The sequence below is a fragment of the Oryctolagus cuniculus genome, chromosome 17 (assembly GCF_964237555.1).
Source record: "Oryctolagus cuniculus chromosome 17, mOryCun1.1, whole genome shotgun sequence".
NCBI classification, from domain to species: domain Eukaryota; kingdom Metazoa; phylum Chordata; class Mammalia; order Lagomorpha; family Leporidae; genus Oryctolagus; species Oryctolagus cuniculus.
The window spans coordinates 15,912,663-17,066,095 of NC_091448.1; the positions used below are offsets into that span (position 1 = coordinate 15,912,663).

General features: G+C 43.1%; 8 protein-coding genes, 1 long non-coding RNA gene and 4 pseudogenes across 80 annotated transcripts in view; 5 read left to right on the forward strand and 8 right to left on the reverse strand.

Moving 5' to 3' along the window:
* Window positions 1–3,335: 3,335 nt before the first annotated feature.
* MRC2 (mannose receptor C-type 2) lies at window positions 3,336–52,165 on the reverse strand. Of its 2 annotated transcripts, none has more exons than XM_051825102.2 (30): window positions 51,902–52,165; window positions 24,174–24,575; window positions 23,334–23,507; window positions 23,061–23,225; window positions 22,796–22,909; window positions 22,227–22,370; window positions 19,665–19,853; window positions 19,412–19,566; window positions 18,210–18,317; window positions 17,444–17,559; window positions 16,558–16,706; window positions 15,989–16,206; window positions 14,664–14,806; window positions 13,306–13,408; window positions 13,048–13,186; window positions 12,902–12,937; window positions 12,514–12,674; window positions 12,341–12,408; window positions 11,660–11,760; window positions 11,100–11,242; window positions 7,308–7,422; window positions 7,031–7,194; window positions 6,749–6,857; window positions 6,210–6,448; window positions 5,940–6,108; window positions 5,680–5,829; window positions 5,433–5,552; window positions 5,105–5,284; window positions 4,763–4,789; window positions 3,336–4,639 (listed from the first exon to the last, which is right to left on the reverse strand). In XM_051825102.2, exons 1-30 carry the CDS (start codon window positions 52,014–52,016, stop codon window positions 4,419–4,421), a joined length of 4,437 nt encoding a protein of 1,478 aa, XP_051681062.2. In that variant the 5' UTR covers window positions 52,017–52,165; the 3' UTR covers window positions 3,336–4,418. The 2 variants fall into 2 exon arrangements, with proteins under 2 accessions (XP_051681062.2, XP_051681061.2); XM_051825101.2 differs by having other exon boundaries at window positions 3,336–4,642; window positions 51,902–52,155.
* Window positions 52,166–61,853: 9,688 nt separating this feature from the next.
* On the reverse strand, window positions 61,854–192,533 carry TLK2 (tousled like kinase 2). Of its 18 annotated transcripts, none has more exons than XM_008271669.4 (22): window positions 192,234–192,528; window positions 189,206–189,291; window positions 145,229–145,300; window positions 144,495–144,564; window positions 143,470–143,513; window positions 142,676–142,771; window positions 128,837–129,004; window positions 119,267–119,362; window positions 117,472–117,564; window positions 111,260–111,370; window positions 108,329–108,465; window positions 97,510–97,662; window positions 94,919–94,985; window positions 93,155–93,252; window positions 91,544–91,625; window positions 83,636–83,727; window positions 78,633–78,722; window positions 75,362–75,531; window positions 74,146–74,284; window positions 70,167–70,278; window positions 68,429–68,536; window positions 61,854–62,951 (listed from the first exon to the last, which is right to left on the reverse strand). In XM_008271669.4, the coding sequence occupies exons 1-22, from the start codon at window positions 192,370–192,372 to the stop codon at window positions 62,778–62,780; spliced, it is 2,397 nt and encodes a 798-aa protein (XP_008269891.2). In that variant the 5' UTR covers window positions 192,373–192,528; the 3' UTR covers window positions 61,854–62,777. The 18 variants fall into 18 exon arrangements, with proteins under 18 accessions (XP_008269891.2, XP_008269892.2, XP_051681064.1 ...); XM_008271670.4 differs by having other exon boundaries at window positions 189,206–189,288; window positions 192,234–192,514; XM_051825104.2 differs by lacking the exon at window positions 192,234–192,528 and adding an exon at window positions 191,039–191,171 and having other exon boundaries at window positions 189,206–189,288.
* Window positions 192,534–201,603: 9,070 nt separating this feature from the next.
* On the reverse strand, window positions 201,604–236,056 carry METTL2A (methyltransferase 2A, tRNA N3-cytidine). 7 transcript variants are annotated; one of them, XR_007911353.2, is made up of 12 exons: window positions 235,878–236,056; window positions 235,604–235,695; window positions 233,597–233,928; window positions 231,899–231,948; window positions 228,852–228,912; window positions 227,085–227,224; window positions 225,347–225,453; window positions 223,787–223,852; window positions 222,858–222,928; window positions 209,768–209,871; window positions 209,444–209,575; window positions 208,947–209,187 (listed from the first exon to the last, which is right to left on the reverse strand). XR_007911353.2 is itself a non-coding variant. In XM_051825112.2 (11 exons), the coding sequence occupies exons 1-11, from the start codon at window positions 235,985–235,987 to the stop codon at window positions 201,678–201,680; spliced, it is 1,326 nt and encodes a 441-aa protein (XP_051681072.1). In that variant the 5' UTR covers window positions 235,988–236,056; the 3' UTR covers window positions 201,604–201,677. The 7 variants fall into 7 exon arrangements, 6 of the variants coding, with proteins under 6 accessions (XP_051681072.1, XP_008269887.1, XP_008269889.1 ...); XM_051825112.2 differs by lacking the exons at window positions 208,947–209,187; window positions 209,444–209,575 and adding an exon at window positions 201,604–201,870; XM_008271665.4 differs by having other exon boundaries at window positions 208,947–209,575.
* A 5,759-nt stretch (window positions 236,057–241,815) lies between these two features.
* Window positions 241,816–890,999, reverse strand: EFCAB3 (EF-hand calcium binding domain 3). Of its 42 annotated transcripts, none has more exons than XM_070060541.1 (167): window positions 890,845–890,999; window positions 888,098–888,211; window positions 871,923–872,080; window positions 866,925–867,039; window positions 856,788–856,918; window positions 856,000–856,082; window positions 852,835–852,978; window positions 837,149–837,223; window positions 830,374–830,517; window positions 822,695–822,766; window positions 814,708–815,205; window positions 811,858–811,995; window positions 808,075–808,146; window positions 800,033–800,176; window positions 798,609–798,683; window positions 792,441–792,584; window positions 789,910–789,981; window positions 786,214–786,357; window positions 785,277–785,348; window positions 782,327–782,473; window positions 768,314–768,457; window positions 766,422–766,493; window positions 741,407–741,550; window positions 738,282–738,353; window positions 714,112–714,255; window positions 708,802–708,873; window positions 697,988–698,089; window positions 696,297–696,401; window positions 684,065–684,169; window positions 669,024–669,080; window positions 668,336–668,440; window positions 658,405–658,509; window positions 652,280–652,381; window positions 649,837–649,890; window positions 649,153–649,257; window positions 648,242–648,295; window positions 647,407–647,511; window positions 643,748–643,801; window positions 643,080–643,184; window positions 641,703–641,756; window positions 627,648–627,752; window positions 624,486–624,539; window positions 623,743–623,847; window positions 623,148–623,201; window positions 621,144–621,248; window positions 618,288–618,341; window positions 612,597–612,701; window positions 610,694–610,747; window positions 603,785–603,889; window positions 601,753–601,806; window positions 601,058–601,162; window positions 599,651–599,704; window positions 597,657–597,767; window positions 594,762–594,815; window positions 593,048–593,143; window positions 591,861–591,914; window positions 591,249–591,353; window positions 586,584–586,637; window positions 585,856–585,960; window positions 584,782–584,835; window positions 583,343–583,447; window positions 582,131–582,184; window positions 581,073–581,177; window positions 578,752–578,805; window positions 578,022–578,126; window positions 572,926–572,979; window positions 572,226–572,330; window positions 570,918–571,022; window positions 559,099–559,152; window positions 558,359–558,463; window positions 557,106–557,159; window positions 555,020–555,124; window positions 544,174–544,227; window positions 543,874–543,978; window positions 542,634–542,687; window positions 542,016–542,120; window positions 535,250–535,303; window positions 534,213–534,317; window positions 533,060–533,113; window positions 530,655–530,759; window positions 526,205–526,258; window positions 525,547–525,651; window positions 522,380–522,433; window positions 521,596–521,700; window positions 515,154–515,207; window positions 514,056–514,160; window positions 513,587–513,640; window positions 511,173–511,277; window positions 510,567–510,620; window positions 509,843–509,947; window positions 509,243–509,296; window positions 500,033–500,137; window positions 499,165–499,218; window positions 495,920–496,024; window positions 495,352–495,405; window positions 494,489–494,593; window positions 481,707–481,760; window positions 480,969–481,073; window positions 472,260–472,313; window positions 470,575–470,679; window positions 467,288–467,341; window positions 462,057–462,158; window positions 461,555–461,608; window positions 460,775–460,879; window positions 459,395–459,448; window positions 458,668–458,769; window positions 448,267–448,320; window positions 446,243–446,347; window positions 445,327–445,377; window positions 444,307–444,411; window positions 431,037–431,090; window positions 430,097–430,201; window positions 429,197–429,250; window positions 428,415–428,519; window positions 417,846–417,899; window positions 407,107–407,211; window positions 406,513–406,566; window positions 406,036–406,140; window positions 402,258–402,311; window positions 400,964–401,068; window positions 397,378–397,431; window positions 396,080–396,184; window positions 395,256–395,309; window positions 383,084–383,137; window positions 382,294–382,398; window positions 381,699–381,752; window positions 380,525–380,629; window positions 350,203–350,256; window positions 349,263–349,367; window positions 348,332–348,385; window positions 347,167–347,271; window positions 346,420–346,473; window positions 345,528–345,632; window positions 344,727–344,780; window positions 343,815–343,919; window positions 341,572–341,625; window positions 339,021–339,125; window positions 336,719–336,772; window positions 336,159–336,263; window positions 331,372–331,425; window positions 324,469–324,573; window positions 322,864–322,917; window positions 321,441–321,545; window positions 315,833–315,886; window positions 308,425–308,529; window positions 307,360–307,413; window positions 305,694–305,798; window positions 302,262–302,315; window positions 300,407–300,511; window positions 298,687–298,740; window positions 297,761–297,865; window positions 295,136–295,189; window positions 294,086–294,190; window positions 293,958–294,011; window positions 293,152–293,256; window positions 289,532–289,585; window positions 286,825–286,929; window positions 281,952–282,005; window positions 275,839–275,929; window positions 272,967–273,043; window positions 268,499–268,642; window positions 266,288–266,359; window positions 264,062–264,182; window positions 251,922–252,115; window positions 250,841–251,025; window positions 246,552–246,674; window positions 241,816–242,294 (listed from the first exon to the last, which is right to left on the reverse strand). In XM_070060541.1, the coding sequence occupies exons 2-167, from the start codon at window positions 888,125–888,127 to the stop codon at window positions 241,968–241,970; spliced, it is 15,021 nt and encodes a 5,006-aa protein (XP_069916642.1). In that variant the 5' UTR covers window positions 888,128–888,211; window positions 890,845–890,999; the 3' UTR covers window positions 241,816–241,967. The 42 variants fall into 42 exon arrangements, 40 of the variants coding, with proteins under 40 accessions (XP_069916642.1, XP_069916625.1, XP_069916624.1 ...); XM_070060524.1 differs by having other exon boundaries at window positions 811,858–811,989; window positions 890,845–890,976; XM_070060523.1 differs by having other exon boundaries at window positions 789,910–789,978; window positions 890,845–890,976.
* On the forward strand, window positions 391,454–392,373 carry LOC138846051 (thioredoxin-dependent peroxide reductase, mitochondrial pseudogene; annotated as a pseudogene).
* Window positions 409,005–413,572, reverse strand: LOC127484407 (L-lactate dehydrogenase A chain pseudogene; annotated as a pseudogene).
* On the reverse strand, window positions 474,850–480,959 carry LOC127484408 (ubiquitin carboxyl-terminal hydrolase 12 pseudogene; annotated as a pseudogene).
* A 13,220-nt stretch (window positions 891,000–904,219) lies between the features above and the next one.
* Window positions 904,220–964,537, reverse strand: ITGB3 (integrin subunit beta 3). The gene is given in 15 exon segments (NM_001082066.1): window positions 904,220–905,731; window positions 908,290–908,456; window positions 914,417–914,536; window positions 918,022–918,122; window positions 919,030–919,252; window positions 927,357–927,786; window positions 928,510–928,644; window positions 929,260–929,349; window positions 929,644–929,739; window positions 932,048–932,209; window positions 932,763–932,925; window positions 934,799–935,051; window positions 935,599–935,794; window positions 946,154–946,239; window positions 964,459–964,537. Coding segments are annotated over 15 exon segments (2,367 nt in total). The 3' UTR covers window positions 904,220–905,665.
* A 932-nt stretch (window positions 964,538–965,469) lies between these two features.
* LOC127484410 (large ribosomal subunit protein uL6-like) lies at window positions 965,470–966,395 on the forward strand (annotated as a pseudogene).
* Window positions 966,396–991,977: 25,582 nt separating this feature from the next.
* MYL4 (myosin light chain 4) lies at window positions 991,978–1,021,245 on the reverse strand. Of its 4 annotated transcripts, XM_002719462.5 has the most exons (9): window positions 1,021,210–1,021,245; window positions 1,019,262–1,019,570; window positions 1,004,461–1,004,620; window positions 1,001,919–1,001,946; window positions 995,371–995,520; window positions 994,048–994,221; window positions 993,067–993,144; window positions 992,524–992,567; window positions 991,978–992,137 (listed from the first exon to the last, which is right to left on the reverse strand). In XM_002719462.5, the coding sequence occupies exons 3-8, from the start codon at window positions 1,004,587–1,004,589 to the stop codon at window positions 992,539–992,541; spliced, it is 588 nt and encodes a 195-aa protein (XP_002719508.1). In that variant the 5' UTR covers window positions 1,004,590–1,004,620; window positions 1,019,262–1,019,570; window positions 1,021,210–1,021,245; the 3' UTR covers window positions 991,978–992,137; window positions 992,524–992,538. The 4 variants fall into 4 exon arrangements, with proteins under 4 accessions (XP_002719508.1, XP_051681038.1, XP_069916657.1 ...); XM_051825078.2 differs by lacking the exon at window positions 1,019,262–1,019,570 and having other exon boundaries at window positions 1,021,210–1,021,228; XM_070060556.1 differs by lacking the exons at window positions 1,019,262–1,019,570; window positions 1,021,210–1,021,245 and adding an exon at window positions 1,018,317–1,018,483.
* A 254-nt stretch (window positions 1,021,246–1,021,499) lies between these two features.
* On the forward strand, window positions 1,021,500–1,108,735 carry CDC27 (cell division cycle 27). 3 transcript variants are annotated; one of them, XR_007911351.2, is made up of 19 exons: window positions 1,021,500–1,021,738; window positions 1,039,631–1,039,706; window positions 1,048,083–1,048,230; window positions 1,049,731–1,049,856; window positions 1,056,567–1,056,664; window positions 1,057,499–1,057,653; window positions 1,057,758–1,057,969; window positions 1,058,868–1,058,982; window positions 1,066,084–1,066,199; window positions 1,073,252–1,073,351; window positions 1,082,210–1,082,417; window positions 1,082,624–1,082,796; window positions 1,086,853–1,087,005; window positions 1,090,699–1,090,907; window positions 1,093,931–1,094,048; window positions 1,096,272–1,096,400; window positions 1,102,633–1,102,707; window positions 1,103,786–1,103,961; window positions 1,105,993–1,106,133. XR_007911351.2 is itself a non-coding variant. In XM_002719460.5 (19 exons), the coding sequence occupies exons 1-19, from the start codon at window positions 1,021,712–1,021,714 to the stop codon at window positions 1,106,073–1,106,075; spliced, it is 2,475 nt and encodes an 824-aa protein (XP_002719506.2). In that variant the 5' UTR covers window positions 1,021,500–1,021,711; the 3' UTR covers window positions 1,106,076–1,108,735. The 3 variants fall into 3 exon arrangements, 2 of the variants coding, with proteins under 2 accessions (XP_002719506.2, XP_008269880.2); XM_002719460.5 differs by having other exon boundaries at window positions 1,082,627–1,082,796; window positions 1,103,805–1,103,961; window positions 1,105,993–1,108,735; XM_008271658.4 differs by having other exon boundaries at window positions 1,103,805–1,103,961; window positions 1,105,993–1,106,215.
* On the forward strand, window positions 1,050,886–1,051,427 carry LOC138846052 (uncharacterized). Its single transcript, XR_011383439.1, has 2 exons — window positions 1,050,886–1,051,023; window positions 1,051,386–1,051,427. It is a non-coding gene; the product is annotated as an uncharacterized lncRNA (long non-coding RNA).
* A 21,917-nt stretch (window positions 1,108,736–1,130,652) lies between the features above and the next one.
* Window positions 1,130,653–1,153,433, forward strand: part of KANSL1 (KAT8 regulatory NSL complex subunit 1) — a 182,143-nt gene continuing 159,362 nt past the window's right edge. For both annotated transcript variants that reach the window (XM_017349250.3, XM_070060558.1), the window contains exons 1-2: window positions 1,130,653–1,130,748; window positions 1,132,303–1,132,439. The gene's annotated coding sequence lies outside the window, so the exon portion shown is untranslated. The remainder of the gene's footprint in view (window positions 1,130,749–1,132,302; window positions 1,132,440–1,153,433) is intronic.

A 1,153,433-nucleotide genomic window follows, 5' to 3' on the forward strand; every position in this document is an offset into this window, starting at 1 on the left:
AGAGCATGAGAATGAGTGTGCCTGTGTGTGTAAGAGGTGGAAAAAAGAGACAAAGAGAGGTCAAAAAATAATAAAACGCAGAGGAGACAAATTGAGACGTGGAAAAATGTTCCACTCTGTGACAGTGGCCTGGTCCCAGAGCCGCCACATCATATGGGCCCAGTTAGAGTGACGAGTCAGTGACAAACCTGCAGGTGCAACCAGGTGGCCTGGACCCGCGAGCAGGCGAGCCTGGGGTCGCCTGGCAAAGGAAAATATCTCCCTGATGTAAAAAAAAATCTCCAAAGCCCCAAGTTCTTCCCCAGCTCGGGGGTGGGGGAGTGGGGGAGTGGGGGAGGGGATGGGCCTTTATTTTTTAACTGAGCTGTAAGGCTGACTAAAGATTTGGCCAGGAGCCAGCGCTGAGAAACGTGTGAGAAGGGACGGTGCATATTTTAAAAGGAGCTGAGGCAGGCTGCCAGCTCCGGTGCACGGCGGGGGCGTGACCGCCGGCTTACATCAGAAGAGCGGCGGGTTCTTTGCAGCTGTGCCCTTTCTATGGGAAACTATTTCAGGATGTGCCCACACAGCCAGGAATGCCTGCCCTAAGACGCAATCAGGTCTGGGATGGGACAGACGGCGCAGCCTCCCGAGCACCCCGAGGACCGGGGCTGGCCCTTGGAAGGCAGCAATGGAGTCGGCCATCCTCCTCTCGGCGCTGGGCAATTACTTGAGAATCTTCCAGGGGTTGAGGCCAGCAGGTGGAACCTTCGCTGCCGGGCCCCAGGGAGTTCAGTCTGGCAGGGACAATGGGGTCCCTGTCACCCAAGGCCATGCCCCCAACCCCGCGTTTTGCAGAGTGAGCAGAGATGGTAGAGGCCTGCAGGGGGCGCGCCAGGGAGGGGCACGCTGTCGGGGAGCCCCGTGGGAGTGTTCCTGTGAGGGCTCCAAGTTGAGTTCTGCCAGCAGCCGGCTAAGAAGGTAGCCCGTCTTTGCACCCGGCAGCGCCTGCAGCCAGAACGCCTCCAGCCGCTGCCCTCCGCCCGCTCTTCCTCCAGGCTGGCGTCCTGCCTGCTTCCTGGACAAGGAAGGCCCGAAGTCTGCCCCTCAGATGGTGCTGCTGCCGGTGGGAGCGAAGATGGAAGGTGGCTTTTTCCTCCCATCCCGTGGGTCAAAGGCCTGGCCGGAACACCTGGGCGCTTCCAGCCCTGGCTGGCCTGGCTCCTCTCCCCTTTCCTCCCTCTGTCTCCCTCAGCTCTCTGCCCTATGCCTACACAGACTCAAGCCTGGTGCCCAAGGCAGGCTGGCTGGGCACCAGGAGAGCCATGTGCTGTGGCTGGCTGGCTCCTGGCCCCTGCGGCCTAAAGGCGCCGCCTGCTGGGCCCTGCCAGCTCTGCCAGGACACCTGGGAGGAGGCTGGGCGAACGCCCCGCCCCGTTCATTCATGGATTCTGGAGCCGTCGCTGCCCGGCCAGGTGGCCAAGGCTGGGCTGGGGTAGGCCTGCCAGTGCAGGTCGGGCACAGCGCCTGGCAGACGGTGCCCTGTGCCCAGGCCCACCGCCGCCCAGCAGGGAGCCAGCACACAGAGGAGGTGTTTCATGCTTACGAATGAAATGCACAGGGAGTGGAGAGCCTGTGCCGTGTGCCCCAGCAGAGCCAGGGCATGCTGCATCCAGAGGGCTGGTGGCAGGGCCCAGAGCCACCCTCCTGCTCCCCCGAGAACTGCAGGAGTGTCCCTGTAGCCGCCACCCGGACAGCCGGAGCTCCCCTGCCCCACCGCACAGAGGCTAGAAGGAGGTCTCTGTAATGTCTGCAGGTGGGGGTGGGGCTCTGGTGAGACACTGGTCCCCCAAGGAAAGCAGAGTAAGGTCAGGCAAGGTCGTGAGCCCAAGCCCTAAGCGGGCTCTGCCCTCCCCTCTCCCGAGCAAGGGCCAGTAGGCACTTGAGGGCCGCTCCCCAGCAGGACTCCCAGCTGCCGGCCAAGTGGTCCTGGAGTCCCGGCCCCGGCCCGGGCACTTGGCTCACAAAGGGAGCTGAGCTGCGGGTTTGGAGAGAGAATGAAGTGGGTTAATCATTAAGGACCTCTCATAGGCCCGGAGCTCCCTGCCCGGAGTTGCCAGGCCCTCCACAGGGTCCTGTTACTACACAGGGGGCAGGGCTGGGGGAAGGTCCACCAGGCTGGCCAGGTCTCCCCACTTGGGACCCGGGCGCCCATCCACCTGAGCCCAAGAGTCAAGCACAGCCAGGCTCCCAGGCCCTCCGAGCCGGCCTGTGCCCAGCACGTGTCTACCATGCCCCCAGGCAAACACAGGGTCCGCAAAGCAACAGCAGAGAGGCTGTGGCCTGCTCGGGCTGCCCTGCCTGCTCCTGGCCTTTGGTTATGAACCACGTGGCTGCAGCTGGCTGCTCAGAAAGGGGGAACTATATGGAAATCAAGAGCGGGCAGCAGCCCCAGCGGCTCCTTGAACCCGGCCACTGCTGCTGGCCCGACGCAAACCAACCTGGCGCTCCGGGCAGGCAGAGCGTCCTTGTCAGCCTCCCTGCTTTCCCTCCCGCTCCCCGCCCGCGGTGACGCCCACACCCCCGGCCAGGCCGCTTTGCCACTCCCACTGCACATAAAACGTCCAAACCCAGCCGGGCCATCTGGGCCTTGGGCACCCTGCCACCAGCCCTCCCTCCACCTCGCCCCTCCATGTCCCCCTTCGTCCTGCTCCTGGCCTCCGGGGTGGGGGCTCCTCTACCACGAAGCAGAAACCAGGACGGCTGCACCCATGCCCTGGGCTGGTCCTCCTCTGGGCATTTAGCACAATGATGACAGTCAGCCTTGTGTCCCGCACCTTCTGAATGAACAGCCAATGAGCTAAGGTGCTTCCCCCAAGGACAAAGACGAACTGCATAGCAGTCGGAGGCAGGTACAGCGGCTGCCCTGGAAGGACAATGCTGTGGACGCCCAGGGAGGGCACAGGCACCCCAAATGCTGGCCAGGGAGCCGCAGGCTGGAAATCCCAGTAACAGCTGACGGCACGGAGCGCCTGCTGCCCAGGCTCCAAAGGCACTGTACTGTGTGTTTTGCACCATCATCTCGCTTAACCCCCAAAGACCCTTCCAGCCGCCGTGCAGGCGGGCCGGCCTCTCCCACTCCCAGGAGAGCATGGCCGCCTGGGCCCACGGGGCTGCCCGTGCAGCGGGCAGCCTGGCTCCCACCTTGTCACCCACCTTCCCCAGGAACAAAGAGGAAGAAGAGCAGGCCTAAAAGGGTACAGAAGCGAGAGTGCCCCCAGGGGGCCCAGAGGGAGAAGCAAATGGCAGGGAGGTGAGGAAACTGGCTCACAACAGGACAAGCAGAACCCTCTCTCTCAAGCCTCTTACAGGTGTTTTATTTGTTTGCTTTTCTTTTTTCCTTTTTTTCCAAAATAATGGCACATTTAAAAAAAATCAAGAACTACACAAAAGGGACCATGTCTTGGAGTCCGTGTTCACATTGTCCCATTCTGGGGCCCCAGGACTGGCTGCACACTCCCTCCCACCCCCCACCAAGATCCCCACCTCCAAGGGGGGCGCTCAGAGCGCAGGCGCAGTCCTCTGAGCCTCACCCAAGCGTGACACCTGCAGCCGGCCCTGGGCACCTGCTTCTCCCAGGCCCCCGGTTGCAGGCAAGCCCCTCCCCTCTCTCCAAACCAGAGCCAGGAGCTGGACGTGATAGGGAACTTACTTCTGTCCCCACAGGGGACTCTTTCAGGGACGCGGCCCTCCCCTGCCCGGCAGGAGGTGACACCCCAGCCCTCTCTCCTTTGGGAGGTTGGGGTGTCTCTCCCCAGTCCTGCACCCAGCCCAGCAGACCCCACACTGGGGCCCTGGTTCTCAGGCCTGACCTACCCAGGGCCCTCCTGCTGTGCCCCACAGCCTCCCCAGCAGGCACAGGAGTGGGGTGCCCAGCCCCCTGAACTGACCCCCATCAAGAGCAGGAGGGCTGCCCCAAACCCTAGGACCCAGGCTCAGAGGGCAGGCTGGGTGAGTCGGGGGCAAAGGGGCAGGGGGAGGGGTGCAGAGCTGAGCCCGCCGGGTGGGACGAGAGAAGCGACAGAGGGAGCTACCCAGGGGACAGGGAACCTCTGCGGGCTCTGCACCTAAGGGGGTCCTGGTGGGCGTGAGGGTCGACAGGCCTGGGCGAGGGGCTCTGGTGGGAGCAGCAGCAGTCCCTCTTCCCCCTTCCACCCTGCCTCTGGTTACCCTGGGGCACAGGCCAGGCGACAGGACTGGCGGCCCCCACCCCAGGGGAACACAGTGCACTCTGCCCTCACGGAGGGCAGAACCCCCAGCCCCGGCTCCCAGCAGTCACTCCCAAGGGCCCCCTCCACAGCCCGAGCAGACCTGGTGCTGGCGGGGGGCCTGGCTCCCCAGCCTTCCTCCTGCCCCCCGCCCTGCCCATGCCCTTGGCTCTAGTCTTGCTGCTCGTTCATTTCCATGTCGGACACCAGGATGTTCTTCTCAGTGGCCTCGCCTGGGCCGGTGCTGCTGCGGCTGTAGCGGGCACCCTCGAAGGCCCCCCGCTCGATGCTCTGTCGCCGGCGGTAGAGGATGAGGGCGGCGGTCAGCAGGGCCAGGAGCAGCAGCACGGCCATCAGCACCACCACCAGGGCTGCGGGGTTCTCCGGCAGGGCTGCTGTGGAGTGGGCAGGGGACATCACGCTGGCGACCCCGCCCGCCCTGCCTCGGGGGGGGGGGCGGGGGGAGGGCAGGGCTCCGGCTCCAAGGCTGGGGGTGGGGGGGGAGCTCTACTCACCTGATGGGGAAAAGCTGCTCTCCCCCACTGTGGGCAAGAGGGAGGGGCTGGTTAGTGACAGGCGCAGCACCCATGATGAACTGAGCATCGGCGCTTCAGCTTCTCATGGCGTCGGCGCCAGCACTCTATGAGCTATGCACCATCAGTATTCCCATTCTACATATCAGGAAACCGAGGCCGCAGAGTTTAAGTGACATTCTGGGCCATGGAGCTGCAGAGTGACGTGGCCAGGGCTTGCCCCCGGCGGTACCTCCTCACCGCCACAAAGCCACAAGGGTGGGGCGGGGCCACGGGCGCTCCCTTCTTCCCATTGCCTGGTCGGGGGCGGGGCGGGGGGCTCACCGCGCGGCAGCTTGCAGACGACGCCCATGGTGACGTTGGCGCAGGCGCCGGGGCGCCACAGCCCGCTGCTGCTCTGGATCCAGTAGCAGCTGTTGTGGCTCAGCATGCTGGGGCCCAGGCCGGGGGGCCCCCAGTTCGAGTAGTTCACCACCGTGTTGTCCTGCCAGACCAGGGTGCCCCCTACCGGAAAGAAGGCACTGAGGGGCGTGGGGGAGGGGAGACAGGTGGGGCGGGAGCAGGTGGGCGAGGGCAGCACCCCCACCTCCACCTCCCTCGCCAGGGCCCGGGGCCAGGCTCGGGGCACAGAGCCCCAGCGCGGGGCACCCACCTTTGGGGTTGAAGTTCATGCCCAGCCAGGCGCCGCGACTCTGGCCCTCGGAGCTCTGCAGGTGCTCCCAGACAAACACATTCTCCATCTCATCCAGGATGGACAGCACTGCGCCACCCGCTGCGGGCAGGGAGACCCGCGTCAGGCCATGTGCGCGCGTCCTTGCGCGCGTCGGTTGCCAAGGCCCACGAGGGACTGCGGGGCCGCGCGCGGCGTTGGGCCTGGGTGTTTCCCCACCCTCACCCACCTCTCTGGCAGCGCTGCAGCGCCTCCTTGTGGCCCAGCAGAAGCTCCATGTGGAAGGAATAGCAGTGCTCCCGGAACGGAATCCAGGCTGAGTCGGCCAGCCCCTGGGGACAGCTGCCCTGGTAGCTGACTCTTCGGAAGGGAGGGGGCCCTGTGGGGGCGCAGGATGGAGCAGGTGGCCCAGCATCCCGCCCCCCCCCCCCCACCCAACACCGCCTCCGCCCTGCCCATGCCTCCTCGGCCCCAGCGGGCGGCACTCACCCCTGCTGACCCCACACACAGCCCCCTGCAGCTTGGTGTCACAGCTGGTGGTGCGCCAGGCCCCGTCCAGGTCCACGTAGGCACAGCCCCCTGGCTGCTGGGGCTCCCCGTCTTGCCAGCTCACGTAGCTCAACGGCTCCTCTGAGACCCAGGAATAGCGCTGGGAGCCCTGGGCACGCGAGGGCACGGGGCGGGAGGGAAGGGAAAAGTCAGGGCGCACGCCGGGGTGGAGGGGACGTGGCAGGGCTGGGGGCAGTGGCAGAAGCCCACCTCCTCACTGGCCAGCCCGATCCAGAGTGGCGTGCGCAGCCCCCGGGCAGCCTGCGTGAGGAAGGCCTGCGTGTAGGGGTCGGGCACGTGGGCCAGGCTGGCGTTGTGGCTCTCACACAGCAGGAGGGCGTCTTGCCAGCGCAGCGGCTTATGCAGCAGCCGGAAGGTGCCGTTGAGGTAGGAGAGCTCCGTGCCCGGCGCCGGGGGCGTGGCTGCCGGGGATGGGCTCAGGGAGGGGTCTATGGGGAAGGGGACTGGCGTGAGGCCAGGCTCTGCCTCCCTCTCCCTGTTCCCAGGCATGAGGCTGGGGGACACCGGTATCTGGCAAACATCAGCTAGGGAAACTCAGGGCCTGCCAACCCTTCACACAGCCCAGCACCCAAGTCCCCAAGCCTCTGGGGATCCCCTGGGTGCTCGCTGATGGGCGCCTTGTCTTTCTGCCCGTCTGCTTCCAAGCGGGTCCAGCATGCTGGGGATGGCCCTGGGTCCCCCTGGGGTCCAAACCCAGGGCAGCAGCCCAATGCCCTGGGGACCCGCACCTGTGCCCTTCTGGCAGATGAAGCCATGCGTCTCCTCCGTGCAGCTCCGATCGTCCCAGCGGCCAGTGAAGTGGGCTGAGGGGCTGTGCAGGACCACCGCACAGCTGGTCTGGGGGGAAGGAGCTGTCAGGGGAGCCCCAGCAGCTGTCCCCCCACCCCCTTAGGCCACTGCCCTGAGAAGGCTGCTGGGTGAGCAAAGACGCCAGAAGAGGGGAGACCCAGGGGCCCAAGGCAGTGCCACAGGCCGGGGCAGCGGGCTGTGGAGGGGAGGGGTGTCCTCACCGGCTTGTTGCCACTGGGAGCAGGGCTAGGGCCAGAGGGCTCTCCGGGAGCCCAGTTGGAATACAGCAGTGGCTCCTGCTCCACCCACTGGAAGTCCCTCTGCGAGGCATGGAGGCCAATCCAAAGGTCAAAGGTCACATTGGGCAGGCTGGCAGTGATGAATGCTGTAGTCCCCAGGAAGACACTGGTGAGTGACACACAGGGCAGCCCCCCTCTCGCTCTGCTCCAGCCACCCAGCATCTGAGACTACCAGGTCCTCCCCTTGGGCGGGCCCTACCTTGCTCTAAGGGGTTCGCAATGGTGACCAGCTGGGCCTCCTGCTGCTCACAGGAGAACTGTGCCTCCGACCACTTCACCCGGTCCTGGGGGTCCTGGCCCTGGATCCGGAAACACTGAGGGGGCAGGGGGAGGTGTGATGTCCAGCCCAACCCTACCCCCCACCCCATGAACCCGGAAACCACGTGGCGCATCCCTCAGCAGCGGGTCCTGGGGAGGCTTCGGGGACCATGAGGACAGCAGCTGGGACCAGGGCATCTGGGTGTCCAGGGAAAAGCCTCCCCCCCACCTTACACAGCAGATTCACATACACCTGCCCACCCTCAGGTCACCGGGAGGGTTCTTTGGGCCACCAAGGTTCTACGGCCTATGCCAACGGCATATGGGCTGGGCAGGGAATGAGTATTGGCTGAGATCTGTGACTGTGGACGCATTTCCCTTTATGTCTGCAGGGCCCTGGAGGCAGCAGCTTCTGCGCTGTCACTTTGTATTTCTCTTTGCTCAACTTCTGTTTGGTTAAAAAGAACCCTGTGTGGGAAGCCTTTGATCCCGTGCAGACTTGGTTAGCAACTCTGCTCAGAGGGGAGGTGATGGGTGAGGCAGGGTGGGAGGAAGCTTTGGAGCCAGAGACGGGGGTGGGGGTGGGGGGTGAGATCCCAGCTCTCACTTGAACTTGATGAACTCAACGGATTCTTCTGTGAACTGGGAATAAAAAGGCCTATCGTTTGGGGTCATTTTAAGGATTAATGGTGCAGGACAGACAGCAGGTTCAACCAGTGACAGCTTTCACTATTTTTTTTTTTTTTTTTTTTTAGACAGGCAGAGTAGACAGTGAGAGAGAGAGAGACAGAGAGAAAGGTTTTCCTTTGCCGTTGGTTCACCCTCCAATGGCCGCCACGGCCAGCGCACTGCGCTGATACGATGGCAGGAGCCAGGTACTTCTCCTGGTCTCCCATGGGGTGCAGGGCCCAAGTACTTGGGCCATCCTCCACTGCACTCCCTGGCCACAGCAGAGAGCTGGCCTGGAAGAGGGGCAACCGGGACAGAATCCGGCACCCCGACCGGGACTAGAACCTGGTGTGCCGGCGCCGCAAGGCGGAGGATTAGCCTAGTGAGCCGCGGTGCCGGCTGTTCCAGTGCACATGGCAGGCTTAGGGCAGAAAATTGGAAACCCAGAAAAAATACAAGTGTTTTTTTTTTGGGGGGGGGGGTTGTCATCAAGTTCATAGATTTGATTTCACAGACGTTCAGAGCCATGCTAAGTAGCAGAATGAATCATAAAATGAAAAGCAACAAGGTCCCACCAGGATCAGAAAGAAGTAACAGCGAGGGGCTGTGGGGTAGCGGGTTAAGCCGCTGCCAATGGTGCCAGCATCCCATATGGGCCCTGGCTGCACCACTTCTGATCCAGCTCTCTGCTCATGCGCCTGGGAAAGCAGCGGAGGATGACCCAAGTGCTTGGGTACCTGCACCCACGTGGAGACCCAGAAGCTCCTGGCTCCTGGCTTCAGCTTGGCCCAGCTCTGGCTGTTGCAGCCATCTGGGGAGTGAACTAGCAGATGGAAGACCTCTCTCTCTATCTCTGTTGACTCTGACTTTCAACTAAACAAATAAGTCTTTAAAAAAAAAAAAGAAGAAGAAGAAGGAAGGAGAAGGAGAAGGAGGAGGAGGAGGAGAAGTAACAGGTGAAGGGAGTGAGTGTTCAGTGCAGGCCACAGTCACTCTGGCCTCCGTGCCAAGTGCACCAGGCAGGAGCCTAAAGCTGTGGGAGAGGCAGACCCCCAGGTACCTTTGCCTCCATCCGAATGGAATGGGGATGTAACTGAGGGCCCAGAACTGAAGGGCAGGTGCCAGGGGCCCTGGAGGGAAGGGGCAAGCAGCCCCACATACACCAGTACCCCCGACCCATGGGCTGTGAGTTCCAAGCTCCCCTGTGTACACTGTGAATTCTTCCTACAACTGTGTCGAAGGTTAATTTACCAGTTGGACATAATGAGAGACCAACCACGACTAATAATAAAGGAGAACGCCTGTAACGACAGACTGCAACAGAACTGCCGGCATCACCAGTCCCGCACACTGGGACCGTTAGGAAGTAAAGGCAGGGCTACCTGAATAGAAGTCCCTCTGATAACCCAGACAGCTACTAAGGGGCTGCAGGGGAATAGCGGGGACACCCTGGACCAAAGGATGATTCTCGTCCAGGGTGGACAGGGCGGGAAGGTTGCTATTTTGCGACTGAGGACGGCCGGCAGTGTAAAATGTGTAAAGTGATTTTCGGTGTTTTCAAGATCATGGCTGACTGCAGGAAACTGAAAGCGTGGGAAGCAGCTCAGGGGAGGATCCTGCGCTTTTCCACGGGGCAGGAGCCACTGGTGTCGCGACCGTGGCCTTTACTGTGATCTCCAGTGCACGGGTAAGATGGGCAGCGGAGTGAGAGCACCAACAGCGGTGATGTGGGGGGTGCAGGCAAGTGTTGTGTTCTTCCTGTCTGTATTTCCAAAGTTCTGTCTGTCTGTTCACTGGAAAAGGTGCCGATACTGTCTTGAATGCTCTGAGGAGGGCGGTGGGGGGCCATGACACGGGGGGCTGGTGGCGTTCCCAGGATGACCAGGACTTACGGGTTCCTGTTCTCTAGCGGGAGCTAACCCACCCCCATGACAGGGCTGTGTGGTCTTAGAATGTCCTGCCAAGAATCCGTGGCACACAGGGAAAAATGTCCACCTTCTCTTTTTGGTATAAGCTCTTTGTCAACTTCTGGGTGAAAGCAATCAGGGCTCCGACATGAGCCCCTGGATGTAAAAGGAGCCACTTTGGGAAGAAGGGCTACGCAAGGAGCACTTTGAAAACAAGGTTAGACATGCATCTGTCCTGGGTGATTTTACCCCAAACTTTCCTATCTGCACAAACACTGGGGAAGAGGATTTACTAAATGTTATTTTTTTGAAATCTTCTAAAGACCTTAAGAAGAAAAAAAAACCCTCTTGACCAGGTCTTCTGATTAATTTAGAAGGCAGATGGGAAGACAGAAATTTACTTGCCAATTTTGAAACAAAAAATCTTTGTCTGATCGATGGAAGGGCTGGGAACCAGGAAGAGGGGTTTAGAAAGCTCAGCCAGTGACAGACACACTCGCTTCACTTTGATGGGTGTGGGTTTGCAAAAGATCTTTCCCGTGTGCATGCTATGCACATTTTGGAACCATTTGAAGTTGTAAGATCTATGACTCACAAATCACAAGTGTCAGACCAAGATTTTTTAAAATAATGGAGAATGTGCGATCCCATTGCTCTTATTAAAATGGATCATTTTTGGTTGAGCACAAAAATACATTTTCATACCAGTGAGAAAGAAATTTTTTAATTAAAAAATTATTTTAAATCTTTGGCTCGTGCTTTATATAGTTTTGCTCTTGTGCATATTTTACTATGCATGACATTAGTCGCATTCGTATGGAAATAAATGTTTTATTCACATACATATAAATAAAATGTACACACACACACGGTTTGGGTATGCCTGCTCAAGGTTCTGTCTTACTAACTGGAATTTCAAACTGGAAACTCACCAAGGTAATGGGACAACCTTGCTTCCCGGGCATTAGAAGGAGCTACCACATTGAGTCATTTTCTACAAAGTCCAGCCCTGGCACTGGGGCCGTGTCAAAGACTGGCGGGTTCCGGCAAGACACCATGATTTGGCGCTGCCAGACGGCCAGGACTCCCCAGCTTCAGCCCTCCCCGGACACATTTTCTCCTCTCACTCCCCTGGGTGCCCCTGCCCCACCTCCTACCTTGTTGAGGAACTGGTTCCAGCCAGAGGGGCAGCCCCCCACAGCCGCGGGAGGCAGGTCTGGGAGCTGCGTCTCTCTGGTGCTGTTACTGCGCTTGCAGACGTAGGGCAAGGCTGTCAGGCACCTCTGGTCCCCCCAGTCTTCTGTGGAAAGGAGAGAGGAAGGCCCGGTGTTTGGGCTGGAGGGGAGGGTGCAGTTAGGCCGCCCCGCCCCCGCCAGAGTACCTGAGTTCAATACCCACCTCCAGCTCCTGATTCCAGCTTTCTGCTAATGCAGATCCTGGCAGGCATGGTGACGAAGGGGAGGGGAGGCGGTCACCCCGGAGCAGGGCAGGCCAGGCCAGGCCAGGCCAGGGCTGGCAATACTCAGCCTCAAGGAGGCCGTGCTGGGCTCAGGGCCCATGGGGCCAAGCCCACCCCTCTCCGGGTCTGGCCCTTCTTGGGTTGTGGAAACCAAGAGAATGAGAAGAGACTGGTGGTCCTGCCCAGGGTCACCTAACTGCCACCCAAATCAGCCCTCTCCATGTGCCTGTGCCTCCTCCGCCCCGAAAGGGCCCTCACCTCGGCTGGCTGTCATGTACACGCACTTCTTGTCTTTGCCGACGGGCCGAGGTTTGCCAGGAGCCCAGGAGATGAAGTTTATAACGGAACCATCCGTCCATCTGCAACGGCACCGAGCCCTGGCTCGACTCCTCTGTGTGTAGCAGGCAAAGGGGCAGGGAGGGGCCCAAAGGCAGGGGCTCGGGGGCTGAGGAGCTGCTGAGCTCACAGAGGAGGGGTCCCCAAGGGCCCAGAGCCTTCAGTTAAGCCCCGCCTGTCCCCAGGCCCTCATTTCTCTATGCCCGAGAAGCCTTAAGCAGGCGTTGAGAGCAAAGATGTGCTCAGATCTCCCTGAGCTCCTGGTCCTTCCTGCCCAAGACCCCCATGCAGCGGGCACTGCTGGGGGCTGCCCTGGGGGCCCACACGCAGGGCCCACCTTACTGGCCACACTGAACACGGACACACAGGAGCCACCGTTACACCACACCTGCCGTGTGCTGGGGGCTGCACCCAGGACTGCACTGCTAACCCTCACCCCAGTCCTAGCAGACAGCCTCCTCCCTCCCACCTTCAGGTGAGAAAATCCAGGCCCGGAAAGGTCAATCACTTGTTCCAGTGCACAAGCCAGCAAGGGGCAGAGCGGGATTCAGACGCAGCCTCTGAGCCCGGGCTGGCCTGCTCCCACACCCACAGGGCTCCTACCTGAAGCGCCCATCACTCTCCGAGGTGTGCAGGCCTATCCACCAATGCTGCTCCTGGCCCCGGGAGAACTGGGGGAAGCCGGGCGGGCAGGTGAGGTTGCGCAGTCCCCTGGCCGCCCATTCCGCACCTGCCCTCTCCCAGCCTGCGGCCCCCTGCACCCTCGAGGTTCCCACCTTCTGCAGGTTGTGCCCCAGGAAGTCCAGCTCGGCCTGGCTGTGCACGGAGGCCAGCTCGGCCTGGAACCACGTGCAGATGCGCTGCGCCTGCGCCCACGCCGAGTGATGCTCGAAGAACTTGTACTCGGCCTCCTGGAAGCGCAGCCATTCCCGCCGGCCTGGGGAGCAGCGCGGCGTGTGGGAGCCCCGGCCGGACCCCGGCGGCGGAGGCACAGGCCCGGGCGGGCAGGGCCCCTGTCGGGCTCCTGTTGTGGGTGCCCTGAGCCAAGCCCACCCAGTCCCCTTTCTCTCAGCGGGCACCTTCGGCTCATTCGACCCTGCTCCTGAGCTGTCGCCCCTTCCCGGCCCGGGCCTCCGGGGTCGCGGGGTGAGCTGGGGGCCTCACCTTGCGGGCTGACGTCGGGCTCCCGCACGTCGACGCCTGCGGGGACAACGTGGACGGAGCCGCTGCAGGGGGAGGAGACGCTCCGCGGACCCGGGCCCCGCCGCCCGCCGCCTGCCACGCCGCCCGCCACGCCGCCCCCGCCTGACCTCTGGGGATCTTGCAGATCCAGTCCAGCTGCGTCTCGCACTGCATGGCCACCCACTGCAGCGAGGCCAGGTCCAGCACCGCGCAGCCCCGGATGTCGTCGTTGTCGTGCCGGCTCCGGTCGAAGTTGTGGTAAGAGAACTGGAGGGAGGCAGGGTCTGAGGCACCGGACCTGGACCGCTCTCCTCCGTCCGCCTCGAAGGGCCTGCCCCGGCGAAGCCCCGCCCCCGGCCCCACCCACCTCCTCCGGACCCCCTCACCCCGAGGCCGTCGCTCCAGCGCCAGCTCTGACCCGCAGCGGGGTCACGACGGTTCAGGCCCATCCAGAACAGGTGCTGCTCGTGGATCTCGGGCTCTGATTCACTTCACCACCCGGGGGCGGGGACAGAAGAGAGGGCAGGCGTGAGCGGCAGGGTCCCCAACGCGCCCCCTGCCCCTCCGCTGAGACCTGGGCAGGCCCCAGGGCCCGAGGCCTCTCCGCGTGTCGCGCTGAGCGGCCCACACACTGTGGGGCCACTTTTCTAAGTTCTGCCCCCAGAGAGCCCTGGGGGCTGCTGGCTAGGGGTCCAGCTCCAGGAGCGGTGGCTTGGCCCCGCTTCCCTTGGCTGCCCCTGGGGGCTGATGTCCCCCCCGGGGAGTTAGGAAGGGCAAATCCTGTGACCTTGGTCTGATAACCTGACCTCTGTCCACTCTCAAGAGTCCATGGCCACTTCTCCCAGTGTGGGCCGGATGTGGGGAGAAGGGAGGCCCCTGAGCTGAGCTGCAGGAACTCTGATCAAACAGTGGGATCTTGAGCTTGCTGGGAGGAGATTTCCCTGGAACTAAGATCTCAGGGAGCCTGCAGCCACCCGGATTTCCCCAAGGCTAAGGGATTCTGCGTGCCACGGACGGCCATGGCGTGGGCAAAGGCAGTTGCAGCCTTTCTCCTCTGCCGCTCAGGAGCGGGGGTTTATGGGAGGGTGTGGGTGAGGGAGACCCAGGGTGGTCTTGGAGCAGCCAGTGGAAGGTTTGCAGTGGAGGAGGAGGCAGTCACTTCTCTAAAGGGCTGTGGGGGTGGGGGTGGGGTGCTGGTGAACCGTACAGTCTTGCTGTGGGGGTGGGGAGTGCTGGTGAGCCACACGGTCTCGTTGTGGGGGTGGGGGTGGGGCATGCTGGTGAGCCACATGGCTTCACTGTGGGGGTGGGGGTGGGGTGCTGGTGAGCCACAAAGTCTCACTGTGGGGGTGGGGGGGACATGCTGGTGAGCCACACAGTCTCGCTGTGGAGGTGTGGGGGTGCTGGCTCACCACACAGTCTCGCTGTGGGGGTGGGGGTGGGGCATGCTGGTGAGCCACATGGTCTCGCTGTGGGGGTGGGGGGCAGTGCTGGTGAGCCACACGGTCTCCTGCACCTGCGTGCATCATTCCAGTGCGTTCTCCCCAGGCTCCGGACCACCGTAGCTACAGAAGGGGACAGGATGGTCCTGGCACCAGGCCACCCCAAGCCCTCAGACAGGCCTCTCTGAAGTCACCTTCACTCCGCCCGCCCCCTGTCCCATGTTCAGCAGAACCAAGCACCCGCCGGCCGCCCCACGCGTGCTCGCACACATGTGCAGACAGCCCCATCCCAGGCTCAGTACCCGAAGATCTTGTTAAGCATGTTGGCCACAAAGTGCTCCTCCTCATAGCTGGCCAGGCTTAGCAGCTGGGCTCCCAACTCCTGGCAGGCCCTCTGGGCCTGGATCCAGCTCTTCTTGTCCTGCAGCCGCTCTGAGCTGAACACCTGCAGCAGCACAGTCCAGCTGTCTAGGCTGTCCCCTCTGGCCACCTCCCCAGCAGGGCCCCTGCTGCGCTCCCTTGACAGTGACGGGGAGACCTGGGCTGTAACCCCAGCAGAGCCGCAGCAGAAGGCACCCCCCCCCCACCGCTGAACTTCCACCTCTGCACATAATAATGGCCCTGGACTCCCTTGGGAACTCCCAAACCTCGCAGGACGCAAGTCTCCCCAGTGCTGGTCTAAATGAGTTTATTTTAGCTATGCAATTTTTTTTTAATGCTTAGTGATTTCTTTATTGATGATTAATTAATTTCTTCATTAAGAGGCAGAGCGACACACAGAGAGAAAGCTTCCATCTGCTGGTTCATTCCCCAAATGACCACGACAGCCAGGGCTGGGCCAGGCCAAAGCCAGGAGCCAGAAACTCTATTCTGGTTTCCCACATGGGTGGCCGGGGCCCAAGTACTTGGGTCATCTTCTGCTGCCTTCCCAGGTGCATTAGCAGAGAGCTGGGTTGGAAGTGGAGCAGCTGGGACTCACAAAGCATTTTGATATGGGACGTCAACGTCAGTGGCCCCAGGCTGAGCCTGACGAACAGCCAGGCCGGGACGGGCACTGTGGTGAAGCGGGTTAAGCCACAGCATGAAACGGTCTCATCCCGTGTGGGAGGGCCCAATTCGAGGCCCAGCTACCCCATGCTTCCAATCCAGCTCCCTGCTTCAGTGCCCGGGCAGCAGCAAACGACGGCCCAAGTCCTTGGGTTCCTGCCACCCATGTGGGAGACCTGGATGGATTTCTGGGCTCCTGGCTTCAGCCTGGCCCAGACCGAGCTCTGGCAGGCATTTGGGGGAGAGAACCAGTAGGTGTGGCTGATGGCGTTCTTTCCTCTTGTCCTTTCTCCTGCTCTCTCACTCTGCCTTTCAAACACATAAATCAAACTTAAAAACAAACAAACAGAAGAGCCAGGCTGGCCCCAACATCTGGGAACCTCTGGAACCAGAGATCTCTGTTTCCTTGAATTCCTGAGATGTTTATTGAACAGCTACTATGTGCCGGGCCTCCGATCCCACCCGAACCCAGCCCTGTGTGCAGTCTGGGTGCTGTCTGGATGGTGGCTGTCCCCTGAGGTCCCCGGCAGCCTGTCCTTGTCCGCCCCAGGCTCCCTCCCATGCCAGCAGGCTGCCCTACCTTATAGCAGTGCCGGAGTTTGGGGTCTGAGGCCCAGCTCTGGGGGCAGGAAGCGGTGAGGCTGGGCGTGGGGTCTGGCCCCGGCAGCTCTGGCGTCACTGGTGTGCCCAGACTCTGCCGGCAGATGTAGCGAGCTCGGAACGAAGTACAGTTCTTCACCTCCCACAGTCCCATGGCGCTGCCTGTGGCCAGGGCCACGCAGCCCCCACGGCTGAAACCTGAAGGAGACAGAGGGTCACCCTCAGGCCGAGGGGGGCTCACATCCCTGCAGCCCCAACAGGAACCAGCTCCCCGTCTCTGCAGGATGCCCTTCGTGGGGTCCAGCCCACGGGGCAGAAGGGATCGGAGGCACAGCCCCAGCTCTGTGTTTACACACTGTGGGATCTCAGGCAAGTTACTCCCTGTTGTCTGCACCTGCAGAGGCCGCTCAGCTGGTAAACAGCAGCTCCCAGGCACCGGGCCTCGCTGTGCACACGGGCAGCGGACAGGGGAGCCGCCGTGGCCGCCCAGCTGCACCAAGGCCAGTGGAGGCGGGGGGGGGGCATCCATGGGCCGTGGGAGGGGCTCACCGGGCTGGTCGCGGTTCCAGTGGGTGTACATGACCTCGTCCCCGCTGAGCCAGCAGAAGGAGCCAGTCCCATTGAGGTCCTGCAGGGCCGTCCAGAAGTACTCGCCCTCCCAGTTGTAGATGAGGCTACTGACGAAGGCCTGCTCGAACCTTCGAGAGACGGGAGACGGCTGGTCAGGGCCGGGAGCGCATCCCTCACCCAGCATGCCCTGGCCACACACCAAATGCCATGCCCGGGAGCAGTAACTCGCTCAGGAAAGTGGGGACCCCCGAGGGCCCTGCTGCTGACTCACGGAGCAACCCAGCTCCCCCATCTACTGTCCATACCGCAGCCTTGCTGGGAGGAAGTCAGAGAAAATCTGACCCAGCCAAGGTTTGTCTTTCCCAAAGCCTGCACTAAACCTACCCTGGCCCCGCCCCACACCGGGGCACTACAGAAATGAGAGTCATTTGGCAATAAGATCTTTTAAAAGCCCTCGAGGGGCTGGTGCTGTGGTGCAGTGGGCTAAGCCTCTGCCTACAGTGCCTGCATCCCATATGGGCACCGGTTCAAATCCCGCTGCTCTTCTTCCAATCCAGCTCTCTGCTGTGGCCTGGGAAAGCAGTAGAAGATGGCCCAAGTCCTTGGGCCCCTGCACCTGCGTGGGAGACCTGGAAGAAGCTCCTGGCTCCTGGCTTCATATTGGTGCAGCTCCAGCCCTTGCGGACATTTGGGGAGTAAATCAGCAGATGCAAGACCATTCTCTCTGTTTCTCCCTCTGTCTGTAACTCTACCTCTCAAATAAGTGATATAATAATAATAGTTATAATAATAATAATAAAAGTCCTGGAGCCTGTTGAGGCTCAGAGGACCCCAGCCCCTGGGCAGGGGCACTCAGGGCAGTTACCTGTTGGTGATGGTGACCAGCTGGGAGCCGTGGTCGGTGCATAGGCGCCGGGCCTCGCTGTAGGTCACTTGGTCCTCTCCCAGCCAGTAGCAGGAGGGGCTGTGCCATGTCCAACCCTGGCTCGGAGAGTGGGCGGAACAACATCAGTGAGGAGGACCACTCTGGCCCGAGCTCCTGAGTCGTGGGGCAACGGGCGGGACGCGGGAGGGACAGAGGGCTGTACTCCCTGTCACTCCCCCTCCCCTACTACAGTGGTCACACTGGGGTGTGGGCATGGCTCACAGGGTGGCTCCTGCGCCCGCCAAGTGAGCCTGCCAGTCCCGGTCAGCCGGAACCCAGAGCGGAAGAGCTGGGGTGAGATGCCAGAGGGCAGAGGGGTCGGGCTGGTCCTCAGCACCGTGGAAAAGTGGGAGCACGAGGGGATGGGTCAGCCTGCCGAGACACTCAGGCACCGTGTACCAGACCCCAGCCTGGTGTGAGCCAGCCAAGGAGGGGCAGACAGGGCTGGGGGCCGGAGCCACACCTCCCACGGCAGCCTCTGCTCTGCTGCTCCGGGCCACCCCACCTCCTGTCTCTCTGCTGCCTCTGGGAAGTGGCTTCCCCACCACGGGGCCTCAGGGTGTGAGGGCTGCTTCCTCTGGTGGCACCATTCCTTCCAGAGCCCAGCACAGCAGGGGAGGGCAAGGCTGCAGGATTCCATCCACACCCATCCCACACCCCCAGCCCTCTGGCCGGCCCACCCAGGCGGCTCCCTGAGAGGCCTCACCTGGCGGCAGCCGTGGTCCTCGTCAGCAGCCCCCTGGCTCAGCTGGCCTGCCTTCTTGCAGATGGATGGCAAGGACTGGTTACAGGGACTGTCATTCCAGCGGCCTTCCTAGGGACACAGGGCCAGGGAACATCTCAGCCTCCCTCCCTCTCAATCGCCCAAACCTGCCTCTGAGTCTGCTTCTGTGTCCCTGACAGCCTACCAGGCACTGTCTAATGGGAAAATAAGTTCCTTTAAACTAGATATATATATATATATACACACACACACACACACACATATAATCATTATATGATTTTATATTTTTTGTTATTTATAAAGCATTTTATAAACATCAAAACCAAACTGGCTAAGATTATTATAGCAACTGATGGCAAGATAGGTGGGTGGGATTCCCAAGGGATCCAACGGGCACCTGTGGAGCCAGGGTGGGCAGAGGCTGGTGTACGCAGCCCCGAATCTCAGCTGAAGAGGCCCCTAACAGCCTAGCCCAGGCGGCAGCATGTTTGTCCTTAAGCTCCATCTCAAGGGCAAAGCATGTGTGTAACCAGCACCCAGGGAAATGCCTGCCATGTAGCAGACACTCAGTATATAACTGGCTTAGCATTTTTAAATAGCATCCCCTAAGGCATACGGCTCTGCCCCTCCAGTCCCTGGCAGGTGTGCAGCATCTGACAGCAGGGATGGGCGGTCTGGTCCTATGGCTTTGTCCCTTTCCATAGGGCCTCTTATTTCTGCTTGAAACCTGCATCCAATCCTTCGCCTGCCCACCCTGAGTCTACACCGACACCACGGCGCAGTCACAACCACATAACTTGTTAAGACTGGAGCCTGGCCTGGTAGGGTCCCAGAGCGGGAGCTGGAAGATGCTGGAGGAGCATCTCCCGTGATGTGGGCTCGGGTGCCACCTGCTGGCCGGGAAGGGCAGCTGGCGAGAGGCCAAGGGCGGGCCAGGCAGGAGGCCTGGGCATTAACTCCTTTAATCCTTTAATCCTCCCCACCCTCATCTAGGAACTGCCAAGGTGACTCAGCTTGGGGGGGGGGGGGTCCTGATGGGATTCAAATCCTGGCATTCCCCCCTCGTGGAGGGGAAGGGTTGGTCCGTGGGGAGCGGGGTACTGCTGAGAGGACAATGCGGCGGGGGGGGGGGGGGGGGGAATACAGGCAACAGACTGCAGGATACAGGGAGAGGGGATTCTCACCGGCCCCCAGATGGTGACACAGTCCTCCAGACTGTCACGGAAGTTGTTGGGCTCGAAAGGGTGCCAGTGGGTGAAGCTCACAAGGCTCCCATCCGACCACTCAAAATTCATCTGCAGCTTCAGGTCATTGAGGCCGATCCACAGCTCCTCCACCTCTGGGGTGCAGCAGGAGGGGAGACAAGACGATGAGGAGGAGGAAGGGCGGGGCGGGAGGGCCGGGGCGGCGGGGAGGTGAGGATGGGCAGTGCCTCGCCTTGCTTGATCTGCTTGGTGATGAACTCCAGCTCGGCCATGCTGTGGATGCTGAGCAGGTCGCCCCCGCTCCGCAGGCACGCCTTCTTGGACTCCTGCCAGCTGCGCTTCTCGGCCTGCAGGCGATAGCAGTGGCCCTGGAAGGGCTGCCAGCTGGGCTCGCACTCCACCTTCACGTTGGCCCACCTCTCTGCGGAGACCCAGGGATGCTGCTCAGACTCCGCCCACCCGGGGTCCGCGCAGGCGGGGCTCCCACGCCTGCCCCGCATCTGCCCGCCCACCAGACGCTGAAAAGGCAGAACTCGGCTTCCTCCCAGGACCCAGGACCAGTCAGCCTGGGGCGCTCAGAACAGGCGGGCAGGGAGCTGGGCCCAGCCTGCTCCGGGGTCTCCTCTGCCACAGGGCTTCCAGCTGAGATTCAGATTCCGCCCCCAGCCACCGTTATTCTCTCAGAGTGCTCGCTCTGTCCTGGCCTGCACAGTCCTGGGTGAGGGGAGTGGGGAAACAGGCCCCCGGGAGTCTGAGGTCGTGGTGGGTGGGCTACAGGAGTCATGGGGAACCCAGAGACTCTGCAGATGGCCTGCACCCGCTGCCTGGGATTCCTCCTCTGGCTCCTGCCCCCACCCCAAGTTCCTCTCCCTGCAGCCCAGGGCCAAGCCCACCCGCGCCAGGCCCTCCCTCCTTGCATTTCAGGTCGGGGTCCGAGGGCAGCTGAGATGAGCAAGCCCTCGCTCGGGTCTTGGCAAGAGAAAACAAGACTCCCCGAAACCACCCACCGCGTCAGGCTCGGGCAGGACGCGGCGGGGCCGGGCGGGCAAGCGTGAGCCCGCTCACAGCATCGCCCCACGCTGGGATCTGGGATCCGCTCCACGCCGGCCGCTGCCTCTCCCGGAGACACGGCAAGGCGGGCGGGCGGAGAGCCCGAGTGGCCTCGCTCCTAGGCTCGGGAGCTGCCAGTCCCCGCTAAGACCCGAGGCTGCCGCCCGGAACCGAGCAAATTCAAGCGACTGTAGAGGCGCGAGGCCGCGCGCTCGGGAGATGTGGAGGCTTGCGGCCCCGACGGCGCCTGCTGTGGACAGGACTTGCCCTCCGTGATGGGCCCCGGCAGGCAGACCCCGCCCTGCTCCCAGGGCCACGCAGGGATACTGCCGTGGTGGGAGGGGCAGGGAGCCTGCAAGGCCCGCAGTCCACGCGGGGCCGCACCGGGAAGACCTGCGGACTGCGGGCCAGCGTTGCTGCCTGCCCCGGGCTCCCTCTCACTGCAGGTGGAGGCCCTGGATGGCGGCCGCAGTGGCCCCAGGACTGCGGGGCAGGGGGCGGGCGAGGAGCAGCGGCCTCCCGCGAGGTTTTTTTTTTTTTTTTTTTTTGACAGGCAGAGTGGACAGTGAGAGGGAGAGACAGAGAGAAAAGTGTTCCTTTGCCGTTGTTGGTTCACTCTCCAATGGCCGCTGCGGCCGGCGCACTGCGCTGATCCGATGGCAGGAGCCAGGAGCCAGGTGCTTTTCCTGGTCTCCCATGGGGTGCAGGGCCCAAGCACCTGGGCCATCCTCCACTGCACTCCCTGGCCACAGCAGAGGGCTGGCCTGGAAGAGGGGCAACCGGGACAGAATCCGGCGCCCCAACCGGGACTAGAACCCGGTGTACCGGCGCCGCTAGGCGGAGGATTAGCCTAGTGAGCCGCGGCGCCGGCCTCCCGCAAGGTTTTAGTCGTCGGGAGCTGAAGTGTTGCTCATACTGGCTGTGGGCTTGTGGAGTCTCCTGGATTTGTCGTGTTTCCTTGTGAAAATCCCTCTTTCTCACCCCCATGGCTACCTGGATACTGTGTAGCTCCTCCAGCACACGGGTGAGCCCGCTCACACTTGGTCCAACAGCCAAGACCCTCCAGGGACTGGCTGTAACCTGCCTTTCTGAACTCTTCCCACCACCGTGGCCATAAGCCAGGGCCTCTCAAACTGTGCCTGGCATGAATCATCTGGGAATCTTAAAATGCAAGCTTTGACTCAATTAATCTGGGGCGGGGCCTGGCAGTCTGCATGTTTCATATTACTATTAGTTCGAAGGCAGAGAGACAGTGAGAGAAAGAGAGAGGGCACGCTCCTGTTCACTAGCTCACCCCTCAGATGGTCTCAGAGGTCAAGGCTGAGTCCGGGTCCAAGCCAGGAGCTGGGATTTCAATCCGGGTCTCCCACAGGGGCAGCAGGAACCCAGTTACTTGGGACATAACCGCTGCCCCCCAGTCGGACTCAGGCAGTGGTTATCTGCCCTGGCAGGGGGCTGGAGCCAGCAGCCAGAGCTGGGAATGGAACCCAGGCTGGGAATGATGTGGGACGAGGGCATCTCCACCCCATGGTGCCCCCGGGACGCTGTGCTGCTGGTCTGGGGACCAACACGGCCGGGACTCGGTGTCCCAGGGGGATCTGCTGCAGGAGCTCCTTTGAATATCAACATCTGTGTGTGCTCAAGCCCTGTATATAAACTAGTGTAGCAGTGGGGCTGGCACTGTGGCAGACGGGGTAAAGCTGCCCCTGCGGCCCAGGCCCCAGCTCCCCCAGCGGGGGCTCACCTGGCAGGCTGGGCTCGGCTGTGGCGTTCGGCTTCTTCTTGCACACGTAGGGCAGCGCGATGCTGCAGTCGCGGTTCTGCCAGCCGCCCGAGGACTCGGTGCGGATCACGCCACAGTTCTCCTCACTCGGGTTGTCGGGCTGATCTGGGGACGGGCAGAGAAGCGCTCACCATGGCCCCCGGAGCCTCCGCAGACCCCCTGGGTACTCTCTGCTCCCGCGGAAGCCCTGCCTCCCTCGGCCTCCACCGCGGGGTCCTCACTGCCTCCTGACCTGGGCCCACAGAGCCCTGACCCTCCTCCAGTACTGGCCCTGGCCTTCCTGGCTCCACCTCTAGGTCTGCTGGGCACTGCTCAAAGGAAAGAGCGGAGGCTGAGATCCAGCCCAGACCCTGAGCCCTGGGTCCGGGGTCCGAGCCCCTCTGTGAGTTCCCAGTTCACAGCAAGGCACTGCAGGGACTGGGGGCCCAGGCCAGCTGGGGTGAAAATCCGTGCCTCCCACCTGCTCTCCTGCAGTAGCCTGAGTGCTTGGGGGTCCCCCAGGCCACCCTGCGCCCCAGACGGCGCCTCACCGCTCTCCCAGTTGAGGTACTTGAGAGGTGAGTTGTCTGACCACTGCCAGCCGCCACTGGTGTCCAAGTCGTTCAGGCCAATCCACAGCGTGGAGCTGTACCCGGTGAGGAGCCCTGAGAGCAGGAGCGGGGAGGAGAAGGGAGAGGCCCCAGCCTTAGCCTCCAGAGCCCCACCCCCATTCCAGCATCCTTAACCCCAGGCGGGCGCGGGCCTCAGGGTCCCGACGGCCACCCAGCCCGACCCCGGGGCAGCTGCCCAGCTCACCATTGATGTAGGTCTGCTCGTGGATCTCCGTGATGCTCAGCAGGTCCGCCCCCTGCTGCTCGCAACTGGCCCAGGCCTCCCGCCATGACAGCGTGGACTGGAAGTTAAACTGGTAGCAGCTGTCGGTCAGCTGGTCCTTGTCCCAGAAGGTCTCGCAATCGTTACCTGTCACCAGGGCAGCGGGACACTTGTCCTCGGCCAGCTTGCTCCTTCAGGGCCCACCCGCCAGGAAGTCCCCAGCCCGGCCCCAGCCCCGCTCCGGCCGGTGCTCACTCTTGATGGGGCAGAAGCCCCAGCGCTCATCCTTGCCATAGTCCTGGGTGGTGGCGCACCACAGGTGCCCGTCCTCGCGGCCCGTGCTGGTGCAGCCGTGGAACCACTGGCTGTCGTACTTGAAGGGGATGGTGCATGGCTTCCCGTGGGAGTTTCCCTGGATGGTGTAGACTTCTGCAGGGGAGGGGCCAGGCCCTGGTACTTCGGACCCCAGGCACTGCCCACCCCTCAGCCACCGGGGGGGGGACCCCTCTAGCAGGGACAGTTGGGGTGGCAGAGGTCAGCTGAGAATGGTTTTAAGGCTCCCTCCCCTGTGAGGTCAGCCCAGGAGCCTGGGACAGGTCCCCAGCACATCCCACAGGGCTGGGAAGGGCCCCCCAGTGCCTGCCCAAAGTCTGGCTGCGGGAGGAGGTTGAGCCCCATGAATCCCAGCGCAGTCACTCGGCCCAGGGCGCCATGCCCCGCTCCCCCACCCCACCCCACAGCTCCATCTCAGAGAAGCCACCCAGGGATGGTGCTGTCCCTCACTGGGGGCTCCAGTAAAAAGGGGACCACGGAGCCTCCCTGGAGAGTTGAGGGGAGGACCGTTCATTTAACGTTGCATTATGCATTTCTATACTATTTGAAGTCTCTCCACATGTGTATTAATTTTGCAGTTTTTTAAAACAATAAATTGAATGTTTTGATTTTCCTAATGATTCGAAAATGCTTCCTATTGCAGTGAAGAGGGGACTGCCAAGAGTCCACAGAGGTTAAAGGTCACCCTGCAATCCAGCCCTCCAGGGTTCCAGAGCCCTGGACACCAGGGGCCCCGCCCCTCGCCCGCAAGCAGCGGCTCACCATAGTAGGGCCGGGCGCACAGATCCTCATCGCTGCCATAGATGTGCCACTGGCCACTGCGCGTCTGGTCGCCACGCTCAAGGGTGCCGGGCTTGGACACGTTGCTGGCACGGCCCCCCAGGAGCAAGGACAGCTGGTCGCCCAGCGTGCGACAGTGCCAGCGAAGATTCAGCGCCTCCCGGTCACACTCGTACATGCCCAGGGAGGCTGTGGTATTGGTGCCCGGCCAGCCGGTACCCAGGCACTGCGTGGTCCCCAGGTTGAAGAGCCGGTTTCGGGAGACCCACTTCCAGCGCTGGGCAGGCAGACTGGCATTGCAGGCTGGGGTGACACGGACTTGCCCACCCAGGGCTTCCAGGCAGCCCTGCAGGCCCTGGCTGAAGATGAGGAAGACATCGGGGTCTGGAAGGGAAGGCGGGACAGGAAGTCACCACAGGGCCTCTCCTGGCTGGCCCCACATGACTATGGGGGCCTCCAGACCCTGACCATGCGCCGGGTGCTGGCTTGTGAGCCTTCCCCATGCTGTAACACGCCATCTTCACTATGGACTCCTTGAGGCGGGTGTGAGAGCAGAGGAGCCCATGGCCAGTCTCTGTCCTAGCCCAGGTCTCCGGGAGGCAGGACGGGGAGGACTCAGTCCTCTGTCCCATTCCCAGGGGCAAAACCAAGTCCACAGGGCGCGCTGAGGACCACACCCAACAGTCCTCTCGTATTTGTGGTTGTGGTTACCCCAGGTCAATCTCTCAAAATGTTGGATGGAAAATTCCAGGAATAACCCATCCGTCACTTATACATAATTCCTGTCCCAGTTCTTGATGGTTAAGACGGTTCTATTTTGTCATGAGTGCACATCTCTGTGCATAATGTGTAAGCTGAGCTTTCTAAGTCCATGAGACGCCCTCACAAAGTTCGTGGATGGTGAAGACACTGCTTGGCACCCCGCCCTCTACCAGAGAGCCTGGGTCAAGTCTTGGCTCCACTCCCATTCCAGCTTCCTGCTAACGTGCACCCTGGGAGGCAGCAGAGGATGACCCAAGCAGTTGGGTTCCTGCTACTCACATGGGAGACTGGGATTAACCAGGATTCTGGGTTCCTGGTTTCAGCTTGGCCCAGCCTTGGCTGTTGTGGGCATTTGGTGAGTGAACGAGTAGAGGGAAGCGTTCTCTCTCAAGTGAAAATAAGTAAAATATTTTAAGAAGCTCATGGAGAGGTGGGCGTTGTGGTGCAGCAGGCTACGCCACCACGTGGATGCCTGCATGCCAGCTGGAGTCCTGACTGTTCTGCTTCCAACCCAACTTCCTGCCAGTGTGCCTGGGAAGCAGCAGACGGTGGCCCAAGTGCCTGATCTCTACCACCCATGTGCCTCTGTCACTCTTCCTTTCAAATAAATAAGTAAATCTCAAACACACACACACACACACACACACACAACTAAAAGATATGATTGCTTCTCATCCCAATCTGTTAACAGATAAAATCCATGGCACTTAATGTTCAACTTCCTACAAGGACCAATCTAAAGAAACAACTCACTGAAAATGTGCTTTATGATAAAACTATATATGGATTGAAATATTTTTTTTGCATCAAAGTAAACTTTTTTATTTGAAAGGCAAAGTGGCAGAGAGAGGAGAGACAGAGACAGATCATCCATTCCATGTTTAACTCCCCAGATGGCAGCAACAGCCATGAACGGACCAGGCTGAAGCCGGGAGCCAGAAACCCCATCCAGGTCCCCCATGTGCGTGGCAGGAACCCAAGTCCTTGAGCCATTATCTGCTGTCTCCCAAGCACATTAGCAGGAAGCTGGATTGGAAGAGTAGGCGGGACTTGGTCCTAGGAACTCCCATAAGGGCCGTAGGCATCCCAAGCAGTAACTTAACCAGCAGTGCCACAATGCCTGCCTCTGAACCTCTGAACTTTTTAATCCCAGTGTCCCTGAACTTTCTGAAGCATCCTTGTGTGTGTGTGTGTGTGTGTGTGTGTGGGTGTGTAGAAAAACAAAGTAAGTGTAGGGTTTGGTACTATTCATAGTTTCAGGTATCCTGGGGGGGTCGTCTTGGAAAGTATCCCCCCAAGAATTAGGGGATCTACTGCACTTTACTGAAAATTTTGCAAAGACCAGTGAAGGCGTCCATGTCACACACCAGGCTGCAGTCCTGTTCTTGGTCTCCGGTAGGTAGCATGGTTTCCTGCCACAGTCCTCCAGCCTGGAGGCAACACCGCCTCAACCACCCTTGTCTCTCAGCTTCACAGGTTCCTTACTTTCTTCTTTCAAGAATGTTACCCCAAAACATCACCCACCCCCCAATCCCAACCACTCACTCCTCCTCCCACACCAGTTCCATGTTTGTTTCCAGACAGTGCAGTTTAACCCCCTGGCTTCCTCAACCCTGCATCTTCACGCCCACTTCCTTGCTGAGCAGAAAGGAAATCCACCCCATCCCCAAATCATACCCACTTCACAGATTAAGAAACGAGGCTGGTTGGCGCCGCGGCTCACTAGGCTAATCCTCCACCCTGCGGCGCCGGCACACCGGGTTCTAGTCCCGGTCGGGGTGCCGGATTCTGTCCCAGTTACCCCTCTTCCAGGCCAGCTCTCTGCTGTGGCCAGGGAGTGCAGTGGAGGATGGCCCAAGTGCTTGGGCCCTGCACCCCATGGGAGACCAGGATAAGTACCTGGCTCCTGCCATCGGATCAGCGTGGTGTGCCGGCCGCAGTGCGCCAGCCGTGGCGGCCATTGGAGGGTGAATCAACGGCAAAAGGAAGACCTTTCTCTCTGTCTCTCTCTCTCACTGTCCACTCTGCCTGTCAAAAAAAAAAAAAAAAAAAAAAAAGAAATGAGGCTTGGGGCAGACGATTGGTACAGCAGTTCAGACTTTGCTTGGGATGTCCACACCCTAGGTAGGAGTGTCTGGGTTCGAATCTCAGTTTTTATTTGAAAGATAGAGTTAAGCAGTGAGAGAGAGAGAGAGAGACAGAGAAAGGTCTTCCCTCCGTTGATTCACCCCCCAAATGGCCACTACGGCCGGAGCTGTGCTGATCCAAGGCCAGGAGCCAGGTACTTCCTCCTGGTCTCTCATGCGGATGCAGGGACCCAAGCACCTGGCCCAACCTCCACTGCCCTCTTGGGCCACAGCAGAGAGCTGGACTGGAAGAGGAGCAACCGGGACTAGAACCCGGCGCCCATATGGGATGCCGGCACCACAGGCGGAGGATTAACCAAGTGAGCCACAGCGCCGGCCCCATTGGGCCATCTTCTACTGCTTTTCCAGGCCATAGCAGAGAGCTGGATCAGAAGTGGAGCAGCCAGGACTTGTCCATATGGGATGCTGGCACTTCAGGTGGCAGCTTTACCCACTGGGCCACAGTGCCAACCCCACCCCCTTTGCTTCTGATCCAGCTCCCTGCTCATGTGCCTAAGAGACAGCAGATGACGGCCCAAGTCCCTGACAACCTCATGGGAGACCTGGATGGAGCTCCTGGCTCTTGGTTTGTTTTGGCCCACTGATGGTGGGTACCTGGGGAGTGAATCAGTGGATGGAAGCTCTCTCTGTCTCTGTCTCTCTCTGTTTCTCTTTCTGTTCCCCTGCTTTTCAAATAAATAAAGATGAATAAATAAAACATTTTTCAAAACTCAAATTGAAAAATATGACAGTACTTCAAGAAGGTTTTGGAAAAATGGAATGAAAAGATAAGTTCCTTCAGGTGGAAAAACACTTTGATATCCATGTTTAGGGTTTTTTTACAGGCAGAGTGGACAGTGAGAGAGACAGAGAGAAAGGTCTTCCTTTGCCGTTGGTTCACTCTCCAATGACTGCCGCGGCCAGCACGCTGTGGCTGGCGCACCGTGCCGATCCGAAGCCAGGAGCCAGGTGCTTCTCCTGGTCTCCCATGGGGTGCAGGGCCCAAGCACTTGGGCCATTCTCCACTGCACTCCTGGGCCACAGCAGAGAACTGGCCTGGAAGGGGGGCAACCGGGACAGAATCCGGCACCCCAACCGGGACTAGAACCTGGTGTGCCGGCGCCGCAAGGTGGAGGATTAGCCTAGTGAGCCGGGGCGCCGGCCCTAGTTTTTTTATAATACCAAAGTTCCATGAACTTTTTGGGGACTCCTCATATTTGCTACTTACTAGAAGCAAACAGTTAATCTCCTAATATAAAAAGAACTTGTAGCACATATGCAAATAATGCAGAAATACTAACAACGCAATAGAAAGCTAGTAAGAGATGTGCATAGAGGGCTACACACATGAAATGCAATTGGCTCTTCGATATTTGGCCCGACAGCCTCACTCAAAACCAAAGCAAAATAAACAGCATTAGCCAGGTAAGTCTCCTTCCTGCTCAGCGACCCATCGCGCTTCAGCTAAAACACAACCTCTCTACCGCGAGGACCTGGTTGGGCAGGACCTGGTCCTGCCAGTCCATCCCAGCTCCGGTGATTCCCCCTTGCTCAAGCCACACTGACCTCGTGTTCCTCCTTGAACAGGCCTGGTCCTTTCCTGCCCCCTCAGCAGCAGCTGAAGCCTCTGCCCCCCAGCTGCTGGGTCCGGCTGGGCTGCTCAGAGCTCCACCCTGCGGGTGCACAGTCCAGCAATCACGGAGGACTGCAGGAGAATTGCAGGCGGAATTGCATTGGCTCCTTCCTTTCTAGAATCTTCCTTCTCGACTTTTATCCTTTTGGGTGGCCCCAAACTCTGGTCTCTGCAGACAGTAAAATGGCCACTTTCTGTTTGCTCCTGAAGGGGCCGTGTGCTTGGCGGAGGAGCTGGTTAAGTGTGCCACTCAGTTTGCCTTTCGCTCTCCAGGATTTTCTCTCCCCGCGTCCACACTAGTTAGTTTGCTTATTTTTACTATAAGGGGACGCAGTAAGGGCAGCGGTCACTTTATAAATAACGCGGGTTTACTTAGCTCACGGTTTCGAAGGCTGGAAGTCCAAACACCAGGGCACAGGCTCCTGTGAGAGCCCGTCTTGGCTGTGTCACCTCGGGGCACACAGCGCTCTGGGAGCTCTGAGAAATGAGGCCAGAGAGCCTGCGCCCAGCACCCCGGTGGTCTAGGGACACCCCACTCAGCCCTGCCTCTTGGAGGCCCCACATCACATCCACACCAGGCCCAGGAACCTTGGGGGACGAACGCCCCCCCCCAAAGCTGCGAACACCGTCTGTTGGTTTTGGCTGCCTTCCAGCGCCTTCAGTGCCTGCAGTGTGTCCCTAACCTGCAGGTGCCCTCGGCCAGAACTCGGGAAGTGACGCGCTCTTCCTTCGTGTCTGGGTCTCCCCTCTCGTTCACAAGCTTCCCACACCTCGGCCTTCATCATAGCACCCTGGTGCCGAGAACTCTGCCTGACATGCAGCGCCGCTTAGCAGGTGCTGAGGAGCAGGCGAATACGCGACCAAACAACCCTGTGCACCCTGAGCCTAGGTGTGGAGCTCAGCCGGCCAGCTCAGTGCCCGCCGCACAGTGCCCCAGCTCCACCACTGCGCGCTCAGAGCGCCACGGTGGGGGGGCTGCTGTGGCTGTGCCACCGGCCCTGGCAGCACCAGGCTCAGGGTCCCCCTTGGGCAGCTTCCTGAAGGGCCGTGAGGGCGACCCCCCGTGGCAACTCCTCCTCTAACCTGCTCCCTGCCCCCTGCAATGCACTCAAGGTTTCTGGGGGAAATCCTAGTCCCCAAGTTTAGGGGTGGGACCTCCGGGGGGTGAGGTGGTCACCAGGGCAGAGCCTCCTCCCCTGGGATTAGTGCCCTGTGGAAGAGGGGGTGGAGACGCGGCCCCTGGGGGACTCGAGCCCTCATCAGGCAGGGAATCTGCTAGCACCTTGATCTTGAACATCAGTTAGAAATAAACCTGTGTTTGTAAGCCCTGCCTGTGGTCTTTGTTCTAGCAGCCAGACAGACGACCACGCCCTCCCCAGAAGCCACCAACTTGCCCCAGGCCTTGCCCCAGGCCTGTCCACGCTTCCGGAAGGAAGGACTGGGTGATGCAGGCAGGCCGACAGGACAAAGGTGATCAGATTTGTGAGCAGGAAGACCACGTCTTCCCCACGCATCTCATGCCCCTACCTGACCACACCTGAATGGCCAACCGCCCATCAGGCTACGTAACCACGCCCCTCTGGAAGTGGATAAAAGGCCTGGAACATGGCGGGCCCTCCCCTGTTACCCCCGTCCCTCTCTGCCCTGGATCCCCTGTTGCCCCGCCTCCGGGCCGCCCACGCTCTCTGCCTTCGCTTTGCTCCTCCTGCTAAGCTGCTTGTAGCTGCTCATAACCAATCGCTCACCGCACGTGGCTCCTGCCTGCTCTCCGCTCGGTGTGGCCCCAACTTCATTTCTAGACGTTTCTTTCTCCTTTAGACAGAGCCCACACTCTCCTATGCATTTCCCTCACTAAATAAAAAAGCTTAAAAAACTCACTATGCTGCCTGGTCCATCTGAGCCAGTATTCAGAATTCTCTGAATTCGTGGCAGGGACCCACACAGCTTATTAAATTCGGAAGATACTGATAAGCAGATCGGTTTCATGGGTTTGTGAGCCTCAGAAATCTCGCAGGGGTTACCAGTGGGTAGGGAAGGGGCCTGGGACAGGAGCAGGGAGAACGCAGGGCTTGTCCTAGCTTCTCCTGGCTGGGACTGGACGAGGAGGCTCCGAGCCTCCCAGGAAGCCACATCAGCCGCGGGGCACAGAGCCTCCCCCTCCTCTCCAGCCTGCACCCACAGTTCCAGGCCGGCTGCGCCAGCCGGGACCGCTCTCCCTCAAGCCAAACTGCTGTCCCCGTGGCCCTGCGGCCTGGGCTGTCACAGTAAGCATGGTGGCGAGCCCACGCCTCCCTCCGACAGCCCAAGTTCTGGGTCCAAGTCCACCTCTCCCCTTGGAGCCCCTGCTTGCTACCTGGTTCGTTCCAGGCAAGGCCAGGGCCACCGGGAAATCCCGGCAGCCGCCTGGCTGTCCCGGGATGCGGCCTTCACTCAGCGCAGCGGGGGCTGGGGTGCCGGGGGAGGCCGGGGCGGCCTCAGAGGAGGGGGTGAAGAGAAGGGGACAGCACGTGGAGCGGGAGAGGCCTGCGGGAGAGCCACAAAGTGACGGAACCGCTGAGCGCAAGCCTTGAGGGTGTCGGGGCTTCAGGACCGCCAAGGCCTTGCAGCCCACATGCTTCTTATCGGGCCCCTTCCCTCCATGTCCGTTTGCCTCAATCGGAAAACTTGGCTGTGGTTTAGAGAGCACCTTTCTTCGGTCTCCAATAATGACTCTGCCCTTTGTTCTAGACCCTGTCTAGCCCACTCCCACCCTCGTTCCTTTGTAACCACAGCCTCTACTCTTACAGCAACGGCCCCACTCCCCACCCGTGTGTATTGATGGCCCTCTCCCCCACTGAATGTATGACTGCCCAGACTTGTTCACAGACAAACCCCTCTCCCCACGAGACGGCGGCCTTTCTCCCGCCCTGGCTGGGATCAGCTTCGCAGCCTCCCTCTCCCTGGTAGTGACCTCAGGAGCAGCTTTGGGCCACGACGTGATCTCGACCAACCGACTCCAAACAACTCCAGCAGCTACAAGAGGAAGTCCCCAGGTCCACTGAGACCCCCACTGGCACCATCCGAGGTCCCCAAAGCCGAATCACCTCCCTAGCAGTGTTTACAGGAGGTGATGATGGGACCAGCCAGGCTGCTGCAGGGATCCACTCGGCTCCCCACCCAGGACATCTCCACTGCCGACATCGCCCATGCCAGCGGCGAGCAACGCATGCCCACGTCAGCAGGAAGGAGCTCCAGAAGACAGATCATCGTCCCTCCGCCCCTCCTGGACGTTTGGGCTGATGTAATCCCATACAAGACCTGCTTTCTAAAACAACGAGAGGGGGGAGTGTTAGTAAAGTGGCACGGTCCGATCTGTGGCGCCATCGCAGGCTCCAGCCCCGTCGCCATTTTGCACAATAAGCTTCATTCTGAGCCCGGCCTGGCTCACTGGAAGTCAGGTGACCAAATGGCCCGAGCACACGCGCCAGCTCCACCCCACCCTAACGGGATGTGCTGCCCCCACTTCCTTATCTCCGCAAAGCTGTGGAAGACCTGTTCCCCAGGACAGTACGCGGAGGCAGCCTGGGGTGTGCCCACCTGACAAAAAAAGCTCCCTTGCTCCGGCGTGTGGTGTGTTTTGTGGTGGCCTCTCCTCTCAAGGAAGAGCACGGCTGAGGGGAGCGAGACGGGAACGGAGGTGGGTTGGGAACTGCCTTGCGGTTTTGAACTCAAGTTCTTAGCACAGATGAAGGGGCAGAGGGGGCACAAAATCAGAGGCATGCTGCCCCCAGGCTAAGAGGGCGCCCCCACCCCCTCCCCTGAGCCTTGTTCCACGCACCTGGGAGGACGGGTGTAAGTGCAGGTGCCCACCCTGCAGACACAGGGTCCCGCAGAGGAAATCCTGTGTTGTGTTGGCAACCGTCCCACACCTCACGGTGCCATGCACCAAGTGGTGGCTCAACACACACTCGCTGGGCGAACAAATGAATGAAGGCAGGCAGGGAACCGCGCACTGAGAACTGGCCGGACAGGACGCAGTCACTCATTCATTCAACCAGTGCTCACTGAGGGTGCATGTTCGCCCTCATAGTTCAGGCAAGCGCACCCCGGATCAGTTTCCTGAGTCTTGCTTCTTGCTAGTGTGCGCTCCGGGAAGCACTGCTGATGGTGCGTTCCTGACACACACGTGGGTTCCTGGCTCCTGGTCTCAGCCGCTGGCCTGGCCTGGAGCTACTCTAGACATCGAGGGAGGAAATCAGCACACGGGTTTGCTTTGCCTTCTTAAACATTTTAAGTTATTTATTTATTTGAAAGGCAGAAAGACAGAGAGAAACAGAAAGAAAACTCCCCCAAGTGCCTTCAATAGCCAGGCCTGGGTGTCCCAGGGAGTGGTAGGGTCCCAGTGACCTGAGCCTCCCAGGGTAGAGGTCAGCAGGAGGCTAGAGGGGGGAGCAGAGCCGCGACTCAAATCCAGGCGCTCTGATACAAGAGATCAGTGTCCAAAGTGACATCTTTGTAACCGCCGTGCCCAATGTGCCCGCTGGAGTTCACATAAACACAAACAGGAAATCAAAACACCGCCCATGCTTGCTGAGCACCCCCCCAACCCCCCCCCACCCCGCCGCCGCCATGCCTGAGGCTCAGCACCGAGGGCGGCGTGAGCAACACAGCCATGATGCCAGTCCTCCCGCATGTGGCCCGGCACGGGGCCGGCTCCGTGCTGAAGATGAGGAAAAGCTGTGCTTGCCCTCCCGGTCTCTGTCTGCCCAGCGCACTCCCCACCCCTTTCTCCTTCTTACATGTCCACATATATCCTGTGCCTGCGGTTTTGTGGGCGGACACGGCACTGAAAAGGTAGAAGAGCCAACGGCCCTGGAACCGCGAGCTCTCTTTACATACAGAGATGAGACGGCGGACGGGGGCGCCATGGCCGTGTTTCCTACGCTGAGCTGACAGGAGACAGAGAGAGGCAGAGCTGAGCACTGCGGACACAGGAGAGGCAGCAGGTCCCAGGGCTGCCGCATGCCTGAGTTCTGCCATCCTGGGCTCCTACATTCCCACGCGGCCCTTTTTCCCTTGGCTCCTGTCCCTTGCTACCAAGAGTCTTGAAGGATATACAGCCTGGGACCTGGGACCAGAGCCTTTGTCACAGTGTCAAACACCAGCCCGTTCTCCTGGGCCCAGGGGACAGGTGCTCCAGGGCCGCCTTGCCCGCCAGTCCAGCCTCGGGGCCATCTCAGAGGAGGAGCGCAGGGGACTCCCAGCCCCCTCTGGGTTCCACTCCTGACTGCTCCCTGGGGCTTCCTCACCCCATGCTGATGACCCACACCAGGTAGCAGAGGGAAACCAGCAGTGAACAGGATGACAGGGCCTCTGCCCTCGTGCCGTTCACAGGGACGCCGGGGAGGCAGAGTGCAGGAAGCAGTTAGGACGGCGTGCGGTGGCCAGACCCCACGTGTGCCCGTGGCCGGGGGAGAAGGTGCTGGGTGGAATGGACTCCGTGGTGCAGTGCACCCTGCCTGCCTCTGAGCACCCAGGGCGTCACCTGGGACACCCACTCCCGTGCGCAGAGGCAGCTGAAGGATTTTAAAGCAATTTGCCCTACATGGAGTGGCCCCTGGCCCCGAGTCTCCTCCCGCCCGGTCCAGGGCCCCTGAGGCCTCTCCGCGCGGGGGAGTCCTGGGGTGTGCAAAGGCTTGGTGACATTTTTCTCTCTGGACGAAGTCCCAGCTGTCTGTGCAGCTTCCCCGGACTCGGCCCAGAGCTCTGACCTCGCATAAGCGGGCTGCCTCCATTCCAAAGCTGAAGACATCCCCGCTGGAGGAGGCGGATGAGAAGTTAATTCTAGCCAGGGCTCGGCATGCTGAATGAGAGCCGTGTCACCGACAAGCCGGCAAACAGCCAGCAGGGGCAAGCACACACAAGGGTGTACCACACTGGGAAAACGGGGGCCGGGGCGGGGGGGAGGCAAGAAGCCGGCACGCGGGCCCCAGCCACCACCTGGCTCAGCCTCGGGGGAGCTGGGTCTGGGGCCGGCTGACAGCACTTGGCCCGGTGGCCTCCCCAGGCAGAGGCGAGGGGTCATCCCAGGGAGAGCCAGGGGCCGCATGCAGGGCCGCCAGCCAAGAGCAGCAGCTGTTTTCAATGAGGCGGTTGGCCTCAGGGCCAGGCCTGCAAATGTCCCTGAGTCAGCAGAAACTGCCTGCCCCGCCCTGCTGAGGGGCCAGCCCCAGGGACCCAGCACCCCACCCTGCATCGCTCCTCTGCTACAGACCTATAGACAGCGTCCCTGCACCCCAGGGACACTCACCCTGGGCTGGGCCCCTGGGAGCACCCTGACACCCACAGCCAGGCAGTCACAGGACATGGAGGCTCCATGCCCCGCCCACCGGCTCCCCTCCACCCCGCAGCGCGGGTCACCCACTCTGTCAAGTGCAGGGCCCGGGTGCGGCCGCCTCTGGCCCGATGCGCCTCCGGCTCCAGCAGCAGCGGGCTCCCTCGGCGAGCATTTCTAGACCCGCTCTTCTCTTTGCCTAAAACCTGCGTGGTGCAGAAAGTGGCGTCCCGTGTACCAGAAGATGCTAAAGGGAACTCGGGCAGCGCACGTGTGACGGGGCGGGGGAGGGGGGGGACGTCACTCCCACGTAGGAATGCAGGGGGAGCAGGAGCGCAGGACTGGTGCGTGGTGGGCATCCGCAGGCTCTCAGCGCGGCCACTTGCCCCTTCCCACACTTCTGCTGGCCCCGGCCCCGCCAGGTGGTGCGGGCTGCGCGGGGACGGCCCTGCGGTTCTCTGGGAACACAAGTCCCCGCCGGCCTCCCCCTGGCGACCGCTCTCCCCTGCTGGCTTTTGTCCTCTCACACCAAAGCACCGCAGCCCTGCCGCCTGTCCTTTCCCAGGCCCCCTCGGGCAGGATGAAGGGGGAGCCGCCGAGCCGCCAGTCTCCCGCGGCGCCGCTCCCGGTCCTTCCCGGGGGCCGCCCGGTCCTAGCCCCCTGCTCCAGTACCCCCGCGCCAGGGGGGGAGTCCTCCGCCGGCCCCGCCCCGCGCCCTCTCCTGCCGGACCCCGCACGCGCCGCCCCCGCCCCGCAGCGCAGCGCCCCACTCCGCGAGCGCCGGGTCCCCGTGGCCGCGGCCGTGGCCCCCGGCGCCGTCTGCGAGCCCGCGGCCAAAATAAACCGCCCGAGAGCCACTTCCTTCCCCGTGGGGGAGACTTTCACAACGCCGGCCGGCTGGGTCAAGGCAGCATGTGGCTTTCAGACCAGCACCAGCCAAGAGAATTCGGGAAGGGGCCCGCGCGGCGGAGGAGCACGGCGACCCGGAGGCGTCTGGGGCGGGATGTGTCAGCCGCAGGGTGGGTGCGCCCACACTTGCCTGGTGGAGCGCGGACGGACGCAGGAGCCTGGGCGGGGGGGGGGGGGGGGGGGGGCCACAAGCCTGTGCGGACGGAGCGGGCAGGGGGGCGAGTGTACGCGCGGTGGGAGTGGTGGGGTGGGGGTAGCATAGGCTGCAATCTGAGAAGCCCCTCCCCGCAAGCTGCAGGCCTCAGAAGGCAAGGTTTGGGGGCCTTTGTGGAATTTCCAGTTTTCACATTGAAAATGAATGATACTTTTCTAAGAAAAAAAATACCCATACGCACAAAAAGAAATATGTAGGGAATTCACTGAAATGTAATCACTTGGGAGAAATTAAGGTTTGAAATATCAAATTCAATTACAACTGCTCTGTAATAATCTTTCTAATAACAGAAGAAAAAAAAGGCAGGACTTTTCCACGAATCAGCAGGAAAGATCCTCACTGGCCAGCAGCCTGCAGAGAGAGGGCAGGCTCGGTCCCTGGCAAAGCCCAGCACGGCCGGTGGGCGGCGCCATGCGTGCTGAGTGACAGCATGAATGTGAACCCAGGGATCCTAGAAGTCATCTTGCCATCCTGGCCGGGTGGAACGTGCGACCCGCGAAGGCGTGCAAGCAGGACCTGAAATCCAGTAACCCTACGGCAGACTGCTGTTTAAGTTGATCATTGTGTACAGCCTGAGAATGTGTTTTATATATGTGTATCTACATATAGCCAATGGCCCTTGGCAGACAGACCCTTCCCCTCTCTTGCCAGAATGTGCAAACTGAAAACATATAGATCGGTCCAAGGACAAGCAAACAGCCAGAACCTTGCCTCTTTGTTAGGTCTAAAGCTGCTCATGGCCGGCACCGCGGCTCACTAGGCTAATCCTCCGCCTTGTGGCGCCGGCACACTGGGTTCTAGTCCCGGTTGCCCCTCTTCCAGGCCAGCTCTCTGCTGTGACCAGGGAAGGCAGTGGAGTACTTGGGCCCTGCACCCCATGGGAGACCAGGATAAGTACCTGGCTCCTGCCTTCGGATCAGCGCCGTGCGCCGGCCGCAGCACGCTGGCCGCGGCGGCCATTGGAGGGTGAACCAACGGCAAAGGAAGACCTTTCTCTGTCTCTCTCTCCCTGTCCATTCTGCCTGTCAAAAAAAAAAAAAAAAAAAAAGCTGCTTATGTTCTGAACAGCACCATGCCAGGATCTGCTCATGTAGGCTGAACACACATTGTCCAGTACTGAGGATGAAATGGGAGACTGCTGACAAGTACAGCAGTGCAGCCGACATGGACCGGAACTGGCCCAGACAAGGGCGCTCACCCCGCATTGATGGAAGGAGGCAGTGCCATGAACTGGGCACCGAGCACTGGGTCCCGGAGCTGCCTAGACCGTGGAGGTGAGCTGGGCACCGAGCACTGGGTCCCGGGGCTGCCTGGACCACGGAGGTGAGCTGGGCACCGAGCACTGGGTCCCGGGGCTGCCTGGACCACGGAGGTGAGCTGGGCACCGAGCACTGGGTCCCGGGGCTGCCTGGACCACGGAGGTGAGCTGGGCACCGAGCACTGGGTCCCGGGGCTGCCTGGACCATGGAGGTGAGCTGGGCACCGAGCACTGGGTCCTGGGGCTGCCTGGACCACGGAGGTGAGCTGGGCACCGAGCACTGGGTCCCGGGGCTGCCTGGACGTGGGAGCAGACAGAATTCTCTTCTCCATGTGACAGATGAGGAAACCAAGGCTTGAAGAACTGTGAGGTTAAGAGACCTTGAAGGCCGGCGCTGCGGCTCACTAGGCTAATCCTCCACCTTGCGGCGCCGGCACACCGGGTTCTAGTCCCGGTTGGGGCGCCAGATTCTGTCCCGGTTGCCCCTCTTCCAGGCCAGCTCTCTGCTGTGGCCCGGGAGTGCAGTGGAGGATGGCCCAAGTGCTTGGGCCCTGCACCCCATGGGAGACCAGGATAAGCACCTGGCTCCTGCCACCGGATCAGCGTGGTGCGCCGGCCATTGGAGGGTGGACCAACGGCAAAAGAAGACCTTTCTGTCTCTCTCTCTCACTGTCCACTCTGCCTGTCAAAAAAAAAAAAAAAAGGGAGAGAGACCTTGATACCTTAATGACACGAGTAACAAGGGTAAGAGATGGGCAAGGCAGCCAGGCGCACTGACTCCAGGTATTTAAAACTGATAGCGCACAGTCAAGCTGTGTTTGGCCTCCATGTGTGTGAAAGTGAACCAACACTTGAAACTCTGGAGAGATTTCCAGCTGCTCTTGGCTACACGGGGAAGCCTGACAACCCAGAGCCAATACGCCAATCAGGGGGTGGGGGGTGGGGACGTCTGCCCGCCTGGTAGGGCCGCAGGCTCACCAACCTGCCGGTCTCTGCCCAGCCCTTTTGCATCCTCCCAAACACACACACACACCGAGGTGGAATGGGGGCGGCCACATATGTGTATCATTATGCTTGCACCACTGCTTTGGTCAGGGTGTTGAACTACTCGTGTGTACCCTGGTCTCTGTGGAGAACGGCCAAGGTCGGGTGTGTGGCACAGCGGTTAAGATGTCTGCATTCGTGCTGGATCGCCTAGGAAGTCCTGGCTCTGCTTCTGATCCCAGCTTCCTGCTAAGGCGCACCCTTGTAGGCAGCAGAGACTCGCTCAGTGCTTGGGTCCCTGCCACCACGTGGGAAACCCAGGTTGAGTTCTCTGGTCCTGGCTTTGGCCCGGCCCAGCCCCAGCTGCTGCTGGGGAGTGAACCAGCAGGTGAGAGATCTGTCTGCCTTTCAGACAAATACAAGGGGTTGGCACTATGGCACAGCAGGTTAAGCATCCCATCCTGGAGCGCCTGTTCGAGTCCTGGCTGCTGTGCTAATGCTCCTGGGAAAGCAGCGAGTGATAGCCTACGTGCTTGGGCCCCTGCACCCACGTGGGAGACCCAGATGGAGGTCCAGGCTCCTGGCCTAGCTCTGGCTGTTGCAGCCATCTGGAGAGTGAACTGGGGAGTGGATGCAAGATTCTCTCTCTCCCTCTCCTTGTATCCCTCTGTCTTTTTCAAACAATCAATAAAATATAATTAAAAAGAATGACCAGAGGGCTATGCCTATTTGAAATCCTAGAAAAGAAATGGGGCGGAGTGGGGGGAGTGGCTGTGTGTGTGCAACCTCTCAGGAGACATTTCTGAAACACGCGGCCAAGTGACCCAGGAGTCACGGTGCGTTTCCTGCTGAGCTGCTGCTCTACTCACTGGCCAGTCCCTGACCTTCTGACAGTAACACGAAGGCTGACTGTCTTGCTTCTAGAAGCAAATGTGGCACTCTGTAATGACAAGTAGAGAGCCAGCCTTGTGGGCAGCACGTTAAGCTGCCGCCCGTGATGCCAACATCCCATGTGAGTCCCTGCTGCTCCACTTCCCATCCAGCTCCCTGCTAATGCGCCTGGAGAAGCAGAGGGAGATGCCCAAGTGCTTGGGTCCCTGCCACCCATGCGGGAGACCCAGATGGAGTTCCAGGTTCCTGGCTTCAGCCTGGCCCAGCCCCCACTGTTGCTGCCATTTGGGGGAGTGACCCTGTGGATGAAAGATTGTTCTCTCTCTCTCTAACTCTGCCTTTCAAATAAATAAATCTTTTAATTAAAAAAAAAAGTAAAAAGTTTCCTCTGTATCTTCTCATGGCTTGATATCTCGTGTCTTTTTAATGCCTAGCTCCACCACCAGTGGTTTTTTTTTTTTTTTTTTTTTTTTTTTTTTTTGACAGGCAGAGTGGACAGTGAGAGAGAGAGACAGAGAGAAAGGTCTTCCTTTGCCGTTGGTTCACCCTCCAGTGGCTGCCGTTGCCAGCGCACTGCGCTGATCCGATGGCAGGAGCCAGGTACTTCTCCTGGTCTCCCGTGGGGTACAGGGCCCAAGCACTTGGGCCATCCTCCACTGCCTTCCCAGGCCACAGCAGAGAGCTGGCCTGGAAGAGGGGCAAACGGGACAGAATCTGGTGCCCGGACCGGGACTAGAACCCGGTGTGCTGGCGCCGCTAGGTGGAGGATTAGCCTAGTGAGCCGCAGCGCCGGCCCCACCAGTGGTTTTATCTGTCCACCTGCTGCAGGCTATGCTGGTGGCTTCCGAGTGTGGCTGCTGTTGGCACCCAGGCGCAGGTGGGTAGACCCACGTCTTCAACACTGTGGGGACACCTGGTCAGGGTGCAGTTAGCTTGATCAGGAACCAGGCAAACGTCTCCCACAGTGACTCTCTGTTCTCCATTCCTCCCTGCAATGCAGAGAATCCACAGCAATTAGTGAAAAGAAGGCTAACTGGCGGCTGAGCGAGGAGGAAAGTGGAATCACAGGTGCTCAGCTGAAAGTGCAACGCCGGCAACACATTTTGTGTGTTGGGCATTCTGGAGTCTGGACCCACCCAGTGCAAATCCGTGCTCAGAGCCTGGGTCCCAGGGCTGCCGTCTCACTTCTGCAAGCCTGGACTGGGGAGACACGAATGCTGAATCTCGCGGTTTCTCAGAGAAGGCTGAACGGTGCCCTGCGCCTGGGACAAGCTCAGTAAGGGAAGGTCGCGGGTGCACAGAGCCATCTAAGAGGTCAAGGGGAGTGCATATCATCCTTTTTTGTACTTAGCAAATTAATTTTATTTGAAAAGCAGAAAGAAAAAGAGACGGAGGGAGAGAGAATATCTTCCATCTGCTAGTTCACTCCTCAAATGCCCACCAAGAGCCAGGGCTGAGCCGGGCTGAAGCCAGGAGCCTGGAATTCCATCCGGTCTCCCACGTTGATGGCAAGGACCCAACCACTGCAGCCACCTCTGCTACCTCTCGGGGTTGACATTAGTAGGATGCTGAAACCACAGCGGAGCTGGGACTCGAACCCTGGTACTCTGATATGGACACAGGAGTCCCAAGACTCTGCCACACACTGCCCCCTGTATTATCTTAATTCCATTTGGCTGCACATTTTTTTGAAGAATCCTTGTGCTGTTCTCCAGGATTGGGGCAGTGAGCCTGGGAACCGGGCTCCGCAGATGCTGCGATTCGGGTAAGAGCAAACAAGGCCAAGGCCTTGAGTGTGTAAGCTGCTCTTCAGAAGAATTAAAACAAAAATAAACCCACAGTGCAGATGCAGAGCCCTCGCCCACCCCCACACCCCGTTCCGCCGGAGGCCAGCATTTGTTTCTGTCTTTGAACCCGCAGAGTCCTCCACCGTGCAAGGAGAGGAGGGTGTGTCAGGGCAAGGTGGGGGATTTCTGGGAGGTCAGGGCAGATCTCCCCACCACATTCTGGCTCTGCAGAAGCAAACATCAAAGGCAGCCCTAAAGGGAACATAAGGTCACACACTGAGCGGCCGGGAGGGAGCAGTGGACGCGGGCCTGGCAGGAGGTCCTGGCTTCTGGGCGGTCACGGCTGGAAGTCCAGGTCCCAGCAATCTGTACAGCCTGTGGTCTGGGCTGTTTTCTTACCTGTAAACTGAATTACAAAATCCACTCATCTCCCAAGTGCCCAGCCTACAGCAGACACTCAACCCATGTGTGTTACCTGTGCTGGACTAGGGATGGTGACCTGTGCTGTGGGCAAGGGTCCGGTGTCCTCCGATGACAAAGCTCTTAGAAACAGACTCCTGCAGGGACAGTGACTAAGAAACAGCTGTCGTGCTGGGGGCAGGGTCACCGGTAACCTTTACCGCGTAGATTATTGTTAGGTTTCCAAGAAAGTAAGATGGAGGGAAGGGAGACACAGGGGATCTTAAGATCTTCAAAGGAGCCACATCTCACCATCTTTCCCCCAGAACCCCGCCTTGCTTTGCCTGAGACAGCCACAAAGATCACTCACACAACAGCCGCCACCGCCACCACGGCCGGACTGACAGAGCAGCGTCTGCCTGGGCCCCCGAGTTACTTCCTGTGCGCCGGCCTTTCGGCCGCTTCTCCTGATTTCTCAACACCTTTTTAGGACCCAACAAGGAAGGTCCTGTTCACGGTTGCCATCACTGTTCCTCTCTCACGAATGTTAACTTAAAATAGAATGTCTCTTCCCCTCTCTCTATAACTCTGCCTTTCACGTATAGAAATCTTTTTTTTTTTTTTTTTTGAAAAAAGATTGTGTGATATTCCTTGGTGTGATTACAGCTCTGGGTTCAAAGCTGCACACGGATTCCCGCTCTTTACCAAGTCTACTGCCTTTTTTTACTGCTAGAGATTTTAACCATTCTGCGTGTGTTTGTTAGACAATGGTATTCCCGTCTTTGTACTCTGTCCATTGTCATTGTCTTACCTATTCCAATCTTAAGTGCCTTAAAAATATTACAGGTTCCTGTGTTTTCCCCATTGGCTTACGTGAACCTCGTGCCACAGTCATTAAGTATCTCTTCCCTGTTAGTTCTTTTTGCTTTTTACTTGGGATCCCGCCCACAGAGGTCCCTTTCCCACTCAGGGGGATCATTCTGACTACAAATGGCACTGGACAATTTTGCCTGTTCCTTCGAATTCTACATGGATGAGGTCATAGGTACCACTTCAGTGCGTCCAGCGCAGTGTATATAAGTTCACGCAGTCTGTTGCAGGTGGGTGTAGACTGTGCAACCCTCCGTTGTGTGAAGAGACCACAGTGCACCTGGTGTTTACCTACTGTTGGTGCACATGTGGCTGTCTTCCGGCTGTTGCTTTTCAAGAACAGCTTACATTGTTTAGATTATTTAGACGGCCCACTGGACACAGAAGGGACAGGCAGCTCTCGGTGCGGTGATGTAGCAGGCACCAGCTGAACCACGCGACCACGGTCGGCATCAGGAATGAGGGGACCCTCACAGGACCCGACACGGGGGGAGGACACACCACGCGGTCCTCTTCCCAAACACGTCTGCCTTGAGTCCAGGAGTGCGAAAGAATGAGACAAACTCATTTCGTGTCCTCAAACTGTAACGCGTGAAACCAGAAAAAGCCAAGCAACTCTTTCAGATGAAAGGAGATGGAAGACGTGACACTTAATTGAACGCCGGACTTAAAGATGGCAATAAAAGACATAATTTGGGACAGTGAAGAAATCCAAACACGGACTGCGTGTCAGAAAAAACGAGTGTGGGCTGGCGCTGTGGCTGAGCCCCGCTGTGACGGCGCCATCCCAGCTCTGCTTCCCAGCCAGCTCCCTGCTAACACCCTGGGAAGACAGTGGAAGGTGGTCCCTGCCACATACACAGGGAACCCAGGCGGAGTTCCTGGTTCCCAGCTTTGCCTTAGCCCAGTCTGGCTCTTGTGGCCATTTGGAGAGCAACCAGCAGATGAAATATTGCTGTCTCTCCCTCTCTCTCTGTAACTCTGCTTTTCAAATATATAAATCTTTAAAAAAAAAAAAAAAGATTCTGGGGAGCCGGCGCTGTGGCACAATGGGTTAACGCTCTGGCCTGAAGCGCCAGCACCCCATATGGGCGCTGGTTTGAGCCCTGGCTGCTCCACTTCCAATCCAGCTCTCTGGTATGGCCTGGGAAAGCAGCAGAAGATGGCTCAAGTCCTTGGGTTCCTGCACCTGTGTGGAAACCCAGAAGCAGCTCCTGGCTCCTGGCTTCGGATCACTGCAGCTCCGTTGGTTGCGGCCATCTGGGGAGTGAACCAGCAGATGGAAGACCTCTCTCTCTCTCTCTCTCTACCTCTCTCTGTAACTCTGTCTTTCAAATAAATCTTAAAAAAGATTGTGTGATATTCCTTGGGTGTGATTATAGCATTATTGTTGTCAACAAATGTCTTTTAGTTGATACAAGGTGAGGCATTTAGGAATGAAATGTCCTGTCTGCAACTGACTTTCAAAGCTTCACCACACACACACACACACACACACACACACACACAGCGAGGTCAAAGCAAACAGCAGCTGTTGGTGGCTCTAGGTGAGCAATGCTGCAGGTGCTCACTCTGTTACCTCGCACCTTCTGTGCTGGCCTGCACAGCTCGTCCTGCGTAGCCCTCTGGAGCTGCTTTCCCCACTCGGCAGTGTGTCTCTGAGGGTCTCACGCCACTGCACCTGGCCGAAGCTTGTTCACTCCCTACAGCTGTATACTTCAGCGTCTTCGTGGTTTACCCATCGTGTTTTTCAAGGCTCATGCTCTATGTGTTTTTTTTTTTTTTTTTTTGACAGGCAGAGTGGACAGTGAGAGAGAGAGAGACAGAGAGAAAGGTCTTCCTTCCGTTGGTTCACCCCCCAAATGGCCGCCACGGCCCTCGTGCTGCGCCAATCCGAAGCCAGGAGCCGGGTGCTTCCTCCTGGTCTCCCATGTGGGTGCAGGGTCCAAGCACCTGGGTCATCCTCCACTGCCTTCCTGGGCCACAGCAGAGAGCTGGACAGGAAGAGGAGCGACTGGGACAGAATCTGGCGCCCCGGCTGGGACTAGAACCCGGGGTGCCGGCGGCGGAGGATTAGCCTAGTGAACCGCAGCGCCGGCCTCTATGTTGTTTTGTTCCTGCTCTCAGAAGCAGTGCTTCCAAGCGCTTTCCAAACCACCAAGCTCTTACAGCCTCGGATCCATCAGAAACGAGGTTGGGCATCTCGGGCAGTTCCAGGAGCTCCTTCCTGTGGGGAGTGGCGATCGAGCCCGGCCGTGAGCCGTCTCCTGGGGGTCCTTCCTCCGTGCCAGGCTGCTCGGATGCCACCATCCTCTGCTCTCAGACAAGGTCCTGCTCCTGGGGCTGAGACTGTAGTGCTTCCATCTTCTTTTAGTAGACTTAAAAATGGCACTGAAAAATACATCAATGTACATTCAAGTCTATTTACGTTGTATATATTGGGGGGGCTTGCCTTCCAAATACAAGGCTCAGGAAGGCAGGCACCACACTCAGTGTGCTCACCACGGTGGCCCCCTCACCAGACAGCAAGCCTGGCACACCGCTGGTGCTCCGGAAAGCCAGCAACTCCAAGACGGCAGGTACCGAACGGCTACGCGTCGGACAGCGGACGTGTGCATCTGAACGGTCACCGGGGTGTGCGACCCGGGCAGGAACCACCTTGTGGTCACGAGACCCTCCTCTTCCGATACATTTCCCTGCACCGGCACTGGCCCCAGTTGCCACTGGAAACTACGAAACTGTCCCTGTGTAGTTTCCAATTCATTTTGCTGCTAGGAGCAGTGCCGGCGTTTAGTTTTCCTCTTCAGGATTTGAATGCCTTACAAACTCCAAGTGGAAGCGCAAGGTTAGAGGATATGAAGCCTTGTGGATGTGCAAGAGAATGAATTCCGACAAGTGATTTCCTCGCAGTCCCGTCACGACTAGGCTTTCTGTTTGCACTCGTTTACTCAGGCATGTCCAGAAAGTGCACTCTGCTTTACGGGGATCTCTGCACTTCCCGTGTGATGACCTGTCACCGGACCTGCCTCACGCGTGCTCAGCTGTGAACACACTGTCTGGCATCCTGTTGTCCCAGGAACATGAAGCAGACTCCCTTCTCCCAGGGCCCTGTTTCTGGTGCGTCTCACAGGACATTCTTAGAACACTTTACCTCTGCCTGTGCGATGCACCCGAGGCCAATGGGGCCTTTTCTGTTTAATTCGCTGTCATCGGCCTTCATGACTGGGACATCATCTAAAACTCCCTGCACTGTCCTTCCGTACTCATCTGCCTTCTATTTTTTCTTCCCTTTTTATGTATTTATTTGAAAGGCGGAGTTACAGAGCTGCGAAGGCAAAGAGAAAGAGAGAGAAAGAGAAACAGAGAGAGAGAGAGAGAGCGAGCATAGTCTTCCATCCGCTGATTCGCTCTCCAAATGGCAATGGCCAGAGCTGAGCTGATCCGAAGCCAGGAGCCAGGCGCTTCCTCCAGGTCTCCCCCGTGGTTACAAGGACCCAAGCACTTGGGCCATCTTCTACTGCTTTCCCAGGCCATAGCAGAGAGCTGGATCGGAAGTGGAGCCGGGACTTGAACAGGCGCCCATATGGCAGTGGCTTTCCCCGATATGCCACAGCACCAGCCCCTATTTTTTTTCTTTTCAGTCAATACTTGCCGAATGCCACAGTGTCCACAATCCCATGTTGCAACCTGTGCAGGGACAAAATGGCCTGCCTGGGAGGTGCTTCTAGGCTGGGGGAGAGGAAGTGCACCCCCCCCCCGGGGTGGGTGGCAGTGATCAATCGCCAGTGTGGGGCTCTGGAGAGAAAGGCTCCTTTCAGCTGAGGGCAGCTCAGGCAGGTAAGGCCGCGGGCATGAGCCAGGTGAGGCCGCGGTGCGAGCAGGTGCTGAGACGCGTGGCCAAGGGAGCCTGGCAGCAGGGCAAGCAGCAGCCCGGGGATCTGTGAGGGGCTCACGGGAAGGAGCGCAGTGTGACTTGTGCAAGGACTTGCAGAGAACGGGAGGCCTCGAAGTCTACACTGCAAATGTTCAGAACTCACTGAAGCTGTCCTGCAGGATCCCGAATCTGACAGGCACGCCGGCTCTGGCCGAGGCCAGGGACGAAGAGGGCATCCCAGGGGCCAAGGCAGGAGCCCCGGGGCCACGAGCGCGTCCCTCGGCAAGCAGCCCGCTCGGCTGGGAACGCAGCCGCTCCTTGCGGCACAGTGCGGAACGCCGTTGAGAGGGGCAGCTCCGCAGTTGGCGGGGACGGACTCCAGGAACAGCAGAAATAGAAACTCCTTTGCCAAATGGCTGAAAATAAATTAGCTATTTGGGTAACGGAAGTGTTGGGTGTGCGTGCAGACGGGAGACGAGCCCAGGGCCCACCGACGGCGCGGCTGCGTGGCTGTGGGCAGGAGGCGCTCGGGCTCTGAACACTGACTTCTGTGCGGCCCGAGCGTTTCCCACGGAGCATGGGTGGCACCCAGGCCTCAAAGCGAGGCCCCGGGACAGTCGCCGCGCTCAGCAATGGCAGCCCCGCTCCCTCGGCCCTGAGACCCCAGGCGAAGGGCGTCTGGGTGCTGGAGGAGTGGCCGGCATGCCCGAGCGCCCCGCGGGGCCTCCGATGCTCGGGTGAGCACTGCCACGTGCAGAGTCCCAGCAAGTCCCAGCTGCACCCGAGTGAAGGCGAAATGGGGGGGTTTACCGACAGAGAGGGCAAGCGAGGGTCAAGGGAGTGGGGCGCTTGAGGATGGAGTTTTCCCTTCAGGATGTAAGTTTGCTTCTATAAGAAGCGTGATTACTTTGAGCCTTGTAGGCGTCTCCAAGAAGTGATGGGTTTCCACCTGCTTCCGTTGAAAACGGGGCAGTCTAGCTAGGACTCTGAGGGCTGTATTTACGGTCTCTGGGCCCCTGACATTCAAGCTGTCTCAATAATGAAGACGGAAATGGTTGCCCACTGTTTGCCCCGGGGTGCACCAGGCACGCAGCCCTGGTTCTCACAGCACCCCTACATGGGTGCTCCTATCCAGGAAGACACCTGAGCCTCTGCCTGAGGCCACACAGGCTGTGAGCGACATGAGTCCTGGTCCAAGGGTCCTGTCCCCTCTCCAGAGGCCAGAGAGGAGGAACATTTGGGGCCACACCCGCGCTCCCGCCCCGCAGTCAGGGCAGGGGCCGCACCCCGGCTCCTTCCGAACACAGACTGCCAGTGAAGCCTGGACTGAGCTGCACCCTTTCCCGGGGACACCGAGCCCACCAAGTGTCCTCTTCACAAAAGCCCCAGCGGCTCTGAGACCACCACATCTTGTTCACCACGGCCCCGGGGGGGGGGACGAGCCCACGATGTCTGTTCACCAGGGCCCGGGGCTCTGAGCCACCACTTCCTGTTCACCACTGCCCCAGGGCACCGAGCCCACCACTTCCTGTTCACCACAGCCCTGGGGGCCGAGCCCACCACTTCCTGTTCACCACAGCCCTGGGGGCCGAGCCCACCATGTCCTCTTCACCACGGCCCCAGGGCACCGAGCCCACCACTTCCTGTTCACCACAGCCCTGGGGGCCGAGCCCACCATGTCCTCTTCACCACGGCCCCAGGGCACCGAGCCCACCACTTCCTGTTCACCACAGCCCTGGGGGCCGAGCCCACCATGTCCTCTTCACCACGGCTCCAGGGACCCCGAGCCACCACGTCCTGTTCACCACGGCCCAGAGGCCCTGAGCCCACCACGTCCTCTTCACCACAGCCCAGGGACCCCAAGCCCCCCACATCCTCTTCACCATGGCTCCGGGGGGGGCTCGAGCCACCACGTCCTGTTCACCACGGCCCCGGGGGCCTGGCGGTGGCGGCTGACGCTCCACAGTTGCCCTCCAGCAACACCTGAGCAGCGGGCAGGGGCAGGGCGGAGGTGAGCACCGGGCTTGGGTCCAGCCTAGCGGCTGGGAGGGGTGTGCGTCGTGCGCATTCCCGAGCCACAGCGCAGCCTCCGCCGGCCTGCGGCTTCCCCACACAGGGCCGAGCTGAGGAGTAATAGCATTTGCAGTGCCCAGGGTGAGAGCCAAGAGCTGCGTCACCACCCCAACGGTCCACCCCACCCGGATTTATAGGACCCCGTCATGGGAAAGCGGCCCCTCCCCCGTCCTGAAGGCAGACTTCCGGTCTGCAAGACCCAGGCCAGACGGGCCCAGGGACCCCCGCTGGAGAAGGCGCGGAGCGAGGTGGGCGGTGGAGAGGCACAGGCCACGGTCACCCCGGCTCTCAGCACTGCACAGGCCCAGGAAACCCCACTAAGCGACCAATGAAGGCAGCAGCACGCGAACTGACCCCGGGAAGCAGGGGTGCCGGCCTGGGCACCTCTGCTCACTCAGCGCTGGCTCACCCACGCCTCCCTGCGGGGGTGGGGGGGCACCTCACAGCCCAAGGACCTGATGGGGCTCAGGCCCTGCCTGCTGAACCCACTGGGACGTGGGAGAGCCAAGTGCCCAGACAGCCGTCATTGACCGGGACGGGGACACATAGCTGGGTGCGCTCCACCCTTTTGCTCAGGGTCCTCTCCGGGGGACACGGGAGAGGTTGGAGAAGGCCTGGTGTTCTGGGGGACCCCCACACTGCAGCATCTTCCTCTCCCCCTGTAGTGCTTCCTTGGTGCCTGAGGGGTCTGCTCTGTCCCTCACCTGGGTGTACTGTCACTTCACCACTCGCTGGCATCTCCCACTGGTGACTCCCGTGTGCCCAGCATGGGGCACACACAGGGCGTGGCGTATGGCGGCGCTGCCTGTGGAGCTGGGCACAGCGCCCAGCACATCATTGGCCGTGTCATCGCTGTCAGCGCCTCACACCCCCAGAGGGCATCACGGGGCTCCTTTCAAACGCTTAAATTAGGGGGAATTTAAAGGAACAGTCTCCAGAAGGCTTCTGCCCGTGACACCAGACCACGCGGGCATCCGGAAGTCTCCCCCTCAGGCCTGGCAGCTCTGGAGTGCTCATGGGGTGCAGCAAGGAAGCAGGTTTGGGGAGCAGGCAGGAGTAAGATGGTCCCCGCGTCCGTGACCTGCCAGGAGTTGGGCCGGGGGCGCACGCGATGTGACTGGCAGTCTGGCCGTCGTAGCAGCAGCAGCTTCTACAGCCTCCCTCCCTGTCCAGGAAGATTTCCCAAAGCCTCCTCACTCCGTACCCCTGGGGCTCCCAGCAACCCCATTCATCTGCTCAAACTCCCCCCCCCGGGGGGGGGGACTCTCCACCGCCCCAGCCAGCCCGCAAGCCACCTCCTTGTTTTGGCCTCCCGGGCACCTGGCCAGTTTCCTTGTCCACTCAGCCTCCTCCCGACCAGGGCCCAGCAAACTCCCAGATCATCCCCGGCAGAGCCCTCGCTGCTGCTGCCTCCCTGGGCCTGCAGGCTCCCTGCCTCCACCACACCAGCCCTTCAGTTATGGGCTATCCAACCACACAGAAATGACCAAACTCCACCTTCGCCTGCCTTTCCTCACCTGCAAAATGGGCCCAACAGTACCCATCTCGTTGCGTTGTTGGCAGAGTTAAGCGTAAAACGGCACACACAGCTCTTCCCGGCTCTGGGCCATGGCAGGCACCCCATCTCCCCTCCCCGTCCAGGGGTTGCGTTTCACCCCCTTGAGGACGTGGCTTTCACTCTTCTCTATCCCCCCCGCCCCTCCAAGTACTGGGCTCAGCGCCGGGCTGAGTGTTCCAAACACGCAGCAGCACAGCGGTGAACAAGGACACCTCCAGTGACCATCTTCGGGGCGTGCACAGCGGAGGCACAGGGAGATGGGTCAGCCACCACACAGCAAGAGGGTGCTGCCCACCTCGCTACAGTGCCCCTGCCTCTCAGCCCACAGGGCTCCCCTGCCGGGGGCCAGGAAGCTGCCACATACCATGCCGTCCCCTCTCCCCGGGGTAAGTTCGCCCCAGCAGCACCAGATCCTGCTTCCAACATGTGTTTCTGGGGCCCGCTGGTGAATTCATCCCAGTGCCACCTTATGCATCAGTACAAGGTATGGGAGCTCTTCCAGTGGGGAACTTGGCCAGAGGGAGGCCCGGAAGGTGGCAGGGGGAGCAGACTGGCAGAGGGGGCAGCTGTGTGCTGGGAGATGCCAGGGGCATTGTGCTACAACTCGGTCCTCCTCTTGCTCAAGTGCTGCTGTGGAGAACAGCCCGTTGCCCCACAGTCTCCTGGCCCAGACCTAAGCTTGCTCAGAGGGTGATCAAGGCAGTGCCTCCTCCTCCAGGGTGGGGAGGGCCAGGTGCAGAGGCCTGGGGCCTCTCCAGGCTTCCACTCCCTCATCAAGAGGGCGGAAGGGGAAGAGGCGAGGCAGCGTTTTGGCCATGACTCTCTTCCAGGGCCTGACTCTCCAATGTGCTGAGCCCCCTGCAGGGGCCACGCTCCCCACCCCTCGCACCCTGCCAGACTCCAGCTTCCCCAGGCAGATGTGCAGTGGTGCAGTGGGCAAGAGACAGCCCCCGGCCTGTCCTGCAGTGGTGAGGGGGCTCTGCAGGGCTTCTGTTTGTCCAACACTCAGTTCCAGCAGGTCGGAATTCAGGAGGGCAGGAGGGGCTCAAAGTGCACAGAATGTGGACCCGGAGCCCCCACCGCTCCCCTCAGGCAGATGCCTGACCACCCTGGAGGCCCCAGTCCCTCCAGGGGGCTGTCTGGTCCTCGCACAAAACAGCAAGCACTGCCCACTGTCCCCTTTCGCGCAATCCATCCCCAAAGCCCACACAAAGCAGGACAAGCTGGGCGCAGCGCTGGCGCTGGGGTGATGCCCTCCTTGCACACGGCAGCTTTTGCTCTCGATGTCCCCACCCCCAGGGACTCTGCTTCTTGGGGAGGGGGCCTGGGATCCCCCCCTCCGCTGTCACCCTTTGAGAAAGCAACACCAGGTACAGTTTCAGGGTCGGCTGGCTGGATTTCTGCATCTTCAGCTGCTCTTTGCCCTTCAAGATCTGTCCACCCTGGAGGGCGCCAGCGGGGCCAGAGCTGCCCACAAAAAACTGCCCCCCCAAAACTCCCCGCTTACGCGGTGCGGACGCCGCGTGCCACAAGCTGTCCCTGAAGACCCAGTGTGGAAAAGAAAATATAAACACCATCGAGAAGCCGGGAAGGGAAAGTGAACCTTCGAACGGACAGAACGAACGCGGTAATAACGCATCCGTCCTGGCGGCGCACGGTGGGGCGGCCATAGACTCACGCTGAGCCCCCGATTTCCCTGGACGCGCCCCGCGGGTGCCCGCCGAGGGCAGGGTTGGCGCCGGGTGGTCCTTGAGGGCCGGGCGGGGGTCCTCCGAGCGCGCGCTTCCTCCGAGGCCGCGCGCGTCCCGGCTCCCCTCCCCCGCCGCCCGCCACCCGCCACATCTGTTTCCACTCAGGTCCTCCCCCTCCAGGCGCGCGCCTCCCCCTCCCCCGCTCGCGGAGGAGCGAAGACGATTTTTTAAAAACCCGGTCACACACACGCACACGCACACGCACACGCACACCGCTGCTAGGGAGGAGGGGAAGGAGGGAAAAGTGGAAAGGCCCGCGCGCGCTGCCCCGCCCGGCCCCGAAGTTGGCCAAGTTGGCAGCGTCTTACCCGGGGGGACGGCGGCGGCGGCCCCGGGGCGGCCGAGGTGCAGGCCCCCGAGGAGAAGGACGCAGCGCAGCAGGTGACGAGGCCAGGGTGTGGGGGCCGGCCGGCCAGGCCCCATCGCCGCGGCGCGGCACTCAGCGGGCGCGGGGGCCAAGGGCGCAGGGGTGCGGCGCGCGGGAGCAGCCCCGGTGCTAGCTGTGATGACCGCCCGCGAGGGGCTCGCGTCCTCCTCTGGGTCGGGACGAAGTGATGCCTCCAGGGGAGGAGGGGGAGGGAGGAGGCAGGCCGGGCGGAGGGAGGGCGGAGGGAGGAGCGCCGAACCCGGGAGGAGGGTTTGAGGGGCAGAGGGGAAGGGAAGCGGGCAGCGTGGGAGGGGAAGGGGAGGAGGCGCGGGCGGCCTGGGGCTGGGGCCCGGGCTGGAGGGGGAGAAGGGGATGGCGGGAGAGGAGGACCCCCGCGCACGCCCTTGCTCTCCCCGCCTCGCCTTCCCTCTCTGCTCTGAACCGTCCTGGAGCCCCAGACGCTGCGTCACAACTCCCCGGCTGGCGCGGGCGGGGAAGCAACTGCAAAACTTTCCGCAGACTTCACCGCGTGGCGGGACCTGGGCTGCGAGGCCCGGAGGCCGGGGGCGGGGACAGGGGCAAGCGGCTGACCCAGGCGGTCAGACCCGAGCCGCCAGCACTCCCTCCTCCCCCATCTCTCTTCCCTCTGCCAGCGTTTCTGGCCTCCACGCATCCACTACTTCTACTAGGAGGACCCCTCCCCCGATCTGGTAGGGAAGGGGCGGAGCCCAAGGCTTGGCCACCCGGGCGAAGATGGGGGGAGGGGGAGGCAGGGCTCGGGTGCGGAGCGCAAACAAATCCTGCACGTCTTGTTTTAGCATTTGTGTGACCCCTGTGTCAGTGTCCCTGGCACGACAGTGGTGTAGCACTTTGGCTAGCTGGGGCCGCATCCAGAAACCTGGGGAAGAACTGTCCACGGGAAGTCCCGGAAGACCAACATCACTCCCACCAACTGGCCTGCTGGCCAGCAGCACAGGACCAAATGGAAATTTCATAAAAGGGAAGACAATCCAGTTATTCAGTATTATGCAACAGGTCAAGGCGGCGCAGAGCACTGGACTGGGAGTCAGGATGCTGGAGTCAGCCCCACCTCCACCTCAGATTGCCTGAGCAATTTCTGAAAAGCAGTTCTGGGCTCCGAGCAGGACTGAGGCACAGAGTCCTGCACCACAAGGAATCAAGTCAGATACTGAGACTGATACAAAGTTTATTGTTTCCTGTGCAGTCCAGATAGGTACATTTTGGGGAACCAAGTTCCAATGTCTTCCTCCCTACTCCGCCTTGGGTGCCTTGAGTGCATCGTTGTCTGTCTCCGCAGAGGGCGTAGGGGCACAGATGCTCACTCAGCTCTCCCATCTCTGCCAGGCTGAGTCACTGCAATGACCAGGCCCAGGGCTACACCCACTGAAACCCCAAGGGTCCTCCAAAAGGCTGCCCCTCACCACACCCTCGCCCCGAACCCTGGGGAACAGCCAGGCCAACAAAGGCCTGAGGGTCCGGCTCCTCCCGCTGGCTGCAGTCTCATGGCCCCTTCTTGGAGTTCTGCACGGTGGCCTCCCCTCTCCGAATTCTGTTATCGCCAAGGGACCTGGGGCCTCGCCAGCTCCAGCCGAGCTGCTCTGGGTACTCCTTTCTGGGATGGGCTGGAACCCACTTCCCCTGGCTGGACACTGCCAGCGCACGGTAGGGATCCTGGGTCTGCTGCGAGCACACACAGAACGTGAGCTGTTGTTCCTTCACCCACACACTGGGCAAGCACTGACCGCCACCCCGTGCCCGCTGCTGCGGACGCAGAGGTGAGGGAGCACAGCAGCAGCCCAGCACAGTCTGGTTTGGTGGGGAGGAGGCACTTTTTTTTGGGGGGGGGCACTATATTCCAGGCAGGAGACTGGTTAAGGTCTGAGGAGCCAGCTGGGACAGGCGTTTGTTCGTACTTGGAGACTCTGCCATAGTCCCTGCCCAGGGTGAGACTTCCTGCTCCAACACGCCAAGCTTCCCGATTGCATTCTGCAGGTTGTCTGGGCCCTGTCCCCAGCCACCATCTGGCTTAGATCTTGAGCTTGCAGGGCACGAGTAGGGCCCAGGCTGGGCAACTGTCCCATGCAGAGTGCAGCCCAGTCCTCCAGGGCCTGACGGCCCTGCTCAGGCCCAGCTGCCTGCAGAATGCGGTCAGAGTCTGCAGGAGGGCCGGGGGCTGAGGACTGGGCTTTCCAGGAACCCAGCACTTCCCAGGAAGGCCCAGCAGCCCTGCGGCCCTGCCTCCCTACTACTCCTGAAGCTCAGTCCAGCACCTTCTCAGGAGGAGCTACTATGTGTCAGCGACAAGGCTGCAGGCTGGGGACTTCATGAGGTCTCTGCCCTGGCCCAAGGGATTTTTGCCAACAGGGTTTTTGCTACAGTGAAATCAATGCTGAGAAATGGCTCTCCTTCAGACATCAAAACCCATTTAATAAGCCGGTGCCGCGGCTCACTAGGCTAATCCTCCGCCTGCAGCGCCGGCACCCCGGGTTCTAGTCCCGGTTGGGGTGCCGGATTCTGTCCCGGTTGCTCCTCTTCCAGGCCAGCTCTCTGCTGTGGCCCAGGAGTGCAGTGGAGGATGGCCCAAGTGTTTGGGCCCTGCACCCGCATGGGAGACCAGGAGGAGGCACCTGGCTCCTGGCTTCGGATCAGCACATCGCAATGGCCGCAACGTGCCGGCCGTAGCGGCCACTTTGGGGGTGAACCAATGGAAAAAGGAAGACCTTTCTCTCTGTCTGTCTCTGTCTAACTCTATCAAAAAACAAACTTCCTTTCTCTCTCTCTAACTCTATCAAAAAACAAACAAACAAACAAACAAAAAAAACCAACCCATTTAGTGAAAAGAACACAAGCTTGCAGTGAGAGAGGCCTGAGTTAGAATCCTGGTTTCCTCAGTAACCAGCTTTATGGCCTTCAGCAGATTACTTGCACTCTCCCTAAGCTTACAATACTACTTAAAATTTATCTGAAAGGCAGGGCTAGCTAGCTAGCTAACTAGCTACATAGGTAGAGAGTGATACCAATCTCCCATCTGCTGGGTTATTCCCCAAATACCTGGACTGGGCCAGGCCAAAGCCAGGAGCCTGGAACCAGATCCCCAGGGACCCACGCACTTGAGCTGCCACCTGCTGCCTCGAGTGCACATCTGCAGGAAGCTGGAATGGAGAGCAGAGGTGGGACTTGAACCCAGACACTCTGATGTGGGATGTGAGTGTCCCGGGGTGTCTCAACTCCTGCACCAAATGCCTGTCCCTCACAATTCTTATTTGCAATTGGGGCAACAATTCCCCCTTGTCCTGAAAATTAAACGCAACTGCAAAGCGCTGGGGCAGTCCTTGATCAGCAGTTGTTCAGGGGATGGAGTTCCCTCCGTGGCCACCAAGACCATCAAGATGTCTCCCTTATCCCTGACCCTGCGCCATGCCTGCCTCTCCCTCCACGCCCCCCACCAACTGCCTGTGAGATCAGCACGGGTCCATCTCATCAGGATCGCAACACTGGTGTTTCGAGTTGCCGGAGCGAACACAACTTCCCCTCATTGTCTGAACAACTCTAAGTGTTCTCTCTGTACAACCTGAAAAGAAAACTAATCCAGGTAGAAACATCTTGATGCTCACTTTGGCTAAGAATCGCAGATCCAACAGCTGCCCGGCACGGGGCTGTGGGATGGTTCTGGCCTGGGGTTCCAAGGTGAGCGGAGTTGGACTGCCATTCCTTAGCCACAGTTCCCTTGTCGGAGTCTCAGGTCCTGCGAGCTACGAGTTGTGGGGTCCTTATTCACGGAGCTCAGCGTTCCTCTCGCACTGGCTGCTTCTTCCCTGGCTCTGGGGCCCAGCAGCCTCTCAGCCAGGCGGCGCCCAGGGGAGCAGAGCAGCCCCAGCAGGCCAGACCTATAACACAAGCTCAGTGAAGGGGAACACAGACGGGAGGCTGGGCGGCAGCAGGCGCCGAGTCCCGGGCGCATTCAGGATGCCGTCTCCCCCACTCAGGGAGGACGGGCAGGGCGGCTTCTCTGGTCCCAGCACTTGAACCTCCGAAGCCAGCACAGGCCAGGTCCTTGCCAGCAGCTTCCTGCGGCGCCCACTGAGCCTGGCCGAGAGGGAGGGCACGTGGAGGGTCTTTGCGGATGCAGAACTACTACTCCATTCTTGGTACCTTAGGCTCCCAGCCCCGCCCCAACAGGCTGGCCAGACCCTCTACAGCCCCCAGCAAGGGGCGGATAGGGAAGACACTGATGTTTGCCAGCTGTTTCTTGAGTGTTGACCGGCATTTTAAAACTGAGGGAAACCAGTAACCGCCACAGTGCCCATGGCAAGCCGGGTTCCCAGGTTAAGTGGGGCTGCTGCCAGGCTCCCGCCTCTCCACCCCCCACCCCCTCCTCAGCTCTCACGGGCAGTCTCTCTCGTGCAGCCCCCCCCCTTCATGGGTGCCGCCCTGATGGAGGCCCAACTGCTTGTCACATGGTGGGTGAAGGAAGGGGGAGGGGAGTGACACTTGAGCTGAGAGTCTCGTGGCCAAGACAGTGTTTGCAAAGGCCTGGAGGAGTGCTGGGGGCATATTTTGCTTCTCTGACACCTTTTGCTTCCCCTCTCCTTCTGTTTAATCCTGCCCGTCCTCCAGGGCGCTCTCTGAAATTCTTAGGGGCATCATCTCACTTTCATGAACTTGCTACTTCCCCACTTCCATGCAGCCACTATGAGCTTCCTTTAGGCAGAGGTCAAGTCAGCATGCTTTTGTGTCTCCCAGATTCTGAACACCTGGGTGATGCCTGAAGACGGGCCAGCCGTGGCTCTGAGTGTGCCTGCTCGCGGGGCAAGCTGTGGACTGTGACCTGAAGGCAGGCCTCACTGAGATCCTGTGCTACTAATCCAGCGCTGCACAGCTCTGGCCAGCATGGCATGGGCAGGGTTCTGAGAGGCAGCAGTGGCTCCTGAAATTCATTTCTAGGGAGAGGCCTTGGTCCCACTTCCCAGCAGCATGCCTGTCTCTTCAGGCATGGGGCCAGGCTAGGGGACCGTCTGCATCCCTTCAGTCTCCCCAGGGGCCACTGTGACGTGGAGGTGGCAGGGAGCCCCACCCTGTTGTATCCCATCCCCTTCAAGCCTTAGCAGCCACTTCCAGGAAGCCAGGGCACAGCACCCCATTCTTGTTTATCCAACAGGGACTTCACAGCAAGAAGAGGGCCCTAGGCAGGGCAGGGCAGGGTTGTGGCTTCCTGGTCTCTAAGTGAGATGACAGGACCAAATGGTGACGGGAACCTGCATCACTAATAGTCTGTGAGGCCACTCCCCCACTCTCTCACCGACACTCACTTCTGGCCAGGGCTGCTGCCCGTCTGGCTGGGCCTACAAATAGATTCCTTCTTTATTTATTTTATTTATTTATTTATTTATTTTGACAGGCAGAGTGGACAGTGAGAGACAGAGAGAAAGGTCTTCCTTTGCCGTTGGTTCACCCTCCAATGGCCGCCGCGGCCAGCGTGCTGCAGCCGGCGCACCGCGCTGATCCGATGGCAGGAGCCAGGAGCCAGGTGCTTTTCCTGGTCTCCCATGGGGTGCAGGGCCCAAGCACCTGGGCCATCCTCCACTGCACTCCCTGGCCACAGCAGAGAGCTGGCCTGGAAGAGGGGCAACCGGGACAGAATCTGGCGCCCGGACCGGGACTAGAACCCGGTGTGCAGGCGCCGCTAGGCGGAGGATTAGCCTAGTGAGCCGCGGCGCCAGCTCCTTTATTTATTTTCATCTACTTCAAAGGTACACAGACAGACAGGTCTTCCATCTGTTGGTTCACTCCCCAAATGCCCACAACCACCAGGGCAGGCCAGGCCAGGCGGGGCCAAAACCAGAGTCTAGAAGTACAGGAACCCAGGAACCATGGCCTGCTGGCTCCCTGGGTGCATCAGCACAAAGCTGGGTAAGAAGCGGAGCAGCCGGCACTCGACATGGGATGCAGGTGTCCCAAGTGGAGGCTTAACCTCCTGTGCCCCAATGCTCACCCTTCCAACATATCTAAGGGTTGCCAACCATGGAGGGGAGGGGCAGGGGACCTGGCTTAGAGCAGACCTGCCTCTAGCTGGGAGCCCGAGTGCTCCATTCACCTCCGGCAGCCTTTGCCCAGATGGGACTCAGAGAGGCGACCTCCCACACGTTTCAGTCGCTGCTGCTCCACCCACTGCCAGTCACCAAGCCTCTCTGGGCCTCAGTTTCCTCATCTGTACACAGCCGGCTGCTCCCACCTTGCCCAAGCCTAGGCTGTCAAGGAGCACAGCTGAGGAGCTTCTTTGCAAAGCAGAGGTGCTGGAGTCCCTGGCCTGCGTTGCTCTGCAGCTCCCAAGTTGCAGGCGGCTCCCTGAGGCAACAAGGCTGAGGCCTGCCCAGGACCAGCCAGCCAGCTGCTCCCGGACCCTCACCAGGGTCTGGGCCCAGCTCCTCGCACATACACACCCTCTGGCCGACTCCGGCCCGCCTTGGGTCCCTGCTGGCTGCCAGCACCATGGTGCTCTTGTGTTCCTGCCCCGACCAGGTCCCGGACCTGCTCCTTCCTGTTTTCTCAGCCTCTGGAGGTTCCCCCAACCCCAACCCACCCACAGAGCTCAATGCGGCTTCTTCCTCCATAGCCCTCCTCTTCTCGTGCAAGCTCTCTATCCCTCCTGACTCCCCACCAAAGAGCTACAGCCCTGCCCATCCCTCCGCCCCTGATCCAGGCTGCCTCGCCAGCTCCTGCAGCCTGGACCCCTCAAGGACCAGGAAAATGATATAAAATAATTCACAGCAAGAGCACCGAGAAGACCAAGGGTGAGTAGCTCTGCCCAAAGGATGAATGACTCCTGAGTGTTCTGTTAGGTGGCTGATAAAGGACATGTTGACAGGGCCCCAGAACTTGTGCAACCAGTCCTAGGAGAGCCCAGAGTGCCAGGTTTTTATTCTAACCACAGGAATAGAGCAGGAGTCCTCTCCGTCTTCTGGCTGGGAGAGTTCAGAAAAGGCCTGGCAGCCACCCTCTCTGACAACCCCACCCCGACCACAGGAGCAGACAGGAAGTCAGTGGGACTGGCAACCTTCAGCGTTCATCCCGCCTGGGTGTCAGAGCCTACAGCTGTGCTCTCCAACGTGAGCCTGGATCAGCAGCCCCTCGAGGGTAAATGCCCCCTTGATTTCAGATCAGTGAGTATGCAGGGGGCCCAAGACCCAGCATTTCGTGCAAGTGCCTCGGGGATACCGATGCTGCTGGCTCCAGAAGCAGCCTTGGAGCCAGAGGCCCGCCTACAGCACCGGCATCCCATATAGGTGCCAGTTCAAGTCCCAGCTGTTTCACTTCCAATCCAGCTCCCTGCTAGCACGCCTGGGAAAGCAGTGGAGGATGGCCAAAGTGTTTAGGCCCCTGCACCCAGATGGGAGACCTGGAAGATGATCCTGGCTCCTGGCTTCAGATCGTCTCAGCTCTGGCCACTGTGGCCATTTGAGGAGTGAACCAGTATATGGAAGACCCCTCTCTCTCTCTATCTCTAACTCTTTCAAATATATAAAATAAAGCTTAAAAAAAAAAAAAAAAAAAAAAAAAGAAAGAAAGAAAGAAAGAAAAGAAAAGAAAAGAAAAAAAGAAGAGACCCGCTGTTTCCAAGAAAGGAACTGGTACTGAACTCCAGCTAGAGGGGCAGTCTCTAGAAATGACTGCATCTTGTAATCACTTTTAAACCACCTTTTCTGATTACCCTTGTGTGCCAGGTCTTTATACCTCCTCTCTACCTGAGGCCTGCAGAGATGTAGGATTTGAACCCAGACCTAACGTTAAAGCCTAAGCTTGACCTCCATGTGAGTCTGCCTTACGAAAGCCGAGGCATGGGGGATGGAGTAAGGGGCGAAGGAAGGATGCTCAAGAAGGCAGGGATCAAGTCAGCTGTGTTTCAAGAGAGCAGTTTCTAGATTAAGAAACACAAGAGTTCTTTGACTGCTCATCTGCTCAGCTGGAAGGAAAGACGCAGCCCCTCTAATGAGAGCTGTCGTGCCAGGTCAGCTAGCCTGAGGCACACAGCTCTGCCAGATGACTGTCCCTTTACGGTTGCCCATCTCACAGGGAACGAGCCCGATCCCTTTCCCTCAGACCGCAGCACTCACAACCCCACCTGGAGTCCTGTGGCCTCACTTCCAGTTGTGAGGTGACAGCTGGGCCTTCCCCACCTGCTCACTGCTGTATCCCCACCCACAAGCACAGTTCTAGCCACACTCTGCTAGGACCCTGGCTGAAGCTGGAGGACTAGAGTAAAATCAAGAGGCTGGGAAGTTCACTTCTTAGAACTTATTTTAATACCCTTCCTCCCGCCCCCCTCTCCACGAGGAAAGGTCAAAACAATCTGGCTGGGTTTAATTACAAATTAATCCTTTTTTTTTTTTTTTTTGACCAATGTGTAAAGTAAACCAACATTGTGGTAACAAGCGACTATGCTTGGAAAAAGTGAAACCCGTGTTAGCAAAATACGTCCTGGAAGAACCCCACGTAGTGATTTCACTGGCTTCTTCAAAGAACGGAAAAGGTCAACACTCTGTGCTTTCTGGGACGTGTTCATGAGGTGAAAGGGGTCTTGCCTGGACTCAGCCACACCCACCCAGCCCCAAACAACGCATAGGCAGGATGAGCAGAAAAGGTAATGACAAGATCCTGCCCCCTCACTTACAAGCCCATGGGGAAAAGGAGGCAGGAAGCCAGGGAGCAGGCTTAAAGATGCAGTAGTCTTTCAACATTAAAAAAAAGTTAAAAAAAAAATAGCAACTGCAAGATCACTGGAGATGAAGAAAAAAAGAACAGAATTCAATTATCTTGACTAAGTTTGTACGTGGGTTACGCTTTGGCCAAGTCTTCACAAATGTAGACACAATTCCTTCTGCACTTTGCACGGCCTGAGACCCTGCTGACCGCTCTGCTTAGCAGCCGGAGAGCAGGCTAAAAAAAGCAGCAGACCCATATTTACACACGCACATCTGATGCGAATGTGTGTACACGCATGTCTGCGGACGTATGTGTTTGAGTGAAAGTGCTGTGAGGAAGCTGGGGGCGCCAAGGCCTCTGAGGCTCACTCCCTTCCGTTCAGAGCTCCACATCACAGTCCCCACGCCCACGAGCTTCTGTCCATTTGGGAACACTCCAAAGATCTCCTCGGTAGGTTCACAAAACAGACAAAGCTCCTAGAAAACATGTGAGCAGTGACATTTTTCACAGTAGAGCCAAGAATTGTGATTTCTCCGTCCTTCCTGACTCCCTCCCCTACCCAGAGGAGTCACAGGCTCAAGCACTACATCTTTAAATATTTCTGGCCAAGCCCTCTTGCCACATATGTCAGTAACATTCCAAGCTGGCTACCACATGTGCAGGCTCTGGCCTCCTTCCCTTTCTACTGTCGAATGCTCTGCTGTTTCAAGGGCATGGCGGGGCCATGCAGCTCCCATTTCAGCTCCATCTTTGCTCATACATCTCAGAAACAGCCAAATTTAAAAAAAGAAAAGTTAATTCCAAAAGAAGGTCCACAGCTGAAATACCTATTTCCCTTGACATTATTTTTTTAAAATCCACTTAATGAATCTATTAATGTGGGTTAGACAAAGTGTGTGTGTATACATATACACCCACACCCACACGAGCACACACCCACAAAACTGAGAGGACTGAGGGAAGGTTGCTTTCTGCCAAAGGAGCTAACAAGAGGAAAGCTTATGTGCTGATCAAGTTTTAATAATGTGGTTAACAAGAAATGGACACCATTTAGCAAGCACGCAAAGACGGGGAAGGAGCTACTGATTCCTGGAGCAGCTGGCTCCGGGCCCATTCTCTGCCTACCTTTGAACAGCTTTGACAGTTACTACATTCAGAGAATCCAAGAGGACTGCATGGACAGATGAACCTTTATTTAAAAAAATAGCACTTCAAATAAATTAAAGGGACAACCGTCAAGTGTTCAAATTGTGAAGAAATAGTTGAAAACCTAGAGAGACTCCAAGCTGCAGTCTTCTAACCTCATTCTTTGTCCAATGGCAAAAACCCACGCATCTCAGTCCTCCCACTCAATTCTTTCCCTACGGAGATGAGGGAAGCAACTGCAAACGGAGACCAGACGGAGGAAAAGCTGCATCTGATTGGAATGAACGTTGCCACGAACTGGCGAATACGGGGTTCACTTTATGACCAAATGTATTCTTTCAAAAATAAAAATGGGGGGAGGGGAAGGAAGCTGCATGTTTTTAAAAATTGAAATTATTTAGGGATAAAACACTAACTCTAGTGCCTTTAACGGGCAATAGCAACTTTTTTCCTCCAAAGTCAAACACCATCCCCAGCTGAGCCTTTGTGCTACCAGCTTTTCAGGAGATGTCACCTAAACTTTATTAAAGAAAAGAACAAGTTTAAATATAGACACTGGACTAGCCCAGTCTGTATTTTCAAGTCCACATTCTTCATCTGAAGCATTGCATCAGGGACCCCCCTGAGTCTGTATGTTTTCAAGTTCACAGTACGTGGAACCAGTTTTTCTTTTTAATTTTTTCCTCACTCAGAGCAGCCACACACAGTGGCCGTTGACGCCGGAACCTTGGGCGGGGCCTTTTCCTACGAGGCCTGGCCAGAGCTGCCCAAGGTTTCTCCTCAATGAGAATCGATGCTGTCATGCTCTATGGATGGGAAAAAAGCAAGAAAGTAAAAGCACCTGGTACAGGTTTCATGAGATCCATTCGGATTCGCTATGTTCCAAACCCGCTGCTGAATGCCGCTTGTCCACTTTGTGTGTTGAACAGTTTATGGCCTTGGAGTCGGTCTCAATTTGAAGAACTATTATTGGATGCCCCAGAGGTTGACGCAATAGCAGCTCCAGCAGGGCTACTTGTGGAGACCGACTTCCGGATGTGAGGCAGCAAGTAGGGGTCACAGGCCAGCTGCTGGACATCGATACGGTCCTCTTTTCGGTAGGCCAAGCATCGTCGAATAAATGCCTGCGAAGAAAGTTTCTTTAAGAAGGTTGGAGCAGACAATCCCGGCAATGGAGTAGGAACCCCAGTGCTCCGGGTCAGCTGCCAGCGCCCAGAGCAAACGCTTCCTGAAAGGAGGCACTTGAGGTCCTTCCTGCAAACACCAGGCAGACCCAAAGGTCAGGGAAGAGAAGCCACTCGAGCCTCACACAGCACCCGAGGGAGCCCGCCGTGCTGCAAACGGCTCCTACCCCTGTTCCTGGTAAAAGGGGTGCAGCCATTCCTCAGAGGGCATGGCCTCTGAATGTTCCTGCCCCACAACCACAAACCCAACAGCAAATCCTCCTGGCCTTGGGAGGCCTGGGTGGAACAGCCTAACTCCCTCACTCTGCACTGACAAGCCACATGCCCAGGTGAACTTGCCGAGGACGTGGCCAGTCTACACGCAGTGGAAGGAGAGCACAGTGATCAACACTGCCACATGCCACAGGCAGTGGTCTGCTTTCCGCGCGGACTTCATTCTTCCCTGAGAGGTCAGGAAGGGAATGGTCAGGCACACAGCCTAGCAGAAGGCAGACCTGTACTGGACTTGCATCCCCAAGAGGGACGCAGCCTTGAAAAGACTTCGGGTGGGGTTTGATACGGAGTTCAACTGCATGACTGCCTCAGAGGTTTCGTTTGCACCGGATATGAAAAACTAGACAGTTTTAGTTTCCACAGCCCTTAAGATAAAGGTCCTCACACAGATTCATTCTCTTTTCCTGCTTGTCTCCTTGCTTTTAAATTACATAGGTCTATGTATCCAAGTTTTGAGATGTAATTGTTTTTTTTTTTTTTTTTTTTTGACAGGCAGAGTGGACACTGAGAGAGAGAGACAGAGAGAAAGGTCTTCCTTTGCCGTTGGTTCACCCTCCAATGGCTGCCATGCACCACGCTGATCTGATGGCAGGAGCCAGGTGCTTCTGGTCTCCCATGGGGTGCAGGGCCCAAGCACTTGGGCCATCCTCCACTGCACTCCCTGGCCACAGCAGAGAGCTGGCCTGGAAGAGGGGCAACCGGGACAGAATCTGGCGCCCCGACCGGGACTAGAACCCGGTGTGCCGGCGCCGCTAGGCGGAGGATTAGCCTAGTGAGCCGCGGCGCCGGCTGAGATGTAATTGTTTTAAACAAATGAAACCATTAAAAAAAATCTAAACATTATCACCACCAAAAGCCCACATTTTACATGAGGATGACTCTGGGGTGCCCATGCACGTTCACTGATGATTCTAGCAAATCTAGACTCTGCTCTGAGATATGGATGAGGGACACTGTGCATGGGACAGGGTGGATGGTGTATGAGAACTCTGAACTTCCCACTCAGGTTTGCCATGGATCTAAAAGTGCCCAGAAAGTATAGTTGAATTAAAATAAAATTTAGAACATAAAACAAGTTATCGATTTTCTCTTTTTTGTCTATTTAGTTAAAAAAAAACCATGAATGTATAATACTAATCCTGGTTTTTTCAAAATCAAAGACAATTAGGTACTTGCTGGATTAAACCATTTGGAGGGGCTGGCACTGTGGCATAGCAGGTAAAGCCGCTGCCTAAAGTGCTGGCATCCCATATGGGTGCCAGTTCGAGACCTGGCTGCTCCACCTCTGATCCAGCTCTCTGCTATAGCCTGGACAAGCAGTAGAAGATGGCCCAAGTCCTTGGGCCCCTGCACCCATGTAGGAGACCCAGAGGAAGCTCCTGGCTCCTGGCTTCGAATTGGCGCAGCTCTGGCTTTTGTGGCCAATTTGGGTGTGAACCAACAGAGGGAAGACCTCTCTCTCTGTAACTCTGACTTTCAAATAAATAAATCTCTTAAAAAAAAACAACAAAAAAAAAACATTTGGAAGATAAAAAACAGGTTCACAGAAATGAGTGTAATGACGCTTTGCCTTTTAAATTGGAGTTAAACAGGTTATCTAGTGTTGGATACTGGTCAAATAAACTTCTTTTACCTTGAGTTTTCTGTCTACATAGCTGTAAGTACAGGTTCTTAAAACAGTAGTCAATCAAATCACACAGTTAACTGTGTTGATTAAAACCTTCAACTACTTTCCATTCCATTCACAACTGCTTCTCCTACCATTCTGCCCCTGCTCTGGCTACTTGGCTCATTGTCACACCTGACCTATGATCACTTCTCTCTGCTCAGAACATTTTTCTCCCAAATCTACACAACACTCAAAACATCTGCTCAAAATGCCATCTCATCAGGGCTTCCCCTACACACATGATCAGAAGAAAATGGTTTCCGGGGCAGATGCTATGTCATAGCAGATAAAGCTGCCACCTGCAGTGCCAGCATCCCATATGGGCGCTGGTTTGAGTCCCGGATGCTCCACTTCTGATCCAGCTCTCTGCTATGGCCTGGGGAAGCAGTAGAAGATGGCCCAAGTCCTTGGGCCCTTGCACCCGTGTGGGAGACCCAGATGAATCTCCTGGCTCCTGGATTCAGATCAGATCAGCTCAGCTCTGGCCATTGCAACCATTTGGGAAGCGAACCAGTAGATGGAGGACACCTCCCCGCCCCCGCTTCTCCTTCTCTCTCTTTAACTCTTTCAAATAAATAAATAAATCTTTTTAAAAAGAAAAAAAAGGGGGGTTTCCGTATCCCAAACCTGATTCATATTTACTTTCTTCATAATATTTATCACCATCTGAAATATGTCCATTTTTAAATTTTTTTTATTTTTATTTTATTTATTCTTTTTTTGACAGGCAGAGTGGACACTGAGAGAGAGAGACAGAGAGAAAGGTCTTCCTTTGCCGTTGGTTCACCCTCCAATGGCCGCCGTGGCCAGCGTGCTGCGGCCAGCGCACCGCACTGATCCGATGGCAGGAGCCAGGAGCCAGGTGCTTTTCCTGGTCTCCCATGGGGTGCAGGGCCCAAGCACCTGGGCCATCCTCCACTGCACTCCCTGGCCACAGCAGAGAGCTGGCCTGAGAGGGGCAACCGGGACAGAATCCGGCGCCCCGACCGGGACTAGAACCCAGTGTGCCGGCGCCGCTAGGCAGAGGATTAGCCTAGTGAGCCGCAGCGCCGGCCTCATTTTTAAATTTTAATGTTTGTTCTCACCTAGTGGAATGTAATCTGCTTAAAGGCAGGAGCCTTGTCTGTGGAGTTTATTGCTACATATTCGGTTCCATCTCCACTACTCTGAACGGTGTGTAGTGATTAACAGACACTCAATAAATGCCTGCTGTGGGAGTGGGAGGAGAGGCAGAAGATGGTATAGTGGTGGTAGAAATACATACTTATGAGGAGGAAGATGAGGGAAGTTAGGGACAATGAGTGGAAGTATTTGGCAGTATTTCTGTATCTTCAGTATCTACCATTTCACTAGTTAATGACTGAACACCACAATTTTACCAAAGTGCTGTGAAGAAAACAGTCTTGAAAGATCTGACAGATGTGGAGAATTAAACATCAGGCAACCTGCGCATGCCCTTCCTGTCAACTCTGACTGGCTGCTATAGCATCAGGACTACAGGACCTGCAGCAGGTGACACCGACCACTGAATCTCACAGCCACCGTTTAAGGAAGGTTTTTGTCTGTTTTGTGGATAAGGAAAAGCAAGCCAGAAGATTTCAGTAAACTTGCCCAAAGCTACACAGCTACTGCTTGTGGAGCTGACACCAAAATTAGGCCTATCAGGTTTCAAAGCTGAGTCTCTCTCCAGCCTTCTCCCAGAAGTCAGGAAACCTACATTTATTTACCCTAGGAATGTATTACAGGACTTCTCTCCTGCAGATGGAATGTCTCAGGGGATGGGGGCAGTGAGCTAGCAGTCAGCAATTATAAACACCTACATGTTCATTCTCAACATGTCACAGGCCAACTAACTCACTTTGAAAAGAGACTGTTTCTGAATCCATTGCACATAGGTGCACTGTGAGGGAGGAGCAGAGACCTGGCACTAATGCAGTGGATCACACTTGCAGCTGCTCACTGTGACATGAAAAATGCGCAATGCCCACAGCACCCAGGGGAACTGGCCAGCACCCCCAAGCAGAACTAGTTGATACATAAGGAGAGATAAGCGACAGGAAATACAGACTATAAAAGTTACTGTAACCTTGCTTTGCACATGCACCTAAAGTGACTGTTTACAGCTTCCTTTCTCTGCCTCTTGTTCTGGGTTTGCGCTGTGGAGTACAAGGGAATTTCAAAAAGTTTATGGAAGATGGAAATAAAAGATAAATTTTGATGCCCCCAAATTTTGAAATCCACACATACAGCATCTTCAAAAAAGTTCTTGTAAAGTGTGTATTTTTTTAAAAAGATTTATTTATTTATTTGAAAGGCAGAATTACAGAGATGCAGAAACAGAGAGGTCTTCCGTTCACTGGTTCATTCCCTAGATGGCCACAACAGCCACAGCTGTGCCAATCTGAAGCCAGGAGCTTCTTCCCAGTTTCCCATGCAGGTGCAGGGGCCCAAGTGCTTGAATCATCTTCTACTGCTTTCCCAGGCCACAGCAGAGAGCTGGATGGGAACTGAAGCAGTTGGGACCCGAACCGGCGCCCATATGGGATGCCAGCACTGCAGGCTGTGGCTTTACTCACTACGCCACAGCACCAGCTCTATAAAGATTTTTTTTGGAAAAAAAAAATTTTTTTATGGAAAAATTTATGAAGAAACTACATGCATGAATTTCAGGATTTTTGGTATCAAAATAAACACCTTTTAATTCCATTTTCCAGGTATTTCAGTATTGGCTTCACTAACTGCCACAAAATTTACTGTTTACAGGGACTGCCCCTGTGGTATAGAGCAGGCAAAGCTGCTGCCTGTGGTGTTGGCACCCCATATGGGTGCCATTTGAGATCTGGCTGCTCCACTTCCAATCCAGCTCTCTGTTATGGCCTGGGAAAGCAGAAGAAGATGGTCCAAGTCCTTGGGTCCCTGCACCTGCGCGAGAGACCTGGAAGAAGCTCCTAGCCCTGGCTGTTGCAGCCATTTCGGGAGTGAACCAGTGGATGGAAGACCTCTCTCTCTCAATGCCTCTGCCTCTGTAACTCTGCCTTTCAAATAAATAACTAAATCTTAAAAAAAAAAAAAAAAACAAAAAAAAAACAAACAAAAAAACAACACAACAACAACAACACACAACTGTTTCCAGCTCTCCAAACTGACCACAACCCCAAACAGGGATGATCCCGGATATCCTCCATACTGCCCACAACACCTGGTAGATCTGCTGAAGATGCTCTTCCCTTCCCCGCCCTGACTAGGGGGAGCCTTTGTGGATTAAAACAACCAACTGTCAACATTCTCTTCATTTGGAATCAAAGATGAGGTAGGCAGTGTGTCAGCAATAGTCTTCTGTTTGTGTTCTTAAGGATAATAATTTCTGCTTAATGTTTTTACTCTGAATTTCATATCAAATAATCCATCCACTATTATCCAAAGTAATACGGAAAGTCAAGTAGTCGTTTCTGCTAGCCACTGGGTCAAAGCTTACCTTTGCTTCAGGTGTTACTACTGGCTTTGGCGGGAACTGCACTTCAGTAGCTTTAAGAATAGTATTCTCTTGTAGAATGTCTTGTTGGGACTGGTTATGGCCAAAAGGCTGTCATGTAAACACAAAACAAACAAATGAACAAAGGTGGGTTTCTGGTTAAAATTAGAGAGAACACAATTTAATATCATAGGGAAAGAAAAGAAGACCTCTCCTACTAAGAATTGCTCAAAGTCCAACTTCAAGGTCAAGGCAGAGATGAGAGCAGAAGCAGCACCTCCTATATGTTAACACCCCTGAGAGCTTTGCTTACAGCTAAGGAAAGAGAGACTCAGAGTAGGAACTCACAACTACTTTTACTCTGAGTGGCACCTGTAGACTTAAGCACTACAGACATGTGCCATTGGCCACTCAAGATCCAGACAAAAAAGACAGAAAAGGAAGCAACAGTGAGAAGGGTTAACGTGAAAGTGGTAACCAAGACAAAAACTGGGATCACTTAGTGACTTCACCTGTGCCCCAGGTTGTCATTCTGTACTATGAGGGTATTTCAAAGAGTTTACAGAACAATGGAATTAAAAGATACATTTATTTTGGTGCCACAGATTTCTGAAATTCACGCACACACAAGGTTTTCACAAAGTTCACAGAAAATGAGCAGTATGAAGAATCTATGCATGGTTTTCAAAATCTTTTGGCAACAAAATAAACTCATCTTTTAATCTCATTTCCCCATAACTTTCTAAAGTACATTTGTAAACTCTTAAAAATTAAGCTCAAGCTTACTGTCACCTCTAACATTGTTTCTACTAAGAGACTGCAAACAATCCTTTTTAGATATCTTCTACCACTATTATCAGCTGCAATTCAACATTATCAGACAGCATAAACAATAATTAAGCACCACTAGTTCTGAATGGTTTCCCTGTTTTGGAGAGGTAGGCTAAAGACAGACATACCAAAGAGAACTTGAAGAGGAAGCTGTAATCTGAATTAAGAGCTTGGTCTGAGGAGTGTAATCAAAATATTAAGAGCTGAGAGGAGCTGCAGAACTCCCATCTGGGTTATACCCACAGCCTAATGGGAATGTCCAAATATACATACTAAAGGCACATACAGGGATATAAACAAACAGCTGGATTAGAATAAACACATTTATAATACACCCTCACAAGAAAAACAAAAGGGACATCCATTAGGCATAGTTTACCACCTAGGTTATTTATTACGTATCCAAATGATAAGTCACCTCAATCAGAGGTAACAGACAATGGCTATTTTCTGACTCTACCTCTGCAGTATGGAATTATAAAGCATGCTGTTCTTAGCATTGGCTTTGGCCACTGGGGTGGTTGGATATAGAGTCTGAGATATTTCAATTTTCAGTTCTTGAACTCTTCAGAAAGGCTCTCAGAAAGACTGTACAAGTGTATAAACTATTTCATGTAAGTCTCTACATCTATTATCAAAATTAAAACATGTCCTAGATCTAATAGAGATAAGCAAAAATGCAAGTTTGCAACAGCCCAGCAGAATTCATTAGGTCCTAGCCCTAAGGCCAACAATTTCTGTTTATACATAAAGCTTTTACTATTAAGTCTATATTTTCCTTAGACCACTACTTTCCAGACTGCATTTTGTAACACTCAATGACTGACTCAAAGAGACAAATCCATGTGGAGGCACCTCGTCCACGTGCCGCCCAAACAGCAGCCCAGCCACTGCAAGGCTTTCTCCTCACCTTCCTTCCATAGAGACACTGGTAGAAGATCACACCCACTGACCAGACGTCAACTTTATTTGAGATCTTTGGTGGTTCTTTCCCAACCACAAAACACTCTGGTGGTAAATACCTGGGCCAAAAGAGAAACAGAACTTCTTAAAAAATACTGATATCAACTTAAGTCATATACAAAGAGGCAGAGATCTTGTTGAAAACAGAAATACCTAAATTTGAACAGTCAACTTAGACCTCCATGGAGAGTCAATGAAAAGATAGTGTCACGTGGAGAGGTGGTAATTCACTCCTGAATACACGAAGGGGGCTGAGCATCATCCCCAGCCCCGCCTGACTCACCCCCAGCCTCCCTGCCCAGGGCTGTGCCTAATGAAAGTGCTATTCAATACATTCTCTGTAAGGGGTGGGGGGCACTAAAAAAGGGTATTCCCTTCCACAACAGCTTTATCAAACATTATGACATGCCTGGGTTTAAAAAGTAACATAATTAAAAAACATCTATCTATCTGACTAGATGTGAATTTTCTTTCATTCCTTTACATTGCCCAAAAGACATATCATTAAAATAATAACATGAAATATTATAAACTATTCATTATAAAATGAAATATATAGAATTCACCGAGAAAAAAAAGGCAAAAAAGTAAAAATTAAGGAAAAAGAAAAGAATTTATAAAAAGAGTAGCTCTTTCAAGCATCACTAAAATTCCCATGGACCCTAGTTTTTACAGCTCTTGATACTTTTTTTTAATGGAAATTGATTTATTTGAAAAGCAGCATTATGGGGGTGAAGGGGAGATCTCCCATTGCGTTGGTTCACTCTCCAAATTCCCCAAATGGCTGCAACAGCTGGGGCTGGGCCTGGTGGAAGCCAGGAACCTGGAACTCCATCCATTTCCCACATGGGTGGCAGGGGCCCAAGCACGTGTGCCATCTTCCATTGCTTTCCCAGCCACATTAGCAGGGAGCTGGATTGGAAACGGGAGCTTTCCCAGCCACATTAGCAGGGAGCTGGATTGGAAACGGGAGCTTTCCCAGCCACATTAGCAGGGAGCTGGATTGGAAACGGAGCAGCCAGGACTCAGACCAGCACTCATGTGGGATGCTGGTGTCAGATGGCAAACTTAACCGACTGAACCATGACACCAGGTTGAGTTCTGATACTTCGATTTATGTAACTTAAACATAATCTTGGATAAGCAACAAGCATAACCTTGATTCTAAAACAACCATTTTAATGTATTTATGACATTTTTGTGGAGGTGGTGGAGGAAGATTAGGGGTCACTGAACTCACCCAAATGCAGAGTACTATTTTAGTACAATTTTTAGAATATGAAAGACATTGATGTCAACTTGATAGTGCAAGTCAGGCAGATCAATTTCTAAGTCTTAGTTTCTCCATTTGCAAATAAAAAAAGTAAACTATTTCCCTGTCCAAATAATACTAAAAAATAATAAGCATTCTAATTTCATGTTAAGGACTCTGGGAAAGAAAAGGACAGTTCTAGTACACTAAATTGTGTTAAAAAAAAGTTGCACATGCTATCACAATAAATGGCCTCATATGGAACAGTGATTCTCAAGGCATAGTTTATGGCTCGTTTAATTCTGAACAACCAAACACTGCAAACAGTCAATTCAGAATGTTACATCTTCCTACTCTATTTGTGTCTCTCTAGGTCATAAGTGAATGACACAGAGGGTGGTGATTATGACAATGTTTTTACCAAAATGGAGATCTTCAAACCACCATAGAAATCCATAAAACTTAATTTTCTCAGATGTCCCCCTCTATCTTATTTTTCATTACGAAAAAAAAATTCAAATATAATCTAAAGTAGAACAGAGTCGATGAACCACAGAAATATCATCCAGCTTCAGTAACTATCAACATGTGTCCAATCTTTATTCATATATACCCTTCTCCACCTTCCCCAACAGATAACTTTGAAATAAAACTTCATAATTTGGGGCCGGCACTGTGGTGTAGTGGGTAAAACTGCCTGCAGTGTGGCATCCCATATGGGCTTTGGTTCATGTCTCGGCTACTCCACTTCTGATCCAGCTCTCTGCTATGGCCTGGGAAAGCAGCAGAGGATGGGCCAAGTCCTTGGGCCCCTGCACCCACATGGGAGACCCGTTAGAAACTTCTGGCTTCAGATGGGCCCAGCTCCAACTGTTGCGGCCAATTAAAGAGTGAACCAGTGCATGGAAGACACCTCTCTCTCTCTCTCTGCCTTTCTCTTTGTGTAACTCTTTCAAATAAATAAATAAATCTTTTAAAAAAGCTTCATAATTTTTATTTAAATTCCAATTGCTGAATTTTTACAGCTAAGCAAATATAGCACTAAACAGCAGTGAGATAACTATTTTAAACGTGAAAAAAACTGCATCTAAAAAAGAAGGAGCAAACACAAAGCTCAAATCCAAGTCCCAGCTAACTTATGTAGCAGAGTTCTAGACCTGTTTCCAGAGTTCCCAACAGCAGCTATTTTTTGCCTCATTTAGTGACAGGAACACTAACCCACAAGAACCACCACAGTGAACAAACACTGTAAAATGTAGCTTCTATTTTAAGCCTAGGATTTCAAAGTTTTAATTTAGGGACTGACTTTTTACTATAGGTGCCATCTCTATAACATGGAGGGACAGCAGGCAGAGTGTGGCACACATGGTGTTAGGGTGGAACATGGCTGACCCTGTGTAATGTGAATGGCACCCCCTCTTCCTTTTCTACTTCCTTGGCAACCCTCTCATTCTCAGTCAATCCTCTTGCTAAGGCCTATGGCCCTGTGGCCACAAAGATAAGTGGTTTGACCACTTCACTCCAGGATACAACAGCATGTGCTATGGAATCTTAGTCCTATACAGCCTTCTCCAAGTTCAGAAACACATAAGACAATTTGTGACTTGGAGTAACCAACTTGGCTTGGAAGAGAAAAGGAAACTTTGGTAACAACACTGTACAATCACAGAGCTAACCACCCAAGCTGCAGTATCTTTTATGGTTCTCATTGCCGTAAGTAACAGGAGAAATAGGAGAGGTCATAGAGCTGGCAGGCAGAGCCAGCTGGGGTAGAGCTGCTGGGAGAAAGGGTGACAACACATGGGAAGACATGTGCCTCAAAACTTTTTATTTTTGTAAGATTTATTTTATTTATCTGAAAGGCATAGCGACAGAGAAAAAGATCTTCCATCCACTGGTTTCACTCTCCCAAATGGCTGTAATGGTGGGGGCTGGGCCAGGCCAAAACCAGGAGTCAGGAACTCCTTCCAAGTCTCCCACATGGGTGCCAAGGTCCCAAATACTTGAAGCATCTTACTCTGCTTTCTTAGGTGCATCATCAGGAAGCTGGATCGGAAGTGGAGAAGCCGGGACTTGAACCAGCGTTCCTAATATGGGATGTTGGTGCTGCAGGCAGCAGCTTAATCCTCTGTGCCATGCTGAACCCAGAACTTTTTAGAACATGGCTAACAGACATGGACAAACTTCACGTTTTTCTGTATAGATTTCATGTGATGCCATGGCTATTTTTCATCCTGGTCTTCACAGCTCCTTAATTCTTGATAGTCCATCATCCTCAGGCAACTCTAGAAACAAATCCTTCCTCTCATTAATCCATGAAAAAAAGAAACCTACATTTGCTCTGAAAAGAATCTGGGGCCATCCTTCATGCCCACAACATGGGCAACCTTGCTCTCTGTTCACTCCTCAGGCCAGTCCTGTGGAAGGGACACACTTCTCAAAACACCTGGTTAAATACAAGCTCTCTTTCCAGAAAGAGAGAGAAATCACAAAACCAGGACGAACTAATGTAAACACAGAAACAGCTGAACAGGGGGAAGCGATCTGAGGAAGGAAAGTCTGGGGGCCCTTTTTGCCTTACAGACAGCACAGAAATCCCTTGTTAGTTACTACGGCTTCAGCAGAGGAAAGCCGTATTTTACCGGCCATCCCAGCAGACCCCCTGGGTACGTACCAGTAAGTACCAGCACCTTGTGATGTCAGCTCCATGCCATCCACCGAATTGTAGCTATCATCATCCATGATCTTGGAAAGACCAAAATCTGTTATTTTTATCTCTCCACATGCTGTACCATTTACTAAAAGAATATTACCTAAAAAGATAAAAAGCTTCATGAATAAACAGAAGCTTCCTGGTTAAGAGAAAAACTCAAAATAGTAACAGAAGAGATGAACTGAACTCAAACTCCTGCATGCAAACATCTGCATCTTTGGGATACAATAATCTGACTCTAGATGCTGAGGGAGGGTACTCTGCGTCTGCTGGAAACGTTTCCTCTCCTAGAACCACCTGCTGAATGTGCCAAAACCACCATGATGAGCATTGGAAGTAAAAATAAGTCACCAAATAAAAATTATTTGAATAAGTGGTCAAAAGTGATGGGAAATTTTCATCTAAACTTTCTGTGAAGAAAGTTATTTAGAACAGTAATTTCTGAAGGAAAAAAAAAAATCAAACCACCCAAAGGTATCCAAGCTGGTGTCACAGCGCCACCTACAGCTCCTACAGCAGAAAAGTGTGCTGGATTCAGTGATGGGAAAACCCAATCACAGCAATCATCTTCTAGCACATCGCTCCTAGTCCTCTGCATTGTATTAGAACACTGAACACTGGCGACATTTCACATGTAGCTAACAAAGGAGTGAAGCACACAACCGCTTTGCAACTCCAGGAGGAAAGCAGGAACCATTTCCTAAAGCCCAAGCTGAGCGGGTTAGTTTGTACACAGTGTGCTTGCAGGCTTCTAAACATCAGCTGAAAAAAGGAGGTACGAAGTCTAACTGGCCCGTGCTGTTTTCTGCTATCAAAGTTAGATGACAACCTTGCAAAAAGAGAAGTCATTAATTTTGGGGCACTCATCAGAGACATGGTGTGGAAGATCTGCTCTTCAGTCTGAGTAATGCGATCAAGCAAAACTGCACTTGCCAGAAAGTTCTTTCTTCATGGGACTGACACCAGGAGCTGCGCCAGCTGCACACACACAGAGGCAGTTTCCTGGAGTATCTGATCTGACCCACCCTCCCGAGCCCAGTGCGGGGTCCTTTGCCCACACCTACCAGGAAAGCTGAAGGCAGATGTTATTAGGGTTTCTCTACTGCTGCCAAATACTCTACGTCACGTATAAAGCCACAGAAAAGCCACCAGCGTCGTCTCCTAGAGTTAGACTTACCTGGCTTGAGGTCATAGTGTATGATGGGAGGTTTTATTTCATTTAAGTATTTTAAAGCATTCACAATCTGCATGATGATGGACCGGGCCTCCTTCTCCGACATTAACTTGTGCTGTTTCAGGTAGAAGTCCAGATCATTTCCCTCACAGTACTCTAATACTGTACAAAACCTAAAGACACACAAACCAGCACGTGAGCCACAGAGTAAGAACAAGCAGATTACGACTCGCTAAACCAGTGCCAGTAAACCTGGACATTCACAAAAACTGTACGTCAGCTCAAGCTCTTTATGGAAGGTCTCCTTTACAAACTGACATCATATATCCATTTCTAAACAATCATATTGTGATCAAGTCCACAATTCTCACTGTAAATGCTATATAATCCTGGGTGTTAACAGTGAGGGAGAAACCAGGTTTTGCCTAGGTCTCAAGATTGGGCTCTATACTATGTCTCCTGGCAGTCTGGCACAACACTGCACTATAGTTTCTCTTTGCTAAACACACAGGTATAAAACAGCTCCTAAACATGCAACAACATATTATTAACCAGCACAGGTTCTTTTTACTTCACTTACCAGAATACATCATACAGATCCAAATTTAAAACTACCTACCAAATGGGTCATGTGTCTATCTTCCAAGGCATTATAAACTGATATAAGGCATCCTAAACTGCTGGAATATCCCTAAGAGGTGAATAATTTTTGAGCTACTGACCCTACCAGCTAGGCTGGGAAATAAAAACCACTACAGGGTATAGTGCTGTGGCACAGTAGATTAATCCTCCACCTGCAGCGCCGGCATCCCCAGCTGCTCTTCTTCCGATCCAGCTCTCTGCTGTGGCCTGGGAAAGCAGTAGAAGATGGTCCAGGTCCTTGGGCCCCTGCACTCACGTGGGAGACCCAGAAGAGGCTCTTGGCTCCTGGCTTCAGATAGGCCTAGCTCCAGCTATTGTGGCCATTTGGGGAGTGAACTAGAAGATGGAAGACTTCTTTTTCTTGTCTGCCTCTGACTCTCTAAAACTCTGACTTTCAAATAAATAAATAAATCTTAAAAAAAAAAAAAAAACACTTGAGTATTTAAAACAGAGATTTTAATTTAGGGAACTGATCACACAGGTGAAGGAAGAGCTAAGAAGAAAAACTGGCCAGTGAGGCACCCCTGAGGTCATCACCAGCAGGAAGCATCGGCACCCTAAGGCCAGAGAGCGGAGATGGTGCAGCCAGAACACAGGGTCATCAGGGAGGGTGCGGAGAGGGTGGAGAAACATCTTCTCCATCTTCGCCTCCTCACTGGCTGGGACCAGCTGGCCACCAACTCAAACATTAGCCTGAAAAGCCTAGCCTACAGGGGTCCACCTACCGAAGACGCAGAGCAGGGAAGATAAGGAACAGAACTGAGGTGAAGAGGCTCAGGGCCAGCACCGAGTCTGTGCAACCTGAGGCCTTCCAAAAGCACAGCTGCTGAACGTGGGCACATATTCTTGAGGAATCCCAAAACTGAACGACAGCTCATGCTTCCAAAACCAGGGCAAGGAAGGCCGGTGCCCTATTCAAGAATAAACCTCTGGAATCAACAGATTCTATGATCCAAGATGCTAAAATCTGGGACAGACTCTCATGCTCAGGGAACTGATTCTTTAATCCAAATGCAAGCTGGAAATAAAATGTTACTTTTAGTACCCAACCATTCTCAGAATTTTCTACACTAATGGTTGACTTGTTCTGGGTGAAAAGTTATCATACATACAATAGGAAGATCAAAGTAAACAACTCAAGAATACAGAATCAACTCAATGATTTGTATTAGATAAAATTGTATACATAATTCCAAGTGATAATCCAAATTTTTAAACTAGTTTTTGTATTTATATCTCAGGGGGGAGTCTACCTAATATTTAAGGAATTTGCTCAAATCAAAGCAAGTGGCATCATACTACAGAGACCTGCCCTTAACCAGATTATTTTTCTGAATCCTGGTCTGTGGCAATACAAACGGCTGTACTTGGTGTGAGGGCCACCTTAATGACAAGGAAATACCCTGAATGGCTGCAAGAGGAAACAGGTTGGCGGTCTGTCTGCATTGCTACCTCTGAGGTAGCTACTGATCAATACTAGAATCAAGAACAAGGGTAGGTTCTCCTGACTCAGTCCAGACGCCTATAGAGGAACAGTTCCAAGTGCCGAAATACTTCTCAGATCTTGTATAAACCCGGAGGCTCTCGGGATAAGGTATATCAGTTAACAACACATAGTAATGCCCAAGACTGTCAAAGATCTCAGACAAGTCATTTAACTTCTCTGGTCCTTGAAATCCAATGAGAAGCTAGACTCTTGAGTTCCATCCCAACTGTAGCATCTTACGAACCTATCTGTCAGTGTGCAGCACTGGGCTCTGCCTTCATCTGTGCCACGTTCATTCAGGGTGAAGTCACATTGCTGGTTTTGTTGAAAAGGCCCGTCGGAGCCCATCAGTCTCACAGGTGGGGCAGAGACCCCCTTGAACAGTCTACGCGGTGGGCACATCAGAGGCATGCTAGCAACAATTTGTGCCGGTTCTGAAGAGCTGACTTACATTTTCAGAAGTGTTTTTGAGCTTGTTATTTGGCCATAAAAAGAAGCGATGCATTGATACGTGCTAGCCACAGATGAATCTTGGAAATGCTATGCTAAGTGAAAGACTCCAGTCACAAAAGGAGCACAAACAAATGCTGATGTTTCTGTGACAATCAAGAAAAGGAATTCTATAGAGACAGTTGTTGCTTAGGGCTGAGGAAGAGGCACAATGGTGGTAAAAAGAGGGATGGCACACAGTAAAAGGTATGGGGTTTTCCTGAAGTGGTAAATATTACAAATTTGGCTTTATTGGTGGTTGCATAAATCTGTGAATATCCTAAAAACTGTTGAATTGTATATTTTAAATGTAGGAGTCATATGGTATATGAGTTAAATTCAACTAAGCTTTTTTTTTAAGTTGTTAGCTCAAAATTGGACATGGCAGGAATATTTATGCCATGAAAAATGAAAAATACTTTTCTTCTCTCCAAGCTGGTTGTTAAGTGTTTACCAGACACAAGGGTGCATGCCTTTTGGCCTAGAGATATCTTGCCAACCCAATTCTGAATTTATGTATGATCATTTCCTTATAAATTAACATATTTGGTTCTCTCAGAGAATACTCCCTGAATCCAGATTTAACTTCTATTTTATGACTAGTCAACATGACAAGAAAATAACACTATCTGTGAAGTAAAATGGCAGAGCACTTACGAGTCAGTGTCCAGTGAAAAGTAATCATACAGCTTAACTATCCTGGGATGATCCAGTTCTTTGTGAATCCGGTATTCCCTACACGCATGCCTGTAAACAAAGCAGGGAATTAACAAGAAGGTATTCTGGTCTTTCTCGGAGAACTCTTCAACGATATTCCTAAATATTCTTTCATCTCTCCACCATTTCCACATGTTCATTCTATTTGTATCAATCTGATCCCCTCATCTGATATTATTCATCCTATTTTCTCTATAGGAGATGCTCAAATATTTGTCAAATGAATGTATGTCAATCTTTTGCACCTTTCAAGTTCATGCTATGGCATTCATATCTCTTTCATATTTACACTCAAATATCAGATTTTAAAATTTACAAGAGAACTTTCGCCCTCTCTCTCTTCAGAAGCTGATACTTCATATCTCTACATGTTTTCATTCTGGGGTACAGCAAAGGGGTCACTTTTAGCTTGTAAACCATTTGTGTTAAGAGATTACCTGTTATCTGTCAATTAGCATTGCTTTAATTTTTCTTTTTAAATATTATTCTTCACAAGGAACATTTAAGTTGCCATCAGCCTTATTTTGTTCTAAGAAAACATGAAGTTGGGGCCAGCGCTGTGGCGTAATGAGTCAAGCTGCAGCCTGCAATGCCAGCATCCCATGTGGGCAATGGTTTGAGCCCGACTGCTCCATTTCTGATCCAGCTCTCTGCTGTGGCCTGGGAAAGCAGTGGAAGATGGCCCAAGTCGTTGGGCCCCTGCACCCACATGGGAGACCTGGAAGAAGCTCCTGGCTCCTGGCTTTGGATCAGCGCAGCTCTGGCCGCTGTGGCCATTTGGTGAGTGAACCAACGAATGGAAGACATTTCTCTCTGTCTCTACCTCTCTTGGTAACTCTGTCTTTCAAATAAATAAAATAAATCTTTGAAAAAAAAAAAAGGCAAAAGTCAGAAAAGAGGAACTTTTCACAGCATAGTAAAATAAAATAAAAAAAAAAAGTGGGGGCCTGGGTATTTACTGAAACTGGTATATTCCAAGATATCAAAAATACACAGAAAGTACTCAACTGAAGAAAAGCTGAAGTAAAAATTGGGCAAAGAGAAGGGACTAGGAATCTAAAAGAAATTAAGGTTTTTCCCTCAATGGAAACTTTGGTCTTATTTTTCAGGCTGCCACTTTTGCTTTTTCTGATTCTTTATCACGGACTTGCCGGCTTTGAGACAGATGGTGTCGGAGCACACATTCTCTCCTTGTGGGGGGCTTGGTGACTCCAGCTCCCTGAGCTGCACTTCCCCCCTCACTGGAATGCAAGGACAGAAATGCATCCTCTGCAAACACTGAGAAAATTTAGCTGTGGCCCAAGCCCAAGCCCATGCCATCAAAGTAGACTGACACTTTGTAATGTATCAGGATCCAATGTAGTATCACATTTGGTAAGATAATTGTGACTGCTGTCTACAGAACAAGTTTAAAAACCTGTGGACTAAACAGATCACTGTTTAAGTAATTTCTTTCTTTTACATATTTTCACTATAATTTTCTACTCATTTTTTTCAACATCTTCATTTTATGCATTTCAAAGTAGAGACTAACTTCTCTGCCATCTTACAGAAAACAGGAAACTAAAGGAGACAACAATTAAGAAACAAAGGAAGTGTCATTCAAAGTCCTCGCCAACTCAGGAAATCTGCCAAGTGTCACCAGTGCATCCCATGCTCAGATCTGCTTCTCTTACTTCCTTAGCAAGGCAGTAGCTGAGTCCTGCCCCTCACATGCTCAACTTCCAATTTAGCATCCGAGGGATTCACGCACTATCAAGACATACTTTAATAAGGAGGTAGTAAAACTTAGCCTCTAAAGTTTCTTTTTCCTAAGTAGATATATATTTAGGGGTCAGTGCCATGGCTCACTTGGTTAATCCCCCGCCTATGGCGCCCGCATCCCATATGGGTGCCTGGTTTTAGACCAGGTTGCTCCTCTTCCAGTCCAGCTCTATGCTAATGGCCAGGGAAAACAGTGGAGGATGGCCCAAGTGCTTGGGCCCCTGCACCTACATGGGAAACCAAGAAGAGGCACCTGGCTTCTGGCTTCGGCTCGGCGGAGCTCCGGCCATAGTGGCCATTTGGGGAGTGAACCAACGGAAGGAAGACCTTTCTCTCTGTCTCTCTCTCTCACTAACTCTATCTGTCAAATATTAAAAAAAAAATAAAAAAGTGGATTTATTTAGATTTATAAAAATGTTGCTTTTATCTTAGAAATAAAAGAGTATTGTATAAGAACATATCCATTCATATATAAATTATATGTAGATAGAAATTATGTAGATAACTTTACATGAAATTTTTCCTACTACAGAATTTTTTTTTTTTTTTTTTTTGACAGGCAGAGTTAGACAGTGAGAGAGAGAGAGACAGAGAGAAAGGTCTTCCTTCCGTTGGTTCACCCCCCAAATGGCTGCCACGGCCAGCGTGCTGCACTGATCAGAAGCCAGAAGCCAGAAGCCAGAAGCCAGAAGCCAGAAGCCAGGTGCTTCCTCCTGGTCTCCCATGCGGGTACAGGGTCCAAGCACTTGGGCCATCCTCCACTGCCTTCCCGGGCCACAGCAGAGAGTTGAACTGGAAGAAGAGCAACTGGGACAGAATCTGGTGCCCCAACCGGGACTAGAACCCAGGGTGCCGGCGCCGCAGGCGGAGGATTAGCCTGGTGAGCCGCAGCGTCGGCCCTTACTACAGAATTTTTAAGATGCTATTTTAGGGATTTAAATCTAGCAATACTTATAAAGCGTTTCATATGAAAATTAATACAATTGGTTTACTTTCTATTTTGAGGGGGAAGGAAGAAAGACGATCCAGAACAGAGCTCGAAACTCAACAAAACAAGACCCTTTCTTTGAGTTTTTCCTCCTTTTTATTTTTTAAACTAAAACGGGACTAGGAATTATCTCCATGAATGGAAAAGCAACTAAAGATCTTACTATGCGGAGTAACCTTACAATGTTAGCACAGCACTGAAGTGTACCACTTTTTAGTTTAATACTGAATTTTAAAGCACTCTTCAAAATCTGTTCTGTACTTGACATAAACCTCCTCCAAGTTCAAAAGAGTAAAATGACATTTTGCCAATTCACCATTATCTGTAGGCTGAAATTCTCAGTATGGTTTCATGTCACTTAGAAAGCAAAGATCTTTCAAAGAAAGGGGGAATATGGAAGAGTCTTCTTCCAAGGAAGAATGCGATCACGAGAACTTTGCACGCAGCCCAGAGTGTCTCTCAAGCAGAAGCGGCCCTGCCGAGGCTCTGACCCCTGCAAGAAAGGCTGCGCTGGAGCTGCAGCTGGACAGCAAGCACTCTGCCCAGGGGACCCCTCCCTTTGCTTGTTCTCTGCATCTGGTAGAGAAATGTGAGAGACTCCCAATTCATACCACTGGGGACTCAAATTGCCTGCCAAGTGTGTTAAGGAGGGACATGAACCTGGTTCCAACCCCTTATCATTTCACAAGGCTGCATGAACAGAATGCCTATCTATAGTTTTCAACATTAGGATTCTCTTTAAGGTCAGCCTATAAAGCCGGATGCTGAAACTAGGGAAAGTACGGAAAATTCTCAGCACAGGAACTCTGTTCTCAAGGTTAACCAGGGCTGATCCCTAGTGGAAGTAACTGTTTTCAAGTGGTCAAGGCACGGGTAAGATGTAGAACATGCCCAGAGATAACTGAAGGCATTTTAAAAAGCGCTGGTCCAATACCCCTAAGCACTCTTAGAGGCTCAACACAAAAGACACTCTTCTTCCTTGTAACTGGTTGGAATAGCATGTGGTTTCCTTCTCTGACGTGCTCCTGTCATTCATGCTGCAGGCTGCTCATCCCTGCTTGTCAAGTGCCTGGAATGCAGCTGCCTGCCTGTCACACACGCAGGGGGGTGGGGTGGAAACCACACAGCACTCCTTTTCCTACCCATGCCTATTTCTCTTAACACCCCCACAGAACTTTTTCTCCAGCACTGAGCGCCACCGCCAACCTGTCCACAGAGGAAAAGTTCTCGGGTCCCTGATGAACAACAGGTATAATGCAAGAATGGCTTTTGTCTAGGTCTCAAGAACTGGCTGATGACACAGAGACATCTGGTTTTCCTCTGGAGATTTAGAGGCCACTAAAAGGCTATGTCAAAGTCTTCTATCCTCCACTCCCCTCCAAAGTATTATTTACAAGAAAACAAGACTGCTTTTCTAAGACCGGTGAGTCTGTTTCTATCAAAAGGCGCTTTATCTCCTCCTTTGAGGAGCAGGGTCTGTCTCAGTCAATGCTAGCACCTACAAAAAGGAAACAAAACTAAGCCCAGGGGGGAATGGCAAATTAAGTCTATGTGGCTTCCAAAGCAAATGAGCCACCAATGTGCCAGTGCACTGAGGCTTGGGTAACATAGGTGAAACCTGACATTGGCTGAACAAAGAAATCCCCAGCTATACATGTACTGGCTATTCATGCTAAAGACACCACCCTCCTAACCCCTCACCTTCAGGACAGAGGAGGGCTGCCACTAGCAGCACACTTAAGGGAGAGGCAAAGAAAGAAGAACCCTGAAATGAGAACTGGAGATAGGAAACTGTGAGGAACGCCGAGGGGTCAACTCCTCACCTAGGCACGCCCTGTCTCCTGCAGAAGAAATTACTGCAACAGCAAAGAACCCACCCCCAGCCCCCCAGAGTCCCCAGACCACTAAAGGACACCTTTACATTGTCCCTATTTTTTAAATACAGTGGAAGAGGTTAAGAGCATGGGCTCTGGAATTGGGATTTAAATACCAGCTCTTTCATTTCCTGTTACTGAAACTCTGTAAGTTAAGAGTTTCCTCATAAGTAAGACACACAATGAAGATATTCACTCTTTTAGGCCAGTTATGAGGATTAAATGAAACAAAATGCAACAATACTGAATACAAAGATCTTAGCATAACACTTAAACACCAGCTATTAGTATTAAATTTTGAAAAAAATCACGCTTACTTGTGGTAATTCTCCTTTTTCTCATCTCTCCAGTTTTTATTTAACTGGTGAATTTTCACAGCTACATATCTTTGCTCTGTTAGATCAAATGCCTATAAAGGAAAAGAATAAGTCATATTCTGGACAAATGCTAACAGGAATTATAGGCAACTAACTTAAAGCTTCTATTTACAGATCAACACAATCAACACACAAAATACATTATTAAATAAAAACACCAGCAAATGATAGCACATCACATACTTGTTTCAGTGTTGCACCATCTTCTTGAAACTTGTGATTAGATAATTTAGATGTCTCCAGACGCACTGGCACCAAGGGGTTTAGAACATAAAACCAAGCACACACCACAAACAGAAAGACAGCCCATGTCTTAACAGCCGCTTCCCAGCAATTCTTTCTGGACGTTGTCTATCTCATTTGGGACCGCTCTCCCTTGGGTTTTCCCTCACCACCTCAGCTGACACTGGTACTTCACATGCTTCAACAACAACTGTTGCCACTTTTGAGATCCTGGAGACCCACAAGGCCTATCCCCAGGAGAAAACAACCCCTCAGGATATACCTCCTTGGTATGATGATTTAGAAAATAAACTGTAATTTGGTATGTTATGTTTATGAAATAAAAACAGAAACAAAAGAGGAAAAACAATCAGCCTTGTCTTCAGTTCTACCCCTACCAGCTGGTAAATGAAAAGCAGTTTTAATGCCAACCGTGGTTGAAGTTAGTCAGACCCAGTCACCTCGCCAGCACTGCTCAAAGGAACAGGCCTTCCCCAGCAGAGACATCACTGCTGGAGAATCGCACTTCAGCCAGGCAGTCTAGGTCCTGGGTGATGAGGGGAACACAGAGGAAGCTGGGTATAAATCACAGTATAATAATATTTTAACACAATAAGAGAGTCCCTCATATAAAAAGATTTATTGACAAACCCTCAGAATGAAGGCTTTCTTAGCTTTTCAAAATCAGATAAGAAGCTTACTGCTTCAGTTTTAACACTCTTCCCACGCATTTGCCAGTTTCCAGGTATGCACGAATAGATAAGAATGACAGGTTCAGGATACACTGTCCAGAAACAGTGATGGTCACTGATCTACAGATCTCTTCCAGGGTCAGCTCCTCTAGGACACCATGACATGTCAGAGTCGGCTGCTTCTAAAACAGACCCTTTTCATTTACGCTCTCTTGAAACAAGTATGTTTCAAAATACAAACCCACTCAATTTATATATAATATCTTATTTCACAGAAACAGAAACTTCTGAGCTTTATTTTTCTTACACTCTAAAATCTACCCACATGCAAGTACACCATCAGAGCTTCACTGCAGAAAACCATGTCAAGCCATTAAAACCTCATTTGTAAGAGCTCTAATACTATAGCCAGTGATGTTTCTCTACTACCATACCACGCTTCTGAATCCAAGACACTGGGATTCAGCACTGAGTTAAGGCAGGCTTTGGAGCGTAGAGAATAGTGAAAGAGTAACTACATTAAATGTACACATCATTCTAGGCAGCATCCAGATTTCAGAAACATTAAAATGTTTGAAGAAATATATTAGGAAAAACTCGGATGATAACATCATGGCAAGTCTTTGGGAAATGCTAAAAAGAAATTTTGATCATTTATTTACTACAGATTTATTTATTTACTTATTCAAAAGGTAGAGTGACAGAGAGGAAGGAAGGGGGTGGGAGAGAGAGAGAGAGAGGAAGTGAGATCTTCCATCTCCTGGTTCACTCCCCAAATGGTTGTAACAGCCAGAAATTCCATCTGGTTCTCTCACATGTGGCAGAGCCCCAAGTATGTGGGTCATCCTCTGCAACATTCTCAGGAACGTTGTTAGCAGGTGGCACTCAAATCAGTATTCCAATATAGGATACTGGAGTTGCAAGCAGTAGCTGAACCTGATGCACCACAACGCTGGTCACTTTTAAGGAATTTTTAAAAAGAGCAGTGCTTTCTATTTGAGAAAAGCGATCTTGGAATCATTGTTTACACCGACCATGTTTCTCTAAGACACATTTGCAGTATCAAACTTGCATGATGATGGGCTCATTGTTTCTAAAACACCTGAACTTTCTCTGGAAGGTATCAAATAGGCATAAAGATTATGCCGAGTTCCATCAGCCTATGTGAATTTCCACTTTCACTTGAAGTCTGTCAAAAATATTTAACTGACTTTTACTAGAATCATTTTAAAAGTTAATTTTCCTGCAGTGTTAACACCAGAGATTTATTTCAATTCTAGTTAACAGTGTCTTTTGATTGCTTGATGTGGATTTTGGTTGATTTTTAAAAATTGTCACTTTTAGTCCCATCCTGGTCTGGTCATCCTTGCAATATTGTATAATAATCCCAAGCACTTTTTCCTTTATGATAATTGAGCCTGTATGAACAATAATCCTAATAAATATTAATAAATGTGAATACTGTTTCTTAAAAAAAAATCCCTCTGTGTGTCTACATCCCAAAGAATGTAAAGCTGAGAGCTGAAGAGATTTCTGCACAACCAATATTAAGGCAGCACTATTCACAATAGCTAAGACAGCAGAAACCCAGAGGTCCACAGAGGGAGAAATACACAAAATGTAGAATATAGGACAGTACTTCAGAAAATTTGTGGAAAATGAAAATAAAAAATGTTTATTTTGGTGTAAAAAGTTTTTGAAACTCATGTATAATTTCTATATGCATTTTTCACAAACTTCTTAAAGATCCTAACGTGTGGGTTACAAAATTTTTTCTGCATCAAAATAAAATAGTGAGGATTCCAAGAAGGCAAAACAGGGAAAGAATATACTGCTTTAGGGTAAAGGAAAATAGTAGCAAAAAAGTGGAGGAAGTGAATTCTCAGCGGAGAGCTGGAGCGCGATCTGCAATGGAAATTCTACAGAAGCAATAGATGTGCTGGATCAGCACAGAAGGTGTGAGCACAGACACAACACGTGATCCTCACAACTGAGAGCCAGAAGAAGCCCTGGCTTCAAGACCAAGGAGAGCAGAGTGCAGCAGCCCATTAATGTGGCAGCGCAGGCGAGTGCTGAACCTACTGTGGGCTAACCCAGGGCATTGATCACCTCGGAAGAAAGGAGGTGAGGGTGGGATTACACCAACAGAGGTGATCATACCCTCTCCCCTGGTGACAATGGAGAAGATCCACCACATCCACTTGGGTGTCACCCTGGATACTCACCCCACCCTGGAGCATTGACCAGAGCACCCTGGACACACCCAGGACAGCCTCTCAGTATTCACTGAAACAGTAGATATTCCACTAAGCCACAGAGATACAGTTCAAACAGAAGCCATCAAAGGAGAAAACCAACAAGAATTTCCACAAATGCCTAATAATAAATGCATACGTTCATGAAACAAGAATAAGGAAGACAACATGATTCCCCCAAAAAGAACATAATAAAGAACATAATAACACTTTAATATTAGAATGTGATGATGAGGGCCAGTGCTGCGGTGCAGAGGGCTAATGCTCTGGCCTAAAGCACTGGCATCTCAGTTGGGTGCCGATGTGAGACCCAATTGCTCCACTTCCAATCTAGCTCTCTGCTATGGCCTGGGAAAGCAGTGGAGGATGGCACAAGTCCTTGGGCCCCTGCACCCACGTGGGAGACCTAGAAGAAGCTCCTGGCTCTTGGCTTCAGATAGGCACAGCTCTGGCCATTGCGGCCAATTGGGGAGTGAACCATTGGATGGACGACCTCTCTCTCTCTCTCTCTCTGCCTCTCCTCTCTCTGTGTAACTCTGACTTTCAAATAAATAAATAAATCTTAAAAAAAAAAAAAAGAATGTAAAGATGAAGAGATTAATAAAATGCCTGAAAAAATTTCAAAAATTAATCATAGGATTACTCAGAAGCAATGAAACAGCAAATTCACAAGTTAACAAAATCCATATATGACATGGAAGAAAAATTTTCCCATGTGATTGCAATTTTGAAGAAAAATCAAACTGAAATATTAGAAATGAAGAATTCAAATGTCAAATAAAAAACACAGAGGAAAGCCTTAACAACAGACTTGGTGAAGCAGAAGAAAGAATATCTGAGCTGGAAGGCAAATCTTTGCAAATTTCTCAGACCAACAGAAAAACCGAATGAAATTAGAAAAATTAAAAACCATGTTGGAGATTTATGGGATACTATCAAACTATCCAACATATGGTTCTTAGGAGTTCCTAAATGTGTGGAAAGAGAGAATGGATCAGAAGGACAGTTCAGTGACATAATTACAGAAAACTTCCCTAAATTGGAAAAAGAAAACGATGTCCGAGTACATGAGGCACATAGAACTCCTAATAGACATGACCAAGAAAGATCTTTACCACGACACACTAGAGTCAAACTTTCAACAGTAACACATAAAGAAAATATTTTAAAGTGTGCATGAGAGAAACACCAAATTACTTTTGGAGGATCTCCAATTAGACTTAAAGCTGATTTCTTATCAGAAACACTACAGGCTAGGAGAGAAAGTCTTAGAAGAAAAAAACAAGAATATTGAACTCTGAAAAGCTCTTAATCATGAATGAAGGTAAAATAAAGACCTTCCAAAACAAAGAGATATTGAAAGAATGTCACCACTTGCCCAGCCTTACAAAACATGCTTAAGGATGTACTATATATAGAGACACAGAAAGATAGTCATCAGTATGAAAGAATGTGAAGGCAGAAAATCTTCCAGTGAAAGTACAAATGAAATCCAAAGAATACAAATATTAACAGGAAAATGGCACAACCAAAAAGTTACTTATCAATAGAAACCCTGAATGTAAATGGCCTAAATTCTCCAGTTAAAAGATATAAACTGGTTGAATGGATTAAAAAACAAAATCCATCTATTTGCTGCTTACAGGAAACATACTTCACCAAAAAAGATACACACAGGCTGAAAGTGAAAGGATGGAAAAAAAGATATTCTACGGTGATAGAAAGCAAAAATGAGCAGTTGTAGCCATCCTAATATCAGACAAAATAGACTTTAACACAAAAACTGTTAAAAGAGACAAAGAAGAGCTCTATGTAATGATTAAGGGATCAGCTCAACAGGAAGATGTGACTGTTGTAAATGCATATGCACTCAATGCCAGGGCACCTGGATATTTAAAACAAATGTTAATGGTCTAAAGGGAGACATAGACTCCAATACCAAAGTAATGGGGGACTTCAACACTCCACTGTCAACAACAGACAGATCAACTAGACAGAAAATCAACAAAGAAACAACAGAGCTCACTGACACTATGGACCAAACTAACCTAACTAATATCTACAGAACCTTTCATCCCACAGTTGCAGAATACATTCTTTTCATCAGTGCATGGAACTTTCTCTAGGACAGACCATACGCTAGGCCATAAAGCAAGTCTCACCAAATTCAAAAAATTGAAATCATACTATGCATCTTTTCTGACCACAATGGAATGAAGCTGGAAATTAACAACTCAAGAATCTCTAGAACATATTCAAATACATGGACACTAAAAAACATGCTCCAGAATGGAAAACAGTGGCTCATAGAAAAAAATGAAAAGGGGAATCAAAAAATTTCTGGAAACATGATGATAACAATACAGCATATGGGATACAGCAAAAGGAGTGCTAAGAGGGAATTTTATAGCAATTGGTGCCTACATCAAGAAATTGGAAAGGCACCAAATAAATGAGTTATCAATGCATGTCAAGGACCTAGAAAATCAACAAAAAAACCAAACCCAAAATTAGTAGGAGGAAAGAATTAAAATCAAAGAAAAAAACAAAATTGAAACCAAACAAATACAAAAGATCAGTGAAATAAAGAGATGGTTTCTTGAAAAATAAACAAAATTGATACAGCAATAGCCCAACTAACTTAAAAAAAAAAGGGGGGGGCGGGGGGAAGACCCAAATTATAAATCAGAGATGAAAAAGGACATGATACAACAGATACCGGGGCCAGCGCCATGCTCTATGCCTGCAGGGCCGGCATCCCATATGGGTGCTGGTTCAATCCTACTCTCTGCTGTGGCCTAGGAAAGCAGTACAAGACGGCCCAAGATCTTGGGCCCCTGTACCCACATGGGAGACCAAGAAGAAGCTCCTGGTTACTGATCGGCGCAGTTTCAGCCGTTGCGGCCATTTGGAGATGGAAGACCTTTGTCTCTCCCTCTCAAATAAATAAACAAAATCTTTAAAAATAAAGAAAAGGATGTTGTCTTTAAAAAAAAAAAAACCAGATACCACAGAAATAAAAATCATAATCAGGGATTACTACAAAGAGCTATATGCCAACAAATTGGAAAATCTAGAAGAAATGGATGGATTTCTGGATATACACAATCTACCAAAATTGATTCATGAAGACACAGAAACCTAAACAGACCAATAATCAAGATGGAAACCAAATCAGTAATAAAGAGCTTCCCGCCGGCGCCGTGGCTCAATAGGCTAATCCTCTGCCTTGTGGCGCCGGCACCCGGGGTTCTAGTCCCGGTCGGGGCACCAGATTCTGTCCCGGTTGCTCCTGTTCCAGGCCAGCCCTCTGCTATGGCCCGGGAGTGCAGTGGAGGATGGCCCAAGTGCTTGGGCCCTGCACCCGCATGGGAGACCAGGAGAAGCACCTGGCTCCTGGCTTTGGATCAGCGCAATGCGCTGGCCGCAGCACGCCGGCTGCAGTGGCCATTGGAGGGTGAACCAATGGCGAAAAGGAGGACCTTTCTCTCTGTCTCTCTCTCACTGTCCACTCTGTCAAAAATTAAAAAAAAAAAAAAAATGTTAAAACTATGGACAAAATACTAGAAAATAAAATCAGCAGTGCATTAAAAATCATACTATACTCTAGAAATGGAGAACAACTGTACAGCATTGTGAATGTACTTAATACCATTGAACCGTACACTTAAAAATGGTTAAAAAGGGGGCTGGCACAGTGCCATAGTAGGTTAAGCCACCACCTGCAGTGCTGGTATCCCATATGGGCACCAGTCCCAGCTGCTCCACTTTTGATCCAGCTTCCTGCTAATGAGTTTGAGAAAGCAATGGAAGGTGGCCCAAGTGCTTGAGCCCCTTTTCCCACGCAGTAGACCCAGAGGAAGCTCCTGGCTTCTGGCTCCTGGCTTTGGTCTGGCCCAGCTTGAGCCATTGTGGCCATTTGGGGAGTGAAAGTGAACCAGTCAATGAAGATCTCTCTCTCTCTCTCCTCTCTCTCTCTGTGCCTCTGTCTCTTTCCCTTTCTGTAAATGCCTTTTAAACAAATAAGTAAATCTTTAAAAAAAAATTGGTTAAAGATATATATATATATATTATATATATGTATGTAAATATATATAAATCACAATAGGTAACTGACAAACAGTTGAACTAGTTTTACCTGGAATAAAAACCATTTATTTTACTCGAAAGATTTCTAACAGTGAAGACTGCACTTCTGGAAACGGGGACCTCCCAGAGCTGTGCAGTGAAGAGTATTTACTAAATTGATTCTGCATTTTATAGCCAGCTGCCAGAAACACGTAGAGAAATTAAACCAGGTTATGGCTAAACATGATATGGATCTGTAACTATATTTAAAACTGCCTAAATCTCTCATTCAGTAACACTCAATCTGGAAGCACGATGGTCTGTACTCTGCTGTCCCAAATTGAAGCTCTCTAAGCCAGGATACCCTTTTGAATGCCAATGCTAGCAAACAACCTTAAATGACACTCTTAAAAAATCACTCTCATCCTCTACTATCTCGATGCCCCATCACTTAAGTTTATGGGAAACAGTTTTCCCAAAGACAGAGATTTATTTAAAATTTTAAATTTCAGCCAACAGATGACTCAGCTTTCACTATGCAGGATGCTCTCCAAGTTGATAGTAGGCAACAGTTTAACCCCCAATCTGGGTTCCCAGGTCCTCACACTTACCTTGTAAACTTCACTGAAACCTCCTCTCCCCAAAAGGTGTAACAACAAGTATCTGTCATTTAGCGTTGGGTGATCTTTAAATCTGTGGAAACAGGAAATATGTAACATACACCTTGAAATCAAGGGCTATAGTCTTCCATAGTTATAGAATCCAAAGAACTACACACATGATTCTACCATGATTATAGCTGCTGCTGCTGGTTTAAAAATCAATACCAACACAGGGAATCCTGAGCATGAAGCTCCCTAGCTCAAGGAGGCAGCACCACTACAATGACAGCAATGGCTGTGGAGCCACGAGACACAGGCACTGTCCCAGCACAGCCAGAGTTAGACCCATATCCTTTCTTGTCCTCCCCATTTCCGCCCTGCTATGAAGTGATGGGGGGTTTGGGGAAGGGGATTTGATTAGATAACATTTTCAAACTGCTATTTGGCTCCTCCAAATAATCAAAGAGGCACATGCTCTCACCATTTCAAAACTACACACAATAAAATTCCAAGATATTTTACATTGCCTTAAAAAGGGTCTGACTATTAGCAAGTGGCACGATTTACGTGCATTCACTTCTCTCTCTTTAAGGCAGAAGTCTGCTACAAGTGCATTGCCCATTTAAGACTCTTCCTTGCTTCCTTTTCTAAAAAAAAAATGAAAAATAAATGACCGTTCCTTGCAAAGAAATTTCAAAATATCTTTACCTAGTTGCTGACTTTAAACAGCCTCACAAATAATCCTGAAATCACTTTAAGAAAGCAGCGTGCCTGTGGGGAGAGATGCCATTACTTGGACCTCCAAGATCCAGTGTGACACTGTTGGCCACACTAGTCTGGGTCTCTGATCAAGTTAACTTAATTTCTCCAGGCTCATTTCGTGATTGATGTATTGAAGATGACTGAGTTTTCATGAGGATTAAATGAGAGAATGTAAGGGCACTAGGTCCCATGCTTGATACACAGAGTTCTCAGTAAATGGTAAACTGTTGCTGCCTGCTCCTTTACAAAAGGAAACGTCCACGGCTCACCTTGGCCCAACAAAATACAAGCTGTGACTAAGTGAAAAAAAATGTGCGTCAGGTAAACGTGGGAAAGAATAGATTACTTATAAAAGCTTTTTTCCCATTGGTAACATATTATCCCCAGTTTCAATTACTTAAGTGAATTATCAACAAAGGTGGGTGTTAACATAAAATAAGTGTGCTGAATTTAAGAGTCATACTTAAAATCTCCACACCCAAATAGTTCTTAAAGGTCATTCTAAAATGGAGTGTCCTATTCTTTCCACAACACCACACTGTGGGCCCATGTTCCCCTTTCTCAAGGTTTAGTAGGGAAATCTGAATAGGCAGATACATCAACCATTTAGGACTGCAAAGCTATATTGTTTTAGAAACCTCTACTCCTTAAAAATAATATATGCATACATAAATTCTTACATATTTAAGTCAAAGCAAATCACAATTTTGTTCATAAAAACTGTATTACACTCTACAAAATACACTGTTGCATCATTTACCAAATTTCTATTAAGCAAAAACATCATTCTAGACCTTTCAAACTAATGTCAGAGAGGGCTCAGCAACCTCCGACCCAATATAGCCCCAAGTTGCTTACTGTGAGTTATCTTCATTATGTATCCTTTTTAGTTCCCTGATATGTAGATTTCTAACCCTTTCTAGCCTTTCCAGCTCTGCCTGGATTTCTGCTTCCTCCTAAAATGAAAAGAAAAAAATAGAATTTTTACGTTTTCAGTCTAATTTCAAAAACAACACTAGACATTTTTCAATGGAAGATGCTTTGAAGAAAGATTTTTTTGGGAAAAAAAAAACAACTAGAATGTTATCATTAAAAAAGCCCACAGAAAATAATAAAATTCAAACCATATACAGGAGTGCAGGGAAAAGTGAAAGTCCACCACCGTCCCCCTCCTTCCTCTTGGTGCCCACCAACACTATTAAGTCTCCTGTGTTTGTGGAAATGTTTTGTGTATATACACAGAGGCATGCAACACCGCTCACAAAACTCAGGTTCTCTTCACTAACTATAGATTATATGTGGTGTCTTAAGTCCAACTGATTAACAAGATTGGAGAACCCAGTGGGAAAAAAAGAAAACCAGAGTGTGAAACACACACACACACACACAACAGTAGTTTATTATATGCTTTTTTGCCATTATCAGCATGAATACTGTCCACCAATAATGTATGGGTTGATGAATTTTAAGAGCTGAGCAATCTATATCGAAGACATCTCAGTGAATACCTTCAATAATACATTCTGTTAAGTGCCACTGTGTTATAGTATGGTTTATGCAAGACCACTTTTTAGTTAGTTTTAGGCAAGAATTAAGAGCTGCTATGTGACTTACCACACCACAAGAGTCTTAAAATCAATTTTAGACCACCTGGAGGCTGCCACTGGGAGTAAAGCCGTTACTTACAGTGCCGGCATCCCATATGGGCGCCAGTTTGAGTTCCAGTTGCTCTACTTCCGATACAGCTCTCTGCTGTATTGGAAAAGCAGTATAAGATGGCCCAAGTCCTTGGGCCCCTGCACCCACGTGGGAGACCCAGAAGAAGCTCCTGGCTTCTGGCTTCAGATCGGTGCAGCTCCAGCCATTGCAGCCATTTGGGGAGCGAACCAGTGGATGGAAAACCTCTCTTTCTCTCTCTGCCTCTCTGTAAATCTGCCTTTCAGATAAACTAATTAAAAAAATCACCTGTTCTGGTTGTATGTTTAATTTTCACTCTAAGGATAACCACTTGGGAAGCCTTATGACATTACACTTTTGGAGAAAAGCTTTTTTTTTTTTTTTAAGTTTATTTATTTATTTGAAAGAGTTACAGAGAAAGAAAGAGGGAGAGACACACAAATGAGAGATCTTCCATCCACTGGTTCATGAGAGACACACAGAGATATCTTCTATCCACTGGTTCACCCTCCAGATGGCTACAATGGCCAGGGCTGGGCCAGTCTGAAGCCAGAAGTCAGGATCTCCCATATCTCCCATATGGATAACAGGGGCCTAAGCCCTTAGGCTATCTTCTGCTGCTTTTCCCAGGCCATTAGCAGGGAGTTGGATTGGAATGAGAACCAGTGCCTATATGGGATGCTGATGTTGCAGAGGGCAGCTTTACTTACTATGACACAACACCAGATCCTGCAAAGTAATCTTAACGGGTGGTTGGAATTGATTTGAAAATAAAAAGAAACGAGGTCTGCCATTAGACAACAAGATGTGACAGTGAGAGCAGCATACTCAAGATTTCTGTAGCTACGTGAAACTATTACATTTGCCCCAATGACCAAATAGCTTTCACACCAAATATAAACTAGAAATCATTTTTCCCCAAATGTATTTTCTTATTACACTTACCTTTTTAAGATGACCTAATCTGAGTTTGAAGATTTCTTCTTGTTCATGGTACTCTGCTAATGTTAACCTGGAAAATAATGGTGGAAATTTCAGTAGTCATTTGAAATCATAATGTGCCTATTTAATAAGAACTGTCCAAGATGCTATATAGTATATTTAGTCTCACAGTTAAAAATTACTAAAAGACAAATTATCTTGCAGAATTGATGAGAATATCAGATACAATGTGAAGGATGTACTCCAAAGCCAAAGTCTAATTTGTAAAATATGAAAACAAAGGGACTTATTTTTACATTATTTATGAAATCAGTTTTGTCTCAGACATTACACAGATGAAAACCAATTAGGAGCAATAACCCCAATTTTTTTTTCTAGAAATATTTTCAGGGGCAAGACAACAGGACAATGGATTTGATTATTCTTAATGACCCTCAGACTTTGACACTGCAGTATCAAGGAGAAAGACACAGTAGAAAATCAGTCTAAGCTTTGGAGCCCAAGGAGTAGTAAGGTTCAAGGCAAAACTGGGTTGCTAGTCAGGTGGCCCTGAATAAGTAACTTTAATCTCTTAAGTAAATTTCCTGAAAATGCAACAAGTAGTAATACCTAACAAAGTGTTCTGACTATTAAATGAGAATGCAAAAAGAATACTGAAAATGGTACTTAAACCAATTCTCAAAGCACTGACTCTATTGGTAATCACCCGTTTCACGTTCCCCTTATTTCCCCTGTATCCCCGTATCTCCAGAACGTACAAGTGATAACTGATATCTTACTCCTTTCTCCCCAACTTCTCCACATGACAGAAGTACACATACATATTTCAAAGTTTTAGAACTCATGGTTTAGATGTATTCTAAATACCAGGAAAATGAATTGCTATCTTAGCAAACAAGAAGAGTTACAAAATAGAGCATCTGAGTTCCAACTCAAAGGAACTAGGAAGAGTATAAATAAGACATCCACTAGGGTTATTACTTCAGCCTTTATAGTTGTAGAAACACCTGTATCTATCACTGCATTTCACACCAGTAAAAAAGGGACTAGAACTAGGAATTCTCTGCTTGAAATAGGTTCAGTACCAGGAAAGGCTTGTTTTTGGCTTCTAGTCAAAGGAAAGCGCCACGTCACAAATATTCTAACTAAAAACTGGACTAAAGGCTTCTAGTTTGCATTTTACACAGAACTCTAGGCGGCAATTTCTCACAGACACACGCCTTGCCTAGAACAAAATCTGTTGTTCTGTGGCAAAGAAACAACCTACACTTTATTTACCACTCTTAAGCCAATGGTTTTGTGCACTAGCATTAAATGATTTTTAAGTAATAGAGGGAAAACCCCTGTGAAAAATAACCAGAGTTACAAAGAAAACAATGATAATCTTTCAAATCTGGGCTCCCACTTGAACTTTTTTATTACCTAAAATAAGCACTTAACATACTCTAAACAACTGTCAAGGAAAATATTTACCCATAAGACATCAGCTAATCGCTATGTATGGGGAAAGTAAAGATTGGCACTAAGCCATGTTTATCACTGGAACAGAGAAAGATGCATTTCTGGGATACCATGGACTTTAATAATGGTATACTATTACTATTATTATATTTGAAGTGATTATGGGTTAATATGTTTTTGTGAACTGATGTACAAAACATAAAGACAAAAGACGTATTGGTCAATAAGTTAATGTTATCCCTTTTCAATAAAGTAATGTTATCCCTTTTATTTGTGGCTACCTTTGGATATGAAACTTACTTGCATTGAAAGAGAAAGGAAGGAATGAAGAAGGGAGGCATTTGTGCTGAGGATTTTCAACCCCACTATACATGGCAGCTCTGTAACAGTTGTTTACTGACAGAAAAAGATGACCACACTGCAATTTACAATTCTGATGTTTTCCTTAGGTCCCAGAATAGGAAAAAATTCTGGTGAGGTCAAGATTTGGCTTATTGGGAAAACGTCCTTTTCCTAAAATAACAGCTTTTTTTTCCCTGGCTTACTCTGTTAAGTTTCTGATTCTTAACAATGTGTTCTTTGACCAATAAAGAGCATTCTTCAGTCTGAAATAGTAGCCAGAGAAGCCCCATGAGATGATACCAATATTCCATAACGTAGAATAACATACCAGAGTACTTCAAAAAATCCATGGAAAATGCAATTTAAAAATGTTATTGTTTGTGCCCAAAATTCTGAAATCCATAATCTTTCCATAAACAGATTTTTCATGAGTTTTCATAAGATTCCTTGTTTACAAGGACTTCAAATTTTTTTGTACACGTATTTGTCTTAAATCAATTTTCCATCAATGTTTGAAGTACAGTACCCCGCATAAGCAATATCATTTGAATATACTGACATCCGATCTGTTCTGAGTGGCCAAAAACCACATCAAATGAAGTGATATTACTTCTTAGCATTCAAAACTCCGTAAAGAGCAGAACTAAGGTTAAACAAATCTATTAATTTAACTGAAAAACAGCTTAAACCCTGTGAAACCTCTCGAATTCCTGTTTCCAGTGGAATTCACTAGAACACCTGCATTTTGGGAGAGGATGTGATGTCTCAGTTCTTATCAATAAAGAACATACGTTTCATTTTCAGCTCCGTTGGTCTTGCTTTTCCTCTGCTTCTGCTCAGTGGTTGCTGGAGGGGCCTGACCCATGGCAGGAGGTTTCCGCTTTGCTAACATTTTCCGCTGTCTTTCTATCTCTTCCCTCTGTGAATTTATCCTTTCTTGTTGCCTAGAGATATAAAGGTGTTGCAGAGAGAAAGGTCAAAAACAATTCTAACAGCAATAGAGCAAACAAAAATAACTCACTGCTTGCATATTTGCTGAACTTCTGATTCCAGTTCCTGCCAATGCACACCCTGTGAGCTAGCAAGTGATGGTTCATTCAAGTACTGGTCCCTATAACCCAGTCCTGGCTGTTGCTGGTGCTGGGGAGTGAACCAGTGAATGGAAGATCTCTCAATATCTCTTTCCCTATCTTTCAAATACAAAAATAAATAATTATATTTTTAAAAAGTTTTAGATTTTGGAGATTTTGCATTTCAGATATGGGATACCCAACCAGTAGAGTCCATGCAAATATTCTAAAATCCAAGTAACTCCAAAATCTGAAATACTTCTGATTTCAGATAAGGAATATACTCAACCTGTAGTATTCAAAGTAGGAATCCATAAAAATCCCATTATAAGAAAAACCATCTCTCATGTACCCTACAACCCAACAGCTATTAAATTTTATAGACTTAGTATAGAAAAATAAACTAAGATTTCAGACGAACCACTTAATAGACTTCATTCTGTCTCTCTGCCCCTACATTCTACTATGCTCCCCTCACCCTCGCTCTTTTCTTGAACCAACCATCACCTTTGCAGAATGACAAAATCTAACTTTTTAAAAATCTATTTCCTTTTTTTTTTAAAAGATTTATTTATTTTATTTGAAAGGCAGAGTTACAGAGAGAGAGAGACAGAAAGAGAGAGAGAGAGAGAAAGAGAGAGAGAGAAAGATCTTCCATCCGCTGGTTCACTCCCCAGATGGCCACAACAGCATGAGTTGTGCCAATCCAAAACTAGGAGCCAGGAGCTTCATTTGGGTCTCCCACGTGGGTGCAGGGGCCCAAGGATTGGGTCATCTTCCACTGCTTTCCCAGGCCACAGTAGAAAACTGGATTGGAAGTGCACAAGCCGGGACTTGAACACGCGCCCATATGAGATGCTGGCATTGCAGGAGGCAGCTTTACCTGCTACACCACAGTGCCGGCCCCTTTTAAAACCTATTTTCAAATGAAACCTCTTCTACCCCCCTTGTTGAACTCTGTAGTTGTCAGACCTTTTCCACAATAAATACATCTTTCCTAAAAAAAATGGCAACAGAAAACCCAGAATACTCTAGGAAAGATACTCATAATAAAGTTATACTCCCATACCTGGAAGGACAATACTGAAAGCAGGATTAACATATACAGAGTATCACAAATAGGTAACTGTTCAATTGATAATGCAATCCTGGAGGCTCTAAGATTAGCCAGGTTGGTACTGGTGTTGTAGCACAGTAGGTAGTTACCACCTGTGACACCAGCATCCTATTCAGGTGCTGGTTCAAGTCCTGGTTGCTCTACTTCCAATCCAGCCCCCTGCTAATGGTCTGGGAAAAACAGCAGAAAACTGTCAAAGTACTTGGACCCTTGCCTCCCATGTGGGAGACAAGGATGAATCTCCTGGCGCTTGACTTCAGCCTGGCCCAGCCCTGGCCACTGAAGTCATCTGAGTGAACCAGTGGATGGAAGATCTCTCTGTCTTTCCCTCTCTCTCTGTAACTCTGATTTTCAAATAAATAAGTATATCTTAGGGGGAAAAAAAAGCCAGATTACTGATCACATATTGATTTAATGGAATAAAAATTTTAATTCAAGAACATTCTAAGAAAAAAACTAATTACTATTGAATATGCCTTTCCCCACCAACAAGTTTTCCTCCCAAAATATTTTATCAATTCATGCGGTGAAAGAATATTGCATTAAGATACATAATCCTGGGCCAGCGCTGTGGCACAGTGGGTTAAAGCCCCAGCATGCAGTGCCAGAATACCATAAGGGGACTGGTTCGAATCTCGGCTGCTCCTCTTATGATCCAGCTCTCTGCTATGGTCTGGGAAAGCAGAAGATGAGCCCCTGCACCCATGTGGGAGACCTGGAAGAAGTTCCTGGCTCCTGGCTTTGGATCAGCTCAGCTCTGGCCGTTGTGGTCATTTGGGAAGTGAACCAGCAGAATGGAAGACCTCTCTCTCCCTCTGTCTTTACCTCTCTCTGTAACTCTTTCAAATAATAATAATAATAAACTGATACAAAATCCTGGGGCCAGCACTGTGGTGTAGTGGGTAAAGCCACCACCTGTAGCCCCAGCAACCCATATTTTGCTGGTACACATCTAGACTGCTCTACTTCCAATCCAGCTGCCTGCTAATGAGCCTGGGTAAGCAATACATGGCCCAAATGCTAGGGCCTCTGCACTCATGTGGGAGACTAGGAAGAAGCTCCTGGCTCCTGGCTTCAGATCAGTCCAGCTCTGGCTGTTGCGGCCATTTGCGGAGTGAACAGATCTCGCTCTGTCTAACTCCGCCTTTCAAATAAATAAATAAATCTTAAAACAGTAAACAAAAAGACATAGAATCCTTAGGTAAAATCACATTCTTCCTTTTAGGGATTCAATGAATGTCCTTGAGGAAGACATTTACCTTATCTGAACACAAATTTCTCAACTAAAAATAAAGTTGATGAAATATCTTAGTTTGGGGCCGGTGCCATGGCTCACATGGTTAATCCTCCAACCTGTGGTGCCCGGCATCCCATGTGGGCACTGGGTTCTAATCCTGGCTGCTCCTCTTCCAGTCCAGCTCCCTACTGTGGCCTGGGAAGGCAGTGGAGGATGGCCCAAGTGCTTGGGCTCCTGCACCCACATGGGAGACCAGGAGGAAGCACCTGGCTCCTGGTTTTGGATAGGTGTAGTTCTAGCCGTGGCGGCCACTTGGGGGGTGAACCAACAGAAGGAAGACCTTTCTCTATCTCTCTCTCTCACTGTCTAACTCTATCTGTCAAATAAAAAAAAAAAAAAGAAAAGAAAAAAAGAAATATCTTAGCTCATCTCTAACCTTTCAGGGACTATGACAGCAAGGCACCCTAAACTCTCTGGAGATAACCATACAATCTAAACTTTAAACTATGAACCACAGTGGTCAAGCAGAACTCCACAATATTTTACCTTTGAAAATTCTGCTTTGCGAGATTGAGACTTTAGCAACCACCTTCATCATTTTCAAGGAGAATTCATACACTTTTTCTCTTCAGATTCACCGAGAGAGGAGCCCTATGTCATCCATATAAATAGCCATCGCATATATAAACCATGAACACAGGGTACACAGACTACAAAACACCCTTGGGAAAATCTTAAAATATATATTTGGGAGGTCGGCGCTGTGGCGCCTTGGGTAAAGCCACCACCTGCAGGGCTGGCATCCCATAGGGGTCCTGGTTCAAGTCCCGGCTGCTCTGGCCATTGCAGCCATGGAGGGAGTGAACCAACAGATGGAAGACCCCTCTCTCTCTCTCAGCCTCTTTGTAATTCTACCTTTCCAATAAATAAATAAATCTTTAAAAAAAAATACATACATATATATGTATGTTCAGATAATAACAGAGTTTGCTTTAACATGAAAGCTTATGTACTCAAAGGTCAGTGTTACATATTAATTATAAGGACACCCATATCAATGCTAGATATTCTAAGACTGTTCAGCTATTCATACTGAAGAGTAAGAGTCTGATAGTGGCAATTGCTTTAGGTTTATTTTTTGAGTACAGTGTAAAGATCTGGATTGTATCAATAAGCTAAACGAGGAATCCTGTCTTAGTAGCCTTTATATCCACCAGCACATATAACAATGCCTTTCATAGAGTGGATCCTCAAACATTTCTTATGCAGCATCATAAGAAAGAGACTATTTCATCATCTTCTACGGAAGTACTGATGACTCAATAAACCCTTCTCAGATTTAACTAACTCTGCTTAAAAAGCCAAGAGAAAACAAGACCATGAGTCCTTGTGTGTGTTTTTTTTTTTTAAAGATTTATTTATTGGGGCTGGCACTGTAGCACAGTAGGTTAACCCTCTGCCTGCAGAGCCAGCAACCCCTATGGGCGCCGGTTCTAGTCCCAGCTGCTCCTCTTCTTATCTAGCTCTCTGCTATGGCCTGGGAAAGCAGTAGAAGATGGCCCAAGTGCTTGGGCCCCGGCACCCAAATGGGAGACCTGGAAGAAGCACTGGCTCCTGGCTTTGGATTGATGCAGCTCCGACCATTGGGGAGTGAACCAAGAGACGAAGACCTTTTTCTCTGGTTCTCCCTCTCATTATCTGTAACTCTAGCTCTCAAATAAATAGATAAAATCTTAAAAAAAAAAAAAAAAGATTTATTTATTTATTTGAAAGAGTTACATAGAGAGAGGAGAGGCAGATAGAGGAATTCCATCTGATGGTTTACTCCCCAAATGGCTGCAATGGCTGCAGCTGCGCCGACCCAGAGACAGGAGCCAGAAGCTTCTTCTGGGTCTCCATGTGGGTGCAGGGGCCCAAAGACTCGGGCCATCTTCTTCTGCTTTCCCAGGCCATAGCAGAGAGCTGGACCGGAAGTGGAGCAGCCAGGACTCAAACCGGTGCCCTAAGGGATGCTAGCACAGTAGGCCAGGGCATTAACCCGCTGCACCACAGCACCGGCCCCAATCATGAGTCTTAGGTGCCACTGTGCACTGAACTGTGTCCTTTTTAAGACATGTTAAAGTCTTAATCCACAATACTTCAGAATATGACCCTATTTGGAAATGGACTCATTGAAGTATTAGCTAACATCAGATCATACTGGAATAGAACAGGCCCTTAATCCAATATGGCTCTGTCATTAACAAGAGAGGAGGCACAGAGACACATGGGGAGAACACCATGTGAAGACAGGCAGACTGAAGTGCTGCTGCCACTAGCCAAGAAACATGCAGATTTACCAGAACCCTGGAACAGGCAAAGGATCCTACCCGGATCCAAAGGATTCTCCAGAAGGAGGATCCCGTGCCTTGAATTTAAACATTTGGCTTCCTAAACTGTGACAGAATAAGTTTCTATTGCTTTAAACCATGTAATTCATGCTATTTTGTTACAGCAACTTTAGAAATGAAAACAGATTCAACAGTAAAGCAGTATTATAGACCCCAACCATACTATAAGTAACTAGTAGGAGAGGTGTTAAAAAATAAATGCACACATTTTCAGACATTAACAGCAGCAGGAAAAGTTAGTAAGTGATGTACAAATGGCACATGAGTATCTCAGATGAGAACTTCTTAAAGTCCATTTACTCTGTACTAGCAATTGTAAAATAGAATAGATTAGAGGCTGGCGCTGCCGTGCAGTAGGTTAAACATCTGCCCGTGGCACTGGCATCCCATATGGGTGCCAATCAAGCCCCAGCTGCTCCACTTCCAATCCAGCTTCCTGTTTATGCCCTGGGAAAGCAGCAGAGGATGGCCCAGATGCTTGGGCTCCTGTATCCATGTGGAAGACTCAGAAGAAGCTCCTGGCTCCTGGCTTTGGTTGGGCCCTGCTCCACCTATTGCAGCCACTTTGGGAGTGAGCCAGCAAGTGGAAGACATTTCTCTCTGTCTCTCCCTCTCTCTGTGTGTAACTCTGTCTCTCAAGTAAATAAATAAATCTTTTTTAAAAAAAAGGATGGGGCGGGCACCGTGGCACAGTGGGTTAAAGCCCTGGCCTATAGTGCCAGCATTCCATATGGGTGCTGGTTCCAATCCCAACTGCTCTACTTCTGATCCAGGTCTCTGCTATGGCCTGAGAAAGCAGTAGAAGATGGCACAGGTCCTTGGGCCCCTGTACCCATGTGGAAGACCCAGAAGAAACTCCTGGCTCCAGATCAGCTCAGCTCTGGCCGTGGTGATCATTTAAGTGAACCAGAACATGGAAGACCTCTCTCTCTCTCTCTGGCTCTACCTCACTCTGTAACTCTTTCAAATAAATAAAATAAATCTTTAAAAAAAAAAAAAGGTTACACGATTTTGGATCAGATGACTGAAAATCAGAGGGTTCATCAGAAATTGCTTTGTAATGAGTACTGGAACTCCCTACATTAAAACAAATACTTGAACTAGCATTACAAGACTCTGAAGTGTAATTTACTTCCTCTCATAACCCACATAGCAAACAACCACTATTCTGAACATGGGTCAAATCTCATTAATGTACTTTATTCAAATATGAAAGAAATCTTAGTAAAGAATTTTAATTATCTTGCCACTGAGTCTTATTTAAATAAAAAAGTGTACACTAGTTTTTAACATTACTTTCTTGGAGCTATCAAGCTACTTTTTCAACAGGTTCAAATATACTACAGAAAGTAAAACTCACTAATCCGGCCCAAAAATGTTACAAATCTGATATGATTTTCTTATTATACAGTAAACTTTCTGTTTTAGGAAATCAAAGATCACTCTAAGGGAGCCAGAAAACAAAGTTAGAAGAAAAGAGGCCGGTGCTGTGATGTGGTGCGTAGGGCCGCCACCTGCAGTTCCAGCCTCCCATATGGGCACCAAGCGGGTCCTGGCTGCTCCACTTCTGATCCAGCTCTCTGCTATGCCCTAGGAAAGCAGTGGAAGATGACCCAAGTCCTTGGGCCCCTGCACCACATGGGAGGCCTGGAAGAAGCTCCTGGCTCCTGGCTTCAGACTGGAGCAGCTCCGGCCGTTGTGGCCATCTGGGGAGTGAACTAGCAGATGGAAGACCTCTCTCTCTCTCTCTCTCTCTCTCTCTCTCTCTCTCTCTCTCTTTCTCTGCCTCTCCTTCTCCCTCTGTGTAACTATGACTTTCAAGTAAATAAGTGAACCTTTAAAAAAAAAAAAGTAAAAAAAAGTTAGAAAAAAAAGAACTGTGTGGAGACTCCTGTTGGCTACACTTGATTATCTGAATTGAATTTTAAATGTCTTTTTTCTTTCTTTTTTTTTTTTAAAGATTTATTTATTTATTTGAAAGTCAGAGTTACACAGAGAGAGAAGGAAAGGCAGAGCAAGCAAGTGAGAATGAGAGAGAGAAGGAAGGAGAGAGGGAGGGAGGGAGGGAAGGAGGGAGAGAGAGAGAGAGAGGTCTTCCATCCGCTGATTCACTCTCCAATTGGCCACAACAGCCGGAGCTGCACTGATCCAAAGCCAGGGGCCAAGAGCCTCTTCCAAGTCTCCCATGTGTGAGCAGGGGCCCAAGGATTTGGGCCAATTTCTACTGCTTTTCCCAGTCCATAGCAGAGAGCTGGATTGGAAGTGGAGCAGCTAGAGCTTAAACAGGCGCCCATATGAGATGCCAGCACTGCAGGCCGCGGCTTTACCCACTATGCCACAGCACTAGTCCCAATTTTAAATGTCTTGAGGTTTGTCTCTTCCCCTAAGACCTAGTACTGCTATCTGATAGAAATCTTTCTTTTTTTTTTTTTTGGTATTTATTTATGTGAAAGGTGGAGCTACAGAGAGGCGGAGGCAGAGAGGCAGAGAGGCAGAGAGGCAGAGAGAGAGAGAGAGAGACAGAGAGAGAGAGAGAGAGAGGTCTTCCACCTGCTAGTTCACTCCCCAAATGGCTGCAACAGGCAGAGCTGGGCTGATCCAAAGCCAGAAGCCAGGAGCTTCTTCCAAGACTCCCACATGGGTGCAGGCGACCAAGGACCTGGGCCATCTTCTGTTGCTTTCCCAGGCCATAGCAAAGAGCTGGATCAGAAGTGGAGCAGCTGGGTCTCAAACCGGCGCCCACATGGGATGTCAGTGCTGCAGACGCCGGCTTTACCTGCTAAGCCACAGCAATGGCTCCTTGTCTGATACTATTTAACCCATCAACTTATTTTGCATGTTGTAGAGTTTCTTCTGCATAGAAATGTCATGTGTGAACTTATCAGATACAGCCTTTTAGAACTAAAGAATTTCAATTCCAAATTATGCATTCAAAGTAAGAAAGATAATCTATTACTGTACAATGTTAGGCAATAAAATAACTTTAGTTAATAGACATCAGCCAGAAACAGTCTCCAATGAAGAGACAGATATTCTAACATTTTTATAACTTAAAATCTTGAGAAAAGTGCTATCTCCCTACAAGGAACAATCTTTGTCAGAGATTTCATTGACATAATCCCGATTTTTCTGATATGATGGCTCTATAGCAGTCATTACTTCATATTCTGCAGCTGTGTAAGAATTCCAGAACCTTTTAAACATCAGATTGCTTATAGAGTAAAAACAGCCGGCACCACGGCTCCAGAGGCTAATCCTCTGCCTGCGGTGACGGCACCCCAGGTTCTAGTCCCGGTCGGGGTGCCGGATGCTGTCCTGGTTGTTCCTCTTCCAGGCCAGCTCTCTGCTGTGGCCTGGGAGTGCAGTGGAGGATGGCCCAAGTGCTCGGGCCCTTTCACCCACATGGGAGACCAGGAGGAAGCACTGGCTCCTGGCTTCGGATCGGCACAGTGCGCCGGCCGCAATGCACTGGCCGTGGCAGCCACTTTGGGGGTGAACCAACGGAAAAAAGGAAGACCTTTCTCTCTGTCTCTCTCTCTCTTACTGTCTAACTCTGCCTGTCAAAAAATAATAATAATAAAAAAATAGAGTAAAAACACAAAAAACTTTAATCACTTTATATCTCTGTACAAACCCATGACCTTTTTGAGTCAAAGTCTCAAGAGACCACCGTCTAATGAGCAATCCTCATCAAGAGCTGGCAGGAATTAGCACATCTGAAACTCAGTCTAAGCAGTTGACTGCTTTCACCATTAACGAAGATGAAAGTTTTATCTTCTTCTGACCCCAGTCTACCAAATCTGGATACTGGATGGTGTGTCACTTTTAAGGCAATTTGTATGTCAGAGTCAGACGTGATGGGATGGGTGCCATATCTCCGTGCCACTCACTTACACGGCCCTGGTGTGCTTCTGCTATCATCACTCAACTACACCTACAGCCTAGAGTGAACGCTGCTCTGAACCTCTGGTACCTAGCCTAACTCGAAAGTCTCTGTTTTGTATATAAGATGTGGGGTTTTTTTTTTGTTTGTTTTCACTTTTTGTTTTTTTTACTTAATAGTTGCTGCTTCTTTTTTAAAAAAATTCTACTTACTGATTTTCACTTTATTTGAAAGGCAGAAAAAGAGAGACACAGAAAGACAGAAATTTTCCATCTATTGGTTCACTCCCCAAATGCCCACAACAACTGAGGCTGGGCTAAGCCAAAGCCAGGAACCAGGAACTCTATCTACACCTCCGAAGTGGGTAGCAGGGACTCAAGTAGTTGAGCCATCATTGCTGCCTCTCTGGGTGTGCATTATCAGGAAACAGGATGGGGAACAGAACCAGGACTTGAACCTAGGCACTTCAATACGGAATGTGGGGGATCCAAGCAGCATCTTAGCTGTTGAGCTAAATGCCTGACCCAATAGCCTCTTCTTACATCAGAATATACACATCTGAGATACACTTGTGAAGCAAAACACATTTCAACTAAGTTACACATAGAATACAGTGATTACTGAGGTGTAATCCAGAGCTTAGTTTTAACAAAGTTATAAACATTATCATTATCTATACTTTTTTTCAGGCATATTTTATATATGTTTCATTATTACTCAAAAGTAGCCCCGGGGCTGGTGCTGTGGCACAGTGGGTGAATCTTCCACCTGTGGCACTGGCATCCCATATGGCGGCAGTTCTAGTCCCAGCTGCTCCACTTCCAGTTTAGCTCTTTGTTATGGCCTGGTAAAGCAGTAGGAGAAGGCACATGTCCTTGGGCCCCCGCGTGCACGTGGGAGACCTGAGGCAGCTCCTGGCTCCTGATCGGCCCAGCTCCGACTGTTGCGGCCAATTGGGGAGTGAACCAGCGGAAGGAAGATCCCACTGTGTCTCTCCTCTCACTGTCTGTAACTCTACCTCTCAAATAAATAAATAAAATCTCTAAAATCGTAATAATTAAAAAAAAGTAGCCCACACCCATCAAGTCATACTCAGCAGGCTACTTCAGCATGGAAAAACACATGAGAAAGGTGGTCTAGGGAACCTTCACCTCACCATGATCTAGAGATGAAGTTTTAGAGCCCATGATCAAAACTACAATGTCTCCAACTCCAGTCTCAGATAGAAATGTTTTAACAAATAAAAATAAGATACAACAAAAGGTATTTTTTTTTAAAGTCCTGAGCTATTAGTAGCTATTCACACAGTTGGAAACAGGATTCTAAATGTTGATTTCCTTCTTGGAGTAAATATTTGAGTGTTTCAAATTAAAAGTTATGACAAAAGAGAAGGAGTACTTGGGATTCCAAGTCGGTGTCAGACACCCACGGTAGGGCTGGTTCGGCCCCTGCCTTCAAAAGAACTCTCTCTGTTGATCGACACTGTCTTAAAAGCCTCAGGGACATGTTCTGTAAGGTTCTTCTATGGTTTTGTACCTAAATCAAGAAATTCTTCCTTATGCTCTTGCTTACTTAATTTATCCCCAGACCCAGAAAAATGTAACAGACTCCTCATCAAAAGCTATAACACAATTTAAAAGACCTCAAGTTAAGATTTCCTTCCGTGGCTTCAGCAATTATGATTCCTTTTTAGCTTTACTGTAGAACTTACTTCTTATCTCTCTGATTATTTAGTTCATTTTTCCCAGGACTTTATCTTATTCTCTATATTTCTCTAAACATATAGTGACTTAAAAATAATAAAAAGATGACTACCACTTCTAGGATTACTAATGACTGCAATTATAGAAAACAAAAAAAAAAAATCCAAACCAACTTTTCAATTCTCCATTTAATGATGACAATTCACTTACTTGATAAGGTTCTGGAAAGCATAGCCATCTGTCCACTGTTCAGTAAAAGAAGCCCCGTGTCGGACAGTGGTAAAGTGGCCCAGTCTCAAGCGGTCTTGCATGCTCTTATCTCTACATGCCATCTTCTCTTGTTTGGACTTGTGTGGAAAGGATTTAAAAAAAAAAAAAAAAAAAAAAAGGAATTCAACACCAATGGAAGTGAGAAAGACACTTCTTAGAAATACAAAACTTTTAGATCATCAGAGAAAATTCTCTTGAAATTCTACACATTTCAGAATAGTCAGCAGAGACTCCTGGATGACATATCACACCTATTCAAACAAAGTGGACAAAAGAGGATAATGAGAACACCAGGTTCTTCCTTGGTAAAGTATCTCTGGTTTGCCTATCATTTTTATCTTAGAGTTCAGCATCTCAAATGTAGACAATCCCAATGCCTAATTCCTAAGTTGTTTCCCTATTTTATGTTTCTTCTCCATTCAATCTTCCCAAAGAACTGGTATCAATTCATCTTCTCAAAACACTACTTTGCACTCTTCCAGTTCAATGCTCCAAATCTTCTATGGTTTTTTGCTGTCAAACACTGGATACTAACATGAAAAAGTCCTTCATGAGCTGAAAATTATGTTTACCTGCCCACAGATTATTTACTCCAGACATCCTAACTTACTCTGGAGAACATCAGTTGTTCAACAAATATGAAAAAAATTTACATGACAGGGATGTAAAAGTGTTAAGTTATAGAACATGCCGAGAAACTTGTATTTATAGGTCCATCTTGAATTGAATGCATTAAACTGTAATTTTAAGTACAAAGTGTAATGCAGAATCTGAAGGAAAGGACTAAGTACAGTGAGATAACACCGGGGATACACTTACTTAAGACGTCAGAAGTCGTTTGTTTCTCACTAAGGGTATTCATACCTGTGGTTTTCCTTGCCTAGAATACATTTTTCCTCTTTCTTGAAGTTTTCTTCCTCTGGCACGCTGCCCTTGATTTCCCAATATTCCTAATATGCACTCTTTATCTTGTTTCCTTGTATGTATGAATGTGTCTCATTCCCCTTTTCCCTCACGTAGACCGTTAGCCCCCTAAGAGCAGGAGCTATGAATTAGGTTCCTTATATCCAAGCATAACACTGTATGCATGAAGAGGACACTCCTTTTCACAGCTGGGCAGTCGTTCACCACGTGAACATACTACAGTCGGTACATTTACCCATCGACGGATGGGTCAAAGCACTCGAAATGTTTCTGGTTTTTTGGCTCCTGTGAATAAGACTCCTATGATACTCTAGTACAAGACTTCTTGTGGGTATTTGCTTTCATTTCTCTTGGGTAAATACTTAGAACAGAATTGAGTCACAGGATGAGTGTATATATACCTTAATAAGATTGTCCAAAAGTTTCTATTCTAACCATTAGTCTGAGAAATTAGGCTGCCCTGAACCTTCAACAACACCTGGCACTGCCAGTCTTTCCACTTTCAGTCATTCTACTGGGGAAGTAATGCTATCTCACTGTGGTTATAGTGATGCCTAGTGATGTCTTTTCATATTTAGGTCTTTTTTAAAAGATTTATTTATTTATTTGAAAGGCAGAGTTTCAGAGAGAGGGAGGGTTGGAGAGAAAGAGAAGAGGAGAGGAGAGAGGAGAGACAGACATTTTCCATCTGCTGGTCTACTCCCCAAATGGCCACAACAGCCAGGGATAGGACGGGCCAAAGCCCGGAGCCAGGAGCTTCTTCCAGATCTCCCTGGTGGGTGGCAGGGGCCCAAGTACTTGGGTCATCTTCCACTGCTTTCCCAGGTGTGTTAGCAAGGAGCTGAATCGGAAGTGGAGCAGTCAGGAAACAAACTGGCATCCATTTGGGATGTCATTATCGCAGGCAGAGTCTTAACCTGCTGAGCCACAAAGCCAGCACTTTATGTTAGTCTTTTGCATATCTTTATATATTCTTTTTTGGTAAAGTGTTCACATATTTTACTCATTTTTAATGGGTTTCCTTTTCATTAATTTGTAGGCCTCTATATATTTTGAATACAAGTCCTTTAATAGATAATATTTTGAATATTTCCTGAGGTTGCATTTTCCTTTCTGTTTCTTTCTATTCCAGCAGGGTGTATCAGATATTTAATCCCCAAGAACTCAGAGATAGCATTATATTGGTTTCTTTTTTATATCATGCTTTTAGAGTATAGTACAACTGGTTAATGAGTCAAAGAATGAAACAAACTTCTTTCCAATATCTCCAATCTCAATAAAACAATCTACCTAAGAGTGTTCCCTGTTTTTTCAACAGCATTTCAAAGATTGAAGGAAAAGTAAACATTGGTATGTCTCAAACCTCTAGCTTGTAAAATGTTGTAATAATGTCATTAGAAAGTACCGTCATTTTAAAAGTTTCAAGAAATAGTTATTAGTGACTTTTAAAGGAAAGCTGTAACAAATCAATTACTATAAGAAAGGAGAAATCAGCCAAGTGGAAGTAATTATATGACAACTTGGTGTTTTTAAAGCACAAAGCATTTAATTATCACATTCTTATATACTTAAGTTACTCCAAATACTTGCTCTGAAATGGAAATATTTAACTGATGATAAATGTTTGTAATAGGATACCCATTTCAAGTGATAGGATAAATAAAAACTTAGTAGACGACACCCCAGATAAACTCAACGAGGATAAGCTGTTCCTGCTCCATCAACATCACACTCCAAGCAACGCACAGCAAGAAAGTGTGTCCCAAATTATCACTTTGGATGACTGGTCCAATGTCTATGTAAAGAAATCCTGACAAATCAGGAGAAATCTATTCCTGAAAAACCCTACTTTTAAATACTATCATCTCAGGGAAAGAATAAGGAGCCATAGGATGACACACATTGAGCTTTTATAAAACAGAGCTGGGGCCATCAATTTTCACTGACCTTTTCTATAAGGAGTTTCTTGCTCATTGTCACACATCTATTTAATCGTTCCTTGTATTTCTCTAGCATCTTTTGTTGTTCATCAATCTGCCGTCTCAAATCACAGTTGGCCTTCAATGAAAAACAATTTTAAGTTAGCTCCAAGAAAGACTGATTAATAGAAAAAACAGATCTAGGGAGACAGAGAAAACATTTCTAGCTGTTGTTAAAAGGAAAAAGACTAAGAGTGACTTAAAAAGGTAAATAATTCCTTTCTTTTTAATCAACTTATCATCTACTTATTAATGATGGAATCTGCTAACAAAGTGGGCCTGTTTAACTACTGATCATATTTTTTCTTCCCAATAACCAGGCAGGGTTACTTTTGTACATCACAGATGCCTAAGCAATCACAAAATAAAAAATCTTTAAAAACCAACAATGAGAGTTTAAAATACATACATAGGGTGATTAAGCACTTACAAAAAACTATATAACTTTAAAACCATATAATGTTCTTTGTTAAATTTGTTTTTTGAATCTCATTTCTAACAAAAAAGAATCATGAATTTACATAAATGTCCCAGAAAAGCCAGGCACACCCATGCCCACACAAGACAGAACTAACAAACAAGGTCCTGGTTCACAATGCCAGAATGTAAATGCATGGTTAATTCAGCTGTGGTCAGAAGCCTACAGGATGGGTTAAACACTTTGAAAAACACAAGCCTCCCACAATAACAGAGAAGGAAAGAACAACTAACCCAGGTCAAATTTGATTTGCAACTCCTGAATTTATTCTTATGTTAAGCAAAAAGATCTCTTCTTTTGGGCAAATAATACCACTTTATAATAACTTGCTTGAATTAGGGAAAAAATCTGTTGTTTCCCAATCAAATAACAATGGAAGATATTACAGAACATTCAATTTTTGAGACTTTTAGCTTCATTTTTCTTTTTTTTTAATTTACGGTATACAAACTTCATGTTTCATTTTTCAAGTAGTCTATAAAATAGCTTCTATTTTCAAATGTTTCTATTCTATTCATAAGTAGAATTTCCTTTTATTGGTTTTTGTGTTTATACTTCGAAGGACCACATTATCGGGGCAAAGTCTAACTATGTTTGGGTAAATGTGACAATGGAATATTAGACTAAAAATTTATAAGCCAAATAACATGCAATGTTTATGTGAAAGTCAGTCTACTTTGAAAGTGGGTATTCCCTTGAAATTTGTAATAAAATGTATGGAAATCAACCAACCTCAGGCCACTCATTTAATATTTTTTAAATTTTTATTTATTTATTTATTTGAAAGTCAGAGTTACACAGAGAGGAGACGCAGGGAGGGAGAGAGAGAGGGAGGGAGGGAGGGAGGGAGAGAGAGAGAGAGAGAGAGAGAGGGAGAGAGGGAAGGAGGGAGGGAGGGAGAGGTCTTCCATCCAATGGTTCACTCTCCAACTGGCTGCAACGGCGGAAGCTGTGCTGATCCGGAGCCAGGAGCCAGGAGCCTCTTCCAGGTCTCCCATGCGGGGGCAGGGGCTCAAGGACTTGGGCCATCTTCTACTATTTTCCCAGGCCAAAGCAGAGAGCTGCATTGGAAGTAGAGCAGCCAGGAATCGAACAGGCACCCATATGGGATGATTTATTTAATATTTTTTAAATGCTACATTTCCATGGGTTCTTAACACTCATGTTACTCATGTGTCAAGTAGCAGCTAGCTAGGAGCTCTCAATGCAGCCATACCCAGTATCGCACTAAAATGGAAAACTCAATGACTGACTCCTGTCTGCTAAGCCAAGCCCTGTTTATACTCCAGATCAGAAGCGTCAGTTCTCATCAACCTGGAAATGTGGCAGCTCCCCTTTGGGATCTGCCCTTCTGACGCACCCTCCTTTAGTGCTGCTCTGCATCCAAGTAAGGACTGAACGATCTAAGACACTTGAGTAAAAAGGAGTGATGGGGGCCAGCGCCGCGGCTCACTAGGCTAATCCTCCACCTTGCGGCGCCGGCACACCGGGTTCTAGTCCCGGTCGGGGCGCCGGATTCTGTCCCGGTTGCCCCTCTTCCAGGCCAGCTCTCTGCTGTGGCCAGGGAGTGCAGTGGAGGATGGCCCAAGTGCTTGGGCCCTGCACCCCATGGGAGACCAGGAGAAGCAAATGGCTCCTGCCATCGGATCAGCGTGGTGCGCCGGCTGCAGTGCGCCGGCTGCAGTGCGCCGGCTGCAGCGCGCCAGCCACGAAGGCCATTGGAGGGTGAACCAACGGCAAAGGAAGACCTTTCTCTCTGTTTCTCTCTCTCACTGTCCACTCTGCCTGTCAAAAAATAAAAATTAAAAAAAAAAAATAAATAAATAAAAAATTAAAAAAAGGAGTAATGGGACCTAAAGAAAGCATACTGCTTCCGGGAAAATGGAAGCAAAGATGTTTCAAAATTGAAAAAGCAATGGTGGGTGTTTGGCTTAGCAGTTGAGATGCTACTTGATTCAGTCACATCCCACACAGGAAAGACTGGGTTTAGATCCCTGCTCTACCCCTGATCCTACCTTCCTGCTGGTATGTATCCTAGAAGGCAATGAGTAATGGCTCAGGTAGCTGGGCCTCTGCCTCCCATGCTTGGACAGAGTTTCTGAATTCTGCCTTTTGGACCTGGCCCAGTCCCAACTGTTGCCAGCATCTGGAGAATGAGCCAGTGAATGGGAGGAGGTTTGTGTAAATATCAAATAAATCAAAAATAAAACAAAACCCGAAGAGCAGTACCAAGTTAGGATTCAAGTTTTTCACATACTTCATCTTCTCAATCTTAAGACAGTCAGGTAATGAAAGATAATGATGGGGCCGTGATCCTTTTTCAGTCCAGCACAGCTACTTCAGACAAAAATTTTCCAGATACTAGAATAAGTCTGCAAGCATTTATACCCACAAACTATCTCACTGTAAATCTTAAATGATTATCAACCAGCACCCACCAAAGGGATAAAAGTAAGAGTAAGAGCAATTTCAAGTGAGTACACATATATGCTAACAATCAAAGACGTGCAACAGGTACTGAACCTATACACAGCACTCCTCAAAGATAGAGAAAACTAATTAAACAAGCAAGGAAAAATATAGGCCTAAGGAATGTATTTCTGAATAAGAAAAAAGAAGTATAAAACCTGAAAACAATGAAAATGATCACCTACAGAAATCAAAGGAACACCTTGTCATACTCCATTAAATGCAAAAAAACTTTTTTTTTTTTTTTGGACAGGCAGAGTTAGCCAGTGAGAGAAAGAAAGAGAGAAAGGTCTTCCTTCCATTGGTTCATCCCCACAAATGGCCGCCATGGCCAGCGCACTGCGCAGATCCGAAGCCATGAGCCAGGTGCCTCCTCCTGGTCTCCCACGTCGGTGCGGGGCCCAAGCACTTGGGCCATCCTCCACTGCACTCCTGGGCCACAGCAGAGAGCTGGACTGGAAGAAGAGCAACCAGGACAGAATCCGGTGCCCCAACCGGGACTAGAACCCGGGATGCTGGTGCCACAGGCGGAGGATCAGCCTAGTGAGCCACGATGCCAGCCAAAACATGATATTTATGAAATAGGAGCCAAACCATAAAGAATATACAGAATAGGTAAGAACTTGTATTAGGTTAGGAAACGAGTAGGCAATATAAAAATGAAAATAATCAAATCAAAATTCACATAAGATGCAGTAAATAGCAGAAAGTGTATGGAATACAATGTTTATTGAGATTGAGAAGAAAGGAACAGGGCTGGGCATTTGGCCTAGCACTTCTGATGTGTGCATCCTACACTGGAGTGCCAAGGTCCGATAACTATCACCAGCTCCTGACTCCAACTGACACAGACAAAATAAGCACAGTTGATGGTTCAAGTAATTGGGTTCTGCTACCCATGTGGGATACCTGGATTGAATTCCTCACTCCCAGTTTCAGCCTCAGCACAGCTATGGCTGTGGCAGGCATTTGGGAAGTAACCAACATATGGGAGATTACTATGTCTGTCTACTTTTTCTCTCTCTGCCTCACAAATAAGTAAATAAATAAATTTAGAAAGAACTTTTTTTTTAAGATTTATTTATTTGAGAGGCAGAGTTAGAGAGCGAGAGAGGTCTTCTATCTGCTGGTTCACTCCCCAAATGGCTGCCACAGCTGGAGCTGAGTGATCTGAAGCCAGGAGCCAGGAGCTTCCTCTAGGTCTCAAGTGGGTGCAGGGGCCCAAGTCCTTGGGCTATCTTCCTTGCTTTCCCCGGCCATTATCAGAGAGCTAGATTGGAAGAGGAGCAGCTAGGAAATGAACCAGGGCTCATATGGGATGCCAGCGCCACAGGTGTAGGCTTAACTCACTATGCCACAGCACCAGCCCCAAGGAGAACTATTAAAATGAGAAATAGGGGGCCGGTGATGTGGCTCACTTGGTTAATCCTCCGCCTGCGGCACCGGCATCCCATATGGGCACTGATTCTAGTCCCAACTGCTCCTCTTCCAATCCAGCTCTCTGCTATGGCCTGGGAAAGTAGTAGAAGATGGCCCATGTCCTTGGGCCAGGAAGACGCACCTGGCTCCTGGCTTCGCAATGGCGCAGCTCTGGCCATTGCAGCCATTTGGGGAGTGAACCTACAGATGGAAGACCTTTCTCTCTCTCTTTCCCTCACATTGTCTGCAACTCTACCTCTCAAATAAATAAATAAAATCTTAAAAAAAATTATTCCAGTCAATTAAAGAGATGAAACAAAAGTACCGAAACTGTGAATTAAAAAATACTTCCAATGAGCTTTGATATCAGTTTAACAAACAATAACCAAGTACAGAATATTTTGTCATAAACCTGACTGTAAGCCTCCACCTGCAGTGCTGGCATCCCATATGGGCGCTGGTTTGTGTCCTGCCTGCTCCTATTCGGATCCAGCTCTCTGCTTATGGCCTGGGAAAGTGGTGGAAGATGGCCCAAGTGCTTAGGCCTCTTCACTCTCATGAGAGACCCGGAGGAAGCTCTTGGCTCCAGGCTCCAGGCTCCTGGCTCCTGGTTCCTGGCTCCTGGCTCCTGGCTCCTGGCTCCTGGCTCCTGGCTCCTGGCTCCTGGCTCCTGGCTCCTGGCTCCTGGCTCCTGGCTTCAGATCGGCTCAGCTCCAGCTGTTGTGGCCATTTCAGGAATGAACCAGCAGATGGAAGACTTTTCTCTCTGTCTCTCTCTCTCTGTCTGTAACTCTAACTCTCAAACAAGTAAAAAATCTTTTTTTTTTTAATAAATTAGTCTCAGAGGAAATATGAAAAATAGTAATTTAATAATACAAATACATTAGACTTTACCAGTATAGGTAAGTAAAAAAAAATCCAGGTCTTGTATAAGAAGCAGTAAAAATATGTTATTTTATATTATATTTTGATTAATGATAGAAATATGTTAAACATTTTTAGAGGCCAGATAATCACAAATACAGTGGCTTTTTAAGCTTATTATTAAACAGATCCCTTTATTCAAACAAAATCATACCCCGAAGCCCAGTAAGAAAAACTGACAATAAAAGCAAGGCCACCAGCCTTCACCTTGCTATGTCATGACAGCCCTGGAGAAGACAGGGTCCCCTGAGCCAGGTTGAAACAACTTCATTTGTACAAAGAAAAGTTGAACATATATACCTTCTATATCAGTGGAAAAGCTAAAATTGCTAGTCACTCTTATTTATGAAGCAGTAGTACTTATATATGTATATAGGCATGTGTGTAATACTATAAAATGGCTCAAAAATTTACTGAAGAAAAATGTACCAAATGTTTTATCCTGTTAATGAAATTATGGATGATATATTTTGCTGTATTCCTTAAATTTATTACAAAGAGTATGCATAACTTTTATAACAGGAAAATAGTACACTCATTTTATTTTTTGGAAAGACATCCAAAACTGCATTTTAAAAACAGATTTTTAAAATAATATGGTATATATTCTAGAGTTATATTTTTCATTTCAGATTTAAGTTTATTCTGTAAACATAAGACACTTCTATATACTTTAATGTTTATTTTTATCTACTTGAAAAAGAGATAGAGAGGTATCTTCCATCTGCTAGTTCATTGGTCCCTAGCTCAGATTCCTTCAGATTAAAGGAAAATATCCAGAAGTTTATTATGTGGTTACAGAAACTGTTTCTATAACGTACAAACATAATCCAAACATACATAACAATTGATGCTTGCTATAAAATCTCTTACCACATTTTAATACTTACTCTTAATAAATCATCTATTCTTCCCTCCTTCTTCTCTAAGTCAGAATTCTTACTGTTTTCTAGTGCAGATATTTTTTCTATTGTGAGGTCAGACTACAGAAACAAAGTCAAAACAAATTTAGGATTAGTCTCAAAACATTACATGTCATCACATCTTTCTCATTACTTTTCTGAGAAATGTACTTGCTAACTCAAATAGCCTGGAATTACATACTCGATAAATTTAATCTGCTTTCTTCATTCCAGTCTTTAAACCTTAGTTATACCTGTACTTCAAAAACATGTTAATTTTGGAACCAAATAGAAGAAATCTCAATCTATTGGGCATTGAACACAGAAATGCATTACTCTAGAAATGAAGTGACTTTGAAAAGAAGTTAAGGAGACATGACCCAAATCTCCAAAGAACAAACATGCCACCTAGTGGAAACAGCAATCAGAGGCAAGAGGTAAAGTTCTGAGTGTGCACCTGTCTGAGTCTGTCCAATTGTTCATAAGCTGTCGATGATCAAATAAAATTAAAAATCTGCACCAGGAACTTAGGAAATTCCAGGTTGCCAAGTATCATGTCATGAAAACAAACCAGACAGTGCTAAAATACAGTGCAAGAAACGAAACTTGATGCTACAAAATGGAGGCTAGAGTCTCCATCCTTTTCAGATACAATCTTTGAATACTCACCGCATTCCTAAATTCCGAAGTTTCTGAAGGCTATTTAAGGAGGAAATTATGTTGGCATACCACTTCTTAAAGAAGTTCAGCTAGGTCTTGCCAAATAATAAATAGGCACGAGGAATAAATTAACTACTTTCATAAAGTAGGGAAGTAACATTTATGGAATGCCTACTGTAAGCACTGTCCTAATAGGCATTTTGTAAGTATTGTCTGAAATAATCAGTGTCAACCTAATTTTTTTATGATAATTTCTAAAATAGCAAGCTGAGGTCCAGACTAGAAACTCTTTTAAGGTTTTTTTTTTTTTTTTTTTAATTATTTATTTATTTGAGTGGGTAGGGAGGAGGAAAGAGAGGGCGGGAGGGAGAGAGAGAGCAGGAGAGAGAGAAGGATAGAGGAGAGAGTGTGCTTCCCATTTATTTTCCAAATGGTTCCAAGTGCTGGTTTGGGCCAAAGCTGGGAACTGAGTAGTAGGGACCGAATTACTTGAGCCATCACCTACTACCTTCCAGTGTCTGTAGGAAACTGGCTAGAGTCAGGAGCCAGAGGCAGGTATTGAACGCAGGCACTCTGATACATGATAAGGGTGACTTAATCAGTGTGGGTTTTTTTTTTTTTTTAAACCTTTTAATTTCATGCATTTCATCAATGTAAATTTAGGAACACAGTGATTCCTTCCATTTGCACTCCCACATTTCTTCCTCCTCCCTCTCTTATTCTCCTTCTTATTTTTGACTAAGATCTATTTTCAATTAACTTTATACTCATAAGATCAACCCTATACTAAGTGAAGAGTTCAACAAATAGTATGAAAAAAAAAAAATGTTCCACAACAACAGCAGACTAGAAACTTTTAAAGTGTGTCCTCTTTCATCAACACCACCCTGCGATGTAAGCATTCTGCTACACTCTAACAGGCAAGGTAAAGAAAACCCTCAAGAAGTTAAGGCACCTTCCAAAGGAATTTAAATTGCACAGGTAAGTTCTAGATGTAACACACAAATAATAAGGTACGGTCAAGGTGACAGAGGGAAACAAGGAGAGGAATCACAGATTCTGTATGTGGTTAGCACGTGCTCCCAAGCAGATCTTCTCTTCCGTTTAGGGATCACCAACCTACCTGGGTCTGTCTGTGCTGGATGGAGATCTGTTTTTGGGAGCTGCAGGAATGCTCTGTGTTGCCAGATCCCGTAGAAGAGGGACTGTTTTGCTGAGCCTATAATAAAGGTACATCACCAGTCACAGGAAGGTTTTGCATCTTTCTCCACAAACATTTATATAAATTCAAATGATTATAAAAAACAAACTCCTTCTGATGAAAGTCAGAAGACAGGGCCATGTGGTCAAGATGAAAGTAAAATAAGTCAAATATGAAACACAAAGGCTAGACATGGCAGCTTAGACTGTGTTTCAGTAAATAGGCTTAAAATATCAGCTGCATAAAAATCACTTTTTAAATATGCAAATTATAGAAAAAGAAGAACTATTCCTGCAATAACTTGCCTTCTCTACTGTGTTTCCATATTCTTTCATCAGAAAAGGCCAGGGGAGCACCCAGTACCTAGGGGACACAAAGGCCTGCACACCACTATTCCAAATAAGCTCCAAAATCTAGGTGCATTTCCAATATTGTCACTTGCCAACTGGATATTCTAAAGCATTTTAAAATTTATTAGTTTTAATATAATTCAACTATTAAGCAATACAGAATCCTTACATTTCTAATAATGTTTTTAAAAACAAGGCACAATCACATCTAATACAGTATAAACTATCATGGTCATAACTAGGAATAAATAGGAAATATTAGATATCCTGAGTTATGGGGTAATAGAAATACAGAACTACCTCATCAAAGAATATATTATATCTACATAAGTGAAAATTTTCTGGTAGTTTCTACATAATCCATATTAATAATGGTATCAGCACATTCATGGAGCAATTATTATAAGCAAAAGGCTTCATTGTGACATGTGATAACATGTGATCCTTAAAAATCCCTGTAAGGGGGCCAGCATTGTGGGCAGCCAGTAAAGCTGCTGCCTGCGGTGCTGGCATTCCATATAGGTGCTGGTTTAAGTCCCAGCTGCTCTTCTTCTGATCCAGCTCTCTGCTACAGCTTGGGAAAGCAGTGAAGACGGTCCAAGTGCTGGGTTCTTATACCCCTGTGGGAGAGCTGGAAGAAGCTCCTGGCTTTGGATCGGCTCAGCTCCAGCCATTGTGGACACTTGGGGAGTGAATCAGCAGATGGAAGACTTTCTTTCTTTCCTCCTCTCTCTCTGTAACAGCTCTCAGTGACCACAGCAGACTGGCATGGCCAGGCTGTGAGCAAACTCAGCACTTCATATATGTGATTTCACTGAAGGTGCACAACATAAGGTAGGCAGTATCATTAACTCAATTTTTAGGTATTCATTCATTGCCTACTTAGTGAATATTCCCTATGTCTAGGTTCAGAGGGAAGTGCTTAAGTATTAAGGACACATTTCCAGGGCAAAAGAAATCATAGATACAGCCCTTCCTCTGCCTTAATGAAATTTACAATCTAAGAGAAGATGTATTAAACATTCAACAAATATTTGTTGAAACAAACTATTGAGGGGCCGGTATTATGACGTAACAGGTAAAGCTGCAGCCTGTGGTGCTGGCATCCCATGTGGGTGCTGGTTCATGTCCTGGCTGCTCCTCTTCCGATCCAGCTCTCTGCTATGGCCTGGGCAAGCAGTGGAAGATGGTCCAAGTGCTTGGGCTCCTGCACCCACGTGGGAGACCTGGAAGAAGCACCTGGCTCCTGGCTTCAGATTGGCGCAGCTCCAGCGGTTGTGGCCATCTGGGGAGTGAATCATTGGATGGAAGATCTCTCTCTCTCTGCCTCTCCTCTGTCTATATAACTCTTTCAAATAAATAAATAAATCGTTTAAAAATGATTGTTTGATCGTACAATAAGAAATGAAAAGAATCAAATGACTGACTAAAAGACTCTTCTATAAAATTCCAGATTTTGGCATATAGGTTTGGATAAAATGCATTCTACATGGGCTCATTTCTATGTCTTCTTCCAGTAAATTGATGGTGTCGGAAGATGATTCAGTGGGATGTTTCTAGATTAGAGCTGTCTGTAAAGATAAATATAAAATATCACGGTGATAAGTAAAAATGAAAAAGTTAACTGAAGAAGAGGCTAGTTAGGAAGCAGCATAGTCTCAAGAAAATAAAGACGATGCTTTCTTTCAAAAGGCAAAGGTTCTACACAAACATAAGGACTACAGTGACAACAAGTGAGTCCACAGTAGGAGGAAAAAAGGCTCTAATTCTATTCATTCATTCAGTATTAACTGTGAACCTTTGTGCCTGGTCCTGTGCTAAACACGAGAATCACAAAATTGGAAAATAGAGATTCTAGTCTCCTAAAAGTCAGTGAGTACAGAGTAATGTCCCAGGTCAATGAGAACACAAAGTAAGATCTCCATTCTACTAAGAGACAGAGCTTCTTAAAATGAAACCGTAAGGATAAAAAAATTTTAAAAACTACATTAAAAATCTGTACTGTCAGGGCCAGTGCTGTGTCAGAATAGGTTAAGCCTCTGCCTGCAGAGCTGGCATCCCATATGGGTGCTGGTTTGTGTCCTGGCTGCTCCACTTCAAATCCAGCTCTCTGCTTATGGCCTGGGAAAGCAGTGGAGGATGGCCCAAGTGCTTGGGCCCCTGAACCCCTGTGGGAGACCCAAAAGAGGCTCCTGGCTTTAGTCTTGCCTAGCCCCAGCCACTGCAGCCAACTGGGGGATGAACCAGTGGATGGAAGACCTCTATCTGTCTCTCCCTCTTTCTGTCTGTAACTCTGCCTCTAAAATAAATTAATACATCTCAGAAAAAAAAGAAAAAGAAAAAAAGACATTGTGGGGCTAGTGTGAAGACAGGAATATGGATCAATTGAATAACAGAGCTTACAGTTTAGAAATAACCCCTACATTTATGGTCAATTGACCTTTGACAAAGGTGCCGAGACAATTCAACAGAGGAAAGCAAAGTCTTTGCAATAATCTTGTTAAACAACTGGAAATCCACAGCTGTTCTCCTTACACCCCACAACAATTACTACAAAATGGGATTACAGAGTTAAATATTTAAATGCTAACAGTGGAAAACACTTAGAAAAAAATAAAGGAGTAAATGTTCATGACTTTAGGTTAATAAAACTTCTTAGTTAAAACAGTAAAAGCACAAGCTACAAAAGAAAAAAAAAGGGGGGGGGTGTTTGGCTTATTGGTTAAGACGCCCACATACCACTGAAGCGCCTGGGTTTGACAGGCAGATGGCAGCTGATGGCTCAAATAGTCAGGTCCCTGCCACCCACGTGGGAGACCTACATTGAGTTTCTGGCACTTTGTTTCTGCCACAGCTGGGGGCCCCTGCAAACATCTGGGGAGTGAACTAGTAGATAGCAGGGGTACCTCTCTGTATCTGTCTCCCTCTCTCTTTGTAGCTCTCAAATACAAATAAACTGGAATTTTTCAAACTTAAAAAATTTGGGCTTTAAACGACACCATCAAGAAAGTAAAATGTCGACCAACAGAATAAAAGAGAACTTGCAAATCATATACATATTTATTTAAGATTTATTTATTTAAAAGGCAGAGCGACAGAGAGAAGGGGAGTCGAGAGATTTCCCATCTGCTGGTTAACTCCCCAAATGGTTGGGTAAACCTGAAGCCAGGAGCCCACAATTCTATCCATGTCTCTCATGGGGTGGCAGAAACCCAAGTAGCTGAGTAGCAAGGAGCTGGATTGTGGGGAGCAACTCGGACTAGACTAAGTTACTGGAATTAAGACTTATTCTATGCATCTGCTCTCCCACAATATATGGCGCTGGGAGAGGAGTAAACAACTTCTACACAGCTGCCTCCAGTTTGACCAATAACCTGCAGGAGCTGATCCTGCTCCTGATTGGAGGAGAGCAGCGTACTCGGCGTGTGGGTAGCAGAGTTGGGATTGGTGGAAGAGGACTATAAAGGAGGAGAGAGACAACATGCACCAGGAACATCCGGATAACATCTGAGCAGCCCCAGAGAGAGCCGGCAGGCGGTGTGCCGCTCCCCCACGGAAGTGGGGAAAGTGGCAGGGGGAGCCGCCCTTCCACGGAGGTGGAAGGATCGGCAGCCAACCCGGGAAGGACCAGCAGCAAACCCAGGAAGGGCTGAGCAGACAAAAGAACAGCGCAGGGTCCTGTGTCGTTCCTCCATGAAGAGGGCGAGCGACACTGGATCATAAGTGGAACAGCCAGGACTCAAACTAGTACTCTGATATGGGAGGTTGGTGTTGCAGGCATCGGCTCATTAACCCGCTGGCCGTAACACTGGCCACCACGTATATTTTTAAGCCTTAAATCTGTTTAAAAACTCATTTTTTCTTTTTTACTCACTTGAAAGGCAGGGACAAACAGACAGATGGAGAGATCTTCCATTGACTGCTTAACTTCCCAAACACTCATAACAGCTAGGGCTGTACCAGTCCAAAGCCAGGAGCCCAGAACTCAACTGAGATCTCCCTTTAGGGAAATAGCAATCCAAGATCTGAGCCATCATTTATTGGTACTCAGGGTGTGCATTAGTAGGAAATTAGAGCAGAAGTAGAGGACCTAGGACTCAAATCAAGTACTCCAATGGGATGCAAACATCTCAAGTGACGACTTTAACTACTATGCCAAACACCTGCCCTCGCATACTTCATAAGGATCTAGTATCCAGAATATATATATATATAAAAAAAAACCTTCCAACTCAACAATAAAGACAACCCAACTTAAAACTGGGCAAAGGATTTCAGTAGGTATTTCTCTAAAATAGCCAACTAAACAAATGAAAAAACTCAAAATAAAAAATTCTCAGTATCATTAGTCATTAGAGAAACGCAAATCAGTATCACTTTTCAACCACTAGGATGGTTACAATTTTAAAAAGGCAGACAATAAAAAGTATTGGCAAGGATGTGGAAAAACTGGCACACACTGGAATGCAAACTGGTGCAGCTGCTATGCTAGCAGTTCACAAGGCCCTTAAAACTAGTCACCATCCAGCCCTGCAACTTTACTCCTTAGTATATACCCCTAAAAGGAAAACATGCATCTATACAAACACATGTATATGAATGTTCATCACAGCATTATTCATAAAGTTGCAGGGGTAGGGGTGGGGAAGGGACCATTTCAAACGTTCATCAACTGACAAACGGGAAAGTAAAGCTGATATCAAAAACCATAATAGTCGAAGTCTCAGCCTGTGAACCAGCATCCAATATGGGCGTCAGTTTGTGTTCTGTCTGCTCCTCTTCCAATCCAGCTCTCTGCTATGGCTTGGGAAAGCAGTGGAATGTGGCCCAAGTGCTTGGGGCCTGCACCTGCCTGGGAGACCCAGAAGCACCTCCTGGCCACTGGCCTTGGATCAGCCCAGATCCAGCCATTGTGGCCATTTGGGGAGTAAACCAGGGGAAGGAAGACCTTTCTCTCTGTCTCTCCCTTTCTGTCTGTAACTCTACCTCTCAGATAAATAAATAAAATATTTTATTTATCTCTTCAAGATTTGTTTATTTGAGAGGCAGATTTATTCACAGAGAGGCAGAGAGAATAAGAGGTCTTCCATCCGCTGGTTCACTGCCCAAATGGCCACAATGGCCAGAGCTGGGCCGACCCGAAGCCAGGAGCTTCTTCCAGGTCTCTCGTGTGGGTACAGGGGCCCAAGGACTTGGGCCATCTTCTACTGCCTTCTCAAGCCATAGCAGAAAGCTGGATCAGAAGTGGAGCAACTAGGCCTCCAACTCGTACACATATAGGATGTTGGCACTGCAGGCAGCAGCTTTACCCACTATACCCAGCACTGGCCCAAATACATAATTTTTTTTTTTTTTTTTTTTTTTTTTGGACAGGCAGAGTTAGACAGTGAGAGAGAGACACACACACAGAGAAAGGTTTTCCTTTTTTCTGTTGGTTCACTCCCCAAATGGCTGCTATGGCTGGCGTGCTGTGGCTGATCCGAAGCCAGGAGCCAGGTGCTTCCTCCTGGTCTCCCATGCGGGTGCAGGGCCCAAGCACTTGGGCCATCCTCCACTGCCTTTCCGGGCCACAACAGAGAGCTGGACTGGAAGAGGAGCAACTGGGACAGAATCCAGCGCCCCAACCGGGACTAGAACCCAGGGTGCTGGCGTCGCAGGCAGAGGATTAGCCAAGCGAGCCGCGGCGCCAGCCAATAAATAAAATCTTAAGAGAGAGAGAGAGAGAGAATATATAACTCTAGGGGCTGGCCCTACAGGGTAGGTAAAGCTGCCGCCTGTGGGCAATGCTGGTATCTCATATGGGCTCCAGTTTGAGGCCTGGCTACTCCACTTCCAATCCAGCTCCCCGCTAATGCACCTGGGAAAGCAGCAGAAAATGGCCCAAGTGGGAGACTCGGAAGAAACTCCTGGCTCCTGACTTTGGATGGGTCCAACTCCGCCTGTTGTGGCCAACTGCAGAGTGAACCAGAGGATGGAAGACATCTCTCTCTCTCTCTCTCTGCCTCTCCTCTCTCTGTGTAACTATGACTTTCAAATAATAAATCTTAAAAAAAAAAAAAAAAAAGAAATTCAAGCTTAAGAAATTCAAGCTGTATAATGTTAAAAGACACACAGTTTTTAAGGAATTATAGAAATGACATTTTAAAAAAATCCAGTAGACTTTGAAAACTAGAACTTTCATTCAATCAGAACTGTTTGTTTTCTTCTAATGAGTCCAATAAAATCATTTGGTTTTACAATGCCCAACAATGAAACAATCATAATATTACAAAGGCTCCTTAGCTGTTTTCAAGTCTTAGACTACTTTACAAAATAGAAAGGACTCAATTATAATTTAAATAACTAAATATCACACATTTATAATGTACTGACATCTAACAATCTGGCAATTTAAGGAGTGAACCAGCTAATGGAAGACTTCTTTACCTATCTCTCCCTCTTTCTCTGTTATGCTTACAAATAAGTAAATGTGATTGTAAAACTGATTATGACTATAGACATATAGAGGAAAAATCGAGATGGAAAGCCAAGTGAAGAATGCTACTTGAAGAAGAGAGGAGAGATCAGCTATAGATAATGAAGCATGTCATATGTGTTCTGAGAACTAATTACTGGAATAACAATGTGGAGTCACATTCCTTTGGAAACTGATAGAGTAAAATTACTTCCAATGTTGAAATAAACATCTTTGCATAGTTTTATGGAGTTCGAACTTCTGAATAGAAGGATATGTTAATTTATCACTGAGATATATTGCCAACTTGTTCAAATGACTGTACCAACTTGTAGCCAATATAAAACTGGATCTGTCCCCAAACTATCTGTATAGTAATAATTATCAGGTTTACTAACCATTGCCAATCTGACAGATCAAAGCTACTTTTGTTTTATTTTGCATTTCAATATGGTCAAAATTGAGTTTTTCATGTTATGAGCCATTTTTCCCCCCTATAAAGCTGTCTTTGCTTATTTTGCTAGGACACTGTCTTTATCAATTTACATTTATTTTTTGTTGATACTTTTACTTTTTTTTTTTCTTATATGACTAAGATCATATCCTGTCTGGAACTGCTGAGAAACAAAGAAAACTGCACTAAAGCCTTTAGTTTGTACACTTGTCTCCAAGTTCCTTCTTCATACATGACTATCTTGTTGCTACTCTCTGCCAGGTGAGGTCAATCCAGCTGTAGCACCTGCAAGTTCTCTGATGACAGCCTGAATGTGTCACTGATGAGACTGGGTAGGTGCACATTCATAGCCACCCACTCAAGTCCACATGCCCATACTTGTCAGGAAAGGTTTATAGAGGGGACTAAGTTCTTGCTGATCAAAATCTTGGGTATTTATGTGCCCTTAACTAAAACAGACATTCAGTCAGTACTTCTTTGTAGAAAAATGAATGGAACTCACCTCAAGTGAAAAGGATACAGTTTTATTAGAAAATTATTATTATCATTATTATTATTGAGAGGCAGAGAAATAAAAAGAGAAAGAGTTCCAATCTACTGAGTCACTCCTCAAATGCACACAACAGTTGAGATTAAGCTGGGCCAAGACCCAGAGATTTTGTCTGGAAACAGCCGACCTAAGATGATAGTTTAACAAAAGCCAGTGAATAGTAAACACATAATGACACACAGACACACATTCTACAATGATACAATACAGGGCTACTACACTGTCATAGAATCTATGCCAGAGCTGGCGCTGTGGTATAGCAGGTTAAGCCACCGCCTGCAGTGCTGGCATCCCATGTGGGCACCAATTCGAGTCCCAGCTGCTCCACTTTGAGCCAGCTTTCTGCTATCGCCTGGGAAAGCAGTAGAAGATGGCCCAAGTCCTTGGGCCCCTGCATCCGCATAGGAAACCCGGAGGAGGCTCCTGGCTCCAGCCGTTGCGGCCATTTGGGGAGTAAACCAGTGGATGGAAGACTCTGACTCTCTCCCTCTCCCTCTCTCTCCTTCTCCCTCTCTCTCTCTCTTCCTCTCCTTCTCTCTGTATGTAACTCTGGCTTTCAAATAAATAAATAACTCTTTAAAGGAAAAAAGAATCTGCCACAGCACTGGATCAGAAGCAGAGGAGGAGGAAGGACTCAATCCCGGGCACTCAGATATGGGATGTGGGCAATGCAACTGGCAGCTCAGCGTGCGGCACCACAACTTCCTCCCCATTTCTAGAATTCCATGTTTCCTTTGTCACCCAGAGACAGAACTACACTACCTTTATTTAAGAAGTTTCTCTATTGTTCATTAAAATATTAAAGTCGTGCTATGCCTTTCTTGAGACAAGGCTACAGTAACTCTAAGTATGCCTAATAATGCACAATGCTTTCCTATCTAGCTAATCGTTTTCTTTCATTAAGATGCCCACCACTATTTTTACTGCCTTTTTGAATGTACTTGCATGTGGGTTGATGACTTGTAAAATCCAGAGTAAATAAAGAGGGAACCTAAGTTAGAACTGGAGAAAATGAATTAAGTCAGAGGCAAAAATGTGGATCAGTATTAGTCTTACTTCTGAAAGATGACCCTAAAAATAGAAGAACAGGGCAGTGGGGTGTTCCCTTTGTACCATTCCTGGCAGAAACAGGTACCTGGTAGGTGACAGAAACCAAGAAAAGGAACAACGTTTGATTCAAATTGCATTATAATTTGGCAAATTAAAATGGAATCAAACTTTTATAAAATTCAAATTCTCATTCTTCAAAGAGCGAGAAAAAGAGGTTGAAAGAAGCAAACTTTCCTGGAAAAGGTAATGATACCCTCAGTCCACATGGGGAGAAGGCCAGCAGGCAGGCCAGCAGAGCACCACACCGCGGCTGCAGGGCACGCGCTTCCCCGCCAAAACTGTTGCCTTGAATATTCATTTAGACAAGTGATGGCTGGAGTTTGGAAGTTATTTTTAATTATGTGAGTATTTAAATTGAAATGGAATTTGCATTTCCTTTACTACTTTGTCAAACCAAAATTATGCTTTGCTTCTGACAACACAGTCCCTTTCAGGAGACTGAGTAAAAGCCTGTTGTCTTCTCAAGTGACAGACAATTGGAAACATCACGGTCTCAGGCTGCAGCAGTGACTCCACTCCAACAAGGAGCTCCAGGGCAATGAAAGATCTGAACGGACTTCGCCTCAGTACTTACGGACACAAAAGTGAAGCAGAGGCCAGCTCCCCTTTGTGCCAGCTGCTCTGTGTCAAGCCGCGGCTTCGCTAACATCACTGACATGAGGGTTGGCAAAGCCGACTGCTCCTCCGTTGCCTCCTTTGCAACGCTGCCATCTAAACCATAGAGGGGCTGCTCTACTCGCCGCTGGAAGACATTAAAAGAAACAAACAAATTATATGAGGAAGATAATCTGCAACTGCCCAAACACGCAGCCAGTTAAAGCATGGTTATCATATATAAGATGAATGAAAGAAAATCTCTCTGGAAACAATTACACATCAGAGCAACATGACCATCGGATTACAATATCTATAAACCTCAGTTAATACAATACTCAGATTTCACAAAATTTCACATTGATACTGACATAACTCTGAACTTACATATTACTTTGCATAAATGTCTTCAATCCTAGACAAAAAATGTTACTTCTGCCTGTAGGTAAATGAAAATTAGGACATTTGTCCCATGACTTTATAGGTAAAATTTAATTCACTCTCAATTCTAGTCTCAGTATACCTACATACAAAAATCTAAAATAAATGCAAGTTAAACAGTTTTCACAGTATACTAATTATGTATACAATTATGTATGCTTTATTCCAGTGCTGTAATGGTTCAGTATTAATAAGTCTACTAATATAATTCAATACATTAATCACGATGGGGGGGGGGGGGTCAGAGATAGGAGTAGAATATAGAATTCTGCCCTTTGGATGCCAAAATAGATTTTCACATTATTGGGCAAATTGAAGTACCCACCTTTAATACAAAAAGGGTATGTTTTTCAATAACCAACATAAAATATCATAATGAACAGTGCCATCCTAGAGATCCTTTCATTAAAGCTAGGAACCAGACAGGAATAACACATTAATACATTCAACATTACTATTCAAATTTCAGTCAATGTAGTAAGGGAAAAATACAAGAGGTATAAACACTGGGAACTATTAAAAATTAAAGTGTCATTTTGATGATATAACTATTCACAAAGGAAACCAGCAATCAATCGAAAAGTACTATAATACAAGAGTTCAATAAGGTGGCCAAACAGGAAATAATCAGAAAAATCAATAGCTTCCCTATTTACTAGCAATTGATTACAATCAGAGCATATAATGGAAAAAAAAGCAGATTCATAACAGCAAAAAAAAATTCCTTAATACTTAGAAGTAAAATTAAGAAATTTATAAGAACACAGGAAAAATTATATTCATTGTGAAGCTATATAGAAGAAATTAAATGAGGGTACTATATTCCTGGAATCAAATTGCAGATATCAAATTTCTCTAAAGACTAATGTTTAACTTTTTTATTTATTTTGTTTCCGACCTTTTCCCTGCCAGATAAAGTGGTCATCTAGGTACTCTCTCACTCTCTGCTGGGGTGTTGTTTTTGTGGAACGTCACAAATTAATTCTGACAGTTACTCAGGAAAATAATCAAAATTGGTAACATAATTTTCAATGAAGAATATCAGGGAGGTTTAGCCAGGCTGATTCAAAACATACTAGAAAGTTACACTAACTAAAACAGTATCATACAGTCTCACTAGTGGCACAAAACAGAGAACACAAGATCAGGTCCATACAATGTGATCAGAGAATCTGTGACTGAAGCATATTTCAAATAAGTAAGAATTGTAAAAGATGGTAAGATTTGTGTCAGTATAGGAGGAAGAAAAAAGGAAAAGGATATGCCTACTTTAGATACAAATTATAAGAAAATATAAACAAAGGCTTCTTAAAAACTTTGTAACAGTGAATGATTTTTTTAAATATAACATTAAAAATATGAGTATAAATCATGGGAAAACTAGTAACAATACAAAGCCCATTAAGTCATAAGGGAAAAATACTGACAAATTCAAGTTTTTTACTTCTGAATGGTAAAAGTCAACATAAAATTAAAAGACAAGATTACCAACAGGTAAAACTGTTACCACTAGTGAAGAAAAATGAGTTAAAGAAAGATTTTTTTCATTAATAAAGATTCTAACGATAAAACTCAACATTTGCAAAGTGTGCAGAAATTGAGACTCTCAAACTGCTAATGATCTGACAATCTGTGATAAACAGCAAACTCCTGGGAATTAAAATTTGGCAATCTATCTAAAGAAAAATGCATAATTACAGAAGTATAAATAAGGTATTTCATACAGCATTATTCCAAGAATACAAAGGTTTACAGGATTTGGGTTAAGTAAATCAACACATGAAAAGGAGGAAATTCCGTAAGCACACATGCATACATCCAGAAAAGGTCTGGAAATGGTCATCCGCTGTAATAACAGCTCTTCTGGAGGGGACTTCCGAACTGGCAACCTTTCGTGATCAATGTTAAGTCTATTTTACCAGGAAAAACTAACATTTTCATTTAACATTTTTAAAACTACTACTTATTTATTTATTTGAAAGGCAGAGTTTCAGAGAGGGAGGGAGAAACAGACAAACAGAGCAAGAGACTGAGATCTTCCATCCGTAGTTCTCTCCCAAATGGCTGTCACGTTTGAGGCTGGGCCAGGCCAAAGATGGGGCCTGGAACACCGTCCAGGTCTCCCACGTGAGTGGCAGAGGCCCAAACACTTCAGTCTCTCCCTGCTGCCCTCCCAGGCCATTAGCAAAGAGCTGGATCAGAAGGGGGGCAACCAGGATTCAAACTGGCACCCACATGGGATGCTGGCATTGCAGGCGGCAGCTTAACCCACTATACCACAACGCCAGCCCCTCATTTAAGATTTTAACACAAATGATACCTACAAAGAAATTCAGTGTTGAATCTGTGAATAGAGTCCTCAAGATCAACACTCTTACCCGACCAAATGCAACAGCTTAAGAAAATTCAGCCTCCAGAACACTGATGCCCAGCACAATGCTCTCATTTCATGAGGGGATCTATCTCTGAAGGTGCAATACTAAAACAATCCACCACACATTCAGTAAGTATCTGCCATTCTCAGAAATACAGCAGGCTAGGATGTTTGCACCAACCTTCCTATGGGAAACAGCCATAAAGACAAGATAAAATATATTCAAAAATATATTATGCATCTAAGGCAGGTGAAAGACGCACCAGAGCCACATATAGCCTAAGAATGAGCACCTACAGACCTTGCGTTTCCCTTTCCTGGGCACCGTGGTCTCAGGCAGATAGACAGCCACAGGCCAAGGCCCACCTAGCGCAGAGGGTTCAATAGGAAACCTTCCTCACTTCAAGCTGGGCCTCCTAAGGCCCAGGGAGAGCCTAAATCTGAAATGAAGAACAACAACTCCCCTATTCTCGGGGGCTGCAAGAAGCTGCCTTGGCTGCACAGGGGTTAGAGGTACCCCTTAGAAATGCTAAGAAAATCCAAATCAATATTTCCTGGTAGTTAAAATGAACAAAATACAAGCTATAAATTCAGTATTTTAAAGTAGTAGCATCACAGAGAGAAAAATCTCTAGGTACTTGAAAGACACAGGTAAAAATTCTCCCTGGAAGAATATATTCATCCTAGATCAGAAAGAAACTTCACAAGTAAGTTTTTAAGAACAATGAGTACACAGTTTAAAAACCAAGCATAGCAGAAATAGTCATGAGCAACAACTAAGAAAAATAACAGAAAACAGAATCAGATTCAAAAGAACTTCTCAGGGCGGGTGCTGTGGCTCACTTGGCTTATCCTCGACCTGTGGTGCTGGCATCCCATGTGGGCACCAGGTTCTAGTCCCAGTTGCTCCTCTTCCAGTCCAGCTCTCTGCTGTGGCCTGGGAATGCAGTGGAGGATGGCCCAAGAGCTTGCATCCCAACACCCGCATGGGAGACCAGGAAGAAGCACCTGGCTCCTGGCTTTGGATCGGCACAGTGCTGGCCGTAGCAGCCATTTGGGGAGTGAACCAACAGAAGGAAGACCTTTCTCTCTGTCTCTCTCTTACTGTCTATAACTCTGTCAAATCAAAAAAAAAAAAAAAAAAAAAAGAATTTCTCATACCAGAATTATCAAACACAGATTAAAAGCACCCATGTCAGGAACAGGCATTAGCCTAGCTGGTGAGATGCCTGTATCTCACACTGGAATGCCTGGATTCAATTCTCAGTTTTTGCTCCTGACTAGTTTCCTGCTAATACCATTTAAGACATCTATGGGGACTGGCACTGTGGCATAGTGGGTAAAGCCACCATGAGCAGTGCCGGCATCCCATATGGGCACTTGTTCGAGTCCTGGCTGTTCCACTTCTGATCCAGCTCTCTGCTATGGCCTGGGAAAGCAGTAGAAGATGGCCCAAGTCCTTGGGCCCCTGCACCCAGGTGGGAAGGCTCAGAGGAAGCTCCAGGCTCCTGGCTCTGGATCTACGTACCTCTGGCTATTGGGGCCATTTGGGGAGTGAACCAGTGGATGGAAGACCTCTCTCTGTCTCTCTCTCTCTCTCGCTCTCTCTGCTTTTCAAATAAAAAATAAATAAATAAATCTTTAAAAAAAAAAAAAAAAAGACATCTATGTACCACATCACAATGCTCAGGTTCCAATACCCTGCTCTGGCTCCTGACTTCATCTCCCTACTAATGTGGATTTGGGAGGCAGTGGTGATGGCTCATGCCAACAACATGGGAGACTCGGACTGACTTCTTGGCTCCCAGCTCCAGCCACTGTGGGAATCTGGGGACTGAATCAGCAAATGGGAACACTTTCTCTCCCTAACTGTCTGCATATCTGTCTGTTTTTCAAATAAATAAAAAATTTTAAAAATAGTCTTACAATTAATTAGAATTTCATAAAAGGAATAGAAGAACAAAGGCAAAGATTATGTTCAAAGAGACAACAGCTAATAATTAATGAGAACTGGTGAAAGAACCCCAACCCAAAGATTCCAAAAGTACAATGAACCATAAGAGGAGAAATAAAAAGATATATCACAGTGAAATTGCAAGGCTGAACCTCTGCCTGTGGCACCAGCATCAATAAGGGTGCTGGTTCGAGTCTCAGCTGCTCCACTTCAGATCCACCTCCCTGCTACTGGCCTGGGAAAGCAGTGGAAGATGGCCCAAGTGCTCGGGCTGCTGCATCCACATGGGAGACCCAAAAGAATCTCCTGGCTCTTGGCTTTGGATCAGCTAAGGTTCTGACTGTTGCAGCCATTTGGGGAGCGAACCAGCAGACAGAAGACGTCTCTCTCGGTCTCTCACTTTCTCTGTAACTGTGCCTCTCAAATAAGTAAATAAATCTTAAAAAAAAAAAGAAAAAAAAGGAAAGGGGGGGGAAGCAAATACCTTTGAAGAAAAAAGAAGCAAACAAAAGCTGGTCTTTTTTTAAAAAAAATTATTTATTTATTTTAAAGGTAGAATTACAGAGAGGCAGAGGCAGAGAGAAAGAGAGAGAATACTTCCATCCGCTGGTTTACTCCCCAAATGACTGCAACAGCTGGAGCTGTGCAGATCTGAAGCCAGGAGCCAGGAGCTTCCTCTGGGTTTCCCATATGGGTACAGAAGCCCAAGGACTTGTGCCATCTTTTTATTTATTTTTTTTTTTAAGATTTATTTACTTATTTGAAAGTCAGAGTTACACAGAGAGAGAAGGAGAGGCAGAGAATGAGAAAGAGAGAGAGATCTTCCATCTGCTGGTTCACTCCCCAATTGGCCACAACAGCAGGAGCTACACCGATCTGAAGCCAGGAGGCAGGGGCTTCATCTGGGTCTCCCACACGGGTGCAGGGGCCCAAGGACTTGGGCCATCTTCTACTGCTTTCCCAGGCCATAGCAGAGAGCTGGATCGGAAGTGGAGCAGCCAGGACTTGAAACGACGCTCCTATGGGATGCTGGCACTGCAGGCAACAGCTTTACCCACTACGCCACAGCACCGGCCCCAAAAGCTGGTTTCTTAATGATAACAATGGGAGGCAGAAGACAGTAATTACATAATATTCAATTGTGTAAAGATAAAAAATTGGGGCCAATATTTTGGCATAGTAGGTTAAGCCGTCACCTGTAACATCGGCCTCTCATATGGGCACCTACATTTCTGATCCAGCTCTCTGCTGTGGTCTGGGAAAGCAGTGGAAGATGGCCAAGTCCCTGGGCCCCTGCACCCACGTGGCAGACCTGAAGAAGCTCTGGCTCCTGGCTTCTGCCTGGCCTGGCCCCAGCTGTGGCAGCCATTTTGAGAGTGAAACAGCAAACTGAGGATCTCTCTCTCCTCTCTCTAACTCTGCCTTTCAGATAAATAAAATAAATCTTTAAAAGAGAGAGAGAGAGAGAGAGAGAGAGAGAGAAACACCAGTGAGGGCCTACCTACTAGCAGAGGAGGCAAAGATGGAACCATTAAAAAAAATCAATTTAAATGAGAACAAGAAATAAAAGGAAAAGGAACACAGAAGAGGCCAAACAGAAAACACATTAGAAGATGATATATCCAAACCAAAGATAATGATAATTATAATAAATCTAAATAAGATAGATGTTAAAGTTAAAAGAAAGATGGTAGATTCATTAAAGGAAAAAAAAAAAACCCTCATGTCTATGATATTTGCCAGAGGTACAGAGAAAACATAACAATGAAAAGTTGACAGTATCAGCCAAGAGCTTTAAAGAGATGAATAGGCATTTAATGATACATAAAGCAAAAATTAACATAAATGTGTGAAGAAGAAACAGGCTACTTTTCACAATCATAGAGGGAAACATGAATACACTTATCTTAGGAATTTATAGAACAAAGAGCAAAAAATTAAAATACAGATTTAAACAGTGTGATTAACAAAGCCAAAATAGTGACTGTTTAGGGATGAATACATGGATGGTTAAACTATAAGGAAAAGCAAATTATTACCACATAAACTAGAAGAGTGGGACAGGCATTTCACATTGCTGTTAAGACACCATCTGCATCACCTACATCCCACGTTGGAATAATGCCCCATTTCCACGTCTAGCTTTCTGATAAGGCACACCATGGGAGGCAGTGAGTGAATACTTGGTTCCTGGCTTTGGCCTGGCTGTTGTAGCAGATAGAGGACAGATCTCTTTCAGATAAATAAACAAACATTAAAAAAAAAAAAAAAAAAAGAAAGAAAGAAAAGAAAAGAAAACACCTTAAAAGAGTGACTACTTCCAGGGTAACCAGGAGAGCCGTGATCAGTGAAGTGCACGTAAGTTTCAAGGGTACTGAAAATAATCCACTTTATACATGGAGTTATTACCTTGATAATGATTTTCTTGAAGTTCTTTAGTGAGGGCAAGATAGAAATATTGTAGGTTTTTAGGTCAAATCCATCTCTGTCACATATTCTGTTTCTATAACTCTTTAAAAATCTAAAAATCACTCTTAGCTTTGCCAGCTGTGCACTGCAGCTGGCAACTCCTAGCTAAAGCAATCTTGTACAACAAAAACAAAGCCGGAGGCATCACAATACCAGATTTCAGGACATACTACAGGGCAGTTGTAATCAAAACAGCATGGTACTGGTACAGAAACAGATGGATAGACCAATGGAACAGAATAGAAACACCAGAAATCAAACCAAACATCTACAGCCAAATTATATTTGATCAAGGATCTAAAACCAATTCCTGGAGCAAGGACAGTCTATTCAATAAATGGTGCTGGGAAAACTGGATTTCCACGTGCAGAAGCATGAAGCAAGACCCCTACCTTTCACCTTACACAAAAATCCACTCAACATGGATTAAAGACCTAAATTTACAACCTGACACCATCAAATTATTAGAGAACATCGGAGAAACCCTGCAAGATATACGCATAGGCAAAGACTTCTTGGAAAAGATTCCGGAAGCACAGGCGGTCAAAGCCAAAATTAACATTTGGGATTGCATCAAATTGAGAAGTTTCTGTACTTCAAAAGAAACAATCAGGAAAGTGAAGAAGCAACCAACAGAATGGGAAAAAATATTTGCAAACCATGCAATTGATAAAGGATTAATAACCAGAATCTACAAAGAGATCAAGAAACTCCACAACAACAAAACAACCCACCTAAGACATGGGCCAAGGATCTCAATAGACATTTTTCAAAAGAGGAAATCCAAATGGCCAACAGACACATGAAAAATGTTCAGGATCACTAGCAATCAAGGAAATGCAAATCAAAACCACAATGAAGTTTCACCTCACCCCGGTTAAAATGGTTCACATTCAGAAATCTACCAACAACAGATGCTGGCGAGGATGTGGGGAAAAAGGGACACTAACGCACTGCTGGTGGGAATGCAAACTGGTCAAGCCACTGTGGAAGTCAGTCTGGAGATTCCTCAGAAACCTGAATATAACCCTACCATACAACCCAGCCATCCCACTCCTTGGAATTTACCCAAAGGAAATTAAATTGGCAAACAAAAAAGCTGTCTGCACCTTAATTTTTATTGCAGCTCAATTCACAATAGCTAAGACCTGGAATCAACCTAAATGCCCATCAATAGTAGACTGGATAAAGAAATTATGGGACATGTACTCTATAGAATACTATACAGCAGTAAAAAAAAAAATGAAATCCGGTCATTTGCATCAAATGGAGGAATCTGGAAAACATCATGCTGAGTGAAATAAGCCAGTCCAAAAGGGACAAATATCATATGTTCTCCCTGATCGGTGACAACTAACCGAGCACCAAAAAGGAAACCTGGTGAAGTGAAATGGACAGTATGAGAAACGGTGACTTGATCAGCCCTTGTCCTGACTGTTGATGTACAACTTAATACTTTATCCCTTTTAGTATTTTTTTTTGTTCTAATTAATACTATTGGTTGAACTCTGTAATTAACACACAATTATTCTGACTTGCCCCAAATGGTAGAGTTAGAAATGTGCCTGGGGATTCCAATTCAATACCATCAAGGTGGCATGTACCAATGCCATCTCAATAGTCCAAGTGATCAATTTCAGTTCACAATTGATCATGATAGGTCTAAGAGTCAAAGGGATCACATAAACAAGACTAGTGTCTGCTAATACTAACTGATAGAACAAAAAAGGAAGAGAACGATCCAACATGGGAAGCGGGATACACAGCAGATTCATAGAAGGGCAGATGTCTTAAACAGCATTCTGGCCTCAAAATCAACCCTTAAGGCATTCAGATCTGGCTGAAGAGCCCATGAGAGTATTTTAGGCATGGAAAGCCAAGACACTCTGGCAAAAACAAACAAACAAAACAAAACAAAACAAACCCTAACTGAAAGATCTCTGCGAGTGGGATCCCAGTGGTAAGAACAGGCCATCAAAGGAGGTACCTTTCTCTGAAGGGAGGAGAGAACTTCCACTTTGACTATGACCTTGTCTAAATAAGATCAGAGTCGGCGAACTCAAAAGGCCTTCATAGCCTTGGCAACTCATGACAAGGGCCTAGGGTGATTACTGACCCCAGAAACAAGAGTGTCAATTTGTTAAGTCAACAACAGGAGTCACTGTGCACTTACTCCCCATGTAGGATCTCTGTCCTTAATGTGTTGTCCAATGTGAATTAATGCTATAACTAGTACTCAAACAGTATTTTACACTTTATGTTTCTGTGTGGGTGCAAACTGTTGAAATCTTTACTTAATATACACTAAATTGAAAATGTAGTAAATAGAATTGAAAATGAATCTTGATGTGAATGGAATGGGAGAGGGAGCAGGAGATGGGAGGATTGCGGGTGGGAGGGAAGTTATGGAGGGGGAAAAAGCCATTGTAATCCATAAGCTGTACTTTGGAAATTATATTTATTAAATATAAGTGAAAAAAAGAAAAAAATTAAAATATATAAAATGTTTAAAAAAAAGTTGACAATGACTTACAACAAACACAACAATATGACTAAATCTCACAAAAGCAATATTCAGCAAAATGAGTCAAACACAAGAATACATACTGCATGATTCCTTTTACATAACGTTCAAAAAATCCAGGTCAGAGTCACCTATGCTGTAGAAATCAGAGCAGTGGTTACTGGCCATCCACGTGACAGAGACAGAGGTGAATGACTGGACTTCAGTGGGGCTGGTAATATTTCTTTTCTGTGCTGGCACAGTTGGTGAGAATTCATTACACTGTAGAATTGTATACTGTGTGTGTGTGTGTCTTTCAATATTTATTAAATATAAATTAATTAAAAATTCAAATACAGGGACTGCTGTTGTGGCGCGGCAGGTAAAGCTGCTGCCTGTGATGCTGGCATCCTATGCAGCTGCTGGTTCAATGCCCAGCTGCTGCTCCACTTCCAATCCAGCTACCTGATAGTGACCTGAGAAAAGCATGGAAGATGCTACAAGTGCCTGGGCCCTTGCCACTCATGTGGGAGACCCAGATGAAGCTCCCAGCTTCTGGCTTTAGCCTGGCTCCCGACAAGGGATACTAATGGATACTTGGGGAAATGAACAAACAGATGGAAGATCTCTTTTTTTTTTTTTTTCTGTATTTCTGACTTTCAAATAAATACATAAAATGTTTTGAAAAATTTAAATATAAGGGGCTGGTGCTGTGGTATAGCAGGTGAGGCCACCACCTGCGGTGCTGACATCCTATATGCGCACCAGTTCGAGTCCTGGCTGCTCCACTTTCAATCCAGCTCTCTACTATGGCCTGGGAAAGCACACAGGAGACCTGGAAGAAGCTCCTGCCTCCTGGCTTCAGATCAGCGCAACTCCAGCCATCATGGTCATTTGGGCAGTGAACCAACAGATGGAAGATCTCCCTGCCTCCCCACCCCCTGTGTAGCTCAGGCTTTTAGGTAAATAAATAAATCTAAGAGGTCGGCGTGGCGTAGTGGGTAAAGCCACTGTCTGCAGTGCCAGCATCCCATACAGGCACCGGTTCGTTTCCCGGTTGCTCCACTTCTGATCCAGCTCTCTGCTATGGCCTGGGAAAGCAATAGAAGATGACCCAAGTCCTTGGGCCCCTGCACCCACGGGGGAGACCCGGAGGAAGCTCCTGGCTCCTGGCTCCTGGCTCCGGATCGGCACAGCTCAGGCCATTGCAGCCAGCTGGAGAGTGAACCAGTGATGGAAGATCTCTCGATCTCTCTCTCTCCACCTCTCTCCCTCTCCTTCTCTCTCTGCGTAATTCTTTCAAATAAATAAATAAATCTTTAAAAAAATAAATAAATCTCAAAAAATTTTAATGTAAATCAAAATTTGTGTGTGTGTGTGTGAGAGAGAGAGAGAGAAACAGACAGAGCGTGAGAGTGAGCGTGCGAAGTGGTGATAACCAAGAATTAAAATAAGGTAAATTAGAGACAGAGAAGTTGGCTCAAAAATGACCACTTTTCCAAGGTCATTTTTGAGCAACAACCTGATGAAAAAACTGCTGATGTCTTGGCAAAGAATGTTCCTAGAAGAGGGAATAGCAAGACAGTGGCTCACAGTGCTCAAGGGACTTCCAGAACGCCAGCATGGCTGCCACGGGTAAGACCAAAGGAGAACAGCTGCAGGTGTAGTCAGGCCCATGGAGGAGTACAGACCACGCAGGAGTTTTAGACTTTTTAAGGACTTCAACAGAGAAGCCACTGGGTAATCTGGAACAGACAGGAGTGGCAGGATGTTTACCTAATTCTATAAAGTCGCTCTGGCTACTACTTTCAAATTAGGAGAGACAAAGGCAAAAACAGACTACCTTGAAGGCTAAGGCAGAGAATCAGAAGGATACTGCGTGTAAGATATGTAAACAAAAATCCAAGTAGCGAGTTGGAAATAAAATTTTCAGGAAAACCAGAACTCAGGAGAAGGGGTGGCAAGTTCATTTATACCAAAAGGCAGATACAGGAACTCATGCAAGCAACTTGGCAGATCTGGCACAGGAGCCATGTGGAAGTTCTCTTCTGATTGCTTCTATTTTCTCAGTAAAATTAAAAAGCAAGGTTATAAACTGAATTAGTAGAAGAAGTACTGCTGGAGGATTGAGGGGGTTGACAAAAATATGAGCTATTTATCAAAGAAAAGGAATTAACTAGAGATGTAGTAGGACTGGCAGGGAACGAAAGGTGCACCTAACATTAGAGGTCATGAACATAAAGCGAGATCAACCAGCTTGTGTGGGTATGTTTTCCTCGAATCATGTTGGACTGCTTAGAGGCAAGGAAAAAGTGAAGAATTTAACTTAATCAAGGCTGAGTCACTCCAGGCAAGTAGAATGGAGAAAAGCATATTGAGGATATACAAATCAGTGAATATAACAGAACCCAAGTTGGAAGGATAAAGAGCTTTTCATGACAATGGAAAAGGCAAATTAAAGTTTGGTTCTCATTTCAAGACCTAATATATACTTACTTATATAATGTTGATGAGGCCCAGTCACATTCATATAACTAACAGAAATATCCCCAGATCATTGAATACATCTCTTTTGCCATGAAATAAGAAGATTCAACCTAAACTAACACACAATAGATGGGTAATCACATCACTAAAAACCAAATGAGAGAAAAAAAAAAAAAAGGATTTCAAGAAGAAAGAGTGATGGACAACATCACAAAATTCCACATATTTGTCCTAACTATATATTCTGCAATCTCATTTAAAAAAAAAAAAAAAAGAAAGTTTAAAACTTAAGGAAAACAGAGACACAGGCCCAAACAGTTATCTAACAAACCTCAACCAAGCCAAACAGATGTGTGCATTAAACACTTTTTACATTTTAAAATATGGCAAGGTTGATAAAACACCAAAAAATTCATGTTATTTTCCTAAGTTTAAGTTATGTTTTCCTAAGTGCTTTACTGATTACAGTCATCTAATAAATGCATGTTTTTACGAGAAAGTAGGGAGAAGAAGTATATTTTAAAACATTTTAACATTACAAAAGTTTAAATCACTTAGGAAAAGAACAAAATTACACAAGGAAAACAACTGTCCTAAACAAAGATCTAGGATGAAAACTCCTGATCTTAGAGACCCTGTTCAACAAAACCCCACTGAAGGCATAATTGACCAGTATCTCTTAAGTTGGGGATCGTAAATGATATCAACAAATCATCCAAAGGCCCTGAATCAAATTAACAAAATTCTATGTTGGCAAACTACAAAATTCTCCAAGTTAGCATTACTAACATTTTGGTTCAATTCTTGGTTGTAGGGGAGCTGTCTGAACATTATAGGATATTTACCAGCTTCTCTGGCCTCCACCCTGCAGGTGCCCACGGTACCATCCCACAGCCCCTAGCTGTGCCAACCAAAAATGGCTCCATGTATACTGGGGCAAATGTCCCATATGGAACAAAACTGTATCTGACTGAGAACCACTAACTTAGGTATAATGTATTAAGACCTTCAGATCTCACTTACTGGCTAAAAACAAACCTATCTCTAATCTATATAGCTTTTCTATATGACTGAGTAACCCCCAAAGATAATTCAAACACAAGGGACAGATCAAATTTTAAAAAGGAAAAAAATAGTTATAGGAACATTACCATTTTGCAGAGATAAAAACCTAATGTTTGGATTGGAATCATTTCCTTGACAGCCCACTAAGCCATAGGCTTGGAGGCAATTTATTATGCTAGTAAGGTCAGCTTTTGTAAATAGTTAACTTACTTGCACATCAGCCTTCTCCTATCTAATTCATAAAACTTTCCCCATTCCTCTGATCAAAGAGGCAAATGTGAATCATAACCTTTCACCTCCTTCCTGGATGGTAAATAAGGCTTTTCTCTTCTCAAAAATAAATAAATAAATAAGAAGTTAATTTACTGACACATACGTGAATGTAAGTGATTCACTGATAATATTATGCACCATTGTCCCTAACGCCTTATCTCCCATGGATAATTAATGGAAGAGAAACTTTGCTTGAGTGTTCCTGAATTTGTCTCCTACAACAGGTGTCAAATGTCTCCAGGTGATTGCTTACCGGTAAGGGATTGGATAAGGAATGTTGCGGTGAGGATCGTGCAACTGGTGGAACACTTCTGCCAGGGCTGGTTCCTGGCCCGCTTCCCCCAGCAAACTGGCCAACAGGGAAAAATGCATATGAATAATTCAAAACAGTACTATGCTTCAGATAAGGAGAGTAAAAGTTTAATGCACAAAACAGGTATTATATATGGCCCCATTAAGTTAATACATGTTACTCTAGAGAGAAAACACCACATAAACCAAATTCTGGTTATCTTTTCAACGAGATTTTTAAGAAGGAACTCTAGGAGAAATACACGAAACCCAGCTAAAAAGCTGAAGATACACATGGTTTTAGAAGGACATGAGAGAAGAATGTTTTTGCTTCTGGTCTCAAACACACACAGCAGAAACATAGTGGTACAGTGGATGTTAGTGTCTCTAGTTACCCCTAATGATGGGTCAGTGAGCTCACTACATGTTCCACCAGGCCAAAGAGAAAGGGACAAAAAAGAGTTCAAGTCATTCCACCTCAATCTTTGTAAGACTCAAAACCTGGTATGGCCAACAAAAAAAATCAGCTCATTTGTGAATCTTATATCATCACAGACAAGACACAAAATAAAAAATTCAAATTTAGGAAATCAGCAGGAGTTTCCTCTTACTGACAGAGGGAGCAGCATTAGACTGATGAAGACGGGGAGGAAGGGGATAAAAGCACAGGAAAAGCAACACTGCTTCCTAAACAAACACGATTTAGGTTTTTAAAAAATCATTACAGATTTTTCTTTCCCCAAAAATGTAACTTACCTCAAAGTAATCACTAATTTTATGTCCCCTAGGAGTGCCTTTCCCTGAAAATGAAACCAAAGTAAATACAGTTTTCCAATGGAGACGTACAGCGCTCATTCACTTAAGTATACTGTATACTCCCTGTAACTATAAACACTGCTACAAATTCAGCGTCGGCTTTCCTATTAACAAATGAGATAAAGCATCAGCACCCTAAGAAAGACTATTTCCTCCATGTATGACAAAATCAGCAGCGAAAACACTCACTTGCCAGTAAGATTATCTTTCTTCTATAAATATACTAACAAAATTTGTGCCATAATTATCAATCAAAATAAAACTTATCTACGATTCACATCTCAATCTAAGAGAACAAAGAATCCAAACAATCCCACAATGACTAAGGCGTTGACTCTATTTCAAGCAAAACTTCATATGGCCTTGTCACTTGGGTGAATTTTCTTCCTTCCCAAAAGACAAATATGAATTATATGTAGTTTAAAAAAAAGTATAATGAAAAGAGACTTGGATTTCCATTCCATCAAGTCAAACCATTTATTCTTTCTGTGATTACATAAAAATATTTGGCATCACAGCCATCATATTTACAGACTTTTTCTAGTGGCTCCAATGTGCAACTAAGTGACCGCCACGGAAGAAGAGCAGGTAGAAAGGACAGCAATGGAAAACAAAACCACTTCTGGCTCCCTATTCTAACAAGTCACTGATCTAATGCAAGATGCAGTAAAAACTGCAAAGTTTAACCTCTTTTCATATATTACGTACTCAATCTGAAGAGAAACCTGTGGTGAGACGATTGTTCACGTACAGCAGGGAAAACAAGAGTCCCCAAAGAACTGACTGTTTTGTCAGGTGTATATCAAATGGCAAGTTTATAATAAACAGCCTGATATTCCCTTAAGATTCACAAGCCTCCTTTGTTAGGAATCCCCATACATAAGCCAATTATTTAGAGTAGGTTAGAAAACTCTATCTAAATACATAAAAATTTGGCATTTTTATTGGTGTGAAATCATGACTACCTTGGCTAGTTTCATATGGTTCAGCTTTTCTTTTCCGATTTCGCTGGTCATTCTGCTTTTTCTCAGGAGTCTGTTAAACATCATACATGTCACAATTAGCATTCTGGCAAATTTTTCACATTAGGAAAAAGAACATGTACAAAATACCAGATACCTAAAGAGATATAACTGGTACAGACAAGAACAGAGTAAAAGAACAGAGGGTCTAGAACCAAACCCTCCAAGCAATTTTTGGCAAACACCTTAAATATGTTTCAATTTATTCATCTTAAACCAAAGTTGCTCCAAAGCAAAAAAGGGTATTTTTAGATTTAGAACCATATTCATGCATCTAGGTTATCTGCCTATTTAAAAAAATTTGATCTCTCATTTAAGCGGGAAAAACAAAACAAACCTTTTCAAATTCTACTACTAAAGTCAGTGTCTCATTCTGTTGAAGTATTAAAAGGTATTAAAATTTAAGGGCACCTAAGGTAATTCAGCCAGAACTGCAAATTTCTGCAGGCACCTAAACCAAATTTCTGAGGGTACCTAAACAGAGAGGAGACCCATACACAATTATAATAAAAACATATCAGGGTAACATCACATCTGTACAAATGCAGACAGCACACATCTCAAAGAGAAGCCATGCATACGGACTCCAGAAGCACCCCTAGAGTCACAGTGCTGTCTTTTTAATCCCGACAAAGTTTGGGCATGTGAAAAGTCTTCCCATACATGTAGCTTCTCACCTCTACTTCTTTATCGCTCAAGGACCCGACGCTGCACAAGCTCTGGTTGGAAGACTCACTATTCAGTGGCCCCTGGGGGAGAAGAAAAAAATCAAAAGAAATTTTAATTTAAGATGAAAACAAAACTGAGAAAGAAGTTTGTTGATTTTGATGTCTAAGTAATAAGGCCAGAAGCCAAGAGTTAACTGCATCTCCTCCAAGGCAACTTAAAAGAACTACTGCACTGCGCCCTTCGTGTTAGAATCCTCTACTACAAACACTCTACTCATTTCCTGCACAAACTCTGTCCTCCTGTGCAGATTCTCCCTCCTAGAGTACCTCCACATGTTCCGAGTTCCTTCTCATCCCCCATTCTCTTTGCTGAGACTAAGGCCCAGGCAAGTACCACTGAAGACATGGAGGGTGCTGCCTTCTTTTGCCCAACCCGTGTGTGTGGCAGAGAGGCTCTCCAATAGGCACAGCCCCCTAGGAACACTGAGGACCCAACACCCCCTTTGCTCATCTCACGGTACAGTGGTTGCACAACAGAGACAAGCCAAGAGGCCCTCAGGCTGCTGACCTCTCTCCTCCCCTCCCAGCACTCAGCGATCCCCCACAACAGCTTGCCTCTGTGCCACCTCCACTCCCAACACCACCCCCAGAACCCTGGTGCAGATATTTTGCCTAACGGAAGAAGCAGGAAAACACCGTATCCCAATGGACCTGACCTCATTTGCCATAGTGTATGGACAAATTTAACTCTAATGGAATCTTCAAGAACTGTGGAAGCTGTGGTGAATGGCAATTGGAAGACGATGTGTGGATGTAATGAAGACACAGCCTAGTCTGTAAGCTAGTTTGCAGGAGGGCACCGGGTCACAATAGAGAAAAGGCTGTCCTCTCCTCTCTCCCTGCCCCAAAGGTCAGACAGAACACAAATCTAAGACCTCAGAAACTCTTCCTTCTGAGGAGTCACAATTTTGATTGGATTAGTTACAGAGAAACTTACAGTCCAGGGCATTGTTGAAAACAATGGAACAGCTGGGCAACAGAATTTAACAGCTGAGAATGCTTAGAAAATGAAGAAGTCAGACCAGTACCATCGTCATCAGTCATCCAGGTTGACTGCAGGCGTAGCTGAAAGTGTGCGGGTGTCATGGTGCAGCGGGTTAGGTTCCTGAATCCCACATCATAATGCCTGGAATCAAGTACTGACCATGGAATTCGCTTCTGACCATTTCCTGCTAATGCACGCAGGGGCAGCAAAGGATGGCCCAAGTACTTGGGTTCTTGCACACACGTGGAAACCCAGGAGTTCCTGATTTCTGGGCTCAGCTTAGCCCAGCCCCAAGCTGTTGCAAGTATTTGGAAAGTGAACCAAAGGATGGAAGAACTATCTTTTGTTTCTCTCACTCTCTCTTTCCCTGTCACTCTTTCAAATAGATAAGTAAATCTTGAAAAAAAAAAAGTTGCCTCACTGAGGAACGACATCAGGGGGTGAGGATGAGGAAGTGGGGGTAGAACAGGTTTCACAAAAGTAATCCAGTTAGTCTCTAAACAAACAGATAAGTAAATAACATTAACAAGCCCAAGTGGTTAAGACTCAAGACCCAGTATTGATGCAATATACCATTTGGTTTCTGGAGTGAGCATTTAGCCTAACATGCCTAGATTGGATTCCTGTTCTGGCTCCTGACTCCAGCTTTGTGCCAATACAGACACTGGGAGGTAGCAGTGATGGTTCAAGTAATTTAGTTCATGTCACCCATGTGGGAGATCTGAACTGTGTTCCCAGCTTCTGGCCCTGTCCTAGCCCCAGCCATTGCATACATTTAGAGAACCAATGAATGAGAGTGTGTTTTCTCTCTCCCTATCTTTCTCTCAAATTAAAAAAAAAAAAAAAAAAAAATACAGTTTCCAACAAAAAAGCATGAAGTATACAAAAAAAAAAAAAAAGGAGTAAACTACAATCTATACACAGGGGAGGAATAAAGCAAAGAAACTGCCTGTCAAGAGTGATCAGACATTGGAGTAAACAAAAAAATATTTCAAAAGAGCCATTAAAAATATGTCCACAGAACCAAAGGAAAGAATAATTAAAGAAATAAAGGTGGGCCAGCGCTGTGGCTCACTAGGCTAATCCTCCGCCTGTGCCGCCAGCACCCCAGGTTCTAGTCCCGATCAGGGGGCCAGATTCGGTCCCGGTTGCTCCTCTTCCAGTCCAGCTCTTTGCTGTGGACCAGGAAGGCAGTGGAGAATGGCCCAAGTGCGTGGGCTCTGCACCTACATGGGAGACCAGGAGGAAGCACCTGGCTCCTAGCTTTGGACTGGTGCAGCGCGCCAGCCATAATGGCCATTTGGGGGGTGAACCAACGGAAGGAAGACCTTTCTCTCTGTCTCTCTCTCTCTCTCACTGTCTAACTCTGCCTGTCAAAAAATAAATAAAATACATCTTTAAAAAAATGACAATGGGATACCACTTCATACCTACCAGGAAGGCTAGAATCAAAAGTCAGAAAATAAAAAATGCTGGCAAGAAAGTGGAGACATCAGAATCCTCAATACACTGCTGCCAGTAATGTGCAGTTGCTTGAAAGAACAGCCAAGCAGTTAGTTTCTCAATTAACCATAGAGATACTATATGATCCAAAAATTCCATTCCCAAGTTTATACCTAAGAGAAAGGAAAATGTACACAGAAAAAATATGGACACAAATGCACATAGCAAATTCACAAAGCCAAAAACGCTATGCCAACCCAAAATGTGTATCAAACTGACAAACACAATGTTGTATTATCCGTATAATGGATTATTCTGCCATAAAAACAAAAGTACTGATACAAACTACAAGATGGATGAACCCTGAAAATATTTTGCCATTGCGGCCATCTGGGGAGTGAACCAGTGGATGCAAGGCCTCTCTCTGCCTCTCTGTAATTCTGCCTTTCAAATTAAATTTAAAAAAATCTTCTTTTTAAAGTGATGTGTACAGATACAAAGATTAAATAATTTATCTGTTGTTAGCAATTACTAAATATGAATTAAAGTGTAAAGTAAATGTGGTGGAGACTGAGCAGATGAAACATTAATGTAAGAGGCACAGGAATTCCTTTGGTCTTTGGAAGTACAGCATCCCAAGTTATCATAATAAGATTAAATTTAAATACCAAGGACACATGAGATACACTTTCTGTTTGAAAAGAGCTCGGGGCTGGTGTTGTGGCACAGCAGGTAAAGCTGCTTTCTGTAGTGCTGGCATCCCATATGGGTGCTGGTTCAAGTCCAGGTGCTCCTCTTCCGATCCAACTCCCTACTAATGCTCCTGAGAAAGCAGTGGAAGATGGCCCAAGTGCTTGGGCCCCTGACATCTACTTGGAAAAGCAACTGTTATCTAAGAACAGAATTATAGCATTTTGGGGAGCACTCTGTGGCGCGGCAGGTTAAGCTGCTGCCTGCAGTGCCGGCATCCCATATGGGCACAAGTTTGAGTCCCAGTTGCTCCACTTCCAATCCAGGTCCCTGCTAATATGCCTGGGTACGTAGGCACCTGTACCCATGTGGGAGACCCAGAAGAAGCTCCTGACTCCTGGAGCAGAGGCAGGCAGAGAGAGAGAGAGAGAGAGAGAGCGCGCGCGAGATCTTCCATCCACTGGTTCACTCCCCACTTGGCCGTAATGGCTGGAGCCGCGCTGATCTGAAGCCAGGAGCCAGGAGCTTCTTCTGAGTCTCCCACACAGGTGCAGGGGCCCAAGGACTTTGGCCATCTACTACTTCTTTCCCAGGCCATAGCAGAGAGCTGGATCGGAAGAGGAGCAGCCAGGACTTGAACCAGTGCCCATACAGGATGCAGGCACTGCAGGTGGAGGCTCTCCCTGCTATGCCCCTCCAACACCAATTTTTATGCTGTACTGCAATTATACAAGATGTTCATATTGAAGGAGAGGTGAAGAGTACATGGATGGAACCTCCTTGTACATCTTATGCAAATTCCTGTTTATCTTTAATTATAATGAAATAACTAAGTTTTGGGGTTTTATGTATTATTTGTTAACATAAAGTAATAATAAATAACAAATACTTAGGCAGCACTTGCCACATGGGCCAGTTATTCTTTATCAGCACATTTCATCTTTGTAACAACATGTTATGGGCTGAACTGTATCTCCCAAAACCCATATTGAAGCCCTAATCCCCAGTACCTCAGAATAAAATTGGACAAGGGCAGCGCTGTGGCACAGCGGGTTAACACCCTGTCCCGAAGCGCCAGCATCCCATATGGGTGATGGTTTGAGACCTGGCTGCTCCAGTTCTCTGCTATGGCCTGGGAAAGCAGTAGAAGATGGCCCAAGTCCTTGGGGCCCTGCACCCATGTGGGAGACCCGGAAGAAGCTCCTGGTTCCCGGCTTTGGATCGGCTCAGCTCTGGCAGTTGCAACCAATTGGGGAGTGAACCATCAGATGGAAGACCATTCTCTCTCTCTGCCTCTCCTCTCTCTGTGTAATTCTGACTTTCAAATAAATAAATAAATATTTTTTTAAAAAAAAGAACACAATTGGAAATAAGAACTTTTAAGAGGTAATTAAACTGAAACGGGATTCTTAGGATGGGCCTCAATACAATAGGACTGACGTCCTTAAAAGATGAGGAGATCATGGGGCTGGTGTTGTGGTGCAGCAGGTCAAGCCACCAGTTGAGTCACCTGCATCCCATATCAGAGTATCTGGTTCAAGTCCTGGTTATTCTGCTTCCAATCCAATTTCCTGCTAACATACAACCTGTGAGACAGCACATGATAGCTCCAGAGCTTGGGGTTCTTGCCACCTATGCAAGATCTAGGGTATGAAACAGTTGCTATTATTATAGATAATAACAGATAAGTGAACATAAGTTAAGCAAACTCACCCAAGATCACACAGTCTTTACAAAACAAAGCTAGAACCTGGGCCAGGAAGATGGTACAGACCAAACTCATGTGCTATACAATATTTTGTTTTGTTTTAAAGATTTATTTATTTGAAAGGCAGAGCAACAGGTGGAGGGGGTTGGAATGGACAACGATGACATAGAGAATCCACTGGTTCCCTCCTCAAATAAGCACAATGGCTGGGGCTGGGCCAGGCTAAGGCCAAAGTCAGGAGCATGGAACTCAATTTGGGTCTTTCATGAGAGTGGCAGGCACCCAAGCACTCAGGCCATCTTCTACTGCTTTCCCAGAACCAAATGATGCGTCACATCTATGACAGGGATCCCATAAGATTATATCGTCCATGCCATTACAGCCATCTCAGCTTATGTAAGTACACTCTCTGATGTTCACACAACAAAAATGTCTAACAGCACGGACATATTTCTCAACATGTCTCTATTAAGCCAGGCCTGACTATATATGTGCACATAAGCATTCACCTACACTGACTTCATCCATTTGTACTACTATAACAGAATACCTGAAACTGGGTAATCCAAGATCAAGACATTGGTAGGATAGGTATCTGGTGAGGGTCTAGGCCCTGATTCCAAGATCATGCCTTGAAAGCTCTGTCCTGGGGTGAGTGTTGTGGTGCAGAAGATTAAGCAGCAGTCTGCAATGCTGGCGTCCCATTTGGGTGCCGGTTCCAGTCCTGGCTGCTCCACTTCCTATCCAGCTTCCTGCTGATGTGAAAGCAGCAGAAGATGGCCCAATACTTGGTGCCTGTCACCCACGTGGGAGACCTGGACAGAGTTTCAGGCTCCTGGCTTCCACTTGGCCCTCACCTGACTGTTGCAGCCCTTTGGGGAGTGACCCAATGGATGGAGGATCTCTTTTTTTTTTTTTTTTTAAGATTTATTTACTTATTTGAAAGTCAGAGTTACACAGAGAAAGGAGAGGCAGAGCGAGAGAAAAAGAGGTAGTCCATCTGTTGGTTCACTCCCCAACTGGCAGCAATGACCAGAGCTGCAACAATCCGAAGCCAGGAACCAGGAGCTTCTTCCCACACAGGTGCAAGGGTCCAAGGACTTGGACCATCTTCTACTGCTTTCCCAGGCCACAGCAGAGAGCTGGATCAGAAGTGGAGCAACCGGGACTCAAACTGGTGCCCATATGGGATGCTGGCACTTCAGGCCAGGGTGTTAACCCACTGTGCCACAGTGCCAGCCCCCCCCACAAGTCTGCCTTTCACATTTTCACATCTCAAAAAAAAAAAAAAAAAAAAAAAAAAAAAGAGCAAGCAAACTGTGCTCCAGAAGAAAGGAATGCTGTGTCCCCACATGATAGAAGATGGAGGGCAAAACAGGACCAACACTATCCCCACAGAGCAGAAAGGAAAGGGCTGAACTCCTATCATGTCATCAGCCTTTTCATAAGGCACTCAATCCCAATCACTGGAGGAGCCCTCTAATCACCTTTTAAAGCCCTCAACGTGGGGGCAGGTGGTATGGCAGAGCAGGGAAAGCCACCACCTGTGATGCTGGCATCACATTTAAGCACTGGTCCTGGCTGTTCCACTTCTGATCCAGCTCCCTGTTAATGCACCTGGGAAAGCTGTGGAATGAAGCTCCTGGCTCTGGCCAGTGCTGGCCATTTGGAGAATGAACCAGCAGATGGAAGATGGCTCTCTCTCTGTCTCTCCCCACCCCACCCCCACTCTGTAACTCAGCCTTTCAAATAAATAAAATAAAGCTTTAAAAAAATATATTTAAAAAACTTCAAAGGCCTCACCATGCAATATTATAACATTCACAATGCTCAAATTCTGGAGGGGACACAATCAATCCATAGCACTGATTCTAGATTAGTGAATTTTTAACACTGAACTTGTCTAGCGTTCCTAGAAAAAAACCACTGTGACCATTTGCTACTATTATTTTAGACATCTATATATTTACAAAGGAGATTGGATTACACTTTTTTTTTCATATTTGTCAGGTTTTATTATCAGAGTTGTTTAATGTAATTATTTAACATGAGAATTTACTATCTCTTAGAAGTTTAGGAGAAATCTGGCCGGTGCTGCAGCTCACTAGGCTAATCCTCCGCCTGTGGCACTGGCATACCAGGTTCTAGTCCCACTCGGGGCGCCGGATTCTGTCCCGGTTGCTCTTCTTCCAGTCCAGCTCTCTGCTGTGGCCCAGGAAGGCAGCGGAGGATGGGCCAAGTGCTTGTGCCCTGCACCCACGTGGGAGACCAGGAGAAGCACCTGGCTCCTGGCTTTGGATTGGCACAGCACACTGGCCGTGGTGGTCATTTGGGGGGTGAACCAACGGAAGGAAGACCTCTCTCTCTGTCTCTCTCTCTCTCACTGTCTAACCCTGCGTGTCAAAAAAAGTAGTAGTTTAGGAGAAATCACCAATAACTAAAGAGTGATTTCTTGCCCTCTTAAGGGGGTAGGGGCCAGTGATATGACCTAGTACGCTAAGCCTCTACCTGTGGCGCCGGCATCCCATATGGGCACTGGTTCAAGTCCTGGCTGCTTCTCTTCTGATCCAGCTCTCTGCTAATAGCCTGGGAAAGCAGTGGAAGATGGCCTAAATGCTTGGGTCCCTGCATCCACATGAAAGACCTGGAAGAAGCTCCTGGCTCCTAGCTTCAGATAAACTCAGCTCCAGCTATTGCGCCCATTTGGGGAGTGAACCAGCAGATGTAAGACCTCTCTGTCTCTCTCCATCTGTCTGCAACTCTGCCTCAAATAAATAAATAAGTAATTCTTTTTAAAAAGGGGAGAGTAGGGGGAAGTCATTTTATAAAGTACTCAATTTTTCCTTGGTTATGGGTGTCTATTCCAATTTTCATCATCATGTTTTTCTATTGTTTAAAATATTTATTTATTTATTTGAAAGTCAGAGTTACACAGGAGAGGAGAGGAGAGGGGAGAGGAGAGAGGAGAGAGGAGAGAGGAGAGAGGAGAGGAGAGGCAGAGAGAGAGAGAGAGAGAGAGAGAGGCAGAGAGAGAGAGGTCTTCCATCCGATGGTTCACTTCCCAATTGGCTGCAACGGTGGGAACTGCGTCGATCCGACCCAGGAGCTTCTTCTGGTCTCCCACACGGTGCAGGGGCCCAAGGAGTTGGGCCATCCTCTACTGCTTTCCCAGGCCATAGCAGAGAGCTGGATCAGAAGAGGAGCAGCTGGGACTCAAACCAGCACTGTGCCACAGCGCTGGCACCTATGTTTCTATTGTTTTTGAGTGAAACCATCCACCTGAAACTTTCACAGAACACACAATATAATCAACAGTACCCAACTTACAGTATTTGCTCTATGTAGGTGCCAAATACCTTTTGTTATATCCAGTTTACTCCCCTCCATATTTCCCTTTGTTTTCTAATTCTTCAATTCTAGGTTTTTTCTTCTAAATTTAATTTACTTATGCTTTTATTTAGTTGAAAGGCAGAGGGATAGAAAGAAACAGAGATCTTGCATCTATTGATTTACTCCCCAAATGCCCATAATGTTAAGGGTAGGCCAGACCAAAGCCAGGAACCAGGAACTCCATTCTGGTTTCCCATATGGGTGGCACAGATCAAGTACTTAAGCCATCAGTTTGCTGCCTCCTGTAAATATGCATCAGCAGGAAGCTAGAATAAGAAACTGGGCTGGGACTCAAACCCAGCCCATCCAATAAGGGGTGCAAGCATCCCAATGGCATCTTAACCACGGTGTCAAATGCCCACCCCGAGAATTTTCTTATGCCTGCATTCTGCAATGTAATTGTTTCTTCTTGTTGTTTCTTTAAGCTTTTGTCCTCTTTTTTTATTTCTCCTAAACCTTACATGAATGCTAAATTCTTATTCTTGTACTTCTTTGTCTACATTATGTAAGTTTAATTGTGTCATGATTTGTCTTATTTTCTAATAGTCTGCTAATTGATATTTGATAAACAATAGCTACTTAGGAGAATGCTTTCTGACTCTTAACAATGCTAGGGAGAGGGGCTGGCGCTGTGGTGCAGAGTGTTAAATCCTGGCTTGAAGCGCTGGCAACCCATATGGGCGCCAGTTCTAGTCCCGGCTGCTCCTCTCCCAATCTAGCTCTCTGCTGTGGCCTGGGAAAGCAGTAGAAGATGGCCCAAGTCCCTGGGCCCCTGCACCCATGTGGGAGACCCATAAGAAGCTCCTGGCTTCTGATCGGCACAGCCCTGGCTGTTTCAGCCATCTGGGGAGTGAATCAGCGGATGGAAGACCTCTCTCTGTCTCTACCTCTCTCTGTAACTCTTTCAAATAAATGGAAGGAAGGAAGGGAGGGAGGGAGGGAAGGAGGGAGGGAAGGAAGGAAGGGCGGGCAGGAGGAAAGAAAAGAAGAGAAGAGAAGAGAAGAGGAGAGGAGAGAAGAGGAGAGGAGAGGAGAGGAGAGGAGAGGAGAGGAGAGGAGAGGAGAGGAGAGGAGAGGAGAGGAGAGGAGAGGAGAGGAGAGGAGAGGAGAGGAGAGGAGAGGAGAGAAGAGAAAAAGAAAATACTAGGGAGAGAAAACTTCCTTAGAAGAGTCACCTGCAGCCTCACAAACAAAGCTAGTAAAAAGTTTGTAACTAAGTAAGACACTTCTGTAAAAGACTCATTTTCTACTCCATCTTTTGAACTGTTTACCATGTCTCTTACTACTAACGATTTTCAGGAAGTAGAGGTAAATATTTGCTGTAGAGGTCAATATACTGCTTGAGAAGCTTATATCCCACATCAGAATCCCTAGGGTTTGAACACTGGCTCTGTGCTCCTGATTCCAACTTTCTGCTAATACACACCTTGGGAGGCAGCAAGTGATGGCTTAAGTACGTGGGTCAGCCATCCAGACTCAGCCATCGAAGACATATGAGAACGAACCAGCTCATGAGAGTTATCTCACCGTCTGTCTCTTCACCTCCCAAATTAAAAAAATAAATAAATAAGTTAAAAACCAAATGGGCAGTTTAAAGAATGGACAAGTGTCAAATTTCTTGTTTTAAAAAAGTACAGGGACCAGCACTGTGGCGTAGCAGTTAAAGCCACCGCCTGCAGTACTAGCATCCCATATGGGCACCAGTTCAAGCCGCGCTGGTTCAAGACCCGGCTGCTCCTCTTCACATCAAGCTCTCTGCTATGGCCTGGGAAGGCAGCAGAAGATGGCCCAAGTCCTTGGGCCCCTGCACTTGTGTGGGACACCCGGAAGAAGCTCCTGGCTCCTGGCTTCGGATCGGCAAAGCTCCGGCCGTTGTGGCCAACTGGGGAGTGAACCAGCGGAAGGAAGACCTCTCTCTCTCTCTCTCTCTCTCTCTCTCTCTCTGCTTCTCTTCTTTCTGTGTAACTCTGACTTTCAAGTAAATAAATAAATCTTAAAAAAAGAAAAAAAAAGCTATTATTTTGGTTGAAGATGGCAGAATAGGGAGCAAGCTTACTGTTCTAGTCTAGGGGAGTTTAAAAAAAAGTGGAAAGAACAGAGTCTAAGGGAAGAGTTAGGAAGAAAATGGCAGAGGAAACTCCATGCAAGTTAGAGGGACACTATAGACCTATGTGGAGGGTGTAGACATGCACAACTCAGGACCCCAGCAGCTGACAGCCTCAGCACCAGCTTTGGAGTGAGGTGAGACCAGACTGCAGCAGCCCAAACCACTGGCGAAAAGCTGCAGGAAATGCCTGGTAGGAATCTAGCTGGGAGCCCTGAGGGGGACAATGAACCTGCCAACCTAAAGGGAAAAAAGGGAGACACGTTTCTCTCTCCTCAACCACCCAGCGCACTGGCATCCTGTAACCAGCGCAGAGAGGGCAGGTGCCATTTTGGACAAACATAACTGCTACACCAGCTTGTGACTGTGTGCCCAGCAACAAGCTGAGAGGAGACACCTGAGTCTGGCTGCGAGCACTGACAGGCAGCTGAGTGCTGGTTACTGTAGGAGCCTTCTGTGCTGGGACTGTGACAACACTGTGGCTGCATGGGAGGGTGCAGGGTGTGGCTGGGACTGTGGGCAGTCACTGTGGGCAGCTCCACGTGCTCAGGGCACCCTGATTACCTGGTGAGGGTCATTACTGCAGGATCCATATTTACACCAAAGACTGCATGGATCCTTTGTATGGCTCTTGTGGAAGCGCAGATGAAAAGTGTATCACTGGGGCTAGTGCCCAGCACTGGTCTCCTCTGAGGAGAACAGGTGAGCATGAGACTATGACAACAGAGCAGAACAAATCTCTCCTCTGGCCCAACTTGGGTGTCACCTAGAACACAGAACAGAGCTCTCTGACCACACCCGGGAGATGCCTCAGGGTATTCACTGAAAGAGCAGACACTCCACTAAGCCACAGAGGCATAATTCAAAGATAAAAGCCATCACAGGGGGAAAAAAAGTATCACCACAAATGCCTAATAATAAATGCAGCAATTCAAGAAATAAGAATAAGAAAGACAACATGATGCAACCAAAAGAACACTTCAATACTAGAAGGTGAAGATGAAAGATTGATGAAATGCCAGAAACAAAATTCAAAAACTGACCACAGGATGACTCAGAAGTAATCAAAAGCAAATTCATAAACAAAAGAAATCTGTTCATGATATGAATGAAAATTTTTCCTATGACATTCAGATTTTAAGGAGAAATCAAAACAAAATACTAGAAATGAAGAATTCAATAGAACAAATAAAAATGTGGTGGAAAAACAAATCTCTGGAAATTCAACAGTAAGACAAAAAAAAAAAAAAAAAAGGAATTAGAAAACTAAAAAACAGTGCCAGGGATTTATCGGATACTATCAAATGACCCAACATATGGGTCTCAGGAGTTCCTGAAGGCAAGGAAAGAGAGAATGGATTAGAAAGCCGTTTTAGGCCAGCTCTGCAGCTCACTTGGCTAATCCTCCACCTGTGGCAATAGCACACCGGGTTCTAGTCCCAGTCGGGGCGCCGGATTCTGTCCCGGTTGCTCCTCTTCCAGTCCAGCTCTCTGCTGTGACCCCGGAGGGCAGTGGAGGATGGCCCAAGTGCTTGGGCCCTGCACCGGCATGGGAGACCAGGAGAAGCATCTGGCTCCTGGCTTCAGATCGGTGCAGCATGCCGGCAGTAGCGGCCATTTTGGGGGGGTGAACCAATGGAAAAGGAAGACCTTTCTCTCTGTCTCCCTCTCTCTAACTCTGCCTGTCAGAAAATAATAATAATAAAAGAAAACCTTTTTAGAAAATTTCCCTAATTTGGAGACACAAAGGGTGTCCAAGTACAGGAAGTACATAGAACTCCTAATAGACATGATCAGAAAAGATGTTCACCTTGACACATTGTAGTCAAATTCTCCACAGTAAAGCATAGATTCTGAAATGTGCACAAGAGAAATGCCAGATTACTTTCAGAGTTTCTACAATTGGAATCAAAACTGTTTTCTCATCAGAAACTCTATAGGCTAGGAGAGAATGGTGAGATATATTCCAAATCTTAAGAGAAGAAAAAAAAGTCAACGCAGAATACTATATCCTGCAGAGCTCTCATTTATGAATGAAGGTGAAATAAAGACCTTTCATAACAAAGAGGAATTGGAAGAATTTGTTACCACTTGTCTAGCCTTACAAAAGATGTTTAAGGATATGCTACACACAGAAACATGGTCATCACTACAAAAGAAGGCGAAAGCAGAAAATCTCCCAGTAAAAGTACAAAAGAAATACAAACAACAGGAAAATTTATGAAAAAATGGCAGGGTCCAGTCATTACTTATCAATAGTAACCATGAACGTAAATGGTTTCAACTCTCCAGTTAGAAGATACAGATTGGCTGAATGGATTAAAAAACAAAACCCATCTATTTGCTGCCTACAAATAAAACACCTCACCAACAAAGCTATACACAGACTGAGAGTGAAAGGATGGAAAAAGACATTCCATGCTAACAGAAACCAAAGAGGTTGTGTAGCCATCCTAATATCAGACAAAAAAGACTTTAACACAAAAACTGTTAAAACAAAGAAGAACACTATGTAATGATTAAGGGATCAGCTCAACAGGAAGATGTGACTATTGTAAATGTATATGCATCTAATTACAGGGCACCTGGATATTTAAAAGAAATGTTAATGGATCTAAAGGGAGATATAGACTTCAATACAATAGTAATGAGGGATTCAATACTCCATTTTCAGCAATGGACAGGTCAACCAGACAGAAAATTAGCAAAGAAACAACAGTTAATTGAAACTATACACTAAGCCGGCGCCGCGGCTCACTAGGCTAATCCTCCGCCTAGCGGCGCCGGCACACCGGGTTCTAGTCCCGGTCGGGGCGCCGGATTCTGTCCCAGTTGCCCCTCTTCCAGGCCAGCTCTCTGCTGTGGCCAGGGAGTGCAGTGGAGGATGGCCCAAGTGCTTGGGTCCTGCACCCCATGGGAGACCAGGATAAGTACCTGGCTCCTGCCATCGGATCAGCAAGGTGCACCGGCCATAGCACGCCGGCCACGGCAGTCATTGGAGGGTGAACCAACAGCAAAGGAAGACCTTTCTCTCTGTCTCTCTCACTGTCCACTCTGCCTGTCAAAAAATTTAAAAAAATAATAAATAATAAAAAAAAGAAACTATAGACCAAAAGGACCTAACAGATATCTACAGAACTTTTCATCCTACAGTTGCAGAATACACATTGTTCTCACCAGTGCACAGAACTTTCTCTAGGACTGACCACATACTAGGCCATAAAGCAAGTTACAGAAAATTCAAAAAAATCGAAATCATACCATGCATCTTTTTGCCCACAATGGAATGAAGCTGGATATCAACAACTCAGGATCCCTAGAACATATGCAAACACATGGAGACTAAACAACATGTTCCTGAATGAACAGTAGATCATTAAAGAAATCAAAAGAGAAATCAAAAAATTTCTGGAAACAAATGAAACAAAAGTTATGAAACAAAAGTTATGGGATATAGCAAAAGCAGTGTTAAGAGGAAAGTTTATAGTAATAGGAGCCTACATCAAGAAATTGGAAAGGCACCAAATAAATGAGCTATCACTGCATCTCAAGGATCTAGAAAAACTACAGCAAACCTGACCCAAAACTAGTAGGAGAAGAAAAATAATTAGAGAAGAAATCAACAAAACTGAAACAAAAAATATATGTAAAAGATCAGCAAAACAAAAAGCTGTTTTTTTGAAAAAATAAACAAAGTTGACACATCATTGGCCCAACTAACCAAAAAAAGTAGGAGAAGACCCAAATCAATAATATTAGAGATGAAAATGGAAATGTAACAACAGACACCACAGAAATTACTACAAAGAATTGTATGCCAACAAACTGGGGAACCTAAAAGAAATGGATAGATTTCTGGATACATACAACCTATCTATATTGAGCCATGAAGACAAAATCTAAACAGACCAATAACCAAGATGGAAAGTGAATCAGTAATAAAGCCCTCCCAACAAAGAAAAGCCCAGGATTAGATGGCTTCACTGCTAAATTCTACCAGACATTTAAAGAACTAATTCCAATTCTTCTCAACTTATTCGAAACAATTCAAAGGGAGAGAATTCTCCCAAATTCTCTCTATGAAGGCAGAATTACCTTATTTTCTAAACCCAGAAAAGATGCAAAGAGAACTACACACCAATTTCCTTGATGAATACAGACACAGAAATCCTCAACAAAAATACTAGCCAATCGAATCCAACAACACATCAGAAAGATCATTCACCAAGACCAAGTGGGATTTATCCCAGCTAGGAAGGGATGGTTCAACATTCGCAAATCAATCGATGTGATACATCACATTAACAAACTGAAGAATAAAAACCATATGATTATCCCAATATATGCAGAGAAAGCATCTGATAAAGTACAACACACTTTCATGATGAAAACTCTAAGCAAGTTTTGTATAGAAGGAACATTCCTTAACACAATCAAGGCAATTTATGAAAAACCCAAAGCCAGCATCCTATTGAATGGGGAGAAGTTGGAAGCGTTCCCAATTGAGATCCAGAACCAGACAAGGATGCCCACTCTCACAATTGCTATTCAATATAGTCCTGGCAGTTTTAGCCAGAGCCATCAGGCCAGAAAAAGAAACCAAAAGGATACAAATTGGGGGTGAGGAAGTCAAACTATCTCTATTTGCAGTTGAGAATATTCTATGTATAGGGGATCCAAAAGACTCCACCTAAAGACTATTGGAACACATAGAAGAGTTTGGTAGGCCGGCACCGCGGCTCACTAGGCTAATCCTCCGCCTGTGGCACTGGCACCCCAGGTTCTAGTCCCAGGTTCTAGTCCCAGCCGGGGCACCGGGTTCTAGTCCCGGCTGCTCCTCTTCCAGTCCAGCTCTCTGCTGTGGCCTGGGAGGGCAGTGGAGGATGGCCCTGGGCCCTGCACCTGCACAAGAGACCACGAAAAAGCACCTGGCTCCTGGCTTTGGATCAGCTCAGCGCCAGCCATAGTAGCCATTTGGGGAGTGAACCAACGGAAGGAAGACCTTTCTCTCTGTCTCTCCCTCTCTCACTGTCTAACTCTGCCTGTCCAAAAAAAAAAAAAAAAAAGAGTTGGTAGGGGCCAGTTCTGTGGCACGGTTAAGGCCATGGCCTGAAGCATCGGCATCCCATATGGACGCTGGTTCAAGACCCAGCTGCTCCACTTCTGATCCAGCTCTCTGCTGTGGCCTGGGAAAGCAGTAGAGGATGGCCCAACTCATTGAGCCCCTGCACCCATGTGGGAGACCCAGAGGAAGCTCCTGGCTCCTGGCTTCAGATCAGCACAGCTCCAGCCATTACGGCCAATTAGGGAGTGAACCATTGGATGGAAGACCTCTCTCTCTCTCTCTCTCTCTGCCTCTCCTCTCTCTGTATAACTCTTTCAAATAAATAAACCTTTAAAAAAAAAAAGAGTTTGGTAAAGTGGCAGTATATAAAAATCAACACACAAAAATCAATAGCCTTTGGGGCTGATGCTGTGGTGTAATGGGTAAAGCTGCCGCATACAGTGCTGGCATCCCTTACGGGTGCCAGTTCAAGTCCTGGCTGCTGTATTTCCAATCCAGCTCTCTGCTATGGCCTGGGAAAGCAGTAGAAGAAGGTCCAAGTTTTTTCCTACTCCTGGGAAAGAGTTATGTACCCCCATATTTATTGCAGCTCAATTCACAATAGCTAAGATATGGAATCAACCCAAATGCCCGTCAATTGAATACTGGATAAAGAAATTATAAGATACATACAGCATGGAATACTACCAAGCAGTTAAAAAAATAAATAAAAAACAAAGAAAATCAAAGAAATCCTGTCATTTGCAACAAAATGGATTAAACTAGAAAACATCACACTTACTGAAATAAGCCAGTCCCAAAAGGACAAATACCATATGTTCTCCCTGATCTGTGATAACTAATAGAGCACCTAAAAGGTAATGTATAGAAGTGAAATTAACATTTTGAGATGCAATGACTTTGAACAGCCCTTGTTTCAACTGTTGAGGAATAGTTTGTTTTTTTTTTTTTTCATACAACCTGTTCAACTCTTAGTACAGAGTTAATCTTCTGTGTATAAAGTTAACGGAAAATAGATCTTAGTAAAAAATAAGAATGGGAACAGGAGAGGGAGGAGGAACAGGGTTGGGAATGTGGGTGGGAGGGCAGGTATGGTGAGAAGAATCACTATATTCATAAAGTTTTATTTATGAAATGCATGAAGTTTGTAGTCCTTAAGTAAAAGGTTTCTGTGCTGGGGGGAGTATAGTTGGGAAAAAAAAGTGAGACATGTTTCTAATATATTTAAAATGAACTTTGTGAGGCCTTAAAAATTCACCTGAGTTAGAAACCTTGTGAAAACTTTGTTGGTGGGGCTGGCACTGTGGCGCAGCAGGTTAAAGCCATGGCCTGAAACGCCAGCATCCCATATGGGCGCTGGTTTGAGTCCTCGCTGCTCCACTTCTGATCCAGCTCTCTGCTGTGGCCTGGGAAAGCAGTAGAAGATGACCCAAGTCCTTGGGCCCCTGCACCCACATGGGAGACCCGGAGGAAGCTCCTGGCTCCTGGCTTCAGCTTTGTTGGTGTGGGCATTTGGCACAGCAACTGAGATGCCACTTGGGACGTATGCATCCCACATTACAGTGCCTGCCTGTTTCTAGTTCAGGCTCCTCTGCTTCCAATTCGGCCTCCCCTGGTGCATACCTTGGGAGGCAGCATTTGATGATGGTTCAAGTACTTGGATCCCTGCCATTCACCTGGGAGACTGGGATTGAGTTCCCAGCTGCTGGCTTCAGCCTGTCCAGCCCTGGCTGTTTGTGGGCATTTGTGGAGTCAACCAGCAGATGGTAGATCTCTTCTTTTCTCTCTGCCTTTTAAATGGAATGAAAATAGTGTTTTGTTTTAAGAAAACTGTGTCAATAAATTATAAACCCATGAAACCCACAGTTAAGATGTGAATATTGATACCAGACTCTTAGTATGTGAAAGAAGCCCACATAAACCAAGAAAAACTTGTAGAAGTAAAGGCCAAAGGTTAATCTTTCACCCCTGTAAAAGTTTAAATGTCAATATTTGTTGAGTTCTAAAGTCTGTATTTCCTCCTTAGACTAAATCGGCATCTTAAAAGGGATTGAGAAGGAAGACAAAAGTTAATCTTGACTAGGTATAAAGGAGCCAGCTAAAACAGAGTCAAACCACTGGAAACTCCATTAAAGAACTACTCAGTTAAAGCCTGGACCTACTGTAAAAGCTCTTTACACTTTCTTTTTTGTCATCAGTAGCACCACCTTTTCACACCACACATCATTCTGATGTGACTCCCAGAGACCTATGGCCTTGGCCAGTTCATGACAGTGTTCCTAAGAGTTAAACAGTTAGGGAATATAAATTCTTACTTATGGATCCTGGCTGGAACTTTATTTTTTATTTTATTTGAAAGGTAGAGTAACAGAGAAAGAGATCTTCCACCCACTGGTTCACTCTCCAGATAGCCCTAACGGTTGGGGCTGGGCCAAGCTGAAGCCAAGAGTGTGGAACTCCATTAGGTCTCCCATGTGGATGCAAGCACCCAAGTACTTGGATACATCTTCTGCTGCTTTCCCAGGAGCATTAGCAGGGAGCCGGATCAGATGTGGAGCAGATGGGACTCTAACCGGCACTCATGAAATGTCAGCGTTGCAATCAGTGGTTTAACCTGCTGTGCCATGATGCCAGCCGCATAAAAATCTTAAAACATACACACACACACACACACACAAACTTGATGCTAAGTCAAAGAGGCTAGTCACAAAGGATCCATCATAAGTATATTAGTGGTAAAAATGTTCCAAAATTGTGGTAACAGTTGTACAACTTTGTAAACATAGAATACTTTAATTGAGTGGATTGTTTAAAAAAAAAAAAAAAACACACACACAGTACAAACTGACAGCTCTTGCTGGATGCAGGAATTACATACAACCATGGAACTATGTCATACTGTGCGAGATAGAGAAAAGCATCAAGAATAATCCTACCCTCCGGATCATCTATGGAAAGAAATGGGTTATTTTCTCCCTCTAATTTAAGATTTCTTATTGAAAATTTTTATTTATTTTCACTTTATTTCAGAGGCAGAGAGAAAGAGGGAGGGGGAGGTGACACAGAGAGGCAGTGAAAGGAAGGGAAGGCAGAGGGGGAGAAGGGGAAAAGGGAGAGCCAGCAGAGGGGAAGAGAGAGAGATGAATCCTGTTTTCTGGTTTACTTCTCAAATGCCCACAATGGCCAGGGCCAGGGCTGAGAACACAATCTAGGCAGGGAACCAACTACTTCAGCCATAACCTGCTGCCTGCCAGGCTCTCTATTAACAGGAAGCTGGACTCAGGAGCAGAACTGGCACTTGAACCCAGGCACTCCAACACGGGATGGCAGCATCCTAACCAGCAGCTTAAGCACTAGGCCAAATGCCCAGCCCCCTGATGTGCTTTTAAAATATAAAAAAATATAGATTCAAAGTTAGTACTATAAAATACACGGGGGCTGGTTTAAGTCCCAGCTGTTCCACTTCCAATCCAGCTCCCTGCTAATGTGCCTGGGAAAGCAGCAGAAGATACCCCAGGTGCTTGGACCCCTGTACCCACGTGAGAGACTCAGAAGAAGCTCTTGGCTCCTGGCTCCTGGCTTCAGATTGGCCTAGCTCCAGCCGTTCCAGCCATGTGGAGAGTGAACCAACAGATGGAAGATCTCTCTCTCTCTCTCTCTCTCTCTCTCTCTCTCTCCTGCTTTGTAACTCTGCCTTTCAAATAAATAAATCAATCTTAAAAAAAAAAAAAAAAGAATGGGATGGGAGCCGCTGTTATGGCATAGTGGATTAAGAATGGACTGCGTGCTGCTTCAAGCCCTGGCTCTTCTGCTTCTGATCCAGTTCTATGCTAATGTGCCTCGAAAAGCAGCATTAGATGGCCTTAGTCCTTGGGCCCCTGTACCCACTTGGAGACCCTGATGAAGCTCCTGGTTCTAGCCCCAGCTGCTGTGGCCATTTGGGGAGTGAACTAGTGGATGGAAGATCTTTCTTTTTCTCTCTCTCTCTCTCCTCTCTCTCTCTCAGTGAAGGAGGGAGGAAGGGAGGGAGGGAGGAAGGAAAGGAGAGAGGGAGAGAAGAAAGGAAGGAAAGGTTAAAAAGAAAAGAATGGGATGACCCAGCTCTCTGCTAAGGCCTGGGAAAGCAGTAGAAGAAGGCCTAAGTCCTTGGGCTCCTCCACCTGAGTGGGAGACCTGGAAGAAGCTCCTGGCTCCTTATCGGCCCAGCTCCAGCAGTTGTGGCCATCTGGGGAGTGAACCAGGGGATAGAAGATATCTCTCTCTCTCTCTCTCTGTCTCTGTCTCTGCCTTTCTGTAACGGCCTTTCAAATAAACAAATAAATCTTTTAAAAAAAAAATGAGATGACCCAGTGGTGTGACTAATAGAAAAATGATTGAGAACAGCTGGCAACAATAGTTTAAAGTGAGACAGGTGAGGGACTGAATCATTGAACCACTGCATGGAAGCAGACAAATCACTTAAGTTCTATGAGCTCTGGTCTTTTTATCTGTGACAAAAGAGGAAAAGCACCTACCTTAGGGATATTGCAAGGATCAAATAAAATAATACTATATACTGTGGAGGGGAGTAATACAGTACCTGAAATACAGTTGGAGCTCAACAAAAAATTACTTTTTTTTAATTTTAAGATTCATTTATATGAAAGAGCAAGAGAAAGAGATTTTCCATCTCTGATTCATTCAAATTCTGCCACCTGGGCCTTGACTTGTGCCACAACAGTGCCTCAACTACCTACCTCTTTACCCTTATTTCAGAGGTCCTGCATGAACTACCCTTATGGTGAAACTTCAACTAACCAAGACAATTAGTTTTAATCTCCCTATAAACTGCCAAGCTTATACTACAATAAATTAATTTGTCACACACATGGAGGCCAAATTATTCAACAAGTCACAATACTTAAGTTCTAACTGGAGCCAGTGCTGTGGCAGAGTGGGTAAAGCCACCACCTGCAGTACCAGCATCCCATATGGATACTGGTTTGAGTCCCTGCTGCTCCATTTCCCATCCAGCTCTCTGCTACAGCCTGGGAAAGCAACAGAAGATGGCCTAAGTGCTTGAGCCCCTGCACCACATGGGAGACCTGGAAGAAGCTCCTTGCTCCTGGTTTCGGATCGGCACAACTCTGGCCATTTTGGCCATTTGGGGAGTGAACCAGTGGATGGAAGACAGACTCTCTCTCTCTCTCTCTTTCTCTCTCTCTCTCCCCTCTCCCCCCTCTCTGCCTCTGCCTCTCCATAACATTAAAAAAAATAGATCTATCTAAAAGGAAAAGGCCTCAAACCATTCATTAAAAATGGTAAGTGAAAGCTGCAAACTCACCACCCTAAATTTAATTCTCCCTTCAACCTCCACTAGATTATAAATTCCATGAGGGCAGAGAACAATGTTTTCTGTCACATTCCTAGCACAGTATCTAGTACGTAGTAGTTGTTGATAAAGGTGTGCTCACGAACAAATCAGTGCTCATCGTTTTTACATGAGTGTTTTTTAATCCTTTGTACCTTAATGGCCTCACCCATAAAATGGGAATACAAGGTTAACTGCAAGAAGGAACTCTAAGAAATAGTTTCACTCTTCCCTTGGGAACTGTTTTTATGTCTACTGTACATCATTTAACACTACTGTATATGATACTGCTATTTAATTTTCAATTGTTCACTGCTAGTATAAGAAATACAACTAGTTTTTCTATCTGCAATCTTAGCTCAACTAAAATTCTAGTAGCTTTTTGATAGCTTATTTAGGACTTTGTGTATAATCATGTTATCATATCTAAAAAATAAAAGTTTCATTTTTGCTCTCTAATCTATAAGTTTATTCCTTTTACTTGTCTTGTTGCACTGGCTAGGACCTTCAGAATACGGTCAATACAAGTTGGGAGAACAAATATCCTTGACCTGTCCTGCATATTAGGTAGAAAGCATTCTTTCACCATTAAGCACAATGTTAACTAAGTTTCAAAAATAACTTTAACAGATTAAGAAAATTCTCATTATTCCTAGTTAGTTGAGAATTTTTATTATGAATTAATACTGAACTGTGTCAAGTGCTTTTCATGTATCTATTATGAGGTCACCTGGCCTTTTTCCTTTATTAATATGTGAATTATATTGACTTCTAATGGTAAATCAACCCTACAGGTAGGAAAAAATCCAATTCATCATGATGTATTATCCTTTCTTTGTACTACTAGAATCAATTTGCTATCATTCTGTTAATGACTTTTGCATGGATATATTTATAAGGGATACTTAATTACAATTCAAGTTTTTCCTAAAGTCTTCATTTGGTTTAGTACCAAGGTAATATTTGCTTCATAAATACAGTATTAAATTAATAAAATCTGGTATTCTTTCTTTTTTAAAAAGATTTATTTATTTCAAAGGCAAAGTTACAGAGAGGGAGAGCAGGAGAGAGAGAGAGAGAGAGAGAGAGAGAGAGAAAGAGAGAAAGAGAGAAAGAGAGAAAGAGAGAGAGAGAGAAAGAATCTTCTATCTCCATCAGCTGGTTCACTCCCCAAATGGCTGCAACAGCAGAAGCTGGGCCAATCTGAAGCTAAAATCAGGAGCTTCTTCTGGGTCTCCCACCTGGGTACAGGGGCCCAAGCACTTGGACCATCCTCCACTGCCTTCCCAGGCACATTAGCAGGTAGCTAGATCAGAAGTGGAACAGCCAAGACGTGAACGGCCACAGTGCTGGTCCTATTTCTTTCTTAAATGTCTGATAGAAACTGCCAATAGGCCGGCGCTGCGGCTCACTTGGCTAATCCTCCGCCTGCGGCGCCAGCACCCCGGGGTTCTAGTCCCGGTTGGGGCGCCAGACTAGGCTGGTTGCTCCTCTTCCAGTCCAGTTCTCTGCTGTGGCCCGGGAGGGCAGTGGAGAATGGCCCAAGTGCTTGGGCCCTGCACCCACATGGGAGACCAGGAGGAAGCACCTGGATCCTGGCTTCGGATCGGAGCAGCGCTGACTGTAGCAGCCATTAGGGGGGTGAACCAACAGAAGGAAGACCTTTCTCTCTGTCTCTCTCTCACTGTCTAACTCTGCCTGTCAGAAAAAAAAAATTTTTTTTTTCATTGTATTTGAATGGCAGAGAGTCAGAGGGACAGAGAGAGAGAGAGTTGTTACACTCCACAAATGCCCACAACAGCTGGGGCTGGGCAAGGCAAAAGCCAGAAGCTGAGAACTTAATCTATCTCCCACATCGGCGTCAGGGACCTAAGTACTTGAGCCATCACCAACTGCCTCCAAGGGTGCACATTAGCAGGAACTGGAATCAGAAACAGAGCTAAGACTCAAACCCAGGCACTCCATCATGGGATGCAGGTGTCCCAAGCAGCTTAACTCCTAAGCCAAATGGCTACCCCTGCAGATCTAATGTAGACAATAAATAGAGGTTTTTCAGATTTGTTTCTTATTTCATTTATTTCAGGTCTTCATTATTTCCCTCCTATTTAGATTGCTATTTTTCTTGCTTCTTAAGGCAAAAACTTGGGTTGCTGATTTTAGCCCTTTCTTTTGGAGCTGTAGGTTTCCTTTTAAAGCATTCTGTTAGCTACACTCCATAAACTCTGATGTGCTGTGTTTTCATTTTCATTCAGTTCTTAACATTTTCTAATTTCTCTTGTGAATTCTTCTTGATCCAGAGGTTTATCTGGAAGTATGTTACTTCACTTCTAAATATTTGGGTATTTTCCAGATACCTTTTTCTTTTTGATTTCTAGTTTCTAATTTAATTCCATTGTAGTCTAAGTAGTCTCTGTGTGGTTTCAATCCTTTTAGATGTTTTTGATAGCCCAGCATGCAGTCTGTTTTGATAACTGTTCCACCTATACCTGAGGAGAATGTGGGCAAGGTATTCTATGAATGCCAATTAGATACAGCCCATTCAGAGTATTGTCCAAATCTTCTATCTCCTCACCATTTTTTTTTTTTTTTTTTTGGACAGGCAGAGTAGACAGCGAGAGAGAGAGACAGAGAGAAAGGTCTTCCTTTGCCATTGGTTCACCCTCCAATGACCGCCGTGGCTGGCACGCTGCGGCTGGCGCACCGCGCTGATCCAAAGGCAGGAGCCAGGTACTTCTCCTGGTATCCCATGGGGTGCAGGGCCCAAGCACTTGGGCCATCCTCCACTGCCCTCCCGGGCCACAGCAGAGAGCTGGCCTGGAAGAGGGGCAACCGGGTCAGAATCCGGCGCCCCGACCTGGACTAGAACCTGGTGTGCTGGCGCCGCTAGCCTAGTGAGCCACAGCGCCGGCCCTCACCAATTTTTTTTTTTTTTGCCTGCTCGTCCTATCAATTATTGAGAGAAAATATAATTTCCAACTATAGTAGAGGATTTATTTCTCCTTTCAACTATCAATTTGTGCTTCACTCTATTACTATTTACACATTTAGGACTGCTCTGTCTCCTCAATGAACTGATTCTTCTTTGGATGAAATATGCTTTGCTACACCTCGTAATATTTTCCTTGCTCTAAAGTTTCTTTTGTCTAATACAAATATAGTCACTTAGTTTTTTATACTTAACTTTATATTTGAATTTATACATTTTTATAAAGAGAAGTGTTAAAAATACAGTTGGTTTCCTGCAGACAGAATCCAGTTGGATCTTGCTTTTTAAATTGGTGTGTTGATCATTTACAATTTATTTATCAATATAGTTGTTTTTAAATTTATCCTATTTCACTCTGTTACATATTTTGTTTCTTTCTCATCTTTTCCTTCTGTCTTTCAAATTGGGATATACACTTTTTTAAGTATTCCATTTTATCTCCACTAAGGATTATTAGGTTTTTTTTTGGTTTTTTTTTTTTTTTTTGTTTTGGACAGGCAGAGTGGACAGTGAGAGAGAGAGAGACAGAGAGAAAGGTCTTCCTTTGCCATTGGTTCACCCTCCAATGGCTGCCACGGCCGGTGCGCTGTGACCGGCGCACCACACTGATCCGAAGCCGGGAGCCAGGTACTTCTCCTGGTCTCCCATGGGGTGCAGGGCCCAAGCACTTGGGCCATCCTCCACTGCACTCCCGGGCCACAGCAGAGAGCTGGACTGGAAGAGGGGCAACCGGGACAGAATCCGGCGCCCCGACCGGGACTTGAACCTGGTGTGCCGGCGCCGCAAGGCGGAGGATTAGCCTAGTGAGCCGCGGCGCCAGCCGGATTATTAGTTTTTATCTCTGTTACTTTTTTTAGTGTCATCCATATTTAAGTTTATCGCAGTCTGGGCCGGCGCCGCGGCTCACTAGGCTAATCCTCCGCCTAGCGGTGCCGGCACACCAGGTTCTAGTCCCGGTCGGGGCGCCGGATTCTGTCCCGGTTGCCCCTCTTCCAGGCCAGCCCTCTGCTGTGGCCAGGGAGTGCAGTGGAGGATGGCCCAGGTGCTTGGGCCCTGCACCCCATGGGAGACCAGGAAAAGCACCTGGCTCCTGGCTCCTGCCATCGGATCAGCACGGTGCGCCGGCCGCAGCGCGCCGGCCGCGGCGGCCATTGGAGGGTGAACCAATGGCAAAGGAAGACCTTTCTCTCTGTCTCTCTCTCTCACTGTCCACTCTGCCTGTCAAAATAAAATAAAATAAAATAAAATAAAAAATAAAAGAAAGTTTATCACAGTCTGTCATCAAACAATTTGGTTATTAACTAAAATCAGGAACAGAGACCAGATCTTAGAAATTCACAATAATCAGAGGTTTGGTACAGCAAATGTCACTCTAAAAAGTTCTGTAAGGGGGCAAGTGTTTGGTGTCACTTAAGAAGCTGGTGTCCCAGGGGCTGACACTGTGGTGCAGTGGGTTTAAAGCCCCAGCCTGCAGCACCAGCATCCCATATGGACGCCGGTTCCAGTCTCAGCTGCTCCTCTTACAATTCAGCTCTCTGCTATGGTCTGGGAAAGCAGTAGAAGATGGCCCAACTCCTTGGGCCTCTGCACCTGCGTGGGAGACCCAGAAAAAGCTCCTGGATCCTGGCTTTGGATAAGCTCAGCTCTGGCCTTTGTGGTCATCTGGGGAGCGAACCAGTGGAATGGAAGACCTCTGTCTCTGTCTCTCTCTCTGGCTCTACCTCTCTCTGTAACTCTTTCAAATAAATAAAATAATTAAAAAAAAAAAAAAAAAAGACGCTGGTGTCCCAAATCAGAGTACTTGGGTGAAAAGTACCAGCTCTGCTTCCAATTCCAGCTTGTCGCTATTGCACACACTGGGAGACAACTGGTGATAGCTCAAGTATTGGGGTCCCTGCCACCTAGATTAGAGATCTGAATTGAATGCCTAGCTCCTGGTGTTAGCTTGATTCAACACCAGGTGTCGCAGGCATTTGGGGAATGAGTCAGTGGATGGAAGATCTCTCTGTGTCTTCCAAATAAATAAAAAGTAGTTCAGATCGCTTCTCAGCCTTTTGGCTAAGATCAAATGTAAAAAGTAGTTCAGTAAGGATGGCTCATAAGAATTTTATTCTAAGCAACTATTTCAGAAATAAATTAAATACTGGAGAACTTGTTAAAGTAAGTTACCTACAACAAATAATTCTGTGCAACAAATGGCTCCTCTGGTTCTGGTCCAGAGAATATAATGACTGTCTTTTTCCTTATTGTTATTAACAAGTAAGAAGCTGACAGCTGATCAAAAGCTCAGATCTTTTCATTTTGTTCCAGTACTGAGTATCACATATAGGCCCACTTCACTTTTTTGCATTTAAGTAGTTTTGTTATCTCTAGAAATACCCTCTATCAAAATGAGCCACCAAATAATAATACAGTATTTAAAAACATACCACCGCCTACAGTGCGGGCATCCCATATGGGCGCCAGTTCGAGTCCCAGATGCTCCACTTCCAAGCCAGCTCTCTGCTATGGCCTGGGAAAGCAGTGGAAGATGGCCCAAGTCCTTGGGCCCCTGCATCCACATAGAAGACCCAGAAGAAGCTCCTGGCTCCTGGCTTCAGATCGGCCCAGCTCTGGCTGTTGTGGTCACTTGGAGAGTAAACCAGCAGATGTAAGACTTCTCCCTCTCTCTCTCTCCTTCTCTCTCTGTGTACCTCTTTCAAATTAATAAATAAATCTTTTTTTAAAAATGGTTCTATAACACTATCAATTATCTTTAAATAAACTAAATCTCCCCCCCCCCCCTTTTTAAGATTTATTTATTTATTTGAGTGGCAGAGTTACAGAGACATAGAGCAAGGTCTTCCATTGCTGGTTCACTCTCCAAATGCTAAAACGAAGCCGGGCCTGGCACATCAGCAGAGAGCTAGAGCAGAAGTGGAGCAGCAGCAGGGAGTCAAACTGGCACCCATATGGGATGCCAGTATTCGAGGCAGTGGCTTTACCTGCTGTGCCACAATGCCAGCCTCCTATCTTTTAACTTTCTAACTAGGAATTTTATTTTTAATAATTTGTACATAACAATTTAATTCCAATATCCAAAAAAATAAAAGCTCTATGGAATCTGTTAAGGTGAAATCCTACCTGTAGTAGTACTTACAGCAGAACTTAATACAACTCTTCATTTAAACCTCAAAGTATAATTTATTTACATACACAAAACTCAAAAGGAACTTGGAGGTTATCTAGTATAGAGGTTTGTTTCTCAGATCCCAAGTAAGTTCTAAAGATAATACTGTGCATTTCTGAACTATTTTTCAAATACACAATTTAAAATGTCAAATTGACCAGAACTAAAAATCTTATCAATTCCTAACAGATGAAAAGATTTCAACTTCTTGTGGTAAAATTTACCTCATACCACTTTAATGCTCTCACGGACAAAACTGAAGAAATAAAGTATAGCTAAATAAATAGTTAATAGAAAAAAACACCTCATAAAACATGGCCTCCCATGCCGGCGCCGCGGCTCACTAGGCTAATCCTCCGCCTTGCGGCGCCGGCACACCGGGTTCTAGTCCCGGTCGGGGCGCCGGATTCTGTCCCAGTTGCCCCTCTTCCAGGCCAGCTCTCTGCTATGGCCCGGGAAGGCAGTGGAGGATGGCCCAAGTGCTTGGGCCCTGCACCCCATGGGAGACCAGGAGAAGCACCTGGCTCCTGCCATCGGATCAGCGCGGTGCGCCGGCCGCAGCGTGCCAGCCGTGGCGGCCATTGGAGGGTGAACCAACGGCAAAGGAAGACCTTTCTCTCTGTCTCTCTTGCTCACTGTCCACTCTGCCTGTCAAAAAAAAAAAAAAAAAAAAAAGGCCTCCCAGGGAAGGATAGTAAAATGTTGGAATTAGTTCGGTCTCTTGCATAAGTCCCCATGCAACATCTGTAATAATTACTTACACAGCTTCTGCTCAAATATTTCATATAAAAGAAAAATAGTGCACAAAGCAATGTGCTGTAAGTCAGAGCAACTAACTATCAAAGAGTGCTTTTTAAAACTTTAATTCTGAACCACAGAACTTTGTAGAAATATAATGGAAACCATGGACAGAAAAATACACATCCACACATAAACACAATTTTTTTACCTATCATTTTACAGGGTACAAAACCCTAATTTCTGTCAAAGTATTTCCTTGAAACACTTGACTAAGGGGGAACAAATGTTTTCACTCATTGATGGAAGTATGTGGCTACACCTACGAAAATTACAAATGCTCGTATCCTTTGACTCAGCAATTTTCTTCTAGGTATGTAAGCTGTAAACCTATCTGAAGGTGTTTGAAGGCATTATGTATAAGGCTATTCACCACAGCACTGCTTATATCAATAAAACACTGTTTTGTATCTAAGTGTTCATCAATAGGAAATGGGTAAAATTATGGTTTGGCCCTGGAAAAAAAGAACACGGAAGCTCTATATGTATTAATATAAAATAATTTAGAAAATATTCTAAGCACAAAAAGTAAAATGCTCAATAGTGTACATACTTGTCTTTGTATTTTAAAAACATAGAGGGGATGAACAGACATATGTAATTGCAGATCTTGTTTAGCTTGAACATAAGAAACAGCTAATAATAGTCATCTCCAGGGAAGGAAACCAAGTGGATAAGGGAAAAACACAGAGGAGAGGTCTCACTCTGTATCTTTGAAATATTTTAAATTTTGTGCTATATGAGTATATTAACTAATTAAAATTCATTCCTTTAAGAAAGAAATTCTGCCCTAGATCCTAAGTTTCTCAGCTAAGCTTTAAAGCCAAGCTATATATTTTATCAGAATTTCTCTTGGGCTGTTTATCAATACACAATCTGACCCCTGAACAAATTACTTAATGTTCTCTTCTTCTGACTTTCAATACCTTCACATCATCACATCTATGCTCAGCTACATGCCAAAAATATCTGAGTCCCATAGCTGGCTATTATAAGTGCCTCAAGCACAAACAGTGCATCTGGTTGATTATTTTTAATCCCCCCTAACACCTCAACACACTACAGATTCAGTAACAGTTGTCTACAATCTGCTGAAAAATGTGGACACTAAGGATTTCAATATAGCTCTTATCCAGACACAAGTAGGTTGGTCCAATGGCTTTCAGAAGAATTGATGGAGCATTGTGTCTTGTTAGCTTGTCAAGTGCTAATATAACAAAGACTGAAAAGTTAGTTTGATGCCTGTAGCTTCTGCTAAATTTGAACAGTAACTCTCACTGCTAACGTTAATTAACAGAAGATATCCTAAACTGAGGCACCATCTCCAGAGATCAACTGGACCTTCAGATTACATTTTAATTTCACAATTAATCTTGAGTAGTTCTCTGGAGACAGATAAAAGAGGAACTAGGCAGTTTATGTGATAAAAGTCACATGTTTACCCTTTAGAGAAGCAAAGTTACCAGTCCTACAAGTCCCATCCATTACAACAGACCTTGTGGCCTTTATGTGGGCAATATTACTGGTCTTCCCAGAATTTAGTATTTCAGGTCATACTCTCAATTTTCAAATAAAATTCTAATATAGAAAATTTTGACAGTCATTTGCTGTTATCTTTGTAAAATTAACAAGTTTTGGTTAAAACAACTCACCAAGTTACAGATGATGGCTTCATTCTTCAACTTACTATGCAATACTATTCGCAAAAATGTTAGAATTTAAAAATTATTACCAGCTCACATATAAATGCTAATAGAATTTCGAAGACTTCTTTTTTTATTTTTATTTATTTATTTATTTTGACAGGCAGAGCGGACAGTGAGAGAGAGAGAGACAGAGAGAAAGGTCTTCCTTTGCCGTTGGTTCACCCTAAGACTTGCAGAATATGAATCAAAAATAAACCACGATTTTCTGGCTGCCCCTAGTCAATAATGAGGCCAGAAGGAAAATCAAGCTTCAACAAGAATAGAGTTTAACCTGATCCAACATTTCCACTTCAAGATATTTCGCGCAGGGACTGGTGCTGTGGCGCAGCGGTTTAATGCCCTGGCCTGAAGCGCCAGCATCCCATATGAGCGCCAGTTCAAGACCCGGCTGCTCCACTTCCAATCCAGCTCTCTGCTACAGCCTGGGAAAGCAGTAGAAGATGGCCCAAGTCCTTGGGCCCCTGCACCTGCGTGGGAGACCTGGAGGAAGCTCCTGGCTCCACCAATCCATTGCAGCCAACTGGGGAGTGAAACATCAGATGAAAGACCTCTCTCTCTCTCTTTCTGCCTCTCCTCTCTCTGTGTAACTCTGACTTTCAAATAAATAAACCTTTAAAGAAAAAAAAAAAAGATATTTTGCCCAAAGAATTCAAAGCAGGGACTAACTGTACATCATGTTCATGTCAGCATTATTCACAATGGCCAAAATGTAGGGAGTAACCCAAGTATCCATCAGCAGATGATAACAAGTTGTAAGATAAACAAACAATAGAAAATTATTCTGCCTATAAAGGAATACTCTGACACACAAGAGTATCTGAAGACAGTATGCTGAGAGCAATAAGCTGAAGACATAAAAGGATAAATGTCATATGGACAAATACTAGAGGTTTGTGGGGTAGTCATATTTAGAGACAGAAAACAGAAATGATGGTTGTCACAGGCTGGGGACAGGGATGAAATGAGAATTTTTAACTGATGTGAAGTTTCAGTTTGGGAAGATGAAAAAGTTCTGGAAATGGAGGGTAGTCGCTGATGGTTGTATAATAATGCGCTGTACTTAACATCACTATTTAGTTTAAAATGGTGAAAATAGCAAATTTTAATGTTATGTATATTTTAACACATTAAAAAGTAAGGTTTAATGACCAACTTCTTTATCTCCTTCATCTAATTAGTATTAGGAAATAGACATCATCCTTCCTTTGAGAGTATCTTTTGTTAAAAATTATTTATTTATTTAAAAGGCAGAGTTACAGTCAGAGAGGGAAAGACAGAGAGAGAGTCTTCCATCTGCTGATTCAATCCCCAAAGGGCCACAATGGCTGGGGCTCGGTCAGGCTAACACCACCACATATAACACCAGCATCCCATATGAGCACTGGTTTGAGTCCCAGCTGTTTCAGTCGCAATCCGATTCCCTGTTAATGTGCCTGGGAAAGCAGAAGATGGCCCAAATGCTTGGGCCCCTGCACCCATGTGTGAGACATGGATGAAGTTTTTGGTTCCTGGCTTTGGCCTGGCCCAACCCCAGCCGTGTGGCCATCTGGGAAGTGAACCAGCAGATGAAAGATATCTCTCTCTCTCTTTCTCTCTGTAACTCTGCCTTCAAATAAAATAAGTAAATCTTAAAAAAATTTTTTTTGATCTTATTAGAGATCTTAGCAAACTCAGCATACATCATCTTTTTTGTTTTCTTAGTAAGTCAAGAATTTTCACCTTTTCACTTAGAGGAAGCACTTTAAAAGAGGCCCCTGAATTGCCAGCATCACTGCTCCTGCACCTTGGGGGTCATTTCTGAAGTAAATAAGGGTTCCTTGAGCACTAGCACTGTGATACTGTAACAGCTGATGTGATAACAGAGACAGCTACTAAGTAACTAATGGGTGGGTAGAGTGTATGGTGCAGATATGCTGGACAAAGGGATGGTTCACATCCAAAGTGGGATGGTACAAGATTTATCTTGCTTCTCAGAACAGCATGCAACTTGAAAACCTAACAGTTGATTGTTTCTGGAATTTTCCAGTTAATATTTTTAGACCACAGTTAAGCAAAGGTAACTGAAACTACAAAAAGCAAGGGTACAGATAAGACAGACAACTGTCCAGGAATGGGAAGAAGGCAGGGAGCCGACTTAAGACAGGAAAATCTTGGAAAACAGTCCAAGTCAATAAACTAAACTGAGAAGCTGGGCCTCAATGGTGCTCCAGATCCTTCAGGTTGCTACAATCTGCAAAGCAGTATTCCTTGAATAAAAAGTAAAAATGATTGAATTACAAGACAATATTTCTCACAAAAGTCCCTCTCATGGTGAAGAAACTGACCAGGAACAGGCAACCACCCAACAAGTGACCCCACAACAGAAGCTCGGTAGCCTCACATAAACCAAACAGATGAGAAGCTGAAGTTTCTGCAGGCCGAAGTCACTAAGTACTCCAGGAATGATCAAAGAAATGTGCATAAGTTTAAGAAAGGAATAGCAGGGACTAGAAAGAGCCAAATCTTTCTGGATTAGAGAAACAAGGCTCTAGCATGGTAAAAGGTCAAGAATAGCTTGAGTGTTTAGCCAGTGCATGCATGCATTTGGTGCTGTGATTCAAATGCTACTTAGGACACCCATCACATGTTAGAGTGCCTGGCTTGAGTTCCAGCTCCACTTTTTAAAAAACATTTATTTTGCCGGCGCCGCGGCTCACTAGGCTAATCCTCCGCCTACAGTGCCGGCACACCGGGTTCTAGTCCCAGTCAGGGCGCCGGATTCAGTCCCGGTTGCCCCTCTTCCAGGCCAGCTCTCTGCTGTGGCCAGGGAGTGCAGTGGAGGATGGCCCAAGTCCTTGGACCCTGCACCCCGTGGGAGACCAGGATAAGTACCTGGCTCCTGCCATCGGATCAGCAAGGTGCGCAAGCCACGGCGGCCATTGGAGGGTGAACCAACGGCAAAGGAAGACCTTTCTCTCTCTCTCTCTCACTGTCCATTCTGCCTGTCAAAAAAACTTTTTTTATTTTATTTTTATTTGAAAGGCAGAGTTACAGAAAGAGAGAGAGAGAAAAATCTTCCGTTCATTGGTTCACAACCAAATGGCCACATCAGCCAGGGCTGTGCCAGAAGCTTCATCCAGGTCTCCCACATGGGTGCAGGGGCCCACGCACTTGGGCCATCCTCAGCTGCTTTCTTAGTCCATTAACAGGGAGCTGGATTGGAAGTGGAGCAGCCAGGACATGAAAGCTCATCCAAATGGGAATCTAGTATCATAGGTGCTGACTTAAACCTACTAGGCCACAATGATGGCCACTCCAGTTTAACTTTTTTTTTTTTTTTTAAGATTTAATTATTTATTTGAAAGGCAGAGATATAGAAAGAAAATCAGAGAGAGATCTTCCATCTGCTGGTTCACTCCCCAAATAGCTGCAATGGCTGGGCCAGCTGAAGCCAGAAGCCAGAAGCCAGGAGCTTCTTCTGGGTCTCCTACATGGATGCAGGGAACCAAACATGTGGGCCATCTTCTGCTGCTTTCCCAAGCACATAAGCAGGGAGCTGGACAAAAAAATGGGACAGCTGGGACTCAAACAGGTGCCCATATGGGATGCAGGCACTGCAAGCAGAGGCTGCATTGTCCCCCTTCCCCCTAGTTTGACTTTCAATTCTAGTTTCACCCAGCAAGGCAGCAAATGATGGCTCAAGCACCTGTGTCCCTGCCATTCCTGTGGGGGACCCAGATAGAATTCAGGGCTCCAGGTTTAGACCCAAGCTGTGACAGGCACTTGGGGAGTGAACCAGTGGATGGGAGATCTCTATGTTTGTCTGTCTGTCTCTCTCTCTCTCTCTCTGCTATTAAATAAATGAAAAAAAAAAAAAAAAAAAAAAAAACAAAACAAAAAACAAAAGATGACAGTCTGGAGAATCCATCCCATATTTGAAGAAGCATGACCCAGTCATAAACCAGCTCCTGTGAAATTCAATGTATAGTGTCGCTCCCCCATTTGCGGAGGAATGACACTAGACCCTGCGCTGTTCTTTCTGCCCGGCTCTTCCCAGGTTAGCTGCCAGTCCCTCACTTGCAGAGGAACGATGCCGTCCCGGGTTAGCTGCCGGGCCCTCCACATCCGTGGAGGGGGCGGCACCCCCCCCCCCCCCCCCCGCCGCTTTCCCCGCTTCCGCGGAGGAACGGCACACCGCTGGCCGGATCTCTCGGCCGGCTCTCTCGGGGGCTGCTCAGATGTTCCTCAGGTGTTCCTGGTGCATGGTGTCTCTCTCCTCCTTTATAGTCCTCTTCCACCAATCCCAACTCTGCTACCCACACGCCGAGCACGCTGCTCTCCTCCAATCAGGAGCAGGATCAGCTCCTGCGGCTTATCAGTCTGATGAGGCAGCTGCGTAGAAGTTGTTTACTCCTCTCCCAGCGCCATGTTGTGGGAGAGCAGATGCATAGAATTAGTCCTAGTTCCAGTAATTTAGTCTAGTCTCAGTTGCTCCCCACAGTATAGGTTTAAGAAGATTAGGCAAATCTAAAGAGAAAGTTAATGAAGTAGTAGATTAGAAGAAATTATCAAGTATTCATAGAAGGGGAAAAAAAGATAAGGAATACAGAAGACAGAGTAGAAGGCACAAAATAATCCAATGACAAGGTCAGGCATATATTTAAATGGAGTGCCAGAAAAGAAGACAAAGAACAAGACCAGAAGCAATATAGGACAATGGCTGAGAATATTCTAGAACTGAGAAAAACAGCAATGAGCAGACTCAAGAAGTCTGACGAACTTCAAGCAGAATAAAGACAATCTGACTTAGATACATCTCCCATCCCCACATTAGAGTACAGAAACTCAGAGAAAACCATGAAAACTGACAGAAAAAAGATTACCTCTAAGACAATGACATTTAAACTAAAAAAAAAAAAAAAAAAAAAAAAAAAAACAAACCAGTAAAATGGAAGCCAATGGACAACCGTGAATAACATGCTGAAAGAAAATAATACCCAGCCTACAGTTTTAAACCTAGCAAGAACACCATTCAAGAACAAAGCTGGGGAGCTGGAGCTGTGGCACACTGGGTTAACGCTCTGGCCGTAAGTGCCGGTATCCCATATGGGCGCCGGTTCGTGTCCCGGCTGCTCCTCTTCCAATCCAGCTCTCTGCTAAGGCCTGGGAGAGCAGTAGAAGATGGCCCAAGTTCTTGGGGCCCTGCACCCACATGGGAGACCGGGAAAAAGTACGTGGCTCCTGGCTTTGGATCAGTGCAGCTCCAGCCATTGTGGCCTTCTGGTGAGTGAACCAGTGGATGGAAGACCTTTCTCTCTGTCTCCACCTCTCACCGTCTGTAATTCTACCTCTCAAATAAATAAATAAAAATCTGAAGAAAAAATATATACAATTAAAAACAGAATAGCAAGAGAGTTGGAAGAGGACTAAATGGTTTTTTATAAGACCAAGATGCAGGCAAGGACACTGACATTAACCTTTGATAAGTTAAGGATTCCTGTTATTTTGGTAATCAATACAATGGAAAGGGTATGGAACCAGTGCTGTGGTGGTAGGCTAAGCTTCTGCCTGTGGCGCCAGTATCCCATATGGGCACTGGTTTGTGTCCTGGCTGCTCCTCTTCCCATCCAGCTCTCTGCTATGGCCCAGAAGCTTGGGCGCCTGCACTCATGTGGGAGACCCAGAAGAAGCTCCTGGTTCTTGGCTTCAGATCAGTTCAGCTCCAGCCTCTGCAGACATTTGGGCAGTCAACCAGCAAATGGAAGACCTTTCTCTTTGTGTCTTTCCCTCTGTCTGTAACTCTGCCTCTCAGATAAATCTTTCAATAGATAAACCTTTCATACTAGAAGAGGTAATGGGGAGCCTTTAAAGCAAGAAAGTGGGGTCAGCATTGTGGTACAGCAGTTTAAAGCACCACTTACAGTGCCTGTGTACCACATCGGAGTGCAGGCTGGAGTCCCAGCTGCTCCACTTTGGATCCAACTCCCTGCTAATGCACGGGAAAGCATGGAAGATGTCCAAGTACTTGAGTCCCTGCCATTCATGTGGGAGACCTAGGTGGAGCTCCTGGCTCCTGGCTTCCACCTGGCCCAGCCCTGGCTGCTGCAGCCATTTGGAGATATAAGATCTCTCCCCACCTACCTCATATCTTCCTGGCTTTCAAAGAAATTTTAAAAAAGAAAAAAAAAGAGAGAAAAGACAAGAGTATTAGTATTAGTATTTTCAGAAATATAACTGGCAGCAGTTCAGAGAAAGATGAATGGGGTAGGAGAGACTACTACAGCTATAAATGAGAAAAGTCTGCATTAAGGTAGTAACAGTGGGGCAGGGAAACACTTGATTGATTCCAGAGAAAGAGGAGATGTGAGCTGATACTTGACTCTATGTGAAATGATGAAAGATTCAAATAAATACTGTGGTAAACCAGAGAGAGAGGACAACACGAAGGTCAGCCTAAGAAGTTTATCAACAGTTCCTTCCAAAGCCTCAGTCTAAACGCAGATGGCTTTGCAGCACTTCCACTCAGGAGCGCCGTCCAGAGGGTACTGAAGGCACAGCACTGCCGCGTCACAGAAGTGCTGGTGCTGTGACGTCAACAGCTAACACTGGACAGCCAGACCTGAAACCTGCTTGATGCAATTAGCTACATGGCAGGGGAGAAAGGTACTAGCTGGTTAAACACCTTTTTAGAAGTTAAATCTCATTAATTTAAGATGATTTTGCTCTCAGCCTTAACAATTTACATAAAAAAGATTGTAAGATATTTTTCTTTAAGAAAATATTCAACATCTACTATGTGGTATTTAAAAAAAAAAAAAGATTTATTTATTTATTTTATTTGAAAGGCAGGGTTGCAGATAGAGGCAGAGAGAGAAAGAGGACTTCCATCCACTGGTTCATTCCCAAATGGATACAACAGCCAGAGCTGGGCCAATCTGAAGCCATCTCCCACACAGGTACAGGGGCCCAAGAACTTGGGTCATCCTCTACTGCTTTCCCAGGCCATAGCAGAGAGCTGGATCAGAAGTGAAGCAGCCGGGACTCAAACCAGTGCCCATATAGAATGCAGGCATTGCAGGCAGTGGCTTTATCCACTATGCCACAGCGTCGGCCCCTGTGGTACTTCTTAAAAGTAAATGATCTTGCTTCAAGCTTTACAAAGTAAAGATTCTTATGCCAAAACAGAACCACTTTTCACAGCTTCTCATTTTGTTCTTTTCAATCCTTTTTATTCAATACAACTGAAACCAATAACATTAATTAAAACAGCATTTTTAGAGTGGGGAATCTTAAAACACTTTTTTTTTTTTTTTTTTTTTTTTGGACAGGCAAAGTTAGACAGTGAGAGAGGGAGAGACAGAGAGAAAGGTCTTCCTTCCGTTGGTTCACCCCCCTAATGGCCGCCACGGCCAGTGCACTGCGCTGATCCAAAGCCAGGATCCAGGTGCCTCCTCCTGGTCTCCTATGTGGGTGCAGGGCCCAAGCACTTGGGCCACTGTGGCCTCCCGGGCCACAGCAGAGAGCTGGACTGGAAGAGGAGCAACCAGGACAGAACCAGCACCCCACCCGGGACTAGAACCTGGAGTGCCATTGCCACAGGTGGAGGTTTAGCCTAGTGAGTCGCGGTGCCAGCCAAAAACACATTTTTTTTTTAACTTAAAACATATATAAATGTACATCCTTTTTTTAAAGATATATTTTAGGGGCCAGCACTGTGGCGCAGTGGGTTAACGCCCTGGCCTGAAGCGCTGGCATCCCACATGGGCGCCAGTTCAAATCCCAGCTGCTCCACTTCCAATCTAGCTCTCTGATATGGCTTGGGAGAGCAGTGGAAGATGGCCCAAGTTCTTGGGCCCCTGTACCTGCGTGGGAGACCTGGAAGAAGCTCCTGGCTCCTGGCTCCTGGCTTCAGATCTGCACAGCTCTGGCCATTGTGGCCAACTGGGGAGTGAACCATCGGATGGAAGACCACTCTCTCTGCTTCTCCTCTCTCTGTGTAACCCTAACTTTCAAATAAATAAAATAAAATCTTTATATATATATATACATATTTTATTTATTTGAAAGGCAGAGTAATGGGGGAGGAGGGGAGAAACAGAGAAAGACAGATCTTCTATCCGCTGGTTCATTTCCCAAATGGTCAGGCTAAAGCCAAGAGCTTCTTCCAGGTCCTCCAAGTGGGTGCAGGGGCCAAACACTTGGGTCATCTTCTACTGCTTTCCCAGGCCATAGCAGGGAGCTGGTTCGGAAGTAGAGCAGCTGGGACTCGAACCCGTGTCCATATGGGATGTCTGCATTGCAGGCAGTGGCTTTACTCGCTATGCCACAATGACAGCCCCAAATATATGTTCTTTTATCAGCCTTTTCAGCTACGTCTTTTGAGTTATAGATCCACTGATTGTAGTCTCCCACAAACTACATCCACTATACATCTCTATGATCTCCAGTTTCAATTTCTTTAAAAAATAAAGGGAAATGCAGGTGTTTGGCACAACAGTTAGGATGTTACTTGGGCCACCCATATCATGTACTGCAGGGCCTGGTTTCAAGTCCTGCCTCTACTTCTGATCCAGCTTCCTGCTAATATATACCTTGGAAGCAGATGATGGCTCAAGTACTTGGGTCCCTGCCACCTACCTGGGAGACCTGGATTGGGTACCAGGCTCCTGGCTTTAGCTTTTGCAGACATGTAGGGAAAGAACAAGCAGATGGAAGACTTCTCTGTATCTATTCCTTTGCATTTAAAATAAGTAAAATAAAATAAATACCAATTTTAGGTCTGGCCCTATGGTATAGATTAAGCTGCTGCTTGCAGTGCTAGCCCCCCCCCCCCCCCCCCCGTATCAGAATGCCAATTAAAGTCCCAGCTGCTCTGCTTCCAAACCAGCTTCCTTCTAAGGTACCTGGCAAAGTAGAAGACAGCCCAAGTACTTGGGCCTAAGCCACCCAATGTGGAGACCAGGATGGTGTTCCTGGTTCCTGGCTTCAGCCTGGCTTAGCCTTGACTGTTGTATTTGGAATTGACCAGCGGGTGGAGGATCTCTCTCTGTTACTCTGCCTAATAAACAATTTTTTAAAAAACATGTATTTGAAAAGCAGAGTGACAGAGAAGGAGAGACGGAGAGATCTTCCATCCACCAGTATACTCTCCAAATGGCCACAATGACCGAGGCTGGCCTAGGCTGAAGCCAGAAGCCAGAAGCTTCTTCCAGATCTCCTAAGTGGGTATAGGAAACCAGGGACTTGGGCCATCTTCTGCTGCTTTCTCAGGTGCATTAGCAAGGAGCTGGTTCGTAAGTAGAGCAGCTGGGCCTTGAACTGGCGCCCATGTGGGATGCCAGTGTTGCAGGCCATGGCTTAATCCACTATACCACAACATTGGCCCCAACACATCTTTAAAAACAAATTTCTTTCCAAACAGTAAAGTGGAACATAAAAGATACTTGCCAAGAATATAAACCAAGAATCCTTCCAGATTAAAAAAATATATAATCTTTTCCAGATACTTCATTATTTTTCTTTTCTTTTAAAGATTTATTTATTTATTTGAAAGGCAGAGTTACAGAGAGAAGGAGAGGCGGGGGGGGGGGGGGGTTTCCATCTGCTGGTTCACTCCCCAAATGGCCGCAACCGCAGGAGCTGCACCTATCGGAAGCCAGGAACCAGAAGCTTCTTCCAGGTCTCTCACACGGGTGCAGGGACCCAAAGACTTGGGCCATCTTCTACTGCTTCCCCAGGCCATATCAGAGAGCTGGATTGGAAGTGGAGCAGCTGGGACTCAAACTGGCACCCATATGGATGCCAGCAGTGCAGGTGGCGGCCTCACCTGCTATGCCACGTCATGGGTGCCTCATTATTTTTTTTTAAAGATTCATTTATTTATTTGAAAAGCAGAGTTACAGAGACAAAGGGAGAGATAGAGAAAGAGGTCTTCCATCAGCTGGTTCATTCCCCAAATAGCCAGCTGGGCTGGTCCGAAGGCAGGAGCCAGGAGCTTCATCGGGGTCTCTCATGTGGGTGCAGGGCCCACACACCTGGACCATCCTCTGCTGCTTTCCCAGGAGCATCAGCAGGGAGCTGGACTGGAAGTGGAGCATCTGGGACTCGAACTGAAGCCTAACATGGGATGCCAGTGTCACAGGTGGCGGCTTTACCATGGAGCCACAGCGATGACCCCCAGATATCTCATTCTTATTGACTCAATTTATACTTAGTCTATCTTGGGCAGTTTTTTTTTTTTTTAAAGATTTATTTATTTATTTATTTATTTATTTATTTGAAAGGCAGAGTTACAGAGAGGCAGAGGCAGAAAGAGAGGTCTTCCATCCTCTGGTTCACCTCTCAAGTGGCCACAACAGCCAGAGTTGCAGTGATCTAAAGCCAGGAGCTTCCTCTGGGTCTCCCATGTGGGAGCAGGGGCCCAAGGACTTGGGCCATCTTCTACTGCTTTCCCAGGCCATAGCAGAGAGCTGGATCAGAAGTGCAGCAGCCGGGTCTCAAACCGGCACCCATGTGTGATGCTGGCACTGCAGACGGTGGCTTCACCCACTATGCCACAGTGCTGGCCCTGGCAGTTAACTCTAGTTTTACAGAAACAATTCTTTCATTTTGCAATAATATTTCACTGGTTTATGCAATTCTGTATGAAATTACGTTATTACAATACAAGTGCTTATTGTCATAAAGTGATCTTTTTTTTTTTGACAGGCAGAGTGGACAGTGAGAGAGAGAGAGAGAGAGAGAGAAAGGTCTTCCTTTGCCGTTGGTTCACCCTCCAATGGCCGCCACGGCCGGCGCGCTACAGCCGGCGCACCACGCTGATCCGAAGGCAGGAGCCAGGTACTTCTCCTGGTCTCCCATGGGGTGCAGGGCCCAAGGACTTGGGCCATCCTCCACTGCACTCCCGGACCACAGCAGAGAGCTGGCCTGGAAGGGGGGCAACCGGGACAGAATCCGGCGCCCCGACCAGGACTAGAACCCAGTGTGCCAACGCCGCTAGGTGGAGGATTAGCCTATTGAGCCACGGCGCCGGCCATAAAGTGATCCTTAACAAGTCTGCACTTCAACCAATGGGAGGAACGCAGATGGCATCAGTCAGTGTATCACCTAGTACATAGATTAAAATATAGGCTATCAACCAACACACCTGTTAAAAATATCTAAATTCATTTTGTAGTGCTTCTGTTACACTTGGAATAGTACCTGATATATAGTAAATATTGCAAGTATTTGTGACTACATTAACATCAATATTCAACTAGGTACAGGTAGTAGTGCATACAAGGTTGGAATTCCAACTACACAGTGTCCAGAATCACAGACTACATGGACTTAAACTGCCAACAGGGGTCAGAGCAGTAAATTTAAGCTGCTACAGGTCCTCACTGGAAACATATGAATCCAGATACACTCAGTTTCACATTACTGGAAGTGGATGCTTCAGTGCTTAAAGGAGGAAATCTTAAGAAGTAAGATAGCTCACATATGAGGTAAGAAATGAAGAAGTATATTCACAACCCAATTTAATCTTACCACCTCGAAACTGCTAAATGGATGGTTCCAAGCCAAAATGGTAGCTAGATTAGGAGAGCCTGCTATACATCTCTCAGTGTGCATTAGGCTACTCCTGTCCTCAACACACAAATGACAGAAAATATCAATCATTTAAACAAAAACAGAGCATATCCCAAAGCCCAAAACAAATGATTTTGGTACCAATCACTATGAAATAAATACGGTAACAGAAAAAGAAACTGAATGCATACAAACTTACTATGCAAGAAAATGAAAAACTCACAAATAAAAAAACTAAAATAAATAAAAAGCAGTTTAAGTATAAATAATAAAGGTGGAGGGCTGGCCTTTGTGATTTAGCCTAAGTTTTGTGTTAGGTATGTTAGTTACAAAAACTAGACTTGATATGACAGTAACCAAACCACTTGAAGACTGCAGCTACTTCCAACACTCTTGACCACTGGGAAAGAACCCACATTGGCAGTGACTTTCTTCCTTCTATGGACATCAAAAGTACTAAAAATGTTATGAATAATTAGGAGAAACTCAAGAGACAGACCATGGAGCTACACAAGTCCCACCAGATGGCAGCATCACCAGGAAGTCACTCTACTCTCCCCTTTGGAGCAGTAGGGGCTGAGATCTGTCTCGCTCTTTGCAAAACTGAAAGCTATCCTCAACACAGTGGTATCTTCATTCAGAAGCTGTCACCATGATGAGGAATCTGAAGCCAGGAGGAGTCTCTCCCAAGTACCTTTCTCTCCCAGTACTACTGCCCGTTCCCACCCCCATCTCAAAGCAGTGCTAGGAGATGTACAATGTCTTGCAGGTAACAAATGTCCTACAAAATAGATATCTTCTTTTCCTATGGTTGGTGCTGAAAACTACAGAAAGATTTATACTTTTTTTTTTTTTTACAGTTTCTATGCTATGAAAAAAACAAATACTCTCCTGCTAGTCCTTGAATAACATTTCTTGTAATCAATATACTTACCATGGAAAACATCAAAATAACATACAATTAATGGCATAAAAACAACAGGATACAGATGAACTTCTTTGTATAAAGAACTTCTATTTGGTAAAACTTCCTATGAAATAGGTAACTGCACTAAAAGTACTCTGATACCATAGTTACATTATTTTGAGTCTAGGTACAAAATTCAGAATATCACTCATTCCCATCACTTATGCCCCACTCTGTCAAAAGTACTAGTGTGCTTAAATATAGCCTTCATGAAACTGAAAACAAACCAGAAAGAAAAATATCATAATAGCAAAGACAGATGACTTTTAACTTGGTAGAATTTGAATACAAACTTACTGATTTAGTCAGTGGGGGACCATACAAACAGATTTGGATATGAACATTAAACTGAATTCCAAGTTAAAAATCTATCAAACGGGCCAGCGCCGCGGCTCACTAGGCTAATCCTCCACCTTGCGGCACCGGCACACCGGGTTCTAGTCCCGGTCGGGGTGCCGGATTCTGTCCCGGTTGCCCCTCTTCCAGGCCAGCTCTCTGCTGTGGCCCAGGAGTGCAGTGGAGGATGGCCCAAGTCTTTGGGCCCTGCACCCCATGGGAGACCAGGATAAGTACCTGGCTCCTGCCATCAGATCAGCGCGGTGCGCTGGCCGTAGCGCGCCGGCCGTGGTGGCCATTGGAGGGTGAACCAACGGCAAAGGAAGACTTTTCTCTCTGTCTCTCTCTCTCACTGTCCACTCTGCCTGTCAAACAAACAAACAAAAAATCTATCAAACATAATTGCTAAATAATCAACTGAACCAGAGATCAATTTAACACTCAATATACTGCTCACTTCTATGGGAGGCTACTTCACCTACATAAGAGAATATACATTTGTACATATATAACTTTAATATAGAACAAGGATCAGGGATACAGCCAGTCCAGTGTGCCACAAGTCAGCTATTTAATTAAAGCTGCAAAGAAATCATCAACTAATGCATAACAAATACGGTGTTAGCACAGCACCTTGTCACAGTAGTCTTTGCCTTGGTCTCTGTCTCTCCCTCCACACTGCAGGTTTGGAAGCACCGTGCTGAGGCAGCATCGCTAACACCTTACACAATGCCTCGCAAGCTATGGCATTCAATATTTGCTGAATAAACCAAAACTGGTAAACTATCTCAGCTCACCAAAACTGTGAGACCCATCAAGGCAGCCAGTTTTTCTAACTAAATCATAACACACTCTTTCTCCTTGAAGAAACTAACCAAAGCAAGAGACTAACATAAGACATGAGGATTTCTTGAAAAGCCAGAAAGAAATAGTATCACTTTGGTTAAAGATCAAAAATTCAGAGTTTCAAATGTCTCAACCCAAGTAATATCAGAAACTTGGATCACTGAAGCTTTTACATAAAACATCTCAAACGTACTTTACATACTTCACCAAATTCCTACATGTCTTACATATTATACTAAAACCACCCTCTGAGAAAAGGGCGGACAAGCAGCTACAGACGGACGCACAGGAAGCCATGACACTGCGTAATTCCACACTTGCCCCTTTATCGGGGGCTGGATCTTATTTTATGTCCCCACAAACAAAAATAAAAACAAGAAAAACAGGAGGAGTGATAAAGCAGCTGAGGGGTGCAACCCGGAGGAATCTGATAAAGCACAGATCTGGAAAACCAACAAACTTTACAGACGCAAATTTTCCATGTTCTACCATGTAAATACCCAGAGAGTACAGTGTAATGTAGTTCTTCAATGCCTTATAATCAAGAGTCTTTTCTGAGTGACAGAAGTTTTCACAAAATACGCCACAGAATCTAAATCTAATATAGCCAGCCTGTTAGTGTGCCTGCAACAAGACCATCAGAGACCTGTCCTATACTGAAAAGGAAAAAGCAGTGTGTATCTCCACAGAACACATTCAAACAGACCATTAAGTGACTACTGGAATGACTGGCAGGATTTAAAACTCCATTGAAACTAGGAGCCAAAACTTCTCCCCAGCAATCATTTGTTTAAGCTATGAATAGTATTCATCAGCATCATTATACTCACCTTACTAACACCAACTCCAGTAAACCTGGCCTCTAACAATTCCTGCCGCCGAGGGTCCAGGCTATGCAATTCTTCCATCATTTCTACTGAAAAAGGAGGCAGTGAAACCATGAAAACTAGAAAGGGAGCAGCATCTTTACTGATAACAAAATTCACAGTAATTATTTCAATGAAAGGTTGCATACAAGTGATCAACTACCACGTGACCCAACAAACAGTAATACATTTCAAGTTATGGAGCAGCTTAGAAGACCTTTTCTGAGATGAGCTTGTTTTTCTTGGTTTTGATCTGATTTTAACAGCAAAACACCTCAAACCTTTCATTTAATCTGTATAAAGGCTGAGTAGAGGCAAAAAAGCAAAACAAAACAGAAAACAAACAAAACGCCAAGGGCTAGCTTGCAAAAAGAAAATCCCTTCTATAAACCTCGGAATCTAGCTAAGTACTTTCAGGTATTTTTTTCCCAAACACATAGGAACTGCTTCTTAAACTAAAAATATGAATCATTAATAATACCAGAAGAATACAGCATGAATCAGAAGCTACAAATAACTTCAAATAACACTATTATATAGCTCCTTTCTCCGAAGAGCTCACAGGAGCTCATGAAAATAGGAATTAATCATTTTAAATTTATTAGAGGACCCATGGTAAAACCATCAGCCTGCATTCATTCAGGAGATTAATACAGCTCCATAACTATCCCTGTACAAAACCTCCGACCACTCCCTGGAGCAGGAGGTTTCTCTTCACTTAGACATCTGCTTTAAGCACTCCTTCCGCGCAGGGAGGGGCAGAGGACACCATTTTTAAACTCCTTCCATGACCAGTCAATGCACAGGCCACTCTGAGCAAATATGTCCATGCCCTGCAAGAGATCAACTGCTGCCCGATCCCCTGAGAACTTCTCTTTCACATTAAAAGCGGGGAAAGGGCACGCATCGTTACACGGAACTCCCCCAGAAGACATTAAGTAGTGACTGGAATGACTGGTGTGATTTTAGAGTTCACTGCAAACCTTCTCCTCCGCCACCTAACAACTCCCCGATTTCCAGTAACTACCCCTACCAATCCCGCAGTTTCATTTCTCTTCCTGGATCGAGAGCCTGGGGCGAGGGGGAATGAAAGGGTGACACGTTAAAGTTTCGTCCACACATGCAAGTGCAGGTTAGAGAGAATGAAGAAATGCTCCGAAGGGCAGAAAGGCACCTTTTCAAAACGAAAACGAAAAAAAGGAGGCTGAACGTCTCCCTGCCGAAGTGGCCTTGCTCGCGTCTCGCCCTGCCCTAATCGAGGTCGGAATGGCAGAGGCTGCACTTCCCAAACCTCCATCCCCAGGCCTGGCCCGGAAAAGGACGCCCCGGTGGTTATTCCATTTAATGTCAACTCATGTGAAGGGAGACCGCACTCCGTCTCGCTCCAGCGGGGCCTGGGACCGGGAGACTCCCCTGGCCCGCGGCCCGGAAGCAGGACCAGTGGGGCCTGGTCCCGGCGCCCCTCGCCGGCTCCAAACTTTCCCAACTCGAGGCCCACCTGTCACGGAGGGAGGGAGGCTCCCCGGGGCGCCCGGGGCCTCCAGCTGCCGGGGCGCCCCCTCTCTCCGCCGGCCTCACTCCTAGGCCGGAGCCGCCCGGGCCTCCCCCTTCATCGGCCCGGCCCCTCGGCGACCCGCAGCCCTCCGGGAGCCGCTCCCGCCTCACCGCCGAGGAGCTGCGGCCCGGCGCCGGCCACGGGGTGGGCCCGGGGTCGCAGCCTCCTCACACCGCAGGGTCCCCGGGACGGTTAGTGCCTCAGGCCCGGCGCCCTCCCCCGCCCAGGGCTCAGCCTCTCACCTGCCGCCGCTGCCGCTCCACGCTCCTCCCGGGAGGGGCCCCGACCCGACCCGGCTGCGGGCCGCTCCGCTCTCCCCCTGGGCAGGCCTGGGGCGGAGCCGGGGCCTCTCCTGAGCGCCGCAACCCCCGCCCGGGCAGCCGCCGCCGGCGCCGGGCTCCACGAGAGGGCGGGCGGGGGAGGGGGACCGCGGAGGCCGCAGATCCCCGGGCTCGCGTACAGAGCCAGGCGCCCGACGCGGGCCCGGGCCCGGGCGGCCGCGGGGGGCGCGGGCCCGGCCTCCTGGCGCCGGACAAAGGCCAAGGGAGGCGCAGAAGGGCCCAGGCCGGGCCGGGAAGTGGGGACCCGCTCGGCGGGGGGCCTCTCGGGCGCGGCGCGGAAGGTGGGGGGGGGGCTCGGAACCGCTGGTGCCCAGGACCCGCCTCCGGCCCCTTAATCCGGATCGGTTCGGTCCGGATTAGTAGTGATCGGTGTAAACACACTAGTGAAACCGCGTGTTTCCTCGCGAGATTTGCACGGCTGGGAGGCAGGGGGGGGGTCCTGGGGGTGTGGGGGAAGCGCCGACAGTGGGGGAGGAGGGGGAGGGGACGGGGAAGGTGTGCGTGGGGGGGTCCCCGCTGCCCCGGCGCCCCGCCTCCTCCAATCAGCAGCCGGCTGGCGGGCAGGGGTTAACCAGGGGACCCCGCGCGGCGGAGGAGGCCGCGCCTGGTCGGGCGGCGGAAGGCGGGCGAGCGGCGGCCACGCGAGGGGAGGACTGAGGACGCCCAGGCGCCGGGCTGGGCCGGAGCCCCGGAGCCCCCGCCGCCGTCTTTGTGTAACGCGCCCCTGCCCCGCGGGGACGCGCCCGGCCGGGACTGCGGGGCCCCCACGCCGCGGACCGGCTCTGAGGGAGGGGGCCTCGCCAGCCGGGTGCGGGGGTTCCCGAATCCGCCTCTGCGACCCCCGGCTCCCGCCTAACCCCGCTTCTCCACGGGCTGGCGTGAGAAGCGGGGTTGCCCTGCCCAGGGATGGATTGTAGAGGAAGAGCGCTCGTGAGCCGGCGAGCCCCGCCGGAACTTCCCGGAGACGCCCAGTTAGTGAGTTCGCCCGTGCCCACCCGAGTTCGCGGGCTCGCCGGCCCCGCGCTCCCCGCAGCCACGGGCCCGCGCCCGGACCGCGCGTGGCGTCCGCGAGCGCGGGCTGCACTCCGTCACCTACCTGGCTGGCAGGGCGTCTCCAGGGACAAAAGGTGCCCTGAGATCAAAGCTGAGCCCCCACCGCACCAGGATGCCGCCCTCCGGAAGGGGGGGCGCTGCCCCCAAGGGGCTCTCCGCAGGCACCCGAGGGGAGGTTCCATCTCGGCCTCCGGTTGGAGACGCGGCCCTCCAGGGTGCTCGGGAGCGCCGGGGGCAAGTGCTAGAATGGGGAAAACAGGCCCGCCGCTCGCTGAGGAACGAGAACTGTGGAAGGGCGAGCTGCCGTGCGCCAGGCGGGCTTCCGCGTCGGCCGGCGGCGCCCGCTGCCCGGAGCCGGGGCCTGGCTCCCGCCAACCGTCCAGCTCCGTGGTCGCTGCCCGAGCCGCCTTCGCCCAGGGCCCGAAGACAAGGGCTGCACGCAAACCCCCGCGTGCAGGGAGGATGTCAGCCTTTTCCAGGGATGGGCGAGCACCCCAGGCGGCGCCTCTGCCAGGTTCGGCCTTGCCACCTCCTCGCCCTCCCGTGCATGACCGGGTCACAGGCCTGCCGAGAGGGCAGAGGGTGCAGGCTTGCTCCTGGTCAGCCCTGAAGCCTCCCGGGACCTTGGGCAAGCTCAAGCGCGGTTGGAAAGCCGCCATCAAACCCAGAGTCATTTTCCTCTGGATCCCAGGAACTTGGGAACTTGGGCTCACATCTTTCCAAAGAAAGGGAGACCACATCAGGAGCAGGAAGGTAGGGGGAGGAGGGCGAGGTGGAGGACCACTGGGAGCAGTCTCCGCAGGCAGGGTAGGGCAGTGTGCCAGATGTGCCCAGCTGTGCCTTCCTCCCCAACCCAAGAGAAAAGCAATGAGGCCAGCGCTTTCATTATGGCCAGTGATCAAGAAAGTAAAAGTAAAGTCTTAGATCACCCTGGTTGTCTTCAGTGGGAGAGCAGCAGCCGTCCTGCCCAGCCCAGCCCCTCCGTGGACTGGCTGCACCGGCGTGCTGTGCCAAGTCTTTTCAGGCTTGGCCAAGCTCACCTGGGAAGGAGGACTGGACACCGTCCCAGGTGTAAAAGTCGTATGATTCCATGTTTAAAAGGAGTTATTTAAGGTAATCATTGGAACACACAGAGGAGGTTTTGTTTCATTCTTTCTGGTTCATTTTTCTCCAGACTTGCAGCTGCAGCCCCCCTGTAGACCTAACACGCGTCTCAATAGCAGTTGCGTGTAGGGATCCATTTGCTCACCACAGAGTGGGTGCGTCTATTGGTAAGCAGTATGCAAGTGAAAATACCGGGCCGACACGGGGCTCACTTGGTTAATCCTCCGCAGCCATTTGGGGGGTGAACCAACGGAAGGAAGACCTTTCTCTCTCTCTCTCTCACTGTCCACTCTGCCTGTCAAATAAATAAAAAAGAAAAACACAAGTGAAAATACCAAGTATCAGCCGGAGGGCAGGAGAGTACAGACAGCAAGCGCCCCTTCCTCGGAGGAGATTTTCAAAGGACATTCTCTTTTCCGACAGCTCCTCTAGAATGTGATTTAACCTTGGGTTCCTGAGCCAGCCTGCTTCACGTGTCATCACATGCGACTTTTGAGACTAAACCTGTACAGACAGGGGAGTGGGGATGCGCCCTGCACAGCTCCCAGTGCCATGAACTCCGACGTGGATGGAACTGGACGTGTGCATTGGTCACCCGGTCCTCCCTGCCTTCAGGGGCATGAATGACAAGCCCTGGGTCACAGAGGACCCCATGCCGTCTGGGCATGCCTCGGGCTGCTTTCCCTGGTCCCCTGTGTGCCCTGCAGGTTTCAGTAGGTTAATAATGTGTCCACAGGAATCAAGATTCCAATAGTAAGCCGGCGCTGTGGCTCACTAGGCTAATCCTCCGCCTTGTGGCGCCAGCACACCGGGTTCTAGTCCCGGTCGGGGCGCCGGATTCTGTCCTGGTTGCCCCTCTTCCAGGCCAGCTCTCTGCTATGGCCCGGGAGTGCAGTGGAGGATGGCCCAAGTGCTTGGGCCCTGCACCCCATGGGAGACCAGGAGAAGCACCTGGCTCCTGGCTTCGGATTGGCACAGCGCGCCGGTCGTAGCGGCCATTTGGGGGGTGAACCAACGGCAAAGGAAGACCTTTCTCTCTGTCTCTCTCTCTCTCACTGTCCACTCTGCCTGTCCAAAAAAAAAAAAAAAAAAAAAAAAATTCCAATAGTCAGGTAACCGGGGACTCCGAGCTCCAGCTAAGTGGCATCCCTTCTTGCAGGACTTCTCAGGGCCCGCAGTGTAACAGGCCTGCACGGGTGCACAGTAGGCGTTCTCTGAACATTGATTTTGGACCGCCATGGCGGGGGGGGGGGGGGGGGCCTGTGGATTGGTGGGTTATCTCAGGATCCCTGCTGAGAAAGGTGTTCTGAGGAAGACACTGCGGAAAACTGGAGTTCAACCCTCTTTTGTTCTTTCTTTTTTTGTCTTTTTCTTTCTTCAACTCTGGACAAGGTTGTGGCGGGCTGAGGTAGGGGTGCACGTGGGCTGTAGGGGCGAGGCTGGGGCCCCAGCCCCCTCTTCTGTTCTTTCAGCTCTACTACATTAACGATCATCTAGGATTTTTTAAAAACTGCCCTCCAAGACGGTGGCATTTATGCGGGACAGGCTGATGTTACTTGGGCAGCTCGTGTGTCTGCGATGTGCTCTCCAGTCCCCTGCAAGGAGCCGGGAGTACGGTGGCCGGGAGGGCAGCCTTCCTGCTAATTTTTGTGAGCCTCAGTTTCTTGATCCATAAAATGCTGCCACCTCCCAGGACCACGGGGGGGGGGGGGGACCTAAATGAGCTGGTATTTGTGCCTCACAGAATTCGTCTTGTTAGTGAAAGCATTACATTTGCTGGGGAGAAAGATGGGAAAGATGCCTGATCTGTGTTTTTCTCTCACCCTGAAAATGTAGTGTTTCTAATGCTATGAAGAGGTAAGTGTAAGGTCGCGGGTTTCGGCACCAATGAAGGCCCCCACAAAACAGACACCGCAGTAAGGGGAGGGGTTTATGGGGAAGACCCAGCAGGCCGGGGGTGGGGGTGGGGGGACAAAGAAGGAAAAAGTAAGAGAGAGAGTGTGCGCAGAGACCACATGTCCAGGAACAGGTCCTTTTAAAACTTTGCCGGAGGGCGGGCAGGGAAGCAGGAGCAGCGAATCCCATTAGGATGGGGGTGGGGCCATGTGGTCACCTGGCTTCCAGCAATGGCGGCGGGGGTGGGGTGGGGGTGGGGCTAGAACCTAGGATGGTGTCAGGGTGTAGATCGCGCCAGAGATAAAACTGCGCCATTTTCCTAACAATAAGGAATTTCATGACAGCCATGTTTCTTTTACAAGTTAGTCTAGGCAAGCTGGAATAGTCCGACGGATCTGTGTTCTAATCCTGTCTTTGCAGCCTCAGGCTCCTTATCTGAAACCTGGCCAGCATAATGAATTCCATGTTTGTTTCTAATTAAAGTTGAAATCATGGTGGGAAATCCTGGCAGCCCCGGCCGAGAGCGTTACCTCCTCTCTTCTCTCCAAACCCAGCAGAATGGAGAAGTGTTTGGCTGCCGGCAAAGTGCACAGAGACTGAGAAAGCCCAGCTCGCTCTGCCTCTGTCTGCTCTTCCTACCCTCCTGCGCCCAGCAGGCTCCAGAAGCCCTTCGTAGGAAGTCTCCTTGACCCAGTTTCCTTATCAGGTCATGCGTTCTTCCTCGCAGCCTTCTCATTCTAGAAGGATCTTCCTGTTCTGGAAAGCAACCTATCTCTAATCTCCTCTTTCAAATACTTATTTTTAATAATTGTCTTAGCTTTGCTTTGTGTTCCTTCTTCTGGGAGCTAAAATATAAAATAGAGGGGCCAAAGGGAAGACAGCCCAGTGTAAGGTACAAGCCCCCGCCCCCCTTCCCTGTCGAATCCTCCTCATTCTCAGAAAGAAAACCTCGAAGATAGAACAGCAAGTGTACTGTACTGATGAAAACTGGCACTTCTCGCTTCTCCCACCGGTTTTGCATTATCAGCCTCAAGAAGTGGGGTTCTGTATCCGCTGACACAGGTCGTGGGGGAGTGCGGTCTGAAGAGAGAAGGGAATCACTGGTAAAGGGCAGGCTTGGGGTGGGGCTGTGATTGAAGACTGGGGTGCTGGGGCAAGCCGTGGGCACACAGGTTAGGTAGCCACGTGGGATGCCCACGTCCTATACTGGAGTGTCAAACCTAGGCTTGAGTCCTGACTCCACTTCTGAGTCCAGCTTCCTGCTAATTCACAGCCTGCGGTGTGGAAGGTGATGGCTCAAGTACTTGGGTCCTTACCACCCACAGGGGAAACCTGGATTGAGTTACCCGCTGCCAGCCCCTGCCTGACCTAGCCCTTGCTGTTGTAGAAATTTGAGGAGTAAACCAGCAGATGGAAGATTCTCTGCCTTTCAAATAAATTTACATAAAGGGGGAGACAAGCTAACCTGCGAATACTCTTCTCCCCACGCTGGGCTGGGGCCTTGCACAGTACAGTGATGCTTGACCTTGCCACGAAGCCGGCTCTGCCCCTCACTAGACCACACAGCTGAGGGGGATTCCACTGAGACCAAATGTAACAGCGGGGGACACCTGGAAGTGCACATTAACACCAGAAATAAACTCAAGATCCAATCTCTTCTACCTAGAGTGGGAGGTATTGTCATTTTGGCATAGTCTGCTTCCCTATTTTATAAAAGGGATGCTTTGGCTGGGGTATGGATGCTGTAGGCCAAGGCAGGAATTAGAAAACTATAGCCTCCAAGTGAAATCTGGCCCACAAGTTAAGAATGATGTTGACATAGTTAAATGGTGTAAAAGAAAAATCAAAAGAATAATATTTTATGACACATGAAAATTACGTAAGATTCAAATTCAAGTTTTGGCGTCCTTAGAACACAGCCACACATTCCTTCACATGTTGTCTGTAGCTGCTGTACACTTCAGTGCAGGGTTGGGTCACTATGACAAGCCCACAGTTCCTAAAGTGTTTACTAATCGGCCTTTTATAGAAAAAGGCTGTGACGGGGCCAGCGCTGTGACACAGCAGGTTAAAGCCCTGGCCTAAAGCACCGGCATCCCATATGGGCACCAGTTCTAGTCCCGGCTGCTCCTTTTCCCATCCAGCTCTCTGCTATGGCCTGGGGAAGTAGTAGAAGATGGCCCAAGTCCTTGGGCCCCTGCACCTGTGTGGGAGACCCAGCAAAAGCTCCTGGCTCCTGGCTTCAAATTGGCGCAGCTCAGGCCATTGCAGCCACCTGGGGAGTGAACGAGCAGAGCAGATGGAAGACCCCTCTCTCTGCCTCGACCTCTCTAAGTCTGTGAATTCCTGCTGTGGCCCCCAGGGCTTCTTGGCTTTCCAGGAGAACAGGTATCCCTTTGGGCATCTTCCTGAAATGCAAGTTTGGATTCACTGGGTCTGGGCTGGGGCCTGGGATTCTGTATTTCTAATAGGCAAGTGATGCGGATGCTGCTGGCCTGCAGACCACACGAGGTCCAAGCCTCTGAAAGCCCATTCCATTAGCAGAATTTTAGTGAATTCTCTCTAGCTCAACAGATCTTAGAAAATGTGGGGAAAAACAAAAACAAACTGCAGCTTAACCCATGAAAACCACAAAGGACTTTCCATATCTCTGCTGTGGTATTGGCATCATGTGGCCGCCTGAAAGGATGTGAAATGGATCTGCCAGCAACCTGGCTGAGGCCAAAGGGAACACAGCCCGGCACGTCCACGGGGAGGCGCACCTTTCATTTGCCCTAAGCAGGCCCGCTGCGCCTGGTATTCCAGAACTTGGTGCAGATACCGCGCCCACCGTAGCCCCATCGTTCCTGGTGCTTCCTGACTTGAGGCGAGCCCTCTCTCAGCTCTCCTTCGGTGACTGGCGCATCTCAACGATGAGCCCTTGCAGTGGTGGGAATGCCGCAGGGCCAGCACCTGCCAGGCTCATGGTGGGCCAAGCGGGTTTCTGTCAGGCAAAGCTGCAGAGCTGGGTACACAGGGAGTCCACGATGTCACAAGTTCGGGCTGGCAAGGAGCTTCCTGCTGTTGTATCAAGGTCTGGAGTCAGTGTTTAAAGCCTAATCCCAAAGGATCCGGATTATAACAGAAAGCATTTATTGAACATTTAGGAAGCAGGCACTGGAATAGGAGCGTGTTCATTATCACATTTAATCCTCACAACCTTAAGGGAGGCCCACCATGCCGATGAAGAAAAATGAAGCAGAGAGGAGATATGCAATCCCCTGTGTGTAATGGAAGGAGAATTCCTGCCCAAGGGCCCCTGCCGCCTGCTCTGCTGGTTTGAGGCTGCATCAGGGGCCCAGGGACTTGGTCATCTTCCACTGCTTTCCCAGGCGATAGCAGAGAGCTGGATCGGAAGTGGAGCAGCTGGAGCTTGAACTGGCACCCATATGGGATGCCGGCGCTGCAGGCAGCGGCTTTACTTGCCACACCCACAGCACCCGCCCCCAAGTTCTACAATTTTATCTATTTGCTTGTCTCAGATTAGGTGTCTTCTAGGCCTGCCAGATAGGTAGACCAGGTAACCAGTCTTCCCAATAAAGTGCTCACCTGCTGTTCAGCCCCCTCCCCATTCTGCTTCTTCCTCCTCTGCCCCAGGGTTCTTAAGGCCTCCTGAGGATCTGCCTACCTGCACCTTTAGTTTGCAGTGACTTCTAATGCCCGCTCATCTCCTTTGATACTTAGTGCCTCGTATTCATTGGTTCTACAGCTTTCCACCTGGCAGCTAGTTTCCGTTTCCTTTGCAAGTTTATACCCGAGCAGTGGTTAGCTCCTTAGGGGTGACGCTCGTCAAATTCACCGTCACTCAGAGCCCAGTCCTCTGTTCGGGTCTCCCTTGCCCTGGAGTTAATCAGACTCAGACAGAAGACAACGAAAACCCCGAGAGCATGGCACAGCACCGGGATGCCAGCGCATCCCTGCACAAAGCAGAACACGACGCGCTCGCAGCAGCACGTGACCAGAGGCTCTCCTCACTGCAGAGTTCCGGCAGAGCTTCCTTAGTAAGCAAGAAAATGGGTCCCTCCTACTGGCTCCACTCCATGGAGCTATACGCAAGGCTGCCATACCTAACTTCTCGGAGTAGCACACCGTCTTCGGAGAGGATGGGATGGTGGGTGTGTCTCTCCTGGAACCCCACCAAACGCTCCGCGCTCTCAGATGTGGGCTGGGTGTGTCAGGCCCTTTCTGAGACTGAAAGCCATGCAGAGTTCGCGTTTAGGAATCTGGATCATCCACCTTCACTAACCCCTTAGGAACGTGGCTTTACTGCACGCAGCCAATCTCATCTGCCGCGAGTGCGGTCTTCCAAGTTTGTTCTCGGGTTTTGCTGGTGTCTTGCTGAGGCCTCGGGTTTTAGCCTCTACTGTTCATTAGCTTTATGGCTGTAGGAAAGCTCTTCTACCTCTTGGGGCCAATTTCTTCATCTATCCAAGTGGAATTTAAATGCCTGTCCCCTCCTGAGGTTGCTCTAAGGATTAAGCCAGTTAACACAAGAGTTTTAAAATTTAAGCAAGTTTCATGTAAGTGCAAGATGAAATTATTCAAAGCAAGGTCTCCCTACAACAGTTGCAATAGAAAAAGAGAGGGTGGCCTTACAGCAGGCCCCGGGCGCCTGCACAGGCCTCGGACTACACTGTCTGCCCGGCAGCCCGCAGCCTCCCTTCCCAGTGGGGACTTGGGTCCACCTGCTGCAGAACCACTGTCCTAAGAACACCTGTGGCATCTCAATGGGAAATGCCCAGTCTTGGCACAGCGTGTGCTCTGACCTCCCGGTGTTCCTCCCTGAATCCAGATTTAGCTGCAAAGTAACCAATATGCTACCAGGTTTAATCCTTAGGGCAACTTTGGACAGGGGACAGGCCTTGTCTGGGACCTTAGCAGCACCGGTCATGGTCATGCAGAGGGGCGCAGCGGGGCCACCCCCGCCCCACCCCTGCCACCTGGGGGCAGCAAACCCTTTCTGTTAAGGACCAGATAGCCAATATTTCAGGCCTTGCAGGCTGCATTGTCTCCATTGCAACTACCAGCTCTGGCTAGAAGAAAAGTGTTGCTGTGGATTCGTCCTGAGAGGAGGATCATGGTGGGGGCAAGAGGCACGGAGTCACCACACAGACACCAGGAGTCGGGTGAAAGCAGGCCAGAGGCAAACAGCCTGCAGACTCGTTTATTTCAGTTGGTATAGCAGCTTATATAGCTGAGGCAGCCAATCCAGTCAAGGGGTGGTTTATGTCCTAACCAATCACAGCCTGTTGCCAGGCAGGCTCGATTGCCAGGTGGTTTCCCAAGCCATTCCTGAGTAACTGATGCTCGCTTGCCAGTGGCCATCTTGGCATGGCCTTCTCATTCCACCACAGGAAAGCAATAGAAAACATGTAATACATAAAAGAGTGAATACGGCTGTGTGCCGATGCTGTTTGCAGGGCAATTTGCCAAACTCTGCCGGATTTGCAGGCTTCAACTTGTATCAGAACCACCTGGAAGATTTGCAGGAAGGCTGGAGTGAGTTCATTTGATTTTTTTTTAAGATTTATTTATTTATATGAAAGGCAGAGTTAGAGAGAGAGAGAGAGAGAGAGAGAGAGAGAGATCCTTCATCTGCTGGTTCACTCCCCAAATGGCTGCAGTGGGCTGGAGCTGCACCAATCTGAAGCCAGGAGCCAGGAGCTTCTTCTGGGTCTCCCGCGCGGGTTTAGGGTCCCAAGGATTTGGGCCATCTTCTACTGCTTTCCCAGGCCATAGCAGAGAGCTGGATCAGAAGTGGAGCAGCCGGGTCTCGAACCAGCACCCATATGGGATGCCGGCACTGCAGGCGGCAGCCTCACCCGCTACGCCACAGCGCCAGCCCCGATTTGAATTTCTGACCACTTCCCAGGTGAGGCTCCTGCTGATGGTCTGGACACTACTTTGAGAGGCGCTGAAGCCTTTCTCTGTGCACCGAGACCACTCTGTCCTGTGACTGTGGCCTTTGTCAGGTTACATTCCCGCTGGTGGCTGGTGAATGGATCTCCAGGACCCTTTCTGTCTTTTCAAAGATTTGTTTATTTACTTACTTATTTGAAAGGAAGAGTAACAGAGAAGAAGACAGAGAGACCCCCACCTGCTGGTTCACTCCCCAAATGCCAGCAGCAGCCAGGACTGAGCCAGTTTTTGAAGCCAGCAGCCAGGAACTCCTTCTGGATCTCCTGTGGGGGGCGGGAACCAAACAGCTGGGCCACAATAATGCTGCCTCCCAGGTGCCTTAGCAGGCAGCTGGATTGGAAATGGAGTCCCGTGACTCCACCCTGGCGCTCAGACGTGGGATGCGCCAGGATGCGGGTGCCCCGAGCTGCAGCTTAACCTGCTGCACCACAATGCCTGCCCCGGGAGCCTTTCTCTTTTCTTTTTTTTAAAAGATTTATTTATTTGTTTGTTTGTTTTTAAGATTTATTTATTTATTCAAAAGTCAGGGTTACACAGAGAGAGGAAGGCAAAGAGAGAGAGAGAGGTCTTCCATCTGATGGTTCACTCCCCAGTTGGCTGGAGCTGCGTTGATCTGAAGCCAGGAGCCAGGAGCCAGGAGCTTCCTCTGGGTCTCCCTCATGGGTGCAGGGACCCAAGGACCTGGACCATCTTCTACTGCTTTCCCAGGCCACAGCAGAGAGCTGGATCGGAAGAGGAGCAGCCGAGACTAGATTGGTGCCCATATGGGATGCTGGTGCTTCAGGCCAGGGTGTTAACCCACTGTGCCACAGCGCCTGCCCTAGATTTATTTATTTATTTGAAGGTCAGAGTTACACACACACACACACACACACACACACACACGGTGAGAGGTCTTCCATCTGCTGGTTCACTTCCCAAGTGGCTGCAATGGCCAGGGCTGAGCCAGGCTGAAACCAAGAGCTTCATCCGGGTCTCCCATGTGGGCAGGGGCCCAAGGATTTGGGTCACCTTCTGCTGCTTTTCCCAGGCTGTTAGCAAAGCGCTGGATTGGAAGTGGAGCAGTAGGGACAGGAATCGGCGCCCATATGGGATGCTGATGTTGCGGGTAGTGGCTTTACTGCTATGCCACAATGCCGGCCCCTGGTTCCTTTGTTAATCACCTCCCAAAGCAAGGAGCCATAAAGTAGAAGTTTGCTTCTCCTTCACCTACTAATTTCAAACAGGAGGTCATGGCCATTGTCCCAGGGCCTGGAAGATGAAGTAACCATCCAAGTTCACGGAGCTCGTAAGGGTAGAGCGTGGCCTGGCTCCTGCCCTGCTCTCCGCCTGGAGCTCTGTGCAGCCTGGGCCCTGCCCTTCCACGGATCAGAGGACACGGACTTCGCCAATCGGCCTGTCCAGAAACACACCAGGGGAGGAGACATTCCATACTCACACTAGGCCTTGAACCTCAACTGGGCCCCAAGGAAACAAAATGAGGGTGAGTTGGGGGGTCTGAGTCAACTTGGATAGTCTGCTTCTAAACAGACTGTTATTTTGTGATATGTGAGTTCGAGGATTTAAATCCAGATAGATTGCTGTGGAAAACCAGGGTCTCGGAATCACTGGGACACACAGGAGTTTCAAATCACCTGCAGGGTGATGATGAGCTTGGCCCAGTGGTGAAGCCCGCATCTCCTATCACAGTGCCTGTGTCAGCTCTGTCCCTGACTCCAGCTTCCTGCAGTGCACCCTGGGAGGAGTGCGCGATGGCTCCTGCTGGGCTCCTGGATGGAGATGGGAGCTCCTGGCTTTAACCAGGCCCAGTCCCAGCCGTTTTGGGCATTTGAGGGAGTGAACCAGTGGATGGATCTCTCTCTCTCTGCCATCCAAGTGAAATGAAAACCAATAAATGGGCCAGCGCCGCGGCTCACTAGGCTAATCCTCTGCCTCGAGGCGCCGGCACACCAGGTTCTAGTCCCGGTCGGGGCGCCGGATTCTGTCCTGGTTGCCCCTCTTCCAGGCCAGCTCTCTGCTGTGGCCCGGGAAGGCAGTGGAGGATGGCCCAAGTGCTCAGGCCCTGCACCCCATGGGAGACCAGGAGAAGCACCTGGCTCCTGCCTTCGGATCAGCGCGGTGCGCCAGCTGCGGTGGCCATTGGAGGGTGAGCCAACGGCAAAGGAAGACCTTTCTCTCTCTCACTGTCTACTCTGCCTGTCAAAAACAAAACAAAAAAAAACCTAAACCAATAAATGAAAATCTCTGAGGGCCTGCAGTCAGGCGGGCTCCTCAGGTCAGAAGCCAGTTTGGCCCCGAGAAGCAGGACTTATGCTGGAGCCCCGAGCCGGAGCAGTTCCTGGGTCCCCTCCTCTCTTCCCCAGCTTGCAGCCCATCTCCCAGGACACTACAAGTACCGCGGGGGTGTGGCTCACACAGCCTGCCCACCTCTCCCTGTGGGCGGGGCGGGGGGGGGGAGGGCTCTGCAGGCACTCCCCAGGGCCAGGTGGTGCACCTGCAACGGACAGGTGGCACCTTGCTTCCTCTTCAGGGACCCCAGGAATCCCTGAATCTGTGAAGTTTCACAACCGTCCGTGCCTAGCCTTCCAAGCCTTCCTCTTCCCAGATTAGCAAACCCCCTCCCCTGTCTTCGTGGGCTCAGTGAGAGCTGCCAAAGGGCCTGGCGCATTGGCCGCTCCTGTGGGTTTTAGTGCCGAAAGGTGCAACCCGGAGCACGGGGTTAGCACGGTGGCTGAGCAGGCCCGAACCTTCCGTGGCTCTATACTTCCTGACGGCCCCTGTCCCCACCACCTCATTACTCCTGCCTGTCAATCAGGTTTGCATCAATAAACTTTATGTTCCACGCTTTGCCACATGAATGAGAGGACAGCCGCTAAAGACTGATCTTTGACCTTGGCACGTAAATAGCCTACAGATTGGACTTGACAGTGAATAAAAGGCCCAGCCATTCTCTGATGCCTTTTTGCCTTAATTAGATTGAGCATTCAAAGGCTATGGGGAAATCTTTCATTTGAGGAGAGAGACCCCACAAGAAAGGAAGTCACGTCTCCACTCTCACGCACTCAGACTGTCAGCCAGCCCTCAAACAAACAGTGGGCCGTGGCGGACAGCCTGCGGGTGCCCTGTTCCCAGTGCGCGGCGCTTCCCAGCAGGTACCGGCAAGAATGTCCACCCACTCAGAAGCCCGGCCGCAGCCGGGTGGCCAGGGCCCAGCGCGAATCCTGATTGTGCCCTAGGAACTCTGGCAGCTTATTCAACCTGTCTGCCCGCTGCCCGCAGTTTCCTCTCGGGGTTAATGACAGCAGCCTCCAGGGGCTGTCTGTTGTCAAGACTAAGTGAGATCATGCGCAGGGAGCTGGGGGCTGCGAAAGGGCCGACCTCGTGCCTCGCCTAGCGGGGCCCCATTCCCCTGGCTCTCTGCCGGTCACCGGTACCCCCCTGACTCACACACAGTCCCGGCCCGCCCTCTGTGACAATGCTTAGTGCCTTCAACTGTTAAGTGGGAGCCAGTGAGAGTCCCCGGGGCGGGGGTGGGGGGGTGGGGAAGCCGGAAGGAGGAGCAGCAGCAGAGAAGCGGGTGGGCGCACGGGCCGGGGAGAGGGCTGCAAAGCCCCTGGCTGGCCTGCAGACGCCGCTGCGGCCCGGGGCGGTCTTGAATAACTTAAGTTCCTGAACCCACTTCATGCTCCATTTGCTCAGACACAGAGGACGGTTCAGTGTTAATCACATTAACTGTGTTGTTTCATTTCACGCTGTGCTACGTGAGCGTCGGCTCGGCCAGGACAGGGCAGAACTGACTCTCCAAGGGACCCGCGCTGTGCTCACCCACACAGCGGCATCGCCTGGGCCCTGGCGGCCAGCCCCGCCCTGCCGCCCCCCTGCCGTGCTAGTGGGGGGCTTTCAGTCCTCTCTGCCTCCTTCCGTGGGAACCCTCATCAGAAACCTTTCCAGGAGGAACTGGGTCCCAAGTGTTCGCCAGGGGGTGCTCCCCACGCAGCAGGGGGAGATCCCGAGGGCATCTCCCATGCCAACCTCCCCGTGCCGCAGCTGGGGAACCCGAGTGAGTCCCACAGGCCGCCGGATTCCTGCAGCTTCACCTCTCTTGGCGACTTGGAAGCCAATGACCGGTCTTTGTTTAGATCTTATACACAAACAACGAACTCCAGTTCTGAAGCCCTGTGCTCAGGTGACCCTGTCTCAGCCTGAACCCCCCATTGCCCTCCTGGCTCCTGCCCTGTGCATCATCAGACGGACGGCCCAGGTCCTGCGCAGCACCTGCCTCATCCAGGCCCAGCGCTCGCTCCCGTGCTGGCCGCCGCCCTCCCATCCCCCACAGTGTGGGGAGCAACTGGGACTACACTGTTACTCGAATTAAGACTTATTCTATGCATCTGCTCTCCCACAATATGGCGCTGGGAGAGGAGGAAACAGCTTCTACACAGCTGCCTCCAGTTCAACCAATAAACAGCAGGACCTGCTCCCGATTGGAGGAGAGCAGCGTACTCGGCGTGTGGGTAGCAGAGTTGGGATTGGTGGAAGAGGACTATAAAGGAGGAGAGAGACAACATGCACCAGGAACATCTAAGGGGAACATCTATCTGAAGGAACACCTGTGCAGCCCCCGAGAGAGCCGGCCGGCGGTGTGCCGCTCCCCCGCGGAAGTGGGGAAAGTGGCCAGGGGGAACCGCCCTTCCACGGAGGTGGAAGGGTCGGTAGCCAACCCGGGAAGAACCAGCAGCAAACCCGGGGAGGGCCGAGCAGACGAAAGAACAGCGCAGGGTCCTGTGTCGTTCCTCCACGAAGACGGGGAGCGACATAATGGTGCCGTGACTCGGATAGGAAGCCTAGGCAGGGTCCTGTGTCGTTCCTTCATGAAGAGGGGGAGCGACACCACAGGAATGTTTCAAAACACAAACTGTATAAAACTCCCCCTTGAAGCTGCTATCCACTCTCCCTTTTTCTAATTTTTTCCCCAATATCTTTGAAAGAAAAATAATGAGGGTGCTGGCACTGTGGCTGCCAGGTTAAGCTGCTGTCTGCAGTGTGAGCATCCCATATAGGAGTGGGTTCAAGTCCCAGCTGCTCCGCTTCTGATTCACAGAGAGAGAGGTCTTCCATCTGCTGGTTCTCTCCCCAAACAGCTGCAAAGGCCAGAGCTGGGCTGATCCGATGCCAGGAGCCAGGAGCCAGGAACCAGAAGCTTCTTCCAGTCTCCCACATGGGTGCAGGGGCCTGTTTGAGTCCCGGCTGCTCTACTTCTGATCCAGCTCCCTGCTAATGCACCTGGGAAAGGTGGCACTTCGGCCATCTTCTGCTGCTTTCCCAGGTGCATTAGCAGGGAGCTGGATCAGAAGTAGAGCAGCCGGGACTCAAACAGGCGCCATATGGGATGCTGGCACCGCAGGTGGCTGCTTCATGCCGGGCCCAACATCCTTGCTGTTTCACTCTTAGGGCTGTACAGTCAGCACCGCAGCAGGCGTGTGTCCTCCGAAGACCAGGAATCCCTCTTGCCACAGGCCATCATCGCACACAAGCGACTGAGCACTGAACACAACGGTATCTAATATAAAGTCCACGCTCAAATTTCCCCTTTCGTCCCTCTAAGGTCCTTCATGACTATTTTGTTGTTGCTGTTGAGTGGCAAAGAGATAGACAGAGACAGAGAGATCCCTCATCCACCGGTTCAGTCCCCAAATGCCCACAACAGCTGCACCTTGTACAGGCTGACGTGGGGAGCCAGGAACTCAACCAGTGTCTCCATGTTGGTGGCAGGGACCCAGGCACTTCAGCCATCACCGGCTGCCTCCAGGGTGCTCGATAATGGGAAGTGGAGCTGGGAGTCACGAGTCACACCATAAAGAAAAAAAAAAAAAAGACCCAGGGGGTCTTTTAATGCTGGGCCAAACACCTGCTGCCATACCTATTTTTTAATGCTGACCCCTGCCAAGGCTGAGACCAGGCACTGGAGACTTCACTGTTTACTCTTCTACCCATCCCAATTTAACTTCCAGATCCCTCCCTCCACCCAGAGAACTCTTGTCAAGGTCAGGAGTGATGCCCCTTACAGATCTACAGGATCCTTCTCTGTGCTCAGCCAGGGGTGGGGCTTCACATGCGCAGTGTCCTCTGGGCATCTGCTCACAAACCCATACCTGCTCGGAATTCCTTCCTCACGTGGCCTCGGGTGCACCCACGCTGGCCTGTGGCTTTCAGCCCCAGCTGTATGCGGATGCCACCCTCAGGTGCAGGATCCAGGGATGTCCATCTCTGACCTGTCTCCCTGAGGCCAGACTGATGTGGTCCACTGCCTTCTGGGCATTTCCACTTGGATGTGCCATCAGCACCCCTATGCATCTAAACAGAACCATGCATCTAAACAGAACTTTTATTTGAAAGGCAGAGAGAGGGAGAGAGATCTTGCGTCTGCTGGTTCATTCCCCAAACCCCAGCAACAGCCAGGATCCAGGAATTCAATCCAGATCCCCCACACAAATGGCAGAGACCCAAGTACTTGAGCCATCACCTGCTGCTCCTCAAGGCACACAGCAGGGAGCTGGAATCAGCAGTGGAGCTAGGATTTGAACCAGGCACTCTGATCACTCACTGTGGGCATCCCAAGAGCTGTCTGTTTTTTTTTTGTTGTTGTTGTTTTTTGACAGGCAGAGTGGACAGTGAGAGAGAGAGAGACAGAGAGAAAGGTCTTCCTTTGCCGTTGGTTCACCCTCCAATGGCCGCCGCGGCCAGCGCGCTGTGGCCGGTGCACCGCACTGATCCAAAGGCAGGAGCCAGGTACTTCTCCTGGTCTCCCATGGGGTGCAGGGCCCAAGCACTTGGGCCATCCTCCACTGCACTTCCTGGCCACAGCAGAGAGCTGGCCTAGAAGAGGGGCAACCGGGACAGAATCCGGCGCCCCGACTGGGACTAGAACCCAGTGTGCCGGCGCCGCAAGGCGGAGGATTAGCCTAGTGAGCCACGGTGCCAGCCCCAAGAGCTGTCTTAACACTGAGCTGAACACCCAGCCCTGCACAGAAGTCTTGATGTCTACCCTGCTCCTCCAGCGCGGGTGCGGTGCCACCAGCTCCCTGTCCAGGTCCTCCTGGGAGCCCTGTCTGGACTCACCTCTCTTGCTGTCTTCATTGCCACCGCTGAAGCCAGGTGCGGATTCAGCAAGGACTTCCAAGCTGCTCTTGCTCTAGCCCCACCCTCACAGTAAGTTTTCCTCAGGGCAAACCTTCTAAAAATGTAAATCAGACCAGGCCACTCCCTCCTTAAAACCCTCCAATGGCCTCCAGGCCTGTTCTGCCCCTCTCTGTTGACCTTGGCCTAGCCTGCCTTTAGCACCTTCAATGCCAAGATGTCCCCACCTTGGGGCTTTTATTTGCACTTGCTCTCTCCTCCACCCTACGGCTTTCTCATCCCATTTCAACCGCCCCTAAGCCCACTGTGTGGGTGGGGGAAGGGACTGTGGTTGGCTTCCCTCATGTCCTATGAACACCGTGTCTCATCTGCGGCCGGGGGACCAGTGACAGGCAGAAACAAGGCCACCAGGAGCCACCCTGTTCCCTTCAGGAACAAGGAGCAAGTCTTAGAGAAAGGGGGCTGGCTGTGAACCCGCCAGCAGCTCTGCATCGCTGTCTTCCGTGTGCTTGGCCGAGCGCTGTCTGGCTCCCGTCCATCTGGAAAAACGCCACCCTGCGGGGCTCCGCCCAGGCCACCTTTCTGTGATGCCTTCCCCAGAAGCCCTCTCTTCCAGGCTCTGAAAAAGTGCAGTTCATACCAAGAAATCTAGAAACAGAAATTCCTTTTTAAAAAAATGATTTATTTGTTTGAAAGGCAGAGTGGCAGACAGAGAGACCTTCCATCTGTTGGTTCACTCCCCAAAGACTGCGATGGCTGGGGCGAGGCCAGGCTGAAGCCAAGAGCCTGGAGCTCCACAGGGGTCTCCCCCATGGTGGCGGGGTCCCAAGCACTGGGGCCATCACGTGCGGCCTTTCCCGTAATGCCTGGAGGAGGCTGGGTCAGAAGCGAGGAGGCTGCAACTAGAACCAGCGTTCCAATATGGGATGCGGGCCACAGGCAGTGGCTAAACCTGCTGCACCACCATGTGGGCCTCTAAACAGAAGTTCTTCTGAGAATAAAGGTAGGGTGGGTGTTCTGATGCAACAGGTTAGGCCATTGCGTGTAATACCCCCTTCCCACATCAGGGTGCCTGCTGGAGTCCCAGCCACTCCTGTTCCAATCCAGCTTCCTGCTAATGCTCCTGCGAAGCAGCAGATGATGGCCCCTTCCACCCACCTGGGGAACCCAGATGGCGCTCCTGGCTCCTGGCTTCAGCCTGGCCCAGATCCAGCTGCTGTAGGCATTTGGAGAGTGAAGCAGTGGAAGGAAGATTCTCTCTCTGTTGCTCTTTCAAATAATTAAATAAAACTTAAAAAATAAAAACAAAGAAAGGAGTGTTTTACACCTTACTGTCCTGGGCACCACCATTCAAATCTCCCCAGGCTCTGATGCCTCTCCCAGGAAGTCGGGAGGCCCTGTGCACACAGCCATGACGAGAACTTCCCACAATCCCTCCCCCGCGCTGGGCTTCCCCGAGCCAGCGAGGGCTGAGGGGCTCACCTGCCTCTGTCTCCACTGACGCTGCCCTCTGCCTGGGCGGCAGGCGATGCTGACCGGGAACAGGACACAGGTGACCCTGGGCACTTTGTTTTCATGGCCCCTCCCTACATTAGCAAAAAACAAAACAAAACAAAACAAAACACTATGTTGTAACTGTGTTGGTAGGAAACCAAATTTGTAATCTAGCTTGGGTTCATTATCATAATATCCATAACTATTTATTTTTCTAATTTTTAAAAAATATTTATTTGAAAGGCAGTTAGAGAGGAGAGACACAGAGAGGGATCTTCCATCCACTGGGTTGCTCCCCAAATGGCCACAATGGCTAGAGCTGGGCCAGGCCAAAGCCAGGAGTTTCTTTCGGGCCTCTCACATGGGTGCAGCGGCTCAAGCACTTGGGCCATCTTCCGCTGCTCTCCCAGGTGCATTCGTAGGGAGCTGGGTCAGAAGTGGAGCAGCTGGGACTTGAACGGGCACCCACACGGGATGCAGGACTCACAGGTGGCAGCTTTACCCACTAAGCCACAGTATAGGCTCCTCTAATTTTAAATCAAATAAAAACAACTCCCTACAAGAATCACCCTGCCTGGGGGCAAAACTGACATTTCCTCCTCCTCCTCAGGGCCGGTGCTTGGGGGGGGGGGTGGCAGAGAGGCAGAGCAGGGCTTTCTGCAGCACATCCAGGCTCACTCTCACCTTCATCCCCTCCAGACGGAAGTTGCCAAGGGACGTGCGTCAGTGTATGCGTGACTGCTAAGCCCACAACACACAATGCAGCACGTCTCCCATGCACCAGTCTACGAATGTGCAGGGCCCCAAGGTCAGCGTTCAGTGGTTTTCTGCAAGGAGTTGGGCATGTGCTGCGGGCCCGTAGGGCTTCCGCATGAGGGCATTGACTGAGGCCTTCCAGGGGAGAGAAATGTCTGGGAGGTGTTTGGATAAACTAGTTGAAGGCTCAAGAGAGAGCTTTAGCTCGTGACGGAGATTTGGGAATTATCCATGTATTGGTGGCATTCAGACTCAAAGTGGATCAGCTCGCTCACTCTCTGCCAGTCTCGTGGGGTCCACACCTTTAAACCATTCTGACCCTAGCTGCTCCCTCTGTGGGGCTGCTCCCCGGCTGCTCTCCGCAGGTGTGTCCCGGGTTCTGGCTTCTGTCCCCAGCCGCACCGTCTTTCAGCGGGGGCAGGCTTGACTTTCTTCACCTTGGGGCCTGCGGCTCTCTCAGACCCAGTTCCTAGGTGACTGAGCAGTCACCCGTGCCCTAGCTATTTGTTGAACATCTGTGTGTCTGGCGCTGTACGAAGTCCCGAGCAAAGTAGGCACGGTCCTTGGTCCCAAGGGGAAGGCATGAGGCAGGCACGAGACGGCACACTGGTGCCAAGGGAGTGATAAGGTCCATGGCACGGATGGGCTGAGGACTCGCAGAGGACCGTGTCTTGAGAGGCCCAGGCTGGATGTGTCTGGAAGATGTGCCTGACCTATCCTCGGAGCAGGGAGCAGACAGCAGAGAGAGCCTGGGAAAGGCAGGAAGAGCTGGAAGCAGCCCTGGGTCCTGGGGTTGGGTATAACAAGGCCCACCCTAGATGGTCTCACTTGGGGCAGCCATGCGTCAGCAGCAGACATGGTGGGGAGAAGAAATACAAGTGAAAAAGTCAAGAACAACAGGGGCCGTCTAAGAAAGGAGAAGGAGAGAAGGGGGTTCAAGAAACAGGCGGCAGCAGCCTGTGCAATCTGTGGGGCCCCTCGTTAAAAACAAAACTATCAAGAGGTGGGTACTGTGACAAAGTGGATCAACCTGCTGCGCGGAACGTGCGGGAGAGCTGGGAGCGAGGCCTGCCTCGGCTCCTGCTCCAGCTTCCTGCTCGTGTGCACCCTGGGAGGCAGCAGGCGATGACTCGGGCACTTGGGTCCCTTCCACCCATGTGGCAGACCAGAATGAAGCTCCTGGCCCAGTCCCAGCAGGTGCAGCCGTTTGGACAGTGAATCAGCAGATGGCAGCTCTCTCTCTCTATTGCTTTGAATTTCAAAGAAATAAAAATAAAAATTTTAAAAATCTACCAAGGCAGTGACAGCAGAACACGGAGTCCATAGTGGGCCCTCTGCCACTGCATGGACCACAGCCTACGATGTCAGTCCCAAGCCAAGGCGGGCCCCTGGGGAAGATGAGGTGTCCCAATCCTGGTCCCCCTTCGGTTCAGGCTGAGCTGAGTCTCACAGGCAGGGCCCCCACTTCAGGGTAAATGTGGGAGACTTCCATTTTCTATTTTGAGGAAAATGTTGTAATCTGGACAATGTTGCAAAACATTTATGAAGACAATTCCATGTACTTTAAAAAACTACCTATTTGAGAAGCAGGGATATACCGTCTCCCATCTGATGGTTCACTCCCCAAATGCCTGCAGTGGTCAGGCTAAGGTCAGGAGCCGGGAACTGAATCCAGGTCTCGCAGGTGGCCGGCAGAGTCCCAATCACTGGGGCTGTCACTGCTGCTTCCCTGGGTCCGCAGTGCAGGAAGCTGGATGGGACGAAGAGGCGAGACCTGACCCCAGGCACTCTGGGAGGGGTGCAGGCATCCTGAGCAGTGGCTTGACGTGCGCCATCAAATGCCCCCCTCGACTTCATCTTTTTCAAATTATGATTTAAATTCATTTTATGTTTTTTAAATATTATTTATTTAAAAGACAGAGTTCTAGGCAGAGAGGTCTTTATCTGCTGGTTCATTCCCCAAATGGCCACAATGGCTGGAGCTGGGCCAATTCAGAGCCAGGAGCCAGGAGCTTCTTCCAGGTCTCCCGCATAGGTGCAGGGCCCAAGTACTTGGGCCATCCTCTACTGCTTTCCCAGGCCACAGCAGAGAGCTGGATTGGAAGTGGAGCAACTGTTACTCTGGCGCCCATATGGGATGCCAGTGCTGCAGGCAGAGGCTTAAGCTACTACACCATAGCGCTACCCCCTAGATTCATTCTAAAGGAAATTTTAAATTGCTACAACATATCACTTGTCACGAATAGAAGTCATTTTTAAAAAAGACACAATGAAAACAAGATAGTATCTGAGTTCTAGCTGGACACCTTTGCCAGCCAAAGACTGAGCACTAGGGCTGACAACACTGTTGAACGAAGCAAAGGCACAGCTTCCTTGGGGCTAAGGTCTGGGTGGGGAGATTCCAACAGTAAACCCGCAAATCGTGCCAGGTGGGTAGGTGCCAGGAATTCCATGTGTTGTACACTTAATACCCAAGGTCCTTTGTCACTGGCATTTGAGAGGTGGGGCCTTTGGGAGGTGACTGGATTGTAAGAACTCTGCTCTCATGCCTGGGCTCTTGCGTTAATAGATTAGTGGATTCATGGGTTACTGCAGGAGGGGCTTTGTGATGAGAGCTGCTCCCTTGGCCTGCTGGCTGCCTCGCCATGTGATGGCCTCTGCTCTGTCACCACCCAGGACGAAGTCTCTCAAATGCCAACCAGATGTCTGTGCCATGCTCTTGGGCTTGCCGGCCTCCAGAACCTTGGGCTAAACAGACCTCTCTACTCTTGATAAACTACCAAGCCTGCGATGTCCCACTGTGGCAAGAGAGAACAGACCGGGGCCCTCTGAGATAGGGGTAGGGATAGGGAAGGCCTCCGGAGAAGGTCGTGTCCCTCCTGCGACAGCTTTCGGGCGGAAGGTACAGCAAATGCCAAGGCCTGAGGGCCAGCATGGCCTCCTCCACCCCCAGCATGCATGTCAACTAATGACCTGTGCCGTTGGCCCTCCTGTCCGGGGCCTGGTTCACAGGGGCTGACGCTGAAGCCAGCCCAACCCACACCATCAGGTTGATAAGGCAGGGCTACTGATCTCCGATCTGAAATCTAATTGCCAAAGGCAAGGGGAACTCCCCAGGAAGGAAAGCTGAAGTTTGTCGTTAAGACTGCAGCAGAGTGGCCATTGGAGGGTGAACCAACGGCAAAGGAAGACCTTTCTCTGTCTCTCTCACTGTCCTCTCTGCCTGTTAAAAAAAAAAAAAAAAAAAAAAAAGACCGCAGCAGAGGCCGGCGCCGCAGCTCACTAGGCTAATCCTCCGCCTTGCGGCGCTGGCACCACAGGTTCTAGTCCCGGTTGCCCCTCTTCCAGTCCAGCTCTCTGCTGTGGCCTGGGAAGGCAGTGGAGGATGGCCCAAGTGCTTGGGCCCTGCACCCGCATGGGAGACCAGGAGAAAGCACCTGGCTCCTGGCCTCAGATCAGTGCAGCGCGCCGGCCTTAGCAGCCATCTGGAGGGTGAACCAACGGAAGGAAGACCTTTCTCTCTGTCTCTCTCTGTCTCTCTCTCTCACTGTCTAACTCTGCCTGTCAAAAAAAAAAAAAAAAAAAAAAAAAGGCCGCAGCAGAGCCGAGGGGGTCTGATGGTGCCAGGAGAGGTTCCATCAGGGTGCAGCTGTCCCGGATGCCCCCTCCGCAGAGTAAACGGGGCACACCTGCGCCCAGCTGGCCTTTGATCCTCACAGCGCCCCTGTGGAATGCAAACATAATCATCTCCATTTAGTTGATGGGAAAACCTGAAGTTCTGGGAGGGTAAGTAGTTCGCCAAGGTCAGACAACTAGAGTTCACCTGAAAGTCGTCAGCCTCAGGTTAAGGTGGGATAGCAGATGAAGGCTCAGGTGCTTGGTTCCTGCTACCCACCCAGGAGACCTGATGGAGTTCCTGCCTCCAGCCTGGCCCCTCCCCGCTGCTGTGGCATTTTGGGAGTGAACCAGCAAGTTTTCTTTCTCTCTCCCTCTCTCTGCCTTTCAAAACATAAACAAATGAAACAAAATAAAACGATGAAGTGATAATGGTTGTACACTTAGATGTCAGTGTTTGGGAAAATGAAACAAAGGCAGCGGAACTCTGGGAAACGTGTTCTGTGGATGCCTTCTGGGGACTCTGCCTGGCCTGTAAGTCCTTCCAGGAAACACCCACACCCACTGGCAGACACACTGTGCCCCCATTTCACAGGGAACTCAAACCTCAGCAGCCAGGTGATGGCTGCCTCCTGCAAGGGGACCGAAGGGAAAAACAGCCAGCCCTCAGCTGTGGGGGCACGAGGGCAACCAGGCACCCAGGCCTCCTCTGGGGCCCCTCTACCTTTCTGCCCCAGGGCCCAGGGGTCACCTGCGCCCCTCTCTGGTTTTTCAGTGTGCACCAGAGCTGTCAATAATTTTGCAACCAGAGTCCAGTACAACATACACTTTCAAAGGGAAGTCCTGACTGTCCATGGCAGGAGCGGGAAGGGCAGGACAACACTCAGTCCTCAGCTACTGGCACTAACAGGGGCCCAGATGCTCTGCTAAGTGTTCAGGACACAAAGTCGGGTCCAGTGTTGTGGCATAGCTGCTGCCTGTGATGCTGGCATCCTGTATGGGCTCGTTTGAGACCCGGCTGCTCCACTTCCAATCCAGCTCCTTGCTAATGCGCCTGGAAAAGCAGTGGAAAATGGCCCAAGTACTTTGGCATGGGAGGCCTGGAAGAAGCTCCTGATCCTGGCTTCAGCCTGGCCCAGCCCTAGCCATTTTGACTATTTGGGGAGTGATCAGCAGGTGGAAGATCTCTGTCTCTTCCTCTAATGCTGACTTTAAAATAAATAAATCTTAAAAAAAATACAAAGTCCCCAAAGAAACTCATACCCCACAGCTGGTGCTGTGGGGTAGCAGGTAAAGCTGCCACCTGCAGTGCCGGCATCCCATATGGGCCTGGTTTGAGACTGGCTGCTCTACTTCTGACCCAGCTCTCTGCTGTGGCCTGGGAAAGCAGTAGAAGGGACCTTGGGCCCCTGCACCCACGTGGGAGACCCAGAAGAAGCTTCTGGCTCCTGGCTCAGATTGGTGCAGCTCTGGCCATTGCAGCCAGTTAGGGAGTAAACCAGTGGATGGAAGCTCTCTCTCTCTCTCTCTCTCTCTCTCTTTCTGTGTGTAACTCTTTCAAATACATAAATCTTTTTTTAAAAAAAGAAACTCATAATTTGGTGAGCTGAGGCAACATACTCACCTAATAAATCTTGGGGGGATGGGCAGTGCATGCAAGGGGCTCACAGAGTGGGTACTGCAGGCTTTCTCCGTCCCGTCACTGCCTGCAGGTGTCTCTCCAACATGCTGCTACCGCCTGCTTCCTTCTAAGGACAATTAACATTTTTAAAAAAGAATTATCTTATTTAATTGAAAGACAGAGTTACAGAGAGGTAGAACCAGAGAGAGAGGTCTTCCATTCCGCTGGTTCATTCCCCAAATGACCACAAAGGCCAGAGCTGAGCTGAGCTGAAGCCAGGAGCCAGGAGCTTCTTCTAGGTCTCCCATGTGGGAGCAGGGGCCCAAGGACTTGGGTCATCTTGTACTGTTTTCCCAGGCCACAGCAGAGAGCTGGATTGGAAGAGGAGCAACTGGGACTCAAACCGGCGCCCATATGGGGTGCCAGGGCTGCGCGGGGGGGGGGGGGGGGGGGGGCTTTAACCTGCTGTGCTACAGCACAGGCCCCGCAATTAACATTCTTAGGGAGAAATGCAAACTCAGAGAAAGGAAAGTGGGGAATGAATAAACGAATGAATGCAATACAGCACTCACATCTGAGGGAGAGGCCCCGCTCGAGTCTCTGTGCCAGGCTACTGGCTCCTGTGTCCCAGGACTGAGGGGGGCACGGCCTCAGATGGTGGCTACTTGTCCTGATAGGAGGTCAGGCTGCATGTGTGCCTGAAGGAAATTCACGGAGCAAGCCTGAGTGCGAGGCCAGCGGCTAACTGGGAAACCCATCATCAGCATTTCTTCCACCTCCTGACCAAGATCCAGAAACAGGACGTGCGGACCTGCTGCAGAAGCAAACACAAATCTGTGATGCATCGACGCCGCCAGGCCCTGGGAATCGCAGCTGCAGCCAGAGCAGAGAACAGGCCTTTGTGAACAGAGTGAAAGACACTGTTTGTCCTGAGCTCATCCTTTAAGCCACAGACAGGACTCCCCACTCTTCTCGAGAGAGGCCTTGAAGTAAAGATAGGAATGGATTGTGTGACAGCAGGATGCCTTCGTACAGCTGACTGTGCTTTGCCAAGGGCCCAGTTTCCCAACCTGAGCCCGAGAAAGCATGAGATCACACACCAGCAGGCGGCAGGCCCGTGGCAAAGCCTGGGTCTGACAGTGTTCGTGGAGGCCACGCTGCGGGGGAAGCACACAGGCAGGGGAACGACTTTGCCAGCATGGCTACACTGGCTGCAGGGTCACGGTTTTATTCTGAAAGCTTCACTGGGGGCCGGCGCTGTGGCTCACTTGGTTAATCCTCCGCCTGCGGCGCTGGCATCCCATATGGGCGCCAGGTTCTAGTCCCGGTTGCTCCTCTTCCAGTCCAGCTCTCTGCTATGGCCCGGGAGGGCAGTGGAGGATGGCCCAGGTGCTTGGGCCCCTGCACCCGCAAGGGAGACCAGGAAGAGGCACCTGGCTCCTGGCTTAGGATCGGCGCAGCACTGGCTGTAGCGGCCATTTGGGGAGTGAACCAATGGAAGGAAGACCTTTCTCTCTCTCTCTATAACTCTGTCAAAAAAAAAAAAAAAAAAAAAAAAAAGAAAGAAAGAAAAGAAAAGCTCCACTGTACCTGTCTCAAATTGAATCATCACTTTTCAAGAAACATTGATTTATCTCCTTAAACTGCCCGCACTTGGGAAGATGTCAGTTTCCAATACACTTCTCTTCCAGGGCCGCCGCTAAGCCATACAACCTCCTGAGCAGCTTCGCACCTGCAGCCGCCTCCCAAGCCCATCACCTTGTTGGCTTTAAGAACACCAGACAGCCTTGAGTCAGACTGACGGTCCAGGCAGCCCGTGTTTTCTGGAGAGGCACTGACTCCACACGTTCATCCACTCCGGCCATGTGTCATGTCCTCTGCCTGCCATCAGCCACTGGGAGGCTGCAACATTATGCAAAGGCCCTTACAGGGCTCAACTCTGCCTGGCAGATAAAATGTCAGAGAGCTTAGCAGATGGCAGGGAATGAAATGGAGCAGAGGCAGGAAAAGGCTCATCTTTCCTAAGCCCAAAGCCCAAGCCAGGTGCCAGGAGGATGGAATACAAACTATTCCTGTTGCTTTGGAATGCTTGCAAGATGCCAAAGGATGGTCTCTAGTGGATCACTGAACTGAATACAACCATTCTTCCTTTCAGAAGGCAAAGGTGACGTCACCCCCTGATCACTTTCCGGCTTTAAGTAAACTTGATTAAGGAAAGGTGTGAGCTTCCTTCTTGCCAGCCTCCTTCGGAAGCCCCTCAGGGGGAGGAAAGCAAAGGAGAGGACAACCCGGGGCAGAGGGCTGGCAGCTCCCGGGCCTGGGGGACCCAGTGCAGGGTGAGGAAGGTGTGGAGGGAGCGATGGGAACAGTGGCTGGGTATGGGCATCAGTGCCCAAGAGAGGTGAGGAGGGTAGTGGTGGCGACCAGACTGGTAATGCAAAGGACTGACCCAGCGACTGACTGCATTCAAGGTCATGGGAGCCTGACTATTTACTGATTGAAGGTTTTCTCTCTTTCAAACAAGTAAATAAATGAATAAATAAACAAACCTTACACCCTCTCAATTAAGTGACGTCACCATTAATGGAAAAATTCAGTCACCTATCTCCTAACGCTCTGATATTCCTGTTAAAAATCCATAATCTGAGGCAAATCAGCAAACTCTGCTTGATAGTTTACAAAATAGCCTGTAATCTTAAAATGTCAAGGTTACAAAACAAGCCAGACTGTTCCAAACTGCAGTCTGAGACGTAACCATTAAATGCACTGCGTCATGTGCATGTGACAAGGACATCATTGAGGCCACTGGGCAAACCTGAACAGTGCTAATGTTCTCATGAATTCCTGCTTGTGAGGGACACCCTCATATATGATAATGCAGGAGGTCTGCAGTCACAGAAATCACCTATCAAAATACACAGGGGTATTCCGACATCCCCTTGCAGCTTAAATGGTTCACCAAAAAAAAATTCGACTGTTCCTGCAAGGTTCCCGCAGGTTTTCTGCAAGTCTGAATTATTGAAAAATAAAACATTTTTCAAGGGTGGAGATTGTAGAGTGGGCTAAGCTGCTCCCTGGGTGCCTCTGCTCCCTATTCTAACTTCCGTTAATGTAAAGCCTGGGAGGCAGCAGGTGATGCTAAGTACCTGGGTCCCTTCTGCCCCTGTGGGAACCTGGATGAAGTTCCTGGTACCAGCCTGGCACAGCATTAGCTGCTGTGGGTATCTGGGGAGTAAGCCAAGGTCTTTCTGCATTTCAGAAAATATCAACTTAAAAATTTTTTTTTTTTTGATAGGCAGAGTGGACAGTGAGAAAGGTTTTCCTTTGCCGTTGGCTCACCCTCCAATGGCCGCCGCGGCCAGCGCGCAGCGGCCGGCGTACCGCGCTGATCCGATGGTAGGTACTTATCCTGGTCTCCCATGGGGTGCAGGGCCCAAGGACTTGGGCCATCCTCCACTGCACTCCCGGGCCACAGCAGAGAGCTGGCCTGGAAGAGAGGCAACCGGGACAGAATCCGGTGCCCCGACCGGGACTAGAACCCGGTGTGCCGGCGCCGCAAGGCGGAGGATTAGCCTAGTGAGCCGCGGCACCGGCTTAAAAAATTGTTTTTTAAAAGGTAAAAGCAGCCATCACTCTGAATCTTAATTCTATTCTTTGTGGAAATTATCCCTATTTTCTGAAATTTTAGATTAAGGAGAAAAATTGCTTGCCTTGCCCCTGTTTTCACATGTATAGCTGAAAATAATAAAGTAGGTGAATATTTGATCTGAAAACCCAAAATATAGGAATGAAGAACTGAAAATTCTAAGAATATATAACTGTACGTATCAAGTGGGAAATATGGAATGATAATAGAAAAAAAGCAGATCATGGGTCTGGCATTATGGTGTAAAGTGCAGGTAAAGCCACTGCCTGTGATGCCATATGGATACTAGTTTGTGTCCTGGCTGCTCCACTCTGGTCCAAATCCTTGCTAATGGCCTAGGAAATCAGCGGAGGACGGCCCAAGTGTTTGGGCCCCTGCTACCCACACAGGAGACCTGGATGAAGCTCCTGGCTTCTAGCTTTGGCGTGGCTCAGCCCTGGCCATTGCAGCCATGTGGGAAGTGAACCAGTGGATGGAAGATTCCCTCTCTCTCTCTTAGTATCTGACTTTCAAATAAAATAAATAAATATTAAAAAACAAACAAAAAAACAGAGGGGCCAGTGCTGTGGCATACTAAGTTAAGCCTTCACTTGAGGTGCCGGCATCCTTATTGGTGCTGGATTGAGTCCCAACTGCTTCACTTCGGATTGAGCTCCCTGCTAATGGCCTGGGAAAGCAGTGGTGGATGATCCAAGTGCTTGGGCCCCTGCACCCACATGGGAGATCTGGAGGAAGCTCCTGGCTCTGGATCAGCCCAGTCCGGCTGTTGTGGACATTTGGGGAGTGAACCAGTGGATGGATGAGTTTTCTGTCTGTCCCTCTGTGTAACTAAATACATAAATCTTAAAAAATAAATAGAGGCAGACCACATAAAGTATCTGATGCTGATGACAACCACGCTCAGACGTGGAGTGGAGTGTGCAGCCTGGTGGTTATTACAGCAGTATCCCACATTCAAGTGCCTGACTGATTCCTGGCTCTGGCTCCTGACTCCAGCCTCCTGCTACTGCAGGCCCTGGAGAGCAGCAGGGGACGGCTCACGGGGCTGGGGCTCTGCCACTCACATGAGACCTGGACTGCAATCTCAGCTCCTGGCTGAAGTGATGTGGCCCAAATTAAGTAGTTCTCTCACTTCCTTCTGTGGATCATTTAAGGGCACAACAAGCTACTTTGTTAAAAGAGAAGACCCTTTTTGTTGTTTAGACACAGATTTAAGAGGGAATGGTGTTTAAAATCAATGGAATTAAAATTTAAAGGGAGATCATGAGCAATTACTTAACGAGATGCTCTTTCCAGGGACACTTTTGGGTCAGGAACATCTCGAGACAGACCGGAGACTGGATTCTTTCAAGCTGCTCTCCTGATGACTTTAATGAAACCTGTAGTCGCCTCTGCAGGTATCAGGCACGGCTGCCCAGGCAGGAATTTGAATTTCCAAACTACACACTGTAATGGATGATCAAATGACACTTAACCACATACAACTTTCTTATGGAGATAAATTTCTTAAGTTTTAAAATTCATAACTCTCATGAAGAAAAGTTTATAGTTATTAATTATAAAATGGCAAGACAAACTGAGATCTCCAAGTAAGAAAGAACTTGAGAGAAAAGAACATATTAAAGAGCTTTACGCCTGCGGAGCTGGCACCCCGGGTTCTAGTCCCAGTTGGGGCGCTGGATTCTGTCCTGGTAGCTCCTCTTCCAGTCCAGCTCTCTGCTGTGGCCCAGGAAGGCAGTGGAGGATGGCCCAGGTCCTTGGGCCCTGCACCCACATGGGAGACCAGGAGGAGGCACCTGGCTCCTGATTGGCACAGCGCGCCAGCCGTAGTGGCCACATAGGGGGGTGAATCAATGGAAAAGGAAATGGAAAAGGAAAACACTTTCTCTCTGTCTCTCTAACTCTGCCTGTCAAAAAGTAAAAAAATAAATAAAAAATAAGAGCTTTACAAGTATTCAGCACAATTGTTAGGATCTTGATAAAAAAGTAATCAGGGGCTGGTGCCCCGGCTCATTTGGCTAATCCTCCGCCTATGGCGCCGGCACCCCAGGTTCTAGTCCCGGTTGGGGCACCAGATTCTGTCCTGGTTGCCCCTCTTCCTGTCCAGCTCTCTGCTGTGACCCGGGTGTACAGTGGAGGATGGCCCAAGTGCTTGGGCCCTGCACCCCATGGGAGACCAGGAGAAGCACCTGGCTCCTGGCTTTGGATCAGCGAGGTGCGCCAGCCGCAGTGGCCATTGGGAGGTGAGCTAACAGAAAAGGAAGACCTTTCTGTCTCTCTCTCTCACTGTCCACTCTGCCTGTCAAAAAAAAAAAAAAAAAAAAAAAGTAATCAGGAGCTGGCACTGTGGCATGGTGGGTAAAACTGCCACCTGTGACGCCAACATCACACATATTGCTGGTTCCTGTCTTAGCTGCTCCACTTTGGATCCAGCTCCCTGCTAATGCACCTGGGAAAGCAGGGGAGGATGGCCCAAGTACTTGGGCCCTGCCATACATGGGAGATCTAGATTAAGCTCCTGGCTCCTGGCTTTAGCCTGGCCTAGACCATCTTGGGAGTGACCAGCAGATGGAAGATCTTTCTCTGTAACTTTTTTAAAGATTTATTTTATTTACTTGAAAGAATTAGAGAGAGAGGTAGATACAGAGAGAGAGGTCTTCCATCAACTGCTTCACTCCCCAGATGGCCGCAATGGTCAGAGCTGCGTCGATCCGAAGCCAGGAGCTTCTTCCGGGTCTCCCATATGGGTGCTGGGGCCCAAGGACTTGCGTCATCTTCTACTGCTTTCCCAGGCCATAGGAGAGAGATGGATTGGAAGAGGAGCAGCCAGGACTAGAACTGGCGCCCACATGGGATGCTGGCACTTCAGGCCAGGGCTTTAACCCGCTGCGCCACAGCGCTGACCCCTCTGTAACTCTTTTAAAATAAATTAAAGGTAGGGGCTGGCATCCCATTAAAAAAAAAAAAATAAAGGTAATCACTTTTACGTTCAAGGTTTGAGTCTGAATTCTTGATGGACACAGCAATAAGATATCATCTATATAGTACTTTAAAAATTTTTTCAAAATTTATTTAAAAGGCAGAGGTGGGGGAGGTAAAAGGGAGGGAAAAGAAGGAGTGGGGAAGAAAGAGAGAGAGAGAGAAAGAAAGGAAACACAAGTCAGAGAGGTTCCATTCACAGGTTCACTCTTCAAACGCCTGTAATAGCTGGGCCTGGGCCAAACCAGAGCAAGGAGTCTGGACCTCCATGCTTGTCTCCCAGGTGAGTGGCAGGGACCCAAGTCCTTGGGCCACAGGTATTTCTGAAAAAGCCCTGCAACACAATGGGCTTGCATCGTGTCAGGAGCGGGTGCCTCTCAGCTGGTGCTGGACAGCAGCGGTCTGCGGTATTTGCACTGAATCCAAACCCGGTACATCGTTAGCTGCTTCCCTCGATTCACCTGCAGTCGGCGATCGACCAAGTTCTGAACCTTCTCGAGTCCAGCAGTGGTGAACAGTGTGTCCAGTTCATCTGGTTCAGAAAGGAGAAGATATATAAACATTTACCCCAAGGGAAGGGTATCTGTCTATTCTTTCTTATGAGGAACGGGGCTCTGTGAGACTGCTGTCATCATGTGTGCTATGCGTTTCAGCGGCTCCAGCAGTGCTGTCCAGTTACAAATGCAGTGGAGGCTTGGTGGCAGCAAGCTCATGCTTAGGGACGGCAGCCCTGAACCCAGAAGGGGCTTCTCTAACAGACAGCTGATGGCAAGGGATTTTTTAAAAGGTGCGAGCTGTAGGCCAAGGGTTTTTTTTACCCTTCAGTTTATTATAGGCCTTCAGGGCTCTAGGAATACCTTTAGATTATATGCAAAAATTAATTAACTTATTTTACCCACCAATGGGTTAAAGCAATTATTTTTAGGCAAAGGTTTTATCACTTTATCTGTGGCTCAAAGTCTGTGACTGAACAATGGGCCCGTGAATGCAGTGTTCCTAGGGCACTGGTGGGTGATGAGGCTTTTGGACAAGGCAAGGAACAGAGGCAGAAGTTCTGGGTCACACCTGGAACCCAGGGAATGACATACCCGGACATGGGCACACCTAAGCACAACCCAGCGTGTACAGGCCGAGTCAGGCTGGACTGGAGATGAGTCTTACCAAATGGGTAGATTCCTCACTCTGGACAAAGTGACAAAGAGGAAAGCAGTGGACTGAAGGCACGCATGAGCCAGGGCTGTCTGAGAGCTCAGAGTGGCTTGGCAGTAGGGGCTGGGCGGGGACTGTTAGGGAAAAGGCTGTCTGGAAGGTCAAAGGGGCGGATTATTTCCCTTCTCAAGGTACACTGATGACCATCTAATGTGGCGTTTGGGGGTTAGCACAGTCATACCCTGTGTGAAGAAGTAAACTCTGGTGCCATCACCTCTCACATAGAAATTTCCAGACAGACATTGACCTGCAGAGTGACACGAAATGAATTAGGGTCATTGTAAGGCACTTCTTCCAATTTCATCACTAATCAAATGTGCACCGAGATATCACTTTCTTAGATAGACTCCTTTGTTGGGTGCACTTGGCAGGAAACTGAAATTTCTTGCCTGGAACAGTGCTTTGGAGAAGAGCAGCTCAATGGGAACAAGCAAATGCCAATGTTAAAGGAAACGATTCTTGGCTCCTTGCTTAGAAAACAGCTCTGCTCACTACTCTCCCCTCCCTGACTACATCGGCAGCACAAGCAGCTGATAAATAATAAAAGCCAGCGGCGCAGCTGTTGCAGGATACAGGAGACAGTCACTGTCGTCACCACCACTGTCTTGGTGCCTGTCCTGTTACAGGCCTCTTCACGTATCTTCACACTCAAACATGATTAACTCATGTATGTTTATTGTGGATAAGCGCCCCTGCTGCTGCCAACTCCCCTAGCCGTCCTTCTACAGCCCCACGGGGGCCTGAATGTCCCTATCACCCCTCCTCCCACAGAAGCATGTATTCTCTCTCAGTGACTGTGACACACGGGATCAAGTTTTAAATACTCACCTACCCACAGCTTTTCTTCCTTTGTAACACGAAAGAACCCCCAGATCAGCAGGCAGGGACCACCCCAAGCCCCCACCTGGAGGCCCTCATGTATTCCCTAAGATCCTGCTTTCATGTGCCATGGACTAGCTAGCTCTTGGAGAGTTCCTAAGATCGCTGGACGGAATAAACACTAGGGTGCTTAAAAAAAGGCCACAACAATCCCTGTCTACCAGCGATTGAGGACTGGACCCTTTCCTTTGCACTGTAACAGGCTTATATACCATCTCATTATTTTAATTTCCTTGAAGGTTTAATAGCTGTTTAGACACGTTCTTCTGTCCTCTGAACTGACTACTCCCTGCCTGGTTTTTTGGGTGGGTCACTGTCTTTCCCTTATCAATTCCATAGCAGGCCCTGGGAGAGCAGACATCCAGCCCTAGTTTGTTACATGTATGGAAAATGTTTCTTTAGCTTTCTTATGGCGTGTTTTGTCACATCATACTTTAAAATTATTTATGTAATCAAATGTGTTTCTAAAAATAGCTCTTCTAAAAGTAGCTGTCTTGGTTAACAAAAGCTCAATATCTAGATTAAACAAGCCTCTTTTCTCCAAAAATACACTCCCCTTGGGGCAGGCACTGTGGCGCAGTAGCTTAATTGTCTGCCTAAGGTGCCGGCATCCCATATGGGCACTGGTTCTGGTTCCGGCTGCTCCTCTTCCAATCCAGCTCTCTTCTGTGGCCTGGGCAAGCAGTAGGAGATGGCCTGGGTCCTTGGGCCCCTGCACCTGCATGGGAGACCCAGAGGAGGCTCCTGGCTCCTGATTGGCACAGCTGCAGCTGTTGCAGCCATTTGGGGAGTGAACCAGTGGATGGAAAACCTCTCTCACTGCCTCTCCCTCTCAAATAAATCAATAAAATTAAAAGAATACCTTTTTTAAATCGAAGCTGAGCCATGTCGTAGCGGCCATAATCTCGCAGAAGCATCATCCCTCCTGGCCTCAGGAGTCTGCTCAGCCTGCTGATGGCCTTCTGCATCCTTGGCGGAGGGGGCAGCACGGAGGAAGATCAGTCTCCTTAGGGACAAGGTGCCTTTCCCCTGCAGCTTATCTCAAAAAGCTAGGGGACTTCCTACCTCTGCCACACCAACCCCGAAATCCTGGCTCCTCTGCCCTTGCTTCGGTTAGAGCCGGAGCACACGTCAGCTGCCAACTGCCAGCTACTCCCAGGGGCCTGGCTCTCTATTATCTGACTTGCTTCCTCTCCACCCTGGGATGGCCATCCCTGACCTGTGCTCTCGTGGCTGCCTGAGCCGAGCCCTGACCACTCAGTGGGGGGACTGCTAACGAGGCACCTGTCTGCCCACTGGACCTGCGCGTCCAGTGCAGAGCCCTTGTCTTTCTGTTTGCTAAATGAAGACCTGTCAGTCAGAACAGACACTGGACACAGGTGACACGACCAGCACACAGCAGTCCTGCAGGAAGGGGGCGCTACATTTCCCCTGCACTTCCCACTGCAGGCTCTCCAAAAGTCCCGGTCAGGTTTAAGCTTTCATAACTTCAGAATCAGAAATGCTACAGACTTATAATAAAAAACATTTCAAAGTTAATTGAATTTTTGAATAGTGAACGCTGAATGTTTTCTTTCCATCTGTGTCAATTCTTCCAGTTCGTAGCATTTAAACTTCTGCAGTTATTAACCGTTAGAACCAGGCCAAGCCTTTTGGGCTGTCCTTCACTTCACCCTCTCTCCCTCCCTGCCAGGTGGGCTGACTCCAGTGCTGTTAGAGGAAAAGAGGGTTGCAGAAGCTGATCCCTCAGAGCTCCTGCCCTGCGGAGCTAGCACCAGGTCCTCGTGATGTCTTCAGCCACGTGATCTGGCTTTCTGACACCTGCTGACCTGGTCCCCCTAATGCTAACTTACTTCATTATCCTATAGTTGGCTTTGATGTTCAGAGATGTTTGAAACTAACTGCATACCTTTGGGCTGTGGTCTACCCAGACCACTGATACACGGCCAAGCCCTGGCCCCTGTCTGGGCTCACTAGGGATTCTTTGGAACCAGCGGATGGGGCCCGATCTTTCAGATCCATTCTGTTTCCTTTAGACATAGGATCTTAGGGACTATTGGCTGCCCGAAGCCTATGAGGTTTTTCTAGTATCATTTAGAGCACAGCATTTGACTTTCCTTTCTTCTAGATCTGATTTTAGGGAATTCTGTTCTGCACTTTGCCAAACAACTTAAGCAGAGAACACGGCAGTTAACCTTCAACATAAATTCTGCTCTGCTACTATACTTGTCTTACTGAAAGCATTTACAAAGCCAATCCTGAATCTCCCCTAACAAGTGCAGCACCCACAGTTCTGAAACTGCAAGCTCTGAGAGGCTCAGTTGGCGTTTGTTTTCTCACTAAAGAGGGCACCCTCCCACCAGAAGGCAAAGAACCAACTGCTGCGTCCGGCAAGCAGAAGTTCATAGGCTGAAACAGAAGGGCAACTCGAAGACACGTTGGGGACAACTGCTGAGATGTTCCTACCGATACGGAGGGTGCGGCTTTCCCCTCTACCAGAACACAGAAAACCCTCTTCAGTTAGGGCCAACTCCAACACCAGGGTCTGGGACCAAAGCTTTGTTTTTGTTACGCTGCTGGCTAAGGGTCCTGAAACTTACTTGTCTGGAACAATTGCTGACAGAACAAATATGAGGATGATGACATCAAGAGTGCCTCCAGGCACTGGGTAACTCTGAGTTTCATCACACAGATCATGAATGAAGGCAAAACACCGGGAAGGATCATATTCCGGATGTGTCTGCATAGCAGCAAGAGACCGTGGGTTAGAACATGTCCACATCGTCTGGTGAAAAGCTGCCCCTGCTACTTCTAACAGGGGAACTGTGTCAGTCATCACAACACGCGATTTCCAGACAGGACTCCAGGGTAGGAATCAGGAAAAACACCAAGAAGACGCCATGGACTCTCACCAGGGCTGTTCTTTTTTTAAAAGATTTATTTGCAAGTCAGAGTTACGGAGAGAAAGGGAGAGGGAGAGAGAGAGAGATCGAATGATCTTCCATCCCCTGGTTCACTCCCCAAATGACTGCAATGAACAGAGCTGGGCCAAGCAGAAGCTGGGAGCCAGGAGCTTCTTCTGGGCCTCCCACATGGGTACAGGGGCCCGAGCACTTAAGCCATTCCATGCTGTTTTCCCAGGCACATACAGGGAGGTGGAGTGAAGTGGAGCAGCCAGGACTTGAACGGTGGCCCACATGGGACACCAGTGCTACAAATGGCGGCTTAACTCACTACACCACAGCCCCTCACCAGTGCTTTTCAAAAGGGGTATTTCCACTCCCCCTACTCGCACTCTGATGCCATTTCTAAATTTCTCACGTGTGAGGTCAAAGCTGACAACTGGAAAATCATCAAGAAAATAAGTGTCCAAGAGGGAAAAGAAAAACCTCCTAAGGAGGGAGAGAATATTTAAAAACCATGACTTAAAACAACTCTGAATTATGAAATATGACACAGGCCACAGAATTCTCTAGGAAAATCTTGTTCTAGATGAAGAAAATTCAACCTATACCTTGTTATTATAAAATTAAGTAACGATAGCTCTCAATGTTTATCTGATCTTACCCTGTCAGAGCAGCTAACTGCTGGTCCCTCAGTGCCTGTGCCAGCAGCAGGTACAGGGTGGCAACAGGCATCCTCCCTGGCCCTGGCCTTTTCCTCCGGAACCGGGGTGTGCTTCCTCACTGGCCATGGCCAATTCAAAGATGCAGAGTCGTCAGCTGGGCTGTGTTACCCAGACTCGTCCCAGGGCTTCTGCAGTCAGGACAGCTATGCCGGTGAGGCTCTGTGAAGCCCTGAACAGGACAGACTGATGAGGGGAAGCTCGCCAGGGAAGGCGCAAATTCAGGAAACACCTACTAGAGACAGCCGCTCCGCAAGGGGAAAACATACTTCCTGCGCTGGGCAGTGAGAGGCAAGCAACAGGAACCTGGGCGGGAGCGATGGCGGCAGGGAGGGAGGCGACTCCTCCCCAGCCAGCCCCGCTTGCCTTGTAACTCACACCTCTGTAGGACCAAGTTCCAGTCCTTCCCTGGTCTGGGCTACACCTGACACCCTAGGTACTGTGATGTTCCCTTTCATTGTTTCAGTCTGCAAGTTTGTTACTTGTAACTCAGAGAACCTTGACTGAATCATCTCATTTCAATCCTTAAAACACAAGCTGAGCGTCAAAAAACCTGCCGGAAGTTTCCCAGGTGCTAGGTGGCAGATTCGTCACCTGTGCCTGGATCCTGACTTCGGGCTGTTCCCAGGAATCTTTGATTTCCAGACCACTTACAACAGGAATACAGCTAGAGATCTTGAACTTTAGGAGCCCCCATTTTCCTCTGATGAGAGAGACAGATGAGAGGAGCCACTGCACTTACCTGGACCAGCTCCACAGCTGTGGAAGAAAAATCACAACAGTAGACAAAGAGTCCTGGGTCGCTGAAATGAGCAAAAAAACCCAGAAGTTAGGCTACCAACAGCTGTATGTCTATTCTCTTTCTTGTGTAGCAGAGTTAAAATACGGTACCATTCATGCAAGGAAGCCACACTTGTAAGACACAACATATTTCATTTCAGTAAAACCCCTTTTTCATGTTATACCCTTCTTTGGGCCCTGCAGATACAGCTAATATTAAGTTTATCAAATGACCAGAGAGCTTCAAAACCATGTCCTCTTTTCTTCCTCTGCCTTCAGAAATCCTATTTTTCCTTCAGATCAGGCCTTGCCTAACAGCACTGTGGGGAGCAAACCGGACTAGACTGAGTTACTGGAATTAAGACTTATTCTATGCATCTGCTCTCCCACAATATGGCGATGGGAGAGAAGTAAACAGCTTCCGCACAGCTGCCTCCAGTTTAACCAATAAACTGTAGGACTTGCTCCTGATTGGAGAGCAGCGTACTCGGCGTGTGGGCAGCCGAGTTGGGATTGGCGGAGGAGGACTATAAAGGAGGAGAGAGACGGCATGTACCGGGAACATCTATGGGGAACATCTAAGGGGAACATCTAGCTGAAGGAACACCTGTGCAGCCCCCGAGAAGAGCCGGCCGGCGGTGTGCCGCTCCCCTGCGGAAGTGGGGAATGTGGCCAGGGGGAACTGCCCTTCCACGGAGGTGGAAGGGATAGTAGGATAGTAGCCAACCCGGGAAGAACCAGCAGCAAACCCGGGGAGGGCCGAGCAGACGAAAGAACAGCGCAGGGTCCTGTGTCGTTCCTCCACGAAGAGGGGGAGCGACAAGCACCGTGAGAATTCCCCTATCAGCTCTCTGGGCTGCCTTGGTGCTTTCTCCATGCCAGGATCACATCTGTGCCCACCCGCCCCACGGCACAGGGAATGGTGTGATAGCAAAGACCACATCTGTACCTGCCTGCCCGCCCGCCCGCCCCACGGCACAGCCAATGGTGTGATAGCAAAGACCACATCTGTACCTGCCTGCCCGCCCGCCCGCCCCACGGCACAGGGAATGGTGTGATAGCAAAGACCACATCTGTACCTGCCTGTCCGCCCGCCCCACAGCACAGCAAATGGTGTGATAGCAAATTTGGTCAAACATCCACGGAGGACCCCCTATGCACAGGATTTACCCCAGATGCTAAGAGACAAAGATGAAATGACAAAGTCCCTGTGCTTATTTTTATTTTCCCCAATGTCTAACAAAAGTCATAGCACAAAGAAACTATACAAAAAACTGCAATACTGGCATTAATAACTACCGGAATTATTGTCAATTAGAAAATGCGCTGTGCATTTATTCAGAAGACATCCTACTACAAAGCAACCCAGAGCTTCAGAACTTTTGGTTGGGGAGGATAAGGAGGTGGGGGCAGGGGAAGGCTATTCTGCACTGTTGGGCTTATTCCTGGAGCCAACTCTACCTTCTCAAAGGCCCCAGCTCTGCTGCCCTCCAAACTGCTGATCCACAGTTTCTGGGAGGCACAATGAAGACCAGACTCGGTGGATCGGCTCTGTTCAGTATGGGAGTCACTAGCTACCTGTGGCTATTAAATAAACATTTCGAGAGGCAGAGACAGAGAGCTCCCTTTCACTGGTCCATAATTTAAATGCCAATGACAGCCAGGGCTGGACTGACGCCAAAGCCAGGAACTCAATCCAGGACAACAAAAGATTCCACTCCCCTTGCTCAACAGCAAGCTTTCCATGGCTGCCCAACACACTAACAGCCCATGAGAGTTCTTTGCCTTCCTGTTGCATACTAACTTGCAGTCCCATAATAGTTGCTTTTGCAAAAAACAAAAAAAAACCAAAAAAAAAAAACAAACAACAACAAAAAAACAACCTTCTGATCCATCTTACCAGGGTCCCTGGAAAAGACTGGATAGAAGTAGCTGCAGCCAACCTTGTGACTGGAACCTGTGCACGTCAGATCAACCCAGGCCGATGGAGGGCCACCTTGCAGTCACTCTAACATCAAATGACACACCTGCAATGACGTTTTAGCAGCCGTCTTTGAACATACGCTGCATGTAAGCCACGATCTGTCAAGGTGCGTGTTCAAGGGACTTTCCCCAGCCCTTCCTCTGCCCCATTTGGTTTTGTAGCTTTGTCTCACCCAGTTCTGCCCGTCACCCTAGTCCCATAAATTCCTGCACCTCTCTCTGTGCAGGGACATGCATGGATCTGGGCCTGGCTGTGACTCGCCCCTTTCTCCTACAGGCCTTACTCAATGAATGTTCCCTTCCTGGAGGTGAGTCCAGTGTTTGTGTAACAGTCGTAGTGTGCGTGAGAACAGGGGCCCCTGTCCCAGAACATGCTTCATAAGACACAGCTGAGCAAAACAGTTCTGTGACTTGTTCTAGGAAATTCTCAACCACAAGGAGGTGGGTGTGGGAACCCTGCAGGACAGGCACACACACGGGAGGCCTAGACTTGCACCAGGCACCTGCAGTAGTGGGCAGTGTCGTGGGACTGAGCTCGCTAAGAGGATCTGAAGCTAACTCCAGGTACAGAGTGTCAGCATGGAACTGCAGCATGGCCAGCTAGTACTGGAGATTCGGGATTTGGTCAGTGTTGGGAAAAACCTACTCATCTGGTGGCAGAAGTGTTCTGTGTGGTGTACAAAACCAGTGTGCTTTCCTCAGCGCGTTCTCAGCTTTCAACACGACCACGGCGCTGACGACAGCGACAGCGGAGAGCTGACGAGGGCGGGGAGGCACCCGCTGCAAGCACCTCAGAGGAGGCACTACACTGCAACGCCTTTAAATCTCACAAAATGCCCTGATGACAAAGGTAACTCAAACTAAATTAAAACAACCCACTAACAGATAAGGCAGAAATCTAAACTCCCCGTAATCCGTGCTTCAGGATAACCACCAGCGACAGTTTGATACAGCAAGAGTTTTGAAAAACAACATTCATATTTTCCCTCTTTGCTGTCATGTAGTTAAACCTGACCACATACTTACTTGTTAGTTTGTAAAATTGGAAAGACTGTGTTTCCTACACCACAACCAACCTGCAGACAGAAACAAATTATCAGTCACAGGACTTCCTAAAGAATTAAGTTCCTGCAGCAAGATAAATAACAAACACCTAACAACACATAACCTTGCCTAACTGCATTGAGTGCCATATCAGTTAAATAGAACCCACAGCACTCCCTGATCTTGACCTCAGGAACCCTTAAAGGGACAGCTCGAAGACAAGAACATGGGCTTCTAGCATATGGTCCTGTAGATGAAATTTTTTCTTAATGAACTCCACTAAATTATTGGAAAACTATTTCTAATTGGCTGAGCTGAAAATTTTATGAAAAGGGGACCACAGTAACCTAGCCCTACAAAAACAGAAAAACAGCAACCATAGGGCAGGCAGCGCAGTACAGCAGAAGCTACCGCCTATGCCAGTTTGCCGTGTGAATACCAGTTCAAGTCCCAGCTGCTCTACTTCAAATCCAGTTCCCTGCTAATGTGCCTGGGAAAGCAGCAGAAAATGGCCCAAGTATTTGCGGTCTTGCACCCAAGTGGGAGACCTGGATGGAGTTCCAGGCTCCTGGCTTTGGTCTGGTGCTGCTCCAGCCATTGTGGCCATTTGGGAAGTGAACCCAGTGGACTAAAGATCTCTTTCTCTCTCTCTCTCTCTTTCTCCCCCGCCTCTCTATAACTCTGCCTTTCAAATAAATAAATAAATCTTAAAAAAAAAAAATTAGCAACCATTGAGTGGGTATTCAGTCTAGCAGTTCAGATACCCATATCCCACTCTGGAATACCTGGGTTTGATTCCTGCTTCTAGCTGCTGATCCTAGCATTCTTGCTACTGCAGACCCTGGGAGCAGAAGGGATAGTCCAAGTGATTGATTCCTGCCATCCATGTGGGGAGAGCTGCAATGAATTCCTGGCTCTTAGCTTTGGCTCCAACCTAGCCTTGGCCACTGCAGGCATTTGGGGAGTGAACCAGCAGACAGAACTCTGTGTCTGCTTCTGCCTCTCAATTAAGACACAACAAAACCCCCACACAAAAACCAGGCCATTTACTGTGGGATTACTGCATGCCAGAATATGTTCTTAGACATTCTGTATATATTATCACAATCCTCATACGTATGAGGCAGAGGAAGAAATCCCATTGATAAGCGTGGTGGTGGTGGTGAGGTACTTGTTTGAAATCATGTGACCAGTCTCAACCCCAGGGCTCCAGAACCAGCTCCCAGTGGAGGACGCAGTCCCTATCAGTGCATTATGTGACGGTGCCCGCCTCAGTGCTTTCCCCACGCCAGCATCTGTAGACCCATCCAAGCTAGAACCCAAGATAAGAATTCCCCCAGGTAGAAGACTAGCATAGCCCACTTCCTTTGATTCTGTTAGAAGAAAAGTAACAAGTCTTAGGGGCTTTTCCCCAGAGCATCGGCTACCTGGTATTCCCAAGGTGCACCTCAGGTGATCTACTTTTGTCTGTCACAATCAGACGTCTGCTTGTGTTTAGGGCATGTTGTTAATTCAACAGTGGAGATGATTCCAGGCAAATCGAGACAGCGTCAGCAGACAAAAGTCACATTTCAGTCAGCCTTTATATGCTACCCCATGTGCCCAACATGATAGCTTAACTAACTAGCAGTACAAAACAAAAACAAAAACAAAAACAAAAACAAAAACAAAAGAGATTACCTCGAGTATTCGGTAGGTGGCTGAGCATCCAGGAAACTCATCTGCACCAATGTCCAGGCGGCTGAGTTGCTGAGCCACGCTCTCCTGCACAGGAGGCAGCTGCGTTTCATGGCCAAAGCTGTTCCAAGAACGCTCGTGCTGTTCTGCTGCTGACCCAGGTCCGCCCTCGCTGCTTCTGCTTTCAGGCATTCCACTCTTCACAGGATTTTGGTTTTGGCTAGGTGCCAGCTCAGGGAATTCAGTAAAAAGCCAATGTCTATCCTTGAAAAACCCATTTTCATGGATTTTGTAGAAGTCATTCCAGTATTTATGTGCGTTGATCTCATAATCAACTGTAAAAATTTGAGGAAAAAACAATCAGATCTGAAATAGTTAAATCTAACGTCACTTACCCTGATTCACCAAATGCCATTTTATACTCCAAGCACTCTCACGCAGAACCAGTCTCTCGGAGTCAGTCTTGCCACGTATCATTCCTTATAGTTGAGTCCTCCCTTTTCATTATTCCCCAGGGAGCCTAACTTCTGCTTGAACTGTCAGGGAACTTACTACCTATCAACGTTCCCATGTCTTTGGATGCCTCTTAACTGCTGGAAAATTCTAAAATCAAGCACAAATCTGTCTCACCGCTTCTAGCCAAAGTTCCTAGACTTCCTCAGGGCCGTCCAGAATGCCTGCACACTGGAGAGCAGTTACCTTCCTCTTTTTTTTTTTTTTTTCCACAGGCAGAGTGGACAGTGAGAGAGAGAGACAGAGAGAAAGGTCTTCCTTTTGCTGTTGGTTCACCCTCCAATGGCCGCCGCGGCCGGCGCACCGCGCTGATCCGATGGCAGGAGCCAGGAGCCAGGTGCTTTTCCTGGTCTCCCATGGGGTGCAGGGCCCAAGCACCTGGGCCATCCTCCACTGCACTCCCAGGCCACAGCAGAGAGCTGGCCTGGAAGAGGGGCAACCGGGACAGACTCCGGCGCCCCGACCGGGACTAGAACCCGGTGTGCCGGCGCCGCTAGGCGGAGGATTAGCCTAGTGAGCCGCGGCGCGGGCCTCCTCTTCTCTTTTGGAAGCTGAATGTCCCAGGCTCTTCAGTTGTTCCAAACACAATCTCCATGGCTACTACCCAGGTAGCTCTTCCTTAAATGAGCTCCTGTCTGTGGCTTTAAGAGTGTGGAGCTCCAAAATGAACTAAATATTACTATCAGAACTGAACATGAAACAAGTCTGAAAGGAAAGCAGAAAATGCCGGCAGGAGGGAGAAGCGAGTTCAGGCGAGCAGTGATGAATTGGTGGACAGGAGGACGGACAGTGGACAGGCGGACTGCTGTTTTAGGGTGATCCAGGAGCCTCAGGGCCTTCACTGTGTAGAATAAAAGCCTTTAAGAATGGGCTTGAGTGTCCCCAGTGCAACTACTGACCTCTCAGCAAAGCACTAGACTTGTGCCTGTGTGCAAGTTTCTTGAACAATAAAGAGGAAATTTTCAAAATCCCTTTCAACTCTAACTTGCTTTGATCTAGTCTCTGTCAAGCTAAGCAGGGTGAATATCTGCTAACCGGAATCTTCCACTGTGGTGCAAAACCCTTTCAGTGGGTCCTACTTCCAAAACTGGAGTCCTAGCATCAATTGTCTTTTATCATATAGTATCAACCTGCCCTATCTTTATTTTTTAAATCTATTTTAAAAGATTTTATTTATTTATTTATTTATTTGAAAGGTAGAGTTACAGAAAAAGAGACGGAGATGTGATCTAATGGCTGCCAGAGACTCACGCAGGTAACAAAACATACAACCACTAGAAAACGATAGACAGTTACTCTCCCCAAACAGAAACCACCACGAAGAAACCCGCTTCCCGGTCAGAGCATCCTGCAAACCCTAACCAGATTCCAAGGCGCAGCCTCTCCGCTCCTTCCCCATGCCCTCCTCGCGTTCTACTCCGGCCAGTAGCAAAGGCTCTCCGGCCTCCCCGGGAGACGCGTTCCGCTGGCCGCCGGCCGCCGACACCCCGAGCGCACCTTGTTTCTCCGCGCACACGCGCTGAGAACTGTTCTCCTGGACCTTCCTCTCCGCCGCCGCGGCCTGCTCTTCCGACCATTCCACATTGTCCCTGAGGAAACCAAACGGGCAGCTTAGCGCTCTCACGGCCCGGCCGCCGGCGGGCTCAGTCGCTGGTCCGGGGGCGCACCTGCCCCGGGAGGAGCGCGCCTCCGCTGGGGCCAGCGGTCAGGGGCTTCTCGGAGCCCTCCGCGGTGGGGGACACGCAGACTGGGCGAGGGGCAGGGCGGCTACCAGGCATTGTGGTGGAAGACGCGCGCCGGGTCCTTCAGGAACCGGCTCCCGAACTGCTGCCTCTTCCCGCCGCCCGCGGCCGGCGCCTCCTCAGGGCCGCTGTCAGCCATGACGCCGGAGCCGGAAACGCCTTCCTTTCCGTGGCGCGAGGACTTCCGGCGGGCCACGCCCCTTCCGGGAGGCCCTGGGGCTGGGCGGGAAAAGAGGGGGCGAGCGGCGCGCGCTCGGCGCCCGCGACGTGGGGCGGCCGCGGGGCTCTCTGAGGGGGGCCTGCGCTGGTGGGATTTGTCCCCCGAGTCGCTTCGCTCCGAGACGCTCCGGTGGATGTGCAGCCTGGGGAGGATGCGGGAGACAGTCTTGGCTCCCGGTCCCCGCACGCTGTGAGGCGGAAGTCTCCAATGGCTCACCGAGGAGCGGATGCCACCAAGGGCGAGGGTAGCAGGCGGAGGGCGCCCACGCGCGGTTTCCCCTGGTGTGCGGACACGGGGGGGTGGTAGCAGTGGTGTCTGTGAACTCCTAGGACTCGAGGCCTACCAGTCAAATGGAACGGAACATTAAGGACACGTTTGAAAAAACAGTCTAACCATCTTTTTGAATCATCCTGCTGGGCTGATTAGCGCAAACAAGATTATAATATGGACATACAGTTTACTATATTACCGCATTTTCAAGCTTACATTTCTATTTTCTTTTTTTTTTTTTTTTTTTTTTTTTTTTTTTTTTTTTTTTTGTGACAGGCAGAGTGGACAGAGAGAGAGACAGAGAGAAAGGTCTTCCTTTTGCCGTTGGTTCACCCTCCAATGGCCGCCGCGGCTGGCGCGCTGCGGCCGGCGCACCGCGCTGATCCGATGGCAGGAGCCAGGAGCCAGGTGCTTTTCCTGGTCTCCCATGGGGTGCAGGGCCCAAGCACCTGGGCCATCCTCCACTGCACTCCCTGGCCACAGCAGAGGGCTGGCCTGGAAGAGGGGCAACCGGGACAGGATCCGGCGCCCCGACCGGGACTAGAACCCGGTGTGCCGGCGCCGCTAGGCGGAGGATTAGCCTAGTGAGCCGCGGCGCCGGCCACATTTCTATTTTCTTAAAAATATTTCAGAATTAGAGACAGAGGGAGAGGGAGAGAGGTCTTCCATCCGCTGGTTCACTCCGCAATTGGCCACAACGGCCGGAGCTGCACCGATCCGAAGCCAGGAGCCAGGAGCTTCCTCTGGGTCTCCCACAAGGTGCAGGGACCCAAGGACTTGGGCCATCTTCTACTGCTTTCCCAGGCCACAGCAGAGAGCTGGATCGGAAGTGGAGCGGCTGGGATATGAACCAGTGCCCATATGGAATACAGGTGCCTCAGGCGGAGCTTAGCCCACTATGCCACAGTGCAGGCCCCTTGCGTTTCTATTTCTATAATTACTGCAAATTGATTCCTAGAAGAACATAAGGTTGGTTGAGAAGACTTTCACTTGGCAGAGAAGGAAAGGATCTAGTTACTTAGTGCAGTGCAGGTTCTATAGTAAAACCAAAGGGAGCAATGAGAGGAGTGGGAACAAGCTCCGAGTCCTGGCCTCACAAAAATATGCGAGGTAATGATAAAAAAAGAGATAATAAAGAACTCACATTTTATTTGAAAAAAAAAAAGTTGCATTTTTGTGGTCTTTTGAAACACTTTGAATAGAAACTTCTTTCCAGAAAAACAAGTTACAAGGATTTCTATCTTTTCTCAAGCTCAGTTGTTTGAAGAGATAATGGCTGATTTATATTTATTTGTCATCTTGGTTTCTCATCTCTGGTTTTCGCCTCTCACTAGAAGCTGTTTAGTGTTCCCAGTCGAGTCCCACTACATATTTTGTTACAGATAGCTTACTCTGTCTTTACTGGAAGTTATTTTTTTCTTTTTCCCCCCTTATTTGTTTATATTTTAAAGTTTATTTTTAAAGATTTATTTATTTGAAAGGCAGAGAGTCACAGGGAAGGAAAGACAAGAGAGATCTTCCGTTCACTGGTTCACTCCCTAAATGGCCATAATGAGGAGGCTGGGCCAGGAGAAGCCAGGAGCCAGGAGCTTCTTCCAGGTCTCTACGTGGGTGCAGGGACCCAAGGACTTGGGCCATCTTCTACTGCTTTCCCAGGAGATTAGCAGGGAGCTGGATCGGAAGAGGAGCAGCTGGGACTTGAACTGATGCCCACGTGGAATGCCAACTCTGCAGGCTGTGTCTTAACCCACTGTGCCACAGTGCTGGCCTCATCCTTTTTTTTTTTTTTTTTTCTGAAAGAGTAGTTTTAAATGTCAAAAAGCTTGGGTCCTTTTTGTGAAATGTTCTAAACTGTCCTAAACTCAGTTTTATACAGTCATCTCTGACCTGTGGAACTCCTTTTTTTTTTTTTTTTCTTTCCACCTTTTGAAGCACCTAAATGGTTTTCCTAAGAAGTTAAGGCATGGTGTGGGTTCTCGTGGTACAGGCTTCACACTGGGCGGTAGCTCAGAGACACTAGTTTCAAAGGCACTGAGGGTCCCTCTGCTGGTGAGTGGGGAGAACTCTAGCTCCGTGGGTGGCAGGGGTTCAAAGCTTGTTAAAGTTAAAAACCCGCATTCTGGATTACTGTTTTGAATGTTAGCTCAGGACAGGGGTAGTTAACTGTTTCATGTTTTTCTTTCACTTCTAAGAAGTGGGCATTCTGGGCTGTTGAAGCACATGCTCTTGGAATTGAAGGGCTGGGAAAGGACAGTGGCATCGGAATTGGCTCTCCTTCAGGGTTCTCAGCTTTTCTAGCAGCCCCAGGTAGTTAGTAAACTGCTTTAACAGCCTCCATCTTTGAACAGTTTCTGTTTAAAGGTTGCAGAAATAAATTGCAGAGCAACATGTGTTTTGTAGAACATTTGGAAGATAAAAGAAAATGTCCATTCCAAGCATTCATTTAACTAGTAACACTTTGATTTATGTCCTCCAGTCTTTTTTCTCCCCTAACTTACATAAATAATTTTTAAGTTAAAACGGTTTCAGAACTTTGTGCCTTATTTTTAATAGTTCATTGAGTTATAATTTATATACAAGTAAATCTGTACAAGTAAAACCGTACATCTAAGTGTACAGTTCTATAAGTTTTCATAAAAATGTATATTTTTATATCCATTGTCCTAATCAAGTTTTAGAACAATACAAGAAAGTCCCCTGGTGCCTCCTGGTAGTTGTTGCCTACTTTTTAACTTAACCATAGAATATTGTTCCTGGGAATATTATTTCTTTGTTTGAAATATACCTTTATATATTTTTAATGACCTAGTATTGTTTTATATATAGCTGTCACATGCTTTATTAGACATTTAGGCTATTTCAAGTTTCTTACTACCAAAAATTTAACATGATAAACATCCTTGTAACTCAACCATTTTGTACATTTACAATTATTTCTTAAGGGTTAATTTCTGGAGGAGGAATTGCTGAGTCAATGGATATAATTAGCTCCGATACTAAGCTCTGAGAGCACGACATGCTATGTTTGTTCACTGGCCAGCACACAGTATGCAACTCAGTAAAGACTGAGGGGAGGAGGGAAGAGTACCAATTGCTATACTGTGTTCTGCAGAGAGATGCCCACTGATAACTGTCCTGATGGTGTGTGACAATGTAAAGGTGCATTTTAGATTTTCCTGGACAGACCTACTTAGAAACATTCTGTCTTGTCATCCTATAAATACAAGGAATATTCTAAGAATTCTAATATTTTGGCATCCAAATTATGTCTCTTACATTCCCTATTATACTCATAGCTATTCTAAAAAAGTCTCCTGTCAAATCATTATTCTTGATTTTGGATTAGAAAATATGATTACTTATCTATAAGGTTCTTTTCTCTAACATCGCAAGTTTGTAAAGAATGGCAAATATTTTTAGACTCTCACATATTCAGATAATGCAAAAATACTTCAAGGGTATTTCAGTAAATAGTTTTGGAATCGCTCACTATTTTCATTGCTTTTTGATAATTTTAAATCATAATCTGTCCTCATCAATATTGAACATTTCTGTTCTCTGGATCATACTTTTTGAGAATAATGATTTTAAAAGTATGTGTATGCCAGTTAGGGTGGACGTAATCACACAACTGCAAACCAGTCTCTTGGAAGACTGTTAAAAATAGGTGATCTAACCCCTTACATTTTTAGATAAGTATTGACACAGGAGATGAAGCACTTTTGCTACCCTAACATAGGTTAATGTGGATTACAACTTCGTAGATTCAGATTTCCTGAGTCTAGAAGTGATGTGTCTGTGGTCAGCCATAAAGAACCACAGACAAATGTTCTAAGAACTCTTAAGAGTGGAGCTGGGAAGAATCAAAATGTTCTGGATGATACATACTTAAATACGATTAAAATAGTAAATTTTATGTAACATATATGAGAGTTCTTCAAAAAGTTCATGGAAATATAATTAAAGATAAATACTGGTACATGAATTTTTGAAATTGATGCATATTAGGGATCTTCAGAAGGTTCATTGGAAATGCATATTAAGAAAAAATTATGCATAGACTTCAAGTTTTTTCAACCAAAACAAGTTTTCTCTCTTTTTAAAGATTTCTTTCTTTTGGGGCTGGTGCTGTGGTGCAGTGGGTTAAAACCCTGGCCTGAAGCACTGGCAGCCCATATGGGCGCCAGTTCGAGACCTGGCTGCTCCTCTTCCTGACCAGCTCTCTGCTATGGCCTGGGATAGCAGTAGAAGGTGGCCCAAGTCCTTGGGCCCCTGCACCCACATGGGAGACCTGGAAGAAGCTCCTGGCTCCTGGCTTTGGATCAGCACAGCTCTGGCTGTTGTGGTCATCTGGGGAGTGAACCAGCGGATGGAAGACCTCTCTCTCTGTCTCTTTCTCTGTAACTCTTTCAAATAAATAAAATAAAATAATTTTTTTTTGACAGGCAGAGTGGACAGTGAGAGAGAGAGACAGAGAGAAAGGTCTTCCTTTGCCGTTGGTTCACCCTCCAATGGCCGACGCGGCCGGTGCGCTGCGGCCGGCGCACCGCGCTGATCCGATGGCAGGAGCCAGGTACTTCTCCTGGTCTCCCATGGGGTGCAGGGCACAAGGACTTGGGCCATCCTCCACTGCACTCCCTGGCCACAGCAGAGAGCTGGCCTGGAAGAGGGGCAACCGGGACAGAATCCGGCGCCCCGACCGGGACTAGAACCTGGTGTGCCGGCGCCGCAAGGTGGAGGATTAGCCTAATGAGCCACGGCGCCAGCCAATAAAATAAAATCTTAAAAAAAGAGATTTCTTTCTTTTTTGAAAGGCCAAATTACAAGGGGTGAGGGGGGAGAGAGAGAGAAAGAGAATCTCCCATCTGCTGCTTCACTCCCCAAATGGCTGCAATGGCCAGGGCTGGGCCAGGCTGAAGCCAGGAGCCAGGAGCTTTATCCAGGTCTCTCACATTGGTGCAGGAGACCAAGCATTTGGGACATTTGCAGGGAGCTGGATTGGAAGTGGAACAGCCAGGACTTGAACCAGCATCCATATTGGATGCTGGTGCCGTAGGTGGTGGCTTAACCCACTGTGCCACAGTGTCAACCCCAGTTATGTGTGCTTCTATATTAAATGTGTTAAAGTATGCAACAACAAATGTGATGAGTGAGACCATCTATTTTTAAGAGTAATCCAAGCAATAGGTGGTGTGCAGGTGTGTGACTGAGGAACCTGGGAACACCCACTTTAGTGAAGGGTCCCGGGGTGCTGGTGATTCTATTCCATGAAAATGAAAGGTCTTTTTCATCTGTCGTCTCTGGTCTCTTTCACAGTGATACCAAAACCTCGGGTGCTCATGACTTGCCGAGTCCTTAGCTCGAAGGCCAGATCTCTTCCTCCCTGCTGAGGCGCAGGCAGCTTTTAGCCAGCCGGGGGCAGCAGACTGCAGCTGATTGCTAGGCGCCTATTTACTAGTAGAGACTTAGAAAAGGGAAACCATTTTATGACTTAAATTTTACTGGTCAGAATCCAAAAGATGTCAAAATTTCCAGCTGCAAAGAATGTACCAGACAAAATCAAGAAAGCATAATTTTGATAACTATGAAAAAGTAGTTTACGATGAGCTGTTTAGAAAACGTAGAAATTTCATTGTCGAAATCCTTTGAAACTTTTCCTTTTCCTTTTCCTTCCTGTCTCTGTGTCGCGCTCACTGATATCCGGTGAGGAAGAGAAGCCAGAGTGGTGGAAGGAGCTTCTGTTCATGTAGGCATCATGTAACCGTAAGTCCTTAGGAGAAAGCAATTCTTGGCAAACATTCCAGGACCATGTGTAAGTAGAGAAGGTGTCATAAAAGGACTCATTATTAGTCTCTATCCCAATCAAATCCCCTCGGATCTTCCGCCAGAGGTTTAGCATTTCTCTTCGATGCTCAAGGGCAATTCCTAAATTATAGTTATCAGTAGCTCTCTTCACCTGCAGGGAGAGAAAAGAAGTTTACTGTAGTTACCTTAAACTATCTTTGGTTTATAGGCCACAGTTACAAATATCACATGAGTTATGTTCCCAGACTACTTGATAGTCACCGAGTTTGTAGGTTGGGCAGTGCCTGTGGAGGAGGCTAGGAACTGATAGACAATCAAAATGTTTAGTTGCGAATAGTGAGAAGAAATTTTATAAGAATATTACAAACATTACAGAGTAAAATAGAAAGAAATGTGTGATGGAGACAGAATCTGAATATAGAATTGGTATCCACGTCAGCCAAGGACAGGGAGAACCATCTGAGAGAAAATGCTGATTAGGTCACCAAGGATTGGGTCAAACTGAGGGAATGAGTGGTGATGGGAAAGTGTTCCAGGGAGAGGGACAGCATAAACAAAAGCTCAAAGACAGCAAACATCCTGGACTTGGTAGTAGGGTACAGGCACTTTGGCACTGTTAGATGTCCAGGTTAAAGTTGGAGAGAAACAACAATCATGGAGGAGAGGCAGGTCCCTAGACTTACTCTTTTTTATTTATTTTTATTTTTTTGACAGGCAGAGTTAGACAGTGAGAGAGACAGAGAGAAAGGTCTTCCTTTTCCGTTGGTTCACCACCAAGTGGCCACTACGGCCGGCACGTTGCGGTCAGCGCGCTGCGCCCATCCGAAGCCAGGAGCCAGCTGCTTCCTCCTGGTCTCCCATGCGGGTGCAGGGCCCAAGCACTTGGGCCATCCTCCACTGCCTGCCCGGGCCACAGCAGAGAGCTGGAGTGGAAGAGGAACAACCGGGACAGAATCCGGCGCCCCAACCGGGACTAGAACCCGGGGTGCCGGTGCCACAGGCGGAGGATTAGCCTAGTGAGCTGTGGCGCCGGCCAAGACTTACTCTAGTAAGTCAGGGATCTCAGTGAGGCCAAGGACAGCCCTTTGCTCAATGAAAATCATGCTGCAGTGTAGACTGTTTGTGATGGAAGTAGATAGTGTTCCCCAGTTGTTTGGAGCAGAAAAATAGTTGCAAACCCCTGCTTTCCTTTAGGGAAGTGTTCAGTTCTAAGCTGGACAGTGAAATGGTTGACTCTTTTTGCTAGATCACTGGCAGCTGTGTGGAGAGTGCTTGGTGGGGATTAGCCACGGTGATTAGGCTGCTTGTCCAGCAATGAGGAGTTGTTGGGCAGGCAAGACCTCAAGAGGACCTCAACTGAGGCAGTGGTAATAGGACTGGAGTGAAGGTAATGCCTCTAGGACAACGAGAGGGACTGGCTTTGTTGATTGGTGGACTGAGAAATGAGGCAAAAAGCCTAAGTAAGGGATGGCTTCTGGCCTTGTAGCTTCAGCCACTGAGTAGAAGATGCTATCCACAACCATGGTATAGAATGCCCAAGGGAGAGCCAGTTTGTGCCAGGAGACAAGGAGTTTGGTTTTGGTCATGTTGAGCTTGATGTGAGACATAGCGTAGAGGTGGGAATGTTTATCAGGTGGTCAGTGAGGTAAGATAGAAGTACAGTGAAGAATTCCAGGCCAGGGATGGACCTGAGAGTTATCACTGTAAGAGTGGCAGCTGAAACAAGGAGGTAGATTGAGAGAGCTCAAAGAATACTGGTCCTGCTGTTCCTTGACCTGAAGCAGAGACTCCAATATTCTGCAGCAACTGACTGGGTTACAGGGATGACAGACTATTGATTTGTAAAGCCTCTTTGCCTTATAGAAGCTGGTAGCCCAGGGTTGGAGGCTCTGTCTGGAAGCAGAGTGACTACATGCCCTGATGAGACAGAGGCCTGGCAGCTCACTCTGTGTTCTTGTGGCTACAGTAGTGCACTTTTGTGGTTCCATTAACCCCATGTTGACCACTGCCAATTTCCTTCTCTATGCCTCCCACCCTCACTCCAAATTTATTGAGGGTATGATCTCCATTTCTTCTTTATGGTATCTCATAATTTCAGATCTTCTAGATAAACAGTTACTGAACAAATGGGTAGAAGAGTGTAAATGATAACAGCAGTAGGATGAGACTAGAAAATGAGGAAATATCAATACTTAAGGGACAAACATTCAGGAAAGACAAGAGAGAGAAAAGGATATAGAGCTACAATGAAAGCCAAAAAATGCAGTATTATAAAGCCAGGGGGGCAGAAGTATTAAGGAGAGCTTGATCATTAGTGTCAAATGCAAAAGGGGAGTGGCATAAAATAAATACACCCTAGTGTATCTCCGTGAGATACAAACATTGCTAAGGGGCTGGCATTTGGCATAGTGGGAGGCCATGGACTTGGAAGGCCCACAGTCCATGTCAGAGTGTCTAAGGTAGTGTCCTGGCTCTGCTTCTGAATCCAGCTTCCTGCTAATGCAGACCTTGAGAGGCAGCAGGTGATGGTTTAAGTAAGTGGGTCTCTGCCACCCACATGGTATAACAAAATTTATTTGAAAGGCAGAGAGACAGAGATAGAGATCTTCCATTTGTTGGTTCACTCCCCAAATGCTTGCAATAGCTGGGGCTGGGCCAGGCTGGAGCCAGGAGTCCAGAACTCAGTCTAGGTCCCTCATGTGGAGTAGGGGGGACCCAAGTTCTTGAACCATCACCTGCTACCTCCATAGGATGCATATTAGCAGGGAGCTGGAATCAGAAGTGGAGCTGCAACTTGTACCCAGATACTCCAATATGTGGCCCTCCATGTGGCATCTGTACCTCTGGACCAAACACACACCCTGGAGACCTGGATTCAGTTCCTGGTTTCTAGCTTTGGTCTGGTACAGCCCTGGCTGTTGTGGACATTTGGTGGGTAAATCAGTAGATGCAAGATTTGTCTGTCTCCTTCTGTCTCTGTCTCCTTGCCTTTCTAAATAAAAACATAAATAAATAAGTAAAATTTAAAGAAATAAGAAGTCAGAGTACAAAAGTATATAGGCGGGGCTGGCGCTGTGCTGTAGCTGGTAAAGCTACTGCAGCATTTATTATAGCAGCTAGGAAGATAATAATAATAATAATAATAATAGCTTAAAGGGGGGGCATGGGCATCCCATATGGGCGCTGGTTCAAGTCCTAGCTGTTTCATTTCTGATCCAGCTCGCTGCTATAGCTTGGGAAAGCAGTAGAGGATGGCTCAAGTCCTTGGGCTCCTGCACCTGCATGAGAGACCTGGAAGAAGCTCTTGGCTCCTGGCTTTGCATCGGCGCAGCTCTGGCCATTGCGGCCATTTGGGGAGTGAACCAACGGATGGAAGACCTCTCTCTCTCTCTGCCTCTCCTTCTCTATGTAACTGACTTTCAAATAAATAAATAAATAAGTAAATACATATTAAAAAGTGTATAGGCAGCATAGAGCTGTGGTTAAAAGTGAGTATTTTGGAGCCAAGCTGTCCTTGCTTCAAATCCTTGATGCATTATAAGCTATGTACCTTTGGGCAAATTACTTAACATGTTTGTGCATATCTGCAAAATGACAAGGTTGACAACAGTGCTTACCTGACAGGGTTGCTGTGCTAATTAAGTGAATCAATACCTGCAGGCATTTGTAGAGTACTTGTAGTGCCTGGCAGTTAGGAAGCACCCTTAAAATGTTGTTTTTAAAAGGATTTATTTATTTATTTGAAAGGCAGTGTGACAGAGAGGAAGAGAGCACTTCCACTTGATGGCTTGCTCCTCAAACGGCCGTAACAGCCAGGGCAAGGCCAGGCCGAAGCCAGGAACTCCATCCAGGTCTCCCATATTAGTAGCAGGAATACAGCACTGGGCCATCAACCACTGCCTTCCCAGGCACGTCAGCAGGAAGCTGGATTGGAAGTGGAGCAGCTAGGGCTTGAACTGCTACCCCGATACAGGATGCTGGCAGTGCAAGTGGAGGCCTGACCTGCTGTGACAGTGTGCCCCCCCTTTAAGCTATTATTATTATTATTATCTCCCTAGCTGCTATAATAAAGATACTTTCACTCCTCATGTTGCCTGAGTACACCACTCACTGCAACAGTACGTTTACTGCCTTAATCAGTTTGCTTTTCCAGAGGAACAGATGTCCCAGAAACGATGCTGAGTATAGCCGCATAGGTGATTAGCGGAATGAATCATCATACTTCACATTTGAATCCATCAGATTAAAGAGCAAAAAATGTCATTACAATGGATTAAAATGAGAAGCTACCTTACCTCCTTTTAAAGACACAGAACAGGTAAAAATTCTTAGTTTTATGGTGTGGTGTTGAAGCGAAAAATACTTCTGTCAGTGCTTTCTGGGGAGGCGTTAAACAACAGATACTCACGTGCTGCTTAATGGCAGCTGCATCAGCCACTGTCCACGTCTGCTTCCTCTTGAACGTTTGATCAATGGCGAGTATGTCACTCGTATAGCCGGAGGCAGGGTCGATGGGCTTTATGTTTGCTGCCTTTGTGCACATTTTGAAAAGGTTAGTGATAATTTTAGTTTGAATTATATAACACATAATAAACAGAAGAATATTTTATTCTAAAATGATTTGTATAGGATTTATAAGATAATTGCTGGCAGGCTCCGTGGCTCACTTGGCTAATCCTCCACCTGCGGCGCCAGCACCCCGGGTTCTAGTCCCAGTTGGGGCACCAGATTCTGTCCCAGTTGCTCCTCTTCCAGTCCAGCTCTCTGCTGTGGCCCGGGAAGGCAGTGGAGGATGGCCCAAGTGCCTGGGTCCCTGTACCCGCATGGGAGACTGGGGGGAAGTACCCGGCTCCTGGCTTCAGAGAGGCGCAGCGCTGGCCATAGCAGCCATTTGGGGAGTGAACCAACGGAAGGAAGACCTTTCTCTCTGTCTCTCTCTCTCTCACTAACTCTGCCTGGCAAAAAAAAAAAAAAAAAAAAAAAAAAAAAAAAAAAAAATTGCCAAACTATTTGTTGGCTGTTTGAGAGCCCCTACTGTGGTTCCATGTGTACATGGGCCTTGAGTCAATTCTTTTTAGTAATGATGAAGCCTGCACAGGAGCAGTGTCCACCACATAGTTTATAGAATGGACAGGGAGGGCAGAGAGAGGCCAGTTCCATCCTGACCCCAATTTCCCAAGGCATCACAAAGCACTGGGAATGAATGTGCAGGGGCCGGCACTGTGGCGCAGTGGGTAAAGCTGCCTCCTGCAGTGCTGGCATCCCATATGGGCGCCGGTTCCAGTCCCGCTGCCCCACTTCCAATTAGCTCTCTGCCATGGCCTGGGAGAGCAGTGGAAGATGGCTCAAGTCCTTGGGCCCCTGTACCCACGTGGAAGACCCAGAAAAAGCTCCTGGCTCCTGGCTTAGGATCAGCACAGCTCTGGCTGTTGCAGCCAACTGGGGAATGAACCAGCAGATGGAAGACCCCCTCCCCTGCCCCGTGTCTCCTTTTTCTGTGTAACTCTTTCAAATAAATAAATAAATAAATATTAAAACAAAAAGAAGATGAATGTGCCTTCCACCAGACACTGCTCAACCTCTGGTACTGTCAGTCTTCTCATGGGGACCAGCCATGTGTTTTCCCTGTTTTGGGGCTACTGAACAAGGCACAAGGAAATCACATAACTACACTGACTGCTTTCTTTGAAAATGTGTATCACCTAGTCTTAGGCCCTCAGTATTGCTTGATAGTTCTCTTCTTCATTAGCTGTTGATTATATTACAGTGCTCCTAGTTGCTGCTAGAAAACCAGACCTTAAACTGCCTTATACCTTTAAAGCTATCTAATATAAATTTTCTTTCAAGACTTTTTATTAGCAATAATTATGCATATTTATGAGCTACAGTGTGACCTTTCAATAGATGTATGTAATGTGTACTGTTCAAACAGGGTAATCAACATTTCTCTGCTATTGACATTACTTTATGATTGAAGGCTTGCAGCTACTAGGTTAGTGTGAACCATAGTCTCCCCACTATGCTGTGTAACACTAGGAACTTAGGATAACATGAATTTTCTCAACCCTTCTTTCCACCTTTCCTTTCTCCATTCTTTAATTAATTTTTCCTGCTTTGTTCTTATATAGGAGAGTTTTTCCTGATTTACAAGGCCAAGGTCTCCTCCTTATTCTTTCTTTACTCATTACTAGATATTTTCTCTCTATAGGGCCAGCTTCATGAGTGCACGAACTGTAAAATTACACCTTGCACTTAGGAGTGCCCTGTATTTGGTTTGAAGATCTGCTGTTGTCTTGAAATTCTTGGTTATTTTCAAAGAATGAACCTACAGTCAGTCCTGAATGTGCCTTCTACATTCAATTTTTCTTTCCCCTGAGCAGTGATTTGCAGACTTGACTGCATGTTAGAACTTTAAAAATATTGAGGCCTGAGTCACATGCCCAGAGATCTGATTCAGTTAAAAAGGGCTGTGGGCCAGTGCCGCGGCTCAAAGGCTAATCCTCTGCCTGCGGCGCTGGCACCCTGGGTTCTAGTCCCGGCTGGGGCGCCGGATTCTGTCCCGGTTGCTCTTCTTCCTGTCCAGCTCTCTGCTGTGGCCCGGGAGTACAGTGGAGGATGGCCCAAGTGCTTGGGTCCCTGCACCCGCATGGGAGACCAGGAGAAGCACCTGGCTCCTGGCTTGGGATCAGTGTGGTACGCCGGCCGCAGCGCGCCAGCTGCAGCAGCCATTGGGGGGTAAAGGTAAAGGAAGACCTTTCTCTCTGTCTCTCTCTCTCACTGTCCACTCTGCCTGTCAAAAAAAAAAAAAAAAAAAAAAAAAAAAAAAAAAAAAAGCTGTGGTGGCTACAGATGGGCTCAAGTATCTCAAGTCCTGAAACCACTTTTTCAAACTCTGATTCTGTATCAAGCTGTATGTCCAGTTCCTTTTTCCTTAGCAGTTAAGTTTTTTATAGGATGAGTTGATTTACATGTTCATTTATTTAATTTTGTCTGCTTTATCAGTTTCTGATGATACATGATAAAACTCTTCCATTGTGATTGTGAATTTGCCTATTCATTTAGCAGTGTCCCTTATATTTTGTAATATAATATATACATAATGAGAGCCGGCGCCGTGGCTCAATAGGCTAATCCTCCACCTTGCGGCGCCGGCACACCGGGTTCTAGTCCCGGTTGGGGCGCCGGATTCTGTCTCGGTTGCCCCTCTTCCAGGCCAGCTCTCTGCTATGGCCAGGGAGTGCAGTGGAGGATGGCCCAGGTGCTTGGGCCCTGCACCCCATGGGAGACCAGGAAAAGCACCTGGATCCTGGCTCCTGCCATCGGATCAGCGCGGTGCGCCGGCTGCAGCGGCGGCCATTGGAGGGTGATCCAACGGCAAAGGAAGACCTTTCTCTCTGTCTCTCTCTCTCACTGTCCACTCTGCCTGTCAAAAAAAAAAAAAAAAAAAAAAAAGAAAAAAAAAAGAAAAAAAAATATATACATAATGATTTTAAAAAGTATAAAGTTAATCCTTGCAATTATAATTATAGCCTTATCTGTCAATTTTCCAGGTGCATAGAGGGCTCAGAATATTATATCTTCTTTTTTTTTTTTAAGATTTGTTTTATTTATTTGACAGGCAAAATTAGAGAGAGAGAGAGACTATCATCTGCTAGTTCACTCCCCAAATGGCTACAACTGGGGCTGGGCCAGGCCAAAGCCTGGAGACTGGAACGCCATCCAGGTTTCCCATGTGGGTGGCAGGTGCCCAAGCACCAGGGCTATCTTTGGCTGCTTTCTCAGCCGCATTAACAGGGAGCTGGTGCTGAAGTGGAGCAGCTGGGACTCGAATTGTCCCAAACAGAAACTTACCCTGCTGTACCACAACGCCTGCCCCAATTTTCTTACTTTTTTTTTTTTTTTTGACAGGCAGAGTGGACAGTGAGAGAGAGAGACAGAGAGAAAGGTCTTCCTTTGCCGTTGGTTCACCCTCCAAGGGCCGCTGCGGCCGGTGTGCTGCGGCCAGCGCACCGCGCTGATCTGATGGCAGGAGCCAGGTACTTATCCTGGTCTTCCATGGGGTGCAGCTTGGGCCATCCTCCACTGCACTCCCTGGCCACAGCAGAGAGCTGGCCTGGAAGAGGGGCAACCGGGACAGAATCCAGTGCCCTGACCGGGACTAGAACCCAGCGTGCCGGCGCCGCAAGGCTGAGGATTAGCCTAGTGAGCCGTGGCGCCGGCCTTCTTACATTTTTAACTCTCACTTTTTTTTTTTTTTTTTTTTGGACAGGCAGAGTGGACAGTGAGAGAGAGAGACAGAGAGAAAGGTCTTCCTTTTGCCGTTGGTTCACCCTCCAATTAATGAAACCAATGATAGGTCTAACAAATACCATATAGCACTCTGTCCAAACGAAAGGGATTCAGGAGTCTTTCATTCTGAGAATCTCCCAACCCTCGTCCACATGGGAGGGAGGACCTGAGGACATTTTCTGGTTATTCTCCTTAGGTTTTCCATCTCCAAGTCCAAACCTACTGTTGCATTTTTCAGTAAACTTAACTATCTATTGCAGTTAAATGAAAGAGTTACACCTGGATTTAAATTCAGGGTCATGGCTATAGAATCTGGTTAGAAATATGACAAAATACTTATCATAAAAAGCATAGTATTAGTTCTGCTAAGTACTTCAGTTAACTAATGTTATGTCATCTAAATCTCACCTGTGCTTTCCAGTCTCTTTTATGAAAAAAATAGTCCTCAAAGAAATTCAGAGGCTCCTTTCTCCTTAGCATTTCTAATTTCTGCATGTCTTTGAATGGCTTTCCCATCACCACCCCGTCCACGTTAGGAAACAAGGGAAAGATGGGTATTTTTGAATATGGGCTATCTGAAGGGGAGTTGCATCCTAGAAAGATCAAAACAAAAACAGTATCACAAACAATGTTGGAAGAAACTAACTTAAAAGACAAACATGGAGCCTGCTCTGCTCTCTGTTCCTTTCCTCAGGGCCCACAGCCCCTCTTCTCCGCGCTCTTGCCCCTCCCCACCCAGCCACAGGCTTTAGGCTTCCTCCAGGTGTCGGAGGGTTCAGAGAAGATGCACTGTGGGGACCCATGAGCCAGCCATGGGCCCACATGCTAAGGCTTGGCTTGCTGACCATTGGCATTAGTTACTGCTGTGTGGATGTTTATGGTTTCTGTTGAGCTGTGATATCGGGACCGTTTCATAACCCCAGGCTAGAGTCAAAACAACTATGGCCTTGGGGCTTCCCGTACTTCTTTTCCCACTGACTAAGGCTGAGAAAACACCAGGTGGAAGCTTGTTGTTAGCACCCGAGTCACCTGCTACGTGACCAGGAGCTTGATTGGATGAAGGCGCGTGATCACCTTTATGGTTGGACAAGGAGCGCATGGACTGTGCGTGATCAGGCACCCAATTGGAGCACCGCCGCATGGACTGTAGCATGGACTAAGCTTGCATTACACGCTTCAACAATGATGTACTATATAAGCTGTTTGTGATATGGTACGGGAGCTTCCCCTTTCTTTCGGAGCTCCCCTTGCTCAAGGGTTTCTTTCTATCCTGTTTAAATAAAAGTCTACTGAAGACCGATCAGCTGGGAGCAGTGTCGTTCCTTTGCGGGCAAGGGAGCGACAATGCACATTTGCTTTCAGATGATATCTGTGACTGGGACTGGCCACTCTTCATAGGCTGCGCTCCTGCTCTTGGCCTATTTGCTTCTGACTGGTTATATGTGAATAAATCCTTTAGAACAGTGGGGAGACAGCAAATGGTTCTTACTCTTGAGCTCTTCAAGAAATTTAAACAAATCCTTCTCTTTCATTATTGTCATCCGGGCAGCATTAGCAAAGGCAGCTGTGCTTGAGCTTGGAGGTGTGCATATATCTGGCCTGAGTCTCCTTTTTCCATAACCCATAGTATAGGGATTCCAATATATTCCTGTGCCAGTGTCCTGGAATTTTCTTCGAAAATAGCTTAAAAAGAAAAAGTAATTCAGAAGTGGATACAAGAAGTAAACAAGTAAGATTTACATATGGGATAAATGTATCTTAAATTTAATTTGCATACTCATTCAATAATACTTGAGTGCCTATTTCTATGACATTTGTAGAGTACACATATATATGCATATATAAGTATACATACATACTAATAATATAATATCTATTTGTAGAATATCTACTTTTCACAGGCCATTTGACTATTTCATATTTACAGCCCTTAGTCTTTGGTTTCCTTCTTCCCAAAGACTCTCAGTTGTATGTAGAAAGCCTATGATTCTTGACAAATCTGTAAATGGCACCAGCTTGAATACATATGTTCATAATGCCGCTTATACTGTATCAGTCTGTGTTGGCTTAAAAACTTTTTTTTAAAGCTTTTTATTTGTTTATTTGACAGGTAGAGTTACAGACAGTGAGAAAGAGACAGAGAGAAAGGTCTTCCTTCCATTGGTTCACCCCCAAATGGCCGCCACAGCCAGAGCTACACCAATCCGAAGCCAGGAGCCAGGTGCTTCTCCTGGTCTCCCATGCAGGTGCAGGGCCCAAGCACTTGGGCCATCCTCCACTGCCTTCCTGGGCCACAGCAGAGAGCTGGACTGGAAGAGGAGCAACAGGACTAGAACCCAGCACCGATATGGGATGCTGGCGCCACAGGCAGAGGATTAGCCAAGTGAGTCACAGCACCGGCCCCCAACTTTTTTAATTGAAAGAAATTCTTATAGAGAAATTAGAAAAATAGGAAAGTATAAAGAAGAAAATACTATCAGTAATGTTACTATTCAGCATAAATCACTACGGATGGCATTTCTTTCCAGTCCTTTTTTTTGGGGAGGGGGGGTGGATGCTGTATGTGTATATGAACAGGTTTAGGAGATAGGTGACAGGGTACTTTGTTAATCTTTAAGCATAAATTCAGCAGACTATGTATGATAAGGTATTCTAATTCACAGTACACAGATACCAAAAAACAAATGCTTCGGACATCAATGACTCAGAGATGAGATGCCTTGCTGCGAGAAGGGTGCACTTCACCGTGCTGGGGCAAGGGCCTGGCCGTGCACTGCTTCTGAGGTGGAAGGATTTGTTTCTCACTGCTTTGGTGGAGGAGGCTTCAGCACAAGTGTGGCAGACCTGCCTGTTAGCTGTGCTGATCAGACAGCCATTCTTCTTGCTGTCTCAGAGGACAAAGGTCCAGGACATTGCTTCTTACTATTCTATGGTCAGATTTTTCTTTCTTTCTGTTTTGTAAAGATTTTTTTATTTATTTGAAAGGCGGAGTTCCAGAGAGTTGAGAGGAGAGATCTTCCATCTACTGGTTCACTCCCTAAATGGCTGCAGTAGCTGGGGCTGGGTCAGGCTGAAGCCAGAAGCCAGGAGCCTGGAACCAGGAGCTTCATCCAGGTCCCATGTGGGTGTAGGGGCGCAAGCATGTGGGCCATTTTCAACTGCTTTTCCTAGCCACATTAGCAGGAAGCTGGACTGGAAGTGGTGCAGCCAGGGACTCGAACCAGCACTCATATTGGATGCGAGTACTGCAGGCGCCAGCTTGACCTGCTACGCCACAGTGCCAGCCTGGAGTTCACTCTAGAACAGCATCAGGAGGCTTCACTTCTCTCTGGATGATGCCAGGCAACCTTTTTTCCCCTTCAGCCTAGCAGGAAAGAGCTCATTCTACTGTGTGTACTGCAGCCACGGTTGCACAGATGTGACTGCAGCATTCTGACTCTAGACTCATTTATAATCAGATACGTCTTTGCCTACCTGAGCCCAACTATCCACAATGTCCTCACCTTGAAAATAATTTTAGTTCTCTTAATGTCATTTAACTCACACCAGCTCCTTTGAGGTTCAGCTTTTCTTCCCCTCAAATTATGGTCTATATCCTCTGTATATAGTTCTTGGCACCACTGGGAACTTGTTAGAAATACAAATTCTACAGCCAGTGCCGCGGCTTACTTAGTTGATCCTCTGCCTGCAGTGCCGGCGCTCTGGGTTCTAGTCCCGGTCGGGGCACCGGATTCTGTCCCAGTTGCTCCTCTTCCTGTCAAGCTTTCTGTTGTGGCCCGGGAAGGCAGTGGAGGATGGCCCAAGTGCTTGGGCCCTGCACCCCATGGGAGACCAGGAGAAGCACTTGGCTCCTGGCTTCAGATCGGCGCTGCACGCCGGCCGTAGCAGCCATTTAGGGGGTGACCCAACGGAAGGAAGACCTTTCTCTCTGTCTCTCTCTCTCACTGTCTAACTCTGCCTGTCAAAAAATAAAAAAATAAAAAAAAAATACAAATCTTAGGCCATACTTGTAAGTCTACTAAATCATCAGTGCTGAGTTTAATGTCTTAGAAATCACCCCAGGTGACTATGACACATACTTATGCTAGAAGACTTCTTCTCTAGCCTATAGCCTTCCTTTTTTCCTGAAATTCTGATCTTTGTTTGACAGTTGTATACCGTATTTACACTAATTGTTTCATGTATGTTTCTTTTTTTTCAAAAGATTTATTTATTTATTTATTTGAGGGGTAGAGTTACAGACAGTGAGAGGGTTCACTCCCCAGATGGCTGCAATGGCTGGAGCTGCGCCGATCTGAAGCCAGGAGCCAGGAGTTTCTTCAGGGTCTCCCATGTGGGTACAGGGGCCCAAGGACTTGGGCCACCTTCTACTGCTTTCCCAGACCACAGTAGAGAGCTGGATCGGAAGTGGAGCTGCTAGGACTAGAACTGGTGCCCATATGGGATGCCGTCGCCCCAGGCAGAGGATTAACCTACTGTGCCATGGCGCTGGCCCCTCATGTATATTTCATAATCAAGCCATTGTCTTATCTGTGCTTTTGTTCCTACAAGTTATATAATCCTACTATATTTGCATAGTCCAGTTATGCAGAATTTCGGGGTATATCTAAAAATATAGGAGAGATATTTTTAGCAACATGATATTAAGAAGTTTAATAAATGGAAATATTATATATATCCAAAATAAAAAATCAAGCCTGCATGGAGGCCCTGAGATATCCTGGGTGAGCCCACTCTTCACACATTTCCTTCACCTACCAACAGTGGTGCTGTCTCAGGTTTCACAGCTTTCCCGAGATTTCAGTGAATTCACTGAACAATTCTAGCCGTGTACTTTAGGCACATCATTCAGTTCCATTATCCGGGTGTCTGAGTAGCTCTCTACTTCACAGTATCAGTATGAGGAGTAAATGAAGTCACACATGCAAAGACCTTAGGACAGAATGTGAAGCAAAGTAAAAACTCAACACATGGAAGGTGTGTTGGTACTCTGGTTCTTGGTAAGATCTGTATTGAAACACACCAGGATTTCTGTATGTTCCACTGTTGTATTGAAGAGATCTTTTGGCTCTTGACCCAGACGTTTTCTTCACCATTCTCCGGGGAGGATATCCCTCTGCCTCTCTCCTATTTGTATCTCCTGTTTGGTGGATGCTGTGCCTTCCAGTTTATTGTGTATTCTTCCTCCTGGGGGAAGGTGTATCCTGTAGGAGCTTCCTGAGGAATAATGTATAAGAAAACTCTTTGAGCTTTGATAATCCAAAATTTTCTTCACCTTTATACTTTGAACAGTTTGATAGGTTAGGTTGGAAATCATTTTTCTTCATGCATTGGTCCACTGTCTTTTGTATTCCAGAAGTCTTATGTTCCTTTTTTGTATAGAAAAAATATTTTTTCCTTATTGGAGGCTTTTAGAGTTTTTTTTCCCCTGGTAACTAAAATGATCTCTGTCATTAATGTCTTGTACTATGTGAATTAACGGTAATACTAGTCTTCAAACAGTACTTTATACTTTGTGTGTCTGTGTGGGTGCAAACTGTTGAAATCTTTTCTTAGTATATACTAAGTTGATCTTCCATATATAAAGATAATTAAAAATGAATCTTGATGAAGAATGGGATGGGAGAGGGAGTGGGAGATGGGATGGTTTGTGGGTGGGAGGGTGGTTATGGGGGGAAAACTGCTATAATCCAAAAGTTGTACTTTCAAAATTTATATTAAATAAAATTTTCTAAAAAAATAAAAAAAATTTCCTTCCTTCGTTTGGTTTTCTTGTTCACTGTCTTGAAAGATTATTATTTAATGTTGGATTGATTTTCTTACCTTTTTAATTTTTTCTCTGTCTTTAATATTCTGAGATATTTCCGGAATGGAATATTTCATTTGTACTCTCCTATTTTAATTTCCAAGAGCTTCAACTTTGTGTTTTGGTTCTCATTTGATTATTTATTTTATATAGTTTCCTGTTCTTATTTCATGAATGCAAACTCTCATCTCTTAGAAAATCTTATAATATTCTTCTATGTAATGCATTATCTCTGGTTCCTGAATCCATTCTTCACCTCCTTCTTTCTTTCTGTTTTAATCTTTCTTTGACAACCCAGATTTTCCTTAAATATCTCCTAATCCTTGGATGGCTATTCATATGTCAGAGCAAGAGTAGTCACTCTTTTTGTGTGTGTGTGTGTTTTTTTTAATTTTCTTTTTTAAAAATTTTATTTATTTCGTTATTTGAAAGTCAGAGTTACACAGAAAGAGAAGAGGCAGAGAGAGAGAGAGAGAGAGAGAGAGAGAGAGTCTTCCATTCGCTGGTTCACTCCCCAGCTGGCCGCAAGAGCCAGAGCCAGGAGCTTCTTTCCGTGTCTCCCACGTGGTTGCAGGGGCCCAAGGACTTTCGCCATCTTCTACTGCTTTCCCAGACCTTAGCAGAGAGCTGGATCAGAAGTGGAGCAGTGGGATGCCAGTGCCGCAGGCAGAGGATTAACCTACTGCGCCACAGCGCCGGCCCCAGTAGTCACTCTTTAAAGCCAGTTAGCAACTCTGCTATGTGGGTCTGATTGAGTGGGAGCTCCACTGTCAGGTAACTGTCTGGAGACTTGCTTTATTAAAGGGATCTGAAATTTTTAAAAGATTGATACATACTAATCGGACACACTGGGGCCAGCATTGTGGTGCAGCAGGTTAAGCTGACACTGGCATCCCAAATCAGGGTGCCACTGGAGTCCTGGCTGCTCTGCGCATGATCCAGCTCCCTACTAATGTGTCTGGGAAGGCAGCAGAGCAGGACTCAAGAACCCGAGTCCCTGCCACTCAGGTGGGAGCTCCCGGCTTGTGGCTTTGGACTAACCAAGCCCTGGCTGTTGCGGCCATTTGGGGAGTGAGTCAGGAGACGGAAAATCCTCCTCTCTATGTCTCTCCCTCTCTTTCTCTGTCACTCTGCCTGTAATAAATAAATACACACATAAGTAAATCTTTTAAAAATAATTGGAAGGGAAATAACATAACAGGATACAATGTGATTTTTTTTTTTTTTTGGACAGGCAGAGTGGACAGTGAGAGAGAGAGAGAGAGAAAGGTCTTCCTTTTGCCGTTGGTTCACCCTCCAATGGCTGCCGCAGCCGGTGCGCTGCAGCCGGCGCACCACACTGAACCGATGGCAGGAGCCAGGTGCTTCTCCTGGTCTCCCATGCAGGTGCAGGGCCCAAGCACTTGGGCCATCCTCCACTGCGCTCCCGGGCCACAGCAGAGAGGTGGCCTGGAAGAGGAGCAACCGGGACAGAATCCGGCGCCCCGACCGGGACTAGAACCCAGTGTGCCGGCGCCGTAAGGCGGAGGATTAGCCTATTGAGCCACGGCGCCGGCCCAAAGTGATATTTCAATACATGTCTACCAGGGTAATTGAAAATGTTCTTGGAAAAATGAGTTACAATCTAAGTTTCTGGGACTGGTGTTTGGCCTAGTAGTGATACCAGTTAAGATGCCCTTGTCCCACATCAGAGTGCCTAGGCTCTGATCCTGACTCTAGCTCCTGCTAATGCAGAGCCTGAGAGGAGCAGTGATGGCTCCATGAATTGGACTCTTGTCACCCATGTGGGAGACCTGGGTTGAATTCCTTCCTCCAGGGGCTACTGCAGGCATCTGGGGAATGAATCAGCAGATGGGAACTTTGACTGTCTCTCACTGTCCCTCTCTGCCTCTCTCTCTCAAAAGAAAAAAAGGATATTTCAATACAAAATAATTCACCTAATAAAATTATTTTATTATTCAGAAAGCTCACGGAAATATGTATTATGCAACACTATTCATAGATGTCAAGTGTTTTTACAGTAAAATAAAATTATCTTGTAATTCCATTTTTCCACAAACTTTTTGAAGTCTCTTTGTACAATGTGTAATAAGATCAGGGTAATCTGTTTATCCAGAACTTCAATATTTTTATTTTCTTTATGTGGGAAATATTCAAAATTCTAGTGAGTGATTTTTGAAATATAAAATTAAATGCTGTCAATCATAGTTACCTGACTGTTACATTAGGAATTTTTCCTCCTATCAAGTTGTACCCTTGAGCTCATTAACTGTCCTCTTTGCATCCCCTTATTCCAAGCCTATTCTATCACCATTCTATTCTCTGAGAGCAACTTTTTTTTCAAAAGGTTTATTCATTTATTTTAAAGTCAAAGTTACAGAGAAGGAGAGCCAGAGAGAGAGAGAGATCCTCCATCCACTGCTATATTCCCCAGATGGCCACAATGGCCAGGACTGGGCCAGGCTGAAGGAAGGTGCCAGGAGCTTCTTCTGGGTCTCCCACATGAGTGCAAGGGCCCAAGAACTTGGGCCATCTTCTGGTGCTTTCCCAGGCACATTAGCAGGGAGCTGGATTGGAAGTAGAGCAGCCGGGACTCGAACTGGTGTACAAATGGGATGCCGGTGCTGCAGGCAGCGGCTTTACCTATTAGAGGTCCAACTCCAAGATCAACCCTTTAGCTTCTACATAGAAATGAAAACAGGCAGTATTTGTCTTTCTGTACCTGACTTGTTTCAATCAGCATAATGTCCTCCAGTTCAAACCATGTTGTTACAAATGACAGGATTTCATTATTTTTTATGGATGAATAATATTCCATTGTGGAAATAAACCATATTTCCATTATCCATTGATTTGTTGATGGACACCTATGTTGATTGTATACCTGGGCTGCATTAGGAATCGGAGGTAATTACCTCTTATTTCTTTTCCTTTGGATATATACCTACTTTGGATCATATAGTCCTTCTATTTCTAGTATTCTTGCATACTGTTTTCCATTTGACTGTACTAATTTACATTCCCATCAAGTGTATGTCCCTTTTCTCATCTTTGCCAGCATTCATTGTTTAATTATGTTTGAATGGCAGATTGAGAGAGAGAGAGAGAGAGGCAGACAGGGATATCTCCCATCCTCTGGTTCACTATACAAATGCCTGCAACAACCAGGGCTGGGCGAGGCTGAAGCCAGGAGTTAGGAACTCTATCCTGGACTCCCGCATGAGTGGCAGGAACCTAAATACTTGGGATCATCTGCTGCTGCTTCCCAGGCACATTGGCAGGAAGCTGGATTAGAAATGGAGGCAGCACTCAATCCTAGGAACTCTGACGTGTGATGTGTGAGTCCCAAGCAGCAACTTAACACATTGTGCCACAACACTCTCATTGTGGTTTTGATTTATATTTCCCTGATGATTAGTGGTGTTGAATATTTTTTCATATATATCTGATTGTTTATACTTTTTTTTGAGAAATATTTATTCAGATAATTTCCCCATTAAATTTTTTTCATTTATTTGAGAGGAAGAGAGAGAAAGAAAGAAGGGGGAGATACATAGACAGAGAGATAGTGCTGCCATCTGCTGGTTTACTCCCCAGGTGTCACAAAAGATGGGTTGTGTGGGGCTGAGCTGGGAGCTGGGTCTTCCACATGGGTGCCAGGAAACCACTTACCCGAGGAATCACTGCTGCATCCCAGGAAACGCATTAGCTGGAAGCTGGAGTCAGGAGCTAAGTTTGGGCATTGAATCCACTCTATACAGTTTTCTGTTCCAGGATGCAGGCATCTTCACCAGTCTTTAATTTCTAGCTTGAATGTCTACCCCCATTTACTCATTTTTTAAATGAATTATTTCTTTTTTGATGAGTTTTTGAGTTATTTTGGGTATTAATCCTTTGTCAGATGATATCTTCTATTTCATTGTTTTTTTTTTTTTTAGTAGTTTTCATGGTTGTTTCTTTATTCTGTTGATTTCTTCCTTTGCACTGCACAAACTTTTCAGTTTGATGTAATCCCATTTGTCCATTTTTGCTTTTGTTGCCTATGCTTTTGGGGTCTTATCCAAAAAATCATCGCCTACACTTACGTCTTAAAGTGTTTCCTATATATTTTTTCTCATTGTTTCATATATTTTGTTTAATTATTTAATACATTTTAAAAAATATTTATTTACTTATTTGAAAGGCAGAGTTACAGAGAGGCAGAGGCAGAGGGAGAGAGAGAGGTCTTCCATCTGATGGTTCACTTACAAGATGGCTGCAAGGGTTGGAGCTGGGCCAATTTGAAGCCAGGAGCCAGGAGCTTCTTTTGGGTCTCACGTGGGTGCAGGGGCCCAAGGACTTGAGCCATCTTCCACTGCCCTCCCACGCCACATCAGAGAGCTGGATTGGAAGTGGAACAGCCAGGACTCGAACTGGTGCCCATATGGGATGCTGGCTCTGCAGGTGGCAGCTTCATCCACTATGCCACGGCAGGCGGCCCTCTTTGATCCATTTTATGTTGATTTTTTGTATAATGTGAGAGACAGGGATCAAGTCTCAGTCTTTTCTATATGGATGTCCAGTTTTCCCAGCACCATTTATTGAAGAGGCTATCCTTTCTCCAATGTGTGTTTTTGGCAGCTTTGTCGAGAATCAGTTAGCTGAAAATGTGTAGATTTATCTCTGAGATCTCCATCATGTTTTACTGGTCTGTGTTTCTGTTTTTATGTCAGTACCAATACAGTTTAGGTTACTAAGGCTTGGTATTGGGATGCTTCCAATTTTGTTTTTTGCTGTACTCAGTTGCTTTGTGGTTCTGTGGTTCTTTATGGATTTTAGGATTATTTTTCTAGTTATGTGAGGAATGTAATGAGTTTTAATGGGGCTTGCATTAAATCTACAAATTGCTTCAGGTGGTACGGACATTCTAACATTAATTCTTTCAATCCATGGATATGTGAGGTCTTTCCATTCTTCGTGTCTTCTCCAATTAATTTCATCAGTGATTTTCATTGTGGAGATCTTTTATTTCCTTGGTTAAATTTATTCCTTTTAATTTTTTGTAGCTATTGTCAATGGGACTGCTTTTGTGATTTGTTTCTCAATAAGTCCATTATTGATGTATAAAATGCTACCAATTTTTGTATGTTGGTTTTGTATCCTGCACCATTACTGAATCTATCAGTTCTAGCAGTCTTTGGGTGGAGTCTTTCTGCAAAGGGGGACAATCTGACTTCCTCCCTTCCTATGTCTTTTATTTCCTCTTTCCCAATTGCTCTAATACTTTTAGTACTCTATTGGAGTGATGAGAGCGGATATCCTTGTCTTGTTACAGATCTTATCTATTTAAAAGATTTCTTTCTTTCTTTATTTGAAAAGCAGAATGACAGGGTGGGGAGAGAGGGAAATTGAGATCAGAAAGAAGAAGGGAGAGAGAGAGGGAGGGAGAGGAGGAGAAGGGGAGGGGGAAGGAGAGGGAGACTATCTCCCACTTGCTGGTTCAATCCTTAAATGGCTACAATGGCCAGGACCTGGCTAGGCCAAAGCCAGGAGTCTGGACTTCCCCATGGGTCTCCCCATATGGGTAGCATGGGCCCAAGTATTTGAGCTATTTTCTGCTGCTTTTCCAGGTTCATTAGCCAGGACTGGACCAGAAGTAGAGCAGCCAGGACTTGAACTGGAAGTTTGATATGGGGGATGTCTGCATACTAGTGGTGGCTTAACTCACTGAGGTTCTAGTTCATAAAGAAAATGCTTTCAGCTGTTCCCCCTTCAGTATGATGTTGGCTGTGGGTTTACAATATGAAAAATTTATTACATTGAGATTTTCCTGTATAACTCATTTGTTCAGGGATTTGTCATGAAGGGATTTTGAATTTTATCAAGTGCTTTTTCTGCATCTTTTTTGACATTATGATTTTTATTCTTCATTTTGTTGGATATTGGTAATGTTGATAATATGTTGATGTGATATGTTATGTGTATTCATTTGTGTATGTTGAACCATTGTTGGATCCCTAGGATAAATTCTACTTGATCATGATGAATGATCTTTTTGATGTGCTGTTGGTATCCCTTTGCTAGTATTCATTCTGTTGATGATTTTTCTGTCTACGTTCATCATGGATATTGGTTTATAGTTTGTTTTTGTTTTGTCCTTGTTTTGTTTTGGTATCAGAGTAATGCTGGCCTTGAAGAATGAGCTTGGAAGAGTTCCTTTCCTTCCGATTTTTTTTTTTTTGAAGAATTGGTGTAAGTTCTTACTTAAAAGTTTGGAAAAGATTGGCAATGAAGCCATCTGGTCTTGGGCTTTTCTTTGGGAGACTTTTGACTACTAATTCAATCTTACTACTCACTGTTGGTCTGTTCAGGTTTTCCATGTTTGCCTAGTTCAATTTTGGTAGGTTAAGTGTGCCCAGAAATTTATCCATTTCTTTTAGGTTTTTCTTTTTTTCTTTTTTTTTTTTTTCTGGGGGTAACTTTAATTTTTTCTTCTGTGGTAGGTTTTTCATACACCTGCTCATAGCAGTCTTTGCTGACAGTCACATTGCCTCCTTTTTCATGTCTGATTTTACTTACTTGTACCCTTTCTGTTTTTCTTGATTAGTCTAGCTAAAGGTTTGTTAATTTATCTTTTCAAAAGGCCTTGAGTTGTATGGGGTAAGGGACAGAGATCAATCGTTCTTCTGAATATGGATATCTGATTTTCCCAGCACCATTTATTGAATAGACTGTTTTTTTCTCCACTGTGTGTTCTTGGTGCCTTTGTTGAGAATTCGTTAGATGTAGGTGCATGGCTTTATTTCTGGGCTTTCTATTCTATTCTATTTGTTTATGTGTCTGTTTTTATGTCAGTAACATGATGCATCAAGGATCTTTTAACTGTGTATTAGTATTTTTTTTTCTCTTAAGCTAGTGAATTTGCCTAATATCATATATCATTCCCACAATTGTCATTCAAAGTGGCTAGTATTCTCTTCAAATGAGTAAATTGAGGTTAAGAAGTAAGCCGTGTGCTAAAACTAACTGTATATTAAAAGCAGGTATTTAAATAATTGTCTTTCAATTAGAATGAAAAGTAGAATTTTCTATACTCTCTGTTCTATATCTGACAGAGAAATTTGATAGAATAAAGATACTACTACTGAGGGGCAGAAGAATATTTTTATATTGTTGTTGATATTCTATAATTTTAGGTCTAAGTAGGATATAAGAAGGCTTATACATTAACAATTAACATTAACATCAGCAATGATAACATTTGTCTGATTTATTTAATACAATGATAAATATAACTTGCAGACTTTTATTTTTAGTGCTATTTGCTGGAGTAAATGAACATAATTGTGTGAGAGAACGTTTCCTCGTCCTTTATTCTCAAGTCTAATTCTGGCTCTGCTCAATCCAAATGCTATTTTTGGAGGTCCCGACTTGCTGTACTTCGTCTCAAGAGTGAGAGGATTCTTGAGAGTGGCTGATAGCCCCAGTGTGAAAGAGATTCTTGTATTCCAAACTGGATTTCCAACCCACCCAAAGTCATCCCTAGAAAAGTCTTTTTCTGCTGGGATTCTTTGGCCTGGGGCAGAAGAAACTTTATGGACTACCATAGACCCCCAGTGGGACCCTGAAACGATCTGAAGTCAGCCTTGCAATTTCCGAGCTGGGCAGGACAGTGGTGTCCTGAGTTTTGCTCAGATACCTTCTTTGTTTTGGACCAGAGCCTGTGGAGTAGCTGTTACTCCACAGAGAGTACTCCACAGAGAGTAACAGCCTTGTTACTGCCATGTTACAATCCTCATACTTCTTCTGATAAGGCCATTTTTGCTTCTGTCCTTGCCACTTACCTTACTATTTCCATTATAGCCTTTCGCGGTAGGGCTGAGGTCTCTACAAGCTTTGATAGGATTTCAAACAATAGGATCCCTGGGTTGCCAGCAAAATCTGAACAGATTCCCTTTTCCGGAACTAGAGACGTTAAAAAAAAAAAAAAGAGAGAGATTTCAAAATGTGTTCTGAACAAATTGTCTATCACAAAAGTAATAAACTGACAGTTTTTTTCCCGAGTATTTTTAATAATATCAAGTCACAGCCTCACAGCCTAGTGATACAGTAAAGCATTAAAAATCTGTTCTACTTGGTAGAAAGGTCATTTTGATTGCTGAGTAGACAGAATAATCATGGAATAATTAAAATAAAATGAAAAATACTTCCAGCTCAATTACTTCTGTAAACATAACAAGAAACTGTTAGGAAGGATTATAGTCTTGCTCTTCTATCTAGGCAATGGAATTGTTGATAAGCATATCTGAGGTGTGTAGGTAGTGCCCATTTACTATTGCAGTACCTGTAGGCAGTAACATTTTGGCCTAAGGATGGCTCATATCTTATGAGTAGGTTTTCCAAATGGTATATAGTAATGAAGTAGGCAGGCATACAGGTTAAAATTGTTAAATTTGTGAACTGGAAGACCATGCCTTTGCCACGCCCCTGTGTGACCTCATGCCCCTACCTGATGCCTTTGCCATACCCCTGAGTGGTCTCACTCTCCTACCTGGCCACACCTGGGTGCCCACCAGCCAATCAGGTTAATTAACCACTCCCCTTTGGAAGTGGGTTAAAAGCCGGGCCACCGTGAGCCCGGCGGCTCTTTTGCCCTGGCCTCTTGCTAGGAAGGGGGCTTGCTGTAGCCCTGTGCCTCCAGAGCACATGGCCCAAAGGCTTCCTGGCCTAGATGCTCATCCAGGTGGCTGGTTCCTGGTGCTTGGTATGAACCCCTATTCACCTCTCTCCCCTAAATAAGCTCTCACTCTCCTATGCATCTTTCTCACTAAATAAAAGTTTAAAACGTACCATGCTGCCTCGTTTATCTGTGCCAGTATTTAGAATTCTTCTCTAAATATTAGGCAAGAACCCTCTTGGGCTTATTAATATTGGGGATTTAGTAATAAGCCCATGGTGAAATCGTAAGGCACCCCAAATTCCGGTAGCGCATGTGGCACCCTAGATAGCATTTCTAGGGAACTTTAAGGGGCCACATTTCAGTGTAAATTTTAGGGGGTCATCTCCAATTTCAGTAAGAGTATTTGGGATTTAGAAGGTATTTACCCTAGAAGACATGATATGAATAACAGATTTTCGGGGCCGGCGCCGTGGCTCAATAGGCTAATCCTCCACCTTGCGGCGCTGGCACACCGGGTTCTAGTCCCGGTCGGGGCACCGGATTCTGTCCCGGTTGCCCCTCTTCCAGGCCAGCTCTCTGCTGTGGCCAGGGAGTGCAGTGGAGGATGGCCCAAGTGCTTGGGCCCTGCACCCCATGGGAGACCAGGAAAAGCACCTGGATCCTGGCTCCTGCCATCGGATCAGCGCGGTGTGCCGGCTGCAGCGGCGGCCATTGGAGGGTGAACCAACGGCAAAAGGAAGACCTTTCTCTCTCTGTCTCTCTCTCTCACTGTCCACTCTGCCTGTCAAAAATAAAAAAAATAAAAAATAAAAAAAAAATAATAACAGATTTTCCTGTTAAACTCATAAACAAATCTTGAGAGTACCAGCAACATTGCAAGTATACCTGCCTATTATCTATAACCTTGCCCAAGAGTGCGGTAACCTCTGGCAGATTCAGAGCACTGAGGAGAGAGGCTTCACCAGGGTGAGGAAGCTCCATACCCTAAATTTGATTGAGAAACAGCATTTTTGTTTTCCCCAAAACAAAACATTCCTTTTGTAAAAGGAATGCCTCCCAAAGTGGAGCTTGCAGTTGGTAAACAATTCAGGCACTATGGAAGATGCAGATTTCTCTACACGTCCACTCCTTGAGTGTTCTCTGAGGCCAGAGGGCAGTGTCTTCCGTAGGAGGCCTTTAGGTAATGCCAGTGCTGGCTTGAGGTTTTTAAGTTAAAATTCCAAAACCATCAATTTGCTTCTAAATATTGTTTTGGAGGAGCAGTACAAAAGTAAACCACACCCCAAACTACACTTTACTGATTTGTCTCCTGACTGGGTTCCTGAGTAATGTTAATTTACTATGTAGCTACCCAACTGCCTGCCATCCATTCAGTAAGACCTCTACTTACCTACAGCTTTGAAGAAGCGGTTCTTATCTGTTAGCACCTTTATGAAGTCTGAGAAGTTCACCTTCCCATCTCCTATAACAGAAATCTAAGGTTCAGAACAAGGCTAAGATATATTTTAATTATTACAACAGATATTGACATAAAGATTGAAATACTCCAGACCATTTAAAACCAGATCATTGTAGGGCTGGAGCTGTGTTTAAGGTTAGCACTGGTTTTCTTCTTTTTTAAAAATTTTATTTAACAGGAGTGGGAGTGTGGTACAGTGGTTAAGTCACCACGGGTCGCCCATATCCCCATATCAGAGTATCTGGTTCAAGTCCTGGCTTGCCTGCTTTGGATCCAGCTTCTTGCTAATGTGTACCCTGGGAGGCAGCAGGTAATGAGTCAAATGTTTGCGTCCTTGCCACCTATATGGGGACCTGGATTGACTTGAAGGCATCTGGCTTCAGCTTGGCCCAGTCCTGCCTGTTGTAGGCATTCAGGGAGTGAACCTATAGATGGAAGATCTCTATTTTTCTGCCTTTCAAATGGAATGCAAGTAAATTTTTAAAAAGTTGAAAAAATTCACAGAAAATGAAATTAAAAATATGCTAAAAAATAAAAAATATCAACAAAAGATTTCTGGTTTTTAAAAATTCAATATTGAGCCGGCACCGTGGCTTAATAGGCTAATCCTCTGCCTTGCGGCACCGGCACACCGGGTTCTAGTCCCGGATGGGGCGCTGGATTCTGTCCCGGTTGCCCCTCTTCCAGGCCAGCTCTCTGCTGTGGCCAGGGAGTGCAGTGGAGGATGGCCCAAGTCCTTGGGCCCTGCACCCCATGGGAGACCAGGAGAAGCACCTGGCTCCTGCCTTCAGATCAGCGCGATGCGCTGGCCGCGGCGGCCATTGGAGGGTGAACCAACGGCAAAGGAAGACCTTTCTCTCTGTCTCTCTCTCTCACTGTCCACTCTGCCTGTCAAAAAAAAAAAAAAAAAAAAAAAAAATTCAATACTGGTGGGCCCTAAAGATGCAATGAAGATTTGTACTGTTATGAATCAAACAGAAACATAGAGCTTAGATTTTCTTACACTAAGAAAATGTGTCAAATAGAAAAAGAAAACACAAACAAAAAATAATAAAAAAAGAAAATGTGTGATTTTTGAAGTTGTTAATGCTTTTGTATCTGTTATTTCAAAATGCCCTCCAAAATATAATCTGAATTTCATATATTGAAACAAGACAATCACTCTTAGTTTCCACATAGGATTTTTCAAAGAATAGTGCATTTTTAAAAATATTTTATTTATTTATTTGAGATGCAGAGTTAGAGAGAGAGAGAGAAAGAGAGAGAGAGAGAGAAACAGTCTTCCATCCATTGGTTCACTCATCAAATGGCTGCAATGGTCAGAGGTGGGCCAATATGAAGCCAGGAGCCAGGAGCTTCTTTTGGGTCTCTCCACATAGGTGCAGAGGTCCAGGCACTTGGGCAATCCTTCACTGATTTCCCAGGCCATAAGCAGAGAGTTGGATTAGAAGAGGAGCAGCCAGGACAAGAACAGGCACCCATATGGGATGTTGACACTGCAAGCAGAGGCTTATCCTACTACATCACAGCACTGGACCCAGAATAGTGCATTTTATAACTATAATTTGATTTATGACTTATATACATAACTCTCATTGATATTCTTAAGGAGAAACACATATATACATTCAGTAGTCCCCCTTATCTATGGAGGATATGTTCTAAGACTCCAGTGGTTACCCAATACCTGATAGTACTGAACTCTACATTTGCTATGTTTTATAATATTCTATCATACATACCTATGATAAATTTTAATTCATAAATTAGGTACATTAAGAGATTAGCTGATAAAATATAACAATTATAATAATGTATTGTGAGAAAAGGTATGTGAATATGGTCTCTCTTCAAAGAGTAAAGACAAATACTAACATTTTCAGATCATAGGTAATTGAAACCATGGTAATGGGGACTACTACATACTCTTTCAGCAAATAAATGAATGTATTTCTCATGTTTATGTAGTTACAGGGGGATGGAAACATTTGGGGAGTGAAACAGCAGAAGGAAGGTCTCTGTTGGTCTGTCTCTGTCTTTCAAATAAAATTTTATACACACACACATACACATGGTCAGTGACACAAAATATGTATTCACAAAAATCTCATGAGAAAAATAACAAGAAGTCAAAATACTCACCATCAATATCAGCACATTTTAATTCATTGTAGACTTCATGCTTGGTTAGATTCATTCCCAACTTAGCTAAAGTACACATCATTCCATGTAAATCAATACAGCCAGTTTTATCCTTGTTGAAGAAGTTGTAGGCATGTTGGAAGGCTGGGTATAGAAGGATTATGTTAGTAAGTACAATTATTCAAGAAGAAATATATATATTGTCAATGGGACTAGCATAGACAATACAGTTGGCTAGAGATCATGTTCCAGAAAAATGTTGAGAGAAAAATGAAGAGTTAACAGACATTTCTTATAAAGGATAGTGTCCTTCCCTGGTATTTGAACTGATTAGTAGAAAACCAAATGTGGTAGGCGGGTGGTCTTCCAAAGAAGCCCATACCTTACATCCTTGGAACCTGTGAATATGCTACAAAAGGAACATTAGACACAATTATGATAGATTATACTGAATTATGAGTGGAACAGTCTGATTACATGATCTCTTACAAACCGAGATGCAAGAGAGGTACAGCAGACGAAGTCAGGGAGATTCAGAGCATGAGAAGGACTTGACCTACCACTGCTGGATTGAAGATGAAGGGGCAACATGGTGACGTGGAAAGCAGCAACTCTAAGGGGCTGAGAGAGGCTCCCAGCTGATGGACAGCAAGAGAACTGGGACCTCAGACCTACAACTGCAAGGAACAGAATTCTACCAAAAATATAAATGGCATGGGAAGCAGATTCTTTTTTCAGAGTTCCCAAATAAGAGCCTATATTGGTCAACACCTTAATTTTGGCCCCATAAGACCTGAGAAAAGAAACCAGCTGAGCCTAACTGGACTTCTGACCTGTAGAACTGTGGACTAGTAAGTTTGTGTTGTTCTAAGATGTTAAATCTGTGATCATTTGTTAGAGTAGCAACATAAATTTGACACAAATTATATGTATGTGTGTGAATGTTTTGTATAGACCCAATGCTTTTTCAGAGAAATACTCAAGATATTCTAAAATTAGTGAATTAAGAAATAAGCACAGATAAAGTATATCCCAAAAGATACAAGAATAAAACTTATTTCTTACCACATTCAAGTGTTAGCATTTCTATGTACAAAAGTGGCTAATCCTGTGGAGATAATGGTAGTTATCCTATCATATTACCTATGTGTGAAAAGGTAACGTTTTCCTCTTAATAAAAGATAGGCATATCTAAGACCACAACCAAATCACCTCTAATTTGTTTCTATGAGTATGCTTTAAAAAGTTTGTGGAAAAGTGGAATCAAAAGCTAAGTTTATTTTGGTTCAAAATATTTGAAATCCATGTATAAAGTTTTTATAATACAAATTTTCCATGAACTTTCCAAAAGCTCCTAATATTTTCCCCAGTATTTCTTTTTATTTTTAAAAATTTTTTTATTACTTTTTTATTTTTATTTTATTATTATTTTTGACAGGCAGAGTTAGACAGAGAGGGAGAACAGAGAAAAAGGTCTTCCTTTTCCATTGGTTCACTCCCCAATGGCCGCTACAGCTGGCGTGCTGTGGCCATTGCGCTGCGCCCATCCGAAGTCAGAGGCCAGGTACTTCTCCTGGTCTCCCATGCGGGTGCAGGGCCCAAGGACCTGGGCCATCCTCCACTGCACTCCCGGGCCACAGCAGAGAGCTGGACTGGAAGAGGAGCAACTGGGACAGAATCCGGCGCCCCAACCGGGACTAGAACCCAGGGTGCCGGCGCCACAGGTGGAGGATTAGCCAAGTGAGCCACGGCACCGTCCTCCCCAGTATTTCTATCATGTTAGTAGGCATTCATTCATCCTTCATTCATGCAACTTAACCAGCAAATATTTATTTCATGCTTTTTTATGTGCCAGAGGCTGTTCTAAGTGCTTAGGATACATTAGTTCACTAAATAAACAAAGATATCTACCCTCAAATAAATGTGGTATGTGCTATAAAAATATAAAGAAGTCATGCTGGGTAGGGGGATTGGAAAGAAAGACAAATACTCATAGAATTCTTACAGACTCCCACCTTTATATCTACCTCCCTACCAGCATCTGTGCCCACGTCTTCTGCCTTCCTCCTGTTGCACAAATGAACTTCACACTAGAGATAATCCCTCCATTATGCATTGGAGCCCATCTTTTCTCTCACATTCAAAGAAGTTACCAAGAAAGGGTATCTTATTTCTAACACTAATAGTTTTTCAATGTTATATTGGTGCTATTTTCATACAAAGGTGCTCTTATTTCTTCCTCAAAAAATATATATTATGATCTGATTTCTCCCTTTATCTACCACTATTTTGGTCATTTGTCTTTTCTTCATATTAAAATTCCACCATTTATTTCTAGCAGTATGGACTTGGGATGATTTATACTTTAGGTTATGATTCAAACCTATATTATTCTTTTTTAAAGATTATTTATTTGAAAGGCAGAGTGACAGAGAAAGAGAGAGAGAATCTTCCATTTTCTAGTTCATTCCCCAAATGGCCACAACAGCCATGGCTGGGCCAGGCTGAAGCCAGGAGCCAAGAACTCCATGCAGGTCTCCCACACAGGTGGCGGGGCTCAAGCACTTGGGCCATCTTCCACAGCTTTCCCAGGTGCATTAGCAGGGAGCTGGACGGGAAGTGGAATAGATGGACTGGAGTTGGCACTCCAATATGGGTTGCCAGTATTGCAGGCAGTGGCTTAATCCACTGTGGCATACCTGTTTTCTTATTTCTCTTTTGTTTAAATTGTTCAAGAAACTGGTAGAAGGCAGATTATGTAGGCACAGATACTGGCAGGGAGAGAATGAGTTAGGAGGTGGGAGTCCATGGGAATTGATTGCTTCAGTTGTTTTCAAGGAAGTAGGAAGCACAGCCATCAACTGAGAGTGAGGATGGGAGATGTTGGGGGATTTTGAGGCATTCATTAAACAGTTACTAATGAAAAAATGAAATTTCATAGGAAAGTTGTGAGGATTAAGCACTAGAGTAACCACAATATCTAGTTTCTGCATTTGAGGCTCTGACATCTGGGGCTATGTTGACCTTAGAGGGACCATCTCCCCGAGGACTAGTCAGTTCCTAGAGATAGAAAAAACAAAACAACAACAAAAGACTAGCTGTGAGTCTTATGCAAACCCAACAATCTAGAGCTTATAGCCCCCAAATACTTGCTGTCTTGGACTCTTACACCCTGGGCCACTATTGGCCTCTTCTAATAATCCAGGGCCAGGTTTTAGACAACTAGGACTATCCCCTGGAGCCCAGGGCTCACTGAAATCATACAGACTAGCTGATACTAAACCTGTCTGTCCATTTCTTTCTGTGAAAACCATACTAAAGGCTGTTTTCCACATTCTGTGCCCAACCCCTGACCCTTGACCCCATGTCTGACCCTGGTATGTCTTCATGTGGCTCTGTGAATAGTGTGCTGTGCTTCCTGATTCTTAGGGGTCTGACAGTATAACAATCTTCCTTCATGACAGACACTTCTGTGTCTGCCTGTCTTACCACATCTGATTAAAAGAAATACCTTAAAATAAATATCACCTTATATTAAGGCATTTTAGAAAGCTTAAAATTTTCTTAAAACCATCAACTGTTATTCTTAAGGATTCCTCTCAGTTTTACAATTAGGAAAGCAAAGCTGATCTTGACCATTCTTTACATTTTCGCAACCATCTTTCCTAGCAATAAAGGATAATCTGATTGTTCTCCTATGTTAATTTTTCAATTGGTTCCTAATTTGGAGAGGTGAAGCTTTAGCTTCTGCAGAATTCAAACACAGCTGTGCTTGACTTCACTCAGCCTTTCCAGTGCATAAGGCCTTCCCTTCTTCCAGACTTAAGACTCTGTGCCTTCTGCCTGGAACACTGTGCTCTTTGCCTGACACACCCCTGCTCACCATTCAGCTTTCTCTGGGACTCTCCTCTGCTCCAAAGCCCAGATAGGACACTTTCCTTTATGCTCCCACAACACTCTATGCTTCTTCTATCATAGCTTGCGTCACATTTCATTTACATGACTCACTCAATAAATTCATGGTTTAACTATCTTCTCTCTTCTTGTCAGGATGATGTCCGATGTATTGTGTTGCTCACTTATAGGACACTGTTGCCTTTAAATATTTATTTTAAGTTAGCTCATTTTGTTATTAGAATTTTTTTCTCTGAGAAATCCTGGAATATTAGTTGTGTTTGTACTGTTTCATTACTTGACTCATAGTTGACCTTGCTTTTATTCTTTTCCATACCCACAAGTTCTTTTTAGAATAAAATATTTAGTCAGTACTGTAAGTTCTAGAGAGACGCCCATTTGAAAGCAATCCCCTCTCATTTCACAACATTTTTTCCTCCCTCTTTTTCCACTCTCTTAAATGACAAGGGTAGTGTAGATAACCCTTGAAATTCCAGATCTCTTTTAGAGAAGAGAGGATCAGATCTATCAAGGGGCATTGTTTGTGCTTTAACTTTGAGATGATTCTCATTACCTTCCACTTGTGAAGGGCTCAACTTCTTCTCTTTGTGTTGTGATTGGCATTGAAGAGATTCTGGAAAATCTTTATACCTGAGAAGAGACAGGAAAAGACTTAGATCACACACACCACAAACACATGAAACCAGCAAATATCAGTCCTGTTCATCAGTTTTTGTTGACTGGGATGACTGTAAACATCACAACATACCCAGAGGCACATTACATATCTGTTCCTGTCACTACCAATGGCTAGAGTATAGACAAGTAGAACATGTTGGCCACTGAGGACCACCTCTGCCTATACTTGCCATTATCCTTAGCTCCCTTAATAAATTCTGATTTCCCCCATTTTGCAAAACAGGAAACCAGGGCTCAAAGGGACTAAATAATTTGTCCCAAGTCACTCAAGTAATAAATGGAAGACCTGGGATTCAAACCCAGGTTTGTCTGAATCCAAAGCTAAAGGCTAAATTTGTCTGATTTCTGGTGTTAGAAACATATTATTTCACATATTTAAAAGTTTATTACTTTTATATATTTGAAAAACAGAGTGAAGAGAGAGGGAGAAGGAGAAAGGGAGAGAGAGAGAGAGAGAGAGAGGGAGAGAGAGGGAGAGAGAATCTTCCATCCATTGGTTCACTCCCCAAGTGACCCCAACAGCTGTGGCTGGACCAGGCTGGAGCCAGGAATCCCATCCAAGTCACCCATGTAGGTGGCAGGGACTCAAATACTTTGCCATCACCTGCTGAGCCATCACCTGCTGCTTCCCATGATGTACATTATCAGGAAGCTGGAATCAGAAGTGGAGTTGGGACTCAAACCCATGTATTCCAATATGGGATGTAGGTACCCCAAGTAGCATCTGAACTGCCGTGTCAAAGGCTTCTCTTGTCTCTTCTTTGTCACCTACTTGAACTTCTGAAAACTCAAGTTTGCCTTTACTCTGATAAGTTATCTTATATTTGTTATAGTTCTAAATATACACAAATATCTTTTGCTTGATGTAAAAGATGCATTAGGTGGGGAAATATGTTGTTCTCAAGAAGCAAGAGGAAAGTACAAGGCCAAGTGGTGTCAAGTTTTTATTGATTACATCAAAAAAAGATATCGCACAATTTCAAACCTTTACTTGGATTGAACATTGGAGAAACTAATTTTATAATGTTTCAAAGAATTGAAGAATCTTAGATTTGTAATGAACTCAGTCAACCTCTCATCAAATGTAAGATTTTCCTAAAGATATGGTATTATGTGGTCTTTGCATGACTACTTTCAGTGATAAGGAACTCTGCTTCAAAAGACAGCTCGACAGGGGTGGGGGACATCTGGCCTGTGGGCCATAGAAGGCTGGAGAAGTTACTTGATTTGACTCTGCCCTGGTGACCACAGGTAGGACTCAAAATTCAATAAATCAATAGCAGGCTAGTTTTTAAACTGATCATTTCACATGGCCCACAAATGATTCTATAAATATCCAAATGGCCCTTGACAGCAAAAAGATTCTACAGTCTACAGGGTAGGGAAATGTGACATCAAGGGTTTGATTGTTATAAGATCATCTTGTCCATTTCTTTCTTAGGAAAAGTCTGTAGGGGCCGGTGCTGTGGTATAGCAGGTAAAGTCGCTGCATGCAGTGCTGGCATCCCATATGGGCACCGGTTCGAGTCCCAACAGCTTCACTTCCAATCTAGTTCTCTGCTATGGCCTGGGAAAGCAGTAGAAGATGGCCTAGATCCTTGGCCCCGTACCCTCGTGGAAGACCTGGAAGAAGCTCCTGGCTCCTGGCTTCAGATCAGTGCATCTCCGGCCTTTGTGGCCAATAGGGGAGTGACCCAGTGGATGGAAGACCTCTCTTTCTCTTCCTCTCCTTCTCTCTTTGTGTAACTCTGACTTTCAAATCAATAAATAAATCTTAAAAAAAAAATTAAAAAGTCTGTAATATATTTCTTTAGCTGTGGCATACCCAAGTTCACTAGGAAAAGTACCTTCAAACTGGAAAGGGAAATGGACAATTGTGGGGGAGGAGACACTTGTGGGCCCTCACTTTCCATCCTTAGTAGGTTTATTGGAAGTGGTTTTTGCTGAGAAAAAACCATTGCTAATGACACAGGCAAATTTCCCTCCCCAATTTTAGCCCATGGTTGGTCATGGTTGACTTACCAGATTTCACTTGATTGGTCATATTTAACGTATTTAACTATTCTTTGTATTTCGACTTGCTTAGGGGCTTAGATCTTCCTTATGATCTTATTCTCCTTTAAATTGGCACTCAAAATCTATACAACTGGTAACTCCTTGAGTATTAAAGGATATTCCGCACCCTAACACAAAAACAGCCTCTCGTTTGGGAGAACAGGAAGAACTGTTTCTCCAGTCAAAAGGCTGATCTTGGGGCAAGTATTTGGCCTTGTGCTTATAATGCCAGTTGACACCAGAGTCCCATATCAGAGTCCTGGGTTTGATTCTTGGCTTTGGCTGCTGACTCCAGCTTCCTGGTAATGCAGACCCCGGGAGGCAGCAGGGATGGCTCAAGTGATTGCGTTTCTGCCCTCCTTATGCAAGACCTGGCTTGAGTTCCCAGCTTCTGGCTTTAGTTTTGGTCTGGTTGTGGCTATTGCAGATACAGGAAGAGTGAACTAGCAGGAGATTCATTCATTCTCTCTCTCTCTCTCTCTCTCAATAAATTAATTTAAAGTTAAAAAAAGAAAATATATTTTCAAAATTTATCCTTGTTTTAATAACAAATCTATCTCAATTCAGAATATCTTCAGAACAGACATTTGAAGAACATTCTAACTTGTCTCTTCATAGCCTTCGTAGGTATTAAATATGTTCATAACCTTAATAACTCTTCATCATAATGCATTAATAAATTTATTACCTACCTCTTGCTGGGGGAGAGAGGTACTTTTGTTAGAGGATTCAGCTTGAATTTTGATTTAAGTTCCGAAATTTCCATGTGGTCAGTGACTCTGTCTGGAATTCAGAAGATATCATTAAAGATCAACTCACAAATTGATTCCTTTACTTTTAAAAAAATGTTTTCCTCCTCTTCACCCTTCCCGGAAGCCTCCACTCTACAGCCCTTATGTTCTTTCTCAACTTTCCCAGCTCAAGACCTGAAGTTTGAAAAGCCTGGGACCTCAAGGAATGGTAATACATGCAATTCAAGTTAGTTATATGCAAAGGTGGAGGCCATGTGGAAGGGTACCTTTATTGTTCACATATCTCTAAGCAAAATTTCTTGCCATTGCTCCCTTTCAAATAGTGCTAAGTGGAATGAGCCAGTCACACAAACACAGACACTGGATGTTCTCACTTGGATGCGGAATCTTAGAGTCAAACTCAGGGGAAGGTGGTGTTGTGCAGAGGGTTAGGCTGCTGTTTGAGATGACTGAATCTCTTGTCAGGGTACTGATTTGAGTCCTGGCTCCTCCCTTTCCTACTCAGTGCCCTTCTAATGTGCCTAGGAAGGCAGCAGGTAAGGACCCAGGGCCTTGGGTCCCAGCTACCCCTACGGGAGGCCTGGATGTGTTAGGTAGGAAGTTAGATATGAGCTTATGTGTGTGTGACAGGCCTAAAGAGAAGACATCTATGTCCAGCATATGTATCTACATCTCAAAGTCATCCCGAAAACGTTTCAGGGGCAGCCCAGCATTCGCATCCTTTCCTGCCCCCTTCTACCTGATGACCTGCCAGGTGGGAGCCCCGCCCCTTCTGCCTGACAAATCTTCCACAATCTCCCAGATGCAGCCCAGTATCTGCATTTCAAACACCCTGCTCGGATCCCCATTCTCTAGGGGGTCCTGCTCACCCTTCCTCTGAACCCAGGATGGCGCCAGCTAGGTTTCCTCCTGTCTGATGCCTTCAAGGGAAAACTCGGATAGGAGCTTCTTAATATTTACAGGCATAAAATCCTTTGTTTCAGGAGGAGATGTGTGAAGACAGAGACCCATCTCCTTAACCCCCCCACCCCACCACCACCACCTCAACCGGACTGCACGCTCAGCCCTCGGCCTCTCTGCTGTCGCCCGCCTGCCTGGCCAGGTGTAATCTCTCCACTCAACCATGTAACTGCACTCTTCCCCCAGTCCATGCAACTGAGCACTCTCTCTCAGGTCCTGTCTGGAGAGGTGCCCATCCGTCCTTATGGATGTCCCTGCCCTCATAAACTTTGCTACTTTTACTTTCCACTACTCTGTCTCACGCCTGAATTCTTTCTTGCGCGAAGACAAGAACCCTGCCATTTCTCCGGTAACAGATGGAGTTTTGGGCTCCTGATAAACCTGGCCCATCCCTAACTGTTGGAACATTTAGGAAGTGAACTGGCAGTTGGAAGATTCTCTCTCTCTCTCTATTATTCTGCCTTACAAATAAATAAATAAATCTTAAACAAATAGTCAAACTCAGAAGCAGAGAGTGGTATGATAGTTACCATGGGCTGGGAGGAGGGCAATTTGGGGAGATTCTGGTCAAAGGCTACAAAATTTCAGTTATGGAAGACTAGTGAATTCTGAAGGTCTAACATACAGCATGGGGACTGCAGGTAACCTAACTGTATATGAAATTTGCTAAGGGAGTACAGCCTAAGTGTTCTCACTGAACCTTTTCCACAAATGCTAACTATGAGGTGAAGAATATATTAATTAACTTGACTGTAGTGATTATTTTACAATGGATATGTATGTCAAATTGTAGGCCTTAAATAATAAAAATAGGGCCATGTGATAGAGATAAGGCATCCTAGATATAGACGGAACAATATTTGCATGTCATAATAGACAGAGAATAAAATGTTACAGAAATTCTAAAATAGTTGCCTTGTTGTTTATATCTGAGATATCTGCCTGGTGGTAAGTCAGTTCTCCCAGTTTCTTTCTGGGACACCCATGCAGACACTCGCTGTGTCAGTTGTAGTGAACCTGCTGGTCTCCTAGAAGCAGGGTCAGGTGGGATGCACGCTGTCTTGCTACTCCAAACCGGGGAGTGGACCCCAACTGCTAGAGCTCGCCCTAGTGCTCCCTTCCGTCTTCTGTGGGCTTGAGAACTAACAGGTCTCTGGACCAGAAGCTTGGTGGGAAGGTCTCCCTGCTTTGTTTGTTGGTTTTCTCTTTCCAATTTCCTTTCAAATGTAGAGGTTAATAGGTGGTTCACTGACAAGAAAACTGGATGGCTAACTTAGGAATAATGGACAGTAAATACTGTTAAGCCATGAAGAAAAAAATTCCCTGCACATTTGGTTAGAATTCATTCCATTTTCTCAGATGTTCACCTTGCAACCTGGAAAGCAGTTGTTTGTAAACAACTCAGATATACATGCTCAAAATCTGAACACCTACCAAAGAGCTGGGAACTCCAGAGAGGCTCAACAGTTTAGGCACTTGAAAGGTGCTGTGGAATCATCCTCGTGGTTTGAAATAATCATTATTTAAAAAAAAAAACCCTCAGTCTCTCATAAAAGATGATAATTTTTTAAAAAGGACTCCGCATAAGAATCCTACAAAATCCTGATATTCACCTACTTTTCAGCTGTGCTTCTACTTCCGGGCTTCAATCAGATCCAGAATCCAATAAAGGGTTTGTTCCGTCATACAACTGTGACCTCATTCATTGCTTAGGCTCATTCCCAGGGAGAGAATGACCCACAGGCTCTTTCTACCCTCACAGCATGTTTCCTATGCTTAGTAAGGTGCCTTGGGATATGTGAGGGCGTGAATACCAGAGTCAGAAAATTTTGATGCTGTTGGGATTTGGGAAGGGGAAAGTTTGTTTTTCTTAATCTAAGTCTTGTATCAATTTATTGTCATTAGTGAGCTGAAAGTTATTCAAGTAAAACATTTTGCCCAGATGCCTTAACTAAATGGTGATTAAGGACCATTTCATTAATTGCTTAGGCCTTAAACAGGGACAAAAAGTCAAATTCTGTTAAGCTTGTAGTCTTTAGTATTAGTGGGGAAAATATTTTTAAAAAATTAAAATTTATCTTCTTTAAGCAGAAACCAATGTATTCCTGATCTGACATGTCTCACCTAGCTTTGTGAATCTTGTAGCACAGTAGTTAGGAGTGCCTTTAGCCAATCAGAGCTAAGCTAGGTAGGTACTGGGGCCCTTAATAGTGTTTTTTTTTTTTTTTTTTAAGATTCATTTTATTATTTGAAAGGCAGAGTTACATAGGGAGAGAGGGAGAGAGGAAGAGAGGGAGAGAGGGAGAGAGGGAGAGAGGGAGAGAGGGAGAGAGGGAGAGAGGGAGAGAGGGAGAGAGGGAGAGAGAGATCTTTCATCTGCTGGTTCACTCCCCAAATGGCCGCAATGGCTGGGGCTAGGCCAGGCCAAAGCCAGGAGCCCAGAGATTCTTCCAAGTCTCCCACGTGGGTACAGGGGCCCATGCATTTGAGCCATCTTCCGCTGCTTTCCCAGGTGCATTAGCACAGAGCTGTATCAAAGTGGAGCCGCTGAGACTCAAACTGGTGCCCACATAGGATGATGGCGTTGCAGGCAGCAACTTAACCCACTGCATAGAGGGTAAAGCCACCACCAGCTGTGCTAGCATCCCATATGGGCGTCAGTTTGAGACCCAGCTGCTCCTCTTCCAGTTCAGCTCTCTGTTATGGCCTGGGGAGGCAGCAGAAGATGGCCCAAGTGTGTGGGGCCCTGCACCCATGTGAGAGACCCAGAAGAAATTCCTGGCTCCTGGCTTTGGATTGGCCCAATTCCGGCCATTGTAGCCATTTGGGAAGTGAATCAGCAGATGGAAGATCTCTCTTTCTCTTTCTGCCTCTGCCTCTGCCTTTCTCTAACTCTGCCTTTTAAATGAATAAATGAATAAATCTTTTTTAAAATGACCCTAATACAACTGTTTGAATTAGCAACTCTTTAATTATCTGACTACAGTAGACTGGAATCTCTATCGGTCAGTATTTATTAAGCACCTACTATGCACTGAAAAATGAAGCCTCAGCAAGAGAAGGAACTTTGCTTATTTCTTGTTTATTGCTGAACGTTTTTAAGCAGTGCCTTATACGTATTGATGAATACAGATTATACCTGATCATGTAGCACTACTTCTAAATTCAGCAGCATGATTCAAACGCTGGGCTTAAAGCTGCCAAGCGAACACTCCTGAAAGTTTTCTGCCACCAGCAACATTAGCAGCAATAGTTGGGATAGACTGTTCTTATTCAAACAAGTATTATTATTTTTTTCTTTTTTCTTTTTTTACAAATAATAAAATACAGCAAGACTCACTTGGAAACATTAAGTGTGGGTTCCTAGAATTCAAATTTATCTCCTCTTATTAAAGTTCACTTTGTGGATACTTGCTTAAGATCTCAAATTATTCTTAAATCCTTTTAGAAATGCAACTGGGCTTATATACATATACCACTTTTAAAAATCACACTTCTTGGGAAATGCAGGTGCAGATAGTAAATTAGTATTGCTTAAGACTGAAGTACAAGACTGAGGTTGTGGGGGTGGGAAGAGGGAAGAGGAAAAATTTCACCTTTGTCTCTACCAATCAATTTCACAGCATAGGGGCTGGTGCCGTGGCTCACTTGGTTAATCCTCCGCCTGCGGCGCCGGCATCCCATATGGGTGCCGGGTTCTAGTCCCAGTTGATCCTCTTCCAGTCAAGCTCTCTGCTGTGGCCCGGGAGGGCAGTGGAGGATGGCCCAAGTGCTTGGGCCCTTGCACCCACATGGGAAACCAGGAAGAAGCACCTGGCTCCTGGCTTTGGATCGGCGCAGGCCTGCTGTAGCAGCCATTTGGGGAGTGAACCAACAGAAGGAAGACCTTTCTCTCTGTCTCTCTCCCTGTCTATAACTCTGTCAAATAAAAAAAATTTTTCACAGCCTAATGTTCAAACCTTCCATTCATTCTTTTCTATGTAATCATAGAACATAGCATTTTGGCAATGGGGAACTTATTCAGAAATAATTAAATGTGTTAAGGGGGCTGTAAACAAAAAGTACTGAGGTCATCTATTAAATTTCAGAGGTAGGTCATTAGAGATATTTATATGTAGTGAGGAATTTAACATTAGTATGAAAATGTAAGTGTAAATTTTGGAAGCCAGAGTTGAATATCAAATACATGAAATGGGCATTTGCATAGTGGAAAAGATATTGCTTTGGTGTCTTACCATAATGGACTGCCTAGTTTTGAGTATCAGCTCCCCCCCCCCCTTTTTTTTGACAGGCAGAGTTAGACAGTGAGAGAGAGAGAGACAGAGAGAAAGGTCTTCCTTCTGTTGGTTCACCCCCCAAATGTCTGCTGCGGCTGGCGCGCCGTACTGATCCGAAGGCAGGAGCCAGGTGCTTCCTCCTGGTCTCCCATGCGGGTGCAGGGCCCAAGCACTTGGGCCATCTTCCACTGCCTTCCCGGGCCACAGCAGAGAGCTGGACTGGAAGAGGAGCAACCAGGACAGAATCCGGCGCCCCGACCGGGACTAGAACCTGGTGTGCCGGCGCCGCAGGCCTAGTGAGCCGCGGCACTGGCCCCCCTTTTGATTTTAGCTTCCTGCTAATGCACACCCTAGGAGGCAGCAGGTGATGGCTCAAATACCTAGGTCCCTGCTATCCACATGGGAGACCCAGATTAAGTTTTGGGTTCTTAGTGATGGCCTTGCCCAGTCTGGCTGCTCTGGGTATTTGGGAAGTGAACAAGCAGATGAAGAGCTCTCTCTTTGTATATATCTATTTCTGTCTCTTTCTCTCTCCCTTTTTGACCTTCTGACTTTTAAATAAGTGAAAGTAACTAAGTGAAAAATTTAAAAGTCAAAGGAAAAATTGTGTATGCATAGAAAAAAATTATGGTGATAAAGTTACAGATTATCATTAGGGGATATAATTAAGAATTATTAAAACTTTTCTTTATTATTGTTTTATTTTCTAAACATAGCAGTTTTCTATAATACCCACATATTACTTTTGTAATCAAGAGAAAAACAAAATAAATACGCAATGTCAGATTACCAAATTTATAACAAGTTTTCACTCACATTTAATCTTCTTCAGGCCCTCCTTTATTGACTGCACAGTAACCTTTCCATTTCCTGGAATGGGAGTCAAATCATAAACATAAAAATGGATGAAAATTACTTTATTAATAAATATTAAAATATTTTATCAACACATATTATTTATCGATAAATATTGAAATATAATTAAATGTCAAAATGTTATATTGAAATAACCTACTATGCTGAATTGCTTCCATGAGTTTTAGAAGAATAGGAAACACTGGTTTGCTTTGGAATTTGCATTCATTTTTCTCTCAGATGAATATAATACAAAAAAAGAATGGATTTTCTCAGGTAGACAAAAATCTCTACTTTTTAAATGTGCTTCCTTGTGGCTGAGGTCATAGTATAGCAGCCTAAGCCACGATCTGTGATGCCGGTGTCCCATATGAGCACTGGCTGGAGTCCTGGCTGCTACACTTCTCATCCAGCTCCCTGCTAATGCACTAGGAAAACAGCAGGAGATGGCCCCTGCTGTCCATGTAGGAGACTCTGATGGGATTCTGGGCTCCTGGCTTTGGCCTAAACCAGCCTCAGCTGTTGTGGCCATCTGGGAAGTGAACCAATGGATGGAGGATCTCTCTTTGTGTCTTCCTCTTTTTGTCACTCTGCCTTTTAAATAAATAAATAAAATTTTTGTATGTGTGTGTGTATGTAAAGTATAGACACACATATATCTGTGTATATGTACAACAGCACTCCTTCTCTGTGCTTCAGGGGATGTCCACGTTCCTTAGGTCACAGACAGGAAAAGGACATCACAAACAGAACCAGGTCTCCACTTGAGCAGCATCTTTGCCAAATTCACATTGACAACATTAAAAAAAGGGAAGAGACAAAGAGAAATATGTTGGGAAATATTCAGAGCCGGAACTGGTGGTGATGTGGGAGGAATCTTGCTGTGTTTTCTGTTTTGAAAAGTATTTTTGAGCCAACACACTGGCAGTGGTGTGCTTGTCACCACTGAGGATAGAGCATGCTTCTCTCACCAGAAGGATCTGTCCACATTTGTTCAGCCCCAGGTCTTCTCTAGGAAGCCCAGGGTGACCAAATGTTCCCTTAGCACCTTTGCGTACATTCACTGTATTTCAACATTAATTTGTTAATGTGCCTAAATTCTCTATTTGACTATAAGCTCTTTGAGGACATGGGTTTGACTCATTCATTTTTTGTGTCCTTAGCATTTCACACACAGCCTAGCACAGAAAGAGGTTCCCTTCCTTTAAAGACTTTATGCTGTTTTGGGCATCTGACCTAAGGAAGAGAGCAAAAGGGTGCCAGTGAGTACTGAAGGACATTGACAGAGATGTGCAGAACAGGACCAGAAAAGCAGGAAGAGAGTAGTTGGTACCTTAGAAGTTAACAAGAGGGGCCAGTGCTGTGGCGTAGTAGGCTAAGCCTCCGCCTACAGCACTGCACCAGCATCCCATATAGGCAGCGGTTCGTGTCCTGACTGCTCCAGCTCTCTGCTATGGCCTGGGAAAGCAGTGGAGGATGGCCCAAGTCCTTGGGCTTCTGTACCTGCATGTGAGATTTGGAAAAAGCTCCTGGTTCCTGGCTTTGGATCAGCCCAGCTCTGCCAGCTGTGGCCATTTGGGGAGTGAACCAGTGGACAGAAGAACTTTCTCTTTGTCTCTCCCTCTCTCTGTAACTCTACCTCTCAAATAAATAAATAAAATCTTTAAAAAAATACAGAAGTTAATGAGAAATCTAAAAACTTATTTATTTCTCCATTTGTTTGTTTGACAGATAAAATTGTACATAGAGTATGCATTACATTTTAGAAATTATTTGTTTTTAAATTGACAAAAATTATGGTGTACAACATGATGTATATTATGGAATACCAAATGAAGCTAATTACATGTGCAATACCTCACATACTTACATAGTTAATTTTTTGTGCTGAGGACACCTATAATCTATTAGCAATTTTTCTTTTTTTTTTTTTAAAGAGAGAGACTATTTTTATTTGTTTATTTATTTGAAAGCCAGAGTTACACAGAGAGAGGAGAGGCAGAGAGAGAGAGAGAGAGAGGGAGAGAGAGAGGTCTTCCACCCGATGGTTCACTCCCCAGATGGCCGTAATGGCTGGAGCTGCGCTGATCTGAAGCCAGGAGCCAGGAGCCAGGAGCTTCTTTTGGGTCTCCCACACGGGTGCAGGGGTCCAAGGACTTGGGCCATCTTCTACTGCCTTCCCAGGCCACAGCAGAGAGCTGGATGGGAAGTGGAGCAGCCGGGTCTCGAACCAGCGCCCATATGGGATGTCAGCACTTCAGGCCAAGGCGTTAACCTGCTATGCCACAGTGCCGGCCCCAAGAGAGAGTATTTTTTAAAAAAAGATTTTACTTATTTGTGCAGATTACGTCAAGGGACTGACTGCTCACACAGGAGAAGGCCCAGCGAAGGACTTGGCATGAGGCCCCGAGCCCGAGAGTCGTCAAGGATGTTTACCTCTGCAGCAGCAAGACGAGGCGGCTGGGCCTCGACTGATAAATCCCCTAGAAAAAAACCCTACTAGTAGGCATGTAGGCCTTGGACCTTGCTTGTTTTCTTAATCTGCTGGCTATGCTGTTTTGCACCATAATAGGCATGCTGAGAAATAAAGTTTTGGCAGTCTCTCTAAGAGTTGTCCGTGTCCTATGTTTTCCAGAGAAGAGTCTCGCAGGTCCTGGGAGCCTAGAGCCCCCACAATTTGAAAGGTAGAGTTACAGAGAGTGAAGGAGATACACAGAGAGAGAGGTCTTCCATCCACTGGTTCACTCCCCAGATGGCCACAATGGCCAGGGCTGTGCCAGAGGGAAGCCAGGAGGCAGGAGCTTCATCTGGGTCTCCCAAACTGCTGCAGGGACCCTAGCTCTTGCGCCATCCTCCTATGCTTTTCCAGGCACCTTAGCAGAGAGCTGGATCAGAAGTGGAGCAGCTGGGACTGGAACTGGTGCACATATAGGATCTGGCATCGCAGGTGGCAGCTTTACCGGCTATACCACAATGCCTGCCCCAGCAATTTTCAAGTATACAGTAATTTTTTTTTAAGCAACTATAAAATTCATGCTGCACAACAGATCTCTCTCTCTTTCTCTCTTAAAGATTTATTTTATTTGAAAGGCAGAGTTAGGGAGGAAGAGAGAGAGAGTGAGAGAGAGAGAGAGGGAGGGAGAGGAAGGGCGAGGGAGAGGCAGATGGCCACAATGGCCAGAGCTGAGCTAATCTGAAGCCAGGAGCCAGGAGCTTCATCAGAAACCAGACAAGAATATGATCTTGTATTGTGAATCTTTAAAACCATGAACCAAAATAAACATTCATCCTTCATAAGTATCTTGTCTTAGGTATGCAGTTGTAGTAACATATGGCTGACTGATAGAGCAACCAATAAATAATTATTGGTTGAATAAATCAACCCACAATCTCATAAATTCAAGAGCAGAACTCTTCAGAAACTATCTGCAACTTCACTGAAGTATTGTAATAAGAAATGCTGCCCTCCCCTCCAAAGCACTTACATAATTTTATTTTTTTGGTATCAGAATTTAAAAGAAAGTAGTAGAAATAAAAAGTAGTTGTATAACATGACTCAGTGAGTAACTCATGTAACTAGACTCAATAAACAAATAAAAGTCTCAGTAAACACAATAAACAAACCAACCAATCAACCCAAACTCTCCCTCTCCTCCTGTGTATCTCCCCAAGGTGCATTTTATTTTTTTAGTTCCAATCATTGTCATGTTTTTCCTTCTTCTGTGGGATAGTATTGTGTCCTCAGACACATTGGTTGTATTTGTGATTTACAAAATGGAAATCCAGGCAAAATCAAAGTATCAACTCTTCATCTTTTAGGTCCTTGATACACAAATTATGGCCTGTGGACCAGCATCACTGGAATCACTTGGTAGCTTACTAGAAATGCAGAATCTGGGACAGGCACTGTGGCACAGCAGGTTAGACTGCTGCCATGATGCCAGCATCCCATAAGGGCCTACTAAAAGATAGCCATTGCATTTACTCACTGTAAGGCTGGGAACTCCCAAAGTCAGGCAATCTGTGTATAATTTTCAGATATGCCAGTGTTTTCAACTATACATTGTTATGCAGAGAGCATGCTATTACAGAACTCATGCAAACGATCACATTGCCACAAATACCTTCATGAAAGTTTTTGAATTTTAGAGAAATTAAATGGGGATGGAGAGGTAAATGCCTTTGTTTACCAAATTATAATCTAAACCATAGAAAATATCAGGAAAAAGTTTTCCTGCACCCTAGAAGATGAACCATTCAAATACAGAACCAACAATATATATTTTTTTTTATTTTGACAGGCAGAGTGGACAGTGAGAGAGAGAGACAGAGAGAAAGGTCTTCCTTTTGCCGTTGGTTCACCCTCCAATGGCCGCCGCGGCCGGCGTGCTGTGGCCGGCGCACCGCACTGATCCGATGGTAGGAGCCAGGTACTTTTCCTGGTCTCCCATGGGGTGCAGGGCCCAAGCACTTGGGCCATCCTCCACTGCACTCCCGGGCCACAGCAGAGAGCTGGCCTGGAAGAGGGGCAACCGGGACAGAATCTGGTGCCCTGACCGGGACTAGAACCCGGTGTGCCGGCGCCGCAAGGTAGGTGGAGGATTAGCCTAGTGAGCGGTGGCGCCGGCCCAGAACCAACAATATTTTAAATAAAAGACATAGAAATCCACAATTTTCATTAATTCATTCAGCCTCACATAACTAATTCTTGTTTGATCTCCATTAGCGGTTTTATGAATTTTCTACTTTTTTTCCCCCTTCTGAGTACAGGAACTTCCTTTTTTTTTTTTTTTCTTCATGGAAGACAACAGAATTACTTTAAAAGAACACTTACCGTTATATGTCAAGTGAGGAATCAACTCTTTCATTTCTTCTTTTGTGAGCTCATTTCCCTCACTTGCTAGAAAGTTGTCTAAATCCTGGGTGTCAATCACCTCTCCTTAGAAATGGTGAGAAATGAGTGCAGAAATATTACAGAACCATTTACAAAGAATAAAAGATACTATCTGTGCTTATATAGATCATCACCCATGTATACTCAGGATTATTAGCAGAATCAGAAAAAAATTCCATGTCTTTAATTCTGATTCAACGAGACAGAGGTGGCTACAAAGAAGACAGTACACTGGAGGTTAGGAAATAGTTGGTAGGCTGTTGTGAAATCCATAGCAAATTAAACTACTTATAGGGATTTACTTTTATTTTCTCTTTTCTTCCTATCCCACTTGAATATCTAATTTTTTTCTATACAACAGTTTTTAAAATTTAACATAAAATTTATTTAAAAATACATTTGCCTGTATTTATGCTTCCTGGTCATTACACATTCCAAGAATTTTATTTATCTTAACATACTCAGAATGAATTGAATTTTTCCTCATTCAATGAAAAAATAATGCAGCAACATTAATGATTAATGTAAAAGGGACAAAATATAATTTTACCACCCTACACAAAAGCCATTTTTAGCTTTTCATATTCCATTCTGGTCTTTCACAATGCAACTGTACTTTTACATTGTGGTAATCTAATACACATATAATTCTGTATTTTGCTTTTTAAATTTAAAATAATTCTGTTATAAACATGCTTTCATGTTGCTATATGATGTTCACAGTTAACATTCCAACACATAATATTCTATTTAACTGATCTAAAAAGATTTATGTAGCAATTCCTATATGGCTAGATATATTTTTAAATTTTAAACCATTTATTTAAGGAATACAAACTTCATGCATTTCATAAGCACAACTTTAGGAATATACCTTCCTTCCTACCCTCTCTTCCACCCCTCCTCCTCCCTCCTCCTCCCTCTCCCATCCTCAGTCCCATTCTCCACTAAGATCCATTTTCAAATAACTTTATACACAGACGACTAACTCTATACTAAGTAAAGAGTCCAACAATTCACAAGAAAAAAAACCAATAATAACAAAAAACTGTTCCTCAACAGTTGGGACAGGGCTATTCGGTCATTGCATCTTGAGGTTAATTTCACTTTAAAAAAAATTTTTTTTTAGAAACTTAGAATCACCCAAGAATGATACATCTTTTGTAAGCACTTAATTATATGAAGACATAATTATAATACAACTCTTTGAGGCCAGAGGTTCTGCATGGGAAGTTAGTGCACAGTGCCTCTTGTTAATTTAACAATTAACAATCTTATGCATGACATCAGTGATCACCTGAGGCTCTTGACATGAGCTGCCTAGGCTATGGAAGCCTTTGAATCCACAAACTCCTTCAGTATTTAGACAAGGCCATAAGCAAAGTGGAAGTTCTCGCCTCCCTTCAGAGGAAAGTACCTCCTTCTTTGATGATCACTTCTTTCCATTGGGGGTCTCAGCCACCGAGGTCCTTCATGTAGGACCTTTTTTGCCATAGTGTCATGGCTTTCCATGCTTGAAATATGGCTAGATATTTTTAATCTGTGTCAATTTTCTCACTGTATGAGCATGAAAGTCTTTAGGTAGAGATTTCTTTACAATGACGTTATTTCCACAGGATAACTTTCTAGGAGTGAAGTGAGTGGGGAAAGGGGTATGAACAGTTCTGTGACTGCTAATATCTATTACTACACTGAAGAACTCTTTTGGGGAAAATTTCAGAGAATACTATGAGCATTGTTTTATAAGTGCAGATTAGTTGTTTACTCAACTTTACCAGTATCCAAAAGAATGAAACATGAGTTATATATTTTTAAATTCTTTTAAAAATTAATATACAGAGAACAGATTTAATGTAGTTAATAGATATAATTCTAAGAATATAATGATACTTCCTTCCCTTCTTCTCTCTCTCCTTCTTTTTAACTTTTGTGGTGACATATTTTTATTTATTTATTTATTTTTGACAGGCAGAGTGGACAGTGAGAGAGAGACAGAGAGAAAGGTCTTCCTTTTTCCATTGGTTCACCACCCAGTGGCTGCTCTGGTGGCGCGCTGTGGCACACCGCGCTAATCTGAAGCCAGGATCCAGGTGCTTCTCCTGGTCTCCCATGCGGGTGCAGGGCCCAAGGACTTGGTCCATCCTCCTACTGCACTCCCGGGCCACAGCAGAGAGCTGGACTGGAAGAGGGGCAACCGGGACAGAATCCAGCGCCCCGACCGGGACTAGAACCCGGGGTGCCGGTGCCGCAGGTAGAGGATTAGCCTAGTGAGCTGCGGTGCTGGCCTGCGGTGACATATTTTTAATTTACTTTATAATCACATATTTAATGCTCCACTAAATAAAGAGTTCAACAAGTAAAAGCAGAAAGACCACTGTTTAGCAGAAATATAGACAAGGCTACAAATAATTATCAAATCCCGAAGTGTCAATTTCACTCATAATACATTAAATTTTTTTTGTACTCTATATATTACCTACCACAAATCAGAAAAAATATGTGATATTTGTCTTTTTGGCTTATCTCACTAAGCATGTTATATTAAATAATTTTAATATTTATGAATGGGAAACATTGATCTCTAACATTAATCACAAAGTATTATGATGCTATTTATAATATCTTTCCATCATAGCTCTTAACTTACCCTTGATGTAATTGACAGCATCCATCAATTCATTCAGATCAACTGTTCTGTCACCTGTAAGGCAAGAGAAGCATACTTCAGAGCCAGAAGACTGATGTTACTGAGACTAAAATTTGTATTGTATAGAATTCTGAAATTATGAATATCATGAGAATTTTCTTTTTCTAATTTTCCTTATAATTTCATGTTCTTCATAAGATATCTCTTATCTTCAGAGTTAACAGGGTTATTTTAAACAAAGAAAGCTTTCAATCTACAATTATCATTATTGTATCTTCCTTTTTTCTTTGCTTTTAAAAATTATTTATTTATTAGAGAGAGAGAGAGAGAGAGAGAGACAGAGTAAGTCACCTAGGGTTCTCCCATCCACTGGTTCACTCCCTAAATGCCTACAACATTCAGAGCTGGCCCAAGCCAAAGTAAAGAGCCTGGAACTCAACCCAGGTCTCTAATGTGGATGGCAGGGACCTAAATACTTCAGACATCGCCTGCTGTCTCCCAGGGAGCACGTTAGCAGTCATTCTAGAGCAGAGCCAGACTCAAGCCCAGGCACTCCTACATGTGATACAGGTGTCTCAAGTGGCACATTAATTGGTATGCCAAGTGCTTGCCTAAATTAAGAAATGATTGGTTACACTGTAGTGGAAGATAAACAATGATACATAACCAAAGAATAAATTGAGTTACTGCTAAGATGCTACAAAAATAAAATAGGCCTGTATAACTAAGAGCAATGAGGGATGGGAATGCTGTAGATAGGCCATTAGCCAAAAAGTCTCTCTGAGGACTATTTGGGTTGAGGCTTGAATGATGAGAAGGGGAGTGAAGAACTGGAGGATGATCACTTCATGTGAGAGTATGTGCAATAGGCCTAGGATGGGAATGAATTTGATATGACTGAGAGACCCCGAAAAGGCCCATATGATAGGTACCAAATTATGAAAGGCTTTGTACACCATGATGATAAAGTTTGGATTTTATTCTGGTTGCAATGGAATGTCATTGGAGGCCTTGGAAAGGGGAGAGTAACTTGCCCTGACCTGGCTTTGCCAAGGTCACTCTGGTTAGTATGTGCAGGATGAAACAACTGGAGGAACAGAGACTAAATCACTGTTTCAGTGGCCCAGGAAAGAGATGATGGGGCTCAGGTTATGGTTGCAGCAGTGAAGATGGTGATAAGTAGACGGATTTAGGACATAGTTTTCAGGAAAACCTAGATTTGAATTTGGAACATGGCGGAAAGGGAAAAATCAAGAACGACAGCTTGTTCTCTCCCTCCTTCTCATCAGCAAGGTTCTTTGAGATGCCTTTACTGAGATGGGAAGAACTTGAGATTTTGGGGGGAAATAATCAATATTTCCATTAAATTGATGATGCCTGTTAGAAATCCAAGTGGAAGAGCAGGTGTTTGGCACCGTGTTAAGATGTTGCTTGGGAAGGCTGCATCCCATATCAGATACAGTGCTTGACTTGAGTCTGGCTCCTCCACTTCTGGTACAGCTTCCTGCTGATTTGTACTCTCAGAGGTTACAGTGGTGGTTAAAGTTCTTGGGTACCTGCCAATTGCATGGGAGAGTTCCTTGCTTAGCCTGGCCCAGTCCTGGCTATTGTGAGCATTTTGGGAATGAACCAGTAGATTGAACATCTTTCTCTTTTGTTTCCATTGAAATGACGAACAAATAAAAATTACACACACAACAAAGAAATCCAAGTGAATCAAATACTGATGTGAGATACCATTCCTGACATAGGGAGATAGAGCTAGATATAAATTTACTCTATCAGCCTTGAGAAGGTATTTGACCCAATGGATGTAATATCCTAGGAAGAAGGTGTAGATAAAAAAAGCAGCAAAGGGACTAGTGCTGGGGCACTTCATTATTTAGAGATTTTGTTGGGGAGGAAGAGTCAGAAAGGGAAACTGAGAAGCTGTCAGTGAAGGAAGAAGCAAAGGGCTTCAGAAGTCTAGGGTGGGGCTGGTGCTGTGGTGTAGCGGGCTAAAGCCTCCATCTGTGGCACCAGCATCCCATATGGGCACCATTTTAAGTCTCGCCTGCTCCTCTTCCAATCCAGCTCTCTGCTATGGCCTGGGAAAGCAGCAGACGATGGCCCAAGTGCTTGGGCCCCTGAACCTATGTGGGAGCCCTGGAAAAAGCTCCTGGCTCCTCGTTTCCAGATCAGCCCAGGACTGCGGCCATTTGGGAAGTAAACTAGTAGATGGAAGACCTCTCTCTGTCTGTCTGTAACTCTATATTTCAAAATAAATAAATAAAATATTTTTTAAAAGTCTAGCAAAAAATGGTTCAATAAAGAGGGGTAGGGGGCCAGTGCTGTGGCACAGCAGGTAAAGTCACCTCTTGCAGTGCCGGCATCCCATAAGGGCGCCTGTTCAAGTCCCAGCTGCTCCACTTCCAATTCAGCTCTGTGCTAAGGCCTGGGAAAGCAGTGGAAGATGGTCCAAGTCCTTGGGCCCCTGCACCCATGTGGGAGACCTGGAAGAAGGTCCCGGCTTTGGATCGGTGCAGCTCCAGCTGTTGTGGTCAACTGGGGAGTGAAACAGTGGATGGAAGACTCTCTCTCTCTCCATCTCTTTCTCTCTGTGTGTAATTCTGACTTTAAAATAAATAAATAAATCTTAAAAAAGAGGGGAGTTGTTACTATGTCAAATGATGCAAGTAAAATAAAAACAGACAATTGACTATGAATATTAGCAAGGGGGTCATTGATGATCTTATTCAGAGCTGATTCAGTGTGTGGTGGGGATGAAAACCTGATTGGAGAACTGGGGAGTGAATGGGAAGTGAAATGGAGATAATGAATGAAGACAACTTTCTGAGACAGCTCTCCTGTGAAGAGGAACTAAGAGATGGATTGGCAGCTAACAGATGATTGGCACCATGGAAAATCATAGCAGCCTGTCAATGGAAATAGGTGGAGAGGGAGGAAGTGATGGCACAGGGGAGAAAAAGGGGCATTGCAGGAGTTGCCTTTGCAGAGGCAAGAGGAAGTGGGGTCAAGCACAAGTGGAAAGGTTGGTTCATGATAGAGACAGATTCTTTTCCCTTTATAGCAAGACAGAGGCAGGACATATAGACATAGCAATAGGTAGGTTGAAAGAAATGGAGGTAGGAAAATGAGGACATTCTTGTCTAAGTGTTTTCTCTATGAAGTCTGAGGTGATGTCATCAGCTGACAGTTGAGATGAAGAGATGCTAGAAATTTGAGTGGAGACAGTATGGAATTGTCTCTGAGCATGAGAAAGTCAACTTTCAGCAATGTACAAGGACTTTTTGTACCTTAGGGGTATTAGTTCTTTGTCTTGCAACTATTGTCACCTTCTTCATCATTTTACTTTTGGTTTTCTTAATTTTTCTGTTAAATTTCCCTTCAATTCATTTTCCTTCCAGCTCCCTTAGGTGTGTGGCATTCCCAGGCATGGCTGGGTCCTGCAAGTGGAATCCCTTACACACATTTTGAAAAGTGTTTTGAAGATGGGATTTCTTCATAAGTTAGGATTCAGTCTTCCTATTTATATTTATGTCACTATGAACAAAATGGCTTTCAGCAATTCTAATTGTTCAAACATTCCTCTAGAGAATAGTGATGTCTGTAATACTCACCATCAGTCGATAGTTGGGTCATTAATTCCTTGTGTTCTTTATTTGTGATTTGAATTCCCATGCTTTCCAAAAGAGACTCAACTTTCTTGACTTTGACCCGTGGGCCTTTGGAGTAAAGGGCATGAAATAGGAATATGAATGATTATGCTTAAAAGTGAAAAATGCTAATTGTAGTCATCCATCAAAAACCCCAATTGAAGGGTAAAGCACAAGAGCACAAAGAAACTTACATGTGTGTGTCTCCCTAGTGTCTCATAACATTTGTGTAAGTGTGTTTCCCTAGATTCAGATGTCTGTTAAAGTAGGAAAAAAGTGAGAAAGGTAACAACTGAATTGTTAGTAGTGTTTACCTTTATGGACTGGATTAGGGGGACTTTCATTTCATTATATTCATTTTTCAAGAGAATAATTTCCTTGTAGTATTTTTTGTGTTTCTTAGAGTATTTTCTAGCTCAAAATTAAAAGAATATTTATCTATACAGAATAGGTATGCAAAGTGGAAATAGGATATTTCCCTAATACTGATCCAGGGGACTTTGTTTTGTTTCTGTGATGGGTTAATAAAGAGGAAGTAGGCAGGTCTAATGATTCATGGATGATACAACGACCAATCTATGTAAGTCTAGTCAGAAAAGAGTGTTAGAGTCTTCCTACAGTAATGTGACATTTATGTTCCAAGAAAGAATGCTAAGGTATAAGTAGTAATAATGAATCAATAAATTGGCAGAAAGCAAAGTTGGAATGTTTAAAAGAAAATGTTAAACATAAGGATTTTATACTTGTTTTTCATCATGCTTCTTACTCACCTTTGAGGGCTTTCACACCTTTTAGCAATCTATTCTTGGGTACCTTCCCACTAGCTGTAAGATAAGACGTAATTCAGAACAGAGGTTAAAATGGTGGGAAGATTAACAAAACATCACTGAATACTCACGGTAAAGGGACATAGACTTCAGCAGTTCCTTGTGTTCTTCAGCAGTGAGTACCAGCCCCATTTCCCTCAGCACATTGTCCAGGTTACTGACATCAATCTTGTCTCCTTTGGAAAGATGGGAATTGGTAATATGTAAGAATATCAGGAACAATGATTATGAAAATAATGACCTATGTGGCATTATCTTTAATTAGAAGACTAAAACTGCACAGATTTAAGGGACATGTGGATGTGTAATCTAAGTCAGAAGAAGAAATTATACTTTTAATTCATGAGAAAGAAAAGTTCATATAATTCAGGTGCAATTCAAATACCATCATATTACCTGAATTATGGGGTCTTTGGAAAAGAAACAATATATATATATATATATATATATATATATTTTGACAGGCAGAGTGGACAGTGAGAGAGAGAGACAGAGAGAAAGGTCTTCCTTTTGCCATTGGTTCACCCTCCAATGGCTGCCGCGGCCGGCGCGCTGCGGCTGGCGCACTGCGCTGATCCGATGGCAGGAGCCAGGTGCTTCTCCTGGTCTCCCATGGGGTGCAGGGCCCAAGTACTTGGGCCATCCTCCACTGCACTCCCTGGCCACAGCAGAGAGCTGGCCTGGAAGAGGGGCAACCGGGACAGAATCCGGCACCCCGACCGGGACTAGAACCTGGTGTGCCGGTGCCGCTAGGCGGAGGATTAGCCTAGTGAGCTGCGGCGCCGGCCAAGAAACAATATTTTAATGACCATACTACAAAAGCTTCATCTTAAATGGTTTTGGCTAATGTCATGATGGCCTAAATAATGGTATGTGAAAAATACAATTGTTAAAAACTCAAGATAGGTCTACACAGGAAAAATCCCAAATCAAACAGTAAGATTATGAAACAAACATTTAACTACTAAGTATAACTACTAACTACTAAGCATGAATGGCAATTTAGTATGTCATCAATAACTTGAAGGGGGAAAATGACTGTAAAGTATCCTAATGTTTTTTCTATGAAGCATTAAGGTCTTGGTTAATGATTGTCCTTTTTACCAAAATTTCTTTCTCACCTGTGAATGTTTTTGCTTCATCCATCACCACATTCAAATCAACCAGTTCATTCTCTGTAGGAAAAGACAATTCAGATACACACTTAGGAAAATGATATGAAAAATTTAAGTTACAATGTAAAGGGATGGAATTCAGCTATTTTTCATGATTTTCTCTGGAAACTCTTTTAACTAAAAATAAAAAAGAAACATAAGCTAGAAAGAGATAAAGACATAAATTCAAAGTCAACTTCCATTTAACTACTTCTACTTCTACTGTGTATAAAGTATCAAATGACTCAACACTGCTATGAAGCAAGTTTAACAGTAGTGCCTTCTAGTAGGCCTCCTCCTTCAAACTCATAAGGGGAGTATTTGTCCACTGACATACTTGAATTTTAAACCTGGAAGTCATTTATTTACATAAGCAGCTAATCCTGGAACCTTAACAGCATGCCATCTCATCTCTCTCTATAAATTTTGCTTATGTTTCTTCCCCTACCCCTCAAGACTATAAACTCTTTGACAGCAGGGATCATGCTTTAATTCTTTTGTCACTACCAGATATTAATTGTCCACTTTGTTCAGTGTTTGTATGTAGAGCTTGTGCCAGCCAAACAAATAAGTGAATTCCAGTGACACAGAAAGAGTCACCCTGTTGGAGTAGAAAAAAATATTCAGTAATTTTTAAAAAATTTTTAAAATAAAAAAAAAAATCTCATTGGTAACAATACCTTTATTAGTTGCAAACATTTTAAAAAAATATTTAATTATTTGTTTGAAAGCCTGTGTGTGTGTGTGTGTAAGAGAGAGAGAGAGCTATGATTTTCCATCTGCTGGTTCACTTCCCAAATGGTCTCAACAGCCAGGACTGTGCCAGGCTGAAGCCACAAGACAGCATCTCTGTTCTGGTCTTTCTATGGGTGGCAGGAGAGCAAGCACTTGGATTGTTTTCAGTTGTCTTCCTAGGTGCATCAGCAGGAAGCTGAGACAGAAGCAGAGTGGCTGGGACTCAAACCAGTGCTGATATGGGATGCTGGTATCACAAGTGGTGGCTTAACTCACTGTGCCACAATGCCAGTCCCTGCAGTTGGAAGCATTTTTGAGAACTTCTAGCTAACATGAGTATGTAGGGGGAAATATCACAGTTAAAAAATAATTTGTGGCGATTTTTTTTATGATAAAAACAGGGGCCATATAAAATTATAAATAATTCTCAACATTCTTAAACTCAGGAAAGTGAGGTTCGAAATTATAAGCTAGGCCAAAATTTTTTCTAGTGTCGGCTACAGATAGGGATAGCATGGAAGAGGTTTGCTTTAGCAGTGACTTAACTTTAGTTATGCCTGCCAGTCACTAGTTGATAGTAGAAACCTTGAGTTAGAAGAGAACTATTTATTTATTTTAAGTTGGCACATACTGGCTCTACCTGAGAGATGTGATATCTGGCTCTCAGATAGAAGTATGATTTTCATTAGATTTGCATCTATTTAAAAAATTTATTTCAGGGAGCCAGCATTGTTGTGTAGCAGATTAAGCTGCAAAGGAAGACCTTTCTCTCTCTCTCTCTCTCTCTCTCTCTCACTGTCCACTCTGCCTGTCATCCCATATGGGTGCATGTTTGAGTTCTGACTGCTCCACTTCAGATTCAGCTCCCAGCTAATGCACCTGGGACAGCAGAGGAAGATGACCCCAGTCTTTGGGCCCCTGAACCCATGTGGGAGACCCAGATGAAGCTCCTGGCTTTTGACTTTGGCCTGGCCCAGCCCTGGCTGTTGCGGCCATTTGGGGAGTGAACCAGTGGATAGATTTCTCTATCCCTGTCTCTCCCTCTCTCTTTAAAATAAATAAAAAATAAAAAATAAATATAAAAATTTATTTTTAAGGCAGGGAGGGAAAGGGACCCCCCCCACACACACACCCACCCCACACACAAACGGAGAGAAATAGAGAAAAATCTTCCATCTGCTGGCTCACTCCCCAAATGTCTACATCAGCTGGGACTGGGTCAGGCCAAAGTCAGGAGCCTGGGACTGAATCTGGGTCTCCCATGTGGTTGGCAGGGACCTCATTACTTGGACCATCAGTTGCTACCTCTTAGGGTGCGCACCAGCAGGAAGCTGGAATTGGATGATGCAGACGCAGAACTCAAACCCAAGAACTCTGATATGTTTCCCAAGAGGTATCTTAACTACTTTGCAAACAACCTCTCCTTTATCAGGTTTTAAATGTGGAACCTACTGGCTCAGGGATTGAACCCAAGAAAGCTCTAATGAGGCAAATCTTAACCTGGGCTTATCCCTAAGCAGTTTCTTCATAATGAATTATGTCAGCTTTGACTGTTTGACAGTTTTGTCCAGCTAAATTGATCTGAGTTATTATTGAAACATCATCCTAACTAAAAATAAAAGGTATACATGGGAAGGAAGGAAGGGAGAAAGAAAGATGTGTGAAGCAAATATGGCAAAATGATAACATTTGTTGGCTGTGCTTACCAGGCACACAGCATTTGTCACGTTGCTCTCTGTTTTCATGTGTTCTTGAAATAGTACATAAGTTTTCAAAGAGATTAAAAAATAATTTCAGAAAAACACTTTCAGGGGACCTAAACTTGTTCCTTGGTACAGCGGTATCTGCAATACTTACCATCAACTGGCAGATGGTTCAGTAGTTCCTTATACTCCTCCTTCTCAAGTTCAATTTCCATGCTCTCCATAAGGGTCTCCAGGTTACTGACATGGGCTTTTTTCCCTTAGGAAATAAGAAGGTGGAAACAAGAAATGCAAGTAATTCCAAGAAGTGGAAGATGCTAGCTTGGGGAGCATGTGTCACTCTAAGTGGTGAGTGAAACATACTAGCCATTTAAGTGACCCACACAGTGTGGAGAGTTGAGAGAGAAGCTCACTCAACATTGAGCTATAATTTCCAATTGAAGTAATCATGGATAAAAAAGAAGTAGACACATCTGATGAATTTTTTTTTGACAGGCAGAGTGGACAGTGAGAGAGAGAGAGAGAGAGAGAGAGAGAGAGAAAGGTCTTCCTTTGCCATTGGTTCACCCTCCAATGGCCGCTGCGGCCGGCGCGCTGCAGCCAGCGCACCACGCTGATCCGATGGCAGGAGCCAGGTGCTTCTCCTGGTCTCCCATGGGGTGCAGGGCCCAAGGACTTGGGCCATCCTCCACTGCACTCCCTGGCCACAGCAGAGAGCTGGACTGGAAGAGGGGCAACTGGGACAGAATCCGGTGCCCCAACCGGGACTAGAACCCGGTGTGCCGGCGCCGCAAGGCGGAGGATTAGCCTACTGAGCCACGGCGCCGGCCACATCTGATGAATTGTAATAAAGCCAACCAACCTATATAAAAGTAGAATTTGAAACTTGCTATAGAGGCGTAGTTAACGATGACTTCCTCAAATACAGTAACCCCCCCAAAGAATGGAAGATTGTGAGGCATCAATTCAGAATCAGAAAACTAGAGGAACAATGGGATAGCAAGATTTTAATAAGTGAGAAATTTTAAAAAGCAAATGCAAAACATAATAAATTTTAGCTGCTGTTCTAATTAGTCTTACCTTGGAGAGGCTTTATACTATCCAGTAATCTTTTCTGATACACTTTTCCGTCTTCTGTAAGATACAGTAACATTGAATCAGAAAAAAGAACAAGAAACTGTTCAACTTTATGAAACATTTATATCATTCACCTAGAAATTTATTCTGTTCTATCCTCAAATAATAAGTAAATATTAGTACTGCTTTCAATATGGTCAATGTACCCCCTAGTTGGAACACCTGGCATTGGTTGATGTTCCCCACAAAAACACACATACATGCTTCTTTGTTTTGCTTTGCTTTCTTGTTGGTTGCCTTTTATTTTACTTTGACCCCTTTGCCTTTCCCTCTTTTCCCTGCCTATGCCCTGGGTATATGAAGCATTCCTATATGTTTAATATAAAAAGTAGACCTAATAAAGGGATAATATTAAAAAGTTACCAACATGAACAGAATAAAAATAAACATTTAAATAAAAATTAAAAAATTTCTCTAAACAAATTCTTTCCACAAATAGAGGTGAAATAACTGGAACAGAGAACAGGGAGCATCTGCTAGCCCCTCCATCCTAGTGGACTCTGTCATTCCGGGAGGCCAACACCCTGTGCCAGGGATGTCTGCAGTGTGGAAAGAGCACTCAGTGGGGCAGGTGTGCAGTGAGGCTGTTGCCTGGGACACCTGCATCCCATATCCGCGCACCTGGGCTTGCGTTCTGGCTTTGCTTCCATCTCAGCTTCCTGCTAATGTGCACGACGGGAGGCAGCAGGTGATGGCTTGAGTGCTTGGGTCCCTGCCACCCCTGTAGGAGACCTGGATCGATTTCTAGCCTCCTGGTTTTGGCTTGACCCAGCCTGGCTGTTGCAGACTTTTGGGGAATGAATCAGCAGATGGAAACTCCTTCTCTGTCTCTGCCTATCTTTCTGTTGCCCTGCCTTTTAAATAAAATATTTAAATAAACAAACAAATAAAACTTAAAGAAAGAACTCCCAATGTCTGGCATGTGTCTCAAGTACATTACAGCTTGTGCATATCTCTTCCTGCGTTCTCAGAATCAAAGCCCTAAGGAGGCTGTACTTCTCACAACTGGTCTCCTGAAAGAGCACTCTGGGAGGAATGCTAGACAAAATGAGTGGCCACAGCCTTAGGTGTATGTGGGGAAAATCCTGACAAGGATTGAACATTCGCTGCCCGTGATGCTACTTCCGCCTCTAGGGACACCACAATCCCGAGTGGTGTGGAACAAGAACTATGGGGGCTGGGAGAATGTTTTTGTGATAGTACAGGCTGGCCTCTAGGGCCTTTGGGGCAAGTATGCAAGTGTCCAGGAGGAGGACTTGAGTGGTTGACTGGTTGTGTCACTGACTGATCAGAATGGATACGGATGGTGTAAGCATGGGATCCTGAAGGACCCCTGCTCTCAGTTGTTTGTCTTTTGGTTGCTGTATTGTGGTGAGATATGAGGGCTACTAGTGCATGGACTGAGGACTGGGACGCATTGGGGACAACAGAAGAATCTGTGTAGTTGTTTAAATACTCAGTGAGATCCAAGTATCTGAATGCAAAAAGAGAAGACTTTCATTTAAAAGTTTCTCACTTCTAAATTAAAACACAAGTGAAAAGGACAGGATTTTTTTTTTTTTTTTAATTCAAGAACCATGCTTTTCTGAGGGTATTTCCCACAGTCCTTACCCAGAATTCCACACAGTTTCCCTGGGTGCCATGCTAGTGGCTAAATACTCACGGCTGATTGGCAGAGTTTTTAACAGCATCGACTGTTCTTTTTCAGTGAGCCTGATTCCCATGTTTCCCAGCACATTTGTTAAGTCACTGGTTTCAACCTTTTTTCCTATGAGTAGATGAAAATTGTTTCAGTTGACAACAATAACATTTAATTACTGAAAATTATGAAAAACAGCATCCAGAACAGCGCTACCTATAACTGCAGAACAAAGTATAAATACATGAGCCAACTTCACTTACATAGAGTTATTCTGAAATTCAGGATCTGAAAGCGTTCTTGAATCTAAATAAGACAATAACACTTCTATTACATGTATGGGTCAATGTAATTGTAAAGAGTGACATGGGGACTGTATAATTCCTGAAAGACCTATGATAGTGTTAGGGTTTGAATGTTTGAATCCTCTTCAAAATTCACATTGAAACATTTTTTTAAAAAAATTTTTGACAGGCAGAGTGGACAGTGAGAGAGAGAGAGAGAGAGAGAGAGAAAGGTGTCTTCCTTTGCCATTGGTTCACCCTCCAATGGCCACCGCGGCCGGCGTGCTATGGCCGGTGCACCGTGCTGATCCAATGGCAGGAGCCAGGTGCTTCTCCTGGTCTCCCATGGGGTGCAGGACCCAAGGACTTGGGCCATCCTCCACTGCACTCCCTGGCCACAGCAGAGAGCTGGCCTGGAAGAGGGGCAACCGGGACAGAATCCGGTGCCCCAACTGGGACTAGAACCCGGTGTGCCAGCACCGCAAGGTGGAGGATTAGCCTAGTGAGCCGCGGCACCGGCCACATTGAAACTTAACCTCCAGTGCAGTGGCATTAAGAAGTGGCACCACTGGGGCTGGCGCTGTGGTGTAGTGGGTAAAGCCGCTGCCTGCAGCGCCAGCATCCCATATGGGCGCCGGTTCGAGTACCAGCTACTCCACTTCCATCCAGCTCTCTGCTATGGCCTGGGAAAGCAGAGTAAGATGGCCCATGTCCTTGAGCCTCTGCACCCATATGGGAGACCTGGAAGAAGCTCCTGGCTCCTGGCTTCAGATCAGTGCAGCTCTGGCTGTTGTGGCCAACTGGGGTATGAACCAGTGGATGGAAGACCTCTTGCTTTCTCTGCCTCTCCTTCTCTCTCTGTAAATCTGACTTTTAAATAAATAAATAAATCTTTGGGGGAAAAAAAAAGAAGTGGCACCGTTAAGAGGTGATGAGGTCATGGGTCTCCTCCCTTATGACCAGGACTCAGGCAATATAGCAATTGGCTCTTTTTTTCCTTTATGCCTTCCACCAATGTGGGGACTCAGTATTTGGGGCATCACTTCTAAGCAAACAGCACTTCTCATCAGACACCAAGCATGCGGTGCCTTGATGTTGGACTTCCCAGCTTCTAGAGTGATGAGAAATAAATTTCTACTGTTTACAAATTACCCAGTCTGTGGGATTTTGTTATAGAAGCCTGAGTTGACTAAGACAGATGGTGTATAGAATCTACATAATTCCATCTGCATATAATATCTCTGTTACTACTTCATGGCCTGAATTATGGGATCGACTATTCATAGTGACTATATTTCCTGATGCAAAGACTTTCTACTGCAATATGCAGTGTTCAGTTACACTTTGGTTTATAAACAGTCAAAAAAACACATTACTGACCCATATATTGAATCAGTTAATACTTCATGAGAGTGTTGTATGCTTCCTAAATATCTAATAGTCTAACTCTTATCAATAAGACAAAATGATCAACAGGTAAAAGAGCAGGGGGAACTAATAATTGATTGATGAAAGGGGTAAGCTGCTTTAAAAAGGTAATTCTCTACAAAGATTAAGATCTCAATTTTGTAAAATTTACAGAAACTCACAATCACCTGTAAAAGTGTTTGCTGCATCCATCAACACATTCAGGTCGACCTTTTTATTTTCTGTAAGGAAATTCAGAATTTAGAGATTAAGATACTGAGACTTAAAAAGTTATATAAAATTCTTAAAATGTATATGGGATTACAGTAATTTTATGTTTTATTCTAGATTTTTTAAATTATTTTTAAATATATAGGAATATATAACAGAGGAAAGATTTAAGCTTTAAGTATATGTTTATTCATATATAACTATAACTTCTTTATTTCATAAGCTGTTAGCTGTTTAAAGTCTTTTTTAAAATTTATTTTTCAGGAATATAAATTTCATAAGCACAACTTTAGGCATATAGTGATTCTTCCCACCATACCTGCTTCCCACCCACACTCCCACCCCTCCCCTTCCTCCCTCTCCCCTTGCCAGTCCCATCTCCATTAAGATTCATTTTCAATTAGCTTTATACACAGAAGACCAACTCTATACTAAGTAAAGATTTCAACAATTTGCACACATACACACACACAAACAAGTTTTACAGTTAACACTCATAATAAAACTCATTGAGCACAGGGGTCCTGATTGGAAAGTTAGTGCACAGTGACTTCTGTTGCTAAATTAACAATTAACACTCTTATGTATGATGTCAGTGCCACCTGAGGCTCTTTACATGAGCTGCCATGACTATAGAAGCCTTTTGAGTCCATAAACTCTGTCAGTATTTGGACAAGGCCATAAGCAAAGTGAAAATTCTCTCCTCCCTTCAGAGAAAAGTCCATCCTTCTTTGATGGCCACTTTTTTACATTGTGGTCTCACTCATAGAGATCCTTCACGTAGAACATTTTTTTTTTTTTTTTTTTTTTTTTTTTTTTTGCCACAGTGTCTTGGCTTTCCATACCTCAATGCTTTTGTGGGCATTTCAGCCAGACCAGGAAGCCTTAAGGGCTGATTCTGAGGTCAGAGTGTTACTTAAAGCAATTGTCATTCTATGAGTCTGCTGTGTGGATGCTTCCCATGTTGGGACATTCTCTCCTTTTTAATTCTATCTATTATTATTACCAGGCACTTGATCCTATTTATACAACTAAAATATTTTTTAAAAAAAGATTTATTTATTTGAAAGGCAGAGTTACAGAAAGGGGGGGGGAGAGAGAGATTGTCCATCTGCTGACTCACTCCTCAGTTGGTCGCAATGGTGAGAGAGAGAGAGAGAGAGAGGTCCTCTGATTGCCATATCTACTAGTTCACTCCCCAAATGGCTGCAACAGCCAGGGCTGGACCAGGCTGAAGCCAGGAACAGGAAACTCAATTCAGGTCTCCCATGTGGGTGGCAGGAACTATCACCTCTTCCAGAGTGTGCATTAATATGAAACTGGACCAGAAGTGGAGGAGCTAGGACTCCAAGGAGGCACTCCAATATGGGATGTTAGCACCCTAAGGTGACTTAACTGCTGTGCCAAGTGTCCTCCCCTCTTCCTTTTATTTTCTCTTACCCTTCCCTGTTTCCTGTTATTTTTCTTCTATATCCTACTCTTTGATTCCACTTTTCATCTCTCAAATATTCCTTTATTGCATTTTTTTGGTATCCCTGTAGCTTCAGGGACCCTTTGAGGTTCTATTTTAACCCTGCTGGTTTTTCTTAGGGGTTGAAGTTACCTTTCTTTCTTTCTTTCTTTCTTTTTTTTTTTTTTGACAGGCAGAGTGGACAGTGAGAGAGAGAGACAGAGAGAAAGGTCTTCCTTTGCCGTTGGTTCACTCTCCAATGGCTGCCGCGGCTGGCGTACCGCGCTGATCCGAAGGCAGGAGCCAGGTGCTTCTCCTGGTCTCCCATGGGGTGCAGGGCCCAAGCACCTGGGCCATCCTCCACTGCACTCCCTGGCCACAGCAGAGAGCTGGACTGGAAGAGGGGCAACCGGGACAGAATCTGGTGCCCTGACCGGGACTAGAACCCGGTGTGCCAGCGCCGCAGGTGGAGGATTAGCCTATTGAGCCGCGGCGCCAGCCACCTTTCTTTTTTATTTCTTTTAAAAAGATTTATTATTTACTTGAAGGGCAGAGTTACAGAAAGGCAGAGAGAGAGAGAGAGAGAGAGCGCGAGATTTTCCATCTGCTGATTCACTGCTCAGCTGGCAGCAACAACAGCCAGAGCTGGACCAATCTGAAGCCAGGAGCCAGGAGCTTCTTCCAGGTCTCACGTGCAGGTGCAAGAGCCCAGGGACTTGGTCCATCTTCTGTTGCTTTCCCAGGCACTAGCAGAGAGCTGGATCAGAAGTGGAGCAGCTGGGGCCGGCACTGTGGCATAGTGGGTAAAGCTGCCGCTTGCAGTGCTGGCATCCCATATGGATGCTGGTTCCAGCCCTGGCTGCTCCATTTCCAATCCAGCTCTCTGCTGTGGCCTGGGAAAGCAGTAGAAGATGCCCAAGTCCTTGGGCCCTTGCACTCGTGTGGGAGACCTGGAAGAAGCTCCTGGCTCCTGGCTTCAGATCGGCGCAGCTCCAGCCATTGTGGCCATCTGAGGAGTGAACCAGCAGATGGAAGACCTCTCTCCTCTCTCTTGCTCTCTCTCTCTCTCTGCCTCTCCTTCTCTCTATGTGTAAATTTAACTTTCAAGTAAATAAATAAATCTGGAAAAAATGGAGCAGCTGAGACTCAAACTGGCACCCACAGGGGATGCTGGCACTGCAGGTGACAACTTTATCTGCTACACCACAGCACCGGGCATGAAGACACCTTTCTAAAGATTAATCACATAGAGCCTGGCATTGTGGCACAGGGGGTTAAGCTGCCACCTGGGACACCTGCATCCCATATCAGAGTGCTGGCTGAATTCCCTGTTACTCTGCTTCAGATCCAGCTCTCTGTTAATGGACATGGGAAGCATCAGATGATGGTTCAGGTACTTGAAACCCTGCCGCCCACAGCGGGACAGATGGGGCTCCTGGCTTCTCATTTTGGCCCAGCCCTGCCCTGGATGTTGCAGCCATCCGGGGAGTGAAACAGCAGCTGGAAGATCTGTCTCTCCTCTGTCCCCACTCTTTCAAATAAATAAATAAATCTTTAAAATTAGTATTAACATTATGATTAGGGAATGCATTTTCATAGTCTGATACTGAGTGTCCTCTAAGGACCTTAATTCAACCATGTCCTAAACACATTTTCTCTTCATTTTGCTCTCTCTATGGTCTCCCCGCTGATCCCTTTTTCATTGCTTTCTGGCAATTATATAAGCTATAAATCTTTGGCTCACACTTTTAATACCTCTCTCCCTTTCTCCACCACGTCACATCAGTTTTCCCCATTTATGGCCAGGATGGTTCCCTAGGTAAGGCCCAATTCATGTCTCATCAGCACTGTTTTAAATTGTTTCTCTGTCCCCAGTTTTCCGTCCCCACCATGTCTTTCCTCGCTTTAGCTATAGATTGAAAGTGTCTTAAATGCTTACCAGCAACTGGTAGGGTGGCCTGCAGATTCTTGATTTCTTTTTCTTCAAGTGTGAATCCAGTGTTTTCTAGAACTTCTCTTATGTCACTGATACTAACCCTCCCTCCTTAACAAAAAGAAGGAAAAGTAAATAAGGATGTCATAAAATGAAAAATACAGGCCATAAACCCCTACCTAAAAATGAAATCAGAAAAAAACTATTTATAATATATCATGTGGGAGTCAGTAACAGAACATGCTTCCATTATTAAAATTGTTGGAGCTGTTTATATTGGGAAAAAGATATAAAGAAGTTGGCAACTCTGGCAAACTCGGGAAAAAGGACAACCAAATCATGTTATTCTGATCGAAAAGTAAGATTTGAAACTTGCTACAGTAATAATAAATCACCTCTGAAATGTAACTATATATAAAGGAGGACTCTAGAAAGACTTGGTGTTTAAAATGTAAAAGGAGAAATAACAGAAAACACGAAGAAATCACCAAAGAAATAATTGCTAAAATTAAATATATAGAAACAAAAAATGTTCATATATAAAAATACAACATGATGGACAAAAGACTTGTAGTTACTTATGCTTAAGGAGGGTTGAGGGCTATAGATAATGACTTCTAATGGGTACAGAGTATCCTTTTCAGGTGCTGAAATGTACTAAAATTGAATGTGGTGATGGTTGCACAACTGTTAGTATATTAAAAGTCACAAAATTATATAATTTAATTGAATGAATTATATGGTATATGAATTATATCTTGATCAAGCTGTTGTGAAAATAAAACAAAATAAAATGCAACTAGTCAATTGAGAAAATATTTACTATAGCTATGATGATGTGCTAATATTTAATATGTAAAGACATCATTCAAATTAATAGGAAAAATGTTCAGACTCTAATAGACTAATGGACAAATGCCCTGGAAAAAAAACTTAAAGACTGATAGGCATATATAAACATTTTCTGCTTCATTCATAAAAAAAAAATAAAAACAACAATTTGACCCAATTTTTCACCTATCCAGTTAGTAGGAATCAAAAAACATGAAAATAATATATTTTGGTTAGGGTACAGTGGTTATAGGTATTCTCACAATGTACAGAGGTGTAAATTAATACAATCTTTTGGGCAGGCAAATTGAGGTATACATCAAAGCCTCAAACATGGTAAGGCCTTTGACCTAGTAATTCCTGCTGAAAGAATATGTCCAAAGAAAATAACTTTAATGTTGGATCAAGATTTATGTACCAAGATCACATGCATACAAACAAAACCCTGAGATCACCTAAATGCTCAATGAGAGAATGATTAAATTATAATACAACCATATGATCTAGTCATTAAAAACAATGTTTATAGAAATGTTTTAAAGGACATGGTGAAATTCCTATACTAAAAGTGTGAGTTACATAAACTATCCTGTAAGAGTTTAATCAGAAATATACACACGTACATAGGGAAAAGAGTTAACTCTAATAAAAAGTAATATTTGATTATAAATAATTACATTATGCTACACTATATATTCCAGGTTATCCCCAAATGTTCAGCACCTAGTAGACAACCAAATATTTATTAAATAAAGTGTATCATTTTATGCTTGTTTTTTGCCAGAAAAAAATGAAGTAGAAAAATCTCAAATTGGATTATCCTTATGCTTTTTTCACTCACGTTTGAAGGATTTCACAGCATCCAGTAATTCTTTCTTGAATATCTTTTTATCATCTGTAGAACAAGACAATTATATTCTTAGAGTCATAAAACCAAAGCATATACTTATCAAGGGAAATTTAGAAACTTACCATATTTTATCCTTAATGAAATGAGATATTTGTAAAACTCAGTGTAATGAACCTAACAACCAGATAGACTACAAACCTGTTGTTAGTGGCACCCAATGGTGCTGAAATATTCATAGCATTTTTCCCCCATTTTCTCCCTTCTAATTTGACTTTATCTTCTCTTTCTTCAGCCTTCTTACCTTTCTTTTTCTTTCAGCTTATGCTTTAAACCTTATATTTCTCTCAAGGGAATGTAATAGCTTGTTTGTCCTATGATAGGACATCTGACTGAAGTGGTCCCTGTTTCCTAAACCAAAATTTTAATGATAAGAACAGAATTTTTAGAAATGTTAGCTAGGATTTACTGTTTAAAAATATTTTTAATTGTCATAAAATATTCAAATGTTAAAATTTCTAATACGAAATTCTAAAAAAAGATATATATTAAAGTTTTATTTATTTGAGAGGCAGAGCAACAGAGAGAGCGAGAGAAACAGCAAGAGAGAGCCTATCACTCCTTCACTCCCCAAATCCCCACAACAATCTGGCAAACCAGGAAGCCAGAAGCTCAATCCAGGTCTCTCCTGCGGGAGGCAGGAACTCAACTACTGTCTCCCAGGGTATGCACTGGCAGGAAGCTAGAACTGAGAGTGGAGCTGGAACTCAAACCCAGACTCCTGGGCTTCCCAACTGTCGTCTGAAGTGGTAGGCCAAATATGTGCTTCTAAAAAGATATTTTAAATTGACACAAAATGTTTCAAATATTAAGATTTCTAACACAAAATTTTAAAACCAACCATTCCTGAAATTTAAGAGGGAAGGAACTTCAGGAAATATAGTCCATGCTTCCCCAAGATGGACGATGGAGCCATGCACACAGCAGATAATCAATAAAGCTTATTGAATAAAATACATTTTCACTCATGAGCAAAGGAAAATACATATAAATACTTACCAGATATTGGCAGCATTTTCAGAAGCTTTTTGTATTCCTTATTTGTCATCTCTATTCCCATGTTTTTCAGAAAATCTTTCACATCCCCAACATGAATCTTCTCTCCTTCAGAAAAAGAGAAACAGTCTTAGGCGAGAGAATATAAGAAGTGTGTGATATCTGTATAACCTGGTAGCATTATAATTACATAGGTAAAATGCTAATGTTGTCTATATCTATATGAGGGTACTTCAAAAGATTCATGGAACAAAATGTTAAAAAATTGTAAAATAATGGGGCCAGTGCTGTGGCATAATTGGTAAAGCTGCTGCCTTCCGATGCCAGCATCACATATGGTTATCAGTTTCAGTCCTGGGTGCTCCACTTCTGATCCAGCTCTCTGCTATGGCCTGGGAAAGCAGAAGATGGCCCAAGTGCTTGGTCCCCTGCACCCAGGTGGGAGACCTAGAAGAAGGTCCTGGATCCTGACTTCCGCCTGGCTCAGTCCTGACTGTTGTGGCCATTTGGGGAGCGAACCAGTGGATGGACGATCTCTCTGTCTCTACCTCTGCCTCTCTGTAACTCTGCTTTTCAAATAAATAAATAAATCTTTAAAAATATTGTAAAATAATAATTTTTAAATATAAGAAAAAGTTCATGGAAAATAGAAATAAAAGTTAAGCTTACTTTGTGTTAAAAATTTGAAATTCAGGGCCAGTGCCGCGGCTCACTAGATTCACTAGATTAATCCTCCGCCTGTGGCACCAGCACCCCGGGTCCCAGTTGGGGCACCGGATTCTGTCCCGGTTGCTCCTCTTCCAGTCCAGCTCTCTGCTGTGGCCCAGGAAGGCAGTGGAGAATGGCCCAAGTGCTTGGGCCCCTCACCCGCATGGGAGACCAGGAGGAAGCAACTGGCTCTCGGTGCAGCATGCCGGCAGCAGCGTGCTGGCCGTAGCGGCCATTTTGGGGGTGAACCAACAAAAGGAAGACCTTTCTCTCTGTCTCTCTCTCACTGTCTAACTCTGCCTGTCAAAAAAAAAAATCTGAAATTCATGCAGTTTTTTCATAAAACCACTTCCCATGAACTTTCTGAAGACCTCATAAACACACACAGATTATGTGCAAATATGTTATGTTAGTATATTAAAAAATATATAAAATCTTTCTCAGATGCAAGAGGAAGAGCAAAGCACAATGAAGTCTTTTTTAATACTTCTTTCATGACAATATAATACAAAGCAAACAGATTCAATGTAGTTCAAAGATACAATTCTAAGAATCCAATGATATTCCTCCCTCTTTCCCAACTTTTCCCTACCTCTTTTCTTCTCCCTTTCTTCCTTTATAATGAAGTCTTATTTAGCTTTTGTAGTCAAAAAGGGGAGCCACCTAGCTTTGGCTTGGTTCAGCTATGGCCATTGAAGCCATCTGGGGAATGAACCAGCAGATAAAAGTTTCTCTCTCTCTCTCTCTCTCTCTCTCTCTCTGTAACTCTTTCAAAACAAATAAATCAATCTTAGAAAAAAAAAATGGAGGCAGAAATTTTCTTTTAACCTAAAATAGAACCTCTTGCAACAATTAAACAATATGATAAATAAAATAGGGATTGCACAATTTCTCAGTAATTTGGAAGCTTTCTGATAGCTAATATAACAAATTCAACTACTCTAATAATAGCTCCAGTCTTCTTTGTCTTTTCTCCATCCTCTTCCTCTGGTTTTCCCTATCTTCTTCCTCTTCTTTTTTTGCTTGAACTGTGGGGTAAGTTTTTTTTTTTTTCTTTTTTTTCTTTTTGACAGGCAGAGTGGACAGTGAGAGAGAGAGACAGAGAGAAAGGTCTTCCTTTGCCTTTGGTTCACCCTCCAATGGCCGCCGCGGCCAGCGCGCTGCGGCCGGCGCACCGCGCTGATCCGATGGCAGGAGCCAGGAGCCAGGTGCTTTTCCTGGTCTCCCATGGGGTGCAGGGCCCAAGCACCTGGGCCATCCTCCACTGCACTCCCTGGCCACAGCAGAGGGCTGGCCTGGAAGAGGGGCAACCGGGACAGAATCCGGCGCCCCAGGGGTAAGTTTTTAAAACGACAAAAAGCTGGTAGCCTGAAAAATTTCAACCTTCAGTGAATTTATGTTATATAATTACATTGTAAGCTTTGGGAAGGAGAAATAATGCTTTTAAATTTAGCTGTAAATCACATTTCTGCTTTGCCAGCTGGCTCCATGGTGAATTTTGCCAATGCCATGTTCTAGAAAGTCAGAAATGCTGAAAGACGAAGTTTCTTCTTGCAGAATAGAAGCCAGCCTTCAGTATTTCAATCTTCTGGAAACAGTTTCAAGATACTCTCAGGGACATTAGCATCAGATTTCATAATTCCATCACAAAATGGCAATCTACAAGTTTGATTCAGCCAAATTATGATTCAAAGATGCTTGTAGAAAGAAAAGATTTTCAAAGACTGACTTTTACTCAAATAACTAAACCCCAATAGGAGACGAAAGTTAGAAGTAGTGATGTGAAAAAAAAAATGATAAGTATGCTTAAATCTTGCAGAAGTTTAGATTAAAATTGAGTTATTCTTGCTTTCAATATACTCACTTGAGAATACCCTGTTTCAGGTTAAATACAGTTTCTGTTATTCGGAGCCTGCTGCCACCCAGCTGAACTAGAACGGAAGTGAACAATGCTGACTGTTTCATTTTAAATTGACCATAACTTCAAGTGAGTCCATAATGCTTTCGGCTTTACGTTTTGCTAATCCATTAACCTTCCCACTCTTCTTGATGACACCGTGCCTCTTTCTCTTCTTTTCAAACCATGGTTTCCTCTTCTTTCACTTGGTCACTATTATACTATTTTTTTTCTTTTATCTTTTTAATTAAAAAAAGCCTTTTTTTGGACACCACTTTGTTTACCTGTCTTTTCACTTCTTTGCCCTCCAGCAGAAAAACTCTTCAGATAGTCACATTGATTCTAAACCTTATCCTCCCATCCTTTTGAACTCATTTTAGTCAAGTTTCTTTCCGCATTTACCACTGGCAATTTCTCTTTTGGATACTGCCTATGATCTCCATGAACTAAATACAATGGTCCATTCTCAGCTCTTATTTTACCTGACCTATCAACAGCGTTTGTCTCTGTTGATTTACCCTCCTCTCTGGTACGCATAGCAGATGCTGAAGATGTCCTCCTACTCACATCCTTTTGGCAATTACCATTTCAACGCATGCTAGTCCACTTGTTGTTTTAATATTGAAAAATTGCTATTTCACCAAAAAATTTGAATTTAATAAAAGAATGACAATCTACAAGTTCAAAATATTTTTACTAAGCACCAAGTAGAGTAGTTTCCAGCCTTTTAAAGAAGAACTCTTTTATTATTGAAAGAGTGCCTACAATTTAGTTTGACTTTTTAAAAAAAATACTGATTTATTTATTTGAAAGGCAGAGTTACAGAGAGAAAGAGAGAGTGTTAGAGAGAGAGATCTTCCATCTGCTGGTTCACTCCCCATGCGGATGGAAGAGGCCCAGTACTCGGGCCATCTTCTGCCTCTTTCCCAGGCACATTAGCAGGGAGTTGGATGGCAAGTGGAACAACCGACTCTGAACCGGCACTTATATGGGATTCCAGTGTTGCAGGTGGCAGCTTCGCTTGTTGCACTACAATGTTGGGCCCCTTATTTAAAAATTTAAACAAGAGATCTACAGTGGCCAAAGATTCTAATTAGCACAAAAGCATCAGCTTAACACCCTTATATTGTGAGTAAAAACAACTTATAAAGATTTATTTATTTATTTTATTATTTGGAAGGCAGAATGACAGAGAGAGGGAGACAGGAAAAAAAAAAATCTTTCATCTGCTGGTTCACTTCCCAGATGGCTACAATAGCCAGGGCTGGATCAGGCTGAAGCCCAGAACCAGGAACTCAATCCAGGTCTCCCAAGTGGGTGACAAGGAATCAAGTGTTTAAGCCACCACCTGCTGCTTCTCAAGTGCATTAGCAGAGCGGGGTTGGAAGCAGAGCAGCCAAAACTTGAACTAGTGTTCTGATAAGGGATGCAGACACACTAAGCAGTTTTTAATGTACTGTGCCACAAAACTTGCCCCCAAACAACCAAACAATTTTTGGTGTGAGTGGACAGTGAGAGAGAGAGACAGAGAGAAAGGTCTTCCTTTGCCGTTGGTTCACCCTCCAATGGCCGCCGCGGCTGGTGCGCTGAGGCCGGCGCACCTTGCTGATCCGAAGCCAGGAGCCAGGTACTTACCCTGGTCTCCCATGGGGTGCAGGGCCCAAGCACTTGGGCCATCCTGCACTGCACTCCCAGGCCACAGCAGAGAGCTGGCCTGGAAGAGGGGCAACTGGGACAGAATCCGGCGCCCTGACCGGGACTAGAACCTGGTGTGCTCGTGCCGCAAGGCGGAGGATTAGCCTAGTGAGCCGCGGCGCCGGCTCAATTTTTAAAAGCTTTGTGTAACCTATACATTCTAATTGAGGGGGTTCGTCGGTAATCATAGGTTCATGTGTCAAATGACCTAGCTATATTACTGCTCCTTTGGGGCTATATATATATATTTTTTTTTTTTCTAGATATTCCCCCTATGGGATTAAGCTCCAGGTATCTTCAAAGCTATCTTGCTTGCTCAATACTTTCAGCTGCTTTTGTTCATTTCTCACACCTCACCTCCTATCTAGGTTTCCTGGGGCCACTTTCTAAGGAAACTTCCTGCATATGTGATCCTTATCTCAGAGTTTGTTTCCTGGGACACTATATTCTCTTGGTTCATTTCAGGACATTATATTCTCTTGGTTTTCCACTGCATACTTTTTCTTTTATCCTTTGCTTTAAGACCTCTTAATAATGAATTGCCCTCAGGATTCATTACTTAGCTTGCTCCATTTATTCTTACTCCTTGGGTAAATTCAAACTCATGACTGAAAATACCATTTATATGCCTATCACTTTCTTTTTTTATTTAAAAATTTATTTATTTAATTTGAAAGTCAGAGTTACAGAGAGATAGAGGGAGGAAGGTAGAGAGAGAGAGAGAGAGAGAGAGCGAGAGGGAGATGGAGAGAGAGAGGGAAAATGGCTGCAACTGCCAGGGCTGGGCAGGAGCTTCATCTTGGTTTCCCACGTGTCTGCAGGGGCTGAAGGAATTAGGGCAGCTTCCTGTGCTTTTCGAAGGTCATTAGCAGGGAGCTGGATCAGAAATGGAGCATCTGGGACACAAATTGGCCTCCCATTATGGGATGCTGGTGTCACAGGTAGCAGTTTCACCTGCTGTGCCACAATGCTGGCCCCACAATTGCATTTTTTTTTTTATTTGACAGGTAGAGTTATAGACAGGGAGAGAGAGAGAGACAGAGAGAAAGGTCTTCCTTCTGTTGGTTCACTCCCCAAATGGCCACCACGGCCGGCGCTGCGCCAATCCGAAGCCAGGAGCCAGGTGCCTCTTCCTGGTCTCCCACGTGGGTGCAGGGGCTCAAGCACCTGGGCCATCCTCCACTGCCCTTCTGGGCCACAGCAGAGAGCTGGATTGGAAGAGGAGCAATCGGGACTAGAACCTGGCGCCCATATGGGATGCCGGTGTCACAGGTGGAGGATTAACCAAGTGAGCCATGGTGCTGGCCCACAATTGCATATTTTTTAATCCAATACATTTTTCTTGAATTCCTGTCTAGCTAGTAATTTTGTACTTGACATCTGAATATAGAGGTCTTCAGATATCTCAAAAAGTCCTGAACTCTTAATTCTCTTTCACCCAAACTTGTACTGCTGGCAACAGTTAATGGTAAGTACATCCTTTTAGTCAGTTGCTCAGGACAACAGTCTTAGAGTCATTTTTAACTTCCTCCTTTATCTCAGGGGTGGGGAACATCTGCCCCGTGGGCTGAACAAAGCCTGCAAAATCATTTGATCTCGTTCTACCAAGGCATTTGTAAGCAAGACTCAAATTTCAATAAATCTATAGTAGGCTAATTTTTAAGTTGATAATTTTGTATGATCTGTGAATGATGTTATAAATATTCAAATAGCATTTGACTGAAAACAGGTTCCCACCCCTGCTTTATACAGTGCTTCATATATCTAAGCCGTCAAGAAATTCTGCGGACTCTTTAAAAAAACATATCCAGGGAGTGTGTTCCTAGCCTAGCAGTTAAGATGTCAGTTAAGAAACCTGCATCTTATGTTGAAGTCCCTGGGTGCATTTCCTGGCTCTGGCCCTTAACTCCAGCTTCCTGCTGCTTCCTGTCTCCTGGGAGACAATGGTGATGCCTCAAGTAATTGGGTTCCTGCCACCCACAAGGGAGACCTGAATTGAGTTCCTGGCTCTTGGCTTTGACACTGGCCCAGCCCAGACATTGCAGGTATTTGGGGAGTGAACCAGTAGATTGGCGCTCTTTCTCTTTATTTGTCTCTCCATCTGTTTTGCAAATAAACAAGTTAAATTATTAAAAAAAGATATTCAGAGCCCAACTACTTTTTATCATCTTCATTGCTTGCTTTTTTTTTTAAAAAAAAAAAAGATTTATTTATTTTATTTGAAAGTCAGAATTACACAGAGAGAGAAGGAGAGGCAGAGAGAAAGGTCTTCCATCCGCTGGTTCACTCCCTAATTGGCTACAATGGTTGGAGCCGCGCTGATCCAAAGCCAGGGACCTGGAGCCTCTTCCAGGTCTCCCACTTGGGCCATCTTCTACTACTTTCCCAGGTCATAGCAGAGAGCTGGATTGGAAGTGGAGCAGCCAGGATTTGAACCAGTGCCCATATGGGATGCTGGCACTGCAGGCAGCGGACTTCTCTGCTAGGCCACAGCGCTGGCCCCATCTTCATTGCTTTCTACCCTGGTTTATGTCACCACTGTCTCTAACATTGGTGACTCTAAAGGCCCCCTAAATGGTCTCCTTGTTTCTACTTTGGCTCCTTCCTTCCACTTCCCCCAAGTCAATTCTCAACCTAAACTCCAGAAAGATCTGATCAAAAGCTGGATCAGATCCTACCACGCCTCTGCTCTAAACTTTGCAATGGCTTTTCATTTATCTCAGAAAATAAGCCCAGTCCTTGCAGGGCTTTAATAATCCTGACAGATTTTGTGTCTATTTCCTTTCTCTTTATCCTCTATTACTTTTTTTTCTTAGTTTTTCTTTAGCGTTCACAACTTTCTCACATACTGTACACATATCATGCACTTACATTTTAGCTTTACTATCTATTGCTTGTTTCTCCTACTAGAATGTAAGCTCCATGAGGGCAGCGCTCTTTGTTCCATTTACTATTGTATCTCAAGTGCCTAAAACAATGCCTGCCAAAGTAGCAAATACTCAACAGATGTTAAAATGAATGAATGAAGGAAATATTATTGTGTTGAAAATATAGTTTCTTATTAAACATAAATAACACACAGTATAATCCCCATTGTAACATCTCACATACCTGTAATCTTTTTAACTTCATCCATCAACACATTCAAATCAATATTTCCTTTATCTTTAAGACAAAAAGAAGAGATTAATATAAAAATGATATAAAATCCTCCTTAAATTATGAAATAGAAACCCAAAATTCAATATTTTGAACACATTCCTGAGAAGTTTATTATTTTATCACATCAGATACTTACCAATTTAATGAATACAGCTTCTGTTATTTACTCTATAAACTATCAAAATCCAGACAGCACAATGCAAGAGCAAAGCTCAAAGCACTCTTCTTTCCTTCAGGACAATCTATTAAGTTATTATTTTCAGGGGGTAGGATTTATTTATTTATTTGAAAGGGAGAGAGAGAGAGAGAGAGAGAGAGAGAGAGAGAGAGAGAGAGAAAGAAAGAATCCTCTATTCACTGGTTTACTCCTCAAATGACCGCAATAGCTGGAGCTGGGCTGATCTGAAGCCAGGAGCCAGTGGCTTCTTCTGGGTATCCCATGTGGGTGTATCCTGGGGCCATCTTTCACTGCTTTCCCAGGCATATTACCAGGGAGCTAAATCAGAAGTGGAGCAGCCGGGACTCCAACTGGTGCCCCTATGGCATGCTGGTATCACAGGTGGTAGCTTTACCCATACATTATAGACAGTGTACCTAGTTTCTTTAGTTAGTATTTTTCACCCTCAAGTCTGAAGCCACTGTAGTCAATGGATACATTTTATTTTATTTTATTTTTTTTTATCTTTTATTTAATGAATATAAATTTCCAAAGTACGACTCATGTGTTACAATGGCTTCCCCCCCCATACCGTCCCTCCCACCCACAACCCTCCCCTTTCCCACTCCCTCTCCCCTTCCAGTCAATGGATACATTTTAAACAATTTGTAAAATTACAAATTTGAGGGGCTGGCACTGTGGCGTAGCAGGTTGAGCCTCTGCCTGTGGCACTGGCATCCTATATGGACAGTTGTTTGAGTCCCAGCTATTCTGCTTCTGATCTGGCTCCCTGCTGGTAGCCTGGGAAAGCAGTGGAATGTGGCCCAAGGACTTGGGTCCCTGTACCTATGTAAGGGACCCAGAGGAAGCTCCTGGATCCTGGCTTCAGGTTGGCTCAGCTCTGATGTTGCAGCCATTTGGGGAGTGAACCAGCAGATGGAAGACCTCTCTCTCTCTCTGCCTCTGCTGCTCAAATATATAAATATTTAAAAAAATTCTATTATTTTAATAGGTAGGATTATGTTTGGAACCTTCAAGTTAACATCCTCTCATGATAAAAACCTTAAGTAAATTGGGACTAGAAGGAACATTTCTCAACACAATCAAGGCAATATACGACAAACCCACAGCCAGCATCATTTTGAAGGGAAAAGTCAGAAGCAATTCCACTAAGATTGGAAAGTGGACAAGGATGTCCACTGTCACCATTGCTATTCAATATATTTCTGGAAATTTTTTCCAGAGCCATTAGGCAAGAAAAAGAAATTTAAAAGGATAAAAGTTGGAAAGGAAGAAGTCAAATTATTCCTGTTTGCAGTTAACACGATCCTATATATGGTGAACTAAAGACTCCACTAAGAGATTTTGGAACTTGTAAGAGAGTTGGTAAATTACAGGATATAAAATTAATATACAAAAATCAATAACCTTTGTATACACAAATAATGCCATGGCTGAGTAGAACTTGTAAGATCAGTCCTATTCACCAATAGCTACAAAAAATTTAAATACTTTGGAATAAATTTAACCAAGGAGGTGAAAGAGTTCTACAGTGAAAATTATAAAACATTAGAGAAGTAGAAGAAGACACACAAAAAATGGAAAAATCCTCCATGTTGGTGGATTTGAAGAATTAATATAATCAATATGTCTATACAGATTCAATGTGATCTAATCAAAATATCAAAATTCTTCTCAGATCTAGAAAAAAAATGCCAAAATTCATATGTAAATACAAGAGACCCCAAATAGCTACAGCAATCTTAAACAATAGAAACAAATCCAGAGACATCACAATAACAGGGCAGTTATAACCAAAACAGCCTGGTACTAGCACAAAAATAGAAATGCAGACCGATGGAACAGAATAGCAACCCCAGAGATCAACCCACACACTTACAACCAACTAATCTTTGACAAAGGAGCTAAAATCAATCCTTGGAGAAAAGACAGTCTTTTCAAAAAACAGTGCTGGGAAAATCAGATCTATGTGTGTGGAAATATGAAGCAAGACCCGTACCTTACACTTTATACAAAAACCAACTCCCAGTGGATCAAAGATCTATATCTATAAGTTTATACCATCAACTTATGAGGAAAACATTGGGGAAACTCTGGAAGACATTGGCATAGGCAAAGGCTTCTTGGAAAAGATTCCAGAAGCACAGGCAATAAAGGTGATAATGGGATTACATCAAACTACAAAGCTTCTGCACTGCAAAGGAGACACTCAACAAAGTCAACAGGCAATGGCCATAATGTGAGAAAATATTTGCAAACTATGCAACTGATAAAGGGTTAATATCCAGAATCTATAGAGCTCAAGAAACTCAACAACAAAAAAACAAAACAAACAACCCAGTTAAGAAATGGGCAAAGGCGATGAACAGGTATTTTTCAAAGGATTAAATACCAATGTTCCACAGACATACATGAAAAAATGCTAAGGATCTCTAGTGATCGGGGAATTGCATATAAAAACCACCATGAGGTTAGAATGGCTATCATTCAAAAAAATTAAAAAACAATAAATACTGGCAAGATGTAGCGAAAAAGGTACCCTAATCCACTGTTGGTGGGAATGCAACTATTACAACCACTATAGAAGACAGTATGAAGATTCCTCAGAGATCTGAAAGTAGACCTACTATATGACACAGCCATCCCAATCCTGAGAATTTACCCAAACAAAATAAAATAAGCATATGAAAGAGTTATTTGTGCATCCCTGTTTATTGCAGCTCTGTTCCCAATAGCTAAGATATGGAATCAATCCAGATGTGCATCAGCTGATGACTGGATAAGTAAAATGTGATATATAAACACTATGGATTACTACTCAGCCCCAAGAAGAATGAAATCCTGTCTTTTGTAATAAAATGGATATGACTGGAAACCATTATTCTTAGCAAAATAAGCCAGTCTCAAAGACAAATTCATATCTTTTCTCTGCTATGTGGCAGTTAATATAGAATTAAAAAATACATAGGAATGAAATGGACATTTTGTGATATGATTGTTATTTTTGACCTGTGGGGAGCAACTTGGACTAGACTAAGTTACTGGAATTAAGACTTATTCTATGCATCTGCTCTCCCACAATATGGTGCTGAGAAGGGAGAACCAGCTTCTACACAGCTGCCTCCAGTTCAACCAATAAACTCTAGGACCTGCTCCTGATTGGAGGAGAGCAGCGTACTCGGCGTGTGGGTAGCAGAGTTGGGATTGGTGGAAGAGGACTATAAAGGAGGAGAGAGACAACATGCACCAGGAACATCTAAGGGGAACATCTATCTGAAGGAACACCTGTGCAGCCCCTGAGAGAGCCGGCCGGCGGTGTGCCGCTCCCCCGCGGAAGTGGGGAAAGTGGCTAGGGGGAACCGCCCTTCCACGGAGGTGGAGGGATGGTAGCCAACCCGGGAAGAACCAGCAGCAAACCCGGGGAGGGCCGAGCAGACGAAAGAACAGCGCAGGGTCCTGTGTCGTTCCTCCATGAAGAGGGGGAGCGACATGACCCTTGTTTATACTCCTGTGACACTCTTGTCTTCCTACTTTTTGCTTGTTGAATATTATGGTTGGAGGCAAATTAAGCCTTAATATAGAGTGGATTAAAATTATGTTTTTGCAAAAACTGATGAGTAGTTGGAGGGAAGGAGATTTGGGTGATGGTGCAAGTAAGGGAATTGTGGTGGTCTACCTGGAGCTGTACCTATGGAATGCATGAAATATGTTTTGTTTGTATTAGTTAAAAATTTAAAAAAATAAAAGTACTATACACTGAGTTGCATTAATTTTATACTTTATTTATTTATTTATTTATTTATTTTTGACAGACAGAGTTAGTGAGAGAGAGAGACAGAGAGAAAGGTCTTCCTTCCGTTGGTTCACCCCCCAAATGGCTGCTACAGCTGACGCGCTGTGCCTATCCAAAGCCAGGAGCCAGGTGCTTCCTCCTGGTCTCCCATGCGGGTGCAGGGCCCAAGCACTTGGGCCATCCTCCACTGCCTTCCCGGGCCACAGCAAAGAGCTGGACTGGAAGAGGAGGAACCGGGACTAAACCCTGGGTGTCGGCACCACAGGCGGAGGATTAGCCAAGTGAGCCGCGGCACCAGCTTTAATTTTTTTTTTTTTTTTTGACAGGCAGAGTGGACAGTGAGAGAGAGAGACAGGGAGAAAAGTCTTCCTTTACTGTTGGTTCACCCTCCAATGACCGCCGCGGCTGGTGCTCTGCGGCCGGCGCACCACGCTGATCTGATGGCAGGAGCCAGGTACTTATCCTGGTCTCCCTTGAGGTGCAGGGCCCAAGCACCTGGGCCATCCTCCACTGCACTCCCTGGCCACAGCAGAGAGCTGGCCTGGAAGAGGGGCAACCGGGACAGAATCAGGCGCCCCGACCGGGACTAGAACCCGGTGTGCCAGCGCTGCAAGGCGGAGGATTAGCCTAGTGAATCACGGCGCCAGCCCCGGCTTTAATTTTATACTTTTGCTATTTCTTCTTGGGACAGGTATTCCTGACCATTTTCTGGTGATATTTTCTCTTTTAAAAATGCTTTATAATTTATTCATTTTAAAACAATTTATAGCATTTTGCCATATTCATTTTTGTTGACTTTTTCTGAGTTCCAGTAACATAAAATTTCTATCTAATATGAGAGTACTTAAAAAATTCATGGAAAATGGAATTATATGTTTATTTAGGTGTAAATATTTGAAATTCATTCATAGTTTTTCATGATATTTATTTTCCAGGAACTTTTTGAAGTCCTCTTGTATGTGCCAACTTTAGCTAATTCTATTCATAACATTACTATATATATATATATATATCCTCTTAATTTTTGTAAATTCTAGTAGTTCATGGCAGTATAGCACTATGGTTAAGATAAAACTTTTGGAGACAGATTTTCTGTCCTCCCACCACCTCTGACCCCACCACTTACTAGCTCTCTGACTTTCACAAGTTAATGACTTCTCTGTGCTGTGGTTTCCTTACAGGCAAAATGGGATAAATGGTAAATATAGAATATAGAATTGTTTGAAAAATTAAATAAGTTAAATATATAAAGTGCTTAGAATAGTGCCTTGCACACATCATAACTAAATTTCATAAGTCATTGTTATCTAATGCTGATTAGCAACAAGGACTGAAAAGTTAATATCCTAAATATCCTCCTTAGACCTTGGCATTTCCTGTGGTGTTACAAGAAGAGTTGACAGTTGCCATTTTTGTTAGCTGATTCTTGGTGATTGTTCTAAATGTTCTAAGCAATGTTTGCTTGCTGTGGTCAAGGCCTCACTTTCTTTTTTACACATACAAACTATCTTCAATTATTCCAACCTTGATATAAAGCTCATATTCAAAGTTTTACTAAGGAGCATATTGATATTAAAAACTCTCACCATCAACTGGTAGGTGGTCCATAAGTATTTGGGTGTCTTTCTCCTTGAGGTCAATTCTTGCATTTTTCAGGAAAGTTTTCACTTTATCAGAAGACACCTTTGTCCCTTAGGAAAGAAGGAGATGGATAGGAGAAATATTTGTGTGATGTAAAGAATGGATAATTCTAGTGCATGTCTAAGCATCAATACCATATATAGAGATTGAAGAGAAAAAAATACTTAAAATATTCCAGTGAATCTGATTTTGGTGTCTAAGTCAGGAATTCTTAAACTGATCTGTGGGATTCTGTTATGGCTTTTAAGGGAACTTTTAAGAGAACAAAGTGAAGAGTTAGCGGTTTCTGGTAAGCCATGACAAAGACCAAATTAATGTCTGTAAATATGTCTGCACAACATGATTTGAACCTTGCTAAATTAATGGAGAAAAATAAATAAATGAATTAATAAATAAAGTGCATGGGTCTCACCATGAGGGGAGAGAGAGAGAAAGAGAGAGAAAACGCTAGCTCTTCCATCCCCTGGCTCACTCCTCAAATGGCTATAATGGCCAGGGCTGGCTCAGACTGAAGACAGGAACCAGGAGATTCCTCCAAGTCTCCATTTGAGTGCAGGGGCCATCCTCTGTTGCTTTTCCAAGAGCATTAGCAGGGAGCTGAATCAGGAGTGGAGCAACTAGGGCTCGAACTGGTGCTCATATGGGATGCTGGTGTTGCAGCAGGTGGTGGCTTTACCTGCTATGCTGCAACGCCGCCCCTGGAATTTTTTTTTAAGATTATTTTTACTTTATTTGAAAGGCATAGAGACAAAGAAAAATATAGGGGAGATGTTAGAGAGATCTTCCATCTTCTTGTTCATACCCCAGCTGCCCGTAACAACTGGGGCTGGACCAGGTCTGTCAGAAGCCCAGAATCCAATCCAATCTTCCTCATGGATCATAGAGACCCTAGTACTCAAGCCTCCCAGGATGTGCATTAGGTGGTAAGCTGGTTTAGAAGTGGAGCCAGAACTAGACCCAGGCACTCTGTGAGATATGGATGCTGGGTGTCTCAAGTGGCATCTAAACCACTGAGTCAAACACTATCCTCTACATCCCAAATTTTTAATGTCAGATGATATTCCAGGTCCTATTTTTGGAAATTCAAGATCAATATGACTAGAAAAGGTCCTAATGATCTGAATGTTGAAAAATTGCTTTTCCTACTGATTCTCTTATATGACTTTATTTTGGAACCATTTTTTGGGTCTACTGTACTTAAACCATTTTGATGACTATAGTGTACATAAAGCATTTAAAAATAAACACTGAATTAATAAATAGTTGGGACAGCAGGATCAATAATTTGATAATTACAAAATTAGAAAGTTTTTAAAGACAGTAGAAAAGCTCAGTTTTACCTGCCTTTTCACCATGCATCTCACTTACCTTGAAGATTATTCAATTCTTTCATCAATCGGTTCTTATATACCCTTTTTTTGTCTGTAAGACAGGGAAAAATTCAAGTCTCAGGCAACAATAAAGGTATTCAAAAATAGCATAAACAGGCCGGCGTCGCGGCTCACTAGGCTAATCCTCCGCCTTGCGGCGCCGGCACACCGGGTTCTAGTCCTGGTTGGGGCGCCGGATTCTGTCCCGGTTGCCCCTCTTCCAGGCCAGCTCTCTGCTGTGGCCAGGGAGTGCAGTGGAGGATGGCCCAAGTGCTTGGGCCCTGCACCCCAAGGGAGACCAGGATAAGTACCTGGCTCCTACCATTGGATCAGTGCGGTGCGCCGGCCGCGGCAGCCATTGGAGGGTGAATCAACGGCAAAGGAAGACCTTTCTCTCTCTCTCTCTCTCTCACTGTCCACTCTGCCTGTCAAAAAATAAAAATAAATAAATAAATAAAAATAAACAAAAATAGCATAAACTTGCATAATTTATAAAACAGACTTTCAAATGTCTTATTCTAAAAATTTATATACTTTCACTTTCAAGAATAAAACTCAGGAATTAAAACAGCCCTCAACTTGATGAAATCCTTTTGGTAGTGGGAGGGATGGAACATTTCTTACACACAGAGTTACAAAAGTTCATATGCTCAACCTTCTTCAAAGGCTATTATGGTATATTAAAGTAATTATTTTATTATGTGAAAGAGAGAAAGAGAGAGATCTCATCTACTTATTTGCTCCCAAAATGCTTGCAACAGCTAGGGCTGGGCCAGGTGAATCCAAGAGAGAGTTTAATTTGCATCTTTTACATGGGTGGCAGGGACCCAAATACTTGAGCCATCACTTGCTGCCTCCCATGGTGCACATCGGCAGGAAGCTGGAATCAGAAGTGGAACTCGGATTGCAGCCTAGGCAATCTGAGGTATGGGTGTCTCAGGAAGCATCTTAACTTCTACACCAAGTGCATTCCTTTATTTGAGTGTTACACACCCACACACACACACAAAGTCCTATCTGCTAGCCCACTCCCTAAATGCTGACATAGCTGAGACCTAAGCTAAGAGTCAGGAACTCAATCCAGGTTTCTTGTGTGGGTTACAGGAAACCAACTATTTGAGCCATAACCAGGGCTCCTCAAGGTTCTCATTATCAGGAATCAGAAGCTGAAGCTAGGAATTGAACCAAGGTACTCTGGTGTAGGATGTGAGCTCTTTTCTTTTCTTTTTCTTTTTCTTTTTCTTTTTTTTTTGATAGGCAGAGTGGACAGTGAGAGAGAGAGACAGAGAGAAAGGTCTTCCTTCCGTTGGTTCACCCCCCAAAGGCCGCTGCAGCCAGCACGCTGTGACCGGCGCACCATACTGATCCGAAGGCAGGAGCCAGGCGTTTCTCCTGTTCTCCCATGGGGTGCAGGACCCAAGCACTTGGGCCATCCTCCACTGCACTCCTGGGCCACAGCAGAGAGCTGGACAGGAAGAGGAGCAACCGGGACAGATTCCGGTGCCCCGACTAGGACTAGAACCCGGGGTGCAGGTGCCACAGGCAGAGGATTAGCCTAGTAAGCCACGGCGCTGGCCACCCCTACGATTTTTTTAATACTCACTATCAGTTGGCAGATTATTCAGCAGGTGCATCTCTTTATCTTCTTTGAGTTTTATCCCCATATTTTCCAGAAAGTTTTTCAGGTTACTAACATTAATCTTTTCACCTTTAAAAAGTAAAAAGTTATTAAGTTTTAAAATTGGAAAAATAATGATTCTACATTATGAAATATACCTGTACAGCATTATTTATTGATTAAACATTAATTAAACATGAAAAGAATTCTGGCTATTAAAACACAATCCTAGAGCTTTTTGGCTAAAAGAGTAATGATTAAAGTTAGGCTGTGATTAAGATGGCAGAGTAGGGAGGGAGCTTGCTGCTCTAATCTATGAGAAGATAGTTTAAAAAAAGTGGAGAGTGCAAGTCGCAGGGAAGAGTTTGGGAGAAAACAGCAGAGGAAACTCTATGCAAATTGGAGGGACACAGTGGACCTACTTGGAAGGCAAGGACACATACAACTCAGGACTCCATCAGCTGAGAGCCTTGTACTAGCATTGGAGAGTGAGGTGAGACTAGACTGCAGCAGCCCAAGTTACTGGCAAAAAAGGTGCAGGAAAAGCCTAGAGGGAATCCAGCTTGGATCCCTGTGGGGGATAGTGTACCTGCCTAACTAGAAGAGGAAAAATAAAGAGGAGGCACGTTTTCTCTCTCCCCAGTCACCCTGCAATGGCATCCAGTAACAAGCTGACAGGCAGCAGGCACCATTTTGGACATACATAACAGCTGCACCCAGCAACCAGCCAAGCTGAGACTCCTGAGTCTAGTGGGGAGAACAGACAGGAGGCTGGGTGCTCGTTACTGAGAGGCTTATGTGCCAGGACTGTGAAAACACTGAGGTTGTGTGAGAGGACTCGGGATGTGGCTGGGACTTTGGGCAGTCACTGGGGGAGGCTCCACGTGATCAGGGCTCCCTGGTGAACTGGTGAAGGACATTGCTGGGGAATCTGAGCTTACACTGAGGACTGAACAGATCCTTTGTGTGGTCCTTGTGGCAGAGTGGACAAATAAAACACCCACTGTGGCTAGTGCCCAGGCAATGATCTCCTTTGAGGAGAGGAGCTCAGCTGAGTCTACGTCAACAGACAAGAACAAACCTCCCTTCTATTAAAAAAAAAAAAAAGAGATTTACCTCGCCAAACCTGATGTGTCACCTCAGACATGCCCTTTACTGAACAGAGCTCCTTGGCCACACCTACCACATGCCAGTAGGTATTCCCTGAAAGCAGACACTCCACTAATCCACTCAGACACAGTCCAAAGATAAAAACTGCCACAGTGAAAAAACAAAGAAGAAACCAATGAGTATTTCCACAGGTGCTGAAAAAAAATGCATCAATTCAAGAAACAAGAATAAGGAAGACAACATGATGCCCTAAAAAGAACACAACACTATAATACTAGATTGTGAAAATGATGAGAATGAAGAAATGCCAGAAATGGAATTCAAAAAATTGATCATAGGATTACTTAGAAGTAATCAGAAGAAAATGCATGAACTAATGAAATCCATACATGACAAGAAAGAAAATTTCTCCCACAAAATTGAATTTTTTTTTTAACCAGGCAGAGTGGACAGTGAGAGAGAGAGACAGAGAGAAAGGTCTTCCTTTTGCCGTTGGTTCACCCTCCAATGGCTGGCGCGGCCAGCGTGCTGCGGCCGGCGCACCGTGCCAATCCGAAGGCAGGAGCCAGGTGCTATCCTGGTCTCCCATGGGGTGCAGGGCCCAAGCACCTGGGCCATCCTCCACCTCACTCCCAGGCCACAGCAGAGAGCTGGCCTGGAAGAGGGGCAACCGGGACAGAATCTGGCGCCCCGACCGGGACTAGAACCTGGTGTGCCGGCGCTGCTAGGCGGAGGATTAGCCTGTTGAGCCGTGGCACCGGCCAAAAGTGAATCTTAAAGAGAAAGCAAAATGATATCTTGGAAATGAAGAATTCAATAGAACAAGAAAAATCAATGGAAAGCCTTACAACAGGATCTGTGAAGCAGAAGAGAGAATATCCGACTTAAAAGACAAAGCACAGAAAATTATACAGTCAGGCCACACACAGGAAGAAATTAGAAAACTAAAAAACACTGTTGGGAATCTATGGGATGCTATCAAATGATCCAACATATGGGTTCTAGGAGTTCCTGAAGGCATGGAAAGACAGAAAGTATTAGAAAACCTTTTTAGTGAAGTAATAACAGAAAAATTCCCCAATTTGGAGAAAGAAAGAAACATCCAAGTATAGAAAGCACACAGAACTCCTAATAGACATGACCAGAAAGATCTTTGCCATGACACACTGTAATCCAACTCTCCATAGTAAAACATAAGGAAAAGATTCTAAATTGTGAATGAGAGAAATACCAATTACTTTCAGAGGATCTCCAATTAGACTCACAGTGGACTTCTCATCAGAAACCCTACAGGCTAGGAGAGAACAGCAAGATACATTCCAAGTCTTAAGAGAAAAAAGAAAACTGTTAACCCAGAATCACTATACCATCCAAAACTCTCATTAATGAGTGAAGGTGAAATAAAGACCTTTCATGACAAACAAAAATTGATAGAATTTGTCACCACCTATGTAGCCCTGCAGAAGATGCTTAAGGATGTGCTGCACACAGAAACATGGTCATCACTATGAAAGGTGAAGGTTTTATAGTCTTCTTAATCCCATGTTATTGCACTATATGCCTCAAGACCACTCAATTCTTTCCTTTTTTTTTTTTTGACGAGCAATTATTTAATTTAAAGCCCCCAAATAAAGCAAGATAAGTCAAAATTATTTGATCTCAAGTTGCTGTTTGTTGGCTCTCCTGTCTTAACATTTTATTTCAGAATAGTTTTACCCTTACAAAACAACAAGTGTAAGGTAATATTATAAGGAGTTTCTATTAATGCTCACTCCACTTTCCCTGTCATCAGCATCTCATACTAGCCTCTCTGTCACAATTAATGAACCACACCCAGCTTCCCCTATTTTGTTTTATCCAAACTCCTTTTATTCTCCACTTCTAGCTTCTAGTAATCAATATTCTTTGTCCAGATTGAGTTTTTTTAAATTTTTGTATTTAAGGAAGAGAATTTTCACATTTAAGGGAGAACATACAGTATTTGTCTATGTCTAGCTTATTTCATTCAACATGATATCCTCTGATTCCATCCATTTTGCTACAAATGATAGGATTTTATTCTTTTTTTATAGCTGAATAGTATTCCATTGTGTGGAAATAAAATTTTCTTTATTTATTAATCTGATGATGGACACCTTGACTGATTACGTATTTTGACTTTGGTGAACAGTGCTGCTATAAACATGGTGGAGCAGGTATCTCTTGACTCAGTGAGTTCATATCTTTGTGATATGTATCCAGTAGTGGGAATGTTATATCATATGACAGGTCTATTTCGAGTTTTTAAAGAAACCTCCATGCTGTTTGCCACAGTGCCTGTACTAATTTACAATCCCACCAACAGTGTATAACAGTGTCCCTTTCTTCACATCTTCACTGGAATTTGTAATTCTCTGCCTTTCAAAAAGTAAAAAAAAATTAAAATTTATTTATGTTCAATTATTTATACATTCAATTATTATATATAGTCATTGTCTATATTTCCACTAAACTAACGTCTTTTAACTTTTTATTTTTTAAACCTCTTATTCAGTGAAGTATTAAGCCTTTTTACTGTAATGTAAATTTAAAATAGGTTTACTCAAAAACTAAAAAAAGAAAAAAGAGTAGAAGGAAGGAAGTGGAAAGGAGATAGGGAAGGAGGGAGGAGGGCAATTTCATTATGTTCTTAGACTTGTATCTACAAATCATATTGAATCTGTTAAAACTGATTAAAATTAAAATAAAAAAATTTTATAAATTTTTTAAATTAGCCATTTAGAACAGATTCAATGTGATTTGCAGATACAATTCTAAGAACACAATGATGGGGCCAGTGCTATGGTGTAGTGGGTAAAGTCACCTGCCTATGACTCTGGTATCCCATATGGGCACCAGCTTGAGTCCTGGCTGCTTTACTTTCTTTCTTTCTTTTTTCTTTTTTCTTTTTTTTTGACAGGCAGAGTGGACAGTGAGAGAGAGAGATACAGAGAGAAAGGTTTTCCTTTGCTGTTGGTTCACCCTCCAGTGGCTGCTGCGGCCAGCGCATCGCGCTGATCCGAAGCCAGGAGCCAGGTGCCTTCTCCTGGTCTCCCATGGGGTGCAGGGCCCAAGCACTCGGGCCATTTTTCCACTGCACTCCTTGGCCACAGCAGAGAGCTGGCCTGGAAGAGGGGCAACCGGGACAGACTCCGGCGCCCCGACCGGGACTAGAACCCAGTGTGCCGGCGCCGCAAGGCGGAGGATTAGCCTAGTGAGCCGTGGCGCTGGCCAATAGTATAACATTCTTAACCATTGGTTTGACAGTGTTCTATTTCCTTTGTCTGTAGACAGAGGCTTCTTAAGCCAGCTGAGCTTTCTGTTGTGTCTCAGGATTCAATGAGACTGCTTTTCTCTCTTCTTCGTGGCAACTAGCATGCAGTCTACTTTCTCTGAAGTTCTTTCCATAAAGGTGTCCAGGAAGTTAGGTGAAATCTCCCAAGCTCTTGTCTATTTTTCTGTCACAGAAAAACTAACATGTACAGATTTTTTATTCTAAGGACTTTAATATAAAGTATTCTAGAGGATCAACGATCACTCAGCTCTCAAAAGTAAGGGTAAGACACAAAGCTGACAGGTGTGTTTAGTAATTAATCTGGTTTTAGTTCCTAGTTATGAGGATGGAAATCACCATTTATCCTTGCCCCTTGCAACTCTTCCCATCTGCTTGCAGGATGGCTTGCGGTTTTCCCTCACGGTGGCTCTTTTCTGCAGCTCATAGATGCAGCTTAGGCAGACAATTTGGATGTCTCACTCACTTTCAGTTCCAGCATAGAAAACTCTTGCTTCCCATCCTCTAGAACCACGGTGAGGGAAACACCTGAGGAGTGAGCCTATCATCTGTGGAGTACCCAGGAGAAAGTGTGTGCCAGGGTGGTTTCTCTCAAAATGCTTCAGATTCTCCTGTGAAGCCTTGGACCGTAGGTTTCTAATATTTTCCTGTAACCAGCTGAAGAGAAGGACTCTCCAGACACAGCAGAGTAACTGCAAACATTTGATAAGACATTGACCTTCTGCCTCAAGGGCGTTGGTCAACAGTATGCTTTACCCACACAACTCCTGTTTCCTAAAAGCCCTTTAAAATGTTTTTTCCTCTGCAGTCTATTTGCTTTACCACCTGAACTTTCTTTTCCATTGCTAGGCTTCGTTTTGACCCTTCCCACACAGTGCCTTCCTCAGATACGGATTTCTTTACACCTCATTTCTTTACAGGCTTTTCCTTTCCTTTCTTACAAGCTACACTTCGCCTCTTCATAACAGACTGTCCTAGTGCCTGTTAGTGCAAGTTGCTCATTTTTATATACCTCATTGGTCTCAAGGCTTGACATTCTCCTAGGCTGCCATTGCTGCTTTGTACCCACACCAAACAATTCTTTTGAAGCTTAGAAAATTTGGTCTCCTTTTTTTGGTCACCTATTGATTTCACAGTCAATTCAGAAACTTTTTCTGTGACCCATAGTCGTTCTCCACCCAAACTCATGCCATCATTAAAGAATTCCAGCCTTTATATGGACATCTCATCCAACAGTTAAGGACCCAAACTTCCTGACCTTCTTGTCCTTACTGACTATCTCTTAAATTCTATATGAGTTAACTATCATGAACTCATCCTGAATTTTGTCATCTCCTAGAAGTGCTCCACTTTTTTAAAAAAGAGATTTATTTACTTATTTGAAAGTCAGAAAGAGAGAGAGAGAGAGAGAGAGAGAGAGAGAGAGAGGGAGAAAGATCTTTCACTGTTTTATAACCCAAACGGCTGCACCTGCTAGGGCTGGGCTGATCTGAAGCCAGGGTCCAGGAGCCAGGAGCTTCTTCTGGGTCTCCCACATGGGTGCAGGGGCCCAAGCACTTGAGAATTCTTCCATTACTTTCCCAGGCCATTATCAGGGAAGTGGATTGGAAGTGGAATAGCTGGGACTCGAAACGGTGCCCACATGGGATGCTGGCAGTGTAGGTGGTGGCTTTACCTGCTATACCATGACACCAGCCCCAGAACTGCACTTCTAAAATCTTAAATTCTAACATATTAACTTCTGGCCATAATCTCACATTCTTCTATAGTACTTCTTTTACGTCCTTACTCATACCACACCTATTATAATCTCATAGAAACTTTAATTCACTTTTCTTCAAGTCCATAATTTCCACCAAAACTTCATTTCCTCCCCTATACACACTAAGCCACTTAACAACTCTCTTGACTACACATTTTAAACTCACTACACTTTCATTCTTTGGTACATCAGCCTAAGTTCTAAACTGGTCCAACTAATGAGTATTATATAATCCTGTGAAAAATTGCTGTTATTCTGATATCCAATTGTGATTAGTCTCTTGGTGCTTCTCAGAAATATCTTCATGTACTCCTGATAAACTCTAGTTCATGTTCTTTAGCAAAGTTATACCAAATCATCAATGTTCTCCTTGAGTCCCTCATCATACCAGTGTTCCTTTCCTTTTGGTAGATGTTTCTGCTTCCTGCTGTTCAGAGAACATTGACACTTCTTTTAAGAATCAGCTCATGTGTTGGTGCCCACTCTATCAAATCATTTCTCAACCTTTATTTCTCAGGTGCAAGTGACCGTTTTGCCCCCTTTTTTACTTGCACAGACTTTCAACATTGTACCTACAATATTTTATTGCATTTCTGTTTACATATATATGTTTTCTCCTGTGTCAATGATATAAACTACTATAAAGTTGTTTTTTTGTGGAATATAATAGACATTTAATAATCAGTTCATCAAAAATCTAACCAACCTGTAAAAAGACTGCCTTCATCCATTACTGCATCCATGTTAACCTCTCCTGAATCTGAAAGACAAGACAGAATTGTTTGCATGAAGATGATAATAGAAAGAAATATAGGTATAAAATAAATATACACATTTTTATGATTTTTCTCTAGATTTATCCTGTTTTCATTCCTGTGGGGAGCAACTCGGACTAGACTAAGTTACTGAAATTAAGACTTATTCTATGCATCTGCTCTCCCACAATATGGTGCTGGGAGAGGAGTAAACAGCTTCTACACAGCTGCCTCCAGTTCAACCAATAAACTGTAGGACCTGCTCCTGATTGGAGGAGAGCAGCGTACTCGGCGTGTGGGTAGCAGAGTTGGGATTGGTGGAAGAGGACTATAAAGGAGGAGAAAGACAACATGCACCAGGAACACCTGAGGAACATCTGAGCAGCCCCCGAGAGAGCCGGCCGGCGGTGTGCCGCTCCCCCGCGGAAGTGGGGAAAATGGCAGGGGGAACCGCCCTTCCACGGAGGTGGAAGGGACGGTAGCCAACCCGGGAAGAACCAGCAGCAAACCCGGGGAGGGCCGAGCAGACAAAAGAACAGCGCAGGGTCCAGTGTCGCTCCTCCACGAAGAGGGGGAGCGACATAATGGTGCCGTGACTCGGATAGGAAGCCTAGGCAGGGTCTAGTGTCGTTCCTCCACGAAGAGGGAGAGTAACACATTCCAAATGGAAAATGTGAAAAAACAAGTATGATTATTCAAAAGGATACTTACTTCCCATTTCTAATATTACTTTTTATTCTAATCAGATAGTGAACTCCATCTAGTAGAATTCTAGACCAACACTCAAAGAGCAGCCCTCTCTGCATTGTCTGGAAGAACTCTATTTTAGGATTTTAAGACCGGAAAGCAACTTCGACCACAAATTTCCCAATAGGAATTATCTGACACAGAGCACTGCCAATGCATATTTTTATCCTGAATCCACAGGATAGCTTAGGCTGTTTTTCTTTCACATATAAAAGAGCTTTGATCAACCTATGGAACTTTAACAATATTTAAATATTTTTAATATTTATTTTGTACTTTTCTTTTAAATCAGGCTACTGAAAATAGACAGCATGACAGATGGTCACTGCCTCAGAGGAAGATGTCTTATTCATTCTCATGTATTTATGTTTTGTGTATCCATTTGGATACTGAATGTCCCACAGAGACCCATATGTTAAATGTTTGGGTCCCAATCCCAACTTCTTACATTAAAATTGTACTGAGTGGAAACATTTCATTATGTCATTGGCATTTTAAAAAAAGATGTATTTATTTATGTGAAAGGCAGAGTTTCAGAGAGAGAAGGTGAGACAGAGAGAGAGATTGAGATCTTCTAGGTTCACTACCCAAATGGCCATAATGGCTGGGGCTGGGCTAGGGGTCAGGAGGTTTATCTTGGTCTCCTACATGGATGCAGGGGCCCAAATACATAGGCCATCTTCCGCTGCTTTCCCAGGCACATTTGCAGGGAGCTGGATTGGAAGTGCTACAGCTGAGACTTGAACTGGTGCCCATATGGGATGCTGGCGATGCAGATGGTGGCTTTAACCTGCTGTGCCATAGCACTGGCCATAGCATTTGTTTTTAAAGATTTATATTTACCTTAATATGGTTTTCCTTCTCATTCTGCTTATTACATTCAAACTTTCCTTATCATATGTTCCCTCCATTTATTTATCTATTTGCCTTTCCTTTCAGCCTGCTAATAATTTCATCAGTGTTCTGACACATTGCTAACGCTTAGCTAAATTTGAATTATTTTTTAAAAGATTTATTTATTTATTTGAAAGTCAGAATTACACAGAGAGAGGAGGGGGAGAGAGAGAGAGAGAGAGAGAGAGAGAGAGAGAGAGGTCTTCCATCTGATGGTTCACTCCCTAGATGGCTGCAAAAGCCGGAGCTGCACTGATTCGAAGCCAGGAGCCAGGAGCTTCTTCCAGGTCTCCCACGTGGGTGCAGGGGCCCAAGGACTTGGGCCATCTTCTACTGCTTTCCCAGGCCAGAGCAGAGAGCCAGATCGGAAGAGGAGCAGCTAGGTCTTTAACCAGTGCCCATATGGGATGCTGGTGCTTCAGGCCAGGGCGTTAACCCGCTGTGTCACAGCGCTGGCCCCTAAATTTGAATTATTAAAGTGTTTTAATAATTATTAAAGTGAATTATTAAAGATAGATATCCAACTATCTTTATGTATATTTATAACTCAATGTTCTATAGATATCTTGAATGCAACTTGAATGCAAAACTGAAACTATTCTCTTGAAATTGTAACCTGAGGGGTGGCAATGTGACATAGTGGGTAAAGCTGCTGCCTGCAGTGCCAGCATCCTATATGGGCGCCGTTCAAGTCCTGGCTGCTCTACTTCTGATCCAGCTCTCTGCTATGTCCTGGGAAAGTTATAGAAGGTGGCTTGGATCCTTGGGCCCCTGAACCTGCATGGGAGACCTAGAAGAAGCTCCTGGCTCCTGGCTTCAGATTGGCCCAGCTCTGGCCGTTGCGGCCATTAGGGAGTGAATCAGTGGATGGAAAAACAAACTCTCTTTCTCTCTCTGCCTCTGCCTCTCTGTAACTTTGCCTTTCACCCCCCCCCCCCAAAAAAAAAAAACCAACAATAAAAGAGAAATCATAACCTGAAACTCTTTTTAAATTCTTGAAATAACCTGTGATTGATGACTTAACATCAAGACATCCCTTCCTAAAATTTTCCATTCTTTTAAAAACTGATATATAACCAGTTCTAAGCCTTATTAATTTGTTGTAAAGTTAAATTGAAAATTAATTTAAAAAATTTAAATTCTAAAATATTTCCTAATCATTTTCTTATCCATCAAGTTCAATTTCCTTTCCCAAGCTCTCACCATCTCTTACTAAGTCATGGAAATATCTTCTAAATTTGAGTGTTTGCTTCCAGTAATGCCTTCTAAATTACCATTAGCACTGAGTTTCCAAACAATAAATACTTTAGATATACCACTGCCTACCATACCTACAGTATGAAGGCTAAAATTGAAGACAAGAATAGACAATTCAAGCAAAATAGTTGGAAACTTCAATATTCCACTCAATGATATATAGAGCTACTAAACATAAAATCAATAGGATAAAGAATATTGAAGAATATTATCTGCCATGGAACAAGCCTCATGCAGTTTGAAAGGACTGAAATCATAGAAAGTATGTTTTTTGACTACAAAGGAATAATTGAAAATCAACATAGAGGAAAATTTAGTAAATTTAGAAATTAAGCAGCACATCTCTAAGTAATCCATGGGCCAACAAATCATATGGGAAAACAAAAAGTATTTTGAATTGAATGAAATGAAAGCAAAATATATGAAAAATCTGGGATGTAGCCAAAGCAGTACTTAGAGGAAAATCTGTAGTTGTAAACATCTAAATTAGAAAATAAGATCTTAAATAATCCAAACTTTAATCCTAAGAATCAAGAAAAAGGAGAGTAAGTGGAAAGAAGGAAAGATAAGAGCTAAAATCAATAAAACAGAAAAAGAAACTTAGTGGAAAACATTGATTTTTTTTTGCAAAGGTCAACAAAATTTACAAACCTTTATTTAGACTAAATAAAAGTTGAATCACCACTGACTGTAAAGAAGTTAAAATAATTTTAAAGGAATATAATGAACAATTTCACAGCAACAAATTAGACAACTTAAATGAAGTGGACATTTTTCTAGAAAGGCACAAATTATTGAAACTGACCCAAAAGGATGAGGTTAAACTCCACAGCATAGGTTAAGGTCCTTTCAGGTGTTCAGCCTTGGTAGCCTACCTGTCCAGTCTTTGTCCCATCATTGTATGCCATGAAGTCTATCTTGTAGTAGTAAGGAAATACTCGCCTTTCTCCTATCATCCCATCACTTTCCATGTATTTATGTTTTTGTGTGTATTGTTCTTCTCCTCTGGAATGCCTATTTTTTTTAAACTGGAGAATCTCTACCCCTCTTCTGAAAAGCTTTTCCTGTGATCTTTGCCCTGGCAAGCTTAACGTTTTTACCAATTTGAATCCCACCGAAAATGTTTTCAGTATTATAGCATAACCACATGCATTATGATATCAGGCCTGTTGGCATGTAAAATTCCTTCTTATTCTATGAACTCTGAAAGTTAAGAATATCTGTTATTTTGTTTTTATAGTTTTAATAGCTTATTAGGTATGCAGTAAAGTCTACTGCATGAATTGATGAATTCTTGAGGACTGGACCCCTCTTTCTCCCCCTCCTTCTCCCCTTCCCTTTTCCCCTTCCCCCTTTCCTTCTTCCCCTCCCTCCTCTCCCTCCCCTCCCCTCCCCTCCCCTCTCCTTCCTTCCTTCCTTCCTTCCTTCCTTCCTTCCTTCCTTCACAGAGCTACAGACAGAGGGAGGGAAAGACAGAGAGAGGTCTTCCATCTGCTGATTCACTCCTCAAATGGCCACAATGGCCAGAGCTGGGCTGATCCAAAGCCAGGAGCCAGGAGCTTCCTCCAGGTCTCCCACAAGGGTGTAAGGGCCCAAGCACATGTCCCATCTTACACTGCTTTCCCAGGCCATTAGCAGGGAACTGGATTGGAAGTAGAGCAGCTGGACTGGAACCAGAGCGCATATGGGATGCTAGCACTGCAGTCAGAAGCTTAACCTACTAGCCACAGTGCCAGCCCCTGGACCCCATCTTTTAATTTTTAAAAGTCTCTGTAAGTCTAAATATACTTTCAGAAGTTCTGAAACATGAATCCAAAGTTTCATTGAAGGAGCAACTCACCGTCAATTGGCAGGTTTTTTGTCAGATCTTTGTATTCTCCTTCCTCAAGCACAAAGCCCATCTTTTTCATGAAGGGTTCTAGCTCTTTAGAATCAACTTTTACTCCTTAGAAAAATGAGAATGGGAATGAGAAGCAAATAAAGATGATAAAATTAAAGATACTAGGCATGTCCATATGTTAATCTGCGGGTGAACAACAGTCATTTACATAAAAAGAACTGTTATGTGACTCAGAAACAGGACGCACTTCCTAGTTTTTTCCCCAGAGGATCTGACTACAGCTGTCATGAGACACTTCCAAGGAAGAAACTAGGGTTAGGCAAGTCTGGTGCATTCCAGAAAGAAACTACCTTTATAATTCTATTCAGAAAATAGACTTGAAATATAGGGATAGTTAAAAACCATTTCTTCAAATGTAGTAATGTTCAAAGACATAAATGATGAGATACAAACAATAAGTAAATAGGTTGACAAATTTGTCATCACCCAAAATACATGCAGTTTTAAGAAAGTAAATGTAGAACATAAGTCCTCTTATTTTTACCTGATTTCTCACTTACCTTTGAGAGACCTTATGCCATCCAGCAATCTATGCTTATACAACCTTCCAGCAGCTGTAAGACAAGGCAGGGTATAATGATTGATAAGGAGACCTGCTGAAATAATCACACATTTCAGAAAGAATAACTCTTGAATTTTTATTCAATGTTGTTTCTATTTATATGCAAAATAAGAGTTAAACCAATAGAAGAAAAGTCTTAAAACAATCAAAACAATGAACAGTAGTAACTTAGCATACTTTTCTCACATCTCTATTTTATTCTGCTTTCTGCTCTTCTACCCCTCTGCCTAATCTCATACATACTAGTGTTCCCTAGAATAACATTAAATAAAGTGGAATTTGTGAGTGAAGAGATTGCTGAGTCAAAAAACTTATGACCATGACAGTATTTCTTTAAATGTCAATATTGAACATTTCTATTTATTTTCCACATGACATAAAATGTATATTGTTTTAGAAATTTTCGTTGATGAGACCATGAAAATAAACTCTTCTTTAAGTTAATCCTTTAAAGAGAGATTTTTTCTATCACAGGATTCATATTTTACATAAATTCAAATACTGACTTCTAGTCCCACAGACAGTGAATTAGGATGAGTTTCTGGCTCCCTACATACAAAAATCAAATCTGGAGTAGCTAAACTCTGAGAAGAAACTTAGATTCTAGGACCCAAGACAAAAGCCACAACAAAACTTCTGGGAAATGGAAGGCTGTATGGGTGTATGTGTAAAACAGTTTAAAATGGAGGACTGCTGATTGTTGCAGTAAAAGAATCAATTGGGGAAACTTTTTGTTTAATAAGGGCTTCCTAGAACTATTGTTTTTTAAAATATTCATTTATTTTTCTTCAATTTTATTTGAAGGCAGAGAGACAGATGGATAGCAGATACTGGTTCACTCTCCAAATACCTGCTACAGCTGGGATTGGCTTAGGTTGAAGCTAAGATCCTGAAATTTGATCAAGGGACAAAGAAGGCTGGGATATATCTGTAAGAGGGCAAATAGAAAAAAAAAACTTCATCATAAATATGTACATACCTAACAATATGGCCTCAAAATTAATACATAAAGCAGCAATTGACCACTACAAGCAGAAACACTTGTATTAGTAATTGTACCCGGAGATTTTTAATAGTCCACTTAGAAACATTAAGGATGCAAACAAAAATAAAAGAAATAACGAGGGGCCAGCATCATGATACAATGAGCTAAGCTGCTGGCTACAATGCTGGCATCCCACATCAGATTGCTGGTTCAAGTCTCGTCTGTTCCGCTTTTGATCCAGCTCCCTGTTAATGTGCTTAGGAAAGCAGCAAAAGATGACCCAATTACTTGGGACCCTGCCCCATGTCAGGGAGACCCAAATAGAGCTCAGGGCTAGCTCAGGGTCCCTGACTTTGTAGACCAACCCCAGACGTTATAGCCATTTGGAGAGTGAACCAGCAGATGGAAGATCTCTCTCTCTCTCTCTCCTCTTCAAATAAATAATTTTCAAAAAAGGCATTAATAGAAGATAAACAGAAGTAATATTAAAAACTTGAACAAAAAATACAATTAATGTTTAAGCACATTTACTAACAAAAATTTTTCACTCTTTTGAACACTCATGGAACAACTCAAAAACCCTCATTTCTCAGGGATCAGCATCACAAAGAATGTAGTCCTTGACAATGATGTAATAAAATTAGAACTTAATAATAAAATAATTATTAAACATTATAATATTTCAAGAGGGAAGACTTCACTAAAATAATTCAGCCAATCATTAAACAAGTAAATAATAACAAACCTTGGGGGCAGAGTGATCAGTATCTAGAGTCTCTATAATGTATTATCTAAAAAGTCTGATTTCCAACCCAAAACCGTGAATATGAAAAGAAATGCCACTGCATCTTCTACACCATGTCAACATAAGATCATACGTGGTTCCCTAAACTTGCCATGGGCAGGTGCACCTCTTGCCTTTTTTATGCTTTCCCTTTTAGTTCTTGTCATCTCCCACTAACAAACTTCAGGCTGATCTGAAATAATATCCACTGTGTGACGTCTTGGTGTATCTAGGCATAGGTTGGTCAATCTCTCCTTTGTACTTTCATAGTAGTATGTATTTATTGATAATATAGCACTTACCATAGTGTATCATATTGCTTATACATGCTGTCCATCTACACATTGAATTCTCTTAGGACAGGTACTTTGTCTTATTCATATTTGTGACTCAGAGCCTGATATAAGTCTAGTACCAATGAAAACCAATAAACATTTATTAGATAAGTGAATAATTAAATTAAATGCTTACAATCAATTGGCAAACTTTTCATTAAGACATTGTTTTCCTTCAGGCGATGTCTTAATCCTATGTTTTTAAGAATGTTTTCCAGGTCCTCATGGTCAATTTCTTTTCCTTAATAAGGAATATAATGGTAAAAAGTCAAATTCCAAATTTAAATAATAATAAATAAAACTAACTATGTTTATGTAGCATAATCCTTAAACACAGCATAAAACGCAACAGAAACAGTGAATGTCATCCACTTAATAGAATTATTAGGGGAATTTCATAAACACAGCTTCTTCCTGGTAAAATAAGCCATTCAGTTTTGGAAACAAGAAACAATACAGCAGAAAGAAAATCATTTGTTTTCAAGACCAATGAGTGAGCTGGTATAAATAATTTTTCCAGCATGTAATATTTGCTCTATGGTTTTATTTTTTCCTGAATTATGACTTTGTTTACAGTGGTCACATTACCTGTATATCTAATTTGCCTTGCCATCTTGCTATTAAAACAGTAGAAACAGAATTTTTATTATTGGGACAGGTATTTGGCACAGCAGATAAGATGCCTCTTTGATACTTGCATCCTATATCAGAGTGCCAAGGTCTAAGTCCTAGCTCTACTTAAAATTCCAGCTTCCTTCTAACAAACACTCTGGGAGGCAGTAGGTGATGGTTCAAGTGTATGTATCCTTGCTACCCGTGTGGGAGACCTAGATTGAGTTCCCGTTTCCTGGTTTCAGCCTGGCTCAATCTCAGCTGTTACAGGCATTTGTGGAGCGTTCTAGGTACAGCAAGATTTGTCTACCCAAAACTCATGCAGCTGTTTAAATTCCGATGTCTGAATGTTAATGGTTGATTGATTAAGGGCAGAGACTTGGGGCCAGCGCTGTGGTGTAGCAGGTAAAGCCACCGCCTGCAGTGCCGGCATCCCATGTGGGTGCCAGTTCAGGACCCTGCTGCTCCTTTTCCAATCCAGCTCTCTTCTCTGGCCTGGGAAAGCAGTAGAAGATGGCCCAAGGCCTTGGGCCCCTGTATCTATGTGGGAGACCTAGAAGAAGCTCCTGGCTCCTGGCTTCAGATCAGCACAGCTCCGGCCATTGTGGCCAGTTGGGGAGTGAACCAGCAGATGGAAAAACTAATTCATTCTCTCTGTCTCTCTCTCTGCCTCTCCTTCTCTCTGTGTAACTCTGACTTTCAAATAAATAAATATTAAAAAAAAAGGGTAGTGACTTGATCTAATGGTGGCACCTGAGAGGTGGGACTTTGGGTCACTGGGGCATGCTCTTGGAAGGTGGTTCTCTTGAGAGGTTTGATTTATTTTGGTTCAAGGTCATACTAGGTTTTCTGTCTCTGCTTCCTGCCTTACAGTGTGATCATTGCCACTGCACCTGCCATAAATAGCCTCCATAAGATGTCAGACTATGGGGTTGCCTGATCCTGTAACCTCAATTGTAAACTGAAATACACCTTTTCTTTCCAAAGAAGCTCCTCTCATGCATTTCAGTTTAAGTAATGAAAAGTGGACTAGGACAGGGAGTGAACAAATGGACGGAAGATCTCTCTGTCTCCATCTCATTTTTTCTGCCTTTCAAATAAAATGAAAATAAATAAATAAAAATAAATTGTATTATTGAAAAATTACAAAGAATATATAGTTTGTTATTTAGGCATTACAGTGTGGCTTTGAAAATAAGATATAGGGGGCCAGTGCTGTAGTGCAGCAGGCTAAACTTCTGCCTGCCATGCCGGCATTCCATATGGGCACCAGTTCATGTGCTGGCTGATGTTCTTTCAATCCAGCTCTCTGAGGTGGCCTGGGAAGGCAGTGGAGGGTGGCCCAGTGCTTGGGCTCCTGAACACACATGGGAGACCAGGAGGAAACACCTGGCTCCTGGCCTCTGATCAGCCCAGCTCTGGCCATTGTGGTCATATGGGGAGTAAACCAGTGGATGAAAGGCCTTTCTGTCTCTTCCTCTCTCTCTCTCTCTCTAATTCTACCTCTCAAATAAATAAATAAAATCTTTTTAAAAAAGCAAGATGGGACCGGCTCCATGGTGCAGTAGGTTAATCCTCCGCCTGAGGCACCAGCATCCCATATAGGCGCTGATTCTAGTCCCGGCTGCCCCTCTTCCAATCCAGCTCTCTGCTATGGCCTGGGAAAGCAGTAGAAGATGGCCCAAGTTCTTGGGGCCCTGCACCCGCATGGGAGACCTGGAAGAAGCTCCTGGCTCCTGGCTTCAGATTGGTGCAGCTCCGGCCATTGCAGCCATCTGGGGAGTGAACCAACGGAAGGAAGACCTTTCTCTCTGTCTCTCCTCACTGTCTGTAGCTCTACCTCTTAAATAAATTAAAAATACATTTTTAAAAAAGTAAGATGTAGGTAACAATTGATTATAATAATAAATAACATTTAATTTAAAAAGTATGGCTTTAGTTGTACACAGATTAATATAATAGCAGGATTAATATGTAAGGGACAGGAGAACAGAAAACACTTCAAAAATAATTTTGCTTGTTAAGCAGTAAGAGATCATTTTTATTATGTCTTCTCATCATTTTTTCTTACTCACCTAAAAATTCATCTACTTCACTCAGAAGTGAATCCATTTGAACTCTTTTCTCATCTATAAGACACAATTTAAATATGGTCTTGTTATGGATTGAATTATGTTGCACCCAGATCCACAAGTTGAAGCTCTAACCTCCAATGTGACTATTTGGAGTAATATTTTTAGAAGGCAATTAAAGTTAAATGAACTTATGAGATGAACCATAATATTATGGTTTTATAAGATGAGGATCTGTGTGTTTTCCTCTCCACCATGTGAGGACATCGTGAGGAGGCCGTGTCTGCCAGTCAGGAAGAGAATCTTACTAGAAACCAAACTGCCCTTGAGCTTGGACTTCCCAGACTTCAGAACTGCGAGAAAACAAACTCTTGTTGTTTAAGCCACCCAGTCTGTGGTTTTCTGTTATAGCAGCAAGCAGAACCCCAATTACATAAATTCTTAAACTGTGAAGTAAAGTGTTAAGGATTTAACATCACCTAGGGTTTTTTCCAGTTAGATATTTTGTTTTCACTGTGCAGAAGCACAGAATTGATAAAAATAATCTAAATATGACAAACGTTATAATATTTAGTCAAATACTCTGTTTTTGTTCCTTACTTATTGATATAGAAGAGAAAAGAAAGGCGAGAAATTGTTTTCATTTTTAAATTCATCAAACGTTTGCTGGATATCTGTTATATGAGAGGCCCTTTCAGTGCTGGGTATATAATAACAGACAACATGAAGTGGCTGTGGCAGCTGTCACTGATGTCAAAGCAATCGCTGGATTATGAAAACCTTCAGGCTCAGCAATACGGCATGTCATTGAAACATGGAAATCTACTTTTTTCTAATTATTTGAAGTATTTTAAATATTTCTCTAGCTGTTCTTTCAATTCTTTTGGTTTATTTCTGTGTCTTTGCCTCTTTAGTTATATTTTTGAAATTCAGTTTTTTTTTAACCTTCACAGAGCAAAACTCTAGTAATATTTACTTTGAGATATTCAGCTGGTCTGCCTTCTAGATAATTTAGGGTGAGGCCATATTCTGATTCCAACAGAAGCTTTTACAAAATCTTACTTGGCTCATGTGTTACACAAAGTTGTGCAAAAAAGAATTAGACTAGGCAATAAATAAGAGACTACTTTCTTGGCAAGCAGAAAGTCTTAGGATTTCAAGCACGACCACATGTTAGATAAGCTTGGGTAAATCGGTAGTTCTGGGTTACATATCAGACTATTAATCTATAGCATTATCTTCAGATACTAAAAATACAGATGTTCAAGAAGAGTTAAACAGTATTCTAATCACATTTTGTTGCGAAGAATCATGTAAAAAGCTGTTAAACCCAAATGAATATATCAATATATATGTTTCTTTTTATTGTAAAGGTTAGCTATTTCAACAAAAATAACTATAGCAAGATTGTTTATGTAAAATGAAGATTTGGGACCAGCATCGTAGCACAGTGGGTTAAGCTGCTGCCTACAATGCTGACATCCCCTACGAGCTACAGTTCAAGTCCTGGCTGCTCCACTTCTGATCCAACTCTCTGCTAATGCACCTGGGGAAGTAACTAAGATGGTCTAAGTTCTTGGGCCCCTGCCACCACGTGGGAGACCAGGATGAAGGTCCTGGCTCTTGGCTTTGGCTGGCCCAGCGCTGATTGTTACAGCCATCTGAGGAGTGAACCAGAGGGTGGAAGATCTCATTCTCTCTGTCTTTCCTTCTATCTCTCTCTCTGTACTCTGCTTAAAATAAAATAAATAAAATAAAAAAGTAAAATAAAGATTTGCGGACTCAACCCCAGACCCACTTGATCACAATCCTGAGAATCTAAAGTTTGAGACCTAGGAATTTATTAAGTATAATTCTTAGATATATGTTATATACATTTTGCTGTTATACAAAGAGCATTTAACAATTTCCACTGTTTTCTTTTATTCTCTTTGTTTAATGCTCTGTGAATTCTTTCATTATTTTATCCTCCCTCCCCTAAAATATGAATTTATTAGAAAACTTATCTACTTAACCCCAACACTGACCATTTTGGTATTTGCTGGCATGGAAACTCTGGTAGCAGAAACATAAGCAAGTGTGGATATTTTATCTAGGGTAATATTAACAGACTATATTTCTCAGTTCTTCAGTAATAGATCTCTATATACTTTTGAACTTTTGCCTGAAATTAACAAATATACTTGAGATGTTTCCACGGAAAAATAAGTTTTTCTTACAGGGTACTCTGTACATGGAATGCTCACCATTAATTGGCAGGTGTTTGCACAGTTCCTCAATTTCTTCTTCTTCAAGTGAGAATCCCATGTTTTCAAGAACATCATCTATTTTATCAACAATAACCTTTCCTCCTTAAGAGGGGATAAGAATAAAAGAAATTTGTATTCATGCCAACAAGAGAAAAAAAATTCTTGCTCGTATCAACCAACAGAAATAGGAAGTAAAAATCAATGACATCATAAAGTTCTTGGATATTAGGAATAGAAAATTTCTCTCTCATCAATGTTCCAGGGAAAACTGTTTTAGCAATTTGTAGGATGAATATACCCAGAAGGAAGACAAGAGTAGGAAAGACTGATGAATTATAGCAAAGAAACAACCAATCCCCAAATTCCTTAACAGTAAATAATATATGAAATTTACTATCTTGACAAAATAGTGTAGCTTATTAGCCCAAATGTGATTGAGAACAAGTAAGAATGCCATTACACAGTTTAAAGAATGCTATAACAAAATTAGTCATCCGGGGCCGGCGCTGGCCTGAAGCGCCGGCATCCTATATGGGCGCCGGTTCTAGTTTCGGCTGCTCTTTTTCTGATCCAGCTCTCTGCTATGGCCTGTGATAGCAGTAGAAGATGGCCCAAGTGCTTGGGCCCCTGCACCCACATGGGAGACCCAGAAGAAGCTCCTGGCTCCTGGCTTTGGATCGGCACAGCTCTAGCCATTACGGCCATCTAGGGAGTGAACCAGTGGATGGAAAACCTCTCTCTCTGTCTCTACCTCTCTCTGTAACTCTTTCAAATAAATAAAATAAAAATAATCTTAATAAAACCCCAAATTATTCATCTGATCCTTGACAGATAAGAGAGGCTTTAGATAAGTAAATGCGAAAGCTTGAAGACATCAGTTTTATCTTTCTCAGTGTGCTTTTCACTTACCTCTGTAAGCTTTCACTCCATCCATCAGCCTATTTTTATACACCTTTCGATTTTCTGTATGATAAAAGTCATTTAGTTAGTAAAAGTCATTCGGCACATATTTATAAATATTGCTTCCCTGAGTCATACCATGGACATGACAACATGCCCTTCTTTCCCCACATTATGAACACTGTGTGATATTAATAGCTCTGTTTTCAAGAAAAATAACACAGATGTGTGTGTATACAATGTCTACATTTGAAGTGAATGTGGCAAAATGTCAAAACATTATTAAGTTTGAACTAAATTTTTTTAAAAAGTGGAAATTTAGAAAGACAGTAAATTTTAACTATTTATAAATTTTACAAATTTTCTTAATTATGATCCAAAAAAGGAAGCAAAGAAATTAATAAGATTCTCAAGGTTAACTATTCATTCTTTCACATCTGATTACTACTAGTAGAACTCTAACATGGTAAAATATAGATGTTTTCCCTTTTTTGAAGTGTATTTTCCTTCCTTTCTACATCTTTTCTGATTATAATCTTTTCTAGTCTTAGTTTTAGGCTTGTTATAGATACTGGTTGGAACATTTATAATGGCTTATTTGTAATATCAATACCCCAGTGAGAACATTATCATTCAAATTAAGATCTAAATAGAAAGGACAGGATATTTTACATCAGAATTGTTTTTTTCTACACAACTTTTCTCTTCATTCTTAGTAGAAGATTAAACATTAATACTTCTGGAATGTTCTGTGTTCAAGTCTGAAGCCCAGGATTCTCTGAAATTGATTGGGATGTCTGAAATGCTCACCGTCCAATGGCAGTGTGTCCAATAGTTCCTGATTTTCCTGATCTGTTAGCTCAATACCTAATTCTTTCAGATAAAGTTGTATGTCACTGGCATCAATCTTCTCACCTTTAGAAAGATGCAACATTGTAAATGATCTTTTTCATATATAATAATTATAAAGAGAATTATAATAAAACAGCAATTTATCAACTGTAAGGTATAATTACAGATCAATAAAGACTTGGTAAGACTTTAATTAAACTGCAGAACATCACAAGAAGGAGCTAAAAATAGGGCATCTTTGCTTTAAGGCTGGTCAAATAATGCATTTATTAAATGCTCTAAAAACAGTATGATAGCCACTCAGCCTATGATAAAATAGACTTCTTAAAAAATGGACACTTCGGGGCTGGCGCTGTGGCCCTGCCCTGACGTGCCAGCATCCCATATGGACTCTGGTTCTCGTCCCGGCTGCTCCTCTTCTGATCCGGCTCTCTGCTGTGGCCTGGGAAAGCAGTAGAGGATGGCCCAAGTGCTTGGGCCCCTGCACCCACGTGGGTACCCGGAGGAAGCTCCTGGCTCCGGTTTTGGATCGGTGCAGCTCTGGCTGTTGCAGCCATCTGGGAAGTGAACCATCGTATGGAAGACCTTTCTCTCTGTCTCTACCTCTCTCTGTAACTCTGTCTTTCAAATAAATAAAATAAATCTTAAAAAAAAAAAAAAACCCAGATACTTCTACTAAAGTAGAGAGTAAAAAATCCATCTATACCCTTAAAAACAAACATCATTGGTGCATTGTTAAGATAAAGTTTGTATGCCATTTGCAGAATACTGGGATATGCAACTAAAATACATGTGCATAAAATAAAGGATCATATTATTTTGTATCTTTTTATCATGACTTCTTACCTACCACAAAATAAGTCGATTATATTCATTAAGGAATTCAGTGAAATCCTTCCATTATCTGAAATACAAAGTACAAATCAGATATAGATATAATTTTTATCTGTATCAAGAATGGAGTTACTTTTTTCCACAACATCTTCTAAGCTGCTATCACCTTCATAGAGGACATCTGTTGATTTTTGAATGTTTTCTGGTATCCTACTACCTTAAAGAATTCTAAAGAGAATGGTTTAGCATGCTAAATTAGTTGTAAGGTTCTTCTCACAAATGGTCATGTTGATCTAAACAATATACCTTTGGTGCTATATGAATTATCTTAACTAGAAATCATTGACCCTCTATCTCAACCATACTCTGACATTCATCTCATATTTGATAAACAAAAACACAAACACAATTGCTTCTATTTATGTATTGTTTGTCAAACAATTCCAAACTCTTTACTTTCTCACTGGGTTTTGTAAATCTCTGACATTTTCCAACATCTGTTTTAGCACCTATTCTATTATTTTCTTCTGAAGTATGTCTTTGCCTTTTCTAGCTAAATCTAAATATATCCATTCTGCTAATATTCCTCTGTCAATTTTGAGTTTAATACTCGGGAGTCATATTTTCATCCCTGAGGATTATAACTCTACAAATTCTTCTTATTCTCTAAATGAAACTGAACATTAGCACTCTCAGAAGTTCCACAAGATGACATTGAAGATTGTTCCGAAAGGAAATGGTAAGTAGTAAATGAAATGCTCACCGTCAATTGTCAAATGGTTCCGTAGATCTTCCATTTCTTTTTCTTCAAGTTCACAGTCCATGTTTTCCAGGATGGTTTCTAATTTATTTTCAAAGACTTTCCCACCTTAAGAAACAGATGAAATAAGAAACATGAAATTATGCCTAAATTTAAAAATTATAGGTATTTCCATGCACCACATCTCAGTGTGAAAAGGAAAAACAAATTTGCAATGCAGACATTCGAAGTCAACATTTATAATTAAAGTGGCAGGGGTCTGAGCAAAAGTGTATCCTTACACATGTCACAAGACACTCTATTAAGTTTTTTGGTAGAATCTGATGTAAAGAAAATTAGCATGGTTTATCATTCATTCTTCATTTATTATTCATAGTGGAGAAATGAGTCAGAAACAATAGCCATAATTATGACTACTACAAAGTTTGAAATCTGTCATTTTAACAATAAATTATCTCTACAAATGAGAGGTTATCTGAGCTTGAGATACAAATCATAATGGAGAATAAAGAGTAATAAATTGACTGTTAAAATAACACAGTGGTTAAGAATTTGGGTTTAAATCCTGCCTATTTCCAAGTTCAAACTGTATGACATTAGGTAAGTGAATCAACATCTCTAACCTGTGAATGGTTATAATAAAAGTAACTACTTGATAGTATTTCTGTGAGATTAAGCAAATTAACAGATATAAGTATTTAGAAGAGTGCTTGATATTATACTCAAGGGAAATTAGCTATTTTGGGGGCCGGTGTTGTATCATAGTTGGTAAAGACACTGCCTGTGATGCCGCCATCCCACATGGGCGCTGGTTCGTGTCCTGGTTGCTCCACTTCCAATCCAGCTGCCTGTTAATGGCCTGGGAAAAGCAGCAAAAGATGGCTCAAGTTTTTGGGCCCTTGCCACCCATGTGAGAGACCTGGATGAAGCTCTTTGCTCCTGGCTTTGGCATGGCCAGCCCTGGCAGTTGTAGTCATCTGGGAAGTGAATGAGTGGGTGGAAAATCTCTCTTTCCCTCTCTACCCATAGCTGTGACTTTCAAATAAATAAAATATTTTTTTAAAATTAGCTGTTTTTACCATTATGTAATGAAAGAAATTTTTCAAAATAAAACAAAAAGCTAATAGATCTCAGTTTTACTGGACTTCTTGCTATGTTTATCACTCACCATGGAAAGTCTTTAAACCACTTAGCAATCGATTCTGATATACCTTTCCATCAGCTGTAAGAGAAAACATAATAACTGATGTTATAGAAAAAATGATACAGAAATTCATTATACGAGTATAGGCTATTATTTTATAAAGATAATAATCTTCTAAAAATTTTATTTAAGATACACAAATTTCATGTATTTCATATATACAGATTCAGGAACATAGTGATACCTCCCACCCTACCCTCCCTTTCACCCATGCTCCCATCATTCTTCCTCCTCCTTTTCCTAGTCTCACTTTTAATTTTTACCAAGATCTATTTTCAGTTTACTTTATTTTCATAAGATTAACCCTTTACTAAATAAAGAGTTCAACAATGACAATAATCTTAAATGATTTGCTTTCTGGATTTATCCAATTTCTTATCCACACATCTTTCTCTTTCTCTTACTTCCTCCCCCTTCCTTTCTATTCCTTAAAGATTAAAATGAAGAAATAAAATTCTAAATTTATCCATTTTACTATGCTGAAACTTTTTATCCTGCCTTTTGGCTCACTTTAATCCTGCTGCTATTACCTAACTTCTCCCTACCACTACTTATTTCTCTATTTGCTTAGGTACTGGTGACATTCTGAATAAAAAATGTTTAATTAATTAAAAAATTAATCAGTAAACTAGCAGTTCATTTATACATTCATTTCTTATTTCCTTAATTTATTGATTAAATTTTAAAGTTTAATCTCAACAGGGTAAGCTCCACCCCCTACTGCAGTCTCTATGATGGCAAGGATTTTTCATCTTATCATCTAAGAAGTACCCAATAAACATGTTGAATACAAATCTATGTGGAATAAATGTTCAATGATTTTCCACCTCCACCAACAATACATACATATAAAACAAGTTCCCTTGCAGGCCAAAACTCTATAAGAAATGCTCACAAGTAATTGGCAGTGTTTTTAGCAGCTTCCAGTGTTCCTTAGGTGTGAGTTCTATCCCTATGTTTTTCAAAACACCACCTACTTCACTGGAATTGATCTTGGGTCCTTTGAAAAGATGAAAATGATGATGAGTGAGCATGTTAAGAACAAAATGATTTAAAACTCTATCATGTAAGTTTAACTGCAGGATTAAATGGTCAAAATGCTGAGTAGTCAAGGCTCTTAAGGGGCTGGCAGAAATACTGATAGAAAATTTCCTAATTTTAGAGAGAAAAACAGCTATTGAATGCTCTAATAACAATTGGATAAATCAACATTATGAAGTGGGGCTGCTTAAAGGTCTGGAGTGACTACTGTATAAATGACTATTTCAATAACTCTGTAAAGACAGCATCCATATTACTTTTTATCTGCTTATGTGATAAGGTGAATTTTTCCTAAAAAATACCAATTACTGTGGTAAGATATGTTTTTTGTCTGTTTAAACAATGGAAAAGTGGTGTGCATTGCAGAAAAAGTAACAGAGAAAATACAGGGTACTTAACTAAGACCTAATAATTTAGTAGTTTTGTCAAAAAGTATACAACCAAAAACTAATTGGATCATTGGATAAGCTATACCATTGCTATGAGGGTACTTTTAAGGGTAAGGCTAGACCACACTTATACCACAATGTTGCCCTAGATTCTCAGTGGTCCTCACTCCTGTACTGGTTTCTGGCCTCAATGGGGGACTAAGAATGCCTACCACCTCCTTTAATGGAGAAATGGAATTAAAAGATAGTGTGAATTCTCCCTAAATCTTTTGAAGTCCCCTCATATACCAAGAAGCCTAATATGTCTAAGTAAGTATAAAAGGAATTAGAATATTAAAAAGTGTAACAGAAAAAGTATTAGAATACTGCTATTTCTAATAATTTCCCTCTAAACCTTTCACTCACCTGTAAATAACTTTGCATTTTCTACCATCTTACTCAGTTCAACAGTATTTTCATCTGTAAGATAAGGTACAAATGAGATCAAGCCATAATAATGGCTCAGAAATTATGCTCTAAGGAACCTACATCGTGGAACATAACACCAAAATACAGTTTACTCTGATTTGTTTTTATAAATTCATCCATTTTCATTCCAAAATAAGCATGAAATTGAAGAAAGAAGGTCTAAATATAATTATAAAGCAGAGAAGAATAAATTACAGAAGAATAATATACAGGATTCTATACACAATGGTACTAGGAAGCTTTACCTGAAAGGTCATACTAAGGGGCACTGCTTTAACTCACAGGGAAATACTAAGTATCAGAATTTGCCCATTACCATAGCTTTCTAGCTCATCCTGATGATATTAAAAGAAATCTTCAAAACTAGGTATGGGCTGAGCACCCACCCTGTTGACTGACATCGTAAAGGTTGCCTCCATGGTCTACTTTGAGACCAGGAGAAAGAGGAGCAAGCTAGCAGCAGGAGCAATGTAAGGCTAGGCAGCAGGTCAACTAATGGCTGCTTTATGTGGTGATCTGCTGTCAAGGAGACCCATCGAGGTCAGTCCACCCCCAAATAGCACCTTTTTTTGATACGAAGAGCCAGGGCATTGGGCAAGCAGCTGTCGTGAAAGAAACTGGCTTCGGCCAGCTCTGTCAAGTACAAGGCCACCAGAAATGGAAGTGCCCTGGGGGGTTGAAGGACTCCTGAGTTAGAATTGCAGACCCTGTGGGCTCCAAGCTAAAAAGCCCTTCGCTCTGCCCAGCTTCCAACACTAACCCTTGCTATTGAGGGGATGGCCTAGGGTCAATGAAAACGTAAATTTCCATTCAGAGGCTATTTTGTACTAGCTTCCTGTTCAGCTCTCCTCTTAGTCCAGCTCTCCTCCTAGTCCAGCCATGTAAATGGGAGTCAACAGGGTGCCTTCCTTAAGGAGGTTCACACCTCCCTTGTAATGTCTCTTATAGCACCCCATGGATAGGTCTGGAGCTCACACATACCTGGCCAGCCCTTAAAGTCTATCCAATGTACGTTTCTCCGAAGGGAGGGGAGAACTTCCACTTTGCTATGACAAATACTGACAGAGTTTGTGGATTCAAAAGGCTTCCATAGCCTACCTAGGCAGCTTAAGTCAAGAGCCTCGGGTGATCACTGACATCATATGTAAGAGTGTTAATTGCTAAATTAACAACAGGAGTCACTGTGCACTAACTTCCATGCAGGACCTCTGTCCTCAAAGAGTTGTATTATGAAAGCTAATAGTAAAACTTTTTCTCAAAAATTTACTTCATTTTAGTGTATCAAGTAGAGGATATTCTTATGTCTCATAAGTTTTAGATAAGCCTAAGTGCCCAATGTCATTGCATGTTTCCTTAGGTGCCTTTTTTTTTTTTTTTTTTTTTTTACAGGCAGAGTGGACAGTGAGAGAGAGAGAGACAGAGAGAAAGGTCTTCCTTTTGCCGTTGGTTCACCCTCCAATGGCCTCCGAGGCCGGTGCGCTGATCCAAAGGCAGGAGCCAGGTGCTTTTCCTGGTCTCCCATGGGGTGCAGGGCCCAAGCACTTGGGCCATCCTCTACTGCACTCCCTGGCCACAGCAGAGAGCTGGCCTGGAAGAGGGGCAACTGGGACAGAATTCAGTGCCCCGACCGGGACTAGAACCCGGTGTGCCGGCGCCGCAAGGTAGGTGGAGGATTAGCCTAGTGAGCCGCAGCGCCGGCCCCCTTAAGTGCTTCTTCCATCAATTAATGATAAACTTGTTCTCAAAGAAAAAAAAAAGTATATTATGGAAAAAATTAAAAGAAAAATAAGAAAGGAAGTAGGAGGAAGAGGGAGAAGGAGAAAGGGGGGGAGGATAGGGTGGGAAGTGTCATTATGTTCTTTTTTTTTTTTTTTTTTGACAGGTAGAGAGATAGACAGTGAGAGAGAGACAGAAAGGTCTTCCTTCCGCTGGTTCACTCCCCAAATGGCAGCTACGGCCAGTGCTGTGCCAATCTGAAGCCAGGAGCCAGGTGCTTCCTCCTGGTCTCCCATGTGGGTACAGGAGCCCAAGCACTTGGGCCATCCTCCACTGCCCTCCCAGACCACAGCAGAGAGCTGGACTGGAAGAGGAGCAACCAGGACTAGAACTGGTGCCCATAAGGGATGCTGGCGCCGCAGACAGAGGATTAGCCAAGTGAGCCACAGCACTGGCCCCGTGTCATTGTGTTCTTAAAACTGTATGTATGAGATACATGAAATTTGTTCCATTTATATAGATTAAAAAATTTAATAAAAAAGCCTATTAAAATATTATTAAGCCTAGAAAGCCCCTCTTTGCCATTAAATGAGTTAAAAAAAAAAACTCATTTAGGGCTTAGAGTAACAGCTAACTTGGACAGTTCTCCTATTTGGAAAGGTCATCACAGAGGACTTAAGGGATCTATCTCTTGAGGGGGTGCAGAATAATCCAGTTTGCATATGGTTTATTAGTCTGTTTCCCTCCCAACCCCAGACTCTGGCCTTGTGCATTAGCTAACACCCTTAACTTCCCAGCAGAATGTAGCTACCAGGCATCCAGGGAAAAAGTATAGCTAGTCTGCCAGAAAGTTAATTATTTAACCCTTATCCTCCCCCCTGGGGAATGAAAACCAGCCCCAAATAGGATACAGGCCATGCAACAAATTCCTACTTCTGCAAACTTAAGACAGTACCAGCATTTCCCTAACTGGTTAGAATTCCTAGACACAGAGAAAAGGCAAAGTTCCTAAATCAGGCCCTCAACAGTGAGCCAAAGCAGAGCCCCCTCCTTTTGGAAAACAAAACACAGCCTTCATCTGTTAAAAGGCTGCCATGACTAGGGCCCCCATAATAGGATTACCAAACCCAGTCCTTCAAAACAAGCAGGCCCTAAAAATGCTAACTGCTGCCCAAGAAAGTGCTCCCAAACTAGATCAAACTAGATGGGTGAAAATCATGTCCATACTTTCTTGGATGAGGCCAGTCAACCCCAGGACCAGGTCAAGCAGGGATGGAATATCTGGTCTAACATCTGGTCATGGAAATTCTGGTCATTGCCCCTCCTTGGTGACAGAGCTTCCACACGCTTTCCTCTTCTCTTTAGACTACAAGGTTTTAATGCCCTTGTTTTGTCTCTAACAGAACACAAGCCATCCAGCTTCAGCTGCTTCTGAGACAGGCTTCCAGCCTATACCATCCGACAAGATGAAAAGTCCTCTAGACCAAGCATGACAATCTTTTTCAAGGCTACTCTCAAACACCATAGGGCAGGTAACAAGGGAAAAATACCCATAACCACTTCTATACCCATTTTTCAGCTGTGAAGAAATTATAGGGGGCTGGCGCTGTGGTGCAGTAGTAGACTAAGCTTCTGCCTGTAGTGCCAGAATCCCATATGGGTGCCAGTTCTAGTCCTGATGCTCCTCTTTCAGTCCGGCTCTCTGCTGTGGCTTGGCAAAGCAGCAGAAGATGGCCCAAACTCTTAGACCCCTGCATCAGCGTGGGAGACCTGGAAGAAGCTTCTGGCTCCTGGCTTTGGGTTGGCTCAGCTCTGGCTGTTGCAGCCATCTGGGGAGTGAACCAGCGGATGGAAGACCTTTCTGTCTCTCCCTCTCACTGTCTTTAACTCAAATAAATAAATAAAATCTTAAAAAAAAGAAACTATAGAAGATGGACCTCCATCCATTCTATCCCCATAAGATAATGGGATTTTCTCTTTTGGAGGGGAATGTTAGAAAGTTAGAAATTAGCCCATCAGTGGAGGATGGCCCAAGTGCTTGGGCCCTGCACCCGCATGGGAGACCAGGAAGAAGCACCTGGCTCCTGGCTTTGGATTGGCATAGCGCTGGCCGTGGCAGCCATTTGGGGGGTGAACAAACGGAAGGAAGACCTTTCTCTCTCTCTCTCTCTCACTGTCTAACTCTGTCAAATAAAAGAAAGAAAGAAAGAAAGAAAGAAAGAAAGAAAGAGAGAGAGAGAGAGAGAGAGAAACCAGCCTATGTGTAGGAGAGGGGCCTAAGGAGAACAAATTGCTCTGGAGAGCTATCCAACAGCTTCATGAGCAGCCCAGTATTTTACACTGCAAAGCCCTGCCCAGACATGATGACTTTCAGGTGGTCTCAGCCCTTCCCCCGAGGGAAGCTCCCCAGAATTCTCTCTCCTCTGTACTACGTGGGGTATTTGGCCTGATAACACTGAGCAATCACACCATCACATTCTTCCTCCAAGACAAGCGCCCTAGGCTCCCACGCGCAGCACCAGAACCTGGGGAGGAATTTTCCTAATTTATACTCAGCAAACCCTTTGTCAAGGAGGGGAAGGAGAAACAGCGGGAAGAACTGGACCCCTTTCCCATATAAGCCCCAGTCTGAACACATGGCTCTCACTCAGCTCTCAGCTCTCTACTGAGCCGACTGCCTGGCCTGCCAGGTATCTTCTCCCTATTTAACCTTGCTTTCCCCAGTCTGAGTACTCTCTCTCAGATTTGGTCCCATCCATTCTGATGGATGCCTTACCCCTTGCTACTTTGCTACATTGTTTACCATTGGGGGGATGAGGTGGGCATTGCTTGATCTCCTTTCCATTTGGCCTGTTCCACATTAGAATCTGGGAGTAGTCCTGTTTGAGCACTTTACTACTAAGGATTTAAAAGCAATACGCAGGCGGAGCCAAGATGGCGGAATAGTGAGGGCGCGCACCGATAGTCCGGGAAAATTTAGTTTAATAAAAGGGGAGTTACGGTAGCCTCAGAAAAAAGAACCAGGAAAATATTGCAGAGGAAACTCTTCTGGATCCAGTGGCCGTGAATCGGAGGACCTACTGGGAGAACAAGGTCCCCCACCGCGCGGAAGCCGAGCCGCGGGACCGAGCCGCGGGACAGAGCTGCGCAAGCTGCAGGGTCTGCGCACCAGTGCTCGAAGGGGAGTGCGTGCCACACAGACAACAGCGGGGGACACTTGGGACGTCCAGGGCTCCGAGTCCACACATCGGCGCTGGAAGGGGAGCGGACCTGCGTGGAGAGCGTGGGAGCCCACAGTTCGGGACACCAGCGGCAGACTCAACACACCAGCGCTGGAACGCGAGGTGAGCCGAACCTCAATAACCCGAGACACCGGCAGGCAAGCGGAGAGAGGAGACTAGAGCGAATGACCCCCGGGGTGGGGGGGGACTTCACCAAGCTAACTGGAAGAGAGAGAGAGGAAAAAAAAAAAGGTGACTGGTACGGACACGGGTTTCTCTCTCTCCGCTCACCTCTCAAGGGCGAGCAAGACAAAGAGCAGGCGCCATCTTGGACATACGTCATAAGCAGAGCGACCTCAGGTCTGCAGCGGCCCTGAGCCTAGCAGAAAAACCTGACTCTGGGCGGGGCGAATTAACAGGAGATTAGGACCTAGTAAATTTGTGGTGCTACTGAACTGAGACTGTGAAAAAAGAGACGGTGGGGGAGAGAACTCACAGAATTCACATGAGCACTCTCCAGAGACGCTACAATTCCGTAACTTTGGCAACCCAGTGGGAGGCTGAAGGAGAATTTGAGCCCACTCTGAGGGCCGAACAGATTCCCTGTGGGGATCTTGGGAAAGAGCTTCCGATCTCTGGCTCCTGCGGGTATATCATTTGCCTGCTAACTTCCTCCAACTTCGTTCAGCTGTGCAGAATAACTTCCCTTTTGAATCAAAAAAAAAAAAGAGAGAGAGAGAGTGAGAGAGAGAGGTTTACCACGCCTAACCTGGGAGTGTCACCTTTGGCACACCAAACAGAGCTCTCAGGCCACACCCATCTCAAGCCCTAAGGCTCCATCAAAAACAGATAGTCCACTTAATCTAGAGTCATAGTATAACAAGAAAAAGCACCACAGTGAAGAAACCAAATATCTCCAATATGCCAAATAACAAACGCAAAAACCAAGGTAATAAAAACAAGGAAGTCACCATGAAGCCCTCAAATGAAAAAGACACCCCAATTCAAGATTATGAGGATGATGACATAGAAGAAATGCAAGAAGCAGATCTCAAAAAATTGATAAGAACATTAAGAAGTTCTCAAAAACAAATTCTTGAACTACAGAAATCCTTAATGGACAAGATAGAAAATCTCTCTCGTGAAAATGAAATATTAAGGAGGAATCAAAATGAAACGAAACAACTAGTACAACAGGAAACTGGGATAGTGACTGAAGTGAAGAATTCAATAGATCAAATGAAAAACAAAATAGAGAGCCTTACAAACAGAATGGGAGAAGCAGAAGAGAGAATATCGGACTTAGAAGACAGAGAACAGGAAAGGATACAGTCAAACCAAAGAAAAGACGAGGAAATTAGAAATCTAAAACATATTGTCGGGAATCTTCAGGATACTATTAAAAAACCCAACATTCGGGTTCTAGGAGTTCCTGAAGGCATGGAGAGGGAGAAAGGATTAGAAGGCCTTTTTAGTGAGATATTAGCAGAAAATTTCCCAGGTTTGGAGAAGGACAGAGAAATCCTAGTACAGGAAGCTCACAGAACCCCTAATAAACACGACCAAAAGAGATCCTCACCACGACACGTTGTAATTAAACTCTCCACAGTGAAACATAAAGAAAAGATCCTAAAATGTGCAAGAGAGAACGTCAGATTACTCTCAGAGGATCTCCAATCAGACTCACAGCTGACTTCTCATCAGAAACTCTACAAGCTAGGAGGGAATGGCGAGATATAGCCCAGGTACTAAGAGAGAAAAACTGCCAGCCCAGAATATTATATCCTGCAAAGCTCTCATTTGTGAATGAAGGTGAAATAAAGACTTTTCATAGCAAACAGAAATTGAAAGACTTTGTTGCCACTCGTCCAGCCCTGCAAAAGATGCTTAAAGATGTGTTACACACAGAAACAAAGAAACACGGTCTTCAATATGAAAGAAGGTAAAGGAAGGAAACCAAGGAAGGAAAGCTCACAGCAAAAGATCACAGAGAATTCAAAGCATATATTAGAACTTATCTTTGGCAAATGGCAGGGCAAAGTTACCACTTATCATTAGTCACATTGAACGTGAATGGCCTGAACTGTCCAGTTAAAAGACACTGATTGACTGATTGGGTTAAGGAACAAAACCCATCTATTTGCTGCTTACAAGAAACACATCTTTCCAACAAAGATCCATACAAACTGAAAGTGAAAGGCTGGAAAAAGATATACCATGCCAACAGAAATGAAAAAAGAGCGGGCGTAGCCATCTTAATATCAGACACCATAACTTTACCACAAAAACCGTTAAGAGAGACAAAGAGGGACACTACATAATGATTAAGGGATCAATTCAACAGGAAGATATAACAATTATCAATGTATATGCACCTAACTACAGGGCACTGGTTTATCTAAAAGATTTGTTAACGGACTTAAAGGGAGACTTAGACCCCAATACAATAGTACTGGGGGACTTCAATACTCCACTCTCAGAAATAGACAGATCAATAGGACAGAAGATCAACAAGGATACAGTAGATTTAAACGACACTATAGCCCAAATGGATCTAACAGATATATACAGAACTTTCAATCCTACAGCTAAAGATTTTACATTCTTCTCAGCAGTACATGGAACCTTCTCTAGGATTGACCACATACTAGGCCATAAAGCAAGTCTCAGCAAATTCAAAAGAATTAGAATCATACCATGCAGCTTCTCAGACCATAAAGGAATGAAGTTGGAAATTAGCAACTCAGGAATCCCTAGAGCATACGCAAACACATGGAGATTGAACAACATGCTCCTGAATGAACAATGGGTCATAGAAGAAATCAAAAGAGAAATCAAAAACTTTCTGGAAGTAAATGAGGATAACAGCACAACATACCAAAACTTATGGGATGCAGCAAAAGCAGTGTTAAGAGGGAAGTTTATATCAATAGGTGCCTACATCAAGAAATTGGAAAGGCACCAAATAGATGAGCTTTCAAATCACCTCAAGGATCTAGAAAACCTACAGCAAACCAGACCCAAATCTAGTAGGAGAAGAGAAATAATTAAAATCAGAGAAGAAATCAACAGGATTGAATCAAGAAAAACATTACAAAAAATCAGCCAAACGAGGAGCTGGTTTTTTGAAAAAATAAACAAAATTGACACCCCATTGGCCCAACTAACTAAAAAAAGAAGAGAAAAGACCCAAATCAATAAAATCAGAGATGAAAAAGGAAAGGTAACAACAGACACCACAGAAATAAAAAGAATCATCAGAAATTACTACAAGGACTTGTATGCCAGCAAACAGGGAAACCTATCAGAAATGGATAGATTCCTGGACACATGCAAACTACCTAAATTGAACCAGGAAGACATCGAAAACCTAAACAGACCCATAACTGAGACAGAAATTGAAACAGTAATAAGGCCCTCCCAACAAAGAAAAGCCCAGGACCAGATGGATTCACTGCTGAATTCTACCAGACATTTAAAGAAGAACTAACTCCAATCCTTCTCCAACTATTCAGAACAATCAAAGAAGAGGGAATCCTCCCAAATTCTTTCTATGAAGCCAGCATCACCTTAATTCCTAAGCCGGAAAGAGATGCAGCATTGAAAGAGAATTACAGACCAATATCCCTGATGAACATAGATGCAAAAATCCTCAATAAAATTCTGGCCAATAGAATGCAACAACACATCAGAAAGATCATCCACCCAGACCAAGTGGGATTTATCCCTGGTATGCAGGGATGGTTTAATGTGCGCAAGACAATCAATATGATACACCACATTAACAGACTGCAGAAGAAAAACCATATGATTATCTCAATAGATGCTGAGAAAGCATTTGATAAAATACAACACCCGTTCATGATGAAAACTCTAAGCAAACTGGGTTTGGAAGGAACATTCCTCAATACAATCAAAGCAATATATGAAAAACCCACAGCCAACATCCTATTGAATGGGGAAAAGTTGGAAGTATTTCCACTGAGATCTGGTACCAGACAGGGATGTCCACTCTCACCACTGCTATTCAATATAGTTCTGGAGGTTCTAGCTGCCGCTCCTCCGCACGCGGAGGAGCCGCACCGGACCAGGCGCTTGTTGTTCCCTTTTTTTACAAGTCCTTTCTATAGTAAAGTAAGAATAAGTAAACAGCAAACTCCCAAAGCAAGAATGAGTAGAGAGAAATGAGAAAGAACGAAGTAACGAACTTCCCCGCGAACTCTCCAACGCACTCTCCAACCAACCCACACCACCATGCCGTCTCTCTCCTCCTATATAGTCCTCCTCCGCCAATCCCAACTCGGCTGCCCACACGCCGAGCACGCCGCTCTCCTCCAATCAGGAGCGGCTCCTGCAGCTTGTCAAGTTGGTGAGAGGCAGCTGGGTAGAAGCTGTTTACTCCTCTCCCAGCGCCATATTGTGGGAGAGCAGATGCATAGAATAAGTCTTAATTCCAGTAACAGTCTAGTCCGAGTTGCTCCCCACACTAGCCAGAGCTATTAGGCAAGAAAAAGAAATTAAAGGGATACAAATTGGGAAGGAAGAACTCAAACTATCCCTCTTTGCAGATGACATGATTCTTTATTTAGGGGACCCAAAGAACTCTACTAAGAGACTATTGGAACTCATAGAAGAGTTTGGCAAAGTGGCAGGGTATAAAATCAATGCACAAAAATCAACAGCCTTTGTATACACAGACAATGCCATGGCTGAGGAAGAACTTCTAAGATCAATCCCATTCACAATAGCTACAAAAACAATCAAATACCTTGGAATAAACTTAACCAAGGACGTTAAAGATCTCTACGATGAAAATTACAAAACCTTAAAGAAAGAAATAGAAGAGGATACCAAAAAATGGAAAAATCTTCCATGCTCATGGATTGGAAGAATCAACATCATCAAAATGTCCATTCTCCCAAAAGCAATTTACAGATTCAATGCAATACCAATCAAGATACCGAAGACCTTCTTCTCAGATCTGGAAAAATTGGTGCTGAAATTTATATGGAGGCACAAGAGACCTCGAATAGCTAAAGCAATCTTGTACAACAAAAACAAAGCCGGAGGCATCACAATACCAGATTTCAGGACATACTACAGGGCAGTTGTAATCAAAACAGCATGGTACTGGTACAGAAACAGATGGATAGACCAATGGAACAGAATTGAAACACCAGAAATCAACCCATACATCTACAGCCAACTTATATTTGATCAAGGATCTAAAACTAATTCCTGGAGCAAGGACAGTCTATTCAATAAATGGTGCTGGGAAAACTGGATTTCCACATGCAGAAGCATGAAGCAAGACCCCTACCTTACACCTTACACAAAAATCCACTCAACATGGATTAAAGACCTAAATCTACGACCTGACACCATCAAGTTACTAGAGAACATTGGAGAAACCCTTCAAGATATTGGCACAGGCAAAGAGTTTCTGGAAAAGACCCAGGAGGCACAGGCAGTCAAAGCCAAAATTAACTATTGGGATTGCATCAAATTGAGAAGTTTCTGTACTGCAAAAGAAACAGTCAGGAGAGTGAAGAGACAACCGACAGAATGGGAAAAAATATTTGCAAACTATGCAACAGATAAAGGGTTAATAACCAGAATCTACAAAGAGATCAAGAAACTCCACAAAAACAAAACCAACAACCCACTCAAGAGATGGGCCAAGGACCTCAATAGACATTTTTCAAAAGAGGAAATCCAAATGGCCAACAGGCACATGAAAAAATGTTCAAGGTCATTAGCAATCAGGGAAATGCAAATCAAAACCACAATGAGGTTCCACCTCACCCCGGTTAGAATGGCTCACATTCAGAAATCTACCAACAACAGATGCTGGCGAGGATGTGGAGAAAAAGGGACACTAACCCACTGTTGGTGGGAATGCAAACTGGTCAAGCCACTATGGAAGTCAGTCTGGAGATCCCTCAGAAACCTGAAGATAACCCTACCGTTCGACCCAGCCATCCCGCTCCTTGGAATTTACCCAAAGGAATTTAAATTGGCAAACAAAAAAGCGGTCTGCACCCTAATGTTTATTGCAGCTCAATTCACAATAGCTAAGACCTGGAACCAACCTAAATGCCCATCAACAGTAGACTGGATAAAGAAATTATGGGATATGTACTCTTTAGAATACTATACCGCAGTAAGAAACAACGAAATCCAGTCATTTGCAACAAAATGGAGGAAACTGGAACACATCATGCTGAGTGAAATAAGCCAGTCCCAAAGGGACAAATATCATATGTTCTCCCTGATCGGTGACAACTGACTGAACACCAAAAAGGAAACCTGTTGAAGTGGAATGGACACTATGGGAAACGGTGACTTGATCAGCATAGCCCTGACTGTTAATGAACAACTTAATACATTATCCCTCTTAGTAGTTTTTTTGTCTGTTCTGCTTAATATGACTGGTTTAATTCTGTAATTAATACACAGTTATTCTTAAGTGTTGAAATTTAACTGAAATGTGATCCCTGTTAAACATAAGAGTAGGAATAAGAGAGGGAAGAGATATATAATTTGGGACATGCTCAAGCTGACTTGCCCCAAATGGTAGAGTTAGAAACATACCAGGGGACTCCAATTTAATCCCATCAAGGTGGCATGTACCAATGCCATCTCACTATTCCAAGTGATCAATTTCAGTTCACAATTGATCATAATGAAAGGACTAAGTGTCAAAGGGAGCACATAAACAAATCTAGTACCTGCTAACACTAACCGATAGAATAAATAAAGGGGAGAGTGATCCAACATGGGAAGTGAGATACTCAGCAGACTCATAGAATGGCAGATGTCCTAAATAGCACTCTGGCCTCAGAATAAGCCCTAAAGGCATTCGGATCTGGCTGAAAAGCCCATGAGAGTATTTCAGGCATGGAAAGCCAAGACACTCTGGCAAAAGATCTCTGTGAGTGAGATCTCAGTGGAAAGAACAGGTCTTCAAAGAAGGAGGTACCTTTCTCTGAAGGGAGGAGAGAACCTCCACTTTGACTATGACCTTGTCTAAACAAGATAAGAATCGGAGAACTCAGAGGGCTTCCATAGCCTTGGAAACTCATGACTGGAGCATAGGGAGATTACTGATGCCATAGACAGGAGTGTCAATTGGTAAAGTCAACAACAGGAGTCACTGTGCACTTACTCCTCATGTAGGATCTCTGTCCTTAATGTGCTGTGCATTGAAATTTAATGCTATAACGAGTACTCAAACAATATATTTCACTTTGTGTTTCTATGGGGGTGTAAACTGTTGAAATCTTTACTTAATGCATACTAAACTGATCCTCTGCAAAAAAAAAAAAATTATCAACTCCCAACTTGACTCTCACTGGGATTAAACATGACAATAGGTCTGATCTGATTTCATCATCATTTAAAAAAAATCATCTATTATTCCTCACTTTATGTTTCTGTGTGGGAGCAAACTGTTGAAATCCTTACTTAATGTATACTAAGCTGATCTTCTGTATATTAAGATTATCGAAAATGAATCTTGATGTGAATGGAAGGGGAGAGGGAGTGGGAAAGGGGAGGGCTGTGGGTGGGAGGGACGGTATGGGGGGGAAGCCATTGTAATCCATAAATCGTATTTTGGAAATTTATATTCATTAAATAAAAGTTTAAAAAAAAAAAGCAATATGCAAGGGTACTTTAAGAAGTTCACTCCTAAAATGGTTGCAACAGCCAGATCTAGGCCAGGCTAGAGCCAAGAACTCCATCCTGGTCTCCCACATGGGTAACAGAGGCCCAGGTACTTGGGGCCATCCTCTGCTGCCTTCCCAGGTGTGTAAGTAGGAAGCTGGATTGAAAGCAGAGCAGCCAGGATTCAAATCAGCACTCTGATATGGGACAACAGCATTAAAGTGGTTTAAACCTCTGCCCCAAGAGGTAGGATCATTACGAGGTGATAAGATCATGAGAGATCTGCCCTCATGAGTGGATTAATGTCATTGCAGGGGTGATTTTGTTATTGTGATGTTTGATTGGTTACAAAAATGAGTTCATGGATGAGTGTTAGGTACAGAAGTTAAGATGAAGCTTGGGGCCGGCACCGCGGCTCACTAGGCTAATCCTCCACCTTGCGGCACCGGCACACCGGGCTCCAGTCCCGGTTGGGGCGCCAGATTCTGTCCCGGTTGCCCCTCTTCCAGGCCAGCTCTCTGCTGTGGCCAGGGAGTGCAGTGGAGGATGGCCCAAGTGCTTGGGCCCTGCACCCCATGGGAGACCAGGAGAAGCACCTGGCTCCTGCCATCGGATCAGTGCGGTGTACCGGCCGCAGCACGCTGGCTGCGGCGGCCATTGGAGGGTGAACCAACGGCAAAGGAAGACCTTTCTCTCTGTCTCTCTCTCTCTCACTGTCTACTCTGTCAAAAAAAAAAAAAAAAGATGAAGCTTGGGATGTCTGCAAATAAAATAAAAATAAACAAATAAATAGAAGATACAAGCTTAAAAATTAAAAGAGATAGTGTGTTCATCCCTCTCTTGAACTCTTTTTCTTGCTAACTTGCATTTGCTCTCACATAGATGCTCTCTCTGTTTCTTTTTTTATTTCCGTCTTTGTCTCTCTTTCTCATACCCCTCTCTTGTTCTTCTGCCTTGACCACGGCCTGTGGCACCAAGAAGGGCCTCACCAGATGCTGGTCCCTCGATCTGGGATTTTCCAGCTTCCAGATCCATGAGAAGTAAATTTTTGTTCACTATAAATTACTTAGTCTCAGGTATTCTGTTATAGCAGACAAGATAGGTATTCTACATTTTTATAGTGCAGTGAGAATCTTAGACCATTGGTTTCTAAATCAATATATCATTCACAATCTCAGTTCCACACGCTACAATATAGTATAACGCTCAGAAAAATCACTGTTGTCACCAGAGAGGATATATTTTCTATTTTTTTCATGAGATTTTGAAAACTAACACACCTTTTAAAATATATATAATCAAAGCAACATGCTTTACATGTTAATTTCATATTATCCTTTGCTGAGAGCTGGGTATAACAAAATTAAGCCCTCCCACTGTGACTTGGTAAACTAGTATCTATTGTGCTTCACTTGGTAATAGTGCCTTCCTTTTTTTTGGAAGGCAATCACTTCTCACCCTCTGTGAACATTCTGTTGGTGCTGGCAATCAAAGTTCCTACTCTACTCTGGCCATTTGGAGATGTGATTCAAATTAGACTTGAACTCTTTTCTTTGAGCCTGAATTTTGCAAAGCATGATATAAAGGTGATTCATTCCAGTTTCATTTCCCTGGTGAAAACATTCATTAGTTCCTTTTTTCTGGGCCCTTTTATAATGCCTTAGTTTTGCCCTTGCCAATCCTAGTCTTTCAGCTGTTTGATTTTGTGAATCACTCTATGGACTTGTAAAAATGTTCTTTGTGCTTTATTTGGCTAGATTTAGGTTTGTTGGGGTTTTTGGTTTGTTTTTGACTGCAACCACAGAATCTTTGATTTTCTCATTGATGTTTTTAGGCCAAACTAAAAACATTATTTTTCCTTAGTGTCAAGCCTAGCTGTAGGTTAAGCCATCATGGAACATGTATGATGATACCACTGGATTACTGTAACTATACTAGTCAGTTACCAATTGTGTACAGCATTGAAACCATTTGCTTTAGATTCACTGGAAGTGGCTTGTCAGTGTGCGCAATTTGTCTCCCCACTTCTCAGTATGATATGGAGAAGATTCTGATTTAAAACATGACTTTAAAGTATGGCTTTCTGGGACTGGCACTGTGGCAGAGTGGATAAAATTGTTACCTGTAATCCCATATGGGTGCCAGTTTGAGTCCCAGCTGGTCCACTTCTGATCCAGCTCCCTGCTAATGGCCTGGGAGGAGCAGCAGACGATGGGCCAAGTGTTTGGGCTTCTTGCCACCCATGTGGGAGACCCAGATACTCACATGGGAGACCCAGATGAACTTCCTGGCTCCTGGCTTTGGCCTTGCACCTGCTGGCCATTGAGGCCATCTGGGGAGTGAACTAGCAGATGGACAATTTCTCTCTCCCTCTCTCTAATTCTTTCAAATAAATAAATAAATCTTGTTTAAAAAAATAAAGTATTGGCTTTCCCCAAAGGATATTAGTCTATGATTCAGTCCCTCAGGAAGCAATTCAATTTTGTTTCATTTGTTTACGATGTCAGCAAACACATTAAATAGTTTCATTCAGAGAAGGCAGAGTCCTTGTCCTTTTATTAACATATCTATTATCTTGCAAAAAACATTTAACTTTTTAAAAGAATTTTTTTGGGATAGACGTTTGGTGCAGTAGTTAAGATGCCACTTGGGACACTGTGTCCTCTATCAGAGCGCCCAGGTTCAAAACCTATTCTGCTTCCATTTACAGCTTCTGGCTAATGTGCACCCTGGGAGGCAGCAGTGATGGCTTAAGTACTTGGGTCCCTATCCCGCAAATGGGATTCTCAGATTAAGTTCTGGTTCCAGCCTCAGCTATTGTAGGCATTTTGAGTGTGAACCAATGTATGGAAGATCTCTTTCTCTCTTTGTCTGTTTCTTTGTTGCTGCCTTTCAAATAAAATGGGATAAAATTAGTTTTAATTTAAAGTACATCAATTTAGGTGCCTCCTGGAAGATGGTGGAATAGGGAGGGAGCACACCGAAGGTCCACTAAGGGAAGGTTCAAAGAGGGGTGAGAATTTGTAGTTTTTAAGGAATGAGAAGCCCTTCCTGAAACTGGGGAGAAAGGGTGGACACGCGAGGAGGACGCGGACGCCTGAGACGCAGGACACCAGCAGGAGTGTGTACGCACCAGCGCTGGAAGCCGAGGTGAGACAGGGCGCTCGCCCAGCACCGCGGCACAGTTGCCGCCACCCCTCCCCCAACCCACCCTGGGATGGACACTGAGACACGCACGACTGAGTGGGGGAGGAAATAGAAAACGGAACAGAGTGAGTGGCACCTGCAGAAAGAGTGTGCGATTCAGGGAGACTGAGTAAGCCAGTATCTCTTGGCGCCTCCTTGGAGCTGTAGCAGGCGGGAGGCAGCCATTCTGTCTGTTTACATTCGGGCTTAAAGGAGAACTGTCTTTGTCTCCACACTAACCTTCAGAGGCAGAGCCCAAAGGTGGAGAGGAGCAACAGGACACTTCTTGCTCGAGGGAGGGCAGCTCAAAGCCCTGACACCCATCTACTCAAGTTACAAGGAAAAAAAAAAACAACTGAACAGCGCCTGTTGGGGAAAGGGCAGGATCCAGAGCTGCAGTGGGCAGAGAGCAGCCATCCTGTCTGTTTACGTTCGGGCTGTGTAGAGCAGCCTGCTTACACTGGATATTGGTACAGACTCACAGCAGCCTATAGCAGAGGGAAATCAACCTGAAAAATCACCCAGACAGTATGCCAAAAAACAAAACAAAAACCCACAATAAGAATATAGAAGAACATATAAACTTGCCAATGGAGCAGGCTAAACCAACCATAACAGAGGCAGAAGAAGAAGTTGAAAACATGCCAGAAAAAGAATTCAGAAAATTAATAATCAGAATACTGAGAAATAATGAGAAACAGTGTCGAGAGCTGAATGAAAAACAAGCCCAAGGATTAGAGATCCTAAAGAGAAGCCAGAATGAGATACTAGAACTGAAAAACTCAATTGACCATATAAAAAACACTGTGGAATCCCTCGGAAATCGAACAGATGAAATAGAAGACAGAATATCAGAATTCGAAGACAAACTTCCAGAAATAATACAGTCAGTTCAAACGCAGGAAGAAGAAAAAAAATTAAAAAATACGGTTGGAGACCTACAAGATTCAATCAAACGGTGTAATGTTCAGATAATAGGAGTCCCTGAGGGGGTGGAAAGAGAGAATGGATTGGAAGCTGTCTTCAACGAAATAATATCAGAAAACTTCAAACAAAGGCAGCTGGATAACAACACACAAATACAACAGATAGACAGGACTCCAAACAGAGTAGACCAGAAGAGAAATTCACCATGACACACTGTGGCAACACTCAGTTCAGTGACACACAAAGAACAAATCCTAAAATGTGCCAGAGAAAAGCGACAAATCACATTCAGGGGTAAGTCAATCAGACTCACCCCAGACTTCTCATCGCAAACACTACAGGCAAGGAGACAATGGCATGATATATTTCAAGTTTTAAAAGACAAACAATGCCAACCTAGAATACTATTTCCTGCAAAGCTATCATTTATGAATGAAGGGGAAATAAAGATCTTCCACGACAAACAGAAACTGAAAGAATTTGTATACACGCGTCCAACCCTACAACACTTGCTCAAAGACGTGCTGCACACAGAAATACAAAAACAAGAACTTCACTGCAAAAAAAAGCGAATGTAGAGTAACCCACAAACAAAGTTCAAAATACATAAACAGCTCGTTTCAGGAAACATGAAGGGGAAAAGACAGTACTTAACAGAAATCACATTGAATGTGAATGGTCTTAATTCCATGACAAAGAGATATAGACTAGCTGATTGGATAAAGAAAGAGAATCCATCTATATGCTGCCTTCAGGAGACACACCTCATCAGCAAAGATGCACGCAGACTAAGAGTGAAAGGATGGAAAAAGATACTCCAAGCTAACGGAAATCAAAAAAGAGCTGGTGTGGCCAACCTAATATCAGACAAAATAGACTTTAACATAAAAACTATTAAAAGAGACAGAGAAGGGCACTATATAATGATTAAAGGATCTATCCAACAGGAAGACATTACTATTATAAACGTATACGCACCTAATTACAGGGCGCCTGGCTACCTGAAAGAATTACTAAAGGGTTTAAAGGGAGATATAGACTCAAATACAATAGTAACAGGGGACTTCAACACCCACTCTCACCAATGGACAGATCAACCAGACAGAAATTCAACAAGGAAACAACTGAGCTAATTGACGCCATAGACCAAATAGACCTAATAGATATCTTCAGAACCTTCCACCCCACAGACACAGAGTTCACGTATTTCTCCCCAGTACATGGAGCATTCTCTAGGATTGACCATACACTAGGCCATAAAGGGAACCTCAACAAATTTAAAAAAATTGAAACTATACCATGCAGCTTCTCAGACCATCGCACAGTGAAACTTGAAATCAACAACCCAAGAATCTCTACACCATATGCAAATATATGGAGAATGGACAACATGATCCTAAATGAACAGTGGGTCATCGAAGAAATTAAAAGAGAAATCAAAAGATTTCTAGAAACAAATGAAAATGATAACACAACCTATCAAAACCTGTGGGATACAGCAAAAGCAGTGCTAAGAGGAAAGTTTATAGCAATTAGTGCCTACATCAAGAAGCTGGAAAGGAACCAAACAAATGAACTCTCCATGCACCTCAAGGATTTAGAAAAACAGCAGCAAATCAAGCCCAAATCCAAAAGGAGGAAAGAAATACTAAAGATCAGAGAAGAAATAAACAGAATTGAAACCAAAAAAACAATACAAAAGTTCAACAAAACCAGGAGCTGGTTCTTTGAAAAAATAAAATCGACACACCATTGGCCCAACTAGCCAAAAAAAGGAGAGAGAAGACCCAAATCTGTAAAATCAAAGATAGTAATGGAAATGTAACAACAGACACAACAGAAATAAAAAGAATCATCAGAAACTACTACAAAGAGATGTATGCTAACAAATTGGGGAACCTGGAAGAAATGGATAGATTCCTGGACAAATACAACCTTCCTAAACTGAGCCGTGAAGATACAGAAAATCTAAACAGACCCATAACCAGGGAAGAAATTGAATCAGTAATAAACACACTACCGAAAAAGAAGAGCCCAGGACCAGATGGCTTCACTGCCGAATTTTACCAGACATTTAGAGAACAACTAACCCCAGTTCTTCTCAAATTATTCAAAACAATTGAAAGAGAGGGAATCCTTCCAAATTCCTTCTAAGCCAATATCACCTTAATTCCTAAGCCCGGAAAAGACACAACAGAGAAAGAAAACTACAGACCTATCTCCCTGATGAACATAGATGCAAAAATACTCAACAACATTCTGGCAAACCGAATCCAACTACACATCAGAAAGATCATTCACCTGGACCAAGTGGGATTTATCCCTGGTATGCAGGGATGGTTCAATATTCGAAAGTCAATCAATGTAATACATCACATTAATAAATTGAGAAACAAAAATCATATGGTTATCTCAATAGATGCAGAGAAAGCATTTGACAAAATACAACACCCTTTCACGATGAGAACCCTAAGCAAATTGGGGTTAGAAGGAACATTCCTCAACACAATTAAAGCAGTCTATGATAAACCAAAGGCCAGCATCATATTGAATGGGGAAAAGTTGGAGGCATTTCCATTGAAAACTGGCACCAGACAGGGATGCCCACTCTCACCATTGCTATTCAATATAGTCCTAGAAGTGTTAGCCAGAGCCATCAGGCAAGAAAAAGAAATTAAAGGGATACAAATGGGAAAGGAGGAAGTTAAACTATCCCTATTTGCAGATGACATGATACTATTTATAGGGGACCGGATAAACTCCTATAAGAGACTACTGGAACTCATAGAAGAGTTTGATAAAGTAGCAGGATACAAAGTCAACGCTCAGAAATCAACAGCCTTTGTATACACAGACAATGCCAGGGCCGAGGAAGAACTACTATCCCATTCACGATAGCCACAAAAACAATAAAGTACCTTGGAATAAATTTAACCAAGGAGGTCAAAGACCTCTATGATGAAAATTACAAAACACTAAAGAAAGAAATAGAAGATGACACAAAAATATGGAAAAACCTGCCATGCTCATGGATTGGAAGAATCAATATCATCAAAATGTCCATTCTCCCAAAAGCAATTTAGAAGTTCAATGCAATACCAATCAAAATACCAAAGTCATTCTTCAAAGACCTAGAAAAAATGATGCTGAAATTCATATGGAGAGACAGGAGACCCAGAATAGCTAAAGCAATCCTTAACAATAAAAACAAGGCCGGAGGCATCACAATTCAAGACTTCACGGCATACTACAGGGCAGTTATAATCAAAACAGCCTGGTACTGGTACAAAAACAGATGGATAGACCAATGGAACAGAATAGAAACACCGGAGATCAATCCAAACATCTATAACCAACTCATATTTGACAAAGGACCTAAAACCAACCCCTGGAACAAGGACAGCCTCTTCAACAATTGGTGCTGGGAAAACTGGATGTCCACATGTCACAGTATGAAGCAAGACCCCTACCTTACACCTTATACAAAAATCCACTCAACATGGATCAAAGAACTAGAGATGTGCCACGACACCATGAAACTAATTGAGAGCATAGGGGAAACCCTTCAAGATATCGGAATAGGCGAAGAATTCCTGGAGAAGACCCCACAGGCACGGGTAATCAAAGATAAAATAAACAAATGGGATTACCTCAAATTGAAGAGTTTCTTAACAGCAAAGGAAACAGTCAGGAAAGCGAAGAGGCAACCAACAGAATGGGAGATGTTATTCGCAAACCACACAACAGATAAAGGATTAACAACTAGAATCTACACAATGATCAAAAAACACCACAGAATCAAAACAAACAACCCAATAAAAAAATGGGCCAAGGACCTTAACAGACATTTTTCAAAAGAGGAAATCCAAATGGCCAACAGACACATGAAAAAATGCTCAGGATCCCTAGCCATCAGGGAAATGCAGATCAAAACCACAATGAGATACCACCTCACTCCGGTAGATTGGCTTACATACAGAAATCAACCAACAACAGATGCTGGCGAGGATGTGGAGAAAAAGGGACACTAATCCACTGTTGGTGGGAATGCAAACTGGTAAAGCCACTATGGAAGACAGTCTGGAGAATCCTCAGAAACCTGAATATAGCACTACCACAGGACCCAGCCATCCCACTCCTTGGAATATACCCAAATGGAAATAAAGGGGTGAAAAAAGCCATTTGCACCTCAATATTTGTTTCAGCTCAATTCACAATAGCTAAGACATGGAATCAACCTAAATGTCCATCAACGGATGACTGGATAAAGAAACTATGGGATATGTACTCTATGGAACACTATACAGCAGTAAAAAACAATGAAATCCAGGCATTTACAACAAAATGGAGGAAACTGGAAAACATCATGCTGAGTGAAATAAGCCAGTCCAAAAGGGACAAATATCACATGTGTGGGGAGCAAACCGGACTAGACTGAGTTACTGGAATTAAGACTTATTCTATGCATCTGCTCTCCCACAATATGGCGCTGGGAGAGAAGTAAACAGCTTCCGCACAGCTGCCTCCAGTTCAGCTAATAAACTGTAGGACTTGCTCCTGATTGGAGGAGAGCAGCGTACTCGGCGTGTGGGCAGCCGAGTTAGGATTGGCGGAGGAGGACTATAAAGGAGGAGAGAGACGGCATGCACCAGGGAACATCTAAGGGGAACATCTAAGGGAACACCTGTGCAGCCCCCGAGAAGAGCCGGCCGGCGGTGTGCCGCTCCCCCGCGGAAGTGGGGAATGTGGCCAGGGGGAACTGCCCTTCCACGGAGGTGGAAGGGATAGTAGCCAACCCGGGAAGAACCAGCAGCAAACCCGGGGAGGGCCGAGCAGACGAAAGAACAGCGCAGGGTCCTGTGTCGTTCCTCCACGAAGAGGGGGAGCGACAACATGTTCTCCCTGATCGATGGCAACTAAATGAGCATCTAAAATGATACCCATTGAAGTGAAAGGGACACTATGAGAGACAATGGCATGAGCAGCCCTTGTCTAGACTGTTGAGGAACAACTTACTATTTTGTTCCTTTAGTATTTTTGTTGTTATTGTTGTTGCTCAGTTTGCTCTACACAAGACCACTGGTTGAACTCTGCAATCAATGCACAACCATTCTTAAGCGTTTAAAAATTAACAGAAAATTGATCTCTGTGAAACATAGGAATGGGAATAAGAGAGGGAGGAGATATATAGGACGGCCCATACTCACTCAGACCTACCTCCAATGGTGGAACTAGAAATGTGCCAGGGGATTTCAACTCAACCTTACCAAGGAGGCAGGTACCAATGCCAGCACACTTGGTAAAATGATAAATATAAATACACAACTGATCAAAAAGATAGGGTAAGTGTCGAAGAGATTTCACAAATAAGACCAGTGTAAGCAAATAATGAAAGATAGAATCAAAAGGGAGAGAATGATCCTGCGGGGGAAGCAGGACACACAGCAGACTCATAGAATGGCAAATGCCCAAAACAGCACTCCTGCCTCAGAATCAACCCTTGGGACATTCGGATCTGCCTAAAAGGTCCATGAGAGTCTCACAGGCATGGAAAGCCATGACATGGTGGCAGAAAACAATCTAAATGAAGGATCCTGGTGAACAACACCCCAGCAGAAGGATCAGGCCATCAAGGAGAGAGGTGCCTTTCTCTGAAGGGAGGAAGGAACCTCCACTGTGATATGGCCTTGACTAAACAAATTCAGAGTTGGTGAACTCAAGGGGCTTCCATAGCCTAGACAGCTCATAGCAAGAGTCTCAGGTGATTGCTGACATCATAAATAAGAGTGCCAATTGTTAAATCAACAACGGGAGTCACTGGGTTCATGCTCCCCACGCAGGATCTCTGTCCTTAATATGTTTAACTATGAAACTCAAAAACAACACTACTAATCTAACAATACCCTATACCTGGTTCGGTTGTGTGAGTGCAACCTGTTGAAATCCCTGCTTAGTATATACTAAATTGATCTTCAGTATATTAAGGTAATTGAAAATGAAACGTGATGAAGGGCGGGATGGGAGAGGGAGTGGGTGAGGGGAGGGCCACGGAGGGAGGGAGGTTGTGGGGGGGAGCCACAACAACACAAAAGATGCATTTTATATTCTACTTAAAACTATTGGTTGAACTCTGTAATTAATACACAGTTACTCTTAGGTGTTTAATTAATGCTATAACTAGTACTCAAATAGTATTTTACACTTTGTGTTTCTGTGTGGGAGCAAAATGTGGAAATCTTTACTTAACATACGCTAAATTGATCTTCTGTATATAAAGATAATTGAAAATTAATTGTGATGTGAAGGGGAAGGGGAGAGGGAGTGGGAGAGGGGAGCGTTGTGGGTGGGAGGGAAGTTATGGGGGGGGAGGAAGCTATTGTAATCCATAAGCTGTACTTTGGAAATTCATGCTCATTAAATTAAAAAAAAAACAAACTATAAAAAGAAGAATGTCAGAGAGTTGATTCTGAAATTTGGGAATATGTTCTGGAAAGATCAGAGAGAAAACTCCAAATAATGTATTATACATGCATTTTCAAACAGTGTTTAAAGACCCTGTAATGGGTAATACTTTCTTGAGCTGCTGTAATAAAATTACCATAAATATGGTGGCATGAAAAAAAAAAGTACATCAATTTAAAGAAGACAGCATGCTGGATGGGGAGATGGCTAGTTGTTCTTCAATTCATTCTTCCTCTGTCAGCTTCACAGACTTAACAAATCCTGGTCCACAGTTATAGTTTCCCCTCTTACCGTAGGTATATATTTTATTCTATAAGGACAGAACACACTTGTACCAGCCATGTTTTCCCAGGTTCTCAGTGCTCCTCCCTCCTGTATCAATTTCTGGACTCAACAGGGGACTAAAAATGCCTACCAAATCCTTTCTTTTTACTTCTGTTAACTGATATCTTTAATTTCTATCAACACTATTTTTTAAGATTTTATTTATTTTATTTGAGAGGTAGAGTTACAGACAGTGAAGGTAGAGACAGAGAGAGAAGTCTTCTTTCCATTGGTTCACTCCCCAAATGGCCGCAACAGCTGAAGCTGAGCTGATCTGAAGCCAGGAGCCAGGTACTTCTTCCTGGTCTCCCACGTGGGTGCAGGGGCCCAAGCACTAGGGCCATCCTCTACTGCTTTCCCAGGCCATAGCAGAGAGCTGGGTTGGAAGTGGAGCAGCCGGGACTCAAACTGGCGCCCATATGGGATGCCGGTGCCGCAGGTGGAGGATTAACATACTGTGCCACGGCGCCGGCCCCTCTATCAACACTATTAATCCTCACATAAGCCTTATAAAGTATACATTAATGTGTTTATTTTACTAGAGAAAAGGAAGTTGAAAATAAATAAACTCCAAAGATTCTTTCAGTTTTAATACTTACAATTCCATGACAGAGTTTAATTTTGAAGCTTAGTAGGATAAAGATGGCAAGATAGCTCCCTGTATGAGTTATCTGCATCTGCATAGCAAGGTACTTCAAAATTTTGCAGCTTAAAACAACAAACATTGATTATCTCACAATTTCTGTGGAGTCAGAAATCCAGGAGTTACTCAACCGGTGGTTCTGGCTAAATTGCAGTCGAGTTGTCAGCTAGGCCACAGGCTCTGTGCCTCAGTTTCTCCCTGGCTATTGGCTGCAGGCCCCAGCTCCTTACCATCTTGGGTTCTCCAGAAGGCTGCTTACAACCATGACAGCTTGCTTTCCCCAGAATGAAGGATCCAAGGAAAAATGCTCTTAATGCCTTTAATTTATAAACTAATTTTAGAATCTAATCATATAATGAGAATCCATTACTTCATTTTTTTTTTTTTAACAGGCAGAGTGGACAGTGAGAGAGAGAAACAGAGAGAAAGGTTTTCCTTTTGCCATTGGTTCACCCTCCAATGGCCGCCGAGGCCGGCGTGCTTCGGCCGATGCACCGCGCTGATCCGATGGCAGGAGCCAGGTACTTCTCCTGGTCTCCCATGGGGTGCAGGTGGGCCATCCTCCACTGCACTCCTTGGCCACAGCAGAGAGCTGGCCTGGAAGAGGGGCAACCGGGACAGAATCCGGTGCCCCGACTGGGACTAGAACCCGGTGTGCCGGCGCCGCGAGGTGGAGGATTAGCCTAGTGAGCTGTGGCGCCGGCCTATTACTTCATTTTTTAAACAAGCAGTTAACAGTTTAATCAAATATGTGGTTTTTACCAGTATACTGTTGTTGTAGTTGCTTGGGAGCTTCATCTATCAGGAAAAGCATTCTTCACCGACACAGAGCATCAACATTCAGATGCTCTTTTCCACGAGTGTTTGATTTTCAACTTAGATGAGAAGAACAGCATTTAATTATTGTATCCTTTATGTATGGGATGTTGACAGACTAACCAGGTCACCGACAAGAACTGCAGTCTGCAGATTAATAATGCCAATCCCTTCTAAGCCACCAAAGAGCAGCACATAGCATAAATATGGAACACAAAAGCATAATAATTATTGCAAGCCATCTTGTTTCAAACATTTTCTTCAGTTACTACAAGGATCCCTTTAAAAAGCCGGTACTGAGGGCCGGCGCCGCGGCTCACTAGGCTAATCCTCCGCCTAGCGGCGCCGGCACACCAGGTTCTAGTCCCGGTCGGGGCGCCGGATTCTGTCCCGGTTGCCCCTCTTCCAGGCCAGCTCTCTGCTGTGGCCAGGGAGTGCAGTGGAGGATGGCCCAAGCACTTGGGCCCTGCACCCCATGGGAGACCAGGAAAAGCACCTGGCTCCTGGCTCCTGCCATTGGATCAGCGCGGTGCGCCGGCCACAGCGCGCCTGCTGCAGCGGCCATTGGAGGGTGAACCAACGGCAAAGGAAGACCTTTCTCTCTGTCTCTCTCTCTCACTGTCCACTCTGCCTGTCAAAAAATAAGATAAAAAAAAATAAAAATAAAAAGCCGGTATTGAAACTGACTAAGGGCCAGCACCGTGGCTCACTAGGCTAATCCTCCGCTTGCGGCGCCGGCACCCTGGGTTCTAGTCCCGGTTGGGGTGCTGGATTCTGTCCCAGTTGCTCCTCTTCCAGTCCAGCTCTCTGCTGTGGCCCGGGAGGGCAGTGGAGGATGGCCCAGGTGCTTGGGCTCTGCACCCGCATGGGAGACCAGGAGGAGGCACCTGGCTCCTGGTTTCGGATTGGTGCAGCACGCCGGTCACAGTGCGCCCACCATAGCGGCCATTTGGGGGATGAACCACGGAAAAGGAAGAGCTTTCTCTCTGTCTCTCTCTCTGTCTAACTCTGCCTGTCAAAAAAAAAAAAAAAAAAAAACCCACCAAAAATAACAAAAACCAACCAAAAAAAAAAAAAAAAAAAAAAAAGAGAGATGAGATGCCTAGGACCTGTGCAGTCAGGCCTTACTCCGCATCATCCTGGCTACTCAGGACCTGCCATAGCTTCTCTATTGCCATGTTCCTAGGCTGCAACGCCAGCCACGTGTGTCCCCCATTGACTCATTTAATCCTCATAACTATAAACAAATCTATCATTTATTTTTATTACTGAGGTTTAATATAGGATAGAATATGGTAAATTAGCAGGCAAGCAGGAACACTTTAAAAATCTCAATGCAGCCCCCATTTTCTATTAAGGATATATTAGTCATCTTAAAGCCAGGATACAGGGGCCAGCATTGTGGCACAGTGGGTTGATACTCTGTCTGCAACATCAGCATCCCAAATGGGTACCTGTTAGAGTCTAGTCTGCTTTGCTTCCAATTCAGCTCCATGCTAATTCACCTGGGAAAGCAGCAGAAGATGGCCCAAGTGTCCTCCACATAAGATAAAATCTCCTCCACATAGGAGACCCAGATGGAGCTCTAGGCTCCTGGCTTCAGCCTGGCCCAATGCCAGCCATTGCAGCCATTTGGGGAGTGAACCAGTGGGTGGAAGATCTCTGTCTCTTTCTGTCTCTCCCTCTCTGTAACTCTTTCAAAGAAATAAATAAATCTTTTAAAAAAAAGAATATAAAAAAAGTTCGTATACAGAAGGTGGAGCAAGATGCATGAAAGAACTCATCCATTTGTATAACTATTCAAATACAAAAATACTTTCACAGGAGTTAAGGATAACAGGACATGTTTGTCGCTCCCCCTCTTCGTGGAGGAACGACACAGGACCCTGCGCTGTTCTTTCGTCTGCTCGGCCCTCCCCGGGTTTGCTGCTGGTTCTTCCCGGGTTGGCTACTATCCCTTCCACCTCCGTGGAAGGGCAGTTCCCCCTGGCCACATTCCCCACTTCCGCAGGGGAGCGGCACACCGCCGGCCGGCTCTCTGGGGGGCTGCACAGGCGTTCCTTCAGATGTTCCCCATAGATGTTCCTGGTGCATGCCGTCTCTCTCCTCCTTTATAGTCCTCCTCCGCCAATCCTAACTCGGCTGCCCACACGCCGAGTACGCTGCTCTCCTCCAATCAATAGCAAGTCCTACAGTTTATTAGTTGAACTGGAGGCAGCTGTGCGGAAGCTGTTTACTTCTCTCCCAGCGCCATATTGTGGGAGAGCAGATGCATAGAATAAGTCTTAATTCCAGTAACTCAGTCTAGTCCGGTTGCTCCCCACACATGTTTATAGCACGATAATAAGAAAAGATTCATTAAAGAGAATAGGAAGGACTATTTTACCCATGTCATCTCTCCCTTATATGTAGAATATATATACAATATATAGATAGATTTGAATTCTGAACTGCATCATTGCCAGCCAACTACAGCAGCCTTGGGCCTTGGACGGTCTACGGTGACAGGCAGGCCTCAGCAGCTGGGGCTTCAGTTATGCCTCAGTGCTGCACTAGTGTCGGTGACTGTAAGCTTCAGCTATGCTTCAGCAGTGCCAGTCTCAGTAGCCAAAGGATTTCTATTAAACACTGTACTAGCCTCAAGAAACACAGGATTCCACTGGCACTTTTCTGGTCACAGCAGTACTGGACATAGGGCGCTTCCTTGTGTTACAAGAGCTGTAGTGGTCGCAGCTTAGGGACGCCACCATATATATGTCTAGAATCTCTTCACGGGTTTCCTTATTGAAGGACATAACTAGACAAAGCAAATGGCCGAGACTGGAAGAAGTACCTACTTCTTCAATGCACAGACATTGATTCACAACCACTCAAATCAAGATTAATGAAGGAGAGGCCAGCACTGTGGCATAGTAGGCTAAAACTTTGCCTATGGTGCTGCATCCCATATGGACACTGGTTCGTGTCCTGGCTACTCCTCTTCTGATCCATCTCTCTGATTATGGCCTGGGAAAGCAATGGAGGATGGTCCAAGTGCTTGGGCCCCTGCACCCATATGGGAGACCCAGAAGAGATTCCTGGCTTCTAGCTTTCAATCAGTCCAGCTCTGGCCATTGCCGCCATTTGAGGAGGGAACTTTTGGATGGAAGACCTTTCTACCTCTCCTTCTGTTTTTAAATCTGCCTCTCAAATAAAAAAATTAATTAAAAAAATAAGAATAATCAGAGAAACATGATGTCATAAGTGAATAAAATAAGGTTATCAGTGACTAATACCAAAGTGATAGAAATGATTGAAATGTCTGGCATTTGAAATATTTGAATATTTATTATTTGATTATATTATTACAACCAAGTATAATTGATATCATTATAAATATTCGATTTTGAAATTATTTGATTACATTATAAATATTTGAATTTGAAATTGAATAATTTGAATAATAATTGAATTTAAAATATTTTACAGAAGCTCAAAAAACTTCAGGAAATATAGAGAAACAATGGAGGAAAAATGTGACAGAATGAGAGATTTAACAGAAATTTAAATAATGATAGTAACTTAAAAATCAAGTAGATGTCCTGGAGAATGAGATGACAAGATGAGAAAGAGTGCATCACCAAGCAGAAGACTTTGTGAACTGAAAGACCAGCTATTTGAAAATATACAGTTGGAGAAAAAAGAAAAACAAAGAAGAGGAGAACTGTGACCATGATAGCTCCTGAGTAAGGGGCTCCAAGGGACCACTTCCCTGAAGGTACAACAATGTGAACAGCTAAATACATATCAAGTCACCTTCATAAGATCTCTGGATGCCAGGTGAGATACCACAGTGCCTTGCTTTATTATAATCACAAGAAAAGTTGCACTGAAGATAGCAAGAAGGAAAGAGATTGGGCACTCTCCCCCAACTCCACGGAGCACAGCATGCAGAGATGCCCACTGGGAAAGGGAGAGTGACCTGAATTCAAGTGCTAGGTTCATTGTGAAAAAATTCTGTCAGAACGAGTCTCTATGCCTTGGTCCCCAGGCTCATACCTGTGGAATGAATATTTGGAGCTTGCACAGCCGCGTAGCCAAAACAGCCCAACCCCAATCCCTAACAGAAAGTGAAACTCCAGCTACATTGAGAGGCCAGAAGAGGACGCTGAGAACTACACCCTGGAGTTCACGCTCGTCCAGCGCTCACACTGAGCCTCTGGACTCGCCTGGCATCAGCTAGAGACAAGAACTCGGAAGGCCAGACTGATTTTAGTGTGTGTCATTAGTAGCCTCTGGTGAACTAGGTGAACACCTTGGGACTTTTTAGGGACCTAAAATTCAAGACCCAGGTGTGACCAGCCTGGTCTGAGTGATAAGTGATTAGAGCTGTATAGGAGGAATACATTTTAATAAATAAATTGTATAGCAAGATAGCTGCAGTTAATTTTGTATTCTTGAAAAAAAAGTGCATATTATGTGCTATCATCACACAAATGATAACTATGTGAGGCAGTGCATGGGCTAAGTGGCTAGATTTAACCATTCTACAGCATATATGTACTTCAAAACACCATGTTGTGTGAGATAAATGCATATAGTTATGTCTGTGAGTTTTCAAAAAAGCCAGTTAGGGATGTTTTCTGACTTTTTTAGTGATTTAAGGGATTTTTTTCTGACTGGATTTTTTTTAAGTTTCTTTATTTAAAAAAAATTTTAGAAGCCTTTTGTTTAATGAGTACAAATTTCATAAGCACAACTTTAGGAATATAGTGATTCTACCCAACGTACCTGCCTTCCCACCCCACTTCCTCCTCCCTCTCCCATTCCCAGTCCCATTTTCCATTAAGATTTATTTTAAATTAACTTTATACACAAAAGACCAACTCTATACTAAGTAAAGATTTCAACAGTTGGCACACACACAATATATAAAAACCTATTTGAGAACAAGTTTTGCAGTTAATTCTCATAGTATAACTCATTGAGGACAGAGGTTTTGCATGGGGTGTAAGTGCACAGTGACTCCTGTTGTTAATTTAACAATTAACACTCTTAAGTATGACCTGACTGGCTTTTAACTTATTTCTCTCCTTTTGTTTTCCTTTGAAAAGTCCTTTTGTTTCAGTTTTAAATCTCTGTCTTGTTAGATCTGTCAATTGCTCAATGGCATCATAGTTTAGCTTTGATCATGGGAGTCATTTAACAGATAACTGATTTCTGATTATAACCAGAGATAGATTTTCCCATAAGAATACCTTTGCAAGTTTGATTGGAGGAGTTCAGAATTTCCCTGAAGGCATAACAACATGCTCACCACTAATTGGCAGGTGGTTCCTCAGGTCCTCAGCTTCCTCATCCTCCAAATCATAACCCATGTCTTCTAGGATGGAATCCATTTTGGAGACATAGCACTTCCCACCTTAGGATAAGGGAAGCGAAACAAATAGGAGCTGATGGCTAAGAAAATGCTGGTTATATTTACACAGAAACTACAACTGGATAGAACAAATCTACTGCACAATAACAATTAATAAATCCATTCAGATAGAGGCTTTAGGGTGGGAACCAAGAATATAATACATCCTACCCTCTTGTTTCAGGGGGATGCCTAGTGTAGATTTTAGGAAAGGTATAATTAGAATAAATTTAATTGTATACAATATAAATTATAGATAATTTTATCTAAATATTAATTATACATACTACTTTTATATATTATATGTTACATATAATATATACATTACATATAGTATATTATACATATAGCATATATTATATACATATATGATATATAATATATGTATTATATATAATTATATACAATACATTACATATATGTGTAAATATAACATATATGTCATATATGTATATGATACATAATGTATGTATTATAATATATGATATATATGTATATATACATATAATATGTAATTTTCTTAATGACCTCAGAGATGTTAGTTAACCCAGCTCATAGGAAAGGGATCTATAGGAGGCTCAGTGATCTAACAATGCATATTATATATATAATATAATATATAACTATTATATTATAAATATTATATAACATATAATAAAATATATAATTATTATATATATTATAACAAATATAATTATAATTATGATTATATGCATATATAGTATATATAATTATATACACATATAATACATATGTACATATGTATATATAGATATATGTATTATATATTATAATTATATATATTATATATTACATATGTATCTTTTAGGTGAACATGATGTTTCATATTAGATAATAACTATAGCTCTGGATTACCAAATAGTTTTGAAAATTTAAGCATCAGAGTACTATCAATTCACATATTAGTTATAGTTGTATTTAAAAGACCTATAGACAAATGGATAATAAGATAAACAATCTAATTATTGTGTTATTATAAGGACCTTTAAAAAGTTAAGGTAAAACCTATAGATCTTAGTGTATTTGCTTTCTCATTGGGATTTTCACTTACCTGGAAATGATTTTATATTATCGAGCAAAATATTTTTATATACTTTTCCATCATCTGTAAAATAAGGCACATTAATGGTCAAATAAAAAGCTATATAGTCAGTCAAAAACAAAGAGTAGGAAGTATGTAATTTTTAATTGCAGATTTAAAAAACATACCTTCTTAATTTATATTTCTACATTTCCTAGGCCTATGCATCTCTTCCAAAATAACTCCAAAAATAAGACAATAAGACAAGGAGAAATTTCTTAAGGTGGGTAGTCTACTGATTCTTCCACAATGAAACAGACAGTTCCCTTTTCCTACTTGGAGTTCTCCCTTTTCTATCTCTCCACTACTTGCTAATTCAGCCTTCCTGTTCTTTTTGCCCTGCTTAAGTTTTTTTTTTTTTTTTTTCAATCTCGGTGTAAAAGATACCATAGCCTCTCAAAACTATAGATCTAAATGTTAAAAGCATAATTTATTTACAACTAAAAGTTATTTTTTTCTTCTAGACTTTTATGGAAAATAATATGGGTCCATTTTAATGACATTTTCATGTTGAATTCTACACTAGCACAGAGATACATTCCACAGAAGGGCACGAAATACTTACCAGTAATTGGCAACATTTTCATCAGCTCCCAAAGTTCCCTATTTGTGAGTTCTATCCCCATGTTTTTCAGTACTTTTTTTAGGTCTTTGGTTTCGATTTCTTTTCCTTTTAGAAGACGGGAATAGTGAAGGTGAGAATTATCTACTGACTCTAAATAATCAAATTGCCTAGCCATATACAGTATTATCTGCAGTTTTCAGATGAAGAACAGAGGCAACAAATTATTTCCTTAAATCTAAATAAAGTACTTATTTGTAATTTTCTTAATGACCTCAGAGATGTTAGTTAAGCCAGCTCATAGGAAAGGGATCTATAGGAGGCTCAGTGATCTAACAATGCACAGGTTGCTATCTAAGCTAGACCAGGTTACCATCATTCTTTGTTTTCCCTGAATTATGAGATGGGTTATTTCACAGAACACATTATTTGTATTTCAGTCAAAGTTTCACCTTAGCATTTACTGTGTTATAGTAGGTTCTAAGTTAAATATTTTGAATCAATGAACAGATATGTTGCCTGTGTATCATGGTCAAATGAATGCCGAAACAAAAGTGAAGTCTTAGAGTATAGATAGAATATGTGTGGTGTGGAGATATGACACTACAGCATTTCTGATATAACATAAATAATCCAGTATAATTTTCATGTCATTGAACTAAGACTTTAATTATTAAAAAAGTAGAAGTTAGCAAGTCAGAGATAGAATAAGAAAGTATAACTTAGAATATATATGTGAATGCTAAGTATTTGCATTTGACTTTTACATGTTTACACAAAATATCTTGCTCACCTGTGAATTCCTTTACTTCTTCTAATAATTTATGCAGATCAGTAATCCCAGAAGCTAAAAAATAAGCCACAATTCATGCACACACAATTATTTACTGACTCAGAAAGTGTCAAATGTAGCAAAGTAGTTATTTTATTTATAATTTGTTTTAAATTACAGTTTAATGATATATATATAGATGAGGATGAATATGAAACAAGAAAAATTATTCTCTAAATATATTAACTATTTATTTCATTATTATTCTGTCTTTTTGTCTCTTAACATCTCAACCTCTCACACCATGGCACATCTCCCTCCTCAGACTTGTTCTCTCTCTCTTTTTTTAAGATTTTAAAAATTTATTTATTTGACAAGTAGAGTTACAGACAGTGAGAGGGAGAGACAGAAAGGTCTTCCTTCTGTTGGTTCGCCCCCCAAATGGCTGCTACGGCCGGAGCTACGCCAATCCAAAGCCAAGAGCCAGGTGCTTCCTCCTGGTCTCCCATGTGGGTGCAGGGCCCAAGCACTTGGGCCATCCTCCACTGCACTCCTGGGCCACAGCAGAGAGCTGGACTGGAAGAGGAGCAATCGGGACTAGAACCTGGCGCCCAAATGGGATGCTGGTGCCACAGGTAGAGGATTAACCAAGTGAGCCATGGCGCCGGCCCCTCTCTCTCTCTTTTTTTAAAGATTTATTTTTTTTAAAGGTAGAGTTAGAGAAAGAGAAAAAGAGAGAGTGATACCTTCCATTCAGTGGTTCACTCCCCAAATGGCTGCAACAGCTGGCCAGGGCTGGGCCAGGCCAAAACCAGGAGTCCAGGACTCCATTCTGGTCTTCTACATGGGTGGCAGGAGTCCAGGTCCTTGGGCCATCCTTTGCTGCTTTCCCAGGAGCATTAGCAGGGAACTGGATCGGAAGCAGAAAAGCTGGGACTCTGAATTGTCACTCATATAGGATGCTCATATGGGATGCACTATCACAGGCAGTGGCTTAACCTTCTGTGCCACAACACTGGCCCCTTTACACTATCTACTGCTAGGAACAGGATGAGAGAGTTTCAGTTTGAAACGTTCAGTGATAGCCTCACTGAACATTGTCTCATACCAGCATCTCCCAGTTAGCTTAATCTATCATACTAAAATATATGTTCATCATATACTCAGAGATGGTGAATACTTTGAAATACAAAGAATTATACTGTTCGTAATCCAGGCATCCTAACTAGCATTAGGTTTTGCACACGCCATTAAACACTTTAAAATTGAACGATGCAAAGGAACATATCACAAACGCAGAATTAACTCTCAAATCAGTATTTTTTTTTCCAGATTAAGTACATTTTTTGGCAATAAGAAAACTAGAAACTCTATACATTATTGGTATTTCCTCCTATTCTTTTTTTTTTTTTTTTTTTTTTTTTTTTTTGACAGGCAGAGTGGACAGTGAGAGAGAGAGACAGAGAGAAAAGCCTTCCTTTTTCCGTTGGTTCACCCCCTAATGGCCGCTGTGGCCGGCACGCTGCGGCCGGTGCAACGCACTGATTCAAAGCCAGGAGCCAGGTGCCTCTCCTGGTCTCCCATGCAGGTGCAGGGTCCAAGCACTTGGGCCATCCTCCACTGCACTCCCGGGCCACAGCAGAGAGCTGGCCTGGAAGAGGGCAACCGGGACAGAATCCGGCGCCCTAACCGGGACTAGAACTTGGTGTGCCGGCGCCGCAGGCGGAGGATTAGCCTATTGAGCCGTGGTGCTGGCCCCTCCTATTCTTTTTAAAAAGATTTATTTATTTATTTGAAAGTCAGAGTTACAGAGAAGGAGAGGCAGAGGCAGAGGCAGGCAGGGAGGGAGGGAGGAAGGGAGAGAGAGATGGGGAGAGATGGGGAGAGATGGGGAGAAATGGAGAGAGAGAGAGAGAGAGAGAGAGAGAGAGAGAGAGAGGTATTCCATCCATTTGTTCACTACCCAAATAGCTGCAATGGCCAGGGCTGGGCCAGGCCAAAGTTGGGAGCCAGGAACTTCATCAGTGTCTCTCATGTGGGTTCAGGGGCTCAAGGGCTTGGGCCATCTTCTGGTGAGTTCCCTGACACACTAGTAGGGAGCTGGATCAGAAGTGGAGCAGCCAAGACTCAAACTAGCGCCCATATAGGATGCTGGCACTGCAGGCGACAGCTTTCCCCACTATGTTACAGCACTAGCTCCTAGTGTTTTCTTAAAAAATGGAAGTATGAGGGGCTGGTATTGTGTATTGTGGGGTTGCAGGAAAAGCCACTACCTGCAATGCCAGCATCCCATATGGGCGCTGGTTTGTGTCTCAGCTGCTCCAGTTCCAATCTAGCTTTCTGCTAACAGCTTGGGAAAAGCAGCAGAAGATAGCCCAAGTGCTCAGGCCCCTGCTACCAATGTGGAAGACCTGGAAAAAGCTCTTGGCTTTGGCCTGGCCCCGCCCTGGCCATAGTAGACATCTGGGGAGTGAAACAGCAGATGGAAGTCTCTTTCTCTCTCTCATTCTCACTCTCTGTGACTTTCAAATAAATAAATAAATCTTAAAAAAGTTCAAATTTAAAAAATGAAAGCAAGTCATTTATTAACATGCAATCTGATTCTTCCTTTATGGCAGTTTTCCTTGTACACTCATCATACATTCAGTTAACAAATTTGTTATTTGAGGATTCTCATAACAGAACAATGTATTACATAAGCCTACTGAACACAGGAACAAAAAAATATGGAAAACAGTAAAGAGAAGCTAAGGGCCATGGAAGACAAAGCAAAAGGGTTAAACACACATTTATTCAGATCAGTAAATAAGTAAGACAGTATTAGAAGAGATGATGGCTGAAAAGTTTGTAGATCTAATAAGAGTCTAATTGTCAGATTCAAAAGCCTCAATGAATTCCAAGGTGGTTAAATGAAAATAAATCCATTCCTGGGGCAGGCCTGTGGCACGGTGGGTTAATGCCCTGACCTGAAGCGCTGGCATTCCATGTGGGTGCCGGTTCAAGACGCAGCTGCTCCACTTCCAATCCAGCTCTCTGCTATGGCCTGGGAAAGCAGTAGAAGATGTGTTGTGGCCAATTGGGGAGTGAAGATGGAAGGCCTCTCTCTCTCTGCCTCTCCTCTCTCTGTGTATCTCTGACTTTCAAATAAATAAATCTTAAAAAAAAAATTCATTCCTATCTTTCACATCACACTGAAACTTCAGAACCAAAGACAAATGTCTTAAAAGCAATGACAACAGTTAAGACGATTATTCTCCAATGGACCAGAAAATAGATCCACAGCTGACTTCTTGTCATTTCTCAACAGCAACATTAGAAAGCACAAGACGGTGGAGTGATATCTTAAATGTAATGAAAGAAAATATCTACCTACTTAAAATGCTAGATCCAGAGGAAATATTTTTCAAGAACAAGAGCACAGCCAAGAGAGTTTTAGATCAGAAAAAATACTAACAGGTCCTTAATAAAAGGCATCACTTTAGGCAAAAGAGAAGCAAAGCCAAAGGAAAGGTTTGTGGTATGAAAAGAGTAGGTGAGCATCTGGGAAATCTGAATGAAAGTTGACTTCATAAAACATTATTACTAATAGTGTTTTACTTAACTAAAAAATTAAAAAAAAAAGATGATACTGAAAGATAAAAGAATAACTTTAATATGGTGAAGGGTGAAGAGGAGAAATCAAGTTGTGTTCCTGGGCCCTTCTGTTATCCAGAAGGAAATGAATTTGGGGAGGAACTAATCTGTAAATTTTTATTATTTAGAAAGACTTAGCAGTAGAAGGGGAGGTTTGGATGAATTGGTTTTTAGATGTTGAAAGTTTCACAGAGCAGGAATGAGAGCAGTTGACAGTAAAGTAAGTTAGAAGACTGTTATATATTGGAAGAAAATGGATAAATCAGGAACAAGTTTTTTTTTAAGATTTATTTTATTTTATTAGAAATGCAGAGTCACAGAGAGACAAAGGGAGGGAGGGAGGGGGAGAGAGAGAGAGAGAGAGATCTTCCATCTGTTGGTTCTTTCTCAAAATGGCTCCAATGACCCAGGCTGAGCCAGGCTGAAGCCAAGAGCTTCTTCCAGGTCTCCCACATGAGTGCAAGGGCCCAAAGACTTGAGTCATCTTCCACTGCTTTTCCAGGTGCATTAGCAGAGAGCTGGATTGGAAGAGTAGCTGCTGTGACTCAAACCGGTGCCCATATGGGATGTCGGCATTGCAAGCAGTAGTTTAATCTGCTACACCACAATGCTAGCTCCATGGACAAGTATTTTTGATGAACAAGAAGGGTATACTTGTTGGGAATAAAATAAGAGGAACAGAAATCTACTTCAAAGAGAAGGTAAAATATTGCTGTTTAAAAATTCCTGAAGTAGAGAAAGGATGAAGTCAGGAAAGAGTAATGTGAGCCAGTGTTAAAACACAGGAAGAAGGGATCAGAAAGTTGGCATATAACAGGTATGGAAGAATTTATAGCTGGGTGACATGACCATTAAAAGATACTGAAATGATGCAATTAATGTGAAATTATAAATCTTTCCTTTGTAAGTAATAAACTTTCCTCCTTTCACTGTCTTCTCCCAAGACTCACCTAGAACTAGCACATATAACATACATCCTGGGGCCGGTGCTGTGGCACAGTGGGTTGGGGTCCTGGCCTGAAGTGCCGGCATCCCACGTGGGCACCGGTTTGAGTCCCGGCTGCTCCACTTCCTGTCCAGCTCTCTGCTGTGGCCTGGGAGGGCAGTGGAAGATGGCCTAAGTACTTGGGCCCCTGTACCCGTGTGGGAGACCCAGAGGTGGCTCCTGGCTCCTGGCTTCGGATTGGCACAGCTCTGGCCACTGCAGCCATCTGGGGAGTGAACCAGTGGATGGAAGACCTCTCTCTGTCTCTACCTCTTTCTGTAACTCTGTCTTTCAAATAAATAAAATAAATCTTCAAAAAAAAATACATCCTGTAATTAATGAAAATACATGACATGAAAATGTACCATTCTTCTAGAATGAGTTATTGAAGATTTAAAACAGATTTAACTCTAAGAATCTCATACACAAACTTAAAAGTCTAAATTTCCTTGAAAAGCTTAATAATATCTATTATTCCCACCATTAACTGGTAAGTTCTGTGACAATTATTGAAGTCAGTTATCTGAGAGTTTGATTTCACGTTTTCCAAAATGTTTTTCAGATCACTGACATAAATTTTCCCACCAAAGCAAGAATCAGTAACACAAAGAATTTTTAATGACTTTCCTGTACAAGGAAATTTTAATTAATCCCTATCTATCAGAAAAACTATCAACAATCCAAAATGCTCAAGTGTACAAAGGCAGATAAATCTGAATTAGAATTGTAACCTCTTGGCTTTGTTTTGGAGAGAATCCTACGAAATACAAATTTATTCTGTAATGAATTACAATAGTGGAGACAAAATGGAAGCTTCTCCTGGTAGAAAGGCCTCCAGTTTAGTTCTTTCAGTCACTGAAATATCCCGAACAATTCTTTACTTCACATTTTGTATACAGAGCTAGATTTGGCAGCAATCAAAAGCAGCAAAGGAAAAACTATTTGGAAAATGAAACTACATTTGAAAATAGCGAATAAACATAGAATTAATTAAGTGAGATATGGTAAGATCCACAACAAAAACCCAAATAATAACACAAATGTGGGGCAGGAAACTATTATCTCTCTTCTCATCATGCTTCTTACCTTTGAAAGATCTCAAACTATTTAGCAACCTACTTTCATATACATTTCCAGAAAAGAAAAAGGCATAATTCATACCACAGATCAAATGATAGATTTAGATAGTACATATATACCACATTTTCTTTATCCAGTTATCAGTTGGTAGACATCTGGGTTGATTCCACATCTTAGCTATTGTGAACTGAGCTGCAGTAAACACAGGGGCACAGATAGCTCTTTCATATGCTGATTTCATTTCCCTTGAGTAAATTCCCAGGAGTGGGATTGTGGGTCATATGGTTTATCTATTTTTAGATTTCTGAGTAATCTCCACACTGTCTTTCACAATAGTTATACTACCTTACATTCCCAAAACAATGGATTAGGGTACATTTTTATCTACACATCCTCCTCAGACCTTTTTTTAGGTCTTTATGAGTGCCATACAGTGAAGTGAAACTTCATTGTGATTTTTATTTGCATTTTCCTGATGGCTAGTGATCCTGAGCATTTTTCATGTGTCTGTCAGCCATTTGAATTTCCTCTTGAAAAATGCCTGTTCAAGTCCTTTGCCAATTTCTTGATTAGACTGCTTTAGCTATTTGGTATTTGTTCTGTTTCCATATGAATTTTAGCATCATTTTTCCTTTTTTTAAAGATTTATTTATTTATTTGAAAGTCAGAGTTACACAGAGAGAGGAGAGGCAGAGAGAGAGAGAGAGAGAGAGAGAGGTCTTCCATCCGATGATTCACTCCCAAATTGGCCACAATGGCCGGAGCTGCGCCGATCCAGAGCCAGGAGCCAGGAGCTTCTTCCAGGCCTTCCACATGGGTGCAGGGACCCAAGAACTTGGGCCATCTTCTACTGCTTTCCCAGGCCATAGCCGAGAGCTGGATCAGAAGTGGAGCAGCTGGGACTAGAACCGTTGCCCATATTGGATGCCGGCACTTCAGGCTAGGGTGTTAACCCATTGCGCCACAGGGTGGGCCCCAGGATCATTTTTTCTATTTCTGAGAAGACTGTCCTTTATACGTTTATTGGGATCATGTTGAATCTGTAAATTGCTTTTGGCAGTATGGATATTTTGATGATATTAATTCTTCCAATCCATGACCATGGAAGATTTTTCCATTTTTTTGTGTTTTATTATATTTCTTTCTTTAATGTTTTATAATTTTCTTTGTAGAGATCTTTCACATTCTTCTTTAAATTTATTCCAAGGTATTTAAAATTTTCTGTAACTATTGTGAATAGCATTGATTTTAGAAGTTTCTTCTCAGCCATAGCATTGTCTGTGTATACAAAGACTATTGTTTTTTGTGTTAATTTATATCCTGCCACTATACCAAATTGTTTTATGAGTCCCAATAGTCTCTTAGTGGAGTCTTTTAGTTTGCCTATATAGAGAACCCTGTCATCTGCAAATGGGAATAATTTGACTCATTCTTCCCAATTTGTATCCCTTTGAATTTCTATTTCTTCTCCTTCTCCTTCTCCTTCTTCTTTTTTTTGTTTTGCTTAATGGCTCTGGCTAAAACTTCCAGGGCTATGTTGAATAGCAATGGTGAATGCGGGCATCTTATATGGCTCTGGATATTTGTATAAATGCTTCCAACTTTTCCCCATTCAATAAGATGTTGGCTGTGGGGTTTTCATAAATTGCCCTGATTATTTTGAGGAATGTTCCTTTTACCCAATTTACTTAAAGTTTTCATCATAAAAGAATATTGTATTTTATTTTATTAAATGCATTTTCTTCATCAATTGATATAATCATATTGTTTATATTCTTCAGTTTGTTAATGTTATGTATCACAATTATTGATTTGCAAATGTTGAACCATCCCTGCATGGCAGGGATAAATCCCACTTGATCCAGCTATCTTTGTGATGTGTTGTGTGATTCTATTAGCTAGTATTTTGATGAGGATTTTTTGCATCTATCTGCATCAGGGATATTGGTCTACAGTTCTCTTTCTCTGTTGTATCTTTTTCTGGATTAGGAAATAATCCCATTCAATTGTTTTGAATAGTTTGAGAAAATTACAATTAATTAGACACAACTGGAAACCATTATGCTTAGTGAAATAAGCCAGTTTCAAAAAGATAAATATCATATATTTTCTCTGATATATGACAGTTAACACAGACTACCAAAAAATGTATAGGAATGACATGGTTATTTTGGGTTATGATTGTCATTTTTAGCCCTTGTTTATACTCCTGTGGAACTGTGGTCTTACTACTTTTTACTTGTTAAATATTATGATTAACAGAGAATTAAATCTGCTAAAATAGAGTGAATTACAATTATGGGTTTGCAAAAACTGATGAAGCATGGGGAAGGAGAGAGGGGGATTTTGGGATGCAGGGTATGAGGGAAGTGTGGTTATCTTCTTGGAACTGTACCTGCGGAATGCATAAGATCTGTCCCTTTTAAATTAATAAAAATTTTAAATGTTATCTTTGACATAAAAAATTAAATATAAATAAATTAAAAAATAAAAGCAGTTAAAAAGAGCAATTAAATAAAAGGCATCAAATATAAAAAGAGGAAGTCAAAATATCCATGTTTGCAGATGTACAGGAAAACCCTAAACCCTCCACCAACAAGCTATTAGAACTGTTAAACCAGTTCAGTAAAGTCGCAGGTTATAAAATAAACATACAGGTTCCCGCTATCCTGCAGCGCCCACGTGCATTGGAGATGGCGGCTGCTATGGCCAGGTTGCTCTGGCCCCGCTTGCCCGGCACATGGGTACCATTCCTCGGGGCAGGTCTGCCTCTGCAGTCCTAGGCCTGCTGCTTCTGGAACACTGTGCTTGACACACATCTTGCAGTCTGGAGCAAAACTTGCCTTCAGCACCAGTCCCTTGCACCGTGCTCCTGCAGTCACCCAGCCCGCGACCTATTTCAAGGGCACAGCCGTCGTCAACAGCGAGTTCAAAGACCTAAGCCTGGATGACTTCAAGGGGAAGTACTTGGTGCTCTTCTTCTACCCTCTGGATTTCAACTTTGTGTGTCCTACAGAAATTGTTGCTTTTAGTGACAAAGCCAATGAGTTTCATGATGTGAACTGTGAAGTTGTTGCCATCTCCGTGGATTCCCACTTTAGCCATCTCACCTGGGTCAACATACCACGGAAGAATGGTGGTTTGGGCCACATGACCATCGTACTCCTGTCGGATTTAACCAAGCAGATTGCCTGGGACTATGGTGTGCTGTTGGAGGGCCCCGGGCTCGCTCTGAGAGGCCTCTTCATAATTGACCTCAATGGGGTCATCAAGCACTTGAGTGTCAATGACCTCCCAGAGGGCCGGAGCGTGGAGGAGACCCTGTGCCTGGTGAAGGCCTCCCAGTATGTGGAGACTCAGGGGGAAGTCTGCCCAGCAAACTGGACGCCAGATTCTCCTACGATCAAGTCGAATCCAACCGCATCCAAGGAGTACTTTGAGAAGGTCAATCAGTAGCTCCTCCCGTGTGCACCTGCACCTTCTTAGCCCAGAAGACACCCACAGCCCACAGCCGGAGTCCACTTGTAGCATTTCAAAGGTGATTGATTGTAGAAGGCAAAAGAACAGTTACTCTTATTTTGATAAATAATTATTCTAAATGTTTTGTTTCTGTAATGCTGGCTAAGGTAGGTGGTAGTTAGCTGCTGACACAAGGAGCCTGTACCAGAACGCCTGGAGGGCTAGCCTGTGCCTGCAGAACCCCTCATTTGCCTGCTTCTTAGCTTGCATCTTCCACTAGGGAGAGCACTGTTTGTAGCCTGGCTCATAGCTTCGAGTGCATCAGAGGGGCACAAGCCCTGAGAGCTTCTGACCAAGGGTCCTGGAATTTTCTTCTTGAATTTCTTTGCAGTAAGATGATTTTTTTAAAGATATCAAAGATTCTAGTACTAACTTTTCAGCATCAGGAGTCTAATGTACGCTTGCAATGCTGTGCTCCTGAAGGTGATGGAAAGAGATGTGAATCATGTTAAAAACCACGGCGGCAGAGTGGCCTAACTGACCACGCATGGCCCCCAGCCCTGAGACTTGTGGTTTATGGAGCTTTATGGAGCTGTTTTACCAACTTTATTCTTTAGCTGACTTATTTATGTACACTTCTAGATACTGATGAAGTATAATTATAAAAAGATATTTATTGAATCCAGGGATGGCATTTTGAAATCATGGTAATTCTCTCTTGAAGTATTCAACATAAATATATAACAAACATTTTAAAATAAAAAAAATACAAGAAGCAGTAACTTTTTTATACATCTAATGATGAATTCACTGAAAGAGTAATCAAGAAAGAAATCACATTCACAATAGCCACAAGAAATATTTAGGAATAAATATTTTTTTGACAGGCAGAGTTAGACAGTGAGAGAGAGAGAAAGAGAGTTAAAGACAGTGAGAGAGAGAGACAGAGAGAAAGGTCTTCCTTCTGTTGGTTCACTCCCCTAATGGCCGCCATGGCCAGCACTGCACTGATCCAAAGCCAGGAGCTAGGTGCTTGTTCCCAGTCTCCCATCAGGGTGCAGGGACCCAAGTACTTGGGCCATTCTCTACTGCCCTCCCAAGCCACAGCAGAGAGCTGGACTGGAAGAGGAGCAACCGGGACAGAATCTGGTGCCCCAACCAGGACTAGAACCTGGGGTGCCAGCGCCGCAGGTGGAGGATTAGCCCAGTGAGCCATGGCGCCGGCCTAGGAATAAATTTAACTAAGAATGTCACTTGGCTAATCCTCTGCTTGTGGCACCAGCACCCTGGGTTCTAGTCCCAATTGGGGCGCCGGTTCTTTCCTGGTTGCTCCTCTTCCAGTCCAGCTCTCTGCTGTGGCCCAGGAAAGTAATGGAAGATGGCCCAAGTGCTTGGGCCCTGCACCCGCATGGGAGACCAGGAGGAAGCACCTGGCTCTTGGCTTCAGATCAGTGCAGCGCGCTGGCTGCAGCGCACCAGCCGTAGTGGCCATTTTGGGGGTGAGCCAATGGAAGGAAGACCTTTCTCTCTGTCTCCCTCTCTCGCTGTCTAACTCTGCCTGTCAAAAACAAACAAACAAACAAACAAAAACAAAACAAAACAAAAAAAACAACAGCATGGTACTGGCATAAAAACTGACACATGGGGCTGGGGTTATGGCGTGGCAAGTAAAGCCACTGCTTGCGATGCCAGCATCCCATATGGTCACAGGTTTGTGTCTCAGCTGCTCCACTTCCAATGTAGCTTCCTTCTGATGGCCTTGAAAAAGCAGTGAAATGTGGCCCAAGTGCTTAGGCCCCTGCCACCCCCACGGGAGACCTGGATGAATCCCATGGCTTCTGACTTTGGCCTGGCCTAGGTTTGGTCATTGTAGTCATCTGGATTGTGAATCAGTAGATGGATCTTTCCTTCCCTCTCCCTCTCTGTATGTAACTCTGACTTTCAAATAAATAAATAATAAGTAAATCTTAAAAAAAAACCCTGACAGATAGATAAATGGAACAGAATAGAGAGCCTAGAAATTAATGCATATAGCCAACTGATTTTTTTTTAATCTGACAGGTAGAGCTATAGACAGTGAGAGAGAGAGAGACAGAGAAAAAGGTCTTCCTTTCGTTGGTTCAGTCTCCAAATGGCTGCCATGGCCAGCGCTGCACTGATCCAAAGCCTGGAGCCAGGTGCTTCTTCCTGGTCTCCCAAGCAGGTGCAGGGACCCAAGCACTTGGGTCATCCTCCACTGCCCTCCTGGGTCACAGCAGAGAGCTGGACTGGAAAAGGAGCAACCAGGACTAGAACCTGGTGCCCACATGGGATGGTGGTGCTGCAGGCAGAGGATTAACCAAGTGAGCCACGGCGCCAGCCCCTAGCCAACTGATTTTTGACAAAAATGCCCATACCACAAATTGGAGTAAGGATAATCTCTTCAACAAATTATGCTGGCAAAACTGGATGTGTTATGCCCAGATAAGTAGATCCCCAATAAGCCATCAGCAAAGGAAATGATTAAGAATTAAGAATTATCCAACAGAATGGGGAAAATATTTATGAGCTACTTATACAACAAAGGATTAATATCCAGAATGTATCAGCAACTTAAAAAAATTCAACAACAAAAAACCCAATCAAGAAATGAGCAAAGAACCTTAATAGATAGTTCATTAAAGAAGAAATACAAATGGCCAACAAATATATGAAAAAATACTCAGTATCACTAGTTATCGGCTAAATGCAAATCTAAACCACAATGATATAATCACCTCACCCCTGTACGAATGACTAAAATCCAAAAGAAAGAGAATATCAATATCAATAATAAGCAGTACAAAATTCAAGATAGTATTAGCTCAGAACAAAGAGGTAGAGATGAGACAGGAAATAATTGATGTACTGATACTGGAAAGTCTAGTTATTTTACAGATTGATGGATTCATGAGTATTAGTACTATACCCATGAATTTATACATTAACTGAAAAAGACAAGATGAGAAAACATCATAAAGAATTAGGATTTTAAACTTCACATGACTTTTAACTTGCCTGTAATTGCTTCCACATCATCCATCACCTTCTTCAGAGAAATGTATCCATTAGCTGCAATTCAAAGCATAAACAATTTGGACATTGACATAGAACTTAAATTGCAAAGCTAAGGTCTAGTGAAAGTCTATGTATTTTACTAAATTATTTGTTTTCATCTTAAATTTATACTTCCTGACTTGAGTGCTTGATTCCTCCTTATGAAAAAGGACAATGAATTTCAACCTGTGTCACTTACACACAGGATTGACTATGATAAACATCTCTAGTTATGGAGCCTTCAGATAAGTATGGTGAAATATATTCATAATATATTTTTTGAACCTTACATCTAATACAGATACTGATCAAGGAGCTTCATATCTTCCATCTATCCCCAATATGGTTTCCTCTGATGTTGTCAACTTCCATTTGTATCCCAAAGTGGTAATGACATACAGTTGTTAGACACTAAAGAAGGTATTAATGAGGCTCTACACCTTCTGATATGGGTATTTTCCTCAGTCATTTTGGGCTACCTTTGCTGTTCATTCATTCATTTTACTTCTTGTTCTCATATTTGTTTCTTCTACCCATTCTCTTGCCTGCTAACAGTTATGAATGTACTGTCAACATTGTGAGAGTTGAGCAGGATAACTTCAGATGAACAAAAATGATAAAAGACAGGATTTCTTACTTTCAGGACAAGTTCTTTTTTTGCATTTTCAATTTACATTGAAAAATGTCTTAAGATCCTCAGATTAATCTAGTTTCAGAAATTCTAGTCATGATCCCAAGATTCTAAGCTCTTCCACACAGGCAAAATAGTTATTTCCAAATCTTACCATCAATAAACTGATTTCGTATTATATTTTTCAGTTCCTTATTTTTGAGTTTGATTCCCATGTTCCTTAGAATGTTTTTCAACTTATTGACATCAACCCTTCCTCCTTAGGAAAGAGAAAGACAGTAAAAAAAAAAAACACAATGTGAAAAATACATCTTATAATAAAAAATTAACTTTTAATAGACCTGGTTGTCAGTAAGAGTTAACTGGAATCATCACCACTGGAAAGTGGTTTGGTAATTAACTATTGTGATCCTTTCAAATGTTTATAACTCAGTCCATCAATTCTACTTTTTAAGAAAAAGCTTACAACAAAGGTGTGGGAGAAAGTGTTCATTATGATCTTATTTATAATAAGTAAAAATGGAAAGAAAATAAAAAGAAAAATCCCCCAAATTAAAATATGTCATTATAAGGTAATGTTAAGTAATTTAATGTATTTTATTCCATAGAGAATTACAAAACTATAGCCTTTCCAAAAGATGGGTTTTAAAAATGTTTTTATGGGACAGAGTTATATCATCCTTAATTTGTAAGAATTAAAAGCATATGTTCAGTAAAAACAGACATAAATGAACAATATAAGTGATGGCAGTGGTTCTCCTTGACATTCAACAGACAGCCAGTACATGAAGAGAGTGAACCTGAGATTGACAACATCAATTTATTACTCCAATACCTGGATTAATTCTCCATATACATGTTGCACTGTGAGCATCTCGACTCAGTGTGATCCTAGGATTAGATATGCTTTTGTATATCATGGCTCTTGTTCAAGTCAACTTCTTCATCTAATAGCTCAGCTACTGGCAGAATTGTGGATTCTGTCACCGGAGAAACTAGTATGTTCCTGTCTTTTATATAATCTCCCAAGGTGATTTCAGAGAAATTCAGAGTATTTTAATTATATAATTGTAAACATTAACAGTAGTTATGACTAGATAGTAGGACTATGAATGGTTATTTTAAAAAACTTGGATATTTTATTTAATGGGTATGTGATATATTTTATATCAAAAAACTAATAAAGCTAATTATTATGATTAATTTTGCATCATGAAGTTCAAAATTTTAATCAGACGTATCCAAGAGTACACAGAGAATGACACCTATGGAGATATTTGGGACTAGTTTCTTTGAGTCTGATTCTAAGACATTTTACACAGCACACACACAAGACCATATCAATATGTAGAAAGGATGGTGGAAGAATCATGACCTAATAACTAAGGAAAAAGAAAAATAAAGAATGAGAATTTCAATTTTATATATTTTCTTATAACACTTATTACTCACCTTTGAAAGACTTCAAACCTGTTAGTAATCTGTTCTGGAAAACTTTGTTATCATCTGTAAGAAAAGGCACAGTTCAGGGCAGAGAATTACCCACAAGAGAATAAGAAATCAAACTTGGGGCTGGCGTTGCGGTAAAACAGGTTAAGCCTCTGTTTGCAACACTGCCATCCCATATGGGTGCTGCTTTGAGACCCAGCTGCTCCACTTCTGATCCAGCTTCCTGCTAAAGGCCTGGGATAGGCAGCAGAATATGGTCCAAGTGCTTGGGCTCTTGCCACTCACGTGGGAGACCTAGATGAAGCTCCAGGCTCCTGGTTCAGCCTGGCCCAGCCCCAGCCATTGTGGCCATCTGGGAAGTGAACCAGTGGATGCAAGATATTCTCTCTCTCTATTTCTCTCTCCTCCTAATTGCCTTTCGAAAAAAGCATCAGACTAATCGACATGATTAGTCTACTGTCATGATGAGATTCGAAACTGATGGTGTGGAATGGTACTCTGGTATAGAGGCTTGAGGTTAAATTCTTGCTCTACTGCTTAATATGTTTGTGGCCTTAAGCAAATTACCTACTGTCTTTATGACTGCCTTCTCCACTGTACAATGGGGATAATGTATCATCCTTGGGTATGGTGAGAATGGAACCTGCACATCATTAGGACTAAATAAATGCTCAATGTTATTATTAGTAGGTTTACTTACTCTTTGACACACACAGCAATTGCTGGTTTATATACTACAGAGCTGAAAACTACATACTCATTTTTTTCCCTATTTTTGTCTCCTCCCATCTCCTATTTCTATCCATTGTCATTCTATTTCCTTTTACTCCTAAAGTTGGACATATCAGCTGCTGAATGTGTAGCATCAGAGGTTTCTTTGGTCCTTGATGGCAAAGCTCAGATTTGAAGATTTTGCTAAGTTCCAAGCTGGTGAAATGATATGAAAGGTTTTTACCTCCTAAAGCTTACATAAAGAATTACTTGTAGGGGGCCAGTGCTGTGGCGTAGGGAATAAAGCCTCTGCTTGCAGTGCCAGCATCCCATATGGGCACTGGTTCAAATCCCAGCTGCTCAAATTCTTCTTCTTCTTCTTTTTTAAAAGATTTACTTATTTATATGAAAGCCAGAGTTACACAGAGGGAGAGGAGAGGCAGAGAGTGGTCTTCCACCCGCTGGTTCACTTCCCAGTTGGCCGCAACGGTCAGAGCTGCGCTGATCCGAAGCCAGGAGCCAGGAGCTTCTTCCGGGCCTTCCCACATGGGTGGAGGGGCCCAAGGCCTTGGGCCATCTTCTTCTGCGTTTCCAGGCCATAGCAGAGAGTGGGATTGGAACTTGAGCAGCCAGGGCGCCCATATGGGATGCAGCACTGCAGGCGATGGCTTTACCCGCTATGCCACAGCTCTGGCCCCTGCTCCTCTTCTGATCCAGCTCTCTGCTACGGCCTGGGAAAGCAGTAGAAGACGGCCAAGTCCTTGGGCCCTTGCACTTGTATGGGAGACCCGGAAGAAGCTCCTGGCCCTGGCTTTGGATAGGTGTAGCTCCGACCATTGTAGCCAATTGGGGAGTGAACCAGTGGGTGGAAGACCTCTCTCTTTCTCTCTGCCTCTCCTTCTCTCTCTGTGTAACTCTGACTTTAAAATAAATAAATAAATCTTTAAAAAACAGAATTATTTGTAGGGAGAGATAGATATTAGCTGAAAAGATGCTTTTTAAAAATTTTGGCTTATCCATAAAATTTTTATTTTTGTTTATTAGAGCAATCTTCCTGCCTGGCAAAGACTGATACATTTTCTAAACAGAGATCTGTGCAGAAAATACATACTATCCATCTAGACAGTTTTTTGTTACATTTTGCCTACTGACAAAATAGTTCCATTTATAAAGTTTTATACATCAAAAGCTTTGAATTTAACCAGGCTGTTCACTACTTAATTTTAAAAAAGTAGCATTTAATTTCAGCTATATTTTATGGAATTAAAAAGCTTGTGGATTAGGTAGTTTCTGAACATTTCATTCTTTGCACAATGGCATTGAACAGACAGAGCAGTCTGCCATCTTACACAGATTCACACTGTCAGTCACGTTTGAAAGGATTTTATACTGGATACAAGGGACTAAAACAAAAACAGAACCCTAACCACCGACATGGACTGTTTTTACTCCGAGATCCTCCTTGGCCATACTGTGTAAGTGCCAAAGAAGACATGCCGGCAATGGGATCATGCAGAACTTGACCTTACGGCATGGGAGAAGTTGCTTTTTGAAGTTCATGTTGGGAAGACGTTGAGCTTTTGTGTTTTTTTTTTTTTTTTGAAGATTTATTTATTTATTTGAAAGTTGGAGTTACAGGCGGAGAGGGAGGGAGGGAAAGAGGGAGGGAGGGAGGAAGAGAGAGAGAGAGGGAGAGAGAGAATCTTCCATCCGCTGGTTCACTCCCCAATTTAATGGCCAAAGCTGCGCTGATCTGAAGCCAGGAGCCAGAAGCTTCTTCCAGGTCTCCCATGTGGGTGCAGGGCCCAAGAACTTGGGCCATCTTCTACTGCTTTCCCAGGCCACAGCAGAGAGCTGGATGGGAAATGGAGCAGCAGGACTCCAACCGGCGCCCATATGGGTTGCCGGCACTATAGGCGGTGGCTTTCCCTGCTACGCCACAGTGCTGGCCCCTAGCTTTTGTGTTTAAAGAAAGAAACAGGGGCTGGCACTGTGGCTCTCTTGGTTAATCCTCCGCCTGCAGCGTCGGCATCCCATACGGATGCCAGGTTCTAGTCCCGCTTGCTCCTCTTCCAGTCCAGCTCTCTGCTGTGGCCCAGGAAGGCAGTGGAGGATGGCCCAAATCCTTGGGCCCTGCACCCGCATGGGAGACCAGGAAGAAGCACCTGGCTCCTGGCTTCGGATCGGCACAGCTTCAGCCGTAGCGGCCATTTGGGGGGTGAACCAATGGAAGGAAGACCTTTCTGTTTCTCTCTCTCACTGTCTATAACTCTACCTGTCAAATAAAAAGAAAGAAAGAAAGAAAGAGAGAGAGAAATAGAGAAAGAGAGAAAGAGAGAAAGAGAGAAAGAGAGAAAGAAAGAAAAAGAAAGAAAGAAAGAAAGAAAGAAAGAAAGAAAGAAAGAAAGAAAGAAAATGAACGAACACTCATAATAGATGTTATTTACTAACCAATGAAATTGGCATCCTTCTAGGAATTAAGAAAAACAGGGGAAGAATCCATGGTTAGCTCTGTGAGGGGTAAGTTCACAAAAAGGGAATTTTCAGGGGACAGACTCAAGTGACTCTGGGAGGGGACAGAAATTTCTCATGAGGTCTTTGCAATGTTTACCCCGCTTCCTCTCCCTTGCAAAATCATCAATAACATCTTTCTTTCTCAACAATGGTTTTGTGGAAGAGGATTGTTTTGGGGGTTAATGTCTGCACTTGAATTGTCTCAGAGTAATAGAAAGATTGTTCAAATGCAAACAAGAGCTGGAGGATGAGTTCAGGTCATATCTGAACACACTTTAAATAAAAATTTCAAAAGTAGAGTCATAAAAGTAAACTTTCTGGAGGCCACAATAACCACTAATTGGTGGTAATTCCAGCAGCTCACCATCAACTGGTAGTGATGCTAGCAGTTCCGCACATTCCTTATCACTGACTTCTATCCCCATGTTTTTAAGAACATTTTTCAGATCACCGGCATCGATCTTTTCTCCTTTGAAAAGACAGAAATTTTAGAAATTCATGACAATATTTCAGAGATATCAATAAGAAAATGTTATTAACCTATATGATCTATGATGGTACATTTTAAGTGTTAAAAATTTTATTTTGAACTGATACATAATAATTTTACATATTTATGTGATATAGTATGACATAAATTTATACAATGTATATTGATCACATCAGAGTAACTGACAGATCTATTACCTCAGATATTTATTATTTCTTTGTGTTATAAACATTCAGAATGTGCTTTTTTATACTTAAAATTGTTTATATAGCACCACTTTCAATCTAATGTTAAAGAACAAAGGCAAAATGAAAGACGCAAATATAAAGTGCTAATAGAAGTTAATGGCTTTTTTTTTTTTTTTTTTTTTTTTTTTTTTTTTTTTTTTTGACAGGCAGAGTGGACAGTGAGAGAGAGAGACAGAGAGAAAGGTCTTCCTTTGCCGCTGGTTCACCCTCCAATGGCCGCCGCGGCCGGCGCGCTGCGGCCGGCGCACCGCGCTGATCCGATGGCAGGAGCCAGGAGCCAGGTGCTTTTCCTGGTCTCCCATGGGGTGCAGGGCCCAAGCACCTGGGCCATCCTCCTCTGCACTCCCTGGCCACAGCAGAGGGCTGGCCTGGAAGAGGGGCAACCGGGACAGAATCCGGCGCCCCGACCGGGACTAGAACCCGGTGTGCCGGCGCCGCAAGGCGGAGGATTAGCCTAGTGAGCCGCGGCGCCGGCAAAGTTAATGGCTTTTAATGTTGGGGATAATATGCAGAATGAAATCTTGTTAAGAAATTGTATAATGAATTGTCAATAGAAATAATTCTGGTAGAAGATATTACACTGATATAAAATTACCATTCACAAAAACATTATCTTGAGCTTTCCAAAACTCTACCTAACTTATTAATGCACTTCACTGAAATTTAACATACAATTAACAAATAACACACAATTAACATACAAATTTACAAGGACAGTACATTTATTTATTATTGAGACAATGTTCTGTTTATTTTTAATACATAGATTATTCAATAACCAAATGAATTTTATCAGAAAGAAATATTTCACAATAACTGGATAAAATGGCTAAATTAATAAAAACAACACATTAGGAGAATGATATCTAATTATAATTTATTGTAAAAACATAATAGGTTTCAGTGTTATAGAAACTCACCTGTAAAATCTTTCATTCGCTGTGTCACATTTTTCAGATGCGCCTTCCCATCAACTGTAAGACACAGAGCAGTCACAGCCCAACAATGAGACTGTTGCCTTTCTCCACCTGTGACACCTGCACACGACTAGAACATTGCTATCATCCTGCATTTTAGTTCTAGACAGCATCACATCATGCTATTATATACTAAAAACATACAAGCATAAGTTCTTCTAAGTTCTTTTCTCTACTTTGTTTCATGCATCTCACTATTTCCTCCTATATTTGCTTTTCTTTTATTAAAATGCATCTTCTGGTAATTTGTTTAGAAAAAGTATGTGGTGGGCCGATGCTGTGGCGCAGTAGGTTAATCCTCTGCCTGTGGTGCCAGCATCTCATATGGGTACCGGTTCTAGTCCTGGTTGCTCCACTTCCAACCCAGCTTTCTGCTATGGCCTGGGAAAGCAGTAGAGGATGGCCCTAGTCCTTGGGCCCCTGCACCCGTGTGGGAGACCAGGAAGAAGCACCTGGCTCCTGGCTTCGGATCGGCACAGTTTGGGCCTTTGTAGCCATTTGGAGAGTGAACCAATGGAAGGAAGACCTTTCTCTCTGTCTCTCTCTTTCTCACTGTCTGTTACTCTACCTCTTAAATAAAATAAATAAAAATCTTTTTTTAAAAAAGAAAAAGTATGTGGCTATTGTCTGTGTTCTTGTATGTATGAAAATGTCTATTAGCTGCTCAAAGTTATTTTCTCCAGCACTTTGAAGGTAAGACTTTTCCATTTCTTCCTGTATCCAATGATGCTTACGTGAATCAGATTCCTTCATTCTTTGTGTGCAGCCCCTTTTAAAACTTTATTTATTTATTTATTTATTTATTTATTTATATTTATTCAAAAGGCAGAATGACAGACCACACCCACACACCCACCCACACACACACACACAACGATCTTCCATTTACTGGTTCACCCTCCAGAAGTTTATCATGACCAGGGCTGGACCAGGCTGGAGGATCCCAGAACTTAATTTGGCTCTCCCTTGTGGATAGCCCGGGTCCAAATTCTTGGCCCATCACCTCCTGGCTCCCAGAGTGTGCATTAGCAGAGAGCTGGAATCAGAAGCAGAGCAAGGGCTGTAACTCAGGCTCTACACTATGGGATATGGGTGTCCCATACAGTATCTCTCTTTTTTTAATATTTATTTTTTTTATTTATTTGAAAGGCACAGTTCCAGAGAGAGAAAGAGAGGGTGGGGGAGATATCTATCTTCTATTCACTGGTTCAATACCCAACTGGCTGCAACTGCCAGGGTTAGGCCAGACTGAAGCCAGAAGCCAAGAGCTTCCTCTGGGTCCCCTACATGGCTGCAAGGGCCTAAGCACCTGGGCCATCTTCCACTGCTTCTCACAGGCACATTAGCAGGGAGCAGAATTGGAAAATGGAGCTGCTGGGACTCGAAACAGCACATACGGGATGCCAGTGTTACTGATGTCAGCTTCACCTGCTATGCCACAATACTGGTCCCCCAAGCAGTACCTTAGTCACTGTACCAAATGTCTTCCCCTTAATTATGTTCTTTTTGATCATGGTTTTTTGACTATTCAGTGTCTTTTGTGGTTCCATACAAATTTTAAGAGAGATTGATATTTTGATAGGACTTGCATTGAATCCATAAAATCCTTTGGGTAGTATGGACATTTTTTTTTTTTTTAAATTGGACTGGGCTCCCCCCCTCCTTTTTTTTTTTTTTGACAGGCAGAGTGGACAGTGAGAGAGAGAGACAGAGAGAAAGGTCTTCCTTTGCACTGTGGCCAGCACACCGCGCTGATCTGAAGGCAGGAGCCAGGTGCTTCTCCTGGTCTCCCATGGGGTGCAGGGCCCAAGCACTTGGGCCATCCTCCACTGCACTCCCTGGCCACAGCAGAGAGCTGGCCTGGAAGAGGGGCAACCGGGACAGAATCCGGTGCCCCGACCGGGACTAGAACCCGGTGTGCCGGCGCTGCAAGGCTGAGGATTAGCCTATTGAGCCGTGGCGCCGGCTAGTATGGACATTTTAACAACACTAATTTTTCCAATCCATGAAAACATGGGATGTAATTCATTTTTGTCTGTGTATATCCTCTTTAATTTCTTTCCTCAGTGTTTTGTAGTTTTCATTGTAGAATTCTTCCATTTCCTTGATTAAATGTATTCCTAGGCATTTTATTTTCTTGTAGTTACTATAAACAAAATTGCTTTCTTGATTTCTTTTTTAAAATTTTATTTCAGGTGTACAAATTTTATGTATTTCATATATGCAGATTTAGGACCACAGTGATACTTCCCACCCTATCCTCCTTCCCACCCTCGATTTCTTTTTCAAGTACTTCATTAGTTCATTACTATGTATAGAAAGACTGTTGATTTGTATTTTGATTTTTTTTTATCCTGAAATGTGACTTAATTGGCTTATTAGTTCTAACAATTCTTTTTATTTTTTTTTGTGGAATGTTTAAGGTTTTCTAAACATAAGATCATACCAGGGACCAGCATTGTGGCACAGTGGGTTAAGCCTTCACCTGCAATACTGGCATCTCATATGAGCACCTGTTGAAGTCCCAGTCGCTCCACTTCCATTCCAGCTCTCTGCTTATGCACCTGGGAAAAATGGCCAAAGTCCTTGGGCCCCTGCTACCCATGCCACTCTCCTGGCTTCTTCTTGGCCCAGTCCCGGCCATTGTGATCATTTGGGGAGTAAACCAGTGTACGGAAGATCTCTCTGTTTCTTCCTTTAATTCTGTCTTTCAAATAAATAAATAAATACATCTTTTAAAAGAATTGTGTGGCCGGCACCGCGGCTCACTAGGCTAATCCTCTGCCTTGCGGCGCCGGCACACTGGGTTCTAGTCCTGGTTGGGGCACCGGATTCTGTCCCGGTTGCCCCTCTTCCAGGCCAGCTCTCTGCTGTGGCCAGGGAGTGCAGTGGAGGATGGCCCAAGTGCTTGGGCCCTGCACCCCGTGGGAGACCAGGATAAGTACCTGGATCCTGCCATCAGATCAGTGCAGTGCGCTGGCTGCAGCACGCCAGCCATGGCGGCCATTGGAGGGTGAACCAACAGCAAAGGAAGACCTTTCTCTCTGTCTCTCTCTCTCACTGTCCACTCTGCCTGTCAAAAAAAAAAAAAAAAAAAAAAAAAAAGAATTGTGTAAACTGGGATAGTGTGACTTCCTCCTTTCAAACTTGGGTGCCCTTTCTCTTGTTTAATTGTTCTGGTTAAACCTTTCAGTGCTCTGTTGAATGAGAGTGCTGAAAGTAGACATCCTTCCCCCATTCGAGATTATGTTAGCTGGGGTTTGTCATAAATGGCCTTAGTGCTGTTAGCTGGGGTTTGTCATAAATGGCCTTAGTGCTGTTAGCTGGGGTTTGTCATAAATGGCCTTAGTGCTGTTAGCTGGGGTTTGTCATAAATGGCCTTAGTGGTGTTAGCTGGGGTTTGTCATAAATGGCCTTAGTGGTGTTAGCTGGGGTTTGTCATAAATGGCCTTAGTGGTGTTAGCTGGGGTTGGTCGTAAATGGCCTTAGTGGTGTTGAGGCATACTACTCCTACATGTACTTTGTTGAGAGTTTTAATAATGAAGGGATGATTAATTTTATAAAACAGCTTATTCTGCATCTATTGAGATGATCATATGGTTTCTGCCATTTGATTGTTTAAAATGTCCAACTGATATCAAATCAGCACTACCAATGGTCTATGGATGCTCTCAAACCTAAGGTGTCCTGAAAGGAATACATTTTACTCTATAATGCTCACCATCAACTGGTAGGTTTTGTAAAAAATCTTCAAGTTCTTTTTGTGAGAGGTTAAGGCCCATATTGTCCAGGAATGAGTTCAGGTTATTCATATCAACTTTTCCTCCTTATGAGAAACAAAGTATCATTTAAAAAATACACCGAGATGTGAAAAAAGTCCCTTATTAATTCATTTGTGTTATGCTTATCACTTTAATCATGAAGGTATAAGATCTAGTAAGACTTCCTAAAACTGTAAGGAGAGTAAACTTTAAACTAAATGTAGAAGCTCATTTTGACTATCTTTTGTTCACATCAACATATTGCATGTTCAAAAGGGGGTTGGCATTTTTTCATACAATGAAAGCATAATGTATCTAATATATTTGTAAATATTAAAAACACATATCAGATTTTAAATTTCATAAAAGCAAATTCACATTAATGAAAACAGGAGAAATCTCTTTTTTTCTGCCTTTTCCTCATATGTTACACTCACTTTTGAGAGCCTTTAGACTGTCCAGCAATGTTTTTTTGTACAGTTTTCCTTCAGCTGTAAGAAAAGAGGCAATGGAACAATAATAAAGGAGATTTGAATAGACAAAGTTCTACAGTTATTACTCTAATTTTAAAAAGATAGACTTTTAAATGATTTTCTCTGAAATTTATCTATTTTTCTCTCAATTAGTAATGGGGTTTGTTTGGAGAAAAGCTTTAATGAGTCAAATCCATTCACTTGCACAAAAGGCAGTGATCATTAGCTAGAGAAAACTGAACACATGTTTCATTTGACTTCACTCTTGTCTTTCTTTCTTTATACCCTTACCCTTCTTTTCCCATCCTTCCTAGAACTCTCAGGAACATTAGTGACACCAAGGACAACCACACACATGCAGTATTGACAGCAATGAGCAAAAGTTATGCTTACTGTCACAAAAATACAATAACTGCAATTTTCATTGGCAAAGCTAGTACTTCTAAAAGCTTTAAAATATTTTTAAAAGACTAGGCAATAATTTAGTACAATTTTAGAAAAAAATCTCACAAACACTCTAAAGCCCTTTGAAGAATATGTATCTACTTAAGTCCTTACCATCAAGTGGTAGAGATTTTAGTAAATGTGAATATTCCTCGTCTGTGACTTCTACCAACAAGTCTTTCAGAGCATTTTCTAGGTCTCTGACATCTACCTGATTTCCTAGAAACATAAAATGGTGACAAAAACAGAATTTGAGAACATAAAATTATTGATCTTTTAATTAGCAATATTTTCTTTAACTCACGTATGATTAACACAATTTTATGATAGCAAAGATATGGATTTAACCTAGGTGTCAATCAACTGATGAGTGCATAGAGAAAATGTGGTATGTACACATTGTAGATTATCACTCAGCCATAAAAAAGAATATATTGAAATTTGCAAAAAATGAATGGAATTGGAGATCATTATGCTAAGTGAAATAACCCAAACATAGAAAAATTCCACATTTTATCTCATATGTGGAAGTTTATATATAGTGAGACAATATAAAAATGTGTGGATGCCATATTATTGGGGTATATAGATTTTTTTTTTTTTGACAGGCAGAGTGGACAGTGAGAGAGAGAGAGAGAAAGGTCTTCCTTTGCCGTTGGTTCACCCTCCAATGGCCGCCGCGGCCGGCGCACTGCGGCCAGTGCACCGCGCTGATCCGATGGCAGGAGCCAGGAGCCAGGTGCTTTTCCTGGTCTCCCATGGGGTGCAGGGCCCAAGCACCTGGGCCATCCTCCACTGCACTCCCTGGCCACAGCAGAGAGCTGGCCTGGAAGAGGGGCAACCGGGACAGAATCTGGCGCCCCGACCGGGACTAGAACCCGGTGTGCCAGCGCCGCTAGGTGGAGGATTAGCCCAGTGAGCCGCGGCGCCGGCGTATATAGATATTTATAAATATTGTCTTCACTGAATTATACCTTCTACATAAAATATATCACTCTTACTTTTATTATCCTTGTTATGAATCCATGTTATATGATATTATATCCCTGCTTTCAAGAAAATAGTTTGTATGTATATAATATCTACATATGAACTAAATATGAAAAATAATGTTAAAAATTATTCAATCTCAGAGCCAGTGCTGGGGCGTAGTGGGTAAAGTCACCGCCTGCAGTGCCAGCATCCCATATGGGCGCTGGTTCGAGTCCCAGTTGCTTCAGTTCCAGTCTTGCTAATGTGCCTGGGAAAGCAGCAGAAGACGACCTGAGTGCTTGGGTCCCTGCACCCATGTGGAAGACCCTGAAGAATGACCATTGTGGCCATTTGGGGAGTAAACCAGCAGATAGAAGGTATATCTGTCTGTCTCTCACTCTGTATGTAACCCTGCCTTTCAAATAAATAAATAAATCCTTAAACAATTATTGAATCTAATTTTAAAAATATATATATTTATTTATTTATTTGAAAGGCTGAGTTACAGAGAGGCAGAGGCAGAGGGAGAGAAAAAGAGAGAGAGAGATCTTCCATCTGCTGGTTTACTCCCCAAATGGTCACAATGGCCGGAGTTGGGACAATCCCAAGTCAGGAGCCAGGAGCTTCTTCTGGGTCTCCCATGTGGGTGCAGGGGCCCAAGGACTTGGCCATCATCTACTGCTTTCCCAGGCCATAACAGAGAGCTGGATTGGAAGTGGAGCAGCAGGGACTCGAGCTGGTGCCCATATGGGATGTCAGCACTGCAGGTGGTGGCTTTACCAGCTATACTACAGTGCTGGCCCCTGAATCTAATTTTTTTAATTAAATGGTTCAAAAACTCATTTTAAGACTGAGAAATTTTCATGGGTACTTAAAAATCATTGTACAAAAGTTCAAATTTATAATCACCTTAATTAATTATGTAAACAGATAAAACTGAAGCAAATAATAATTTGATTAATTACTTTACACAAGAGAAATTTAACATTTCTCCTGATAGTTTTGAAATTATCATTATATTTGGAGTATATAATGTGAGGCACATAAATTCTTCTACAAGGTACATAGATTGTGTTAGTAATTAATACAGTTTACATAAAAACACATATAGAAAATGCTCATTAGAAAGAATGCTTCAAAAACAGAGCCTTTCTCCTCATTACCCTTATACCATAGCTGGACCAAAACACAAGAAAACTACAAATCAGTATCTTTGAAGAGCATAGATACCAAAATTCTCAACAAAATGCTAGGAAACCTAATTTAACAGCACATTAAGAAGATCTTTCACCATGATTGAGTCAGCTCTTTCCCTGGGATGCAAGGATGATTTAAAATTGCTAGTTAATACATGTGGTATACCACATTAACAGAATGAAGAAAAAAACCATATGATCATCTTACTAGACACTAGAAAGGCATTCAACAAAATCCAATCTCCTTTCTCAATAAAAATTTTCAACAAATTAGACAAAGAAGAAGGAATGTACAACATTATAAGGGTCATGTATGACAAACCCACAGCTCACATAAGTATTAATGGCAAAAAGTTGAAACTTCCCTTTGAAGACCAGGAATAGGATAAGAACATTCTCTTTAGTCACTTCTATTTAACATAGCACTGGAAGTCCCAGCCAGAAAAATTAAGCAAGAAAAAAATCAAAGGCATCCTAACTGGAAAGGAAGCAGTTACGCTGTTTCTTTTTTTTCCATTGTTCAAGGTTTATTTGGTGATTTAGTTGGTATGACACGTGGATAACTGGTTGCATTGTTTATATATCTTTCTTTTTACATTATATGGCAGTGTACACTACTCATACATATAATATACAAAATAAGATCCTTTGGAACAATTATGCTCAAGGCATACAATATTGAGTTTATACAACATTGGATCCCAGATTGTGACTGATTGGGAAAAAAAGTTGGACTAAGCACATTTGGTGAAGGAACCAGAAGTTATGCAGCACACAGTAAACACACGGTCTAGTTGGAAGGGCAAATAGAACACATGCAACATTGGTAGTGGCACCTCAGAGGTGGTGAACTATCTTACACTAACCAGCTTAGGATGACACAAAATAAGCGTCACCAGCCCCTGGATGTAGCTGTAGGATTTTGTAAACCATTCTATTTCTAACTTCAGGAAATTGACAGTTATTCCCTCCTCACGCCATCATAATGTCACTGCTTTAATCATAGGGCAGATTAAAAAGAACGACATGCACAACCTACAACTAAAACCCTGTTGCAGTCTAGGCAGTGAAGTGGTATGACATTGGAAGACTTTGAAATGGCAGCTGTTGTTGGATTCCCAAGAGTGTATCTGCACCCTTCTTCAAACAGGCCTCTTCATCAGGAGCAGAGTCACCCTCACAACAGCTGAGATTCTATTTTGTCCCAAGATGCAAGGAACACTAAGGAAGACATTATCCTTTCTCCAGAGAGCCCCTTACCCATGGTAGAAACTGGATGCACCCTCCTGAGAGTCTTCATTATGCTTTCTGCCAAATCTTCCACAGACAGTCCAATGGCCCAGGGTGTACAGCCTTTCAGTTTGACCCCCTCATAAGCACTGTCTACCACCTGTTTGTGAACCTGTTTCCACTGTTCCTTGTCTGCATTAGTGCCTAACTCTGGGTGCAGAGTCTTCAGGGAGTCAACAGCAACATTCACGCCTCTCCATACAGGCACACTTGAATCTCCATGCTCACCAGGGATCCAGCCGCGACAGCTTAACTTGGGAACTCTCAGCCTTTCCATCAGATAATGGAATTATTGCACCCAATTCCAGTCACACGGTTTTTGGGAAGCCGCTTATCTTCCAGGCCACGTAGGCCGGGATGTCCACCGGACTGGAAACAAGAAGCACCTTGCAGTTGGGGCTGTATGTGACAACATGAGAAGTGATGAAGCTAAAGACGCTCACGTTACACTGGACCGAGTTCAGACGGCTTCCTCCCTTTGCTGACGTGCCCAGCTGTGATGATCACCAGCGTGGAGGGGCAGTCACACTGTGGTCCTTGCCAGAGACATTTTGGGGATTCTAAGGAAAAGGCTGCTGTGTTGCAGATCTATCATCTCTCCCTTCAGTTTATCTTCCATGACATCCACAAGAGCAAGTTCATCTCTCAAGTCCTTCATTAAGATACTGATGGCACAGGCCATGCCCACAACACCAACCCCTACAAACGTGATCTTATTTTGGGGGACCTGTTCCTCCTTCAGAAGTTTGTGAATCAGCTGATCCTTGAGAGCTGCCATTTTGGAGCTGGAACCAAAAGGAATTGGGAGTGCACGTTGGGCAGACATGAGGGGCATGCGGCAATGGAATCTGGGCTCAGCAGCAGTGGCTCAAGCCCAGTTAAATTGTTTCTATTTCTAATAGCATAATTTTATGTAAAGAAAACCCTGAAAGGTTTCCCTAAGCTACATCTAGAACTAATAAATGAATAAAAGATATAAAATCAACACACAAAAATCAGTAGGTCAATTAATTTTTGACAACGGTGTCAGGATCACACAATAGGAAAAGGACAGTTGAGAAAAGTGGATATCCACAGGTAGAAGAAATAAATTAGATCCTTATCTCACACCATGTACAGAAAATTAACTCAAAATGGACAAATGGCATAAACCCTGAAACTGTTAAAACTGCTAGAAGTAAACATAGGAGAAAAGTTCCAGGATTTTGATCTGGGCAATGATTTCTTGGGTAGAACTTAGGCAGCAGAGGCAATAAACATAAAAAAGACAAATGGATTACACTGAAGTAAAAAACTGCATAGAAAAGAAACAACCCAGTGAAGAAGCAACCCATGGACCAGGAGAAATTGTTTGCAAACCACATACCTAATAAAGAGCTAATATCTAAAATACACAAGTAATCAAAACAATTCAATAACAAGAAAATAAACAACCTGATTTAAAATGGGTAAAGGACCTGAATAGACATTTCTCAAAAGAATACAAGAAAATAGTCAACAAGCATATTAAGAAACACTCAATATCAATAATGACTGGGGAAACAAAACTTAAATTGCAATGAGATATCTGCTTGTATCTATTAGAATGATGGCCGAGACCCAAGTACTTGGGCCATCATCTGCTGCCTCACAGATTGTCCAATAGCAGGAAGCCGTAATCAGAAGTGGATCTGGGACTCAGTTCTGGCACTCTGATGTGGAATGAGAGAATCCCAAGCCATAACTTATGTGACACTACATTCCTGCTCCCTAGACTTTTGATTTGTAGTATGCTAATTGGTAAATATTTTTGTGGTTCAAATCAGGGTAAACATATCTATCTCCTCAAGTATTTATCATTTCTTTACGGTGAAACATTAAAAATCCTTTGCTTGGGGGCTGGTGTTGTGGTGTAGTGATAAAACTACCACCCGCGATGCCAGCATCCCATATGTGCACCAGTTCGAGACCTGGCTACTCCATTTCCAACCCAGGTCCCTGCTAATATGCCTGGGAAAGAAGTGGAAGATGGCCCAAGTGCTTGGGCCCCTGTATCCACGTGGGAGACCCAAAATAAGCTCCTGGCTTCAGATCGGCTGAGCTCTGGCCATTGTGGTCATTTAGGGAGTAAACCAGCAAATGAAAGTCTCTGTCTGTCTGTCTGTCTATCTCTCTCTCCTCCCCCCTTCTTCTTCTCTTTCTGTAACTCTGCCTTTTAAATAAATAAAATTAATAATCCTTTAAAAATCCTCTCTTATAGTTTTTTTTGAAATATAAAGTACATTATTATTATCTATAGTCACCAGACTTTTTTCTATTTAACTTATGTAACTTAGGACCCATAATCCAAACTTTCCCCAACCCACCTTTCCGCTTACTCTTGCCAGCCTTTGGTAACTACTGTTCTACTCTCAATTTCTACAGATAAACTTGGTTAAATATTTTCTGAGAACTAAAAAAATAAAACAATATTAGAAATTAAAACCAAATAAGATCATTCAGATAAAACAACTAAGTCTTTCAAATAGAAACAAGTCCCAACAATCTTCCATCCATAATTTTGAGTCTATGGATAAGGATACAGTGTACCAACTAGAGGGCCATCAAAAGAACTAATGAGGGCTGGCGTTGTGGTGCAGTGGGTTAAGCCACCGCCTGCAATGCTGGCACCCCATATGAGTGCCGGTTCATGTCCTGACTGATCCACTTCCGATCCAGCTCCCTGCTAATGTGCCTGGGAAATCAGTGGAGGATATTCCAAGTGCTTGGGTCCCTGCACTTATATTGGAAACCTGGAAGAAGCTCCTGGCTTCTGGCTTTGGCCTGGCTCCACCCTGGCTATAGCAGCCATTTGGGAAGTGAACTATTAGATGCAAGCTCTCTCTGTGACTCTCACTCTCTCTAAATCTTCCTTTCAAATAAATGAATAATTTTTAAAAAGAATATTAGCATTTATAAAAAAAAATGTCTGATTGTGGCAGAATGTGAAGGAAGACACTAAAAGACAAACCACAGTGAGGTGTGAAATGCTTGAGGGGAAATAAACTTTAGTTACTAAACTATCAGAGTAGTGAGAGTTTCTTTTTAAAATAATTTTAATTTATTTAATTTGAAAGGCAGAGCAACAGAGAGAACGGGACACATACACACTTATCTATATCTATATCTATCTATATATAGAGAAATATCTTTCATTTGCTGGCTCACTCCCTGAATGGCTGCAACAGCCTTGCTGGCCAGGCCAAAACCAGAGCCAGGAACTCTATCCAGGTCTCCAATGTGGGTGGCAGGGGCACAAGCACTTGGGCCCTCTTCTGTTGCCTTCCCAAGCACATTAGCAGGGAGCTGAATTGGAAGGGGTATACTCGGGACTTGAACCTACACTTTGATATGGGATGCTGGCTTTGCAAGTGGTAGCTTCACCACTGCACCACGATAGCTCCTGTAGTGGGAATTTATTTTCTTTTCATCTCTTTAAAATATTTTATTTATTTATTTGAGAGGCAGAGTTACAGACAGAGAGAGGGAGAGCCAGAAAGAAAGGTCTTCCATCTGCTGGTTCACTCCCCAAATGGCCACAAAGGCTGGAGTTTGTCTGATCAGAAGCCAGAGGCAGGAGCTTCTTCCAAGTCTCTGACATGGATGCAGGGGCCCAACCACTTGCGCCATCATCTTTCTACTGCTTTCCCAGACCATCAACAGAGAGCCAGATGGAAGTAGAGCAGCCAGGACATGAACTGGTGCCCAAATGGGATATCAGTGCTACAGGCAGAGACTTAGCCCACTATATAGTGCCTGCCCCAGAAATTTCTAGCAAGACTTAGTCCTTTTTAAAATTAAAAAAAAAATTTTATTGGGGCTGGCGCTGTGGCACAGTAGGCTAAGACTCCATCTGCTGTGCTGGCATCCCATATGGCACCAGATCAAGTCCTGGCTGCTCCACTTCCAATCCAGCTCTCTGCTATGGCCTGGGAAAGCAGTGGAAGACGGCCCAAGTCCTTGGGTCCCTGCACCCACGTGGGAGCCCCAGAAGAGGCTCCTGGCTCCTGGCTCCTGGCTCCTGGCTTTGAATTGGCCCAGGTCTGGCTGTTGAGGCCACGTGGGGAGTGAACCAGTGGATGGAAGATCTCTGTCTCATCCTCTTTCTGTCTGTAACTCTTGCCTATCAAAGAAATGAACAAAAATTAAAAAAAAAACATTTTATTCATTTACTTGCATTTTATTTGAAAGGCAGAAAGACAGGGAAAGAGAGACATCTTCCATCTGCTAGTTCACTCTCCAAATGCCTGCAACATGTAGGGCAGAGCTTGGCCACTGTGAGGAACCTCAAACTCAGCTTAGTTCTCCTGCATGGATATTAGGGACATGGGAAATCGAGTCATCACCTGCTGCCTTGCAGGGTGTACATGAAAAAGAAGCTGGATTAGAAGTAGAGCCAGGATTTGAACCCAGGCTCTCTGATATGGGAAGCAGACATCCCAAGTGGTATCTTTATCACTGTACCAAACACCCATGCCAGTCATTATGTAAAAAATCATTTATTTGAGAGATTGAGAGATACAGCAAGAGAGAACTCCAATCTGATGACTCATTACCAAAATGCCCACAATGGCTGGGGCAAGGCCAAACTAAAGCTGTGAGCTGAGAATTAAATACAGGTCTCTCACACGGATGGCAGGGACTCAACCACTCCAGTCATCATTGTTGCCTCCCGGAGTCTGCATCAGCAAGAAGCTGGAATTGGGAACCAGCATTGAAAACTGAACCCAGGTACTCTGTGTAGGACACGGGTGCCCTAACCTGAACCAGGATCTTAACCACTAGGTAAAATGCCTGCCACGTCAGTCCTTTTCTAAGTCTCAACTTGTGTCTGTTACTCTGGCATCATTATCAGAAAAACACTCCTTTTTTTCTCTGTAACATTCCCCTGCAAATTTTATAGGTAAGGATCTACTTTTGATGTAGACAGTAATGAAATCACACTTTTTATGATTCAAGAAATAATCAAAGTTAACAGATATACAAATTACCCTGATCTGATCACTATATTTTGCATACACATATTAAAATACCTTGTACTTCATTAATACATATAATTATGTGTAATTTAAAACGTTTTTAAATGTAAAAAATTATGAAAAGGAAACAGTCAGTTAGTGATGGCTCTAGAATCCCTAGGAGCAGAAGATATAGACAAATAAGAATCCAGATTGATATTTTACAGATTGTAGTAAGTTTTTCTCTTTCCCAGTAGATAAAAGGTTAGAACATGCTTCGGGGTTGTAATAGAACATATCAATAGCATACATAAAAGACCCATTGCTTATTATAATTTATTAATTAATTTTTTTTGACAGGCAGAGTGGACAGTGAGAGGGAGAGACAGAGAGAAAGGTCTTCCTTTTCCATTGGTTCACCCTCCAATGGCTGCTGCGGCCGGCGCACTGCCCTGATCCAAAGCCAGGAGCCAGGTGCTTCTCCTGGTCTCCCGTGGGGTGCAGGGCCCAAGCACTTGGGCCATCCTCCACTGCACTCCCGGGCCACAGCAGAGAGCTGGCCTAGAAGAGGAGCAACCAGGACAGAATCCGGTGCCCCGACCGGGACTAGAACCCGGTATGCCCGCGCCACTGGCAGAGGATTAGCCTATTGAGCCACGGCGTCGGCCTTATTCCTTAATTCTTAAACTTGACTATTCCTTCTTGCTTCAGAGAAATTATAACATCTAAAATTAGTCAAAGCGTTTTCAGATGTTACATTAGCCCCATTCTTCTATCTGAGGGTACCACATACAGTGATAATCTCTATTGCTAACAGAAAATACCCCATATTTTTGGATTAGTTGGCTAAATAATTATGAAATATTATTACTTTATCCCAATGATACTGCCTTTCGGCATAAAATTCTCCAGCCAGTGCTTGCATTACCTTTAACTGATAAAGGAGATTTCTATTTCTATAACTGTATTTTTTTGGTAATTGTGCTCCTTATAGTTCAAGAAGTGTTCATCTCCCAAAAAAGAGTTTTTGGACATTAAATTACCAAATTGTAACTTACTTTTGTTTGCTGGTAAGTCTTATCTTAAAAGTGAGAAAGTTGGGGGCTGGCACTATGGCACAGAGGGTTAAGCTGCCTAACTCTATACCTTTTATTTTTGCTAGTAAATCAATTTAAAGATTTACTAACTATGTTCAATGGACTAATAGGCAATTTTTAGTTCATGATTTTCCAAAACCCTCAATGAATCTTTCTTCCTTACAGAGAGTCTCAGGGAATGGTAACATTTCTGGGGAAATAATAATTTGTAGAACAGTATCTAAATGCATTCATCCACAGGAATTATTACATAGTTGTCATAAAAATCATTTGATTAAGCTCATATATGATACATATATAAAAGTCACCTTGACTAGCCACATATATAATACAATCCCTATGGAAAATAATAAAGTAGTTTAAATTCCCTAGATAAAAGCAGAACAGCTTGAATTTTATTTTGGTGAGCTAGGGAGGAATTTGCACCATTGCTAATTCTTCACATTGTACTTACAGTCACACCACTTGACACGTCTGAGCTAACAGATAAGACTACTTGGTTCTTTAAGCAGACTTAAAGCATTATTTGGACTAGTTTTCATTCAGGCCTGACAAATGGTGGGTCATTTTCAGAATATCTTCTAGTCTCATAATATTTTCAGTTAGCTTTGATTGTCTCGTAGTTCTCTGAATTTTGATTCTTTGCAGTCACCTTATCAACAGATAATTCAATACATAATTCAAAGACAACATCAGTATGAAATCATATTGATTAGCTCATTTCAAGGAGAATCAGTGAGGAGTGTCTGACAATTCCTGATGATCTCTCCTGTGGCTTTGGTAGAGGGAGGTTCAAAAGATGAAATTAACACTAAAAACATTCCCACACTATTAAGATAAAGCTATTATCATGGTTGTAGAACAATATCAAATAAATACAAATTTTGAAAAACAAACCATATCCAGGATCTTCCACTGTTAAATAAGCAACAAAGGCATGAGAACACCTGCTATATTATACAGAGTAAATACCAGACTTAGAATGATAACAAGGTTATCTCTTATTTGTAATAAGTCATGTCTTCATAACATAGGGAGAAAATACTTACAAGATGAAGGTAATAAAATTGCCTAGAAAATTGATATTATTGATGACCTATCCAAATAATTATGTCTGAAGATAGTATCTTGAATACCTAAATTTTGAAATATTTCAAGTTGTACGTGAAAACCTAATATCTCTGTTGCAATGCAAAGGTGATCCAAAACAGCTCAGTGAAATAATTTAATTAATAAAAGGATAAAATGATTAAATTTATAAGAGAATGCGGAGATCATAGGAAATATTAAATGGTATAAAAATTAAATAATTTCTCACTTACCTAAAACAGCATGCAATTCTTTCATTAACTCACTAAGTTTGACTTTTCCTTTAGCTATAAGACAGAATTCAGACAGTGATAAAGCCACTCAGGAAAAAAGAATAAGCATTAAATATTTAAATTATGAAGCAGAACCTAGATAAAGGCTACTAATCATATCTTGTCTTTCTAAAATTTATAATTCTTGGACTTTGATGGATAGCTCCGTTATCTGCAATAGATAATAAGATTGCTCTAGTCATAAAATCTATCTTGGGTGAAATGTTCTTTCAAGTCTTATGGATACATTCTCTTTCTAATTCCATGTTTCTTTTGGAATGACTGATAACACATACTGGTGTACCTTTATGGGCACTGCTTATGGCATGTAGTTATTTTCTACCATTGGAGAAAGCCAAGGAATTTCAGGAAAAGGAGCAATGTAGAGCATAGTATGTGGTGAACCAAAGCTTTTCAATCTCACTTGAGAGGAAAAAGAGTCAAAGAGGCTGATTAGAGTCGGAATAGTAGTACGCTGCAATAGTTAACAGCTGGACTCTGATTTTAGATTGAATGACTCTGGGCATACAGCTGTGAAAAAAAGATAAAATTCCTGGCTCCACGGAATTTATGTATTTGTTGCTGTTCATGACTGTATTCTAGTGATGGAATAGAGACTGGTACATAGTTAGGTGTTCAATAGAAATTTCTATCTATAGATACCATGAATCAATAAATTGAATGAGACAATTTATAAAATGCTTAGTATTGGCCTGGCATATTTTAAGACTCAAAACCCATAAGCTATAAGAGGTTATTAAGGGTTTTAATTTGAGGGACAAGAAGGTAAGATTTTCAATTTAGTTAAATCATCTTGGTTGGTTTATGGTTGTTAGAACAATCATGAAGTGGTTGTAGTAGTGTAAGCCATGAATAATGAGGATTCTCTCCTTTTTAATTCTATCTATTATTATTACCAGACCCTTGATCTTATTTATATGATCACTTTAACACTTAAGATGGCATTTTACCACCCAGCTTAATGGGATTTGGGGTCCCATGGCAAGTTTTTAAACTGTATCCTTAGATTAAGTTATTAATCCTTTAACAGTTACATAGTTTGAAAATAATTACTCCCATTCTGTTGGTGGCCTCTTCACTCTCCTGAGTGTTTCTTTTGCAGTACAGAAGCTTCTCAATTTGATGGAATCCCTATTGTGAATTTTGGCTTTGAAAGCCTGTGCCTCTGAGGTATTTGCCAAGAAATCTTTGTCTGTGCCAATGTTTTGCAGCTTTTCCCCAATGTTCTCTAGTAATTTGATGGTATCAGGTCATAGATTTAGGTCTTTAACCTATTTTAGGTGAATTTTTGTGTAAGGTGTAAGGTAGGGGTCCTGTTTCATTCCTTTGCATGTGGAAATCCAGTTGTCCCAGCACCATTTGTTGAAGAGACTGTCCTTGCTCTAGGGATTGGTTTTAGCTCCTTGGTCAAATTTAAGTTGGTTTTAGATGCTTGGATTGATTTCTGGAGTTTCTTTTTCTGTTCCATTGGTCTATTCATCTGTTTTTGTACCAGTACCAGACTGTTTTGATTATAACTGCCTTGTAATATTTCTTGATATCTGGTACTGTGATACCTCTGGCTTTGTTTTTGTTGTATAAGATTGCTTTAGCTATTCAAGGTCTCCTGTTTTTCCATATGATATTCAGATCATTTATTCTAGATCTGAGAAGAATGCCTTTGGTACTTTGATTGGTATCACATTGAATCTGTTAATTGCTTTTGGAAGAATGGACATTTTGATCATATTGATTCTTCCATTCCATGAACATGAAAGATTTTTCCATTTTTTTGTATCTTCTATTTCTTTCTTTAATGTTTTGTAGCTCTCATCATAGAGATCTTTGATATCCTTGGTTAAATTTATTCCAAGGTATTTGATTTCTTTTTGTAGCTATTGCAAATATGATTGATCTTAGAAATTCTTTCTCAGTCATGGCATTTTGTGTGTATACAAAGGCTGCTGTTTTTTGTATTGATTTTATATCCTGCTACTTTACAAAACTCTTCTATGAATTCCAATACTCTTGGGGGAGTCTTTTGATGCCCTATACATAGAATCATGTCATCTGCAAATAGGGATAATTTGACTTCCTCTTGCCCAAATTGTGTCTTTTGATTTCTTTTTCTTTTTTTAAAAAATATTTTTATTTTACTTTATTTGATAGAGTTACAGAGAGAGGCAGAGACAGAGAGAGAGGTGCTACATCCACCAGCTCACTCCCCAAATAGCTGCAATGGCCAGAGCTGCACCTATCCAAAGGCAAGGGCCAGGAGCTTCTTCCAGGTCTCCCATGTGGGTGTAGGGGCCCAAAGACTTGGGCCATCCTCCACTGCTATCCGGCGCCTCAGACCAGGGCTTCAACCCACAGTGCTGGCCCCTTGATTTCTTTTTCTTGCCTAATAGCTCTGGATAAAATTTTCAGGAATATAGTCAATAGCAATGGTGACTGTGGGCATACTTGTCTGGTACTGGATCTCAGTGGGAATACTTCCAACTTTTCCCCATTCAATATGATGATGGTCGTGTGTTTGTCATAAATTGCCTTGATTGTGTTGAGTAATGTTCTTTCTATACCCAATTTGCTTAGAGTTTTCATCATGAAAGGGTTTTGTATTTTATCAAATGCTCTCTCTGCATCTATTGAGATAATCATATGGTTTTTGTTCTTTGATTTGTTAATGTGATGTATCACATCAATTGATTTGCAAATGTTGAACCATCCCTGCATACCAAGGATAAATCCCATTTGGTCCGGGAGAATAATCTTTCTGATGTCCTGTTGGATTCGATTGGCTAGTAGCATTTTTTTTTTTTTGAGAATTTTTGTGTCTATGTTCTTCAGGGAAATTGGTCTCTAGTTCTCTTTCTCTGCTGCGTCTTTTGAACAGCTTTAGAAGAATTGGAGTTAGTTCTTATTTAAATGTCTGGTAAATTCAGTAGTGAAGCCATCCAGTCCTGAGCTTTTCTTTGTTGGGAAGGTCTTTATCACTAATTCAATATCCCTCTTGGTTATGGGTTTGTTTAGGTTTTCTATGTTTTCATGGCTCACTTTAGGTAGTTTGTATGTGTCCAGGAATCTATGCATTTCTTCTAGATTTCCCAGTTTGTTGCATACAGCTCTTTGTAGTAATTTCCATGCATTTCTCCTTCATTCATAAATGAGAACTTTGTAGGGCATAGTATTCTGTATTGACACTGTTTTTTCTCTTTGGACTTGGAATATATCTCTTCATTCTCTTCTTGTCTATCGAGTTTCTGAAGAGAAGTTTGCAGTGAGTTTAATTTGGTTTCCTCTGAATGTGATTTGGTGTTTCCCTTGTGCACATTTTAAGATATTTTCTTTATGTTTTACTGTGGGGGAGTTTTACTACAATGTGTTGTGGTGAAGATCTTTTCTGGTCATGCCTATTGGAAGTTCTTTGTACTTCCTGTACTTGGATGTCTGTTTTTTTTCTCCAGATTGGGGAAGTTTACTGTTATTATTTCATTAAGAAGGCCTTGTAATCTTCTCTTTTCACACTTTATGGAACTCCTAGGATCCATATGTTGTGTCATTTGATAGTATCTTGTAGATCTCCAATTGTGTTTTTTAGTTTTCTAATGTCTTCTTTTTTTTTGGTCTGACTGTAATATTTCGAGAAATTTGTCTTCCAGTTATGATATTATTTCTTGTCTCACCTATTCTATTGTTTTTTTAAAGTGTTTTTTCTTTTCTTGTTTTTTAAGAAAATTTTATTTAATAAATATAAATTTTGAAAGTACAACTTTTGGATTATAGTAGTTTTTCCTCCCATAACCACCCTCCCAGCCACAAACCAACCCATCTCCTACTCCCTCAACCATCCCATTCTTCATTGAGCTTCATTTTTAATTATCTTTATATGCAGAAAATCAACTTAGTATATACTAAGTAAAGATTTCAATGGATTACAGGCACACAGACACACAAAGTATAGAGTACTGTTTGAATACTAGTTTTACCGTTAATTCTCATAGTACAACACATTAAAGACTGAGGTCCTACATGGGGAGTAAGTGCACAGTGACTCCTGTTGTTGATTTAACAATTGACACTCTTATTTATGATGTCAGTAATCACCCGAGGCCCTTGTCATGAGCTGCCAAGGCTATGGAAGCCTCTTGAGTTCACAAACTCCAACCTTATTTAGACAAGGCCATAATCAAAGTGGAAGTTCTCTCCTCCCTTCAGAGAAAGGTACCTCCTGCTTTGATGGCCCATTCTTTACGATTGAATCTGCTATTTCCTTATTGATTTTCTGTCTGGTTGATCTGTCTATTGCTGAAAGTGCAGTATTGAAGTCCCCCAATACTATTGTATTGGAGTCTAAGCCTCTCTTTTAGTCCCTTAACATATACTTTAAATAGTCCAGTGCCCTGTAATTAGGTGCATATACGTTTATAATAGTTACATCTTCCTGTTGAATTGATCCATTAATCATTATATAGTGCCCCTCTTTGTCTCTCTTAACAGTTTTTGTGTTAAAGTTTATTTTGTCTGACATTAAGATGGATATGCCAGATCTTTTTTTGGTTTCTGTTGGCATGGAATATCTTTTTCCAACCTTTCACATTCAGTCTGCATGCACCTTTATGGGAAAGATGTGTTTCTTGTAAGCAGCAAATAGATGGGTTTTGTTTTTTAATCCATTCAGCCAGTCTGTGTCTTTTAACTGGAGAGTTGAGGCCATTTACATTCAATGTGACTATTGGTAAGTAGTGACTTTGCCCTACCATTTTCCCAAAGATATTTCTAATATATAAATTGAACTTCCTGTGATCTTTTACTGAGAGATCTTCTTCCTTTATCTTTCGTATTGATGACAGTGTTTCTGTGTGTAAAACATCTTTAAGCATCTTTTGCAGGGCTGGATGAGTGGTGACAAATTCTTTCAATTTCTGTTTGCAATGAAAGTTCCTTATTTCACCTTCATTCACAAATGAGAACTTTGCAGGATATAATATTCTGGGCTGGCAGTTTTTTTCTCTTAGTACTTGGCCTATATCTCGCCATTCCTTCCTAGACTACAGGGTTTCTGATGAGAAGTCTGCTGTGAGTCTAATTGGAGATCCTCTGAAAGTAATCTGACATTTCTCTCTTGCACATTTTAGAATCTTTTCTTTATGTTTCACTGTGGTGAGTTTGATTACAATGTGTCATGGTGAGGATCTTTTCTGGTCATGTCTATTGGGAGTTCTTTGTGCTTCCTGTACTTGGATGTCTCTTTCTTTCTCCAAACCGGGAAGTTCTCTGCTAGTATCTCACTAAAAAGGTCATCTAATCCTTTCTCTCTCTCTGTGCCTTCAGAAACTCCCAGAACGAGATTGTTGGTTTTTTTTAATAGTATCCTTAGATTCCCAACAATATTTTTTAGATTTCTAAATTCCTCTTCTTATCTTTGGTTTAACTGTATACTTTCTTGTGCCCTGTCTTCTAAGTCTGATATTCTCTTTTCTGCCTCACTGATTCTGTTTTTATGGCTCTCAACTGTATTTTAAATTTATTTTATTGAATTCTTCATTTCATTTTGATTTCTCTTCAATATTTCAATTTTATTTTCTATTGAATTCTTCATTTCATTTTGATTCCTCCTTAAGATTTCATTTTCATGAGAGATATTTTCTTTCATGTCTTGCATGGATTTCAGTAGTTCATGAGCTTGTTTTTGATTACTTCTAAGTATTCTTATCATCAGCTTTTTTAGTTCCATTTCTTGTATTTCTTCTGTCTCATCGTCTTCATAATTTTGTATTGAAGTGTTGTGTTCTTTTGGGAGCATAATGTTGTTTTCCTTATTCTTGTTTCTTGGATTGTTGCGTTTGTTGTTCAGCATTTGTGGAGATACTCATTGGTTTCTTCTTCTTTTGTTTTTTCTGCTGTAGCAGTTTTTTTCATTGTACTGTGACTCTGTAGATAAGTGGACTGTCTGCTTTCAGTGAATCTCTAGAGGCTTGTGGTGGGTGTGCCAGAGAGCTCTGTTCAGTTCTTCAGGGTTAAGGGCGTGCCTAAGGTGACACACCCAGTTTTGGCCCAGTAAATCTCTCTCTACCTCTCTCTCTCTTTTTAATCAAAAGGGAAGTAATTCCCTCAGCTGAGCTCTTCTCGATGGTGATCAGTGCCTTAGCACTAGCCCCAGAGCATATAATATTGTCTGCTCTGTGCCAAGGACCACACAAAGGATCTGTGCAGTCCTCAGTGTAAGTTCAGATTTCCCTGCAATGTTTCTCACTGGATAGCAAGGACCGCCTGAGCTTGCGGCATCTCTCACCGAGACTACTCAAAGTCTCAGCCACACCATGAGTTCTCCCACACCCCCTCAGTTTTTTTTCTTCATAGTCCTGGTTCAGAAGCTTCACATGTTACAAGCTCCTAGCTGCCTGCTTTCGCTCCCTACCAGAATCAGGTTTCTCCACTTGGCTGATTGCTAGGTGCAGACACAAGTTGGCACAGCTGTTACATATGTCCAAAATGGCAACTGCTCTATCGGCTCATACACCTTTGTGAGGTGAGTGGAGAGAGAAAATCGTGTCTGTACTATCCCTTTTATTTTTTCTCTCCTCTAGTTAGATTGGTGTACTTTCTCCCATGGGGCTACAAGCCTTGTTCCCTCTAGGTTCTTCCTGCCACTTTTCTGCCAGTGCCTTGGGCTACGGTGGTCTTGTCCCACCTCACTTTCCAGTGCTGTGTGGAGGCTCTTGGCAGCTGGAGTCCCAAGCTGTGGGTGCCCATGCCCTCCATGTAGGTCCACTGTGTCCCTCTAATTATGGAAGAGTTTCCTCTGCCGTTTTTTTCCTAACTCTTCCCTAAGACTACCTATCTCCTCTTTTTATTTATTTATTTATTTATTTTTGACATGCAGAGTGGACAGTGAGAGAGAGAGAGACAGAGAGAAAGGTCTTCCTTTTTCTGTTGGTTCACCCCCCAACGGCCACTGTGGTCAGCGCACTGCGGCCTTTGTACCATGCTGATCTGTAGCTAGGAGCCAGGTGTTTCTCCTGGTCTCCCATGTGGGTGCAGGGCCCAAGCACTTGGGCCATCTTCCACTGCATTCCCGGGCCATAGCAGAGAATTGGACAGAAGGAGGAGCAACCGGGACAGAATCCGGTGCCCTGACAGGGAATAGAACCCGGGGTGCTGGCATCGCAGGTGGAGAATTAGCCTATTGAACCGTGGTGCTGGCCTATCTCCTCTTTTATTAAAGTATCTTCTCCTGGACTAGATCAGTAAGCTCCCTCCTTATTCCACCATCTTGGAACTGCCAAACTTACCTATTCTACTGTTAAGGCTTTCTATTGCGTTTTTTATTTGATCTGTTGAATTCTTCATTTCTAATATTTCATTCTGACTTCTCTCTTTTTTTTTAAAGATTTGATTTATTTTTAAAGTCAGAGTTACAGAGAGTGGTAGATACAGAGAAAGAGTTCTTCCATCTGATGGTTCACTCCCCAATTGGCTGCAATGGCTGGAGTGGCGCTGATGCGAAGCCAGGAGCCAGGAGCTTCTTCTGGGTCTCCATGTGGGTGCAGGAGCCCAAGGACTTGGAGCACCTTGTACTGATTTCCCAGGTCTTATCAGAGAGCTGGGTTGGAAAAGGAGCAGCTGGGAACAGAACCAGGGCCCATATGGGGTGCCAGCACTTCAGACCAGGGCTTTACCCTACTGCGCCGTAGTGCCAGCCCCCTGACTTCTCTTTAATATTTCAATTTCTTGGGAGAACTTTTCATTTAGATCATGTATTTTCTTCTGATTGCTTCTGAGGAATCTGACGATTAGCTTTCTGATCTGCATTTCTGGCATATCCTCCATCTCTTCATCTTCATCTTCTATTATTGAAGAATTGTAGTGTTCCTTTTGGGGGCTCATAGTGTATTCCTTATTGTTATTTAGTTTTTTTTACTTTGTTTTTTGGCATTTGTGTATTTTTTCTTTCTTCTCTCTCTCTCTCTCTTTTTTTTTTTTGGTCTGGTTGCTTTTCTCTTTAATTTGTGTCTGTGATTTAGTGGGATGTTTATACTTTTAGTGAGTTCCAAGAAGTGTGTGTTGGCTGTGGCCTGGGTGCTCTGGTCACTGTTCCTGGGTGGAGGGAGTATCCAATGCAAGGCCCCCATTGGGTTTTGTAGCTTTTCTCTGGGTTTTTGGTTAGAGGAGGTCGTTCACTTCTATTGTTGTGACCCGCCCTTTTTCTCACAATTGTGAGATGCCCTGGTGTTAGTCTCTGGTGTATTCAGGGTTATAGTGCCCTGCTTAATGAACTGTACCTCTAATCTGTGGAGATTTTCTCGTGGTGAGGTTTCCCTCTGTTAGGAGCTGCTACATGTCTGTGCGTCAAGTGGCAGCACAGAGCCCTACCTACTGGAGCTCACTTCTCAATTGTTGTGGATGTAGATACAGGCTCCGGTGCACAGAGCCCCGTTTACTGTAGTGTAGCCCAGTTTGTTTCTCAATGGTGGATGGAGCAGGCTTGAGTTTTAGATATTCAGGACTTCTTATTGTACAGCTTGTGTGATGGGGAAGAAATTCTTCTGAAATGTTGTGGTCTTCATTCCTGGGTGTGGGGTGTGGTGACGTGGGCCCCGCAATTGGTGGGCATGCACAAAGGAGGCAAAGGTGGCAGTTCCTGCTTTACATTAGAAAATGTAAACAAACAAATGGCTTCTCCCAGCTGGCTGCAGATCCAGATGTGGGTAGGACAGAGAGGGCAGAGAGGTGCCAGACCTCTGTGTTTATTCCTCTATACCTTCTCTTTTTCCCACATGGAACTTCAAAAGCAGTTCACCAAGCTCTCCCTCCTGCTGCTATTTGCAGCCCCATGGACCAATGATTTCCCATCTCACCTGGTCCACTAGGGGCTGGCACCAACCTCTGCGGTCTGAGCCTCTGCCACTTCCCTTTCTTATTCGCTCTTTCAGCATGGACATGCTCAGTTTCTCTTGCTCTCCTGGGCTTTCCATCAAGAATTTCCCACGGCTCTATCTCCAGCGTGTATCTTCTCTCCTTTTTAACTATCTATTTTGCTCTATGTGACTTGGATCCTCCTGTTGCTATACTGCCATTTGGGACTCCATTCCTGAACTCTTACAACATTCAGACTGATGCTGATGGCTTTCCAAACATTCATAGCTAGTAAGCTATACTTTTAGTAATCCAGTGCATTTGTGTTCTTTTGGGTTGAGTTGCTGAGTGTGCTTTGAGACTTGTTTATAAATAGATCTACTTTTTATCAAATTTGTGATAATTTAATACTTATAAAAATTATGAACTATAAGTAAGAAAGGGAATTTCTCCCATTAAACAATTCTGAATGATTTGGAAAGATGTGGCAACAAAGAATTGCTAAAAAAGTTCTATTGAATTTGATATAGATAATAGTTAAAAGGTTGGTGAAGAAAGTAAAACCTAGGCAAATTCTGATTGAAAATTCAATTATTTAAGGAGCACTTTGTTCTTCAAAAAACTAAAATTGGGAGTATAGATGATAAATAAGTATGTTCATACAAGACAATCTCAAAGAACACACCCACATTAAAATAAAAATGGCCTTGACTCTATTTGTTTCCGTTCAAATAAAATGTTTAATGTACATTATATTTTATGATTCCTTGTTGTATCTGAATTTTTAGATTATCTGACAAAAATGCTTGTACCAATCATGCTATTTAGAGTGAATTTACTGACCTAGATTAAAATTAATGTGGTAAGTCTAGGTTTAAGTTAAAATATTTTAGCTCACCCAGGAAAAATATGATTGTAGAAAGAACAGAACTGCTAATACTATTATTTAAGCTAGTGTTTCTAAAATTATTTTTATTGTAAATGACATTAACAACTATGAACAAACACACCTCTGACCAAAATATTTGTGAAACACAATATCTAGCCTTATTGTGTGACATGCACTCTAATATTTCTATTCTTGATCATACTATTACATTAAAATATTCAATACACTGGTGTGAGGGGAGGCAGAGAAGCCCACAAAATAAAAAAAGTGACTTTCCTATAGGAAAGGCAGATAACAGGAAAATTTTGGAGAGCATGAATTCATAGCAGTTGGGAACATAGAGAGTTCCAATAAAGGAAAAAACTTGATATCATTAAAGGTGACAGAGTTAATGTAAGAAAAAGCTGAGTGGTAAACATTGCATTTGTCTACTTGGATGTTCCCACTAGCTATATAAGAGTATCTTTAAATCAAGTGGCGAATGTGGGAACCATAAACTTTGGGAGAAGAAATGTGAGGTGATCTCTTTATAAATCTTCCCTTCCCATTTTGAATTCTATTTCTTGATCACTCTCTGGCTTTATTTTATATCATGTTTAGTATCTATGGAGGAAGAAATTGGATTTTAAATCAATGGAAATAAGAAAAAGGATTTTTCTTAAGACTGAGTCTTCTCTTAGCTTTTGACAAATCACTGATACTTTGACAACCTGATTGGAGAAATTCTGTTTTGAAGTCTAAAAGAATGTCTTCTTAGGAAGTATAGACATGATTACAAGGCTCACCATCATTGGGCAGTCTTTCCGTGAGATCCATGAACTCTTTTTCTGTGGTTTTGATTCCCATGTTTTCTAAGAGAGTGTCTAGTTTATCAACATCAATATTGCCTCCTAAGAGAAAGACAAAAAATGAATCTAATGAAATAGAATGCTTCTAAACCTAGACCATTCACCCACACTGCCATATTATTATTTTTTCTTTACTGAGAATGTGGCTTTATTATAATTAAAATAAAAATTTATTAATATTAAGATTTCAAGGCAAACACCAAAACTTCAGTCTTGTCACGTTAGTAGAAGAACAAAAATTAGAAATAGTTCCCTCAAAGGTTGTGCTGGGAACATGACTACAGAGCAAAAATATCCTTTATTTTAATCGATATGTAGTAGTTGTACATGTTTATGAGATATAGTGGGAAATACTCTTAATGAAGGTTGAAAAGCTACAGCTGAAGATGACTGACACACTATTCTATAAAACCAGAATTGTTTTTGTTCCCCATACTTGCAAATTATTTATCTCTTTTGATTGAGATCCTTATGGCAGCTTTCATTCTTCATTTTTTGCTTTGCTTTTAAAAAATTTTTTCCTTTGGAAATGAGGGGAGAAAATCCAAGAAAGTCTAATACTTTCTACTAAATCATAGAACAGGAAACTACTTAGTTAATTATAGATCTACCAAATGAAATGTAAATAGGGACTCAGTTACATAGGAAAGGGGGATTTACATTTTAATAATTCAAGTAAGAATTTAAGATTAAGCTTTTTCATTGTTATTCTTACTCACGTTTGAGAGACTTTATGGCCTTCATAAGCCTTTTCTGATACACTTTTCCATTAGCTATTAAAAAATAGGATGTTTTGAAAATAGTTAGAAAAGAATACACATATCTTTTTGAGAGAAAAAATTTTAAAATCTTTACCTAAAGAACCCTTCAAATGCAAATAGGTAATAGAAACAGCATACATTTTCATTCTAAATGGTACATGAGGGAAATGCAAATCATAATATGAAACTATATTATTAGTTTCTTTTTATGGTGTTGCTATGCCTGCTTCTCTCCCTCCCTAACTTTTTACTTTCTTATTCTTTTTATTTAGTTTTTAATTTTTTTTCCAGTCCATCTGATTGGCAACCTCAATGTATGAGAAATGAACTTTACAATAAATTAGCAATAAATTTAGCAATAAATTACTGAAAGGTTTGAAGATTTAAAAATTAAATCTAAATGTTTAAAGTTTTTCTTGGGAGTCAGCACTGTGGCGTAGAGGGTTAAGCCACCACCTGCAGTATTGGCATCCCATATGGATGTCTGTTTGAGTCCTGGCTGCTCCATTTCAGATATAGTTCCCTGCTAATGCACCTGGGAAAACAGTGGAAGATGGCCCAAGTACTTAGGCCCCTGTACCAACATGGGAGACCCAGAAGAAGCTCCTGGCTCCTGGCTTTGGCCTGGGCCCAGCCCTGGCCGTTGTGGCCATTTGGGGAGTGAACCAGCAGATGCAAGATCTCTCTGTATCTGCCTCACTCTCTCCTTCTCTGTAAATCTGCCCTTCAAATAAATAAATCTTTTTAAAAAAGTAAGGTTTATTAGCATTAGTTTCTAACAGATTTTATTTTGGTTTTAAAGCTTTCAGTCATAAAACCAGGCTACCTAAAAGCCCAGATGATATCCTTAAAACTTACCATCAACTGGTAATGTCTTTAATAAGTTCAAATGCTCATCTGGTGTGAGCTCAATCCCCAAATTTTCTAAAACACTCGTAAGTTTATTTGTATCAATTTTGTCTCCTTTGAAAGAAAAAAAGTATTATTGACACATGGTAACTTTAGGATATTATAATGATTTACAAAAATAGAAAAGCTAGCCTTCATAATGCCATCCTCACTTTCACATTTTCACATATTCCAATAGTGCTTAAGGATGAGACAGAATTTATTCCTTGATTTTTTCATATAAAGAGATAACAGTCTTTTAAGCTTAATGTCAAGGCATTCTAGCTCTGAAGCAAATCAGATTATATAATCAGCCAGTAATTCAGGATCATCTAGCCTGTTTTTCTTTTCAGTGGTGTATCATGTGATTGTTATTTAAAGCAATCTTACCAATAATCCTTTAAGAATGGTCATCTTCCTATATTTTCTGTGCCTACCTAGGCTATTAAAATTTTTGACTAAGTTAGAAGCTTTTAAGAGCCTGAGGCAGAAGGAATGAGTTAGATTGGCTGTGAGTGGAGTGCATATGTTTTGTTCAGAGAGAAAAATCACCAGTTATTATTGTATGACAATGCAGATATAGTGTTGTCAGACTTTATAAAACTTGACAAAAATTTAGATTCATTTCATAGTTGGCCAATTTGTGACATCTAATTAAAATACTAGTTAAGATAAGCATACTATTGTGAGAACCTCCACAAAATATAACTTATTATTCAAATATCACCATTTGCTTTTATTGCTGAACTCTAAAGAATATAAATTCAAAAGTTTAGGAGAAACTGAATGCAGATATTTCACTAAAATGTATAAAATATTAGCATTACTAAATTTATGATGTACTATTGGGAAAATACCATGCAGAATATAACAGAGTTAGTATTGAAATGTTTTGGATTGTCTCACTCACCTGTGAAAGGTCTCATTTCATTCATCACATTTTCTAGATTAATTTTACCATTACCTGTAAAACAAGGAATAAATTGTACAGGAATATGACAATGAGGCTATGAAAATGATGTTGCACAGAGCAGAAGAGTTTATTATTATTTAATTACTATAGAAAATTTAACATTTTGCTACACCCTTCATTAGAAGGTAGAAAAGTTGAAGGTTCAAGTGATAATAAACAATTATTTTCTGAATACAATTAATATTCTTATGGAAGAAAAGTGACTAATCCCTGTCATTTCATTTCTGAAAAGGATTTCTTTCTACTTGTTGATGAGAAAAATCTAGCTATAATCTAGGAATCACAAGAGAAAACAATAAGTTCATTTCATGACTTCAACAAACATTTCTTTTGAGTAGCCATAAAGCACCAGTAAAATGATCAGCAAAATATATCAATTTTCAATAATGTTGCTAATTCTGTGGTGAGAAGCACTTTTGTCTTTAATTCACATCCATGAAAGTATTTCTGGCCAATAACAATTTCTATGGCAACACCAGCTACAAATGAGCAGTATACAAAATGTGTGTTGGTTCCATTGAACATACTACAGGTAACCAAAGTCATCATGGAAAAAAAGATGGGATCTTTGAAAGAGATTACTATTTTTGACTTGGGTTTGTATAGGGCTTGCTATGGTAAGGATTCAACTAAATTTTTTATGATTATATAAATTTATTTTTATCTTTTTAGTAATTTATTTTTTATTTTTGAGATAACATTTTTAATTTGCATTAAAAATGCTTAATGCTCCACTAAATAAAGTGTTCCACAAATAAAAAGTAAGAAGACTATAATTCAGCACAAAAATAGGCAAGGGCTATAAATAATAATCAAATGAAGAGATTCAACTGAGTTCTTTGTTCATATTCTTTGCCTAGCTAGTTTATAACTGGGAAATCCAGACTCAGGATGACAGGGATATCTACTACAGACCAATTGGACATTTCCACTGAGTACTACAAGTTCTGAGAGTTCTCTTCCATCAAGATATCCCATTTCATTTCAACTGAGGAGGAATCCATTAACAGGAGTTCAAACAATCCACGTGATAAAAGGAATTTTCTTTTACATGTAATGTTATTCATATATTTTTATGTTTAATTTAATAAAAAATTTGGAAGGGCTTTGGCAAACTTGGAGACATGAATGTGGGTCAGGTCCCTTTTACTACAACCTCTAAGCTCTTTGTCTTTCAAAGATTTATTTTAAAAGTCAGAGTTACAGGAAAGAGAGCGGGAAAGAGATATCTTCCATGTTCACTCCCCAGATGGCTACAGTGAACCAGCGCTTACATGGGGCTATGCTGTAAAGCCTGCCCTGGTTTTTTGAGAGTCAAATGTTACTGGTCTTGAGAGTTTGCTGGGGATATGTCAACATCTGGTCTCTAATTGCATCCTCGAGGAAATAATCGGCATGGAACTCTCTCCCCTATGGATTAGGAGTGTGCCAGAAAGGTGTCTAAGCCTTGTACAGAAGTGGAAAGCAGTAGATCTTGGGAAGAACTTGGAACCTGAAATTCTGAAGACCCTGATGAAGGCCAATAAAGGCCAGCATGAGAGTGTTCCTGCTTTCCATGACTCCTAAAAGTCCAAGAGAAGGAAAGCAAGTGGTCAGAAATGTTCACGCTCCTGAGATGATGGAAGCACAGGGATGCCAGAACAGAAGCTTTTTTCTTCTTTATAAATTCAAAAACTATCATGGAAGCTATAACTATCATGGAAGCTATAAGTGGAAGATAAAGACTCTTAAAATAGAAGGTAGATGATGTAAGAGAAATTCAAATAAGTACTAAATTATCTCTGCAAAAACTAGGAGCTAGTGTGAGGCTCGGGAATGTATAGTTGGAGAAGTAAAGAGCTCATAGTGGAGTGTCGGGGAAGTGGTAGGAGTAAGAGTGTTCTACAGGTGTCAGTCTATTGGTATTATGTATGTGTGCTGGGGGAAGAGATGGGGTGAAATACAATGTCTGGTGGGGAAGGGTATTTGATGCGGATTAAAGCAGTATTTGTGGCCATTAGTAGTTAAGTCATATGTAAGTATGACAGTGAATAAGAGGATGGGAGATGTAAGAATTAAAGGAATGAGAATCTCCTCTGGAGCTACAATACATAAAGGAGGCAACAAATACAATGAGTGACAATTTGAACAAAGCAATATAAATAAATATTAGAAAAAATAAATAGTGGAAAATAAATCATAAACATAATATAAATTGAAGAAAATAACATTAAGTATATCTAGTACAATAAATTTGAACAAAATGAATAACAATTCAAAGGGAAAAATTCTTACATAGCTTTTTAATAGATTTATTTATTTATTACACAGAGAAAGGAGAGGTAGAGAGAGAGAGGTCTTCCATCTGCTGGTTTATTCCCCAATTGGCCACGATGGACAGAGTTGTGCCAATCTGAAGCCAGGAGCCAGGAGCTTCCTCCAGGTCTTTCCACGTGGGTACAGGGGCCCAAGGACTTGGGCCATCTTCTACTCCTAGGCCATAGGAGAGAGATGGATTGGAAGTGGAGCAGCTGGGACTTGAACCAGTGCCCACATGGGATGCTGACACTGCAGGTGGCGGCTTCACCTGCTATGCCACAGCACCAGCCCCTTTACATAGATTTTTAAAAAACCTAGCTATGGGGCTGGCACTATGGTGTAGCAGGTAAAGCCACTGCCTGCATTGCAGGCATCCCATATGGGTGCTTGTTTGAGATTTGGCTGCTCCACTTATGAGCCAGCTCTCTGCTGTGGCCTGGAAAAGCAGAAGATGGCCCAAGTCTTTGGGCCCTTGCACCTACGTGGGAGACCCTGAAGAAGCTCCTGGCTCCTGACTTTAGATTGGCCCAGCTTTAGCCATGGAAGCCATTTGGAGAGTGAACCAGCGGATGGAAGACCTTTCTTTCTCTCGCTCTCTCTCTGCCTCCGCTTCTCTGCAGCTCTTCCTTTCAAATAAACAGATAAATAAACCTTTAAAAAAAACCTAGCTATACAGTGTTTTCAGGAAATATGCTTGAACCAGATGATGCAAAGATCACAAGGAAATGTTAGCAAGAAAGAAATACTGGCAATAGTAATATCAAAGTAAGATTCAAAGGATCAAATATATGTGGGTAAGAGAGACATTAATGGTTAGAATTTATGAAGAATGTCATATTCATAAACCTGTAAATACCAAACAGATAAAGAAAAGAATACTAGTAATGCAAAAGACTTTCATAATAATACAATTAAAGTATGAAATCTTATTCATTTTAAAATGGGGAGATCAAGTAGAAAACATATAAGGAAATAAAGGTACTGAATAGTATAATCTGTATATACATATATGTAAAGCTTTATGTGAATCCTTTCAACACTATACATAATTCTTAAATGTCTATAGATTTACAAAATTTGATGAAGTATGTGGCCATAATGAAAACTTTAACTTTAATTTAGAGATTCTCTTTAATATTTTAGGGGACACATTATCTGATCATACCTCCAAAATATATATGTCATAAAAATGAAAAAATGGATTAAGAAATATATTCCTTAATAATTCTTGTATCAATTACAAGCAATTAAGTAGAAACTAATGACAGAGATAACTTCATAATGAAACAAAAAGGACTCAGAAAAACCGTATTCAAAAGAAAATGAATAACCATAAACTTTTTCATTACTAAAGCAGAAAGATAAAAGGAAACAAGTACTACTCTCAAAGTGTGTGTGTGGGGGGGGGAGGCGGGTGGGGAGGGCAAATCACAGAGGAATAAATGAAAAACTAATGAGGTAGGAATTAATATACATAAAAATTAAAATGGCTAACATAGAAAACACAATGAAAGGCAGCAAAAAGATCAATAAATTAAAAACCATTTCTTTGAAAACCTGGTAAAATGATTTTGCTCTCAATAGCCTAATTAGGAAAAAAGAGTAAAGACATTTAAAAGCAGCAAAAGAAAGGGGATCATTATTATTCAGGGTACTGCCAGGTACTAGTTGGCATTTTCAAATGGATATCTGAAGGATGAAAAATTATTTACAATGAATAGGCCAAGAAGAAGGGGAGATGATCAAGAGACAAAGAAACTCTTTTTTCCCCCAAAGAAACCTTTTATTTAATGAGTATAAATTTCATAAGTACAATTTTAGGAATATTAATAATATTCTTCCCATAACATCTGCCCTTCTACCCACATTCCCACCCCTTCTCCTCCCTCTCTCCTTCCCAGTCCCATTCCTTGTGGTGGAATGAGAAGGTGAAAAGGTCATGCCAAGATGGCTGCTGAGGTGAGAAGGTCATGCCAAGATGGCTGCTGACAACAGAAACTGCCTGGCAACAGGCCGTGATTGGATGGCTTTGGAAACCACATGACAACAGAGCCTGACTGACAACAGGCTGTGATTAGATGGTTTCAGAAACTGCCTGGCAATAGAGCCTGACTGGCAACAGGCCATGATTGGATGGCTTTGGAAACTGCCTGGCAACAGGCTGTGATTCGTTAGGGCATAGACTGCCCCTTGACTGGACTGGCTGCCTTGGCTATATAAGCAGCTGTAGCAACTGAAATAAATGAGTCTGCGGGCTGCTCCCCTCTGGCCCGCTTTCACCCAACTCCCAGGGTCTGTGTGGTGACTCCATGACTCTTGCCCCCACCACGCTCTTCCTCTCAGAACAAATCCTCTCAGAAGAAATCAACTTCAACAATTCCCCAGTAAGATTCAATTTCAATTAACTTTATACACAGGAGACCAACTCTATACTAAGTAAAGATTTCAACAATTTGCACACACAAAACTGAGAACAAGTTTTATAGTTAACTCTCATAATACAACTCATTGAGGACAGAGGTCCTGCATGGGAAGTTAGTGCACAGTGACTCCTGTTGTTAATTTAACAATTAACACTCTTATGTATTATGTCAGTTAAAACCCAAAGCTCTTTTTTTTTTTTTTTTTTTTGACAGGCAGAGTGGACAGTGAGAGAGAGAGACAGAGAGAAAGGTCTTCCTTTGCCGTTGGTTCACCCTCCAATGGCTGCTGCGGCCAGCACGCTGCGGCCGGCGCACCGTGCTGATCTGAAGCCAAGAGCCAGGTGCTTCTCCTGGTCTCCCTTGGGGTGCAGGGCCCAAGCACTTTGGGTCATCCTCCACTGCACTCCCGGGCCATAGCAGAGAGCTGGCCTGGAAGAGGGGCAACCGGGACAGAATCCGGCGCCCCGACCGGGACTAGAACCCGGGGTGCTGGCATCATAGGTGGAGGATTAGGCTATTGAGCTGTGGCACCGGCCTTCACCCAAAGCTCTTGACATGAGCTGCCTAGGCTATGGAAGCATTTTGAATCCACAAACTACATGAGTATTTAGACAAGGCCATAAGCAAAGTTAAAGTTCTCTGCTCCCTTTAGAGCAGTACCTCCTTCATTGATGGCCACTTCTTTCCACTTCTTTTCAATTGATGGCCACTCTTTTCACAGAGATCCTTCATGTAAGACAATTTTATCACAGTGTATTGGCTTACCATGCCTGAAATGCTCTCAAGGGTTTTTCAGCCAGAACAGAATGCCTTAAAGGCTGATTCTGAGGTTGGAGTGCTATTTAGAGTGACTATCATTCTATGAGTCTGCTGTGTGGACTGCTTCCCATGTTGGAACATTCTCTCCTTTTTAATTGTATTATTATTACTAGACACTTGACCCTATTTATATGATCACTTTAACACTTAAACCTATCTATATAATCACTTAATATGATCAATTTAACACTTAAGACAGACAGCATTTTTACCACCAAGCTTAATGAGATTTGGGGTCACATGGCAAGTTTTTAAATTGTACCCTTAGAAGTAAGTCTGTAGGAATGTATGCAGAACTATACAGCTTTACAATTACAAACTTCCTCCTCCCTCTCTTATATTCACTCTTATTTTTTAAATAAAGTCCCATCCTCAATTGACTTTATCCACATATGATTAACTCTATGTTAAGTATAGAGGTCAACAAAGATTGTGAAGAAAAAAAAAAACAAAGAAAACAAAACTGTTCTTCAAAGGTCAAGACAAGGGCCACTCAAGTCATCCCTTGAAGTGTCAATTTCACTTCTACAGATTTTGTTTTAGGTGCTCTACTAGTTCTCACAGATCAGGGAGAACATATGGTATTTATTCTTTGGAACTGGCTTATTTCACTAAACATGATGTTTTCAAGATTCATCTATTTTGTTGCAAATGACCAGATTTCATTTTTTTTTACTGCTGTGAAGTATTCCTAGTGTACATATCCCATAATTTCTTTTCCCAGTCTTTGGTTGATGAGAATTTAGATTGATTCCATGTCTTAGCTATTGAGAATTGAGCTGCAATAAGCATCAGAGTGCAGATAACTCTTTTATTTGCTGATTTCATTTCCTTTGGGTAAATTCCCAGGAGTGAGATGGCTCGGTCATATTCAGATTTCTGACGTATCTCCAAACCATCTTCCATAGTGGCTTTACCAGTTTACATTCCCACCAACAGTGAATCAGGGTACCTTTTTCCCTACATCCTCGCCAGTATTTGTTGATTGTTGATTTCTGTATGAAAGCCATTGTAACTGGGGTGAGGTGAAACTGACTGTGGTTTTGATTTGCATTTCCCTGATGGCTAGTGATCCTGAACATTTTTTCATGTGTCTGTTGGCCACTTGGATTTCATCTTTTGAAAATTGTCTGTTTAAGTCCTTTGTCCCTCTCTTAACTGGGTTGTTTTTTTTGCTGTTGTGGAGTTTCTTGATCTCTTAATATATTCTGGTTATTAACCCTTTGTCAGCTGAGTAGTTTGAAAAATAATTTTTCCCATTTCTGTTGGTTGCCTATTTACTTTCCTAAATGTTCTTTTTTTTTGCAGTGGAGAAGCTTCTCAATTTGGTGTAATCCTATTTGTGAATTTTGGCTTCGATTGCTTATGCCTTCACTGTCTTTTCCAAGAAGTCTTTGCCTATGCCAATGTCTTGCAGGATTTTCCCAATGTTCTCTAATAATTTGATGGTGTTGGGTCTTAGATTTAGGTCTTTAACACATTTTAGGTGGATTTTTGTGTAAGGTGTAACATAGGGGCCTTGCTTATCCTTATGCATGTTTAAATCCAGCTTTCCCAACAATACCATTTGTTGAAGAGACTGTCCATGCTCCAGGGATTGATTTTAGCTCTCTGTGAAATATAAGTTGGTTGTAGAAGCTTGGATTGATTTCTGGCGTTTCTATTCTTTTCCATTAACCTATCCATCTGCTTTTGTACCAGTACCAGACTACTTTGATTATAACTGTCCTGTGGTATGTCTTGATCTGGTATTGTGATGCCTCCGGCTTTGTTTTGTTGTATGATTGCTGCAGCTATTCAGGTTCTCCTGTGTTTGCATATGAATTTCAACATCACTTTTTCTAGATCTGAGAACAATGTCTTTGGTATTTGATTTGTATCCAACTGAATCTGTAAATTGCTTTTGGAAGAATGGACATTTTGATGATATTGATTCTTTCAATCCATGAACATGAAAGATTTTTCCATTTTTTTGTATCTTCTATTTCTTTCTTTAATGTTTTGTAGCTCTCATCATAGAGATATTTGACATCCTTGGTTAAATTTATTCCAAGGTATTTGATTTCATTTTGTAGCTATTGTGAATGGGATTGATCTTAGAAGTTCTTTCTCAGTCATGGCATAGTCTGTGTATACAAAGGCTGTTGATTTTTGTGTACTGATTTTATATCCTGCTACTTTACCAAACTCTTCTATTAGTTCCAGTGATCTCTTAGTGGCATCTTTTGGATGCCCTATATCTGCACATAGGGATATATTGACTCCCTCCTTCCCAATTTGTATCTCTTTGATTTCTTTTTCTTGCTTAATGGCTCTGGATAAAACTTCCAGGAATATTTTGAATACCAATGGTGACAATGGGCATCCTTGTCTGGTTCCAGATCTCAGTGGGAATGCTTTTAACTTTGCCCCATTTGATAGGATGCAGGCCTTGGGTTTGTAATAAATTACCATGATTGTGTTGAGGAAAGTTCCTTCTATACCCAAATTGCTTAGAGTTTTCATCATGAAAGGGTGTTGTATTTTATCAAATGCTTTCTCTGCATCTATTGAGATAATCATATGGTTTTTGTTTTTTGATTTGTTAATGTGATGTATCCCATTGATTGATTTGCAAATGTTGAATCATCCCTGCATACCAAGGATAAATCCCACTTGGTCTAGAAGAATAATCTTTCTGATGTGTTGTTGGATTCAATTGGCCAGAATTTTGTTGAGGAATTTTTTTTGTCTATGTTCTTCAGAGAAAATGGTCTGTAGTTCTCTTTCTCTGTTGTGTCTTTTATGGGTTTAGGAATTAAGGTGATGCTGACTTCATAGGAAGAATTTTGATTGTTTTGAATAGCTTTAGAAGAATTGGAGTTAGTTCTTCTTTAAATGTCTGGTAGATTCAGCAGTGAAGCCATCCAGTCCTGAGCTTTTCTTTGTTGGGAAGGTCTTTATTACTAATTTAATATCCCTCTTGGTTATGGGTTTGTTTAGGTTTTGTATGTCTTTATGGCTCAATTTAGGTAGTTTGTATGTGTCCAGGAATCTATGCATTTCTTCTAGATTTCCCAGTTTGTTGGCATACAGCTCTTTGTAGTAATTTCTGATGATTCTTTTTGTTTCTATTCTGTCTGTTGTTACATTTCTTTTTTCATCTCTAATTTTATTGATTTGAATTTTCTCTCTCCGTTTTTTGGTTAGTTGGGCCAATGATGTGTCCATTTTGTTTATTTTTTCAAAAACACAGCTCTTTGTTTTACTGATCTTTTGTATTGTTCTTTTTTTTCTCTAATTTTAATTATTTCTATTCTCCTACTAGTTTTGAGTTTGGTTAGCTGTTGTTTTTTGAGATCCCTGAGATGCACTGATAGCTCATTTACTTGGTGCCTTTCCAACCTCTTGATGTAGGCAACTATTGCTATAAGCTTTTTTCTTAACACTGTTTTTGCTGTTTCCCATAAATTTTGATATGTTGTAGATTCATCTTCACTTGCTTGCAGAAATGTTTTTATTTCTCTTGATTTCTTCAGTGACCCACTGTTCATTCAGGAGCACTTGTCATTCTCCATGTGTTTGCATATGTCTAGAGATTCCTGAGTTGCTGATTTCCTGCTTTATTGCATTGTGGTCTGAGAAGATGCATGGTATGATTTTGATTTTTTTGAATTTTCTGAGACTTGTTTTATGGGGTGCTAGCATGTGGTCAATCCTATACAAAGTTCCATGCACTGCTGAGAAGAATGTGAATTCTGCAACTGTAAGATGGCAAATTTCTTAGATATCTGTTAGGTCCATTTGTTCAACAGTGTCAATTAACACTATTGTTTCCTTGCTCATTCTGTCTGGCTTATCTGCCTATTGCTGAACATAGGGTATTAAAGTCCCCCGTTACTATAGTATATGAGACTATTTCTCCCTTAAAATCCCTAACATTTCTTTAAATAGCTAGGTGCCCTGTAATTAGGTACATACATATTTATAATTGTCGCATTCCTGTTGAATTGTTCCCTCAATCATTACATCCTGCTCTTCTTAGTCTCTTTTAACAATTTTTGTGTTAAAGTCTATTTTGTATGATAATTGGATGGCTACACCAGCTCTTTTTTGGTTTCTGTTAGCATGGATTATCTTTTTCTATCTTTTCCTTTTCAGTCTGCATGCATCTTTGTTGGTGAGTTGTGTTTCTTGCAGGCAGCTAATAGAAAAAGTTTTTTTTTTTTTTTAAATCCAATCAATCAGTCTGTGTCTTTTAACTGGAGAGTTGAATCCATTTACATTCAAGGTGACTATTGATAAGTAATGACTTTGCTCCACATTTTTCCGTAAATATTCTATTTTTTACTTAGATTTCTTTTGTATTTTTACTGGGTGATTTTCTTCCTTTACCTTCTTTTGTAGTGATGACCATGCTTTGTTTCTGTGTGAAGCACAATCTTAAGCATCTTTTATAAGGCTGGATGGGTGGTGACAAATGTTTCAATTTCTGTTTGTTTTGGAAGGTCTTTATTTCACCTTCATTCATAAATGAGAGCTTTGCAGGGATTTGCATTCTGGGATGACAGTTTTTTTCTCTTAAGAATTGGAATATATCTTGCTATTCTCTCCTATCCTGTAGGGTTTCTGATGAGAAGTCTGCTGTGAGTCTAATTGGAGTTCCTCTGAATGTAATCTGGCATTTCTCTCATGCTCATTTTAGAATCCTTTATGTTTTACTTTGGATAGTCTGATTACAATGTGTCATGGTGAAGATCTTTTCTGGTCATGTCTATTTGTTCCTATGTTCTTCCTGTACTTGGATGTCTCTTTCTTTCTCCAAATTAGGGAAGTTTTCTATTATTATTTCAGCAAAAAGGCAGTCTAATTCTTTCTTTCTTTCCACACCTTCAGGAACTTCTAGAACTTGGATGTTGGATTGCTTGATAGTATCCTGTAGATTCCCAACAGTGTGTTTTTTTTTTTTGTCTGAGTGTATAATTTCCTGTTATTTGTCTTTTAAGTCAGATATTCTTTCTTCTGCTTCACTGATTCTGTTGTTAAGGCTTTCCACTGCATTTTTATTTGTTCTATTGAATTCTTCATTTCCAGGATTTCATTTTGCTTTCTAAGATCTCAATTTTAAGGGAATAATTTTCTTTCATGATATGTGCAGATTTCAATAGTTCATGCATTTGCTTCTGATTACTTCTATGTAATCTTATGATAAAGTTTTTGAATTCTGTTTCTTGCATTTCTTCAAAGTCTTTATCTTCACAATCTACTTTTAAAGTGTTTTATTATTTTGGGGGCCTCAGGTTGTATTCCTTATTCTTGTTTCTTGAATTGGTGCATTTGTTATTTGGCATTTGTGGAGATACTCGTTGGTTTCTTCTTCTTCTTCTTCTTCTTCTTCTTCTTCTTCTTTTTTGTTCTTTGGTTTTATCTTTGGACTATGTCTGTGTGGATTAGTGCAGTGTGTGCTTTCAGGGAATACCTAGAGGTGTGTGGTGGGTGTGGCCAGGGAGGGTGAAAGGAGTGTTGACACTCAGGTTGGGTGTGCTAAATCTCCTCTTTGTTTTGTTTTGCTTTGTTTTTTGTTTGTTTGTTTTTTTAATCTGAGGGGAGGTTTTTCTTCTGTTGGTCTAGACTCAGCTCATTTCCTCTCCTTAAAGGAGACCAGTGGCTGGGCACTAGCCCCTGTGGGTATAATATTCACTCACACTTCTACAAGGACCACACAAAGGATCTGTGCAGTCCTCGGCATAAGCAGATTCCCTAGCAATGTCCTTCACTAGGGAACCAGGAAGCCCTGAACCTGTGGAGCCTCCCAAAGTGAATGCTCCAAGTCTTAGCCACACCCTGAGCCTTCTTACATAGCCTCAGAGTTTTCAAAGCCCCTCAGTCTCAGTGTTTTCACAGTCCTGGCACACAATCCTCCCACAGTCATGAGCACCCAGCCCCCTGTCAGTTCTCCCCGCCAGACTTAGGAGTCTCTGCTTGGCTGGTTGCTTGTTGCAGACACAAACTGGTGCAGCTGTAATGTATGTCCAAAATTGTGCATGCTCTCTCAGCTTGTTACAGGATGTCATTGCAGGGTGATTGGGGAGAGCGAAACATGCCCCCTCCTTCCTCCTCTAGTTTGCCAGGTAAACTATCCCCCCCCAGAGCTCCAAGCTGGATTCCCTCTGTCTTTTCCTGCAGCTTTTTTTGCCAGTAGCTTCAGCAGCTGCAGTCTGGTCTCACCTCTCTCTAAAGCTGGTATGGAGGCTCTTGGCTGCTGGGGTCCTGATTTGTGCATGCCCACATTCTCCATGTATATCTGCTGTGTCCCTCTAATTTGCATGGTGTTTCCTCTGCTGTTTTCTCCCTAACTCTTCCCTGAGAGTGCACTCTCTCCACTTTTTAAAAACTACCTTCTCCTAGACTAGAGCTGTAAGCTCCCTCCCTACTCTGCTACCTTGAGGAAAACCTCTCATGGACTTTTAGTCAAGATTCCAACAAATTCCTTCTTGTTTTGTTCTATATATTGATTTGAAAATATTATAAATAATACAGAATAAAGAATAATTCAATGAGAACACATAGATTCAATAATTTTTAACAGTTTCAAAACATTCCTTAATTAATATTCTTAGAAATAGTTACAAACTGGGCAAGATTTGGGTACTGTTAGTAAGGTAGAGAAGACATTTTGGCCAAGCGTTGCAGGAATTCTGGAATTCTATCTATAATAAAACACTCCTTATGGCTAGATCTGTAAGAGAAGTATAGACCCAGGAAATGATTATCATTTTTAAAATCTTAATCTCATGTGGTATATTTTTTGTTAAACAAGTAGAGCTTAAAAAGATTCAGGAAGGTTTGAATTATGGATATGGTCCTGACTCTTAAACCTGAAAGTTGGTCCAAAAATTTACCTCTACTGTTTGAAAACAGTTTGATAACATGCATACATGCCAGCATCAGAAAAAGTGGAAAAGGAGAGTAGCAGGTCTAAATTGCCTACCATACACATCTCCATAGGACCCAAGTGAAAGTGAGAAACAGACAGAAATTTATATGGCTCCAGGGGTCAGCATTGTGACATAGTCAGTTAAGACACAACTTGTCACACCAGCATTGCACATGGGCACAGGTTCAAGATCAGCTGCTCCACTTGCAATTCAGCTCCTTGCTTATGTGCCTGGGAAAGCAGCAGAAGAAGCCTCGAGTGCGTGGGCCTCTGCATCCACAAAGGATACCTGGGAGAAGCTCTGGGCTCCTGGTTTCGGCCTGATGCTGCCCTGGCCATTGCTGCCATTTTGGGAGCTCTCTGTCTCTCCCTCTCTGTACTCTGCCTATCAAATAAATAAATAAATAAGACAGATAACTTCCATGTAAAGTAGGTTTATTCTAGCCATATTAAAAGGGAAAAATACCCAGCAACAATTAAGTGACCTTTTAAAATAAACACTAATGGGGACCAGCGCCATGGCTCACTTGGTTAAAATAAACACTGATGTCATCTGTTAGCAAACGTGGCCAAGGAGGTGGGCTGGAATTGGAGTGGTATCTATCAATTCTTGCTACCATATATGGAAAGAAGGGAAAAACTGAGTAGAAAAGAACACATATACAGAGAGGGAGGGAGGGAGGCAGAGAGAGAATGAGAAAAGGCTTAAAAAGCTAGTTTATGTAGGGTTCAGCAATATTAAAACTCTTACCGTCAACTGCCAGATTTCTTGCTAGATCTTTAAGCTCTGTTTCAGTGAGGTTTATGCCCATGTTTTCCAAAACTGTATTCACTTTACTGGAATCAATCTTCCCTCCTTATGAAAAATATATATAAGCAAAAGTTAAAGACCCTAAAACATGTGGAGAACTGCATAGTTATTTAATTCCTGAGGTTTTCATCCAAAACATCAAAGCTTAATGAAATCTTTACAAGTGCACAAAAAGAGTCAGTAACAGAGTTGCAGTTAGAACTTGCTTTGGTCTTCATGGTGAGTGTACTCAATCTAAAAATTAAAAAGTGGTTCAGTAACTTCTCATAGATTTCCAGCAAGGAGACAGTAAATGACAATAAATCCAATGTTTCCAACTAATGTTGTGTTCTTTTCATTGTGCTTATTTTTATAATTAACTTCTAGTTATGGTAAGAGATGCTGGTTTTCTATTAACATCTTCATTTTAAAGTATTTTATATCATTTAAAAAATAAATCAATCTTAATAAAAATATGAATAGTAGTACAATCAGTGTACAGATTTGGCAGATGTAATGAAGGTGATATTCAGTGATGGAAGTGTGGGAATTCAGTTTAGACATGACTCTCTTTCTGGCCTACTCCTGATTTTCTCATTAGTTTTATCTGCCTCTACTTCCTTGGAACCTTTCCAGCCTTTTTATTTATTTGTTTGTCTCTTTATTTGGCCTGAATATCAGAGTAGTATGCTCTGCTGTTGAAAAAAGTAAATGAAGATGTGTTGATTTTCCTTTTACTGTTGCTGTGCAACCTGGGCTTTGATCATTTCTTCCTAGTTCACAGCTCAGAATCCCAAGGGAGCATGGGAATTCTTGCCAAGTTATAACATAAGAAGTAGTCTCCTAAAGTATGGGCTGATGTATAAAAGAATAAAAAGTATATAATGATAGTTGATTTACAATTTAATCACAAGGAAATAGTATAAATGCCAAACACGATGATCTCAGATTCATCTGCACGTAATGAAGCTTCTCCCTCACCTTTGAGATGCTTTATGCCATCCAGCAGCCTTTTCTGATAAACCTTCCCATCTGTAGGAGAAAGCACTATTCAGATCATGTAAGAGCAGCAGAGTTTCAGAGACAGCACAAAACCAATAATTTCAGAAAGATACACCATGCCAATTACCTTAAACATTTTCTAGTTTACTAACAAACAGTGAAATTACATATAGAGTATGGAGAAAGTTTTAACATTAGTAATATATGTAATTAAAACTGACAATCGACTATACTGAAACATGCCTTCCTTTTCTTTTGTAATATTTCCATCTTTCTCTATTGGATCACTTCCTTCTCTTTTTCATTCATATTTATTCTGATTTAAATTTTATACTTTTCAGTAGAATCAAAACTCATAAAAGACATAACTGAACCCTGATGAAAGTTGTTGCTTTTCAAACTAAAGTTAAATGGCACAAAAAATCTTTTAAGATACATAGGCTGAATATCCATTATCTGAAATGCTTGGAACTAGAAATATTTAATATTTCACAATTTTTTCAGATTTTGGATTATTTGCATATTCATAAGGAGATGTCTTGTGGGATGAGATATAAGTCTGAACACAAAATTCATTTATGCCTCAGATATACCTTCTACACACAGCCTGAAAGTAATTTTATGCAAAGCTTTTAGTGCACCTGTGATCCATCACATGAGGTCAGGTGTGAAATTTCCCACTTGTAGTGTATTGCTGGTGCTCAAAAAATGCTGTGAATTATGGAGCATTTCAGATTTTCAGATTGTGGATATTCAACCTATAATGGGGTCACTTACAAATATGTAACATGGGACATAGATTATTTTTGGCAAGCAGGTAGAGATCATTTTAGAAGTTTTCATAATTTAACAATAAGACTTTCTAGAAGATTACATTTTTATTTGAAATACTCACCATCAACTGGAAGATTATTTATCAGATATGAGAGTTTTTTTTCTGGGAGCTCTATCCCCATGTTTGTTAGAACTGTTTCCACATCACTGACGTCAATTTCCTCTCCTTCAACAGATATGGTTAACATATGAGATTTCTAAGAATTATTTAATTATTCAAGATAATAATTAAATCTTCTCTTACTGCTTAATTACTGGTCTCAACTACTCAATGAAGTAGTTGCTCATTGAAGTAACTACTCAAAATATCAAGAGAGTCCTATTTGACTCCTGCTACAGCAGAAAAATTGACGTGCATGTTTTTAAACTCTAGTAATAATAGGGACAACATAACAGGGTTCATGATAATAGATCTTCGTAACTTTTTATTGTGAGAGATTATCAAGAGATAATAAAATTTAACCCCTTTCCATTGCAGTAACTTATTTTCAGTAAATGTCTCTGATTAAACAGGAAAAAATTAGATTACAGGGCTCGTTAACAAAATGAGACAATATATTTTGTTGCTAAAATGCTGACAAGCCAACGTTAAGGTCTATGGAACTGGGACACAATCATTCCATTAAGAAATAACATAGGGTGGCCCAGTGGGTAAGATGCTGGTTGAGACATTCAGGTCCCCTATTGGAGTACTTGGGGTTAAAATCTTCCTCAGGCTACTACTCTAACTTCATGGTAATGCAGATGGGGTGGGGGGGATGCAGCATTTATGGCTTAAGTAATTGTGTCCCTGGTACCATGTGGTTGATCTGGTCTAGTTTCTGGCTTTGACCTGGCCCAACCCCAGTTGTGGAAGCATCTGAGAAGTGAATCAGCATATAGGAGCTCAATCTCTCCATCTCTGCCTCTCTGTCTGACCAACTGTCACTCTCTCTTTTTAACATAATTTAATAAACAAATAGTATAATTTAAAAAGGAATTTTAAAATTAGGAAAAGTATAAAATATTTGCAAAGATCCCAAACCCTATACATTTGGTATTTTAAATTTATTTATAAATAATATTTATTTTCTACTTTATTAATAAGAAGCTCATTAAATGCATAAAGGTCTATTCTCAACAATTTCCACTGTGAGTTTTCACAATATTCGTATCAGAGGATAATTATAAGGCTGAAAAAGAATGAATGTGGAGTTCTAATTTAATCAAAATTCTTAGCAAAACAAGTTAAAGGACCACTCTGATATTCTTAGCTTTTTAAGAGTAGAATTCTTCTCTTTCTTAAATGAGGTATTTTTTATTTGCCTCCAGCAGCCTTCAAAATACAAATTACTCTCACTTAAGCATGTTTTTCTAAAAGGCCCAATTCCAGCCTTTAAAATTAACCTTGTATTTATCCTTTTTATAGAACACTAAGTAAGGGTCCAGTGCTGTGGCGTAACCGGTAAAGCCATCGCCTGCAGTTCTGGCATCCCATATGGGTGCCGGGTCAAGTCCTGGCTGCTCCACTTCCAATCCATATCTCTGCTATGGCCTGGGAAAGCAGTGGAAGATGGCCCAAGTCCTTGGGCCCCTGCACCCGTGTGGGAGACCCGGAGGAAGCTCCTGGCTCCTGGCTTCGGGTTGGCGCAGCTCCGGCCGTTGTGGCCACCTGGGGAGTGAGCCCGTGGATGGAAGACCTCTCTGTTTTTACCTCTCTCTGTAACTCTGTCTTTCAAATAAATAAAATAAATCTTTAAAAAAATGTTTAATTCTGGGGCAAGTGTATGGCCTACTGGTTAACATATTGGTTGGGATGCCTACATCCCATTCCAGAGTTCCTGGGTTTAAGGCTAGATTCTCTTTGCTCCCGGTTCTAGCTAGTGCATACCCAGGGAGGCAGCAGGTGATGGCTCAAGAGGTTGGGTCTCTGCCACCAATATGGAAGACCCAGATTGAGTTCCTGACAGGGCTTCAGCCAGGGCATTATTGACATTTGGGGAAGCTCCCAGTGGATAGGAGCTTCCTCTGTCTGTCTTTCATATAAGAAAAAATTTAATTCAAGGAAAATAAACCCAGTTATACATATGGTAACTTATTTCTCACCAATAACAGCTTCCACTTTGTCCATCAGTTTTTTCAGATCAACTTTCTTATCTGCTGTAAGACAAAGTTTAATCAGAGGGAAAATATATATAAAGGACAGGAGATCTTTTTTATCTAAGCTTTATTGTTAACCAGATATCAATGAAAACAAATCTGTTAGGCAGAGTTAGACCTGTGAGACTGACAGAAAGGCCACGACCCTCCTTCAAGGTTGAAACCAAGGACCCCGTTCTCTGCCTACAGTCATCCAAGACTGTCCACTTTTCTGTTTAACTTGTGATTAAAGTATTCTCATAAATGGAAGCTCAGCCAAACCAGAAAAGTCTAGTTTATATCCACATATTTAGCATGCCCAAAAGTATGTAACTCCCAGATGTCAATCAAAAAACGCCAATCAGGGGCATCATGGCCACATCACCAATCAACACCCATCATCTTTCAGGAATAAAAGTTTTGAGCCAGGAAGAAAGTGTGCTACATCCTCTCTCCACTGGCCCATCCTCCCTTGGAATGTACTTTAATAAACTTTGCATTCTGGGGCTGGCTTTGTGGCACAGCGGGTTAAAGCCCTGGCCTGAAGCACCAGCATCCCATATGGGTGCCAGTTCTAGTCCCTGCTGCTCCTCTTCTGATCCAGCTCTTTGCTGTGGCCTGGGATAGCAGTGGAAGATGGCCCAAGTCCTTGGGCCCCTGCACCCACGTGGGAGACCCAGAGGAGGCTCCTGGCTCCTGGTTTCAGATCGGCACAGCTCCGGCCATTGCGGCCATATGGGGAGTGAACCAGTGGATGAAAAACCTTCCTGTCTCTACCCCTCACTGTAACTCTTTCAAATAAATACAATAAATTTTTTAAAAATAAACTTTGCTTTTCTACTCTTATTTTTGGCTCATTGAACTGTAATTCCCTTGCTGGTAACAAATCCAGTTAAAATGAAGACCAAGTTTTAATAGTAAATAATGAGTATAAAAGGCTTGGAGGATAAAAATGTAAATTATGAAAATAAACTTATTTTAGTTTATATTTCAGAAATTCAGGTTGTAATAATAGTTATCCCATAATTCTTAGAATAAATAATGAAAACATGCTGACACACAAAAGTGTGTGGGAAGTGATGGGGGCTAGTGCTGTGGTGACCTGCGGTGCTGCCATCCCATACAAGTGCTGGTTCAAGTCACAGCTACTCTACTTCTGATCCAGCTCCCTGCTAATATTCCTGGAAAGCAGTAGAAGATGGCCTGGAAGAAGCTCCTGACTCCTGGCTTCGGGCCAGCCTAGCTCCAACCATTGTGGCCATTTGGGGAGTGAACCAACAGATGGAAGATCTTGTTCTCCCTCTCTTAGTTTCTTTCTGTAACTCTGCCTTTTAAATAAATAAAAAAATCTTTGAAAAAGTATGTTGGGGGTGTGATTTTTTTCTGGCAAGTCTATTTTTATTGCTTTTGTGTATGATCTAAGCAGTCCTCCAATATTACTTTCATTTAGACTTTAAAATTTCATTATTTGTAGAGGTAATTATCTCAAAGCCACACTTCTATCCCTACAAACTGCAGCAGACTAGATCACTGTGGCACTTGAAGACATAGCTGACACTGATTAAGACAGAAGAAGTCAGAGACTATACTCCTGGGCTCACTCAGAATCAAAGCTAAAGCAACGAGCCAAGTTATACCCTATATTCCAGCTAAATCAAAAACTCTTTTCCAATAAAACCTACTCCATAAAGAAGAAGGGATGAGTACACCAGATAGGCAGACATCAATGTAGGGACACAGGAGAGATGAAAAAGCAAGGTAGCATGACTCCTCCAAAAAAAAAATTAATAATCCTCCAGAATTAGATCCTGAACTGAAGAAAATCTATGAAATGGGCCGGCGCCGCGGCTCACTAGGCTAATCCTCCGCCTAGCGGCGCCGGCACACCGGGTTCTAGTCCCGGTCGGGGCGCCGGATTCTGTCCCGGTTGCCCCTCTTCCAGGCCAGCCCTCTGCTGTGGCCAGGGAGTGCAGTGGAGGATGGCCCAGGTGCTTGGGCCCTGCACCCCATGGGAGACCAGGAAAAGCACCTGGCTCCTGGCTCCTGCCATCGGATCAGCGCGGTGCGCCGGCTGCAGCGCGCCGGCCGCAGCGGCCATTGGAGGGTGAACCAACGGCAAAGGAAGACCTTTCTCTCTGTCTCTCTCTCTCACTGTCCACTCTGCCTGTCAAAAAAAAAAAAAAAAAAAAAGAAAATCTATGAAATGACAGATGTATAATTCAAAATAATTACTGTAAGGAAGCTCAGTTAGATTCAAGAGAATACAGAAATACAGATAGACAGAAAAAGCAATAAGGAAATCAATGAGTGATATGAATGAAAATATTACTAAGGAGATGGAACTCATGAAGAAGAACCAAATAGAAATTTTGGAGATGAAATCCTCAATCAGTGAAAAACAAAGAAAAGAAAAATAACAAAAAAGCCCAACTGACAGCTTTAACAGCAGAACAGACCAAAGGGAAGAGTGACAAGAATTTTGAAGTAATACAATCAGATAAAAATATAATAAAAGGATGAAGAAAGCATGAAATATTGGATAACAGTAAATGATCAGTACAGTACAGTAAATATTTGAAGGAGAAGAAAAGGAAAAAGGCATTGAAAACCTGCTTAATGAAATAATAGTTGAAAATTTCTTGTAGACATGAACATTCATATACAAGAAGCTCAAAGAACCCCAAGTAGATTCAAACAAAAAAGGTCTTCGCCAAGGCATACTGTTATCAAATTGTCAAGGAAAGAACCCTAAAGACAAGAGGAAAGTGTCAAATTATATATAAAGGAAAACCAATTAAATCAACATCAGACTTCTCAGTGGAAACCCTACAGGCCAGAAGAGAGTGGGATAATATGTTCAATGTCTTAAAAGAAAAAATTTCCACCCAAGAATATTATATCCAGTCAAACTATCCTTAAAACGTGAAGGAGAAAAAAAATTTTTGATAAGTAAAACCTTAGAGAATTCGCCACAACCAGACTGCCCTACAAGAAATTCTGAAGGGTATCTTGCATTAGAAGTAAACATGAAACACATGTCACCACCAAATTCACTGACAGAGCAGGTAGAATCATTATCCAATCAACAAAATGACAGATCTTAGTTCTTATCTATAAATACTAACCTTAAATGTAAATGGATTAGGGGCTGGTGCTGTGGCGCAGCAGGTTAAAGCCCAGGCCTGAAGCGCTGGCATCCCATATGGGCGCCAGTTCTAGTCCCAGCTGCTCCTCTTCTGATCCAGCTCTCTGCTATGGCCTGGGATAGCAGTAGAGGATGACCCAAATCCTTGGGCCCCTGCACCCACGTGGGAGACCCAGAAGAAGCTCCTGGCTCCTGGCTTCGGGCTGGCGCAGCTCTGGCCATTACGGCCATCTGGGGAGTGAACCAGTGGATGGAAGACCTCTCTCTCTCTGCCTCTCTCTGTAACTCTTTCAAATAAATAAAATAAATCTTTAAAAAATATAAGTGGATTAAATTCAACAAACAAAAGACTTAGGTTGAATAAATGGGTAACAAATTAGAACTCCAGTATACACTGCCTACAAGAAATTCACTTCACAAACAAAGATACACACATATTGAAAGTGAAGGGTTGGGGCCGGTGCTGTGGCTCAACAGGCTAATCCTCCACTTAGCGGCGTCGGCACACCGGGTTCTAGTCCCAGTCGGGGCACCGGATTCTGTCCCGGTTGCCCTTCTTCCAGGCCAGCTCTCTGCTATGGCCCGGGAGTGCAGTGGAGGATGGCCCAAGTGCTTGGACCCTGCACCTCATGGGAGACCAGGAGAAGCACCTGGCTCCTGTCATCAGATCAGCGCGGTGCACCGGCTGCAGTGCGCTGGCCGCGGCAGCCATTGGAGGGTGAACCAACGGCAAAAGGAAGACCTTTCTTTCTGTCTCTCTCTCACTGTCCACTCTGCCTGTCAAAAAAAAAAAAAAAAAAGTGAAGGGTTGGAAAAAGATATAGCAGGCAAATGGAACCAAAAGCAGGTAGGCATAGCTATCCTGATATCAGATAAAAGAGACTTTAAATCAAAAACTGTAAAAAGAAATTTAAAGAAGGATATTATATTTTGATAAAAGTTCTATTCCACAAGAAACATAACAATCATAAATATATACATACTCAACACAAGATCACCCAGATATATACAACAGACCCTATTAGACCTAAAGGGAGAGATAGAGCCAATGCAATAATAGTGGGTGACCAATACTCCACCAGCATCAATGGACAGGTCATTCAGACAGAAAATCAATAAAGATATATCAGAGTTGAAACATACTATCGAACAAATGGATTTAACAGACATTTACAGGTCATTTCACCCAATGGCTACAGAATACACATTCTTCTCATCAGCACATAGAACATTTTCTAGGATAGACCACATATTAGGGCACATATCAACCCTCAGCAAATTTAAAAAGACTGAAATCATACCATGTATCTTCTCAGACCATAAAGGAATAAAATTAGAAATCAACAAAAAGAAGAAGAATAGAACACTCATAAATAGTTGGAAATCAAACAACATGCTACTAAACAATCAATGGGTCATTGAAGAAATTAAAAAGGAAATAAAAACTTTCTTGAAACAAATGAAAAGAAAATACAACATATTAAAACCTGGCCGGCACCGCGGCTCAATAGGCTAATCCTCCGCCTAGCGGTGCCGGTACAGCGGGTTCTAGTCCTGGTCGGGGCACTGGATTCTGTCCCGGTTGCCCCTCTTCCAGGCCAGCTCTCTGCTGTGGCCTGGGAGTGCAGTGGAGGATGGCCCAAGTTCTTGGGCCCAGCACTTGCATGGGAGACCAGGAGGGGTACCTGGCTCCTGGCTTTGGATTGGTGCGGTGCGCCGGCTGCAGCACACCAGCTGTGGCAGCCGTTGGAGGGTGAACCAACGGCAAAAGAAGATCTTTCTCTCTGTTTCTCTCTCTCACTGTCCACTCTGCCTGTCAAAAAAACAAACAAAAAAAAAAATAGAGAGAGAGAGAGAGAGAAAACCTGTAGGATACAGCAAAAGCAGTATTGAGACAATTGTATAGCATTAAATGTTTATATTAAAAAGCAGAAATGTCTCAAAGTAAAGATCTAAAGATGCATATTGAAGACTTAGAAAAACAAGAACAAACCAAACCCCAAATCAGCAAGAAGTGAGAAATGATAATGATCAGAGGAGAAATAAATGATATTGAAACCAAAATATACAAAAGATCAACCAAACAAAAAGTTGGATCTTGGAGAATATAAACAAATAGGTAAACCTCTAGACACAGTAACAAAGAAAAAAAGAGAAAAAATTCAAATAAATAAAATTAGAGATTAAAAAGAAAAATTACAACTGACACCACTGAAATACAAAGGATAATAAGAAATTACTATGAAGCGGGGGCCAGCGCCGTGGCTCACTTGGTTAATCCTCCGCCTGCAGCACCGGCATCCCATATGGGCGCCGGGTTCTAGTCCCAGTTACTCCTCTTCCAGTCCAGCTCTCTGCTGTGGTCCAGGAAGGCAGTGGAGGATGGCCCAAGTACTTGGGCCCCTGCACCCACATGGGAAACCAGGAGGAAGCACCTGGCTCCTGGCTTCAAATCCGCGCAGCACTGGTAGTAGCGGCCATTTTGGGGGTGAACCAACGGAAGGAAGACCTTTCTCTCTGTCTCTCTGTTTCTCTCTCTCACTGTCTATAACTCTACATGTCAAATAAAGAAAAAAAAAAGAAATTACTATGAAGAATTATATGTTAATAAACTGGAAAATCTCGAAGACATGGATGAATTCCTGGATTCATAAAATGTACCAAGACTAACTAAAGAAAATATAGACAACCTAAAAAGACCCATAACAGGCAATGAGATCGAAGTGGTAAATCAATTGTCTTCCATCAAGGAAAAGTTCAGGACCTGATAGTTTTACTACTGAATTCTACAAAATATTCAAAGAGGAGGTAACTCCAATACTTTACAAACTATTTCAAAGTATTGATTAGGATGGAACTCTGCCAAACTCTTTTTATGAGGCCATCATTACCTTAATACCAAAACCAAGACACGACACAAAAAGAAAACTACAGATCTATATCCTTAATGAATATAGATGCAAAGATTCTCAACAAGATACTAGCAAATTTTATCCAAAAAAACATCAAAAAGATCATACATCACAATCAAGTGGGATTTATCCCAGAAATGCAAGGGTGGTTCAACATTCACAAATCAATAAATGTCATAAATCACATCAATAGAATTAAGAACAGAATCCATTTGATTGGGGCTGACGCTGTGGTGTAGCAGGTAAAGCCACGGCCTGCAGTGCTGGCATCCCATATGGGTGTTGGTTTGAGTCCCGGCTGCTCCACTTCCTATCCAGCTCTCTGCTATGGCCTGGGAAAGCAGTAGAAGATGGCCCAAGTCCTTGGGCCCCCGCACCCATGTGGGAGACCCAGAAGAAAATCCTGACTCCTGGCTTTGAATCAGCTCAGCTCCGGCCATTAGGGCCATTTGAGGAATGAACCTAGTGTGGATGGAAGACTTTCTCTCTCTGCCTCTCCTTCTCTCTCTGTGTAACTCTGACTTTCAAATAAATAAATAAATCTTTAAAAAATCCACATGATCATGTTAATACATGCAGAGAAAGCATTTGCTAAGATTCAACACCTCTTCATGATAAAAAAAAAAAAACCTTCCACAAATTAGATATAGAAGGAACATTCCTCAAAATTATAAAGGCTATATGTGACAAACCAACAGCCAATATCATACTGAATAGGGAAAAGCTGAAAACATTTCTCCTCAGATCTGGAACAAAACAAGGATGTCCACTTCTGCCACTCTTATTCAATATAGTATTGGAAGTTTTGTGAGATCAATTAGGGAAAGAAAAAAAAGGAAATCAAAATTGGAAAAGAGGAAGTCAAATTATCCATGTTTGCAGATGACATGATGTTGTACATGGAAAAACCTAAACACTCCACCAAAAAGTTGCTAGAATTGATAAACCAGCTCAGTAAAGTTACAGGTTACAAAATAAACATACAAAAAAAAGTACCTTTTGTGTATGTTAATGATGAACTCACAGAAAGAGAAACTCAGAAAGAAGTCACATTCATAATCGCCACACACACACACAAAAATCAAATATTTAGAAATAAATTTAACCAAAGAAGTGAAAGATCTCTACAATGAAAATTACCAAGCACTGATGAAAGAAATCACCAAGGACATAAAAAATGGAAAGATATTCCTTGCTCATGGATTGGGAAGAATTAAACTGTCTATACTGGCAAACACAATCTGCAAATTCAATGCAGTGTCTATCAAAATACTAGTGACATTCTTTACAGAACTAGAGAAAGCAATCCGAAAATTCACATGGAAAGGCAAAAGACCAAGAATAGCCGAAATAATCTTGAACAATGAAAACCAAGCTGGAGCCAACACAATACCTGATTTGAAAGCAAACTACAAAGTTATGGCAATTAAACCAGTATGAAACTGGCATAAAAACTGATACATAGATGAATGGAACAGAATAGACAGTCCAAAAATTAATTCATACAGACACAGCCAACTGATTTTTGACAAAACTCAGACCATACAGTGGAATAAAGTCTCTTCAACAAATGGTGCTGGTAAAACTGGATTTATACATGTAGAAGAATGAAATTAGATCCATATCTCTCACCATTTACAAATTCAACTCAAGGGGTCAGTGTTTTGGTGTAGTAGAGGCTAAGCCTCTGCCTAAGCACCAGCATCCCGTATGGGTGCCGGTTTTTGTCCTGGCTGCTTCTTTTCCAATCCAGCTCTCTGCTTATGGCCTGGAAAAGCAGTGGAAGATGGCCCAAGTGCTTGGGCCCCTGCAATGACTTGGGAGAACCATAAGAAGCTCCTGGCTTTGGGTTGGCTCAGTTCCAGCCATTGTGGCCTTTTGGGAATGAACCAGCAGATGGAAGACCTTTCTCTCTGTCTATCCCTCTCTCTGTCTGTACTCTACTTCTCAAATAAACAAATTAAATCTTTAAAAAATCAAGTCTAGATGGATCAAAGACCTAAATTTAAGACCTGAAACTATGAAGTTGCTGGAAGAAAACAGGGGAAACACTAAAGACATTGCTAAAAGGTTACAACTTCTTAGACAAGACAACCAAAGCACGGGCAAAAAAAGGAAAACTAAACAAATGGGTCTTTATCAAACTCAGAAAATTTTGCATAGCAAAGGAAACGATCAATAGAGTGAAGAGAGATCCAACAGAATGAGAAAAACATTTGCATACCATCTATCTGACCAAGAATTAATATCCCAAATATATCAGCAACTTAAAAAATGCAACAACAACAAAAACGACCAATCCAGTTGAGAAATGGCTAAGGACTATAATGGACAGCTCTCAAAAGAGGAAACACGAATGGCCAAGAAATACATGAAAAAATCTCAACATCACTAGCTATCAGGAAAGTGCAAATCAAAACTTCATTGAAATATCACCTTACTCCAGTCAGAATTGCTATTATCCAAAGGATAGAAAGTAACAAATTCTGGTAAGGAAATGTAAATTTTTACAGCCACTACTGAGTGTGGAGATTTCTTAAAGAACTAGAACTAGAATTGCCAGCAATCCCACTATTGGGCATTTATCCAAAAGACTTGAACACAATGTTTCAAAGAGATACTTGTACCACCATGTTCATAGTAGTACTGTTCAAAATAGCCAAAATTCAGAATCAATCAAGGTGTCCATTATTAGATGAATGAATAAAGAAAATATGATACACACACACACACACACAATGGAGTATTATTCAGCTATTAAAAAAGACAAATTTGCAGCAAAATTGACACAATTGGAGGACATCATGTTGAGTGAAATAAGATGGATCCAGAAAGATAAATATCACATTTCTCCCTTATATGTGGGAGCTAAAATTTTTAAAAGAAACAAAAAGAAGAAAGAAATGTTTGTGTATATCACTATTGCTTCAAATATAGTGTTGCAAAACTTTTATATTTTTGTGAAATCAATGGTTAAGAATGTTTACTAGTATAGTTTTAATGGTCTGTGATTACTTTAAAATTTATTGTATATGAGTATTCTCAAAATTTTACCTCAAAAACTAAAAAACAAAAGTGGGGGGAGAAGGGAGGAGGGTCAGAAGGAGAGAGTGTGGAAGAGAATATCATTGTGTTCTTAGAACTATTTCTACAAAGCACATTGAATCTGTTAAAAAGCTAATTAAAAATTAAAAGAAAAAGAACTCAACCAAAGTTGAATTATTTTATCATACCATTTATATCCAGTTACATAAAAAAGAAAATAAATCAAGTTTCACAAACACACATACCAGGAAAATGTTACTTTTACCTCTTCTTTATTCCGTGACCCCAGTGTTACCAACAGTTTGTTATATATCCTCCAAGATTATTCTTATGTTTATAAAAGTATACAGTATATCTTAAAATATTGATAACACTGTAGATATTGTTCTGTAGTTTATCAGAGTGACAGAAAAGAACAAAGAAAGCTTCTCAATATCCATGAATAGAGGAATGAGGAACAGCTGAACAAATTAGGTTACACCCTGGGTTGATGTCAGTGATAATGAATCAGTGAGAAAAGCAGGTCACAGGTTCTATTTCTGTAAAACTAGACAATATTTACTCTCCCTTCCCTACCTCTACCTCCTGCTCCAAGATCTATCAAGAACAAGTATAAGGTTTAAAGGAATAAAAATAAAGAGCTTTGTTTATTTTATTATGAAAGCTACTCAAATCTCATGTTTTATAGAATATTTTATGTGTCATCAGAATCTATCTTTTCTCCTTTAAAAAGATAGAATAGTCATGGGTAAAATATTAAGGAAAATAAATCACTTTAAATTGTCTAAAATATACTTGTGCTTTTTTTTTTTTTAAAAGATCTATTTATTTGACAGGTAGAGTCACAATCAGTGAGAGAGAGAGACAGAGAGAAAGGTCTTGCTTCCGTTGGTTCACTCCCCAAATGGCCGCTACAAACCAGCGCTGCGCCGATCCGAAGCCAGGAGCCAGGTGCCTCTTCCTGGTCTCCCATGAGGGTGCAGGGCCCAAGCACTTGGGCCATCTTCTACTGCCTTCCCGGGCCACAGCAGAGAGCTGGCCTGGAAGAGAAGCAACTGGGACAGAATCCAGTGCCCATATGGGATGCTGGTGCCGCAGGCGGAGGATTAACCAAGTGAACCATGGCACCGGCCCCTAAAGTGTCCTTGTGCTGTTAAAGTCTTTTCTTTAATACAAGAAAATGCTTTTGGGCAACAAATACAGTTTGAATCAGTCATAATTAATCCTGTAAGTTCAACATCTCGCAATATTTTCTATCATGCTCACCATCTCTCAGAAGGTCCTTTATCTTTTGAAGTTCTTTTTCTGTAATCTTGATATTCATGTTATCTAAAATAGCATCCAGATAATTCACATTAACCTTTCCTCCTTGTGAACATGAAAAAAGGGAGAAAAAAGAAATTATTCTAAAATATTAAAAAGATATTAATAAACATGTTATTTTCAACTGACAGGATTAGTTATTAAATATATACTGATAAAAAGAATGACTTCATAACCTAGTAAAAGTATTAATATTCTCAAGGAAAAAATAAAATTATAATAGATTTGTCCAACTATCTAGAAAATTAAAAGCAGTATTAGAATTTGTTTCTTTGTATTTTAACACCTTCCTGTGAGAAGCTTAGGCAGGGTAAGGGTAAGTAACTGTAGCACTAATCAATAAACTCCACAAAGAAGTAGAGATTCCCACTCTCAGATTGCTTTCCTGGTCAAATTCTAGAATAAATCCCAAATCTTTTCTCTCTCTTCCTCCTGCATTACTCCTCTCTCTTCCCATATTTTCATCTTTCTGTATATATGTCTATCTTTTATTTCTGTTCATATAATTTTATTCAGATGAGGTTCGAAAAATACAAGCCAGTAGAGACCATCCTTGTAAGATAAAAGTTATCACCAGGGAAAAAATAGATGTGCTACAAGAAGCAAAATAAGGTATTGTATTGACCCCCGAGGATACCTCACATGCCTTCTCATTGTGCTTCTTACTCACCTTTGTTATTCTTCACTTCCTTCAGCAACTTGTTTCGAAACACCTTTCCATTAGCTATAAGAAAAGGTACAACTCATGGCTCTAGAAGACTGATATGGAGATTCACTAAAACACAATAAATTCTATTATCCTAGAAGATACATTTCAGTGATATTTTATAGCCACACAATATACATATTTAAAAATTGGAAAATTCTCCATAGGGATGAACCCATCAATTCTTTGTTTTTGTTTTTGTTTTTGTTTTTTAAAGATTTATTTTATTTATTTGGAAGGCAGAGTGACAGAGAAAGAGGGAGAGACAGAGAGAGGAGGAGATCTTTCGTTTGCTGGTCCACTCCTCGAATGACTGCAATGGCCAGAGTAGAGGCTGGGTGAAGCCAGGAGCCTGGAACTCTGCTTTGGTCTTCCACATGGGTGACAGGGGCACAAGAACTCGGACCACCTTTTACTGCTTTCCCAGGCATGTTAACAGGTAGCTGGATTGTAAGTGGAAAAGTCAGAACTTGAACCAGTGCTCCAACATAGGATGTCAATGTCACAGGTGGCTTCCCATATACTTTGGTATTGGAGGCTCTTCCATGTTGCAAAACTATAAAAAATTTAATAATGTCTGTGGGGAGCAACTCGGACTAGACTAAGTTACTGGAATTAAGACTTATTCTATGCATCTGCTCTCCCACAATATGGCGCTGAGAAGGGAGTAACAGCTTCTACACAGCTGCCTCCAGTTCAACCAATAAACTGTAGGACCTGCTCCTGATTGGAGGAGAGCAGCGTACTCGGCGTGTGGGTAGCAGAGTTGGGATTGGTGGAAGAGGACTATAAAGGAGGAGAGAGACAACATGCACCAGGAACATCTAAGAGGAACATCTAAGAGGAACACCTGTGCAGCCCCCGAGAGAGCCGGCCGGCGGTGTGCCGCTCCCCCGCGGAAGTGGGGAATGTGGTAGGGGGAACTGCCCTTCCACGGAGGTGGAAGGGACGGTAGCCAACCCGGGAAGAACCAGCAGCAAACCCGGGGAGGGCCGAGCAGACGAAAGAACAGCGCAGGGTCCTGTGTCGTTCCTCCACGAAGACGGGGAGCGACAATGTCTTTCTTCTTTTTATTACATTGATGCTCTATTTTCTCTCTAAAATTTTTCTTTGCTCATATAATAAATCCAATACCAATCTGAGTAATATTAGTCACCTGCACAACTATATGGCAACATAGCACCATCTCCCAAACTGTACTTGAAGAGGTAATACTGGAATTTATTTTTAAGCAAGAAATGACTTTATATTAATTTATGACATTCTAAAGATGAAACTAAAAAACTGCTAACTGCCCATATAGACCCGTTATATCATATTCCCTGGAAGGCATATGAGGCTTACCATCAATGGGCAATGCTTTCAGCAGATGCTTTTGTTCCTTATCTGTGAGCTCAATCCCCATGTTTTTTAGAATATTTTGTATGTCATCAGAATCTATCTTTTCTCCTTTAAAAAGATAGAATAGTCATGGGTAAAATGTTAAGGAATAATAAATCACTTCAAATTATCTAAAGTATACTTGTGCTGTTAAAGTCTTTTCCTTAATACAAGAATGAAGAAGAAAGATGATGTGAAGTTTCCTGATAAAAATAATGAAGTAGTAAATTGAAAGTAGAATTTATACCTTAATATTTGTAAATAAAGTATATTCCTAATACTAAGAAAAATACCAAAAGTACAGAAGAAAATCTGGTCATACAAAACATTTGGAGGCCAGTATGGTTAGAATAACAAAATACATAATTAATAAAATATGACATATTTTCCCTTATTTTGTTGAAATTATATGATTATATGTTTATAATATACTTATTACTTTGATCACTTTAATTATTCACTCTGATTTTACTGTGTTTAGTTTTTGAGTCTGTAAATAACAGTGAAATCATTTTATTGAAAAAAGATATCAAATAATATAAAGTTTGTTATCAAACAGTCCTTTTGTTTTACAGATAAAGTTCACATAATGTTAGATTAATCTGTTGTTCAGTAGATGCAAATATTTTATCAAAATGAATATTGAAAATACGTATTAGTCAATAGTAGAGTTTTAGAAAAATACAATTATAAATTTTGGTGTAAATAATGATTTACTGTAAATCATTTGTAACAAATTCTTACCAATAAAAGCTTTCACTTCATTCTCCAAAGTTTTTAGAGCCACTTTCTTATCAGCTGAAACAAAAACAGGACTTGAAATTCATTTAATGAGAGCTTATGATATTAAAATAACAGAAGGGCATTCTTTCTCCTCTGACTTGTAAAACATCTAGCAACAACACTTACTAAATTTACTGGAGATGTTGATAAGTGCTTTAAACAGTCACTCAATATTTACTCAGAATATGTTAAGAATATGAAGTACAGGAAAAACTATATGTATTGAAAATAAACTTATTTTAAAAATGTAAATTTGACTTTCGATCCCATAAAATGGCAATCCTTGTATTTGATGATGAGAAGCCTTTTGAGTTCGCTCTTGTCTTCTATTGATGATGCTACCAGTGTCCAGATCACTGTATTCTCATCTTCTTTGCTACTCTGGGTTATCCAATCTTAACATCTTCATAAAAATCCCCTAATACAACAACGCTCAGAAGTCAATGGTACCGTATACACTTACCACTGACTGGCAGGCTTTGTGTCAGAGCTTCAAGTTCCTGTTTGGTGAGCTTGACTCCCATGTTGCCTAGAATTGTCTCCAGGTTTTTTATGTCAACTTTCCCTAATCAGAAAGACAGAGGTCTGTAAGAAAAATTCAGTGACTCTAAAAAAGTCACTTTAATTTTTTTGAGACACATAACTTTTGAGAACCTGAGAAAAACTATGGTTCTTACATTTTCTCAAAGAAGATATATGCATACTTATATACTGAGCATTAACATTTTTTTTTAACTTTTATTTAATGAATATAAATTTCCAAAGTACGGCTTATGGATTACAATGGCTTCCCCCCCACAACGTCCCTCCCACCCGCAACCCTCCCCTTTCCCACTCCCTCTCCCCTTCCATTCACATCAAGATTCATTTTCGATTCTCTTTATATACAGAAGATCAGTTTAGCATACATTAAGTAAAGATTTCAACAGTTTGCTGCCACACAGAAACATAAAGTGAAAAATAATAGATGATTTTTTAAATGATGATGAAATCAGATCGGACCTATTGTCATGTTTAATCCCAGTGAGAGTCAAGTTGGGAATTGATAGTTTCTTCTTTTTTTTTTTTTTTAACAGAAGATCAGTTTAGTATACATGAAGTAAAGATTTCAACAGTTTGCACCCCCATAGAAACACAAAGTGAAATATACTGTTTGAGTACTCGTTATAGCACTAAGCCTCAATGTACAGCACATTAAGGACAGAGATCCCACATGAGGAGTAAGTGCACAGTGACTCCTGTTGTTGACTTTACAAATTGACACTCCTGTTTATGGCATCAGTAATCTCCCTATGCACCAGTCATGAGTTTCCAAGGCTATGGAAGCCCCTTGAGTTCCCCGACTCTTATCTTGTTTAGACAAGGTCATAATCAAAGTGGAGGTTCTCTTCTCCCTTCAGAGAAAGGTACCTCCTTCTTTGATCACCTGTTCTTTCCACTGGGATCTCACTCACAGAGATCTTTCATTTAGGTGGTTTTTTTTTTTTTTTTTTTTTTTTTTTTGCCAGAGTGTCCTGGCTTTCCATGCCTGAAATACTCTCATGGGCTTTTCAGCCAGATCAGAATGCCTTTAGGGCTGATTCTGAGGCCAGAGTGCTGTTTAGGACATCCGCCATTCTATGAGTCTGCTGAGTATCTCGCTTCCCATGTTGGATCACTCTCCCCTTTATTTATTCTATCGGTTAGTATTAGCAGGTACTAGACTTGTTTATGTGCTCCCTTTGACTCTTAGTCCTTTCATTATGATCAATTGTGAACTGAAATTGATCACTTGGACTGGTGAGATGGCATTGGTACATGCCACCTTGATGGGATTAAATTGGAGTCCCCTGGTATGTTTCTAACTCTACCATTTGGGGCAAGTCAGCTTGAGCATGTCCCAAATTGTACATCTCTTCCCTCTCTTATTCCTACTCTTATGTTTAACAGGGATCACATTTCAGTTAAATTTCAACACTTAAGAATAACTGTGTATTAATTACAGAATTAAACCAGTCATATTAAGTAGAACAGACAGAAAAAACTACTAAGAGGGATAATGTATTAAGTTGTTCATTAACATTTTAAAGGACATGCTGATGCCCATCCTTGTACGTCATAAATATTCATGAAACCTAGCTTTAAAATATCTGTTTCACATTTAAAAATTCCTGAAAATGATTATACTTTTCAACATAAAGTACAAAAATTCATTTAATCAAGTATATAAAGGAAATTGACAATGGAATTAAAATGAGAATCTTTTCAAATTTTTACTTATTTGAGAGCTAGAGAGAGTGAGTGGTATATAGAGACAGAGTTATATATTCTAGATATTAAATTCTTATTGAGGGCTGGTGCCGTGGTGCAGTGGGTTAATCCTCTGTCTGCAGCGCCAACATCTCCATATGGGTGCCAGTTCTAGTCCCGGCTGCTCCTCTTCCAATCTAGCTCTCTGCTATGGCCTGGGAAAGCAGTAGAAGATGGCCCAAGTACTTGGGCCCCTGCACCCGTATGGGAGACTGGGAAGAAGCTCCTGGCTTCGGATCGGTGCAGCTCCAGCCATTGCGGCGATTTGGGGAGTGAACCAACGGAAGGAAGACCTTTCTCTGTCTTTTCCTCTCACTGTTTGTAACTCTACCTCTCAAATAAATAAGTAAAATCTTTAAAAAATGCTTATCAGATTATTTGTAAATATTTTTCCTCTTCTGCAGGTTGTCTTTTCACTTATTTGATAATGTCCTTTGAAATACAAAAGTTTTTATTTTGATGAAGGCTTTTTTTTTTTTTTTAAAGAGTTGTTTACCCATTTGAAAGAGCCACACACAGAGAGAAGGAGAGGCAGAGAGAGAGAGAGAGAGAGAGAGAGAGAGAGAGAGGTCTTCGATCCGATGTTTCACTCCCCAGTTGGCCCTAATGACTGGAGCTGCGCTGATCCGAAGCCAGGAGTCAGGAGCTTCTTCAGGGTCTTCATGCAGGTGCAGGGGCCCAAGGACTTGGGCCAACTTCCACTGCTTTCCCAGGCCAAAGCAGAGCTGGATCAGAAGCAGAGCAGCCGGGTCTCAAATTGGCCCCCTTATGGGATGCCAGCGCTTCAGGCCAGGGCATTAATCCGCTGTGCCATAGCACCAGCCTCAATATGAAGGTTCTTTTAAAAGCTCATGGTGGGGCCAGCACGTGGCACAGCAGTTTAAGACACTGCAATGCTGGCATCTCATGTGAGCACCGGTTTGAGTGCCTGCTGCTTCACTTCTGATCTATCTCCCTGCTAATTGCCTGAGAAAGCAGAAGAGGATGGTCCAGGTGCTTGGGTCCCTGTATACATGTGTGGGATCCAGAAGGAGTTCTAGTCTCCTGGCTTTGGCCTGGTCCAGACCTGGCTATTGAGACCATCTTGGAGTGAACCAGCAGATGAAAGATCTCTCTCACTACCCACCTCCACCCCTGCCCCCACAGGCCTGCTTTTCAAATAAAATAAATAAAAAAAATTTTTTTCACGGAAATTTGGAATTGAAAGATAAGTTCTTTTTGGCACAAAACATTCTTGAAATATATGGATAGTTTTTTCATAATACACACTTTCCACAAGCTTTTTGAAGTTTCCTCATATATCCTGGAGATCAAGCATGTCAGCACAAATAACCAACACATTCAACCTTTTGTTAACTTTCTGGCAGCTTTAAGAAATGCTTCAATGCAGGTCACAGATAAAATGATGTGATACTCCACAAAGACAACAGAACAGACTTTCAATGACATCGCCTAAAAATTTGACAATTTTCCCCTAATTAGAAAAAATTTTAGGTTACACTGGAGAAGTTAATTACAGGAAATCCATACACAGGTTGATACTTTTATCAATGTGAAATATACTCACCTTATTTTTTCCCTACTTTTTCTTCCTTCTACTACACAACCATAGCATTTTTTGTCTTCTATTTCCTGAATTAACCCTTAGTTTCTCACTCAAATAAAAGGTAAACTTAAATATTTCTGTCTTTATTTTTTCAGATCCTCATGTACCACTTCATGCATCTGCATTGTTTTTGGTGATTTGCCAACAGCTAGCACCTGTGGCTTTCGTTCACAAGAAGACTCTCGTGTTACTGAAGACTGCTTTGCCCACACATATGGAAAGCAAAGTACGACAGTTTAACCAATAACTGCGGGTGGAAAATATGAAGGCCCAGCTCCCTTCCTTCGGGTTCAGATAAGTCTGAGGTGCAATCCACAGAGATCTTCAAGAAGATCATCTGAAACTGTCAGGACTTTTTCTGAGATTGGTACTTGGTTTCTTCGTTTTTGCGCTTCTTCCTCCAATTTGCAATTTTTCTGTGGTAGCACTTCTGTAATAATTTATTTGCACAAGAATGCTAGTCTCAAGGTCTACTTCTGAGAACCAGATATGGGAATACTAGCACTGGAAATGGTCTTAGGAAGCAGACTGTAAGGTAGTGTATGCCCTGATGGCCAGATAGCAACAAAGATTTCAATGATGGTAAGTGATAACACTGGATATACTGTAACATTGAAGTTGAAGAGACAGTCACCTGTGCTGAATTAATAGGAAAGGAATACAGGTGGAGGGGGAATGAAATGGTTCTGGTGATTGTGTCTAAATTTTGACAAACAAAACTTTCTAATTGTAACTGTGGAACTGGCTGACTCTTGCTTAGCAACTTGAAATATGGAGTAAGGAAGACTTCCATGGCAGCACTTAAAGAAGCCCTAATCTTTTGTTTGCTGAGAGATAATGCTGAAGTCAGTATTAGAACCTGATTTTAAGAACTCAGAGAAAATAGTTTGCAGTCTGGGCAAGTCTTACACCCCAAAGTCATGATTCTAATAGGCAATAGAAACCTAAGACTTGATGGAGGACCATTTGGATAGAGGTACTTGTTACCTTAGTAAAGGTAGCACTCACTGGCCCTCTTAGGGAACAGAGTTATCTGGTGGGTTTTCAGATCTTATTTCATTTCAGCACTTAATATTTCTGAACATTTTATTTTCTTCTCGGCATTGTACCAAAGTTCTGTAAGTTTCACGCAATTTAACACGCAGCATTGTTTTCCAAGCTCCTAGAAGCCATTTCAGCAATGTATTTGACCTCCAGGTACTTCTGGGAAGGCATTTAAGTCTTGGTTACAGGAGAATGCCCCGATATCAACTAACTCTTCCTGCTCAGCCTTATATTTCACCCTCACTCTGATTCAGCATTATTGAAATCCTCTTCCAGACATGTTCTTGTTCTTGTAAATTCAGGGGATTTAATTTTTTTTCCATTTTAGCAAGCCAGCATTTTACCAGATGGTTGATTATAGGATCTACTAGGATCTACTTATAGGCCTAGTATCCAGGAAAGAAGGTGGAAGAAGGGAAATACTGCCTGCCGAAGCAATTTCCTCAGTTGAGGCTTCTACATAGTTTTTGGGAAAGGAATGAGGATTTATCCTTTAGTAAGTAGGCGTAGCTCACTTTTGTGAACCTAGAAGTTCAGGAGAAATTGAGGGTCCAATTATATGAGTTTTTAACCTTTATTGTCATAACCTAGAGAAAATCTGATAATTATTTGAGAGAATAATCATAGTGTTCAACCAAGATGAATATTCATTATAAGGAGTAAAATAATAGGTCTGACATTGCAATTGATGTTAATGGAAAAGTATAATTACTGTGCAAATAAGAATATTAGGTTTATGATAAATTTACACCCACCTGTAATGGCTTTTATTTCTTTCATCACATCATGCAGTTCAACATTCTCATTTTCTGTAAGTAAACATTCAGTGAAGACATGTAACTGGTGGAATAAGCTCAGAAAACAGATATAAATTTTAAAATACTGTCATAAAGTCCAGCTGAAGTTGACTCACTGGGGAATTGTAACTGACACCCTTTTAGAGGTTTAGATTTTAAGGATACATGCCATATTAATAAGAATATCTAGGGGCCGGTGCTGTGGCATAGTGGGTAAAGTTGCTGCCTGCAGTGCCGGAATCCCAGCTGGTTCATGTCCCAGCTGCTTTACTTCCAATCAAGCTCTCTGCTATGGCCTGGGAAAGCAGCAGAAGATGGCCCAAGTGCTTGGGCCCCTGCATCCAAATGGGAGACCTGGAAGAAGCTCCTGGCTTCTGGCTTTGGATTGGTGCAGCTCCAGCCATTGTGGCCAATTTGGGGAGTGAACCAGCAGATGGACGACCTCTCTCTCTACCTCTCCTTCTCTGTGTAACTCTGACTTTCAAATAAGTAAATAAATCTTAAAAAAAAAAAAAGAATACCTAGAGGAGACCATGGTCAGAGAAATTGTGCTCAACCTGGCCACTGAGGTTCTTCTATTTCACATTTAAAGTGAATTTCCCTTGATGTTCGTAAGATATTCTTGTTTGGCTACAGGTGTAATGTAGCCATATCTGAGATGAGTAAAAGAATTAATAGGAATTAATCAGAAGATGTAGGAAAAAGGATTTTTTTTAATATGGACAAGATGAGTTAAGAAGCTAATTCTCAAATTATGGTTCCTGGATCAACTGCATTATCCTCACTTGAAAATTTGGTTAGGAGTGCAAATTCTACTATTTACATCTACTGCTTTAGAAACTCTGGGGACCAGGGCCAGCACTATGGCACAGCATGTTAAACCATTGCCTTGCAACACCAGCATCTCCTATGAACACCAGAGGGAGTCCTGGCTACCCCACTTCTGATCCCTCTCCCTGCTAACGTGCCCAGGAAAGCAGCAGAAGATGCCCCAAGTGCCTGAGATGCTGCCACCCATGTGGGAGACCCAGATGTAGTTATGGGCTCCTGGTTTTGGCCTGGCCCAGCCCTGGCTGTTGTAGCCATTTGAGGAGTAAGCCAGTAGACGGAAGATCTCTCTCTTTTTATCTCTCTCTCTAACTCTGCATTTCAAATTAATAAATTAATTAAAAAAAGAAACTCTGGGAAGTGGGCATAGCAATTTGTGGTTTAACAAGGTCTCTGATTCTGAAGTGCATTTGAGCTTTAGAACTACTAGGCTAAGAGAAATGAAAACTTAGGGACAGCAGGTTATATATGAACAATTTAATATGGCTTCCTTTCATTTAAAATGAAAGGAAAAGAGAAGAGTGATGGAGCCAGAGAGACAATTTGAATTTGAGGTGCTCATAAATCATTATAAAATAGTAGCGTTCATCTTTTGGGCTGTGGAAACAGAGTTCCAAGGAGTGGTATTGTCAGAATTTAATTTGATGGACCATTTTATCAGCCAAATACAAATTTGGAGGAGATAAAGCTACAAATTTGAAGGAAATAAGAGACTAATTAGGACGCCACTATAATCTCCAAGGTAGAGATGAAAAGAGGTCTGAACTTAGGCAGTAAACTGACATACTGAAGGGCATGGTGGAATCTGAGAAAGCTTTAGATTTCAAAAATTATCAAATATTATAATGGAGAATAAATTACTTAAAAAGACTTAAGGAAAAAAGTATAAATCAGTTATAAGATAGAAGACTAGGTTGGTGATATTCTGATAAAAAATGTGGAAGCAGAATTTAATGAGAAAGACAATTTACTTTGGGACATTAAAATATAAAAAATTATCAAGGGAAAACCTAAGTACAGACATTTAAAGTGAGAGGGGGGTCCAAAGATTAATATCTGGGAACTTTAATTATATGGGAGTAATTGATATGAAAATAGATGAGATCTTTCATAGAATGTTAAAATTATAATAAATTGGGCTAATGAAAAAAACCTTGAAAATCCAAGCTTTTAAGAGGCCATTGAGAGAAGAGAAGCTGTTGAAGCAAAAGAGAGCGGAAAGTCAGGTAGACAAGATTGAGGAAACTCATGAGAGTGGACCATCCAGAAAGTGTCAATTTCAAGAAAAAAGAATCCACCATATAATAAAGGTACCACGAAAATCTAAAATAAGACTGAAATCACGTCCAGAAAATCTTCTTTAAGACTTTATCTTTTATTTATTTAAAAGGCAGAATAGCAGAGCGAAAGGGAAACATAGAAGGAGAAATACAGGGCTGGAGCTGCACTAAGGCCCTGGCCTGCAGCACTGGCATCCCACAGGGGCACCAGTTCAGGTCCTGGCTGCTCCACTTCCAATCCAGCTCCCTGCTAATGCGCCCGGGAAATCATTGGAGGATGGCCCAAGTGCTTGGTTCCCTGCACCCATGTGGGAGATCCGGAAGAAGCTTCTGGCTCCTGGCTTCACACTGGCTCAGATCCATCCATTGCTGCCATTTGGGGGAGTGAACCAACAGATGGGAAGATCTCTCTCTCTCTCTGTAACTCTGCCTTTCAGATAAATGAAGTAAATCTTAAAAAAAAAAAAAGAAAAGAGAATCTTTCATCTTCTGGTTCACTCCCCAGATGGCTGTAATGGCCCCATCTGGATCTCCCATGTGGGTGGCAGGCGTGCAAGTACTTGAGCTATCATCCATTGCTTTCCCAGGCACATTAGCAGGCAGCTGGATCGGAAGCAGAGCAGCTGGGACTTGAACTGGTGCTTCAATATGGGATGCCAGTGTCACAGACGGTAGTCTAACCTGCTGTGCCCCAATACTGCCCCTCACATTCAGAGGATTTTATAATGAGATCACTATTTAACTAACTTGGTGATAGCAGGCTTACCACAAGGGGCAGGGTTATATAGCAGATTGAAATGGACAGAGGAACAAATAACAGGTAAGCACATCAGTTCTGTGTTTCCTCTACTTTTTCTTCTAATTTACTTGCTTAGTAAACTAGTACTTTCTTACTACACTTGATCTTAGCCAAAAGGCTGAAAAGCAATAGTAATCTAGTACTTACTTAATAATGATCCTGCTAGCCTCTAATAATTCTTGGTTCCACAGGAAATATGATACTGATTTTAAATTAATTATTTAACTTTAGTATTGGGCTGTCCCCAAGGCTTTAAAATGTGTCTTTGAGACATATTTTTCAAAATATCACATAGAAAATAAAGATATAAATGGCTTAAATATATTTTAAGTGCTTACCATCAGCATGTAGGTTTTTTGACAGTTCAGCCAGTTCCTCTTCTGTGAGCTTGATTCCGATATTTTTTAAAGTAGAATGGAGGTTATTCTTCTTAATCTTCCCTTCTGAGGAAATAGGCAGTAAAGTAATACTTGAAAAGCAGTCATATAACAGCAAAATAAGAAAAATACATTTTTAGTATTAAGTTTAATGAGCATACATTTTTAAAGTAAAATTGATGAAGGATGAATATGCCTTTGTATCATTATATATATTTTTAAAGATTTTATTTTTTTATTTGAGAGAGTTACAGGCAGAGAGAGGGAGAGACAGAAAGGTCTTCCATCTGCTGGTTCACTCCCCAGATGACTGCAGTGGCAGGAGCTGGGCCGATCCAAAGCCAGGAAGGAGCTTCCTCCAGGTCTCCACGCGAGCGCAGGGGCCCAAGCACTACAGCCATCTTCCACTGTTTTCCCATGCCAGAGCAGAGAGCTGAGACACAAACTGACACCCATATGGGATGCTGGCACTGCAGGCAGAGGCTTAGCCCACTATGCCACCGTGCTGCGTGTTTCATTATATTTTAACAGTGCTGAAACCCCAAATATATTTGTCCACTTGAATGCTCAAGTAGAAAGCTCATACACGAGTCAGATTTAGAATGTGTTTCCCTTAAACCAGTCTTGTTAACAAGCCTACATGACTAAACATGCAGGGACATGAGTAAACAATGTTAAGGGACTTGAACAAGCAGAACCGTAGATACCAACTTAATTTCTTTGAACAAAATTTCCTGATTTATTAGTTATCTTTATATCGATCAATGCTAATTAATAATAATTGTCACATCTTTATTTTGTTTTACTGGTCTTGATTTTTCCTTTTACAAAAAGCTGAAAACAATTCAGATTATGAGTGCATTCCTGTCAAGAGAAAATGTGGAATGGGTATTTTGCAAAGTTAAGACATACATTCCATATGGGATTGCCTGACTTTGAGTCCTGTTTCTTCTTCCAAGTCTGGTCTCTTGCCAGCATGCACTCTTGGAGAGAGAGGTGATGACTGAGGTTGTGGGATCCTTGCCACTCATGTGGGAGACCTAGAATGAGTCTGAAGCTCCTGGTTTCAACCTGGCCCACATCTAGCCATCATAGCTATCTGAAGAATCAATCTGAGGTCAGTGTTGTGGAGTAGTAGGTTAAACCTCTGTCTGTGACATTGACATCCCACATGGCTTCTGGTTCAAGACCTGGCTGCTCCACTTCTGATCCAGCTCCCTACTAATGTGCCTGGGAAAGCAGCAGAAGATGGCCCAAGTGTTTGGGCCCCTGCATCCATGTGAGAGACCTGATAGAAGCTCCTGGCTCTTGGCTTCAGCCTGGCTCAGCCCTGGCCAATTTGGGGGAGTGAACAAGCAGATGGAGTATCTCTGTCTCTGTCTCTCCCCTCTCTCTCTAACTCTGCCTTTCAAATAAACAAAAAAATAATGGAAACAGATGGAAATTCTCTTGCTCTTACTCTCTGTCCATCTCCCCCTCTGTGTCACTCTTTCAAATATAAATAAATAAATAAAATTTAAATAATGCATAATAATAGCAGATAAAGAATCATAAAAGATAGATTATATGGGTCCAAGTTTTCAAACTGAATGATATAAAGTCTGGAGAACCTATATAATATGCCTTATAATTTGGTTCCTACCTACCTTTCAGAGACTTTATGCTCTTCAGCAACCGATTATAATACACCTTTCCAGCATCTATAAGGAAAGTAAAAATTCATATAATGGTAAAATTATCAAGAGATTCAGAAAACAACTTGAATAATTTAAAACACAGGATATTTAAAACATTTTACCCATTGATCAAATGTGGGGAGCAACTCGGACTAGACTAAGTTACTCGAATTAAGACTTATTCTATGCATCTGCTCTCCCACAATATGGCGTTGGGAGAGGAGTAAACAGCTTCTACGCAGCTGCCTCTCGCCAACTTGAGTGATGACCTGCAGGAGCTGATCCTGCTCCTGATTGGAGGAGAGCAGCGTACTCGGCGTGTGGGTAGCAGAGTTGGGATTGGTGGAAGAGGACTATAAAGGAGGAGAGAGACAACATGCACCAGGAACATCTAAGAGGAACACCTGAGGAACATCTGAGCAGCCCCCGAGAGAGCCGGCCGAGAGAGGTGGAAGGGACGGTAGCCAACCCGGGAAGAACCAGCAGCAAACCCGGGGAGGGCCGAGCAGACAAAAGAACAGCGCAGGGTCTAGTGTCGTTCCTCCATGGTGGAGGCAGCTTCCACGAATCACACAGCCTAGCTTACATTTCCATCACCGGTATTCAGTCTAAGTTCCCCGGGCTAACCTGGCGAATTCAACCTAGCCTCCGCCTCTGGTTTTGCTTTTCGCCTTTTGTTTCCTGGGCTGACTTGAAGAATTCCAAGCTAGCTTACGTCTCTGCCTCGGCCTGCCCCCGCGGCTTCATCCTAACATTTTTCTCTACCCGGTATGTTTCCTAACTTTTCTTCCAACAATATTCCTCCCTCATTTCTCCTGGCTTCTCCCCATAGTCCGTATCTGAGTCTAAGTTTCTTCTTGCTTTCACTTTCAATCCTAACTTCTTTCCCACAGTCCGTATCCGAGTCTATGCCTATGCTTTCAATAGCTTCTTTTGGCACCTTTTCCATCCGGCTTTTCCCTAGGCTCTTTGCTAGTCTCTCTCTCCGGTATTTTCCCACTTCTTCCCGTTTCTTCCCTCCTAAGTTTCCTATCCGAGTCATGGCACCATTATGTTGCTCCCCGTCTTCGTGGAGGAACGACACAGGACCCTGCGCTGTTCTTTTGTCTGCTTGTCCCTCCCCGGGTTTGCTGCTGGTTCTTCCCGGGTTGGCTAACGACCCTTCCACCTCCGTGGAAGGGCGGTTCCCCCTGCCACTTTCCCCACTTTTGCGGGGGAGCGGCACACCGCCGGCCGGCTCTCTCGGGGGCTGCACAGGTGTTCCTTCAGATAGATGTTCCTGGTGCATGTTGTCTCTCTCCTCCTTTATAGTCCTCTTCCACCAATCCCAACTCTGCTACCCACACGCCTAGTACACTGCTCTCCTGCAATCAGGAGCAGGTCCTGCTGTTTATTGGTTGAACTGGAGGCAGCTGCGTAGAAGCTGTTTACTCCTCTCCCAACGCCATATTGTGGGAGAGCAGATGCATAGAATAAGTCTTAATTCGAGTAACAGGCTAGTCCCAGTTGCTCCCCACAGGGAGCGACAATCAAAAGCAATTTATCTTTTAGAGTAGCAATGAAGAAATTAAAACCAAAAGAAAGCAAGTACATTTATAATACCATCAGAAAGAATAGAATGCTCAAAAATAAATTTAACAAAAATATGAAAAACTTACACTTGAAAAGTCACAAAACACTGTAGAAAGAAATTTAAAAGACCAAAATAAATGAAAAGATATCTCATGTTAATGGATCAGAAAACTTAATGATGAAGATGGTAAAACTTCTCAAACTGATCTACAAATCAATAAGCTGATTTTTTTTACAGCAATTAATGAGCTGATAATAAAATCATATGGTAAAGCAGGGGCCAAAGAGCCAAAATAATCCTGAAAAAAAATAAAAGCCAAAAAGAAAACAAGTGGGGAGGTCATACTTGTAAATTTGAAAACTTACTACAAATCTACAGTATTCAAGACAGTGGGGTATTGGCACAACACCAGACATATAAGTTAATTAAATAATGAAAAGCACAAAAATCAATTCAGAGATACATATTTATGGTCAACTGACTTTTGAGAAAGGTGCTAGCAATCACTTAATATTTTCAATGAATGGTACTGAGAGAGCCAGAAATTCACATGCAAAAAGAAGATATGTTGTGCTCACACAATGACTTAATCTATCATTCTCACAAATGCTGTGGCTCAGCTGATGTCACAAATGACTCCGCTTCGCTCTACCCTTTTCTCTGCATTGAAAACTGCAGAAATACAGCTTTAAATTCCACAACAATTTGGTTGAATCCCTCAAAAGAGAAAGTATATCCACCTCCACTGCTCTGACCATCCCCACACTATCAGTTGTGTCTCTATGCTCAGTTGTAGACCAGGCAAGCTATGTATAATTTGTAGAAAACAACTCCAGCCAGGATGAGGCTCTAGAAACTTTATCTTTTTTAATTTTTTATTTAGTAAATATAAATGTTCAAAGTACAGTTTATGGATTACAATGGCTTCCCCCCCCATAATTTCCCTCCCACTCACACCCCTCCCATCTCCCGCTCCCTCTCCCATTCCATTCACATCAAGATTCATTTTCAACTCTCTTTATATACAGAAGATCAATTCAGTATATATTAAGTAAATATTTCATCAGTTTGCACCCACATAGAAACACAGAGTGTAAAATACTGTTTCAGTACTAGTTATAGCATTACTTCACATTGGACAACACATTAAGGACAGATCCCACATGAGGAGTAAGTATACAGTGACTCCTGTTGTTGACTTAACAATTCGACACTCTTGTTTATGGCGTCAGTAATCTCCCTAGGCTCTAGTCATGAGTTGCCAAGGCTATGGAAGCCTTTTGAGTTCGCTGACTTCAATCGTATTCCGACAGGGTCATAGACAAAGTGGAAGTTCTCTCCTCCCTTCAGAGAAAGTTACCTCCTTCTTTGATGGCCCCATTCTTTCCACTGGGAATCTCACTCGCAGAGATCTTCCATTTAGGTCTTCCTTTTTTCTTTTTTTTTTTTTCCAGAGTGTCTTGGCTTTCCATGCCTAAAATACTCTCATGGGCTCCTCAGCCAGATCTGAATGCCTTAAAGGCTGATTCTGAGGCCAGAGTGCTATTTAGGACATCTGCCATTCTATGAGTTTACTGTGTATCCCGCTTCCTATGATGGATTGTTCTCTCCCTTTTTGATTCTATCAGCTAGTATTAGCAGACACTAGTCTTGTTTGTGTGATCCCTTTGACTCTTATTCCTATCATTATGATCAATTGTGAACAGAAATTGATCACTCGGACTAGTGAGATGGCATTGGTACATGCCACCTTGATGGGATTGTATTGGGATCCCCTGACATGATTCTAACTCCACCATTTGGGGCAAGTCTGATTGAGCATGTCCCAGATTGTACATCTCCTACCTCTCTTATTTCCACTCTTATATTTACCAGGGATCACTTTTCAGTTAAAATTTAAACACCTAAAAATAATTGTGTGTTAATCACAGAATTCAACCAATAGTACTAGAGCAAAAAAATACTAAAATGGATAAAGTATTACATTGTACATCAACAGTAAGGACAAGAGCTGATCAAGTCACTGTTTCTCATAGTGTCCATTTCACTTCAACAGGTTTCCCCTTTGGTGCTCAGTTAGTTGTCACCGATCAGGGAGAACATATGATACTTGTTTATCTGGGACTGGCTTAATTCACTCAGCATGATGTTTTCCAGATTCCTCCATCTTGTTGCAAATGACCGGATTTCATTGTTTTTGACTGCTGTATAGTATTCTATAGAGTACACGTCCCATAATTTCTTTATCCAGTCTACTGTTGATGGGCATTTGGGTTGATTCCAGGTCTTAGCTATTGTGAATTGAGCTGCAATAAACATTAATGTGCAGACAGCTTGTTTGTTTGCCAATTTCATTTCCTTTGGGTAAATTCCAAGGAGTGGTATGGCTGGGTCGAATGGTAGGGTTATATTCAGGTTTCTGAGGAATCTATAGACTGCCTTCCATAGTGGCTTACCCAGACACTGTATCTTAAAAAGAAATTTATCAAAATACTTTTAATAAGTACTAAATATCATAATTTTCTCCCAAGTTAAAGATTTGTTTACAGAACAAATAGGTGAAGTAATTTCTTGAGCTAAAATATACAGATAATAAATGTTAATAATAGCAGCACAAAAACATTTTTGTTGTTTTTCAACATTTTAAGTAAAATAACATTAGAAAATTACAGAATTTTTAAAAAAGTACTGCCTGAAAAGAGTTTAATATGACTATCCAAGGCCTAATTGCTATTATTTTGAACACAGTTTTCAAGTACTTTCTGCAAGTTACAGTCAGCCTCTCAGACAACCTACTGATGCATGGAAAAATGTCAATTGCAACAGTTTATGTACATTTTAGATCACATAGATTACTTCTTAAAACTTCCCAATAGAATGAGGTTCTAACAAACACAAGGTTAAATTTCTGGACACATTTCCAATAAGATTCATAAAGGTAGGTTGGAGGGTAGGGAGCTTTTTTTTTGTATTACTTGTCAATTTCATTAACATGTGATCCTTTAGCTGGCTATCCACACTGCTACAGTTATAATGAATGAAAGTATTACTTCTTTGAAGGGTAAAAAATGACATTTGAAAATAACTGCTATGACATGAATTTTTCAAGCAGGGCCTCAGCTTAAAACATTAAAATATTTAAGGATTCCAAAGATTGGTGTACCACCACTGCAACAAAATTTCTTTTATTATTCCAGCAATTATAGGGAATTTTAAGGAGTTTTTGTTTTAGTTTGTTTAAATTAAAGCTGAATAAAAAACTGACATATAAACTACAAGAATAAAAATAGTTAGCCAGAGATATCAGTTCCTCCTGAAAAAGAATATTTACCACTTTTCACTGCAATTTTCGTCAAGGTATCTTACTGATTTCAGATATTTTAACATTCAGCTTTAAAAATAGAAATAAAGGACTACTTAAATTGATAAAATCTAACAATTATGCTCAAACTTATTGACAGAATCATGGGCATTTCATACAAATACTTAGACTCCACCAGCTTTAAGTAACATATATAAGCAAAAATTATACTTACAAAGCCAGTCTTTCCCCTTGGGAAAACAAAAATCCATTTTGACCAATTGTTCCGTACATTTATATACACTGTACATTATTACAAACTTCTTCAGAGAAGCAAAACATGTTTATCTTGTACACCAGGAAGGCAACTGTAAGTGTTTGGTCCAAAAGTATTTCCAGTTTATGCTTGGAAAAGACCACTGACTGTACTGCTCTACACACCAAACACACATAAACCTATGCAGGATGCTCAACATGGTTTCCTTCAGTTAACATACAATCCAACAGAGATTCCAATTTTTTCTACTGCACCCTGAAGGACTTCAAAAAGTTATTGGTGCAATTAACAAAGAGAAAATGCATTTTGATAACTGGAAGGCTGTTTTACCGGAGGAGCTGGTATTTTTGATTTCATTTCCTTGCTGTATGAACTGCAAGGACAGCATGATACCTGAGCAAAGAAATCAACTACCATGATAGGAAGGGCTTGCGAATCCATGGTCTGCTTTCTTGTGTGCAAAGTGTGCTATGGCCCCTGAGTTCCTGCATTTCTCCTTTTTTTTGAAAAATCAGTGCTTGATTCTTTCCAAAATAACCAGAGAAAAAATGAGGCAGAAGTATCTCTTCCTTACAGCTTCCTTTCAGTCCCATGACTGATAGAAAAGGATGTAACCAGACTTAGTTCTTTGAGATATCTGATGTCAACCCATAGAATTCTTCAATAGCTTGTACATCTATTTTCTACAATGTCATCATCAACCAAAAATCATGACTCGACTATTGCAACATAATGGCCTCGATTGGGACCACTTCCAGGGTGAGCTATAACAGCAACAAGATCGTATATCCTGTCAAGATTGTTTGCGTAACCTTATGTGTTAAACAGATGAAGTTCTAAAGGAAAAAACTACCTGATAAGAAAGTTTTACATATCGATGAACTTGATCTATGTATTTAAATCTCTTAAGGTGTAGAGTTAGAATCACGGGCAGTTTTCTAACTTTCATGCATTTGTGTGCTTCCTGCTTGCTGTGACACTCTTCACAGTACTATATGTATTTTCTGCACAGGGTTTCTGTGTTGCCAAAACCCCTTAAGCAGTGTGTAATTAATGTGCTCTGTTCTACCTCAACAGAAAGTTCTAAAAAACCTTCATCTTAGCTTATATGAATAAGACATCTGGTTTCATTAGTTAATGTTCCCTGAAAATCTCATTAACCCTCTGTTGGATCTGGTGTGCTGTTGTTATTTTCACTGTCAATATTTCCATCAATTAAGTGACCATTTTGTTTATCCTGCTTTCTCTCTTCTTGTAAAATACCAGCAATTGTATTTAGTGGGCAATTTAAGAATTCATGGGCATCTTGTTACTTGTAGTTGTCAAAAAGCTCATTTCCCCCCTTCATAATATTGCTATGAACTTTGGAGGGATAACTCCTACCATTTTCTGGAGTCGTGATGCTATGGACGAGGTCCTCTAAGTACCTGAGAAAGCTCTCCTCTCTAAGTTGACTCTTGTATGCTAGAACTTCTTCCCGGAATGAACAACAGAAATAAAGTTCTTGAAGAACTGAATTATTGTAGTTGGTATTCCCAAAATTGACTAATTCAAAATAGTGCTTGTTGATGGGAAACTGTTCTGGGCCATTCTCTTTCTCGAATGCCAAGGCATTGGTGCCCATGGTAGAGATGGAGGAATTTGGAGACTGTCATTAGGTCTGGAGCTATCTATCATTCAATCATGGTGGCAGCTGCGGGTGGTGAAGGAGGGAAGCTGGGCTGCTGCTGGCAGACCTTAGTTTTATATAACATAGTCAGGAGACTGTTGCTCACAATACTTAGTAGATATTATATGAACAAGTTGAAGAAAGAAGATCCAAGCCTCCAATCATTAAGGAAGATAAAAGATGGGGAAATATTGATTTTTCTGTTTTGAGTAGTACATATTATATGCATGTATTGAAATATCCATAACCTAAAATGTGTATGATTATTATTAAGATATTTGTTAAAAGAGCTAAATTATAAAACTTTTGTTTTATAGTATGCACATGAAAAGATGATCAACATTATTAGCCATCAAGGAAACACAAATGAAATTCATTCTGACGTACCAGTTAATACTAAGTATATAACCAAATAAAAAAAAAGATAATAATATGTGTTGATAAAAATGAGGAAAAACTGGAACCTTTATAGTCTCTTGGTAGGAATATTAAGTAATGCAGCCACTTTCGAAAACAACCTGTTTTCCTCGGTTCAACTTAGAGTTATTGTATGATCCAGAAATTCGACGGCTATGTATATACCTAAGAGAAATTAAAACATACAACCATACAAAGACTTGTACATGAATGTTCACAGGGACATTTTTCCTAATAGGCAAAATGTGGAAGCAATCCAAAATGCTCATCAGCCAACAAATGCAGTATATTCAAACAATAAAAGATTATTTAGCAAGAAAAAAATGAAGTACTGATAGATAATATGACAGAGAAATGTTTAAAACACTTGTGCTAAGCAGAGGAAGATAATAATAAAAGACCAAATATGGTTCTATTTATAGGAACAGTTCAGATTAGGTAAATAGATGCAGGCAGCAAGCAGTTTACTGGTTGCCCTGGGCTGAATGAGATGGAGGAATTGAGGGCTGACTGCCAACAGATGTGGTTTTTCTTCCAGGGGTGGCAAAAACATTTTAAAATTAATTGTGGTGATGGATATACAACTCTGTGAATATAATAAAATCCATTGAACTATAAACTTTGAGTTAATTGTATGGTATATGAATCATATCCCAATAAAGCTATTAAAATATTTTATCCAATATTTTAATCTGACAACAAAATGAAGGAAGTCTTTCTCAATGTGATACTTATCTCCTCCTGTGAGCTTATACCCAATCATAGTTTTCCTTTTTAAAAAATTCTTACTTCTATCTTTAATTTCTATTATTATTTTCTTATCTATCTCTCTTTCTTTTCCCTTTTAAAATAATATAAGACCACTAGTGGCCTGAGGGGTAGCAGTAAATATTTACTAGCCTGGAAGACAATTTAAAACTGCAAGGTTGCTTGGCTAAACTCTCAAGTTGGTGATTTTTATTTGCAGCTTAAATTTCAGGTTTTTAAAATAGATTTCTTTATTTATTAGACAGAGTTACAGAGAAAGAGAGAAGTAAAGAGAGCGAGAGGAGTAAAGAGAGTGAGATCTTCCAGCTGCTAATTAACTCCACAGATGGCCTCAATAGCCAGGGCTAGGCCAGGCCAAAGCCAGGAGCCAGGGGCTTCTTCCTGGTCTCCCACATGGGTAGGAGAGCCCCAAACACTTGGGCCATCCTCTACTGCTTTCTCAGGTGCATTAGCAGGGAGCTGAATTGGAAGAGGAGCAGCCACAAGCCTGACCAGCACCCATATGGGATGCTGGCACACTGTGACTCTAACCCCCTGTGCCACAGAGCCAGCCCCTTAAATTTCAGTTTTTAAAAATTATAATCGATCATGTTTTAGAAGGAATTAAAATTTCCATACTGATCCACAGATACTCAGGCTCCCCAGAAGCACCCCCAGACATTAGTGTGGCTCACCATTAACCGGCAATGTTTTCAACAGCTTCTCTAGTTCCTTTTCTGTAAGCTCAATACTGAGGTTTCCCAGAACATTTCTTATGTCACTAGAATCAATCTTCTTACCTTTAAAAATAAGAGATTGGGTACATATCATTATTTCAGATAGCAGTAATTATTTCTAAAAATAATATTACCTTATGATAAATGATACCATGCTAGTTTTCAGGTTTAAGTAAAAATCAAATGTTTTCAACTATAGAATCAATGGATATGTTAGACCAAATTATTTTGATTATATATATATATATATATATATATCCCTCCTGAAGTTAGTGAAATATAATTTCCAGGATAAAAATCTGATAAGCCAATTAAAAATAGGTGTTTACGTAATTTTTTCTTCAAAAAGTATATTTTAATTTTTAAACAAAAATTATTCAATGAAGCTACAATAAATACATTTCCTTAATAATTTCTAAGCTTCACTCTGATTTGCTCTGTATTTACATATTGTTCTTATTAAAGTGAATTATATTATTGGCATAAAACAGATTGAAGAATTTGAAAGCAAGAGATACTCCCATAATTTTATTCCAAAAATGTAGATAATTTTATGTCAATACATGGAACATTAATTAATATGGAAAAATAACCTGAAATTACAAGTCAAGAACTGAGTACTAGGAAATATAAGAAAAAAGTAAAAATTTAATGTAGTCAATTAGAATCCTAATTTTATAATAACTTTTCACTTACCTGTAAAGTCTTTGACTTTTTCCATCAGTGTTTCTAGAGGAATTTTCTTATCAACTATAGGAGAAGATCAAAATCATATTGAGCTATAATAATGACTCTCAAATTGTTTTGAGAATCATAGAAATAACTAAAAGCTGTACACACTATATGTTAGGCACCATCATAATTCCTTATATACTTAAGAAATATTTGTTGAACACACTTTCTAGGTATTATGGTTTGGATATTTTAGGTATCCCCTAACGCCCCATGTATTTTTTTTTAAGATTTTATTTATTTATTTGACAGGTAGAGTTATAGACAGTGAAAGAAACAGATAGACATAAAGATCTTCCCTCTGTTGGTTCACTCCCCAAATGGCTGCAACGGCCAGAGCTGCACCTATCCGAAGCCAGGAGCCAGGTATTTCTTCCTGGTCTCCCATGTGGGTGCTGGTATCCCATATCAGAGCAGCTGGACTGGTTCAATCACAGCTGCTCTGCTTCCAGTCCAGTTGCCTGTCAATGTGCCTGGGAAAGTGGCAGATGATGGTCCAAGTATCTGGACCCCTGCCACCCATGTGGGAGAACTAGATAAGTTCCAGGCTGCTGGTTTCGGTGTGGCCCAGATCTGGCCATTGCAGCCATTTGGGGAGTGAATCAGTAGATGGAAGACTCCATCCTTTCTCTGTTGCTCCTCCTCTGTCACTCTGCCTTTTTTAAAGATTTTTATTTGATTGAAAGGCAGAGAGAGAAAATGAATCTTTCATCTGCTGGTTCACTCCCCAAATGGTTGCAATGGCCAGTCAGAAACCAGGAGCCACCAGGAGCTTCTTCAGGATCTCCATGTGGGTTCAGGAGCCCAAATACTTGGGCCATCTTCTGCTGCTTTTCCAGGCATAATAGCAGGGAGCTGGATTGGAAGTTGAATAGCTGGGACTCGAACAGGCACCTATATGGGATTTCAGCATCACAGGTGGTGGCTTTATTCATAATGTCAAAACATCAGCCCCCACTCTGCCTTTAAGTAAATAAATAAAAATTAAAAAAATTACCAGAGATTTTTATCACCTCTAGACTTATGTTACAAGAAATGCTAAAGGAAGTTCAGCAAACTGAAAGAAATGATAACAAGTAATATGAAAATATCACAAGGTAGAATATTTACTGGTAAGAGTAACTATACAAACAAATTCAGAATGCTCTAATAATATAAAGATGTGTATAATCCATTTATAGTTGTACAATGAAGAATAAAATATTATAACTACTACATTTAAATGTTAAGAGGCAATATAGAAAGAGATCAAAAGTGTTATCAAAAATTTAAAATGACGGACAAATGTAGCACGAATGTAGAATGCTATACTAGAACTTCATTTTTTTTTTAGAAAAAGATTTATTTATTTTAACAGAGTTACAGAGAGAGAGGGAGAGAGGGAGAAAGGGAGAGAGGGAGAGAGAGATCTTTTATCCATGAGGTCACTCCCCAAGATGACCACAAAAGCCTGCGCTAGGTTAGACTAAAACCAGGAACTTCATCTGGGTCTCCCACATGGTGCAGGGGCCCAAACACTTAGGCCATCTTCTGCTGATTTTCCCAGACCATTAGCAGGGAGCTGGATGAGAAGTGGAGCAGCCAGGCCTAGATTCGGCATCCATATGGGATGCTGGCATCACTGGCAATGGCTTTATCCACTGTGGCTAAACACTGGCCCCTAGGATTTCTTATCTCTTTGTCAATGTCTTCTTCCATATTTTTATAATCCATGTTCAGTTGTCATCATTTCCAGATCACTTGTTATAACCAAAAGTTTTTTTTTGTAAGCTTCATGGTAACAACAAATTTAAAACCTATAATAGACAAAAGAGCTAGGCAATGAATCAAAGTTATGCCACTATAGAAAATCACCTGACCATAAGTGGAGATTGTAAGAGAAAGAATGAAAGGAACTACAATCAAAGTACAAAACAAGTATCAAAATGGCAGTAGTAAAGCTTAGCTATCAATAATTACTCTAAACATCAATGAATTAAATTCTCCAATTAAAAGTGATAGAGTGACTAGAACAGATTAAAAAATAGGAACAAACTGTTGTTTATAAAAAAAAACTCACTTTACTTCTAAGGACATACATAGATTAAAACTGAAAGAATGGAACAAGATAGTCTATGCAAATGTAACATAAAAGAACGCTGAAGAATCAGTTGAAATATATTTTACATCAAAAGCAGTAAAAAGAAACTAGGAAGTGGGGCAATATTAATAGACTTAAGTAGAGATAGATGATTATAACGCGCCACTTTCAGAAGTAGGCAGATCACCTAGACATAAAATCAACAGAAGAACAGTTGAAATAAACTACACCCTAGATCTACTTGTCCTCACAGACATCTACAGAACTTTCCAACAGCTGCAGAACACACATTCTTCTCAATAGTATATGGAACATTTTCCCAGGATAGATCAAATGGTAGGTCACAAAATAAGTCTCAATAATTTGAAAAAATAAAAATAATATCATGTATCTTTTTGGACCACAATGCAATTAAAATAGAAATAAATAACAAGAAAAAATATTGGAACCTACATTGATACATGGAAATTAAACAACTTACTCCTGAATAAGCAGTGTATCAAAGAAGAAATCAAGGAAGACATTAAAATTTTTGTTGAAATGAATGAGAATGGAAATACAATATATCAAAACCTTTGGAATACAGCAAAAGTAGTACTAAGAAGGAAGTTTTTTTTTTTTGTTTGTTTGTTTGTTTGTTTGTTTTTGACAGGCAGAATGGACAGTGAGAGAGAGACAGAGAGAAAGGTCTTCCTTTTGCCGTTGGTTCACCCTCCAATGGCCGCTGCGACTGGCGCACTGCGCTGATCCGATGGCAGGAGCCAGGTGCTTCTCCTGGTCTCCCATGGGGTGCAGGGCCCAAGCACTTGGGCCATCCTCCACTGCACTCCCTGGCCACAGCAGAGAGCTGGCCTGGAAGAGGGGCAACCGGGACAGAATCCAGCGCCCTGACTGGGACTAGAACCCGGTGTGCTGGCGCCGCAAGGCGGAGGATTAGCCTAATGAGCCGCGGCGCCAGGGGTCCGGCCCCTAAGAAGGAAGTTTATAGCATTCAATGCCCACATGTTAAAAAGAGGACAACCTCAAATCAACAACCTATTTCTGTACTTTCCCTGACGCCCCCCAGCAAAGGTCTAACAGGAGCTGTTCCTGAACACGTGCCCTCTCTTGATCTCTCCTCCTCTCTCTTACCCCCTGGCCCTCTCCCCAGTGCTCCCAGTTCCTTCGACAATAAACTCTTCTTCTTCTAAAAACAAAAAAAGGAACTAAGAAAACAAGAACAAATAAGATTCAAGATTGGTAGAAGGAAAAAAAATAATAAAACTCAGAGTTCAAATAAATGACATAGAGACTAAAAGACAATAAAAATATCAATGAAATGAGGAGCTTGTTCTGTGACAAGAGAAGTTTGATAAATCCTTAGCTGGACTAATCAAGAAAAAACAGAGGGGCTGGTTCTGTGGCTGGGTAATGGGTAAAGCTGTTGGCTGCAATGCCAGTATTCTATGTGGGTGCTGGTTTGAGTAACAGCTGCCCCAATTCCAATCCAGCTCCTTGCTATGGCCTGGGAAAGCAGCAGAAGATGGCCCAAGTCCTTGAGACCCTGCGCCCTTATAGAAGACCCAGATAAAGCTCCTGGCTTTGGCCTGGCCCAGTCCTGGTCGTGGTGGTCATTTGGGGAATGAACCAGCAGATAGAAGACCTCTCTCTCTCTCTCTCTCTCTGCCTCTGTTACAGTCGAATTAGAGTTGAATTGCTCTTGCCACCCCAAAAACGCTCCAAGAGACCTTCTCTCATGTAATTAACAAAGGGTAAAGTTTATTGATGTTCCGACATGTCGGGGCCCCCGTCCCAGTACAGGCGAGCGGCCTCGAATAGTCTTGGGTTGGGGTTTTTATACACATTGAAACAAAGAAAATCAATCATTGCATAGAGCAGACAGTGGTATAGAGTAAATAATTGATACAAGTTAAGTGATTTTACAACCAGTTGATTTATGAATACAGGGAGTGATACCTAGGAATGCAGCCGAATGGCGATAAGGGACACATGGTGGAGTCAGGGGTCCAGGAGGCAGAGATATATGGTGACTTCTTCTATCTCACTTAGGTGAAACTGAGGTTACTGCTCACATTGGGGTAATTTACTGACTAATGGCTATGCAGAGCAAATCTAACAAGGTCAGGAAAGTTCACCAGAGGAGGTTGGGGGGGGGGCGGCTTTTAACTTTTTAACCCTTCATTCCCCACTCCTCTTAGGCCAGGGTCTCTAATCTTAGAGACCATCTGTTTCCCCTTCTCCATGTGTTACATATTGTTGATGAATTACCATGAGTTTAACATTTTTAGCTAGGGAGACTTAGTGAACCACGACTCAAATCATCCCTGTTGCTGAAGTCTGTCCCACTGTCTTTTCTCTAAGCGTTTACGTAGTTGAGCCATGTTGTCCCTCGCCACCCCTGTCTTGTCTACATAGAAGCAGCATTCCTCTTTAAGGGCTGCGCATAACCCCCCCTCTATGAAAATGAGATCCTGTTCTGCAATACTGAAATGCAGATACTGGGCTGTATCCGGGAGGTTGTGGAAGATTTGTCAGGCAGAAGGGGTGGGGATCTCCACCTGGCAGGTTATCAGGTAGAAGGGGGCAGGGCAGGATGCAAAGGCTGGGCTTCCAGTGAAACATTGTCAGGATGACTGAGGTGCAGATGCATATGCTGGACACATTAGGCCTTTATGTCACACACACATAAGCTTATAACTGACTTTCTGCCTAATATTTTCCCCTCAAGAGGTAATACCCAAAATTTTTTTTTTGGGATTATGGATGGAGTTCCGTTTTCTGTAACTTCTTCGAAGCTGGCATGTGGGCGTCGAGGGGGATTTGGGTATTTCCTCTTGCTACCTGTCTTATGGTGTGCAACAGTGGCCTTGGAAAGACGGTGCCGCTCGGTCCAGAGGGCTGCTCAGGTCATCCAGTGGAATGGGCTGGAAGCCTTGCCTGATGACCATTTGGAGTTTAACAGCTTTTAGTCTGTTAGAGACAAAACGAACAAGGGCATTAAAAACACAGTGCAAAGAGAAGCATCAAGATTGCAGAAGTTATTGGGCCAAGGAGAGGAAACAGCCAGGATTTCCGTGACCAGATATCAGGGCAGAAATCCCAGCCCTGCTTTGCCTGGTCCTGGAGCTGTTTGGCTTTTTCCAGGAAAAGTACGAATTCGGATTTGTACCTGTCTAGTCTGATTGACCCAGAGACAACATTTTTCCTGGAACATGGCACAGACACCCCCCAGAACAGCACTTAGCATGTCCAATTTTTTTTTTTTTTATAACCTTTTGTGGCTTCACACACCCTCTTTAACTTACTTGAAATATTCCATTATTTCCATTCCAGTCTAGAGTAAACTAGCCATCAGGATTTTTACAAACCATGTCCTTTTCTTATTTAAAAAGCTCTTTTCTTTTTAACCCTTTTTACCAAGAATACTCTTTCCTTTTAAACCTTACTTACCAAGCACACATTTCTATCCTTGTGATGTTTTCTATAGAGCCTGGTTGGCTCTTTCTGCCTTACCGGAAGACTGAGGTCTCCATGCAGAGTGAAGGTGCCTTACAAATCCCTTGTGTGATCTAGAGCTCTGGTTAAGGCAATCAGTTCTGCTAAATGAACAAAAGTTCCTGGGGGCAGAGCATGCTGTAACTGTTGCATACCCTGAGAAGCAGGTCCCGTCTGACAAAGCTGCTTCCATCTATGAACCAAACTTTATCTGTGTTAGTCAGGGGGCTATCTTTTAGGTCCCTTCTGCTGGTATAGATCAAGTCTATAGTCTCAGTACAGGAGTGGAGGGGACCACTTTCCCCTGGAACTGGCAGGGAGGGCTTTTTAAGTTTATTTTTAAGGCCTGGCTGGGTGTGTGAGGCCCAGACCTATCCATGGGGTGCTGTTAAGAGAATTGTAAGAGATGCAAATCTCCCTTAAGGGAGGCACCCTGTTGACTTGCATTACATGGCTGGACTAGGAGGAGAGCTGAATAGGAGGCTGACAGAAATAGGCAACTTGCATTTTACTGACCCTAGGCCATCCCCAATAGCAGTGGCTGGAGCTGGAAGCTGGGCAGAGCCAAAGGCTTTTTAGCTCGGGGCCACAAGGCCACAGGGTCTGCGGTTCTGAACCAGGAGTCCTTCGACACCCAGGGCAGTTCCATGTCCAGTAGCCTTGCTCTTGGCAGAGCTGACAGAAGGCAGTCGCTGTTACAACAGCTGCTTGCCCAATGCCCTGGCTCCTTATGTCAGCAACAGGCGCCATTTGGGGTGCATTGGCTTTGCTGGGTTTCCTTGACAGTGGATCACCGTGTAAAGCAGCCACTGATTGGCCTGTTGCCCATCCTTACATCGCTCCTGCTGCTAGCTTGCTCCTCAATTTCCTGGTCTCTAATAAAATGGACCAAGGAGGCAGCCTCTATGATGTCAGTCAAGGGGGTGCTCAACCCCGTCCCTGATTTTTGGAGTTTTTTTTTTTTTTTTTTTTTTTTTTTTAATATCAGGGTGAGCTAAAAAACTATGGTCATGGGCAAATTCTGACACTTAGTATTTTCCTGCGAGTTAAGACCGTGCCCATGAGGAGAACTATGATCTTTTAGGTAAGATCAACTGTGGTGACCTGCTTGCATACTTTGAGGTCATTAGTACAACTTCCTATCTATCCCTCAATTTGGTTTAAAAGGGGAGTTCTGCCCATTTACCGCGTACACCAAAAAATCAATCTAGTTGTCACATTTTAACCTCTTATTCTGGCTATGCTGTTTGGTCCTCTATACTGTGACCAGGCATTATTATAGAAATGGTCAGTCATAACTTCCCTTCTGGAAAAGAAAAGAGGAGAAGTGAGGCAGTGAGTCGGGTCTCTAGCCTGACTTTCTGGGCTTTCAGATTTAACCAGCGTTTAACCAGTGCTTACTGCGTAGCCTGACTTAGAGGAGAAATTGTGGCAGAGGTCTCTGCCATCCTTTGGCCTCCAGATATTTACCGTGTAGCCAGTGGGTTATGGGCCTGGGTTTTTGGGCTTTCACCGCGCAGCCTGTGGACACCAGAGACTTCCCGGGCTCCTGGAACCCAGCTCTCCAGCACCCGCTGCATAACCATCTCCCGTCGTCTCTAAGTCTCTTTTGGCACACTTTTTTCTTTTTGGCTAGACCTTCATTTGATCTACATTTGAACTAGCAATGCCTGGTTGTTACACAATAAATTACTTAGGCAGAATATGAATTCTATGTCTCTTGTTGTCGAATAAACCAGAAATAAAAACCCTGAACATTAGAGTTAGTACACAATTATCATATAACTCAGAATAATTTAACAGAGTCAAAAAGAGCTTACAGGACCTAATTTTAGAAATGGCAGGGTAGCCGATTAAGCAGACACTGTTAAAATAGACATTACAGTTTTTGTGAAAACAGATTTTAAGATTTATGATTTAGACCATTTTTAAACATTTTAAAACTTTTTATGACTTGTTTACACTTTTGGAAACTTTACACCCGTAGTTACTTTTATATAGCCTTGAATTGTCATGTGTGGACAACCTATGAGAATACATGCTAACAAACTCAAACAGTCTCTCTTATCGAATTTGAGATGTTAAAAGTATACATAATACACTCTTCTAAGTTTTACTTAGTACTGATGCTAGATGACTTAAGACACAGAATTATTAATGAATACCATACCAGTATCTGAAATAAAAGTCAAAATTACATTTCCATGCTTTTAAGTAATATAAGGACAACACCTTCTGAGCAGCAAACATGGTCACTAGTGCATGGTTACAACTTTGAAAAGATCTTTATCATTAAAAGAAACAAGTTTAAAGCACATCAAAGACATGTAAAGCTGAGCAAGCAAGCCACTGAGCAAACCGAAGGGCATTTGCATTATCTCAATTTTCTGAACCAATCTGCATTGGCTTACTTTAGTTAATAACATAAAGGCTTGTATACACAGAATTTATTCTTATTTTTATAAGACCATTTTAGCTGGAAAGCAAAAACATGAATACAGCATAGGTCTGACACCATTTATAACATTTTAATACATTTTATATAATCTGAATTGACTCAAGCAGCTGTTACTTTAATAAACTCAGAGTCTCATCCTTTGAGAGTTCCAGGGATCCGACTGGAAGCCCAAAGTTGGAAGACTCGATTTAGAATTTAAGCTGTCAGAGTCAAACCATTTAGCCAAAATTAGTACATTTTTGATCAGTTGGGTAATTACTCAAACATTAAAAACAGATAAACAACGTAGTCTCAGTACTACAAATAGAAAAACATGAAACCTTCAAGACAGGTGAACACTCTCATCAGATAAGTCAGGGACAGCAGCACAGAAAAGAGCTGATAAAAACTCATTTACATTTTGGAATAACCTGTTAAGAATTTTTAAATTAAGACAATATTTTTAAAGTTTTTATTATACAGTTTAGAACAGTTGGTTTTGAATGGAATTTTTCCATAATGTGTCCCCCTTGGTTGTACAAAACAAGAGATAAAGACCTCCGGAACAGGCACTGATCCGGAGTGAGATTGCTTCGCCCGCCTGGTGAACACGGAGCTGCAGGTTACGGCCCATTTAGACTCTGTAGCTGCAGGGCCGTGGAGCCACAAACACATTTGCACCACACACACGCTCTTTTCCATTGCAGACACCAGGCAGGTCCCTGGTAGAGGGGCAACAGAAGCCCCCCCTTCCGCACAAAGGCGGGCCTGAGTACTGAGTGCCCCAGGGTGACTTACCGGGTCCTGAAGTCCAGGAGATCCATCCATTTGCCCCATTTGGTCGGCCATGGGGAGTCAGTCTGGGGGGATGGGTATGGCTCGGGGAGTTAGGATCCTGAGGAATAAGTCAGGAGGCGCGCCTTCCCATCCTCCGCCTGCCATTCCTGGGCCCCAGCTGAGTCCTGCAGGTTGAGGCTCAAAGGGCCAGCTTTGTTTGAACACGCAGGGGGTTTCAGCACTTGTTAATGGCACAGCAGGGGTTTCCCTGCTGCCTGTGAAGGGAAAGTGGAGGGATCTGCTGGCCCCTGGGGAGCTGCTTCTCTTAGCCCCTCCTGTGGCCCCCGCTGCCGGCCCCACAGCCAGGGCCGGGCGGCTGGTAGGGAGGAGGGAAAATCAAATCTTCAGAGTCGCCCTGTAAAACAGAATAGAGCGGCGCCGAGGCTGAAGTCTTAGTTTTTTTATCTGCTTTGCTGGGACGGTCCTGGACGACTAAAATTTTTTTTTGAAGGTTGTTTCTGAGGGAATAAAAGAGGCTTTAACCAGGAAAGGGAGTTTTTACCAGATCTTGCCAGACCAGGATGTCAAGGGTGCCCTTAGGCGCCCATCCTACTTCAAAGGTAGGCCAATCTGCAGAACAAAGGGTGGTTAGTCTCCCTTTCTAAGAGTTGTCTAAATCCGTCCCATTGTCTGAATTTCAGAAAGGCAAATACAAATAGCCAAAAACAAACACCAAAGAGACTCACAAAAAGGCACTGAACAAAACAAAAAAGACAAAAATGGAACATCGGCCTCACGCCTGCGGAGCGACCACTTCGTTCCTACAGAGGTGGGGAGCCTGCCCCCCTACAGAGTCCCAGATGGGGTCCGAGAACCACACTGACACACAGACACAGATACGAATGCAAGTTCCGGAACCACTTCAGAACCTACAAATGCAGACTCCGGGACCACTTCAGAGTCTCGCGACAATGCCACACACAAACAGACAAACACAGACTCCGGAACCACATCAGAGTCCTGTGACAATGCCGACAATACAAATGCAAGTTCCGGAACCACATCAGAACCTACAAATGCAGACTCCGGGACCACATCAGAGTCTCGCGACAATGCCACACACAAACAGACAAACACAGACTCCGGAACCACATCAGAGTCCTGTGACAATGCCGACAATACAAATGCAAGTTCCGGAACCACATCAGAACCTACAAATGCAGACTCCGGGACCACATCAGAGTCTCGCGACAATGCCACACACAAACAGACAAACACAGACTCCGGAACCACATCAGAGTCCTGTGACAATGCCGACAATACAAATGCAAGTTCCGGAACCACATCAGAACCTACAAATGCAGACTCCGGGACCACATCAGAGTCTCGCGACAATGCCACACACAAACAGACAAACACAGACTCCGGAACCACATCAGAGTCCTGTGACAATGCCGACAATACAAATGCAAGTTCCGGAACCACATCAGAACCTACAAATGCAGACTCCGGGACCACATCAGAGTCTCGCGACAATGCCACACACAAACAGACAAACACAGACTCCGGAACCACATCAGAGTCCTGTGACAATGCCGGCAACACAAAATGTGAGTCTGAAAACAGTTTATGCAATAGAAGTAAAACCTGAAAGACAAAGGGTGAATACTGATGCTGGCACCGAATTCCCGACCGCGGGAATTCCAGATGGGAGTTTCGCTGAGCGTCCTCAGTCTCCCGGTCCTCCCGAGGCGTCCCTCGAGGCTGTAGCGTTGTGGCTTCCTGGCACGTCTGCCACCCAACGTCTACCGTGCCAGCCCGAAACAGCTTCAGGCCTGAACCAGATACAGAAACAGAAATGCACGTGCACAGAGTCCCTATCCTTTAGGCGCCTTTACTTACCCCGAGAGATGTCCGTTGGAGACGTCCGTGGGCAGCAGAGCCATCTCGGTGGGACCTCCATATGTTACAGTCGAATTAGAGTTGAATTGCTCTTGCCACCCCAAAAACGCTCCAAGAGACCTTCTCTCATGTAATTAACAAAGGGTAAAGTTTATTGATGTTCCGACATGTCGGGGCCCCCGTCCCAGTACAGGCGAGCGGCCTCGAATAGTCTTGGGTTGGGGTTTTTATACACATTGAAACAAAGAAAATCAATCATTGCATAGAGCAGACAGTGGTATAGAGTAAATAATTGATACAAGTTAAGTGATTTTACAACCAGTTGATTTATGAATACAGGGAGTGATACCTAGGAATGCAGCCGAATGGCGATAAGGGACACATGGTGGAGTCAGGGGTCCAGGAGGCAGAGATATATGGTGACTTCTTCTATCTCACTTAGGTGAAACTGAGGTTACTGCTCACATTGGGGTAATTTACTGACTAATGGCTATGCAGAGCAAATCTAACAAGGTCAGGAAAGTTCACCAGAGGAGGTTGGGGGGGGGGGGCGGCTTTTAACTTTTTAACCCTTCACCTCTTTCTCTCCTTCTCTGTAACTCTGATTTTCAAATAATTAAATATCTTTAAAAAAAAAAATCAAAGTTAAAACTAATTAAATAAAAAATAGAAAAATTAGAAAAAAATTCAGTGGAACCAAAACCTGTTCTTTGAAAAGACTGATAAAAAATAGAAAAACAGAGAAGACTCAAATATATAGAATAAGAAATGAAAAGGGAAACATTACCACTGTCCCCACAGAAATACAAAAGGATTATTAGAAATTACTATGAACAACATATGACAATAAATTTAATAATTTGGTGGAATTGAACAAATTTTTGGACACACATACCTTATCACATTTGAATCATTAGAAACTACTTAGGCAATTCAATAATGAGAAAAGCCCAGAACCAGAGAGCTTCAACGTTGCATTGCACAATACATTTAAGAACTAATGCCAATCCTTAAATTACTTCAAAAAGCAGAAGAGATAATTCTGTCAAATTCATTCTATGAGGAAAGCATTATTTTGATACCAAAATCAGGCAATGACACAGCAAAAACAGAAAGGTACAGGCCAATATCCTTGATGAACACAGATTCAAAAATCCTCAACAAAATATTATCAAACTGAATCCAACAGCACATTCAAAAGATCTTTCATTATGATCAAGCAGTATTCATACCAAGGATTCAAGGATGTTTCAACAATTTTACATCAATAAATGTGATATACCATATCCATAGCTGAAGACAGAAATGAAATGTCATCTCAATAGATAAAACATTTAACATTAAAGTTTAATATCACTTCATGATAATTCTGACTGAATTACATATAGAAGGAACATATTTCAACATAATAAAAGTCATATATAACAAGTTAATAGCTAACGTCAAGCAAGACAAGGATGCCTACTCTTATCATTTTTATTCAACATAGTACACAAGAGAAAGAAATAAAAGATGCCCTAATTGGAAGGGAGGAAGTCAAACAGTCAGTGTTTGCAGATGACATAATTTTATTTATAGAAAACTCAAGGGGCAGGTGTTGTGGTGTAGTGGGTTAAGCCTTTGTATTTCATATATGCAGTTTTAAGAGCATAATGAGACACCCCACCTTCCCTACCATCCCTCCCTCGTTCCTAACCTCTCTCTTTCTTTCTTATTTTTATTTTTAATTTTTACAAAGACATACTTTCAACTCACTTTATAATCACAAGGTCAATCATCCAGCAAATAAAGAATTAAGTACTAAGTAAAAAACCCACTATTCCTCAAGAGCAGAGATAAGAGTTATAAACGATAATCAAATCTCAAAATGGCAGTTTGACTCCTATACATTACATTTTCTTGGTACTCCATATATTGGTTACCACAAATCAGGTAAAACATAAGATATTTGTCTTTTTGGGATTGGAATCTGCTCTTTACATATTACCCAGTCTGTGAAATTGTTAAAGCAGCACTAAAACAACTATAACACATGGTATCTTAAAACATGCTCACCACCAACTTGCATGTTTTGAGTCAGATCTTTTAGTTCTGTATTTGACAGCTTAATTCCCAGATTGTCCAGGATGGTGTCAAGGTTGTTGACATTTACTTTCCCACCTAAAGAAAGTAACAAAGAATACTGAATGACCCTAAAAAGGAAGTTCTTCTCTTGAAATATACACCCAATTATGAATTTCGTAAGCAGTACAACATTTGCATACTATTTCAGGAAAGTTATCTACCCACTAATGCCTATTCAAGGATTCTATCAAATTCTACTAACCTCAGGTTCAGAATATTTGTTTTAAAGCAAAAAAATCAATGAATGGTCAACAGTTTTAGCATAGAGACCATATAGTTTAAGCCCTTTAAAAATCAATTCTGAAGTTAGACTTGAAGCCATTTCCCTTGAGATTTGTCTTGAGGATCCGCCTACATAAAACAGAGTTTAAAATGACTTTTATATATGTTCAGGGAACTCTGGTCCTGGAGGTAAACATTCTTCATTTCTGAACAACATGTGGGTTTGACCTTTGATTACTAAACTCTAAGTTCAATTTTTATTTACTGCTGATTAAATCCTCTGAATCATTGCTAATCATTTCTGTAACTTTTCATTATGCAAACTTGAAATTTGATGTTTTCATTTCTGTAAAATTTAGAAAATCGTGAGTATGGAACTTTTATTCTAAGAAGGAACATAAAACTCATCTATGAGCATAGATAAACTAAGACTAGGCTCCTCAAAAAGTATAACTTTGTTATATGCATAAATGCACATTTATAACTTTATGAGAGATGTAATAACCTATAAATTCAATGTTTTATAAATCTAAGAGTCTCATAGTTGCAGTCTCATTATACTTCTCACTTACCTTTAAGAGACTTGACAGCTTCTAACAACCTGCTCTTAAAGATCTTGTTTTCATCTATAAAAAAAGGTAAAATTCAATTTATAAAAAAATGGCATGACTATTCTCTAAAATTATTTCAGCAAATGAATCTTTTATTATATTCTGTGATAATTTCTTCCATTAAGACAAATCTAAGAAAATTTTATAATATGGTGAAGCTATCCAAAAATTTATCACAAATGGCATTCGACAACATTCACAACTCACGTGTGTGAGTGCTTACATCTCTCACTTTTTATCCTTTTTTACTTTAATATCACCCTTTCCTTTTTCTCACAATCACCTATAGTTGTCTAAATAATAAGGGTAACCCTAGAAATATTTTCCCTTTGATAGCGTAATTCAACATCATAGAGGTGCTATTCTAAAACTAAAAATTAAACTGCATATATGCAAATTCCCTCATAATAAATAAATACACAAATTATTTAGAGATGGATTTTTTTTTCTGTCTTGAGAATTGAAGATAGTTTTAGAAGTTTTCAAAAACAGCTTAAAAACTATGAATATCAGCATTTGAAATGCTTACCATTGACAGGCAGATTTTTCACCAGTTTTAAGTGTTCCTCATCAGTAAATTCTATTCCCATGTTACTCAGAACAGTTTTCACATCTCTGGCATCAATTTCTCCTCCTATAAAATATTTGTATTACTACATATATGAGTTTAAAATTTCAGCAAATGATTCTAAATTTCATCTAATCTATGGCTCTGTAGCATGAGTGAGTAATGCATGAAGAGCAGAGAACAATGAAGCCTGTACATGGATACTGACTAGAATATTCAAAGAAAAACCCTTTGGTCTCTATGTGCCAATAAAAGAAGGCATACACATGATGATAGTGGCAAGGCGACTCTGCATCCAATGAAACCCACATATGCATCTCTCTACTGAATTAGAATATTGTGAATGATTTATTTAAATAATTTATCACCAAATGTAGATCTTTTAGTCTCATTTTTTGAAAGGCAGAGAGAAAAAGAGAGAGAGGGAGATGGAAAGAAAGAGAGAGAGAGATAGAGGATATCTCCTATCTGCTAGTTCACTTATCAAATGCCTGCAACAGCCAGGGCCGAGGAGGGAAAAGGCAGGAGCTGGAAAATCAATCTGGCCTTCCCACATGGGTGACAGGGGCGCTACTACCTGAGCCATTCCTTGCTGCCTCCTAGGGTATCATTAGCAGGGAGCTAGAGTCAGGAACAGAGCCAGGACTCAAACCCAGGCACTCTGATACAGGATGTGGGAATCCCAAGCAACTACTCTGCCAAACACCTACCATAGTCTCATCGTTATAAATCATCTTGGTGTTTACCACTTAAGAGATGGGCCAAGGACCTCATTAGACATTTTTCAAAAGAAGAAATCCAAATGGCCAATAGGCACATGAAAAAATGTTCAGGATCACTAGCAATCAGGGAAATGCAAATCAAAACCACAATGAGGTTTCACCTCACCCTGGTTAGAATGGCTCACATTCAGAAATCTACCAACAACAGATGCTGGCGAGGATGTGCGGAAAAAGGGACACTAACGCACTGTTAGTGGGAATGCAAACTGGTTAAGCCACTATGGAAGTCAGTCTGGAGATTCCTCAGAAACCTGAATATAACCCTACCATTCAACCCAGCCATCCCACTCCTTGGAATTTACCCAAAGAAATTAAATTGGCGAGCAAAAAAAGCTGTCTGCACCTTAATGTTTATTGCAGCTCAATTCACAATAGCTAAGACCTGGAATCAACTTAAATGCCCATCAACGATAGACTGGATAAAGAAATTATGGGATGTGTACTCTATAGAATACTATACAGCAGTCAAAAACAATGAAATCCGGTCATTTGCAACAAGATGGAGGAATCTGGAAAACAACATGCTGAGTGAAATAAGCCAGTCCCAAAGGGACAAGTATTGTATGTTCTCCCTGATCGGTGACAACTAACCAAGCACTAAAAAGGAAATCTGTTGAAGTGAAATGGACACTATGAGAAACGGTGACTTGATCATCCCTTGCCCTGATTGTTGATGAACAACTTAATACTTTATCCTTTTTAGTATTTTTTTTTGTTCTATTTAATACTATTGGTTGAACTCTGTAATTAATACACAATTCTTCTTAAGTGTTGAAACTTAACTGAAAATGGATCCCTGTTAAATATAAGAGTGGGAATAAGAGAGGAAAGAGATGTACAATTTGGGACATGCTCAATCCTAAATTGACTTGCCCCAAATGGTGGAGTTGGAATCATGCCAGGGGATTCCAATACAATCCCATCAAGGTGGCATGTACCAATGCCATCTCACTAGTCCAAGTGATCAATTTCAGTTCACAATTGATCATAATGATAGGACTAAGAACCAAAGGGATCACATAAACAAGACTAGTGTCTGATAATACTAGCTGATAGAATTAAGAAGGAGAGAATGATCCAACATGGGAAGTGGGATACACAGCAGATTCGTAGAATGGCAGATGTCCTAAATAGCACTCTGGCCTCAGAATCAGCCCTTAAGGCATTCGGATCTGGCTAAAAAGCCCATGAGAGTTTCTCAGGCATGGAAAGCCAAGACACTCTGGCAAACAAACAAACAAACAAACAAAACAAAACAAAAAACACCTAAATGAAAGATCTCTGTGAGTGAGATCCCAGTGGAAAGAACAGGTCATCAAAGAAGGAGGTACCTTTCTCTGAAGGGAGGAGAGTACTTCCACCTTGACTACGACCTTGTCTAACTATGATCAGAGTCGGCGAACTCAAAAGGCCTCCATAGCCTTGGCAACTCATGACAAGAGCCTAGGGGGATTACTGACTCCATAAAGAAGAGTGTCAGTTTGTTAAGTCAACAACAGGAGTCACTGTGCACTTACTCCTCATGTAGGATCTCTGTCCTAAATGTGCTGTACATTGTTATTTAATGCTATAACTAGTACTGAAACAGTATTTTACACTTTGTGTTTCTGTGTGGCTGCAAACTGTTGAAAGCTTTACTTAATATATGCTAAATTGTTCTTCTGTATATAAAGATAATTGAAAATGAATCTTGGGCCGGCGCTGCGGCTCACTAGGCTAATCCTCTGCCTTGCGGCGCCGGCACACCAGGTTCTAGTCCTGGTTGGGGCACTGGATTCTGTCCTGGTTGCCCCTCTTCCAGGCCAGCTTTCTGCTGTGGCCAGGGAGTGCAGTGGAGGATGGCCCAAGTCCTTGGACCCTGCACCCCATGGGAGACCAGGATAAGTACCTGGCTCCTGCCATCGGATCAGTGTGGTACGCCGGTCGCAGTGTGCCGGTCGTGGTGGCCATTGGAGGGTGAACTAACGGCAAAGGAAGACCTTTCTCTCTGTCTCTCTCACTGTCCACTCTGCCTATCAAAAAAAAAAAAATGAATCTTGATGTGAATGGAAGGGGACAGGGAGCAGGAGATGGGAGGGTTGTGGGTGGAGGGAAATTATGAGGGGGAAAAGCTGTTGTAATCCATAAGCTGTGCTTTGGAAATTTATATTCATTAAATAAAAGTTATAAAAATAAAAAATAAATTATCTGGGTGTTTACAAAAACTTTATTATTTTACCAATTTTGGCTGTTGTACAAAGAAAAGAGCAAAATATATAAATGAAAAATATACTAGAAAACAAGTATAATGCTAACAATTGACTTTAAGCATTTAGCAAATAAGGAGGCAAATGCCAAACATAACTGACATAATGATTAAGGGATAATGATAAAATATAATTACTATAAATATTAAACATCTCATAATTATAATTTCTTGCTAACCTGTAGTAGCTTTTACTCTGTCCATCACCTCTTTCAGATCCGTCTTCCCAGTAACTACAAGAAAAAGTTCAATGAAGATAATATCAGAAACTCAGAAAAAGTTAAGACATGTATTTTCTGGAAAAGCACATAAATTTCTTATATTTTTATTTTACCTGCAATCTATTAAATTTCTGGACCTCACAGAATTAATGCTATCTCTCTTAATAGGAAGCTCTCATTTCTTAGAATCCGGGTCAAGAAAATGTACTCCCCACAGTGTTTTGGAAACCTTTATAAATCACAGTTAAAGATATCACTGGAGTTGATCAAGAATTCTGTGAATTCATTTCAGAGTTAAGATTTCAACAGAAGAAAGCTTTACTTAATATATGCTAAATTGATCTCCTGTATATAAAGATAATTGAAAATGATGTGAATGGAAGGGGAGAGGGAGCAGGAGTGGGGAGGGTTGAGGGTGGGAGGGAAGTTATGGGGGGGGGGAAGCAATTGTAATCTATAAGCTGTACTTTGGAAGTTTATATTCATTAAATAAAAGTTAAAAAAAGATTTCAACAGAAAGAGGGATGGATAGAAGAATGGGCCTTGTTGAGTTCTCTATAGTTTTTCATAACCCAATAATTACTCTCTTAGCAATCTATGTATTTTATGGTCCTAATAGTACATTGAACAATTCTTGGTACACATAGGAACAGATCAGTTATGCTGATTTTAGTTTAATCATTGTGAAGATCCTAGATTTCTTCTTACTTGGACTCTTATCCAATTTTTCTAGCGTGTACCTTTCTCTAATTAAATCTACTCTTAAAATATATCTGATAATAAGGCAAAGATAAAAAGATGGTCTGAAGAGAGCTAAAATGCTCACCATCAACTTGTAGGTTTTCTGACAGCTTTGTAAGTTCCTTTTCTGTGAGCTCAATTCCCAATCTTTCTAGAGTATTGTCTAGGTTATTAACATGAACCTTCCCTCCTAAGGAAAAATAAAATGTGAGAACATAAACAAGTATTATATCAAAATTTTACATGAGTAATATTATCAATAATATTGTTAATTACTGTGATGGCTTCACACTGCATCAACTTAGTTAATCCAAAAGTTCCCTTTCCTATATTGTTTTGAGGCTGAATTTGCCAGGGAGACATATTTATGGGATTTTGAATGCAAAAGTGAAACAGCAGACACTGTACTCTGAAAGGCGGTGCAGGATGCCAGGTACCATCACATGTTCATGATGTCATTTTCTATCTAATGGTTCACTTCATTGGCTTGGGAGCAAATAGGCTTATAGCTCTTAGAACTCCTGTCGTATCTCCTCCTTTGGCTTCTCTGAGTCTTGGATCAAATATACAGCTTCATGTCAAAGACATCAGTTTCTTCTGTGGGTAACCCATCATGGGGATTGGAAGTGGGGAGATACAGATGGGTACTCCAGTTTGTCACTGGGAGTTACAGTTTTTCCTCATTCTCTACTTCATGTCCAATTTTTTCCTCCCAATTGCCATTCTTGCTGATTTTCAATGACTGCAGGCCCACTGCCACCTACAGATGCAGCAACTTTTATAGACTTCTTCCCCAATTTTTGGAACATCTGGGTCAAGGTCTGAATATGGGATCTGAAGGTTTCTATGATCAGCCAAAAAACCTGTATTTCCTGAAAAAAAATTGACCCTAAAAGTCATAGGAGTCACAAGAGACCCCAAATAGTTAAAGCAATCCTAAACAATGAAAATAAAGCTGGAGGAATCATAATATCTGATTTCAAGACATATTAAGGGACAGTTATAATCAAAACAGCTTGGTATTGGCACAAGAATAGTCTACCAATGGAACAGACTAGAGACCCCACAAATCAATCCACACATCTACAATCATGAATATTTGACAAAGGAGCTAAAAACCAATCCCTGGAGAAATGACAGTCTCTTCAACAAATGGTGTTAGGAAAAATTGGATCTCTGCATGCAGAAGTATGAAACAAGACCTCGACCTTACATGCTATACAAAAATCAACTCACAATAGATCAGGAATCTAAACCTAAGACCTGAAAATCCCAAAATTACTAGAGGAAAACATGGGGGAAACTCTGTACGACATTGGCATAGGCAAAGACTTCTTAGATAAGACCCCAGCAGCACAGGCAATAAAGGCAAACATAGACAAATGAGATTATATTAGCTAAGGAGCTTCTGCATAGCAAAAAAAACAATAAAGTAAAGAAGCAACTGACATAATAAAAAATTGTAAACTATGAAACTGATAAATAATTAATATTTGGGATCTATAAGGAGCTCAAGAAACTCAATAACAACAAGCAACCCCGTTAATAAATGGGCTAAGGATATGAAAAGGCATTTTTCAAAGGTTGAAATACAAATAGCAAACAGACACATGAAAAGATGCTCAGGATCACTGACCAATAGGGAAATGCAAATAAAAAAAAGAAAATCAAGGTTTCACCTCATCCCAGTTATAATGCCTATTATACAAAAACAACAAAATAGTAAATGCTAGTGAAGATGTGGGGAAAAGGTACCCTAATCCACTGCTGGTGGAACTGTAAACTTGTACAACCATCATGGAAAACAGTAGAAGATTCCTTAGAAATCTAAAAATAGATCCACCATATGACCCAGCCATTCCACTCCTAGGATTGTATCCAAAGACAACAAAATCAGCATATGAAAGAGTTATCTGTACTCACATATTTATTGCAGCTCAATTCACTAAGCTAAGATTTGGGATCAACCCAGATGTCCTTCAACTGATGACTGGATCAAGAAATTATGGTATATATACATGATGGAATACTACTCAGCCACAAAAAAGAATGAAATCTTGTTTTGCAGCAAAATGGATGCAATTGAAGAGCAATATGCTTAATGAAATAAGCCCATCCCAAAAAGACAGATATCATATATTTTCCCTGATTTATGGTGACTAATTATACAGAGTTAAAAAAATGTAATGTATATGAGCAAAATTAACATTTTGAAATTTGATTATTTATAGCCCTTATCTATATTCTTGAAGAATAGTAGTTTTCCAATTTACTACTTACTGATTTTTTATTTAGTGGAGGGTTAAGCTTGAAATTATAAAGAAAATTTAAAGTATATCATTATAAAAGTTAGAAGAAAAATAGGAAAAGAAGGAGAGAAGGTAAGAGTAAGTAAGTAAGGGAGGGTAAAGTGGAAAGTATCATGCTCTTAAAACTGTATATATGAAATACATGAAATTCATCTCTTTTTTAAATTAAAAAATCCATGTCTTTGGAATTAAAAAAGAAAAAAAAGACTGAAATTTTTAAAACAAAACCCAAAGTTTAACCAAACTTAAAATTCAAATTAAATGAAAATTTCAAATTTTAGGGTCTCTTGGAATAGCAACATAGGCAGATTCTGATGAATCAGGTAACATTGCACCTCTAATTTATGTCAAACTTATTTTGCTGGTGAAAGTTGTCCCTTTTCCTCTTCTCAACAAATTAGTTTCCTCTTGCCTGAGAAACACTTCACTGCATCCCTGAGGGAGGCTTTGCAGGAGACTGCTGGTTTTCTTCATGATCTCTCCTCATAATCTCTCCTTGCTTCTAGACCTACATAATCAAGGTTTCTGGCAGGCTCCTACTAGTAAGAAACAAAGTCTGACTTGAAAAAAGTTACTCTCTCTTAAATAATTATAATATTTTGCCAATTTATATAGATAGAGAGGATCCCAAGAGTGTTGGATTAGGGTAGGAAAATACAATGTAAGAATGAGCTGAATTTGATGATATACATATACCACAAGCAGAGATTATGGATTGTTTGGGTTAACACAAGTGGCTAGAATGGTTCTAAAAGTTTTCTCAGTTATTTGACTGAAATTTGGACCTAAAAGTGGCCTACATTAAGTGACATTAAAATGTCCAGGCCAGCGCTGTGGCGTAGTGGGTAAGGCCGCCACCTGCAATGCCGGTATCCAATATGGGTGCCGGTTCGAGACCGGCTGCTCCACTTCTGATCCAGCTCTCTGCTATGGCCTGGGAAGGCAGTAGAGGATGGCCCAAGCCCTTGGGCCCCTGCACCCACATGGGAAAACCTAGAGGAAGCTCCTGGCTCTTGGCTTCGGATCTGTGTAGCTTCGACCATTGCGGCCAGTTGGGGAGTGAACTAGTGGATGGAAGATCTCTCTCTCTCTCTCTCTCCCTCCCTCCATCCCTCCCTCCCTCTCTCTCTCTGCCATTCCTTCTATCTCTGTGTAACTCTGACTTTCAAATAAATAAAGAATACTTCAAAAGATACAGTCAGGAAAGTGAAGAGGCAACCAACAGAATGGGAAAAAATATTTGCAAACTATGCAACATATAAAGGGTTGGTAACCAGAATCTACAAAGAAATCAAGAAACTCCACAACATCAAAACAAACAACCCACTTAAGAGATGGGCCAAGGACCTCAATAGACATTTTTCAAAAGAAGAAATCCAAATGGCCAACAGACACATGAAAAAATGTTCAGGATCACTAGCAATCAGGGAAATGCAAATCAAAACCACAGTGAGGTTTCACCTCACCCCAGTTAGAATGGCTCACATTCATAAAACTACCAACAATAAATGCTGGAGAGGATGTGGGGAAAAAGGGACACTAACCCACTGCTGGTGGGAATGCAAACTGGTTAAGCCACTATGGAAGTCAGTCTGGAGATTCCTCAGAAACCTGAATATAACCCTACCATTCAACCCAGCCATCCCACTCCTTGGAATTTACACAAAGGAAATTAAATTGGTGAACAAAAAAGCTGTCTGCACTTTAATGTTTATTGAAGCTCAATTTGCAATAGCTAAGACCTGGAATCAACCCCAATGCCCATTAACAGTAGACTGGATAAAGAAATTATGGGATGTGTACTCTGTAGAATACTATACAGCAGTCAAAAACAATGAAATCTGGTCATTTGCAACTAGATGGAGGAATTTGGAAAACATCATGCTGAGTGAATTAAGCCAGTCCCAGAGGAACAAGTATCATATGTTCTCCCTGATCGGTGACAACTGAGCACCAAAGAGGAAACCTGTTGAAGTGAAATGGACACTACGAGAAACAGTGACTTGATCAGCTCTTGTCCTGACTGTTGATGTACAATGTAATACTTTATCCATTTTAGTATTTTTTTTTTGCTCTAGTACTATTGATTGAACTCTGTAATTAACACACAATTATTCTTAAGTGTTGAAACTTAACTGAAAATGGATCCCTGTTAAATATAAGAGTGGGAATAAGAGAGGGAGATGTACAATTTGGGACATGCTCAATCAGACTTGCCCCAAATGGTGGAGTTAGAATCATGCCAGGGGATCCCAACAATCCCATTAAGGTGGCATGTACCAATGCCATCTCACTAGTCCAAGTGATCAATTTCAGTTCACAATTGATCATAATGATAGGACTAAGAACCAAAGGGATCACATAAACAAGACTAGTGTGTGCTAATACTAGCTGATAGAATCAAAAAGGGAGAGAACGATCCAACATGGGAAGCGGGATACACAGCAGACTCATAGAATGGCAGATGTCCTAAATAGCACTCTGGCCTCAGAATCAGCCCTTAAGGCATTTGGATCTGGCTGAAGAGCCCATGAGAGTATTTTAGGCATGGAAAGCCAAGACACTCTGGAAAAAAAAAAAAAAAAGAAGACCTAAATGGAAGATCTCTGCGAGTGCGATCCCAGTGGAAAGAATGGGCCATCAAAGAAGGAGGTACCTTTCTCTGAAGGGAGGAGAGAACTTCCACTTTGACTAAGACCCTGTCTGAATAAGATCGAAGTCAGCGAACTCAAAAGGCTTCCAAAGCCTTGGCAACTCATGACTAGAGCCTAGGGAGATTACTTATGCCATAAGCAAGAGTGTCAAATTGTTAAGTCAACAACAGGAGTCACTGTATACTTACTCCTCATGTGGGATCTGTCCTTAATGTGTTGTCCAATGTGAAGTAATGCTATAACTATTACTGAAACAGTATTTTACACTCTGTGTTTCTGTGTGGGTGCAAACTAATGAAATCTTTACTTAATATATACTAAATCGATATTCTGTATATAAAGATAATTGAAAATGAATCTTGATGCGAATGGAATGGGAGAGGGAGCGGGAGATGGGAGGGGTGTGAGTGGGAGGGAAATTATGGGCAGGGCAGCCATTGTAATCCATAAACTGTACTTTGGAAATTTATATTTACTAAATAAAAGTTAAAAAATAAATAAAGAAAGAAACAAATCTTAAAAAAATTCAAATGTCTAAAATTACTTTGTATATTACATAGTAGTGCTGTCCAATAAAACTACAATTAAATTTTTAAATTGAGACAAATATATAGTTTTTAATTCTTTGATAGCCACAATAAAAAATAAATATAGGTAAATAAATTTTAACAGTATATTTCACTTAACCCAATATAGCTAAGAAAATTATAATTTTAAAACATAACTAAATAAATATTATTAACCAGCTATTTTACATATCTTTGTGCTAGGTCTTTGAAACCTAGTATATATTTTACACTTACTGCAATTGTCAATTTGGAGTAGCCACATTTTAAGTGCTCTAAGGCTATGTTTGGCTATTGGGTAGGGTCTTGAACAGCATAGCTATAAAGAGTGTATAAAAGTGTAGGCACATTAAAGTGTTGGAGTAGATTTATCATGTAAGACCTGATAATCCACCTTCTAGCTATGTTTTCTGGGAATGTCTAGAGGAGGGCTACAGCTGTGGATTTGCTGGCCATGTAGTCTCTTTAGCAACCATATCTCTGCCATTGTGGTGTAAAAGTAGCTACAGATAGAACAGAAACAGAAAAGAGTGGCTATGTGTCAATAAAACTGTATCATTATTTTCACAACCGCTAGCATGCTGCACTGGCCAATAGGCCATAGTTTTCTGACCTCTGGTCTAGAAGATACCAGAGTACCAGCACCCTAGACAACCTCTAAGATGGTAGATAGTCTCTGTAGAGTAGAAATAATAGTAGGAGATGCTGCCATAACTGAGATCTCTGGATTCAGAATCCTGAATTGGCAGGGGCCAAACTGGTGGCATTTCACTGCCAAAGACACAAGACGTATATAATTACAACAATAGGCAAAAAAGTCAAGGTTATGATCAGAAAGATTTATCTCTGAAATAGCTGACATTGACTAAATTGTCACTATCCCTACAGCTGAAATAAATGGGCATCTTAATAAAGTCTTTCTTGGTCTGATTAAGCAAATAAAGCCTTAGTTGGGAGGGGGGAGGGTTGACAAAAGTTTGACTTGAACAATAACAAAATAGAATCATAGCTTCTTAATTTCCAGGCCTTGAGCCAGTTCACAAAAAACAAAACCCCTTGGTTGAATGGAAAACAGGGTCTCCTTGAAGATAAAATCAGTAGATATTTACTCATACAGTTGGGCACTGGACAAAGAGATAAAAGCAGACTTTTCGGGAGGTATTGTAAACTGGCTCTGAAGCAGCACTAATTCCTGGAAGCATAAAATGCAACTGAGGCACACCATCTAGGGGCTTATAAAGATGAGATGGTCATCATAATGGGGCTCTGGCTCGGTTCTATCATGAAGTGGGTCTGGAGGATCATCAAACTCTGATTTTCACCTCCCTCCCTCTCCCAACTCCAAATACAGAGTTGGAATACATATACTGAGCAACTGACAAAATTCCCTCAAATGTTCCCTGACTGGTGGAGTGAGTGACATTATGGCAGAATTATTCTTTTTTAAAAGATTTATTTTATTTATTTGAAAGGCAGAGGTAGAGAGAGAGAGAGAGAGAGGTCTTCCATCTGCTGGTTCACTCCCTAGATGGCCGCAATGGCCTGAGCTGTGCTGATCCAAGCCAGGAGCCAGGAGTCAGGAGCCAGGAGCTTCTTCCAGGTCTTCTATGTACGCATAGGGACCCAAGCACTTGGGCCATCCTCTGTTGCCCTTCCAGGTCACAATAGAGAGCTTGATCAGAAGTGGAGCAGCCAGGACTCGAACTGATGCCCATCTAGGATGCCAGAACTGTAGATGGCGGCATTACCCGCTATGCCACATGCTGGCCCTCAGAACTATTCTTATTTACCAGATTCATAAACCAAAGGCAATACCACATTTTGGAGGCATAGCAGAGATTAGTACCACCATCAAAAATTGGAAGGTGGCAAGTATAGTGATTTCTATCATATTTCCATTCAATTTGCCTATTTGGTCTTTGTAGAAGATAGACCTTGGAGAATGATAATTTATTATTATATTTTATTAGGAGTTCTTTCCAATAGCAGGTATATTCCAGATGTGGTTTTGTTACTGATGAAAATCAACAACTCTCTTGGTACTTGGTATGCGATTACTAGATCAGGTAAATCCTTTTCCCCCTTTAAACTTATAACCCACGAGAACTTTTCTTTCAGCTGGCAGGACCAACAATACAGCCCCACTATCCTATCTCAGGGCTATATCAACTCTGAAGTCCTAGGTTATAATCTAGTCAACAGAGTCTTGATTGCTTTTTTATTGCACAAGGTATCATGTTAATTTATTATGCCTATGATGAAATGCTGATTGGACTTGGTGAGTAAGAAGTAGCAACTACTCTAAACAACTTGGTAAGACTCAGGCATGTCAAAAGGTAGAAAATTAAAGTAAACAAAATTCCAAAATCCTTCCAGTTTGTGGAAATTTCAAAGGTCCTATTGTCTAGGACAATTTAAGACAACCCTTTTAAGGTGATAAAGATGCTGTAGAAAGTCTTTTGAGAACCCTGCTCATCATGCCCACTTCTATATATGAGTATTACAGTCCCTGTGACTAGGACAATGAAGTATACTATAAATATTTTTAATGTTTTAATGAATTATTTTTTCTTCCTCTTCCATTGCCCTGCTAGCAATGTAAGTTTTGTTACAGTAGTTAGCCTTATATCACAGTGTTTAAATTACAGGAGGAATGTGACTCAGCTAGAAAAGAAATAAACATGACCTAGGTAGGTAAGGGGTCCAAGGATTTTGTAACATCTACTAAGGAAAGGATTAGTGTAGTTTTGGTTGAATGAAAGACAGTTGTTCTGTTTTTATTTTAAAGATAAGGAAGGCTAAAAAGGGATCTAAGAGTGTTAAATCACCAAGGTGAGAGATGATGGTAGTTTCACTGTGTCAAATCAACTGAACAATAATTATGTTCCTACAAATTACCTTCCCTGTACAGTTCCGGATGCCTCAGAAAAATTTGCATGAGATTTGAAAGGCACAAGGGAAGCAGCTGTTACACTCTGAGTCAGGGTAAGGGGTCCAGGTGCCACTACAGCTCACGATGCTCCTGTCTCCTGGCTCACCAGGTTGTCACTGGGAAGAAGCGAGGCCTACAGAACCTCCTGCTCTTGCCACATCTGCTTCATTGTCCTAGTCATGGCCACGCAGCAGTACCACTTTCTTCCGCAGGTCACTCATACTCTTAAGGGTAGGGGAAGTGAGATGGACGTGGATTCCAAATTTTCCCCATGAGTTATATTTTGTTCTGTCCTTCCCACCCTTTCATGTACAGCTTTCCTTTGTCTTCTGGCCTTGCTACTACCATGGTTTCAGAACATCAGGCCCACCACTAAAATAAGGCAGCAGACTTAAAAAAAGATTTATTCACCAGCTTTCACAATTGCATAGTCTAGTCCTCATAATAAGCCCATTATTCTGTCACACATAATAACTGTTTCCTTAATTGGGCTTTAACTGTCACAGTGACCATAAATTCCATCAAAATAAAACAAGACAAAAAAGTAATTTTATGTAATAAAATTTTCAATAAACAGACTTGCCAAGTATATAAAGTCAATTAAATAGCTGAAATTAAATACCTATTAGTGACAAGATGGGGGAGGGGGATAAAGTTGAAAAAAAATGAAAGAGTGTATGGAACTTTCTGTAACATAAGATACATGTTATTAGTTCAAGCGTAGATAGATTGAGAACCAGAAATAAGAAACTACAAAACTGAGGAGCCATAATTTAATGGTGTTAAGTTGAGAAATGTCAAATAATCTCTCTTTTAACTGAGTTACCTACTTACCCTCGAGAGACTTAAGAGCCTTCAGTAACCTCTTCTGATATATTTTTCCAGAAGCTATAAGAAAAACCACAATTCATTTAATGGTAAAGCTAAAATTATATTACTCAAATGGTATAAATAATTCCAGAAAGAACATTTTTAGAATTGTCTCTAACTGTTATTCTTTCATTTGATGTAATTAATTAAGTTAGGGAAATGTTTCTGATTGTTACAAATATTGCTATTAGTACCTGAGAGAGTCTACTTGTTCCAACAGAAGTATAGCTTCCTTTCTTTTATTTTTTTCTATATTTAATTTTATGATAAATTTTATATTCTCTCTCTTTTCTTTTTCTCCTTTTATACTATAAGCAATTTAGAGGCCTAAGGATAACAATATGTTTCTCTGTTAATGTCAACTTCTGTCTATAGATTTCTTAATTTAGAATATAAACTCCAAATGACAATGATAAGGTTGCTATATAATTTAGGATTTAATTTATTTAGTGTTTTTCTTACTTCACATTTTAGAGGAAAACAAGCAGAAAAAGAGTTAGAGATTTTCCCACAGAAACAAATGATGTTTCTAGAAACCCTTAATGAATCTCTATGATGGCTCACCATCAGTTGATAGGGTTTCCAGCAGCTTCTCTTGTTCCTTATCTGTGAGCTCAATCCCCAGGTCCCTCAGGGTACTTTTCAGGCCACTAGAATCAACCTTCTCACCTTTTAAAAGAGAAGATAGAAGACATATGAATTTTAGATCCTATGGTATTATCTCAAGTCAGAAAATATGTTTTATGCAAGTTAATTACACCCTAGTTTTCAAAGTGAAGTGTCAACTGTAGGATCACTGGGTGTGTTTTATATTTATTGGCTTAATATACATTAATGAGAGAATGAGAGTCTTTGCTAGGTTTGGGAAAGACAACTTCCAAAATAAAATCTGATTAGTGAATTAAGATAATTCTAATTCTTATATAAATTATTCTTCAAAAATGTTTGATTGTTTTGGTGAGAATTATTTATTTTAGTGAATATATTATCTTGATTATTTCTAAGCTCCATCATGACATTTTCTATATGCTTCTAGATAATGTTTATTTAAACATTGGTGAAACAAAGGATAGCATTGGCATAAACAGCAGAGACCAGGGAATTTCAAGTTGACTTTCAGTCTTATGTCTTACTGTAAAAAATCTTCATGATTTTTATCAATCTGAGGAGCCTTGGATATTTCATTCTATTTCACTATAAAACTTTAGATTTCATAAGATACTAGAAAAATCATTGAAAAATAAAAAAACATGAAAGGTTGAAATACCAGATTTCACTTCTCATTCACCTGTAAAAATTTTCAATTTATTCATCAATGTTTCTAGAGAAATTTTCTTATCAACTGTAAGAGAAGGTCAGAGTCACGTGACATAAAAAACACACAAAATATTATGAAAGGGAGTATGGGAATAAAGGTAATAATCTTCATACATTATCTGCTAGAAACTATCCTAAGCATCTTATATAAAGTCACATTTGAATCATGTAAATTTTACTTGCAGTTCTATAATATCTCAAACTCACATGTGTTAGGAAGAAATTCAAATTTATCTCAAGAGCTACATTTCTTTTTTTGTGCAAAGTGTGGAAGACTACCAATTACTGAACATAACATTGGTTATGAGAATATATAAGACATATATATATGACATAAGAATATATATAAAAATATATATAAGACATAATAATATATAAGATATACATACAAAATGCAGTGTTTTAAGGCTGACTTTGATAACTGGCTGTTTGTATGCTTTGTTGTCATTTATACCTTCTTGATTGTGTCAGATTAGACCACTATTTCTAGTGTTACTTTTCCTAGGATTTCTATTGCCAATGGTTCTTATGCTTAAACTCTCATAGCACAACTATGATATATGGAAAACTTGCTTACCACCAACAGGGAGATTTTGAGTCAAATCTTTAAGTTCGTTATCCTTTAGCTTGATTCCCATATTATCCAGTATAGGCTTCAAATTGTTGACACTGACATTCCCACCTAAGGAGACAATCCCTTAAAAACTTATAAAACTCCAAGAAACACAATTTCTCACTGTGAATTTTTAAATTTTTTAAAGATTTATTTATTTACTTGAAAGTCAGGAGTTACCGAGAGAGAGAGAGATGGAGAGACAAGAGAAAGAGCAAGAAAGAGATAGAGAGGGGAAGAGAGAGAGAGAAAGAGAGAGAGAGAGAGAGAGAATCTTCCATCCACTGGTCTACTCCCCAATTGGCCACAAAAACCTGGACTGGGCCAGGCCAAAGCCATTAGCTTGCAATTCCATCTGGGTCTTTCGTGTGGGCAGCAGGGGCCCAAGCACTTGGGCCATCTTCTGCTGTCTTCCCAGGCACACAATTAACAGGGAGCTGGATACAAAGTGGAGCAGCCGGCACTTGAACTGGCGCACATATATGGGATGCAGCTTAACCTACTGATCACAATGCTGGCCCCCTTATTGCGAATTTTTTGAATTGTATGCAATGCTAAGATGATTATAATTTCAGGGAGGTCATGTATCCTTTAAAACTTATTTAGAAACCCTAGGGCTAGTAATGTTTGTTGTAAAATGTGAGAAAAATCTATTTTTAAAATTAATATTGCTTTAAATTGACACCTACTAAATATTTATGGTATATAATATGATGTTTTGATATATGTACACAAATTGGAATCAAGCTAATTAACATAAACATCACTTTGTTTACCTTTTTTTTTTTTTAACTTGGAAGAGTTACATAGGGAGAGAGGAAGAGGCAGAGAGAGAGAGAGAGAGAGAGAGGTCTTCCATCTGCTGGTTCACTCCCCAGTTGGCCGCAACAGCTGGAGGTGCACTGATCCAAAGCCAGGAGCCAGGAGCTTCTTCTGGGTCTCCCATGTGAGTGCAGGGGTCCAAGGACCTGGGCTATCTTCTACTGCTTTCCCAGGCCATAGCCGAGAAGGATGGGAAGTGGAGCAGCCGGGACTTGAACCAGCATCCATATGGGATGCTGGCACTGTAGGTGGCAGCTTTACCCGCTATGCCACAATGCCAGCCCCTTACCTATAATTTTTTATGGTGAGACATTAGAATTTATTCTCATAGTTATGAAAACACTAATTTTAGGAAGGAGACTAGAGATTTTATACTCATAAAAAAGTTAACTATGAAGTTAAAATTCGAGTCACTCTTTTGAATATAGAGTCCAGCCTACAAAATACAAAATGTTAAATACTATAAATGTTAAGGATTATAGCCATTATGGAGACAATTTGGACATTCTTCAAAGCATTAAAAATAACACTAACATGATCCAGCAATCCCACTACTCTGGCATATACATATTCAAAGATATGTAATCAGTATGACGATTCACACTCCACTTCCATGTATGCTTATGTTTATTATAGCATTATATCTAAGTGTCAATCAATGGATAAATGGATAAAAAATGTGGTATATACTTTATATACCATGGAATAATGTTCAGCCTTTTAAAGAAGGAAATCCTATTATTCTCAACAATATGAATTACTCCGGAGGAAATTAAGTTATGTGAATTAAACCAGGCACAGAAAGATTAAAGATTAAAAGATTAAAGATTAAAAAAGTTGATCAGAATTAGAGAGTACAATGGTAGTTATCAGGAGCTGAGTAGTTGGAGGAATGTTTGGAGAGATGTTGGTCAAAGAACATAAAATTTCATGTAGATAGGAGAAAAATAGTTCAAGAGAGCTATTGTACAATATGGTGACTATAGTTAACAGCAATATATTTTATTCTTGGAAAATGTTAACAGAGTGGAGTTAAGAGTTCACACCATAGAAATGATAACTATATGAGATAATGCATATGTTAACTAGATATAGTCATTCCAAAATGTACATATACTTCAAAACATCATATTGCATGAGTTAAATACATGCAAATTTATCTATAAATTTAAAATAAACCAATATAGAAGTAAATGAATTTTAATTCTGGGGCAAATATTCTTTACTATGAACAATATGTAGGTTGACTTTTGATGGCTGAATTCTCAATTTAGTTTTATCTTCTTCAAATTAAATTCTCTAAATTCTTACTAATCTTTTCTGTCACTTTTTATTATATAAACTTAAAGCTTTGTTTCTTTTGTTGAAAAATTTGGAAAATATTGAGAGTGTGGAGAACTTCATTCTTAGATGTAAAAACAGAAGATCAGTTATTTTGATCTTTAGTGGGATCTTTGTACTCAGGAGATATGATAGTATTTATTGATTTTATACATTGGATGGTAAAATATGAGAATCCTATATTTGTCTTTATAATCATTATGTTTTTCACTCACTTTTAAGAGATTTCACACTTTCCAGCAACCTGTTTTGGAAGATTTTTTCATCATCTGTAAGAAAAGACATGATTCAAGTCACAAAAAAATGGAGAATCACTAGACTACTCCTAGGAAAACTGATTTTTCAAAAATTTTCATGAGAAATTACACTCAAACACATATACTTTTATAAAATTTCTGCCCAAATTCTGCCTTTATTTGCAGAATATCAACTATCAACCCTGTTCCTCTTTCTACAAATCCCAGATTAACCATTTCTTCTTCTTTGTTTAACCCTTAATGATATGATTCATCCTAATGTGGACATTGTTTCCCAATCTGAAAGTATAAATACACAGGGACTCATGTCAAGTGTAAATGTTCATTCTACTTTGGAGATAAACTTTTTGTATTCTGAAGCTTAGAAAGCAGAGATAAGTTTTTAGAAAAAGCTCTTTTTGGTTATGTTGGTATTTGAAACTCTTACCATCTAGTGGCAGGTTTTTCAACAGTTCCAAGAATTCCTCATCCTTGAGTTCTATCCCCATGTTTTCCAGAACACTTTTCACATCATTGACATCAACCTTCCCTCCTTAATAAAAAAGATTAAAATAATGACATATATGCCATTTAAGTACAACAAAGTGGGTATAATTAAACTAATGAGGATGGGATGGGGCAAGAACAGAGACAATGTTATCAAATAAACACAATTTGTTTTCAAAAGACTGATAAGAGAGGTCACTCTCAGTGGTAGCCTCATGTGCCTGTAGGACTTCCAACTACAGAAAACATAGTTGACCAGGGGCTGCAGTTACTGCTTTGATGTTCACTTTCGAATCTGCACTAAGGCCACTGCCACAGGCTTCTCTTGGTCACTGACTGATTACAGCAGAGATATCGAGAGACCTGTTCCTAGGAGATATGGGATGGTTGACATCTAGATGATTCCTTGAATGTCTTTCTAGACCTTCCTTAGATTGCAATGGAAATCTGGGATGTTTCTAACCAATCAATATCTCTCCCCCACCCCATCCCTCCTTCTCCTCATCCACTTTCTCCTCTTCCTCCTTCTCAATCTCCTTCTCTTTTTCTGCACCTGGGACTAGATTTCCATTGTAGTCTGACAGTTTCCCAGCTTTTCCTGCCTCCCTCCCTTTTTTCTTATACACATAATTTCTTCTAATAACGTCCTTGCACAGTTAATCCTGTCTTGTCTGCTTCTTGAAGAGCTTGAACTAACACACTCATAACAACAATAAATCAATATTAATGTATCTCTCCAATTAGTAAGTTGCAAATGGCTTATTTTAATAATTCTACCAACATGTAGAATCTAAAATCTCTCCTTTAAGTGACCACTAGGCTCTTTTCCAAAGATTCATTTCAACTTTTATTATAGATTTTGACTGCCTTAAAATAAGAAAAAGCAAGTGTATTACCAAAAAGTGTATCAGAAAACACCCCAATTTCTGGGCTATTGTATATAAAACACTAAACAAATAAAGGGCACAATGCTAGAATTAGCATGGCAATTAAGGCATGAAGAAAAAATGTAATTGTTATCAAAATTTTTCTCACTCACCTGTAATTGCTTTTATTCTATCCATTATCTTATTCAGATCAACTCTTCCATCAGCTACGAAGAGAGCCAATTGAGACAGGCAATCATGAGATTAGAAAAACATATGTGAAGGATGTATATTTGGATAAAAGTCTAGATAAGTTCCATTCATGTATTTTTGCCCACACATATTAAATCTCCAGATTTCAAGAATTTAAGCTTATCATCATATTTGCAAAAAGATGTATTGGGAGAGTAAAGGCATGTCATCTTTCCTGCTCTTTTTGACCTATTAGCATTGGTCAGCTGTCTGATAACCCTTACTTCAGGTGTTGCTGTTGAGCTCTGACAGTAGCCACTAATGCAACCTATATGGTAAGTGTATGTAATCTAAAGCAAAGAGAATCTGAGCATATGAAAATATTTGAATTAACTAAAGGAGAGAAGGAGAGGCTAGAAAGGGTCTTCTACATGGAAGAAAGGCTGATGAATATGAAAAAAGAATCTAAGTGCAATATATACAGTACACACATATGCAATGTATGGAGAACTATAGGCAGTTCAACATGGCAGAACAGATTAGGGAAAGTACATTCAATCAATAGAGCTAAGTGGGTCCCTCAATGAGAGAGGGACTTGTAAGATATTTAAAGGAGCTTAGTCTTTATCACTAGATTATATGGAGTCACTGAGGGTTTATAAATTCAGAAATGGTATCGATCAAATAACATTTGATTTTATTTTTCTTTAATTTGAATTTTAGACTTACTTTATTATTATATAAAGTTCCACTTATATTAAAAGGGAGTTAAAAATCAATACAAAATACAGACAGAAATTCTCCCTTCCACCCAGTTCCAATCTCTTATCCTTGGGTTCAATTTCTCAAAAATAACTATATTTTTGCTACTTTATTTATAGTTATCCTGGTTGCATGTTCCATAATTGTAAATTAAATACATATTCCTGTATTTATTGAATAGTCAATATGAAAGAATATTTATTAGTTGTTATAAGTGATTGAAATTTATTTCCCAACACTATTCCATCATTTAACCCACTTTTCATGTTTCAGGGAAATATTAAATTTTTTATGTAGTCCTCCATAACGCTAACATATACTGGCATCTTGATTTCTTTTTTAATAGTTACATATATGTCACTATTTTATATGTGGATATTTAATCCTGCAACTTTATGGATTCTTTTTTTTTTTTTTTTTTGACAGGCAGAGTGGACAGTGAGAGATAGAGACAGAGAAAAAGGTCTTCCTTTTTCCGTTGGTTCACCCTCCAATGGCCACTGCAGCTGGTGCACCACGCTGATCCGAAGCCAGGAGCCAGGTGCTTCTCCTGGTCTCCCATGGGGTGCAGGGCCCAAGGACCTGGGCCATCCTCCACTGCACTCCCTGGCCACAGCAGAGAGCTGGCCTGGAAGAGGGGCAACCGGGACAGAATCCAGCGCCCCAACCAGGACTAGAACCTGATGTGCCGGCGCCGTAGGCGGAGGATTAGCCTATTGAGCCGTGGCACTGGCCATGGATTCTTTTATTAGTTCTTGCAGTTTTTTTTTTTTTTTTTTTTTTTTTTTGTGGAGTCCTAGTGTACTCTTTATATAAGACCATATCATCTACAAACAGTGACAATTTAACTACTGTCTTTCTGATTTATATGGCTTTTCTTTCTTTCTCTGGCCTATTTACTCTGGGTATTACTTGCAGGACGATATTGAATAGAAATGACAAGAATGAAAATCCTTGTCCTGTACATAATTTTAGAATAAAAGCTTTCAACTTTTCACTGCTGAGTATAATGTTAGCTGTGGCTTGTAATATATGACCTTTATAAAATATGCAGTCCTTCTATATCCAATTTGTTAAGAATTTTTATCATGTGATAGTATTGAATTTTTTCAAATGTGTTTTGTGCACTTATGAAATGGTCAGGTGGTTTTTTGTCCTACATTCTGTTAGGTAGTGTATCACAGTTAAAGATTTGCTTATGCTGAATTATTCCTACATCCTTAGTATTAATCCTTCTTAATCACTGCAAATGATTTATTTTATTTATTTATTTATTTATTTATTTGGGGGAGCTCTCATCCACTGGTTCATTCCCCAGATGCTCACAACATCCCCCACCTGGTGTGTCAAAGACAAAATCCAGGGATTTAATGCAGGTCTGTCTTTGGGTGTCAGCAGCCCAGTCAGCAGAGTCATCAGCATTGCCTCTCAGTGTCTGCATTAGCAGGAAGTTACACTCAGCAGCAGAGCTGATTACTGAACCCAGGTACTCTGATATGGATGTGGACATCTTAACTATTTTCTTAACTACTAGACCAAACGCTCTCCGCAGGAATACTTTTTTTACAGTTTTGATGAATTTGGATTCCTAGTATTTGTTTGATGATTTTGCATCTATGCTTATTAGGGATATTGACCTGTAATACTATTTTCTTGTACGGTCCTTGACTGATTTTGATATGAAGCTAATCCTGGCCTTAAAACATAAATTCAGAAGTACTCCCTCCCTAATATTTGGGAAGAGTTTGGGAAGCACTGGTATTAGTCTCTTTCTTTCCTTCTTTCCTTCTTTCTTTCCTTCCTTCCTTCCTTCCTTCCTTCCTTCCTTCCTTCCTTCCTTCCTTCCTTCCTTCCTTCCTTCCTTCCTTCCTTCCTTTCTCTCTCTCTCTCTCTCTCTCTCTCTCTCTTTCTTTCTTTCTTTCTTTCTTTCTTTCTTTCTTTTTCTTTCTCTTCCATTTATTTATTTATTTGAAAGGCAGAGTTAGAGAGAGAGAGAGATCTTCCATCTGATGGTCCACTCCCCAAATGGGCACAACAGTTAGGGCTGAGCCAGGCTGAAGCCATAGCCAGGAGCTTCCTCCAAGTATCCCATGTGCATACAGGGGCCCAAGCATTTGAACCATCCTCTGTTGCTCTCCCAGAAAAATCAGTAGGGAGCTGGATCTGAAGCAGAACAATCTGGACATGAACTGGGGCCCATACAGGATGCCAGATTGCAGGTGGTGGCGTTACCTGCCACGCCACAATGCTAAACCCCTGTAATTAATTTTTGATTCATTGATTGCTCAGGAGTGTGTTGTTTAATTTCCATTTTGAATTTTCCGATACTACTACTGCTATTGATTGCTAGATCCAACCATTGTTGTTGGCAGAAAATTCTTAATATGGTTTCTTTTTTTCTTTCTTTTCTTTTTAGAAAACTTTTATTTAATACATATAAATTTTGAAGGTACAACTTGTGGATTATAGCGGTTTTCCCCCCATAACCACCATCCTACCCACAAACCATCCCATGACTTCTTTGTCTCTTTTTATAGTTTTTGTTGTAAAGTCTATTTTGCCTGACATAAGTATAGTTACTCTTACTGTCTCTTTGTTTCTATTTGCACCCATCCCTTCACTTTTGGTCTGTGTGTGTCCTCAAAAACTGGTTTTAATCATTTATCAGAAGCATATCATTGGGTTCTGTTCTTTTTTTCCCCTTTTTTAAAAATTTTTTTAATTTTAATTTTTATTTAGTTTTTAACAGATTCAATATGATTTGCAGATACAATTCTAAGAACATAATATTTCCTTTCTCCCTCTCTCCCTTCCCCTCTGTCCCTCCTGCCCTCTTTCCCTCTATTTTTCTTCTTTGTTTTGATATGGGGGAAGGTTGCGATAACATTTTAAAATTATATTATAGTAAAAAGGCTTAGTACTTCACCAAACAAGAAATTTAACAAGTAAAAAGCAAAAAGACCCTGGTTTAGTGGAAATATAGACACAGCTATTCCACCACTTTATATCTTTTTTTTTTTTTTTGACTGGCAGAGTGGACAGTGAGAGAGAGAGAGAGAGAGAGAGAAAGGTCTTCCTTTGCTGTTGGTTCACCCCCCAATGGCTGCCGCAGCTGGCACGCTGCAGCTGGTGCACCGCGCTGATCCAAAGCCAGGAGCCAGGTGCTTCTCCTGGTCTCCCATGGGGTGCAGGGCCCAAGGACTTGGGCCATCCTCCACTGCACTCCCGGGCCAGAGCAGAAAGCTGGACTGGAAGAGGGGCAACTGGGACAGAACTGGTGCCCCGACTGGGACTAGAACCTGGTGTGCCGGCGCCGCAGGCGGAGGATTAGCCTATTGAGCCACGGCACTGGCCTCACTTTATATCTTTTGATTGAAGAATCATTTGCTTTGAAAATAGTTATTTATAGGTGTTTCCTATCATTTAATTTAATTTCCATGAACTTTTATCTGGTTGTTTTTAGTAATTTAAAAGCTTTTTTTTTTTTAAATATTTATTTATTTATTTGAGAGGCAGAGTCACTGACAGAGAGAGGGAAAGACAGGAGAAAGGTCTTCCATCCGCTGGTTCACTCCCCAAATGGCTGCAACTACCCGAGCTGGCCAGTCTGAAGCCAGGAACCAGGAGCTTCTTTCAGGTCTCCCATGTGGGCACAGGGGCCCAAGAACTTGGGCCATCTTTCACTGCTTTTCCAGGGCATAAGCAGAGAGCTGGATTGGAAGTAGAGCAGCCTAAACTTGAACTGGTTCCCATTTGGGATACTTGTGCCGCAGGTGGAGGCTTAACTACTATGCCATAGAGCCATCCCCTAGAAGTTTCTTCTGTGTGAAATAATCCTGTAATCTTTACATGGAGACTTCCCTTATTATGGGCCAGAAAGGTATGCCCAAAAACGGATATAAAGACTTAATGGAGCTGCCCCTGACATCTCAGGTCTCTATTTGATTTTTGATTGTTTTATTCCTGACATTATTAAAAATGTCATATAGAGTAATATCTCTGACTCATGTAAGTATGAATTAACAATCTCTTTCTGTGTGTTAATTTGCCATACAAGAATATTATTCGTGTTTTATGTTCCTTAAGATATTTAAGTTTTCGGGGCCGTCACTGTGGTATATAGTATGTTAAGCCTCTGCCTGTGGTGCTGGCATCCCATATAAGCAACGGTTAGAGTTTTGGCTGCTCCACTTCTGATCCCACTCCCTGCTAATGGCCTGGGAAAGCAGTGGAAGATGGCCCAAGTGCTTGGGACCCTGAACCCATGTGGGTGACTTAGAAGAAGCTGTTGGTTCCTGACTTTGGATTGGCTCAGCTCTGGCTGTTGTGGCCATTTGGGGAGTGAACCAGGGAATGGAAGACCTCTCTCTGTGTCTCTCCCTCTCTCAGTCTGTAGCTCTGCCTCTCAAATAAATAAATAATTAAATCTTACAAACAATTTTAAAGTTTTATTTATACAGGTCTTATTTCTTGGTAAATTTATTTCCAGATATTTTATAGTCTTTATTGATGTTATAAATCAGTTACTTCATTCTTCTATTTCTATTTGGGTATTTCTAGCTTAGGAGAAGTAATTGAGTTTTGCATCTTTATCATGTATTGAGCCACCTGAAACAAAATGGAATATTTAAGATTCAATAATTTTATTTTAAAATATTTATTTATTTATGTATTGAAGGTGACTGACAGAGAGAGAGGGAGAGACACATAGAGAAATCTTCTATTCACTAGTTCACTTCCCAAATGAGTGCAAACACTGGCAATGAGCCAAACTGAAGCCAGGAACCAGGAAATACATCCTGGCCTCCCACATGGATGGAAGGGATTCAGGTACTTGGACTATCACCTGCTGCCTTTCCAGACACATTATCAGGAAGGAAGCTGGATTGGAAGTGGAGAAATGGGGACTTGAATCAGCACTTTTATCTAGGAAATAGGCATCCCAACCCACTGAGCATCTCAGCCCACTGAGCCACAATAACTGCCCCTCAATAATTTCACTAATGTTCTTTTACTTTTTCTCTGGGTGTTCTAGACATATACTTGTCTAATCTGAAACTAAAGATAATATTGACTGTTTCCTAATATAATTTCATTGAAGTAACTAGAAATTTTAAAACAATGTTGACTGATAGAAGCTATAGTTGGTATCTGTCTTATTCTTTTTTTTTTTTTTTTTTTTTTTTTTTTTTTTTTTTTTTGACAGGCAGAGTGGACAGAGAGAGAGAGAGACAGAGAGAAAGGTCTTCCTTTTTGCCGTTGGTTCACCCTCCAATGGCCGCCGTGGCCGGCGCACCGTGCTGATCCGATGGCAGGAGCCAGGTACTTATCCTGGTCTCCCATGGGGTGCAGGGCCCAAGCACTTGGACCATCCTCCACTGCACTCCCTGGCCACAGCAGAGAGCTGGCCTGGAAGAGGGGCAACCGGGACAGAATCCGGCACCCCGACCAGGACTAGAACCCGGTGTGCTGGCGCCGCTAGGCAGAGGATTAGCCTGTTGAGCCGCAGCGCCGGCCTATGTCTTATTCTTAATGTTAGAGTTCTTTAAGATTTTAAACATGTATCTTATCACTAGTTCAATCTAGTTTTTAGAGATTCTTAGGGTAAGACTTGAAAAAAAATTCCCTTTGAGGACTGACAGAGGTATTTACTAACCATACCTTCTATAGGTAGGCTGTCTCTCAGCTGTATAAGTTCTTTTTCAGTGAGTTTGATATCCATATTTTCTAGAAGAGGGCCTAAGTTGTTTATGTCAACCTTTCCTCCTTAAGAAAAACAGAAAAGGAACATGAGACTGAAAATGTAAAACATGAAAAACATGTTTATATAATTAATATACTTAATGATTACATATAACATTTATAGCAAGAGACAACAAAAATTTGCATCTTATATTGTCATTGGAATATTCATAAGAACATAATTTCCATTTAATTTTTCTAAGAATAAAGAAAAAGTCAATAGTAACAATGGAAATGAAACAGATTTCCTTAAAATCTGTGTTGGTGACAAGCCTACGTAGTAAGTGCTTAAGAAGGTTACCTGGTTTAACTGCAGTTGGACCTGGAGTCTACTCATCTATGACTTCTAAAACTTCTTTTTTACAAAAAGAAGTATTGATTTTATTGGCTGGACTCCCAGATTGTCTGTGTCTATTGTTGAATAACTTTCCTATATATGCTGAAGTGCATCTAATCCTCCATTTCAATTTTGCTATCTTATACTTGTATATGAATATTTACATCTAGATAACTATTATTTCTTGTGGAAGAAAACTTGGGAAAATTCCAAGTATGATATTTCTTATGAATATGAAAGAATATAAACCATTTCTGTGTAAAGCATAATATATAAAAGAAGCTAAGGAAGGAGATAGGACTAAAAATCTTATGCAAACTTTGAATACTTTAGATAAAAGTACAGTACACAATGATTCTTACTCACTTTTCAAAGACTTTACACCCTTCAGTACCCTATTCTGGCGCACCTTTCCATCATCTGTTAAAGAAACAGAGTGGACTTGATTTATGACACCATGAAATCGGTCAGGGAATTCATAAAAAAAAGAACGTATTTCTTATATTGTAAAAAGACTAATAGTTGTCCTAGAAGATTTTGTTCTGTTTTACCTTTAAATAGCAACAAAGTTAAGGAATGCTTAAATTTTTAAATGTACACTAGTTACACTTTGCTCCATGAAGAGAGTCTTAGTAGAATCCTTTCACATTGAAAAATACATCTTGTCATTGTTTACAAAGGAGGCAGCGTATTTCAAGCATTTCATGACTGTTCACATATGCATGTTGATATCCTGTGTCCAATGTCCATTTTCCCATTGGGTTGTCTTTTTATTTTCAAAAGAGCACTTTAGGGACTGGTATTGGGGCATAGCAGGGAAAGTCCCCACCTGAGATGCTGGCATCCCCTATGGGTGCTGGTTCCTATCCCAGTTGCTCCAATTCTGATCCACCCTCCAGTTAATGGCCTGGGAAAAGCACTAGGAGACGTCTCAAGTGCTTGGGTGACTGTCACCCACTTGGGAGACCTGGATTTATTTATTTATTTGAAAGTCATTGTTACAGAGGAATGAGAGGGAGACACAAGAAGAGAGAAAGATCTTCCCTTTGCAGGTTCACTCCCCAAATGGCTGCAACAGTAATGGCTGGGTAAGGCTGAAGACAAGAGTCAGGAACTTCTTCCAGGTCTCCCACATGGTGGTAGGAGTCCAAACACTTGGGCCATCCTCCACTGCTTTCCCAGGCACATTAGCAAGGAGGTGGATTGGAAGTGGAGGCACTGAGACTCCAACCGGCATCCATATGGGATGACGGTGAAGCAGGCTATGACTTTAACTTGCTGAGCTACAGCACTGGCCTCAATAAAATCTTTATTTTAAGAAAGAGTTCTTTAAAAAAATTCTTCATCATTTCTTTTTCATGCCCGTTCAAATGTTTTTATAGCTTTCTATGTGCTTTTATTTTCTCAAAACTTTTAAGTCACTGTGAGGTCAAGTTTATAAACTTAAAACATGTATAATTTCTGGATTTTTAAAGGTAAATGTTCAGAAAATGTGTGTATACATAGGTATATGTGTATTTGGGAGAGAGAGAACATGATAAGGCTAAAAGGATAATCTGTAAACAAATGTCAAATCTGGAAATTGTATGTAGGAAGTCTTTAAACCACTTTTAAAATTTTTGTATAGGCTTGAAATTATGACAAAATAAAAGCTTAAATAATAGGAAGAAAAAATCAAGTCATTTAGAATGTCAAAATTATTTTCAGCAACATTTGTATAGAGGAGAAAAAAGTCACAATGTAATTTGTAAGCTATTTAATCATAATGATAATTTTAAAAATGACATATCTGAACCAATGGAATAAGGCTAAAGCAACAAAGGCTGATGAGAACCAATCATTCAACATGAAGAACAATAAAAAATGCGCAACATCCCAAAGGTAGAAAAAGGAACAAACTGGCAGAAATTAAGGCAGAAAATATAAATTACAGATGAAAAGGAACTGGTAAGTCTAAGAGTTGGTTTCTAGGGGGGAAAATAAGTGAAATACAAACAATAACATTGATAAACTGCTGGGAACTGAAAGTGAGAAAAAGATAAAGCATAGTACAAATATAACAAATGAGGAATGAGGATGGAGGATGGAAAATAACTGAATCTATAGAAAACTTTTAAAATTTAAGAGACTATTTTGTCATATTCCATGTATGAATTGGCTTATATTTTAGAAAAGTATAAAATACCAAAATTGGTTGGAAAAAAATAGAAAACAGAAGCAGTTCAATTATTGTTATGCTATTTGACACATAAAGATTCATGACACTTTGATCTTCATTCTGGATTAAATTTTCATCATAATAAAATCATGGCAGTATTTCAATTGAGAGTTCAGTGATCCTCAAACCAAAATCTATGACACTATATGAAACTTACAGGATTTTTACTGTGATAGAATTTCAGACTTACACTAAGATACAAAAATGTAGAGAGAATTCTCACGTACTCTACACTAATATTTCCTAAATGTGAACATTTAACCATATTTATCATTATCGCCTAACTTCTATCAATCTTACAGTACACCTAACTAATTTAAAAACTTACTCAGATGTCACCAATTGCTCCATTAATATCATTCATGCCCACGAAGCAGCAAGTTGCTCTGGCTCTTTATTCTTTAATATGAGACATTGCATCAATCTCTTTTATGATTTTCACATTAAAATATTTATTTGAGAGACAGAAAGAGAGAGGGAGGGAGGGAGAGTTTGAGAAGGCTCCCATTCATTTGTTCATTGCTTCAACAGCATGGATGGGCCAATGCTGGAGCTGGGAGCTGGGAAGTCAATCCCTCTCTTCCACAGGGGTGGAAGAACTTAATTTCTTAAGCCATCACCTGCTGCCTCCGTGTGCATTAGCAAGAAGCTAGGATAGGGAGCTGGAGCCAAGAATCAAACCCAGCTATCCCAGTATAGCTGCAAGTGTCTCAGGCGGTGTCTTAACCATTATGTCAAACGTGCTGTCTCTATTTTCAGATTTCCCAAGAGTACAAATCATTTTTTTTTTTTTTGACAGGCAGAGTGGACAGTGAGAGAGAGAGACAGAGAGAAAGGTCTTCCTTTGCCTTTGGTTCACCCTCCAATGGCCGCCGCGGCCGGCGCGCTGTGGCCGGCGCATCGTGGCCGGCGCACCGCGCTGATCCGATGGCAGGAGCCAGGAGCCAGGTGCTTTTCCTGGTCTCCCATGGGGTGCAGGGCCCAAGCACCTGGGCCATCCTCCACTGCACTCCCTGGCCACAGCAGAGGGCTGGCCTGGAAGAGGGGCAACCGGGACAGAATCCGGCGCCCCAACCGGGACTAGAACCCGGTGTGCCGGCGCTGCTAGGCGGAGGATTAGCCTAGTGAGCCGTGGCGCCGGCCCAAATCATTTATTTTGTAGAATAGTCTTCAGTTAATGCAAGAGGATTTTAAAAATAATCCCGTTTAAATTTTCTCAAATTTTTAGGTATTAAATTCTTAAGCTTTAAAATTTCCCTTCTTGGCTTATACTATCTGATTGTTAGGAGGGTTCCCGCAGCATTTTGAAGCTTACCACTAACTGGCAGTGTTGTCTTCAGCTTTGTAAGCTCTCTTTCAGAAAGTTTGATACCCATGTTGTCCAGTGCTTTTTCCAGGTTATTGATATCGATCTTTTCACCTGTAAAAAGTTAAGAGATGGTGAGAGGTGTACATATAAATGATAATCCTAAATCTTAAATTGAACAGCAAAAGCAAAATACAATCTTCAACCATTACACTGTCTTAGAGAAAATAGTTTTTTAGCTGTTTCTTCAATCAGAATAGAAGAAGTTCTCTTTAAATTATAGGGGAAAAAAGTCAGTTTTATTACTATTCACTTAATCCACATAGGTGGCTAATATAAATAATCTCATAAAGAAGATACTAAATGATTTTGTTAATATTGCTGTAAACATGTTAATTCTTCAAAAATTCACAGTGTCATTTATTGTGCCTGCTGAGAATTTCATAGAGGTAAATACATTAGAAAGAAAAACTGTATAGAATGTGGAATTTCTTAAAATATTCAGTCTTATAGGTATTTTTGTATTGTTTTTCTTTCTGTTTTCAAACTGTAATCCAAGATCAAACTTTCCACTGGATCTAATGGCAGGATATTGAGAAAAAATCATTTTCATGGGAAAATATAAATTGTTGTACTTTGGAGCCCGTGTTAGTAATTTATCACCAACCTGTGAAAGTTTTTGCTTTATTCATCACCTTTTTCATATCAACTTTCCCATCAACTGCAAGAAAGCATATAGATTGCATTACTTTAAAACATTAAAGGGAGGCAGAATAATTGAGCAATAATCATTTCCTCCAGAATTCAACCTATTTTCCCCCGTTATTGGTGTTATCTGGTTTTTAATTTCCCAATTCTGTTATATTAACAAAGTAACACTGACTTTTCTTGTTTCGAGATATTAAAACTTTCAGCCATAAAGAATATATATTTAGATAGTACCTTCCATAAGATGCTTTTAAGCATTTTGATCTTAGAAGATTCTCTATTGATCACTGGGACTAGTGAGATGGCATTGGTACATGCCACCTCGATGGGATTGAATTTGAATCCCCTGGTATGTTTCTAACTCTACTGTTTGAGGTAAGTCAGCTTGAGCATGTCCCGAATTGCACATCTCTTCCCTCTCTTATTCCCACTCTTATATTTAACAGCGATCACTTTTCAGTTAAGTTTCAACACTTAAGAAGAATTGTGTATTGATTACAGTATTCAACCAAAAGTATTAAGTAGAACAAACAAAAAAAAATACTAAGAGGGATAACATATTAAGCTGCTCATCAACAGTCAGGGTGAGGGCTGATCAAGTCACCGTTTCTCATAGTGTTCATTTCACTTTAACAGGTTTCCTTTTTGGTGCTCAGTTAGTTGTCACCTATCAAGGAGAACAAGTGGTATTTGTCCCTTTGGAATTGGCTTATTTCACTCAGCATAATGTTTTCCAAATTCCTAACAGGGATCACTTTTCAGTTAAAATTTAAACACCTAAGAATAATTGTGTGTTAATTACAGAGTTCAACCAATAGTAATAGAACAAAAAAATACTAAAATGGATAAAGTATTACATTGTACATCAACCGTCAGGACAAGAGCTGATCGAGTCACTGTTTCTCACTAGTCCCAGTGATCAATTTCTGTTCACAATTGATTGTAATGATAGGACTAAGAACCAAAGGGATCACATAAACAAGAATAGTGTCTGCAAATACTAGCTGATAGAATAAAAAAGGGAGAGAATGGTCCAACATGGGAAGTGAGATACACAGCAGACCCATAGAATGGCAAATGTCCTAACAGCACTCTGGCCTCATAACAGCCCTTAAGGCATGCGGATCCAGCTGAAATGCCCATGAGAGTATTTCAGGCATGGAAAGCCAAGACACTCTGGGGGAAAAAAAAAACCTAAATGAAAGATCTCCACGAGTGAGATCCCAGTGGAAAGAATGGGTCATCAAAGAAGGAGGTACCTTTCTCTGAAGGGAGGAGAGAACTTCGACTTTGACCATGGCCTTGTCTAAAAATGATCAGAGTCAGTGAATTCAGGGGGCTTCCATAGCCTTGGCAGCTCATGGCAAGAGCCTAGGGTGATTACTGATGCCATAAACAAGAGTGTCAATTTGTTAAGTCAACAACAGGAGTCACTGTGTACTTACTCCTCATGTAGGATCTTTGTCCTTAGTGTGCTGTACATTGAGATTTAATGCTATAACTAGTACTCAAACAGTATTTTTCCCTTTATGTTTCTGTGTGGGAGAAAACTGTTGAAATCTTTACTTAATGTATGCTAAACTGATCTTCTGTATATAAAGAGAATCGAAAATGAATCTTGATATGAATGGAAGGGGAGAGGGAGTGGGGAAGGGGAGGGTTGCGGGTTGGAGGGACATTATGGGGGGAAGCCATTGTAATCAATATTCTGTACTTTGGAAATTTATATTCATTAAATAAAAGTTAAAAAAAAAGAAAAAAAAAGAAGATTCTCTATTTTTTAGCTAGGTTATGGGAACTATATTTTTTAAAAAGGGTATACTATATTTCAATATTTAAAGTTTGGAAGATTTCCGCTCATATAAAGTTGGTGCATACCCACTACTTATTCAGTATTATAATTAAACTGAAAATATTTCATTGTCTTTTTGAATTACATGTACAAGTTATAAATGATTTAAGCCATACTGGGAGTTAACAGAGTTTTATATATAATGGATTTTCAATGACTTGTTATATCAATTTTCAAAGACACAAAATGGAAACATTAGAGATGGAATTAGCTTCCTCAAATTTGTACTATGGTTTTAGACAGAAGAAATCAGAAAAAGTATTTTATTCTTATTTATTTTCTTGATATTGCTTGCCTAGCAGCAGGATATAAATTTTTCAATAGAAACTATGTTATTGAGAAAATGTAACTAGTAAGCACAGTGTTAAAATCTATTATAATCTCAAATGAGAATTTTGAGCTAGAAGGTCTTAAAAGCAAGAGTTGGTTTCTCATTTCCAGAATCATTATTGTCTGTATATTAGTGTAATTCCAAGCAACAAAGAAAATAAGGGAGTAAAATACATGTTGTATTATGAGGCCAAAGATATGGGAAAATAAAAAAGTAAATTAATAAAATGTCTTCCATAAAAGAGTTTGTTTCTGACAAACAGAAAGTAAGACATGGCCAAGATGCCACTATTGTCATTTGAGTAAGATGAAAAAAAAGAAAGAAAAAAAGGAAAAAGAAAAAAAAAGAGCTTTCTCAATGGGAGTGCATGGGCAGGAAATAGTGCAGGTGAAACATTTCTTTCTTTAATTAAGATTTATTTTGTTTATTTGAAAGACAGAGTTACAGAGAGAGGTAGAGACAGAGAGAGAGGTTTTCCATCCACTGGTTCACTCCCCAGATTGCCGCAATGGCTGGAGCTGCGCCAATCTGAAGCCAGAAGCCAGGAGCCTCCTCCGGGTCTCCCATATGGGTGTATGGGCCCAAGGACTTGAGCCATCTTCTACTGCTTTCCCAGGCCATAGTAGAGAGCTGGATCAGAAGAAGAGCAGCCGGGACCAGAACCGGTGCCCATATGGGATGCTGGCACTTCAGGCCTGGGCTTTAATCTGCTATGCCATAGTGCCGGCCCCAACATTTCTTGTTTTTGGGAAGAATCTTCTCAGGTTAGCAAATTCTAGTTTTTATACTTCCAAAAGGAATTTCTTTGTGAATACACACACTTCAGTATTATTCAACATTTCTTAAAGGTTCAAGCTTATTTTTAGCTTATGAATAGGGAATTGATGTCCAGTACCAAATCTTGTATAATAGAATTTGGCTGCCTTGGCCGGCGCCGCGGCTCACTAGGCTAATCCTCCGCCTAGCGGCGCTGGCACACCGGGTTCTAGTCCCGGTCGGGGCGCCGGATTCTGTCCCGGTTGCCCCTCTTCCAGGCCAGCCCTCTGCTGTGGCCAGGGAGTGCACTGGAGGATGGCCCAGGTGCTTGGGCCCTGCACCCCATGGGAGACCAGGAAAAGCACCTGGCTCCTGGCTCCTGCCATCGGATCAGTGCGGTGCGCCGGCCGCAGCGCGCCGGCCGCAGTAGCCATTGGAGGGTGAACCAACGGCAAAGGAAGACCTTTCTCTCTCTGTCTCTCTCTCTCACTGTCCACTCTGCCTGTCAAAAAAAAAAAAAAAAGAATTTGGCTGCCTTACACAGAAATTCTTACAGTAATTTTCAGAAGTACTTTTTTTTTTTTTTTTGTTAACCAATAGGATGGTACACTACGTCTTCTTACCTTTCTCTATGCATTTTAAATTAGCTGGAAGAAACATGATTTCTGCAAATCTGAAGCACTTTTAGGAGGGCCAGAATTTTTTTAAAGATTTATTTGAAAGGCAGAGTTACAGAGAGGCAGAGGCAGAGAGAGAAAGAGAGAGGTCTTCCATCCGCTGGTTCACTCGGGGTGGGGACAGAATTTTAATCATTATGCTGGTTCATTATGTTCATTATGTTCTCTGTGTCTCCCTCATTTAGATTGACTTTATTCTTTTTCATTCTTTTTATTATTTATTTTTTTTTTCATTCTTTTTCATTGCCACAGGTCCTGTATTCTGACTCTTCCCCCATTTGTTTTCTTTTTCTTTGGCTTCCTTCTGGCCTTTCAGCAGTTCTGGTGATATTCTCAGCAATGTGTATAATTCACAGTGCAAGAAGTTACCACCATAAAGTTGATGTACATCCCAAGAGAAAGGATTTGTTCATTCTTTTCATGGTTTCTCTAAATGGCTTGATTTCAAGGAAGCATTTTGAATAGGTTCATATACATAGTCCCATTAGCCTAAACTTTCAGGGGAGCTTAATAATAGTAGCAATGATTATAACAATAATAACAACAATGTTGAGAACATTTATGGAACACTTACTATATGCCAGTTGTGGGTATAACTGAATCCTCACAAACTTTATAAAGTAGGAGCTATTAATGTACCCTTTTCATAGATGAAGAAAGTGAGGTACAGAAACATGGAGACAACTGCCCTATTAAGCAAAAGGTCCAGAATTCAGCCCCACAGAATCTGGCTGCAGAATTTGTGCTTTTTACCATTAATATCTTCTGACTGAATGGTAGTCTAGATGCTTACCATTAACTGGGAGGCCCCGTGTCAGCTCTTCAAGTTCCTTGTCTGTGAGACTCATCCCCATGTTTCCCAGAACTGTGTCTAGTTTATTGACATCAATTTTACCTCCTTAAAAAAGAAAGGCAAGAGTAAGGGCCAAACACATTAATTCTAAACTGTGACCATAAAGAAAAATTCAAGTTTTTCAAGCAGTAATAGAATGGCAATTGTTTTAGTCTGAATGATTTTACTGTTGATGAAATTTCCTGAATGAAGAGAAGTCTTATTTCTTTTTATGGTACAAATGTAGATTTTAATTATTTCAACTCCTCTCAAATTTTGGGAAATCCCAAAGAAATATGGGACATTACTCTAAAATCCAACATATATAGTTAAATGGTATCCATCTACATGATGTCTCTAGAGGAAGTAAATTCATAGAAACTAGAATAGAGGTTACCAGGGTCTAGAGAGGGGAGGAAATGTGGAGTTTTCTTAATCACTACAGTTTCTGTTAGTGTGATGAGAGGTTGTGGAAATCAACAGTAAAAATGCAATGTTTGCACAACATTGTGAATATACTTAATGCCACTGATTTGTACCCTTAACATTAGTTAAAATCTAAATTTTATGTTATGTAGATTTTAATCACAATTTTTAGAAGGTGAATGACAGAGCATTCTATAGAATTGTGATGTGTTTCCTTATTGCTTTAGCTAGAATTGCCTTTCTCTAAGCCCATTGCTTAGAACTGAATATGCCTTGTACCTTATCTTATATCCACTATTTGATCTCTTGGAAAGAAGAGGATATCTTCTACAATTCTTTATATCCTATCCACCTTCCCCAAGCCACAGTGATAAATGTCCTTTTAATCTTGAGGAGTCATGAATAACTTTAAGAATCTAAAGAAAGTACACTTCAGGGAAAAGTATACATCTACACAGACTCAAACTTTCTAAACAATTCCAGAAGTACATGGATATCTGGCCTAGTGCATGTTAAATTAATATTGATTACTACTATGCAGGCAAATGAGCTATATATAGATGAGTTTTGTAATTAAACTCTTTAGATTTGTGTCTCAATTCTGCTAGTTACTATGTAACCTTGGACAGTCTGTGTAATCTTTCTGTGTTTTGGTATACTCTTCTGTGATATGGAAACAATAAACAGAATCTTCCTTTTAATATTGCTGAAAACTGGATGAGACTATAAATTTTATATAGTGCTTGGCTCTTAGCGTACACTTAATGAGTTCATATTTTCCCCATGTTAATATATCTAACTAGGGGCCAGCACTGTAACATAGCAGGTTAAAGCCTTGGCCTGAAGCGCTGGCATCCCATATGGGCACCGGTTCTAGTCCTGGCTGCTCCTCTCTGATCCAGCTCTCTCTATGGCCTGGAAAAGCAGTAGAAGATGGCCCAAGTCCTTGGGCCCCTGCACTCATGTGGGAGACCTGAAAGAAGCTCCTTGTTCCTGGCTCCTGATATAATATATAATATTATATATATATATAATATATAATATATATATTATAACTAGATAGTAGAGCCAGGATCTGGGTTTGTCTGACTCCAGAACTAACTGGAGCCAGACAGACTAGGGTATTAATGTATGCCTCACCATTTATCAATCATTTGACCTTGGTCAAATTAGTAGGATAGTCTCCAGTACAATACACATTCCCTCAAGGAGCATGAAAAGGATTTAGCACTTCCTTTTGTAAAAACAGAATTATGGAAAGCACTTGGGATCCCAGAGAAGGGAAGGAAGGTATAGTGTTTGTCCTCAATGGCTTTACAGTCTATTTGAGAAAAAGACACTGCAGAGCTCAGTAATAAGAAAGGCTTCATAAATGAGGTGCAAATTACCTGTGAAGGCTGTAGCGTGTGAATCCAAGGAAGTAGAAAGGTCATCTGGAAAGGCTAACTGGGCTGATAAGGGCAAGCAAGCTTTTCTGACATTGGCCTTTTCACTGCATTCTGTACAATTTAGGACTTATTTTTGCACTTTGCTTTTCAGCTTCGTTTTTACAGTTAGTTTCATCTTTTTTTAAAATTTGATTTTACTGATTTTCCAAGACTGCTTGCATAGTATACTGCTTCCCTCAGCATGTTATCACAAAATAACAATATACTGACTTTCCATCAAAAATCAAAATGATTTTTAAATTGCTTTGATGACTTACAAGACTGATTTTAGCATTAGTCTACTTTTATCTTATGCTGACTACAACTTATTAGCTAAAATGGACTGTACATGTTTTCTAGAATAAAATCAGACATTTTACCAATTGCAAAAAAATAAAAAGGTAGCAACATAAATTACAGAAGGGAGATTCAAATTTAAATATCTGGGAAATAAATTAAATGTAAATCACCAGGATTTCAAATTCATTCACTTTTTCATTATGATTCTCTTACCTTTAAGAGCCTTTAAGCCTTCTAGCAATCTGTTCTGAAAGATTTTTCTATCAGCTGTAAGAAAATAAACAATTCTGTTCAAAGAGAAACTTGTTATGGATCTGGTATAAAAATAATTTCAGAAATAAATATCCAGAATTTTTTTCCATGTTTCATTAAAATATGAAATACAGGGCCAGTGCTGCGGCTCACTAGGCTAATCCTCCGCCTGTGGTGCTGGCACTCTGGGTTCTAGTCCCGGCTGTGGTGCTGGTTCTCTCCCAGTTGCGCCTCTTCCTGTCCAGCTCTCTGCTGTGGCCCGGGAAGGCAGTGGAGGATGGCCCAAGTGCTTGGGCCCTGCACCCGCATGGGAGACCAGGAGGAAGCACCTGCCTCCCGGCTTCAGATCAGCGCAGTGTGCCTGCCGTAGCGGCCATTTGGGGGGTGAACCAACTGAAAAAGGAAGACCTTTCTCTCTGTCTCTCTCTCTCACTAACTCTGCCTGTCAAAAAAAAATTGAAAAAATAATATGAAATACAGAACTTTAATATTATGGCTACTTTTTCTCTTTGACATGTAAGGTCAGTAGTACTATTACTTTATTGTGTTGAAATGTACAGTCTCTTAATCCTTCATTTTACTTTTCATATTTTGATTTCCAAAGTACCACCATAGTTCCTTTTTCTTAAGTTTCTTTGCTTAGACTTAAGTATTCCAATAGAACTAAGAGTAATGACAGGTGTTTCTCAGCATAGATTTATATGCTGTATTTTTTCTTGCTTTGCAAATAAAGAAGTAAATTACACAGTTGAAGGTTTCTTCTCCAGGTAAGGAAAGTTGTAAGTTCTCTGACAAGCTTTCCCTGGAGTGTAGGATGGGACAGACGTGCTTCCACAGAAGTACAAACCCTGAGTTCCCTTGAAAGTTAACTGCAGGCTTTTTCAATAGCAGCACACTCCGGTCATTTTGGGGTAATTATTGTGAGGGAATGTTTATTTATTTTGGGATGTTTACTAATATACGACCTCTGTTCACTGGATGCCAGTGGTACAGCTTCCACCAGGCTGTGGTTATGACAACCAAAAATAATTTCAAATATTGACAAGTGTCTACTCAGCAGAACTGCCTCCAGCTAAAAATAAATCACAGTTACCTTAACATATTACATGCTCACCATAAGCTGATAATTTTTCCACCAGCTCCATGCATTCCTTTTCTGTAAGTTCTATCCCCATGTTTTCTACAACATCTTTTACATCATCGATATCAACATCTTCTCCTCCAAATGAGAATGATAAAATGTGAGATTTTAAAAAATTATTTAAAGATTTAAAATGTAAAAATAAATAATCTTTTCTTATGTTGCATTGGTCTGAATTCCTGGATTAAAAGCAAAGCCACTATACAGGTATCATCTCATGTGGACAAGATAATATAGTACACAGAGAAATATATGGATATATGAAAAGTGCCACTATAAATTGGAAATATTTTAGATAGTTTATCCGTATAATTTAACACTTGGATGGAATTCATGCAGTCTTTATGTAAATATCTGTCTGTATCTTTAATGGAGTGTACTTAATCAACAGTGCTAACCTATATTTTTATCATTTAAACTCAATTATTAAGAAATGTTATTGAAGGCCGGCGCCGCGGCTCACTAGGCTAATCCTCCGCCTAGCGGCGCCGGCACACCGGGTTCTAGTCCCGGTCGGGGCACCAGATTCTGTCCCGGTTGCCCCTCTTCCAGGCCAGCTCTCTGCTGTGGCCAGGGAGTGCAGTGGAGGACGGCCCAGGTGCTTGGGCCCTGCACCCCATGGGAGACCAGGAAAAGCACCTGGCTCCTGGCTCCTGCCATCGGATCAGCGCGGTGCGCCGGCAGCAGCGCGCCGACCGCGGCGGCCATTGGAGGGTGAACCAACGGCAAAGGAAGACCTTTCTCTCTGTCTCTCTCTCTCACTGTCCACTCTGCCTGTCAAAAAAAAAAAAAAAAAAAAAGAAATGTTATTGAAAAATACTGCATAGAATTATAGACTTGCTATGAAGATTTTACACAGTTATTAAAATAGAGATGACTCTTGGAAATTAAATATATGCCTTCATTAATAAAAAAGAAAACATGCCTGATGAGACAATAATCATGAAAATTATTAACTATAATCTGGCATAATTATTTATATGCTGAGATTCAGAATATTTTTCACTTACCTGTAACAGCTTGCACTTCATCTATTAGCTTACTGAGAACAGTCTTCCCATTAGCTGTTAGAAAAAACAAAGCAGATGATAATGTTCAGAAATAAAGCATAAAACTATTTATTTATTGCTCCTAGGTAAAATTAACTCGTATAGTTTCTAAAGCTGTGTTTAATTTGCATTACTAGATTTGAGTAATCCATACATGATCTATTTCCTGGATCATAGGGTCTCTCTAACTCATAAGAGCCTAAAGTGCTTTACAAGGAGTACAAGATTTGATTTATGCTAGAATAAGGTCATCAAAAATGGTAGAGTTTACACTTTCCTATTAAATTTTTTGTTAAAATCTTTTCATCCCATATTTTCAATTATCATGACTTGTTGGAAATATTTGATCTTTCATTTGGAGACAACTATTAAGGCTTCTTAATATTCTAAAACACAGGATTTTTGTCTACTAATTAATTCAGTAATCATGCAATGCATGCTAATATGAATCAGTCTATGTAATAGGTTTTCTTGGTAAATGGTAGATATTAATGTTTGTCTATCAGTTATAACTACTCATTTTCTTTCTGGTAGATAATTCTAATTTGGCAATCTTCTTCCATGTGGTCATGTACCTCAGATGAGAATGAGCTCTTTATAACACCCAGGATATTAATTATATACAACTAACCTAAAACTAGTAGAAGGAAGCTAACAGTAAAGATTGTTTATAAATAATTATGATAGATGAAATAGAGAATAGAAAGAGAATCAAGGGTATTGAAAGTTGTTTCTTTGAAAAGATCAATAAAATTGTTAGATCTATAGCTAGTTTGATTAATAACAAAGAGAAGATATAAATATTAAAATTAGAAATGAAAGTAGAGGGGCTGGTCCTGTGGTGCAGGGGGTTAATCCTCCGCCTGTGGTGCTGGCATCCCGTATGGGTGTTGGTTTCAGTTGTGAGATCCCCACAGAAAGGACAGGCATCCCTTCAGAGAAAGGTGCCTCCTTCTTTGATGGCCTGTTCTTTCTGCTGGGATCTCATTCACTGAGAAATTTTTACAATGATGTACTTTTAATTTATAATCATAAGCTTAACCCTCCACTAATATGGTCAGCAGTTTCCAACCAATAAAAAAGAATAAGAACAACAGATAACTGGTTTAAAAATTAAAATACTACAATATATAATCATTATGCAAATGATATTATTTTTTATACAGAAATTTCATAAGAGTTCTAAATACCAATAAACTACTAGTATCAGAAAGACTTTTGCATGATTGCAGGAAATGAGATCAACATAGATAAATCATCAGTTTTCTAAATCACAATAGTAATTTTAATAAATTTTCAATTAAAATACAAGTGTTATCAATCACGAATCTTAAAAATATTATTTTAAAACTTAGAGAAGGTTAATATTGTAAAACAGCAAAGATAATTTCTAATTTGGCAATACTGATTTTAAAGATTTACTAGAATAAAGCATTTTTTTAAAAGATTTATTTTATTTATTTGAGAGGCAGAGTTACAGATATAGAGAGGGAGAGACACAGAGAGGTGTCTTCCATCCACTGGTTCACTCCCCAGACGGCCACAGCCACCAGAGCTGGGCTGATCTGAAGCCAGGAGCCAGAAGCTTCTTTCTGGTCTTTTTTCTGATGCAGGGGCCCAAGCACCTGGGCCATCTTCCACTGCTTTCTCAGGCCATCAGCAGGGATGCTGGATCAGAGTGGAGCAGCCAGAACACAAGCCGGCACTGATGTGGGATGCCTGTGTTGCAGGTGGAGGCTTAACCTACTATACCACAACACCAGCCCCAAAGCCATATAATTAAGGCAGTGTAGTATATTGGCATACAGACAGAGAAATAAGCCAGTGAAATAGCATAGAAATCTTAGAAACAGACTCTAGTCTATGTGATAAAGTTGACACTACAAATCAGTTGGTAAAAGGGCTAATGAGGAGAGGCACCAAGATGGCATAATAGGGAGGCAGCTTATTGCTTTAGTCTAAGGGAAGATAGTTTAAAACGTGTGGAGAGAGTACAATCTCAGGAAAGAGAGAGAAAATGGCAGAGGAAACTCCATGCAAATTAGAGGGATCCTGTGGATCTATGTGGAGGGTATGCACACACACAACTCGGGACTCCAGCAGCTGAGAGCCTCAGCACCAGCTTTGGAGAGTGAGGTGAGACCAGACCACAGCAACCCAAGCCACCAGTGTTAAAGTTGCAGAAAGAGCCTGGCATAAGTCTGACTTAGAGCCCTGTGGGGGACAGTATCCCTGCCAACCTAGAAGAAAAAAGGGGGGACATGTTTTTCTCTCCCTGACGACCCAGCACCAGTGTCCTGTAATCAGCCGAGAGTGAGTGGGAGCCATTTTGGACATATGTAACTACTGCACCAGCTCTTGTCCATGTGCCCAGCAACCATCTGAGAGGAGATGCCTGAGTCTGGCTGGGAGAACTGAGAGGGGGCTGGGTGCTTGTGACTGTGGGAGGCTTGTGTGTCGGGACTGTGAAAACACTGTGGCAGGATGTGACTAGGACTTTGGGCAGTCACATGTGGCTCCACATACTTGGGGTTCCCTGATTCCCTGGTGAGGGTCATTGCTGCGGGATCTGTGCTCCACACTTGATCTTAGCCAAAAGGCTGAGAAGTGATGAGGGATCTGTGTTTACACAGAGAACTGTATAGATCCTTTGTACGGTTCTTGTGGCAGCATGCATGAATACTGTATTCATGTTCTAAAGGGACATCCAAGTACAGGAAGCACAAACTCCTAATAGACATGACCACAAAAGATCTTCACCACAACACATTGTAAAACATAAAGAAAAGATTCTAAGGTGTGCACAAGAGAAATGCCAGATTACTTTCAGAGGATCTCCAATTAGACTCACAGCAGACTTCTCATCAGAAACCCTACAGGGTAGGAAAGAATGGTGAGCTATATTCCAAGTCTTAAGAGAAAAAACTGTCGACAGAATATTTTACCCTGCAAAGCCCTAACTTATGAGTTAAGGTGAAATAAAGACCTTGTATAACAAACAAAAATTGAAAGAATGTGTCACTACTCAACCAGCCTTACAAAAGAGGCTTAAGGATATGCTACACATGGAAACATAGAAACATGGTCATCGCTTTGAAAGAAGGTGAAAGCAGAAAATCTCCTAGTAAAAGTACAAAGGAAATTCATAGTAAAAAATAAGAATATTTATGGAAAAATTGCAGGGCAAAGACATTATATATCAATGGTCACCTTGAATGTAAATGGCCTCAATTCTCCAGTTAAAAGAAACAGATAAGAAGAATGGATTAAAAAACAAAACCCATCTATTTGCTGCCTACAAAAAATACATCTCACCAACAAAGATACATGCAGACTAAAAGAGAAAGGATGGAAAAAGATATTCCATGCTAACAGAAACCAAAAATGAGCTGGTGTAGCCATCTCAAATATCAGACAAAATAGACTTTCACACAAAAATTGTTAAAAGAGACAAAGAAGGGCACTATGCAATGATTAAGGGATCAATTCATCAGGAAGATGTGGCAATAAGAAATGTATACACACCTAATTATAGGGTGCCTGACTATTTAAAAGAAATGTTAATGGAGCTAAAGGGAGACATAGCCTCGAACACAATCGTTATGTGGGACTTCAATACCCCACTTTCAGCAATGGACAGATCAACTGGACAGAAAATCAGCAGGAAGTAACAGAGTTAATCAACACGATGGGCCACATGGTTCTAACAGATATCTACAGAACTTTTCATCCTACAGTTGTAGAATACACATTCATCTCACCAGTGCATAGAACTTTCTTTAGGGTAGAACACAGGTCAGGCCATAAAGTAAGTCTCAGCAAATTAAAAAAAAAAAAATTGAAATCATACCATGCCTCATCTCTAACCACAATGGAATGAAGCTGGAAATCAACAACTCAAGGATCTGAAGGGTGCAGTAGGTTAATCCTCCGCCTGTGGTGCCAGCATCCCATATGGGCACCGGTTCTAGTCCCAGTTGCTCCTCTTCCAGTCCAGCTCTCTGCTGTGGAATGGGAAAGCAGCAGAGGATGCCCAAATGCTTGGGCCTCTGCACTCAAGTGGGAGACTGGGAAGAAGCTCCTGGCTCCTGGCTTCAGATCCGCATGGCTTCGGCCATTGCGGCCATTTAGGGAGTAAACCAGCAGAAGAAAGACCTTTCTCTCTATCTCTCCCTCTCACTGTCTGGAACTCTACCTCTCAAATAAATAAATGAAACCTTTTAAAAAAACTGAAGAACATATGGAAACATATAGAGACTGACAACATGCTCCTGAATGAACAATGGGTCATAAAAGAAATCAAAGAGAAATAAAAAAACTGTTAAGGAACTTTTTTTTTCATTCTGTTTGTTGAACTCTTTACTTAGTATAGTTAATCTTCTGTTACAAACTTAACTGAAAATAGATCTTAATAAAAAAATAAGAATGGGGATATGAGAGGGAGGAGGTAGAGGGGTGGGAGTAGGGTGGAAGGATGGATATAGTAGGAGGAATCACTATCATATGTTCATAAATTTGTATTTATGAAATACATGAAGTTTGTACATCTTAAAGAAAAAGATTCTGGGAAATAAAAAGAAAAAGGGCTAATGAAATATTTATTATTTATATAGAGAAAAATTAGATTTCAAACTCATATTAAAAGCAAAATGAGGCCGGCACCATGGCTCAATAGACTAATCCTCAGCCTAGCAGTGCCGGCACACCGGGTTCTAGTCCCGGTCAGGGCGCCGGATTCTGTCCCGGTTGCCTCTCTTCCAGGCCAGCTCTCTGCTGTGGCCAGGGAGTGCAGTGGAGGATGGCCACGGCGGCCGTTGGAGGGTGAACCAACGGCAAAAGGAAGACCTTTCTCTCTCTCTCTCTCTCTCTCTCTCACTGTCCACTCTGCCTGTAAAAAAAAAATCAAAATGAATTCCATATCAATTAAAAAGAAATATGCTGGGGGGCCAGCACTGTGGCATAGTGAGTAAAGCCACTGCCTGCAGTGCCAGCATCCCTTAGGGGCGTCAGTTCAAGTCCCAGCTGTTCCACTTCAGATCCAGCTCTCTGGTATGGCCTGGGAAAGCAGTAGAAGATGGCCCAAGTCCTTGGGCCCCTGCACCTGCATGGGAGACCTGGAAGAAACTCCCTGGCTCCTGGCTTCAGATCAGTGCAACTCTGACCATTGTGGCCAATTGGGGAGTGAACCAGCGGATGGAAGACCTCTCTCTCTCTGCCTCTCCTTTTCTTCCTTTGTAACTCTGACTTTCAAATACATAAATAAATCTTTTTTAAAAAAGAAATATGCTGTGGTAGGTTTTTGGTACAGGGGATAAGAAATCCCTTGGGATGCCCACATCCTATATCAAAGTGCCTCGCTTCAAGTCCTGGCTTGGTTCCCAATTCCAGCTTCCTGTTAATGCACATCCTGGGAAATAGTGGTAGTTGGGTACCTACCACTTATGTGAAAGACACATTGAGTTTTCAGCTCTTGGTTTTGGCCTTACCCAGCCATGGCTGTTTTGGACATTTGGACAATGAACCAGCAGATGGGGATCTCTATCTTTCTGTCCCTTTGTCTTTCAAATAAATAAAATTAATTAATTTGAAAAAAATATGCTAACATGCTAAAAACAATAGAAAAAATGCTTATGACCCAATAAGGAAGAACTTTCTGAAAAGAAATTATAAAGAAAAATAGTGACAAATTAAACTCTATCAAAATGAAGAACTTGTGTTCAATAAAACATGACAATCTAAATGCAATGATAATCCACAAAGGTCTTTCTTGTATGTATAACATAAAAATGAAAAAAATCATTAGAACAAAGAATATATGTATGAACAACTATAGTTAATCAGTAAAATGAAAATAGTCCAACAGAAAATTGGAAAAATATATATGAAAGGGCAATCCACAGAAAAGGAAATCTAAATGATCAGTAAGTATATGAAATGATAACCTCACTGGCAATCAGAAAACATAGTGTAAAAAATTTGCTACCTTTTATTACTAATCATGCTCAAATAATTAAATGTATGATAATACCAAATGTTGATGAGACAGCAACATCTGGAACAGATCAAGAGTCATAGATGCCAAGGGCCAGTGGCAACAGCCAGCGATGGACTGAAAAAATTTTTAGGATGTTAAATTAAGTTTAATTGGGAAAACAGTGAAGGAAAATGATACCCCACTTTAAAAAAAAGATCTCTTTATTTGAAAGGCAGGGTTACAGAGACAGAGAGGACAGAGAGAGGTCTTCCATCAGCTGGTTTACTCCCCAAATGGCTACAAAGGCCAGGGCTGGGCAAGGCCAGCACCAGGAGCTAGGAGCTCCTTTTGGGTCTCCCACTTGGTGCAGGAACCCAAGTACTTGTAACATCTTCTGCCGCTTTCCCAAGCATTTTAGCAGGGAGCTGGATTGGAAGTGGAGCAGCAGGGACTCAAACTGGTGCCCATATAAGATTCCGACACTATAGGCGGAGGCTCAACCTTCTATGTCACAGTTCTGGCCCCAAGTGAGAGATGACACTTTCAAATTTATTATGATAGGCTTTAAATATATCGGAGGCCCAGATAATATAAAGTTAGAAATCAATCCAATTGAAATATAATGAATTCCTTTTTGGCCATGCTGAACTTCATAACCCCTGGGAATATATAAATAGAAATATCTAACAGATATATGAATTTAGCTTTTTGAAGCACAGGGATGCTTGGATATGTTATATCTTTTATGCTTACCATTAACTGGGAGGTTTTTTGTAAGATCTTCAAGTTCTTTTACTGTGAGTTTAATTCCCATATTTCCAAGAACTTTGTTCAGGTCATTGATATTAACCATCCCTCCTTTAAAAAAAGGGCAAAATAAAATCAGACAAATTAAATTACTTTAAAACATTAAAAATATAAGTATATTCATTGTTTCTTTTATTAAATGATCTTTATTACCTAAGAAATGTGATGGAAAACAATGATAAAAACAAGATGTATTCATGATTTAAAAAGTCAATAGTCATAAAAGTTATGAATAAAGCTTGTTTATTTAAGCCTAAGCTTGATAATAATGGAACATAGTAAAAAAGTTCTTAACGACTTTTTAAATGGAGCTAAAGCAACTAAACTCATAGTCTTCTGAAACAGTAGAGGATATTTTTGTCATTTAAGATTCAGTTACTTGTTAAAAATTTCTAAAATAAATAACTCTCAAGTAATTTTTCCCCTTGATAAAGTTTGTGATAACTTAAGAGTAGATCCAAAAACAGAACCGAGGATATTATATGTTAAATACAAATATTGAAGGAGGCACAACAAATAAATCAGTTTTCAATATTCACAATATAATGTTTCAGAGACTGTCACCTTTGAGAGACTTTACACCATCCAAGATCCTATTCTGAAACACCTCTCCAGCAGCTATGACAAAGGAAAATTCACATCAGAATGAAAATTATATCGACATCCCAAAGGTAGTCTTTTATATTTTATAATTCTAGAAACATTTTTCCATAGTTTTCTATAAAATATCGGTTTATGTGGCAAATTTTCAGTGGCAAATTTTTTAAAGTGACAAATATCTATGAGTTTATAATCTGAACCAACTGTGTATTTTCAACTATTCTGAAGCATCATCATTATCACCACCACCACCACCACCACCACCACCACCACTACCACTCCAATCATCCTCATCGTCACAACTACAACAGTAGCACAATAACTAACCTTTATATTGACATTTCACTATTTACCATGTACTTTTCAAAATGATTTATCTCACTTAATTTTTACACAAATTTTGTAAATGAGGAAACTGAGATGCACAGGACTAAGTGTGACAGCAGCAGTAAGTATTGGAAACAGGGTTTGAATCTCTGTATATGGAAAGAAAGTGCTTTGCTCTTAACAACCTCACTATACTTTGATTTCCCATTTTGTCTCTGAGTTTTCCTTTCCTTCCACTAGTCTGGCATTCTCATTTTCCTTCCTTTCCCTAATTATAGGCTTTATAATTAGGTATGAACAATATTAAGCTAAAATATTTGCTTCATTTGTGACTAAAGGTATTGATGATTTAAAAATTAAATGTAGGGGTGAGTGCTTGGCCTAAGATGCTCTCATCCTGTATTGGAGTACCTTAATTTGATACATGGCTCCACTCCTGAATCCAGCTTCTTTCTAATGCAGACCTTGGGAGGCAGGATGATGTTGCAAGTGATTGGGATCCTGACACCGATAAGAGAGACCTGGATTGTGTTCCTGTCTCACAGCTTTGCCTAGGCCCAGCCCTGGCCATTGCACCCATTTGGAGAGAAAACCAGGGGACAGAAATACACATACTCTCCCCTTCCCTCTCTCTGTTTCTCTCTCCTTTCCTCTCTCTCTCCTCTCTCTCCTCTCTCTCTCTCTCTCTGTGTGCCTCTCCAGTAAATAAAAGAAAAAAGGGGAAATTGAATTAACAGTTAATAGGTTTAAATATAATACAAAACTTTCTTTTCTAATATACTTAAAGAACTTCTAGAGGAAATTTCATGGAAAGTTTTACAGATTCTTAAAAAGCCATAAAACCGGGCTCTATGTAAAGCCCAGTGTTACGACTCACCATCCGTTGGCAGGGTCTTCTTCAGCTCTAAGCATTCTGTATCTGTCAGTTCAATCCCCATGTTTTTCAGAAGACTTTGAAGGTCACGGATATGAACTTTTTTTCCTTTAGAAAGTGAAAATATAGACATTTGACAGTTTTATGATCCACCCAAAGATTCTAAATATGAAATATTTATGCCTGTAATGTTAAAACTCCACACTCTCATAAGTCAGAGATTGGCAAGTTAGAGCATGTAAGATAAAAAATAGTACAGTCTAAGACTTACAGATGTCAGAGTGATAGTAACTTTTTACTCACCTGAGAAATTTTTCACTTCATCCATCATACTTTTAAGATTGACTTTTCCATTACCTGTAACATAAGGTATAAGTTACAAACACAGGTACTAAGAATGATATGAACTAACAAAAGACTATACTAATTTTCCAAAATATGCTTGAATTTTATATAATTTCACATTTTAAAAACTTTCTCTCAAGATCATGGAGAAGGAAGGATAGTTCTAAATGTTAAAGTGACTATGATAACATTACTTTTGTATCTTCTGAGTTAGCGAATCACATACATAGCAGAAATAATTGAATTGTAAGTTACTTTTTCTATAGAATTGTTTTTCTTGATTGGATACTTTGGCAATGTGGATGAAATAGACCCTGATAAGGTTCTTATCCTATACTTGTTTCAACTGGATTTCAAAGATTATCTGGTCAGTCCACATATAATTTATTAAAATTTTAATTTTTACTTCAATAATTTACAACTTTGTGCTATATGTTTAAGTTATGAATAACCTGTGGGTAATTTACTCAATTGAACTGGAATTCGTATGTTGTAGAAGGTCAACAGATTTATATTAATGCAATAAATATTTAGTAATACCTATTGTGTACCCCACAGTTATAAATACTAATTGTCGCTCCCCCTCTTCGTGGAGGAGCAACACAGGACCCTGCGCTGTTCTTTCGTCTGCTCGGCCTTCCCCGGGTTTGCTGCTGGTTCTTCCCGGGTTGGCTACTATCCCTTCCACCTCCGTGGAAGGGCAGTTCCCCCTGGCCACATTCCCCACTTCCGCAGGGGAGTGGCACACCGCCGGCCGGCTTTCTCGGGGGCTGCACGGGTGTTCCTTCAGCTAGATGTTCCCCATAGATGTTCCTGGTGCATGCCGTCTCTCTCCTCCTTTATAGTCCTCCTCCGCCAATCCTAACTCGGCTGCCCACACGCCGAGTACGCTGCTCTCCAATCAGGAGCAAGTCCTACAGTTAATTGGTTGAACTGGAGGCAGCTGTGCGAAAGCTGTTTACTTCTCTCCCAGCGCCATATTGTGGGAGAGCAGATGCATAGAATAAGTCCTAATTCGAGTAACTTAGTCTAGTCCGGATTGCTCCCCACAGATCCCCCTTTCTTTTTATTTTTGGCGTTGATACGCGCCTGTCTTCGGTGTCCCGCGGCACACACTCTGCTCTGCTTGCTAGAGTTGCCACAGGTTCTTACAAGTCCTATCAATCAGGCAAACCGAATCCGGGTCCTCTCTTTGCCATGTTGTGAGGAGGTTTTTAGGTGCTGATGCGTGCCTGTGTTCGGTGCCCTGCAGCGCATGCTCTGCTCTGCCTGCAGGGGCTTACAAGCCCTAACAATCAGGCAAACCAAATCCAAGCCTTCTTATTGCCATATTGTGGGGGAGACTTATTAGTGTTGGTTCGTGCCTATCTTCGGTGACCTGCAGCTCGTAAGTTGCTAGCGGCCCGCAGGTGCTCATCGCCTCACTTAATCAGGCAGACCGAATCCAAGCTTTCTAATTGCAGTATTGTGGGGAGGCCTTTCTGATGTTAATTCGTGCCTGTCTTCGGTGACCTGCGGTGCATAAGCTGCTAGCGCCGCAGGTGCTCATCGCCTCACTAATCGGGCAGACCGAATCCAAGCTTTCTCATTGCCATGTTGAGGGGAGGCCTTTCTATTTCTCTATTTCTCTATCTCCGGGCATTCCTATTTCTCCCATTTTACTTCTATCTTCCAGCATTCCTATTTCTCTCATCTTACTTCTAAACTTCTGTTTCTCTTATCCCTGCGGCTTCCCGGTGCCTCGCCCTGCCGGCAGCTTCACGGCTCTGCGCGGCTTCCCGGCGCCTCGCCCCGCCGGCGGGCTCCGCCCCGAGGCTGCTTCTCGGCGGCTCGCCCCGCGGCAGCTTCACGGCTCTGCGCGGCTTCCCGGCGCCTCGCCCCACCGGCGGGTTCCCGGCTCTGCGCGCACGCTCCGCGGTCTCCACACACTTCGCGCCCGCACCACGGCCTCGCGCCAATGCCCCGTGCTCTCTCTGCACGCGGCGGCTTCCGCGAGTAACACAGCGTAGCTTGCGTCTCCACCACTAGCATTCAATCCAAGTTCCCCGGGCTAGCCTGGCGAATTCAACCCAGCGTACGTCTCCGCCCCACGGTTTGGCTTCCCGTCCTTTGCTCCCCGGGCTAATCAGACGGATCCCAATCTGGCTTACGTCTCAGCTTCTGGTTTCAACTTTTCGCCCCCTATTCCCGGGCTAACTTGAGAATCCCAAAGTGGCTTTCGTATCCGCCTCAGCCTGCCCCCCGCGGCTTCAATTTCCCTAACACTTTTCTCTACCCGGTATGTTTCCCCAAGCTTTCCTCCAACAATATTCCTCCCTCATTTCTCCTGGCCTCTCCCCACAGTCCGCGTCCGAGTCTGTTTGTTCTAGCTTTCACTTTCGCTTTCACCCTTAGAGATCTCTCCCAGCTTCCCCCTGTAGTCCGTATCTGAATCTATGCCTAGGCTTTCAATAGCTTCTTCCGGCTCCTTTTTCGTCCGGCTTTTCCCTAGGCTGTTTGCTAGTCTCTCCGATATTTTCCCTAGGCTGTTTGCTAGTTTCTCTCTCCGATATTTTCCCTAGTTCTTCCCGTTTCTTCCCGTTTCTTCCCTCCTAAGTTTCATATCCGTCCTAGGTTTCCTATCCGAGCTAGGTTTCCTATCCGAGTCACGGCACCATTATGTCGCTCCCCCTCTTCGTGGAGGAACGACACTAAGCCCTGCCTAGGCTTCATATCCGAGTCACGGCACCATTATGTCGCTCCCCCTCTTCGTGGAGGAGCAACACAGGACCCTGCGCTGTTCTTTCGTCTGCTCGGCCTTCCCCGGGTTTGCTGCTGGTTCTTCCCGGGTTGGCTACTATCCCTTCCACCTCCGTGGAAGGGCAGTTCCCCCTGGCCACATTCCCCACTTCCGCAGGGGAGTGGCACACCGCCGGCCGGCTTTCTCGGGGGCTGCACGGGTGTTCCTTCAGCTAGATGTTCCCCATAGATGTTCCTGGTGCATGCCGTCTCTCTCCTCCTTTATAGTCCTCCTCCGCCAATCCTAACTCGGCTGCCCACACGCCGAGTACGCTGCTCTCCAATCAGGAGCAAGTCCTACAGTTAATTGGTTGAACTGGAGGCAGCTGTGCGAAAGCTGTTTACTTCTCTCCCAGCGCCATATTGTGGGAGAGCAGATGCATAGAATAAGTCCTAATTCGAGTAACTTAGTCTAGTCCGGATTGCTCCCCACACTAATGAAACAGTAATGAAATGAAAAATATATAGCATATTTTAACTGGAGGGAGTACTGTGGTGCACCAGGTTAAGCTGCAACTTGAGACGTCCACATCCTCATCAGAGTGCCTGGAATCAAGTTCTGCCTCTGCTTCTGATCCAGCTCCCTGCTAATGTACCTGGAAGGCAGCAGATGACGCTTCAAGTTCTTGGGGTCCTGTCACCCAAATGGGAGACCTGGATGGAGTTCTGGGCTCCTTTATTTGTTCTGGCACAACTACAGTTTTTGTGGGCATTTGAGGAGTGGTCAGTGGATAGAAGATCTATCTCTCTCTCTCTCTCTCTCTCTCTCTCTCTTTCTCTGTCAATCTGCCTTTCAAACAATAAAACTTAGTTTTTTAAAAAACGATGGTAGGTACCAGGAAGAAAAATAAATGTGAGAAAAAGCATGAAGAATACTGAAAAGGGTGCTGTAGCAATTTAAATAGAGAATGCAAGAAAGTCTCACTAATGGTTATTTTAGAAGACTTACGATCCAATTTCTGGACAGTTCACTGAGAGAGAACTTCAGTAAAAAGGTGATGGAAGCCCTAAGCAGCATGGAGACTTAGAAAACCAGAACAAAGCATACTGCAACTCCTACTCCAGGCGCCTGGCCAGGGGAGAACTTTACATTCCCAGGAAGAGTAATTAGAAAACCGTGATCCCTATCATCAGCATCACTGCAGACCAACAGCCCTAGCAATAGAATTCCTCAGTGCCCACAGGCTTTAAATGTAGTCTGGAGAGCTGCCACAGCACAGCCATTGCTGGACTCCATTCTGTCTTAGGTTTCAGTTGGTAGCACTGGACACTGCCAGAAGCCTCTGGAACTGATACACCTCATGGGGCCGAGGACAGGCCCCTTTGTATCCTGCAGCTGCAGCACTGCTGTGTGTACGCTCGAGAGTCATGCTTGCTCACTCTGCAAGATCTGGAGAACAGTAGCTGGTACACAAGCCCTGGCAGGAACTGGGGAAGTCCTTCTCCATGTCTCACAGCTCACGGTTCTTGATAGCCAGGGATCAAATCCCAGTGTCATCCTTGCTTGTCCCTGTGGATCCTGGAGAAGTATTCCTCTGTCTCTCGTGATTCAGGGCCTACAGCCTCTGGCACACAAACCCCAAAGGGACATAGGAAATTCCCCTCTGTGGCTCATAGCTTAGAGCTCTCAGTAGCCAATACACAAGCTTCCTGGTCACTCTTGCTTGTCCTGCATGAACTGGGAAAGTTCCTTTCCATGTCTCCCTGCTCAGGGACTGAGGCTGACCAAGCACAAGCCCTAGCATCAACTGTGCTCACCTTGGTACCTGGGGAAGGCCCTATCTGCATTCCACAGATCCATGCTCACCGCTGCAGGAGTACAAGCCTTATCCCATCTGAGTTCCACAGATTCAGGACAGTGGGTATTCAGTGGGAGCTGAAACAGTCCCTTCTGCCTCCTACAGCGGTGAGGCTGCAGCTGGTGGGGACAGTGCCATGACCTAGAAGCTAAAGCTGTTCTCTGCAGTGCTGGAATCATATATGGGTGCCAATTCAAGTCTCAGCTGCTCCACTCCTGATGCAGCTCTCTGCTAAAGCCTGGGAAAGCAGTAGAAGATGGCCTAAGTCCTTGGGCACACCCCAACACCTGTGTGGGAGACCCAGAAGAAACTCCTGGATTCTGGCTTCAGATCAGCCCAGCTCCAGCAGTTGTAGTTATTTGGAGGGTAAACCAGTGGATGGGAGACTTTTCCCTCTCTGCCTCTGCCTCTCTGTAACTCTTCCTTATAAATAAATAAATAAATAAATCTTAAAAAAAAAAAAAAAGACTGCAGTTGGTGGTGTTATAAGCCCCAGAGTTACCTGCACTCACCCTGGGTAAGATCCTCCATTGTATCCTGAAACTCTGAGACTGTGATTGTTAGTCTTGTAACACCCTGAGTCATCCATGCTCATCCCATGGGATGTTGAGAAAGCTCCATCTGTGTCCTACAGCTACAGGTTCATGGCTGCCATTGCTCGATCCCCAGCATAACTGGCACTGACCCCATGGAACCTAGGTAAGTTTACTGCTGCAACCTGTGGCTATTGGGCAACAATCCCTAGAGTCATCTGCATTTACCCTGTGGGACCTCGGAAAGGACACATCATCCCATATTTCCACTTCTGTAGATGCCAGTATGCTATTCCTGGCATAACCTGTGGGATCTGAATAAAGAATGCTCCATGTTCTGCAGCTTTGGGGTTATAACTATTGGCTCTATAAACCCTGAGTACATTCATACTCTCCCATGGGACTAGAGAAAGTTCTATCAGCATCATATTCCTTCAGGACTACAGCTGCTGCCAGTTCACAATTCCCAGAGTCATCTGCGCTTGCCCAGTGGGTGCTGGATAAGGTCTTCATTGTGTCCTATAGCACTCAGACTGTGACTGTTGATGCTAGATTCTCCAGAGTCGTCTGTGCTCATCTGTGAGAGTTGGGGAAGGTCCTATATGCATTCTGCTTCTCCAGGTCTATGCCTGCCAGTTCACAATACCAAGCATAACTTGTATTTGCCCTATGGGAAACAGGATATCAGACCCTCCATATCTTCCGGTGCTTGTACTGAGGCTATTGTTGCATTACCCACATCTTCCCAGAAAGACCTGGGGAAGGACCATCCACATCCCAGGGCCATTGTTATCAATGCCTTAAGCTCTGACATCACTTAGGTCATCACTGTGGGACCTAGTGATGACCTCTTACATGTCTTACAAAACCAGGAATGTGGCACTGCCATCACAAACACCAGTGTGATTGGCATTTGACTGTGGGGCCCAAGGACACGCACCTTTGGAAGCCCATGTCCAATGCAAAGCCATACCACTACCCCTGTGAACTCCTGTAGTCTAAATAATTATAGTACTCAAACTACTGACATTGATTACAACTGAGGAAATCACACAGTGGTTACACCTCTGTGCTCACATAAAACCAAAGCCAAAGCAAATACCCACTGATGCTCCATATCCCACCTAGATGAAAAAGTCTTTTCTAATGAAATTTACTACATAAAGAAGAAGAAACAGTTACAGCAACACAGACATCAACACAGGAAACATGAAGAAGCAAGGAAGAATGAAACCTTCAAGGTAATACAATAGTTCTCCAGAAATAGATCTTGATTTTTAAAAAAATCTATGAAATGCCTGAAAAAGAATTTTAAATAATGACACTAACAAAACTCAAGAAGACGCAAGAGAATACAGGTAGATAATTCAAATAAATGAAGAAAACAATGCATGATATATTTTAGAAATTAAACAGAAATCGTTAAAAAGATCAATCAGGCCGGCGCCGCGGCTCACTAGGCTAATCCTCCGCCTAGTGGCACCGGCACACCGGGTTCTAGTCCCGGTCGGGGCGCCGGATTCTGTCCCGGTTGCCCCTCTTCCAGGCCAGCTCTCTGCTGTGGCCAGGGAGTGCAGTGGAGGATGGCCCAGGTGCTTGGGCCCTGCACCCCATGGGAGACCAGGAAAAGCACCTGGCTCCTGGCTCCTGCCATTGGATCAGCGCGGTGCGCCGGCCGCAGCGTGCTGGCCACGGCGGCCATTGGAGGGTGAACCAATGGCAAAGGAAGACCTTTCTCTCTGTCTCTCTCTCTCCCTGTCCACTCTGCCTGTCAAAAAAATAAAAAAATAAAAAAAAAATAAAAAAAAAGATCAATCAGAAATCTTGGAGCTTCAGTCAAAGAAATAAATAGTACATCTGAGGGCTTCAACAACAAAATAGATCGAACAGAAGACAGGACTTATGATTTTTTTTAAAGAATGATTTATTTATTGAAAGTCTGAGTTACAGAGAGAAACAGGGAGAGACAGAGAGATCTTCCATCCTGTGGTTCACTCCCCAAATGGCCGCAACAGACGGGGCAAGGTAAGGTCACAGCCAGGAGCCAGGAGCTTCTTCCAGGTCTCACATTTGGGTGCAGGGGCCTAAACACTTGGGTTGTCCACTGCTTTCTCAGGTGCATTAGCAGGGAGCTGGATCAGAAGCAGAGTAATTGGGACTCAATCTGGCTCCCATATGGGATGCTGGCATCACATATAACCTGTATTTGGTGGTGTATTTGCAGGTGGTGGCTTTGCCAGTCTTTTGACATAGTTTGTTTGTCTCTATATCTCTAGTCCTGTCTCTCTACCTTTCAAATAAATAAACCAGGGCGAAGAGACAATAGAGAAAATGGGGGAATATATTTGCAAATGTCCAACCAAGGATCAATATCCAGAATATAAAGGGAAAAATAACAACAACAACAACAACGAACCTCAAGAACAGAAAAAGATAACCAAGTTAAGAAATCTTAACAAAGATTCTGAATGGGCTGTGGTGGGTAAAGCCACCACTAGCCATGCCAGCATTTCATATTGCTGCTGGTTTGAGTCCTGGCTGCTCTTCTTACAATCGAGTTCCCTGCTAATGGCCTGGGAAAAGCAGCAGATGGCTCAAGTGTTTGGGCCCCTGCCACCCATGTGAGAGACATGGATGAAGCTCCTGGCTCCTGGCTTTGGCCTGGCTCATCTCTGGTCCTTGCAGCCATTTGAAGAGTAAACCAGCAGATAGAAGCATATTTTCTCTCTCTCTCCCTCCCTCCCTCCCTCCTTCTCCCTTCTGGCTCTCCTCTCTCTCTTTGTAACACTTTCATATAAATATATAAATCTTTTTTAAAAAGCAACTGAATAGACACTTTTTAAAAGAAGAAGTGAAAATGGCAAAAATATATGAAAATATGTTCACTATCACTACCTATCAAAGTAATGCAAATGAAGACAAGATCTTACCTAACTCTAGACTGAATAGCTATTATCAAAAAGACAAAAAGTAACAAATATTGATGAGGATGTAGAGAAAGGGGAACTGTTTTTTTTTAATATTTATTCATTTACTTGAAAGTTAGATGTACACAGAGAGAGAAGGAGAGGCAGAGAGAGAGAGAGAGAAAGAGAGGTCTTCCATCCGCTGGTCCACTCCCCAATTGACCAAAATGGCAGGATCTGCACCTATCTGAATCCAGGAGCCAGGAGCTTCCTTCAGGTCTGCCACGCTGGTGCAGGGGCCCAAGGACTTGGGCCATCTTGTACTGCTTTCTCAGGCCATACCAGAGAGCTGGATTGGAAGTGGAGAAGCCAGGACTCAAACTGACACTCATAAGGGATGCTGGCACTGCAAACAATGGCTTTACCTGCTATGCCGCAATGCCAGCACCCTAAAGGGGAAGTTTTATACTTTGTTGGTGGGCATGTAAAGTGAGTACAGTCAAAACAGGAAACAATATGGAGGGTCTGGCACTGTGGCGTAGTGGGAAAAGCTGCCGCCTGAAGTGCCAGCCTCACATATAGGCACCAGTTCTAATCCCGGCTGCTCCTCTTCCGATCCAGCTCTGTGCTATGGCCTGGGAAAGCAGTAGAAGATGGTCCAAGTCCTTGAGCCCCTGCACCCATCTGGGAGACCTGAAGGAAGCTCCTGGCTCCTGGATTCAGATCAGTGCAGCTCCAACCATTGCAGCCATATGGGGAGTGAACCAGTGGATGGAAAACCCCTCTCACCCCTCACCTCTCCTCTCTCTGTGTAACTATGAATTTCAAATAAATAAATAAATCTTTTTTAAAAAAGAAAACAATATGGAGATTTTGTTTTAAAAAGTAGAAGTAGAGGGGCCAGAGCTGTGGCACAGCAGGTTAACGCCCTGGCCTGAAGTGCCGGCATCCTATATGGGTACTGGTTTGGGACCGAACTGCTCCACTTCTGATTCAGTTCTCTGCTATGGCCTGGGAAGGTAGTAGAGGATAGCCCAGGTCCTTGGGCCCCTGCACCTGCACTGGTGACCTGGAAGAAGCTCTTGGCTTTGGATCTGCACAGCTCCAGCAATTGTGGCCAACTGGGGAGTGAACCATCAGATGGAAGACTCTCTCTCTCTTTCTCTGCCTCTCTTCTCTGTGTAACTCTGATTTTCAAATACATAAATCTCTTTAAAAAGTAGAAATAGAACTGCCTTATGATCCAGTAATCCCACTACTGGATAGATATACTAAAGAAATAAAATCACTAAAATGTTAAGACATTTTAAAAACAATTGTATAGCACGTGAGGTGTAGCTTTTCCTCCTGGATATGGAAAATCAAATTAGAACAGTATGAATTTCTGTAGAAAAGTTAGCACGGCATGACCCATGCATGCTAGTACAATTTCGCTTTCATATTCACTGAAAGTAAGTAGGTATCGCTGATAGAAAGATGATGGGATCATTTAAAAAATCATCTATTATTTTTCACTTTATGTTTCTGTGGGGGAGCAAACTGTTGAAATCCTTACTTAATGTATACTAAGCTGATCTTCTGTATATTAAGATAATCGAAAATGAATCTTGATGTGAATGGAAGGGGAGAGGGAGTGGGAAAGGGGAGGGTTGTGGGTGGGAGGGACGGTATGGGGGGAAGCCATTGTAATCCATAAGTCGTACTTTGGAAATTTATATTCATTAAATAAAAGATAAAAAAAAAGAAAGATGATGGGAAACAAGGGAGGTTAACCATTAATCTTGGAATTATATTATCTGCTTCAGGGGATAACTGTAGCAAAAACTATCTTTTAGTAATAGTGGTACAACTCTTTTCTGATAGATATCTAGTCAAGAAGCTGTTTCCTGTTTTGGTAAACTCAAGGGCTCTAAGGCCCTGGCCATTCAAGGAGATCAAAGTTGGAAATATAGTACCTTTAGGAGTTTTTTTTTTTTTTCTGTCACGTGAAGTTTCTACATTCAATTGCTGGAGCCCCAATAAGTAATAAAAAATACTTTATGACACAGAGACTTGTTAATTAGAAAATGACCATTTTCATTTGATCAAAATCTACCTATTAATCAAAATCTTATCCAATTATAATTTTATTAGTTTTTTGAAGTATAGGAAGAATCAATAGGAGAATTTTCTACTACAAATCTAGATGGATTCATTCAATCAGGATTGGTCCCACATATAAATTCACTTTTCTCATTATTTTATCAGAGTGGTGTAGTTGATGTTATTCCTCTTCTGTCTAAGTCTATCATTTCCCCAGCAGTCAGAATTAGTAACTTCTGGTGGCTCACTGCTTATTCCCTCTCTAGGAATTGTCTTCTCACAAAGGGAGTTGCCTCATCTAAGGTTATATTCCTTTTTGGAGAGTAGTCTGTACCCAATGACTGGTGGATATAAGGTACAAAGGTCTACACTCTGTAGGATGAACTGAGGCTTCTGTAGCAACTGTACTGCAACTCAATTTCTTCCTTTGTCCAATCTTGTTTCCCTCATTCTCTTACAGATACTGTCTTAAGAGTTTTTTCAACAAACCTGCATACTAATTTCTGCCACAAGGTCCATTTTCTGGGATCAGATAACTATCAAGCTAAAATGAAAAACTGTTAGCTTTATCAGTTGCAAAAAGTGAATAGGGAAGCTAGGAAAGGCTTCAGTATTCCCACCTTTCAAGTGAAATTTAAAGTTAATCAAACATTAGTGTCTAAAAGTTCTTATATTCCTGAGGGGCTCAGTATATACAAATGCTTACCATCCACTGATAGCTTCTGTGTCAGATCTTTCAGTTCCTTTTCTGTGAGTCTCATGCCCATGTTTCCCAGAATTGTGTGCAATTTATTGACATCAATTGTCCCTCCTTGTGAAAGAGATAAATATAAAAGTAAAATTTAAGAAATTTATAAAAGCGATGAAACTATTAATTCTTAAATATTGTGCCTTTTATTTTAGCATAAGGACCAAGACCCCAGATTCAATAAACTTGGCATAAATAACAAATAGCATCAACAGAGGCTTTAATAAGTAAAACCTCTTCACATAAACCTTGTCTGAAGGACAAGTCAACACAATTTTATAGGAGTTAGGCTGGATAATATGGTCAATGAAATAGGGGACATGACAAATCTTGTATTTTTTGCCACTGGGTACAGTTTATTTTTGCTATCTGAACATTCAGATTTTTTCTTTTTTTTTTTGTTTCTGTAGAAACTACTGTTTATTTTCCATCAACCTCATTTCCATTTTTGCTTCAGAGTCTGAGAAGAGCAGTTTAAGAAAACACAGTGGTTATCCTACTCATTTGGTGGCCTGAGCAGTGGGAGTTGTAGACCAGTCTTCAGTGACAGGCTGAGCACTCCAGTCTTCAGCAAAAACCTGCTGTATAGGCACAGAGGTCACGTGCACACCCTCACACCAATCTGCAATCTCAGGTTGAGTAGTAGTAAACTCAGGAGCCAGGGCAATGGGTTCACGCTGAAATTCCTCTACAGTCACATTTTTTTTTAAATAATCTCAGAAGAGATTTTTTAAATTTATTTTTATTTATTTGAAAGAGTTAGAGAGGTAGAGACAGAGAGAGAGGTCTTCCATCTGCTGGTTCACTCCCCAGATGGCCAGGAGCTTCTTCCGGGTCTCCCACATGGGTGCAGGGACCCAAGGACTTGGGCCATCATCCACTGCCCTCCCAGGCCATAGTAGAGAGCCAAATAGGAAGAGGAGCAGCTGGGTCTAGAACTGGCGCCCATAAGGGATGCCAGCACTTCAGGCCAGGACTTTAACCCACTGCGCTGCAGCACCAACCCCAGTCACAGCTTTTTAACAGCAGCCTGCTCTTCTTTCTCAATTTCTTCAGGATCTCTGTAGAAGTAGAGATCAGGCATGACCTCTCGTGGGTGTTCCTGGGAGATGGTACCATGCGGGTGAAGAACTTCCTGAGCCAGCATCCACCACATCAGACCCACTGAGTGGGCTTCCTTGTTGTTGCATGAATGGCAACATCCACATAGCACAGAGAAGAGTCTGTGTCACACAGAGCAATGGCAGATAAGTTCACATAAGATGCCCCTGTGAGAGGCTAAGGGCCAGCCCTGGGATCAGTAACCACCAGAAGCCATGGTTCTCAGAAGGCTGCCTGGATCTGGTTAGTGAAGGTTCCAGGTGTGAAGCAGCCAGCAACTGGAGTAGCTCCAGTAGCGGCAGAAAACTTCCTGTGGCCAGTGTTTCTGGAGGATATAACACTGACATCAGCAGGGTTCTCAATGGCATAAGTGCCAACAGAAGTTTCTCCCAGGTCCTCTCGAGATTTAGGATGGAGATACCATAACTTTTCCTGTTGTAGACATACTGATCCATCTGGAAGGCAAGGTTGGTGCCACCTAGGTGAGTTCCTGCTGCAAAGAATTTCAGGACATCCTCCTCCTTCATTTGTAGGACACCAAGGGTTCTGGACATTGTGACAGCTTCTCTTTAAGTTACACAGAGAATCAAGAACAATGCTGTATGGACCCCTTGCCAGGCAGTGTAGAAATATAGATTTTTTTTTCTACTAATGACCAAACTCCCTGGATAACTGAATCAATCCTTACTCCTTTTTTAATATTACAAGTTTAGGCTAATTTATGTTTCCCCTAAGTAGAAAAAAAATTCCACAGAGTATGAGCCTTCTTTACAAGACACAAAAATAAGATAGCAAATACAATGGCCCCTTGAAGGAACATAAGTATAAAATCAACATATAATGACCAGTGACAATATTCACAATTATATGAATAAAGTATAATACAAATGAAAAGCTTGAGAAATCTCATATTTTTCTGTATTTCATCATGATTCTCACTCACCTTTAAGAGACTTCAAACCACTCATCAATCTATTTTGATAGATCTTTCCATCTGCTTTAAGAAAACGCACAATTTAGGTCAAAGATATATGAGTATCATGGAGAGATTTGTTAAGGTAAACTACAAAATCAGAATTTTTTGAAGATACAATTGATTATGTGTCCTAGGAATGCCAAATTAGAAACAGTACAGTAAGAATATAGAAGCTAAATTCTATGGTGGATAATTATTTCTTTTTGATTGATCTATTCTCTCATATTTTTCTTTTATTCTTATCTTATTTTGGTCTTTCAAAGGGAATTCAAACATGAATATTTTCCCCTAATGACACAATTCATGACTGATGTTTTTGTCAATTTTAAAAGATTTATTTATTTATCTGAAAGGCAGAGAGAAAGAGATAGAGAGAGAGAGAGAGAGAGAGAGAGAGATCTTCTATTTGCTGGTTTACTCTCTAAATGGCTGCAATGGCCAGGAGTGGGCCACAATGAAGCCAGGAGCCAGGAGTTTCTTTCAGGTCTCCCACATAGGTGGCAGGGGCCCAAGGACTTGGGCCATCTTCTGTTGCTTTCCTAGGCACACCAACAGGGAGCTGGATTGGAAGTGGAGCAGCTGGTACTTAAACTGGTGCCTATATGGGATGCCAGCACTGCAAGCAGGGCCTTAACCTTTTAAGGCACAGCACTGGCTCCTTTTGTTAATTTCTTTCTTTCTTTCCTTTTTTTTTTTTTTTTTTTTTTTTTTTTTTTTTGACAGGCAGAGTTAGACAGTGATAGAGAGAGACAGAGAGACAGAGAGAAAGGTCTTCCTTTTTCCATTGGTTCACCCCCTAAATGGCAGCTACGGCCAGCGTGCTGTGCTGATCTGAAGCCAGGAGCCAGGTGTTTCCTCCTGGTCTCCCATGCGGGTGCAGGGCCCAAGCACTTGGGCCATCCTCCACTGCCTTCCCGGGGCCACAGCAGAGAGCTGGACTGGAAGAGGAGCAGCTGGGACAGAATCTGGTGCCCCGACCGGGACTAGAACCTGGGGTGCCAGTGCCGCAGGTGGAGGATTAGCCTAGTGAGCCATGGCACCAGCCTCCTTTTGTTAATTTCTAAAATAGACAGAACTTCTCAAGGTACAATAGGATCATACTAAGTATTTAAGATGTATATTCTTTCTTCAACAAACAGAAATGTTTTAATACTTTTTACAAATTTACTCATATAATACTAAGTTATCTTAAAGGCTATACTAGTGTTTTAAGTTCCTACCATCTGCTGGCAAATTTTTCAGTAACTTCAACCGTTCCTTTTCTGTGAGATCTATCCCCATGTTTCCCAGAATATTTTCCACATCACTGATATCGATAACTCCTCCTTCAAAGACACAAAATGAAATAATATGAGAATTTTAAGGATGACCCTACTCCAAAACATGAAAAAATCATCTTATCCTGTTTCACAGAAACTTCATTGCTTGATAAAGAGCATAGACACATACCTAAATAAATATATAATCAGTTATATTTATGTAAATAGATCTTTTTCCCTTCATTCTAGCAAATGATCCACGTCATATTACTAGAGATAACACAGTCATATGTGGACTATCAATACCCAAGAAAATGAGGCTTACAAAAATCTCCTAAAGAATAAAGATTTTATTAGGACTTATCCAAATAATTGTCATCATATCAGATAGTGTTTCTTAACATCTTTAAATAAAAAATAACCTATATTTTAATATAAACTATTTTTTTCATTCATTCATTTAATCTAGAATTTGCTTTTCCTTTACATAGGAATATATTAAAGTCAAATCCAAACAACAAAGATTTTGCTACCGAGATAAGAATCTGAATTTTAATACTAAATATAGATAATTTAAAACCTAACTCCTTGAAATTAAATATATTAGATTAAAAAACGCTACATTAAATAAATGACAAATTGCAAAAGAAACAGGGATGTTGAGCAAAACTTATACTCTTAGATTTTTATTAACTTCTCACCTGTTAGAGCTTTCACTCCATCTATCAAGTTATGAAGATTAACCTTCCCATTAGCTATAAGATAAAAAAAAAATAGCAAATTGATCCAGACTCAGAAAATAAAGTATGTAAATTCTATATTGTAAAATTTCATTCTTTCCCATTTTCCCCTATGTCAAACTTTAATTTATGAATGTTAGATTTCAGAGATTCACTGATAGTAAGAAGTGTCCTATTCCTTAGACCAGAAATTTGGTTAATTGGTCAGATCAAGTCCAGCACCTATTTTGTATTGCCCAAGAGCTAAGAATTTGTTTTAATTTTTAACTAGTAGAAAAACTCAAAATATTATTTTTATCACATAGAAATTACATGAAATTCAAATTTTACTATTTAAAAAAATTTTTTTGAACACAGACACACTCATTTGTTTATGTCTCATCGTCAACTCCAGATTTTGTGCTGTAGGCAGCAGAGCTGAGTAGTTATGACAGAGATCATATGCCCTGGAAGTATAAGATGCTGATTATCTGGCCTTTATAGAAACATTGATAAATTCTGTTCTAGATGATAGAGTCTATCCAGAGATACTATACTCTTCAGAGCTGGTGTCATTCTACTTTATAAACAAATAGAAATCATTATTGACGTTTGTCATATTTTATAACCTTCTTCAGTTATGGAATACCTATTAACCTACCTATTATTGTAAAAGGGCAATGATAATGCTTCTGCTACTCTTTCATACATTTCCAGTATAATAGTTTTTTAAAGGCTTATTTATTTGAAAGGCAGAGTTACAAGAGAGAGAGGGAGAGACAGAGAGTAAAAGATATCTTCCAACTGCTGGTTCACTCCCCACATGGCTGCAACAGCCAGAACTCAGCATGCATAATTTCATCTGGGTTCCCCACAAGAGTGGCAGGGGCCCAAGTGATTGGGCTATCTTCTGCTCCTGTCTCAGGATCAGTAGCCCTTGTAGCTGGACTGGAAGTGGAACACCCAGTATTTGAACCAGCATTCCTATGGGATTATTGTATTGCAAGTGGAGGCTCAACCGTTGAGCCACAATGCTGTTCCCCCTAGTATAATTATTTTAAAAGTCTTTTCAATTATTGTCACAATTTTGTAGAGCCTAGTGGCACATGACTGGTACATCTTTGATGCAACAGTTAGAGATTCCATTCATTTCATCATAGGCGAAATTTCCTCTACTTTCTTGTTTTCCATTACTTTTTTTATTTAGCAATCAACTTAGTTACTCTCAAGTAATCAGGCAGACCCTAAGCAGTTACATGGTATTTAATGGGGTCACAGTGATCACCAGTGGAGTTGTTGTACTGGCTGTCTGCTCTTCCTCAGATTTGGCTGGTAAGGAGTCAATATCCCAAATGGATTCAGACAATTTATTATTTACACAGAAAAAGCAAGATCAATATGATGTAAGATCCCAGCCTCTCAGTCACACAGGACAACACGGAACCAGATGGTCCAGGTGACACACAGGGCACACAGTGGGATTTTCTGCTACTTGCAAACTTACTCAAAGCTATAACCAGTTTTCTATACCTACACAGAAACATGCCTCTGTACCCTGAGAAAGAGAGGGGGGAGGTCCTATGTTCACCTGCAAATAGGGAGATGAATGAGAAACACGTCTCCTGTGAAGTACAGAGGCAGATAAGAAACTGCTGATGGGTGTTCATCACAAAATTACTTAGCCACCGTGTTTCAGGAGCATCCAACAGACTCAGATTAGATTGTGCTAAAAACTTGCCTGTGTGGCTTATGTGATGAGCAAAGCTTGGGGGGGTGGGAGGGTTGTGCAGTGGCGCACTAGGTTAATCTTCCGCCTGCGGTGCCGGCATCCCATATGGGTGCTGGGTTCTAGTCCCAGTTGCTCCTCTTCCAGTCCAGCTCTCTGCTGTGGCCTGGGAGGACAGTGGAGGATGGCCCAAGTGCTTGGGCCCTGCACCCACATGGGAGACCAGGAGGAAACACCTGGCTCCTGGCTTCGGATCGGCGCAGCTCTGGCCGTTGTGGCCATTTTGGGGGTGAACCAACAGAAGGAAGACCTTTCTCCCTGTCTCTCTCTCTCACTGTCTGTAATTCTACCTGTCAAATAAATAAATAAAAATCTTTAAAAAAATAAAAGAAAAGAAAGCTTTCAGGGAAGAACCATTTCCCTAAAGTTATGAGTATATAGCTAATATTTGACAATATGCTAAACTGTAGGGTACAAAGATAACCAAAGCATACTCTGCCTTCAAGAAAAACCAGCAGGCTCAGTAAATAAAATTCAGAGAATGTGTACTGTTATGAGACTCTTGGAAAACTTCCCTGAGAGGCCTGAATACTTACTCAGTCACAAACAGAATGTAATCCTGTAATTCTCAACACCATCAATGAATGCAGAGTATATTATCTTAACCCAAATAAATAAGACATAGAAAGACAAATACAACATGAGCTCACTCATACGTGGAATCTAAAACCACTGACTATCTAGAATTAGAGAATGTAAAACCACTGACTATCTAGAATTAGAGAATGTATTGTGGTTACCAGAGAATAGAGAAGGGGGGGAGGAAGAGAGGCCAGGGAGAGCCTGGTCAACTGGGACAAAGTTACAAACAGAAGACGTAAGTGCTAAAGTTCTTTGTGCAGTAGGGTAACCGCAATTAAGAATAATATACTTCTAATCCAAAATAGCTAGAAGGGAGGTTTTTGAATGTTCTCATAACAAAGAAATGACAAATTAGGATGTGATGCATATGCTAATTACATCCTTCTGATCATTATGTAATGCATAAATCCATTCAATAATTACATTGTACCTGAAAAATATGTACAATTATATGTGCTAATTAAAGTGAAAATTAAATAAAGTACTCTGAATTGACAAGTTTGCTTGAGTACTTTGAAGACATTGTTCCACTGTCTTTTAGCTTTCCTGGTTTGTGATGAGAAATATATAGCTATTCAAATTACTGATTCTCTAGTTTTAAATCTATAAATTTGTCTTTCACCAAATTTGGGGTATTTTTGGCCATTAATTCTTTAACTGTTTTTTCCTGACTTCATTTTTTTTTTCTTCTTCTGGAATTTCAGTGACACATTAGCCCTTGTGATATGTCCCACAGTGCCCTTAGGCTCTGATCATTTTTTTCTTTTTACCTGTTTTTCTGCGTTTTTCAAATTAGATAATTTCTGTTGAACTATCTTCAAGTTCATTATTTCTTTCTTCTAGCAGCTTTTCTTACTATTGGGTTCTTTTTCTTAATTTCTATTCTCTGATGATAACTTCTATTTTTCCATTCATTTCCCAGGCTCTAGCTGATTCAAAGCTTTGTCTGATGATTCTAACAAATGAGTTATCTCAGGCTTAGCATGTGTTGATTGTCTTTTTACTTGGAAATTAATCACATTTTCCTAGTATTTTTATATGTCAAATGATTCTGAATTATATTATGATGGGACTGCTATGTTGTATAAACTTTGAGTCTGCTATACTTCTTTGAAGTAGGTTGTCTTTTTCTGTTGTTTGTTTTATATTCGTAGTATGTGATCCCTGGCATGTGCATCTTAAAAAATAGGAGTTGGTGTTATGGTGTAATGCCAGCACCTCATACTGGAGTACCAGTTCCAGTCCTGGCTGCTCCATTTTCAATCCAACTTCCTGCTAATGCACCCAAGAAAGCAGTAGATGACGACTCAAATGCTTGGGAACCTGCTGCCTGTGTGGGAGACCAGTATGGAGTTCCTGGCTCCTGACATCAGCTTTGCTCAGACATAGCTGTTGTGGCCATTTAGGAAATGAACCAGCAGATAGAAGACTGACTCTCTCCTTCTCTTCTATTTCGCTTTCATATAATAAATCATAAAAAAATCAGATGTTTCCAAGAGAATAATTAGAAAAAAGGCAAAGTCAATGTAACAGTATATACGTAAATAAGTCAAAACATTTCATTTATTACTACTTTCTAGGCTCCAGACACTAAAAATAATATTTGTTTCCAGTAACTTATCAGTTATTGAGAAAGACAAATTTATAAACTGACAATTATTAAAATAAGTAGTTAACTGGATCACATGTGATATAACATAGCATCAGGAAACAGAATTAGATGACACAGTCTTACAAGCATCTTTATTTATCACTGATTTGCAAAAGGGTTGAGGAACTTCATTGAATTTGGTTAATTATTTTAAATCAAATTTACACAAAGATTACTGATATATTGGAGTGAAAAAGAAGAAACCCCATAAAAAAATGGAATAATGAGTCTGACTAGTGAGCCAAAACCAACAGCAGAGTCTGTGTGTCTGAGAATGGAGGCTTTGAGGTAACGTGTAGGAACTGATGGAAATCATCCAATCTAGCTTATCTAGTAGAAAGTATGTCTGCTTATAGAGTGGGACCATGCAGATGAATTTATAAAAGTTAAATATGTTGAGACATTCCAGGGTTTAGTTTATTTTGTCATGGGACCACTAGGTTTGAATAATACAATAAGAAAGTTCTATTTCTTTTTGTAAGAACTGTGATAAGAAACCCTGACATATAGAGACAAAGAAGTGGTACCATTTTAATCAAAATTATGTTATATTATTGTTATTATAACAATAGGGACAAAAATTTCTAGCACATAAAAATATATACCAGATACTATAGTAGATAACAAATATAGAAAAGTATATAAGACACTTGTGTTTGAATGGAGCTCTTACAAACTGTCAAAAGAAATATATGGGGCTGGCATTGTGAGAGTGGGTGAAGCTGCCACCTGTGAAGGTCAGCATCATATATGATCACCCATTCAATTCCCAGGAGCTCCACTTCTGATATAATTCCCTGCTAGTATGTCTGGGAAAGCAATGGAAAATGGGTCAAGTCCTTGGGTCCCTGTACCCATGTGAGAAACCAGAATGAAGCTCCTGCCTCTTGGCTAAATGGCCCAACCCTGGCCATCGTTGCCATTTGGTGAGTGGACCAGTGAATGGAAGATCTCTCTGTCTCTCCTTCTCTCTCTGTAACTTTATCTTTCAAATAAATATTTTTTAAAGGAAAGAAATACAAACATGTGATTACAAAAAATTATAAAAGAAATTAAATACAGGCAAAAAGTTATAAAAGAATCATGAACAGATATTTAATTTGAATGGAAAGTTCCCAAAGAGGATTTGAGTAAAAGAATAAATGAAAAATATAGAGAAGGGGATTAATATGAAGGAGTAGGGTGGGAGCTTACTGCTCTAGTCTAGGAGAAGATAGTTCAAAAAAAGTGGACAGAGTGCAGTCTTAGGGAAGAGTTAAGGAGAAAGCGGCAGAGAAAACTATGCAAATTAGAGGGACACAGTGGACCTATGGGGAAAGAGTAGGCACCCACAACTCAGGACCCCAGTAGCTGAGAGCCTATGCACCAGTGTTGGAGAGTGAGGTGAGACCAGACTGCAGCAGCCCAAGCCACTAATAATAAAGCTGCAGGAAGAGCCTTGAGGGAATCTGGCCTGGAGCCCCATGGGGTATAGTGTACCTGCCAAACCAAAGGAGAAAAAAAGGAGGGCACATTTCTCTCTCCCCTATCACCCTGCAACAGCATCCCGTAACAAGGCAATAGAGAGCAGGCTCCACTTTGGACATATGTAACAGCTGTGCAAGCTCATATTTGCACCCAACAACCAGCTGAATGGAGACTACTGAGTCTGGTGGGGAGAACCGATAGGGAGCTGGGTGCTTGTGACTGGGAGGATTGTATGCCAGGACTGTGAAAAAATTGAGGATTTATGGGAGGGCTCATGGTGTGGAAGGAACTGTTGACAGTCACTTTGGGAGGCTCCACACACACAGGGCTCCCTGGTTACCTGGTGAGGGACATTGCTGGGGAATCTGAGCTCACACTGAGGACTGCACAGATCCTTTGTGTGGTCCTTGGGACAGAGCAGATGAATATTACACCCAATGGGGCTAGTGCTCAGGCACTGGTTTCCTTTGAGGAGAGGAGCTCAGCTGAGCAGAATTCACTTCCCCTCTGATTAAAAAAAAGAGAAAATTTACCACGACAAACCTCAGTGTGTCACCTTAGACATGCCCTTCACCCTGGAGAACTGAACAGAGCTCCCTGGCCACACCCAAGACAGCTCTAGGTATTCACTAAAAGCAGACACTCCACTAATCTACAAAGGCATAGTACAAAGATAAAAGCCACCACAGCAAAAAAAAAAAAAAAAAAAAAAAAAAAAAAAAAAAGAAGAAGAAACCAATAAGTATTTCCATAAACGCTGAATAACAAACAAACCAAGTCAAGAAATAAGAATAAGGAAGACAACATGTTGCCCCCAAAAGAACACAACACTTCAATGCTAAATTGTAAAGATGAAGAGACTAAGGAAATGCTAGAAATGGAATTCAAAAATTGATCATAAAGAAGTTATGGGACATGTACTCTATAGAATACTATACAGCAGTAAAAAGCACATCCGGTCATTTGCAACAAAATGGAGGAACCTGGAAAACATCATGCTGAGTGAAATAAGCCAGTCCCAGAGGGACAAATATCATATCTTGGAGACAACTAACCGAGCACCAAAAAGGAAACCTGGTGAATTGAAATGTACACTCTGAGAAACAGTGACTTGATCAGCCCTTGTACTGACTGTTGATGAACAACTTAATACTTTGTCCCTTTTAGTATTTTTTTGTTCTACTTAATACTATTGGTTCAACTCTGTAATTAACACATAATTGTTCTTAGGTGTTTAAAGTTAACTGAAAAGTGATCTCTGTTAAATATAACAGTGGGAATAAGAGAGGGAGAAGATGTACAATTTGGGACAAACTCAAGTTGACTTTCCCCAAATGGTAGAGTTAGAAATGTGCCAGGGGATTCCAATACAATCCCATCAAGGTTGCATGTATCAATGCTATCTCACTAGTCCAAGTGATCAATTTCAGGTCACAATTGATCATAATGATAGGTCTAAGAGTCAAAGGGATCACATAAACAAGACCAGTGTCCTATAATACTAACTGATAGAATTTAAAAGGGATAGAACAATCCAACATGGGAAGCGAGATACACAGCAGACTCATAGAATGGCAGATGTCCTAAACAGCACTCTGGCCTCAGAATCAGCCCTTAAGGCATTTGGATCTGGCTGAAGAGCCCATGAGAGTATTTTAGGCATGGAAAGCCAAGACACCCTGGCAAAAAAAAAAAAAAAAAAAAAAAAAAAAAACACCAAAAACAGACCTAAATGAAAGATCTCTGTGAGTGAGATCCCAGTGGAAAGAACGGGCCATCAAAGAAGGAGGTACCTTTCTTGGAAGGGAGGAGAGAACTTACACTTTGACTATGACCTTGTCTAAATAAGATAGAAGTCGGCGATTTCAAAAGGCTTCCATAGCCTTGGCAACTCATGACAAGAGCCTAGGGAGATTACTGACGCCATAAACAAGAGTGTTAATTTGTTAAGTCAACAACAGGAGTTACTGTGCACTTACTCCTCATGTAGGATCTCTGTCCTTAATGTGTTGTTCAATGTGAATTAATGCTATAACTAGTACTCAAATAGTATTTTTCACTTTATGTTTCTGTGTGGGTGCAAGCTGTTGAAATCTTTACTTAATATATACTAAATCGATCTTTTGTATATAAAGAGAATTGAAAATGAATCGATGTGAATGGAATGCAAGAGGGAGCGGGGGATGGGAGGGTTGCGGGTGGGAGGGAAGTTATGGGTGGGAAAAAGCCATTGTAATCCATAAGCTGTACTTTGGAAATTTATATTTATTAAATAAAAGTTAAAAAAAGATTACATAGAAGTAATCAGAAAAAAATGCACAAACTGATGAAATTCATACACGACATAAAAGAAAATTTCTCCCACGAAATTAACATCTTAAACAGAAATCAAAATGAAATCTTGGAAATGAAGAATTCAAAAGAACAAAAATGCAGTGGAAAGCCTTAACAACAGAATCAGTGAGCAGAAGAAAGAATATCAGACCTAGAAGACAAAGCACAGGAAATTATACAACCAGACCAAACACAAGAGGAAGAAATTAGAAAATTAAAAAAAAATTGCTGTTAATATACAGGATACTATCAATGACCCAATAAACAGGTTGTAGGAGTTCCTGAAGATGTGGAAAGAAAGCATTAGAAGGCCTTTTTAGAGACAGGCATCTCTGAAGGGAGAAGAGAACATCCACTTTGCTTATGGCCGTGTCCAATTACCAACGGAGTCTATGGTCACAAAAGGCTTCCATAGCCTTGGTAGCCCATGACAAGAGTCTTGGATGATCACTGACATCATAAAAAAGAGTGTTAATTGTTAAAGGAACAACAGTAGTCACCATGCACTTACTCCCCAGGTAGGACCTCTGTCCCTATTGATTTGTAATATGAGAATTGACTGCAAATTCTCTCCTCAAACTGTACTCTATATGTTGTGTGTGGGTGTGGGAGAAAATTGTTGAAATCTATGATTAGCATAGAGTTGGTCCTCTGTATATAAAGTCATACCAAAAATGATCCATAATGAAGAAGGAGATGGGAGAGGGAATGGGAGGTGGGATGGGAGCGGGGTGGGGGATATGGAGGAATGAAGCACTATATTCCTAAAGTTGTATCTATGTAAAAATGAATTCATTAAATAAAAAAATTAAAAAGGAAGAAGGCCTTTTTAGTGAAATAGCAACAGAAAACTTCTCCAATTTGGAGAAAGAAAGGGACATCCAAGTACAGGAAGCACATAGAACTCCTAATAGACATGACCAGAAAAGATCTTTACCATGACAAATTGTAATCAAATTCACCATAGTAAAACATAAAGAAAAGATTCTAAAATGTGCATGAGAGAAGTGCCAGATACTTTCAGAGGATATTAAATTAGACTCACAGCTGATTTCTCATCAGAAATTCTACAGGCTGGGAGAGAACTGAGAAATATATTCCAATTTTAAGAGAAAACAACTGTCAACCCAGAATACTATACTCTGTAAAACCCTCATTTATGAATGAAGGTGAAATACAGGCCTTTCATAACAAACAGAAATTGAAAGAATTTGTCACCATTTGTCCAGCCCTGGAAAAGATGCTTAAGAATGTGCTGCATACAGAATCACAGAAACATGGTCCCAGTGGAAGTAAAAAGGAATTTAACAATTGGATAAAGAAATGATGGGATATGTACACTATGCAATACTACACAGCAGTGAAAAAAAAAATGAAATCTGGTCATGCACAACAAAAGGGGTGATTCTGGAAAACATTATACTCAGTGAAATAAGCCAGTCCCAAAGGGACAAATATCATATGTTCTCCCTGCTCTGTGATAATTAATAGAGAAGCTAAAATGAAATTTGTAGAAGTAAAATTGACACTTTAAGTATTGAAGTGACCATATTAAGAGTTAGAGTGGTCATATAGTTAGGATTAAGTGTTAAAGGGATCATATAAATAAGACCAAAGGTCTGTTAATAATAATAGATAGAATTAAAAAGTAGAGAAAATGTTCCAACATGGGAAGCAGTCCACACAGCAGACTCATAAAATAACTGTTGCTTTAAGTAGCACTCTGACCTCAGAATCAGCCCTTAAGACACCCTGGTCTGGCTGAAAAGCCCATGAGAGCATTTCAGGCATGGAAAGCCAAGACACTGTGGCAAAAACTGTTCTACATGAGGATCTCTGTGAGTGAGACTCCAGTGGAAAGAAGGGACCATCAAAAAAGGATGTACTTTTTTGAGAAGGAAGGAGAGACCTTCCACTTCACTTATGGCCTTATCCAAATACTGACAGAGTTTGTGAACTCAAAAGGCTTCCATAGCCTTGGCAGCTCATGTCAAGAGCCTCAGGTGGTCAGTGATGTCATACATAAGAGTGTTAACTGTTAATTTCACAACAGGAATCACTGTGCACTAACTTTCCATGCAGAAGCTCTGTCCTCAATGAGTTGTATTATGAGAGTTAACTGTAAAACTCATTCTCAAGGACCGGAGCTGTGAAGTAGTAGGTAAAACCACAGCCTGCAGTGCTGGCATCCCATATGGGTGCCAGTTCGAGACCCGGCTGCTCCACTTCTAATCCAGCTCTCTGCTATGGCCTGGGAAAGCAGTGGAAGATGGCTCAAGGTCTTGGGCCCCTGCACCCACACAGGAGACCATGAGGAAGCTCCTTGCTCCTGGATTTGGATTGGCACAGCTCTAGCCATTATGGCCAACTGGGGAGTGAACCAACAGATGGAAGACCGCTCATTCTTTCTCTCTACATCTCCTTCTTTCTGTGTAACTCTGACTTTCAAATAAATAAATGAATCTTTAAAGTGCCTTAAAAAAAAAAAAACTTGTTCTCAAACAGTTTGTGTGTGTGTGCAAATTGTTGAAATCTTTACTTAGTATAAGTTGGACTTCTGTGTATAAAGTTAATTGAAAATGAATCTTAATGGAGAATGAGATTGGGAAGGGGAGAGGGAGAAGGAGGAGCAGTGGTCATGTGGGTAGTATGGCGGGTATGGTGGGAAGAATCACTATATTCCCAAAGAAATTTGTATTCATTAAATAAAAGGTTTCTTTGGAGGGAATATAAGAATAAATGGGAGTTTTCCAAGTGTACTGAGTATACAACCCATATAGGAAGAGAAGACTGCATGAACAAAATTAAAGATGTAAAAACAACTGTGTATTGTACACATATAGAACTATAGAGAATGTTAAGGGATGTGACTTTTGCCAAAAAATAAGCCAAAAATGGATATGGAAAAACAGATCCTAGAGAGCCAAGACTGGCATGTAAAAACACTTGCACTGGGGATCGCACTGTGGTTGGGCCACTGCACCTCCTGGATCCTGGCTTTAACTTGCCTAACTGTAGACATTGTAGCCATTTGGGAAATAAACCAGTGGGTGGAAAATTTCTTTCTCTCTTCCCCCACCCTTGCCTCTCCGTTACTCTGCCTTTCAAATAAATAAATAAATCCTTTTTTTTTTTTTTAATGTACTTGCATTTTCTCAGATAGGTCATGACAAGTCACTGAAAAGTAATGTGATTATTAATCTTAATTAGCTGAATTTTAGGTTAATTACTCAGTCAATCCACAGACATTGCACTACTAAGAGAAAAAAAGATTACTAGTTATATTTATATAAACCAAAGATGACAGGGATTTGAAATACAGCCATCATTAGTAGAGGTACATAAATTAGAGATAAATTGAAGAAATATGCCAGAGACCTTTAAGAGAATGTTGAAAACAAGGGAGAAGATGGTAGGGAGGTGGTGATTTGAATAAACAGGTGGTGAGTGGTCATCAACTGGGAAGAAAATATCGGAGCAAAAGTAAGAATGGGATGAAAGCAAATGGATTTGGATTTCAATTATTGAGACTGAATTCCCAAAGGATCTTTCCAGTGGTTAGTTCAAATTGAATGTAAATATATAAGTCTGGAGGTGTAAAATAGAAACTGGAAAAGAGATAGAGATTTGGAAGTCTATGTGTGATAAGTGAGAGTGTCAAAGGGACTGGATGAATAATATTATTTATTGAGGTTATGATTTCTTTTGACACTTCCAATTTGTTCTCTCAACTTCTATCCTGTCCCTTAACCATTGTTTTTGATTAACTAGTCATCTTAGCATTACTTAAGAGATATGCCTTATCTCTTTTGAGATGTTAATGACTTCAGATTTTAAAAATGAGATCAGGGTTTTTTTTTTTTTTTCATGCTTTCCACAAAAGGATTTTTGACAAACATAATTTTAGAACTAACAATTTGATGAATTTTATAAACCAGTTTAGAAATTTAGGAAAGACATAACAAAAGACCTGATGCTTACCATCAACTGTTAGATTTTCTGCCAGATCTTTCAGTTCTGATTCTGTAAGTTTGATCCCCACGTTTTGAAGAGCTATGTCTATGCTATTAACATTAACTTTCCCACCTTGCAAAGATATAAGTCAGGATCATGAAAATATGAATGATTTGAAAACAATAAATATTACTTTAGTAATTATATGCTATTGCTATATTTAATGATTATGTACTAATAACAAGGTAAAACATAAAAATACAATAAGGTTCATATACTTGTATTATTTCTATTCATAATATAAATATCAAAACTTTAATCAGATTTGCTTAAGAGGATAAAGTGAATAGAAGAATTAAAATCAGACTTTATATCCTTAAACTCTATTGTCAAGCTCACATTTGAAAATACTTAACAGAGTTAAATAACTTTGTAAATTCATACTTTTGAGCAATAGTAAGTAAGGTCTATTTGTGCTTCCTAAACTTTCAAGTTAATTATTACTGCTGCTTCTGATCATATTTTTAAAAATTTTAATGCTTTTCTTCTAAAATACCAAACTCTAAAATAATTCATTTGGAGTAAAATTTGGGAAATTTCAAAAAGATTTGGCCTTATGCAAAGGTATGTTTAGGACATGAGCTGTTAAACTATAGATATACTTTAAAAAAAGCACAAATTACAAATTATCTAAATATAACATGTAGGATTTCCAATCCAAAGATATAATTATTATAAACTATGAGCATTTGACAGTCTTGATTTCTTATCAGTCTTCTTACCAACTTTTGAGAGACTTCACTTCATTCAACAATCTACTCTGAAATACTATTCCAGCATGATAAAAGGTGTAAATTCATTCCAGAAATAAAATGATATTATTAGAGACAGTAATGCATGCACCATGATTAATGGAATTTTCAAAAACAGTGTTTGCCTTAGATATCATTCCCACATTATTCTCAAATATACATAGAATTTGAGAATGGAAACTTTTTGCTATGTGATAAATCAACATATTATTAGTGAGTCCCCATCTCCAGCATGTATAATATACATGAACATTCTGTAAACTTCTATCATACTAAAGCACATGCTATTTTTATTTTCTTAATTATTCTAGTTAACTTCTTATCCCATTTGCTTTCTTCCACATTTTTCTATTTGTGTAATGCAAAAGTTCGTATATAGTCCTTAATAGCACTAAGGGCTTGTAGCTGAATTGACTCTTTCTAGAAATTACCAGAGGAAATTAATATAGGAAAGTTTTAAACTTCTGACACAGCTCCCTAAGTCAAGTTCTCTGGAAACCTTTTGTGCCACTTTATGGCTCACCATCAACTGGTACAGTTTGCTGAAGATTTAGGAATTCTTCTGTGAGCTCACTTCCCACGCTTCCTAGAGTGTTTTTCAGATCATTTATGTCAATCTTATTTTCATCTTTGAAAAGAGAACAACATTGATTATTAGAAAAACAACAAAGTACTTATTACACCTGTATGGCATGATGCACAAATTAAACAAATTTCAATGTTAAAATAATACCAATCTACATAAAATCAATAGGGGAGACAGGGACAATATTCTTTATTAGTTGTAAAAACTAATTTTCCAATTCTTAAGGCCTGAAAAATTGTAGAAAAGAGTGTTTGCAAAATCAATCAGTCAGAAAATTCTACAAGCATTATTCTTTTGATTTACAAAGTACATGGATTTCTTTGCATAGTGACAAAAAAAACCCTTAAGTCTTCCAAAATTCATCTTGACATTTTCTGTGGCTTTTTTTGGATATTTACATGATGTGGTAAAACACTAGCAAAATACTCTCAGAGACATTACAACTGGTTTCAAGATGAAACATGTAAAGTGTTAAGATTTTTTTATAATCTAATACCAAATCATAGGGTGTAAGAAGCAAATAACTCATCAGAAATAAGAAAAAGCAAGGAGTTAAAAGTCAGTAATCCACTACTTGGAAAATGTCATTTTAAACATAACGGAATGAGAATTTCAGTTTTACATTAAACTTACTCACCTGAAAAAACATTCATTGTATTCAACAACTTTTTTATTTTCACTTTACCATCAACTGCAAAAAAAAAAAAAATGCATGTAAATGTGACATGACAGTATCACTAAGAAATTGTGGAACATGATAACAAATCAAAAATTCTTATATATTCTAGTGCTTTAACATTTTTAGCCACTTTGTAAGCATGATCTAGAAAAAAATTTGCTTGTCTTCTTTAATAATTGACCCCTTCGTCATTATATAGGCCTGTCTCTTCACAGCTTTTGGCTTAAAGCAATTTTGTCTGATCTAAATATGGCTACTCTTGGTCTTCTTGATTTTGCTTTGCATGGGATATATTTTCTTATGTTCACTTTTGCCCTCTGTGTATTCTTTTTTTTTAAGATTTATTTATTCATTTGAAAGTCAGAGTTACACAGAGAGAGAAGGAGAGACAGAGAGAGAAAGGAAGGTCTTCCATCCACTGGTTCACTCCCCAGTTGGCTGCAACGGCCAGAGCTATGCCAATCCGAAGCCAAGAGCCAGGAGCTTCCTCCGGGTCTTGCCACACTGGTGCAGGGGCCCAAGGACTTGGACCATCTTCCACTGCTTTCCCAGGCCATAGCAGAGATCTGGATCAGAAGTGGAACAACTGGAACTCGAACTGGCACCCATAAGGAATGCCAACACTGCAGGAAGCAGCTTTACTGGCTTCGCCACAGCGCCAGTCCCTGTGTATTCTTAAAACTGAATTGAGTTTCTTGTAGGCAGCATAGAGTTAGGTCTTATTTTAAATATCAGTTCAGCCACTCTATGACTTTTGATCATAAACTTTAACCTATTTACATTTAAAATATTTTTTATTTTAATTAATTTTTAAGATTCAATATGATTTGTAGATACAAGTCAAAGAACAGAATATTTCCCTCGTACTTCCCTCCTCATCCTTCTTTCTACCCTTTTTTTTACTTTTTGAGATAACATTTTAAATTTACATTATAGTAAACAGGCTTAATACTTCATCAAATAAGAAGTTTAACAAGTAAAAAGCAAAAAAGACCCTAGTTCTGCTAGGGAATATAGACAATGGCTATAAACAATAATTGAATGTATAAATGAACATTGTTATTGATATATAAGGATTTACTGTAATTTTGTTAATTGTTCACTTTGCTCCTGTCTTCCTCTATTGAGCTCTTTCTTTATAATTCAATGATTTTCTGTAGTGCTGTGCTTGGAATCCTTTCACTTTCTCTTTTGTGTTATCTAGTATGGGAAACTGCTTAGCAGTTTCCATGAGGTTTACAGAAAACATTTTATACATACAATAAGCTATTTTAAACTGATAACCTTGGTCACTTACATAAATTATACACTTTTATCACTCTTCCACATTTTATATTTTGATGTAGCAATTTACATATTTTATAATTTATATCCATTAACAAATTATTAGTTAAATTTACTTATAATAGTTTTTATCTTTTTACCTTAAAATTTATATTCCTTAACAAATTATTACAGTTATATTTATTTATAATAGTTTTATCTTTTAATTTTCAGAGTGGAGATATATTTTATTTTCATACCACGACTACAGTATTTGAGTGTTCTGGGTTTGACTCTGTGCTTTTATCAGTGAGTTTTAAACGTTCATATGTTTTTATGTTACCAATTAGCTTCTTTTCTCTTCAGCTGGAAGGTCTCCCTTTAGCATTTCTTGTTAGGCAGGTCTCCTGCTGATAAATTTCTACACTTCTAGTTATCTGAATTGTTTTAAAATCCCCCCTTATATTTGAAGGAAAGGAATGCTGGGTATAGTGTTGTCAGCTGGAAGTTACTTTTTCTTTCAACTTTTTGAAAATATCAATCCACTATTTTCTGTCCTATGGTTTTGCTGAAAAGCCCACTGATAGTCTTATTATTAACATTCCCTTTAGAATGTTCAAAATTGTAGCCGGCACCGCGGCTCACTAGGCTAATCCTCCGCCTAGCAGCGCCGGCACACCGGGTTCTAGTCCCAGTCGGGGCGCCGGATTCTGTCCCAGTTGCCCCTCTTCCAGGCCAGCCCTCTGCTGTGGCCAGGGAGTGCAGTGGAGGATGGCCCAGGTGCTTGGGCCCTGCACCCCATGGGAGACCAGGAAAAGCACCTGGCTCCTGGCTCCTGCCATCGGATCAGCGCGGTGCGCCGGCCGCAGCGCGCCGACCGCGGCGGCCATTGGAGGGTGAACCAACGGCAAAGGAAGACCTTTCTCTCTGTCTCTCTCTCTCACTGTCCACTCTGCCTGTCAAAAAAAAAAAAAAAAAAAAAAAAAGAGAATGTTCAAAATTGTGCTATTGCTTTGGCAAAGGTGAGATGAAATCCAGGCCCTCAGGATGCAGTTGGAAAGCTTCAGGTATTAGATATCTGTTCCATTTCTTTCTTATCTTGCAAAGAAGTGAGAGTCACAGTTTATCTCTTACTGGTTCTGCTCTTATGCCCAGGAGAGGATCCATGGCACGTGCCTATATTCTCCTTCAGACTTCTCACTCTATACCTGAGGGGAGTCACTGATCCTTTGCAAGGCTGAATATCACCTATTTTTCCATTACAGTCTAGAAAACTCTGGAATTCAGAGCCCTGTCAACTCCCAGATCTCAGTGATTTCAGATTCAATACCTTGGGTGTGGATTGTAAGTATTCGGGCACTCAGTGAATGAAGAAAGTACTTGCAAGGAGAATCTGCAAACCTGGATTTCTCATCAGTGCAATACAGGGAAGGAAGATATGGGGGCTATCTAACTATGAATAGTATTTCAAAATATAGAATTAGTTATCATCTGCTACATTTATTGAAGCATGAAAAATTTATTTTATTCAAAAGGCAGAATTACAGAGAGAGAGAGAGAGAGAAATAGAATCTTCCATCTGCTGATTCACACCCCAAATGGCTGCAATGGCCAGAGCAGGGTCAATTGAAAGCCAGGAGCCAGGAACTTTCTCTGGGTCTACTACGTGGGTGTTGGGACCCAAGTATTTGTGCCATCTTCCACTGCTTTATTAGGTAAATTAGCAGGGAGTTGGATGGGAAGTGGAGCATGTGGGCTCAAACTGGCTCCCACATGAGATGCCAGCACTACAGGCGGTGGCTTTACCTGCTGTGCCACAACAGCAGCCCCAACAGTAATTTTTTTCTTTTTTAAAATTCATTGTTATTGTTGAGTTGTAGTGCTTTACATATTTTTATAATATATCTTATCTGACACATTATTTGCAAATATTTTCTCCTATTCCTTTGGTGGCATTTTCACTCTGATAGTTGTATATTTTGATAAGCAGAAGTTTTAATATTTGATATAGTTTCATTTTCCTACATTTGCTTGACTGTGCTTTAGCTGTCATATTCAGAAATTAATCAAATCTAACATCATGGAGTTTTTCTTCTGATTTATTTTTTTTAACCTAAGAGTTCTATAGTTTTAAGCCTTACATTTAGGTATTTTTTCTTTCTTTTTAGTTTTTTTTAAAATATTTATTTATTTATTTGAAAGGCAGAGTTACAAAGAGGCAGAGGCAAAGGCAGAGAAAGAGGTCTTTCATCCACTGGTTCACTTCCCAAATGGCCCTAACAGTGGGAGCCAGGAGCTTCTTCTGGTCTCCCACATGGGTGCAAGGGCCCAAGGACTTGGGCCAACTTCTGCTTTCTCAGGCCATAGCAGAGAGCTGGATAGGAAGTACAGCAGCCAGGAATCAAACCAGTGCCCCTTCGCGATGCCAGCACTGCAGGCAGCAGCTTTACCTGCTATGCCACAGTGCTGGCCCCCCTTTTCTGTTGTAGTTTTTAACAGGTTCAATATAGCTTATAGATACATTTCTGAGAATATCCCTTTCTCCCTCTCTCCCTCCCCTTCACTTCCTCCCACTCAGCCTCCCTCTCCCTTTCTCCCTTTTCCCCTTCACTTTTGAGATAATCTTTAATTTGCATTGCAGTCAAGGACTTACTGCTCTAGAAAATGGAGTTCAACAAATAAAAAGCAAAAGGATCCTAGTTTAGCAGAAATTTCAATTAGATATTTAATCCATTTTGAGTTAATTTTTTCCTGAGGTATGGATACATTTGCCCAGTACATTTATTGAAGAGTCTGTTTCCCTATTTTATGATTTTGGCATTCTTGTTGAAGAACATTTGATTATATAGGCAATGGTTTATTTCTGGGCTCTCTATTTTGTCTATTGCTCCAGGTACCTATCTGCTTTAAATAATTTTTAAATTAAGTTTATAAATATGATTATTTGGATGATTGCTGTGTTAAATAAGACATTTGTTTTCCCCTTCGCTTAATGCCAGAGAAGTTTTCAGTGGTTAAAAAAAGGGGGCGGAGGGGAAAGAAGTTCTAATTGTAAAAACAACCTCCTCTTGAAATTTGGTAGTCTGTCAACTACAATTATTCTCCAAATATCTCAGTAGAAATGTAAGTTATAAGCAAATAAGTTTTCCAAAAGTTCATATAACTCTCATGTTACTTTTACAGAGTACTGGAAAGCACAAAAATAATTAAGTACATTTTTTGAGATAAAAAGGTTATCAAAATGAGAAAAACCAGTAACAGTGAGAAGCATCAGGAATGGGGAGATAGATAGGAGATTATCCCATGAAAACAATACTGCTTGCTTTGGAGTATTCCCTACATTTGTTGATTTAAGTTGAGATTTAACTTATGACTTATCATATTGACTTCAGTTCATTATTGCCTTAATTTCAAAATCTGAGTTCATAATTACATATAAACTAGAGCCCAACAGCCTGGTCTAGGAACAAAGCTGCTAAGTTAATAAGAGAAGGGAATAAGAAAAGGAAATGTCAAAAACCTATGCTGGCCGATATATTTTCACCACCTGCCTCTCCTTGTCCTCAGACCCCCAACTGTACTTTTCCCTCTCTGGCATGGCAATGTTTCATGCCAGATTCTCAGCAATTTTTAGCATATTAAGTGAAAAATATTGTTTAAGTGAAATTATCGAATATTTTGTTATTTTAAGTTCTTCATGATTTTCTAAATGATACCTTGTTTCCAGACAAGCCTTAGAAAGGTTTAAGGCTGTGTGTTCTTGGGGGCTCAATAATATCTTAAAAACTCACCATCCACTGGTAGATTCTCTGCAATATCTGTAAGTTCCTTTTCTGAAACTGTCATCCCCATGTTTTCCAGCAATGTGTCTAGTTTATTGATATCCATCTTTTCTCCTTAGGGGACAAAAGTTCATTGACAGAATTCAAAATGTGCAAAAATAATTATTTTCCATATATTACAGCTTTTTTTTTGATGTAAGAGTCATGATTCATTGCAGCCAATTAAGTGTATAAAAAGGGTCAATAATAAAGTGAAAGTAAAAGCATTTATGCTCAGGCTATTTTGGGGATCTCCAGCCATACAGCAAGTTTTTAAAGGTATATATATATATATATACTCAGTGAATTAATCACTAAGATCCTTAATATAATGATCCTGAGTAGTACAGATAACTTATTTTTCTACTCTGATCTTTCACATTCATTTGTCTAGCTCTCAAATAGATTTTATTTTCTACCTCCATTGTCATTTCTTTTGCTATTCATCGTACACACTTAAATTTTATTTTCTCCTGTACGAGTGATTCAAAAATTGAAGAGGAAAATGAGACTTCAATCCAGTGGAGAATAACCAAGATTAATGCTATGTTGTAGCAGATCTATAGATGAGGCACAAACATGAAACTATATATAAGTAGAAAATATAAATATATATGAAGAATTGACAATTCAATGACTATACGATACTATAGGCAGAAAACACATTAATATCAGCTCCATTATTCTGTTTTTCACTCACCTTTAAGAGATTTCACACTATTCATCAACCTATTCTGATAGAACTTTCCATCAGCTGTAAGAAAAGCAACAATTTAAGTCAAAGAGATTTAGAGATTCATAAAAGTTGCACAAAAGTCATAATTTCAGAAAGATAAATTTTATGATTTCTAGTTTATTATAAAATAAGTTTATTATTTTATAATAAGAATAAAAACACATGACTAGTCTTTCTATTCTTGGCATTCAAGGCAATTAAATATTAGCCATAACTATGTTGAAAAAGTATTTAATTTCTATTTTCATTTCCTTATATGCCTCTTTAATTACTTTTAGGACACTTCTATTGATTTATTGATTTCACATTCCAGAATTAAACCTCTTAGTAGAATTGGGGAACAAAATTGGGTTTTTAAGTTTTGAGAACACTCTATTTGACTAAATACGCAACAGATTTCCAGTTTAAAAAAATGATATTCAGGTTGACTGAAGATATACCTTTAAATTTTTAGAAGAAAAATATAGAAGGATATTTTGAAGACTTCATCAAAGAGACATATGAAAGTGCAAACTTAAAGAAATTTTCACATAGTTTAAGAACTTTGGTGCATCATAATGAAAGTGTAAAGCCAAATGAAAATTGGGAAAATATATTTTAAAACACATGTAACCAAAAAAAATCATTATGATAGAGGTCAGTAAAGTATGGCCAGTAAGACACTGACCCACCACCTGGCTTTATAGGTTTACTGAAGATAGCCATGCCTATCTGTGCACATAATAACTGTGGGTACTTTTGCCCTACAACAAAAGTTGTAGAGTTGAATAGTTGCAAAAGAAGAAGTAAAGCCTAAAATATTTTCTCTGTCCTTTTTCAGAAAAAGTATTCCTGCCTCCTTAGAATAGAAAAAATCTCTTACCAATTATCAAGAAAAATAGAAGCAAACCAATAGGAAGTTGGACAAGAGACAAAATATGTACTTTACAAAAGAGGAAACACAAATTGCTTAAATGCTTATGAAATATTGGTAAATAAAGATAGTACATTTCACACTTACCAGCTTAGCAAACATTTGAGAAAACCAAATGTTGGTTGGTAGTATGGGCGCAGTTAGTAAAATGGCGCAGTCCCCTCACCATCCTAGGCCTTAGCCCCCACTGCCATGGCTGGAAGCCAGATGGCCACATGGCCCAACCACCAGTGTCAGCCCCACCCCCATCCTAAAGGGATTCGCTGCTCCTACTTCCCTACCTGTCACTCCCCCTCCCCCCCGAAAAGTTTTAAAAGGACCTGTTCCTGAACACCTGGCTCTCTTTCTCTCCGTTTCCTCATCTCTGTCTCTGTATCTCTCTTTCTTTCCCTCTCCTTCTCCTTCTTTTCCTTCTGGTCTGTCGGGTTTCCCCCAATAAACTCTTTCCCTTACTCTGGTGTTTGGTGCGTTGTGCCCGCCTTACAATGGGTACGACAGTAAATTTGACTCCCGAAAACTCATGCAGATGTTTAAGCTCTGATGTCTTGATGTTAATGATTGGTTGATGGTATAGAGTTGATCTAATGATGGTGTTTGAAAGGTGAGGCCAATAGGAGGTCTTTGGGTCATTGGGGGCATGCCCTTGGATGGTGGTTCTCATGAGAAATTTGATTATTTGAGTTCCAGTTCTCCCTAACTGTTCTTTCTCCTCCTCCTGCCCACCACGTGATCATTCCTCTGTACTACTATATCCATCCTCCATCAGATACCAGACTACCTGAGTGATCCTGGAACCTGCAGCTTCAGTTTAAATAAGTTTTTGTTTTTGAACAAAGCTTCTCTTTGGTATTTTGGTTAAAGTAACAAAAAGCAGAACCCCCCTGCTAACCAAAATGCACATGCATTTTAAGCAAAATTACTCTTAATATTTTATGCCACTGTTTTTTTTTTTTATTTGTTGCTTCAACAAAAACTTACTGTTTATGATGATACATATTGCTAAAATGAATGTGAATTGGTTCAAATACTTAAATAAAACTAAAAATATACCTAAGCTTCAGCCCAGCATACACTTCTTTGTAATCTGAGTGTATACGTCAAAGAAGGATAGGTAAATTCTTTCTGTTAAGGACCAGGAAATAAATATTTTAGGCCTTGTGGCTCATAAGGTTTATGTCATCACTAATCAGCTTTACTGGTGTAGCACAACCGCAGCCATGGATATGCAAATGAACAGGAATGGCTGTTTCAAGAAAGCTTTAAATTTTCTTTGTTCTTAATCTTTCCTTGGCAATCAAAATGAGTGTTAGTTCTCATAAAGAGAACATAGTATCAACTTCTTTGAACTTGTATTGCTATGTGAAATGCTTACCATCAACAGGTAACATTTTCGCCAATTCTGAGTCTTCCTTCTCTGTGAGCTCTATGCCCATACTTCCAAGAACACTTTTTATTTCCCTGATACTTGCTTCACCTCCTTCAAAAAAGATAGAATAAAAACAGATGAGGAACTTGTGTACTATTTAATGACTAGAAAAATTTTTTAAAAATTAGCTATAACAACTCAACATTAATGTCTAGACTGCTAGACAAACAAAGGCATAAGATTGCCCATCCTACTAACCACTTTTTATGGATTTTTAAAAACAAAATTTTTTTACTTGATCCTAGTAAGTTGTTATTTCATAATTATGTAATCAAATATAGTACCCAATTAAAAACATGCAATTTCATTTTATTTTGAAAATTTTAGATAACTGATCTAAATAATTCTGTAATTATACAGTGTACTAGTTATTATCCAAATTATGAAACTACCTGTATCTCTACCAAAATTTTACTTTACTAATTTATAATTTGACTTTCTTAAAGCACAGAGTAGTGATGTTACACTTTTGAAAAACACTGTAGGGGCCAGCACTGTTTAGCGGGTAAAGCTACCACCTGCAGTGCTGGCATCCCATATGGGTGCTGGTTCTAGTCCCAGCTGTTCCACTTCTGATCCAGCTCTCTGCTATGGCCTGGGAAAGCAGTAGAAGATGGCTCAAGGAAGACCCACATGAAGACCTTGAAGAAGCTCCTGGCTCCTGGTTCCTGGCTCCTGGCTCCAGGCTCCCGGCTCCTGGCTCTAGATCAGCGCAGCTCTGGTCATTGAGGCCAACTTGGGGGTGAACCAGCGGATTAGAATACCTTTCTCTCTCTCTCTCTCTGCCTCTCTTTTTCTGTGTAACTCTTTCAAATAAATAAATAAATCTTAAAAAAAAAACACTATAAAGAATATAGATAGTTATAGTTAATACAGATAATCTAATGTACAACTTTGAGTGATTAGATACAAATAAGAGTAAAAGAGGAAAATAAAGACATCAACAAAATAATTATTTAGTGTTAACAATCTAAGTCTTGGATTTATAGCAACTCATTTCTCACCTGTAATAATTTTCACTTCCTCCATCAATTCACTGAAATTAATATTCCCAGCATCTACAAGTAAAGATAATGAGTAAGGAACAAACAATGTCAAAGATATGGGACCAAAGTCCAAATACAATAAAGCAGACCCTTGTCCAAGTAAATTTTCTCCACTATCTTTTACAATTTTAAAATTATTGACAGAATTATTAATTAATAGAGTCTAGGAATTAACAATATCTTAGTGAAAGGTTATTTGTCCCCTGGAACAAGAGAACAGTTAAGTAAAGGGGCCATTTTCTAGTCTTCAGATGACACCCTATATTTTAAGTAAAATAGTTGGACAATGCATCCATTTTGTTGTAGAAAACAGGATTTCATTCTTTTTTAAAAATGGCTGATTCAGTTCATTCTTAACAAGATTCACTATGGATTTGAGACAATCTGGGCTTAAGGTATCATTCATGATGGAAAAAACATAATACAACAGTGGATTTATGACAAACTTTAGCATAGGGTGTCATCTAGTCCATAAGCTCAGAGAAAGTAAGCATAATACTTAGAATTTCTGGAAGGCCAGGCAAACACAAATCTAGGTTATGACGAATGGAATAACACCTTGTACTTCAAAGTGTAGGTGATATTGTATGGTAACAAACATCAAGAACTTTCAGGGAACCATGACTTCACGTAACGGAGAAAATAAGGTAGCAGAAACTGATCATATAGCATATTACATCTGCAGACTCTGACAGATAATTCAAAATGGCTGTTTTAAGGAAACTCAATGAGCTTCAACAAAAAGAATGAAATTATACAATACTTGAACAGAAAATCTTAACAGAGAGATGGAACAATTTAAAAAAAAAAAATTCTTAAGCTGAAATGTATACTAAGAAAAATTGAAATGCAATAGAAGTTCTCATTAGCAGGATAAAATAAAAGAGGAAAGAATCTGGTCACTCAAATCAAGATTATTTGAAAATATACAACCAGAGAGGAAAAGAAAAAAAATGAATAAAGCTTATAGGAAATTTGGGACAGTATTAAAAGTAAATATCTGAGTTATTGGGGTTCAAGAAGGACTTGATAATACCAAAGGGATATAAAGCTTATTTGGAGATAACAGAAATATCCTTTTAGCATTGAATAATTCTTATTTCAAAATCTTCTAATTTAAATTTATAAGCGAAAACTCTATTGAAAATCATAGTAATAACTAGTATTCACCATTGACTGGCAACTTAGCTGCTAGATGTTCAAGCTCCTTTTCGGTGAGTTTAATCCCCAAGTTTTCTAGAACACTATCCATTTTACTTTTTTGAACTTTCCCTCCTTAGAAAAAGACAGAAAGTGAGAAAATTAAGATGTAATACATGTGTTAAATATTAGAAATATGTTAATATTATATATTAAAATGTTTTACTATTAAAATGATAAGATTAAGGAAAAATATCATCTTGTTCTCCATGTAATTAATATTGCCTCTAACCATGACAACTAAATTTAGATGAACATTTTCCTTACAAATTTTAAATTTATCTTGGTGAAACTATACCCAGGAAATACCTTATAAAGGAATTTTATAACTGAAGTTAAAGGCAACTAATGAAACATAGAGAAGGATTTTGAGAAAATTCTTCAATGCTAGAAAACTAGTACTTGTTTCCACTGAAACTCTGAAATTACACTGTGTGGTTTTCCCATGGGGTGAAAAGAGTATAAGTATAGATTATTTTTAAGTAGAAAGCTATTTGTTTAATGAAAATGAATATATGCTATCTCTTTTAATCCACCTATGATAATATCAGGGAAGGCTTAACTACAAATGCTGGGAAGCCGAAGCAGAAATTGAGGCTGGGAGTACATGGAGAGGAAGATATATTTTAAAAGCTGTAAAACAGGAGGACTAGGGACTAAAGAAGGTACATAAGATGTGCCCCCTGGGACAGAGGAAGAAGAGAACTACAGAAAGACTGACAAGTTCAGTTTCCTGCAGTAAAAGCACCATTTTTAAAGTGACACTTAATTTAGTGGATAATAACACATAGTAAATTATAAAATGAGAAATATCATGGGTAACTTCCACATTAATTTCTTCAAGAAATAATCCTGCTGTCCTAAAGGCCTGGGAATCTTAGGAGGCATTCCTTCTGTGGCAGGAAACTCTTCTCAATAGGTGTCAAATGGCAAGGTTTCCAACTTTTTCTTCATCCCCCTACTCCATTCTATTGTGTTTCTCTTTCTTTCTCTCCTTCTCTCCCTCTCTCTCTTTCTTTCTCCTAAGTACTAGGAATAGGGACAGTTTTTCTTAATACAACTTTGCTAAAAATATGTTCTGTTTAGAGAAATCATTAATGAATCTTATTTAATGGATTTGATTCTACTAGAAAACAATGTCTAATCTTTCTGACAATGGGCAGGAATTATCTTTGGTTGTCTTTGTTTTTTTAGTCAATTCTCAAAATAGCTACCTAATGTTGTCTTCATGTATTTCTTAGGGGGTTTAGTTTTGAAAAATATAAAAGATTATGAGACCTTTTATAAAGATTTTAGAAGGGACATTACTTAGGAAACTAAATGTAAAATGAAAGACCTAATTAAAAATCAATTCTTAGAGAATATGTTGATTAATGACATTAATTTAAACTTTGAATATTGTTTTTCACCTTTGAAAGACTTCACACCATTCAACAATCTATTTTCGTAGATCTTCCCAGAAGCTGCAATGCGAAACACACTCTATGTCAAACAAAATGTGCTGCAGATGCTCATAAGAAGATACATACATTTCATAATTTAAGAAATAATTTTATTGTCGCTCCCCCTCTTCATGGAGGAGCAACACAGGACCCTGCGCTGTTCTTTCGTCTGCTCGGCCCTCCCCGGGTTTGCTGCTGGTTCTTCCCTGGTTGGCTACTGTCCCTTCCACCTCCGTGGAAGGGCAGTTCCCCCTGGCCACATTCCCCACTTCCGCAGGGGAGCGGCACACCGCCGGCCGGCTCTCTCGGGGGCTGCACAGGTGTTCCCCTTAGATGTTCCCCTTAGATGTTCCTGGTGCATGCCGTCTCTCTCCTCCTTTATAGTCCTCCTCTGCCAATCCCAACTCGGCTGCCCACACGCCGAGCACACCGCTCTCCTCCAATCAGGAGCAGCTTCTGCAGCTTGTCAAGTTGGTGAGAGGCAGCTGGGTAGAAGCTGTTTACTTCTCTCCCAGCGCCATATTGTGGGAGAGCAGATGCATAGAATAAGTCTTAATTCCAGTAACTTAGTCTAGTCCGAGCTGCTCCCCACATTTTATTATTTATTAATATGCTCTAATCTCATCCTCTAACTTAAAAAAATAAAAATGAGAACTATCGGTGTGACATTATGCAAGTTTTAACACTGAAGACAGCTGTTAATAGACACTGCTATGCTGCTATCACTTTGCTTCTTTGTTGACTCCTTCCACCCAATTCTTCTAAAAATCTCTCACCTCATCACTTTTCCTTCATTTCCTTTTTTAATATAATTTTGTCAGAGGTCAGAGGATATGATAGTAAAACATTTACTTAAGCTCTGTGGCCTTGGGCAAAAGAAATGAAAGGGCATCTACATAACATAAAATTTACTTTTTCTAATCATTTTAATTTTTTAGGACTGTAAACTGAGAACATTTTCTTAAAAACAAACAAACAAAAACCTACAGCCCCATAAAACAAAGCTCTCAAGAAGGGAACAGAGTCATCTATAAGGCTCACCATCAACTGGCAGCTCGTTCAGCAGCTTTATCTGTTCTTTATCTGTTAGCTCAATACCCATGTTACTCAGAAAATCTGAGAGGTCCTGCACATCAATCTCTTTTCCTTTGAAAAATATAAAAGATTATTATTCAAGAATTTAATAGAATAATTGTTTCAAACAATGTAATAACATTAAACAAGTTTCCTCCTAATTTGAGGTAGTTTCAGACATAATAAAACAGATAGCTATATGGAATTAAGAGGAGTGATATATCAAATTTACATGTTTACTTAAAAATGTTGAAAGGTATGACTGATCTGAAGATGAGTCAAAGTGGAAGAGAATAAATTCTACCTGAATAACTGGTTAAAAATCAGAAACAATTCATTTATACATCTTACCAGAGAGTATTGTATAGTTTCAATATTTTCTGAATATTTATTTGTTCTTTATACTGACAATAAAAGTCTTATCTTATTACTTGATCTATTCTTATTTGAGAATCTATTAATAATGTAACAGAGAATGATATTGTTAGTATAAAAATTCTAGAAAGTTCACACTGTTATAAATTTATAGACACTTAGATGCTACATTTAAAAGTAAACTATAGGATTATAGAAGCATGTGTTTTATGAGAAAATGTTAAAAGCTTAAACTGACAAATGGAATAGTGGGGAATACTTAAAACTATGCTACTATGTAAAGATTGAAGGTTTTGTTAATACAGTATCTTTTCACTTACCTGTAAAAGCTTTTAATTCATCAAACAATTCACTCATTGCAACTTTCCCATCTACTATAAGAAAAAATGCAAATAATAAAAAGAAATCATTATGAGACTTAGGAATTTACTGTGAATGGAAAATATTCTAGCAATATTCATTTCAACAATTTTCTCTGTTTTTACCCTCTTGCTGGGAATGAATCAGAGTAAAGAAATGAAATATAAAAAGTTTAGTTATTTCATCAATATAACTGTGATTTAATTCTTTTACAGGCTATCAAACCTTAAATAGTCAGGAGATAAGATTAAAAAGTCACTTTTTTCAAAGGTTTACTTTTAGCTCTAAGATCCTGGAAAATTTTATTTAGATCAGACCACAACAACAGGATTTCAATTTGGTATATACTATTTAATAATGTTTCAATTTGGAATTTAAGAATGATCTTGGAACCAGCATTGTAGCCCAGCAGGTTAAGCTGCTGCTTTTGTGTCAGTACCCCATATCAGACAGAGTGTTTGTTGGAGTCTGGATTGCTCTGTGTCTCATCCAGTCAGAAGATGGCCCAAGTATATGCACGCCTGCCACTCACATTTAAGACCTAGACAGAGTTCTAGATTCCTGGCTTTGACCTGGCCCAGCCCCAGCAGTTGACACTATTTGGCGAATGAACTTGCAAATAGAGATCAGAACATCTCTCTCTCTCCCCTTCTCTCTTTCAAATAAATAAATCTTTAAAAATTAAATAAAAATTTAAAATAATCTTCCCATATAATAAGTTCTTGTTAAATACTTCTATTTTAGTAGACTCAGATTTATTAATTCCTTTGGATGTTGTAAAATTCTTAATCACTTTGAAGACAATTCTTTGACATCAGACATATATTTAGATAGATATATAGATACAGATACAGATATAGATATGTGTATATATATATATATATTGGTTTATCATATCATGGGAGGCTAATAGACTAAATGCAAAAGTTATTTTTAACATAATATTTTTGAAAATTCTATTTGGTTAACTGTATACCAGCACAAAATCATAAGAAAAAATGGAGAGGTATGTTTCATCTATTTTTCCCAGCTTCCCTTAAAAATAAGACATATAAACCACAGTATACTAGGGACAAGACGTGCTGCTTTAGACAGGGGAAAATGGCAGAAGAAAAGCTGAAGAAGCACATTCCCAGGGGAGAGCTGGAGAGACGTTTGCAGAGGAAATTCTACAGAGGGAAGAAGGATGCTGTGCAGGAGCAGAGCACATGCAGATGCCAGGCAACAAGCAGAGAAGCCACACACAACACCTGCAGCCAGGAACTGCAGGAGATGTCAACTAAGGAGAGAGGGATGAGAGCAGACTGTGGCAGCCCATGCCACCTGTGTTATTGCCTGAGGGATAATACTGCAGACCACACTATTTTTGAGTTTGGCCTGGAGCCCTAGCTGGGGGCAAGGTGCCTGCCTAACCTAGTGAAAAGAAGTACATTTCGGGGCCGGCGCTGTGGCACTGTGGGTTAAAGGACTGGCCTGAAGCACAGGTATCCCATATGGGCACAGGTTCGAGTCCCGGCTGCTCCTCTTCTGATCCAGCTCTCTGTTGTGGCCTGGGAAAGCACTGGAAGATGGCCCAGGTCCTTGGGCCCCTGCACCCGTGTGGGAGACCCAGAAGAAGCTCCTGATCCTGGCTCTGGATTGGCGCAGCTCTGGTCGTTGCAGCCATTTGGGGAGTGAACCAGTGGATGGAAGACCTCTCTCTCTGTCTCTACCTCTCTCTGTAACTCTGTCTTCCAAATAAATAAAATGAATCTTAAAAAAAAAAAGAAGTACGTTTCTTTCTCCCCAGTAACCCAAAAGGGTGCCCTGCAACTGGGGGGGGGAGGGGGAGAAGGCGCCATTTTGATACTAGTAGAGGCTGTGGTGGCACTTGTGGGTGAGACTAGGGGATTTTACCAGAGGGAAAAGCAATGCTCCTCACTGGGAGGGTTCACAGGGCCCTCGGCGTCAGTGTAGGACTGTGAGGTGCCTCCAGCCTCTCAAAATATCTAAGGCTCCAGGGCTCAAGGCAGAGCACCCAAGGGCAGCTAGCTCTGGGAACATCTTGGCCTCTCCATGGAAAGGCCATGCTAGTGGGGTGGAGCAGATCTTTAAAAAAGGAATAGAAAGATATAAAATATTTAGAAAAAATGATGCCAAAATTCATAAGGAAACACAAGAAACCCAAAATAGATAAAGGAATCTTAAAAAAACAAAGTCAGAGGCATCACAATACCAGATTAATCTTATGATTAAATTGAAAGTAGATCATTATAAAAATTAAGAGAGAATAAGAAAGGAAGGAGAAGGAAGGGTGGAAGCATGGGAGGGAGGGTAGGCTGGGAAGTATTACTATGCTCCAAAATCCGTAAATATGAAATAAATGAAATTAGTTCACCTTAAAAATTTTTTTAAAATAATAAAGAAATAAAGATTGAGAGTCTCTAAATTAATAAAGCAATTCATCCCTCAAAAAGTATATCTCTTTCTTGATATATAACCATAAAATTAAAATAAAAAGCATTGTTTAAAACATAGCAGATATTAACATTGATAAAGCCTACCAATGTTATTCAGATTCTTAGTTTTACATGTATTTATTTGCATGACTCTGTGTGTATTAAGTTCTATATAGTTTTTTTTAAAGATTTATTCATTTTACTTGAAAGTCAGAGTTACACAGAGAGAGAAGGAGAGGCAGAGAGAGAGAGAGAGAAAGAGAGAGACACCTTCCATCCACCAGTTCACACCCTAATTGGCTGCAACGGCCGGAGCTGCACCGATCTGAAGCCAGGAACAGGAGCTTCTTCTGGGTTTCCCATGTGGGTGCAGGGGCCCAAGAGCTTGGGCCATCCTGCACTGCTTTCCCAGGCCATAGTAGAGAGCTGGATCAGAAGTGGAGCAGCTGGAACTCTAACCGGCACCCATATAGGATGCTGGCACTGCAGGCTGCAGCTTTACCCGCTACACCACAGCACTGGCCCCAACACAGTTCTATATAGTTTTATTACTTGTGCAGATTTATGTACCCACTGTCACCATCAAAATATTGAAAATATTGAACATTATCAACACCATTTATATTTACATATACAAGGGTGCTTCAGGAGATGTGGAAAATGGAATTAAAAGACAAGTTTATTTTGGTGCAAAAACTTTAAAATCTATACATAATTTTCTCATAATACATTTTCATTAATTTTTGATGACTCCTTGTATGCATGGAGTTCAAAAAATTTTTTTGCACCAAAATAAATTTATTTTTTTTTAAAAAAAGAATTATTTACTTATTTGAAAGGTAGTTATAGAATTAGGGAGAGACAGAGAGAAGAGAGACAGAGAGAGAGAGAGAGAGATTTCTTCCATCTGCTGTTTCACTCCCCGAATGGCCACATGGCCATGGGTGGGGCTAGGCCAGGCAAACCAAGGAGCCAGGAGGTTTATCTTGGTTTCCCACACGAGTGGCAAGGGTCAAGTACTTGGGCTATCTTCTGCTATTTTCCCAGATGTTACAGCAGAGAGCAGGATTGGAAATGGAACACCTAGAACTCAAACCAGCACTCAATATGGGATGCTAGTATCTTAGGTGGTGGCTTAACCCATTGGGACATAATGCTAGCCCCTAAACTTATCTTTTAATTCCATTTTCCATGAACTTAATGGAGTATCCATATGGATATGGATACTCTAAAAGATGAATTCTTTAAAATACTCGTGAAGAAAACATACCAGAAATGGCCCGAGTCTCTCATTGCCCTTGGCTTTAGGACATAGATTCTGCTATGCCTTCAATAGTGAAGAAATGTGTGTCAAACCTATTTTTCTTGTTGACTGTTTTGTCTTCTCATCACTTTTTTGTCTTCTTGTCTAAAGGTAAGTTCCTAGATGGAGAGGAACTAGTAGCAGTGGAAGTGCTAATTTAAGTGGTAGTTGGTGATATTTAAATCATTCCCCACCCTTAGCATTCTTTCCTTATGTTCATTTCCTCTAACTTTATTTCATTGTATTTTCACTCTCTTCTGTCCTCTAGTTTGTTTTATTTCCCCAATTTTGTAGTTGACTTGAATGAGCTCCAATCCCTGTTTATAACAAAGTGATATAAATTGCATCATGAACCAATTAAAAATTATATACTGGCCGGCGCCGCGGCTCACTAGGCTAATCCTCCACCTAGCGGCACCGGCACACCGGGTTCTAGTCCCGGTCGGGGCGCAGGATTCTGTCCCAGTTGCCCCTCTTCCAGGCCAGCTCTCTGCTGTGGCCGGGAAGGCAGTGGAGGATGGCCCAAGTGCTTGGGCCCTGCACCCCACGGGAGACCAGGAGAAGCACCTGGCTCCTGCCTTCGGATCAGCGCAGTGTGCCGGCCGCAGCGCGCCAGCCGTGGTGGCCATTGGAGGGTGAAACAACGGCAAAAGGAAGACCTTTCTCTCTGTCTCTCTCTCTCACTGTCCACTCTGCCTGTCAAAAAAAAAATATATATATATATATACAAGACAAAATTAGTTATTTATTGCATTCTGAATTCTCTTAAGCCATTAAAAAATGCCTGACTAGGCCTAATAAGCGTTTAATGGGTTGAAGAATTGACACTTGTACAGAAATCCTGGATTTTTCATGAGTATCTTAAAAATATTTTAAACACTCACCATTAGTGGGCAGGTTGCATTTCAAATCCTTAATTTCTTCTTCCGAGAGTTTACATCCCATGTTTTTCACAACTGAATCAAGCTTATTGACATTAATAAACCCTCCTTGGAAAAATAAGGGAAATAGGAGTAAAATCTGATGGACCCAAAGCTCTTAACTTCTATATATTAAGGTTACCAGCTTTAGCAGGAATGCCTATGCTCTGTAGTAAAAAGGGGGTCAATAATGGAGAGAAAACCTGAATCTCTTTCCTTGGCTGGATCACAGTGGTGAGTTTATAGCTTATAAATATTAAAAGAGGCTGAATAAATTACTAACAACTGATAGAAGTGCAAAAATTAGTTTTCTCACTAATAAATGGGCTTGTTTTTATTTACTTTCTAAGATAGTCTCAACTCCTACTAAATTCCCAAGATATTTTTATGTTCTTTTCTATCAAATAGGAAATTTCAGAACTCCAACATATACTTTTCGAACACACACTTCTATTTAGGAATATGGGAGTGATGTCAATAATTAAGTAAATTGGTAAAACTCACAATTTATTATATAGGAAAGAGTATGTTTCTCTCTCTTCAATTAAGCTGGTTTTTCATTCCTTTTTCACTTACCATTAAATGATTTCAAACCATCCAGTAATCTATTTTTGAAGACTTTTCCATTATCTACAGAAATATAAATCAAGCCACACAAAAGTGAGTGATGTAGAGGTTCACCAAGGCAGCAAAAGCACAATTTAAGGTAAAGGGTATTAGTAATTTTTCTCAGAAGGTTTCCAATTACTTTTAAGATACAAAAATGAAACACCATCAATATACCAAATTTATTCAGTTGTTATTGTGAAACCAGTGGAATGTTTATTGCCCAGGAGAGCCCCACACCGGGGACATTCCAAACTGTTAAGACAATGCAGTGTAAACTTCACCAAGGAGCCTTTCTGCATGCCCCCCCCCCCACCTTATCAAAGTCCTTGTGGTGCTCTACACTTCCCCTAACACAAGCAGTTAAAGAGGGGACTCTGCTTGTTGCTCAAAAGGAATGAATCCTGGTTTCAAATCCTTGTTATCTGTCAGGACAGGCTAACCCCACTCTCTCTTTATCCACTCTCTCATTCTCTCCATCTTTTTTTTTTTTTTAAGAATTATTTATTTATTTGAAATGTCGTGTGACAGAGAGGCAGAGGCAGAGAGAAAGGTCTTCCATCTGCCGATTCACTCCCTAGATGGCCGCAACAGCTAGAGCCAGATGGATTTGAAATCAGGAGCCTGGAGCTTCTTCCGGGTCTCCTATGTGGGTGCAGGGGCCCAAACACTTGGGCCATCCTCCCCTGCTTTCCCAGGTGCATTAGTCGGGAGCTAGATCAGAAGTGGAGCAATCGAGGCTTGAACCAGTGCCCACACAAGATTCCGGTATTGCAGACAGCAGCTTAACCTGCTATACCACAATGCTGGCCCATCAGTAGAATTCATTTTGCTTTCTTTATAAAGTTTTTATAATACTTGAATTATATGTGTTATAAACATACAAATTGGATCATATTATACATATTCATGCATTTTTAGTCTAGTCTTCCTTTTTTGTTTAAGTCCTTTTCTTTCCTTCCTCCTTCTCAGTCTACAAGTGCAGTCATAAGCCCAAGTAACTCATGTCAACAAACTAGAATTTACATTTATTTTTTGTCTGTCTGTCTCTCCAATAAGTATGAGATAATTCATTCCAAATAATTTTAAATTATTTTTCTAACAAAATAAACAATGCATGCTGCCTTTAAGACCATACTATTATTTGAAATGCTTACCATCAACTGATAGATTTGTTATAAGTTCTTCATGTTCCTTCTCTGTGAGAGCTATTCCCATTTCCTCCAGAGCATTTTCAGTATCAATTTCTCCTCCTTCAATATAATCAGAATGGTCATACATCAGTATGGAGAAAGGTCTAATACTTTAAAAAGATATGCTGTCTGTTCGTCTGTTCTGTTTCAACTACACTTATTATATGAATATATACAAATAAAATATATTAATTGCTCACCAATCTCATTAACTGATAGAAATATAAGCTCACTCTTAGTAAAATAGATATAATGATTCAGTTTATGTCCTATAAATTAGGATATTGTAGGTGCTAACCCCCAAAACACACATGATAAGAGGAAACCTAGACAAATGGGATCATATGAAACTCAGAAGCTTCCACACAGCAAACTAAACAATCAATAGAGTACAGAGACATCCCAAAGAATGGGTGAAAATATATGCAAGCTACTCATCCAACAAAGATTAATATTCAGAATAGATCAGTAACTCAAAAACCTCAATAACAAAAGTAATCCAGTTAAGAAATGGACCTCAATAGCCAGTTCTCAAAAGAAAAAATACAATGACCAACAAATATATGAAAAAATGCTCAATATCACTAGCCAAATCAAGTGCAAATGAAAACTACAATGAGATATCATCTCACCACTGTCAGAATAGCTATTATGCAAAAGACAGTACATTTTCTGATGAAGATATGGAGAAATGGGAACTCTTATACACTGCTGGGTGGAATATAAATTATTGCAGCCAGTGTAGAAAAAGTATGACGATTTCTTTAAAAACTAGAAATGGAACTGCCATATGATCCAGCAATCCCACTCCTGAGTATGTACCCAAAAGATATGAACTCACTGCATTAAAGAGATACCTGCTCCACCATGTTTTTAGCGACACTATTGGCAACAGCCAAAGAAGGAATCAACCAAGGTACCCATCATCACATGAACAGATAAAGAAAGTGTGGAACATATATACATATATAGATTTTACAGCAGAATACATTCTGCTATAAAAAAGAATGAAGTGCTGTTATTTGCAGGAAAATGGATGCAACTGGAGTACATTATGTTGACTGAGATAGGCCAGACACAGAAAGACAAATACTGCATGTTCTTCCTTACACCTGGGAGATAAATTATCAAATAACTAAACAAACAAACAAACAAACAACCTCATCTCAGCACAGAATGTTGGTTAATAGGCTGGTAAGGATAAAAGGAGTTTGGATAAAAGCAATACCAGAAGTTTGGTGTAGCTCATTGTGACAAACACATTAATGTGAGATGCTAAAAAGGGAAATTAGATGAGGGATATATCAGAACTCATTTTATTTACTACTTTACAATTTTTGTTTTGCAAATTTAAAGTTAATAATAAAAATTCCTCAAAAAATTATCTCACCTTTATAACAGTTTAATATATCTCTTACTGTACTAAACTTTTGGCACTCAAAATCAAGAATAGTGACTATTATTGGCAAATATCCCACATACAAAGGAATTTGCCACCAGAACTACTTAGCACTGAAATAGTACTACAATGCAGATATTCTAAAATATAATTTTAGGTAGATACTGATCAATATAGACAAAGGAAAAGAATTAAAAAGACAATGAAAAATGTGGTGCTATACAAAAATTATTTAGTATAAAAATGAAGACATTAGATTTATAGTAACTTTTAACTAACCTGTAACAATTTCTACTGCTTCCAGCAATTTACTTAGATCAGTCGTTCCACTAGCTGTAAGAAAAACCATAATTAGGAAAAGACAATATGATAAGATAAAAAAAGCTATTAAAATCCACTCACAATTTAATATGATTCAATCAAAGACTCAGATGCAATGATGGCAAGAATCCATTCTATGGTAGGTGGAAAGCTGACTAAACACACTGCTTTCTTAAATCTAATGCTCATACTCCTATGAGTTGATGTTGGTTTGTTTTTTGTTAGCCTTTATTTCTAGTTTAAACCAAGCTTCTTTCAAAGATTTGTGTTGACAGTGAGATTCTATTTTTCATTTTTTAAACTTTTACTGCTACTATTCTTTTTTATTATTTTATTTTTAAAGATTGATTTATTTATTTGAATGGCAGAGTTTCAGAGAAGCAGAGGCAGAGAGAGCAGGGAAAGATCTTCCATCTGCTGGTTCACTCCCCAGATGGCCACAATGGCCAGAGCTGTGCCAGGAGCCAGGAGCCTCTTCTGGGTCTACCACGTGAGTGTAGAGGCTCCAGGACTTGGGCCATCTTCTACTACTATTCCAGGCATTTGAACAGGGAGCTGTATTGGAAGTGGAGTTTCTGGGACTAGAACAAGCACCCATATAGGATGCTGGCTCTGCAGGCAGGCAGCAGCTTTACCTGCTTTGCCACAGTGCCGGCCCCTGCTATTAATTTATTTCTACTATTAACTCGGAACAGCTTATGATATGAGTTCTCAATATTTTGATATCAATATATGTATATGGTTTGGATAAATAGTTCAACCTTTCTATCTTTAAGGAAAAGAAATCATTAGTCAAAGGTAGAGTGTTACGGAAACATGGTTATGTTTCAGTATCAGGAAGGTCAATCAACCCATGGGAACTAAGTGCATTGGACTGAGTGCAAATAAAAAAAATGCGGGCTCTGGGGTGGATTCTTAGCCTAGCAGTTAAGATTTTTATGTCCCTCAGGCCCAGTGCTGGGCTCAATGGGTTAAGCTGCTGCCCATGATGTCAGCATCTCATATGAGTGCCAGTTCAATCCTGGCTGCTCCGTTTCAAATCCAGTTCTCTGCTGATGTGCCTGGGAAAGCAGTAGAAGATGACCCAAGTACATGGGCCCCTGTCACCCACATGGGAGAGACTTGTATAAAATTCCTGGCTTCTTCTTTCAGTCTGGCCCAGACCTGGCCATTTCAGTTACCCTGGCCATTTCAGTCATTTGAGGAGTGAACCAGAGGATGAAAAATCAATTTCTCTTCCTCCCTCCTTCTCTCCCTCCCTCCCTCCCTCCTTCTCTCTCTCTCTCTCTCTTCCTCCTCCTCTTCCTCCTCTCCTCTCCTTTCTCACCTCTCTCTCCTTCCTCTCCTCTCCCTCTCCTACAAAGGTTGCATACCCAGCTCTAGCTACTGACTTCATCTTGCTCATGTAGACCCTGGGAGGCAGTAGTTATGGCCCAAGTTCCTGGGTTCCTGCCATTCATGTGGGATACCAGGACTGAGTTTTAGGCAAGGCTAGTGCTGTGGCATAGTAGGCTAAGCCTCGCCTGCAGCGCCAGCATCCCATATTGATGACTTCATTTGGCAATTAATGAGCTATAGGAACACAGGGAGAATGAGGAGTACAGGATAATAAAAAACATTCTTGCTCTGTTATGGAAAACCATAATTCAACCTACTGAAAGAGAAACCAATATAACGTAAGAAATTATGAAAATGATTTAAATATGATATTAAGAAGTATAATTGTGACTATATTAATCTAATATTCAGGGTAGTCTTCAGCATAACATTATTCTAGTAATATTTCCCTGGGAAAATATGTAAAAATGAAATGAGGAATGGTCATTTGGTCATTTAATAATAGAACTGGTTGAAGATGACTGTGTAGTTAGGAGACTGTCTATCCTAAAACATTCACCCTGTTCCCTATGCATTTCCTAATTTGAAAGTAGTAGTGGGGGCACAGCCAGTTAACACCCTAGCCTGAAGCGCCGGCATCCCACATGGGCAACAGTTCTAGTCACAGCTGCTCCTCTTCTGATCCAGCACTCTGCTGTGGCCTGGGAAAGCAGTGGAAGATGGCCCAAGTCTTTGGGCCCCTGCACCCACATGGGAGATCTGGAAGAAGCTCCTGGCTTTGGATTGGCACAGTTCCAGCCATTGTGGCCAATTGGGAGTGAAACATCGGATCGAAGACCTCTCTCTCTCTCTCTCTGTCTCTCTGTCTCTCTCCCTCTGATCCAGCTCTCTGCTATGGCCAGAGAAAGCAGTAGAAGATGGCTCAAGTCCTTGGGTTCCTGTTCCCACATGGGAGACCTGGAAGAAGCTCCTGGCTCTTGGCTTTGGATCTGTCCAGCTCTGCCTGTTGCAGCCATTTGGCAAGTGAACCAGTGGATGGAAGACCTTTCTGTCCCTCCCTCTCACTCTGTAACTCTACCTCTCAAACAAATAAATCTTTTTTAAAAGTCACAAACAGCCTACCACCACCCAATCACTACAGCCACTAGTTTTGTAACCAGAAATATCAAAATGAGTTAAATGCCCACCTATAACCAATGAGATAATACCTTTACTTTGCTTGTGCATTCAGCCTATATAAGCCTGATGCTCAATATCTCTGCTTTTCTGAGTCTGAGTGCTTCCTAATTTGTTAAACCTCTAATTCTCAAATAAACTGCTTAACTTGTGTCATACAAAGTTTTTCTTTTAGCCTCCAAACTAATAAATGCTCTATTTTAAATTAGGATCAGCTTTCCTTTATCATTGAATAGTGCCATTTTTGTCTTATGAACTATCACTAGTTATACGTATTTCCTTACATAAGTCCATAATTGTAAATTCCTTTGAAACCCAATTGTTATCTATAATTCTTACCACTAAGTGACAGTGACAGATTTTCTGTCAGACTTTCATGTTCCTTTTCTGTGAGTTCAATTCCCAGGTTTTCCAGAACATTGTCTAGGTTATTGATTTTAACCATTCCTCCTTAGGAAAGAAATAGCAAGAATTATGAAGAAAACATAAATAATTTCAAAATATTGATATATCGAGACATAAATTTTTATTTTGTGTGCATTTCATAATGCTAAAAAAGAAAGACATATATACGAGTTATTTATATTATTGAATAGTCTTATATGGTTCACTCAGTAAATCACCTCTTATCATATTAAGAACAACTTAAAAATATTTAAAGTTGAAGAATCACTTAGGGGACTCCAACTGTGTTTAAAGTTGTCACTTACAGTGTTAATAAATGTCAAAAGAGGAGTTTACATAGATTGGCAGATGCCCTAAACAGCACTCTGGCCTCAGAATCAGTCCTTAAGGCATTCAGATCCAGCTAAAAAGCCCATGAGAGTATTTCAGGCATGGAAAGCCGAGACACTCTGGCAAAAAAAAAAAACAAAAAACAAAAAACAAAAAACAAAAACAAAAAAAACACCTAAATGAAAGATCTCTGTGAGTGAGATCCCAGTAGAAAGAACGGGCCATTAAAGAAGGCGGTGCCTTTCTCTGAAGGGAGGAGAGAACTTTTACTTTGACTATGACCTTGTCTAAATAAGGAACTCAAAAGGCTTCCATAGCCTTGGCAGCTCATAACAAGAGCCTCAGGTGATTACTGATGTCATAAATAAGAGTATAAATTGTTAAATCAACAACAGGAGTCACTGTGCACTTACTCCCCATGTAGGATCTCTATCCTTAATGTGTTGTGCTATGTGAATTAATGGTAAAACTAGTACTCAAACAGTAATTTATACTTTGTGTATCTATGTGGATGCAAACTGTTGAAATATTTACTTAGTATATATCAAGTTGATCTTCTGTATATAAAGATAATTGAAAATGAATCTTAATGAAGAATGGGATGGGAAAGGGAGTGGGAGATGGGATGGTTGTGGGTGGGAGGGAAGTTTATGGAGGGGAAAAAGCCACTATAACCCAAAAGTTGTACTTTTGAAATTTATATTTATTAAATAAAAGTTTTTAAAAAATAAAAAAGAAAATGCAATTTTTTCCTTTGCACTGCAAGAAAAGCTTATTTTAAAATAGTTTTTAGAACATTCATACCAATGGTAGAACTGTCCCCACTGGCACACAGGGAGAACACTGAGCAGGCCTGTACCCAGAACAAAGTCATGCAACAGCTGAGAGTGATACTTGGAGTTTCTAACCATCAATGTTCTGCATTATTGCTACATATAAAAAGTACACTGAAATTATAATGTATTGCTCTATGAGAGTATAAAAAACAGTACATTCACTAATTCACTACAAAATTCCCCAAAGAATATTGCTGACTGCCATTTTTCCAAAGGTATAGAATGTCATGAGTTCCACTGATACCTGCAAGAGACTTCACTCACCCTGTACTAAGAAGTGGAACCTATAACCATTCCTCTTTCCCTTCCTACACCCTTGTCTTCTCTTATTGTAAGGAGTGCCAAGAGGAGAGGGGGAAAAGCAGTATGGCCATATATATATATATAAAATTAAAAGACATTTGGGAAAGAACATATAGAAAATAACATGAAGACTCTTAATTCTTGGAATAAAATTATATTAAAGATCATTTTAAGATTATTTGTAAAATAGGTAAATTTGGAGAACAAGTATCTACTATTCTCTGTATTATACTGTCTGTATAGAGATCAAGTGATTCTCTGAAGTTGCTATTTAGAAATATTCAATAATGAAAGGACTCCTTGAAATGTCAAATAATGGGTGATTACATGAAAGTATGGTGTAATGAATGTAATGAAATGAGAAATCTAAATATAAAGATGTAAATACAACTAAAACTAGTTGTATAAATGCATGTGTTAATGTAGCATATTTTTCTAATAGTCATGCTTCTTACATACCTTTCATAGACTTCACACCATCCAACAATCTCTTCTGATACATCTTTCCAGCAGCTGTAAGAAAAGGCATAATTTATATGAGAAAGAAAAGAATAGGATGGTCACACAGCTATAAGGCAACTGGATAATTCTAGTAATAGAGTTTTTTTTTAAGGGCTTATTTATTTAAAAGACAGTTACAGAGAGAGATGGAAAAACAGAAAGAAGAGAGATCTTGAGATCTTCTACCACATGTTCACTCCCCAAGTAGCAGGAGCCAGGAGCTTCTTCCAAGTCTCCCACGTGGGTGCAGGGGCCCAAGGACTTGGGTCATTTTCTACTTCTTTCCCAGGTGCATTAGCAGCGAGGTGGTTCAGAAGTGGAGCAGCCAGAATTCAAATCATTACCCATATGGGATGCCGACATCACAGGCAGAGATGCTACATTTTACACTACAAAACTGGCCCTAAGAAAAAATTTTAATGCCTTCTCTGGGAATTTTGTCCTAATGTTCATCAAATAAAAATTAGTTTTTAAAAGAAAAACTTAGTGACAAAAATGTGTATAGTGTTTGACATCTGAGGAAACCACTGGAGAGACTCTATCATTATTCAGAAATGACCTCAACTCTTGTCTGTCCCTTTTCTTTCCTTTTTCCCGTTCTTAAAATAATCTCTTGCTCTCTTGTGGCTAGATCATGGCTTCAGATCAGCTCAGCTCCAGCCGTTGTGGCCATTTGGGGGAGTGAACCGGTGGGTGGAAGACTTTTCTCTCTCTGCTTCTGCCTCTCTGTTACTCAGCCTTTCAAATAAATAAATCTTTTTATTTATTTATTTATTTGATAGAGTTAGAGAGAGAGAGAGAGAGAGAGAGAGAGAGGTCTTCCTTCCATTGGTTCACCTCTCAAATGGCTGCTACGGCTGGCACTGTGCCAATCTGAAGCCAGGAGCCAGGTGCTTTTTCCTGGTCTCCCACGTGGGTGCAGGAGCCCAAGCACTAGGGCCATCCTCTACTGCCTTCCTGGGCCACAGCAGAGAGCTTGGACTGGAAGAGGAGCAACTGGGACTAGAACCCGGTGCCCATATGGGATGCCGGTGTGTGCCACAGGCAGAGGATTAACCAAGTGAGCCACGGCGCCGGGCCCTCAAATAAATAAATCTTAAAAAAATAATCTCTTGCTCTCTCCTTCATATCATTCAGACCTCAGTAACCTGTATGCTTAACATGGTTACATTTCTGTCAACTCTGATAGTTCAAGAGCTTGGTGACTCCCGCATTAAATCGACATGATAGAGAACTTACCTCTCCCTGGTCATTTTCAGCACCTCTTAGAAGGAATAACTGAAGAAACAACATTATAAAATTGCCACCAATGACCCTCAATACCAAGCTCCCTGGAAAGGCTACACTGGCATTCGTCGGGCTCACCATCGGTGGGAATGGCTTCCTGCAGTTCTGCACATTCTCCTTCTGTGAGCTCGATCCCCATGCTCCCCAGAACGTTGGGCAGATCATTGGCATCGACCTTTTTTCCTTTCAAAAGACAGGGATGTTAGTGCTTGACCACTCTGAGGACCTCTAATGACTGTGAATTATAAACATTTCATTAACTGTGCTGTATGACTTTTTACTTGAAGTAGTGAACAAATAGAAACATACACAACTTACACATATTGTGGAACCACAAAAAGAACCTCAACCCTGATTTAATGAAGGAAATAATCTTTTAACGATGGATTTGTGTACCTCTAAGGCAACAGAGCAGTAATTTTGCTATCAAGATTGTCCAGAAAATTACACTTGTCCAGAAAATTTACAGTTCTGGCAGGGGAAATTAGCATTGGGGCTGCTCTTAAATATATGATTATTTCCTTTATGATGAAATTAATATGAATATTCTGATCTCTATTAAAGCTTTCACTTAATTTCTTATTTACTCTAAACTGTTTATCAAAATAGATTTTTAATCAAATTTTTAAATATAGATAAAGTCCAGTATAAGTCTTTAAGAGGATACATTTGATGAAAAAGTAACAAACTATACTCGTAGGATAAACTGCAAAAGTATTTTCAAAATTAACACAGTATTAGATAATTTAGTGTTAGAGTAATTTATTACTCACCAGTAAAAGCTTTCATTTCATCCATTAACTTTTTCATATCAACTTTCTGAATAGCTGTTAAGAAAATATGTAAATCAAATATACTTCATTGACACTGATTAAAAATAATATAAAATAATAAAATGATATTTATAGAGCCTATAATTTTTGTCTATGTTTATTCCTCTTGGGAAGCTAGAAGTTCTAGATTATAAGCACTGGAACTTTGGTTCATTTAGCTATAGGAAATATAGGAAAGTAAACCTTTAATAATCAAGATTGATTTACAAAATTAAGTCAGTTTTTCCAACGAGTCTACTTAATGGCTTCTGTGCTATGGAAAGCTCTCTACTGTTTAAATCAAGCACAAGAATCAGGAGTTACAACTTGTCATGTACTATATATAATACTTCCATTGGAATTTAAAAATCATCTCCTTATGTAGTGAGCTGATATTTAGTAGTTGTTGACTTTTCCCCCACATAGAGTTTCTTACTCCTTTATCCTACTTAAATAATGATTACTCCAGAGATTAATGTGAGATATTTTATAAAGTAGAATCTCTACATTTATTTGTGAAATCTATTTTAGAAATACATTACATTGAAAGTATGTTACATAGATAGAATTAACTCAGAAATCCAAGATATTCTAGCATCTCAGATATATTTTCCTATATTGGATGAAAAATGATTACAAAATGTTCATTTACAAAATACCTTATTGATTTTTCCTATTTATAAATGATAAATATTTATAAGACTTCATATAATTGGGAAACTCTGATACTAAGATTATGACAGAAAAACATTCCCAATAATTGAACCATTTTTTAACAAAAGTGACCAGAAGAAAGCATCAGTTGTCAACAGTATTACTAAACCTAGGCTGAGAGGAATTTTGTTCTCCATTTTCTCCTGTATCTAAAAAAATCAAGCAGGCCATTATTATATTTTGGAAGATATACTGAACTATTATGAATATAATTCCCACACTATAAGATCCACCTACTTAATGTGCACAGTTACATGCTTCTAAGCATGCAGAAAACAACTCCGCAACCATCACCTGAGTCTAATATCTGAAAATTTTCATCACTGCACCTTCCATCCAATATCCCATAGTCACCAACTCCAGTCCCAGGAAATCCCATCTATACTCTGTCTCTATAGATTTACCAATTCTGGACATTTCATATGAGGTGAGTCATACAATATGTGCTCTTTTGTGGAAGGTTTCTTTCATTAGAATAAAATTTTTACTGATATACCATACTTCAGTCAAAATTAGATTTTAACCATATTTTGGGGTTTGCTTCTGGATCTTTTTTACTTTTTTATTTTATAAAGGGAACAAATTTCATATATTTCATTCACATAGTTTTAACTGCATAATCATACTTCCTACTATAACTTTCCTCTTCCTTTTTTCTTATTTTTCTTCTAATTTGTAAAATGACATACATTAATTTTTAATAATCATAAGCTTAATCCTTCACTAAATAAAAATTAAACAAGTAGTAAGTAAAAAAACAAGATGTCTGAGAACATGGCCTTTGGATCACAGATTCTGAGTTCAGAAGTGGGATATTATGCAGCTTCATAATAAGGAATAAATCCATACATCATGGCTTAAAGGTTTGACAGCTGTTGGCTCTGAGAAAGTGAGGTAGCACCATTATATGGCTATGGAATGTGTACACCATCATGTTATAAATAATCTCTCATCTTTGACCTGCTCTTTTCTCTTTCATTGTCCCATTTTTTTCTGCGTTAACCTTCAGACTGTTTTTCATGTTGCTCTGCCCCCACATGTTTGTCTTTCACTCATTTTTATAATCCTGTCCACCTGATCATATTTTTTTGTTTCCGAAGGTAGAGTTGCTGACACATGTAAATAAAATGACAAGAAAGACTTTCACCTCATTTCCTTTCTGACTTCATTTCTAAGTTTTTATAAATATTTTAATGGCAAATATACTTTTTCAGAGATGACCATATAGACATTGACAGCCTCAGGTTATCCTGATTAGTTCAAAGATTTACATGCTCACCATCAACAGGCAGTTTCTCTATTAAATCTTTTCTCTCCATTTCTGTAAGCTTCATTCCCATGTTTTGCAAAACAGTGTCCAGTTTAGTGACATCAACAATCCCTCCTTAGGAAAAACAGAGGAATATAATAAAACAGAACAAGCATAAAATGTGACAGAAGTTATGATTTACTGTGAATTATGAATATTGGTTTCACCGTGAAGACTAAGGTCCAGTGAAATATGATCAATTGTACAATGATTGTCAGTAATTAAGACTGAATTGAAATTTCAACCCTATGTTTTCTAGAGGAAAAGTCAGCTTATATAATTTGCTTTCAAAGGATTGATGAAAGTGCTAAACCATTCATATAATTAGGGAAAACTAAACTCACAGCCTGCTGATGGTAGGAAGGAATTACCCTTATTTCCTGAACAGAAATTCACATGGTCCTTTCCCCCAAATAAATTTATCAAATAATTTCTAGTCATTCTATTTATATCTGTCAAATTTGAAATATTAAAATAATAAAAATTTGATAATGATATCATTGGCATCTGTGTATCCACCTAACCTCCCTCATGAATAAATAGTACTGATATAACAAAAATATACCACAAAATCCTCTTCATTCCGTTCTTTCTCTCCTTTACCCCAAAGGGTAACACTATTGTACACTTGATCTTAGCCAAAAGGACAATAAGTGATAACTATAGTGTTTATAATTCCTGTGAACATTTTACATGTATGAGTGTGCTTCAAAAATTCACAGAACAAATGCATTATTTTTAAATTCCACTTTCCCACGAGCTTTCTAAGTCTTCCTCATACGCATGAAATGTTTTGTATAACATTAAGTTCATATGTATCACATCATAATGTGAGTTCACTTTTGTATTCTTCATTCAAAATTTGCTAGTTTTGTTATATTTATTCATGTTGAAACTTGGAGCTCCTCTTTGTCGCTCCCCGTCTTCGTGGAGGAACGACACAGGACCCTGCGTTGTTCTTTCGTCTGCTCGGCCCTCCCCGGGTTTGCTGCTGGTTCTTCCCGGGTTGGCTACTGTCCCTTCCACCTCCGTGGAAGGGCGGTTCCCCCTGCCACATTCCCCACTTCCGCGGGGGAGCGGCACACCGCCGGCCGGCTCTCTCGGGGGCTGCACAGGTGTTCCCCTTAGATGTTCCTGGTGCATGCCGTCTCTCTCCTCCTTTATAGTCCTCCTCCGCCAATCCTAACTCGGCTGCCCACACGCCGAGTACGCTGCTCTCCTCCAATCAGGAGCAGGTCCTGCTGCCCATTGGTTGAACTGGAGGCAGCTGTGCAGAAGCCGTCTCTCCCTTCTCAGCGCCATATTGTGGGAGAGCAGATGCATAGAATAAGTCTTAATTCCAGTAACTCAGTCCAGTCCGGGTTGCTCCCCACACTCTTCACTCATTTGAACTATTATTCTATTACAATTTAGTTCCTGCTACATTTATTCATTCTCCTATAGATGAAGATTTAGGTTGTTTCCAATCTTTGGCCATTATAAACAATAATGCATTTATATTCTTGTACATTTTTCCTAGTAGACAAGAGAGTCTGAGATACATAAAAAGGAATGGGATAACTGCAGTGAATATTCAAAGAAAGTGAAATATGCACAGTTTTTACTTCTTGAGATTTTAATTGTTCAATCTATTCATATTAACCAGCAATACATGAAAATTTCCATTGTTCCATATCATTGCCAGCACTTGATATTGTTTGACTTTTATAATTTATGTGAATCTAACATGTGTTAAGTGGTATGAACTTATATTTTATCATTCTTTTAGTTTGGATTTCAATGATCATTGGTGATATAAATTACTTCTTTAATACTGATTGGCCTCAGCCAGTGTCGTGACTCACTTGGCTAATCCTCCGCCTGCGGCACCGGCACCCCGGGTTCTAATCCCGGTTGGGGTGGCAGGTACTAGTCCCGGTTGCTCCTCTTCCAGTCCAGCTCTCTGCTGCGGCCCCGGGAAGGCAGTGGAGGATGGTCCAGTTCCGTGGGTCCTGCACCCGCATGGGAGACCAGGAGGAAGCACCCAGCTCCTGGCTTCGGATCAGTGCAGCGCCAGCCATAGCAGCCATTAGGGGAGTGAACCAAAGGAAGGAAGACCTTTCTCTATAACTCTGTTTCTGTCTCTCTCACTGTCTAACTCTGCCTGTCGAAAAAAAAATACTGATTGGCCTCTGAAGGGTCTTCTTTTTTATCCAACGTCCATTCTTATGTGTGTACACTTTAATAATTGTTGTTTGGCTTGTTCTTACTGAATTCTTGTAGTGTTTAATGCACTCCATAATTTACTTGATTGGTTTTATGCCATAGAAGTATCTTCTCTAATTTTTCTGTGTCTTTAAAAAATGTTATTTAGCGGCCGGCCCTGCAGCTCACTAGGCTAGTCCTCCACCTGTGGCGTTGGCACCCCGGGTTCTAGTCCCTGTTGGGGCACCAGATTCTGTCCCAGTTGCTCCTCTTCCAATCCAGCTCTTTGCTGTGGCCTGGGAAGGCAGTGGAGGATGGCCCAAGTGCTTGGCCCCTGCACCCACATGGAAGACCAGGAGGAAGCACCTGGCTCCTGGCTTCGGATTGGCGCTGCACCAGCCGCAGTGGCCATATGGGGGGTGAACCAACAAAAGGAAGACCCTTCTCTCTGTTGCTCTCTCTCACTGTCTAACTCTGACTGTCAAAAAAATGTTGTTTAGCTTGTATTGTCATGCAAAAGCTTTTATTTCTTATATGATGCAATTTATGTGTCTTTTTATTAGTTTCCTTTTTTTCCACATTTTTCATCTTCCGCTATTGTGATGATTTTGTGTATGCATTTATAAATAAGGTTAATATTAATATAAACATCTCTTTTTGTGATATCTTTATTATACTTGAAATTATGGGAGAAAAGTTAAAATAATAAAAGCACTGAATTACTCTTGAATTTCAGGAAGAAAGAAGCTGTCAAATATCGTATTTTAAAATTGTGGTATAGTAAACAGAATATAGCAGGCTGTGCCTTAGGAGGAAAGCTGAATCCGAAGTGGGGTAGCCAGGACTCATATCAAACACTCGGATATGGGATGTGGCCATCTAATCAAGTGGTGACTTAGCTGCTTGTCAAATGACCACCCAAGTTTTGATAACTGAATACACCCATGCAATTTTGCCTAAAGCAAGAAATTAAACCCATCATCCTAGAAAGTTCCCTCAGGCCCTTTCCCATTCAGTCTCTAGTTCATAACCAACCACTTGATATCATTATAGATTACTTTTCCGTATTCTTAAACTTCATTCATTCTCAAAGGTTTAATCAATAAATTATGTGACAATCCTATTTAAAGCTCAGTATATTTTTGACCATGTGATTGAAAAGAATACTAGTTATTAGGCACAGATTCTATGTATTTAATATGCACACTGGTTCAAGATGGTTAGCCACAATATTCAACTCTTCCTTATATTTACCCTTGTGTTCTATTACGACAAAAGGATGGTAAAGTCACCAACTATGATTATACTTACCTATTCCCTACATGCCTCCAACATATTAATGTTATTTTATTAGACATAACAAAATTTAAACTTGCTAATATTTTACATTCTTAAATGTATTATGTTTATGTTGGGGGGGGTGGTACTGTGGTACAGTAGGCTAAGTCTCAGTGGGCACTGGTTTGTGTCCCAGTTGCTCCTCTTCTGATCCAGCTCTCTGCAATGGCCTGGGAAAGCAGTAGAGGATGGTCCAAGCCCTTGAGCTCCCGCACCTGCATGGCAGATTTGGAAGAAGCCCTGGCTTCTGCCTTCAGCATGGCCCGACCCCAGTTGTTGTAGCCATTTAGGGAGTGAACCAGCAGATGGAAGACCTTTCTCTTTGTCTCTCCATCTCTCTCTCTCTCTCTCTCTCTCTCTCTCTCTGTAATTCTACCTTCAAATTAATAAATAAAATCTTTAAAAGAAAGGTTTATGTGGGTTTAACAACTTCTTTACTCATATCACTCTTCAGAATTCTTTTTTGGGAGTATTTTTTCCTTCATGATATATATCCCTTTAAAATTATTCATCATGATGATCTGTTTTATCAAAGTCAGCATTTTTTGTCTTAAAATTTGTAACTTCTCATTCTGAAAATAAAGATAATAAGGTTTTTCAGTGGAAACCCCATGTTGACAGCTATTTTATCAGTATTTTGAAAATATTACAATATGTTTCTTTACACTTTTTGCTGTTTATAAATCTTGTATCAAATTATTATTTTATTGTAGCTACTCAGATTTCACTCTTGTTGATTTTAAGGTTTCTGTTTATGTGTTTTGTGGTTTTCCTGTGATGTATCTGGACAGTGATTTCTATTTAATTATCCTTTTCACGATCCATTAAATTCCCTATATTTTATGATTCATGTCTTTCAACAATAATGAGAATTATCAGTTCTTTCATATTGGTATTTTCCTTCATCCTCTTTTTTTAAGATCTTTGTAATACTGGAAAAACCTGCAGATTTATCACTCTAACCCTCACATCTCTTAACTTCACATTCTTATGTTTCATTTTTGTCTATGCTGCAATCTTGGCATATTTTCAGTGTTAAATTACAGTTGTTTGGAATACGCTCTTTAACTATGTCTAGTCTGTTATTTAATGAATTTAGTTTTTATTTTCTTGGCTAAACTTGGACCGTTTCAAATTAACTTTTTTAAAAAAGATTTATTTATTTATTATTTGAAAAGCAGAGTTACAGAGAGTCAGAGGCAGAGAGAGAGCGAGGTCATCCATCTGCTGGTTCACTCCCAGATGACTGCAACAGCTAGAGCTACGCAAATTCAAAGCCAGGAACCAGGAGCTTCTTCCAGGTCTCCAATACCAGTACAGGGGCCCAAGGACTTGGGCGTCTTTTACTATTTCCCAGGCCATAGCAGAGAGCTGGATAGGAAGCGGAGCAGCTAGGTCTTGAACCAGTGCCCATATGGGATGCTGGCACTGCAGGCGGTGGCTTTAACTTTTATGCCACAGTGCCAGACTCTCAACTTAACTTAATGCTGTTAGCATTTCTATAAGGACACATAAAATTTTTTTAAAGATTTATTTATTTATTTGAAAGTCAGAGTTACACAGTGAGAGGAGAGGCGGGGAGGGAGGGAGGGAGAGATCGATTGATCTTCCATCCACTGGTTCACTCCCCAATTGGCCGCCAATAGCCAGAGCTGCTCCAATCCAAAGCCAGGAGCCAGGAGCTTCTTCCTGGTCTCCCACATGAGTGCAGGGGCCCAAGGACTTGGGCTGTCTTCCACCGCTTTCCCAGGCCATAGCAGAGAGCTGGATGGGAAATGGAGCAGCCAGGACTTGAACCAGTGCCCATATGGGATGCCAGGACTGCAGGCGGTAGCCCCACCTGCTACATCACAGTGCCAGCCCCTCACATACTGATGTCATAAACAAGAGTGTCAATTTGTTAAATCAACAACAGGAGTCACTGTGCACTTACTTCTCATGTAGGATCTCTGTCCTTAATGTGCTGTACATTGTGATAAACTAGTACTCAAACAGTATTTTTCACTTTGTGTTTCTATGTGGGTGCAAACTGTTGAAATCTTTACTTAATATATGCTAAACTGATCTTCTGTATATAAAGAGAATTGAAAATGAATCTTGATGTGAATGGAAGGGGAGAGGGAGCGGGAAAGGGGAGGGTTGCGGGTGGGAGGGAAGTTATGGGTGGGAAAAAGCCATTGTAATCCATAAGCTGTACTTTGGAAATTTATATTCATTAAATAAAAGTAAAAAAAAATAAAATGCTTTTAACTTTTCCTGCTTTCTATAAAAAATTTTTTGTAGAAAGTGGATTTAAAAGATAAATTCATTTTGGTGCAAAATAATTTTGAAATCCAAGCATATTTTTTCATAATTTGCATTTTCCATGATCATCTTTTAAATATTTATTTGAAAGGCAGAGTGACAGAAAGAGGAGAGAGAGGGAGGGAGGGAGGGAGAGAATGAATGAATGAATGAATGAATATATTTCATCCACTTGTTCACTCTTCAAATGTCCACAACAGCCAGGACTGAGCCTGGCTGAAGCCGAGAGCTAGGAATTCCCTCCAGGCGTCCCACATTGGTGGAAGGGGCTCAGGCACTTGGACCATCTTCCACTGCCTTCTCAGATGCATTAGCAGGAAGCTGGAGCAGAAGTGGAGTAGTCAGGACTCCATTATGGGATGTGAGCATTGCAGGGTGTGGCCTACCCCACCGCACAACACCAGCCTCTTCCAGGAACATTTTGAAGGACTCCTGAATTTGCATCATATGAAGTCCCAGAGTATGAGTTGGTTATTTTATTTTTAATTAGGTCCACAAATTTACTAACCATTTGTTTTTTGCATCTGTTGTAATTTTTATTTTAAATTAATTTTAAGAAGAGTTTTAAAAGGAAATTCTTACTGATTGACCAGATTAATATGGAGAGTTACAATTTTGGTACTAACTTTTGGCTTATTTTATAGCTTTTGAGTTCCTGGGTCATTTAACAAATATAAATATGAACTAGAACTCATGATGAAATATACTAATAATTGAGAGTTTTCAAAGATCCTTCCTCCATGGACTCAGAATTCAGGCCTATACAGAACAAATTCCTTTCAATCCATCTGGGCTAATAACTTTTTTTTTTAAATAATTTGCCATTTCACTGGGGTAAAGCCATTCAAGAATCATGTCTTGATGTGAGATTTCACTTAAATCTTAAGGTTAAAGAATGGTACAGGAGATTACTTGCTAAAATATATACAAAACCAATCCAATAAAATAATTTGGTTTTACCAACACACACACACATACATATATGATGGAAGGATTGGAGAATGCAATACATATATGTTTCAGATTCATCTGCCTTTTCCTATTTCAACTCACCTTTAAGGGTTTTCACACCACCCATCAACCTGTTCTGGTACACCTTTCCATCAGCTATAAGAAAGACACAAATCAGGCTACACAATGAGAAGTTAAATAAAGCAGCATCAAAAACTTAAATTCATAAAAGTAAACACTCAGTTTAGTATAGAAACTGTCTATCTTGTCGCAGATTGTACATCTCCTCCCTCTCTTATTCCCACTTAACAAGGATCACTTTTCAGTTAAATTTAAACATCTAAGAATAATTGTGTGTTAATTACAGCATTCAACCAATAGTATTAAGTAGAACAAAAAATACTAAAAGGGATAAAGTATTAAGTTGTTCATCAACAGTCAGGACAAGAGCTGATCAAGTCACTGTTTCTCATAGTATCCATTTCACTTCAACAGGTTTCCTTTTTGGTACTTTGTTAGTTGTCACCGATCAGGGAGAACATATGATATTTGTCCCTTTTGGGACAGCTTATTTCACTCAGCATAATGTTTTCCATATTCCTTCATTTTGTTGCAAATGACCAGATTTCATTTTTTTAATGCTGTATATATTAAGTAAAGATTTCAACAGTTTGCACCCACACAGAAACACAAAGTGTAAAGTCCTCTTTGAGTACTAGTTGTATAATTAATTCACATTGGACAACACATTAAGGACAGAGATCCTACATGAGGAGTAAGTGCACAGTGACTCCTGTTGTTGTCTTAACAATTTGACACTCTTGTTTATGGAGTCAGTAATCTCCTTAGGCTCTAGTCATGAGTTGCCAAGGCTATGGAAGCCTATTGAGTTCGCCGACTCCGATCTTATTTAGACAAGGTCATAGTCAAAGTGGAAGTTCTCTCCTCCCTTCAGAGAAAGGTACCTCCTTCTTTGGTGGTCTGTTTTTTTCTACTGGGATCTCATTCGCAGAGATCTTTCATTTAGGTTTGTTTTTTTTTTTTTTGTTTTGTTTTTTTTTTTTTTTTTTTTTTTTTTTTGCCAGGGTGTCTTGGCTTTCCATGCCTAAAATACTCTCATGGGCTCTTCAGCCAGATCCAAATGCCTTAAGGGCTGATTCTGAGGCCAGAGTGCCGTTTAGGACATCTGCCATTCTATGAGTCTGCCGTGTATCCCGCTTTTCATGTTGGATCGTTCTCTGCTTTTTAATTCTATCAGTTGGTATTAGCAGACAATAGTCATGTTTATCTGACTTGCCCCCAGTGGTAGAGTTAGAAACATGCCAGGGGATTCCAATTCAACCCCATCAAGGTGGCATGTACCAATGCCATCTCATTAGTCAAAGTGATCAGTTTCAGTTCACAATTGATCATAATGATAGGATTAAGAGTCAAACAAGACTATTGTCTTGGGAGAGGGAGCAGCAGATGGGAGGGTTGTGGTGGGAGGGAAGTTATGGGGGAAAAAAGCCACTGTAATCCATAAGCTGTATTTTGGAAATTAATATTTATTAAATAAAAGTTAAAAAAAGAAATATCTATTTTACTTGAAAAACAACCAAAACAGCAATAAAAACCAATATGAAGTTCAGGGAGTTGTGCATGTGGCTCCCTGGCATCTGAGGGAACTGCAGCACTTTGCTATGCTGGAATATATACCAGACTGGAAGTTCCCTTGTCCTCCCCTTAATTTCTCCATTTTTTCCTTCTGGTACCTTCCCACCATTTTACTTCTCCATATATCCCTGCACAATCTTGAAGGTGCCTTTTGGCTTCCTTTTTCTAATAAAAATGACTGAAGAGGTAGAAGATTCTATGAATGAAATAACACAATTGGGATTACGTCTTAAGGTGGAACTACATGACCCCTCCTAAAGCTGTCGTTTTTAGATATCAAATATAGATAGTGATGGAAGTTCTTTAAAAACAAAAAGCCCTCTAAGTTCCTAAAGACTTAAATGCTTACCATCAACTGATAGATTCTTCTCTAGCTCCAAACATTCTTTATCTGTGAGCTCTATCCCCATGTTTCCCAGAGTATTTTTTATATCACTGGCATCAACTTCTTCTCCTTCAACAACAAAAAAGAAATATATGCAGATAAGGAATTGAATATGACCGAACATCTCCAAAGTATGGAATAGAAAAATCATTTGTCTATTCAACTGCAGCTTCAATAGTTATTTGATCAAAGTAGGATGAGACCTCTGTTTCAACAGTCCTCATGGAAACAATTGTTTTCTTTACCCTCCAAAACACAGCATCAATAATTACTGGGTAAAGTAACTAGAAATAAGTGTTGGGGGGTAATCTAAGTTTTTCTAACATATCAAAGAAGCTGATCCCAATCCAATATCTCTGTTATTCTGTGGTATCCTTCGTTTTACTTGATTGCTTAATATGTTAATTCAGTAGTGTGTGTTTACTATGGAGAATATTTAAATCTATTAAGAAGTTAAGTAAGTACATAAGTTCAAGTTTATACTTTATAAAACATAGGTTAAACTTTTAAAATATGTGTAGGATGAATAGAGTTTCTTTAAAATTTAATAAAAAACAGTTTATATGAACATTCAATAATTGCATATATCTATGGGGGACAGCACAATATTTCAAAAAATATACAGATCAAATAGAAGCAATCAATGTTTCCCTCTCCCTGTCATCACTCTATGCTTTTAACTTTTGATCCTCTCTCTTCTGTTTTCATAAAATATATAATAGATTATTTTGCACTATGGTCATTTTACTATGCTGCAGAATACCAGAAGTTATTCCTTCTTCCTAACAAGGTTTTCTCTCTATTCCCCCACACGCCTACCCTTCACAACTCTTAGTAATCACCATTCTAAATTCAGATAAATTTCTTTCAGTTTTCATATATGAGAAAATACATGTAGTATTTATCTTTCAGTTTCTGGCTTAATTCACTTGAGATTACCAGTTCTATCCATCATGCTGCAAATGTCAGAATTTCATTATTGTGGCTGAATAATATTACACTGTATATATATGACACATACTTATCCATTCATTAACCATTGGGAATCTAGGTTGATGTCATATCTTAGTTATTGTGAAAAGTACAGCAATAAACATGGGAATGCAGGTATCTCTTGGACATATTGATGTCATTTTGTTTGGATATATATACCCATGCTGTGGGAATGTAGGTAGTTAGGGGAAGAATGCCTTGCTGAATGATTGACAGCTCTAGCCGAGCTGAGGTCTGACAGCACAAGCTGAACCTCGTGATGGTGCAGTTCCTAACTGACAGGCCTAACCAAACCACCACTGACAGCTCCTCACCCACCCATGGAGGTCCTTGATTAACAGCTCCAGAAATTTGTGTTTTACCAGCCATGGCTAAGCTGACACAGGACAGCTTCAGCTGGCCTATGTGATGGACTGGCCTAGCTAACATGACTGGTCCCTTTCTGTGTGCCACCCAGACTCCTTTCCCTTCTTGAGCACAGCCCAGGCCTCCCCTGCTGTGCACTCAGACCACCTCTCATGTACCAGGAAGTCCCCAGCCCTTCCCCAGTAACATAATTGCAAGTTCCACAATGTTATAAACTTGCAATCAGTGCTAGATGGAAATATCCAACATGGTTGCAGGATGAGTCCCCCATGGTTTTTGGTCATTATAATATCATTACAATAAAGTTTACCAAGGAATTCACAACCACTCCCATCATGCACCTGATGCCATGACAGTTCCAATATCTCCTAAAATAAACACAGCAATGAGTGGTGCTCAAGTCCATTAATAACCCCGCTTTCTTTTGAACATACAATTGGGTCCCACCCTGGATATTGCTCTCTATGCCTCTTGTGAGTATAAACAGTATGCCAAATCTTGTTGATGGGCTTTTTCTTCTGTAGAAATCTTTTTCACCTTAGAAATTTTTCCTTGCAGAAGGGCTTTTCTTTCTTTAGGGTCTTTTGCTTTTTTGGCTGTTTGCTCATGCATAACTTGGTTCTTGAGCTTGAACTTTTGTTTTGCTCCAAATAAATCCTGCTCTCCTATATATCCTTATGCTTCCACTTTTGAATCATTTCATGCATGGAGGGAAGAACCTGCAATAAGCCTAGCCATGGACCACCCAGCCCACAAGACTCAGGAGAGAGAACTGATCATACGGTAGGTCTATACTTCTAGTTTTTAAAGGAACCTCCAAGTTGTTCTGATAATAGTCATAGTGATTCATATTTTCACCAACAGTTGTATTAAAGTTCCTTTTCCTCCACATTCTTTTCAGCATTTATTTTTTGTCTCTTTGGTAAAATCTATTTTAACTGGAGTGATATAATATCTTGTTGTTTTCATTTGCATTTTCCTAGTAGCTAATGAATTTGGAACATTTTCCATAAACATGTTGGCTATTTGAGTTTCTTCTTTAATAAAATTCATACCATTCATCTATTTTTTAAATTTGAAAGGCAAGAAGACAGAGAAACCAATAGACAATTTTCTATCTGCTGGTTCACCCCCCCAAATGCCTACAACAGCTGGGGCTGGGCCAGGCTGATGTCAGGAGCTCAGAACTCAATCCAGGAAAAAATGTAGATATCAGGGACCCAAATATTTGAGCCAACACCAGCGGCTTCTCAGGGTGTGCATCAGAAGTGGAGGAGCTGGGACTTGAACCAGGTACTCTGATATGGCTTTTAGGTGTCCCAAGTGGCATCTTAACTGCTGCATCAAATACCTGCCTCCATTTGACCTTTTTTTTTTTTCAAAAAAAATAGACTTTATTTTTCTGTTGTTGAGTTTTTGACTTCTTCATATATTCTAGATATTAATCCTTTGTCAGATTGATAGAAAAAGTTCTCTCCTCTCTTCACTGAGTTGGTTGGTTCCTTTGTTGTGTAGAAGCTTCTTTGTTTGCTATAATCTCATTTGTCTAGTTTTGCTTTTGTTGCCTGTGCTTTTGCAGTCTTACTCAGAAAATCTTTGTCTATATCAATGTCATGAAATGTTTCCCCCATGTTTCCTTCTACTAGTTTCGTCATTTTAGGTGCTTATGTGTCAGATGCACTCTGAGTTCTCTTTTTCTGTTTTGTTCTGTTTGCTTTTGGTGTGAGATGTAGAGTTTCAGTTTCAATAAGCTGTACATGGATATCCAGTTTATCCAGCACCATTTATTGAAAAAACTTCTTCCAGTATATATTTTGTCAAGATTTAGTTGACTGTAGGTGCATGGATTAATTTCTAGGATTTCTTGTTGGAACTTATTAGGCCACTGAGGCCTGATAGAAACTGTTAGGTTGATGGGCCTGAATCCCTAGGCCTGATGGAACCGGGTAGAGGTAGATCATGTAAACGCTAGTGGAATGTTTATTGCTCCAGAAAGCCCTACACCTGGGGACATTCCAAACTGCTAAGACAGTGCACAGTAAACTTCACCAAGGAGACTTTCCGTAAATCTCCTACCCATCTTATCAGAGTCCATGTGGTGCTCTGCACCTGCCCCAACAAGCAGATTAAGAAGGGACTCTGGCCGGCGCCGCAGCTCACTAGGCTAATCCTCCACTTAGCAGCGCCGGCACACCGGGTTCTAGTCCCGGTCGGGGCGCCGGATTCTGTCCCAGTTGCCCCTCTTCCAGGCCAGCTCTCTGCTGTGGCCAGGGAGTGCAGTGGAGGATGGCCCAAGTGCTTGGGCCCTGCACCCCATGGGAGACCAGGTTAAGTACCTGGCTCCTGCCATCGGATCAGCGCGGTGCGCCGGCCACAGCGCGCCGGCCGCAGCGACCATTGGAGGGTGAACCAACAGCAAAGGAAGACCTTTCTCTCTGTCTCTCTCTCTCACTGTCCACTCTGCCTATCAAAATAATTAATTAATTAATTAATTAAAAAAATAAAAAAAAGAGAAGGGACTCTGTTGATCAAATGGAATGAAACCTGGCTTCAAACCCCCTGCCCTCTGTCCAGGCAAGCTCAGTCCCACTCTCTTTGCCCTCCCCTGCCCCATTTTGTCTCCCCTAAGATAAAGCCTTTGCTACTTTATACTAGCCACCTTCCCGCCTTCTTTGAACCCTAAAATCCTAAAACCTAACATTCTTATTCAAAAGTATAGATCTATCCATCTATTTTTATGACAGTACAATGCTGTTTTGGTATTACAGCTGTATAGATGTCTCAAACTCTAATATTGTCATGTCTCTAGCAATTTTTTTTTTCTCAAAATTGTCAGCTATTTGGGGGTCTTTTGTGCTTTCATATGAATTTTAGGATTGTTTTCTCTAGTTCTGTGAAGAATGTGATTGACACTTTGATGGGAATTGCATTAAATCTGTAAACACTTTGGGTCATACAAACATTTTAACAATACTAATTCTTCCAGATAATTGGTTTAAGTAGAAGATATACACATATGTAATAGAAAGAAAGGGAAGGAAGGACCAAGCTATACCTAGTATTCATGAGGCATTAAATACACACAGACATTTGTTCACTAAATGCTCATGTTTAAATATAGAACATATTCTAAGTAATTATGATACACCAAATGTTCTTGAGCACTAAATACTCAAGATTTGATAAATATTGATAAGCTTCATAATTCAAATTACTTTAATTTTGTTCATTTTCTTAGTAAAAACCATTTTAGCCTCATGTGTCCTCTGCCCAAGAAATACAAAACAGGTCTTGTCAGCAGCAATCTATGACTATTTGCAGGTGTACTGTCTCTGTGTTTATCTGAAAGAGCAAGTTTGTGTCATTGGCTGGAATATCTTACATCTGTAGGCAAACTTGCTTGAACCTCAACTCTGGTCCTGTAACCACATCACTATCAGAGAAGAATGACGCATCAGAGGGGGACAAAAAATTATATGAACATTGAGCTTTGCAGGTTCAGGTCATGCAGTCCTTCCACAAACTTGCACCCTATCCTCAAAGTTTTACTTTATTCCATCTTTTCTCTTTTGCTTTTGTTCTGTTTTAAATGATTTAATCAACTAAGTGATTTGAACTTTTTAAGTGGGTGTGTGAGCCTTTCTGTTTTCTGACTTCTGGGCTTACAGTAGTGTTCTCAAAATTGCAGAAAGCTAATTTACATTTATGATACCCAGATTATGGCTTATTTGAATTCATGCACATTAAAGTATGATTTGGAATATAACTCAAGGAATAAAGAATTTTCTATTGAAACACTGCACTTAGATATATTAAATGCAGATAATCTAAGGTTATAATATTCACACATTTCTATCAGACTACTAAAAGAGAGTGTTACAACTAATTTAAATGATTCTACAACAAGGATAGTCTTAACTGAGATAAATACACTATATAGTCACCCTCTCTATAGATAATGTCTTGACCAGAGTCAGCAAAATCTTTCTTTAAAAATCTGTATAGGAAATATTTTAAACCTTATTGGCAAGATAATTTCAGTACCAACTACTCAGCTCTGCCATTACTATAGGTTAAAGAAATAATAACACAAATTAATGAATGTGATTATTTTCCCATAAAACTTAATTTGCATAACCTGGTAATGGTTTAGCCTAAGGTCCATAAAAACTTGAATTTCCTCAGCAAAATGACAAAATGGAAGAATGAAAAGACAATAAAGTGACAGAATAAATTGTCATTGTAGAATTCAGTGTAAGAATTAGGATCTTGGAGTCACTTTAAATATTCACTAACCTGTAACAGTGGTCACTGCATCTACCAATTTATTGAGTTCAATCTTCCCATCAACTACAAGAAATGCAAAATAAGATAATAATTCCAAAGACTTACATATGGAAACAAAGTAAGGAAAAAGAAGTTAAATTGGCAAGTAAGAGACCAACTGAAGTACATTAGCACCAGTTTATCTGACTCAGCTATAAGAATATAAATCCTAGATGTTAGGCATTAATTCTACATTAGCTAAAGGCCAGCGCTGTGGTGTAGCAGGTAATGCTGCTATCTGCAGTGCCAGCATCCTATATGGGCGCTGGTTGAAGTCTCAGTTTCTCCACTTCTGATCCAGCTCTCTGCTATGGCCTGAGAAAGCAGGGGAAGATGGCCCAAGTCCTTGGGCCCCTGCACCCACGTGGGAGACTTGGAAGAAGCTCCTGGCTCCTGACTTCGGATTGGCGCAGCTCCGTCCATTGCAGCCAGTTGGGGAGTGAACCAGCAGATGGAAAACCTCTCTCTCTCTGCCTCTCCTTCTCTCTCTGTGTAACTCTGACTTTCAAATGAAATAAATATATATATTTTTAAATTGGCTTAGGGAAAGTTATTTTCAACTTATTATTTTAAAATTTTTATTAAAATAATTACAAATTAACATGAAGTTGAAAGAATAATAGAGATGGTTTATATATTTTCCCTGATTTCCACTAATTTTAAGATCTCATATTTCTATAGTATACTGTCACAAAGATACACTCCAATCTTACTTAGGATTCCCAGTTTTACTTGGACTCATTTAAATGTCTGTGTATGTATAAAGTTCTATACAGCATGTCACCTACCTGTATATTATTTGTTATGGTCTGAAGCTTATGTATTAACTGCCATCGTCAAGATATGTAACATTCTAACACCACAGCACTTTTGAAATTGGCTTTTGGGACTTCATCATAATTCTATGGAGGTTCATTCAAGTTATTGAGTGCATCGATAATTCAGTTATTGTTATTTATTAATATTCTATGATTATGTATTAATACTATTACAGTTTGCTATCCATGTTGAAGGACATCTATGCTGATTCCAGTTTTTGACTCTTACAAGTGGCTATGTATATTTGCATACAATGTTTTTATGAGAACATATGTTTTCATTTCCCCTGTGGCAAAAATCCAAAGGTATAATCCCTGGATTTCATAGTAATTATATGTTTAGCTTTTAATTAAACTACCAAAAGGTTCTCTCCCAAGTGGCTGTTTCATTTTACATTACCACCAGCAAGCTCTGGTACAAGTAAGTGATCCAGTTTCTTTATCATCCTTATTAGCATTGGGTATTGTCAACTATTTTTCATTATAGCCATTTTGATACATTTGTAGTGATATCTCATTGTAGTTTTGATCTGTTTTTCCCTAATTACTAATATATTGACCATTTTTTCACATGCTTACTTACCATCTATATGCTCTCTTTAGTGAAATGTTTCTTTATATATTCTGCCTGTTTCCTTAAGGAACTGTTTTCTTTGTCTCATCTGTTTTGCAGAATTATTTATATATTCCAAATACAAATTCTGTGTAAAGTTGGGATGGAGTGAATATGTTGCTTGCAAATATTTTCTCTCAGATTGTAGTTTATTTTTAAAAAATTTTCTTCTATGAGTTTCACAGAGCACATTTTTTCATTTTTATGATATATAATATATTAATTATTAATTTTATGTTTGTACTTTTAGTGTAATATTTTTAAAAATTATTTTACTTGTAATTAGGTAACAAAAGCATAATTTACATTATACACAAATGACACCAATGTATATACAGTGGAAAATATTTCTGCTTTACAAAACTATCTCTAATCAAATAATCCCCTTTCCTGTAGGCAACCACTGCTGCCACTTTTCATGTGTATTTCATTAGAGATAGGATGTGTCTATAGTGTGTGTGTGTATAATTATAGAGCTAATGGTTCCTTTGAAGATTGCATGTATTTCATTGAATAGATGTTCAATAATTATGAAATCCATTTTAAAATGTGATAAAATGAATACAGACTGGTTTTGGCATACTTTCAGATACATACATTATTATACATAATATGTTTCCAGGGGATGCATGGTTTTTTTTTTTTTTTCAAAATATTTGCTACCTCTCAAAATATTTACTACCCTTATGGTAGGATTTTACTTCTGTTACCAATAACATCAAGTAAATTGTTTAGACCAATAAACACCTATTTTTCTTCTCAGCCAAAACTTTAAAAACTACTATCTGGTTCTACCATATTTAATTTCTTTCTGCAATAAAAGGAGCATGACCTAAGCAGGGACTGTTCCTTCAGCCTGTCTCAAAGTGGAGAAAACAAAAAGCAAAGGCACAGCCAACCTGTAAACCAGTATTTAACTCAGAGATAAAAGAAAACATTTTGTTGTCTTGGGCAATCAACATTTATGGGTCATTTGTTACTGCAGCATAAATAACCCTACCTAACTAACACAGAAATTGGAACCGCAAATAGTGTACTACCCTCAAAAGAGTAAATGGCTCCAGCCTAGATTAGTTCAGAAATGAAGACTCAGTGAAGACATGGTCACATTTAAAGGCAAGTCATATAATTTTTATTTTTCTTTCTGAATATCCTTAGAAAAATGTACTGGGTCTCTATAAGTAATAGTTAGTATTAATAAGAAACAGATTGTTTAGGTTTTAAAATTGAATCAGTATTTCTTTAGACTGAATTCAACTCGAAACTACTTAATATTTCCTGTTACTACCAAATAATCCTTATTTAGTAAATATTCACATGCAAGTATACAAGCAAGACTTCTTTGATAAAAAAGAAAGACATTTTTGAAAGGCATAGTGACAACTACACGCTCACCATTAATCGGAATGTTATCCGCCAGACATTCAAGCTCTTTTTCTGTGAGCTTGATTCCCATGTTTTCTAGAACAGCATCCATTTTGCTTCTTTCAACTTTCCCTCCTTAGAAAAAAGATACAGAGATTGAGAAAGTTATTAAAATATGAGAAATATATTAAATATTAGAAATACATTGATATTATGTTAAATGTTTTACTATTCAAATAAATCAGAGTAAAGGAAAATGGAATCCTCAGTACTGTAACTGCTTTTAAACACACACAGCTAACTTGAGGTTAACACTGTATTAAAGAATTTTAAATTTTGTCTTGGTGAAACTATATCCAGTGCTATGGTTTGGATATGGTTTGAGTGTATCCACTAAAGGTGCACATACTGGATATTTAGGCCCTAGTGTGGCAGTGTTGGAGGGTGATGGAACCTTTAAGAGGTGGGGCCTATTGGAAGGTGGGTAGGTCAATTGGGGCATCATCTTTGGAAGAGATTAACATAGTTCTTATAGTTTCATGGGACGCTGGTTAGTTCCCAAGAAAGTAAATTGTTAGATATAAAGAGCAAGCCCAGCATGTTGTGACGTTTCCCAGTGAACATTAAGCCAGTTTAAGTACTGGTTCAGGTTCTGACCGTTTCATTTCCAATCCAGGTCCCTGATAATATGCCTGGGAAAGCAGTAGAAGACAGCCAAAGTACTTGGGCCCTGGATTCAGTTCTTGGCTCCTGGCTTCAGCCTGGCTCAACCTCCACTGTTACACCATTTGGGAAGTGAACCAGTAGACAGAAAATCTCTCTAATTCAAATCAAAAGTTGGAGCTGGGACTGGATGGAGAAAAAATAGATTTTAAAAACAGTGAAACAGGGGCCGGCGCTGTGGCGGAGCGGTTTAACACCCTGGCCTGAATCACCGGCATCCCATATGGGCGCACAGGTTCGAGATGGGCTGCAGGGGCCCATCCAACTCTCTGCTATGGCCTGGGAAAGCAGAAGATGGCCCAAATCTTTGGGCCCCTGCTCCCAGGTGGGAGACTGGAAGAAGCTCCTAGCTCCTGGCTTAGGATCGGCGAGCTCCGACCGTTATGGCCAATTGGGGAATGAACTAGCAAATGGAAGACCTCTCTCTCTCTCTCTCTCTCTCTCTCTGCCTCTTCTCTCTCTGTGTGTAACTCTGATTTTCAAATAAATAAATAAATCTTAAAAAAAAATCATGAAACAGCAGGCCTGGAAACTAGAAAAGATGCATAAGATACCCTCATGGGATAGATGGAAAAACAGAACCACAGAGAGACTAACAAGCCAAATTTCTGGCTACCAGTGTCCTATTTATATTATTTATAAGGTGAAACAAAATTTAGTTGATAAAAACATGTAGCAGATGTTACAAAATTGGAAATACCATGGCATGCTTATACATAAATTATTTAAGAAATAATCCTATTGCCTTCTTCCAAAGGGCCTAGGAGTACAAGAAGACATTCCTTCTGTGGCAGGAGACTTCTCAGTAGGCATCAAGTGAAAGGGCTTTTAACTCTTTTCTTCATTCTCTCTATACTGCACTCTATTTTGGACTGAGTGGAAAGAGAAATAGCCAAAACAAACATTAAAAAAAAGCATCTAAGCTATAGATATACTTTGTCCACAGTTTTTCTTAACTGTACTTTCACAATGAACCTTAATTAATGGATTTAGCTGTATCGGAAAACAATTACCAATATATCTGACAACAAACAATAATTACATTTGGCTGTCTTTAGTCAATCTCAGAATGGTTACCCAGCATTACCTTCATGCTTTGGCTATCTACCATGAATTTAAATTATACTTTAAAGGCTTAGTTTTGATAAATACAAGAGAACATGGACTTTTACAAAGACAAAATATAGGACATTATTATCAGGAAATAAAATGAAAAAAGCTATATTTGAAATCAATTCATGGAAGGGTGGCTTGGTTTAAACTCTAATCATATAAATTTAAGCACTAGCTATCACATTGCTTGTTACTCACCTTTGAAGGACTTCACAGCATCTAATAAGCTATTTTTATAGGTTTTTCCAGCAGCTACAATGCAAAGCATAATATATGTCAAGTAAAATATGATACATGTATATTTATGAAGATATTATACATATTCTAGAATATCAGGAATAATTCTTATTCAATGAATAACTATATCCTTACATACAATTTAAAATATAGGGGAAGAAACAAAGAGTATTTCATTTTGAAAAATTATTCAATTTTAAACATCTAAGGCAATTGTTAATGAGCTCTACTATACTGATAATCCATTGTAGTTTTTTTTTTTTTTTGGCCTTTTCCACTCAACCCTTCTAAAATCTCCTCAGCCCATCAATTTCTCACATTTTAATTGTGAAAAGTTTGTCATTGGCTAGATACATGACTGTAATGATGTGCTGAGTCCTGATGATCTGACGTATGAAAAAAAGAGCAAAATATCATCTACATAACTTAAAATGTACATTTTCTAATTGTTTTAGTATTTTTAAAAAATGCTTAACAGAAATGTTTAAGAGTTCCCTGAAACTCCCACTTAACTAAGCTCTCTGAAAGGCAACAGAGTCTCATCTTTAAGACTCACCATCAACTGGGAGCATGTTTACCAGCTTCATTTGTTCTTCTTCTGTTAGCTGAATACCCATGTTGCTTATAAAATCTGGTAGATGCTGCACATCAATCTTTTGTCCTTTGAAAAATGAGAATGTTATCATTCAACAACTTTTTTGAATAATGAGTTATTTCAACTGACAATTTACTTATGTCTAAATGTTTCTTCTTGATTTGAGAAAGGTCAAGTGTATGATACACAGATTTATACAGAATCAATAAGGAATCATATAACAAATTTATTTATTTAAAAAAGTGATTTTGCCTCATCTTTAACAAGTTAAAGTAGAGAAGAATAAATTTTACTTGAATATCTATTAGTTCTAATTACAATATCAGAATCATTTTTACATGTCACAAATGTACTGCATATTCAAAACATTTTTTGTGTGTGAATTACAAGATTTACTCTAGAAATGGAAAATAAAAAAACTAGTTTTGTTTTGACTTAATCTGTTCTGAATTGGGAGTCTATAAATAATACCAAAGTGATATTGCTAGTGAAAAATTGCAGAAAGCTTACAAGTTAGTAGGAAATTAGAGATATTTAATTACTATATATAAAGGAAAACTCAAGGATATTAGATGCAAATATTTTATCAGAAAAGGTTTAAGGCCAAAATTAACAAATAAGGGATAGAATCACAGGAAACTATTATTTACAAATACTCATATACTAAGCTTAGGGAACTTTATATTGTAATAACTTTCACTCACCTGTAAAAGCTTTCAATTCATCCCACAACTTTCTCATCTCAACTTCTCCATTTGCTAAAGGAAAAATAGAAGAAATAAAAAGAAGTAGGCCAGAATGTGCTTCAGTATTCCCATGTATAGAAACAGGCACAATGATGTGTGCTAGTCACACATCTTTCAACATGCACTGAAATATCAAAAGGTAGGTTTTTGCATTGATTGCCCTCTTTTCAAAGAATTCAAAGAACTAATTCTGATCCATATTTATTATTTATGAAATAAATCAGTATTTCTTTGGAGAGGCAACAAGAGAAATAAACTGTGAGACTTAGAAGTAACATGAACAGTGGAAAACATACACCAAAATTTACATCCCACAGAATTTATCTACTTTTACCTTCTTCGCAGGAATGAATCAGTGTAAAGAAGAAACCATGTATGAAAAAGGACAATTTCAACAATGGCCACTGTGATTTAGTTCTGTAAGGAATACAACCTATATCTGCCAAAGGATAAGATTGCTTTATAAGGTCTACTTCTTAAAATAGCATTATTCATTTTATTTATTTGAAAGGCAGAAACAGAAAGAGGGAGGAGGGAAGAAAAGAGGGAGAGTGAGCCAGAGGAGGAGGGAAAGAGAAACAGAGAGAGAGAGGGAGACAGAAAAAATATGAATGAATATGAATCTCCCATCTCTTGTCCATTCCTCAAATGTCTCAAAAGCCATGGCTTAGCCAGGCTGAAGCTAGGAGTCAGGAACTCAACCCAGGCCTCCCAGGTGAATGGCAGGGACTCAAGTACTTCAGCCATCATCTGCTGCCCTCCAGGGTGTGCATTAGCAGAAATCTGAAATTGGGAGTGGGTCTGGGATGTGAACCCAGGCACTCCAATATGGTGTCCACTCCAAAGTCTGTTCTTTGTCCAGTGATATAATTCCTGGGTTGTATGGGTATGTTGTCTTTTAAGAAACTGCAAATAATTCCTGGGTTGTATGGTTATGTTGTCTTTTAAGAAACTGCAAAATGGTTTTTCAGAGTAGCTGTATCATTTTACATTCCCACTAGGAAGTATAAGTGATGTAATTTCTCTAGCATTCTCATCAGTATTTGATGTCATTATTTTCTATCTTAGTCATTCCGATAGATATGTAGTGATATCTCATTGTGGTATTGATTGTCATTTCCCTAAAGGTTAATAATGTTGAACATATTTTCATGTTTCCTTCTTTGGTCTAATATGTCTTCACCCCTTTTGCCTATTTTGTAATGGCTTTTTTTGTTCTTTATATTGTAGTTTTGAGGGGTCCTTATGTATCATGGCTATTCATCTTGTGTTGAATATGTGGTTTGCAAATATTTTTCTCTCACTGTTCAGTTTTTCTTTTTATTATATCACATGGGCTTTCCTTGATATAGGAATAAAAATTTTTAATTTTGATGAGGTCAAATTTTCATCAAAGCCCAGGAATATAGCCATTATTTGAATCATGGAACTTTCCCAAGAAGTAAAATCTTACATATTATACTTTTATTATTTTTAAAAATTAATTTATTTGTGACCTAGTGACAAACATACACTCAGACTGGCTAGACTTGGCAACACATGTGTGATCATACACAAATGTTGTAAAGGATGTATAGATCAACAAGAACTCTTGAACACTGATGATAGAAAAATGAATTTCAATTTCATGTTACAGTTTTAATTTGTAGAAGTTGATTATTGGCTTACTTTTTCACCCTGCAATTCTAGATTATATATATTTACATAAACAAATTTCATAAGAAGTCTTTGACATGATGACAAGTTGCATGTACAAGATCATTTTTTGGCAGTACTGTTTGTGCCAGTGTAATACTGGAAATAATCTAAATGTCTATTGATGGTAAGAGGTATAAATAAACTGCTTTATACTAACATAATAAAATAGTGTATAGCATGAAAAGTATTAATGTGTCTGCAGGCAACAATGTAAATGGATCTTAGAAACACCGAGGAAACAACAAGATGCAAGACATTTATAATATAATGTAAGATAATATTTTATAAGACTAATAAAGCAAATGTTAAAATATTGCTTAGAAACATATATGATTAAAAATTCTTTTAAAAAACAAAGGACTATAAATCAAATATTCAAGATATTGTTTGCTTTTCAAGGGAAGGGCATTAAAATGAAATGCAGATGAGCATATAAAGGTGTAAGTTATTGATAATATTCTAATACTTAGGAAGCACAGTTACTTATTACTGATTTATAATTTATCTATGTATATTATATAAAGCATAATTTTATATATTTTAGAGACATTAAAAAGATAATCACCACAAAATAATAAAGACTATGTAAAATAAATGGATAATGATAAAAATATATTCTAGAAATGTGATCTAGCCTATATGTCACAACAATGAAACAAAAGGATATATGAGTGACAAGATCATGTTCTAGATAAGCACTATTAACCAAGGAATTTTCCCAGGTTAATATACATTTTTTGTTCATCTGTGATGGAATGCATATAACTAAGTGTATCTCCACCCCAGGAGAGATCATTGAAGCCCAGGAACACAGCCTTTGGATAGGAAAGCTTTGCCAGAAGAAAGGAATACTGAAGCTTTGTAAGGGTAACATGTCACATATACTGGTCTGACTCTTTCATTGTCTTTGGACTTTTGACAGCTATTAGATTCTGCTATGGCTTCATGGCAAATGAATGCACGTCATTATTTCTGTTCTTTTTTTGTCCTTAATGGTAAATGCCTGGAAGAACTGGAACCAGTTGCAAGGGAAATGATCATCTTAGTGGCAATTGGTGACACAAATCATTCACCATACTTAGCGTTCTTTCTTTCTCATGGTTACTTTTTCTACATATTTTTCTCTAAGTCATTGTATTTTCACTCTCTTCTCTAATTTGTTTTCTTTCCTCCAACTTTTCCTGACCTGTAGTGGACCTGAAGAAACTCCAATCTCTGTTTAGAATTCAAGTAAAATAAACTGCATCATCTTGATAAAATGAAAAAGATATAAATTAGGAATTCATTGCCCTCTGAATTACTATTTTACTTTTTTTCTAAACTCTGACCTATGGTAAATAAACAATTTAATGGGTTGACTGATTTACATTTATGCAAAATTCTTGAATTATATGAGTAGCTTAAAGTATTTTAAATGCTCACCATCAGTGGACAGTTTGCATCTTAGATCCTTGATTTCTTCCTCTGTGAGGTTCAATCCTATGTCTTCCAAAAATGAGTCCAGTTTATTTACACCAATAAGACCTCCTTGAAAAAAGAGATTTTAGCAAAATCTGATGGATTTTAGAGTCTGTATATGTTCTTATGTCTGTATATATATGTTACCAGTTTTAGCAGGAATGTCTTGGCAAGGAAGGTCAATGTGCAATGAGTGTCAATGATACAGTAAACACTAGAATCTCTTTCCTTAGTTGGAGCATGAATGACATATTTTTTATTGCATGCCTGAGTTACTATTTATGAATTCATAGCAATGAAAAATAATTTAATATTTATTCAATTAGCAGGTTCTTTTGTTTATTTTACAAGACAAGTCTCAAATCCTAACTAAATTCTCTAAATAACTGTCATTTAGTTTCAGTGATAAGACATAGACTTTAGTTTTCTTTCTGCCAAAAGGAAGGAATTTCAAGAAATCTAATATGGATACACAACCCCAGCAGCCCAGAGCCAGAGAAAGTGCCAGCTTCGGAGTGCAAGGTGAGATCAGCCTGTAGTAGCCCAGGCCACTGGTGATACAGCCGGAGGGAAAGCTTAGCATACTTCACTATCTTTGAGTCTGGCCTGGAGCCCTGAAGGGAAGAGGATGCCTACTAACCACAGCAGAAAAAAAAAACAGGTCATGTTTTACTTTCCCCATTCCCCAACAATGGCACCCAGCAACCAGCTGAGAGAAGGCAGGCGCCATTTTGATATAAGTAGGTAGCAGCTGCAGCAGCTCTTGTGTGCGTGGCCAGCAACTGGAGGGGATAAGACGCCATCTTCTTAGCAGAGGCACCCGCAACAGCTCAGGTGCATGAACCCAGCAATGAGCAGGGTAAAGGAGCCATTCTGACATCAGTACAGCCTGCAGAGATCCTTGTACATGCCCATCCAGCAACCAGTGGGGGGAAGGCGTGACTGTGAAATGAGTAGGGCTGTGGCCAGTGGCTATTGTGCACATGTGTGATTCAGGGATTTTACCAGAGGGAAAAATCAGCATCCCCCACTGTCTCTGAGTCTGGCTGGGATGATTGACAGGAGGCTAGATATCCACATAGGATTGTGAGGTGCCCCCAGCTTCTCAATATTATCACAGGCTCCAGGGCTCAAACTGCCTAGGCAGAGCACCCACATCAGCTGACTCAGAGACCCTCTGAGTCTCTCTGTGGGCAGGACAGGCTAGCAAGGTGGAGTGCATCCTCTGCATCCGTGACTGCAGGAGCCCTGTGTGCTGAGACTGTGGGAACTCTGTGACTGCATGAGAGGGTGCCGGGTGCAGCAAGGTGTCTGCACAATCACTGTGAGCCACTTCACACGCTCAGAGTCCCCTGACTGGCGGAGGTGGGTTACTGCAGCAGGATCCACGCTCACACTGAGGACTCCCAGATCTTTGTAGAGTTCATGTGGAATTGCAAATGAGTATTGCCTCACTGAAGGCTAACACCTGGGAATCAATCACCTTGGAAGAGGGAAGGTGAGGGTATGATTACATCAACAGAGGTGACCATACCCTCATTTCTGTTAAGACAAGATCTACCACACCCAACTTGGGTGTCATCCTGGGTACTTGGCACACCATGGAGTAGTGACCAGAGCTCCTTGGCCACACCCAGTGAACATATCTGGATATTCAGTGAGAGAGAAGACACTCCACTAAACCACAGAAGCATAGTTCAAAGGAAAAATCCATCAGGAGGAAAAATCAACACCTATCTCTACAAATGTCTAAAAGTAAATGCAGAAATTCAACAAACAAGAATAAGAAAGACACATGACCCTCCCACCAAAGATCACAACACTTCCCTATTAGAATGTGAAGATGAAGAAATTGATAAAATGCCTGACATGACATGAATAAAAAAATTCTCCCATTAAATTGATATTTTGAAGAGAAATAAAAATGAAATATTAGAAATGATAATTCAATATGTCAAATAAAAATACAGTGGAAAGCCTTAAAAACAGATTTTGGTGAGATAAAAGAAAGAATATCAGAACTAGAAGACAAGCCTTTGGAAATTTTTCAGTCAGATTAAAAAAATTGCAAAAATTAAAAACAGTGTTGGAGATTTATGGGATACTATCAAATTACCCAACATACATGGCTTAGGAGTTCCTGGAGGTATGGAAAGAGATTGGATTAGAAACCCTGTTTAGTGAAATAATCACAGAAAATTTCCCCGATTTGGAAAAAGGGAAATCTAATTACATGCGGTACACAGAACTCCTAATGTACATGACCAGAAAAGATCTTCACCACAACACATTGGAGTCAAACTTTCAATAGTAAAACAAGAAGAAAAGATTCTAAAATATACATGAGAGAAATGCCAGATTACTTTCAGAGGATCTCCAGATAGATTCACAGCTGATTTATCAGAAACCCCCACAGGTTAACAGATATTGAACATAGTCTAAGTCTTAAGAGAAAAAACTGTCAACCCAGAATACAGTACCCTTCAAAGCTCTCATCTATGAATGAAGGTGAAATAAAGTCTTTCCATAACAATCAGAAATTGAAAGAATTTATACTTGTCCAGCCTTAAAAAAGATGCTTAAGGACCTGCTGTACACAGAAACACAGAAAGATAGTCATCATTATGAAAGAATGACAAGGCAGAAAATCTCTCACTAAAAGTACAAAGGCAATCCAAAGTAAACAATAGAAATATTTATGGGAAAATAGCAGGGCCAAGTCATTACTTATCAACAGTAACCTTAATGTAAATGGCCCAAATTATCCGAATAAAAGATACCTGTGGGCTGGATAGATTAAAAAACAAGACCCATCTATTTACTGCTTCCTAGAAACACAACTCAAAAACAAAGATAGATGCAGACTGAAAGTGAAAGGATAGAAAAAGATATTCCATACTAACAGAAAGCAGAAACAAGCATATGTACCCATCCTAATACAGATAAAGTAGACTTTAACACAAAAACTCTTTAAAGAGACAAAGAATGGCATTATGTAAAGATTAAGGGATCAATTCAACAGGAAGATGTGACTATAATAAAGGTATATGCACCCAATGCCAGGGCACCTGGTTATTTAAAACAAATGCTAATGGACATAAGAGAGACATAGATTCCAATACAATAGTAATGGGAGACTTCAACACCCCACTTTCAGCAAGGGACAGATCAACTAGGTAGAAAAGCAATGCAGAAACAACAGAGCAAATAGACACTATGGACCAAAAAGACCTAACTGATATCTACAGAATTTTTCATCCCACAGTTGCAGCATACACATTCTTCTATCAATGAGTGGAATGTTCTCTAAAATAGACCATATGCTAGGCCAGAAAGCAAGAATATAAAGAAATAAACAAAATTGAAACCAAAAAAACAATACAAAAGTTCAGTGAAATAAAGAGCTGGTTCTTTGCAAAAAATAAAATTGATATACTATTGGCCCAACTAACAAAAGAAGAGGCAGAAGACCCAAATCAATAAACTCAGAGATGAAAAATCCAAATTTAACAACAGATACCATGGAAATTTTTAAAAAATCATTAGGAAATTCTACAAAGAATGGTATGCCAACAACTTGGAAAACCTACAAGAAATGGATAGATTTCTGAACACAAAAAATCTACCAAAATTGAGTAATGAAGACAAAGAAAACCTAAACAAACCAATAAGCAAGACAGAATTTGAATCAGTAATAAAGACCCTCACAACAAAGAAATACCAGGACCAGATGGCTTCATGGCTGAATTCTACCAGATATTTAAGAACTAATTCCTATTCTCAAGCTATTCAAAACAATTGAAAGGGAGAGAGTCCTTGCAAACTCCTTCTATGAAGCCAACATCATCTTAATTCCTAAACCAAAAAAAAAAAAAAAAAAAAAAAAGATGTAACAGAGTTGGAGAACTATAGACCAATATCCCTGATGAACATAGATGCAAAAGTCCTCAACAAAATTCTAGCCAATCAAATCCAACAACACTTCAGAAAGATCATTCACCTGGACCAAATGGGTTTTATCCCTGGTATGCAGGGATGGTTCAACATTCTCAAATCAAAACAAATGTGGTATATAGCACATTAACAAACTGAAGAATAAAAACCACAATTATTTCAATAGATGTAGAGCAAGAATTTGATAAAATACAACTTCTTGTCATAATGAAAACCTTAAGCTAAATGGGTTTAGAAGGAACATGGCTGAAGACAATCAAGGCATTTTAAAAACAAACCCACACCTAGCAATTTATTGAATGAGAAAAAGCTAGAAGCATTCCCACTAAGATTCAGAACCAGAAAAGGATGCTCTCTCACCATTGAAATTCAATTTATTCCTGGAAGTATTAGCCAGAAGCATTAGGCAAGAAAAAGAAATCAAAGGGATAAACAATTGGAAAGGAAAGAGTCAAACTACCCCTATTTGCAGATGACGTGATTTATATATAGGGGACCAAAAGGCTCCACTAAGAGACATTTAGAACTCATAAAAGAGTTGGATAAAGTGGAAGGATATAAAACTTACACAAAAATCAATAGCCTTTGTATACACAGGCAATGCCATGGCTGAGAAAGAATTTCTAAGATCAATATCATCACAATAGATACAAAAAATTAAATACTTTGGAAAAAATTTAACCAAGGAAGTCAAGAATCTCTACAATGAAAATTACAAAACATTAAAGAAAGAAATAGAAGAAGGCACACACACAAAAAAAGGAAAGATCTACCATATTTGTGGATTGGAAGAATCAATTTAATCAAAATGTCTACACTATCAAAAGCACTTTTTTAACTTTTATTTAATGAACATAAATTTCCAAAGTACAGCTTATGGATTACAATGGCTTCCCCCCCATAACGTCCCTCCCACCCGCAACCCTCCCCTTTCCCACTCCCTCTCCCCTTCCATTCACATCAAGATTCATTTTCAATTCTCTTTATATACAGAAGATCAGTTTAGCATACATTAAGTAAAGATTTCAACAGTTTGCTCCCACACAGAAACATAAAGTGAAAAATAATAGATGATTTTTTAAATGATGATGAAATCAGATCAGACCTATTGTCATGTTTAATCCCAGTGAGAGTCAAGTTGGGAGTTGATAATTTCTTTTTTTTTTCTTTTTTTTTTTTTTTTTTTACAGAGGATCAGTTTAGTATACATTAAGTAAAGATTTCAACAGTTTGCACCCACGTAGAAACACAAAGTGAAATATACTGTTTGAGTACCCGTTATAGCATTAAATCTCAATGTACAGCACATTAATGACAGAGATCCTACATGAGGAGTAAGTGCACAGTGACTCCTGTTGTTTTACAAATTGACACTCCTGTTTATGGCATCAGTAATCTCCCTATGCTCCAGTCATGAGTTTCCAAGGCTATGGAAGCCTTCTGAGTTCTCCGACTCTTATCTTGTTTAGACAAGGTCAATCAAAGTGGAGGTTCTCTTCTCCTTTCAGAGAAAGGTACCTCCTTCTTTGAAGACGGGTACTTTCCACTGTATCTCACTCACAGAGATCTTTCATTTAGGTTTTTTTTTTTTTTTTTTTTTTTTTTTTTGCCAGAGTGTCTTGGCTTTCCATGCCTGAAATACTCTCATGGGCTTTTCAGCCAGATCAGAATGCCTTTAGGGATGATTCTGAGGCCAGAGTGCTGTTTAGGACATCTGCCATTCTATGAGTCTGCTGTGTATCTCGCTTCCCATGTTGGATCACTCTCCCCTTTATTTATTCTATCGGTTAGTATTAGCAGGTACTAGACTTGTTTGTGTGATCCCTTTGATTCTTAGTCCTTTCATTATGATCAATTGTGAACTGAAATTGATCACTTGGACTAGTGAGATGGCATTGGTACATGCCACCTTGATGGGATTGAATTGGAATCCCCTGGTATGTTTCTAACTCTACCATTTGGGGAAAGTCAGCTTGAGCATGTCCCAAATCATACCTCTCTTCCCTCTCTTACTCCCACTCTTATATTTAACAGCGATCACTTTTTAGTTAAGTTTCAACACTTGAGAATAACTGTGTATTAATTACAGAATTAAACCAGTCATATTAAGTAGAACAGACAAAAAAACTACTAAGAGGGATAATGTATTAAGTTGTTCATTAACAGTCAGGGCTACGCTGATCAAGTCACCGTTTCTCATAGTGTCATTTCACTTCAACAGGTTTCCTTTTTGGTGTTCAGTCAGTTGTCACCGATCAGGGAGAATATATGATATTTGTCCCTCTGGGACTGGCTTATTTCACTCAGCATGATGTGTTCCAGATTCCTCCATTTTGTTGCAAATGACTGGATTTTGTTGTTTCTTACTGCGGTATAGTATTCTAAAGAGTACATATCCCATAATTTCTTTATCCAGTCTACCGTTGATGGGCATTTAGGTTGGTTCCAGGTCTTGGCTATTGTGAATTGTGCTGCAATAAACATTAGGGTGCAGGCCACTTTTTTGTTTGCCAATTTAAATTCCTTTGGGTAAATCAAAGGAGTGGGATGGCTAGGTCGAACGGTAGGGTTATCTTCAGGTTTCTGAGGAATCTCCAGACTGACTTCCACAGTGGCTTGACCAATTTGCATTCCCACCAACAGTGGGTTAGTGTCCCTTTTTCCCCACATCCTCGCCAGCATCTGTTGTTGGTAGATTTCTGTATGTGAGCCATTCTAACTGGGGTGAGGTGAAACCTCATTGTGGTTTTGATTTGCATTTCCCTGATTGCTAGTGATCTTGAACATTTTTTCATGTGCCTGTTGGCCATTTGGATTTCCTCTTTTGAAAAATGTCTATAGAGGTCCTTGGCCCATCTCTTAAGTGGGTTGTTGGTTTTGTGTTTGTGGAGTGTCTTGATCTCTTTGTAGATTCTGGTTATTAACCCTTTATCTGTTGCATAGTTTGCAAATATTTTTTCCCATTCTGTCGGTTGTCTCTTCACTCTCCTGACTGTTTCTTTTGCAGTACAGAAACTTCTCAATTTGATGCAATCCCAATAGTTGATTTTGGCTTTGACTGCCTGTGCCTCCCGGGTCTTTTCCAGAAACTCTTTGCCTGTGCCAATATCTTGAAGGGTTTCTCCAATGTTCTCTAATAACTTGATGGTGTCAGGTCATAGATTTAGGTCTTTAATCCATGTTGAGTGGATTTTTGTGTAAGGTGTAAGGTAGGGGTCTTGCTTCATGCTTCTGCACGTGAAAATCCAGTTTTCCCAGCACCATTTATTGAATAGACTGTCCTTCTCCATGAATTGGTTTTAGATCCTTGATCAAATATAAGTTGGCTGTAGATGTTTGGGTTGATTTCTGGTGTTTCAGTTCTGTTCCATTGGTCTATCCATTTGTTTCTGTACCAGTACCATGCTGTTTTGATTACAACTGCCCTGTAGTATGTCCTGAAATCTGGTATTGTGATGATTCCGGCTTCGTTTTTGTTGTACAAGATTGCTTTAGCTATTCGAGGTCTCTTGTGCCTCCATATGAATTTCAGCATCATTTTTTCTAGATCTGAGAAGAATGTCTTTGGTATCTTGATTGGTATTGCATTGAATCTATAAATTGCTTTTGGGAGAATGGGCATTTTGATGATATTGATTCTTCCAATCCATGAGCATGGAAGATTTTTCCATTTTTTGGTATCCTCTTCTTTCTTTAAGATTTTGTAATTCTCATCGTAGATATCTTTAACATTCTTGGTTAAGTTTATTCCAAGGTATTTGATTGTTTTTGTAGCTATTGTGAATGGGATAGATCTTAGCAGTTCTTTCTCAGCCGTGGCATTGCTTGTGTATACAAAGGCTGTTGATTTTGTGCATTGATTTTATATCCTGCCACTTTGCGAAACTCCTCTATGAGTTCCAATAGTCTCTTAGTAGAGTTCTTTGGATCCTCTAAGTAAAGAATCATATCATTTGCAAAGAGGGATAGTTTGACTTCTTCCTTCTCAATTTGTATTCCTTTAATTTCTTTTTCTTGTCTGATGGCTCTGGCTAAAACTTCCAGAACTATGTTAAATATTAGTGGTGAGAGTGGGCATCCCTGTCTGATGCCAGATCTCAGTGGAAATGCTTCCAACTTTTCCCCATTCAATAGGATGCTGGCTGTGGATTTTTCATAGATTGCTTTGATTGTATTGAGGAATGTTCCTTCTATACCCAATTTGCTTAGAGTTTTCATCATGAAAGGGTGTTGAATCTTATCGAATGCTTTCTCTGCATCAATTGAGATAATCATATGGTTTTTCTTCTGCATTCTGTTAATGTGGTGAATCACATTGATTTATTTGCGAATGTTGAACCATCCCTGCATACCAGGGCTAAATCCCACTTGGTCTGGGTGGATGATTTTTCTGATGTGTTGTTGTATTCTATTGGCGAGAATGTTATTGAGGATTTTTGCATCTATGTTCATCAGGGATATTGGTCTATAATTTTCAGCCAGTGCTGCATCTTTCTCTGGCTTAGGGATTAAGGTGATGCTGGCTTCATAGAAAGAATTTGGGAGGATTCCCTCTTCTTCGATTGTTCTGAATAGTTTGAGAAGAAATGGGATTAGTTCTTCTTTAAATGTCTGGTAGAATTCAGCAGTAAATCCACCTGGTCCTGGGCTTTTCTTTGTTGTGAGGGCCTTTATTACTGTTTCAATTTCTGTCTCAGTTATGGGTCTGTTTAGGTTTTTGATGTCTTCCTGGTTCAATTTAGGTAGGTTGCATGTGTCCAGGAATCTATCCATTTCTGATAGGTTTCCCTGTTTGCTGGCATACAAGTCCTTGTAGTAATTTCTGATGATTCTTTTTATTTCTGTGGTGTCTGTTGTTACCTTTCCTTTTTCATCTCTGATTTTATTGATTTGAGTCTTTTCTCTTCTTTTAGTTGGGCCAATGGGGTGTCAATTTTGTTTATTTTTTCAAAAAACCAGCTCTTCGCTTGGCTGATTTTTTTTGGATTCAATCCTGTTAATTTCTTCTCTGATTTTAATTATTTCTCTTCTCCTACTAGATTTGGGTCTGTTTTGCTGCAGTTTTTCTAGGTCCTTGAGTTGCGCTGAAAGCTGATTTATTTGGTACCTTTCCAATTTCTTGATATAGGCACCTATTGCTATAAATTTGCCTCTAAATACTGCTTTTGCTGTATCTCATAAGTTTTGATATGTTGTGCTGTTATCCTCATTTACTTCCAGAAAGTTTCTGATTTCTCTTTTGATTTCTTGAATGACCCAGTGTTCATTCATGAGCATGTTGTTCAGTCTCCATGTGTTTGCGTACTTTCTAGGGTTTCCTGAGTTGCTAATTTCCAGCTTCATTCCGCTGTGGTCTGAGAAGCTGCATGGTATGATTCTAATTCTTTTGAATTTGCTGAGACTTGCTTTATGGCCTAGTATGTGGTAAATCCTAAAGAAGGTTCCATGCACTGCTGAGAAGAATGTGAATGCTTTATGTGTAGGATGAAAAGTTCTGTAGATATCTGTTAGATCCATTTGGGCAATAGTGTCGATTAAATCTGCTGTTTCCTTGTTGATCTTCTGTCCTATTGATCTGTCTATTTCTGAGAGTGGAGTATTGAAGTCCCCCAGTACTATTGTATTGGAATCTAAATCTCCCTTTAAGTCCCTTAACATATCTTTTAAATACACCGGTGCCCTCTAATTAGGTGCATATACATTTATAATAGTTACATCTTCCTGTTGAATTGAACCCTTAATCATTATAGTGTCCCTCTTTGTCTCTCTTAACAGTTTTTGTATTAAAGTTTTTTGTCTAATATTAATGCGACTACACCTGCTTTTTTTGTTTCTGTTGGCATGGAATATCTTTTTCCAACCTTTCACTTTCAGTCTGCATGCATCTTTGTTAGAGAGATTTGTTTCTTGTAGGCAACAAATAGTTGGGTTGTGTTCCTTGAGCCAATCAGCCAATCGGTGTCTTTTAACTGAAGAGTTAAGACCATTAATGTTTAATGTGACTATTGATACGTAGTGACTTTGCCCTGCCATTTTCCCGGAGATATTTTCTAGTATATGCTTTGAGCTTCCCATGCTCTTTTACTGGTAGGTGTTCTTCCTTTCCCTTCTTTCATATTGATGGCCGTGTTTCTGTGTTTCTGAGTGTAGCACATCTTTAAGTATCTTTTGCAGGGCCGGACGAGTGGCCACAAAGTCTTTCAATTTCTGTTTGCTATGAAAGGTCTTTATTTCACCTTCATTCACAAATGAGAGCTTAGCAGGATATAATATTCTGGGTTGGCAATTTTTCTCTCTTAGCACCTGTGCTATGTCTCGCCATTCCCTCCTAGCCTGTAGTGTTTCTGATGAGAAGTCTGCTGTGAGTCTGATTGGAGATCCTCTGAGAGTAATCTGACATTTCTCTCTTGCACATTTTAGAATCTTTTCTTTTTCTTTCACTGTGGTAAGTTTAATTACCACGTGTCGTGGTGAGGATCTCTTTTGGTCATGTTTATTGGGGGTTCTATGAGCTTCCTGTACTAGGATGTCTCTGTCCTTCTCCAGACCCGGAAAGTTCTCTGCTAGTATCTCACTAAAAAGGCCTTCTAATCCTTTCTCTCTCTCCATGCCTTCAGGAACTCCTAGAACCCGAATGCTGGTTTTTTTAATAGTATCCTGTAGATTCCCAATAATATTTTTTAGATTTCTAATTTCCTCTTCTTTTCTTTGGTTTGACTGTATGTTTTCCTGTGCTCTATCTTCTAAGTCCAATATTCTCTCTTCTGCTTCACCCATTCTGTTTTTAAGGCTCTCTAATGTGTTTGTCATTTGATCTATTGAGCTCTTCATTTCATTTTGATTTCTCTTCACTATCACACTTTCCTGTTCTACTAGTTTCTGCATTTCATTTTGATTCTTCCTTAAAATTTCATTTTCACGAGAGAGATTTTCAATCCTATCCAATAAGAATTTCTGTAGTTCAAGGATTTGCTTTTGAAAACTTCTAAATGTTCTTATCATAAATTTTTTGAAATCCGTATCTTGCATTTCTTCTATCTCATCATCTTCATAATCTTGGTTTGGGGTGTTTTGTTTATTTGGAGGCATCATAGTGTCATCATTGATCTTGTCCCTCGATTTCTGTGTTTGTTGCTTGGCATAGTTAATTCTTCTTTCGTCACTGTGCTTTTTTTTTTATTTTATACTATGTCTGTGTTAAGTGGACTGCCTGCTGTTGGAGGAGCCTTGGAGGCTTTAGATGGGTGTGGCCTGAGAGCTCTTCCGGGTACGGGTGTGCAAAGGTGACATCCTCAGGTTATGCGTGGTAAATCTCTCTCTTTTATTTATTTATTTATTTATTTATTCATTCATTCAGGAGGTAAGTAATACCGCACCACTTGGCTGTGCAGAATTGATGGTATTTAGCTGCCGATCTCTGGCTTCTACCCAAAGAGTCTGTGCAGGCTCTGTTTCTCCTCTGGACTCCCACTGGGTTGCCTGGGCTACTGAATCGTAGTGACTCAGTTCCTTACCTCTCTCCTGTTGTTACGTAAATCCAGAGTGGGGGCCTGCTCTTTGTCTCTTGCAAACCTTGCAAACTCTTGCAAACCTTGCAACCTTGCAACCCCGCTGGTGTCTGTGTGACATCCACTCCCCTTCCTGCACTGGCATGCAGACCCTGCGGCTCCCGTGGCTTGGCTTCCGCATGGTGGGCGACCTTGTTCTCCCAGTAGGTCCTCCGAGTCACAGCCACTAGATCCGGAAGAGTTTCCTCTGCAATTTTTTCCTGATCCTTTTTCTGAGGCTACCGTAACTCCACTTTTATTAAACTAAATTTTCCCGGACTATCGGTGCGCACCCTCAATATTCCGCCATCTTCACTATCAAAAGCACTTTACAGATTAAATGTGATTCCAATCAAAATACCAATGACATTATTCTCTGTTCTGGAAAAAATGATGCTAAAATTCAAATGGGGGACCAACGCTGCAGCTCACTTGGTTAATCCTGCACCTGTGGCACCAGCATCCCATATGGGTGCCAGTTCTAGTCCCAGTTGCTCCTCTTCCAGTCCAGCTCTCTGCTGTGGCCTGGGAGGGCAGTGGAGGATGGCCCAAGTCTTGGGCCCCTGCACCCGCATGAGACCAGGAAGAAGGACCTGGTTCCTGGCTTCGGATCGGCGCAGCACCAGCTGTAGCAGCCATTTGGGGAGTGAACCAATGGAAGGAAGATCTTTATCTCTGTCTCTCTCTCTCTCACTGTCTACAGCTCTACCTGTCAAATAAAAAAAATTTCAAATGGAAACACAAAAAAACATGAATAGCTAAAGCAATCTTAACAGAAATGAAGCCAAATGCATCACAGTATCAGATTTCAAGACATACTACAGGGCAGTTATCATAAAAACAGCCTGGTACCAACACAAAAATAGACAAATGGAACAAAATTGAAACTCCAGAAATCAATACGTGCGTTTATAACAAACTGATCTTTGACAAAGCAGCTAAAATCAATCTGTAGAGCAAGGATCAGTTTATTCAACAAGTAATGCTTGGAAAACTGGATTTCCTCATGTATAAGGATGAAATAAGACCCCTACCTTTCACCTTACACAAAATTCCAGTCAAAAAAAAAATCAAGAACCTAAATATGGCATAATACCATCAAATCACTAGAGAACATTGGGAAAACTCTGAAAGACACTGACATAGGCAAAAACTTCTTGGAAAAGACCCCAGAAGCACAGGCAATCAAAGCCAAAATTGACAAATGAGATTACATCAAGCTGAGAAGCTTCTGCACTGCAAAAGAAACACACAGCAAAGTGAAGAGGTAACCAACAGAATGGAAGAAAATATTTGCAAACTATGAAACTCATAAAGGATTAATATTTTAGAATCTATAAAGAGTGCAAGGAACTCAACAACAATACAAATAATCCAGTTAAGAAATGGGAAAAGGACTTGAATAGGCACTTTTCAAAAAGGAAATCCAAATGGCTAATAGACACATGAAAAAATGCTCAGGATCACCAGCCATCAAGGAACTACAAATCAAAATTACAATGAGCTTTCACCTCACCCCTGATACAGAAATCATACAGAAATCAACAAACAATGCTGGCGTGGATGTGAGAAAAAGGGTGCTCTAATCCACTGTTAGTGGGAATGCAAACTGGTGCAGCCACTGTGGAAGATAATATGGCAACACCTAAGAAATCTGAATATAGACCTAAAATATTATCCAGCCATGACGCTCCTGGAAATTTACACAAATGAAATGCAATCAGCATATAAAAAAGTGATCTGTACTCCCATGTTGATTGCAGCTCAACTCATAATAGCTAAGAGATGGATCAACCCAGATGTCCATCTACTGAAGACTGGATAAAGAAATTATGGTATATATACACTGTGGAATACTACACAGTGGTAAAAAAAGAAACTTTTTTTGCAACAAAATGGATACAACTGGAAACCATTACACTTAGTGAAATAAGCCAGTTCCAAAAACACAAATATCAATTGTTTTTCCTGATCTGTGGTAACTAATAAAATACCTAAAAGGTGATTTATAGGGGTGAAATTGACATTTTAAGACTCTATGATTGTTAAGTCCTTGTCTTAACTGTTACTCTTGATCTTAGCCAAAAGGTCAGAAAGCGATGCTTGACTGTTGAGGAACAGTGTTTTTTTCCTTCATGCTATTTTTTGAACTCTTAGTGTAGGGTTAATCTTATGAACATAAAATAAACTAAAAATGGGTCTTTGTAAAAATTTAGAATGGGAATAGCAGAGGGAGAAAGAAGAAGCATGGTTAATATGGGTGAGAAGAATAGTAGGATGAGAAGTATCACTATGTTCCTGAATCTGTGTATAGGAAATACATGAACTTTGTATATTTTAAATAAAATTTTAAAAAAGAAATCTAATGTGGAGATACTTTGCTAACAAAAACATCAAAAAGGAAGATGGGAATAGCATCAATATTTAAGTAAAGTGAAAAGAGTCACAATTTAATATCTAGGAAACAGTGCACATGTATCTCTTAGAGTCAACTGGTTTTTCATTGTTTTTCACTTACCATTAAGAGACTTCAAGCCATCCAGCAATCTATTCTTACAGATTTTTTCATTAGCTACAAAAAACATATAAATAATTATATGGAAGTTCACAAATGCAGCAAAGTCATAATTTAAGGTAAAATGAGTAGGTATGTAATTTTCCCCAGAAAATTTCCAACTTACTTTCAATTTTTTAAAGAAATGATATAATCAATCAATATCCTTTTTTCAGTGTTGGCACCTTATAATATTATTGCTATCCATCTAAAATGCTTTTTCTTTTAACCTAATTCTATTGTAGACAGACTATATATCTTGTGATGTTATAATATATGCATACATTGTGGATGATTAGATCAGACCAATTAACGTATCCACAACTTCATATATTTAGTATTTCTGAAAAGTCTGTAACAAGCACTGATTTTTATATTAGTTTACAATGCTCTTGTTCCTTTTTCATTTAATTCATTTTCCTTTAGAATCCTCTTCCAGTAGAATTTTCTTAGTTTATAAAAGTTATACCTCAATTTTAGTGGAAGAATTTGTGAACAAAAAGTTCTTGATTCCCAAATTATAAAATATTTCATAAAATCCTTTTTCATTTGAAAAGTAGAGAGAGGGAAAGAGGGAGGGAGAGAAAGGGGGAGGGAGAAGGAGAGAAAAGAGAGAGAGAAAGAGAGAGAAAAACATCTTCCACCTGCCGGTTCACTCTTCAAATGGCTACAAAGGCCAAAGCTGGGCAGTCCAAAGCCAGGAACCAGGAGCTTTATCCAGTTCTCCCATGTGGGTTCAGGAGCCCAAGCACTTGGGCCATCTTCCACTGTTTACCCAGGAACATTAGCAGGGAGCTGGATCAGAACTGGAGCAGCCAGATGTTGAACTGGCACCAGTATGGGATGCCAGCATGGCAGGTGGCAGCTTAACCTGCTGTGCCACCCTACCAACCCCTTATAAAATTTTTAAGATATCAGATTATTCTTTCTTTACTTTTAAAAATTGTCTATGATTGTAAACTTTTATAAGTTTGTACAATGTATACATAGGATAATATCATACATGGGAGTACTTTTTAATTCTAATATTTTCTTCTTTTTGTTATTATTATTATTTGAATACTTCTCCCCCTTCTTTTCATTGCTATAACAATCCTTAACATCCCATGTAAATCATGTTAACAAATTTCAATGTATCTTTACATACATTAGATGAGCGTGTGTGTGTGTGTGTTTGTGTGTGCAAAAGAGAGAGAGATTATATGGACATGAGGTATTTGATTCCAAATGATTCAGAAAATATGTATTCTTTACTATCAAATGGAATGTTATAGAATTTCTCACAAACAAAATAAGAATTACTATTTTTTAGAAGACCAGAACGATATTTTAGATTCTTACCATCTATTGGTAAATTTTGTACCAGATTCAGAAATTCCTTATTTGTGAGTGTTATCCCCATTTTTCCGAGAACATTTTTCAAGTCACAGACATCGATTTCTCCTCCTTTAACACAATTGAAATGATGACAAATTAGTATATATACAGAGGTCTAATATCTTTAAAAACATGAGAAAATATCACTGATACCTACTCATTTTGAGCTACCATAGCAATGTGAGCACAAAACTACCCTATGAACTATTTAACCTTTTCAGAAATAGTTTCTTCTTAACTCATAGTAAAATAATAGGCAAAATGATTCAGTTTTTATGATACAAACTTAGATATTCTAAATATATGATTTAAATATTAATTTCTAAATTATGACAATCTTTATTAAACTTTTGTTATATTATTTAATGTGTTAATTTGAATTTTAGCTTTCAAATTTAGGAATAATAACCATTATTGAAAAACATCTCAGAAATCAAATTATGACTATAAAAAGTTTGCTCTGAAATTTCAGTGATGAAGCATAAATAACCTAAGTTAAATTTCAGGCAGTTACATACAAATATTTCATCAATAAAAAAGTACAGAATCAACAATGCAAGGAAGTGATGACTATGTAAAATATATTTAGCATAAATATTAAGGCATTAGATTCATAATAACTTCTAACTAACCTTTAATAATATTCACTTGTTCCATCAACTTTTTGAAATCAACCTTCCCATTTTCTGTAAAAAAACATATCATTATCAGGACACGGGCACATAAAAAATACATAGAAACTAAAAACAAGAAAATAAATTCCACCCACAAATTTATCTTAACCAACCAAGAGTTTATATGCTTTAATATGCAATGTATGACAAGAAATCATTCTGTAGTGGCTAGAAGGTTGGCTCAAGAAAACTAACTTTTTAAAAATTTTACGCTTGCTGGAATGTCAGAATGGGCTAACAGTCCTGAAAATTCTATCTTCTGGTGCAAACACACAGTTCTTTCCAGGATTTATGTTAAAAGAGATTCTTTTGGGGTGGGCGCTGTGGTGCAGTGGGTTAATGCCCTGGCCTGAAGTGCCGGTATCCCATTTGGGCGCTGGTTCTATCCCGGCTGCTCCATTTCCCATCCAGCTCTCTGCTATGGTCTGGAAAGGCAGTAGAAGATGGCCCAAGTCCTTGGGCCCCGCACCCATGTGGGAGACCTAGAAAAAGCTCCTAGCTCCTGGCTTCAGATCAGTGCAGCTCCAGCCGTTGCGGCCATCTGGTGAGCGAACCAGCGGATGGAAGACCTCTCTGTCTCTACCTCTCTCTGTAACTCTGTCTTTCATATTTTTTTACTTAGTAAATATAAATTTCCAAAGTACAGTTAATGGATTACAATGGCTTCCCCCCCCCCATAATTTCCCTCCCATTCACACCCCTCCCATCTCCCGCTCCCTCTCCCATTCCATTCACATCAAGATTCATTTTCAATTCTCTTTATATACAGAAGATCAATTTAGTATATATAAAGATTTCATCAGTTTGCACCCACACAGAAACACAAAAGTGTAAAATACTGTTTCAGTACTAGTTATAGCATTACTTCACATTGGACAACACACTAAGGACAGATCCCACATGAGAAGTAAATATACAGTGACTCCTGTTGTTGACGTAACAATTTGACACTCTTGTTTATGGCATCAGTAATCTCCCAAGGCTCTAGTCATGAGTTGCCAAGTCTATGGAAGCCTTTTGAGTTCACTGACTTCGATCTTCTTCCGCCAGGGTCATAGTCAAAGTGGAAGTTCTCTCCTCCCTTCAGAGAAAGGTACCTCCTTCTTTGATGGCCCCATTCTTTCCACTGGGATCTCACTCTCAGAGATCTTCCATTTAGTTTTTTTTTTTCCAGGGTGTCTTGGCTTTCCATGCCTAAAATACTCTCATGGGCTCTTCAGCCAGATCTGAATGCCTTAAGGGCTGATTCTAAGGCCAGAGTGCTATTTAGGACATCTGCCATTCTATGAGTCTGCTGTGTATCCTGCTTCCCATGATGGATCGTTCTCTCCCTTTTTGATTCTATCAGCTAGTATTAGCAGACACTAGTCTTGTTTGTGTGATCCCTTTGACTCTTAGACCTATCAGTGTGATCAATTGTGAACTGAAATTGATCATTTGGACTAGTGAGATGGCATTGGTACATGCCACCTTGATGGGATTGTATTGGGATCCCCTGGCATGATTCTAAAACCACCATTTGGGGCAAGTCCGATTGAACATGTCCCAAATTATACATCTCCTCCCTCTCTTATTCCCACTCTTATATTTAACAGGTATCACTTTTCAGTTAAAATTTAAACACCTAAGAATAATTGAGTGTTAATCACAGAGTTCAACCAATAGTACTAGAACAAAACAAAGAGAAAATACTAAAATAGATAAAGTATTACATTGTATATCAACAGTCAGGACAAGAGCTGATCAAGTCACTGTTTCTCATAGTGTCCATTTCACTTTAACAGGTTTCCCCTTTGGTGCTCAGTTAGTTGTCTGGAGAAAGCTAACTCTTGAGTTGAGGATAATTCTTTTCAGAAGAGTTAAATTTTCAAGTTACATATTTGTGAATACATGGAAAGGCATGAAGTTAAATGGAAGATTGAATGATATGGCATAAGCTCTAGGCAACAATTTTTTGTATAGAAGAAACTTCTATCAAGACTGTGCTAAATATCAGGCACTATACTTGACATTGAAAATGAATACAATGGATGATAAAAACAATATACTCCACATTGAGTAGCTCAGTCTTTCATGGGCTGACAGAGAACAAACATCTGTTATCAAAGAAATAGAGGGAGAAATATTCACTCAGAAAGTTCCATGGCATTCCAGTGATTGTGTACAGACCTAACATGAGGATTCAGGCATTTCAGTGTGGCTGCAGAGCAACATGAGACGTGGAGTAAAAGAAAGTAATGGATATTTAGGACTTGAAATAACTGCTTGTGAGGATTTTGGCAACCTGGAGTTTCCTTTACTTATTTTCTCCAATCCCCAAATTTACTCCAATTCCCAAAACTTCTCTGTCCAATTTCTATGTTGAGAGTAGTTTTGGCTACTTTCTTTTTAAAATTTTTATTTATATAAAGGTAACAGATTTCACGTATTTCATAGGTACAATTCTAAGAAGATAATCATTATTCCCCCCCATTCCCCCCTCCTTCCTTTTTTTAATTGTTGCAAAAACATAATTTCAATCCACAGAGGGGAAGGAGTTGTATGACTATGGATTTACAAACCAAAAGACATGTCCTATTCTTACAACTAAACTACTGTTTTTAAAAAATTCAGGTTTAAGTTTGACAGCAAAACAAACCAACAAACCTCAAACCCCATAAACAAGCAAACACACACAGCTAGCTTTTTATCACTACTATTTCCTCCCACAATACAGAACTGTATATGGAGGAGGCCCAGCCAGATATTACATTTCTATTCCTTCCACCCCCTTGCCTTTAGATGTAGCCATGTAACTACTCTCAATAAACAAAGGAATGGTTGTGGAAATTAACCATGTGTCACAGCTTTCTCTTTCATGTTGTCTTCCCTGTTAGATACAAGCAGTGAAAAGGACCTAGCAAGAGTACTAAGACAGAAGGAAACTAAATATTTAATTACTGAATATACCCATCAACTAAAAATACTCTTTCACTTTGGACTTTACGAGAAAGAAAATTAAACTTCTGTTGCATAATCTTACATGATATATTTTATAACTTATTTTGTTATGTTTATGCTTAGCTGCACTTAAATAATGCAATTCCTATTCTTTTTTTAAGTTTTGTTTATTTGAAAGGCAGAGTGAGAATGAGAGCAAGAGCTAGTGAGAGAGAAAGAGAGAGAGAGAGAGAGAGAGAGAGAGAGAGAGAGAGAGAGAAAGGAGAGATATTGTCCATCCATTAGTTCACTCCCCGAATACCAGCAACTGTTGAGGCAGGCCATGCCAAAGTCAGAAACCAGAACTCCATCTGAGTCTCCAACATGGGTGGCAGGAACCTAAGCACCTGAGCCATCGTTCACTGCCTCTTGGGTATGCATGAACAGGAAGCTCGATAAGAAGAAAAGCTAGGACTCCAGTATGGCTCCATATGGGACTTCACTCATATAGTGGTTAAGCTGTTAACATACCACAATGCCTGCCCAAAGCTCTGTTCTTAAATTAGAATGTATATCTCCCATCATATTTTGAAATTATATTTTTATACTAAATATCACTAGTTAATTTGAATTCCCTTAAACATGTCCACAAATAAAAATTTCTTGCTAAGATTCATTGTTATCTATATAATGCTCACCATTAAGTGGTAGATTTTCTGTCAGACCTTCATGTTCTTTTTCTGTAAGTTCAATACCCAGGTTCTCCAGAACTGTGCCTAGGTTACTGACTTCAACCATCCCTCCTTGGGAAAGAAACAGGAGAGAATCATGAAAAAAAAAGATTTACAAATATTCATATATTCAGGTCTAAATTTTAATCTCACATGCACTTTAGTCCAATAAAAATACAAACATATATCAGTAACATACATACATTCACACACACACACGCTCACATATCAGTGGATTGGTATACATGGTTAGCTCAGCAAGTCTTCTACAATCATATTCAGAACAACTTAGATAAAAGTGTTCTGGAGCTTAAGCCTTAAGCATTACTTGGGGGACTGTGATTGTGTGGTTTAAGTTATTATCTAAATATTAAGCAACAATCATCTCTCAAAACAAGGGGTTAAAAGTGTGGAATAAATAGACAGTGTAGCCCCATAAAGCATAAGGGAGGATACTGCGCAGGTCTTTCCTCAAAACAAAGTTAAGGCAACATTTGAGTGTGATAATTCAAGCTTCAGACAATCAATGGATAAAGGATTATAGCAAATTCTTCAAAAAGTGAAGAACATCATAGACAACACATTCATCACAAAACTTTGCAGGGAATGCTGCTGTCATTTTTTTAAAACCCTAAAATAGAAGGAGGTCATATGCCACCTCTGAGTATTCTGTCATCACATATTAAGCAGCAACACTGGTTGGCCTTATTTTTCCCTTCTTAATATCCTGTTTTCTCTTATTCTAAGGACTGAAAGGAGAAATAAGCAGAGAATTTTTGTCTGCTTATCACACGTTATATACCTTTCATAGACTTTACATCATCCACCAATCTCTTCTGATACACCTTTCCAGCAGCTGTAAGAAAAGGCACAATTTAAATCAGAAAAAAAAAAAAAAAAGAAGAATGTGAATGGTCACATAGCTATGAGGCACCTGGGTAACTCTAGTAACAAAGTTTTTAAAATGCCTTTTCTGGAAAATTTGGCCTAATGCTCATTAAATAAAAATCATTTTTTGAAGAAAAACTGTCAGGGCTGGCAGTATGGCATAGCGGGTAAAGCCTCTGCCTGCAGTGCTGGCATCCCATGTGGGTACCGGTTTGAGCCCTGGCTGCTCCACTTATCTGGCTGTCCACTATGGCCTGGGAAAGCAGTAGAGGGCAGCCCAAGTCCTTGAGCCCCTGCACCTGCATGGGAGACCTGGAGGAAGCCCCTATTCCTAGCTTTGGATTGGCCCAGCTGGGGAGTGAACCAGCAGATGGAAGACATCCCCCCCCCGCCTCCTCTGCATTTCAAATAAATTCTAAAAAACAAAAAAACCCACAAAACTGTCTTGGTGACAAAAATGTATATAATGTTTGGCATTTTAGGAAATGCCTGGAGAGACTCTATCATTATTCAGAAATGATCTCACTCTTGTCTCCCTTTTCCTTCTCCTTTCCCTTCCTTGTAATAATCTCTCGCTCTCTCCTTCATATCATTCAGACCTCAGTAACCTGTATGCTTAACATGGTTACATTTCTGTCAACTCTGATAGTTCAAGAGCTTGGTGACTCCCGCATTAAATCGACATGATAGAGAACTTACCTCTCCCTGGTCATTTTCAGCACCTCTTAGAAGGAATAACTGAAGAAACAACATTATAAAATTGCTACCAATGACCCTCAATACCAAGCTCCCTGGAAAGGCTACACTGGCATTCGTCGGGCTCACCATCGGTGGGAATGGCTTCCTGTAGTTCTGCACATTCTCCTTCTGTGAGCTCGATCCCCATGCTCCCCAGAACGTTGGGCAGATCATTGGCATCGACCTTTTTTCCTTTCAAAAGACAGGGATGTTAGTGCTTGACCACTCTGAGGACCTCTAATGACTGTGAATTATAAACATTTCATTAACTGTGCTGTATGACTTTTTACTTGAAGTAGTGAACAAATAGAAACATACACAACTTACACATAATTATTGGGGAACCACAAAGACAACCTCATCGCCCTTAATTTTATAAAAGGAATAATCTATGGGTCACAGATTTGTGGGCATGTAATTTGCTACCAAGATTGCTCAGCAAGTTAAATTAATGGAAACTGACCATTTTGGAAGAGGAATCTAGTAATATGTGGAATATTATTAATAGTGATTTTCCCTTCACTTATGTCTACAGCATAAGGGATATTTGAATATTGGTAAAGTAAATCATTACTGATTTATTAAAAATATTCTGCCAATTTCTTAACAAAATACAGACTTTTAATTGTATACCTTAAATTTAAATCACGCAAGTAAATATATTACAGAATTTTGAAAGCAAATATAGTATGAAAAGATAATAAAGAAGGAAATGCAATGTGTTGAAAAGTATTTTATAATTAATAACTTTCCTAGTAATTTTTCACTCACCAGTAAAAGCTTTCATTGCATCCATCAACTTTGTTGTTTTAATCTTCTCATTAACTGTAAAGAAAAACAAATACAAATAAGCTATTGACACCGATGAAAAATATAGAATTTTAAAAATCAAGCAATATTCATATATTCTTCAAATTTCCCTAGATTTATCCCTAAAATGAACCAAAGATTTTAGAATGATTTCCAGACCTCCAATTTGTTATACTCTAGGAAGCTGAAACTCCAACCGTCAAGAGTGAGATATAAAATTAAGTCACCATTTTCTATGGGTTCTGTTTCATTGTCCTATGCCTAAACTATTTATACATTAAGCACAAGAACAGGATTTTCAACTCATATGTACTACATATTAACATTTGTATTTGGTTTTAGATATTGCCTTCTTATGTAATTAGTTGATAAATATGAGTTCCTGAGTTTTACCTTGAGACAAAGTTTCTTACTCTTTATTTTACATAATTAATAATCACTTTAGTGATTAGCCTGAGAAAACTAAAAAAATTATATATACATATAATCAAATTTTTTAAAAAGATTTATTCACTTATAAGAAAGGCAGAGTTTACGTTAGAGGGAGAGACACAGAGAGAGAGAGATCCTCCATCTGCTGGTTCTTTCCTCAACTGGTTTCAAAAGCCCGAGGTGGGCTGGTCTGAAGCCAGGAGCTTCTTTCTGGTCTCCCACATGGGTGCAGGGGCCCAATAAGCCAGCCCCTAAAAGACAAACATGTTTTCCCTTATCTGTGGTAACTAATAGAGTACCAAAAAATGTAATTTATAGCAGCAAAATTGACAGTTTATGTTTGATCATTATTTACAGCTCTTGTCTCTAGTGGTGAGGAACAGTGCTTTTTGCTTCGTACTATTTGTTGAACTCTTTATGTATAGAGGGTTAGCTTATTATTATAAAACATACTGAAATTATGTTATTGTAAAAATTTAAAGAAAGAATAAGAAAGGAAGGAGGAAGGTAAGTGGGAACATGGAAGGGAGGATAGGGTAGGAAGTATCACTATGCTATATCGGTATATATGAAATATATGAAATTTGTTCAGCTTATATAAGTAAAAAATTAAAACAAAAGCAGGCATCAAAATAAATATATTAATTAATTAATTTTAAAAAGTATATTAACATGAAAGCATAATACAACTCAGAAATTGGGATTTTTCAGATTGATTTTCCTTTATTAGTTGAAAAACATTAATACATTTAATTTACACAAATATTCTTGACTTTCCCATAATTCTATATGACAAATATTTAAATGGAAACTTAATGTTAAACAGAGAAATATTGACCTTGGAGAACATAAATTATTGAAAAGTAATTAGTAATGATTTTTCAGATTTTAATGGGTATATATAAAGAACAATAGTGTAGTTAGTTGTCCACATTGCCTTTAAATCTATGCTAAAATTTTTTTTCTAATTATATTCTGGTTCCAAAAAGAGAGAACAAGTAATAATTAATTTTAACAATTTTTGAGATATAATTCATCTACAGTTGATGTTACATGCAACCATTACTACAATCTACTTTTAGAATATTTTTACCACCCCAGAAAAAAACCTAATACCACTAGTCTGCAGCCCCTAACCCCTACCTTAACACATGCAATAATTAATTTTCTCTGTGTCAGGGAAAATATCAGAAACTGCTAAGTGTCAATTCATTATAGGAAGAGATAATTCCTAAAATCTAAATGAAAACATTAGTATGCAGTAATATAGACTTGCTTATTCCAGACATTACATGTAAATGAAACCATACATTAAATGATCTTTTGTGAATGACTTCTTTTATTTAGAACAATGTTTGTATTAATCCACTAAAACTCAGCTCTAATTCAGTTTTAGCTATGGTTTAGTATTTGTTTCTAGCCCATTGCTAGATTATGAAGGCCTAAGAATACAGCCCTTGGATCAAGGAGTCTGACTTAGAAGTAGGATATTATGCAGTCCTTTAATTAGGAAGGATTCCACACATTGTGACCTGAGTTTTCATGGCCCTTGACCCTGAGAAAATGAGGGAACAATATTACATATGGTTATGGAATGTGTCTCTCATATTAATAATCTCCCATCTTCAACTTGCTTATCCTACTTCTATTTTCCCATTTTGTTTCCTATATTAACTTCTCTCCAGATTGTTTTTCAAATTACTCTCCCCAACGCTTGTCATTTCATTTGCTTTGTTATAGTCCTAATAATAGTCCTGTCTAGTTTATCAGGATTCTTTTGATTCTAAACTTAAAGGGGTTGCTGACATATTTCAACAAAGTGACAAGGAAGACTATCACCTCGTTTCCTTTCTGAATTCATTTCTAAGTTTTTATGAATGATTCTTTAATGACAGATACACTTTTTCAGAGGTGATATGTACTGCTCATATTCTCAGATTATCTTGATCAGTTCAAAGATTTACGTGCTCACCATCAACAGGTAGTTTCTCTATTAAATCTTTACTTTCCATTTCTGAGAGTTTCATTCCCATGTTTTGCAAAACACTGCCCAGTTCAGTGACATCAACAAGTCCTAGGGAAAAAAGAGAGAAATGTAAACAAAAATGAATAACCATAAAATGTGACAAAGCTATGAGTTACTGTGCATTCGAGATATTAGTTTTACCATGAAGACTAAGGCCCGATGAGGTATGATCAGTTATACAGATTGTCAGTAATGAAAGTAGAATTGAAATTTCTATCCTTGATTTTTTTTTGTGGGGAGGAGATCAGTTTACATAATTAGCTCTCAAATGTTGTAGCATAAGTGTTATACCATTTATAGAAATAGAGAAATCAAAAATCACATTCTGTTGACAGAACTTCTACATATGACAGAGAAATGTACTATTTGTCTTTTTGCATATGGCTTATTTCACTTAGCATAATGATATCTAGTTTCATCCATTTTGTTGCAAATGTCAGTACTTCATTGTTTTATGGCTGACTAATATTACAATGTGTGTGTATATATATATATATATATGACATTTTCTTTTTTAAAAATTTTTATTTGAAAGGCAGAGTTACAGAGTGGAAGGAGAGACAGACAGAGTGAAAGAGGACTTCCCTCCATTGGTTTACTCCCCAAATGGCTGGAACTGGGCCAATCTGAAGCCAGAAGCCAGGAGTCTCTTCCAGGGATCCCATGTGGGTGCAAAGACCCAAATATTTGGGCATCCTCCACTGCTTTTACAGGCACATTAGCAAGCACATTAGCAGGATCAAAAATGGAGAAGCTGAGACTCAAATTAGCGCCTATATGGGAAGCCAGAGCCACAGGGCAGAGGCTTTACCCACTACACCAGGGCACCAGCCCCCACATTTTCTTTTTAAAAAATATTTCTTTATGCATTTATTTATTTATCTATTTGAAAGTCAGAGTTACAGAGAGCGGGAGAGACAAAAATAGAAATAGAGCTTTTTCATTCAATAGTTCACTCCTGAAATGGTGACAACATCCGGGATGTGCCAGGACAAAGCCAGGAGCCAGGAGCTTCTTTGGGTCTCCCATGTGGGTACAGAGGCCAAAGCATTTGGGCCATCTTCTGCTGCTTTTCCAGGAGCATTAGCAGGGATCTGGATCAGAAATGAAGCAGCCAGGACTCAAACTGGTGAAAATATGGGACACAGGAGCTGCAGGCAGCGGGTTAACCTGCTGATCCTCAGTGCCAGCCCATGTGATGGAATGAGAAGGCCATGCCAAGATGGCCACTGGCAAGTGAGCATCAGTTACTCAGGAATGGCTTTGAAACCCACCTGGCAACAGGGCCTGCCTGGCAACAGGCTGTGATTGGATGGTTTTGCAAACCACATGGCAAATAGAGCCTGCCTGGCAACAGGTTATGATTGGATGGCTTCGGATACTGCCTGGCAACAGGCTGTGATAGTTAGGGCATAGAGTGCCCCTTGACCAGATTGGCTGCCTTGGCTATATAAGCTGTTGTACCAACTGAAATAAACAAGTCTGCGGGCTGCTCGCCTCTGGCCCGCTTTCACCCGACTCCCGGGGTCTGTGTGGTGACTCCGCGCCCCTTGTCCCCACCACGCTCCTCGTCTCAGAATGAATCCACAACATCTGTTGCCCAACATCCCTATATACAACATTTTCTTTATCATTTCCTCCATCCATGGACACCTAGGTTGATTCCATCATAGCTTGGCTGTCATGAACAGTGCCACAGTGAATATGGAAATGCAAGTATCTCTTTAATATGGGTTAATCTCCTTCAGATACATACACAGAAGTGAGATAACTGGATTATCTAAACTAAATCTAATTTATCTAACTAAAACTGTTTTTAGCTTTTAAAAAACCTCCATATTTTTTCCATAATGGTTATATTAATTTTTATTCCCATCAACAGTATATAAGGGTTCTCTTTGGTCCATATCCTCATCTGTACTTATTATTTTTAATATTTTTGATAATATCTCTTCTAACTTGAGAGGATATCTCATTATGGTTTTGATTGGCATTTCCCCAATGGCTAGACATATGAAACATTTCAAAATAATTTGTCGGCCATTTGTATTTCTTCTTTTGAGAAATGTCTATTCAGATACTTTGCCCATTTCTTAACTGATTGTTTTTGTTTGTTGTTGTTTTGCTGCTTATACATTCTTGAAATTAATCCTTTGTCAAATGAAGAGACTACAAATATTTTCTCCCATTGTCAGTTGAATTTACTCTGTTGATTATTTCCTTCGCTGAGCAGAAGCTTCTTAGTCTGATATAAGTTTATTTACTACCTATTTTGTTTTTGCTTCCTGTACTTTTGGGCCATATCCAAAATATTGTTTATTGTTGTCTCAAAGTATTTTATCTATGTTCTCATAGCTTCTATTTTCACTTTTATATCTTTAATCCATTTTAGGTTGATTTTTATAAATCAAAACAAGTATACTTTTAATTTCCTTTTCTTCTCTATTATATGTTAATTAGGCTTTCTAGTATTAAGTTGAAAATGGATGGTGGAAGAAATAGATCACTGTGTCTTGTTCCTCTTCTTATTGGAGAAGCTTGTAGTTTCTCACCATTAAGCATGATGTTACCTGAGGGTTTTTTTTTTCTTATTCCCTATTAAATTGAGAAACTTATATTCCTAGGTCACCAAGAATTTTTGTCATGAATGAGCATTGGATTTTTGTCAAATGCTTTTCCTTCATCTATTGATACAATCATGTGAGTTTTCTGCTTAGCCTGTTGATGTGATAGATTATATTAATTGCTTTTTTAAAAGATTAACTTGTTTATTTGAAAGGCCCAGCCTCTCGCTCTGATTCCTGGCCTGTAACATGGTACATCATCCACACGTGCTCTGCCATTGCCTCTGCTGCCCTCACCAGAGTCCAAACCAATAGAACTGCCTGATTGAGAATGTGAACCTTCAAAACTGATCAAAATAAAGTTTGTTGCCTCGGGATATTTCAATGTAAAAATGAAAAGCTAACTAATACTGAGGGGGTGGGGGTGTTTGATATGAATTCTGAAGCAGGGTTTAGATTACACATGGCTCAAAGAAATGCTACATTAGAAAATGGCTGCCACAGGACTAAGAGTGAAATATTGCTGTACTATCAGTTAAATAATGCCAGCTGGTATTGAAGTGTTAGTCTGACTAGAGTAAAGAAACTTCATTGGGGTTGATGCTGTGGTGCAGTGGGTAAAGCCGCTATATGGGTGCTGGTTCTAGTACCAGCTGCTCCATTTCTAATCCGGCTCTCTGCTATGGCCTGATGAGCAGGACAAATAGCTGGACAAATAGCTGAGAAAACAGAAAGGCTACACCTCAGAAGTATACACCACATCCTAGAGTAAGGCTATTATAGGTCTTCAATATCCAATACAGTGGCCACTAGAGAGACATGCATCCATTTAAATTTAAATTAAATGATGATAATAATAAAACTTAGTTCTAACAAACCACTAAACATATTTTTAAAGATTTAATTATTATTATTTATTTGAAAGACAGAATTACAGAGAGAGGTAGAGACAAGAGAGAGAGAAGTCTTCCATTTGCTAGTTCACTCCCCAATTGGCCGCAACAGCCGGAGCTGTGCCAATCCAAAGCCAGGAGCCAGGAGCTTATTCTGGGTCTCCAAAATGGGTACCAGGGCCCAAGGAAGCAGGTCTACCTGCTATACCACAGTACCAGCCCACATGAATTGCCTTGTGAATGTTGACCAGCCTTGCTAACCTGGGTTGAATCCCACTTAGTTGTAAATAATCTCTTTTATAGATAGTTGAATTATATTTGCTAATATTGTACTGAGGATGTTTGTATCTATTTTCATAAGAGATATCAGTATGCCATTTTTTCTTATAATATCTCTCCCTGTTTTGGTAGCAGAGTAAGGCAAACCTCAGAGAAAGAGTTCAGTGAGTTCGGCGCTGTGGTGCAGCAGGTAAAGCCACCGCCTGCAGTGCCGGCATCCCATATGGGCGCCAGTTTGAGACTCAGCTGCTCCATTTCCAATCCAGCTCTCTACTGTGGCCTGGGAAAGCAGTAGAAGATGGTCCAAGTCCTTGGGTCCCTGCATCCATGTGGGAGACCTGGAATAAGCTCCTGGCTCCTGGCTTCAGATCAGAGCAGCTCTGGCTGTTGTGGCCAATTGGGGAGTGAACCAGTGGATGGAAGACCTCTCTCTCTGCCTCTCCTTCTCTCTCCGTGTAACTCTTTCAAATAAATAAATAATTCTTCTTTTTTAAAAGAAGAAATAGTTTAGTAACTATTGTCTCTGCTTCTAGAAATTGTAGAGAGTTGGTAAAGTTTCTTCCTTAAAGGTTTAGTACAATTCACTTGTGAAACCATCTCGGCCTGGTGCTTTTTATATGAAAGGTTAATTATTAACCAATTTCCTTAACAAAAACAGGCCTATTCAAATTGTCTATCCCCTCTTGTTTGACATTTGGCAGCCTGTGTACCCTTTAAAGAACTGGTCTGTTTCATTGAGGTTATTACATTTGTAAGCATAGAATTGATCCTGGTATCCCTTTTGTTCTCCTTTTAGTATTGGTGGGGTCCCTACTGATATCACTCCTTTCCCTTCTGACATTAGTAATCTGTGTCCTCTTTCATTTTTTCTTTGTTAGTTTGGCTGCAGGTTTATAGATTTGTCTTTTCAAAGAACCAGATTTTGGTCTTGTTGATTTTCTTTATTGTTTTCCTGTTTTCAATTTCATTGAAATGTTCTAGTTTTTATGATTAAAAACATTGTAAATCTCCTTTCAAATAAATAAATAAAACTTTTTAAAAATCCCACAACTATAGCCAGCACTGTGACACATTAGGATAAGCCACCATCTGCAATGCCAGCATTCCAAATGGGCACTGTTTCAATTTCTGGCTGCTCCACTTCTGATCCAGCTCCTTGCTAACGCACCTGGGAAAGCAGCAGAAGACGGCCCAAGTGCTGCACTCACATGGAAGAACTGGAAGAAGTTACTGGTTTCTGGTTTCAGTCTGGCCCAAATATTGTTGTGGCCATTTGGGGTGGATGAAAGATACCTCTCTCTCTCTACCTCTGCCTCTCCCTCTCTGTAACTTTGACCTTCAAATAAATCTTTTTGAAAAATCCCCCAATTTTACTATAACTTTAGAAAGACCTTGAGGTTAAAAAATATTTTTTATGAAACTTAATGGCTCCACATCTAGATTCATTTTTCCTAATGATTATATGATTGCAAGCAATGGAAATGAAACAGTGAAGACGACCTGAAGATTCTTATAGATAGGCAGCACCAAAAATTCAGAATAAATTAATAAGAAAGTATTTTAGGTGACAGTGCCTATATTACACAATGATAGAAAGAAATAGATCCTTAATAAGGTAATGATTGACTTGTCTAAGGTTATTACATGGTCAGGTTTATGTTCCATAAAGATATACTTGGCCCCACTGGAATACTCTAAAGTTAATATCCTAAACTTGTATTTACTGGGTTTGGGGATTAGTTCAACCATAATTCAGAATTTGTTAAATTTTAGCATTTGTCTATAGTTCATCAAGGGAGATTAGGAATCCCTGAACATAGTCCTTGAGCCATGGAGTTAGGTTCAGGAATATGAGGAATATAAACAGTCACTAAGTAGGGAAACTGGGCATTCAGGCATTCTACACGTTCAGGCCTCAATGTTACCTGCTCTTTCCCAGGAAGTATTTCGAGGGTTCTATCATACTAATCTGGTAGAAAATTGGTATCACATTCCATGCCTCCTTGACTCTTTCTGTCTTCTTAAATGTCCATGGTAAACAATTGTGGGGCCAGCAAGGAGAAATGTTATTTTTTCCCGTTTTCCTATGTGTCTTCCCTCCTCACAACAGCACTGCCTTTCTCTAATTCTCCCTAGGTCTAGAAGTGGTACTGGCCACTCTCAGCTGAACTAAAATTGCTGAAAATGTCAAGAGAACAAAAATATGTTTGCTTACAGTCCGAGTTTTCTTTAATATTTAGTCTTTTTAATATCAACTAGGAGTGTTCAGAGACTCTTACAGAAGCACATATTTTACAGACGTACTGAACATTTTAAATGTATTTCAAATACTCACCATCAACTGGCAGATTATGTATCAGATCACTAGTTTCCTTTTCAGCAAGATTCATCCTCATCCTTTTCAAAAGAATATCCACTTCATTGATATCACTAATCCCTTCTTGGGAAAAAGAGAATAATATGAGATTTTACTGTGAATTATGATTATCAGATTCATGAGAAAGACTAAGGTTCAATAAAGTCTGTTCATATATATCAAGAGGAGAGCAATAATGGTGTTGGAATTAGAATTGAAATATTCTAAATGGATAAATAATTATTAAATTGTTTACAGCAAAGTGTAAAATAAATCAGAGATGTCAGTGAGTAGAGCTTATTTTTGTTTTCTGAACTTCCAAATTAAGATACTTTATCTGTTGACCAAAAATTGTGATCAGGTTCTGTTTCCAATTATTTAGAGGACTATGCTATTCAGACCAACCTTCCTGTGGAAAACAACTGATATATTCAATAAGATATTAAATGCACTGAGGAGCTCATAAGAGAGTAAAATAATCCCAGTCCAAAATCTAATGGAAGGCAAGAATTCAAAAGGCCTCAGAGAGTACAGATGAACAAAATCAAATTCTTGGACCTAACCAAAAAATATTCTGTCCCTGTGAGCCTGGGAACCCAAAAGGCTGAACCTTCAGCCCAGCTCAGAGTAAACAAGAAGTAAACCTACCATACCCCACTCTCATGCCGAGTAGACTGCTAGTGACAGTGGGGAGTTACTCTGGATCAGAGAAAACAGAGAGAAAAAGTATCCCTGAAACAGAGTCTGAGCAGACTCCTGCACAAACTTGAAGCTAAGGTTCACTTCACTGTGACAGTGCAAAACGTCTCACTCATCCTGCACTGATCCTGTCTCCAAATGTCTAGGAGAAGAAAAGGTAACTATTCTTGGAAATGTACTTCCATCTTAGCCTCAAATGTTCCTTTCAATTGTACAAGGAAAAAGCTCTCAGTTAAAAGAATCTGATCCAGAAAGAAACAAGGCATCTGAGAGAGAATAAATAGAAACAATTGGTAGCAGTAATGGAACCCCCCCCAAAAAATATTAAAATTTAAGTAAATTGTAAAAGGAAAGTAAGCAGAAGAAATGAAGGAAACAAGCAAACAGAAGCTATATAGGATTATGAAAGATATTCAGGACCACAAGTCATTTATCTGCTACCACTCACCCACCAGTGAACTAACATGGTAGACTAATCCCTTAGGGCAACCCTTGACCTGGCACCATATACAAGCGCTGCCTCTCCTACCTCAGACACATAATGGCGTGCTTACAATATCTGTGAAACCCTCTTACTGGGAACACACCCAGTGAGGTATATAAGGCAACATCTACCCTCAGCAAGGTACATCCAGCCTGATTCCATGGAGGCCTAAGCTACAGCCAAGTGGGTACATCACCATATGGTCTGAATTTGATTCAGAAAGATGCATATACATGCATATACATATGTACATGTATGTTTGTATAATGTGAAAGATTTTTCTGCTGAATCTAAATTTGAAAGGATAGTCAACATTTTTGTTCCAAAGAAAACAAGTGATGTAATATATGCTTCTATATTTCTCCATCATTTTGGTATTTTAACTAGGCTTGATGATAAGGAGATATGTAACTAAGAAATTAATTTTTTTCATAAAGATATAGGTTACACAGCAAATGAAAGATGAAAAACAAAGAAACAAAACAAATATACTATTACTATAAGTGACACCAAAAAGATTTTCCCAAAAAGAAATCAGATCCAGGATCAGGGGTTGGGGAAGAAGCCTATTGCATTTGTATATGAGAACAGGAATGAAGAGTTAGACCTACCTATGTTAAAATATTATATGGATGTTAATTTAAAAACATTTTATCAGTGCATGAGCAAACATACCAAATATGGAAATATAAATTAAAAAACAAACAAAGGCATGTATAAATTAAGTATGTAAGACTTGGATTAAATCTAATATAGAATGAGAAGGGGGCCAGTGCTGCAGCTCAATAGGCTAATCCTCCACCTGCGGCGGCGGCACACCAGGTTCTAGTCCCGGTCAGGGCGCCGGATTCTGTCCCGGTTGCCCCTCTTCCAGGCCAGCTCTCTGCTGTGGCCAGGGAGTGCAGTGGAGGATGGCCCAAGTTCCTCACCCAACTGATCACTGACAATACATGTGGCTTAGTTGTGCAATCAAAATATTGCTTAGTTTTTTTAATATTATACAGAACTACAGAAATTTACTTTTATTTTAAAATAGGAGTGTAAAACAAACATATATCATCCAGACTAATGATAAACAGAACTTTGCTAAAGAATCCTACATAATGGAAGCAACAGTAATGGGTTGATAGTGCATGTATGGAGTCAAAATGTCTGCAGATGTTAGAAGAACTTCTCATATTTAGTGAGTGGTTCTAGATACATGTACTTTACATGTATCAGTTCATTTGATTCTCACAATAACTTTAGGTGATTTATAATCATTATCCCATTTTATAAATGAGGAAACTGGATAATAAGAAATTAAATAACTTCCCACAGTTGCAGGGGCATTAAGTGGAAGAAGCACTCTGGCTTCAAAGCCCACAATCCTTTAACAAAAATCCAACTTTCAAAATACCAATGCAGAATAGAGAAAAGATAAGCTGAATTTCACAATGGACAGATGAAAATAAGCCTGCAGCTTGAGTCAAAAAACTGACAATTAGGCTTCTGACCACCAATACCTAACCCTCTTTAATATGTTCAGCAAAGTGGATGAAGCACCAAAGAAAAACTAAAACATGACAGTATAGTGGACAACATTTGTCACAGACTTCTACAGGGAATGCTCCAAATTGTCACTTCTCCAAAAGGCCTACGTGTGACAGGAGGCAGAATCTCAGCTTCAGTAAACTTATTTCACCAGGTATCCCTTCCCGTCCTTCTCTGTTGTTTCAGAGCTTAGAGGAGGAGGCAGTAAGGCATCTCACAAGCCTATTCTTTTGTCTTACGTTTATTACTAAATTTCCTTCAATTAAAAGTCAAGAAATTTAAGAGGAAACACAAAAAATTAGTAGAATGAAATCCACTGCAAAAATCTTTGAACTTTTTTTTAACTTTTATTTAATAAATATAAATTTCCAAAGTACAGCTTATGGATTACAATGGCTTCCCCCCGCCATAACTTCCCTTCCACCCGCAACCCTCCCATCTCCTGCTCCCTCTCCCATTCCATTCACATCAAGATTCATTTTCAATTATCTTTAAATACGTAAGATCAATTTAGTATATATTAAGTAAAGATTTCAACAGTTTGCACCCACACAGAAACACAAAGTGTAAAGTACTATTTGAGTACTAAAACTAGTTACTTTTAATTATGAGTGTTGTTTAACTATATTTCAAATCAATTTCTAGGGGAGTATAGACTACTTTTAAAGGTATATTACAAACCATTCATTGCATTGTAAAATGTTATTAAATTGGATACAAATAGGAGCATAAACTTGTGTGTGTTAATTTTGAGAATTTCACATTTAGGAGAGATTTTATTTCATCCAATAATCTTCTCCAGCAGTTATAAAAATAAAGACACAACACATATCAGATATCTCAGAGTAGCATCAACAAGATAATTAGATATTTTAAAAAATGATTTATCTGAGAAATGTACTCAATCATCCCGTCAAACAAAACCTGGGCCAGGAAAAAGAAAAGATAGCTAAATGTGACAAGTACTTGCACATGTAATTTTTGGCAACTGAGGCAAATGTAAGGGGAACTCTACTACGTGGAAATGTTCCCTTATCTTGCTTTGCCCTTTTTCTTTTCTGATTTATCCTTTATGTTCCTTTATCTTTCTTCACCTTTCTTCTTCTCTTATTTATCCTTCCTTTCTTTTTATTAAACTCTTCAGTGACTTAAAATATTAGGATTTTTTTCCACTGGGACCTAACTTGATAGTAATGCTTATGGCCCTAGTGACACTTGCTTTGCTCACTATCAGTTGGCAGTATTTTCTGAAGCTCTACAGTTTTCTTTTTTTATCTGTGAGCTGCATTCTCATGTTTTCCAGAACTTTCTTCAGGTCACTTATTTATTTATTTTATTTATCTGACAGGCAGAGTTAGACAGTGAGAGAGAGAGACAGAGAGAAAGGTCTTCCTTCTGTTGGTTCACCCCGCAAATGGCCAATGCGGCCGGCGCGCTGCACCGATCCAAAGCCAGGAGCCAGATGCTTCCTCCTGGCCTCCCACACAAGTGCAGGGTTTTGAGTTGAATATCACAAGTTTCTCTGTAATAATCTTAACAGTTTTATTTCCCATTTACTATAGAAATAAGTCCTTAGAAAATAATGAATAATATAAGTATATCGGTCGTTTGTTAAAATATAATCAGGCCAGCGCCGCGATTCAATAGGCTAATCCTCCGCTGTGGCGGCGGAACACTGGGTTCTAGTCCCGGTCGGGGCACCGGATTCTGTCCCCGTTGCTCCTCTTCCAGTCCAGCTCTCTGCTGTGGCCCGGGAGTGTAATGGAGGATGGCCCAAGTGCTTGGGCCCTGCATCCGTATGGGAGACCAGGAGAAGTACCTGGCTCCTGGCTTCGGATCAGCACAGTGCACTGGCCGAAGCAGCCATTGGAGGGTGAACCAATGGTAAAGGAAGACCTTTCTCTCTGTCTCTTTCTCTCTCTCTCTCACTGTCCACTCTGCCTGTCAAAAAATATTATAATCAGGGGCCAGCTTTGTGAGGTAGGGAGTTAAACTGCCAGCTGTAATGCCAGCATCCTTTATAGGTACCAGTTTGTGTCCTGGCTGATCCACTTCCAATCCGGCTCCCTGCTAATGTGACTGGGAATGCAGCAGAGGCTGGCCCAAGTGATTGGCCTCCTGTCACCTGCATGAGAGATCCAGAGGAAGCTCCTGGCTTCTGGCTCCTGGCTCCAGCATGGCCCAACCCTGGCATTTCAGCCATTTGATGTGTGAGTATCTTCCTTTCTATCTCTCTATAACCATGAGTTTCAAATAAATAAATATATCTTCTAAAAGTTTTTAAATAAAATTTCATAATCTAAAATAATTTAATCATGATAAAAATTAACATGTATGAGTCTGTGTATATTGATAAAATGCTATTAAAAAGGGTGGGAACATGGGCAGGAGGGATGGTAGGGTGGGAAGTACCACTATGTTTCTAAAGCTGTATATATGAAATACATGAAGTTTGTTTACTTTATATAAAAGAAAAATTTTAAATAATGAAAATAAAACATAGTATAAATATGAAGGTTACATTTTTATAATTTGTCCCTCAATAGAAAAATGTTTTAATTTTTCATTTTTCTAAAGATTTTTCTTATATTAAACAATAAGTTAACAAATGCATGTATGTTAAATTTTGATGTGACACTGAGATGTGAAATTGGAAATATATGTTGGCTATGGAATTTCATACCATTTACCCCATTCAAAACCACAAAATCACACAAAGAATAAAGCTGAAATATGATCTCAGTTCAGTGAGGTCCAGGTTAAGATCATATTTGTACTGATAAGTCGGTTTCAATGATGCAACTTTTATTTTTTGGTCACTTTCACTATGGGTTTTTTTTTTCATTTTTGATTCTCTTTATATACAGAAGATCAGTTTAGCATATATTAAGTAAAGATTTCAACAGTTTGCTCCCACACAGAGACATAAAGTGAAAAATACTGTTTGAATACTAGTTATAGCATTAAATCACAATGTACAGCACACTAAGGACAAAGATCCTACATGAGGAGTAAGTGCACAGTGACTCCTGTTGTTGACTTAACAAATTGACACTCTTGTTTATGGCATCAGTAATCACCCTAGGATCTTGTCATGAGCTGCCAAGGCTATGGAAGCCCCCTGAGTTCACTGACTCTGATCATATTTAGACAAGGCCATGGTCAAAGTGGAAGTTCTCTCCTCCCTTCTTTGATGACCTGTTCTTTCCACTGGGATCTCACTCACGGAGATTATTCATTTAGGTTTTTTTTCCCCCCCAGAGTGTCTTGGCTTTCCATGCCTTGTGGGGAGCAACTCAGACTAGACTAAGTTACTGGAATTAAGACTTATTCTATGCATCTGCTCTCCCACAATATGGCGCTGGGAGAGGAGGAAACAGCTTCTACACAGCTGCCTCCAGTTCAACCAATAAACAGCAGGACCTGCTCCTGATTGGAGGAGAGCAGCGTACTCGGTGTGTGGGCAGCCGAGTTGGGATTGGCGGAGGAGGACTATAAAGGAGGAGAGAGATGGCATGCACCAGGAACATCTAAGGGGAACATCTAAGGGGAACACCTGTGCAGCCCCCAAGAGAGCCGGCCAGCAGTGTGCCGCTCCCCCGCGGAAGTGGGGAATGTGGCAGGGGGAACCGCCCTTCCACGGAGGTGGAAGGGTCAGTAGCCAACCCGGGAAGAACCAGCAGCAAACCCGGGAAGGGCCGAGCAGACAAAAGAACAGCGCAGGGTCCTGTGTCGTTCCTCCACGAAGAGGGGGAGCGACATAATGGTGCCGTGACTCGGATAGGAAACTTAGGAGGGAAGAAACAGGAAGAACTGGGAAAATACCGGAGAGAGAGATTAGAAGAGCCTAGGGAAAAGCCGGACAGAAAAGGTGCCGGAAGAACCTATTGACTCGGATACGGACTGTGGGAAAGAAGTTAGGATTTAAAGTGAAAGCAAGAAGAAACTTAGACTCAGATATGGACTGCAGGTTGAAAGTGAAAGTGAAACCTATAAGAAACTTAGACTTGGATACGGACTGTGGGGAGAGGCCAGGAGAAATGAGGGAGGAATATTGTTGGAAGAAAACTTAGGGAAACATACCGGGTAGAGAAAAATATGTTAGGGAGGATGTAGCCGCGGGGGCAGGCTGAGGCGGAGACGAAAGCTACCTTGGGATTCGTCGAGTTAGCCCGGGAATAAGGGGCGAAAAGTTAAAACCAGAAGCGGAAACGTAAGCCAGGTTGGAATCCGTCAGATTAGCCCGGGGAGCAAAGGACGGGAAGCCAAATTGTGGGGCAGAAACGTGAGCTGGGTTGAATTTGCCAGGTTAGCCCGGGGAACTTGGATTGAATGCTAGTGGCAGAAACGTGAGCTGGGGCTGTGTGACTCGCAGAGGCTGCCGTGCGCAGAGAGAGCGTGCGGGGCACAAGTAGATAGGGAACGCTGGGCTGGTGCGAGGCCGTGGTGCGGGCGTAAAGCCGGGAAGCCACACAGATGAGAGAAGCTGGCTGAAGCGGCTCAGAGCCGGGAAGCCGCCGAGAAGCAGCCTCGGGGCGGGCTCCGGGAAGCCGCAGGGAAAAGAGAAACAGAAGTTTTAGAAGTAAAATGAGAGAAATAGGAATGCTGGTAGATAGAAGTAAAATGGGAGAAATAGGAATGCCCAGAGATAGAGAAATAGAGAAAGGCCTCCCCACAACACAGCAATGAGAGAGCTTGGATTCGGTCTGCCTGATTAGTAAGGCGGTAAGCACCAGCAGGCAGCTCGACCAGAGTATGAGCTGCAGGTCACCGAAGATAGGCACGAATCAACACCAATAAGCCTCCCCACAATATGGCAATGAGAAGGCTTGTATTCGGTTTGCCTGATAGGGCTTGTAAGCACCTGCAGGCAGAGCAGAGCATGTGCTGCAGGGCACCGAACACAGGCACGCATCAGCGCCTAAAAACCTCCTCACAACATGGCGAAGAGAGGACCCGGATTCGGTTTGCCTGATTGATAGGACTTGTAAGAACCTGTGGGCAACTCTAGCAAGCAGAGCAGAGTGTGTGCCGCGGGGCACCGAAGACAGGCGCGTATCAACGCCAAAAAATAAAAAGAAAGGGGGATCTGTGGGGAGCAACTCGGACTAGACTAAGTTACTGGAATTAAGACTTATTCTATGCATCTGCTCTCCCACAATATGGCGCTGGGAGAGGAGAAAACAGCTTCTACCCAGCTGCCTCCAGTTCAACCAATAAACAGCAGGACCTGCTCCTGATTGGAGGAGAGCAGCGTACTCGGCGTGTGGGCAGCCGAGTTGGGATTGGCGGAGGAGGACTATAAAGGAGGAGAGAGACGGCATGCACCAGGAACATCTAAGGGGAACATCTAAGGGGAACACCTGTGCAGCCCCCAAGAGAGCCGGCCAGCAGTGTGCCGCTCCCCCGCGGAAGTGGGGAATGTGGCAGGGGGAACCGCCCTTCCACGGAGGTGGAAGGGTCGGTAGCCAACCCGGGAAGAACCAGCAGCAAACCCGGGAAGGGCCGAGCAGACAAAAGAACAGCGCAGGGTCCTGTGTCGTTCCTCCACGAAGAGGGGGAGTGACAATGCCTGAAATACTCTCATGGGCTTTTCAGCCAGATCCGCATGCCTTAAGGGCTGATTATGAGGCCAGAGTGCTGTCCAGGACATCTGCCATTCTATGGGTCTGCTGTGTATCTCACTTCCCATGTTGGATCATTCTCTCCCTTTTTTATTCTATCAGCTAGTATTTGCAGACACTATTCTTATTTATGTGATCCTTTTGGTTCTTTCACTATGGGTTTTGAGATTCCAGTATCTTCTTTTCATGGAGTCATTTTTTTTAACTCTTTCACTTTAAAGAAAAAAACTACTAATTTGTTAGTTGAAAAAGAACAAGATTTAAATTTGGTATCCCACTCTACATCATTTCAATTGGATTTTTGAAACTGTCCTCTATTTTATAGTTTACTGTTATTTTCATTGATGTAGGCAGACATATTTATTTCCCTATTTACATAAGAGAATTATTAGTTATTTTTAAACCAACCTCTGACTTCATTAAAACTAGATATTTTCTATAGTGACAACAGATATTTATATGAATTTAGAAATGGAAAGTAATTTATATGCTTCATAAGCACATTATCAGAAAAAAGTAATCTTGATTTTTTTCCATTTTTAGGAAATAATTTTAAATAGAAATTCCATAGGAATTCTAAAATAACTTTGCTAAATAATAGAACAGATTGTCTACCCAGTGTCAGAAAAGTGATCAAGAGGGGAAAAATGTAAAACATAACTTGTAATACAATGACTGTTGAGTGGGAATGTATCATGCACTTCTCATTTCTTTCTTTCTCCTCCTTGAGTATGTAAACTGATGGGAGAATAATTTGCTAGTAAAAACTGCCTTTGGCAGTTTTTTTCTCTCTTTTTAAAAACTTTTCTAGTGTTAAATGTCTTCCATTTAATGTGTTCTTCATATATCCTCCCTTCCACAATACTTTTTTTTAGATCTTCAATATCATAGTAGCCACAATCATAGTACCAATATTGGTGAATGAAATTGCTAAACCATAATTTTTTAATGTTAAGATGTGAAACTTACTGTTAGCATGAGTTCTTCAAGATAACATTTTTAGTACAAAAAAGATTTAAAAAGCCTGCAATAATTTAACCATGATTTGACTCCCCAACTCACACAGACCTTTAAGTCCCAATGTCATGGATTGATGGTGCTGACATAGTAGTGGCCACATTCAGTTCTGGTGTCTGAGCCTTTGGGAGATGACTGAATTGGATTGGTTTCATAGGGTGGAGCCTCGTGGTCAAGTCATGGAGGCTTTATAAAAAGAAACCACATGGGAGAGCGTTCTCTCTCTCTCTCTCTCTCTCTTTCTCTCTCTCTCTCTCTCTCTCCTTCCTGGCTCATCATTTGCTCTTCCCTGTGCATGCCCGATCCACAGCATCATCAAATGATAGACTAATGGGACCTTCAGATCTTAAACTGTGAACCTCCCAACCATGAGCTGAAATAAACCTTCTTCCTAAAGAGTTTTTCTCAGGTTTTTGTTAATGTTGAAAAGATAATACAAAGCATTTTCTAAATAATAAAAATTTTACTGCAAAATAAGCATTTTGGAGAGTCTTATATACAAGTTCAAATTCTCAGACTTTCTGAGCAACTTAAATAAATCTTCACTTCTTACCATCAATTGGCATGTTTTGCTTAAGATCACTAACTTCAGTTTCTGTGAGTTTCATCTCCATGTTTTGCAAAATAGTGTCCAGTTTACTAACATCAATAATTCCTCCTTTGGAAAAAGAAAATATGATCAAAATCTAATTGCCATATATTATTGAAAGGTATCACTACCTGAGAATTATGATGATCTTAATGCACAAAGGCTAAAGTATAATGAGATCTCTTCAAATGTAGCAAAAATACTGATGCCAGAACTACAACTAGAATACTTCCTCTGATCTGGTTTTTGTTAGCCAGCTGGTTGAGCATTTAGCAATTTATAGTAAAGGAGAAAACAACTCTAACACCTTTGACTAAGAAATTGAGTTTGCTTTCATTTTCTCAATGCCAAGACAGATATCAAGCATGACTAAAATTTTTTATCAGTTTTTATTTCTACAATTTATTTTTAAAGTACTGATAAAATATCTGATTATTTTATTTCATGCTAAAAAGATTAAAAATCTCAAGAGGATACCCTCTACAACAGAAAAATAATATCAACCCCTAAAACACATTTAGATATAAAATATATATGGCATCAGAATATGGGAAAGGATGGCAGAAATTAAAATTTAATGATTAGAAAATTAACAAATACAAAACATGATAATCTCACATCCATCTAACTTATCTCTATGCATTTCACACACCTTTAGGGGATTTCACACCATCCATCAATTTCTTTTGATAGACCTCAGCATTAGCTGCTTTAAAAAGATAAAAATCAGGTCATAAGAACAGATGTGGAGATTCACCAAGTCATTTTAAAGCCATAATTTCAAAATGACATACATTGTTATTTGCCCTAAAGAATCTATAATTTAATCCAAAACAATAAAACTATAGAATTGAAAAGTTATTAATGAGGCCTCTATATCTACTTGTTTGCCCCACAATCTTTTTTTTTTCATTTTCAATTAACTTTATATACAGAAGACCAACTTTATACCAAGTAAATTTCAACAATTTGCACACAAACACCAAAAAAAAAAAAACAAAAACAAACAAAAAACCCTGAGAACTAACTCATAATACAACTCATTGAGGAGAGAGGTCCTGCAGGAGAGGTTAATACACAGTGACATCTGTTGTAATTTAACAACTAACACTCTTATATATAATGTCAGAACCACCCAAGGCTCTTGATAAGAGCTGCCTAGGCTATGGAAGCCTTTTGAATCCACAAACTCCATCCATATTTTGTTTTTGTTTTTGTTTTCAACTTTTATTTAATAAATATAAATTTCCAAAGTACAACTTTTGAATCACAGAGACTTTTCCTCCCATAAACTCCCTCCCGCCCGCAACCATCCCATTTCCTACTCCCTCTCCCATCCCACTCTTCATCAAAATTCATTTTCAATCATCTTTATATACAGAAGATCAATTTAGTATATACTAAGTAAAGATTTCAACAGACTGCACCCATACAGACACACAAAGTACAGAGTATTGTTTGAGTAGTAGTTTCACCGTTAATTTGCATAGTACAACACATTAAGAACAGAGATCCTACGTGGGGAGTAGGTGCACAGTAACTCCCGTTGTTGATTTAACAATTGACACTCTTGTTTATGGCGTCAGTAATAACCCAAGGCTCTTGTCATGAGCTGCCACGGCCATGGAAGCCTCTTGAGTTTAAAAACTCCGATCTTATTTAGACAAGGCCATAGTCAAAGTGGAAGTTCTCTCCTCCCTTAAGAGAAAGGTACCTCCTTCTTTGATGGACTGTTCTTCCCACTGGGATCTCACTCACAGAGATCCCCCATCTAGGTTTTTTTTTTTTCCAGAATGTTTTGATGTCTTGGCTTTCCATGCCTGAGAAAATCTCATGTGCTTTCTAGCCAGATCCGAATGCCCCAAGGGCTTATTCTGAGGCCAGAGTACTGATCAGGGCATTTGCCATTCTATGAGTCTGCTGTGTTTCTCACCTCCAACGTAGAATCATTCGCTCCTTTTTAATTCTATTAATTATTATTTGCAGACACTGGTCTTATTTATGTAATCCCTTTGACACTTAATCCTATATTTTTGATCAACTATGAACTTAAACTGATCACTTTAACAAGTAAGATGGCATTGGTACATGCCACCTTGATGGGATTGAATTGGAATCCCCTGGCATGTTTCTAACTCTACATTAGGGTAAAGTCAGCTTGAGCATGTGCTGAACTGTATATCTCCTCCCTCTCTTATTCCGACTCTTATATTTAACAGAGATCACTTTTCAGTTAAATTTCAACACCTAAGAATAATTGTGTGTTAATCAAAGAGTTCAACCAATAGTATTAAGTAGTACAAAAAATATTAAAGGAATAATGAAGTAAGTTGTTCCCCAACAGTTAGGACAAGGGCTGATCAAGTCATTGTTTCTCATAGTGTCCATTTCGCTTCAACAGGTTTCCTTTTAGGTGCTCGGTTAGTTGTCACCAATCAGGGAGAACATATGATATTTGTCTCTCTGGGACTGGCTTATTTCACTCAGCATGATGTTTTCCAGATTCCTCCATTTTGTTGCAAATGACAGGATTTCATTGTTTTTTTACTGCTGTATAGAATTCTATAGAGTACATATACTATAATTTCTTTATCCAGTCTTCTGTTGATGGGTATTTAGGTTGATTCCATGTCTCAGCTATTGTGAATTGAGCTGCAATAAACATTAGGGTGCAGACAGCTTTTTTATTTGCCATTTTAATTTCCTTTGGGTAAATTCCAAGGAGTGGGATGGCTGGGTTAAATGGTAGTTTTATATTCAGGTTTCTGAGGAATCTCCAGACTGACTTCCATAGTGGCTTGACCAGTTTGCATTCCCACCAACAGTGGGTTAGTGTCCCTTTTTCCCCACATCCTCGCCAGCATCTGTTGTTGGTAGATTTCTGAATGCGAGCCATTCTAACCGGGGTGAGGTGAAACCTCATTATGGTTTTGATTTGCATTTCCCTGATGGCTAGTGATCCTGAACATCTTTCCATGTGTCTGTTGGCCATTTGGATTTCCTCTTTTGAAAAATGTCGAGGAGGAGGCAAGATGGCAGAATAGGAAGGGAGCACACTGATAGTCCGGGGAGAGATAGTTTAATAAAAGTGGAGATACTGCAGGTTCAAGGAAGAGTAGGGGAGGAAACAGCAGAAGAAACTCTTCCAGAACGCGGGATTCACAGCGGACCTGCGTGGAGAGCGTGGGAGCCCACAGTTCGGGACACCAGCGGCAGACTCAACACACCAGCGCTGGAACGCGAGGTGAGCCGAACCTCAATAGCCCAAGACACCGGCAGGCAAGTGGAGAGAGGAGACTAGAGGGAACGACCCCCCGGGGGGGGGGAAAAGTTCACCAGGCTAACTGGAAGAGAGAAAGAGAAAAAAAAAAAAAGGTGACTGGTACGGACACGGGTTTCTCTCTCTCCGCTCACCTCTCAAGGGCGAGCAAGACAAAGAGCAGGCGCCATCTTGGACATACGTCATAAGCAGAGCGACCTCAGGTCTGCACCGGCCCTGAGCCTAGCAGAAAAACCTGACTCTGGGCGGGGCGAATTAACAGGAGATTAGGACCTAGTAAATTTGTGGTGCTACTGAACTGAGACTGTGAAAAAAGAGACGGTGGGGGAGAGAACTCACGGAATTCACGTGAGCACTCTCCAGAGACGCTACAATTCTGTAACTTTGGCAACCCAGTGGGAGACTGAAGGAGAATTTGAGCCCACTCTGAGGGCCGAACAGATTCCCTGTGTGGTCCTTGGGAAAGAGCTTCCAATCTCTGGCTCCTGTGGGTATATCATTTGCCTGCTAACTACCTCCAACTTCGTTCAGCTGTGTGGAATAACGTCCCTTTTGAATCAAAAAAAAAGAGAGAGAGAGAGAGAGAGAGAGGTTTACCACACCTAACCTGGGAGTGTCACCTTTGGCACACCAAACAGAGCTCTCAGGCCACACCCATCTCAAGCCCTAAGGCTCCATCAAAAACAGATAGTCCACTTAATCTAGAGTCATAGTATAACAAGAAAAAGCACCACAGTGAAGAAACCAAATATCTCCAATATGCCAAACAACAAACGCAAAAACCGAGGTAACAAGAACAAGGAAGACACTATGACGCCCCCAAATGAAAAAGACACCCCAATTCAAGATTATGAAGATGATGACATAGAAGAAATGCAAGAAGCAGATTTCAAAAAATTGATAAGAACATTAAGAAGTTCTCAAAAACAAATTCTTGAACTACAGAAATCCTTAATGGACAAGATAGAAAATCTCTCTCGTGAAAATGAAATATTAAGAAGGAATCAAAATGAAATGAAACAACTAGTACAATAGGAAACTGTGATAGTGACTGAAGTGAAGAATTCAATAGATCAAATGAAAAACACAATAGAGAGCCTTACAAACAGAATGGGTGAAGCAGAAGAGAGAATATCGAACTTAGAAGACAGAGAACAGGAAAGGATACAGTCAGACCAAAGAAAAGAAGAGGAAATTAGAAATCTAAAACATATTGTCAGGAATCTTCAGGATACTATTAAAAAACCCAACATTCAGGTTCTAGGAGTTCCTGAAGGCATGGAGAGGGAGAAAGGATTAGAAGGCCTTTTTAGTGAGATGTTAGCAGAAAATTTCCCAGGTTTGGAGAAGGACAGAGAAATCCTAGTACAGGAAGCTCACAGAACCCCTAATAAACACGACCAAAAGAGATCCTCACCACGACACGTTGTAATTAAACTCTCCACAGTGAAACATAAAGAAAAGATCCTAAAATGTGCAAGAGAGAAACGTCAGATTACTCTCAGAGGATCTCCAATCAGACTCACAGCTGACTTCTCATCAGAAACTCTACAAGCTAGGAGGGAATGGCGAGATATAGCCCAGGTACTAAGAGAGAACAACTGCCAGCCCAGAATATTATATCCTGCAAAGCTATCATTTGTGAATGAAGGTGAAATAAAGACTTTTCATAACAAACAGAAATTGAAAGAATTTGTTGCCACTCGTCCAGCCCTGCAAAAGATGCTTAAAGATGTGTTACACACAGAAACACAGAAACACAGTCATCAATATGAAAGAAGGTAAAGGAAGGAAACCAAGGAAGGAAATCTCACAGCAAAAGATCACAGGGAATTCAAAGCATATATTAGAACTTATCTTTGGCAAATGGCAGGGCAAAGTTACCACTTATCATTAGTCACATTGAACGTGAATGGCCTGAACTGTCCAGTTAAAAGACACCGATTGGCTGATTGGGTAAAGGAACAAAACCCATCTATTTGCTGCCTACAAGAAACACATCTTTCCAACAAATATCCATACAGACTGAAAGTGAAAGGCTGGAAAAAGATATACCATGCCAACAGAAATGAAAAAAGAGCGGGCGTAGCCATCTTAATATCAGACAACATAAACTTTAACACAAAAACCGTTAAGAGAGACAAAGAGGGACACTATAATGATTAAGGGATCAATTCAACAGGAAGATATAACAATTATCAATGTATATGAACCTAACTACAGGGCACCGGTTTATCTAAAAGATTTGTTAACGGACTTAAAGGGAGACTTAGACCCCAATACAATAGTACTGGGGGACTTCAATACTCCACTCTCAGAAATAGATCAATAGGACAGAAGATCAACAAGGATATAGTAGATTTAAAGGACACTATAGCCCAAAGGGATCTAACAGATATCTACAGAACTTTTCATCCTACACATAAAGCATTCACATTCTTCTCAGCAGTACATGGAACCTTCTCTAGGATTGACCACATACTAGGCCATAAAGCAAGTCTCAGCAAATTCAAAAGAATTAGAATCATACCATGCAGCTTCTCAGACCATAAAGGAATGAAGTTGGAAATTAGCAACTCAGGAATCCCTAGAGCATATGCAAACACATGGAGACTGAACAACATGCTCATGAATGAACACTGGGTCATAGAAGAAATCAAAAGAGAAATCAAAAACTTTCTGGAAGTAAATGAGGATAACAGCACAACATACCAAAACTTATGGGACGCAGCAAAAGCAGTGTTAAGAGGAAAGTTTATATCAATAGGTGCCTACATCAAGAAATTGGAAAGGCACCAAATAGATGAGCTTTCAATTCACCTCAAGGATCTAGAAAACCTACAGCAAACCAGACCCAAATCTAGTAGGAGAAGAGAAATAATTAAAATCAGAGAAGAAATCAACAGGAATGAATCAAGAAAAACATTCCAAAAAATCAGCCAAACGAGAAGCTGGTTTTTTGAAAAAATAAACAAAATTGACACCCTATTGGCCCAACCAACTAAAAAAAAGAAGAGAAAAGACCCAAATCAATAAAATCAGAGATGAAAAAGGAAAGGTAACAACAGACACCACAGAAATAAAAAGAATCATCAGAAATTACTACAAGGACTTGTATGCCAGCAAACAGGGAAACCTATCAGAAATGGATAGATTCCTGGACACATGCAACCTACCTAAATTGAACCAGGAAGACATCGAAAACCTAAGCAGACCCATAACTGAGACAGAAATTGGAACAGTAATAAAGGCCCTCCCAACAAAGAAAAGCCCAGGACCAGATGGATTCACTGCTGAATTCTACCAGACATTTAAAGAAGAACTAACTCCAATTCTTCTCAAACTATTCAGAACAATCGAAGAAGAGGGAATCCTCCCAAATTCTTTCTATGAAGCCAGCATCACCTTAATTCCTAAGCCGGAAAAAGATGCAGCACTGAAAGAGAATTACAGACCAATATCCCTGATGAACATAGATGCAAAAATCCTCAATAAAATTCTGTCCAATGGAATGCAACAACACATCAGAAAGATCATCCACCCAGACCAAGTGGGATTTATCCCTGGTATGCAGGGATGGTTTAATGTGCGCGAGACAATCAATGTGATACACCACATTAACAGACTGCAGAAGAAAAACCATATGATTATCTCAATAGATACAGAGAAAGCATTTGATAAAATACAACACCCGATCATGATGAAAACTCTAAGAAAACTGGGTTTGGAAGGAACATTCCTCAATACAATCAAAGCAATCTATGAAAAACCCACAGCCAACATCCTATTGAATGGGGAAAAGTTGGAAGCATTTCCACTGAGATCTGGGACCAGACAGGGATGCCCACTCTCACCACTGCTATTCAATATAGTTCTGGAAGTTTTAGCCAGAGCTATTAGGCAAGAAAAAGAAATTAAAGGGATACGAATTGGGAAGGAAGAACTCAAACTATCCCTCTTTGCAGATGATATGATTCTTTATTTAGGGGATCCAAAGAACTCTACTAAGAAACTATGGGAACTCATAAAAGAGTTTGGCAATGTAGCAGGATATAAAATCAATGCACAAAAATCAACAGCCTTTGTATACACAGACAATGCCACGACTGAGGAAGAACTGCTAAGATCAATTCTATTCACAATAGCTACAAAAACAATCAAATACCTTGGAACAAACTTAACCAAGCATGTCAAAGATCGCTACGATTAGAGTTACAAAGTCTTAACGAAAAAAATAGAAGAGGATACCAAAAAAAATGGAAAAATCTTCCATGCTCATGGACTGGAAGAATCAATATCATCAAAATATCCATTCTCCCAAAAGCAATGTATAGATTCAATGCAATACCAATCAAGATACCGAAGACCTTCTTCTCAGATCTGGAAAAAATGATGCTGAAATTTATATGGAGGCATAAGAGACCTCGAATAGCTAAAGCTATCTTGTACAACAAAAACAAAGCCGGAGGCATCACAATACCAGATTTCAGGACATACTACAGGGCAGTTGTAATCAAACAGCATGGTACTGGTACAGAAACGGATGGATAGACCAATGGAACAGAATAGAAACACCAGAAATCAACCCAAACATCTACAGCCAACTTATATTTGATCAAGGATCTAAAACTAATTCCTGGAGCAAGGACAGTCTATTCAATAAATGGTGCTGGGAAAATTGGATTTCCACGTGCAGAATCATGAAGCAAGACCCCTACCTTACACCTTACACAAAAATCCACTCAACATGGATTAAAGACCTAAATCTACGACCTGACACCATCAAGTTACTAGAGAACATTGGAGAAACCCTTCAAGATATTGGCACAGGCAAAGAGTTTCTGGAAAAGACCCGGGAGGCACAGGCAGTCAAAGCCAAAATTAACTATTGGGATTGCATCAAATTGAGAAGTTTCTGTACTGCAAAAGAAACAGTCAGGAGAGTGAAGAGACAACCGACAGAATGGGAAAAAATATTTGCAAACTATGCAACAGATAAAGGGTTAATAACCAGGATCTACAAAGATTTCAAGAAACTCCACAAACACAAAACCAACAACCCACTTAAGAGATGGGCCAAGGGCCTCAATAGACATTTTTCAAAAGAGGAAATCCAAATGGCCAACAGGCACATGAAAACATGTTCAAGGTCATTAGCAATCAGGGAAATGCAAATCAAAACCACAATGAGGTTTCACCTCACCCCGGTTAGAATGGCTCACATACAGAAATCTACCAACAACAGATGCTGGCGAGGATGTGGGGAAAAAGGGACACTAACCCACTGTTGGTGGGAATGCAAAATGGTCAAGCCACTATGGAAGTCAGTCTGGAGATCCCTCAGAAACCTGAATATAACCCTACCGTTCGACCCAGCCATCCCACTCCTTGGAATTTACCCAAAGGAATTTAAATTGGCAAACAAAAAAGCGGTCTGCACCCTAATGTTTATTGCAGCTCAATTCACAATAGCTAAGACCTGGAACCAACCTAAATGCCCATCAACGGTAGACTGGATAAAGAAATTATGGGATATGTACTCTTTAGAATACTATACTGCAGTAAGAAACAATGAAATCCAGTCATTTGCAACAAAATGGAGGAATCTGGAACACATCATGCTGAGTGAAATAAGCCAGTCCCAAAGGGACAAATACCATATGTTCTCCCTGATCGGTGACAACTGACTGAACACCAAAAAGGAAACCTGTTGAAGTGAAATGGACACTATGGGAAACGGTGACTTGATCAGCATAGCCCTGACTGTTAATGAACAACTTAATACATTATCCCTCTTAGTAGTTTTTTTGTCTGTTCTACTTAATATGACTGGTTTAATTCTGTAATTAATACACAGTTATTCTTAAGTGTTGAAATTTAACTGAAATGTGATCCCTGTTAAACATAAGAGTAGGAATAAGAGAGGGAAGAGATGTATAATTTGGGACATGCTCAAGCTGACTTTCCCCAAATGGTAGAGTTAGAAACATACCAGGGGGTTCCAATTCAATCCCATCAAGGTGGCATGTACCAATGCCATCTCACTAGTCCAAGTGATCAATTTCAGTTCACAATTGATCATAATGAAAGGACTAAGAGTCAAAGGGATCACATAAACAAGTCTAGTACCTGCTAACACTAACAGATAGAATAAATAAAGGGGAGAGTGATCCAACATGGGAAGTGAGATACTCAGCAGACTCATAGAATGGCAGATGTCCTAAATAGCACTCTGGCCTCAGAATCAGCCCTAAAGGCATTCGGATCTGGCTGAAGAGCCCATGAGAGTGGGAAAGGGGAGGGTTGCGGGTGGGAGGGAAGGTATGCGGGGGAAGCCATTGTAATCCATAAGTCGTACTTTGGAAATTTATATTCATTAAATAAAAGTTAAAAAAAAAGAAAAAGAAAAATGTCTATTGAGGTCCTAGGCCAATCTCTTGCGTGGGTTGTTAGTTTTGTTGATGTGGAGTTTCTTGATCTCTTTGTAGATTCTGGTTATTAAACTTTTATCTGTTGCATAGTTTGCAAATATTTTCCCATTCTGTCTCCTGTGCCTCCATTTGAATTTCGGCATCATTTTTTCCAGTTCTGAGAAGAATATCTTTGGTATTTTGATTGGTATCACATTGAATCTAGAAATTACTTTTGGGAGAATGGACATTTTTGATGATATTGATTCTTCCAATCCATGAGCATGGAAGATTTTTCCATTTTTTTGGTATCCTCTTCTATTTTTTTCTTTAAGACTTTGTAACTCTAATCGTAGCGATCTTTGACATGCTTGGTTAAGTTTGTTCCAAGGTATTTGATTGTTTTTGTAGCTATTGTGAATAGAATTGATCTTAGCAGTTCTTCCTCAGTCGTGGCATTGTCTGTGTATACAAAGGATGTTGATTTTTGTGCATTGATTTTATATCCTGCCACTTTGCCAAACTCTTCTATGAGTTCCAATAGTCTCTTAGTAGAGTTCTTTGGACCCCCTAAATAAAGAATCATATCATCTGCAAAGAGGGATAGTTTGAGTTCTTCCTTCCCAATTTGTATCCCTTTAATTTCTTTTTTTTTTTTTTAACCTAATTGCTCTGGCTAAAACTTCCAGAACTATATTGAATAGCAGTGGTGAGAGTGGACATCCCTGTCTGGTACCACATCTCAGTGAAAATGCTTCCAACTTTTCCCCATTCAATAGGATGCTGGCTATGGGTTTTTCATGAATTGTTTTGATTGTATTGAGGAATGTTCCTTCTATACCCTGTTTGCTTAGAATTTTCATCATGAACGGGTGTTGTATTTTATCAAATGCTTTCTCTGCATCTATTGAGATAATCATATGGTTTTTCTTCTGCAGTCTGTTAATGTGGTTTATCACATTGATTGATTTGCAAACATTGAACCATCCCTGCATGCCAGGGATAAATCCCACTTGGTCTGGGTGGATGATCTTCTGATGTGTTTTTGCATTCTATTGGACAGAATTTTATTGAGGATTTTGCATCTATGTTCATCAGGGAAATAAGACTGTAATTCTCTTTCAATGCTGCATCTTTTTCAGGTTTAGGAATTAAGGTGATGCTGACTTCATAGAAAGAATTTGGGAGGATGCCCTCTTTTTTGATTGTTCTGAATAGTTTGAGAAGAATTGGAGTTAGTTCTTCTTTAAATGTCTGGCAGAATTCAGCAGTGAATCCATCTGGTCCTGGGCTTTTCTTTGTTGTGTTGGCCTTTATTACTCTTTCAATTTCTGACTTGGTTATGGGTCTGTTTAGGTTTTTATGTCTTCCTGGTTCAGTTTCGGTAGGTTGCATGTGTTCAAGAATCTATCCATTTCTGATAGATTTCCCTGTTTGCTGGCATACAAGTCCTTGTAGTAATTTCTGATGACTCTTTTTATTCCTGTGGTGTCTGTTGTTACGTTTCCTTTTTCATCTCTGATTTTATTGATTTGGGTCTTTTCTCTTCTTTTTTTAGTTAGTTGGGCCAATGGGGTGTCAATTTTGTTTATTTTTTCAAAAAACCAGCTCTTTGTTTTGCTGATCTTTTTTAATGGTTCAGATTCAATCCTATTGATGTCTTCTCTGATTTTAATTATTTCTCTTCTCTTACTAGTTTTGGATCTGGTTTGCTGCAGATTTTCTAGATCCTTGAGATGCATTGAAAGCTCATTTATTTGGTGCCTTTCCAATTTCTTGATGTAGGCACCTATTGATATAAACTTTCCTCTTAACACTGCTTTTGCTGCGTCCCATAAGTTTTGGTATGTTGTGCTGTTATCCTCATTTACTTCCAGAAAGTTTTTGATTTCTCTTTTGATTTCTTCTATGACCCAGTGTTCATTCATGAGCATGTTGTTCAGTCTCCATGTGTTTGCATATGCTCTAGGGATTCCTGAGTTGCTAATTTCCAACTTCATCCCACTATGGTCTGAGAAGCTGCATGGTATGATTCTAATTCTTTTGAATTTGCTGAGACTTGCCTTATGTCCTAGTATGTGGTCAATCCTAGAGAAGGTTCCATGTACTGCTGAGAAGAATGTAAATTCTTTATGTGTAGGATGAAAAGTTCTGTAGATATCTGTTAGATCCCTTTGGGCTATAGTGTCATTTAAATCTACTGTTTCCTTGTTGATTTCCTGTCCGGTTGATCTGTCTGTTTCTGAGAGTGGAATATTGAAGTCCCCCAGTACTACTGTATTGGAGTCTAAGGCTCCCTTTAAGTTCCTTAACATATCTTTTAAATAAACCAGTGCCTTGTAATTAGGTGCATATATGTTTATAATAGTTGCATCTTCCTGTTGAATTGATCCCTTAATCATTATATAGTGCCCCTCTTTGTCTCTCTTCACAGTTTTTGTATTAAGTTTATTTTGTCTGATATTAAGATGGCTATGCCAGCTCTCTTTTCATTTCTGTTGGCATGGAATATCTTTTTCCAACCTTTCACTTTCAATCTGCATGCATATTTGTTGTAAAGATGTGTTTCTTGTAAGCAGCAAATAGATGGGTTTTGTTCCTTAACCCAATCAGCCAATCGGTGTCTTTTAACTCGAGAGTTGCGGCCATTATCATTCAATGTGACTATTGATAAGTAGTGACTTTGCCCTGCCATTTTCCCAAAGATATTTATAATATATGCTTTGAACTTCATGTGATCTTTTACTTGGTGTTTTTCTTTCTTTACCTTCTTTTGTATTGATGACCGTGTTTCTGTGTTTCTGTGTGCAACACCTCTTTAAGCATCTTTTGCAGGGCTGGACGAGTGGCAACAAATTCTTTCAATTTCTGTTTGCTATGAAAAGTCTTTATTTCACCTTCATTCACAAATGATAGCTTTGCAGGATATAATATTCTGGGCTGGAAGTTTTTCTCTCTTAGTACCTGGGCTATGTCTTGCCATTCCCTCCTAGCCTGTAGGGTTTCTGATGAGAAGTCTGCTGTGAGTCTAATTGGAGATCCTCTGAGAGTAATCTGACGTTTCTCTCTTGCACATTTTGGAATCTTTTCTTTTTGGCCGGCGCCGCGGCTCACTAGGCTAATCCTCCGCCTTGAGGCACCGGCACACCGGGTTCTAGTCCGAGTCGGGACACCGGATTCTGTCCCGGTTGCCCCTCTTCCAGGCCAGCTCTCTGCTGTGGCCCGGAAGTGCAGTGGAGGATGGCCCACGTCCTTGGGCCCTGCACCCTATGGGAGACCAGGATAAGTACCTGGCTCCTGCCATTGGATCAGCGCAGTGCGCCAGCCACAGCACGCCAGCCGCAGCAGCCATTGGAGGGTGAACCAACGGCAAAGGAAGACCTTTCTCTCTGTTTGTCTCCCTCATTGTCCACTCTGCCTGTCAAAAAAATTAAAAAAATAAAATAAAATAAAAAAAGAATCTTTTCTTTTTGTTCCACTGTGGTGAATTTGATTACAACGTGTCATGGTGAGGATCTCTTTTGGTCATGTTTACTAGGGGTTCTATGAGCTTCCTATACTAGAATGTCTCTGTCCTTCTCCTAATCTGGGAATTCTCTGCTAGTATCTCACTAAAAAGGCCTTCTAATCCTTTCTCTCTCTCCATGCCTTCAGGAACTCCTAGAACCCGAATGTTGGGTTTTTTAATAGTATCCTGTAGATTCCCAACAATATTTTTTAGATTTCTAATTTCCTCTTCTTTTCTTTGGGTTGACTGTATGTTTTCCTGTGCTATGTCTTCTATGTCCAATATTCTCTCTTCTGCTTCACTGACTGTTTTTAAGGCTCTATAATGTATTTGTCATTTTATCTATTGAGTTCTTCATTTCATTTTGATTTTTCTTCAATATCTCAATTTCATGTTCTACTAAATTCCTCATTTCATTTTGATTCCTCTTTAAAATTTCATTTTCATGAGAGAGATTCTGTCCTGTCCAGTAAGGATTTCTGTAGTTCAAGAATTTGTTTTTGAAAACTTCTAAATGTTCTTATCATAAATTTTTTGAAATCCATATCTTGCATTTCTTCTATCTCATCATCTTCATAATCTTAGCTTGGGGTGTCTTGTTTATTTGGGGGCATCATAATGTCTTCCTTGTTCTTGTTTCCTCGGTTTCTGTGTTTATTGCTTGGCATTGTGGAGATATTTTTGGATTCTTCTTCCCTTGCTGTGGTGTTTTTTTCTTGTTATACTATGACTCTAGATTAAGTGGACTGTCTGCTTTTGGTGAATCTCTAGAGGCTTGTGGTAGATGTGGCTAGAGAGCTCTGTTCAGTTCTTCAGGGTTAAGGGTGTGCCAAAAGTGACACACCCAGGTTTGGCATGGTAGGTCTTCTCTCTCTCTCTCTCTCTTTTTTTTTATTCAGAAGGGAAGTAATTCCACTCATTTGAGCTCTTCTCCTTGATGGCAATCAGTGCCTGAGTGCTAGCCCTAGTGGTTATAATATTTGCCTACTCTGTCCCAAGGACCACACAAAGGATCTGTTCAGTCCTCAGTGTAAGCTCAGATTCCCCTGCAATGTCTCTCATTGTGTAGCCAAAGCCACCTGAATTTGTGGCATTTCCCATCTCAGCCACACTGTGAGTTCTCCCACAAATCCTCAGTTTCTTTTTTTCACAGTCCCGGTTCATAAGCTCCACACATTCACTAGGTCTTGGTCTCCTGTTATTTCTCCCCACCAGAGTCAGGTTTTCCTGCTTGACTGAGGGTGGGCGCAGCCCTGAGCTGGTGCAGCTGTTATGTATGTCCAAAACGGCACCTGCTCTATTGTCTTACCAAACTGTGTAAGGTGAGTGGAGAGAGAGAATTGTGTCCATATCATCCCTTTTATTTTTTTCTCTCCTCTAGTTAGCCTGGTGTACTTTCCCCAATGGGGCTTCAAGCCTTGTTCCCTCTAGGCTCTTCCTTCCACTTTTCTGCCAATGTCTCAGGCTACTGCGGTTTTGCCTCACCTCTCTTTCCAGTGCTGGTGTGGAGGAGACTCTTGGCAGCTGGGCTCCTGAGCCGTGGGCACACGTGCCCTCTACATAGATCCACCATGTCCCTCTAATTCTGGAAGTTTCCTCTGCCAATTTTTCCCTGACTCTTCTCTGAGACTACACTATCTCCTCTTTTATTAAACTATCTTTTCCTGGACTATCAGTGAGCTCCCTCTCTATTCTGCCATCTTAGAAAGCCTTCTCAAGCTCCATCACTATTTTGAAAATGCCATAGCAAATTGGAACTTCTTTTCTCCCTTCAGAGAAAAGAACAGCTTCTTTGATGGCCACTTCTTTCCACTTGAGTCTCACTCACAGAGATCGTTCATGTAGAACATTTTTTTGCCACAGTGTTTTGGCTTTCCATGCCTAAAATACTCTCATGGGCTTTTCAGACCAGGAAGCCTTAAGGGCTGATTCTGAGGTCAGAGTGCTACTTAAAGTGATTGTCATTCTATGAGTCCACTATGTGGACTGCTTCCTATTTTGGAACATTCTCTCCATTTTAATTCTATCTATTATTATTACCAGACCTGACTCTATTTATATGATCACTCTAAGACTCAGTCGTATCTATATGTTCACTTTAACACTTACATGATCTAAATTTTATCTGTCTTATCTCTAATTTCTTCTTTTCCCCTTTAGTTCACTCCCACTGAATTTATTTTCTCATACTTCCCAGTTTAATCTTGTAGATGCCTAATCACTGATTTCCAAAGCAAGAACAGGCAATTCTTTTTCCTGATGTCTGGATTAGTGATTGACAGATCAGATTATTCTAAAACTATTGAACAGCGCAGTGGAGCTTTCTCCTTAAAGTGCAGGTATAAAAAATTCATTCTAAACGTTTTTGGAAAGGCTTTCCTTTTGTAAATTTGTTATCAGATCAAAGTTAGGTATGAGGCAATTATGGACATTCTTACAAAAATGTAGACAACTGTAATTTCCCTTCAATGCTACATTGTTATTTGAAAACCTACCATCAATTGGCAAAATGTTCATTGGCTCCAGGCTTCCTTTATGTGTTTGCTCTATTCCCATATTGTCCAGGACAGTTTTCACATCACTAACATCAATCTCTTCTCCTTCAAAAGACAGAAGAGCAAAGATATACATAGATAAGAGTTCTAAAAATGAACTAAGAAAATATAAACACACATACACACCCAAACTCTGATGCCTATTCAACATCAGTGTCACATGAAGAGCAGAAGTAAAATGTGACCCACCCATCAGTATTAGTAGAGAGAAAGAAGAGGAGAGAGAAGGATTTTGATAGAAATCCATATAAATCTAGATCATCTATTAAATGCAGACAAGGTATCTAATTAATATTCATGAGAAAAAAACTTTGAGCAAATTAGTTCAGAAGCAACATACCTCAACATAATAAAAGCTATATGACAGACTCATAAGTAATATAATACTGAATGGGAAAATCTGAAAATACAGTACTCTAAAGAAGAAATATAAATGGCCAACAAATACATGAAAAAATGCTCAATATCACTAGCCATCATGGAAATGAAAATCAAAACCACAATGTGATATCATCTCACTCCAGTTAGAATGGCGATTATCAACAAGACAAAAATAGAGGAGGGTGATTAGTGGTTAAGATTCTTCTTAACTCATATCCCATGTCAGAGTGCCTGCATTTGATACCCAGCTCTGGCTCTGAGTCTAGCTTCCCACTAATGTAGTCCCTGGGAGGCAACAGTGATGGCTCCAGTAATTGAGTTCTTCTCACTTACAAAGTACACCTACATTGAGTCTCTGGTTTCTGGCCTGGCCCAATCCAGTCCTGGCCATTGCAGGCATTTTTGCAATGAATCAATTGATGGATGTATGCTTGCTCACTCTCTCTTTCTCTCTCTATCTCTTCCCCCCCACAATAAATAAATAAATAAATAGTTTTTATAAAACAAAAATTAGTAAGTTTTAGTGAGTGCTGGCACTGGGCGTAGTGGGTAATACTGCCACCTGCAGTGCCAGAATCCCATATGGGCGGCTCTTGGAATCCTAGCTGCTCCATTTCTGATCCATTTATCTGCTATGGCCTGGGAAAGCAGTAGATGATGACACAAGTCCTTGGGCCCCTGAACCTGCGTGGGAGACCTGGAAGAAGATCCTGACTCCTGGCTTTGGATCAGCACAGCTCCAGCTGTGGTGGCCACCTGGGGAGTGAACCAGTGGATGGAAGACCTCTCTTTCTTTCTCTGCCTCTCCTTCTCTCTCTGTGTACTATGACTTTCAAATAAATAAATATTTAAATAAATAAATAAATTTTTGTGAGGATATGGAAAACAGGTGTCCTTTTACAATTTTGGTAGGAGTGCAAATTAGTACAGCCATTATTGAGAACAGTACGAGGTTCAGCGCTGTGGTATAGCAGGTAAAGCTACTACCTGCAGTGCCGGCATCCCATATGGCCACCGGTTCAAGTCTTGGCTGCTCCACTTCTGATCCAGCTCTCTGCCTGGCCTGGGAAAGCAGTAGAAGATGGCCCAAGTCCTTGGGCCCCTGCACCCATGTGGGAAACCCAGAAGAAGCTCCTGGCTTCGGATTAGCGCAGTTCCAGCCATTGTGGCCAATTGAGGAGTGAACCAGCCGATGGAAGAACTCTCTCTCTCTCTCCCTCTATATGTGTGTGTGTGTGTGTGTGTGTGTGTGTCTGTAACTCTGACTTTCAAGTAAAATAAAGAAATTAAAAAAAGAGAGAGAGAGAGAGAGAGAGAGATAACGGTATGGAGGCTCTCAAACTAAACCAGATCTACCATATCAGCCAGCTTTCATAGTTATATATCTGAAGAAAATTAAATCAGCATTTGAAAGTGATATGTGCACTCCCATATTCACTGTAGCACTAGTCACAATAGCCAAATTATGGAATCAACCTAATTGTCCATTACTGGATGAATGGAATATTATTTAGTCAGAAAAAGATGAAATCCTGACATCTGCAGCAAAATGATAGTACTGGAGATCATTATGCTAAAATAAACCAGATGCAGAAAGACAAATACTGTATGTTCCCTAACGTGTGTGTAAACTTAAAAGCATAGCCAATCTGAACTAAATATAGGATTGGGAAGGATGATGGAGGTAGAGGGAATATAAAAGATTAGATAACAAGTAACAAAACACAAACTAGAGTAATAAGTTCTAGCATTCCATCATACAGTGGGGCAATTATAGTTCGTAATAATATATTATATATTATATAAAGAACTGGAAAAGAGGGGGTGATAGGCTCCAAACACAAGATAAGAAAATGGAAAGGCTAGTGGACTTGTTTTCTTGGTTTACTCTGTGTATATGTGTTGAAATATTGCATTATACCCCATCAAAATATTCAAATATCACATGTACAAGCTAATCGAAACAATTGTTAGATAAAATAAAAAACAAAACACAGATACATCTCATATGTAGAAGAAAAATGTGAACATTGCCAAAAAATAAAATAACAACTTTCATATTTTTAGCTTGGATCATTAGTAGATAAGATTCTTTATTTAGGGGATCCAAAGAACTCTACTAAGAAACTATGGGAACTCATAGAAGAGTTTGGCAAAGTAGCAGGATATAAAATCAATGCACAAAAATTAACAGCCTTTGTATACACAGACAATGCCACAGCTGAGGAAGAACTGCTAAGATCAATCCCATTCACAATAGCTACAAAAACAATCAAATACCTTGGAATAAACTTAACCAAGGACATTAAAGATCTCTACGATGAAAATTACAAAACCTTAAAGAAAGAAATAGAAGAGGATACCAAAAAATGGAAAAATCTTCCATGATCTTGGATTGGAAGAATCAATATCATCAAAATGTCCATTCTCCCAAAAGCAATTTACAGATTCAAACCAATACCAATCAAAATACCGAAGACATTCTTCTTGGATCTGGAAAAAATGATGCTGAAATTCATATGGAGACACAGGAGACCTCAAATAGCTAAAGCAATCTTGTACAACAAAAACAAAGCCAGAGGCATCAAATACCAGATTTCAGGACATACTACAGGGCAGTTGCAATCAAAACAGCATGGTACTGGTACAGAAACAGATGGATAGACCAATGGAACAGAATTGAAACACCAGAAATAAATCCAAACATCTACAGCCAACTTGTATTTGATCAAGGATCCAAAACCAATCCCTGGAGTAAGGACAGTCTATTCAATAAATGGTGCTGGGAAAATTGGATTTCCACGTGCAGAATCATGAAGCAAGACCCCTACCTTTCACCTTACACAAAAATTCACTCAACATGGATTAAAGACTTAAATCTACGACCTGACACCATCAAATTATTAGAGAGCATTGGAGAAACTCTGCAGGATATAGGTACTGGCAAAGACTTCCTGGAAAAGTCCCCAGAACACAGGCAGTCAAAGCCAAAATTAACATTTGGGATTGCATCAAACTGAGAAGTTTCTGTACTGCAAAAGAAACAGTCAGGAAAGTGAAGAGGCAACCAATAGAATTGGAAAAATATTTGCAAACTATACAACAGATAAAGGTTTAAAACCAGAAGCTACAAAGAGATCAAGACACTCCACAGCAACAAAACAAACAACCTACTTAAGAGATGGGCCAAGGACCTCTATAGACATTTTCAAAAAAGGAAATCCAAATGGCCAACAGACACATGAAAAAATGTTCAGGATCACTAGCCATCAGGGAAATGCAAATCAAAACCACAATGAGGTTTCACTCACCCCGGTTAGAATGGCTCACATTCAGAAATCTACCAACAATAGATGCTGGCGAGGATGTGGGGAAAAAGGGACACTAACCCACTGTTGGTGGGAATGCAAAATGGTCAAGCCACTATGGAAGTCAGTCTGGAGATCCCTCAGAAACCTGAAGATAACCCTACCGTTCGACCCAGCCATCCCACTCCTTGGAATTTACCCAAAGGAAATTAAATTGGCAAACAAAAAAGCTGTCTGCACCCTAATGTTTATTGCAGCTCAATTCACAATAGCTAAGACCTGGAACCAACCCAAATGCCCATCAACAGTAGACTGGATAAAGAAATTATGGGACATGTACTCTATAGAATACAGTTTAAAAACAATGAAATTCGGTCATTTGCAACAAAATGGAGGAATCTGGAAAACATCATGCTGAGTGAAATAAGCCAGTCCCAGAGGGACAAATATCATATGTTCTCCCTGATTGGTGACAACTAACCGAGCACCTAAAAAGAAACCTGTTGAAGTGAAACGGACACTATGAGAAACAGTGACTTGATCAGCCCTTGTCATCACTGTTGATGTACAATTTAATACTTTATCGCTTTTAGTATTTTTAGTATTTTTTGTGCTACTTAATACTATTGGTTGAACTCTGTAACTAATATACAATTATTCTTAGGTTTGAAATTTAACTGAAAAGTGATCTCTGTAAAATATAAGAGTGGGAATAAGAGAGTGAGGAGATGTACAATTTAGGACATGCTCAAGCTGACTTACCCCAATGGTAGAGTTAGAAATGTGCCAGGGGATTCCAATGCAATCCCATCAAGGTTGCATGTACCAATGCTATCTCACTAGTCCAAGTGATCAATTTCAGTTCACAATTGATCACACTGATAGGTCTGAGTCAAAGGGATCACACAAACAAGACTAGTGTCTGCTAATACTAACTGATAGAATCAAAAAGGGAGAGAACGATCCATCATGGGAAGCGGGATACACAGCAGACTCATAGAATGGCAGATGTCCTAAACGGCATGGTGGCCTCAGAATCAGCCCCTAAGGCATTCAGATCTGGCTGAAAAGCCCATGAGAGTGTTTTAGGCATGGAAAGCCAAGACACTCTGGCAAAAAAAAAAAAGAAAAAAAAAAAAACACCTAAATGAAAGATCTCTGCGAGTGAGATCCCAGTAGAAAGAACTGGCCATCAAAGAAGGAGGTACCTTTCTTGGAAGGGAGGAGATAACTTCCACTTTGACTTTGACCTTATCGAAATAAGATCGAAGTCGATGAACTCAAAAGGCTTCCATAGCCTTGGCAACTCATGACTAGAGCCTTGAGAGATTACTGTTGCCTTAAACAAGAGTGTCAATTTGTTAAGTCAACAACAAGAGTCACTGTGCACTTACTCCTCATGTAGGATTTCTATCCTTAATGTGTTGTTCAATGTGAATTAATGCTCTTACTAGTTCTCAAACAGTATTTTACACTTTATGTTCTGTGTGGGTGCAAACTGATGAAATCTTTACTTAATATATACTAAATTGATCTTCTGTATATAAAGATAATTGAAAATGAATCTTGATGTGAATGGAATGGGAGAGGGAGAGGGAGATGGGAGGGTTGTGGGTGGGAGGGAAGTTATTGGGGGAAAAAGCCATTGTAATCCATAGACTGTACTTTGGAAATTTATATTTACTAAATAAAAGTTAAAAAAATTATTCCTAGGTATTTTATTCTTTAGGCTGCTCTTGTAAATTGAATTGCTTTCTTAATTTCCATTTCAGCTTGTTCATTGCTGGTGTATATAACACAATAGATTTTTGTGAGCTAAGCAAGTACCCTGTATTCACTGAATTCTTCAGTAAATCTAATAGCTTTCTTGTGAAATCCTAGGATTTTCTCTATATGGGATCATACTGTTTGTAAATGGGGAAGTTTTATTTCTTTCTTTCATGTTTGGATGCCTTTTATTTCTTTTTCTTGCCTAATTGCTCTGGCTGGAACTTCTATTACAATGTTGAACAACAGTGGTGATTGTAGACATTCTTATTTTATTCTTTCACTATTCATTATGATATTAGCTGTGGGTTTTTAATAAATGCCTTTGATCTTGTTGAAGAAATTTTCTTGTCCTTGTTTTCTAAGTGTTTTATCATGAGAGGATATGAATTTTGTCAAATGCTTTTTCTATGTCAAATGAGATGATGACATATTTTTTCCTTCAGTCTATTAATGCTATTTGACATACGGAATGATTTTCTAATGCTGAATCATATTTATCTTCCTGGAACTAATACCACTTGATCCTTTTTAATATGCTTCTGGGGCCAGTGCTGCAGCTCACTAGGCTAATCCTCTGCCTACAGCGCCTGCACTCCAGGTTCTAGTCCCGGTTAGGGTGCCAGATTCTGTCCCGGTTGCTCCTCTTCCAGTCTATCTCTCTGCTGTACCCAGGAAGGCAGTGGAGGTTGGCCCAAGTGCTTGGGCCCTGCACCCACATGGGAGACCAGGAGGAAGCACCTGGCTCCTGGCTTCGGATCGGTGCAGCACGCCGGCCGTAGCAGCCATTTGGGGGGTGAACCAACGGAAGGAAGACCTTTCTGTTTCTCTCTCACTGTCTAACTCTGCTTGTCAAAAAAAATATGCTTTTGGGTTCATTTTGCAAGTATTTTTTAAGAATTTTTGCATATACAAGGGGTCTTTTAAAAGTTCACAGAAAATGGATATTATGAAAAATTCTGTCTGGATTTCAGAATTATTAATACCAATCAAATATATTTTAATTCCATTTTTCTTGAATCTTTTAAAGTATCTTCACAAGGGTATTGACCCGTAAATTCTTCTAATGATGCCTTTTTCTGGCCTTGGTATCAAGGTAATACTGGCCTCACAGAATGACTTATGAAGTGTTCCTTCTATTTTTTACAAGACTTTGAAATGAAATGGCATTTCATTTTTAAATGTTTAGCAGAATTCACCAATGAAGTCATTTGGTCATAGACTTTTAAGAACTCTGACTTCTTTTGATTACCAAGTCAATCTTTTTATACATGTATTGATATTTTCTATGCCTTCTTGCATTCATTTAGGTAATTTATGTTTCTGAGGTTTCCATTTCATCTAGGTTATGGCATTGTTAGCATATAATTGTTTGGTTTATTCCTGTAAATATGGTGGCGATGACTCCACTTTCTCCTCTGATTTTAGATATTTTCATCCTCTCTCTCTCACTTTTTCTTTTAAATCTAGCTACAGGTTTATCAATTTTATTTATCTTTTCAAAGATTACTGTTTTGGATTCATTGATTCTCTGTTTTTCTATTGTTTTATTATATCTACTTTTGTCCTTACTCCTCCTTTCTGTGAGCATTGGGTTTAGTTTGTTATTATTTTTCCAGTTCCTCAAAGCATAATGTTAGATTATTGATATGAGCACCTCCTTCTTATTTAATGTAGGCATTTACATCTATAAATTTCTCTCTGATTGCTGCCTTCACAGCATTCCATAGTTTTAGTATGCTGTGTTTTTGTTTTCATCCATCCTTAGATATTTTATTTCCCTAGTGATTTCTTTTTGACACATTAGTCATGTAAGAGTGTACTGTTTAGTTTCCATACTTTTGTGAATATTCTATTTTTCCTTCTGTTACTAATTTCTAACTACCATTGTGTTCAGACCAGATATGCTGTATGATTTCTATCTTTTAAAATTTATTATGAATTGTTCTGTGGTCTATCATCAAAAATATTCTATGTGTACTAGAGAGAATATATATTCTGCTATTTTTGCTGCATCAAGTGTTTTATATATGTATATGTATATGTATATGTACATGTATATATATATATATGTATATATGCCTGTTAGGTCTCATTAGCTTATACTATCAAGTCCTCTGTTTTCTCTTTGATCATCTATGTACCCACTAATGAAAGTAGAGACTGACTCAAGTCTTCATTATCATAGAATTGTTCATTTTCCCCTTCAGTTATGTCAATATTTTCAGAGCAGATGTCTCTGCTTTAGAATCAAAGGAAAGTACCTACAGGGTATCTATGGATTTAGGAGGGCATGTATATAAAGTATAATGAAAATATCTATAATCAAAATGATTTTTATATACTTGTCTGCATGTACAACGCTTATAACTAAACTAAAACACAATGCAGGAGAAAAATGAGCATTTGGGTGGACTATGCGTATCAATCTCAAGTTTCTCCAAGTGAAAAAAAATAATTCATCCATTTCTCATGTTTGCCTGTATCTTTTGAATCATAAATAAAGTTTGGCACTGAGATTATCTATAATTCACATGAATCTGCTTTGACTATTTAATACCACATATATAGAATCCTCTTAATCCTACAGGGAACTTGAAGGGCTTTTCTTAGCCCTTGATGGTAATCTGTAGTAGCTAAGAAATTTTGATGTACCAAAGTAAAATCTGGAACAAATGAAACAGTTTTATATAATTTAGAGTATATTCATTTTACACTGAAAACTGATCTACAAAAGTAAGTTCCTTTGAATGTCTTATGTACATCCTTTATGATTTACCATCAATTGGCTGTGTTTTAAGCAGCTTCCAAATATCATTTTTGGTGATCTTTATTCTCATGGTTCCCAAAATATTTTCATTCAATTTTTATCCTTTGAAAAAATTAGAAGAGTTGCTATTCCATAATTTATCAACTCTTTAATTCTCTCAAACTATGAAAAGGGTATCCATGCACATTGCTATAGTCTGAATTTAGTGTCTTCCCAAAATTCATATGTTGGAAATTACCCACCAGTTAATGTATAAAGAGCTGGAGCCTTTAAGAGGTGACTAGGACATGAAAGCTCCATCAAGGATGGGATTAATTCCCTTGTAAAAGAACTTGAGGATCAAGTTGTGCCTCACTTGTTCTTTCTGCCACATGAGAAAGTAGCATGAAGACACCATTTATGAAACAAGGAGCAAGCCCTCATCAGACAACACATCTTTGGTTCTAGATCTTGGACTTCTAAGTTTCCAGAACTATGAGAAATAAATTTCTATTATGTGTCAAATACTCAGTTTAAGGTATTTTGTCATAGTAGTCTGAATAGACTCAGACATAAATACAGCATCAATTCTGGTTTGAAGGAGTTCAAATGCAAAAGTTGTTGGTATCCCACTCATATTCTCTTTTTTTAAGATTTTTATTTATTTGAGAAGTACAGTTACAGACAATGAGAGGGAGAGACTGAGAGAAAGGTCTGCCATCTACTAGTTCACCCCCAAAATGGCCACAACGGCCGCACAGCTGATGCGAAGCCAGGAGCTTCTTCCCAGTCTCCCACATGGGGGCAGGGGCTCAAGCGTTTGGGCCATCTTCTACTGTTTTCCCAGGCCACAGTAGAGAACTGGATCAGAAGAGGAACAGCCAGGACTAGAACCGGCATCCATATGGGATGCCAGTGCTGCAGGCAGAAGATTAACACACTGCCCCACAGCGCCGACCCTTCTACTCGTGTTCTCTTGGCATTTACTAGTCCCCCATCTGCTGGTAACTTCTTACTACAAGCACTTGTGATTCTCTAGTTGTTGCTTTCCCCAGATACAAAAGACTACTCAGACAGTTTGGGGCATGCTAGAAGCATTAGGGATTAAGTTTCCTTAGGGGCAGCACTCAACTAATGATTAGTGACAAGTGCTACTCCTTTATTTTTCTTCAGGACCTTGAATGTAACAGCTGCTAGAAAAGTCTTTGCTATGTCCAGCATCTGAGCCATATCCAATTATGTATCCATCAATTCTTCTTTTTCTGTCTATAATACACGCTTTCTTATTTATTTTATATCTATTAATAATATCTAATTTTCTAAGATTTATTTATTCATTTGAAAGATGAGTTCCAGACAGAGGGGGAAAGAGAGGGAGGAAGGGAAGAAGAAAGAGAGAGGAAGAGAGAGGGTGCTTGTTGGTAAGGGCTGGGCCAGACCGAAACCAGGAGCCTGGAACTCCATCTGGGTCTTCTGGGCTATCCTCACTGCTTTCCCAGGTGCATTATCAAGGAGTTGGATCAGAAGTGTAGCAGCCAGGAATAGAACCTGGGACCATTTGGGATGCTGGAATTGTAGGCAGCAACTTAACCAATCACGACACCATGTCATACCCAAAATATTTTATTGTATGCTGGATGTTGTGAAAAATATATATTAAGACTCTTGGGGCCGGTATTGTGACGTAGTGGGTAAAACCACTGCCTGTGACACCAGCATCCCATATAGGCAACAGTTCCTTTACTAGGTGCTCCACTTCTGATCCAGTTCCCTGCTAATGACCTGGGAAAAGCAGCAGAAGATGGCCCAAGTATTCATGTCCCTGCCACTCACATGGGAGAGTGGATGAAGCTTCCACCACCTGGTTTCAGCCTGGTGCAGTACTGGCCTTTGCAGACACCTAGGGAATGAACCAGCAGATGGGAGATCTCTCTCTCCATATCCCTCCACTCTCTCTGTAACTCTGACATTCAAAATAAATAAATAAATCATTAAAATAAGAAAAATAGATGTAAGATTCTTAATTCTGTTTTATTCTGTGAAGAATGTTAATTTTTATTCGAATAGGTAGTTCCATTTCTGAGTAGTCTTGAATGAGTACAGCATTGGGTTTCTACATTATAATAGTTTAATTAAAACAATGGTGTCCAATAGATGTTTCTGTGAAGATGGAAATATTCTACCTCTGAACTGTCCAATACAGTAGTCAGTCACCATGAATGGTTATTAAGTACTTGAAATGTGGTTAGGGGCCAGCACTGTGGCATATTGGATAAAGCCACCGCCTGCAGTGCTGACATCCCATATGGGCACCAGCTCGAGTCCCAGCTGTTCCACTTGACAATTTAACTAAATGTGTCTTAATATAGACCTCTTAAGGTTCAACCATTAGATTTCTGACCTCTAGACTTTATGAAGCCAATGGCTAGAATCTCTGGTTGGACATGGCTGCCAGAAAGAACACAGTAACACTTACAAGGTCTACACACTGGTTTCTGTGAGCCATTCTGTTACTGGTTGACCCCAAGGGGTCTTGCCCTGCCAATTCTCCAGTGGTCCCCATGAGATGAGACAAAAGACCTCCTTGAATGTGCTTCAGAATTCTGGGGAAGCTGGATGTTCTTCTTGGGCTTTCTCTTACTTGAGAAACCACAGGCCCTGGGGATTTCTCTTGGCATAGCACTGTGTCAACATATAAGACAAGCAGGGCACAAAATGAAGCTTCTCCATTTACCCTTCTAATGTGACTTCCCTTAGTTTCTGTGCTCAAAGGGGGACTTTGGATTCATCACCCAAATTCTGGGATTTTTCACAAAAGCATTCAGTGGATAACTTAAAATCAGTATTTCAGTAAGGGGGACTAAAGCCAAGGATCCTAGTCTATCATCTTTCTGTTGTCACTCTTCCATATGTGTATTTTTGAAATCTTACTACATGTCTTTAATTGACATATCAATAGTACTAGAAAATGAAGCAATGATTTAGTAAAGAGATATTTTTGAGGGGAAAGAAACTTATTCTAGTTAAAATATAGGCAATTCATGGCAAAGTTATAACTAAATGCCATTTAAGTCATATGAACATTTTTACATGTAAGAAGCAATAGTCACTAGAATGTTTCTAGACAATATTGCTTTATCTTACTGGAACATGCTCTGATTATTATATATTCCATTTTAGTTTATATAAGGTTGGGATTACTTTATAATTCATCATCCATCAATTCTAATTCAAGTTCTTAACAGCTGCAATTCTATCTTTAAATCATTAAAAAATATGGGAATTCATGACTTATAATCAAGTATGGAAAATATTACACATATAGCTTATAACCCTGACAGTTTCTCCTGTGAAAATTGACTTGACTGAGATCCTAGCAACATGATCATATACTACTAGTACTTTAAGCTCCATGAGACCAAGGACTATATTTGTTAATTACTGTATCTATAGCAGTTAACACAGCACCTAATCAGAGTGCTTAATTAAAATTTGTAGGATAAATGAATGATGAATAACATACCAACTTCAGATTAATATGTTAAGAGAAAAATCTGTTTTCATCTAAGCTAAATAAATGATATAAAAAACATCAGGTGGGGCCGACACTACGGTGCAGCGGGTTTAAGCCCTGGCCTGAAGCGCCAGCATCCCATATGGGTGCCAGTTCAAGTCCCAGCTGTACTTCTTCTGATCCAGCTCTCTGCTATGGCCTGGGATAGCAGAAGATGGCCCAAGTCCCACATGGGAGACCAGGAAGAAGCTCCTGGCTCCCAGTTTCAGGTCAATGCAGCTCCGGCCATTGCGGCCAGCTGGGGAGTGAACCAGTGGATGGAAGACCTCTCTGTATTTCTCCCCTTTTCTCTGTAACTCTTTCAAATAAATAAAATAAATCTTAAAAAAATTAAATAAATAAAAAACATCAGGCTCAAATGCAAAATTCTCACATTGCTATGAAATCACTCACCATGAATTGATAGATTTGGGGTTAGAGCATTAAGTTCTTCAGCTGTGAGTTTGAGTGCCACATTTCCAAGTAAATTATCAAGGTCATGAGCATCAATTTGTAATCCTAGAAAAGAGGAAGTCACAAGGAAATTGAGCAAAAGTCAAATACAATAAATATCAATTCTTATGTATCATAGTTATGAATTTCATCACAAATAGAGCTAAGGACATTAAGCATTTAAACAGTACCATCAATGAACTAAAAGTAAATCCATTCACATCCAATATCTAAGATAAATCTACAAATATAATACGCTGAAAGAGGACTGAAAAACCACTATAGCAGCAAAAAGCAAATCTAACAGTTTTTAACACAAATATTTATGCAAATAAGTAGAGTTCAAGTTGGCCACTGAATTTCAAGGCATACTATATTTTCTCAAATTTTGATACCTATACCTAAGTTTATTATTCCCACTGTCAAAATTGTAATAAACCTAAGAAAGCTAGATTATCCTTTAAAATTAAACACAGTATATTTTCAATCAATATAAATGTATATGTGTATTAAAATTAATTACATAAATACATATGTCAGGAAGTAAACTTTAATGACAACAAGAAAACAAAAGTAAGACCAAGTATGTCAATCTGCCTTCTCAATTTTGTTTATTCACTTTTTATACCTTTCACACAATTCAGGAATTTAGTCCTATGTATTTTTCCATTCTCTGTAAGGAAACATATAATTTAGATCATAAAGAAAAGAGCTTGGGGGCCAGCGCCATGGCGCACTAGCTTAATCCTCTGCCTGCGGCAATGGCATCCCATATGGGTGCTGGTTCTAGTCCCAGTTGCTCCTCTTCCAGTCCAGCTCTCTGTTGTGGCCTGGGAAAACAGTGGAGGATGGCCCAAGTGCTTGGGCTCCTGTACCCACATGGGAGACCAGGAGGAAGCACCTGGCTCCTGGCTTCAGATCAGCGTAGCTCTGGCTGTTACAGCCATTTGGGGAGTGAACCAATGGAAAGAAGACCTTTCTGTCTCTCTCTCACTGTCTGTAACTCTGTCAAATAAAAATAAAAAAGAGCTTTATGCGCTAAAGCAATACAAAATCTCTAAGTGCATAAATGTAAACCATGAAATAATTTGTTCCTTAAATTATCTAATACCTCTAAAAATAATAAAGTAAAAATAAACAAAATTCTTAAATGGTAAATCTGTAAATTCTTGAGAACTTGCAAGACTAACACCAGTTGCCTAAAAGAAAAAACACTTTCTCTTGTCTTATATTTTTTTCTGACCCTATCCTTTTTTTCTCTACTAGTAAACTTATATGTATCTGCTCCTCCTTCTAGTTCCTTTAGGTCTAAATCCAACACATCTAATGGAATGAAATCAATAACCATCATCATTCTATATCCCTATTGTAAGATATATGACAGATTGACCCATGCATATTTTAATAAATGACAATTTATGTACTATTATTAGAAATATTTATCTTTGAGATTGTAGATATCTTTATTATATCTAACTCATAAACGATCTACAATAAGTACAGTTTATTTGATAATACAAAATTTTAAAGATTTAATCCTAAGATTTTTCCCAATATTTGTAATTCTGAATAACTCCTTTGATGACTATACTAACACCCTTGAAAGCAATATTAATACTATTGAATGTTATATTAATATATAAAGTGCCCACCTTTAAGTGGAAGTAATTTCTCTGGCTCCAAGTGTTCTTTAGATGTGAACTCTATCCCTATATTTTGTATATTTTCCAGGTCATAGAAGCTAACTTCTCCACCTTCATAATAAAAGAAGAAAATTTTGTAATAATTGTTCCTCCAAATTATGAAAAGAAATTAGGTATCATGATACCTAAAAACAAGCAATTGATTGTAGCTACAATGAACAGTAATCCTTTAACTCTAGTAATAAAGAGGTCCTCCCATATGATGATTATGAAATAATATTAAACAGTTAAATAATATTGTCATTTAAAATTATGATAATAGGCCAGCGCCATGGCTCACTAGGCTAATCCTCCGCCTTGCAGTGCCGGCACACCGAGTTCTAGTCCCGGTCGGGGAGCCGGATTCTGTCCCGGTTGCTCCTCTTCCAGGCCAGCTCTCTGCTGTGGCCAGGGAGTGCAGTGGAGGATGGCCCAAGTCCTTGGGTCCTGTACCCCATGGGAGACCAGGAGAAGCACCTGGCTCCTGCCATCGGATCAGCGCAGTGCGCTGGCCGCAGCGCACCGGCCACGGCAGCCATTGGAGGGTGAACCAACGGCAAAAGGAAGTGTCGCTCCCCCTCTTCGTGGAGGAACGACACAAAACCCTGCCTAGGCTTCATATCCGAGTCACGGCACCATTATGTCGCTCCCCCTCTTCGTGGAGGAGCAACACAGGACCCTGCGCTGTTCTTTCTGTCTGCTCGGCCCTCCCCGGGTTTGCTGCTGGTTCTTCCCGGGTTGGCTACTATCCCTTCCACCTCCGTGGAAGGGCAGTTCCCCCTGGCCGCATTCCCCACTTCCGCAGGGGAGCGGCACACCGCCGGCCGGCTTTCTCGGGGGCTGCACGGGTTCCCTTAGATGTTCCCCATAGATGTTCCCGGTGCATGCCGTCTCTCTCCTCCTTTATAGTCCTCCTCCGCCAATCCTAACTCGGCTGCCCACACGCCGAGTACGCTGCTCTCCAATCAGGAGCAAGTCCTACAGTTTATTAGCTGAACTGGAGGCAGCTGTGCGGAAGCTGTTTACTTCTCTCCCAGCGCCATATTGTGGGAGAGCAGATGCATAGAATAAGTCTTAATTTCAGTAACTTAGTCCAGTCCGGATTGCTCCCCACAGATCCCCCTTTCTTTTTATTTTTGGCGTTGATACGCGCCTGTCTTCGGTGTCCCGCAGCACACACTCTGCTCTACTTGCTAGAGTTGCCACAGGCTCTTACAAGTCCTATCAATCAGGCAAACCGAATCCGGGTCCTCTCTTCGCCGTGTTGTGAGGAGGTTTTTAGGCGCTGATGCGTGCCTGTGTTCGGTGCCCTGCAGCGCATGCTCTGCTCTGCCTGCAGGGAACTTACAAGACCTATCAGGCAAACCGAATCCAAGCCTTCTCATTGCCTTATTGTGGGGGAGACTTATTAGTGTTGGTTCGTGCCTATCTTCGGTGACCTGCAGCTCATACTCTGGTCGAGCTGCTTGCTGGCGCTTACCGCCTTAAATCAGGCAGACCGAATCCAAGCTTAATATTGTTGTATTGTGGGGAAGCCTTACTGATGTTAATTCGTGCCTGTCTTCGGTGACCTGCGGCGCATAAGCTGCTAGCTGCCCGCAGGTGCTCATCGCCTCACTTGATTAGGCAGACGGAATCCAAGCTCTCACATTGCAGTGTTGTAGGGAGGCCTTTTTATTTCTCTATTTCTCTATCTCCGGGCATTCCTATTTCTCCCATTTTACTTCTATCTTTCAGCATTCCTATTTTTCTCACTTTACTTCTAAACTTCTGTTTCTCTTATCCCTGCGGCTTTCCGGCACCTCGCCCCGCCGGCGGGTTCCCGGCTCTGCGCCGCTTCAGCCCGCGCGCCTCTCTCATCTGCGCAGCTTCCCGGCTTTGCGCGGCTCGGCTTCGCGCGCTCCGAGGTCTCCACGCTTAACCCTTTCGCGTCTGAACCACGGCCTCACCAGCCCCGTTCCCTATCTATTCACGCCCCGTGCTCTCTCTGCACGCGGCGGCTTCCGCGAGTAACACAGCGTAGCTTACGTGTCCACCACTAGCATTCAATCTAAGTTCCCCGGGCTAGCCTGGCAAATTCAACCCAGCGTACGTCTCCGCCCCACAGTTTGGCTTCCCGTCCTTTGCTCCCCGGGCTAATCAGACGGATCCCAACCTGGCCTACGTTTCAGCTTCTGGTTTCAACTTTTCGCCCCCTATTCCCGGGCTAACTTGAGAATCCCAAAGTGGCTTTCGTGTCCGCCTTGGCCTGCCCCCCGCGGCTTCAATTTCCCTAACATTTTTCTCTACCCGGTATGTTTCCCCAAGCCTTCTTCCAACAATACTCCTCCCTCATTTCTCCTGGCCTCTCCCCACAGTCTGCATCCGAGTCTGTTTGTTCTAGCTTTCACTTTCGCTTTCAACCTTAGAGATTTCTCCCAGCTTCCCCCCGTAGTCCGTATCTGAGTCTATGCCTAGGCTTTCAATAGCTTCTTCCGGCACCTTTTTCGTCCGGCTTTTCCCTAGGCTGTTTGCTAGTCTCTCTCTCCGATAATTTCCCAGTTCTTCCCGTTTCTTCCCTCCTAAGTTTCCTATCCGACCTAGGTTTCCTAATCTGAGTCATTTCTTCCCTCCTAAGTTTCATATCCGTCCTAAGTTTCCTATCCGAGTCACGTTTCTTCCCTCCTAAGTTTTCTATCCGTCCTAGGTTTCCTATCCAAGCTAGGTTTCCTATCCGAGTCACGGCACCATTATGTCGCTACCCCTCTTCGTGGAGGAACGACACAAAACCCTGCCTAGGCTTCATATCCGAGTCACGGCACCATTATGTCGCTCCCCCTCTTCGTGGAGGAGCAACACAGGACCCTGCGCTGTTCTTTCTGTCTGCTCGGCCCTCCCCGGGTTTGCTGCTGGTTCTTCCCGGGTTGGCTACTATCCCTTCCACCTCCGTGGAAGGGCAGTTCCCCCTGGCCGCATTCCCCACTTCCGCAGGGGAGCGGCACACCGCCGGCCGGCTTTCTCGGGGGCTGCACGGGTTCCCTTAGATGTTCCCCATAGATGTTCCCGGTGCATGCCGTCTCTCTCCTCCTTTATAGTCCTCCTCCGCCAATCCTAACTCGGCTGCCCACACGCCGAGTACGCTGCTCTCCAATCAGGAGCAAGTCCTACAGTTTATTAGCTGAACTGGAGGCAGCTGTGCGGAAGCTGTTTACTTCTCTCCCAGCGCCATATTGTGGGAGAGCAGATGCATAGAATAAGTCTTAATTTCAGTAACTTAGTCCAGTCCGGATTGCTCCCCACAGGAAGACCTTTCTCTCTGTCTCTCTCTCTCACTGTCCACTCTGCCTGTCAAAAAAAAATTAAATTATGATAATAAAGAGGCCAGCGCTGTGGCTCACTTGACTAATCCTCTGCCTGCAGCGCCAGCATCCCATATGGGCACCGGGTTCTAGTCCCAGCTGCTCCTCTTCTAATCCAGCTCTTTGCTGTGGCCTGGGAGGGCAGTGGAAGATGGCCCAAGTGCTTGGGCCCCTGCACCCATGTGGGAGACCAGGAAGAAGCACCTGGCACCTGGCTCCTGGCTTCGGATCAGCGCAGTGTCGGCCATGGCGGCCATTTGGGGGGTGAACCAACGGAGGGAAGACCTTTCTTTCTGTCTCTCTCTCTCTCACTGTCTAACTCTATCTGTCAAATAAATTTTTAAAAATTATGATAATAAATGACATTATAGGCTTTGTAAATAAGTACAATAATTATGGAATACAATATAGAGATTCCTCAGACATCTGAAAATAGATCTACCATATGATCCAGCTGTCCCATTCCTGGGAATTTAACAAAAAAAAAATGAAATCAGCATATGAAAGAGTTATTTGTACCTCAATGTCTATTGTAGCTCAGTTCATAATATCTACGACATGGAATCAACTTAAATGTATATCAACTGATGACTGGATAAAGAAAATGTGATATGTACACACTATGGAATACTACTCAGCCATAAAAAATGAAATCCTGTTTTTTTGCCACAAAACAGATGGAAAACATTATGCTTAGTGAAATAAGCCAATCTCAAAGGACAAATATCATGTTTTCTCCAATACATGGAGAATACTGAATAGGGATGAAATGGGCCAGCGCCGTGGCTCACTAGGCTCACTAGGCTAATCCTCCGCCTGCGGCATCGGCACACCGGGTTCTAGTCCTGGTCAGGGCACCAGATTCTGTCCCGGTTGCCCCTCCTCCAGGCCAGCTCTCTGCTGTGGCCCAGGAGTGCAGTGGAGGACGGCCCAAGTCCTTGGGCCCTGCACACGCATGGGAGACCAGGAGAAGCACCTGGCTCCTGGCTTCGGATCAGCATAATGCGGCCATTGGAGGGTGAACCAACGGCAAAGGAAGACCTTTCTCCCTGTCTCTCTCTCTCTCACTGTCCACTCTGCCTGCCAAAAAAAAAAAAAAAAATAGGGATGAAATGGACATCTCGTGGGTTTTTAGCTCTTGTTTATACTCCTGTGGAACTATGACCTTTTTACTTGCTAACCATTATGATTAATGGTTCATTAAGGCTGTGATCATAAGAGTACATTGAAATTAGCCGGCGCCGCGGCTCACTAGGCTAATCCTCCGCCTAGCGGCACCGGCACACCGGGTTCTAGTCCCGGTCGGGGCGCCGGATTCTGTCCCGGTTGCCCCTCTTCCAGGCCAGCTCTCTGCTGTGGCCAGGGAGTGCAGTGGAGGATGGCCCAGGTGCTTGGGCCCTGCACCCCATAGGAGACCAGGAAAAGCACCTGGCTCCTGGCTCCTGCCATCGGATCAGCGCGGTGCGCCGGCCGCAGCGCGCCGGCCGCGGCGGCCATTGGAGGGTGAACCAACGGCAAAAGGAAGACCTTTCTCTCTGTCTCTCTCTCTCACTGTCCACTCTGCCTGTCAAAAAAAAAAAAAAGAGTACATTGAAATTATGCTTTTGTAAAAATTAAAGGAAGGAAGGAAGGGGATTGAGGGAAGGAAAGAGAGAAGGAGGGAAGGAACATCTTCTTAGAATTGTTCTTATGGAATATATGAAATCTGGTATCTTTATATTAATAAAAATTAAAAAGAAAAAGTTTGATCCTAGATAAGTAAGTATAGTATCAGAAATTCTACAGAAAAGCCTCCAAATTAACAAGTTGAACACTATTATCAACCATGTACTTCTCCTTTTGTAGGTTTTATATCAATATTTTTAGAGAAGCATCCACATTACTAACATCAATCTTCTCAAGAAATAAGAGCATGATAAGAATAAGAAAAATATCAAAGTGCACAACAGTGTGAACTATGTGCTTTAAATCCTATTTGTGATTTGAAATAATGGAAGAAATCCATTCCTTGGTCTATACTGCACTTTACAGCATAAATCTTTACTCTATAAAAACGAATAGGGGCTGGTGCTGTGGCATAGTGGACTAAGCCTCTGTCTGCAGCGCTAGAATCCCATATGGACACTAGTTCAAGTCCTGCCACTCTACTTCCTATCCAGCTCCCTGCTATGGCCTGAGAAAGCAACAGAGGATGGCCGAAGTGCTCAGGCCCCTGCACCCACGTGGGAGACCTAGAAGCTCCTGGCTCCTGGCTTTGAATCAGCTCATCTCTGGCCATTGCAGCCATCTGGGGAGTGAAGACCTTTCTCTCTCTCTCTCTCTCTTTCTGTAACTCTACCTCTCAAATAAATAAATAAAATCTTTTAAAAAATAAAATGAATAAGGGCAGATGTTTTCCTAGTAATTAAGGCAACAGTTAAAGGGCAGTCAGTGTGGTACAGCAATGGAACACCTGCACTGCTTGGAACAGCCTCATCCCTTATCAGAGTATCTGATTCGAATCCAAGCTACTCCAAGCTTCTGATCCAACTTCCTGCAAATGTGCCTTGGAGGCACTAGATAATGGCCCCTAGTACTTGGGTTTCTGCCACCCATGAGATCTAGATGGAGTTTCTGCATACGAGCTCTATTTTGGACTAGCCCCAGTTGTTTTGGGCAACTGGGGAGTGAACTAGCGGATGAAAAAATCTCTCTCTCTACAATGGGAGTCACTGGGTACAGGCTCCCTACGTAGGATCTCTGCCCTTAATGTGTTTTACTACGAAACTTAAAAACAGCACTACTAGTCAAACAATACCCTATACCTTGTGCGGTTGTGTGAGTGCAGCCTGTTGAAATCCTTGCTTAGTGTATACTAAGTTGATCTTCTGTATACGAAGGTAATTGAAAATGAAACTCGATGAAGGGCAGGATGGGAGAAGGAGTGGGAGAGGGGAGGGCCGCGAGAGGGAGGGAGGTTGCGGGGGGGAGCCACAACAATACAAAAGTTGCACTTTGTAAATTCACATTTATTAAATAATAAAAAGAAAAATCTCTCTTTCTCCCCATATCTCCATCACTCTGCCTTTCAAATAAATAAGTCTAAAAGAAAAAGACAAGGCAGTCCAAGATGGTGGAGTAGGAAGGGAGCTTACTGCTCTAGCCCAGAAGATAGTTTTAAAAAAAAAAAAATGTGGAGAGAGTGTAGTCTCAGGGAAGAGTTGGGAAAACAACAGCAGAGGAAACTCTACTGACGAGGCCAAGGCAACTTCAGCTGGCTGACAAGGTCACAGCAGAAGGTCTGTCTCAGCAAGGCATGAGAAGGACAGCTGCGGTCCTCTTGGTGGTTTTAGGTTTGATGGGAACTACAAGCTGGAGCTTCCTGGTGGTCCTGCTAATGGTTGCTGTATTCTGAATTTTACGGAAGAGCACTTAGTCTCATAACCTCCAAAATTTCCATTGTCTTGTAGAATTTTAATCAAGCAGAATGTTAGTGTAGAAGAAAGGGTTAATGCCTTATGCAAGGTTGAGCTGTTTGTAGAAAAGAATTAAAAGGCAACAAGCTCTCTGGTATATACTTCCCACTAGAATAAAGATAGATGTTAATAAAGCTTTAATTCACTATATGCTACAAATACTACAATGGTTAGGATGTCAAAACTGTAGAATAGATCTAAGTAAACTTTTAAATAAGTGCAATAAAGAAATTAAAGAATTACAGAAAAAATTGCAAAGAGGGGATACATTTTAAAAAGGGTCTGCTTTGAACTTGGGGCTTCTAGTAAAGATTAGATTAAGAAGGTACTATTCTAGCCTATGTAGCCAATTTCTGCATAGTTCAGCAGGGCTCAAGGCCTTGGCTTGTGTGGGCAGCCTGTTATCTTGCACCTGTCTGTGATTGTAACCCATGCTCTGAGTATGCCCTTGAAAATCAAAAAAATTGTAATTAGAAAAAATGGACAACAGGCTTTTCATTGTAAGAAGAAAAAATCATTATGTGGCTTATAATATAAAAATAAAGTCTGGTTCTCAAAAGCCAGAGCCATGCTATCAGCCTTGCTGTGAGTGTCTCTCATTTCTTCGAGCGCCGACACCTCTCACACCTTGGGGCCCCTGAACTGGCTGGAGCTGGTCTCCGGCACTCTACCAAAATTAGAGGGACATGGTGGATCTACGTAGAGGATGTGGACACCCACAACTCGAGACTCCAGCAGCTGAGAGCCTATGCACCAGCGTTGGAAAGTAAGGTGAGACCAGACCACAGCAGTCCAAGCCACTGTCAAAAAAAGCTGCAGGAAGAGCCTGGAGGGAACCCGGCTTGGAGCCTCACGGGGGATAGTTTACTTTCCCCATGGGGGATAGTTTACTTTCCAAACGAGAGGGGGAAAAAAAGGACAGGATGGACACATTTATTTCTCTCTCCCCAATAACTTTACAATGGCATCTTGTAACAAGCCAATAGAGCAGGCGACATTTTGGATATATATAACAGCTATGCCAGCTTGTGTCTGTGCCCAGCAACCACCTCCTGACTCTGGTGGGGAGAACTAATGCGTGCTAGGAGCTTGTGACTGTGTGAGGCTTCTGCACTGGGATTGTGAAAAAAACTGAGGGTGTGTGGGAGGACTCATGGTGTGGCTGGTCTTTGGTCAGTCACAGTGGCAGGCTCCCCATGCCCAGGGCTTCCTGATAACCTGGTGAGAGACACTGCTGGGGAATCTGAACTTACACTGAGGACTGAACAGATCCTTTGTGTGGTCCTTGGGACAGAGCAGACAAATATTTTTTTTTCTTGAAGACAGAGTTAGACAGTGAGAGAGAGAGACAGAGAGAAGGGTCTTCCCTCCATTGGTTCACCCCCCAAATGGTGCTACAGCTGGTGCTGCACTGATCCGAAGCCAGGAGCCAGGTGTTTCCTCCTGGTCTCCCATGTGGGTACAGGGGCCCAAGCACATGGGCCATCCTCCACTGCACTCCTGGTCACAGCAGAGAGCTGGACTGGAAGAGGAGCAACCGGGACAGAATCTGGCACCCTGACCAGGACTAGAACCCGGTGTGCCAGCACCGTAGGTGGAGGATTAGCCTAGTGAGCCATGGTGCCGGCCCAGAGCAGACAAATATTATACCCACTGGGGCTAGTGCCCAGGCACTGGTCTCCTTTGAGGAGAGGAGCTCAGCTGAGCAAAATAAATTTCCCTTCTAATTAAAAAAAAGAGAGAGAAAGAGAGAAGACTCACCACGCCAAACCTGGGTGTGTGTCACCTTAGGCACGCCCTTAACCCTGGAGAACCAAACAGAGCTCTTCAGCCACACCCACTACAACCCTCTAGATATTGACTGAAATCAGACATTCCACTTATCTACAGCATCATAGTATAAAGATAGAAGGACGAAGGAGGGAGGAGGGAAAAGGGGGAGGGGGAGGGGGGGAGGAGAGGGAGATGAAGGAGAAGGAGACGAAGGAGACAACAATGTAGATGACGACAAAGACAACAACGAAGACGAAGAAGAAGACGACGACGACAATGAAGAAGAAGAAGAAATCAAAGAATATCTCACAAATGCCAAACAACAAATGCCTCAATTCAACAAACAAGAATAAGGAAGACAATATGATGTAGCCAAAAGAACACACCATTTTTTAAAGACTTATTTATTTTACTTGAAAGTCAGAGTGACACACAGAGAGAAGGAGAGGCAGAGAGAGAGAGAGAAGGAGAAGCAGAGAGAGAAAGAGAGAGAGAGAGGGAGGTAGAGACACAGAGAGAGGTTTTCCATCTGCTGGTTCACTCTCCAGTTGGCCGCAATGGCTGGAGCTGCGCTGATCTGAAACCAGGAGCCAGGAACTTCTTATAGGTCTGCCATAAAGGTGCAGGGGTCTAAGGACTTGGACCATCTTATGCTTTCCCAGGCCATAGCAGAGAGCTGGATCAGAAGAGGAGCAGCTGGGTATCCAACCAGTGCCCACATGGGATGCCAGCACTGCAGGTGGCGGCTTTACCTGCTACGCTATAGTGCTGGCCTCAACATTTCAGTACTAGATTGTGAAGATGATGAGATAAAGAAAATGCAAGTAATGGAATTCAAAGAATCGATCATAAGATGACATAGAAGTAATCAGAAGCAAATGCATGAACTACTGAAATATGTGCAGGACGTGAAAGGAAGTTTCTCCCATGAAATTGAGATTTTAAAGAGAAATCAAAAGGAAATGAAGAATTCCATAGAACAAATAAAAAATGCAATGGAGAACCTTAACAACAGAATCAGTGAAACAGAAGAAAGAATATCAGACTTAGAAGGCAGAGCACAGGAAATTATATAGTCAAACCAAAGATGAGAAGAGGAAATTAGAAATCTAAAAAACACTGTTGGGAATCTACAGAATACTAAAAAACAACAACAATTTGAAAGCACCATGTATAAAACATTCTTTCAAGAAAAAAATTAAGAATGTGTTAGGATAAATATCAGCATATCATAAGCATTAACATTGTAAGAGATCAAGTTTATAAATCACAAACCTAGAACAGTCTTATAGACCTGGTTTAGGAAATAAAAAATTAAGGACAAAATATGTTGTCTATAGAAAAACCATACTACCACATCCTAAATACCTAGGGTCTGAAGAACAATTTAACTTTGTGGCTAACTAAATTAAGCCTTTTGAATTTAGTTTATTTTCAATTATGCAAAAATAAAGAGAAAATTAAGCTATTTCAGTTTTTCTCAAGAACATGGGCTTTCTGGGGCCTGCATGGTGGTACTGTGGGTTAAGCTACCTTCTGCTATACTGACATCTAATACTGGACTACAGTTTTTTGAGTCCTGGCAGTTCCTCTTCCAATCAAGCTCCCTGCTAATGCACTGGAAAAGCAGAAGAATATGGTGCTTCGGCCCTGACACCCTTGTGGGAGACCCCGATGTACTTCAGGCTCCTGGCCTTGGACTCCCCAAGCCCCAGGACATTACTGCCATTTGGGGAATAATCCAGCCACCGCCTACAGTGCTGGCATCCCAACAGGGAACCAGTTCGAGTACTGGCTGCTCCACTTCTGATCCAGCTCCCTGCTAATGCACCTGGGAAAACAGCAGACTATTACTCAAGTGCTTGGGCCCCTGAACCCATGAGGGAGACTTGGAAGAAGCTCCTGGCTCATGGCTTCAGTTTGGCCATGTGGTGGCCACTTGGAGAGTGAATGAATTGATGGAAAATCAATGTCTCTCTTTCTGTCTCTCCTTCTCTCTGTGCATCTCTCCCTCTCTCTTTCTGTAACTCTACCTTATAAATAAATAATAGAAATAAAAAACAAGAAAAAATCAAGACTAAGATCCCATATTGATTCTTCACCCAGAGTATATCTGCTGCACATATAGCTTGCTTTATAGCATTAGAAAAAAAACATGCATTAATACATATAATAAACATTTCTAATCAATATTTTTATGTTAAAAATTATCACTCACTTGAATCTTTGGTAAAATACGGCGCTTGCACCAACCTACTTAGGCAATCTTTTAAGTCCACTTTCCCTTCTTCTGAAAATGAAACATAAAACAATGAATGAATGGCCTTTGGTAAAAGATACTGGGTTAGTAGATATGCATACCTGCTTAACTTTCAAAACTAAAGCCTTATGTTTTTCTAACTCTGATTCTTCTATGCATACCTCAGAATAACTCTAAAAAGAAATAATTATGATGACTCTCGTGGTCTTTTGGTTAGAAGCAATGAGGATTTTATAAATTTTATTTTAAAAAATTTATTTATGTTTTAAATGTTTCATATATTTCATATATGCAAATTTAGGAACATAGTGGGATTCCCCTCCCTCTCACCCACATTCCAATCTTTCCCCCTTCTCCCTCTCAGATTCCTATTCTTAATTTTTACAGTGGTCTATTATCAGTATACTTAGTGATCATATACTTAACCCCACTTTAAGTAAAGGAATTCAGCAAATAGTATGAAGAGAAAGAAAACAAAATAAAATAAAACAAAATATTGTTCCTTAATGGAAGAGACAAGGGCTATAAACAATCATCCATTCTCAAAATGTCTATTTTACTCTAATACATTACATTTCAGATATTCTATTAGTTGCCTCGATCAGGGAAAACATACGATATTCCCTGATCAGATTCCTTGGCTTATATCATAAGTATAATGGTTTCCATCTTGTTGCAAAAGACAGGATTTTGTTTTTCTTTACAGTGTATGTATACCATAATTTCTTTATCCAGTCAATAGTTGATGGACATCTGGGTTGATTCAATATCTTAACTGTTGTGAATTGTGCTTCAATGAACACAGGGTACAGATAACTCTTTCAAATACTGATTTCTTTTGGTTTGGGTAAATTCCCAGGAGTGCAATGGCTGGATCATATGGTAGGTCTATATTCAGATATTTGAGATATCTCTATACTTCCACAGTGGTGGCACCAGTTTAGATTCCTACCAGTAGTGGATCAGGGTACCTTTTTCCCCACATTCTCACCAGCACTTGTCACTTGTTGATTTCTGTATGTGAGCCATTTTAACTGGAGTGAGGTGAAATCTCGTTGTGGTTTTGATTTGTAATTCCCTGATGGCCAGTGATCCTGAGCATCTTCTCAAGTATCTGTAGGCCTTTTGAGTTTCATCTCTAGAAAATGCTTGTTTAAGTCCTTTGCCCATTTCTTCACTGGATTTTTTTGTTTTGTTGTTGCTGAATTTCCTGAGCTCTTTATGTATTCTGGATGCTAGCCCTCTATCAGTTGCGCAGTTTGCAAATATTTTTTTCACATTCCATTGGTTGCCTCCTCATTTTGCTGAGTGTTTCTTTTGCAGTACAGAACCTTCTCAGATTGATGCAATCCCATCTGTCAATTTTGGCTTTGATTGCCTATGCTTCTGGGGTCTTTTCCAAGAAGTCTTTGCCTATGCCAATGTCCTGTAGAATTTCCCCCATGATCTTTAATAATTTGATGGTATCAGGTCATATATTTAGGTCCTTTGATTGTCCATTGATGAAAGTGGGGTATTGAAGTCTCCCAAAACTATTGTATTGAAATCTATGTCGCCTTTTAGGTCTATTAACATTTCTTTTAAATAGGCAGGCACCCTGTAACTCGGTGCATATACATTTATTATAGTCACATCTTTCTGTTGAATTGAATCCTTAATCATTACATAGTACCCTTCTTTGTCTCTTTTAACAGTTTTTATGTTAAAGTCTATTTTGTCTGATATTAGAATGGCAACACCAGCTCTTTTTTGGTTTCTGTTGGCATGGACTATTTTTTTCCATCATTTCACTTTCAGTCTGCTTGTATTTTTGTTTGTAAGATGTGTTTCTAGTAAGCAGCAAATAGATGGGTCTTATTTTTCAATCCATTCAGCCAGTCTGTATCTTTTAACTGAAGAGTTGCAGCCATTTACATTCAAGGTGACTATGGATAAGTAACTAGTTGGCCCTATCATTTTTTTCCATAAATATTCCTATTGTTTACTTTGGATTTCTTTTGTACTTCCACTGGGGGGTTTTCTGCCTTCACATTCTTTCATAATGATGGCTATCTTTCTGTGTTTGTGTGTAGCACATCCTTAAGCATCTCTTGTAAGGCTGAAGGAGTGGTGACAAATTCTTTCAATTTCTGTTTGTTATAGAAGGTCTTTATTTTACCTTCATTCATTAATGAGAGCTTTGTAGGGTACAATATTCTGGGCTGACAGTTTTTTTCTCTTTAAGATTTGGTAGGGTTTCTAAGGAGAAGTGAGCTGTGAGTCTAATTGGCAATCCTCTGAAAGTAATCTGATATTTCTCTTGTGCACATTTTAGAGTTTTTTCTATGTTTTACTAGGGAAAGTTTGACTACAATGTGCATAGTGAAGATCTTTTTTGGTCATGTCTGTTAGGAGTTCTATGTACTTCCTCCACTTGAACATCCCTTTCTTTCTCCAAATTGGGGAAATTTTCTGTAACTGTTTCACTAAATAGGCTTTCTATTCCCTTCTCTCTTTCCACTCCTTCAGGAACATCTAAGACCCAAATGTTGGTCGTTTGATAGAATACCATAGACCTCCAACACTGTTTTTAAGTTTTCTATTTTCTTCTTGTTTTTTTTTTCTGACTGTAAGACTTCCAAAGATTTGTCTTCTAGTTTGGATATTCTTGCTTTTGCCTCACCAAGTCTGCTGTTAAGGCTTTCCACTGCATATTTTATTTGATTAATTGATTTTTTAATTTCTAATATTTCATTTTAATGTCTCTTTAAATTCTCAATTTCCTGTGAAAAATTTTCATTAATCTCATATATGGTTTTCTTTAGTTCATGGATTTGCTTCTGATTTTTTTTAGTAATCCTGTGATTAGTTGTGGGGAGCAACTGGGAGCAACTCGGACTAGACTAAGTTACTGGAATTAAGACTTATTCTATGCATCTGCTCTCCCACAATATGGCGCTGAGAAGGGAGAAACAGCTTCTACACAGCTGCCTCCAGTTCAACCAATAAACAGCAGGACCTGCTCCTGATTGGAGGAGAGCAGCGTACTCGGCGTGTGGGTAGCAGAGTTGGGATTGGTGGAAGAGGACTATAAAGGAGGAGAGAGATGGCATGCACCAGGAACATCTAAGGGGAACATCTATCTGAAGGAACACCTGTGCAGCCCCCGAGAGAGCCGGCCGGTGGTGTGCCGCTCCCCCGCGGAAGTGGGGAAAGTGGCTAGGGGGAACCGCCCTTCCACGGAGGTGGAAGGGACGGTAGCCAACCCGGGAAGAACCAGCAGCAAACCCGGGGAGGGCCGAGCAGACGAAAGAACAGCACAGGGTCCTGTGTCGTTCCTCCACGAAGAGGGGGAGCGACATAATGGTGCCGTGACTCGGATATGAAGCCTAGGCAGGGTCTAGTGTCGCTCCTCCACGAAGAGGGGGAGCGACATTAGTTTTCTAAATTCCATTTCTGGCATTTCCTCAATCTCTTCATCTTCACATTCTAATACTGAAATATTGTTGTGTTTCTCTGGGGGAGGAGGTCATGGTGACTTCCTTATTCCTATTCGTTGAATTTCAGCTCTTATTTTTCAGCCTTTGTAGAGTTGATTTTTAATTTTTTCTTCTGGTGGCTTTTATCTTTGGGGCAATGCTTCCATGGTTCAGCAGAATGTCTGTACTTTCAGTGAATATCAGGAGGTGTGTGATGGGTATGGCCAGGGGGCTCTGATTAATGCTCTAGGGTGGGGAGAGTTTCCAGGGTAACACCCAAATTGGGCATGATAGTATTCAATACCCAGCTACATCCTATACCTTCTCATGTAGCCACAGCCAAGGTCTCAGCATTCAAGGTTCCCACAGTCAACAAGTCCAGAAGGTGCTGCTGGAGCAGGCACCCCTCTGTCCTCTTAGATGCCCAGCCACCTCTCAGCCAAGCTCTGAGTCAGTAGGGGCTGCACTTGAAGCCCTGGATCACACACGCACATCAGAGCCACTGGCCAAGTGCCTGCCTTCTGCTGCTGCCAGCACTGTGTTCAGATGCCCCATCTCAGTGAACTGTTATGTGCACACCTTCAGGCTTCTGTAGTTGTTGCCCTATTGCAAAATGGCACCTACCCTCTCTAAGCCAGATCATGGGTTCTGTTTTGGAGAGACTGGTTTGACTCAAATGCCTCCTCCACTTCCACTAGGACCAAAGGAGACTCCAGCAACCACCAGCCCTCGGGGCTCCAGTCTAGACTCATGCCACACTCTCTTTCTGGCTCTATCACCATGGATTGGTGCAATCCGACCTCCCCTCCATCTCTAAATTGCCTCCAATTCCAGCTCTCCACCATTGCAGCTGCATAGGCTGCATGTCAGCACCCATCACATAGGTTCACACTGTTTCACCTCCTCCCGTGGGGCTTCCCAGGTGGTTTTCTCTCCAGTTCTCCACCAAGAGTATACCTCCTACACTTTTCTCCTCACTGTTTATCCATAGCCCTGCAAAACACGCTGCCCCCTAATCTGCCATTTTTTCTCCCAAATTTTATAGATTTCAAGCATATCTCAGCCAATTAGGACCATTGTTTTTAGTATGTTTCCTCTCTGATATTATGTTCTCCTAATTTTTCAGCATTACAAATCCTACTAATACTGCTGATATTTTCATGGAAGACAATTTATCCACCAGAAGATAAATATCATAAATCAAACTTAACCATATCTAAGAAGACTATACTTCTGAGTAAATATATATTAATAAAGGAAGTTTACAATATTTTTTCCTTCTATCACACATATACTTGGGACTTATGAAGAAAAACAACACCATAGGCTCTATAGGTAAACTAAACATTCCACTGGCAGGATTCCAAAAACACCAGTATAATCCTCTGAGGATTCTGGGAAAACAAAATTGGTTAATGGCCTTACCACACTAAAGATTGGGCCTCTGCTTCATGGGCTTAAGACAATGTTACAGTTTCTGACCAATATGAATCTGTGATTCAAATCTCAGAAAGTAAAGAAATTAGAAAGAGAGGGGAAGATTATAATTCCCTAATAAAATCCGTATGAGGGGATTATAATTCCCTAATAAAATCAGTATGAGGGTAATTTAGAATAAATACTCACTCAACCCTAAAAGTAAAACGCTACTCTTGTTGAACCCACCACATTTGATTCCTAATCACTCTACCTGCAATGATCTATTTCTCCAGTCACCCTTAGCATCTTAAGCACAACCACGCTTTATGACTGAAAGTATACACTACCTTTACGTGTAACAAATTACTTCGAAAAGGAAAGAAATACTTACTATCAACAGAAATGGAGGAGAGCACCACCTGTAATTCTTCCTCTGGAAAACAAATCCCTAGGCCTTTCAGTGTAGATTTTACTTCATCAAAATCAATTTTTTCACTGTTGACCTTGTCTAAAGCCTTTACAAGTTCATTAACCTCTAAAAAAAGAAAATATATTCAATTTATATATAATGAAATTCTAGAGAATATACTTAGAGTATAAATAAAAAATTTAGTATACATACCTGGCATTTTTATTTTAATATTATACAAAGCACAGTATAATTTGCTTTAAACTCTCTCTTGATATATACATATGTATTTAACTCTCATTTCAAGTATGTAAAGATCAAATATAAGGCAAACTCACACAAGGAATTGAACTTTGGTATTTGTCCCTTCTATCTGTGCTTCCCACATACTTTCCTGATATGTCCAGTTATTCCATATCAATTTTCCTCTTTCTCATTTCTTCATCAAAATTTAACTTGTATTATCCTGACAATTCTTCTACTAAGAAAATCTTTTTTTTGATTTTTATTTAGTAAATATAAATTTCCAAAGTACAGCTTATGGATTACAATGGCTTTTCCCCCCCATAACTTCCCTCCCACCTGCAACCCTCCCAACTCCCGCTCCCTCTCCCATTCCATTCACATCAAGATTCATTTTCAATTATCTTTATATAAAGAAGATCAATTTAGTATATATTAAGTAAATATTTCAACAGTTTGCACCCACACAGAAACATAAAGTGTAAAATACTGTTTGAGTACTAGTTATAGCATTAATTCACATTGAACAACACATTAAGGACAGAGATCCTACATGAGGAGTAAGTGCACAGTGACTCCTGTTGTTGACTTAACAAATTGACACTCTTTTTTAAGGCATCAGCAATCTCCCCAGGCTCTAGTCATGAGTTGCCAAGGCTATGGAAGCCTTTTGAGTTCACCGACTTCAATCTTATTTCGATAAGGTCATAGTCAAAGTGGAAGTTCACTCCTCCCTTCAAAGAAAGGTACCTCCTTTTTTTTTTTTTTTTTTTTTTTTTTTTTTTTTTTTTTTTTTTACAGGCAGAGTGGACAGTGAGAGAGAGAGACAGAGAGAAAGGTCTTCCTTTGCCGTTGGTTCACCCTCCAATGGCCGCCGCGGCTGGCGCACCACGCTGATCCGATGGCAGGAGCCAGGAGCCAGGTGCTTATCCTGGTCTCCCATGGGGTGCAGGGCCCAAGCACTTGGGCCATCCTCCACTGCACTCCCGGGCCACAGCAGAGAGCTGGCCTGGAATAGGGGCAGCCGGGACAGAATCCGGCGTCCCAACCGGGACTAGAACCCGGTGTGCCGGCACCGCTAGGTGGAGGATTAGCCTAGTGAGCCGCGGCGCCGGCCTGGTACCTCCTTTTTTTGATGGCCCTTTCTTTCCACTGGGATCTCACTTGCAGAGATCTTTCATTTAGGTTTTTTTGTTTGTTTGTTTGTTTGTTTGTTTTTGCCAGAGTGTCTTGGCTTTCCATGCCTAAAATACTCTCATGGGCTCTTCAGCCAGATCCAAATGCCTTATGGGCTGATTCTGAGGCCACAGTGCTGTTTAGGACATCTGCCATTCTATGAGTCTGCTGTGTATCCTGCTTCCCATGTTGGATTGTTCTCTCCCTTTTTTATTCTATCAGTTAGTATTAGAGGACACTAGTCTTGTTTATGTGATCCCTTTGACTCTTAGACCTATCATTATGATCTATTGTGACCTGAAATTGATCACTTTAACTAATGAGATGTACACGTACATGCCACCTTGATGGGACTGAGAATCATTTTTTTTTAATAATTGAAAACTAATGTTAATGTTAGGGGGAGGGCCAGTGCTGTGGTGTAATAGGTTAAGCTTCTGCCTGCAGCCGCGGAACCACATATAGGCACTGGACTGTGTCCAGTTGCTCCTTTTCTGATCCAGCTCTCTGCTAATGTCCTGGGAAAACAGTGGAAGATGGCCCAAGTGCTTGGGCCCCTGCATCCACATGTGAGACCAGGAGGAAGTTCCTGGCTCCTGGCCTTAGATCAGCCAAGCTCTGGCCATTGCGGCCATTTGGGGAGTGAATCAGCAGATGGAAAACCCCTCTGTCTATAACTCTGCATCTCAAATAAACCAATCTTTAAAAAATATATATCGGAGGAGATTCCCACATGCCTATCTCCCTTCTAGTAAACAGTTTGATAGCCTAATACACATAAAATACTTTGGTTCAAAAGAATTTCATCATGGTAGAAATTCCTGACGTTCTGAAAGATTTTGTAGAAATTTTTTTGTTACTGAAAGTAAATATCCTACTCATCACTTCACAGAACTTACCTATTCTATTTAGGAAAAATCCATATTTATCAAAAAACAGAATGGTCAATCTAAATTTCGTATGTTGAGATCTGGAATTATAACCTCTAACTGTGATGATTGGATTTCCTAGGTATAAGTTTGCTGACACTGCTTTTGTGTGCAGGCAAAATTTTTCTAACTAGAAAAAAACACCTAGCAATATGATAGCTGTAGTATACTTTAAAATTTTATTATAAATTTGGGAGAAACTTCAACTCAGGCATCCTGTACTTTGCAATGTACATTCCTTAGTACTCTCCATAGACATCAGATCATTCCTACCTAATAGGTCCTTTGACCATCAAGAATGCCCAACTGAATTCTTATTCTTAATTCAACAACCAAATGTCCATTTGCTCCTTCAATCTTTCCCATATTATCATTGTTCATTCTTATACCTTTTATCTACCTGTTGCTCTTATAGCTAATGCCATATGATACAGTGTACTATTTCTTTTTTTAAGATTTATTTATTTACTTAAAAGGCAGAGTTACGATGAGAGAGAGAGATCTTTCATCTACTGATTTACTCCCTAAATGGCAACAACAGCCATGACTGGGCCAGGCTGAAGCCCAGAGCAAAGAGCTTCTTTCAGGTCTCCCAACTTGGTACAGGGGCCCAAGCACTAATACCATCTTCTGCTGTTTTTCCAGGTGCATAAGCAGGGAGCTGGATCAGAAATAGAGTAGCCAGAACTCAAATCAGTGTCTATTTGGGATACCAGTGTTTCAGGCAGCGGCTTAACATGCCCTAGTGCACTGTTTTAAATTTTTTTTTCAATCTCACTTTAGGCACCTAAAAAACAAAAACCTTATTGTATATTATAATACTTACTCAATCTTCACTGTGCATACCAAATGTATGAAGAAAATGTCTGTTATTTCATTATTGATATTCAGTATTTTTTTCTACACATCCTCATAGTTTCCATTCTTCTATCCTAGGGTCAAGTATATCTACTATTCTATTTCTCTCATTCCATTACTGTTGATCTTCTCATATGGGTGGTCTGTTTTTGCCCTTATTTCATCATATAATCTCTATTTTTTTATTTTTATTAATCCTCTGGAATGATATACTTTATGTTTGACTGGTCCTTTATAGCCTATGATGCATTTCTATGGAAATAACTTAATTTGCTCTCAAAAAATTCCTATGAAGCACACAAGATAGTTCATATTTATTATGTAGAGTAATTATTTATATATTACATTTAGATTAAGTGATTTGAACAAGATTATAATCAAGAAAACACTAATAATCAATAACAAAGAGGTTAATAATATACATTAGAGAAAGGTCAGTTTCTTCAATAAGTGACGCTAGGAAAATTAGATATCCACATGCAGAAGAACAAAACTTAGACCCCTCTCATTATAAACAAAACTCAACTCAAAATTGATTAAAGACCTACATACAAAATCTGAATCTATGAAATTATAAAAGAAAATACTTTAGGACACTGGAATGGATAAAGAATTTCTGTATAGGATCCCAAAAGCACAGGAATCAAAAGTAAAAATAGACAAATGGGATTATATCAAGCTAAAAGCTTCTATACAGCAAAGGAAACAATTGACAAGTAAAGAGACAAAATAAAGATATATCAAACAGTAGAATACATTTTAAAACCATACCTTTGACAAAGGATTAATATCCAAAATATAAGAGGAACTGAACAGCAATAATAATAATCATCCAATTGTAGGCAGGCATTTGGTAGAGTGATAAAGACACTGCTTAGGACACTCATATACCACTTAGCAGTACACAGGTTCAAGTCACAGCTCTGCTCTATATTTCAGCTTCCTGCTAATCTGCACCTTAGGGGCAGCAGATGATGGCTCTAGTAGTTGGGTCAACTAGAATCATAGTAAACCACAACTCATGGCACCATCTAGTGTTAAAATACCAGAAGTGTTTACAGAATCACAGAAATTAAGCCAGCTGCTTAGAATTTCTGGAAGTACAGAAACAAATGAAGGCAGGTCGTGAAGACTAAATAACAAATCCTTCAATGCACAGATAATGCCATATGCCAGTAAGCATCAAGGTATCAAAAATCAGTCAGATAGGAACTGATATTACAAATATTTTGAAAGAGATTGTAAAATATCTCTTTTAACAAAATTCAATAAACATCAAGAGACACAGAGAAATTACACAAAGAACTAACAGAGCTATGACAGGAAAAAAATAATTTTTAAGAATCAAACAACAACTCTTCTAACAGATATCTACAGAACTTTTCATCCTACACAAAAAAATTTACATTGTCAGCAGTACATGGAACCTACTCTAGGATTGACCACATACTAGGCCATAAAGCAAGTCTCAGCAAATTCAAAAGAATTAGAATCATATGATGCAGCTTCTCAGACCATAGTGGAATGAAGTTGGAAATTAGCAACTCAGAAATCCCTAGAGAATATGCAAACACATGGAGACTGAACAACATGCTCATGAATGAACAATGGGTCATAGAAGAAATCAAAAGAGAAATCAAAAACTTTCTGGAAGTAAATGAGGACAACAGCACAACATATCGAAACTTATGGGATACAGCAAAAACAGTGTTAAGAGGAAAGTTTATAGCAATAGGTGCCTACATCAAGAAATTGGAAAGGCACCAAATAAATGAGCTTTCAATACATCTCAAGGATCTAGAAAATCTGCAGCAAACCAGACCCAAATCTAGTAGGAGAAGATAAATAATTAAAATTAGAGAAGAGGCCGGCGCCGTGGCTCACTAGGCTAATCCTCCACCTTGCGGCACCGGCACACTGGGTTCTAGTCCCGGTTGGGGCACCGGATTCTGTCCCGGTTGCCCCTCTTCCAGGCCAGCTCTCTGCTGTGGCCCAGGAGTACAGTGGAGGATGGCCCAAGTACTTGGGGCCTGCACCCCATGGGAGACCAGGAAAAGCACCTGGCTCCTGCCTTAGGATCAGTGCGGTGCGCCAGCCGCAGTGCACCAGCCGCGGCGGCCATTGGAGGGTGAACCAACGGCAAAGGAAGACCTTTCTCCCTGTCTCTGTCTCTCTCTCTCACTGTCCACTCTGCCTGAAAAAAAAAAAAAAAAAAAAAAGAATCAAAAAAATCAGAGAAGAAATCAACAGGATTGAATCAAAAAAAAAAATTAGAAAAGATCAGCCAAACGAGAAGCTGGTTTTTTGAAAAAATAAACAAAATTGACACCCCATTGGCACAACTAACTAAAAAAAGAAAAGACTCAAATCAATAAAATCAGAGATGAAAAAGGAAACGTAACAACAGACACCACAGAAATAAAAAGAATCAAAGAATCAACAGAAATTACTACAAGGACATGTTTGCCAGCAAACAGGGAAATCTATTAGAAATGAATAGATTCCTGGACACATACAAACTACCTAAATTGAACTAGGAAGACAGAGAAAACCTAAACAGACATATAACTGAGACAGAAATTGAAACAGTAATAAAGGCCCTCCCAACAAAGAAAAGCCCAGGACCAGATGGTTTCATTGCTGAATTCTATCAGACATTTAAAGAAGAACTAACTCCAATTCTTCTCAAACTATTCAGAACGATCAAAAAAGAGGGAATCCTCCCAAATTATTTCTATGAAGCCACCATACCTTAATTCCTAAGCCGGAAAAAGATGCACAATTGAAAGAAAATTACAGACCAATATCCCTGATTAACATATGCAAAAATCCTCAATAAAATACTGGCCAATAGAATGCAACAACACATCAGAAAGATCATCCACTTGACCAAGTGGGATTTATCCCTGGTATGCAGGGATGGTTCAAGGTGTGCAAATCAGTCAATATGATACACCACATTAACAGACGACAGAAGAAAATCATATGATTATCTCAATAGATGCAGAGAAAGCATTTGATAAAATACAACACCCGTTCATGATGAAAACCCTAAGCAAACTAGGTATAGAAGGAACATTCCTCAATACAATCAAAACAATTTATGAAAAACCAATGGCCAAATCCTATTGAATGGGGAAAAGTTGGAAGCATTTCCACTGAAATCTGGCACCAGGCAGGGATGCCCACTCTCACCACTGCTATTTAACATAGTTCTGGAAGTCTTAGCCAGAGCTATTAGACAACAAAAAGAAATTAAAGGGATACAAATTGGGAAGAAAGAAGTCAAACTATCCCTCTTTGCAGATGATATGATTCTTTATTTAAGGGATCCAAAGAACTCTACTAAGAAACTATTGGAACTCATAGAAGAGTTTGGCAAAGTGGCAGGATATAAAATCAATGCACAAAAATCAACAGCCTTTGTATACACAGGCAATGTCACAGCTGAGAAAGAACTTCTAAGATCATCCAATTCACAATAGCCACAAAAACAATCAAATACCTTGGAACAAACTTAACCAAGGACGTTAAAGATCTCTATGATGAGAATTACAAAACCTTAAAGAAAGAAATAGAAGAGGATACCAAAAAATGCAAAAATCTTCCATGTTCATGGATTGGAAGAATCAATATCATCAAAATGTCCATTTTCCCATAAGCAATTTATAGATTCAATATGATACCAATCAAAATACCAAAGGCATTCTTCTCAGATCTGGAAAAAATGATGCTGAAATTCATATGGAGACACAAGAGACCTCGAATAGCTAAAGCAATCTTGTACAACAAAAACAAAGCCAGAGGCATCACAATACCAGATTTCAGGACATACTACAGGGTAGTTGTAATCAAAACAGCATGGTACTGGTACAGAAACAGATGGATAGACCAATGGAACAGAATAGAAACACCAGAAATCAATCCAAACATCTACAGCCAACTAATATTTGATCAAGGATCTAAAACTAATTCCTGGAGCAAGGACAGTCTATTCAATAAATGGTGCTGGGAAAACTGGATTTCCACGTGCAGAAGCATGAAGGAAGACCCCACCTTTCACCTTACACAAAAATCCACTCAACATGGATTAAAGACCTAAATCTAGGACCCGACACCATCAAATTATTCGAGAACATTGGAGAAAACCTGCAAGATATACACACAGGCAAAGACTTCCTGGAAAAGACCCCAGAAGCACAGGAAGTCAAAGCCAAAATCAACTATTGGGATTGCATCAAATTGAGAAGTTTCTGTACTGCAAAAGAAACAGGAAAGTGAAGAAGCAATTGACGGAATGGGAAAAATATTTGCAAACTATGCAACCAATAAAAAAGGTTTAATAACCAGAATCTACAAAGAAATCAAGAAATTCCATATTAACAAAACAAACAACCCACTTAAGAGATGGGCCAAGGACCTCAATAGACATTTTTCAAAAGAGGAAATCCAAATGGCCAACAAGCACATGAAAAAATGTTCAGGATCACTAGCAATCAGAGAAATGCAAATCAAAACCACAATGAGGTTTCACCTCACCCCAGTTAGAATGGCTCACATTCAGAAATCTACCAATAACAGATGCTGGTGAGGATGTGGGGAAAAAGGGACACTAACCCACTGTTGGTGGGAATGCAAACTGGTCAAGCCACTATGGAAGTCAGTCTGGAGATTCCTCAGAAACCTGAATATAACCCTACCATTCGACCCAGCCATCCCACTCCTTGGAATTTACCCAAAGGAAATTAAAATGGCAAATAAAAGAGCTGTCTGCACCTTAATGTTTATTGCAGCTCAATTCACAATAGCTAAGACCTGGAATCAACCCAAATGCCCATTAACAGTAGACTGGATAAAGAAATTATGGGACATGTACTCTGTAGAATACTATACAGCAGTAAAAAAATTGAAATCCGGTCATTTGCAACAAAATGGAGGAATCTGGAAAACATCATGCTGAGTGAAATGAGCCAGTCCCAGAGGGACAAATATCATATGTTCTCCCTGATAGGTGACAACTAACCGAGCATCAAAAAGGAAACTTGTTGAAGTGAAATGGACACTATGAGAAACAGTGACTTGATCAGCCCTTGTCATCACTGTTGATGTACAATTTAATACTTTATCCCTTTTAGTATTTTTTTTTGTTCTACTTAATACTATTGGTTGAACTCTATAATTAACACACAATTATTCTTAGGTGTTGAAATTTAACTGAAAAGTGATCTCTGTTAAATATAAGAGTGGGAATAAGAGAGGGAGGGGATGTACATTTTGGGACATGCTGAAGCTGATTTGCCGCAAGTGGTGGAATTAGAAATGTGCCAGGGGATTCCAATACAATCCCATCAAGGTTGCATGTACCAATGCCATCTCACTAGTCCAAGTGATCAATTTCAGTTTACAACTGATCACACTGATAGGTCTAAGAGTCAAAGGGATCACATAAACAAGACTAGTGTCCTCTAATACTAACTGATAGAATCAAAAAGGGAGAGAACGATCCAACATGGGAAGCAAGATATACAGCAGACTCACAGAAAGGCAGATGTCCTAAACAGCACTCTGGCCTCAGAATCAGCCCTGAAGGCATTTGGATCTGGCTGAAGAGCCCATGAGAGTATTTTAGGCATGGAAAGCCAAGACACTCTGGGGAGAAAAAAAAAAGGACCTAAATGAAAGATCTCTGCAAGTGAGATCCCAGTGGAAAGAAAGGGCCATCAAAGAAGGAGGTACCTTTCTCTGAAGGGAGAACTTCCACTTTGACTATGGCCTTGTCAAAATAAGGTCCAAGTCAGTGAGCTCAGGGGGCTTTCATGGCCTTGGAAACTCATGACTAGAGCCTGGGGAGATTGCTGATCCCTTAAAAAAGAGTGTCAATTTGTTAAGTCAACAACAGGAGTCACTGTGCACTTACTCCTCATGTAGGATCTCTGTCCTTAATGTGTAGTTCAATGTGAATTAATGATATGACTAGTGCTCAAACAGTATTTTGCACTTTGTGTTCTGTGTGGGGGCAAACTGTTGAAATATTTACTTAATATATACTAAATTGATCTTCTGTATATAAAGATAATTGAAAATGAATCTTGATGTGAATGGAATGGGAGAGGGAGCAGGAGATGGGAGGGTTGTGGTGGAGGGAAGTTATGGGGGGAAAAAGCCATTTACCACAAACTGTACTTTGGAAATTTATATCTACTAAATAAAAGTTAAAAGAAAAGAAACTCTTCAACTCAAAAGTATACTTGATGGAACAAGGAAATAAGCCTCAGTCATTCTCCCTCATTGCCCAAAAGAGATAAACTTTGGAATGTATTTATTGCCCTTGAATTTCAATGTTTCATATCTTATTGCCTTCATACCCCACCCCAACCCCTCAGCCACCCAAAAGATCAGTTGCTTGGAACACTTGAAAGACCAGTTCCAGGGGGCCAGAGCCATGGCTCACTTGGTTAATCCTCCGACTGCAGCACTGGCATCCCATATGGGTGCCGGTTCCAGTCCCGGTTGCTCTTCCTACAGTCCAGCTCTCTTCTGTGGCCCGAGAAGGCAGTGGAGGATGGCCCCAGTGCTTGGGCCCTGCACCCACATGGGAGACCAGGAAGAAGCACCTGGCTCCTGGCTTGGGATCGGTACAGCTCCGGCCGTAGTGGCCATTTGGAGGGTGAACCAACGGAAGGAAGACCTTTCTCTCTGTCTCTCTCTCTCACTAACTCTATCTGTCAAATAAAAAAAAAAAAAAAGAAAGAAAGAAAGAAAGACCAGTTCCAGGAATTTCCCTTAGCATGTTGCCCCCTACCCCACCCCCATCCCCAGCTTTCCTAAAATATAAAAGGGCCTGGTCCCTGGGGTCGGGGCCTTCTGCCACGTGTTCCATCATTGTGTACATGGGCAGTTGGTCACCCACCTCTACAAACTTATTTTCTCTGAATAAATTGGGTCCGGCTGTAAATTCATACACTGCCTCCTCTCTATTCTGCACCTCTTCTAACATTTTGCTGCCACCCCATGCGAGGAAGCACCAATCTGTAATTCTTTTCCTAACAATACTAAACAAAATTTAAAATGTGATAGAAGGCATCAATTGTAGAACAGATCGAACAGAAGGATCAGTGAGCTCAAAGATAAGCTACACAGTTTCAAGTGGTCATCTGACACAATAGAAAAAAAATAAAAATAAAACAAAAGTGATTCCAATTCACCTGACTACAGACTTCTCAGCAGAAACATCAAAGGCCAAAAGAGAGTGGGATGAGACCTTCACAGTACAGAGGGGAAAATCTGACAGCCAAGAATACTGTTTCCACCAAAGTTATCCTTTGGATATGAAGACATTTATAGACATACAAAAATCGTGAGAATATATTACCACCATATCTATTCTACAAGAAATGCCAGAAGTTCTTCAAACTAAAAGAGATGCTAACAAATTAAAATATCAAAAGGTATAAAACTGGCAATAGTAACTGTGTACACAAATTCAAAGTGTTCTTGTATGTAAACCATTCATATATTTAGTATAAAAACTAAAAAGTAAACAATTGAAAATAATAACCATATTAAAAAGTAAAGAGATTGGCAAAATCTAAAGATGTTAATGGGACATCAACAATTCAAACTGAGAAGGATTACAGTGAAATGCAGAGTTCTTAATATTATTTATCTCTTTCTTTTTTGTTTCTTTTCCTATATTTATAATAAATGATCAGTTGTTACCATTTCAAATAGCTTCTTATATTCAAAAATGTTTTGGTAAGCCTCCTAGTAAGCAAAAAGCTAGATCTATAATAGACTTACAAAAACCAATAAGAGAGAATCAAAACACACTACTCCAGAAACACATTTAACCACAAAGAAACACTACAAGTGAAGGAGAATGAAAAAAAATGAACTACAATAAAACTAGAAAACAAATATCAAAATGGCAGTAGTAAGACATTATCTCACATTACCTTGAATGTAAGTGGGCTAATTTTCCAATTAAAAACACTGAGTGAGAAGACAGACAATAAAGATACATTGGGCCTAAGCCCCATGGCCCAACCACTGATTGTCAGCTCCACCCCCATCCTAATGGGATTCACTGCTCCTACTTCCCTACCTGCCCCCTGCCAGCAAAGGTTTAACATGAACACATACTCTCTTAAGTTCTCTTTCTCTCTCTATCCTCTTACCCTCTCTCCTCAACCTGTCAGGCTTCCCCCACCCAATAATAAACCTTTCCTCTAAAAAAAATTTTTTTAAGGATTCATTGGGGTTGAAACATACTACTGAACAAAGGGATCCAACAACATGTACAGGACATTTTACCCAACAGCTACAGAATATACATTCTGCTCATCAGCACATGGAACATTTTCTAGGATAGACCACATATTAGGTCACATATCAAGTCTTGGTAAATTTAAAAAGACTGAAATCATACCATGTATCTTCTCAAGCCATAAAGTAATAAAACTAGAAATCAACAAGAACAATAGGATATTCATAAATACTTGGAAATTAAATAACATGCTACTGAATGATCAATGGATCATTGAAGAATTTAAAAAGGAAATCAAAAATTTTCTTGAAACAAATGAAAATGAAAACAAAACATATCAAAACCTGTAGGATGCAGCAAAAACAGTATTAAAAGGGAAGTTTATAGCATTAACTTACATTAAAAAAAGAGAAAAATGTTTCAAATTAAAGATCTAAGAATGCATCTTGAAGATTTAGAAAAACAAGAACAAACCAAACACAAATTCAGCAGGAGATGAGAAATAATAAGGATGAGAGCAGAAACAAATGAAATTAAAACTAAAAAAATACAAAAGATTAACAAAAGTTGGTCTTTTGAGAAAATAAACAAAATAGATAAACCTCTAGCCAGAATAACAAAGAAAAAAGAGAAAATACTCAAATAAATGAAACCAGAGATGAAAAAGAAGACATTACAACCAACATCACTGAAATACAAAGGATCATAAGAAACTACTAAGAAGAACTATATGCTAATAAACTGGAAAACTTCAACGAAATGGATAGATTCCTGGATTCATATAACCTACCAAGATTAAATCAAGAACATATAGACAGAGAGGGGAGCCAAGATGGCTGAATAGGTAAAAGACTTTAAATGAAGCGAAAATAGCAGAAAAGAAGTGGAGGAAGTACATTCCCAGGGGATAATTGTAGAGAAATCTGCAGTGGAATGCTATAGATGGAAGAGGGACGCCATAGATCTGCAAGGAAAGTGCAGACATGCAGCAGTGAGCTTGGACACCACACATTCTCCCTGCAGCCCAGAGAAAGAGGAAACGGGAGCTGTGGAGAGCAAGGTGAGAAGAGCAGACTCCAGCAGCTCCTGCCACTGGTGCTATTGCGGGAGGGAGAGCCTCACAGACCACACTGTCTTTGAGTCCAGCCTGGAGCCCTAATAGGGAGCAGGGTACCCACATAACCCAGCAAATAAAAGCATGTTTCTTTTCCCCCATAACCCCACAAGGACACCTGGCAACCAGTAAGGAGAGGGTACCATTTTGACATCAGTAATAGCGGAGGCTGCTCTTGTGAGTGCACATGATCTGGGAATTTTACCAGAGGGAAAAATGCACGCCCCACTGGTTTTGAGTCTGGCTGAGAGAGTTAACAAGAGGCTGAGCACCCGTACAGGACTGTGAGACGCCCCCAGCCTCTCAGCATATCAAAAGCTCCAGGACTCAAACTGCCAAGGTGGAGCACTCATAGGCAGCTGGCTCTGGGAACATCTCTGAACTCTTCATAGGACAGGCTAACGAGGCAGAGCAGATCAACCACATCTCAAGACTGTAACAGCCTCGTATGCTGAGACTGTGGGAACTCTGTGACCACAGGATAGGGCACAGGGTGTAGCTGGGTGGTCTCTGGGAAATCAATGTGTCCTGTGTCAAAGGCTCAGAGCTCCCTGATTTCCTGGGGTGGGTCATTACAATGGAATCTGATCTCACAATGAGCACTGCACAGATCCTTTGTGCAGCTGAGTGATGCACCCACTGTGGGCTAACACCTTGGAGGAGGGGAGGTGAGGGTGTGATTATACTAATGAGGTGATCATACCTTCCCCTTTGCTGGCAATAGAGATCTACCACTCCCAATTTGGGTGTCACCTTGGATACTCCCTTCACCTCATCCTGGAGCACTGACCAGAGCTCCCTGGCTACACCCAGCACATGCCTCTGGGCATTCACTGAAAGAGCAGATATTCCTCTGAGCCACAGAGGCATAGTTCAAAGATAAAATCTATCATATGAGAAAACTAACAAGTATTTTCACAAATGCCTAAAAATAAACAGAGAAATTCAATAAACAAGAAGGAGAACAACATGATTCCCCCAAAGGAACTCAACTTTCAATATTAGGATGTGAAGATGAAGAGATTGTTGAAATGTCTGAAACAGAATTCAGAAGATTAATCATTGGATTACTCATTGCTCAGAATAAATGAAAAGTAAATTCATGGGTTAAAGAAATCCATACATGACATGGAGGAAAAATTTCCATGAAATTTAAATATTAGAAATGAAGAATTCGGGCCAGCACTGTGGCACAGTAGGTTAATCTTCTGCCTGCGGTGCCAGTACCCCATATGGGTGCTGGTTCTAGTCCTGGCTGCTCCTCTTCCTATCCAGCTCTCTGTTATGGCCTGGGAAAGCAGTAGAAGATGGCCCAAGTGGGAGACCTGAAAGAAGCTCCTGGCTTCGGACTGGTGCATCTCTGGCAGTTGCAGCCATTTGGGGAGTGAACCAGCAGACGGAAGACCTTTCTATCTGTCTCTCCCTCTCACTGTCTGTAACTCTACCTCTTAAATAAATAAATAAAAATCTTTAATAAAAAATGAAGAATTCGATATATCAAATAAAAAATACGGTGGATGGCCTTAAAATCAGACTTGGTGAAAAGAAAGAATATATGAGCTAGAAGAGAAATATTTGAAAATATCTCAGTCAGACCAAAAGACGGAGAAGAAATTAGAAAACTTAAAAACAATGTTCAAGGTGAAAGATCTCTATGATGAAAATTAAAAAAACATTAAAGAAAGAAATAGAAGACACAAAAATGGAAGACTCTTTCATGTTCATGGATTGGAGGAATTAATATCATTAAAATGTCCATATTACCAAAAGTAATTTATAGATTCAATGCAATCCCAAGCAAAATACCAATGATATTCTTTTCATATCTAGAAAAAGTGATGCTAAAATTCATATGGAAGTACAAGAGACCCTGAATAGGTAAAGCAACCTTATACAACAAAAGCAAAGCTGGAGGCATCACAATACCTGATTTCAAGACATACTACAGGGCAATTGTCAACGAAACAGGTTGGTACTGGCACAAAAATAGTAATAGACATTTAGACTAATGGAACAGAATAGAAACTCCAGAAATCAATCCAAATATCTACAACCAACTAATCTTTGACAAAGGAGCTAAAATAAATCCTTAGAGAAAGGACAGTTTCTTCAATATATGTTTCTGGGAAAATTGGATTTCCACATGCACCCTACCTACCTTTACCTTATACAAAAAACATTCAAAATAGATCAAGGATGTAAATCTATTACTTTATGCCATCTAATTACTGGAGGAGAACATTGGGGAAATTCTGTAAGACATTGGCATAGGCAAAGACTTCTTGGAAAAGACTCCAGAATCACAGGCAATCAAAGCCAACGCCAAATAGACAAATAGGATTATAATAAGCTGAGAAGCTCCTGCAATACAAAAGAGACACTCATCAAAGTGAAGAGGCCACTGACAGAATAGGAGAAAATATTTGCAAACTATGCAACTGATAAAGGGTTAATATCCAAAATCTATAAAGAGCTTGAAATTCAACAACAAAACAAATAATACAGTTTAGAAGTGGGAAAAAAAAACCCTTGAAGAGGCATTTTTAAAAAGAGGAAATTCAAATGGCCAATAGACACATGAAAAAATGCTCAGGATCACTAGCCATCAGAGAAATGCAAATCAAAACCACATGAGGGGGCCAACACTGTGGCGTAGTGGGTAAAGCCACTGCCTGCAGTGCTGGCATCCCATATGGGCACTGGTTTGAGTCCTGGCTGCTCCACTTCCATTGAGCTCTCTGCTATGGCCTGAGAAAGCAGTGGAAGATGGCTCATGTCCTTGGGCCCCTGCGCCCACGTGGGACACCTGGAGGAAGCTCCTGGCTCCTGGCTTCAGATTGGCACAACTCTGGCCATTGTAGCCAACTGGGGAGTGAACCAGCAGATGAAAGACCTCTCTCTCTCTCTCTCTCTCTCTCTCTCTCTCTCTTCCCCTCTCTCTCCCTCTTCCTCTCCCTCTTCTCTCTCTGTGTAACTCTTTCAAATAAATAAATCTTAAAAAAAAAAAAAAAACACCACATGAGGTATCACCTTACCCCAATTAGATTGGCTCTCATATAGAAATCAACAAACAACAAATGCTGACAAGGATGTGGGGGAAAAGATACCCTAATCCACTGTTGGTGAGAATGTAAACTGGAGCAGCCATTATGGAAGACAGTATGGAGGTACCTCAGATCTGAAAACAGATCTACTATATGATCCAGCAATTCTACTCCTGGGAATTTACCCAGACAAAATGAAATCAGCATATAGAAGAATTATCTGTACCCCCATGTTCATTGCAGCTTAGTTCACAATAGCTAAGATACGGAATTGAGCCAAATGTCCATCAACTTACGACTAGATAAAGAAACTGTGGTATATATACACTATGAATACTACTCAGTAACAAAAAAAAAATGAAATCCTGTCTTTTGCAACAATATGGATGCAACTAGAAACCATTATACTTAATGAAATAAGCCTGTCCCAGAAAAACAAATACCATATATTTTTCCTGATGTATGCTAAACAATAGAACACCAAAAATGTAATGTATAAGAGTGAAATTCACATTTTGAGATTCAATGATTGTTTACAGCCCTTGTCTTTACTGTTGAGGAATAATAACTTTTTTCTTCTTACTATTTGTTGAACTATTTAGTGTAAGGTTAATCTTATGAGTATAAAGTAGACTGAAAGTAGATCATTGTAAATATTAAGAGAGGGAATAAGAATGGAAGGAGGAAGAAGGGTGGGAGCATGGGTGGGAAGGAATATAGGGTGGAAAGTATCACTATGCTCCTAAATCTGTATATATGAATTACATGAAATTTGTTTACCTTAAATTTTTTTATTTTTTTATTTTTATTTTTTGACAGGCAGAGTGGACAGTGAGAAAGAGAGAGAGAGACAGAGAGAAAGGTCTTCCTTTTCCGTTGGTTCACCCTACAATGGCCTCCACAGCCGGTGCGCTGTGGCCGGTGCATCACGCTGATCTGAAGCCAGGAGCCAGGAGCCAGGTGCTTATCCTGGTCTCCCATGTGAGTGCAGGGCCCAAGCACTTGGGCCATCCTCCACTGCCCTCCCGGGCCACAGCAGAGAGCTGGCCTGGAAGAGGAGCAACCGGGACAGAATCCGGCGCCCCAACCAGGACTAGAACCCGGGGTGCCGGCGCCGCAGGCAGAGGATTAGCCTAGCGAGCCGCGACGCCGGCCCTGTTCACCTTAAATTTAAGAAAGAACTTGCAAACTAGTTTAACTCAAACATATATTTGTAAACAATCTAAGATTTTTAATCTCAGCAATGTGGACTCTGAAAGTGTTGAGAAAAGTGAAAACACAAACATCAGGTTTTTTTTGTTTTTTTTTGTTTTTGTTTTTGTTTTTTTTACCTTTTATTTAATGAATATAAATTTCCAAAGTACGACTTATGGATTACAATGGCTTCCCCCCCATACCGTCCCTCCCACCCACAACCCTCCCCTTTCCCACTCCCTCTCCCCTTCCATTCACATCAAGATTCATTTTCAATTATCTTAATATACAGAAGATCAGCTTAGTATATATTAAGTAAGGATTTCAACAGTTTGCTCCCACACAGAAACATAAAGTGAAAAATAATAGATTTTTTTTAAATGATGATGAAATCAGATCAGACCTATTGTCATGTTTAATCCCAGTGAGAGTCAAGTTGGGAATTGATAATTTCTTTTTTTTTTTTTTTTTTACAGAAGATCAGTTTAGTATGCATTAAGTAAAGATTTCAACAGTATGCACCCCCATAGAAACACAAAGTGAAATATATTGTTTGAGTACTCGTTATAGCATTAAATCTCAATGCACAGCACATTAAGGACAGAGTAGGATCTCTGTCCAAACATCAGTTTTGTCAGAGAAATTTTTTTCTTATGGATGGAAGATAGTATCCTCATTGGAGACAGGATATTTAAAGCCTCAAAGTCATTGTGAATGTATATTTTGACCTATATTTATATATACCAAAAATGCCCTTCCTTTTCAGTGATCAAGAAGATGGCAGGATTTCATAATTTTTTGGCGTCTATAGCAATGAGCACCTGTGGCTACTTTATCAACATTTCATTTTTTAGGAACCAAGGATGTATTCTGTTTGGAGATCCTAAACTATCCAGTGTTATTCAACCATAATCTCACTTCTTCACATCTAGGGAAAGGGGAAGAAGGTTTCAGACCTGCAGGGATGTCCTAAAATAATTATCTACACCAGAATGAGACGTGGGATGCATCAGAACCACTTGCAAAAATCAACATACAGATGACAGCTTCCCATCTGCTGAGATTCTATCTCAGAAGGGACTGTGATGGGCCACAGATTCGCATTTTAACAAGTTCTTCTGAAAGTCCCGAACTACACCATAATCTGAGCTCCACTGCATCACACTGGCAGGAGGAACCTAGGAAAGTCAACCTGTAATTCTCTGGATAGTCAGGCCTTAGGCATACTCCCAAGTATGAGTAGGGAGTAGGTAAGAGTTGTTTTTCATTCTTTACTTACTTGGTTTTATTTTATTTATTTATTTATTTATTTGACAGGCAGAGTGGACAGTGAGAGAGAGAGAGACAGAGAGAAAGGTCTTCCTTTGCCATTGGTTCACCCTCCAATGGCCACCGCGGCCAGCGCGCTGTGGCCAGCGCACCGCGCTGATCCGATGGCAGGAGCCAGGTACTTATCCTGGTCTCCCATGGGGTGCAGGGCCCAAGGACTTGGGCCATCCTCCACTGCACTCCCTGGCCACAGCAGAGAGCTGGCCTGGAAGAGGGGCAACCAGGACAGAATCCGGCGCCCCGACCAGGACTAGAACCTGGGGTGCCAGCGCCACAAGGCGGAGGATTAGCCTAGTGAGCCACGGCGCCAGCCAACTTGATTTGATTTTAACTAAAGATCTTATAGTCTTAGGTGCTTTATTGTTTTGGTTGATTAAATATTAAGTTTGGCTTTATCACTCTTTTTCATAAAGCTACAAATGCAATAAAAGGACAGTATCAATAATAAAATTGTTCTACCTTTACCTATAAAATGATTAGGTAGATTAAAAAACAAAATAGCAGCTGCCTAAATCAAATGTCTTTTGTGTTGATTTTTCTATTTTATAAGGGTAAAAACAAATTTTAAAAGAGCAAATTAAAAATAAAAAAGAACATACAGACAATCTAAACAGAATCATAACAAGCAAAGAGATCAAAGCAGTAATCAAAAGACTTCCATCAAGGAAAAGTCCAGGACCTGATGGCTTTATTACTGAATTATATAAAACATTCAAAGAGGAAGTAACTCTAACACTCTTCAAACTATTCAAAAATATTGAACAGGATGCAACTTTGCCAAAATCATTTCATGAGATCAGCATTACTTTGATACCAAAAATAACATGACACAAAAAGAAAACCAAAGACCTATATCTTTAATGAACACAGACACAAAGATTCTCAACAAAATACTAGCAAATTGAATCCAAAATCACATAAAAAAGATCATACATCACGAGCAAGTGGGATTTATCCCAGAAAGGCAGGGGTGGTTCAACATTCACAAATCAATAAATATCATAATCATATAAATAGAATGAAGAATGAAAACCACATGGTCATCTCAATAGATGCAGAGAAAGTATTTAGTAAGATTCAACACCCCTTCATGAAAAAACCCTCCACAAATTAGATAAAGGTACGTTCTTCAAAATTGCAGTGACTATATATGACAAACCAACAGCCAATATCAAACTAAATGGAGAAAAGCTGAAAGGATTTCCCAACAGATCTAGGACAACGATGTCCACTTTTATCACTCTCATTAAATATAGTACTGGAAATTTTAGCAAGAGCAGTTAGGGAGGAGAAAGAAATAAAGGGTGTCAAAAATGGAAAAGAGGAAGTCAAATTATCCATGTTTGTAGTTGACATGATATTGCACATGGAAAAACCCAAACACTCCACCAAAAACCTGTTCGAATTGATAAACCAATTCAGTAAAGTTGCAGGTTATAAAACAAACAAAAGAAAAAACAGTAGCTTTTTTGTATGCTAATGATGAACTCACAGAAAGAGAAATCAAGAAAGAAATCCCATTCACAATAGCCACCAAAAAATAAAAAATTTAGGAATAAATTTAATGAAAGAAGTAAAAGATCTCTACAATGAAAATTAACAAACATTGATGAAAGAAATCATCAAGGACACAAAAAATTAGAAAGATATTCCTTGCTCATTGATCAGAGAATATCATTAAAATGTCTATACTATCTAAAGCAATCTACAGATTCAATGTAATTCCTATCAAAATACCAATGACTTTCTTTGCAGAATTAGAAAAAGCAACCCTAAAATTCATATGGAATCACAAAAGACCAGAATAGCCAAAGTCCTCCTGAACAAGAGAAAGCAGGCCAGAGGCATCAAATACCTGACTTCAAAGCGTACTACAATGCTATAGTCATTAAAACAGCATGGGGGTCGGAACTGTGGCATAGTAGGCTAAGTCTCTGCCTTCAGTGCCAGCATCTCATATAAGTGTCCAGGCTGCTGCTCTTCCAATCCAGCTATCTGCTATGACCTAGGAAAGCAGTGAAAGATGGCCCAAGTGCTTGGGCCCCTGCACCCCTGTCAGAGACCCAGGAGAAGCTCCTGGCTCCTGGCTTCAGATCAGCTCATCTCTGGCCATTGGGGCCATTTTGGGAGTGAACCAGTGGATGGAAGACCTTTGTCTCTCCCTCTCTCTGTCTGTAACTTTATCTCTCAAATAAATAAATAAATCTTAAAAAAAAAAAAAAAAGCATGGTACTTGCATAAAAACTGTTTCATACATGAATGGAACAGAATAGAGAGCCCAGAAATTAATCCACATATATACGGATTTTTGACGAAAGTGCTCAGACCATACAGCTGAGTAAGAATAGTCTCTTCAATAAATGGTGCTGGAAAAATTGGATTTATATATATAGAAGAATGAAATCAGATCCATACTTCTCACCATATACAAAAAACACTCTCAAGATGGACCAAGACTTAAATTTAAGACCTGAGATTACGAAAGTACTAAAAGAAAACGAAAGGGAAACACTCCAAGATACTGGTTTAGAGGAAGAATTCTTGGATTTTTGAGATATTTTCAAGCCAACTATCTGACAAAGGATTAATATCCTGAATATATCAGCAACTTTAAAAACTCAACAACAAAAAAATAATCAGTCCAGTTGAGAAATGGGCAAAAGATTTCAAAGACAGTTCTGCAAAGAAGAAATACAACTGGCCAACAAATATGTGAAAAAATGCTCAAAATCACTAGCCAACAGGGAAATGCAAATCAAAATCACAGTGAGATATCACCTCACACCTGTAAGAATGGCTAAAATCCAAAACAGAGAGTAACAAATGCAGAGGACGATGTTGACAAAGGGGAATACTTACTTAGTGCAGCCTCTGTGGAAAACAGTGTGAAGATTTCTTTGAGAACTAGACAGGGGGCCAGCGCTGTGGTGCATTGGGTTAAAGCCATGGCCTGAAGCGTTGGCATCCCATATGGGTGCCGGTTCTAGTTCCGGCTGCTCCTCTTCCAATCCAGCTCTCTTCTATGGCCTGGGATAGCAGTAGAAGATGGCTCAAGTCCTTGGGACCCTGCACCCGTGTGGGAGACCCAGAAGAAGCTCCTGGGTCCTGGTTCCTGGCTTCAAATCGGCACAACTCCAGCCATTGCGGCCATCTAGGAAGCGAACCAGCAGATGGAAGACCTCTCTCTCTGTCTCTACCTCTCTCTCTCTCTCTAACTCTGTATTTCAAATAAATAAATCTTTAAAAAAAATTAGAAAGAGACTTGCCATAAGACCCAGCAATCCCACTACTGGTATATACCCAAAAGACTTGAACACAGTATGTCAATGTGGTACCTGTACCAACATGTTCATAGTAACTGTTCACAACAGCCAAAATTTGGACATATCAAAGGTGTCCATAATCAGATCAATGGGTAAAGAAAATGTATATACAATGGAATATTATTCAGCTATAAAAAAAAGAATGAAATTCTATCATTTGCAGCAAAATGGATGCAATTGGAGGACATCATGTTGAGTGAAATAGCTGAACCCAAAAAGACAAATACCACATGCGCTCCCTTATATGAGGAAGCTCAAATTTAAATGAACAAACAGCAAAAGAAGAAATGTCTGTGTCAGTATTGCTATAAATATAGTTTTGTAAAACCTTGTTTTATACCTTTGTGAAACCAATGAAGAGTTATACTACTATAGTTTTAATGATCTGTGATTACTTAAAAATTTAGTGTATATGGGTGAAATGGTCATTTTTCATTTCAATTATTGTTTATGGCCATTGTCTATATTCACACTAAACTAGGGTCTTTTTGCTTTTGATAAGTAAATAAATAAATAAAAATAAAAATATACCTTATGTTTAAAAAAACTGAGTGAAAAAATAAATCTTTTTTTAAAAAGACCAAACTTTATGCTGCTTACAAGTTTACTTCACATCTAAGGACATTCACAGACTTAAAGTGAAGGAAGGGGTAGGATATTCCAAGCAAATGAAACCCCAGAGAAAGCAAGAGCAGCCATATTTATATAATAGAAAATAGATTCTAGATCAAAATCAGTAAAAAGAGACAAGGGTGGTTATTACATTATGATGAAACATTCAATCAAGCAAGGGATATTACTATTGTGTATGTGCATGTATAAAGATAGATAAGATAGATAGATAGATAAATAGATAAACTCAATACTGGAGCACCTGGATACATAAAGCAAATATTAATAACCCTAAAGGGAGAAATAGACTCAATACAATCATAGTATGACTGTTAACACCTCACATTCAGAAATGGACAGACCACGTAGACAGAAATCAGCAAAGACATAGCAGAGTTAAGCTGCACCCTAGATAAACTGAAACTAACAGGCAGATATCTACAGAACATTCCATCCAACGACTGCAGCATACACATACACACAACAAGTCTAAACAAATTTTTAGAAATATGAATCAAATCAAGTATCTTTTCTGACCACATGCAATAGACCTAGAAATCAGTAATAAGAAAAACTTGGGAATCACATATATACATAACAATTAAATAATTTATTCCTGAAAAACCATCAGATCAACAAAGAAATTAAGAAGAAAATTTAAATTTTTTCTGAAATTAATAAATATAGAAATATAACATACCAAAACCAATGAGATATAGAAAAACCAGTACTAAGAAGGAAGGTCATAGCAATCAATATCTGCATCAAAAAAGCATAAAATATCAATAAATAACTTATCACTATATTATATCTATTTCCTCAAAGAAATGGAAAACCAGGAACAAACCAAATCTAAAATTAGAAGGAAATAAAAGATAAAACTCAAGGCAGTAACAAATGAAATGGAAAGTTTAAAAAATCAACAAAATGAAGAGTCCCTCTTTGAAAAGATAAGCAAAATTATATTAACTAAGGAGTGAATACCTAAATATATAAAATCAGAAAGGAGTTACGATGTAACAGGTTAAGTCCCTACTTGGGATGCCTGAATCCCATATCAGAGCCCCTGGGATGCAGTTCCATCTCTACTTCTGACCCAGCTTCCACTAATGCCCCTAAGAGGAAGCAGACAATCCAAGAAATTGGATTCCTGCTACCCATGTGAGAGACCCAGATGGAGTTCCAGCTAATGGCTTCAGCATGATCCATCTCTGGCTGTTTCATGTATTTGTGGAACAAACCAGCGGATGCAAGATTTCCTCTCTCCCTTTCCTCTCCTTCTCTCCTCCCTCTCCTCTCCTTTCCCCTCCTCTCCTCTCCCTTTCCCTCTCCTCTTCTCCCTCTCTCCTCCCTCTCCTCTCTCTTCTCTCCTCTCCCCATCTCCCTCTCCTTTCCTCTTCTCCTCTCCCTCTCCTCTTGTCTCCCTCTCCTTTCCCTCTCTCCTCCTTCTCCTCTCCTCTCCCTTCCTCTCCCTCTCTCCTCCCTTTTCTCTCCTCTCCCTCTCCTCTCCTCTCCTCTCCCTCTCCTCTCCTTGTCTTCTCCCTCTCCCTCTCCCTCTCCCTCTCTTCTATCCTCTCCCTGTCTTATCTCTCTCCCTCTCCTCTCCTCTCCTCTCCTCTCCTCTCCTCTCCTCTCCTCTCTCCTCTCCTCTCCTCTCCCTGTGTTCTCCCTCTCCCTCTCCTCTGCCTCTCCTTTCCCTCTCCCTCTCCTCTACCTCCCCACCTTAACTCATACAATAATAAATATACACCATTCATTAGACCCTGTAGGTTATATTTTATGTAAATGATTTATCTTTCCATCTACCCCTGCACCACGCACACAAAATTTTGTAAGTTACAGCATAAAATCATTTTTAAACCAAACCATTAAATTATAATACAGTTTTAAAATCTCTTGTCCTGCGAATATAATGCTTGTTTCGCAAAACTGAAAGTTCTTGGTAAAACATCAAACACTATACAAATGCATGTTAGCATACTTTTATCCAAGTGGCCCATTATTTTAAACAATCATAGTGTAGCCTATATTCTAAATATGAATGAAACTTCCCATTATCCTCACCTCTAAAATCTTCTAAACGCTTATTGTTCTTCAGTGCTAAAAGTGCAGTTTTTAGGGAAATATATCCTTTTTCTGTAAAGAGAAAAATAGTACAAAGATAAATTAACAATTTCTTGAATCTGTTAAGCTAAATAGGTTTACTTACTACCTCCTTAAAGCATCTTATGATTTTTCTACTCTGTACAGTTTTGTGTTCTCTACTCTGTTCAGCCCATGTTCTCTTGGTTCTCTTCTCATTGTAATCTTCAAATGTTCCCAGGATTTTCTTGAACCATAAACTGTGTGCTTATGACTTCCAAGCTTCTATTTCTACCCTACACTACTGTCTACTGTACATTTTCAATCCTGTCCACAACCATATTAAAAACAAAACATCTGGCCGGCCCCGCAGCTCACTAGGCTAATCCTCCACGTGTGGCACCGGCACCCCAGGTTCTAGTCACAGTCAGGGCGCCGGATTCTGTCCCGGTTACCACTCTTCCAGGCCAGCTCTCTGCTATGGCCCAGGAGGGCAGTGAAGGATGGCCCAAGTGCTTGGGCTTGCACCCGCATGGGAGACCAGGAGAAGCACCTGGCTCCTGGCTACGGATCAGTGTGGTGCGCCAGCCACAGCGGCCATTGGAGGGTGAACCAACAGCAAAGGAAGACCTTTCTCTCTGTCGCTCTCTCACTGTCCACTCTGCCTGTCAAAAAAAAAAAAAAAATCTGAAGACATCATCCCTCGACTAAAACCTGATTTGCCTCCTGGGTTCAACATCATATTAAAAGGCATCACCATGTAAGAAGTCTTCCAGGTCAGATACTCTTACTCATCCTCAATTCCTCTTTCTCTTCCTTTGCTGACTTAATCAAACAATGATGAACTTTGACTTCTTCAGTCTCATATGTGTTCCCCTCTTTCTATCCCAAGAGTCAATGCCTTAGTTCAACACATAAATTTTAGCCAGGATTATTACATGTTTTCCTTGTTTCTAAACTCACCCTCCTTTAATCCTTAGCATAATACCTATTATAAAATACAAAATTAATCATGCCATTCTTCAACTTCAAATTGTTCAAATGAATTCTTTGATAATTCTTCAGAGACTTCAAGACAAAGTTCAAATCCTTTTATTCAGAAACAAATAAAAACTCTCATTGATCTTCCCTTGACTATATTACCACCTCATTTTTCCTTCTCTATCATGCTCCATGCTAATCAAACTTTGATTCACATAAAAATGCACTATGTGGGACTGACATTGTGGTGTAGCAGGTTAAACAGCAGCCTGTGATGCCAGCATCCCAAATGGGCGCCAGTTTGAGTACCAGCTGCTCCACTTCCAATCCAGCTTTCTGCTCATGGCCTGGAAAAGCACTGGGAGATGGCCCAAGTACTTGGGTCCCTGCACCATATGGAAGACTCAGAAGAAGCTCCTGGCTCCTGCCTCCAGCCAGCCCAACCCTGGCGGGGTTTCTGCTACTTAGAAAATGTGCTAGAAGATGGAAAATTTCTCTCTCTCTCCTCTCTCTCTCCTCCCTCCCTCTCCCCCACACCCCTGTCTGTAACTCTGTGGAGCTTACAGAGAAATACACATACATGCCTTGGTCCTTGGTCCTGGTGCAGATATTCTGAACTACTAGAATTTCCTTGACTTCTCCATTAACTTCCTCCTTCTACACTTCGCATATACTTAGTATTCACTCCTAACTCCTTCCAGGGCACACACCGGCATCTCTGATTCTTGGCTAACTGTTACTTCTATTTCAAAACTCAACTTCAATGTCATCTCCTTCATTGCTTGTTATCTCAAAAGACTGTAAGCTCTTGAAAAATGATCTTTTATCTTTATACATTTAGTGCCTACCAAGCATTAGATACTCAACAAATTTTTGCTGAGTAAATGAAACAGCTCTCCTCTGAACTCTTACATAGCTCAATATCATCACTGTTTCTCTGGGAATTACTCAGAGTTGCCACATAACATTGAATTCAATGAACTTTTACCTCCTGTATTGTTTTATACCTTTCTGTTGTCTGTATCTCATGTTGCCAGTTAGATTGAATGTTTGCTAAATATAAATACATTTCTTTGACTATATCACATGTTACATAACATTTGACATATTGTTGTATGTCAAGATCAGGTCTGCCACATATAGAAATGCAGACCAGGTACTGCATGACACCAACAGGAGTGTTGTTCACAGAGATGACAACAGCGTACCCCCGGAGCCGTGTCATACAGTGGCTCCACTCAATATGACTAATCAAGCAATGCCAAACATTTAGTAGCATAAAAAAGAAAATACTTCTGGGAGTTGATTTGGAAGTAGTCAAAAAGCACACACAATAACCACCAAAATTTGAAAATTACATATTCTTTTCTCCGGAAACTCTGAGGATTCACACTTAATCTACCTTGTGTCATAAATATTTCAGGCAGTGAATAGAAACTCCTCCCTTACTCTCTTCCTATATAACAGCAGTTCACTTCAGAACAAACTTCTCAGAAATTACTCCACCATCCCTAATTTACATCATAGGTGCTCAAAGCAAACAAATATATCCCGATGAAATCAACACAGGATATATGATTCTATAAAACATTTTGAATTTTTATCTTACAATCTTGTTAAAAGATTTCTTTATTAGGGGCCATAGGTTAATCCCCTATGGGTACTGGTTCTAGTCCCGGCGGCTCCTCTTCCCATCCAGCTCTCTGCTATGGCCTGGGAAAGCAATAGAAGATGGTCCAAGTCCTTGGGCCCCTGAACCCACGTGGGAGACTGGGAAGAGGCACCTGGCTCCTGGCTTTGGATTGGCGCAGCTAGGGTTGTTGTGGCCAACTGGGGAGTGAACCAACGGACGGAAGACCTTTCTCTCTGTCTCTCCCTCTCACTGTCTGTAACTCTACCTCATATATAAATAAATAAAATCTTTACATATATATATAAAAGATTTCTTTAACAACATAAACATTATCTCAGTAGAACTGTTCTGTTAGAGTGTTTTTGCCATTGAGATAAATAATGAGAACATTTCCTGGGGAGTGATGAATGGAAGATAGGAAAGGCAAGTGGGAAAATTACAAAAATTGACTTTAAAATTTTTAAAAATTAACTTATAGAGTGATTATAAATACCATCAACATCAAGTGTTTTCTCTAACATCTGATGTTCTTCAGGCTTTAAAGAGATATTGAGGTCTTCAAAAGCATCTTTCAAGTCATTAACTGGAATTCTGTCATCATTTATCAAGTTGACATTTTTGAGGGCAGTGTTTATACCTGAAAACAAATGGAGATTCTTTAAGATACTTAGTACTGTTTGGAAATGATTTCCTACCTTCTAAACTTCTGAATAATAACATATCTAAAATTATAGACTGAAGTCCAAACATATGTAGATATGTATATATATTTAAATTAATACTATCTTTGATTCTTAAATTATTAAAATTAGCCAAAAATCTATATTCCAATTATTCCCCTTAGATGATCAGTTATTTTAGTTTCATTATCAAAAACTTAAGTTTTTAAAAAAATTTTAACTAAATAAGATGACCAATTTTTTAAAAAAATAAAGTATAGCCATTACTGCATCACCTAAGAAAATATTTAATTTTATATCACTGAAAAAAAAAAGAATTTTATATCACTGAAAAATAATTCAAGGATGAATTCTGTCTATATGGGACTGCAGAAATTTCAAGTAATGAGTAATATTAATCTTCCCTTGTACCCACATGGGAGATCTGGATAAAGCTCCTGGTTCCTAGCTTTGGATGGGACCAGCTCTAGCTCTTGTGGCCATCTGGGGAGTGAACCAGAGGATGGAAGATCTCTCTCTCGCTCACTCGCTCGCTCTTGCTCTCTCTCTCCCTGTCTCTCCCTTTCTCTCTCTGGAATTCTGCCTTTCAAATAAATAAATCTTCTATTAAAAAATCAATATTAGTTCTAAATTATCTTCTGCTTATATATTTTGCTATTCTATTCTTTTTTTTTTTTTTTTTGCTCATTCTTCAAACTTTCATTCTTCTATTAAAAGTCTCTCAAAAAAGTGCAGGAGTGTTAAGTCTTTATGAATATGTTATGTCTAAATTTTTAATCCGAAAGTTAAAACCTAATCCTTTCTTTTTAAACTAAAAGACACCTACACACAAAAGTCAACTGGCAACAAAATTTGTAGATGGAGTTTATACTGAAGGGTTTTCAAGGTTATAGAAAATAGATAGAAGATATTGTCTGTGAAGAAACTAAAAATGTTTGATATTCTTTCATGCATTATGTATTTTCCCTAGTTTTAACTTCCAGTTTTCTCCTTTAAACAGGGTACTGAAGATTACAACCATATCTCCAACTGCTTTACTAATGAGTTAGACAAATCACAATATATACTCCACATCACTATTTAGGTCATGATCTCTACTTTATCAAAGAGAGTATTAAAAATGCTGAAGAAGAGGCAAAGGACTGGTACCTAAGAGAGTTATAGAATTAGCTTATTTAAAAAATCATATTCTCCCACAAGCCACCTAGTTCTCTCCATCTGCACATCTAATTTCCTCAGGAAACTAGTTCTTTCCAGCAGATTTCAGATGCAAGTGTTGAGACTCTGAGTTGAGACTATTCTACTTCTTCCAACCATCCCAAAGAGTTCTGACACACAAGATCACTTTCTCTTGGCTAAATGAGGAAATAGGACAAGGAGGGGAAGAAAGAGAAGACTTCTCCCTTAAATATTTCTTTGGAAAGACAATCCACTTTCGCTTTTACAAGCTGATTTCTTGACCTCTGCATTTTCTTCTCTCACAGCTAATCATCCTCTTTCTGCCTCTTTGGTTCTATTCCTTAGTCTTACTTCCTATATTGTTATACATCTTTATATATACCATTCTCTCTCATTTATTTTTCTCTCATATTTTATATACCTTTTTTCATACCGTTCTGCATTCTACTCATATCAAATGTTCTCAAATACATATTATAAATAATTTGTTGTTTGGCATTAGTTACCTTCACGTGGACCAATTATAAGTTCTATATTTGAAACAAAAGCACATATCTAGATATCTTTAGATATCCTAATCTAAAGCAAAATGTTTTACAACTAAACTATAAATAAACAAAAATTATTTAAAAAATGCATATGGATAGACTTATTCCTAACAGTTCTTTGTTACAAAGAAAAAAACTTTTTCTTAAAGTTTTTATTTAATGAATGCATTTTTCATAGCTACAACTTTAGGAATATAGTGGTTTTTTCCTCCATACTCACCCTCTACCCCGACTCCCATCCCACTTCCCTCTCCCTCTCCCATCCCCTTCTTCATTATGGTTCATTTTTAGTTTGCTTTTATATACAGAGGACCAACTTCATGTTAAGCATAGATTTCAACATTTAAAGCAAGAACTTATCTTGATCATTTAGAAAAGATTAAAAATGGCTTTAAAAAGAAATTAAACTGCTTTCAGTTAATTATATTGTTTCCTTGAAACTATCAATGAAATTTTCAAACTATAACTACTTGATAAAACTACAATGTTTTCTTGAAAAACATGTATACCTAGTAAATTTTATAACTCAGAAGGCATATACAATACAGAAAAAAAATAATTTTTTGTAAAAAAAATAACTTTAATTCATACTTTATCCTGTATATAAAAATTAACAAAAAATCTGAGTTGGCTTTGTGGCACAACAGGTTAAGCCTCCTCTGTGACACTAGCATCCCACATCAGAATGCTGCTCTGCTTCCAATCCAGCTTCCTGCTACTATGCTTGGGAAGGCAATGGAAGATGGATAAGTACTTGGGACACTGTCTCCCTTGTGAGAGGCAAGATGGAGTTCCTGATTCCCGGCTTCAGCCTGGCACAGACATGGCTGTTGCAGTCATTTGAGGAGTGCACTGGCTGAAGGAAGATCTCTCTAACTCTGTCCCTCTATCTGCTGTTCCACCTTTCAAATAAATAAATAAATTTTTAAAATTAAATCAGGGAGATCCAAGATGGCTGTGTAGTGAGAAGCTACACTGGCCTCAGCCACAGAAAGATAGCAGAAAAACAAGGAAGGAGCATGTTCTCAGGGGACTGGTTAAGAAAAGTTTTCAGTGGAGAACTGACAGAACAGAGACTTAATGGGGCAGCAAAGAGAGAGGGTATATACATCACCACTGGCCATGCTGTCAGCCACTCCTGCATCTACACGACCGGTTCCCAGGGGCCAGGAAAAAGTATGAAGAGGGTGCTGTAGCCCCTGTCACCAGCAGCTTTAACTGACAGGGAATTCCACAGTCCTCACTGACTTCAAGCCCAGCCTGGGAGCTGACTGGGGTCTGACAGAGTATTTTGCTCCAGAAAAGGAAGCTACATTGACTCCTCACCCCTACCAAAATGCCAGACTCTGAGGTGGTAGAGTCACTGCTGAACTCTGTTCTGACTCAGAGGATAACAAGCAGTCCCATTGTCACCAGAAATCGCCAGAGCAGAGCACTTTATAGGATGGGCAGAAGACCCTATTACCCTGTGACTGTGGAAGCTCTGGACAAAAGCCCCGAAGCTAAGAAAGCCATAGTGTGTGGCTGGGTTCCTATCCACATGCCAGTCTGCTTTAGTAACTCAAAGCTCCCTGCACTGGAGACAGATCTCACGGTGAGGTCAGGGGACACATGACAGAGTGAATCAGTGCTCTGGATGACGCACATGCCTGGATGGGTGAAGTGCACTGGCCCTGTGAGCTCACTCTAAATCATGAATCAGCTAGTTCACCTTGGCACAAAGAAAAGCTAGGACTTAGAATAAACTACTCAGCTCCAACATTCCTTTCCCCCAGTTACTGTAGCCGAAGGTGGTCTACCATGCCCATATTTGGTGTCACTCTGGACTTTGCCTCACTCACAAATTGGTCTGAGTGCCCTAACCCCACCAAGCACCCACCCCTGGATCTCAAGTGTAATCCTTAGGTGTTCCATTAAGCCCCAGAGGCACATCTCCAGGAATAAATTTTAACTTCAAAGGAAAATCCTCCAGAAGTGATAGAAGCAAGCAATCCCCCAAATGCACAAAAATCAACATAGAAGCAAGAAACAGGGGCTGGTGCTGTGGCGCAGTAGGTTAATCCTTCACCTGTAGCGACTGCACCCCATATGGGCGCCAGTTCTAGTCTCGGCTGCCCCTCTTCCAATCCAGCTCTCTGCTATGGCCTGGGAAAGCAGTAGAAGATAGCCCAAGTGCTTGGGCCCTTGCACCCGCATGGGAAACTGGGAAGAAGCACCTGGCTCCTGGCTTCAGATCTGCGCAGTTCCGGCCGTTGCGGCCATCTGGAGAGTGAACCAATGGAAGGAAGACCTTTCTCTCTCTCTCTCCCTCTCACTGTCTATAACTTTACCTCTCAAATAAATAAATAAAATCTTTATTTAAAAAAAAGCAAGAAACAGAACAAGGAAAACAACATGACTCCTAGAAAGGAACACATTAATACATTAATATTGGACTATGAAGAAGGGGATATTGATGAAATGCTTGAAAAAGAAATCAAAACAATGAATGTAAGGTTACTCAAAAAGATAGGTAAATAGCTAACTGATTAAAATAAGTATATGACATGGATAAAAAATTTTGTAAAGAGATGAGATACTGAAAGAGAACCAGGGATATTATAAATAAAGTATTCAGTAAGTTAAATTAAAAATAGTGGAAAGCCTAAGCAACACACTTAACTGGACAGAAGAAAGAATATCTGATACAGAAGGCAGGTCTTTTGAAATATCCCTGACACAAAAAAAGAAGACAAAAATAAGAAAGACTGAAACAGTGTTCAGGATCTATGGGATATAATCAAACAACAAAATATACAAGTTTTAGGAGTTTTGAAGATGCATAAAATGGAATAGCTTAGAAAACCTCTTAAGTAACATAACAGAAGAAAATTTCCCCAGTTTGAAAAAAGATACAGACAACAAATACGGGAAGCACATAGAACCCCATATAGGCATCATTAGAAAATCTCCTGACCACAACATATGATAGTTAGATTTCAAAAGTAAAGCATAAACAGGCCATCCTAAAAGTTATGAGAGAAATGCTGAGTCACTTTTGAAGGAACTCCCATCAGATTGAAAGCACACTTCTCAACAGAAACCCTATAGTCCAGGAGAAAATGGAGAAGTATAGTCCAAGTTCAGAAAGAAAACTGTCAACTCAGAATAGTTTACCCAGTGAAGCTCTCATTCACAAATGAAGATGAAATAAAGACGTTCCAAGACAAGCAAAAATTGAAAGAATTTGTCACCAACTAGCCAGCCCTACAAATGATACTTAAGGATGTACTACCTACAGAAACGAAGGAAGACAATCAGCATCATAAAAGAATTTTTTTTTTTTGAAAGGCAGAGTGGACAGTGAGAGAGAGAGAGAGAGACAGAGAGAAAGGTCTTCCTTTGCCGTTGGTTCACCCTCCAATGGCCGCCGCGGCCGGCACACCGCACTGCTCCAATGGCAGGAGCCAGGTACTTCTGGTCTCCCATGGGGTGCAGGGCCCAAGCACTTGGGCCATCCTCCACTGCACTCCCTGGCCACAGCAGAGAGCTGGCCTGGAAGAGGGGCAACCGGGACAGAATCCGGCGCCCTGACCGGGACTAGAACCCGGTGTGCTGGCGCCACAAGGTGGAGGATTAGCCTAGTGAGCCACGGCGCCGGCCCATAAAAGAATTTGAAGGGCCGGCGCCGCGGCTCACTAAGCTAATCCTCCACCTTGCGGCGCCAGCACACCGGGTTCTAGTCCCAGTCGGGGCACCGGATTCTGTCCCGGTTGCCCCTCTTCCAGGCCGGCTCTCTACTGTGGCCTGGGAGTGCAGTGGAGGATGGCCCAAGTGCTTGGGCCCTGCACCCCATGGGAGACCAGGATAAGTACCTGGCTCCTGCCATCGGATCAGTGTGGTGCGCCGGCCGCAGCGCGTCAGCCGCGGCGGCCATTGGAGGGTGAACCAACGGCAAAGGAAGACCTTACTCTCTACCTGTCTCTTTCACTGTCCACTCTGCCAGTCAAAAAAAAAAAAAAATGTGAAGGCAGAAACAGAAAACCTCCCATAAAAGAACAAAGGAGATTCAAAACAAATAAAAGAAATGTTTATGGAAAAATGGCAGGACCACGTCATTATTTATTAATAATAAGCTTTAAAGTAAATGGACTAAATCCCCCAATTTAAGGATACAGACTGGCCAAATGAATAAAAAGCAAGAACCATCTATATGTTGCCTCCAAGAAACATACTTCATCAATAAAGATGCATGCATTCTGAAAGTGAAAGGATGGAAAACAATACCATGCAAATGGAAATCAAAAGTAAGCAGGAGTAAGCTCTATTTATATCAGATAAAATAAACTTTAAGACAAAAACTGGGTTTTTTTTTTTTCATTTATTTGCATGGGAGTTAGTGCACAGTGACTCTTGTTGTTTATTTAACAATTAACACTCTTATATGTGTGACATCAGTGATCACCCGAGGCTCTTGACATGAGCTGCCTAGGCTACAGAAGCCTTTTGGATCCACAATTTGCCAAAGCCATAGCAAAGTGGAAATTCTCTTCTCCCTTCAGAGAAAAGTACATCCTTCTTTTTTTTTTTTTTTTTTTTTTTTGACAGGCAGACTGGACAGTGAGAGAGAGAGACAGAGAGAAAGGTCTTCCTTTTTGCCGTTGGTTCACCCCCCCAATGGCCGCCATGGCCGGCACACTGTGACCGGCGCACCACGCTGATCCGATGGCAGGAGCCAGGTACTTATCCTGGTATCCCATGGGGTGCAGGGCCCAAGCACTTGGGCCATCCTCCACTGCACTCCCTGGCCACAGCAGAGAGCTGGCCTGGAAGAGGGGCAACCGGGAAAGAATCCGGCGCCCCGACCGGGACTAGAACCTGGTGTGCTGGCGCCGCAAGGCGGAGGATTAGCCTAGTGAGCCGCGGCGCTAGCCTCATCCTTCTTTGTTAACCACTTCTTTCCACTGAGGTCTCACCCACAGAGGTCCTCCATGTAGAGGGTTTTTTGCCACAGTGTCTCGGATTTTCATGCCTGAAATGCTTGCTCCCTTGTGCTTATCAGCCAGACCACAATGCTTCAGGAACTGATTCTGAGGTCAGGGTGCTACTTAAGGTGAAGGACAAAAACTATTAAAGGAGACAAGATCATTATGTGAAGACTAAGGGATTAACTCAACAAGAAGATGTGACTGTAGTAAATGTATATGTACCTATACTAGGGCACCCAGTTTTATAAAACAAATATTAATGGATCTAAAGGGAGACATAAGCTCCAATATAGTAAAAACAGGGGATTTAAACACCCCACTATCATCAATGGACAGATCAATCAGACAAAGAAACAACAGAGTTAATTTACACTGCAGACCAAACAAACTCTATAGATACCTACAGAACATTCAATCCCACAACTGTAAAATACACATTCTTTTCATCAGTGCATGGAACATTCTCTAGGATACATCTTACACTAGGCCATAAAACAAGTCTCAACAAATTCAAAAAATTGAAAACATATCATGCCTCTTTCCTGAACACAATGGAATGAAACTGGAAATCAGCAACAAAAGAAACTCTAAGATATATATAAGCACTTAGAGACTGAATAATATGCTCCTGAGTGAACAGTAGGTCATAGGCTGGCGCCGTGGCTCAATAGGCTAATTCTAAGCCTGCGGTGCCAGCACCCTGGTTCTAGTCCTGGTTGGGGTGCCGGATTCTGCCCCAGTCGCTCCTCTTCCTGTCCAGCTCTCTGCTATGGCCAGGGAGTGCAGTGGAGGATGGCTCAAGTGCTTGGGCCCTGCACCCACATGGGAGACCAGAAGAAGCACCTGGCTCCTAGCTTCGGATCAGCGCAGTGCGCTGGCCGCAGCACGCCGGCCACAGTGACCACTGGGGGGTGAACCAACGGAAAAGGAAGACCTTTCTCTCTGTCTCTCTCTCTATCCACTCTGCCTGTCAAAAAAAAAAAAAAATTAGGTCATAGAAGAAATCAAAAGAAAAATCAAAGCATTACTTGAAGTGAATAAAAATGAAAATACAACATATTAAAACTTATGGGATTCAACAAAAGCAGTGTTCAGAGGAAAGTTTATATCAATAAGTACATAATCACAAACTTGGAAAGATATCAAATAAATAATCTAACATATCAAGGACCTAGAAAAAATTAACAAATAAAACCCCAAATTAGAAGGAAATAAATAAAAATTTTAAGAAATAAACGAAATGAAGAGGTTTTTTTTTTTGAAAAATAGACAAAATTGATTAAAACATTGGGTCAATTTAAGAAAGTGGGGGAGGGGAGAAAAAGACCCAAAGTAGTAAAATCAGAGATGAAAAAGGAGATGTTACAACTGATATCAGAGAAATAGAAAGAATCATTAGGAATTACTACAAACAGCTATATGCCAAGAAATGCGAAAATTTAGTAGAAGAAATAGATTTCTGTACTCAAATCACTTACCAAATTGAGGCACAGAGGCATAGAAAACCTGAATAAGCCAATAACCAAGATAAGATTGAGTCAGTAATAAACAGCCTCCCAACAAAGAAAAGTCCAGAACGAAGTGGCTTCACCGCTGAATTCTACCAAACTTTTAAAGAACTAATACCATTCTCTTTAAACTATTCAAACAATTGAAAGGGAAGGAAATCTTCTAAACTCATTCTATGAGGCCAGCATTACCTTAATTCCAAAACCAAAGAAAGACACACACACCCAAAGAACTACAGACCAATATCCTTGATGAACATAGAGTAAAAAATTCTCAGCAAAATTCTACCAACTGAACCTAATATCACATCAAAATAATCATCTACCCTGAGAAGGTGAAATTTATTCCTGTGGTGCAGAGATGGTCAACATACACAATTTAATGAATGTGGTAGATCACATCAACAAAATGAACAAATAAAACCATATGATTATCTCAGTAGATGCTAAAGAAGCATTTATTAAAATGTAACATCATTTCTGGATAAAAAGCCTTTTAAAAATTGGCTTTAGGGGCTGGCACTGTGGCATAGAAAGTAGAGCCTCTGCCTGCAGTGACAGCATCCCATATGGGTGCCAGTTTGAGTCCCTGCCACTCTACTTCCAATCCAGCTCCTTGCTAATGCACCTGGGAGGGCAGCAGAGGATGGCCCATGTGCTTGGCCCCTGGGCCCATCTGGGCGACACAGAAGAAGCTCCTAGCTCCTGGCTCCTGGCTTCAGCCTGGCAAGCACTGGCCATTGTGGCCATTTGAGGAGTGAAACAGAAAGTGCAGATGGAGGATTTCTCTCTCTCCCATTTCTGACTTTAATAATAAAAACTGTGTTTAGAAAGAACATACTTCAATACAATCCAGCATCATCATATTGAATGTGGAAAAGCTAAAAGCATTTCCACTAGGATCCAGAACCAGAATGGGATACCCACCCTCACCACTATTATTCAATATAGTTTTAGAAGTGTTAGCTAGAACCATTAGGCAAGAAAAAGAAATCAAAGGATACAAATTAGAAAGGAGGCAGTCAAATTATCCCTGTTTGCAGGTAACATGGTCCTATACATAGGTAAATCAAGACTCCACCAAGAGACCATTAGAACTCATAAGAGAATTTGGCAAAGCTGCAAGATATATAAAATCAATACACAAAAATCAGTAGATTTCTTATATACCAACAATGTTTCTGGCTGAGGAACTTATAAGAGCAAACCCATTCACAATAAATACAAAAAATTTACATATCTCGGAATAGGGATCAGAGCTATGGTGTAATAGAATAAACCTTTGCCTGCTGTGCCAGCATCCCATATGGGAGCCAGTTCATTTCCCAGCTGCTCCTCTTCTGATCCAGCTCTCTGCTTATGATCTGGGAAAGCAGTGGAAGATGGCTCAAGTGCCTGGGATCCTGCACCCATGTGAAAGACCTGGAGGAAGATCCTGGTTTCAGATGGGCCTAGCTTTGGCCATTGAGGCCATCTGGCAAGCGAACCAGTGGATGGAAGACCTTTATCTCTGCCTCTGCCTCTCTCTGTCTGTAACTCTACCTCTCAAACAAATAAATAAAATCTTTCTAAATATATCTAGGGGCCAGCACCGTGCACAGTGGGTTAACACCCTGGTCTGAAGCACTGGCATCCCATATGGGCACTGGTTCCAGACCTGGCTGCTCCACTTCCAATCCAGCTCTCTGCTATGGCCTGGGACAGCAGAAGATGGCCCCTGCACCCACGTGGGAGACCCTGAAGAAGCTTCTGGTTCCTGGCTTCAGATCAGCACATCTCTGGCCATTACAGCCAATTAGGGAGTGAACCAACAGATGGAAGACGTCTCTCTCTCTCTCTGTGTAACTCTGACTTTCAAATAAATAATCTTTAAAAAAATATAGATATGTATATTGTTAGATATAAATATACATATAGATATGCATATACAATATACGTATAGGTATGTATCTTGGTAGATATAAATATATATATTTATATCAGTGCTGTGGTACAGTGGGTTAAAGTTCTGCCCTGAAGCTCCAGCATTCCACATGGGCACCAGTTCTAGTCCCAGCTGCTCCTCTTCTGATTCAGCTCTCTGCTATGGCCTGGAAAAGCAATAGAGGATGGCTCAAGTCCTTGGGCCCCTGCACCCACGTGGGGGACCTGGAAGAAACTCCTGGCTCCTGACTTCAGATCAGCTCAGCTCCAGCCATTGCAGCCATTCGGGGAGTAAACCAGTGGATTGAAGACATCTCTCTCTCTCTCTCTACCTCTCTACCCCTCTCTCTCTCTGTAACTCTTTCAAATAAATTAAAATAAATATTAAAAAAATCTTGGAATAAATTTAACCAAGGGTGTGAAAAAGCTGTAAAATGAATATAACAAAAGATTAAGGAAGGAATAGAAGAAGATAACAAAAATGGAAAAATCTCCCATATTCAAGCATTAGAGGAATCAACATCATCAAAATGTCCATATAACTCAAAGCAATTTACAGATATTATAGACACTGTCAGAAAAGATCTTCACCATGACACATTATAGTCAAACATTCAACAGTAAAACATGAAGAAAAGATTCTAAAATGTGTATAAAATAAATGTCATATTACCTTCAGAGGATCCCCAATAACAGCTGATTTCTCATCAGAAACCCTACAGGCTAGGAGAGAATGGACAGACAGAGTCCAACTTCTAAAAGAAATTGTCAGCTTAGACTACTGTACCAAGTTATGTCTCATTTATAAGTGAGAGTGAATAAAGACCTTCCAAAACATGCAAGATGGCAGAATAGTGAGGGCGCGCGCCGATAGTCCGAGAAAATTTAGTTTAATAAAAGGGGAGTTACAGTAGCCTCAGAAAAAAGAACCAGGAAAATATTGCAGAGGAAACTCTTCTGGATCGAGTGGCCGTGAATCGGAGGACCTACTGGGAGAACAAGGTCGCCCACCGCACGGAAGCCGAGCCGCGGGACTGAGCCGCGGAAGCCGCAGGGTCTGCGCGCCAGTGCTCGAAGGGGAGTGCGTGCCACACAGACAACAGCGGGGAGGCTTGGGATGTCCAGGGCTCCGAGTCCACACATCGGTGCTGGAAGGGGAGCGGACCTGCGTGGAGAGCATGGGAGCCCACAGTTCGGGACACCAGCGGCAGACTCAACACACCAGCGCTGGAACGCGAGGTGAGCCGAACCTCAATAGCACGAGACACCGGCAGGCAAGCGGAGAGAGGAGACTAGAGGGAACGACCCCCGGGGGGAGGGAGGGAAGTTCACCAGGCTAGCTGGAAGAGAGAAAGAGAAAAAAATAAAAAGATGACTGTGGGGAGCAATCCGGACTAGACTGAGTTACTGGAATTAAGACTTATTCTATGCATCTGCTCTCCCACAATATGGCGCTAGGAGAGAAGTAAACAGCTTCCGCACAGCTGCCTCCAGTTCAACCAATAAACTGTAGGACTTGCTCCTGATTGGAGAGCAGCGTACTCGGCGTGTGGGCAGCCGAGTTGGGATTGGCAGAGGAGGACTATAAAGGAGGAGAGAGACGGCATGCACCGGGAACATCTAAGGGGAACATCTAGCTGAAGGAACACCTGTGCAGCCCCCCGAGAAAGCCGGCCGGCGGTGTGCCGCTCCCCTGCGGAAGTGGGGAATGTGGCCAGGGGGAACTGCCCTTCCACGGAGGTGGAAGGGATAGTAGCCAACCCGGGAAGAACCAGCAGCAAACCCGGGGAGGGCCGAGCAGACGAAAGAACAGCGCAGGGTCCTGTGTCGTTCCTCCACGAAGAGGGGGAGCGACAGATGACTGGTACGGACACGGGTTTCTCTCTCTCCGCTCACCTCTCAAGGGCGAGCAAGACAAAGAGCAGGCGCCATCTTGGACATATGTCATAAGCAGAGCGACCTCAGGTCTGCACCGGCCCTGAGCCTAGCAGAAAAACCTGACTCTGGGCGGGGCGAATTAACAGGAGATTAGGACCTAGTAAATTTGTGGTGCTACTGAACTGAGACTGTGAAAAAAGAGACGGTGGGAGAGAGAACTCACGGAATTCACGTGAGCACTCTCCAGAGACGCTACAATTCCATAACTTTGGCAACCCAGTGGGAGACTGAAGGAGAATTTGAGCCCACTCTGAGGGCCGAACAGATTCCCTGTGGGGTCCTTGGGAAAGAGCTTCCGATCTCTGGCTCCTGTGGATATATCATTAGCCTGCTAACTACCTCCAACTTTGTTCAGCTGTGCAGAATAACGTCCCTTTTGAATCAAAAAAAAAAGAAAGAGAGAGAGAGAGAGAGGTTTACCACGCCTAACCTGGGAGTGTCACCTTTGGCACACCAAACAGAGCTCTCAGGCCACACCCATCTCAAGCCCTAAGGCTCCATCAAAAACAGATAGTCCACTTAATCTAGAGTCATAGTATAACAAGAAAAAGCACCACAGTGAAGAAACCAAATATCTCCAATATGCCAAATAACAAACGCAAAAACCGAGGTAATAAAAACAAGGAAGTCACCATGACGCCCTCAAATGAAAAAGACACCCCAATTCAAGATTATGAAGATGATGACATAGAAGAAATGCAAGAAGCAGATCTCAAAAAATTGATAAGAACATTAAGAAGTTCTCAAAAACAAATTCTTGAACTACAGAAATCCTTAATGGACAAGATAGAAAATCTCTCTGGTGAAAATGAAATATTAAGGAGGAATCAAAATGAAATGAAACAACTAGTACAACAGGAAACTGTGATAGTGACTGAAGTGAAGAATTCAATAGATCAAATGAAAAACACAATAGAGAGCCTTACAAACAGAATGGGTGAAGCAGAAGAGAGAATATCGGACTTAGAAGACAGAGAACAGGAAAGGATACAGTCAGACCAAAGAAAAGAAGAGGAAATTAAAAATCTAAAACATATTGTCGGGAATCTTCAGGATACTATTAAAAAAACCAACATTCAGGTTCTAGGAGTTCCTGAAGGCATGGAGAGGGAGAAAGGATTAGAAGGCCTTTTTAGTGAGATATTAGCAGAAAATTTCCCAGGTTTGGAGAAGGACAGAGAAATCCTAGTACAGGAAGCTCACAGAACCCCTAATAAACACGACCAAAAGAGATCCTCACCACGACACGTTGTAATTAAACTCTCCACAGTGAAACATAAAGAAAAGATCCTAAAATGTGCAAGAGAGAAACGTCAGATTACTCTCAGAGGATCTCCAATCAGACTCACAGCTGACTTCTCATCAGAAACTCTACAAGCTAGGAGGGAATGGCGAGATATAGCCCAGGTACTAAGAGAGAAAAACTGCCAGCCCAGAATATTATATCCTGCAAAGCTATCATCTGTGAATGAAGGTGAAATAAAGACTTTTCATAGCAAACAGAAATTGAAAGACTTTGTTGCCACTCGTCCAGCCCTGCAAAAGATGCTTAAAGATGTGTTACACACAGAAACAAAGAAACACGGTCATCAATATGAAAGAAGGTAAAGGAAGGAAACCAAGGAAGGAAACCTCACAGCAAAAGATCACAGGGAATTCAAAGCATATATTAGAACTTATCTTTGGCAAATGGCAGGGCAAAGTTACCACTTATCATTAGTCACATTGAACGTGAATGGCCTGAACTGTCCAGTTAAAAGACACCGATTGGCTGATTGGGTTAAGGAACAAAACCCATCTATTTGCTGCTTACAAGAAACACATCTTTCCAACAAAGATCCATACAGACTGAAAGTGAAAGGCTGGAAAAAGATATACCATGCCAACAGAAATGAAAAAAGAGCGGGCGTAGCCATCTTAATATCAGAAAACATAAACTTTACCACAAAAACCATTAAGAGAGACAAAGAGGGACACTACATAATGATTAAGGGATCAATTCAACAGGAAGATATAACAATTATAAATGTATATGCACCTAACTACAGGGCACCGGTTTATCTAAAAGATTTGTTAACGGACTTAAAGGGAGACTTAGACCCCAATACAATAGTACTGGGGGACTTCAATACTCCACTCTCAGAAATAGACAGATCAATAGGACAGAAGATCAACAAGGAGACAGTAGATTTAAATGACACTATAGCCCAAATGGATCTAACAGATATATACAGAACTTTCAATCCTACAGCTAAAGATTTTACATTCTTCTCAGCAGTACATGGAACCTTCTCTAGGATTCACCACATACTAGGCCATAAAGCAAGTCTCAGCAAATTCAAAAGAATTAGAATCATACCATGCAGCTTCTCAGACCATAAAGGAATGAAGTTGGAAATTAGCAACTCAGGAATCCCTAGAGCATATGCAAACACATGGAGATTGAACAACATGCTCATGAATGAACAATGGGTCATAGAAGAAATTAAAAGAGAAATCAAAAATTTTCTGGAAGTAAATGAGGATAACAGCACAACATACCAAAACTTATGGGACACAGCAAAAGCAGTGTTAAGAGGAAAGTTAATATCAATAGGTGCCTACATCAAGAAATTGGAAAGGCACCAAATAGATGAGCTTTCAATTCACCTCAAGGATCTAGAAAACCTACAGCAAACCAGACCCAAATCTAGTAGGAGAAGAGAAATAATTAAAATCAGAGAAGAAATCAACAGGATTGAATCAAGAAAAACATTCCAAAACATCAGCCAAACGAGAAGCTGGTTTTTTGAAAAAATAAACAAAATTGACACCCCATTGGCCCAACTAACAAAAAAAAAGAAGAGAAAAGACCCAAATCAATAAAATCAGAGATGAAAAAGGAAATGTAACAACAGACACCACAGAAATAAAAAGAATCATCAGAAATTACTACAAGGACTTGTATGCCAGCAAACAGGGAAACCTATCAGAAATGGATAGATTCCTGGACACATGCAACCTACCTAAATTGAACCAGGAAGACATCGAAAACCTAAACAGACCCATAACTGAGACAGAAATTGAAACAGTAATAAAGGCCCTCCCAACAAAGAAAAGCCCAGGACCAGATGGATTCACTGCTGAATTCTATCAGACATTTAAAGAAGAACTAACTCTAATTCTTCTCAAACTATTCAGAACAATCGAAGAAGAGGGAATCCTCCCAAATTCTTTCTATGAAGCCAGCATCACCTTAATTCCTAAGCCGGAAAAAGATGCAGCACTGAAAGAGAATTACAGACCAATATCCCTGATGAACATAGATGCAAAAATCCTCAATAAAATTCTCGCCAATAGAATGCAACAACACATCAGAAAGATCATCCACCCAGACCAAGTGGGATTTATCCCTGGTATGCAGGGATGGTTTAATGTGCGCAAGACAATCAATATGATACACCACATTAACAGACTACAGAAGAAAAACCATATGATTATCTCAATAGATGCAGAGAAAGCATTTGATAAAATACAACACCCTTTCATGATGAAAACTCTAAGCAAACTGGGTATGGAAGGAACATTCCTCAATACAATCAAAGCAATCTATGAAAAACCCATGGCCAACATCCTCTTGAATGGGGAAAAGTTGGAAGCATTTCCACTGAAATCTGGCACCAGGTAGGGATGCCCACTCTCACCACTGCTATTTAACATAGTTCTGGAGGTTCTAGCCAGAGCTATTAGGCAAGAAAAAGAAATTAAAGGGATACAAATTGGGAAGGAAGAACTCAAACTATCCCACTTTGCAGATGACATGATTCTTTATTTAGGGGACCCAAAGAACTCTACTAAGAGACTATTGGAACTCATAGAAGATTTTGGCAAAGTAGCAGGGTATAAAATCAATGCACAAAAATCAACAGCCTTTGCATACACAGGCAATGCCATGGTTGAGGAAGAACTTCTAAGATCAATCCAATTCACAATAGCTACAAAAACAATCAAATACCTTGGAATAAACTTAACCAAGGACGTTAAAGATCTCTACGATGAAAATTACAAAACCTTAAAGAAAGAAATAGAAGAGGATACCAAGAAATGGAAAAATCTTCCATGCTCATGGATTGGAAGAATCAATATCATCAAAATGTCCATTCTCCCAAAAGCAATTTATAAATTCAATGCAATACCAATCAAGATACCGAAGACCTTCTTCTCAGATCTGGAAAAAATGGTGCTGAAATTTATATGGAGGCACAAGAGACCTCGAATAGCTAAAGCAATCTTGTACAACAAAAACAAAGCCAGAGGCATCACAATACCAGATTTCAGGACATACTACAGGGCAGTTGTAATCAAAACAGCATGGTACTGGTACAGAAACAGATGGATAGACCAATGGAACAGAATTGAAATACCAGAAATCAACCCAAACATCTACAGCCAACTTATATTTGATCAAGGATCTAAAACTAATTCCTGGAGCAAGGACAGTCTATTCAATAAATGGTGCTGGGAAAATTGGATTTCCACATGCAGAATCATGAAGCAAGACCCCTACCTTACACCTTACGCAAAAATCCACTCAACATGGATTAAAGACCTAAATCTATGACCTGACGCCATCAAGTTACTAGAGAACATTGGAGAAACCCTTCAAGATATTGGCACAGGCAAAGAATTTCTGGAAAAGACCCGGGAGGCACAGGCAGTCAAAGCCAAAATCAACTATTGGGATTGCATCAAATTGAGAAGTTTCTGTACTGCAAAAGAAACAGTCAGGAGAGTGAAGAGACAACCGACAGAATGGGAAAAAATATTTGCAAACTATGCAACAGATAAAGGGTTAATAACCAGAATCTACAAAGAGATTAAGAAACTCCACAAACACAAAACCAACAGGCCAATTAAGAGATGGGCCAAGGACCTCAATAGACATTTTTCAAAAGAGGAAATCCAAATGGCCAACAGGCACATGAAAAAATGTTCAAGGTCATTAGCAATCAGGGAAATGCAAATCAAAACCACAATGAGGTTTCACATCACCCCAGTTAGAATGGCTCACATTCAGAAATCTACCAACAACAGATGCTGGCGAGGATGTGGGGGAAAAGGGACACTAACCCACTGTTGGTGGGAATGCAAACTGGTCAAGCCACTATGGAAGTCAGTCTGGAGATTCCTCAGAAACCTGAAGATAACCCTACTGTTCGACCCAGCCATCCCGCTCCTTGGAATTTACCCAAAGGAATTTAAATTGGCAAACAAAAAAGCGGTCTGCAGCCTAATGTTTATTGCAGCTCAATTTACAATAGCTAAGACCTGGAACTAACCTAAATGCCCATCAACGGTAGACTGGATAAAGAAATTATGGGATATGTACTCTTTAGAATACTATACCACAGTAAGAAACAATGAAATCCAGTCATTTGCAACAAAATGGAGGAATCTGGAACACATCATGCTGAGTGAAATAAGCCAATCCCAAAGGGACAAATACCATATGTTCTCCCTGATCGGTGACAACTGACTGAACACCAAAAAGGAAACCTCCTGAAGTGAAATGGACACTATGGGAAACGGTGACTTGATCAGCATAGCCCTGACTGTTAATGAACAACTTAATACATTATCTCTCTTAGTAGTTTTTTTGTCTGTTCTATTTAATATGACTGGTTTAATTCTGTAATTATTACACAGTTATTCTTAAGTGTTGAAAATTAACTAAAATGTGATCCCTGTTAAACATAAGAGTGGGAATAAGAGAGGGAAGAGATGTATAATTTGGGACATGCTCAAGCTGACTTGCCCCAAATGGTAGAGTTAGAAACATACCAGGGGATTCCAATTCAATCCCATCAAGGTGGCATGTACCAATGCCATCTCACTATTCCAAGTGATCAATTTCAGTTCACAATTGATCATAATGAAAGGACTAAGAGTCAAAGGGAGCACATAAACAAATCTAGTACCTGCTAACACTAACCGATAGAATAAATAAAGGGGAGAGTGATCCAACATGGGAAGTGAGATACTCAGCAGACTCATAGAATGGCAGATGTCCTAAATAGCACTCTGGCCTCAGAATCAGCCCTAAAGGCATTCGGATCTGGCTGAAAAGCCCATGAGAGTATTTCAGGCATGGAAAGCCAAGACACTCTGGCAAAAGATCTCTGTGAGTGAGATCCCAGTGGAAAGAACAGGTCTTCAAAGAAGGAGGTACCTTTCTCTGAAGGGAGGAGAGAACCTCCACTTTGACTATGACCTTGTCTAAACAAGATAAGAATCGGAGAACTCAGAGGGCTTCCATAGCCTTGGAAACTCATGACTGGAGCATAGGGAGATTACTGATGCCATAGACAGGAGTGTCAATTGGTAAAGTCAACAACAGGAGTCACTGTGCACTTACTCCTCATGTAGGATCTCTGTCCTTAATGTGCTGTGCATTGAAATTTAATGCTGTAACGAGTACTCAAACAATATATTTCACTTTGTGTTTCATGGGGGTGCAAACTGTTGAAATCTTTACTTAATGTATACTAAACTGATCCTCTGTAAAAAAAAAAAAAAAAAAAAGAAAGAAATTATCAACTCCCAACTTGACTCTCACTGGGATTAAACATGACAATAGGTCTGATCTGATTTCATCATCATTTAAAAAAAATCATCTATTATTTTTCACTTTATGTTTCTGTGTGGGAGCAAACTGTTGAAATCCTTACTTAATGTATACTAAGCTGATCTTCTGTATATTAAGATAATCGAAAATGAATCTTGATGTGAATGGAAGGGGAGAGGGAGTGGGAAAGGGGAGGGTTGTGGGTGGGAGGGACGGTATGGGGGGGAATCCATTGTAATCCATAAATCGTACTTTGGAAATTTATATTCATTAAATAAAAGTTAAAAAAAAAGACCTTCCAAAACAAACAGAAATTGAAAGAATTTGTCACCACTTATCCAGCCTTATAAATGATTCATAAGGATGTACCACACTGAGAAGCAGAGAAAGATAGTCATCATTATGAAAAGAATGTGAAGGCAGAAAATCTCCTAATAAAAGTAAAAAGCAAATCCAGAGCAAACAATAGAAATATGTATGGAAAAATTGTAGGACCAGGGGCCTGCGCCATGGCTCACTTGGTTAATCCTCTACCTACAGCACTGGCATCCCATATGGGGGCCAGGTTCTAGTCCCAGTTGCTCCTCTTCCAGTCCAGCTCTTTGCTATGGCCCAGGAGGGCAGTGGAGGACAGCCCAGGTGCTTGGGCCCCTGCACCCACATGGGAAACCAGGAAGAAGCACCTGGCTCCTGGCTTCGGATTGGCACAGCGCTGGCTGTAGCGGCCATTTGGGGAGTGAACCAACGGAAGGAAGACCCTTCTCTCTCTGTCTCTTTCTCTCTCACTGTCTTAAATCTACCTGTCAAATAAAAAAAAAATTTTAAAGAAAAATTGTAGGACCAATCATTACTTATCAATAATAACCTTGAATATAAATGATCTAAATTCTGTAATTAAAAAATACAGACTTATTGAATGGATTAAAAAACAAGACCCATCTATTTGCTGCCAACAAGAAATCACCTTACCACAAAGATACATTCTGAAAGTAAAAGGATGGAAAAAGATACCCATGCTAATGGAAAGCAAAAAAGAGCAGGCAGGTCTGGCCATTGTAATACAGACAAAATAAACTTTAACACAAAAACTCTTTAAAGAGACAAAGAAGTGCATTATGTAAAGATTAAGAGATCAATTCAACAGGAAGATATGAGTATAATAAATGTATACTCACCCATTACCATGGCACCTGGTTATTTAAAACAAATGTTAATAGACATAAAAGAGACATAGACTCCAATACAATAGTAATGGAGGACTTCAATGCTCCATTTTCATCAATGGACGGATCAACTAGACAGAAAATTAAGAAAGAAACAAAAGAGCAAATCTACACTATGCACCAAATGGACCTAACTGATATCTACACAACATTTCATCCCACAGTTGAATTTTCTTTTCATCATTATGTTGAATTTTCTCTAGGATAGACTATATGCTAAGCCTTAAAGCAAGTTTCCGCAAATTCAAAAAAATTGAAATAATACCATGTATCTTTTCTGACCACAATAGGAATCTCTAGAAAATATGCAAAGACATGTAGACTGAACAACATACTCCTGTATACACAGTGGGTCACAGAAGAAATCAAAAAGTTCCTGGAGGGGTCAGCGCTATGGCATAGTGGGTAAAGAAGCTGTCCACAGCACCGGCATCCCATATGGGCACCAGTTCAAGTCCCAGATGTTTCACTTCTGATCCAGCTCCCTGTTAATGGCTTGGGAAAGCAGAGAAAGATGAAGCTCATGGTATCAGGCTTCAGATGGGCTCAGCTCCCACCATTGCAGCCATTTGTGAGTGAGCCTATGGATGAATAAACTCTCTCTGTATCTCCCTGTTTTCTCTGTAACTCTGCCCTTCAAATAAATAAATGAATCTTTAAAAATAATTTCTGGAAGCCGGCACCACGGCTCACTAGGCTAATCCTCCGCCTTGCGGCACAGGCACACCAGGTTCTAGTCCTGGTCAGGGCACTGGATTCTGTCCCGGTTGCCCCCCTTCCAGGCCAGCTCTCTGCTGTGGCCAGGGAGTGCAGTGGAGGATGGTCCAAGTGCTTGGGCCCTGCACCCCATGGGAGACCAGGATAAGTACCTGGCTCCTGCCATCGGATCAGCGTGGTGTGCCAGCCGCAGCACACTGGCCGCGGCGGCCATTGGAGGGTGAACCAACGGCAAAGGAAGACCTTTCTCTCTCTGTCTCTCTCTCTCACTGTCCACTATGCCTGTCAAAAAAAAATAATAATTCCTGGAAGCAAATGAGGGTGACAATAAAACAAATCAAAACTTATAGGATATAGCAAAAGCAATGTTAAGAAGGAAGTTTAGGGTTGGTGCAGTGGCTCACTTGTCTAATCCTCCACCTGCAGCACCGGCATCCCATATGGGCACTGGGTTCTAGTCCTGGTTGCTCCTTTTCCAGTCCAGCCCTCTGCTATGGCTAGGGAGGGCAGTGGAGGATGGCCCAAGTGCTTGGGCCCCTGCACCTGCATGGGAGACCAGGCGGAGGCACCTGGCTCCTGGCTTCGGGCCAGCGCAGCACCAGCCATGCAGCCATTTGGGGAGTGAACCAGTGGAAGGATGACCTTTCTCTCTCTCTCTTTCTTTCTCTCACTGTCTATAACTCTACCTGTCAAAATTAAAAAAAAAAAGAGAATTATGACTACATCAAGATATTGGAAAGGCATCAAATAAATGAGCTATCAATGCATCTCAAGGATCTAGAAAAACAACAAACTAAACCCAAATTATTAGTAGGAAAGAAATAATCAAAATTAGAGAAGAAATAGACAAAATTGAAACTGAAAAAATATAAAATATCAGTGAAATGAAGAGCCATTTTTTTTAAAATATAAATGAAACTGATAAACCATTGGCCCAACTAACTAAACAAAAGACAGAAAACACCCAAATCAATAAAAATCAGATATTACAAAGGAAGTATAACAGATATCACAGACATAAAAAGAATAATCAGGAATTACTACAAAGAGCTGCAGGCCAACAAATTGGAAAATTCTAGAATATATACATAGATTCCTGGACACATACAATCAACGAAAATTGAATCGTTAAGACACAGAAAACCTAAACAGAACAAAAACCAAGATGGAGATTGAATCAGTAATAAAGACCCTCCAAACAAAGAAAAGCACAGGACCAGATGGCTTCACTGTTAATTCCACCAGACTTTTAAAGAATGAATTCTGGGGACGGCACTGTGGCATAGCGGGTAAAGCTGCCATCTGCAGTGCCGGCTTCCCATATGAGTGCCAGTTCGAGTCTCAGCTGCTCCACTTCTGATCCTCCTCTCTGTTATGGCCTGGGAAAGAAGTAGAAGATGGCCCAAGTCCTTGGGTCCCTGCACCTGTATGGGAGACCTGGAAGAAGCTTCTGGCTCCAAGCTTTGTATCAGCACAGCTCCGGCTGTTACAGTCAGTTAGGGAGTAAATGAATCAGTGGATGGAAGACTTCTCTCTCCCTCTGTCTCTCCTCTCTCTGTGTAACACTGCTTTTCAAATAAATAAATAAATCTTTTAAAAAAAGAATGAATTACAAATCTTCTCAAATTACTTAAAACTACTGAAAGTAAGAGGTCTTCTCAAACTCCTTCTATGTGGCCAGCATCACCTTAATTCTAAAAGTAGAAAAAGATATACCAAAGAAAGAAAACTATAGACCAATATCAAAACCAAAATATGCAAAAATCCTCAAGACAAAATACTAAATAATTGAATCCAACAACACATTAGAAAGATCATTCATCTAGACCAAGAGGGATTTATCCTTAGTATACAGGGATGGCTCAACATATACAAATCAATAAATATGATTATATCACAATAACAAATTGAAGAATAAAAACCATATGATTATCTCAATAGACGTAGAAAAGCATTTGATAAAATACAAAATTCTTTCATGATTAAAAAAAATCTTAAGCAAATTGGGCCTAGAAGGAACATTCCCCAACACAATCAAGGCAACTTATGACAAACAAACATCCAGCATCATATTGAATGGGGAAAAGTTTGAAGCATTTCCACTAAGATCAGAACCGGACATGACGCTCATTTTCACCACTGCCATTCAAGACAGTTTCGGTTTAGCCGGAGTTGTTAGGCAAGAGAAAAAGAACTCAAAGAGATAAAAACTAGAAAGGAAGAAGTCAAATTATCCTTGTTTGCAGAAGACATGTTTCTATACACAAGGGAACCAAAAGACTCCACTAAGAGGTTACTGGAGCTCCTAATAGAGTTTGGTAAAATTGTAGAATATAAAATCAATTCAGAAAATCAATAGCCTTTGTATACACAAGCAGTGTGATAGCTGAGAAAGGAATTGTAAGATTCATCCCACTCGGGGCCAGCACTGTGGCATAGCAGGTAAAGCTGCCGCCTGCAGTGCCAGCATTCCATATGGGCACCAGTTCGATACCTGCTGCTCCACTTCTGATCCAGCTCTCTGCTATGGCCTGGGAAAGTAGTAGAAGATGGCCCAAGTCCTTGGGCTCCTGCAAACATGTGGGATGCCCAGAAGAAAGCTCCTGGCTCCTGGCTTCAGATCAGCACAGCTCCAGCCATTGCAGCCATCTAGGGAGTGAACCAGTGAATGGAAGACTTTCTCTCTCTCTTTTTCTCTCTCTCTCTGTCTCTCTCTCTCTCTGCCTCTCATCTCTCTGTGTAACTGTGACTTTCAAGTAAAATAAATAAATCTTTACAAAAAAAAAAGATTCATTCCACTCAAATTAGCGACAAAATATTTAAGTACCTTGGAATAAATTTAACCAAGGAGGTAAAAGATCTCTATGATGAAAATTATAAAACATTAAAGAAATAAAAGGAGATACAAAATATGGAGAAATCTTCCAATCTTCTATACTCATGGACTGGAAGAATTAATATCATGAAAATGTCAATACTACCTAAAGCAATTTATATATTCAATGCAATCCCAATCCAAATACCAATGGCATTCTTGTCAGATCTAGGAAAAGTATGCTAAAATTCATGTGGAAACACAAGAGACCCCAAATAGCTAAACCAATCTTAAATAAAGCTAGAGGCATCACAATATTAGATTTCAAGACATAATACAGGGTAGTTAAAAGCAAAGCAGCCTGGTACTGGCATAAAAATAGACAGGTCAACCAATGGAACAGAATAGGAACCCCAGAAATCAATTCATATATCTACAACCAACTCCTCTTTGACAAGTGAGCTAAAAATCAATCCCTGGAGAAAGGACAATCTCTTCAATAAATGGTGCAGGGAAAATTGGATCTCTGCATGCAGAAGTATGAAACAAGACCCATTCCTTACACCTTATACAAAAATCAACTTAAAATGGATCAAAGATCTAAATCTATGTCCTAATTTTATGAATGTTTAATTTAATTTACCACTGAAAAAGAGATTAGTTAAAATTTTAAAAGATTGACTATTCCAAATATGAGCAAGAATTGGAGGAACTGAAACTCTCAAATGCTGCTGGTGCTAGTGGGCATGCAAAAGTGTAACCACTTTGGAAACAGTTTTGTAGTTTCTTTAATACTACCCTACAATATGATTCAGCCAATACCTCCTTGGTAAACACTCAGGAGAAATGAAAGCATAGGTATATACAATGACTTACATATGATTGTCACAGCAGCTTTTCTAAAAGCCAAAAATGGAAAACAACCTAATGTATATCATCAAATAAATAAACTGATATATCTAGAAAATGAATTACTACTCAGCAATAAAAAGATTGAACTACTGCTAGATGATACACATGGATTAATTTCAAAATAACTGTTAAAAAACCAGCAAAAAGAGAATACATCTATTTTCTAAATTTTTGAAAATGTACACACAAATCTACAGTGATGGAAGCAGATCAGGAGTTCCCTGAGGATGTGGGAAAAGAGGGTGGAGAAAAATAGCAGAGATTACAAAGGGATATGTAGAAATTTTGGAGGTGAGGAATATACTTATAATTTTGATTGAGGTGATGTATGCATATGGCAAAACTTATCAAATTTACTGTACAATTTAAGTATTAAAATATATAATGTATAATTATATGTAATTTTATATATCAGAATGCCATTTTTTAAATAATCATAAAATAAGCAATGAAAACCATGGCAAATACATAAAAAGAAATATTGATTATCCTACCTTCCACTATAGGAGCTGGCTTATTCTTGCTCAAATTCTCCAAGATTTCTTTGAGACTTACTTCACTGTTTTCTAAAATGTAAAACATAAGATTTGACATGAAATACAAAAATGTAAATGCTAATAATCATTAGATAATCATGACAGGGGGTGAAAATAAGCAAATTTTATAATTTCTTAAAATTAGCAGAATAAAAACCAATCAGTTTTATCCAGAATCTGTTTCTTCAAAACAAAAAAGGAATTCTTGGCTTAAAAAAGGAATTTACTTGGCTTAAATAATTGCATACTTATATACACATATGTGTACTTACAGAGGTATAAATATTTTAAGGCACAATCCTCTTTGTCTATTATTAAGTCCAATATACATTTTTATAGATTATATTCATTATGCATTTATGTTATATTGGCATGAATATAAAATAACTATAATAAATGTATAATGGATACAATCTATATTTACTTTGTTTTGTTTAATCTACATTCATAAACACATACAATAAATTTAACCAAAAACAGAGGATGCCTCTTAGAAATATTCCCAGGATAGAGAATATGACTCTTAATTAGCTTTCAATATACCTTTTATTTCTAAGACCCAATTTATCTGTTCCTTCTAGGAATGGCTTCTGTCTAAAAGATAAGGACCAGCCCTGTGGCACAGTGGGTTAAGCCACAGCCTGTAGTGCCATCATCCCATATGATTGCAGGTTTGTGTCCTGACTGCTCCACTTCCAATCTAGATCCCTCCTAATGTGCCCAGGAAAGCAGCAGAAGATGGTTCAAGTCCCTTGGCCCCTAAACCCACAGGGGAGACCCTAAAGATGCTCCTGGCTCCCAGCATCAGCCTGGCACAGCCCTGGCCATTGCAGCCATTTGGGGAGTGAACCAGCGGATGAAAGATATCACTCTCTGTCTTCCCTCCCTCTCTCTCTCTCTCTCTCTAGCTCTACCTTTCAAATAAATATTTTAAAAAAATAAAATAAAATAAAAAATAAAGCATGACAAGTGTGTGCAAGGATGTGGTAAAAGGGAACTCTTACACATTAATAATGGGAGAAAAATTAGTACAGCCATCATGGAAAACAACATGGAATTCCTCAAAAAATTAAAAACAGCACCATAATATGATCTAGCACTTCCACTTCTTGTTATATAGCCATAGGAAGTGAAATCCGTATACTAAAGAGATATCTGCACCCAGGTGTTCACTACAGCATTACGCACGATAATGAAGATACTGAATCGGCTTAAGGGTCTATCAGTAATGATGGGAGAAGAAACTGACATACACACACACACACCCCCCAACACACACACAGGAATATTAGTATGCCTTTGAAAAGAATGAAATTATGTCATTTGAAACAACACAGACGAATCTGAAAGACTTCATGCTTAGTGAAATAAGCCAGTACAAAAAGACAAATACTACATGATATAATTTTTATGTAAAAATTTTAAAAATTGAGTAGAATGGTGGTCACCAGGGGCTGGCATGGGGTATATGGGGGAAATGTTGGTTAAAGAGAGGAAAGTTTCAATTAGACAGAAAGAATTTCTGGACATCTATTGTGTAGCAAGATGACTATAATTAATAATATATATTTGAAAATTACTAAAAGAGTAGATTTCAAAAGTTATCACAAAAATATAAGAATATAAGGTAATAGATATATTAAAAAGCAAATCTAATTATTCCACAATCTATGCATATATCAAAACATCACATTGAACATAATATATATAACTTTGCATTTGCCAATTAAAAATAAATCTTCACTAATTACAAAATAAAATATACATGTATAAAACAAATATCCCAAGTACACAGTACAACTAAGACTTAGGTAAGCTTAACATAGATTACTCTTTCGTAAAGGATTTACCATCAATAGATGCTTGTCTCAATATCTCTTGGAATATCTTGTCGCTCAATGGAATTCCAGCACTCAAGAGTTTGGAGCTCAGTTCATTTACAGGCATCTTATCATTTCTGATATTATTAAGAACCATAATCTCTTTAAATAAATCTGTAAATACAGGGAGAATATAAAATATATGATGGAGTTGGAGCAAAGCCTTTTTTAAGATTTAACATCCAGTTTGCAGAAAGGTAGGTATAAGGACAGTGATCCTACATGAGGAGTAAGTGCACAGTGACTCCTGTTGTTGACTTTACCAATTGACACTCCTGTCTATGGCATCAGTAATCTCCCTATGCTCCAGTCATGAGTTTCCAAGGCTATGGAAGCCCTCTGAGTTCTCCGATTCTTATCTTGTTTAGACAAGGTCATAGTCAAAGTGGAGGTTCTCTCCTCCCTTCAGAGAAAGGTACCTCCTTCTTTGAAGACCTGTTCTTTCCACTGGGATCTCACTCACAGAGATCTTTTGCCAGAGTGTCTTGGCTTTCCATGCCTGAAATACTCTCATGGGCTTTTCAGCCAGATCCGAATGCCTTTAGGGCTGATTCTGAGGCCAGAGTGCTATTTAGGACATCTGCCATTCTATGAGTCTGCTGAGTATCTCACTTCCCATGTTGGATCACTCTCCCCCTTATTTATTCTATCGGTTAGTGTTAGCAGCTACTGGACTTGTTTATGTGCTCCCTTTGACTCTTAGTCCTTTCATTATGATCAATTGTGAACTGAAATTGATCACTTGGAATAGTGAGCTGGCATTGGTACATGCCAGGAGTCACTGTGCACTTACTCCTCATGTAGGATCACTGTCCTTAATGTGCTGTGCATTGAGATTTAATGCTATAACGAGTACTCAAACAATATATTTCACTTTGTGTTTCTATGGGGGTGCAAACTATTGAAATCTCTACTTAATGTATACTAAACTGATCCTCTGTAAAAAAAAAAAAAGAAAGAAATTATCAACTCCCAACTTGACTCTCACTGGGATTAAACATGACAATAGGTCTGATCTGATTTCATCATCATTTAAAAAAAAATCATCTATTATTTTTCACTTTATGTTTCTGTGTGGGAGCAAACTGCTGAAATCCTTACTTAATGTATACTAAGCTGATCTTCTGTATATTAAGATAATCGAAAATGAATCTTGATGTGAATGGAAGGGGAGAGGGAGTGGGAAAGGGGAGGGTTGTGGGTGGGAGGGACAGTATGGGGGGGAAGCCATTGTAATCCATAAATCGTACTTTGGAAATTTATATTCATTAAATAAAAGTTAAAAAAAAGAAAGGTAGGTATATTGTAGAAAAAATTCTGAATTAAAAGGCTTTTTTAAAAGATATTAGTGGCTTTGCTTTTAGAATTAAATTAAATAAACAATTGAAACTGTTGGCGCCAGAGTAGCCAGACACCTAGATTAACCTCCTATTGAAAATTACTTACAATTTTAAATAAAATATTACTGTTAAAATCTTAAACACATCAAAATTCCTTACAAGGAAGTAAGAAAATCTGTCACCTCTCCCCTGCAAAATGAAATGATGGAAGGTTATAATTTAGGAGTGTTGCAGCTGCCCTTTACCCATAGTGTGCATCAAAGAAAAACAAAACAAAAGGATAAACTAGTTTGTATTACAAAGGTTTAGACAACATAAAAGATTCTCCCAAACTAGGGAGTTGACCTCCTTGAGTTTATAAAATTATTTCCCTAAATTTAAATATCCAGGGAAAAATACCAAAAATAGGAAAGCATTCCTCTTTTATAGGTAATTCAACTTTTCTCTTTGGCTTTAAGATTTTCTTTCTCTTTGGTGCTAATATATCTTTCTATGGATTTCCTTACATCTTATGTGGGATCCAATGAACTTCTTGAATTTGTAGGTTAAGATCTCTTATTTTGGGGCCAGCATTGTGGCATAGCAGGTAAAGCCACAGCCTGTAGTGCCAGCATCCCATATGGGCACTGGTTCAAGTCCCAGCTGCTCCACCTCTGATTCAGCTTCTTCCTAGGGCCTGGGAAACCAGCAGAAGACAGCCCAAGGACTTGGGCCCCTGCACCCACATGAGAGACCTGGAAGAAGTTCCTGGCTCCTGCCTTTGGATTAGTCTGGCTCCAGCCATTACGGCATTTGGGGAGTGAACCAACAGACAGAAGACCTTTCTCTGTCTCTCCCTCTCACTGTCACTGTGCTGGCCTCATAACATTATTTTAAATTCATGTACAAGATGGTTATTGAAATGTTTATTCATGTTCTAGAATGTACTGAGACAGATAAATATACATAAGAAAGAAAAAGACATCTCAAACTTCCCATATTTAAAAACATAATGCAATTAAGTATACTCAAATGTTTGATCAATACAAAGGTAATTCAAAAGTTCGTGGAAAATGGAACTAAAGTAAGCTTATTCGATACAAAAAAACTTTGAAATCCATGCATAATTTTTCATAATATTCATTTTCCCAAACTTTTTAATACCCTTCATATATCAAAAACTCCTCAGTTGAGAAAATACTAACAGAATTTTTATTCAGTTAACATGAAGAAAAATAAAGGATTTCAAAAATTGAGACACAAAATTTTCTTATATGAAACAATAGATAAATGGACCAAAAACTATTTGTAACCTTGTCCATGCAATCAGCTAGGGCAAGTAGCTAAGTAAGTGCTATCTCTGCTTATCTCTCAAGTAACAAGTTGTATAACACATAATTTACAAAAATTACAAAGTAAGTAGGACCATACAGTGGATGGCTTCTATCTAATCCAGAAGTCACTTGCTGAATTGCATTCTTATCATTCAGTGTTCCAGCTAGTCTAAAAATTATTTGACTTCAACAATGGTAAAAGATTATATTCTACATTAAGGAACCCAAAAGTTTATGGAGCTCTATCTATAAGCAGTAACTTATCTCTAGAATCCAGGGTTGAAAATGTTAAGAGTAGGGCCCTAGTACATTTTTTGTTTTGAACGCTACACTCAAACAAATGAACATCTCAAAAAAATGTGATACAATACATAATTGAATACCAATCAACCATAAAAAAGAATGAAATATTGTCATTTTCAACAACATGGACTGAAATGGAGGTTATTGTGCTAAGTGAAATAAGCCAGAACAGAAAGACTACATGATTTCACTCATAATAGGGCTATTCAAAAAATTCATGAAAAATGCATATGCTAAAACAATACAAAGATTAATTTTTTTCACCAAGATAAAGCTGTACTAACTTGTTGTAACATGTTTCCACAGATCCAGTAGGAGGCATTATGATAAAACATCAGTTTGAAAAGAACCTATAAGAGAGCTACACAGATTTTGCTAAAATTAAAGCAAGGACAATAAATTTATGGTGAATATGGGATAAAAAATTGGTAAAATCACTGATGCTGGTGCAGGTGTTGTGTCATGGTTAAGCCACCACTGGAATCCCATATGGTACCGATTCAAGTTTGGTTGTACCACTTGTTGCGCCTGCTAATGCACCTGGGAAAGCAGCAGAGGATGGCCCAAGAGCTTGGTCCCTTGCACTCCTGTAGAAGGCCTGGATGAAGCTCTCACTCACATCTTCAGCCTGGCCCATCCATCCCTGGCCCGTGCAGCCATTTGGAAAGTGAACCAGTGGATGAAAGATTCATACTCACTCATACTCTCTCTATATATATATATATAGATAGATAGATAGATAGATATAGATATCTATAGTCTATATATATTTCATATAGATATATAGATAGATAGATATATCTCTATCTCTATCTCCCTCCCTCCCCTTATCCTTTTCTCTCTCAGTAACTCTGCCTTTCAAATAAGTAAAATAATTTTAAAAGCCTTTAAAAAATCATTGGTACTTTAAAAAGTTGATAGGGACAAAATGCCAGTGAAATCAGCAATTAACAAATGGATAACTCAGTTGAAGAAGGGACAAGACAATGTCAAAAGTGAAGCCCACAGCAACAGATCATCCATATCAACTTTCACAGAAAAAAAATCATCCCTGCTTGTGCTCTAATAATGAGGACCAACGAGGAACAGAAAAACAATAGCCAACACCACAAACAGATCAACTGATTCAGCTTACACAATTCAGATTTAAAAAATAAAACAATACAAACCTCTGTTTCATGGGTGCCAAAAACGTTGCACCCAGATTAGCCATGGACAAGAGAAGAGCTAGCAATCAAAGTTTTAAGCGAGTGTCATCAAGATCCTGACGCATTTCTGTGAAGAATTGTGACAGACAGGGAAATACAGCTTTCCCAGCATAACCCTGAACTCAAAACACAATCAAAGGAATGGCCACCAAGAGGTGGGCAGGGTCCAGTTGAAGAACAGATCAGTCAGGAACAAAAGTCATGGAATGGTTTTGGGGGGATGCTCAATGCAGTTTGCTTCTTGACTTTCTAGACAACTGAAGAATGATAACGTCTGCTTCTCAGGATAGTAGCTGGAGAAAGTTACCCCAGACTTTTGCAGGAAAACTTCACCAGTGCCCTTCTCCTCCACAACAACCCTCCTGCTCACGCCTGTCATCAAACAAGGGCAATTCTGTCCTGTTTTCAATGGGAAATTATTAGGCATCCACCTTAGTCTTGATGTGACTCTTTCTGAGTTTTCTTGTTTTCTATTCTCAAAAAAAAAAAAAAAAAATCTTTAAAGCGAACCATTTTTTCTTCAGGTAGTAATATAAAAATTACTACATTAACATGGTCCATTATCAGACCTTCAGTTCTTTAGGAATGGAATGAATGGCTGGTTTTATTGTTTACAAATGGGTCTCAAACTTGACAGTGCTTATGTTGAGAATCAGTTTTTTATAGCTTTGAATTCAAGTTTTCCATGATTATTTTGAAGTCTCTCATACTAATATAAATGAAGAAATTGGTGAAAGTATCATATTAGCAATAAATATAAATAAAACAGAATATGTTAAATATATTTCATGTGATAATATACACAATTCTACAATACCAAATGTGTATGTGCATAATAAAAGCCTTTAGAGTAAAGAAAGCAAAACTAACAAAAATAAAGAGAGAAACAGAAGAGTTCACCATGAGAATTGGAGATTTTTAAAGCCTAGCTTGTGCTAATTAATAGAACAGGTAGAATAAACATCATTAAGAATTAGAGGACTACACTAAACTAACAAACATTTTCTCCTAGTTGATATTAATAGAAAACTACCAGTAACTGTGGAATACATTCTTTCAAGGGAATATGGGGACATTCCCTTTGACAGACCATATCCTGGTCTATAAATCAAATCTCAATGAATTCATAAGAATTTAAATCATATAAAATATATTCTCTAACCAAAACTTGTTAAATTAGAAATCAATAACAATTGAGATATCTATAAAAATGCCCAAATATTTGAAAATTAAATAGTACCTTTCTAAACAACCCAGAGTTCAATGAATAAATTATAAATTAGAATATATTTAAGTAAATAATATTCAAAGTATAACATGTAAAAAGTTGTGAGATGCAATAGTTATTCAGAGGAAAACATGTAGCTATAAGTGGTAAAATAAATAAAATCAGTTATTTAAACTTTTATCTTACCTTTTTAAAATATTTACTTATTGGGGCCAGCACTGTGCTGCAGTAGGTTAATCCTCCACCTTCAGTGTTGGCATCCCATATAGGCGCCCATTCAAGTCCTGGCTGCCCCTTTTCCAATTCAGCTCTCTGCTATGGCCTGGGAAAGCAGTGGAGGATGGCCCAAATGCTTAGGCCCCTGCACCCACACGGGAGACCTGGAAAAAGCTCCTGGCTCCTGGCTTCAGATCAGCACATCTCCGGCTGTTGCGGCCATCTGGGGAGTGAACCAACAGAGGTAAGACCTTTCTGTCTCTCCCTCTCACTGTCTGTAACTCCACCTTTCAAATAAATAAATAAATCTTTAAGGAAAAGATTTATTTATTTATTTGAAGGTCAGAGCAAAACAGAAGAAAGAGAAAGAGAGAGAGAGATCTTCCATCCATTGGTCGCTCTCCAAATGGCCACAATAGCCAGAACTGGTCCACGTTGGGTAAAGGAGCTCAAGTACTTTGGTCTAGGACCATTAGCAGAAAGCTGGGTCTGAAGTAGAAGAGCCAGGTATCAAACCAGCACTCTGATATAGGATGCAGTGTCACAGGTGGCAGCATAACTCTGTTCACCATTACAACTGCCCCAAGCTTCAATGTTAATAAGGTACCAAAAGAAGAGTAAATTAAACCTAAAGTAAATCAATACCAAATATAGTAAAAACAGGATTTTGAATCAATGAAACCTGAAAAACACAGCTAAAATTTATCCAAAATGAATAAAATAAAAATTTTGATTATTAATAAGTTTAATGTCCCCTAGCAAGAAATAAAATGGAAGATAGAAATTACAAACATCAAGAATGAAAAAAGAACTCACACTAGAGACAGTGATTTATCTTCTCAGGGTTGTGTCTTTTTATTTTAACAAAACTCTTTAATTTTAATACAAGTAAATTATGGAATCTTCATTTATAATTGATGGTTTTCTGTTTTGTTTAAGAAAGTATCCCCACTCAAAAATATTCATCTGTATCTTCCACTAAGTGCTTTCAAGTTTTATTTAGACATTTAAGCTTAATCTGTTTTGGGTTGAATTTGCCCTACAACATGAGGTAATGATCCAATTTCACTTTTTTCCACATGAATCAGTACTTTCCAGCTCTACTTTAAACAGTCATTTATTTCTTCATGCATTTGATAAACCAACTCGACACCTATCAGTTTCATTCTTTCATTGAGAAAACCAATGGCATTTTAGGATATTCTTTATACATGATGAGTTTCTTATCTCTTGCACCTTTCAAGGTTCTGAAAATATCTTTTTGCATGTTTTATTTCTGGGATCCCTATTTCATTTCATAGTCAATTTGTCTATATCAACGTGAATACCACACCCTCATAATTATTACTTTATAATTCCTTCTTCAAAAGTATTCTGGCTATTTTTCATGTTATCTTAAATCTAAGTTATAGAACTATCCATAAAACATCTGGTTGAATTTATATTAAAGTTAAGATTAGAGCTTTATATCAGGGCTGGCGCTGTAGCACAGCAGCTTAACATGCTGGCCTGCAGTGCTGGCATCCCACATGGGCACCAGTTCAAGACCTGGCTGCTCCACTTCCAACCCAGCTCTCTGTTATGGCCTGGGAAAGCAGTAGAAGATGGCCCAAGTCTTTAGGCCCCTGTACCTACGTGGGCAACTCAGAAGAAGCTCTTGGCTCCTGGCTTTGGATAGGTGCCAACTCCGGCCATTGTGGCCATCTGGGGAGTGAACCACTGGATGGAAGACTTCTCTCTCTCTCTCTCTCTCTCTCTCTCTCTCTGCCTCTCCTCTCTGCGTAACTCTGACTTTCAGATAAGTAAATAAATCTTTAAAAAAAAGAACTTTATATCAACTCAGGGAGTTGAAGTACTATAAGTTATTTAAATAGTTTAACTAAATTACATATAATTAATTTGGAGATTAAGGAAATAATTTTAAATAATAAATGCACAGGAAGTAGAGAACCAACATTAGAACACAACATTAATAATTGCAAAAGACCAGGTGTTTGTATATCCCCCCAAATAGTTATTAATAAAAGTGGTGGCTTTCACATAAATACACAACACTTTGATACTCCTCTTTTCAAAGGACAGTGCTTAATTTCCCTTTTCTTGAGTACTAACTGGACTTTGTGACTTGCTTCTAAAATAAAAATTGTATTAAAAAAGAAAATGGGAATCTTACAAAGGAAAATCCTGGTAGATACCATTTCAACCAACTGATTGAGGTTGCTATTATCAATCAGAAGTTACATTGATTTAATATATTCTTTTATATGCAATGAAAAGAGCAATTTATCTTTGTGATATTATTCTCAAAATCCTATAACCTCAAGCTAATCATGATAAAACATCAGAAAAACCCAATCTGAGGGTTTCTACATAATATATGAAATTCTTCAAAAGTCACAGGATCATAAAAATAAGGAAAAACTAAGAAATTATAGACTAGAGAAGATAAGGAGATAGGAAAATTGAAGGCAACATAATTTCCTAGACTGCATCCTATAACATTAAATAACATTAGTTAAAACACCAGTAAAATCCAAGTAAGTTGTACAGTTTAGTTAATAGTTTAGCCCAGTATTAAGCTCTTTGTTTTAATAAATATAACATGGTTATGTATAATAATAACATTAAGAAGAAGGAAAGGTACATAGGAGCTCAGTATTATCTTGGAAATTTTTCTATAAATCCAAACTTATTTCAGAGAAAATATTTTTAAAATATACAGGATTAGATTGACAAAACCATTTACCATTCTATAAGAGATACAACTAAAACATGATAGTTGAAAGTAAAATGACGGCCGGTGCCGTGGCTCAACAGGCTAATCCTCCGCCTTGCGTGCGGGCTACCGGGTTCTAGTCCCGGTTGGGGCACCAGATTCTGTCCTGGTTGCCCCTCTTCCAGGCCAGATCTCTGCTGTGGCCAGGGAGTGCAGTGCAGGATGGCCCAAGTGCTTGGGCCCTGCACCCCATGGGAGACCAGGAAAAAGCACCTGGCTCCTGCCATCAGATCAGCGCGATGCGCCGGCCACAGCACGCCGCCCGCAGCGGCCATTGGAGGGTGAACCAATGGCAAAAAGGAAGACCTTTCTCTCTGTCTCTCTCTCTCACTGTCCACTCTGCCTGTCAAAAAAAAAAAAAAGTAAAATGACATTATTTATCAAAAGCTTTAAGTGTAAATGGACTAAATTCCATCAATTAAAAGATAGAGATTGGATGAATGGATTAAAGAAAACAATATCCAATAATAAGTTGTCTACAAGAGATTCATTTGACCAGTAAAGGTGCCCAAAGACACCCAAAGACAGTGAAAGGGTAGGAAAAGACATTCCATGCTAATGGAAACCAAAAGTAACTATATTTATATCAAATAAAATAGTCTTTAAGACAAAAACTGCAGGAGCTGGCGCTGTGGCGCAGTGGCTTAACGCCCTGGCCTGAAGCGCTGGCATGCCGTGTGGGCACCAGTTCGAGACCTGGCTGCACCACTTCTGATCCAGCTCTCTGCTATGGCCTGGGAAAGCAGTAGAAGACAGCCCAAGTCCTTGGGCCCTTGCACCCACATGGGAGACCTGAAAGAAGCTCCTGGCTCCTGCCTTTGGGTTGGCACAGCTCCAGCTTGCAGCCAATCGGGGAGTGAACCATCTGATGAAAGATTCTCTCTCTCTCTCTCTCTCTCTCGCCCTCTCTGCCTCTCCTTCTCTCTCTGAAATTTTTTTTGACAGGCAGAGTGGACAGTGAGAGAGAGAGACAGAGAGAAAGGTCTTCCTTTTTGCCATTGGTTCACCCTCCAATGGCCGCCACGGCTGGTACACTGTGGCTGGCGCATCGCGCTGATCCGAAGGCAGGAGCCAGGTGCTTTTCCTGGTCTCCCATGCGGGTGCAGGGCCCAAGCACTTGGGCCATCCTCCACAGCACTCCCGGCCACAGCAGAGAGCTGGACTGGAAGAGGGGCAACTGGGACAGAATCCGGTGCCCCGACCGGGGCTAGAACCCGGTATGCCGGCGCCACAAGGTGGAGGATTAGCCTATTGAGCCCCGGCGCTGGCCTCTCTCTGACTTTCAAATAAATAAATAATTTTTTTAAAAAAAGACAAAAACTGCAAAAAAGACTAATAAAATCCCTACATAATGATTAGGAGATCAAAAAGAAGATATGACAGTAGTAAATGTATATGTACCCAACATCATTGAGCCAATTTTGTATTGCTAACATTACTAAATCTAAAGACAGATAAACTCAAATACAGTAATAGTGGAGAATTTCAATACTCTACTTACATCAATGGACAGATCATTCAGATGAAAAGTCAACAAAGAACATTAGAGTTCAACTCTACTATAGACCAAATGGAACTAACAGACATTTAGTGAATATTAAACACCGGCAGAATACACATTCTTTCTATGGAATATTCTATAGGATAGACCACAAATTAGGCCACAAAGGCTTAACAAATTTTTTAAAAGTGAAATCAGATCAGGTATTTTTTTTCTGACCACCATGGAATAAAACTAGAAATCAGCAATAAAAAAACTAAAAGTTATGCAAAAATATGGAAATAGAACATGCTTCCAAATGACCAATAAGGTCATTCAAAAAATTAGAAGGAGATTTAAAACTTCTTTGAAATTAATGAAAATGAAAACATAATATACCAAAACTTATGAGGTACAGCAAAAGCAGCACTAACAAGAATATTTTAGCAAGAAGTACCTAAATCAAAAAAGTAAAGCAATATCAAATAAAGAACATAACATATCTCAAGTACATAGAAAAATAAGAAAACAGCAAACCCAAAGTCAACAGAAGAAAACAAATAATAAAAATCAGAATGGAAATAAATTAAATAGAAACTAATAAAAATATATCCCAAAAAATCAATGTAGACTGTTCTTCGGAAAGATAAACAAAACTGATAAACCTTTACCTGGAATAAGACAAAAAAGAAAACCAAATGCCACAGAAATACAAAAAAATCATTAGGGACTACCATAAGAAACTATTTGCCAAAAATATGGAACATCTAGACAAAATGGATAAATTTTTGAATGCATATAACTTAACAAAGACCATGAAGATACAGAAAACTAAAACAGATCAATAATGAAACTACATTGAATCAACAATCAAAAGTATCCCAACAAAGAAAAGCCCAGGTCCAGATGGCTTCACTTATGAAATTCTATCAAATTTTTAAGGAAGAACTAATGCCAATTCTTTAACTATTCCAAAAAACTGAAAAGAAGAGAACCTTTCCAAACTTATTCTACAAGACCAGGAATATCTTGATCACAAAATAAGACTAAGATAAAATGGAGAAAGAAAACTATAGACCAATATACCTGGTGAACACAGATGCAAAAATTCTCAACAACATACTAGCAAATCAAACCCAGCACATTAAAAAAAAAAAAACATACATCACAATCAAGTAGAATTTATCCTAGGGACACAGGGATCATTCAACATCTGCAAATCAAAATATAATACAACACATCAACAGAATTAAGGACAAAAAGCATATGATCAACTCAATGGATGCAGAAAAAAACTGGATAAAATCCAGCATTCATTCTTGATTAAAACCTTGAACAAATTAGGTAAAACAGAATATACTTCAATATAATAAAGGCTATACATGACAAACCTAAAGCAAATCTATCATATTGAATGAGGGTAAGCTGAAAACATTTCTTCTAAGATCTGGGACCAGAGAAAGATGCCCACTCTCACTGCTCTTACTCAATACGGTACCAGAAGTTTTATCCAGGGAAATTAGGAAAGGAAAAGAACTAATAGGCATACAAATAGGTAATGAAGAAGTCAAATTATCCCTCTATGTAAATAACATAATTATATATAGAGAGAAACCTACAAACTATACCAAGAGATAATTAGACTGAGAAATAAATTCAATAAAATTGCAATATACAAATGCACAGGGGCTGCTGCTGTGGCAAAGTAGGTTCAGCCACTGCCTACAATGCCAACATCCTGTGGGGGCTGATTCAAGTCCTGGTTGCTCCAGTTCCAATCCAACTTCCTCCTAATGTGCCTGGAAAAGCAGTGAAAGATGACCCAAGTGCTTGGGCCCCTGCAACCTCATGGGAGTCCCAAATGAGGCTCCTGGCTTCTGGCTTCAACATGGCCCAGCTCTGGCCATTGTGGCCATTTGAGGAGTGAACTAGTGGATATAAGATATCTCTCTCTCTCTCTCCCTCTCTCTCTCTCTCTATCACTCTGCCTTTCAAATAAATCTTTTTTAAAAAATCAACACAGGCCGGTGCCGCAGCTCAATAGACTAATCCTCCACCTTGCGGCGCCGGCACACCAGGTTCTAGTCCCGGTCGGGGCGCCGGATTCTGTCCCAGTTGCCCCTCTTCCAGGCCAACTCTCTGCTGTGGCCCGGGAGTGCAGTGGAGGATGGCCCAGGTGCTTGGGCCCTGCACCCCATGGGAGACCAGGAAAAGCACCTGGCTCCTGACTTCGGATCAGCGCAATGCGCCAGCCACAGCGCGCCAGCCATGGTGGCCATTGGAGGGTGAACCAATGGCAAAGGAAGACCTTTCTCTCTGTATCTCTCTCTCACTGTCTACTCTGCCTGTCAAAAAAAAATAAATAAATAAAAAAAGAAAGAAAAATCAACACAAAAAATCAATAACATTTCATATATCAATAATAAACTTACTTAGAAAGAAATTATAAGAGTAATCCCATTCATTAAAACTACCAAAAAATTTAGAATTAACTCAAGCAAGGATGTAGATGACCTCTAAAATTAAAATTATATAACATTAATGAATGAAATTGAACAACACACAAAATGGAAAGAATTCTCATGTTCATGGATTGGAAGAATTAATATTATTAAAAATATCCATATGATTTAAACCAATTATAGAATCAATACAATCTCCATCAAAATATTTATCATATTCTTGACAGAACTAGAAAAAATCCTAAAATTTATAAGGATGTACAAAGAATCTCTAAGAGTCAAATCAATCCTAAAAAAAGAAAAAGAACAAAGCTGGAGCTATCACAAAACCAGACTTCAAGATGTATTATCTAGCTAATTATAACTACAACTATATAGTACTGGCATAAAAAATCAGATTCATAGATCAATGGAAAACACAGATTTCAGAAATGAATCCACACATCCCACACTAATTTTCCACAATGGCACCAGGAACATACACTGGAGAGAGGACAGCCTCTTCAATAAATGGTATGGGAAAAATTGGACATCCATATGCAGGAGATTGAAATAAGATACTTACCTCTCACTCAAAAGAAACAACCAACAGAATCTACAGACAACAGACAGAATAGGAAAAAAATTGCAAATTCTATATCTGACAGAAAATTAATATTCAGAATAAATAAGGAACTCTAAAAACTCAAAGAAACAATCAATCTAGCTAGGAAATGGGCAAAAGACATTTCTCAAAGGAAGAACTATCAATGCCTAACAAATACATGAAAAAAAATCTTAGTATCACCAGCCATCAAGAAAGCATATCACCTCAATCCAGTTAGGAAGGCTACCATCAAAAAGACACACAAAAAAATAGCAAATGCTAGTGGGAAGTCAAGTAAAGGAACTTTATCCCAACTACTGTTGGGATATACGTTAATGCAGCTACTATGAAGAATAATATGGAGGTCCTCAAAAAATTCAAAATAGATCTATCATATGACCCAGTTAACCCCACTTCATGATATGTATCAGAAGAACTTGAAATCAGCATATGAAAGAAATTCATGCACAGAACTATGCACAATAGCCTAGATATGAAATCAACCCAGGTGTCTATCAACAGATGAATAGATAAAGAAAATGTGGTGGACATACACAATGGAATACTATCCAGGCATAGAAATCCTGATGCTTGCAACTAAACAGATGGAACTGTGGATCATTATAGTAAATAAAATAAATCAGACACAAAAAGACAAATACCATATGTTTTCCCTCATATGTGGAGTTAAAAATAGTTGATCTGAACTTAAAAGTGATTACTGCAGGCTGGGAAAGGAAGGGATATGAAATCACTCCAGAACAAACATCATTTCAAAGGCATACAAAAACATGTATTTTGAGAACAATTTTACAATCCAGATCATGAGAGCATCCAGGGGCATAATATTGCAACAACTAAATTCCTGTAGATACAAAATATGTAGTCCAAAATTTGGTCTGTGGTAAAGTTTCAATAACTTAATTAGCATTTGATAAAACAGTTTGGATAAAAATTTAGAAAAGCAGCATCAAATTCCATGGCTGATATCAATTGAAAAAAAAAACACCTAAATAAAATGTAAAAGAAATGTTTGTGACAAGTTGCTGATTATTTGCTCAATCAACTCACCCTTATCAAAGACGTTATCTACTCTTTTTTGAAGAGTGTCATCAGTAAAATAAGATCTATCGGTGTCTTCAAGTACATATGAATATTTGTCTTTATCAGATTCAGAACTTTTCATACAATCCAATTTATTGATGGTCTCATTCAATGCTACAAAGACAGAAAATATCATACAACATTCAGTCCAAAAATCTAAATTTTTTGAGCAGAACAATAAAGAACTGGGGGCTGGCATTGTGGCATTCCATTTGCAATCTAGCCATCTGCTAATTGCCTGGAAAAAGTTTTCTATAACCCCATTTCCATAGTTTTCTCCACTCCAACAGTTTTCTATTTATAACCTCTGATGGTTATAAATAACCCTTTTATCATTCTTTATTTTAAAGATTTATTTATTTATTTGAGAGGCAGAGCTACAGACAGATGGAGAGATGCAGAGAAAGGTTTTCCATTCACTGGTTCACTCCCCAAATGGCTACAACAGCTGGAGCTGGGCCCATCTGAAGCCAAGAGCTGGGAGGTATTTCCAGGTCTCCCATGTGGGTGCAGTGGCCCAATCATTTAGGCCATCTTCCACTGCTTTCCCAGGTGCATTATGAGGGAGATGGATCAGAAAGGGAACAGCTGGGACTCGAACCAGCGCCCATATGGGATGCCAGTGCTGCAGGTGGAGGCTTAACCTGCTACACCACAGCACTGGCCACATTCATTATTCTTAAAATTATTTTGTTTAGGGGATGGCACTGTGGTGCAGCAGGTTAAAGCCCCGGTCTGCAGTGCCAGCATCCCATGTGGGCACCAGTTCAAGTCCCAGCTGCTCCACTTCTGATGCAGCTTTCTGCTATGGCCTGGGAAGGCAGTAGAAGATGGCCCAAGTCCTTGGGCCCCTGCACCCATGTGGGAGACCCAGAGGAAGCTCTTGGCTCCTAGCTTTGGATTGGCACAGCTCCAGCCAATGCAACATCTGAGGAGTGAATCAGTAGATGGAAGATCTCTCTCTCTCTCTCTGACTCTGCCTCTGCCTCTCTGTAACTCTGCCTTTCAAATAAATAAATAAATCTTAAAAAAAATTATTGTGTTCAATGTCTTGGCTTAAGTAGGAGATAGCCTGCTATGAACAAAAGTATGTCAAAATTCGTCTAGTTATTCTGTTAATAAGCCTTTCAATAAAAAAGTAATTTCTTTTCTTCATAACTCCTCCCAAACCCCAATTCTTCTCTTTCCACTTCTGTCCCTATATCCCTATCAGCTAACTTCATTCACATTAGAGAATCCTCATAGTCTCAAGTTTACACGGTAACATCAAAATTTGGAAACAGGTAACCAACATCCTTTAATTTAAAAAACAGAGTTCATATTTCTATACTATATTCTTAAAAATGTACCTTTCAGGATTAAGAGAAATGAATAAATTATTAAAATTAGCTTCTTTAAGTAAAATTAAATAATTTGATAGATTGTTTTGGTCTATGACATAATCATCAATAAGAAGTTTTAAAAATAGGTCAAAGAAGAAAGGAAAATGAGTCAAGAAAAAACATCAACATAGCAGGAAAGAGAGAACATGAGAGTTCTTTTGACATTTTCTAGTATAAAAAGTCATTTAAAAGTTCATTTGAGAAAGACAACCTGATTTTTAAATGATCAAAGAATATTCACAACTATGAAATACATTTTAGCTCTCTGATAAGAAGTACATATTAAAACAATAAAAATTTAACTTAGAATTTTTAATAATACCCAATGTTGATATAAGTATGAATGTTTATAACTTTTAGAAGATAATTACACAGTAGCTATTAACATTTTAAATCTGAAAAAAATTTTGCCCAGTAAGTCCACAGCTAAGAAGCCTATTCTACAAAAACGCTTGTGTGTACGTGCATAAAGATATGTATAAGGATGTTCATTAGATGTTTACAATAGTAAAAAGTTGCAAATAACCTAAATATTCATCAAAAGGATTATGTATAAAGTTATAGTATATCCCTATATTCTTAACTATTATGTAATCTTCAAAAAATGTGGTAGGCTTATATAATATAATGGAAAATGAAACAATATCCAAAGTATACCATTAATTAAGAAAAAAGTTATAAAATATTATGAACAAAATAATACAAGTTTTAAATTAAAATTCAGGATACACCATTATTCATAGATGTAAAATATTAAATGAATATTCATCAAACATTACTAGGGATATTTCCAGAGGATAATAATAAAAGAGATTTATACATTACATTTCTTATATTTTTGGTCATCCAGGGGTTTTTTGCATTAAAAAATTGGTGTTACTCTATCATAAAGATGTCTTATTTTAACTATTCGAAAAGATAACAACCTAGTGATTTTTAAAATCTTTTCCATCCCAAAAATACAATTCTTAAATTTAAAAATAAAATATAGTACATTCCCCATAACTGGAAGTGTTTGAATGCAGATGAAACAAACATTTGGCACAGGTATTGTCTTAGTCCATTTTTTGTTGCTAATAACACAACACCACAGACAGGGTAAATTACAAAGAGGTTTATTTCGGCTTATGGTTCTTGTGGTCCAAGAGGCCACATAAGCTGATGATGGTCTTCCTGGCAGAGTGCCAAGGTGGCACAAGGCATCACATGGTGAAAAGCAGGGAACAAGCATGTTTGGGTCCTCTGGTCTCATAAAGCAATGGGAATTCAGTCATGGGGTCTCCTAATGACTTCATCTAACCCTAACCATTTCCTGAAGGACCCACCTCTAAACACCAGAGTCAGGTTGCTTACACTCTTGATACTTTACAGGGGGATTAAATTCCAATATGAGTTTCAGAGAGGAGAGGCCAAACCATAGCAAATATGAGCTCTATAAAGAAACTTCAAGCACCAAATACAATGATCGATTGCATGACCTTTTGAATGAGTTCTGTGTTTCTGTCTTTTACTACTTTTAACTATAAAGCTCTTACCAGTAAAATTAGAAAATTTCTGTGTGTTTCTCAAAGCCTGTATAAAGTCTCTAATATTCAGCATGTTGTCTTCTGGAAGGAAAAGAGAGAGTTGACAAATAAGAACTCCCAGACACAATAATACTAAAAGGATGCTATCAAAATCAATATGCAACCTTATATATTTCTTATAAATATTTTATTCATAAGGTACTTTTGAATTCATTTCTACCCACTATGTCTTGACATAACTCTATAAGGTTATGGACATATTACTTCTGATTCTACCTATAATGGAACTAAAGTACCAACAAAAATCCAGTTATCTCACTCAGGCATAGGTGGCAAAGCTAATATTTCTACTCACAGAACTTGAATTCTCAAGCTGTTCTTCACCCGCTAAATCAATACGTATGTGGGGAGAGAGGATTTCAACAAGCCCACTCTTCACAAAATTTAGTCTTGCTTGTTTAAAAGTATTCTATAACTTCAAATGAGGAAATTAAAAGAGGAAAGGCCCCTTTTAGAAGATAAAACTTACAATAACATAAGAAAATAGTTATAGATCTTGCATACCTCCCTTTATTGCACTGCTATTAAAAGAAATCTGGAGCTGGCATTGTGACATAGAAGATTAATTCTCCACCTGCAGTGCTGGCATCCCATATGGTCACCAGTTCGAGTCCCGGCTGCTCCACTTCTCATCCAGCTCCCTGTTAATGCACCTAGGAAAGCAGTGGAAGATGGCCCAACTACTTGGGCTTCTGCATCCACGTGGGAGACCCAGAAGAAGCTCCTGACTCCTGGCTTCAGCCTGACCCAGCCCTGGCTGTTGCAGCCATTTGAGGAGTGAACCAGCAAATAGAAAATCTCTCTCTCCTTTTCTCAGTATTTCTGCCTTTAAAATAAATTAAATATATCTTTTTAAAAAATCTGAAGGTGATACTTAAACACTTACGAGAAACAAAATCTGATTGAAGAATTTTCTGTACCTCTTCTTGAGGCAACTTAATCCCAACACTTCTTAGAAAGTCTCCCAAGTTCTTTTCAGCTATCACGTTGCCTCCAAGTGAATCAAGAGCTAGCACAATCTCTCGTGACTCTAGAAATACAGTTACTTGGTAAATAAACTAACTTCTGATTTAAAAAAGAACAGAAGCTATAAGTAAAGACTCCTGTCAGTGGCACCCAATGGTTTAATATCATATCTTGAGCTGAAAAACAAAATCTCAGAGACGAATTCATCCCTCAGATAAATATATGAGACCAGCAACTCAGTGTGTAAAAAGTCCTTGACTGATTACATTTCTCTGATGCTAATACAAAATTGGTACAACCAAAATGATTGATATACCTGAATTTTTCAGTGCAATTATACAAAGTAGTTTGCCATGGAGCTTTACTGTTAGCAATAAACCAACTCATTTTGATATAGGTTAACTAAAGTTCAGAATCATGAGAAATACAAAATATGGAATAAAATTCACAACAATTCATTCACCTGGGTTTCCAATTCTACCAAGACTTAATTGTTCCCTAGCAGCTGGAATTTTGCTTCATTTCCAGCAATGATTAAGTCAGACAGACCCACATTCAATTCTTGCCTTCAGGATTTGTGACCTGGAACTGTATTACTACTCTAAGCAAATTATTGCTACTTAACCACTTTACAAAGTTCACAGTCTCACATGTAAAATTGGATAATAATATCTATCTCACAAAGTTGATGTGGATATTAAATATGATAATATATTAAAAACACTTAAAACAGTATAAAAATGTTATGGTCACAACAGTGAGATGAGAATGATGTTTATAAAAGACAACAAAAACTAGCAGAAGGAACCACAGCTTCTTAGTACCTTGCATCCTTGTCTCACTTCTTGTTCCTGTAACATCACTGAGAGGCAACTGCAGAATAATCTGAGTGTGGCCAGCACTTGAACACTCTTACCACCTCTGTTTCTTTGTCTTAACTAAAACTTGATTTCTTTTAAAAACATTATTTCCTTGCAAAATCGTCTTGAGTGAAGTTTACTCACCTTCTTACACTCCACATACCCTTTCAGCTCAAAGATTATGCCTCCCCTTTGAGGCTCAGGCCTATCACTAAACTATGCCATTCTCCAGACACCATTATATATAATTTTCTGATCGTTCCTTCACATTCTCTGAGGATTCTAGCACCTTAATCACAATTCTTTCTCCACCCCATGTCCCATTATCATTCAATGACAATAAAAATGATCAAAGTCTCAAAGTATTTTAATTCTTAATGACAAAAAGCCTTCCTTTCCTTTTTAAAGTTTGCTTAGTTTTAAAATTTAACAACTTTTAGTATTTTGCTACATTTACTTCATATGTAGATGTTATATACATACACATATATACTATATTTTGTGCTAACAAGGATATTAATATCACAAAATAAGTGATTCATATCAATGATCCTAAGCCTTCACTTCCTTTCCAAAATCACTTTACTTTCTTTCCAAATGACTACATTTAATCCTCACCATTACCTAGAATTGCCTACTCTACCTCTAAAATCTTATTAAACTACAGTGTAAGACAGTGACCCAACTCTCTTTAAAATTATAAATATGGAGGGCCAGCACTGAGGCTCAATAGGCTAATCCTCCACCTGCGGCGCCGGCACCCTGGGTTCTAGTCCAGGTCAGGGCACCGGATTCTGTCCCAGTTGCTCCTCTTCCAGGCCAGCTCTCTCCTGTGGCCCGGGAGTGCAGTGGAGGATGCCCAAGTGCTTGGGCCCTGCACCCCATAGGAGACCAGAGAAGCACCTGGCTCCTGCCTTCGGATCAGCGCGGTGCCCTAGCCGTGGTACCCCGGCCTCAACGGCCATTGGAGGGTGAACCAACGGCAAAGGAAGACCTTTCTCTCTGTCTCTCTCTCTCTCTCACTGTCCACTCTGCCTGTCAAAAAAAATTATATATATCAGGAAAAACATAACATAAACAAGACTAGTGTCTGCTAATACTAACTGATAGAATCAAAAAGGGAGAGAACGATCCAACATGGGAAGTGGGATACACAGCAGACTCATAGAATGGCAGATGTCCTAAACGGCACTCTGGCCTCAGAATCAGCCCTTAAGGCATTTGGATCTGGCTGAAGAGCCCATGAGAGTATTTTAGGCATGGAAAGCCAAGACACTCTGAAAAAAAAAATACCCTAAATGAAAGATCTCTGTGAATGAGATCCCAGTAGAAAGAACGGGCCATCAAAGAAGGAGGTACCTTTCTCTGAAGGGAGGAGAGAACTTCCACTTTGACCATGACCTTGTCTAAATAAGATCAAAGTCAGCAAACTCAAAAGGCTTCCATAGCCTTGGCAACTCAGGACAAGAGCCTAGGGAGATTACTGACTCCATAAACAAGAGTGTCAATTTGTTAAGTCAACAACAAGAGTCACGATGCACTTACTCCTCATGTAGGATCTCTGTCCTTAATATGTTGTTCAATGTGAATTAATGCTATAACTAGTACTCAAACAGTATTTTACACTTTATGTTCTGTGTAGGTGGAAACTGTTGAAATCTTTACTTAATATATACTAAATTGATCTTCTGTATATAAAGATAATTAAAATGATGTGAATGGAATGGGAGAGGGAGTAGGAGATGGGAGGGTTGCGGGTGGAAGGGAAGTTATGGGGGTGGGGGGGAGAGCCATTGTAATCCATAAGCTGTACATTGGAAATTTATATTTACTAAATAAAAGTTTAAAAAAACACTAAAAAAAAAAATATATATATATGGGGGCTGGGACTGTGGCATAGTAGATTAAGCTGTCGCCCTAAGTGCCAGCATCCTATATGGGCACTGGTTCGAGTCCCAGCTGCTCCACTTCCAATCCAGCTCTCTGCTATGGCCTGGGAAAGCAGTAGGAGATGGCCCAAGTGCTTGGGCCCCTACACCCATGTGGAAGACACAGAAGAAGCACCTGGCTCCTAGCTTAAGATCAACCCAGCCCTGGCCATTGCGGTCATTTGGGGAAGGAACCAGCAGATGAAGGACCTCTCTCTCTGCTTTTGCCTCTGCCTCTGCCTCTCTGTAACTCTTTCAAATAAATAAATAAAATTTTTAACATATATATATATATTTATATATATATATATATATATATAGTTGAAGTAAAGCATAGAATTTTATTCATACTATGCTTATGCTGCTGGTTCCTCTAACCTCTCCAACAAATAGCCCAGGCATAGTGAAACCACCTTTATTAGTTAGCATTACAGGGAATATTCTGAAAACCAAGTTGCCATATGCCAGCCAACCTTAGCAGGTTCTTCTGAAAACAGTGGCCTCAGACTTGCTACTTTAACTCTTGCTCAAGTGGCCCTTTCTTGCTGGCCTTATAATGTAGTGGTTGGCAAATAATGCAATGCCATTCCCCAATCCCTATGATCATCCACCAGATTCATGTACTTAAACTTGAGTCTGCTCTCCTTAATGGCTTAATGGCTCAATGGCTTAATTTCAAAAAATTTCTTTTTCCTCCTTAAAAAAAAAAAAAAAGACCTGTCTTGGAGCCAGCATTATGGCACAACAGCTTAAGCCACAGCCCACAACACCGCAACACCGACATCATCTCAATAAAAGTAAATTTAACAGTCACAATCTAGCACTTGCCTTCTAATCTGGAGGCATCATTCACATTCTTTACTGCTTCTGCAAATTCGTCAAATTGGACTTTGTTATCTTCTACAAGAAAAGCATTTTAATAGATCAGCCTCAAAGTCATATCCAATGGAGCAATTGATAAAATGTGAATAACTTGATTATTCATAAGAATCATACTTTCCTTTTATATTTTGAACATTTTGCGGATTACATAAACTGAGTTCTCAGTTTCAGTCATTCAATGGAGACTGAACAATCCATATATAATATTATATCCTGCCAAGCTCTCATTTGTGAATGAAGGTGAAATAAAGACCTTTCATAGCAAACAGAAATTGAAAGACTTTGTGGCCACTCGTCCGGCCCTGCAAAAGATACTTAAAGATGTGCTACACTCAGAAACACAGAAACACGGCCATCAATATGAAAGAAGGGAAAGGAAGAACACCTACCAGTAAAAGAGCATGGGAAGCTCAAAGCATATACTAGAAAATATTTCCGGGAAAATGGCAGGGCAAAGTCACTACGTATCAATAGTCACATTGAACATTAATGGTCTGAACAATCCATATATAAATATAAAGCTAATATATATTCCTGGATAAAACTAAAAGATAAACCTCAGTCCAAGTTTAGCCTTTCAATTGTTTGAAAATGAAAATTCTATACTAGATAACTTGAATGACTTCTTTCAGCGTTCGATGGTTCCATCACTACAATTTCTAACATAAGTTACACCTATTTCTTGTGCAAGAACACACAAGTACTGAATTACAAAGTAGAGACATGGGAGACAGAAGCAGCTATATTTCCCTGTTTAGAATAGGGAAGATTAATACAAGGATTCAGAATTATTATAATTTAAGATCATAGACTAGAATAAAGCATAACGAACAAGATGTATATCTAAGATAAAAGCCTATATTTACAGTTTTTTTTAAATATAGCTATGGTTAATGACATCTTATCTTCTATCTACCATGGCTTTTAAATTAACACTTGTGGGGCAGCGCTGTGGCAGAGCAGATTAACGCCCTGGCCTGAAGTGCCGCATCCCATGTGGGTGCTGGTTCGAGACCCGGCTGATCCACTTCCAATCCAGCTCTCTACTATGGCCTGGGAAAGCAGTACAAGATGGCCCAAGTCCTTGGGCCTCTGCACCTGTGTGGGAGACCTGGAGGAAGCTCCTGGCTCCTGGCTTTGGATGGGCCCAGCTCCGACTGTTGCAGCCAATTGGGGAGTGAAACATCAGATGGAAGACCTCTCTCTCTCTCTTATCCTTTCTCTGTGTAACTCTGACTTTCAAATTAATTAATTAATTAACACTTGAGTTTCTGGAACTGTAGTATATAGAGAAAAATCACATATTTCTATTGTAGCATTCTTCCTGCTTCTGTGTTTTAGTAGGGCCCAACATCTCCCTTATTACAAAGGCTTTGCTCCTGAATCTATCATTTATCCCAAGTAGTATTAATTACTAAACTCGAATAAAGATATGAACATTGCCCATTTATTCTATGTTCACTGGGCTATGCCTTTTTCCATTAGCATATGACTTAACCTGAAAGTACTCAATACATATTTGATCAATTTGACAATATCAAATATCAAATATTAATATTTTCTGTAGGATAAACTATCTGAAATTCCTTTGTATTTCCTAAATGTGTATATTGACATTTTAACCATGTTGGAACGCTCTATCCCACTAAGATCTGAAGCTATAAAACCAGCAGAAAAAAATGTTAGAAGTCCCATGACATTGGTCTAGGCAGACATTTCTTAGATATGACTCCCAAAGAAAATTAATGAAAGTAAAAATAGACATATGGGATGGCATGAAACTAAGAACCTCTACATAGCAAAGGGAAAAAACTAATGAGAGTAAAGAGACAACTTACAGATTGGAGAAAATATCTGCAAATCATATGCCAGACCATGAGCTAATACCCAAAATATACAAAGAGTTCAAACTATTCAGTAGTAAGAAAAAATCCTATTTTTTAAATAGACAAGGGATTTGAATACTTCTCTCAAAAGAAAAAATGGTCAACAGATCTATGGGAAAAAAATGTTCTGGGGCTGACTTTGTGATGTAACTGGTAAAGCTGCCACCTGCATCATCAGCATCGCATATGGGTGCCAGTTTGAGTCCCAGCTGCTCCACTTCCAATCCAGTTAGCTCCCTGCTATTGAGAAAAGCAGGGAGAATGGCCAAAGTGTTTGGGCCCCTGCAGCCACACAGGAGATCCAGATGAAGCTCTGGCTCCTAACTTCAGCCTAACCTAGCCCCAGCTATTGTGGTCATTTGGAGAGTGAACCAGCATATGGAAGATCAGTCTCTCTGTGTCTTTCCCTCTAACTCTTATTTTCAAATAAATAAATCTTCTTTAAAATGTTCAAAATCTCTAATTATGAAAGAAATCCAAGTTAAAAACACAACGAGATACCACCTCATACTTGGTAGATTGGATGTTATCAAAAACATAAAATAAATTCATATGCTTTTCTATCTTAATTTTAGTATTTGGAATACTCACCATCAACTTTTACTAGTTTTAGTGCAGCCAAGAACTCATCTTTCTTTAAGTTACTATTCAAACTAGTCAAAGTATTCCACAAATCAGAGACACTCATCTTCTCCTTGCTGAGATTGTGGAAGTCTTCAATAACATTGTGCAATACTAAAGGTTGGAGAAAAATACAATCTTTATGACTTTTTTATCCAAGAAGTTATTATAGTAAGCTTTCATTGGGAATAGTCAAGAAATTTAGATCTCTATGGTTAAGAATGATGACTGCACAAAAGTACTGGCAATTTTCAAATATCAAAGCACAATAACATATTTAACACCCAACTTAAAGTATTTTTGAGGATGAGATATTTCAAGAATTTATAATATCCTCATCTTTGAATTTTAAATTTACAAAAGTCTGAACTCACAAGCATTTCCAACTGATAAAACAGTGAGTTAAATAGCTTTTGTTCTATGCCCTCCCCAAAAATTCTTGCCTGGCTCCTTTTTCCTCTTCAATCTATCACTGTAGAAAATGGAAAGAAGTTTTATTCTTTGGAGGGTTTTAAATGGGAGAGTGAAATTACTTTCTTAGCAATTTATAAAAAATCACTCTGATGCAATACAGAGAATGGACTCTCTGGAAGGTTACACAGTTAGGAAGCTGCTACAATACTGCAGAGGAAAAGAGTGACAGAGATGGAGATGATGAGTAGTGAACAAATTCAAGATATATTTTGAGAATGAAGCTGAGTATCTAGTGATGAATTGAATGGGAGGGACCATGAAAAACTCCTAGGTTTGAGACCAGAGCAACTGCGTAGATACTGCTGTCAAATACTAGGAAAAGATCAAATTGTTAGAGAAGAACATATTGAGTACAAAGGGAGTCAAGAGGACATAGAATTGAGGGTACCAAAAATGTAATCCATGCACAGTTTCTTTTTTCATAATAATCACCTTACATTAATTTTTGAGGGCCTTTTATGTTATTAAGGTAGTAGGATCATTCTGGAAGAGCCTTCATTAGGAAATGTGACTCAGGGGGCTGGCGCGATGGAGCAGTAGGTTACTCTTCCTCCTGCAGCACAGCCATCCCATATTGTTGCTGGCTCATGTCCCAGCTGCTCCTCTTCTGATCCAGCTCTTTGCTATGGTCTGGGAAAGCAGTAGGAAATGACCCAAGCACTTGGGCCCCTGCACCCGTATGGGAGACCTGGAAGTAGCTATGGGATCCTGGCTTCGAATAGGCCCAGCTCCTGCCATTGCAGCCACTTTGGGGAGTGAACCAGCAGATGGAAGACCTTTTTCTCTGTCTCTCCCTCTCACTGACGGTAACTCTACCTCTCAAATAAATCAATAAAATCCTAAAAAAAAAAAAAAAAAAAAAGGAAAGGAAAATGTGACTTAGAAAAGAGTATGTATGGGATTATGTTAATATTTAAAAATCAATCAGAAAAGAAGACAGCAAACAAGATCAAAATGGAATGATTGCGGGTGCTGTGGCTCACTTGATTGATCCTCCAGCTGCAGCACCGGTATCCCATATGGGCACAGGGTTCTAGTCCCAGTTGCTCCTATTCCAGTCTGGCTCTCTACTGTGGCCCAGGAAGGCAGTGGAGGATGGCCCGGGTGCTTGGGCCCCTGCACCCACATTGGAGACCTGGAAGAAGCTCCTGGCTCCTGGCTTTGGATCAGCATAGCTCCGGCCATGGCAGCCATTTGGGGGTGAATCAACGGAAAAAAGACCTTTCTCTCTGTCTCTCTCTCTCTCACTGTCTAACTCTATCTCTCAAAAAAAAAAAATGGAATGACTAATAAAGTGGGAAGGAAATTAAGAAATTATAGTATCACAAGAAACAAAAGAGAAATTTTCTAAACAAAACATATTAAAAGCTGGTAGAGAAGCAGGATTCTATCCAGCAGTTAAGATGTGCTTGGACACCTGTATCCCATATCAGAGTACATGTGTTTTGTCTTGGCTCCAGCCCTGATTCTAACTTCCTGCTAATGAGTACCCTGAGAGAGAGCAGTGACAGCTCAAGTAATTGGGTCCCCACCACCTACATGAGAGTCCAGGATTAAGTTCCCTGTTCCTGGCTCAGCCTGATCCAGCCCTGGCCATTGTAGGCATTTGTGGTGTGAACTAGAAATGAAGGCTCTCTCTGTCTCTCTGTCTCTCTCCCTCTCTCTGTGTGTATATTTGCCTCTCGAATAAGTAATATTTTTTTAAAATAAAATAATAAAATGAACACTACCTGAGATGGAAAGACAAAGAAAAATTTATCATTGGATTTAGTAGAATAAAACTTGTTTCTATGAAAACCTAGTATGGAGTGGTAAGGACAAAACCTGAATGCATGTTTTTGTTTTTGTTTTTTTACTTTATATTTTTTGACAGGCAGAGTTAGACAGTAAGAGAGAGAGACAGAGAGAAAGGTCTTCCTTCCGATGGTTCACCCCCAAAATGGATGCTACGGCCAGCGTGCTGCGGTCATCGTGCAGCGCCGATCCTAAGCCAGGAGCCAGGTGCTTCCTCCTGGTCTCCCATGAGGGTGCAGGGACCAAGCACTTGGACCATCCTCCATTGCCTTCCCGGGCCACAGCAGAGAGCTGGACTGGAAGAGGAGCAACTGGGACAGAACCGGCGCCCCAACTAGGACTAGAACCTGGGGTACCGGCCCCGCAGGTGGAGGATTAGCCTAGTGAGCCGCGGCACTGGCCAGAATGCATGTTTTTAAAGACAGAATTGGTGGGGCCGGAGCTTTGGTACAGTGGGTTAATGCCCTGGCCTGAAGCGCCAGCATCCCACATGGGCGCTGGTTTGAGACCCAGCTGATCCACTTCCAATCCAGCTCTCTGCTATGGCCTGGGAAAGCAGTACAAGATGGCCCAAGTCCTTGGGCCTCTGCACCTGCGTGGGAGACCCGGAAGAAGCTCCTGGCTCCTGGCTTCAGATCAGCACAGCTCCGGCTGTCACAGCTATTTGGGGAGTGAACCATCTGATGGAAGATCTCTCTCTCTCTCTCTATGTAACTCTGACTTTCAAATAAATAAATAAATAAATCTTAAAAAAAAAAAGAATTGGTAGTATAGTACACTAAAAATAGCTCGATTCCCCTTCAACCTCAAATAAAAACACTATATACCAAACTTTAAAATATCAATAAAAATAGAATTTGATCATGGATTGGAAGGAGAATGAGTTGGATAGGAGAGTAGAAGCAGTGGAGCTAGGGCAATAAGAGGGGGAAAGAGGACAAAGAGGATTCTTAAGTTATGGGCCTAACCAACTGGATGCTAAGCTCAAAAGAAAGGAAAGTCACCAAATGCCAGAAATGAGGAAGAATTGTTAAATATGTATATACCTGAGCTGATGCCACAGTGGTCAGATGGTATGATGTGGAAGTTAAGAAAGCAAGATATATCTGAGCTCTAATCTTAACTCTACCTCTTACCAGCTGTATGACACTATGTAGGGATTTACTTTTTTTCTGATCTCTGTATCTTGGTTTTCTCATTTATAAAATAAACATACTAGAGTTGATATGAAAAATCATTGAGTTAAATAAAAAGTATATGGAACAGTACTGGTAAATCATCAGCACTGAAATACAAGTAACAATAATATAAGTTTAATATAACATTACTATTAATGTGGTGCATGTAAGTCTAAAGTTATAATTGAGATGCCTTCATAAACCCAGGACTCTGGAAAGTCTTCCTGTCTGCAAAATTATGACTAAAATACTTTGGCTTCCATTCCAGGCACATTCAAGAAGAAAGCATGTTCTTCCTGAAGTCTGGACATGGAAAAAACACCTCTAGTGATAATCTAAATCTCAAAGCTACCGTGTGTGAATGTGATGCAAGGTTTCAAATTGAACAATTTACATAATACAAAAATTCCAAACCCTAACCTAACATAAAATAATATAAAAGTTCCATAGGAATTAACATAAAAGTGACACAGCTAATTATTATTATGGGGAAAAAAATAAGTTGGATCCCAATTTCACTTGATACATAAGAAACAATTCCATGTAAAATAAAGACTAAAAGATGAAAATCCTTAAAACTTTTAGAAGAAAATACTGGAAAATTTCTTACTGTCCTCAAAACTGAGGTAGATTTCTGTTTGCTATATAAATCAAAGTTACCTGTTAAATGTGAGAGAGGTAAGGGTTTGGATAGGCTTGGAAGTTTGAGAGAATAGAAATTTTAAATAATTATTTCAAAAAGTGGAAGAATAGCTAACTGTAAAAAAAAAATCATAATTCCTGGATAGCACTGAAGGCTAGCAAACAGTGAACACTGATAACCAAAACGCTCTGGTGGTATCCTGAACAATCTACTCAGCTGTGATTTTTCACAGAACAATCTTCTCCTTGTGGTTTTTCTCCAATAATGCCGTCAACCACAAGAAGAAGGCAGGGTTCAATTAGGGCTAAGAGTTTAGCAAGATGGGTGTAACAAAATCACAAAGAAGCAAGAGAGTTTAGCAAAATAGGTATATAAAGAACAAGAATTTAACTGGGGGGCATTGCAGTGGCACAGTAAGTTAGTCCTCCGCCTGTGGTGCCAGCATCTCATATGGGCACCGGTTCTAGTCCTGGCTGCTCCTCTTCCAATCCAGCTGTCTGCTGTGGCCTGGGAAAACAGTAGAAGATGGCCCAAGTCCGTGGGCCCCTGCACCCACATGGGAGACTGGGAAGAAGCACCTGGCTCCTCCTGGCTTCAGATCAGCACAGCTCCGGCCATTGTGGCCATTTGGAGAGTGAACCAACAGACGGAAGACATTTCTCTCTGTCTCTCCCTCTCACTCTATGTAACTCCACCTCTCAAATAAATAAATAAAATCTTTTTAAAAAAAAAAAAGAATTTAACTGGATAAGGATTAAAAGCAAAAATAAGAGGAGGATGGTGGAGAAGGGGAAAGTAGAGGAGTAAACGAGTGGAAGGCACCAATGAGATATATAGAACCAGTAAAGGAGGTATGCCCTGAGCAGTTTGATGAAAAAAAGGGGAAAATGTAAATATAAATATGCATTATTAATAATCAGAAAAATATATAACATAGATTTGATTAAAAATAATATAAAACTCTGTTCTAATAAAATTTTAATATCCATGAAATTGAAATTCCTATGAGAAATGAAATGACAATACAAATAATTTCTTCATCTTTATTGTTGTGCAGTCTTATAGGAGACAAGATTGATTGATTTATATTATGAGGTAAAAATAACTGTTACTTAGAATCTACTACTACCAAGTATTTAAAGATAAAATAATACAATGCTACTTTTAGTCCCAATTTTAAAGTGTTAACTTTATTCCATTAAATATATACACATATGACCCTACATTTCTTTATGGTAAGCTTCTTAATGTAAGACTATATTTTTCATGTTAGCACAGTTACAGCCTAATATAAAGCCTATACATATTAATGGCTCATAAATATTATTGAATAAATTGGAAGACAGAAACAAATACTGAAAAAACAGTTGACACAAGAAAGTCCGCATATTAGTACTCAGCCACTAGATGTCATCACTTTCCCAAAGTGAGAAGACATTTTAACCCTTCCCCAAAAATGAATATTACATACTCAAACAAGGTTCTAGCTTTCTATCACAAGGGTGAGAATGAAAAGTAAGATTATGACAGCTTTTCAATTTACTTGCATGGGGAAGTTATTCTAGAACTAGCATTCAATAATGGAGAAGATTATAACAAACATAGTAGCAGGAAGCTAAACATTCAGCTGCCTAAAGATTGGTCCAATGACTAGCTCTTTCAGTATTTTATACTCTTCTAAAAATCTGCCAAATTGGGGCTGACATTGTGGTATAGTGGGTAAAGCTACTGCCTGCAACGTCAATTCAAGTCCTGGCTGCTCCATTCCAACTTCCTGCTAATGCACCTGGCAAAGTAGCAGAGGACGGCCCATGGGGCCCCTGCGACCATGTGCGAGACCCAGAAGAACCTGGATCCTGGCGTCAGCCTGGCACAGAACTAGTTATTGCAGCCATTTGGGGAATGAACTAGAGAACGGAAGATTTCTTCTCTCTATCTCATCCTCTATCTCTCTTCACTCTGCTTTTCAAATAAATAAAGTAAATCTTTTTTAAAAACCTGTCCACTTGTTTGATCCACAAAAACACATGACATGATGTTCTTACATACGTAATTTTTCAGAGAAGCGGTCTGTGTTGTTCAACATAGTATCAACAAATTCTTTAAAATTCACTGTTTTCGTATCTAAAGGGAAAAAACATTTTCTTCAATATCTTTAAGGATTAAATTATTATCACTAATATCAAATTATGTAAAATAAGTTATATAACCAGGAAAATATAATCAATCAGGTAATATTAACCAATAAAAATACATGGGTATACAGAGAAAATATAATTCAATTTTATGGGCAAAAAATAAACCCTGGGGCTATAGCATTGTGGCACAGCAGGTTAAGCCACCACTTGAGATGCTGGCATCCCATACTGAAGTGCCAGTTTGAGTCCTGGATGCTCTGTTTCTGATACAGCTTCCTGCTAACCTGCAAAGGCAACAGAAGATGGCCCAAGTACTTCAGCCCCTGCCATGTGCAAGACCAGGATCGAGTTGCTGGCTCCTGGCGGCAGCCCCACAGAACTAGTTATTGCAACCATCTGGGAGTGAACTAGAGGATGGAAGACCTCTGTCTCTCTCTCACCCTCTCATTCTCTCTTCATTTTTGTTTTCAAATGAATAAATCTTAAAAAAAAAAAAACCTGAAGAACACTAAGAAAATGTATAAAATCCTTCTAGTCCCTTCAAAGTATACAATATTTTAACTTTTAAAATATATTGTCTTGGTCTTGCAGCAACTCAGTAAGATATGTCAGTGAAGTACCGGTGTCTTATTTTTCAAATTAAAAATATTTTTAATTTAATTAATTTTTTTTTAATTAACGGGGTCGACACTGCAGCTCACTAGGCTAATCTTCCGCCTGCGGCGCCGGCACCCCAGGTTCTAGTCCTGGTTGGGGCGCTGGATTCTGTCCCAGTTGCTCCTCTTCCAGTCCAGCTCTCTGCTGTGGCCTGGGAAGGCAGTGGAGGATGGCCCAAGTGCTTGGGCCCTGCACCCGCATGGGAGACCAGGAGGAAGCACCTGGCTCCTGGCTTCGGATCTGCGCAGTGCGCTGGCCCCAAAGCACTGGCCGTAGCGGCCACTTGGGGATGAACCAACGGTAAAAGGAAGACCTTTCTCTCTGTCTCTCTCTCTTACTGTCTAACTCTGCCTGTCAAAAAAAATAATAATAATAATAATACATGATAATACAGTTTTTCCTAAGGTCACAGAAGAAATAGAAAATCAGGGATTAGAAGATCTCTTCCACCCAAGCTACCATTCACAATGACATTTTACTACAGAATACTACAGAAGTCATTAAACATTTTAGAAAACACCATTCCTTGATTATATATAATTCTTCATAATACTCCAAATGTTAGAGTTGGTTATTTAAATTCTAAATTTCCTAAGGCCAAACACAAGATTTAATAGAATCAATCTGAGGGAAAAAAAAATAGCAAACTTTCAGTTTGTCTCAAAATGTGTCACTTACCATCAATCTCAGTCAATTCCCCAATCTTCTCCAATTCTGGCTTAGAAAGGTAAACTCCAAAATTCTGAAGACAGTTATTTAAATCTGCATAACCAACACGTCCATCTTTAATTTTATCAATGGCTTTAATAACATCAGTCAATGCTAAAAACAAAGCAGCAAGTTAATAAGTAAAAAAGAAAATACCAGTAACAAGATGAATTATAGTTCTAAACTGTTAAAAAATATAAATCACTTCAGAAATGTTAAACTAAAAGCATAACCAGAATCTTACATAATACTGAAAATCAATAAGTTTAAAGTCAGTCAAAATATATTGTTCTGTTACTCTACATAAATCTCTTCACCTAAAAAAATTATATTTCCCCAATTTATCCAAGGTAAAATTCCATAGTAGTTTATTTCTCAGTGGCAGAAAAAGAAGCAGAAAACTCTCAATCCCAAATTATAAAATGAGATAAAGGTTTGTTGCATATGTGGTTTGATCGTTGGTAAATTTAATTTAGCTTATCTTCTGTAAATGTAAATATTATTACTTAGAAATAACTTTTCTACAATGATTTTTTCTACTTTTTGAATTCTTTATTTAGTGGAGGATTATATATTATAAAGGAAATTGAAAGTACATCATTGTTGAATGGAAGGGGAGAGGGAGTGGGAAAGGGGAGGGTTGTGGGTGGGAGGGACGGTATGGGGGGGAAGCCATTGTAATCCATAAGTCGTACTTTGGAAAATTATATGCATTAAATAAAAGTTTAAAAAAAAAAAAAAAGAAAGTACATCATTGTAAAAATTAAAGAAAAATAAGAAAGGAAGGAGGCAGAGTGGCAATGAGGGAAGGAGGGAGGGTACAGCGGGAAGCATAATTATGCTCTTAAAACTGTATATATGAAATCATGAAATTTGGTCCCCTTTTACAAATAAAAAATTTTAAGAAGAAAAACAGTAATATATAAAATTTGTTTCCCTTATATAAATAAAAAAAAAATTAAAAAGAAATATCTTTGGCCAGCACTGCAGCTCACTAGGCTAATCCTCTGCCTGCGGCGCCGGCACCCCGGGTTCTAGTCCTGGTTGGGGCGCTGGATTCTGTCCCAGTTGCTCCTCTTCCAGTCCAGCTCTCTGCTGTGGCCTGGGAAGGCAGTGGAGGATGGCCCAAGTGCTTGGGCCCTGCACCCGCATGGGAGACCAGGAGGAAGCACCTGGCTCCTAGCTTCGGATCGGCGCAGCACGCCGTCCGTGGTGGCCATTTTGGGGGTGAACCAACAGAAAAAGGAAGACCTTTCTCTCTGTCTCTCTCTCTTTCACTGTCTAACTCTGCCTGTCAAAAAAATAAAAAATAAAAGAAATACCTTCACTAAATATCTTTTTATAATATTTTTCAATTCATACTTCATAAACTTGGGCAGCATTTCCTCCATCAAATTTAAGCTGATAAATTTTTACTATAGTGAAAGCATTCTTTTTTTAAAACTTTTATTTAATAAATATAAATTTTGAAGGTACAACTTTTGGATTATAGTGGTTTTCCCCCCCATAACCACCCTCCCACCCACAAACCATCCCATCTTCTACTCCCTCTCCCATCCCATTCTTCATTAAGATTGATTTTTAATTATCTAGTGAAGTATTCTTAAAGGAAATTATAGGAGCCAGTGTTGTGGCATAGTGGGTTAAGCCACCTCTTGCAATGCCAGTATCTCATATGAGTGCTAGTTGGAGTTCCAGCTGCTCCAGTTCCAATACAACTCCCTATTAATGCACCTAGGAAAGCAGAGGAAGATGGCCCAAGAAGCAGGGGAAGATGCACCCACATGGGAGAACTGGATGGAATCCCAGGCTCCTGGCTTCAACCTGACCCAGCCAGCCCCAGTCACTCAGTCACTGTGGTCATTTGGGGAGTGAAAAGTTCTCGCGCGCTCGCTCTCTCTCTCTCTTTCTCTCTCTCTTTTTCTTTCTTTCTCTCTTTCACTGTGTAACTCTTTCAAATAAATACATCTTAAAAATAGAAATTATAAATACATCGAATTATTGAAGGGGATCATATTGGAATTCATCTGGTTTAATTTTAAAATTTCAAAGTAAAGGTGATATATTAAATCATTGGAAGGAATATTTCAAAATAGCTAGTAGAGAGCACAAAGAAATGATAAATGTCTGAAGTGGTGGATATGCCAGTTACCCTGACCTCATTGTTACACATCATATGTGGGCATTTAAATATCACACCAACTCCATAAATAAGTACAAATACTAAGTGATAATTAATTTTTTAAATTATGGCAATAAAAAAACAATTTGAAGGGACAGTAAGAAATAATAACACACACACATACACAGAAACTCGAAAAAGCTCATGGGAAATGGAATTAAAAGGTAAGTTTATTTTGCTACCAAAAAAAATAAATTCTTCCTTGATCCAGGTGCATCTAAAGAGCTATACACCTGAAAGCTCTCTTGGCTAAGCATAACATTTAGAGAGAAGTATACTCTCTCTTCTCAAAGTCTGAGAACAGTCTAGAAGCCATCTGGGGAGTGAACCAGCAAAGTCTAGAAGCCATCTGGGGAGTGAACCAGCAAATGGAAGACTCATATTCTCATTCTCATTCTCTCTCTCTCTCTCTCTCTCTTTCTTCCCTCCTCCCTTCCTTTCCTCTGTCTCTTTCTATATATAACTCTGCCTTTCAAATAAATAAATCTTTCAGAAAAAAAGAGAGGAGAGGCACTATATTATGTCTGCCTCAAGTTTGAAACATGAACCCCAGCAGTATGAAATTGAAGAGAGATAGGGAAGTGACCATTCGCTATCCTATTTGATCAATTAGAGTGATGTCCAGTGTGACAGAAGTCTGATGTAGTACAAAACAAAGGGACAGATGCAAAAAAAAAAAATGTCAAAGAATCACTAGTTACAGATAGCAAGAACTACAGGAGCACTACTCTGAAGTAATCCAACCAATGCTAATAAGCTGAGGTAGCAAACACATCGTGTAAAGATGATAATCCTGAATTTACTTAACTATAAAAGAAACAACTGGAATGAAATTATTAGCATGCTAAAATCTACATAAAATCCAAATTTAAACTTTAAGTTAATGAATATAATTTTTTCTGAAGTTTTTACAATTTTTAAATGTTTATTTTTTGAGAGGCAAGTGGAGTGAGAGAAACCAAAAGAGAGAGCACCCACCCACTGTCCACTCCTCAAATGCCTGTATTTCTGAAGCTAGAAGCCAAGAGTTCAAAATGGGCCTCCCACATGAGTGGCAGGAACTCAACCACTTCAGCCATCACCTGCTGCCTCTCACAGTGCACAGTGACAGGAAGCAGGATTTGAGAGTGAAGTCAGGATTCCAACTCAGGTGCTCCAATGTGAGATGCAGGTGGCCCAAGAAGCATCATAACTGCTACACCAAATATCTGCCGCTGAACTTTTCAGTAAATCAAATAAAAAAATTAATCCAAATTTAGAAATTTTGAAAAATTACAGGACTTCAAGTAAACATTAAAGTATGTTTCAGTTAAAAACCATGGGATCATTTCAATAGATACAGTATTTGATAAAATTCAACAAGAATTAATAATAACCCTCAACAAACTAAGAAAAAAGAAAAACTTCCTCAACCTGACAGAGGGTTTCCATAAAAATTCCATATCTGAATCCAGCACTATGGTGTAGTGGGCTAAGCTTCTGCCTCCAGCACCAGCATCCCATGTGGGTGCCAGTTCTAGTCTCAGCTGCTCCTCTTCTGATCCAGCTCTCTGCTATGGCCTGGGAAAACAGTGGAAGATGGCCCAAATATTGCATCCCTGCACCCACAGGGGAGACCCAGAAGAGGTTCCTGGCTCATGGCTTTGGGTTGGTCCAGTTCCAGCCATTGCAGCCATTTGGGGAGTGAACCAGCTGATGGAAGACCTTTTTCTCTGTCTCTCCCCGTCTCTGTCTGTAACTCTACCTCTCAAATAAATAAATAAAATCATTTAAAAAAAAGAAAGAAAATAAAATTCCACATCTAAAACTATATTAATTGTAAGAAGCTAACTGCTTTCCCACTATCAGGAGCAAGAGAAAATGTCTAATCTTATCCTTTCTATTCAACTTTAAATTATCCTGGAGGTCTAGTAAGTATAATAAGAAAAGAGAAAAAAAAGTAAGGACATCCAAATTGGAGAGGAAAAAGTAGATCTATTTTAATCCACAGAAGACATGACCTAATACATAGAAAACAATAATGAATCAAAAATTTACTAGAACAAATAAGTTTTCTAAGGTCTTAAGAAATAGGATAAATATACAAAAGTCAAGTATATCTCTATGTAATAGCAATAAACAACTTCGATATGAAAACAACTCCATTCCTGTTATTAAAAAGAATAAGATGTTTAGAGATTAACATAACAAAAGAAACGTAAGACTTGTACACTGAAAATTAAAACATTGCTGAAAAATTTAAAAACATCTATAAGAATGGAAAAACATTCCATGTTTGTGAATTAGAACACTCAATATCATCAAGGCAAATCTCCTCAAATTCACCTCTAAATTCAACCCAATCTCTGTCAAAGCTCTAGCAATAAATTGGTCAAGTTAATCCTAAAATATATATGGAAATGCAAAGCACCTAACATAGCCAAAACGATTTGAAAAACAACAAAGTTGGCCTTTACACTACCTGACTAATACTGTGTCATACTGGCCCAGTAATAGGAATATACATCAACAGAACACAATTTAGAATTCAAAAATAAACTCGTATTTATTATCAACTGATTTTTCAACAAAAGTTCCAAGACAAATAAATGGGGGAAAGGATAGTCTTTCAACAAATAGTATTGAGACAACTGGGTATTCACATACAAAAACTGATGTGGGGGGGCAGAAATTGTAGCACAGCAACTTAATTCACTGCTTAAGATGCCAGTACCCCATATCAGGATTCCTGGTTTGAGTACTGGCTCTTCCATGTTTCAGATGCAGCTTTCTGCTAAATAAGCTAGAGACAGAAAGACAAATGCCACATAGTCTACTTCATAAGTGACAGCTGAAAAAAATCAGAACACAGAATGTTGATTACTAGAGACTGGGAGGATTGGGAGAGTTAGAAGGATTTGGATTAAAAAAAAGTAGGAGAAGCTAGATGTAGTTCATTAATTGTGACAAGTATATGAGATGTTAATAATAAGAGAAGCTATTTGTAGGGTATATGAGAACTCTTTGTATTATTGTTTTACCATTTTTGTTTTACAAATTTAAAACTATTCTGAAATGAAATGTTTAATAAAAGTTTTTTTTCAAATGCATTTTCAAACTGAGACCCCAGCTCCTGCATCCAGGTCTGTACTTGCAAACTGAGGGTTTGAACCCTCGATAGCCAGGTGATCCCACCAATCCTCCTCCAGTTCCCAAGAGAAAGCAGAGAAAGACTCCAGCTACTGCACAGTGGACAGGAGAGGTGAAAGGATCTTGCCTTGGGTGTCAGATGCAGGTCCATTGCCTTGAGATCCAGCATCTGATAAAGCCCCAATTACTCTGCTCACCCACATCCCTGGCCAGTGCTATTCAGACTAAGCCTCTAGACTTGCCCAACATCAGGCATAATGGACTTACTCTGGCACATATTGCCACAAGTCTCAAGCAGGTCTGGCATGTGCCCCCAAGACTTTAAGGGACCCAGTGATTGTCAGAGCAGGTCTAGTGGTCCTGCGGGCACTGGCCCATGGATGGGGTATTAGGATCTGCTCAATGTTGAGTTTTACCAGGTTGGCACTGGGTCCCTAAGCAGCCCTGTGGTTCCTTGCTGTATGCCTAGACGGAAGTAGTCCCTTAGCTGCTCAGGCAGGCACTAGGTAAGTAACATCTGGCTCTCACAGTCACCAGACCCCATGCAAACTTGGGAGTGCATGCATACCAGGCACATGTGAGGTTAGCATTATGGCACATACAGGACATAGATCTCCACTTGATACTGGGGCAAATCCAGAGAGTCCCTAAACAGGCACTGGCATTAGGATCTTCCCAGTGTTGGAATTTACTAGCCTAACACTGAGTCCCAAGACACAGTCCTGTGGCTGCTTATTGTCTGTCCAGGGATGGAGGAGGGTGAAAATGATACTGCAACTGGTTGCAGGGTGAATCACACCTCAGTCTCACAGTCACTGGGTCCCTTGATTGAATGGAAGATCCCTCTCCCTCTCCCTCTCCCTCTACTTCTCCCTCTCCCTCTCCCTCTCTCTGTGTAACTCTGCCTTTCAAATAAATTTTTTAAAAATAAATCTTAAAAAAATATGTTTAATACTTTACTTTACTTCCACCAGAAATAACAAATGAAATGTTTGGGATACACAGCAGACTCAAAGAATGACAAATGCCCTAAACAGCACTCTGGCCTCAGTGTCAGCCCTTAAAGCATTCAGATTTTCTAAAAAGCCCATGAGAGTTTCTCAGGCATGGAGAGCCAGGACACTGTGGCAAAAAATGACCTAAATGAAAGATCTCTGTGAGTGAGATCCCAGTGGAAAAACGGGCCATCAAAGAAGGAAGTACCTTTCTCTGAAGGGAGGAGAGAACTTCTACTTTGATTATAGCCTTGTCTAAATAAGGTCGGAGTTTGTGAACTCAAGAGGCTTCCATAGCCTTGGCAGCTTATGACAAGAGCCTCGGGTGATTATGGATGTCATAAATAAGAGTGTCGATTGTTAAATCAACAATAGGAGTCACTGTGCACTTGCTCTCCATGCAGGAACTCTGTGCTTAATGTGTTATACTATGAGAATTAATGGTAAAACTAGTCTTCAAAAAGTACTTTATACTTTGTGTATCTATGTAGGTGCAAGCTGTTGATATCTTTACTTAGTATAAAGTTGATCTTCTGTATACAAAGATAATTAAAAATGAATCTTAATGAAGAATGGGATGGGAGAGGGACTAGGAGAAGGGATGGTTTGTGGGTGGGAGGGTAGTTATTAGAGGAAGAACCACTATAATCCAAAAGTTGTACTTTTTAAATTTATATTTATTAAATAAGTTTTCTATAAAAAATGAAAATGTAGCTTTTAAAACAAGGCTCTTCATTAGGTATAAAGGGAAGTCTCTTTCTATTAATATTTACTCATCTGGGAATCTTTAGGAAAGAGACCAAAAGATTATCTTAAGCATATAAATAATGTTCATTTCTTTTTTCATCTTACTAAAAATATATTTGTCTGTAAAAAAAAAAAAAATTGTAGAGGCCGGCACTGTGGTATAGCATGTAAAGCATCCCATTTGGGTGCTGGTTCAAGTCCCGGCTGTTCCATTTCCAATCCAGCTCTCTGCTATGGCCTGGGAAAGCAGTAGAAGATGGCTCAAATCCTTGGGCTCCTGCACCTGTGTGGCAGACCCGGAAGAAGTTCCTGGCTCCTGGCTTAGAATTGGTACAGCTCCGGCCATTTCAGCCAACTGGGGAGTGAACCAGCAGATGGAAGACCTCTCTCTCTTTGCCTCTCCTTCTCTCTGTGTGTAACTCTGACTTTCAGATAAATAAATAAATCTTTAAAAAGAAAAAAGGATTGTGAGCAAAACAAAAATACCTAAATTGTTGTGATGGTTGCACAACTCTATAAATTTAATACAAATCAGTGAATGTGTGAATTTTATGTATGTAAATTGTACCTTTGTAATTCTATTTCAAAAAACATTCTAAAACACAGGTGAGCCAAACTGATATTTCATTCAAGCAAGTTCCCTACAAAAATTCAAATAGCAAATCACCCATCAATTCCATCAATAGAGTTAATTACCTTTTTACCTCATTATCATTAGTATTAACAGCACATTTATACAGCATTTTTCAGTTTGTAAAAACAAGATGACAACTCTGTGAGATAAACAGTTTAGCTATTATTATCTTGAAAGAGCAAAATTTAAAAGCTGGCCATTGACTTGTCTAAGAGCCACAGGAATATTAAATATCTATCCAAAAGCAAGCCCATTTATATTGAACATAATTCTCAACCTAACTGTTCTTCCCTTCAAATTATTTTAAAATGCATTTCCTACCTACCATCATATTCAAGAAGACTTTGTTCCTTGGAGACAGTACTCAAAGAGTCATCTAACTTCACCATTCCACTTTCTGTAAAATACAGAGTTCAGATTACATATTCTGTTGATTGTTACACAAAAGGTATATTCACATTTTTCCCAAGAAATCTTTTATTTAATGAGTACAAATTTTGTAAGTACAACTTTAGGAATATAATGTTTGTTCCCACCATACCTGCCCTCCCACCCCTCCTCCTCTTTCTCTCCCATTCCCAGTCCCATTCTCCATTAATGAGTTGCTTTATTAATTTTGTTGATATTGTACATCTTTAATCTTTCATGTGATTTGGGTACTTTCATTATCTTTTGCCTGTTTCCATCTCACACACCCAGCTATTTGTTCACTTGATGAAGAATAATTTTTAAGCCTTTGAGATAAGGAAATCAGCAGCATTTAAAATGATTTACTACATGTTAGTGATAGTCAATGCAATGTTAATAACAATAATATACTAGTAGCATACGTTCATTAGCTGTTTATCCTGGTATAAATCACTTTACTCATGAGTATTAGCTCATGACATTCCTACAACACTGTAGGGTTTGGCTATGATTCTTCTTGTTTTGCAGATGATGGAAGTTAGGTTGAGAGAAGATAAATCACTTTTCCATAGTCACCTAAACTGGTTAAGTAGTAGAACAGGTTGTATACTCAGAATGGATCCAGAAAGGGCATCCTTAGCCATTAGGTACTACTTAATGATTTTAACCTGGGGTCTTTCCCAGATCTCCTATCATGTGCAGCTTTGGCAAGAACACTTGCTCTCCAGGCTTTGTCTAGTCCTATTTTGGTGGGTGTTTGCTGTGGTCCAATTAGTGCCTAAAGTAAGGGACAACTGTCTCTGAACTCATTTCAGTTCTGATATGAATCAATGATATGCAAATAGTTGTACCAGAAGTAAAAGCAACAGCTTTCACATTTGCCCTATTTCAAAGTCAGATGCTTTAATGAATGTTTTTAAGCATACATTTCCCAGGGATATCAACTGGAACTCAGAATGTAATTGCTCTTGAAAATGTTATTGAATAAATTCTGATTCCTTAGCTCTGAGTTTCCAAATGAAGAATCTGGGGAAATTGTGGCTAAGTGTGGAAGGGAAACCCTTGAAAGATTCCATAAATTTATATTCTTAGATTCGGTCAAGATGACCTTCTATCTATGGAGGCATGGAAGAGCATAACAGTTAAGAGCATGGGTTGTAGAACCAGACAGATGTAGAGACTGCTCATGCAATCCAAGGCATGTTACCAGCCGTTCTCAATCTTTTTTAATTTTTTTGTAAAATATGGATAACAAATAGTGCCTACTACCTACCAGAATTGCCATGGCAGTACCTAGCAGGGCAGCACTCAGCTGAGATCCATGCCTCACATCATATGGACTCTGAATGTATTGGTGGCTACCCCTGAAATGAATCTTTAGTGTGTAAGGCATGGCAACAACAGGGCTCCAAAGTTTCTTATGTCCTGAGATAAACACAGAGTCTGTGACTGTGTGGAGGGAAGGAAGTGGCATATTCTGCGGAAGGCAGAGACTTCATTTTGTAGTGCCTACCGCAGCCATATTTTTACAGCTTGCTTGGGATGCTAAGTGGGATCCATGGAAGGGGAAGTTGAATCAGCCCAGACTCTGTAAAGGCCTCTCTTGATGGACTACTCAGAATGTGTGACTTGGAGGGCAAGGTCAATGTGGTGACCCCAACTGTTCCCTGGGACAGAAACAATGGGTGGTGTTAGGATCCAAACATAGATGGTATGGATGTCATTTAGGGAAACCAGTTCTGGAGGCTGTCAGGAACGGGAAGGTCCCTTGAGGTGAGCTCAGAGGCAGCCCCTGGATGTCAGCCTTCTTAGTATATTCACATTTTAATACAACTCTTAAAAAATTTATTTGACCCATAATTTCATCATCTTATTTCTTCTGTCTCCTAAGATGAGCCTTTCTAAATTATATCTGTTCATTTCAACAATTAATGAGAACATTTTAGTGCAAATAACTATGTGAGGGATGAAAAACACAAAAATAAGTGAAATATAGCCCTTGTTTTTTCAGTATCTATTACATGCAAAGAACTGAACTAGGTACTAAGTTCCTGATTGAAATAGGGAAAACTAAGATGTCCTGATGAACCAGGAGAAAGGAAAGCTTTCACAGCATCATGAAAATCTATTCTATTTGTTATCTGTTAAGACACTTTGGCATTAATAACTAGCCCTGACAAACTCAATTATCCCCATTGCTACCCTTCATATCCAGGTGGTCCAATAAACCTTACCATTTCTGATGACCATACCATTTCTGACCATACCATTTCTGACAAGCATCAAAAAAGCTCAATAATTAAAGTATCACTCATTCCATAAATATAAAAGGGAACTTCAAAATGCTTGTAAGAAAGTGAATTAAAGATGTTTATTTTGGGGCAAATAAAATTTGAAATATATGCACAGTTTTTTCATAATACACCCTGAATTATTCAACAAGGTCTTAGAAAATGCTTATTCTGATAAAACTGCATATGAACTTCAAATTTTTGCACCAAAATAAGCTTACCTTTTAATTCTAATTTGGCCATGAATATTTTGAAATCCTCTTATATTTTATTTAATTAAATCTCCTTTCCTATTTATTTTAGCCAAGAAATTGCTGCCAGATTCTCAAAATTCATCTCTGATATTATACTTAAGTCAGTGTTTGCATAAAATGTCGCCTCTTTCCTCTCTTTAACTGAAATGTTGTAGAAATGTCTTAGTTACTAATAAATTCTTTAATACAAAAACCATCCCTAGAAACTTAAACTCTATCTTGAACTTAGGCTGGTGGTTGAGATATGCTATTTAACATCTAGAGGCCAACAGATTGCTTTGATTATCACTAGCTCTAAATTCTCTCCACATTTTGGACCCTCCAATTATTTCTTCTTGAATCCCTAGGATGTTTGCTTATAGATTCTTGTACCATTGGATATTGTGGTCTTACTGCCTGAACCTATCTACAACTTCTCCTACTACCCATCCATCTTACCCTAGAAGACATAGCCACAAGTAGTGATGAAGAGTCCAAATGGCACAATCCTGAGATATGAAAAGCATAGCCCCGGGGCCAGAGCTGTGATGTAGCAGTTAAAGCCACCACCTGCAGTGCCGGCATCCCATAGGGGCACCAGTTAGAGTCCTGGCTGCCCCACTTCTGATCCAGCTCTCTGCTATGGCCTGGGAAAGCAGTAGACAATGGCCCAAGGCCTTGGGCACCTGTACCTGCGTAGGAGACCAGAAGAAACTCCTGGCTCCTGGCTTCAGATCGGCACAGCTCCGGCCGTTGCAGCCATCTGGGGAGTGAACCAGCAGATGGAAGACCTCTCTCTCTCTGTGCCTCTGCATCTGACTCTGCCTCTGCCTCTCTGTAACTCTGACTTTCAAGTAAACAAATAAAATCTTCAAAAGAAAGAAAGAAAGAAAGAAAGAAAAAGAAAGAAAGAAAGAAAGAAAGAAAGAAAGAAAGAAAGAAAGAAAGAAAGAAAGAAAGAAAAGCATAGCCCTGCTAAACCAATCCTCTAGGTCAGAGTTTCTATATGTTTCCTTCAGCTACTTTCCATTTTTATATCTGCTCTTTCTGAATATTCTCTAGAATGGGTCATTTTCTGTCCCACTCCTAATTAAGAAAAATTTCTCTAATATTTAATACTATCCCATAAAAATATCTAATTTTCTCAAAAAAGAGTTGTTATTATCAGTCTCTCACCATCTCTAGTTTTTGCCAGATTCTTCTGGAACTCTTCATCTAATGTAGGAATTCCTGTTGAAGGCAAAGTGGACTGAAGTTCTTCTGCAGCAATGTAATCTCGGAATTCACTGATAGCTTCACAGACATTTTCTAAAACTCAAAATATAGAGGGAATTACTAAGCAACAGAATTTATGCTTCTAAAGCAAAGATTGGCACCTAAAATCTTTATCTAGTAACCAGAGAACAAGTTTAATCTAGTAAATATTACCTTATAGAAAAACTACTTTTCTTTCTTTATTCCTATTCTATCTTACATTATATTTTATCTTTCTCTTACAGCTCAAACCCAAAACTGTCTTGAAATACTATAAATGTTTATAAACCATTTGTTTGGAAGAACAGCCTGTTGCAGCAACTGAGTCAATATTTCTTGCTTATCATTAAAATATAAAGAAGTCCAAGACATCAAATATATTGTTTAACTCCAGAACTCTAAACAAAAATTAAAAGTTCTCCCCTTTCCCATAAATTTATTGCACCATGTTTTTAGTTTACAAACTTCAAAAAATAATATCCATAAGGAGATACACATGGACATAACTAGCCTCCTGTTATGAGATGAGCATAATAATTATTTCTCTGGTATTCTGGCCAAAATGCATAGCTGCAATTTATTTACAAAAAAGTATAAAGGGAGGCTGGCATTTTAGCACAGTAGGTAAAGCCACCACCTGTAATGCTGGCATCCCATATTAGCGCTGGTTCGTGTCCTGGCAGCTCCTCCTCTGATCCAGCTCTCTGCTTATGTCCTGAGAAAGCAGTGGAAGATGGCCTAACTGCTTGAGCGCCTGCACCCATAAGGGAGACCCGGAAGAAGCTATTTGCTCCTGGCTTCGGATCAGCCCAACTCCAGCCATTGCAGCCATTTGGGGAGAAAAGCAGCGGATGGAAGACCTTTCTCTCTGTCTCTGCTTCTCTCTGTCTGTAACTCTGCCTCATAAATAAATAAATAAATAAATAACATGATTAATTTTATATTTTATAATAGGTATCATGCTAAGGATTAAAGGAGGCCAAGTTTAGAAACAAGGAGACATTTTGGAAACATGTAGTAATCTTGGCTAAAAATGATATGTTGCACTAAGGCACTGACTCTTGGGATGTAAAGAAAGGGGCACGTATGAGATTGAAGAGGTCAAACCTCATCATTGTTTGATTAAGTCAGCAAAGGAAGAGAATAGCTCAGCTCTGCCATTGCAGCTATTTGGGAAGTGAACCAGTGGATAGAAAACCTTTCCTTCTGTCTCTCCCTCTGTCTGTCTGTAACTTTACCTCGCAGATAAATAAATAAATAATTTTAAAAAATAAATAAATAAATCTTATATATATATATATATGGAAAATCTAAAATGAGGGATGAGGGATATTATACAAAATAATTAGTCAATATTCTTCAAATATGCCAAGGTTATGAAACATTAAGGAAGCATCCAGATTGGAGAGGATTAAGAATACATGATAACTAAATATAATGTGTAACCCTGGATCAGACATCCTGGACCAGAAAAGGGATATTCATAGAATAACTGACAAAATTTGAATATATATCTACAGATTAGTAAATAGTCTTATATAATTGTATTGTATTAATTCCCTGGTTTAAACCATTGTATTGTGGTTATATTAGATCCTAATACTTGGGAAAACTAAATAAAAATATATAGGAAAATGTCTTTAGTATCTGTACAACTCTCATGAATATAAAATCACTTTAAATGAAAAATCAGAAAAAAATTAATTTAAATTATTAAAACAGTTATATTTCAAAGATTCCCAATTATTGTCCATCTATTTGGGAAATTTATACCCAATAAATTATTTAATACTTTTCTATGTAGAGAAGATTAATTATAGCAGTGGTAAGTGACATCATTGGACTTTAGTGACACCTCTTCTGCCTACTAGCCAAATATCTACTGTTGCATTATTCCTTTATCCTAAGGCTCTAATTTTAATTGAAATACAAAGAACACTCAGGAAAAAAAATGAGGCACAGAATAACAGCAGTGCATTGGTAAAGAAAACAGAATGAACATACCTGTGCCTCCTTAATAGAGAATCTCTTTTTTAACTGAGTAACTTGAATTATGTATTAGAATGATTAAAGTTTTCAGTAAGCATTCATTTAAACCATCACATTCACTATTAAATGCCAATTTTTAAAAGGCCAGTAAGCTTCTTCAAATAAAATAAACATGATTTAATTAACGTAAGCAAAGGGCATAGGAAGGAATATTTAGCTAGATTTCATACACAGCACTTCTGTTATGGAAGTAACACAAATGGATAGAACATTATATTAGTTGGGAAACCATTGCTCATCTTTGAAGACCATAAAGTCTTAGAGGTCTGAAATGTACCAAATTAATTATTTTCTCTTGATATTCTCCATAAGAGATAATACTTGAAGTACGATTATGTGTTTAAATAATGGAACTGTATGAAAAAAAATGACACACACTTCCTACCTATCTGTTTAAATTTTTAAAATTTTTCTACCTGTATAAATTTTTATGAAATAAAAATTTCTTGAGGAAAACAGGTCCTCTACTTTCTAGGGAACTTGAATGACTCCAATTAATCACTGAACAAGTTTCTTAAAGTTAGGCTCCCTTAAAAGAGACACCTGGAAAGCAACTACCATCAAAACCACAGCATTACATACATTAGCCATGTATCAGAAGTGGTAATTCCCCTGATATTAATCATTGAAGAGCTCACATTTAATAACTGATTCACTCTGCTTATTTCTGTGATAACTGATGAACTCAAGGACCTATAATCTGAACCTGACGTAGGTACTGACCTGGAGTATTAACTGCAGCTTTGTCTTTAGAAGAAACTTGTTTTAGGAGGTTGAGATGCTTTCTGAGAGCTGGATTCTGAAGCTTGGGAATACTAGAAATATCACTTTTACCCAGGGACTTATTGAGGCTTGTAATACTCTTCAAGCTTTGTGGTGTAACTTTTGAGTCAGGAAATTCAGCCTTCTCTGAATGCTTTTGTAAGTTTATAACATTTAATGGATATGGTTCCTGGAATCCTGTGTTACTGCTATCAATTCCACCCAGGAATTTTTTTCCTTGCCATATATTTTTTGCTCTTTTAAATTCAAAGCCATCATTTTCCCCCATTAATTTACTATGATGCTGGAGGGGGGTTTTATTCAACTTTTTGGATCCTGAAGATTCAGACAGTTTGGAAGGTAGACTTCTTTTCCTCTTATGTTTTAAATAGCGTTCTGCTACACTTGGTAACTTTCTTTTTGAAGCAGTTTCATCCAAGGTTGACCCATCCATAATTGCTAGGTAAGAGAAACATATTTAATTATTTCATTTATCTTTATAATTTGCAATATAGTTCAAAAATTTCAGGTAATAATATCATTAAAGCCATTCAGGAAATTTCCATTTGCTTAAACATATAAAAGAGTTTAGCAAGTTAAACTAATAAACAGAGCTGATGATCAAAACACTAAACTACTAACTCGCTAAATATAGCCTTTTTTTTTTTTTTTTTAACAGGCAGAGTGGACAGTGAGAGAGAGACAGAGAGAAAGGTCTTCCTTTGCCGTTGGTTCACCCTCCAATGGCCGCCGCACCGGCGCGCTGCAGCTGGCGCACCGCGCTGATCCGATGGCAGGAGCCAGGAGCCAGGTGCTTCTCCTGGTCTCCCATGGGGTGCAGGGCCCAAGCACCTGGGCCATCCTCCACTGCACTCCCTGGCCACAGCAGAGAGCTGACCTGGAAGAGGGGCAACTGGAACAGAATCCGGCGCCCCGACCGGGACTAGAACCCAGTGTGCCGGTGCCGCTAGGCGGAGGATTAGCCTAGTGAGCCGTGGCGCCAGCCCGCCTGTTGTTTTAATATATTTAAATATGTCCATTGGAAGCCATTTAAAGACACACTGGAAAAAAGTAGTAGCCTACTGAAGCACATAGTTGCCATTTATGCCCAATTTAGAAAGATAACAGATAACAAGCTAATACAGATAAAAATCCCGTAGTTATATCAGTGCACAACTATGAGAAAGTTGCAGGGGAGAAATTTTTATTTATAAAAAACATTACAAGTAATTACTCTCCAAAGTATTTTTAGCCTTCATAAACAGAGGGCAAGAATATGTATAAAATAACATATTTGGAAAAATATTAATTCAATATCCTAACTGGGAAATTCATTTATAAAACAAATGTTAATGGATCTAAAGGAAGACATAAACTCCAATATAATAATAATGCAAGACTTCAACATCCCATTTTCATTAATGGAGAGATAATCCAGACCAAAAAAATCAACAACAACAACAAAAAAGACATAATCTGCACTATAAAACAAATGGATCTACTAGACATCTACAGAACATTCCATCCCACAGCTGAAGAATACAGAATTAAGCTGTATATTAACAACAACAAAAAATCTAGAAAATATACAAACATATGGAGACTGAACAATATGCTCCTAAAAGAGCAGTGGGTCATACAAGAAATAAAACAGAAATTAAAAATGCCTTGAAATGAATGAAAATTAAAGCACAGCATATCAAAACTTACAGGATACAGCAAAACTAGTGTCAAGAGGAAAGTTTAGGGGCTGGCATTTTGGCACAGTGGGTAAAGCTGCCGCCTACAAGCCAGCATGCCATATGGGTGCCAGTTCATGTCCAAGCTGCTCCACTCCCAATCCAGCTTCCTGCTAATGGTCTGGGAAAAGCAGCAGCAGATGATCCAAGTGCTTGAGCCCCCATCACCCATGTAAGAGACCTAGATGAATCTTCTGGCCCCTGGCTTCAGCCTGGCTGTGCCCTGGCCTTTGCAGCCTCTTAGGAAGTTTACCAGCAGATGGAAGGTATCTGTCTCTGTCTCCTCCCTTCTCTCTGTAACTCTAACTTTCAAATAAATCAATCAATCTTAAAAAAATAGAAGGGGAAGTTTATAACAATAAGTGCCTACATCAAGAAATTGGAATGATCTAACAATGCTCAAAATGTCCTAGGGAAAAAAAGAACAAACCAAACCCCAAATTTATAGAAGGAAAGGAATAATAAAAGAGAATAAATAAATAAAAATTTTAAAACATACAAATATATAGTGAAATGACAAGCTATTTTTTTTTAAATAAGCAAAATTGGGGACAGCGTTGTGGCAGAGCGGGTTAATGCCCTGGCCTGAAGCTCCGGCATCCCATATGGGTGCCAGTTCTAGTCCCAGTTTTTCCTCTTCCAGTCCAGCTCTCTGCTATGGCCTGGGAAAGCAGTAGAAGATGGCCCAGTTCCTTGGGCCCCTGCACCCACATGGGAGACCTGGAGGAAGCTCCTGGCTCCTGGCTTCAGATCGGCGCAGCTCCAGCCATTGCGGCCATCTGGGGAGTGAACCAGTGGATAGAAGACCTCTCTCTCTGTCTCTGCTTCTCTCTGTAACTCTATTAAATAAATAAAATAAATCTTTAAAAAAAAAGAAAAAATAAACACAATTGATAAACTATTGGCCCGACCAACCAAAAGAGTAGGGAGAAGACCCAAATTTTAAAAATCAGAGATGAAAAAGGAGATGCTACAGCTGATACCACAGAAACACAAACAATTAGGAACTACTACAAATAGCTATATGCCAACAAATTGGGAAATCTAGAAGTAATGGATAGATTTCTGGGCACATATAATTTATCAAAATTGAGGCACAAAGACATAGGAAACCTGAATAGACCAAAAACCAGCACTGAGATGAATCAGTAATAAAGAGCATCCCAACAAAGAAAGGCCCAGGACCAGATGGCTTCACTTCTGAATTATACCAAACATTTAAGGAACACTTAATACCAATGCTTCTTATATAATTAAAAACTATTTAAATGGAGGGAACCATTCCAAACTCATTCAATGAGGTCAGCATTACCTCAATTCCAAAACCAGAAAATTATACAACAAAAAAGAGAACTATAGGCCTATATCGCAGATGAACATAGATGCAAAAATTCTCAATAAAATACTAGCAAATTAAATCCAATAATACATCGAATTATTATTGACATTGACCAAGTAGTATTTATTCCAGCGATGGATGCAGGGCTGGTTCAACATATGTAAATCAATGTAAATCAATAAATGTTTTAGCCTCAACAAAATGGAGGTTAAAAGCCATATGATTAGCTCAATAGATGAACAGAAAGCATCTGATAAAATATAACATCTTTTCATGACAAAAATCTTTTAAGATGGGTATAGAAGTCACATACCTCAACATAATATAGGCAATATATGACAAACTCACAGCCAGCACTGTACTGAACAGAGAAAAGTTGAAAGCATTTCCACTAAGATCCAGAACCAGACAGGATGCCCACTCTCACTATTATTCAATGTAGTTCTAGAAGTTTAGAGTAATTAGGCAAGAAAAAGAAATCAAAGGAATACAACTGGAATGGAATAAGTCAAATTATTCCTATTTGCAAATGATATTATCCTTTACACAGGGGAACCAAAAGACTCCACTAAGAGATTATTAGAACTCATAAGAGAATTCAGCAAAGTTGCAGGATATAGAATCAACACATAAAACTCAATAGCATTCCTAAACACCAACAACTTCTGGCTGAGAAAGAATTTATAAGATCAGTCCTATCACAATAGCTACCAAAAACACTTAAATATCCAGGAATAGATTTAACCAAGGATGTAAAAAAATCTCTACAATTGATAGATATATTTATTTGAAAGGCAGAGTGACAGAGAATGAGAAGAATCTTCTATCTGCTAGTTCACTCCCCAAAGGGCCACAGCAGCCAGGTCTGGCACAGGCAGAAGCCAGGAGCCAGGAACTCCATCTTGGTCTCCCACATGAGTGGCAGAGCCACAAGTACTTGAGCCATTTTCTGCTGCCTTCTTAGGCATATTAGCAGGAAGTTGGATCAGAAGCAGAGTAGGTGGGACTCAAACTCCAATATGGGATGATATCATTATAAGTGACAGTTTAACCACTGTGCAATAATACCAGCTGCTAAGGAAAATATCTTGAAAACAACCAGAAAAAAAAAAACACATCCTATGATATGAATACTATCAGATATCTCATCAGGAATAATGGAGGTCAGAAGTAAATGGAACAAATAATTTTAAATAATGAAATAAATAACCATCAACCCAGAATTCAACCTCAGGAATGCAAGAGAAATAAAGACAGTCTCAGATAAGGAAAAACTAGGATAATTCATTTTTAATATATCTGATATAAAAATATTACTAAAAGAAATTCCTTTTTATAGATTTTTTCATATATTTGAGAGTTACAGACAAAAAGGAGAGTTACAGAGAGGAAAGACAGAGAGGTCTTCCATCCACTGGTTCACTCCCCAAACAACCACAACAACCGAAGCTGGGCCGATCCAAAGCCAGGAGCCAGGAGCTTCCTCCAGGTCTCCCACGTGGGTACAGGGACCCAAGGACTTGGGCCATCTTCTACTGCTTTCCCAGGCCAGAGCAGACAGCTGGATCAGAAGAGGAACCACCAGGACATGAACCAGTGCCTACATGGGATGCCATCACTGCAGGTGGAGGCTTAGCCTACTATGCCACAGAGCCAGCCCCAAAAGAAATTCTTTAAACAAAGGTAAATAAATAATACAGATAAGACATCTAAGCAGTAGGTAATAAAGGAAGAGAAACAGAATGGTAACAACTTGTTTAAATAGACTATTCTCCTCTTGAGAGCTTTATATTAATATTTAATGATTCAAAGCAAAATTATAAGTGTTATTTTATAATACATAAGAAAATCACAATATAAAGGGGTGAAAGTGAAAGGACATTAGTAGTAAAATTTCTATGTTCCACTTGATGTGGAAAATATTTTAGTGTTTTGTAAAAGGTTAAGTATGTACAGTATCATTGTTGAACAATAACTGGAAAATACAGACATAGTAACATACAAATTTTAAAGGAATGTTAAAATATGCTTAAAAACACAGAAAGTTGGGGGAAATAAAAAAAACACAGTATACCTAAATCTGAATATATCAATAATTACATGTCACTAAACACTCCAATTTAAAAGATGTTTTAAGAATGAATACAAATACATCACCCAACTCCATGTGATTTATAAAATACATTTAATATATTAATATAGGAAGATTAGAAGCAATGGATGAACAATATATACCATGCAAATACTAATGAAAAGAAAAGCTGCTATGATTTAAATATATCTCTCAAAGTTCATGTGCTGGAAACCAAATCTCCATATTTGTAAGTTTGTAGTATTTGGAGGTAGGACCTCTGGGAAGTAACTACTATTGAAGTGGAGCATCTGTAACAGTATTAGTGTTTTTTTAAGTAGTGGAAGAGACCAACTCTAGCACATTTGTTCTGCCTTGCCATATGATGTCCTCTGCAATGTGATGATACAATAAAAGGCCTTCACCAGATGCCAAGAGGATGCCAGCACCATGCTCTTGGTTTTCCCAGTCTTAAGAATTATGAGACAACTAAATTTACAATTCTTCATAAATTACCCAATCTTGAGTATTTCGTTATAGTAAAAGAAAATGAACTAAGACAAATCTGTAGTGGTTATGTTAATATTAAATAAAGCAGATTTCAGGCCGGCGCCGCGGCTCACTAGGCTAATCCTCCGCCTAGCGGCGCCGGCACACCAGGCTCTAGTCCCGGTCGGGGCGCCGGATTCTGTCCCAGTTGCCCCTCTTCCAGGCCAGCTCTCTGCTGTGGCCAGGGAGTGCAGTGGAGGATGGCCCAGGTGCTTGGGCCCTGCACCCCTTGGGAGACCAGGAAAAGCACCTGGCTCCTGGCTCCTGCCATCGGATCAGCGCGGTGCGCCGGCCGCAGCGCGCCAGCCGCGGCGGCCATTGGAGGGTGAACCAATGGCAAAGGAAGACCTTTCTCTCTGTCTCTCTCTCTCACTGTCCACTCTGCCTGTCAAAATAAATAAATAAATAAATAAAGCAGATTTCAGAGCAAAGAAAATTTCCAGTGATAAAGAGGAATAATTACTTGATGCTAAAAGAGTCAATTCACCAAGAAGACACAACTATGCTAAATGTTAATGCAGCAAAAGATAGCACTTCAAGCTATATGAAGAAAAGTCTAGCAAACTGAAAGAATTACAATTTTGAGACAACACTCTTTTCTTAGAAAAATAACTAACAGAAAAAAGTAAAGATAAAGAAGAGGTAAAAAAAAATGCTACATTGTGCACAGGAATAGATGTGTGATTATCAGTGACATCTATGTAAGTGGTAAAAATAGATGAAAAAACTTCTGCATGAGAAGAAAAAACTAGAATTCAAAATGAAATCTGAAACTTTCAGGTAATGATGGCAAATTGAACAGACTTCAAAAAATTCATTAGGAATCAAATCAAAAAAGGAAAAAAGTTGCACACACACAAAAAAGAAATTAACCATAAAATATTATATGGCTCAGCTGTGAATAGTGTTTAATAGATATGTTAATAAAAGTACTACATAAGAAATAAACCAAATTATTATATAACTATATTGGGACAATGGATGGGTGTAGAGAAGACTAAGTATGTTGGGGACATACAAAATTAAACAGAAGTAAATCCTCATCTTTCAAAGTAGGAAGTTTACTACATCTAATTAAAATTTTAAAAATCAACAAGTGGCAGGGTAAGTGTTTCCCACAGTAGTTAAAACATTGCTAGGAATGCCTGTATCACACATCAGAGTACTGGATTCCATTCCAGATCCTCTCCCAATTATAGCTTCCTAGGAGGTGGTAGGTGATGGCTCAAGTACCTGATTCTCTGCCACCCATATAGGAAATCCAGATGGAGATTCCAACTCCTGACTTTAGCCCAGCCTAGCCTTAGCTTCTGAGGCATTTCGAGGGTGAACCAGTTAATAGGACCTATCTCTTTGACTCTCTCTGGGTTTATCTCTGTCTCTCACTCGCTCCCTCTCTTTCTCTGTCACTATTTCAAATAAATTAAACAGCATTTTAAAAATCAACAAGTAGCAACATAAACATGTTATAAAGATAAGTCTCAGTTAAAAAGCTTATCTCCAGAGAAGCTTGATGCAAGATCAAGCAGGGGGCAACTTTTTTTGTAAGAAGCTTCAAGAAGCTGTACAATTCTTTAAATTAGGCTCACATATAATCTTGGCCAAATGATATTTAGACAAATGAAGGGAAGTGAAAGAGTGCTATTTTATTTTAAATCTGATTTTATGTTGTAATATTTGAGGGAAGGGCTGGTGCTGTAGCGCAGCGGGTTAAAGCCCTGGCATGAAAGCGCCAGCATCCCGTATGGGCACCGGTTCTAGTCCTGGCTGCTCCTCTTCCAATCTAGCTCTCTGCTATGCCCCACTTCCGATTCAGCTCTCTGCGATGGCCTGGGAAAGCAGTAGACAATGGCCCAAGTCCTTGTTCCCCTGCACCTGCGTGGGAGACCTGGAAGAAGCTCCTGGCTCCTGGCTTCAGATGGGCACAGCTCCAGCCATTGCGGCCATCTGGGGAGTGAACCAGCGGATGGAAGACCTCCCTCTCTGCCTCTACCTCTCTAACTCTTTTAAATAAATTTAAAAAATCTTTTTAAAAATATTTGAGGGAAAGATAAAAGGAATTCTGCAAGATAGTCATATAAACGATATAAATTAATTAACTAATATATTTAGAGTATTGCCTTAAATTTTTATCTCCCTGATTTAGGGTTAAAGGGTGCAGAGAAAGCTTTTAAAACTGCAAATTAGGCTTTATTTTTAAAACAATTTCTTTATAAACAAAACTTGTTATAGCAAAAGAAGCTAACTTACAAACATCTTCATATTGCTGATGTAGGTCATTCAAAACAAATACAATATTTCCAATATCCACCATGTGGTTACCTAAAACAGAAAGTATCAGTTAAAATACTGTATTAACTTTGAACACATTTATGGCTGCCATCCTATTCTAACATAAAAAAAAATACGGAAGGCCAGCATCTAGATTTATGAATAGTAAACATTGAAACATAAGACGAAGACTACAGTTCTCCCCATCATTAAAAGGGTTTTCAACCAAATAGCCACATTTTAAGCCCCCATACTAGATAAAATTAGGATGGTATTTTATTCATTATACAAACTTTTTTACGAATTTATCACAGGTAGTATTTATCTGAAGTATTTACTCTGTCTTCCTATCTAGACCATGAGCAACTCAAGAACAAAATGTCTTTCATATCTGTTTCTCCAATGCCTAGTGAAATATCCACTTCCTATATTTGAAAATGATGTTTGAATGAACAAAATATACTTAAGACTGGAAAGAACAGCACAGCGTCTACACTGTGAATAGAAGATAACCATTTACTTGGTACTTCACATGTGCCCAGTACTCTCATAATTATAACTGCCTACCTTTTCTGCCCCTGACCATTTTTCTTCTCAATAATGCATAACTAAGGATGCTGTGACCTTGAATATCATTCCAATTGTGCGCAGAGGTAGAAAATCCTCTGCCCAGTAATTCTTGCCTCTAAACATTTGACTTTAATAGTCATTCAAAGTGAAAAAGAATGGAAACTGCCTCATCTATAATAATATTTATTGGATTTGTTCTTTTACTCAATTCATAAGAAACCAGCTGTTCAATAATGTACGTAAGTGAAGACCCTGAGAAAAAAATGGAAGATTTTAAAGTGACTTCTGAATCAAAGAAGAGTTCAATTATATAAAGTAGATTTGGGTTTGTTGGGTAAGTTGTACTTTTTCTGTATCTCTGAAAATTGGTAAGTCATGCCAGGTGCAGGCCTTTAAATTACTGCAAAGCATATATGTACTTGAAGCAATCAAAGAAGTGTTAGGATAAGTTGGATCTAAATTGCATTTTGATTAGGAAGTGCTTCCTGCAATCTGGCTTCTTATTTTGCATTTATCCTCATCCTGCTCTTAATTATGGTTCAAACACCTTCCATAATACCTCCAGGGAAGTCCTGCACTTATTGTAGATTGAATACATGTTCCAAGTTCTTGGGCCATAGCTTAAGTCTTAAGATAACTCAAGGGTTCAGCTCTCAAGCTCTTGAATTTGATCACTCAAAAGTATTGTGTCAAGGTCAAAATGGCTGCATCCGGCATGGAAAGCCATGACACGGTGGCAAAAAACAATCTAAATGAAGGATCCTGGTGAACAACACTCCAGCAGAAGGATCAGGCCATCAAGGAGAGAGGCGCCTTTCTCTGAAGGGAGGAAGGAACCTCCACTGTGATATGGCCTTGACTAAACAAATTCAGAGTTGGTGAACTCAAGGGGCTTCCATAGCCTAGACAGCTCATAGCAAGAGTCTCAGGTGATTGCTGACGTCATAAATAAGAGTGCCAATTGTTAAATCAACAACGGGAGTCACTGGGTTCATGCTCCCCTCGCAGGATCTCTGTCCTTAATATGTTTATCTATGAAACTCAAAAACAACACTACTAGTCAAACAATACCCTATACCTGATTCAGTTGTGTGAGTGCAACCTGTTGAAATCCCTGCTTAGTATATACTAAATTGATCTTCGGTATATGAAGGTAACCGAAAATGAAACGTGATGAAGGGGGGAGAGGGGAGAGGAAGTGGGTGAGGGGAGGGCCATGGGAGGGAGGGAGGTCGGGGGGAAGTCACAACAATGCAAAAGATGCATTTTATATTCTACTTAAAACTATTGGTTGAGCTCTGTAATTAATACACAATTACTCTTAGGTGTTTAATTAATGCTATAACTAGTACTCAAATAGTATTTTACATTTTATGTTTCTGTGTGGGAGCAAAATGTGGTAATCTTTACTTAACATATGCTAAATTGATCTTCTATATATAAAGATAATTGAAAATTAATTGTGATGTGAAGGGGAAGGGGAGAGGGAGTGGGAGAGGGGAGCGCTGTGGATGGGAGGGAAGACACGGGGTGGCGGGGAGGAGGCTATTGTGGTCCATAAGCTGTACTTTGGAAATTTATGCTCATTAAATAAATTTAAAAAAAATGGCTGCATCACATATTGGAGTACCAAGGTTTGATACCCAGCTTCCTGCTTTAAGATAGAAAGTGGCCAGGGAGTGCAGTGGAGGATGGCCCAGGTGCTTGGGCCCTGCACCCCTTGGGAGACCAGGAAAAGCACCTGGCTCCTGGCTCCTGCCATCGGATCAGCGCGGTGCGCTGGCCGCAGCGCGCCGGCCGCAGCGGCCATTGGAGGGTGAACCAACGGCAAAGGAAGACCTTTCTCTCTCTGTCTCTCTCTCTCACTGTCCACTCTGCCTGTCAAAAAAAAATAAATTAATTAAAAAAATAGAAAGTGTTAATCTCAGTCTTTAGTGGAACTCCTAGAGGCAGCAGGTGATAACTCAAGTGAATGGTTACTTGCCACCCCTGTAAGAGTTCTGGATTGAGTGCTGGCTCTCCCCAGCTTGACTATTGTGGTCCCTAGCTGGCTTATCAAGTATTTTGGAATGTGAACCAAAAAATGGACCAATCTCTTTCTCCTTCACTCCCTCCCTCCCTCTCTTATTTCTCTCTCACATGTATCTAAAAAAGAAAGTATTCCATTGGATCATGCATACATTAACCCACTGGAGAAGGCCATATTGCTTTTATCTACTCTTCATTCAGAAAACACCCTTCTCTGGATAGAGGTCCTAAAACATCAATGAAAATGCAGTAATCAATCATTTCCACAGATTAACTTGCTGCTGCTCAACATTTATTTTTTATTTATATAAAATAATAGATACCTATCACAAATCCCTTAAGCAAATATTACCTATTTAAATAGTCCTGATAATATACTAGAACCTGAAAATATTACTTTGGCTCCCATCTGACTTAGAATAACCTTAAGATGATTCCTGGTTGAGAGTGAAATCAACAATATGCTTACAGCTATCAATTATTTCATAAGGGAAATTCAAAATTGCTTCCCATTCTTATACATGTAATTTTAGAGGAAATTTTTCCTTTATGAAGGGGGAAAATGATCCTTATCATCAAGGTCTTATGCAGGGTAACATGACACAGAAGATGCTAAGTAATCATCAACATTACATTTCATCTTTAGTAGATTTCAAATTCTTTTATCTCATCTTTGAAAATTTTTATTAATGTAAAGAAAACATTTCATGTGTTTCATAGGTACAATTCTAAGAAGATAACCACACTTCCTTCCCTCCTTCATTCCCTCCCTCAATCCCCTTCCTTCCTTCCTTTTTAATATTTTTTGTAAAAACATAATTTCAGTCCACTATATGACAGGCTTAATGAACTACTTAATCATAATATTCAATAAATAAAAAGTAAAAATATCACAACTCCATAGGAGTTCAAACAAAGAATAATAACAAAATCAAATCACAAGATGTCTATTTTGCTTCTATACTTTTTTGTATTCCATATTAACTACTACATATCAGAGAAAATACATATTTGTCTTTTGAGGCCGATTATTTCACTAAGTATAATGATTTCCATTTACTCTATTTTCTTGCAAAAGACAGGATTTCATTCTTTTTTGTGGCTGAGTAGTATTCCGTGGTGTACATATGCCACATTTCCTTTATCTAGTCATCAGTTGACAGACATCTGGGTTGATTCCATATTTTAGCTATTGTGAATTGAGTTGCAAAAAGAATGGGGTACAAATAACTCTTCAACATGCTGATTTCATTACAATTGGATAAATCACTAGGAATGGGATGGCTGGGTCATATGGTAGATCTATTTTCAGATTTCTGAGGAATCTCCATACTGTCATCCATAGTGATTGTACTAGTTTACATTCCCACCAACAGTGGTTTAGGGTACCTTTTTTTCCCCACTTTCTCATCAACATTTATTATTTTTTGATTTGGGGGTGATATTAGTTATATTATTCCTTACTTCAAAATTCTGCTACAGGGCCGGCGCCGCGGCTCACTAGGCTAATCCTCCGCCTAGCGGCGCCGGCACACCGGGTTCTAGTCCCGGTTGGGGCGCCGGAATCTGTCCCGGTTGCCCCTCTTCCAGGCCAGCTCTCTGCTGTGGCCAGGGAGTGCAGTGGAGGATGGCCCAGGTGCTTGGGCCCTGCACCCCATGGGAGACCAGGAAAAGCACCTGGCTCCTGGCTCCTGCCATCGGATCAGCGCGGTGCGCCGGCCGCAGCGCGCCGGCCGCGGCAGCCATTGGAGGGTGAACCAACGGCAAAGGAAGACCTTTCTCTCTGTCTCTCTCTCTCACTGTCCACTCTGCCTGTCAAAAAAAAAAAAAAAAAAAAAAAAAAAAAAAAAAAAAAAATTCTGCTACAGGAGTGGGCAGCCTAGTGGGTTGGTCTCCCTCTCCCTATTCCTCTCCCACTTAAATAAATTATATTTTTTAAAATTATGCTACATAAAAATTCATGTAATCTGCCCAAGTGATCCAACTCTTTTGGCATCAAAATCAGATCCAGATAATGTACTAACCTAAGTCAAGACCCTGTCCAATATTTAAGGGCTAGTTCATGCTCTTTGCTGACTTTTGTTTTATTTTCTATTCCCATGGATTCTTGCTATCACATTATCACCTTCTACAGTTGCTAGCCTCTCCCTAGCCCAAGTAGACCCAACATAGAACCTATAGGTCTTTTTCTTTAAACTAACCCCACCCCCAAAAATAATAACAAAAGGCTATTGTATATAACCAACTTTTATTGATAATTTTCAATTAATTGGAATAAGGAACTTCTAAAATATCACAATAAGCAATGACATACAGTAGCTCTAAAATTCTAGACTACTCTGTTGCCAGCCTCTACTGTGCTTAGGTTCTATCAATCTTCTTCCTTTACTACTCAATCACTATTCCTGTGGGTTTCCACGTAGAGTATTTCAATTTACATTTCTGCTTTACACACATTTCTCAGTATGTTTTAACCCTCCAAATCAAATATAGCTCTTATAGTGATTTTCCTTGTGAAAAGACAAAGAGATCTTCCTTATGAGGAAGTTTGCCTCAAATTGCAGCCTACTTATAAATGCCACAAAAAGGACATTCTGGGGACCAGCGCTGTAGCACAGTGGGTTAAAGCCCTGGCCTGAAGCACCAGCATCCCATTGGGTGCTGGTTCTAGTCTTGGCTGCTCCTCTTCCAATCCAGCTCTCCACTATGGTCTGGGATGGCAGTAGAAGATGGCCCAAGTCCTTGGGCCCCTGCACCCACGTGGGAGACCCAGAAGAAGTTCCTTGCTCCTGGCTTTGGATCAGCCCAGCTCCGTCCGTTGCGGCCATCTGGGGAGTGAACCAGCAGATGGAAGACCTCTCTTTCTCTCTCTGTAACTCTGTCTTTCAAATAAATAAAATAAATATTTAAAAAAAAAAAAGAACATTCTGTTCTTCCTGATTAGAGGAGGTCAACAAATATTTGTTGAGCAGTTATATGCTATAAGCACTGTGCTATGTACTGAAGACACAAGCATAATATCTGCTCACCTGGTGCTTAGTCCTATTTGAAATACAAATGTTAAGCAAACAATAAAAAACACAAATTACAACTACACTTAGTGCTATAAGAATGTAGAATATGAGAATATGAGCTAGCCATAGAGGACGGGGAAAACACTGAAGAATTGAAAGTTGAGTTTAGATCTAAAATATAAGTAGGAATCAACTAGGAAGAGAGGAAAGTTCAAGAAAAGAACATAGGCAATGATTATTTGGCAGGAAAGGGCATGGTATATAGTTGAAACTTCAAGAGCTCCAAAAGAAAGGAAGAAAGTGGTCTGAGATAAAACAAAATCTGGGTAAAAAACTATGCAAAGCTTTGAATACCACATTAAAGGATTCTTTATCAAGAGCTATTATTAGATTTTATGCAAGGAAGTTAACATGATTGGATTTTTGGCTCAAAAAACGATCATTCTGGCTGTAGTGTAAAGAAAGTTAAGAATTATATGGGTAGATATGATAGAATGAATTGCAGTAGTCCCAAGGAAAGGTAAGTTAACTCAAACTAAGGTGGGGAAATAGAAACAGAAAGATTTAATAGATACCTAGAAGTTGAAAATAAAAGGACTTCAAACTGATGAGCAGGAAAGAGAAATTTGAATTGTCAAGGATGACTCAGGTTTCTGCTCCACCTTTCTTGAGCCTCTTCTACGTGCCAAGCATTATGGTAGATGCTTATATTAATTCCTACAATAATTCTATGAAATTGTCAAATCTACCTCCTCAAATAAAGTAGGAGACCCAGAGACCCAGATCAGAATTTCATAATTCAAAAAGCAAGGTTCTGCAGCAGTTTCATAAATTATTTCTGTTATTCCTGATGGGAAATGCCCTAAACACTACTTAATAGTATGGCTTCAGATTAGCCTTTTAAATCTCCATTTTACAGATCTTTTCATACTCTAGTGTATCCTTCCACTCATATCTACCATCCTAGAGCCCAGCGTAAATAACTACATAATAGGATTCTATGTATCCTGTTTATCTCAAGGCAATGACTGGTTCTATCTCCAAACCACTTCAAAGCAACTACAAAGCCACCAATAGAAGGAGCCAAGCTTGTTGTGCAGAAGTTTAAGGTGCCACTTAGAAGTAGGCATTCCATATAGGAGGGCCAGTTTGAGTCTGACAGCTCTGCTTTATTCATCTTTGTATTACCTAGCATGGTTCCAGACACAGCAGATATTAAATGACTATCTGACTCATTAAATGAGTTAACCATTCATTGACCAGTCACTAATCAATCCACTGTTACAGGATATCTCCTAGTAAAACGTAAATATATTATACAAAATACCTGCTAAACATATCGATAATGTTTAAAGCAATCTACACCTGTGCTGAGGGTAACTGAACAGCATAGCAAGCTTTTTAAATTACAGCTATATAGGGGCCAGCGCTGTGGCTGGCCTGAAGCGCCAGCATCCCATATGGGCAATGGTTCAAGACCTGGCTGCTCCACTTCCACTCAGGCTCTCTGTTATGGCCTGGGAAAGCAGTAGAAGATGGCCCAAGTGCTTGGGTCCCTGCACCCTCATGGGAGAACTAGAAGAAGCTCCTGGCTTTGGATCGGCCAATTGGGGAGTGAGCCATCAGATGGAAGACCTCTCTCTCTCTCCCCTCTCTCTATGTAACTTTGACTTCCAAATAAATAAATAAATCTTTAAAGAAAATAAAAAATAAAAATAAATTAAATCTACATAATAAAACTGAGAATTCAAGAAACTTCAGTTTCCTAACTTGTGGAGCCAAGACCTTTTATACAAGAAACTATTTCTACAGCTAAAATTTTAAAAAATAAATTTTACTCTTAGACCTTTACCAAATATACCAAAATATAACAATTTTTTAAATTTCTCACTTAGTTTTTCTAGATTATTTCTTCCTACAGATGCCAGTATGCAGTGTCATTTGCAAATAGTAAGAACCAAGAGGTAAAAGAGAAGAAAAGGATGAATCCAAACTTGATATTCACATAATATATATTTATTTATTATAAAAAATAAAATCACTCACTGTCAATATAGGAACATTTTAGCACTTCCTGTAAAGTTTCATGGTTTATAGGGATATCCATGCTATCCAAAACATCAATCACTTCATCAGTGACAACTCGACCATGTTTTATCCTATTGAAAGTATTCAAGGCATCCTGGAATGCTAAAAAATAAAATAAAATAAAATAAATTATTATACCATGAAAACAGAAGCTTTACTTAGAAAAGGAAATTCTTTTGTATCAATAACATAGCAGGGGAAAAAATCTTACATATACACAGGGTTTTCTAAACATGTACAATTAGACATTTGTCTGATTTTAGGCTATATTTCCAAAATAAATTCTAACTTTTGCTTTTATTACATTACTATCTGTCATTTATTAAATACTGATTACGCATCAGGCTATGTACTAAAAGGTATGGGTTATCCCAATCACCACAAAATGCCTATAAAATAGAAAATGAAGCTAAGGCTTAGAAAATCCTGTGTGATTACAAAGTAGAAAAGCTAAAATTCTAATCTAGCAAGCTCAACACATAATTCTTGCTCTTTATCATTATACTACACTTACCTCTTAAGTTAAAATTTTTAAATAAAATGATTCCTTACTTGTGCTATAATCTATAATATAGTAAAGCAGCTTACTACAAAATGTTGGAGAGTTATTAATTGCTTAAAAATGAAATTTAGAAAAATTATAAAAGAAGTAAGAATAGTAAAGAGAAGAAATTTTTTCTCAATTTTTTATCACACTACAAAACAGTTTGGCAATAGTTTAATGACTACTATAAGATTTCCTATTTCTCTATAGGAAGTTCATATCTATGGAAATTGTGTTTTCTTATTGAGATAAATTAAGGGAAGCAGTGGCCAGAGGAAAATTTAAATGTAGCAGTTAGACACAGTTTTCAATCTGTTTAAGTTTTAAGGAAGACTTTTTTTGTGGAAAATACCCATAATTAATTTGAATATTTTCTTCTAGCCGTGTTGTTTCTAATTCATTTTTAAAAAGATTTGCTTTATTTATTTGAAAGGCAGAGTTTACAGACAGAGGTGGGTGGGGAGACAGAGAGAAGAGAGAGAAAGAGAGAGAGAGAATAATCTAATATCCTTAGTATCAAAAATGAATTAGAGGGGCTGGCATTGTGACATAGCAGATTAAGCCACCTCCTGCAACGCAAGCATCCAATATGGGCACCATTTCAAGACCCAGCTGCTCCACTTCTAAACCAGCCCCCTGCTAACGTGCCTGGGAAAGTAGCAGATGATAGCCCAAGTCTTTGGGTCCATGAAACCCACATGGGACACCCAGAAGAAACCCCTGAGTTCTTGGCTTCAGACCAGCCTAGCTGCAGCCATTGCGGCTGTTTGGGGAGTAAATCTGAGAGATGGAAGATCTCTCTCTCTCTCTCTCTCTCTGTCTCTTCTCCCTGTCTCTCCCCCTACCTCTGTCTGTAAACTTTGCCTTTCAAATAAATAAAACAAATCTTTTTAAAAATGAAGAAAATATTCAAATTAATTATGGGTATTTTCCACAAAAAAAAGTCTTCCTTAAAACTTAAACAGATTGAAAACTGTGTCCAACTGCTACGTTTAAATTTCCCTCTGATCACTGATTCCCTTAATTTATCTCAATAAGAAAACACAATTTCTATCTATAGTCAATTCCAGAAAGCAATCACTTTTATAGTCAGACTACATTTTCTTGGAATTCAGACTTTAATAACCATAATGACCCATAAGTCCTTAAATAATCATTAAGGAAAAACTGAATAGTATTTATTTACTCAACTAGTAGCTACTGATCAAGTGAGAAAAGATAACAGAGGAAGGACCTCAAAATATTCTCTCCTCCATAATAGTGACAAGAACACTGACAAAAATTGTCAGAACCAAATTATTTTCAAAGTTCTGGAAATAAGCCAAAGACTTGTAGCAATCCATTAGGTGTTTCTTTGAAGAAAAAAAAGGCTGAATCTCAGTAAAAAAACAGTAAGATTTGTGGTATTTTAGACTGTCCTATTCCCATCTCCCTATGTTCAGGTTCTCCAGAGTCTTGAAAAGCAATTGCTTATATTCATGATGATGATGATGATAATGATGATGAGTGTGTGTGTATGTGTACTATTGAGATAAGAAAGGTCTTTTAAGGTACAATTCAAAACTCAGAAAACAAAAAAATAATAATTTTGTAATGAAAGTAACACTTTTATTCCAAAAAAAGATACTATTCTAAAAATAAAAGAATAATAGCAGATTGAGAGAAAACATTTATAACATATATTATAAAGGATTATTAGCCAAAACATTAAAATTTCACATATCAGTTAGAGATGAACCTAATTTTTAAAATGGATAATAAAGGGGCGGTGCTGTGGTGCAGCAGGTTAAAGCCCCGGTCTGTGGTGCCAGCCTCCCATATGGACACCGGTTCGAGTCCTGGCTGCTGCACTTCTGATCCAGCTCTCTGCTATGTCCCAGGAAAGCAGTGGAAGATGGCCCAAGAGCTTGGGCCCCTTAACCTGTGAGGAAGACCTGGAAGAAGCTCCAGGCTCCTGGCTTCGGATTGGCCCAGCTCTGGCCATTGTGGCCATTTGTGGAGTGAACCAGCGGATGTAAGATCGATTGATCGATCGATCTCTCTCTCTCTCTCTCTTTCTGCCTCTCTGTAACTCCGCCTTTCAAATAAATAAATAAATCTTTAAAAAAATTTTTTTTTATTTTTTTTATTTTTTATTTTTTTTTTAACTTTTATTTAATGCATATAATTTTCCAAAGTACGACTTATGGATTACAATGGCTTCCCCCCCATACCGTCCCTCCCACCCACAACCCTCCCCTTTCCCACTCCCTCTCCCCTTCCATTCACATCATGATTCATTTTCGATTATCTTAATATACAGAAGATCAGCTTAGTATACATTAAGTATGGATTTCAACAGTTTGCTCCCACACAGAAACATAAAGTGAAAAATAATAGATGATTTTTTTAAATGATGATGAAATCAGAGCAGACCTATTGTCATGTTTAATCCCAGTGAGAGTCAAGTTGGGAATTGATAATTTCTTTTTTTTTTTTTCTTTTTTTTTTTTTTTTACAGAGGATCAGTTTAGTATGCATTAAGTAAGGATTTCAACAGTTTGCACCCCCATAGAAACACAAAGTGAAATATATTGTTTGAGTACTCGTTATAGCATTAAATCTCAATGTACAGCACATTAAGGATAGAGATCCTACATGAGGAGTAAGTGCACAGTGACTCCTGTTGTTGACTTTACCAATTGACACTCCTGTCTATGGCATCAGTAATCTCCCTATGCTCCAGTCATGAGTTTCCAAGGCTATGGAAGCCCTCTGAGTTCTCCGACTCTTATCTTGTTTAGACAAGGTCATAGTCAAAGTGGAGGTTCTCTCCTCCCTTCAGAGAAAGGTACCTCCTTCTTTGAAGACCTGTTCTTTCCACTGGGATCTCACTCGCAGAGATCTTTTGCCAGAGTGTCTTGGCTTTCCATGCCTGAAATACTCTCATGAGCTTTTCAGCCAGCTCCGAATGCCTTTAGGGCTGATTCTGAGGCCAGAGTGCTATTTAGGACATCTGCCATTCTATGAGTCTGCTGAGTATCTCACTTCCCATGTTGGATCACTCTCCCCTTTATTTACTCCATTGGTTAGCGTTAGCAGGTACTAGACTTGTCTATGTGTTCCCTTTGACTCCCAGTCCCTTCACCATGACCAACTGTGAACTGAAACTGATCACCTGGAACAGTGAGATGGCATTGGTACATGCCACCTCGATGGGATTGAATTGGAATCCCCTGGTATGCTTCCAACTCCACCACTTGGGGCAAGTCAGCCTGAGCATGTCCCAAATTATACAAATGATCAATAAATTATATTAAAAGATTATCAGTCTCATAATTGAAATATAAATAATAAGATATATCATTTCTTATAAAACATGATAGTGAAATGCCCTTTTCTCTTTTTTTTTTTTTTTTTTTTTTTTTTAATCTTTTATTTAATGAATATAAATTTCCAAAGTACATCTCATGGGTTACAATGGCTTTCCCCCCCATACCGTCCCTCCCACCCACCACCCTCCCCTTTCCCACTCCCTCTCCCCTTCCGACCTTTTCTCTTAAATCAAGGTATTTATATACTTCCCTTTATTTTCTGGGGCAATCTCTTAATCCTTAACTGTATGCTTAGGCTTTTTACTAGCTTCTGTAGGATCTAGAGCTTCTGATACTATTCTGCCTAATAACTGATAACTCAATTTCCTTGGACAAAACACACACACATATATATATACACACACATATATGTAAAAGAATATATAAATTCATTATATTTAATATAAAAATAATTGCATATTAAAAGGATTCTGAGGTCAATATTAAACTATTACAATCTATGCTGGGATAAAGAGTCATAGCTTTACACACCTACATATTGCTTAGATAGTTTATGAAAATAACATGGTCAATAATTATATATGTTGTTTTAAAAGGAAAATGGAAATTCTTAGTTCTTGGTTAGCCTCAAAACACTTTGGCCATAAACATAAAATAGGCTCAATACAGAAATCAGAACTTGTAAAATGAAAGAACATATGGAAGTAAACAAGCTATTCTAACCTGTGGTTCAACAAGTAGGCAGTATTTAGGAATACAAGCTCACGTAAAAATCTATATGTCAGAAAAAAAAAATGTAAACAGAAACCAAGTAGATAAAAGGAAATCAGGAAAAAACTAATTTCATGGAAGTTAATTAAAATGCCAAGTAGAATAAACAAGCCAAGTATCATATCTATATTGATTACTGATGTATATGATAATGATTTAATAACATTTATTATATGAATGAATAAGCAAACATTAATTTTTCTTGCCTTTTGCTGGCTTATCCAGGAAAATAAAGGCTATTGTATTCATGTATCCTTGATTCTAAAAAAATGAGTATTCTTTAGATAACTATAAAAATACATAATACCAAAGACAAGCCCAGGAATTTGATCTTGTTAATGGAGAAATGAGAAACTAGTAAAATCAGGTAAAATTGAGATCTCAAATATTTGGAAGTACTATTTCTATCATTTTTAAAAGAATTTATTTATTTGTTTGTTTATCTGATAGAGTTACAGAAGGAGGAAGAGCCAAAGATATCTTCCATCCACTGATTCACTCCCAAAATGGCTGCCAACAGCCAGGGCTGGGCTTGGCTGAAAGCCAGGATCTTCATCTGGGTCTCCCACATAGGTGCAGGGGCCCAGGCACTTTCTTCTGCTGCTTTCCCAGGCACATTAGCAGGGAGCAGGATCAGAAGTAAAGCAGCTAGGACTTGAACCAGTGCCCATATGGGATGCCAACATCACAGGAAGCAGCTTAACCCACTATGCCACAATGCTGGCCCCTGTTTCTATCATTAACATGAATACTGCTTCAAGTCACTTTATTCATAATTTAAATATAATATAAACTAAAGCTAACTAGAAGACTCATAAATATCTGTAATTTTTAGGGAGAAATTTAAGTAGATTCCTGACACAGTAAAGAAACCACCATCAAGGGAAAAAAAAAAAAAAAAAAAAAAAAAAAGATGTGTGATTTCAACAGGAAACACCATACACATGCACAAAGGCATCGGAGAATAAAATTGGCATGTCCAGAATATTTTTTCAATTAACTGGAGTAAAGGATTCTTGCCTGTGAAATATTCTGTGGAAGGAGAGAGGAGAATCAACAAGAAAAATTATGAAGGAGTGAGGAAGCTAAGCATAGGAGTTTGGACTAGATTTATCTGATAATAGGAACATCATCTACATTTTTCAGCAACAGAATGGCATAACAAAAATAGTATTTTAAGATAATTAGCAGTTATAGGCAGGAAAAACTGGATATTGAAGATTTCTTTTTTTATTTATTTATTTTATTTGAAAGGTAGAGTTACAGAGAGGAAGAGACAGACAGAGAGAGAGGGAGAAATCTTCTATCCACTGTTTTATTCCCCAAATGGCTGTAACAACCAGGGTTAGGCCAGACTGAAATCAGGATCCAGGAGCTTCTTCCAGGTATCTCACGTGGGTACAGGAGCCCAAGCATTTGGGCCATCTTCCACTGTTTTCCCAAGTCATTAGCAGGGAGCTGGACTGGAAGCAGAGCAAGGGGACTTGAACCAAAGCCCATACGGCATTGCAGGTGGTGACTTAACACATTAGGCTACAACATCAGCTCCCCAGACTGCTTAATGGGTTTTTTTTTGGGGGGGGGGGGAGGGGGGTGAGGGGGGAACTCATGTCTAATTTTTTTCAATCTAGACTCCTAGAAGGAAAAAAAAGAAATTGAGATTCTTAAAAAAAAAAAAAAGATTTATTTATTTATTTGAAAGGCAGAGTTACAGAAAGGCAGAGGCAGAAGCAGAGAGAGAGGTCTTCCATCTGCCAGTTCACTCCCCAAATGGCTGCAACAGCAGAGGCTGGGCCAGGCTGAAGCCAGGAGCCAGGAGCTTCATCCTGGTTTCCCACATGGATGGCAGGGGCCCAAGCATTTGGCCTATCTGCTGCTTTCCCGGGTGCATTAGCAGTGAACTGGATTGGAAGTGAAGCCACCGGGCCTTGAATCAGCGCCCATTTGGGATGCTGGCACTGCAAACAGTGGCCTTACCTGCTACATCACAGCGCTGACCTCAGAAATTGAGATTCTAAAAGACATAAATTCATATACCCACTCTACTACAATCATTTACTATTAAGATCATACTCTTTATACTTTTAAAGAATAGTACTTTTACCTGGATCCTGAGAGACCAAATAAGAAACTTCATTCAGAGTCTTCAGGAAATTTGAAAAATCCAGTATTCCATTAACTATAGAAATGGTTCAGAAACAGAAGGAAAAAAACCCTATCATCAAATATGATCAAACTCACTAAGAACATAAGATAAAAATACAAACTAAAAATATAAATAGAAATAACTGATATTAGAATATCATTGTCTATATAACAGTCAATATAAATATCACATATAGAATATATATGTACCAGAAAAATATTTACAAATTATAATCATGTAGTAAATAGTATTCTAACAATATAAGAATGCTATGGACTAGAATTGAAAATGCTTCAGTGTCCTTTAAGCAAGACTCTTAATTTTTATATTTGTAATTGGGTATAAAAATACACATAATAAGCCAATTTTGCCTGCAAAGTGCATCAGAAAAAATGGATTTTACTTCAAAGGGATATGACTAATTTCAATGTGTTCCAGAAAAATCCCCTCTCTATACCAATAGATCCAATTGAGTTTTGTGTTCTTTCTTTGAAAAGCAGACAGAGACTAACAGAGATGTTCTTTCTTCTGTTGATTCACTCCTCCAGGTGCCCACAACAGCCCAAGCAGGGGCAGCCAAAAACACCAAGCAGGAATTTAAACTGGGTCACAGGCACCCAACCACTTGAGCCATTAACTGCTACCTCCCAGGATATGCATCAGCAGAAAGCTGGAACCAGGAGCAGAGCCAGGATCAGAACTCAGATATTCCTGGGGACAGTGTCTTGGTACAGCACGGTAATCCCATGTGAACACTGGTTGGAGTTCTGGCTGCTGTACTTCTAATCCAATTCCTTGCTAATGCACCTAGAAAGGCAGTGGAAAATGGCCCAAGTGCTTGGGTCCCTGCCACATGGAAGACCCAAATGGAGTTTCAGGCTTCTGGCTTTAGCCTGGTCTACCAAGTGAACCAGCAGATAAAAAATATCTGTCTCTCCCTCTAACTCTGCCTTTAAAATAAATAAATAAATCTTTAATAAAATACTCAGATATTCTGATACAATATGAGATATATGTGTCCCAAATGACATCTTAACTGCTACACCAAAAGCCCACCCCTCCAAGTTGAGACCTAATTAAAGACTGGCCTCACACCACTTCTCTCACACTCTCACTCTCACACACACACACACACACACACAGCCATTAAAAATGCACAAAATGGGGATCTGTGCTGTGAAACAGTGGGTTAGGTCACTGCCTGAAATGCCAGCATCCCATATGGGCACTAGTTCAAGTACAGGCTTCTCCACATCCAATCTGGCTCCCTGCTAATGCACCTGGGAAGGCGGTCAAAGATGGCCCAAGAGCTCAAGCTTCTGCACCCCACATGGGAGACTAGATGAAGCTCCTGGCTCCTAGCTGCAGCCTAGCCCAGCCCCTGCTGTTGTGACCATATGGGGATTAAACCAACAGACAAAAGATCTCTGTCTCTCCCTTTTTCTCTGTCACTCTGCCTTTCAACTAAATAAATCTTTTTTTAAAATATGCACAAAATGTTATACAATCTTAATCTTTACCAGAAAAATAATTTCATTCATGTAAAAATAAGCTATTTCTTTTTTTAAAAAATAAGATTTTATTTATTTATTTGAGAGGTAGAATTACAGATAGTGAGAGGGAGAGACAGACAGAAAGGTCTTCCATCCATTGGTTCACTCCCAAATTGGCTGCCACAACTGGAGTTGAGCCAATCTGAAGCCAAGAGCAGGAGCTTCTTCCAGGTCTCCCACACAAGTGCAGAGGCCCAAGAACTTGGGCCATTTTCTACTGCTTTCCCAGGCCACAGCAGAGAGATGGATCAGAAGAGGAACAGCTGGGACTAGAACCAGCGCCCATATGGGATGCTAGCACTATCGGCAGAGGATTAACCTACTGCAGGACAGCATCAGCCCCCATAAAGAAAAATACTATCTTAAAAGAAGACACTAATTTGTACAAAATTGTTCAAATATTGATTTCATAAGAAATTTTGTGGAGCCAGAGCTGGGATGCAGCGGGTTAAGTCACCACCTGCTGCACCAGCATTCCATATGGGCACTGGTCTGAGTCCTGGCTGCTTCACTTCTGATCAAGCTCCCTGCTAATGCACCTGGGAAAGCAGCAGAGGATGGCCCAAGTGCACTCACATGGGAGATCAGGATGAAGCTCCTGGCTCCTGGTTTTGGCCTAGCCCAGCCCTGGCTGTTGTAATCATTCAGGAAGTAGAAATTCTCTCTCTCTCTTTTCCTACCTCTCCCTCCCTCTCTATAACTCTGCCTTTCAAATAAATGAATAAATCTTTAAAAACAATTTTTTGTTATTTCCCTTAAATGAAAAGTAGAAATTATGAGTGGTTTTTAGCATGATAATATGCAGAAAATCTATGATAGCAACAATAGCTGAAAATCCTGACTCATGAATCACACCAAAGAACAAAATCAGTGCTCTTAAATCTCATTTTCTAGGCAAACACCAAGTAAAGTAAAAGAAAATATCAATTCTTCAAGATTTTTCAAGTTACACTTTCATTTTCTTCTGTCATTAAGAAAATAAGTCCACCTATGACAGTTTATAACAATGAATTATCTATGCCAGGAAGAAAACAATTATAAATTCACATTTCAATTTAATGTCATCTGAGCCTTAGTAACCTATAAAAAGAACATTTTGTCCCCTCCCCTCACAAAAAAAAAAAAAATTTTGGTGCTTGCATTTATCTGCAGGCTTCTGTCTGCAGAGCATTGACAAGGCTTGATTACTTTCATTTTGCCATAGCACAAGAGTACCTTCTCCAATACTGGAAAGTTTGTCAAATCATCTGTCTCCAAACTGCAGTTTAACAACTTGAAAATAGGCCCTCCTTTCCTTCAAAAAACAGTGCAACATCCGCAGGCTCACTACCCAAATGCCTGCAACAGGTAGGGCTGGGCCAGGCCACAGCCAGGAGCCAAGAACATCATCTGGGTCTCCTACATGGATGGCAGGGGCCCACGCCTCTGAGCCATCACCATCTGCTCTCAAGATGCACCAGCAGGAAGGTGGATCCAAAGCAGAGGTGGTGTCAGTTGTAATAGCTCTTTTTATTTTAACTAGCACATAAAAACTTTCCTATTTATGGGGTGTCATGTGATGTTTCTATACATGTATACACTGCATAATGCCCTATCTCCTTAAACATTTAACATTTCTTTATGGTTGTCTCTTTTTTTCATCTCTGATTTTATTAGAGTTTTCTCTTACTTTTTCTACTTAAATGTTTGCTGATTTTGTTTATCTTTTTCAAAAACTACTAATTTTGTCACTATTTTGTACATTTTTAACCTTTATTTTTGCTCTGATCTTTATTATTTTTCTCTAAAAGTTCTTTAGAAAAGTAGTCCTTCTCCCTATGGGACACCTAATTCAATCACCAGCATGTGGTCAGGAACTACTTGATTCTGTCCGGCACTAGTCCTCACCATGGAGGGACTAGTCCTAGGCTCTTATGCAACAACTTGAAGGCTTAACATCCTCTTGATCCCCTTGGTGAACAATCATGCAGTTTGTGTAGTGTGGCCTGGGGTTGATGGAAGGATGGGGTGGGCACTCATGGCTGCCAATGCTACAACTCTGGGTCACATCCTCAGCTCATAGATTGCTGAGATCAGCACAGACCAAGGGGCAGAATCAAGGTCAAAATCAGGTGAAGCTGGTCAGAATACAAGTCTGTCCAAATAGATTCACACATCCCTGTCTGGCACCAAGTTGAGTCCAGAGAGAGTAGGAGTCATTAAGTCTTGAGTTTTAATAGCCCAGCACTGAATTCCAGAACAAAGTCCTGTGCTTACTTCCATGTCCTACTGCACAGAAGATCACAGAAGATGGAGTTCTTTTCAGATTGTGCTGCCTGGGGTAAAGGGAGGGGTTATAGAGGCAGTCCCTTGGTTACTAGGCTAACATAGGTCAAGGGCTCTTTCTGTATTTGGGCACTGACCTAGGGACAAGAGAACATGAGACTCAGCCTGGTACTGGGTTCCAATTCTAAGACTTAGACTCAATTTATTCTCCCTCCCACAAGAAGGAGGCATATTGTGCTGCTAAGAGTTGGGGAGGGGTGATATGGGTACTTCTTTCCTTCATGCCTTCTTTAATGTAACTTTTATTATTATTATTATTATTATTATGCTAAAACTAGCTACTTTGGTCTCTCATCTGGTTTCCTTAGCTTTTGTGAAGGTATTTTTGCACATGGATCCTTGTTCAAATTGATGTTTCTATAAGGAAATAATCACTAGAGGATGTTATTCAGCTACCAATTTGCTCTACCCTGAATATCTTTTTATATAATCAATGGACATACATGTTGTCTTTTATGTGAAACATCTGTCCATGTGTTCTGACCACTCTTATATTTGATTGCTTTTTAGTATTTATTTATTTATTTGAAAGGCACAGTGACAGAGAGAGAGGGAGAGACAGAAAGATATCTTCCATGTGCTGGTTCATTCCCCAAATGGTAGTAATGGCTGAGGCAAGGCCAGGCCAAAGCCAGGAACCAGGAACTCCATCAGACTCTGATGTGGGTGGCAGAGACCAAGTACTTGGGCCATCATCTGTTGCCTTCCCAGGTGCATTAGCAGTGAGCTGGATCAAAAGCAGATCAGCCAGGGCTCAAACCGACACTCTGCTATGGGATGTAAGCATTGCAAGTAGCAGCTTAACGCTCTACATCACACCAGCCCCATTATTTAGGAGTTTGTGTAAGTTCTTCAAAAATTCTTAAAACTAATCCTGTAAACTTAAATATCTTCAAGCTTTTAGCTTATCTTTTCACTTTAAGATGTTTTTTGATAAACAAAAGTCCTTAACTTTAATATAGCTCAATATATCAAATATGTAAACCTCTTCTTTTATATGCAAACTTTTTTGCTTTATTTAAAAAATTTTTCCCTGATAATATCATTTCATATTCAGGTAATTAGGAAAAACTAAAAGTCAAAAAATATCAAATGTTGAAAAGAAAGTATATCTATAAGATAAGTAATATTATTGGTAAATGTATGGTGTGGTGTCCTACAATTTCTTTGGAAAACAGTAAAGCATTAATTTGTATAGAGGTTTTTCAAAAATTTCATGGGAATAGAATTAAAAGATAAGTTTATTTTGATGCAAAAACTGTTGACATCCATGCATAGTTTTTTCATAACATACATTTTCCATGAATGTTTTAAAAACTTTTTGTATACCTACAGTGCAATAACTCCATTTATATACACCCAAAAGAAAATCTAGGAGTCACATCACAAAACATGTCATAGCAAACACCTTTCACAGTAGCTGAAATCTGGTAAGAAGCCCAGTGCTCATCAAAATAATGGAATGGATGCATAAACTGTGATCTATTTACAAAGATAATATTTCACAAAAATAATGAAAGCAAGCTAAAAGCAGAATGCAATATGAATAAATTTTAGTCATATAATTTAGTTGAACAATTCCCAAAAGAGTGTACACATCCTGATAAACTTTTTACTAGAGTTTTAAAAACAACTAAAATTTTAAAAACTGTCTTATAAATATATTTCTTAATAATAAAACTATATAAAAAGAGAAGCAAAGGAATGACGTGCCTAGAATTCAGAATAATGCTTATCTCTGGATAGGGGAAACAGAAGCAGAGTTGTTTTGTAAACTTTATGGGTATATGTAAGTTACTGTCTAGGTCCTAGTTTTGACTTTGGATGACTAGGCCAGATATTTATTATTAAAATAATATTATGATCGGTTCCAAGATGACAGAGTAGGGAGGGAGCTTACTGCTCTAGCCCAGGAGAAGATAGATTAAAAAAAGTAAAGATAGTGTACTCTCAGGGAAAAGTTAGGGAAAAAATGGCAGAAGAAACTCTACTGAAATTAGCGGGAAATGGTGGATCTACGTGGAGGGTGTGGGTGCCCACGGCTTGGGATACTCCAACAGCTGAGAGCCTATGCACCAGCACTGGAAAGTGAGATGAGACGATACCACAGTAGCCTGAGCCACTGGTGAAAAAGCAGCAAGAAGAGCCTGGAGGGAACAAGGCTTGAAGGCCCGTGGGGGAAAGTGAACCAGCCAAACTAGAGGAAAAAAAAAAGGACAGAACAGACACGTTTCTCTCTCTCTGAACACCTTACAAAGGCATACAGCCGACAGAGCAGTTACCATTTTGGGCATACGTAACAACTGTGCCAGCTCGTGTCTGCACCTGACAATAAGCTGAGTGGCAACTCCTGACTCGGGTGGGGAAAAATAACAGGGTCTAGGAGCTTGTGACTGTGTGAAGCTTCTAAACTAGGACTGTGAAAAAAAAAAAAAAACTGAGGGTGTGTGAGAAAAGTCACCATGGGGCTGGGACTTTGAGCAGTCTCAGTGGGAGATGCCACAAGCTCAGGGATTCATGATTACCTGGTGAGAGACATTGCTGGGGAATCTGAACTTACACTGAGGACTACACAGATCCTTTGTGTGGTCGTTGGGACAGAGCAGATGAATATTATACCCACTGGGACTAGTGTTCAGACACTGGTCTCTATTGAGGAAAAGAGCCCAAGTGAGCAGAATATACTTCCCTTTTGATTAATAAAAAGAGAAGGGCCAGCGCTGTGGCTCACTAGGCTAATCCTCCACCTGTGGTGCCGGCACCCCAGGTTCTAGTCCCGGTTGGGGTGCCAGATTCTGTACCGGTTGCTCCTCTTCCAGTCCAGCTCTCTGCTGTGGCCCGGGAGGGCAGTGGAGGATGGCCCAAGTGCTTGGGCCCTGCACTCACATGGGAGACCAGGAGGAAGCACCTCGCTCCTGGCTTCAGGCCGGCACGCTGTGCCAGCTGTAGCAGCCACTTGGGGGGTGAACCAACAGAAAAGGAAGACCTTTCTCTCTGTCTCTCTCTCTCACTGTCTAACTCTGCCTGTCAGAGAGAGAGAGAGAGAGAGAGAGAGAGAGAGAGAGATTTACCATGCCAAACCTGGGTGTGTCATCTTAGGCATGCCCTTAACACTGGAGAACTGAACAGAGCTCTCTGGCCACACCCACTACAAGCCTCTAGAAATTCACTGAAAGCACAGTCCACTTATCTACAGAGTCATAGTACAACAATAAAAGCTGCCACAGCAGGGGCGGGGGGCAAACGGGTATCTCCACAAATGCCAAACAACAAACACAACATCCAAGAAACAAGAATAAGAAAGACAACATGACACTCCCAAAAGAACACAACACTTCAATACAAGATTATGAAGATGATGAAACAGAAGACATGCATGAAATGGAACTCAAAAAAATTGATCATAAGATTACATAGATGTAATCAAAAGCCAACACACAAACTAATGAAATCCATGCAAGACATGAAAGAAAATCTCTCCCATGAAATTGAAATCTTAAGGAGTAATCAAAATGAAATGAAGAATTCAATAGAACAAATCAAAAATGCAGTGGAGAGTCTTAAAAACAGAATCAGTGAGGCAGAAGAGATAACATCAGACTTAGAAGATAAAGCACAGGAAAATATACAGTCAAACCTGTTGCTCCCCCTCTTCGTGGAGGAACGACACTAAGCCCTGCCTAGGCTTCATATCCGAGTCACGGCACCATTATGTCGCTCCCCGTTTTCGTGGAGGAGCGACACTGAACCCTGCGCTGTTCTTTCGTCTGCTCGGCCCTCCCTGGGTTCGCCGCTGGCTCTTCCCGGGCTGGCCACCGTCCCCTCCACCTCCGTGGAAGGGCGGCTCCCCCTGGCCACTTTCCCCACTTCCGCAGGGGAGCGGCACACCGCCGGCCGGCTCTCTCGGGGGCTGCACAGGTGTTCCCTTAGATGTTCCCCTTAGATGTTCCTGGTGCATGCCGTCTCTCTCCTCCTTTATAGTCCTCTTCCACCAATCCCAACTCGGCTGCCCACACGCCGAGTACACTGCTCTCCTCCAATCAGGAGCAAGTCCTACAGTTTATTGGCTGAACTGGAGGCAGCTGCGTAGAAGCTGTTTTCTTCTCTCCCAGCGCCATATTGTGGGAGAGCAGATGCACAGAATAAGTCTTAATTCCAGTAACTTAGTCTAGTCCGAGTTGCTCCCCACAGATCCCCCTTTCTTTTTATTTTTTGGCGTTGATATGCGCCTGTCTTCGGTGTCCCGCGGCACACACTCTGCTCTACTTGCTAGAGTTGCCACAGGTTCTTACAAGTCCTATCAATCAGGCAAACCGAATCCGGGTCCTCTCTTCGCCATGTTGTGAGGAGGTTTTTAGGCGCTGATGCGTGCCTGTCTTCGGTGACCTGCGGCTCATACTCTGGTCGAGCCGCCTGCTGGTGCTTACCGCCTTAATCAGGCAGACCGAATCCAAGCTTTCTCATTGCCATATTGTGGGGGAGACTTATTAGTGTTGGTTCGTGCCTATCTTCGGTGACCTGCAGCTCATACTCTGGTCGAGCCGCCTGCTGGTGCTTACCGCCTTACTAATCAGGCAGACCGAATCCAAGTTCTCTCATTGCTGTGTTGTGGGGAGGCCTTATTGGTGTTGATAGCGTGCCTGTCTTCGGTGACCTGCGGCGCATAAGCTGCTAGCCGCCCGCAGGTGCTCATCTCCTCACTAATCAGGCAGACCGAATCCAAGCCTTCTCATTGCAGTATTGTGGGGAGGCCTTTCTATTTCTCTATTTCTCTATCTCCAGGCATTCCTATTTCTCCCATTTTACTTCTATCTTCCAGCATTCCTATTTCTCTCATTTTACTTCTATCTTCCAGCATTCCTATTTCTCTCATTTTACTTCTAAACCTCTGTCTCTCCTATCCCCGCGGCTTCCCGGTGCCCGCCCCGAGGCTGCTTCTCGGCGGCTTCCCGGCTGAGCCGCTTCAGCCCGCGCCTCTCTCATCTGCGCGGCTTCCCGGCTCTGCGCGGCTCGGCTTCGCGCGCACACTCCGCGGTCTCCACGCCCTTCGTGTCTGCACCACGGCCTCGCGCCAGCCCAAAGACAAGAAGAGAAAATAAGAAATCTAAAAAACAATCTTTGGAATCTACAGAATACTATGGAAAAAAAAAACATTCAAGTTCTAGGAGTTCCTGAAGGCATGGAGAGAGAGAAAAATTAAAAGACCTTTTTAGTGAAATACTAGCAGAAAACTTCCCAGGTTTGGAGAAAGAAAGAGATTTTCAAGTACAGGAAGCACACAGAAGTCCCAATAAACATAACCAGAAAAGATGCTCACCATGACACATTGTAATCAAACTCACCACAGTGGAACATAAACAGAAGACTCTAAAATGTGCAAGAGAGAAGCTCCAGGTTACTTTCAGAGGATCTCCAATTAGACTCACAGCAGACTTCTCATCAGAAACCCTACAAGCTAGGAGGGAATGGAGAGATATAGCCCAGGTACTAAGAGAGAAAAACTGTCATCCAAGAATATTATACCCTGCAAAGCTCTCATTTGTGAATGAGGGTGAAATAAAGACCCTTCACAACAAATAGAAACTGAAAGAATTTGTCACCACTCGTCCAGCCCTGCAAAAGATGCTTAAAGATGTGCTACACACAGAAACACAGGCATCAATACAAAAGAAGGTAAAGGAAGAAAATCTCTCAGGAAAAGATCACAGGAAGTTCAAACATATATTAGAAATATCTTTGGGAAAATGGCAGGGCAAAGTCACTACTTATCAATAGTCACATTGAATGATAATGGCCTCAACTCTCCAGTTTAAAGGCACAGAATGGCTGAATGGATTAAGGAACAAAACCCATCTATTTGCTGCTTACAAGAAACACATCTTTACAACAAAGGTGCATGCAGACTAAAATGAAAGGTTGGAAAAAGATATTCCATGCCAACAGAAACCAAGAAAGAGCTGGCATAGCTATCTTAATATCAGACAAAATAAGCTTTAACACAAAACTGTTAAGATCTCTCTCTCACTGTCTAACTCTGCCTGTCAAAGAAAAAAAAACTGTTAAGAGAGACAAAGAAGAGCACTATATAATCACTAAGGCATCAATTCAACAAGAAGATGCAACTATTATAAACGTATATGCACCTAATTACAGGGCACCAGGCTATTTAAAAGATATGTTAAGGGACTTAAACGAAGACTTAGACTCCAATACAATAGTAATGGGGGATGTCAATACTCTACTTTCAGCAATTGACAGATCAACCAGACAGAAAATCAACAAGGAATCAGCAGGTTTAATCGACACTACAGACCAAATGGACCTAATAGGTATCTACAGAACTTTTCATCCTACAGTTGCAGAATATACATCCTTTTCAGCAGTGCATGGAACTTTCTCTAGGATTGACCACATACTAGGCCATAAAGCAGTCTCATCAAATTCAAAAAAAATCAAAATCATACCATGCATCTTCTCAGATCACATGGATTGAAGCTGGAAATCAGCAACTCAGGAATCTCTAAAGCATATGCAAACACATGGAGACTGAATAACATGTTCCTGAATGAACAGTGGATCATAGAAGAAAGCAAAAGAGAAAGCAAAAACTTTCTGGAAGCAAATGAAGATAACACAACATATCAAAGACTTAGGGGATACAGAAAAAGCAGTGTTAAGAGGAAAGTTTATAGCAATAGGTGCCTACATCAAGAAATTGGAGTCACAAAATAATGAGCTATCAATGCATCTCAAGGATCTAGAAAAACTACAGCAAACTAAACACAAAACTAGAAGGGGAAAAGAAATTATTAAACTTAGGGAAGAAATCAACAAAATTGAATCCAAAAAGCATTACAAAGGATCAGCAAAACGAAGAGCTGGTTTTTTGAAAAAATAAACAAAATCGACACACCATTGGCCCAACTAACCAGAAAAAGGAGAGAGAAGACCCAAATCAATAAAATTAGAAATGAAAAACAGAATGTAACAACAGATACCACAGAAATAAAAAGACTAATAAGAAATTACTACAAAGAGTTGTACGCCAACAAACTGGGAAATCTAGCAGAAATGGATAGATTTCTGGACAACCTACCTAAATTGAACCATGAAGACATATAAAACCTAACAGACCCATAACCAAGTCAGAAATTGAATCAGTAATAAAGGCCCTCCCAACAAAGAAAAGACCAGGACTGGGTGGAATCACTGCTGAATTCTACCAGACATTTAAAGAAGAACTAACTCCAATTCTTCTCAAGCTATTCAAAACAATTGAAAGAGAGGGAATCCTCCCAAATTCTTTCTACAAAGCCAGCATCACCTTAATTCCTAAACCTGAAAAAGATGAAGCAGAGAAAGAATTACAGACCAATTTATCTGATGAACACAGATGTAAAAATCCTCAATAAAATGTTAGCCAATAGAATGCAACAACACATCAGAAAGATCTTCCACCCAGACCCAGTGGGATTTATCCCTGGCATGCAGGGATGGTTCAACGTTTGCAAATCAATCAATGTGATACATACCCAACAAACTGCAGAAGAAAAACCATATGATAATCAATAGATGCAGTTATAGAATTTGATAAAATACAATATACTGGGGCCAGCACCATGGATCACTAGATTGATTCTCCACCTGCGGCACCAGCATCACATATGGGCGCTGGGTTCTAGTTACGGTTGCTCTTCTTCCAGTTCAGCTCTCTGCTGTGGCCCAGGAGGTCAGTGGAGGGTGGCCCAAGTGCTTGGGCCCCTGCACCCTCATGGGAGACCAGAAAGAAACACCTGGCTCCTGGCTTCAGATCCATAGTGGCCATTGAGGGGTGAACCAACGGAAAAGGAAGACCTTTCTCTCTGTCTCTCTCTCACTGTCTATAACTCTACCTGTCAAATAAATTTTAAAAAATTAAAAAGGAGTGTCAATTGTTAAATCAACAACAGGCATCACTGTGCACTTGCTCCCCATGTAGAACCTGTCTTTAATGTGTTGTACTATGAGAATTAACGGTAAAACTAGTCTTCAAACAGTACTTTATACTTTGTGTGTCTGTGTGGGTACAAACTGTTGAAATCTTTACTTAGTATAGAGTTGATCTTCTGTACATAAACATAATTGAATATAAATCTTAATGAAGGATGGGTGGGGAGAAGGAGTAGGAGGAGGTGGGATGGTTTGGGGGTCGGAGGGAGGATATGGGTGAAGAACCACTATAACCCAAAAGTTGTACTTATGAAATTTATATTTATTAAATAAAAGTTTTCTATAAAAAATTAAGCAAACATAAGTGTATGTTAAATTTACTTTATAAACTGATGAATTTATGAATAAACAGAATATTCATCTTGTAGCTATAAAATGTATGATGCAGAGTATAAAATTAGCGTCACTTTTTTATATATGCTGTGACAAAAAAAACTATTTGCAAATGTTATCATATTAAGAATTGTCTGCATCATATAAAAAAAAATGAGGAATTACCAAAAAAGAAAGAACAAATTCCTAGAATTCTCTAAGGGTACGAAGGTCACTCTTTACAGCTCTTTACAGGAGAAGAGGAAGAAGGGTATCCGATAGACCTATCTTCCCAAAGGCCTCAGTTGGCTATGGGGAATCCATTCTTAGAGAACTATGATTCTTTCTCTCCCCTTCCAGGTACTGAGATGGAGGCATTTCCCCATCCTTCCTTTCCCTGGGACTCATATTCCTTCATATTCTTCTACAAGTCTTTCAACAAAGCAAACTTTTTCTAGATTGCTCTCTGACTCCTTTTATTTTATTAAGACTTTAGGATTCATATTTGGCAAATTACATTTTATGTTCTATTTAGCATTCAATACTATCCTGTCTTGTAAAGGAAGAGAACATCCCCTTTTGACTCTAAACAAATCCTTTCTTCTGATTTTGATACTAAGCTCAATGTACTTAATGAGGGAGCTTGATCTCTTTTCAGTCTTCCTTATGTCCTGTATGGTCAACTTCTTTCGCCACTGAGTCCTTCCTAGGGTAATATTTTAAATATGCTCAAGTATTTGTCATCACAACAAAAGAATAACATGGAACATTAACCACTACTGTTGCCCCAGGCTTGCTTGTACTGCAACTTTATTCTCTTCTCCATTTCTAAATTCTTGAGTTGTTCATACTACCTCAATTCATTTTCTCAATCTCATTAGTCTACAGTTTTAATCACCTGTGATTATTTTGAAATGTACTATATATGAATGAAACAGAAATCTTTTCACTTGATAATTGCTTATAATGCTTACCTATATACCCACTAAACTATTTTTTTTTTTTACTTTTTACTTGTTGAACTCTTAGTGGAGTATTAAGCCTTTGACTATAATATAAATTAAAAATATGTTATCTTGGGCTGGCGCTGTGGCACAGTGGATTAACACCCTGGCCTGAAGCACCAACATCTCATATGGGTGCCAGTTCTAGTCCCAGCTGCTCCTCTTCTGATCCAACTCTCAGCTATAGCCTGGGAAAGCAGTAAAAGATGGCCCAAGTCCTTGGGCCCCTGCACCCATGTGGGAGACCTGGAAGAAGCTCCTGGCTCCTGGCTCCTGGCTTCGGATTGGCGTAGCTCCAGCCATTGAGGCCATCTGGGAAGTGAACCAGTAGATGCAAGACCTCTCTCTCTGTCTCTACTTCTTTCTGTAACTTTGTCTTTCAAATAAATAAAATAAATCTTTAAAAAAAACTGTTATCTCAAAAGTTAACAAAACATAAGAAAAAAGACAAGAAAACAGAAAAGAGGAAACAACAAAAGGGAAGGAAGGAAAGAGGAGGGATAGAGGAAGAAAAGTATCACTATATTCTTAGAATTTTATCTAGGAACTACATTGAGTCTGTTATCTTTGTACTAATATTACATTAACATGAGATTTGATGAGAATTGTATTGTATTAATTATCATGCATTTGCTGTGACCCCAAGAATCTAATGTATTAATAAATTCCTTTTAAAAATTAAAAAAATAAAGTAGGACCAAGCTATCAAAATATAAATTTTATATTTATGTAAAAAATCTGTGGAATGGCACAAAGCCATAAATACAAAATCACTTGGTTTTGTCTTGAAATTCCACTGATGTGTCACAGTCTGTCACTTGTCATAATGTCCCAACATTGGTTGCACACCTTTGTGATCATGCTAAGAGTTACTAGATTGTACATTTTCAATGGGTCAATTATTTATCAATCATATCTATTAAAATGTAACTTCATAAGTTTAACATTAAAGAAATATTATGTAACTGAAAGTAGGCCATGCTTACACTAACGATGAGATTATATCATAATCCAATCTAGTAATCAATCAAATGATGTATGCCTGAAGTCAAATTTTTATTTTATTTTTGACACCCAGTTATAAAAACAGCTTTTATTTATTAAGTGCTAGAAAAAAAATTAGACTATTATGAAGAGCTAACAGAAAGGACCAGGAGTACAATGTCCACTTGAGGAACTCCGGCACAAAGAGATCTGAAATGAGGTAGTGACCAAAGGAAAGAAAGTCAAATCCAAACCTGTATGAGTGACTATGCCTCAGTAACCTCATGGAAGGTAGCGTCAGACGGCTAAGGTTTAAAGTGGTTATTTAACTGTTATTGTTATTTTAGTCTTACAGCCTTCCTGGGAAAAAAAGGTAAGTATGAAATGCCATTTTACAGAAAGGGAAGTAGAGGTTCACAGAGGAAAAATGATTTGTCTAATATGATAGGGGCAGATCACGCTGACCACCTACTCAATAGCCCATCTCCTTCCTACTTGCCAAAACCACCCTGATTTTGATGGGTGTTTATGTGGCTAGCACTAGAGAATGAAATCTTGACAAATTTGTACTAATCAGATAATGGCACTGCCTCGCCCACAATCTCTGCCAGATACTTGCTTTAAGAATCCTCTGAAGCTTCAGAGAAAGCCATGTGACAACCCTAGCAAAAGAGAATGGAGGGAACATTTCCAAGGTGGCATCCAGGAGAGATTTTCTTTCTTAGTAAAGAAGGGATCTGCTAGAAGAGTCTCCTTCTGATGTCTTGTGTGCCTCAAGTGACCAGTCTGAGGACAGAAGCCAACTCACCATACCTGAAGGAATGTATGGTGAGAGGCTGCTTCCCTGAGCACTTCAATGACCCTCACAACCAACCCTGGAACTGGGAGTCTGGAATTCTGGTGTGTGGCAGCAGAGGGTGACTAAATGACCAGCCCACAACAGAAGCCCTGGGTGCTGAGTCTCTAATGAGCTTCCCCAGCTGGTCACATTTCACAGGTGTTGTCAGAACTCCTTTCTTAAGCAACTGAGCGTGTCCTGTGTGACTCCACTGTGCCTGGTTTCTCCCAGACTTCACCCCATATACCTTTTTCCCTTTGCTGATTTTTCTCTGTAGTCTTTCACTGTAAAAAAAAAAAAGTCACAGCCATGAGTCCTCTTAACCAGTCATCAAGTCTGGGGATGGTCTTGGGGACCTCCTGACACAATAAAACTCTAGTTAAGCCTCTCATTACTGTACTGTCCATAATTTGCAGCTGAATTTTCTGTAATTTCTGAGGCCAAATTTTTAAATGTCATTATTGTAATAAAATTTTATAATATTTAAAAATATTTTTAGAACATATAGTAGTATAAAAATGATAGCTTTACACAACATTCCAAATCTAAACTTTCTTATGACTTAAAATTAATCTGAAAAACATAACTTATATTCATGTTTTCACACCCTTAAACTCATACTGAAAACATAAAACTTACCATCAATATCAACTGCCTTTAGTGCCTGTCGCATTTCTGAATCACTGACAGAAATCTTCAAGATTCTAAGGACTGTTGGCAGATCATTCACATAAATCCTACCATTTCGAATTTTACTAAAAATTCTACAGGCTCTATGAAGTGCTGTGCATAAACAAAAGATTAGTTAATTAATCCAAATGAGCAATCATTCTTATTTTCCCTATTTTCTCTCTCAAGAAACAAATTTCACGAAAAAAAAAAGGTAGGGGGAGAAAAACTTCTTTTGTTGTTGTTTTTTAGTTTATCTTAAATTCTATCTCATGACTTATTCAGGTCAGATCTGGAGCCAGTGACCTCTGAGTCTATCAGTTTCCTAAAGAGCTTTCAGAAACTGTCAGAAAAATCATACAAGGGTCACAGACACAGACTTTTTACAACTTTCCCCTGGAAAGCACTTAGTATATAATTCAGTCAAAGCTCTTGGTATTATGATCGCTTGCATGTCAATGTACCTCTCTAAACTGTCAGCTCCTAAGGGCCAGATATTCTAGTCATTAGTTTTCAGTGCCAAATTCAGAATAAATTCTCAAAACAATGTTGAACTGAAATTGATTTAGTTCAATGGATATCATATTTTCAGAAAAAATGCAAAAGATGACAGTTCTAAATACAATATTATCCAAAAAAAAATAATAATGACTTTAATATTAGAAGCTTTGGTAGAGTCTTATAAGTGGGAACCAGATTTCAGTGAAACAACAAGCAAATAAAAAGTGGAGATTACTGAAAACAACTCTTTCAAGAAGCTTCTCTGAAAAATTTGAATATAAAACTGGCAAAGCATAGATCCTGTGGAATCAAAAGAAAATTGAAAACAAATGATGGGATTTGCCAGTGAAAACAAAACCTTTCCAATATGATAAAGAGAAAGATGAGGATAACCATCCATAGGCAAGTTTGTAGGTAGAAACAGCAAGTTTATTAATATTATGCCCAACAGCCTTTATTAAATCTCAATAAAAAAGTAAAGCCATATGATCCAGCAATCCCACTTCTGGATAATTATTCAAAATAATTTAAAGCAAGATTTTGAAAAGATCTTAGCACTTCCATGTTGACTGCTGCACTATTCAGAATAGCCAAGACATGGAAACAATAAGAATATCTACAAACAGATAAAAGGATTTTATTAAAGTATACTTTATATATATATATATACACATATATACATACACACACATACACACATGTTGAAATACTATTCAGCCTTTAAAAAGAAGAAAATGCTGGGGTGAAAGGACTGTTAAGCCACTTCTTAGGACACCCACATCCCATATCAGAGTGCTGGTTCAAAACCCAGATGTACCACTTCTGATCCAGCCTCCTGCTAATGTGTCTGAGAAGGCAGCAGATGATGGCCCAAGCGCTTAGGTCCCTGCTACCCATGTGGGAGACCCAGACAAGAGTTCTGGGCTTCTGCCAGGCCCAGCTCTAGCTGTTGCAGGAATTTAGGGTGTTAACCAACTGATGATCTCTTTCTCTCTGTCCTGTCACACTTTCAAATAAATTTTTTAAAAAGGAAGAAAATCCTGTAATATGTGATTATATGGATAAATCTGGAGGACACTACCTTAAGTGAAACATGGTAGTCACACAAGGACAAATACTCCATGATTCCACTTATATAAAGTATCTAAAACAGTCAAATTCATGGAGCACAGAATAGAATTGTGGCCTGCAAGAGCTAAGTGTGGCTGGCGCCGTGGCTCACTAGGCTAATCCTCTGCCTTGCGGTGCCGGCACACCAGGTTCTAGTCCCGGTCGGGGCACCGGATTCTGTCCCGGTTGCCCCTCTTCCAGGCCAGCTCTCTGCTATGGCCAGGGAGTGCAGTGGAGGATGGCCCAAGTGCTTGGGCCCTGCACCCCATGGGAGACCAGGAGAAGCACCTGGCTCCTGCCTTCGGATCAGCGCGGTGCGCCGGCCACAGCGTGCCAGCCGTGGCAGCCATTGGAGGGTAAACCAATGGCAAAAGGAGACCTTTTCTCTGTCTCTCTCTCTCACTGTCCACTCTGCCTGTTAAATAAATAAATAAAATTTTTTTAAAAAAGAGCTAAGTGGAGAAGTGAACAGGGCTTTGCTAATCTATAGGCATAAATGTTCAGTTACACAAAATGAGTAAGTTCTACAGATCTCCTAAACGATATTGTTTATAGATAATAATACTGCATTGTACACTTAAAAATCTGTTAAGAGGATAGATTTCATGTTAAATGTTCTCACCATAATAAAATTTTTTGAATGAAGAAGTTATTCACTTGCATTTGTTTCAGAAAAGCTAATTTTATTTTAATTGAATAAAATATTAAAAGTTGAAGAGTATGTGAGAGGGGTGAGAGCTTGAGGAGAGTACTGAACAGGCACCAAAGAAAATAGGAAAGAGATCTGTCCAAAACTTAAGGGGAATGCCAACTAAGAGCAGTTGAAGTCAGAAATCATAGTGGCACTAAAGGAGCAGTCAAGGATATAAAATTGTAAATAAAAAGAGATGACAGTATAAGAGATTGTGAGTAGAGAACAAGACATTAAAGTCTGAGATTTCAACATGATGATAATGTTCAATCTGTGGACATTAATGTCAATTAGAGAAACAGAGGTAAAAGAACTGGTTTTGAAAAGTGTGAAGCTAGAATACTATGTTAATTATCCACTTGGACACCAAATATAGGTAATATGATTAACTTAGTTAAGATAGAAAGACAAAATATGCCAAATTACTCCATAAATATAAAGGTGATATCTAAGATATGGGAAAGATCAATGACAAGGAGTGAAGAATAGTATAAGCCTTAATATTAAGGTGTCAAAGACTAAATTGTAGTGAACTTAATAATTACTAATTTATTTATTCAATGTAATACCCAATCCTTTTCTCAAAAAATATATTTGAACTAAAAGAATGTATATATAATATTTTGTCTATCTTACCAATTCAAAAAATATATATTTATAAATTAAACTACCTACTTTTGATTTCTCATGGCCTACAGCATTTGCCATATCACATAACATTAGCTGATACCATAAGCCACTGGGTGTATAAGAAGAGGCACTAACTGCTGAAACAGTTCCCAAAAAGCACATAATCAGGAAATTATTCAAGATATTATAGAAACTCTTATTACCATTTATTTCTTGTGAGTATAAGTATCCTTGGGATACATTATCATATAATGTCAGGTAGAGGTTAGAAAGCACTTCCTTTTTCCTGTCAAAGAAACAACCACATTAAGAAAGCAGCAAAGAAAATATACAAACCCCACTTAAAATTTTAGCAAACTTACTAATAGGCTGAGATCCATATGAACCTTTTTTGAAGAACCATCCAAAAAATAGGGAATTAATTCCATGTTCATCACACCACTTCCTATCTTGTTTCTTTTAGGCAATATTTCCCTGAAGTGCAGAATTCACCCTAGTCATCACCCTACTATCTTTTGGCTGTAGTCCAATCTTTCTTACTCTTACTTCAAGTCACAGCAAGAGCATATTTGTATTTAAACAGCCCAAGAATCCCAAATTCCATCACCTATCAGTAAAAATGACTGGAAAAGATGATTCCTCTAATACTGCAGCATGTAAATAATTGAAATAATTTAATATTAGTCTTGGAAGAAATCTTAAGAGTTCATGTAGTACAAGATTCTACTATAAATGTATAAAGCAAGGCTTACAGATGTAAAGTGAATTTTACAAGTGCCTAAACTAGCATGTGAAGTCAATTAGGACTTAAATCTGTTTTCTAGTTCCATATATAGTGATCTAGCCCCTACCCTATCCTTCTGAACAGCATGGTGCCTTAGCTTTCATAAACTATTTGATATTTTTATATGAAAGGTATAGACAACTCTGGAGTGAAAAACCCCTAATATAAATCCAACATTCAAAAAATAGAATACAATAATTTAAATACCGCAAAATTGAGGAAGATGTATGAAGGGGCAATGAAGTCTTGCAAATGCTGTACTGATTTGGCAATTTGTACATAGAGTTTTCTTTTTTAGTTCTCTTCTCCGTTGACAGCTTCAGAGAGGGAAACTCAATCTAGAGCCAAATGCAAGTATGTTGGTGCCTAATATCACTCTGGTAACCCAGCATTCTCAGATATTAAACTGCTTAAAATATAATTAATAGCTCCATTATGCCATAGATTTTGTACTCTGTAAAATCTATTACTACATTGATAAAATATTAATTATATACTTAAGAAAAACAGAGCTTTGCAAAAAACATTATAGACAAAAAACATTATAGAGTTCACTTAAAATTTTAGTATATATAAAATTTAATTACAAGAAGCAGTTTTACATCAGAACCACAGCTATGAGAACAAGGTGACTGGGCCACCAACTCTAGGCTATATATACAGACTTAGACAATATGTGCAAAACAATGTGGAGAACAACCAATGAAGTTATTTAAATGATATAAGTACTTCTGTTTTGAATTAACCTTATGAATGAGTAAATTATCCACTTAACATTGCATGTATAAACATCATCCAAATGAGGCAAATAGGTAAATAGAAAAGTACCACTCCAGAAAATGAGGACACTAATTACAAATGTATGCCATTTTGGCCGGCGCCGCAGCTCAATAGGCTAATCCTCCGCCTAGTGGCGCCGGCACACCGGGTTCTAGTCCCGGTTGGGGCGCCGGATTCTGTCCCAGTTGCCCCTCTTCCAGGCCAGCTCTCTGCTGTGGCCAGGGAGTGCAGTGGAGGATGGTCCAAGTGCTTGGGCCCTGCACCCCATGGGAGACCAGGAAAAGCACCTGGCTCCTGGCTCCTGCCATCGGATCAGCGCGGTGCGCCGGCCGCAGCGCGCCGGCCGCGGCGGCCATTGGAGGGTGAACCAAAGGCAAAGGAAGACCTTTCTCTCTGTCTCTCTCTCTCACTGTCCACTCTGCCTGTCAAAAAAATTTTTTTAAAAATGTATGCCATTTTACACAAAGCTTATAACCTTGATTTTAAAGACTATACAGGTTGTGGAGAGAAAATTCTCAAGCCATACAAGATTGGTAGAAACTGATACTGAGATTCCACATAAAACCAAAATCTTCAAAAGTCAACATTCTCAGCACAAGTGAGCTAGCAGGGGGAAAAAATAACTCTTACTTCCAATGAAGAATTATGCAAAGTAAAATCTGTGTCTCAGCTCTAAGCTAGAGAGAGAGAAAGAGACAGAATAAAGACTATTCCTATTGATTATTTATAATGATAATTCTATGCATATACATATAATTAACTTAAATTTATACTAAATGTGTTGTTCAGGAAAAATAGAAACCAAAAATTCAAAGTGGCCCCAAGTTTGTAATACTTCTGAGGCAACTCAGCAGAAATATATGCAAATTCTCTTAAAAAGAAATTTCTTTGGGAATATGATAGACTCATTATGTGAGTCCCACAAATTTAGACCAACTATAAATGAAAAGGTGAACAGAACATAAAATATCCAGGGAACAAATTAACATGAATGAGAATAAGAACAACAAATAGAACATTCTGATTCTCCAAGGACTTAATATGTGGGGTTTATAAGATACCAATCTTGAAACAACCATGGAACATGAATAAATAATATAACATAAGGTAGATTTTAGGAAGTACCAAGTAAATATTCTAGAAGTAATAAATATAATCCCAGAAATTAAAACCTCAATGGACAGGTTAATGAGATTCACCTAAATAAAAAATGAGCAACCTAGAAAGTAGATGGGGAGAAATTACCAAGAACAAAATAGAGAGAAAGAGATGAAAAACATGAAGCAATGGTGAAGAACATAGAAGAAACAAAAGGATAATGAAGAGATTGAGGGAGGTGATATATTCTAAAAGATACTGGATTGAAATTTTACAAAATTTTTTTAAAAAAGGCCTGCTTTATTAAATTCTGGAAACACAACAAATATCTAGGTAGTTGGAATCAAGATCTCAGCTGAGGACCAGTGCTACGATGTAGTAGGCTAAGCCTCCACTTGTGGTGCTGGCATCTCACATGGGCACCAGTTCATGTCCCAGATGCTCCTTTTCTGATCCAGCTCTTTATTTATAGCCTGGGAAAGCAGTAGAAGATGGCCCAGATGTTTGGGCCCCTGCCACCCACGTGAAAGAATGCAGAGAAGCTCCTGGCTGCTGGCTTCGGATCAGCCCAGCTCTGGCTGTTGCAACCATTTGGGGAGTGAACCAGCAGCTGGAAGACCTTTCTCTCTGTCTCTCCCTCTCTGTTTGTAACTTTGTCTCTCAAATAAATAAATAAAATCTTTAAAAAAAGAAAAAGATGTTAGCTGAATAAGAGTCTTTACACACACCAAGTACCTTCATCAAAGCTAGAAAGCTAGATAAGAGACCACAGTGCCTCGTCTTTGTTGTAATCAAAAAAAGAAAAAGAAAAAGAAGAGTTTCCCATACCACCCCTCCCCAGCTCCAAGGATTGCAGTGTTGACAGACACCTTCCAATTGGGAGCTGAGTGAACTGAGTCCCAGTGCCAAACCCATTGTAGAAAAAATCAGTAGCACTGAGTCACCCTGCCTGGACCCCACGCCCATATCTGTGGAGTGAACATTTGGAGATTCCACAACCAGGCAGCCTCTGCCACCATCCATCCCCACCAACCCCACTCCCATTGCCAACAGAAAGCAAAATTTCAACCCCACACAGAGGTCAGGAGAGGGAGCTAAAGACTACACCTGGGAGCTGAGACCCAGCACCTGATAAAGCCCAAAGGCCTCTAGTTCCCTGCCAATGCTCACAGACTGACCCTGTAGACTTGCCCAGTGTCAGGCACAGACCTACATTCTGGAGTGTCAGACTCGTTTTGGTATATGTTGCCATTAGTGGGCTTGAAGGATACCTATAGGACTTTGTAAAGACCTATGACTGTAGGAAGCAGGTGTGACCAGTCCGGGGACAGTGTAAGTGACAAGAGGCTGCCTTTATCAGTCTCCTCCAACCTTGAGCAGACAACAATGGGTTATGGGATTGTGTCTTGGGTAAACTCCAATGCTGGGTCAGATACTAATGGTTTCTTTCCCAAGGCAAGTACCTGTGGACAGTCTCTATACTTGCCCCAGTATCAGGCAGAGCAAATCTGTCTTCAGACCTGGTATTCACCACTGAAGATTGTGCAAGGCCTGGTGACAGTGAATTCCAGGTGTGACTCCCAAAATAGCCTGCCCAAGTTGCTCAGGGACAGCCTCTATCACTCCTCCTGCAACTAGACAGACAGCAAGGAATCACAGAACTGTTTTGGGACCAGGCTGATAAAATCCAGCATTGAGCAGATTCTAACAGTCCCCGTCCCCAGAACAGTGACTATAGACAGACCTCTGGATCTGTTTCACTGCCGAGCAGAGTTCCATGGTCCTGGTTAAGCAATCTTATATATCAGCCAATATCACTGGTGGCTGACAGGTGAACCCTCTTCAGCAACAGACAGATCACAGGAGGGTGAGCTTTGGTCCCACCGGCATTGTGCACTGGTGTTGGTGGCCTGAGGGCTCTTGATGTCATCTAGCACTGAGGCATTCATTTACAGACACAGGACAATGAGGCTGAGCCTACCACAAGCCCAGAAAGAAGCTTAAAGGGATGGACTACCCCTTTTTAGGCACTTCTCAGTTCATACTGAATAATACATCAACTGCAGATTTGGGATAAACTTGTAATTTTTTGAGTACTTAACACTGAATCAGTAAAAACATATCAGCAGGGGCCGGCATTGTGGCATAGCGGGAAAAGCTGCTGCCTGCACTTCTGGCATACCATATGGGCACTGGTTCAAGTACCAGCTGCGCTACTTCCACTCCAGCTCTCTGCTATGGCCTGGGATAGCAGTAGAAGAAGGCCCAAGTCATTGGGCCCCTGCACCCACATGGGAGACCTGGACAAATCTCCTGGCTCCTGGCTTTGGACCAGCTCAGCTCCAGCCATTGCGGCCATCTAGGGAATGAACCAGCGGATGGAAGACCTCTCTCTCTCTTGCCTCCGCCTCTCTGTAGCTCTGCCTTTCAAATAAATACATAAATCTTTAAAAAATATATCAGCAGTAGACTTGGGACAAACCAGGACTTAGAGTGTATCTAATGCTGAAACAGAAGTATTAGGGGCCGGCGCTGTGGCGCAGTAGGTTAATCCTGCACCTGCGGTGCCAGCATCCCATATGGGTGCCAGTTCTAGTCCCAGCCGCTCCTCTTCCAATCCAGCTCTCTGCTGTGGCCTGGGAAATCAGTGGAAGATGGCGCAAGTGCTTGGGCACCTGCACCTGCATGGGAGACTAGGGACCTGGGAGACCAGGAAGAAGCACCTGGCTCCTGGCTTCGGATAGGCACAGCTCCAGCCGTTGCAGCCATTTGGGGAGTGAACCAACGGAAGGAAGACCTTTCTCTCTGTCTCTCTCTCACTGTCTGTAACTCTACCTCTCAAATAAATAAATAAAGTCTTTTTTTAAAAAAAGTATTCATAGGCGCAGAGAAAACAACAGAATTTCTAGAAGAACAACCTAAATGAAGCCATATTACTAAAACTAATCCTTCAATGTACAGATGACATTGTATACTAAAAAGCATCAAGAAGTTCTAAGGAAACATGATCTCACCTAAAGAGCAAAATAAGGTCCCAGAAACTAATCATCTAGGAAATGAAATTTCCTAATGCTTGAATGAAGATTTCAAAATGTCTGTTTTAAGGAAACTCAACAAAATTCAAGAGAACACAGAGAAACTATTCAATATTCTAACAAAGAGATCTGATAGAGAGGTGAAGGTAATGAAAATCAAACAGAAATCTTTCAACTGAAACGTACATGCAGTGAAATTAAAATATGATATAAGACATCAACAGCAGGATATAACAAACAGAAGAAAGAATCAATGAGCTCAAAGACAGATTATTTGAAAAAACACAGCTTCAGAAGAAAAGGAATCAAGGGGAATGAGGAAAGTTTACACGAACTATGGGGTAGCATGAAATGAGCAAAAATGTGGTTTTTGGGAATCAATAGAACTTGAGAATGCCAAAGCAGCAGAAAGCATATTTAAAGAGATGATGACAGAAAATTACCCAAACCTAGAGAAAGATATCATTATCCAGGTACAGGAAGGTCAAAGGTCACCAATCTGAGTCAATTCAACCAAGTCTACCAAAGACATATTATAATCAACCTCTCCAAGGTTAAAAATAAAGGGAGAATTCTCAAAGCTGCAAGAGAAAAGAAGCAAATAACATATAAAGAGATCCCAATTTGTCTGACTGCAGACTTCTCAGTAGAAATCTTAGCGGCCAGGAAGAGAGTGGGTTAAGACTTTTACAGCACTGAAAGAGAAAAATTGCCAGCCAAGAATACTAAATCCAACAAAGGTATCCATCAGATATGAGAAAAAGATATAAAGACATTCCCAAACGGAAGCTAAGGGAATTTATCACCTGTAGACCTGTCTTATAAGAAACATTAAAGGGAGTTCTTCAAACTGAAACAAAGAGATATTAACAAGTAAAAAGAAAAAGAAAATATCAGAAGGCAGAAAACTTACTGGTAAAGTATAATCATAACAAATTCAGAATGCTTTCATATTATAAACATGGTATATAAATCATTTAAATCTTTATTGTGAAGATTTAAAAAATTATACCCACTACATTAAAACATTTAGAGACAGACAATATTAAAAGGGGTCAAATGTAACACCAAAAATCAAACTGTGGGTACCCCAATATTGGGTACATCCACTATACATATAAAGTATTAATAAACCAAAAGGGAAAGATAGACTCCCATACAGTAATAGTAGGTGACTTTAACATCACACTTTTAGAAATGGACAAATCATCTAGACAGAAAATCAACAAACAGCAGAGTGAAATTCAACCAGAGATCCATTGGACCTAACAGACATCTATTGAACTTCTAATCCAACAGCTGCAGAATGTACATTCTTCTCAATAGCACATGGAACGTTTTCCAGGATAGGTCATACAGCAGCCACAAAACAAACCTCAACAAATTTAAAACAATACAAATCATATCAAGCACCTTTTCTGATCACAAAGCAAAAAAAAAAAAAAAAAAAAAACTAGACATCATAACAAAAGACACTTTGGAAACTACACAATACATGAAAATTAAACAACTTACTCTTGAAATATCAATAAATCAAGGAAGAAATCAAGGAGAAAATTTGAAAATATCTTGGAGTGAATGAAAATGAAAACATAGCATACCAAGACCTATGGGATACAGCAAAAGCAGTACTAAGGTAGAAGTTTACAATAATCAATGCCTGTATCACACACACACACAAAAAAAAAAAAAAATATCTCAAATAAACAACTTATCACTGTACCTCAAGGTACTAGAAAAAACAAGAACAAATCAAGCCCAAAATTTGTAGAAGGAAAGAAATAATAAAACTCAGAGCATAAATAAATGGCATAGAAACTGAAAAAAATCAATGAAATCAAGAGCTAGTTCACATTCAATATGAAAATAAGAAACTGTCTACAAATATCTGACAGTAATAAATTACAATATTCAATGCATACAGGAATCATACAGAGCAACAAACTCTAGTACAAGACAAAAATATTTTAATACATTTAATCCAAGTTTCAGAATCCAATAGTTACCAAAAATAAATAAATAAATAAATAAATCATTTTAACCAAAAGTGTGAAAAATCTTTAAAATGAAAACTATACCTCATCAATGAAAGAAATTAAAGAAGACTCAAAGAAATGGAAAGATATCCCACTTTCATGGATTGGAAGAATCATTATCATTAAAATATGCATACAACCCAAAGAGATTTATAGATTCAATGCAATCCCTATCAAGCTTCCAACGACATTTTTCACAGAGCTAGAAAAATTATCACTAAAATTTCTATGGAACTACAAAAGGCCCCAAATAAAAGTAATCTTAAACAAAAAGAACAATGCAGGAGACATTATACTACCTTCCCTTTTAAAAAAAAATTGGCCAGCACCACAGCTCAATAGGCTAATCCTCCACCTGCAGTGCCAGCACACAGGGTTCAAGTCCCAGTTGGGGCGCCAGATTCTGTCCCGGTTGCTCCTCTTCTAGTCCAGCTCTCTGCTGTGGCCCAGGAAGGCAGTGGAGGATGGCCCAAGTGCTTGGGCCCTGCACCCACATGGGAGACCAGGAGAAGTACCTGGCTCCTGGCTTTGGATCAGCGCGGTGCGTCAGCCACAGCGTGCCGGCCACAGTGGCCATTGAGGGGTGAACCAACGGAAAAGGAAGACCTTTCTCTCTGTCTCTCTCACTGTTCACTCTGCAAAAAAATAAAATAAAATAAAATAAAATAAAATAAAATAAAATAAAGAAGTAGAGCTATAGACAGATAGAAGGAAAGACAGAAAGATCAGAAGATCCCACTGGTTCACTCCCCAAATGGCCCCAACAGCCGGAACTGAGCTGATCTGAAGCCAGAGAGCTGGATCAGAAGAGAAGCAGCTGGGATTGAACCAGTGCCCAATATGGGATGCCAGCACTACAGGCAGAGGCCTAGCCTACTACCACACAGCACTGGCCCCTATATTACTTGACTTTAAAATATAGTATGAAGCTACAGTTATCAAAACAGCATGCTATTGGCATAAAAACAGATCCATAGACCAATGGAACAAAATAGAGACCCCACAAGTAAACCCATATATTTATAGTCAACTGATCTTTGGCAAAGGTGCTAAGAATTTGCTTTGGGAAAAGAATACCATTTTTAACAGTGTTGGCAAAACTGTATATCCACAGGAAGAAGAATAAAACTAGATCCCTATCCCTAACCATGTTCAACAATCAGCTCAAAATGGATTAAAGACCTAAATGTGAGAATTGTAACTTTGAAACTATTAGAAAAAATATGAAAATACTTCAGGACATTGGAATGGGCAAGGATCTTTTAAATCAGACCCTAAAAGCACAGAAAATAGAAACAAAAATAGACAAATAGCATTTCATCAAAGAGTTCTGTACAGCAAAGGAAATAATCAACAGAGTAAAAAGAAAATATTTGCAATCTTATACAAGGGATTAATATTTGGGATACATATAGAACTCAATAGCAAAAACAAAGTAATCCAATTTTTAAAAAGGTAATAGGTCTAAACAGGTATTTCTCAGAGGAAGATATACAAGTCACCAACAAGTACATTAAAATATGCTCAACATCACTAATCATCAGCAAAATGCAAATCAAAACCACAATGACATATTATTACCTCATTTCAGTAAGATTGACTATTACAGGGCCATTGCTGTGGTGTAGCAGGTAAAGCCACCACCTGCAGTGCTGGCATCCCATACAGGCACAGCTTCAAGTCCTGGCTGCTCCACTTCTGGTCCAACTCTCTGCTATGGCCTGGGAAAGCAGTGGAAGATGGCCAAAGGCCCCTGCACCCATGTGAGAGACCTATAGGAAGCTACTGGCTCCTGATTTTGGATCAGCCCATCTCCAACCGCTGAGGCCATTTAGGGAGTGAATCAACAGATGGAAGACCTCTCTCTCTGTGTCTCTCTGTCTCTGTCTCTCTCTCTCTCCCTCCCTCCCTCTCTCTCTGCCTCTGCCTCTCTGTAACTCTGCCTTTCAAATAATAAAATAAATAAATATCTTAAAAAACAAAATGATTGACTATTACTAAAGAGACGAAAGATAACAAGTATTGCCAAGGGTATTGGACACTGTTGGCAGGAATGTAAATTAGTACAACCTTTGTGGAAAACAGGATGGAGGTTCCTTTTTTAAAAAATAAAAATAGAACTACCATATGACCTAGCAATCTTACTCCTAGGTATATATTCAAGAGAAATGAAATATATTTGTCAAAGAAACTTCTGCACTCCCATGTTTACTGCAGCACCATTCACAATAGCCAAGAATTGGAAACAACCTATCCACCAACAAATGGATAAAGAAAATGTGATCCCTATACATAATGGAACATTACTCAGCCATAAAAAGAATGAAATTTTGTCATTTACAATAATATGGATGGTGTTAAATGAAGTAAGCCAAGCACAGAAAGACAAATATCACATGATCTTACTCATTTGTTGAGTGTAAAGAATATATAATCTCATAGAAGTTAAAAATACACTTGTAGTTACCAGAAGCTGGGGAGGGAACTATGGAGGGAAGGTTGGAGAAAATCTGATTGATGTGTGCTAGGTTATAACTAGACAGAAGTAAACAGTCTTAGGGTTATATTGCACACTGGGGTGACTGTGGATAGTATTAATGTACTATATATTTCTCTTTTTAACAAAAACCTAGAAGACAGGATTTTGGTTGTTTTACTTTAAAAAAAAAACTCTTGAAAGAATTTAAATATATTTACCCTTATTGGATATTACAGTGTATATATGCAACAAGACATCACATAGTACATGCAATTTTGTACAGTTGCTATATCTCTGTTAACATTTAAATATCTAAACAGAAATAAAGAGAAATATATATGTCAGCCTATCATAGTGACTGTACTAGGCTGAATGGGGGCTCCACAAAAGTATATGTTCATGTCCTAATCTCTGGAATCTGTAAACATACCCTTACTTGAAAAAAAAATGTTTGGCAGAAGTAATCAAGGTAAGGATTTCTAGCTGAGTTAAATAATGATAGATTGTTTATAAGAAAAGGGAAGGAGACTTGAGATACACACAGAGGAGAAGCCATGTGAAGACTGAGGCGGAGGTTGCAGCCATGCTGCCACAAACCAAGAAACACTTAAAAACATTAAGACAGGAAAAAATGTTAAAAGAGAACTCAATAAAAAAGAAAAATGTGTGCATGTGTATGTTTTGGTTTAATGGAGAAAGAAGAATAAAATTTCCAAAATCTGAAAGTATTATTTGTTCTTTTTTAATAAAAAGAAAGGAAGATGAGAAGGATGAAGAAGAGAGGAGAGAAGAAGAGAAAGTAGTAGTAATATTCAAGACTGCAATCTTTCAACATTTGAGCTAAAATAGACAGGAATGTTTGAGGGCTAAGGACAACACTTGAAGATGAAGGGAAAGTTCCTGAATCTTTATTTACCTCAGTTGTTTTCCTATGCAGTTGTACTTGTAAATTTTTCTTTTTCTTGATTTTATTTTCTCCTGATAAATCAGAGAATTTTTCTTCTTCACATATGTATAGTGATGTTATATTCCTAAATTGCACAGAAATTGGAATAATTCAAATTGTTTTTCTTGATTTTTCTTCTTCTTTTCAACTTTTAGTTATGGAATTTTAAAATACAAAAGTAGACAGAACAATATGATTATCTCCACATGTACCCACCACCCAGTAATGATAAATCCTATTCGATCTATATCTTTATCCCTACTCCCATCCTTTATTATTTTAAAGTAAATTCCAATATATTATTTCAATTGTAAAGATTTTAATATAAATCTCTGAAAGGTGTCTCTTTTTTAAAAATCTGAAACACAATTATAACAACTAAAAATTAACAATCATTTCTCAATATCACCAAATAGACTGTTCAATTTTCCAGATGTCTCATGAAGGCCATACATTTTTTAACATTTTCTTTAGTATTCAACTAGGTCCTCACACCATAGCTGGTTATGTGTTTTAAATCTCTTTTCATCTATAAGTTGTTCTTCTATGTCTTTTACTATATTAGCATTAGTGCTATATTAGGTCATTTGACCTGTAGATTTGTCAGTCTAGGTTTTGCTGTGTCATCATGAATATTGGGATTCTGAAAGGTTGGTCATATTCAGGTTCTATTTTCCTGGAGAGGGGAGAATTAAAAATCACTAAATAGGTGGTGATGTGTTTCCATCAGAAAGCATAAAATATCCAGTTTGACTATCTGTGTTATTAGCTCTCCCTTATATATAACAGCTAGATCAAATAAATCAATAGATTGTAAAATGGTTATAAGTCTGTCTTTTCTTCTTCACTCATTAGTTAGAATATTTCTAGCAAGAGAAACTTACCTCTCCTGTATAATTTGGTTACCCGGTGATACAGTTCATAAAGAAAGGCAAGATAATTGTTCTATTTTTAGTTTTATTTACCACTTTTCATAACAATGGCTTGGTTAACTTACAACCACCAATAAAAACAAAGTAATTTTGATATCATTTTGAACACATGGATTTAAATATATTTGATACAGTTTAATTCCCTGTAATTATTATTCTTAATATTACTCTAATTTTCTCATCTTTAATGGGAGAAAGTGAGAGCCTTTCAAGGAGGCTTTTGGGTCCTTATTTGCAATCCTAAAAGCAGTCTTTGTTAGTTTCCTTATCTCTGGAAGCCAAGCTATTTCAGGCTCATCTGCACAATTCCTCTACCAGACCTGAAATTAGCTTTTAACAATTAATGATGTTCAAAGACTAAAGTATAGGAACTAGAAGCTGAACTATTTTTTTTGTTTTGTTTTTGTTTTGTTTTGTTTGTTTGCTTGTTTTTTTGACAGGCAGAGTGGATAGTGAGAGAGAGAGACAGAGAGAAAAGTCTTCCTTTGCCGTTGGTTCACCCTCCAATGGCCGCTGCGGCCGGCACACTGCGCTGATCCGAAGGCAGGAACCAGGTGCTTCTCCTGGTCTCCCATGTGGGTGCAGGGCCCAGCGACTTGGGCCATCCTCCACTGCACTCCCAGGGCACAGCAGAGAGCTGGCCTGGAAGAGGGGCAACCGGGCGGGACTAGAAACCGGTGTGCCGATGCTGCAGGCGGAGGATTAGCCTATTGAGCCGTGGTGCCAGCCACTGAACTATTTTTTAATCCTTATACTGCTTTCCTGTTTGGTTTCTTCTTTCTCTTTTTTTCTGCATTTTCTTATTGCACTGTCAAGAAATTTCATAATACAAACATCCCACAAACTATACAATAGTGAGATGACTACAGTTAGGCTGAAATAAATTTGAGAAGACTCCTAGAAATATATTGCCTCAAATAATGTACAATATACCTAAATTTCAAGGAAAATCCTAAAATGATTTTTGTGTTCCTAGAACCCTATAGACTAGGAATGATTCTGAAATGGACTAGATTCCAGATTTGTGTTTATATTGAAATCATCTAGCAGCCGAAAATAATACTGATACTTGTTTCCCACCCCCAAATACTGTGTTTAATTGTACTGGAGTGTGGCCATCTAGCAAACACAAGGGGAGGTAAAAATATTCAGGTAATTTTAACATAGTGGGAAACACTATGGAAAACCCCAAAGGTTTGTTCCTACCCAGAACTCATACAAACTGAGCTATAATTCATTATTTTTGGGTGATTCCTTACTTGTATGCAAAACTTAAATTTCATTAGCAGAAATGTTCTTTTTTTTTTTTTTTTCAAAAATTTATTTATTTATCTGAAAGGCAGAGTTACAGAGAGGCAGAGGCAGAGAGAGAGAGAGAAGTCTTCCATCTGCTGGTTCACTCCTCAAATGGCTGGAGCTGGGCTAATTCAAACCCAGGAGCTTCTTCTGGGTCTCCCACAAAAAAACAAGGCCCCAAACACTTAGACCATCTTCCACTGCTTTCCCAGGCCATAGCAGAAAGCTGGATTGGAAGTGGAGCAGCTGGAACTTGAACCATATGGGATGCCAGCACTGCAGGTGGCAGCTTTACCTGCTATGCCACAGTGCCAGCCCCAAGAAATGTCCTTTCTTTCTAAAGCAATCTGCTATTTAAGGGCTGCTTGTGTGATATACAGGACAATAACTAACTAGATTGTGGGTATCTATAACAGCTTTAGATAAACTAAGCTCTAAGAAAAATTGTGAAATAAGGGAAATTTATATCATGTATCCCACTCCTCTTCCTTAGCACACATCTTAACCTTTTGATGCTTTATTCCTCAAATGCCTACTCTGAGACCCCATTATTTTGCTCCAAGCTCCCTTGAAACTATTTTATGATTAATCCCCTCTGCAGCCCTCCAAGCTCAAAGGCAATGATTTTCAACTATTTTGACTACAACACATGGTCTAAAAATGTTTTCTATTGAATGTCAGTATACAAATACAAAGAGAGAGAGACAATTTCACAAAATAATACTTATGTGAAAAGCACTCTAATGTCTTCAGTACCATTCTGATATATTTCCTGCAAAAGAACAAACTAGCAATGACATTCTAAGTGGACTTTATGATTTATTAATAGGTTATTACCAACAGCCTATTGTGGCATTATATCCCCATAGGTCCCTACTGAATCTGAATCTTCTTTCTGGCATAATCATGACTTCTACTCTACTATCTGATTTTTTAGCTTTCATCTTCCTAGGTAGCAAGTTTTATTGTGGTCTTCTAGAAATAATTATATTATCTTTTGTTATCTAATGAACAGGAATAGGGGTGAAAACATTAGTTTAAATGAAACGGAGGGATCAGCATTATGTTGTACCGGGTTAAGCTATCACCTGCAATGCTGGCATCCCACATGGGCATCTGTTCAAATCCCAGTTGCTCCACTTTCAAGCCAGCTCCCAGCTAACACACCTGAGAAAGCAGCAGAGGAGGGTCCAAGTGCTTGGGCCCCTGCCACCCACAGGGGTGGGAGACAGAGAAGAAGCTCCTGGCTCCTGAATTTGGCCTGGCCCAGCCCTGGCCGTTGCGGCCATTTGGGTAGTAAACCAACAAATGGAAGATCTAACTCTCCTTTTCTCTGTAATTCTGCCTTGCAAATAAAAAATATAAATTTTTTTAAAAAATTAAATAAGTAAATAAAGTGGAAACATATGCTAGGCAGAGGAGATCATAATGTGCTAGTAATCTTCAATCTAACAATTTGGTAAAATCAGCATTTAATCAGAAAAAAATAAAGTGAGATGAACCTTAAATGCTTTCTCAGATTCTTTCTTCTCTCTGATAAATATTTTTTCTGTTTCAGTCATTTTCTAGATATTTTTTAAATTTTTATTTCTTTGAGAGACAAACAGGCACAGAGTGATCCCACCCACTGGTTCACTCCCCACATGCCAGCAATGCCCAGGGCTGGGAAGGGCCAAAGCTAGGAGCCAGGAACTCAACTCAGTTCTCCCATGTAGGTGGCAGGGATCCAACTGCTTGAGCCATCACCTGCTGCCTCTCAGGTTGTACATTAGAAGAAAGCTGGAGGCTGGCGCCACAGCTCACTAGGCTAATTCTCCGCCTTGCAGCGCCGGCACCCCGGGTTCCAGTCCCGGTCGGGGTGCCGGATTCTGTCCTGGTTGCCCCTCTTCCAGGCCAGCTCTCTGCTGTGGCCAGGGAGGGCAGTGGAGGATGGCCCAAGTGCTTGGGCCCTGCACCCCATGGGAGACCAGGATAAGTACCAGGCTCCTGCCATTGGATCTGCGCGGTGCGCCGGCCGCGGCGGCCATTGGAGGGTGAACCAACGGCAAAGGAAGACCTTTCTCTCTGTCTCTCTCTCTCACTGTCCACTCTGCCTATCAAAAAAAAAAAAAAAAAAAGGAAGAAGAAGAAGAAGAAGAAGAAAGCTGGAATTGGAAACAGGGATGGGCTACAAACTCCAGCAATGCGGGCATCCCAACCAGTGACTTCCAACAAGGCCAAAAGCATGCAAGAGTATTAAAAATGCAGATCAAGCATTTCTCCTAGTTGTACATGAAATGAGAGCATTTTTCTGTAACTAACAAAAAGACATCAGACAATATAGCACACAAAAAAAGAACTAGCAATGATACAAATAGTCCAATTTCATGGGTAGCATAAACCCAAATCCAAAGAGAATCTTTTGTTTCCTCTATAAATTCTCTTTAACACCAACTTACAAACATACAATTTTCTTCACTATCCTTTATAAATTCTTTTTAAGTCCAACTTACAAACATACAATTACTCTCCTCTCTAACTAATATTATATGATAGCTTATATGCTTCCATGTGGCTAAAAGAGAAATACAAAAAACTATAATAATGACTATTCAAGAGTTAAAAGCATGCTCCTAAAAGAATGATCATAAACAGGAATGATTTCATATACATTGTACAAGACCACGTAGGTTACACTTTTGGCACTTTTAAACTTGTGAAAGTATAATTAAATATACTAGGTTCAGAGTTTTTAACTTACCTTTTTTTATGTTCTGGGGTCCAACCTCTAATTTCAGGTAAAATTTTCTTTTCTATTGTTTCAGAAATTTTGATGTATTTCTTTCTGTCAATATATCTTGATGGCAAGTTGGTTGCAAAAGAATTAGAAGCTTTATCAGTTAATTCAACATCTTCTTTCTGGGGAATAATCAAGGGCTACAATCAGTCTTGTTCTCTTTGCAGATACATATTAAATACCACATTTTGGGGCCTGCACTGTAGTATAGCAGGTAAAGCCACCATCCATGACACCGGTATCCCATATGGGCACTGGTTTATGACCTGGCTGCTCCACTTCCAATCCAGCTCCCTGCTTATGCACCTGGGGAAGCAGTGAAAGATGGCCCAAGTGCTTGGGTCCCTGCACCTATGTGGGAGACCCGGAAGAAGCTCCAGTCACAGGGCTGTGGCCTGGCCTGGCCCTACGTGTTGCAGCCATTTATAGAGTGAACCAGCATATGGAAGATTGCTCTTTCTGTGTCTCTCCCTCTCTCTCCGTAACTCTGCCTTTCAAACAAATAAATAAATCTTTCATACACACATACACACACACCATTCTTGATCAAATAATTCATTTTATATCAATACTCTTTCTCAAATACCAAGAGAATTTCTTTTTAAGAGTTGTTTATTTATTTGAAAGCCAGAGTTACACAGAGAGGAGAGGCAGAAGAGAGAGGAAGAGAGAGGTCTTCCATCAGCTGGCTTACTACTTAATTGGCTGCAACAGCCAGAGCTGCACAGAACTGAAGCCAGGAGCCAGGTGCTTCTTCTGGGTCTCCCATGCAGGTGCAGGGGCCCAGGGACTTGGGCCATCTTCTAATGCTTTCCCAGGCCATAGCAGAGAGCTGGATCGGCAGTGGAGCAACCAGGACTCAAACCGGTGCCCATATGGGATGCTGGCACTGCAGGCAGTAGCTTTATCCACATCACAGCACTGTCCACCCAGGAGACTTCTACTGAGACGGACTTATTCATTAGTTCACTATTACACCAAATAAATGAGTACAAACTCTATCTCTGGTTTTCCTTAGTGCATTATGCAGCTATAAAGTATACAGCATTCATGACTGTACTTAATAATTATTGAATCTAGTTCTTAAGATATCATGTTGAAAAAGTTTACTATATACTTTGCAAATCAAGTCTTTTCAAAAGATTTATCTATTTATTAGAAAGTCAGAGTTACACAGAGAGAGAGAGAGAGGTCTTCCATCCACTGGTTCACTTCCCAGATGACCACAACAGCTGAAGCTTGCTGATCTGAAGCCAGGAGCCAGGAGCCAGGAGCTTCCTTCAGGTCTCCCATGCAGGTGCAGGGGCCCAGGGACTTGGGCCATCTTATACTGCTTTCCCAGGCCATAGCAGACAGCTGGATCAGAAGTGGGGCAGCCAGGTCTCAAACCAGCACCCATATGGGATGCCAGCACTTCAGGCCAAGGCATTAATCTGCTGCACCACAGCACCAGCCCCACAAATCAAGTCTTTTATAGAACTGCATAATGGCCAGCGCTGCGGCTCACTTGGCTAATCCTCTGCCTGCGGCGCTGGCACCCCGGGTTCTAGTCCCGGTTGAGAGGCCGGATTCTGTCCCAGTTGCTCCTCTTCTAGTCCAGCTCTCTGCTGTGGCCCGGGAAGGCAGTGGAGAATGGCCCAAGTGCTTGGGCCCTGCACCTACATGGGAGACCAGGAGGAAGCACCTGGCTTCTGGCTTCTGATTGGCACAGCGCACCAGCTGTAGCGGCCATTTGAGGGGTGAACCAATGGAAAAAGGAAGACCTTTTTCTTTGTCTCTTTCTCTCTCACTGTATAACTCTGCCTGTCAAAAAAAAAAAAAAAAGAACTACATAAAATAGCTTTTCATAAAATTAAATGCATTTTAAATATAAACCAAAGGTATGATCCATGAAAGAAATAATTAATAAGATGAACTCCACTAAAATTTAAAACTGCTCTGTGCATTTCAGGCATGGAAAGCCAAGACACTGTGGCAAAAAATGACCTACATGAAAGATCTCTGAGTGAGATTCCAGTGGAAAGAAGGGACCATCAAAGAAGGAGGTACCTTTCTCTGAAGGGAGGAGAGAACCTCCACTTTGATTATGGTCCTGTCTAAATAATGTCGGAGTTTGTGGACTCAAGAGGCTTTGGCAGCTCATGACAAGACCCTTGGGTGATCACTGACATCATAAATAGGAATGTCAATTATTAAATCAACAACAGGAGTCACTGTGCACTTGCTCCCCATGTAGGACCTCTGTCCTTAATGTGGTGTTGGTAGGAAACTGGCACAGTTGTAGCCAGGTGGCCACATGGCCCAGCTACCTGAGCCAGGCTCCACCCCCATCCTAATGGGATTCGCTGCTCCTGCTTCCCTGCCTGCCCTCAAGCAAAGTTTTAAAAGGGCCTGTTCCTGAACACATGCTCTCTTGGCTCCTCTCTCTTGGCCCCTCTCTCCTGCGCTCTCTAGGTTCTGCTCTCTAGCCTCCTCCTCTGGTCTCTTGGTTCTCTCACTCAGCTCCTCTCATCTCTCTTCACTCCCTGCTAGCTCCTCTCCTCTGTTTCTCTCTTATATTCTCTTTCTTTTTCCTTCGCCACCCCTTCACTCTGGTCTGTTGGGTGTTCCCCAATAAACCCTTTCCCTTACTCTGGTATCCAGTGTGTTTTGCAACAGCTAACATTAATATATAACAGTTGTACTATGCAAATTAATGGTAAAACTAGTCTTCAAACAGTACTTTTTTTTTTTTTTTTTGACAGGCAGAGTGGACAGTGAGAGAGAGAGACAGAGAGAAAGGTCTTCCTTTGCCGTTGGTTCACCCTCCAATGGCCGCCGCGGCCGGCGCACCACGCCGATCCGATGGCAGGAGCCAGGTACTTATCCTGGTCTCCCATGGGGTGCAGGGCCCAAGCACTTGGGCCATCCTCCACTGCACTCCCTGGCCACAGCAGAGAGCTGGCCTGGAAGAGGGGCAACTGGGACAGAATCTGGCGCCCCAACCAGGACTAGAACCCGGTGTGCAGGCGCCACTAGGCGGAGGATTAGCCTAGTGAGCCGCGGCGCCGGCCAAACAGTACTTTATACTTATGTGTGTGTGTGTAGATGCAAACTGTTAAAATCTTTACTCAGTATAGAGTTGATCTTCTGTATGTAAAGATAATTGAAAATGAAAATGGGAGAGGGAGTAGGAGGTGGGACAGTTTGGGGTGGGAGGGTGGGTATGGGGGAAAGAACCACTATAATCCAAAAGTTATACTTATGAAATTAGTATAAATAAAAGCTTTTTATAAAAATTAAAAGATAAAAATAAAACTGCTCCGTGAAAAAAGACAATGAAATGGCACACACCGGAAGAAAAGATATATCTGAAAAAAGACTGCTTTCCAAATTACAGAGAGGACTGTTAGAACAATAAGAAAAAAGAATAACCCAGCTAAACAATTAACAATAGATCTGAGCAGACATCTCACCAAGAAATACAGATGGCAAATAAGTATATAAAGAAGATGTTCAATATCGTAAGTCATGCCTGGGCTTAAGCAGAGGTCAGCTTATGAAGAGCCCTGGCAGCTCTTGCCAGCCAAGAGTTGGATCACTGGAAATGGAACTGCCCTGGAGTCGAAGGACGCTCAGGTCAGAGCCACAGATCTTATTGCCTCTAAGCTGAAAAGCCTTTCATTCAGCCAGCTTCCAAAGTGACCATCGCAGCTGAGAAAATGGCCAAGTAGGGTGAGTAACATTGCAGGCAGAACTGTGAATTTCCTGTTAGAGATGCCACCTGCCTTTACCTGGCCAGCTCTCCTCCCAGGCCAGCTAGGTAATGGAAGTCAACAGGGTGCCTTCCCCAAGGAGGTTCACACCTCCCTTAGGATGTACCCCATGTGAAGAGATAGATAGGTCTGGGCCTCTTAACTTATAAGGCCTAAAGCCCACCAGATTATTATCAAGCCCCTTCTGTCAGGTTCTATTTGCCTCTCAATCAGAAAACTTAGTTGTAGTTTAGATAGCATCTTTCTTAGGTTCTCTAATAACAACTCTGTCCTTTGTATCTAGCCCACTTGGCCTCATTCCTTTGTAATCATGACCTCTACTCTACCACCAATGGCTCTACTCCCAACCTGTTTGTACGGATGGTCCTCTCCCCTACTTAATGTTGCATAATTGTTCAGAATTTCTCTACAGACAAACCCCGCTACCTGCAAAGTTAAGTGGCCTTTCTCCCAGTCTTGGCTGGGATCAGTTTAAGCCACATCCATCAAACTGTCCCCACAAGGGTCCAGAGACCCCCCCCCCATTTCCTAAGAAATCCTCTCATTATCTGGTTAATGCTACTCTTAGGATCATTGGTTGCTATTCTCACCCTGTCTTTTATACTACAATGTCTGTTTAAGTGTTTACAGCAGGTTTTAATGGAACAAACGAAGGCCTTCAGCAACCAGGCGGTCAACCAAATGCTGCTATGGGAATATATTCAGCTCCTCACCCAGGAGACAGCGGCCTGAGACATCACCCCATGCCAGTGAAGAGTACCTCGTCGCCCCATGTCAGCAGGAAGTAGCTCTAAAGACAGATCATTGTCCCTCTACCCCTCCTGGACTTTTGGGACTAATGTAATCCCATACAACTCCTGCTTTATAAAAAACAAAAGGGGGGAATATTAGGAAACTGGCACAGTTTTAGCCAGGTGGCCACATGGCCCAGCTACCTGAGCCAGGCTCCACCCCCATCCTAATGGGATTCGCTGCTCCTGCTTCCCTGCCTGCCCTCAAGCAAAGTTTTAAAAGGGCCTGTTCCTGAACACATGCTCTCTTGGCTCCTCTCTCTTGGCCCCTCTCTCCTGCGCTCTCTAGGTTCTGCTCTCTAGCCTCCTCCTCTGGTCTCTTGGTTCTCTCACTCAGCTCCTCTCATCTCTCTTCACTCCCTGCTAGCTCCTCTCCTCTGTTTCTCTCTTATATTCTCTTTCTTTTTCCTTCGCCACCCCTTCACTCTGGTCTGTTGGGTGTTCCCCAATAAACCCTTTCCCTTACTCTGGTATCCAGTGTGTTTTGCAACAGCTAACATTAATATATAACAGTTGTACTATGCAAATTAATGGTAAAACTAGTCTTCAAACAGTACTTTTTTTTTTTTTTTTTTTTGACAGGCAGAGTGGACAGTGAGAGAGAGAGACAGAGAGAAAGGTCTTCCTTTGCCGTTGGTTCACCCTCCAATGGCCGCCGCGGCCGGCGCACCACGCCGATCCGATGGCAGGAGCCAGGTACTTATCCTGGTCTCCCATGGGGTGCAGGGCCCAAGCACTTGGGCCATCCTCCACTGCACTCCCTGGCCACAGCAGAGAGCTGGCCTGGAAGAGGGGCAACTGGGACAGAATCTGGCGCCCCAACCAGGACTAGAACCCGGTGTGCAGGCGCCACTAGGCGGAGGATTAGCCTAGTGAGCCGCGGCGCCGGCCAAACAGTACTTTATACTTATGTGTGTGTGTGTAGATGCAAACTGTTAAAATCTTTACTCAGTATAGAGTTGATCTTCTGTATGTAAAGATAATTGAAAATGAAAATGGGAGAGGGAGTAGGAGGTGGGACAGTTTGGGGTGGGAGGGTGGGTATGGGGGAAAGAACCACTATAATCCAAAAGTTATACTTATGAAATTAGTATAAATAAAAGCTTTTTATAAAAATTAAAAGATAAAAATAAAACTGCTCCGTGAAAAAAGACAATGAAATGGCACACACCGGAAGAAAAGATATATCTGAAAAAAGACTGCTTTCCAAATTACAGAGAGGACTGTTAGAACAATAAGAAAAAAGAATAACCCAGCTAAACAATTAACAATAGATCTGAGCAGACATCTCACCAAGAAATACAGATGGCAAATAAGTATATAAAGAAGATGTTCAATATCGTAAGTCATGCCTGGGCTTAAGCAGAGGTCAGCTTATGAAGAGCCCTGGCAGCTCTTGCCAGCCAAGAGTTGGATCACTGGAAATGGAACTGCCCTGGAGTCGAAGGACGCTCAGGTCAGAGCCACAGATCTTATTGCCTCTAAGCTGAAAAGCCTTTCATTCAGCCAGCTTCCAAAGTGACCATCGCAGCTGAGAAAATGGCCAAGTAGGGTGAGTAACATTGCAGGCAGAACTGTGAATTTCCTGTTAGAGATGCCACCTGCCTTTACCTGGCCAGCTCTCCTCCCAGGCCAGCTAGGTAATGGAAGTCAACAGGGTGCCTTCCCCAAGGAGGTTCACACCTCCCTTAGGATGTACCCCATGTGAAGAGATAGATAGGTCTGGGCCTCTTAACTTATAAGGCCTAAAGCCCACCAGATTATTATCAAGCCCCTTCTGTCAGGTTCTATTTGCCTCTCAATCAGAAAACTTAGTTGTAGTTTAGATAGCATCTTTCTTAGGTTCTCTAATAACAACTCTGTCCTTTGTATCTAGCCCACTTGGCCTCATTCCTTTGTAATCATGACCTCTACTCTACCACCAATGGCTCTACTCCCAACCTGTTTGTACAGATGGTCCTCTCCCCTACTTAATGTTGCATAATTGTTCAGAATTTCTCTACAGACAAACCCCGCTACCTGCAAAGTTAAGTGGCCTTTCTCCCAGTCTTGGCTGGGATCAGTTTAAGCCACATCCATCAAACTGTCCCCACAAGGGTCCAGAGACACCCCCCCCCCATTTCCTAAGAAATCCTCTCATTATCTGGTTAATGCTACTCTTAGGATCATTGGTTGCTATTCTCACCCTGTCTTTTATACTACAATGTCTGTTTAAGTGTTTACAGCAGGTTTTAATGGAACAAACGAAGGCCTTCAGCAACCAGGCGGTCAACCAAATGCTGCTATGGGAATATATTCAGCTCCTCACCCAGGAGACAGCGGCCTGAGACATCACCCCATGCCAGTGAAGAGTACCTCGTCGCCCCATGTCAGCAGGAAGTAGCTCTAAAGACAGATCATTGTCCCTCTACCCCTCCTGGACTTTTGGGACTAATGTAATCCCATACAACTCCTGCTTTATAAAAAACAAAAGGGGGGAATATTAGGAAACTGGCACAGTTTTAGCCAGGTGGCCACATGGCCCAGCTACCTGAGCCAGGCTCCACCCCCATCCTAATGGGATTCGCTGCTCCTGCTTCCCTGCCTGCCCTCAAGCAAAGTTTTAAAAGGGCCTGTTCCTGAACACATGCTCTCGTGACCCTTCTCTCCTGCGCTCTCTTGGTTCTTCTCTCTTGGCTCTCCTCTCCTACTCTCTGCTCTCCTCTCCTCCTCTCTTCTCTGCTCTATCTTCTCTCCTCACTAGCTCCTCTCCTCTGGCTCTCTCTCTTATACTTTCTCTCCTTTTTCCTTTACTGCCCCTTCACTCCGGTCTGTAAGGTGTTCCCCAATAAACCCTTTCCCTTAAAAAAATCATAAGTCATTAGAAAATTGAAAATTAAAACATATCACTACATGCCTGTTAGAATGTCAAAACTCCAACAATGAAAATCACAAGACAGTGTTGAAAAAATTGAATAAAACAAATAAATGGAAAAAATATCCCATATTCATGGATTGGAAGAGTTAATATTGTTAAAATATGTACTGCCAGGGGCTGGCACCATGGCTCATTTGGTTAATCCTCCACCTGTGGTGCCAGCATCCCATATGGGTGCCAGGTTCTAATCCCGGTTGCTCCTCTTCCAGTCCAGCTGCCTGCTGTGGCCCAGGAGGGCAGTGGAGGATGGCCCAAGTACTTGGGCCCCTGCACCTGCATGGGAGACCAGGAAGAAGCACCTGCTTCCTGGCTTCGGATCAGCACAGCTCCGGCCGTAGTCGCCATTTGGGGAGTGAACCAACAGAAGGAAGACCTTTCTCTCTGTCTCTCTCACTGTCTATTTTTCTACCTGTCAAAACAATAAAATAAAATAAGTACTACCAAAAACAATTTACAGATCCAAGGCAATTCCTATCAAAATTCAAATGTCACTTTCCATAGAAATAAAAAATATAATCCTAAAATTTATATGTAATCATAAAAGACCCTGAATAGCCATAGTATTCTTGAGTAAAAAGAACAAAGCTGGGGGTATCATACTTTATGATTTCAAAATACATTACAAAGTTTTATAAGCAAAACAGCATGATACTGTCACAAAATCAGACTCACTGACCAAAGTAACAGGCTAGAAAAGCAAATATAACTCAAGTAGTTATGATCAACTGATTTTTGACAAAAGTACCAAGAATAAAATAGGGAAAGGACAGTCTCTTAAATAAATGATGTTGGGAAAATGGGATATCCAAATGCAGAAGAATGAAGTTATCTCACATTGAGAAAAAAATCAACCAAAAATATATTAAAGACTTAAATGTATGACCTGAAACTGTAAAACTGATAGAAGAAAATATAGAACAAAATCTCCATGGCATTGGTCTGGACAATGATTTTTTGGACATGACCTTAAAAACACAGGCAACAAAAACAAAAACAGATACGTGGGGTTGCATCAAATGAAAAAGCTTCTGTGCAGTCAAAGCAACAAGCAGAGTAAAGAGACAACCCACAGAGTGGGAGAAGATAATTGCAAACCATACACCTGATAAGGGAGTAATATCAGGTATATAGAAGGAATTTAAATGGTTCAATATCAAGAAATGAAAAAAAATTAAAAACAGGCACATGATCTGAACAGACATTTCTCAACAGAAGACATACAAGTAGCCAACAGATATATGGAAAAAATGTTCAACATCTTTAATAACCCAGGAAATTCAAATAAAAACCATAATAAGATATCACCTCATACCTGTTAGAATGGCTATTATCATAAAGAATAGTGGGGATGGGAATTTGATGTAGCAATTAAATGCTCCTTTGGACCCCAGCATCTTATACCAGAATACCTGAGTTGGAGTCCCATCTCCAATCCTGTTTCCAGCTTCCTGCTAGTGTGCACTAAGGCAGAAGGTGATGGTTCAAGCAGCTGAACCTCTGCAACCACATGGGAGACTTAGATTAAGTTTTTAGCTCCTGTCTTCAGCTTGCTCCAACCCCAGTTGTTGCAGGCATTTGGTAAACAATAGATTTCTCTTTCTCTCTCTCTTTCTCTCACTCTTACTCTCATTTCTAAGTATTTATTTGAAAGAGTGACAGAGAGAGAGAAGGAGAGGAATAGAGAGTTTTCTATCCATTGGTTCACTCCCCAAATAGCCATAACAGATAGGTCAAAGCCAGAAGCCAGGAACTCTAATCAGGCCTCCCACATGGGTGGCAATGACCCAAGTACTTGAGCCATCATATGCTGCTTCCCAGGCACATTAGTAGGGAGCAGGATTGGAAGCAGAGGAGTCAAAACTGAACCAGAACTGTGACACAGGATGCAGGTGTTGTAAGAGGTGGCTTAATCTGCTGCACCACAATTTCTTTTTTTTTTTTTTTCTGACAGGCAGAGTGGACAGTGAGAGAGAGAGAGAGAGAGAGAGAGAGAGAGAAAGGTCTTCCTTTTGCCATTGATTCACCCTCCAATGGCCGCTGCAGCTGGTGTGCTGCGGCCGGCGCACCGCGCTGATGCGATGGCAGGAGCCAGGTGCTTCTCCTGGCCTCCCATGGGGTGCAGGGCCCAAGCACTTGGGCCATCCTCCACTGCACTCCCTGGCCACAGCAGAGAGCTGGCCTGGAAGAGGGGCAACCGGGTCAGAATCGGGCGCCCCGACCGGGACTAGAACCCGGTGTGCCAGCGCTGCAAGGCAGAGGATTAGCCTAGTGAGCCACGGCACCGGCCTGAACCACAATTTCTACCCTAAAAAAAATTTTTTTAAAGATGAATGATGGCAGCCAGCGTCGTGGCTCACTAGGCTAATCCTCCGCCTTGTGGCGCCGGCACATCAGGTTCTAGTCCCGGTCGGGGCCCGGTTGCCCCTCTTCCAGGCCAGCTCTCTACTGTGGCCAGGGAGTGCAGTGGAGGATGGCCCAAGTGCTTGGCCCTGTACCCCATGGGAGACCAGGATAAGTACCTGGCTCCTGCCATCGCATCAGCGTGGTGCGCCGGCCGCAGCACCAGCTGCGGCGGCCATTGGAGGGTGAACCAATGGCAAAAGGAAGACCTTTCTCTCTGTCTCTCTCTCTCACTGTCCACTCTGCCTGTCAAAAAAAAAAAAAAAGATGAATGATGGCAAAGAAAAAGGAAACCCTTATACACTACTGATAGGAACGTAAATTAGTACAGCCATTTTGAAAATAATATAGTTTTTATTCTACTTTCAGTTTTTTTCTCAAAATACTAAGTTAGTTTTTTGGATTACCATCTAATCCATCAATACTATCTCTGGGTACATATCAAAGGAATTGAAATCAGTACATCAAAGAGATAGCAGCAATCCTGTTTTCGTTTCACCATTATATACTATAGCCCAAGATATAGAAGTACATAACTATCCATTATTAGACCAAAAAACTACGGTATATGTACACAATACAATACTATAGAGCCTTAAAAAGAGAGGAAGTTCTGTCATTTGCAACATGGATGGAACTGAAGGGCATTATACTACATGTAATAAGCCAGGAACAGAAAGACAAATATGCTATGAACACACTTAAAGTAGAAGAGTGATTATCACAGGCCAGGGAGAAAAGGGAGAGACAGCCATGTTGATCAAAGGGTAAAAAGTTTCAGTAAGATGGAGTAATAAGTTTTAGTGATCTACTGCATTGCATGATAGCCACAATTAACAACAACATGATTTTTATTACAAAACTGCTAAAAGGTTATATTTTAAGGGTCTTATGCAAAAAAAGACAAGTTGGTGAGATGATGTATATGTTCATTTGATGAAATCTTTCTATAATGAATCAATAAATCAACACATTACATTGTACTCAAAAAGTACAATTATAATTTGTTAATTTAAAATAATTTTAAAATGTAATAGCACAACAAAAACAAATGGCAAAAATCAAAAACACTGACAACAACATATGATGGCAATGATATGCAGCAAGAAGAATATTCTTTCATTGCTTGTAGGAATGAAAAGTGGTTTAGCCACTTTGGACGGCAGTTTGGCCACTTCTTACAATAGTAAACATACTCTCACCATACAATTTAGCAATCGCACTTGCTATTATCTACCCAAATGAGTTGAAATTTTATGTCCACACAAAAACTCTGCACATGGATGTGTGTAGCAGTTTTATTCATAATTACATCTGGAAGTAATCAAGATGTCTTCAGTGGGTAAATGAATAATTAAACTATGGTACAACTAAACAATGGAATAGTATTCAGTACTAAAAAATGAGTTATTAAGCAATGATTCATAGAGAGATTTAAAATGTATATTACTACATGAAAAAGTTAACCTGAAAAGCTGCAATATTATATAATTCCAACTATATAACATTCTGGAAAAGGAAAAACTACAGTTAAAAGATCAGTAACTGCCAGAGGTTGTGGGAAAGAAGAGAAAAATAGAGAAGTCAGGATTTTAAGGGAAATGAAACTATTTTGTACAATATTTAATGGTGGATACATTTGTCCAAACTCAAGGAACAAACAACACTAAAAGTGAACTCTAATGTAGACTATGGATTTTGGGTCATAATCTGACAATGTACATTCATTGCTAGCACAAATGTACCACACTAGTACAGGATGCTGATAGTTGGAGGGAGGCTGTGTATGTATGGGAACAGTGAGTTTATGGGAAATCTCTGTACTTTCCACTAAATATTGCTGGGGAACTAATGTTTCTCTAAAAAAACAAAAAGAGTCTTTTTCAAAAGAAGCTATGTTGCTTCTAAACAGATACATCCATACCCAAAAAGGAACTATAGCATTTTAACAATGTTTAGAAAAAGAGCTATGAAATTAGGAATATTGTGTTTCTTGAAATTGGCTACTTGCTTAAAACCATTGGACTGCATCTAGAAGATCAAAGGTGTATTAGTTTTTAACTCTTGAACACTTCAACTCAAAGGTGCCCCCCTGAATATCACATAGGCAATTTATAAAGCAGATTATCAAGAAAGTTGAGAGAATATTTATTTTCACCAAAGATGAAAATGAAGAGAAGTTTTTCAGTGACTTTTAGAATCTGTACACATTTAAGAACTTCTTTCAAAAAGATAACCTGATTCACTGAATTGATGAGATATATATTACAAATGATGATAGGATACCTAATGAGACAAAGTTAAAAAAAATGAGCTCAAATAGAAATCAGGAAGGAAAAAGAAAGGGCGAGAAATCTAAAATATGGAGCAGCATATAAACCCGTTACTAGAGGCAAGCATTTGGCCTAGTAGTTAAGATGCCTGCAACTCATATGGGAGTGCCTGGGTTCAATTCCAGGCTCTGGCTCCTGACTCCAGTTTCCTGCTAATGTAGGCCATAGGAGGCAGCAGACGTAGTTGGGTCCCTGCCACTCACATGAGACCTAGACTGAGTCCCTGGCTCTGGCTTCAGCTCAGCCCAACCCAGTCCTGGTTGTTGCAGGCACTTGTGAAGTGACCCAGCAGAGGGGAGCTCTCCCTGTTTGCCTCTCTAACTCTATATTTCTGTCTCTCAAATACATACTTTAAAAAAAAAATTATCAAAGGACAGATGAATGTAAATAGACAAATAGTGAACAGAAACTGACAAGGAAAAGCAGGAAGAAAATATCTGAAGATGCAATTAAAGGTGAATGATCTGTGAGGAATAAAATATGTAACAAAAGGAAAACAAACGTATGGCATTTTAATATCAGTGTTTTTAAGAATTCATCTTCACTGGCTGAAAAGCCCATGAGAGTATTTCAGGCATGGAAAGCCAAGACACTCTGGCAAAAAGATCTCTGTGAGTGAGATCCCAGTGGAAAGAACAGGTCTTCAAAGAGGGAGGTGCCTTTCTCTGAAGGGAGGAGAGAACCTCCACTTTGACTATGACCGTGTCTAAACAAGATAAGAGTCGGAGAACTCAAGGGGCTTCCATAGCCTTGGAAACTCATGACTGGTGCATAGGGAGATTACTGATGCCATAAACAGGAGTGTCAATTTTTTTTTTTTTTTTGACAGGCAGAGTGGACAGTGAGAGAGAGAGACAGAGAGAAAGGTCTTCCTTTGCCATTGGTTCACCCTCCAATGGCCGCCGCGGCCGGCGCGCTGCGGCCGGCGCACCGCGCTGATCCGATGGCAGGAGCCAGGAGCCAGGTGCTTTTCCTGGTCTCCCATGGGGTGCAGGACCCAAGCACCTGGGCCATCCTCCACTGCACTCCCTGGCCACAGCAGAGGGCTGGCCTGGAAGAGGGGCAACCGGGACAGAATCCGGCGCCCTGACCGGGACTAGAACCCGCTAGGCGGAGGATTAGCCTAGTGAGCCGCGGCGCCGGCCAGGAGTGTCAATTTGTAAAGTCAACAACAGGAGTCACTGTGCACTTACTCCTCATGTAGGATCTCTGTCCTTAATGTGCTGTACACTGAGGCTTAATGCTATAACGAGTACTCAAACAGTATATTTCACTTTGTGTTTCTATGGGGGTGCAAACTGTTGAAATCTTTACTTAATGTACACTAAACTGATCTTCTGTAAAAAAAAAAAAAAAAAAAAAAAAGAAATTATCAATTCCCAACTTGACTCTCACTGGGATTAAACATGACAATAGGTCTGATCTGATTTCATCATCATTTAAAAAAAATCATCTATTATTTTTCACTTTATGTTTCTGTGTGGGAGCAAACTGTTGAAATCCTTACTTAAGGTATACTAAGCTGATCTTCTGTATATTAAGATAATCGAAAATGAATCTTGATGTGAATGGAAGGGGAGAGAGAGTGCGAAAGGGGAGGGTTGTGGGTGGGAGGGACGGTATGGGGGGGGAAGCCATTGTAACCCATGAGTCGTACTTTGGAAATTTATATTCATTAAATAAAAGATAAAAAAATAAAAAATAAAAAAAAAAGAATTCATCTTCAGGAGTTAGTATTGTGGTGCAGTGGGTTAAGCCACCACCTCTTTAACACCAGCATCCCAGTGAGCACTAGTTCAAGTCCCGACGGCTCCATTTCCAACCCCGTTTCCAGCTAATGCACCTGGGAAAACAGTGCAAAATGGCCCAAGTACTTGGGCCCCTTCCACCTACTTGGGAGATTCTGATGGAGTTCCTAACTCCTGGCTTCAGCCTAGCTCAGTCCCAGCTGTTGCAGTCATTTGGGGAGTGAACCAGCTGATAGAATGTGTGTGTGTGTCCTCCTCTCTCTATAACTCTGCTTTTAAAATAAATAGTAAATCTTTCTTTAAAAAAAACAAAAACAAGAGTTCATCTTCAAAATCAATTTATAAAAGGCAAAATTAACAAAGTACTAGGAATACAAAAACAAATTTTAATGATATAAATACAAAAACATTTTATACATAAAAACATTTTAAATACAAAACCATATACAAAAACAAATTTTTAATGTATATAAATATAAGGGTACTGCACCCACGTGGGAGACCTGGAAGAAGCTCCTGGTCCCTTGGCTTTGGATCGGCACAGCCCAGCTGTTGCGGCCATCTGGGGAGTGAACCATCGAATGGAAGACCTCTCTCTCTCTCTCTCTGCCTCTCCTCTCTCTGTGTAACTCTTTCAAATGAATAAATTTAAAAATTCTTAATAAATAAATTAATTAATAAATTTTTAAAAAAAGTTTTTAAAAGTCTGTGGAAGACAAAATTTATTTTTGTGAAAAAACATTTTGAAAGCCACACATGTACATGTGTATATATATATGATATAAAGTACATATCTTAATATTTAGGAAGATCTGCAATGTTTTTTAGATTATAATATAAGTACATGTATTATTTGTTGGCACTAGATCCATCAATAGAATAAATTTAATATATTAGGATTCTCAACTGACAATGTTGAATTTTACCTGAATCCTGTATACCTAGAACCTACAAAGTTTAAAGAAATACTCCTACACTTTTGTGTTCTGAAAAATGTTACTGCAAAATCCACCCCTCCCCACATTACTTAGGTGAGACTTACAGATAGATGCCTCTCCTTGTTTATCTATGACAGTGTCAGACCCAGATCCTCAAAAATTCCATTTTCTAAGATTCATTTACATATCTGAATGAGTTACAGAGAGAAAGGGAGAGACAGAACAAGACATCTTCCATCCCCTGGTTCACTCCTCAGGTGACTGCAATGGTCAGTCCTGGACCAATCTGAACCCAGAAGCCAGGAACTTCTTCCAGGTTTCCCACGAGGGTAGCAGGGGCCCAAACACCTGAGCCATTTTCCATTGCTTTTTTCAGGCCATTAGCAGGGAGCCAGACCAGAAGTGGAGCACCTGGGACACAAATTGATGCCCATAGGGGATGCCATATGGGACGCCAGCATCACAGGGAGTGATGTCATGATGTCAGCCCCTCCCTTTCTCTTCTTCATAAGTGATTAGTTGAATTGTTTTATCCCCACTGATAATCAGAACAAAACACAAGTGGGGTCACATGGTAAAACATTTGTCTAATCTATGTATCCAGTCATGCTATCCTGTCATTCCACATTTCCTACATCCAGTTCTTTCTAGCTAGTTTAATCCTCTCTAGGGGGAAATAAACAATAAAATAAAAACCTTTACCTAAACCTTTTGTTTGCAGATCTTTTATTTGCAACATTCTTCCTATTGTAATAGTCTCTCTTCTATTTCAACAGCCTCTTTCTTCTCTTGGAATATTCCTTTAAAAAACTCTCTCCTTACAAATCCATCTTTGGTTTTTATTTGACACTATACTAGGCAATGGGTGAGAATAACCCCAGAATCACAAATAAGAAAGCTAGAGAAATTTTATGTCTTTCATATTAACTTTTTGTAAATTTCCACATCATTGTTACATTATCTGTAACATAACCTCTCATTTAAATTTGAATCTTTTTGTCTCCTGAAAATTATCCAGGTCTCTGTTCCAAAAAAAAACAACTCTCATTATAAACCACAGGTCCTTTGTACAGTATTACAGGGATTTCTGGATTAACCATCCAATATATGTCCACTAAAAGACTTCAAACATCATTTCAGTTCTTAAGCAGATAATATGATTTCATTACTCTATAAATTTGTTTAATGGCTATGGATATGATATAATGTAAACCAATAAAAAATAATCAATCTTTAAAACATATTTTGAATAAATACCTGGTAGAATAAATGTAGTTTAGCTTCCATCTTTTTGTTTAGAGGTAAATTCTGCCCTTGAGACTCAAAGGCTTTGATGAACAAGTGTGAATGAGTAATGAACAAAAGGATTTCCTAGCAAAATATGAGAAAAAGATCATATTTTATTTTATTGTCATGATTCAACTGACATTATCATTTACCTTGTATTTTAATTTTTACATGTAGAGCTCCTATATAAACTATAGCCTAAATTTCTAACAAATTGAGACTGATAACTTAACCATTCTTGAAATTATTTCTCACAGTATTAAGTAAAATGGTATATACATATGATGGAAGGAAAAAAGGGAGGAATAAAGGGAGTGAAAGATGCAGAGAGGCAGGCATTTAACTACTTATCAAGAGTTCTAAAATCATCAAAGTACTTAAGTAAGCAGAGTAGGCATGACTTAGATAAACCTTGACAGGAAGAATTGTTTCATAATTTAATGATCTGATTATCAAAAGTTGGTAGGTCTTCATTTGCTGGATGAACCATATACCATACTGAGAAGGAAACAGCGTAAGAAGTCTTTCCCCCATAACTCTGACAATAAAATGGTTTAACTCTTGGAATCCTATGATGAATTTGTGAACTTGCAGGGATAAACAAGATCAATGAAAGCAGCTGACGACTGGGAGTTCTCCAGACACCTATCTACTCATCTCTCTACCCACGGATTCTATGTGTGTACTGCATGCCTACCATGTGCTAGGCTCTCTTACAGGGTGTGAGGGCAAAACAGAGGGGAAGAAAAATCATACCCTCCTGGAGCTTACATTTCAGTTTGAGAGAGACAATAAATAAATAAGGGTCAAGAGTTGTCACACAGAGGGGTAAGCTTCTGCTTCAGATGCCCATACTGGAGTGTCAGGCACTGAGTCCCATATCCACTTTCAATCCAGCTTCCTACTATGCAAAGCAAATGATGGCTCAAGTACCTGAGTCCTTACCACCCATAAGGGAGACCTGGACAGAGTTCCTGAAAAAAAAAAAAAAAAACAAGGGGGGGGGATATAAAGTGTGGTCTAGAGGAAGAGATTCAGGGAATAAGGAATAGAAAGTTTGGCCAAGGAAGACCTGAGACTTCTGAGGGCAGATCTGAAAGAACTGAAATGGGAAGCTGATGAATATTTTAGGGAAGAGCATTTCAGGCAGAAATTAGAGCAAATACAAAGACCCTGAACCAAAGAGGCTGATGTTCAAGGAACAGTGGGAAGACAAAGAGGCTGAAGCCTCATTGGGAAAGAGATTAGGGGACCATTATAAGAGATTAGGCTCATTCTGGAGAGCCCTAGTACTAGTAAGAACCCTGGCTGTCACTTTTCAGGGTGGGAAGCAGAGGCGTGACATGGGCCGAAGTCCTTTCTGGAAAGATCACTCTGATTATTGTGAGGAGGAAAATCAGATGGGCCAGGGTTCTTGGAAGCCAGGTGAAGAAAATAATTCAACAGAAGTGAGTCACTAACTGGTAAATGCTCCTGTGAGGTCCAGTAAGGGAAGTACGGACAGACTCATCAGGTTCTGCCACCAGAGGACACTGTCAACTTTGAGAGGAGCCACTGGCTGCTATGGGAAGAAGATAACGTCCTCAGAGTGCATATAAGAAAGAGGGAACAAAATCAGAAACAGTCAGTAGAATGGACTCTTTCAAGGAACGATGGCTAAAGAGAAATAGAGAAATGAGGTAGTAACTGAAAGGATTTGGGATCATGGAAGTTGAAGATGAGAAAAAGTCATTGTTCCCCGAGGGTGACCATGTAGACATCCCGCCAAAGAGAATTTCTCCTTCCTTCTCTCTCCATCGGACCGAAACTGTCCATTAAATGGCAACTGCATACACAACTTGCCTGCATCTGCTGCCATTAATGAAGGTTCAAACATGAATCCTCCCCATTTATGTTTGCTTAGAAAATATTAAGCCACCGTCCACCTCAAAACTTGAGGGGCTGGCACTGCACGGTAGAGCTGCCCCCAATGCCAGCATCCCATATGGGCGCCAGTTCAAGGCTCGCTACTGCACCCCTACTAATGGCCTGGGGAAAGCAACAGAAGATGGCTCAAGTAGTTGGGTCCCTGCCACCCAGTGAGAGACCTGGAACGAGCTCCTAGGAGGCTCCTGACTCTGCCAGCCATTTTAGCCAGCTGGAGAGTGAACCAGCAGATGGAGGGGCTCTCTAAAGAGAGGGAGGGGGAGGGAGGAAAAAAAGAGAGAGAAAAGGAAAGTGAAGAAAAAGAACCGAAATGAAACTTCGGCGCGGAGGAGTCCCGCAGGTCCTGCCTTTATGAAGCCCGCGGTTTCCGAGGGAGGCAAGTCAGCTCGCGGGCAAGAAGCGCTGCGGCAGACACCTACGCCGACGGAGCCGACGCCTCCCCGCCTCCAGTTTCTGAGGGACCGCCTGGCCCGTCCAGGTCACCTCTCATTCTGCCCCTCCGACTTTCCCCTCAGTCACCTCCTTGTTCCTTTCTCGAACCTTCCTCACCCTGCTCTGAAACTACCGTATCGCGTTCTCTGTCCTCGGCATTGGAAGCGCTTCCTTCCCCTCCCCTCGGCAGGTCTCGCCGCCCCACCGCTGCCCCACTTCCGGCCCCCTGGGCCCCTCGAGCTGTGGCTCCCACCCTCACGGTCCTGAGTGACCCCCTGAGCCCCTCAGGCCTGCCGCTCTCGCTCTGCCGCCTGCCCGGACTCCCGCGCGGCGTGGCCCCGCCCCCGCGGTCAGCTGACCTGGCCCGACGCTCCGCCCACGAGCGGCAGCAGGTGTAGGGCGGGCAGAGGACCCGGGCTGCTGCAGGACCGCCCGGGTTCTGAGCGGCGGGCAGCGGCCGAGCTCACCGCGGCCTCCGCTAGGGCTGGAGAGCGCTGCGGCCGCGCCCGGCTGCCCCACCCCGCCCCACCTCATAAAGGCCGTGACCTCACGTGGCCGGCGCGGCGGGCGCTAGACCCAGCGGCGGCCGAAGCCCAGCTTGGGTTCGCGCCCTCCTCCCCGCTCTTCGTGCAGCTCTGTTCGTTCTCAATTTTGTCTTCCACTCATGTTTTGAAAACATTTCACGTGGGTTTCTGCTCGTCGGTGTTGCACTGCAGCACCAAGACCACTTGGCCCACTACTCTGCTGCATTTGGTCGCAGGCCGCCTTTCGGGGGTACTAACGCTGCCTTGGTTTTTGTTCGCTTTTTTATCAGCTTTTCCTGCGTCTTGCAGTAGAAATGATATTGGCAAAAGAAAAGAATCCACGCGGTTTTCCCTGGCTTTCCCTGGGGATTTTGCCCCCACAAACGTTATATAAATCCAATTCTGGTGCAACTGGACACGTTTTAGAGCTTGCTAAACTCGATTTGTAAAGGCTCTATCCAGTAAAGAGTGTTTTGAAAATGTTTTCCCCCCAAAGCCCATGGTTTAAAGTGTCGTTTCTTTGCATGTGTTCGTATGAATAATCCAGTCTGAGCGCTCCGTGAATTACTTGCAGTGACCCGCAGAGGTCACCATTCAAGTCCTGACTATTCGTTAGGTGCAGTTGAGCAAACTGTGCTTTTGCAGTCTCAATTATCTCATTAAGAGTTGTGAGAAATAAAAAATGTCTATGTAGTGCTTAAAGGATGTTATAATGTATAATAGCCTCCGTGATTCTATTGTGTTCATGTGTAACTTTAACCAACCCAACCCCGTTTTGTAGACATTATCCCCCCCCCCACCCGGGGGTGGGGGGTACAGCGGAGAGGCCGGAAGAGAGAACTCAAGCGCCATCTGCGATGCACGCGCCAAATTCAAATCCCCACAAGGGGGCAGGTGAGAGCAAGCTGACAGCCTCCCCGCGTTTGTGCTAGGAGGAAGCCGAAATCAGCAGCAGAGACTGCACCTTTGGAACAGCGTCTCCCCATGCCAGCCCCAAGCCTCTGCTAATCTCTCTTCTGTCTACTTCTGTGAGTTTGATGTTTTAGGATTCCACATATAAGTGAGATTATGAACTATTTGTTTTCCTGTGTTTGGCTTATTTTATTTAGCATAATGTCCTCCAAGTTCTTTCATGTTGTCATAATACAGGATTTTCTTTTTCAAGGCTGAATGGTATTCTAGTGTGTGTATTGTCTATATTGTGTGTGTGTGTGTATGTGTGTATATATATACACCACATTTTCTTTATCCTTTCATCTACTGATGAACACTTGACTCCCTACCTTGGTTATTGTGAACAATGCTATAATGAAAATGAGGGATGCAGGCATCTCTTCAACATACTGACTTCATTTCCTTTGGATATACACTCAGAAATAGGATTGCTGGATCATATGGTAATTCTATTGTTACTTTTTAAAGGCATTTATGCGCTATTTTCCACAGTGGCTGTACCAGCTTACATTCCCACCAGTGGTGTGCAAGGGTTCCCTCTTCTCCACATTCCACCTTTCTATGAAAAATGACATTGAAACATTCATAGCAATAGCTGTGAATGTGTAGATCATTGTAGGTAGCATGGACATTTGAACAATATCAGTTCTTCCAATTCATGAACAGAGGATATATTTGCATTAATTTACACTTTCTTAAGTTTATTTCATCAGAGTTTTTAATTTTATTTTTAAATGTTTAAAATTTATTTGAAAGGCAGAGAGAGTGGGGGTGGGCAGAGACAGAGATAGATAGATAGATATACATCTCCTATCCACTGGTTCACTCCCCAAATGCCCACAACAGCCAGCGCTGGCCCAGGCTGAAGCCAGGAACCAGGAACTCAATCTGGTACATGAATGGCAGGGACCCAACTACTTGAGCCATCACTGTGCCTTCTCAGGGTGCACGTTAGCAGGAAGCTGGAACCAAGAGAGGAGCTGGGATTTGAACTAGGCACTTCAATATGGAATGCAAGCATTTCGAGTGGTGTCTTGACTATGCTGAATGCCTGTACCCCTGTTTTATAACTGTTAGTACACAAATCTTTCAGACCCTTTTCTGTTATTGTAAATGAAATTTCTTAATTCCTTTATTGACAACTCATAGTTAATGTAGAGAAAGGAGTGCTGTTGATGTTTGTGCACCTTAGCTTTGTATCAGCAACCTAATTGAATCCTAATAGTCTGACAGTTTTTTGATGGATTCTTGATGATTTTCTACATATAACATTGTGTCATGAGCACAGAGACCATTTCACTTCTTCCTTTTCTATTAAGATGGCTTTTCTTTCTTGTATAATTTCTCTGACTAGAACTTGCAGTATGATGTTGAAAAGAAGTGGTAGAAATAAGCATTCTTGTCATATTCCTGATCTTAGAAGAAAGGCTTCAATCTTCCACTACTGGGAATGATGTTATCTGTGGAATTGTCAAATATGGCCTTTAGTGTGTTGAGACGCATTCCTTCCCTGTCTAATTTGTTGAGCATTTTCATCATGAAAGGATATTGAGGCCTGGCACTGTGGCACAGTAGGCTAAGTATCTGCCTGCAGTGCCAACAACCCATATGGGCACTTGTTCATGTCCCAGCTGCTCCTCTTCAAATCCAGCTCTCTGCTAATGCCTGGGAAAGAAATGGAAGATAGTCCAAGTGCTAGGGCCCTTGTACCCATGTGGGAGACTTGGAAGAAGCTCCTAGCTCCTGGCTTCAGATTGGCTCAGCTCCGGCCATTGGGGCCATTTGGGGAGTGAATTGCCAAAGGGAAAACCTTCTCTCTGTCACTCCCTCTCTGTGTCTGTAACTCTACCTCTCAGATAAATAAATAGAAACATATATATTTTTTAAAGGATGTTGAATTTTTCAAATACTTTTTCTGTATCTATTGAGATGATCATATCAGGTTTGTCCTTCATTTTTGCAAACATTCCCAACCTGCCTTCCATCTCCAACTCCTCACCTCTTTTTTTATTATTATTATTTGATTTATTTATTTGAGAGGTAGAGTTGCAGACAGGGAGAGGTAGAGACAGAGAGAATGGTCTTTCACCCGCTGGTTCACTCCCCAATGGCCACAATGGCTGGAGCTGCGCCAATCCAAAGCCAGGATCCAAGAGCTTCTTCTGGGTCTCTCACATGGGTGCAGGGGTCCAAGGACTTGACCCATCTTCTACTGTTTTCCCAGGCCATAGCAGAGTGCTGGATCAGAAGAGGAGCAACCAGGACTTGAACTGGCACCCATATGGGATGCTGGTACCGCAGGTAGAGGATTATCCTCCTGCGCCACAGTGCCAGCACCCCTCACCTCTTATTTCACCTCTATTAAAGGAGTCAGTTCATTTTCCACTTATTCATACAGTGTCACCCTCAAATGAATAAATACAACCATGGGCTCAGTTTGTGTGCTGGTGAACAGACTATGGATGCTTAATCAATCCTGGACAGTCACAGTTTTGAGTACTAGATTCATTCATGAGTTATCTAGTTATGTACGTATTAGTTCCGACCACCCCCAAGAGCTCCAAAGCTATATTAGTTAGGATTAGGCTACTTTACCCACTCGGGAAATCCCCAAGTAAAAGCAGCCAGCCCAGATGAGTGTTATTTCTCTCTCACATTCAAGAGGTTGAGAGGAAGTTTGGGGCTAACAGTATGGAGCCAACGTTGCAGGGACATAGGCCACTTCTGTTTCTTTGCTTTAGTGGCTTTCATCCCAGTACTGTTTAAGGGTGGTGCCTGAGAGTTCTGTTATATAAGACACAAGACTCCATGTTTTAAGCACATGCCTCACACATTCTTTTTTAAATAATACAGCTTCTAAAAAGTCTTTGTCTTTCAGCAAAAGCAATCTGTGCATATGGTTTTTATCTCATGGACTGAACCTCAAAAGTTTAATAGAATTGTATTATCAGAAACACTGTCAGCTTGGGCTAGAAAGTACAAAAATGTCCACATTTCTATAGTGTGTAGCAGCCAGTAAAGCCCCAGACTTCAGCGCTAGTATCCCATATGGGCACCGGTTCGAGACCCAGCTGCTCCACTTCCAATCCAGCTCCCTGCTGATGTCCTGGGAAAGCAGAAAATAGCCCAAGAACTGGAAGAAGCTCCCAGCTCCTGGTTTGGTCTGACCCAACACTGGTCACTGCAGTTATCTGGGGAATGAATTGCAGATGGAAGCGCTCCCTCTATCTATCTCTATCTCTATCTCTATCCCTATCCCTATCCCTATCCCTATCTCTATCTCTATCTCACTCTGTAACTCTGCCTTTCAAATAAATAATATAAATCTTTTTTTAAATGCCCACGTTTCTATAAGCAGGAAGCAGCCTGAGAAAACTATTTACCTGCAAACACATGATACCTTTCCTAGGTAAAGAATGACTTACAAGATGAAGCCGATCGCTTCTTGGCCTTTTGGCTAAGATCAAAGTAGAATCTGTTCTTCACAGAAGATGAACCCAAAAGCCCAGGGGTTGGAGCCAAAAGCCATCGAGAACTATTCCCAGACTTGGAATGTAAACTGCAAACCTGTGCCCACGTGGGTATCAGAATTGCTGTGGAGCAGGCTGGCTCCTCGGCTCACTAGGCTAATCCTCTGCCTGCGGCGCTGGCACCCCGGGTTCTAGTCCCAGTTGGGGCACCGGGTTCTGTCCCGGTAGCTCCCCTTCCAGTCCAGCTCTCTGCTGTGGCCTGGGCAGGCAGTGGAGGATGGCCCAAGTGCTTGGGCCCTGCACCCATATGGAAGACCAGAAGGAAGCTCCTGGCTCCTGGCTCCTGGCTTCGGATTGGTGCAGTGCGCCAGCCATAGCAGCCATTTTGGGGGGTAAACCAACAGAAAAGGAAGACTTTTCTCTCTGTCTCTCTCTTTCACTGTCTAACTCTGTCTGTCAAAAAAAAAAAAAAAAAGAATTGCTGTGGACCAATGATTGCTGTATGTCTCCTGTTCCCTACCTGTTGGGACAGGAGTGTCTGTCACAGTCATCTTGCCTATCCCACCATTTTACGTTGGTTCTTGTGCGAAAGGAGTACATGACTTTTTTTCTTGAGGTCACAGAACTTCAGATTGAGAAGTACATACTTGAGTAACTGTATTTAAGTAATTACACCCAAGAAAACCTCATCTGTCCCTGGACCTATTCAGAGGATAAGAGTCTGAACTTGGAGTTGCTGCTATAATGGGGTTAGACTCCAGGACCTTGGGAGGAGTGAGCTTATTTTGTACGTGGGAGAACTATAAATAATTTGTGGTGAGAGGGTGAGTGGTGGTGGTTTCAAAACACATCCACAAATGCTTGTTGCTGTAAATGCACACACACACACACACACACACAGTGGCTTAAACAACACAAATTGGGCTGGCACTGTGGCGTAGTGGGTAAACCCGCCACCTGTGACACCAGCATCCTATAGGAATGCCAGTTCAAGCCCCAGCTGCTCCACTTCTGATCCAGCTCCCTGCTAATGGCTTGGGAAAGCAGCAGAACAAGGCCCAAGTGCTTGGGCCCCTGCCACCCATGTGGGAGACCCAGAAGAAGCTCCTGGCTCCTAGCTCCTGGCTTCCTGGCTTCAGAACAGCCCAACTCTGGCCGTTGTGGTCATTTGGGGAGTGAACCAGCAGATGAAGATCTTTCTGTCTCTCCTCTCTCTCTGTAACTCTGCCTTTCAAATAAATAAATAAATCTTTTAAAAAATAATTAAAAACTTTTAAAATGACACATATGTATTATCTTACATTTCTGGAGATGAGGAGTACAGAATGAGTCCTAAAGGGCTAAAATCAAAGGGTCTTACAGAGCCAGAATGAAGTCTATTCCTATGGAGGGAGAATCCACTCCCTGCCTTTTGCAGTTTTTACAGGCTACCTGCATTCCTTGACCCATGGCCATGGCACCCAGACCTGCTTCCACCGTGACACTTCCTTCTCTCATTCCTGCTGTAACCCTCCTGCCTCCTCTCAGAGGGACTCTTGTGATTATATTGAACTGCCCCAGATAAATCCAAGATAATCTCCTTATCTCAAGATCATTAATCACATCAACAAATCCTTTATTCCCTGAGTGTAGCATATTCACAGGTTTGATAGGCAATAGTTCTGTCTATAATACCTCTCTCTTTAAGAGGTGACATCTATTCCTAGCCCCTCTAATGTTGGCTGGATTTGGTGAACTACTTATAGTGAATGAATCAGGTGTAGCAGAAGTAATGGTGTGTCTTCCTCCTGGCTCCCCCTTGTATACTCACTTAGAGAAACCAGATTACTTGTCACACAGACACTCAAGCAGTCTATGGAGATGTGCGAGTGGTGAGGAACTGAGGGCTGTTGTCAACAGGCAGCACGAAACTAATATTTTCTGCCAACAGCCATGTGAGCAAACCATCCCAAAAAAGCTGCTTTAGCCTCTTTGAGCTTTCAGTTGACTACAGTCCTGGCCAACAGTTTGACTACAACCTCATGAGAGATTCTGAGTCAGAACCACCCTACTTGGCTGGCGCCGCGGCTCACTAGGCTAATCCTCCACCTTGCAGCGCAGGCACCCCAGGTTCTAGTCCCGGTCGGGGTGCTGGATTCTGTCCGGTTGCCCCTCTTCCAGGCCAGCTCTCTGCTGTGGCCAGAGAGTGCAGTGGAGAATGGCCCAAGTGCTTGGGCCCTGCACCCCATGGGAGACCAGGAGAAGCACCTGGCTCATGCCATCAGATCAGTGTGGTGTGCCAGCCGCAGCGCACCGGCCACGCCGGCCATCAGAGGGTGAACCAACGGCAAAGGAAGACCTTTCTCTCTGTCTCTCTCTCTCACTGTCCACTCTGCATGTCAAAAAAATAAGAATAAAAAAATAAAAATAAAAAAGAACCACCCTACTAAGCCATTCCTGAATTCCTGACCACAGTAATTGGAAGATGATGTTCATTGTTTCAAGCTGCCAAGTTATGGAGTAATTTCTTAGGCAGTTATGGATAACTAAGAACTTCTAGGTCACATCTTGATCTATGATGGCTGCTTTAACCTCTAGCTATTACCACTGTATTCTAATTTGCAGAACGAAGGAAAGGGAGAAAAAGTCTTGCTCCTTCCCTTAACTGGCATTTACTAGAAGTTGCATATACTTCTTTCATTTACATTTCATTGTCTAGGAGAAGAATGTAGCACTTCTAGGCATATGGGAGAAGAGGAAACGGTATTGTTCCTGGGTAGCCATGTGCCCAAATAAAACTTAGCAGTTCAGTGGCCTGCACCATGGCACAGTGGGTTAAAGCCCTAGACTGCAGCGCTGGCTTCTATATTGGTGCCAGTTTGTGTCCCAGCTGCTCTGCTTCGATGCAGCTCTCTGCTATGGCCTGGGAAAGCAATAGAAGATGGCCCAAGTGCTTGGGCCCCTGCACCCACATGTGAGACCCAGAAGAAGCTCCTGGTCCTGGCTTCGGATTGACACAGCTCTGGCCATTGCAGCTATCTGGGGAGTGAACGAGTGGATAGAAGACTCTCTCTCTAGCTCTGCCTCTCTCTTTATCTCTGTCTTTCAAATAAATAAAAACAAATATTTTTTTAAAAACTTAGCAGTGCAAATCCTATCTGAGAAAGAGAAAACAGATACTGGGGCACAATTAGCGATCTCTGTCTGAGTGGTAATTATAAGGTTAGGAAAAGCGAAGTCCAGTATACACTATCAATAGTTTTCCTGTTTTTTTTTTTTTTAAGAGTACTTCCAATAGCCACCAAAGTGATATTTACACACCCACTGCCCTGACCTCTCCAAAGAATCATGCCAATTGTGTATGAGTCACTGGAAAACTCTACTAATACACTAGGTAAAATGCAATTGTGAAACTTTTTCCTTACAAAGTTATTTTCTGGAGACACTGCTAAACATTTTGCTTAAAGGCTCTTAAATTTTGTAAACGTTGTTCTCTACTCATTCTTTTATGTCTTGTCTGTAAATACATTGATAGTCTGCAAATAAAGCTAATAAAAAGTGTTCCCTCCTTGCAAGGAGTTAGAAGGACATCACTATGACATTTAACACCTACAAGGAAGGCAATCATTTCTAACCTCTTAACTTTCCTTTACCATGTAAACCATCTTTAGGCAGCCATCTTAAGTGGATTTTTAAATTTTTATTTAGTGACATACCCTAATCACAAGCATCTGAGAATGCCCACTTGCATGCTTTAACCAAACTAAAACAAATTAGAAATATCTATTTCCAGAAACTCGTATTACAAAATCAAATTAAAACCATTTTAAGTGGCTCACTTGCAAAGCATGTGCTTTCTTCCACCCCATCAGTGTGAACCAGTGCAGAGCAATTCCCAACCTGCTTGTAATTGGTCACTAGACGGCTCTGTGACTATAGAGTTCAGACTACAGAGGCCAGGTGCTAAAGGACCTCAAATGTGGTTTAAATGAAGCATTTCATTTCTCCATTCCCATTCATTTAGCCACCAGTTCACAGATGTGAATCACAGCGAATGTCACCAATTTCACCACGAAAGGACTCAGTCTATGTTCATGTGATCTTTACTTTTAACTACTTAATTGAAAGAGTGAAAGAGAGGGAAAGAGAATCTTCCATCTGCAGGTTCACTCCCCAAATAGCTGCAACAGCTGGGTCTGCATTAGGCTGAAGCCAGGGACTTCATAACGGTCTCCCACATGGGTGGCATGGGCCCAAGTACTTGGGCCATCTCCCGTTGCCTTCCAAGGTACGTTAGCGGGGAACTGGCCCAGAAGCAGCGCAGCCAGGACCTAAACCAGCACTCACAGCTTAACCTGCTGCACCACAGTGCCAGCTCACGTGATCCTCCTACAGTGTCATGCATTGTATTGTTTTTAAAAATGTATATAAAGTGGCCGGCGCCGCAGCTCACTAGGCTAATCCTCCGCCTTGCGGTGCAGGCACACCGGGTTCTAGTCCCGGTCGGGGCACCGGATTCTGTCCCGGTTGCCCCTCTTCCAGGCCAGCTCTCTGCTGTGGCCAGGGAGTGCAGTGGAGGATGGCCCAAGTTCTCGGGCCCTGCACTCCATGGGAGACCAGGAGAAGCACCTGGCTCCTGCCTTCAGATCAGCACGGTGCATCGGCCGCAGCGTGCCGGCCGTGGCGGCCATTGGAGGGTGAACCAACGGCAAAAAGGAAGACCTTTCTCTCTGTCTCTCTCTCTCACTGTCCATCTGCCTGTCAAAAAAAAAAAAAAGTATATAAAGCAAGGAACTTAAGACTCAAAGGCAAAGATTATGCTACAAAAGTTTTACAAAGTACTTCAATCCCATGCTGTCAGTGCTGAGTAAATTTTAAATAGCAAAAAGTGAAGTCACAAATTCTAAAGTCTCATTCTGGAATCTTATAGGATGATGTTAATAATTCAGACTTTAGGGCCGGCGCCGCGGCTCACTAGGCTAATCCTCCGCCTAGCGGCGCCGGCACACCGGGTTCTAGTCCCGGTCGGGGCGCCGGATTCTGTCCCGGTTGCCCCTCTTCCAGGCCAGCCCTCTGCTGTGGCCAGGGAGTGCAGTGGAGGATGACCCAGGTGCTTGGGCCCTGCACCCCATGGGAGACCAGGAAAAGCACCTGGCTCCTGGCTCCTGCCATCGGATCAGCGCGGTGCACCGGCCGCAGCGCGCCGGCCGCAGAGGCCATTGGAGGGTGAACCAACGGCAAAGGAAGACCTTTCTCTCTGTCTCTCTCTCTCACTGTCCACTCTGCCTGTCAAAAAAAAAAAAAAAAAAAAATTCAGACTTTAATACCTAACTCCTGTGAATAAATTCTGTAAGAATATTTCCTTGCTTTCAACTTGATACTCATAAAAAGTTTTCTTAAGCCAAATATCCTGTTTTTCCCTCCATGGGCTGTAAGTATGAGAAACCCAAGGTCACTTGGAAAATGGATCAAAAGTAGATTTTCTACAATGAAAAGTTAGCAAGTGGAATTACTGTGACTCAGTTGCACTGCTCTGCACAGATGTATTCTGAATACAATGTCTAATTTCATAAATAAGGGGGGAGGTTTTCATTTGGAGTAGACAGAGGTTTGGTTTGCCGAATCTACCGCTAAGCTATGTCCTTAACTACACAGTAACCAAGTGAAGTTAAATTCCCAAGCCAGAGGACGCAGGTGACTCCAGTCGTTCTCAATCACAACCACGCAACAGAACAACCAGCAAGGCTTATTAAAGCACGGATTACTGGCCCACCGTGGGTCTTCTGATTTGCTAGTGAGGCACCAATAATGCCATTTCCATCAGTGACGGACCACTTATAGGATGATGGCCCCAAAAGACTACAATGAGCTGAAAAATTCCTATCACCCAATGACATCATAGCTGTTTAAAGCTGCAGTCCAACAGGTTACTCATGTGTTTGTGGTGATGCTGGTATAACCAAAGCTACCGTGCTGAAGTCGTAACATACTTGATAAAGACTTTTGATCATTATTTTAGAGTGTACTACATTTTAAGGTAACTGTGAAACAGTCTGCCGAGGTATGCTGGCGGCAGCCTCGTACATCTGTTCACTGTGCCTCTTGATGGCATCAAGGCCATGTCAGGTGGTCGATATACACCTTCTGGGGTCGTGGAAGTGCACTCTGGTGATCACACAATAACGCATTTCACAGAACGCAGTCCTGTCAGTAACACATGAGTGGAGTCCTGGGTGGAGCCTGTCCACCTTCATTTCTGACAAGTTTCCAGGTGATATTGACACTGCTGCTCCACTTTCCATTAAACCTTTCTTATACCCATTTATGCTTCCTACAAACAAAACCTAAATTACACGGACAGCCTGTTGAGACTGTACAAATTCCTAGTAGTCTAAATAAAACAGTCTTTAAAAAAATCAAATTCAGTGTTGTGATATAGCGGTAAAGCTGCCACCAGAAATGTCAGCATCCCATATAGGCAACAGTTCATGTCCTGACTGCTCCACGTCCAATCCAGATCCTTGCTAATGGTCTGGGGAAAGCAGTGGGATATGGCTCAAGTGTTCGGCCCCTGCCAATCACATGGGAGACCCAAAGAGGCTCATGACTTCAGCCTGGTCCAGTCCTGACCATTGTGGCCATAAGATCTCTCTCTCTCTCTCTCCCCATCTCTCCCCAACCACACTTAGTGTGTTATACTGACTTTCAAATAAATAAATCTTGAAAAAAATTTCAGGGCCAGCATTGTCGCATAGTGGGTAAAGCCACTGCCTGTGATGCCAGCACCTATATGGGTGCCAGTTTGCGTCCCAGCTGCTCCACTTCCAATCCAGCTCCCTGTTGATGGCCTGGGAAAAGCAACAGAAGATGGCCCAAGCGTTTGAGACCTTGCCACCCACATGAGAGACTTGGAGGAAGTTCCTGGCTCCTGGCTTCACCTTGGCGTAGCCCTGGCCAATGCAGCCATCTGGGGAGTGAACCAGCAGATGAAGATCTCTGCCTCTCCCTCTCTCTAACTCTGACTTTAAAAAAAAAAAAAAAAAAACTCAAATTCTTAGAACAGGTACAGCCTAGTAATTGTGAAAATATTATGTAAAGAGAAACTCTGGATTCTGAAGCTAGCTTCAGTTCCTGTAGTGGTCATCATTCTGTTATATTTGAAAACATGTTTGTTCTAAACTAATGTTTTATAAAGCAATGACACTTATTCTTTTCACCCAAAAGAAACAGAAATAACACAGGAAGCACTGGGGAGCCAGCCATAGGTCAACTCTTTTTGGAAAGCACATTTAATTCACTGTTGCACAATTCAAACACAGAAGGTGGTTAGGAAGACAGGAAGGCACTGAGCCAATTTCAACCAAGAATAACAAAGACAAGTATCTTGAAATCATGGATGGCCTAGAAACATCTGAGAGGTAAAGAACTGCCTCAATATGACAACTTGTCAGGAATGTTCAGTTTCCCGTTGCTGTCCACAGACCCTGAGACTGGACATACAGTGTCTCCAAAGCAGCAGAGCACAGTCCACTGCACCGTGTTATCCAAGGCTGGGATGCTAGTCAGTTCCTCCTACGCCAGGCTGGCATCTGCTGCCCATGAGCATAGCCACAGTGAGCCCCACATGATGACAAACAGCACTGGTCTTCATGATCTATGAGCCTCATTCAAGCAGCTCAGAAAAGATCCCTCCTCATTCTTCCAGCCTTTGCATACACTTTCTCTCTCCTTCAATGGAGTTTTTTTGTTTTGTTTTGTTTTGTTGTTGTTGTTGTTTTTTGACAGGCAGAGTGGACAGTGAGAGAGAGAGAGACAGAAAGCAAGCTCTTCCTTCACCATTGGTTCACCCTCCAATGGCTGCCGCGGCCAGCGCACTGCGGCTGGCGCACCGCGCTGATCCGATGGCAGGAGCCAGGTGCTTCTCCTGGTCTCCCATGGGGTGCAGGGACCAAGCACTTGGGCCATCCTCCACTGCACTCCCGGGCAACAGCAGAGAGTTGGCTGGGGCAACTGAGACAGAAAATCCGGCGCCCGACCAGGACTAGAACCCGGTGTGCAGGCGCCACAAGGTGGAGGATTAGCCTAGTGAGCCGTGGCGCCAGCTTCATTGGAGTTTCACATAAGCCATCTTACAGAAAGAAAACGTCGCACTACTACTCCCATGAGCTCGGCCTCCTTAGCTGGAGGTTGAAGGTAGTTTCTAAACTTCCTGAATTTTCGATCATCCCTCCTCCCTGTTTATCCTTCTACCATATTCCCACCCTTGACAGTAGGAGGCAACGTGCAGGCAAGTCAGGGTTCAGTCATTTGCCTCCTTCTTAATTCCAAGTCTCATTCTCAGTGTTAACATGCGAATGGGCTACTTGCTAATTTGTCTTCCCTAATATGTGGATGCAAATGAGTGCTATGTGAATTAAGAAACAACAAGTGGAGCTGAGGTGCTACATCAGGAGATGTACCTGCTACCAAAAGTTGGAGAAGGGGTTCCAGGAGAGGACAGGATGTAAGACTGCTATTGAGAAAGGTGATATGGAATGACATCTGCTCTTGCCAAAGCCAGGTCTCTCTAATCTCCCAGCTTAAAAAGAAACTATTGTCAATATCCCACAGAAGCTTAACTGTATGTCTCCTGCCACGGTACGTCTCAGCATCTTAGCATGTTGACACTAAGAGAGATCTTCAAGACTGGCTGGTTCAACTCCATCTGCAAACTAGAAAACTGAGTCCTGGGGAGAAGAAAGTGATTTGCCTTCCTGAAGGTTAAAGCTGTGTTAGCTGCAACACAGAGGCCAGGACCCAGGGTTTTTGATCATCAGATCACCATTTATTGGTCTTTCCCCTTTCTTGGGGTGGCAGGGTGGTGATTTTTAACGTTGGGTGGATGGCAACACTAACGGAGCAATTGCTATTGTAGAGACAAAAGAAAAGTCCCTCCTCCTTAGGAAAGGTCCAGTGTGTCCGTAAATCCATGCCCATAGGCTTCTGGGAAGACAGAGCTCCTCACAGACCCAGCAACTGGGCAGTGACTTACTATGAGTGATGCTGAATGGGAGTGTCTGTATCCCTCCAAGTCTTCACGGCTGTTCAGGCTCTCCTTCTTTGTCATCAAATAAAATTGCAAAAATAATGCAAGTGTGTCTATGCACATGTTCCTTTCAGTTGTACAAACCTCATGTGGTTTCAGGTGCCCCAGTGAGAGAAACAAAATAAAACTGCACCATGGCCTCGCAGATTAAAAACTGAACTACAAGGAGGTTGTGCAGCCCCCGGGAGAAGTAGCCACAGCGATGCAGGGCTGGCCCTTCACTCCATCCTGGCGCTTACACCCAGCAGACGCACGGGAGGATTCCTTCACCAGACACCAGAGGTAGAAAATGCAATCACTCCCATCCATGGAGTAGCACACAGAGCTGAGGGGTGGGTGTGGCGGTGGTACCTTGGACCAAGGGCAGAGGCCTGAAGCGCAGGGCCAGACTGCTGGCTCTAATCACAGCGCTCTCCCTTGGAGGAAAAGCATTTGGTTGTGAGAGAAATCCCAGTACACAGCAAACATCTACGACGGGGGGCATGGAAGTAGGAGGTAAGGAGGTGGTGCTGGTCTGAGGGTGACACGCGTCTTCTAAACAAACCTCTAGGGTAGCGCTGCCCACAGGCAAACCCAAAGGGTTCTGACTATGCTGGCACTGCCCTCGGGCCATGTGTGAGCCCTGAGTGGCCCCGCTAGCTTCACTCTCACAGGTCAGAGAGTCAGGTGACAAGGACTCCCCTGACGACGGGACCAGCGTGAGGTGATGGCACCAGTCCCTCCCACCCTGGCTGCTGGGAGTCGGCTGAAGAAGCACAGGAACTCGGGGTGGGGCCCAGGCTGGGCATCCTTCCCTCTGCAACGAGAAGCCTCAGACCCGCCCATTTCTTCAGGGGAAGGGGCCCGGGGGGAATCTGGCGTCTCTCTGAGGTAATGAAGAACACCTGCTCAGCTCAGAACGCACCCTCAAGCTAAGCAGGCAGAATCCCTGCAGGCGGCACTCTGAGGACAAAAGCGGAGGGGCCGTGCTCACCTGACACGTCACAAGTTTTAAGTTACACATTTCCCCCACCCTCCCCACACATACACGCACACTCACACTGCACTCTCTCACGGACACACACCCAGAGACACCCCCCTACACACACAGCTGTCCTCCGTAAACTTGACAGCAGAAACACCCGCCATCCTGGCATGGTCTGAGCGATCGGAGGGTGTGGTCTGGTCACTAGGTACCCCGGTAGGTGATATTTGTGAAGGTGGACGTGGCCTCCTTATACAGCGGGTTGTTGGCCTGTGGAGAGAACAGAAGAATGCCTCAGCCCTTGCCTGCTTCATCTGAGAAGTTTGCCTGCGACACCTGCTCTGGAACACAGCATCAGGCAGCAGGGGAGTGCTCGCTGCACTCACAGGTGAGACGGGAGTGGACACAGAGGCGGGAGAAGTGGCATGCCATCCTGCCACTGTCTCCACCAGCTTAAATCCAGGCCAGCGCCTTCTGGAACTTCTGAAACATTCTCTGGTGCCGCTTTCCCCAGCCTCTCTCCCCTCCCCCACACTCTCTTCTGGCACTTCTCTCCTTTTTCCCCTATGGTGACAGCAGACAGGTATCGGTAAGAAAGCAATGAGGCAGGTGCTGGCCAGAACAGAGTATGGTTTTGTTCAGATAATTTGTTTTCATCTCATCTCTCTAAGAACTATCCACAAAACTTTCCCATTACCAGAGAAATGACCCTTACTAGGTTTCCCAAATTATTTCCTAGCAAAAAGCAACAAATTCCATAATGAGTAGTCCTCAACGGGAGCTTCAAGAAACCCAGCACATCCTTGTGTATCTCTGACGTGCAGGATGTGTTACATTGTCCTAAGAGAAATGTCTCAGTCTCATGGGATGGTTGGTTACAAAGCCCTGGGGTCACCATGCAAAGGGAAACAGACTTCCAGCCTAACCCTGGACATTTAGGAAGTCAGATAGCCAGCAAAGAAAAGTTACGTTGCAGAAGATGAGCTGAAAGAGAATAGAGCATAATTAAGCACATCCAGAAAGCTCCCAAGAAATGCTTCTTAGATTGGATTAAATCAGGATGTGCTGCAGGGGGCCAGACAGCAGTCTGATTTGGAGGCTCCCCTCTCATCACCTGAGGAAAAAGAAGCAAATGAGGTGGAATGAATGACATCTTGGCGCTGGTTTCTAACAGATCAGCCAAGAAAGGGACTCCTATGGTCACCTAACTCCCTCCTACAAATGGGCCGACCACTTCTCTGTGCCATTTCCTTATCTGTGCAGTGGGAACAAGAACCCTGCCCAGCACAGGGGGTTGTTCAGTGCGGGGACTTCAAAAAGGTTCATGGAAAAATGGAATTAAAAGCTAAGTTTATTTTGGTGCAAAATAATTTTTAATTCATGCATGGTTTTTCTCTTTTTCTTTTTTTTAAAGATTTATTCATATATGTGAAAGTCTGAGTTACATAGAGAGAGGAGAGGCAGAGAGAGAGGTCTTCCATCCGCTGGTTCACTCCCTAATTGGACGCAATGGCTGGAGCTGCGCCGATCTGAAGCCAGGAGCCAGGAGATTCTTCCGGGTCTTCCACGTGGGTGCAGGGGCCCAAGGACTTGGGCCATCTTCTACCACTTTCCCAGACTATAGCAGAGAGCTGGATTGGAAGTGGAGTGGCCAGGTCTCAAACCGGCGCCCAAATGGGATGCCGGCGCACCACAGCACAAGCCTCGCTCGGTTCTTCATATACACATTTCTGTGGACTTTTTGAAGACTCCACGTAGAGATAAGCTAATATGTAAAAAGTACTTGGGGGGCCAGCACTGTGGTACAGTGGGTAAAACCACCCCCTGTGGTGCCAGCATCCCATATGGGCACCGGTTTGAGACCCAGCTGCTCCACTTCTGATCCAGCTCTCTGCCGTGGCCTGGGAAAGCAGCAGAAGATGACCCAAGTCCTTGGGCCCCTGCACCTGTATGGGAGACCTGGAGGAAGCTCCTGGCTCCTGGCTTCAGATCGGCCCAGCTCTGGCCGTTGCGGCCATTTGGGGAGTGAACCAGCGGATGGAAGACCTCTCTCTGTCTGTGCCTCTCCTTCTCTCTGTGTGTAACTCTGACTTTCAAGTAAATAAATAAATCTTTAAAAAAAAAAAAAAGCATTTGGAAGCACTCCTGGCATGTGGTAAATCCTCAGTAAATGTCAACCATGAGGGGCTTTAACATGTTTGTGGCAACAGTGGACACTTGACGTGGCAGGTAGGGTGCTTATGTCCCATATCAGAAGGCCTGCGTTCCATACCTGCCTCCAGCTCCTGAATCCAACTTTCTGCTAGTGCGCACCCCGGGACACAGCAATGATGGCTCAAGTGATTCAGTTCCTGCCACCCATGTAGGAGACCTGAGTTGAGTTCCCACCTCCCAGTCTCTACTTAGCCCAGCCCTGGCTATTGCAGCATTTGGGGCTACCCCTCAAATAAATAAATACTTGTGAAATTTTTGCATGATTTTTTAATTCCATTTTTCCATGAATTTTTGTATACTAGTGTACACAACCATAACATATACTGGTGACGTCTGCCTCCATTGGAGAATAGGTTTCTCTTTCATTTTCCACAGTGTCAGAGCAGAGCTGCACCTGATCAGTCCTCAGTGACATGGCCTGTGGTTACTGTGTGGCATAGAGAATCAGGTTTGCAAGAAGGCTAAGGAGTCAACATCTCCCCTTTCCAGCACAGAGACCAACTGCTCAACGATGCTGCTGGCTGACCCTGACCCTGACTCTGACCCTTAGCACCTGCTGCCTCCGTCTGGGGATAAGGACTCAAGAAAACACCCAGCCCAGCCCAAACTCTTACGGTGTCCCATTTCGCTCTGGCTCGTTCTTCCTCAAATTTAGCAAACTCTTTCCGGTCATGGATGGTGATGAGGAGCTTCCAGATGAGCAGCAAGGCAAAGCCAATGAGCAAAATGGCCCCCATCACTGAAAGCAGGACCACCAGGATGTCAGGGCCCTTGGGACACTCTGTCAGGAAAGAACAGAGAGCAAGGGGCTGTGAATACTACAGGAGTCACTGGAACTGGCTATGAAGAAGGTCTCCTTACAGTGGTCTTGCTACTTCCTACTCACTGAATTCTTCATCTAGTGGAGGGGAAAGCACGTGATAATAAAGTCAACTGAACCTATGTCGCTGCAAAAATTAAAATAAAAATAAGAAAGGAAGGAGGAGGGGGGAGGGAAGAAGAGAATCTGGGAAGTGTCATTATGTTCTTAAAATTGTGCACATGGGTTACATGAAATCTGTTTCCTTAATATAAACAAATATTTTAAAATAGGCTCTCCTTGACCAAGTAATATAGACCGAGCATCCCTAATCCAAAAATCTTAAACCCAAAATGTTTTGAGTGTACATTATGCTCCAAAAACTTCAAATCTTAGAGAATATGTGATATTTGGATTAGGGATGATTAATCAGTAAAGTCTATGCAAATATTTCAAAATCCAAAAAACTCAGAAATCTGAAAAATTTCTGGTCCCATGCATTGTAGATAAGGGATATTCAATCTGTATTAGCAAGGTCTCTGAAGAAAACAAGAGGATCTTAAAAAATAACCATTTCTTTAAAAGGGGGAATCTCCAGGACAGCATCTACCTGTCCTGAGGGGTTCATCAGAATCTCAAACTGGGCATGCCTAGGCAGAATCCACCCCGCTCCACGTGGGACCACCCAAGTGTTTACTTCAAAAACTAACTGTAGGCACACGGAGTAATCAGAAGATTTCCCCCTAAACTTTCAGATTATTGTACCCTTAAAAAAAAAAAAAAAAAGATTTAGAAACACCAGAGGCCGTGCAGAAAAGCAGCGCCCTCTTCGGAGAGCGTCGTGCTGTTTTCTAGTTTGCCTGAGTCCTCCTCACTCCTTTCTCCCCTGAAGGCAGGCAAGGTGGTGGGACATGGCCCTGGGCTCCTGTGCACCCTGCAGCCAGCTCCCTGGGTTTGAATCTGGCTTACCACCAACTCTGCTACCTGACCTCTGCTAAGTTATTCAGCCTTCCTGTTCCTCCAACGTTAAAAGTAGCAGCATTGACTTTCAAACCTTTTTGTTACAGTGAATGACTAAGTTTACTGTATGTAAAGAACTCGAAACAGCACCCAACATAGGATGGATGCGGGATGAAAACCAGCCACCAGTGTTCCTGGTGCTGCTCTCTCTGCCAGCTGTTTTCACTAACTCACTCGTCTACGTAACCCTCACGGTCACTTGTGTCCATTACCTGGTTCAGATACTGACACTCCTGGGGCTGTCAACCTAATGCCCTTTCCAGCATCCTTAGAGACCAGGAGGCCTGCCAGCCAAGACAATATTGTGGGTCCTTCCTCAAGACATGTAGTTATCTAAACTCCCAACTCTGTTGAAAGCCGCCTTCCTGCTGGAGCCTGGTCAACAACCACACACACAGCAGGCATATGTCACCCCGCTGAGGGTCAGGCTGGGTGTGCCCTGCAGGGCTCTGCTTCCCATAAACCTCCAGTGACAGGCAAGTGACCTCACTCTGGTAACCGCAGTGTTAGGAAACCAGGTGTTTGTATATATGGGGATTGATGAGCCTGGAAAGGAAGTCACCCCCACAGCCCACCACAGTCTCCCACCTGCTTCTCTAAACATACACACTGTGCTGACCACACACTACACAAAAACAACCACCACCACAAACCCTCCAAATTACAACCTGTCTGTAATGAAAGGAGCGCCTGGACAGAGGGTGTGAGGAACCGGGGGGTGTGCTCCCGGCAATGAAGGGCCCTAGCTCCTCTGGGGAAAATGATTATGAATTCTCTAGGAGACTGGGGTAGGGAAACCTTCCACCTAATTGAAATCTCTTCAATTCTGCCGGTTAGCATGATCAGGACAGGTAGACCCCAGGAGGTCTTCACAGGAAAATAATCTGTTAACTATCTGCCCTGAAAGAGGTAAGTGGAAGGCTCCCTAAAGCAGAAGACAAGGCCAGGCAGTCTCTGGAGAACTCGCTCAGCCACAGCAGTGGACCCATGATGAGTGGCCCAAGGTCAGGGTTGATTTAGCACAAAATAAGTATAAGGAGCCCAGATAAATTTGTATTCAGATAAACAACAAATTACTTTTTAATGTAAGTATCTACCATGTGTTGCATGGAACATACTATATTTTATCTGGCAACCCCACCTAGAAGTGATGAAGCCATAGGCCAAGAGCCCATTCCATGTTGGCCAATGCTAAACCCTTCTGCAACGCTCTCTTGGCTGCCCTACAGTGGCTCAGCGCTTCAGTGGGGAGCAGCTGCAAGAGCAGGAGTTAGAGAAGAGAAAGGGAACATTTTCCCTCTGCACTCCGGGGCCCCAGCTCTGCATTCTACAAAAGCCAGGGTTCCCAGAAATGGCTGGGGCGGGAAAGAGCAAGGCAACAAGACAGGACCTGTGACCCTTTGGTCTGGGAGCCCCTCTCCCGAGGCAGAGGAAGGCTCTGCAGGCAGTGAGCCGCACTGTCGCATGGCAGTGGATGGTTATTTGTGCCATCCCAGGTATCAACACCTTGGTTACCCACAACCTCAGGCAATAGAATCCGTTCTTAAGATAGCAGCCGAGTGATTCCAGTCAGGGATAGGACAGGAGCACCACTAAGGATCACTGTAGTAGGAAATGAAGTAATTAGACCCCAAAGCAAAGGCATAATGCCCATCTGAAGTAAGAAGGAACAAATGTGCAGACAGGTACGGTGTGGAAAAACCTGCACAGGCGTTCATATGGGAGGTGGGAAGTGTGAGGAAGCCGTGGTCAGGACAATCCACATCCACTCCCCACAGGATCCCTTCCACCCTTCTCCACTTCCGTTTCTCCTGGAGTCACTAACTTAAATTAAGGAGATGCCATTTCTTATAAAGGGAGGGAACTCCAGGAAGGGCTATGAGCAATATCCCAGAATAGAGCACCCGCTCACCTCCACTTGACAGTGTGGCTCACTGCCTGCAGAGCCTTCCTCTGCCTCGGGAGAGGGGCTCCCAGATCAAAGGGTCACAGGTCCTGTCTTGTTGCCTTGCTCTTTCCTGCCCCAGCCATTTCTGGGAACCCTGGCTTTTGTAGAATGCAGAGGTGAGGCAACAACACCCTGGGCGGCACAGGTGTGGCAGCCCTTTTTAAGGAAGTGTGATGGGAGATGGTTCTCCTAGGCTTTCCCGCTCCCCTTATCCCACCATCACCCACCTCCTTCCCCAAGCAGCCGAAGCTCTCCCAGTGGATACCAAGATGTACATAAGCCCTCTTGTCCACCAGGAAACATCAGTCCTAGTAATTCATATGAACCCGCTTATTAAATATCTTCTTTTAGGGGACTAAGTATGAATATAGATCAACAGATAAGACAGACATGGTTCCTGCATTCATGGAGTTTATGATCAATGGAGCCAATGATTAAAGAAGGAATTTAATACCAGAGTGACGAAGGCTCTTCTAAGGAAAGCATAGATGCTATGAGAATTGTACAGAAGCACCAAATCTAGTCATCACTGTTGAGGCCGGAGAAGGTCTGAGAAGGTTCCTCAGGGCAAGCAATGTGTCTGAAGCACAGGTGCTCACATGCTGGGTGTATCCCAACTACTAGTGAAGAACACAGGCATATACGCTCGTGAAAGCAGGGAAGGGCTCAGGATTTGAGATTTTTTTTAAGACCTAGAGAAACAGAGAAAGAGGCACTTCCCACCTGCTAGTTTACTCCCCAAATGCCCAGACCAAGGCCAGGAGCCCAGCATCCAATCCAGGCCCCTCATGTGGGTAGCAGAGACCCAATTATATAAGCTACCACCTGCTGCCCCCCGGGGTCTGCATTAGCAGGAAGCTGGAATCAGGGGCTGGACTCTGGACTCAAACCCCGGCACTCTGATATGGGATGCAATGACTTACCCATAATGTGTCCTAATGCCTGCCTAGGGCTCCAGATTTTTTAAATAGAATATAACAAGCATAGTGAAGTTTGAGAACCACTGCTTTGAAGCACAGATGAGCAGACTACAGCCCATGAACCAAATGTATCTGCTACCTGTCTTTGCAATTACAGACATGCCCATTCATTTATGTATTGTCTACTGCTGCTTTCCTGCTACAATGGCAGAGCTGAGTAGCCTGAGAAAGACCACATGACTTACAAAGCCTAAAATATTTAACATCTGGTCTTTCTAGAAAACATTTTCTGGCTCCTTGTCTAAAAGATGGCTTGAGGAAACTCTCACAGCCTGCAAATGTCAAGAAAACAGCCCATTCAGCCTTCCCCTTCAGACACTATTCCTTCATTCCTGTAAGTTCTTGTCCATCACATGGCCCTTCCCCCTGTAGTGTCATCATTGATTTACGTGCCCATCTTTATCCATGACCTCTGAGGACCAGGTCTGCCTGGCTGTCATATTCTCAGCATGCCGTGTAGCATCTGGTGTACATTAAGCCCTCAAAAATATTCTCTCATTGCTCATATCTTAATCTGTTGTGTATGGGACAGGAACAGGCTATGGTGTGGGTATGGTTTTAATGCATCTCCCAAGGCTTCAAGGGCCAGAAGCTTGGTCCCTAGTGTGGCAATACTGAGGCAGGTAAGCATTTAAGAGGCAGAGCTCAATGCAAGGTAACTAGGTCACTGGGGGCACCATCCCCAGGATGGATTAATATGGTTGGTTCTGTGGGTTGTTATAAAAAGAGCAAGCCTGGCCCTGAGCCTCCTTGCTTCCAGTCTCACCGTGTGACTGCTCTCCGTCTTGCACATGCTCCCCCCATGATGCAGTTGCCCACTGCAGCCCAGGAGGACTCAACCTTGGACACAACCATGAGTCAAATAAGCCTCTTTCCTTCTCACATTACCCAGCCTCAGGAATCTTGTTCTGGCCACAGAAAGCAGATGGCGACAGAAAGCTATGAGGATGGTAAGGGGAAGCAAACAAATTTAGAGTGTTGGGTGGTGACAAAGCTGCAGCTGGTCTGTGTGTGATGGGATGGGCTCCGCCTGCTCCAGAGGACGTGCAGAGCAAGCCCTGACTCTTCAGGACAACCCTGAGTCAGTGTCTCAAACCCACTGCTACCTCCTGCAGTGAGGCTGGTAAGAGCAATGCCTCCGAGCACCTGGCCTTCCTCTGGAGCAGCAGGCTGGTTGCTCCTGGCAACTGTCTCACTGCAGTAGCACAGATGACGTGCACTGTAAAGTCCTGGAATTTAAATTCCTTACTTCTTGGACATTATTGCCTAAAAAATACTTAGGGTATATTTTGTTCCTTGATGAAATTCATACCTACCTTCCTTCTCTCCCTACCCACCTGTCGCTCCCCGTCTTCGTGGAGGAACGACACAGGACCCTGCGCTGTTCTTTCGTCTGCTCGGCCCTCCCCGGGTTTGCTGCTGGTTCTTCCCGGGTTGGCTACTATCCCTTCCACCTCCGTGGAAGGGCAGTTCCCCCTGGCCGCATTCCCCACTTCCGCAGGGGAGCGGCACACCGCCGGCCGGTTCTCTCGGGGGCTGCACGGGTTCCCTTAGATGTTCCCCATAGATGTTCCTGGTGAATGCCGTCTCTCTCCTCCTTTATAGTCCTCCTCCGCCAATCCTAACTCGGCTGCCCACACGCCGAGTACGCTGCTCTCCTCCAATCAGGAGCAAGTCCTACAGTTTATTAGCTGAACTGGAGGCAGCTGTGTAGAAGCTGTTTACTTCTCTCCCAGCGCCATATTGTGGGAGAGCAGATGCATAGAATAAGTCTTAATTCCAGTAACTTAGTCCAGTCCGGATTGCTCCCCACACCCACCTTATTTTGTTCTTTTCTCAATTAGCAAAATCACTTTGATCTGTCCCCCTCACCAGATGACAGACTACCTCAATACTCCAAGGCCAGGCTTACCCTGTTCTGTTTAAGAGGGGTATGAGTGGAAGGTCCTGCCTGGCACGGCTCCCTCTCCCTGGGGGTGGCGGCAGGGGCTCACCTGGCTCTTCTACCACATACAGGATGGACTTGCCACTGGAGTCTTCATAGTACTGGAATCTGACGACACAGTCATCCTCATTCTTGTACGTACAATTCACAGCATCCTTGCCAGTGTCCCCTGGATGGGGGAAAAGGTGGAAGAATGAAAACAGGTCAATTCCCAGAAGACGAGGCTTCCTCAAGTCCTATCCCAGGATCCTGGGCAAGTACACAACAAGAGACCTGTGTGCGTCTGACATAGGTAAGACGCCTGGACTTGAGGTGGCTGTCGCGTCTGGCAGCTGCCACTCGGTGACCCGGATGACACATTTTGTCCCCCACAGCTGCCTTCTAGTTCTTATCCCTTCCTCTGGAAGGGAGATGACGTTACAGCCTCACACAAAGTCTGGCTTCTGCACCCACTGTGTGATCTCGGGTAAGTTACTCGGCCTCATCAACTCTCTTTCGTCATCGAGTTAAGGAAAATGGCAGCCCCAACTCACAGCCTTGGTGGAGAACTAAACAACAGAAAGTAAACAGCCCTAACAGACACTAGGTGTCCCTCCCTTCTTCTCCTTTCTCTGCTTGTTCAACAACCCTTGTATTTCTGTTTGTATTGAACAATCCTTCCACTTGTTCTGACCCAGGGTGCCTCCCTGGAGCCATCCTCTCTCCTCTCTGGCTCCCACTCTCTTCATCAGCTTCATTCCTTCTCATTCTAAAATCTGTCATTCTGCCAGCAACACTGTGGGTTATCCTCCCGCGGCTGTACCACGTCCTACACCGATGAAGCCAGAGAGACCCCAGAGGAGATGAAGCAGATCTGCCACAGTCACACAGCAACTATGTGACAGGGCAGGGCTGGAACATCGGTCTCATAGCACGTCCCACAGGGGCTGGCACAGTGGAGCAGCAGGTTAATCCTTTGCCTGCAGTGCCAGCATCCCATATGGACGCCGGTTCTAGTCCCAGCAGCTCCTCTTCCGATCCAGCTCTCTGCTATGACCTGAGAAAGCAGCAGACAATGGCCCAAGGCCTTGGGCCCCTGCACCTGCATGGGAGACCTGGAAGAAGCTCCTGGCTCCTGGCTCCTGGCTTCAGATCAGCGCAGCTCCGGCCGTTGCAGCCATTTGGGGAGTAAACCAGCAGATGGAGGACCTCTCTTCCTGTCTCTAACTCTGCCTCTCAAAAAATAAATAAAAGCTTTAAAACACACACACCCCACAGACCACAAAAGCCATCAGCAAGCTGGCAGTGTTATCACAGAGGGAAAGAGCCAGGCTTTCAGGATGGAGTGCTCATCTTGACTCACTGCTCCTTTCCTTGGAGGAAGTCATTTTACTTTCCTGAGACTCAACTTCCTCATCCTTAAAATGAAGATGATGATGATACTATAGCTCTACTTCCTGAGGTTGTTGGGAGAGGAAGAATGCAATGCTTACGAAGGATACAGGGGCACTGCAAAAATCTGTGAAAATTTAAATGAAGGAGGCCAGTACCATGGCATCCCATAATCTGACCCAGCTCCGTGCCCATGAGCCTGGGAAAGCAGCAGCAAATGGCCCAAGTCCTTCGGCCTTTGCACCCATGTGGGAGACCTGAAAGAGCTCCTGGCTCCTGGTTTTAGCCCGGCCCAGCTCTGGCCATTGTGGCCATTTGGGGAGTGAACCAGCGGATGGAAAATCTCTCTTTCTCTCTCTGCCTATCTCTATATATATGACTCTGCCTTTCAAATAAATAAATCTTTTAAAAATTTTGAATTAAAAGGTAAGTTCATTTTGGTGAAAAAAAATTTGAAATTCATGCACATAAGCGTTCATCAAAACATTCATGTAAAATGCATAATATGAAAAACCTGTACATGAATTCCAAAATTTCTATTCTTAAATATTTATTTAAGAGAGAAGGATAGAGAAAGAGAGCAAGCTCCCATCTGTAGTTGGTTCCCCAAGTGCCCACAATGGCTGGGGTCAGGCTAGGGCTGCATCTGAGAACTGGAACTCAATCCAGGTCTCCCATGTGGAGTGGCAGGAACTCAACCACCCGAGCCATTGCCACTGCCTCCTCAGGTCTGTGTTGGCAGAAAACTGGAATCAGGAGTTGGAGGTCGGTATCAAGCCCAGGTATTCCAATATGGAATGTGGGCTTCTTAACTGTTACCTTAACCACTAGGCTAAATGCCCACTCCAACTTATTGTTTCATCCCATTTCTCTAAGAACTATTCTCATACTTTTATACCTTCTTAAGCATAACTGTTTTTTAAAAAAAGATTTTATTTGTTTACTTGAAAGTCAGAGTTACAGAGAGGCAGAGGCAAAAAGAGAGCGAGGTCTTCCATCAGCTGGTTCACTCCCCAGATGGCTGCTACAGTCACAGCTGCACCCATGTGAAGCCAGGAGCTTCTTCCAGGTCTCCTATGCAGGTGCAGGGGCTCAAGCACTTGGGCCATCTTCTACTGCTTTCTCAAGCCATAGCAGAGAGCTGGATTGAAAGTGGAGCAGCTGGGACTCAAACAAGTGTCCATATGGGATGCCAGCACTGCAGGTGGCATCTTTACCGGCTACACCACAGTGCCGGCCCCCTTAAGCATAACTTTTATACTTCCATTAGGATAACATTTCATACTAATAAGCATGAATTGTGATGATGATTATGGTGGTGAGGGGAAGTGGGTAAAGAAATACTTATCAACTACCCTATAAAAGCCACCTGCTCTAAAGGATAAAAAAGTTGCCTCTTAAGACTCAATTGCTAAATCACCAGCCTTGCCCAGGCCCATTTCTGGTATTTGCCAAAAGGTCCAGAAATCTGACTTCTAGAACACCCTCACCTGGAAGCTAATCCACTGGCTGTGTGTGCTCAGGCCTCACTGGGAATTGCTGTCTCTGGAGAGACCGCCAGCTCCCAGCACCTTCCGATGCCTCACTGACCCAAATAAGCCCAGCAAATGTGCTAATGGCAGCAAGGATCACCTCCTTTTAAGTCAGGATGCAGTACAGACCAGAATAACCACCGGTAAGAGTTCTGCTCCTCTCTTCATGTTTCTATCTGTCTTATTCCTGGGGGTGGGGGGGGGGGGGATCCAAGGAGGCAGAAGGGCTTCAGGATAAAAATTTTAGCTACAGATCCACAAGGGTGAAGGCTTTGCTCCAAATCAGCAACATTTTAAGCAAAAGCCTGGGCACCGCTTAGCACTCCTAGTAACCTTGGCAAGCACGTACTAGCCTTCTAAGCTAAGCTGATGATCTCACAGGAAGCTGCTTCCCAGCCTCTATCTCAGCTTCTTCAGCTGTGAAATGAAGTGCACTGTCTCCCTCCCCTCGGAAGGTGGAGTTAGGGTTCTCTGACTTACACACCCTGGAAGAGCTATGTGCAGGCCCTTGCTGAGCCCGTGGGCTCGGGGAAGCAGAAGCAGGAGGGACTGCTGGTCCCGTTGGTAGGGGTGCAGGGGGCCCCTCAGGGCAGCCGGCTGCCACCATGTGCCTACTGTGCATCAGGCCTGCGCAATGCTCGCTGCTTGATGCAGGAATTCCCTTCACTGCGCAGACAGGAGCTGGGATTGAACCGGAGACGTTCAGGCCCTGGGCGGTGCGTGCGGCGCGGACACGTGCTGCTCCACTTACTCAGCTCCTTCACAGACTCGATCTCGTCGCGGCAGTAGCGGCTGCAGGTGTTTTCCTCGTGCAGGACGCCCCGCTCAAACTTCTTGCACTCCACACACTCCCTAAAGGAGACATGACAGCAACTAAGGCAAAGGAGGGCAGGCCACAGGGGTCCCAGTCCAACTCCAACCTCTAGGCACCCAGAACACTGCTCCACCTCGAAGAAAAAAGTAAGTATTCATGAGACGATGCTGGGGCCCTGGAGAGCCAAGGGCGGAGTCACCCTCCCCACCACAGGCAGGACCCGACAGCCAGAGGTCCCCAGGTCCTTCCCTAAACTTCATGTCCCACCCAGGACCAAGACTGGACAGTGAACCCTACAACATTTCTGGGAGCCTTGAAATCAGGGCTGGCCACATAACTGGGGGGAGGGGAAGGTGCGAAATGAAACTGTCTGAGCCCTTGTTCAAAACTTACCAAAAATTTCCAGACAGTGACAGCAGAGTATTAAAACAGGCACGAGGCCCTTCAAAGCACAGGGCCCTGCACGGCTGCACAGATCTCACAGCCTTAACTCCAGCCCTGCTTAAGGAATATGAGGACTGACACAACAGACCTGGGCCCACAGGGGCTTCCTCTGACCCACTGCTGGTGAAATGACCCTCTCACATGGTCCTCCGTAACCCAGCCCCTGTGCCCCTACACAATCAGAGCACCGGCACTGGGATGTTCCCCAAAGCTCTCTGGTGTCACCTGCCTCCCTATCACGGGGTACAGGGTGCCACCGCAGGAGTGGGCTTTCCGCAGCTGGTGTCCAGCAGCTTCTACTCAGCCCCTTCACTGTGGCCTTACTCTCCCACCTTCCCCAGAGCTTTGCTAGAAAGCGGAAAGTTAGCCACGCGCCTGGAGCAGGCTTCTCTCGCTAAAGCTCCATTGAGAAAGAGCTAGAATCTGAGCGTTGGGGATTCCAGTCTAGGGGACTTCCTCCCCACCACCAGTGTCCCCACTCTCTCCAAACTGTCCACTCACTTCTTAAAGGTGCAGGCATCAGGGCAGGTTGGACACTTCTCACAGGTATCCCCATAGGAGCCTGGCTGGATGCAGACGCAGCTGCCACATTCGCACTTGCCCCGGCCACTGCACAGCAGCCCGTTGCTGGACATGCAGGTGTCGGTGCGCGTGGTGCAGTTGCAGTAGTAGCCGGTCCAGTCGGAGTCACACAGGCAGTCCCCACAGCTGCACTGGCCATGGCCTGCAAACACACAGGCTGACTGTGAAGGTCCTGTTCCCAAGACAAGTCTATAAGCAGCCACTCTGCTCTCCCACCCAGACAGATGATGATCCACCAGGCTGACAGTGAACTGGCTTACTACCAGGCGAGCTCAACCTGCAAGGACAAACTCAGTTCTCTGGTGTTCCAATGAATCACCACAGAGCAGGGAAGTCTCAGGAACTATGTCTCCCAGGCCCCCACCCTGCTCTTGTTCTGTTCGGAATCCCTCTGCCTTCCCAGCCAGTTTCTCCTAGTCTCAGGACACGAAGCAAGGTCTGCAGCCCCCAGAGCTGGCGCAGCACCAAGGCATAGTCCCAAGCCCACAAAGGGAACTCAAGAGCCTTAATGGCACGGCCTGATGCTGGCAAAAGGCCCTCAGGCCTGAAAACTCTTTCCCTTTGACCTGCCATGGGGCTGCTCCCACTGCTGCTCATCGGACAGGTCTGCCGTTTTCATCACCACCATCGCCCAGTTAGGTCAGACAACAGAGGCTCCGGTGTGGACAAGTTGGCCCCCTCCTCCCACTAATAAACCACGCTCGGTCAGTCCATTATTCTGTTTTGGAAATCAGCTCAGCATCACCCTGCCAGGAGAGAAGGAAGTGCACCCGAACAGCAATGGGGATGGAGGGAGGGAGGGAGGGAGAGATCCCGAGCCCAGGACCCTCAGCCCTATGAGAAGGGAAGGACACACAGAGCACCCAGGACACAAGGGGGGTGGGGTGGGGCCAGCTGAGCACAGAGAACACACACATCCTCCTCGTGGCTGGCTGAGGACCAGTGCTGTCGCACACACACATCCCACAAATGCCCCAGAGAGAAGTCAGAAAACGAGAGAAGCTCAAGGAAAAGCAGAAGAGGCCAGCACCACAGCTCTCTAGGCTAATCCTCTGCCTGCAACGCCAGCACACCAGGTTCTAGTCCCGGTTGGGGCGCCGGATTCTGTCCTGGTTGCTCCTCTTCCAGTCCAGCTCTCTGCTGTGGCCCAGGAGTGCAGTGGAGGATGGCCCAAGTGCTTGGGCCCTGCCACCCGCGTGGGAGACCAGGAGGAAGCACCTGGCTCCTGGCTTCAGATCAGTGTAGCTCCAGCTGTAGTGGCCATTTGGGGGGTGAACCAACGGAAGGAAGACCTTTCTCTCTGTCTCTCTCTCTCACTGTCTAACTGCCTGTCCAAAAAAAAAAAAAAAAAAGGAAAAGCAGAAGAGAGAGCTGTCTGAAGTGAGCAGCAGGAGCGAGGCTCACTGTCCATGGCCTGCACTAAGCTGCTGCTGGCTCGTCCCTGCAGAACATGTGCCACAGCTAAACGTCTTAAAATGACTGTTGTTGTCAAGTTGTAGACACAGTTCGACTGTCTCTGGCCTCACCAACACAACCCGACTTTCTTGCCCTGGTTCTCTTCTCAGTCTGAACTCATTACCTGGTCTGCGGCCCTGAGTGTGCAGTGGGGCAGCATTGGAAAGCATTTAGAGAACTCTATCTCTTTCCCAAACCAACCAAGGTGGTAAATGCCCCAGTTTAAGACAGCCCCAACAGGCACCACAACAGCGATGCTAACGGCCCGTGATGGTAAATGGGCACTTAACACGTACCGAGCACTGCACCAAGTTCTTTAGTATGCTGCCCTATTTGTTTCTCATAACAACCCCAAGGTCAAGGAAATAAGCAACTAGTCTAAGACAACACAGCTTGTAAATGGCAGAGTCAGGGCTCAGGCAGAAGTCACTCTGACTTCGGATTCTCATTGCTTAGCCTCTGTGCAGTAATATAAACAATGCTTTTCTCTGTTTATACTAATATGGTGTTTCCAAAAGACTTCGTGACCTACAGCAAAAAATGGCTGTCACCAGTGGACGAGGGACTAAGTTCTAATGGAATGTTCTCCAAGTGACCAGTGGAGGAAGAAAGACTAAAGTAGGTAGGAAAAATTCATGAAAAATCTATTAACTAGGCTTGATACCAATGAGAAATTTTGAGGCACTCAAATGCACTGAATTAGGGCCTGCATTGGGGTACAGCAGATAAAGCCGTCACTTCTGACACCAGCATCCCACCGGTTTGTGTCCCAGCTGCTCCACTTCCAATCCAGCTCCCTGTTAATGGCCTGGGAAAGGCAGCCAAACATTGCCCAAGTGTTTGGGCCCCTGCCACCCATGTGGGAGACCCAAAGCTCCTGGCTTTGGCCTGGGCCAGACCTAGCCATTGCAGACATCTAGAGAGTGAACCAGTGAATGGACGATCTCCCTCTGTCTCTCCCTCCCTTTGTAACCTTTTCAAAAATAAATATTTTTTAAAGTTTGTGGAAATGTACATTATGAAAAAACCATACATGGATTTCAATACTTTTTTTAAAAAAGTACTGAATTATTGAGATGAGCGTGGACAGCAGGCCAGGAAGGGGGAGTTTCTGGACCTCACTAAAGATGTTTCCATCCCCTGGATGAAGCCGGATTCTATCCCCAGAACATCCCCAGCCCCCTCCTTCCCCAGGGTATCTTCCATTCCATCCACCCTTCTTCTGCAGCCAGGATTCTTTTTACAGCGTGGTTTCCTAAACTTGGCAATTTTTTATTTATTTATTTATTTTAGCCAAATAACTCTTGGGTGTGGAGCAGGGGAGCTATCCTGTTCAGCATCCTTGGCCTCTACCCACAGATATCAGTAGTGCGTCTCCAGTTGTAACTATCAAAAATGTCACTAGACATTGCCGAGTGACCACTGGGAGACAAAACAACCTCTTCCTCCCCATTTAGAACCACTGTTTGAAACACATTTGAGGGGCCAGCGCTGTGGCACAGTGGGTTAAAGCCCCAGCCTGCAGCGTCAGCATCTCATATGGGCACCGGTTCGTATCCCAGCTGCTCCTCTTCCAATCCAGCTCTCTGCTATGGCCCGGGAAAGCAGTAGAAGATGACCCAGGTCCTTGGGTCTCTGCACCTGCATGGGAGACCCGGAGGAAGTTCCTGGCTCCTGGCTTCGGATTGGCACAGCTCTGGCCACTGCGGTCATTTGGGGAGTGAATCAACGGGAATGGAAGACCTCTCTCTCTCTCTCTGAATCTACCTCTCTCTCTGTAACTCTTTCAAATAAATAAAGTAAGTCTTTACACAAAAAAAGAAACATATTTGATCATACCATTCACCTGCTTAAAAACCTACACTCCAAGCTGCCAAAGGATTAGCATACATTCAAGGCACTTACAATGGACTCAACCTACATCCAACTTTACACCTTATCACTTCCTCTCATTGCCACCACACTAAACCATTCACCATCTTCTGCACTGTCCTTTTATTATTGTTGTTTGATAGGCAGAGAGAGACACAGCATCCATCCACTGGTTCACTCCCCAAATGCCTGCAACATCCAGAACTGCGCTGGATCAAAGTAAGGAGACCTTCTTGAGCTCACCTCATGGGCTGGGCACAGCAGATTCAGCAGCGAACAAGACAGACGAGGTCCCTACCATCACAGGGCTTAGATGCTAGTTACAGTCCTGGAAACACACACACATTCACCACCATGCACCCTGGTTTGTATTATGACAGTTCTGCAAGGAGCCAGCAGTGGAGAAGATCTGCTGCCTTACCAGAGGAGTGGAGGAATGGGAGAGAGCCTGGGGTGGGACCATGGCTTAAGGCAGGTGCTAACCTGCAATGTTGTATCCATCTACCATTCATTTAATCAGGCCTGGCCAGGGCTGGGCAACATGGGGCGTATGAAGCCCACAAAATCATTCTGCCCCTGCCAAGGCAGCTCCAGGCAAGATTTGACAGTACATCTATATAGCAGGCTAATGTTTTCAAGTTGATAATTTTGTATGGCCTTCAAATGATGTTATAAATATCCAAATGGCCCTTGGCAGAAAAAAAGTTCCCCACCCTCGCAATGTTGGCTCCCAAATGCTGCAGAAAAGTGACTCACTCTCCAGACTCGGAATCAGGAAGACACAGATGAATAAGAAAAATCTGACTGCTAATCAGAGGAAAGGCAGGGGACAAAGGGGAAGCAACCTGAATTGGCCTGGAAACCACGTCAGTGTGTGAGCAGGTGGCCAAGGAGGTAGAAGAAAGGGTGGTAGGTGGCCAGGCTCACACAGTGATGAGCTGGCACCTAGTGCTACCCAGAGACCCCATGGACTCCTACCCATGGCCCCAGCACTATTCTGCTGTATATACACTGGCATTCAAGACTCCAACACAAAATTAAGTGAGACTGAGACACACCTTGACCACCTTGGAAAGAAATGTCTGTTTCCAAGAAAGGACAGCAAACGCCCCCAGCTGCCCAGCCACCACGTGCACCTGGAGAGGAGGGATGCAGGGATGCAGGGTTGGCGGGAGCACGGGAGAAGCACAAAGGCCTGCAGAGTTGAGGCTGGGTTTCCTGGAAGCACAGCTTGTGATGGGAATTGGAAATCCCTGTTCCAGGTTCTTAGTGGGGAAGTGGGAGACCGGGAGGGAAGCAGGACAAGGGCAGAGTCAAAGTTCAGCAGGAATTCGCTCTGGGGCAGAGACTCCTGCAGCCTGACCCCGCAGTGGGGCTCCAGAGCTTGAATGGCCTCCTGTGACCCAGCACTGGCCAACGTGAGGCGCAAGGCGGCTCCTGGGAGCCGAGGGCAATGCTCCAGCCGAGCTGCGACCAGCAGCCCTCCCAGCAGCGGGGGCCGCACAGCGTCCACTCTGCCTCATTTTTGGCCACGGCTCCTGGATGGGGAAACACCAACACCACAGAGGCCTGGCAGCTCTCAGAGGCCTCGGTCTCCTGGGAAACCCTTGTCCCACAGTGCTTCCTTTGTGAGGCTAAACAAAGTGATCTGTGACAGGACGGTCTGCTGGACAGCCAAGGGGCAAGGGTGGCCAGCGGGCTGACCCTGGGCCCTGGCAGGGCCGGCCCCTAACAGGAAGCCACAGTGTGGTAATGTCACAGGACTGGCGCCCCTCCAGGAGAGCAACGCTGAGGCTGGGTTCATAAGAATGTCAGAGGAGGGGGGTGAGGGCTGGAGGGAGGGGAGAGGAGGGAAAGGGAAGGCCAGAGCCTGAGGGTCAGGGGTGCACCAGCCCCTCCCCCTGCAGCTAGACCTCCTGCGCTGACTCATCGCTCCTGTAGGAGCCAGCCCATCCTCTGAGATTCATCAGATGTCTCCCACCCCCACAAAGCCACCCAGGCTTGTCCACGATGAGCCTCTCTCCAGTGGGCTCCTATGCCACTCCCTGGGGCCCCCTCGCCTCTGGGGTCTGGCAGTCTGCTTTGTGTTGTGAAGCACCCTTGGGTAAGTTAAGAAAGGACAAAAATGTCTCTGAGTCCCCTCCTCCACACACACACACACACACACACACAACAGCACAAAACCTGGTCCCCAGAGCCTGGTGGACGTGGATATGGCAGGAACCTTGAAGACCAGGAGGCGCTCTCTGACATGTGAGGCAGCTTTGAAGACCATCCCCGAGGCAGGGAGTTAGCAGCCAGCAAAACAGCCAAGGTGTTGAGGCCAGGGGTGAGGACATGGCCGAGTCACAGCACTCCAGCCTTGTGAGACCTCCTTGTGGCAAAGAACAGGCTACAGGCCCAGCAGCTCTGGCAAGGGACAATGGCAAACTGGGCCATAGCTCCAAGAGACCAGAAACCATGCATGATCCGCGTTCACCAATATGACCAAACGCTGGCACAGGGCAGGCACCTGGTACATGTGTGCCCCTGAGAGTCCCTGGGGACATGATGATGGTGCCACAGGGTGAGCCCTGAGGCCAGCTGAGCACCCAACACCCTGGCAGGGTGCAGAGGAGGGAGGCCGCAGCAGCTGCCTGGGGTCCCCCAAGGATCAGACAAGAAGCACGTTGAAGATGGCTGTTCTGGCCCTGATGGGGGACCAGAACCAGAGCTGTGACCTAGGCAGCTCCTGTTTGGCTTCAGTGAGGCCAACAGCCAAAGGAAACACAACTCTGGCTGGGATCCTTCCCAGTGCCTCACATGGACCAGGAACACGCAGCCCACGCAGGACGGGTGGGGCTGCCCCGGGGCCATTTGAAGCCCTCTCCCCACGGGCCCTCCACTTCCAACTTACCCACCTCCATCAGCATCTGAATATGACGGAAATACTCTGAACTATTAAACTGAAGTTCCTGCCCACTCCCCAACTCAAACTGCGTTCCTCCGTGTGTACCAGCCCTCTCTCCCCTGACATCTCTGAGGTTGACATCACTTCCTTCAAACTCTATCCCAGATTTTACTGGCATAAGGAAACAATGTTACAAACAAGAAAATGGAGCCAACTTTGTGTCACTTGGACATGCTTTAGAATGACACCGATTTTCCTTTCCAATCGAGTTTTTTTAAGGCTGTTGTTAACATGAACGCCTATACGGACTGGCTCTACTGGTTAGAACCCCAGTGCAAATGAAGCCAATCTGGGTTGTGGATCATCACAGAAACCAATTATAATCTGTTTGTTCAATTAGCCACACAATACACCCATAACCCAGTCCCAACCAACTTGCACATGTCTGCAGCCTGTCTGTGGCAAGAAGGATTAAACGACAGTAACCACGGCCCAGCAAGTGCCTACTGTCAGGTCCCAAGAACAACTCCCTCTGTCTGCTGCCCTCTCAGTGTTGTCAACATGTTTGCAGATAAATACTACAGTAACCTTAGCTCAACTTCCTGTGGATGAAGAGGAAGGATCCCAAGAGCCATTTTTGGGACAGCGAGAAACTAATTTGAGATTATCAATGGGCCTCAAGACTTCAGTGCGTTTTGTAATAAGAAAACTCAGCATCCTGCAGGTAGGAAGACTCAAAACCATAATCCCCCGCCTGTAGTCAGAGAAGCTCTTGGGTGGCAGTGTCCAGTAGAACTTCCTATCAAGCTGAAATGCTCTATGTCTGCACAGTGGACTACAATAGCCACTAGTTGCATGTGGTTACTGACCAACTAAGGAAAAGAGTTTTTGATTTTTAAAATTGTGATTAATTTTTAAACATTATTTATTTATTTGGAAGGCAGAGTGACAGAGAGAGGGGCAAAGCTAGTTAGAGAGGGATCTTCCATCCACTGGCTCATACCCCAAATGGCCACAACAGCCAGGGCTGGGCCAGGCAAAAGCCAGGAGCCAGGAACTCTATCCAGGTCTCCCACAAGGACGGCAGGGGCCCAAGCCCTTGAGTCATCTTTCGCTGCTTTCCCAGGCACATTATCAGGAAGCTGCACTGGAAGTGGAACAGCGGGGACTCAAATCAGCACTCAAACAGGATGCCAGTGACACAGGCAGCAGCTTAACCCATTCCAACCACAACGCCAGTTCCAAATTTTCATTCATCTAAATAGTTGTGCATGGCTAACAGCTGCCATACTGGACAGATCTAGATTCCAAAAAGCAAGAGTAGTACTAACAGTAGTAACAGTGACAAGAAAGTGATGCTAACATTTAACAAGCACTACCACTTTCTGGACACTGTTCTAAGTATATAAACTACTAACTATGCACCAATGTCTTGCATATATAGTACAATTTTCCAAGTCACCTGTGATAAAATTCATATAAAATTATTGCTAACTTTTTATATATAAATATATGTATATATTTATACATATAATATGTAATATAATGTATATTATATAATATATGGCATATATTATATATAATATATATAAAGAATATATGTAAAGTGACATCATGTAATTTCTAAGTGTATAAGTACTAAAAATTAAACAATGGCCAGTGATTTTTTTTAACCTGTAAAGGGATCAGTCTTTATATTCAAAAAGATTAGGAGCTATTGGCTGAGAGGGCAGATGAAAGAAAAGAAGAAAAAAACTTATCTTCAAATGAAGTTCCCCTCGCCCTCCCACTGTCTTCTAGGAGCGGGCGGGGCCCAGGTCAGCCCCTGGTGCTCCACCAGCAAGGACACAGGAGCTGAATGAAACTAAGAAGGATCCCATTCCTGCTTCTCGGCGCTGGCGTGAAACATCACCTGCCCAGCTCTGCCTGGCTCAGACCACCGCAAACCCCACCCGCCGCCTACCCTGCCAGGGCTACAGGTGTGTGAGTGGCTGTGGCAGCCAGGACAGCAGCGTGAGATTCCACTCACCTGAGCACATCTCCCCCTTGTAGCGGACACAGGAGAAGTCGTCGCACTCGCAGTACTTGCCCGTGATCTTGCCGAAGTCACTGCTGTGGCAGACACACTGGCCACAGAGGCACTCGCCCCGCTGGCTGCAGATGGGCTGGCCCTCCTTGGGGCTGCACTGGTCCTGCTGGGAGGGGCTGTAGTCCTCCTCGGAGCACTCGCACTGCGAGCCCAGCCAGCCGGGCCCGCAGCGGCACACCCCGCACTCAAAAGTCCCGTTGCCGTTGTTGCAGCGGTGGCTGTGCGGCTCCGCGTGGGCCTGGCAGGCACAGTCACAGTCGAAAGTGACCTGCACGGTGAGGCTGTCCTTGAAGCCCACGGGCTTGATGGTGAAGGACTTCTCCTTCTCCTGGGGGCAGCCCCGCACCTTGGCTTCGATGCTGAAGCTCACCTGGATGGGAGGCGAGATCTTATTCAGACACAGGTGGGTGGAGGTACCATGGCAGCCCTGGGAGGCAAAGGCTACTGGGAGTGGCTTCCTCCTGCGATCTAGGCTTGCTCAGCCCTCCCACCGGCAGGGTGTGCAAAGCAGACTCGAGAGCGCGGGAGAGTTCTGCCGCTGTGACATCCAGCTGGATGCAGATGTGGTTTACGGGCATGAATCCGAAGGCCGGTTCCTGTGCCGCTTGCGGAACACACCAGCTCACGCAGAACAGAACGGTGCCCTTGGGGACACTCTGCTCTGGCCTGCTGAGCTAGCTGGGCTCATTACACAACACCAGCAAGACACACAAAGCCCTCTTTTGCATGTTCCGTTTGCTGTTGAATCTTCAGCAGCTAATACGGTGCAAAGCACGCAGCCAGTGCTCAGTGTAAGGTTCCAGCCGATACTGCCCTTTTGCATCACAGGAAAAGCACAGGCACTACCTTGGGGGAGGCTGGAGACCGATAAGGGCCTGAAGGCAAGAGAGATTTTCATTTGTAATGAAATGTGCTTTCTCAAAGAGGGGGGACCAAATGGCAAGTTTCAGAGAATCCAGATGGTGAAACCATTTAACAGGGAAGTCTCGGAGGGAAAGGCTGGCGTCTGCCTCGTGGCGACCTTCAGCACAACTGGGGGGAGGGGGGAGGACGAAGGGCGTGGCCAGCGCCAGACCTGCCCAGCCCAGCTCACCGTGTCTCCAATCTTGAGTCCCACACACGACTTGAGGCCCGGGATGACCTCATTGTTGAGGCAGGTGGCGTTGAAGGACAGCGACAGCTCCTCGGGGAGGTCACGGACTTCCAGCTCTACCTTAGAGCGGATTTTCTGAGAAAAAAGGGAAGCAGGTAAGGAAGGGAGCCCAGAGGAAATGGACAAGAGCTAATTCCATCCCAACAAACTCCGTGGTGGCCCCGGATTCGTGCTGGCTGTGCCAAGATGCGGAGGTTCACCCGGAAGCTGCAGGGCCACCCCCAGGAACCTGCCTGCTGCCGTATTTCCTGCCCAGGGAAGCTGCTCCCTCGTCTGCTTCCCACTGGGCCCAGGTGAGTCTGGGTACAGCCTAAACCAGCTATGCCTCCCACAGGCCTCATGAATATGCAAAAGAGGAATGCCATGCTGGGCACCTGGGGGAGCAAGGTAGTGTTTAGGCACCTTATCCTCCCTGCAGCTTGCCTGTGGGCGCCCAGCTGCCCCTCATCCTGCCCCTCCCACAATTCAGGGCCCTACTCCTCCATCTGATCCCCAGCTCCTCTAAGCTCTCCACTCACTCTCTCCTGGCCGCTCCCCAGCCTTCTCAGAGGCTGCATCCATCCCAGGGCTGGCCATCGCCTGGCCTCTGGGAGCAAAGAGAAGGCTGTGGGGTGACTCTTAACTCTGAGCCTGCTGCACAAGCCAAGGGAGGGGGATCTCGGTGTCCCAGTCCCCGCAAGAGACACTTACCCCATAAGCATCAACAATGAGCTGGAGGATGTTGCTGGAGTTGGTGGACAGAACCCCCACTGTGGTCCCTGGGATGAGCTCGCTATAGTTCTGGGAAGGAAGACAAAGACGTCCCGAGCGTGCTGAAGGAAGGTAGCACTCTCCAAAAGCCCTCCCCAGATCAGACTGAGAGTCTTGAAGCAAAGACTGGGGAAGGGTACAGGATAGTCCACTTATCCCTGCCAGGATGACAGGGAACCTCTCACCCCCCACTCCCCACTACAAACACCAAGCCCCTCCTGGTAGGCCCAGGGCTTGCAGCAGAAAGACTCTGGGGAAGACCCTAGCACCTGGGGAATGGGGTGAAGGGGAGTCTCACGGCCGGAGCCCCAAAGGCACAGTCACCTGGTAGAGATTGAACACATTTTCAGTCACTGCAAAGATCAAGTTGATGTTTTTTTGGGATAGCTTCTCAGTCATCAGTCCTAGAGAGGGATAATCCTAAGAAAAAGGAGAAAAGGGAGGTCGGTGAAGAAGCCCCACAGACATCCCTGGCTTCCTCGCCTTCAAACTTGGCTGATCTGGGTGTGGCTTACACTTTCTCACCCCTGCTCAAAGTGAGACAAAAATGGAGAAGTTTCAGCACAAACACGGCTGTGAACTCCAAGGACAGATAAACAGGTACAGGATAAGGGTGCCAAAACGACGCATCTCCTTCTTCCCAAATTCAACACTGTGCACCACAGAGCAGCTCCCATGGGCCAGCGACTTGCATAGGCCTCATTGCTGAGCAGCTACGGGGTTAAGCATCCTTCAGCGAAAGTCCTGGGGAGCAGATGTTCCTCAGGTTGCAGGATTTTCTGAGTCTGAGATAGTCACATGGACTGAAATCATTCAAGGAGTTTCAGAGATTGGGGCATTTCTGATTTTGGAGTTTCAGACTGGGGATGCTCAGCCTACAATGACAAAGACCTTGGCCTGGCCCTCCTGGTCCTCCAGTCTTTCTTTCCAAACCCCACTCACCTCTCTTCCACTCAGCACTGACATCCCCCACTTTTTCGCCCTCTTGAAGTGGCCATTTTGGTTCCTCCTTCCACAGGACCCAGCTCAAGCCCCACCATCTCCAAGAGGCCTTTCTCAACTGTCTCAAGTCATGATGAGCTTTCCCTCCTTTGGTATCTGTAGCCACTATGGACACTAACATACTAGTACACTAATGTACTAATCATGCATCATGGGTTATTAGTCAACATATAAATCCTTTTGACTCAGCTAAGACAAAAACTCAATAAGGGTAGGCCCTTGTACAGTCTCTGGATCTACCTCAACCCCTGGTCCAGTGACTCACATAGACTAATGTCAAAGGTTGCTTGCTGGCTCATCCATTGTTTGATCTGGATATGGCTGACAAGGAACTTGGGAGACACCAGAGTTATGATGAATGGTGAACATGTCCATGGAACCCTAGACCTTGCAAGGAACTCCTGATATTACCTGGTTCAGTCTTCTCCCTTTACATAGGTATACTTTAAAAATATTCTTACTTATTTAAGTTTTTTATTTACATGAAAGGCAGAGAGATAGAAACAGAAAAATCTTCTGTCTGCAGGTTCAACCACCAAGGTTCCTCAGCCTGCAACAAAGTCCGCCAGGTGGAAGCCAGAATCCCAGAACTCAGTCTGGGTCTCTCACGTGAGTGGCACAGACTCAAGTACGTGGGCCATCATCTGCTGCCTCCTGGGATGCACACCAGCAGGAGGCTGAATGCAGGCATCTCAAGTGGAGTCTTAACTGTTGTGCCAAATACTCATCCCTACAAATGTGAACTTTTTTTTTTAAGATTTCTTTACTTATTTAATAGTCAGAGTTATAAAAAGAGAATGATAGAGAGATCTTCCATCTGCTGGTTCACTCCCCAAATGGCTACAATGGCCGGGGCTAGGCCAGGCTGAAGCCAGGAGCCAGGAGCTTCTTCCAGGTCTCTCCCACATGTGTGCAAAGGCCCAGAGACTTGGGCCATCTTCTTCTGCTTTCCTAGGCACATTGGCAGGGATCTAGATTGGAAGCAGAGCAGCCAGGACTCAAATCAGTGCACAGGTGGTGGCTTAATCTGCTGTGCCACAGCGTCAGCCTCATAGGTGAACTTTTAAAGCCACCTAGACAAGGTCATTGGTATAGTGTCTTTAAGAAATGAAGAGCTCACAACTCTCATCCCAGGTAGTCAGAATATTAGCATTCTGCATATAAACACATTTTTCTTAAGGCTTATAGCAAGTTCTCCTGCTTCAGGTTAAACCTCTTCCATCTTATTAACTTATAAGAAGTCTTCTCACATATCAGCCAAATCAGCCTTTAGCTTTCCCTCCTCCAGCTAACTATGAACCCTTTAACCCTTCCTCATTGGACCTGCTCTCCTTCTTTTGGTGATCTTTCTTGTTCCTCTATATTCTCCCAAGAACCACAAGCGAGCCTGGTATTCCAAGAAGGGGCCAATCAGTGCCAAGAAGAAGGCTGCTTTCCAGTTGGACCTAGAAAGTTCTTTGGGTCCATTCTGGATGCTGTGATGCTGCCCATGGGGATGGTGACCATGGAGGCAGTGAAAACACTGCCCACAGTCAGGGCCTCTCCAATGGACTGCACCTCGGATGCGGGTGTCCATTTGGTAGAGAGCAAGGACACCCTGAAACCAACCCTTGAACCCTTCCCAGAGGAAAGCCTGCCACTCGCATCTTCACACAAAGACTCTGCCTGGGTTGGGGCAGCCCTGGCCATCACGCTTAAGGACCACAGCTGGTGCCTGAAATCTCACCATGGTGGTGGAGGCAGAGTAATGGTTGTCACCGCCAATGTGACACTGCCCATCGTTGGGCCGGACGATGCCGGCCAGCCTTCCGTCCAGTGCGATATGAGTTTTGGCATCAGTGGTAAACACGAGCAAGTGGGATGCATCATTCCTCCAGCCAATCTTTTCCTATTAGAAAAAAGCAAGGCAAAGGAGACAAAGCAACTTCAGCCACGTCACTGGTAGAGAAGAAAGATCCAAGGACCCCCCTGGCTGCAGGGCTGGGCAAGCTGGAGAAGGGGCTCAGTGCCACTCCTTGGAACCCGAGACAGCGCTCAGCGACCTCTGCTCTCCAGGCTCCTGGCTGACTGACCAAATGACACCTTCATTCTCCATCTCTGACGGCTTCTCCAATGACAGTCACACTGTCCATCTGGAAGGGCACCTGCACAGCTGTGCTGGGCTAGGAGAAATCCCATCTGAATATCTGCCCTCTTAGTGAGGTTAAGTGAACCCAGCCTAGACTCTGAAGCAGTTTCAGAGAAGGTGGGAAATGGTCTCCCTGGGAAAAACCCTGGACCACCGAGGTCCAAAGATACATCAGCGCTGGCCGTGGAGTGGCCGTGCAGGCTACATCCCAGCCCTGCGTGAAGCTCTGCTTCATTCTTATCTACTTCACACCAGAAATCCTCCTCCGCTTAATCTCCAACTACGCCTGGCACACCGTGCCCTCCGCACTCACATCACAGACTGTAGCCTGCATGATGGCATCAAAGCCACCCTCTGGGGCGTCCCGGTTCCGTGACACATTCTGCTTCTTCACCTCCTCATTGAAACGGGTCACCTGGTCAGTTAGCGTCAGCACATGTTTGTAGCCAAACATGGGTAAGCAGGTGGTCTTCATGCTGCAGAGGGACGGGAGATCATTTAAGACTCTGGGATGGGAAAGGCAACACAGGGAGTGGCAGGGAGAGAGGGGGACAAACACAAAGTGGGTACACCCAGGCCTGGCCCATGCAGCCACAATTACCCAGACAGTTCAGACCCAAAACCCCTCAAATTCTCTGAAGAATCATCATCTTATCTCCCAGCAGCCTAGAGGGTGAGAGAGGTGAGCTGGGAAAACAGACTGCCTGAGTTCAAACCCCAGGGCATCCTGCTAGTTAGCCATGGGACCCTCTCTAAACCCAACCTTTGAAAATGGGGCCACTAGAGCACACATCTGGTGACAGCTGCTGCGGGACCTCAGGGAGTTACAGCACGTAAAGCACTCAGGCCAGAGGGAGGCGCGAGCTGTTGTTGCTGTCACCTTATTCTTAACACTTGTCTGAAGTCCCAGGAAAGCAAATGTCCATCAATAAGGGAACATTCCTGAACTGTTAACAAACCAACAGGCGATGCTAGGCAGGAGATTTTCTGTCCCAGCCTGAGTTTCTTAATTGATGGTTGATATCTTTACTGAGGAATCTTAAAAGCCACACAGTATAATTCTGAGAACTAAACAGTAAATTCAGGGGCGGACATCTGGTTAAGATGTTGCCTGGGACACCTGCATCCCATATCAGAGTGCCTGGGTTCAAGTCCTGGCTCCACTTCTGATTCCAGCCTCCTGCTGATGCACACCCTGGCAGGTAGGTAATGGCTCAAGTACTTTGGTCCCTGCCATTCACATAGGAGATCCAGATGGAATCCTTGGTGCCTGGCTTCAGCCTGGCCCAATCTTGACTGTTGGCAGACATTTGGGAAGTGAACCAGCAAATGGAAGATTTCTATTTGCTTCTTTGTCTCTGCCTTTCAAATAAATTTAAATATAAATGAATAAAATTTTAAAAAAGAAAAGTATGACCAGTGCTGTGGCAGAGTGGGTTAACGTCCTCACCAGTGCTGGCATCCCATATGGACATTGGTTCAAGACCCAGCTGCTCCACTTCTGATCCAGCTCTCTGCTATGGCCTGGGAAAGCAGTAGAAGATGGCCCAGGTCCTTGGGCCCCTGCACCCACGTGGGAGACCCGGAGTAAGCTCCTGGCTCCTGGCTTTGGATCGGCGCAGCTCCAATTGGGGAGTGAACCATCGGATGGAAGACCTCTCTCTTTCTCTGCCTCTCCTCTCTCTGTGTAACTCTGACTTTCGAATAAATAAATAAATCTTAAAAAAAAACTCAAATGGTACCTCTTTTAAAAAAAAATAAATTAATTAAAAAAGAAAAGTAAATGCACACTTTGTCAGTAAGCACCATTTTAAATTATTGCAATGCATGTATTTTCAGTCTGCTAATTAAATAAGCCATTAAATTGTAAGCTAAAGTGTCAAACAGAGGCAAAATTTTTCAACTTATAGACTAGTAAAGGGTGCAATAAATGCCATTTCCACTCTGTCATATTCCTCTAGGACTTCATCTCTCACATTTTAACCCTGCAAGATGCATGGCCCAGATGAGGAAGACAATAACAAGAATGGAATCAATCCTTCCGAAATCATACCACCTCTGTTGACTTGTCCATAAGCTTCTCTCTCCCTCGTTGCCCTCCCTTCTCCCTTGCCTCCCATCTGTTTAAGACCAAGACTCAGAAGATGGTGTGTTTTCTCCCTAGGTCCCCAAACGGCCTTGGCGTCAGCCAGTCAACACTCCAGGTGGACAGGCCCATTTGCCCAACAGGAAGACCACGGGAGAAAAGAGCCAACGAAGATATCCCAGCGTTAGAAATGGGAACCAGGACTTGGGTGTGCATAGGCAGGGGGGAGAGGCACCTCCTTGACTTCTGGAGGAGGGACTTACTCATAGCAGGGGTTTCTGAGGGCCTCCGGTGGGGAGATGTACATGTAGGGTGACACAGGCTTATCCACAAAGGCCCCAAAGCCAATCCGCAGGTTACTGGTGAGCTTGCGCATCTGGGAGGCCAGTTTGGTACCCAGGTTCTGGATGCTCCGGAGATCATCTTTCATGGAGTAGGACAGGTCCATCAAGTAATAGATGTCCACAGGGTAATCCTCCACCTGCCGCACTTGGATGGAGAAAGTCTTCGAATCATCTGGAAGGCAAAGATGTTGGTTTTTCTCCTTTCTCTGAATTCCATAGCACCAAACACATGCCTTATACAAAGTGAATCACTCTTACATTCTTATTGATTTAACTGGAAACTCTAAATACTTCCAAAGGTTTTCAGCCCCATCCTCCCTCTCTCCAAGGTCTCTGTCCCTCCTTTGCTCCAAAATCCATGGAAAATCGGCCTATAAATTACTTTCTCATCCTATATCTCATTTGTACCTCAACACAAAGCTACAAGCTAGGTAAAACAGGCATTGAGAGAAAGAAGAAACAAACTTGTTTTGAGTGCCCACTACGTCAGAAGTGGTGAATAACTTGCTAACAGCTAATATAAGGCAGAGTTGAGATTCGCACTCAGATCTGACTCAAGCCCCAGCACCTTGCATTTCCTTCCACTTTCCTACCCACACCTCCCCCACATCCTCCTTCCACCTCCCCATCTCCATCCTGAGCCACCTCCCCAACACCTCCACCTTGTGCCCTACACCCACCTGCCCCAGGTCTCGCCCCACGACGAGTCCCATCCCTACCTGGTCGCAGCCGCAGCGCAATCCTCTGGGGGCTGACTTGAATGACCTGGGAGCTGTCTCCAGAGCCCTTGTCGCTGAGGGGCCTGGCCTCCAGGATTTGGGCCTCACTGACCGGGAACTCGATGGACTCTGGGGCACAGTTGTCCTGTAGCAGATTCTCCTTCAGGTCACAGCGGGGCGAGCCCACGGGCAGGGCCTGGAAGACAGAGCCCATGAGGAAGCCCTGCCACCAGAGCTACACGGGCTCTCTGCCCCCTGCAGGCCCTGACACCTTCCAGTGGATCACAGTCCACCCAGCACTTGAGCTCAATCAGCAAAAATGAACTGCTGTGGTCCTTGCTAGAATAATCCCCAGGACTGCTGCACAGAAAGGAGAAACTGAGGGATCAGAAATACTGAGTGGCTGATTGCGCACTGGCCGCTGGGGAGAGGGTCTGCAGAGTAAGATGTCTGCTAGGCTGGCATTTTTCAAACAGTGAAATGCAATTCACGTATCCCAAAATCTATGTGTGTGGTCTCCACCATATTAAATAAAATGCAATGGAACAGAAAATACCAAAGAGTAAAAGTAAGTGTCACTTTGTGAAATTTTATATAATGGGGAGCAGGGGGTAACATGTATAATAAATAATGACATACAACAGATTTCTTTCTGTCAGTCAAGGTTAACAGAATTTGGAAGCTGTTATGTTAGATACTAGCTCGGCTCTGAGTTGCACGAAAGCAGGAACTGTCTATTTCTTGTTCTTTCTCTGTTCCCTAATCCAGGACTTGCCACAAAAGTAGTGAGGAGGGGCAGGGGCGGAGCAGACAGTAAAGGTTACCAGCACAGTAGATTGGCGCAGGCTAAATCTCAGCATTGCCAACTGCCACTTACTAACTAGTTCTTTGGGCATGAAACCCAAACTCTCCAAGCCTAGCTTCCTGAACTGCAACAGGAAGAAAATAATAACCCCTCCTTTGGAACCTGGAGTGGTAAAAAATCAAAAATCATAGACACAGAAAGTAGAATGGTGGTTGCTATGGGGATAGGAGGAGGGAGAAAGGAGAGTTATTGCTTAATGGTTCAGGGTGAAAAGAGTTACAGAGAGAGATGGGAGTGGTGGTTTTACAATACAATGAATGCATTTAATACCACTGAACTGTACACTTAAAAATGGCTAAGACTACAAATTTGGGGGCAAGCAGTTAAGATGCCAGCTAAGACACTTGCAGTCCTATATTAGTCCCATATTCTATGGGTGGCTCTGGCTCCTGATTCCAGCTTCCTGACAATGCAGACCCTGAGAGGCACCAGTGATGGATCAAATAGTTGGGTTCCTGCCACCCATGTCGGAAACCTCAACTGAGCTCCTGGCTCCCAGCTTGTTTCTGGCCTAGCCCCAGCCATGGCAGGCATTTAGGGAGTAAACCTGCAGATAGGAGCTCACTCTGCCTCTCAAATATAAGTATTTTTTAGGAGCTAGTGCTGTGGTACAACAGGTTAAAGCCATGGCCTGCAGCTCTAGCATCCATACAGGTGCAGGTTTGAATTCTCGTTGCTCTGCTTCCGATCCAGCTCCCTGCCAATGCACCTGGGTAAGCAGCAGAAGATGATCCATGTCCTTGGGCACCTGCACTCACATGAAAGATCTGGCTAAAGCTCCTGATTCCTGGCTTTGGACTGGCCCAGCCCTGACCATCGCAGCCATTTGGGGAGTTAACCTGTACATAGAAAATCTCTCTCTCCTTCTCTCTCTCTATGTCTTTAAAATAAATAAAAAATATTTTTAAGATTTATTTATTTATTTATTTGAAAGGCAGAGTTACACAGAGAGAGGAGAGGCAGAGAGAGAGAGAGAGAGAGGTCTTCCATCAGCTGTTTCACTCCCCAATTGGCCACAACGGCCGGAGTTGTGCCGATCCAAAGCCAGGAGCCAGGAGCTTCTTCCTGGTCTCCCATGTGGGTGCAGGGGCCCAAGGACTTGGGCCATCTTCTACTGCTTTCCCAGGCCATAGCAGAGAGCTGGACAGGAAGTAGAGCAGCTGGGTCTCGAACCAGCACCCATATGGGATGATGGCACTTCAGGCCAGGACATTAACCCACTGTGCCACAGCGCCGGCCCCATAAATAAATCTTTTTCTAATAAAAGTATTTTAATATGATAAATTCTATGCAAGGTGAATTTTACCACAATAAAAAAGACTAAAAATAAACTAATAGTATCCTCTCCCTTACAGGGATTTCACAGAGGAGTAAATAAGCCTTTGCACGCATGTGTAGCACAGTGCCCAGCAGAGAAGAAATTAGCTATTATTATGAGATGCTTGATAAGTAGTTCCTGGATAAATTAATCATCAATCCAACTCCACGAGCTTGGGAAAATACCAGCAAGCCAGGCTTGACCAGAGTTTATCCTATCACACTCCTCCACCCAGGACCAAGAACAAACCGAATCCCCTTCCAGAAACCCTGACAGGTATCCCACAGTCCTCTGCCGCCCCAGCGCTGGACGTGGGACACCTGTACTGGAAAGAACATTGGAAATCAGGAAGCAGATTCAGCCCTAGGCCTGGCACTAACGAGCCTCAGGCTCCTCACCTGCTCGACAAGGGGGTGAGAGGACACGACATCGTCAGTCCCTCCCTGCTCTGACATTTGGCAAACTGAGCTGGCACTGTGCAGGCACACTTGCATGAGGGCTCCCTGACAGGCTGCATGGACCGGCCAGGAATCTGGAAAACCCCTCCCTGGACCCATTTCACAATGTCTAGACCTCCACGCTCCGCCAGTCATCCCCACCCTGCCCACACCCTCAAAGCCACTTCCGAAGTCAGCTGGGGAACCCATCCCAGCCTGGAGCGACCTGTGGTCACCGTGCATGGCTCAGGAGCCGTTGGCCCCGCGAGGTGCGTGCTCTCTCTCTCTCTCTCTTTCTCTGTGGATTACTGCAAAGCTGAGCACTCTGCAATGTCTGCAATGCTGAGGAACCTCTGCCAGGGGATTGGAGGAGCTTCACAAGCGAGGAGCCCAATCACTCTGAGGCTTCAGGAAGTCAAGCGACTTGGCTGAACGAGAGTGCCTAGCTGTGATCGCCCCCCTAAAATAAGTCCTAAATACATTCTGTAGAGTGAGTGAGTGTCACACCGAGGGACAGAGATGGGGAGGGAAGATTCTAGAAAAACCACACCACAGAAAGCCCCACTCAGGGAGCAGGAAGCAAGACAGGCACGTGAGCAGTAGGGCAGGACGGAGGCCTCCTCGGCCCTGGGGGCTGCCACAGCAGGAGAGGCCCTGGGCCACCAGGGCCACACTCAACACCTGTAGCCCAGACCCCCTCCCCACGCTCCACGTCTCTCTCCCTCTGCCCTCTGATAGGCTGGAGAGCGTGCCCATGTGGATGGCGGCAGGAGGGCATAAGGCCAACCTTCCTGGCTGTCACACCCCAAGAGGCCCATCGCAGACGCCCCAGGACCCTGCAGGGGAGGGGACTCTTCCTGCACCCAGCTCTGGCAGCAAGAAGGATGGGTGGGCTCCTCAGGACTGGGGCCTAGCCTCCCCTCATCCCTGCCCACCTCTCCCAACCCTTCCCTCAGCAAGCAGTCTCTTTCTTACTCTGAAAACCCCAACATCATCTCTGCTTCCAGCTGCCCATAGCGCCCAGGGAGAAAGGCTTCCAAAAAAGGCAACGATTGGAGGCCGTGAGGGGCTGATCCTTTCCAGGCAAACCCAGATAGTGAGGGAGAGAGCCGGGAGCAGCAGGCCTGGGAGCCGGATGGGAAGGGGGAGTCGGCCTGAGGGTGGCTCCTGACACCCCGGCAGCCCCGATTAGAAGAGGGGTTCAAGTGCTAAGGCATGCTCTGGAGTCCCCATGCTTTGCTATGCATTTCCTCAGAGAAATAAACACTGCAGGACAACAACCACATTGCCGCCTCCCTTTGAGGTTGAGGATATCCAAGGCCAGAGCATAACAGTGGTGCTTATCGGACCCCCTGAGAGCCTCCAGTCCCAAAAGGCCACCAAGGCAGGGACCTCAGCATGTGGGCCATGCCCCCTCTGATAACCCAGGCTGGGAACAGAGACCTGCAGGTTACCTAGAGAGGAAACTAGAGGAGGTGTGGACGGCACAGTTTCAGTTTGCGGTGATGCCGGACCTTACGCAAAAGGGGCAAAAATAGCTGAGACCCAGGGGGAGATCCCCAGCACAGAGGTGGGAGGCACAGCCCAGGCTCGCTGCCCGGCTGCCTTTCCTGGAGAGTGACACACGCCGTTACTCCCATCCTCCCCTAATCCCATTCTGGAGACTGGGAAAGTACAGCGTGAGTAATTGTCCTCCTCCTGCCTGTGTCACAGGGCTGGTCGGGGATCAAACAGGGCTGGGAGTGTGAAACGTCTCCACAATACAAACTCTCAGCCTCAAACAGATACAAATGCACACATAAGACGAGGCTTTGCTACCATTGCCGGTATAACCACTACTACTATTTCTTGGAGGGCAAGCGTCAATATGCCCTCATAGTTTTTTTCACCCCAGAGAGCTACCAAAACATTTCCAATCCAAATAAGTTTACATTGCTGTCTGGATTGACTTTATCTGGTAAGGACAAGAAATCAGCTTGACACAGAGACAGACAGTAGGGAAGGGACACAAAGGAGGAGAGAGGGAAGGGAAACTTTTCTGGTTTACGGTTGATGGTAATCGCACCTTACTGTGTACAAGGAGAGGAGACTCAATATTACACTTTTTTTTTTAATAATAACAAACTGGAACAAAACTCTCAATATGAACATTTATCTTCCAGATTAAAAATAAATAGAAAGAGGGGCCAGTGTTGTGGCACACTGGGTCCAGCCCCAACTTGAGATGCTGGCATTCCACATGAGTACCAGTTTGAACTCTGGCTAATTTGCTTCCAATCCAGCTTCCTGCTAATGCACCTGGGAAAGCAGCAGAGGATGGCCCAAGTATTTGACCACTGCCACCCATGTGGGAGACCCAGATGGAGCTCCAGGCTCCTGGCCTCAGCCTGGACCAGCCCCAGCCTTTGCGAACATTTGGGGAGCGAACCAGAGGATAGAAAATCTTTCTCTCTGTTGCACTAGCTTTCAAACAAATAAATAAATCTTTAAAAAAAAAACTTGGAATTATGTAGTGATTTTCTTTAAAAAAAAAAATGAAAAAAACAGCAGCAGAGAAGTGAGAATTTTTAGAGGCAAAAAAGAAATATAAACAGTGGCCTAAACCTTACCCCTGCAGCTTCAGAGAAGAAAATGAGGAGGAGGCCCATTTTGTGTCTTCCTCTATTTTGCTAGACACAAACCCATTCTTCCTCTTTCATCCTTAGATACAAGAATAAGTGTGACCTCCTCTGCCTTCCAATGTGCACATGAGCCTATACAAGAACCCCTAGGGGCAGGCATTTAGCCAAGCCATTAAGACGCCTGTACCCCCTATTGGGGTTTGAAACCCACGTCTGGCTTCTTACTCCAGCTTCCTGCTAATGTCGATGGAGAGGCAGCAGTGATGGCTCAAGCAATTGGGCTCCTGCGCAGTTAGGGACTGACCTGGATTGAGGTTCTTGCTCCTAGCTTGAGCTCAGCCCAGCCCCAGTCCCAATGTAGATATCTGGGGAAGGAACCAGTGGATGAGAGCTAGCGCGTACTCTTTCTCTCCCTCCCTTTCTCTCTCTCTCTCTCCCTCTCCCTCTCTTGCTCTCCTCTTCCCCTCTTCCCTCTCAAACAAATAAATACTTTTTTTAAATATTTATTTATTTATTTGAAAGGCAGAGTTATACAGAGAGAGGAGAGGCAAGAGAGAGAGAGAGAGAGGTCTTCCATCCGATGGTTCACTCCCCAATTGGCCACAATGGCCAGAACTGCGCCTATCCGAAGCCAGGAGCCTCTTCTGGGTCTCCCACGTGGGTACAGGGACCCAAGGACTTGGGCCATCCTCCACTGCTTTCCCAGGCATAGCAGAGACCTGGATCAGAAGAGGAGCAGCCGGGACCAGAACTGGTGCCCATATGGGATGCCAGTGCTTCAGGCCAGGGCATTAACCCACTGCACCACAGCACTGGCCCCATAAATAATTTTTTTTCTGACAGGCAGAGTGGACAGTGAGAGACAGAGAGAAAGGTCTTCCTTTGCCGTTGGTTCACCCTCCAATGGCCACCACGGCCAGCGCGCTGCAGCCGGCGCACCGCACTGATCTGATGGCAGGAGCCAGGTGCTTCTCCTGGTCTCCCATGGGGTGCAGGGCCCAAGCACTTGGGCCATCCTCCACTGCCTTCCCAGGCCACAGCAGAGAGCTGGCCTGGAAGAGGGGCAACCGGGACAGAATCTGGCGCCCCGACCGGGACTAGAACCCGGTGTGCCGGCGCCGCAAGGCAGAAGATTAGCCTAGTGAGCCGCGGCGCCGGCCCCCATAAATAATTTTTAAAAAGGATTTCTAGTATTCCCTCCACCTCAGTGTCACCAAATTCAGCAAATATTGGAAGCAGACTTATACTAAAAATTACTTGTTTAATTCAACATCTGTCATTGAATTCAGCAAGCCGTTCTGCAGTAATGAACCCACGCCCATCCCTATCCTCCTCAACCCAAGGATCAGCTCCTTCGATTGGCAATGTTTATCAAACCTGCAGTTGACTGGCAATGTTTGTCAAACCTGCAGTCCTAACAGCCTGTGCTGACACAATAGGGGACCTTCATTTTTGACAAGCTTGGTAGACAACTCTGACCACCTCCTGAGACCCCAGCAGGGCACCCCTGAGGCCACAACCCCAAGTGGAATCCCTAAAGCCAGCCTTTTTGTGAGGTCTACAGACCAGAGATTGCAGGTCACCCCAACTCATGTCAGTGTCCAGTCCTCCAGGAACACACCCCGTGCATGTGGGCCCGAAACTCCAGGCTCATCCGCGCTGGCCACACTTTCCTACGACCCAGCCAAGCGCTTGCTAAACACACCCAAGAACTGCAGTCCTCCAGGACCAAGGCAACGCGGAGCCCAACCAGCAGTTTTTCCAGGCACTGCCAGCCCGGCCGAAGCAGCCAGGGCAGGGCAGGCAGAAGCAGAGGGCTCCCCGGCACCAATCATCCAACTAATCACACACAAAATGGACCCGACAGTTCACCTGGGGGTTTTAAGGCAAAGACCAAGGCATGTTCCTCAGTAAAAACATGGCCTGAGCAGAGGAGGCCCTACTCCCTCAGGAAGAGGAAAAGGAAAAGCAGTCACGCTCAGATTGGGATGCAGGATTCCCACCTCTCATCGCTCCTGGTCAACAGGGTTTGCCCCAGCTAGGGGCCTCCCTCCTGCTGAGTGACAGCTGTAGTCCTTGTGAACCTCTTAGCTCCCCGACTCTTGGGTTCGGATTCCACCCTCCCGGAGAGTGTCCTATGGACTTTCCCACCCACCCCCCTTTCGTTTTCTTTGATTCTACCTGCACCCAATCCCTTGCTGAGTCTGCCCCCACCCCATCTCTCACGTTTTGATCCTACCTGACCTGCTCCAGGGGACAAGACTCACCACAGAAATGCAAAAGAAATTTTAAAGATTAACGGTTGCAAAAAGAGTAGAATAGTGGTCACCTGTGTTAGAAGCGCGGCGCACAGCACGCACAGTTGGGAAGAATCCATTCTCCTGCTGAGCAGCAGAGTGGGGCAACACCAGCTACAACAATCCATGATATTTTAAACAACTAGAAAAGGAGACTCTGGAGTTTCCCAACACATAGAAATCATAAATGTTTGAAAAGGGGGCCAGCACTGTGGTGTAGCTGGCTAAGCCTCCGCCTGCATCGCCAGCATCCCATATGGGCGTCAGTTCTAGTCCAGGCTGCTCCACATCCAAGCCAGCTCCCTGCTGATGGCTTTGGAAAGCAGTAGGAGATGGCCCAAGTGCCTGGGCCCCTGCAGCTTCCCAGGGGACCCAGAAGAAGATCCTGGCTCCTGGCTTCAGATCAGCCTAGCTCTGGCCGTTGTGGCCAGCTGGGGAGTGAACCAGCAGATGGAAGACCTCTCTCTCCATCTCTCCCTCTCTCTGTCTGTAACTCTCAAATAAATAAATTATTTTAAACATTTTTAAAAATAAATGTTTGAGGAGATGGAAATGCAAATTCCTCTAATTTAATTATTACACTTTGTACATATATATCATCACACTATAACCTGTTGATATGCACTAATATTATGTGTCTATAAAAACTTTTAAAAACAGGGGTGGGCGTCTGGTGCAGCAGTTAAGACACTTCTTGGGATGCTAGCATCCCCTATCACGGGGCCTGGATTCAAGTCCCAGCTCCAGTCCTGGTTCCAGCTTCCTGCTAAGCTGCACCCTAGGAGGTAGCACTTGGATGGTTTAAGTAGCTGGGTCCCTGCCACCCACGTGGGAGACCTGGATTCAGTTCCCAGTTCATGGTTTCAGTGTGGCTCAGTCCCAGTTGTTGTAGCATTTGGGAAGTAAACCAGTAGATGAGAGCTCTCTCTGGTGTGTGTGTGTGTGTGTGTGTGTGTCTAAATGACTGCCTCCCAAATGAATAAACAAAAAAAAATTTTTAGTTTTAATAAACATAAAAAGATTCACCTTGGTCACCTATAAATATTCTACATTTGCACCTTCCAGATCTAACCACATGACCTAAGGGCTTCATCTGGTCGACCTCAGCTACCTGGCCAGTCCCTCTGCTGATCAAGAAAGGTGAGCAGGCTGTGTGCAGAGCAGGGGAGGCGGGTAGGACACACCCTCCACGAACTTGGTTTCTTTCTCCCAGACTCTCTGGACCAGAGCTGCCCGCACTTTCCTCTTTCTTTGAGTGGGAAGGAGAGGGCAGCGTCCTTTGCGTGCCGGGCTCCTGCTGGGGCACCCAGTCTACTCCAGGTTTCTTCAGGTCACCCAGTCTAGAGGAGGCTCTGGCCCCCTTGGCTCTCTCTTCCTGCAGGACTCATTGCAGAATGGCGACTTCCTTATACAAGAAGCAGCAAAGTCGTGACAGCGACCGAAGGCAGGGGACTTGTAAGGCCACCACAAAACACACCAAACACCGGAGTAAGGGAAAGGGTTTATTGGGGGAAACTCGACAGACCGGAGGGAAGGAGCAAAGAAGGAAAAGAGGGAGAAGGAGAGCATGAGAGAGAGCAAGAGAGAGAGACAGAGACAGAGAAATTGGAGAAGCTCAAAAGACAGAGAGATTGAGAGAGCCACGTGTTCAGGAACAGGTCCTCAAACCTTGGGGGGGCGGGGCAGGGAAGTAGGAGCAGTGAATCCCATTAGGGCAGGGGTGGAGCTGACACCGATGGTTGGGCCCTGTGGCCACCCGGCTTCCATAAGCCATGGTGGCCTGCCAGGGCTGGAGCCTAGGATGGTGTCGGGGCATAGATTGCACCATAGATAAGATTGCACCATTTTACTTAGACACGGCCCAGGAGAAGGGAGGAGGCCACATCACACTTGAGCGGCCCACAGGGCCCAGAGGGGAGGAGACCCTGCGGGGGTGGAGGACAGAAGGACTCATCCATCCCCCACTGCCCACCCCACGGCCCCAGGGAATGTTTCAATTACTAAATGAAGTCAACATGGCCCAGATGTTGGGCAGCTGCCTCTGGAAGCAGTTCCTGCGCTGAGCAGCACGGAGGCCACAGCAGCGTGTGGAGCGGGCCTGTCCCGCTGGCCGCCCTCCTCCCAGCTCCCACCCCTCCCCCAGGCTGCCTGGGAGGCTGCCTTTTTAGGAAACTCAGCTGATCAGGAAGAGAAGCAGACGGGGAGAGTAAGAGGCTCAGTTGCAGCAATCATAAAACCAGAGGGCAAGGACATGCTGGGGACAGACAGGACAACTCAGATCGCTGGACAGCTTCCAGGCCAGGAGCCCAGGTCAGCACCTGTGGGAGCCAGCCCAGTGACTCAGCTCCCTAATCACTGGACTCTCTCCAGCCACATCCACCCCTCCCCCACCCACTCCTGCCAGCTCCAGATTCCTGTCCCAGCCACAAACACAGCCAGGCCCTGAGACACACTCATTCCCGAGGGCCCCAGACACAACAAACCCTCTGTCCAGACACAGCCAGCCCTTTCCTGTCACCCTCCCATCCTCACCAACAAGCCCAGTGCCTTCACTCATTGACACCTCGGAGAATAAAATATAAAGCCAAGGGACCCAGTCATCAGAGGGAGAGGAAGAGCAAAGATCCTTTGACTAAACAGCCCCCAGCACAAGCGTGGGATTCCTCCTTTGTTTGTCTTTTTAAAGTTCTGGTGTAAGAAGTAAGGTCGTCCCCGGCTTCTGTACCTACCTACAGCCCCTTCCTGCCTCGCCTTTGGAGACCCGAGGCCAGCTTCCCTGGCATGATCCACCCAACCAAAAGCAAGCAGGGCCTGGCAAAAGTGCAATGGTCACGGTAAGGCCAGAAGCCCAGAGGCCCAGGCGGGGCTTCGCGGTAGACTCAGGGTGGCCTTCCCAGCAACGCCCCCACCGCCCTGCATGAATGGGAAGGCACAGTCCAGCTTGCTCAGAGGGGACGAGCGGCCTGTGATTCAGGAGGGAGCAGGGGAAACGACTGGGCCAGGTGTCTGCTCCTTACCTCATCTGAGCACCAGGCACACATGGGACTCACAGCCAGACACAGCTGGCAGGAACTCACACCTCGTGTGGTACAGATGTTGGGCCCTGCAACACAGAGACACAGGCATTAGCCCCTGATTCAACGAAGCAACCAGGCTGCCCTGTCCTTCCTGGCTTTGCCAAATGACTGTGTTCACAGCTCTCGGGTACACACAAATAGCCTAACCACGCCACAGACATTCACCCAACACCGTCCACTGGGAAGGAAGGAGAATGAGGGATATCGGGTGAAACTCATCCCCACCTTCAATGATGAGACCACAGTGATGACAACTGCTGGACTGAGGCTGAGACCCAGGCCCAGTGATGTCCAGCGTCACATCACAGCTGAGCAGAAGGCTTCCCAGACAACTGGCTTCACACCCACATTGTGCGAATGGAAATCTGAGGCCTGGGGAAACAGCAACGTGTCCTCTCTCCAACTATTCTCAGCCATTCACAGCCACTACACAGGGGCTCCCAGGCCCTGGTACACTAACAGAACACACAGCCTGAATATGGGGGGAAGGCAGTGTCCGTTGGCCTGCTGGGGAAAGCAAACCTTCTGAAACCTTTCCAAGCTTCCCAACACATTGCTCTTGGAATCCAAGTGTAACATGCTCTGGGGAGTACTACAGAAATGTTTGAAAGAGATGACTGATACAAGCTAGAACGTGGAATCTTGGCATTGGGAGAAAGGCGTGTGGGTGAATTCTGAACACTCTTCTTAGCCACACCATTCACAAGTGAGCAGTCCTCACACTGCCAAAAGGCAGAGACCAGGGGAGGGGAGCAGGGGCAGCCAGGGGACCGAAACAGCCCCGAGAGCCCAGGCAGGCAGCAAACGCCAGGCCTGTGCCTGGACAGATGCTAACATTCTCCTGCTTCCCAGCTCAGTCTCCTGGCCTCAGCCAAGCAAACCCCTGTGCCTGCAGCAATCACAGGGAGGGCTTTGCCGAGAGGAGGAGGAGCCTGAGGGTGGTCCTTTCCTCCCCGTAACACAGTCACCCAAACAGTTCCTTTATCCAGATTCTAAAGGGACTCCTTGCCCCCAGCCGGCAAGACCAGCAAATCTACTTTTGGAGTAACCATCCTGACCAGAGGGTATTCTCCCAGTGTCCCCAAATCTCACCGAGGTAAGCATCTCTCCATCTGTTTCAGTGGGATTGAACTCTCCCTCCCAATACCTGGGCAAAAGCACACTCAGAAAATGACCTACTAGGCCTAGGGGTATCTGGTTTCTGGGGCTATGGACCTTTAACTTTTATTGATTGGGATACTTTGCTTATATTTAACTTGTAGAAAACCAGTAACAATGTAAATGGCTCTTGATGAGAATAAGATTCTTCTCCAATCATAATGCAAATGGCTTTCTACCTAGTAGAAAAGGAAACTTCCAGAGGGTAGAATTTATTGTCTTGTAGACCATTAACCAATTTTGTATCCAATAATTAATTTCAGGACTTCTTTGACAAATCAAGCATAACTCTTTGAACTGGTCGCAGCATCCTATTGGTTCTCATTAATTAAGCTCAATAAAATTTTGTGGCACATGTCCATTTTATATTAGTATGGGAATCATCTAGCTGAAAGTTACATTTGAACAACATCCATTCTAGGGCCTCTCCAGGGGAGAGAGGGATGTAGCAGAGAGGGTGTACGCGCAATCAAGAGACTTGGGTGAGTCTCTCAATTCCTCTCAGCCCCCGTTTCTCTGAGTCTCATATTCTTACCATAGTTATTATTTATGTATCTGCCTTAACGACACTGCCATCCAGTAGATTTTAAGCCTCTGAGGCCTTATCTGCCCACCCCGGCCAGCCCCAGTCCTTACCCAAAGAAGATGCTTAGCAACAATGTACTGAAGTGAACTGAAAAGTATTGGACTAGGTTAGTTTTGTTTTGTTTTTAAGCAACTGAACTCATCTCTCAAAATCGCTCATAGAATTCCAAATTAAATATGTAAATGGGTCGCAACAGTTCCTCAGACGATGTAAACTTTGTCTCCCTCTAAATACCAGATTATACGTGAAATTCTTGAAGGACCTCCTGGGAGCCCCACGTTTCTACAGAGCCTTGAGTCTGTCTGTCTTCAAAGGCCTCTCCCAGTTCTCAAATGCTGCAAATGGAATGACACTAAAAGGTCAGGGTATCCTCTGCGGCTCCATGCTCTGATGTGGCTACAACTTGAGCATGCATGTGCAAGGACTGTGGGCTGGGGACCATGACATCAGATCCAGGTCTGGCCCCAAAGCATCAAGGGCGCCTCTGATGTGGGGCTGCCCTCAGCCATGCAGTATCTGTAATGGAGGGAAGGCGGCTGGTGCTGCCAGATCCAGGAAGTTGAATGTTCTACTATGCAAGTCGGATGCTTCTCCGGGTGAGGGCTGCCTGCCTGGTATTTCAGCCTCACAGCTGCTGTCTCCCCAGACAGAGTGGACAGAGCCCCTGCCCTTTATTGCCCTATCAGAACCCTCTAAAAGGAACTCAGCCTGAACTATTTAGGTATGTCCCTCTCTTCTTAAAGATTCTGTGGGTTGCCGGCGCCGCGGCTCACTAGGCTAATCCTCTGCCTTGCGGTGCCAGCACACCGGGTTCTAGTCCCGGTCGGGGCACCGGATTCTGTCCCGGTTGCCCCTCTTCCAGGCCAGCTCTGTGCTGTGGCCAGGGAGTGCAGAGGAGGATGGCCCAAGTGGTTGGGCCCTGCACCCCATGGGAGACCAGGAGAAGTACCTGGCTCCTGCCATCGGATCAGCGTGGTATGCCGGCCGCAGCGAGCCGGCCACGGTGGCCATTGGAGGGTGAACCAATGGCAAAGGAAGACCTTTCTTTCTGTCTCTCTCTCTCACTGTCTACTCTGCCTGTCAAAAAAAAATTAAAAATAAGTAAAATAAATAAATAAAAGATTCTGTGGGTGTTGCCATCCGGAGGGTTAATTCTGGACACAAAGGCCATGGATTTTCACTGGGGGCAAGAGAAACACAAGGAGATTGCAGGGAGAGCTAAAGGACAGAAGAGGATTGTGGGAGGTGTGGGCACTGTCAAATTAATTTTGAAAACTTTTCCCAGACTATCCATTCAGTCATCCATTCATCCTCAAATTAGCATTTCCCGATGAGTCCCTGACTTGTGGCCACAATAGAAAGCCTTGCCAGACACAAAACAAACAGCAGGCCCCTCCCAGTGAACCGCTGGCCCAATCCCAAAGCATGAGCTGAGCTGCTGGGATTCGTTCTTGAGGAAGCCATGTCTGGGAAGTCATGGTTACCAAGTCCCCCTAATCCCCTCTTTTTAATGAATCACAGGTGGTTGATTTCGTGATACCCCATGATATCCCCAACCAAGTTCTGCCACCAGGCAGGTTCCCTGGAACGCAGTGGTTGGAAGTAGCTGAGTCATCAGAAGTGTCTAAGCTGGGCCCATGCTGATTCAAGGAGCTGCTTCTCCTAGGCTGCCCCTCCCTCCCGGACAGATGGGAGGAGCCGGGGCCTGCGTCTCGTCTAGGTCAGTGACAAAGCCTCTGCTCCCGCTCAGCCTCTGGCGAAGATGCCCACTTCCCCTGACTCCTGCAGAAGTGGGAGCCTCAGAACCTCACTGCAAACTGAACGACTCCTACCAGCCTTTTCCTCCCAGAGGTCGGCCCGAGCAGGGAAACAAGGTGGACTGGCCCTGTCCACAGTAAGGACTGAATGAGCCAGCCCCTACAAAACCCGTGAGCGCAGAGAGGACTCGACAAAACGCTGCTGCTGCTGCTGCTGCTCCTGCTGCTATTGTTTTTGCTGTTGCTGTTTTTCTCCTAAGTCTCACGCTGTTGAGGGCAGGTGAACCCTTTGCTGTCTTTGAAGATGCCATGCTAGGTGGAAACAGACTAAAGTAAAATGATCAATCATCACATGTGGAGTAATTAGGAATATTAATGTTTCAAAAAATCGAATCTAGAAGGGGCAGCCAAGAAGAGAAGGCCACTTAGAAAAGACAGACATGGCCAGCCAAGAAGCCTGCCTGGAAAGTAGAAGTAGAAAGCTGTGGTTTGGCACATTCTGACTCACAGAACCAAAAGAGAACAGGGAAAAATGGAGAAAAAAAGGAAACAAGGAAGGGAGTTGGAACGAGTGGAAGTCATAAGGCGTCAATGAAGGTTATTTTGAGGACACGTTGTCCAGTGAGACAGGATGTCATACTGCACACACGGGCCATCCTGACGAGGCCTCGGGACTTCAGAGAGGGAGAAGTGTTGAGCGGGTGGGAAGGCCAATCTGTACTGCAAACACCATGGACGTCTCACGTGCTATCTGCAGTTTCAGCCTGCGTCCTCCACCCGGCCATGGACTTAAACTGGTCAAACCCCAGTTAGGTGCATGGGGACACTGGGTGACTCAACCTGCACCTGATCCTTCCATTGCAGCCACCCGGATCAGTGAATCATCGAAGAACAAAACATCCCACTAACTGTCCTGGGTGCATAAGTAGTTTCTCTACGCCAAGTTACTAAGAAAGTTTATTTTATTTTTGCTCCTTTCTTAAAGATAGCACAAGCTCAGTAACACAAGGGAAGGGAAGAAGAGATAGGAAGATAGAGTTCAAGGTAACAAACATCCCTGCATTCTAAGCAAAAAGCTCCAGTAAGCATTGCCCAAAGCAGTGGGGAATCCAAATTACTGTATTTCACCAAATCTAAGGCTATGGATGAAGGCTGTCTCCTGAGTTCAGAGATTTTAAACTGCTATTTTAAGAAGTACATCAGAGGGGCCGGCGCTGTGGCACAGTGGGTAAAGCCACTGCCTGCAGTGCCAGCATCCCACATGGGCGCCCGTTCGAGTCCCAGCTGCGCCGCTTCTGATCCAGCTCTCTGCTCTGGCCTGGGAAAGTAGTAGAAGATGGCCCAAGTCCTTGAGCCCCTGCACCCACACAGAAGACCTGGAAGAAATTCCTGGCTCCTGGCTTCAGACTGGCCCAGCTCGGGCCATTGCAGCCAACTGGGGAATGAACCAGAGGATGGAAGACCTCTCTCTCTGCCTCTCCTTCTCTGTGTAACTCTCTTTCAAGTAAACAAATAAATCTAAAGAAGGAGAAGGAGAAGAATATCAGGATTCATTTTAGCAGTTAAGAAGTCTGATTCATGGGGCCAGCATTGTGGCACAGTGGATTAAGCCATGCCTGCAATGCCAGCATCCCATATGGGAGCCAGTTCGAGTCTTGGATGCTCCATTTCCTAGTCAGCTCCCTGGTAATGACCTAGGAAAAGTAGCAGGAGATGCTCCAAGTGTTTGGACACCTGCCACCCACATGGGAGAACTGGATGAAGTTCCCAGCTCCTGGCTTCAGCTTGGCCCACCCCCGGCTATTGCAGCCAGCAGATGGAAGATATCTCTATCTCAAATAAATAAATAAATACATTTTTAAAAAATAAAAACAAGAAGTCTGCATCCCATAGAGTTCCTGAGTTCAATTCCTGACTCTGGCTCCTGACTTCAGCTTCTTGTTAATGTAGACCCTAGGAGGCAGCTGTGATAGTTCAAGTAATTGGATTCCTGCTACCCCTGTGAGAGACCTGTACTGAGTTCCCAGCTCCCCGTTTCAGCCTTAGCTGGGGCCATTGCAGGCATCTGAGGAGGGAACCAGCAGATGGAAACTCTTTCTCCCCTTCTATCAAATTAATTAATTAATTAAGAGTGCATCAGAGCCAATTAAATAATAGTATCTAACACTGGAAAACATTCATGTGTAGTTTTTCACCAGAATTAAAATGCGTTATGAGTTGAATTGTTTTCCCAAAAAAGATATGTTGAAATCCTATCTCCTAATACCTGTGACTGTGACCTTGTTTGGAAATAGAATCTTTGCAGATGAGGTCACTGGAGTGGGCACAAATCCAATCTGACCGGAGTCCTTATAAGAGGAAGACAGCACATTGAGGGAATGCCGCGTGATGACGGAGGCAGAGACTGGAAGGAAGCAGCCCAGAGCCAAGGAACACCAAGGCTCGCCAGTCTCCGCCAGAAGCCAGGAAGAGGCGAGGAAGGATTCAAACCAGGCTCCAAGGCACTGCGACCCTGCTGACAGGCTGACTTCAGATTTCCAGCTCCAGAAGAAGAAATTTCTGATGTTTGAAGCTGAGTTTGTGCAGCCTTGTTCCAGCAGCCCTAAGAAATGAATACAATGTGGATTTGCACTTCCTCCTCATAGATGACGTGATCTTTGAGGACTTTGTGTGACTGAAAAAAAGCCAGCCTAGAATGAAAACGTTGCTATGTTAATCCAGCTGTGGATAAGGTGGGAAAGTGGCTACTTTAGCTTTACAGCTGACTGCCCACACATATCAATGGTGTAAGCATTCATTTGGTCACTCAACAAGTAGTGAGCACTCACGCGCCTAAGCCAGGCACTCTCCTGGAGACACACGGAGGATCTAAACCACGCCTCTGCTTTTGAGAAGGAAGGAGAAGCAAACCATACCCAGCTCGACAGAATGACTTCACTGCTCGATGAAAGAAAGTAGGATAACAAAAGAGCACGCACTGAGGGGAGAAAGTCTCCACCAGTGAAGTGGCCAAGGAGGATCTCTTTGAGGAGCTGACATAAAAGGAGGTCAGGGCTGAGCCATGGGAAGACCCAGGGAATGAGAATTACAGAAAGAACCACACCAAGGGCTAGATGGACCTCACGCTGTTAAAGAAACAGCAGGAGAAAAGGGGGAGGAGGCAGAGAGGAGGTCGAAGAAGCAATTAAGCACCAGAACACTAGAAAGCCATCAGCCACCGCAGGGAGTATGGCTTTCATTCTCCACGTGGAGGGAAGCCACTGGAGGAGTCTGAGCTGCAGTGAGCAGAACAGGCTTATCCTGGCCACTAAAGGGAGGACACAGAGGAAGCAAGAAAGGGAAGAGACCGATTAGAAAGTCACTAAGGCAATTCAGGCAGCAGATGGCAGTGGTTTGGGTTTGGATCGTGGTAGTGTCGAAAGGGTAGCCATCATCAAGCTATATTCCAAGGACCTGCTGAGGATTTGGGCCTGAGCAAGAGTATCCCCCTTGGACAAAGTTTCGATGCACTAACCACTGGCCATATCCTTTCACCGGCCCTTCAGCCAGTAGGCCCTGTCCTTATAAGTGAGGCCAGATCATGTCTGGTCCCATGAATTAGGTAGCCGAGTGCTAAAGACTGCATACAGCCCATCCTCGGGGTCGGGGTGGAGGGCATCCTCCCTCTGGTTGTGGTCTACAATTAACACCCAGCGCCTGGGAAACTTGGAAAGACCGGAGCAGTAAAACAACACATATGGTGGATATGGTAGGGAAAACGCTCGGGGCCAGCCGGGAATCTACCACCACATTCTAAGCACTGGGCAGAGGACTTCGCCACAGCCCTTCATCTCTCGGGCGCCTCTCTGAGTCTACGTCACAGTCCTGTTTAGGAATGTATAACTGCTCCCCGTGTTTCACAGGTTGAACCCAGCCACATCATACTTCCTGGCAGCGAATCCTCTAGACAGCCTTAGCATCCCAGGGCACAAGTCCTCTTAAACTATGCCCAAGCAGCCACTTCTTCCTAATGGCCTGATATTTGATTGAAAGGCTGCATTTCAGAGGAGTTTTGGAAAATTTTTGTTAGTGCCAGCCCCACCTCTCTTCTGACTCATTCTGTACACACAAGAGGCAGCCCTGTACCAAGCACTATTTGAGACCAGACCAGTAGCACCCTGGAGGTGACCTCCTTGGCATCCGGCTGTCCAGGCCTGGGCCTTTTTCCCCAGCTCCTGTGGACAGCAGGCAGTGCAGGCTGCCACTGCCAGCCTGTCTTGGTGAGAACGCAAACTGGTTCACTTGTTTTCCAGGACAATCTGGCAACTCCTCCTAAAATTTTAAACAGTCATGCCTTTAGATCCAGCAACTTTATTTTTATTTTTTTTTTATTTTTTATTTTTTATTTTTTGACAGGCAGAGTGGATAGTGAGAGAGAGAGACAGAGAGAAAGGTCTTCCTTTGCCGTTGGTTCACCCTCCAATGGCCGCCACGGCCGGCGCGCTGCGGCCGGCGCACCGCGCTGATCCGATGGCAGGAGCCAGGAGCCAGGTGCTTTTCCTGGTCTCCCATGGGGTGCAGGGCCCAAGCACCTGGGCCATCCTCCACTGCACTCCCTGGCCACAGCAGAGGGCTGGCCTGGAAGAGGGGCAACCGGGACAGAATCCGGCGCCCCAACCGGGACTAGAACCCGGTGTGCCGGCGCCGCTAGGCGGAGGATTAGCCTACTGAGCCGCGGCGCCGGCCTAGATCCAGCAACTTTAGTTCAAGAACTTTAGAATGGAAACACTTGAATGAACCTGAAACATCACGTTCACAGAAATAAACACTTGAACAAAGGTGCATAATAAATGAATAAGGATATATCTCCTGTAGTCGGATTTGTGGTAGCAAATAATTGGGAATAACCTCAATGTCTTCCAGCAGGAAAGGGTTAAGTAACCACTGATACAGCCATATAAGGGTATGCCTTCTGGCTAGCACTGTTAACTCTTAGGATAAACAATGGAAAGCCACAAACCAACATAAACAGATGCCTAGGGTATATCACTAAGTGACAATGAACCTATTGTGGATGATCCCATTTCAGAAATACAATGATGACCAATAAGTACATATACCGGTGCCACAGCTAATAGGCTAATCCTCCGCCTGCAGCGCCGGCACACCAGGTTCTAGTCCCGGTCGGGGCGCCGGATTCTGTCCCGGTCGCTCGTCTTCCTGTCCAGCTCTCTGCTGTGGCCCGGGAAGGCAATGGAGGATGGCCCAAGTCCTTGGGAGACCAGGAAAAGCACCTGGCTCCTGGCTTCGGATCAGCGCGGTGAGCTGATCGCAGTGCGCCAGCCGCAGCGGCCATTGGGGGGTGAACCAACGGAAAAAAGAAGACCTTTCTCATTGTCTCTCTCTCTCACTGTCCACTCTGCCTGTCAAAAAAAAAAAAAAGTACATATACGGTCATATACATAAGGGGAAAAACTCTGAAGTAACTGTCAATGATGGACTTTAAGAATGAGACCAGGGGTCTGCGCTGTGGCACAGTGGGTTAACGCCCTGGCCTGAAGCGCAGGCATCACATCTGGCTGCTCCACTTCCAATCAGCTCTCTGCTATGGCCTGGGAAAGCAGTGGAAGATGGCCCACGTACTTGGGCCCCTGCACCCGTGTGGGAGACCCGGAAGAAGCTCCTGGCTCCTGGCTTCGGATCGGAGCAGCAACAGCCATTGCAGCCAATTGGGGAGTGAACCAGTGGATGGAAGACCTCTCTCTCTGTCTCTGCCTCTCCTCTCTCTGTGTAACTCTGCCTTTCAAATAAATAAATAAATCTTAAAAAAAAAAAAAAAAAGAATGAGACCAAAAGGAACTTGCATTTTCATTATTATTATACTTTTTTTTACAAGCCTAATTATTTTTTAGAAGCTAAAAGGGAATTGAAGATTGTTTTAAATGACTTCCTTTATGCTTCCCTTTCTACATGCGCAAGCACTTAAATGTGAGCTCCCCAGAGCCTGCTGGGTTTTCTACAAACTGCACCTTCAGCATCAAACCCCGGAGTCTCCTGTCGTCCCCAAGCTTGGCAGCAACACAAGACTAGACCACAAGGGGCTGGATGGACAAGCAGATGCTGGCCACACAGTTCAGCTAGGAGGAAAAAGTCAAAGATATCAATTGTACCACATGGTAACTATAGCTAGTAACATGGTACCATCCACTGGAAAGCTGCTAAGAGAGTAGATTTTAAGTGTTCTCACTTCACAGAAGTACGTGAGGCAACGCACAAGTTACTCAGCTTGATTTAGCATTTCATAATGTGCACATATTTCAAAACATCACATTGTGCACCACAAATTTAAAGATACTTTTAAAAAATTCATGGAAAATGGAATTAAAAGATACTGAAGTGTAGGCATTTGGCCTAGCAGTAAAGATGCTGGTTAAGATGCCACTGTCAGGGATGGTGTTGTGGCACAGCATGTTACGCTGCTGCCTGCAATGCCAGTATCTGACATGGATGCCGGTTCGAGTCCTGACTGTTGCAATTCTGATCCAGCTCCCTGCTAATGCACCTGGGAAATCAGGTGAAGATGGTTCCAGGACCCCTGCATTCATATGGGAGACCCAGATGAAGCTCCTGGCTCCTGGCTTCAGCTTGGCCCAGCCATGGCTGTTGGGGCCATTTGGGGAGTAAACCAGTGGATGGAAGATCTCTCTCTCTGTATCTCTTCCTCTCTCTCTTTCTATGTAACTCTTTTTTTTTTTTTTTTTTTTTTTTTTTTTTTTTTTTTACAGGCAGAGTGGACAGTGAGAGAGAGAGACAGAAAGAAAGGTCTTCCTTTTGCTGTTGGTTCACCCTCCAATGACCACCGCGGCCGGCGCACCGCTCTGATCCGATGGCGGGAGCCAGGTACTTCTCCTGGTCTCCCATGGGGTGCAGGGCCCAAGCACTTGAGCCATTCTCCACTGAAATCCCTGGCCACAGCAGAGAGCTGGCATGGAAGAGGGGCAACCGGGACAGAATCCAGTGCCCCAACCGGGACTCTTTCAAACAAATAAAATAAATCTTTTTTTCAAAAAAAAAGATGCCAATGTCCCATATCATAGTGCCTGGATTTGAGTCACAGCTCTGGCTTTCCTATGGCAGATGCTGGGATAATAACTTAAGTGGGTGCATGGGTTCCTGCCACCATGTGGGAGACCTGGATATAGTTCCCCACTCCTGGCTTTAGCGTGGCCCAGCTCCAGCTATTGTGGACACTTGGGGGAGTGAGGCAGTGACAGGAGCTCAGTCTCTCTTTCCCTCTCTGTTGTTCTGCCTCTCCAATTAAAATTTATGTTTAAAAAAAGGCAATGAGGGCCGGCGCCGCAGCTCACTAGGCTAATCCTCCACCTAGCGGCACCGGCACACCGGGTTCTAGTCCCGGTTGGGGCGCCGGATTCTGTCCCAGTTGCCCCTCTTCCAGGCCAGCTCTCTGCTGTGGCCCGGGAAGGCAGTGGAGGATGGCCCAAGTGCTTGGGCCCTGCACCCAATGGGAGACCAGGAGAAACACCTGGCTCCTGCCTTCGGATCAGCACGGTGCGCCAGCCGCAGTGCGCCAGCCGTGGCAGCCATTGGAGGGTGAACCAACGGCAAAGGAAGACTTTTCTCTCTGTCTCTCTCTCACTATCCACTCTGCCTGTCAAAAAAAAAAAAAAAAAAAAAAGGCAATGAGCATTTTCCATAAACTTATTGAAGAACCTTCATATATACAATTTTATGTCAACTTTAATAATATTAATTGGGGCTAGCACTGTGGCATAGTTGGCTAAGCCTCCACCTGTGGTGCCAGCATCTCATATGGTCGCTGGTTCATGTCCTGGCTGCTCCTCTTCAGATCCAGCAGCTTATGGCCTGGGAAAACAGTGGAAGATGGCCCAAGTACTTGGACCCCCGCACCTGCGTGGGAGACCCAGAGGAAGATCCTGGCTCCTGGCTTCAGATTAGCTCAGCTCTGGCCATTGTGGCCATTTGGGGAGTGAACCAGCAGATAGATCTTTCTCTGTCTCTCCTTCTCTCTGTAACTCTGACTCTAAATAAATAAATAAAATCTTTTAAAAATTAATAATAATAATTAATAAAAGAGGGGGAAAAAGGGGAGAAGCAGCAGCTTTGTCCAGGCCACACCCACAGGCTCCAGGAGCTGCCCGGGGCACTGCATGTTCTGGTCACAACTTGTGGAAGTCCCAGGAAGGACACCACACTCCTTCTGCCTCTGGAAATTGGTCAGACACAGCCCTCTTTCAGACAATTCGGCACAGAGGAGCTGAAGTGGGAGGCTGAAGTGGGAGTTCAGAACCACAGACCCAGGTTTTCTCTCTCCAAGAATTCCATTAGCAAAAAGACTTAGGCATGACCTGAGGGAGTTCTAAATTAGCCACTGAGGTGCCTTCTGCCAAGACTCTAGAACGCTCTTGTAAAGCAAAACTTGTCAGACTTGATTTTTACAGCAGCACCTCCCTTTTCTTCCCAAAGAAATTCTGACATGGGATGTCAAGTTATTAATTAAAGGAGAAACTTCCCCAGTGAAGGGGGAGGAAGACAGAAGCAGACAGAGGTTTCTCATTCATACTTTGCTTTGTCCACCTTGCAACCCCTGAGCCACCAACAGACCGAGGCCCAGAGGTAGGACAACTTGTCCAAGCCAGTCAGCGAGCTGATGGAAAGCTGGAGGAGCTGTGAGCTGGATGTAGGCGTCTCAACTTCAGACCACAGCTCTTTTCACTTAAGGGTTTGTTGTTGTTGTTGTTTTTATATGCATGTAACAGAAATTTAGGTAGACACACACACGAGAATTATAGTTGCATGGGGAAATATCTGAGTAGAACAGAGTTGCTGGATGCTGCAGGGGACCAGCAATTTTGCTCCCCATTGTTTGAGTTCCTTAGGATGAGCCCTGTACTACCTCAGTCTTTCTCTGCCTGAATACCTGAACACCTTCACTAACGGAATCAGGTAACAAGGAAAGAGTCTTTTTTTATGGGAACATGACAGAAAACCAGAATAGAAGACTTCTCGTGAGTTCTTTTTTCAGAGATGCTACCACAAATTTTAAAAGGTAGAACCCTTTTCACCAAGATGGCGCCGAAGGTGAAGAAGGAAGCTCCTGCCCCTCCTAAAATCGAAGCCAAAGCGAAGGCCTTGAAGGCCAAGAAGGCAGTGCTGAAAGGCGTCCACAGCCACAAGAAGAAGAAGATCTGCACGTCCCCCACCTTCCGGCGGCCCAAGACACTGCGCCTCCGACGGCAGCCCAGATACCCTCGGAAGAGCGCCCCCCAGAGAAACAAGCTTGACCACTATGCCATCATCAAGTTCCCCCTGACCACAGAGTCGGCCATGAAGAAGAGAGAAGACAACAACACACTGGTGTTCATTGTGGATGTCAAGGCCAACAAGCACCAGACCAACCCAGCTGTGAAGAAACTCTATAACATTGATGTGGCCAAAGTCAACCCCCTGATCAGCCCTGACGGAGAGAAGAAGGCGTGTGCGCTGGCTCCTGACTATGATGCTCTGGACGGTGCCAACAAAACTGGGATCATCTGAACGGAGTCCGGCTGGCTAATTCTAAATATACGTTTTTTCACCATAAAAAAAAAAAAAAAAAAAAGTAGAACCGCCCTAGGTTTACTTAACAGCCTGTGGCTCCAAGGATTGTGACACAGCGCATGTGGCCACAAAACAGTCGTTGCCCTTAGGACAAAGAATAACAAAAGTGTTGATTGCTGCAAAATCCTGTCCAATATTCTTTAGTCTGTAACTAGTAAACATGTGGAAATCGAATGACCTATCTGCGGCCCAAATGCATCTGTCCAAGCAGAAAGCACAGAAGTAGAAGCTGGACATCACCTCCGCGGCTCACTGGATCCGGCCCCCTGCTTTCTGTCTCAACACCAGAGGGAGACTGAACAGGCCTCAGGTAACCTCTTAGAGTTCCTGGTATAGCAGCAATCACAAATGCACTGTGCTAAGAGAAGAAACCAGACTTGAAAGCCCACATGCTTCCTGGTTTCATTTATGTGCATGCTACAAAACAGAAAGGAAACGATCAGTGTTTGCCAGGGCGGAGGGGTGGGGATAGGGAATCAATGACAAAGGAACTGGACAGAAGTTCCTGGGATCATGGAACTCCCTGTATCCTTACCATGGTGGCACTTACCTGACTCTGTGTTTGTCAAAACTCAAAGAGCTGCACACCTAGCAAGGCTGGCTGTGACTGCACGTTACACCTCGGTACTCCCACCTTTAAAAACCGAGGTTCTGAAACACTGCATGAGAGAAGGGCAGATCTGATCACCTTTGCTGCAGAGTCGCACGTCTCAATAAAGGCCAGCAGTTTAAAGGCAGCAATGGGCAGGTGCCCTAAGCAGTGTCACTTCCCTGCTCCTATATTTACTCCCACAAGTGGCCTGAGCTCCAGCGGGCACAAGGATCTTCCTGTTGCAGAAGGGCCAGGGCTGGGGAGAAGGGAGACGAGGCGAAGGGTGAGGCAGCACGGCAGCTCTGTGGGCAGCAGCGAGGGCTGGGCTAAGCCAAGCGGTTTCCCCCCGAAGCTGCTCCGTCACTCCCGCAGCTCATTATCTGTCTGCTGGTTCAGGAGTGGTGCTTCCTGTGGGCACGCTTCTCCAGCTATTCCTGCCAACAAGGGCAGGAGGCTTCCTGGTGCTGGGTGGGGATGATAACCAGAGAGCCTGAGTGGGGCGGGAGGTGTGAAGGATTCCCTGGTAGGACATTCTAGAGTCATTCCAGCTCCCCCTCCTCCCAGTGTTGCCTCCTTGGCCCAGCTCAGGGTCTCCCCAGGAGGCCTCTGCCACTCCTCACCTTTGGCCTCACACAAGTCTGAGGAGAGTGAGGTGGTCTTGGTGGATGTTTGGAAGGGACACTTCCCAGAGGCTCCTTGAGTTTGCAGCACCCTCAGGACAGAAGTCCAAATGCCCAGAGCACTCATGGTCTCCTCTGCACTTTAATCCTCACAGCCAGCACTGTGGAGCAGTAGGTTATGCCTCTGCCTGTGGTGCTGGCATCCAATATGGGCGCCTGTTCGAGTCCCACCTGCTCCACTTCTAATCCAGTCCCCTACTAATGGCCCGGGGAAGCAGTGGAGGATGGTCCAAGTCCTTGGGCTCCTGCACCTACATGGGAGACCTGGAAGAAGCTTCTGGCTCCTGGCTTTGGATCGGCGCAGTTCCAGCCATTGCGGCCATTTGGGGAGTGAACAAGCAGATGGAGGATCTCTCTCTCTCTCTCTCTCTCTCTGTAACTCCGCCTCTTAAATAAATAAATCTTTTAAAAAATCATAATCATAACCGCCCCACACACCATGCCCAGCTGGAGCGCTTGAACTTTTATGAGTGAACACAACTATTGGGTTTCTTAACGTGAGAGACCTCACCTCTGAGGCCTTTTCACAGCATCCCACAGATATTGATTCTGTGGCCAATGGGCCAGGCACTGGGCCTAGGGTGTTGTACAAAACAGACTTGGGAGGTCTGGCGCTGCGGCACAGCAGGTATAGCTGCCACCTGCAGTACCAGCATCCCGTATGGGTGCCAGTTAGAGTCCTGGCTGTTCCACTTCCAATCCAGCTCTCTGCTATGGCCTGGGAAAGCAGTAGAAGATGACCCATGTCCTTGGGCCCCTGCACCCACGTGGGAAACTCGGAGGAAGCTCTTGGTTCCTGGCTTCAGATCATCCCACCTCCAGCCATTGTGGCCAACTGGGGAGTGAACCAGTGGATGGAAGATCTCTCTCTCTCTCTCTCTCTCTCTGCCTCTCTCTCTCTCTTTCTTTCTCTGTCTCTCCTTCTCTCTGTGTGTAACTCTTTCAAGTAAAATAAATAAACATTTTTAAAAAATACAGACTTGGCCCCTCCTCATGGAAACTGTGGCCTCATGGACACCTTTTACCTTCCTCTCCTCCCAGACCCGGCACTTGAGGTTTTCTCACGGGTACAGCAACTGTCCAGACCTCTCTAGCACGCTGCTCCGTGGCTTCTTCTGTGAAACCTTGCTGGGTTAGAGAGGCTGAGATGTGCCATACCACCAAATAGTTGAAATAAAAGGCCCCTCCGCACATAGGTGTGGGGAAAGGGACTCCATCAGTCTCAGTCTGGGAGCCTGCATTGTGCACACCCACGAGGCAGTCACCTCTCTTCCCTGCGATACCTACTAACACCACAGACAGGAAGAATAATGAAGAGTAGTTGCCATCTATTGAGTACTTATTTCATGCTGTTGTCACTTTTTAAAATTTTTATCCATTTCATTTATTGGAAAAGCAGAGAGACAGACAGAGATTCCCCATCTGCTGGTTCTCTCCCCAGACAGATGCCGGCATCAACCAGAGCTGGGCCAGACTGAAGCCAGGAGCCCAGAACTAAACTCTTCCGAGTGGGTGGTAGGGACCCAAAATACTTGAGCTGCCACCTGCTGTCTCCCAGGACGCACATTAGCAGGAAGCTGGGATGGGAAGCAGAGCAGAGACCTGAAGCCAGTCTCTTTGATATGGGGTGTGGACGTCTCAACAGCACCTTAACCACTGGGCCAAATGCACGTGGTCACAGTGAGTCCCTACAGCCATGGAAGGATTGATTTCTCCACTTCACAGGTGAGGAAACAGGATCCAAGAGATTAGGTCACACAGCCAGTAAAAGGCAAGGCCAAGAATCAAACCTGCACCCTCCTGGCCTTAAACCGGGTCCCTTTCCGCAGCAGCAAACCTCTCTCCCGGGGTTCCCGCAGCGCACTTTAGCTATAGAGTTTCCAAGAAGTAAACTCCAGCAGAGAAATCAGCACCTACCTCACAACCAATCAGCCTGCAGTTACTGTCTAACTACAGGGAAGCCACAAACTCCAACGCTTTTCAGGTGAACCTAAAAAGACAGCCTCTGTACATAAACCAAAAACTCAATTCGATCCTCAAACCTCTTCTCCCAGCACGAGATGCTCCTACCCTAGGACAGTCTCTCTGCGCCACCCCCACCCAGCTCTCTGTGTGTCCCCTCACCCTGTGTGCCCCTCCAAACAACTTTTCTACACTCCTACCCCCTGCCTCCACGGGGATCTGATGACACCTGGATCCCTGCAAACCAGCACTGGGGTGGGGGATATAAAGGTAACAGAAACTGCTTTCCCTGGGCCCTCTTTCCCCAGAAGCCTGACCATAGAGGCCCTGCTGTTAAGCACTCCTCCACCCTGCCCCTCAGAGAGAGTCCTGGGCTAGCCCCGCACAGCCCATCCTGGAATCACCCCAATGGCACAACGGATTCTTGAGTGGATCTCCCAAAGGCTCTTGAACACAGACCCGGTTGTGCCAACGCAGTGGTCTCCCACAGGGGTCATGACAACTGGGTGAATCAGACCAACACCAGACAGAGGTGGGGAAGACACCGAAGAGACATCAAAGTAGCATAAGCCTTCGTCTTCACCAGCCCTGAGCCAAGGGCGGCGCCAGGTCACTTCTATGGTGCTGCATCACTTCTAACTGTCAGAAAGGAACGCTTGTACTCACTGTTCACAAAATATGGCTGGAAGCAAGCATTCTCTGTGCAGGAGACAGCCGAGTCGCCCCTGGATCCCAACCCCTCACCAACAGCCAGCAGCACCTGCCCCAGGCTCTACCATCTCCCAGGCAGGACCTGAGCACCCTCATCTCTGGGCCATGGCCATCAGCTGCTCAGGGCAGTACAAGCCCTCCGCCGACCTGGGTGGTCCCTCTCAGCAGCAACTGAAAGATGATGGAGACATCCTTGCCCCGACCAGAGGCACACTGACACACACACTGACGTCTACACATATTTGGAAGACTTGAAGGCAGTCATCAAAGCATTTCTGAATAGTTTATCTTTGAAATCAACTTACCCATAAATCTTACCCTTTAAAAAAAAAAAAAAAAAAAAAAAAAAACCTTCTGCAGGACCTACATTGTACATCATTGAAGAACAGGTGTGCACTCTGCAGAAGCGGGGCCAGAGTCCCCATCCCCGAGCCCCCACTAGGCAAGATCACCAAGGGATCCAGAGGCGCCACGGGCAGCACCCCAGGACTGGGCTCGCCCTCTCCCTTCGGCCCCGTCCCACACCCCGGAGGCCCAACGCTGACCGCCCTGGCAGCTGTGACGGCGCGCCCAGCAGGAGAGACAAAGCCAGGGGTCCACGCCAGCCCAGGGGACCCTCTGTCGTTGGCGATGTTTCGGGTGCAGAAGCAGAAGCAGCGCTGACACCCAAGGACTGTGGAAAGAGCCCTCGTGCTGCTCCAAAACGCTCCCGGCGGGGGGCCAGCGACTGAAAACACACGGGACAAGGGTGACACCCGGAGAAAGGAAATGTCCAGCAACCCAAGAAGCCGCGCGCCTCCGCTCTCACGGAGAGGTCACAGCCACATCGCTCCGCCTAGGCGCGGGCACAGCCGCGGGAAGCCCCAGCTCGCCTCAGCCACCCGGGTCTTGCAGTCCTGCGTCGCCGGGACCCCACCCCCGCGACGCGCGCAGCCGGGGCTGAACTCGCGGGGCTCGGAGATGCGCACTCCGCGCCACAAACCCGGGCCACCGGGGAAAGCGCTCACGCGGGTCGAGGGCTGCAGCATCCCAAGGGGGCCGCCCCCGGCACCCGGCGCCTCTCAGCCCTGCGACCGCGGGGCCAGCTCCCAGCCCCTGAGGCCCGCGTCGGGACCACCGCGCGCCCCGGCTGCCCGGCTCCCGGCGTGCGCGGCTGGCGGCGGCGCAGGAGCCTCACTCACCTCCGACGCCGACGCCCGCCAGCGCCCCCAGCGCCAGGACAGCGGCCCAGAGCGGCCGGGGCCGCGCGCGCGCTCGCATCTCGTCCGCCGCCCGCCCCACAGTGAGCAGCGGCGCCCGCGGCAACTTTTCCCGCAGCGGGAGGGGAGGGGACGCGGTGGGTGGGACGCGACGGGGCGGGCCGCCGCCTCGCGCTTCCTCCCTAGGCCCCTCTCGGCACCCTGCGCGCCCGGGGCGGTGGGCAGCCGCGGCTCCTCTTCCCCGAGCCGGCCGGGCGTCCGGGTGCCAGGGTCCGCGCCTGGGCGCTCGGTGGCTTGAAAAGGCGGGGAGCCGGGAGCAGCTTTGCGGACCCCTTTGGGGCTGTGGCCTCAGAGACACCCACGCGGCTTTCCCTGGAGCCCTGGGGCGTTTCCCCGGCGTCATTCATTCGCACTGCCGTGCGCTTGATGGACAACCCTCTGTTGAATGCCTTCTGCGGGCTGGTTCGGGTTTTCTCGGGTGAGTTCGGTTTCCGGTAGACTGTGACCCTCTTGAGGACAGGGCGGCCCCTCGCAGCTGCCTGGGCCATGGCAGGGCCGTGAAGGGCTGCGCAGAGCTGGTGTCCCTCTTGGCCGCACCCGCAGGCTTTGGAGTTTTGTCTTTTTCTCAAAGGCCTCTTGCATACCCCCCACACACACACACTCAGCCCCCCCCCCCTTTTCCCAAGCCTAGAAACTTCTGGAAGCTCAGAGGGACAAAATACTATGGCTGTGAGCAGCAGGCCCCCAGGAAGTGGCTAGGACGTGCAGCCTGTAGCGTGGGTAGACATGATTATAATTTTTTTAAAAAAGCCAAGGGCTGTGAGACACAGCAAGACAAATGGCACATGATCTCACTCATTCGTGGGATCTAAAACCGGCGATCCCGTACAAGCTTGGGGTAGAATGGTGTTTGCCAGAAGCAGGGAAGAGTGGGAGGGAGAGACAAAGAAAGGTTGATAAGAGAACCAAGTTCTTGTGTTCTGTTGCTCAACAGGGTGACTACGGATAATGATAACGCAACACAAACATATTTCCAAAGAGCCGGAGGCAGGGGTTTTGAATGTTCCCGTCATAAGAAATGGTGTTTGCAGAGATAGATATGCTTACCCTGATTTGAACATCACACAATGTACACAGGTATCAAATTACCACAAAGTACCCCAAAAATACGGAGGTGCTTCCAAAAAGTTCATGGAACAATTGAAAGATAAGCTTGGGCTTTTTGCCGCATCTACTGCGAGAATGAAGACCATTCTCAGCAATCAGACGGTCGACATCCCAGAAAATGTCGACATCAGTCTGAAGGGGCGCACAGTCATTGTGAAGGGGCCCTGAGGAACCCTGCGGAGGGACTTCAATCACATCAATGTGGAACTCAGTCTCCTGGGAAAGAAAAAGAAGAGGCTCCGGGTTGACAAATGGTGGGGAGATAGAAAGGAACTGGCAACTGTTCGCACGATCTGTAGTCACGTACAGAATATGATCAAGGGGGTTACACTGGGCTTCCGTTACAAGATGAGGTCAGTGTATGCTCACTTCCCCATCAACGTGGTTATTCAAGAGAATGGGTCTCTTGTTGAAATTAGAAATTTCTTGGGTGAAAAGTACATCCGAAGGGTTCGGATGAGGCCAGGTGTTGCCTGTTCAGTGTCTCAAGCCCAGAAAGATGAATTAGTGCTTGAAGGAAATGACATTGAACTTGTTTCAAATTCAGCTGCTTTGATTCAGCAGGCAACAACAGTTAAAAATAAAGATATCAGAAAATTTTTGGATGGTATCTATGTCTCTGAAAAAGGAACAGTTCAACAGGCTGATGAATAAGACCTAAAAGTTATCCGGCTGCAGAAACAAGAACCCAGATTGTGTCTTGTGGTATTTTAATAATGCAATAAAAGATTATTGATTTGAAAAAAAAAAAAGATAAGCTTGGGGCCAGCTTTGTGGCATAGCTGATAAAGCCACCACCTGCAATGCCAGCAGCCCATGTGGGCATCCGTTGCAGTCCCAGCTGCTCCACTTCTGGTCCAGCTCCCTGCGAATGGCCTGGGGAAAGTGTCTGGGCCCTGCCACCCACCTGGAGATGGAAGAGAGTTCCTGCCTTCTGCCTTCTGCCTTCTGCCTGGCCACTGCAGCCATCTGGGAAGTGAACCAGTGGATGGAAGATCTCTCTCTCTCTCTCTCTCTCTCTCTCTCTATGTGTGTGTGTGTGTGTGTGTATATATATATATATATATCGCTCTGTGTCTTTCCCTCTCTCTCTGAAACTCTGACTTTCAAATAAACAAATTTTTTTTAAAAAAAAAGCTTATTTTGATGAAAAGAACTGAAATCCATATGAGGAGTGTTCAGAAAATTGATGGAAAATGTGTACTATAAAAAAAAATCTGTGCATGGACTTCAAAACAATTTTGCACCAAAATAAACTTACCTTTCTCTAAAAGGCAGAGAGAAAGAACCCCTTTTAATTTGATATTTATGAACTTTTTGAGTATTCTTATATGTATAATTTTTATGTGTTGATTAAAAATTGAAAAATAGATAAAATTAAGAACAAGGACTGAGACATCCGTGCAGAGGGGACCTGAAAATCTCAAGCTCCTAGGCTTCCCTAGAGGATTTCAGACTCCTCCTGGGCTTCCTTGGGGCCTGACAGCTGGCCCTGACCCACCTCTCCAGCCCCATCTCCCACCACAGCCCAAGAAGGTACTTGTCATTCCCAAATGCTCCATGCTTTCCCGTCTGACTAATCTTCCTTCCTTTTTCCACTGGGAAAATTCCACTTATCTTTCAAAACATGCCAGGCGTCATTTCTTCCATGCACTTTTGTCTGCCACTGCCCCCCTCCTCCGGCCCTGCCCTCTGCAGAGATGGGCGCTTCTTTCTCAGGCTCGAAAACACTAGGAGACACCTTAATAGCAGCACACATCAGCAAGAAGTGCCACCAGCGATTCCCAAGGGACCAGGAGACAAGCCAGCCTGCAAAGGAGAGCTGGACTCTCCAGCCACGTGGAGGCTCTAGGCCAGCAGCCACTTCAGCGGTGTGGTCAGTGTCCTGGAGCAAAATTCAAGCCACATAGCCCGGTTGCATCTCTGCCTAGGTATTTCCCCATTGGCTGACTGCCCTTATCCATATCCAGTCTCCAGCCACCTAGATGTCTCCTCAGCCCAGCCCTATTGGCACCAACAACCGGGGGTGGGCGCTGGCCCCAGCAAACTCTCCCATCCCAGCCCAGGCCCCAGCAGTGTAGCCCCAGGCTGTGCAAGTGAGGCCGGCGGAGCTCCCAGCCCAGCAAAGGGAAAGGGCTGCTCCACTGAACTTAGCTAGCAACTGCTGGTTGTGTTTATATCCACCCTCTTTTTATTTGTTCCATCTATTCAGTTGCTGGTTCTCCTTTTCTGCTTTCTTTTGGAATAATCTCTTTTCTCCCCCCTACTGACTTTTTAAAATTTATTTATTTTTTATTTTGAAAGAGTTAGAGAGAGAGAGAGAGAGATCTTCCATCCTCTGGTTCACTCCCCAGATGGCCATCATGGCTGGAGCTGGGCCAGGCCCAAGCCACAAGCCACAAGCTTCATCCGGGTCTCTCACATAAGTGGCAAGGACCCAAACACTTGGACCATTTTCTACTGTTTTTCCCAGGCACATTAGAAAGGAGCAGGGCTGGAAGTGGAGCAGTCAGGACACGAACTAGCATACCTGCAGGTTGCACATAAGGCAGCTAAACCCACTATGCCACAACACTGGCCCCTGCTGACTTTCTTGATATAGCTCCTCTTTGTGGGGTGTTACGTGTGTGTGTGCATACACACGCTCTAGAGATTACAATATGTACCCTTAATTTATCATACATAGTTTACCTTGAATTATTCTTGTACAATTTCATGTAAATTATAAGAACCTTATAACTGTATAAATCCATTTACATAATCCTATTTTCTATGCTGTTATCATATATTTTACTTCTAAGCACGTAGCAATTCACAAAATAATATGTTTTTTTGCTTCAGTAGTTGCCGCCTAAGTGAATGAACACAGGGGACTAGCGGTGGCCTTTTAGGTTCCGCCAAGTGCTTCCCTCTTCTGTGCTCTGCTCCGTGTCCCGCGGCTCTGGGTCTCCATCCGGCTCCATTGCTCTTTAGCCTGAGCTACTACCTAGCACGAATCTTGAACGAAGTCACCAAAAACAAATAGGATCAACTTTCATTTGCCTCACTCTCATTTTCAACTGGGTTTCCTAAATGTTTGTTTCTTTTTATGAATGACTAGGTTTCTAGGCTGATAAGATTATTGCTTCTTTCAGAACTTGAATGATGCTGCTTAACCATTGGCTGGCCTCCATGGCTGCTGATGAGAAGTCTGACTCCATTTATATTCTTGTTCCCCTGTCTTCTCCGTCTGGCTTTTTTTTTTTTTTTTAACTTTTTATTTTTAAATCATTTACACTTAGAAAAAGTTGCAAAATACTAAGAGAGTCCATTTTTGGTTTTCACCTGGCTTTCCCTGATGTCTTGTATTACCACATCATAATGGCCAAACACAGGAAGTTACATTGTTACAGCACTGTTAACTAATCTAATACAGAATCTGAATTTTTCCAGTTTTCCCACTAATGTCTTTTTCTGGTCCAGGATCCAAGCTCCCATATTGTATTAGCCACCAAGCTTCCTTAGTCCCCTTCAATCCAGGACATCTTCCCAGTATTTCCTGCTCTTTGCTCCCTTTGACACTTCAGTGAAGTCTAGGCCAGTTACTCTGTAGTACGTCCCTTAGTCTGTGTTTGATGCTTTTTATCACTGCACTGAAGGATTTGGGGCAAGAATACCACAGGAATGATGCTGTGCCCTCTCTGGGCGTCCTGTCTGTGGGCACACAATGTCAGTGTGTCTCATTATTTAAAAGGTTTGCTTTGACCACCTGGTTGAGGTGTTGTTGTCTGCCATGTTTATTAACCATAAAGCTGCCATTTTTATCTTTGTAACTAATACAAATTTCATGGGAAGTTACTTTAATTCTAGGTAAACATTCTGCTTTCATAATTTCACTCCGTCATCCATTAATGGTTTATTATTGTGGTGTTTGGTTAATAGTGATTTTCTATTTCCTTTTTTCCTTCTATAGCTGTTAATTGATATTATCCAGTAAAGAAAACTATCCTTTTGTCTTCCATTTTTTGAAATTTATTTATGGAAGTATGAACTCATGGGTAGATTTACTCCATGAGTTATGATCCAATATTTCCATTTTGTTACTCACATCCCAGACTTTTCTCCATTTAAGTTTTTTCTTTATTTTTGATTTTTAACATCTTGACTATAAATTGACTAGGTGTTGTTTTCTTTACATTTATCCTGCTTGGGGCTTGATGAGACTCTTTGATATGTAAGTGATTTATTTTTTCCCCCAAAATAGAACACGTCCAGCCATCATTTCCTCAGGACTATTTTCTCTGTCCCTCCCTGCTGAAACTCCTCTTACATATATCTTAGACTACTTGATATTGCCCACAGACTGCTAAGGCTCAGCTCACTTCTTTACCATTTTTTTTTTCTGTCTTTCGGATTTAATAGTCTGTTGATTTCAAGTCTCCTAACTCTTTCTTCCACACTCTCTACTATTCTGTTAAGTCTACCAGGGGAATTTTGACCTCAGACACTGTGCTTTTTAAGTTCTACAATTTCCATTTGATTCTCTTTTATAGTCAATTTCTCAGCTGAGATTCCTCATCTCTAAAACCACTATGTCTATATTTTCCTATAAGTCCTTCAGCATGTTTACAACAGTTGCCTAAAAGTTCCAGCTTGCTCATTCTGATTCATCTAATGGTCTGCTTCTCTTGATTGCCTTTAAAAAAAAAAAAAAAGTATGGTAATATGAAGTTGAATGCTGAAATTGTGGATTATTCCTTTTAGAGTTCATGTTGTCCTCCCTTGAAAGGTATTCAGGTTTGGTTACATTGGTAGTTAAATTTCTGAAATATTATACTGATCTACTCAGGCTCAGCTTTATTCTTGCTCAGTACTTGTCTTTTATCATTTTATCCTTGATCTTAAGGTGGGGAAGTGTTTGCAGCTGGTTTTGCTTTTTGTTTGTGTTTCTTATTTAAATTTTAATTTCTGTCAAGAGAATGTTCTTGTGCAGGAAACTTATGGACCCAGAATTTATTTTATTCATCAAAAATAATTTTAGGGATAGGCGATTCATGTAGTAATTAACCTGTCGGTTAAGACACCTGCATCCCACATCAGAGCGCCTGACTCTGATACCCAGCTCTGCTCCTGACTCCAGCTTCCTGCTAATGCGGATTCTGGGAGGCAGCAGTGATGGCTCAGGTGACTGGGTTCCTGCCACCCACGTGGGAGGCCTGGGTTGAGTTCCTGACATCAGACTTTGACCCAGGCTGGAAACCACTGCAAGCATTTGTGGAGTGAACCAGCAGGTGAGATCGCGCTCTCGCTCTCTCTCCTCTCTCTCTCTCAGACTCTCACCTACTGCACATTGCAGCCTATTCCCACCCCCAAAGACCTTGGGAAATGCACATGCAGACTTCTGGGGGCGCCGTTCCATTCATCTCCCTCCCCTCGAATTACAGCTCCCCTGGAACCCCTGAGCTAACATCTCCATTCTGCCCAGTGAGACCATCCAGCACTGCGCAGACGGCACCAGAAAGTGCTCCCTCCTGCGCTTCTCTTCCCTCAGGGTTTCTAGTTCTGCTCTGCGTATTGTTTCTCAGATAGTTTGTCAAAATATTCTTCAGGACCGGGTGTTTGGTGCCGCGGTTGAATTGCTGTTTGGGACACCTGCATCCCGTATCGGAGACCTTGTTCAAGTTCTGCTTTTTGTTAACGCACACCCTGGAAGCAGCACTGAAGGCTCAAGTAGTGGGCACCTGCATCCACATAGAAGACCCAGAGGGGGCTCCAGGCTCCTGGCTTCAGCCTCCTGGCTGTTGTGAGCATTTGGAGAGTGAGCCAGTGAATGGAAGATCTCTGTGTTTCCCTCCTCTCTCTTCCTGTGCCTTTCAAAGAAAATGTATAGATAACTTTTTTTGACAGACAATGAGAGAGAGAGAGAGACAGAGAAAAAGGTCTTTCTTCCATTGGTTCACTCCCCAAATGGCCACTATGGCCGGCGCACTGCGCTGATCGGAAACCAGGAACCAGGTGCTTCCTCCTGGTCTCCCATGCGGGTGCAGGGCCCAAGCACTTGGGCCATCCTCCACTGCCTTCCCGGGCCACAGTAGAGAGCTGGACTGGAAGAAGAGCAGCCGGGACTAGTACCCAGTGCCCCAACCGGGGCTAGAACCCGGGGTGCCGGTGCCATAGGTAGAGGATTAGCCTAGTGAGCCACGGCACCAGCTAATAATTTTTTTTCAAAAATCAATCTTTACACACACACATATAATTTACAAACACACACACATATATTTATATAATTTACAAACACACACATATGTGTGTATGTGTATATATATATACATATATATATATATATACATATATATATATATAATTTACCGTGGGAGAGCAAGTCTTATTCTGGTCACTTAGCCACAGCCAGCAGGAATGATTCTGTAGTGATTACTTACTGACCCCTACCTCTTCCACTGGTACTGGACAGTGAGGTGCTTGGAGCACAGGGACTTATCTTTGTATTCCCTAAAAGGCCCTCAGTAAATAAAATAATCTCCTGTTTGTTGGCCTTTTAGCAGCTTCTAATAGTTAATCTGAACAAACTATCCAGCAAAGATGTTGGAAGGGTTAAGTGCCAGTCTGTGATTGGCCCAAGTGCTATGCTCCCCAGAAGAAAGGACGGTGGAGGGGCCCCCAGGGCCCCCAGTGCAGGAGATGTGGAAGAGCTTCCCCAGGTCCATTTAAGAGGCGAGTGTCACACTATGTGGTCCTTTCCCCAAGCTGGCCAGGCTGCACCAAAATAGGCATTGTTTCCCCATGTGCTCACCAATGGTCTGCAGCCCCTCCCCTGCTTAGCCCCTCATTGTCACCACTGTAAATTGGAGGAACCAGGTTTGTGACCATTTCTTGAACTTCTTACCCTTGAGGTCTTGTTTAATCCCCCTGAACAAAGAGTCAGAAGGTCTGGATTTAGGTCTTAGTCCACCTCTCACTTAGATGACCTTGAAAAAGTCTGCAAGTCTTCCCCACTCATTTTATTTATCTGTAATAAACTAAATTTTTAAGCTTTTTTTTAAAATTTTGTTTATTTATTTGAGAGGTAGAGTTATAGACAGAGAGAGGGAGAGACAGGAAGAGATGTCTTCCATCCACTGGTTCACTCCCCAAATGACTGCAACAGTCAGAGCTGGAACAATCCAAAGCCAGGAGCCAGGAGCTTCTTCCAGGTCTCCCATGTGGGAGCAGGGGCCCAAGTACTTGGGCCATCTTCTACTGCTTTCCCAGGCCACAGCAGAGAGCTGGATCAGAAGAGGAGCAGCTGGGATACGAACCAGTGCCTACATGGGATGCTGGTACTGCCAGAGAGAAGCTTAGCCTACTACACCACAGCACCGGCCCCCAAACAACTACATGTTTAGATGCACAGAGAGAGAGAGCGCGATGAGATTCCATGAGACCATGGATACAAAAGCCCTTTGGAATCTGAAGAGTGTGGAGTATATATTCTTACCATTGTCTATGGAGAGACTGTGGCTCTCAGTGCAAGTTCAGTCCTCTGGTGAAGGAGGCTCAGTGTGGTTGGCTCACAACCTTCTCCTCCCACACATCTGGCAGAGGCACTTCTGTCCCCTGAGACAGAGATGACCCAGCTGTTCCTTTGGCTTGCAGGAGAATGGGCTTTTCAAAGTCCACACTGACTAAAAATTGGCATAGGTTAGAATGTATGGGCTTTGGGGAGCTCTCTGAGAAAGCATCCCTAGATTTTACCAAGGAAGTTGTAGAGGGACAAGGTTGACCTTGGCTTTCAGCGTTCATTCACAAGCATGTGTTAGCAATCCGCCACATACCCGCTGCTTCCCAGGACACAAAGGATGTCCCAGGGCTTGATGCTGCTTGGGCCTGGAGCAGTCAGCTCTGTCCTGGAGTGCAACTCCTCCCTCATCCTCTTCCTCAACCCTTTCTCTAGGAAGAAAACACAAGAGCCCAAGGACTTCACGTCCCAGTTCAGATGTGAGATACTGCCTGACCAAGCCCGGATTCAAGCTCTGTGCCTACAGAGAGCATCATACGACTGCCCCGGGCCCCATCTCAGACCAACCCATACCCTCCCCAACCAAGCCCCACGTCAGGGAGGTGCCTCGTTCTGACAGTGGGACTGCTGTTTGGCACTGGCCCTCCATCCCAATTGTGGTGTTTCTCTAAATTCCCAGTTGTCCTCCTTGGGACGCTGCTCCAGTGAATCCAGACCTGCAGCTGGGCTCCAAATCTGAGTTTTAGACCTCCCGGTCAGTATTTATTTGCCTCCTTACACGGCAGGCACAATAATCAGGGCTTGAATCTTAGCTCCACCATCTGCTAGCTGAGTGACCCTAGCAAGTTATTTCACTGTCATAAGCCTTAGTTCGCTCATCAGTAAAATGTGGGTAAGTGAAGAAATCTAATGTAAACCACACAGAAACTTGCATGCAGTAAGTATCTAATAAATGTGAGCTGTGTTCCCCCCATGCTGTGTTCACGTTTGTATCCAACCTCTGCTACAAGTCAGGACGCTCAGTGCACCTCATTGCCTGTCACCAGCCACCCTCTCTGAGGATGGCTGAATGGAGGCCAGAGGATGCTGTAGACCGTGTGCTGGCTGGTCAAAGTGACCATCCTCTGGCAGCTCCCGAGTTGGGGCCCCCACCCTGTGGCAACCAACGAGCGGGTCTAGTGACCGGTCCTTGGGTTAATTAGTGCTACTGGGACAAGTTCCATCCGTGATGCCTCCAGCTCAAGCGTGGAAACACTCATCCCTTCAGAACCCAGGGCCCGAGTCCCTTCACCTGGCGTCCCTGGATGAATGTCAGGGGATCTGGGAACCCCTCTACTACACAAGACTTTGTGTGATGAATATTTTTTCAAGTAAATCGTCCTTAGTTTTCACTAACTTCTCAAAAGGATCCGTGAGCCCAAGTGTTAAGAGCAGTGGCTCCAGAGATTCCTAGAGCCTGGAACCCCATAGAGCCTGGAACCCCCTGCGGCTGATAGGCCGCCTTCTGGGCCACTGGGGACTCGTGGAGACTCTGCTATAACACACATTCACAGCGCCCACTGTCTCCCAGCGCGGCTTCCACTGCCACTGCCCTAGCTTCTCTGTGGAGGCCAGGCCTGCTCAGTGGGTCCCCCAAGGATGCCGGAATCCAGTGCCAGTCCTCTCTCTGATCTCTCCATAATGCTGTACAACCAAGAGTGGTATCCCCACAGCTCTCCTCCAGACAGGGAATGGCCTTCTTCCCCCTCCCCTCTTCCCCTCACTGTGAGGAGCTGCTGACCAGATCCTCTTCCCCCAAGGGTGGTTTTCTTCCAAGGGTGTGAACTGGAATTTGAGAGTTTAGTACATTCCATCTTCTCTGCCAATACTGATCCTCTCCTTTAATCCTCAGAATAACTCACTCTACAGAGGTGGAATTCAGGATTAGAGAGATGAAGGGAGAGTTGTTATGATCATTATTGCTAATCTACTAGCTGCTTCTTGTTTTGTATTAGGTACAAGACACTACACTAAGGCACCAGCATTGTGACGTGGCAGGCAGTACCACAGGCTACAATGCCAGCGTCCCATATGGGCAACAGTTCAAGTCCCAGCTCCTCCACTTCCAATCTAGCTCCTTACTAATGGCCTGGGAAAAGCAGAGGAGGATGGCCCAAATGTTTGAGCCGCTGCCACCCACAAGAGATCCCCTGACTCCTGGCTTTGGTCTGACCCAGAGCTGGCTGTGGAGGCCATTTGGGCAGTGAATGAGCAGATGGAAGATCTCTCTCTCTCTTTTTTTTTTTTAAGGATTTATTTATTTATTTGAAAGCCTGAGTTACACAGAGAGAGAAGTAGAGGCAGAGAGAGAGAGAGAAAGTCTTCCATCTGCTGGTTCACTCCTCAAATGGCCTCAGCGGCTGGAGCTGAGTAGATTTGAAGCCAGGAGCCAGGAGCGTCTTTTGGGTTTCCCACATGGGTGCAGGGGCCCAAGGACTTGGGCCATCTTCTACTGCTTCCCCAGGCCACAGCAGAGAGCTGGATCAGAAGTCGAGCAGTCAGGACTCAAACTGGCGCCTAAAATAGTCTAAAATTAAAGGAAAATTAAGAAAGGAAGGAGGAGGGAGGGTGGGAACAAGGGAGAGCAGGGTGGGAAGTATCATAATGTTCTTAAAACTGTATATATGAAATACAAGAAAATTGTTCCTTTTATATAAATTTTAAAAATTTTAAATAGGGCCAGCACCATGGCTCACTTGGTTAATCCTCTGCCTGCGGCACCGGCATACCATATGGGTGCCGGTTCTAGTCCCGGCTGCTCCTCTTCCAGTCCAGCTCTCTGCTGTGGCCCGGGAGGGCAGTGTAGGATGGCCCAAGTGCTTCGGCCCCTGCACCCACATGGGAGACCAGGAGGAAGCGCCTGGCTCCTGGCTTCAGATCGGTGCATTGCCAGCCATGGCAGCCATTTGGGGAGTGAACCAATGGAAGGAAGACCTTTCCCTCTGTCTCTCTCTCTCTCACTGTCTAACTCTACCTGTCAAATAAAAAAAATTTTTTAAATAGTACACTAAGCAGTTTTTCATACTTCATGTTTTTGACCAGCACCTGATAGGTATGGGAATCTGTTTGTTTGTTTTTAAGATTTATTTATTCGTTTGAAAGCCAGAGTTACAGAGAGAGAGAGAGAGAGAGAGAGAGAGAGAGAGAGAGATCTTTCATCCATTGATTCAGTACAGAGGCCCAAGGACTTAGCCATCTTCCAGTGCTTTCTCAGGCCATTAGCAGTGGAGCAGGTAGGACTCCAGTGGTGCTCATTTGGGATGCTGGTATTATAGCTTGTGGCTTAATCCTTCTGTGCCACAACAGCGACCCACAGGAATCTTGATTTTACGATTGAAAACAGTTGTGGGGGGGGGGCACCTGGTGCTGTGGTGTAGCTGTTAAAGCCGCCGCCTGCAGTGCCAGCATCCCATATGGGCACCAGTTTGAGTCCTGGCTGCTCCACTTCCGATCCAGCTCCCTGGCGTGGCCTGGGAAAGCAGCAGAAGATGGTCCAAGTCCTTGGGCCCCTGCACCCACACAGGATATCTTGAAGAAGCTCCTGGCTCCTGGCTTCCAATCGGTGCAGCTCTGATCATTACAGCCAACTGGGGAGTGCACCAGCAGGTGGAAGACCTGTCTCTGCCTCTGTCTCTCTCTCTCTCTTTCTCTCTCTCTGCCTCTCCTTCTTTCTCTGTGTAACTCAGACTTTCAAATAAATAAATAAATCTTTAAAAAAATGGGGGCTCAGAGAGATGTGGTAATTAGCTTATTGACAGTCAGGTTGCTAGTGGTAAAGATGAAATTCAAAGATGAGGGGCCACTGCTTGAACTGCTGGCATCTCGTATGATTGCCAGTTCAAGTCCTGGACACTCATACTTCCTGCTAATGGCCTGGGTAAGCGGTGGAAGATGGTCCTAGTGCTTGGGCCCCTGCACTCACTCTGGAGATTGGAAGAAGCTCCTGGCTCCCACCTTCTGCCTAGCCCAGCCCTGGCTGTTACAGCCATTTGAGGAGTGAACCAGCAGGTGGAAGATCTCTGTTTGTCACTCTGCCATTCAGATAAATAAATCTTAAAAACATCGGTCTGTGTGAGCTCAGCTCAGGGCCTACATCCCACTGTCTCCCTTTTACGGAGAGTCCAGGATGCCTACACCCCCAGATGTTTCAGGTCAGCACTACAGTGTTGATGGGATAAATTTATGTGGGAGAAAAGCACTCCCACTTTCTGTCCCATTTTCTGAGATAAGACTGAGAAGCCACACCCCATTTTCTACAGTGTCTCTGCACTTGCGTGCCTCTAGACTGAGAAGCACCCAGGGCTGGGTCAGACTTACCCTCCCACCCCCGAGGGCTGTTCTATTTCCAGGTCCTGGCCACTTCCTGTCTTGGCCTTTACAAGAGGTTGCCAGCCATGTGTGGCTGAATCCTGAGAAAACTGGGCATTCGGCCAAAGCCTGGGTCGAGCAGGGGACCCCAGGGATTCAGCTTTTCCCTGACTGCAGGATGACAAAGAGTGGGATGACTGTGCGCCTCACTTCCCCACGGCCCAGCTGGTCCTAGCCCAAGAAGACCTGCAGGCCTCAGCCCCGGCCTGGCAGCCATGAGGAAGTCTCCAGAGAGGGTCCGCATCTCCTGCCGCCGAGCAGGACCCTGGCAGGAGAGCACCTCTGCCTCCCTCCTCCCTCTCCACCCCCTGTGCTGCTCTCCTCCGCGGGGGCTCTGACATCCTGACCACCCCCGTCACTGGGCAGGTTCTCTCAGTACCTCGCCTGTGTCTGCTTCTCCCCATTTCTCTGGGTCTCCCCTAGGAACCCAGACTCTCACACCCCTCCCTAAGTGCTCAGAGGATTTGTGGTAAGACCTTCAGACTGTAGTCACAGTTCATGCAGCTCTGTTTTCTAGTTTTCCTTTGCCCCATAAGATGAACCTGGTTCCCACTGCCTCAGAATCCTCCTAGGCAGTGCGCCGAATAAGACTTAAGCAAAGAAGATGAGAGTGGGAACCCTCCCAGTTCACACTGATGAGTGCTGACTATGTGTCAGGAGACATGTGCATACATACGGCTTTGAAAAATCCTCGAGACATCCCTGGATGACATTCATGTTGTTTCAGCTCCATTTCATTTATTTTTTAAGGCTTATTTATTTATTTGAATGGCAGAGTTACAGAGAGAGAGAAAGAGAGAGAGAGAGAGAGAAAGCTTCCGTCTGCTGGTTCACTTCCCCGGAGTCACAGGCACAAGGCTGTCTTTCCAATGAGAGGCTTTTATTGCTCACACCCATTCACACTAGGGCTTCCCCACTCTGCACACCAATCTATACAGTTGTATTCATTAATCCACAAATCATAACACACATCTAACATCCAAGCAGTCTCAAAGGCAACCCAACTATAATACTATAAGTACCGCAAAGCGTATACCATTATTCTTGATCATAGGGTCGAGGCACATTCCTTCATATTACACATGGCTAATGTCATTATAAATGCTGCGTTTTCAAGGTTCGTATCACAGTCACGAAAAAGTCAAAGTCCAGAATCCGAGGTCTCCGTTACCACTCAGAGAGACAGATCTCAGAACAGTCACTTACAGCCAGGAAGTCGTGGGATGACCGTCACTCTGGGCAGTAGGCTCGGAGTTCCCAGGCGGACAGCGAGGCCAGGAGTTGGAGAGGTCCCCTGCTGAGAGGTCTGCTCCAGCTCTGCCGTGGGGTCTGGCAGCAGGCTGATAAGAGGCGTCAAGGCGTCGGCTCTGATGGAGTTTACAGGGTAACAGGTTGGTTTTTCGGCTCCAGGTACATGGAGATCCATAGGTTCATGGGCTGGCTTTTCAGCTCCAAGGTCGTGGAGATCCAGAGGTTCACGCCTGCTGGGCCATGATCCCCAAGAGGATGGAGAGCAGTGGAAAAGGCTCCCCCTTGCCACTCTGAAGGGGGAGTCTGCAGCAGGGGTCGGGGCGTCGCCAATCAGTCACGCTCCCTCTCTAAGTTTCCTGGGGTGTTTAGGACAGGGTGTATCTGGAGTGTTCCCTGGGTGCGGCCAATCACTGTGTGAGTAGGAAGGTAACTCCAGGTTATCGTCCAGAGCACACGTTACCAGACTGCCCAGGATGTCTGTTCAGCCTGACGAGGAGCATCTCCGGCAAGCGCTGAGCTTGGCATGAGTGATGTCATCAGCTTCTGGCTTAGCCTAAGTAACTCCATTTTTATTTCTTTTTTTTTTTTTTTTTCTTTTTACTTCTTTGGGACCAGCAGTGAGCTATAACTCTTTTTTGGGGCAACCAGTGGATTTCTCCACGGCCTACTCCTTTTGATCACTGGGTAAGCGGTAGATCTGTGACTCGTTTTTGGGACTCCTGTGGGAGTCCCCACAGTGTGATTTATTTATTTATTTGTTTGTTTGTTTATTTATTTATTTTGACAGGCAGAGTGGACAGTGAGAGAGAGAGACAGAGAGAAACGTCTTCCTTTGCCGTTGGTTCATCCTCCAATGGCGCTGCGGCCAGCACACCGCGCTGATCCGATGGCAGGAGCCAGGAGCCAGGTGCTTCTCCTGGTCTCCCATGGGGTGCAGGGCCCAAGCACTTGGGCCATCCTCCACTGCACTCCCTGGCCACAGCAGAGAGCTGGCCTGGAAGAGGGGCAACCGGGACAGAATCCGGCGCCCCGGCCGGGACTAGAACCCGGGGTGCCGGCGCCGCTAGGCGGAGGATTAGCCTAGTGAGCTGCGGCGCTGGCCTGACAGTGTGATTTTATAAGATGACGACTCCTACCAGATCCAAATCACCTGAACCCACCTCTAGAAGAAAGAGATTCAGTGTCTTGTGCACCAAGGCTACAAGGGACTCTGCTGCCGCCACCCTTAATTCTCTTCCTGCTCCATCTCCCCACCTCACAAGATGCGTCTCTGCCGGATGCTGCGGAGGCCACAAAGAAAGGACCAGGGGGCCACGGGTCACCAGGGAAGGGCCCCTTCCTTCCAGGTGTGTGTAGACCCCTGCTCCCTGGAGGGTGCCCCTGACTCACCTCCAGTCTCTGATCAGTTCCTTCCTTTAAATCATTTCAGAACTTCAGCCCTGGTTTTGAGGCACGCTGGCTGGCCTCCCCAGCATCCGGGTGTTTGGTGGCCAGAATGGCGCAGGACAGCCGGCTAAAGATGTGCTTGCATGGGAGGCGAGGGAAAGACACAGGACTCCTTGGCGCTTGAAGGAATTCTGAGCATCTCTGATGCCTTGACACATACAAGGCACCGAAGCCGGGGCAGAGACAGCGACTGGAAGGGTGAAGGCTTCATCTCCCGCCACATGGCCCTGGGGACGGGGCGGGGGAGGTGCCCAGGCAGGCAGGGGTGAGGAGGGAGTTTAAGGACCTGCTGAGAACACAGGCAGCGGGCAGCTGTGGGTCTGACTCCTCGCGCTGCCTCCCACTTGCTGAGGGCCCTGGGGAAGCCCTGCACCTCCACGAGCCCCAGGTTCCTCATTCGTAGAATGGGGTGAATCACACCAACCCCATGAGGGGTCCTGGGCAGAGGAACAGCACACACAAAGCACGTGGAACAGCTTAGCAGGCAGCAGACGGAGCGGCTGTTCCTATGAGGTTTTTTCTTTGTTTCTTTTCCAGGTATTTCTGGAAATACTTTCTACCTTCCCCAGAGAGTAATCATCCTTTCAGATGTCCTTTTGCTAAGGATGCTCCCTCGGCCGAGGATACCCTTCTGCCCTGCAGGGCTGACGTGTGTTGGGCGATGCTGTGTTATAGACTTTGTTTTAGGGGTTGTACGTGGGTTGACTCATTTGGTCCTCAAAACACCAAATGAGCTCAGTACTACTATTATCCCCATTTTATGGACTAGGAAACTGAGGCTTAGAGCTGTTGAGAAACTTGTCCAGGGTCACACAGCTAGTGAGCGAGGACTCCTGACTGTGAGACCGTGCTCCTCCTCACAGCTTCCCTACCTCAATAGAGTATCTCAATCACTCCCGTCCTTTTTGGGGTAAATGGTAGCTTCTCATCCTTCAAAGAGCCCTCTCTGATTTCCTAACTGGAAACACTCCTGTCTCTCCCTTAAACCCCCTCCTCATCCCCTTGTTAGATTCCCTCATCTCTCTTGCCTCATTTGCCCACTATTTCATGCTTTCAGTACACATCTCAGCCTGCCCATCAGCCGTGACACTGATTAAGGGCAAGGACTAGGTCTCATTCAATCGTATAAGCCCCAAAGTCCCAAAAAAATGCCAGCTGCCATTGTGAAAAACCAGACACTGGCATTGTGTCCCAAAAACTAAATTCTAATTCAAAATGATACCAGCAATGAAATGCATTAAGTATGTGATAGTGAAACTCACGACACAGAGCTCTCCCTGCCTTGCAATGGGCCACTCGGGGTTTCCAGTGCTAGATCCTTGACCTCCAGCTTTTCCCCTTAACATGTAGGGCACGGAGGGGCTGAAGTGTGGGTGGAAGGGGCAGGGCCGGCGCCCCCAGGGCTGCCAAGGTGAGACCAGCACAGGCAGGGCCGGCGCCCCCAGGGCTGCCAAGGTGAGACCAGCACAGGCAGATGTGTAATTCCAAGTTCTCAGATGCCAAGACCAAGGGCTCGCACATCTCCAGGAGACGTGACCTCTCAAGTCCCTGTTCCTGCACTGACCACGGTCCTCAGTTAGGAAAAGATAGCTCTGTCCCTGGTGACTAACGCGGCGCACCATCCCTGCAAACGCAAGCGATGAGGGTTTTCCAGAAAGTGCGCACTCAGTCTCGGGTACAACCAAAGCTGTGTGAGAGGGGAATCATCTCCATTGACAACAGACTCCGTTCTAAAGGAAAATCAGACTGGTAGCAGAGAGTGAGTGTGAGTGGTGGCCAGAAAAGACACATCCGCAGGGAACCCGTCCGTCCAAGGGGGGAAGGCAGGCAAGGGAGGTCGTGGGGCGCTGGTAAAGGAACAGGAAGGAGCGGTGGCCGAGTCGGGAAATGAGCAGTGCCTGAGGCTCCACAGGGGATGTGCGCTCCGTGCAGATCACGCAGGGCCTGGAGAAGACCCAGAGGAGCTGGGGGAGAATGGTACAGCGGGGCTGGGGGAAGTGAGTCCAGTGGGCTGGGAGAGTTGTGTCCTGTGGGGCTGGGGGAGTGTGTGTCCTGTGGGGCTAGGGGAGTGTGAGGCCTGTGGAGCTGGGGGGAGTGTGTGTCCAGTGGGGCTGGGGGAGTGTGTTCCAGTGGGGCTGGGGCAGTGTGTGTCCAGTGGGGCTGGGGCAGTGTGTGTCCAGTGGGGCTGGGGCAGTGTGTATCCAGTGGGGCTGGGGGGAGTGTGTGTCCAGTGGGGCTGGGGCAGTGTGTGTCCAGTGGGGCTGGGGGAGTGTGTGTCCAGTGGGGCTGGGGGAGTGTGTGTTCAGTGGGTTGGGGCAGTGTGTGTCCAGTGGGGCTGGGGGAGTGTGTGTCCAGTGGGGCTGGGGGGAGTGTGTGTCTAGTGGGGCTGGGGCAGTGTGTGTCCAGTGGGGCTGGGGGAGTGTGTGTCCAGTGGGGCTGGGGGAGTGTGTGTTCAGTGGGTTGGGGAAGTGTGTGTCCGGTGGAGCTTAGGGAGTGTATGTCCAGTGGTACCACAGAGGAAGTCAGCATGATAAGCCAAAGCGCCTCTCTAAACTCACTTGTGACCCAAGGAACTGCGGGCGCCTGGCGGAAGCCCGGAGTCCTGGGAGCAGGGGATGTGCTATCTTAGAGTCCATGGCGGCCTGGGAGGAAGACTGGCCAGGCCAGATGCGATGTCCAAACATTCAGGGGAAAGATAAACAGAATCCCACAAAGGCTCTCAGACAGCGGTTCTTAACCTTTTTTGGGTCTCTGACCCCTTGAAAATAAAATGAAAAGCACAAATCCTCTTCTTGGAATAAGAGCATAAACACGGCCACAAGGGTCTTTTATGGCAAAGAACTCTGCTTCCATGGCAGAAGGCAGGAGTGGTGTAAAAGCATGAATCTGAGGGTGCACACTCTTCCCTCCGCCTCCAGGGGGAAGGAGTTCCCACAACACAAAACCCTGCGGGTACCCAAGTCCTTCGTACAAAAATGTGTGACAGTTGCATGAAGCCACAGCCATCTTCCCATATACTTTATTATTATTTCTTTGCAGCATTACTGGAGTTTGTATCTTGAGCTATAACTGCTTTTGTGTTTTTTTGTTTTTTTTTGTTTGTTTGTTTTTTAAGACTCTTAAAGTTGATTGGAAAGGCAGAGTGGCAGAGAGAGGGAGGAGGGAGAGAGAGAGAGAGAGAGAGAGAGGTCTTCCATCCAGTGGAAGCCAGGAGGCTGGTGAACTTCATGTGGGTTTCCCAGGTGGGTGGCAGGGGCACAAGACTTGGACCATCTTTTGTTGCTTTCCCAGGCACATTAGCAGGGAGCTGGAAGCAGAGCAGCCAGGACGTGAACCAGCACACTGACATGGGATATGGGCATCAAACTGTGCCAAAATGCCAGGCCCCCCCATATACCTTAAATCATCTTTAGACTATAATCCCTAATACGGTGTAGATGCTATGTAAGTGGTTGTTGCACTGTATTTTGGGGATTAATGACAAGAGGGAAAAGGTTGTCCATGCTTAATACAGATAGAAGTCTTTGGTTAGTGGGATCCACACATGCAGCCCCGTGGCCACAGAGGCCTGAGTATACAGGAGACAGCTGACTAAGGAACCTGGTGGGGACAGGGCTCAAGGAGACTAACGGAGCTGAGCAAAGAGTTCTGCAGGATTCCTCGACGTAGCACGTGGAAGGAGGGGCAGCCAGATGCGAATGAGGGGCCTGAACTTGTGGCACAGAGTGTGCGAGCTGTGAAAACAAGGCCAAGAAGGCCCAAGTGCAAAACGAGGCAAGGTTTTTGAAAGTTAAAACTCACACAGATTTGCCTGGACCTCGATGTTGACAGGACAGGACAAAGTGGAGAGCAGCTGCCCAGCTTAAGTGCGCCCACCTCAGGGTGGGCATTTGGAGTAGAGGTTAAGATGCCCCTTGGAATGTCCCATATCAGAGTGCCTGGGTTCATGTCCTGGCTCTGCTTCCAGTTCCAAATTCCTGCTGTTGCACCCTGGGAGCCAGCAGGTAGGTTCAAGTAGCTGGGTTCCGGCCACTCCCATGAGAGACAACAACTGAGCTCCCAGAAGCATTTGGGGAGTGAACCAGCAGATGGGAGCTTGTGCACATGCCCTTTCTCTCCCCTCCCCCTCCCTCCCCCTCCCCCTTTCTCTTTCCATCTCTGTCTCTCTCACACACATAAATAAAAATAAATACTTAATAAAATAAGAGGAAATCTTGGCCCAGAACAGGCACCTGCTGGGAAGTCCTTGGCTAAGGAAAAAGGAAGTGCCAATTTGTACCATGGGGAGTGGTCACAAATCTTTTCTGGATCACTTTAGAAGACAAACTCAGGACCAGCAGATGGGAAGCTCAGCTATACATGTCACATCCTTGCCAAGGAAAACACAGTGCCAACTGGAGCTCTCCAAATGGAATGACACACCTGGGGAAGTAGCGGGTTACACAGCTTGGGAACATTGGCAATCCTTTTTTTTTTAAAGATTTATTTATTTATTTGAAAGGCAGAGGCATGTTGGGTGGGGGGTGCAAGGAGATCAATCATTCATCTGCTGGTTCACGCCCCAAATGGCCAAAATAACCAGGGCTGGGCCAGGCCGAAGCCAGGAGCCAGACCTCCATCCAGGTGTCCCATGTGGCGGCAGGGGCCCCAGCATTGGCGCCATTCTCCTCCTTCCCAGGTGCATCAGGAGGACGCTGGATCAGAAGTGGAGCAGCAAGCACTCAAACTGGCACTCCAGTTTGGGATGCTGGCATTGCAAGCAGTGGCTTAACTACTGCACCAAAACACCCGCACCCTGACAATCCTTTTAGAGGGAATTGACGGGAGGGTGCGGCTTAGACATCTCTTCCAAGGCTGAAAGCCCGAGATTCTGTGGCTCTGCAAGGAGAAAAGAACCAGTGCTTATCTTCCCAGCTTATCTTCAGATTCTGCCTCTGAATCAGCACTCAGCACTGCGCGGCAGTGCTTCCCTCTGCCTCCCCAGCCCCCGCCCCATTCTCCAGGACATTTTCTCACTCTTAAATTTCTTTTTTTATTTCTTATATTCCTTTTCACCCAAACCCTAAAAGGAGGAATGGTGGTGAGACAGCACCTTGTGCCTCCCGATAGACTCCCCCCTCCTGCCTAAACACCATCCAAGCCTGCCGCACCTCCTCCAGGAAGCCTTTCCTGACGGCTCCTCCTCTGAGCTCCCGGAGCTCTAGTCCCAAGCCTCTAAATCAGCCCTCAGACACGTGCTGCTTAGTGTCATTCCTCCTATTTTTCCTTTGGACATAGTTTAACTTTACCCTTGAACATTATTTTCCATTCAAGGAAAGTATAAACTCATGGGTGACTTTGGTTTTTATCTCCCAAAGCACCTGCTACAGTGCACTCAATAATATTTTGAATGAATGCTTTCTATCATGTAAGGTTTTAAATATATATATACAATTCAAAAAATGTGCTAAGATGAAGTATAGCAAGAGGCAGTTCACTGAGTTCTGAAGATCAGTATCAGGGAGCTGGAAGGGCTATCAAAGATGATCTCACCAGCGCCCTCGTTTTGCAACCTGTGAGCCAAGGCCGGGAAGGTATGTGACTTGGCAGCTGAACTGGGCTGGATGCCAGGCCTCACAAGTCCCCCACACCGCCCTCTCCATGACCCCGCTTGCAAAAATGCCGTGGGGGTACTGAAGCAAGCTGCCGAATGCTGAGTCGTTTAAAGTTAAGACTTCCGAAGGCACAGAGATGCACTCGGTGGCTCCTGGAGCTTCCTCCCAGCCCGGACTGGCAATCAGTTTTCCCCTAATTCTCAGAACACTGTGGGAGCACATGCTGGGGCGGGGGTCCTGTTGGAAGCAGGCTGTTGCGATTGTGCCATCTAGTGGTGGCAGGGCATATTGCGCCACACGCCATTTCCGCCACGAGTCTGCCTTAAATGCCCTCCTAAGCAGTTTTCAGGGCCCTAGAAGGGCCGGTCTCCTCTAGGTCTGACGTCAGTTCCAATCTGGGGCCGTGTTCAGGAGAAGAAACTGTGGCCACCCCTAATAATGGAGACTTCTGTTCAAGCGGACCATTTGCTTGGGGGAAGCTGTAGGGAAGGGGTGAGGCTGGAATAACCTGAGAGCACAGAAGAGCTCGCAGCAGGGAGGGAGGACGTGCGGGGAGTCAGCCTGCGCAGCCAGTGACGCTCCCAGAGATTGTGAGCAAATAAAAGGCGGCTCAGGAAGTGGAGAGGAAGGCTTGGGAGTGGCCCGCAGGCCCGCAGCAGCTTTCCAAGTCCTAGTTGGGGAAGCACTGGATGACTGTGGTGTTTTGGGAATCTCGCTGCCTTCATCTGGAGGGGGAGTGGAAGTCCAGTTTGCTGTGACGCCTGCCACGTGCCCACGTGGAATCTTAGGTTCTGCAACGGGAATAGCAAGTCTGTCCTCCTGGCTGCTGTAGGAGGCTGTGGGGCGCTGTGCACAGTGTCTGGCAAAGCCAAGTGGATGATGTCTTTATGGTCACTGCTTGGAAAGCATTCGCCTTTGACTGGGGACCCGGTTGTGTGCTCACCTTAGCACCTTCGTGACTGCTTTGCCAATCTTCTCTCCAGGGGGATAGCAGAGGCTACAGTGCCACTGGTGTGGGAAGGTTTTGACAGATACCTCCCTCGCTCTGTGTTGCCCTGCTCACCTACCTGTCAATCCAGAGACCCTCTCCTGGAAGTACCTACTCTTATCCAGGACATGGGGTGGTACCATGTGAACACTTCTGCTTTTTTTTTTTTTTTTAATTTTATTTATTTGAGAGGCAGAGCTACAGACAGAGGGAGAGATGAGAGAGGTCTTCCATCCACTGGTTCACTCCTTAAATGGCCACAATGGCCAAAGCAGGGCCAATCTGAAGCCAGGAGCCTCATCTGGGTCTCCCACATGGGTGCAGGGGCCCAAGGACTTGGGCCATCTTCTACTGCTTTCCCAGGCCATAGCAGAGAGCTGGATTGGAAGAGGAGCAGCCGAGACTAGACCCGGTGCCCATACGGGATGCCAGCACTGCAGGCGGTGGCTTTACCCACTATTCCATAGCGCAGGCTCCAACACTTAGGTTTTTCTAAGCTCATAAAAAGCCAGGTAGGCCAGCACCATGGCTCAATAGGCTAATCCTCTGCCTGCGGCACCGGCACCCTGGGTTCTAGTCCTGGTCGGGGTGCTGGATTCTGTCCCGGTTGCTCCTCTTCCAGGCCAGCTCTCTGCTGTGGCCCGGGAGTGCAGTGGAGGATGGCCCAAGTGCTTGGGCCCTGCACCCCATGGGAGACCAGGATAAGTACCTGGCTCTTGCCAACGTATCAGCGCAGTGAGCTGGCCACGCCACGCTGGCCGCAGCGGCCATTGGGGGGTGAATCAACGGCAAAGGAAGACCTTTCTCTCTGTCTCTCTCTCTCTGCCTGTCAAAAAGAAAAAAAAAAAAAAAAGCCAGGTAGACTGGAAGCTCGCTCTCTCCTCCTTGTGGACTCAGGATGAGCAGAGCAGGGTAGGAAAATTCCCCTTTACCTTCCCCGGCCCACTCTCCCTAAGTAAAGCCCTCTAGTGCCTGTGTATTTTTCTCCATTGTAAATAAAGCTGATCACACTGCACGTCTTGTTTGTGCCTGAACTTAGAATTCTTCTCAAAGTAAATGCAAGAGTCTGGAAAATTAATTTAGGCCCAACCTAGCCCACAACACCACCATGTGCTTGGGAGACACCCTGTGACTTTCAGGCAAGAGGTGGGAAAGGACAGGCCCGGCTGTGGCATGGTAGGCTAAGCTGCTGCCTGCGGCACTGGCATCCCATATGGGCGGAGGTTCTAGTCCCGGCTGCTCCTCTTCCGATCCAGCTCTCTGCTGTGGCCTGGAAAAGCAGTAGAAGATGGCCCAAGTCCTTGGGCCCCTGCACCAAGGTGGGAGACCCGGAAGAAGCTCCTGGCTCCTAGCTTTGGATCAGCCCAGCTCCAGGCATTGTGGCCATTTGGGAAGTGAACCAGGATAGAAGACCTTTCTCTCCGCCTCTCTGCCTCTGCCTCTCTGTAACTCTTTCAACTAAATAAATCAATCTTTAAGGGGAAAAAAAGAGAGAGAGAGGTGGGGAAGCAGCAGAGCAGGCAGAGAGCCAGGAGGGGCTTCTCTGAGTTCGTCCCAGTTCCTGGCTTGGCTCATTCCCTCTGACCACGGGGCCTTCCCAGGAGGATACACAGGACAACCGTGTACCCTAACCCCAACCATAACCCCAACCTTCTCTAACTTAGAGTGGGCAGCGGTCCCCTGGCCCCTGTCCACAGAGACGGGGGTGGCCCGGCCACACTGGGATCCATGTTTACTCTCCCAGTCACACGCCTCCTTCCACACAAGGGCTGCCTGGCATCCCATGACTTGCTACCCTCCCCTGATGATAGCTGGCTCTGTTAAGTCTTCCCCAAGGCTAGGACACCTGCTCTCCTCTCCTCCCCTGCCTGTCCCCCCCCCCCCCACACACACACACACAGTGGAGGAAGAGAGCCCGGCAACCTCAGTCCTGCTCCCATAGATGACGTGGCCTGGGTCTGTATTTGAAATAACGGAAGTCAGTGGAACCGAAGGAAATCTGGGAAATACAGTGCCCCTCCCGTCTGGCCTCGTCCCTGGAGGGGACCAGCTAGAGCGCAAGGCTGCTTCCACCGCCATCACAAGCCCAGCACCACGGCGGCCGGCCGGTGCGCTGGGTTCTGAGCAGGTGCACCGGGAGGAAACGCTTCCAGACGCTTCCCTCGCGGAAGTGAGCCTGAGCAGGGGGCAAGCACAGTGACGCTGCAGGTGAGAGGTTCCCGCACGAGGGTGAGAGCAGCCCTGACTCAGATGCGAGGGAGAAATGTACGTCCGTTTCCTGCAAGCCACTGCCCCAGGCCTGCATAAGTCACAGTCCCAGAGGCGGGAGCTTCAGAAAGTTCAGGAAAATGCACATTATGAAAAAAACCATCCATGGATTTCAAATACATTTTTGCAGTAAAATAAACCTTTTAATTCCATTTCTCCATGCCTCTTGGAGTAGCCTTCATATAGTGGTAACTGACACTGTGTTTGGTGAATGTCGGCTGTTGTCACGTGACTAAAACCAATGTCTTCCCACCAGATGGTAAGCTCCCTGAGAATGGGACCATGCCTGTGTGGTCCAAGCCAGTGCCCCGCACACAGCAGGGACTCGCTGAGTGTGTGTTGAATGACAGCATCAGTCTACTCATGTCCGTCTAGTCCCTGGCCTCAGCAGCAACCTCGGGGCAGCTTTTCCTTAGTGGTCTGGCTTAAAGCTCCTCTCCCCAGGCAGATCCTCCCTGCCACACCCCACACCCTCCAGGGGCCTCCCCCCCCCCAACTCCCGCCCTGCGTTCCATGGATACAGTTGCTCTTTGCCATTTGGCATCCTTCCCTGGTTCAGCCCTGAAAGCTTATGGCTTTGCTTAGCTGGACGGAGAGCTACTTTGGCAGGGGAAACAGACTTTTCTGTCTTTTAATCATTGAGAGCCTTAACTCTGATTTCAGAAAGGCGTGCAGTGGACAATTCACACAGGGCGTTTCCCAAAATTCATGGAAGTTTGTATTACGAAAAACCATGCATGGAGTTCAAGTAAGGTTTGCGCCAAAATAAACACATCTTTTCCGTCCATTTCTTCGTGGACTTCTGGAAGTCCTCTCCTGTTCTCTGAGGAAAGGCAGGGAAGGAGGGAGGAAGGTCTGACGAGGGCCGACCCCAAGGAGGAATGTTGGCTTCCCAGCTGGGAGGGGGACTAAAGGAGTGAGGTGAGGTCAAGAAGGGGGCAGGGTGGGGGGAAGAGCGACAGAGAGGCCCCGCGCCTCGGAACGCTTTCAAAGGCAAGCTGGTGCGTTGGTACAGAGAAAGGACGGATCTGGGGGGCCTGGGTCCAACTTCCGTTAGCTGGGATCTTTGGTGAGTCATTCGCCTCCAAGGATTTCTTATTCTTGCAATTTGAACATCTGGCCACGTCAGTGCTCTTCTGACTGGGCCCCAAGGAGGCCAGTTCCAGGGTCTGGGAAGCTGGGATCCAGCCCGTGGGCTCCTCAGCCAGAGAAATGCTGCTGCCTGCAGCTTCGTGCACTGCCCGCCCACCGACCTCAGCTTGCGTGACAGGCTGGGGCCAAAACAGCTTGAAATCTCCGTGCTCAGTGCCTCCCCTCCCAGCTCTGTCAAGGGCCCTGCCTGCCTGCCTGCCTTTCTTCTTTCAAAGTTTATTTATTTATTTGAGTCAGAGTTACAGGAGGGAAAGATCTTCCACCCACTGCTTCATTCCCCAGATGGCCACACTGGCCAGCGCTGGGCAGGCTGAAGCCAGGAGCTTCCTCCAGGTCTCCCTTGTGGGTGCAGGGGACCCAAGCATTTGGACCAGCCACTGTTGCTCTCCCAGGTGCTCCAGAAGTGGAGTAGCCGGGACTCAAACTGGCGCTCCATATGGGATGCCAGCGTCATAGGTGGTGGCTTAACCCGCTGTGCCACAGAGCCAGCCCCGGGCGTCTGCTTTTCTGATTGAACCAGCTCACTCTCAAAGCTAGGAGCTCTCCTCAAAAAAGAAAAGCTGTGTACGTGGGCCCCTGTCTCACTGCCCCAGCCAGACTACCAGTTCTGAGAAGGGCAACTCTGGGCTTCGGGTTCTTAGCGCCCTGTGACAGGCAGGCAGCTCTGGCCAGAACTAAACTCATAGATGTTCCACAAAGTTCTGTGGCCGGATACTCCAACAGTCAGGGCAGCAAAGAGACCATGAGAAGTGTCTCCTCCACCTCGGGGAGTTTTCGCAGGTGCAGGACCCCCCCACACACACTGGGGTGATGGGGTCCCTGAGCGGCAGGGCAAGTGCGTCCACTCCTACATGTGGTCTTTCACTTCACACCACCACCTTTCTCCTCCTTCCTAGTCACTGGTCTTCCCACCCTCCTTTCCCCACTCCCTGCCCTTCCAGGGGAAGGCCGTGATCTGACCCTGCCCCGCTCCGAGGCCCTGAGCTGGGGTGCTGGGTCTGGAGCCAGCGACACTTCCAGAACATGCAGGGCTGACTCAGGCACCAGGGGCTGTGTGCTCAGAGGAGGAGGCGCCCAAAAGGCCCACATGAAGAAGCAAGGGCCCAAACCAAAGCGCGGGCTCTCCCTACAGCGGGAATTTGGTCAGCCTTGAGAGAGAAAGGAGATTCTGATGCTCCCCACAAGATGGGCAACGCTTGAGGACGCTGTGCTGAGTGCAGTAACACAGACGCTAAAGGGCTCACTTGTCTAGGAGAGCCAAGCGCACAGACACTGACTGTGTCAGTGGCACCCTGACCGCCAGGGGCTGGAGAAGGTGGCGACATCCCAGAGGCTGGCGCACAACCGTGGGGATGTGCTGCAGGCGGCATCGGCTGAGGGTCTGTGTGTTTAAGGACCCCTGGGGGACTTCCTGGATCAGCCCCTGGCAGTGACTTGGGGCAGAGGGAGTCTGGGAACTCCAGTTCCTCCCACGCAGACGCTTCTAGAGCCCTCACTCCTGGGTCTGACCCCAGTATCTCAGAGCCATGGCTGCCGCCGTTGTCTCCCAGACAGACTCACTTCTCGGTGCACACGGGAGGCCTCAGGTGACATCCGCACTCTCTCTCTCTCCCACACACACACACACACACACACACTACAATCTGGACAAACCTCAAAGAACAGCTCAATTCATTAATTAGTTAAAACACACACACACACACAAAAAAAAAAAACACAGCTCAGAGACGGAGCAGAGTCAGGGGCTGGGCCCAGCCTTGGTGGAGCTGTTTATTCACAGGGAGGGCTGCGGGGCTGAGGGCCTCAGGGCCGTGGTGCAGGCATAAGTCCAGGCTCTCGTTCTGGGCCTCTCGCCAACTCACCCTGGCGTGGCTGAGGCTGTCAGCCAGGCACCTGAAAGGAAGCACTGCCTTACCACAGACTCCAGTCCCTGTGTGGCCAGCCTGAGCAAAGGGGCACCCGGGGAAGGGGGGAGGAGGACAAGGGCCCAGGGCCCAGGCCTGGCTCCCCTCTTCCTATGGGATCCGGCACCCTCACCCCCATGGGCTTGGACAGGAGGCCCAGACCTGAGAGGCCCCGGAAGTCAGGGAGCAGGGAGATGGGACTGATCAGGGCCCAGATGGGGTGACAAGGCCAGGGAGGGGAGGAGCAGGAGGCAGGAGACAGGAACCAAGCGCAGAGGGGCTGGGCGGAAGCCCCCTCCCCTCCAAGGGCAGGTGGTGGTGTTCCTGTGCCCCGAGAGGCCCCAGAAGGGACCGGGAGAGAGAGGCTGAACTCACCAGGAGGAATGCGCTTCACCCAGACATGATGTGCTTCACAAACGCTGAGAAAGAAAAGGACAGCCAGCGGCTCAGCCCCTCCCCAGCCCTTAGGCCATGCCCGCTGCCCCATGCATCGGGCCTGCCTGCCACTTGGAATTCTTTCTCTTCCTTGGGGGATTGTAGGAGACGGAAGGAGACAGGAAGAGATCTGACCTCTGCTGTGTCCTCCCTTCCTGCTGATCCTCAACACAGGTCAAAGGAGCTGCAGTGTCCCTACCAGTGCCCACATCCTTGAGAAAGGACCAAGGATCACCCCCACTGCTCAGATGAGAAGACTGAGGCTCAGAGGAGGTGGTGACATGGTCAAGGTCACACCACCAACGTCTCACAGAGCTCTCTCCAAAACCCATCCTACTTCTATCACATGAGGATGTTTACTCCCAGGATGGGGCCCCCCAAAGTCCACCCGATGCCTGCATCCTGCTCCTGGACCAGCCCAGCTCAAGCTGCACCTGCCCTCCCACCCTTGGGTGCCCTGGGGAGCAAGACAAGGCCTGATACCTTCATAGTTGATGCAGCCGTTGGCGTCCTCGTGGCCAGCTAACACCTGCTCCACTTCAGCCTCAGTCATCTTCTCTCCTGGGGTGGGGATCAGGAGGTGGGGCTCTTAATGACAGCTGACAAAGGGGGGCCAGGCAACAGTCGAGTGCCCCTGGGTCTGAAGGACCAAGACACCCTGGACCCACCCAGGCTTTTACCAAACACATGCACAGGCTTTGGAGGGCGACGCCAAGAGTCTTGAGGCCCTGCCTGGTCCCTGAAGCCTCCCCCTCTGCCTGAGAGCCACAGGGCTCCAGCGATTGGGACATAGACAGGACAACACCCCCAAGTCCCACCACTCAGGCCTGGCAGCAACCTCTGCTCTGCCAGCCTGCTCTCCTCCCCTCTCCTCTCCTCTTCCCTCCCCTCTCCTCTCTCCTCCCCTCTCCTCTCCTTTTCCCTCCCCTCTCCTCTCCCCTCCCCTCCCCTTCCCTCCTCTTTCCCCTCCCCTCCTCTCCCCTCCCCTCCAGTCTCCCCTCCCTTCCCCTCCCCTCCCCTCTCCTCTCCTTTTCCCTCCCCTCTCCTCTCCCCTCCCCTCCCCTTCCCTCCTCTCTCCCCCTCCCCTCCTCTCCCCTCCCCTCCACTCTCCCCTCCTCTCCCTTCCCTTCCCCTCCTCTCCCTTCCCTTCCCCTCCCCTCCCCTCTCCCCTCTCCCCTCTCCCCTCCTCTCCCTTCCCTTCCCCTCTCCTCCCCTCCCCTCCCCTCTCCTCTCCTCTCCCCTCCCCTCTCCTCTCCTCTTCTCTCCTGAACCCTGGTACCTGCGGGGAAAATGCAGCTGGGAGGTTGTTCGTACAGAGCCCAGGGAGATGGCACCTGGACCAGGACGTGGACCCGGGATGCAGGGACCCATGGATATAGCCCCCCTACCACCACCACCACCAAAATCCGAGCCCTTGGCCCCTCGCCTCCCCTATGCAGGTTTCGTCCGAGCCGGCTGGCCTACCCAGGGTGGCCAGCACGTGGCGGAGCTCAGCGCCCATGACCGTGCCGTTGCTCTCCTTGTCGAAGACCCGCAGCCCCTCCACGAAGTCCTCGTAGGTGCCCTGCTCCTTGTTGCGGGAGATGTGCTGCAGGATGGGCAGGAACGTCTCGAAGTCCAGCGTCTTGGCATTCATGTCTTCAGGAGAGCGGGGGACAGTCAGAGAAAGCAGTGTGAGCAGGTGCTCGGGAGCAGAGGCCAAGGCCGGCCGGTAGCCAGGGCTTGGCCACAGCTGCTCTGTGACCCTGCAGGCCCCAGAGCTGCCCCTGGAGAGGCCTTGGAGACCTCTCCTCTCGCTCTGTTCTCGGCGAAAGGAGTAGAGTAGGCAGAAAAAGGAATTACAGCTCCCCCTTGGCCGAGGGGCTGAGGGCAGCCGGCGGCAGCAGAGTTTGAGAGACCCAGAGGGCCCCGCAGCCCGAGCCTGACGCACGACTCGGACTTTTGACGTGGGACAGACGCAGTCACGGAAGCAAACTGACAGGGTTGACGAGAGAACTGTTTGCGTGACGGCATTGGATCCACTTCTGGAGCCTGCTGCCTGGAGCGACTCTCAATCATTTTTATCAGTTTGCAGTTCTCTTGCAAATAACACCTTTCTCCCATGCTGCAGTGTGGCACAAGCTTTAGTTAAATAACTGTAGGCCACCTTTAAATACTACCAACATTGGCGTTTCTTTCATAGCCTCCCAGAACCCCTCCAAAACGGAAGTGGCCTAGATTATCTTCTGACTTCCAAGAAGTCCTGCTGGGGCCACCGAAGCCTACCGGTTTCAGGGCAGGTGAGAGAGAGGCATCATCAGAGGGCTAACCTTGAATCTGCTTGAGCCTCTAGTAAATAACTTGCCAAGGTCATTGCCCTCACCACCGTCAGAAACAAATGATCTGTGACACAACTCACGAGGGTCACAGGACACAGCGCTGTGACTGACGCCTCGACCAAGGCCTGCTGGGTTGGGAGTGGGGACGGGCATTGGCTACAGGTTCCCAGGCAGCCAGCTGTGTGCCCAGCACCCTGGTCAGGGCAGCCAGAGGAAGACAATGAAACCACAGGGGTTCACTTCTGGGAGCTCCCAGTCTCAGCAGGGAAACAGCATAGCCCAGACCACACTCTTCTTCTTGAAGTGTTGGGGCTTCTAGATAAATCCCACAACAGAACTGGGCTGACCTGGGGAGGGGAGGCTGGTGCTGAAGGGGGAAGAAAGATTGAGGCTGCTGGGGGGACAAATCGAGGGGCCGGGGGGCTGTGGGGCTAAGGCGGGAGAGGCCATTCCTGCAAGCTGCACTGACCTTCGGGCTTGGGCTTGCCCAGGACACGCAGCACCTCGGTGTTGGTGGGGTTCTGGCCCAGGGCCCGCAGCACGTCCCCGCACTGCCCGTAGGTGATCTTCATCTCGCCAGTCGGGGTCCGGTCAAACAGAGAAAAGGCCTCTTTGAACTCTGCAGAGAGAAGACCCAGCTGCAGCCCCTGGCCCCGAGTGAAGGCAGTCGCTGGGCCGATCAGCCCCCACCCCAGCTCAGCCGCAGGTCACTGTGCTTGTCGAAGCACTGCAGCCATTGGCCCAGGCTCTCCCGGGAACCAGCTTCTGACAAGGGAAGTGGCAGTCTGATGCCCACACAGCCCAGCGCTGGGCTGCCATCTCTCCCATCAGCGGTTGCCACATAATTCAAGTGTTTCACCTTCTTCCACCCTTTTTACCACCCCCCACCCCCAGCCTCCTACTTTAGGTGAGGTTCCTCACTGTGGAAAAGGCCAGAGAAGCCAACAGCACCGGCACAGGAGTGAGGATTCCTGGGGACTCATCTCGGCTCCACCTTGGGAAGCAGGCTTGGGTGGCTGGGTCTGTTTCCTTGTCATATAAAGGGAGTAACAGCTCCGCCCCACCCCTCCCCGGTCCTGGGAGCATCAAAGGAAGTGGCAGTATGTGAGGCAGTTGGGACCGTGACAAGACCTGTTGGAAAGTCGACCATGATCATCGCTGCCTGTTCCAGGCGGAAAGAGGACTCCCAGGCCAGAAGAGGTGACACCGTGGCAAGGCAGACCCTAGCTCTGCCATGGGCCTGCCTGCAGCCTCGGACAAACTGCTAAGCTCTGTGGGTTCTCAACTTCCTAACTCTATGCGGGGACACAGCGCCCCCTGGGGTAGGCGGCAGCCGCGTCACCAAGCACGCCAAGTGCGGTGTGCAGCACGTGGTAAGGGAGCTGACTGCCACATTTCCTACATCTGCCACCAGCTCAGGGCTGCAGAGTGGACTCCCCACGCGGACCAGGGCAGGCAGCCAAGGGACAAGGCCAGATTCAGATGCTGCTCGGCCCTGCGCACCAGTTCATCAGTGGGGATCATGTGGACCAGGAGCGGCACCGGAGCTACCTTCTGCTGCCCACAAAGCAGAGCTAAGCAGATTAACCACATAAACCCAAGAAATGTGTGAACCACGTAGGAGAAAAGCTGCTCTCAGCACTTGAGAGAAATTCTTAACACCTGCGAGGCAGCATCAGAATGATTTACAAATCATTTCATGTAGCTCAGTAGATCCAGACCTCAACTCGCAACTCCTTATTAAACGCCACAGGACTTTATACGACATAAAACTTCACAGCTTTCACATGACTGAATGACTTCAAATTCCATTTCCACTGCGTATTAGCTATGTGACCTTGGGCAAGTAAATATTTAACCTCTATAAATCTCTTCTCTTCCGTAAGGTCCTCCCTCACAGGGTCTTTCATTTGTATCCAGATTAATGCAGTAATGTGGTTAAGCACATTACGTATGGAATACAATCATGTAAGTAAAAGTCAACATAATTTCTACAGCACACAGTAAATGGTCGAACACTGCCGTGAGTACTCTCTTACTGACTTTAACCCCAGTTCTGTCACTCAACCATGTGACCAGGGCCAAGTCACTGAGCCTCACCAGACCTTGGTTGTATCCTTTGCAAGAAGGAAATAATATCCATCCGACAGTCTTGTTATAAGCATTTAATTTTTAACTTCAAAAATAATTCACACTTTTTAAATCCGCCACAAGTTCAGCGCTCAGTAAACACACGTGTGTTAGCTGAATCTGAATTTAGACCTTTCAGTCTTCCACTCTGTTCAGAAAAGCGAGATCAGATGACTGGTAAAGTTGTCTCCTCGAAGTGATGCTCAACAGGAGGCTGGGACGGGAGGAGATGGAAGGAAGCCTGCCCCGGGCTCGGAGGAGGCAACTGCACCCCATCGCCTAGCTGCCTCACCTCATAAAATCCTCATAAATAAACCAACGCAGATGTCACTTCTGACCAACTATTAAGAAAACCAACAAAATTCCGGGGAGGGGGGAGGTTGGGAGAAGAAGTTTGCTTGTTGCATCGACTCATGTGCCAATCTGTTTCTCAGCCTGCTGGGAAGTGTGGGATGCACCTGAAAACTGAACATTTGGGCTAAGTGTTTGGCCCGGCAGCTAAATCACCTCTTAGGACACCCGTACCCCATAGAAGAGTGCCTGGTTTGAGTCCTAGCTACTCAGCTTCCAGTTAATGCATACCCTGGAGGGAAGCAAGTGATGGCTCAAGTACTTGGATCCCTGTAACCCATGTGGAAGATCTGGCTTGAGTTTTGGGCTCCTGGCTTTGGCCTGGCCCAGCCCTGGCTGTTACAAGCATTGGGGAGTGAACCAATGGATTAAAGACCTCTCTGTGTCTGTTCCTCTCATTTTTTTCTTTTTGTCACTCTTGCACTCTCACTCGCTCGCACTCTCTCTCTCTGCTTTTCAAATAAAACAAAAATAAATTTAAAATTTTTTAAATATGAAAGAAATGGAGCGTTGAAGTTTAGGACTAGTTAGCCCCAGGTGATCTGGAGGTGTCAGAGGTGGTGTTCCTGAGCCCAAGGAAACTTGTTCTCAATTCTCTGCCCACACGAGCAGCGAGTCCCAGGATGTGACCCCCTTTGAGAAGCATATGAAAATCTGGACAGGAACCAGAGCAGGAAATCAGGGTTAAAAGCTAGTTCCTGGGGGCCCGCGCTGTAGCGCAGCAGGTTAACGCCCTGGCCTGGCATCCCATATGGGCGCCGATTCGAGACCCAGCTGCTCCACTTCCAATCCAGCTCTCTGCTATGGCCTGGGATAGCAGTAGAAGATGGCCCAAGTCCTTGGGCCCCTGCACCCACATAGGAGACCCGGAGGAAGCTCCTGGCTCCTGGCTTCGGATCAGTGCAGCTCCGGCCATTGCAGCCATCTGGGGAGTGAACCAGCAGAAGGAAGACCTGTCTCTCTCTCTCTCTCTGCCTCTCCTTCTTTCTGTGTAACTCCGACTTTCAAATAAACATTAAAAAAAAAAAAAAAAAAAAAAAAAAAAAAAAAAACTAGTTCCTGGGACCAGTGCTGTGGTGTAATGGGTAAAACTGTCACCTGCAGTGTTGCCATCCCACATGGGAGCCAGTTCGAGACCTGGCTGCTCCACTTCCCATCCAGCTCTCTGCTATGGCCTGAGAAAGCAGTAGAAGATGGCCCAAGTCCTTGGGCCTCTGCACCCAAGTGGGAGACCCAGAAGAAGCTCCTGGCTCCTGGCTTCAGATCGGCGCAGCTCCAGCCGTTGTAGCCAACTGGAGAGTGAACCAGCAGATGGAAGATCTCTCTTTCTCTGCTCTCCTTCTCTCCCTGTGTGTGTAACTCTTAACTTTCAAATAAATAAATAAATAAATCTTAAATAAATAAAAAATCTTAAAATAAAAAAAGCTAGTTCCTTTGAGGGGGTCAAAACACATAACAGAACCTGGGGCCACATCACCCAGAGGCTAGAAAGCTAAGCAGAGACTAGGCAACCATCTCCAGACAGCTTGAAGTGTCCCGAGGGTGCTGGGTAGAACTCAAAATGTCTGAACTAAAAAGAACCTCATTTTGCAGATAAGAAAAGTGAGATTTAAAGAAGTGACTTGCCCAAAGTTATACAGGTGGATTTAGGGCAAATATATTTAGGCCAAATAACATATCTCAAATAACGTTCTTTCCACCACAACTCGAAAAACCATCATCAGCTTCGCCAAAGAGCAGAGGAAGGAACAGCAGGGGTACAATTAAAGAAGAAGCAAGTCTAATCCACCATAAGGAAAAATGTCTTCAAGGTCAGAGGGATGAGGGCTTCGCAACTCCCAAAAATCTTCAGGAAGATAAGCGGCCGCCAGCTGTGCCAACTGGCTTTGACTAGGATTCTCATTTAGGAAATAAAAAATTTTAACCAAAAAAAAGTTTTTTTTAATCATTACTTGCTTTTCCAGTCCTCACTGGTACCATTATGTTTGCATATTTACATAAGTATATATTTAACTAAATGCATTAAAATTAAGAATTTCATAGCACTCCTAAAATGATCAACTGAAATTAAATAACCACAGAGCATTATAAAACAGCTATATTCAATTCACTAGGTTCAAACTGCATGTGCCAGTTTTCATGCTCTATTTGCAAGTAAACTGGTATAACATTTTTGGAGGGTAACTTGGCAATAGCTATTATCATTATTATTATTATCATCATTATTACTGTTAAGACAGAGACAGAACTCCTGCTGGTTCACTCCCCAAATGCCAACATTCTCCAAGTGCCAAAGCTGGGGAGCCAAGAGCTCAATTCAAGTCTCCCATGTAGGTGGCAAGGAGCCAACTACTTAAACCATCGCCACTGCCCACCAGGATCCACACCAGCAGGAGACCAGATTCCTGAACCAGAAAAGGGTCTCAAACTCGGGTACTCCAGCATGGGATGCTGGTGTCTTAACTATTAGACTAAATGCCTGATCCTTTTCCCCCCATTTTGTTTATTTTTATTTTTTAAAGATTTATTTATTTATTTGAAAGTTGGAGGGAAAGACACAGAGATCTTCCACTAGCTGGTTCACTACCCAGATGGCCAGCATTGGGCTGATCCAAAGCCAGGATCCAGGAGCTTCTTTCGGTCTCCCATGTGGGTGCAGGGGCCCAAGCACTTGGGTCATCTTCTACTGCTTTCCCAGGCCATAGCAGAGAGCTGGATCAGAAGTGGAGCAGCTGGACAAGGACCAGCACCCCCATGGGATGCAGATGTTGCAGGCGGTGGTTGTGCCCACTACACCACAACGCTGGCCCCAGTATTACAATTTAAAATTCACATATCGGGCAGCACTGTGGCGCAGTGGGTTAAAGCCCTGGTCTGAAGTGCCAGCATCCCATATGGGCCCTGGTTCTAGTTCCGGCTGCTCCTCTTCCGATCCAGCTCCCTGCTCTGGCCTGGGAAAGCAGTAGAAGGTGGCCCAAGTCCTTGGGCCCCTGCATCCATGTGGGAGACCTGGAAGAAGCTCCTGGCTTTGGATCAGTGCAGCTCCGGCTGTTGCGGCCATCTGGGGAGTGAACCAGCAGATAGAAGACCTTTCTCTCTGTCTCTACCTCTCTCTGTAACTCTGTCTTTCAAATAAATAAAATAAATCTTTTAAAAAAAAATTCACATATCCTTGGACCCACTGCTAGGAAGGGCACCTGGGGAAAGCATGTTGACATCCTTCAACAGGAAACAACTGAAGGTCCACCAATAGAGTCTTGATTAAATAAAAACGCTCCAACCATGTGGGAGGATCTATATGATTGTTTAAAAGAATAAGGTGGAACTCTTTGTGTTAATTATGAAAATATATACAGATACGATTACTAAATGTTATGTATTACCAAGTCCAAATACATATATTTAATAAAAAGTACAAAACAGTATTATCACATGGCTTGATTTGTGTGAGCTTCATACATATGGTGTATGTATAAACTCCTTGATGTCCCTATACATGGGTCCATGAAGACTTGTTAGCAATGGCTGTCCTTGGACGATGGATCAGCCTGATAATAGCACTTCTACATTTCACTGTTCACTTTTAAGGATTTTACGTTTGGCTGTTTTGTTTGTTAAGTCACGTGCACTCACCCGTTTCACTTTAGAAACAGTGTGCATGCTTAGAATGAAGGCATTGAACCAAGTGCTCTTTCAAGGTCCCTCCCAAGCTCTGAGATTATATATTCAGGTGGCATTTGCAGGACAGAGGGATGCGCTGCAATGACCATGACTCCTGCTTTACACCTGGGGACACGTAGCTATCACACGATGAAATGTTCCATGCCCAAATGCCAGACGCCTACCAAAGAGTAGCTGAAGGGCAGCATTAGGGGAGAGTGGGAGATCTCAAGGCGTGTCCTGAAGTTGCACTTAACAGTACACCACACACATCTGAGAGATCCTCAGTCGTCCCATCGCAGATGGAGAAGAGCTGCTGATGGCCATCACGGGCAGACCAGGGCAGCCACTGGTCCCTGCTGCTGGCCCTGCCTACTGGGTGAGCACCTAGGCAGACCTCACGACCGGGACGGGAAAGCCGGAACCCCAAGGCAGGCCTTCCAGAAATAGGGGCTTCCAAATACCCTGGGGAGACTTTCAGGCTGAAGGGAAGAAAGGGCACTCAGATTTGCGGAGCCTCTGTTACGTCAGCAGCCTGGCACAGTGGTGGAGAACACAGATCTGGAGTCCCGTTGTCTGAGTCTGTGTCCTGGCTCCACCACCGACTGCTGTGTGAGCCTGGGCAGCTGGCCCCATCTCAGCGTGTCTGTTTAGTCACCTATCAGATGGAAGTGGTAATAGTTGCTCGTAAATTAAACAAGCTAATTTATGTGAAGTGTTTAGGACGACGCCCAACACACAGTAAGAACTCCGTGTGGGTTTGCTGTAATGAGGATGGGAATGATTATTCCTACGTGGAGAACACCTGCTTCTCGCCCTCTTCCTCCTCCTTCTCTGGGAAGTACTCCAAGGGGCAGCAGTGTTAGCCATACTCACCCTCGATCTGGTCGGCGGTGAAGTCTATCTGTGGGGAGAGAAGAGACGGGTGAGGGGGACACTGCTGAAGGCCTTCCGTGGGAAGCCAAACCTCCAGCGGGCCACTGATGAGGGTGGAAGGAGTCCCTGAGGAACAGATCCCAGCTGACGGCTAGACAGCAATGCCCCTGCCCCAGCTCTCTCACACCACTCGTTCGTTAATGGATGGCTCTGGGTAAGATGAAGAGAGAGAACTATTCTAGGTAACTTGAGGACCTACATTGAAGCCCTATTGAAACTCGAAGGGTCAGAGATAAAGCTCTCATCTTGCCAGCCAAAATCACCCTCACCCTGCAGCCTGTCCCCAGGCCACATTCCTCTCCCACACAGGCTATATTTCCCCGCGCTTTGGGCGCCCAACACTCCCCACCCGTGGACTCTCTTCTTCCACTTGATGCTGACTTTAGGTCCACTTCTCTCACTGAAGCCTTCTCTCATCCCATTCCACCTCGGCCCCTCCTCAGCCCATGTCCCTCTTAGGCACTCTGGGACAGCCGGGGTAATCTGCCTGGCCTGCCACACTTCAGATTCCTTTTCTAGTCCTGCCACGGTGTGCGCTTGGTCTCCTGGAAACCAGGGTCCCCAGCGGGCAGAGATTTTTGTCACTGAAATGCTTGTCATGTAAAAGGCACTCAACAAGTAAGTGTTGAATGAAGGCATAGATTTTGGATTTCTTCCATAATACAAAATAATTCAACACTGAGTACACAAAAGGGAAGAGGCAGGCTCTGAAGATGATGCTGATGACCAAGCATGAGCCAGCACTTTAATTTGGGATCCTGCGCTCCTCTGTTCCCTCATTGTCCTGATTCACCCCACCCATGGCATCCCCTGTCCGCTGGCTGCTGCTTGGACCACACGCGTCCCGTCTCCTCTCCAAGCTGCCCTCTGCTAGGGAGGGACCCTGGGGTTGCAGGTGTGGTCAGACTGGGAAGGAAACTAACTGTGCCCAGGAAGGGATGCTTTTGCCAAAGGTGGTCAGGAGCTAAGACGTATAATAATAAGGAAAACGGCTCTCACAAAAGATACCACTTCCATCTGGCAGATGCAGACATGGAAGAGGAGATTACCACTGGGGCGAGAAACTAGAGGTGGGTGGACAGAGAAGTGTTACGGGTCAAGACGGGAGCGCCTGTCCCACATCAGGAGCCCGTAACTGGGTCGATGCCAGGGGCCAGGCGTGGCAGCATGCTACAGGCATGTATGGTCCTCCAGCAGAACAGGGCAGACAGAAGGGCGGCAAGGGAACTGGAGGCAAACAGAGCAGCTTTGTGCGCCAGGCTCCGCCCAGAGAGCGAGAGATGAATGTTCTAGAAAGTCTTCAGGCACTTTCACAGACTTACCATAGCCTCAGTTTCCCCAGAGTGAGCCATACCCAACCTCAGGAATGAGGCAGCTGACTCCATCTCCTGGCCAGGCCAGTTCTGCTTAACTCCTGCCCTTGGTGGGGACTGCCAGGGCTCAGCCCCAAGTCCCTAGCACAGTAAACGTGAGGCATCCCTGCTAGGGGTGTGGGCGCGAATCCTGAGAGGGCCAGGGAGGGCCACACAGAGCTCTGGGCTTGAGTTTCTCTGCCTGCACCACACACGCCCTTATTCTGACCAGATTCCTCACCACCCCCAGCCCACGCTTGAGTTCAGCTCCCGCGGGGCCCACCACTCCCAGCCCGTTATTAATAGTAAACACCTGGCCACTTCCATTCTGGTGCCAGCACTTAAAACTGCTTCTCTGCAGGGGCCTCGGACCCCTTCCTCTGCGGCCCACGCCCTCCCGTTCCATTCCTTCAGCAGCTGGGCCTGACAGCGGGCAGGGCCCAGAGCAGATCCAGGGGGAGGAATGCTCTGGTGGAAGGGGAGCCAGGCGGGACAGAGGATGGAGCTCAGGAGGCAAAAGAGACCAGGCTAGAGGAAGCTCTCAGCCTGGGCTGGGCCAGGCCAGTCCTCTGCATCCTTCAGAGATCACGGGAGGGACCCACCTGTGCAGGGAGGAGGAGAAGAGGGACCCGGGTGCCCCCTCACCTTGCCTATGCCTCCCTTCCTAGCCGCCCGCTCCCACTGTGAGAGCGCTGGTAAACAGAGACCTTGCCAGGCCCCTGCACCTGGGGAACCTGCACCCTGCCCGTTGGCAGCCATCAGGGAGCGTCTGCACACTCCTCCAAGACAAAGCGCAGCCTCCTTTCTCTGCTACCACAGCCTCCACCTTCCAAAAGGGTGAGGCCTTGGTTAATTTAATCTCCCACCATTTGCAGCTCTGCTAGGCAAACCTGGATGGCAGAGCAGGGCCTCCCAAACAGGGCACCGAGCTACTATTGAGGGAAAAGGCCCATGCCCCGAGCTACCCCTCATCAGCCCCAGTACCTGCTCGGTTGCCTGGGACAGGGATCCAGGGCGTGGATGCCAGGGTCTTCATCCCCAGCCCCAGGCACTCAAACTCCCGCCCTCCAGGGCAAACAGGATGCTCAGCCTCACCCCCACCACCATCCCTGGAGCCGAGCCTCACTCACCTTTACACTCTTGGGGTCAAAGGCAAGATCTCTGGGGGGCTCAGGAGCTGAGGCAGGGGCTGCAGCAGGAGCTGTCGCTGGGGCTGACTTGGCTGCCTCCTTCTTGGGCTCAGGCTTCTTGGGAGGCATGCTGTCGCAGGATCACTGGTGGAGATGGGACCTGGGAAAGAAGCACGCGACGCGGCACCTGGCGGATGAGATGGGAGACAGGGCCGCCTCCCTCCCCTTTTATCCTGCTCAGGAGCCCCCACAGAGGGGCTGGGTGCAAGCAAGACAACTGCTGCTGACTATAAAAGGAAGAAACACCAGCAGGGCACAGCTGACAACTGTGCATTGTCACCAGGTTGGGGGCTACACCCCCCTTCCCTCCTCATTCCTCCCGGCCTCCACCTCTGGGACAGGCTGACGCCCTCCCGCCAATCGGCGGACACCCACAGGGGCCAAACAGACCCTCTCAAAACTGCCAGTGCAGCCAGAGAGATGAGCTGACCCGAGCAGCTGATAACCCTCACGCAGAGCCCAGCGGAGGCTGAGGCTTTTTTTAGACCCTCCTGAGCAGAGGCAGCCCACTGCACATTCCTTTCAAGCCAAGAGCCTTTAAGCTGAGAGCCACTTTGGGCACCGCGCTCTGCCCGGAGGCTCAACTCCCAGGCATGGGGCCCTGAGGCGGCAGCTGGTCCAGCAGCCCACACGGTCCTACACCCTCCCCACCCTCAGGGCCAAGGCTTCCATATGCCAGAGCAGGCATCCCAGGAACTCCACAGATCTCAGGTGCCTAGATCTTCCACCCCACCCCCAACAGTCATTCATGCAATGAATACTATGCACTTAGCATGTGCCTAGGGGAACCTGAATGAGAAGCAGAGAGGTGTGGCAGAAACTGAGGACTGGTTTTTACTAGATAACTAATTCATTTTGTACCCTGGAGAGTGTGAGAGCATGTGTGTGGTGCCTACTGGGCACTATTAAGCACTATTCATATCGAATCTCATTAAATCTGCACCACAATTCTAGAAGGCAGATCTCTAATTTTTTTGTTTTGTTTTGTTTTTATTTGACACAGAGAAACAGAGAGAAAGGTCTTCCTTCCATTGGTTCACTCCCCTAATGGCCAGAGCTGCGCCAAAACGAAGCCAGGTGCTTCCTCCTGGTCTCCCATGCAGGTGCAGGGCCCAAGCACTTGGGCACCCTCCACTGCCCTCCTGGGCTACAGCAGACAGCTGGACTGGAAGAGGAGCAACCGGGAGAGAATCCAGCGCCCCGACCAGGATTAGAACCCGGGGTGCCAGCGCCGTAGGCGGAAGATTAGCCAAGTGAGCCACGGCGCCGGCCAGCAGATCACTATTATTACTGCCATTTTACCCAGGCAGAAATGGAGGCGAGAAGTGATAGAACAGCCTGACAAAACCACTCAAATAATTAGCCATGAGCTGGAACCCAAGTGTGCCTCCTTCTAAAGTTTCTACGTGAGTCATTTACATCGTGGTCCTGTTTACGGGGGCAGAAAAGCACACCTGTGTGTGTTCACAGCAAGGTCAAGGTGGAGGCGCAGCAAACCGTCACCCAGAGGCAGACAGCCCTGGGGGCCTCGGGCAGGGGCAGCAGGAGTTTGGCACTTGGCAGTCTATTCACATTTTTCACTTCCTGTATTAGTGGAAATTTTTTTTTTTTTTTTTTTTTGACAGGCAGAGTGGACAGTGAGAGAGAGAGACAGAGAGAAAGGTCTTCCTTTGCCGTTGGTTCACCCTCCAATGGCCGCCGCGGCCAGCGCGATGCGGCCGGCGCACCGCGCTGATCCGATGGCAGGAGCCAGGAGCCAGGTGCTTTTCCTGGTCTCCCATGGGGTGCAGGGCCCAAGCACCTGGGCCATCCTCCACTGCACTCCCTGGCCACAGCAGAGGGCTGGCCTGGAAGAGGGGCAACCGGGACAGAATCCGGTGCCCCAACCGGGACTAGAACCCGGTGTGCCGGCGCCGCAAGGCGGAGGATTAGCCTAGTGAGCCGCGGCGCCGGCCCTAGTGGAAATTTTTATAACAAGCATGTACTGTTTCAGTTGGCTGGCGCCGCGGCTCAATAGGCTGATCCTCCGCCTTGTGGCACCAGCACCCCGGGTTCTAGTCCCAGTCGGGGCGCCGGGTTCTGTCCCGGTTGCGGAGTGCAGTGGAGGATGGCCCAGGTGCTTGGGCCCTGCACCCCATGGGAGACCAGGAGAAGCACCTGGCTCCTGGCTTTGGATCAGCGCGGTGCGCCGGCTGCAGCGCGCCGGCCGCGGTGGCCATTGGAGGGTGAACCAACGGCAAAGGAAGACCTTTCTCTCTGTCTCTCTCTCTCACTGTCCACTCTGCCTGTCAGAAAACAACAACAACAACTTTAAAGCTCAGTAAGATACTGAGAAAAACAAGAGAAGCTCACTCGGCCCCCACAACTGCTTTGGGTTCCAGTGTCCGGAGGAAAAGAGGAATAAAGCCGAGAGAAGCGGAAGAGCTGCTTAGCGGGCATGGGGCCAGTTTCTTCCACTGTGAGACAAGACCACGAGACTGCCCAGACCCCCATACCCCACAATCCTTGGTACCCAGGAACCCACATCTGCCCTGGACACGGGCTTCGTGTCCGATCGTTACTTCCAGAGCCAGCGGCACCTTAGGGACCACCTCTTCCCGCCCCTCTTTACAGGTCAGGCATCTAAGGCCCAGGGCGACTGCGGTGCTGCCTCAGGGTTCCACCCAGGTGGAGCTCAGCGGGCCCATTCTGACTGCCAGCATGCACACTGCCCTCCTATGGCCTGGACACCTGCTCAGCGCTGGTGGGCAGAGATGTCTCCGAAGGAGACTGAGGCCAGGAGAAGCCCCAGGGAATCCTAGAGCACGACCAGTGCCAGGCCCGCGGCGGGCTGTGGTCCCTTCTTCTCCTGCCTCACCTGCTCACTCCTCACCCAGCCACCCTGACCCCTTGTCGCCTGCTCCTTCGCACCAGGCAGCACTGCTTGCGCCCTTCTGTATTCCCTGCCAGTCCCCTCCCTGACCTGCCCCGTGGGAGCTCAGGTTGTTGGTGATGAGACAGAAGAAGCGGCAGCCCCGCCCTTCCTCCCCGTCTGCCCGCAACTGCATCCCTTCCTGGAGCAGGGCTGTGGCCGGCTTTGGACGGAGACACAAACTGCGATTCCTGTAGAAGCTGCGTGCGGGAAGCAGGAAGGCCCAGGCACCAGCCCTGCCCTGCCGCCCTTCCCCTCGCTGTCTCAGAAGAGAAAGATGCTCCAAAGGGCGCCCCACAGAACCCTGAGGAGCCACCTGCAGACTCGGCTGTGAGGGCTAGAGAGGCGCACCCTGCTCCTCCCCCAGCTCAGCTCCACTTCAGGAGCCACTTCTGTGGGTTTCACCCACTGGGGTGCCCACGACCATTGTCTGAAAGATGCTTCCCCGGTTTTAAAAATTTTAAATAACCACTGAAGGAAATGCCCTCGTGATGTCCCCTTCCAGTTGCAAAACAAGTCATTCTAGAAAGAAGTAGGATCCTCAAAGACAAAGAGCTAGGAAATGGTTCTTTGCTTTCTTTTCTCTGCTTCCTTTTCCTTTGCAGGGAGAAAAGACCATTCTAGGAAGTGAAGTGTCCAATCTGCATGGGAACAGAGGCGGGGGCTGGAGAGCTGAATGGAAGGGCATGAAAACCGCGAGAGTGGACTGCGGAGGCAGTGATGGTCGACGGTCTGACGGTGCCACCTCCTCATCTCGGGCTGCTGCGCGTCCCCAGGACTTGTGACTGCGACCTTGCGTTCTCAGGTTGTCCTGAGATCTGCACTGGAAGATAGCTCGGGAGGCAGAGCAAACAACCTGTGGCTCCTGGGAGAGGTTCCCAGAGCTGCTTCCACTGGGTGCTCCCAGACGCACGGAGAGCAGGTGTGCAGCTCCCGGGGGTGGGGAGGGGAGTGGGGGTCCATGTGGGGAGGGGCCAGGTGAGGAGGCAGTAGCTGAGGGGATCATAAGTGTCTAGGAATAAGGACAAGGTGGGACGGATGCAGGAGGGGCAGGGCAGCAGCTGGGAACCCAGGGTGTGGAAAGCACGTGGCAGGGCCACTGCCCATCACCGAACACTCAGAGAAGGAGCTGCAGCCTTGAAGTCAGGCCACAGGCGCCCCAGCCGGCGAGGAGCCGCTTCTCATATCAGCTCCTGATTCCTCCAGCAGCCGCGGAGCAGCCACCGGGAGAGAGCTGCGGTCCCTGGGAAAAAGAACCAACACGCCAGGCGCTGGTCTTGCTTCCACTCGGACCCGGGGGGGCCCGGCAAATGGAGTCAGGGGCTTCACTTCGCAGGGTGCTCGTTCTGCTTCAGGCCTGCGACTTTGTCTTCGTCTTACTCATCTGGAGTGTTCTCCACAGGGCCCGTAACGGGAAGTGCTGACCGATCAGAGAGAGGCGGAAGTGAGAAGAGACAAGGACAGCAGTGGGTACTGGCAGCAGAGCAGCCGTCTCCGGGAGCATCTGGGGTCCCCACACCAGCGCGGCCCACCTGAATGCTGCCACCGGAAGGACCTCAAATTCAGGGACTGAAAACCCAGGGCAGAATCCCATGCCCACCAGTTCATTACATCAGACTTCAAATTCAGAGACCAAGGCACAGGGCAGAACTGACCTCAGTCCTCACTGGGGTGGGCTCCCCCGCATCCCCTCACCACAGCCTTGCCTGAGCGAGATCTGCTGGAGTCTCTCGACAGCAGACCTGGCTGTTGAAGCCTCATCCTTGTCACCCTCCCTCCTTGCTTCTGGTCAGTGTCTCACAAGCCTGGACATCATAGGGCAATGCCTTGGCCAAGACTACATCAATCATTCCCCCAGGGGACACTGGGTAATTTGGGTTTACTGCAAAGCAGAACTGAGAGGCCCCACTCAGGAGCCAGACTGTCTGGGTTCAAGTCCCGTCTCAACTAATTCTGTGGTCCAGCTAGTTAACTTTTTTATGCCTTAGTTTTCTCATCTGTAAAATGGAACTACAGAATAATTCTGTAGGGTAGTTGGGAGAATTAAATGAGCTAATACAGGTGCGTGCTTGGAACAGTGTCTATCATGAGCAAGTGTTGAATACCCTGAAGTCTGGATCCTGACGGAACTAGTGTGCCTGCTGCATCCTCTCCCAAGATCAGCCACGGAAGAATTACAAAGAGAAAGCACCAGGAAGTGAAGGAAACTGAGAGGAAGCCCTTGGGTGGAGGGAGGCCCTGTTTTGAACGGGGTGCGTGTGGTTGGGTGGCTCTGGTGAGGGCGGGAAGGAACCAGGCTCAGCTGTGGAATCAAACAAGGGATCAGGGCACTGACCTCCCTTTTCCTCCACTGCGGTCTTGGTAAAAGCAGCGCCACCCTCTCCCCTGCCGAGACTCAAACCTGTGGTGCGGGTGTCGGTAAGGGCGACGTCAGGGCACTGAAGACGCACTACACTTATGAGGGGCTGGCAAAACCCATCTGGGACAGATGTGTCCCCCCCGAGTCCCTCTAAACTCTCAGGACAGGTGAATCACCACCTGAGGAGTGGCTCCCCCCAAGGTTACTTGTTCCTGTGGGAGAGGGTGAAGGCTGGACGTGAGTTATTTTGTGGGTTGAGCCTGCCTGACCTGGAGCCCCTGGCTCTCAATTTTGAGGCTCCCTGATGCCCCACTCTGACCTGGGCTCAGGGGCACTGGTTTGTACTGCCTGACAGTGAGCTCCATGCCCGCGGGCAAAAGAGCAAGACAGGCAAGGCGCACAGACAATTCCAGAGGCTACAGCTTCCTCGCTTGCGGGCTGTTCCTGAAGGTGAAATACAAGAACACACCAAGATTTTAAAAACAACCTGATCAACATGCTAGAAGAGATAAAGGGAAATATCACCAATATGACATCAGAACAAGAAAACATAAAGAACCAAACAGAAATGTCAGCTATGAAAAGTCTAACAGTTGAAATAGGGGGAAAGGGAAAGTTAAAAAAATAAATAAATAAGCAGGGGCCAGCGCTGTGGCGCAGCAGGTTAAAGCCCCAGCCTGCAGCACCAGCATCCCATATGGGTGCTAGTTCAAGTCCTGGCTGCTCTATTTCTGATCCAGCTCTCTGCTACGGTCTGGGAAAGCAGCAGAAGGTGGCCCAAGTCCTTGGGCCCCCGCATCTGCATGGGAGACCCAGAGGAAGTTGCTGGATCCTGGTTTCAGATCAGTGCAGCTCTGGCCATTGCAGTCATCTGGGAAGTAAACCACTGGATGGAAGACCTCTCTCTCTCTCTCTTTAAAAAATAAAAAATATCTATTTTATTTATTTGAAAGTTAGAGTTACAGAGAGAAAGAGGGAGAAAGGAGAGAAAATCTTCCATTCACTGGTTCACTCCCCCAAATGGCTATAATGGCCAGGACTGGGCCAGGTGAAAGCAAGGAGCCAGGAACTCCATCTGGGTCTCCCACATGGATGGCAGAGGCCCAGGTGTTTGAGCATCTTCTGCTGCTTTCCCGGTGCGTTAGCAGGGAGCTGGATCAGAAGGGGAGCAGCCCCTCTTGACCCAGGCCCAGCCATTGTGGGCATTTAGGGAGTGAACCAGCAGACAGGAGTGCACTCTCTTTCTCTCTGCTTCTTCCTCTCTCTGTAACTCTGTCTTTCAAATAAATAAAATAAACCTTTTTAAAAAAGAAAAAAAAAAGTTATAACTTTAAAGAAAAAAGAAGTTGAGACCCTGCCACATAAGACCTATAGACTGAATTCCCAGCTCCTGACTTCAGCCTGTCCCATCCTGGCTGTTGCAGGCATCTGGGGAGTGAACCAATAGACGGGATCGCTCTCTCTCTCTCTCTCTCTCTCCATTCTCAAATAAATAAAAATAAGTAAAAAATTGTTTTCCCCCTCTGCCTTTCAAATAAATAAACTGGTAAAAAATTTTAATGATTTTGTTACTTAATTCACTTACTAGACAAGTACGTTAATTTTATGAAATCTAAATACAGATTGAGTATTTTTTTTTTTAATTTATTTGAAAGAGTTACAGAGAGAGGTAGAGACAGACAGAGAGGTCTTCCATCCACTGGTTCACTCCCCAGATGGCCGCAATGGCCGGAGCTGCGCCGATCTGAAGCCAGGATCCAGGAGCTTCTTCTGGGTCTCCCACGTGGGTGCAGGGGCCCAGGGACTTGGGCCATACTGCACTGATTTCCCAGGCCACAGCAGAGAGCTGGATTGGAAGAGGAGCAGCCGGGACTAGAACTGGAGCCCATATGGGATACCAGAGCTTTAGGCCAGGGCTTTAACCTACTGCACCACAGCGCAGGCCCCCAGATTAAGTATTTCTGATGAAAATTTAGCATTCAAATTAAGACATGCTGCACAAGAAAAATACACACTGGATTTTGAAGACAGTACAAAAAAGAGAATGTAATATATCTCATTAACAATTTTTTTACATTGATTGCATGATGAAATTACAACATTTTGGGTATCTCAGGTTATGTATTATTAAAATTTTAACTAACACATGTACTGGAAGGGCTACCCATTATTCAGGAACACAAAACAAATATACACTAAAAATGTTTGGTGATTGTCTATCGTGGACATGTTTTGGATCAATGGGGTAATGAGATAAATGATAATAAAGAAATAATTAACAAGAGAGGTCTTTTGTGGGCCACTGATAAAGGTCATAAATTAGAATGGTTAACACAATCATGTGTGTAAAATGTCTTCCTAACGAGGAGAGAGGGAAAACCAGTGACCCTTAAGGTCAAGGATGAAGCAGAGGAGGGGAAAGGTGTCTGAAAATCACATGGCGAGGATCATACAGCACTGGCTCTCAGAACACTTTGTATTTTTGTTTTTTTTTTTTTTATTTGAAAGATAGAGTTAGACAGTGAGAAAGAGAGAGAGAAAGTTCTTCCTTCCATTGGTTCACCCCCCCAAATGGCCGCTACAGCTAGAGCTACGCCGATCCGAAGCCAGGAGCCACGTGCTTGCTCCTGGTCTCCCATTCGGCTGTAGGAGCCCAAGCACTTGGGCCATCCTCCACTGCCCTCCCGGGCCACAGCAGAGAGCTGGACTGGAAGAGGAACAATCGGGACTAGAACCCGGAGCCCATATGGGATTCTGGCATCGCAGGCGGAGGATTAGCCAAGTGAGCCACGGCGCCAGCCCAACTTTGTATTTTTCTTAAGATTTATTTATTTATTTGAAAGAATTACAGGGAGAGAAGGAGAGCTAGAGAGAGGGAGCTTCCATCTGCTGGCTCACTCCCAGCCCAGCCAGGCCAAACCCAGGGTCTTCATCCAGGTCTCCCACAAGGGTGGCAGGGGCCCAAGAACTCGGCCCATCCTACGCTGCCTTCCCAGGCACACTAGCAGGGACCAGAATTGGAGCAGCCAGGACTCAAACCGGCACATCTATGGCTTTACCTGCTATACACAACGCCGTCCCCTCACAGGGGGCTTTAAATCATCCCCCCAAGCTTCATTTCCTTGGCTGCTCCCACATAGCTGGAGACAGCAGATGAGAGTTCAGGTTTAGCCTCACTACTCAACAGCCAGTCTGAATGGTCACAGCTCACTTTCGAGTTGCAATCAAGGCAGGGCCGTCCATTGCCATGTCTCCAAGCTGAATCCCACGGGGAGGACCCGGGGAGGGGCCCAACAACAAGTTGGGGACAGTCCACCTAAGGATCTAAGGCCAGGATAGCTGGTGTTTGGCAACACGGTACAGAGCTGCCAAGTGGCAGAGGACAAGTAGGAATGCTCTTCGGTCATCCAAACCGCACACTCCCAGACACACTGCCAGCCGCAGGGACTTTGGAGGCCCGCGGGGAGGGGGTGACTTTCCCAAGGTCACAGCAAGTCATGGCGTAATTGAGACCAGAACCTAGTGAATTACACCAAGGCAACAGAGGAAGCAGGCAGAGCTGACAGGGGTTCTCTCAGGGAGGAGCCTGGACCCCAAGGCAAGGAGGCGTGAAATGAAAGCCCCCCCTTGCACCCACAGTAAGGGCAGCTCCTAGCAGGTACTTCCTCTCAGCATTTAAGGATAGGGTTGTTTATTTTTTTAATTTATTTATTTTCATTTTATTTGGAAGGAAGAGAGATCTTGGAGGCCAGCACTGTGGCGTAGTGGGTTAAACCACTACCTGCAACGCCGGCATCCCATACTGGCACTGGTTCTTGGCCCCGCTGCTCCACTTCTGATCCAGCTCTCTACTATGGCCTGGGAAAGCAGCAGAAGATGGCCCAAGCCCTCGGGCCTCTGCACCCACGTGGAAGACCTGAATGAAGCTCCTGGCTCCTGGCTTTGGGCTGGCCCAGCCCTGGCTGTTGTAGCCATCTGGGGAGTGAACCAGTGGGTGAAAGACCTTTCTCTCTCTCTTTCTCTTTCTCTCTCTCTCTCTCTCTCTCTCCTTCCCCCTCTGTCACTCTGCCTTTAAAAAATAAAATAAAATGAAATGAAAAGAATGATTCTCTTTCCCTAGTTTCCCTTCTCATCAGCTTCCTCTTTTGCTTCCTGAATTCTGACCGTCCCGAGCACAAGACAGTGACTTCCCTGTGGTCTGACTTTGTAGCCTTGTCATGGACCTCCCCCTCTGCTGCACTTACAGCCCTGAAGTTCCGCCGCTGGCCTCCCTCTCCTTGACTGTCTTCCCCTAAATTACTCCGTCATTTGTTCAGCCAATACTTGCTGAGCACCGAGAGTAGGTGGGTGCTTCCCTAAGTGGAATGAGAGGCCATCCCTGGCTCCAAGACGCTCACTGCCTGACATGCAGGAGGCAGACATGTAAACACATGGTTTGCATGTAATGATGAATACTCTCACAAAGATTTTACAAGGTATTACATAACAAAAAAAGGACGAAATTAGTTCTGCCTAAAAAACACATATAGCACCAGTTCCAACTTCTTCCCCAACTTGTTCAAGCTTCATGTTTTCAACTGACCTTTGGACATTTCTCATCTGAGACAGTCCAAACTTAGTATATCTTAAACCTAGCCCATACCCCATCTCTTAAATTGTACATTGTAATACAAACAAATAAATAAACAACAATGTCTATTCGAGACATCATGGTGCATACTCAAGACTGGAATATAATCAAGTCTGCTTAAGCCATTGATCTACTATTTATCTGAGAAAAGTGGAAGGAATTCAAAGTCTACCTAGAACCTAGTTTAAAAAGGGAGAAACAACCTATCATTTGGTGGGTGTCCTCTCCAGAAGACATAATATTTTTGTCTAGCAGTCAGGCATATATACGATCCTTCTGGGGAAAGACAGACAATAGCCAGAAAGAACATTCGACATACTCTTTTGTTGTACTCAGCAAGTCTGTACTCAGCAAGCAGCCTTTGGTTATAATCTGACTGCCTCTGGGAGAAGGAACTGTATGGGAATATTTCTAACTTCAAATTGGTGCTTGGAACTCTTTTGATTTTCCATCTTTTTTCACATTCAGCCACGTGGGATCCTAGAATAAAGGAGGCTCAGAGCCGCCGGCTCCCCAGGCAGCCTCTGCGGCGCTGCCCGTCTCTCATCTTTCTCTCCTGCAAGGCACATAATCCTCAGCTGTCAGCAAATGGTTCTCAGAATCCATTCTCATGAGGTCACTCTCCGGTTCAATCGCCACCAGCCGATCCCTAAGTCTATTTTTTCAAAATCTAAATCATCAGCCTAGAACCAGCCCTCACACCACCATTCCAAGCTTTCATGGCCTTCACTCAGGCAGCTCACGTGCTTACAGAACACACCACGACCAGCTTCTTGCTCACCTGTGCCTTTGCCTTCCCTCGCCCTCCCATCATGAGGCATTCAGCACATCTCTGAGTTCACTTCAACCCGAGACGCTTTCTCTGATGAGCTGAAACATGCCAGACCCTGCTTTGACGTTGGGTCTCTTAAGGACTTAGGTGCAAGACCAGCATATTCTCCACAAAGGAAGCATAAAAAAAACGGTTTAGATCAATAAGAGACAAATAAGTGGCCAAGTGATTCGATCATCAGATATTCCAAAATATGTTTAATATTTAAATGTATTATATTTGTGCAGGTTACTGTTGTAGGTGATGGGGACATCAAATTACTATACGTACTGCGAAAGGAAAAAACAGAGACCATGAGAGAGGACAACAGGGGTAGCTACTAATTAGATTGGGTAGGACAGGGAGTGACACTGGGGCTGAGCCTCAAAGCATGGGCAGGGCTTCACAAGGCCACGAGTAAGGGGAAAGCAGTTTAAGAAGAATATCTAAAATACATAAGGGACATTCTCTCAGTTGATAGTTTTTAAAATACTTACAAATGTGATGCTTTTCAAAGCACAATAGAGAGAAATTTAAGATTTGGCTCTTTCCTTAGCAGGATAAGATATAAATAGAATAATCAATTGTATTATTTTTCTTATGCTGCTACAACAAAATACCATAGACTGAGTGGTTTGAACAACAAAACATTGTTTTCTCACAGTTCTGGAAGCTCCTTGTCCATTACAATGGCAGCAAATTGATTTCCAGTGACAGGTCTCTCCCTGGCCAGTTCTCACGTGACCTTTCCTTCATGCACAAGCAGAGAGACAGAGAGAGGGGGAGGGGAGGGGACGAGCCCTCAGGTGCCCCTTCTCACACAGATCCTGTGGGATCAGGGCCCCCACCTTTACAAACTGATTTAACCTTAATTCCCTGGATGGAGTTTCAGGCTCCTGGCTTTGGCCTGGCCCAGCTCTGGCCATGTGATCATTTGGGGAGTGAACCAGCAGATGAAAGTACTCTCCCCCTCCCCCCCGGCCATTTCATCCTCTCTCTCGGTAACTCTGCTTTTCTCTTCCTTTTTTAAGATTTATTTATTCATTTGAAAGGCAGAGTTACCGAGAGAGAGGGAGAAACAGAGACAGAGACATCTTCCATCTGCTGGTTCACTCCCCAGATGGTTCCCACTGCCAAAGCTGGGCCAGGCCAAAGCCAGGAGCAGGACCTTCCTCCAGGTTTCTTACAATTACTCGGGCCATTTTAAGCTGCTTTCCCAGGCACACTATCAGGGAGCTGGATTGGAAGTTGAGCAGCGGGGACTTAAACCAGAGCCCATATGGGATGCCAGTGTTGCAGGCAGTGGTTTTACCCACTATGCCACAATGCCAGCCCCTCAGTAATTCTGCTTTTCAGATAAATAAATAAACTTTTTTAATATGACAGAGTTAGACAGTGAGAGAGAGAGAGACAGAGAGAAAGGTCCTCCTTCCATTAGTTCACCCCCCAAATGGCCGCTATGGCCGGTGCTGCGCCGATCAGAAGCCAGGAGCCAGGTGCTTCCTCCTGGTCTCCCATGCAGGTGCAGGGCCCAAGCACTTGGGCCATCCTCCACTGCCCTCCCGGGCCACAGCAGAGAGCTGGACTGGAAGAGGAGCAACCAGGACTAGAACCCAGCGCTGATATGGGATGCTGGCACCGCAGGCTTAACCAAGTGAGCCATGGCGCCAGCCCCAAATAAATAAATCTTTAAAAATGCAAAATTCCAGAAAAAACCTCATCAGCATGTCGTTCTGAGTGGCAAGATGAAATCACCATGCCATCCACACTGTCTGTGCTTACTGAGATGGAAAAGGTTTTACATTTGTGCATGAATGCATCGGAAAAAACATACTATATGCAGGACTGGTACCATTCACAGTTTCAGGTGTCCACTGGGGACCTCAGAACATATTCCTGGCCGGCGCAGCAGCTCAATAGGCTAATCCTCCACCTAGCGGCGCCAGCACACTGGGTTCTAGTCCCGGTTGGGGCGCCGGATTCTTTCCCGGTTGCCCCTCTTCCAGGCCAGCTCTCTGCTGTGGCCCGGGAGTGCAGTGGAGGATGGCCCAAGTCCTTGGGCCCTGCACCCCATGGGAGACCAGGAGCAGCACCTGGCTCCTGCCTTCGGATCAGCACGGTGCGCCAGCCACAGCACGCTGGCCGTGGCGGCCATTGGAGGGTGAACCAACGGCAAAGGAAGACTTTTCTCTCTGTCTCTCTCTCTCTCACTATCCACTCTGCCTGTCAAAAAAAAAAAAAAAAAAAAAAACATACTCCTTTTAGATAAGGAGGTGTGAGTACATTCTATTTATTCATTAAAGGAGATTGAGATCTAATATGTTCCGGGTACTTTACATCCAGGAACAAGGCAGGTAGAGCTTCTGCTTTCTCGGAGCTCTAGGCTAGACAGGAAGTGGACACTTAAAGCATTACGGTAAAGGATGATGGGAATAATGACTTGTCTGGTAGCACTAGACCAACAGCAGCACAAGCCAACCTATTCCAGGGGACCAGAGAAGACCTGCAAGAAGTACATTTGGAGGGTACGCAGAGATTGGCAGGTGATGAGCGGGATTAAGAGAGCTGTAGGCAAAGCTGTATGTGCAAAAGCTCTGAAGCAAGACTGCAGATCAAGAAGCTGTATGCACCTGGAATGTAGAGTATGAAGGGGGAAGAGTGCCACGAGGCTGAGTAAAGAGGCAGGGACCAGACTCTGAAAGCCTGGAAAGGCAAGGTGAAGAGCTCAGACTACATCCTGAAGGCAACAGAGTCCTGAGTTGTGGGGGGTCTAGGACAGAAAGAGAGTCCTAACATCACCAGACTTACCTTGGAAGCTAAGACTTCAGGCAAGAAGAAAGATGAAGGTATATTTGGGAAATAGGGACTTTATGACTGGATGTTGGAGAGAATAAAAATACACCTCCTTTAACATGCCATTTTGAGTTTAAGATACTTGAAAAAATAGCAGGTGCCATAGGGACAGTAATTCCTCAAATACAAACCTCCAAATCTAACTGAATATTAAATAGACCAAGAAGAAGGCCAAGTACAATAAATCATTTACTATTTTTGAGATAGTTTAGTGTGAACCAACTGCACTCACCAGTTAACCATGCTGGATAACAGATGAAAGAGAGATACAAAAAGATTGCTGGAGGGGCTGGTGCTGTGGCGTAGTGGGTAAAGCTGATGCCTTCAGTGCCAGCATCCCATGTGGGTGCCGGTTCAAGTCCTGGCTGCTCCACTTCCAATCCAGCTCTCTGCTATGGCCTGGGGAAGGAAGGAAGGAAGGAAGGAAGGAAGGAAGGAAGGAAGGAAGGAAGGAAGGAAGGAAGGAAGGAAGGAAGGAAGGAAGGAAGGAAAGGCGGAAGCTAGCTCTTGGCTCTTGGCTCAGCCTAGCTTTGGCCATTGCAGCTATTTGGGGAGTGAACCAGATGATGGAAGACACCTCTCTCACTCTCTCTTTCTCTCCCTCTGCCTCTATGTAACTCTGCCTTTCAAATAAATACATAAATCTTTGAAGAAGAGAGAGAGAGATTGCTGGATGGTGACTTCAAGCAGGTCTGTCAAACAATGTGGTCTTGTTGTAGATGAGAAGAAAACAGTAACAACAGAGATACTAGACTGGTGAACAAAAGTCAGAAAAGAGACTTGGTTCTTTTTTTTAAAGGGAGAGGGAGATCTCATCTGCCTGCTCACCTCCTAGATGCCTGCAACAGCCAGGGCTGGGACAGGCTGAAGTTAACAGCTGGGAATCCAATCCAGATCTCCTTCCAGAGTGGCACAGACTCAACTACTTGAACCATCACCAGCCGCCTCTGAGTGTGCATGGCAGGAAGTTGGAGCTGAGTGGAGCCAGGGCTCAAACCCAAGCACTCCAATACGGCAGTGCCTTAACTGCTATGCCAACACCTGTCCCAATCCTATGGCACTCTGAACGTATCAGAGTAACTCTGGAGTATTGTGTTCCATTAAAAGGGTCAAATTTTACTATCTCTTACCCATCACTTTCTTTCCATTCCCACTATCAGATTTTCTCATCTCATACCTGGTATGGTAGATGGTTTCCAAAGATGGTCCAAAAATCTCGTAGCACAGGACTTCGGCAATGTCACGTTGCCATACTCCCATGAAGAAGTCAAGTCTCTTTCTCCTTCTGGTGAATTCCAGTTGGTTGTGTGTCTTACTTTGGCCAATAATAAGGACTGGGTTGCTGGTGCTACGGCTCAGTAGGCTAATTCTCCACCTGCAGCGCTGGCACCCCAGGTTCTAGTCCCGGTTGCTCCTCTTCCAGTCCAGCTCTCTGCTGTGGCCCGGAAGGGCAGTGGAGGATGGCCCAAGTGCTTGGGCCCTGCACCTGCATGGGAGACCAGGAGGAAGCACCTGGCTCCTGGCTCCTGGCTTCAGATCGGCACAATGTGCCAGCTGTGGTGGCCATTTGGGGGGTGAACCAACGGAAGGAAGACCTTTCACTCTGTCTCTCTAACTCTGCCTGTCAAAAAAAAAAAAAAAAAAAAGGACTGGGTTTCATTTACGGACCTTGGTCATAAGGAGCCTCACAGGTTCCATTTTTGCCCACCTGGTTGCCATCTACCAAATCAAGAAGCTGGGACTAGACTGACTGAAGAGAAGCCAAAGCCAGGAGAGATAACATGGAGGAGAACTGAGCGGCTCAATCAACAGCCAGCACTAGGACCCTGGTCATGTGAGCCTTGAAGCCATCTGGGGTCTTCCAATGCTAACCAAGCCAACAATGGTAACATTCACCTGTGTGACTGTCCAGCATGGGAGTCCTTAGCCACATAGGTCTACTGAGTCCTTGGAATATAGCTAGGACACCTGAGGAGCATTTTTTCACTTCATTTCAACTAATTAAATTTTAAATAGCTGGTGGTGACTATGTAAGTCAGCACAGAGGTCTCTGAAGTGAGTACTGGGTGACACTGCTTGGTACACCTGCACCCCCTATAGGATTGTCTGCTTTGAGTCCTGGCTCCTCTGCTTCTTGGTCCAGTTTCCCGCTAACGTGCATCCTGGAAGCAACAGGTGACGGCCCCAGTAGCTGGGTCCCTGCCACCCTTGTGGGAGACGCAGATTGAATTCTGAGCTTCTGGCTTTGACCTGGCCTAGCCCCAAGTAGTGTAGGCATTTGGGGAGTGAACCAACAGACAGAAGATCTGTGTCTGTCTGTCTCTGCCTTTCAAATAAAATGAAAATAAATAAAAATTTACATACAAAACCACGCCTCTGGACTTCCAATCCCAAACTCCTCCCAATACACCGGAAAACCTTTCCTATCAAGAATAAAAATTCCTAGTTGCCTTTTGAGATCTTTCCATGCTCTGGGCACCTAAGTTAACCCTTTCCAGTCACTGCCTTAACTCTTACCAGACTGATCAAGTATCTCTGGCCTTCACCTTCGCTTTTTTCTTCAAGATTTATTTTTATATATTTGAAGGGCATAAGTAGAGAGAGAGAAAGAGAGAGAGAATGAATCGATCTTCCCTCTGCTGGTTCACTCCCCAAATGACCACAATAGCAGGGGCTGAACCAGCCCAAGGCCAAGAGCCAGGAGCTTCTTCTGGGTGGGTGCCTGAGCCCAGGGGCTTGGGTCATCCTCCGCTGCTTTCCCAAAAGCATTAGCAAGGAGCTGGATCATAAGTGGAGCAGCCAGGGTTCCAACTGGCGCCCACCACTATCTTCTCTTGTAATTCTAACCATCCTTCAAAGCCCACTTAGCATCTTTCTCTCTTTCCTCAATCTTCTTAATTTTTACATTTGTAATGAGCTCTTTTGTCCCGTCATTTTCCCTGCAAATGGACGGCCATCTCCTTGAGGACAGAAGCCATCCTGTAACTTTGGGGCGTGGAAATCTTCCCAAATATCCCCCGAGCCGTGGATGGGTACTTCTGGAATGCATGAATGCCCTAAACTCGAGAGAAACACTTCTTGATTAATCTACATCAGCCCCAAACCCTGGCGTTTTGCTGTGTTACCCTTTGCGCAGTCTACCGTGCACCAACTCATTCGGAAAGGCGGAGTAGACCCGAGACCGCAGCCCCGCCACGTAACGCTCCCCGCCCGCTCCGTGACGCCACTCCCCGACTGCCGGTTGCCGATTGGGCGTGGTGCAGTCTAGCGTGGCCGATTGGGCGTGGCGTGCGTGGGTGAAGGCGTGACTGGGAAGAGGAACCTACGCGCCCGGGCCGAATCGGCAGTTTCCGGATGTCCTCGCCCATTTCCGGCAAACGGTCTCCTCCTCCACCGACCCATCTCGGGCATTTCCGACTTGTTTCGGGCCTTTCCGCCTCGCTTTCGCGCAGCTCGCTCCACTTCGGGTATTTCCGTGTCCCGCTCGGCGGGGCTCGGCAATCGCTCGGCCTCCCCCATCCCCCGGTAACGGTCGCTGGTGAGTTTAAATGAGCCGGGGCTGGCCGGGCCGAAGCCGCTACGGGGGGGGGCCTGAGGCACTGCAGAGAGTGGGCCTGAGCCTCAAGGATGACGGTGCTGCAGGAACCCGTCCAGGTAACGATAGCCCCCTTCTCCGAGGCCTGGCCCGCAGCCTCGGTCGGGAAGCCGCGTATGGCCACTTGGCGGCCTGCTGCGGCCTAGGCCCGACTGCCTCTCCCGCCTCCCCTGCTGCGGGTCCTGCCTCCGAGCCGAGGCCTTGCCCGCCGCCGCAGCCGTGTTGCTCCCGATCCCGCGCTGCCTCTGTCCCGAGCGGGAGCGGGTTTCGAGGATAATGGGCGCTCTCCCGTCCGAGCCCACGTCCGGCCAGCCCCTCCTGGTAGTCCAGGGGCCTGGCCTGGCTCGGACTGAGGGGAGGCGGCCCGAGACGCCCCTGGGTGCCCCCTCGGCTGAGGGATGCGTGAGGAGCACTTTGGATCCGAGCTTGTGTCAGCTCCGTAATGGCGGGGCAACTTTGCAGGGGTTTTTTGTTTTGTTTTGTTACACGGGTGAGGATGGAGGGAGGGAGGGAAGGTAGGATGGGTATTTTTAATATTAATTTCTGTGTTGGTAACAGACACGTTGCCTTTCTTGCCCAGTGACTTTCCCACCGGAGGAGGAGGATCTGAGAACTCCAAGGCCCAGTGCTGAGGGGCAAGCACCTATGCTGGGGGGGGGGGGGGTGGGGGTGGAAAGGGCAAACCTGGGTTTTTCCTTTACCGGTGGTGGGAATCGGGAACATTTGATTGTTCAAGTTCGTCAGGCGTCCAGGAAATGGAAGACAAACGGCTTTTCCGTCCATCACTGCCGTACCACACCAAGGGGTGCCTTGGGGCTCCGCGCTCTGTTGGCGTGGGAGGACCCTTGTGGGCTCCTACGAGGGTGATGCAGTGCAGGTCACTGTCCCCCCTGCCTGTCTGAAGAACGGAACCTTTTGTCCCTTGGTGATGGATCGGGCCTGGGAGATTTCATCCCACCATATATGGTCTTTGACTCGATCACAGAGGAGCTGACCTCTGTCAGCTGCTGTCACTCAGTCATAAACTTTGAAGTTATGAAGAAAATCAATTTTAGAAATCCCTTCATATTGTCCCTAATAGGCCTGTGATTTCAAATTGTAAATATTTTAATACATCAGTACTTCCATAAACATGCTTAATTTTTCTTCACAGCACGAAATTCTCATTCCTCCTGGTTTGGTTTCTTTTCCAGTTCTTTACCCATGTAGCTGTCAGTGTTGGAATTAATATAATGGAGGATTCTGTCTTAGGAAATTTACCTGTTTGCAAGTTGTATCAGTTTTTCCAAAGGTATTCCACAGCAGTTTCTCTTCCCAATATGGAGTAATTTTTAAGAATTTTTTAATCACAAAGTGATTAGTTTCTATTTCATACTCTTGTAATTTTGTCTTAGTGATTCCTTTTCTTTGGCCCTTAAAACCTTCTAAAGTGATGAACTAGTTACATTGATAGCATATAACCACTGTTTAATAATAATTTCAACTGTATAAAGTATGAAAAAGAAAATAAATGGCTTGCTTCTATATAGTACCCATCAGGTTTCCTATTTTTCTTTAAAATACTCTTAGCAATAATACACTTAGATATTTTAAGTCTTAAAAAGTCTAATTTGTCTCCCCACCCCCCCATGTTAGATTTGGGGGTGGTGGTAGGGAGTTTCAGGCTATGGCTAAGTGAGAATTTTGGTAGTAATTTGGTTGAGCTCTTGTAGTGTAAGAAGAAAGCAGTCAAGGGATCTGGAGCAGTGCGAGGAAAAGCAACTTTGGCTCCAAAGACAAATATCAAGGACAGTGGTGAAAATGGGAAAGAAGAGAATAAAAATAGGACAAGATATAGTCTTCTAAAAAATATATATATTGACTGATTGTGTATATTTAAAAAGGAATGAGAGTAAGTTGGAAATTTGTTTCTTTCTAGACTGCCTTAGGGTTCACTATATTGCCAGGTGTAGGAAATAGTAGAAAAGTTGAGCAACTGTTTACTTTTTTTCTTTAAACTTTTAATATGGAACTGCCTTCTCAAATTACCTCTCATAGAAAAACATAATATTTGAGTCTTTACAAAAATCATATTCTGAGACAAAAGTTCTTCAGTTACTTTCATAGTAACTTCGGGAAAGAGACACTGGCCTAAATGACTTCAATCAGTGCTAATTTGGTTGTATATAAAAGTCACCCAATGAATAAAATGTTTTAAGAGGCAGATATTTGTATAGATTTATCAGTAATTCCTGGGGTTAAGACTTTTCAAACATGTCAGAAGAAATTGTAAACAAGCCTTTTGAAAATCATTTTAATAAGCAATATAGTAATTGGGTACTATGTATACCATATCCTTTTACAGTTCATTAGGTAGAAGGAGTATTTTTGGCTTGGTATAAGATGACTGGGGACAGCATTTATCATGGATTCAAAGAGTACCGATTTCTACTGTATGAGAAATATAATGGTGAGGAGGGAACGAATAAAAACTAGTCTCGAAGATGACGGTAATCTAGACTAAAGTGGTAGCAGTGGAGTAAGAAGAAAATAGATAAATTTGAGAGATGTTTTAAAGATGGAAATTTAAGAAATAGTTGGGAGGTAGAATCAGTAAGACATGGAAATTGATTGGATATGGGGGACTGGTCGATATCATGATTGTTCTTTTGGTAGTGTTGTTTAAGAAATGGAGACTCCTTGGATGAGCAGATTTGGAGCAAGGCAATCAACAAACTAAGTTGTAAGGAGAAGAATGGACTCTTAAATCATAATCTTTTGAGGGTTCTAGTCTTGGAATAGTAAGAATACATAACCCAAAAAAATTGGGTGATGTTACAAATCAGTATGTATTTGTTTGCACAGATACTAATAAAGGAATTCAGGAAAGAGATCCTTGTAGGCAAGAAAAATGGGAAAATCCTCTTGAAGTAGCAGAACTTAAAGCCTTAGAAGATAGGAAGAGTTTGTCTTGATAGAGTATTCTTGGTAAGAAATGATGTGACCAAAAGACCCAAGGTTGAGCATGTCGTCTAGGAAGAAGAGGACGTTACAGTATTATAGTCCTGGCTAGAATGAGAATCAGGCAGTCAGAGGTAAGGTTTTCCGAGCCATGTAGAATAAGGTTATAGGAAATGTAACATCCAGGCTGAGAAGTTCAGATTTAATGTATCAATAAGGAACAGCCATTATATGAGCAGAAGAGTTTTTGAGCAGAATTATATAATGAAAGCACCTTGGAGGACTGTTAACCTGGTGTTGAGAAGGAGGGGAGAGACACGAGTTAGACGTGCAAACTAGTAGAATGGTCCGGCTGTATTGTAATGTAAGCCAAGGCTTCTTATTCTTGACACTGGTGACATTTAGGACAAGCTAATATTTTGCTATGAGTGGGACTGTGCATTGTAGAGTGTACGGTATCCCTGGCCTCTACCCACTAGATGTCCCTGCCACTTGTGACAAACAAAATTGCTCCCCAGACATTGTTAAATGTAGGGTTCAGGGGCAAAACTGACCAGAATGAGAAGCAATGATAAAGACCTAAGCTAAATTCAACTTCTAGAGATTAGATTTTAATGTATAAGATGAAAATTATACAGTTTTCCCCCTTACATTATTTTCTGAAGCTTATGTTATCCATTTCCTTTATGGTCTAAAAAAAAAAGGCAACCATTTTCTTTTTTTGACAAAAATAAGAAAATTTGAAATGCTCGCATTTAAGTCTGAACAAACTTGAGGGGATTTATTTATGGTTTTAAAATAATACTTAATGTTTAAGAATAGCTAACAAGGAATTTATACTGTGGTTTATGTATCTTTTAAATCCACACAGCCAGAAACTAACTTAATTTAAACAGTAGGGTTTCTTTTAGGTTTTTTTTTTTTTTTTTTTTTTTTGGAGGGAAGTGGGAGGAAGGAGTGTTTCTCTGGCTTCATAACTTTCTTTTAGCAGCATTTCAGACATCTGGTTTTAATCTGCAGAACTCTGGAGAGGAGTGCTGTTTTGTTGGGTAGAAGGGTGATAACCAGGGGTCTGATTTTAACTCTGCTCTCCATCAGCTGTTAATCTGTAGTGCCTTAGAGAAGAGTCTGTTCCTCCCACTCCCTCCTCAGGAGACACCGTCACTCAGGACTTCAGAGGTGATTGAGCAGAGTGGGGGTGTTTGCCGTATGTGGGGCTCTTTAAGTTTTACTTCTAGGAGTTACAGAAGTTTGAAATGGATGGCTTCACCTTCTTTCTGATGCTCTTAAGAATGGTTTGTAAAGATGTTCTGAGTGAAGCTTGACTTTAAATCAGAAAAGAATCAAAATCTTGAACATAGTACTTATTTTTTGGCTCTTTCATTTCTTTAATTTCAAAGAGAAAAGGATTCAAAGTTTAAGACTTTATGACCTTAGTATATGCATGTCAGATTTTTCTGGTGATCCTTAGTATTGTGAATCATTTGGATCTCTTATGGCTTATATGTTAAATATAAGCAATTGTAGCAGACATATTGGGACAATGTTATATAATGGAAACTATAAATGACATTTATTGAACTTGTTTATATTTAGAGATTGGTTAGAAAAAAGTTTTAAGTATCTAATGTGTATCAGTATGTTAGGAACACTGTAAATGTATCACTTCATATAATCCACACAACTCCAAGAAATAGAGCCCCATTTTTCAACTGAGATGATCGAGGCTGAGAAAAGTTAAATGTTTTCCCCAAAATCACACTTGTGAAAGTGATGACACACAAATTTGAAACCAATTTGATGTCTCCAGCAAATTCTGTGCATTTCTTTTCTACTCACAGTTTTCTTTCACTTACAACAAAATTAAACACGTGTGTTCTTAGAAATCCCTGGATTAGGCCGGCGCCGCGGCTCACTAGGCTAATCCTCCGCCTAGCGGCGCCAGCACACCGGGTTCTAGTCCCGGTCGGGGCACTGGATTCTGTCCCGGTTGCCCCTCTTCCAGGCCAGCTCTCTGCTGTGGCCAGGGAGTGCAGTGGAGGATGGCCCAAGTGCTTGGGCCCTGCACCTGCATGGGAGACCAGGAGAAGCACCTGGCTCCTGCCATTGGATCAGCGCGGTGCGCTGGCTGCGGTGTCCATTGGAGGGTGAACCAACGGCAAAGGAAGACCTTTCTCTCTGTCTCTCTCTCTCACTGTCCACTCTGCCTGTCAAAAAGAAAAAAAAAGAAAAAAAGAAAAAAAATCCCTGGATTTCATAAAGGAGTAACAAGGTGGTAATTATTTATATTACAAAATAATTTTTCATCATCCCAAAGTTCCTTGATTATTGGCTATACAGGAATCCAGAGAAACTTAAGACTAACATATAAGAATGCTAACAAAGGGAGGACTATCAGAAATTAAAGATTTTTTGTTTATTCTTTAAACATAAGCACCTGCCCCATTTGAGAATATAGTAGTAATCAAAATGTAGTACCTACATTCCTGGAGTTTAGAATACAGAAGCAAAGACATTACTCACATGCTTGCTTGAATTAATGTAAAATTACCACAGTGAGAAAATATAACAAAGGAAAGATACTTTATGATTTTAGAGTATATAATAAGGATGCCTAACTGCAACTCGGGGGACAGTCCCTGAAAAACCTCCTCTGAGAAAGACATCTGAGGGATGACCACAATTTGCAGTTTGGAAGAAGGGAAGAATGTGCCAGGTGTAGAGGACCTGCGGCAGAGGGTAACATGGCAGGTTTGAGGAGTTGAAAGAAGACCATTGGAGGTGGTAGCATTGAAAGCATAAAAGAACATGATACAAGATTAAATGGAGTGGCAGGTGTTTGGCCTAGGGGTTACCCGCCTGTTGGGAATTCTGCCTGTGTCCTCATCGGACTACCTGGGTTTGGCTCCCATCTCCAGCTCCTGATTCCAGTTTCCTACTAATGTATACCCTGGGAATCAGCAGTGGTGGCTCAATTGGTTGGATTCCTGCCGCCCATGTCCATGTGATATGGATGGAGGCTCCCAAGTTGCAGGTAGTTGGAGAGTGAACCAGTGGATGGAAACATGTGCTCCTCCCCCACCCTGTTTCTTTCTCTCCACCCCTCTTCCTGTGCCTCTTCTCCTCAACCCCCACCTCTGGTACTCAGATAAAACACTGGAGAGATAAGTGGGCTCCAGCACACTGCCTAGTTTATTGGCTTTGGTTTTTATGCTAAAGGCAGTAAGAAGCCACTGAAGAATTTTAAATTAGGCAAAAGAGTAATATCAGATCTGATTTGTGGAAAGCTCACAGGAAAAGAGTAGATGATAGGATGGAAAAGAATTCAGAGAAGCTGGTTAAGACACAAAGAATTAGGCAGAATATGGTCTTCCCTCAAAATGTAAATGTTTATTATGTTTCTTCCTTTCATTATTACTGCAGTTGTCTGATTATGCAAGTGTCATTTGGAAGATACTATGCATGGTTCCAGAACCCTACATCATACGCAGTCTAGAAGACCAGATCCATTTCTGTAGGGGTTTAGAATTTAGCCAAACACTGAGCTAGATTTTCATAAACCTATCTCAGAGGTAGGTATTTTTATTCTTTATTTTACAGGTGATTAAAGCTCAGATAAATGACCTGGATGTCTTGGTTAGTGTCAGAGGGATCCTCTTTATCTGCCCTGGATTGGGGTGTGGAAAATCATGTTAAGCATTCAGGAAATAATTGTTGAGTCAGATGAGATTTGAATCCCTTTAGCCTAACATTTTCTGAGCAACATGACTGAGGGTTGTCTTTCAGGAGAACACCTATAATTTATCATATTACTTTTTTTTCTGTCTCCTGTGTTGTAATGTTAGAGGTGTTGACTAGATGACAATGATTCTGTCGTGTATTTAAAACCTGACCCTCTGTTCAGTCCTTACCAACCGCTCGTATTTTTGTTCCAAGGTTTAGCTTCCCAGCTACGTGATAAGAAAACAAAAGCACCCACAGTGACAGTGACCAAATAGTTGTCTCTGGAAAAATGGCTGACTTAATCACAATATTTTATTGTGACTTCAGTAAAGGCCTGAGTATCCAAAATGTTAAGACTTTGTATGATTCACCTGAAGAACTTTATTTTCCCAAGTTAGTTAAGTTTTTTAATGTTATTATTTGCTTTTAAAGATCCATTTATTTATTTGAAAGAGTTACAGGAAGAGAGATCTTCCATCTGCTGGTTCATTCCCCAGATGGCCACAACAGCCAGGGCTGGGCCAGGCTGGAGCCAAGAGCTTCGTTCAGGTCTCCTACATGGGTGGTAGTGGCCCCAACACTTGGGCCACCTTCCAGGAACTGGATCAGAAGTAGAGCAGCCAGGACATGAACTGGAGCCCATATGGGATGTTGGCATCGCAAGTGGGAGCTTTACTTGGTACACCTCAACACCAGCCCTATGTTACTTGTTTTTTCTGAAATCAAGATCATGTAGCAACAAGTAGGTGTGATGTTCAAGAAATGTTTACTAAATAGATAAATGATGTTTTTCAAAAGTGGTAAGCATATTGAGTTAGATGACAAGGTAGAGGATCTGAGTAATGTGGAAGGAGGTGCTCAACATATTCTAGATCAGTATGAAACAGGGCAGTCTAAATGTCTTCTGGTTTTGTTTTGTTTTAAGATTTACTTATTTATTTATTTGAAACACAGAGAAAAGGAGAGGCAGAGAGAGAGAGGTCTTCCATCCACTGGTTCATTCCCCAGTTGACCACAACATCCAGAGCTGCGCCAATCCGAAGCCAGGAGCTTCTTCTGGGTCTCCAAAGTGGGTGTAAGGTCCCAAGGACTTAGGCCATCTTCCACTGCTTTCTAAGGCCATTGCAGAGAGCTGGATCGGAAGTGGAGCAGCCAGGTCTCGAACTGGTGCCTATGTGGGATGCTGGCACTGCAGGTGGCGGCTTTGCCCACTGTGCTGCAGTGCCAGCCCCAGAAGTTAACTTTAATAGAACTGTCTCATATTTTAGCTCCAGATTGTTTCTAAAAGTTTATAGGTCAGTAAATGGAAAATGGACTCAGAGTTCCACAACACATACTCATTCACCAAACATTGATTATGCACTGTTAAAAGGCAGTTATCTAGATTAGTTAGGAAATGGCTAGTTAACAAGGATAATGAGGGAATTACAGAGAAAAGTAGAATCTGTTTTTCTGCCCCAGTAAGTTGCAGTTGGGACAGCCATTTGGTGCTGTGGTTAAGACACTACTTAGGATGCCTTCATCCCATATCAGAATGTCTGAGTTTGAGTCTCAGCTCTGCCTTCAACTTTCTGCTAATGCACTTCCTGAGAGGCAACAGGTGATGGCTCAACTGATTTTTCCCCGCCACACATGTGGGAGACCTGGACTGACTGTATCCTGGCCCAGCCCCAGCTATTGCAGAACCTCTCAAAATATAAATAAAAACCTTTTTTTTAAGTTTCAGTCTAGTTAGCCAAATTATGTAATCAAATCTAATAAACAGCCTGATACAAGGAAGTGTACACAAAATTGTGTAGAATCAAAGGGCAGAGCAGTTAATCTAGGAAGTCTTCATGAAAGGCAGAGTAGCATGTAAGCTGAATTTTGAAGAAACCATCACAGAAATCTCAGGAGACAGAAATTTAAGACAAAGTGTAGACCAAACAGAGGCAATGATGTTAGCAAAAATACAGTGGATTTTTAGGAACTGGTTCTAGATTATAGGCAGTTTTGGTGAGATGAAAACAGCTGAGAAGGGGATGTTAAGGCAAAATGATTTGAATATCTTTCTAGGGAGTTTGTGCTTTATTCTATGGATATTTATTTTGTCTGTGAAGCTTTCCAAGGGAAATCATTAGAAGGTTTTGATCAGGGAAGAAGACATGATAATGTTAGGAAGATGATGGCAGCAGCAGCTAAAATTTATTGCATAATTATCAGGAATGTGCCAGGAGCTGTTAAGAACTTAATTGAAGTCGTATGTTTTGTTTTAAAGATTTATTTGAAAGAGTTGCACAGAGAAGGAGAAGCAGAGAGAGGTCTCCCATATGCTGGTTCACTCCCCAATTGGCTGCAATGGCCAGAGCTGAGCCGATCTGAAGCCAGGAGTTTCCTCCGGATCTCCTACTTGGATGCAGGGGCCCAAGGACTTGGACCATCTTTTACTGCTTTCCCAGGCTATAGCAGGGAGCTGGATCAGAAGTGGAGCAGCTGGGACTCAAACTGGTGCCCATATGGGATGATGGCACTGCAGGTGGCGTTTTTACCCGTTAAACCACAGCGCCGCCCCTGAGGTCTTTTTTTCTTTTCTTTTTTTTTTTTTTTTTTTCCTGACAGGCAGAGTGGACAGTGAGAGAGAGAGAGAGAGACAGAGAGAAAGGTCTTCCTTTGCCGTTGGTTCACCCCCCAGTGGCTGCTGCGGCTGGCACGTTCCGGCCGGCGCACCGGGCTGATCCGAAGGCAGGAGCCAGGTGCTTCTCCTGGTCTCCCATGGGGTGCAGGACCCAAGCACTTGGGCCATCCTCCACTGCACTCCCTGGCCACAGCAGAGAGCTGGCCTGGAAGAGGGGCAACCAGGGCAGAATCCGGTACCCTGACCGGGACTAGAACCTGGGGTGCCGGTGCCGCAAGGCGGAGGATTAGCCTACTGAGCCACGGCACCAGCTAACTTAATGGTTCTTAAACCTTAGTCTCTTTCTTTAAAACATACGACCTCTGCCGCAGCTTAATATTTCTAAATTGGCAACTTGGCCTGTTCTTTAAATATTTAAATTTAATTCCACAAATATTTATTCGACACCTATTAAATATGTCAGACTCTAGGGACTGGCATCGTGGCACAGCAAGTTAGGCCAGCATCATGGCACAGTGGATTAGGACACCACATGTGACACTGGCATTCCATAGGAGTACTGGTTTGAATCTAAGCTGCTCCATTTCCAATCCAGCTCCCTGCTGATGCACCTGAGAAGGTAGTGGAAGCTGGCCCTAGTACTTGGGCCTCTGCCGCCCACCTGGGACACCTGGATGGAGTTCCAGGCTTCTGGCTTTGGCCTGGCCCAGCCCCTAGCTGTTGCTTCCGTTCAGGGAGTAAAACAGTGGATGGAAGATCTGTCTTCTCTGTAACTCTGCCTTTTAAATTAATAAATGGTGTGTGTGTGTGTGTGTATAAAGCAGACTCTGTTACTGCCTCCATCAGCCAGACTAATGATTCTTTAAAAAAAAAAAAAAAAAAGATGTATTTTATTTATTTGAAAGAGTTACAGAAAGAGTTAGAGACAGAGAGAGGTCTTCCATCTGCTGGTTCACTCCTCAGATGGTCAAAATGGGCAGAGCTGCACCAATCCGAAGCCAGGAGCTTCCTGGTCTCTCATGCGGGTGCAGGGGCCCAAGGACTTGGACCATCTTCCACTGCTTTCCCAGGCCATAGCAGAGAGCTGGATCAGGAGAGGAGTAGCCAGGATTAGAACTGGCGCCCATATGGGATGTGGGCTCTTCAGACCAGGGCTTTAACCCACTGCGCCACTGAGCCAGTCCCAGATTAATCATTCTTCATGAACCAAGATATCTTCAATGAACTCCTGGTACTGTACAGATTTTATTATCTATGCACATATGTACTAAGCCCCAAATGTATACTAATTCCCTAAAGCCATATACCTTTTAGTATATCTGCAGATTTGATTTTATTATTTATGCTGTTTTCTGGGAAAGAGGTTCATAGTTTCTGTAACTCTTTCAAGAGTATGTTATTAATAGGAGGAGAGCTGCTTGCCCAGTGAAGTAGGAGAATGATTCTGACCCCTGAATGCTTGCTTATTAGCAATAAGAAATATTTTTAAAAAATAAAAATAAAATTTAGTTTTATTGAGTTTTTTTGGTTTTTTGTTTGTTTGTTTGGAGGTAGAGAGAGTCACAGAGAGATCTTCCATCTGTTGATTCACTCCCCAAATGCCCGTAACAGCCAGATCTGGATCAGGCCAATGGGTCTCCCATGTGGGTAACAGGGATCAAAGTACATGAGCCACCATATGCTGTCCTCTCAGGGTGCACATTAGCAGGAAGTTGGGTCAGAGGCAAAGCCAGGACTCGAACCACATACTCCAGTACAGGATCCAGGCATCCCAAGTAGCAGGTTAACCACTATGCCCAGTGTCCAACACTGGTAGAAAGATTTATAAGCAATGATACCTAAATTCAATCTCAGCTTCCAAAGATTGTGATTTTGTAGTTTTAGGACAGAATTTCATCAGATCAGGCTTGAGAGCCACTGATTTAGACAGGAATAACACTAAAAGACACTCTATGAGAACAGAAACTGTTCATTGGTGAACTCCTAGATTTTAAAAAGTAGTTGGCATATACAGTAGTCTGGCACAAAAAAAAAATTGTTCACAGTAATGGTGTGTGCCTTTGTAAATAGCCAAGTCTGTTTTTGAAATCTACCATAGGCAGATGCTGTCAGGAGAAGTAAAGGAGTAGGATCCTTGGCTGATGGTATGTGGAAGTGTTATCACTAGCAAATATGCTGGAACATTTTATTGGGGGTTCTGGCTGTTTCAGCACAGCTTGTATTTGGCACCTTTTTAACTTAAGTGGCTCTAATTGGAGAAGAATCATATAGTGATTAATAAGCCCTAACAGATCTATTTGTATTTAGTGGCCTTATTTCTTTTTCTCTTCCTATCTTAATCCCCTAAGTAATAGAGAGGACTCTGATTACTAATGAATCCTTTTACTGTGGTAAAAGGTAAAAATATATCCTAAGTACACATTTTTGTGGGAATGACAAAATTACGTTGTATGAAACCCTTTGTCTTCTGGAAATTATGAGTGGGGGAATGTTGGGATAAATTATTATCATCAGCAGCATTACTATTATAATTAGTACAGAGTCTATAAGCATATGGAAATTCCAGAATTTCTCTGATTAGGGGCCTAGAAACTATCTCATATTTTTGTATACTCTGTTGGAATCCTCTACATAATATGCCAACTACTTCTGAAAATATTTGGGGGGAAATGAATGGAAGTTGATGGTAAATTTCAGACCAAAAGGGAAATTCCTTTGTAACCCACTTAATTTGGGTGGATTGTGATAGGACATTGCTATGGTTTGAACAAGACTTGGTTCCCTAACTCATGTAGATAAACCCTTAAGTCGTAATAGAAACTTAGTTCATTATGCTATTTAGGAAATGGGCCTAATGAGAGTTCCTTAGATTATAGGGGGCATTCTCAGAAGAGACTTGGTTATAAAAGTGGAGTTAGGCCTAGCCCACCATCTCTCTGCTTCCTGAATCACCATGAGACCCTTCCCAGAGGGTCTACCCACACTCCATGCTGCACTAGTGCTGCCATCATCAGAGGCCCAGCCAATGGGCCTTCCTAAACTTGGACCTGAATCTCTCAAAATTATTCACCTTTTCTCTTTATGAAGCTAGTTTCCTCAGAGATTTTTTTATAGCAATGAAAAGTTGACTATTACAGATATGTTCATGATTAATTTTAATTGATATGTATTTTAGTAGGTAGAAGAATTGGGTTAGGGCCAAGAAGGAACATGAAGCCCTGCAAACAAAAGGAATTAGAACTTCAGTAATTCAAGCCTTTCTTTTAAAGGACATGGCCTGAAGAATTAGAAATTGTGTATGGATGGCATCTTAGACTAATATTGGATGAGACAACCTCTTTGGCTTTGGGGATTCTGTGGAGTGAGTTTTTTAATTCAACACGTCAAATGAGTGCTTTTCAAACTTTAATATACAAATGAATTACTTGGAGATCATTTTAAAAATGCAGATTTGGTCTAAGGTGGGATCTGGATTCTGCTGTTCTAGAAAGCTGCCAAATGGTGCCAGTGTTGCTACTCCAGGGGCCATACTTTGAATACAAAATCGTTGATAATTCTTTGAAATAGCAGGAAATGGGGGCAGGCATTGAGGTACAGTGGTTTAGCTGCCTTGTGGAGCACCCACACCCTCTGTTTGAGTGCCAGGCTGGCTTTTCCACTTCCCATGTTAATACAGCTGGGAAGCAGCAGATGATGATTCAAGCATTTAAGTTCCTGCTATGCGGGAGACCCTGATAGATGGTGGTCTGGCTTCTGTCTTCAACCTGGCCCAGTCCTGGCTGTTGTGGGCATTTGGGAAGTGAATCAGCAGATGGCAGATCAATCTCTCTCTCTGCTTTTCAAATAAACAAGTACATCTTTTGGAAAAAAAAAAAGAAAAGAAAAGAAAAGAAAAGAAAGTGGGAAATGGCTGGGTTAAGAACATTAACATTGGAGAGGGGGAAATGCTGCCTTTATTATTATTAACAATAAGTTTAAATTCTCCCTTCTCCCTTTCTATCTGGATAGGAATGGTCAGACATTTTTGAGACTTTATAAAATTTAAGCTGTTATAAATAAGGTTAAACAAGAAGCTGTGGAGACCCCAAAATAAGTTAATTACTATTTTTAAGTTGACACTTTAAAAATTATGCATATTTATGTGGTGCCACATGATGTTTCTTTTTTTTTTAATTTTTTTTTTTTTTGACAGGTAGAGTTATAGACAGTGAGAGAGAGAGACAGAGAGAAAGGTCTTCCTTCCGTTGGTTCACTCCCTTAATGGCCACTACAGCTGGCACTGCACTGATCCGAAGCCAGGAGCTGGGTGCTTCCTCCTGGTCTCCCATGCAGGTGCAGGGGCCCAAGGACTTGGGCCATCCTCCACTGCCTTCCTGGGCCACAGCAGAGAGCTGGTACCCGATGCCCATATGGGATGCCGGCGCTACAAGGTGGAGGATTAACCAAGGGAGCCACTTAGCCGGCCCCCACGTGATGTTTCAGTACATGTATACATTGTATAATGTTCAGATGAGGGTAAATGTGCCTGTATCTCCGAATGTGCAGCATTTTTTAATAGTGAAGCTGTTGAAAATCTTCTCTTCTAGCTTTTTTGAAAAGTACCAGGACAGTGTCATTTTCTGTAGTAACCCTACTGTGCAATAGAATACCTGACCCAACCATTCCCCTTCCTTCTCTCCCTTGTTCTCTCCCAGCCTCTGATAACCACTTTTCAACTCTAAACTTACAAGAGATCAACTTTTTTGGATTCCATGTTTGAGTGATATTTCAGTCTCCCTACTGTTTTCCATAGTGGCCGTGATATTACTTTTCATTCTTGAGAAATACTCCCTTGGGCTAAGTTATTGACTTCTGTTAGCACTTTTAACTTTATAAATCATAATATTCATAACAATGTTCTAAACATTTGCTTGTCTACAAGTTCAGCAAAATTTATTGAGCCTTTACTATATTCAGGACATATTGGTCACTTATTTTAAATGTATTTCTTTTTATTAGAAAGAAAGAAGGGCCAGCACTGTAATGTAGTAGGGTAAGCCTCCTCCTACAGCACCAGCATCCCATATGAGCTGCTGGTTTGAGTCTTGGCTCCTTATTTCTGATGCAGGTTTCTGTTAATGGTCTGGGAAAGCAGTGGAAGATGGTCCAAGTGTTTGGGTGCCTGTACCCACATGGGAGACCCATAAGGGGCTCCTGGCTCCTGGCTTCGGATCCGCTCAACCCTGGCTGTTGCGGCCATTTGAGTAGTGAACCAGCGGATGGAAGATCTCTTTCTCTCCTTGTGTGTGTGTGTGTGTCTGTCTCTGTCTCTCCTCTCTGTCTGCAACTGTGTCTCTCAAATAAATAAATCTTTAAAGAAAAAAAAAAGAGAATGAGAGAGAATTAAGCAGAAACAGAGGTCTTCCATTCTCTGGTTCATTCCCCAAATGCCCTACATGGCTAGGGGTTGGGGCAGGCCAGGCCAAAGAAGGGAACCCAAAACTCAATCCAGATCTCCCATGTGGGTGTCAAGGACTCAGTTACTTGAGCCATCACCGACTGCTTCCCAGGGTGCACATCAGCTGGGAGCTGGAATCAAGCAGTCAGGGCCCAATTGCAGGTACTTTGTTAGGGGATGCTGGTGTCCCATGCGGTACCTTAATTGCTATGCCAAATACCCACATCTGATCATTTATTCTCATTAATCTAGACGGATATTCTGTCATAATGTTAACTAGTGATAGCTAGATTTTACTTAAAAAATTTTTTACTTTAAAAAAAATGTATTTATTTGAAAGACAGAGAGAAGTCTTCCATCCTCTGGTTCACTCCCCAAATGGCTGCAATGGCCAAAGCCGGGCCAATCCAAAGCCAGGAGCCAGGAGCCTCTTCCATGTCTCCCACATGGGTGCAGGGACCCAAGGACTTGGGCCATCTTCCTCTGCTTTCCCAGGCCATAGCAGAGACCTGGATTCGAAGTGGAGCAGCCAGGATTTGAATTGGTACCCATATAGGATGCCAGCATTGCAGGCGGCAGCCTTACTTGCTAAGCCACAGCGCCAGCCCCTGGATTTTACATTTTTTAAAGTAGATTTTTTTTTTTTTTTTAAGATTTATTTATTTATTTGAAAGTCAGTTACACAGAGAGAGAAGGAGAGGCAGAGAGAGAGAGAGAGAGGTCTTCCATCTGCTAGTTCACTCCCCAATTGGCCACAATGGCCGGAGCTGCGCCGATTGAAGCCAGGAGCTTGCCCCAGGTCTCCCAAGGGGGTGCAAGGGCCCAACCACTTGGGCCAACTTCTACTGCCTTCCCCCGGCCATAGATGCCAGCAGTGCAGGCGCTGGCTTTACCTGCTATACCACAGCGCCAGCCCCAAGTAGATTTCTTTATTGATTTATTTGAAAGGCAGAACAACAGAGAGACATCTTCCATATGCTGCTTTGCTCCCCCAAATGGCCACAATAGTCATATCTGTGCCTGGTGGAAGCCAGGAGCCAGGAAATCCATCCAGGTCTCCCACATGGATGGCAGGGGCCTAAACTTTGGCCATTTTTCACTGCCTTCCCAGACACATTAGCAAGAAGCAGAACGGGAGGCAGAGTAGATACAACTCCAACCTGGGTGACAGTGTTAGAAGCACTGCTTAATCCACAGCACCACAGTGCTTTGCCCCTAGATTTTAGTTTTGTTGTAACTCTTATGTGTTAAATCAACAAATTATGTGCTACTGTATGTGCTAAAAATAAAAATAAATCTTTTTTTTTAAAGACTTATTCATCTGTTTGGAAGGCAGAAACAGGAGAGAGAGAGAGAGAGAGCGAGCGAGCACTTCCATCCGCTGGCTCACTCCCCAAATAGCCACAACAGCCAGGCTTGGGCCAGGCAGAAGCCAGGAGCTTCTTCCAGGTTTCCCACATGGTAGCAAGGTACCAAGTACTTAGGCCACCTTCCACTGCTTTCTGAGGCACACTTGCAGGGAGCTAGCTCTTAAGTGGCACAGCTGGGACTCAAACTGGTGCCCATATTTGATGACTGTACTGCAGGCAGAGGCTTAACCTTCTATGCCACAGCACCAGCCCCAAAAATAGCAGTCTTGATCAATTTTGAGATATCTCAAAAGTAGTTTACTAGTAAAATTATAAATTTGTGAACTATATTTTTAAAGATCAGATTCTTTCATTTCATTGACAGTATGTAGCATAGGCATGGATGTTGAATAATAAGAACTTATATTGTTAATGTGAGTGTAAATTAAGTTTTAGAAAGTGATTTTATGTTACTAAATAAAGATGACCATAAGCATATTCTGTGATCCAATAATTTCATCCAAATTTGGAGAGATTCTTAAACATTTACCTCAAGAGATAAACATAAGATCGTTCACTGCAAATGGTCGTAATACTTTAAAATAGGTAAAATTCACTTTGGTATATTGTTGCAATGGAAATATTATTTGTTCAACAATGAAATGAATGGATTTTGCCTGCACACATCATCAACAATGAATTTCAAAAACAAAATACTGGGTTTTAAAAGTGAGCCATTTGGCTGGCACCGCAGCTCACTAGGCTAATCCTCCGCCTGCGGCGCCAGCACCCCAGGTTCTGGACCCAGTTTGGGCTCCGGATTCTGTCCCTGTTGCTCCTGTTTCAGTCCAGCTCTCTGCTGTGGCCTGGGAGTGCAGTGGAGGATGGCCCAAGTGCTTGGGCCCTGCACCCACATGGGAGACCAGGAGAAGCACCTGGCTCCTGCCTTCGGATCAGCGCAGCGTGCCGACCATAGTGCGTAGTGGCCACCCACTTGAGGGGTGAATCAATGGAAAAAGGAAGACCTTTCTCTCTCTCTCTCTCACTGTCTAACTCTGCCTGTCCAAAAAAAGAAGGAAAGAAAAGTGAGCCATACCAGAATGTATATATATTCTTTTTTTTTAATTAATTAATTAATTTATTTGAAAGGCAAGAGTTAGAGAAAGAGAGCTATTTTCCATCTGCTGGTTCACTCCCCAAATGACTGCAGCGGCTGGAGCTGAGTCTATCTGAAGGCAGGAGCCAGGAGCTTGATCTGCGTCTCCCACATGGGTGCAGGGGCCCAAGTATTTGGGCCATCCTCTGCTGCTTTCCCAGGTGCATTAGCAGGGAGCTGGATCGGAAGAGGAGCAGCCAGGATGCTGGCATCACTAGCAGAGGCTTAACCTGCCACAGCCCTTAAAATGTCCTATCTCATAAATGGATACTTTGAAAAGTTCATGGAGAAGTGGCACTGAAAGATAGGTGTATTTTGGTATAAAATTTCTTTCTGAATTCTGTGCATATTTTTTCACATACATATTTTTCCATGGTTTTGAAAACCGTCACATGCATGGATTTCAAAGGTTTTTGCAACAAAGTAGACGTCTTTCAATTCCCTTTTCCACAAACTTTGTGAGGTACCCTTGAAGGTGTTATGTTATGACAACCTGATTAAAGGAAGGAAAAGACTACACAGTCCTTGCAGAGTTGACTGCATTAATTCAGCTGTCTTTGGAGCCATGCTGTGAAGAGCCTTACTCAACAAACTATGGAGTTTGCTCTGTGAACATTGGGATTTTATCACTTAATTTAGGGATACTAATTTTGAGTATTAGACGCAAGCCTCTCTGTTAGGTGTTACCTTGAAACCATATGTATATTTATGTTCTTTTTCCTGTACTTGCAGGCTGCTATTTGGCAAGCACTAAATCACTATGCTTATCGAGATGCAGTTTTCCTCGCAGAACGGCTGTATGCAGAAGGTTTGTAATCTGTCTATTTCTGTAGAGCCATAAATGAATACAATACATGGAAGTCTATCACTTTTTATGACTGTTAGAAGAATCTGGGTCTCTCTTTTCTTTATGACTGACGCTAGTTCATAAAAACTTTACCTTCTCCCTTACTTGTTACTTTAAATAGTTGTGTCAGGTGTATTCAAGTTTATAATTTACTTAATCACTTTCCAGTCTTCAGGTACTTTTTCCCAGGTTTTTGTTTGTTTTGTTTTAAGAACAGAGCTTATGTTCTGTGGCTGAGAGCAAGGATTTAGAGTTTACAGCCTTGGTACAAATCCTAACCTTGGCACTTAAATATGTAGTTGTATAACCTTAGACAAGTTACTTGATGCCTGAGCAGTTCATACTTTTCAACTATAAAATACATGTAATAGTAATTGCCTCATAGAATTGGAAAAATTAAATGAAAAGATGTATTTAAAGCACTTGGCATCATCTGATAAATGCTTAACCTATATTACTGCTAATGTATGTTTTGTTTGTCATTAAAGTATTGTAATTCTCTTTAAGATGCTGATATGTATAATTGTGTACAGCTTTTTCTTCAAGTCATTTCTTTGGGATATATACTCTAAAATGGGATTTACAAATTAAAGGTTATGATCAGTTCTACAACATGTACGTTTTGCCTACTTGTTACCCCAGCAGAGGCAGGTGTAAAAATCTGGGTTGTTGCTAGCAGTGTAAGAATATGCTTCATTTTTAGTCTTCATCAGCATCAGATTTGGCTCTTTTTTTTTTTTATCTTTGCTTACATGAGAAATCTGAAGTATTTTGGCTTACGTCTTTATAGCTGTTAGCGATTCAGGGTTTTTCCTCATGTGTTTAAATTTATTCCCATTTTTGTGAGCTGTGTCTTTGCTTATTGCCTATGTGCCCAGATCGATGCTTTCTAATCTTAATTCTGTTGATTCATTGGTTTTGTTATTTGTAATTTTTTTTTTTTTTTTTTTTTTTTTTTTTGACAGGCAGAGTGGATAGTGATAGAGAGAGAGACAGAGAGAAAGGTATTCCTTTGCCGTTGGTTCACCCTCCAATGGCCGGCGCACCGCGGCCGGCGCACCGCGCTGATCCGATGGCAGGAGCCAGGTGCTTCTCCTGGTCTCCCATGGGGTGCAGGGCCCAAGCACTTGGGCCATCCTCCACTGCACTCCCTGGCCACAGCAGAGAGCTGGCCTGGAAGAGGGGCAACCGGAACAGAATCCGGCGCCCTGTCCGGGACTAGAACCCGGTGTGCCGGCGCCGCAAGGCGGAGGATTAGCCTAGTGAGCCGCGGCGCTGGCCCTGTAATTTTTTCTATTGCTTCAGTGGCTGGAAATTGTCTTTTTCAACTACAATAAATATATAGTTCTTAGTAGTTTAAATTTTTCTTTTTCTCTTTTTTTTTTTTTTTTTTTTTTGACAGGCAGAGTGGATAGTGAGAGAGAGAGACAGAGAGAAAGGTCTTCCTTTGCTGTTGGTTCACCCTCCAATGGCCGCCACGGCCAGCGTGCTGCGGCTGGTGCATCGCGCTGATCCGAAAGCAGGAGCCAGGTGCTTCTCCTGGTCTCCCATGTGGGTGCAGGGCCCAAGCACTTGGGCCATCCTCCACTGCACTCCCTGGCCACAGCAGAGAGCTGGCCTGGAAGAGGGGCAACCGGGAAAGAATCCGGCGCCCCGACCGGGACTAGAACCTGGTGTGCCAGCGATGCTAGGTGGAGGATTAGGTTATTGAGCCGCGGCGCCGGCCAATAGTTTAAATTTTTTTAAACATTATAATTATATAAAGTAAAATAAGAGCCAAACTTTTTTTTTAAGATTTATTTATTTATTTGAAAGTCAGAGTTACACAGAGAGAGGAGAGGCAGAGAGAGAGAGGTCTTCCATCCGATGGTTCACTACCCAGATGGCCACAATGGCCAGAGCTGTACCGATCTGAAGCCAGGAGCTTCTTCCGGGTCTCCCACACGGGTGCAGGGGCCCAAGTCTTTGGGCTATCTTCTACTGCCCTCCCGGGCCATAGCAGAGAGCTGGACAGGAAGCAGAGCAGCTGGGTCTCGAACCGGTGCCCATATGGGATGCCTGCGCTTCAGGCCAGGGCGTTAACCCACTGCGCCACAGCACCAGTCCCTCTGTATTACTTCTTAATTTATTTGGTGTTATTTTTAAAATAATACCTTTTTTTCTCCCCCATGGTATTTTACTTGCTTTTATATGTTGTTTTTATTGATTGTATTCTCTTTTACTATTTAATAAGGTGTATTTCTCATCATAAAAATCTTCACCCCTTTTTTTACTCTTTCATTTTTGCTTGTTCATTTTATTCTTGCTTGGGAATTAGATATTTTGATCAGTGCTGACCTATGTAAGTCTATAAATTAATTTGGGAAGTATTGACATCCTACTATATATATGGGACACAGGGGAGAGATCAGGGTACCGGGTGTCTAGATGAGATTGAGTTGGAAAATATATAAGAATAAAAATGCTTTAATTGATGAAGCACAGTGTTTAATGAGAGTTATGAGAAGGTATGAGCTTCAGGAGCAGAGCATATCCCAAAAGGACAAGAGGGAATACTTAGAAAAAGTTTTGAGAATTGAGGCAAAAACCGACCTTAGGTAACTCTGGATACCAGGGAATTAGCATTCCTATGAGAGTGCCCTCAGGTCCTCCAGGGAGAATGGGAGTGTAGGGAGGCAAGGGGAAGACCTGTGCAGCAGGAGTTTGCAGTCCCAGTGAAAAGATTGGAAGGATGAGAAGTGGAAGGCTTAAGAAGAAAAGAGTACTTCAAAAGTTCACAGAAAGTGGAATTAAAGGATGTTTATTTTGGTGCAGCAAGTTTTGAAATCCACTCATTTTCGAAGAGTTTTTTGAAGAATCCTTGTACAATAGATCATCCTACTCTGCTTAATTCTACAAAAGCAAGGCTTATTATGAACATATTTAAATATATTTTGAGGTCTTCCTACTTTTTACTTGTTGGATATTATGGTTAGTGGTGAATTAAGACTGTGAATATAGAGTGGATTAAAATTAACATCTTTGCAAAAACTGATGGAGATGAATTATATTAGGCAACTAAAGATGGTAAATTAGTGACTTAGAATTCAAATGATTGAATTTGCCTGTAGACTTGGTGGGAGGATACCCAGATTAGTCCACATAAGGCTGTTTAATCCACATTCTGTTTGTGCCTTAGCCAATGCTTAATACCTCAAAATTTTGCTCGGTGTATGTTAGTTTTTCTGATTATAGAACTCAGTCACTCTGTTTAACTATATTTCTAGAAGGAAAGATTTTAGAATTTAAGTACAATGAGAGCAGATACTATCCTGGCTCAATAATAATGACAATAATTCTACCATTTATTGATTTATTTCTGAGTACTATGACTCTTAAATACTATTAGTTATTTAATCTTCAATCAGTGTCCATGAGCAGTAACTGTTGGATTTCCATGATTTCAAATACCTGCCACTCCTCTGATGTACAATAGGGGATATTACTACCCTGCTATGGTACTTATGCCCCTAAACCAACCTCAGAATTCTTGTCCACATGGTATTTGGGCTGACAAGATAAGTCGATCAGAGTTGATATGCTGGATGTAAGCTGGTTGCTCCTTTTCTCAGTGACTTCTTGTGTCACTACTGGTAGCTTCTGTGTTTGGGGGGAAAATACCCAACAGGCAATAAGCTAAAGAAGTTGATGGGTAGGATCTTCTTTAATCAATTTCTTAAAATAGTTTCTCAGTTCCACTAGTTCCTTTTCACCTATTTGCCTTTCTCCCAAGAGCTTTATATAACCTGCGTAAGAGTAATATAACATAGAAAAATGGTCTAAGTCTCACCTCATATTCATAACCATTTGATCTGAGGCAAGATGTTATTCTGAGCCTTATTTTACTCATCTTTAAAATGGGAAGAGAAACATTTCAAGATTTAACTGTTGGTGCCGGCGCGGTGACAAAGCAAATAGAGCCGCCCTGAAGTGCCGGCATACCACATGGGTGTCAGTTCAAGTCTCGGCTGCTCCACTTCCAATCCAGCCCTCTGCTGTGGCCTAGGAAAGCAGTGAAGATGGTCCAAGTCCTTGGGCCCCTGCACCGGTGTGGGAGACCCAGAAGAGGCTCCTGGCACTTGGCTTCAGATTGGCACACTCCAACCGTTGCAGCCAACTGGGGAGCAAACCAGCAGATGGAAGACTTTCTCTCTCTCTATCTCTCTCTCTCTCTCTCTCTCTCTCTCCCTCTCTGTAATTCTGCCTTCAAATAAATAAATAAATAAATCTTTAAAAGATAGTTTAACAAGATAGTTTCAAGGATAAAATATAATAATTTGGGTAAAGAGTCTAGAGTTTCTTTCACTTGAGAGGTCCTTTACAAATTCTCACCCAAGCGTCTCATAATACATAGCTTTTCATAATTTTTTTATCTTATTATATATGATGTACTCTGATATTTCCTGTTGAGTAGATTCTGTTATTCTCTTAATACAGATAAAACTCAATTTATTTCACAATCAACTAGTGAGTTGAAATTTGCCCTTTAGGGAAAGGAGGAAAAAAAAACTCTGTCCTAATTTCATCCTCTTCCCTTCATGTCCCCTTTCCTCATTGTAAGCACGTATTTTTTTCTTCCCACTGCCAGTGTGTGATCCCACTGACCAAGAGTTTTCTCCATTATTAACTCTTAAGAGTGGATAGAAATGAGTACCTAGGAACAAATAGTAGTAGTTGTGGACTAAATGAGGAAAAAATGCATTGGTGCAGCTAATATGGTAAAGCCTTGGGGAAAGAGAGAAAGATATTGGAAATACAGTATGTATTCAGATGATTAATCAGACATAAATTTTGTCTGCATTTTTTTTATAAGGAATTGCTGTCTGTGAGACCATGTGAAACTGGGAATGTAGCTAGTAAAAGGAAGAGAAGGGAAGAGAGCCAACTGAAGACGCTGGTTCAGCATACATTCCTAGGTTATTTTTAGGGTCCTAACCTAAAGCTCAAAATTGATTTAAGTCTGTCTAATCTTTATCTTAAATGAATGTAGGTTTTGCATCCTACACCTTAAATTGTTTATTTTTAATAAAAATGCATTTTAAATTACCATAAAATTGCTCACCATCTTTCTCCCTCTCTCAATGATTAATGGACCAGATGTTTAGATTACAGTGGGCTTATTAATTTCAGTGAATTGGGCTCAGCTGAAGAGAAATAAATGCAAAAAAGTTTAGCATTTATTTCTCTTTGTTCGTCTTGGTATTGAGAGCCCATCCTGTCTGAAACAGCACATGTTTGTTTTGACAGGCAGAGTGGACAGTGAGAGAGAGAGACGGAGAGAAAGGTCTTCCTTTGCCGTTGGTTCACCCTCCAATGGCCGCTGTGGCCGGCGCACCGCGCTGATCCGAAAGCAAGAGCCAGGTGCTTCTCCTGGTCTCCCATGTGGGTGCAGGGCCCAAGGACTTGGGCCATCCTCCACTGCACTCCCGGGTTATAGCAGAGAGCTGGCCTGTAAGAGGGGCAACCAGGACAGAATCCAGCGCCCCAACTGGGACTAGAATCTGGTGTGCCGGCGCCGTAGGCGGAGGATTAGCCTAGTGAGCCGCGGCAACAGCAACACTTAAAAACATTGTTTACTAAAGTTGTGTTAAGGTCATTACTAAGGGCAAATATTCAGAGTATTATGAGGGTACTTAAGAAGATTCTTAGAAAAATGGAAGTAGGGGCCAGTGCTGTGGCATAGTAGGCTAAGCCTCCACTTGCGGTGCTGGCATCCCATACGTGGCTGCTCCTCCTCTTATCCAGCTTTCTGCTAATGGCCTGGGAAGGCAATAAAAGATGGCCCAAGTGCTTGGGCCCCTGAACCCATGTGGGAGACCTGGAAGAAGCTCCTGGCTCCTGACTCCTGGCTTCTAGCTTCAGATCAGCCCAGCTCCAGCCATTGCTGCCATCCGGGGACTGAAACAGCGGATGGAACATCTTTCTTTCTGTCTCTCCCTCTCTCTATAACTGTTATCTTCGAATAAATAAATCTATTAGAAAATGGAAGTAAAACATGAATATATTTTGGTGCAAAAATTGTGAAATTCATGCAGTTTGTCTATAATACACGTATTCCATTAACTTTTTTTGTTTTTAAATTTATTTATTTATTTGAAAGGTTACAAAGAAAGAGGGAGAGACAGAGAGAGCTATTCTGTCATCTGGCTCTCCTATGTGGGTGGCAGGGGGCCAAGTACTTCGGGCCCTCCACTGCTTTCCTAGGCACATTAGTAGGAAGCCTGATCCGAAGTGGAGTAGCTGGGACTCAAACCGGCACCCATATGGGATGTCAGCTTCGCAGGCTTTACCCATTATGCTACAGCACCAGCCCCTGTGAACTTGTCTTTTAATTCTGTTTTCCCATGAACTTTTTAAAGTACCCTATACTAAAGATATGGCATAGTATATGATTTTTAGGCCATTATTGATCCAAGACTTTTCTTTCTTTTTTTTAAGATTTATTTTATTTATTTGAGAGGCAGAGTTACAGAGAGAGGGAGAGACAGACAGAAAGAGAGGTCGTCCATTGCTGGTTCACTTCCCAAATGGCTGCAATGGTGGGAGCTGGGCTGATCTGAAGCCAGAAACCAGGAGCTTCTTCTGGGTCTCCCATGTGGGTGCAGGGGCCCAAGCACTTGGGCCATCCTCCACTGCTTTCTTTCCCTGGCCATTAGCAGAGAGCTGGATCGGAAAAGGGACAGCCAGGATATGAACTGGTACCCATATGGGATGCCTGAGCATGTTATATAAATATAATGTTATATAAATAGTTGTGCTATACTGTTTAGGAAATAAAACAAGGAAAAATATCCATACGTATTACATACAAGCATAATTTTTTTGATCCACAGTTGGTTGAATCCACAGATATATTACTGATGGATACAAAGAAAATCTAATTTTAGACACCACTGTCTCTTAGTAGAAAAGCTTCCTGAAATTCCCGTATCTGCCCTTCCCTGCCTCTTGCCTTTCCGCCTTTCAAGTCAACCAGTTCTCTTTACTTTGCTTCTTAAAACCCTTCACAGGGTGTGGGCATTTAGTCTACCTTTTAAGACACCCTCCTCCCTTCCGAATTGCATTTCAGAACACCTGTGTTCCATTCCTGGCTCCAGCTCCTGACTCCAGCTTCCTGCTAATGCAGACCCTGAGAGGCAGCAGGGGGTAAATCAAGTGACTGGATTTCTACCACCCACCTGGGAGACCTGGTTTGCGATCCTGCTCCTGCCTTTAGCCCAACCTGATCTGTTGCAGTCATTTGGGGAGTTCAGTGAATGGGAGTTAGTTCTTTGTCTGAAATTAGTAAATATTTATTTAAAAAAAAAAAAAATGGAAGTCTGGGTAAAGCCCACTGCCTGTGATGTTACTATCCTATATGGGCACCAGTTCATGCCCCAGTTGCTCCATCCTGCTAATGGCCTGGGAAAGCAGCCAGAGATGGCCCAAGTGCTTGGACCCCTGCCATCAGTGGGAGACCCAGATGAAGCTCCTGGCTTCAGCCTGGCCTAGCCCTGGCTATTATGGCCACCTGGGGAATGAACCAATCGATGGAAGGTCTGTCTTTCCCTTCCTCTCTGTAACTCTGACTTTCAAATAAGTCCTTAAAAAATAAAATGAAAGTGGGGCCAGTGCTATGGTGTAGCGAATAAAGCCGCTGCCTGCAGTGTCGGCATCCCATATGGTGCTGGTCGAGTCCCGGCTTCTCCACTTTCTGCTATGGCCTGGGAAAGCAGTAGAAGATGGCCCAAGTCCCTGGCCCCTGCACCCACATAGGAGACCCGGAGGAAGCTCCTGGCTCCTGGCTTTAGATCGGCACAGCTCCGGCCATTGCTACCAATTGGGGAGTAAACCAGCAATTGGAAGACCTCTTTCTTTCCCTCTCCTCTCTGTGTAACTCTGACTTTCAGATAATAAATGTTTTTAAAAAGAAAAGGAAAGAAGACAAACCTTTAGAAGAATTTACTGTAATAATCTGTCCCTAAATCTTTACATAGCTTGCAGAGTCCTGTATAGTCCAGCCAGCTGCTTTCTTCTCACGTATTGCTACTTTCCTTCTCACACAGTAAGGAGTATTTTATAATATTCCCCAGTCCTCTATGGTACCTTTACTCCAAACATGGTTTTAAAGTATTTAAGAGCACTGTTAGCTCTATCATCAAAATATTTCTCTCTAATTCAATTTTGAAATAATGAGTGATTTTTTGTATTAAATAGCTTTCCTTGTTTTTGTTGCTAAACTTGTTTATTGACAGATAAACTGATAACCACTAAGTATACTGAACAATAGTCAATTTTTCTTCTAATGTTTGTTCTTAGTGCACTCCGAAGAAGCCTTGTTTTTACTGGCAACCTGTTATTACCGCTCAGGAAAGGCATATAAAGCATATAGACTCTTGAAAGGACACAGTTGTACTACACCACAGTGTAAATACCTGCTTGCAAAATGTTGTGTTGATCTGAGCAAGTAAGTTTTAAAATATTTTCTGCCTAATTTTGTTCAACTTACACTAGAATTTTGGATAAAATTCTACTGACGGATTAAACTGACTCGGTAGCTTCCTCTTTTTTTGGTAGCAGGGATTTGTATTTCAATAACATTTGCCACTATTGTCTGTGGCATTACTTTTGTTATGGGCAAATATCATTGTTATGGTAATACATAATGGAATTTAACTCTGGTGAAATTGTTATGACTAATTCTAATTCTTATCAATTTCCAAAATGATCACAAATGTGTTTCCTTTCCTTTGCTTTCAGTGTTAGACCAATTTGAATAAGCCTGAAAATCTGCCCATCACTTGAAACTAATAATCCTTTGTGTCTAGATGGTTTATAGATTCCTTTCAGGATGATTTTACTTGGGAACTACTATCTACCCCTGTAAAGCAAGGGGACAGATTCAGAAGAGCACTGCTTTTTGTGCATTACATTTAAACCTTGTTCAAAAAATGGAGGCATCTAGAGATAGAGTCATGTTCTGTTAAATTCTTTTCTATACTATAGGAGATGGAATAGTGGTAAAACTGACTTAAGAGATAATTGTAAAAGCCTGTAGATGTTTTTGGTTTTTAGGTTTATAGTGGGAAGATACAAATAATTCTCATAGTCACTGAAGGTAGATATATAATGATATGAAGTATACAGTGATTAATTGATGACTTTTAAGTTAAAATATCAATAAAATTTCCATAACATTTATCATTAAATTACCTTTAAATTCCAAAGATTTTAATATTGAAATCTTAAAACTCATTTAATTTGCCTGTTAAAATCCTGTGATGGGTAAAAGAACTTTAGATATCATCACTATGTTCAGGATATGCTGTGTAAACTTGAGAGTTTTCTACATGATGATTTTGATTGTTTTTAATTTAAAAATATAAACCATTACAACCTGATATGCTAAAAAATGTAGTGAAATCAGATAAGTTTTTTTCATTAGTTGAGTGTGTGATTTTCTGTGTCAAGAAAATATAATTAACAAGTAAAAAGAGATAAACTGGTAGCCAAGTTTCATTTATAAGCTGTAAAATGGCTGAGTCCATAAAATATGCAACTTTAAAATGCTAGTCTTGTTTTGTTTTCATGTTCGTATTTCAAATAATTAAAGAACTAAGAAGGGCTACCATATTTGTGAATGAAGAACCATTCATATTTTTTCTGCAGTATAATGATTATCTTTTATATCTTTTGACATGAGTAATGAATATTACTTAGACTAGATTTGTACATAGAGACTAAATTTAACTGATTCTGTTTTTAAATTCAAAACTAAAATTTTGAGGTCATAAATATTCAGCCTCTCAAATGATTGTAAATACGTGTTCACCACTATTCCAAAAGTACCATGAATTTTTTGCTATATATGTTCTCATGATTAGATGTATATTGGTAATGAAGGATGTCTTTACCTGAAGTGTTTTTCATATTGACTTTTAAAAATCTGTAAATTTGCATTTTAAAGGCTTGCAGAAGGGGAACAGATCTTATCTGGTGGAGTATTTAATAAGCAGAAAAGCCATGATGATATCGTTACTGAGTTTGGTGATTCAGCTTGCTTTACTCTTTCATTGTTGGGACATGTGTATTGGTAAGTAAAAGTGATTCAAACTACCACAAAAGTGATTTCCAAGTGGGAATGTTTTGTAGTTTAAAAAAGCCCATGTTGATCTGTGTCTGAAATAATGGTTGTCTGAGTCATGCAGTCTTCTGATTCCATTACCTGTTAAACATGTGAAATGGTGATTCAGTTTTCGACTCTCCAGGTAGCTTTAATGATACTAGTAGCTACTGCAGCACTGATTAACTGCTGAGTTCCCATACTGTTAATTTTTCGCCTTGGATGAGGAGAGAATCTTTGCACTAAGGAAAAAGAAAAGAATGCTGTTTGTTTTCTCTAGTCCGGAATAGCACTGCAGCTCCTTAGAGACTGGAAGACAAAGTTCAGTAATGTTCCTCAAATGGTGTATGAGCAGGAGATTTTGAGATATGTAACAAGAAATTTCCTACAATAGTAATTTTACAAATAATTTTTAAACTTATTTAAATTTTTTAAAAGTGAGAGTGAATTCAAATTTATCACTATGATAGCATTGTTCTCACTGATTTCCTTCTGAACTACTTGTGGGGTTCAGGAGTACAGGATAGAGATACAGGTAGGATAACAGGAATGATGAGTCTGCCCATGTTAGTGTTCACGTGTGTAGATGTCCTCTGTTGTGTATCATAGGAATAGTGACTGGGGCTGCTGGCTAAAGAACCAGGATAGCATCTGTTTTAAGATAAACTGAAGCTAGTTGAATGGAGGTCTTTAAAAACCTTGAAAATGTAATTTTGAGCAGAATGAAATATTTGGCTGAATTTTGAGACCCATTGCATAAGTTGTAGAGGTATGTCTAGTCATTGACACCAATCTTTAGAACATAAAGTAAGTAAAGCAATATGGATGTGTTCGTTTATCTTAAGAAAAGGACTGGAAGTAATAAATTTTGTTTATGTAACTATGATTCTTGTCATTCATTCAAGAAGCTTAAAATCTATCCCCTCATTATAGCTAGATGCAGACCTCAGTACTGGGAACATAAAGATAAATAACTCGCAGTCCCCACCCTCAAGCTTTATAGAATAGAAAGAGAGAAGCAGTAAATAAAAATTTATATAAGTTTTTGTTATAATAAAAGTGCTATGATAAAATATGAATGGCATTTTGTTCAGATGAGAAACTAATCAATTCTACTTGATTAAGAAAACAAGTGAGGCCGGCGCCGTGGCTCAATAGGCTAATCCTCCACCTTGTGGCGCCGGCACACCGGGTTCTAGTCCCGGTCGGGGCGCCGGTTTCTGTCCCGGTTGCCCCTCTTCCAGGCCAGCTCTCTGCTGTGGCCAGGGAGTGCAGTGGAGGATGGCCCAGGTGCTTGGGCCCTGCACCCCATGGGAGACCAGGAAAAGCACCTGGCTCCTGGCTCCTGCCATCGGATCAGCGCGGTGCGCCGGCTGCAGCGGCGGCCATTGGAGGGTGAACCAACGGCAAAGGAAGACCTTTCTCTCTCTGTCTCTCTCTGTCCACTCTGCCTGTCAAAAATATAAAAAAAAAAAAAAAAAAAAAAGAAAACAAGTGAGATGGTAACTAGGAAAAACTGTAGAAAGTAAATATTGATATCGTCTCAAATCTATAGGGTGACTTCCAAAAGAAGTAGATATTTGAGGATTGTAAATTATATGATAGGAGAAATATATTAAAAACTGAAAGATTAGTTTTCAAAATTTTATTAAGGGAGCAGTGAAGAAAGAGGCAGACCTTCCATCCTCTGGTTCGCTCCCCCAATTGCCTGCAATAGTCAAGGCTGGGTCAGGCCTAAACCAGGAGCCAGGAACTCTTATCTGAGTCTTCCCATGTCAGTGGCAGGGTCCAATTACTTGGACCATCACTTGCTACCTCCCAGGATGCACAACAGCAAGAAGCTGGAATTGGAATCAGAAATGGAGCTGCGAACCAGGCACTAGTATATGGCACAAGTATATATTGCAAGTGGTATCTTAACTGTTATGCCAAATGTCCACCCTGAAATATTAATTCTTAAAGACTACTATGTCTTTTACTCTTAAAATATTAAGTAAAATGAAATGTTATAAATATATTCTTTGGTTAAAACAGATGATAAAAAGTTATATGTAGACAGAAAAACCTGTAACTACTGGGAAATAAAATAGCATGCTTCTAAACAACTCACAGGGTGAAGGGGAAATCTCAAAAGAAATTTTCTTTTGAAAGATTTATTTTATTTATCGAAGAGTTATAGATAGAGGTAGAGACAGAGAGGGAGAGGTCTTCCATGTACTGGTACACTCCCAAAAATCCACAATGGCTGGAGCTGAGCCAATCCAAAGCCAAGAGCTTTCTCCAGGTCTCCCACGTGGGTGCAGGGGCCCAAGGACTTGGACCATCCTCCAGTGCTTTCCCAGGTGTATTAGCATGAGCTAGATTGGAAGTGGAGCAGCTGGGATTTGAACTGGCTCCCAAATGGGATGCCGGCAGTGCTGGTAGGGGCTTTAACCCGCTGTGCCACAGCACCTGCCTCTCAAAAGAAATTTTAAAAATATATTGAACTAAGGCTGGCGCCGTGGCTCAACAGGCTAATCCTCCACCTTGCGGCACCGGCACCCCAGGTTCTAGTCCCAGTCGGGGTACCGGATTCTGCCCTGGTTGCCCCTCTTCCAGGCCAGCTCTCTGCTGTGGCCAGGGAATGCAGTGGAGGATGGCCCAAGTGCTTGGGCCCTGCACCCCGTGGGAGACCAGGAGAAGTACCTGGCTCCTGCCTTTGGATCAGCGCGGTGCGCCGGCCACGATGGCCATTGGGGGGTGACCAACGGCAAAGGAAGACCTTTCTCTCTGTCTCTCTCTCTCACTGTCCACTCTGCCTGTCAAAAAAAAAAAAAAAATATATATATATATATATATAGAGAGAGAGAGAGAGAGAGAGAGAACTAAGTGAAAAGGATAATACAACATTAAGAACTATGAGGTAGCCAAAGGTATTTTAGACAGATACAGTCTCAAATAAGTAATCTAAGCTTTCACCAAAAGAAACTGGGAAAAGAGGAACAAAATAAACCAAGAAACAGAAAGAAGGAAATAATGAAGCACAGATATCAGAAAAATGAAAAATAACAGAGAAAACCACTGAAATCAAAAGCTGATCCTTTGAAAAGGTCAATATAATTGATAAAACTGATCTAAAAAAAGGGACAAAAATTACATCAATCAAAAATAAAGGCAGAAACATCTACTTACCTTGAAAATATTAAGAGGATCTGTATGCTAAAAACTCAAAATAACGGCCTGCACATTAATTGACAACTTAAATGAAGTGAACCAATTCCTAGAAAACCACACACTACTGAAGCTCACATAAGAAATAGAAATATGAAGTAGGTAATCTGAATTGTTTGGAAATTATGAAGGAAATGCTGATTTGTAGTTAAAATTCTTTCCCAGTTCCAGACAATCTCTTCCCCAAAAATGAGATAGTTTCTAACTTATTTTATATGGCCATTATCACTTTGATTCAAAAACCAAGGATTATACAAAAAAACTAGAAACCAATATATCTTAGAAACACAAACATAAGAAACTCAATAAAATATTAGCAAATCATATGAATTTAATGACACGTAACAATAATAATACAGCTTCTCAAAAAATTAGATTTACTATATTATCCAATAATTATACTTCTTGATCATACCCTAAAGAATTAGAAACAAGACCTTGAAAAGTCAATTGATTTTTTTTAAAGATTTTATTTATTTATTTATTATTTGAGAGGCAGAGTTAGAGACAAAGAGAGGTCTTCCATCTGCTGTTTCACTCCCCAAATGGCTACAAAGGCAGGAGCTGGGCCAGTCAGAAGCTGGGAGTTTCTTCTGGGTCTCCCATGTGGGGGCAGGGGCCCAAGCATCTAGGCCATCTTCTACTGCTTTCCCAGGTCATTTGGAGAGAGCTGGATCATACATGGAGCAGCCGGGACTCAAACTGTCACCCATATGGATGCTGGCACCACAGACAGAGGCTTAACTTACTGTGCCACAGCGCTGGCCCCATCAATTGATTTTTTTTTTTTTTTTTTTTTTTTTTTTTTTTTTTTTTTTTGACAGAGTGGACAGTGAGAGAGAGAGAGACAGAGAGAAAGGTCTTCCTTTTTGCCGTTGGTTCACCCTCCAGTGGCCGCCGCAGCCCGCGTGCTGCGGCTGGCGCACTGCGCTGATCCGATGGCAGGAGCCAGGTACTTATCCTGGTCTCCCATGGGGTGCAGGGCCAAAGTACTTGGGCCATCCTCCACTGCACTCCCTGGCCACAGCAGAGAGCTGGCCTGGAAGAGGGGCAACCGGGACAGAATCCAGTGCCCCAACCAGGACTAGAACCCAGGGTGCTGGTGCTGCAGGCGGAGAATTAGCCTAGTGAGCCACCGCGCCGGCCTCCATCAATTCATTTTTTTAAATTTTTTTAATTTTCACTCTCTTAGATACAGAGAGAAAGAGATCTTCCACCCACTCACTGGCTCACTCTCCAAATACCTAGAACAGATGAGGCTGTACCAGTCTAAAGCCAGGAGCCCATAGTTCAATACACATCTCCTAGTAGACAATAGGAACCAAAATATGCATTAAGAGGAAGTTGGAATCAGGAGCCAAGCCAGAATTCAGAAAACAGGCACTCTAATATAGAATATGGTGTCCCAAGCAGTATCTTAAACAAATGGCAGTGATACACCAAATGCCTACTCCCTGGTCAATTGATTTTTTTTTTTTTTTTTTTTTTGGACAGGCAGAGTTAATGAGAGAGAGACAGAGAGAAAGGTCTTCCTTCCAATGGTTCACCCCCCAAAATGGCCGCTACGGCCAGCGCGCTGCACTGATCCGAAGGCAGGAGCCAGGTGCTTCCTCCCGATCTCCCATGCAGGTGCAGGGCCCAAGGACTTGGGCCATCCTCCACTGCACACCCAGGCCACAGCAGAGAGCTGGACTGGAAGAGGAGCAACCAGGACTAGAACCCAGGGTGCTGGTGCTGCAGGCGGAGGATTAGCCTAGTGAGCCACAGCGCCGGCCTATTGATTTTTGACAGAGGTGAAAAATTGTGTGGAGGAGAGAACACTTTCAAACAAAGATGATGCTGGTGCAATTGGACATCCATTGGGAAAGAATTGAGCCTCAATCTAAACCTTACACCGTATTCACTTATCTATTGGAGAGGCAGAACTGCTACCCACTAGTTCACTCCCCAGAGGCCCACAATGTCTGGGCCTGGACAAGGATGAAGCCAGGAGCCTGGAACTCAGTCAGGGTTTCCCTCATAGGTGGCAGGGTCCCCAGCTTCTTGAGCCATCTTTTGCTGCCTCTTTGGGTGCACATTAACAGGAAGCTGGAATTGGGAACAGAGCTGAGACTTGAACCCAGGCACTTGATAGGGGATATTGGCTTTCCAATCAACGTGTTAACCACTAGGCCAAACACATACCCCAAACCTTAAGTCTTATTAAAAATTTAACTCAATCATGGATCTAAATGTAAACATAAAATTATAAAATAGTCAGTTAAGATGCTCACATTCCACCTCTATCTTTCTGTCTTCTTCCCTGTCCCTCTCTCCCATTTCCCTCCAAGTTAATTAAAAAAAATTAGTGGAAAAGAATAATATATGTAGACTATATATATAGAATATATTATATATAGGAGAAACTCTTTATGACCTAGAGTTAGGCAAAGATTTTGTGGACATCTTGGTCAAAAGACAGTGCATAAAACAGTTAATAAATTGGTCTTTATTGGAATTAAAGCTGCTTTGTGAAAGACAATAGTGCAAATAAAAACTACTGACTGAAGGAAAAAAAAAACAGATTTTATGTAGAATATATAAAGAACTCAATAATAAAAAAAAAAAACCATCCTCTTAGAAAATGGACAAAACACTTGAACGGATACTTGATGAGAGAAGATATATGGGTGGTAAATAAGCAGGTGAAAAATGTACCAAATCAATAGCCATTAAAGAAATTCAAGTAAAAAATAATCATCAAATGGTAATATATACCTATTAGACTGGTTAAAATAAAAACTGGCTGCCGGCACTTGTGGCTCAATAGGCTAATCCTCCACCTGCGGCACCAGCACCCCGGGTTCTGGTCCCAGTCAGGGCGCCAGATTCTGTCCTGGTTGCTCCTCTTCCAGTCCAGCTCTCTGCTGTGACCCGGGAGTGCAGTGGAGGATGGCCCACGTCCTTGAGCCTTGCACCCCATGGGAGACCAGGAGAAGCACCTGGCTCCTGCCTTCGGATCAGCACGGTGCGCCAGCTGCAGCACACCGGCCGCTAGGGAGTGAACCAACGGAAAAGGAAGACCTTTTCTCTCTGTCTCTCTCTCTCACTGTCCACTCTGCCTGTTAAAAAACAACAACAACAACAACAACAAACTGGCAATACCAAGCGCTGAAAAGGTTGCAGAGCAACAGAACCCTAAGTACTTGGCTCTGCACCCACATGGGAGACCTGGAAGAAGCAGCTTCTGGCTTCAGATCAGCCCAGCTCTGGCCATTAACGCCATTTGGGGAGTGAACCCACAGATGGAAGATCTTGTTCTCCCGCTCTTTCTAACTCTGCCTTTCAAATAAATAAATCTTTAAAAAAAGAAGAAAAAGAAGAGTGCTCTCTGGACTTACATGATCTTTACCTAATTTTCTATACCCAAAATTTCATAATAAGTGTTTTGGGGTTTGTAGCTTTTTAAATCTGTTTGTTTCCCTCCACAGCAAGACAGATCGGCTTGCCAAAGGATCAGAATGTTACCAAAAGAGCCTTAGTTTAAATCCTTTCCTCTGGTCTCCCTTTGAATCATTATGTGAAATAGGTAAGTTTGTGGAGGCAGCAGAGGTCATGGTCCTGCATTTCTTCTCCATCCTTCTGAACTGCTCCCACCCTCCACTTAATTTTTAGAATAATACAAATCCTCTATCCACAAAAAAAATATTTTTGTGAAGTTAAAGGCTGGTAAAAATGAGAGTAAGAAGTCATTGAGAAAAATGTTTCAGGAATAATATGACCTTTCATTACTCTACCTGAAAAAGTCAGTGGTCTCTACTTTTAGCCATCTGTCTGCCTCAAATGTGGCCTATAGACTGAGTAGTATTGTGCATATAATACAAAATCACTTTCTGGGTTAAAAAAATTAATAGAATTCCCAAAGAATTTAATACCTGGAATAGAAACTATTAGATAAATAAGGCTTGGACCATCCAGGGAGAGAGAGTTTCAGTATATATGTTAGGATGCGTTAACTGCTTTAAAGCATGTATCTGTACACATGGAGGTGCTTCAGCTTGATTATTTACTGTGTCAACTCCAGCCTCACCCTTTGCCTTGAGAAAAATGAGATCTAGTTGCTTTATGTTTTTAGAACAAACTCTGAAATCTGGATTTTCCTGAGCTTTAGTACAAGTTAGAGTCCTTGCAGTTTAGTTTATTTCCTGAATTTGCAGCTTTATTTTAGGAGTAAGTTTTTGTGATAAGTTGATGGATAGGCAGATGGGAGATAACTTTGATTAGTAGAAATGGACTGGAAAATTTAAAAATTCTGGGTAAGGCTTTATTTCCAGTGATTTATATGTACTTGAAAAAAACTTTATCTTTCATTTCCTCACAGGCAACTTTTTGTTTTTTTTCTTTTTTTGGGGGGTCTTCACAGGTGAAAAGCCAGATCCTGACCAGACCTTTAAATTAACATCTTTACAGAACTTTAGCAGCTGTCTGCCCAACTCTTGCACAACACTAGTATCTAATCATAGTTTATCTCACAGACAGCCCGAGACAGTTCTTACAGAAACACCCCAGGACACAATTGTAAGTGTATCATACTTTAATGTTCAAAATATTATAAAGCTAAAAAAGAATAATCTGAACTAAATAATGTATTGTAAATGACATTGAGAAATTTTCTGTTTTAGGAATTAAACAGACTGAATTTAGAATCTTCAAATTCAAAGTACTCCTTGAATACAGATTCCTCAGTGTCTTACATTGATTCAGCTGTGATTTCACCAGATACTGTCCCTCTTGGAACAGGAACTTCTATATTATCTAAACAGGTTCAAAATAAACCAAAAACTGGTCGAAGTTTGTTAGGAGGACCAGCTGCTCTTAGCCCATTAACCCCGAGGTAAGTCAAACAAACGGTACTTTAAAATGTGGCATATTATGTGATCTTATGATTCATAGTAATATAAATTAAATAAATTTAAGCCTCCTAAATCACTGTTGAAATAGGGGGCACACCAGTTCTCAGAAAATGAAGTAAAACAAAAGATACCAGGAAAAATAAAATGTAATGTTAAATTAGGAGACATTTTAAAAGCTCTTAGATATGCCTCAATTAGCTAGTGTACACATTAAAAGATACTGTCTTTGTCTTTATATCAGTGGAAGGCAGTGAACTCCTTGAAGTACTGGCATGCTTATGACATAATCAGAGCAACATTAGTTACTGTTAAAATGCTGTGTTCCAAAACAGGCAGAAAGTATTGGTTGATACCTGTCAATATGATTTATTTTGTCAAATTTATTAAAAGTACATATATGTTTTCACATAAGAACCCAGCCTAGGGAACACATATGCAAGAATATCAAAATAAAAGGTCATGTGCTTATGGGAATAAAGTTCCCAGGCCAGGCACTTACTGAGATAACATAACCATGAATTTGTAACAATTTCTTTGTAATTGTGTCTAAATTCCATAAATAGTGGAATTCCAAGAATGTGAAGTATTTAGATCATTTGGGTCTTAGCTTTAATAAAATCATTCTTTATTTCTAATAATTCTCCTAAGACTAGTTGTTGCTATACAATATCATTCCCTGTTTGATTTCTTGTTTTATTTTAGTTATGGTGGGTGGAATAGTCTACATTCACAGTTTATTTATAATCTGCCCCTCAGATACTCACTGCCCCCAAGACTGATTTGCCATTCTCTTCCTTTTAGACCTTCTAATTTAAGTATACTGCTGCTTTATATATGCCTTGATGACTTTTTGACACCTTGATTTCAACCTCTTCTCAGTTTTGGGATTTTGCCATTAGAAACCCCAAGTCCTGGAGACGGATCCTATTTACAAAACTACACTAATACACCCTCTGTAATTGACGTGCCATCCAGTGGAGCCCCTACAAAAAAGGTATTTTCTGTGTAAAATGCAGCTTTCTTACTGATTAAAGAAACTTGCTTTAAAGTCTAATCTGTTTAAGGTTCAGAGAGAATCCAGCTTTATATAACTGCCATTGCCTTAGAATTATTTGTTTTTAAGAGGAGTAATGGGATTTTTAAAATTGTGAGCCTGGTTCTGTGGCTTAGTAGGTTGGGCCCCCTCCTGTGGCACTGGCATTCCGTATAGGAACTGGTTCAAGTCCTGGCTGCTCCACTTCTGATCCAACTCTCTGCTGATGGCCTGGGAAAGCAGTGGAAGATGACCCAAGTGCTTGGGCCCCTGAACCTGAATGGGAAACCCAGAAGAAGCTCCTGGTTCCTAGCTTCAGATTTGCCCAGCTCTGGCTCCAGCTGTTGCAGCCATTTGAGGAATGAACCAGCAGATGGAAGACCTCTCTGTCCTTCTCTGTTGTAACTCTGCCTTTCAGATAAATAAATAAATTAATAAATTAAACTTTTATTATTTGAAAGGCAGAGAGAGACAGAAATCTTCTATCCCCGGGTTCATTCCCCAAGAAGCCTGCAACAGGCTGGGGATTGGCCAGGCTGAAGGCAGGATCCTAGACCTCTATCCAGTTGTCCTGTATGAATGTCAAGGACCCACTACTTGGACCAGCACTGTGGTGCAGTAGGCTAAGCCTCCATTTACAGCACTGGTATCCCATAGTGCACCAGTTCCTGACCCAGCTGCTCCTCTTCCAATCCAGCAATCTCCTATGGCCTGGGAAAGCGGTGGAAGGTGGTCTAAGTGCCTGGGCCCCTGAACCCACATGAGAGACCTGGAAGAAGCTCCTGGCTCCTGGCTTCAGATTGGCCCAGCTCTGGCTGTTGTGGCCATTTGAGGAATGAACCAGTGGATGGAAGACCTTTCTCTCTGTTTCTCCCTCTCTAACTCCACTTCTCAAATAAATAAATACATCTTTACAAAAAAAAAAAAGAAAGAAAGAAAGAAATTAGAGCCACTACCTGGGCTATCCCCCATTACCTCCCAGATGCACATTAGCGAGAAGTTGGAACTGGAGTAAAGCTGGGACTCAAACCCAGGCCCTCCAGTACAGAATGAGGCGTTCCCAAGTGGCGTCTTAACTACTGCACCAAATGCCCATCCTGGAGTTCTTGATCTAAATGTGAAAGAATGCCATCATTGTCATAGCCTCTTTATTAGCAGTATGTTAGGAGACACAGAACTTTGCTCTTTGGGTCAAGTAAGATTAGAATTCAGGGTCAGGGGCCAGTGCTGTGGAGTAGTGAGTAAAGCTACCGCCTACAGTGCCCACATCCCATAGGGGTGCCAGTTCAAGTCCCGGCTGCTCCACTTCCCATCCAGTTCTCTGCTATGGCCTGGGAAAGCAGTAGAAGATGGCCCAAGTCCTTGGACCTTTTTCCACATGCATGGGAGATCCAGAAGAAGCTCCTGGCTCCTGGCTTCAGATTGGCCCAGCTCCGGCCATTGCGGCCAATTGGAGAGTGAACTAGCAGATGGAAGACCTCTCTCACTCCATCCCTCTCTCTCTCTGCTCTGCCTCTGCCTCTGCCTCTGTTTTCTCTCTCTGTGTAACTGACTTTCAAATTAATAAATCTTTTTTTTTAATATTTATTTATTTGTAAGAGCGCACAGAGTGAGGAGAGGCAGAGAAAGAGGCCTTCCATCTGCTAGTTCACTCCCCAACTGGCCACAATGGCCAGAGTTGCGCTGATCTGAAGCCAGGGGCCCAAGGACTTGGGCCATCTTCTGCTCTCCCAGGCCACAGCAGAGAACTGGATCGGAAGAGGAACAGCCAGGACTAGAACCGGTGCCCATATGGGATGTCGGTGCTTCAGGCCAGGGTGTTAACCCGCTGCGCCATAGCTCTAGCCCCACAAATTAATCTTTAAAAAAGAAAAAGAACTCGGGGCTAGCATTCTAATCTTGGCGTAGCAGATAAAGCCACAGCCAGAGATGTTGGTATCCCATATGAGTGCCCGTTCAAGTCCCAGCTGCTCCACTTCCTATCCAACTCTTTGCTAATGGTCTGAGAAAGCAGCCAAAGATGGCCCAAATTGGGAAGACCTGGATGAAGTCCCTGGCTCCTGGCTTCAGCATGGCCCAGCCCAATAAAATCTTTAAAAAAAAAGTCTAGCTTACTGCAGTCAGCATATAGCTAAGTAAACATATATTCATATTTTCCTTTCAATTTCCTTTTTTAGCCAAGTGAAGATTGTTTTCTGTCATCTTGAATGTAAATAAGAGAGATTATACCTGCCTTTCTTTTTACTTTTTCCTACCACTGTGTGTATATAGCAGTGGGGGGGGGGGGGGGGGGAATTGGTTGTTATTTTAAAGATTTATGTATTTGTTTGAAAGAGTTACACAGAGAGAGAGAGAGATATCTGCCATCTGCTGGTTCACTTCCCAAATGGCCACAACAGCTGGAGCTGAGCCAGGCAAAAGCCAGGAGCCAAGAGCTTCTTCTGGCTCTCCCACGTTTATGGCAGGGGCCCAGGCACTGGGGCTATCTTCAGCTGCTTTTCCCAAGCCATTAGCAGGGAACTGGATCGGAAGTGGAGCAGCCAGGACATGAACTGGCATTATAGGCAGCAGCTTTATCTGCTGTGCTACAATGCCAGCCATGGTTTTTTGTTCTGTTTTATTTTCTTGGTTTGTTTTTTTTTTGTTTTTTTTTTTTATTACCATTAATAGTTACATGGAAAAAATGTAAAGCCAGATATTTGGGCTAATAAAATTTTCATGGTGAATATTCCTAAATGTGGTAAAATATTTGCCAGTATTCCTGTAATAAATACTGTAAGATGTTTCTTTTTCCTTTGAGAAGTAGAGTTACAGAGAGAAAGGTTTCCCATCAATTGGTTCGCTCCCCAAAGTGAACATCTGGTAGAACTGGACCAGGCTGAAGCCAGGAGCTTCTTCTAAGTCTCCCACATGGGTGACAGGGGCCTGAATCAGAAGTGGAGCAGTGGAAAACCAACCAATCCCCATATGGAATGCTGGCTTTGCAGGTCGTATTTTTACCCACTATACCACAATGCTGACCCCTAAACCTGATCTTTAAAAATTAGGGGCCGGCGCCGCAGCTCACTAGGCTAATCCTCCGCCTTGCGGCGCCGGCACACCGGGTTCTAGTCCCGGTTGGGGCGCCGGATTCTGTCCCGGTTGCCCCTCTTCCAGGCCAGCTCTCTGCTGTGGCCAGGGAGTGCAGTGGAGGATGGCCCAGGTGCTTGGGCCCTGCACCCCATGAGAGACCAGGAAAAGCACCTGGCTCCTGGCTCCTGCCATCGGATCGGCGCGGTGCACCGGCCGCAGCGCGCCGGCCAAGGCGCCCATTGGAGGGTGAACCAACGGCAAAGGAAGACCTTTCTCTCTGTCTCTCTCTCTCACTGTCCGCTCTGCCTGTCAAAAAAAAAAAAAAAAATTAGGAACCATGGGGCCAGCGCCGTGGCATGGTGAGTAAAGCTGTTGCCTGAAGTGCCGGCAACCCATAGGGGCACCGGTTCAAGTCCCGGCTGCTCCACTTTTGATCCAGCTCTCTGCTGTCGCCTAGGAAAGTCGTGGAAGATGGCCCAAGTCCTTGGGCCTCTGCACTTGCATGGGAGACCTGGAAGAAGCTCCTGGCTCCTGGCTTCGGCTCAGCTCAGCTCCTGCCGTTGCAGCCAATTGGGGAGTGAACCAGTGGATAGAAGACCTCTCTTTCTCTCTCTCTGCCTCTCCTTCTCTCTGTGTGTAACTCTGACTTTCAAATAAATAAATAAATCTTAAAAAAAAAAAAAACACCTGCTGTTATATTATGGGGGTGACATAATTGTAGAAATTTGTTTTATAAGTTATAAAAAAAATAGACATAATAACTTGATAGCATGCCAGATGAGTAGGCCAAAACCAGAAGTGCTAGAGTAGGCATTTTGACACAGCAGGTTAAGCCACAGTTTAGGACACCTCCATCCTTTATTAGGGTGCCCAATTTGAGTCCTGGCTACTCAGCTTCCCATCCAGTTTTCTGCTAATGTGCCTGGGAGGCAGCAGATGATGGCTTAAGTGCTAGAGCCCCTGCCACTGCATGGGAGGGCCAGGAAGAGTACCTCTTGATTCCTGGCTTCAGCCTGGCCCAGCCCTTCCCATCGCCTCTCCTCTCTTACCCACCTCCTCCTCCCTCCATCTCCTTCTCTTTCTGTAACTCTGACTTTTGATTAAATAAATAAATCTTAAAAAAAAAGAAGAAGAAGAAGAACCAAAGCAATTAAGGACAATTTAGGCAGTGAACCAGGTACATGATTTCAATGCCCAAATTATAAAAGCCACTTCTTCCTCTTCTGACTGTTCTCTTCTTACCTATTACAAAGCATTTCAGAAAAGTCACATGTATAAATTTATATGCAGTATCAACTAAAAATATCAGACCAAGTATAGCAATAAGTGCAGTACATAATTCTTTCATAAATAAAGAAGGGACAGGGCTGATGTTTTGTCCCTTTGGTGAATATAGATGTCCTGGTTTAGAGAAGGGAGATGATGGATTTTGAAGATTAATATTCTGAGGTGGTTATAGATTAAGTAAAAATTTTCAGTGTATAGTTGGAAGAAAGAATATGCTTGGTGTTAGAAGCAATAATTGAAGCTGTTAAAATGGCCCAGGCTTGGGTCTGGGATTGTTCAACAGTATGTTAAGCTGCCACTTGCAATGCTGGCATCCCATAAGGGAACTGGTTCAAATCTCGGCTGCACCACTTTCGATCCAGCTCCCTGCTAATACACCTGGAAAAGCAACAGAGGATACCCCAAGTCCTTGGGCCCCTGCACCCACATGGGAGACCCGGGGGAAGCTCTTGGCTCTTGGCTTTGGCTTGGAGCAGCCCCAGCTGTTGCTGCCATTTGGGTAGTGAACCAGCTAATGGAAGATCTCTCTCTCTCCCTCCCTGTCTCTAACTCTACCTTTAAAGGGGGCAGGGTAGGAGGGCAGCACTGTGGAGTAGTAGGTAAATCTGCTGTCTGCAGTGCCAGCATCCCATATGGGCACCAGTTCAAGTCCCAGCTGGTCCATTTTCCACAATTGATCTTAGCCAAAGGGCCAAGAAGCCCTTGGTCCACTCTCCATCCAGCTCTCTGCTTTGGCCTGGGAAAGCAGTAGAAGGTGGCCCAAGTCCTTGGGCCCCTGCATCTGTTTGGGAGACCTGGAAGAAGTTCCTGGCTTCGGTCAGCCCAGTTCCAGCTGTGGTGGCCATTTGGGGAGAGAACCAGTGGATAGAAGACCTTTACCTCTCTCTCTCTCTCTCTCTGCCTTTCTGTAACTTTGCCTTTCAAATAAATAAATCTTTAAGAAAATTATCTGTAGGAAACCAGGGTAACAGTAAGTTTTGAAGAAAATTGTCTCGTAGCGAAAAATGATTCACTGATATAAAAAGTCATAGATCACTTTAAGAAGAAACTAAGTGATGAAAATGGATAGAAATAAAGTAATAAATTAGAAAAGACAGAAGAAGCAAGCAAAGATATTTTTCCTTCCAAGGGAGTAGGGACCAGTTAATGAAAGATAAGAAAAACTAAAGAAAAATATTACATGTTTTTATGTAGAAAGCAGAAAGACAGAGATCTCTCATCTGCTGTTTTACTCCCTAATTCCTGCAACAACCAGGATGGTCCAGGCTGAATCTAGGAGCTAGAAACTCCATATGGATCTCCCATGTGGGTGGCAAGGACCTTCCCAGGGTCCACATTAACAGGAGCTGCAACATAAGCATAATTACAGAGCAAGACACGAATCCAGGCACTCTGATGGGTGATGTGGCATCCCAGGTAGCATCTTAATTAGTAAGCCAAACTCCCACCCCTGGAAAGAAATATTAATTCTAAAAAGCAATTTCCATAGATTTTCTAAAGTAATAAGATTTTTTTTAGAAAATGAGTTGAACTCATAGAACTCTTTTATTAAGTGACAAAGAAGAAATATAAAATTTTATTATTTTCCTAAAATTCTTCAGTATTTTGCCTCAGTATAAAAGGTTTGCAATAGAGGATGATCACAATGAGATAGAAAGAATAGATTTTGTAAATTTTGAGCCTTTAATTGAAAGTGATAAAAAAAGGATGATGTTGAGGTAAAAATAATCTGAGATTAAAATGAGGAAATAGGCTCACCATCTCTACTAATGTAGTAACAATTATTAATTGATATTAATAGTTTATATTTTAATTTTTAATGCTATTCTTTTAAAATTTTATTTTCATTTTACTTGAAAGGCAAAGAAATAGAGATCTTCAGTCCACTGATTCACCCCCCAGATGCCTGCAACAGCAGGCCTAGAACTCCATCCTGGCCTGCATGTGAACGGCAGGAACCCAAGTTCTTTGAGCCGTCATCTGTAATCTTCCAGGCTATACATTAGCAAGAGGCTGCATGGGAAGTGGAGTAGCCCAGACTGAAACCAGACCCTCCGATGATGGGATGCTGACATTACAAGCAGCAGCTTGAACACTGTGCCAAATACCACCCGTATTCTTTTTTTTATTTGAAAGGCAGAGTTACAGAGAGAGGGAGAGACATACAAAACAGAGATCTTCCTTCCACTGGTTCACTCCGCAAATGGCTGTGGTGACCATATTGGACCAGGCTGAACCCAGGAGCCAGGAGCTACTTCCAAGTCTCCCGCATGGGTGCAGAAGCACAAGTTCTTGAGCCATCCTGTTTATTTATTTATTTATTTGAGAGGCGAGGAGGCTCCCTAAATGCTCTGTGATTTGGTCTGGGCTGAAGCTGAAGTTGAGACCTGAGAATCCAATCCTGATCTTCCATATAGGTAGCAGAAACCCAATTGCTTGAGCCATCTTTGGTGCCTGCTGGAGTTAGTGCTAGTAGGAAGCTGGAATCAGGAGCTGGAGCCAGGAATTGAACCCAGGCACTGTGATGTGGGACACAGGGAATCTTAACCACGAGGCTCATGCCCTTCCCAGTTTGTGTTTTAACATGATAATGTGTACCATCTCTTTTCATTGGGAAAATGTAGATGGGGAGAATCATGGTATCTATTTATTTACAACGCAGTCTATAATTCACAAACCTTAGACCTTTTTCCTGTTTTACAGTCTGTTGCAAGAATTGGCCAAACTGGAACAAAGTCTGTCTTCTCTCAGAGTGGAAATAGTCGAGAGGTAACTCCAATTCTTGTTGCACAAACACAAAGTGCTGGCCCACAAACAAGGTATTTATCATGATGTCATTAGTTAAAATTGCTTAGCATTTCTTGCCATAAAATTTATTCTCCAATTTAGGCAGGTTTTGACACTCAAGACCTCTAGAATAACCAGAATATATTTTTAACATATAAAATTTGAAATATCTAACTTCCTGGAAAAAAAAAAAAAACAGTGTAATTTGAATGAGTTTTATAAATGTAAATAAGACCTAAGTTAGCTAACATAGCTTTTTTTTTTTTTTTTTTTTTTTTTTGACAGAGTAGACAGTGAGAGAGAGAGACAGAGAGAAAGGTCTTCCTTTGCCGTTGGTTCAGCCTCCAATGGCCGCTGCGGCCGGCGCACCGCGCTGATCTGAAGCCAGAAGCCAGGTACTTATCCTGGTCTCCCATGGGGTGCAGGACCCAAGCACTTGGGCCATCCTCCACTGCACTCCCTGGCCACAGCAGAGAGCTGGCCTGGAAGAGGGACAACCGGGACAGAATCTGGCGCCCCGACCAGGACTAGTACCCGGTGTGCCAGCGCCACAAGGCGGAAGATTAGCCTATTGAGCCATGGCGCCGGCCAACATAGCTTTTCAGTTTAATTGCCTAATGGATTTGTTAAAACTAGATATTCAAGTACTCCATCATAATAATCTTGTATACATGATCTTCTCGATAGGTCAAGAGTACATAGATTTTATTCTTCCCTCCCTCAGATGCATGTCTATTAACAGATGATAATCTACTCCTACCAGAATTATGTTAAATAGGATTTATTTTCCTATTTAAGGACTGAAGAATAAATTGTAGTTAATATTTTAGAAGAAGCATACAGTTTTCTTTCCTTTCTAAAGTAGTGAGCATTTGCCTGGGTCTTTTTGTTTTTGTTTTTGTTTTTTGTAATTTTTTTTTTTTTTTTTTTTACAGGCAGAGTGGACAGTGAGAGAGAGAGACAGAGAGAAAGGTCTTCCTTTGCCGTTGGTTCACCCTCCAAGGGCCACCACGGCTAGTGCGCTGCGGCCGGCGCACCGCACTGATCCGATGGCAGGAGCCAGGTACTTCTCCTGGTCTCCCATGGGGTGCAGGGCCCAAGCACTTGGGCCATCCTCCACTGCACTCCCTGGCCACAGCAGAGAGCTGGCCTGGAAGAGGGGCAACCGGGACAGAATCCAGTGCCCCGACCGGGACTAGAACCCGGTGTGCCGGCGCCGCTAGGCGGAGGATTAGCCTAGTGAGCCGTGGCACTGGCCCGTAATTTTTATTTTTTTGACAGGCAGAGTAGACAGTGAGAGAGAGAGACACAGAGAGAAAGGTCTTCCTTTGCCGTTGGTTCACCCTACAATGGCCACCGCGGCCGGCACGCTGCGGCCAGCGCACCACGCTGATCCGATGGCAGGAGCCAGGTACTTACCCTGGTCTCCCATGGGGTGCAAGGCTCAAGGACGTGGGCCATCCTCCACTGCACTCCCTGGCCACAGCAGAGAGCTGGCCTGGAAGAGGGGCAACCGGGACAGAATCCGGCGCCCCGACCGGGACCAGAACCGGTGTGCCAGCGCCGCAAGGCAGAGGATTAGCCTAGTAAGCCGCGGCGCCGGCCTTGCCTGGGTCTTAAAACAGAGACACATGTGCATATTCTGTCTGAAAGGCCTCAGTGTTGTTGGGATGCAAGGGCAGGATGCCCCATGATGAGATTGTAGACAGTAATTGCCTGGGGCTCTGTCGTGGGAAGGAACTTGAAGCATCCTTCAGAGAAGTATTACATAAACTAGTCCTGGATAATATGTAAACATAATTCATGGAATTATACGTTTTAATTAAAACCAAACAAACAAACTGTAACATGCATCAACTGCTACAACAAACTTGTATTCTTTGTGTTATTGAATGTATTTTATCTTGGCCGCAATGGCTGGAGCTGAGCCGATCTGAAACCAGGAACCAGGAGCTTTCCTCCAGGTCTCCCACATGGGTGCAGGGGCCCAAGGACTTAGGCCATCTTCTACTGCTTTCCCAGGCCATAGCAGAGAGCTGGATCAGAAGTGGAGCAACCGGGTCTTGAACTCCCCCCCCCTTTTATTATTCACTCTTTTAATGTTCTTGTATACCGAGTCTGTTCCTATACCATCTCTCTATTTCTTTCTGCTTTTTCTCTTCATTCTAGATCATATTTTCCTGCTTGTTTATCTTATCTAGCATTTTTTGATTGGATGCCATTTATTGGAGATTCCATATTGTTGTGTGCTAGATTTTGTGTGTTCCTTTGGGTATTTTTAAATTTTGTTCCGAGCTGCAGTTAAGCTACTTGGAAATAGTTTGATCCTTTTTAGGCTTCATTTTCAAGTTTTCTTGGGCGGGACCAGGAATACCCTTTAGTCTGAACTAATGTTACCTCATTATTGAGTCAGTACCCTTGAGGACTCTACTCAGTGGTCTCTTTGATATGAAATTCCTTCACACTGACTTAAAAGTGTCAGCCATTCCCAGCTAGGTGCCAAAAGTTGGTTTGCCTGCCCCCTTCCAGTAATTATTTCTGTAATTCCAAGTAGTTTATTGCCTGTGATACTGTAATGCACTTCTAAAAATTACCGCCCAGAGTTATTATTACAGACTCACGGGTTAAGGTCATAGTTCCCAGTAAAAACTGTGTGAACTTTCAGTCACTAGTTGAAGTTTCAGAGTTCCCCACATCTCTGACCTGTTGGCTACAAATTAGGATTCCTCACTGCCTCCTAATGTTTGGTAATTTGCTAGAAAGACTCACAGAGTCCTGGAAAGTGTTATTCTTAAATGTACAGATCAGGATCAGACAAATGAAAAGACACATGGGAAGAGGTCAGGTCGGGGAGGAAATCCTGAACACGGAGCTCCTCGTGAAATGAGGACATGTCACCTTCCCAGTTCATCGTTGTGTTCACAAACCAGGAATTTCTATTGAACTTTGCTGTCTAGAGTCTATTAGAATTGAATTATATGGACACAACTTTGAGCTCTATTGTGCAGAAAAAAATCTTCAGTCGCCCTGCCCTTTCTTGGAGGTCAGGCAGAAGTCACCTGACTCAAAGTCCAGAGCCCTCTAATAGGTTGGTCTTTTCAGCATAGCCAGTCCAATTCTAAAACTATATAGGGATTTTTTGTTCAATAATGAACAAAAAAATGCCAGATTTAATGAAAACTGTAAACCTGCAGATCAAGAAAGTTCAAAGAATCCAAAAGCCAAGAAACTGGAAGAAATTCAGGCAGAGTCATAGAATCTCATCATTAATAGTACATATCGCTCTCACTTGGGAAGTGTGGCTTACAAACTCCCACCACAGGAACCTGGAACAAAACCAGACAGATCTGTTACTGATACTACTAAATACCTATATTAATCAGCTTTCAACTGAAAACTGTAAGGAAGCTCCCTGCAGATCTCTGGAGCTCCCCACCCCCTTTTTTTAAGTATCATTTATTTATTTGAAAGAGTTAAAGGGCGGGAGGAGGGGAGAGAAAGAGAGATGCTAATTCATTCCCCTGGCTACAATAACCTGCATTGGGCCAGGCCAAAGCCAGGAGCCAGAAGCTTCATCTGGATCTCCCATGTGGGTGACAGTGGCCTGGATACTTGACCCATCTTCCACAGACTTTCCCAGGCTATTAGCAGGAGGTGGATCTGAAGTGGAGCAGCTGGAACACAAACTGACACCTCTATTGGGTACTGGTGCTGCAGGCAGAGACTTTACCCTCTATGCCACAATGCCAGCCCTGGTTACTGTCTACTTTTTTATACTCTCCTACAAATTCTAGCTGCTTTGGTTTCTGGAATTTCCAATATTTCTTCTCAACACAGGGAGACCCCTGAGCCTTATTTGCATAATTTCCTGCTTTGTGGCCTCAAAGTTCTCAGGCATCTTTCACCTGTTGTCTGATGTCCACATATTTTGTTTAGTGTTATAATTATTTAAATTGGGAACGTAATGGGAGACCAGGAGAAGCACCTGGCTTCTGCCATCGGATCGGCGCGGTGCGCCAGCTGCAACGCACTGGCTGCGGCGGCCATTGGAGGGTGAACCAATGGCAAAGGAAGACCTTTCTTTCTGTCTCTCTCTCTCACTGTCCACTCTGCCTGTCAAAAAAAAAATAATAATAAATAAAAAAAAAAAATCTAGTCTGTAGACTCCATCATGACTGGCAGCAGAAGTCTGTTCTTTGGATTTAGAAAGTTGTTTTTCAGGATAATTACAATGGCTTAGCACTCCTAGTCACATGCAGGAAAGTTATAGATTTATGCATTGATCACATTATATGAAATATAAATATATGTATTTATGCTTTGACTTATACTTTGAGTTTGATATATTTATGATACGTATGAATATATGTATACATCAAACTCAGTACCCTGGTTTTTTCTGGTGCCTTAGGCTTCATGCATTTTTTTGCTGTCACTTGGGCCTTTGAAGTTAATGGAACCCCAATGAAAACTGTAAAAAAATTTAAGTTTGTCTTTCATAACCTCCCATCCTCAGAACACTCTTACTGTTATCTCTACCTCCACAAGATTTGTATTACTCTCATATAATCTTCTTGTTTATTTAAAGCAATCTCATCAGCATTCTCAAGCTTGTCCTCTCTATAGGCTGCCCCATGCTATGAAATTATTCCTCCCTTCTTCTTAGGCAAAACTCTTTTATAACTAGGTAAGCATATTGATAAAATCTAATTTATCTTCATAGTATATATATATATATATATTTTTTTTTAAGATTTATTTATTTTATTTGAAAGTCAGAGTTTACACAGAGAGAAGGAGAGGCAGAGAGAGAAAGAGGTCTTCCATCTATTAGTTCACTCCCCAGTTGGCCGCAGTGACCAGAGCTGTGCTGATCCGAAGCCAGGAGACAGGAGCTTCTTCCAAGTCTCCCACGTGGGTGCAGGGACTCAAGGACTTGGGCCAACTTTTAGTACTTTGCCAGACAACAACAGAGAGCTGGATTGGAAGTGGAGCAGCTGAGACTTGAACTGGCGCTCCTATGGGATGCTGGCACTGTAGGTGGCGTTTTTACCCACTACACCACAGTGCCGGCCCCTATATATATATATATATATATATATATATTTATTTATTTATTTATTTAAATATTTGTTTATGTATTTTTTTGAGAGGTAGAGCTACAGACAGAGGGAGAGACAGAAAGGCCTCCCACCTGCTGGTTCACTCTCCAAATGGCCACAATGGCTGGAGCAGGGCCCATCCGAAGCCAGGAGCTTCTTCCAGGTTTCCCATGTGGGTACAGGGGCCCAAGCACATGGGCCATCTTCTACTGCTTTCCCAGGCCACAGCAGAGAGCTAGATCGGAAGTGAAATGGCCAGGACTAGAACTGACACCCATATAGAATACTGGTGTCGCAGGTGGAGGGTTAGCCCAGTATGCCACAGCACCAGCCCCTGTAGTATATTATTTTTTGAAAAACAGAAATCTTCCATTTGCTGGTTCAAATAATGGCAGGAGCCCGGAACTCCATCTGGATTTCCTAAGTGGGTGGCAGTGACCAAAGTACCAAAGTACTGTCACCTGCTGCCTCTCAGGTGCACATTAGTAGGAAGCTGGATCAGAAGCAGAGTATCTAAGACTCAAACTCCATTATGGGATATGGGAATCCCAAGAATATCTTAACCTCTGTACCAAATGCCTACCCCCACTTTTGTGGTATAAATGACAAACATGAGTAGTTGTTCCTCCCAAAGAAAGGAACTTAAACTTAAAAAAGATTTTATTTAGAGGTCAGAGTTACACAGAGGAGAGACAGAGAAAGAGAGGTCTTCCATCCTGGTTTACTCCCCAGATGGCTGCAATGGCTGGGACTGCGCTGATCCTAAGCCAGGAGCCAGGGGCTTCTTATGTGTTTCCCACGTGGGTACAGGGGCCCAAGGACTTAAGCCATCTCCCACTGCTTTCTCGGGTCATAGCAGAGAGCTGGATTGGAAGTGGAGCGGCTAAGACTCGAGCCGGCACCCATATGGGATGCTGGCACTGCAGGAGGTGATTTTACCTGCTATGCCACAGCGCTAGCCCCAGGACCTTATACTTTTTAAGCCAGATGACTTGGGGGGGGGGGGGGGGCGGAGAACTCTAAATCACTGATTCACTCACTACGTGCCTACAACAATGAGGACTTGGTCAGGCAAAAGCAGAGAACCAGGAAATCTCAGTCTGGGTCTTCCACTTGGATGCCAGAGACCTAACTCATTGAACCATCACCTGCTTCCCAGTGTCCACCTTAGCAGGAAGCTGGAATAGGGAACCAGAACCCAGGCATTCGGATGTAAGACATGAACATCCTATAACTGCCTACCTAACCACTAGGCTGAACACCTGCTCCTGGCCTCTGTCTCCTAGAAGAATAAGGATAGTGCTGGACCTGCACAGCATCTCAGACTTTCAGAAGTTTCTTTGACCTAGACTCAGAAAACTAGTAAGATTTCCTGTACATTTCAGACCATAAGTAGTCCATAAATTTACTCATTCTCCAATCATTTTAGGTTTTAAGTTTGCTTACTTTCTAAGAAAGGAATTCTTATATTTTAGAGTTTGCTATTAAAGTGAGAATGTGTCCAGGTATCAGACTCATTTTGCTGTAAACATATAAATTTTTGATATAGCTATTTGAGTTTATTGAGAAACAACTTCCCAGGTTTCATTTTTCTGGTGATATTTGTTTGTTGACAGATACATCAGATTTAGACTTTCATGCCCAAATTTCTTTTCCTTCTCCCCTAACTTGGTATAGATATAAATGAAGGCTAAAGCTAATTGGCTTATAGGTGTGCTTATTCATTGATACCAAATTTTTATGGGGGTTGTTTTAAGTTCAAATTAATATTTTTAGACAGAGTGAAGACTTGTGCTATAATCTTTATCCTTTAATAGTAGTATGAGTAGGTTTTAAATCCTAAGTTTTCAGAAAAGGACTGACCATACTCATCTACTTTAAAGTACTTAGATGGTGAATGCATGCTTTTAAATAAATCTGTATTGAAGCAACAATTCATGTTCATAAACTGAATAAAACATACTATTTTCTTTTCTTTTTAGTACAACACCTCAGGTATTGAGCCCCACTATTACATCTCCCCCAAACGCACTGCCTCGAAGGAGTTCTCGGCTTTTCACCAGTGACAGCTCTACAACCAAGGTGACTGAAAGACTATTGCATGTCACAGTTACTGCATGTTTCTCCTGCTAAAATTTCTGTTCTCTGATAACACCTTCTCTACAAAGTAGACTGTTTGGAACTTGGAAAAGAATTTTTTATTTGAAGAGCTATATGTAATTCTTGTGAGTTTTCTTGGTCCTTATATAAATTCAAAAACTGACTAAATTATAGCAATAAATAACAGTATGTCAGCGGTTATCAGGAGGTAGCTGGGGGAGGATGTGACAAAGCATAGCACAAAAGAATTTCTCAGTAGTGGTAGAAAGGCCTGTATCCTGATTGTGGTGGTTGATTATACAAATCCATTCATGTGATAAAATTTTACAGAACTACCCACACACACACAAGAGTTCGTGGATTTGTCCATAGGAGGAGTGTTGTGCCAGTTCCACTTTTGTGGATGTGATGATCTCCTATGTTTATGTCAGATGTATTCCCTGGAGAAAGAGTCAATGGAAATTTCTGTTTTTGTTTCAACTTCTTGTGAGTCTAAAATTTCCAAATCATTTTTAAAGATCAGAGGGCATCATTAGGCCATTGGTAAATTTTCTTGGTTCAATGACAAATGATATGGAAGACCTTTAACACACTGACATCATCTTATTTCACTCAAGTGCCCACAACAGTCAGGGCTAGGCCAGCTGAATCCAGGAGCCCAGAACATCATCCAGGTCTCCATGTGGGTGGCAGAACCCCAAGTACTTGGACCATCATCTGATACGTCCCAGGAACATTAGCAGAAAGCCGGAAGCTGGGTCAGAAATATTTGGAATAGTGGGGACTTAAACCAGTATGGGATGTGGTATCTCACACAGCAGCCCAAGCAGCAGCTTAACCTACTGTACCACAATGCCCTCCCTGCATTTTATTATTTTCCTATTTTTAAATAATGATCATGTGATAGACTTTTAAAAGGGAGCAAAACTTCATCACTATTATAATTTCTGTTCAGAGTTGTTGCATTTAAAATTGATTCCTGGGCTGGCATTGTGCTGCAGCAGGTTTAGCCACCACTTGCAGTGCCTAGCATCCCATATCAAGAGTGTAGGTTTGAGTCGCAGCTACCCTACTTCCTATCCAACTTCCTGCTAACATGCCTGGGAAGGCAATGAAAGATGGCTCAAGTACTTGAGCCCCTGCCACCCAGGCAGGAGAGCAGGAAGGAGCTCCTGGCTCCTAGCTTCAGCCTGTTGCAGCCTAAACCTGCCTGTTGCAGCCATTTGGTGAGTTAAGCAATAAATAAGTCTTTTCAGTCTTTCCTTCTCTGTTGTTTTGCCTTTCAAATAAATTTTTTAAATATTTTTTAAATTGATTCTGAAGATCTTTTTATAAAAAAATTTTTTTTAGGCAACCAGACTGAATTTATTCAAAGCAAATAAATTCACAGAGGTGGGTGACCAGCTGCCAGCATGCACATTGATGGAACACAAGGCAGAAGGCTCCGACCTCCAGGGGCTGGGCCTTTTTATGTTTTAGGAGAGCGAGGGATGAGGGTGGGAGGGTTGGGGTAGCAGGCAGAGGTGAATTCCTAGAACTGGGCAGGGCCTTGGGAACCTGAAAAGAATACAGGGTGGGGTATGAAGGCAATGGGTGTGAGACCCAACTGAGATTCCAGGGCAAGGAATAAATTGCAGTGCTTATCTTTTGGGCAGTGAAGGAGAATTGGCTAATGCTTATGTCTTTGTTCTATCAGTCCTGGCTCTGAGTATAGATAAGAAGGGGTGCTGGATTTCTCTGGCTACTTCCTGCTGATATGGGACAGATGTGGAGCCAGGACTTGAACAGGGGACTGTACTCTAGATAAAATTGACTGAAGAGCAGTCTTGTGTTGCGCTTGCGAGATGGCTTGAAATATAACAGGTATTTGTTCCTGCAAGAACTTTTGGAATAAGTTAATTATACATGGTAGAAATAGGAGCACTATGATTATGAGGACAAAAAAAAAAAAAAAGGAGATACTAGAAACACTGCCCACAGCAGAAACGATGGCCAAAATGAGGCAGAGTTACCTTGTAAATACATCTCGTTAGTGCGTTAATCTGAGAAAGGTGGGTCCTGTGGGAGTAGACTTATAGGAAGTAAAATGTACCCAAGGGAGTTTGGCAGTGCTGGGGGTAGTCAATATCACCTGGTAGGGCTGGCTCCATTTTGGCTTTAGAGCGGCCTCATTTTAGATAAACCCAGTCAGCAGGTTGAAAGGAGGGAATACAGTCGGGAGGCAGAGAGAGTGTTGTTTGGGTAGGTGTGTGTCTGCGTGGTTCCATAAGTGAGAGCTTATTTCAGTGAGAGGGAAAGCAAGAGGAGGAGGAATAGCTTCAGAATTCTGCAAGGGAGGGAAGTTAGGTGAAAGAAGAGGCCTTCCAAAGAAAATTTCATACGGGCTAAGCAGTAAGGGCTTCCAGGGCAGAGATTTGATTCTTAACAGTGCTAAAGGGAGGAGTTTTAACCAGTCTAAGTGGAACTGGGTGGAGAGTTTAGTTAGAGCCTGTTTTAGTATTCCTTTCATCTGTTCTGCTTTTCCTGAAGAGGGGGGACAATGGGGAATGTGAAAATGCCACGAGACATGAAGAGCGGCAGATACTATTTAAGTAATTTGAGAGGCAAATTCCAGTCCATTAACTGACTGAATAGAAGCAGGTAATCCAAATCTTGGGATAATATCATTTAATAGTATGGTGGAAACAGTGGAAGCTCTTTTTTTAGTGGTGGGGAAAGTTTCCACCCACCCCGAGAAGGTGTTCCCCCGTCACCAGGTTACGTGTTCTAATTGGTGGCATATGGGTGAAGTCAGTCTGCCTGTCCTCTCCCGGGAGTGATCCATGGACCTGGTGAGTGGGGGTTGGGGGTGGCCTGATATTAGAATTGGGGTTAGCAGTTTGGCAGATGCTGCATGTCTGAGATATGCAGTTTCTCATATGGTGGGAATTAGGTGCATGTGTGATCTCAGGAGGTAAAGAAGAGAGTTTGAGTTTGAGTGAGAGAGAGAATGGAGGTTTTTTAGAAAGGTAACTTGGAGAGAAGAAGAGAATATTAGTTTTTCATCTAGAAACCATCCTGAGTCCTTTGCAGATGCCCCTTGTTGACCTGAGAGATTTCTAAGTCTGAGCATACAGGAGCTAGGTTAAAGAGAAAAGGTGGCGTGTCTCCCCATGAGCCTCTGCTTTAGCTGTCAGATCAGCCTGATTTTTGGCTTCAGATAGGTATTGTTTACCTTTCTGATGTCCTTTGCATTGAACAATAATGGCTTTTGTTGGCAGCTGGGCATTATCAAGAAGAGCTTTAATCAGCTTGCCATTTATTATAGGGATCCCTCGGGCTGTCAGAAAGCCCCTTCGATGCCATATCTGGGCATTGGAATGGATGATGTTGTAGGCAGATTGGGAATCTGTGTATGTGTTAACTGTCTTTCCTTTGACTAAGGTGAAGGCTCGGATCAAGGCTAATAAGGCCTCTGTGACCCTGTGCAGGGAGGAGGAGGAGGTGTCATCACCATGCACCTCGATTCCTGTGTTTACAGCAGGAAAAGGGGGAGTCTTAACAGCACTGCCATCAGGGAACCAGTTTGGCATTTGGGTGTGAGGTGTGAAATGTGAGTCAGGGGAAAATCAAGGAACTCAGGACAGGAATGGGCTTCAAGGGGGTCAGAGACAGTGGTAGGGAAGAGAGTAGCTGGGTTGAAAGAAGAACAGCAATGAAAGGTATCCGTGGGGCCTGCACCGTGGCGTAGAAGGTAAAGCCGCCACTTGCAGTACTGGCATCCCATACGGGTGCCAGTTCAGGTCCTGGCTGCTCCTCTTCTGATCTAGCGCTCTGCTATGGCCCGGGAAAGCAGAAGATGGCCCAAGTCCTTGGGCCCCTGCACCCATGTGGGAGACACTGAAAGAAGCTCCTGGCTTCGGATCAGCTCAGCGCTGGCCCTTGCGGTCATTTGGGGAGTGAACCAGTGGAATGGAAGACCTCTCTCTCTTTCTGGCTCTACCTCTCTCTGTAACTCTGTCTTTCAAATAAATAATAAAATAATTCTTTTTTTTTTTTTTTTGGCAGGCAGAGTGGACAGTGAAAGAGAGAGACAGAGAGAAAGGTCTTCCTTTGCCATTGGTTCACCCTCCAATGGCCACCGCAGCCAGCGCGCTGCGGCTGGCGCACTGCGCTGATCCAAAGCCAGGAGCCAGGTGCTTCTCCTGGTCTCCCATGGGGTGCAGGGCCCAAGGACTTGGGCCATCCTCCACTGCACTCCCGGGCCACAGCAGAGAGCTGGCCTGGAAGAGGGGCAACCGGGACAGAATCCGGCACCCCAACCGGGATTAGAACCCGGTGTGCCGGTGCCACAAGGCGGAGGATTAGCCTAGTGAGCTGCGGCGCCAGCAAATAAATTAATTCTTAAAGAAAGAAAGCTATCTGTGGGCTAGAGGAGGGCAGAGTGAAGAACTTGGACACAAGATGGCGATACAGATTGAAAAGCCTGGAGGCTGATGCAACCCATGAGAGGACCAGATTTGTTAAGGGTTGATAAAGGGATAGCTTCTGGCCTCAGGTATGCCCCTTGGGCATTGGGGCCAGCCTTGATAAACCCCATCTAATCCTTTGGAGAAATGGGCCACAGGTGTAAAAGAGTCTCCTGGCCTTTTGGGCCAAGAGTGCTTGCCCCTTGGAGCTATGAATGTAGAGGAGGAACAGGCAGGTTAAGTGGGTTAGGAAGGCTCAAGGCAGATGCTTGTAGAAGAGCTTTCTTTAGGGTTTGGATGGGGTCTCTAGAGAGGAAGGCTCTTGCAGGGGCTTGCCTAGATTGCCCTTGGTAGCGTCATAGAGCGGTTTGGCAATATGAGAAAAGTTTGAAATCCAGATGCGAAAATATCCCACAAATCCCAAGAAAGAGGAGGTCTCGCTTGGTACGTGGGAAAGGAACGGAGTGTATTGCCTGTTTCAGGCTGGAGGAGTTGCACAAGTGTCTGGCGTCACAAGAAGTCCCAAGAAGGTGACAGAAGTGGAAATTAGCTGAGCCTTCTTTGGAGATACCCTATAAACTTTCTCAGCTGCAGGTCTCTTGGGAGGGGCTATAGAGGAGAAGATCATCAACATATTGAAGAAGGGTGCTGGGTGACAGGTGAATAAGGCCAGATCTGCCTGGAGGGCCTGCCCAAAGAGGTGCCCGCTGTTCCAGAAACATTGGGGTAATGGTCCAAGCGAGATGTCCAGTTAGGTGACAGGGGTCAGACCAGGTAAAGACAAAGACAAACAGTGATTGGGAAAAGGTGTCAAGAGGAATTATGAAGAAAGCATCCTGGCCAGCACCACAGCTCAGTTGGCTAATCTTCCGCCTGCGGCGCTGACACCCCAGGGTTCTAGTCCTGGTTGGGGCACTGGATTCTGTCCCAGTTGCTCCTCTTCCAGTCCAGCTCTCTGCTGTGGCCTGGGAAGGCAGTCGAGGATGGCCCAAGTGCTTGGGCCCTGCACCCGCATGGGAAACCAGGAGGAAGCACCTGGCTGCTGGTTTCGGATCGGTGCAGTGTGGCGGCCATTTTGGGGGTGAACCAACGGAAGGAAGACCTTTCTCTCTGTCTCTCTCTCACTGTCTAACTCTGCCTGTCAAAAAAAAAAAAAAAAAAAAAGGAAAAAAAAAAAAGAAAAGAAAAAGAAAGCATCCTTTAGGTCCAGGACAGAAAAGAAAAAAGTCATGGGGGTATTTGGGTGAGAGCGTGTAAGGGTTTGACACCACTGGGTACATGGGATGGGCAGTGGCATTAATACGTCGGAGGTACTGTACTAGACCGTAAGAACCATTGGTTTTTTTAACCAAGGGTATAGGTGTGTAATGTGGGGAGTGAGTGGGAAGCTCGGAGGAGGCAGTCTGTCATAGATTTTAGACCTCTGTGGCCTTCTGGGCTTAAAGGATATTGGAGAATGCAATAGTCTTTGTTGGATCTTTTAGAGAGAAGCGAATGGGGGTATGATGGGTGGTGATTACCAGGTGGGAGGTATCCCACACTACAAGATTAACCAAGGGAAGGGAGGGAGTCTGGGGTGGAGAGTGGGGAGAGGAAGGTCCAAATGTGAAGCATAAAAGTTTGTGTTTTATCCCCTGTGGGAAGGTCCCTTGCCTAAGAGGGGGTGGGGCAGTTAGGAAGGAATGCAGGAGAAAACAAGGGAGGGATCTTACTAGGCGGTTCAGTTAAGCCTTTCATGCCAGCAACTGAGATGGAGGAAGGAACAAGTGGACTGCAACACTCATTTAAAACAGAAAAACTAGCCCCAGTGTCCACCAAGAAAGAAACTCGCTTGCCAGGCACTGTCCCTATTACCCTTGGGTGTCTGGACTAATCTGCTATGGGGGCTGTGGAACCTGGGCCTCCTCATTCTGTTAACAGATAAGTGTCCTGTGCCAGGGGGTTTGAGTAGACGGCTGTTCTAGAAAGGGGAGTTTCCCTCCCTGAGGGCAGTCCATCTTCCAGTGACCCCATTGTCCGAACTTGGGACACAGGCATGGGGAGGCCTCAGCTTAGGGCAGTTCCTGGTCTAATGTCCAGTATTGCCACACTTAATACAGTCCCCAGAAGGGCTAGAGCCTTGAACTAAGGTGGGCTTCGAGTTGGAGCAGGCCTTGGCCCAGTGCCCAGCATTGGCGCACCAATAACAGGGCCCCTGAGGGCTGGGACTAGCTTATGATTGGGGTCTTGGTGGATTACAGAGGCAAGCATCCGAAACTTCAGTCTTCTATCTGTTTCCTCTGTGTCCTTAATTCCTCATCTCCATTGTTAACAATGCAAAGAGCCACATGTATGAGGTCCCTCTCCGGGGTTCGTGGACCATCTTGTAATTTTTGGAGTTTGTGACAGTTATCTGGAGCTGATTGGGATATAACGTGGGTATTTGAATACAGCCGTCCCTCTGGGGAATTGGAATCAGTGTTAGTATACTTTGTCAATGCCTCTATAAGGCATGACATAAATAGAGCAAGGGTTCTCAGTGACCTCTCTGATCTTCTCATAATTAACCTGTTTTTGGCTGTTCTTATCCATAGCCGCCAGCAGGCATGAGATCATGTGGTCTCGGCCTATAGCCCCGGGTCCCCAAGTTGGTAAATCCAATCCAGGTTAGGGTTGGCTCTGGGGACAGCTCTCGCTGCCTCTGGGGGTCCGTCTGGGGCCTGGCGGTGCATCTCATCTGCATGCTGCTTGGCTGCAGTCCAGATACGATCAAATTCATCTGGAGTTAGGGTAGAGGATAGAACTAAATACAGATCATCCCAAGTTAAGCTATAGGACTGAGTCTGGTGGAGAAATCCCTTATATCTGGAGGGATTCTCTGAGAATGAGCCTAGACATTTTTGAAGAGAGAAGGGCACATAGACCCTAACCGGACCTTCCACCCCAGCCACCTCCCTCATGGGGAGCGCAGATGGAGAGGAGGTGGGAGAGGGTAGGGTAGCTGGAGGGAGTGGGGTGGGATCCAGTGGAGGATTAGGTGGGTCAGTCAGGATCACAGATGAGGGAGGACGGCTTACAGTGAGTTTTTTCTTCCTCAGGGAGAAATAGGTAAAGAGAATTCAGGGAGGAAGAGGGTAGAATGGTGGCCACTGCTGCTGGTGGGATGGAAGAGATAAGGGTGTAGTGAGCAAAGGATCAGGTACCCGAGGTGCCGGCTTCTCAGAGGGAGAGAAGGGAAGGGGGGGAGGTAGAAAGTTTAAGGGAAGGGTCCAGGCCTTCCTCCCTGAGAGCTTGGAGTGAGGAAAATGACCCCAAAGGAGCAAGAAAGCTTGGACATAAGAGACCTCTGACCATTGGCCATTTCTCTGTGTAAAACTATTAAGGTTGCAGAGAGTTTGGAGATAAAGGGTGCCAAATTCTGGCCATTTTGAGCCAAATTTTAGTACAGAGCTTAATTAATCACTCCCTTTAGGCCTAGCTTGCACAAGCTTTTTTAAGAGTCAGACCAAAGGGGAGTCGGGTAAAATGCAAAAAATTTTAGAACCCATGGATTAAGCAAAATATGGCCTGAAGGAAGGCGTCCTTTTCACAGGGCATCCCCTGGGAAAGGATTGCTCCAACAGAGAACCGAAGTTCTGAGTCTTCCTAAGAGGAGAGCAAGAAAGCCTGAGCTTAGGCCAGCATCCCGATTCCAAGCAAGGGAAACCGACCGGACACCCCAGTTCCTACCAGGGGAGATGAACCAGTCACAAGCATTGCCCCAGGGCGCTGGAGCTGACAGAGGCCTCTCTTACCAGTCTGATGGGTTGAAATGAAGTCCGCTGTTGTGTGCAGTGATGAAATCCGGCAAAGGGCTCTGGCTGTGTTATTTGTTGGGAAATAAGAAGTGCAAGTCAAGTGGGAGTGAGAACGTGTTCTGGAGAGGTATCTCTCAGGTCTGCTCGGGTCTGAAGGAAAAAAGAGATTGTAGGAAAGAGAAGGCAAGGTATAGCTAGAGACAGTAAAAAGTGATAGGAATTCAGAAAAGAGAAGAGAGTTTGGAGGAAGGGTTGGGGATTACAGCTCTTACCCAGAGAATGCAGGAGTGGCTGTTGTGGGCAAGATGCTGATTCCTCACTCCTCTCATCACATAGGGCACCAAATATGTTAGGAAAGAGGTACAGAATAGAGAGGAGGCAGTGTACAAATTTATAGCCAGACCGGTTTTATTCAGAGAAAATAAATTCACAGAGGTGGGTGACCGACTGCCAGCATACACATTGATGGAACACGTGGCAGTAAAGTTTCTTTTGAGAAAAATATAGATAAATCAAGACTGTACATTTATTTTATATCTAATACTTAAAGTTGAAGGGTAGTCCAAAATTCATTTATAACAGGTGTGGAATTTCCCTCATTTTCCCCCCTTTACAGGAGAATAGCAAAAAATTAAAAATGAAGTTTCCACCTAAAATCCCAAACAGAAAAACAAAAAGTAAAACTAATAAAGGAGGCATAACTCAACCTAATATAAATGATAGCCTGGAAATTACAAAATTGGATTCTTCCATCATTTCAGAAGGGAAAATATCCACAATCACACCTCAGATCCAGGCTTTTAATCTGCAAAAAGCAGCAGCAGGTCTGTTTCTAAATGTTTATCTTTGTTGAATTCCATTTTATTATGCATATGTTTTCAGTAAATTTCTTTGTAAGTACTGTAGTATTTTCATTGTTTTCTAGATAGATGTGACAATGTTAATAGATTAATTTGTAATTAGTCTTTCTAGAAAGCCAAACTGTTTTATTGTGTTTTTTTCCCTTGTTTACTATTTTATTTTCTCCTAGAAGGTTTGATGAGCCTTCTTCGTGAAATGGGCAAAGGTTATTTAGCTTTGTGTTCATACAACTGCAAAGAAGCTATAAATATTTTGAGCCACCTACCTTCTCACCACTACAACACTGGTTGGGTACTGTGCCAAATTGGAAGGGCCTATTTTGAACTTTCAGAGTACATGCAAGTAAGTATAGAAGAGAGTGTATATGCCTTTTAAAGACAGTTTAGATTTCATTAAAATGCCCATTCTTGTGAAGACTGGGGTGAAGAGGTCAATATGTATTATGTAATAGCTATATAATTATTTTTTCAGGATTTATAACTTATTTATATTTAAAACTTTCTTGTTTTAAGGGATAAGTAATTTATATTCTTGGGAATTTCTTGAGATAAATTTGTCAGGAACCAATTCAGCAATGTATCATATCTAGTTTTTTAACAGATGTGTAAAAATTGTACATGAATATGGGGTGTTCTGTGACGTTTCATTACATGCATACATTATGTAATGTCCAATTGGGTAAGTATTTACCTTTCAAGCATTTAACATTTCTTAATAGTGAAAATGGCCAAAAGTTCCCATCTGTCTGTAGCCTGATAACTGTCAGTCAGCCTTTCCTCATCCCTTGCTCTCCACTTCCCTTCCAAGCCTCTAGTAACCACCATTCTACTTGTAACTCCTGTGGGATCAGCTGGTTTTTGGTTTTGGTCTTGGTTTTTTCAGACTCCTGTTTCAGTTGTTTGTTTTTTTTTAATAGTAAGATCATTTGATATTTGTCTTCCTGTGCTTGCCTTATTTCAGTTAACATAATGACCATCACCAGTTCCATCCATGTTGGGAATGATAAGATTTCATCCTTTTTCTAGCTGAGCAAGACTCCATTGTGTATATGTACCACATTTTCGTTATCCAGTCGTTAGCTGGTGGACATTTAGGTAGTTTCCATCTCCCAGCTGTTGGGAATGGTGCTGCAGTAAACATGAGTATGTATCTGATTCTTATATGAGAGACTCGTACCCTATTCAGTTGGATCTGAAATACAAACCTACCACTAAAAAATATTTATGACCTTAATTCCCTCTACAGTATATAAAGTTATTGGCTAGAATGAGTTTTTGGCATTTAATATGTTTTAGAGACTTGAAGAAGGTTATGAAGAAAAACATTTAATGGAGGACACAGTGTCCTTATCACAAGGTTTTTATCTTTTTTTTTTGACAGGCAGAGTGGACAGTGAGAGAGAGAGACAGAGAGAAAGGTCTTCCTTTGCCGTTGGTTCACCCTCCAATGGCCGCCGCGGCCGATGGCAGGAGCCAGGTACTTATCCTGGTCTCCCATGGGGTGCAGGGCCCAAGCACTTGGGCCATCCTCCACTGCCTTCCCAGGCCACAGCAGAGAGCTGGCCTGGAAGAGGGGCAACCGGGACAGAATCCGGCGCCCCGACCGGGACTAGAACCCCGGGGTGCCGGCACCGCAAGGTGGAGGATTAGCCTATTAAGCCACGGCGCCGGCCAAGGTTTTTATCTTTTTAATATTAATATGTTCTTTATGTTTTTATACCAAAAAAGTTAAGTTGAGTAACCTAAAGGCAAAGAAAATTCTAATTTCAAATTTTTTCATCTTCTTAAAAAATTCTTTTCGGGGCCGGTGATGTGGCAAAGCAAGTAGAGCCCCCGCCTGCTGTGCCAGCATCCCATATGGGCTCCAGTTCGAGTCCCAGCTGTTCCACTTCCAATCCAGCTCTATGCCGTGGCCTGGGAAAACAGTAAAAGATGGCCCAAGTGCTTGGGCCTCTGTACCTGTGTGGGAAAAAGCTTCTGGCTCCTGGCTTCAGCTCTGGGAGTTGAGGCCATCTAGGGAGTGAACTAGCAAATGGAAGACCTCTCTCTGCTTACCGTTCTCTGTCTGTGTAACTCTTTCAAATAATTAAATAAATAAATCTTTAAAAAAATTTTATGGGTTTAATTGAAAGGCAGAGAGAAGCTGACAGGGATCATCTGTCTGCTGGTTCAGTCTTGAAATGCCTGTAAAAGCCACCACTTGGGATGCCTTTATAGCATATGGAAGTGCCTGGTTCTAGTCCTGGGTCCTTCGCACTTCCCATCCAGCTCCCTGCTAATGTGCCTGGAAGTCTGCAGGTGATGGCTGGAGTACTTGAGTCCCAGGCGTATGGGCCTTGAGGCCAGACCTTGGGCCAGAGACCTAGATGGATTTTGACACTCCTGGCTTTGGCCTGGCCTAATCCTGGTTATTGGGGGCATTTGGGAAGTGAACTAGTAGATGAAATATCTCTCTCTGTTATTCTGCCTTTCAAATAAATAAATAAATTTTTCTTTTTTAAAGAAAGCCAAAACATTAAAGAAATATATTAACAAAATTAATTATTATTTAAAAGTGACAAAGTTACATTTTTGCTCTGTTTATTTTCATATATTCTATATTTGTTTTAGTGCATTTTATATCTTAGACTCTTTTCTAGACCTAAACTAAGGAGACAGTTTCTTGCCTCTGTGGAGCATACATCTTAGGAAGAGACATTGTAAGCCAAGGAATGTATTAGGACAGGTAACAACAAGCCATGAAGGAAAATGAAGCATAGTAAGGAAACTGAGAGATGGTGGAATATGTTGTGATTTAAAAAAAAAAAAAAAAAAAAAAAGAGAGCTCCAGAAAGGAAAGTTATACCTCCTTTCTTGAACCATGCAAAGATTTAAGGGAGAAGTCCTCCTCCAGCCAGAGGATATTGTATAACACATTAAAGAGGATTGTAGGCAGGAAACCTTAAACTTTGCTTCTGCTAGAATCATGTTTGGTACATACAGTATTCACGTAGGCAAAAACTGGAAAGCCCCTTTCAAAATTATTTCTAATTTGTTGTTTCACAAGTTTTTTTATTATATAAACTTTATTGTTCTCCCTAATTTTAGAGTGGTAACTCAGACTTAACTAAAGTTTGAGCTTAGATTGATGTGTCTTCCCCCCCCCCCTTTTTTTTTTTTTAGTCAGTTACAGAGAGAGATCTTCCATCTACTGGCTTATTCCCCAGGTGGCCACAAAGGCCAGAAGTGGACCAGGTCAAAGCCAGGAGCTTCATCCAGGTCTCCCACATGGGTGACAGGGGCCCAAACATTTGGGCCATCTTCTGCTGCTTTCCCATGTCATTAGTAGGGAGCTGGACCAGAAGCAGACCAACCAGGACTCGAACCAGCAGCCATATGGAATGCTGGCGTCACAGGCAGTGGCTTTACTCAGTATGCCACAACACTGACCCTGCAGTAGTTTCTAAAGCATTTGAAACCAACAGGTTCCTGTATTTGACTGGTGGTTGAATTTGTCTTCTCATAACCAATGCCTATTTGAAAAACTTACCTTTATAACTTTCATGATATTTTTAGGGATATTACAAATCATCAAGTTCACAGTTTTATAAGTGCTCTTTTCTTATTTCATCTCATTCATCATTTCATTAAGAACGGCACAGATATTGCTTATTCTGAACTAAATTTGGAGAGTTTTGAATTTACTAACTTGATAGATTTGATAGATTAGAAAACTAATCTATCAAGTTTAGGTTTTATATAACCTAAAACCTCAAACTTCAGGATGAGAGAAGCACAGTTCTGGAAGCTGTGAATATGATGAGGAGAAAAATAGGAGCTGACACTGAGGAGAGGTGCCGAGATGCCCACCTAGCTGCAGAGCAAGGCTAATTGGAATTGGTAGGTGGGGGCGCCAGCTGCGGCTGTGGCAGCGTTGTGGATGTGTTCAGTGCTGCTCACGCCACAGGATTGTGAGCCTCTTTCCTCTCAATAAAAGACAGTGCAAAAAGCACATTCTGTGTTGTACAGTTCATTCTTCCCATCATCTTTCCTGAGAGAATTATTCTATAAAACCATTAGTAAAACTGGAAAAGTGTTTTTTAAGAGCAAAATATTAATTTGTCTTTATTAAATTATGACTTTATGTAAATTTTCTGTGGTTTGGTAGAAACTCAAATTTTCTTTTCAGAGCTCATGTTCTTTGTATGAGTTGTGTATCAAAAGCAGGTTACATATAAGTAGGATTGGTTATGTCAATATTGACCTTCCACAGGAAGTCGCTCAGTGTGTTCTTGTGTTATTACTAATCCACATAAAAGGCACCATTTAGAGCCTGTGAAGACTGAGCAGTACTCTCCCTGTAGACATGTCAACTGGATCTGCTTGTTTCCCCTTCCCCTTACTAGTTTTTGTATTTCAGGCTGAAAGAATATTCTCAGAGGTTAGAAGAATTGAGAATTACAGAGTTGAAGGCATGGAGATCTACTCTACGACACTTTGGCATCTTCAAAAAGATGTTGCTCTTTCAGTTCTTTCAAAAGACTTAACAGACATGGATAAAAATTCACCAGAGGTAAGACAGCCAAAACACTTTGTTTACATAGTTACCTTAATCACCCTTATCAGATGGAGATAAACCAAATAGTTTAAACACTGTTTAGTATCACTCACCCTTATTTTTCTCTGTCCAGGCTGAGAAGCAGACAAGAAATATATGGTACCTAGAATATATGGTACAGATTCACAAATAGAAAAATCACAGAACAGATCAATCATTCAGGATTAATCAAGATTTGACTGTCTTAAAATTGCTGTTGTCTGAACGGCGCCACGGCTCACTAGGCTAATCCTCCGCCTTGCGGCGCCAGCACACCGGGTTCTAATCCCGGTCGGGGCACCGGATTCTGTCCCGGTTGCCCCTCTTCCAGGCCAGCTCTCTGCTGTGTCCAGGGAGTGCAGTGGAGGATGGCCCAAGTGCTTGGGCCCTGCACCCCATGGGAGACCAGGAGAAGCACCTGGCTCCTGCCTGCGGATCAGCGCGGTGCGCAGGCCGCGGCGGCCATTAGAGGGTGAACCAACAGCAAAGGAAGACCTTTCTCTCTGTCTCTCTCTCACTGTCCACTCTGCCTGTCAAAAAAAAAAAAAAAAAAAAAAAAAATTGCTGTTGTCATCAAGAATATGCATTGAGCAGAAGTTATATAGATTGAAAAATATAATTTTAAAATAAATTGTATTTTTTTTTCATTTTTAAGACAGTTAATTCACCTGTTCCAGTTTGTAAGAATTATATTTCAGTGTATATCAAGAATACTCAATAATACTTTTGTTAACATATTTAAACCTAGAATGTAATAAAATCAGTTCTGATTGTTTTTGGTAATTCTACAGTCATTGTGAACACTGATTTGTCATATTGAGCTATTTCTCCTGAGGGAAATGTATTTGTATGTGTGTGTGTGTGTGTGTGCACAAGAAAAAAATTTTTTTAAGATTTTACTTATTTATTTGAGAGGCAGAGTTACAGAGAGAGGGAGAGACAGAAAGAGAGGTCTTCCACCCACTGGCATACTTCCCAAATGGCCACAACGGCCGGAGCTGGGCCAATCCGAAGCCAGGAGCCAGGAGCTTCTTCCAGGTCTCCCATGTGGGTACAGGAGCCGAAGTTCTTGAGCCACCTTCCACTGCTTTCCCAGGCCATAAGCAGAGAGCTGGATCAGAAGAGGAGCAGCCAGGGCACAGACAGGTGCCCATGTGGGATGTCAGCATCACAGTGGTGACTAAGTTTACTATGCCATATCGCCAGCCCCAAGAAAATTTTTAAAATTTCATGGAGAGGGCATTTGGCCTAGTGGTTAAGAAACCTGCATCCCGTATTGGAGTACCTGGCTTCAATCCCTGCTCTAGCTCCTGGCTCTAGCTTCCTGCTAGGGCAGCCCCTTGGAGGCAGCATCGGTGGCTTGAGTAAGTGGATTCCTGCCACCTTCTTGGGGCCCTGGATTGAGTTTCTGTCTTTGGCAGCAGCCCTGTTCAGCCCTGGTCATTGCGGGGATATTTGACAAGTGAACCAGTGGATGGGAATGCACTCTGTCTCTTTACCTCTTAAAGAAAAAATAACAAGAAAAGATTTGTGAGAAAATGGAATTAAAAATAAGTTTGGGGGCAAGCACTTGATACAGCAGTTAAGTCCCCTGTTGGGATGCCCAGGTTCCATATTGGAGTGCCTAATTATAGTCCTGGCTTCCTTGCTGCTGTGTATCTGGGAAGCAGCAGGTGATGGCTCAAGTATTTGGGTCCCTGCTACCTACATGGGAGACCTGGACTGTATTCTGGACTCATGGCTTTGCCCTGACTAAGCCAGCCCCAGCTGTTGCAGGCATTTGAGGAGTGAACAAGCCAGTAGAAGACCTCTAACTGTCTTATCTGTGTTTCCCTCCCTTTCAAATAAAATGAGAAAAAAATGTTTATTTTGGGGTGAAATAATTTTGAAATCATTTATGGGATTTTCAAAAAGTTTGTGGAGGATATTAATGAAAAATTATGCATGGATTTAAAAATTTGTTACACTGGGGCCAGCACTGTGGTACAGCAGGTTAAAGCTCTGGCCTGAAGCGCCAGCATCCCATATGGGCACCGGTTCTGGTCCCGGCTGCTCCTCTTCCAATCCAGCTCTCTGCTATGGCCTGGGATAGCAGTAGAAGATGGCCCAAGTCCTTGGGCCCCTGCACCCATATGGAAGACCAGGAAGAAGCTCCTGGCTCCTGGCTTTGGATCAGCGCAGCTCCGGCCATTGCAGCCAACTGGGGAGTGAACCAGCAGATGGAAGACCTTTCTTCTCTCTGTCTCTACCTCTCTCTGTAACTCTTTCAAATAAATAAATAAATGAATCTTTTAAAAAAATAAAAATAAAAAATAAATTTTTGTTACACCAAAATAAATTTAATTCCATTTTCCAAAAAAAATTTTTTTTTTAAATCTTTTAAAACTATTTATTTATTTGGCCGGCGCCGCGGCTCACTAGGCTAATCCTCCGCCTTGCGGCGCCAGCACACCGGGTTCTAGTCCCGGTCGGGGCGCCGGATTCTGTCCCGGTTGCCCCTCTTCCAGGCCAGCCCTCTACTGTGGCCAGGGAGTGCAGTGGAGGATGGCCCAAGTGCTTGGTCCCTGCACCCCATGGGAGACCAGGAAAAGCACCTGGCTCCTGGCTCCTGCCATCAGATCGGATCAGCGCGGTGCGCCGGCCGCAGTGCGCCGGCCGCAGCGGCCATTGGAGGGTGAACCAATGGCAAAGGAAGACCTTTCTCTCTGTCTCTCTCTCTCACTGTCCACTCTGCCTGTCAAAAAAAAAATTTTTTTTTTTATTTATTTGAAAGTCATAGTTACACAGAGGAGAGCCAGAGAGAGAAAGAGGTCTTCCATCCAATGGTTCACTCCCTAGTTGGCCGCAGTGGCTGGAGTTGGGCCGATCCGAAGCCAGCAGCTTCCTCCAGGTCTTGCCACACAGGTGCAGGGGCCCAAGGACTTGAGCCATCTTTTGCTGCTCTCCCAGGCCACAACAGAGAGCTGGAACGGAAGTAGAGCAGCCGGGTCTTGAACCAGCGTCCATATGGGATGAGAGCACTTCAAGCCAGGGCATTAACCCACTGTGCCACAGCACTGGCCCCTCAAAATTTTTGAAGTACCCTTGTGTGTGTGTGTGTGAGAATATATACATATACCACATGCATCATAATGTTAAATTCTGAAAGCAGCTCATCCTGGGTAGACGCTATTTTCTTTTACTTACAGAAGAGAAAATGAAGTTCAGAAGTGTTGAGGTGGCTTGCCTGAGGCCACCGTCACAAATCTTGGGGATGGGATTAAACTCTGTCCAGCAGCCCCTAGATCTTGAGCTTCCTGCACTGCACTGAACTCTGCTTCCTACATTTCTGTCCTCTGGTTGCCCTATGTGAGAGCTGACACAAGAAGGCTAAAAGTTGCCTTGCTTGACCTCAACTGAAGACATGTTTGTTGGGCAGTTCAAATACGTGGTCTGCCAATAACCGTGAAAGTGCTGCAAGTATTGATCTTGGTTTACAAGTAAACTTTAGCGAGCAAACAAAGTAGCAAATAAAGCACCTGTGAATAATGAGTATCATTGTTTATTAAAGCTCTTCAGTTTTGAGTTTCTGTTCTAAATGAAATCTGAGGCTTGATTTTAGTCATAGGTTTGCTTTTGTGAGAAAAAATAAAATTTTAAATCTATATTTTTTGTTTCCATTTTTTTAAGGCTTGGTGTGCCGCAGGAAACTGTTTCAGTCTGCAACGGGAACATGATATTGCAATTAAATTTTTCCAGAGAGCTATCCAGGTTGATCCAAATTATGCTTATGCCTATACTCTATTAGGACATGAGTTTGTGTTGACTGAAGAACTAGACAAAGCATTAGCTTGTTTTCGAAATGCTATCAGAGTCAATCCTAGACATTACAACGCATGGTAAGTGTTAATGAAGTTCAGAGGCAAATTCACTGTGGATGCTGGTAGTCAGTAATTTTTATCAAATGAAGAAGTTGGGCAACAGTTTGTTCCTGTTTCTTCCCTGACACCGTATTTACTGCTGACATTTATTTTTTGACTGACTTAATAGTTTAAATATCAACAAGTATAATTTTGAAATTGTAACTCTTATTTTTTGGATTAATCTTAGAATTGTTTTATTCTATCAGTAAATTTGAAGTATTGAATTACTAAAATATACTTTGATGTGTGCATGTATGTTTTAATGGATTATATCTTATTTCTAAGTAGTTACATTGCCTGAAGTTCTCATACACACACACACACACACACACAAATACTAGCATGAAACAGTTAAGCTTGCTGACAACACCTTTTCTTCACATAGGTATATGTTGTCTGTAATATCTTGAAGAATTCAGTTCATAATAGGATCTAGTTTTCTTACCTGTGTAGTGTCTGTTCTGCTGTTTTATAGGAGTAGTGTTCTTTTTTTTTAAAAAAGTCACTGTATCAAAAATTATGTTAAAGGGAGTTATTTAGACTTGGCAAGCATTTGCTGGGAGGAATTTAGATTTTGTTTTTGAAAGGCAGAGTTACAGTAGAGGAGAGTGACAGAGATCTTCCATCTGCTTGTTCACTCCCCAAATGATCACAATGCCTAGAGTGGGCCAGGCCAAAGCCAGGAACCCAGAGTCTCCTCTTGGGTCTCCCACTTGGCTGCAGGGGCCATCTTCTGCTTTCCCAGGCACATTAGCAGGGAGCTGGATTGAAAGTGGAGCAGCCAAGTCTGAAACCAGTGCCCACGTGGGATGCTGGCATTGCAGGTAGAGGCTTAACCTTCTACGCCACAATGCTGCCCAGCTGGGAGGAATTTAAATACAGGGGTATTTAACTTGAAGTTAAATATAACTTAAAACATTGAACAAATTTATTATTCTAACTACTGTATAAATAGTCTTTCTTTTATTATTTCCACCTTCACCAGTGTTAGCACAGTTTTGTTTTTATCCTTTCTTTACCTGTATTACCACTATAATAATACTAGACATGCAGAGCAAATATGTTGTGCTTTTATTTATTTAGTGTTTATTCTCCATCATCATCTAGTAATGCCAAGAGAAGTTTTCTTAATGTAAACCATCTGTACATTATTCACTTGACAGTTTGAAAATTTAAGAGAAATACCTGCATATAAACTTAATACCCTAATACATAGCTTTTAAAAGTTACAATTTTGAAACCTATAAAAATAGAACCATGCTTATGCTGAACATGACATATGTTTGTGGACAAAGAATGTGGAAATAACCTTGTTAGGAGTTCAGGTTTTAGAATCGTATAGGGGGGCTGGCACTGTAGTGCAGTGGGTTAAAGACCCACCCTGCAGTGTCGGCTTCCCATATGGGCACCTGCTGCTCCACTTCCAAACCAGCTCCCTGCAAATGCACCTGGGAAAGCAGCGGAGGATAGCTCAAGTCCTTGGGCCCCTTGCACCCTCATGGGAGACCCAGAAGCAGCTCCTGGCTCCAGATCAGCTCAGCTCCAGCTGTCGTGGCCATTTGGGGAGTGAACCAGTGGATGGAAGACCTCTCTCTATATATATAACTCTGCCTTTCAAATGAATAAAATAAATCTTTTTTTTTTTTTTTTTTTTTTTTTTTGACAGGCAGAGTGGACAGTGAGAGAGAGAGACAGAGAGAAAGGTCTTCCTTTTGCCGTTGGTTCACCCTCCAATGGCCGCCGCTGCAGCCGGCGCACCGCGCTGATCCTGGCAGGAGCCAGGAGCCAGGTGCTTTTCCTGGTCTCCCATGGGGTGCAGGGCCCAAGCACCTGGGCCATCCTCCACTGCACTCCCTGGCCATAGCAGAGAGCTGGCCTGGAAGAGGGGCGACCGGGACAGAATCCGGCGCCCCAACCGGGACTAGAACCCGGTGTGCCGGCGCCGCAAGGTGGAGGATTAGCCTATTGAGCCACGGCGCCGGCCTGAATAAAATAAATCTTAAAAAAAATAGAATCATATAGGAAGGACCTGGTTAAAATCTTTATTACCTTGGAGCCAGCATTGTGGTGTAGTGGGTAAGGCTGCTACCTATGTCCCTGGCATCCCATATGGGCACTGGTTTGAATCTCAGCTGCTCCATTTCTGGTCCATCTCCCTGCTATGCGCCTGGGAAAAGCAACAGAAGATGGCCCAAATGCTTGGGTCCCTGCACCCACCTGGAAGACTAGGATGAAGCTTCTGGCTCCTGGTTTCAGTCTGGTCCACCTTTGGCCATTGTGGCCATTTGGGGAGTGAACTAGCAGATGGAATATTACCCTCTCTGTCTCTTTCTCTCTCTCTCTGTAACTCTGCCTTTCAAATAAATAAATATTTTTTAAATAATTCTTATTACCTGTAGAACTTTAAGCATGTTATTTAATTTCTTTAAGCCTCATTTTTGTTATGCAAAAATGAGAGAGCAGGCATTTAGCCTAGCAGTTAAGATGCTGGTTCTGATAGCCAGCTCTAGCTCCTGACTCCAGCTTCCTTCTAAGGAAGACCCTGGGAGCCAGCAATGATGGCACAAGTGATTTGTTCGTGCTACACATGAGGGAGACCCGGCTTTTGTTTCTGCCTCCTGTCTTTAGATCCTGCCAGCCTAGCCTACTTCTCGTCTTGATTCCTCCTAGGATTAAATGAGATAATTCACGTAAAGAACTTAACAAGGTTCCATTCAGTAAAAATGAGCTATTGAATCTACACTGCAGTACTACTGGACATGGTTTGTTTTTTCCCCATTATCAAACTTTGGTTTCAGTTGATGTTTATACTTGTGAAAGTGATTTTCTAAAATGCTTTTCTGCTTTGTATCATGACTGATAACTTTTTGCCTCCCTCCAGAGACCACCAGAATTATTCCATTGTTTTTTATAATGCCAGGCACTATACTGTCCTTTTATTAGTTGAACTAAATTAGTAGCCAAAATTCCTAAAATTATACTTTGTTTTATACTTTCAGGTATGGTTTAGGAATGATTTATTATAAGCAAGAAAAATTCAGCCTTGCAGAAATGCATTTCCAGAAAGCACTTGATATCAACCCTCAAAGTTCAGTTTTACTTTGCCACATTGGAGTAGTAAGTAATCTTGTAAACATCATTGCTCTGTTTCCCTTTTGCAATGTTTTTGTTATTAACTTAATTGGATAGTGAAAATCGAGGCTTTTTATTATTGAAGAATATTCTGGAGTCTTCTACAGCCAAAAACATCATCTTTTTGGCTTGGCATAAAAAAAATACCACTGGAATGCCCTCTTCTCTCAGGCAAGTGTCTTAATTTCTCAGAACAACAGGTTATATCATAACTTACTTAAATCTTCTAAGACGATGTGGATCGCCATTTTTATATGTGTGTGATCATAAGTTGTGCTTTGATAGGAAAAAAAATGTATGCTTTTTGTTTGCTTTTACAATCTTGTTGTTTCTCTGTAAGGATGAGACCTTCCATTCTTATTCTCATCCTCTCACGGCTCTCTATCTCTCTCTCTTCCCATCCCCACCTCCTCATTTTTTCTCTTAGCAAGTTTGGCTGTTGTGGGAATAGCCATACAATATGAGGAATTATTAGAGTTTGGAACTTCACTATTTATTTTGGGAAAGAATTCTAGTTCTTTATTGACTGTTGAAATCAACTATGATAATTTACTTAAACATTGACATGGTAGAGTGGGCATGTTGCCTAACGATTAAGACACTGTTAGAATGACAAAGTGCTATATTAGAGTGTCTGGATCCAGCACCTGATTATGTGGCTGTTGCTTCCTGCAAATGCAGACCATGAAAGGCAGCCTTAATGTTTTTGCCACCAACACAGGAGACCAGTAGTGAATTCCTGGCTCACAGCCTTGGCCCTGCTCAGAGACTTCTGTGGGTATTTGGGGAGTGAACCAGCAGATGGGATTACATGCTAACTTCCTGCATTAAAAATGGAGAAACTAACTACTTAAAATTATTTTGTCACCTCTTTAAGAGAAGTAAATCAAATTTGAATAAATCTTGACCTCTTCATGACATTAGACAGTTTTTATTTATTTTTTATTTATGTTTTTGAAATATTTATTTTTATTTATTTGAAAGGCACAGTTACAGGGAGAAGTAGAGAGATAAAGAAATCTTCCATTTCCCAAATGGCTCCACTGGCTGGGGCTGGGCCAGGCTGAAGTCAGGAGACAGGAACACCATATGTTCTTCCCTGTGTGTGGCAGGGACCCAAGCTCTCCAGCCATCTTACACTGCTTTCCCAGGTAAACTAGGAGAGCTAGATTGGAAGTGGAGCAGAAAGGACTTGAACTGGTGCACACATGGGATGCTGGCATTGCAGCAGCAGCCTAACCTACTGTACCACAATGCTAGCACCTATTCAGTTCTTAAAATAGACATTCTTCTAAAGTTATTGACCGAGATGTTTTAAAATTTGGAGGAGTTTATTTTCAGATAAAAGAATATGCTTTTCTCTTTTAGGGAGCTACTATTTAACATCTCAACATAGATGAGTTCAGTTAGTTGTTAGGTAAATCCTGTCACATTCTTGTGATAGTGATGTTAAAGTTCTAGAACCACATCCATTTTCTATTTTTAACATGCATTTTGTACAATAGAGTATTGAGTATGTGATGAATAAATAGATTTGATCATTTTTGAACTTTTTCATTTAAATATCCTAAATTATCATTTTCCAGTATTAGAGATCAATGATTTTCAATTTTGTAATGCAAATTAACTTTTCAGAAAAGTTCCTGAAATTGATAAAAGTATTTTGTTCTGAATGAAACAATTGTAAACAGGTTCTTTGAACAGTTTTGAAAGGTCTGGTGTTTAGAAGACCTGTTGAAATGTGTGTAGTATGTGGTTAAATATGCAGGTTTTTCTTATGAAGGGAAAAATCAAGGTTTTCCTTGCCTTTTTAAACTTAAAGGTAACCAGGGCCAGTGCTGTGGGGTAGTGGGCTAAGCCTCTGCCTGCAGTGCTGGCATCCCATATGGGCGCTAGTTCATGCCTGGCTGCTCCTCTTCTGATCCAGCTCTCTGCTATGGCCTGTGATAGCAATAGAAGATGGCCCAAGTTCTTTGGCTCCTGCACCCTCATGGGAGACCTGGAAGAAGCTCCTGCTTCCTGGCTTCAGATCGGGCCAGCTATGGCCACTGTGACCATTTAGGGAGTAAACCAATGAATGAAAGACCTCTCTCTCTGCCTCTGCCTCTCTGTAACTCTGCCTTTCAAATAAATAAAATAATGAATCTTTTTTTAAAAAAGGAGAAAGATTGTATCAAGAGGGAACAATAACATTTTTATTTTTTGTAGGTTCAGCATGCACTGAAAAAGTCTGAGAAGGCTTTGGATACCCTAAACAAAGCCATTGTTATTGATCCCAAGAACCCTCTATGCAAATTTCACAGAGCCTCAGTTTTATTTGCAAATGAAAAATATAAGGTAAGATATATTTCTTAATGGTCCTCAGTATTAAATTGCTTAAAATGTGTCCCTTTTATTAATAAACTAAATGCTATTTATACTATAATTTTGATCTGAGGCATTTCATTTTATCCATTTTCAAAAGCTTTTAATTTCATTTTCATACATGTTGAGTGCATAAGAAATATAGCGAGTCAGCTTCTGACAAGAAAACTAGATCCTGTCTGATGTATTTCTTTATTTCTCTTTTTCATATCATGGCTCTGTAGTATAGAAAAAGTTTTGAAGAAAGAAGATAAGGAAAACTGAGAAAGAGATAGGAGACATAAAGTGACATTGAATTTTTTTATAATTAATTCCGTCATAGATTGTGAATCCAGATTTTCATTCAAATTTCAAGTTTTAGTTTTAGTAAATTAAGGCTCTTACTAAAATGAATAAAAACTTAACTGAAAAGTATTCAAATTTTAAGTTCTCAGAATAACTTGGGCCAAATAATCACTTTGTAGACTCTATAGCAGAAACCTATTCTTCCAGTACAAATTGAAATTTGATGAAATTGAAAAATATCAAACTGGTCCTATCTTAATTTTTTCAAGACTAATAGAGATATATGAAGTATGTAAATTATTCTTTGTTATTAATTAATCCTTTTTGATGGAAAAGATTTCTAGTCCTACTGTGGTTATTTAAAAAAGCAATTAAACCTAATGTGGGCCGGCGCCGCGGCTCACTAGGCTAATCCTCCGCCTAGCGGCGCCGGCACACCGGGTTCTAGTCCCGGTCGGGGCGCCGGATTCTGTCCCTGTTGCCCCTCTTCCAGGCCAGCCCTCTGCTGTGGCCCGGGAAGGCAGTGGAGGATGGCCCAAGTGCTTGGGCCCTGCACCCTATGGGAGACCAGGAAAAGCACCTGGCTCCTGGCTCCTGCCATCGGATCAGCGCGGTGCGCCGGCCGCAGCGCGCTGGCCGCAGCGGCCATTGGAGGGTGAACCAACGGCAAAAGGAAGACCTTTCTCTCTGTCTCTCTCTCTCACTGTCCACTCTGCCTGTCACAAAAAAAAAAAAAAAAAAAAAAAAAAAAAAAAAGCAATTAAACCTAATGAATAGATTCAATTTTTACCTCCTTGCTCTTTTAAGTTACTATAACTAAAATTCAAAATTTGTTATTATATTTTTGCTTCATTATACTTTTTCAGATAATATAGTTAGATTCTTCAATTGAGGAATTTTCTTCAATTTATTTTTTAAGATTTATTTTATTTATTTGAAAGAGCTACAGAGAGGAAGAGACAGAGATGTCTTCCATCCACTGGTTCACTCCCCAGATGGATGCAATGGCTGGAGCTATGCCAATCCGAAGCCAGGAGCTTCTTCCTGGTCTCCCACGTGGGTGCAGGGGCCCAGGGATTTGGGCCATCTTCTACTGCTTTCCCAGGCCATAGCAGAGAGCTGCACTGGAAGTGGAGCAGCCAAGACTAGAACTGGTGCCCATATGGGATGCCAACACTGCAGGCCAGGGCTTTAACCTACTGTGCCACAGTGCCGGCCCCCAATTTATTTTTCTTAAAGCCATTTTAATGCCAGTACACCTACCAAATATGCCATATAAATCACTCCTATACAAGAAGTCCAACTTCTAAACTGATCAATTTTTCAGAATAATATTTAGATAATTACAGGCATATTTGGGTATGAGCTTGGGATTTGACTTGGCTAAGGCTTACTTTGATACAAGAGAGTCTGAAGAAGTTACTGATTGTTTCTGAAATATTCTGACTCCAAAATGAAAATCAAATGCTTTAAAAGAGCCACCTTGATGTCTCTGTAACTAAAACATTTGTAACTTTTACCCTATTGTTCTGATATCTAATCATTTAAGTCTTAAATACTACTGTTTCTCAGTGAGTCAGTGGAACTAGATCAACAGGTGAGGGGAGGCATGGATAGTTGATAACACTTGTAATATGCAGTCATGAAGAAAATGCAAAGCAGCTCTAAGTGTGTGTGCCGTAACAGTGTTATCCTAAGATTTCTTTAAAGTAATGGTTCTTAACAGCATGGTCTAGGAATGTCTTGAGCGTTTCCAAAACCCTTTCAAGGGCTCTAGAAGGTCACATGTACTCTCACAACAATATCCAGATGTTACTTACCTTTTTCACTCTCATTCTGTCATGAATGATTCTGAAATTTTCCAAAATTATTGTAATAACATTGAATACAAAAGCAGATAGGAGGATCCAGCCATCTTTTATTAAAAAGGAATTTGCAGAAGTGTTAAACAATGCCATCTCTCTCCCTCCCTTTTTTTGTTGTTCTGAAATTCTTCATTATTTTTAAACATTTTGAACTTCCCATTTATTTTTTTTTTCATTAAGAAATACATTGTCTATGTTAGCATGTAATGGGGATTATGAGTCAGACTTCTGAATTTCATGGAAATGCATATTATGGAAAAGTTAAACATAGATTTAAAGTGTTTTGACTAAAATAGACTTAACTCTTAATTCCATTTTCCATGAATTTTTTGAAGTTCCCAAGTATTGTTACGTTTAAGTTAATAATAAATAAAATTTTTTAGAAACTCTTTTAATTTCTGATAAGGTAAGTTGATATCTATAACCCATGTTACAAGCTCTTTGGGTTCGTCAGTTAAGTTGGAGTGTAAAGATATCCTGAGTCCAAAACCCATGAGAAATGCTGCATTAAAGCATTAAAATCAGTTTCAGCCCTCTTTATTATGATACAGGCCTCATCAGAACTTAGTAGTATTTGACAGGTATAGGTCAGTGGTCTTTAACTTATATCCATGACCACAGGTCTTTTGTTTAATACTCTATTCCATGTGTATTCTGTGCTATTTAACACTCTGGAAGGAAAGAAGAACAGTCTGCTTCTTAGAATTATTGTAGGTAATGAATCTGTCATTCCCTGACAAGCAAGTCTGAGTCTCATCCACATTCCACCTGCAGTTCCTTTTAGTCTCTCAAGTAGGAAGAAGGTGCGGTTAGGGTGTGTGAGATGGACCCCTTGCATAATTGCCTGAAAACACAGTGTTTTAGACAGATACACTGCCTGTGAAAGTGTGTGTGTGTGTGTGTGTTGCCTTTGCTTTTAGATTGATTGATTTATTTGAAAGAGAGAGAGATCTTCCATTCACTAGTTCACTCCCAGGTGGCTGCACTGCTGGGGGTGGACCAGGATAAAGCCAGGAGCCTGGAATTCTATCTACATCTCCCACATTGTTGGCAGGGACCCAGGCACTTGACATCTTCCACTGCTTTTCCAGGCACATGAGCAGGGAGCTGGATTGGAAGTAGAGCAGCTGGGACTTGAACCAGTGCTCTGATATGGGATGCTGGTATTACGGTGGCAGCTTAACCCACTGTACCACAACACCAGCCCTGCCTTCTTCTTTTTTTTTTTAATCCCTTTTGATTATAGAGATTTTCAAACGCTACTGTAGTTGGCTGGATAGCATTGTAATTCCTGTGTACCTACTACCCAGCTATTTTCCACACTACTTCCCACTATAAGATTTTAAATAAAGTTTTTTTATTCTCTTGGAATACCAATAAGTTTACAAAGGCTAAGAAATCACATTTGGCCTTAAAGTACAGGGGGAGCAGAAGGGGAGATTACTAAATTTTGGGGAACTGTGAAATGAGATTGATTCCTTATTCTTTATATTTTATACCCCCTCTAAAGTTTTAACACTAAAGAAATTATCTGACATTATCTAAATTCCACAATCCTCTGGCACCTTTACTAGCTCATCTTTGATCACTGCTGTATTCTGTGTATATTTTTTTCTTTTCTTTTTATGCAATTAATAATGCTTATTAGAAAATATTCACATAAAAATATTAAAAATACACTAAAGGGCCAGCATTGTGGCATAGCAGGTAAAGCCGCCACCTTCAATGCTGGCATCCCACATGGGCATCGGTTCAGGTCCAAGTTACCCTGTTTCCAATCCAGATCCCTGCTAATGGCCTGGGAAAAGCAGTGGAGGATGGCCCAGGTGCTTGGGCCCCTGCCACCCACATGGGAGACCCAGATGAAACTTCTGGCTTTGGCCTGGTTTAGCCCTGGCTATTGCGGCCATTTAGAGAGTGAACCAGTGGATGGAAGATCTCTCTCTCTTTGTACCTCTTGGCTTCAAATAAATAAATAAATATATCTTTTTAAAAAAATGTTGAATGTGTTGCATAAGCTTTTCTTCCAGGGAGGTGGACTATTTACAGCTCAGAACATACTCCTCCAGATCTTTTCCTCATTATTTGTATAATCATATTGTTTAACTATTCCTAACAAAGTAGAAAGGCAGAATAGTGAACCCTCAAGGATTTCCAAGTCCTGGTGCCCAACACCTGTGAGTGTGTTACCTTACTGACAGAGACTTGGCAGGGTACTCAAGGCGTCTGGACCTCGTGGTGGGGAGAGTCGTCCAGGATTGTCCAGGTTGGCCCAGTTTAATCACAAATCTTGAAAGGGAGGCTGTTTCCCAGCTCCTGGCAGAACCAGCATGAGCACTCAACCCGCTGTGATTGGCTCTGCTGTGGAGGCAAGTGGTCACTTAGTTAAGGAGTTTGAGCAGCCTATAGATACTAGGAAAAGAGAGGAAACAGATTCCTTTCAGAAAGAAAGGCAGCCATGCCAACAGCATGTGAGACTCATGTTGAACCACAGAGCCATAAGATAAGAAATTTGTTTTCAAACTCATGGTGGGAAGTGTCTGGCCCTCAGGCCATCTAAGGCCTTCGAAATCCTTTCATCTGACCCTACCAAGGCAACTGCAGGCGGGACTCAAAATTCCCTAAACATGTATCAGGTTAATTTTTAAGTAGATCATTTTGTAAGGCCCACAAATGATGTTAAAAATCCTTGGCAGAAAAAATGTTTCATGCCCCAAGCCATCAAATTTGTACTATATGAAGCAATAAAAAACATACAAGTATACATACTTTTCTCCAGTTTGCTTTTGTCATTAACACTCTCCTGTTAAACAGGGGGACTTCAAAATGCTCATGGAAACTTAAAATAAAAGATAAATTTAGGGGCAGGCTAAACGTTAAGATGTGGCGTTGGAGCCGGCGCCGTGGCTCAATAGGCTAATCCTCCACCTTGCGGCGCCGGCACACCGGGTTCTAGTCCCGGTTGGGGCGCCGGATTCTGTCCCGGTTGCCCCTCTTCCAGGCCAGCTCTCTGCTATGGCCAGGGAGTGCAGTGGAGGATGGCCCAGGTGCTTGGGCCCTGCACCCCATGGGAGACCAGGAAAAGCACCTGGATCCTGGCTCCTGCCATCGGATCAGCGCGGTGCGCCGGCTGCAGCGGCGGCCATTGGAGGGTGATCCAACGGCAAAGGAAGACCTTTCTCTCTGTCTCTCTCTCTCTCACTGTCCACTCTGCCTGTCAAAAAAAAAAAAAAAAAAAAAAAGATGTGGCGTTGGGACCCCACATTCCATATCAGAGTGCCTACGCTTGAGTCCTGGCTCTGCTGATGGCACCTTCCAAGTAATGTGCACTCTGGGAGGTAGCAGATGATGAGCAAGTCCTTGGATCCCTGCCACATACACAGAAGACCTGAATTCGGTTCCTGGCCCAGCCCTAGAGATTGTGGGCGTTTTGGGCAATGACCAGTGACTAGGACCTCTGTCTCTCTGTCATTCACTGTCTCCCTCTTTCCCTGCTTCTGAAATAAACCATGAAAAATTGTTTTAAAATTAACAAAAGGTAAGTTTATTTTGGTGCAAAAAAATTGAAATCTAGGCACAATTTTTCCATAAGACACATTCTCCATTAACTTTTTTAAAAAAGATTATATTTTACTTTGTTAGTTAAATTGGGTAGGTTGATACTTGAAGCCTAATGCTTACTCAAGGAGACCAGATGGAACTTCAGGCTACTTTATTCTGTAACTTAGTTTTCAAACCACTTTCACAACCTGATAAGGTGGTTGTTGTTTTTAAGTAGAATGGTGACAAAAGCAAGGATTGTCACCACCTTCATGTTTCACAAAAGAGGCTGTGTGTGGGGAGGGGGTTTTCAGTGTATTTTGATGGGTGCTTGCCATTTCTTAGTTTTTGTTGTAACTTAAATGTTTTTCATTTTGTTTTCACAAGAATTAATGAAGTATATTGATTAAGATAACACCAAGCTTTTGTTTTATGATTTAGAAAATTAATAAACATAATTGCTTAATCAAAATGTAAAATTTTGCTGCTCTAAAATTTTTCTTTGCCTTTTTCAGTCTGCTTTACAAGAACTTGAAGAATTGAAGCAAATTGTTCCCAAAGAATCCCTTGTTTACTTCTTAATAGGAAAGGTAAAGATTGAGGCCATGGTCCTAAACTGTGATTTTCATACCAAATATTAACTTTTGAAGAATAAACATAATACTTTAGTGTACAGTATCTATTGAGAAAATTCAGTGAGAGCTCTGAACTAAGTGCTCTGAAGATAATGGATTTAGTTCTGACATCTTAAGAAGATAATGTCCTAATGAAGGAGCAAGAATACATAACCCATAATCCTAATCCAAAATGGTATTGGAAGTAGATTAGCAATTTGCAGCCAAAGGCAAGTAATGAGGCTGTAACTGAGACTACCACATGGAAAGCACTTAGCTTCCAGTTCTCAGTAAAAACACTTAGAAATCCCCCAGAAGAAGACTGTTAATACCTCAATATTGTCTTGATTAGAAGAAATGGCTTCCAAGATTCCTATTTTATAGGCTGGGATCTCAGTGTCTAATTGATTTAACTGGTACAACTGTGGGCAGATATTGAGTTGATAGAAGTATATTTAAAGTCAGCGTGAATGTACTTTTTTTTTTTAATATATTATTTGAAAGGCAGAGAGAGAGAGAGAGATCGTCCATCTGTTGGCTCACTCTCCAAATGCCTGCACAACAGCCAGAGGTTAGGACAGGCTGAAACCAGAAGCCTGGAACTCAGTCCAGGTCTTCCGTGCGCTGGCAGGAACCCAGCTACATACACCGTCACCTGCTGCCTCCAAGAGGCTGTATTAGCAGGAAGCTGGAATCAGGAGCAGAACAGGGGCTTGAAGCCAGGCCTCATACACAGGTTCCCAGCTGCCGCCCAAGTGCCCGCCACACTGTGTGAACGACTGCTAATCGAGCAGCTTGGAGTCCATTTCTTCCCGTTGTCAGTGTTCAAGTCAGAGTGAGATTCTTGGAAACGCACACCTGAAAGGTAGTCAGGGAATTCTGAACGTGGTATCTGAGTGCGCTCAGAAGCAGCTCACAGCCAGCGTGAGTCCGTCTGTGGATTGTAAATGTCTTCCCTGTCTGAATGGGGTTAGCACATAAATCAAGAGTCCCATTGAAGCTTTAAATGTTTAGAATTTTATAGCTGAAGCTCACAACTTAATGAAAAATGTAGTATTGCTGTTTATTTTTAGGTTTACAAGAAATTAGGTCAGACACACCTCGCCCTGATGAATTTCTCTTGGGCTATGGATTTAGATCCTAAAGGAGCCAATAACCAGATTAAAGAGGCAATTGATAAACGCTATCTCCCAGATGACGAAGAGCCAATAACTCAAGAAGAACAGATCAGTGAGTATCATACATATGACTTTGAGTATTTGAAAGCTACTTTTTGCATAAAGATTTGTGGACTGCTTGTTTTTCTATCCATGGGGTTTTATTTTCTTTATACCAAGTGGAATTTTAGGTGACCAGGGTGAGGTAATAATCAGATGTCTATGGAATCAGGTAGAAGGTCTCAGTTTTGAACCTAGTTTTCTTCAGGTTGGTTCCAGCCAGTGGACTTGCAGAAATCTATTGCTGAATTTTGCCTTGCGCCTCAGTTCTCATTTGAGTATGTAACTAATACCACCTGCCTTATCTGCTTCATAGGACTAGAGGTGGGAGATGCTGTGCAGGTGTATGGAAAACATAAGTGCTAAAGTGAATGAATGATAAGTGTATGCACCTTTGAAAGTGTTGACAAATCTGTAGCAGCTCTGGCAGATCGGAAATCCAAATATATGCCTAATATATCAATTTAGAGGTCAAGGAAAGAAGAGAGAACAAAGAATTATAGTGTAAGGCAATGCTTACTCTATCCTTAGACTGAGGCTATATTAAAGTTACCAGTGAGAACAAGACTTAGTATATCAACTGAAAATTTTCTGATGGGGTAAACTCTGATTGGAAGGCTTTGCTCCAGAACACTTAACAGATAGCTTTCTTTAATTATAATTTCTGAAATTCCAATAGGTCTATTTAATTTTTTTTTACAAGAAAAAGATTTATTTATTTGAAAGGAAGAGCTAAAGAGAGAGAGGCAGAGAGAGACAAAGATCTTCCATCCGCTGGTTCACTCCCCAAATGGCTGCAATGGCCAGGGCTCGGCCAAGCAGAACCAGGAGCCAGGAGTTTCCTCCAGGTCTCCCATATAGGTACGGGGGCCCAAGCACTTGGGCCATCTTCCACTGCTTTCTCAGGCCATTAGCAGGAAGCTGGATCAGAAGCAGAGCAGCCAGGATTCAAATCGGCACCATATGGGATGCCAGCATTGCCGGTGGCGGCTTTTACCTGCTGCCCCACAGCACCAGTCCCAAGATTATCCTTAAAGTAGAGTTAGTGAATTGAGTTAGAGGAAATGTCACGTGGGTTTTTTGAGCTACTTCTAATTTCTAGGGCAGGGATAAGGAATTCATTAGGGAGAGGCAGTTTGGGTAGTTTTAAAATCCTAAAAGGTTGAATGCAACAGTCTTCTCAGACCTGCTATAAAATAAGGAAATTGAATTGTATTTTTTTAAAGATTTATTTATGGGCTGGCGCCGCGGCTCAATAGGCTAATCCTCCACCTGCAGCGCCGGGACACCGGGTTCTTGTCCTGGTCGAGGCGCCAGATTCTGTGCCGGTTGCCCCTCTTCCAGTCCAGCTCTCTGCTGTGGCCCGGGAGTGCAGTGGAGGATGGCCCAAGTGCTTGGGCCCTGCACCCGCATGGGAGACCAGGAGAAGCACCTGGCTCCTGCCTTCGGATCAGCACGGTGTGCCGGCCGCAGCACGCCAGCCACAGTGGCCATTGGGGGATGAACCAATGGAAAAAGGAAGACCTTTCTCTCTGTCTCTCTCTCTCACTGTCCACTCTGCCTGTCAAAAAAAAAAAAAAAAAAAAAAAGATTTATTTATTTATTTGAAAGAGTTACAGAGAGAGAGGAGAGGCAGAGGGAGAGAGGTCCTCTATCCAGTGGTCCACTCCCCAACTGGCCACAAGGGCCGGAGCTGCGCTGATCCAAAACCAAGAGCCGGGAGCTTCCTCCAGGTCTCCCACATGGGAGCAGGGGCCCAAAGACTTGGGCCATCTTCTGCTTTCCCAGGTTATAGCGGAGAGCTGGATGGGAATTGGAGCAGCCGGGTCTCAAACTGGTACCCCTATGGGATGCCAATGCTTCAGGCCAGGGTGTTAACCCACTGTGCCACAGCGCTGGCCCCTTGAATTGTATTTTATTAAGAGATAACAGGATGTTTAAGGGTCTTTATATACTCTCATCCTTGAATATGATACAGTTTTCCTTACTTGTTTTCAGAAACCAATAGGATATATTTACTTGAGACTTTTCTTTTCTTTTTAAGTGGGAACAGATGAATCCCAGGAGAGCAGCATGACAGATGCAGACGACACACAACTACATGCAGCTGAAAGTGATGAATTTTAACTCCTGGGAACTCAGACTTTTGCAACTGGATGTGTGACTAGTGCTGACTTGTTTCTGTCCCTCCATATACTGAGACTTCCCTCTTGAGCCGGCAGTGTCATCATCCATTACTTACACCATGCGTGTGCCACTTTCATTGGACCCTGACTGTACACAGAATGAAAGGCAGTGCAATATTTAGCTGCTAACAAGACTGGCTCTCTTACCAGTATGAACGACAATTTAGTGGGGGGGTAGGGTGGGGAACTTCTTTTTCTTTTTCTTTTTTTTTTTCTTTAATCTCCTTTTGTTGGAAAGCTATCATGGAAGGAAGAGTTATGTTTTATCTTGAAGAAACCATTAGATATGGAAAATGGTGATGAACCAGAATCTCTTGGTCGTTTTTCCAAAATTTGTTTTATTGTCTCTGTTCTGATAAACAGAGTGACTGACCTTCATTTCTAGGTTCTTCAAGAATGGTGTTAGCAAGTGCCAGATAAAACAATAAAAGACATTGCCTATAACAGAGTAACTTGATTGCCAAGGAATGTAAATTACCGTAAACTTGCAGTGTCTCGTATAAACAAATACATTGGGCATATTGAGACTCGTATGTAGTAATCAAATATCCATCCATACAGTGTACACTTATTCTTGGCAAGAATGCTTAATGTCTAACCAAGAATTTTAATTTATTCATCTTGCTTCAAAGTGTTGATCATTGTTGTCTTGGTATTGCAAACTGTAAAGTCGTTCCTTACCATATTGCCTCTTCTCTTTGAACTCTGTGGGATCACCTTTAACATTCGGAGAAGCTCGCGTGGTTCCCCACTGAAAAGCCAAAACAAAGCCCTTAATGACCTTTGAAGTTCACCATGCGAATCAGTATGAGAATACTAAAGTGGAGAGACTTTAAGAGATCATGATAGTGAAAGCCTTAATACAATCAGAATTGTATCATAACTTTGAATCTATATTTGTTCAAGTATCCTTTGACTTTTCTAAGTGTTCAAGCAGAGTCCAAGAATGTGCAGTTACCTTTCATTGAGGTCATTTCCATTCTTTTCAGTTCTCTGCTTCAGATTATTTTCAGTAGTGTATGTCATCAAAACATTTACTGAGAGTGACTGGATTTAGGATATTGGAAATTTTTAACTTGGGAAAAATACATTCTTGTGAAGGAGACAAGTCCTCTCCTGAGTTTGTCATAATATAAGTTGGTGTCTTTGGGGAATGCCACAATTTTAAAGATCTAATTATGCATATAGAATGGAAATTATTGGAATTTCACAGTAACAGATTTAAACAGTCTTAAATTGTGTATATCCTTTATTGTAATGTATTGAAATTTTTAGAGGAACTTTAGTTGTTAACATTTTATAAAGTGCCAATGTCAGAATATAACAAATTATAGTTTCTTATGAATGACAGGCCTACATTTATTATTTTGGATTATTTGATGAAGGACAAACTTATCTACTGGTTACCTGTATTGTTAGTCAAGCTGTGAAAATAAGGTGATTACAAAATGTGTAAAAAATATTTTTAGCTGATAGACTCAATAATTTTTTATAATTTACTGTTTATCTTCTCATTTGAACATGGATTAGATACCATTATAAATTAATTCAAGTCAGAGTCTAGGATGAAGTCTTGGGTGCCAGAAAGGTATTTAGCAAAATTTCCTACCTAAATCTATGTATGTGTGCTGTCTAAAAAATGATATATAAGAATAGGAAAGATTGGGAATAAATATCATTAAATATTCCCGAAGGCTAGCACTTGGATTCTAACAAATGTTCCATTTTATTATCCATTAGTTTTATAATATTTAATTTTAGATCTTTTTATTTTTTTAATGAGCATATCATAAGCCAGCTGTATAACAGTATCAAATCTAGAATTTCATAGAAATCTTCATAGTTCTGTGTGAGAGAGCCTGGAGAGAGCAAAGCTCAGAACAGAATCTGTGGAAATGTGATTAGCTGTCTTCTTGTACTAGGAATTTACGTCCTGTGCCAGAGGTGAGATCTTTGGTACTGATTTTGAGACCAAGAGTAACAGTAGGTGTGGAAAGCATAGGCCATCACGTAACTGGCTGAGGGACATTTAGCCCGCACTGGACCTGTTTTCACTGTTCCTTGTATCTACTTTCAGAGTCATTTAGGTGTTTGAAATCTGTTCGCACGCTTTCTCTGTCTCTCTCTTTTTTGTTTCTTTTTTCTTTTGGCATGGAATGGGGATCAAACAACCAGAAGAAGAAACACATTTTGGTCAAGCAAATGGTTGCTTCAGATTTCAGAAGTTACTTTGAAGGAAATTGAAAATACTAAGTACTGTGACATCCTGTTTTCTGCTTAAGCTTTTCACACACACCTACATATATGTATATACACACACACACTATCGTTCAGAGGTTATGATGTAACATTGGATTTTTCCCCTGTGGAAATGATTCTAAACTCTGGAATCCTAGAAGAATGGAATATTTTTTCAAGAGAACGGTGGTACTCAAAATAATGAAAGGTGGTCCCTACTTTTTCTGTAATTCATTATTTTAAAATTTTTATTTTTTCCAAGAACTGCAAGTAACATTTGAACCATGCTGCTGTTGTACCTTATACAAAAACTCAGTGATAACCAGTATTTAGTCTATTAAAAATATTCTTTTTGAAGAAAAATGTTTGGAAGTGTCTGATTAGCCAGAGTATAGTCTTGGGTCTTCACTGAGAAATACGGCGGCCCATTTTCTTTATGAGCCCTTGGGAAATGCAAGTGTGGGTGTGATGTATGTGTTCTGTTTGCATTGAAATAATGGAAGTTTGTGTCTTCTTTTTGCTTTTCCTGACTTATTTCAGAAATTGTACAGGCTTGGCAGGGGAGGGATCTTTTCTGTATATATATTTGCAATTCATTAAAGGATATGAAAAAATCCAAATAAATTACTTTTGAAAGCAGTCTATAACCAAATTGTTAAAGCTACGTAAGAGCTGTGCCATCTGTATTTTATAGTAAAGCACAGCAACTGATAATGCAAGATTTGGTTTTATGTTCTACCAAATTGTAGGGCAGATTTCACTAATTTTCCTTTTTACCTATACTCTTTATACGTATATACATATTTTAAAAGCTCATCCTTTTTAGTATAATTTTGAATTTCATAATAAATATTATGACAAAAAATGGTAATTTTTAGAATATATTTCTTTCAAACTACAAAAACCCTTTAACCAAGCAGCTACAATTTTGCATGTCAGCGATTTCTGAAATTCCTTTAAAAAAGACACAAGGCTTTTTTGTTCTATTTAGATTCTGTTGTAAAAGTCATGATCTGAGAAAGTGAGATATAGAAAATATTCTCTTAGTGTGTTGAGTGTAGAGAGCTGAAGGGTTTTACTCAGACTCGAAGAAAAGCCAGCCACAGGGGAGAACCTAAGTGAGGTGCGCAGGGCAGATCCGCAGGAGCGGCTTGGACACTCACCTTCCCTGAGGCTGCCGTTCAGTCAGTGAACAAGGATAAACGGGAACCTACACGTGCGAGGGTGTTTTAGCTTGTAGTTTCCAATTCATGGTTCACAAATGTTCCATATAGGTTTTGTGTTTCTGCATAAGGGTAAAGTTTGTTAAATGGCTTTGTTTAATGAGATTCTACTCTGTGTACTGTTACTTGCTCTGTGGCTACCATTAACAACCCTATAAGGTATTACTCCATTTTACAGAGGAGAAAACTGAAGTTCAGCTGTTAAGTGGTAGAGCTGGACATAGCGTTAATATAATTTATATTCAAAACTTTGTATAGAAGTTTAGTTCTGGACTTAAGCTGAATATTTCAAAGCATGTCAAGCATTAATGGTTAGGTGTGCTTTCTAACATTTTTATAATACTCTACTACAGAGTACCATAGAAGACCAATTTTCAGAGGAAACTATTAATCATATTCAAATCATAAAGTAGAAAATTTCACATCTTCATTTTCATGTTTTGCACTTTTAATTACCACTTTTCCCTATCATGAGCATTATTTTTATATCCAACATTGTTAAGAATTATCCATGACACTTGCTGAATATGATGCCTACCTTTGAAATGAAAGGGAGTTGTGAAGATAGGTGTGGGTACACAGAAATGGGGTCTTGTGATAGAGGGGAGAGACTGAACTCCACTCTGACTCTGGTAAGGTTAGGTGGAGATGTACAACCAAGAATCGCAGAGGGTAGGATCAGCGGGTGGAAAATTAATAAGAGAAAACATCAAGCAGAAGGGGTTTCTGGTCGAACTGACCTGATAGGATTATTTCTGAGAGCTTGTCAGATTGATAAGATATCGAAGGTGGGTGATTTTTGCTAAACTGATCTAGCAGATTTCTCACTCAGACTGAATTCTGAGAGATCAGAGGGAGGCCTAAGGTCAGGCCTAGTCAGGCCTCTCAGGAGCCTGACTAAAGTTGTGATCAAAGTAGAGAGTGTCAGCATCATTAAAACAATTTGGCGGGTGGGTGTTTGTTACAGTAGTTGGGATACCTACGTCCTGTGTTGGAGTACCTAGATTCACTTCTGATTTCAGCTTCCTGCTAATGTGCACCCTGGGATGCAGCAGGTGATGGCCCAAGTACTTGGGTTCTGCCACCCACATGGGAGACCTAGATTTAGTTGCTGGCCTCTGGCTTCAGCCAGGTCCAGCCCCAGCTAGTGTGGGCATTGGGGGGATGAGCCAGCAAATGGAGGATACTTCTCCTCTTCTCTGTCTCCCTGCCTTTGGAATAAAAGTAAAAATAAGTAACAGAATACTCAAGACCTTGAAAGTGTATAGTATACAACCATTGTTTGAAAAGCCAAAAATAAAAATGCATTATGTTTCACTGAAGTGTGAACAAGAAAAGAATAGTGAAGCTAGGAAAGTGGAGAATTAAGATTTCCAACAAATATTTGTGAAGTCGCTAAACTTGTATCTAGGAAATGTAGATTTTCTTCCCTTAGAAGCTCGTGTGACCTTGAGCAGTTCACTTAAACCTTTCATCAATACACGGAAGCTCTAACCTTAGCTCACAGACGACTTCTGCAGGGATCTACTGTGTTAAAGCTTGGTAAGCTCTTGTAGAATGAAAGCACTGTGCAGACATGAGTGCGCTCGCACAAACCTACATGCTGGAGGTCAGTCACGTGTCCATGCAACCAGCAGACGGAGTGAGCACGAGGCATGTGCGGCTGGAGCTGGCGTAACAAGGCGTACTGTTTTATAGTAGACTGTAATTAGGAGCATGCTTTAAAGATGAGAAGGGTAGTAGAGTGAATCCAGAAGCCAGTAACAGTTTATTATTAGCAAGTATTTGCTGTATGTAATTGTATGTGCTATATTTTTATATGATTGGCATCACAGTAGGTTTGTTTACACTAGCAACACCACGGACACGTGAGTGATGCATTCACTGGGACATTTTTAATTATCATACTTAAAAGGCAGAGCAACAGAGAGACAGCTCTTCCATCCACTGGTTCACTCCTCAAATGCCTGCAACAGCCAGGGCTGGGCCAGGCCAAAACCAAAAGCCCAGAACTCCACTGGGGTCTTCCACACGGGTGGCAGGGGCCCAAGCCCTTGGGCCATCTGCTGCCTCCCATGATGCATTAGCAGGAAGCTGAATCAGAAGCAGAGTAATGAGGACTCCAGCTGGCATAATGATATGGGATACAGGTGTCATAAGCAGCACCCTACCCAACAGAGTCTTAGAGGCTACCATTGGATACGTGCTGCATTGTTGACTGAAACATTGTGTAGTACAAGACTATGAGTGGAGATGATAGAAAAAACAGATTGACCTGGTGGGAGGACATACCTCTATGAGACCAGTTCACCATAGAGGAGTGAACTTATGGTCTAGAACATGGGCCAGTTCAGCCCATTACCCATTTCGTTTTGTTGGAACACAGCCACATCTGCTTGTTTAGATATGTCTGTGACTGCTTCCTTACTTCAGTCACTGAATAGTTGCACAGAACCTCTGGCCTGCCGAGCTTTCATGTTTGCTATTTACTACTCACATTTTGTATAAAAGTTTTGCAGCTCCTGGTCTAGAACTTAGAGGTGGATTGTCATAACCACCTTAAAATAATCCATAGAATGTGTTACCTGAGGAGTTAGATTTTTCTCAATACCTTGTCAGTTAAAACATCACTTATGGATGGGTGTTTGGCCTAGTGGCTAAGATACCTATACCCCAAGGTAAAGTGCCTGGATTTAATTCCTGGCTCTGACTATTGACTCCAGCTTCCTGCTAATGTAGACCCCAGGAGGCAGAAGCAATGACTTACATGCTTGGATTCCTGCCACCCACGTGGAAGAGAGACCTGGATTGAGTTCCTGCTATGTTACCAGCTTTGGCCCTCAGCCTGGGGCCATTGCAGGACTATGGGTAGTGAATCAGTGAATAGGAGCTTTTTCAAAAGGAAAGAAAAAATTACCAGTTTGAGAGGTGGAGTGACAGATCTTCCATCCACTGGATCATGCCCCAAATGCCCACAAACAGCCAGGCTGAAGCTAGGAGCCAGGAATTCCATCTGGGTCTCCACATGGGTGGCAGGGGCAGAAGTACTTGGGGCACCGTCTGCTGCCTTCCCAGGCACATTAACAGGAGGCTGGATGGAAAGTGGAAGTAAAACTCCACCCCAGGCCTGTTACAGGATGCAAGTGACCCAAAAGGCAGCTTAACCCATTGAGCCACAATACTTGTTCCTCTATTTGAAACGCAGACATTGTTTACTCCCAAATGCATGCAACAGCTGGGAGCTGGACCAGGGAGAAGCCAGGAGCAGGAAATTCAATATGAGTCTCCCACTTGAGGGCTGGACTCAATTACCTGCTGCCTCCCAGGAGGTGCATCAGCAGGAATGGTAGAACTGGGAGCAGTACAGGCCAGGACTCAAACTCAGGCACTCGGGCACTTCAACATGGGATGCAGGCATCTCAAACAGGGTCTTACCCACTGTTCCAAATGCTGCCCCACAATGGGAGCTTCCTGTGTGTGTGTGTGTGTGTGTGTATTTATACATGTGCAAGATACCATATGAGAAGCAAAATTCTTAGTTCCTAAACACTTGAAAAGATTTGGTTGGGTAAAGAGATTTCGTTACATGCAAATGGCATTTCTCAAACTCATTGCCAACCTTTAACACATACCAATGATCTGTGCCCATAGTCTTGTGTATCTTTAAAAAAAAAAAAATATGTGTTTGTTTGAAAGGCAGAATTACAGAGAGGCAGAGAGAGAGAGAGAGAGAGAGAGAGAGAGCGGTCTCCCGTCTGCTGGTTCACTCCCCAGATGGCAACAATGGCTGGAGTTGGGCCGATCCAAAGTTAAGAGCCTGGAATTTCTTCCAGGTCTCCCATGCAGGTGCAGGAGCCCAAGGACTTGGGCCATCCTCCACTGCTTTCCCAGGCCACAGCAGAGAGCTGGATAGGAAGAGGAGCAGCCATATGGGATGCCGGCACTGCCAGTGGTGGTTTTACCCATTATGCCAAAGCGCTGGCCCCAGTCCTGTGTATCTTAATGCTAGTGTTTATTTGCTTTGTATTTGAGCATTTGAGGAGCGCTTTGATATGAGAATAATCTTGTTTTCGTCTTTACAGTTTTGAAAGGTAAGATGTGTGTTAGGTGTTTTATACAAGAGGAAAATAAAGCTCAGAAGAAACCAGGCATTTGCTTACACTGTGTGGAAATCATCCTCGGCTGCAAAGGACGTTGGCTGGGTTAGAGCCTGGTAAACGGGGAGAGGTTTGCCATTGCTGATTAGAGAAATCGTAATGATTTTCTGGGGTTGGACACAAGCTGGGGTTTTGTGACAAGAAGGGAAATAACTCGACTCAGCAGCCCAGTGCACCTGCCACACTGCTATAAAAGAGTCATCGGTTTTTCTCTGTTGTTCTGGTATTCAACATAATCAGTTTTCTTTTTTTTTTTTTTTTTTTTTTTGACAGGCAGAGTGGACAGTGAGAGAGAGAGACAGAGAGAGAAAGGTCTTCCTTTTGCCGTTGGTTCACCCTCCAATGGCCGCCGCTGCAGCCGGCGCACCGCGCTGATCCGATGGCAGGAGCCAGGATCCAGGTGCTTTTCCTGGTCTCCCATGGGGTGCAGGGCCCAAGCACCTGGGCCATCCTCCACTGCACTCCCTGGCCATAGCAGAGAGCTGGCCTGGAAGAGGGGCAACCGGGACAGAATCCGGCGCCCCGACCGGGACTAGAACCCGGTGTGCCGGCGCCGCAAGGTGGAGGATTAGCCTATTGAGCCACGGCGCCGGCCTTATCAGTTTTCTTATTCTAAGAGTTTATAGTGTCTATCTAAGCTATTATAAGAAGGGCTTCAATAGGTTGATGGAAAATGCATGCTATGAAAAAACTATGCGTGAATTTTTTTGCACCAAAATAAACTTTTAATTCCACTTTTCCATAACTTTTTGAAGCACCTCCATGCATACATATAAATGTGTACTACAATTAATTAAATATGTGCTTGTATATTTACACTTACGTGGACTTTCTTCTGAGCCTCTCAAGGATAAGAAAGATACGTCGGCTGGTGCTGCGGCTCACTAGGCTGATCCTCCGCCTTGAGGCGCCGGCACACTGAGTTCTAGTCTCGTCAGGTTGCCAGATTCTGTCCGGGTTGCCCCCCTTCCAGTCCAGCTCTCTGCTGTGGCCTGGGAGTGCAGTGGAGGATGGCCCAAGTGCTTGGGCCCTGCACCCCATGGGAGACCAGGAGAAGCACCTGGCTCCTGCCATCGGATCAGCGCAGTGCGCCGGCCGTAGCGCACCGGCTGCGGCGGCCATTGAAGGGTGAACCAACGGCAAAAGGAAGACCTTTCTCTCTGTCTCTCTCTCTCTCACTGTCCACTCTGCCTGTCAAAAAAAAAAAAAAAAAAAAAAAGATGTCATGACCCCTAACCCCTAAATACTTCAGTGCATAATTCCTCAAGACAGAAATATTCTCTTACATATATATATATATATAGTCTGTATATTTACAGTTTATAAGTTTACAATGCTTAAGTCACCATCCAGATTCCAAATTTGTCATTGGCCTAATGATGTATTTTAGACATTCATATTGTTTTAAATGGGGGGGGGGGGTCTTCAAGATTTCCAAAAGAAGAGCTGTTTCTTCTCCAAGGAAATCACTTTCAGGTCCTTTACCAAATCTGACGTGTGTCCAACTCTCCAAATAAATGCCTCTTTGGTTTTTTGTTTTGTTTTGTTTTGTTTTGTTTTTTAAAGCTGTAAGGGTTATCTATTTACTGCCCACCTGCTGAGGGCACGAAGGACTGTGTGTCCCCCCTCAGGGCTCTCTACACATAGAACCTTCCCAATCTCCCTACAATATAGTCAGAATTGTGGTTAGAACAACTTGGGCTTGCAGTTCCATTACTAGAGGGGTTTTTAGGGTTGGGTTTGTTGTAGTTTTATTTGTGAGGCAGAGAAACAGAGATAGGCAGAGCTGGTTCATTCCCCCCAAATGTCCACAATGGCTGGGGGTGGGACCAGCTGAAGCGGGGAGCCAGGAACTCAGGTCTCCCGTGTGGGTGGCAGGGACCCAACTACTTGAGCCACCACCTGCTGCCTTCCAGAGTGTGCACTAGCAGGCAGCTGGAGGCAGGAGAGCAAGGCCTCCAGTCCACTTCCCTGCTGTGGGGTGTGGGAGTTCTCCCTGGCTTCTCACCCGCTAGATCAAACTGAGCCACTAACAGTACGAACACCTTCCTTGTACAGTTGTTTGTTCTCCTTGGAATGATTTGCTTTGTTTCTCATTGGTTATTTTTAAATTCCTATCATTAATTCAACTCTATAAAATTTGCTGCTTGTCCCAATCTCCCCTCAACATGTCCCACGGCATTGGTTGGTCTATTGATTACTCTTCTCCAAGTACCTTTGTTACTGGTGGATGGCGGGGAAAGTAAAAGTAGCAAAGTTTATGAGGGCAGGGACATCCACAAGGGCGGATGGGCACCTCTCCAGACAGACCTGAGAGAGAGTGCTCACTTGCTCGGACTGGGGGAAGAGCAAGGTTACATGGTTGAGTGGAGAGATTACACACCTGGCCAGGCAGGCGGGCGACTCAGCAGAGAGGCAGAGGGCTGAGCGCGCAGTCCGGTTGAGGCGGGGGTTTTTAAGGAGATGGGTCTTTGTCTTCACACATCTCCTCCAGAAACAAAGGATTTTATGGATGTAGATATTAAGAAGCTCCTATCCGAGTTTTCCCTTGAAGGCATCAGACAGGAGGAAGCCCAGCTGGCGCCATCCTGGGTTCAGAGGAAGGGTGAGCAGGACCCCCTAGAGAATGGGGATCCGGAGCAGGGTGTTTGAAATGCAGATACTGGGCTGCATCTGGGAGATTGTGGAAGATTCTCAGGCAGAAGGGGCGGGACCCCACCTGGCAGGTCATCAGGTGGAAGAGGGCAGGGCAGGATGCGAATACCGGGCTGCCCCTGAAACGTTATCAGGGTGACTTTGAGATGCAGATGCATATGCTGGACATAGATGTCTTCTCTTTAGGCCTTTATGTCACACACACATAAGCTCATATCTGACTTCCTACCTCACACCTTCTGTGGCCTTTAGAATTGCTTCTCCCAGGGCTGACTGCGCCAGGCCCGCTGCACAGCGGCCACCATCAGCTCTCCCTCTACTGTTGTCCGGGCATTCCCTGTGGCCTTCCTCCTGGTGGTTCTTCCGTTGCTTTCACTTCTTCATTTTACTCTTACTCTGGTGGCACTTCCTGGGAACTGGTTAAAGGAAGGTGTCACGAGCTGAAACAGAGCAACGCACAAAGGATTTACTAGGGAATGCTCTGGGGATCCCTGGGTGTGGAAAGGCAGGAGAGGAGGCAGGAGCAGAGAGAGAAGTTGAGCCATGATGGAGTCTCAGTGGAGCGAAGACCCTCACGTTCAGGGCGACAAAGGATAGACAATGCGAAAGAAGTTACTGAAGACATCACATTTGCCTAGGGAAGCGTTTACATTCATTTTCCTTGCAAGTTAAGCAGGAAGCAAGCTTGCGCGGGAGCCTGGGGGAAAGACACACTGTCTGAAGAGCTGGTCGCTCTGTGACAGCTGCTGCAGAGTCGCCAGTACGTCCGCGACCCGTCGGCAGGAGGAGGTTGGAGCCACCTGCCGGCCGCATCCGGGTGCTGCTCTGCAGAGAGCGGCGGTGGGCACCCTCGGGCTCGCAGACCACGTGGCTGGGGAGGTGGCCATACGAAAACGCTTCCCAGGGGAACTGGGGCCTCGGGAGGCAGCAGTCTTACCATGAGTTTTTACAAGTGATGCCAGTGACCTGCTTTAAAGCACAAATAATCTGTGTACTCGGATTCCAGGTTTTAAAAATTATTCTTTCAGAAATATGTTCCAAAGTTTTAAATAATAATGCTTGTGATATTGTATATCATGCTCACAATTGGACAAAATGAGGTGAAAGCATTTGAAATGAGCTCACTTTCAGGGAGAGGAATAAAGTACACTTTTCAAATGTTTGTTGGGGGTCAGTGCTGTGGCGTAGCGGGTAAAGCCGCTGCCTGCAGTGCTGGGATCCCATTTGGGTGCCAGTTCAAGTCCCGACTGCTCCACTTCCCATCCAGCTCTCTGCTATGGCCTGGGAAAGCAGTGGAAGATGGGCCAAGTCCTTGGGCCCCTGTACCTACGTGGGAGACCCTGAAGAAGCTCCTGGCTCAGGTCGGTGCAGTTCTGGCCGTTGCAGCCAAAAACTTTTTTTTTTTTTTTAAAGATTGTATTTATTTATTAAAGTCAGAGTTACACATAGAGAGAAAGGAGAGGCACAAAGAGAGAAAGAGATCTTCCATCTGCTGGTTCATTCCCTAATTGACCACAACAGCCAGAGCTGTGCCGATCCGAAGCCAGGAGCCAGGAGCTTCCTTCAGGTCTTCCCAGGTGGGCGTAGGGCCCCAAGGACTTGGGCCATCTTCCACTGCTTTCCCAGGCCATAGCAGAGAGCTGGATTGGAAGTGGAACAGCTAGGTCTCTAACCGGCGCCCATATGGGATGCCGGCACTGTAGGCAGTGGCTTTATCATCTGTGCCACAGAGCCAGCCCCATAACTTTCAAATAAATAAATAAATCTTGAAAGAAAGAGAGAGAGAGAGAAAGGGAGGGAGGGAGGGAGGGAGGGAGGAAGGAAGGGAGGGAGGGAGGGAGAGAGGGTGAGAGAGAAAGAAAGAAAGAAAAAAGAAAGAGAGAGAGAGAGAAAGGAAGGAAGGAAGGAAGGAAGGAAGGAAGGAAGGAAGGAAGGAAGGAAGAAATTAGTTATCTGAGAGAAGCGACTCCCACTGCTGGTGGTTCGGTTCCCAGATACTCACAAGGGTCCTGACTGGGCCAGAACTGGAGCTGGGAACGAGGTCTCCTGCGGGTAGGGGCTGCAGGGCCAGGGACCCAACTACTTGAGCCATCACATCTGCCTCCCAGGGACTACAATGGTATGAAGCGTGAGTCAGGAGCCGGAGCCAGGAATCGAACCCAGGCACTCTCATATGGGATGCAGGTGTCTCAACCACTAGGCTAAATACCCATTCTGTTATGCTCCTATGTTCACCAGGATCTGTGCACAAAACGTCCATGACAGAATGCTTTTTAAATTGCCCAAAACTGTGAACAGCCTCTCTTAGTCCGTTTGTGCAGCTACAGCACACCGGGTAATGTATAAATGATAGGACTTCATTTCTCACAGTTCTGGAGGCCGAGACGCCCATGACCAAAGTGCCCAGAGGAGGGGCGGGCGTAGTGTCCAGCAGAGTCAAGGGGCCTTCCATGCTGATGCCAATGCCGATGCCGACACTGGTGCTGGCCATCTGGGTGTTTGCTTTATAACTGCTTGTTAGACTGTACATACACATGCAATACCTCTCTTTGTATATATCCAATTTCCCATAAATGTTTCAAAAAAAATCTTGGAGGAAAAATTCCTAATACACTAAAAATGTTCCTGTTATCAAAATACTTTGAATGGTTGGCAGGAATTGCTTTCAATTTTCTAAGTTAACAGGGAGGAAAAAATTGAGTGAATTGATGTTTGGGTTAGCTCATTGCTTATCTAGAGCTCATTGCTTATCTAGAGAGCTTCTTGAGAGCCAGCCCTGAATGGGGATAACAATCCTAATTGTCCGGAGACCGAAGTAGAAAGGCAACCGCAGGGGCAGGCGTTCGGCGCAGCCCGGAAGTCCCGGCTCGGGACCCGCATCCCGTATCAGAGTGGCCGCTCCACTTCCGATTCAGCTTCCTGTCAGAGTGCAGCCGGGGAGGCAGCGGGTGACAGACCCAAGGCGCAGGTCTCTGCTCTCCACGTGGGAGACACAGGTTGAGTTGTGGCCTCCTGGCTTTAGCCCGCCTGCCCCAGCCCTGGCTGTTGTGGGCATCTGGGGAGTGAACCAGCAGATGGAGGACCACTCCGTGTCTCTCTGCTTTTCAAATAAAGTGAAAAGAGGCCGGCACCGCAGCTCACTTGGCTAATCCTCTGCCTGCGGCACTGGCACCCTGGGTTTTAGTCCCAGTTGGGGCACCAGATTCTGTGCCGGTTGCTCCTCTTCCAGGCCAGCTCTCTGCTGTAGCCCGGGAGTGCAGTGGATGATGGCCCAAGTGCTTGGGCCCTGCACCCCATGGGAGACCAGGAGGAAGCACCTGGCTCCTGGCTTCAGATCAGCGCAGCATACTGGCTGTAGTGGCCATTTGGGGGATAAACCAACAGAAGGAAGACCTTTCTCTCTCTCTCTCTCTCTCTCTCTCTCTCTCTCACACACACACACACACACACACACACACTGTCTAACTGCCTGTCAAAAAAATAAATAAATAAATAAAATGAAAAAAATGTAAAAACTTTTTTTAAGGACAACTTCAATGGCAGAGGCCTCCATGACCTTTCTGAGGAAGGGGTGTAGAGAGAAACCCTGGGTCAAGGACGGCTGAGACTGCCTTCCTACCCGACAACACCCTGCGTCTCAGACTGTGGCTGCCATGCAGGTGCCTGCTCCGTGAACAATTCCTGCCAGCTTTTCAACTGACTCTTTCGCTGGACTCCCCCAAATCTCACCTGCTCCCTGGGACATTCGTTATGCGTCACTGATCTTATTTCTGCCTTCGTTTGGAATAGCTACATTTTCTTAAGTTTATTGATTTAATTTATTTGTAAGGCAGAGAGGTAGAGACAGACAAAGAGATCTTCCATCCCATGTGGTTTTCTCTCCAAATGTCCACAACAGCTGGGGTTAAGCCAGGTCGAAGCCAGAACGCCATCTGGATCTCCCATGTAGGTGGCAGGGACGCAAGCCCTCAAACCATCATCTGCTGCCGCCCACCTCATCCTCTGTACCTAAAATGTGTGTAGCTTTTACCCTATTTAAGGTATCGCACTGACAGCTAATCACTCACGTCTGAAGTCTTTTAGGACAAAAGGAGGAGCTTGCTCTGTGCTAATATTGTTTCTCAGTGAGTCAGTGGAATTAAATCCTGAGCTGGGGAGAGGCATGGGTCAGAACTGGAGGTGGGGCTTGATGCCAGACACCGTGACACGGATGTGGGCATCGCAAGTGGAAACTCATTCCCTTCGCTGTGCCGTCCCACGGATCTACAGCCCCAGTCTTTCCCCAGGGCCCTCTCCTTGCCGATTCCAATCTCGAGTACATCTCCGCCTGGTCGAGGCCACCTTAGCCACTGACTAGTGAGAGAAATTTTCATATGCATTAGGCATACAAGCTTGCCCTTTGGAAATTCCGCAGGTTCCAATCCAGAACTTAAAAGCATAGCACCAGGTGCCAGCACAGTGGCACAGCGGGTTAAACCACCACCTGTGACTCTGGCATCCACGTGAGCACCAGTTGGGGCCCAACGGCTCCACTTCTAATCCAGCTCTCTGCTGATGTGGCTGGGAAAGGAGTGGAAGATGCTCCAAGTACTTGGACCCCTGCCATCCACCTGTAAGGCAGTTGGGAGACCAGGATGAAGTTCCGGGCTCCTGGCTTAGGCTTGAACCAGCCCTGGCTCTTGGGGCCATTTGGGGTGAGAACCAGCAGATGGAAGATCTTTCTCTGAGTCTCTCCCTCTCTCTGTAACCCTGCCTTTCAAATAAATAAATCTTTTTTTTTTCAAGCATAGCATCCACTCCCAGTGTATCATTTAAATTATGCTATAAAAATAAGAACCAAATATTGAGAACAAAAAATGCAGGACATATTACCTAATACATGCTTTTAACAAAGGCACTGAACTCCTGAACTACAGATTTTTTTAAAGTATTTTATTTATTTGAGAGGCAGACACACACACATGGAGAGAGTGATTGATTGATTCACTCCCGAATGCCTGTGATGACCCTTGATTTAGGCCAAATCTGGGAGCAAGCAACAGCTCAACTTGTTGTACCATACTTGTCCCAGTATTTTCTTTTTTAAAAATTACTATTTCAGGGGCTGACATTGTGGTGTAGCAAGCTAAGATGCCACCATACCCTAGGATGTAAATGCTACTGTTGGGCCACTGGAACTTGGGGACAGAATTTTCTTGCCCTTCTAATGAACGTGCCCTTGAGTTACCTGAACCTCCCTCACTCTGACTCTCCTCCCAGTGCGCTGTAATCACTGGCTGAACACGGGATTTGGCTTTCTTCTTCTCTGCTGCTCCTCCAGCCCAGTACCTGCTCTGTGGGCAGTGCACCCAGCAGGGGCTAGCCTGGGACCAGCTAATCTGGAATGAGTGTAACTGCCTGGATGAAAGAGAGAGAGAGAGAGAGAGAGAGAGAGAGAGAGAGAGCTCCCATCCTTTTGTTCTCTCCCCAAAATACCTGCAATGGAAACTCAGAGCGGGGAGCTCAGTCTGGGTCTCACACATGGTGGCAGGGACCCGGTTACTTGAGCCATTACTGCTGCTTCCCAGGGTCTGCGTTAGCAGGAAGCTGGAGTCAGAAGTGGAGCTGGGACACGAACTGAGGCACTCTGACACGGGTGTAGGCGTCCCGCGCAGCGTCGCAACCCCTGTGCCAAACGCCTGCCTTTTCTTTTTTTTTTTTTAAATATTTATTTATTATTTACTTGAAAGAGTTACACAGAGAGAGAAAGAGAGGCAGAGAGAGAGAGAGAGAGAGAGAAGAGTATCTTCCAACTGCTGGTTCACTCCCCAGTGGCTGCAACAGGCAGAGCTGTGCCGATCCAAAGCCAGGAGCCAGGAGCTTCTTCTGGGTCTCCCATGTGGGTGCAGGGGCCCAAGCACTTGGGCCATTCTCCACTGCTTTCCCAGGCCACAGCAGAGAGCTGGAGTGGAGCAGCAGGGACTAGAACCAGCGCCCATATGGGATGCCAGCACTGCAGGCAGCGGCTTTACCTGCTACGCCACAGCGGTGGCCCCGTTTTCTTCATGTTTTCAAAAAATATTTCAGCTAATGTTTCCTTATGTTTCTGGGCTCTGTGTAAAATAGAATATACAAAACATTTTCTGTCCTCAAAGAGCTCATCATTCATTTGAAATTATAATTTATGTTTAGTAAGTGATACACTGACAGGATTCAAAACAGCTTAAAGAAAACAATTCTCTTCTCATCTCCTTTTCCACCTGCTGGCTAGTACTAACCTTCCTTGGAATCAACAGTGTTACTGTTGTGTCTTCCAGAAGCTTGTTTTAAGTGTACGGAAGTGCATACTAGTGGCATTCTTTCTTTCCTTCCTTAAACAAGCAGAAACATGTCACATACATTTATCCATTCCTTTTTCCCCCTCCGTTTAACAGCATGTCCTGGAGATCACTCTGTAGCAGTATGTGTGAGTAGATCTTCCTTTCCCTTTTTTATGGCTAGATACTATTCCATTCTGTTTGATCACAGCTGTACAATAGCAATAATAGCACTAAACACTTATGTAGTAGCCTAAAACTATTCTGAAAATTTTACTGTTATTAGCATATTTGATTCTATCAATAATAGTATACAGTAGACATGATTATCAATCCCATTTTTTTTTAAAGATTTATTTTTTTGTTTGAAAGTTAGAGTTACACAGAGAGAGGAGAGAAAGAGAGAGAGAGAGAAGGGAGGCAGAGTGTGTGAGAGAGAGAAGTCTTCTATCCGCTGGTTCACTCCCCAGTTGGCCGCAACAGAGCTGCAGCGATCCAAAGCCAGGAGCCAGGAGAGCCCTCCGGGTTTCCCATGCAAGTGCAGGAGCCCAAGGACCTGGGCCATCTCCCACTGCTTTCCCAGGCCATAGCAGAGAGCTGGATCAGAAGTGGAGAGGCAGGGACTCGAATCGGCACCTTATGGGATGCTGGCACTGTAGGCCGCGGCTTTATCCCCTATGCCACAGCACCAGCCAATGTACAATACATTTTTTTAAAGATTTATTTATTTATTTGAAAGAGTTGCAGAGAGAGAGAGAGAGAGAGAGAGAGAGAGAGGTCTTCCATCCGCTGGTTCACTTCCCAGTTGACCACAATGACCAGAGCTGCGCCAAACTGAAGCCAGGAGCCAGGTGCTTCTTTCAGGTCTCCCATGTGGGTGCAGGGGCCCAAGGTCTTGGGCCATTTTCTACTGCTTTCCCAGGCCATAGTGGAGAGCTGGATTGGAAGTGGAGCAGCTGGGACTCGAACTGGTGCCCATAAGGGATGCTGGCACTGCAGGTGCAGTCTCATCCGCTGTGCCAGAGTGCCGGCCAATGTACAATACCTTTTTAAAGAGCATTTAACTTGGGTCTTGAATCAATGAAATTATAGAATTTGCATTTTGTAGCCTGTGCTTGCACCTGTGATTTTTCTCAGCAGAACAGTGGAAGCGCAATAGATATAAAGAAAACTCAGCTGTTCTGGTGTTACTTCTTGGTACCTGCACTTTTTTTTTTTTTTTTTTTTTTTTGACAGGCAGAGTGGACAGTGAGAGAGAGAACAGAGAGAAAGGTCTTCCTTTTCCGTTGGTTCACCCTCCAATGGCCGCACTGCGCTGATCCGAAGGCAGGAGCCAGGTGCTTCTCCTGGTCTCCCATGGGGTGCAGGACCCAAGCACTTGGACCGCAAGGTGGAGGATTAGTCTAGTGAGCCGTGGTGCCGACTTGGTACCTGCACATTCTAACAACTTTCTGTGTCTTTCGCTGACTTAGGAGTGAGGGAGGAATGAAGGGAAGACGAACTGTGGGTTGCCCTGACCTTCTTCCTCTTCTGTGTCACTGTTCCAGCCTAAGTGATCGGTTAAGTAGAGAAGTGACATGAATAAGAAAGGACATGCCTGGTGCTGTGGCTCACTAGGCTAATCCTCCACCTGCCGCGCTGGCACACTGGATTCTAGTCCCAGTCGGGGTACCAGTTCTGTCCCAGTTGCCCCTCTTCCAGGCCAGCTCTCTGCTGTGGCCTGGGAGTGCAGTGGAGGATGGCCCAAGTGCTTGGGTCCTGCACCGCATGGGAGACCAGGAGAAGTACCTGGCTCCTGCCTTCGGATCAGTGCGGTGGGCCGGCCATAGCGGCCATTGGGGGGGGGGGTGAACCAACGGCAAAGGAAGGCCTTTCCCTCTGTCTCTCTCTCTCTCACTGTCCACCCTGCCTGTCCAAACAAACAAACAAACAAAAAGAAGTAGAAGAAGAAAGAAAGGGCGTGAGACAGTCTTGCTTCTCAGGATGCTACCACCAGAGAAGTTCTGGTTCAAGCATAAAGCAGGGTCTCTCAGGGCTGCGGGCGTGGCTTGCTCACTCATGAGCTTCGCATACTTACCTTGCTCTTCTTTGAGGCTTGCTGGACGCCTGGATGGCAGGAAGCCCCAGAACTCTGTGCTTGTGTGCGCGTGGGAGGCAAGGTCAGGTGACACCCAGTTGTGCATGTGGCTGCTGCTCTTGCACTTGCTGCATCATTCCTCTGGACTTCACTTAGAAAACCCAAGTTCAAAAGTAAATTATTAAGAATTGCAAGATAGCAACGGCAGAGTGCAGCACTCTTCGTAATTTATTTACCAGCCTATGTAAGGTGCATGTAGGTTTTATTTCTTCTGCTACGAACTATGTTTAGTTAAGAAACCACTGGGGCGGGCCACCAGTTCGAATTCTGGCTGCTCCTCTTCCGATCCAGCTCTCTGCTGTGGCCCGGGAGTGCAGTGGAGGATGGCCCAAGTGCTTGGGCCCTGCACCTGCATGGGAGACCAGGAGGGGCAGGTTCCTGGCTCTGGATCCGCGGCGCAGCGCGCCAGCCGCAGCAGCCACTGGGGGGTGAACCAACGGAAAAGGAAAACCTTTTCTCTGTCTCTCTCTCTCACTGTCCACTCTGCCTGTCAAAAAAAAAAAAAAAAAAGAAAGAAAGAAAAAAAGAAACCATTACCCACATATATAGAGGATACAAAAAAATTAGAAACAGAGAAAATATGTATTATACTTTTTTCCACTCCAGTTAATGTGCTCTGATATGATTTTAATTATAATCTCTGGTTGAGATTTAAGCCTTTTTCCTTGAACAACTCTGTGAGATCAGTGAGATAAACAGCCCCATATTTCCAGACTTTCTAAAAACCATGTCAAGAGGATAATTTTTAAGCATTAAAAAGTGCCTGCCACATAATAGGAGCACAACAAATACTTAGGAGAGAGAATGAATGAATGAATGAATGCATTTCTAGACGCGGAATGGCTGAATCGAAGGTAGATGCAGTGATAATTTTCTTGTCTCTTGCCTAATTGCTGTGCGTGAACATTAGAACCATGTACCTTTTCACCAGTGATGCGTAACAACGGCTCTTTCCCCCCTCTGTTGCCAACACTCTGCCGCAAACGTGTTTTATCCCCGCGTGTGTGGTAGATGAAAATGATTCTTCTGGGGAGTTTTAAATGAAGGTGCTCGGGTGAGGTTGAGCAGCTTGTCCTTCCTTGAAGAGCCAGTCATATTTTCCTCTTTTTATGACATTCTGCCCTATGCGTGGTCTATTTTCCTATGGACATTTTTAAAGTGTATCTTTATGGTAAAATACATACACACAGAAAAGCACATAAAGCATTCTGATCTAGCTCAATAGATAGTTACAAACACTTGTGTACGCTTCCCATGGTCAGAGGACTGAACATCCCAGCCTGTGTGCACCACAACTTCACCGTTTGGTGCCTGGACATTCAGGAACTTGCCGTCTGAGGCAGAGGAACAACGCTCTGCCAATGCTCCTGTGCAGCGGCCCTGGTGCCGACGTCGTGCATTTCCTGCTGACGTTCACCTAGTGCTGGGACTGCTGGGATACGGACAGCGCACAGCTGAGGCTTTCTTGGGTCAAGCAGTCTTTTCCAAGGTTGATGCTTCCGCCAGCAGTGGGCAACTCGGCTTTTTTTTTTTTTTTTTCCAGGAAGAGTTAGACAGTGAGAGAGAGAGAGAGAGACAGAGAGAAAGGTCTTCCTTTTGCCGTTGGTTTACCCCCCCAAATGGCTGCTATGGCTGGCGCGCTGCACCGATCTGAAGCCAGGAGCCAGGTGCTTCTCCTGGTCTCCCATGGGGTGCAGGGCCCAAGCACTTGGGCCATCCTCCACTGCACTCCCTGGCCACAGCAGAGAGCTGGACTGAAAGAGGGGCAACCGGGACAGAACCAGCACCCTGACTGGGACCAGAACCCCAGGGTGCCGGCGCAGCAGGTGGAGGATTAGCCTAGAGAGCCGCGGCGTCAGCCCTATACATGGCTTTATAGAAATGAGCTCTTTATAATATGAGCAACAAAAAACTCTTTTTTTAAAAAAACTATTTATTTACTTCTTTAAAACTCAGAGTTATAGAGAGAGGAGACACAGAGATCTTCCATCCACTGGTTCTCTCCCCAAATGGCCACACTGGCTGGGGCTGGGCCAGGCCAAAGCCGGGAGTCAGGAGCTTCATCTGGATGTCCTACCTGGGTGCAGGAGCCCAAGTGCCAGCCTCTGCTGCTTTCCCAAGCCCACCAGCAGGGAGCTGGATTGGCAGAGGAGCAGCTGGGACTCGAACCGGCACCCATATAAGATGCCAATGCTGCAGGTGGATGCTTAATCTACTAAGCCACAGCACTGGCCCCCTAAAATAAATTTTTCAAAAAAATTTATTATATGTATTAACTATTTTAATCCCCACAACAACCCTATGAACTCATGCTATTTTTTGGCCCCTCTGACAAGTATGAAATAAAGAGTTGAATTGAAGGTGTTTTCTAAGGTTGATTTAAGCAGAAATAATATATTGAGAGTGAAGATTCTTGGCTGATTAAGACTTTTTAATATTATTTATTTATTTAAAAATATATTTGAGGGGCCAGTGCTGTGGCGTAGCAGGTTAAAGCCCTGGCCTGAAGCCCTGAAATCCCATATGGGCACTGGTTCTAGTACGGGCTACTCCTCTTCCTATCCAGCTCTCTGTTATGGCCTGGGAAAGCAGTAAAAGATGGCCCAAGTCCTTGGGCCCTTGCACCCATGTGGGAGACCCAGAGGAAGCTCCTGGCTCCTGGCTTTGGATCGGTGCAGGTCTGGCCATTATGGCCAGTTGGGGAGTGAACCAAGACCTCTCTCTGTCTTTCTCTCTGCCTCTCCTTCCCTCTCTGTGTAACTCTGACTTTCAAGTAAATAAATAAATCTTTTAAAAATGTATTTGAAAGGCAGACAGAGAGATAGAGATCTCCCAATTGCCAGGTCTGGGCCAGGCTGAAGCCAGGAGCGGGAAACTCCATCCAGGTCTCCCACATGGGTGACAGGAACCCAGGGACTTGAACTATCACCTGCTGCCCACAGTGCACATTAGAAGGAAGCTGAAAACGGGAACCGGGCAGGGACTTGAACCCAAGCAGCATTCCAACCACTCCTCCAAAGGCCTACTCCTGTTTCCCTTCTTTTCTCCCCCCGCCACAAGATTTATTTATTTATGCAAAAGGCAGAGTTACAGAGAGAGAGAGAGAGAGAGAGAGAGAGAGAGAGAGATATCTTCCATCCGCAGGTTGGAAAAAAATCACAGATATTCTCATTTTACATTTGTTGCAAATATCTTAAAATAATAATATTTACTCTCATTTATGATCCCTTAATTGTGGTGGTCACTAGGCCTGCCATTAGATTATTTAATACAGTAATAAAAATCACATACATTACTATATTACATTTGAAAAAAAAGTTGAAAACCATATTTTACTACAGTTAGTTTCCTTTGAATTCCTATATATGTTTGCTATACACTGAAAGCCACTCTGAGGGGTGGGCATTTGGCACGGCAGCTAAAATCTGTCACTTGGGAGGTCTGTGTTCCATACCACTGCATAGGCTTGAGTCCTGGCTCCACTTCAAATCCATCTTCCTATCTTGCTTCACCCTGGGAGGGAGCGAGTGATGGCTCAAATACCCTGGGCTCTTCCACCTACATGGGAGACGCGGATTGAGTTCTAGGCTCCTGGCTTCAGGCTGGCCCAGCCCTGGCTGCTGAGGGCATCTGGGCAGCAAAGATTTCTCTCCGTCTCTATCTTTCAAAAGTAAATAAATATGGCTGGCGCTGTGGTGTAGTGGGTAAAGCTTCCGTCTGCAGCGCCGGCATCCCATATGGGCACCAGTTCGAGCACCAGCTGCTCCACTTCTGTTCCAGCTCTCTGCTATGGCCTGGGAAAGCAGTAGAAGATGGCCCAAGTGCTTGGGTCCCTGCACCCACGTGGGAGATCCAGAAGCAGCTCCTGGCTCCTGGCTTCCGATCAGCCCAGTTCTGGCCACTGCAGCCATTTGGGGAGTAAACCAACGGATGGAAGACCTCTCTGTCTCTCTCTGCCTCTGCCTCTCTGTAACTCTGCCTTTCAAATAAATAAATATTTTTTAAAAGGTAAATAAATAAATATTCAAAAGCAAACAAACAGGGGCAGGTGTTGTGGTACAGCAGGTTAAGCTGCAACCTGCAGCTCCAGCATCCCATGTGGGTGCTTGTCCAAGTCCCAGCTGCTCCACTTTGATCCAGCTCCCTGGTGATGTGCCTGGGAAAGCAGCGGAAGATGGCCCAAGTGCTTGGGCCCCGGTCACCCATGTGGGAAACTGGGCTGAAGCTTCAGGCTCCTGGATTTAGCCTGGCCCAGCCTTGGACCGTGTTGTCATTTTGGGGAGTGAACCAGCAGACGGAAGACCTCTCTCTCTGTGTCTCTGCTTCTCTCTCTAACCCTACTTCTCAAATAAATACAATAAATCTTTAAAAAAATAAAAATAAAAGCAAACAAACAGGATCATGATGAGAAGGTATCTGTATGTGTCACCAGACTGATAAAATTGTCTGTGGCAAGAAAAAGTTAAGAATACTAATTTATGGATTTTTTTTAGCCTAAGGAGTGTCCCTGTATTGATTCTCAAAACCTACGAGGCTCTTAAAGTTTTATTATTTTTATTTTTTAATTAATTTATTTTTATAGACTTTTAAAAAAAAGAGAGGTAGAGACACGGGGGTGGTGGGGAGAGGTATTCCATCTGTTGGTTTACTCTCCAGATGCGAAGGACTTGGGCCATCCTCTGCTGCTTTCTCAGGCCATGGCAGAGAGCTGGATTGGAAGTGGAGCAGCCAGGACTTGAACCAGTGACCACAGGGGACTTCAGGCCAGGGCTTTAACCTGCTGCACCACAGCACCAGCCCCAATTATTTCTGTTTTCCCAGAAACGCTTCTTCCCTTAACTTTCATGTGTCATCAATATTTTGTTTCTCTTATTTCACCTTCGTTCTCACCCTCCTGACTTTAACTGTGGTGTCTTTTTACATGTGTGGGGGAGACTCTGGGCATTATCATGTGGTGAGCAGAGAGCTCTAAATCTTTTCTAAGCCAGATTGCCCATGCTCTCTCAAAGTTTGTAACTTTAGTTGTCTCTGGGACACCTTCACTCACTTAACCCCTGGTATTTGGAATGGAACATATTGAAACCCAAGGTTCCTCCCCAAATCTGTACGCTGTCCCCATTTCCAGGTTTTGCAACCTCAACCTCAGATTATCTAAAAATTTAAATCAATTAAAAATTTTTTTTTCAGAATTAGGATGTTCATGAATGATTTTAAAAGTAGCAAAGGATACAAAGGCCATACAGTGAGCTGGAAGCCTTTCTCCCACCTGCTCACTGGAGCTGCCCTCCGGGAAGTAACCACCGTGGCCAGCCTGGAGTGATTTTTGATCCCTTCTTCCATCGGTTTTATCTGAAGTCCTCCCCTGTTTGTAAAAGATGTGTCCCTCTCCAGGCCCTTGGAGCCGTATACGTGACTGGCTTTACATATAAACATTTATATGTGCGAATTCGAGATTCATATATAAAATCTCTCCCTATGGCCTTCCGGCCTCGAGTTTTCATCACGTCGCTTCCTGGATGAAGAACCCAGAGGGGTGAGGGGCAGGGGCTGGGGGTGATGGAGAGGAGAACCTCAAGGGGACTCAGGGGGTTCAGAGTGGCCTACTGGTGAGAAGCACCGCTGGGATTCCCGATTCCCAGTCCTCCCACCTCAGGGCCCCTTTCCAGAGCTCCTGTCCAAAAGCCTCTCGTTTCCAAGGGCCCTGACAGAGACAGAGACAGCGAGATAACACAGAGACAGAGACGCCGAAGCACCAGCATCCCTCTCCCCTCTCTGTCCCGCCCCATCGCTCTGATGGACACCCTCTCTCGACCAATGGCGCCCACGAGGAGCCCCGGAAGGCCCAATGAGAGACAGAGGAGGGCGGAAGATTCCCCGCCCCCACTCTAGGCTTGGTTGAGCCGTGCAGGTAGGTCCGGGGCTGGGGGAGCTGCCGTTGGCACTGGTGCCCCGGGGGGTGGGGGGCACGAGTGGGTAGGGGTGATGGTGGGGGAGGGAAGGCGGCTACGACCCGGGGGCTTTGAGGGGGCGGCCCGGCCGGGAGGCGAAGGGTCGAGGGGCCCGCGGAACGGGCTCCGCCGAGGGCCCTGGAATCGGCTGGGCTGGGGGAGCGGGGACTCGTGTGTGGGGCACAGGGACCCCCACCCCGCGCCCACCGGTAGGCCTGGACCGCGGGCTGCTGGCCGAGCTGCCGGAGGGCCTGGCGGCCCGGGGGGTGGGCCGGGCCGGGGGCAGCGAGGGAGCCCAGGGCGCCAGGCCGAGCCGAGGTGGGACGGACCGACGCGGAGAGGAAGGGAAGCTGCATCCCGCGGGCCGCCCCCTCCCGGAGCGAGCCGGGGCCACGGCCGCGGGCGCCCCTGCCCGGAGCCCCCTCGCCCATCCGCCCCTCCCCAACAATGGGGGTCAGGCCGGAGGGGTCGCCCGGCTGCGGGAAGGTGCGGAGGGTAGGTTCGGGACTGGGGTCCGCGGTGGGGGAGGGGTGAGAACTCGGGCTCTCCCCTTTCTCCTCTCCCGCCGCCCGGGAGGGGGGTTCGCAGAGGGGTCCGGACCCCGCCCGAGACTTGGGTCCAGAGTCGAACTCCTCGCACCCCGCCCCCACCGGCACCCCCAGATCCGGTGAGCGGGGCGGAGAGTGATGCCAAGTCCTCGAAGCCGAAGTGCAGAGGCATAGCCGGAACAGACCCGCTCCGGAGGGTTTGCCTTTTTGTTTTTATTTTTGAAATGAGGATACTTTAGTCTTTGATTTTTCCTTATTTTTTTTTTTTAAGAGGTGAGTGCTGTTATTTTTGTCCCTACTCGGGCAAGCCTCCATTTTAAGCGAAGCAGTAACTGGTTAAGCTGGAATTTCATTCAGGCCTAGGACTTGAACTGTAGGATCCTACAAGAGGTCATTTAGTCCATCCTCCTGTCTCCAGGCAGATTTGCCACCTCTCATCCTAGAATGAAGTTGTAAGGGTTTCCTTTAAAGATCTCCTGGGAAGAAGTGCCTTATTTGTTTGTAGTACTTTGGTCAATAGATTTTATTTATTATGTAGAATCAGCTCTGAAACTTAATTTAAGCTCAGAATTTTAGGTCAGAATCATCAAGAGGAGTTTTAATTTACTATATAAAATTAAATATGGTAAGGATCCTTTTTTAGGTGGTTAACAAATCACCTTTCCATAATGTGTATGAAGTACTCTTAAAATTTTTTTCCCCTTTCTTGGATTTTGGTTTTCTGATTCTTTGAGAAGCAATTATATATTTTCTAAAATGTCATACCTTTGTCTTTTCAGGTAAAGTATGTTTACATGCAAGTATCTGCCCTTTTCCAAAGAGTACTGTGTTTTGGGATGAATGAAACAAACAAAAAAAATATATGTGTGTGTGTATATATATATATATATATATATATAAAAGTAGCTTAAACTACTTGCATATTCCGTATTATTTTTTAGTCTAACTGAGAGCTCTCTCCTTTAGGTAACTTCTCAAAACAGGAAGTTTTTCTGCCTGCTCCTACCTGGTGACTGAGGGGATCACTGACTCCCTGTTTGCTCATTTCTGAATCTTGTCTGAACTCTTCTGACACTATGAATGCGATTCGGGTGCCTCTTAAGGTAAGATGTGTGTTTCTCTCATCAGCCTCATTTCGTTAGTGTTGTGAAGAGTGGAGAATATCCTGGTTTTTGAAGTTGCTGTTCTTCAGTCCCTTTACCTGTCACTGCTCCCTTTGAAGATTGCTTTGCAGGAGTGATTGGTTACTCCTTACCTTGCGTTGCTACTGTTTGTAATTACTGGTGTTAAAGTATTAATGAAGGTCTCGGATTATCTCCCATTATAATGATGTGTTCATCTTTTTAACTTCAAATTGTGACAACTTATGTAGTTGTAAAATTCTGCTCTAGTCCTAGTGGGATGGGTTCCACCTTCAGGTCCACTTTCAAATAGGTGCTTTAAAGTCATGGGTGCTAGGGTGTGTCCTGCTCTTGCAAATCAGTAGCTGATTCATGTGTTACAAAAGATGTGTCATTAACTGTTTACTCTGAAACTTCATATGGAGTATTAGAACATTCTAAGAGCTACTGGCTTGGGTGTGCAGCTCTTTGGAGAGTCCTCCTGCTTCTCCTACTCTTTTGCGTGAGATTTTACTTTGTTTCTCAACAGGTGGCACTTGGGCCAAGTTTCATCTCACAGGATAAACCTTATTTGGGCAGAGTGGACAGATGTCCTTTAAATGAAGAAGCTCTCATTGATGTGTTGGTTCTCTCTCTCTCTCTTTTTTTTTTTTTTTTAAGATTTATTTATTTATTTGAAGGTCAGAGTTACACAGAGAGAGGAGAGGCAGAGAGAGAGAGAGGTCTTCCATCTGCTGGTTCACTCCCCAGATGACTGCAACGGCCGGAGCTGCACCTATCCGAAGCCAGGAGCCAGGAGCCAGGAGCTTTTTCCGGGTCTCCCACATGGGTGCAGGGGCCCAAGGACCTGGGCTATCTTGTACTGCTTTTCCAGACCATAGCAGAGAGCTGGATCGGAAGAGGAGCAGCTGGGACTAGAACCGGCGCCCATATGGGATGCCGGCATTTCAGGCATAGCACCGGCCCCCGATGTGTTGGTTCTCTTGTGGCTTCTTTTAGTCTTCTGCATATAGATGGCCAACACATTCTCCATTAGGACAAAGTGGAGGACAGCGTTTAAGACACAGGAGTATGTAGTGGGGGAAAAACCAAGGGAGGTGGAGTGATGGAAGCCCTCCACTGGCTTCACTTTCAGAGTTCAATACTAGTGAAGATTGTTGTGTGGTCATCTGCCCTGAATTCCAGGTCAATGCAGTGGACAAGTCAGAGGGTTGGGCAGTTTTGTATCCTGAATGGATGCTTGGGATAAATCGTTAGGTAATGCAGACTGACTTCTCTTATATTCCAGCTGCTGTTGTTGGATGATACATGCTTATAGGAGTATAAAGGAAGTCCCAGTGCCACAGTTTTCCAGCTGTTCTCCCTGTAGCATTACAGCATTGTAGGGGTTGCATGGGGAGAAAAGCCAGAAGTCCTGAACCCATAGAATTGGGGACTTTGGATAGGGAGTTTCTACTTAGCAAGTGTTTCTTACCAGGACCTGGCAAGGGGATTGGAATCATTTGTATTGGATTTTTTTTTAAAAAAGATTTATTGAATTTATTTGAAAGACAGACTTAGAGGGAGAGACAGAGAGAGGTCTTTCATCTGCTGGTTCAACGGCCAGGACTGGGCCAGTCTGAAGCCAGGAACTTCTTCCGGGTCTTCCATGTGAGTGCAGGGACCCAAGCACTTGGGCCATTCTCTGCTGCTTCCTCAGGCACATTAGCAGGGAGCTGGATTGGAAGTAGAGCAGCTGGGACTTGAGCCGGCACGATTTGAGCTGTATGTGATGGCAGCTGCTCTACTTGCTACACCGCAGCACCAGCCCCTCCTTGGTTTTATCTGATGGGTGGTGTACATAGAAGCTTATTTTTAAAGATATTTATGATATTCAGATTTTACTTCTAAATCTCTCAGTAATCTCTGAAGTTGTGTTAAAGGCCTCTGGCGTGGCAGGAATGCAGGGCAGAAGTCAGTGCCCAGTCTGTGAGTTACCACCTGTTACCTCCTGGATAATGGAGTTGTGTGGCTGCCTTAATTTTATGTCCCTTTGCAGCTCTTTGATCAATGGAAAACATCTGCTAAGTCTAAACAAATTTTTTATTTCCTAACATTTTCCTTCTGTGTTTATTACTTAAAAAACTTAAAAGTTGTAGTACTTGATCTGGGCGTGAAAAAACACAGCCCTTTCTTCCTTTTTTTTTTTTTTTTTTTTTTTTTTTTTAGATTTATTTATAGGGCCAGGACTGTGGCATAGTAGGTTAAGCCTCTGCCTGCAGCGCCTGTATTCCATATGGGTACCAGTTTGAGTCCAGGCTGCTCCACTTCCAATCCAGCTCTCTGCTATGGCCTGGGAAAGCAGTGGAAGATGGCCCAAGTGCATGGGCCCCTGCACCTGCGTGGCAGACCCAGAAGAAGCTCCTGGCTCCTGGCTTTGGATTAAAATTGTAGGAGTTGGCTTCACCCACTAAGCCACAACACTGGCTCCAACAGCTACTTATTTTTAAGAAAAAAGAAATGAAAGACCAATTAAGGTGTATGCTTTGGAGCCAAGTGTTCATTTTCTGTAATTTTTTTAATCCTAGTTTTAATTTATTTTCATTTTATTTGAAAGGCAGTGAGACAGAACTATGAGCAGAGAGATCTTTCATCTGCTGGTTCACTCCTCAAATGCCTGCAATAACCAGGGCTGGGCCAGGCCGAAGCCTGGGGCCTGGAGCTCCGTCCAGGTCTGCCATGTGGGTGCTGGGGACCCAAGCACTTGAGTCTTCACCTGTCGCGTCCCTGGATGCAGTAGCAGGAGGCTGGATTGGAAGCAGTGGAGCCTGGGGACTCAAACCAGGCCTTCCAGTGTGGGACATGGGGATCCCGGTGGTGACCTAACTGCTGTACCAAGTGCCTGCCCTGTAGTTCTTACTTGTTTCCAGTGATCTTATTTCAGAATGAACTCTCGTTCTCTCAGGGATGACTTAAATATCAGGCCTGTGTGTTTATTTCCATGCCTTTAGACAAGAGAGCCCTTCTTAACCTTTTCACAAACTAAAATACCAAAGGAAGAATAAGTAGCAAAGCAAAAATAATGGCAAACAAAAACTCTTCAATTTAAGGCACTCTTGTTAATTAGAAGTTCCCATAGAAATGATCACTTATCCCTTTTTTTCTCTGTATCAGGGGTCTACATCTGTTTTCAAGCCTGAATGTTGCCAAGCCTGAATAAGCAATATCAATACTGCTTCTGGTGCTGTTACTGGGCTTAGGGGTGGGTGAGATGGGAAAGGAACAGGGATAAAGGCGCGTGGGACGAGGTGGAGAAAAGAACAAAGACAAGACAGAGGAGAGAACGCTTACATGAGAGTACTTCAAAAAGTTCATGGAAAACAGAATTAGAAGTTTATTTTGGTGAAAAAATATTGAAATGCATGCATAGTTTTTTCGTTATATACATTTTCCATTAAGTTTTTGAAGACTCTTCACATGGTCTTTGGTGTGTGACATGGAGCCACTGTCATCTGTTTCAGGTAGTTCTAAGGGGCTGCTGGGTGCCTTGGGGGCCAGACTGCATGGAAAGGGCTCCTGGGAAGTAGAGGACAGAATTAGGTGTACTGCAAGGGTGGACACTGTGGGGCAGGGGTTAAGCACCACTTGGGATACCTGCAGCACACCTTTGAGTGCTGGTTTGAGACCTGGCACCTCCGCTGCTGATGCAGTTTCCTGCTAATGTGTTTGGAAGGCAGCAGGTGGTGACCCAAGTATGTGCATCCATGCCATCCACTTGGGAGACCTGGATGGAGTTCTGGGCTCCTGGCTTTGGCCTGAACTAGTCCTGGCTATTGCAGGTATTTGGGAAGGGAACCAGCAGAAGGAAAAATCTTTCTCTTTGCTGCTCTGCTTTTTCAATTAAATGAAAAATAAGTAAATAAACTTACAAACATGTGATGTGAAAGCTCTCAAAGATACTTATGTGGGTAAAGCACAATGCAGAGCAGTCTGTATGAAAGGTTAGCCTTTGTGACTTGAAAAAAAAAGAGAAAACAGTTTGTATTGGCTCGTATGCGCATTAAAAAGGCCTCAGAAGGATAAACAGGATAGTGACAGCACTGGTCACCAGAGAGTGATGGCACTGGTCACCTGTTAGGTCCAGGAATTGGGCAGGTACAAGAGTGGGAAGGAGACTTTCTGGTGTTTGAACCAAATTTAAAAAGTTCTATGCAGAATTGAAAAGGTAAAACACAGCACATCAACACTCACACCTCTTCTTCTCCTGTCTAGAAGGCAGAGAAGTAGCAAAGGGCTAGAAAGGAGAGGGCAGCAGAGTTCCTGAACAGTGGGGCTGCCGCAGGCTAGGACACAAGATCCCTGGGGACCGTGAAGATTTTGAATTTATAGAGGTAGATTTCTAACATTGAAATGCACGGTCAGGCATTTAAAATTTCACTTGCTCTTAAAAATTTTAGTGCAAGCGGGACTCGAATTGTTTATTCCTTCAAGTTGCTGATTAGCTATAATACTAATATCCTTGGCTGAGTGATCTTGGATGGTTTTCTTAATTTCTCTGAGATTCAGGGTCATCTTTTGTGCTAGAAATAATAGCACTTCAGAAGATTTTTGTGTGTAGTTTGTCTGTAAAAGATCGTGGGGTAGCGTTTAGCTTAGTGAACCACTAACATCACAGTAATAATAATTCCTCATAGGGGTAGATTTGTGGTGCAAGCCACCACTTGCAACCCTGGCATCCCTTTTTGGAGTGCCAGTTTGAATCCTAGCTACTCCGCTTCCAATCCAGCTGATGTGTCTGGGAAGGCAGTGGAAAATAGCCCAAGTGCTTGGGCCCCTACCACCCACATGGGAGACCTGGGTTGACTTCCTGGCTCCTGGCTTTGGCCTGGCCCAGATGTGGCAATTGTAGCCATTTGGGGAATGAACCAGCGGATGAGAGATCTCTCTCTCTCTTCCCTTCTCTTCCTCTCTTTTGCTTTGCCTTTTTTTTTTTTTTTTTTAAGATTTACTTATTTATTTGAAAGGCGCAATTACAAAGAGGGAGAGGCAGAGAGAGAGGTCTTTCATCTGTTGGCTAACTCCTCAATTGGCTGCAGTGGCCAGGACTAGGCCATGCTGAAGCCAGGAGTTAGGGGCTTCATCTAGGTTTCCCATGCGGGTGCAGGGGCCCAAGCACTCAGGCCATCCTCTGCTGCTTTCCCAGGCCATTAGCAGGGAGCTGCATCAGAGGTGGAACAGCCGGGACTCAAACCGGTGCCCATATGGGATGCCGGTGCTGCAGGCAGTGGCTTTACCTGCTATGCCACAGTGCTGGCCATAGTTGCTATGCTTTTTGAATAAATAAATAAATCTTTAAAAAATACAGTTCTTGTGCCGGCGCTGTGGCTCACTAGGCTAATCCTCTACCTAGCGGCGCCGGCACACCGGGTTCTAGTCCTGATCGGGGCGCCGGATTCTGTCCCGGTTGCCCCCCTTCCAGGCCAGCTCTCTGCTGTGTCCAGGGAGTGCAGTGGAGGATGGCCCAAGTACTTGGGCCCCGCACCCCATGGGAGACCAGGAGAAGCACCTGGCTCCTGCCTTTGTATCAGCGCGGTGTGCCAGCCGCAGTGCGCCGATTGCAGCTGCCATTGGGGGGTGAACCAATGGAAAAGGAAAACCTGTCTCTCTGTCTCTCTGTCTCACTGTCCACTCTGCCTGTCAAAAAAAAAAAAAAAAAAAAAAAGTTCTTCCTAGCCTAGCGGTATGAATGGGTGCTCTGCTGTGTGATGTCAGGCAAGTTCATTAACTTCTTAGAACCTTGGTGTCCTTATGTGTAAAGGGCTATACTTATGGTACCTTGGTCTTTGGGTGGACTTTGTAAGGATTAAATGAAAGTATTGATTCGAAGTGCTTAAAGTAGCACCAGGTATATGCTCAGTACACATAAACTGCTAATTTTCTTTGTGATATCTATTTGCTAGGAGTGCTGGAACAGAAGAGAAATTGGGTGGTTTAAAGGACAGAAGTTTATTGTCTTACAGTTCTGGAGGCTTGAAATCCAAGGCAGAGATGTGCTTGCTGCAAAGGGCAGGATCTGCTTCATGCCTGTCTTCCAGTTTGTGAAAGTTCCTTGGCTTACGGCAGTGTAGCTCCAGTCTGTCCACGGAGTTCTCCCTGAGTTCATGTGTCTGTCCAAAATTCCCCCAGCAGTCATATTGGATTATGGCACAGCCTTTCATTTTAACTTGAAAAGTAAAAGTCTAACCTGTTTGCTTGGAGGACTCATGACGACATCCAATAGCTTTCTCTCTCCCACAGGTTTGTGTCACCCATGGTGGGTAGATCCTCAGTACCCATTTAAAGGGAATGAACATTTTCGTACAACTTGGTATCATGACTTACAGAAGTAGTGTTTTTTTTTTTTTTTTTAAGATTTATTCATTTATTTGAAAGGCAAAGAGAGGGGAGGGAGAAAGGGAGGGAGGGAGGGAGGGAGGTGGGGAGAGAGAGAGATTTTGCATTTGTACATTCACTCCCCAGATGGCCGTGACAGCCAGGGCTGGGTCATGCTGGAGCCAGGAGCCAGGAACTCCATCTGGGTCTCCCCTGTGGATAGCAGAGCCCAAGGACTTGGGCCATCTTCTACCCTTTTAGGCACATTAATGGAGCTGGATCAGAAATGGAGCAGACGGGACTTGAACTGGTGCTCACAAGGGATGACAGCGCTGCAAACAGTGGCTCAACCCACTGTGCCACAGAGCTGGCCCCTCTTTTTTAAAAAAATTTTAAAAAATTCTTTTATTTATTTGAAAGGCAGAAGGGGAGCTAGTGAGAGAGAGATGGACTGATTTTCTATCCTTTGGTTCACTCCCCAAATGCTGGTAGTGGTCAGGCTGAAGCCCAGAGCCAGGAACTATCTAGTCTTCCACGTAGGTGGTAGAGACTCAGGTACTTGAGCCATCATCTGCTGCCTACCAGGGTATGCATTAGCAGGAGCTGAAGCTGAGCTAGGACTGGAACCCAGCTACTCTGATGTGGGAGGCAGGTGTCAAGTGTCAGCTTAACCACTAAGCCAAATATTCGTTTCCTTCTACCCCCCCCCCCTTTTTTTAGCGCTCAGTAAAATTCTGATTTGAAAAATTAAGATCAAGACTACAATCTTTTCATGTCTCATCCTTTGTGAAGATTATATGGAACCTTGGGATTTCATGAATTTATAAGAACAAGACCCAAGGCTCTAAGAGCTTTGGGAGCTAAGACTACCCAGTAATGTGGGATTAACTGCTTCTTCCTATGAATAGGTGATGTCTTTTTTTTTTTTTTTTTTAATGATTTAGTTATTTATTTGAAAGAGTTAAAGAGAGAAAGGGGAAGACAGAGATCTTCCTTCGCTGGTTCACTCCCAAGATGGCCAGCACTGGGCCAAGCCGAAGCCAAGAGTTTCTTCTGGATCTCCCATGTGGGTGGCAGGGGCCCAAACACTTGGCCATCTTCCACTGTTTTTCCCAGGCCATTAGGGAACTGGATGGGAGGTAGAGCAGCTGGGATGTGAGCTGGTGCCTATATGGGAGGCTGGCATCCTGTGCCGTGGCTTAACCTGCTATGCCACAATGCTGGCCCCCAGGAGATGTCTTAGAGTTTCAGCCAGCAGATGAGGGCGCTGTCTGCCTGTCACTGCCTCGAAACACAACTTTGGACATAGAATGTAGGCCTCTGTGGTCTGGCTGCTGCTGGCTTTTCTGTTTTATATTTAAATTTTACCTGTGACCACTGACCTGTGGATGCTTTTGTTTGACAGTTTCCTTTCCTGAAACTTCTAATGCTAAGACTTAGCATTAGTTATCATTTAGATGAATTTTTCCTCCTTAAAGAAAATGCCCTGCACAAAGTTTTACATTTTAAATAACAGTCCACTATCATTGAAGACTCGCAGTATCTGTTCTGCATGTGTGGTTGCTGTACTGTACTGAGCAGTCCCTCCTGTGGAGCTGGAATGTAGTGAGCCTTCGGAGACCATGAAGCACACTGTACTCACGTGCTGGATTCCTTGTACCTAGCGCACACTCCTGGGAGTTCTCTGTGTTCTTTTGCCTGTTATTATCTACGTCATCCCCTCTTACCCTGGAATCAGGCTGTACTGTCCCTTCAGCCTTCGAGCAACCCTCCCTTTGATTTATTTTCTCTTTGTTTCTATTTTCTTCTCTCCCTTCTTTTCTGTCTATTAGAGAGATGAGACAAATCTTCTGTCTGCTGGTGCACTCCCCGAACACCCACAACAGCTAAGGCTGGGCCAGGTTGAAGCCAGGATCCCAGAACTCGATCCAGGTCTCCCAAACGGGTGGCAGAGACCCAAGTACTTGAGCCGTCATCGGCTGCCTCTCAGGTGTGCATTAGTAGGAAGCCAAATCAGAAGTGGAACTTGGACTTGAACCAAGGCACTCTTGATAGAGTGTGAACATCCCATGAGCGTCTTAGCTGCTGTGCCGAATACTCACCCTCATGCTCTCTTTCTGTTGTAGTCTAGATTACCAACCAACTAAGCTTGTATAAATTATTTGCTGAATAAGAGTAAATAGACTGTTAGTGATGGCTGGAGGAACTTTTATAGAAAGGAAAGGGCCAATACCTCCATTAGATTTTCTTTTTTAATTTTTGTGTATTTATTTTTGTTTTACTTGAAAGGCAAAGAGACGGAGGGAAAGAGAGAGAGAACATTTCCATCCACTGGCTCATTACTGAAATGCCTTCAACAGTTGAGGCTAGGCCAGGCCAAAGCCAGGAGCCTGGAACTCAGTCCAGGTCTCCCATGTGGGTGGCAAGGACCCTCACCTACTGCCTCCCAGGGTTTACATTTCTGATCCAGAAAGCTGGATCAGAAGCAGAGCCTGGTCTCAGATCAGGCACTCTGATATGGGACACAGGAACCCAAAGCAGTGTTGTAACCATTGAGCCAAACACTTGCCCGCTCCACCCCTCTTAAAGCCGTCACCTGCTGCCTCTCACAGTGCACATTAGCAGGAAGGTAGACTTGGAGTCAGAAGTAGAGGTGGGACTCAAGCCCAGGCACTCCCATGTGGCGTGTGGGCCTCCCAAGTGGTGTCTTGACTGCCGTGCCTACCGGCCACCCTCACAGATTCCTGCCTGTCTCCAGATTTAGGAGGTTTTTTTCTGCCTTATTTTCTGAGGCTTCCTGGTAGTCTCTCTCTACTCTCTTCTCCCCTGGCCTGGGGCTCGTCTGGCCCTTCATTTCCGAGAAGCGTTGTAGCATAGTGACCAAGAACGTGGACCCTGGAGACAGACTCCTAGGTAGTTTCACCCCTGCCACTTACTGTGTGATCTTGGGAAAGTCGTTTTAGCCTCTTTGTGCCTCAGTCACCTCATCTGTAAAATGGAAAAGTAATAACACCTACTTCACAGGAACGTTGTGAGGGACAAGTGAATTAATCCGTGAAAAGCACGTGAGAGTGTCTGGCGGGGGAGTGATGGCTAACCTCATCTTCCTGACATTTGCATCTCCTCTTTCATGGTTGTCTTTGCAGACATTTTGACTCTTAGTCTTCAGAACATCCGTGTGCCCTGCCCTCTCCTTTCGCATCCCAGGGGATAGCTCGATAAGTCTTTGCCTTACCTGCCATCCACATACGGATGACTTGCAGATGTGTTGATCTCCAATCCCATGTACACAGCTGCCTCCTGGACAGCTCCACTTAGATAGCCCATGGGCATTTCATCAACGACTTCCACATGTCCACACTCTTTCTCTCTTTCTTTCTCTCTTTCTTTCTTTCTTTTCTTTCTTTTCTTTCTTTTCTTTCTTTCTTTTTTAAAGATTTATTTATTTGAAAGAGTTAGAGAGAGAGAGAGAGAGAGAGAGAACTTCCATCTGCTGGTTCACTCCAGATGGCTGCAGTGGCCAGAGCTGAGCCAGTCGGAAGCCAGGAGCTTCTTCTGGGTCTCCCACGTGGATGCTAGGGCCAAGGACTTCGGCTGTCTTCCAATGCTTTCCTAGAAAATGAGTAAGTTGTAATTACAGGCTACAGTTGAAGTTATTCTGGCACTTGTTCTTGGTGGTAATTTTTTGGCCAGCAGGGGGAGCTGAAATCACTGATAAGTGACTCCATCTCAACTGGCTTTGAAAAAAATTTGTCGGGATAAAGTTAAGAAAAATTGTACTGACAGGGAATGTGATGGTGGGGTCACAAATAGGAAATGTAAATGACTAAGAGGCATATGAGAAAAATTATTATTTTGATATATAATCAAAGGACTACATATTAAATGATATAATATTTAAACTTATTTATTTATTTATTTATTTTTAACTTATTATTTGAAAGGCAGAGTTACGGAGAGGCAGAGGCAGAGAGAAAGAGAGAAGGCTTTCATTCACTGTTTCACTCCCAAATGGCCTTAACAGCCAGAGCTGCACCAATCTGAAGTCAAGAGTCAGGAGCTTTTTCTAGGTCTCCCACACAGATGCAGGGGCACAAGTGTTGGGCCCTCTTCTACTGCTTTCCTAGGCCATAGCAGAGAGCTGGATCGGAAGTGGAGCAGCCAGTGCCCATGTGGAATGCTGGCACTGTTGGTGGCAGCTTTACCTGCTATGCCATAGCACCAACTCCAGTTTTTTATTTATTTTTTGAAAGATTTATTTATTTATTTATTCATTTATTTGAAAGGCAGAGTGAGAGAGAGAGACATTTTCCATCATGATTCACTCCCCAAAAGGCTGTAGCAGCTGGGGCTGGGCCAGGCTGAAGCCAAGAGCTAAGAACTTCATCCAGGTCTTCCACATGGGTGGCAGGAACCCAAGTACTTGGGCCGTCCTATTCTGCTTCCAAAGTGAATCAACAGGGAGCTGGATGCGGGGTGGGACAGCCAGGACTTGAACCAGGACTCTGATAGGAGATGCAGGCATCCCAGGCAGCAGCTTAACCCACTGTGCCACAACATCTGCCCCTTAAAAAAGTTTTTAAAAGTTTATTTATTTATTTTTTTGAAAGGTAGAGGGACGAAGAGGGAGAGACAGAGACACAGAGAGTGCTGCATCCAATTGGTTCACTCTCCAAGTGCCTATGAAAGCTGAAACCAGTAACCAGGAACCCATTCTGGGTATCTGGGATCCAGCCACACATGTGGGAGACCTAGATGGAGTTCCTGGCTCCCAGCTCTGGTGTGGCCCTGCCCTGACGGTCATGGCCCCTTGAGACGTGGAACCAGCAGGTGAAGGATCACTCTCTCTGTCTCCCCTTTCTCTCTGTCACTCTGCCATTTTTTTTTTTTTTTTTAAGATTTATTTACTTATTTGAAAGGCAGTTGTATATAGAGAGAAACAGAGTGGTCTTGTATCTGCTAGTTTATTCCCTGAATGGCTGCAACAACTGGGGCTGGGCCAGGCAGAAGCCAGGATCCTAGAACTCCACATAGGTGGCAGAGGCCTTAGTACTTGAGCCGTCACCTGCCTTGCTGCCTCCGGGGGTATGCAGTAGCTGAATGCTAGAATTGGAGGCAGAGCCGTAGTTTACCCCTGGTCTCAAGCAGTATATGAACTGCTGTGCGGTGTGCCCACCCTAACATATTCTTCTGTTTACTTACTTACTTGTTTGTTTGAAAGTCAGAGTTACAGAGAAAGAGGGAGAGACAGAAATCTTTTATCTGCTGGTTTACTCCCCAGTTAGCCACAATGGCTGGGCCTGGGACAGGCCAAAGTTGCGAGCCAGGAGCTTCATACAGGTCTCCCATGTGGGTGCAGGGGCCCAAGCACTTGGGCCATCTTCTGCTGCTTTCCCAGGACATTAGCAGGGAGCTGGACTGGACACAGTGCAGCTGGGATGTGAGCTGGTGGTGACTTAACCTGCTGTGTCCAAGGCCGGCCCTTGCCAAGGGATGGTTTGAGGTAACGTATTGTTAAAAGGTATATATATTTTTAATATTATTTATTTGAAAGAGTTACACAGAGAGAGGAGAGGAAGAGAGAGAGAGGTCTTCTATCCACTGGTTCACTTATGAATTGGCTGCAACGGCCGGAGCTGCACTGATCTGAAGCCAGGAGCTTCTTCCAGGTCTCCCACGTGGGTGCAGGGGCCCAAGGACTTGGGCCATCTTCCACTGCTTTCCCAGGCCAAAGCAGAGAGCTGGATTAGATTGGAAGTGGAGCAGCCAGGTCTTAAACTGGTGCCCATTTGGGATGCTGGTGCTTCAGGCCAGGGTGTTAACCTGCTGCGCTGCAGCACTGGCCCTGTTATAAGGTATTAACCTTAGAAACTTAGAGCTTACTTCATATATATATATATATATATACACACACACACACACACATACATATATATATATGGCAGAGAACTGTTATCACTGTTATATATATCCTTTTAAATTTAAATTTATGTTTATACCTATATATTTATAAATATAAAATATATTTTACACATTATATATTTATTTAATATATAATATATATTATTGTCACTGTTATATGTCCTTTTTAGTTATAATTATATATAAATCCTTTTTTATTTTAAAGATTTATGTTTGTATGTATGTATGTATTTGTTTTTAAAGACTTGTTTATGTATTTGAAAGAGTTACACAGAGAGAAAAGGAGAGGCAGAGAGAGAGGTCTTCCATCTGCTGGTTCACTCCGGAATTGGCTGCAATGGCCGGAGCTGCACCAATCCAAAGCCAGGAGCCAGGAGCTTCCTCTCAGTCTTCCCATGCGGGTGTGGGGCCCCAAGGACTTGGACCATCTTCTACTGCTTTTCCAGGCCATAGCAGAGAGCTGGATCAGAAGTGGAGCAGGGGCTGGCGCTGTGGCTCATTAGGCTAATCCTCCGCCTTGCGGCGCCGGCACACCGGGTTCTAGTCCCGGTCAGGGCACCGGACTCTGTCCCGGTTGCCCCTCTTCCAGGCCAGCTCTCTGCTGTGGCCAGGGAGTGCAGTGGAGGATGGCCCAAGTCCTTGGGCCCTGCACCCCATGGAAGATCAGGAGAAGCACCTGGCTCCTGCCTTCGAATCAGCATGGTGCTCTGGCCACAGCGCGCCGGCCTTGGTGGCCATTGGAGGGTAAACCAACGGCAAAGGAAGACCTTTCTCTCTGTCTCTCTCTCTCTCACTGTCCACTCTGCCTGTCAAAAGAAGTGGAGCAGGGGGCCGGTATTGTGGCGCAGTGGGTTAAAGCCCCAGCCTGCAGCGCTGGCATCCCACATGGGTGCCAGTTTGAGTCCCAGCTGCTCCAAGTCCTTGGGTCCCTGCACCCACATGGGAGATCTGGAAGAAACTTTTGGCTCCTGGCTTCAGATTAGCTCAGCCCTGGCCATTAAAGTCATTTGGGGAGTGAACCAACGGAATAGATGACCTCTCTCTCTCTGGTTCTACCTCTCTCTGTTTCTCTGTCTTTCAAATAAAATGAAATAATTCTTAAAAAAAAAAAAAAAAAAGTGGAACAGGCAAGACTTGAACTGGTGCCCATAAGGGATGCGGGCACCTCATGCAGTGGCTTCACCGGCTTCGCCACAGTGCTGGCCCTGTATATATGTACTTGAAAGACAGAATCATTAAGGCCCAGCCTGCAACGCTGGCATCCCATATGGGTGCCAGTTTGAGTCCCAGCTGCTCCACTTTTGATCTAGCTTCTTGCAAATGTGTCTGGGAAGCAGCAGAAGATGGCCCAAATGTTTGAGTCTCTGCCACCTGCATGGGAGACCTGGATTGATTTCTAGGATCCTGGCTTTTGCCTGGCCCAGCCCCAGCTGTTGTAGCCATTCAGGGAGTAAACTAGCAGGTAGAAAACCTCTCTTTCTCTCTGTCTCTCTATAACCCTGCCTTTCAAATAAATAAATAAATCTTAAAAAAAAAAAAAAAAGGCAGAGTGACAGAGAGAAAGAGGAGACAGATGGAGTGATCCTTCACATGCTGGTTCCACGTCTCAAGTGGCCATGACCGTCAGGTCAGGGCCACACCAGAGCTGGGAGCCAGGAACTCCATCTAGGTCTCCCACATGTGTGGCTGGATCCCAGATACCTGGACCATCATCTGCTGCCTTCCCAGGTGTGTTAGCAGGAAATGGAGCAGCCAGAACTCAAACCGGCACTCTGATACAGGATGCCAGCATTTCAAGCTGCAGCTTAACCCACTGTGTCATAATGCAGCCTTCCCCTTTTCTCAAAAGTTTATTTGTTTTATTTTTATTTATTTAAAAAGCAAAGCAACTCAGAGCAATATTCCCCAAATGCCCCCAACAGCCAGGGCTGGGCCAGGCCAAAGCCAGGAGCAAGGAAGTCTCTTGGGGTCTCCCACGTGGGTGGCAGGGACCCAAGTACTTAAGCCGTCATCTGCTGGCTCCCAGGGTGTGCATTAGCAGGAGTGCTGGATGGGAGGCAGAAGAGGGACTGTGTCCCAGGCACTCTGAAATAGAATGCAGGGTCAACCCCTGCCTCAGCACTTGCCTGAGATGTCACTTTGATCATGTAGCACCCTAGAATGGACATAAGGTGTATAAATTTAAACACTTCTTGAGTCCGTTTTTAACTCTAAATGCCTCTTGGTGATAACATGTTTCACAAGTTTCTTTTATCTGTTATGTAGAAAGACTATTTGCAAGCTAAATTGCTTGAAATATTATATTGAGATCTGGCAAATAAATTGGTATGTACTCTATCAGTACATTGTTTGATTTTGATCATATTGCCCCTTGGCTTTCATGTTGCTCACCTAAAGATGTTGGTTTTTAATTTTAACCTCCTGTGGCACCTCCTTCAGCTTCCCAGTTCTCCTACTTATGTGCTTCTGGATCTTTGTTGGTATTACTTTCCCCCATGGCTTCATGGTAACCACTTGGAATTGTTAGTTTTAGATATAATTATCATTTGGTAGAAGGATAGGAGAATATGTTCTATTTATAGTCTTTCCTTGTTGTTACAAATAGAAGTTGGTCTTTTTATTTCTTTATTTTTTGCATAGTGCATCATATTGTCTTTAGGGAGCATTGTATAGCCACTTAAGAATTCCTTTTTTTCGGCAAGCTTTTGGCATAGTGGTTAAGCCTGCTTGGAATACCCACATCAGAGTGCCTGGATTTGAGTCCCAACTCCCCTACCAATTTCAGCTTCCTGCTAATGTTTACCCTGGAAGACAGCTGGTGATGGCTCAGATATTTGGGTTCCTGCCACCCACATGGGAGACCACAAGTGTGTTCTAGGCTCCTGGCTTTGGCCTGGCCCACCCTGGCTGTTCTGAGTGTTTGGGGAGGGGGTGGTAAATCAGCAGATGGGAGATCTCTGTCTCTGTGTCTGTCTACCTTTCAAATAGGTAAAATCAGTTTTTAAAATAATTTTTTTAAAAAGCAGAATAAAGGCCGGCGCCGCGGCTCAGTAGGCTAATCCTCCGCCTAGCAGCGCCGGCACACCGGGTTCTAGTCCCGGTCGGGGCGCCGGATTCTGTCCCGGTTGCCCCTCTTCCAGGCCAGCCCTCTGCTGTGGCCAGGGAGTGCAGTGGAGGATGGCCCAGGTGCTTGGGCCCTGCACCCCATGGGAGACCAGGAAAAGCACCTGGCTCCTGGCTCCTGCCATCGGATCAGCACGGTGCGCCGGCCGCAGCGCGCCGGCCGCGGCGGCCATTGGAGGGTGAACCAACGGCAAAGGAAGACCTTTCTCTCTGTCTCTCTCTCTCACTGTCCACTCTGCCTGTCAAAAAAAAAAAAAAAAAAAAAAAAAAAAAAAAGCAGAATAAAAATTCCTTATGAGTTGAAGGCATGAGTCCTTTTTAACTTAGGTTTTTCCCCCCCATAAATGCCTTACTTTTCATTTGTTCATGCTGTAATATACCTGCTGTTTTCCTGCCTGCAATATTTGTGTCTCTTGTATCTCAGTTAGCTCTTAAAGGTAATCCAGGCTGAGAAACCACCTCTTTAGTTATATTTGATAATTTAATAATTTGAAAATGTGCCCCTCTGGAATTTCCACTTTGCCTAATTTTGTCTATATAGGAAGTGCCTGGTGCAAGTCTAGCTTCTCCTTTTCTGCACTGTCCTTCAGACATTTAGACAGCCTCCATGCTTGCTGCGGTATTCTCTAAACTGAAAACAAATCTTAGCTTTTGCAGTTGTTTCTCATTTGATACACTTAGAAATCCTTTCCATCTTTCAGTTCCCTTAGTTTTCCAACTCAGCTGGTATTTTATTATCAGGAAGCTTGTCATTCTGTCTGCAAAATGGGAAGTTCTCTGTATCTCTATACTCATATATCTTTCATACAGTTTATTAAAATGTTAAATATAGCATTCCCAAAGTATTCCTTTAAATCAGTCACTTGTTTATATTTCTTCATCTGGGGAAGTGTCTCATCCAGCCATAAATGTCTTTTTTTTTTAAAGATTGATTTATTTATATGAAGGTCAGAAATGCAAGAAGGTCCTTGCATCTGCTGGCTCTCTCTCCAAATGGCTGCCATGGCCAGGGCTGGACCAGGCTGAGGTCAAGAGCCAGGAGCTTCATCCTGGTCTTCTCTGTGGTTGGCAGGGGCCCAAGCACTCGGTTCATCTTCCACTGCTTTCTCAGGCACATCAGCAGGGAGCTGGATCAGAAGTGGAGCAGGTGGGATCTTGAACTGGTACCCATATGGGATGCTGGCATTGCAGGCTGTGGCTTTAACACTACACCATAACGCTGGCCCCAGTGCACCCATAAATTTCTGTGTCTGTCTAAATCATGCCCCATTTATGATAATATTCTCAATTATTGGTTATTCAGGTTTTTAAAAATAACTTTTTATTTAGAATCTTGTTAAGACTTCCATGAGAATCCACATAAATTACATTCATGTACTTACTTTCTTGGAGAATTTGGCTAGACTGGTGTATGATTTCCCTTTAGAAGTCTTGTTGTCTTTTTGTGGGAAGTTACTGTATCAATTTGTCTTATGATCCTGTCGAATTTGAAGTTTTAGCCAGGGCCCCTCTTTTGAGTAGATAGGACTTACATTGATGGAGTGTTTTGGTTTATTTTTGTTCAGCACATATTTGAGTGCTTAAATATGCAAAGAGTTGAGCAAGGGCTGAGGAAATGTTGGTAAGGGAAACAGATCTCTATTCTGCCCTCCCGGGACTTAACAGGTCACTCCTCTCTGTTGATCATTAGCTAATATGTTCTCCTCTGCAGTTTTTTATTTATTTATTTGAGAGGCAGAGAGATAGAATGAGGCAAACACTCCCATCTACTGGTTTGCTTTCCAATTGCCCTCAATGGCCAGGGCTGCACTTCTCTGGCAAAAGTTGGGAGCTAGGAACTCAGTCCAGTCTCCCATGTAGGTGGCGGGAATCCAGTTATTTGAGCCATCACCTCTGCTTCCTAGGGTCTGCACTGCAGGAAGCTGCAGTCAGGAGCTGGAGGCAGGTTTTTTTTTTTTTTTTTTTTTTTTTTTTTTTTTTAAGATATATTTATTTTATTTGAAAGGCAGAGAGACAGAGAGATGTCTCCAATCTGCCATTTCACTTCCCAAATGGCTGCAACGGCCAGAGCTGGGCTGATCTGAAGCCAGGAGCCTGGAGCTTCTTCCAGGTCTCCTATGCTGGTGCAGGAGCCCAAGGACTTGGACCATCCTCCACTGCACTCCTGGGCCATGGCAGGGAGCTGGATCGGAAGTAGAGCACCTGGGACTTGAACCAGTGCCCACATTGGATGCCAGCACTGCAGGCCTTGGCTTTACCCGCAGTGCTGGTCCCTGGAGTCAGGTAATTAATCCAGGTACTCTGATGATGTGAGATGCGAGTATCTTAACTTCTAGGCTAAACATTTACCTGCTCCTGGCTCTGTTATTTTCTCTACTGTACCATGAATATCTTCTCTAATTTTTGAGAAAGCATTTATTGTAATATCTAAAATTTTGTATCATTTTTCTCCCAAGGAAGTTTTGTGTTGTAAACATTAGATACTTTGAACCCTACTTTATGTCTTATTGTTGTGTTGTCCAGGTTTCTGAGTCACTGAGCTTTAAAAGTAGAAAAGAAATCCTGCTTTAAGTTAGTCAAGCTCTCGTTTTTTTTGTTGTTGTTTGTTTGTTTGTTTTTTGACAGGCAGAGTGGATAGTGAGAGAGAGAGACAGAGAGAAAGGTCTTCCTTTGCCGTTGGTTCACCCTCCAATGGCCGGCGCACCGCGCTGATCCGATGGCAGGAGCCAGGTGCTTCTCCTGGTCTCCCATGGGGTGCAGGGCCCAAGGACTTGGGCCATCCTCCACTGCACTCCCTGGCCACAGCAGAGAGCTGGCCTGGAAGAGGGGCAACCGGGACAGAATCCGGCGCCCTGACCGGGACTAGAACCCGGTGTGCCGGCGCCGCGAGGTGGAGGATTAGCCTAGTGAGCCGTGGCACTGGCCGTCAAGCTCTCATTTTAAACACAGAGAAGTTGAGAGCAGCGAAGTCATTTGCCCAGAATCCTATTGCTGCCTAGTGGTAGAACAAGAACTAGAATGCCAATTCAGCATTAATTATCTCAGACTGGTGGTGACTGGGGGAATGGACATGTACTGTTCACAATTACATTTGATCATATGCAACGTGAAAACTGTGATTCGCAGAGAAGAAGATGATCAGTCTAGCTTGGAAATGACCAGTCAGCATACTGTCTTCCTGTTAACACAGATTCTGTCTCAGATCCTTGCACTTGTGGGTTAGGGCATCTTCTCTGGGCCCTGGAGTGTGCTGGAGACGATGCCAAATACTTTCTCTTTGAACTACTGTTTTATAGAAGCCTTGCCAGCCATCTGTTATAATATTCTTCAGGCAGAGTAAAATACTGTTGCTTTTGTTTAAGCTTTAAAAATAATAATACATTCCAGCCCTAAGCTCTTCCAGTAACAGGATTTTGTGTTCCTTCAACTCTTCACTCGCTCTGATGTGCTAGCTTCTCTCATTTCTGTGGTGACCGACAGTGTCACTGACATGTTGTGTCTTCCTCCTTTCACTTTCACATAGAGTAATTTGGAATTACTTGAGTTTGAAGGGAAACTAAGTTTTTGCTAAATGTGCTGTTAGCTGTGAGCTTGCAGGGAAGGCATAGTAGGGTACTGACATAGATGCTCTCTCAAGGGGAAATCAATGGCACAATTATGGTTTGCCTCACATTTTCACAAGTGGTTCTTTTTTTTTTTTTTGTAAATTGTTTAGAGATTAAGTGCTATTTTGACTTCATCTTTTTTTAAGAGAATGCTTTATTCTTTTTCAAAAGATAGCTTTATTGAGATACAATTTACATCACATTTACTCATTTAAAATGTCTAAATTTTTTTTAGTATATTCACAGTTGTACACTACAAACCTAATTTTAGAGCATTTCCAGCCACCATTGCCCCCTTCCCTCAATAAGCCCTGTTATCTATTAGAAATTGATTTCTGTTCCTTTTTTCCTCCCACCCCCAGGCAACCACTAATCTGCCATCAATTTCTATGGATTTGCTTATTCTGGACATTTCATATAAGTGGGATTATAGAATATGTGCTCTTTTATGAGTGGCTTCTTTGACTTAGCACGTCTTCAAGGTTTACCCATGTTGTAGCATGTATCAGTACTTTATTTTTTAATGACTGAATAATCATTTTATGCATAGATGGTATTCTTACCCATTAATCAGTTGATGGACATTTGGATCATTTCTGTTTTGGGTCTATTAGGACTAACACTGCTATAAATATTCTTGTATATATTTTCGTTTAGACACCAGTTTTTAATTTTCTTGGATATACACCTAAGTACAATTGCTAGATGACATGCTAAATCTGTTCAGCATTTTGAGGAACCACCAAACTGTTTTCCAAAGCAGCTATACCGTTTTATATATATATTTTTTAAAGATTTATTTATTTACTTGAAAGTCACAGAGTTACACAGAGCCAGAAGGGGAGGCAGAGAGAGAGAGGTCTTCCATCTGCTGGTTCACTCTCCAGTTGGCCGCAGTGGCTGGAGCTGTGCTGATCCGAAGCCAGGAGCCAGGAGCCCGGAGCCTCCTCTGGGTCTCCCACACAGGTGCAGGGGCCCAAGGACCCAGGCCATCTTCTACTGTTTTCTCAGCCATAGCTGAGAGCTGGATCGGAAGTGGAGCAGATGGGACTAGAACTGGTGCCCATATGGGATGCCAGCAGCCTTACCCTGCTACGCCACAGCGCCAGCCCCCACCATTTTATATTTCAAACAACATTGTATGAGGGTTCCCATTTCCCCACATCCTTGCTAAAACTTGCACTTGTTCAACATTTTAAAGTTTTTGACTGTAGCCATCTTAGTGTGAAGTGGAATCTCATTGTGGTTGAATTCAGTTTTCTTGCTGACTAATGATGAGGTCTTTTCATGTGCTTTTTTTTTTTTTTTTTTTGCCATTTGTATATCATCTTTGGATAAATTTCTGTTCAAATTGTTTACTCATTTTGAAATTAGATTGTCCTTTTATTTTTGAGTTGTATGAGTTATTTTTATATTCTGAAAACAAATCTTTTCTCAGATACATGATTTAAATACTTTTTCTCTTCTCTGTTGTGTTTTCAATTTCTTGGTGGTCTCTTTATGTGCAAAAACTTATAATTTTGATAAGGTCCAGTTTATCTATTTTTTCTTTTTTTGCTGTGCATTTGGTGCCATATCCCAAAAGCATTGACCTCCGAAAGTCATGAAGATTTACTTATATTTTCTTCTGGGAATTTTATCGCTTTAGCCTGTACACTTAGGTCTGTGGTCCATCTTTAAATTTGCACGTGGTATGAGATAGGTGTCTGGCTTCACACTGTTGCACGTGAGCATTCAGTTGTCCCACCACAGTTGATTGAAAAGGCCAGTATTTCTGCCATTGAATTGTCTTGGCACTGTTGTCAAAAATCAGTTGACTGTCACTATGAAAGCTCATTTCTGCACTCCTGATTCCATTCCTGTGATCCATGTGTTCATCCTCATGGCCTGCCTCACTCTTGATTCTATAGCTTTGAATTATGTTTTGAAATCAGGAAATCCTGCAGTTTTTTTTTTTTTTTTTTAAGATTTATTT

Bases quoted from the DNA above. Each gene is read 5' to 3' on its own strand.
- MRC2 (XM_051825101.2), bottom strand. From the start codon at position 52,016: ATGGGGCCTGGCCGGCCGGCCCCCACACCCTGGCCTCGTCACCTGCTG. The intron at 23,226-23,333 runs GTGAGCACCGGC...CCCTGGTGACAG, and splicing joins GGGCTTCTGCCCCATCAAGA to GTAACGATTGCGAGACCTTC. The intron at 5,830-5,939 runs GTGAGTGCCGCC...GCGCCCCCACAG, and splicing joins TGTGTGTGGGGTCAGCAGGG to GGCCCCCTCCCTTCCGAAGA.
- TLK2 (XM_008271669.4), bottom strand. From the start codon at position 192,372: ATGGAACCTCCCCTCGGGTGCCTGCGGAGAGCCCCTTGGGGGCAGCGC. The intron at 78,723-83,635 runs GTAAGCGTGATT...CTTTGTTTACAG, and splicing joins AAAAAGGAGAATTACCACAA to GCATGCGTGTAGGGAATACC. The intron at 62,952-68,428 runs GTAAGCTTTGAC...CTTTCTTCGCAG, and splicing joins TAGTAACACCTGAAGCAAAG to GCATTTATTCGACGATGCTT.
- METTL2A (XM_051825112.2), bottom strand. From the start codon at position 235,987: ATGGCTGACAGCGGCCCTGAGGAGGCGCCGGCCGCGGGCGGCGGGAAG. The intron at 231,949-233,596 runs GTAATCTCTTTT...TTCTGTCTGCAG, and splicing joins CCACCTACCGAATACTCGAG to GTTGGTTGTGGTGTAGGAAA. The intron at 228,913-231,898 runs GTAAGTATGTGG...TGCTCATTTCAG, and splicing joins CCAATTTTACAAACTAACAA to CGACCCAGGACTCTTTGTCT.
- EFCAB3 (XM_070060541.1), bottom strand. From the start codon at position 888,127: ATGGAAGCTAAACTACATTTATTCTACCAG. The intron at 584,836-585,855 runs GTGAGCCTTATA...TTCGCATTGCAG, and splicing joins GAACGAGCTGCCAGTTGATG to CTTCTGGGAAGATCTACGAA. The intron at 396,185-397,377 runs GTGAGTAATAAG...CTCTTTCCTAAG, and splicing joins AGGTTTGAAGTCTTTCAAAG to GAGGAAGGGTTGATGTCAAT.
- MYL4 (XM_002719462.5), bottom strand. From the start codon at position 1,004,589: ATGCCTCCCAAGAAGCCTGAGCCCAAGAAGGAGGCAGCCAAGTCAGCC. The intron at 993,145-994,047 runs GTAGGCCAGCCG...TCCCCACCCCAG, and splicing joins CCACGTGCTGGCCACCCTGG to GAGAGAAGATGACTGAGGCT. The intron at 992,568-993,066 runs GTATCAGGCCTT...TTTCTTTCTCAG, and splicing joins CGGCTGCATCAACTATGAAG to CGTTTGTGAAGCACATCATG.
- CDC27 (XM_008271658.4), top strand. From the start codon at position 1,021,712: ATGACGGTGCTGCAGGAACCCGTCCAG. The intron at 1,048,231-1,049,730 runs GTAAGTTTTAAA...TGCATTTTAAAG, and splicing joins TGTTGTGTTGATCTGAGCAA to GCTTGCAGAAGGGGAACAGA. The intron at 1,058,983-1,066,083 runs GTATTTTCTGTG...CCTGTTTTACAG, and splicing joins GTGGAGCCCCTACAAAAAAG to TCTGTTGCAAGAATTGGCCA.